Below are 1153433 nucleotides of genomic sequence, written 5' to 3' on the forward strand. Positions count from 1 at the left end.
GTTAGACCACACCTGGAATATTGTGTCAATTCTGGGCACCACAATTGAAGAGAGATATTGACAAGCTGGAATGTGTCCAGAGGAGGGCGACTAAAATGATCAAGGGTCTGGAGAACAAGCCCTATGAGGAGCGGCTTAGGGAACTGGGCATGTTTAGTCTGAAGAAGAGAAGGCTGAGATATGATAGCCATGTATAAATATGTGAGAGGGAGGGAGGAGGGAGCAAGCTTGTTTTCTGCTTCCTTGGAGACTAGGACAAGAAACAATGGCTTCAAACTACAAGAGAGGAGATTCCATCTGAACATGAGGAAGAACTTCCTGAATGTGAGAGCCGTTCAGCAGTGGAACTCTCTGCCCCAGAGTGTGGTGGAGGCTCCTTCTTTGGAAGCTTTTAAACAGAGGCTGGATGGCCATCTGTCAGGGGTTATTTGAATACAATATTCCTGCTTCTTGGCAGGGGGTTGGACTGGATGGCCCATGAGGTCTCTTCCAACTCTTTGATTCTATGATTCCCCAGACAGGAAGCTGCCAGGCTTTGAATCAAGGCGGCCAATTGAAGCAACAGACAAGAGTTCTTCCTCCCACCCTGAACATTCCACAAATATATAAACTCCACTTGCCTGGGGGGAAAAAAGGAAGGAGTCTGGGGCTGTTAGGGATTGTGGGAGTTGGACTCCCAAACTCCGGGAGGGCCCAAGTTTGCCCATGCTTGGTGTTTTGTGTCAGAGCAGCTACAGTTCCACTCAGAGGCGCATTCAATGTGAAGCGGCGTGTAGGAATGGGCCTCGTTTCCCTACTGACATGCGCAGAAGCGGCTTTGGTGGGGAGGCGTGCCTGCTCACGCCAGCCCCGCCCCTTCGGCTCCCAAATCCGTCGACGCGGTGCACGCTGGGGCTCGTAGTTTCAGCACATCCGGGTATTTCCCCCCCTTCCTTCTTGTCTTCAAGCCAAGAGCGAGACGAGGAAAACTCCGAAAGGGATTGATTGGGAAGGATTTGAAAATCCCCGCGACGGCTTGGGCCTCGTTCTCGCGAGATCTGCGCCTTGCTTTCTGCCTGCCGGTGAGGGGACCGCGAGGGGGGTTGGTTGGTTGGCTGGCTGAGGCGGGGAGGAAGAGGTTTTGCTGCGCAGGCGAGAGACGAGCAAGCGGAGGACGGAGCAGGCCCGGCGGCGGCGGACAAGATGCCGCTCTCCTGACCCGAAGGCCGCGTCGTGAGGGCAGAGGCGCTGACAGCCCGCCTCGGGAGCAGGTAGGTGCTGCTAGGCCTCAGCGGGGTGGGTAGGAGGAGGGCGCGCTGGGCTTCGCCGAAACGGCTAGGCCCCACTTGGGGCAGCGCGAGGCCTGCCTCAAAGGGAGGCGCCGCAGAGGTGGTTATGTAAGTGCCTGCTGCTCCTGCCGCCGCGGAGGGCCCCACATGGCTCCGCCGGGCCTGCCCGCCCGCCTGCCTTTTTCTCCGCCTCTTCCTTCCACAGACTGGGGGAGCGGGCTACCTTTTGCCCTCTCCTTCCGCCTCGGGATAAGGCAGGGTCACCCGGGCAAGGAAGGAAGGGGGCGTCGGGCTCAGAGCGCGGGAAGGGAGCCAGGCATTCAGGCAGGCAAGCAGCGTGGGCCTCGCCTCATGTCCCCGGGTTCGCTTCGCAGATGATTCCATAGGAACTCTTGGAACCAGAGAACGAGTGATTTCACAAAGCGCCGGTGCAGGCTTAAGGGTGTCTTTCGCGCGCTTCGGGGGGAGTTTGTTGCCGCTTGGAACCAGCTTCGAACTGCATTCCATGGTCAGTGTAGACGCGGCCAAATGTGGTCCTGGCGAGTGGGAAGATCCAATCCGATCTAGCATAGTCTACCAAGGCACAAACTGCAAATTTGGTCCCAGACATGTGCTGTTTAGAATTTGAGATCGCCATCTCCTGTGGTGGGCCCTTCCTTCTTCACAGTCATAAAACCCAGAATATCAAAGCAGAAAATCCTACAATATCTGCTTTGAACTAGGTTATCTGAGTCCACACTGCCATATATTCCAATTCAAAGAAGAAAATGTGGGATTTTATTCATCTGCGTGGAAGGGCCCCCAGTATCAAATCCCAGGTTTTTTGTTTATCCCAGATTATCTGACAGTGGGCACTTAGGCTCTTTCCACACAGCTTGATAAAATCCCACGTTATCTACTTTGAACTGGAATATATGACAGATAAACCAGGGCTCTTCCACACAGTGTATTAAGGTAGAAAATTCCACAATATTTGTTTTGAACTGGGTTATCTGAGACAACACTGCCATATATTCCAGTTCAAAGCAGATAATGTGGGATTTTATTAATCTGTGTTGACGGGGTCGTAGGGCCCTTCCACACAGTCCTATATCCCAGAATTTCAAGGCGGGAAATCACACAATATCTGCTTTGAACTGGGTTATCTGAGTCCATACTGCCATATATTCCAGTTCAAAGCAGATAATGTGGGGTTTTATTCATCTGTGTGGAAGGGGCCCCAGGGCCCTTCCACACAGTCCTATATCCCAGAATATCAAGGCAGAAAATCCCATAATATCTGCGTTGAACTGGGTTATCTGAGTCCACACTCAGATAATGTGGGATTTTCTGCCTTCATATTCTGGGAGATGGAGCTGTGTGGATTTTCTGCCTTGATATTCTGAGTTATATGTCTGGGTAGAAGGGCTGTCATATAATCCAGGTTAAAGCAGAAAAATACCTTGGATTAGATCCTTGGATATAGGGCCTATCTGGAAGGGCCCTGAGTCTATAGTGCTATATAATGCAGTTCAGTGTGAATTTTATACAGCTGTGTGGAAGGGGCTGATATCACTCAGAGGTGAAGGATATACTTTGGAACTTACTAGGTTCCTTATTTGTACCATATATTTAGCAACAACAATACATTTTTATTTATTACTAGCACAATATAGTTAAAACCCATCCATAAAAGCACACATTAAAATACACTTAGTAAAATACATGAAACAAACGTTAAAATACAATTAACATAGAATGTGATTTTAGAATTCATAGTTGAAATGGACAAGACAGCACCAAAGCTGGTCCGGGGTGGCGGGGCAAAGATGCCCCAGTTTCTTTTTGTCCATGGCTTTGGTGAGTGGGACTTGGGATACCTATTAACTGGGAAGTCAAAGGCAGTTGTGCTCCTTTCCCATTTTTTGCCTTGACAAATGACAAACAGAAATACAGTGAGGAAATAGCCATCTTGGAGAGTCTGTTAGACTTATTTGTGTCAGGCTCAGGCTTATTGGACAGTCTAGCTATCTGAAAAGCAGGGAGTTCCTTGTTCAAGGGTGGTAGGAACTTGTTCATAAGCTATTTTAGTCTCACTGATGTGCATTCGGAAGTAAATTTCATGCACACATGATGGGATTAAGATTCACTAAACATCAGGGGAATGGCCTAAATTACCCTAAGGGTACCAGATTCCATGTGATCTTGGAAGCTATGCAGGCTCAGGCCTGATACATATTTGTATAGGATATCCTTAATAATTACCAGGTGCTGTAGGTCATTGCTTCTTAAACTGGGTTTTGATCCCAAATGGGGCCCCCTTAGCTCAGTGTTCGGGTCATGAGAAAAATTGGCAATTTGGTTTCTGAATGCCTCCCATTTACACAAATCTGTTAGTAATAACATGCAGAGTTAAGTTTGCAGGAAATTTTTCAGTTGTACTCCACAAAAGCAAAATCATCCTGTTTTATTTTTGTATCTATTTTATATATTATATATCTGTATACCTGGGGATCACATAAAAATTTCTTAGGCGGAAAGGGGTCATGAGTGGGAAAAGTTTAAGAAGCCATGTTGTAGGCTATATTTCAGAGGAAAGAACTGGCCCGATCACTTCTGAGTGTTCTTTACCTTTTAAAAAAGCTATGAAATTTATGGAGTTCCCATAGGTCAACAAGTAAAGACATAAACACACAAGCATGGAATAATGCTACTAATGGGCTGATCTGTCACATGCCAGCCATAATGATGTGATAAGAGTCTTGACTTTTTAGATGGGGTTTGATCCCGTTTTGGATGTGGATGGACCCAAAAGGCTTTTTAGGTAGAAGCTAGCATACTATTTAATTTAACAGTAGTAGTTTATTATTATTGCCTTTTTTTTGTTTATATGAGCCACTTTAGTGTTATTCAATAAAGAAAAGCAGTGTACATTTAAATATAATAATAATGTGGGAGCTAGGCTTGTGTATATCTCAGCTACTACATTTTCATTTGTAGTGGGAAAACGTGTTTGGAAATGAAGTTTCACTACCTACAGTTCATGCAGATCATGCATTTCAGGTGCACATCTGCAACTATGCCCCAAGAAACTGGCTCAATTTTTACTTTATTTATGAGTTGATTATTTGATCTACTTTACAAAATATGTTTCAGATTACTAAAATGTGTGTGTCTTTTGAGGGGTCTTCTTGGAGTGGTGTCATTCCACACCTCATATGTTTATTAATCTGGGTTTTTCATTGTATTTAAACTAAGAAGCTCATTAGAATAAACTAGGGTCTTGAATCAAAATGAAAATTGATTTTGATTCCTTGTTTGAGTCTGACCAGCCGTTCATACCTGTCCAAATCAAGAAACGGTCATGAGTGAGCAGGAAATGTTGAGCTGCATGAGGTTGGAAAGGGAGGACAAGAATTGGTCTGAGGATGGAACATGTGGGAGCTAGGCTTGTGTATATCTCAGCTACTACATTTTCATTTGTAGTAAGGGAAAATGTGTGATTTTAGTATGCTGGTTTGCTAGGCTTACAGAGATCTTGAATGTGGAGAGCTTCAAGCAACTGGGGAAAGTGTTCAATAGTAAGCAGCATTACAGTCTTAAATGGGATTAACTATACAATCCAATGAGGGTCTACACAGAAATAAGTCTTACTATGTACATTGGGACTCAATTCCATATAAAAATAAATGCAGTTTTAGCGTGTTGTTTGTCTTGTAGGGTAGTTGTTGAGAAAGAAATATTGCATTCCTGTGTTTGTGGTTGGGGAAACAAAGCTATAAAGAGATTTTTAAATAAAAAACATAATTACAGCTACCAACATAAAGATCTATTGTGGCAGTTTGAGCATTGAACACCAGGGTTCAAACCCCCACCTGGGCATGGAAACCCATTAGGTGATTTTTGGCATGTCACACTCTTCTACCTCAAAGGAAAGCAAAAGCCAACCTCCTCTGAACAGATCTTGCCAAGAAAACCCTTTCATAGGTTCACCTTAGGGTCATTGTAAGTCAGAAATGACTTGAAGGCACACAACAAAGCTACAAACATGCTGTGATTCCCAAGCCATGTGCAGAATTGATCAAAATTTCATAAAATTGACAAGATTTGACAGTGAGCAGAAGAATGTCAGTAGATCCCATATTGACAACCAGTATCGTACAATTTGACTGTTAAACATGGATATAAATGTTTAGTATCTTAAATTTAGTGAGTTAGACACATGAGTAAGAACTAAATACCAGATAGCATTATGTAGAGAAGCCTACAGTTAGCTTCAGAGTCTAAAAATTGTGCTGTGAATGTGATGAATTATTGTGTAATATTTCTGTGAAATCATGTCAGCTTCTAGTTTGTGTTTTTTTTTTAAAGATATGCATATTCTTTCAGAGCTGTGGAGTATCAGGCATGTATAATATATATATTAAAAAATCAGTATTTTGAGTCTTAATTTCTTACTGTATGTCTTTAGCTGTCACTGTTCTAAAGGTTGAAAAGTGTTGATATAGAAGTTAGTTTGTGAAAGTTTTAACAGGCAAAAAAAAAGATAAAGCAAGAATACCAGTGTGCATACTAGCATCAACTAATCCAATGAAAGCAATCATTATTGTTAAATACACTAAAACATAAGCTGTATATGTAAACGGGTTTAGAAAGTTGTGACATTGGAATGATCTTTCCATTTCGGTGACCAAACTTGCAGATCTATGCTTCCTGCTGAGTGCGTAGCTTGTGAGCAAGCATATTTGTTCTCTCCTTTTATTTGTTTTTCTGTTAAAGCATGCTCAGGAATGCATTCTGGAGGGATTTGTAGACATGGACCCATATCTACAATGGGGTTTGCTAAAGCAGAATCCCATTCTTTCCTAACTTAAACTTTATTGCATTGTTTACTGCTGATAGGATGTTGCAAACTAATATTGAAAGTCTGCATTTTTTCATCTCTTCATAATTTCAATTTGAATGCAATTAGAAATCTTCCAGGTAAACAGAAAAGGGAGTCTGGCTGAGCATAAAATGATTTTGTAAAAGGGGGCTTTGCTGATTTATTAACTGAGCTATGACTGTAACTGCTAAAGCAGGTATGGGTGAACTTTGACCCTCCAGGTGTTTTGGACTTCAACTCCAATAATTCTTAACAGCCGGTAAGATGGCAGGGATTTGAAGTCCAAAACACCTGGAGGGCCAAAGTTTTCCCATGCCTGTGCTAAAGGATTTCAGACAAGTAGTTCAGTAAAGACATAAGGTTGGCATTGCTGATTTGTTAGCGTATATAAGTGGTGGCCTTCTAATTTTTTACCACATTTTGGAAAATTCCGAGATTGCTGAGGGTAGAAGATGATGCCAATGCACTTTCACTCTGATTAGAATTCTTCCAGTCTTGATTTTTTGTTGTTGTTTCTGGGTAGCAGTTTTGTTTGTTTTTATTCCGTCTTTCTCCTGACATAAGAATTCAAGGGAGCTAACAGTGGACATGATGCAATGTAATGCATATTAAAATAAGTTAAATGCATAAACATGAATTTAAAAAAAGGAGAAACTGTTAAAACATAAAATTAAAATACAATAAATATACAATTAAATACAGTTTATAGTAAAAAAACTATACTGCTCCTCAAAATCTCCAGCAGCCAGGCCCTCAATATTCACTAAATACCTGATGGCAGAGGTATGTTTTTATCTGCTTGAGAAAGGCAAGCAGGGATGGGCCACTCTGGGCTCTCTAGGGAGGGAATTACAGAGTATAGGTGCAGCCAATGAAAAGGCCTGCTTGTTTCCACCATATGAGTTGAAAGGTGTTGAGACAAAAAGAAGGCCCCCTCCAGAAAATCCATAATGTTCTCACAGTCTCATACTGAGAAATACAGTCCTTCAAAGAGCCTAGGATTCTATAGATCGAAACCAGAAATTTGAGTTGTGCCTGGAAAGGGGTTGGCAGCCAGTGGAGCTGTTGAAACAGGGGGCTTGTAGCTTAATGTTTTATTCTATATTTTTGTACTCAGAAGCTGGATTACTTGAGCTTTGCTGTCATTTTAAGTATTTGTACGATTTCAGTCTTGGTAGTAATCAAATGCGCATGCACAACCTCAGTGTTGTTGATCTGTATATATGACAAACTCTTAGATCAGTAAACTGGCTGGGATTTCTGGTAAACTGGCTGGGATTTCTGGAGGTTGTAGGCTAAAACATCTGGGGACCCACAGGTTGAGAACTACTGTTTTAGATAATCTTTTATCTAATTGAATCAAAATATAGATAGCATGGACATATGCTTTATGACATTATAAATAGAAATTCAAAAAGTAGCTTTAGAATGTATGTACTTGCAATTTATAATAAATGTGTTAAAGGAAAATACTCAGGAAAGGAATAATGGTTAGTTTGCCATTTTTCATTGATTTCCATGAACAAGCGCATAATCCCAAATTAATTACCAGTTTGTTTCCCCTTTGAAGTGTGTGATGCATTTACTGTTGTGACTGAGTTTTGTACTGGAAGATACTGCAATTTAGTAAGTGTTCTTCCATTGTTGTATATCTTTCATGTCATTTCTGACTTATGGTGTCTCCAAGGTGAACCTACCAGGGGGTTTTCTTGGCAGAATTTGTTCAGAGAAGGATTGTCCTTGCTTTCCTGAGAAAGTCTAACTTGCCCACGGTCACTCAGTGGGTCTCCATAACCATACAGGGATTTGAACCCTGGTCTCCCAAGTCTCCTAGTCTGATATTCAAACTACTACACTTTCATGGCTATCATATTACTATAATAACAGATCCAAAATAATAAGTTTGTTTATAGCCCACTTTTTCTCTCCAGAAGGAGACTCAAAGTAAAATAGTCTGACTGCAATATCATGTTTGGTATTTTTTCTTGTCACGAGCAATATTCTTTGAGTATTTTGTAATTTTCCTTGAGTTGGTTTTAGGATATGTTTGTCCATCTAGCACAGGGGTCCTCAAACTAAGGCCCGAGGGCCAGATATGGGCCTCCAAGGTCATTCACCCAGCCCTCACTCAGGGTCCACTTAAATCTGCAATGACTTGAAAGCACAGAACAACAACAATCCTATCTCATAAGTCTAAAGCAGGCCCACACTTCCTATTGAAATACTAGTAAGTTTATATTTGTTAAAATTGTTCTTTATTTTAATTATTTTATTGTTTTAAAGTGTTTTTTGCACTACAAGTAAGATATGTGCAGTGTGCATAGGAATTCATTCATTTTTTTTTTCAAATTATAATCCGGCCCTCCAACAGTTTGAGGACTGTGACCTGGCCCTCTGTTTAAAAATTTGAGGACCCCTGATCTAGCACATGAACCTTTTGTTGCAAAATGTTTACTTTTGGGAACCAGTGCAACACATGGCAACTTCTTGGATATTAATATTTCCCCAGTTGGCAACATTTGTTAGTTAAATATGTAGCAAACTGTATATTTGCATAATCTAAATGCTAGCTATCAAAGGAGCATTACAGAAATCTTTTTATTTAGGAGGTGGAGTAATGGTGGGGCTTAGCAGATCTTGCTGGACTGATTTTTGGCATTATGAAGTTGACAACAAAGGCCGCCTTAACTTTAGCAGTGGAAAATTGCAGAGTTCGACTCTGTGTCTTAATCTGATAAAGACATATGCCAGTTGACTTTGTACAGTCAGCAGTCACAGTGAACTCAATAGCAGCATTCAGTCTGCTTGATTTGCAACAGAACACATTGGATTTGTTATGCACCTGTGCGTAAACACTTGCATAACTTGGCATGTTTATGTAATTCCCTTGAAGCTGGTTGAGTGAAAAAGCCTGCAGTCTTTAACTGGCTTTGGAATGAATACTGGAATTTCAAATTAGTGTAAAAAAGCTCAAACAAACCTGTTGTATTATTGAATGTATATAAACATATTCCTTCACTTTTTTAAAAAGAAAATATTTCACTATGTTAGTGGATTGAATTGGCTCTATCTTTAGAATGTGATCAGCATCATTTGTGATAGAAAGGAACTGTCCTCATATTTGAATATCCAACGATTGCTTTGATTTGCTATCAATGTTTTAGAATAAAGATTTCTACCTTTGTGCAGCAAAATGAAGTAGTTGCCCGGTAGTTGATGTCCTAAGAGTTTGTGACTGGCTTTCTTTCTGCAGCTCTTTGTGGTTATGTTGTCTTTAGATTAAATGAATAAAGTTGGAGCAGGTAAACGCCAATAAAAGTGTTTGTTGAGCTCCTAGTGATTACTAAGTTTGCAATCCTTTGCACACATAACTTCCAATTATAAAAGAAGAAGATTGCACTTCTGGTTTAGCTATAAATATTTTTACACTTCTTGTTTTTGAATTATGGAACTTTCCTGTGCTATACCCTTAAAGCAAGGTCATTTGGATGACAGATCAGTCCCCTCCTGTAGTAATGTATGGAAACTTTGGTGAAGCTTTATTTTATGTTAAGGTTCACAAAAAGAAATTTAAATTTGGCACTCTTTTTGATACTCACTGTAGTACTAGTAGCGTTATAGATGAGCTGGTCCTCATTTGGCCAAAACTGTGGGAAGTGGCCTTACTCTGATTGACATCGCTCTTAACCATTGTAACTAACATCATAAGACAGAGTCTTTGTGGCTATCTGTCGGGAGTACTTTGATAGTATATTCCAGAACTGCAGAATGTGGTTAGACTGGGTGGCCCTTATGGCCTTTCCCCCCTTGATGTTTTTTTCTACTTCTTTGATTTCTTTGTAGGTCTGTGACTCTTAACATACTTTGCAATTATTTTGCCTGACGAAGAAGTCAGTGGAGTTTGGAAACCTTGCTTGATATGTACTGTATTTTTTATAGCGGGGCTCCATAAACATCACTGTTTTGTATATTTTGTTTTATTTGGTGTATGACTAACATGGCTATTCCCAAATATGTTTCTAAGCTTTGGTAATGTTGTATTTGGGGTGTAGTCAAAAGTTGGTGGGGATATACTAATACTAAGTATTAGAAGTTAACTTTTAACCTATAACCATAGAGCAAGTCTTAGAAATCTGTGAGAAATACTCAGAATCTGAGGTGGAGCTACATTATATGTGAGAGCCCTGTGTAACTCCCTTTGTTCCTATAGGGGTACTTTTTGTCTTCTAAGCCTTTCTCTTCCTCCAGATTTTTTCTGGAAATTCCAGATATGTTACAAATGTGTTTTGCTGACGAGGAATATTATTCAGAATAAGCAAACATGACTATGGAATTTGGATTTTGCTAGCACACAGCATGCCTGCTTTAGAACATGAGTATTGTAATAGTTGTAATAATCTGTTGAGAACTGACAGTTTGCTGAACAAACTTTCTATTGTTTACCTACAGTGAAGAATGCGAGACCTCAGAGCTCATGTAACCAGCAATCTGCTGCAGTTTCCAGAAGTGACTGTACAGGCACTTGGAGAAGATGAGCTAGCAATAGACTGTGTGCTTCATGGAAAATTCACCGGAGGTAAACTTCTTGTCCATTTTTTTGTGTGTCTATTATGAGTGTTTTAATGTCTGAATGCATGTTCGAATATCACAGAAAGCAAGGATACTAACTGAGAAGAGCAGATTACATAATTAAATTCTTGTGGGGAGCGATTGTCTTGAATCCACAGTGCAGTTTGTGGATACCACCTGTAGATCCAAGTGTAGGATGAGAACTTTTAAATACAATAGGCATATCCTCATAGACAATGAGACTCTTGAAGTGCTCATCATTCTCAGTTCTAGTAGCAATTATATCTCCTAATTTAAGTAAGATCACATTCCTCCTGAAAGAAATATATAGTTTGAGGTTTCACAGGTGGCACCAGTAATTTGAGTATATTTTTACCAGCTCTGGTAAGTGAATTTGCTGTGTTCTTCCTCTCTAACTTATGAAACAGTAACTTCTCAGCATCGTACAGTAACAAAGTCAGTTTGAATCTTCTTGTTGATAAATGGAAATTTAGTTAATTTAGAGTGCAATTGTCCACATATTGAGTGATTTGACAAATAGAGAATGAATTGCTCTAGTGTTTGTGCCACCATTCTCCATTGGTTTAACTTCCTGCCCAGCTTAATATACCAGTTCTTAATTTATGAGTTGTTCACATCTTAGATCCTTTCCCTTTCTGAATACATTCTTCCATATGAAGTCTTGGCTGTGTTATCATTTCTGACAGTTATTTCATTGGAGAGTTCTCTGTTGCAAAGCTCCCTTTGCCAAGAGTTAGAATCTTTCCAAGGTTGGTGTACAGACAGTAACAGACCTGAGTTGGTAAAGTTAAGAAGAGCAGGTGGTAGGAGAGATCAGACAGCTTCATAGCTGGAAGTGCAGTCTGATTGGCTGATGAAATTGGAGGGAGTTGCTTAGCAACCGGAGATGGGCGGAGCCAGAAGGAAAGAGAGAGCTAATTCAGCCATACTTTTGTCAGTTTGGAGTTTGAAGAGTTTATTAGGAGATTTGAAGGGGAAGGAAAGAAGGAAGAGTTTGGGAACTGTTATTAGAAACATACTTCTTTGAGGAAAGTAATTAAAGCCTCCAGGGAGAAGGAGAAGAAGTATTAGTGGGCCTCTATAGTTTTAGAGTGCTGGTGTGGAAGGAGGATTGTATTCCTGTGTGTGGAACATGGTTTTTAAGAAACTCAAGATATAAAACCATTTTCCGTGAAAGTAAAGCCAGACTGTTTGTTGAAACCATTACGCATCTTTACTGTTCAAGAACAAAATAAACCTCATATTCTTGTTTAATTCCATCTGAAGAGTTTGTGTGTCTTCTCGAACTTTCTACCAAGGAGGTGGCCTATGAATCAATAAATAGTGGAAGAAAAGGAAGAATATAATATACAGTGGTAGCTTCCCACTGTCCTGTCTTGTGTGCGTTTCTATACTTGTCTCCTCTCAGCCTACGCTCGGCCTGTCATCTTTATTGCAGAATCAAACACTTTGTGAGCCACATGTGGCCCATATTGGAAAGGACTGCATTGGGCTAATGTTTTTCCAGATAAAAATTGACTATATGGTACATTGTTGTGCCATAAACAGACCTGCCCCCATCTCAAAACCTCCAAAAGTGGCCACTATTACTATGTATACTTATGTATAAGTCTAGAAATTTTAGTTTAAAAAAATCCCCCCAAACCTGGATTGACTTATCTACGCATCAGTGTAACTCCTGTAATTTAACTTTTCTCAAATAAGAAACCATGTCCTTCTCTGAGTAGAGTGACAAAAGGTGAGAGATTAATCTGTAACAGGAGAACTTAAAAGAAACCGCCTTTCTACCATGGTACTGTGACTAGCTTTTTTTAGTAGTAGGACGGAAAAATGGAGGTACTGGTGGCCAGAGGCAGCTGGCTTCCTGAGGTAGTCAGCAGTTTTCCCTCTCTGCTGAATTAGCCTAAACTTATCCGAGAGACACATCAAAATTCATAATTTCGGTCACAAAACCAGCCCTCAACATACAGAATCATAGAGTTGGAAAAGACAGCAAGGATCATTCAATCCCCAACCACGCAGGAACATAAAATTATAGCACCCCTCACAACTGGCCATACAGCATCTGCTTAAAAACCTCCAGAGGAGGAGACTCCACCATGCTCTGAGTCATTATGTTTCCACTTGGCTGTGTTATCAGACAGCTCTTAATCTTCCTAATGTTTGAGTATATCCTTTTCCCCTGCAATTTGAATCCATTGCTCCCTGTCCTTGTCTCTAGAGCAACAGAAAATAAGCTTACTCCTTCCTCAATGTTACATCCTGCTTTATATAGCATAGAGAAGGGCTAACACCCCTGTGGTGTTTGTTTTGCTGTTTGTGCCCCTGTTCAGAAGATTTCACTGCACTTTCTGTCCCTGTGATGATTGGATTTTGAAAAATTTGGCTTGTTGTGGAAACAAGGATTAATGATACCTTTTCCCCATTATAACTGTTTCAGGAGTGAATTTCCCTTCGTAGGGATAGATTTCTTTAACTTCCTGTTGTCTCATCCGTGTTTGTAACAATTAGTCATTTGTAAGACCGATGTTTGTAACTTGGGGGGCGGCTTGTACATTTATGTGTTGTTTATTGATTGCACAAATATTGCTCTGGGGTGTACTCTTGTGGCATTTACTTCTTTTGTTTCAGGACGAAGTGGACTAGCTTGCCTAGCATGTGGCCCTCAACTTGAGATAGTAAACACAGTCACTGGAGAACGGCTGTCTGCATATCGCTTTAGTGGGCCAAATGAGCAGCCTCCTATCATTCTTACAGTGAAAGAGTTTTCCTGGCAGAAAAGAACTGGGCTGCTTGTTGGCTTGGAAGAAACAGAAGGGAGTGTGTTGTGTTTGTATGATCTTGGAATATCAAGAGTGATTAAAGCAGTAGTTCTTCCTGGAAGGGTACGTATATGACTTTAAAACTTCAGATACTTTTCTCTATTCCTGTTTTCTTTCTCTTTGAAATAAGTTAAATTCTCTGCTTTGTATCAGCAATTACCTTTATATCGAAAATGCAGATCTTATTGTAGCAGGACCTGGTACAGAGATGGATTGCAGGTCTCAGCAGCCTTTACTATTGTAGACAATCCTGAAGAATGCTGGGAGTTGCAATCCAACATCCCCATGTCAGACTGTACATAGTGGTGTGATCTGGGGATAAGCTTTATCCCTCTGGGTGTTTTGGCCTAAAATGCCTGTCAACCCTACCCTTTCTAATGAGGGCTGGTTGGAGTTGGAGGCCTGCAAACTGAATTGCAGATGAATCCAGAATTGCTTCTTTAGTGACCAAGTGAGACTGAAATTTTGAATTTATATTCAGAGTTCAGGACATCAGTTAGCTGAGGTAACAAAACGAAATTAAGTCCAGTAATCTTGTATATAGGAAGATGTGATATTCAAAAGAAGGACTGAACACAGCACAGTGGCTTGGTTAGTAGTTCATCACATATTGTTAGCTTCAATATGTGAAGCTAACTGAGAACAGATTTATTTGTGCTCTGAAACAGACAATTATTCTTCCTATACCCAAAAGACAGTTCAGACAAAAACCAAGAATGGACAAATCACTTCATGTAACTACTTCCTGGTGACTAACTGAGCAATAACACTTCATGGAAAAATATAGTTCGGTTTTTCTGATTAATTGAAGTTGTATCTTCTGTTTGGCATAGGGGACAGAGCAATTCATTTATTTCTAGTTACTATACAGGCTACATCTTTCTACAGAACAACAACAAACTAATGAAATAAATCTCAGTTATGGATAATAGAATTGGGTTGGAAATGCAAGAAAAGAACAAAATACCAATATGTTCATTTTACATGTTTTCCGAATGCATAAGCAACTTTCATTTTCCCTTTAGGTTACTGCCATAGAACCAATAATTAACCATGGGGGAGCCAGCTTGACAACACAACACTTGCACCAAAGTCTCAGGTGGCTGTTTGGTGTGGCTGCTGTGGTTACAGATGTTGGACATGTCTTTCTGATAGATCTTTGTCTAGATGACTTGTCATGTAGCCAGAATGAAATAGAAGCATCTGGTAAATATGCTACTTTTTCTGTAGTGTTGATTGCTAGCTGATAACAAACATTACGTTTCCTAGTTCACATGTGCCATTTTCATATTTTTAGGGATCATAACTTGCAGAAGAGGAGTGACTAGGGCATCTTAAACAAGAATTGCTTCTCCATTTCCAATAGGCTGGTTGGCTTTGGTTTGGCAATCTAGAAAACACATTTCTGATCATATTTACCATATTTACTTGACTCTAATATACACCTTTTTATGTTGCCAAAATTATGGTGTGCATTAGATTTGATGGTGTTCTCAAAGTTGGCTGCCTCCCTCACTTGATTTCTTGGGCTCTTCAGTACACCTTTCTGCCAATGGGATAGGAGCCAAGGGAACGGGAGGCAGGGTGGGAGGTGGAAAGGAGTGGAGGAGACTGGAGAGACTACGTTATCCAGCAGGGTCTAGGGTGTTTTCCACGTGTAGATGCAACAAGAGGTGCAACCATTAGGAAAGGCAAACTAGCTGATACTGATTGGCCAAAATGTTGCTGGCTGAGGCAATGAGGGTGAAAAGAGAGAGAAAGGAAACAAGTGTGTTGTTGCCACTGCCCAAAGGAGCAAACAAGGAAGAGGAGGGGCTCATTACATTTGCCAGCAAGTTCTTTTTTTTTGTTTTTTGTTTTGTTTGTTTCAGCCTTTTCAAATTTGAAGTGCACATTAGATTCGATGGCACATTAGACTTGATATATACGGGTTATTTACTTTATATCCCACCTTCCTCCCTGAGTTAAGGAAGCTAACAGTCCCACATTTTGATGAATTTAAAACAAAGCGAATACAATAATTAAAAAGAATTAAACAGTACTCTGTGTGTGTTAGGTTAAAAATACAGTTAAAATACAAGTAAAGTGCATTTTAAAACACCCAGTATCCCAAAAATCCCACCCACAACCTCCCCCTCAATGTGCCCATTATCCCTCTCCAAATTCCTGCCTGCAGAAAAGCATCTTGAGCTGCTTGCAGAAGGCCAGCAAGGATGGGACCACCCTGGTCTCTCTTGGGATCCTATTCATAATGGTTTCTGAGGGATGGTGGGTTGGAGGAATTACACAAAGATTCCTGAGTGTTATACTGAAAATTATGTTCACATTACTGCCCACAATCGATTGCAGCCTTGTTTTCTAATACATTCATTTCCAAAGTCTCTAGTGATATTGCGCATGATAAAATTGTGTAAAATTGTATTTAAGAAATTGCATAAAACTTGTATATAATTCAAGTAGAGTGGGCAGACTCCAGTAATAAGTGCCACTTAAATTACTGGACAAAAAGTAGAGCAAATGAAAAATAAACATTTTTTGCAGATTTTCAATCTGAACTACCTTTCTATGGTTACTTTATTCTTTGATGTAACTTAAAAATAGGCAAAATTTATCAGTGCATATTTAAGTTGCATGTTGTCATTTACACAGATTTAGAAATTATCACTGGAATCTCTCCTGAAGTCCCACAAACAAGGGAAATTACAACAAGGAATGGTCGGCATCTTTGTTTCCAGTTATTGAAACCTTCAGGGAATGCTGTGACAACTCTCTCATACATTCATAGGACTAACCAGTTAGTTGTTGGATTTTCTGATGGATATCTCTCATTGTGGAACATGAAAACCCTGAAGAAAGAGTAAGTATGTTTATATGATATGCGAAATATTTCCATCGATGAAGTAATCTAAAAGAAAGGGTTGATAATGATGGTCTTACTTGCAATGTTTGTTTCATTGAAATGTAAAAATGTGGGTGGTTATCCTTTTATCAAATCCTTATATCAGCCGTATGTAAACTAAGAAAGTATGTGAAAAGTACAATATAGTTTAACAGGATTTGGAAAAATAGCTCAAAACTAAAATAATTGAATTGCAGTCATTTTGTCACATTTCCTTGTGATAGAACAGTCCAGTAGTTAAGTGAGAATAGACAGGTTCAGATGGCTTGAACTCAAGGGAATCAGATCTAGGATTTAAATAGAATAGAAAAAATGTGACTTAATCTGGAAAGCCCAAGCATATAAATCAATTTCAGCACAACTGAGAGGAAATACTTTGAAAATTATACTTTGATGATATCACTCTTCACTTAAAATACATAGAATCAATAATGGTATCCGTAAACTATGTTGGAGAAAGTGTGGAGAAAAAAGGGATTGGACCCACATTTAGCTGACATTCCCAAAAGTATGAAGATTCTTGGATGAAGTTCTGTCATGGATAAAATAAATAGTGGGGGAAACAATACACTTCAGGGAAGCCTTACTACTCTCTCTATTAGAAAGTGAGAATAAAAATTTGGTGCATGAAAACCTTATGTTACTAATGCTATGTGCCACAAGACTCGAAATAGTCAGTACATGGAAAAAAGTCAAGAATATATCAATAATGAATTTGTTAAATAGGGTATGTGTTGTAGCATTATTATTATTATTACTACTACTACTACTATTACTATTATTAGGAGTTCCCAGTGGCACAAAGGGTTAAATCCTTGTGTCAGCAGGACTGCTGATCGAAAGTTTGGTGGTTTTAATCTGGGGAGCAGGGTGAGCTCTTGTCTGTCAGCTCCAGCTTCTCACCCGGAGACATAAGAGAAGCCTCCCACAGAATGCTAAAACATCTGGGTGTCCCCTGGGCAACGTCCTTGCATATGGCCAATTCTCACACCAGAAGCAGCTTGCAATTTCCCAAGTCTCTCCTGACACAAAAAAAAACATTATTATTATTATATTGTTTATATCATGCTTTTTCTCTCCATATAGAGACTCAAAGTGGCTCATAACTAAAAGCATTGCAATGCAACTTAAAATATACAAGTATTAAAACAGTATTGAACATAATTAAAAGCATATAAAATCACAGCAGCCCATTACAATCTTAAAAACCTTCTTTAAAAGCCTGACTGAATGAAAAGGTTGTAACCTGCCACCTGAAGGACAGCAGGGAGGGGGAATATTCTGGCTTCCCTGGGCAGGGAGTTCAAAATATGTTATTATGCAGTCTCATGTAAACTGATGAACAGTTGTGTCTATTTGTTGCCCCTTTCCCCCTCTCCCAATTTAGATACCACTCCCAGTTAGAAGGAGGTAGAATTCCTGTATATGCTGTTACTTTTCAAGAACCTGAAAATGACCCTCGCAATTGTTGTTACTTGTGGGCTGTTCAGTCAACGCAAGAAAGGTGGGTAAAACTGATTTGTCAAATATAGAAAAAGCAACTGCTCATTGTCAAGGTTATAATCTGTGTTGAGCCTAAATCTTAACTGGGAATGCATCTACACTGTAGAATTAATGCAGTTTGACAAAACGAACTGGCCTGACTCAAGGATATAGCATCATGGGAGTTGTATTTCTAAAACATCTTAACCTTCTCTGTCAAGAAGTGTGCCAGTGCCTCATTACACTATAATTCCCAGGATTTCGTAGCCTGGAGCCATGATAGTTAAAGTGGGTTCAAGCTGCATTAATGCTACATTGTAGATGCACCCTAAGTCTTACTGTAGATGAGAAGTGGAAACATGTTGGGTATTTTTCCTGCTCTCAAATCCTCTGGATTCCTGAGCCCACAGTTTTTCTGACCAAAAAGGGGGGATTGCCTCTCTAGGAAGCCTCTGGGAATTGCATTCTATCTTTAGTCCTTTCCTCACAACTTCTGTTCTCAGGAGAATGCTTTACCAGACACTTTGCTTATGTAGTCATATATATTGCAGAACTGTTAAATAGTCTGAACTAGAATTCCAGATAAAGAATCCATGCATGTGGAGTTCTGTGATTAGGTTTTGTTTTGTTTCTTTTGCCTATTAATGGCAAATCTGGTCCACAGCATATTCAGCTACTCAAGAATACTACCATTGGTGTGGAGGGTTGAATTTTAGAGCATAATTAGGAACATTTTTTGGCTTGAATGTTTCATTTGCAATAGAAGATGGTCTTGAATATTGTCGCTTAAATGTGTTTATAAACCTTACATACACAAGGGTCTCAGGTCATATGAAGGCAATTGTTTCCATACAGTTAATCTGATCTGCTGTTGAAACCATGAGAAATATGTTTTCACTTAAACTTCTGTATATGTGTTGGTGCACTTGCTACTAGAATAAGGCCTACTGGAATAAGGTGGGATTTCAGTGATCTACTTTATCCAGAAGTTAGTAAATATAATAATGTTTTCTAAATTCTGCACTAAAATCTTAACTTTTTTACATTCTAGTGAAGGAGATATTCTTAGCTTACATCTACTGCAGTTGGCCTTCAGTGACAGAAGGCGTTTGGCATCAGGGCAAATTATGTATGAGGTAAAGTATTCATATATCGAAGCTCAATATCGTTCCATAAAGTTCCAAAGATTTCCCAAAGTTCTAAAGCCCCACACTCCAAAATTAGGTAATTACCCCCAGATGGTTAATTTGCTACTTTTGGAGGCCTCCGGGAGTGGAAGATACCTTAAATATAGGTCCTAAATTCCCAATGTTTTGGAAAATGTTTTGGAGATGAAAACCGGAATTTACACTTGCTTTCATTTTCAGCTGTTTTTTTCTGGGTGCTGCAGGCTGCTATAGGGATGAAAATTAGCTCGCGTGGTCTCTGAAATTGCCAGCGTTGATCTAAAAGCACCTGAACATAATTTTGCTCCTTTGGTTTTAGAGAATAAATTAAAATTGAGCATATGGGTTTTGCCAAACAAGCCGGGAAGACATGGTTATACTGTTTTGTATCTATATACATCTATATAGTGTATTAAACTAATGTGCATATATGAGTGTACATATATTTTAGAAGCAGCAGCTCTGACTTTTTGTTTTGAATTTGTTAAATCCACATTGTGGACTCATTCCCTTGCTGATTGGATGTTGTATGTTGACCTCTTCCCTTGCCGATTGGATGACATCTGAGATGTGTGACTCAGCTTGTGCTTTATCCTCCTAGTTTGCCACATATCACTTCCCAATCTACTCTTGGGTGGTGGTGGTCCCCAAAGCCTCTGGGCTAATTGTGAAGCACCTGGAGAAGGGAACCAGTTCAGCATAGATATTTCTCAGGTAGACATAAACAGTTAGATACAGCAGCCCCTTAGTGTTGTAGACTAGCACAAATGAATGAGACTTTTGATGTAATCCAGCTTTCAAACTGGATGCTCTTATGAGAAGGAAACATACAGAATCACATTCAGTAACGGTCTGAATTCAGTAGACGATTTATCTTCATTCTGCAGTATAAATTGTAGCAATTGCTTTTATTTTATCTGAGGCTGAGGTAGTATTGTGAAAGCCCAAAAGGAAATCTTGGATTTACCCACATACATTTGTAAGCAGGTATTTTTATTGCCTGTCATGGAGAGATTCCACTGACTCCTGGTTGTGTTTTAGAATGCCCCAAGCATTCTGGCTAGCTTAAACAGAACCCTCATCCCTGGATTTATGTCTTCAGCAGGCTCAATTCTTTAAATATCTTCTAGCTTGTTGCTTGTTTCAACAACATGTCTTTTTATAAAGTGATTTCCTGCCCTGTATTTTTTCGGTTAAGTGTCACTTTTGTTTTTTAAAAGCAACTTTGTTGTCTTCAAATATCTTAAGAATAATTTGTCTGATAAATAAAACTGGGGACTTCGTGAGTGTTGAAAACTTGCAGTAGGACATATTTATTTATTGCATTTGACTGAATACCTCCATTTTTTAAAAAAAAAATTCCATTGGAATGATTAAATGTATGCTTGCAAAATACCTCAAATTACTGGAGAACACTCATAAGTTGATAGGTATAATTTAAAGTGCTATTTCTTGATGGCTAAAAATGAAATGGCTTCAAACTATGGCAATATTTAGCAATATTTCTTCAGTTCAACAATGAATGCCAGTAGAAGTCATGTACAGATATCTTTTGGTATCTTAGCAAGAAGGAAATGTATATCAGATTTCATGTATTGATTTTATGTCTTGTTTTCTACCTGGCATGGGACTCCAATTGAGTGAAGGAGGGTAGCATTTCAAGTCCGTAATAAGGGCTTAAAGTGAGGCAGGGAGACCATTGACTTTCATGGCTAACGTGACCACTCTTGTCCAGCTTTTGGTGGGCTTCAGATAAGCTGGGCCACACACCCAAATGCCATCCAGCCTTTCCTGTGAAGAGTGAGTCCTTTTTCCCATTCCAGTTTCCTTACCCTTCTTTAAGTCAATATCGAACTTTGATGTATCATATCATAATTGGAAAATGTTTTTTCAAGTATGTATTTTGGGTATTAAATTTAACTATTGCTGTTTTGTTAAAACATGGTATTTCCTAAAATCTTACAAATCTTTCTATTGCTTATTGATTTAGTAGGAGGTGGTAGCATGTGGTGTGCTTAATAAGGTTTTAAAAAAGCGAACTCTTTCTGAGCATTTTTTTAAAACTAAGTTACTGATTTCAGTGTGGGTTAATAATCTCTTCATGGTAGTTACTTTGGTTCTTTCTCCCCCACCCAAGGGTTTGGAATACTGTGAAGAAAGGTACACGTTGGACCTCACATGTGGAATTTTCTCTTTGAGGGGACAGAGTAGCAACACCAAATTAATTGGTTGCCAAACTGTAGAGAAGTTTCGAAGCCATGTCGATAGAGAAGATGGCATTAATGAAGGTGAGTATAGAATACATTTTAAAAGCTTGTTGTAACTAAGAATGAAAACTAATTGTGTAAGACCACATTCTCTAGTAAAGATTGTTTAAATATGTTTCTCCATAATTTTTATTTGATTTGATTATCCAATTATGTAGAATAGTGACTAATTTACATTTACACTATGTACAAATGCTTGTAAGCTCTAGAATTTTAATTGGGATAGAAACTACACTGTTAACAGTATCACTGAGTAGCAGTGCAGTGGTTAAACTGTTGAGCTGCTGAACTTGCTAGCCAAAAGGTCGTAGGTTCGAATCCGGCTCCAGTTGTTAGCCCCAACTTCTGCCAACCTAGCAGTTCGAAAACATGCAAATGTGAGTAGATCAATAGGTACCGCTCTGGCAGGAAGGTAATGGCACTCCATGCAGTCATGCCAGCCACATGACCTAGGAGGTGTCTATAGACAAACGCTGGATCTTCAGCTTAGAAATGGAGATGAGCACCACCCCCCAGAGTCAGACACAACTAGATTTAATGTCAGGGGAAAACCTTTACTTTATCTGAGTAGAAATATATATCTAGCTTATATTAGAGAAATAAGCTTCTAGTGTAATAGTGAAACTCATAAGGCTAGCTGGCTGGTAACGTTCTATGTCATATTTTGTGAAAGTATTAGAGCAGTGGTTCTCAACCTGTGAGTCCCCCAGGTGTGTTGGCCTACAACTCTAGAAATACCAGCCAGTTATCAGCTGTTAGGATTTCTGGGAGTTGAAGTCCAAAACATTTGGGGACCCACAGGTTGAGAACCACTGTATTAGAGCATTCTAAGAGAAAGATGTGCCAGTCTCGTGCTGTGAAGCTGAGTAGAATGTATGAAAATGTCTAGAATGGTAATGTTCTAGACTTTACCGAGGCTAAAATAGTTAGGTTATTTAAGTCTTGAAATTGGTATATTTCTTTATAATAATTAGTATTAAAGCTTAATGCTCATGGAGATGTTGTGTAGGCAATGTAGGTATTATTTTGTCAAATGGCTGGAATCATTGGAGTGTTGTGTGGTTTCTGGGCTGTATGGATGTGTTCTAGCAACATTTTTTTCTGACGTTTCGCCTGCATCTGTAGCTGACATCTTCTGATGCCAGCCACAGGTGTGGATGAAAAGTCAGGAGAAAATGCTGCCAGAACACAGCCATACATCCCAGAAACGGCACAATACTTCAATGTAAGTACGTATTATCAGAGCTGTCTGGTGCAAGGTTGTTTGTCATAAAACACACAAACATTCTCAGCTTTTCATGTTTTTACCATATGAATATTTAAAATGCGAAGCAGTTATTCTTCGTGTCCTCTGCGAAATCCACACCTATGGGTTTCCCTTTGCGCATGCGCAGAAATCCGGAACATTCTAAGTTTGATGAAATAAAAAAATGATTATTTAAGGCTCCGCCCACCTCCCCGCCCCCTCGGTATATATATCCCGCCGCATGCGGGTGAGCTCTAGTTCCTTTTCCGCGCTAATCCGGCAGCATCTTGGAACATTCGCCCACTCTCTACCGGCTTTTTTGACTAAGGACTTCCCTTCTGACTCCGTCTCTCTCTCCACTCCTGACCCGGACAGACTGACTACTCTCTACTTCAGGCTGGCATGTCTTCTCCGTATTTTAAAAACTGCTCGGCCTGCGGGGCTACTTTGCCCGAGGCTGATAAACATTCCAAATGTTTGTTATGCTTGGGGGAGGCTCACAATCTCCAATCCTGTGAGATATGTTTAAGTTTCACCAGTAGAGCCCGCAAGGGCAGAGATAATCGTTTAAAAGCGCTCCTTTATGAACGCGCCTTGGCTCCCCAGACGCTCCCTCCCCCCTCCCATTCTTCCCCAACCCAAGAGCTCACTCAGCCTCCCTCTCCACGTGCTGGAGATAGGCGAGATTCGAGCCAGGCAAACGCTTCCTCAGTGGAGCCGCCTAAAAAGAAAGCAAAGCCCTCTAAACAAGCCACGAGGTCGGCTAAATCAAAAGAAAAATCTTCAAAATAAAAAAAGGGACGGCAACTCACTGGCGAACAGCCCTTGAGCCCTCCTATGCTGGAACCGGCCTCCCACCTTCCCGGTTCCGCCTTTCAGCCTCAAGATCCCCTCCCTCCCATGCTCCAGCTGGAAGAGCCTACTTACCTTCCCCCTCTGGAGCTCCTGGATCCGCTCCAAAATCAGCCGAACGCGGAGCTTTCTCCTCCGCCCCTTCCACCCTCCCAATCCTCACCTCCCCCCTCCCCCAGCCCACCAGATTCGCCGGTACCGAGGGAGTCTCCTCCCTCGGAGCAGCACACTTCCGCGGCGCGGGCCCCGCGCCGCCGCCAGCGCTCTCTCTCTCCTTCCCCTCATCCCCCTCCTAACCCCCACCCTTCCAAGAGAGCTAGATCTCACGATCAATACCATCCTTACAGCCCACAAGATTACCCTTATCACCTCTACCCTCCCCCTCCACCTTTTCCTATGTACCCTTTCTATTATCCACCTCCCCCCACCCACGCTAAGGACTACAATACCCAGTATCCACCCCAGTTTGGATACCCATATCCACCTCATGCAGCTCCTACTGCTACACTCTCTCGCCCTCCACAAGAACACATTGAACCAGATCCCCCCCAACCATGCCAAGACCCCCTCGCACAAGCTCACCAAGAGGTTGAGACAGTAGACCTGGAGTCCACTGATGATACTCCAGTCATACAGGAACCCATTCCAGATTCTGATCCTTCCCCCAAAAATTTGGAAGAATTTAAAAAGTTCTCTGCCTTGTTAATAAGGCTTTCCAGGTCCCTGAATCTCTCTACACCTGAACCCACAGATACTGTGGTAGACCCATGCTTTACTTCTACTGAACAACAACAACCTACTTCCACTGTGTTGCCCACTTTACCATTTCTACTAAAAATCTTAAAAAATACTGGTGTTGCTCCGGCTATGATCCCGGCAACCCCCAAAAGGGCAGAAAATTTATACCGTATTGATCTTTCTTCAGCCTCATGGCTATCTAAAATGCCTAAGGCAAACTCCATTGTAACTGATGCTCAACCAAAACCTGTCCAACCAAACCAAACCTCCCCCTCTGATAAAGAGGGAAGGAAACTTGACTCTATGGCCAAAAAATTTTATTCCTCAGCATGCCTATTCGCACGCATGGCCCACTACGGAGTTTATATGAGTGTTTATCAAACCCTCCTATGGAACAAAATATCACCATACCTGGAGTTACTACCTCCAGCTGAACAACCACTTGCCATGGCTTTTAAAGAAGAAGCTCTTCTCTTATCATCTCTGCAAAAAGATCTTGCGAGAAACACAGCCGACACCTCTGGCAAACTCATTGCAGGCTCCGTGGCCCTTCGGCGCCATGCCTGGCTTAGGGCTGCTATCCTCTCTCAATCTCAACGCACCCTCATTGAAAACCTCCCCATGGATGAGGCAGGTCTATTCAATCCTGAGACTGATTCACAACTTGAACATTCTCACAAAATGAAACAAACCGTCTTCAAGTATGACCAGCAACCCTACTCCCATCAACGCCAACGATGGGGCTCATACTACTATCGCCCTCATTACTACAACAGACCCTATAATACCTCCTTCTACAGAGGACGTCAAAGATCTTACACCCAGTCTACGGCCCCGAGGCGGCCTCAGCTCCCTTTCAGAGGTCAGTACCGTGGCACCAGACCCTCTAACAACTCTAAACGTCGTTTTTAGCACATCACTACCCAAAACCATTTCTCCTTCCACGCATACACCACCACTCACATATCTCAATAGACTACAATTCTTTCTTCCAGCATGGCAATCCATCACTACAGATGCCTGGGTCTTAGACATAATTCAAAGGGGATATGCGATAGAGTTTGACACCTACCCACCTGTGGGAAAGGTCCTCCTTACACAGCCCTCTCAAGAGATCTGGGAGGAAATACACTCCCTCCTTCAAAAGGGCGCCATATCCTCTAACTCCACACACAATACCACCTCCTGCTTCTTTTCTCGATATTTCCTAGTAGACAAAAGGGATGGGGGACTACGCCCCATCCTAGATCTTCGCAGGCTCAATACTTTCATCACACCACGCAAGTTCCGCATGGTTACACTTCCTAACATACTTCCTTTCATTCCACCAGGAGCATGGCTAGCGACGGTGGACCTACGAGACGCCTACTTCCACATCTCAATCAGGGAATCACACCGCAGATTCCTGACCTTTGCAGTCCAAGACAACCACTTCTCATTTAACTCTCTCCCGTTTGGGTTGTCCACGGCACCCAGGGTGTTCACAAAATGCATGTCAGTCATAGCGGCTCACCTCCGTCAGCAGAACATTATGGTTTTTCCGTACCTGGATGACTGGTTATTTTGTTCTGTATCAAAGACACAGCTATACAACGACATTCATTATACCTTATCTCTCTTACAGGACTTGGGCCTGGTCGTGAACCAGGAAAAATCCCACCTCACTCCGACTCAACGAATCCAGTTCATAGGAGCCGTCATAGACTCCTCCCTTCAGAAAGCCTTCCTCCCGGACGATCGCTTCATCAATCTTCAACGAGCAATTCTAAACCTCCAACAGTCCCGAAGGACCTCAGCTTGGGCTATCCAATCTATCCTTGGACACATGTCATCTACCACAAATGTAACCCCATTTGCCCGCCTAAGAATGAGACCACTGCAAAGATGGTTCATCAAGACATTCGATCCTCTACGGGAACCTCAATCCCGAATCCTATACCCACCACATTCCGTCCTCCACTCCCTCTCATGGTGGACAAAGCAATACAATGTTCAATCAGGGATGCCTTTCATCCAACCTCACCCGTCCATGTCCCTCACGACAGACGCCTCCAACTCAGGTTGGGGAGCGCACCTCAAGGGCTTCACAGTAAGCGGCCACTGGTCTCCTCAGGACCGCAAATTCCACATCAATGCACTCGAGATGATGGCAGTAGAAAAGGCCCTCAGAGCCTTTGTCCGCATTATCTCAAACCGCAAAATCCAAATTGTGACAGACAACACTGCAGTCAAATATTATTTGAACAAGCAGGGGGGGACACGCTCTCAGACTCTGCTATCCATATCGACACGAATCTGGGAATGGTGCATCCAAAGGAACATCACCCTCACAGCTATCCACCTACCAGGCCAGGACAACATACTGGCGGATTCCCTAAGCAGATCCTCAAAGAACAATCACGAGTGGCAATTACATCACACACAATTCAAGACTCTCACTCGCAAGTGGGGCGTCCCCAGGATAGACCTGTTCGCATCCCCTGTAAACACACATTGCCCTCTCTATTGTGCAAGGCTCCGACCTCGCGCATCCCCAGGTTGTCTAGGAGACGCTTTCCTGTTCCTATGGTCTCCGGGCCTTCTTTACCTTTTCCCGCCCCTCCCTCTCCTATCCCCAGTCATAGCCAAGATAATTCAGGACAATGCAGATTGCATCCTGATCACCCCCTGGTGGCCACGCCAACACTGGTTTGCTCCTCTTCTCCAGATCTCCAACAAAGAGTTCCTCCGACTCACTCCAACCCCAGACCTTCTCTCAGTGGAGAACGGACTAGTCCTCCACCCAGACCTCCACTCCCTCTCCCTGACGGCGTGGAGGATCAGACCACACTGAACCTATCCGATGAAGTTTCACGAATTCTCCTAGCCGCCCATAAACCAACTACTAAAAAGTCATATCATTATAAGTGGTCATCCTTCCAAAAGTATACACAAACAGTAGGCCACACGCCCCTTTCAGCCCCCACCCCTGTGATATTGGATTTCCTTGTGCTCCTTTCCAACAAAAATTTTTCCCTTTCTTCGGTCAAATGCTACATTGCAGCAATTTCCTCCGGCCGTAGAAAGTTCGGCTTGCCGTCCCTTTTTCAAGACCACCTCATTCAATTATTCCTCAAGGGCTATAAAAATGTTCACCCTCCTGCATCCCTCCCTTCACCTCAATGGAGCCTAGAACTAGTGTTATCTCAGTTGTCAAAACCGCCCTTTGAACCGATGGCCTCTGCCGACATTTCCCACTTGTCTTGGAAAGCGGCATTCCTAGTGGCCATTACGTCTGCTAGACGTTCGAGCGAACTAACAGCCCTCTGCTCAGATCCTCCATATATCAGGTTCCACGAAGACAAAGTGGTCCTTCGGACCGATGTTACGTTTTTACCCAAAGTTGTTTCCTATTTCCATATGTCACAGGATATTATCCTACCAGCTTTTTTCCCCAACCCATCCTCCCCGTTGGAGGTAGCGTTACACTCCCTCGATGTTAAGAGGGCACTTTCCTTTTACCTACATAGGACCTCCACCTATAGGAAGTCACCTAGGCTGTTTTTGAAATACAGAAAAGACATGTTGGGCCACCCGATATCCTCTCAAGGGTTGGCCTCCTGGATTGTTTCAACAATCCAACTAGCTTACCAATTGGCAAAGAAAGAACCTCCTTCTCATGTCGTGGCTCACTCGACACGCTCGGTGTCCACGTCCCAGGCTTTTCTTCGAGGAGTCCCTCTGGACCAAATCTGTAGAGCAGCTACGTGGTCTACTCCCTCCACGTTTGCCTCTCACTACAAGTTGGACATACAAGCAAAGAAAGACGCTGCGTTTGGCAGAGCTGTCCTCTTCTCCTGCGTGGCATGACCCACCTCCAGGTCAGTAGCTTGCTATTCACCCATAGGTGTGGATTTCGCAGAGGACACGAAGAATAAATATAGGTTGCTCACCTGTAACCGTATTTCTTCGAGTGTCCATCTGCGAAATTCACACAACCCGCCCGTCCTCCCCTCTGTCATGCCTCTATACCTAGCTGCGATTAGCGCTGGGGAACTAGAGCTCACCCGCATGCGGCGGGATATATATACCGAGGGGGCGGGGAGGTGGGCGGAGCCTTAAATAATCATTTTTTTATTTCATCAAACTTAGAATGTTCCGGATTTCTGCGCATGCGCAAAGGGAAACCCATAGGTGTGAATTTCGCAGATGGACACTCGAAGAAATACGGTTACAGGTGAGCAACCTATATTTCCCAGTGCATCACTTGTTTAATCTTTAGCTGGCCTTCTTCCACAGAACATAAATTAACCTCAGAAGTGAGGTCTGTAAAAGAAACAGCAAGCTTATGATAGAGTCCTTTTGTATCATGCCTGGGGAAGCAGAGGTCTGAGTGTAGTATCTTGGAGGTTGGCCAGAAATTGATACTGATATCCTGAACTTCTTTTAACAGTTGCCTTGAGCCAATATAGAAGATAGAAATTTAAAGAGTTCTTTTAATGTCTGTTTTTTGTTAGAACACACATGCGAAGCAACCGTATACTCCAACTGAGGCACACTCTTTCACTCTATCAGTTATTTGGGGATCCAAGAGCTTCTGGGCACTTTTGGCCCAAGTGTATAATGGCTGGGTGGTGTTTTGAGAGCTTCTTGCCAGTCATTGAATTTGTTGTGAAGGTACAAAATAGTGAGTTTAAGACTGGGTTGTGTGGGGGCAGTGGCGGGGGCTTGTTGGCACCTGGAAGCTTCCTTCCACAGTGACTCATAAAGGACATGTTTTGCATATGTCACTACCATATGCCATCAGCAGGATTCTAACCATTGTTTGCTTTCATTGACATAAGTCTAGTCTTTTGTAAATTCTGCAGCAAAACTGAATCCAACTATGATACTCTTGCTAATAAGGTGCTAAAATGTGGGGTAGACAATTCCTTCTGTTAGGTGAATTTGAAATTCCTTGACCAATCAACCCCAAAGGTGCTCAGCAATAGCTCCTCTTCGTCCTGAAGATAGGTGACTAGAGAGTGCCACAGGGTTCAGACCTGGATTCAGTGCTATTCAATATTTTTATAAGTGACTTGGATGATAGAGGGTATGCTTATCACATTAGGAAGGATAGTAATACCCTCGAGGACAAGATCAGAATTCAAATTAAGAATGATTCTAAGAATCATACTAAACTACAATGTGAACAGGAGTCAACAATGCAGTGTGACAGATAAAAAGCCAGTACAATTCTAGCTTGCATCAGTACTATTATAGTCTAGATCAGTGTTTCTCAGCCTGGGGGTATGGACCCCTGGGAGTTTCATGAGGGGGTTTCAGAAGGGTCTCCAAAGACCATCAAAAAACATATATTTCTGATGGTCTTAGGAATCCCTTTTGGCAGAGAAGGCTGAAGATCTCTCTGTCTGTCCTTCTCTTCCTTTGTGTAAACAGACAGCGAATCTTCTCTCCAAAAGCTCTCCCCCGTTTTGATTTGCTGGCCTCTCAGCCAAGTGGAGGGCTGTTTCTGAGACTCCAAGCGGGGGAGGGGAGAGTAGGCGGTGTGGTGCGCATGTGCAGGTGAGCGAGTCTCTTCAAGGCATGGGTGTTCTGTGTGGGAAGTTTAGCCCAATTCTGTTGCTGCTGTAGTTCAGAATGCGCTTGATTGTAGGTGAACTATAAATCCTAGCAACTACAACCCCCAAATATCAAGATGTATTTTTCCCAAACTCCACCAGTGTTCATATTTGGGCATATTGAATATTCGTTCCAAGTTTGGTTCAGATCCATCATTGTTTGAGTCCACAGTGCTCTCTGGATGTAGGTGAACTACAACTCCAAAACTCAAGGTCGATGCCCACCAAACCCTTCCAATATTTTTTGTTGGTCGTAGAAGTTCTGTGTGCCAAGTTTGGTTCAATTCCATTGTTGGTGGAGTTCAGGATGTTCTTTGATTGTAGGTGAACTATAAATCCCAGCAACTCCAACTCCCAAATGACAAAATAAATCCCCACGCCAACCCCACCAGTAGTCAGATTTGGGCGTATCGAGTATTTGTGCCAAATTTGATCCAGTGAATAAAAATACATCCTACATATCAGATATTTACATTATGCTTCATAACAGTAGCAAAATTACAGTTATGAAGTAGCAACGAAAATAATGTTATAGTTGGGAGTCACCACGTCACGAGGAACTGTATTAAGGGGTCACGGCACTAGGAAGGCTGAGAAACACTGGTCTAGATCAAGGGATATAATCCTTTGGTCAGACCTCACCTGAAATAATATGTGACCCTTGTGGTCTTTTCCTATCCTGATTCTTTGACTTTAGGGGATTATTACGTATAAAATCCTCCTGATTTGAAATGGAAGCCTTCACTCCTTGTCCTCACTAAAGTTGACTGAAATCAGTGTGGTTTTAATGGAATAACATTAGTGGTTTAGAAAACACTGACAAGAAATCCTATTAAGGGATTGTTCAGTGTCCAGAAGTAATTGGAGGGCATTTGTTGAGGTATTTACTTCTCTCCTTTACTGGGTCTAAGAAATGTGAATTTACTCAGTGAAGTAACATTCCTAGTCAGGTTGCTTAAATGGGGAAATTTTTTAAACAAAGTAGCTATAGTAAGCTGAAAATAATTCTCTTGAGTCTAAAAATGTTGGGAGTGTTTTGTTTTCACAGCAATATTATATAGAATCCCACATTTACATTATAAACTAATAGAAACATGTATATGGAAATGAATCAGAAAGAATTAACTATGTAACTAATGATTCATTATTTAATTTATTCTTAGGGTATTTTATTTGGTATTTTATTGCTATGGAGAGGGACATGAGCATGTTGGATTTTCTGCCTCCTGCATCGAAATTCTTCAGTGAGCTTATAGTTCTGTCAGGACTGGGTAGTTGGGGGATTATTCTCTTTCATGCAGCAAAATATCTTGTAGCATTTAACATTGTTAGCTTTGGTTTTTCCACCATTTTGTCACTGTTATTTTTTTAGAGGATTATCAGTGTATGTTTTCATTGTAAAAATGTTTATTTTACGTATTTATTTACTTATTTATTCCACCGACTTGTCCAGATAAATATATTTTTATTCTGACCTCCATCCAAAGAGCTTGGGACAGTGTGCATATTTTTTCCTTGCACCATTATGATAGTCTCACAACAGGTTGAGTCTTCGCAGTCATGTATGTATAACTTAACTGGTTGCTTGAACCTCCTGCTAGAAGAGCTAAAAGAGCTGACTAATTTTGATCTGTATTGATTTTTTTAAAAATTAGTTAAGGATCAATTTCATGGGGTAAACTGGAAGACCATGAGAGACTTAGGTTGCGCCTAATTAAGCATTTTTGTCTTGTTGATACTATTTGAACTTTAAAAACTGTTCGCATATATACACTATGAAATTGAACTATAATTATATCATTGGTAGCTGCAAACATTTACAGAAGTTACATTTTTTTTCTGCCCACCTCTTCAGTCATATCACCTGACACAAGCGTGTCTGTCTTCAGCTGGCAAGTGAACACTTATGGTCAAGGCAAACCAAATACCTATTTAGGTATATTTGACATAAATCGTTGGTATCATGCGCAGATGCCAGATTCATTAAGGTAAGAAGCATGAGTTTTCCTTTATATATTTCTCAGAATAATTTGTAGTATGTTGTCATCTTAAGTGTTTTGTCTGCTTTCTTAAGGCCAGGGGAATTTCTACATAATTGCCCCTATTTTGCATTGTGGTCCCTGGATGCAATAGTAAGCATGACTTCTCCACGTCGGATCTTGGATGTCTTAGTACACGAACGGAGCTTTAGTCGTGGTGTGCCACCTTCATATCCTCCACCTGAACAGTTTTTTAACCCAAGCACCTACAACTTTGGTATGTTTGCTATGCTTTTTTTCTACAAGAACTGATTGAGTGAAGATTAAGTTTCTATTTCTCCTACTGCTGTGGATCTTCGATTCATTTATAACTATATGGCCTCTTTCTTGATTCATTTCAGACGTTTTCCCAGTTTGGGCAGAGAAGGCAGGATATAATAATTACTATTACTTTTACTGATAGTAATAACATTAATAAAAGAACCTAGCATTCCTAACACTCACAGCAAGCATAAGGATTATGATTTATTGCATTTTATGTCAGTTGAAAAAAGTAAGCATAACTTTCATTGGCAGTCACAAAGCTTTAGTCCGTTGCATTGCCTGGTGTGTGTATGTTCCCTGTTGCCAATGATAGTCTCAGGCTGCAGAAGGGAAAATGTGCTTCCTCTATCCACTACTGGAGTTCTTAGGGAAATTTGCGGGAAAGGCTGTATGTTCATTTGGAGCAGTATTTTCTCATGAAGGTAGGATGTCTTACACATTTTATTGACATCTGAGGATCACTAAAAAGCCTTAAGCATGTGGTTATGACATTCAGCTGAATACTTGTTAAGATGCAGATAGCAGCATTTTTCCGTCTTCTTCCCTATTAATCTGTCTTCATGCTCCTTCCCCCCCCCCCCCAAACCCAAACTATCAGAAGCTAAGCTTCATAAACATTGTAAGATCCCTGTAGGTCATCCGGTCTTCACTAAAGCGCTCTTCTACTTTCTACTTTGTTATCCTTCTCCATAGGGAGCATTTTTGTTTGCGGGAGAGAACAGCTCATGAAAAATGAATGTAGATTTGAAGATGGTTGCTTGCTATCGATGCCTTGATTCTGCATATAGTAATTTGCGATAGACACTTGCACAGTTGAAACTCTGTTTTTTCACCCATGTAGGTACATGTAGCAAACAATGTGATTCCCAAAAAGCTTGCTGTATATCTCTAGGGCTATTATACATACATCAGATGGGGGTAGTAAGTCAATGCCACTCCGGATGTTGCTGAATTCTGATTACTGATTGCATTGATGAGGGCAGATCAAGGATGGAGTCCATGAAAATTTGAACGCCATACATTTCCCCACTGTTATTCTAGAAAAATGTTTTAATTTCTTTTCAGGAAAACAAAACACATATCCTTTTGGTTAATTATTAGGATCTTCATGTTTCTGACAAAGTAAATTTTAATGAAATATTCTGTTTCATAGATGCTACTTGTCTGCTGGATTCTGGAGTTGTTCATCTGACTTGCACAGGGTTTCAGAAAGATGTGAGTGTTAGTCTTCTGTTGCTTGTACTCTGATGGTGCTCTATATTGTTTTCTTATCTACTTTGCATATTATAAATGTTCCTTCTGTCTTGGCAACTTTATTTCCAAGTTGCTTGACAGTGGTCCCCAAAGTGAACATGCCAGTTAAGAATGCCAAGTCTCAGAACAACAACTGAAGTGCTCTTTCAGCAACCCAGCAATAGTAGCTGCTGGATGTTTCTTATCAGATGACATACATAATTCCCTCCCCTTTCCCTGACGTAAGTTTGCCATATTATCTGGTTAACCAGGATTTACTGTGGCCTTTTACAAGGATTCTCCTTTCACCCATTTCCACAATCTGCTGGTCTAGATGTAGCTCTGCCTCCTTTCAGTCCTTGCTAGCTATTTACAAGGTTCCATCCACATGATATATTTTGTTTTTATCCATTCAAGTGGTGGCTGGAATCATTTCAAAGCAAAGTTCTGACATGTAATGTTAGCCAGTTTCATTTCCTCACAGTCCTTGGGGGCCCAGAGGCATTCTTCAGGAAATTAAGGTGGCAGTGCAGTGCAGGCATCAAAGGGAACCCGGGGGGGGGGGGGGACTACCTTGCAAGGAAAGAAGGTAGACTCACTTAGCAGTTTGTACATTGATACTTGAAAGCTACATGGGTTGTAGATACAGCAGAGAAATCCAAAGAATAATGCGAGCATTAGAAGTCAGAAAGATTCTAACAAAGCTAGCTTGGAAAAAAGGGATGGGGACAGCAAGCAATGGGGCAAGGAAACTAGTAAGTGCCTAAAGGAGAGATAAATGGAAAAGGCCAGTGTGGAAGCTAGGAGTCGATCCTTTATTGATAAATGCAGCCAGCCTTCTGTATCCATGGATTCAATCATCCCTGGATTTTAAAATCCAAAAAGCAAATCTGGATTTTGTCATTTATATAAGGGATGCAATTTTACTGCCCCATTTTATATAATGAAACTTGAACAACCATAGATTTTGATATCCATTGGGGGGCAGGGCTGGATCTAAAATCCAGCAGTTACTAAGTGTCTCCTATGTTAAATTTCTGAAATGTGGACATATTCTTATAAATATAAAATAACTTGTAATAGAAATCAGTCTGTGGCATAACTTCATGTGGTTTGAAATTTGATTTTAATGTTTGATATGTTTTTAGTTGTTGGTTTTTAACGTATAGGTTTATTTGCTGATATATGTTTGCATGGCATCGAATTGTTGCCGATATATATATGTGAGCTGCTCTGAGTCCCCTTCAGGATGATAAGGGCGGGGTGCAAATAAAGAAATAAAGAAATAATAAAATAAAATTATCGCATAATATGTCCTGGGTGGTGTTCCAGATATTTTGCATTAAAACTGGCATCTTATCATACTGACACTATGGGCTTTTCTAAATAAGGTTGATAGCAGTTACAGAACAAAGCATCTTGAAGGCCAAAGGCACTCAGTTTCTGTATTATGTAAAATCTCTTCATTATTTGCTCTGAGTCTATCATTCTGTACATTGCTTACAAAGGACACATAATACATCACAATGCTAGGTTGATGGATCTCAACAAGTACATTATAAAAGGTTTCACTTGTAACATTTTTAGACTGAACTTGCCACCTAACTACTTTAGGCAACACAGAATTGTGTCCGAACAAGTGAAGAGCTGATAGAGGAGAGATGGTGCATTTGATTCCTTTACCTCCAGTCCACTTTTCTGTTCTGCAAAGTTTGTAGCTGCATCCCTCTTCTGCCAGCCCTTATTTTGAATATATGAATAAATTCCTAATCATACAGTAGGCTCTTTGGAGTTGAGTCTCTGTATGTTATTCCAGTTTGTACAAAACATATATAGGCCATTGCCAATAACCTCCTGAGGCAGTTGTGCCTCAGGTTCAACAATGTTAGAAAACATACTGAGTGCTTAATTCTACATTGCATGAACTGAAAACAACACTCCACCTCTGCAGTGGCATGAGGCCTGGTTTCTATCATGTGACTTTGCCTTGATTTTAACAATGGGTGTTCAGTCTTTTTCATTACTTTTCCCTTTACTTTTTTCATTCACCGATTTCTGCTGAGCAGTTTAGTTTTCTTAATCAATAAATGCTTGTGCTTATTTGCAGACTTTGCATTTCTTAAAAAAATCCGCTTCCTCTTTAAATGAAGCTATTCCTGATGGTTATAACAGATGTCTGGTAGCAGGTTTGCTTTCTCCAAGATTTCTTGATGTACAGCCTTCAAGTTTGACTCAGGTGAGTCCATAATGACTATGTCGATGTAATCATCCCTTTGTGATTCTTGGTTATTTTTAACCAAACCTCACTGAATTCGAGTTGTGCCCGATTTAAATAAGGATGTGTCCACACTGCAAAATGATAGTAGTTTGACACTGCTTTAACTGCCATCGTTCCAGCCTTTGGAATCCCGTGGTTTGTAGCTTTGTCGAGGTATTTAGCTTTTTATGAAAAATTCCTGCACGCCCCCAACAGCATGGAAAAAATAGATGATTTTTTCCAATACTTAATAATATTGATAAAACTAAGAATTACAATCCATAATGTGGATACATCTTAAGAAATGTGTCACAAAAGCGATTCCATTGGGTCCATAATGTTATCGTTTGAATTGCCTAGATGAATTGTTTGCTGGTGGCATGTCCATTCCTTTCTGGGACCAGCATTGCAGACTGTGTATGATGAGACTGGATTAGAACCCTGAAAAGCATTTGTAACACCAAATGCATTAATTACTGGTATCAGTGAATTTCATTATTGTTTTTCTAGGAAGAGCAGTTTGAAGCTGTATTGTCAGCTGCCATCCAAACCAGTTCTCTGGGGTTCCTCACTAGCTGCATCAAACAATGGACTGCTGGAGGTAAATGAACTTGTTGTTTGGTTAAATTACTTTTGTAGAATCTGGGATTTTTGTTCATCATATCTCTTTATTTTATTCTTCTTAGAACAACCAGATTCTGCCACTAAGTTGCGCTTTGTTCTTGAATGGACATGGAATAAAGTGGTGAACACAAAAGAAGATTTTGTTCGTCTTTGTAAGTAGTGTTGTATTTTTTGGCAGTTCAAGAAGCAAACTGCCTTGTGTTGAATATATTCAGTAACTAGTGTGGAAGATCACATTTATTTTTCATTCCATACTAATACTTTCGTAATCTTCCTCTTTTATAAGGTGTACCACTCTTTGATGGATCATCAAACTTCATTGACCCACAAACTCTGCAGTCTTTACAGCACTGTGAGTTGCTTCTTAGCAACCTTAGCACAGTTTTGAACTGTTTTGTAATGGAAGCGAAAGCCCTGTCAGAAAAAGGTGCGTGAGATCAAGTATTAGAAACATAGTTTTCTATGAATAGTTGAATATAGTTTTCTAATAAGTGAGAAACTTAATCATGCTTTCTCCTTTCTGGGAGGACATCTTTTGTGTGTGTGTGTGTGTATATAAATATATGTTTTTCTTTTGAGGTGTGGGGGAGGGAGTCTAACTTGATCTAACTTCAAAATATAGCATCATAATACCTAGCAAGTTTGTAGGTAGCCTTGATTATCATATTGAGGCTATATATCCCTGGATGCTCTCTGCCTGTGTTGCTAATTTCATAAACTGTAAAGATTTGGTGTTCCTCAAAAGCAGCTTGAATTAGATAGTGATTACCATCTAAAATCAGGGAGTATGCATACTTGTCTGTAGAAAGGAGCCATTCAGGAATGTGTTAACTTCCATTACTCTCAGTGCAATGCAGATGTCATGTGATTTATATCTTTTACCTTATGGTGCTCTTTTCTCCTTTCTCGGTTCTTTTCTTTAGCCTAAGAACGATTTATTATTTGAGCTCTTCTTTTTCTAGAACTCTGGTATACATCGTGTCCCCTCACCTTATAATAGATACATTGCAAATGAATTGCTGGCAAATTCATATTGCTTTCAAAGCATGCAGTATGATTTTGAAAATCATGTGTTAATCCCTTTTCAGGCATTACAAATCTGACAAACAAGCAGGTTGTTGCTGGTCTCCTTTCACAGTATATGCAAGTGGTCATTTGGTTCTGTCGATCTAATCTTCTTCCAGAAAGTTCAGGTAAATTTATTATGTCTTTGGTTCTCAAACATTCAAACTTGTTCCTATTTAACAACAAATGAAGTATACATTCAGCACGCTTCATACTTTTGAAATGATTGGAAGTGGCTACCTTATGTGACCTAGATGTTGTTTAATATTTTTTAGATTGGACTAAGAATAATCACATGCACGCACACACATAACTTTACAGGTGTAATTTTTTATCGTTTGAAAAAATATCTAATGAATAAAATGTATCTTCTAAGGAGATCTGTCATCTGATTGATACATTTGTAACTAGCTATCTGCTGGTGGTGCAGCAGGTTAAACTGCTGAGCTGCTGAATTTGCTGACCAAAAGGTCTGCGATTTGAATCCAGGGTGGGGTGAGCTCCCACCGTTAGCCCCAGCTTCTGCCAACCTAACAGTTTGAAAACATGCAAATATAAGTAGATCAAGAGGTACCACTTTGGTGGGAAGGTAACAGCACTCTGCAGTCATGCCGGCCACATGATCTTGGAGGCATCTGTGGAGAATGCTAGCTCTTCAGCTTAGAAATGGAGATGAGCATCACTCCCAGAGTTGGACTCAACTAGACTTTTGATTATGCTAAGTTTCTAATATTTGGAAGTGATTGTGTTTATGTGCCTTGAGTACCAAACTAAGCTCAAACATGAACAAGTTTGGTTCTAGGGCATATTTAAAATTTTGATCTACCTTCATGGCAAAGGTAGCTCAGTTCTTTAAAATGTGACAGCATTCAGTATTTCTGTGCTTAAATATAGTGAGCTAGTTGTTCTTTAAGTGAAAAGATAGTCCTTACTTCTATATTTTATTCAGTTGGAGTGCCTTTGTCTGTTGTTAAAACAAATGTTTATCTCCTGGCTAGATGAAGATACACCATTGTCAAAACCTTTCTATAATTACCAACATATACAACGTTTTTATGCTGGCTGCCGTCAAAAACTGGAACGGTTATCCAGGTGAGGGCTTTTTTATAACATGGTCTGAAAGCTTGTTATGAGTGGCTATTCATATAGATTATGTCAGGGTAAGAAAAAGAATAGTCTAGAGTCAAAGAAAGCTTAAATTATTGATTTTCCTTCTGTAGAAAAGTTCTGTAGAAAATGTATGTATTATAGCTTGTCTTTTTTACTACATTAGACTGTTAATTGTAAACCATCCTAAAACATCAGTTGCAGAATTTAACCAAGTGATAACTGAGTGGTAAATTGTATCCAGCTACTTATGAATTACAACAATCAGGCATTTTACAGTGTAATCTTCTACAGCGCTCTCTAGACCAGTGGTTCTCAACCTTGTGGGTCTGTGGATGTTTTGGCCTTCAACCTCCAGAAATCCTAACAGCTGGCAAAATGGCTAGGATTTCTGGGAGTTGTAGGCCAAAACATCTGGGAACCCACAGGTTGAGAACCATTGCTCTAGACCAACTGGTTCAATTTTTGTGCTGGGCTTTTGTAAATGTAGAGCGTAATCCATATCACACAAACCATTAACTAATAGAAAATTTTCATTTACTTTTAATTCTTTAGAATTAAATTGTTTTGTGTATTTTTGTTTTTGTTTTTGTAGAGGCAAGTGGAACCCTAACTGCTTAATGATTGATGGAATGATTTCCCAGTTGGGTGATTCAGTTGTGAACCTGTGGCAGAGAGATGATGGAGGAACAGACAAATATCCTCCTCCTACGTTACATGTAAGTATGATGGATAAAGATTTGCTGGATTTTCATAAATGACATATCTGACTCTGTGTTCTGTATTGTAGGCACTGCTTGATCTCTACTTGTCAGAAAGTATAGAAGAACTCTACAAGCATGCAATTGTATCCTTTCATACACTTAAAACCTGTGATTTCACTTACTCCAGTGTGTTGAATTAGGTTTTTCTTAATTGGTGAAAAAAAATCTGTGCAATATTTAATATACAAGGTCATAGTAATTGAAAAGCTACAAAGCAAAAACAAAATGGTGAAAAAAATAAGCAATTACTGTTATCTGTGGGGAGGACAGAGGTGTATTAACTACACACACTTTGAGTGTTTTGCTGTCATCTCCAGTATGAAAGAAACATACCTTAATTACATTGCTTCCTCTTTTATATCAAAGTCAACATTTTCTGGTTGTCCTGTGCCTGCTCAGTCTCTGGGTCCCCTTGACCATTTTGGTGGCCAGCTGGTTGACAAAGCCAAATGAGAGAGAGAGAGAGAGAGAGAAGATCAAAGGAGAGGAAGGGTCACAATACTCTTCATGTTTGTGCTGTGTAGTGGTTATCAATAAGAGGTGATTTGAACTAAAAATCATAAAATCTCCTTCCCTTTTTTCTATTGAAACAATCAAAGATTCTTTATAAACGTTTTTTCAGCCACAAAAATATGCTGCTGTTGTAGATGTTAATAAGCTGAAAGAAACCACACTGAACTTAGCTGGATTTAGGTTATGCAAATACCACACCGGCATGTAGTCATGTGTTGAGTGGTGTTTGGCAAGGTATTCTCTGAAACATGCAGAACAGCAATCTACATACTGGGTTAATCCCTGCAATGCCAGACAAAGGCTGGAATCCCATGATCTTGCAAAATGTTCTTGAATGAGAAATTGGACTTAACTTGAAGGTTCATTCTGGGATGGCAGGAGGAGCAATTCACTATAACCCCCTGCTACATACCAACCGGAATGGCAGGATCCAAGATGCTTTTTCAGTTGAGCTGTTGAGCTCCCTCCCTTTTCTCCAACAGTTATTTCCCAGCCTTATCTAAACTAAATTCTCAGAACAACTTTCACTTAGCAACATTTTTTGTTTCTTTGTTTTGTTGTAGTTCCAAGGAAGGGTGTGCATTGCTCTTCCTGCCATCCCAGAATGAACGTTCACGGTAAGTCCAATTTCTCATTCTTGGGATGGCATGTAAAAGCAATCCACTATGTTGGGGACTTTGTCAAGTCATCTTTCTGAAAGGGAAAATCATTTTGATACTACAGATTGCAACATGGTGCATCAAAAAGCTGCTCATGTTGATTTATGTTGGTCCAACTTAACATTGTTTCACAAGCACAAAGTGCCAAACCATCCTGCAGCATTGCAAATACTCTGCAAGGACACAGAAAAATCTGTTGATTATGTCTATGGTCTTGTTGAATGAGGCCAAATACATTGATTTGCAATATGTATACCTTAATTCATCTCTTAGATAGAAAATACGTTATTAATTTGGTCTGTCCTGCTCAACTGACAGAAATTAGGTTTAATCAATAAAGCTACCAACTCCAACACCCTTTTTGCATGTTATAGCAATTAAGAATGCCACCTTAAATGAAAACCAAGGTTTCCTTGGCCAGTATGGAGCAGTTAGCACCACTTATTCTCTCTTTACTGTCTTTTGAGAAGAACGTGCCGTATAACCTGTACAGGGGTTTATTCAAAACGTAAGTTAAAATGGTCATATTGTCCATCCAAATGTGTATGTTACATCTCTGAACCTGGACCCCCTGGTGGTGCAATGGGTTAAACCCTTGTGCCAGCGGGACTGGAGACCGAAAGGTTGGCGGTTCAAATCCAGGGACCGGGGTGAGCTCCTGTCTCAGCTCCAGCTTCCCATATGGGGACATGAGAGAAGCCTCCCACAGGATGATAAAACATCAAACATCCAGGTGTCCCCTGGGCAATGTCCTTGCAGACAGCCAATTCTCTCACACCAGAAGCGACTTGCAGTTTCTCAAGTCGCTCCTGACACGAAAAAAACAAAACAAAACTCTGAACCTTATATAAATATCTTGGCCGTCCCAATCTCACAGCTTTAGCTCTAGTTGGTAGTTGTAGTTGTAGTTTCTGTTTGAAACTGGCCATATATTCCTTGAGCTGACATAACCTGTGCCCTCCATTCTAACAAACTGGCTCTGTTGTCACTTTTATTTAGTCCACCCCAAATTAGTCAAAGGCACTGCAACTTCCAAGTTAGTCTTCTACCTTCATTGTAACTGTTTTCCTGCCAGTTGATCTCTGGTGAAGTATGAGTAATTTCTGAAGCTCTCTGCAGTGGAATCTTCCCCAGGGAACTATTTATTTATTTATTTATTTATTTGATGCACTTATTAACCGCCATTCTCAGCCCTTACGGGCGACTCATGGCGGTGTACAGTACACATAAAAAGACAGTTACAAAGGCCAGTATCAACAACATATAACTAGTCCCTTCTTTCATTTTTTCAAATTTTCTGACCACAGCTAACCTAGGAAACTTCATTCTATAATGACAAAAATTGTAATAATAATAATAGTAATAATAATACTTTATTTTAAAAACGGCACCATCTCCTCGAGGGGACTAGGAGCGGCTTACAGCAATGTGAATAATACAACAATAAACAATAAAACAAATAATCAGTTTACATTAAATCAACAAAAGTAACAACACAAAATTAATACAAGTTGAACCAAAACATATTAAATTACCACAAGCATCTTCCAAAAATAAACAGAAATTGTATTCTATAAAAGCAATTTATTGTGTCACCTTTGAGAAATGACCTATTGTGTCACCTATGAGAAATGAGATTGTATTACCAGAAAACTGCAGAATATATATATATTTATAACCAGATGATTGCCCTTAATGTTTCCAATCAGTCAATTTATTTACTATTGGACATCATGCATTCCTGTCCAAACAGGACTGATACTTCAGTGGACTCTTTCCCAACTGCCTTTGCAATTCCTATAGGTCTGGTTAACTTAATCCAAGGCTTTTGGTGTTTGGATCACAATGACTATGAGGTAAGTGCATGAAATGAAATTTCTGTTTATTTGTAGAAATGTCTATGAAGGGGAAATAAAAACAAAGTAACATTTAAAGCTAACTTAGTCTGTAGACTGTTCACTCAAGATTTCAGTGGATCTTTTTTAATTTGGTGGAAGTCACAAGGCATCTGCTCTACTTATCAGTGTGCTGGTTTGAATGACTATGGTATAACATATTTTGAATTAATACATTGTTTAGGATCATAGAATAAGATGATACCACTTGTTGCTCTAGAATGCTACAGTGTGAAACATAGCTGTTACAGTGGCATGTTTTCACAACACAGCAACAGCAGATTATGTTGTGTAGTAGTGCAGAGAACATGGCTTAATGAGGGTGAATTTGGGAATTTAGCATCCAATTTCCAGATTATCTAGACTGGAGTCTTTTTGATATACCTCACTGGCATACCTCATGGCCACTCTGAGTCCCTTTTTGGGAGATGGGGGCGAGGTATAAAGAAAGTTTTATTATTATAACTCACTTGCATTGGGAGTGGCAGTAGAGGAAAGGGCCTAGGAGCAACAACTATGGTTGCTTGGAGCCAGTAGATTTTAACTGTCTTCCTTCCATCAGTGTATGACTTTTTAAAAAACACAGCCACTTGTGTAGTATTTTAATCCAACAGTATTCCAGCCATATTATCAAAGTTATGCATCTTAACACAAATTGTCAATTGTCGTGATCCAGGTGTGATAGTGGTACTATTGGACTGTTAGTCAGTTGCAGTTCCATCAGCTTAAAAGTGAACAGGAATCTTAAACCAGAGAAAGGCAACGAAACCAGAAGTGGGAGGTAAATTTTTAATTGATCGTCCCTCCCAACAGTCTTCTGAGATGCAATTCTCTAAAACTGGAAGTGACATCATGTCACTTCCAGTTTCAGCAAAAAAACGGGCTGATGGTTGAAAGGAGTGAAAGGGTAGTATGCATGGCAGGAGGATTCATTCCAGCAAAACTGTAATTTCATAGTAATTTGTGATCCATTTTGGCTGATTCTAGGCTGATTTTTAGGGCGGTGTCCTTCAGGAGCCTTGATGATCACATAAACCCTCCACCACAATCTTAAGTAGTGTCACTTAAATGACTGTGAATTCATTATGATAATTTAAAGGTCTCTGCTCCCAATTATTTTTCTTGCTTTAGGGTACACCTAGCCCTCCCAAATTACGTAATGTGTTATCCAGTTAGACTCCGATCCTACCCCCACAAATAGGTAATTGTTCTTAAATATCTACCACCTGATATTGCAGTCCATTAGTGCATCTAAAAAAATGGATTGAAGTCAGGAAAAGGGGTTTTTTTTGCTGAAATTAATTACTTATCCTTAAAGGTTGTCTTTTTTTTCTTCTCCACCTTTTCCTTTCTATGATAGAGCAGACAAATATGGCTATCTTTCTGAGAAATAAAGTATGTAGTCAGAAATATGTATTTGCCTTCACAAACAAATCAGTCATCTGATGGCTTTGGGACAATTATCCACCAGCCTGCCCAAGGATGTCTATCTTTGTCTGTGGAATTAGTGTATACTAGTTTTAGGGCAGTCACGTATTCAACTCTTTTAAACATTTTATTGGTTACAAGTTTTCTTGAATTGTCCAGACTCCCTACTTTTTATGGCTTGCTTCAGTACATTACTTTTATTTTAATACCGTTCTTAAGCACAATGATTCTACTTGAGCCAGGCTACAAAAACTTATATGCAGGGTACCCCAATCCCAAACTGGTAGTTGTAAAATTAGCCGATTGCATGACAGCCTGTTAGGTGTGAGGGTCTACACCAAGAGGGAAAGGCAGCAAGCCTGTGCAGTCACACCCATGCTGCTTTAAATGTCTCTTTAGCATTAACGTGTCCTAACTTCCCTGCTTCAGCAAGGAACCCCACAAAATCCATGTCCACGCAGATGAGATAGTGGTACTATTGGACTGTTAGTCAGTTGTAGTTCTGTCAGCTTAAAAGTGAACAGGAATCTTAAGCCAGAGAAAGACAACCAAACTGATCTTGGGTCTATCTCCACCCAGGCATTAACTTGATTTCCCCACAACAAAGTCCATACTTGAAGGGTAACTGGATTGTTCCTGAAGCTGCCAGCCGTTGATGAGAAGAATAGATGAACGTTTCCCTTGTTCGCTGTCTCTAGTATAGGGGCCTCTGGGGCGCTCAATGCCCAAGGCATTAATTACTTATTGTTTAACTAATAATTGCTTGAAATTGACTTAAAATGGCTTGTCCAGCTCTGAATCTTGCTGGGACCCACTGCAAACACATCTTGCATCCAAGATTCTCTGGTGATAATCACTCTGATCTAAAATCATAGAATCATAGCTCTCTTTCTTTAGGCAAAGGGGCGGGCAAACTTACTGATACAAACCAGGAAGTGTTTTCTTAAACTCCACCCTCATAAAACTAACATAAAAGTGACTACTCTAAAACTGAGGGTAAGGCATCCTGACAAAAGGAACTGGGACTTGTATCATTCCAGCACAAAGCCCTTATGTCTCATGGATCAATCCGAGTCCTCTCTGGTTAATAAAATGTATGTTGCCAGCATTGCCTGCACTCTAATTGCCACCTTGAACCTTTGCAGAATTCTCTGGCCTATCTGTTTCATCCAGCTACACTCAGAGTGTCTTGGCAACACACAAGGATCATTCAAGCCTTGATGTGTCAAGGAGAGCACAAGCGAGCTCTCCGATACATACAAACAATGAAACCCTCCATGATGAGCAGCAGTGAAGTGATGCTTCATCTAACTATCTTGCTGTTTAACAGGTAAAGCGTGGCTAGCACATTTTTTTCTCTGTTCCTTAAAATGCCATAAACAAAAATATTCCCACATTTAAACAAGAATAATATTTTATTTTGAAATGATTGTTCTTGGTTTTTGGTAGCATGTATTTGGCGATATTTCCTAAACTCTTAGAACATTTTAGTACTTATTATAGTACAATTTCTATGTAGAAAATCTGCCACAGCTTTAATTTGCAATTCAACAATTGGTTTCAGTTGTATGGTGGAAGCTTGGAGTGTGTTGCGGCAACATTCTACTCGGTTGAACGTAGAGGAAATGCTCAAACATATATATGAAATCTGCCAGGAACTGGGACTCATGGAGGATCTGCTGAAGCTGCCTTTCACAGAAACTGAACAGGTAAGCGAAATATGCCTCTGATCCTAAAAATGTGATGGAAAACATTATATGGTTAGGGGACTTCAATGGGGTAATCGATCCAAAGATAGATAGGAACTTTAAAAGAAAAAAAGACTCTAACGAAGGGAGACTCCCGGGTACCCTATTTGCAGACTTAAAACACTGGGATTTATATGACATTTGGAGGATACGAAAGTTAGACAGAAGGGAATATTCATACTATGCTCATAGACATGGATCATCATCCACACTAGATTACATTTTTGCTACTAAAGAATTGGTAATCAAAACGGAGAAGGTGGAATTCTTTCCCAGAGTGTTTGCAGACCATAACCCGATGCTGTTACAATTAAAAGGGGGAATTTGGGAAAGGAAGCACTGGAGATTAAACGATTATATACTGAAAGATGAAAAAATTAAGGATAAGATCAGGTTAGGAATACAAAATTACATTAAAGAGAATAGTAACAAGGACATAGCGGAAAAGACAGTTTGGGATGCAGGAAAAGTGGTGGTAAGAGGTTTACTAATTCAACAACATGCTATTTGGTGTAAAAAAAAGAAATAGTATGCAATTAGAGATGCTTACCAAAATTGGAGAGAAAGAAAAAGAATTAGAGAAGTCTAAGGGGGATAAGAAAAAAGCAAAACAAGAGCTAGCCAAAGTTCAGCAGCAATATGAATTATTTTTATCAAATGAATTAGAAAAGAAAATTATGTATAATAGGCATAAGTTTTTTGAAAATGCTAATAAACTGGGCAGGCTCTTGGCATGGCAAGTGAAAGATCATACGAAGAGACCAATAATAGCCAAGATAAGGCACAAAGGAGAGACAATCACAAACATAAGAAAAATTCAAAAAGTTTTTAAAGAGTATTATAGAAACCTCTATAAAAATAATCCAATAGATACTAAAAAAAATAGACCAATACTTAGCTGATATGAAGGTCACCAAACTCACAGAAGATATGAAATCAGATTTGGATAGACAAATCACATGGGAAGAATTGAAAACAGCTATTGATAAAGCTAAATTAAATAAAGCCCCAGGTCCAGATGGTTTCTCTGCTATGTTTTATAAGATGTATAAAGAAGAATTAGGCCCGTTATTGCTTTCTACGATGAATCAAGTGCTCCAAAAAGGAGAGATGCCTGAGTCCTGGGAGGAAGCTACAATAGTTCTTTTACCTAAACTAGACAGAGATATTGAGCAAGTGAAGAATTATAGGCCAATTTCATTGGTCAATAACAATTATAAGTTATTCGCTGAAATTCTAGCAAACAGGTTGAAAAAAACCTTAACCAAAATAGTACATGAGGATCAAGCATGCTTCCTCCCAGGTAGGCATATGAGCCAAAATGTGAGAACAGTGATAGACATACTAGAATACGCTGAACAAGATCCAAGTAGAGAGATCACGTTTTTGTTTTTAGATGCTGAGAAAGCATTTGACAATGTGCAGTGGGACTATATGTTTAAAGTATTGGACCACTTCGGAGTAGGTCAATATTTCAGAAAGGCAATAGGAGCTATTTATTCAAGACAAAGAGCCACATTAAAAATAAATGATCAAATGTCAAATTATATAGAAATTCAAAAAGGGACAAGACAAGGCTGTCCCTTGTCGCCCTTACTGTTCATTTGGATATTAGAAATTTTGAATAATAGAATTAGAGAAGTTAATGAAATTAAAGGAATTAAAGTAAAAGGGTATGAATTTAAAGGGAAGGTTTATGCAGATGATTTGGTCTGTTTTTTAAGGGAACCTTTAAGAAACATACATGCCTTAATGGAAATTATTATTGAATTTAGTGTTGTGTCAGGGTTTAAAATTTACAAGGAGAAATCGGTATTTCTAACTAAGAACCTATCTAAAAGCGATATTGTTAAATTGGAGAATTTTACTAATTGTAAGGTAGTCCCCAAAGTAAAATATCTTGGACTATGATTAAGTAACAAAAATAGTAAACTTTACCAATATAATTATGACAATACCTGGAAGGAGATAAAAAGGGATCTTGAAAATTGGCAAAGACTTCAACTCACCTGGTTAGGGAGGATAGCAGTGGTAAAAATGATAGTACTGCCCAAAATGTTGTTTTTGTTTCAAAACCTACCAGTTATTAAGGGAGTAAAGGTGTTTGGAATATGGAAACGAGATCTGGTCAAATTCATTTGGAAAGGTAAAAAAGCGAGAATTGCCTACAGGAATCTTATTGATGGGAAAAACAGAGGGGGCCCAGCACTGCCAGATCTCAGGTACTACTATGAAGCCGCACATTTCGCTGGCTAAAGGAATGGATTAAATTGGACAATAAGGAGTTGCTTAAGTTAGAGGGCCATAATTTAAGATACGGATGGCATGCCTATCTATGGGATTATAAGGACAGGGTGAACAAAGAATTTAACGGGCAAGAGCCAGCCTTTTAGCAACATGGAAAAAATACAAGAAGGGTATGGAACCAAAAAACCCCTATGGCTGTGCCCACTGGAAGCAGTCCAGAGACCGGCCACACATGCTGACTCCGGCACATTCAAGAATTATCTAGTCAAAGAGAAAGGGCAATGGATACTTAAAAGCAGAGAAGAATCTGGGTTAAAAGATTGGTTCAGTTTTTTCCAACTACATGACAGATTTAGGAAGGATGCAAAAGAAAGATTTGCCTCTAATAAATCAGAGTTAGAAAGTATCTTCGAGAAGGGCAACAAAGGCCTAATATCCAGGCTTTACAAATATATTTTAGAGTATAATCTAGTAGATAACCAAATAAAAACTGCTATGATCACGTGGGCCAAAGATGTAGGCAGAAATATTGATCTGGAGGAGTGGGAACATTTTTGGAATAAGTGTTTTAGATTCTCAGTGGCCAGCTCAATTGGAGAAAATATGTTTAAAATGTTTTACAGAACCTACATAATGCCAGAGTTACTAGCCAAAATAGATAAAACAAGGGGCTTGCTGGAGATGCAAGAAGGTGAAGGGATCTTTTTTCCATGTATGGTGACCCTGCAACATAATTAAAGAATTTTTGAAAAAAGTGGTGAAAGAAACAAACAAAATGATTAGCAAAAAGATTAAGAAAAACTCAGAAATGTGCTTATTAGGAATATTTAGAAGTCATATTAGCTCAGGAGATGAGGAAATTTGTCAGTATTGTTTTGTCGCTGCAAGATTAACAATAGCTAAAACATGGAAGGGGGAAAATGAGCTAACTATAAAGGATTGGAGAGATAAATTAATAGATTATATCCAAATGGCCAAACTGACAAATAGCAGCAGAGGAGGAAATAATGAAGAATTTGTTATAAAATGGAGGTTGGCCATCGGATATCTTGAAAAGAAGACAAAAGTAGATTTGAAGATCACCATAAAGGGGATTCAGTGAAAGCAAAGATGTGGGTAGTTGTGGGTTAGTTATGTGATCCACACGGAGTGGTGTCGGAGGTCATGGGGCTTGGGTTCACGGGTGTGGGGTTAGAGGGGCAATAAATGTTAATGTATTATAACTGTACAGTCAAAGTTGATTTTCCATATGTTTAATGAGCACTGACTGTATACTATTCTGTAAACTTGCATACTCTTTTGTATATCCTTTTTTTCTTTTCTGTTTTTTGTTTGTTTGTTTGTTTTCTATTTATTTCTGTTTTCCTCTGGTGTCGGTTTCGTTTTCTGTATGCACCATAAACCAATAAAAATAAAAAAATAAAAAAGGAAAACATTATAACACATCATAATTATGCAAATAATATAATACAGTCACTATGTGTTTTCATAATTAGACGCTTAATTGTTATAGAAAATAATTGCTAACAAGCTAAATCTTTTCTAGGAGTGTTTGCAGAAATTCTTACAGACAAGTGCTGGTGTAAACAATCACGAGTTCCTCTTAGTACACCACCTCCAGCGTGCCAACTATATTCCTGCATTGCAGTTGAATCAGTCACTCAAACATAATCTCATGGTAAGCCTTAATATTTATGTGAATATGAGCAAAACAGGGGCATGTTTACCCTGGATTTGCTTTGCTATATTTCTGGAAAAATGGGTAGAATTTTTTTTCTAAACTCCTAAATGATTGTTTTTTAATTAGTGTTTCTCACCTTTCAGTATAAATGGTGTTAAACAAAACGCTCTCCTCCTTTCCAATGTTTTGTCATCCACAAGCTAATAACCCACCCATAAATGTTGTCTTGATATTAATAACAAACCAATAGGTATATGTGTACAGTTTGTGCAACTTCTGCTCCTTACCTCATGGTTTGATGGGAGGAATCAACTTGGTGCCTACATATAAAAACTCATATTGGGTATTTTTTCAGTTGTTTATGTGAATAGGCCATTAACTACTTCCCTTTGCTGTTCTGTTAAACAGAGTGATCGTGATCCCCGATGGAAAGAGAGATCAGTTGTCAGAAATTCTATATTAGACCAATATGGGAAAGTTCTTCCCAGAGTTCAAAGGAAGCTGGCTGCAGAGCGAGCAAAACCTTACCATTTGTCATCTTCAATACGGCGGGAAAGTAAGTCATTTCAGAAGAAATTAGTGACTATTGGCACAATGAAATTTAAAAAACTCAGTTTTAATGTCAGCTTTCCTTCTGTCTTTCTTTTTTTCTTTCTTAGTTATGAGACCAAAGCCTTTGTCAACAGTTGCAAAGCAAGTTGCTGCAGGGAATGTCATTACCAAATCAACTTTCATCAATAATGTTCTATCCAAAATTGGAGAGGTGTGGGTGGGAACAGAAGAAAAAAATAAATCATTTCACAATGAAATGTAAGTATTCCTTTTGTTGCATTCAGGGAATAACTCATTTGTTTTCCCCCTCCTAAAATGCACAGGAAGATCAGAGCCATTGTTTTTAATTCTTCAACTTTCCCCCATTAGACATGGTAGCCTCTTACCATGTAAGTATGCCTTTCTGTCATAGAAACCTTTGCCAGTTTTAGTGTACATCCCCGTAATTCTACAATGTACTAAGCAGCGCCTTTATCTTTGTAACTTCGAGACCATAATCCTTAAATGCATGTGTGAATATCACTACTGTTATAAACTTGGCCTCACCTGTTTTCCAAATCTAGAACTGAAGAAGCATTACCCAGCATGCCCTCTACTAATACCGAGTTACTTGATCCGTTTGTTGGGACACCAGTTACTAAATCATTACGAAAATGTTCCAGGTAAAATTCTTATATCTGAAGTGTATCTGAAGTTCAGGAGGGGTTTATGGCCTTTGAGTGCTTTCCTAAGAGTTATATGAGCAGCCACACTTGCATATAGTTGTATATGCTGATAATTGGTTGTTGAATCCATAACAAGAGATTTGGACAAAACATACAGTAGCTTTGCTTTCAGTTACATTTTATTTGTGGAACTTTGTAAAAATTGAAGATTTCTAGCAATATTTTTCTTTGCTTGGGAAAGCCTCTTGCTACTGAACTTAAATGATGTGTGAACTGTGATAGTATACAGTTAAGAGCACCATTTTCTAGATTGTAACAATATAGGCATAAGTTAGAAGCACTAGGAGCAGATTCTATTAATATGAAACACATGTTTTCAACACTAAAATATTTACAGATTGCTTGACTTGGTGGTCCAGCCTGCTTCTCTTGGTTCACCGCCCCTCCGAAGCTCAAGAGTTTCTGATTCCTGCATGCTTTCTAGTCCACTGCATTCCAACCCTCGATACTCCTTAAGAACATTACTACCTAAGAACATTGCAAGAGCACCAGAATTAAAATTACTGGAAACACCCCCTGTTGTTAAGGTATTTAGAACTGGTTTCAGGGACTGAAGCCTATCAGTACATGGCACTACTAACTTGGGTTTTCGTTCACACATTTTAAGATGTTTTCTCCTCCCCTTAGAGAGCTAAAGCTTTGACATCTATATCTTCCTCTGGCTTCACTGGTTTCACCCCTCAGTCCATTTTGAGATCGAGTCTTCGCACTACTCCTTTGGCTACTCCAACCTCATCTCCAGGAAGATCTATTACACCCCCTGTGCGTGCAAAAGAAACAAAAATATCATTTTTAGAAGAAAACAAAGCTTCACAATGGACTGTTCCAGTAAGTGGAAGAAATTAATGGTGCAAAGAAAAAAGCCTGACTCCTTACCTGAAGTGTAGGTGCTGTGTGAGATTGAAACTGATGCCAAATATAATCCTCATCTGTAGTACCACTGACTTAAAAGTGGGAGGAGGGTTCTGTATGAATAGGTTTCAAGTGAATAATGTGTCTAATGCTGGACTGCCAGATAAGCCCAGGGTATGATGCCAGTTCTGTCTCTTTTATGCTGCAGTGTCTGCATGATAGCGTAAAGAGCATATTCACCCGAATGATGTAATGTAAGCTAATTCTAGTGTTCAGTTTGTGAGGCAGTTATTGTTAGCACTTTCCTACCTGCCATAGTGTGAAAAGTAAAATTGCTAAATAAAACTGTTAATACTGCATTTTCTTTTCTGAAGCTTGAAAGTAGCTGGACATTGTCCACTTAAATATATATTAATTTCAAGATCGAGATCAGTGGTTCCCAACCTGTGGTCTGTGGACCACCACTGGTCCGCAAGAATTAAAATATGGTCTGCGGCCTCACTGTTACTACACCTTTGCAATGAGATGGACTGGTCTCGCAAAACTCTCTTATAGTGCTCTTATAGGGCTTATTAAATATGATTTTCTGTGGGCAAGCAGGGGCGACTACTGGATATGTTCTGTATCAGAAACTAGAGCTGATGTAATCTATCCAATGCAATTTTCTGAATCAGTACCCCAAATAACCAAACCGAATCTAAAGTTGACCAAAAACTGATTCGTAACCCTTTTGATACCAATGTTGGAGAATTTGAACAATAATGAGACAGCATTCTGCTGTCTCATTGGCTCCAGTGGGGCAAAAGGCAAGTCTCCTTGACATAATCTTTGGCACAGTTACCCATTGCAGAGTAGAGAACAAAGGAGAAAAGCAGATTGAAATTATAAGAAAACACATATATAGGAACTCAGAGGGCAATTGACAAGTTACAGTTGCTTATCTAGAGATCTGGGTGGAGTGTAGCTTTTCTAACAAATAACATTAAATGTCACAACCTAGTTTGCCCATTCAGATAAATGACTACCTCGTTTCCAAGGCCTGTTTCTTGATGTACAATTTATCTTGTATCTTTGAGGAACGGAGTCTGTCTGGAGTCGTTCTGTTTAATTGTTAGCTTTTTTACAGCTTTAGTCACTTAAGCTAGCATTCTAACATCATAGCGTAGAATCATAGAGTAGTTAGCAAGGGCCATCCAGTTCAGTCCCCTGTCGTGCAGGAACACATAGTCAAAGCACTCCTAGAAAATGGGCACACCCAGCAGCTAGACCTCCAGAGCAGGAGACTTCACTGCCCAAGGCAATGCATTCCCCTGTCAAACAGCATTTACCATCAGAGTGCAAAGCTCTTGAGCAGTTGTTAAATTTCGGTACTAGAAGCTTACATATCCAAATAACACACTTGCATTTGATTATTTAAAAGGATGTGGGAGTCTTGATGTCTACTTGATTTGGTTCCAGGATCCTCATGCATACCAGTGTTCGTGAATGCACAAGTCCCATTCTATACAGTAGCATAGTAAAAAGATGTCGCTTTGTCTTTGCTATTTATTTATTTATCCTGTATATACGCTCTTCTTTATCCTGAAGGGGACACAAAGCAGCTTACTTATAGGCAATTATTCAATGCCTTAAAACACATACAATTCCAGTAACTTAAAATTAAATTAATACATAATAAGCATTTAAACATTTAAAACATTACATTCAATATAAAATCAAGCCATCTGTAATCATAGTCCAAAGATGTTGTGTAGTCATTGCACATATTCCAAATCTGTTATTGCTCTGCCCTATTCTCCGAAAGTCTGATCCGAAAGCCAAGTTTTTACTTTCCTTCTGAAGGCTAGGAACGAGGGGGCTGATCTAATGTCACTGGGTAGGGAGTTCAATAGCTATGGGGCCACCACTGAGAAGGCACTGTCCCTTGTCCCCCACCAGCTGCGCTTGCGAGGAAGGCGGGACCAAGAACTGGGCCTCGCCAGACAATCTTAATCTCCGAGGTGATTCAGTAGAAAATTTCAGTATGCTGCTTCTGAGTCAGAGCATTGCGTGGTTGTTTTTTTTAATGTTCAGAAGATTTTCAGTATTGGGAAAGTTGAGTTTTTATCTATTATAACATGGGTCTTTTTTCTTACCCAAGGTGACAGATTGTAAAGCAAGGCACAGTGCAGTTTCATCTGAATATAACACTGGCACACAACTGGAGGATATGTGGACTAAGCAAGGAAAAACTCCCTCCTTCTCCATGAGCAGTCTCCATGAAGACCATGAACATAGGAACCTATCTTTAGAAATTATACAAGGCAATCATTTAGATGAAACTGACACCTCAAAAGGAATTAACACCATTTGTGTCACGTCTGCACACCCGACTTCAAACTATTATGATTCAGAATTACCAGTTGACTATGGGAGTAACACCTTTGTAGCCTCTCAGACAGTTCATCTTTTCTCTGAAGACACTGTAAATATTCCAAGCTCAGCTGAGAGCGATGACAGTGAGACAGCTGAAAGTGATCCCTTAGAAATGGAACAGCAGACATCTCCAGAAGTAAAACTGTCAATTGGTATGTGTTCTGTCATCTGTTTACAGACAATGGGAAAAGCAGCATGCTGAAAGAGACCAAATTCCAATCACTGTATCATTGTTTTTTAACACTATGTGTGCAATAGGAAAGAGTGGAAATAGCCAAATCCAACCAATAGCATTATCTTCAACATCTGGGGAGAAACAAGTCTAATAGTGTGGCCCTGTTGGTTGCCATTTTTTCTATAAGGAACTTGAATAGTTGAGTTTGTCAGTTTGGGAGCAAGTAGGTCCATGAAAAATAGGAAACACACAAAAGAGTAAAAAAAAATGATTTTTTTAAATAAAAAAATAGCGTTTTTTAAGAGTAGGCATTAAACTTCCTGAATTGTGTGTTTGGATGTTTAGTTGGGTGGGTGGGGTCCAAACAGGTTTTCTCCAGCCAAAGGATGCCCTCCCCACATTTTGGACTACAACTCCCAAGATTCCTTATGGCTGGGAGGAATTGCATTCCACAACAACTGAATCGCACCAACTTCATGAAAACTGATTTAAATTAAACCAGAGGTCAGTTAGTGACTCTACTCTTGAAGGAAATGTATACTGCAATGCCTGTTACAGATCTTATTTTAAGATTATTTTTTGTATGTGTTCGGAGCGACTTGAGAAACTGCAAGTTGCTTCTGGTGTGAGCGAATTGGCCGTCTGCACAGACATTGCCCAGAAGATGCCGGATGTTTTACCATCGTGTGGGAAGCTTCTCTCATGTCCCCGCATGAGAAGCTGGAGCTGACAGACATGGGAGCTTGCCCCACTCCCTGGATTCGAACCGCTGACCTTTCGGTCAGCAGTCCCGCTGGCACCCATTGTGCCACAGGGGCATGAATAGTCATTGCTAAACAAATTACGATCTGCAATTTAAAAAAATATCTGTAATTGTTCCTTCACAGCAGCCTGTAGTCATGATTCTCTTAAATTAATAAGGCATACGCTGCTTATCCAGTGAAAAAAGCAAAATACTAATATATCACAGCTAGGTACCTGTAAGCAGTATTGGCTTCAATGAATGCCTTTCCTTTCAGTGGCTAGCACAAAATGCTTCTGGCCTTAGTACATTGTAACAAACTCCAGAAGAAGATAACATTTTCTGTGCCATCTGCAATATATCAAACCTTTCATATTAGGTCTTTGACACACACAGAGACTACTGGAGTTTGAAAAAAACAAGCAGTTCCAGAGTTTCATTGCATCTGCCTTCTCTAGAACCCACCACAATATTAGCAAAAAAGGCCCTCCCTTTGTTTCTCTTTATATGCAGGTTGTCAACCTTTCCATTACAGAATCAGAACATTTCACTTACAATAAAACGTCAATGTAACATAAGCATTTACATTTCCTTGAGGTCTTTCTTGTGCTTTTTAAAAGTTGTGTGCATTGGGGGTGCTTTTTTTCAAAATTATAACATTGTACCTTCTGTTGACAGGATTGTCTGATAAAGAGACACTTCCTAAGGATGAAGTATTGGTGATGGATCATTTAAATGCTGTTGAAGACACTGTAGACTCTTTTGTGCCTCCTAATGAAAGGTGAATATGCCAAGCAGATCTTGGAAAAATAATAGGTGTCACAGCTGACTTAAGGTGTTTTTTGTTTTGTTCAGTTTCTTGGCTCCTGTGATTGGGCATAAGGTGACAGTTTTTACTCTGAGGGGAGTGCAATTTTTTGCTGAACAAGATTTACCTCCGAAACCTGTTTGTTGCCCAAGAGGTTAGGGCCTTGGATCCTTTTAAATTGAAATGAACTTCTGGATGCATTTTGAAGATATGACTCCTGGTGTATGGCCACCTAGTAGTATGTACATAAGATTTGCTAGCTGATTTTTGATACTCATTGAATGTTTATTGAATACACAAAATAGTAAGACCATCTATTCATAGCTGCAAGGCATTTTAACAAAAAAACAAAAAACAAAACAAAACAGGGTTCCAAACTTGTCCATATAACAGCTTTGCATGGGTTCTGTATTCAGTTGTAATTATATTGATTTAAGCTCTGTGATGTTGAATAGATTTGATAATATTTATAAAAATGATTGTAAAGACGTTTTTGAAAGTTTAAATGAATGTTGTCTTTTTTATACCAAGTGGAACAGATGCTGTAGAAGCCAGTGTGCCATCATTGTTAAAAGAAGGGCTCCCGGCTGAGTCAAATGCCAAAGCCTTGGAGCTAAATGAAAGAGATGAAGAATGTATGTATATTTTCATTATCATACAAATAAAATTACCAGATGAGTTTTCTCCATTTGCTTTCAGTAGATAAAATATACTTTTAATTTCCAGTGCGGTGTGACTTTACTTTCACTTTAGGACTCCAAAGCATGTATATTATTTAAAATTTTGGAAGTCCAATATGTTTACTAATATGTTCTAAAAACACATATCTGATATGAGAATCTTATCTTTCAATGTTTCAGAGGTAGCTTTCAGATTTAATCGCATTTTATTTTAGAATCATCTAAGAAAGATTTGTTGCTGTAGTCACCTTATTACTGCAAATATATATATATATATATATAGAGAGAGAGGTTTCTAAAGATCTTTTCCTAGAAAAATTAATCCACAAGATTTCATCTAATCTTTATATTATATATCCAGAAGACAGCACAGAAGCAATTTTCTTGTCTGTCCTTTTGTATAAGCTGAGTAAGCTTGAATGGAATGACTTTACATAAAAGCCTTTGCTTCATTTGTACATATTTTCAAACAGTTAGCATCCTTGTAGGGCAGGCCTGCACAACATACAGCCTGCAAACCAGATACTTTCTGTGCAGCCCGCACCTAAGATTATTCCCCCCCCCCCCCCAACCTCACTCCATTTGATGGGGCTTCCGCCTTCCGACGCTCAACCCTTTGTGTGCTTACCAAGGGAGAAGCTGAGGCGCCTGCCCATATTTGCACTGTTTCCATGGTAATGGCATACGGCTGAGGAGAGGCGTGGGTTCCCCCTTGGGGCTCAGACCCCTTCCCAACCCCTGCTCCATTCCCATGGGAACAGCACAAGGGTGGGGAAAGGGGTGGGGCTTCTCCTTCTGTGGGGGGGGGGGGGGAGGCAGTATGGAATGTGAAAGGGTTTGTGGGTAAATCTGGGCCAAGTTGTGCAGGCCTGTTGTAGGGAAAGCCTATTGATTTCTGTAATTTTGAGAATGATGTGGTCCAAGTATTACCTTAGCTTTATTCAAGTTATATTTAGAAGAAATCTAATGTTATTGTTTTTAAAATTGGAGCATTATGGTGAGGATCTCACATATTTCAAAAACTGTAATTGCTATAACTTTGTTTCACTAGTATTAGAAGGTACATAAATATATCTAACAATTCTTGGCTTATCCATACCAGTAGCAGCTGGATATTTTTTTTCCTGTGTATAAGCATTATAATCTGCCCTTACTATTGCAGTAGCTCACAGCAATCTCAGTACCTTTAACTCGGTGGTAAATAGAAGTCTAGTATGTTATTTCAGTATTGTTGAAGAGAAGATTTTATGAGAAGTATTGTCATTGATTTAAAAAGTTTTAATGTAGAAATAAGTAAAAACAAATTGTTTTTTCAGCTGTCATCAGTATTCCTGATAGTGACGACATGGCTAGTATTCATTCCAATGATGAACTTGAAGTAGTAGCATTAGAAGAAGACAAAGCAGAAGCCAAAGAAGAAATTTCAGTAGTACTGCAGGAAGAAGCACCACTTGATAGTGAACCTGAAATTCAAGATCGGAAAGTAATTGCTTATATGTTTAACTGTATTATTTATATTGTTTTATTTGCTTGCTTGTTTGATGATGTATTGTTGTATTTGTATTTGACGGGCTTGGCCTCATGTAAGCCGCCCTCAGTCCCTTTGGGTAGATGGTGGCGGGATATAAATAAAGTATTATTATTATTATTATTATTATTAAATAAAATCCATATTTATTATAAGTATCATTTGATATCAGTGATACTGTTTGATATCAGTGATGATTGTTTTACTAGTATAAATGCTCCCAAATTTCTTTCACAAAAATCACAAAAATGATCAGGATTTTCCTCCATGTGGAGAAATCCTAACAGAGCAGATTAAAAAGGATATTTTTTTCAGAGTGTAGTTCTCCTTCCCAATGATACAAGTGTATAACAGTCCCAAAAATTATCGCAGATTGTTACTACAAAGTGGCAGCAATATCTATAGGTGCTAAGGGCCAGATCTCCACTTCTCTATGTGGCTTTATTCCATTCAAATTTGAGTGCAGAGTATAGCTTTTAAACAGTTTGAATCTTTCTCTAAACTAGTGGTTGTCAACCTGTGAGTCCCCAGATTTTTGGCCTTTAGCTCCTAGAAATCCTAACAGCTGGTAAACTGGCTTCTTTAAACGCTCAAGTACATTCTGGAAAACTAATTTCATATGATTTTTGTTCTTTAGGTCATTGGAGACAGAAAACAGGAAGCATCAGTGGCAGAAACAGAAATGGAAGCATTGCCAAACTTGGAGCTATGTCCCTCAAACAACCTCCACTTTCAGTACAACTGTGACACTGTGGAGGAGCAGCAGGTTACATATGATGTTCCTGATAAAGATATTGAAGAACCTCACTTTAATGAAGGAGAAGGGGAGCTTATCCTATCAGATAACAATTTTTCTTTGATATTAGAAGGGGATGAAGAGGCTGAGACAGAAAATGCTGCTGCATTAGACACTTCTCTTGTGTCACATCAATCAAAAGTAGAAGGTCAAAACAACAACCAGGAATATCTCACCAATACAGTATCCACAGTAACTAGTGATGTGATTTCTCAAAGCACTGCTGAAGTATTGCCATATGTACCTGAACCTATTCAGGTGGCTATTGCTGAAAACCTTTTAGATGTAATAAAAGACACAAGAAGTAAAGAACTTGCCACTGAAGCAGTAGAACAATCTGATAATGAGAGCATAAACAAGAAGGTGTCAAGTTCCCCCCAGTCTCCCTTTGAGAAAAAGCAAGTTACAGAATTGAGCCAAGTGGAAGGTTTGGTGGTATCTAATGCCTGTGCAACAGAGCAATTGACACAAAGCCTGAATGTCCCATTGCCTGATGACCAACCACTGACAGAGACTAAGAAAGCAGAAGTGCTAGTACTGCCCACCCCAAGAAGGAGTTCTAGGCGAGCAAAGGAGACTTCATACATTCCTAAAAAACTTCCTCCTGTCAGTTCTGAAGAATCTCAAGATCAGCAAGCACTCCAGACTTTGCTTGTTCCAGTAACAGATGCCACCAAAGCAAAGGATTCGGATTTAGAAGAATCGACAAAAGTTCAGACAGTTGTGCAGGGGTCTCAAGCAACCATGACTCCAAGAGGGAGGCCGAAAAAACAAAAAAAGCTTATATCAGAACTTCATGAATATCCCAATGAGCAACCATCTTCTGGTTTCAGAAGGAGTTCAAGGCATACAACAAGCTTAAGGGATCAGGAAGGTAGTCAATATATCATTGATCATGCAATACAGATGACAGTAAAGCCTAAAAGTGCAAAGAAACTAAAGGCCATTTCTTTTCAGCTCACAGACAATGAAATTTCAGATCAGACAGTGGAATCCAGTGAACAGCTGCTGAGTCCCAAACCAAGTAGAATGAGGTCAAGAAAGCATGACATACTGCAAGTAATATCTGAGACCGAAAAAGAACCTGAGAAACCATCATTGACTACACCGGTTAGAAGGGGCAGAATGAGAAAGTCAAGTCTACCAGAAGCAACTTCTGAACCTGATATACAGCCAGCTGTTCCACCTGTACAAGAGGGAGTACAAAACACAAGTGTATTGGGAGCAGTTCCTGGTCATGGAACGGAACTTATTGAACAAACACCTATACAACCCCGGAAAAGAGGCAGACCAAGAAAGAATCCTTTGAATGTTTCAGCAAATTCGCAGCTACATGTGTCTCAGTTATCTCCTCCTCAAACAGACTCTAAAACTGTTGTCGCTACTAGAAGAAACACCAGAAGTAGAGCATTAAATCAGTCAACAAGGGCAGAAACTTCACTGCCTCTACAAGAGTCTACAGTGGACACTCCAAAGAGAAGAACTGCAAAGTCTGTGTCTCTGAGGATAGAGGAAAGAGAAGTAGAAAACCCCCTTCCAGAAGAACGTTCTGTCCAATCAAGGAAAACAGTAACTTCAGCAAGAAGTTCAGGAAGGAGACCGTCTAAGATGACATCAATCAGAAAGAGGAGCCAACTCTCATCTCGTTCTGAGGAAAGCACAGAAGAGGAGAAACATTTGCCACAGGGAACTAGTGATCCAGAAGAACTGCAGTCTGCAGACATGACCAAATTAAGGCTCAATGATACAGGGACAACTCTGGTACAGCATGGCACTCACAGGACCAGAAACAATAAAAAGGGTGTGGATGAGAGCTTCTCTCTGGATGAGGCTTTCTATTTTTCTCCACCTCTAACAAAGCTCACAGAAAAATCAAAAGGTATTTGATTTTTTTCTTAGGCAGTAAAATTCTGTGTTATTTATCCATTTTCTGTCATATTCTTTATGGTTTCTAGTGAACTTCCCAGTTCACCCCGCTTGCTTTGTTTGCTTCAAAGCAAAAAGGTGACAGAATGAATCAGTAACTCCCAAATTGGCTCTATGGGAGCAGAGAACTGCCCAGAAACAGTGTACCCTGTGGTGAATAGAGAACACAGCAATGCTATATTGGTTTGGAGAACCCAACATGATAGTCAGAAAAGAGAGAGGTTTGAAGACACTACATTGGACTTTGACTCAGATCCTGTTGTCCATGTTGCTTTGGGATGAAAGGAGGACTAAGTCTTATTTTCCCCCTAATGTAACCTTGGAGAGAAAAGATGAGCTCAGATGATGTTGCTTCTAACCAACACCATCTGTGTGATCTCATATTTTCTTATTGCATTAGTGGATCTTAGAGGTTAAATGCAAATGTCAACAGCAGTTGAAAAATAAGGAGCATACTCTATAAAATCCCCCCCCCCCCCCATTCTTAGGAAAGACAGATTTCCTAATAGCAGGGCTTAATTTGGCTAGAATCTGGTCTTGGGTTAATGTAACTTTAAATAATAGTGTATCTGAAGCAATTACAGCAAACCCTGTTTTTAAAAGGCAGCGTTGAGAAAATATAAGGAGACAGTGAATGCCAAGGTCGCAGTCAACACAAAAATACTACAGCTTGGCTGTAATTTCATCTTACATGGAGCTATTATTTGACAGCATTGAACATCCTGTTTCTCCTTCCAAGACTTACCTAATCATATTTGGGGGGGGGGGGGGGGTAGTTGTTGAATGCTCTAGCAAATAAGGCTCAAAAAATCATCTTCACTTTATCTATCTGCCATATTGCTTAAGCCCATTGCCTGGTGTTTGATGGTGGGTTTTAATTGGGGTAACGTTGAAAGCAATTTTCATAGAACTCTCCACCTAAGGTTCAAGATTTTACTTAAAGTTGTTTGGAATGTTTAGTTTTAAGTCCAAACTAAATATATGTGCCTTTTAATTTTAGGTGAAAAAGCAGTGACTCCTGTACAGCTCAAAACTTTAGAAGCAGGCTTGACTTCTCAGTTTGTCTTCTCACCTCCTGTTTTGAGATCCAGGAAAAAACAAGCATCCAGTATTTCAAGGATTGTGGAAGAATTGGTGAGTTTATTGCTTCTCCTTTCATGCCTATATTTTCTGTGGCTTCTCAAATCAGATCAGAATAAAACAACATATTTTAGTAAAATAAGCCTTTTACCCTTCTCTAGGAGAGAGATGGGAATTGTTTAACCCCTGTGTTCCAATTCTACCCCACCTGGACCTTTTGCATCCTCGGGGGAAAAAATCCATTCCAAAATCCGCTCCATCACCTAATGAAAAGGGGTTCCAATATATCTATGGAAACAAATTATAATTCTAAAAATAAGAAAATGTGTGTAAGAGTAGGTAAAATGGAGAAGGAAAAATGGCCTAGTGCCTGTCCCTCCTTCTCCCGGTGGAGATGTATGAGCAGAGACTGAGTGGGGAAGATGTGTACCATTAGGGAAAAGGGTTAAAATCTGGCAGCCTGCATCATGGGAAGCTGGTAAATTGAATGAAAGGTTGACACAGTTGGCAGGACATGGAAAGACGAGTGGAGGGGCAGCAGACGGAATGGAGCAAGGAAGGCGAGCTACCTAAGCAGCAGCTACAAACTCAGAAATAATCAAATCCGCAGGGGGAAAACCTGCAAATGGGAGAGGCCAGTTGTAATATGTGAATGCAATGGTGTAATCCAGGTTATGATTTTTTTAAAAAAATTGAGTCATTTATTGTTAATAATATATGGAACAACGACCATTATATCAGTGTAATGTCAATATATATTGTACAAGTTAAAAATGCCCATGCTGCTAGCTGTGAAAGAGTTAAGTAGTGGAGCATTTATTTATGTGTTATTACAATTAATGAAATGTAAATAAATATAAGAGCTGGTACTGAAGCAGAAACAACTGTGTGAAGTCAGTTAATTGGATGATAAGAAGCAAGTTGGCCAGCAAATTGCATAGATACATTACCTAAATCAGTTGTTCTCAAACCCTTGGCCATGGAACCCTTCTGAAACCGCCCCCCTCCCCCCAAGAAACCGAACTCTGTCCCGCTTCTGACACGACCAAAAACAAAAAACAAAACGCTGCATTGTGAACCTGCAAAGTTCTTCCTTCTTTTATCTATTCTTATTGCCTGGGTGTTTTGTATAATGAAAAAAATGTTTTATAACTTTTAATTGAATCAATTTCAACAATTCATTTGTGGCCAGCCTGACTGCATGAAGCACCATTTACCTTCCCACAAAAGTGGTACCTATTGATCTACTTATATTTGCATATTTTTGAACTGCTAGATTGGCAGAAGCTGGGCCTAACAGCGGGAGCTCACCTCACTCCCTGGATTTGAACTGCCAACCTTTCGGTCAGCAAGTTCAGCAGTTTAGCAGTTTAACCCACTGCACCGCCTAGGGCCCCATATTATATCTGTGAGCATCTCATAGAATAATAGAATTGGAAGAGACCACATGAGCCATCTAGTCCAACTCCCTTTCAAGACATCAAGTAAAAAGAAGATGAATAACAAGTTCCTCACTATTCAGATGCCTTAACACAATTTATTTGTTCTCAGGAACTACCAATTAAGGAGGAAAAAGATGCCATCTCAATAGAGTCAATAGAAAAGCCAAAAATAACAAGAAGCAGAGCTACAAAATCAAAAGGGACAAAAAGAAGCAAGTATGCAATGATTCTGTCTTTTAAAAGTTACTTTGAAATTACAAAGACCTTTGACATTTGGTGTTACTGTAGCGCAGAATAATATGATGGCTTGAAATCATTAATTTGGTCTTTGGTTTACCGCCCGGACATGGTGCCAGTAATTTACTGCCATGGTTAGAGGATCACAACTTGATTAAGTCTGAATTGATATTTTTATATGTGCATGTGTTTTATGTTATTGTATTTTATATTGTCTTCACTTTTATGTTTGTTTTTAGTCACTTTGTGCTATCTGTAAGCCGCCTAGTCCCTTTGGGGAGATGGTGGCGGGATATGAGAATAAAATGATAATCATTAACCAACGTCTGGAAAAGAAAAATCTAATTCACTTAAAGGAAGACACTGCCTTTCAGCATAACTTTCTTTCCCCCTTTTCCTTGCAGAAACTTAGGAAAAGAAAGCAGTTGGTCCCCACCACCAATGGAAATACAGTTCATTTCTCCTTTTGGCACCCCAATAGATGGAACAAAGAGCAAACAGAGAGAAACTTTGGACAAAGCAGAAAAAGCTGTTCGAAAGACTGTTCATAAGAAAGAGAGGCAAGAGAGGCGGCTGTCTAGCTATCCAAAGCCAGTTGTTCGGAAGAAAATGCTATAACTGTTTTATTTTTTAATGTGTAATATATACCAGAATTGTGTGGAATATGAAGAAATAATCATCTAATTTGGAAGATAATTTATATAAATTATTGTAAAATTTCAGAAAACTAAAGGTCTTCAATAAGTAACTCCATATGGAGTGTGATTTCAGTCAATGCAGTTTTTCTATTTTATAAGACACTTCATACATTTATATAATATGTAAATACGTCTTATTTTAGGAATGTTAAATAAAAATGTATACTTAACAATGATTATTGTCCACTAGATTTTTCAAAGAATCTGGGTCTGTGGGACAAACGAACCCAAAGTGGATTTTAATGACGGATTGCCACTGTTGATGCCTCTGTCATGGGAGGCTAGCATTCTTTTTTTTTTTTAAGATAGTTTGCTCTTCAAGGTTTTTAAAAATTAAAATTTGGCAGTTTTAGTATTTATAGAAAATGTTTTGACCTTCTGAGAATTGGTAAAACGGTTTACCCATCAGAAACAAATCTTTCCTTTCCTGATTGAACATGTACTTTATTGAAGTCAGAATGTAAACAATTGTATTGAAGCTGTGCAATATTTTTTTGTATTTGTCTTAACCTGGGAAAGCTGCTCCTCAGTTGATAAAACAAAATCTCACCTCAAACGTTTCATGGTTTCTTTCAATTTGCTGCATTAATGGAACGTTCAAACACTCAAGATATTTTATATGTTCACTGATCTTCCCCATGGGATTTGAACATTTTCTGGAATTTTGCCTATTTAAATTTGACTCATGTTTGATTTTTTTTTTTTGAAATGCTGCATGTTTTATAGACTTTGTGGTTAGTATTGCTGCCACAATTTGCTAAATAAAAGTTGCCTGGAAATGCATTTCTCTTCAGTTTTTGACACATTTTGCATAGCCCAGAGACCAGTGAAGGTAAATTCAAACACCATCATAGTCCAAACTGACAGAGAAGCAAAATATACCTAGTTTATTGAAACAAGAGTTTGTCAAAGGATTCTCAATTTTCATTATGTAATGATTTTGAGAATGTTCAGTGTGACCAACTGGAATTCCTTTTAGTAATAATTTATTAGGTAACTTATACAGGTGATGAATGCATTAATAATACAAAAGCCTAGAAAGAAACAAGCTGCCTTGCACTCCGCTCTACCACTTTTTTTCCCAAAGCAAGATGTTGAAGATAAACTGATGTGCGTACTCTGTATTTTTCTTTCTGAATTTCTTGGAAGGTTTAAAGCAAGGAAAGCATGCCAAGTTATGACAGCGTGAAAGTGGCAGTACGTGTAAGACCTTTCAGTCAGGTTAGTAATTGATTTTATGTACTCTGTTGAAAACTAAGGCCAAAGAACACAGGTTTGGGGGGTGTTTGGGGGTATTCTGCAAAGGTGTGTCTGACAAAACAAGGTGGAAAGGAACTCAGATCTAGTCTTCCAGTATGCTCTTCTTCGGGTATGCTTTTTTTAGGGAGTGAGAAGGCAGAATGAAGACTAGTGTTGCCTACCTTTGTTGTTGTATATGCCTTTAAGTAATTTCTGACTCATGACAACTTTAAAGCAATAGAGGGCTCTTGGCAGAATTTGTTCAGAGGGCTTCCTCTGAGGCTGAGACAGTGTAACTTACCCAAGTGGTTTTCCATTGCCAAGGTAAGGTTTGAACCCTTATATCCTACTGGCCTACATATATCACTTAAACCATTATACCACATTAGTTCTACTGCAGGGGTCACCGTACTAAGACTCAAGGTCATTTACCCGGCCCTCACCCTAAACTTTACACTTAGGGTCACTCTAAATCTGAAATGACTTGAAGGCACACAATTAGAGGGCGAGATTGGCAAGTTGGAACATGTCCAGAGAAGGGTGACCAAAATGATCAAAGGTCTGGAGACTATGCCCTATGAGGGGCGCCTGAAAGAGCTGGGTATGTTTAGCCTGCAGAAGAGAAGGGTAAAAGGAAACATAACCATGTTTAAATATTTGAAATGATGACCTAAGGGAGAGGGAGCAAGCTTATTTGCTGCTGCCCTGGAGACTAGAACTCAGAGCAGTGGGTTCAAATGACAGGATAGGAGTTTCCACCTGAATGTTAGGAAAAACTTCCTGACTATAAAAGCTGTTCAGCCGTGGAACTCTCTACCTCGAAGTGTGTTGAAGGCTCCTCCTTTGAAGGCTTTTAAACAGAAGCTGGATGGCCATTTGTTGGTGGTGTTTGGTTGTGCATTTCCTGCGTAGCAGGGAGTAGGACTATGTCATCCATGTGGTCTCTTCCAACTCTATGATTATGATTCTACCAAAATAAACAGAATGAAGGGGCAGTATGAACATTGGTGTTGCCTAGCTTTGCTTCTGTATGCCTTGTGGCAATCCTAAACCAAATCTATGACAGGAATTTCCAGGGAAAATTTGTTCAGACGCTTATCCTAGACCACAGCTTGGTGGATCTTGACACCAAATGAGGTCCCCTTAGCTCACTGTTGGGGTTCCAAAAACCTTCGAAAAAACAAAGTATCACCTACTGGCTGTTTAGATATTTACACAGATCGGCTATACAGTGTTTACAGTGGACTTTGCAGAAAATGCTTCAGCTATACTTCATGAAAATGAAAATCATGCTATATAGCAACCCTTGCAAATGTTGATTTTTTATGAGTAAATATTTTCTTTTTATATCTATTTTATATACTTAATTTATATACCAGGGGTAACAAAAGTGTTTCTTAGACCAAAAGGGGTCTCAAGTGGAAAAGCTTAAGAAGCACTGCCCTAGACTTCCTCTGAGGTTATGAGATTGTAACTTCCCCAAGGTCACCCAGTGGGTTTTCATGGTCAAGCAAGGATTTGACTTCATGTTTTCTACTGTCCTACTCCCAGCACTTAAACCATTATACCACATTGGTTCTACTCTCGAACTTAATGAGCATATTATTCTGAGACAGTAGGGAGGAGTTAACTCTAATTGGCACCCAGGACTTGCTGAAGTCATGTGGATCCTAATGTTTTTTGTTGGAGATTCCAGGCTCCTCCAATTTTTCTCCTGCCTGCATCCGGTCATATGTGATGGCTTTTCCTTGCTACTGGCTTTGCTTGTTTCTCCTGGTTCTTTTCCTTTTTCTTTAAAGATTTTGTTCTAGGTGTTTAGCTTCCTCCCTTATCCTCTCATTTTTCTTTTTTCATGTAATTTTTATTGCAAAATATATGAGGATTGGGGAATATCAAGGCAGAAAATCCCACTTTATCTGAGTGTGGACTCTGATAACTCAGTTCGAAGCAGATTTTCTGGCTTAATATTCTGGGATGTAGGGCTTTGTGAAAGGGCCCTGCATTAACATGATTCAAATGGCTGTGACTCAGGCCCCTTCCACACAGCTGAATAAAATCCCACATTTTCTGCTTTGAACTGGAATATATAGCAGTGTAGACTCAGATATCCCAGGTCAAAGCAGATATTGTGGGATTTTCTGCCTTGATACCCTGTGTTTTATAACTGTGGAAGGGCCCTACGTTGGCTAAATCAGGCATTTTTGGGAGTGGGTACCACAAGTGCAAAAGGTTTGAATGTACTCAAGCAATCCAGAAACCTGGAGGTTCAACACAAAGGGCTCCTCCACACAGCCCTATATCCCAGAATATCAAGGCAGAAAATCCCACAGTATCTGCTTTCAACTAGGTTATTTGAGTTCACAGTGCCATATATTCCAGTTCAAATCAGATAATGTGGGATTATATTCAGTTGTGTGGAAGGGGCCTGAGTTCAGTAATGTACCCAAAATGCAAAACTGTATCTTCATTCAGAGTGCAACCTCAGGCCCATCTATGTAGGACATAAAATCCAAGGCTTGATCTGAAACATTGCATTGAAAGGTAGAGGTAAAAGTATAAAAACCATACCTTCCTGCTCAAAACAAAACAAGGAAAATACTAGAGAGAATGATACATAGTCTTAGATGCTTGTGAAACGTGAACTGCTACAGTCGTCATATGCAACTCCTGGAACGATTCCATGAGCGCTGCCTCCGAAAAATCCTGCAAATCTATTCGGAAAATAGGGGGACAAATGTCAGCATGCTGGAAGAAGCAAAGACCACCAGCACTGAAGTGATGCTCCTCCGCCATCAACTCTGCTGGACTGGCCACATAGTCTGAATGCCCGATCACCGTCTCCCAAAGCAGTTACTCTACTCCGAACTCAAGAACAGGAAATGGAATGTTTGGTGGATAGGAAAAGAGATTTAAAAATGGGCTTAAAGCCAACCTCAAAAACTCTGGCATAGGCATTGAGAACTGGAAATCCCTGGCCCTTGAGAGCTCTAACTGGAAGTCAGCTGTGACTAGCAGTGCTACAGAATTTGAAGAGGCACGAATGGAGGGTGAAAGGGAGAAACGTGCCAAAAGGAAGGCACATCAACCCAACCCTGATCGGGACTGCCTTCTGTCTGGAAGCCGTTGTCCTCACTGTGGGGAGAACATACGGATCAAGGATTGGGCTCCACAACCACCTATGGACCCACCGCCAAGACACCACATCTGGAAGACAATAATCCTTGAGCTACGAGGGATCACCTAAGTGAATTTATTTATTAATTTATTTATTTACAGTATTTGTATACCGCTTTTCTCACCCCGAGGGGAACTCAACACGGTTTACACATAAGTAATGGCAAAAATTCAATGCCAGTACAAACAATTACAATTATACACTACAATTAGACATAAATCAAATTGAACAATACATCCATGAGCAATAAAACCATCATTAAAACAATAAAACAGTCTCGTCTGTCGAATCACCGTTCCAGTCATTGTCTTTCCGAAATGCTGCATACATTTACTTCTACTGCCCGAAGGCCTGGTCCCAAAACCGTGATTTTAATCTTTTTCTAAAAGCTAGGAGGGAAGGAGTGGATCTTACCTCATTTGAGAGTGTGTTCCACAGGCGGGGGGCCACAGCCGAGAAGGCCCTGTCTCCCTGCCAGGCGCATCTGTGCTGTTGACGGGAGCGAGAGCAGGGCCTCCCCGGATGATCTTAGATTTGGAGGTGGGACGTAGGGGTTTTGCCTTATATCAGAGGATTCCAAACTCAGGTCTTCCAGGTGTTTTGAACTTCATATTCCAGAATCTCTGATTATTGGCCAAGGCAGCTGATGCATCTGGGAGTTGACATCCAAAACACCTGGAGACTAGACTTTGGGAAGCACTGCCTTATATAGACTAGTTAAACATAGCTGTATACAAAGAAGGAAATAATGAAACCTGCAAGTTATGACATTTGTCTTATTTATTTATTTTATATCCTGCACTCCTTCCAGTATGGAACCCCAGGCAGCTCACAACATAAGGTAAAGGTTTTCCCTGACATTACGTCTAGTCATGTCCAACTCTGCAGGGTGGTGCTCATGTCCATTTCTAAGCCTAAGTGCCAACATTGTCCATAGACACCTCCAAAGTCATGTGGCCAGCATGACTGCATGGAGTGCCATTATCTTTCTACAGAAGCAGTACCTATTCATCTACTCACATTTGCATGTTTTCGAACTGCTAGGTTGGCAGAAGTTGGGCCTAACAGCAGGAGCTCATCCTGCTCCCCGGATTTGAGCTGCCAACCTTTGGTCAGCAAGTTCAACAGCTCAGCGGTTTAACCCACTGCTACACCAGGGGGCCCAGCTCACAACATAGATTAAAACAAAACCTAATCTTTTTTTCATAGTAAAGGAAAATGGAAGGAAAAATACATCTCTCTGATTCCAGCGGACTGTAACTCCTATCAACACTGTCCACGATATTCAAGTGAGAGGTATTACAAACTGTAGTCCAACGCCTGGTGGACAGTAACATAAAATCTGAATTTGGAGCTTAAATTTCTTTTTAAAAACAGTATTGTTTCAACAGAGAGAGAAGAATGTCGGCAGCAGATGTGTGATCTCTATGAACGCCAGCACTACAAGCATACATGACCCCAAGAATCCAAGCCACGTGAAGACATTCACCTTTGACCTGGCCTATTGGTCCCACAGCGGATTTTTAAAGGACCCTGATGGCAAGCTCATTTCAGCTGGGCCAAACAGCAAATACTCAGGACAGGTAAAATGCATTGGAAAATAAGTGCCTTCCAATGAGCATTATCTTAATACAGTGCTAAAGCTTAACTATCATTCTGCTCTAAGGATATAACAGACAGTAAGTACATAACTAAAAGGCCCTCTGTGATGTGCACACCAATTACAAGCCAACAAGTATTTTTCATCAGACATAATTTTAGGTCATTCTTACAGAGTTTTTCACACTGAATTCAGATCTGTGTTTATTTTTTCTCTGTCACGTGTAGTTTTGTGATGACGCTAATTGAATAATGAATACATTTATGCACTGATATCAGTAGAATATTAGGACACAAGACAACTAACAACCCAATGGATGTCCTTCACTCAAAAAAATTGGTGTTGTCATTCAGGAGTTGTAGTTGCTGGGATTTATAGTTCACCTACAACCAAAGAGCATTCTGAACCCCACCAACAATGGAATTGAACCAAACTTGGCACACAGTTCTCCCATGACCAACAGAAAATACTGGAAGGGTTTGGTGGGCAGTGTCCTTTGGTTTTGGAGTTGTAGTTTACCTACATCCAGAGAGCACTGTGGACCCAAACAATGATGGATCTGGACCAAAATCTACACGAATACTCAATATGCCCAAATGTGAACACTGGTGGAGTTTGGGGAAAATAGAATCTTGGCATTTGGGAGTTGTAGTTGCTGGGATTTCTAGTTCACAGAGCATTCTGAACCCCACCAACAATAGAATTGGGCCAAACCTCCCACACAGAACCCCCATGACCACCAGAGTGGGCCACAGCAATGCGTGGCAGGGGACTGATAGTTCATCATATTTTAAAAAGTTGGCATGACGGAAAAAAATAAAGACATATTTAAAATCATAAAAAATGATTTAAACTGTGCTATTCCCATTTCTAATGATTACAAAAAGTTTGATTTTGTTGGCTTGTGTTATCAGTTCTATTCCCCACCTCAATACCTGTTTGAAATTTGAATAAATATATATATAGAGAGAGAAATTCAATCTTGTTATAGAGAGAAGTTTTCCGTGACCTTGGACTGGGAGTTCTGCACAGTGCGTGGCAAGGTTACAACGCGACCTTGTTGGCTTATGGCCAGACTGGCTCAGGGAAGAGCTATTCCATGATTGGATACGGTGCCAACAGAGGCATCATTCCCGTGGTGTGTGAAGAGCTCTTTAAGAGCATTCAAAACCAAGAGAAGAATAAGCAGTATCAGGTAAGGTCTGGTCACACATCATTTTGTAAAATCCAGCATAAATGGATGGATGTTTTTGTTTAAGTACATATCTGTATATTATGTCACAATTGCATGGAAACAAGAAAACTATTTGGATTAGGATGCATGCCAGAATAATAAACTGAGTTGGAGCCATTTAGGAAACCAAGAATTTGTCATGGGGCTTGTAAGTATAATGCTTTCATGTCTTTTACATTTAATTCATTCTTTTACATTTCACTCATACCACATGGCTCCATCTTGGCGCACAAGGAGAATAATTCATTCAATTAAGAATACTCATTAATTTCTATATCCTATCTGTTTCAAAAGGAGCTCAAGGTGTACCCTCTAGTTTTAAACCTCATAACAGTCCATGTGAGAAAGATCTTTGAGTCTTTGTGGACAAAAGCTGAACATGAGCCAACAGTGTTGTTCAGCGGCTAAAAAAGCCAATGGGATTTTGGTCTGCATCAATAGGAGTCTAGTGTCTAGATCCAGGGAAGTCGTGCTACCCCTCTATTCTGCCTTGGTTAGATCACACCTGGAATACTGTGTCCAGTTCTGGGTACCACAATGGAAGGGAGATGTTGACAAGCTGGAATGTGTCCAGAGGAGGGCGACTGAAATGATCAAAGGTCTGGAGAACGAGCCCTATGAGGAGTGGCTTAAAGAGCTGGGCATGTTTAGCCTGCAGAAGAGAAGGCTGAGGGGAGATATGATGAGGGCCATATATAAATATGTGAGGAGAAGTCATAGGGAGGAGGGAGTAAGCCTGTTTTCTGCTGCCCTGGAGATTAGGATGCAGAGCAAAGGCTTCAAACTACAGGAAAGGAAATTCCGCCTAAACATTAGGAGAAACTTTCTAACTGTGAGAACTGTTCAGCAGTGGAACTCTCTGCCCCAGAGTGTGATGGAGGCTCCTCCTTTGGAGGCTTTTAAACAGAGGCTGGATGGGCATAATCTTTTGGGCATAATTTGAATGTGATTTTCCTGCTTCTTGGCAGAGGGTTCGACTGGATGGCCCACAAGGTCTCTTCCAACTCTATGAATCTATTCTATGGTTAAGCTGAAAGAAAGTGACTACCCCAAAGGGCACCCAGTGTACTTCATGGCCAAGTGGAGATTTGAACCTGCAATTCCCCAATCTCCATCCAACACTCTACTATGCATCATTGACCAGGAAGGAGCCCCCGGTGGCGCAGTGGGTTAAACCCCTCCACCGACTGGACTGAAGACCAACAGGTCACAGGTTCGAATCTGGGGAGAGCACGGGTGAGCTTCCTCTGTCAGCTCCAGTTCCTCATGCGGGGACATGAGAGTAGCCTCCCACAAGGATGATAAAACGTCAAAAACATCTGGGCGTCCCCTGGGCAACGTCCTTGCAGACGGCCAATTCTCTCACACCAGAAGCAACTTGCAGTTTCTCAAGTCTCTCCTGACATGACAAAAAAATTGACCAGGCAGATTGTTCTCTTTTAATTTTAAAAAGCCAAAACCAAAAGATTTTGAAGAGAGATTCTTTACTTTTAGTTTATTTATTTATTTACTTAGTTTGATGTTGTTTTACAGCCTTGTGTATTTTGATTACAAGTATTAGCTTGTTTTGTACTACACACAGAGAGAGACATATATAATGTTTCATCTCAATAATGCAGTTGTATTGCACTGATTATTCCACTTTCCTTCTTTGTATGTATATTTAAATAAAGGTAACATTTATTTGACATTAAGTCTAGTCGTGTCTGATTCTGGGGGGTGGTGCTCATCTCCATTTCCAAGCAGTTATATTTTAGATTAAACAGGTTTGGCAGGACCCATTGTTTGTGCCGTGTACACTTGATCCTGCTATATACAATTATTATTATTATTATTATTATTATTATTATTATTATTATTAGGCAATGAGAAAAGATAAAATGATGTGTATGTGTTTTGAAAACATTCATAAAACTCCTTATGATGTAATACAGTTATATATGGACATGATACATTCCATGTCAAATTTATACATGGAACTCAGCACTGAATTTTCCCAAATTAACCTAAAATGTAAAGATGATATTTCTCTTTTCTCTCCTTTTCAACTCATAGGTGACGTTTAGCATGCTGGAAATTTATAATGAACAGGTAATAATAGTAAGAGTGCAACAGAACTGTCTTCTGCACCTCTTCCTCCTTCAGGTCTCTAATGCTGAACCAAAACAATCTCCCAGGGAGGCTTCCCAGCAATTCAGGGCCACTTTGAAGAGTTAGTGGGGGATCAAGGGGTCCCCTCCTACATCTGTTGATGGAAGGAGATCTGTCAACAAAACCATTCCCTTTATTTCTGCTTCATTGATCTATTTCTAGAATATCTCATAGTTTTTTTCCTGTGTACCATATGCATTGTACAAATAATTCTCCAAATTTTGCTGCGTCTTCTGTTTCTCAGACACATTTTTAATGAACCCTGATGGCTGCTAAATCTGATTTGCTACCTTTTTGTGTACGGTTTCGGAAATGTGGGTGTCATATTAGGAAGCGGAAAAAAATGGTCTGTACAGCACATGTGTCCATACACAAATATTATTATCTTTATTTATTATTATATTTATTTATCTCCCCTGAAGGGGACTCAAAGCGGCTTAACATAAAAGCATGAGCATGATATATGTGTAGATTTGTATAAAATATACAAATATATGAACATCAAAACAAGATTAAATATTAACAGTATCTTTTAAAAATCCCAGTTAAAAACCATTGAAACAAATTAAAAATTAAAAATCACAACATCCCCTGAATTGATCTTAAACACCTTCATTTTTAAAAACCTGCCTGAATAGAAAGCTCAATGGGTTAAACCCTTCTGCCAGCTGAACTGCTGACCTCAAGATCGGCAGTTCAAATCCGCAAGATGGAGTGAGCTCCTGCCTGTCAGCTCCAGCATGCATGCAGGGACATGAGAGAAGCATCCTACAGGATGGTAACACATCTGGGCAACACCGCTGCAGATGACCAGTTCTCATACACCAGAAGCGACTTGCAGTTTCTCGAGACGCTTCTGACATGATTTTTTTTAAAAGCCTGCAGCTGGAAGGACAGCAAGGGGGGCATTTGGGCTTCCTTGGGCAGGGAGTCCCAGAGTTGAGGGGCAGCCACTGAGAAGGCTACATCTTCAGGATTTGTCTGTTATAAAGAATTCAGATGGGTCTGTGTATCATTTGCAAAAATGCTGCATGCAAAGGGTATAAACCCTCTAGTGAACAACCTGAGTTGGAATTATGACATTGTTGTAATTATTAAGGAATGCAAGGGCATGCTTTCAAAATCCACCGATCTTTTGCAACGTAACCTTAAATGTTTTCAAGAGTTAGTGTTTAAATTTCTCCCATACATGCGAATGGTACTCTGTTTTCTATTAATACATACTCTTCATCTACAAATCCAAGGTGACAGACTTGCAATCTAAAATCAAGAAGCGGGGTGGACTCAAAGTAAGAGAAGATCAGCAGCAAGGCTTCTATGTGGATGGCTTGAAACGAGTGCCTTGCGACAGTTATGCCCAGATTGAGAGACTAATGGAGCAAGGTACCAAAATAAGAACCACTGCTTCAACGAGTATGAATGTGACTAGCAGCCGGTCTCATATGCTCATCACCATCCAGTTCAAACAGGTAGAGTACCAACATCTCAAGGTGGTATTAAGGGTCACGCCATTTCACACCATCTGGGACCACTCAGGTAGGGTGGGGTGATTACTCTTAGAAATCTTTACACTGCCCTACTACTTCTGGTAGTACTTGACAGATGTAAGCAGAGCATTTGCTCTTAATTTGATATTAGAAGCATCTCTTTTCCTGCATGTATTATTTAAAATAGGGAACTATTTTATTAGCTTATGGACAATGGAGCACTTACAAATATTTTGGGTACATAACTGGGTGTTATCCAAATGACTCCTATTGTTATCAAACTTCAGTCCATAAACTCTACCTAGCATAGCTAATTGCGATTACTCATGGGGGCTGTGGTCCAGCAACATCTGGAAAGTCATACATTTCCCATGCTTTCCATAAATATATATATATAGGGAAACAACCAGCTTGACCCTAATTGCAGTAGTTTACTAATGCACAGTATCGCCAAAGTACAGAGGTTGAGTGCGTACTTTGGTGAGGACAATTTCACCAACAATTATTGTTAATTGAATTTCACTTTTGCTAAATTCATGAGCCATCATTAAGTTAGACTTTAGGTAGGCTCATACTCCTACAACCGTTTGAAGGGGCCTTTCCTTCTCCATAACTGGAGGAAGTCTGGTGAATCAAGGACCCAACCTTATTTAGGAAAGAAATGTATTTCTGTGTCATGAACCCTGACAGACCGGAATACAAAGAGAACAGGAGCCTTCAGATTATATGCTTTAGAAGTTTCTCAAAGTTGCCAACCCACCTTTGCAAAGTATGGAAAAATATAGTTTTTATTATAGCTTAGGTATCATTTTTCAACCATGAGTTTTAAATTCACATTTTATTACTACTGCATTTTAATTGTTGTACTATGTGTTTTAATATATGTTTTATTGTATGTGTGTTGATGAATTTTGACTGTGTTGTGCCCCACCTTGAGCCATGAGAACAGGAAGATAACAAATTTACTATTAGTAATAAAATGTACTATTAATACTACAATTTACTATTAATAGTAAAAATTACTATTAGTAGTACAATTTACTATTAGTCATAGGAACCTTCCCGGCCCTGAGATCTTCAGGAGAGGCCATTCTCTCAGTCCCACCTCCATCTCAAGCTCAGTTGATGGGTACAAGAGAGAGGGTCTTCTTGGTTGCTCCCCCTTGACCCTGATCAGGAAAACCAGAATGGCCCCCTCCCTGCTGTCCTTCTGGCAGCAGGCCAAAACTTTTTTTTTTTTCAGACAGGCATTGAAAGATGAAGGTGTTTAAGATCTAGTCAGGGGATGCTGTGGTTTTTAACTTTGAATATGTTTTGATGGGTTTTAACTGTGATTTTGTTTAGTGATGTTTGTGTTTAATTCTATTTTAATGTTTGCATATTTGTATAGTTTAAATTATACACTAATGTTTTTTTGTCAAGCTGCTTTGAGTCCCCTTTGGAAGAGATCATGTGGGGTAAAAATAAATACAATAATAGTAGTAGTAGTGTTATTATCATCAATTGGCCCTGTACTGCTAGGAATCAATCCTTCCCCTGTGCTTGTTATATAACCCATTCTCTGTGAATTGTGTCCCTTCTGTTAATTCCCAATGTTATTTCTTTCAGATTTTATTGAGAGAAGATATCACTAAACAATCAATTATAAATCTGGTGGACCTGGCTGGCAGCGAGAGACAAAAGTCCTCAGGATCAGAAGGAGACAGACTGAAGGAAGGCTCACGTGTAAATCTGAGCTTAACCACTTTAGGAAATGTTATCAGGTACAAAACAGATCAAGTAAAGGAACCTGTGTGTGTCTTGGATACTTCATGACAAAAATGGGGACTAATTTTTGAACCTCATCTAGATTACGGGTGGCCATAGTACAACTCAGAGGCTAGCTGTGGCCCTTGGGAATCACATTTGTAGAATCTGAAGTTTCCCAGTCATCCCCCAAAGCCCCATGGTTTCCTATTTTGGCACATTTTTGAGACAATGTTGCTTCCAAATCTCTCCCAAATATGTTGAAATATGCTAAGATAACATACAGCTCCTACACGTACTATAGAGCCCTGCTTAATAACTCCTGCCCATGACTGTTTTCTCCTGCAGTGTAATAACAGCAGAAATGTATCTCCTGCTCAATAGCTTTGGATTCATTTTCCTTCTAGTGCTCTGGCTGAGGCCGCCATGGGAAAGAAAGTGTTGCATGTCCCATACAGAGATTCGGTTCTTACAAAACTCTTGCAATCTGCTTTGGGAGGAAACAGCAGAACTATTATGGTAACGTGATCTTTTACTGTGTTTATTTTTCACTGGGATGTTGGGGAAAACATACATTCTACTCTCTATTCCTTATGAAAACTATTGTAATTCCCGAGAAAAGCAGATAAGAAAAAGATAAGATGTAAACATAAGCAAAAGACACTGTGATTAAAAAAAGAAAGAAAATGCTAAAACACAAACTGTATAATGTCTTGAAATCACTGTGATTAGCATAGCCTTTCCATTAATACATACCAGGAAAAATGCCTGTCATGAGCGGGAGGGTTGGGTGTAATGGAGTCAATGAGATGGTCATTCACTTTCTATTCTAACTATTATTGATAAGAGAAAATAACTGAAGTGAGAATTCGTTTTGGTTTAATGTACTTAATATGTTCACCTCAGATTGCGGCTATTAGTCCAGCAGACATATGCTATGAGGAGACATTGTCAACACTACGCTACGCTGAGAGGTATGATGTTTTTTCACCTTATATGACAAATGATTGAACTGGAGCCTATAGTGGGACAGATTTATTTATTTTTTTGTTTGTTTACTATATTTGTATACCGCACCCTCTCAGCCTGCAGGCGACTCAGGGCGGTTAACAAAGGCAACAATTCAATGCCCAACAACAGCATAAAACATTTAAAAATATCCACATGTAATATAAAATCATAACAAGATCAATTAAAAACATAAATCATATGTGTCTCTTAATTAAAAACGTTGTCCAAAATCATCATCCAATCGTTCCATATTCCTATGTCTGTTACACTGCCTTGTCAAATGCTTGCTCAAACAGCCAAGTCTTAACTTTTTCTCCGGAATGCTAGAAGGGAGGGGCAATCTAATGTCCCTAGGAAGGGTGTTCCATAGCCGAGGAGCCACCACTGAGAAGGCCGTCTCTCGTCCCCACCAGACGTGTTTGTGACGCCAGCAGGAATGAGAGCAATTGAGTATAAACCATTCCAGTACAGCAAATTCTCATTTATGTGTGTACATAGACTGTTCTGACACAACACCTGATCTTCTGGTGTCACTGAAATTTAGTTCTGAGTGCACAAATACACTTCTAATTTATAACTTTGGCAGTTTTTAAGTACTCATGGACTGGGTTATTGTAGGTTTTTTCGGGCTATATGGCCATGTTTTAGAGGCATTCTCTCCTGACGTTTTGCCTGCATCTATGGCAAGCATCCTCAGAGGTAGTGAGGTCTGTTGGAACTAGGAAAATGGGTTTATATATCTATGGAATGACCAGGGTGGGGCAAAGGACTCTTGTCTGCTGGAGCTAGGTGTGAATGTTTCAACCTACCACCTTGATTAGCATTTGATGGCCTGGCAGTGTCTGGGGCAATATTTTGTTGAGAGATGATTAGATGTCCCTGATCGTTTCCTCTCTGTTGTTTTGCTGTTGTAATTTTAGAGTTTTTTAATACTGATAGCCAGATTTTGTTCATTTTCATAATTTCCTCCTTTCTGTTGAAATTGTCCACATGCTTGTGGATTTCAATGGCTTCTCTGTGTAGTCTGACATGGTGGTTGTTAGAGTGGTCCAGCATTTCTGTGTTCTCAAATAATATGTGGTGTCCAGGTTGGTTCATCAGGTGCTCTGCTATGGCTGACTTCTCTGGTTGAAGTAGTCTGCTGTGCCTTTCATGTTCCTTGATTCGTGTTTGGGCGCTGCGAATCAAGGAACATGAAAGGCACTGCAGACTACTTCAACCAGAGAAGTCAGCCATAGCAGAGCACCTGATGAACCAACCTGGACACTGCATATTATTTGATAAAATTACAACACCAAAACAACAGAGAGGAAACAATCAGTAGTCAGATTTGGGCATATCGAGCATTTGTGCCAAATTTGGTCAAGTAAATGAAAATACATCCTGCATATCAGATATTTACATTACAATTCATAACAGTAGCAAAATTACAGTAGCAGTGAAAATAATTTTATGGTTGGGAGTCACCACAACATAAAGAACTCTATCAAGCATTAGGAAGGTTGAGAACCACTGCTGTAAGAGGACCAAGGGTCAACACTCAACAGTTATGTTGGCATAATTATCACTTTGCACAGTCCCACTTACTCCTTCAGATTAAGTTTACATATATATATTTGTTTTCCCCTCTGTTTTTCAACTGCAAGAACAAAAAAGATAAAAAACAAAGCAGTGATAAATACAGGTCCAACAGCAAAGCTGATAAATGAGCTGAAGGCAGAAAATTGTAACCTGTTCTCCAGATTGTCAGATCTTGGAAACTCTGGTAAAAAAGTGGAAGATGAAACAAGTAAGTACCATCTATTTTGAAGAACGAACATAATATTTAATATTAAAAAGATCCGTGAGTTGGTGTTTTGTTTTGTTTTGTTTTTTGTAATAGCTCCCATTTTCTGAGAGTTAATGTAAAATGACCACATTTTGGATCCAACAGCATTTTGGGTATCTTTAGATTACTGTGTACTCCTGACACTGAACTGGTGTTTGTAGTACGCTTCTTGTTAATTAGATTTTGCTTTATACTCTTTGGCCGTGAACTACTTTTATGTTTGAATATTTTAAGTAAAATGGTTTTTGAGACAAGCTGGTTTTGTTTTTGGTTCACCTCTGCCTGAATACTGGTAGAGCCCTGCATAATGACAGTCACTGCCATCCATGTGGACAATTTCAGATTTTGGATCTGAAGTGATTTACGTTATTGTTTTAAGTAAAATAGTTTTTGAGATAAGCTGGGTGCTGTTTTTGGTTCACCTCTGCCTGCATCATGACAATCTCAGCCATCATGACAATCTCAGCCATGTAGAGCCCTGCATCATGACAATCTCAGCCATCAATGTGAACAATTTCAGATTTTGGATCATTTCGAATTTTGGAATTCGAGATATGGGATGTGCAGCTTGCACATGACATTATCCCTTGCATGGTATGATTGTCTGATTTCCACCACCTTTCACTTGCAGACTTGCCCACCAAATCTCCTGAATTTGCGAGCATTTTTCATGGAAGGACAGTAGCATAGAATACTGCAGGAGGGAGGGAAGAGGACAAACTTGATATCTCATCATCAAAATTCAGCGAATTATTCTTGAAATTATACAGGGTATTAAGTTAGAAATAAGAGAAATAAGAGATAGATTACCTCCTTGGAAAATTTAGCAATACAGTATGTGTGTCTGTATAATGTCTGTATTAAAAATAGTTTATTCTACTATAAAATTAGTCACTTTCAGAAACTTCCTTCTAATATTCAAACTGAATTTTTCTTCCATCAATTCAAAGGAATCCTATTTTCTTGAGCATCAAAAACATGTATGAAAAGATGTTATTAAAATGTTAGTATTTGTAAGCAAATTTACTTCTTACATATTACACAGCAAATGAAACCTGCTTTTCCTCTCTGATAACTCTTTATGTGCAGGAGTGTATGGGTCTGGTTGTTTATTTTCTACCTGCAAACATGCATTACTTGGATTATGAGATACACTATTATATCTCATGAAGTGTCAGAGAATACATTTGCTACCTGATTCTCTTGCCTTCTGCCACTGGAAGTGCACCATTATTCCTAGCCCTTTGTTTTATTTAGCAGTATGGACATTTGCCTCAAGATCGGTTTTTCACTCTTTGCAGAAGAGCTTCGTTGTTTACTTGCTGAAAATGAACTGAGGATTCAAGCCATTCAAGCTACCTGGGAATATCGGCTGGAAGAAGCCCGGAAAGAATGGGAGCAGCAATATGCCGCAGTCACTCAGGTCAGGAGTGCTGGATTGCTTTCTGTCCAACCCCACCCATTTTATAGCTCAACCATGACCAAGCTGGTGGTCTCCAGATATGTTGGACCTCAACATCAATCACCATGATCATTAGTTATGCTTACTGGGTAATGAAGGGGACTCAACATGTTTAAGGGAGAATTTGGGAAGAACTTTTAGATGTACTTTCTAGCTTGCCTTTCTAGAAGAAATATTCTGGACTAAATGATACTTTGATCCAATTGGGTAGTTTTTTTGTTTTTAAAATATATGCTTTAAATTTATTTGTATGTTTTTTTTAAGAACGATGCCTGGTTAATATGATTACCAGAGCAAAATGGCATTTGTTTGTATATCTCTGCAATTTTTGCCCTTGTTCTCACAATTTTTCCTTGTTAAAACAAACAAGAGAGAGCTGTCCATGCTGGGGGTCAGGGGACAGGAGAGCTTTGTGTACAAGTGAGATCGCTCTGCTTACATGACTTTATTAGACTGAGATTAGCAATGGATGCTTCTGATTCTTTTCATCTGTGTGAAAAGTATTACATAGATACTGTTGAGGACTGATGTGAGGATTGAGGGAAACAAATGGAAAACACAGGTCTGGGTATATTCAATTGCATGGACCAAGGAGCTTTCTACCATTAATAGAATTGGTCCCTGGTTAGATGGCAACTTACAAAGCTGCACATGAATTTGCTCATAGGTTAATAAAAATGGAATAAAAGAAATTATTATTTTACAGAATTTCAGGTAAAATTGAATAATTATATCAAGATTCCTGATTTTATTTTATGTTACTTTATAATCATTTCATATAAGGAAGTACTAATATTTTAATATGAATAAGTAAATAACTGAATGTCTTCAAATGTACCTATGAACACTTACCTAGATTTTTCATCAGAGTAAAGATCTGTGAAATAACATCTGGGCATATGCGTTTCTTTCTGAATCCTTTGGGAAAGTAGTGTGAATTCTGTACAGTCTTTCACTCAGCACAAATTGCTGGTCTTAGGTGTCTTTAATTCTAGTTCTATATATTCTGCATCAAGCTCCAGTTAGAACTAGATTGAACCTGTGGATCTCAGAAAAAAAGTAAAACCAATTCAAATATAACGCTATGCAACAATATTTGCAAGGTTTTCTGTTCCTGGTTTGAAAGTATTATTTCCTGTTTAATTACGCGGTACTTACTTTTAAAGTAGTTGCTATACACCAGAAACTTCATTTTTGTGGCTGCCACAAACTGTGTTGAACTGGTTGAGACTGTTATCAGATATTAATTGAAAAACTAAAGCAAAATGTGTTGAAGGATGTCCCACAAAAACAAAGTTTTTGCAGCTTAATAAATGTTTTCCATGTTTTTTAAAATGATAGAACCAGTTAGGAAATGGCATTTATAACTCAGGAACAAAAATTATAGTTCCTGCAAGCCTGAGACTCACCTAGTCCAGCTACAGTATTGATGAGCATAAATGGGCTGAAATGAGGTTTAATGAATTCTTCTACAGGAGAGATGGATGGTGGAAACATTTCCTTATATTGTGAATATCAACGAAGACCCTCAACTTTCAGGAGTTCTCAAGTACTTTGTTCAAAAAGGTATTATTTTCTTTTTTAAGCGTGTTTGTTGCTGAAATGAAGGGTTTGTTATACAGTTATTAAAGATCATCAGCGTAAACAATTACATTCAGTGTAACCTAAGTGAAAGAGACAATGAGCTTACCATCTAACAAGCTACAAGTCCTCACATCCCACTCTAACCACCACACCACACTGGTTATCAGAACAGCTTATTGCATTATGAGAGAGCAGCCCTGCCAGAAATGCTATTTCTCTATGAATAAGATTGTGTTTTGAGGACAACAGAGTGTTTATTCATTTGGGAATGGATCATAGAATCATGAAGTTGGAAGAGATCACAAGGGCCATCCAGTTCAACATCCGTCAAATGGGAATTCCATGTAATTACATTTTTGTTCTTTTTCTGTTTTTTATACTCTGTTTTATTATGTTATTGTTACTATTTTATTGTTTTATTATGTTATTGTATAAGCATTTTTGCTTGATGTTGTCATGTGTCTTGTATGTATTTATTTTGCTTTATTGTAATTGTTTGGACTTGTCCCCATGTTAGTCGCCCCAAATCCCCTTGGGGAGATGGAGGCGGGGTACAAATGGAGTTATTATTATTATTATTATTATTATTATTATTATTATTATTTTCTGTGCCTGAAATGTGAACAAAAATGGCAAGAATGTGAATTCTTTCAAGCTCTTTTTTCTTTAATTCTGAAATTGTAATAAAACATGCCAAAGACTCTTACAAAATGTGACAGTGGCCTAGGAAAGGGTGAAATATATTTTAGTCAAGGATCATACTTTTAAAAGTTGTATATTACATTTATATTTTCTCCCAGTCAGCTGACTATAGCCCACACAAAGTAGTTTCGTCATTAGTTTTTCATGTGTAAATCAGGCCTTGTATAAACAAGACAAAGGTAATATTTTGTTATATATTTATAAAATATTACAGTATAGAATGTTATATATTATAATATTAAGAAAAGCAAAATAAAGCATTTGGGGAAAAGCTAGTTTACCAAATGCTGAAAACTATATGGTGGTTTGGTGCTATGGGCTGCATCCCAGTCCCAAACCTTTACTAACCTAACTTACCACCTGAATTTAGCTATCTGTGAAGCACATTTCCTGATAGTCTCCCACCAGTAGTCTATACTATAGACTGGGAGTAATGGAAGTCCATACAACTGTTTCTAGAAAAAATACCAAAATGAATGAGAAGATCTGGGCCACTATACGTTTTCATATGAAGGCAAAGAAAAACATTTTTATACAACACATTATTTTTGTTCAGGTTCTTCTGAAGTTGGTCAGTCATCCTCAAATGCAATAATTCTGAGAGGTCTGGGGTATGTATATGAACTCATTGCTTTTCTGTCCTTTATTTCCAGGAAAATTGCAAGGGCCACATGGTAATTTCACTTCACTAGGATTAAAGAACTCTACAAGATAATACAAACAATTATTTCTTTGTACTTTTGGTTTGTAATAATTCCATCTAGTTTATCTCAGACCAATTACTCTTGTCTTGTATGTGCTATTAGAAATGATGGGACTTCTAATAAAAAATGCATGGTTGGCACCACATGGGGAAAGGCTGTTTTAGGTAATATTCTCCTTCCTATGCATGAGTTTCCTAAACTCATTCAACCTTATCTCATGGGGGAGTCTCTCCCCATGCCATTTCTGCAGCAGGCTTAGTGAAATGGCAAGTGAGAGGGGTAACTCTGTTGCTTTGTGTACCACTCAGATGCAGAGATGCTTTCCCCATCATATGGGGGAAGTGTCGCCTAGTTTCTTCAAAACTCTTGGTTATAGTTCATCTGGCCCTGGAGACTTAAATTTATTTAGAGTACCAGGTATTCCTGGACTTCTTGCTTTTTTGCTTTTTTTCTCTTTCTTTCTTTCTTTTCTTCCTTTACCATATTTATACCCCACCTTTCTCGCTCTGTAGGGGACTCAAGGCGGCTTACATATATAGGCAGCGAGTTGATGCCATAGGGATATACATAGTAAAATAAACATATACATTAAAACAGTCATTAAAAACATATCAAACCTTAATATCACTTATTTAAAATAATGCAATCCAATATCATCGTCTTTACTTATTTTGGATTGCATTTCCCCTATTACCTCGTCTTCTCTCTATTGTTCAGGTTGATACCGATCTCCTTTTGAGAGAAGACTGTGGCAAAGAAGGTGTTGAGCAGCTCTGCCATTTCCCTATCCTCTGTTAGCATTTCACCACTTTCTCCTCGCAGAGGCCCTACCGTTTCCTTTTTGTTCATTTTTCTGCTGACATAGCCAAAGAACCACTTTTTATTGGTTTTAATCTCTCTGGCAAGCCTGAGTTCATTTTGTGCCTTAGCCTTACAAACATTCTCCCTACATATGTTGGTTATTGGTTTGAATTCATTTTTGGTGATTTCCTCCTTTTCCATTTTTTGTGCATGTCTCTTTTAAATCTTAGCTCAGTTAAAAGTTATTTGGACATCCATTCTGGTTGTTTTACACTTCTATTTTTTCTCCTTGCCGGCACTGTTTGCAATTGTGCCTTCAGTAACTCCCTTCTCTTTTAGTATTTCTGTCCATGGAATCACACTCAGTATTTCCTTAAATTTCCTGAAGTTTGTTTTCCTAAAGTCTAGAATGCATGTTTGACTTCTCTTAGTTTCAGCCTTCCTTTGTATCACAAAAATGGTCACTCTCAGCTAAGGATCCCACCACTTTGACACCATTGACCAGGTCCTCGGTGTTGGTTAAAATCAGATCCAGAATAGCTGATCCTCTTCTTGCCTTTTCTACCTTCTGGACAATAAAATTGTCTGCAAGTCAAGTGAGGAATTTATTGGATTTTGTACTGTTGGCTGTGTTTGTTTTCCAACAAATATCAGAGTAGTCGATAAGTCCCCCAAAGCCCTTTTGCAGCCATGAAAAGATGGATGAAAGGAAGCCAAAGAAGAGAGAAGGCTATATGCCTTTTAAATAGGTTTTAGGATCTTCCATCATATTTCACAGCTTTTAAAATTTCTTTGTCAGAACAAGACATGGATATCCCACCAAAAACCCAGTTTATGCAGCGCATTCAGCCTACTGAAGGTCCTAGGGATCAAAGGTTTTCCCTTGGATCCACCAAAGTCGGCCACTCCAAACTTTCTCAAATGTGGACTCTTTAATTGTAAATGAACTTGGGGTTTTCTGCATTCAGGATCTGGGCTCAGAGACTTTTTTAGACCCTTCCCACCAGATTGGCCTTTAAAACATCTGAGAGCCCTCTATGAATGCCTTGTATATTATTACTACTCCTTTCTAATATGCAGTGCTCAAAAAGAAAAGTACCAGTGTGGTCTTTTACTCCCAGGAACAAGAAGCTGTCATCCAATTTTCTGTGTCTCTCTTGAGCTCTGCCAGTGTTTCACAGAACTAAAACACATTTTCACGCCAGGTAAGAGAATTAAAATTTTTATCTTGGATTTAAAAAAAAATATTTGTCTTCCTCTATTTCAGTATTTTGGATAAGCACGCAACATTTACAAATGCTGATGGCAAAGTTACAATAACTCCTCGGGATAAGTGTAAAGTCATTGTCAATGGGGTCCCCATTGTTGTAAAAACCAAACTACAACACCTGGTGAGTTATTTATGATTGGAATTCATTTGTTAACAAGTTTCCCCTGCTCTCATGTGTTTCCTGCTTTATTTCATTAAGTAAGCAAGCTGGGGGGGGGGGGGGGGGGGAAATGAATTTTACATTATGCCCTGATCCACTGAGTTATTGCCAACACATAGGTGGAGCCCCCGATGGCGCAGTGGGTTAAAGCGCTGAGCTGCTGAACTTGCTGACCAAAAGGTTGCAGGTTCTAATCTGGGGAGCAGCATGAGCTCCTGCAGTTAGCCCCAGCTTCTGCCAATCTAGCAGTTCGAAAACATGCAAATGTGAGTAGATCAATAGGTACCGCTCAGTCGGGAAGGTAACAGCGCTCCATGCAGCGCTCCACATGACCTTGGAGATGTTTACGGACAACAGCTTAGAAATGGAGATGAGCACCAACACCCAGAGTCGGACATGACTGGACTTAATGTCAAGGGAAAACCTTTACCTTTACCTAGATGTCAAGGGTTCCCCATAATCAAACTATCCCATATTTACTTACAGTTACTTTTCTTATCTGGACTACTAAAAGGAACCTGGAATCTATTGAGAGCTAATTGAGAAAGCTAACAAAAAAAGGGACGGAGAGAGGAATCTGGAACTCTCTGTAGTATATTATAAGGTAACATCTAAACTAAACCAGCACAATATTCTTGCAACAACCAAGTTGAAAACAGCAATCCTGGTCCTATTCTGGCCTTGCATGGGTCTGGCCAGCTTCCCTATGGTTTTCCAGCCAAAAGTTGGAGCTCTCAAATCAGGCTAATGTTTCAGAGCAAAAGCAGGGGAGCTCTCAGCGAACAAGTTTTCTTTGAGAGTAGACTGATGCTCCACCCCATCACAACTCTAGCCCTTCTTTGATGTTTCACTCCATCACAACTCTGCACCTTCCTACCAAGTGGGGGGCTTTAAAGAGACAGGATTTGGATTGGAGTTTAGCACTTCTCAGTCATCAATCATGAATAGTGTATTTTCAAAAGCCTGTACCAATTTAAATTCAATGGTGGAGGAAGACTATGATTGAGATGGCAATTACTTTTTAAAATTCACATATTGATTGTGTTGCTAATGGGTTTTGAGCTGGTAATATCTTCTTGGTTCACAGTTCAAACACTTTACAACTAAAAACAGTATCCTTGGCAAATTTCTGAGCTCAACTTTCAGGTACTGGAAACATAAATGCACTCAGTGCAATGCAATGCGATGCAAATAATTTCAGCCAGCACGATGTACTTGTTCCCTCAGGATCGTATTATTTTGGGATCGAACAATGCCTACCTCTACATTGGTCCACCTACTGATCGCACCAGGGAGGATCTGAGCAGATATGATTATGATTTTGTTCAGTCAGAGCTGGCAGCCGCAGAAGGTTTCAGTGTAGATACACTTAGTAAGTAAGAATTGTGATGATGGTGCACTTCTACTTTTATAGATTTCTTGTTCCTGATATATTTGTTGTTGCAGATGTGTTAATAGCAACTTGAAGCTGTGGGGTGCATATCCTAATAGCCAAGTAAATTACACAAGTGTACAATTGGTGGTAATCTTGTGGAGTTGGGAAATGTTTTCTTTTTAATTCAGACCACTGACAAGTACTGCTGTGATATTTCAGGACACCTTGAACAATGGGTGCAATGGGGGTGCAAGTGCATGTTTTTTTGTTTCATTGGGTCCCACGTGTGCCAATTCTTTGGGGCTTCTACCACACCATGGACAGAATCCAATATGCCATTTACAAGATATCTAACCACCGCAACGTGCACAATAACAAACATGTAATTCAGAGTGGGATGATAAAAACAAGACTGAAAAGGAATCCAACACAAAGCAGTGGCAATGAGAAAGCTTAATGTCACAAGTATTGTCAATACTTTCTGACCTTATTATCTACAAACTCACTCCCAATCACGTGTAATCATATACATACCTGAAATTCTCAGGAAGACTTCATGCTTATAATGTTGTAGACTTCATAAAAGCTTAGGCCGTAGTAAATCTGTAAGCAATTAAAGTGCCACAGAACTCTCTGTTGGTGTTTCTACAGCAAATTCAACACACTTATATGACCTGGGTCTGGGTTAGTCAATGGACTCATACAGGTAGGTTTAGTCCTTCAAAGTTCTGAGATCTATAGGAGAGGCCCTTCTTTCTGTCCCTAACACCTTCTTAGACTTGTTTGGTGAAAACAGGGAAGAGGGTCTTCTTTGTGGTTTCTCTTAGACTTCGGAATTCATTCCTTAGGGAGATCAGGATGAATCCCTCCTTCCTCTCCTTTTTAATGTGGTATTGTAATTATGGTAATTACGGTGCAATGTCAAACGTTATATGTTTTATGTTTGTCTATGTCCAGGATTTCATAGTTTACTGTTTTCAATCTATTGTTATATGCTATTTCAGTTATGTGGTGTATTTTATATCTCGTGAGGCATTTAATTTTGCCATTTACTTTTTCTGTGAACCGCTTTGAGTTCCCCCAGGGGTGAGAAAAGAAGTATATATATATGAAATAAATAAATACATAAATAAACTTTATACATTGTAAATGTTTATACTTACACTTTTTATTGCTGTTTTTGCATAATTTTAACCTGTATTATATTAATAATTGGTCAGATGCTTTGAGTTCCATTCCTGGGAGAAAGGATGAATATAAATGAAAGAACGAACATGAATACATAATTTCTTTCTATAATAATGAAACCTTTGCTTGTTTAGAATTAACACTCTGTTTCCATTCTCAAAGGTTCTGCAAATAGGAAAGATGGCAAACCAGATCCCAGTGTCCTTGCTGTCTTCCATGATTATCTTAAGTTAATGCCCCTGGTTGCTGAAGCAAATCAGATGAGTGTGGAGCTGAAGAAGGTCTGTTTGAATGAGTAGAGTACATATCTCATGGTTTACTGCAAGGCTGGAACTAGTTTGTACTTTAAGCACATCTTATAGTGCATGCAAAATTATTCATTCTGAGAATCCAAATAAAAGATGTATGAGAAACATATTTGTCTTTCTTCAAGGCAGATTACCTTTCCTTCAGCACCCACAGTGAACTTCAAAGTGGCTTTCCATGGCTAAATAGGACTTTGAACACACACAGTGATTTCAGTCAAATCACACTCCCTTAAATTAAGAGGAAAACATTATGATTCAATATTTCAAAGGAAAGACACATAAAACAACTGGATACTAAAGCCATTGGTTGCTGAAATCAGATGAGTGTGGAGCAAGACTGCATTCAAAGTTTAGTAGAATGTATTCAGTGTCTCTTATTGTTTTAACCAGTATGTCTGCGACTCTCCAACTACAAACTGCCCAACATCTCTCTGTTGCAGACCACAACAATAACATGTCCAGTATACATTATACTATCTACACAGTTTATGGCTATTATCAAATTCCATGTTATTGCATGCAATCTAATGTTACAGATTTATGTTTTTATCATTCATTTTGGGAGTTTGTGGGAGAAAAAAAATCTCAAATATGTGAAATATCAACAGTTCAGATTTTGTCTTTTATAAAAGGGAAACTAAAATGGAAATGGGACGGCAACTCTTCAAATATCTAAAATAAAAACTGTTAACAACTTTCTTTTGTAGGAATTTGGCAAAATAAGTTTGAATTGTGAGCAGTAAGCAAAGTCCCCATGTTGTTATTCTTAATGACTTTGCTGTTATAATGCGTTTGGATATAATGGCTTTATAAAATGGATGACAGGTTGCAATACAAAACCATTCTGAGAGGCTTTTCTTCAACAGGATTTAGAGATGGAATTGAAAGTGAAGAACTTGGCATCTTCTGACTCAAGAGGCTACGACCTGCAAAAAGAGGTCATTGTGAAAGTGGCAAACAAAGTTACTAACCAGGTAAAAAGGTTCAGCCATTAGTTCTGCTTTTCCCCCAGTGGTATCACTAGGGACTTATGAGGTTGCAAACCATACCTTGTTTTTTTTTTTATCATGTCGGAAGTGACTTGAGAAACTGCAAGTTGCTTCTGGTGTGAGAGAACTGGCCATCTGCAGAGATGTTGCCCAGGGGATTCCCAGATGTGTTACCATCCTGTGGGAGGCTTCTCTCATGCCCCTGCATGAGAAGCTGGAGTTGACAGTGGGGGCTCATCCTGTCTCATTGGTTCAAACCGTCGACTTTTAGGTCAGCAGTTCAGCCAGCACAAGGGTTTAACCCATTGTGTCAGTGTGGCTCCACCACACCTAGATGACAACGTCAAGGGGGGGGGGGGAGTTAACATCGAAATGATTATAACATTTTTGTGCAGGATTTTTTTCAGCAAAAATGTGTTATTTTTATTAAGGATAGTTCTGTAGTTAGTTAAATAAAGTTAGTTAGTTAATATAGTTCTGTAGTTAGTTAAACCACAAAAATATTTTTGTGAAGACAGCTTACATGTAAAGTGTACATGCAAGTTAACTAAAATTCTATGCTATACCAATATACTATTTAAACTAATGTATATACACTCCAGTCAGAACTGTCATTATTGCATTCATCTGATGGCAAAGAAGCAACTTCTGTCCCAAATTTAATGCTTGCAGCTACTTCTAGGACCTAAGGTGGTAACGTTGGTATCGTCGTTGTTGAGGATGTGGGCTGCAGTCATGATGAATAGGAGTAGTGAATAGTAGTAGTGAAGACTCAGTCTGTGGTTAGGCCTGCACCCATTCTATCCAATTTTTGCCAGGTTGCGATGAGGATACTGTGTCATATATAGCTGTAGGTAGGAATGGAAAGTATTGTCCATACCTTTACAAGTAATGTAACATAGTACAAAAATTACTAAGTGTTCTTCTGTGTAGTCTGGTATAGGAAGAGATTCATAAGAGTGACACCATGAGTGACTGGGTAATACTAATCTTAATGACACCACTATTTTGTATTAATAGAAGATTGCATTAAGAAAGATGTACATTTCAGCAAAAACCTTGTTTTGAGACAAAGTAGACTTTCCATACTCATCCAAGATGATGTGACATGACATAGGGAGGGAGGAGCAGGCTTGTTTTCTGCTGCCCTGGAGAACAATGGCTTCAAACTACACGAAAGGAGATTCCACCTGAACATGAGGAAGAATTTCCTAACTGTGAGAGCTGTCCAGCAGTGGAACTCTTTGCCTTGGAGTATAGTGGAGGCTCCTTCGTTGGAGTCTTTTAAATAGAGGCTGAATGGCTATCTGTCGGGAGTGCTTTGAATGTGATTTTCCTGCTTCTTGGCAGGGGGTTGGACTGGATGACCCATGAGGTTTCTTCCAACTCTATGATTCTAGTTTGAATGAGGTACATTATGAAACAAAAGCCCCAAACCTAGTTATCAAAGGTACTTACACTTTTTCCTCTACTTGGCCCAAGGCAATACTCAACTCAGTTTTTAAGAATTTGCATTTGATCTTTGGGAAGGTGAGACGGGCATCTTATGCATGCATGGGGCTAATATGATTTTGTCTAATCTGAATACATGAGATAGAACTTAATGTCTTAAAGTACTCTTATTTTTCTAGGTGTGGATATGGTCAAAGCCTAAGTTCATCAATAGGAAGTTTTTAATGGAAGAGCTTTATCAGCGTTTTTTGGATGGAGAAGATGTGCAAGTTGACAAAGAGAGTGATCCATTCTGGGATCCTGTGGAAGTAATTCATTTAGGGTCAGCCCATATCTGGCTCCAGTCCCTTGCTTATTGCATGAAACTCGAAGAACAAACAGAACTCTTGAATTCTGAAGGAATGGAGGAGGCCATCATACTAATCAATATAATCCCGTGTTCTCCAAATGGGAGGTGAGTCTGCTATTTTGACAATGGAATGAAAACTGATTTTTCGGAAAACCTACCAGGATTTGTGCCTAAATCTAAGCTTTCAAAGCCCCAAGGCACAAAGAGAAAGATGCAACAACTATGCTTTCCCCCTCCTTCTCCTACTGTCAGTTTGCTTCCTTTTCCCCCATTTGCTGTAGAGTAAGGAGGAAGAGCAATGAAGATCACAACATTGGGTGCATCTCTCTCACTTCCTTACACTTCTTTAAAACACAGATGTATCCCCTGTGTACAGATCCGGCTACTCTGTTTCTTCCCATTCCTTCTGAAGATTATGGATAGGAATCTTAATCTAATATTAAAAGGTATTTGAAAAGTGGCTATTTGGAATAATGGAGTCAAATTTGATTTGGCTAAGACTTTATATTATCCTCCATGATTTGTAATACAGAATTTTTGTTTTGATGTAACACCAAATGATGCATTATTGTCCTATGGCCAAGCCTCATGGTTACGTATGTTATCCTTAGGAAAAGCCAAAAGGCAACTAGGACTAGGTTCTTGTGGGTTTTTTCGGGCTATAGAGCCATGTTCTAGAGGCATTTCTCCTGACGTTTCGCCTGCATCTATGGCAAGCATCCTCAGAGGTGTGAGGTCTATTAGGACTATTTGTCTTAAGTTTCAATCACAACTTGTTGTTCTGTTTGAACTGTCTTAGTTATCATTAATATGGTTGTCATCCTGTTCATAAATTGTGATGGTGTAGGTCCGACTTATGCCATCACAATTCACTTTTATGGTAATTGTGAAAGTTTACTCTGACCGCACAGCAACCAATGCCACTCATGCATACCTATCTTTTAAGTATTGCAGCCCTTTGGACATTCATTCTACTGCTGCCAAAGAATGGGGGATATTTTTCTTGAGCCACACCAAAGGAGAAGAGGGGAGGGGAGGGGAGGGAAGCTTCTTCATTCACGAATGATGGGGATTTGTCTCTTGTCTATCCTATTTACAAACCCATTCTGTGGTCTGCACTGATCTTGTTCTGGGAAAGTGGAAGTGACCAGATCATGTCTGCTTCTTATGAAAATGGAGCTTGGTGTAAAACAAAGCACAGAGGTGGGCTGCAGCTTGTTTTAGACCAGCGTTTCTCAACTTGGGGATCAGGGCCCCTGGGAGAGTCGTGAGGGGGTGTCAGAGGGGTTGCAAAAGACCATCAGAAAACACAGAAACAGAAAACAGTATTTTCTGTTGTTCATGGGGGTTCTGTGAGGAAAGATTTCATCCAATTCTATCGTTGGTGGAGTTTAGGATGCTCTTTGATTGTGAACTATAAATCCCAGCAGCTACAACTCCAAAATGTCAAGTCTATTTTCCCCAACTCCACCAATGTTCACATTTGGGTATATTGACTATTCGTGCCAAATTTGGTCCAGATCCATCATTGTTTGAGTCCACAGTGCTCTCTGGAGGTAGGTGAACTAAAACTCCAAAACTCAAGGTCAATCCCCTTCAAACCCTTTCAGTATTTTCTGTTGGTTTTGGGAGTTCTGTGTGCCAAGTTTAGTCCAATTCCATCGTTAGTGGAGTTTAGAATGCTCTTTGATTGTAGGTGAACTACAAATCCCAGCAACTACAACTCCCAAATGACAAAATCAACCCCCCTCCAACCCCACTAGTATTAAAATTTGTGCCAAATTTTGTCCAGTGAATGAAAATGCATACTGCATATCAGATATTTACATTACAATTAATAAAAGTAGCAAAATTACAGTTGTGAAGTAGCAACGAAAATAATTTTATGGTTGGAGGTCACCAAAAGTATTAAGGGATTGTGGCATTAGGAAGGTTGAGAACCACTATTTTTGATCCTTGGTGGCTTCCAGAGAATTGATGTGTGACTGAGTTTTTCCATGTTTGGGGAAAGGTCTTAAATGTCAGATATACAATTGTGTGGGTGCACTATTTCCAGAGGCTACACTATCCTAAGCATTGCTTTCAACTTTTCAATTGGTTTAACATTGCATTAACACAAACATTTCAATGTTACATCCAAACAAGGTCCCTCCCAATGCCACCTTGTGATTCATCATTATTTTCTCTCCTAATTAGAATCTTTGGGGAGGATGACATGATTATTGATCCTCTGGAGTTGCTTGGTAAAAGGATTGATTTCCAGATCCACATTTTACAGTGCCTTGGAATCAAATGGATTAAAGAAGTGGCACATAGAGGGATACAGATTGGGTAATGTTATTTTGCTCTTTGAAGAAAAAGATTAGAGCTATGTTATAAAAGCGTCTGAGGAAAACTGTTATTTTGTGTTGAGCTTTTTTGTTGCTGAAATTGTGACATTTTAACTATACAAACTATGACTATGAAAATTAACTTTGAAAAGAAATGATTTCCTGAAATATATGTCGATGACATGAGCATACCTTTGCAACCTCCCCAGATTTGTTATGGAAGGTTCCTGCAATCCTCTAATGGAGACTGAAGTTGAAACTGAGAGTGCATCCACACTGTAGAATTAATATAGTTTGAAACCAACTTATCTACCATGCCTGAATGCCATGAAATCATGAGAGCTGTAGTATTACAAGGTCTGTAGCCATGTAATACTACAAGGCTACAGATCTTGTACTACAGTCTAGTGCCTCAATAAATTACCACTGCCATGATTATGTAGCATTGAGTTCTGACAGGTTTTTTTTGTGGGGGTCAGGAGTGACTTGAGAAACTGCAAGTCGGTCCTGGTGTGAGAGAATTGGCTGTCTGCAAGCCTGGATGTTTGATGTTTTAGCATCCTGTGGGAGGCTTCTTTCATGTTCCCACATGGGCAGCTAGAGCTAACAGATAGGAGTTCACCCCACTGCTTGGATTAGAACCACCAACCTTTCAGTCAGCAGTATCAGCCAGCACAAGGGTTTAACCCATTGCACCACCGGGGGCTCCGTCTGATAGTTAAAGTGGTGTCAAACTGCATTAATTCTGCTACGTAGAAGCATCTTGGGAGGAGAGCTTCAGTGGAGAGTGGAAATCTCCCCTCCTCATTCCACAAACGGAGGCCATTCTATCATTCAGTTACTCTAATTAGATTCTGTCTGTGTTGTTGATTTCTTTGGAGACTGAACTTCATTTTGAGTGTTAGGTGGAATTTTTTTGCCCTTTTAGATATAAAATTTACGACCTCTCTTGCTCATTATACACAAAACCTACTTGGAGAAATGTGAACCCGAAGATAGATGAAGTCATGAGATTTTCGGCTATGAAGACATCCCATGATTTTTTGAATTACCTGCAGAAAAATGCTTTAATAATTGACTTGTGGGGGCTTCAAGGTATTTTGTTTGATTTATTGTGGTAAAATCATGTATATCATGTATTCATATTTTGTTTGTATCTGAAGGGTTGAAAATTTTGTGTGTGTGTGTGTCTGTGTCTGTGTGTCTGTGTGTCAGGAGTGACTTGAGAAACTGCAAGTCACTTCTGGTGTGAGAGAATTGGCTGTCTGCAAGGATGTTGCCCAGAGGATGCCTGGATGTTTTACCAGCCTGTGAGGGGCTTCTGTCATGTTTCCACATGAGAAGCTAGAGTGATAGACAGGAGCTTACCTCTCTCCCCGAATTCGAACCATCGACCTTCGGTCAGCAGTCCTTTTGCGTCACCAGGGGCTCCAAGGGTTGGAATGCAAATACATGTATTCTTCAGTTAATTAAATAGATGTATTCATGGGATTTAATGCTTTGACAGGACAGGAACAGTTTCTAACATTAAAAAGAGAAGTTCAGTGTATTTTGGTCAACTGTGTAAATGTAAAATGAAACCAGATTTTAGAAGGGCATCATCCCACAATAGAACACTTTTTTGCCCATTTACTCCCCTTTGTCATCTGTATCATCTTAATTTCCTATGCCTATTCCAGAGTGTTAGAGAAGAATGCTGCCATATTTGTCCCATTCGATTACTATTGGTTAGTCTCAAGAGTCAATCCATTAAATCAAAAATTATTGATTCACTAGAACTGCACTGATCAGGAGGAACAACCAAATTTGGGCCAATGTTAGGTTATTGTAGTTTTTTCGGGCTATATGGCCATGGTCTAGAGCAGGGGTCAGGAACCTTCGGCTCTCCAGGTGTGGTGGACTTCAACTCCCACAATTCCTTGAGGCTCGGCATTCACCCCAAAGGCTTACCTTGGCCTCAAGGAATTGTGGGAGTTGAAGTCCACCACACCTGGAGAGCCGAAGGTTCCCCATGCCTGGTCTAGAGGCATTATCTCCTGACGTTTCACCTGCATCTATGGCAAGCATCTTCAGAGGTAGTGAGGATGCCTCACTACCTCTGAGGATGCTTGCCATAGATGCAGGCGAAACGTCAGGAGATAATGCCTCTAGACCATGGCCATATAGTCCAAAAAAAACTACAACAACCCAGTGATTCCGGCCATGAAAGCCTTCGACAATACATGGGCCAATATTTCTTGCCAATTGAAGCCATGAGAAATCAATTTTGTTCCATTTGATCAGTTGGGTACAGAATTTCAGCCAGCTTTTGTTTGGTCCAACAAAGCTGTAAAGTTTTTAACACCCTGTTTTAATCTCGTATTGTTGGCGCCTGTGAGTCTAATTGTTTTGCATAATTTAATATCCTTCAGTAGCCATTTATGTAATATAGATGACCACATTAAATTTTAATAGAAAAACCCGAGTACTGGTTTTAATTTGAGTGTAGTTATCACTAGTCTTTTGCTATACTTTCAAACACTCAGCCCACTGAACTTTTATTGAACCACCGGCTCGTTCATCATAACTTCTACAACTTTGACTTGTGTAAAGGATAACTAACAAAATCCCACACGCTGCAAACCAATATATGTAGGGACTATGAGATTTTAAATAGCGATCCCACAAGCTGACACCATTTGTAAAGGCTAGGGATTATTTATGAACAAATCCCAACAGCTGTACCTCCATTGGTAAGAGACTGTGGCCTATTTAATTTAAAATCCAAAGCTGAATAAGCTGGAACAATCTTCTGGCCGAAAAACCTTTTAAAAGAACACTGGCTACCACCACACTTAAAAGAAATGTTTAGCCCTTTCCTTGACTTGAGGTATCTTTAGGCTAGAATGTGCTGGATTTGCACTCAGGCTTTGTTTTCCGAGGTAACAATGAAGGGATTCCTATTTAGATATACGCTGCCACCATTTAACTTTGATTTTTTTCTATAAAGTGCTTTAAAACGTCTCACACAGAGACACACTGAGGCAGTGGTTGTGAACAAAGAACAATGTTGTTTATTTGAGAGAGCTTGAACAATACAGGTGTTAAGCTTAGCGATTGCAGTGTTGAATAAAAGCGTATGGTTCCTTTAAACAATTCAAAACTTAGCTGCAGATAACACTCCTCTCTCCCTCCAGAAACTACTGACAGGATTCCTCTCTGCCTAGTATTTCTAAACTCCACACAGACAGTCCTTTCCTTCTGGATCTGTCTCTCCACTCCACCAGCTATCCTTCCCAATTGCTATAAAATCTTCTCAGTAATTAACTCTGCTGACTAACTGACCAACTTCTGGCTTCCCAAACTCTGTTCCTCCAACACACACTCCCTGACTCCTCTCTCCTTCACGCCCAACCCAATCTCCTTCTTCTTTGACACACAAGCGGAGCTGTCAGGTTTTAAAACGCACCCTTAAAAACATTTTTTTTCCTTTTCTCAAGTTAAGCTCCGCCCACTCTCAGCCAATTACAAACTCCCCTCATTTCCCTCCAAGCTGCTCCTAAGCACTGCCCCCTCCAGGAATTGAGATTCTAAGATGGATGCCCCCAGGCATCCTTTTAAAATGGCTGTTGAACTTCCTGGGCCTACTTTACTGAGCTTTTCCTAGCCTAACAGGTAGAGAATTCATCACAACTTGTCTTATAACTGAAGCATTTTGAGCTAGCTCCCTTGAGCAATACCACACACATCCAGTGCACCTAGTGCTGCCAGGGGATGTCATTTCCTGTCTCCTTGGGATACTTGCATACTACTTGTGTCATAATGGCACATAATGCCTTGCCTATGCATCAGGGGCTTATAGACATCTGAAGCAGGAGAGACTGAGTGACAAGGTAAGGGAGGCGATGCCAGAGGGGGAGGTGGTGAATAGATCTGTAGCTTAGATAGTGAATTCAGATGTCTGGTGTCCCTTTTTAGAAGATAGTTTGGTGAACATCTCAACATGAATTTCTAGAGTGTGGAAATAACAACCAAAACAAATCCATCTGTACAATTAATGGCAACCTTATCGAGGCTCTGGTACCAAAGTCTCAAAAGTACTGCGATATAGAACAGAAATGTGGAAGAGAAAACCAAATTCTTAAACTGTGCAAAATGTTTCCAATCATGCAGAAGGATGTGAAGAACTGGACTCAGCTCAGGAACACATGGAAGTCACTGGTGAGGGCACTATTATCATTGATAAACCTAAAGCTGAGGTTCTGAGCTACACTGGTCTGGTGAGTGCATTACTAGCATTCTTGCATACAAGGGATCAAAGATCTTAGTCAGGATGGAAGAATATATATCTATCTATCTATCTCAGGTACTTTTAAAATCATTTCACTTTTAAATACTTTGGGCTTTATATTTTATCACAAAATGTTGAATTTTTATTCGTTTCTGTCAATGAAGGTGAAGGCCCATTAGAACATGTGAATCAGTTCCCTTAGGCCTTGAATTTAGGCTTCTTATACCTAGTTTGTTAATTTACCATCTCATTGGGGGTGACGTTGTCTGTCAGCATTCTCAGTCAATTTGTTTTGTTGTTATGAAACTTACCCAGGAAGGTTTCCTCCTTACAAAGATTAATGGATGAATTTTCCCTTTGAAGTTGCAAGTGGGTCCTTATGGCCAGAAGTCACTTTAAGCAACAGAGAGACGCAACAGGGAAGAAAAGACTGATAGGAGATGTCCATGGATTATTTGGGCATTCATTGATCAATAGGGAACTTAAGAGACTCCTGTCATGCTCCAGCTATTGATATGCTCTCTGGGGTTATTGTCTTCTGTATTTGACTTTGTAGGCAACAGCTGCTGCCACTATAATATAACAATAATAATACAACTTTATTTCTAGATTACACCTCTCTCCCAAAAGGGATTTATGGTGGTTTACAGCACAAAAATGGGCAAACATTCAATGCCTTACAAAGTAACAAACAACATCAGTAATAATACCAAATAATAAATAATAATAGCAATAAACTTACAATAAAAATTAAATGTTGAGATGGGGGATAAACCAATTAGACAATAAACTAGGGGCCTAATCACATTAGAGAAAAAATCCACTTAAAATCCGGTTTCTGCCTCCTGCAGAATTCTGGGGTTTGTAGTTTAGGGAGGAGCCTTGAACAGCTCCTCCTTAAAGTGGATTTTTTCTCTCTAGTGTGATGAAGTTACTATAACTTCATTATAGGATGTGTAAACACTAAACATATATCATTAAAAACAGACATGCTTTGCATATAAAATGGCTAACACAGGGGTTTATTAAAATGTATTACAGCCAATATTTAGTGCAAATGGGTTCACCAGTGTTCTGGTGAAATAGTATCTTAGTCCTCCTCCTCTGTTCATGTTTTTATTTCTACACTAGCTGTACTCGCCACTCATTGCGGTGGCCAACCTTCCTTCCCTCTTTCTCTCCTTCTTTCTTTCTCTCCTTCAATGTCTCCCTCTTTCCTTCCTTCCTTCCTTCCTTCCTTCCTTCCTTCCTTCCTTCCTTCCGTTTTCTTTCCTTCTCTCCTACCTTCCTTCTCTACTTCTTTCCTTCCTTTCCCTCCCTTTTTCTTTCCCTTTTACTTTCTCTTATTTCTTCCTTCTCTACCTATTCTTGGACTGCAACTCCCAGCAGTCCTCCTGGTCGATCTACCTAGCTACTATCTATCTCTGTCTAATCTATCTATCTTATCTATCTGGAGGATTACTGGGAGTTGCAGTCCAGGAATAGGAAATATGCATGAATTGGGATGCTCTCAAAGAAATCCAAGGAGAAGCAAGCTTGCAGCTTGGAAGTAGTGCATTTGGAGCATCCTCCCCTCATAAAGGGCCTAGTCTAGGGGATGCTGGGAACTGTCATTTTCAATATATTGTCATTGAGCTTTTTGGGGTTTTAAAGTCCTTTCCACTGTTTTTCGGGAGGGGGTTATGAGTAATGGTCACTCGTTGGTCTGTTAGGGGTGTAGTGTGTCCAAATTTCATGTCAATTCGTCCAGTAGTTTTTGAGTTATGTTAATCCCACAAATGAACATTACATTTTTATCTTACTTCTACTGTAAACTTCACTATAATAAGGAAGATGGGCAAATTTTGTTTCCTTTCTCTGTGAAGTCCTAGGATTTATATAAAGGGAAAGATTTCTTGAGAAACTTTATCTGTGTAAATGATTCTAAGAGGCTTGTCTGGGAGCATACCTTTCGACAAAGAAAATGCCAAGGAAACCTTTGCCTCTGCCCTGCCGCCAAGGCTTTTTGCTCAAAGCAATTCTTGACTGCTTTCCAGACATTTTGCAATGACTACTGGATCTCAGTGTGGGTCTCAGTGTGGGGTCTCTTGCAATAGTGGCCACCACTGACATGAACCTAGGAGCCTTTTCACATAAACTGTATTTATATTTTTATGAAAGTTATTAATATAAAATTTTATTTGTTTAAGGAATGCGAAAATAAAACTCCTGAACTTTACCAAAAACTACAAAAGCTAGAACAAGAGACTGAATTGCTCAGAGATATTAACAGAGGTCTACGGGAAGAAAATGTACTTCTAAAGGATAAATTGAAAGCATGCGAGCCAGAAGTTCAGCAGAGTAAGTACCTGGCATCATTATAAATTAAGATGCAAGCATTTACTTCTATTTTCTTCAACACCTTTTAACACCTAGTTTAGATGGGACATTCATTTTAATGTTATTATAGTGACCTACCTAAAACATATCAAACAAGTATGCAAATTGTTTGTTTTTGAAAAGTACTGCAAGTACTCCAAGATGTCCTCTAGACTTATAGGACTTTTTGCTTTATTAAAAATCAACAAAGCGATACTGTAAACGATATTTTTAACAGCTAACAGAAAATAACAATTGCAAACAAAAAAGTGTCTGTAGTCACAACAAAATAATAAGTACCTTCCCCATTTGTTTTGGTTGACTGCCTAAGCAAGACAAGGTTTACATTGGCAGTTAAGAGGCCTCAGTAGCACTGAGAAAAAAATATTGGGGGAGCTGCCAATGATAAAAGAAATATTAACAGTCTATACCTTTACATGACAGCCTTCCTGCCTTATATTGAAACAAACACCTCCCATAAAACCAAATCTAATTGTTTACCTTGTGGCACCTTACACCGAGATTGCCCCAAACCCAAGTCCTATTAAAGGAAAAATAAAATGTAACATGTGTATCTATGTGGTAATATACATGTTATTTTATATTTATACATTAATATGTGCCTATATTTATATTTTATATATTAATTATATGTGCCTATATTTATATATAGGTCCTCTGGTGGTGCAGTCAGTTAAACAGCTAAGCTGCTGAACTTGCTGGTAGTTCGAATCTGGGGAGCGGGGTGAGCTCCCACTGTTAGGTCCAGGTTCTGTCAACCTAGCAATTTGAAAACACACAAATGTGAGTAGATCAATAGGTACTGCTTCTGCAGGAAGGTAAAAGTGCTCCATGCAGTCACACTGGCTACATGACCTAGGAGGCGTCTATGGACAACGTCAGCTCTTTGCCTTAGAAATGGAGATGAGCACCACACCCTAGAGTCAGACATGACTAGACTTAATGTCAGGGGAAACCTTTACTTTTTAATATTTATATATACTAATATACCCGCACACATACACAAGGCAAACCCACAGGTTGCCACTCTAAGGAACACTAAACATTTTAGGATGTGGCAAGTTGAAACTGCTGCAGAATGAGCTGAAGACTGAGCATGTTTTACTGGCTACACAATGCTGAATACCTGTTGAGCAGGAAAAACCGAAACCTGTGCAATCAAAGTATCATCCAAGAAGACAAGAGCATCGCAAATAAAGACCACACTGCAAGAATTTCTGTCCTACTGCGATGAATGTAATAATGTCACAAATATGTTTCTAGAAACTAATCCTTAAACCATTACTATTTCAGGTAAAACCATAAAATCACCCACCAAAGCCCAAGCGACCAAGCCAACACCAACAGCACCAAAAGACTCTCGCCTGGTGTGTTATTCCCGAATAAGCTGTGACGCCGAATTCGCTAAAGCTCTTAAAGTCTTTTACCAGAATATGAATGTCATCAGAGGACAGTTCTTAAAAATAATGCAATACAGAGCTCCGGTATGTATTTTAAGGAAATTCAAAATGGAAGTGTTATTCTATTCTTGGGTTAACAAGATTCTGCTGAGTATATTTCTGCAGTGTAACCTGAAAATTGTTCTTAAGACTCAAAGCTTTCTTCACTTGTCCCATTTTATTACCACTGTAAATTCCATGCAATCATGTTCAAGTCTTCTTCAGATCTAGGAATCAACAAATGAGGAACCTTAAAACCTTTGCCCCTCACTTGAGTTATATTTCAGGCTATGAATGCCAGATGCAGGTTGTTTACCATGTTGCAGTTAATCAGATGTAGTTAATAGCCACTGTTATTCAGATAGGATGTTGCCCATCTGCTGCTGATATGTTGTTCTTGGTGTTTTTATATTATATTCTTGAATGTTGTATGAATGACACTATTTGTTCTTGTTTACATAAATCAATGCATTGCACAAACTGATAACACATATTTTATTTCCAGGAAGAAGACAACATTCAACTACTTCGACTTTTTGCAGAGAGGCAATCAAACATGTTAAAGGATTTTGGAGAACAACTTGAGTCAAGCATAAATAAATTGAAAAACGATGTTGCCTTAATAGTTAAAAAGAAACGAGAAAGGCTAGGTTACAGTAAGCCATGAAGCCACACTGCAGTATGCTGTCACTAAATAAATTGTAATGCTATAGTATACTAGTTATAGTAATTCTTAAACATATATTTATACATATTTTCCTAAGTTAGGATGTGACAGACCTGCAAGACCAGAACAACCTGAATGTGCATGCATCAGAAAATGCTGGCTACGTTGCAAATGTGTCGCAAGCATGGTTGGTGGGGACGAGGGACAGCGCCTTCTCTGTGGTAGCCCCCCGACTCTGGAACGCTTTCCCCAAGGACATCAGACAGGCCCCTACGTTGGCAGTCTTTAGGAAGAGCTTGAAGACTTGGCTATTCCGGTGTGCCTTTCCAGAATAGGAAACCCCAGCAATATGTCCCAGCACTTTACTAGAGACAAGACTGTCCGCACATTGTACTTACACAAAAATCCTTATATTTAAACTGTCATACTCAGCACTTTTAATCTGTACCCATTTACACTTGGCCCAGCCTTAGTTTTATTGTGCTATGGTGTACTGTTTTTACTGTTTACTGTTATTGCTTTAATATTTTGATTTGCTTTATGGTTTATGTGTATTGTTGTTTTATTGAGGCCTTGGCCTTTCTAAGCCGCATCGAGTCCTTCGGGAGATGTTAGCGGGGTACAAATAAAGTTAATAATAATAATAATAATAACTGCAGACATACAATTCCTTTTTTTAAAAAATGTTGTGCTTTTGTTTCCAGACTCTTAGTGAACTCATGTTGGATTCAAAATCTCTGTCCTTCACGTAACAGTCCCATTTATGCTTACTGATACACCCCATACATCTGAAAGATTCCTAAGGAGCTGAAAAGGAAAACTGGTTATTTGCTTTCGGCATTCACTAAAGAAAGGGCCCTTAGAATCTAGTATGCAATATAAAAATGGAAGTTCAGTGATAAGTGGTTACATTCCATCTTCAATTATATTCAGTTAACTGGGGCTGGCTACAGGAAGCAGACAACCCCACTGTTGAAGCAGCTCCACTAGCTGCCAGTCTGTTTCCAGGCACAATTCAAAGTGCTGGTTAAGACCTTTAAAGCCCAAATGGTTCAGATCCAGTCTACTTGGCTGACCGCACCCCCTTGTAAAAACCTGCCTGGGCCCTGAGATCTTCAGCAGAGGCCCTTCTCTCAGTCCCACCTCCATTCAAGCTCGGTTGATGTGAATGAGAGAGTGGGCCTTCCTTCTCAGTGGCTGCCCCTTGACCCTGGAATTCCCTGCTCAGGGAAGTCAGAATGGACCCCTCTCCCTGCTGTTCTTCTGGTGACAGGCTAAAACCTCCTTATTCAGCTTTTAAAGGTTTTTAAGATCAGTTTAGGAGGTGCTGTGGGGGTGGGATTGTGGGGAATATGAGTTTTAAAGGCCATTTTAGTGTATTTATTGTATTTTAATTTTGTTTTCCCCATACTGTTACTATGTCATTGCTTTTTAACTTTTGTATTGCACCTTTTAAACTTGTGTAGTGTAAAGTGTTGGCTGCCTTGAGTCCCCATCAGGGGAAAGGAGGGTATATATAGGGACGATACTACTACTATTTTTTCCCCATGTCAGGAGTGACTTGAGAAATGGCAAGTAACTTCTGGTGTGAGAGAATTGGCTATCTGCAAGGACGCTCAGATGTTTGATGTTTTACCATCTTTGTGGGAGGCTTCTCTCATGTCCCTGCATAGGAAGCTGGAGCTGACAGAGGAAGCTCAACCCACTCTCTCTGGATTCGAACCGCTGACCTCTCGGTGAGCAGTCCTGCCAGCACAAAGGTTTAACCAACTGTGCGACTGGGAGCTCCGTACTACTACTACTACTACTAATGATATATTACTTAACATAATGGACTGCAATATACATATCAGTATTACTAATTGGAACATTAGTACAGGGCTTCTTAAACTTTTTCAATGTGGCTTTTTTGCCCAGGAATTTTTTATGTGACCCTGAGGTATATAAGTATATAAAATATTTATTTATTTTAATGATTTATTTCATTTGTATACTGCTTTTCTCACCCATGGAGGGACTCGAAGCGGTTCACAACATAACCAATGGCAAAATTCAATGCCTCATATGTATAAAACATCATATATCAAATTGGCAACATATGACAATAGATTAAAACCACTACAACTATAAAACTCTAATAGAAATCACAAACGCAACATAAAACATTTAAACCTTGCATCAGTCCCGGGATGTCTTTATCTACTTCCTTATTTCCATATTTCTGTCATTCACCGAATACCTGCTTGAATAATTTTATTTTTTCAATAAATGAAATAGGCATACAAATAAAACTTCTTTCATATTAGATGGTTAAATCCATGGATATCAAGGACCAATTGCACAACAGCAGTAATATTTAGGGCATGCCTAACTTCCAAGTACATAAAAATCAAATCCTTTAAGTAAAATTCAGTGGTCCTCAGTATCACTGGGGTTTGGTTCCAGGGTCCATAGTGGATACCAAAAGCCATAGATGCTCAATTCCCATAATATACAAGCATATGGCAAAATGATATCCCTTGTATGAAATGGCAAAGTCAAGGTTTGAGAGAAAGATAGATGGTCCAGTCTGTGGATACAGAAGGCCCATAATCAGATTTCCTTCTTGCAAGGGCGTGCCAGTGGGATGAAGGAAGAACAGTAAATGCCTTGAGAAGCTGGCAAGGTTCCTTCTTCTCTTCCGCCATTATGTATTTATTTTGCCTTTCCTTATCCCTCTCCTCCTCCATTGCTTGGCTGCTTTATTTTGTCCTCCTCCACATGGCATGAACTAAGATGGGCATGGGCAAACTTTGGCCCTCCAGGTGTTTTGGACTTCAGCCCCCACAATTCCTAACAGCTAGTAGGCTGTTAGGAATTGTGAGAGTTGAAGTCCAAAACACTTGATGTGTCAAAGTTTGCCCACGCCTGAGTGAAGGGGAGCCCATTTGGGGTCAGGACCCACAGTTTAAGAAGCTCTGCTTTAGTACAGTGATCACCATGAATCACACAAAAGCCAAGGGAATTTGCAACCTCCTTTTATTGTATTGAACAACAATGGTAAGTAACAGCAGCTACATTTTTCTCTTACTCTTTAGTACTTTTTTCCCCCTGATGAGATCATCTCCACTGGAGTATCAGATATTCCTTTGCTACTGGCGTTCATGTTATAAAGCTAGAATTTTTTAAAAAAAATATCCTCCCTATTCCACATTTAATATAGGGAAAACATTGTTAAGTGAGTTGAGCTGATTGTGCCATACCCCATGAAACTTCCGTTAAGCACAATTAATTTGTCCCTTTAGCATCAACTAAACTTGATCTAACTTGATCTAGCATCAACTATTTGACTAAACTTGAATATGATTGTGTGGTCAATAGGACTTAATCCCAAGTAAAAGTTGACTGCAGTCTTACTTATCAGGAAGACAGGCTGACTTGTCTATGAAGGAACACTGGATAAAAGGGATCCTGGGTATAATACTCTGCTAACTATAGCGGGACAGAGTTCTGCCTGTGTGATTACATACTCCAAAAGTTTAATGCAAACTATAGGAATGCTTCAAGCAACCTTACTACTATGTATTACTCATCTTAAAAAGTGTCCTCTCCTATCTATAGATATTTGGTCAATTAAGGCACAGATTTTGCAGTATAATCACCAACAGATTACCAAATCCCAACAAAAAAGAGTGCTATATAGAACTACATTAAAAACCTGAAAAGATTATAGATTACCATAGTGAGAACTCACTTTCAACTGGAAATGATGTTGGATGAGTTTCATTTCCAGCTTTCCTAAACTAGCAGTATAGTTCTACCACTACTCATTATTACAGTATTTTTTCAACGTATGTGGTGTTAACATGTTCAGTATGTCCAGTTAAAATGTTCAGTAATTTTCAAACAATAGTATGGAACATGTAGTCATTAGAATGCAAATATTTTATTAAACTTAGCAACCCTTTAAAATGTTTGTTGTTGTTATTTTTGGTCTACAAGTAACTACACAAAGGTTTCCTGGTCATGCTGTCTCTTCAGAAGATTTTTCAGACTTCGGGCTTGCTAATAACAGAGAACTCAATCCCATGCTTGTTGAGTCTGTCAATCAGTTTTGTTTTGGAGAACAAAGCCCCAGGAGAATAGACGCCTCCTCTGTAAAGCAATCACATACCGATTTATTAGCATCCCAGAGATGTAAGCAGCACCACAATTTGGTTTATCACCATTTTTTTTCCAGGTAAAACCCAACAGTAGCAAATTTGTTGTGTAAATGAATTCAAGAAATGCAATACAGGCTTAATGATGGTATATAACTGAAGAGAGTGCCAGTCTATTTAGAAATTAAGGCCTCTGAATTCTATAGGAATGCCAGAAAAAAGACTGCAAACTGAAAAACAAATTGAGCTTGATAAGAAAGCTCCAGTAAAGACTTGAAGAATCAGTTAAATATGAGAGTTTAATTTCTCTGCCAAATACTTTGTAGTATTTACAAGTAGTATGTTTTCTGAGAAGCAGCCAGAAAGAACAGTTCCAATTATTAAATGTAATCTGATATGTGTTCTAAGGAGCTATAGCAGTGCTCCATAACATCAGCTCATAACATATGCTCAATGTAAATCTACTAAGTGGGAGAGAGGGAAGAGGTACAAATTTTAAATCACACAGGCAATTATCATGGATAGATGATGTATCTCTAGCCTTCTCTTAACTTTAAGGGAAATTAATCTCTTTGGAGCTAATTTTCATGCTGTGAGAGAATAATCCTGTAGGTTAAACCCCCACTCAACCCCACCCAATAATAAGAGATTTCACAGAAAATAATGAAGACTTACGTTTTAGGAAGAGAACTCTTGTCCTTCAGAAGTGCCACACCAGCCTGGACCATTGCGATGGGTGTAGCAACATAGCCAGCCTCTACAAAAGACAAGTGAAGCAAACAAAAGACAAGTCATCAAACTCTTATTACATTCATCTCTTCTTTTATAAACATGACTGGAAAATGAAACAAGAAGCCACAAAATATCTCTTTAAACATTGTTTAAATATTTGAAAAGATGTCATAAGGAAGAGGGAGCAGGCTTTCTGCTGCCCTGGAGACTAGGACTCGGAGCAATGGGTTCAAATGACAGGAAAGGAGATTCCACTTAAACATTAGGAAGAACTTTCTGTCCACGAGAGCTGTTCAGCAGTGGAATTCTCTGCCTCGGAGTGTGGTTGAAGCTCCCTTTTTAGGAAGCTTTTAAGCAGGCTGGATGGACATCTGTTGGGAGTAGTTTGTGCTTTTCCTGCATGGCAGAATGGGGTTGGTCTGGATGGCTGTTGTAGTCTCTTTCAAATCTGGATTCTATAAACTTTAGTTACTCCTTGCCCCTATTTACATCATGACTCCATGGAAGAAACTAGTTTCTGCCTGAATCCTGTGCAAGTGATTTCTTTGTTTTAATTCCTATAACCTAGTTCCAATCTGAACGTTTCCATGTCCTGTCGGACCTTGTAGCTATTATTCTCTATTTGTTCCTTTTCTCTAGGCCGGGCCCAACCTCACCAAAAACATCTCACTCTATTAATGAGTTTCCCTTTCTGGATTATTATATACCAATTATAAGTGTCACCTCCTTACTAAAACACTGAAAGCAGTTTAAAATTTACAGTAATAGCAAGATTGTAGGTATTAATGAATGAAGGTATCCCCCAATAAAAACTCTCCCAACACAAATACAATTTTCCTTCAATCTCTACATTTCTAGCATCATGGTAACTTAAAGCTTCAATTGAGCACTTAGAAAAATAATTTGGGCATCCAAAGAAAAGGGGCAGTTAACAAGGAAATGCAAACATAACAAAAGTGAGCATTTCTAAGTGTGAATAATTTTTAATGCCTTGCACTGTGCAAAGCTAGACATTTAAGGAATGAAAGAAATTTCATTAAAGGTGGTAGAATCCTAATATGGGAACTTAATGTCCACATTTAACCCTTACATAACCTCAAGCCTGTAGCTTAACCTGAGACATGACACATGGAAAGCCTGGAGAGTCACCTGGCTCTTGTGAAAGGGGACAAGAAAGCTTCATTCCACCAGTAGAGTTTTGTTTATATCTATTAAGATTATAGGTAACATTTGTATTTCATTCTGTTTTCCTGATTTTGGTTATTGCTTTCACCAAAAGTTAGCTGGTGGTGTACTTTGATTAAATTAGAGATCTCAATTGTGCAAAAATGTGTGTTTTTCTAAAACACTTTGGATAATTTTAGCATTAGATATAGAAGATGTCAGAGAATTAGCAAAAAGTTGGTATGACACAGGCTATATTCAGACAATCCTTTAATTTGTGGTTTGGAAGACAAGGCCCTTTTCTTCCTATTACTTTAATGTAATTATCTTGGGCAGAAACTGATGGGCAAATTGCTTGTGGGATACAGTCAACCCTCCAGATTTGTAGGATTCATTTTTACAGATCCAATAATTCAGGGATTTGATTAATATGCTCTGTCTATGAAACTCTGGGTCAACTCTTGCCATAGATTTGAGCTGGAGGATCTAGATTGGGTATGGGCAAACTTGGGCCCTCCAGGTGTTTTGGACTTCAACGCCCAGAATTCCTAACAGCCAGTAGGCTGTTAGGAATTGTGGAAGTTCAAAACAGAGTAGCTCTAGAGCAACTAGAGATTCCTAAAGTGATATTCTCACGTTAAAAAATCAGTTTTTTTTAATCTGTAGCTTTCCCACTTTTGTACATATTCTGCATCTCAAACCCTAGCAAATATGGAGGGCTAACTGAACTGAGCAAGACATAAGTTTCAAAACTGGAATTATTTTATAATGATGATCCTTATTGGAGTGAAAATTTCACCTCAATTTTCCTGCAGTGGGAGAAAAATGTTTCATTGAAATTCTGGACCTCTGTTGTGATTTCATGGAAAGATTATGAATTCCTGTTAACACATTTTAAAAGTGCATTTGCCTTCTCAGTCTAATGTCTAAGAGAAGCAGCTGATTACCAAATGAGATTGCCAAATGCTTTTAGCAGACGTACATTTTGCAACAAGCATGTTAAGCATTAAAAGTATTAAAGTATGCATAATTAAATCTGTTGGCATGGGTGGTCTACCTGGCCCCTTCACTCGAGTGCATATTTTAACATCCGGTTTTCCTTGCTGTGGATCTTTACCAGTACTGTATCCCTGGCCAAAAAATGTCATTTCAAAAGATGACCCTTCCATCTGTAGTTTTAAAAAAGAGAAAATAAAACAGTGTTAGCTCTCAATAACAGAACCATTTACATAAGGTCATAGCCCAATTCATGTACAATGTGTGGAAAAAGACATGTATGAAAAATAGTCCTTTCATTAAAAAAGCAAGCCCTAAATCACCCCTATTTTTCCTGACACAGTAGCTTATGTTTAACATGATTTCAAACATTTGTAGGAACACAGTGGGACTTCTAAGTCAAGGAACAAAGATTAATGTCTCATACACTGAAAGCTGAACAGGAAGGAGGGCAGTATAGAAATATTTTAAGGAAACCTTCCAGCACCAAAATGAGGTAGCAAAAATGGAGTAGAATTTACCACATAAAACAACATAGGTTAGAATCTTACATTTTTGTCTTCAACAATGTCCTCGAGCATCGAAATATTGGGTTGTTTTCACTTAATCTTTAAAAGGTTACTTATTGCTAGTCCTTTCAATGATTCTTTTTCAAACCTAGTCTGTAGAAACATTTCTCAGCAAGGAACTACATAAACAGGACAAGTCAAAGCTTTGGGCAACAACTTTTTTTCCTAGCCATAATGCATAAAGCAATTGTACATCGGCAGACATACAAGCTAGTGCACACATCTCAGGTAGATCCATATTTCATCAAGTATCATGTTCTTTGTGGATTATTCAGATGCATAAGGAATGAATACAATCTGAATACAACCAAATGGTATCTTAACAAACTGTGTTGTACTGATTACCTGTTTTTCTGTTGGTCCTTCTTTTGTAATATATCCTCCAGAAAAAAATTCAGGATACTGAAATAAGAAAATCCCCATTAATTTCAAAAAAGAAATATCAAGGCTATCAAAATTCAGAAATGTTCAAACCAAACCTACTTTTACTAGAAGTTTTCTCCCAAAGTTGAACTTCACAAGCATTAAAAATAGAAGGCCAGCAAACATCAGCTTAATGACATTTCCAATACCGCCAATGGTAGCGTAAGCAGCATATTGCACCTGAATAGATGGAAGAGTTCTTATCAGAAATCACAATTTAGTGTTTATTATATTTCTAAGACATTCTTGTATTTACAAAACTGTTCCAAGTATAAAAACAAAATATCAAAATATTTAAAATGGGAACAGTAACATCAGTAAATCAGTGGTTTGTGACTTAGTGACAGTCTTATATGAAAGTGCTGTCTGAAGCTGACAGTGAATGCCACAGAGATTTGATACACTAAAACACTACTTCATTTGATCTCCAAACAAACCACCTGTAAGGTCTTAAGATGAGCAAGTTGCTAAGGGAGAAGGCATACCCATAGACAATAAGATAGTATGTCAATACTTTGTACACTAACATAAAATCCTTACTCAAGCCTTATTTTCAAGTCACTCATGGGATTAAGTATTCTAGAGAGTGATCATTCACTGAGAAATAAGCCCTTCATGGGTAACATTAAACTTACTATACATGACCAAACAGCTCTGTAACAAACTAAATGAACAACGGAACCAGTCCACCACTAATACAAATTTAGTATCACTTATCCAGAATTATGGAATTCAAAATATTCCAAAATCCAAATTTGTCCAAATGGATGGCTGAGATTGTGATACCTTTGCTTTCTGATAGTTCACAAACTTTGTTTTATGCCTAAAATTATTTAAAATGGATGCGTATATAGTGTAAATGATTTTCACATTCAGACGGTTCCCATATTCTAGAAATATATATCTTTCCACATCTGTAGTTTGACTCTTGCAGATTTGATTATTCATTGATTTATTATCAAGATCTTCCAATGTAATTCTATAGAAAACATTCTATTGGAGATTGACCACAGAATTGAGCTGGAGGATCTAAGAGGTGTTCTCTCAGGTTAAAAAGTTTTCTTTATTCACATCTTTTCACTTTCTTGGGGGGGGGGGGGTGTCTTGTGCCCCTAACCCCAGTAAACATGGGGGACTGGACTGATGATTCCGATGTTCCAAAATCCAAAAAAATCCTAATTCCAAAACACTTTGAGTCCCAAGTATTTTAGATAACTCAGTGCACCATTGTGCTAGGAAGTGATAAGGGGTAATAATTTACTGCTTAAAAATAGATAAGTATGCTGTAAGTCGTGACATGAAGAATGCTCAATATGCAAATAAAAAAATTGTTATTATAGCACATTTAAGCTTGGGAATTTTAAAAAAAATGTTATGACACTGTTGCTGGTGCAATGCTGACAACCATGCAGTTGTATGATGTATTTGGTTTTGTTCACTGAAAAGAATGATACAAACATTTCCACAAATGGCAGGTCATTTGGGGGGGGGGGGGGGACTTCCTTGAGGTTTATAAACTAATGTCTGGTAAATTCCTATGCATCTGGCTTGAATGTCACTTTCTCCCAAAGAAAAACACATAGAATTGCAGTCTAAATCACATACGCACACACACACACACACAGAGATTTTATTGAAAACAGGAATGGCATAGTGCGGTCACAAGCATGCTAAGCCTGAAGCCTTTGTCTAGCATAGACAAAGAAGGCATTTTCCTCTTAAGTATGTGGTGCAACTTCTGGCCTTTCATAATTTTTGCTTGAGAAAAACATGATGGCAGCAGCAACTCTTTGTGTCGCCTTCCCATGATGTAAGAAAGCAGGAGGAGTCAGAACTTCTTTTAGATTACCAGGACAGACTATGCTTTTTCTCTTCCAGGCTTCTCAAAGAGAACCGCCCTTTGCCCAGGTAGCCTCCTGTGCCATCTGTTGTAGCTGCAACGGGCACCATTATCTCCTCAGCTAGTGAGGCCCCATTTTCAGGCTCTTGTTCTAGGTCCCAGCTCTTTTGGTGCTGCTCTCCTCCAGCTCCCAGACTGGCAGTGATGTTGCAGAGCTGTCCCAGTGCTGCTGCTACCAGCCCTCAGGTCTCCTTGGCCACCTGGGAACCAGAAGAGAGGAGCGTACTGCTGCCTAAAGAGGAACTGGAAGAGCAGTACGAGCACAAGACATCATCAGTCAAGGTGAGTACTGCAGCACCTACAGCAGCAAGAACGGACGAGACAGGAGGCAGGAAATGCATTCATACCAGGCTTTTATAAAACCCCAGGGCAGGAGACTAGTGGTGACAGCCATGAGCAGTGGGACCACATAAACATCACTAGTGATTTAGCATATATGGTTATTTAAAAGAATTAGCATGGTGGTGGCAGCCTTGTTTATTAAAAAATCACTCAGATTTTTAAAATCATTCAGGAAAGGTAGGAGTGTGTGCATTCCCTTTGTCACAATAGAATAATGTTTGTTTTATTAATGGTCATGTAAACTTACCGGAGTTTCTTCCTCTTGTGTATGCAAATAGCGCTGAGTCCGTTTTACCACTGAGACATCTGCTCCCATGAATGGAATGGAATACTGCTGGAGTTCGTTACAAAAAAACACTGCACCTCTGTGAGAAATAGAACCAAGAAAAGTAAAATTCAGCAAAATGTATTTGCAGCACATGTCAAGAACAAAGGAATCTTTTAAACAAAGGAGTCTTTACAGGCATAAATTCCAGCAACATGTTTCCTTTCAGGAAAAGCCTTGAAAACTGTTATTACATATTGAAGGCACTAAACTTCTATTCAGACATTTACTTACTTACTTACTTACTTACTATATGTATATACTGCCTTTCTCACCCTGGGGGGACTCAAGGTAATTTACAATGTATTAATGACAAAAAATCAATGGCAACATACAGTACACAAAGAAATCATAATAACTAATTACTACATAAAACTATGAACTTAAAATCAGTTAAAACCATTATACATAACACATACATAAAATTTCAACATTCAGGCAAAGCATAAAATCATCCTAGTATAAACATTAAAATCCCATGATCCAGAAATCATACACCATAGCTATTCTGAATTGTTATTGCACATGTTCCTTAATTATTCATTGGTTCCAGAGCTGAGGAGCCACCGCTGAGAAGGTCCTGAGAAGGAACTTGCAACAGAGGCGGGATCAGGAGCAGGGCCTCCCCAGATGATTTACAGGAAAAGGGATCCCACCTGATCATTAGGAAGAACTTCCTAACTGTGAGAGCTGTTCAGCAGGCTCCTTCTTTGGAGGCTTTTAAGCAGAGGCTGGATGGCCATCTGTCAGGGGTGCTTTCAATGTGATTTTCCTGCTTCTTAGCAGGGGGTTGGACTGAATGGCCCATGAGGTCTCTTCCAACTCTATGATTCTATGATCTTAACTTCCATAATAGTTCATAGAGGGAGATACGTTCAGACAGATAAGCTGGGCAGGAACTGTTTAGGGCTTTATAGGCTTAAGTCAGCACTTTGAATTGTGCTCGATAGCAGACTGGCAGTCAGTGGAGATGACGTATTGGGGGGTTGTGTGCTCCCTGTACGCTGCAACCCGGTTGCTGCCCATTGGACTACTTGAAGCTGTCAGAATATGGTGGTTTAAATGTAATGGAATATTGTAATATTGTGTCATGTAACAATGCAGTGTAAGAGTTAAATGCATAGAGCTGTGCTTGATTCCTAGAGCGTAACTTTATAGAGTGTTCCGGTGACATATTTAGATTCTATAGAAATCAAATAACCATGTGGTTCCAGCTTTCAGTGATGTATAGCTAGGTGGATAGACGTGTTTTGCTACTTCTGTAAATAGTTAGTAGTTTGTAGTTTTTGCATGAAAGTAAACCACTCCAGGCTTTGCAGTTGATCTGCAGTAGTATGGTGTGTTTATTTTCCTTGTGTTTCTGAGCAGCTGCTGGAGTGCTAAGAAGTATTGAGATAAGAGAGAGGTAATTTATCTCAATAAATCAACAGAAGCTTCCAAACAGTCTTCAAAGGAAACCTCATATAGAGCGTGTTGCACTTCAGTCCTGCCAGTGCAGTCAGTTTTGGGAAATGATGAGGGATGCAGTCAGAAACAATATCTAGAGGACCACAAACTCCACATCCCTATTTCAGGGTCCTTTTATTTTCCAACATTTGCATATTACAGAATGATTTTTGAGGATGTGGACAAGATCACTGGAGAAACTAGGGCAACCACATGCATCCTAGACCCCTGCCCATCCTGGCTGCTAAAGGAAGCCAGAGGGGGGTTGGCAGAGTGGTGAAGGTAGTGGTTAATACTTCCCTGCAGGAAGGCAAAATTCCAGCTAGCCTAAAAGAGGCTGTAGTAAAACTGCTGTTGAAAAACCATCACAACCCCACTCAGTTGAACAACTTTCGGCCAGTTTCCAATCTCCCCTTTATGGGCAAAGTCATGGAACGTGTGGTGGCCTCACAAGTGTTCTTGGAGGAAACTGATTGGATCCGGTGCAGTCTGGCTTTAGGCTGGGACATGGAACTGAAACATCCTTAGTCGTCTTAGTAGGGCATAGGGTTACAGCTGTGCTGGATGGGGTTCCTGCTTCTTGGCAGGGGGTTGGACTGGATGGTCCATGAGGTCTCCTCCAACCCTTTGATTCTATGATTCTATGCAGTAATCTATTATCAATGTAACAATACCACGGACCACCATGGCCAAGTCAGACTTCCCAAGGTACGTCCGCAAGTAATGCACAAATTTTAACTGTGCAAAAGCTCCCCTGGCCACCACTGAAACCTGGGGTTCAAGACTTAGCGATGAGTTCAGGATCACTCTCAAGATATGTAACCCCATCCAGCACAGCTGTAACCCTATGCCCTACTAAGACGACTAAGGATGTTTCAGTTCCATGTCCCAGCCTAAAACCAGACTGCACCGGATCCAATCAGTTTCCTCCAAGAACACTTGTGAGGCCACCACACGTTCCATGACTTTGCCCATAAAGGGGAGATTGGAAACTGGCTGAAAGTTGTTCAATTGAGTGGGGTTGTGATGGTTTTTTCAACAGCGGTTTTACTACAGCCTCTTTTAGGCTAGCTGGAATTTTGCCTTCCTGCAGGGAGGTATTAACCACTACCTTCACCACTCTGCCAACACCCCTCTGGCTTCCTTTAGCAGCCAGGATGGGCAGGGGTCTAGGATGCATGTGGTTGCCCTAGTTTCTCCAGTGATCTTGTCCACATCCTCAAAAATCATTCTGTAATATGCAAATGTTGGAAAATAAAAGGACCCTGAAATAGGGATGTGGAGTTTGTGGTCCTCTAGATATTGTTTCTGACTGCATCCCTCATCATTTCCCAAAACTGACTGCACTGGCAGGACTGAAGTGTGTTGCTATACAGTAACATCTAAATTGCTACTGTTTGGGGCTCCAAAATATACATGCAATCTTAATACCTCCTTTGAAGTTTTGCTCCAATCACTGGAATGGATTTATGTCCTATTTGGCGCCGAACTTTTTTCAGATTTTCTTGATCAGCAAGACCATATACTATGGATTTCCAGGTACCTTCATGAATAGAGCCACCCTGTCAAAGCATCGTGTTAATTCATACTTTTAATATATTCTTAATAATGTCAACGGATCTATAGGACTAGCTATCAAAGCTGCAAATAATCTTACTACAATTAAACATGCTAAATGTGAGTTATAAAACAGCTGAAACATATGTTCCCATTTCTGAACTTGGCCATACACTCACTTCATCTCCCCCTGCTCAACAACAACATAAAAGGGATTTGTTTTTCTACAAGTATTCACTTAATTTTAACTGTTCTGCAACCTTTTGAATATGCAGAACTGAACATGTTTTGCTGCAGTATATATCTTCCTAGTCTGATGTTACTGTTGAATTTATTTTTTTTTTGTTTCAAAATATTTTACCATTGAGATAAATATCAGCACTGTTTCTTTATGCAAGAGTTTCATTAACATTACAAATTTGGCACATGCACTCAGAAGAGCTACTGCAAGCCAATGTCAATTTTTGTCACCTCAAAAGCCATTCAAGAAAACTCACAGATTGCCATAGCAGCTAATTATTATCTTTAAAATTATTATCTTTAAAAAGGTCTCATTATATATGTCTGCATCAGGGATAGGAACTGTGTGGCTCTCTAGCTATTTTAACAATCCAATTCCCATAAGCCCTTGCCTGCATAGCCAATGGGGAGGAGTCTTAGAAATCACACAATTCATTCCTCTGGTATATGGAATAGGTGCTTAGCAAAGTAGATCAACTAACCTCTGGGCCAGATTTAACAGTCAGAAAACTTTCCACTGCTGTTAAGGTACCTTTAAAGAAAGAGATTTCATTATCATCTATGGTTATAAGGAACTGAACAAATTCCATTCAGACAGTCATATTGCCACAGGAAGTGTTTTCACAATAAAGATATATGCTAGTAATGCAATCCCAAACTTCTACTGAGAAGTAAGTCTTCACAGATTCAATGGAATTTATTTCTTTTAGGTGTATAGAAGATTGTAGCTTTGGCTGGAATCTTTTTTATGGAGCCTTGCCAAATCTGAAAGAGCTACAGCTGCCACTATATATCCCTCCCCATAAAAAGTCCCCTCTCACCCTTTGAAGTCTGTCAATTGATGGCCTTCATGCTTGTCTTAGGCTCAAAATGAGGCCTTCCCAATTGGAAAGAGACTGTAACTTACTTTTAATTTTGGAAAGCTTCCCTCAGATTGAAACAGTTTAGCCTACTCCCACTTTCCACCTTCATGCAGTGAAACTACCAAAATCCATCAGCACTAGCAAGGCCTGTAGCCAGGTATGTGTGTGTGTGTGTTAGAGGTTCAACCCCCCCCCCCCCATTTTTCAGGTTAAAAAAAAAACCTGGTTTACTCATGAATTTTAAGTGGTTAACCAAATCCCCATGCTAAGTCTATGAGATGCAAAAAATTAAGAGTCCCTCCAGAACTGCAAGTACTATCTCAAGCAAATATTGACAATTTATTCACACAGTCATTACTTGCAGCAATAGCCGATGTAGCGAAGCAACCAAGTTGGCGAAGCAACCAATAGCTGATGTAGCAACCAATAGCCGATGTAGCGAAGCAACCAAACCAGACTTGGTGGAGGTGGTTGACAGGGGCGGAGCTGAATGCTATTGAAGGCTGGTCCGCCCCCTACTGTGCTCTTTGCTTCAGCGTGAACCCCCCCCCCCCGAAATGTTCACACACAATCCCCCCCCCCCCGAAATTTTCAACCCTCCCCGAATTTTTTTTCTCGCTACGGCCCTGGCACTAGCAAAAGCAGGAGGCAAAGCCACTGTGTTACTTTGCTGAAACACCAGTTCCATCATGTTTCTTTTTCTGAACTGTTTCCACAATTGATAAGTCAACTTGTGTAGGTGCTAAACTCTTGATTACATAGAGATTCCCAAATGTATTACAAGCCATAAGTAGTACAATTTCCTTGAGAGGTATCAAAGTAGTAATAAAGCAAAATGGTCACCTTTCAAACTGTTTTTGGTATATAATACTCCCATATCTGCAGGAATAGAATCAAAACCACAGCTCCCAACAATATATGCTCCTTTTTCTGCAGCTTTGTCATTATAATTCAAATACATTCCTTCCAGAAACTGAAAGAGAAATATGAAAATGCTGTATTGAAAAATAGAACCTTCTCTGTCTCAATTATCAAGGCAATAATTTTCATACCTAGTATTGCTAGTACCACATTAATTAGGTCATGGCCCATACTGAAAGATTATTGTGTCCATCAAACATTCAAAGACAGCATGGCCCTATCTATGATTATGTTCAATAATGAGAGATAATGCTTACTGTGAAGATTTATTCTGGGATGGCAGGAGGAGTGATCCACCATGACTGGCTTAATCAGTGGGTCACCTGATGAGTTTGGTAGTACAATTGACCCAATTGTGGTGAATTACTCTTCCATGCCATCCTGAGAACAAACGTCCCATATTTATTTCTAGAATGGTAGAAAACCCTCCCATCTCTCTCTCTCTCACACACACACACAAATGAAAATAAAACATGAGCCAATGCTTCATAATGCTATTACTAACATCTTAGACTTTTCATAAGACGAAAGATAAAACGATTAAGTAGCATTAAACATTTCTCCAAATGATCATTATTTTTTGTACATATTTCTTCTCCCACAAAAAGCACCCACAGAAAAACTGAAGGTTGGGTGGAATGGTGAGGCTGATATTATTGAGGATGCAGCTCTTGTATGGAAAACCCACTCTATTCTATATCCAGCAAAAACCATAAAGAGTCTAATCTCATGGTAGTATTACTAAACATACAATTTTAAATAAATAGGCATTATTCTTGTATTATCATCAGATGAGCAGGAAGAAACATTATGCCAGACAGTTCATAACATGCTTTCATAGTTCCACATACCTGAGGTTCTCCGCTAATATCAATGCAGCTTGTACCATTCTCAACACAAGCTTTCACCACAGGTTCTCCAAAAAACCTGTACTATAAGAATGAATAAAATCCATCACTTATATTAAACAAAACTGCTTTAATAAATTCAGCAAACTACCACTTCTGCTTATATTTTAATCAGTTTTGAAATATGAATATATATGGGAAGTAGTACAAGTATTTAATAATAAATAATACTTGGGATTTAACCAAATTCTTTTAAAAAAATTAGCTGATTATGTGAATTTTAATCAATTAAGCTTAATCTCAGCTTCAGTCCATTAAACAGCAGAGTTGTCCTTTTAATGTACTCACTCAAAAAACTTTTTGGTTTAACTATTTTTTTAAAGTTTATGTTTTGAAATCTAAAACAACAAATAAACAGAAATGCTTTATCTTAGGATATAGTAATGCAAAGGCAAAAGGTCAGAAGGCACACAAGAAGAACAATATACTATGGAAACGTCATTTCTAAAAAGACTGCTGCAGCATAAAATTATTTTATCTTTTTTTTAACAGAGGAAAATACTTACTGGGCCTACACAGTTGAGAACAATAGCTGTTTGTTTAGCCATATTAGCAAGAGAGGATGGATCACTGACATCACACAGTATTATGCTAACTTCTGACTTCAGTTCTGTTTTTCCTGGAAATTCAGAAATGTAATGTCACAAAAGAACCCTGACACTATATAATAATTTGCCCAAACTACAGCTCCACCATCATTATCTTATTATACGAGAAAGAGAAGCAAATCAAGACTAATTTTCAATTCTTTAATGTAATTTCTATGACTAGTAAATTATTTACTTGGTACAAATTTCACCTCTTCTTGTTAATACATTTTTTGTACAAAAGAGGATTAGGAACTCTAAAAATTACACAGTACTGTTAAAACAAAAATATAGCATTGCAAACTTGGCAAACAAAGAAGCAGCAAATATTTATCTTTTTTTTGTTCTTGCAAGACAGTTTATACTCATAGCGTGAGAACTAAGACAAGCATTAAATCATTAATGAGAAGGCCTGAGGCTGTCCAGCAAATAAATATTGCAAGTCTCAATTAAAATTCAACAGCTGCAATCCAAACAAAAATAGTTAAGAGGGCTTAAACAAACTAGAATATGAATAGAAAAATGTGTGAAACTGCAGATATGCCAAGGTCAATTTCAGGATCTTTTATCCTAAATAACTACATATATAGAAATGGGGGGAGGGAGGTGGTTTAAGTGTTGGACTATGACTGGAGTCCAGGGTTCAATTTCATGCTCAACCACAAAACCCACTCTTAGATTCACTCTCTCAGCCTCAGATTTCAGGTTTGTCTCTAAATAAATTTGCATAGTTCAACCACGACTTGAACATCACTGCAACAAAATGATATAAGAATGTAGGCTGTTGGCATGCTGTTTATAACTATGACCATGCTAAGTAAGGATGATGGTGCCTTGAACACTTTATGGTCAAAAATCCGACCCCAAACAGCATTGCACAGATGTTAGCAGGCCTGCTCTGGATTCAACACTCATCTTTCACTGCTAAATCTGTGTTTCTCAGCTTCAGCTCCCTATATAAATATTGATGACTTTTACACACATCAGCAATTGTAATGCAGGGGACTCTTTGGTTCTTTAAATATTTGGGACGGCAATTTCCACAATCCCTTATGATCAAAAATGTTGTGTGGGGCGGATGGGAGTTTCATGCAAAAACATGGAACTCATCTGTACTGTAAAAGAACTGCACAGTATTACAAAACTACAAGAACGGATTCTCTCCTTCCTCAGTTATAAAGAATAGAAGCTAAATAAGATTCAACACCGCTTTGCAGCAAGTTCAATGTTTCCCAGCTTCATAAAAGCACAAAGAGTCTCAATCTGTACTAATTTTAAGGCAGCTTTGCAACATGCTGTCATTTTAAGCAAATGTCTAAGGTCACTGCTTGCAGGTGTCCCCGAAGCAGGAACAAGATACTGAATAATATAGATCACAGAACATAGAATTGGAAAAGATAACAAGGGGAAGCCGCCTACCATGCAGGATAAGTACAATTAATCATCTGCTCTGATCTAGGTAGTCATGATCTTTACCAAAAAAAAGCAACCATTGTTTATCTCATAAGCTTGCAGTTAATAAGAGTTTCTTTTTCAACCTATGGCAATGTGCTGAACAAGGAACCTGGGAGACCAGGGTTTGAATTCCTGCTCAGAGTGGAAACTCACTTGTGCTTTTGGACAAATCACAGTCTCAACCTCAAAGGGAAAAAAAATACAAACCAGCTCTGATCAAATCCTGTCTCAAAAAAGCTATGTGATAGGATCATGGTAAGTTTGAAATGGCTTGATGGCACACAAGAAGACCAAAATGCCTTATTCAAAGTAATATCACCAAGTATCTAGCAGAACACAAGTTATTCATTTCCTTAACTATGGAAGTAATCTGAGGGTTACCTATCTCATTGTATGCTGGGAAAATTCCCACTGCCACCATGGACATATTAGCTGAAACAGGAGTGTGAATGGTAAAAGCAGTCATTACAATCAAATGACTTGGGGTCGTTATAAATTAGATTTGGGCACCCTCTTCTCATATCCCCCTTCCTTCCCCAGAAGGGAACTCAGGATATTGAGGTCAATCCACCCAAGATGTGCTGAGATCAAAGCCACATGGCCCTCGGATAGCTTTCCATCTCCACTGTAATAGCACAAAAGGTGCAAGGCAAAATAGGTTGCTGTGAGTTTTCCGGGAATGTTCCAGAAGCAGTCTCTCCCGACGTTTCACCCACATCTACAGCAGGCATCCTCAGAGGTTGAGGAGTCTGTTGGAAACTAGGCAAGTGAGATTTATATATCTGTGGAATATCCAGGGTGGGAGAAAGAACTCTTGTCTGCTTGAGGCAAGTGTGAATGTTGCAACTGGCCACCTTGATTAGCATTTAATGGCCTTGCAGCTTGACAGCCTGGCTGGTTGCTGCCTGGGGAAGCCTTTGTTGGGAGCTGTTACCTGGCCCTGATTTATTCTTGTCTGGAATACCCTTGCTTTTTGAGTGTTGCTCTTTATTTACTGTTCTGATTTTAGAGTTCTTTTAATACTGGTAGCCAGATTTTGTTCAATTTCATGTTTTTCTTTCTTTCTGTTGAAATTGTCCACATGCTTGTGGATTTCAATGGCTTCGCTTTGTAGTCTGACATGGTAGTTGTTAGAGTGGACAAGAGTTCTTTCTCCCACTCTGGACATTCCACAGATATATAAACCTCACTTGCCTAGTTTCCAACAGACCCCTCAACCTCTAAGGATTCCTGTCATAGATGCGGGTGAAACATCAGGAGACAATGCTTCTGGAACATGGCCATTCAGCAACCCAGTGATTCTGGCCATGAAAGTCGTCGACATCACATTAAAAGAGGAAGACTTCAGCACTGCGGATCTGACCCACTTCTCAGGAAACACATCCACTGGGTGTCTTTGCCTGCTGATCAGACTGCACAAGCAACTCCTGCCCCCTTCTAAAGCTGGAATCTTAAGGTCCATCTAAATGCACCCCCAGTTAATTCACTATTGGAGGTTAAGGCCCCATCTACACTGCCATATAATACAGTTTGAAACTACATTATATGGTCAGCGTAGAGTCCTATAATGCAGTTTAACTTCATCGAACTGATCCACCTCAGAGTTTAAGATCATGGGGGGAGGCCCTGCTCTCAATCCCACCTCCCTCGTAAGTGTAATTGGCGGGGACGAGAGACAGGGCCTTCTCGGTGGCGCCCCCATCTGTGGAACACACTTCTCAGTGAAACTATGTTGGCTCCATGTCTCCTCTAGGAAAAAAGCTCAAATCATGGCTTTGGGACCAGGCATTCAGATAGCAAGATTAGCAGTAAGAATCACAATGATTCATGAGAATTGATAATGGACAGGCCTTGGACTGGGACTCTGGGTGCTGAAATGGATCTGGATATGGTTATACTGTTGTTAATAATGTTTTAATGGATATTTTAATGTTTTAACCGATGTTTAATTTGTGGTATATTGCTTTTGATTGTATGTGATGGCATCAAATTCTTGCTGGTTGTAAGCTGCCCTGAGTCCCCCCCCCCGGGGGGGGGGGAGAGGTTGAGAAGGATGGGATATAAATATTTGAAATAAATAATAATAACAACATCATGCTGGCTATGCTAATAATACTATGCATCAGAAGAAGAGGAGGAGGAGGAGGAGGAGGAGGAGGCGGAAGAGGAGAAGGAAGAGGAACTTGAACTATATTCTTATATCCTGCCACCATCTCCCTGAAGGGACTCAGGGTGGCTTACCTGGGAACCAGACCCAGTCAACAAATTTTATTTATTTATTTATTTGTTTATTATTTACTGCATTTGTATACTACCTTTCTCAGCCTGCAGGCGACTCAAGGTGGTTTACAGGCAACAATTCAATGCATGCAATATCAAAAATACAATTAAAAACATTAATACATAATATAAAACCACAACAAATCAATAAAACAAAAATCATCAGCATCTCCTTTTTTAAACATTGTCCAGTCCATCGTCTAGTCGTTTCATTTTCCTATGTTGGTTACTGTGCATTTGCAAATGCTTGCTCAAAAAGCCGCGTCTTGACTTTATCCCGAAATGTTAAAAGGGAGAGGGCTGGCCCCTTAGCCAGGATTTTGATTGGGGGGGGGGGCTAAGTTTGTTTCGGGGGGGGGGGGGCTGAGTCTGAGTGAAAGAGGGTCTGCCCTAGCAAACCTTTTGTATCGTTACCCCAATACCCCCATGCATATGGGATATATTGAGTATGGTGATCAGATCATGATATGAATAAACATAACAGTTTAAATAATGCACCAGTAAGGTCTTCTCGCGAACCACCATGAGAATTTCGGGGTAATATGGCTAAAGCACCCCCCCCCCCCCGCTACATGCCTGGGCCGATCTGATATCCCTAGGGAGGGCGTTCCATAGCCGAGGGGCCACCACTGAGAAGGCCCTGGCTCTCGTCCCCGGCAGACGTACTTATATGGCACAATAAAATACATTGCATCACAATAAATTAAAACAAAAATCATACAAGACATCATAAAAACATCAGCAACCAACAACCAGTAGCTGAGCACAAGGGGGCAGGGCAAGGGCTTGTGCAATACAAGGGGAAAAACCAGATAATTAAATGAGGGCTAGAAGGGACACGTCAATTGAGAAACCGATTAATCAAAGGAACACTGGATCATCTAATTTTCAGGTCTTTACGGAAGGTGAACTGGGTGGGCGCAAATCTAATCTCCCTGAGTCTGAATCTGCATTATATGGCAGTGCAGGTGGGGCCTACATCAGGACAGAGGCAAGCCACATCGACTCATCGGTTCCCGACCTTTGGACCTCCAGGTGTGTGGGGCTTCCACGGTTGGGAACAGCCGTCCACCGAATGAAGGCCTTGTGGTCATGCCCAGTGCAGTGCGGACTCTGAGGGGGAATGAATGCACCAGGGAGCAGAGAGCGCGGCTTACCCAGCTTGGCGGCCGCTTTCTCTAGCACGGCCTGCAGCTTCTCCCGGCTCCTGCCGGCCACGGCCCAGCGCAGCGAGCCGCGCGCCTCCTCCTCCTCGGCGGCCACTCTTGCCACCTCCTGGACCACGTACTGCCCGGTGAAGCCCGAGGCCCCGAAGACCACCATCTCGAAAGGCCGCCCCGTCGCCATGGCAACGCCAAAAAGGGACCCGTCCGCGCGCTGAGAAGAGGCAGGCCCGAGTCCCCGCGGCACTGCTGCGCAACGGCCCGAGCGCCTCAACGGCACTCGAGCGCGGGAGGGGCCAGGGGGCGGGGCCTGACCCCGCCTCGCGCCAGCCTCGGGCGGCCCACGTGACCCACAAGCCCCTCCCCCTCATTGTTGACAGGGCTCTCTCAGAGAAAGCGGCCCCTCGTGTTTCCTCAGGAGGCGAGGAGGGGCTCGAGGCCTCCTTGAAAGAGAGAAGCCATGTTTATATTACGGCATTGACAGGCTCGCTGTCCCTCCTTCCCTGAAGTGTTTGAGGCCAGGAGTGTTTTGACATTTGGGAGGAGAGATACATAATGGACGTGAGTGAGGCCCACCACAACACGCATGTATGTTTCGTATGCTTCTTGCATTCATTGTCCTGAAGGTAATTTTACACACGTTTTTGAAAATACGTAGTGTTGTGTCAAGTAACGTATGTCAAGTAATCTATATATATATAAATGCTCTGGGCATAATGAGTACCATAAAAACAAAAGAACCAATGAAGGAAATCACACCAAATTTGGTAACAAAACGTCTCTCAACACAAGGAGTGACCATCACTCAAAAAATTACGATTTTATCATTTGGGAGTTATTATTATTTATTATTTTATTATTATTATTAACTTTATTTGTACCCCGCTAGCATCTCCCGAAGGACTCAATGCGGCTTACAAAGGCCAAGGTCACAAAACACAACACAAACAATATAACACCAAAAGCAAAATTAAAAACAGTTAAAGCAATATTAACGACATGCAATAGACAGTATATCAAGACACAATAAAAACTGGGATTTAGTTGCTGGGATTTATAGTTCACCTACAATCAAAGAGCATTCTGAACTCCACCAACGATGGAATTGAACCAAACTTGGCACACAGGACTCCCGTGACCCAACAGAAAATACTAGCAGCATTTGGTGGGCATTGACCTTGTGTTTGGGAGTTGTAGTTCACCTACATGCAGAGAGCACTGTGGACTCAAACAATAATGGATCTAGACCAAACTTGCCACAAATATTCCATATGCCCAAATATGAACACAGATGGAGTTTGGGGGAAATAGACCTTGGCATTTGGGAGTTGTAGTTACTGGGATTTGTAGTTCACCTACAATCAAAGAGCATTCTGAATGAACCCCACGAATGACAGAACTGGGGCAAACTTGCCAGCACCCCCATGACCAACAGAAAATACTTAAGGCCACCCAGTCCAACTACCTTCACCAGGGCAAGAAAACAGAGAGCCATCCAGCCATAGATATAGATATATATGATTCACACACACAGAGATAAAGTATCATAGATTTGAAAGGGACTCCTAAAGATGGACAATTATATGTTGCATGTTCCAGAGAAGGCAAACCAGACAATCTCTACGTCAACACTGTCAAAGAAACATCAAGAAATGCTGTTTACCCACAAGCAGAAAGACATTACATAGATTAGAAACCAACACTTTCTAATTACTTTATTTTCCATATCACCAGACTGGGCCACAGCAACGTGTGGCAGGGGACTGCTAGTAATAATAATAAAACTTTATTTATACCCCGCCACCATCTCCCCAAGGGACTCTGAGCGGCTTAAATGAGGCCAAGCCCAACAACACATCAAAAACAACAAGCAGTAATAAAATAACAAGCAATAACAAAATAAACAATACAATTAATATAACTTACAATAAACACAAGAATTTAAAAACCTATGACTGGACCAAATGTAATAGTTAAAACTTTAAAGCTTTTGCAACCCGAAAGACAGTTGCATATGTCAAGTAGGAAAATAAGGTACCACCTTAAAGTGTAGGGAGGCTAAATTAACTGATTTATGAGGCCATAAAGAAGACTCCAGCAAAGCATTCCAGAAGGGAAGCATGTGGGAAATGCGGAAGTGCTTCATCAGCGTCACAGATGGACGATGAAAGCGACAGCTCCCCTGGCAGCCAGAAAAAGTTAAATAGCCTCGTGTATGTCTGTATATGTTTGTATGTCAAAAATTGGCATTGAATGTTTGCCATATATGTGTACACTGTAATCCGCCCTGAGTCCCCTGCGGGGTGAGAAGGGCGGAATATAAAAGCTGTAAATAAGCAGGTCGCAGGTTCGAGTCCGTGGAGAGGCAAATGAGCTCCCTCTATCAGCTCCAGTTCCTCATGCGGGGACATGAGAGAAGCTTCCCACAAGGATGATAAAACATCAAAATCATTCGGGCGTCCCCTGAGCAACGTCCTTGCAGACGGCCAATTCTCTCACAACAGGATGCTCCTGACACGACAAAAAGAAAAAATAAATAAATTTATAAATAAATGCTGGACATGAACAGAGGATGTCTCTATTTGGAGGGTTTTAAATCAAAAGTAAAGAGCAACCCAGCGGGTAATTAAAGTGCTTCTCAGAATATTTGCAGGGGATTGTTTCCTTTATTCAAGGAAGGCACACTGGAACAGCCACGTTTTCAGGCTCCTCCTAAAGACTGCCAATGTGAGGGCTTGTCTGATATCCTTGGGGAGTGAGTTCCAGAGTCGAGGGGCAACCATGGAGAAGGCCCTCTCCCTCGTCCCCACCAATCACGCCTGCGAGGGAGGTAGGAGCGAGAGCAGGGCCTCCCCAGATGAATGGAGAGATCGTGTGGGTTCGTACACAGAAATGCGGTCATGCAGGTAGGCGGGTCCCAAACCATTCAGGGCTTTGTAGGTCAGAATCTGCACCTTTAATTGAGATCGGAAAATGAATGGCAGCCAATGGAGCTCCTTAAACAGGGGGGTTGACCGCTCCCTGTAAGTCACACGAGTAAGTAACCTGGCTGCTGCCCACTGGACCAATCGAAATTTCTGAGCCGTCTTCAAGGGCAGCCCCACGTAGAGTGCATTACAGTAATCCAATCTGGAGGTGACTAAGGCATGGACCACCCTGCCAGATCAGACTGCACGAGGTACGGTTGCAGCTGGCGCATGAGTGTACACTGAACCATCTCCTATCTTCTATATAAATAAAAATGTAATGTTCATTTGTGGGATTAACAGAACTCAAAAATCACTGGACGAATTGACACCAGATTTGGACACAATACACCTATCAGGCCAATGAGTGACCATCACATATAAAAAAACTGAAAAACACAGCCGAAGAGACTTAAAAAGCCAAAAAATGAAAAATACGTTATAACACATGCACAAAACCACATGTATACACACATACACATATATATACATACACAAAACACATACACAGGCTGGGCCACAGCAACACGTGGCAGGGGACAGCTAGTATATAAATAAAAATGTAATGTTCGTTTGTGGGATTAACATAACTCAAAAACCACTGGACGAATTGACACCAGATTTGGACACAAGAAACCTATCAGGCCAACAAGTGACCCCCATTCATAAAAACACTGAAAACATAGCAGAAAAGACTTAAAAAACCAAAAAACAAAAAATACATTACAACTCATGCACAAACACACATATATCGACATACGTATACACATATATACTTACACAAAACGCATTTACACAGACAGGGCCACAGCAATGTGTGGCAGGAGAAGGCTAGTCACAAAAGTAAAAGTCACAAGCTCAGCCACCCAAGAGGACAATTTTGGAATTCCTGGTCAGGAATAAAGGATCTGTGTGTGTATATTTATTCACTGCCTCCTTCTTTTTTGCCTGTTAGTGAGTCAGGTCCTTCACATGATATCACCAGTCTCAGTTTACACTGTTACACTGTTTATTACACTGTTTAGCCGGTATTACACCACCTGACATCCACCGGGAAGTAGTAGTCAATAGTGAAAGGACCAAGGTAGTGACATGTCTGGTCCACCCCGTTAGGATATCAGCCAGCATGCCAACGCCTTAAATCAAGAAATAGTTATCTAAGATCTACAGAGATACTCACAGGAACACCTCAGCAAGTGAGAGTCCAAAAGTGGTAGGCTAAAACCCAGAACCCCAATGAGAGACTCCTCCAGGGCACACAGAAGATTGGGGCGACTTGGAAGGCACTGAACAGATAGAGCTCTGGCACCACGAGAGGCAGAGCCAACCTTAAGAAATGGGGCTATAAAGTGGAGTCCATGACATGTGAGTGTGGAGAAGAGCAAACCACAGACCATCTATTGCAAGGCTGTCTGAGCCCTGGCACATGCATAGTGGAGGACCTTCTTACAGCAACACCAGAGGCACTCCAAATGGCCAACTACTGGTCAAAGGACATTTAATATAATGCCAAGTTTTTAAAATTTGTTTTTTTTTTAAAATACATTACAACTGCACCCCTGGTTTGCTCCTAATTTGATAAATAAATAAATAAATAAGTAAATAAACACCAGTCTCATACTCCCAGAATTCTAATTTGGCTTTAAAACAATGTTCCTCTTCCCCATGTGTTTGTTTTAAAGGGGAAAAGCAGTCCTTGTTTCCATTGCCATGCTACTGAATTTGAATGGCACAATCACAACAGGATAAATTCTCTGCAGAACATTTGGGGAGAGCAATACAGCCTTCCTGATTGTCAGATGTTGCCCTATATCATTTCTGTACAGACAGAGACTATCTCTGCAATACAGTTTAGCAGCATATCTGGTCCAATGTTTCAATTTTAATCAAACTATTCTATGAATGACACGACCAAACCAATTACGTAAATGTTCCCATCATTGAGAAAATGTCTCACACAGACCCCTCACACTCACATCTAACTTATTGATTCATATTCTCAAGCATGCTATTTGCAAACCCATTATTTCCTGTACACTGATAAACATCAGGGGGTTCTATATTCCTAAAATAATGAAGACACACACTCAGGAAAATTAGTTCAGATTACAAAATTGGTTTTATGACTCCCACAAAGCAGTTTCATCACTTGCATGAAACAGACTGTGATTCTATTGTTACTTGCCTTGCCTAGCAAGACATGGAGGTGGCAGCCCCACCCTGCCCAGAAGGAAAGAAGTTCAGCTCCAAGTGCAAGGGAACATCTTTTTTTTCCTTTTTTTTTTTTTTTGCTAAGGGAAGAGAAAGGAGACATGTCTTGAAAATACGGGCTATCCACATCATGCGCCCTGTATGTTTCACACAGCTATGTCTCCCAGTGTGTCTCAAACCCCTCCATTTTGTAAACATCCCTCTATCTCAACATAGCCATTTCTTTAGCCCCATCTACACTATCCTGTTGTGATTGTGCCATTCAAATTCAGTAGCATGGCAATGGAAACAAGGACTGCTTTTCCCCTTTAAAACAAACACATGGGGAAGAGGCACATTGTTTTAAAGCCAAATTAGAATTCTGGAGTATGTTTTAGGCTTAAAAAACCCCAAATAGATGGTACTATACCTCTTGTGGTCAGGGAGAGTTAGGATCTACATCTCCTAAACTTGGCTTCCAGAAGAAGGACAATGCTCTTATACTGGCCCAGAGCATGGGTAGAGATAAGAAAGATTATCTATCAACTATGTCTTTTGAGACCTGCAATCCTCTAGATCACAGGGACATAAATAAGCTCAATACAACAACTGTCAGACAGTATCAAATCTCCCCTTCTTAGGCAAGATTCTGGAGAAGCTGGTGGCCTCTCAGCTCCAAAGTTCCTTGGATCAAACCGATTATATGGATCCATTTCAATTTGGTTTCAGGCCTGGCTATGGAACTGAGACAGCATTGGTTGCCTTGGTGGATGATCTATGAAGAGAGCTAGACAGAGGGAGTGTATCCCTATTGGTTCTCCTGATCCTCTCAGTGGCTTTCGATACCACTGACCATGGTATCCTTCTGAGCCAACTCTCCAGGATGGGATTAGGGGGCACTGTACTGCAGTGGAGCCAGTCCTTGGAGGGTCGGACTCAGATGGTAGTGCTGGGGGAGACCTGTTTGACTCCCTGGCCGGTGGCCTATGGGGTCCCTCAGGGTTCAGTTTTGTCTCTTACGCTGCTTAACATTTACATGAAACTGCAGGGAGAGATCAGCGAGAGTTTTGGAGTTTGGTGTCAAATTTATGCTGATGACCCCCAAGTCTATTACTTTTTCCACCCAAAGCCAAGGTTGCTGTCCTGGTCCTAAACCGGTGTCTGTCATCAGTAATGGACTGGATGAGGGCTAACAAGTTGAAACGAAATCCAGACAAGACAGAGGTACTCTTAGTCAGTTGAAAGGCAGATCAGGGTATAGGGTTACAGCCTGTGTTGGATGGGGTTACACTCCCCCTGAAAACACAGTTTTGCATCTTGGGGGTGATTGTGGACTCATCGCTGACCCTGAAACCCCAGGTGTCAGCAGTGGCCAGGAGCACCTTCGTATAGTTAAAACTTGTGTGCCAGTTGCACCTGTACCTTGAGACACCAGATCTGGCCATGGTAGTCTACGCCTTAGTTACATCCAGTTTGGACTACTGCAGAGCTCTTTATGTGGGGTTGCCTTTGAAGATAGTTCGGAAGCATCAACTAGTCCAGAGATTGGCAGCCGAGCTACTCACTGGAACACCGTACAGGGAGTGGACAATTCCCATGTTTCAGTAGCTCCACTGGCTGCCGATCCGCTTCTCCAAAGGCACATTGGTGATTAGCTCTTTATTGCTTTTATCATGTCCTACAATACTGACAGTGATTATATTACCTTACTCATGGGAGAGTCATGTTTTTGTATGTGTAGATTTCATACTTTTATACAGTTTTTATCATCTTGTGGTGTTATTTATGAGGTTGATCAGTTACATGTTTTGTCCTAGGTTGTTATACTGGTTTATTTTAACAATTCATTTTTAATTGTTTGTTGGTTTCTGTTTTATTTCTATTTATTGTCATAGCACATGGCATTGAATGTTTGCCATTTTTGTCTTTGGAAACCACCCTGAGTCTCTTTGGGGATAGAGGGCGGGTTAAAAATAAAGTTATTATTATCATCATCATTATCATTATTATTTATACCTTTAAATAGTTTTTGCTGCATTTTTAATCACCAAATTTCAGAACCACCTCAGGAATTTGGAGGCAAGTGTGGATCACAAAAATAGGCAGTATGGTGCATGCCTTCCCTTGATGTGAGGCCTACAGAGCATCAAAGCTTGTTGCACATTCTAGTACCTTGTTGCCAAATATGTCCTGGAGCTACCATTTATTCAATCATATTAAAAATAATTTGGTCAGTTGATTTCTAAGGGAAAAATCTCATGGCTGTTTTATTTTTATTTAAACCATTTTTGCTTTTTCATGACCTGGAAAGCTCTCAGCAATTTACAATAATTTGCGTATCACAAGTGTAGAGATATATATTTAAATACTAAAATTAGAGTTGTCAGTATCATTGTATTTCTATGTGAAAACAGGACAAGGAAAAAGGTTACTATTAAAAATGTGATACTGTAGAATAGTTATATGGCTACCATAGACTGCTAAAAAGATAAATCAGTGAGTCTAAAAGAAAAAAAACAAAATCAGGCACAAGCTTATTGGTTATAAAATCAGCAGGCCATAGTATGGTTTTAGTATTCTTGATGCATGCTTTTAGTATTCTTGTTATGGTTTTATATTATGTGTTAATGTTTTAAAATGTTGTATTGTGTTTTTAAGCATCGAATCGTTGCCATTGTAAACTGCCCTGAGGCACCTAAGGGATGAGAAGGGCAGTATACAAATATAGTAAATAAATAAATAAATAAAGTATGATTTAAGCACAACAAATATCCTCCACTATCCTCTTCCTTTCCTACATGTCAGTTGGGAAGGAAGAGCTTTCACTTCTGTGGACAATGAGATGCCTGACTATTGCAGCTGTTCTCTCTCTCGACACTTTTTCTCATTATAGCACATTGGTCCCTCTTTAAATGCCAGATCAAAATCCTATGGAATATGGGAATCTGTTGATGCACTCAAGGAACTCTCTGGTCATTCTAAATATCCCTTCCTAGATAGTACATCTTGGGTTTCCATAAAATAAAGTGGTAACAGTTAAAGTGGAATACTATACAATTATAGTATTATAATCTTTGTTTGATTAGAGAGATATCTGAACCAGGGTAGACTAAATAAAAATAAAACTACTTCAGCCAGTCTTGTTGAATTTTCCACCCCAGAAACCATTCACTTGTCTACCTTGCTCTGCTCATAGTACTGGTATTTTGTGAAGAAACAGGAATAGCCAGCTGGGGTGGAGGTAACTATCAAATTTGGCAAATGTTACTTTCCTAATCTCTACAATTCCCATCAAGCTACCATGCCCTTGGCTCAAATTTAGGGAATTACTGAGTGACTGGCAGCTAATCCTGTTTGCAAGTCTTGTCTTACACAGTGAGGTGACAACCTCAATGGTAGTGATGCCTGGATAGTGGGAAGAAGAGTGTATGTGCACACACCATTCTGCCCTGGGCCCACTATACTAGCCTGCTGCTTTCTGGTTCAGTAGATAAAGCTTTCATTTTGTTAGTATTGAATTAAATTTCAAGATGTCTTTTATACATGTAATTGGAGAGAGATACTGTGTTAATTTTTATTTCAGGCAACAAAACATATTGATCCAGCCCTGCTTGTGCAACTAGCACAAATATTTTCTGTGGGAGTCTGTTGTTTGCACCATTGCAGCAGGTGATGAGGTATGAAAATTTCTTTCTTTCTTTCTTTCTTTTTTACTGTGGATGCTCACTCAGCTCAGTAATGTACGGTTACTCTAAGACAACTTTTCTTTGAAACATTTGGAGTTTTAAAGGTGTTGTAAAAGGCTCCCACAACTGTTTCAGTCATAATATATATTAAAGGTCGCTTCTCTCCCTATGTAAAGTGGTTGTGTCAGCACAAATTACATCATATAGTTACATGAGAAATGAGTGGGATGTTGAAAGAATTTACATAAGAAAGCTATCCATTTGTGAACTTTGTATCTACTGACAAGTATCTCTTTGGGACTGTGTTTCTTTCTGTTGTCTTTAGGCAATTTAAAAAGGTTTCTGTGTAATTAAGAATTTTAATTACTTCCCACTCCTCTTTTCTTTTTCTACTTATATTTTTAGGTAAACCAATGCCATATAATTTCCCCTTTTTCTCAGTTGGTCACCATTGTTGGAATACATTGAAATATTTAAGGAAGCAGGGACGTTGATGGTATTTGAAGAATTAGCCTGTTAATTACTTTCTACATCTACCGTATATTCCGGGGTACTAGATGACTTTTTAGGCATGTAAAACCTTATAAAATTTTGGGGGTTGTCTAGTACGCCAGGTATAAAATTAAAATAATAATAAAATTACCAGTAGAGCCTCATGGTGTGGAGGGCCTTGGCCATGGGCTCCCCTCCTCCTCCTCCTCCGCCTTGGCTCATGGCAGCAAAGCAGAGATAGCTAGCAAAAAATTAAAAAGTGTGCGGTGTCTTTAAATCTCTCCTGCCTCACCCTCGGAACTCGACATACATATAAAGCATCCCCACTTCGTGGATTTTCACTTTTTGCAGGTAGTCCTGGAACTTACCTGCGGTAAGTGAGGGAACACTGTATATCTAATTTAGAAACAATATACTTTTTGCTGAGTTTAGATGGCTTTCAGTAAAAATAAAGATAGGGATTTAACAAAGACATGACAGGATATAAAAACATTTGTGTCGTTTCATACCTGACATTTCTAGATAGTGCTAACCTTTATTTCTGAGATTATTGATTGCAAGCATTCAGATACGTGCTTATGAAATAAATGCCTGGGCTGGAGAACTTAGAGAAAGATAAGACCCCCCCCCCCCAAATAATATTTTAACATTAATTCTCTGCTGGAACATTCTCAGTGCACTTTGTCTTCTTCCCCACCCACACTGTAAAAGTTGGAATCTTTGCTTTTGGAAGTGCTGGACATTGTTATCTTCAGAGAAATGAACTATAATACAGTAGAGTCTTGTATCCAACCTTTGCTCATCCAACGTTCTGTATCATCCAGTGCAGTCTGCCTCCACAGCTGTTTCAATACATTGCAATGCTTTGGTGCTAATTTTGTAAATACAGTAATTACTACATAATGTTACCATGTGTTGAACTGCTTTTTCTGTTGATTTGTTGTAAAACATGATGTTTTGGTGCTTAATTTGTAAAATCATAAATTTGACATTTAATAGGCTTTTCCTTAATCCCTCATTATCCAACAGTTTTGCTTATCCAATGTACTGCCGGCCCGTTTATGCTGGATAAGCAAGACTCCACTGTAATTGAATATTGTAATTTATTTTAGAATTGCACTTTTTGTAGAACAGAAATAAATGTTGCTACATTATTCAGTTATTGTAATTGAAAACACATTAACCATGTCTGCCATTAATGAGACCATTCAAAATTATGAATTTTTTACAGGGACACTTTATTTTTGTTTTTATGTTCAGACATTACAATCTTCATTGATGTTCTCAAACAGTAATTCCCTCCTTTTGCCATCAGTAGCTAAGGTGAGATTTATCACAGATAATAACTTTGAACTGTCTGTAAGTTACATTATAGAAGAACAAAAATTACAATGTTTTCTTGTGTAACAGCCCTTTTATTAAACTTTTAGAAGTATGTGAGTAAGCTTTGCTCACAAAATGCAACTTTATGCCTTATCTGGCTTTAGAATTTTTACCTGTCCATCGCCGAAAAAGCAAAAGTTTTAAATATTGTCATTGTTGGCAGTAATTTATTCACATCCATGTGTTGAAAAATTAGTGATGTCATAGGCAGTGATTAGAAGGAATGTGCTGTATAAGTTGAATCCGATTTCTCTTTCTTAAACAGCCAATTATTTTTGTACATTAATAAAAGTTCTCCACATCATATGATTTCACATGATTTTAAAGAAAAGAATTGTACTTGTCATAGCTTTGCATTTTGACCAACCTATGATAACGTTACCTGAAATATCTACGAGGAAGGAACAACTGCAAAGTGGAATATAGCCAAGAGACTTTTCCACAAGTGAATTATGATGAAACAGAAAAAAATGCTCACTACCCTCTCATTTCTCTGCTTCTCAGTAATTTGAAGTGTTGGTTGCAATGATATTTTATATAGCATTTTGAAACAGAAATGTATTATGTATATTTATTCTTTGATTTTAGCTTGTCGCAACATTTAGATTTAGATCCTGCACAGGTATACACATAAGCATTCTGTTTTAATTTTGCTGGATTTGCATAAAATGTAGAATCAGGGCCCAAGATACTATGTAGACAAGACTTTAACAATATTTGAAGAAGACAGGGAAAGCAACTTTGTGTTATACAGCTAACCATTTGTAAAATGTCACTGCAAAGCATGTGAATTCTCATGCCAAACAAAAAGTAGTACCAATGTTTAATCCATTATATAAACAAGGTATCTAGCTATAACTCAGCTTCACAGGATAAGCAGATTGATAAAGCAAGACATGCAAACATGCCCAAGATTTCTAGACTGATTTTGTTGGGTGTTAAACTGTAAACCTGCCCCTGAACTACACCAGCTCTTTCCTTCCCTTTGCTTGCCATTGGTCTCTTCCAAGGGAAATATGGGAACTATGATATGGATCCTGTGGCCAATCCTACTTGCAGGATACTGGAGTAAGATTTCCATATAAAAAATCCAAAAGCAGAACAGAGGCCTGAATACAATTGTTTGTTCTAATGAGAGTACTGAATGAAGTGGAAGTATTCATTCACTGAATGAATGGGGGCTAGTTAAATCAACAAATATACTGTATGTCCCACTGATTCAGGAGATCTCATCTCGTTGGCACTAAAAACTGGATTTAACCCAACAATTGCTACAATGTGTATTCATTAGAGACTGGTGTAACAGGGACTGTTCTTAAATAAGGGCTATCATTTCCATTTGTTTAACTGCCATTACTGGAAATAAAACTACTATAAAAAGGGGGCATCTAACAACCATAGTGCAAAATATGATAATTTTAAAATTGTTTTCCACTTATTTTAAAATGTGCAATAAAAATAATTTTAAAATGCCAAAAAAGGAATTTCAGTATTAGCCTTTTAAAAATATCTGTACATGGAATAATTTTAAAATAAACATTTTCAAGTTATATCTCTCAATATTTTTGGTGATCAGGTGCACAAACATTTAAAACAGAGGTGAAATCGATTGTTATTTGAACATTAATTTAACATTCAAGAGAACACCACACTGAAAATTACATAATCCCGAATATATACTAACTGCAGAGAAATTATAAATACATTATAGCTACTGAATACATGCTTATCAACATTCCATCATAAAAATACAAAACAAAAATAAGAAAATCCCTTTACAGGTCAAGCAATTTAATGTGACTAGACAAAGATGATGTACTGAACCAGCCAGTACCATTTTAAAACTCAAACCTCCCTACTGAAGGAGATTGAATACTGCTATAATATAGCATATAGTCCTTTGAAGTGCACATAGGAAACTCTAGACATTGCATTTTTTTCTTAAGAGACAAAACATAAAAATCCAAATTAATCCCTGCATTATGACTCTTGCACTGGCAGTACACAAATCCTTAGAGTCTCAAAGAGAAAAGCCTTGATTTGAAAAATCTTATTTCCTTTTCATGAAGACTACTTCCTACATACTGGGGAAATTTAGGGAGGAATCTTCAGTACAATATGGAAAGTTAGGGGCAGAAAAATAAACAAATATAATACAACTTCTATGTGGAAGATTTTTGTACAGCCAATGAAGCCTTTGGATTTAACCTTTACCTGAAGTACAGTACAATCCTCATGTCCACAGGGGATATGTTCCCAGACTTCACGTAAATTCGCAAAACCAATAATAAGCCCTATTGAAATGATGAACCTCTGGCCTAAGGATATCATAGAGTTGCACTGAAGGACCCAGAAAATGCCTACAGTGAAATATTTTGTTGGACAAGGAAAAATGAAACCACAGATCCTGCATCCTGTACTGTATACCAATAACTGTTCCACTGGCATAATTTTGAAGGATGGGTCAATATATGCAGTAGTATAAACTGTAATCCAAAAATAACCTTCTCAATAGAGTTATCTGTATTTAATTAAGAGAGTACTTTAGCTGCTGCTTTGAAGCTGAACTTTAATGCATGAGTTCAAACCCCAACTGGGCTGTCATTTTGGAGCTTTGTCTATGAGCTGCCACTTCTTGAGAGTGTTGAGTTACATTTTTGATGAGCTTTGAATACTGCCATCTTTTCTGAGGGGGTGGGGGTGGTAAAGGGAAGAAAGCTATAACCTGAAAATAAGAATTCCATTTGGGGGGGGGGGGTGCTGAAGAATTGATTTGTTGAATTCTGAGAAAATATGAGGGGCAACAGCTGTTGGGATGGAGAAAAGCATGTCAATTTGATGGAAAGTAGATAGAGAAAAATAATGCCCATCAAGTGCAATGCAAGCTGTAATTTGCCAAGTTCTTGAGAGCTATTTGGGTATATCTGAAGTCTCAAAGATGACCTATTTTTCTAGCCACCCCAAACAGACAGTTTGGGGATTAGACAATATAGGGTTGATTGCTGAGGTGTATGTGTTTTAAGAAAAGTTTTTTAAAACTGTTTTTATCTCTTTTAAAATAATGTTTTTATTTATTTCATCCATTTTCATTTCTTGTTCATAAAGAGATCTGGAAGGTTAAGAAATGGAAATATTTATATAAATATAAAGTTCTGGAAACTCAATATGGTGTATGGGCCAATCTAGACACAGGTAAGACATTAGCTTTTCTCTTGCAATAGACCACTAGGTTATTTCAAAATTGTTTTGCAAACTTTGCTCAAAAGCATCCTAAAAAACAACTCCGCATTCATGTAGACAGCTTGCTCATGGCTGAATTGAGGTTAATAAATAAGTTAAAAAATTCTACTTGCAACTGAAATATTTGGGCCAGTGTCCAATGCTAATGTTTTGTAGCACCAAGTTAGTGGCTGTACATTTTCAGAGTTAACGCAGAAGCAGTATCCAATAAAATTTTATTGTGCAACTTCTTGCATGGCTGCATGTGCAAGCATGTAATCCATCACACAAATGCTTATGGGGACTTTCTTTCAGCTAATGTTAAAATTGGCTTTAGGACATGATATGAGATTTAATAAAATCTACTAGTTTTGGAAGTTTTGCATTTTTGTACATCAAGCCCTCTGACACATGGCAAACTACTTTCAAATTGAGGAGAGGTTAGTCAAGCATATTTCAAGAAGGGTTTGCCTCCAGGGAATTCTTTATTATATTAAAAGCCTGCAGGGGTTTCTCACTTGACTTTGAAATTATCTTGGCATGAAGGTAAACAGAAGTTAACAAGTCCAAAGACAATAAAAAAAATATTCTAGCATGCAATGTCAATGTATGCAATTCCCAGTGGTTCCTATTTCTGTTCTCTCTTAATTGTTTATGGTTGTTTTCATTGCATAACTTTTTATTCCTACATTAGTTTTAAACAAGTTTAACCACTGGGGGTAACAAAATCTAAAAGGGAAGCAAGATAAAATTCTAATGGTTTGCTAAGGAGACAGAACTTTGATTCAACAATGATAAAAAACTACTGGTGAAACTGCAAAACTAGATTGTTCCTTTTGGACTTTGGTCTAGGTAGATTTTAATTCTTCCCAGTCTGAGGCATGCATTTTAGATACAGAACTCATGTCACATTCCTCTCACAGGGTTCATCTGTTTCCTTCATAATATGGTCAAATAGAAATCACTATCCTGAAGAGAACCACTAAGAGCTTTGATATGTCTATAGTCTATTTTGCTCATCATTCATGTTTGCAGTGGGGACGAATAGTTAACAGATGGGTCGTTGTCAAGTATGCCAGTAAGATGCTGGTGTTCGTTACATGCACACTTTACATTTCTTAGTGTGCATTTAAAACATAAAATATGAAATGTAGCAAACAGTTTTTAAAGGGTATGCAGATGGTACTTTTCAGAAGCCTTTTTTCTATGTGTAGACAATCTATTTTTAGAATTCCGTATCCTGAAAACCCGCAGTTTAAAAACACTTCAAAGTTTGTCAAGGCTGTGTATAAATGATGGATGCATTCCTTATTGCAGTTGCTATATTCTGAATTGCATGGCCAGCTAACATCTAGAATCTAGATAGAGGGCTTTGATTTTTTGCAGGACTATGCCAAATGACATAATTCACCAGGACAATGAAAAACAAGACATACGTTAATTAAGCCGAATTAAACCCAACATTTCCATAAAGTCTGGACTTATTGCATGATAGCTGGAGACAATATCTTTGCACAGTTAGCTGAAAAGAAAAATCAATAGTCTTGCACTAAATTTTCAATTTGCATATGAGTATGTGGAGATCAGAAACTGTAAGGAAGGCAATCACCTTTTTCTTCCTCATGTCACAAGTGTAGGTGGTAATCACAGTATCTCAAAAGATGAATATGTTTACCAGTTTCTCATGTTGCCTCTTGAGACTTTAGCATGATTTCGATATTCCTAATAACTGGAAAGTGCTTCCTATGTAGAATGTAGGTCCTTATAATATTTGCGATTCATCATCTGGAGGTGCCATGTCATAAGAAGATTGAAGATCTTCAGTAATTGTCAATGAGGTGTCAGCAAGTGTTTATATCCTCTTTCTCTATGAGAAAGATATCCAGTGCTTAAGCTCCTCTATACCCTGCAGTATTCGAGTACAATAAAAGTCCACGTTGGTTGCAAACTCAGTACATACTGGAGATTCTGCATCGCCAAATGTGCAATACAATGCTGTTCCTCCAATACTAAGGAATACAGTTGCTATACATAGTAAGATCAGCAAAATGCACGAACCACCTCCAACCTCCTCTGAAAATATAAGATATATGACATATGATCAATCATACATAGCTTAAGTATTTCAGTTCAGTCATTGAATATTGCCTGGACTGTGTACATTCACTAATTCTGGAAGGGAGAATAAAAGCTATAGCACTACCAAAACACACCTGACAGCAGCGGACTGTTGGTTCAAAGAGGAGAGAATAGAATTTCTTTATATGCTGTTGAAAAGACTGAAAAAAAAATTAACTTTAAAAAGTTGCCTTTTTAGCTTCATGGAAGAAAATGGGTTTTATAAATGTTTAGCTATCCATGGCATATATTATTCCTTTTTTTGTTTTTGCATTTTTATTCAACTTTACTTGGACATGTGCCTGATTAAAACGCAAATCATCAAGGAAGGGATGTTCAGCATTTTGACACCCTTCTCCCCCTTTTTTCATTTTGAAATGGACAAACGATATACAGTAACTGGAGCTTCTCCGTGGCTAGTATAGTTTTACAATTTCTGTTAACGTACCACAACATCTATTGGAAGTCTGTGATAGTCACCACTGGAGAACTGTAATTATAAAAATGGTGTGTGGCTACTGCATATTTATATCTGTGTGAATATATGGATAGACAGATAACAGTGTTGTAATATTATTTTCCATTGTTCTAATGTGAGACAGCACTTGATTGGTTACCTGGAGCACATTGCTTCATATAAACTGTATAATATAAAGTGTGACTATAAACTGCTGCATATGAAATGTGAGTATATTGCTTACTAAATTGCATTACTCCACATACATGGCATAAATTAAGAGACTAAACTGGACATATGTTATGACCTGATTACAATCAGTACCTAAGATTCAGATTTGTATGCATTCTCCAAATATTTTATTATATTATAACAGTCAACCTTCCACTTCTGTGAATTTCTGTTTGATGGGCTTGTAGCTGTTGCTTAACAAACTGCCTCTGTTTCTTGCCCAGCCAAAATCACACCCCTTTAATCCCAAGACAACCCCAGCCACCTGTTATACTGCTTCAAGTGAAGCCAATCGCTGGGTTATCTTGGATGTAAGGGATGACGATTATGTCTAAATGGATGGAAAAAGGTGGAGTAGAAGGAGAAATTTGAGCCTGTAGTCTTAAAACCACTGATCTTAACTGCATTTTAAATTAATGCTTCTTACCAAGCAAGAATTAAAAGCTAAGACAAAACACATTTACAAAGTTCAGATAATGTTTCAGGGGAGATAAGGCAGGATATAATAATAATAATAATAATAATAATAATAATAATAATTCAAACACATTAACTGAATTCCTTCTAACGTCAAGGTAAATATTAAAGGATAACTAATTAGATAATATGGAACCATTTATAATAATAATAATCATCATCATCATCATCATCTTTATTTATATCCTGCCCCCTCACCAAAAGAACTTGGGGTGGCTTACAACAAATAAATACAAAACCAAACAAGAATAAAAACATAACACATTACGACAAAATCAAAAACATAGCAAACTAAACTAACCATATCATAATAAAATAAACAGATTAAATTTGGCAGGATTTATAAACATATTGTGTACCAGGGCAAAACCAGTTCAAGCCAGTTGGTGTTTGTACAACTATAGAAGCCACCATCATATCATAATAAGTTATAGTTAATAATTTCCGAACGCCTGCTTCCACATCCATGTTTTCAATTCCTTCCTGAAAGTATCTAGAGAGGGGGCCTATCTGGAAGACTGTCTTTGGTCTGACATGGAAAAGGCCCATCACTTATAGTAGCAAATCAAGCATCAAACCATCAGCTTGTAACCAAACTGAGGTCACTAAAAAACTAGGGATGTATCAGCATGCTTGGAGAAATTCAGAAGCATTCCTGAAAAATAATAATACCCTAATGCATACCTGTTCCTATATCACTTAGCCATGGAATATATAGCTATGAAGTTTTAGGTTGAGGAGGGGGAAGACAGGAGAAGAATTTAGAGAACCCGCAGTTTATAGCAGGTCCCATTTGTCATGGTAATCATCAACTGACATGATAAAATCTTTGATTCCTCATGTTCATTAGTCTTTAAAGTCTGCATACATATATGATACTGTTTAGAGCAGTGGTTCCCAACCTTTGGTCTTCCAGGTGCTTTTGACTTCAGCTCACAGTTTCTAACAGCTGAGAAGCTGGCTGGGATTTCTGGAAGTTGAAGCCCAAAACACCTGGAGGACCAAAGGTTGGGAACCACCAGTTTAGTGAGATTGACTATAGGGCACACCTGCTATCAGGGCCTTTGAAAATCCAAATAAACATAGTTACAGTATTTTATAGTAAGGATAGGGAACATGTGTCCAGCCAGTCGATGTGGACTATAACTTTCAACGTCCCTCATTATTAGCCATGGTGTGTTAGGTAAAAGGGCTCGTGTCCAATCACATTTAGAAACCTTGTGATACCTCAACCCATGTTGTACAGATTCCATTTACTACATGGCTGTGAAAATATGATATTAATGCATAACTTTTAAAATACCTTGATCTAATGTATCATCCATTTCTTGGAATCTCACTCTTCTTTTGGACTGCCTCGTCTGGATTTGGGCAAGAGTCTTTCCTTCAGTGTCATCTCTTTTCTTTAATATGGATACAAGCCCTTCTGTAGGCACAGTCTAACAAGAATCATAGCACAATTATTGTAAAGATGCAGTAATAAGAGTTTCTGATATATATATATGCATTGAATCATGTTTTATATACAATTATAGAACAATATCTGATTCTAGATTTTGCTACTGCAGTTTATTATTACTCTGAAGATTTTTCAAAGACACTTAGGAAATTTGTATTTGAAGCACCATAAATATTGAAGTCCCTGTTATTACAATAATACAATGCAAGATAAAATAGATGTATATATGATTTATTGCTACAGCTGAAGAGTTGTCTTTATAATTAAAGAATTTCCTTTGAACACTGCACATAGACAATCAGTACAACTATTATCCATCCCTACAAAAATGAATGTGTTTTCTAGGATTTTTGCATGGGCAGTGCAAACAACATGACGTGCAGACTCCTGTAATCATGATTAGCAATTTAACAGCTCTGAAACCACAACATAGTGGTGCTGGGAAATGTAAGTTATTTTACAGAAACAGAAATGGTGTGAATTGAAGAACCAGATAGTGTTAACAATGTTCCTTCCAAAGAATGAGACATTGATAATGACCATATTGTGACCTTAACACCACAACTTATTTTGCAAACATAATTCATAGAGGAGCTGAAATGGACTGATCCCAAGATGAACGATGAAGAAAAATAATTCAATTTCAAATCTTCAGATTTTGCAGTGAGCTTTGAGAGTTGGACTGATTGCTAGGAATTTGAACAGTTTAATTTGAGGCTCTATAGGTTTAGCTCCTATGGGGGTTCTTTTCTCCTAAGGTGGCACTTCGTCCATCAGTAAGGGAGAGGCACAGGGCAACAATAACAGTAGGATTTGCTCTTTACAGCAGGCTATCCTTGTGAGTGTAGGGAGACCAGTAAAGAGAATTTGGACATAATTTCAGCTGATTGTGTAGAGCAGTGGTTCTCAAACTGTGCTCCATGGAGCACTTGGGGCTCTACAGAGCATACTGAGGGGCTCCACGATTCCCTCCTCCTCCCTCTCCAAGCTTTCCCTCCTCTTTCCTGCTCCCCCCCCCCCCCCTGCCACTAAAAGCCTTTTCCCCTCACCACTTGGAACTTTCTGATGACTGTATTGTTGAAGGTTTTTGACAAAGCAGTTTTTAGAAAGTTCCAAGTGGTGAGGGGAAAAGGCTTTTAGCAGCAAGAATGTGGATGAATAGTGCCTGTTGTGAAGCTCCCCTAAGTCCCCCCTCGGGGGTGAGAAGGACAGGGTACAAAAGTACAAAATAAATAAATACAAGTTCTGTAGCAAATTTGTGGATGAAACAGGCAGCTACAGGATGTATTGGTCACTCTTAAACACCAGGGAATATTAAAGATCCCGTTATTTTCATGCTAAGAATGCACTAGAATATTAAGTTTAATATGAGCTCAAAAATTTTAAATATTCTTCAAAGATACTCAGTTTCAAGGCATCTATTTTTAAATAAAATTTAGGAATGATAATCCAAGCAGTAATTCTAGTATGAGTATAATTAGTAAACCCTTTCAAAATATAAAATCAATAATAAACTGAACTGCTAAAAGCACAAGTATCCAAAGGGAAGATGCTAGCAGCCTTTCTCTGAAGGGAGTATAATTGTTTTTGCTATATTAGAAAAAAAATAATGCTTGATAAATTATTCAACTTTCCAGGCTGCCACAGGGTAAATATAGATATCTTACTGTTATAATTTTTTGTGGTCAGAGTAGAAACCAAATACTGTTGAAGTTTTCTGGCCTAAATTATAGCACTGCAAAACCTTACAGGAAGATTGTGACCTTCTGCTGATATTGACTAAAAATATTCAAGGATTCATAAGAGAGATGACATTCCAAGTCACCTGCACAAATTAAAATATATCTTCAGTTTCCATGTATCTGAACGCATAATTTTCACCTAGAGTAATTCATAAGTATCCATTGTTAAAAGGTAAAAAAAAAACCCCAACTAAAACACTCACCCTCCCTCCCAACACAAACAATAATACATTATCAGTATGAAACCCATAAGGACCAGTGGGACAAAGAACCAAAAATTATATAAATGGTGAAGAGTATATAGGTGAAAAAGTGTTGGGAGACTCAAAATGCACCCAATGCTTTCTAATGTCTGTGGGGGGCACTTTTGCCATGTTTTGTTTCCCGTGGCTTTGTGGAAAGGGAAATGACTCAGAGGAATTAAAACATAGAAACAAAATGTCTTAATGGGGGGTGGGGGGGGGATAACAACATTCCTTTACTTTCCCTAGAAACCACTTGAAGGTATTTTTACCCAGTGGGTTCGGTGGGGATAGATTTTGCCCACTTCTTATTTAAATACCAACTTAGGGTGAGTCCCACTATAGGACTGCCTGTTCAACAAATCTGTAGATGCTTGGACTATAGCATATGCATTAATCTTATTAGCAATCAGTTTAAGAGATGGGTGTGCCTTGGATTTTAACCCCTAGCAGTTTACACTTTGTGCAGATATTTTCTTTTGAAATGGTAAACAATTTGACACAGATAGTTGAATGAAATCCTTGGTCATATATTCTTATGCTAGCCTATCCTGACATAGCATATTTCATTTTATCTGCAGAATGCATGCAGATAAAATACAAAATCTGGATCAAAGGTTACAATGGTTAATGGTTAAAGTTTTATTATTATTGCCTACAAAAATGTCAACAGAATTTTAATTACCATTATATTTAATTCCGGAGTTATGAATTTTCCTTTTTTAACACAATACCAAGTTCCTAAAATAAGCAGTATTGAACAACTATTTCGTACAGATGATTCCTGCCAGTGTTGGCTCCAGCTTTTTTGGGGGTGAGGGGGGCACAGGGTATGATGATTTCATATGATTTCATATAGCAGATATTGGTGTGTTTTATTGATCATTCTTTTAAATTGAGGCTGTCTTTTATTTTTTGTAGTGTGTTGTTTTGTGTTTATTTATTGTTATTGTTTATCACGTGAGTGTAATTTTATGGGTATCTTATGTGTACTATGGCTGGGGAAAATGGAAGGAAAAAGGAAGAGGGGCCGACCAAGGGCAAGATGGATGGATGGCATCCTTGAAGTGACTGGATTGACCTTGAAGGAGCTGGGGGTGGTGACGGCCAACAGGGAGCTCTGGCGTGGGCTGGTCCATGAGGTCACACAGAGTCGGAAACGACTGAATGAATGAACAAATGGCACTATTGGAACCCCTGGTGGCACAGCAGGTTAAGCCACTGAGCTGCTGAACTTGCTGACCGAAACATTGGCGATTTGAATCTGGGGAGCGGTGTGAGCTCCTGCTCTTAGCCCCGGCTTCTGTCAACCTAGCAGTTCGAAAACATGCAAATGTGAGTAGATCAACAGGTACTGCTCTGGTGGAAAGGGAACGGCGCTCCATGCAGTCATGCCGGCCACATGATCTTGGAGGCCCCTCCGGACAACGCTAGCTCTTCAGCTTAGAAATGGAGATGAGCGCCACTCCCAGAGTCAGACACAACTAGACTTAATGTCAAGGGGAAACCTTTACTTTTACCTTTATGGTACTATTATGTACTATTTTGTAAGCTGCCCTGAGTCCTTCTTAGGAGATGGTGGCAGGATACAAATAAAAGTTATTATTATGAAAAGTTATTGTAGGGCGTCCCAGCCTGAATAAGCCACCTTTCCCCCATTGTTACTACAGCCCTCCTTCCTCTGAGCCCAACATGCATATAACAGTGTAGTTACAGGAGAGGTGGTGTAAAATGAGGACATTGTCCTTATAAGCAGGAATAGGGAGGAGGAGTTGCTCAGCTGAACAGAAGACTTTGGCTGGTATGTGGGCATGGAGAAGAACTCAGAACTGCTGGCTCCTGATACCTGCTTTCATTCTTGGAAATCAATTCACAATTAAATATTAAAGCTAATGTACATATTATAAAGGAAACAAAGGAAATCTTCTGCCTTTCTTATGCCCCCTAATATGCATAGGAACAACAGCCCAACCAGAATATTATCTGAAATTATTACAAGATATCTCTCTGCCCTGACACGAAATTTCCATTCCATGTCTTTTACTTTCAACTGATTTATATCTTTCCAAGGCTGATGCTGCAAGCTGACTCAGCCTAGGAAACAAGCTCCCTCTAGAGACAGCCAATATTCCTCCATATTTGGCTTGGAGAGATTGCTGTCGAATGATGGAAGGTACAGTCTGTGCCCTATTCAGAGACCAATGTCTTCTTGTGAAACACTCTGAACCCAGTTCAAAGAAGAGCAAGCAAGCGTTAGGCATGATATAAGTACATTTGTCTTTTTACAATAAGAGAAGATGAAAGGTTGCAAGGGCAAAATACAGTTGATAATACTCAAATGTTTGCTACAATTGCCCACTACTACTACTACTACTACTACTAATAATAATAATAATAATTGTTATTGATATTATTTTAGGTTAAAAGTTTACCAAATAACCTAACTAAATTAATGGGTATTGAAATTTAACAGGCAAGATTTTAACACAGAAGCATGTTAAATCATACATTTTACAGTCTATTTATGTAAATGTTCATATGCTGAAAGAAAAAAGCAAATAGCATTGCGAGATCTTTTTCAAATAGTAATAAAAATGTGTTTAGCCTCACTGTCCAAAATTACTAAAAAGGTGTTTCTTTTAAAATTAAAACTATAACAGTATTTAGCAAAAGTCATGGCTTTACATTTTTCAGTATTTTATACATCTGGTATGGATTACCAGGACATTTGAAACTACAGTGTATTACAAATGCTGCTCTACTTCTCCGTGCTGTCTGTCAGCTAGCAGTAAGATTTGGATAGGAAAAGAGTATGACCCTAACATATTATTCTGTGATAAGTATCAAAACATCACATTCTTGCTATGTTAAAGTCAATATTATGTGCTTTTATAAAACTCTTATGTTTCAGGGTTTAGTTTCCATAGAAAATAAAGAAATTATTTGGTAATTTTTAAAGCATTTTATGCCCGCTTCACTGTCCATTTATTAAATACAAGGTCTTTCTTTGCCATAACTTTGATACCTTCCTGCTATATTCAAGGTAACAACATTATACTGTCTTTAATTTCTCAGGGAAGGAAAATGTGTTTTCTCTGAAAATTTCAAAATATGGGCATGCATGCACATTTTCAATGGATTTTTGCAACATAAAATTAAATATTCCCTTAAGATTTTTTTGAGGGGGGGGGGGATAAGCTGGAATATAGTAAATCTACCTTTTTGTTTATCCTTAAACAGAAACAACCTATTAGAAGAGTTGAAGACTGTTTAAGAGTATTCCTAATAAACCTGGAAAACAATCTCTGATCTCTTAATGGTCAGTAGAGTCAGAACGTTTAGCCCTGTCCTGTGCCAAAATATTGCACAGATGGCTTTCCACATCTTTAGAGCAATGTTTTCCTCCCTCAGATATTGAGGGAGCTGCTGCAGTGTGAGAAGACTGTGCCCCCAACATTATACCGAATTCCACTTTTGCATGAGCATAGGTCCAGCTTGGATACAGCTCAATATTTAAAATATTTCTGTGTACTACTGGAGTTAATGATGGTACTATTGACACTCAAAACAAACTGCAAACTACTGAACTTATATGAAAAAGCAACCTTGTTCATATTGCCTTCAAAAAGATTTTAAAGAAAAAGATAACAGATGACGAATTCTCCTTTTGGCTTCTACGGATGAAATCATAACCTGCAATAGATAGTTTTCAGTCCACAGCATCCTAGAACACTCAACTCAGAGGCATGATGGGACCTCAAGGAGGTCAGCCAGCTATAAAAGGTGGGTGGGTGGTGCCTTAAAGTTTAGTTTCTGATAGGCACCTTGGGCTTTGGAGCAGCAAAGCAATGTGCTCATAATGTGATTGTTTTTATAGAAAACAAATGTGATTGTTTTTCATCAGACAGCCATGATTGCCATTTACCTTAATATGAAATAAAGAGGTAGCTATACCGATTGTTCCAGATAGTTCTGCCTCAGCATATGAGTGCTACAACTGCAGTTTATTGTAAATGCTGTGGCCTTGAAAAATATACAGGATGTAATTTTTTTTCATTAGAATCATTTATTCCAAAAACATGCTTTACTGATCAAATTTATTAAGAAGGAGAAATCAAAACATCCTCTTAAACATGCATTCTATTTCTAAATCGGATGTCTAATAGTTAGAAAAAGTCAGGGAAGAGAAGTAAACACAAAAACCAGAAAATAAGGTTATTTTTGCAGTATTTACCTCAGCAATCTCTATCCGTTTTGCCAGTTCATCGAGTGAAGAAAAGCTTTCATCCAAAGCATAACCATCTGAATTATAAAGTGCTTGATCAGACAGCATATGTGAAGCAATTTCAGAGTCTCCTTGGCCTTGCATAGACTCTTCTCTGTCTTTTAGGCAACCATTTAAAAACCTGTCAAAGAAATCTTCTGGTCCTTCGTGTTCCTCTTCCAGAACTGTTGCTTTCTCTTGTCTTCCTTCAGGTGTGGCACAAGCCTGTATAGGTATACTACTTTCAGCACTCCCATCATCACTGATACCTGATGTTCTGTCCTGGTCAGATTTCTTATCACTCCCATAATCAGGCTGCTGCTGCTGTTGGTTTAATATGCTGCTTTCGAGCTGGCTGCTGGGAGTCACAATAGAGCCAGAACATTGTTTTGACCTGAGTAAGTTTCTTTCAGATGGAACATTTTCATCTGTGGAAAACAGATCATCAGCATCTGTCACAATCAATGTATTTACCACTGGCCCACTAGAGCATTCTGCTGCAAGCTCCTCAATAGCTGTTTCTATTTCTGCTGCATCCTCAGAGAACTGTTCTTCTCTTAGCGGCCGACTGTCATCTTCACTAGCATCCCCAGATGATAAACAGTGAGAGCGAGGCGTGCTCTGATTCTCTGTGGGCCAAGTAGGTGGCTCCTGTGTTGATTCAGCAATGCGCTGTTGTTCCTCCTCCATGTGGTCCTTCTCCACAGCTAGGCGATGACCAGCCCTCTCCTGAAGCATGTGATGGCTTTTAGATTGAAAGCTCTTGCTTCTTTCCCTCTCTGTGTGTTGATTCTCTTTCTTTGGCCCAATGCCAGTCCAAGTTGGTGTATCTAAACGCAACAGGAAAAGCATTCAAGCATTACAAACTAATTCAATATATCAGCATCACCGAGTGCATGCTTGAAAGAGAGAGAGAGAGAGAGAGAGAGAGAGAGATCACTAATCTGATAAGACTGACCATTAATGCTTTGAGTGAATTCCTGTCTGGCAGCAGTGACTCTGTTACAGTGTATTTATTTCATTCATATGCTACCTTTCTCTGAGTGAGAACCAAAGCAGCTCACAAAAAAATCAGTTAAAACCTGATGAACAATTCAAATCTTCATTTAAAACTGTATACAATTAGTTAAAAAGAACACAAAATTCCTATAAACAAATAGTGTATATCCCAGTAAAAAGCCTCTCTACACAATTATAATTATCATAGGAATTAAAACCATATTTTATTTAGAGGACAGTTTCCTTGAGGTTAACAATGAAGAATACAGACATCTATAGAAAATTTGCTACACTCTGCATGAATTGTATATCCATAATACTGTACATTTTCAGTTCACTGTATTATGATTCTAAATGTGACATTTCTAATTTTTAATTTGAGATTTCCTAAGGGAACTTTCACAAGTGCTATGCATTAGTTCTCTGAAAATCTCATATTTTACTTTAAACTACATGTAAAGTATTTCTGATACCTCCTCTGCTTTTTAGTAACCTATATACATTTTGTCCTATATCCAAAGATGTGATGTTGCAAACTGGGCTTGGAATTTCAAGTTCTATACCTCCTTTCAATCAAACTGCAAACTAGAGGTCTCACACGCCTTATCCTGCTTCCAATATTTTAAAGCCCAGAATTTAATATGACAAAAATGGCATATTTATCATGTAAGAAAACATTAGGCAGTAGAGCCTAATGACATGGACTCAGGGAATGTTATCCTCAGTTTCCACATCTTTTTAAAAAATGCCAATTTATAACAAAGTATGTACACAAACATGTGAAATAATAGATTTTTTTCAGTAAGGTCACATGAGGACACAGCTATTATGATAGCAATAATTGTGTTATTGTGTGGAAGGTACAAAAAGTTATTTTGATATTTTGTAAGTAACAAAAAGGAAGAATGCACTTTAAAGGTCACTTTTTGAGCTACATGACGTATGATGGAAACCTGACACTCTGCTTGCCAGTACTGTTGGCCATGGTGCCACAATATGAAAGCACCATGTTCTGCATTGCATCAAAGAAACATTAATTGTTTTCTATCTGGGCTCCACTTAACAATTCCAGTGAAGGTTCAATTTTCCACTGAAGACTATGTTTAGGGATAGGTTTTAGTTTGCAAGTGACTGATATGAAGGAGTTGCATGGTCTAGAAAAGGTTATTTTAGCAGAGTGCCACCCTCCACAAAAAAAGAAAAGAAAAGAAAAGAAAAGAAAAGAGACTGACAGTAGATATCATGGGGATGAACATCTCCTGATGTGATGAGAGAACTCTTCTTTATACTGTTGATGACATTAGTTGGGACTGTGGGCATTAACTTTGAGAAAATCATGAATATGATGGTTCATTAGAATCATAGAGTTGGAAGAGACCTCATGGGCCATCCAGTCCAACCCCCTGCCAAAAAGCAGGAATATTGCATTCAAAGCACCCCTGACAGATGGCCATCCAGCCTCTGTTTAAAAGCTTCCAAAGAAGGAGCCTCCATCACACTCTGGGGTAGAGAGTTCCACTGCTGAACGGCTCTCACAGTCAGGAAGTTCTTCCTAATGTTCAGATGGAATCTCCTTTCTTGTAGTTTGAAGCCATTGTTCTGCGTCCTAGTCTCCAGGACAGCAGAAAACAAGCTTGCTCCCTCCTCCCTATGACTTCCTCTCACATATTAGGAAGAGAAGCAAAGTATTATTGAAAGGGAAAAAATAGGGAGAACAAAAGGAAATCTAACAGCACTTTTAAGATGAAATTATTTATATTTTAGAATTGTTCATGGATACCAGTACACTTCACTGTTGACTTTTAACCATGAAAGTTAAAATTGTCCTTGCTCCATTATTGACCTGAGCTGGTGAGAAAAAGGACTGAGCTCTTGGTATTATCTGAAAATTAGAGGGATGAATCATCCTTTTTATATTGCCCCTTGCTAAGTACATCTATGAGCCAATAACATCAGTGTTTGATGGTTATTATTGCTGTTAATGGAGTTGTAATTCATTTATAGTGCAGCCCTAGAAAGATCTACTCAGAATCATGTTTCGTTGAGTTAATTAGGATTTATTTTTAATAATGCCAATCTATATTTTCAGTTTTGCTACATAGAATTCTGTATCCAATTACAAAGTCTGTGAAACCTTCAACCAGTTGTGTATAAATGTTAAAAGCAGCAAAGAGAAGACTTAAAAGATTAGGGGAAGAAGGAAAAACATGCAGGAACCAATCTAGAAAACCTTAAGTTAGGTATCGGTATCATGACTGTCTTCAGTATATTTTCCTATTTTCATTTTATCAATAGTGGTATGAATGTGCAGAAACCATTTTAATGTTGGGGAAATGAATGATACTATTTAAATACTATGTTCTTTGCAAAAAAAGTCTAGGACATCAAAACTATTTTCAATATGTCAAACTATACTACAAAAATGTTTCTAATAGGAATGAACTCTTTACACATGCCAGCATGTACCTTCTACATTTAAACTTAGATAAATTATGAGCAGGATACCTGTATCATTTGCAGCAGAAGGTTTTTCCTTTAAATCTTCTGATATCATTAAACCTATCAAACTCTGGTGTCTCAAGGATTTTTCTGTACTTATGAGCTGAAAGACAAAATCGTATTTTTATCATTTAATACTGTTACTTTTAAAAGAAATTACATGAAACAAATGTTATGGGAAATAAGCTCTTTTTATTACTTTTAGGAAAATATAAGAACCTCCCAACACTTAATTATAAAACTATGCCAAAGAATATTTTATAGCTTACCTTGCTTCTGGACATAAGCGGCCTGCAACCAAAAAATAAAGTAAAAAAATTAAACAGCTGCTTTCACCCAAATGTTCTTCACAACAAACGTCATAAAAACTAGATGACAAATCAGATTTGTTCTCCCCATGCTCTAATATTAGCACAGAAGTTTCCAACACTGAAACATTATCTGTGCCAGCATAGTTTTAAAGCAGTGAGGCAGACCATATGTTAACATCATTACAAATGCCAATGATCACTAATGGCCCTGAAGGTAGACAAAGTGGTAAAATCAATACAGGATGTGAGGAAACCTTACAACAGTTGTTTATACAAATGCCTCCATTAAAAACCCCACATAAACATCCTGAGTTGACTTCTCAATTTGCTGCAGGTTTCAGCTCAACTTTGGATTTTTTCTGATATTCAGTAGCATTTGCACAATGCATTTATTTTTTCTGTTTTGCTCGGTAATAAGGGCTCTTTTCTCAAGAAGGAAAATAAATGTGAAATCAAAACTGTCAGCACAGCTCAAAAAGGTTATCCCACAGGCTAACAGGACACTCATTTCCCAACTCAGTTTCTTATGTGAGGAAAACAGCACTTTCCCTAACCAAAAGAAATTACAAGAAGCACCCCATTTGTGCTTAAGTATATCCACAGAAAAGAACTCCGGAAAGGCCACTACTCTAAATAGAAAAAGGTATAGAAAAAGGTGGAGTGAAGTAGAATAGTGAAAAAACCAACAAAATAAAGACTATTCCCTGAAAAAAAAATACAGCTAGCTGATTGGCATTACAATGCAATAAAGTTTTCTTTCTATTTGTGTTTTAGACTATCTGAAGTGTACTTGGTGCAGCATCTCTCCATGACCCATGGGGCTCTTACTTTACTAACCCCCTCCTTTAACATGAGAAGTATGTTTCCCCAATACCTTTTAACCTGAGACTTAATAGCAACATCTTAGTCCTCATCTGATTTTCTGCTTCTCCACTTTCCTCTGGGGGTTTTCACAGTAATATCTCCTATCCTATCTTTTTTTTAGCTCTACAGGCAGTCCCTATGCTATCCAAAGCTAAGAATATGTATTTTTGGCTGGAGTTACACTTTAAAAATGTACCTGTTCTGACTTACACAGATATTCAACTTAAGAACAAACCTACAGAACCTATCTTTGTTCATAACTTGGAAACTGCTTGTACTATATCTATTGCTGTTTAGGTCGGCACCAAATGCCTCTAATGAGATTCCATGAGACTTTGTGTTTTGCTGCTGCCCTCCCTCTTTTTTAAAGCTCAGAGATTTTCTCCTGTTCTCCTCTCCCCCTTTTAAATAGCAGGAGTCTTAGCAGCAATGCCTTAGTCCTCTCCTGTTTTCCTGTCCTCTCTTGCTTCGGGAATCTTTATAGCAGCACCCCAGAAAACTGTATTTTTGCCTTTTAAAACAAACCCACAGTACATTATGTCAAGCCTTACTTTTGATTCTAGGCAGCCACCCCACTTGGAGTTTTGCTATCAAATTCCACACTTAAATGACAACCAAAACAGTCTGTCAAATTATGAGGAATCTAACATGACAGCCTGATGAATAAATTGATACATTCTCTTCACAACTGATTAATGACTAAGTAAAACAAACCCAAAACGAAAACACGTATATGGAATTATTAAACATAAACCTGATAGTTGTGGAATATAAACATGGAAAAAGATCATGTAGAATGCAGTCCAATGCAGTGTGGATTCCCACACTGTACTGGACTGCATTCTACATCAATGTAGAGTGTAAAATACAGTTTCTGATATGTTCTGTCATAGTTTACTGCTATTCATTGTACCTCTCCCAGAAGCTCAAAAGCAGCCCTGTGAAGTAAGAGTTTAATGGCTGGACAAGGCCTTGATAGTTGGTGCCCCTAGTCTTAGCCCTTGCTCTTCTTCTAAAGAAGTCAGATGGCTACACAAACTACTCAATATTGTCCCCAAGACTGTGGACTGATCCTGAGATCTTCTTACATATGTAAATGTTTGGTTACTTAATTACTGGATATCACACGCTGTTTGAAATCCATTGTCCCTCAAGTCAGAAAAACAAAAAGATAAAGCAAATAAGTTTGTATTGAAGCTCTCCAGATCAGAGAAAATATCATAAAAGATTAATGAGTCATCAATTCAGATTTTAGCCATAGATCCATCTTCATACATTCTGAAGGGATTTTTGACTTTTCTATAATGGAAACATTTATAGCAAAATGTCTTGAGACAAGTAGAGCCACCCACTCCTTGGAAATGTTTTAAAAATAGAAAAGATCCCCAACAGAAAATTAGAACAGATCCCAATAGTCAGAAAGAAACCAAGGACACAGAATATAAGCCTGTATAATTCCCATTTGAAACACTATCCAAAGAAGTCACAAACAAGACCATTACAATGCATTACTGGTCGGAACTGTATTTTCAAGCATTTCTGTGCTTGGAGAACATATTTACTTTAAATTGCAGACCTGTCTAGGTAATGATCAAGAACAAAGCTAGATTTTATCTGCTGGTAAAATAACAAAATGCATCAATTATTGCTCCAGCTTTTTAGAAACTGCATGTGACAAACTTTATTCTATACAACATGAAACAGAAAGACCAAAACAGCAACAACATTAGAACAGGACAGGCAACCTGCTGCCTTTGGGTCATGTACAACTTGCTCCTTTCCCCAAGTCTCTTTCACTCATGTTTATATTGTTTTCCTTCCTGTGACATAGCCTGATAAGTGGTTTTAGATGTTTCCTATTACAAAATTCTTGTTTCGAACTAAACTGTGATGGTTTGGATGTCAGTCATAATGACTTAGCTTTCAATTGGCATTCCTAACATAACCCATTTAAATAATAATAAAATAATTATTTATTTATTTATTTATTTATTTGATGCATTTATTAACCGCCATTCTCAGCCCTTTAGGGCGACTCATGGCGGTGTACACACATATAAAAGACAGTTTACAAAGAGGCAATTACAACAACATATAAACTACATAACAATTACAAAACTACACTAAAAATCCGCTTCGTCTCATAGTGGAATCATAACCAATCTCATATTCCTTGTTCCATTCCAGTCATCTTTACCACATTGTATAGCACTTAATTAAATGCCTTCTCGAACAGCCATGTCTTGAGGCTTTTTCGGAAGGACATGAGGGAGGGCGCCTGTCTGATGTCTGCAGGGAGAGTGTTCCACAGCCGGGGGGCCACCACCGAGAAGGCCCTCTCCCTCGTCCCCGCCAGACGTGCCTGTGAGGCAGGCGGGATCGAGAGAAGGGCCTCCCCAGACGATCTCAAGGTCCTCGTGGGCTCGTAGGCCAAGATGCGGTCCGAAAGGTATTTTGGGCCGGAACCGTTTAGGGCTTTGTAGGCCAAAACCAGCACCTTAAATTGGGTCCGGTAGCAGATCGGCAGCCAATGGAGCTGGGACAACAAGGGCGTTGTATGCTCCCTGCCCCCCGCTCCAGTTAGTAACATGGCTGCCGCGCGCTGAACCAGCTGAAGCTTCCGGGCCGTCTTCAAGGGCAGCCCCACGTAGAGAGCGTTGCAGTAGTCAAGGCGGGATGTGACCAGAGCGTGTACCACCGTGGCCAAGTCAGACTTCCCGAGATACGGGCGCAGCTGGCGCACGAGCCTGAGCTGTGCAAATGCTCCCCTGGTCACCGCTGAAACCTGGGGATCCAGGCTCAGCGACGAGTCCAGGGTCACACCCAAGCTGCGAACCTGCGCCTTCAAGGGGAGTGCGACCCCATCCAGCACAGGATGTAACCCTATACCCTGTTCGGCCTTGCGACTGACCAGGAGTACCTCTGTCTTGTCTGGATTTAATTTCAGTTTGTTCGCCCTCATCCAGACCGTTACAGCGGCCAGGCACCGGTTCAGGACCTCGACAGCCTCCTTAGTAGCAGGTGGGAAGGAGTGACAGAGTTGGACATCATCTGCGTACAGATGACACCGCACCCCGAAACTCCGGATGATCTCACCCAGCGGCTTCATGTAGATGTTAAACAGCATGGGGGACAGTACAAACTTTATTTGTACCCTGCCACCATCTCCCCAATGGGGACTCGGAGTGGCTTACATGAGGCCAAGCCCAACAACACAATACAATAAATGAAATAAAAACACAACAGCATGATAAATTACATAATCCATAAACCATAAGAATACAGCACACATTATAAAATTACAATAAAATCATTCATAACATAGAACAGTGAGCGGGCCGCATGTACAGAATAAAATATTAAGGCTAAAAACATGGGGTGAGGTAACAATGAAGCAATTATTTGTGAGGGAGCAACTCTTCCGGGATGGGGTAAAGAAGGATCTTCGTACAGAGAGGGAGGAGGTATGCACTAAAGACCGATGTTGAAGGTTAATAGCAATGAGAGATTATACGGTTAATCTCCAAAAGCGCAGCGGAAGAGCCAAGTTTTGAGATTCTTCTTAAAACTTTCTAATTTTGGTTTGCCTAATCTCACCGGGCAATGTATTCTATAGTTGGGGGGCCACTGAGGAAAAGGCTCTCTCCCTTGTAGCCACAAGGCAGGCCTGAGATAACAATAGGGGGTGAAAGAAAAGCCTCTCTTGAGGATCAGAGGGATCGGGCAGGTTCATGGAGGGAGATACGGTCTCTGGACAGTTTAACTAGCCAGGAAGGTCAAGGATCCAGAGCACAAGTGGTTGCTCTCACAGACCCAAGGACCCTCTCCACATCATCCGGCAGAACAAGACAAAAAGAATCCCATAAGATTGAACAGGCACCTTGGTTACCTCATCTGGTACTGCATTAAAACTGGAGTCCAGCTCAAGACGTATCTGAGCAACTTTGCCTGAAAAATGGTGCGCAAAATCGCTGCACCGAGTCACCAGGAAGCCCCCCAACCTCAGGAGCCCGGAGGAGCTCCCCAACAACCCGGAACAACTCTGATGGTCTGTTTGCTGCAGACACTATGCGAGCAATCGAGAATACTTTCTTGGCTGTTCGCAAAGCCACGGAATAAGCCTTTGTCAGGTTTTACAATGTATTGTAATATAATAAACCGAATCACGCACTGCTAATGGGCTTCTGTTGGGAATGCTGAGTCATGCATTGATTGTATATGGGGAATCATTTGGGGAGTGTACTCTGGCCTACTCCAGGTGATTGTGAATGATGCAATCCTGGGTTTGGGTTAAGTCAGTTGGTAACCAATCAGAGATTGCTATGTGTAAATGAATTGTATATAAGGAAATTATGTACAGTGTATATTTCTCCTTGTGTCGTGATGTTGTGTTGTCGAAGGCTATATGTAATTAAAGAACCTGTCTGCTAGGACAAGATATGGCTGCGTTCTATGGTGAGTCTGTAATATCATCTAGACTGGGGGAAAGACAATGGTAAAATTGACAGTGGCCGGGGATGTGCTCAAGTGTTTGTAAAAGGTTCCAGTGTGGCTGCAGGCTGTGGGAGCAGTTGACTGAAGAGAGCTGTGCAGGAAGAAGCTTCTGGAAAGCGTTGAAGTTGTGCAATTGATCTGCTGCTGAACTATGAAGTGAATCTTAACAGCCTTAATAGTGGCTTTAGCCCGTGCTTGGTCAGATAAGTTGCGAGACTTCTTCCAGATGCACTCTAGACCCCTCCTCCAGCGCTTCATCACAGCCAGCTCCTCGGTGAACCAAGGAGACGGTGTGACTCTGCGCAGTGAGAGGGGACGTTCAGGAGCGATCATGTCGATCGCCCTGGCCAACTCGCTATTATAGTGATCAACAAGGGCATTGACAGGATTCCAGTACATTCCTCAGAATACTTTATTCATCCAGAAGCTAAAGAAAAACAGGACATGTGAGGGAGGGTGGCTGAGGTTGTGTCAATTCACATACGACCACTCAAAGGGAGAACAAATCACTCAATCCGACCCAAAATTTCTAACAATAAGCTGGCGAACTCAAAACATTTTAAGGATTCAAGACAAAAACAGACAAGACAGAGGTCCTACTGGTTAGTCGTAAGGCCGAACAGGGTATAGGGTTACAGCCTGTACTGGATGGGGTTACACTCCCCCTGAAGTCGCAGGTTCGCAGCTTGGGAGTGATCCTGGATTCACCGCTGAGCCTGGAACCCCAGGTCTTGGCGGTGGCCGGGAGAGCTTTTGCGCAATTAAAACTTGTGCACCAGTTGCGCCCGTACCTTGGGAAGTCTGATCTGGCCACGGTGGTCCACGCTCTTGTTACATCCCGAATAGACTACTGCAACGCTCTCTACGTGGGGTTGCCCTTGAAGACTGCTCGGAAACTTCAACTAGTCCAGCGAGCGGCAGCCAGATTGCTCACTGGGGCGACATACAGGGAGCACACCACCCCCCTGCTATGCCAGCTCCACTGGCTGCCGGTTCAGTTCCGAGCACAATTCAAGGTGCTGGTCTTGACCTATAAAACCCTGTACGGTTCCAGTCCAATGTATCTGTCCGAACGTATCTCCCGCTATGTCCCACCTCGGAGTTTGAGATCATCTGGGGAGGCCCTGCTCTCGACCCCACCACTCTCACAAGTGAGGCTGGTGGGGACGAGGAGCAGGGCTTTCTCAGTGGTGGCCCCTCACCTGTGGAACTCACTCCCCGGGGAAATAAGAGCATCACCATCCCTCCTCTCCTTCAGGAGGAGGGTGAAGACTTGGTTATGGGACCAGGCCTTTGGGCAACCAGGCAATTAAAGACCAGCAGGATTGACGAAATGGTATTAAAAGTAAAAGCAGATCTATGAGACAGCAAACACTGACAATGTAAGGGAGGAATTAGGTTTGTATTGATTTTATTGATTTTATTGGAATTATGCATGAAGCTGTTGGTAATTGTGATTTTATTGTAATTTGTGATGATTGTTGTGATGCAGGCATCTAATCGTGCCTTTACTGTGTAAGCCGCCCTGGGTCCCCTTCGGGGTGAGAAGGGTGGGGTAAAAGAACCCCAAATAATAATTATAGCTATGCAACCTATCTTTGAAGGTCTCTATGGCTCACACAAATGAAAACCAGCATGCAATTAACCACAGCAGAAGAAGGGAATGCCATGCCAAACAGGAGTACAAAACAAGCCACCTAGACAGCATCCTACCTAGAACATGTGCCCACTCTATAATGGGAGATGAAGTCATACAGTTGCCCTTACACATTCTCTAAATGAAGTCCCTGATGATGTTCATCGTCCTTGTAAAATGCCTATGCACATTTTGAATTCAAATCCTTAAAGTTTCTATAACAGGGGTTCATAACCTCTGGAGTGTGTGGGTTGATTTTGGGGATCATGAATTAGGAGCAAAGACATTTTTTTATTTCCTTATTACTTTGAATTTTTTATTTCACCTAAGAATGTAATCTTTTAAAATGCAATTTTTCCATTTCAGACTCGTCTCTGGGAAAATTCCAACACAATATAATAAATTATATCATTTTTTTTCAAAATGTATATATTTGTTTTTTTCAAGGATGGGGTTTACAACTTTTATTATATATTCAAGGGCATCTGTGGGACAAAAAAACCCCACTGCTCTAGAGCAGTGATTCCCAAAGCGGGCGTTACCGCCCCCTAGTGGGTGCTCTGGGGGGGGGGGATGGCCACAGGTGCATTTGGGGGCAATGAATAACTGTAAGGGGGCGGTGAAAGCATAAAAGAAAGAAGAGAAGATTTAGAAAAATTGATTTCCAGGGGGTAGGCCAAATAAGTTTGGGAACCACTGCCTAGAGAATGAGAGACATTCCTGCCATGTTTATGTTTTGTTGGAAGGGATCTAAGCCAGGCTACTTCAGTCTAACCACGAAAAAATGTCTGGTCACCATGTTCCTGATGTTGATGCTGCTAAAAAAGTTCCAGTAAGAAAAAAGATGGGAAAAGGGGTTGGGTAGACATAAAAAGACTTTACAAAAAAGTGGTCTTCTGCAAGATGCTTTGTTAACTGAGGTATACCTATACTCCTCAATGTGTGGGAATACAAAACAAATCCAGTGTGCCTAACCCATCCTTGATAAGGTTCCTTTAAAAACCTGCATTTAGTATCATATACAACAACAGCTTAAGTGATCAAGACAGAGTAGTGATGTCTTAATTTTCTCTATAAAAGCCAAGGGAGGCATTGCATTAAATGTAAGGAATGGATCCTGACAATGCTGCTGACCAGTTCCATCCTTTATCCAACTCAGAGCAAACTGCTATGCTCATCACCCATCATGCTTTCAGCTGTTCCATTCTAAATTAGCCTATGAGACAACCGTAATCTGTTTTGATCCTGGATAAAGTGATACTTAGTTCAGCATGAAGATCAACACAGCATAGAGAAGGAGAGAACTAGCATGAACTTTGACAACTATAAGCACTTCAGTCAAACCAGCTATCTGTGGAAAGGGTTTGTGTGACAACCAAATGCCTTACTGCCACTCATGACTAAACATTACCTGTTTAACTCTTAGGATATATACACACTGTACAACTATAGCAGTTGAATGTCACTATAATTATGATAGCTCTATCCCAAGAAATCCTGAGACAAGTGGAAGAACTCTAGGACTGTAGTTTAGGCAGCTGCTCTAAAGCTTTCCGGAAAGTAATTCTAATCACTACACACTATTACATAGGATGAAGCCATGACCATTAAAGTGGTATATAAATGCTTCAACTGTTTTCCATGGATGCACGTCTGGATTGGTTAAGGATCCGAGTCCTTCCAGAGACGACTTGTTCTTTGCACCACTGAGAGGTATGAACAATGAGAGAACACTGGCGTGGCAAGAACAACCAGAGCAGAAGTTGTGAGCAGCCAATCTGACTAAACTGGGATTAGACTCCAGTTGAAGGCAAATGTTATGATGCTGAATTTTATCATAGAGGTAACATGACTGCCACTGTTAGCTGTGGTTGTCCACCAAAACGTTTTGATGTAAAGAGACACATAAAACCTAGCCACTTCCTACAAAGGAGGTGAATGAACCATCCATGGCTCATAATAGCAAAGATGGGGAGCAATGTGTTCTACCACAAATTGCTCACAATGAATTCAACATAGATGCGACAATGAATTTCAGTTGACCTCTTGCTTGTTCACCCCTGACCTTCATAGTTGCTTTAAAGTTAGCCATGATAATCTGATCAGTCTGCTTACAACAGAAAAAGAACCATATTCAGAATTTAAATTTTTTACAACCAAAGTTTGGAAATATTTGGAATTCCCCAGTAAAGTTTGATTTAAAAATTATTACCACTCATATTGCAAAAAATGCAACAAAACTAAATTAAGGTAAGCCTGTGAAAGGAAAATAAAATCAGTGGTTAAGAAGAAAAGACAGGGTCCACAGTATATTTTTGATCCTCTGAAATGATAGCTGTATATTTGCTCTGACATCCAAATCAAAGAAACCATAGAATCATAGAATCAAAGAGTTGGAAGAGACCTCATGGGCCATCCAGTCCAACCCCCTGCCAAGAAGCAGGAATATTGCATTCAAATCATCCCTGACAGATGTCCATCCAGCCTCTGTTTAAAAGCTTCCAAAGAAGGAGCCTCCACCACACTCCGGGGCAGAGAGTTCCACTGCTGAACGGCTCTCACAGTCAGGAAGTTCTTCCTAATGTTCAGATGGAATCTCCTTTCTTGTAGTTTGAAGCCATTGTTTCGCGTCCTAGTCTCCAGGGAAGCAGAAAACAAGCTTGCTCCCTCCTCCCTGTGGCTTCCTCTCACATATTTATACATGGCTATTATATCTCCTCTCAGCTATCTCTTCTTCAGGCTAAACATGCCCAGCTCTTTAAGCCGCTCCTCATCGGGCTTGTTCTCCAGACCCCAGATCATTTTAGTTGCCCTCCTCTGGACACATTCCAGCTTGTCAATATCTCTCTTGAATTGTAGTGCCCAGAATTGGACACAATATTCCAGGTGTGGTCTAACCAAAGCAGAATAGAGGGGTAGCATTACTTCCCTAGATCTAGACACTATGCTCCTATTGATGCAGGCCAAAATCCCATTGGCTTTTTTTGCCGCCACATCACATTGTTGGCTCATGTTTAACTTGTTGTCCACGAGGACTCCAAGATCTTTTTCACACGTACTGCTCTCGAGCCAGGCATCGTCCCCCATTCTGTATCTTTGCATTTCATTTTTCCTGCCAAAGTGGAGTATCTTGCATTTGTCACTTCATTTTGTTAGTTTTAGCCCATCTCTCTAATCTGTCAAGATCGTTTTGAATCCTGCTCCTGTCCTCTGGAGTATTGGCTATCCCTCCCAATTTGGTGCAGTCTGCAAACTTGATGATCATGCCTTCTAGCCCTTCATCTAAATCATTAATAAAGATGTTGAACAGGACCGGGCCCAGGACGGAACCCTGCGGCACTCCGCTCGCCCCTTCTTTCCAAGATGAAGAGGAAGCATTAGTGAGCACCCTCTGGGTTCATCCATTTAACCAATTACAGATCCACCTCAACGTAGTTTTGCCTAACCACATTGTACTAGTTTGTTTGCCAGAAGGTCATGGGGGACCTTGTCGAAGGCCTTACTGAAATCCAGGTACGCTATTCTTTGAAACAGCTGCTCTGTTTTAATAGAAAGCATTATAAATATTGGACACTTTCCATACCACTTTACAATGTAGCATAGAGAAGGCAGTCCTCAAGGAAAATACAAATGCAAGAATTGGCTGTAACTGAACTACTCTGAAGTGCAAAAACCCACAGGTGCGCATAGAATTACTGACAAGAAAAATAAGGTGTATAACTTACTCTTGATGTGACGTGCAAATTTCAGCAAGTTTATCTAATTCTTCATTATTTAGACCTTTCGCAGAATTCTTAAGATCTGGAGCCTCACTTGATTCTGTGGCTTTCCATTTTTTTTCTGCAGAAATACAAAAATGTTTCATATGTACCTATATATACCTATATAAAAAACTACATTTTCAAAAGCAGAAGTTTTAATAGACTTCAGACTCAAAACATTTAACAAATATTAAAGCATAAAGTACTGAAAAACTAGAGATGTGACTAAAAATAATGACACTTCCTTTCATTTATGGAAATTAGATAACTACTCCAGTACTGGATATTCCTAAGGAACATGCAGCTTTTTTTGTTTTTATGCACAGGTATTATTTGATTGTAATAAAACCATCAAAGATGTCTTAAGTTCAATTCAAAGGCAAGTCTTCAGCTGTATGACACACACTTACCCCACTGCTGTTGAATAGAAGAAAGGTTTACAAGTAACTGTTCATGATATAACCGTTCCAGTTGAACAAACTTCATGGCTTTCTCATCTGATTGGAAAACTAAAGGGAAACACAGACTGGCAGTGTTGTATAGCTGCTATTTTGCAAATATTTCCAAAAGTAATAGCCTGCCTTATGATGCTGGGGTTACATAAGTACAACCATTAACTCTCTTAATTTACTCTACTCCCTCCCCCCCTTGCAGTCAATACCCCAATCCACTATGCATCTGAACATTTTACCTTTTTTGGGCAACATGCTCTCTGGAATGAGAGATTTCATCAACAAACTGAGCTTCTCCTTCAAAGATATTAGATTTAATTCAAACAATGTAATCCTATACCAACTGCCAACATTTATTTCTTCAAAACAGCACAATGGAACAGAAAGACACAGAAGTTAGATTTCTCATTAAAGGCTTTCAAAAAAAGCTATGTATGGGGAAAAATTAAAACTGGAGCAGACACAAGCATGCCACACATTCCTCATCGTGGCTTTGCGATGAAACAGAAACAAACATTTAATCTATATATTGATAATTTTAAAATTTAACTCTATTACTTGCATCACTTTCCTCTGTTTTTATCCACTGTAGGCAAATATACTGGCAAATTTAATTTATATTGTGACTTAATCCTTCAACATATAATGAAAGAACCAAGGCAGTGACATTTCTGGCCCATCCTCTGTTCAGATATCAGTCAGCATGCCAATGCCTTAAATCAAGAAATAGCTTTCTAAGACCCACAGAGATACTTGCAGGAACACCTCAACAAGTGAGAGTCCAAAAGTGGCAGGCTAAAACCCAGAACCTCCATCCATGGCTGATACCAGATGAGAGACTCCCTGCTGGGTACACAGAAGACTGGGCGACTTGGAGGGCACTGAACAGACTGTGCACTTGCACAAGGAGGTGCAGAGCCCATCTTCAGACATGGGGCTACAAAGTGGAGTCCATGACATGCAAGTGTGGAGAAAAGCACACCACAGACCACGTACTACAATGCGGTCTGAGCTCTGCCACATGCACAATGGAGGTGTCTTACAGCGACACCAGAAGCACTCCAAGTGGCCAGCTTCTGTTCAAAGGACATTTAGTATAATGCCAAGTTCTAAAGTTTGTTTGTTTTTTTATATACATGATAACTGTACTCTCAATTCGCTTCTGACATGGTAAATAAATAAATCCTTCAGCATTTTACAGATAAAAATCAGGATCTGTCTGGTCAAAGAAAATCACAGTGCAGTCCAAAGGATAAACATTATGAATGAAAAGAGCACACAAGCTAGAAGATGCTGCAACAGTTTGCTTTTGCTTGAGCATAAGGGGAAAGGTAAGATTCTTCCCTTCCCTAAAAACACCAACCATCACCCAAGTCAAAAAAGAAGCACCATTAAAGCTTTGGCAGACCGTGCAAAAAGAATCTGCGAACCCCACCTCCTCCAAGATGAACTGAACCACCTCAACTGGGCTCTACAGGCCAATGGATATTCCACCTCAGACATCAGAAGAGCTGCAAGACCAAGAACAAGCCACGAGAGTCAAGATGAAGATCCACCCAGAGGAAAAGTGTTCCTGCCATACATCAAGGGAACCACTGACCGCATAGGGAAGCTGATGAGGAAACACAACATACAAACAATCTACAAACCCACCAAGAAAATCCAACAAATGCTTCGTTCAGCAAAGGACAAGAGGGATCCTCTCACCTCTGCAGGAGTCTACCGTGTACCATGCAGCTGTGGACAAGTCTACACAGGGACCAGCAAACGCAGCGCCGAAACACGAATCAAGGAACATGAAAGGCACTGCAGACTACTTCAACCAGAGAAGTCAGCCATAGCAGAGCACCTGATGAACCAACCTGGACACAGCATATTATTTGAGAACACAGAAATGCTGGACCACTCTCACAACCACCATGTCAGACTACACAGAGAAGCCATTGAAATCCACAAGCATGTGGACAATTTCAACAGAAAGGAGGAAACCATGAAAATGAACAAAATCTGGCTACCAGTATTAAAAAAAAACCTCTAAAATTACAACAGCACAACAACAGAGAGGAAACAAGAGTTTGCTCCAGGCACTGTCAGGCCATTATATGCTAATCAAGATGGTCAGTTGAAACATTCACACCTAGCTCCAGCAGACAAGAGTCCTTTGTCTCACCCTGGTCATTCCACAGATATATAAACCCTTTTTCCTATTTCCAACAGACCTCGCTACCTCTGAGGATGCTTGCCATAGATGCAGGCAAAACGTCAGGAGAGAATGCCTCTAGACCATGGCCATATACCCCGAAAAAAACCTGCAACAACCCAGTGATTCCGGCTATGAAAGCCTTCAACAATACATTCTTCCCCCTTCTATCATTTTCTCCTATTAATTGAGAGTAAACTATTTTGGCCTTTTAGTAACTGCAGCATCTGAAAATGAGAAAAAAAAAGAGAAAGTGGGAAGCAGAGAGAGAGAAATGGGGGCATTATGAAAGCATTTGAAAAACTGAGATGGCAATAGATTAGGACTGTTTCAACCAATTGGGACTGCTGAAGAGTATCGGTGTGATAACATCATAAACTTTGTGTGATAGCTATTTAAATATTGAAGGTACTATCTGCTCAGGCTGCCTTCCTGTTGGAAAAAGGTCTCTCTTGAACCTTAAATGCCCTGGGGAGACAAACACAGAATAAAAATAGCCACATACTCTGCCGAGGATGTTTCAGAGCATTTTGGGAGGGAAAAAATATTTTTGAAAGAGTGCAGCTCTCCAAGATCTCTTGAGATGGAGTGGGGAGAGGTGGGAAGGGAATGTAGTTCCATGGACTCCCATAGTTGTTGACCCCTGTTTTATAGGATCCATTAACGCATAGAAACAGCTTCATAAAATTAGGACATCTGGTTTATAGCAACGTAAATATCCATTGCCATTTTAGTCTACAAAATTCGGCATGATTCAGAGATTATGTTTCCGGAAACTAGAGTAGTATGAATGTAACACAATATCTGCCTATATTAGCTTGGGGGTAAGACTAGAGCAAATTCATGCATATTCATGACTATGCCAATGTTAATCTTCATAGATCAACACATGAGGAAGTGTTTATATTATATACAGAGTTCTTCGAACCACTATCTGCACTCATCTAAGAAAAGTACTTAGTCAATGAAGAAATCAGAATTAAGAAATCAGAAATAATCTCATGTAGGGATAATAGTAACTTCCTCACTTTGTGTTTATCATGCCAAGCAGCTTAATGCCTTCAATAATATGGTATTTATTCATGGTAATGGCATGCAACACAACTGTAATTTTAAAAAGGATACATTCTCCATTTTGAAAATAGGTTTCAGCAATCTGTAAATGAAAAAGATGTAATTATTACTATATTCATTTATTCAATATTAGGGAATACTGTTTCCTAATATTGGAGAAAAAAATAAAATTAGCACAGTTAACATCGGTTACCAAGGTTTACGTAAAAACACAGCTACTAAAATACATAGCTTGTACTGTATTTGCAAAAATCCACCTTTGTCTTGTATAAATGAAGCTATATAGCAACAATATAGTTAAAAATACTGGGGGGAAATCAATGTGTGTATTCTCATTACCTGATGGAGATACAGGGGCAGCAATCGCAAATCCATCTGCTCAAATTCCTCTCGTAGGAGAGAGAAGAGGGCCTGCAAGGTTTGGTTTGGATCCTTCTGGGAACAGTTTGCATTTGTTGTGCTTTCATCTTCATCTTGGGCATGAGTTGCTGCTGCCGTGGCAGTCTTCTCCCACTTAACTGCAGAAATGGGAAAAAAAAGTTCCCCGCTCCAATTTAAAAAAATCAAGTTTCTCAAATATATTTCATCTATTTAGCTATCGCCAAACTTGTGTCGTTATTGCTCTATGTACATACACAAAGCAGTTTTCTTATTTCTAAGGCCTGGGATGTGAAACAAGATTTTAAAGGGTTGGGGAATCTCTTTCACTTCTTGCCTATAATCAAATACTACTCTGGTCTGTCTTCGGAACATATTGTTTCAAAATACTATGATGTCTCAATATATCTAAGGCATATTTCAAAGCCATCTGTAATGATAATGATGGCTGTAGTGTGTAATGAAGAAACTAGCATCATTCAAACACCCAGGGCAGTATCCAACATTGCACTTCTGTTGCCAGAACACTCAATTCAGTGCATTTGGGAGATACTAATCAGGTCTTTGCTTGTCAGCTGCTAGCATACTCCAAAATCTGCTGGGGAGTGTTCAGAAACCACCCAGGCATGGCTTTTGTGTAAAGATCAGGCAAACTGGCTTGTTGTGGAAACAAGGATTGGTGATAAAGCTTCAATGGAGACATCTTTCCCTCAGGTTAACTCTTTCAGGAGTGAATTTCCTTTCTGAGGGGTAGATTTCTCTCACTTCTTGTTGTTTCATCCCCATTCTTAACTGTGAGTCGTTTGCAAGTTGGATGGTTGTAACTCAGGGACTGCCCGTATAGGTACTAACATTTGCTGGAAAAAATACACATTGTTTCAGTACTATGTCCACTGCAATCTAGATGGCTTACTTATCCTTTTGAGTGCCTTTTCTTTTTTTAGTTCTCTCTCCCTCTGTCTCCTTTTTTGAGGGGTAATAGCAGTGACCACAATGCTTCCCTCTCTGTATTATTTTTACTTACTGATCTACTCAGTTTCCCTCTCTCCATCCTCCTTGTTCTCTTTAGGTTATCTTGATTAGGAAAGGAAAAGAAAGTATTAAAAGCTCCTTCTGCATACTTCTTTAATCTTTACGTTTATTGGTCTTCCCTACAGCTACTTACTTAACAAAAATACGCATGCTAACTGTACTGACACAATTAATATCACATCTACTTTGGAGGTTTCTGTTAAGGCTTTTAGCATAATTCAGAGAGGCTTCCAAACCTTGGAAGAGACAGAATTGTGCAGCATCCAAATCCATCTGACCAGACCTGAGAAGATTCCTTAACACAAACAGAACTCAGATGTAGCTCCCGCCTCAATTCTCCCTTCGTTTTCTCTCCAGACTGATAATATTCTTTGCATAACTATGCCTTCAAAATCCTGGGCTATAGGTTGCCTGGCAGTACAGGTATATATAGATCACAGAGATGGAAGAAATCACAAGGACCATTCAATTCCTGTAAGAGGTGTTCCTGGGCATTACTTCTTTAACAAAAACTTTGATACCAGAGGCAGAAATAACATGAAGAGAGCAGGGATATCCTCCTGCATAATTAAAAAAAACATAATTTGGCAATTGCTGCAATTATTTTATTCAAAGCTAATAATATTCATTTGTGAAAGATCAGGTAAGTTTTGCATAAATAACCAAAGACATTCTAAACCTTTTAGAGACCACTTAGAAATGTGTCCATTTCCCCCCCCAGAATTGATTTTTTTCTTTCACCTGTTTCCAATTTCTTTATGATTTCCAGTTTGGTGACCAAAACAATCTACATTATACTGTTCACACATGCTCTGCAAGGGATACTGATGGTACCTGCTGTTTATCTTGACTGTTTAGGGAGGCACGCACAGCTACAATAAGACCGACTAGAGTAGAATCCCATTCTTTCCCAGTTCAACCTTTATTGCAGCATTTGCTGTGGACATACTCCTGAGGCCTGACACCGAATGCCTATGTTTTTGCAACCTTCATTCAATATCCTCCCAGTACTGACACTACTCAAAAACATCTAGCTACTCGGGGTTGATAAGAAACTGGGGTGGGAGGGTGGGGGGGATGAGCAGAATACTAAGATTTTTGTAAAAAGGAACTTTTTTTGTCAGAGGCTTTATTGACAGAGATATGCCTTCATTGTACATCATTTTCAAGGTTTGGAATATGAGCTAAAACTATGTTGCATGAGACCCATAGCCTTAAAAAGCAGTCTTCAGGTTCTTTCACACAACTGTATTGATACTGAGGACATTGAAAAGAAAAAAAAATACTGTATTTCAAATTTCAGAATAATAGCTCTAATGGCATTTTGTTGGTAACACAATGAAGAACCTTCTGGCACATTAAAGACCAATAAATAATGATAATAATATAGTCTTTTAAATGTCTGTTGGTTTAAATAATACTTTGATCCAAGATGCAAAAGCACACTGAAAATTATGATGGTTTTCTATTGAAGGAGAAATGAAGTAATTCCCCTTTGGTTCTCCTTTATATAACTGACCCAGTTTCTTCGACATATATTATGTAGAATTACAGCCTTTTGGGTGACAGCTTTTGGCTTCTTTAGTCTTACGAAGCCCAGTCCTCTGTATGGGGATATCATGTAGCACTGTGAACATTTGGCGATATTTGAAATTGCTCAGTGAATTCTGTCTGAACTCTGAAGCTAGAAAGAGACTTATGATATTTACCCTCGCTCTGTTTGTCTAATTCTATTACGTACCATTTTATCATTTGTTTTATTATGATTTTGTTATTTTTATTTTACCATGTTATTACTATGTATTTTATGTGATGCTATTGTTTTTGTTTATATGTTTCTGCTTTATTGTAATTTTGTTTGGGCTGGCCTCATGTTAGCTGCCCTGAGTCCCTCCGGAGAGATGGTGGCGGGGTATAAAGAAAATGACGATGATGATGGTGATGATGATGATTATAGTTCAGCCACAATGAAATAGCAGTGCTTTAAAAAACCTGTCTGCATATTTTTTCCTTCTGTTTCACAAAGACAGCCTATCTTCCAGGCATCTAGTTCTGAATTTAAAGAACTGAAATATGGTATTACATTCAACAAAGTCAAACAAATTATTAAAAAGTTCACAACCCACAATTTTTTCTTATTTTGTTCCAATTCAGAACACTCTGGCTATAATGACATCCTGTGGATGGCCTTATGTCCAAAACCATTTAAACTCTTAATTGCAGCTGTATTGTCAATTTCATGAAACAGGAACCAATATTTAGCTTGGTTGTAGGAATGTATACTCATAAAGCTGTTTAGATAAATTTGGTGTTCGAAGAGAACAAGTTGCATTGCTCAGTGATACTGTGCTTGCAAGAAGCTGTTTTATAAGGATTGATTTTTCACCAATCCCTCTATCATTTGCTGCTTACTATTACATGCCCAACACTGTTCAAGGGGGTCGTTCAATCTTAGTTGCTTGGGGGAAGATGGAAAGAGCTGCAGTGAATATTGGTCATCAATACATATTAGGTGTCCTGCTTACCAAAGCAGAATTTATTTCTGCTAGCACAAAACCAGCTATATGCAAAAGATCATAAGTCTATTGCAAAACAGAAACAAGCATACCTGGTGTTTATGGTCCTAATTGTATTTTTCTAATCCAGGTTCACATATTTTCAGTGTTGTTCCAAAAATATAATTTAGTTTCTCAGCATATAAACTGATGAGATGAAGTGTTTATGGAATACTTCTAGAGAGAACTTGCAATGGAAAGCACGGCATAAGTGAAATATCAATCTAGCTTCCCATACAAGAGAATACCACAGTTTGGGAGCAGCCATTGAAAAGGTTCCCTGCTATGTGATCAGCCGTGGCTATGATAGGAGAATAGGAGCATGAGGAAGCCTATTCTGTTAGGTTTATACTGGGAGAAGCAGTCTTTCAGACAGTCTGTCCCAAGCTGCATAACGCTTTATAAATCACAGTCAGCATTTTGAATTTTGCCTGGAAACAAAGCAGAACTTTATTTTGAAATGACTAACAAAGTCTCTATCCAATATAATCTTTCCCTTGCTTTTGTTAAAAAACCAGTAGTGATATCGATTATGGAAGGAAAGAGTTAATATGAAATACAGAGTGAAAGTGACCTAGTTCCATTCCCAAGACAGGACTGGAACACAGCATTGTAGTATTCTTCTATTGGAAAGACATTGCAGGAAACCTCTGCTCAGTACACACACTAGCATGTACATTTACACCGTGAAAACACTATCCTGCCTTAATGTTATCCAAGAAACTAAAACAAACTTACATAATGTGGAATTTCATTTATTAGTTTATCATAGCATGATATGAGAACAAAGGACTGACAGGTCAAACTGATAGGAACAAATATATTCCCTTTTCTAATAAAACTAGTATGGGTTTAAGTACTGAGTTTATTACTGCTAATCAGAGCAAAATTAGGACAACATAATATCACAGGAATACAAAAAAAAACCCTCCACAAACCATTACCCCCCTCTCAACAACAACAACAACAACAACAACAAAAAACAACAATAATCAATATCATCAAGGCCATAAACACCTGGGCCATACCTGTCATAAGATATACTGCAGGCATCGTAAACTGGACACAGGGAGAACTGGACAATTTGGACAGAAAAAACAAGAAAACTCATGACCATTTATAATTCATTACATCCTCGCAGTGATGTTGACTGGCTCTATCTGCCTAGAAAGTCAGGGGGCAGAGGACTTTAACAAGTCAAACAAGCAGTTGAAGAAGAAAAACACGTCCTGGCAGAATATGTCAAGGAAAGCCAAGAACCTGCTTTAATTGAAGTCAATAATCGGAAACTTCTCAAAGCACAGCAGACAAAGAACCAGTACAAGAAAACTGCACTCCAAACCAGAGCTGACAACTAGCACAACAAAGCCTTACATGGGCAGTTCCTTGAGAAGATTGAAGGAAAAGTTGACAGGGAGAAGACCTGGTTATGGCTCATGAATGGAACCCTGAAGAAGGAGACAGAAGGCCGGATTCTTGCAGCCCAGGAGCAAGCCATCAGAACCAATGCAATTAAGGTCAGGATTGAAAAATCAGCGGATGACCCAAAATGCAGACTGTGCAAGGAAGCTGATGAAACCATGGATCATATCCTCAGCTGTTGCAAGAAAATCGCACAGACTGACTACAAACAAAGACACAACTCTGTGGCCCAGATGATTCACTGGAACTTATGTCACAAGTACCACCTGCCAGCAGTAAAGAATTGGTGGGATCATAAACCCGCAAAGGTCGTGGAAAATGAACATGCAAAAATACTGTGGGACTTTCGAATCCAGACTGACAAAGTTTTGGAACACAATACAACAGACATCACGATTGTGGAAAAGAAAAAAGTCTGGATTATTGATGTCACCATACCAGGTGACAGCCGCATTGAGAAAAAACAACAGGAAAAACTCAGCCGCTATCAAGGCCTCAAAATCGAACTGCAAAGGCTCTGGCATAAACCAGTACAGGTGGTCCCAGTGGTCATTGGCACATTAGGTGCCATGCCAAAAGATCTCAGCCAGCATTTGGAAACAATAAACATCGACAAAATCACGATCTGTCAACTGCAAAAGGCCATCTTACTTGGATCTGCGAGGATCATTCGAAAATACATCCCACAGTCCTAGACGCTTGGGAAGTGTTCGACTTGTGATTTTGTGATACGAAATCCAGCATATAGATCTCGTTTGCTATGACATACTGTGCTTTTGTGTCAATAATAATAATCTTTATTTATACCCCGCCACCATCTCCCAAAAGGGGACTCGGGGCGGCTTACATGAGGCCAAGCCCAGGAGTGCATTACAACAGAATAAAACCATAAACACATAACAAACATCACAATAGAATAAATAAAACATAAGAATACAATAAAACAGTGCAAAAAATACAGTGAGAGATAAATCACAGTCACAATGAGCGGGCCACATGTACAAGATAAAATGATAAAAAAAACTCAGGATGAGAAATGAAATGGAAATATTTGAGAGGAAGAAACTCATTGGCAACTGAGTAGTGGAGACAGGCCTTCAAACAGGCAGGGGGATGTACAGTGTGGGGACAAACATTTGGAGGAAACGAACAAAAGGAGAAGTAAGGTCACTCTCCAAAGGTGCAACGGAAAAGGCAGGTTTTAAGATCCTTCTTGAAGGTTGCTAGAGTGAAAACCCACTGATAGGTTCACCTTAGGGTTGCCATAAGTTGTAAAGTACAATGTTATTTTAAGTGTGGATCTACAGCACATAATATAAAATCTAAATTATTTGTATATAGGTAAGAGTTCTTATAGTTTACTGACTATCTTTGATAGAATGTGGTCATGAGAACAGCAAAGAAATCATACCATATTTAGTTTCTCTCATCTCTGCAAACTCCTTTACATAATGGTATAATGCTTCAATTCGAAGCAGATGTAACTTGCTAAGTATGCAGTAGTCGTAGTAGTTGTAAGGCTAGATTCTGTTGATTTTACAGATAACTAAACACTAATAAAGTTCAATATGAAAATCAATATGAAGTTTCATGATTTGTTACTGGAACTGGGAAGGGCAAGTGATATGATCTTCATTGCTTGAAAAAATACCCTCTGAATTGTATCTCCCTCCACATCATAAACAGTACTCAACTTGAATTAAAATAACTAAAAATATTAAAGCACTGCCCACACTCATTGGTTCTCCTCTGTGCCAATGGTTCTTGTTATCTATAAATAAGACAAACAATAAGCAACTAAGTGGCAATATAGTACTTATGAAGAGCAACTATGTTCTTTATGTCCAATTATACATTGTATGGAACTATCCTGCTCAACATATCCTAAAATCAGGAGATATTAGTTGAGTATGCATTATCTGGAATTCCAAATTCCAAAATATTCCAAAATCACCCAGATGGGTGGCTTCTCCTGGGCAAATGCTTGATTTGCCACAGGGTGGATTAGACCACCACCCTACCCAACCATTGCGGAGGCAGGAGGGACTCCTGACCCTCCAGTGGCATCAGATCCAGCTTGGTACTGCCAGACAGCAACTCTTACCATCCTGCTCCTATTTCTGCTGTCATGGCGACCAGCAGGTGTGAAATGTTTCTCATTGGTTGGTCACCACCTGGAGTGACATTAGCTGGGATGCAGAGCGATGCACGAAGTGGAAAGGAAGAAGTGCTCCCTCCCCTTCCCTTTCCCATTCTCCGGCCAGCTTTACTCCAGGTGAAAAGTGACCAACCTGAGCCATGTTATACTAATCGACCACTGTGACAAGAAGAATGGGAGGAAGGCACCAGAGAGTTAGTGCCATCCTGGGTCCCTGGACCCCTTGAGCCTAAGGAATATAGAATGGCCATGGAAACAGGTGTACCAGTCCAACCACTCACAGGCTGATCAGAATTCTTGGGACTTTGGTTAATATGGTTCGAGGCCACATTCAGATGACATTGGCCCACATTAGACCGAATCAGTGCTGTGTGTATTTTGGCCACCACACTACTGAATTGCCTGTCCTTCAGGATACACTGTCAAGTAGATGTGTCCTAAGAGAGTGACATCTTTGCATTTTGATGGCTCAATATACACAAACTTTGTTTCACACACAGTATTATTAAAAATTAAAAATGTTGTATAAATTACTTCCAGGTTATTTGTATAACACATATATGCAACATAAATTAATTTTGTGTTTAGGCTTGGGTTCCATCAGAAAAAAATCCAAAATACGGACACTTGGCCCCAAACATTTTGGAATAGTGGTATGAAACCTGTACTTTTACTGCTGCCAAAATTTCATTATTTTAAAATAGTCAGGAGAGAAAAAGTGGTGTAGTGGTTGGACCCTTACTCTAGGGACCAAGTTTGAATCACCACTCCACTATGGAAACTGACTGGATAATTTTAGGCCAGTCTTGGAGGAAGGCTAAAACTAGATCTACATTGCCATATATGGTAGTATAGACTCATATAAGCCAGTTCAATGAAGTAAATCTGCATTCTGAAATTGGATTATATAGCAGCATAGATCCAGCAAAAGAAAAACCTCCTACAAATCTTGCAAAAAAAAAAAACAAAAAAAAAAACAACCCTCCAAAAAACAAACCCATGAGAAAGTTGGCTTGGGGTCGACATGAGTCAGAAATTCTCTGAAGGCACACAAGAAGAGAAAATAGTAAAGCAAAAATCCCATATTTTATTGTTTTTAATTTCTCTGTAGTTGTTCTACACTGTAGTTTTCTTAACCCTGTAAATTTAGCCTGATGTTATTTAAGGTATTTATTTTCTATGATTTTACTTAGTATACATGAGACAGTACACAAGCTTTGAAAACATGAACATGCCATTCTCCTATTTTCACTGAACAGCCCAAATCTTTCCTTGATTGCATGTGACAAGCCATTTTACTGGCTAACAGAGAAAAGTGATGGCCTCAGGCAAATGCTTCAAGAAAATAATTCTATTGAAATATAGGAGGCAACAAAAACCATCTCAAAATCATTGTTCTGCTGACTGTGCTCAAACTCATAGAAGAATTAAGTGCATTTCGTTTAACAAATGTATGTAATTTAGCATGGTTATATTTTCTCTAAAGTGTGCCAGAAGCAAACCTTATTAATTCATTAATAACATTTTAAAATAACTAACCCAAGGTTCTGCATCATCTTAGGAAAATACATATCCTGTCTTGTTAATTTCCAGTGATCAAGCTGATTTTCTGACCAACAGCAGAAGTGGCAAGCAAATATTATTTTATTAAAACAGCTATGTTTTGGGCAACAGAGTGATCTATAAATATTTTATCAAATAGATAACCAACAGCTGGGATCTGTCTGCTTGTATATGTAGTTTATCAAGCATGTCCTATCTCAGAGATGCACTTAAGTCAGATTAAAAGCGAAAGAAACACAGTAGTTCTGGTAATATGAGTACGGTTGTTTCAACATTTCAAACAAGCCTAATGTATTTATTTAAAAAGCCACAGTACCTTCATTGCTGATTTTTTGTGTTTTTCTTGGATTGTTTCTTTCGGAGGTACATTGTTCTACAAGGAGCATTTCATCTGCAGGAAAACTTTGAGATGGCTTATCACTTTCATTATCCTGACAGAAAGATGTGTACTCTTCACTGTCCTCATTATTATTTATGCTGTCCTGCTCAACTCTTCCCATTGTGTTGTCTCGCCTTTTTACAGTATCATGCTTGCTGCTGCTAAACTGATTTTCATTTTCATCTGGAGAAAAGGGCAAGCGCGTTTGGATCCTTTCCACCTGTGTATCTGTATGGAGTAAGTCTTGTAAATTTAACTGCTGGTCATTTGTAGGAGATTCCCTTTCATCCATTAGAGCGTTCCTATGGTGAACTTAATACCCTCTTTGTCCAATGATTCTCAGCTCTAAAAAAGGGAAAAAGGGAAAAAAAGATGCTTGAATTCCTACAATAACCAAAACCTCAGTCTGCTGTATTGTATCACACAGGATATACATGTAGATTTCTTTCTATTATTCTGACAATTGTCTTCAAGATAGATAGCATCTCACACTGTGAAACATAATGACTATACTTTATACATCAGAGAAAACTGTTGTCTTGAAAAAAAATTACTCCTAATATAGGATTTTCCTAAAAGCTCAGAAATATACAGGTGTATTTTTGCTAAAGCTACAGACATCAAAACTAGCTCTATGCGTGTATGTTGCCTGTTGATTTATGGCAACTCCATGCATTTCAAAGGCAAAGAGATGAGTTTACCAGTTCCTTCTTCTGAAATATACTCTGTCATCCAAGTGCTAACCAAGGCTGACCTTGCTTAGTTTCCAAAATCAGGCGGGATCTGGTACTGTTAAGATATTTAGGCCTCTTTATTCCAACATTCATTGAAAATATGGTAGGTAGCAATTAGCAACTTCATAAAAAATGGTTTCAGCTATATTTAGGAGACTGTCATACCAGCTTTATTTTCTTGACAATTGGAAAATGTAGGGAAAATGCTTAAATAACTACCTAGTGAAAAAGAAATTCATGCAAGAATGCACTGAAATATACAAACAATCGTGGGGAAAATGGTGGAACACATGTCTCTGTCAGTTTATTTTCATGGTGAAAATACTTTCAGGCGCAAATAACAAGAAAGTGCTTCCATTTATTTTGTTAATGACATTCTAATATTGGTTAACCCAGGAAATAAGACTGGAATGGAATATGTTGCCAGTATATGACTGGAATATATTGCCAGTATATTGTGACAAAACACTACACCAACATGAAAAGGATACAGTAGCAGCAGATACTATAGTTGGGTCTCTACATTTTAGATGTAGCTTTTGCAGATTTGATTAATATGATCTCTATAGGAATCTTTAGGTCTTCCAGCCCAACTCTTAGGTGAAAGCCCAACGGAAGATCAGCATAGAATAATACTGGAGGATCAGAGCACAGCTTTCCAAACAGTGTGCTGTGACACATTGATGTGTCAGCTGCAGTGTAGGTATGTAGTGCGAACATAACAAGAAACTTCTGGGTCTATGTGAAATTAATGATCAATTATAAATATTTTATATATATAAATGAAAGATTTTCATGAGATACGTTGTGTCCCCATACATTTTGGTATAAAAATTTAGGCATGTTTTGATATCTCTTATAAAGGGTTGATTTAATTCCCAATTTGCTAGTAAAACTGAATTACTGAGTCATGAAAAGATTTATGTGTACAAAGATGTGTCACCACCATGGAACGTTTGGAAAAGCGTTCACTCAGGTTATAAAAAGTGGGGTTTTTCTCACTTTTGCAGTGGTACCATGCTCTAACATCAGTAAATGTGGAGGACTGACTGTACACAGTTTCAGATAGCTATACTGGATAAGTAGCTACTGCAAAAATTCAGAACTATATAGATAGATCAAACCTCCAATGAAATTAGGATTATTTTAAAAACTTATTTCTTAAACAATAAAAAAGAGTTCTAGGGCTAGATCAGGTGATAACTTGAATGCTCCCCTATATGTAGTGAAGGAGGTGATGGGCAAACAGCTTGAAGGCAACTAATCGGCTCAGGGAGCCTGTGAAAGGGGGATGTAGACAGATAGGATATTTAAAAAAGAAGAGTGTCATACAGAGTTCTGAAGCTGATAGTATTTGAGATTTTAGAAAGAGAGTTGGTTTTGACAGAGTCAGAGCTGGATTGAGAGAAAGCCAATCAGAACAGAGAATTAACTATGGTCTTGGGCCCCAAAATAAGTTAATATTATACTGTGCTACTGTGTTTTATAAATCTATTCTTACTATTGCTTTAAAACTGTCTCTAGCAAATCTGCATTGAAGTTGATCCATGCATTATACCACACCACAGGTTCACATTTAAGAGGTCAGCAATTGACTATTACTCAGGGAAAACTAATGTTCCAAAAGTACCCAACTACCTTTTCAGAAAGGATCAGAAAAGCAAGAGAGGCAGATAATCATATATGCTTGAGGCTAGCCGAGTTCACAATTTCCCCTTCTACTGTTCCTCTCCGCCATGTTCAGAGGAACTAAACATTCTCCATGTTCCTTGGCTCATTTCATCTTTGCTTTGGAGCCAGCATTTTAAAATCCTGTTTTTAGTCCAGCCTTGTTTTCCTCCTCACTCTCAAAAGCTTTTTTTGTATGTAATTCCGTGAATTATTCAAGAATTGTAGATCCCTTAAAAAATATTCTGACAACTAACCCGATGCTCTTAATATTCATGTTTTATCTGTGAGTTCTTGAACATGCAGTCTTATCTCTCTCATTCAGTCAATTATCTCATCTAATATATTTGAAGTGTTCAAACACAACCTTCCAGCTAGATAAGGAAGAAGCAGTATTTCCTGTTGAACTAATAGCAGTTTGCTGAGTGCTCAAGCCACTGTCACATATACCTATATAGGTGTTGTCTGTTAAATGTATTGTGTTGATTAACATGTGCAATTCCCAAGAAGTCAATATATTAGTGCAGCTCTTATAACAATACCATGACATCTTTTTAAGGACTAACATACTGGTAGCTATAATAAAGTCTTTTTTACTCTGAAGAATGCAATATTTAGTCATCCAAGATCTTAGAGGTAGATGGCTTTGAATACCAACTTGTAGGACTTTCTTCAAGAATTGGAGGAATTTTCTAACTTCTACATAAAACTAGGCAATTTGGTCTCAATTCAGTTTTCATATGTACACCATCTCAAGCCCTATCTCTGGATTTACTGAACATACAAGACTTTTCACTTCAATGCCTCATAAAAGTCTCATCTTCTCCCATCAGTACAACAGATAGGACTAAATCAGGCATGGTCAAACTTCGGCCCTCCAGGAATTTTGGACTTCAACTCCCACAATTTCTAACAGCCAGTAAGCTGGCCGGGATTTCTGGGAGTTGCAGTCCAAAATACCTGAAGAGTCAAAATTTACCCATGTCTGTTCTAATTTAATACCTTGCAAAGGCATCTGATGTGGGGGAGAGGCAACCCCTTTCCCAAGTGCCAGGGAACAGCATCATATTTGTCCACTAGTTACACTTGCTTTTTTCTCTCCTAACCACAAAACCCATGGATCCACTGGTTTGAGTGCCACTGGTTCAAACTGCTGCAAACCTGAGTTATATTTGCACCAAGCATGGTCTTTTCTTTATGTCTTAAGATTGACACAGAATCCATGTGTAGACCATGGAGTTTACATCTACAAAAACATAGTGATGGATGCCTACTTAGATCAAGGGTCTCAACCCCATTTTTGAGCGCAACATCAGCCTTATGCTTGCCTTCTAAGGGCTGCTGAATCCATAAACAGATAATCTATATATTTTCATATAGTTGTCAGTGCTCTTCAGTCTTCTTTACCCAATTTGGGGTCCACAGATGTTATTGAATGACAACTCCCATCAGTTTTGATTATCTGCCCTATGATTGGGAGATAATGGGAATTACAACCCAACAGCACTTGTGGCTTTGAAGATGGGGAAAAGTTAAAGAACATTTTAAAGTCAGACATCATAAGCCTTGTATCTAAATTCAAACCTCACTGTCCTGATTCAACAGAACAAAGTACAACTTTACAGATGTTCCTGTATCACAACTCCCATAAGCTCTAGTCATGATGTCTAATAATGAGGAACATAGAAGTTGCAGTCCAGCATTTGAGGGACCACATAAAATGACATGGTGAGCCAGATTTGGCATTAAGTTTGACACATGTGACTTAAATGGATTAGAAGGGAACTAAGAAATTCAGGTAGGATTAGGCTATCAATGGCTATTGCTTTCACTATCAGGAACAGCATGCTTTTTAATATCAGCTGTTGGAGAACATGGGAGAGAGGGAGCTCTTATGTTCATGTCTTCCTTGAGAACTTCATTCAGCCTTGTGGTTGGTTATTGTGGGATCCATGCTTTTGGCTTGATCCTGAAAAGCTTCCCTTTAGTGTTCTGCAATGCCAGCTATTGGAGTGCCATACAGCAGACAGCTATACGTTTTATGATTAGTTAATTATGATATAATAAAAAATGCAGGGGGCTGGAGAAATAATCAATTGTTGGGACCTGCCCTAGAGAAACGTCATAAGAAATGAATGCAGACTAATGCCTAGGTTACATTCTTGGTTTGTGATGTAAACTAAAACTGACATGAATGTGGGGAGCTAGTTCCATAGGGAATCACTAGAAACAAGACACTCTGTTGGCTTCTTCATCACGCAAAAACCATAAAGGAAAATGATTTTTTTTAAAAAAAGAAAATGACAGTGTTGGAGTCACTGACCTACATTTTGTATCAGATGTCCCCTTTAGTTCAGTTGGCCTGGAGGGATTAGAATGTAGGCTGAGGTCACTTCCCTTTGGCCATGGGGACAACATTTAAACTCAATTAACAGCAGTAAAAGGAAGCACATCATCCAATACAAAAGGTGGCCAGTGAATCCAACACAATCACATTTTCTCTTTCTCCCCCCTGTATAGTGTTTTTAATATCTTTTGTCTGATGAAGAAGCCAGTGCATCTTTGAAAGCTTGCATGAACTGTTTAAGTGAATTTTATTGGTCAAAAATCCTTGGTGGTTTTGTTTTATTGGCAACAAAGACACCACTAAATATATTATAAATTCGAACCTCTGGAAAATAGGAAGGGGATACTTAGGGTATCATCAGATTAACACTGTAGTTTTAGCTTAGAAAGTGTGACTTATACTAAGCAGCACTACAAATATTCACAAAAGCACACGAAGGAAACAGTACATATCAATATCTTACATGTGCAAAGGTTTCATAATAAAAACAATGCCATCTCCATAAAATCAAAGATAGTAGGCTTATTCAGCTATAAAGAAAGAAAAATCAAGAATTAATTCTCGGTGATGTTTTCTGCTAGGGACAGTGAAGAGGCTGGCAAAGAACGTTTGAAAACAAATTCTCTTTCCAGACCTACTTTTCAACTGAGATAATTGCCACACAGTGCAGCTGCCCCGTGGTGCAGCCTCATTAGTAGAATCTCTCATCATGAGATTATTGTATTATGTACAATCTCATTAACAAGTACGTTCACTATCTCTTTAATCTAACCTCTCAGTTGTTTACATCAGCTGGATGCTTCTTCTTTACAAAAGAATGCGTTGAAATATAAATACTCTTCTGTAAACGGTTTAGTGAAGCTCCTGGTTTTCTCTGTGCTCATTTTTCTATTCTCTGTTCTCTCCTCGAGCATCATTCAATATGTACAACAGCACCCAGAAACACATTTACTTCTTAGTTAATTCTGTAAAGCATGTTTTATCTATTTTATGACCCTCCAATCTTTTTTAACACCAAACTCTGATTAGGATTTATGCAGAAAGAAAAGCTACATGAAAACAGTCGCATATGATCTCACCCTACAATCTTTTTCTGATCCCAAAAACATATATTTATGAAATTGCACTATGTTAATACTTAAAATCTCAGTGAAAAAAACCCCAGGGATATCATAAAGTATCTTATTAAAACTATTTAACAACCCGAGACAGACTATGGTTTAACAGTAAGTAATTAACCAGCTACCTAGTACTGAATCATTATTTAAGCCATATATTGCACATGGAATGTATTCATATTATTTTATATGAGGCCTCTACATATTATCTTTGGTTGTTGCTTCTTACTTCAGATATCACACTCTCCCTTACAAGTCACTGGCTGATATGGAATGGTAATATAATTCTGTAATCCTATTATTATTTATTATTATTATTTCATCTACTTATACCCCGCCCTTCTCACCCCGGGGGGGACTCAGGGCGGCTTACAGGGAAGGCACAATTAGATGCCCAAATCACACAACAAACAATACAAAATATAACAATTCAACAATTAAAATAAAACATCAATACCTAATAAAATCATAAAAACTATCTCATGTCAGAGTCCATATATCAGAGTCCATATATCCATTCCATTCCATTGTCCTTGTCTATCGACAGGTCCTTTAGTTAGTTGTCAGCATGGCCAAAAGCTTGGTCCCACATCCAGGTCTTTAGTTTTTTCCTAAACGATAGAAGGGAAGTCGTCGGGAATCCTATCGTCCATCTTCTTCCCTTCAGCAACAGGCTAGTCCCCAAATGTGCTGTAAACACTGAGCAGATAAGATTGTGGTAGGAAGAAGTAGTAGTACTTTAATCGGAAATATAAAGGGCAGTGTTCATCTGAGTGAGGTTAACATGTATGAACCTATTCTTATTATTATCTGATGTAACATGATATGTTCTATTTGAATTAGATTATAAGCCTGTTCCCTACATGCTGAAGTTATGTAATTTTTCAGAGAGCAATCCTATCCAGTTATACTTGGAAAGAAGTTCCACTGTTTTCAAAGGGTTTTATTTCCTCCTAGATATACTTAGGATCTTGGCATGTAACTGTAATTTGCATTTGGTTAGGAAGTGGTGCATTCTCTGTCAATACTAAATTTGTCTGGGAAATGCTAAGAGTACATAAATTCACCAGGTTTTTCAGTTTAGTAAATCTTACTTTTTAATAATTTCTCTGTCAAAACTTCCAATGTAACACAGGAAAATACTATGGTAGATTTGGTGTAGATGGGTGGTCTGATTCTGATGGCTCTCTGAAGGAAATTGAGATTTATTTAAAGAAGATATATACTTATTCCTATCCATCATATGTTCTGGTGTCAGGATTTCTTGTAAACTTTTCAGGGGAATTCAGGAGGTTCCTACTGGGGATGTGCCCTCTCTACTAGCAGAGGAATATTTACCTCATTTTAACCTTCCTTAGAAAGTTCCCTGAGGGGATCACAACTGCATTGTTTGCTTGCAAATCTAATAGGATTTAGTTCTTTCTCACTACCAGTAAAATATTTCCTAATGCAAAGCAAATTAATATCATTTCAGTTTAACTTTGAATTTAGAAATACATATATTTAGCATGAAGATGTCATTTTATCAATCTCTTTGTACTAATAAAGAAATGTTATTCTTCCCTGTGCCCCATATGGGACCAAATTCTAAGGTAAGAGTTCATTTTATATACAGTAATTCTTAAGGTTATTTTTTTCCTTCAATAGGTATTATATTACAAATATGTTATATAAAGATTGCAGTATAAGTGATACTTGGCTGGATGGAGAAAGAAGTTGTGTGCTTCTTTTTTTCTTCATCTCACATGTCCAGTTTCAGCAAAGCTATCATGGCTTCTGGAATTTAGGACACCTTTGCTGAAGCCAGATGTATAAGAAGTGAAGGAGCATGGGATAAAAAGATTATCCCCGTGCCAATAAATCTTTGGTTTGTTGGCAACAATCATAATAACAAGACAGAGCCATAACCTCAGATCTTCTAATTTAGATGTTAGCAGAAGTTAGTTTGAGAAATCTGGCCTGGGTGTGCAAGACAAGGTAGAGTATGGGATTTTGAATGTCTGGGTAAGATTCAAGAGAGACAGAATCAAGAGGACACACCAAAACATGTACAGGAACAGATGGAATTGACACAAAAGTTGGACTGTTGCACATGTAAACTCTACTGATAAAAATGGAATCGTATAGCAGAGTAAGTAAATGTGTGATAAATTATGTGGAGAAACAATGGAGAAACTAGGGAGTACTAAGAAATGTATGGCTTTAGAGCATTGGTCTTTCAACAGGTAGATAAGGGCCCATCCAGGATGGTTTGCAACATCAGCAGTACTGTCATGCAAGTATGAGATAAACACCCAGAAGTAAGTACCAAATTGACGTTTGGAATAAAAATATTCCTTATCTGAACAGGAAAGTGGTTCGGGGTTTACATTTCCAGTTCAGTTCAGGTCAAGTCACCAGTTTTGGGCCTCAAATGGCATTTTTTCCTGACAGTTCCTATACTTTATAATTACAGTAATGGTGTCTATATTGATGTAGTACTCAGCGCATTAAATAATCCTTATTTATACAAAGTGAATACATTTCACAGTGTAACATTACTCTGAAATACTCACTTGTATTTCAGCCCCGATCAAAAGTTACAAGTCATTGTCTTTTCCCAAAATTATGGAAACAGAACAGATTCTAATTATTAATCTCTCCAACTTCCCACATTTTTTTAAAAAAACCCAAGCATTCAAATTCTTTAATATTAAATATATACTGGGAATTTTATTGTTATCCCCTCCCCAAATTAAAGGAAAAACACTTACCATTTTCTTTTATGTTAAAATGGTTCTTCAAATGTATTGCAGGACAGAGATGACTTTCTGTTTTAGTAAAAAAGTTTTACCCAAAATTATCTGGCATCTGGTCAAACCTGTGAAATAGAAAAGGGATTTAAAAGTAAACCAGTATGTATTTTAATAAAAGCCAATGCACATAATGAGTTTTTACTAGATGGGGAATACTAGACAACAAACCACCTGAAATTTAGAATTAGCAAAATGTTGTTATTGTAAAGCTTTGATACCTTATAAAGTTAGAAGATAAATATTCTTGATAAGCCATACTTACTCAGGCAAGGCCTTTGACTTTGTTCAGCTACAAAAAACATGTTTTTTAAAAACCAAACATCTTTTTCTTATGAATTTATGATTTATGAAGAACTAAAGCATCAGGATAATTGACACAAAGCCCAAAGTATGAACTTAGAAATTCATTAACTACAATAGTCCTATGGGATTCTCTGTGTTTGTTTTTTAAATGTTGACATGATCACGGGCACAAGTGATCTCTGAAGACAGCAAAGATTTGAAACCTATTTTGCTAGATATGCCTCTTTAAAATATCCCCAAACTAAATTCAGCAGACTTTCCTAAGTCTGCTGACTACAACCCTCCTTAATCAGGGTGGCCACTGGTCACCCTGATTACTACTATTATTATTTTAAACATTTTATTCTCATTTCCATACAGAATATCATCGGAACACGTGATGCATATTTCCAAGAACATATGGTCCAAATAGCTTATTAACACATTTATTCAAATAAAGCACATTACAAATGTGACCAAACATATTTTGAAAAAGCAAAGTAGGTCATACAGCTGAAATCTATAGAGCATTCTAGATTTTTCCCCCAAGAGCTTCGCATCTGAATAAAAAGACCAGCATACCACATCAGATACTCCTCTGGAAACTTCCACTAGTTTAAAAAGTAGTTTGCCATGTGGCACTGCAGCTTAAGCTGTTAATGATGCTGTTCAAGAAAAACAAATTCAAACCCTTTTAGGCACAGAAGAATAGCTGCCAGCATTCTTTGGATCTTAGCCCACAACTCTACTGAGCCAACCAAGGATAGTATAATCAGAGAAAGAAAAGTGGGGTTATGTTTTGGGAAATTTGATAGACCTTACAATCGAAGATCAAGCCTTGGGGAAAAAATGGTTAAAATCCAAATCTTATTTAGCCATAATTCATAGTAGGCATTTATATACACTTAATAGTTAAATATTATACAGAAGGTCTAGACCTTTTATACAATACAAAAGGAAGCACGGCTATTATACTTAAGAAGTTGAACAACTGGTTGGTACAGCTTCAACAATTACTACCATCCTTCTGCATTTAAAATGATAAATGTGTGTGCACTGTGTAATACCATAATTTAAATACACACAAAGGAAAAAAGGATGAAAAGTCAAACATGATTAATCTTCCTGCCCACTTAATGTTTCCAAGTTTGAACTGCAGCTTAGCTATTAAAGTAAATCATCATCTTACTAAGCCATAGGTGCATTAAATAGGAGTGCACACGATCTCCTAGATGAGACCTGCACATCTGTCTCTCTACATACACATTGCACAGAGATTTAAAAGAGATACACCATAACTGCCCCTACTTATTGTTTTACTTTTTATCTTGTGGATTATCTTCTTGTTAGTTGTTGCCGAGTTGACTTTGATTTTGGCCACTCCATGAACAAGCGACCTCAAAGTCACTCTAACCTCAACCACCCTGCTCATGTCTTGCCAGATCCAGGTCATGGCGTCTTTGATTGAATCTATACATTTGGAATGATTTCCCCCCTCTTTTCTTGGCTTTAGGTGTAGAACACATCTCACCACACTAAAACAGTGGACATGGCTCTTAATGAGACATGCTGCATTATCACAGGATGTCTATGCCCTACACCACTAGAGAAATTATAATGTTTGGCCAATATTGCACCACTTGACATTCGCCGAGAAGTAGCAGCCAATAATATAAGGACTAAGGCAGTGACATCTCTGGCCCATTTCCTGTTCAGATATCAGCCAGAACTCCAACACCTTAATTCAAGAAATAGTTGATACAGAGATACTCACAGGAACACCTCAGCAAGTGAGAATCCAAAAGTGGCAAGCTAAAACCTGGAACCTAAAGCAATGGCTAATGCCAAAAGAGAGACTCCCCTCTGGGCACACAGAAGACAGGGAGACTTGGAAGGCACTGAACAAACTGCACTCTGGCACCATGAGATGCACACCAAGTGGCCAGCTACTGATCAAAGGACATTTAATACAATGCCAAGTTTTTTAAACTTCGTGTTTTTAAAATACATTACAACTGTACCCTTGGTTTGCTTCTGATACGATAAATAAATAAAATCGGTCCTGTTTTCATGAGTGGCGAGTTTCCTCCTGGACCACAGCCTAATTTGTATATTCATATTTTCCTTGATGTCATATTGATATTATTTAGGCAGACTTTGACTTATATTTTGAATTGTATTTACTTTATCTCTCCTTCCTATTAATGCAACCCCATTGCTTCTTAGAAATAACGTGTAATTATTTGACTAACTGACTCACTCTATGTACTGCAATGTTTACATGTTCCATTTCTAGGTCTACTATTTATTTACTATGTCTAGCTTCCCGATTCATAGTTCTTATACTCCCATGTTCCTAGAATGTGTTGTGATGTTTTGAACTTTCTTTTCAACATGTCAAAAGCTGAATATTCTTTTGGCTTGAGTGCAATTGCATATTTGGCCACCATGCTACTCATAGTTGTCCTCTGCATTGCACTACTAGTTTGTTGAGTTCCTTCCAACCTCCCCTGGCATTATCTTTTGTTTAATTTTGGATTATTTCGGCAAAGGGATTTCATGGTAAAAATATTAAAAAGAGTTTAGTGCACCTCTTTCTACACAGTACTAAGAAGTGCTACCATGGTGCTACTGCCATTGTCTTTGAGATCCTCCGACATTGTCCTGCTCCTCCTCCCCAATTCTGCTCCTTTTAAAGCCAATTCTTTTAAAAAGAAGAAAAAGTTATGTAGAAAATCATGGGCCAATTAAGCACAACAAATATAGCAATCTAAATAGTTGGCAAGGACCTCTGAAGAGGAAGACAGGAATGTACTTATGTTCCAGCCACTGAGTCACCACACCTTACTGACCTATCTGGTTCTACTTAAATTCCTTATCCCTGAATTGACCTGGTAAAAAGGAAATGTCCCCAGAACAAGTATTTAAATAATCCTGAATACAGGTTCAAAGTAGTCAATATAGCATCGTAAATATCATCATAAAAGGTATTTGCTTCCTGAGCTATAGTATGACAATTCTAATCACTGGACTCTAGTCTTATGGGACTTTTCTTTATGCCATGGGTTTAACTATAATTTAGATATAAACAAATTCCATTTACCATCTCTCCCTCCCTTGATGTTCCATGTTCTAAAAATTTCTTATACAGTCCTGGATATGATAAAACAACACACACACAAAATCGACCCTGACTTTCAACAAAACAAAATACTTCCAGCATGGGGAGTTTTAAAACTCACTTCAATTATAACACCTTCATCAAAACAAGAACAAAAACCAAACATGTGTATGTTCCATTGAGGCTAAACACTTGTACTTTAGAGTAAACACTTTTTGTGGTAGAAACATATAATACAGTTTGGGTTTAATAAAAATGAAATAAGTATATGTAACTATGTGAATACCCAACCGATTATCCTGACTATCACCTAGAGGTGCTGAAGCTAGGCCTAGGATGCAATATCACCTGCTGCTCTCTGGTTGTAGAAGGAAGGTTGGATTCCAGGCTTTGGATTTCAGTGTAACTACTTCTGAAAGCTGGCTGAACCAAGAGTTTCACTCTTCCTATAAGAGCCTCTACATTTCTAAGATGGGTGCAGAGGAGACAGTGGTGGTGAAGGGTTCCTTCTCTGGCCACCCACTTGGCTTATATGATGAACACAGAGGAGGGAAAAAGCATTCTGCCTCAGCCAGTCTTCTCTCTCATCCTGGTTGCCAATAGCTACAATAGCTACCATGTATTTAAATTCAACACATGGTGAATACAAAAGACATGACTAAAGCACTGTTGTTATTTTTCCTCATGTGTTTTTTTTAATATGTGTTACTTAGATGGAAAGCATGCTCTCTGGTGAAAAAGCATGCAAGTGGCTGCTAGATGATAACATATAATTGCTGTTACACACTTCCTTCATCACAGCCCTGTTCAAGTAAAATGCTACAGATGCTTTTTGTGTAGATGTCTAACATCTGAGATCATCTCATCCTGGAGATCCAGTGCGTAACACCTGAGATCGCCTCAAGACAGTGATCTGATATTAGGTTGGCAACAGTACTAGCTGATTTAGTATACTGCATTGGCTTTCACAAGTGTAAAAACTGGCTTAATACATGGGTAAGTAGACCATAAGATTGAAAACCAACTTGCAACCACTAAGCCGACTGGAGTGCCTCGAGTCACTTTGCCTGAGACAGAAATCTAAAATGCCTAGAACCAAGATAAATATTCCTACAGGATGACCAAAGAGTGTAATCAGAAAATAATTTTCTGTTATTCAGAAATGCAGGGCCCTTCCACACAGCCATATAACCCAGAATATCAAGGCAGAAAATTCCACATTATCTGCTTCGAACTGGCAGTGTGGGCAGGCCCTGTATCTAAATCCATACTACCATACATTCCAGTTCAAAGCATATAATGTGGGAATTAATTCAGCTGTGTGGAAGGGGACATGGTAACATTTATACAGTCACACAATTACAAACAGCTCTTTGAAAGCAACCAAAAGGCTAGTGTAACTCTCAGTGAAAATAAATTTGCATTAGATCAGTACAGAGTTTATGGTATAGTATGGGGTGTATAGCATTAGGCTAATTTGTAACAGGAACTCCCAAGCAACCAGCAACTACATTAACGGGGCATCTGCAAATCCTTATGAGAGCTAGTTCAGTGAGAGTCCACCGAACTCCAAAGCCCCAAAATGTTCACTTGAGTGGCTGAGACAGAGGGTCCTTCCACACAGCCATATAACCCAGAATATCAAGGCATAAAATCCCACAATATCTGCTTTGAACTGGGTAATCTGAGTACACACTGCCATATATTCCAGTTCAAAGAAGAAAATGTGGGAGTTTATTCAGCTGTGTGGAAGGGGCCACACAAACTTGGTTTCACACACAACATTATTTTTAAAATAGCGTATGCATTGACAATAAAGTTTTGCTTATTCAAAATAAATGGGCTGGAAGAATGTGCAGTGTAACTGGCAAATTTAGACCCACAGAATGACTAGGCGATGCGATTGGAAAATGTTTAGTAATGAGATGCTGAGTACTTATGTTTTTACTGGTTTTATATGGTTTTATATTATATGTTAATTGTTTTTAATAGTAATTTATGTTGTTGGGGGCATTGTCTTGAGTCGCCTTTGGGCTGAGAAAGGCAGTATATAAATACAGTAAGTAAATAAATAAATGTTGGATAAGCAAAAATACTGAATAAGGCGGAATTAAGGAAAAGCTTATTAAACACCAAATTACGTTATGATTTTACAAATTAAGCACCAAAACATCATGTTTTACAACAAATTGACAGAATAAGCAGTTCAATACATGGTACTGTTATGTAGTAATTATTGTATTTACAAATTTAGCAACAAAACATTGCAATGTATTGAAATAGCTGTGGATCCGGGTGGGAGGCAGACTGCATTGGATAATACAGAATGTTGGATGAGCAAAGGTTGGATAAGCAAGACTCTGCTGTACACAGTCAGCTCACTTGTCCGAACGCATCTCCCTCTATGTCCCCCCTTGCAGTTTAAGATCCTCCAGGGAGGCCCTGCTCTTGCTCCCGCCAGCGTCTCAAATACATCTGGCAGGGATGAGAGACAGGCCTTCTCGGTTGTGGCCCCCCACCTGTGGAACTCACTTCACACTGAGGTAAGATTGGCTCCATCCCTCCTGTCATTTAGGACGAAATTGAAGTTGTGGTTCTGGGACCGGATTTTTGGATAACAGACATTCGTAACACTTTGGACATGGAATTGGATATGGAATTGACCGGAATGATGATATGGCTAGTAATACTGTTTTTTTACTGTTTTAAAGAATGTTTTACTTATTGTATTAATTGTTATTATATCGCTCTGTTATATGTGGTGGCATTGAATTGCTGCGAAATGTAAGCTGTCCTGAGTCCCCCTTCGGGGGTTGAGAAGGAACGGGATAGAAATAATAATAATAATAATAACCCAGGGCCTTTCCACACAGCCCAGAATATCAAGGGAGAAAATCCCACAATTGGGTTATCTGAATCCACACTCAGATGTAGGATTTTCTGCCTTGATATTCTGGAATATCGAGCTGTGTGGAAGGGCTTTCAGAATATGAAGGCAGAAAATTCCCACAATATCTGCTTTGAACTGGGTTATCTGAGTCCACACTGCCATATATTCCAGTTCAAAGAAGAAAATGTGGGATTTTATTCAGCTGGGCCACACAAATTTGGTTTCACACAAAACATTTTTTAAAAACATTGTATGCATTTACCTTCAGGCGATGGGTGGGAGTCTCTGGGCCCTTCCACACAGCCATATAACCCAAAATATCAAGGCAGAAAATCCCACAACATCTGCTTCGAATTGGATTATTTGAGGCCCCTTCCACACAGATGAATAAATCCCACATTATCTGCTTTGAAATGGGATAAATGGCACTGTGGAGTCAGGGCCTTCCACACAGCCCTATATCCCAGCATATCAAGGCAGAAAATCCCACAGTATCTACTTTGAACTGGGTTATCTGAATTCACACTCAGATGTGCTATGCTAATAATATAATATAATGTAATATAATATATTGTATATACATATAATATTTATAATACTATAATGTAATACAATACTAATAATAATATGATATAATACAATATAATACTAATAATAACAATATGATATAATTATATATTTTATATAACATGTAATATTACTAATAATGTTACAATATAATGGTATAGTACAATATAGTAATATATAAGACTGATATTGTGCTATGCTAATAATATAATATAATGTAATATAATATATTGTATATACATATAATATTTATAATACTATAATGTAATACAATATATTACTAATACTAATAATGATATAATACAATATAATAATATGATGTACTTATATATTTTATATTACATGTAATATTACTAATAATATTACAATATAATGGTATAGTACAATATAGTGATATATAATACTGACATTGTGCTATGGTAATAATATAATATAATGTAATATAATATATTGTATATACATATAATATTTATAATAGTATAGTGTAATACAATACAATGCTAATACTAATAATGATATAATATAATACTAATAATAATATGATATAATTATATATTTTATATTACATATAATATTACTAATAATATTGCAATATAATGGTACAGTACAATATAGTAATATATAATACTGATATTGTGCTATGCTAATATAATGTAATATATTGTATATACATATATTTATAATACTATAATGTAATACAATACAATACTAATACTAATAATGATATAATATACTAATAATATTGCAATATAATGGTACAGTACAATATAGTAATATATAATACTGATATTGTGCTATGCTAATATAATATAATGTAATATATTGTATATACATATATTTATACTATAATGTAATACAATACTACTAATAATGATATAATTATATATTTTATATTACATGTAATATTACTAATAATATTGCAATATAATGGTATAGTACAATATAATAACATATAATACTGATATTGTGCTATGGTAATGATATAATATATTGTATTATATTATATATAATATTGTATAATATATTGTAGGTATCTATATCTTGTATCTGAGTCCCCTAAATAAAGAAATAATAAATAAATATAATATAAATGTCCTAAATAAAGAAATAATGAATAAATATAATCCAGTTCAATGTGGGTTTTATGCAGCCGTGTGGAAGGGCCCTCCGTGTCACCAAACCTTGCTTCAATTATTTCCAAAACATTGTGCAAACTTGCCATGATACGGTTGCATATCGCACAAGCCATAAACGTTGGGTCTCACCTCCATTAGGTATGGCAAGCACTCCATATACTTCTGCTCCCAAGCCTTTCGGGAAAGGGAGGCTCAGCTTTCATCAACAAGGCACATGTAAACAATCCGAGGCGGGGGGCGAGGCGGATCCAGAGGTGGAGAGCCCAGGAGGCCCCACACCGCCGAGCCCCCACCTCGACCTCGGCTCCTCGGGCAGGAGGCCAAGCGCCCCTCTCTTACCTCAGAGCCAGCGACGACGGGGACGCGTCTCTCTCTCCCTCTCTCTCCTGCTGCCACTGAGGCGGCGAAGAAGGTGAGCAGGAGCAACAGCACCACCACCGAGAGCACAACTCCCAGAGAGGAGGGCAGGCTAGAGCGCCCTCCTAGCAACAGCCCACACCGGAAGCGGAAGCGGTCGTCGCGAAGCCGTCCGCACGGGCAAGGTGACCCACGTGTGGGAAGGAGGGAGAGAGAGAGAGAGGGGGGGGGATGCTGCGGGCGGCGTCTTGGGCGCTGAGGGCGCCTTCCCGGCGGCTGCGTGAGGGCTCGGCGCCGTCGCGTTCCCTGCTGCGGGTCCCCGGGGAGGCTGCGGCGGCGGCGGCGGTGGCGGAGAAGGCAAGGGGCCCGAAGCCGCTGCGGAGGTTCATCGCCTGCCCGGAGTTGGCGCGGGACGTGGTCTCCCGGCTGGAAGGCGGCCTGCGGGGGAGCGTCGTCTTCGAGTGCGAGCCAGGTACTACTCCCTGCCCCTCTCTGGGGCGAAAACTTGAGCCCTCCGGGTGTTTTGGACTTCCACTCCCGCCATTCCTCACAGCCTCGGGCCCCTTCCTTAAGCAGCTGAGGGGGAAAAGGAAAGAGCTCGAGGCTGTGTGAGGAATAATAATAGAATAATAATAATAATAACTTTATTTTTAAGTTCTTGTAGGTTTTTTCGGGCTATATGGCCATGTTCTAGAGGCATTTCTCCTGACGTTTCGCCTGCATCTATGGTGAGGATGCTTGCCATAGATGCAGGCGAAACGTCAGGAGAAATGCCTCTAGAACATGGCCATATAGCCCGAAAAAACCCACAAGAACTTAGTGATTCCAGCCATGAAAGCCTTCGACAACTTTATTTTTATACCCCACCTCCATCTCCCCGAAGGGACTCGAAGCGGCTTACATCGGGCCAAGCCCAATCACACAGAGTTAAAAACATAGCATATAAAAATACAACAACAGTATAAGACAACATAAAACAACATTATAACAATAATAAAACAGGCATCACAAGTCTGGTATAGACTTCAAGTCTCGTTATGGGAGAGCGGGCTGGTGTACAAACAAGTTATAAAACAGGCTAGTCAATAAGGCGCATAGGTCATATAGCAGCGTAAGGATAACAGTAGTTATAACAGGGTCATTATTATTTTGAATAGTGTAGTAGTTAGGTGCAGGGACATAATTTTAGGCCATGATTAGGGCCAACTGTCAAGGGAATTGTCTAATCAAATGCACAACGGAACAACCATGAAACATAGATAGGGAAGGTGCTAGCCTGATATCCCTGGGAGGAAGTTACAGAGCCAAGGGGCCACCACCGAAAAGCTCCCATCAACCACGCCTGAGATGGGTGTGGGAGCCAGAGAAGAGCCTCCCCAGAACATCTTAGAGATCATGTGGGCTCGTAGGGGAAGATACGGTCACGAAGACAGGCAGAGCCCCCGAGTCCACGAAATGTCGCCATGGTAATTACAGTAAGAATGGCGGACGTTGCAGTCCAAAACACCTGGAATTGCCCATGCCTGATATAGGGATTTACTAAACAACAACTATATATGCAACTATTCCAATATATATATATATTAAACATCCAAAATACAGAACATGTCTAGTCCAAAACTTTTCAGATAAGGTATGTTCAACCTGCCTCAAGCCAAGTGCTAGTTGAGGAAGAGAACAGCTGTTCATGAGAGCTATAGGGTTATTCCTTTCCGAAATGTTTGGAGGCAGAACTCTTTTGGATTTCATATTTTATTTTTGCATATGGGAGTAACTATTTTTGCATATATGCATATAATGAGATACCTTCAAAATGTTATCTGTGGGCCCTTCCACACAGCCATATAACCCAGAATAAGTCAAGGCAAATATTTCCCCTTGACATTTAGTCTAGTCAAGTCTGACTCTGGGGGGTGGGGGGGGGGGTGTTCATATCCATTTCTAAGCCTAAGAGCTGGTGTTGTCTGTAGACACCTCCAAGGTCATGTGGCCAGCATGGAGTGCCATTACCTTCTTGCCGGAGCGGTACCTATTGATCTACACACATTTGCATGTTTTCGAACTGCTAGGTTGGCAGAAGCTAACAGTGGGAGCTCATCCCACTCCCCACATTCGAACTGCCAAACTTCCGGTCCGCAAGTTTAACCTCAGCAATTTAACCCGCTGTGCCACCAGGGGACCCAGAATCTTAAGGCAGAAAAACCAACAATGTCTGCTTTGAACTGGGTTATTTGAGGGCCCTTCCAGAATGCCATATATTCCAGTTCAAAGCAGAAAATGTGGGATTTTATTCAGCTGTGTGGAAGGGGCCTGAGTCTTGTACATATACCCTGCAGGTAATTTCATTAAACATATTAAATAAATGAAACAAAAGTTTGTGTATGTTAGGCTGTGAGGAACGGCGGGAGTTGCAGTCCAAAACACCCGGAGGGAGGGCCCAAGTTTGCCCATGCCTGGCCTGCACTGTTAGTTAAATCTTGATGGTAGGGCAGCTTCAGTGTAAAATAATAAACTCTGGCTCTTTTCACAGGCCCTGGGGTACTGACCCGAACACTGCTCAATGCTGGTGCACATGTGGTCGCTCTAGAGAGTAACAGCTCCTTTCTTTCTGACTTACAGGTGAGTATTTTTCTATGTTTAATTGGCCATGGATGATAGAAAAGTGTAGTTAGTAGTCATGGGTTCATCTGTGTCATCTGTTGTATTCACGTTTTCATTTCGTTCCGTCCATTCGGAGGCACAGAACAGGAAGGCCCCTCCTGGAACGAAATAAACTCCAGCTCCAAGTCTGCTTTTCGGATCGCTTGCCACACACGCAGGCCCAAAGACCCCAGGTTTGCATGGGCCTGCACCCGAGCGCTGAATAGGCAGCACTCCTTACTCGGCACTAGGCTGCAAGCCCTGGCAGGCCCAAGTACTTTGGGCCAACGCTTTGGGTTGCGGAGCAAGGCCACTGGCAGCAAACGGGATGGGTCTCCAGCCCCAGCCAGGGAGCCCTTCGACTCTCCAGGTAAACCCCATCCAAAACCACATGCTGGGAAGGGGAGCCTGGGTGGGGAGCCCCCCCCCCCCCATAACAGGCCAACAGAAAACTAATCTTTCGACACCAAAAACAAATATTTTGGGAGGTTCAGTAGAAACAGATTGGGGGGCCCACTGAAAGCCAGGACACTAAATGTTTACCTCAAGTGCACACAACTAGTAGTTAGAAAGAGAAGTATTTATAAATCACACCAACCCTAGCACTCATGGCTAATGGGCTGTGTGATGAGACCTGTGGTACAGAAGAAAATCTGGAATGTCTCAAATCCTTTTCTCCCATGGGTGGGATTCAAAGTAGCATATGGTGTTAAAAGCAACAGAAATTGCAAACAAAATTCAACAAGAACACAGTAGACTAAATAAACAAATTACACATTTCATAACCCATATAAAACAAATTAATAAATTACAACATATACTATTACAAAAATTCCTGAACCTCTAGCCACTGAGGATATCCATAACAACTGTTATGTTAAGATCCTAAAAACTCCCTTTTCTTTAGGCTGTTTAAAAACATTGCTCAGTCCTTTTTGACCTTCTAACATTAGCCTTTTTTAGGCCATGTAAAAATATTGCTCAGTTCAAAATAATCTTCAAAGATGTATATCAACAACAGCTGTTTGACCATTGTCTGTCATAGATCATCAGGAAAGGCCTGCTCTCATAAAAAGGTCTTCCCCTGGGAGTGAAAGGCCAATAGCGAAGGGGCCAAACAAACTTTTGGGGAGGGAATTCCTGAGCCACAGGAGCACCACCTGGTCTCTTGTCCCCACTAAGCACACTTGTGACAGTGGTGGGACAGAGAAAAGGGCCTCTCCTGACGATCTCACAGCTCATGTGGGCTCATAGGAGGAGATGCGGTCCCTCAGATGGGATGTATAAAGAAATTCGTGTCGGAGAATTAGGGAAATTGATGCATTCTTTGCCTAAATCAGGACCCCTTAAACTTTTTCTACTCTTAATCCCTTTCCACCTGAGGGACTTTTACGCAACACAGAGTAGATAGGTGTATAAAAAATTAAGGTTTTGCCGATAATCAAAAGCATTTACTTTCTAAATAGGCTGATTTTCCTTTCTATTAAGCATTTTCTGCAGAGTCCATTGTAAACACTACACGTTGTTGCTAACAAATTCATTTCAGTGGAATATGTGTAATCGACATCTGGAATGACTCAGTCTATGAGTTTGGATTATGTGATTTTAAAGTTTTTATTAGGTGTTTTTAATTTTTATACTTAATGTTTTGATGTCCTTTGAATTTGTCCTATTGTATTTTATGCTTAGTCATAAGCTGTTTGATTTATGATTTGGTTTATGAATGTTAAGGCATTGAATATTGCCATTATTTTTTGTTAGGAGCCAAATGTTTTGTTACCCAAACATTGAACTAACAGAATCAGTGGTCTAGATCAGAGTTTCTCAAACTGTGTTCCTCTAGTTGTTTTGGATGTTAGCTCCCATAATTTTTAACAGCTGGTAAACTGGCTGGGATTTTTGGGAGCTAAAGTCCAAAACACCTGGAGGAGCACAATTTGAGAAACACTGGTTTAGATAGTCAGTGCTCAGCTGGAAAGATAAAAAAGCCACAGTTTCATATACTCAAATAATCTGTTTGTTTATATTTAGTCTCTCAAAAATAAACTAGATGGCCAGCTGGAAGTTGTGCATTGTGACTTCTTCAGATTGGACCCTATCAATATGGGATCGATGACGCCCCCTGTGATGTATTCTGAGAAATTGTTTGAGAACTTGGGCATCTCATCTGTTGCTTGGACAGCAGGTAAACTGACTGATTGCATTTACATTTCCCCCATTTGGTTCACTTAAGATGGGATAAGTTCAGGTAACATTTCATATGATAGAAAAGATGTTATAAAGAGAAAAAACAATTAAATACAGTGTTAAATACAATCGATTATTTCCAGCATATATTTGAACAGTAATTATTGTTGTATTTCAACTTCCCCCAAATGTGATGTTTAAGCAACAGATCCTCCTCCTCGTGGATGCTGCTTTTGTTTGCCTCCTCCCTGGTTAATGCCATAGCAAAGGAAATGCATGGAAACTAAACAGAGAAAGAGGCCTCACTTAAAAGACTTTGCTTTCTCTCTCCTAGGGCTTCCATTGCTGCCTCCATTAAGGCCGTTATTACCCTCTTCATATATGTTATTGAATGTTTGCTGATAATTTGTCTAATGCAGTTATTTATTTATTTATTTATTTATTTACCTTACTTATATACCGCTGTTCTCAGCCCGAAGGCGACTCACAGCGGTTCACAACAAATACGAACAGCAAAAATTCAGTGCTACAGTATAGAAACAGTTAACAACCTAACACATTACACAATTAATAAACAGTTACTACAATACCCATTCACTGTCGTCTCATCATCAAAAACATGTTCCAGATTCGTCATCCATTGTTCCATTCCAGTGTTCATTAACCAATCATTATATGGTCAGTGTAGACTCATACAATACATATTGAACTGCAGTCTTCACTGCCTTATAATTCAGTTCAATGTAGTTAATCTGCATTCTGAAACCACATTATATGGCAGTGTAGATGGGGCCCCACTTTATCAAGGGTTGCTCTTGTTAGATGGTGCTCCTCTTTTAGCACTCTCTTCCTATTGGGATGAGAGGGAGAAGTAAGCTATTGCAGGATGTTCATCATTTACTGCTGGAAATGAACTTATTGCAGGTAAGACAATTGTTTATATCTCTGGTATAAGAAATAGGAGAGCTTACATAAGGCCTAAGAACACAAATTTCAATTTATTAACTTCATCACTCATTTTGTTGAGATAAATGTTTATTTTATCCTTACGATAAAGACATAAGCACTGTATTTTTCATACACCCTGTTGCTTTTTCAAAACAGATATTCCTCTAAAAGTGGTTGGAATTGTCCCACAAAAAAGAGAAAGGAACTTCCTTTGGAAGCTCATCTATGCCTTATATGAACGCAATTCTATATATAAATATGGAAGAATGGAGCTGAACTTGTTTGTCAGTGAAAAAGAATACAAGGTACAAGAAATGTTGCTAATAGGTGAAGTGCCTTTGCTTTTTAAAAAATAATATGAAAACAATTTTCAATGTGATAAGATATTTGTTTTGACTTTGACAGCTAGTATTTGTGCTAGCTGGTTTTGCAGATAAATCATTGTGTAAGGAATTATTTTGCAGGTAGTTCTCTTGGCCTCAAAAGAACTAGCAGTTAGGTATTTGACAGCACTTTCTCCAATTGTAATGAAACAGCACCTGAAATCCAGTAGTTAACAGCTGCCAAAAAACAGAAGTCTGCCCTAGAGGGTTTGGGGGAGTTTAAAATTTGGTGAAGGGAAGCCAGGAAAGTAGGGAAGTCCCATTATATTCCACCTAAGAAATTATATTATCTAAGAAAGTCTGCTTGTCTGGTGTTTGCTAAGATCCACAGCATTTGTTTTACAGAGGAAAAAAAAGTTTCAGAATTTCAGCCATTTGTTTGATTTTCCCTTGGAATTAATATGTTCTGTCAGTTTTCCAAGGTGGATACTGGAAGCCTTTATCCTTGTTAGGGGTATGTGTTCATGCATGTGTACGTATGCAATGAGGAAGTCTTACACAAGGAAAAGTACTATGCAAATACCTAAGGGCATTTTATTATTTGGAACAAAGTTGCCTCACTGGGTGTGGGCTTTATATTCATGTGATATAACCAAACTCTGGCAAGTATTTGGAAAATTGCAATACTGATCAACAAACTTTCAGTGCAGAACTAATCTCAATAGTTTAATGAGGTTAGTTGTTACGTAAGAACTGAGTACAAATCGTCTTATTGGTTGCCCATCTGTGTTGGAAAAACATTAAGTCTTAGCTTTTTTATTGTATCAGAAGTGAATTGAGGATACAGTTATAAAATATTAAAAAAAAACACAACTTTAAAAAATTGGCATTATACTGAATTTCCTTTGACCAGAAGCTGGCCACTTGGAGTTGCTGTAAGGAGGTCCTCCATTGTGCATGTGGCAGGGCTCAGACTACATTCTAGTAGGTGGTCTGTGGTTTGCTCTTGTCCACACTTGCATGTTGTGGACTCTACTTTGTAGCCCCATTTCTGTTCAGCGCTTTCCTAGTTACCCAAATCTTAGCCGGTACTCACATTTACATGTTATCTTCCTGACTGCAACAGAAACAATTCTCTTATGGTATATAAATGCTTCTAATAGGACTTTCTCCTGTGTAATGCTGGTCTGTATCTTCATAAAATTTTCTGGTGATATTTTGAAATCGCTGTCATATGTTTTTATTGTGAAATGCTGAAATATAACTTCTGTTTTGTCTTTGTCAGACTCTTGTTGCAAAGCCTAAAGAAGCGAGAATTTATCAAGCACTTAGTGTACTTTGGCAAACAGCTTGCGATATTCAGCTTCTGCATATGGTATGTGTTTTGCTTTTATAATATAAATGCCTTGGCCTTTGGAACTTAATAGTAATGTTAGATGCGTTGCAGAAAATTGAAATATTTTCAGGGTGATGTATAAACTTAAAGTTGATTTGAATCCATCTCTCCCTGAGTGCAAACAGGAAGAGTTTCTTCCTTCTCTTGGATGAGAATGCTCTCATGACATATGTGTAGGAAAGAGTGCCTACTTGCTTTTTTATAGAATGGTGCATGTCACTGAAAGAGGAATAGGTTAATACTGTTTATGTAAGAAGCAGTTCACCCACATCACCTGTAAATTTAATCAGCTATCATCACTTTCAAGCAACACTTTTGTCTTTTCTGTTCATTTCTTAGATTATGAATGCTTATATTTTTATCCTAAGATCTATTATTTATTTATTTGCTGTATTTGTATACCGCCTTTCTCAGCCAATTGGCGACTCAAGGCGGTTTCCAACAAATCAGTATACATAAAACGTAATAATAGATAAAAAACATTAAACAGTATAAGACATCACAAAAGCAATAAAAGCAACATCATCAGCATCTCATTATTCTCAAGCATTATTATTTGATCCGTTCATGTCTTTTTAAGGGGTGGTGGTTTTCTACTGCTCTGCAAAGTTACTGCTGAAAGTTGGAGGAATTTGTAAGTTTATAAAACTGACATTTTTCTTCATGTAAGACACCAGATTTGATCTGGGAATTAAGGAGGGAAAAACCCTGGTTATTACTTAGATGGGAGGCCACAGATTTATTTATTTCTCTGTTGGGTTTACTGTTCCCCCTAATGGGATCCAAGGTGGCTTACAATAATGGTAAGAAGATATCATTAAATCAGTTTATTTTACAAAAAAAAAGAAAAAAGAAATTAAAATGCTAATATAACTACGTATTTAAAATACATTTTCAAAGGTCAAAAGAGTAAAATGTTAAAAAATACACCACTTATATAAGCATATGATACATCCCCATGATTAAACATTCAAGGTTCACAAACTTGCATAATAAAAGCATTTTCACTGCTGGCAGACAGAGAGAAGGGAAGGGCCAGTTGGACTTCCTGTGTACCAGTAGAAGGCTCCCTCCGGGAATCTTCACTAATTCTACCCATGAAGCTGGTGGGACTGAGAGAAAGCCAATGCGCTGCAGTCCTTAGCACTCATACTGGCTTATATAATGAAATACCATCTTCCAGATAGCTAGGCCCCATTGGTGATTACTCATAAAAAAGAATGGGTAAAATCAACTCTGAGCATTCCTGGCCTAAGAAAACCCTATGAAATTCTTGGGGTCACCTTAAGTCAACAGGCAGCTTCTTGTACTAGTACTACTACTAATACATTTTATTTGTTACCCACCTTCCTCACAGCTTAAGACTGGGCACAATACAATTAAAATACATCATTATAAAATACATTCAGAAAAATGCATATATTAAAACACATTTAATTGAATACTCATTAAAATACGTAGAACAAAGATTAAAATACACTAATCATAGACTTTAAATTCAAAATTAATTGTTAAAATTGACTTTGTAGGCCTGCCAGAAGAGAGAGGTCTTCGATTGTCTCTGGTAGACACACACACACGATAGAGATACTTAGCTTTATATCTTTCAATCAGCAAGTACTTAGTACTGGCTATTAGCATTCTGGCTGATTTCTTCAGTTTAACTTTTGATTTTATTCTTTCTTCAAAATGTTGTATTCTACTGACTGTCAGCATGGCTTCTAAAAACTCCTGTTTTAAATTTCTGTCACTTTAGGAGCCTTGGTCTTCATTTTTAACTAACTCAAGAAGTGGTGGACTCTCCATACCAAAGAGTGTGGTAAGCTCTGTGTACCTAAATGCTAACACAAATATAATGGAAATCTTTATGCCGACTAATTATTCTTTATAACAAATATTTAATAGAAAGACATGCTGTTGGGAAGAAATGTACTCTGACAGTGTTGGAAAACCCTATATGTGCTCATATGATACTGACTATTCATGATGCTTGACGTTTCCTATTTGTGGATTTTCATAATTTAAGGCAGATGCAGCAAAGCGAAGATTTAGGAGTATATGTGAGTTCACCACTTTTGAAAGTCTGCAGGAGTAGCGATTTCAATTTAAAACAGGACGTGGCAACCCTGTACTGTTTGCTACTTTAAAAATATCAATTTTAATATCAGAATTGGACTGTGCTTTGTTTTCATTTTTACACATTATTGGGATTCTCTTCAGAGGATTGGCCCTTGGACTGGTCAGAATAGCCCTCCCACAGTATAGAATACAGGGGCTCTCAGATTATTCTATTTGGCTTAAGCCAGTGAATGCCATGTTAAGAATGAATTTAAATCTCAAGACTGCTGTTTCAGAGAAAAGCACAAAGAATAATTTTGCTGTGCAATTATAATGTCAGTTCTCAAAAAGTGCTTTCTTCTTATGCCAGATCAATATTTGCAAGTCTCTTCAATTGATACAATCTAGATTGCAATCTCTGTTTTGCTATAGTAATGCAATAATTGTGACATTCACTATTATGGAACAGATACCCCTCTTACATAATGATTTGTAATTAGAGCATTGCTGGAATTTCATGCAATGAGGTGATAATTTGTGCAATATTGGAATTCCTAATGAAATTCCCATGTTAGTGTGCAGTTTATTTGTAAACTATATTTCTTGTATAGAATAATAATAGTAAAAATGCATGTGCATTGATTATTTAATGCATGAATATGATTGATCTTGTTTTGTTCTTCCTGCAGCTATTGCAGAATGACCATTTATGCTTATTACGAATGACGCCTCGGAAGGATTTATTTGCAAACAACATGACAGCTGCTAATTCAGGCATATTTATTGTGATGGTAAAACAATGCCTTGCTAAGAGCAAGACAAAATTAATAGATAAATTAAAGTAAGTCAAAATTAATTTAGCCCATTGATAAACAATAAGCAATAGAATGTAGCAGAATATGCAACTTGTATGTAAATCCAAAAAAATAGCATGCAGAACAAACTTTGAAGATTTACAGATTTTTAAAGCAGATATCAAGATGACAAATGTGACCAAATATTTCTTGTACCTGTTAGCTCTCAGATACAGTAAGTGAGATCCGAACAATTTCCAGGCCAGTGTAATCCCCCGTTGTGTCAGTTACTCTTTTAAGAACTACTACTATTTTTATAATCTGCTAAGTGCTGTGCGTTTTTTGTGAGTTTTTTGCAAGGGGAGAGAGAAGGAGGACAGAAACACAAAACCAAGTTCCTTTGGGAAAGTGGACCCAATTTCTGGTTCTTTCATTTTTGACTAGCTGGATTCAGAGATGCGCTTTAGGTATGCCTCAGGGCATCTTCTTGTTTGAATAACAGGGCACCATGTCTTGTGATGAGCCACCATTGGGATCAGCCATGAGACTAGGGCCATGGCTGCTCCATAAATGTAAACCAAGACTTTTTTTCCTTTTCCCCAAATTTAGATATTGGTCATTTATATTTTAAGTGTCGTAGAGACTTTTAAAGCATACATTTTAAATTTGAATATGCTGTAGTGCATAAACTACATGCAAAAATTAAGAGATGGAAGTCAAGAGTTTTCACTGCCAGGAAAATGAATTTGTATTGTATAATTAATTAAGGAGTAAGGATTATGTGTCAAACTGACTATGGCATGCTGCAACAATAGCTTGCAGAAAAAATAGTTGCAATGTGGCATGTTTCTAAACAAGGTTCCAAATGCAATTTTTAGTTTTCACTCCCTGGTTTTCCTATCACTGAGTCAAGTGTTTTGTTGCCACTGCCTTTCTTAGCCTGTAAAATGTTTTTCTTTTGTTTGGGATTTTTGCCTCTTTCATTTAGTGCCCCCTTGTTGTCCATCTCTCTTATGTCCCTGGAAACATTCTGAAGTAATTTATTTGAGCCTTCCTGTCACCTTCCAGCTGCTCTGTCCCTTTCCTCCCATCACCTGTTTCCTCCTCAGACACACTTTCTGTACTCTGTTTCTTCTTTCTCTCAAAATCCCCTCTCATTGAATCATCATTGGGATGCTATCTGCTCCTTCTTTCTCTCAAAATCCTTTATCATTGAATCATCATTGGGGTGCATGTTGGGGTATGAGGTGGTATTCAATACATCTGAAATATAGCCTGCAGCACCAGGTCTTCATTGGCAGTCTCCCATCCAAGTGCTAATCAAGACCAATTTAGCTTTAAAGATCTGGTGGGACAAATGGTGCTTTTGGGATATTTAAGAGACTGCTCATAGACCTCTTAGGCCTGGAACATATTTGCAATGTTACATTTGATATTAGGAGTAATTTGCCTATGCGGAATTAAGCCAGTTGAGAGTTATGTGAAGGTCTGAATGAACTGTCATGTTTGAACACTATACTGTGCTTCAGAAACATGTATTTGAGAAGTATCTTTTGATATTCCCATCTCCCCCCCACCCACCCCCAATGTTCTGATGGTGGTTAGATTGAAGATATACTATACACTAAAACCATATAATAATTTTAACAAGACTTTGGCATATCTCAGAGATGTTATACCCAAATATCATACAGTGACTGTTTTTCAATACTTTGTATTTCAGTTTATGGAGTTGTGAGAGTGGGAAGAAACTGTTGAGACAGTTGGAGATACCAGAAAACAGTACGACAGGAAGTTTGTATCCAGAACAGTACAGATCTCTTTTCGAGCTTATATTACAGTGTAATGAATTTGACCAAAGTTGGCTATATGACGATGACTGCTTGGAAGATAGCCGAGGCGTAAATTTATAGTAAACTCTGGTTTCAAGCAGAGTTTTGTGAGTTGGAATATGGTTTGAAGTTACCATCAGGGGTGTTATTTTTATGTAAGTAAAAATCCAAAATGTCTGGAAGAAAAAAAGTACAGCACTGAAGTTTGAAAGGCAAAACCCTATGTCTTAAAACACTGCAGGGAGTGAATTTCTTGCATTATACTTGGAAGTGCATTTGTAAAAAAGGTCAGTGGTGACATGTTCTGCTGGAAATTTCAGAAATAACAGCTAACAATCCATAAACTAATTGTGCAAGAATTGTTTTGTGAGGGGGAAAAGTGTACTCCAAAGCAGAATGTATTCAATCAACAATGACTAAAAACCACAGGATGCAAAAAGAGGAAGGAAGTGTGCTTTTCTGGATTAAAAAATTGCTTTCAGATATTTAAGTTACACTGGAACTGGCTAAAAATGGTATAATGTCTGCATAAACCCTTCTCCCATTCATGTGTATAATAATATTTTCATGTGTACATACCTACACAATATATATGAACACGTTTCAGTTTGACCTACTTCCAGATGAGGATTTTTATTACAGTATAAGAAGCTTGTATTATATTACAGTCCCTAATTTATTAAAAAAAATGTAAATATTTGTATTATAGAACACAATTAAAGCAGTTTTAATGAACATAGTTCTGTGGTGTCAGATTTTTTGTTGTAGCTGTATCTTCGTATTATCTCAGACTTGAGGTAGAGCTGAATCCAGAGAAGTTACACAATGAATCTGAACAATGACTTCTCAACCCCTCCTCCCTCTAGCAATCTCAAACTATCTTTCAATGGTTGAAACCCTTTTGTGTGTTGGATGAATCACTGTTTAGCAGAAAAGGGAATTAGCCTCTTTGGCCATAGCACACTCTTCCAAAGAGTGCCCTTCAGTTTGATTTTCTGGAGGAAAAAAAAACTACTGTAGAGAAGAGGGAGGAATACAGGCATTTTGTCAACTTTGACAGATATAAAAAAATTGAAATGTGATAATTTACAATTACTCCCTTTGTTACAGTTTTAAGTGTTAGGAATGGCTGGAAGAACCTGCTTCATTCACATTGGGTGTAATCCTGATTTAATCCTAACATCTTACATTAAACCCGATGGAGCTTTCCTCTTAGTTGTAAACTAGGTCGCACTCTGTAATGTAATTGCTGCTAACTCCCAAGGAAATCAAATTAGATTTAGGTTATGATTCACAATAATTTTCAGTATGAAAAGTGGAACTAACTTTGTTTGGATAAAGCACAGATTCTTTTCCCCCTACTCCCAGATGCCAAAGTCGGTTTACAACTTATTTCAAGATTAGACTTACTTTGCTGCTGCTTTTTGCTGCAAAGCCCTAGAATATAACAGGCAAAGACCTAAACAAAAAAAAAGCCTAGGTTTAAAATTACAAAATTTTGGATATAATAATTTGTTTAGGTTCCTGAAATGAAATTGATTCAGTCCTTCCACTCAAAAATCTATTTCACAAGTAGAGGAGTTGGTGGATCAGTGTTATTAAAGAACAGAATCAGATGTTCTTGCCAATCTTTCAGTTCCCATGAAACACAGATGCGTTTTGCGCCAATATTGCACAAAATATAACCAGACAAAATAGCCCAAGGCATTTATCTTCTACCCATCCTTTAAGTACTGAATTAATTGCATCTGGAAATGTAGTCTGCCTTAATAGACTACAATTTATTTTGAATATTTAAGAGGGGGCAATTGATGATAATTGAAGGCAAAATTGCCTGTTACAACAGACAATAATACAAAAGCCACCGCACAAATTTTGCCCCTGACACCCCTGGAAAAAAATTAATTTTTAATTTTACAGCAAAGCTAAACTGCTTAGAATGTTTGACTGTTCCATTATTCAATGAGCTGAAGTTTTCCTCTTGAGAGGAAGGAGTCAAGTTACACAGCAAAGTAGACTCAATTACCTGTAGCAAACACTGCTCTTGGCAATATGATCTCATTTGCGCACTGCATTGTGCCATGTCAGTAAGCAACAAAAGCAAGACAGTAAAGGAGCTACATTACACCTAGTTCTCATTGGAGGCCTGAGTGCAAATTAAAGCTGGACATTATCAGACAGAACCTTATTAAGGAAGAGTGCAGATAAATAAAATACAGGAGTAGGTTGCTAAAACAATGTTCAAAAGTAGGACCAATCATGCAAGTTCTTGGATGATTGGAACAAAAAAAATATTTCCCTATTTTCTGTAACACAAAATTAATTTAAAATCTTTAAATTAAATGAATCAGTGTTTCTCAGTTCTCAATGCTAATCAAGGTGGTCAGTTGAAAGATTCACACCCAGCCCAACTTACAAAAGCCTTTGTCTCACCCTGGTCATTCCACAGATATATAAACCCCTTTTTTCCCAGCTCCAGCAGACCTCACCTCTGAGGAAGCTTGCCATAGATGCAGGCGAAACGTCAGGAGAAATGCCTCTAGAACATGGCCATATAGCCCGAAAAAACCCACAAGAACTGAGTGATTCCGGCCATGAAAGCCTTCGACAATACATTGAATCAGTGTTTGTAGATATAACAGCTTATTTTAAAAGACTGATACAATATCTGTCAAGTTTTCCTGTATTTTATGTAGTTTTTCTGTACATATGGGTACAAGAAATAAATAGTTACCAATAGTATAAAAACCATGATACAAAAATGAGAGAAAATAGAAAGATTCTGATAAATTAAGTAGTGGTGCCATCTACCTGTGGTTTGGCCAATTTGTTCTCATTTTAGCTATGTTTATATAAAATCTAAGAAACTAATTTAATGTTACCTAGGTTTTAGGATTTTCAGGAAACATGCAAAATAATAAAACAGCTATTTGATTTTGTTATTAAGAGTAAAATACAAAAGGTGAATCTGAACAAATCTCTTAAAAGAACACATTCATACTTCTTTTCTGCAAATATAATAATCCAATTTTTCATTTGTATTTGGCTCACTGTCCCTGGGTTCAGAACAGAAAAAGAGCATGAAAAGAGCAATATTGATTTGAATTACCAATTCTTTTTGCACAGGTTTTTTTTCTTGTGTCAGGAGCGACTTGCAAGTCGCTTCTGATGTGAGAGAACTGGCCGTCAGCAAGGACGTAGCCCAAGGGAGGCCCAGATATTTTGTGTTGTACCATCCTGTAGGAGGCTTCTCTCATGTCCCCGCATGGGAAGCTAGAGCTTAACAGACAGGAGCTTACCCCGCTCCCTGGATTTGAACCGCCAACCTTTCAGTCGACAAATTCAGCCGGCACAAGGGTTTAACCCATTGCACCAATGGAGGCTCCACAGTGATAAACCAGACGTCCGTCCAAATACAACGTGAAGACTATAGCACCTCCTGCTTGTATTCCCCAACAAATGCTATTTTAAGACAAATGCTGCCTTTGGAACTGTGGATAATAACAGTTATGTGTTCTTTAAAACATTCTGCAAAACTGTCCAAAGATTGGGGCCATCATATATTGTGATAGCAAATTCTAAAGTCTGTTATATAAAAGATTCACTTAACAGCTAAATCTTTCTCTCATTCACCAATTAGAATTCTAGCAACTACTGTAAATATCAATGAACATGACCAGCATACAACCATGCCAATACTACTAAAACAATCATATACGAAAAATGTGTATCTGAAGTGGCAACAAGCGTGGCTTTAATACTGAACAGAGACTGGGATGACCCTTCAGCCACGGAAGCCCACACTCTTCCAGCCTGGGAATCACATGACAAATCTTGCAAACAAAAAAAAAAAAACCATAACCAACCAAAAACCATGACAGGTTTTGTCTTAGAGTTGCTATAAACTGGAGATGACATAAAAGCACATGGCAATTAGACCCATCAAATACCAATAAGAGGACGGTCTGTGCTATAATTTTGATATGTGATGGGCCTAACTGTTGTGTGCCTTGTATTTTGGCCCTACCATGAGATGACACTAGAAAAGATAAGGACACTTGCTAAGTTGGTAGAACAGAGATGACACTAGAAGTGATAAGGACACCTGCTAAGGTGGAGGTTGGTAGAAGAGAGGAAGACTGCGTTACAGGTGGAGAGTCTCAAGTAAAGGGACCAATGGCCTTCAGTGTGATCCAAGGTCTCATTTTTTGGGTTTCAATACATCAAAGCCCACTTGATGGCCATGAGCAACAAGAAGGCCTGCTCACCCAATTGGTCTCCAGTAAGAGATAGTTTGTCTCTATGTTCTCAGGAATACTGGGTGTTTCAAAATGATGGACTCAGCTTCAAAGTAGTATATTTTACGATGGCAACATGTTCAAGACAAAGTGTTACGAATTATCAGGTTTTCAAATTTTACTAACCATTTTGAGCCAGAAATTTAAAAACAAAACAAAACAAAATGGAGAATATCTCATCAGGCCTTGTTGCAGCATTGCCCTCTTTCAAATGACAGAGGCAAATAACTTTTTGTTCACTGGGAGAGGCATCTAGTGATAAATCTTTGAAACTCTATGTGCCTCCCCCCCCCCCCCCTTGAAGGAGTGGTTGCAGAGATATAGAAATTTCAAATCAAGCCCTGTACTATGAGATGGAGGACACAGCTGCACTGACATCTTTGGAGGAGGTTTTGCGTATACAAATGATTGACAACTGTATGAATATCTCTTATGGCTTTACCCATCATGGCCTTATGTAATAGAATAAATAAATAAGAAATAGCCTTGCACCTATCCACTAGGATAAATACTGTATAAGGCATATATAGGTATCTATCTGGTACAGGCACGGGCAAACTTAGGCCCTCCATGTGTTTTGGACTTCCAACTTCTACAATTCCTAACAGTTGGTTTGCCCGACTGGTGATATTTGTGGTGGATATGTTCCTCTTATATACAGTCCAGACAAGAACTGTTTGACTTTCGGATGCTGTGAAACTTCCATTCTCAATGACCGCTAGTGAACACATTGAATGGCAAGGAATGCTGGAAGTTGCGGTCCAACTCTACTTGAAGGGCTGCACAATTACCATCCATGGTATAAAGTGATAGGTGGCAAAATTGGAGACCATATTTATACCAATGTATGAGGGGAAATGCAGGATAAAGGGGGGGGGGGAACCCCAAAAGGATTACCCTATAGCCTTCTAGGATTTGCAGTTCATAGCACATTGCCATGGCACCTGAAGTGGAATCATAGTGTAGTTTACTGTTGACTGTGAAATGTTTAAGTGACAGAGAAAAGTCAACATCAGGCGCATCCACACTGTAGTTAATCCTGTTTGATCTCATTATAACTGCCATGGCTTAATGCTACGGAATCCTGTGAGTTGTAGTTTTGCAAAGTCTTTGGCCTTCTCTGCGAGAGAGCCTGGTGCTTTGTCACACTACAACTCCCAGCATTCCTTAGCATTGAGCCATGGTGGTTTATGTGACCACATCTCTCCTTATGAACCTATTTGGGCCTTAAGATCAGCTGGGGAGGCCCTCCCCTCAATCCCACCTCCCTCAGAAGTGAAGTTGGTGGGGACGAGGGAGTGGGCCTTCTCAATAGTGGTCCCTCAACCCTGGTATGCTCTCCCCAAGGAAATAAGGCAAGCACCCACTCTTCTCACCTTCAGGAAGGAATTGAAAACCTGGCTATTTAAGCAGGCTTTTGATAATGGCTAGAGTACTACCTAATTATTCGGACAAGACTTGAATTAGAATGTTAATCATAATGCTGGATATATTGATAACTGGAACTGACTGGTTTAAACAGTGTTTGTATTTATAGTTTTTAGAGGACAAATAGCTTTTAAACTGTTATTTATTTTTTATTTATCGTGCCAGGAATGATCCAAACAGTTGTACTGTATGTTTTTTTAAACCACAAAGTTTGCAAACTTGACATTCTATTAAATGCCCTTTGACCAGTAGGTGTCCACTTGGAGTGCCTCTGGTGTTGCTGCAAGGAGGTCCTCCATTGTGCATGTGGCATGGCTCAGGGTGCATTGCAGCAGGTGGACAGTAGTTTGCTCATTCCACACTCACGTCGCGGATTCCACTTTGTAGCCCCATTTCTTAAGATTGGCCCTGCATCTTGTGGTGCAGTCTGTTCAGCGCCTTCCAAGTCACCCAGTTTTCTGTTTGCCCAGGAGGGAGTCTCTCATTTGGTATCAGCCATTGATTGAGGTTCTGGGTTTTAGCCTGCCACTTTTGGACTCTCGCTTGCTGAGGTGTTCCAGCGAGTGTCTCTGTAGATCTTAGAAAACTATTTCTTATTTTAAGTCATTGGCATGCTAGCTGATACCCAAACGGGGTATGCTGGAGATGTCTCTGCCTTGGTCCTTTCACTATTGGCTGCTACTTCCCGGCGGTGTCAGGTGGTGCAATACTGGCTAAACAGTGTAATTTTTCCAGTGGTGTAGGGCAGACACCCTGTGATAATGCGGCATGTCTCATTAAGAGCCACATCCACTGTTTTAGCATGGTGAGATGTGTTCCACACTGGGCATGCATACTCAGCAGCAGAATAGCGTAGCGCAAGGGCAGATGTCTTCACTGTATCTGGCTGTGATCCCAAGGTTGTGCCAGTCAGCTTTCGTATATTATTTCTAGCACCCACTTTTTGCTTGATATTCGGGCAGTGCTTCTTGTAGGTCAGAGAACGGTCAAGAGTAACTCCCAGGTATTTGGGTGTGCCACAGTGCTCCAGTGGGATTCCTTCCCAGCTAATCCTCAGAGCTCGAGATGCTTGTTTGTTCTTAAGATGAAAAGCCCATGTCTGTGTTTTAGATGGATTAGGAATCAGCTGGTCTAGGCAGTAAGATCACCTAGAGCTTTGGAGATCTTCTGTTCAACCACCTCAAAACTCCCTGCTTGAGTGGAGATGGCACAATCGTCAGCATAGATGAAACTCTCTGTCCCTTCTGGCAGTGGCTGGTCATTTGTGTAAATGTTGAACATGGATGGAGCAAGCACACTCCTCTGAGGCAGGCCATTCTTCTGTTTTGGCCATCTGCTTCTTATTTATTAATGTTTATACTATTGTGTAATTTAACTGTATGTAGTGATATTTGTTTATTGTTGATTATTTATTGCTTATATTATTTCTGTATCTGTTGGTTGTTGTAAGCCATCCTGAGTCCCTTTGGGGAGACAGAGCTGGGTACAAATAAGGATAATAATAATAATAATAATTATTATTATTATTATTAAAAGGAGCCGTGGTGGTGCAATGAGTTAAACCCTAGCACCAGCTGAATTGCTGGCCTGAAGGTTGGTGGTTTGAATTTGTGAGATTGGGTGAGCTCCCGTCTGTCAGCTCCAGCTTCTCATGTAGGGACATTAGAGCAGCCTCCTACAAGGATGGTAACAAAACCAGGCGCAGATGGCCAATTCTCTCACACCAGAAGCGACTTGCAGTTCCTCAAGTTCCTTCTGATACTATTAAAATATTATTATTAAAGTAATGTCAAGCCGCATTAACTCTACAATGTAGACAGGTGCAAAGACACAATATCTATACAGAGATCTTTCCGGGCCAGGAATCTTTATGAACTTGGAAATCAAAAACCCAAAATCCAATTAAAAATAATAATAACCCGAGAAGTATATCCTTATAGCTGTGGAAGACAAAAAGGGAACGCTGTGCCTGCAGGACATGGCCGCCAGGAGACCTCATCAGGGCAGCCCTTCTTTTGCCCGCTCTCAAAATGGCCCCTGCGGCTACAAAAAGGCGTCACGTGGACCTAGAGGCGGGAAGGGCACTGCTAAGCCAGGGCCTTTCCGCGCGGCTCATGCCACCCGTGAAAACGCCGATGGAGAAGTTTGCCAGCCCGGGCAGAGGCAACGGCCTCCGCCTCTCGAAGGCCGTCAAGGCCGGGGCGCTGCTGTACCGCGAGGAGCCCTTCGCCTATGCCGTCACCAAGAAGCGCCTCGGCACCGCGTGCGAGCGATGCCTGCGCAGGTAGGGCGATTCTCGGCCCGGCCCTTCGCTTCTCCCCTTCTCTCCGCCGCCCTCGCGCCGCCAGGTGGCGCTGCCGGGCCGCCTCGCGAAGAAGAAACCCCGCCCTTCGTGACGTGGCGCCCCGCCATTGGCTCTTATCTCCTCCTGTTCCTACTGCAGTGTGCTAGGCAGTCATTGCAACACAGGAAGTGAGAGGAGATTGTATGGGGGAGAGGAACCCAAGAGGAGGAGGAGGAGGATTTAACTAGGAAGGATCTATAGAGCCATGCTGGAGGGTCTAGAAAATGCCTAAAGGGCACATGGACACATGAAACACAGATGCTATTCCCTGAATATAGGGCAGGCATGGGGCAACTTGGGCTCACCCTCCAGGTGTTTTGGACTTCAACTCCCGTTATTCCTAACAGCCTCAGGCTCATTCCTTTTCCCCCTCAGCCGCTTAAGCGGCTGAGGGGGGAAAGGAATGAGCCTGAGGCTGTTAGGAATAACGGGAGTTGAAGTCCAAAACACCTGGAGGGTGAGCCCAAGTTGCCCCATGCCTGATATAGGGGTTCTACTAAACAACAACTATATACGCAACTATTCATATATATATATATATATATATATATATATATATATATATATATATAATATATATAACATCCAAAATACAGAACATGTCTACTCCAAAACATTTCAGATAAGGTATGTTCAACCTGCCTCAAGCTAAGTGTTAGTTGAGGAAGAGAACGGCTGTTCATGAGAGCTATAAGGTATTCCTTGTCCAAAATATTTGGAGCCAGAACAGTTTTGGATTTCAGATTTTTTGTGTGTACATTTTGGAATAACTATTTTTTGCATGTATGCATATAATGAGATTCCTTCGAAATGTGACCTGAAGGCCCTTCCACACAGCCATATAGCCCAGAATAAGTCAAGGTAAAAATTTCCTCTTGACATTAAGTCTAGTCAAGTCTGACTCGGGGTGGTGGTGGTGCTCATCTCCATTTCTAAGCCTAGGAGCTGGTGTTGTCTGTACACACCTCCAAGGTCATGTGGCCAGCATGACTCCATGGAGTGCCATCAGGGGCGGCTCAACCCACTACGCAAAGTAAGCATTTGCAGTATAGTTCATTTTGCCCAGGGGCGCTCTTGGGAGAAAACAGACCTTGACATATGCGAGTTGTAGTTACTGGGATGTATAGTTCACCTACAATCAAAGAGCATTCTGAACTCCACCAATTATGGAATTGAACCAAATATGGCACACAGAACTCCCATGACGAACAGAAAATATATATCAGTGATTGGTTGGGGGGGGGGGGGGGCGCCAAAATACTGTTTGCTTACCATTGAAAATTACCCAGGGCACTCTGAGTGCCATTCCACACAGCCATATAACCCAGAATAAGTCAAGGTAAAGATTTCCCCTTGATATTAAGTCTAGTCGTGTTCGACTGGAGTTGGTGTTCATCTCCATTTCTAAGCCGAAGAGCTGGTCTTGTCTGTAGACAAGGAGATTCCATCTGAACATGAGGAAGAACTTCCTGACTGTGAGCCGTTCAGCAGTGGAACTCTTTGCCCCGGAGTGTGGTGGAGGCTCCTTCTTTGGAGGTTTTTAAATAGAGGCTAGATGGCCACCTGCCAGGGGTGCTTTGAATGCAATATTCCTGCTTCTTGGCAGGGGGTTGGACTGGATGGCCCATGAGGTCTCTTCCAGCTCTATGATTCAATGATTCTATGACACCTCCAAGGTCATGTGGCCAGCATGACTGCATGGAGTGCCGTTACCTTCTTGCCGGAGTGGTACCTATTGACCTACTCACATTTGCATGTTTTCGAACTGCTAGTTTGGCAGAAGCTGGGCCTAACAGTGGGAGCTTACTCCACTCCTTGCATTCAAACCGCCAACCTTCCAGTTAGCCAATTCAGCCTCAGCGGTTTAACCCGCTGCGCCACCAGGGGACCCAGAATATTAAGGCAGAAAAGCCCACAATGTCTTCTTTGAACTGGGTTATCTGAGGGCCCTTCCAGAATGCCATATATTCCAGTTCAAAGCAGAAAATGTGGGATTTTATTCAGCTGTGTGGAATGGGCCTGAGTCTTGTACATGTACCCTGCAGGTAATTTCTTTCAATATATTAAATAATTTTGTGCATGAAGTTTGTGTATGTTGAACCAACAGAAAGAAAAGGTGGCACTATCTCAGCCACTCATGTGGACAATTTTGGATTTGGAATAATTTCAGATTTTGGAATTCTAGATGGAATTCCAGATGCTCATCCTATAATAATAGTGTCCAAAGGGGAATAGCATTTGGTTGTATCCACTATCAGTTTGCAAGTGTGCATTTAACTCTGGTTACTTGATCATCTGGCTGAAATAACTGTATTGCCATTTTCCTTGGCTTTCCTTATATCAGCTTTGTTTCCCTGTCTTCTCATTGCTGCTTCCTCATATCTCAATGTGCCTTGCTGTTAAAAATGGCTTCAAAGTAGGTCCAGTCTTTTCCATAAGCATTTCCCACAAGTGTAGGTAATAAACCATTGAATTTTGATGTTCACTTGTGTCACTCCAGTCCAGAATTATCAATACAAGTGTAAATTTCCAGGCTCTCTGTTGAAATTATTGGTAAAAAAATTAAGTAAGAACTGGCTGAGAATAACATTGCTGTATAAAAAGAAATATTGATGACGGTTTTATTTGGGTTGTTGTAGGTTTTTCAGGCTGTATGGCCATGTTCTGCAAGCATTCTCTCCTGACGTTTCGCCTGCATCTATGGCAGGCATCCTCAGAGGTTGTGAGGTCTGTTGGAAACTAGGCAAATAGGGTTTATATAATATCTGTGGTTCTTTTTGTTTTAAGACCACCAGTAGATGGCACTAAGTGAACGCTGAAAAAAATATCGTCAATGCCAAACCCATATAATGCAGCTCAATTCAATTAAACTGCATTATATGGGTCAACACTGACTATATAATGCAGTTCCAAACTGCATTATATGGTAGTGTAAATGGGGCCTGAGCCAAGATCACTTAGTGTATCTGATGACTCGGAGATTACAACCTGGATCCCCAAATCCCAGTCCAACATTGAGCTCGCTGTCTCACATTGAAATTAAACAACCGGGATTTCACTGATGTCCAGGTAGCTGCAACCATATTCATCATCTTAAGATAAGGCCGCAGTTGGCAAACCACCCTAAGAAGGTATGGCAACAGTGAGAGTCATGTGTACAGTTTAAAGGTATTTTTGCAGCCACCTTGCCTTAGTGAGACACCCAAAGCAGTGACTCTGTACAACAAACAAAGAAACATCTTTTATGTTCAAAAACCACCCTGAAATAGTAAACTGCCAAACTTGGAAGCTTTTGGTTTGTGGATGGGAAGCTTTTCTTGAAACTGGCTAGATATCTGAAATACCATACCTCCTATAAGCAAGTCTGCAATGGAAGGGTCTTTTCTGTCTCCTGCTACCATCCCAAGTATGTTTGAGTGACAATGTGAGAGAGAGCCTTCTCAGAGGCTGCTCCCAACTTGAGGAATTCCACCCATGGAAGATTTGGTTGGATTTTGATTTAGGCAGGCTTTTGGTTTCTGATGTTATTGTGGCAGAAGGATGTTTTTAATGAAGTGTACAGGGTTAGTCAAAATGCATAGGCCAATAAGCCATTCAATTGAATGGCTTATTGGCCTATGCATTTTGACTAACCCTGTATTATGTTTTTTTTTACTATGTTTTGATGCATCTTTAACTGTTTCAATAAAGTGTTTTTAATAGAACTGCTTATTTAATTTTAAGAAAACTTTTGTAGCAAGTCAGCTTACAGTGTACAAGTTTCTAACTTGATGTGCATTTTGGGTCCTGTGCAGGGAGAAATATAGAACAAAACTGATAAATAAATAAAACTCTGCCTTCTTCCCCAATCTCCTAAAAAAAGATAGAGAAACTTACATCCCAAACCTAGAAATAAGAATCAGAAATGATTTCAGACTTTGATTCACGATCTAAAATGTATGACTTGTCATTGATGTCGAAATTGGCCCTTACGTCCACTGTGGTTGCTCAACCTTGAAATAAAGAAACCATCTGGGAATCTGTTGGCTTGTGAATTTTCTCTAGTTCAGTGGTTCCCAACCTGTGGGTCCCCAGGTGTTTTGGCCTACAACTCCCAGAAATCGCATCCAGTTTAGCATCTGTTGGGATTTCTGGGAGTTGAAGGCCCAAACATCTGGGAACCCACAGGTTGAGAACCTCTGCTCTAAATTTTGAAACTGCATATGCTACCCCGTCTGAGATCTGTTGTTTAGTTCATCAAATCTAGTTGGCTTTCCTCTATAGTAGGGGTCCCCAAACGTTTTAAACTGAGGGCTGGCTCACAGTCCCTCAGACTGTTAAGGAGACTGGATTATAGTTTGAAAAAAAATTGAAAAAATTCCTATGCTCATTACACATATCTTATTTGTAGTGCAAAAAACATGAAATAACAACACAGTATTTGAAATGAAGAACAGTTTTAACCAACATAAACTTACCAGTATTTCAGGGGGAAGTGTGGGCCTTCTTTTGTCTGATGAAATAATCAAGTAAATTAGGATTGTTGTTATTGTGTACCTTCAACTTGTTTCACACTTAGGGTGACCCTAAGGCAACTCTACCACAAAGTTTTTAGGTCAAGATTTACTCAAAGGCAATTTGCCTTTGTCTTCATCTTAGGCTGAGAGAGTGTGACTTGGCTAAAGTCACTAAATGGGTTCAAAGCCACAGTCTGAGGTTCAAACCACTTTGCCATGCTTTCTGAATGCTGAATTCCTTCCCTCCATGTCTCCTATTTACCTACCTACCTTTCTTTTTTTCTTTTCTTCCTTCCCACTCTTTTTCCTACCCCTTTCCTTTAATTTCCTTCCTTCACCTCTCCTCCATCCCTCTTTTTCATTCCTTCCTTCTTCCCTTTTTTCCTTTCCTCCTTTCTTCTTCCCTCCATTTTCCCTCTGTTTTCCCTTTCTTTATTCCCTCTTCCCTCCCTTTTCTCCTTCATCCCCCCTTACCTTCCTTATCTCCCCGTTTCCCTTCCCTCTTTCCTTTTTCTCCTTCTTCCTTCCCTCCTTTTCTTCCCTGCTCACCTCTTCCCTTCTTTCTTTCCCTTTTCTCTTTCCTTCCTTCATTCCCCTTCCTTCCCTCCCTTTTCGTCTTCCTTCATTCCTTCTTTTTCCTTCCTTCCCTCTTTCCTTCCTCATTCCCTTCCAATGGTGTGAGTGGAGTGTAGGAGTGATAGGAGAGGTGGGAATGGGACGGGAGCCTTGGCAGGCTGCAGTTTCATAGCCCCTACTCTATAACATAGAAAATCAGTACACAGTTCGTACCTCAGACTATTTCCCTTGATATAATAACTGCTCGTAACTAGTAGTCTTCTCTTTTTCTTCTGAATAAATGGTGGCTTCTGGAGACTTTTGATGGTCCAACTTATCCATCTTACCCTCTTCGTCTACCTCATTTTGGTCAAAGTGTAGCCTATGGTCCACAGACAATGTCCTCAGGAGTTAATACTGAGCTTTCCAAACATTTCATGTTAGTGACACACTTTTTACACATGCAGCATTTCGCAACACTCTATGGATTTCCCCTTAGAGTCAGAAAATATCTTGTATGCTGCATGGATGAGGGTTCAATGGTCTGCCCATAAAATATTAGTGCCTGTTGTTCAGTGCAAATATCTAAATAGTATGTGTCAAGTCCTAAAAGCACATTGTTTATTTCAGCACAATATTCATGATAAGGAATGTTTATTCTCCTATTTCAGATTGTGTGTATTGAAAGAAGAGTACATAGAGAACATAGTAGCCACCTAGAAACCTAATGACTGAAGGGAGATGATTTCATGGCTCACACTTCCATCCTGGCACTGCTCCAGTTCACAGAAAGATAAAGTGTTTGTTCATAGAGCTACTTGAGATCTATTGCGTGGTGATAGATTTGGAATATCAAAAATACAAAAAGCCTTACTAGTGATATGTAAGATAATGTAATATTGTTATTATGGTGAGAATCTTTTCAGAATAAAGATGAGTCTTACAGCCTGAAAACATCAGCCAAGCCTGCTATTTTCACATGTAAAAGAAAAATCCAGCATTTTTGCTTATAAATATTAATACATGCCAAAGGAAAATCCTCAATATGAAAAAAGGAGGTGGGAGAACAAGAGGAAGGCATAACGATATAGCAAATTAGCCTGAACTCTCTGTTCGCTTTTTTTTAACTGTAAAGGATAAATAATTTCCCCCAAATTCATAATGAAAATATGTGCTGTGAGGAAGAACTGGGTATTCAAATATGGCTATCTCATGTAAAATGCATTTGTGAATTAGATTCTTTTTATTTTCTTGAGAATGAAAAATAAGGTTATTATATGCAGAATACCTGCTTTAATATTTGTATAAATCCCATACTATAATGTCTCTGCGCCTGAAAAATATTTTATCCAATATACCAATCCATTCAAATTTTACAGAAATTTCATTGAAGAACTATGCCTCTTCTTGGTAGTTTCAGGGGATTTTCGGAAGCAACTTGCATGTCTGCTGTACAAAGAAAAACGTCGGCAGTACCTTTGGCCAAACTTGCTAAAGAACACATAAAGAAACTTTTTAGATCTTGGCTATTGTCAACTTCTTCCAGTCATACTAGAGAACTTAGAGATTTCTATAGAGAACATGCCTCTAGTCACTTCATCACATTCATTAAATACTATTGAGCCACCCACTTAATGAAATGGCAACCTACTGTGTTCATCACATGAAGTAGGCTTCAAGTGTAGGGTAGAGATATCTTGGAGTTAAAAAAGCATTGCAAAGGGTTATCTTTTCAGATGCTTTTTAAGCTGGTTGGCAAGTGACATTTTTGCAAATTCTCCAGATAGAGATGGGCAAGATGGTCAATTCTGTCATGTGATGGTATTTGTCATCCTCAACTTTAAAATGATACAGTTAGGCAATTTGTGGGAGAAGCAGAAATGCCCTTTTGAGAAAAAGCTCCACCATTACCTTTCGCTCACAGAGAAGGGAAGATTGACAGTATCTTGTGTTTCTTTGTCTCATGGACTTTCTGAGGGCTTTCCTTCCTTCTGTCTGTTGTGTGTGGTATGTGTTACCTTCCCAACATGCCTTCTTCAATGTTCCTCCTCCTTTGGTTGACCCCAAGGGCCATCTAGTCCAATCCCTTTCTTTCTGCCAGGTAACAAAAACACAATTAAAGCACTCCTGACAGATGGCCATCCTGCCTCTGAATAATAATAATAATAATAATAATAATAATAGTAGTAATAATAATAATAATAATAATAATAATAATAATAAAGAAAATATGTTCTTAGTTTGCAAGTGTTATTTCCTGTTTAATGGTGTAGTCCTTACTTTGAAAGTAGTTTTTGTGCTCCAGAAACTTCATTTTTGTGCTCACAAACTATGTTAAATGGGTGGGGACTCTACAAGATCCTCAAAACATTGCGAAACTAAAATAAAATGTGCTTGTCTGTATTTTTGTTTACAACTTTAGAGTTTTTTAATAGTAATTTTGAAGCACATCTGCTTCAGTAATGATCTTTTAGCCATTTTGATCCTAAGGGTTTCCTCTCCAGTTTATCACCCTCTTATTCTGACTCATGCTTCCCCTGTTGTCAATTAATTTTAGTCGCATCGGTATCATATATTCAGTTTTATCTTGGCCTTGTTTTCAATGCCAGAGATTACTCAGAGCCACTTTACATCTCAGATGGGATATATTTATCCTTTGTACTGATTTATGATCTACCTGAAGTGTAAATATTGTTTACAGTAGTTGTTTGAAAGCCAGAGAGATGCTGCAATGAAGATCTGCTTATTGATGTAAGTATGACAGCTTGCTGTAATTTTAATTCCTCAGCTAATAAGAATGGATTCTAGTCACTTTCCTTCTGTAGTTGTAAGCACTCATACAGAGCCAAAGCATGTTAAATTTCAGACTGATGGATAGCCCAAAGCGTGTTATGATAGTTCCATTGCATATTATAGAACAAGGCAGCCTCTAGCTCCCAAGATCAGTTCTCTTTATGTTGTAAACCTTGGATCAATATGTCCCTTTATACCAAAGTGTAATCTCCTCTTCTCCCCTGCCACCCGCACATGGTGTGATGGAATTTTTTCCCCATTAACTTCAACAAGTTGTAGTTTCTCTTTACTTTTCAATCTCTGCTTTATTTTCAATCAGTTCTGGTGCAGCTGTAATTCCATTTATATAAAAGTATAAAATCTAGCAGAGGTAGTAATTCAGGCAAAGCTTTTAATATGCCGTTAAGAGAAGGCTGATGATATTTAAAATCAGTTCTGAACACCAACAAGTGTTTGGTTTTCAAGAAAATGTTGTAGAATGATACTGCATAAATAAGATGCGATAGAATATGCAGTTGTGGGTTTTCCCTTATGTAATTGCTGCTACTGCATGCCAAGGTGGGTGTAACCTTGTGGTTGTCATTGTGAACACAGCTGCTAAGAAGTTCCCATGAAGTTCATGACTAATTGGGTCTAGGATTATGCTGCTTGGCCTAAGTGCTTTTGAGATAGGATCTTTCCAACTGCACTTTTATCATCACCCTACAAATGCCCAATTCATGAAAAGGGGATCTTGAGACAATATCATCTTCAGTTCGCAACAGAGCTTATAGTGGGCTAACAAAATGTGGTGTGTAGGCTGTATGCTCTGAATATTTTTGGGATAATTCCCAATTTGTTTTGAGGTCCCAAGCCCCTGCCTTAGTGCATTTCTGGTGAATATATTCTTCAACAGAAATGGGTTTTCTTGCTCTTGGAGGTATTCAAGAGCAGTGGGTCTTGCATCAGATATGTAAATGGTCATGTCTAATCCCCAAAATCCAAAAAACAGAAGTGAATATCTAGGCACTTCCTGTCTATAGCCTGGCTGTCCGTCCGTCCGTCCATCCATTTATCTGTTGCCTATCTATCGTCATTATCTTATATATTTTTTGCTGCTTTTTAGTTTAACATGGCCTGTGTCAAGTATTAGGGAAAATAAATTGCTTTCATAAGCCATTGGAATTGCCTTCTCTTAGCCTAGTAGCACCCATAGTCTTGCTCTGGGGCTCTTCCTTTTACTTGCACTGGGAATTGTTCTCAGCTGCCCCAGGTGGCATAACAAGATCCTTTTTGAAGAGGTTAAAGTATGGAGCGGCCTCTTCAGTGGGTCTGGTAATCTTTTTTTTTTTTTTTTTGGATCTGTGACCCTCCAATTACTGCACAGATTGACAAAAATAGCCAAAACCAAGAAGTAACTGGGAGCCCACATTTGGTTTTTGATGTTAAACTGGAGGGGTGCCTCCTGCAAAATCTGATGGGATTGAAGAGGGAGTTTCATTTGCATGGGAGCAGTTGGGAACTGTAAACATAGCCTTTGGGCATCATCCAGTCCTAAAGCTGTTCCTTGCCTTCTCCCAGGTTAAAAGTCTCCATCCTGGATTTATTGCTCTATGGACCAAATAACCTGTGTTCAAACTATTCTGAAACTTCTGACCTTGGTAGGGTTATTCTATAGCACATGTGTCAGACTCAAGACCTCCTGGCCAAGTTCAGTTTGCCATGTGGCTTGCGAGGTCCAGATGCATTTCAGAGCTTGTAGCGTTTAGAATGGCTATGGTTGCATTTTGTTTTGTTTTTGTTGTTATTTTTCAGATATGGTGTGATATAATGTCTCAGGTTATTTAACAATAACAATAATAATAAAACTTCATTTATATTCCACCTGGGGAGATATTTATATGGAGTATATTTATACAGTCTTGCAATTACAAATGGTCCTTTGAAAGCAACTGTAACACTAATGTGGCCCACAGTGAAAATAAATTTGACACCCTTGTTTTACAGCTACTTTTGAAGTGTTTCAGTTTTGACCTCCTCCTTTTGATCTCCAGCTTACTTCAGTTGTTTCAAGGCCCCTTCCACATAGCTATATAAAATCCACATTGAACTGGGACATATGGCAGTGTGGACTCAGATAATCCAGTTCAAAGCAGATATTGTGGATTATCTGCTTTGATATTCTGGGTTATATTTATTATTTATTTATTTATTTTATTTTATTTTATTTATTTCACTTACTTATACCCCGCCCTTCTCACCCCGGGGGGGACTCAGGGCGGCTTACAGAGGAGGCACAATTAGATGCCCAAATCCATTGACAAGCAGTACAAAATACAAAACAATTCAACAGTTAAATTTAAAACATCAATACATAATAAAATAAAATAAAATAATAAAACAATCTCATGCTCAGGGTTCAGAGTCCATATATGGCTGCGTGGAAGGGTCCCAAGTAAAGTTCAAAGTGCAAAAACAATTTGCACTCAATTCAGTAGAGAGGGAAAAGGGGGCAGAACATTTCTTTTTCCAAATTGGTTCAGGCAAAGATGCTGCTGCCTCTCTTAGAATTCTGTTTGTCCTTAGTAATGATATTTACCATTTTGACCATAATCTGATGTTGTTTGTTCCCATGTGTCTCACTTTTTATCTGTAAAATGTTGGAGGCAGGTTTATGTTGCAGTTCTGCACAATGAGGTCCTGATGGTACCTTCTTCCATTGAAAGCACTCTAAAAAAATCAATTTAGGATTTTTTCACCTGAAATTCTCTTTCACAGCTGCCTTCATGCTTACTGCTGTTCTAGACCCATATGTAGTTTGCAAACCCTGGTTTGAACACTACAAAGAGAAATGGAGAAGGATGGGCAAATTGCAATGGAAGTTCCTTTTGTTGGGGTGCCATTCTATGAACTAATCATGACCAACAATATATGGAAGTTATATTTTAATGAATTGTAAACAACTTTATTATACTATTTTTGTCCTCCTAGATAAAGTCTTCTTCTCTACGCCTCAGCATGCTTCTTCCTGTCATAACCCCGCCCCCCCAAAGTCTTATCATTTCAGTGGAGGAGTGGTCATTTTGTGGCTCTCCAGAGCTGGGCTGCAGTTCCTCTTATCCACTGGCCATGGCATATTTGGTGTTTGGTTTCCACAGGCTCATTCTTCTTACCAGGATTCAGTCAGTCACACATGTTTTTCCAAATGCTCCTGATAATGAATTGCCCAACCATCATAATCTAGTATGCCATTTGGAATGTTCATGCTCTAAATGCACTAAATAATGCACCTGTTTGCTATTTTATACTGAAGCATGTTCAGAACTGTAGCTTTAATGGTGTTTTTCTTTCCTTGTCCAAGCACGTAGTTTGGATCTACAAGGATAAGTTATTTTGACCTGAAATGTTTCTAGTATGTGAGAAATGAATGAAAGATTGATTGCACTAAATATTATAGAAATGTCTAAGCAAAATGTTGTCTGTATAGACAGCATTTTATAAGATCTATGTCTGCATGCAATGATATGCTTTTTTTATGTTTGATGAAATGTTGGGCATATTAGCTGCCTAGCTGTTTCTTGGCAAAGGACTGCCTCCCCCCTGCAACAGGTGGTGGTGTTAACCTGTCAGGATGACTGAAGAGCAGAACTAGCATGTTAGTTTGGGGAAGAATTGCCTGTTTGGATCAAGGATTGGGCTCCTGTAACTTTAATCCTTAACAGATCTCAGAACGGGATAAGGCAAAACTGTGTCAAGTGGGATAAAGACATCTGTCTCTGCTTACCTTCCAGACTCAAAGTTTCAGCTGCAACTGTCCATTCCCAACACAGCTATTGACTTGTTGTGCATTCAGTGACAAGAAGAGAGCTATCCACTCCTTCCTGCCACCTCCCAATCCACTAGGAAGCTGTGCTATCTTTGGAGGGACATCTGCAGTTGAACATTGCAATTCGGGTGGTGAGGGGTATGTTCACCCCTCTTCATGGAGCTTTATGGTACCTCGTCCTACCTCCAAATCTGGATTAAAGTGACAGGCGTCCTTTTCAGGATCCAATCTGGTCACCCTAATCCATTTATATAGGTATAATGCTTAGATTCCCTTATAAGTCCCAGGATTTGTAATTTATTGAGGGGCATTTTAAATTTTCTACCAGATATGCCAGGACAGAGAAACAAACACACCAGGTTAAAGACAAGCCACAGAGGTTTATTACAGTTCGGCCAAAAAGGATGCAAGTACAATACAAGCAATTTCCTTCAAAAGATTCAAGCATAAACATGCAGAGAAATGCAAGACATCTTATACAGTTCTGACAGCTATTCAGACTTCCTGCTCCCTTTCTGATTGCTGGAGGAAGAGGCCGGCCAGAATCTGCACCAGGATTGGCAGGGAGTTTCCTTGATGTCACATCCTACAGCCAGGAATTCCCATGGCGGGAAGAATGGAAGCCATGGATTGGTCTATGCAAGGAGCCAATCTGCTGCAGATACACTCCTTGGGAGAAACAATAGTACAGTTATGCTGATGAGTTTTTGATTAACTCAAATGTCCAGTTCTGTGTGAAACAAAGGTGTGGATCTCAAATGACAAAGGTGCTGATCTTAGGAAATTAAGGACTTGACAGTCAGTATAGAAAATTAATGAATGCACATATCCTGAGACTTCTCTTCCACAGGAGTGACAAACTCTCAGCCTCAGCTTAAGTGGACAAATATCCTGAGCGTATGTTGCTGGTTAAGGAGATTATCCATCTACACATACATATAATGGTTTCAATAGTTATCTGGCTTGGGAAATAGCTGGAGGGATCTGGCCAATGTACCCTTTCCCAAGAGATTACGTAAACGGGGCATGAAGAGGTGGCTGCCTTGATGTTATTTTTTATAAGAAACAGTTAATACACTTCATATAAGAAATTAATACACTACACAGTAAGAAAGATTACACAAAGTTACACAAAAATCATAAATTGTTACAATTTATTAAAGGGTTAGACACAGTAGAGTCCGAGGGGTACAGCTGCTGCTAGGTCCGTTCCCGATCCTCTAAATCAGTGATTCTCAACCTGTGGGTCCCCAGGTGTTTTGGCCTACAACTCCCAGAAACCCCATCCAGTTTACCAGCTGTTAGGATTTCTGAGAGTTGAAGGCCAAAACATCTGGGGACCCACAGGTTGAGAACCACTGCTCTAAATCTTGGGAATTTTGCAACTTTGGACCTCTGGAAAAGGTTTTTAATAACAAGAAAAAATCATATATTTATTTGTAAATATATACCTTTGTGATCTATACATCTTTTCGGGGTTTGGTAAACTGTGGCTCGATAACAATAGTGCCTTTCCCTACCCTTGCTTTATACCTTCCTTTATTCCTTTTCTATTGGTAAATACTAGGTACATTGTTGAATGCAATCCTGTCCCTGTCTTCTTAGCATCGTCATTCTTACTAGTTTTGACAGAGTTCTAACAAATACTTGTTTATTTCTCTAAAAACACATTATTGTGGGCTAAATATCTAGAGCAGTGTGTCATTCAGTCCTGAATTTAGCAATAACAAGCTGATTACAAGCAACTGTGAATCTTTTTAAAAAGACTATAATTAATCTATTCATCTAATGTCAGATTAATTACAGGATCACTGGAATGATAAAGTATCCTCACCATAATGCAATATGAGTCTTACAGATCTATTCAAAAATGTATCTTCTACCATCTTGTCATGCTCTAGCTCACATGTGTCAAACCAAGACCCATGAGCTGAATTTGGCCTGCCATGTCATTTTTGTAGCCCTCCACCTGCTGGATTACAACTCCTGTACTCTTCATCATTAGACATTCTGACTTGTTCTCATGGGAGTTGTGATACAGTAATATCTGGAAGGCTGCAGTTTAAATTCTTATTATCCCCAGTCTGCATGGCAGATAATCAAAAGTGATGGGACTTATCATTCAATAACAATTGAGGACCTAAACTGAATAAAAACTAAAGATCACCAACCACGGTCTTTGAAAGCAACCATTAGTCTTCTGTAGCCTCGATGAAAATGAGTTTGACACCCCTGCTCTAGCCAAAAGGTCCAAAACCCCTGCCTCCACAACGCTCAGAGCAGTATCATCCAAATTAGGGGAGGTGTGCTGCTCAAGGACTCTGATGGTGTTTGAACAACACAGTATATAGAGGCTGCAACTTGGAAGAAAAATAGAAAGGGGGCAAAGTGATCACCAAGGATAAGTGTCATTCACATTTCTGTAACTATCAAAACACACACTTTCTGACGCTTTTTCCTGTAGAAATGAATGCTGCCACTAATTCCCATGAAGCCTAGTGTAAATGGTGAGAAAATTAGTGCCTTGGGTGTGTGTGAGTACAGTTATTCTAAACAAATGGATCGAACATGGCAATATTTCAGTAGTTGCATCTATGGGTTATGTTGTGCCCCTTTCTCAGCAAGTCATGCTGTCTGAATAAGGATTTCAAAGATTGCTGATGTGGAACTTCTTTTCTGCAAGCTAATCATTTTGTTCAGATCTGCTGCTTTTTAGCTTTCCCTTCACCCACCAAAGAATATATTTTAGCTGCCCATACATACTTTTTATTACTCACGTGAATGAGAGCACTGGCAGAAGGTTTAGTTAATATTCAGTGATGTCTTCATGCAGTCAGTTTTTTAATTATAAAAATAACCAGTAGTGGGTTTTCATTAGAGAGATGGAGAAATCCATTTTTAATTGTATATGTGTTTCATTTTCTCCAATCGCAAGTGAATAGTGATTCGGCACTGGTCTTTGGAACAGGACTTTCTCAGGCATTTTAAAGAATGATCTCTTTTTTGTTCCAAATGTAACAGGTTTTGAGGCGGAAAGAAGGTTTTGTTTTCCAAATATGGAGATATCTGCCCTGACTATATCCCTGTGTCCCCTTTGCTATAAATGCTATGAGGCGTGAAATAGCCTGGCAGTTGTCTGTTCCATTCAGAATTCAATAAATGGATATCAATTTGTCATAGCCACAAGTAGTAATTAATGTACAATACCATTTCTGAGATTATTCTCTTTGAAGGTAGCATCTAGTTTGATTTAATGCATTCAGTAATAATACTGTAAATATACACAGCTCTTGGTGGAGTATGTGTGAGCATATTGTCAATTTTATTTGCATGTGCTTTTTTCCTCCTGGTAATTAATATAGAAACTGACTCTCCTTATTGGAATGAGACCAAAATAGAAATAGAGGCTGGGCTATGACCAAAGTCAGCTATTGGAGTCTGTCCTTAGTTTGGCGAGTTCATAAGAAGCAGTGAAAAGCAAAACAAGAAAATAAAAGGAAACCAATGCGGCATTCACAGTTTAGAAAAATCACTTTTCTGAATTACAACACCCTGGCTTCTTCAATAGCATGGCCAATTTATACATTTGAAATCATTTCCACAGGCAAACATTAACATTACTATGTTTGGAATTCTTAGGATGTTATAACTGTCAATAACATAGAGCTATATATACATCCTTGCACAGCAATTGTGTAATGATGCTTGTTTCAGATTTTGTGTGTCATGGGCATGTATAAGGAGCTGAGCTTAGCACAGCAGGTTAAACCGCTGTGCTGCAGAAAAATCCTGCTGATTGAAAGGTCAGCAATTTGAACCCAGGTCGGGGTGAGCACCACCATTAGTCTCAACTCGCCTTCCCACCTAGCAGGTCAAAAGCAGAAATTAGATAAAATAGGTATTGCATTTAGCGGGGAGGTAATAAAGGTGCCCTTAAGGACATCGACTGATTGAAGGAAAGGTCCTTGGCATGGAAGATGGAACGACAGCACCCCCTGTGGCTGGAGTTGAGCATAACCTCCAAAATCTCAGAAAAAACGCCTTTACCTCTGTTCATGTTGTCTGTCTTTGTTAAGTGTGTAATTTACATTAAATGTTTGCCTTATGTGTGTATTCTGTAAAGCTGCTCTGAGTCCCCTTTGGGTTGAGAAGGGTGGAGTATAAATACTGTAAATAAATAAATAGTCACAGAAGGAAAAGAAAGGGGGGAAATAATTTCTTCCTGAAAACTCTGATATTTTGAAGTGCTTTCTCCATTCAGAACTGAGAAATGGATGTAGCAGTTCTGATTAAAATGGTTAGTTGAGGACTGTTGTCACAGTTATATATATATATGTATACAGTTATATATATATATGTATATATATATTGTATTGTAGTTCCTTGCACTGGTCAAAACATACTACTTGTTTATAACTATACATGCATACTTACATTTCATAAAGTTATTCTTCAGCTTTTCTCATGATAAACCTGTACATGTGTATGCAAACCCATGATAAGAAACAGGCTTACCAAAATTATATTTCATAGCCAGTTTAGCACCATATAGGAATTGCTTAAGAAAACCCTATAATGGGGTCACTATAAGTCAACAAGCAACTTGAATGCACATACATGTTCACATCATCCTTGAAAAAGCTTAATATATCCCATCTCACCCTGGCTTGAGAAGGGCTAATTCATTACTGAGGTCAAAGATTTCATTCTGCCCTCTTCCCAGATCACTGCATCAACCCTACAATTCTTTCTATATTTTCTCAAGCAATTTCCCAAGAAACAGCCCGTGCTTGAATCATCATCAGTCTTCACATTCAGGACTTGTATCTTGCTTTTCTCTCAGTCTTTCCTGCTTGTCACTTTCCTGCTTTTTATATTGCTTTCACTTCAACTTGGATTACTTTCTCTTTCTTGATATCCAAGTCCTCCCACATTTAGAGAATGCCATAATTGTCTTCAGGTGTAGCAACATTAATAACAAACTAGCAGAGTCTCTGCCTTTGTTGTGGTGTTGAAGAAAATATACAGATATTTTGCTGTGCTATACCAATATAATGTAAGGCTGGTGTTGGAAATCAATTTGCAATTCGATGTGCTTTGATTGCTTTTGATCTCAGGCTTTTGGGCAGGGCAGTCACATACAATACATAATCACAATAGGGTTAGGGACTTATTTGGATTCAGTTTGTTGTAAGAAAACACTGTTTTGCATTTATCTAACAACAGCTCAGTCACATATAAGACTTTGAACCCCTGTTTTACAGGAAGGCTGGGTGTGAATGAATGGTAATTCCTACTTCTGTGTTGTGTTATGTAAATAAGCATTTTATGAATATTGGAAGTGGCTCAGACTGCATTACTTGTTAGAGGGACTTTTGGTGTGTGTGTCAAAAGAAATAAAAATTGCCTTTTCTACGTTTCTGGAAAATCCAATGAATACTATTTTGTATTTGGATTAATGACCAAGTGTATATTTAATTCCTTATCTGGTCTTGCTTTGGGATATTTTGCAGCGAGTTTGCTTTAGTGTATCCTTGGTTACCAAAATCCGTGGCTGCTCAGATCTCATGATACAATGGTGGCTCTACTATAAATTGGCAAAAGCAAGATTTTTTTTTAAAAAAAATATTTTTTGGAAATACTTTGAAACTGTTCATAGCTGAATTCATGGATGTAGAGTTCATAGAATCATAGAGTTGGAAGAGACCTTGTGGGCCATCCAATCCAACCCCCTGCCAAGAAGTAGGAAAATTGCATTCAAAGCACCCCTGACAGATGACCATCCAGCCTCTCACAGTCAGGAAAGTTCTTTCTAATGTTCAGATGGAATCTCCTTTCTTGTAGTTTGAAGCCATTGTTCCACGTCCTAGTCTCCAGGGCAGCAGAAGACAAGCTTGCTTCCTCCTCCCTATGGCTTCCTCTCACATATTTATACATGGCCACCATGTCCCCTCTCAGCCTTCTCTTCTTCAGGCTAAACATGCCCAGCTCTTTAAGCCGCTCCTATGTTTTAATAAATATATCCCCATCTTTTTTAGAACTTGAAACGCATCCATGTTATACAATTTGTTTCTACTATAGTCATTGCACTTTAATCCATTTGATATTCTCAGAAGGAGGGAATTTCAGGAGATGATATTTGTTTGCATAATAAGAAGAACCTGGTGCATTTTTCTCTGTTGCACAACCATTGAAGATACAGCAGTTTTCAGTCTGGATTTTATTTATTTCATGTCAAAAGCATTTTATAAACAGATAAGTTTAAAACTGATAAAGGGATCACAAACTGCTAAATAAAGTTAGACCAAAAATGGGCAACAGCAACTGCATTGTCTGTAGCTTTAAACAGTTCTCCCTCTGTTCATGAGGCAGGGCATAGTGGGCAAGCATAAAGATGCTGAGTTGTTTGTTCTGCACCACAGTTGCACAAGGTAGAGGATTCTTTTAGATAGTGTCACTTTGTGAGGTGGTCTTTTGATCTGCCAACTCCACTTCTGAGTCTGTTCAGGGACTTCCACGTTGCCCATTATTGGTTTGCCCCTGGATGAAGATCCTCGTAGGGGTCCACCCAGTTGGAATTGCCTGATTTTGCTACCCACAGTGATATGCTTGCTGTTGCTGGAGGAACTTTTAGAGGCGTGGTGGTTCTCATGAATGTTTTCCTTGATTTAAGTCTACTTGAAGGAGGCTTATAGCCATACTGTGGGTGGCTTTCACAGTCTTCAACCTTATTTCTCTCTAGTGGCAGTAACTTCCCATAGCACATCCGGGGGGTGGGGTGTTGTAGCTAGCTTATAGAGTCTATCAACAGGTTTTTTTGTCATGTCAGGAGCGACTTGAGAAACTGCAAGTCGCTTCTGGTGTGAGAAAATTGGCCATCTGCAAGGACGTTGCCCAGGGGTCGCCTGGATGTTTTGATGTTTTACCATCCTTGTGGGAGGCTTCTCTCATGTCTCCGCATTTAGAGCTGGAGCTGATAGAGCTCATCTACTCTGTCCCCAGATTCGAACCTGCAACCTGTCTTCAGTCCTGCCGGCACAGGGGTTCAACCCACTGCTCCACCGGGGGCTCCTTAATCAACAGGTGTAAGTTTAAGATCCTGTGATTATTCTACATGTCTCATTCAGTGCTGTATTCACACAAAAGCATTGCTTTATGACATTTCAGTCTGGAAATCCTAGGATTATCTTACCTTCTGTGCCTGCTAGGTTTGGTCTCTATTTGTTCCTGGTTGAGGGTGAGCATCAGAACCAGGAAAGCCAAAGCATCATAGAACCCAAAGTGGATTCCCATGTTTTTAACAGATCCACTTGGCCATTTTGGTAGAGAAACCCGACTATAGGGAGAGGGAGAAGTAAATCACACACTTTGCATTTGAGGGTGCCTGTTTTTTATTTGTCATGTCAGCGAATTGAAAATATAGTTATAATGTATGATAGAGGCAAAAAACTTTACTTTTGTAAGTAGCTATGACAGATCTGCTTTTACTGAGCTCTGAAGGCAAAGCTACATGTTATTTTGTTTGTTCTAGCCTTCAGTGATGGAGTGTGTGTTACAAATTTTCATCATATGGAGGTAATTTGGATTAGGTCTGTAGAGGGAATGTGGGTTTAGTCTTTGTTGTGGTTTTGGTCTAAATCAGGTTTCCTGCACCTGCAATTTGCATTATTAAGAAAGGATCTACCGGTATTTTTTAAAGAGTTTTCTAATGGAACAGTGGGTTATAAATATAACAAATTAAAACATGTACATCATCTGTGCTATTACATTCAGATGTAAAGGTCAACAATTGCTATACTTTAAATATGCTTTGAATTTAGAATTTAATTAAATCTCTTATTTCTCTTTTTCTAACCACTAATTAAATTGTAATCTGAATGCCATAGCATTAGCAAAACCGATTGCAAATTGATTTTGAAAATGTAGGAGTATTTGAACATGAAAGTAACGATTTCCAATAAAATCAGAATATATTTTTGTGATTAGAGTAATTGAGGTAGCGATCTTTTATGATATAATTTTCTGGGACAAAGATAATTAAGTTTTGACAGAGGTTAGAAAAAAGCACTATTCTCCACCTGTCCAGTTGTCAGTTATATGACTTGGCTTCTCTTATGCTCTGCTGAGCTTACACCTATCACTTATTGATTGTTGATTGCATGATTTATTTTGCGTTGGTTTTTATGTATTTCCCCTGTGTTTCTTAAATCTAGCATTATAATCCTATACTTGCCTACTTGGGAGAAAACATCTTTGAACTTACCAGGAGTTGCGTTGCAGAAGGTATCTGTGATGGTACACTGTAAACATGTCTAATAAGACCATCAGTTGCAAATATCTCTTTTTTTTTTAATAAAAAAAAGTAGTATTTGCTAAGTTTTTCCCCCCATTCAAATTTGGTAGTTCACAGAACTTGTGGTTTGGTGCTTAATTTCTCTTTCAAAACATGAGTTGCATGGGAATCACTTTAGTTTGAGACTCCAGTAAGGAGGATATGGGGTTTTTTGGCCACCCTATAGTCCAGATGTTTAAGCCACTCTACTTGAAATATGAATGCTAGAGGTTATATTTCCCATGTGTTCAATTCGTTTAATTTTGAAAGTGAGATTTATACGTTGCCTGCTTTTAAAAAAGCTGTCAACAGTTTATAACCCTACAAAAATGCCATAGGCATAGGGTATCACTTGACTCCAGGCTGCAGTGGTAGTCAAAGAGTTAACCCATTGCTATCTTCCATATCAGGACCTGAATCTAACTCCTCTTCCCCCCCCCCCCCCCACCTCCCTACCCCACTTGTGCTGGCTATTTCCAAAAGAAAAAATGATTACTCTAGGGCAGACTAAATGATGAATCTCCTGTGTATATTATCCCTCAGATGAACAATCAGCATACATTTCATTATCATAAGCCCCTAGAAAATATAATTTGGAACTATTTGTTTATTTTGGAGCCTTTCTTCATTTTACTCTTGCTGTTTATCTTGATGGCTAAATACACTTATCAACGGAGGACAAAAAAGAATGTTAATTTTCATAGCATTAATGGAATATAATACAGGGATTACAGTTCTAAGGCATTTCCAGCCCTTGGGTAAACATTCCATCATGGTAGATAGGAAGTAGACTTGGTTCGTTCCCTATACACTGAACATTTCCTTGTTCAGTTCTTTTCCGGACAAATATATCATATCATTGCTGGACTGTGACACATGCAGGCCAAGACAGTTGCATAACCAATAATGTTAATTTAATCTAAATCTAAAATATGCATAAAAACATTTTTTACTTTATATTTTACATTCTTTGCTACTACCGATGCTGCATGTCTAACAATTCTGTCTAAAATTGTTAAAATAATAGGAAAACTAAAGGCTCCTGCGTTTGCTGCTTTTGGCTGACCTGGCTTTTGTTGGAGGATGTCCCTGGATTAATTGGAGAAATAAAAAAATATTATTTTCTCAAAGCTCAACGTTCTTTCCTAAGTGGGCACTACATTTGCAGATGCACAGACTGGTCCCTACCTAAGTCTTAAAATTGTTTCCATATTGGAATTATATGATTGTAAAAAATAAAGAAGAAAAATACTACTTCATCCAAAAGTAGTATCTTTTCTAAACTCACATTTTAATGGGTTGACAAATCATTTTTTAAAGATTTGTCACCTTCTCAATCCCCCCTTTGATGATTTTAATAGTTCTGTTCATCCTCTCCTATCCCGTTTCTCTGTACATAGAAAATTAAGATTTCCTCAGACCTCAGGTTGATATAAATCGTTGTACCAAACTCAATATTGTTGTAATGTCTTCAGTTTGCTGAAAATTTTCTCTAGCATTCAGCTATTAAAAATTAAATAGCACGATTTGAAATTTACATAATAACTTTATTTTGGACTACAGCAAAAAGTTCTGAGAATGTAAGACTAATTTACATATGCTAAATGGATATGAATTCAATGATTTCTTCTCTTGGTAAGTCTTTTTTGTAGTCTTAATGGATTTGTGCTTGAATAGATAACAAACATATGCATTTGTTTCCACTATTTTAAAACTGATTAAATAACTTGCTGTAAAAATTACTTTGAGTTGAAAGGCTTGACAGAATGCATGTTATGGCTGGGGGACCCAATTCAAAATAGTTATTTCCCATAACATGAGTACCTATGGAAGCAGAAGACAGAATGGCTCGCAAACATATAATGTTCTTGATCATGTGCCCTGCAAATTACATGGGACCTTAAGGCCTCAACTTCAGATTGAAATAGGCAGGTTCTTCTATGCCAGTGATAGCGAACCTATGGCACGCATGCCAGAAAAGGCATGCAGCACACTCTCTCCTGGCACGCATGCTGTCGCCTGCCTCCTACTTGCTCACTCACGCACTATTCTGCCCCCCACCAATACGTATCTAGATAGAGTTAATTTGAATACATTATTTTGGTCACAAGAGGCCCCGGTGCTGTAAATACAGGTTGAGTATCCTTTATCCAAAATGCTCAAGACTGGAGGTGTTACATATTTTGGATTTCTTTTGGAATATTTACATATACCGAATGAGATATCTTGGATATGGGACTAAAGTCTAAACACAGAATTCCTTTATGATGTATATAGCCTGAAGGTAATTTTATGCCCAATGTTACGCAAATGATTCATTATTTCAGCCACTTGTGTGGACAATTTTGAAGTTTGGAGTATTTTGGATTTCAGAATTCCAGGTAGGGGATATTCAACCTTTAACAGTGTTATCTAGAAGGCAGATTAATATTAGCATTCTCCTTTAGTACATTGTAAATTTTGCAATTTGAGGAAATTTATAGAACAGGTGAGCAAACGTGTGGCTTTATAATTATGTGTACATTTATGATTTAAAACAAATATCGTATGCAATAACAGTTTTTGTAGAAGTTCATTGTATTACACAGACATTTCCAACTAAGGTTAGGAATTAGGAAGTTTTTCTTGCAAGGGACTCTCTTCCATGGGATGAGAAGGGCTTTAGAGAAAGCCTTCTCCCTCAATGACGCCATGAGTGAAACCATGAAGGGACACTCAAGATGGGAAGGTCATGGCAGAGAGATTGGACTAAATATGATCCCTGGGGAAGGTAATTGCAACCCAGTTCAGTATTCTTGCCATGAAAACTAAATGGAGCAGTACAACCATTGAAAGATGGGACTCCCAGGCTGAAAGATGGTCAAAATGCTACTGGGGAGGAGCAGGGGATAAGTTCAACTAGCCCCAGATGTGATGATGCAGCTAGCTCAAAGCTGAAAGGAAGGCTAGTGGCCTACAGTGCTGGAGGTGAACGACAAATCCTATATTCTAAAAAACAACACACTATAGGAACCTGGAATGTAAGATATATGAGCCAGGGCAAACTGGATGTTGTTATTAGTGAGATGTCAAGACTAAAGATAGACATTCTGGGTGTCATCAAACTGAAATGGACTGCAATGGGCCACTTCACAACAGATTACCACCAAATCTACTACTGTGGACAAGAGGAATACTGAAGAAATGGCGTAGCCTTCATAATTAATAATAAAGTCGCTAAAGCGGTGGTTGGATACAATCCAAAAAATGACAGAATGATCTCAATTTGAGTTCAAGGTAAGCCATTTAACATCACAGTGATAAGCAGCTATGAAATGCCCAACCATAGCTGTTGAAGAAGCAGAAGTAGATCAGTTCTATGAGGACCAGCAACACTTATTGGATAATACACCAAAAAGAGATATTATGGGATTTTCTTGTATTCAGTGAGTTATTCCTAGTTGGCTGAAGCCACAAGGTTGAAATGTCCTTAGGTTTGATCTTGTCTTTTGATTTTCCAAGGACTTTGAGCCCAGTTTTTCTTGGGATAAGATGAATGTTTGAGCATCTTTTGATTTGGATTCCATTTTATTTTCCTGTGATAACAAGTTTGGAGCTGTGCCACAATGGAAAGAAAAACATACATGCTGCTGCTGGAGGCCAGCATCTGTATTAGAATTCAGAAATAAATTAATCTGCTTTGTATATAATCTTCATAAATGTCACTGTCAGTTCTCTGACTGGCTTATGTGTAGCTAATTCTTAAGGCAAAACGGCATCATCCATTTTATTTAGAGCAGAATGATAGCAAAGCAATTATTAGCAAGTCATTTGGTTATGAAGATTATTTCACATGCCAGGAACTAGAAACAAGTGTACTGTAACAGATTGTAAAAGGCAGCTATTCAGAATGACCACAAAGTCATTGCAGATGTACACCAGAGCATCTGCGCTGCCTTCAGGCAGTCATTTATATACATTAGTGAAGCCATTAGGTCTCCCTTTCATTTTTCTCCTGCAACTACACAAATGCAAATATTTTCCATGCCAAGTGTTATTACAATATATTTTGTGCATCTGCCCTAAAAGAGAAAAAAATTAAATAGTTAAAATATATGATGTGTGTGTTCAGCAACAAGGTCAGTCTGTGAATTCGTAAGACGAGTCTTCCTCTGAATTTCAAATAGTCTTTTGCTCTTTGTTCTTCCACAAAGTTCACATCTTTCAAAATATTTTTTTCTTTTTCTTAACCTAAATGGAATGCATTCATATATGTCTTCTCTTGCCCTTGCTTCTGCGTTCCTTTTGTCTCTGTATTCCGTTGCACCTCTTTCAATATTGTACGCTTTTCTCTTTTTTCTACAGAGTGAAAGTGTTACACACATAATGCAATTTATTAGAATAGTAGAATGATATTTTAAGAAGAATTCCCTGCCTGACTGACCAGAGAGGGAGGTTTCAGTGACTGGCTAACCCCACCCGCCATCCTCTCCTTGGGGGTTCATGAGCCCCCATGCGTGTTGGTGAATAACCCCAGGAACAGACCTAAAAACCAAGACACCCAGTTTTATTTAGTTCAGCTGTGTAATACTTCAGCACTATAAAGATTATTAGACAGAACAACGTTGAGAGCATAACCTTTCCTAGACCAACAACCTCATCAGACAGAGGAAATTTAGTGTCCCAGGATGCTTCCACCCAGTCTTGGGGACAGAGCCCCATGCTGGGCATCACACAACATTGTGTGATTTCTCGTGGAGACCCCACCCCCAACCAGGGTGAAAGTGTTGTTGGACACTTCCCTAAGAGCACAGAAGGCTTCCTGTGTTGTGTTGGCTCCAATGGTGCTAGCACAGGACCTCGCTGGGAGGGCAAACACTTTCCCCATGTGTCACCAAGAGGGAGCTGTGTGCAGGATGCTTCACCTGGCCTTTCTGATTACGCCCTTTATCTGCTTCCTCAGAGTGAAGAATAATGTAGCTCTAATTTCATTCTATACATTGCTAATTTTGCATTGTATTCAACTGTGCTTTCATGAATCAAGACTTGTTTCAATAGCATTGCAATTATTATTATTATTATTATTATTATTATTATTATTATAACTTTATTTGTACCCCGCTAGCATCTCCCGAAGGATTCGATGCGGCTTACAATAGGCCGAAGCCCAACACAATACAACAATACAACATCTAGCAAATAAAAACAGTTAAGCAGAAAAACAATAACAATGGCAATACGACAAGACATTATTAAAAACTGAGTCGGCTGAAGTAGGGGTACAAGGTTAAAAGTGCTGATGTGTCGGAGGGGTGTGGGATTATGATATAAGTGCGGTGTGCAGTGTGCGGTGATTTTGGTACTAAAGTGCTTCTGGGATTTGGTGCTGGGAGAATTCCTAATCTGAAAAGGCACATTGGAACAGCCAGGTTTTCAAATTCTTCCTGAAGACTGCCAGTGTAGGGGCTTGTCTGAGATCTTTCGGGAGGGCGTTCCAGAGGCGGGGGGCCACCACGGAGAAGGCCCTGTCTCGCGTCCCCACCAAGCGCGCTTGAGACGCGGGCGGGATCACAAGCAGGGCCTCTCCAGATGACCAGAGTGAGCGTGTGGGTTCGTAGACAGCGATGCGGTCACACAGGTAGGGTGGTCCCAAACCGTTCAGGGCTTTGTAGGTAAGCACCTGCACCTTAAATTGGGCTCGGAAAATAAACGGCAGCCAGTGGAGCTCCTTAAACAGGAGGGTTGACCTCTCTCTGTAATGGGCCCCAGTTAACATCCTGGCTGCTGCCCGTTGGACCAGTTGGAATTTCCGAGCCGTTTTCAAGGGCAGCCCCGCGTTGCAGTAATCCAGTCTAGAGGTGACTAAGGCATGGACCACCCTGGCCAGATCAGCCTTAGCGAGGTACGGACGTAGCTGGCGCACAAGTCTCAGTTGTGCAAAAGCCCTCCCGTTCACCGCCGAAGCCTGAGCCTCAAGCGTGAGCGATGAATCCAGGAGGACTCCCAAGCTACGGACCTGTGGCTTCAGTGGGAGTGTAACCCCGTCCAACACAGGTTGCCACCCTATACCCCGATCTGGTTTACGATCGACCAGGAGGACCTCTGTCTTGTCGGGATTAATCTTCAGCTTGTTCATCCTCACCCAGATAGACACAGCGGCCAGGCACTCGTCTAGCACCCGAGAGGCCTCCTTGGAGTTAGGTGGAAAAGAGTAGTAGAGTTGCGCGTCAGCTGCGTAGAGATGGCACCCAACTCCAAAACTCCAGATGACCTCTCCCAGCGGTTTCATGTAGATGTTAAAAAGCATGGGAGAGAGAATAGAGCCTTGCGGGACCCCACAGGTCAAAGGCCAGGGATCCGAGCAGGCCTCTCCCAGCTTCACCATCTGAGTTCGTCCCTCCAGGAAGGACCGGAGCTACGACAGAACCGTGCCCCCGAGACCCATCCCAGAGAGGCGACCCAGAAGGATACCATGATCGATGGTATCGAAAGCCGCTGAGATGTCCAAGAGAACCAGCAGGGTCACACTCCCCCTGTCCAGTCCTCTACAGAGGTCATCCACCAAGGCGACCAAGGCCGTCTCGGTGCCGTGACCAGGCCTGAAACCAGACTGTGCCTTATCTAGGTAATTGATGTCATCAAGGAAGCCCTGGAGCTGGAGGGCGACCACCCGCTCCAGCACCTTACCCAAAAAAGGGAGGTTGGAGATCGGCCTGTAATTGTTCAGCACCGTAGAGTCAAGGGAAGGCTTTTTAAGGAGTGGGCGAACCACAGCCTGTTTCAAGTTAGATGGAAAGATCCCTTGCTCCAACGATGCGTTGATAATCAACACAAACCAATCAACCAAGCCCTCCTTGGCAGATTTAATAAGCCAGGATGGGCAAGGGTCTAGGGCCGAAGTGGTCGCCCTCACAGCCCCAAGCTCCACGGTCTCAGGTAGAACAAGCCGAAAAGAATCCCACAAAATTGGACAAGCAGATGCCTCAGTCCCCTCCTCTGGCGCTGCGATGAAATTGGAGTCGAGCTCAAGACGTATCTGGGCAACATTGCCTGCAAAATGGTGTGCGAAATCGCAACACCGAGCTGCTGGGTCGTCAGATATCTCCTCCACCACAGGTGGGTGAAGGAGCTCCCCAACAACCCGAAACAGCTCTGATGACCTGTTTGCTGCAGACGCTATGCGGGTGGTCGTGAAAGATTCCCTGGCCACCCGTATAACCACGGAGTATGTCTTAAGAGAGGCCCTAGCCCGTGCTTGATCAGACACGTCCCGAGATTTCCTCCACTTGCGCTCTAGCCCCCTTCTCGTATGCTTCATCACAGCCAACTCCTCGGTAAACCATGGAGACGGCCTGTCACGTCGCAACGAAATGATAACTACAGTTAGACTGATAATTCAGCTAAAATATTGATGAAACGGTGGCTTGTGTTTTCTCAAAAGTGAAAGTTAAGCTTCTAAACTCTTCCTCACAGTTTCACCAAGAAACGTGGGAAGGGATATATGAGCCCAGCATTCACTGCAGCTAATCCCTGTCATAATAAACCATGGTTTATTGTGATGTCTTAACACAGCCCCTCTCTTTGGTAATAAAAAAAACCCTTGCTCAAGACTTAATCATTAGCTATCATGGATGATTTGTGAAAACTGACCTATCAGGCATCTTATTCTCTCTTGTAATTCTTGAAATGTTAATACATCAGGGCATGGTAGTACAAGGGTGAACCGTAGGGCATGAAATATATGGGATGAAGTTGAGAGCTTCCTTGCTCTATTAACCTTTGTAACATTTATATTGTATTACAGAAACAAAGGATAGGGTTATCATTTCAGCACAGCTTGTATAATTTCCGGAGAAAACACAATACCTTGCTGGCTTAAAAAAAACCCCAATTTCTATATACCGTATATAAAAAAAACAGAAGCTTGTTGAACTTGCATACAGTATATGACCTCAAGATTAATCCCAAAGCTTGGTCAACTGATTGGGGGATTCTGGGAACTATCACAACAAATAATTTAGTTTAGGAAATAGTAAGTAATTTGAAGAACACACATTGGCAAGAAACCATTTGGAATTTCAACTGAAGCAGACTTATTGACTTCATGGGATTTCTATAATCAGTGATTTACTATTCAGCATTTAATACAATGTGTTTACTCTAGTGGGGGTAGCAGTTGGATTTAGGCTGTGGTGGACAAGCCGAATTCAAGATGCTAGTGATGTTGTATAGACCCCTAAGTGACTTGGTATATGTTAGTCTGATGATTGCTAGAGGATCCACCAGTGTGTTCAATTTGTGGTTTTTGAATGCCTTTGCGTTGGAGTCCTGATTGGTTTGGATGCTGGCATTATTTTGGCAGCAAGCTAAAAACATGTCTTTTTATTAATGCTTTTAAAGTTTTTAACCTTGGTGTATTTTAAATATCTATTTTAGAACATTTAAGTTATCTTTTTATCTAAAAGCCTTTCAATTCATTTAAGCAGATTTTATTGTACCCACCCTCAGGCCTTCTGGCATACTATGGAAATAAATATTCTAATAAAATAACTAACTAGATCAACCCCTGAGACATATTTTGACATTCTTTTGTTCACACAAATATGAGTAAAAATTGGGAGTTTCCTCATCATTCCACGCAGGTGTAGTTATACTTTCCCAGTCTTAATGAAATGCCCATCTGCTATTCCAATTTAATTAACCCTGCATTTTCTCATTGCAATTTAAGCAGTGAATACTAAGCATTCCAGGTTTCAGGTATGGCTTCATTAATCTCTAAGAAGTTTGCTAGAATATGCCTGATGAAAGCATGCCTTCAAAGTAGCTGTTTTACTAAATTAAATTATAAAAATTATAATACTGTACATTTGTAAGTTCTGCTGTTCTGTCATTGGGGTAATCTTACTCCCTTGGAATTATGAACATGTCTACAAGCCAAGCATACTTGTTCCTCGTAGCAGTAAATGACAGGCATAAAATCACTACTATGTCCATGAAATATGAAAAGCAATAATATGCAAAAAGTAGAAATGCCTTATCCAAACCAAATAGCTGTATCAAATGACAATTTCTATATCTTGTGTCACTGTACTAGATTCCTACTGGAATATTCAAGTGGAGTTTATGTTTTAAATTGAAGTGTATTTGTTTGTGGCTATGATTATGAAACTGGGGCAGGATCAAGGTTTTGATTTTTGAAATTATTAGAATGGTCAAAAGGAAGAGAACAAGTTAAGGATTGCATGGTCAAATGGGCTGCAAATATTGGTCACACAATTAGACTGGGAAAAAGCATGGAATAAAAAACGAAAATACACATATTCGTATGATCGGAAAGAAAATTCATATAAAATGATGTACCAATGGTACATAACACCACAAAAATTAGCAAAAAGCTATCCATCAGTACAAGATAAATGTTGTACACCGCCGCGAGTCGCCCTAGGGCTGAGAGCGGCGGTTAACAAATGCAGCAAATAAATAAATAATAATAAATAATAAATGTTGGTAATGTGAGGAACATGCAGGAACTTTCTTTCATATGTGGTGCACCTGCAAAATAGTGAAAAAATATTTGAAAGACATCCAAGAGAAACTCGAGATAATATTAGACATAAAAGTGCAGTTGAAGCCAGAATATTTTCTATTAGAGATTATAGACTTCAAATTAGACAAAAATAAAGATAGGTTATTTAATTACTTAGTAATTGTGGCTAGAATAATATACACTCAAAATGTAGAGCTAAAGAAACTCTATAGAACATTGGATGCTGAAAATAATAGACATAATGAGTATGGACAAATTATTATTATTATTATTATTAATAATAATTAAAAAAACTTTATTTATACCCCGCCACCATCTACCCAAGGGAACTCGGGGCGGCTTACATGAGGCCAAGCCCAATTCAATTATTATCTCAACAATCATATGGAAATAAAATAATCACAGTCTGGTCACCATTGAAACAGTATTTGTCACAAGAAAAAATAGACTTAATAATTGAACCAAAATGAAGATCCAAAGAAAACTTGTCCTCCAAGGTGAAGAAACCAAGAGGTGATAGAAGAACTTTAAAAAATTAAGAAAGGACAATGTAAACTACAGTGGATAAGATTGGAAGTCAACTTCTATTTTTGTTTTCTTTCCCTTCATACCCCCATTTTCTTCCCCATATCTACCCTTTAGAATGTGTGTGTTTCTTTTTCTTTTTCTTTTTCATGTACGCTTGTGATGTACTGTAGAGGCGAGTGTATATAGTTACCCTCCCAGACCCCTCCTGATTATCCCCATTTATTTTAATGTTTTTGTATTGTAAAAATAGAATTCTCTGTTTGTAATTAATAAAAATATTGAAAAAAAAGTTTTTGATTTCAGTCTGCGTTCATCCAGAACCATGATTCTATGGCATACGTAAAGCCAGTGGAGTAGGATATGCTCAAATAATTTTTATTTCAATGCTAGGTTTGCCACCCCAATCTTCTGTACTTAAAAATGGGAGAAGAAGCTCAGAGTTTGAGAAAGCAGGACTCCCAAACTACCCCCCTCATATTAGAAATTTAAATTTTGAATATATTAGTCCATTTGGGATGTATGAATTGACATATGTCAGATGACCACATTCTCATCACCCAGCTTACTTATTTTTGTGACAGAAATGCTAGCTATACAACAGATGGGAAGAAGGAATTGAGTTGTTGATTCCTACACGTTTGCTGTTTTACATGTCAAATTTTAAAATTTCAGGAATATAGCAAATAAGACTGAGAAATGGTAATATTATTTGTGACAAGAGTGGGAACTATGTAGATAGTTTGGACTACGTCATCTAGTGCTCTTCATCAGTGTCTATGCTAGCTAGGACAGATGGGATTTACAATCCAACATCTGGAGAGCTGCTTGATTCTCACCCCAGGTTTTATTATGAAAAGACTCTGAGCTAGGAACCAGAAGGGACTATAGTAGAGTCTTGCTTATCCAACATAAACGGGCCAGTAGAACGTTGGATCAGTGAAAATGTTGGATAATAAGGAGGGTTTAAAGAAAAGCCTATTAAGTGCCATATTACATTATGATTTTACAAATTAAGCACCAAAACATCATGTTTTACCACAAATCTAGAGAAAAAAACAGTTCAATACATGGTAATGTTATGTAATTACTGTATGTACGAATTTAGCACCAAAACATTGCAATGTATTGAAACAGCTGTGGATCCGGGTGGGAGGCAGACTGCGTTGGATAATACAGAACGTTGGATGAGCAAAGATTGAATAAGTGAGACTCTACTGTAGTGTTAGTTAAATGCTCTCTGCCAGATCTATCTAAATTGTTGTTATTAACTACCATCAAGTCAATTTCACCTTATTGCAACCCTACGAATGGGAAACCTCCAAGTAATCCTGTTACCAACAGCTCTGCTCTGGTTCAAGACTTCCTTGTTTGACTGTATTGTTCCTATTTTCTTCTATCTTACCAAGCATTATTGTCTTTTCAAGTGAGTCATATCCTCTCATGATAAGTACCAACATATGACGGTCTCAGTTTAGTTATCATGGCTTCTTCTAAGGGAGAATTCAGGCTGGATATTCTAGAACCCATTTATTTATCTCTTTTGCAGTCTGCAGTTTCTGTAGAACTATTTTCTGGCACTACATTTCAAGTGAATTGATATTTTTCTTTACAGGTTGAGTCTCCCTTATCCAAAATGGTTGCAATTACAGGTTTTGCGGATTTTCAATTTTTTAGATTTCTGGAATGCTTGTATTTGCATATTCATAGTGAATGATGGGGAAACCCCAACTGGGTTTTTCTCAAGGATCAGTCACTCCACAACAGATAGAAATTTGATGGGGAAAGGGAATGGGGGTGACTGTGTTGTGCTGCTGGACTTACACAACTCCTCTCTAAAAAGCAGCTGTCAAGAGAGGGAGAAGTCCAAATGCATCCAACTACCATGGGCTCAGGAAATGTTGCAGAACTCCCAGTGCTTGTGCAATCCACCCTGTCCTCATGACCTGTTTCCAGGGCAGTTGCTCTGCTATTGACTGGGTGGAAGAACAGCACACTGTAGATTGGCCAGAGCAAGAAGCAGGAATGCTATTCTCCATATACCTTCCAGAATCTTTCCATTCACTTCAATAGACAGAATTTGGTCCAGCAGTCATAATAATATTTGGAACTAGGAGGGTTGTTTCAGCCCTAGACAAGACAAAACAAAACAGGTTGGAGAAGTTGTAATTTCCCAGGATAATGTTTTGTCTATAAAGCAGATCAACTGATTATTATCTATGTCATACAATTTTTTGTTATGTAGCGTGATAAACAATGTAAGGACATACTGTCATTGTTAACTGTTAGAAGTGAAGTCAGTCAATAGATATATGACTTTATCACACCACTCATGTTAGCATAGATAGTGGATACATAATGTATTGTGTACCTTTGATATCATACCTTCCTTCAGTAGCATGGATTAAATTATAGAAACAAATAGACACATGACATTTCAAAACAAAACGTCTAATAAATAATAGGTTAAAATAACATCAGTTGAAGATCATTTAATGGGATATTAAAAACAATAAATTCATAATTGAAAACCTCATAATTTTAAAACCATCTGAATAGGCTTGCTGAAAGAAAGGTCATAACTCTATAAGTTTGTTCTTATTTTATTATCTGATTAATGTGGTGAGAGAGAAGTCTGGAATTCTGGGTTGCAGATTACAGTTAAACCTCAACTGGAAAGCCTCTGATGTGTTTCACTTCTGCTTGCAGAACAATTGGGCTGCTTGCAGAAACACGCACAACTGTGGCTGTTCCTGACATGCAAGTGTGGTCAATCCATACTGAGTTGCCTAGTTATCTCAGCTGATCTTCCAAAATGTATATTCTGTCTTGCTGCTGTTTTTCTGAGAAGGCTTCCTGATCAATATTTATAAATATAGGGCTTTTCAAGACATGTTTGTTTTTAGCAATTACGTATATGACTAGCAGGCAGGAATTCACCATAAGAAATTGGAAACACCCACTGCCAAAATGTTTCTTCATGCGGTTATTAAGGAGAATTGCACAGCTAAAAAAGTTATTAGATTTGAAAAATTGTGCAATAAAACAGGATAAATCAGCCTTTTTGCATACTAAAACCCTTCCTTAATGTTTACTATTAATCATGTGGGCTGGGGATGCTGGGAAGGGTAGGCCAAGACATCTGGAGGGCTAAATGGTGTCACTTTTGGTGTACAGTGTCCCCCGTTACTTTGCAGTTTGCTTATTGCGGACTCGCTGTTTTGTGTTTTTTTCCTCCTCCCCGGGAGCCATGGGGGGGGGAGGAGGAAGAGGAGGAGGGGAGGGGGAGCCAGGTACTGACAAATGGTGGGGCCGGAGGATGCTGGAGTCCCAGAAGGCGGCAGGGCCTTACTCCCTTCAGGCCAGGAGGACTTGGGGGAGGAGGAGGAGGTGGCAGTGGCGGCAGTGTAGAAAGAGGGTGAGCACAGGTTTCGGCCGAGCCACTACTGGGCTGGGAAGAACTTGCCCAATGGGGAGGCCCAGGCCAGATGAGAAGAAGAGTGAAGGAGAAGACAGCGCAGCAGCAGCAACTCCTTCCTCTTCCGCCTCTTCTTCCTCCTCTTCCTTGGAGGCCCATTGGGAAGCCCAGGCCAGATAAGAGTGAAGGAGAAGGAGAAGAAGAGCGCCCCCGAGCACATGCAGCAGGCGGTGACAGCGCAGCAGCAGCAACTCCCTCCTCCTCTGCCTCTTCCTCTGAGGAGAAGGAGGAGGAAAAGGTGGAGGAGGAGGGAGTTGCTGCTGCTGCGCTGTCACCGCCTGCTGCATGTGCTCGGGGCGCTCTTCTTCTCCTTCTCCTTTGCTCTTCTTCTCATTCGGCCTGGGCTTCCCTACATTGTGGATTTTCACTTATTGCGGGTGGTCCTGGAACATAATAATAATAATAATAATAATAATAATAATAATTATTATTATTATTTATACCCCGCCACCATCTCCCCAATGGGGACTCAGGGCAGCTTACATGAGGCCAAGCCCAAATTACAGCAGAATAAAACCGAAAACGCAAACAATAAACAACATCATAATTACATAAAACATATAAATGCATAATGATATAAAATTACAATAAACACAACCACAGTGACACCCACGATAAGTGAGGGAGCACTGTACATACATTTGGTAGCAAAGATGCAGGATTGTCAGGATAGGAGCATCTCAGGCCGTGAGATTGCAGGCCCCATATCTGAGACCTGGAGGTGGCGTCTGGCAATGGTTTTAGAACCCATCACAATTGTGTTGGAGCATGCAAAGAATCAGTTTGTGTGTGTATGTCAACTGTAAAATATGATGCATTAAGCTGATTCATTGGGAAATGCCCAGGGAACAAGCTGAACCTAGGACTTTCGGTTACTGTTACATTTTTGTTTAGATTTGAGCTATGCAGGTGCTTGCAGAGAAGCACAGAGAGATAGATTTTGGAATCTGCTCTTGCTTCATGAGTTGCTAAAAGAATTTTTCTACATGGACAAAGAAAGACCATTTTAAATCTCTCATAAAAGGACATTATGTGAGTTGATGCATCTGATCAGATTGTACATATGTTGTTCTGAACTATGAAGAGTAAACTACTTGTTCTTTACTGTTCTCCTGAGTGGCATATTTTCTTTCTCTGGCAAGGCAGTTTGTGGGCTGATCAAATGTGAACGACGCGTGGTTTATTTTGCATTACTCCACAAATTGTTCAAAGTATATCATTCATTTAAACAAACAAAGAAACAACTAATCAAGGAAAGATTTTGCTAGACAGAGGGATAGGAAAGGCAGAGAAAGACAAGAAAGAGAACTAGGAAGAAGATATAAGCAGGGGATGCTCAGGGGTGTTAGTGAGAGAGAAGGGGAGGAAAAGAGGTTTACTAGATGTGTGATGGGAAGAGAAAGAAAAAGAATTAAAATACAGAATTAAAAGAACAAAAGTAGCAAGTATTTAAACAAAGATGAAGAAGTAGAGTCATATTAGGTTGTTGTTCTTAACAGCAGTGTACCCACATGAACTTGAAGTGTCTGGCTTGGCTCTGTTGGAGCTGGGGGTGGTGACGGCTGACAGGGAGCTCTAGCGTGGGCTGGTCCCTGAGGTGACAAAGAGTCGGAAGTGACTGAACAAATAAACAGCAACAACAACAACAAACCCACATGAATCTCAGATTAGGAAAGTAAATTGTACTGTGGTTTCACCCATTTTGGGTAGGGTGGGGAAAATTGGAATGAAGGGAGGGGGGAAAATTAGTAGTAGGATACAACAGCTACAAGACAGCAATCCCGTAAATGCCATAACTCTTGAGACAGCTCAGCATTTCTCCATGTTGACCACTTCCTTCCACTGAACCCTTGTGCCAGCCACAGTTAAAAATTTAAGAGAGAAAGGAAACAGCCAGTTGGACCCTTGGAAAGGGAAGAACATTTGCCCTAAGTCAGTCAGCAGTTGTGGGAGAACAGCAAGCAAGTAAATTGAAAACCAATCTTTTAAAGGCAGCACCTTTCCCTTGAATTTTTCCTCTTGGCCTGAGGTCTAAGAAAGAGAAGTTTGGCCCAGAGATATAAATTCAAGCCCAGAGATTTACTAACGCTATGGAAGGGAGGGTATTGAGAAGCCTTAGATGTCAGATAATTCAGTGGAGAGAGAGAACATAAGCTGCCTTGAGCTGAACCGTGAAGGTTAAAATGTATTGGGAAGCTATAAGAAAAATCCACATCTGACGCAAAATATCCAGGATTGCTTTATGTTTTTAAGCCATCTATTAAAAAAAATAACAATATGATACATCTGATAGAAAGAATACAAAGACATTTGAAGATGTATACCAGGCTAAATAAAAATGGCATGTGAAGGCAAGCAAATATCTCAGTTATTCAGGTGTGGCTGGTCTGTGGTTAAAATATGAATAGGTTTTAACTGTGGTTGTATCTCTGTATCTTTCATTATGGTAGGTACCTTCGTTTGCACATTCACTTTAAAGAGTGTGAAGCAATAATACTCAGTAAGTCTATGGTAGGCTTATAATTTTCTTACCATGGGGTGTCACTAGAGTACAGAAAGAGATAAAAGTATCCAATTGATCACAAATGTTATGGTCTTTTTTCAGTTTGCTCAGTGAAATCACAAAAAAACTCCCCCCCTCCCTTTAAATCATATGGACATAAATGTAGAGATGAGGTTCAGTAGAATATTGTCTAAATGTATATTACATTTTCCTTTTGTTATCTTTCTCTTTTTGTCAATGTGAGTCTACACCAGGGGTCATCAAACTAAGGGCTGAGGGCCGAATACGGCCCTCCAAGGTCATTTACCCGGCCCTTGCTCAGGGTCAACCTAAGCCTGAAACGACTTGAAAGCATACAAAAACAATAACAACAACAGCAATCCTATCTCATCAGCCAAAATCAGGCCCACACTTCCCATTGAAATACTAATAAATTTATATTTGTTCAAATTGTTCTTCATTTTAATTGTTGTATTGTTTTTAAGAGTTTTTTGCACTACAAATAAAATATGTGCAGTGTGCATAGGAATTAATTCATTTTTTTTCCAAATTATAATCCGGCCCTCCAACAGTTTGAGGGACTGTGACCTGGCCCTCTGTTTAAAAAGTTTCAGGACCCCTGGTCTACACTAATGCTTTTTTATTGTTTTATCTAATGGAGAATAAAGATGAATTTGAAATGAATGGTTCAGGCCCAGCCTACTTGAGGGACCACATCTCCTTCTGTCAGCCCATATGAGCCCTGAGAATATCAGAGGCTCATCTCTCAATCCCACCACCAACATAAGTACAGTTGGTGGGAATGAAAGAGAGGACCTTCTTGGTGGTGGCACGATGGCTCTGGAACTCCCACCCCAAAGAGGTGCAGTTAGCCCCCTCTTTACTGACCTTTTGCTCCCAGGTGAAAATCTTTCTGTGGTAGCAGGCCTTCATTGACAACTCATAATAAGTTATGACTAGACAGCTAGTGATTTTTGCCAAGACTCATCACTGAAGGCTATCTCGGTCTGGCAAGGTTCACATGGCCAATGAATTGGAGCTTAGAGATTTTTTTAGTATAATGTTTTAAGAACAACTTCAGTGGCCTGAGGCCCAGGGATTTTTAATGACTGAGATAAATGTTTATTTTACCTATTTTATATGGTTTATGTTTATGCAATGTGTTTTATTTATTGTTTACTTGTTTGAGTTGGGGCGTGATGTTGTGTTCTTGTATTCTATTTTTAACCATTTTTTCACCTCTTTGAATCCCACCCATGGGAGAAAAACAGGATAAAATGAATAAATAATAAAACAACAATAATAATTTCTAATATTCTATGTAATATTACACAATTCAATAAACTATATAATTGATTACACAAGTTCTGAGTGTTGTGTATGTTGATGAAGTTCATCTGGTTCATTGGGTAATGAATAGATACAGTATAGCCCCCATATCCATGGGGGATATGTGAAACAGGAGATAATAGCAATTGACCTCTGGTCCAAAAATACCATTGAAGTGCACTGGAGGACTAGAAAATACCTAGAGAGGACATATTTTTGATAAATGAAACTGCAAATAGTGGTCGCATGGATGTGGGCTTCTATTGTACTTAGTTGAGCAGGAGAAGCTGAGATTTTGATATACATATGTAGTTATCACTTAGCAATTGGAGCTGCAGTGACGCAATGGGTTAAATTATCTCACACCAGAAGTGACTTGCAATTTCTCAAGTTGCTTCTGACACAAAAAAAAAATCACTTAACAATTACAATATCAAGTGATGCCTTCCATATTGTGCCATAGGCAGGACTTCAGTTCCATCTTAAATGCAGTCCTTTTAGTGATACTTGTTTATTCATTTAGATGCCATTAAGAAAACATCAGGTGACATGTTTACCTGTGTTAAGCATAATAGAAAGTGTGGTATCTATCATGAGTGTCAATCAAAATGGTGTAATTTCTGAAAGGTAGAAAGCAATTCTGAAGCTGAAGCCATCAAGGTGGAAGCCAACTTCATAGAGATGGTTTATGAAGTCATAGATGAAAAGACAAAATACAGTCCATATGACCTTGCCAGCTAGCTTCTCAGTCATGACATTACAGACATGCCTTATTATTGTGATTTGAGTGGGTTATAAAAAAATCTGGAATGTGCCTTTGCTGATGCTAGTGCTGCTGCTGCTTATGTGTTTTTTGTATAAGACTGGACTCTTTTTTTTTAAAGGAAGATTGCTGGGCCAATAAATAACTGATTGACATTCTTTTCAATATCTGTTCAAATATTTGTTTTGTGCTCATAGTTTCTCAGACTTACAGAACTATGTGTCAGTGCCTGAAGTAGTTATTAGCTCATAGGGATCGGTATGGTTTCTTACTCACTGCTTTGTCCATTAATGGCTCCTTTTTTGGTTGCAGGTGGCTACTTATCACTGGGGGTCTGAGATAATATCTGTCTCTAAATGAAATTACTCCTTCTCTGGCAATCTCAGCTGAATTTAATGGAGCTCATATTAGAGTCTCACATAAGCTCAATTAAAATGAAAACAGATGATTGGCAGCAGAACTTTACTTGTATCTTTTTGGTGGCAAGATATAGTCGTATAGTAAAAGAAATTTCCCCTACTGCATTTGAATTACTAATTTAGAAACCACATATTTTGAAAATGTGCAGAAAATAATTAAGAAGAGATCATCTGCATTCAGTCACACTGCTCAATTTCTTCCCGTAAGACTGGCATATCAAGATAATTTTTCTGGGTTCTAACCACACTGAATACACTTAATTTATATTCTGCTTTATCTCCTCGGAGGTACTCAAAGTGGACTACAATACACATATGAGGCAAACATTCAATGCCTTTTTATGCACACAGTGAACAATGACATACAACAGAGACAAAAGTAAAGGGCTTCCCCGTTTTCCATCTCTGGCGTCTGCTCAACTCCAGTTATGGGGATGTGCTCTTGTTCTGTTTTCCATGCCGAGGAGCATGTTGTCCATGGGCATCTCTTAATGTGTTGCCGGCATGTCTGCATATCTCCATGGGGAGACTATTTTAACTTCCCGTCAAGGCAGTACCTATTGATCTACTTGCATTGCATACTTTCGAACTGCTAGGAGCAAGGGCTGACAGTGAGAGCTCACCCCGACTTGCAGCTTTGAACTGCCAATCTTTCGGTCAGCAGCTTTCCTACATCTAGTGGTTTAACCTGCTGTGCTACTGTGGCAGTGATCCCGCAGATAAACTATATTTATCAATTAAAATAGACATTCTTTTTTTCTGTTTTGTCTTCCCTTCTTTTGCACAGGACTGCTGTGTTTAGGGAGTTTAAGCGTGGGAATCATTCTTCTAGCTGTAATGGCTGCCTTCTGTAACGACACCCTTGGCTTCTTGTTATTCATGGGCTATGTTTCCATATTGTGAGCTAGAGATACAAGTAAAGATCCAATGAGAGACATTTTTGAAAAGGTGAGCTGACTTATGAAGACTTGAGCTAAAATAGTGGACAAATAAATAGCTTTAACAACAAAGCAACAGACAGTCAAAGGCATTCTGCAATATCTCCCTTTCCCCTAAGGGACCTTAACAATTGGGGAGAATGATACTTTTATCTTCTAATAACTCTGGACTTCATGTTCTGTATGCACTGAACTTGTCCAAGGTCTTACTTTACCTACATACAGGAGTCCCTTATTCTCATGCCAGAGCTTTTGAAAGCAGCTAGTACCTTTCCAAGGTTAAATGCAGAGAGGTAGATAAAGAGATCTTAATGATTTGAACATCAGTCCTGACTAGGAGGAGAAGAAAGAATCTTCACAACAACAAAAAGGGCTTGCCACAGTTTTGTACTGAATAACTACTGTGAATCTGTAACACAAAGAACAAGATAATAATTGCATGTTGGTTCATGTACAGATTTAGCGACTTTTGACAACCTTGCCTTATGACATCAATCTCAGTGTTTAATACAATAGTTTCAAATGGAAACTCTTGCAGGAAGCATTGTAAACAGAAGATTTAAGGATTAAGTGAAGGGTTTAGATTGATTGGGGTGGAGTCTTATACCAGAAAGTAGAATTTTCTATGTATTTGCTTTTATATCTTGATCTTCCATAGTTATATCATAGAAAGGCAAGAAGGAACCTCTGTATTCACCAGTAAATAGCTGTGTGTATCTACAGTGAGAAACCCAGTTTTAAATCCTCAAATTTGAATTTACTGCGTGATTTGGACTATTATTATTATTATTATTGAAAAATATTCCACTACATTCCAAATAAAAACATACTAGGATAGATACTGGAAGCACGGGGAGGTAATTTGAAAGGGGCGGGGGAATGGGAAAGTGTGGCTCTTCGAGCAGGCCTTCAACTGAGTGTATCATGGAGTGACACTGGAATGAACTAGGACTACGAATTTCGGCTATGACCCCAGGACTTGACGAAGCGGATTTTTAGTATAAGTATATGTTGGTTTGTATTGTCGTGATTCATTGTACACTGTCTTTCTTTGTTGCTGTTCACCGCCCCGAGTCGCCCTCGGGCTGAGAGGGGCGGTCAATAAATGCAAGAAATAAATAAATAATAAATAAGTGTGTAGGGGAAAAGGGGGGGGGGATATTTTGACTTCCGTTCTTATTCCTTTTGTTTTTATAATAACTCCTTAACAATTCTATCATCATACTTTCCCCTTTTCTGTCAATGTCTATTTTTGAAATTTATTTATCTGTCTTCCATTTCGTGCTTCAAATATTCCTCGAAATTCGACCAGTTTGTTGCCTTCACGATTTTGCCAGTATTCTTCTTCATAAAAAATCTTAATCTATCCATGTCTTTTATCTCAATTATTTTATCCAGCCACTCCTCCTTAGTCAGTATACTTTCTGGTTTCCAAAATTAGGCAAATGTTATTCTGGCAGCTGTTAGACAATATGTAAATAGTTTGTTAGTTTCCAGAATTACTTCTCTATCACACATCCCCAGTGAATTGGCCTTTTAAAGCTGCCTGCATGTCACATTTATCTCACCTTTGTATTCCTCATTGTGGGTTCAAGGCACCATATATAGATTTCATTCTCCCATTTTTCATCTCTTTAGTAATGAAAGACAGACAGTAAGTCAAATGGAAAGAGTATGACTGGCTTAAGACTACCCTGTAAGTGTCATGGCTCAGTGGAGGCATTTACTGGGTTATCTCAGGTACTTGTCCAGTCTTCTTGCCTATCTGACCACACATAACTAGCTCATGATAAACATTACTACTCTATTTTATTTGTCCCTAAAATAGATAGATCTGAACTGAGGCTTTGCATGCTGCTGTCCAACAACTATATCTTTCAGGTACCATCCTTCCCATTAGCACCAAGTAGGGAGCCTGAAGTGAATAGCCACCTGACAGGCATGTAGCCGGGGGAGCCCCCCCCCCCCCCGAAATTCTCATGGTGGTTCGCGAAAAGGCCTTACTGGGGCATTACTTAAACTGTTATGTTTATTCATATCATTCATATCATGATCTGATCACCATACTAAATATATCCCATATGCATGGGGGTATTGGGGTAATGATACAAAAGGTTTGCTAGGGTAGACCCTCTTTCACTCAGACTCAGCCCCCCCACGAAACTCAGCCCCCCCGAAACCCCGCCTGAAAAAAATTCAGCCCCCCCCCCCCAAAACGAAATCCTGGCTACGGGCCTGCCACCTGACCTGAGGTCAAGCTCCTGCCAGGTACTCTGTTGGCATTGTTTCCTACCATCATAGAGCTCCAAGAGGAGGATCACTGGTTCTATCACCATGACCAACCACCAGAGGAGACCTCTAGTTCAGGGGTAGAGGACTAAATTTGTCTGGTGCCGGAGTGTCAGACCTGGAGGACCCATGTCCGTCTCACTGAGGGATTTCAGATGTGACTGGTTCAAGGATGTCAGATGTGGCAGACTTAGGTCTGGGGTTAAGTATAGCCAATTCAAGGACAGGACCAAAATCCTGTGTCTCCAGCACACCTTTCTCAGCATTTCTGTTAATGATCTCACAAAGAGGAGAGTTGTAGTGGGCTATCCCTCTGCTGACAACCTAGCTACACAATATTTCATGCATTTTCCTGTAAGGAATTCCTTGTTGCCTATGACTACCAGGTGAACAGTAAAGTACTAGACTGAAAATAATTTTCATGTACTACCCAACTAGGTATGATAGTGAAGGCTTGACTGCTGTAATAAATGGTAAAGCCCACTGTCTTGTTCTGTAGAAATATGTTGCCTTGTGCAAAATGTTCTGTGTTTCCTTCCGACCCCTTGGAGCAGGGATGTGTTTAAGCAAGCCAGTGTGTTATCATGACTCAAGGTGTGCTCATGCAGTGCTAGAAAAGAGGGTCGACAAACTAGCTGTCTATGGGTGCATTTATACTGTAGAATCAATGCAGTTTAGCACCTGCATGGCTCAATGCTATAAAATCATGGGAATTGTAGTTTGGTGTGGCACTAGTACGCTGGCAGAAAAAGCTAAAGGCCTTGTGAAACTATAACTCCCATGATTCAATAGCAGGCATGGGCAAACTTGGGCCCTCCAGGTGTTCTGTTAGGAATTGTGCGAGTTGAAGTTCAAAACACCTGGAGGGCTGAAGTTTGCCCATGCCTGTCCTATAGCATTGAATTATGGTGGTTAAAGTGATGTCAAACTGCGTTAATTCTACAGTGTGGATGCAACCTAGTTACATAGCAATGGCTTTACATCACAGGCCAAGTAAAAATATGATGCATGGAAATTGTCTATGTGGCTCCCAAAGCCCCCTACCAGCGTACCTTTTACCATAATGCCTGATAGTTTGGAAAAGCCTACTGTTAGAATTGTGGTGCACAATAGTGGTCTGGGCTTATGGGGAAGAAAAGAAAGATACAGATAAAACCGAATGGTAGTCGCAATAAAGATCCTCTGCGAAAAGAAAATGACAGGGATGACTCTCTTTTAGTGAGCTTTGTGGAAATGAGTGGCTGTGTGAAAACAGAAAGCAATACTACTGTTGCTTTGATCTGATCTTGGTTGGTATTTCCTATGTAAAATGTCTCCAGTTTTGGAGTCATTTTTCTGAATAGAAATGGAAATGTGCGGTGAGCAGTGCATTCCAGTAATTAGCAAAGTTCAGGGTGCCTGAGCTGAAATGCCATTGAAGTCCATGCCATTGATTCCACAGACTTTGGCCCTCCGAATCCAATGCCCGCTGTGCTTCATCTTCTTTTCAAGATTGATCCATTGTTGCTGAACCTTTGCACACTTCAAGATATTTTAAAGTCCTGAATAGCACTTCAAACTCCCATAGTTCTTTTATCTCTCCTGTACGCTTGCGTGAACTGTTAGCACTGTGAAAAGAGAGGTTAGGCACACAACTGAGGAGAAAAATGACTTTTTATGTGGGTAGTTTCCAAGGCCAATCTGGCCTCTGTGAGAGTGAGCACCATCGACATAAAGATGTGCTGATGTGTCCGTGATGACTGATAAGGCAAAGCAGCCGGATATCAAAAGGAGCAACGTGACAACATTCAGAAAGAAGAGGGGAGGGGAACAACAATGCGTGAAAAGACCTTGAAAGATCACCTATTCTGCATTGCAAGCAAACTTAATTATTCACTGTCTAACTCAGACTGCTACACAAATAACTCTGGCTTTTGTCTTATATCGCTTCAAACAGGCTGCAGTAGAAAGCAGTAGATAACATTTTGAAAAAGAAAAATAGATAATTTGTGATTTTAGTTGCTAAAAGATGTTACTAATTTTGCACAAGTGGGCATGGTGCTCCTAGGAGATTTCTGTTAATTTCCCCTGCACTTTGCATTCTCTTTCAAAATAAGGAGTTATTTTTATTTTTTGGGTTGTGTTTTAGAACTATTTTCTCTAGAAAGCCAAAGACAGCACCCAGTTAAATCAGAATGTCTTAGTCTAAGCTGAATGATTTTTGCTGAATTATATGGATGTTGTTGGCATCAGTCCAAGAGAAACAGATGGAATTATTATGCAAATTGTCATCACCTTGTGGGTTTTAAAATCATTTTGAATATCTAAATCCTGTGAAGATCCTTAGTGTAAATGGTTTACGAAATAAGGATTTGAAATCTTATGAGTGTGGACCAGCAGCCTATTTAATTTCACAATATTCCTAATATTGCCTAGTGCTTACATTAAATGTGAAAATAAGGATTTGAAATCCTGTGAGTGTGGACCAACATCCCATTTAATTTCACAATATTCCTAATATTGCCTAGTGCTTACATTTTTCTTAGATACTTATTGGGATGGAAGTATTAAATGATAATTCAACTTTTCTTCCTCTTCCTCTTCTTCTTCTTCTATTTTATTTCATTTTCACAATTTTATGACATAATGGAAATGGGAACAAAGGAAGGGGAAAAATTGGAGAAAGTAAAAAATATTATATGTTAGTCACAACGTTTTGTTAATAAATTGATTCTATACACGTGTCTGTTGTATCTCCAAGGGTGTGAAGAGTGGGGAAATTATTGCACATATTCTTTAACATATAAAGTGGTTGCAATTACAGTACAATCTAATCCAAAAGCAAATGAATTGTTGTCATCTGATATTCCTTTTAATTGCTTTATCAGTTTACTTATACATGCTTTATTTTCCCCTTAGTTTTAATAATATTCATCTATTGATATGTCTCGCAGCCGGCTCTTTGTTAATATGTTAGTAATGCATATGTTAATGTAAATACTTATTGTATTAATCTATCTTCTATACAGATTCTGAATCTATAAATGTCTTCATATGTATGTGTGTGTGTGTTTCTATAACGTCCACAACATTGAAATTCAATACATTGCTAATATGTTATTCAAACTATTAACACAATGATTATATTCAATCTTTTGTGTTTTAGAGTACATATATTATTTCATACTATGTTTAGTCCACAAATCCTGTTATAATCATCTTCTTCTGTTTTTTTTACAAAGTCCATAAAAGGTTTCCATTCTTCTTGCTGTTTCTGTGAGTTAGCTTGTTGTAAAATTAAAGTTAATTTGTCAATTTCAGCCATTTCAAAAACTTTTGTAATTCAGTTATCTGCTGTTGCTATAGTTTGTTGCTTCCTTAGAATCATAGAATCATTGAGTTGGAAGAGACCTCATGGGCCATCCAGTCCAACCCCCTCCCAAGCAGCAGGAAAATCATGTGCAAAGCACCCTTAATTTTGCATATTCAATTGTTGCTGCTGTTGTCATATAGAGGAAGATGCTTTCTTGGTGTTTTCGTATTTGCTTGTCTAATAGTCCTAATGAAAAGGTTTCTGGTTTCAGTATTACTTTGTTTTTTAGTATGATTTGCATATAACTATGGATTTTTATCTAAAAATGTTTAGCTCTTGGGCAGGTCCGTTACATGTGGTAGAAAGTTCCTAGTTTTTGTTTACATTTCCAATGTTGGAAATGGTAATTCAACCCTAAAGGTTAAAAAGTTGCAGGGAAGGAGAGTTGCTCAGAGGAGCAAATGAGATTTAAGACTCGCATCCAATTTCTTTTCCTCTCAGGGATTCCAAATCTGCATACAATTTAAAACAAGATATGCATTGTGCAGTCATAACAAAAAGTAATGCAGTTGACAAAAGTCTAATAGTATGTAAACAACAAAAGAGATGGTTTTTTTGTTGTGTTACACAGATCCATGGGCTTGATCATAGAGCCAATGGGCTCAATGTGCTATAAAATTGGACCGAAACAAAGATCTTAATATAGTTTTGGACCTGAAACCCTTTCATATCACATACCTATTATAACTGTGATACTATTTTAACTACCATCATTCCCTTCTATGGAATTATTGGATTTGATCTTTAGGAAGAGACCTTTGAAATGCTGTCTTAGAGTTCTATAACTACCAAATCCCAGAATTCTGTAGGATGGAGCCATGGTAGTTCAAGATTAATAACACTATAATTGTCTAGTATGAAAGGGCCCCTGATCCACCAACCACTCCAGATATCTACTGAACAAACACTACAGAAATTGTAGTAAATTAAAATCTTATACACAGTCATAGAGTTGAAAGAGACCACATGAGCCATCTAGTCCAAACCCCTGCCATGCAGAAAAAGTACATCTCTACTAATTCTGTCTAAGGTGTCTGAATATACACCGGATTTAAATGATCTGTATAATATTTGCTCTATTTCTCCCCACTTCTCTGAAGAACATTTCATTTCTCAGACCTTGAGAGTCACTAGAACTTTTTCACTTTAGACAAAACTTTAAGACAGCTTTATATTCCTTGGGATGTTTATGGTATAAATCTATGCCCTAACTTCACATTCACCACAAGAAACTTGCTCAAAGAAGATAATGTATGGAATCAGAGTTGCTGAATTTCTGCTTGCGATGTAATGTCACGTTTTTGAGTTCCAAAACCAGATAGTATCCCACTGTGTTGTTTACTTCCAAGCAGCTTGGAGCTTCTCTTATGTTAAGCAGAGTATTTGATCCCTTGACTGCATCACAGGAGAGCAAGGAAATGTTATTCCACCCCACCCCGCTCACACTAGAGAATAAAATAAAATATTTTCTATTCAGAGTGCAGCATTTTCAGCTTGTGTCATGTAGCTACTGCTTAAAGAGGCCTCATGAATAGCATGAATTCTTTGTCATAGTACAAAAGAAATATACTGTTCAGCAGAAGGGCAATGGGCCCTTGGTTTCTACTGCTGTTGGTTCCATTATCCTTGTGAATACCAAAAACCACAGATGATCAAGTCCCATTATATATACAGTGGTGCATATAAAATGGCTAGAGCAGGGTTTGTTCTTTGGATTTTTTTAAAAAAATATCGTGGATGGCTGAATCCAGAGATACAGAATCCGTGGATACAGTGGGCTGGCAGTATATCAAGTTTGGAGACTTTCAGGTTGTAAAACCAGTAATGGGCAACCTCCAGCACTGGTATGTGTGTATTGCATCCCCACCATGCAGCTGATGCCATGAGAGCCATGAATGGAGAGTCTGTAGATGGATGCCAGATCAGAGTTGACCATGCTGGAAAAACTTCTTGTGGTGGGGGAGACAGAAGCTACGGTGAATGCTATGACAACCGAAGTGGAGGTTTGGATGCTTCTTGGGGCTATGGCAGAAGTCAGGGAGGCTATAATGACTGCTACTGTTCAGGAGGCTCTTACAAAGATGAATATGACAACTATGACATGGCTCATATGTACCTTAGAAGTGATAAAACATTTTCCCCTTTAAAAATATGGCACATTTAGAAATGGAGTAGTATAACAGGGTCTGCAAAAATGAATGTAGAGGGTCTGTCTGTGACCCTGGGTCACATTTTACCAAGCTTGGGTGTACTTTTTTTTTTTTTTACCTGGGAGTAAGTCTCCTTACATGGAAATTACTTTTGACTAGACACATTGAAATTGTACTGTCACTAGGATTTCCAGTTCTGTATCATGCCAGACCCTGAGGATGTACTCCAGGCCGGAAGCTGAGTTGTAGCTCCTAGTAATGTCAGTCACCATTATGCATTAAGTATCAGCCAAAGTTGTTCATAAAACAGACACATAAAATGCATTTTCATTTTTGGAAAATTTAACAGAGAAATCCTAGTCAAGGCATTGTTTTCAGATCAAAATGACATGATGGAATGAAGGTGATCCCTAGCATTGCAACAACTGGAAGGGAAAGGGAGCCAATTAAGTAAATAGATCTACTGGATCATATTGTAAGTTATGGCAAGAAATCAATTAAACCTAGTATACTATAGCAGTATGCTCTGCTATCAGAGTTGAAGATTTCCGTAAGTCCTTTCTTTTTTCCTAGAGCCGAATGCCCCAAAACTGGAAAATGTTCACCTTTGTTCCCCATCCATGAGAAACCATGAGAACTGGAGACTCGGGCCAGGCGCTGAGCTCTCACCATTCTGTCATTCGTTTTCTTTTCCTTACAGCTATACAGTTTGTTAGCAATGCAATTGAGTTCTGATAATTAGTTTTCTGGCCATCAAGCTAGATGAAAATGAAGAAAGGCACGCTTTAAAAACCAGTCACACTTTTAATTTTCAATTTGCTTTTTGAATGATATTTTACAGAGAGGGAAAAAACGATACCCAGGTGTTTGTACATGCCAACTTTGAACTGTGGTGACATGTCTCTTCAAAATAGTAGGAGACAATTGGTCACAGTTCAAAGATACTATGTGCAAACACCTGGACATCCCCCCTTCCTTTACAGTTTTCTTGCTCTGAAATAGTTTGCCTCCTGGGGAATAATTGCAAGGGGAATGTAATTTCATTAAATTGCAGAGTCCACCAAACTGCATGGCCTGAGTTTTGAGTGTGTGTGTGTGTGTGTTTGCGCATTTCACTTGCCTCCCACACAGCAATCTCATCAGCCCTAGCCCTAGAAATACTCTCTGAGTTACGTTCTTGTTATGTTATTGCCATAACCTTTTCTATTATTTCAAAGTTTAAAGGCATTTCTTTCAAAGCTACATTAAAGCCTTGGAAAATATTTCATCCCCACATTTTTCCTGTCCACAGGAAGGAGCGGCTGCTTAGATGTTCTCAGTGCAAAGTTGCAAAATACTGTGATGCACGCTGCCAGGTAATGGTCATTCTAAAATGAAGTATACCTGTATAATGCATGCATTTTAACCTTTCAGCTTTTTGCACCCCCCCCCCCCAACCTTTGGTAAGGTTTGTCCTATTAGTTGTGATAACTAGCAAAAGCTATGTATATATCTTCAGTGGTAAAAATCCATAGTATTGGATATTGGATGACTGGTTCTGAGGCCTTGTCATGTACATATTTGAGTTTTAAGCTTGTAATACCACTTTTGAATGCATTGTATAAATCAATGGTTCCAAAACTTTTTTTAACCTGGGAACACTTGACTTAGGAACCACTTTGACCAGGGACCACTCTCCAACATTAGTACCAAAATGGTTACAAATCAGGTTTTGGTCAACTTTAGATTCAGTTTGGTTATTTGGGGTGCTGATTCAGAAAGTTGCTAATATGAAAGTATGTTAAATCCATTACATAATTCCCTTACCTTTAAAGTCAGTAACAAAAATATTGAAATAGTTAAAGATTTCTTGGCCCAGTCATTAACCAAGACGGAGACTATAGTCAACAAATCAGAAAAAAAATATAGACTTTAAAAGGCAGACATGAAGAAACTACTTAAGACCTCAAATGTATAGATATGTCATTAAATACCACAGTCAGGATCATCCATGCCATTGTATTTTCAGTTCTCTATGTATGGTTGTGAAAGCTGGACAGTGAAGAAAGCTGATAGGAAGAAAGTCAGCAAATTTGAATTGTGGTGGATAAGTATCTGAGGTAGAACAAATTATGCGTGATTTACTGGTTTCTCTTTAGAATTTTCTGGTGACTTTTCGACACTTTTTCTTAGAGCTGTTTATATTCTTGAGAGTCTTCCATTCGCAGCTCTGTCCATTGCATCTCAGCATGTTTTGCGGAAAAGATGCTTGTGTAGCAGTTATTGCAGTAGTTCTGGCCTTATGTGTACAAGAAAAGTAAAATTGTGACTGAACAATTGTTATTCTTCTCTTGTACGTAACACACACCTGCCAAGCAAAAGGAGGTGGGAGTGAACCCTGGGACAACTGCTGTTAGATTTGGCGGCTAAGTTAAAGTAGAATGGCTGTGGGCAAATAAATTCGGCTGATGCCTTGTTTTCATAGCAGCAGGTGCAGCTATACTAATAGGAAGGGTTGTGCCTATTTTCAGCCTGCATGTATTCACCCTGTCTATGGATTCTCAGTGGCAGTGAACATAAAGGTGTAATTCAACTGTCTTTCTAATGTGAAAATGCACCACTAATACTGAAAAAAATGAGAAGCATGATTTTATGTGATGTTGTGTCTTTCATCTCATCATCCCTTTCCTAGTTACATAAATGGTTGATCATGTTGATGTCTCTTTTAGTATATTTTGAAATTCATCTCAGCGTTTATTTTAAGAACAAAGGATGTCAGATCAGAACTGCCTTCAAAGAACAATTTTGATTGGCTCAGAAGAAACATGCCAGTTTTTTCTGCAATAACATTACCCAGAGTTATGTCTTAATGATTACAGGCATTAGTTTTTTTAGGGTAAGGTATACTAGATTTTTTTAGGGTAAGGTATAACTTTTCTGGATAATTTATGTTGCAGTTATACAGGGTATTTCAGAATGATGGACCAATTTCAAAGCGGTATATTTCACAATGGCATCATGTTATAATTACACAAAAAGTTACCAACGATTTAAGGAGTTATTTGTTTATTTAAAACATTTATATCCTGTCCTTTTCGACCTCCGTGGAGGGACTCAGAACAGCTTCCAAACAGGCAACAATTCAATGCCAAACATAATATAAAACACAGCTTCCAAACAGGCAACAATTCAATGCCAAACATAATATAAAACACATAATAAATAAATCCACAAAATTAAAATAAATCGAAATATATATTAAGAACCCTTTCACCAGATTAAAATCGCCAGAATTAAAATGATCATCCACAGCAGTCCAAGTCCGGTCCACTAAATCTTGTCTTTTCCAGTAAACAAACTGTTCTGTGAATGCTTGGTCCCATAACCAGGATTTAAGCTTCTTCCGGAAGGTCAGGAGAGAGGAGGCAGATCCACAGCTGAGGGGCCACCATGGAGAAGGCCCTGTCTCTTGTCCCCACCAAACGTGACTGCAATGGCGGTGTGATTGAGAGCAGGGCCTCCCTGGATGATCTTAAGGTCCTAGATGGTTCTTAAGGGGAGATACGTTCAGACAAGTAAACTGGGCCGGAACCGTTTAGAGTTTTATAGGTGAGCACTAGCACTTTGAATTGAGCCCGTAAACTAATAGGCAGCCAGTGGAGCCGGTACCCCGCTCCTGTGAGCAACCTGGCTGCCAAGCGTTGGACTAGCTGAAGCTTCCGAGCCGTCTTCAGAGGCAAACCCACATAGAGTGCGTTGCAGTAGTCTATTCGGGATGTAACCAGAGCATGGGCCACCATGGCGAAGTCAGCTGCCAAATTATCAAGTTTTATTAACCCCTTTCAGGCAGAAACAAATCTAAAAAATAATCCCACAAATGGAGAATATATTGCCAATATATTGTGAATGACTGAGTTTAGAGCCTGAGTGTGCTCTGAGAGAGGTATCTAGTGGTTACCATTTGAAACTATATGCCTCATCCTTTCACGTGGTAAGAGTTTTATTCATGAGTGGTTCATGGTTGCAGAGATACAGCGATTTTGAATCACATCCATTGTTTTGAACCATCTTGTAGTTAGACTTAATACATGACAATCATTCTGTAATTCTTGTGAAATAGTAGATCCAGTAGAGAAGGACAAGACTTTTATTAAATTCCCCTATTCTTGTATATTTATTTGACTAGATTTGGAATGTGATGGTTAGATGATGAGGAAGACTTATCTGTTTTCCTCCTTTCTCTTTGTTTTTCTGTTCATATTTGCTCCATAAGGGATTCAGGAGGTAGGTGCTGTTTGCTTTGCCTTTTGTGGCGAGGCACACACAACTGTGTACAATTGACCCCACCAGAATCCCATTGTTTCCCAGATCAAAACTTATTGCATAGTTTAGTGCAAGCATGCTGCTGCAACCCAGTACTATCCACTATCTGCCCAATTCCAATGGCTAAAAACCTTCCAGTTCCATAGAAAGTCAGGTGAGCAGGGTAGGTATAAAATAATATTGTAGTAAGGAGCTTCTTTGTAGAGACTCTGGCCCTTCTGTGGATTATCTCCTTTGATAATTTAGATTATATGGCAATGTAGAAGAGGCCTTTGTTAACCCAGTATGGCAGGATTGGCGAGGTTATTGCATGAGTTTTTAAAAGGCTAGTTATGAAAATGTGCTGAAAAATAAATCTATCCTGAATGGCCTCACCATTACCACACCATTGCCTCGAAACAACATGCCAACGAGAGCGACTGGTGTCACAAACCCCTCTTATAGTGCCGAGGCAACCGGGATGTCTGGAGGGGAGAGGCTGACTACCTACAAAAGATTACTACCACCACATCAGCTCTAGATTATTAAATATGGTTTTCTGTGGGCGAGCAGATGGTGACCACTGGATGGCATATGTTCTGTATCAGAAACTACAGCTGATGTGGTCTATCCAATGTAATTTTCTGAATCAGTACCCCAAATAACCAAACAGAATCTGAAGTTGATCAAAAAGTGATTTGTAACCCTTCTGATACTAATGTTGGAGAGTGGTCCCTGGTGAAGTGGTTCCTGGTCATAGTGGTCCCCGGTAAAAAAAAAAAAGTTGAAAAGTATAAATAATAGGAATAATGTGCATTTTACATCACTTGCTAACTCTTCAGGAGCTAGGTAACATGAAGAGTGGTTTTACACATACTTGGGTTTATAAATCTTGCAATTCTTTCTGAGAAGGATAAATCTGGCATTAGAAGTCTCCAATGTTGGGAAGCAATAGGTAGCACAGTGGGGGTAATTATATGAATTGTAGGGATTGTGTTTTGTAATGAAATGAATAGAAATGAAATAAAAATATTTTAAAAAGAAGGTTCCTATGTGATGTTCTGATTTTCTGTTTCCTAGTTGATTGAATACTTACTTCACTGGTTTACCAGCTTGCTACTAATGACTTTTCCGTTTGCTTCTGTATGAGTTTTACATACATGGAGCTTGGCTTTTTCATCTCAGTTGCCATCTTTCAAGTATATATAAATATTTGGTGATGCATTCAGTAGGGTAATTTTTTGTGAGATGGATTGAAACTGGAGAACACACACTACTACTCATATTACTCCCCTGTCCTCCTCCTGAATAGGGAATTTACTTTTATCTAATACTGAGAGGTTCAACTTCAATCAGTTCCAAGTCATCTTCCTAATCCTACAGTTTCTATAACAGGCAGACTTATTTAAATATGGAAGGCTTATGACTGGTAGAACACTTAATTAGTAAACACTTGTAATTAATAGATACTTTAAATAATGCAAAACTGAAAAAGCGTGCATGTCTTTCAACAGTGGTTTCTTGCCAAAGCCTTGTGTACCTGAATATTTTCAAAGGCTTACTTTAGACCTTTAGAGTCTTTAGCCTCCATGCAATCACTTTTCCCAGCACACTGAGGCCTTTGTAGTACTACTTAGTAATACAGAAAACGCATCTTAGAAACAAATCAATTTCTATTTTTCTTACCTTATAGAAAGAAGCCTGGCAGGACCATAAACGGGAGTGCAAATGTATTAAGAGTGTGGAGCCTAACTTTCCACCAGACTCAGTTCGGCTTGTTGGAAGGATCATTTTCAAATTAGTAAGTAAACCGTCTGTGTGTGAGTGCTAATTAGTAAAATACGTCCTAATTGTAAGTGGATTGACCCAACATCACAAATACTTCCAGCCATGCTTGTTCCTGGGAGAAGCAAGGAAAACTGGTATTCTTAGTTGAGAAAACAAAGTTGTTTGAACCTGCAATAACATGGCATTTTGAAGAATTCAAGGAGGGTGTGAATGGATTTCCCTTTGTCTTTGTCTCGTGTCCTGGATATTGAGAAGATGTTTGGAAGTCGTTCATTTGCTTCTCTATGGCTCCTTTCATTGAATTGTCGCTCTCTATGTTGGTTGCTCTTAATGTCAGCTGTGTAACATTAAAATTGGTGACTGGCTTTTTTCTGTCTGTTCCCTTATCTTCTCTCTCATTTCATTTTGGTCATTTCTTTTTAGATTGTTTACTGGGAGCAACAGCCTTGCATTTTATTAATGTGCAAACCACATTGAGAGCCATTTTTATTAAAGAGGAGAATTAAAACTACTTCAAATAGAGATAGATGGATTGATACATGGATGGACAGATAGATAACACGCTTGCAGTATCGATCACATTTTGCAAGAGGGAAAAGTGACTGCTTTCTCACTTAAACCAGTGTTTTAGGATGTAAACAGTTATCACAAACAAATATTTCCATTAGGCTATGATTCGCTTTTGTTTCATTATATATAGTTTGGAAGTATTTATTTATTTACTCTATTTGTATCCCGCTTTTCTCTACCTTGAAGGGGAGTCAAGGCAGCTTTACATTACATAAGTAATGCATTACAAGTGAGGACATTACTTATATGTTATATTTGCAAGGTAGCTGATTGTTGAGATTCCCCATGTAATAGCATCTTCTATGGGCAGATGGAAGAGAATCTTATTTGAGGGAATTCTTGACCATTTTTGTGTTGTTGGTTTTTTTTAAAGCAAAAAATGCATTAGAAAAAGTTACAAATATACACTGCAATAACCAATGAATTATTTTTGAAATAAAATGCTACAGGGTAAAAGGTAGTAAAGGTTTTCCCCTGACATGAACTCCAGTCGCGTCCGACTCTGGGGTGTGGTGCTCATCTCCATTTCTAAGCTGAAGAGTCGGCATTGTCCATAGACGCCTCCAAGGCCATGTGGCCGGCATGACTGCATGGAGCACCGTTACCTTCCTGCCGGAGCAGTACCTATTGATCTACTCATATTTGCATGTTTTCGAACTGCTAGGTTGGCAGAAGTTGGGGCTGACAGCGGAAGCTCATACTGCTCCCTGGATTCGAACATGCAACCTGTCAACAAGCTCAGCGCTTTAACCCACTGCGCCACCGGGGGCTCCTAAAATGCTACAAACTCAGATTAAATGCCTTCTAATTGTACTGCTGAAATCTGCTTTGGCATAATCTACTGAGATTCACCTATATATGCCGATATACAAACTACTGCTACAGTTATTCCAAATGCATTTAGTGCTTCAGTATGCATGCAGAAGTAAGCGTGCTTCCACACAGCTGAATAAAATTCCACATTTTCTGCTTTGAACTGAAATATATGGCAGCGTGGACTCAGATAACCCAAATCAAAGGAGATATTGTGGAATTTTCTGCCTTGATATTCTGGGTTATATGGCTGTGTGGAAGGGCCCATTGAATTTTTTTTTTAAAAACTAACTCATCAGTCATATATATCATGCGATTTAAGTATTCCATGTTAATATGTTTCCTAAGCATTACTTATTAAACATTACACATGCTGCCTAGTTAAACATTTAATTAAGTGGGCTAATTAAAAAAAACTTTTACAAACTATTTGGACTCTGTTTAATGCTTCATGGTATCAGTTTTCAAAACAAAATGTAAACATGAAAAGGGAGGAAATAAAATAAATGATCAATAGCTTGCTTTAATAGTGTTTCAAATGCTAATAATGTTTTTCATAACAGGGAAGTAAACAAGCATTTTATGCTGAGGGGTGTTATTTACTTTGATATGCAGGTGCATTGGGATTGTGGCAACTTTTAAAACAGCATTAATTATTAATCCCATCACATTTTCTTTCATTCATCTTTTGTGCTTTCAACAGTTAAGACAGTCAACATGCCCATCTGAGGAGCTCTACTCTTTTTCAGATCTTCAGTCAAGTAAGTGACTGTTAGCAGTGTTTTTGTCATTCTTTCCCTTGCTTTTGCTGTGTAGCATTCTGACGTAAAACTTCCCTTTGGAATTCAGCAGATTTGACTGCATAATACGTGCGGGAGAAAAAGTAGAACACACACAGGAACCATTCTGTATTTTCAAAGGCTTTTCTTTGATTTTGAGTTGATTTTATTTTTGATATTCTTCTTTTCTACTTTTGTGATGTTAACTGTATAGCTACCAATTGTTAACACAGTAGGCCATGGTATCTGCTGGGCTTTAGTTTCGGAACATCTGTGGATACCAAAATCTATAGATGACCAGAGCCCATCATATAGAAAACATTATCTCTTATGTAAAATGGCGAACAAATGCTAGAAAGAGCCTGTGGATCTGTGAAAAGGCAAAATACTACAATAGGGTATGCCTACATATCAGTGCAGTGCTAAATGTCTGATAAAATCATATACTGTTATAAAAACATATTCGGTTGAATTAAAAATTGAATGGATTTAGGTATGAATTTGTAATAAAAATAATTTATTTACATATTTAAGATTATTTCTATTGTTGCTCACCCTTTCTATTACAAAGTTGATAACAATGAAATACACCAAAGTCATAATGCAGTAATAAGATGAAGAAATAATGTCTAGAAGGGCTTCTTAAACTTTTTTCCATTCACGACCCCATTTCACCTAACCCTTATCTGTCTTGTGTGTAAGTACAATTTCTTTGAATTTGGCTTAACTGTGTAGAATCATGGTGCCAGTGTGTTCTTTTATGTGGCATTAGAATAAATGTTTTATATGTCTAGTATCTGTGAAATAAATACAGAAATTAGCACAGCCTAGAATGGCCACTTGCTCTAAAAGCAAGTGTTTCCTATTTTCTGCCAAATCCATCCATACACAAAGATATAGCGAAGGGGTCTGAATGTGCATTTAGTGTAACATGTGAAAATTGTGTACATAAGACTGTCCATAGCTATACTTTGATAGTGGTTTATCTTCCAGAGAATTGGATAAATTTAATTTCCTCGATGACAGAAAATTAAATCTCTTTGTTTTCTTGATTTCACTAAAGTTGTTAATTCCTTTGGCATCAGTATGAGAGGAGAGACTTAGCTTTTACTCATTTGCCATGAAAACCCTGTGTGGCATTTTCTTTTCAGAGGATAGCTACTTTTTCTATCTTGGCCAAATTCCAGTTCAGATATTTGTCCTCTGTTTTTGATGCTCTAACTTCTCCCTAAAAGTTTTGATTGGATTTCCTTATATTGTTTACATCTATCCTGAACTGAAATGTCCCAGACATGGTGCACTCTCAAACAGTTGCTGTTTTCCATCTCAGAGCTAGTTTTGTTTCAGTGTCATGTTATATTTGTACTGACTGGCCATTTTTAAACAAATTAGTGTAAAGTGTACTGTTCTTTTTAAAACTAAATACCTCTTCATAATGTTCTGCTCTCAAACTTTAAAAGCAAAAGATATTTCCAATATGTCAAGGAATTTTGCTCTAACAGCCGCTGTGACAATTTTAGTTTTTATGACTATCAATGATCTTATTCATGTATATCCTACTTTCTTTCAATAATAAGATTCAAGGCAGCTAAGAACAGCAACAACTGTGTTTCTCTCTTGATTGAGACCCAAAGTAGCTCACAGCCTTAAAGACTATTCAGTTTAAAATCTGCAAAATATCAATATTAGAATTAAACACTATTATTATTATTATTATTTACTTTCAGTTCTTGTGGGTTTTTTCGGGCTATATGGCCATGTTCTAGAGGCATTTCTCCTGACGTTTCGCTTGCATCTATGGCAAGCATCCTCAGAGGGTGAGGTCTGCTGGAGCTGGGAAAAAAAGGGGTTTATATATCTGTGGACTGACCAGGGTGAGACAAAAGGCTTTTGTAAGTTGGGCTAGGTGTGAATCTTTTCAACTGACCACCTTGATTAGCATACAATGGGCTGACTGTGCCTGGAGCAAACTCTTAATGAAAGGTGCTTAGATGTCCCTGCCTGTTTTTCTCTCTGCTGTTTTAATTTTAGAATTTTTTAATACTGGTAGCCAGATTTTGTTCATTTTCATGGTTTCTTCCTTTCTGTTGAAATTGTCCACATGTTTGTGGATTTCAATGGCTTCTCTGTGTAGTCTGACATGGTGGTTGTGAGAGTGGTCCAGCATTTTTGTGTTCTCAAATAAAATGCTGTGTCCAGGTTGGTTCATCAGGTGCTCTGCTATGGCTGATTTCTCTGGTTGGAGTAGTCTGCAGTGCCTTTCATGTTCCTGGATTCTTGTTTGGGCGCTGCGTTTGGTGGTCCCTATGTAGACTTGTCCACAGCTGCATGGTATACGGTAGACTCCTGCAGAGGTGAGAGGATCCCTCTTGTCCTTTGCTGAACGTAGCATTTGTTGGATTTTCTTGGTGGGTTTGTAGATTGTTTGTATGTTGTGTTTCCTCATCAGCTTTCCTATGCGATCAGTGGTTCCCTTGATGTATGGCAGGAACACTTTTCCTCTGGGTGGATCTTCATCTTTACTCTTGTGGCTTGTTCTTGGTCTTTCAGCTCTTCTGATGTCTGAGGTGGAATATCCATTGGCCTGTAGAGCCCAGTTGAGGTGGTTCAGTTCATCTTGGAGGAGGTGGGGTTCACAGATTCTTTTTGCACGGTCTGCCAAGGCTTTAATGGTGCTTCTTTTTTGACTTGGGTGATGGTTGGAGTTTTTATGTAGATATCTATCTGTGTGTGTGGGTTTTCTGTAAACGGTGTGACCCAATTGTTGATCTGGTTTACGGATGACTAGGACATCTAGAAAAGGCAATCTTCCTTCCTTTTCTTTTTCCATAGTGAACTGGATGTTAGGGTGGATGCTGTTAAGATGTTCCAGGAACCTGTTGAGTTCTTCTTCTCCATGGCTCCAAATGGTGAAAGTGTCATCCACATATCTGAACCATATAGTGGGCTTTTTGGTTGCTGTTTCAAGAGCTTGTTTTTCAAATTGTTCCATGTAGAAGTTAGCTATGACTGGGCTGAGAGGGCTCCCCATAGCTACTCCATCTTTCTGTTCGTAGAATTCATTGTCCCACTGAAAATAGCTGGTGGTGAGGCAATGGTGAAACAGCGCCGTGATGTCTTCTGGGAACCTCTGGTTGATGAGTGCCATGGTGTCTGCAACTGGGACCATGGTAAATAGAGACACCACATCGAAGCTGATCAGTATGTCATTTGTATTTAGCTTGAGATTGCTGATTTTTTCAATGAAGTGGGCTGAGTCCTTGATGTAGTGTGTTGTGAGCCCAATGTGGCTTTGTAACTGTGCAGCAAGAAATTTGGCTAAGTCATATGTGGGGGACCCAATGGCACTCACGATTGGTCTGAGTGGGGTGGAGTCCTTATGGATTTTGGGGAGTCCATAAAGCCTGGGTGGAAGGGCTTCCGATTTACATAGCTGCTGTCGTATGTCGAAGTTGACTGAGGAGTTTTTAATTAGAGTGTTGGTTTTTCTGGTTATTTTGGAAGTTGGGTCTTGCTTAAGTTTTCTGTATATAGTAGGGTCCAGGAGTTTTTTGATCTTCTCCTTGTATTGCTCTGTATGCATGATGACTGTGGCATTCCCCTTGTCTGCTGGCAGAATGAGGATATCAGGATCTGAATTTAGGTCTCTAATGGCTTCTCTTTCCTTCCTAGTAATGTTACTGGAGGGGAGTTTTGCCTTTTTCAGGATCCTTGCTGCTTCCGCTCGTACTTCTTCTGCTTCCTCCTCTGGGAGGCGGTAAATTGCTGATTCGACATTGGCAATGATGTTTTCTACTGGGATCCTTATAGTGCTGAGGCAACCGGGATGTCTGGAGGGGAGAGGCTGACTACCTACAAAAGATTACTACCACCACATCAGCTCTAGATTATTAAATATGGTTTTCTGTGGGCGAGCAGATGGTGACCACTGGATGGCATATGTTCTGTATCAGAAACTACAGCTGATGTGGTCTATCCAATGTAATTTTCTGAATCAGTACCCCAAATAACCAAACAGAATCTGAAGTTGATCAAAAAGTGATTTGTAACCCTTCTGATACTAATGTTGGAGAGTGGTCCCTGGTGAAGTGGTTCCTGGTCATAGTGGTCCCCGGTAAAAAAAAAAAGTTGAAAAGTATAAATAATAGGAATAATGTGCATTTTACATCACTTGCTAACTCTTCAGGAGCTAGGTAACATGAAGAGTGGTTTTACACATACTTGGGTTTATAAATCTTGCAATTCTTTCTGAGAAGGATAAATCTGGCATTAGAAGTCTCCAATGTTGGGAAGCAATAGGTAGCACAGTGGGGGTAATTATATGAATTGTAGGGATTGTGTTTTGTAATGAAATGAATAGAAATGAAATAAAAATATTTTAAAAAGAAGGTTCCTATGTGATGTTCTGATTTTCTGTTTCCTAGTTGATTGAATACTTACTTCACTGGTTTACCAGCTTGCTACTAATGACTTTTCCGTTTGCTTCTGTATGAGTTTTACATACATGGAGCTTGGCTTTTTCATCTCAGTTGCCATCTTTCAAGTATATATAAATATTTGGTGATGCATTCAGTAGGGTAATTTTTTGTGAGATGGATTGAAACTGGAGAACACACACTACTACTCATATTACTCCCCTGTCCTCCTCCTGAATAGGGAATTTACTTTTATCTAATACTGAGAGGTTCAACTTCAATCAGTTCCAAGTCATCTTCCTAATCCTACAGTTTCTATAACAGGCAGACTTATTTAAATATGGAAGGCTTATGACTGGTAGAACACTTAATTAGTAACTGTCTTGGAACAGTTTCTCCCCGTAGAGATGTTCAATGTATTGTCGAAGGCTTTCATGGCCGGAATCACTCAGTTCTTGTGGGTTTTTTCGGGCTATATGGCCATGTTCTAGAGGCATTTCTCCAACTTTGCTGTAACCGCCACCAGGATCCCAGTAGAAAACATCATTGCCAATGTCGAATCAGCAATTTACCGCCTCCCAGAGGAGGAAGCAGAAGAAGTACGAGCGGAAGCAGCAAGGATCCTGAAAAAGGCAAAACTCCCCTCCAGTAACATTACTAGGAAGGAAAGAGAAGCCATTAGAGACCTAAATTCAGATCCTGATATCCTCATTCTGCCAGCAGACAAGGGGAATGCCACAGTCATCATGCATACAGAGCAATACAAGGAGAAGATCAAAAAACTCCTGGACCCTACTATATACAGAAAACTTAAGCAAGACCCAACTTCCAAAATAACCAGAAAAACCAACACTCTAATTAAAAACTCCTCAGTCAACTTCGACATACGACAGCAGCTATGTAAATCGGAAGCCCTTCCACCCAGGCTTTATGGACTCCCCAAAATCCATAAGGACTCCACCCCACTCAGACCAATCGTGAGTGCCATTGGGTCCCCCACATATGACTTAGCCAAATTTCTTGCTGCACAGTTACAAAGCCACATTGGGCTCACAACACACTACATCAAGGACTCAGCCCACTTCATTGAAAAAATCAGCAATCTCAAGCTAAATACAAATGACATACTGATCAGCTTCGATGTGGTGTCTCTATTTACCATGGTCCCAGTTGCAGATACCATGGCACTCATCAACCAGAGGTTCCCAGAAGACATCACGGCGCTGTTTCACCATTGCCTCACCACCAGCTATTTTCAGTGGGACAATGAATTCTACGAACAGAAAGATGGAGTAGCTATGGGGAGCCCTCTCAGCCCAGTCATAGCTAACTTCTACATGGAACAATTTGAAAAACAAGCTCTTGAAACAGCAACCAAAAAGCCCACTATATGGTTCAGATATGTGGATGACACTTTCACCATTTGGAGCCATGGAGAAGAAGAACTCAACAGGTTCCTGGAACATCTTAACAGCATCCACCCTAACATCCAGTTCACTATGGAAAAAGAAAAGGAAGGAAGATTGCCTTTTCTAGATGTCCTAGTCATCCGTAAACCAGATCAACAATTGGGTCACACCGTTTACAGAAAACCCACACACACAGATAGATATCTACATAAAAACTCCAACCATCATCCAAGTCAAAAAAGAAGCACCATTAAAGCCTTGGCAGACCGTGCAAAAAGAATCTGTGAACCCCACCTCCTCCAAGATGAACTGAACCACCTCAACTGGGCTCTACAGGCCAATGGATATTCCACCTCAGACATCAGAAGAGCTGAAAGACCAAGAACAAGCCACAAGAGTAAAGATGAAGATCCACCCAGAGGAAAAGTGTTCCTGCCATACATCAAGGAAACCACTGATCGCATAGGAAAGCTGATGAGGAAACACAACATACAAACAATCTACAAACCCACCAAGAAAATCCAACAAATGCTACGTTCAGCAAAGGACAAGAGGGATCCTCTCACCTCTGCAGGAGTCTACCGTATACCATGCAGCTGTGGACAAGTCTACATAGGGACCACCAAACGCAGCGCCCAAACAAGAATCCAGGAACATGAAAGGCACTGCAGACTACTCCAACCAGAGAAATCAGCCATAGCAGAGCACCCGATGAACCAACCTGGACACAGCATTTTATTTGAGAACACAAAAATGCTGGACCACTCTCACAACCACCATGTCAGACTACACAGAGAAGCCATTGAAATCCACAAACATGTGGACAATTTCAACAGAAAGGAAGAAACCATGAAAATGAACAAAATCTGGCTACCAGTATTAAAAAATTCTAAAATTAAAACAGCAGAGAGAAAAACAGGCAGGGACATCTAAGCACCTTTCATTAAGAGTTTGCTCCAGGCACAGTCAGCCCATTGTATGCTAATCAAGGTGGTCAGTTGAAAAGATTCACACCTAGCCCAACTTACAAAAGCCTTTTGTCTCACCCTGGTCAGTCCACAGATATATAAACCCCTTTTTTTCCCAGCTCCAGCAGACCTCACCCTCTGAGGATGCTTGCCATAGATGCAGGCGAAACGTCAGGAGAAATGCCTCTAGAACATGGCCATATAGCCCGAAAAACCCCACAAGAACTGAGTGATTCCGGCCATGAAAGCCTTCGACAATACATTATTTACTTTATTTTTTATCCTACATTTCTCCCTATAGGGACTCAAGGCAGTGAGCCCAGGGGCTGCAACAGTACATATTAAAATATGTAAACATACAAAACTATAAATATAATAAATATAAAGATAAACATTTTAATTTGGACTGGAAACAGGCAAAAAATCTCTCTGATGGCCTATGATGGGGATATAAAAGCAGCAAAAAAAAAAAAAAAAGGATTTTATACCAATACTTTTGCTGCAGTACAAAACCGACCAGTAGAATCAATCTTGCTCAAAAAAGAATGTCACCCATGAATCAGCATGCTATAAAAAACTCGCCCACCACTTTGCAGATAAGATTGCTCAGGTTTGCTCTGACTTAGATGCCATAGTTGATAGCTTCAGTGGATGTAAGCTTTGCTCCTTCTTGTACAGTCTTGATTGATACTTTTCAATTTGTACAGCCTGAGGATGTGGACAGGATTCTTTGAGAAGTGAGAGCCATCACATGTGCTTTAGACATTAAACGAGCCAGAGGGAGACTGGTGGAGTAGGCCAGGGAAGTGATTGATGCCTCCTTGTATCAGGGCAGGGTCTCTGTGGGCCTCAAGGAGGCTCTAATAAGGCTTCTGCTAAAGAAATCTTCACTATTGTCCCTGACAACTACAGGCCAGTCTCCAATCTCCCATTTCTGGGCAAGGTACTGGAGTATGTGGTGGCTTCTTAACTCCAGAGGTCCCTTAATAAAGCAGGTTATCTAGATCCATACCAGTCTAGTTTCAGGCCTGGCAAGGGAACAGAGACAGCTTTAGTCACCTTGGTGATGACCTATGCAGAGAACTGGACAGAGTGAGTTTGTCCCTGTTGGTTCTCCTGGTCCTCTCAGCAGCTTTTGATACCATCAACCATCGTGTCTTTCTGAGTCGCTTTTCTGGGATGAGGCTTGTTCTTCAGTTGCTCCATTCGTTCCTGGAGGGAAAGTGGTGTTGACTCCTCCTCGACTCCTTGATCACTGGCCTGTGTAGTCCCTCAGGGTTCAGTTTGTTCCTCCATGCTGTTGAATATCTGTATGAAACCAAAGAGAGAGGTCATCCAGAGTTTTGGAGTGCTGTGCCATCTATATGCAGATGACACCCAACTCTATTACTCCTTCCCATGTAGTACCAAGGAAGCTGTTCCTGGGCTAAGCTGGTCTCTTTCAGCTGTAATGGACTGAATGAGGGCAAACAAATAATACAAGCAAGATAGAAGTGCTCTTGGTCTGTCAAAAGGCAGATCCGAGAAAGGGGATTCAGCCAATGTTACATGGGATAGCACAGGTTCACAGTTTGGGGTTACTCATGGACTCTGCTCAGTAGCAGCATTGACCAGGAGTGCTTTTGCACAGTTAAAGCTAGTGCGTCAATTGCCCCTGTTCCTGGCAGTACATTCTGTGATGGTACTTGTCTTGGTTCCATCCGAGTTGGACTACTGTAATGTGTTCTGCATGGGGTTGCCTTTGAGAAGTGCTCAGAAAGTCTCGTTGATCCTAAGAGCAGCAGCCAAGCTGCTAACTGGGCCTGGCTCCATGGAGCTACAACTCCTCTGTTGAAACAGTTCCACTGGCGCCCAACTCGTTTCCGAGCATAATTCAAAGTACTGGTTTTGATCTATAAAGACCAATACAGCTTGGGTCTGGGTTATCTGGGGGACTGTATCTCTCTCTACGAACTTGTTAGAAATCTACAATAATCTGGAGAGGGCCTTCTGTATGTCCCATTGCCCTCTCAATTGTGTTTGGTGGGAACAAGGAAGAGAGACTTTTTGGTTGCTGCTCCCAGACTTTGGAGCTCCCTCCCAAGAGAGTTGAGGATGGACCCAGCCCTGCTTGCCTTTCATAGGCAGGTTAAGACATTTCTGTGCCATCAGGCATTTGGGGTAGGATGGGGGCATGCTGCTGGGGGAGGGGGTTTGTGGATGAGAGCATGGCAGGATATTAGTTTTAAATGTAATTTTAGTTGTATGGATATTTTTCTTGTATTTTAAGTGATAGAAGTATTCGTTTTAATTTTTTAATTTTTGTATTTGCTACTTTAAAACATTTACTAGGTTGTGTTCTGTTATTGTAAACTACCTTGAGTCCCCATGGGGAGAAAGGCAGGGTAGAAAAACAAACAAACAAACAAACAAAACTACTGTGTTCCTTGAAAACTGAATGCAGATCTGACATTAAGAGAGATATTTTTGGATGATACAAAGATACTATTTTAACATTAGTCTATCCAACCAATCACTTGCGCTATTTTACATTTCCTTGCACATCTGTTTTGGTTCTTAGCTCTTGATCTTTCATTCACATCATGTTTGTACTATTTAGTAGTAAGAACCTGGTGGTGAAAGGTGGCTGTCAGAAATAAAGGAAAGCACTTTTGCCCTTCTCTCTCTTTAGAGTTGGAAATGTCTAGACTAAAAACATTGGCAGAAGGTCTTGCTGATGCCTTGAAATATATTGCTTCCTTTAAAGATGTTGAAAAGCTAAGTGAAGAAATGAAAGAAGGCCTTGGACATCTTGCAAAAACACTTCAACTGTATTTAAAGGTAGAAATCCAGGCTGTTTCTCAACTGCCACCTGCCTTGGACGTTGTTGAGACCTTCGCAAAAGTAAGTGTTAAACTAGACACCTGAAAACTCTATAAATTAACTCCTTAATTATCGTACTTTAGCATTCCGTGAGAGAGCCATGCAAAACATTAATGTATTGGGGGATGTCAACATGAACAGTAAATTTCATATGCTGCTTCACTAATTAAACAAATTTACTGCCAGGGACCAGTAAGCTTTTCTTTTCCATATAATAGGAACATAAAATAAATTGTTTAATTCAAACAACAGGGTTTGTTTTTCAAAATTAGATTTGTGACAGCACAAAATGCTGATATTGAGAAATGACTTGTGATGATGAAAGGAAAAAAAAACTATCTTACATGTTGTTTTCTAGTAAAATAGTCCTATGTTTTATGCATTGTCTTTCTTTTGAAACTTATATATTTATTGCAAGTATAATCTGATGGGAAATACATTTATATTCGGTGTTCTCTCATACTAATACATGATGATATGTTGTACAAGATATTGGTGCACCCCATAATATACCCTTTCTACCTATTTTCTTATTTCTTGATATGTCATTCAGTATTTAAATTTATTTACTTTAAATTTACCAGAGACTCCTAGATGTTGCTTTGCAAAGTTGAATATACAGCTTCGTGAAATAAGATTTCCTTTTATCATAATCATCCAGTGTTAAATGTGTCTTCTTTGAATGTATTTACCATTTGATGGAAATGCATTACCAATTTAGAACTGGTGTTTCCATCTAGTTTCTTCATGTCTAGGTAGAAGTGGCAGTATGATTTGAAGTGCTTGGTTGATCAATTCTTTAATGAATTTTAAAGTATGGCTTTTCTTTAGAATAGAATAAAACTACCATAGTTACCAACCTGTTAGAGTTTCTTCAGCTTTTTGAGCAAGTTGGAAAGTTCTCAGTGACTATTGCAGATTGATGGACTCTTGTTTTTTTAGCCTATGATTTGTGCTTGTTTGTGCATTCAGAAAATAAACACGCATGTTAAACCTAAAATATTAATGCCAAGGGACGTGTTAACATTTTGGGGTGGAATAAAATGTCAGACTATTCCATTTTTCAGATGAACTGTTTTGCGACATGCATATTTACATGCATACACATCACCGCAATAAATAGAATATAGCGAAATTTGTTTTTTTAATTTTTAATTTATTTTTATCCTGCCTGTCTCTCAGTAGGGACTCAGTGTTGGTTACATTATGTCAACAATAAAACTCATAGTTTTTTTTTTTTTTAAAAATGATGATCTCTCTTCTCTATTTTTTTCTGTATCCCAAATACCTGCTCCAGAGCAGTTGGGAACCTGAATGGTTCTCTAAGGAAGAGTCTCCTTATCACTCCTCTTTGATATGGAAGTACACCATTGAATCTTGCCCTATCCCTTATGTCAAGTGCATTACATAAATGGGAATTCCCTTGAATGTAGGATTCCTTAAGTCCACTTAGACCAGTAGTTCCCAACCTGTGGTCCAGGGACTACCAGTGGTCCGCAAGAACTAAAATATGGTCTGCAAGCTTCATCGTTACTATACTGTTGAACAAGAGCAAAACTCTCTTATAGTGCCAAGGCTTATTAAATATGGTTTTCTGTGGGCGAGCAGATGGTGGCCACTGGATGGCATATGTTCTGTATCAGAAACTAGAGCTGATGTGAACTATCCAATGCAGTTTTCTGAATCAGCACCCCAAATAACCAAACTGACCAAAAACTAATTCGTAATCCTTTTGGTACTAATGTTAGAAAGTGGTCCCTGGTCAAGGTGATCTCTAGTCAAAAAAAGGTTGGGAATCACTGACTTGGAGCAAGATGCAAATAATACGGATGATGTGTCTTAGGGGTGAGTGGTTGAAATTGCATGGGTGACCTGTGATATTAGTGAAATATTATATGAGAAAATAACAAAAGACACAAAACGCACATTCTGGCACATTCTGGAGTTTCATTAAAGTGGGGTTAAATGTGCCCTGTAATATCAGTGACCCTTGCTCTTAATATGCATCCTGTGTTACATTTTATTTATTTAGTGATGTGGATATGGAATTCAAGTCCGTTGATTCATTTCTGTATTTGTTGGGTTTATAACCCCCTCCTTTTCATTTTCACTTTTTAAACATAGAGTAAGTTTATGTGATCTTCTTAAAATGATACAAATGATTTTTTTGTGGTTATAGTAGCATATCTTAACAAAGTTTCATTTCTTAACTTCGCCTAGACTGTTGGTGTTTTATGAAAATGCTCTTAGTTCTCATATGAAATTGCTTTTTGGGTGTGGACAGTAATTAATAAATTTAATGCTTGTGCCATGTCTTGTCTTCCTAAAGACAGGAACATAGGAAAAGTTTTATTTGGAACTTACATGAACTGCCTTTGAGTGTTTCTCTTCTTGCAAAGTCAGTTGTAATCGTAACTATCCATGCATCTTTTCTTTAATAGTATGTGAATGAAATCCTTGGAATCTGCTTGGAATTTCTTTGCTAAGCCCTCGAAAAGGCATGGTGTGCTACTTAGGGTATAAGCACGACTGGCAAATTTACCTTTCAGATTTATATTATGTTCCAAATAATTTAGGGATAAACCATTCCTGTACTCATTCTGCCATATTTCTTATAAAATAACCTTCTGATTACTTTTTGAAAATGTGGAAATTCAGGACTAATTTATTATGCAACTGTATTCCTGCCGTGCTGAGTACTTCAGTTGACAAACATGAAGGAGACTATAATTGTGCAAAAGACATAGCACTCCCAGGAATGGAGAACTTGTCCTGACATTAGGTTGAATAAGATGCCAGCAATCCTTTGTTATGAGGCCCGGGTCCTTTAGAAAAGATGAGGCCAGATCTAGGAGCATGCTAGTGTGTCTGAAGTTCAATGCCATTGCAATTACTCCACACCAGCATCTTTTATCACTTTCTCCTATAAGTGGATCAGTATGTGAACCTATGTAGACTCTCTTTAGATTAACATGTAGACAGCATTGCCTATTTTCCTATAGGATATATTAGGCTGGAAGGCTGCAATTGGCTCATGGTGACCATATATGTAAAAGGAGAAGCTGGGATTTGAATATTATCATTACATCATGTCGATCTATAGAATTTTTTTAAAAATTGGTACCTTTTGGAAAGAAACTCCACACGCACACTCACACATATGTATGTAGGAAAATGGTACATACCTTGTTATGGTGTGATTGTTATTTACTGCTTGAAATACTTCTGTCTCATTGTATGTTTGACCATCCCAGGATAAAGTGCCACAAGGATGTCAAATTACATTTCTGCTGTGTCCATAAAATTTACTTTCAGTCACCAGATTTCTAGAACTGCAGTATTTATTTACAGTACACTATTTATATTTCGACCTTCTCACCCTGAAGGGGACTCGAGACGTATCACAGAAAATACATATGTGGCAAACATTCAGTGCCATTTTATACACAACTAGACAGACAATTATACATAGATAAGAGGTCTATATACCAACTTACCCATCTTCCAGACATCTTAGAAGGTGTTGTGCTCGATTCCAGCCATGGGGAGGTGCTGTTGCTACATCCCCCTGCTGGAGAGCTAGTTTGTAATTTCCTCCTTTGGACTGAATCGCTGGTACCTCAGAATACCTCCTCTGCTTTTTAATGAGAGGTCCCTATTTATCTAATCACATTTTTTGCTTTTTAACTGCTAACTTAAGGCTGGGCATTTAGAAATAAAGTTTAGGCATTCAGAGAAAACAGCCTGGCAGAGCTGACCAAGATAATGTGAACTTTTATCAGAGGTCTAAGTGTGAATGATTTTCAGTGTTTCAATCTCTGCAGTTAAACATGCCCAGTCATACAATAAAGTCAGCGCCAAACAACATACAATTACAATAATATTAAAACCCTAGTAGATACTGAGAGTGCATGCTACGTATATCGTGGCAAATTTGCTGTGATGTCAAAAGAAATTTTGGTGCCTAGGAGCTGAAAATTAGTAAAACAATAAGTACTGTTTTTCTTTTATATTGCAAAACAACATACATGTCTCCCAACACCCCAACTCCTAAAATGAAGATAAAATACCAAAGTTGGGTCTCTGGCCCATAGTGGGTTCTGGAAGTAAAAATGGGACACCAAGGAGCTAAAGTATGAAATATCAAGTTTTTAAAAGTTGCTTCAAGATTATTTTGAATAATTTCATAGAATGTTATAAGAGACATATAATGGAATTCTGCTCCAAGGGAGTGGAAGCTAAAGAGGGGTTGGTAGCCACCTGTGGGCTGCTTTGAGTTCCTCAGAGAAACAGTATATTACATCTTCATGATTGTGGAAATAAGAAAAGACCACCACGAAGTATTGTAAAGGCTAATTCTGTAGGAATTTATTTAATGTTGTCACTGTTATTTAAATATTTTTTATCCATTTTGAGGAGCTAGGATTAGCATTGAAATTAACATATTCCAATAATAATATTATAGAGCAATAATATTTTGTTTCTAATGTGCTTTTCCGCAGTGTGGCAGAAGTAGTGAAATTTTGTATTCAACTATTACACAGCCTTCGACAAAAGTGAATAATGTTACTACAATTATTTATGTGTCATATTAACTATAATAAAAATGAATGCAGGATATAAAATTACCACAAAGAAGCCATAATGTTAAAATGTTTTATTTGGAACTTACATGAACTGCTAATCTGCTTATTTATAAGTTTACCAAAATGCAGAGCTGCAGCTGGGAGAAATATAGGTACAGTAATTTATTAAAAAGGCACTGCAGTTTTCCCCTGAAGACTTACTTGGTATGGAAGACGAAGGCCAAATTTTTCATAAAATGAGAGTTTGTTTAGTCTCTGATATTTTTGTAATGGTTAGCTCTTTCCAGGAAACTATTATACTAGTGATTTATAGCTAGGGACACTCAAGATTTTTCACGTTATTAGAATTAACCTCTAGCCACAGGAATTCTTCTTATGTTCTGTTACTTATTATAATATGTATGAGCAAATATTTGTCACTTTGTCAAAATGAATGGTAATGTAATTAGAAGCTCTCAACATGTACTTCTTTGTCCAGTCACAATTGACTTGGAAGACCGAAATGTAGATTATGGGGTAAAGTTGTTTGCAGAATGAAGAAACTGGTAACTGATCCTGTTGCACGATGTTCAGTAAAGGGAAGGATGCCTCAATGGGACTGAAAACAATCTTGCTTCCTCCTCAATATGACATCCTTTCACATAAACAGGGTTGTCATGTCCCCTCTCAACCTTCTTTACTTCAAGCTAAATATATGTACCTCCCCAAATTGCTCCTCATAGGGCTTGGCTTCAAGACCTTTAATCAATTCAGTTGTCCTTCCCTGGACACCTTCCAGCTTGTCAATATCCTCCTTGAATGGTGCCTAGAATTGGACACAGTATTCTAGGTGAGGTCTGACTAAAGCAGAATAGTATTATGATTTCCCTCAATCTAGATACTATACTCCTATTGATGCAGCCTAGAATTGCACTGGAAGGGAAGTCAGTTGGTTGGCACTTGAGTGAGAACACATGAATCCAAAATATGTGACACGCCATTTATATCCGATTTACTTTGTTGGACCTATCTAGCGATAGGTAAGTCTGGAAAAATAACTTGTTGAGGCTACTGCTCCCAGACTGCTAATCCTCAGTAAGGTTGTGACCATGTTAGTTGGGTAACTGTTGGAAATGTAGTCCAAAGGATTAATTTTTCAGAGCTTTAGGATGGTTGTAGTTTAATTGAAAAGTCAACCGTTATCATCATAAGCAATCACTTGTTGCCAAGTATGATTGTTTTCCAAGGCTAGAATCCTTGGTGGTGGGTCCGTAAGTGATTGTGAAGGCCTATTCGTGATCCACAGATCCAAGCCAACTCTATATCAGCAATTTCAAGGCTTCTTGCCTGCAGCCTGTTCCCAGCCTTGTTAGCAGATGCTGCATAAAACCCTATGGCAGGAACTGCCTATCATTCAAATGGGAGGTTTGATATTCCAGCTTCAGAAATCATCATGTGTGAAAAGATCACAATCAGTTCCATTTTGTTTTCTTTAGAGACCATAATGCATCCAGTATTCAAAAATCATTTATCTTTATTTAAAATGTCAACTTGCAATAATTAATAAAAGATGCAATCAGACTTTCATTTAGCAACAGTTTAGTATGACTTAATTATTGTAAGCCGCTCTCCCTTTTCATTACTATTCATAGCACATGGAGCTCTGCTTTAATTTTCAGATTTACAGAAATGGGTTGCAAAGCGCTAGCTTAAACTTGTTTAACCAGGCTTAAGGAAAACAGATGGAACTTTGCATGCAATTACAACTCCGTGCCTGGGATATGTTTGAGGTCCTTTTCCAGCAATTAATTTATACTACAAAAAAGAGCATTGTTGTTCTCATTTGTCCTGCAGACAGCTTGCATCATAATTCAAATTTTGGTTTCATGGAAATCAGTACTAAAAAAATGTAATCCCCACAATAGTGGTGGTGGTGGTGATGATGATGTATACAGTATTTCTCCTTTTTCCAGTTCCGAAATTCAAGGCGACATACTCAAATGTAAACAGATACAAAAGCGGTCACAAAGATCGTGTACAGAAAATTAAAATATAATTTTCAGTACAGTTTGAAGACCCTCCCTTTGAAAACCTTAAGCAATGAAAACCTTTAAGCCCTAAACGGTTCTGGCCCTACTTACCTCTCCGAACGCATCTCCTCCTATGAACCGACTAGGACATTAAGATCGTCTGGGGAGGCCCTGCTCTCGGTCCCGCCCGCATCGCAGGCGCGGTTGGCGGGGACGAGAGACAGGGCCTTCTCGGTGGTGGCCCCCCGGCTGTGGAACACCCTACCTGTGGACATCAGACAGGCCCCCTCACTGCTGGCATTCCGGAGGAAGGTCAAGACCTGGCTTTATGAACAAGCGTTTGGCTAATTGTGCAATGAAACACAGTAAGATGGTACAACTGAACATAGGAATTGGTATAAAGGACTATGATTGCGGATTCTGATTTTGATTTGTTTGCTGAGGCGCATGTCTATGTTAATGATTGCTTGATTTGATATGTCTTGTATAATGTGTTTTAACTGCTTTTTGATATTGTTGTGTTAACCTTTACTATGTAAACCGCCTTGAGTCGCCTTTTTTGGCTGAGAAAGGCGATATAGAAGTAAAGCAAATAAATAAATTGTCAATAACAAACCCTATGGTTTGGCTATATTTGGGGCAGAAACATATAATAAAATCACAATGGGGGAAATTTTCTGAAGTATTGGTGAGCAAAACCATTGATATGAAATTCATGAATAAGGAGGTGTATAATTTCTAGTTTTTGATTTAAAAATGCTTGAAAATACATTCCTTAAAAAGTGAAATATAACAAACAGATAATATGAGAACTATCAGAATAAAAAAAATCAATTTCCCCATAATAATTTCCAAAAACCTTATTGAAATTCTAATGATCACGTACAATGATTTTCAACATAATCCTATTCTGGTTACTGTGTGTAATTTGACTAGTAAAAAAACGTTTTCTTTGCCAGACTTGCTTCCTTTCTCCTTTTCCTCTTTGTTTAAATAGCAAATCTACCTGCTGAGTTTTCACTCTTCCCCTGATAGGTGTCCATTGGGGCATGAGGAACAATTCTGTCTGTCTGAAAGTGTGGATTATAGTTGAGTTAGAAAGACACATAATTATTTCAGAAAGACTTTATTATAATATGATTAAGTAGATTCATTTTCTAGATTGTAGTGAGACTGTAAGATTACATTCCGCCAAATGGCAGGGAATAACTTAATTTTTTTTGCATGTACTCTACAACTCATTCAGTAGGGTTTCCTCACTTTATGAGCTGTGAGCAGTAGTGATGTTCCCAGATGAGCAAAAATCTCAGATTCCTGCCCAAGATAAGGCACAAAGCTTTCCACATTCCAAAAATGGTTGGATATAGATTGGTCTGAGTGCATTTAATGACCACAATCCTCCTGGATTCTTTTGTCCAGCGGTGTATAAAAGATAGTTGAGGGGCTATTACCTAGTGGCTATTTCCCTTTACTGACATGCTTTGCTGCTCCTTCGCAAGACAGATTCCTTGACAGAATTCTGAAACAATGACGGAGAAGCTACAATGATTCTATTTCATTAATGTTTATCTCTCCTATCTCTCAAATTAAATTAAATTAAAACTAAATACAGCTAAAATCTTAGTATTAAAAGTTTAAAATTTAATAAACTATTCAGTTAAAAAGATAAGTTAAAACAGTTTATAATACAGTCGTTAAAAACATAAGAAAATGGGAAAAATAGAAGTTGTTATTGTTTCAGGTGGTTTCCAACTTATCAGAGAGTTGTTTTGGCAAGATTTTTTAGAAGAGGTTTGCCATTGCCTTCCTCTTGAAAGTTGGGGCATTAATTACCAACTGTAAACCACCTTGACTTTCCTTCAGGCTGAGAAAGGCGGTATATAAATATGGTAAATAAATAAATAAATAAATAAATAACCCAGTCGTTTTCATGGATGAGCAAGGACTCGAATCCTGGTTTCCAAAGATGTATTTCAGCACTCAAACCACTTCACCACATTAGAAGATTCTGCTACATGAGTTAAGAGTTAAGAGCCAAGGGCCTGCCTAAATAAAAAGATCTTTGCCTGCAGGTCGAAAGAGTGCAGAGAAGGGGCCAACCTGTGGGAGGAAAGTTCATAGCCTGGGACCAGCAGAAGGACCTGTTATGTATAGCAAGCAAAGAAGCAGAAGTCTAACATAATGTTATAAGTCTGCAGTGCGAAGTGGCTTCAAGAGTCTTCAAGAATCTTGTTCTTTTCATTCTCCTCCTTTCCATCCCGTCAAGAGGGTTGCTTGTTCCTGAGCAACTACTATAGTGGGGTGGGAAAAGGGAGAATGAGAGAGTTAACAGCATGAGGCATGTCCAATCTGACTGTCTATCTCCCTCTGGAGAGAGACTGAGAAATAGAAGGGGTTGGCATCCTTCCTTTTGGCTAAGGTGCCATCGATTACAGGGGTGAACAACCTGTGGCCTTCAAGGTGGTTGGACTCCAGCTCCCAGAATCCATAGGCAGCTTGACCAATGGTCAAGAATTCTGGGAGTTGAAGACCAAAACATCTGGAGCACCACAGGTTATACACTCCTGATCTATTGGTACTGCCTTGTGCCTGACTCATTGATCCTAAGGGAGTTTAGCCAGTTACCCCCACTCTTCTCCTTCTTAGCCTATTATTGCTTTATATTAGTGGTTCCCAACATTAATCCCCCAGATGTTTTGGACTTTAACAGCTAGAAATCTTAGCCAGCTAACCAGCTGTTAGGAATTGTGGGAGCTGAAATCCAAAACACTTGTAGGACTAAAGGTTGGGAAAGATAGTGATCTAATGACTAAGAGAATCCCTGTAGATCAGTGGCTGTCAACCTGTGGGTCCCCAGATGTTTTGACCTTCAACTCCCAGAAATCCTAACTGCTGGTAAACTGGCTGGGATTTGTAGGCCAAAACACCTGGGGGCCCACAGGGTGAGAACCACTGCTGTAGATGTAAGAGCATGCCTGCCTTGGAGATACAACAAGTTTCATGGTTGCCAGGGGCTAAGTGTGAGAAGGGATATTTTCTGCAAGCCATCCAAGGAATATGGGCAAGCTGATACGTATTATTTATTTAATTTATGGTTTAATTGATATAGCATCTTCCTACTGAATGGAACCCAAACCTCTCATAAAATGTATGAAATCCAAAAGGTATTATGAAAACCTTTTAGTAAACCATTAAAAAACAAATAAATAAACGGTCATATCAAAATGTCAGTACTGTATGTCAAAACAGTAGAAATTCACTTAATAAAAAATAGCCAACTATTGTGATTCTAGAGTATTTTTTGGTTCCATTTCTACCTCTCCCTTCCTCCAGCAATCTCAGGGCTCATTCACCACTTTAGGCCCACAACAGGGCGGCTTTCCTCTTAAACCAGAGCCTGATGGGCCAGAAATCGTCCAGTTGGTTTTATGGCCCAGCAAAGACTTGAACCTGGATCACGGACACTCCGGTTCTACACTGGCTACAGGCTCCTAGAACCCATGAGACTTCACCAACCACTTAGGTTTCCTTGTTTTCCCGTAAAAGATACAAATGACTTTTGACCTTCAATTGTTCACATTTAAATTAAAAAGCAGAGGTTACTAATAGGGAATAAACGATGGGTTTGTATAATACTAAACTTCCATTTTGAGAGAAAAATTGTCATGACCTGTGTCCTCCTCTGTAGATTTTTTAACCATGATAAAAAAAAAACTTTTGTTTATGTTTCATTGTATGCTGTGCAATATTTTGCTTTGTTTCATCTTTTGAAAACGAGATTTACATTAAGCCTTTTAAAGTTCTGTTGGAAACAGACGGAGACAGGATTCCTGGAAAATGTTCTCTCTAGTGAATTGTGACAGCTGTGTCTTTTCTCAGTCTAAATCCTTCATTCGATCCTTCTCCTCTTTATCTCCCAGCTTTTTTGTCAGTTTTAACCTAATCTTAAATCCAGGGATTTAAATATCAGAATCCTGAAGGTGGTTGAATTTTGGCCAAATTCAGAATAAGTTTGATACTCAATGCCACTTTCTGTGTTTCATTTTGATTGTTAATATGAGCAATATGCTATTTCTTTCTGTGCATTGTAATTCAACATTTTGGTTTATATGGGAAATAAAGATTGTTTCATAGAATCATAGAATCATAGAATCATAGAATCAAAGAGTTGGAAGAGACCTCATGGGCCATCCAGTCCAACCCCCTGCCAAGAAGCAGGAATATTGCATTCAAATCACCCCTGACAAATGGCCATCCAGCCTCTGCTTAAAAGCTTCCAAAGAAGGAGCCTCCACCACACTCCGGGGCAGAGAGTTCCACTGCTGAACGGCTCTCACAGTCAGGAAGTTCTTCCTAATGTTCAGATGGAATCTCCTCTCTTGTAGTTTGAAGCCATTGTTCCGCGTCCTAGTCTCCAAGGAAGCAGAAAACAAGCTTGCTCCCTCCTCCCTGTGGCTTCCTCTCACATATTTATACATGGCTATCATATCTCCTCTCAGCCTTCTCTTCTTCAGGCTAAACATGCCCAGTTCCCTAAGCCGCTCCTCATAGGGCTTGTTCTCCAGACCCTTGATCATTTTAGTCGCCCTCCTCTGGACACTTTCCAGCTTGTCAACATCTCTCTTGAATTGTGGTGCCCAGAATTGGACACAATATTCCAGATGTGGTCTAACCAAAGCAGAATAGAGGGGTAGCATTACTTCCTTAGATCTAGACACTATGCTTCTATTGATGCAGGCCAAAATCCCATTGGCTTTTTTTTGCCGCCACATCACATTGTTGGCTCATGTTTAACTTGTTGTCCACGAGGACTCCAAGATCTTTTTCACACGTACTGCTCTCGAGCCAGGCGTCCCCCATTCTGTATCTTTGCATTTCATTTTTTCTGCCAAAGTGGAGTATCTTGCATTTGTCACTGTTGAACTTCATTTTGTTAGTTTTGGCCCATCTCTCTAATCTGTCAAGATCGTTTTGAATTCTGCTCCTGTCCTCTGGACTATTGGCTATCCCTCCCAATTTGGTGTCGTCTGCAAACTTGATGATCATGCCTTCTAGCCCTTCATCTAAGTCATTAATAAAGATGTTGAACAGGACCGGGCCCAGGACGGAGCCCTGCGGCACTCCGCTCGTCACTTCTTTCCAAGATGAAGAGGAAGCATTAGTGAGCACTCTCTGTGTTCGTCCACTTAACCAATTACAGATCCACCTCACCGTAGTTTTGCCTAGCCCACATTGGACTAGTTTCCTTGCCAGAAGGTCATGGGGGACCTTGTCGAAGGCCTTACTGAAATCCAGGTACGCTACATCCACGGCATTCCCCGCATCTACCCAGCTTGTAGCTCTATCGAAGAAAGAGATCAGATTAGTCTGGCATGACTTGTTTTTGATAAATCCATGTTGACTATTAGCGATGACTGCATTTGTTTCTAAGTGTTTGCAGACCACTTCCTTAACAATCTTTTCCAGAATCTTGCCCGGTATCGACGTGAGGCTGACCGGACGGTAGTTGTTTGGGTCGTCCTTTTTTCCCTTCTTGAAGATTGGGACCACATTGGCCCTCCTCCAATCTGCTGGAACTTCTCCCGTTCTCCAAGAACTCTCAAAGATGGTTGCCAATGGTTCCGAAATGACTTCCGCTAGTTCCTTCAATACTCTGGGGTGTAGTTGATCTGGCCCTGGGGACTTGAACTCATTAAGAGCGGCCAGGTATTCCTGGACGACTTCTTTCCCAATTTGGGGTTGGATGTCCTCCAATCCCTCATCCACTCCATCTTGCTGAGGTTGAAGACTCTCTTTTTGTGAGAAGACCGAGGCAAAGAAGGTATTAAGTAGTTCTGCCTTTTCCCTATCCCCTGTCAGCATTGCCCCATCTTCTCCTCGAAGAGGTCCTATCGCCTCCTTGTTTTTCCTTTTTCTACTGACATAAGAATAGAAGCCCTTTTTATTGTTTTTAATGTCCCTGGCAAGTCTGAGCTCGTTTTTTGCTTTAGCCTTGCGGACCTTTTCCCTACAGGTGTTGGCTATTTGTTTGAATTCTTCTTTGGTGATTTCTCCCTTTTTCCACTTCTTGTGCATGTCTCTTTTGTGTCTTAGCACAGTTAGAAGTTCTTTGGACATCCATTCTGGCTTCTTTGCACTTGTCCTATTTTTTCTCTTTGTTGGCACGGTTTGCAATTGCGCCTTGAGTATTTCACTCTTGAGAAATTCCCATCCATCCGTAGCTCCCTTGTCTTTTAGTATCTGTGTCCACTGAATGCTGCTCAGCGTTTCCTTCATTTTTTGGAAATCAGCTCTCCTAAATTCCAAAATGCGGGTTTGACTTGTCTTAGTTTCGGCCTTCCTTTGTACCTCAAATTGCAGGAGCACATGGTCACTTGCCCCTAAGGATCCTACCACTTCGACCGCATCGATCAGGTCCTCCGCATTTGTTAGGATGAGATCAAGAGTAGCCAATCCCCTTGTTGCCTCTTCTACCTTCTGGACCATGAAATTGTCTGCAAGGCAAGCGAGGAATTTGTTGGACCTTGTACTCTTGGCCGAGTTTGTTTTCCAGCAAATATCGGGATAGTTGAAATCGCCCATGACTACTACATCTCTTTTCTGTGCCTGTTTGGTCAACTGTTGGCAGAAGACTTCATCAAGATCTTCCTCCTGGCTTGGGGGTCTGTAGTAGACGCCTACAACGACATCTTTTTGAGTCCCAGTTCCCTTGATTCTTATCCAGATGATTTCAAGCTGGTTTCCCAGATTGCTGTCTTGAATTTCTTCTGCAGCATAAGAGTTTTTGACATATAAGGCTACTCCGCCTCCTCTCCCCTTTGTTCGGTTTCTGTGAAAGAGGTTATACCCCTCGATATCTACATTCCAGCGATAGGAGTCATCCCACCAGGTTTCAGTGATGGCTATGATATCATATTTGTGGTGTTGTGCTAGAAGTTGGAGTTCGTCTTGTTTATTTCCCATGCTCTGTGCATTAGTGTAAAGACATGTGAGCCCCTGGGATCTTCCCTTGAGCTGTTTAATTGGTATTATTGTGCTTTTGGTACGTGGTCCTTGTTGTGTTTGTGCAGCCCTCCGTTTAGCCTTCTGGCGATTCCCAGACATTATGGGTAAAGTAGTGTTCGCAAGGCTGTTGTCCCCCTCCCCCGGTGGACCTAGTTTAAAGTGCGTCTAATGAGGTTTGCGAGTCTGTGAGCAAAAAAGTGTTTTCCTACTTGTGTGAGATGCACATTTTCATGGAAAATAATAGTGTGTAAGATTTCTGTAGCAGATTTGTGTCTATCTTGGTGGCAAATATGTACAGTGCTTCCAGTACTGAGACAGAGCTATTGTATTTCTTGCTTGTAAAGCAGTTCTGCTGTCAGAGCTCCGAGCAGCTTTAGTTAATTTTTCCTGATATAATTTCAGACCCATCTGACTGTGAAACTGTAATTGCAAGAGTAAACCTTTGAGTCCAGCACTTTAAATCAGCACACTACTTTACTCACTTGCTGATCTGTCCTGTTGGCATGTGATAGGTAAGAACTAGAGTTTTGATATTGATGAATGATGTGATGGATTAATTCTTAGGTCATCTAGCATTTTATTCTAAAGAAGCTGCTGGAGATGATGCAATGGGAAGAGAGCAAACAAATATCCCTTTACTGAAATTCTCAGAAAATGAAATTATAGAACTCTTGTTTGATTGAAAGAAATCTTAATTGGTGGAGTGATGAAATCTGCATATGTTTGCATGTGAATGAAGCAACAGTTTCAAAGAAGAGAAAAGGTTCATAGTTTTTAGATGAGCTACATCAGGGTCCTAGAGCAAGAGTGGTATAGTTGTTTTGGCATTGGACTGTGATTCTGGATACCAGGGTTCAGTTCCTTGCTTAGCCATGGAAACATACTGGGTAACTTTAGATGAGTCACATACTCTCAGCCCAAGAAAACAGTGTGATCAATTTGTCTTAAGGTTACCATTTCTTGGAACTGACTTGAAGGCACACAACACAGAGGTCATAGCGAGAGCCAGTTCAGGAAAAACACCCTCCAATGCGTGAGAGAGAAGGAAAGATTTCTCCAAGAGGAACCTCTTCAGTCTCCCAAGACTGAATTTAATACATGAGAAAGTTATGTATTGCACCCTGGTTGTGGAATTATCTTCTATTGTAGCTCTGCCAACTTTAAATCACTTATTCACTTGCAATAGTAGTTTTGTTAAATTACATGCGAGTGCCTTGAATGGAACAGATAATAGGAAAAAGCACCAGATCTCTCACGAAACATGGGCAAAAGTATGATAGCTGGGACCCAGTGCTGGTAGTGCTATGCTGGTTGCATAGCGCGGCTCTGAATTATAGAAGGGAACATGTGCACGAGACAGCGCACTGAGTGAGAGACGCAGCTGTGGCAGGATACCAGTGAAGTAATGTAATGCAGGTGGGACAGAATAACAGTGAAGTAATGTAAGAGTGACTGGATTTGATTCATTTTTCACCACTTCTGGTATTTCTCTCCTAGCTTTCTATCCTTCCTTCCACTGCGACAACGTTTTTGAACGTGCTTGCATAGGATCTCTGGATAACCTACATCAGTATGCTTGGCTGCCCCCCCCCCCTTCTACCGAACTACCATGTCAACTCTGTCATAGCTGCATGTCTCACTGCGTGCGGTCTCTCACACACGTAGTGCTGTGTCTGGTGCATGTGTTCCCTTCTCTAATTCAGAGCCACATTACACAACCAGTGTAGTGCTACCAGCACTGGGTCCCAACTATCATACTTTTGCCACTTCCACACAACCATATAACCCATAATATCAAGGCAGAAAATCCCACGATATGTGCTTTGAATTGAGTTATTAGAGTCCACACTGCCATATATCCCAGTTCAAAGCAGATAATGTGGTATTTTGTTCAGCTGTGTGGAAGGGGCCTAAGTGAAATAGAAGTAACCAAGTAAGGTCCTGCAGCAGATAATGTAGAAATGGTGAATACTATTGTGAAGACATTGTTGTTGTTCATTCGTTCAGTCGTCTCCGACTCTTCGTGACCTCATGGACCAGACAAGAAAAGAAGAAAGTGGATTTTAAAATTAAAATATTTGGTCCCCAGAGTCCTAAATGAAGACGTTGATCTTATTCCCACACTTATAAATGTCAATCCTTCTTTTCTTCAGCCCAGTTACATTGAGGTATCCTTGAATGTCATCTAGCAGCCCTCTCTTTTCCATGACCATCTGCTGATATCAAAATGTCTTTAGTGTTGGTTCACTTGCTTCTTCTTTTTGTCCAGGAAATGATGTGAGAGTTTCAGCTCCAGAAATTTCAGAAGTTACATTTTAAACAGATATCCACAGATCATAGTGTAGAAATGTAATCATGGCTTCATATGTTGTAAAATTATTAGGTATTCATGTGTTGTTTCTTTTTTTCATGATATATGAATCCTGAAGATTCCTTTAGGAATATTATATAGGCTGAAATGTATTGGTCTTCTTATGAATCAATCATTCCTCTATTCAGCACTGTGAGATCCCTCCCCCCCCCCCCCCCCCCCGTTTTGCTGCTGCTTGGAAACACAATTTGACTAACATTCTACAAATTTGTAAGCCACTATCACTTGTATCTATTGCAAAACATTTGAAATAATTTTGACAATTTCTTGTTTGGCCTTGTATAGTTTTTCGGCAACAGGTCACCAACCTGTAATGCTCATGATTACAGTGTAAGTACTACATGTTGTTGATTTTAAAGATACAGTGGGAAAATGCTACATGTTTAAGAATTGTGAAAACACAATTTCTGATTTTGGTTAGTATGTTTTCAACATGGCGGTAATTCACACAGATGTACCAATGTTTTTAGAAATAGAAACCCATAAAGTCTCCATGGAATAATTAAAGACTGCTTTTTCCATTAAAATTTATCAACGCAGGCATACTTATGTAAATTGCTCCCTTGTGTGACGCTGTAACGCAAGAAGGATGAATATATTAATCCTGAGGAACTATGTGATCTTGAACTCCTACACATACCCTATTTATTTATGTGTGCATTCTTCATGTTATGAATGAGTATTTCCTGTCTGGAAATGACCACTGAGAACTAATTGAAATACAGGTAATGGCTCTATCAAATTATCAAATAATAATAGAATTAGGTTTTACTACTAGTATTACTACAACTGCTACTATTTTCCCCACATTTTTCCAGTGAAAATATACTTTTATCCTATCCTTCTATTGGTCTCAGGATAAAATATAACAATTGAAACTTTTGTATTTTTCCATTAGCATACGCAATGAAAACATTAAATGACACTTGGAAAACACTCCTTATAAAACATGCACTATGGTAATGACAGCCCTTGGAGCACTCTTGAGTAAGAAAAGCTTTAAGAAATGAACTCAGTCAGTAGACTATATGTAGTAATACTTGCTGTAAGAGCTAGAGTCATGTTTAATGTTTTCTGAATGTGTGGTGCTGAAGCGTAGACAGAAATACAGGGGTGAGCTCTCTGAAGGATGTGTGTTTGTGTGGCTTACTTTCTAGCTACAGTATATGCTTTTTAAACTTCAAAACAGTTACCGGTACATTAAAATGTGGTTGGGATCAGAGAAGGGGATAGTTACACGGATCAAGTAATGGATAAAAGCATCTGAGACGGGAGCAAAGCAAATGTGCAGCTGATCCCACATAAAGCACAGGAACAGGGTTGAGGCCTGGGCAGTACTTCTACACATTGGAAAGTTTGGTCCTGACCCACTTCCAAGATCTGAAGTATCTCTGAAGTATAGCTCTGGAAGATTCAGGATTTTCCCCCATCAACCACTGCATGTGCAGATAATTATTTTTCTGCCCTGTTCCAGGCCCCAGGCTGTGGGGGGAGGTCTATTTGTTGGTCTCCAATGCCTGGAAACCAGCGTTCCTCCCAACGTTTGTGTTGGGAGATGGAGGGCAGGAAGTGTGGCTAAGCTGATTTAAGGTGCCACCTCCTGCCTACCCCCTCATCTCTGTTTTGTTTTGTCAGAGACTGCGGCTTGTTGTAAGTAGGATAGGAACCTGTGGGGAGAGTGGGTGAAGGTTCATCCCCAGCTGCCCAACTGAGAGCCTGGTAAAACAGGATGCAGTCCTGCTCCCAAGGTTGGTTTGGCAGTGGGGTCTTACAAAGCTGGCAGATGGTGCTGGGTGGTGTGGGCCCAGAAGACATCTCCCCTTCCCTGACTGCATTCTGGCCTGGCTGGATGACGACAAGTTCAAACACTTCCCTGTTGTGGAGGTATGAGGCACTGGGTGCTCCACATTGGGCAGTGTCCCCCCCCCCTCCATTTCTCTTGGGCACAGTCAGTGGCTGTCTACTCCCCTTGCCACCATGGTTGGCTTTAGCCTTGGGTTTCCTGGGTTAAATAATAATCATCATCATCTTCATCTTTATTACCTGCCCTTCCTACTGCTCAAGGCCTTTTCTGTGGTGGCCCCTCGGCTTTGGAACGCCCTCCCCATAGAGGTAAGATCAGCCCCCTCGCTGATGGTGTTTCGAAAAAGACTGAAGACATGGATGTTCGAACAAGCATTCGGTTAATCCGGTGCAATGAATTTGATGATCAAGGATTGGTAATCACAGACGATGAAATTGGATTGCGATTTTAGTTAAGAGATGCATTGGTTTGTTATTGGTGGCCCAATATTGTGTACTGTGTATGTGTTTTTATGCTTTATAAACTGAATATTGTTGATTATTGTAGTGTTGTAAACCGCGTTGAGTCGCCAATGTAGGCTGAGAAACAGCGGTATACAAGCGCAGTAATAAATAAATAAATAAATAAATACAACATCATTAAAACAAGAAATAAAACACCATTAAAACACATACAACAATATAAACAATGCCTTTAATTTGAATTGCTGCGTGCATTCACGCCACGTGTCATTTATACACCTTGTTTTTGTGATGCCTTTAATCCACGTTAAATGGTTAATGTGGATGTGTCCTTTGTCTTTAGGCTAAAATGGAGCTTGAGTGGGAAAAACAACAGCTGAAACCAAATTATGGTATTAGAATTCATTATGTATGGAGCATCTGCTCCCATCTGCACATACCATTGTGTGAATTTGGGCCTAGTTGGTAGCATAGAAGGTGTTATGTCCAAAGGATCTCAACTAGCTGCAGAGTGTGAATGAATTAAAGGGTGAACTGAGGATCCAACAAGGAGTTTTCAATGGTGCTATTTGGCCCTGCCCATGTCTGACAAACTTCTATTTCCTGTGCTACCTGAAACAGTTGCTTGTTGTAGACCCCTTGAGGGGCAGTGAAACCCTTGCTCCAGTTAATGGTTCTCAGTCTATGGTTTTATCTATACTTTACTATTATATGAGTTTGACACCACATTACCTCCAATGGCTCAATGTTATGGAACTCTGAGATTGGTAGTTTTGTGAGCTATTTGCCCTTCTCTGGCAGAGTGCTTTGGTGCCATAACAAACTATAAATCCTCATATTTCATAGGGCGGAACCATGGCAGTTAAATTGGTTCCACCCTGTAATCCTGCAACGTGGATATGGATATAATCATAAAAAAATACTTGCACAAGCATCAAAAGTTATGCAATCTAAAGTCGTCCTGAATTACATAAGAAAGGAATGAGCCATAAGACCTTTGTTTTAAAAGAACTGTAGAATTAGGATTGTTTCTTTAGATTGATTCCATAGACTAGAAATATTATTTTCTTGCTTTTTTTTTCCTTTCCAGAATTTATTTGGTCTAGAAAGTTTTCCCAGGCTACAGTTACAGTACCTCTTAATTTTGTCTTTCAGTAAGTAAGAAAAAGGCCATGCATTTTCATAGATTCTCTCTTTCCTGCTCTCGGAGATTAAGCTTCATGAGGAAAGAGTTCAAGAGAAAGGGCAACTGGTGGCTTAACTCAAGTAAACAAGTGGTTTTGATTAAATCCATACAATGATAAATGGTGGGATTTAGGACAATGGGGTACAGTTAGTTTATTTATTATTTCACGGAAAGCTTGATTTAGAAAAATTCTTGAAAGCATCTTGAAGGGAATCCTCAAGGGCTGCATCATTCATTTGCCTTCCTCTCATATAATTGCCATCAGCAACTCCTTTAATGAACACCTTCTGAGGAGTACACTTAAATTTACTAGTGCAGCACTAGTTTGTTCTTAATCAGCATAATCCTAGTTTGTCTTCATTTGGTACCACAGATGTTCCAGTCTTTCATTTCTAACTCGCCCAAAGCCAAACGGCAAATAATTCACAGTTTGGTACATGTAATTTGAGCCTTTAGAACTATTTAGTATTTTATGGAGGTACAGACACAGACTCTAAATCGAACAAGTTAACAGGAATACTATTACCTGTAACTACTTACTTATGTAATGAGGGAATTGTTACTATATTTGTAGGCGCAAGGGGTTAAACCCTTTGTGCTGGCAGGATTGAAGACCGACAAGGTGGAGATTTGAATCTGGGGAGAGCATGGATGACCTCCCTCTGTCAGCTCCAGCTCCCCATGTGGGGACATGAGAGAAACCTCCCACAAGAACATTAAATATCAGAATATCCGGGCATCCCCTGGGAAATGTCCTTAAAGACACTCAGTCACACTAGAAGCAACTTGCAGTTTCTCATGTCGCTCCTAACAGGAAGAAGATATCTATCTATCTATCTATCTATCTATCTATCTATCTATCTATCTATCTATCTATCTATCCATCCATCTAGTATTTTAAAGAGGCATTTTGACCATCCTCACCATGTTACACTATGATCACCATCTTCCTATGATATTGTTCTCCTTTATTAGAAAGCATTGAGACACAGTTCACGTTGCTTAAAATTCCTTCCAAGAATTTTATTTCATTGCCCTTTGGGTCTCCAAAACAAACTACATAACAAATTACGTTTGAATTGTCACATTCTACACTTTGTTGTGTGTTTCCCTAGTTGCTGTAAGTTTCAGAAAATGAAAGATAATGGGAGAAGCAAGTGTAGAAAATGTTTCAAGCCAAACACATTTCCCTTTCTTCCTAAAACTATACTTGCTAGGAGTTCTGGAATAAGATAATGAAGAAATAACTTTCTGTTAAAACTGAAATAGTGATGTCATGGCATGAACTATTTTCTTCTATTGTGGATGCAGAATGGCTAGAAGTTTTAGTGGAAAAGGCAAGTAGCTCCATGTGCTACTGGTTAGCCTTCTCCGTTCATTTAGCATTTTGAACTGTATCAGTATCTAAGATATCCCGTGAGTGAATAATGACTGAGTGTCATTTAAAGTGCTCAACATTCTCTCAAGTGTTAGTACACGTTATGTGGTCTTTTTGAACTTTTCCTTTGTCCCTGGAGGGAGAGGCACATGAAACCATATTTTTGTGCTTTTAGACTTAAATAAACTGTATACAAACATATAAAAGCATCTTAATATTTTTGTTGTTTCTAAAATCTTATGTTTACACTTTTCTTTTGACTTTTGTATTATTTTTAATCTGTACTGTTTTAAACATGTTGTTTGTTGTCTGCAGTCCCGGTGTGAATACCTAATATTTTTATTACTATAGTCTCATCAAAATAATATTTTGCAGTTCTTGGAAAACCTTTATGTACTGCGTAGAAATTGAATCAGTTCGGTTACCAAACGCAGCATAAATCATTTTTTGTGTTATTCTTCTGAGATTTATTTTTTTAGAGAGAGGGATGAAATTTTGTTGTGTTGGGTCAGCATAAATACTCCAGGTTAGACAGTTGCATTAGGCAGGAAAAAGGTTTTCTAGTTCAGGCTGACCGCAACCCTGTGTACAAACCTGCCCTGAGATCTTCAGGAGAGGCCCTTCTCTTGGTCCCACCTCCATCTCAAGCTCGGTTAATGGGAACAAGAGAGTGGGCTTTCCTTCTCAGTGGCTGCCCCTCGACTCTGGACCTCCCTGCCCAGGGAAGCCAGAATGGCCCCTCTCTGCTGTCCTTCCGTTAGCAGGCTAAAACCTTTTTTATTCAGGCAGGTTTTTAAAAGAAAGAATGTTTTAAAGATCAAGTCAGGGTCTGTTGTGGTTTTTAGTTTCAAATATGGTTTTATGGAAATTAACTGAATTGAGTGGGATGAGTCTTAGACCTGAACTGGAAAACCCAGTTAAAATCTCATGAACCTCACTAAGACCCCTTCTACACTGTCATATAAAATCAGATGAACTGCTTTGAACTGGATTATATGGCAGTGTGGACTCATATAATCCAGTTCAAAGCGGATAATGTAGATTATCGGCTTTGATAATTTGAATTATATGGCAGTGTAGAAGAGACTTAAATGACTTTGGATGCATCTACAACAGGCATGGGCAAACTTTGGCCCTCCAGCTGTTTTGGACTTCAACTTCCACAATTCCGTTAAGATGGCTGAGATTTCTAGGAGTTGAAGTCCTAAAGTTTGCCCATACCTAATCTACACTGAAGGATTAATGTAATTTGACACCACTGTAACTGCCAAGGTTTAGTGTTATGGAATCATGGGATCAGTAGTTTGGGGAAGCACTAGCACTCTTTGGGAGAGAAAACTAAAGACCCAAAGTTCCCATGCATTCCATAATATTCAACCATGACAGTTAAAGTAGTGTTAAACCACATGAATTCTTCAATGTAGATGCACCCTTGTGACACACACTGTTTAGCAGCCAAACCCACCACACAGGGTTGTTGTATGGATAGAATGGGGAAGCAGCAAATCGTTTCTGAGTTCCTTGCAGGAAAGTATGCATGTAATAAATTAGATAACTAAAATATTCAAGGCCATGGTATAAATCCATTCCCAAGTGAAGATCACTGTTCCATAGGAAGACTTCCTTGCAAGCTTATTGAAACCATGTCTTCAGATGTAAATATTACAATTACAAGGTAATAATTAGTTGATTTGGCTAGTATGTGAAATTTGAAAAAAAAAACATAATTAGGGTGAGCAATACAAGGCAGAAGAAATGAATTGTTAACATCAATGTCATTATTCACACAAAATTGCTATAGGCAAGGTTTTAAATGATTTAATTAACATTGCTATTACTGTAGTGTTACTAATTAATTTTTCACCATAACCTTCCATTATAATAACCTCTGAATTGTCAGTATTCTGCATAGCAATTGAATTGGTGACATAAGCATGGGATTGGGAGCTGAGAAGAAAGTGGAAATCCGTGTTATTTCTTTCTTCAGGTTCCATCAAATAAGGTATCTTTAACCTGCTATATACGGAAATATTTTGATATTTTGCATTTTGACTAAAGCAATATATATTATATACCCATTATACACTGTCCTGGTATAGCTCAGTTAATGACGTAGAAGTATTAATGGATATTAAATTTTTAGTAGACAGTTCGGTACCAGAGGCCAAAATAACATGGAAGAAACAAGGTTGGGTCCCACAACAACACCACCACCACCAACAACAACAACAGAAAGAAAAAAAGAGAATTCAATATGTTTCAGCAATCTTTTAATTCAAAACTAGCACTATGCATATGAGAAATGAATCAACCAGGTCAGTAAGTTTTTCGTCAATACATAGACAACCTTTGAATAACAACTTCTTCTCCTCCTCCTAATTTTCTCTCATTATTAATTTATATTAATAATATTATTAATATATTATTGATGTATAACCCACCTGCTGTTGGGGATAAAATGGTGCTTCATGCTGTCCATTTTCTGTGTCTCTCCCACTGAACCATGTCTTATTTCAAACTCAATAAGTGCTTTTATGCTTCGGTGATTTTCAGCCATGCATTTGGTGAGATCTGGACTTAAGATATTGCTACTTGAGAAGACATCAGGACCCAGAAGGCTGCGACAAGCCACCCTTGGCCTTATATAAAGCTGTTCCATATTGTGAGCCACCAGAACTATGTGTTCTAACACTTTCCAGTGCCTTCCTAATGCAGTATACTTAGACAGTGCCCAGCTTTCTAGAAGATATTGGGCAAATGAGATATTCTTAGAAAATAAGAACTTCCTGCTTGTTCTGTATTTTCTTCTGGATCATTGCTCCTCTTCTGTTTTGTCTCTTGTCTTTCCACTTTTGCTCCGACAGCTTCCTGTTACAGAACTCTGTAGTGCAGCCCCATTGATTCAAAACAACACCATTGTATGTCTACCTATAAACACTGTAGTACAGTGGTTCTCAACTTGTGGGTCCCCAGATGTTTTGAGCTTCAACTCCCAGATATCCTAACAGCTGGTAAACCGGCTGGGATTTCTGGGAATTGTAGGCCAAAACACCTGGGGACTCACAGATTGAGAACCACTGTTGTAGCAGTTACAGAGAGATTTCAGTATAAAATATATGTAGCAGTATTGTTCTTGTTATTCAGAAAAGGAGCTTTTTTTTAGTGGAGCAGGGAGCATAGAATCATAAGAGTTGGAAGAGACCATAAAGGCCTTCCAATCCAACCCCTGCCATGTAGGAACACATACTCAAAGCAATCCAAACCCCTGCCATGTAGGAACACATACAGCGGGGTCGAGAAAGACGGGATATAAATATAATAAATGAATGAATGAATAAATAAATAGCTCAAAGCCAAACATGGGCTGCATGTATTCATTGTTCCTTTTTTCGCAGCCCCCCCCCCCCCCCAGTTTATTTTTAAACAAACAATATGGAAAATTGATGACCCACCTTGAAACATATATGCCCCTTCCCCTGGCCCAATGTTTGGACTATAATTCCTATTAACCTTAGCCAGTGCAGACCAGGTATAATGCAAGTCTGGAGAGACTCAGTTTGGGAAAGACTTCTCTAATTAGGAATCATCTCCAACCCAGAATCTCTGAATTCTCTTGTTGTTTTGCATAGGAAATGGCATAATTCAATAAAATGATTGCAAGTTTGCAAAAAAAATAAATAAAATCCATTCACTGTTCATGGTTTTACTTATGCTCCAAAAATATTGTACCTCTAGAAGTATTTGCGGATCTCTCTAGGTCAGAGGTTCCCAAAGTTTTAAAGCTGCAGAGCCCTTTTTGAAGGAAAAATTTCTCATGGAGCCCCAGGAAACTTGTGGATACAGGGGCCACATTGCTTTTTTAAATTTGACAACTGGGCTGGGTCAGTGCAGATGGATGGCGAATGTTTGCATGAACTAAATGAAATAAACATGAATAAATTCCTATGCACTGCACATATTTTGTTTGTAGTGTAAAAGAAAGAAAGAAAGAAAAATACAATATTTAAAATGAAGAACAATTTTAACTAACATAAATTTACAGTATTTCAGTGGAAATACTCCAGGGGCAAACCAGCCTTTGTAATAATAATAATAATAATAATAATAATAATAATAAGAGCAACACCAGGGGCCACCCAGTCCAACTTGTTTCTGCCATGCAGTAAAAGCATATATCAAAAAAACCCCAACAGATGACCATCCAGTCTTTGAAAAAATAATAATAGTAATAGTAATAGATGTAACTAAGGTAGTGGTTCTTAACTTGTGGGTCCCACATGATTTGGCCTTCAACTCCCAGAAATCCTAACAGCTGGTAAAATGGCTGGGATTTCTGGGAGCTGTAGGCCAAAACACCTGGGGACCCCCAGACTGAGGATCACTGCGGAGCACAGTTTGAGAACTGCTGCTCTGTGTACTCTAGTGCCTTTGGTTCAAGTGTAACCAAAATGTATAGAGTTCACTATTATCCATAGTTTCAGGTATCCATGGGTCTTGAAACATATTCCCTGTGGATATAGGGGTAATACTGTAGTGATATATTGTGTGCTATTGACCAGCAACTTGCAGTTCAGCGTTCACCTCGTTAGTTGAATTCCTCATGGTTCCAACATTTTTATTGTGTACCTGAGACATGTATTGAATTCAAGTGAAACATAGCAGACACATTTAGGACTCTCTGGAGAAATCTATCCTTGATTAAATTGTTTGAAACGGTCGCTGCTGTGTGACCTGTTACCAAGGAGTCTTTTACTGATAGGTCCTGTCAGATCGGGGAAGCACTGTGAAGAACTGATGAAGAACTTGAACAGGAATCTGGAATGTTGCCCAAATGTGTTTCCTGAAATTACCCTCTACTTTTTACCCGCCCAACCCATAACAGTCTGTAGTTAACCGAATAATTTAAAAAGCAAATCACACATTATCTTGCAGAGCCATAGAAACTAAGCACAGACTGGTAGGTTTTCTTAAGTTTGGACGAATTGTGTAATTAGCTTGTTGATGGTGGTGACATTTTTTTGCATGTGTAAAAAATAACATGAAAGATTGTTAATTAAAATCTCTTGGGGCACAGAGTAACATCTATTTTTTAAAAAAGAACAGAAATTGTAGTTGCATGGGCAGAAAATGCCATTAGAAGTAGGCAAGCCACACTCTCTCAGCCTCAGAAAAGAGCAATGGCAAATGTCCTCTAAACAAATCTTGTCAAAATCACAAGAACAACAACAACAACAGCAGCACCAGCAACAATAACAAAATAATATTGGAGAGAAGCAGTTAACATGTGAGTCAAAAGTGTTCACTATGATTAAAGGGAAATGCACAACCGAGGTCTCATCTATTTCAAAATCCAAGATTTGTGGGAACTGATAGCACAAAGGAAAATAATGTACTTGGACACCAGGTCTAGAGGTCAAGAATCTTGATAAATGGACAAGCAGAGAGTGCACAAAACTAAAAAAATAAAAGAACTTCGAACAACAAAAACTCTCAGTGGTTGTTATTGGATATATGGTCACCTATACACCCCACAGCATGTAATAGAATCCAGTTCCAATCTGGCTCAAGGATGTGGTATCCACAGAACACACACCTCCAATACGTACTGCAATGTGCATACAACCGGAAACAGTGTGTTTTAATAACTCACAGGAAGTTCTGGTTAAACCCTTAAAATTCAACAACAACAACAATAATAAAAGGCTCTGGTATAAACCAGTCCACGTGGTCCCAGTGGTCATCGGCACACTGGGTGCCATGCCAAAAGATCTCAGCTGGCATTTGGAAACAATAAATATTGACAAAATCACGATCTGTGAACTGCAAAAGGCCACCTTACTTGGATCTGCACGCATCATTTGAAAATACATCACATAGTCTTAGATGCTTGGGAAGTGTTCGACTTGTGATTTTATAATATGAAATCCAGCATATAGATCACATTTGTTGTGACATGCTGTGGTTTTGTGTCAGTAAAATAATAATAACAATAATAACAATATTCTTTATTTGTATTCTGCCCTATGTTCCCCAGGGGACTCAGGGCTGATTACAATACACATATATGGCAAACATTCAATGCCATTATACAAGGTTTGGAGAGCCACATGATTTTACTCAATCCCCCATTTATGCTAACAGTACTAGGTTTTATCCCTTTCTAAAGCTAACAGACTTGAAACTGGGGCACCCTTGTATATATGGTGTTCTGTCACTGAAATATAACCAGTCTCTGTCTAGATAAGGAGGGGAGTGTGATATCTCTCAGCATTCATCTTTACCCACCCAAGATGTAAAGAAATAGTTTGGTGGGTCTGCATTTTTATTATTTATGGATTTAGAAATTACTGTTCAACCTGAAATTTCATTTTCTCTTATGCAATATTGAAATGCTACCATGACAGAAATATAATTATAACTATGTCTAATTATTAGACCAAAGATAATGCAGTTCTCCATATGTTGTTGGACTGAATCTCTTAGTACCCTGCTCCACTAACAAATGATGAGGGAGTTACAGTCTGAGATCACCACCCATTATTTCAGTAGCAGTCTCCACACATCCTCCCTCACCCTCTTTCCTGGCTGTATCTTGGTGGCTTCCTAGGGGCCCCCCTCCCATCTCCAAAACTCTGTGATGTCCTTTAGAAGCCTCCAAGATTGGTAAGGACCCTTACTTAGAATCATAGAATCAAAGAGTTGGAAGAGACCTCATGGGCCATCCAGTCCAACCCCCTGCCAAGAAGCAGGAATATTGCATTCAAATCACCCCTGACAAATGGCCATCCAGCCTCTGCTTAAAAGCTTCCAAAGAAGGAGCCTCCACCACACTCCGGGGCAGAGAGTTCCACTGCTGAACGGCTCTCACAGTCAGGAAGTTCTTCCTAATGTTCAGATGGAATCTCCTCTCTTGTAGTTTGAAGCCATTGTTCCGTGTCCTAGTCTCCAAGGAAGCAGAAAACAAGCTTGCTCCCTCCTCCCTGTGGCTTCCTCTCACATATTTATACATGGCTATCATATCTCCTCTCAGCCTTCTCTTCTTCAGGCTAAACATGCCCAGTTCCCTAAGCCGCTCCTCATAGGGCTTGTTCTCCAGACCCTTGATCATTTTAGTCGCCCTCCTCTGGACACATTCCAGCTTGTCAATATCTCTCTTGAATTGTGGTGCCCAGAATTGGACACAATATTCCAGATGTGGTCTAACCAAAGCAGAATAGAGGGGTAGCATTACTTCCTTAGATCTAGACACTATGCTCCTATTGATGCAGGCCAAAATCCCATTGGCTTTTTTTGCCGCCACATCACATTGTTGGCTCATGTTTAACTTGTTGTCCACGAGGACTCCAAGATCTTTTTCACACGTACTGCTCTCGAGCCAGGCGTCCCCCATTCTGTATCTTTGCATTTCATTTTTTCTGCCAAAGTGGAGTATCTTGCATTTGTCACTGTTGAACTTCATTTTGTTAGTTTTGGCCCATCTCTCTAATCTGTCAAGATCGTTTTGAATTCTGCTCCTGTCTTCTGGACTATTGGCTATCCCTCCCAATTTGGTGTCGTCTGCAAACTTGATGATCATGCCTTCTAGCCCTTCATCTAAGTCATTAATAAAGATGTTGAACAGGACCGGGCCCAGGACGGAACCCTGCGGCACTCCGCTCGTCACTTCTTTCCAAGATGAAGAGGAAGCATTAGTGAGCACTCTCTGTGTTCGTCCACTTAACCAATTACAGATCCACCTCACCGTAGTTTTGCCTAGCCCACATTGGACTAGTTTCCTTGCCAGAAGGTCATGGGGGACCTTGTCGAAGGCCTTACTGAAATCCAGGTACGCTACATCCACGGCATTCCCCGCATCTACCCAGCTTGTAGCTCTATCGAAGAAAGAGATCAGATTAGTCTGGCATGACTTGTTTTTGATACATCCATGTTGACTATTAGCGATGACTGCATTTGTTTCTAAGTGTTTGCAGACCGCTTCCTTAACAATCTTTTCCAGGATCTTGCCCGGTATCGACGTGAGGCTGACCGGACGGTAGTTGTTTGGGTCGTCCTTTTTTCCCTTCTTGAAGATTGGGACCACATTGGCCCTCCTCCAATCTGCTGGAACTTCTCCCGTTCTCCAAGAACTCTCAAAGATGGTTGCTAATGGTTCCGAAATGACTTCCGCTAGTTCCTTCAATACTCTTGGGTGTAGTTGATCTGGTCCTGGGGACTTGAACTCATTAAGAGCGGCCAGGTATTCCTGGACGACTTCTTTCCCAATTTGGGGTTGGATGTCCTCCAATCCCTCATCCACTCCATCTTGCTGAGGTTGAAGACTCTCTTTTTGTGAGAAGACCGAGGCAAAGAAGGCATCAAGTAGTTCTGCCTTTTCCCTATCCCCTGTCAGCATTGCCCCACCTTCTCCTCGAAGAGGTCCTATCGCCTCCTTGTTTTTCCTTTTTCTACTGACATAAGAATAGAAGCCCTTTTTATTGTTTTTAATGTCCCTGGCAAGTCTGAACTCGTTTTTTGCTTTAGCTTTGCGGACCTTTTCCCTACAGGTGTTGGCTATTTGTTTGAATTCTTCTTTGGTGATTTCTCCCTTTTTCCACTTCTTGTGCATGTCTCTTTTGTGTCTTAGCACAGTTAGAAGTTCTTTGGACATCCATTCTGGCTTCTTTGCACTTGTCCTATTTTTTCTCTTTGTTGGCACGGTTTGCAATTGTGCCTTGAGTATTTCACTCTTGAGAAATTCCCATCCATCCGTAGCTCCCTTGTCTTTTAGTATCTGTGTCCACGGAATGCTGCTCAGCGTTTCCTTCATTTTTTGGAAATCAGCTCTCCTAAAGTCCAAAATGCGGGTTTGACTTGTCTTAGTTTCGGCCTTCCTTTGTACCTCAAATTGCAGGAGCACATGGTCACTTGCCCCTAAGGATCCTACCACTTCGACCGCATCGATCAGGTCCTCCGCATTTGTTAGGATGAGATCAAGAGTAGCCAATCCCCTTGTTGCCTCTTCTACCTTCTGGACCATGAAATTGTCTGCAAGGCAAGCGAGGAATTTGTTGGACCTTGTACTCTTGGCCGAGTTTGTTTTCCAGCAAATATCGGGATAGTTGAAATCGCCCATGACTACTACATCTCTTCTCTGTGCCTGTTTGGTCAACTGTTGGCAGAAGACTTCATCAAGATCTTCCTCCTGGCTTGGGGGTCTGTAGTAGACGCCTACAACGACATCTTTTTGAGTCCCAGTTCCCTTGATTCTTATCCAGATGATTTCAAGCTGGTTTCCCAGATTGCTGTCTTGAATTTCTTCTGCAGCATAAGAGTTTTTGACATATAAGGCTACTCCGCCTCCTCTCCCCTTTGTTCGGTTTCTGTGAAAGAGGTTATACCCCTCGATATCTACATTCCAGCGATAGGAGTCATCCCACCAGGTTTCAGTGATGGCTATGATATCATATTTGTGGTGTAGTGCTAGAAGTTGGAGTTCGTCTTGTTTATTTCCCATGCTCTGTGCATTAGTGTAAAGACATTTGAGCCCCTGGGATCTTCCCTTGAGCTGTTTAATTGGGATTATTGTGCTTTTGGTACTTGGTCCTTGTTGTGTTTGTGCAGCCCTCCGTTTAGCCTTCTGGCGATTCCCAGACATTATGGGTAAAGTAGTGTTCGCAAGGCTGTTGTCCCCCTCCCCCGGTGGACCTAGTTTAAAGTGCGTCTAATGAGGTTTGCGAGTCTGTGAGCAAAAAGGTGTTTTCCTACTTGTGTGAGATGCACCCCATCCCTTGCCAGTAGGCCATCCTCCTGGAATAGCAGGCCATGGTCGAGGAAGCCAAAGCGTTCCTCCTGACACCATTTTCTAAGCCAGTCATTGACCTCTACTATTTTTCTGGCTCTTGTGGGTCCGTGTCTTACAACAGGGAGGAGGGATGAAAAGACCACCTGTACATTACATTCTTTTAGCATTGCTCCTAGAGCTCGAAAATCATTTGTGATCTTTTGAAACGTATGCCTTGCAGTATCATTGGTTCCTACATGAATCAACATGAGGGGAGGACGGTGATAGGGCTTGAGGAGCCTGGTGAGCCTCTGAGTGATATGGTGTATTTTTGCCCCTGGTAGGCAGCATATTTCTCGAGCCATCCCATCCGGTCTGGAAATGACAGCTTCCGTTCCTCTAAGGAGGGAGTCGCCTACTACCAAGACCTGTTTACTTTCAGGAATGACAGGGCCCCTTTTGTGCAATGTAGTGTGTAGGTCTCCAGAAAAGTGATCCTGTTGGTGTGAATTGTGTAGGTGAAAAGTGTTGTCCTCCTCCTCAACATCCCCGGTGCATTCGTCAAGGACAATCCATTGAGATTCATCCAAGAGCCTATGGTTCTCCTGTATGTGTTCCTGTTGCTCCTGGTCTATGGTTGGGGATGGTACACCTGCAGGATTGTGCAAGTGTGAATGTTGTGAAGTGTTGTCCCAGTCAGGGCTATCCCCTGCACACTGATCAAGGATGAGCCACTGATCAGTATCTAAGCCATTCTGGTCTTCCCCAATATGTTGTGTTTCTTGGTCAGGTGCTAGTTGTGTGAGAATTTGGAATCTATTGTGCAACTGCAGCTGAGCGTAAGTATTCTGAGGAGGCTTCCGGGTCCTACGTGTCCTTCTAAGGGTGACATTTCTCCAAGCCTGAGGGTTGTCCACATCTGAGGTGCTGTTCTGTTGAGCCTCCCCGTAATGTTGGTGTGATATGGGCTGCGTGTCTAGGCCAGTGTGGTGTGTGGTGTCTAAGAACAGCTCAAGTTCCTGAATGTCCTTAAGGGTCTTAATCCGGTCCTCGAGTTGTCGTATCCTGTGTTCCATGCGAGTGATCTGTGTACACTTGGGGCAGATGTAATTGAGTAATTGTAGTGTGAAAAAGCTGAACATGCCACAGCTTGTGCATGAGACGGGAAGTTTTCGTGTTTGTTCCATCTGGAGGTTGCTAATGACCTCCTCTTGGTGTGTGTTTGATGTTGTCTGTATGCAGGGGTGAAAGTAGAGGTTACTGAGTGTATGAGTTAAATTTAAACAAAGCTTACCCTGAAGCAGAAGGAAACAAAATGGGTTCCTGCTTCCTCAACTTCTGTGGAAAGCCCAGCTGCCCCTTGGGTTCAGACACTGGTTTATATAGGATAACCAGGAAGCCCCGCCTCCTCAAACAAAGCAGGTAATTTTTAAACTCAGGAAGCCCCTCCCCTCAAACAGAGCAGTTAATTTTTAAACTCAGGAAGCCCCGCCTCTCAAAGAAAGCAGCGCTGAAAGCTGCTAAATTTAAACAAAGCTTACCCTGAAGCAGAAGGAAACAAAATGGGTTCCTGCTTCCTCAACTTCTGTGGAAAGCCCAGCTGCCCCTTGGGTTCAGACACTGGTTTATATAGGATAACCAGGAAGCCCCGCCTCCTCAAACAAAGCAGGTAATTTTTAAACTCAGGAAGCCCCTCCCCTCAAACAGAGCAGTTAATTTTTAAACTCAGGAAGCCCCGCCTCTCAAAGAAAGCAGCGCTGAAAGCTGTTAAATTTAAACAAAGCTTACCCTGAAGCAGAAGGAAACAAAATGGATTCCTGCTTCCTCATCTTCTGTGGAAAGCCCAGCTGCCCCTTGGGTTCAGACACTGGTTTATATAGGATAACCAGGAAGCCCCGCCTCCTCAAACAAAGCAGGTAATTTTTAAACTCAGGAAGCCCCTCCCCTCAAACAGAGCAGTTAATTTTTAAACTCAGGAAGCCCCGCCTCTCAAAGAAAGCAGCGCTGAAAGCTGTTAAATTTAAACAAAGCTTACCCTGAAGTAGAAGGAAACAAAATGGGTTCCTGCTTCCTCAACTTCTGTGGAAAGCCCAGCTGCCCCTTGGGTTCAGACACTGGTTTATATAGGATAACCAGGAAGCCCCGCCTCTGAGACAGAGCAGTTAATTTTTAAACTCAGGAAGCCCCTCCCCTCAAACAGAGCAGTTAATTTTTAAACTCAGGAAGCCCCGCCTCTCAAAGAAAGCAGCGCTGAAAGCTGTTAAATTTAAACAAAGCTTACCCTGAAGCAGAAGGAAACAAAATGGGTTCCTGCTTCCTCAACTTCTGTGGAAAGCCCAGCTGCCCCTTGGGTTCAGACACTGGTTTATATAGGATAACCAGGAAGCCCCGCCTCCTCAAACAAAGCAGGTAATTTTTAAACTCAGGAAGCCCCTCCCCTCAAACAGAGCAGTTAATTTTTAAACTCAGGAAGCCCCGCCTCTCAAAGAAAGCAGCGCTGAAAGCTGTTAAATTTAAACAAAGCTTACCCTGAAGCAGAAGGAAACAAAATGGGTTCCTGCTTCCTCAACTTCTGTGGAAAGCCCAGCTGCCCCTTGGGTTCAGACACTGGTTTATATAGGATAACCAGGAAGCCCCGCCTCCTCAAACAAAGCAGGTAATTTTTAAACTCAGGAAGCCCCTCCCCTCAAACAGAGCAGTTAATTTTTAAACTCAGGAAGCCCCGCCTCTCAAAGAAAGCAGCGCTGAAAGCTGCTAAATTTAAACAAAGCTTACCCTGAAGCAGAAGGAAACAAAATGGGTTCCTGCTTCCTCAACTTCTGTGGAAAGCCCAGCTTAATCCTTTACAGTCAGGAAAGAGGGTGAGGGGAGGGCAGGGTGTCTGTGACAACAACCTCCCCATGTCTGTGGCAATAACCTCCTCTAGTTTGGTATGGGAAGAAATGTGGCCACCCTTTCACCAAAATCCGATGCCCTGTGTGGGCACCAAAATGCACAGGGAACCAGAGTTTTAAACTCTGGTTCCCAGCGCATTTTCTGCTGTATAGAAAGGCCCTTAATCTCCTCCCTGAACTGAGATTAATGAGGTGCATCTACACTATAGAATTAATTCAGTTTGACATCACTTTAATTATAGGATCATAGGATCTGGGTCTTTAGCCTTCTCTGCCAAAGAGTGTTGGTGCTCCTCCAGACTGCAAATCCTAGGATTCAATAGCATCAATCCATGGCAGTTAAAGTGATGTCAAACTGCATAATTTTATAGTGTAGATGCACTCACTTTCCATAGACTCAGATCTAACTCTCAAGAGGGAAAGCTGCCTGAGATTTATTGATGCATTACATAGACTGGATTAATTTTGCAATGAATGTTGTAGACTACTTTGTTGTCAGCAGATATTGACAGCATTTCAACTTTCTTCAAAGGGATGACAATTATTAAAATGGAGGACCACAGTTTTATTCCAGACAGTTAAGTTCAGGTTATAGCCCAGTGTGAGTTTCTCTGAATAATATAAAGAGTATTTAAATAGAAATTGCATGTTCAAAGATGACTGTGATTAATTCATGTTCTATTTCCAAATAAACAGAGGAGTTTGAAAGAGATGAGAGACCATTTAATTCATATCAAATTTTAGCACCTGTAGCAGTCTGTTAAAAGGGTAACCTAAGCTGAGCTGTATCAGCATATTGTAATTTAATTGTGTGAAAAGGTTGTTAGAAATGTCACCCGTCCCTGAGTCTTTCTTCCTTCTGTTATTGTTTGAAAGATGGCTCTTTTTCAGATCCTACAAGCTTGAACTCAAATGCTTCCTGTTCTTTGAAAAACCACATATCTTGCAGTATAATGAAGACTCAAAGCAAATGATCAGAACTGTTACGTCTAGGTGGAAAACAAATGTAACATGCAACAGGTTTTTTTTTATGAGTACTGGGGTACTGAAAATCAGTGTGTTATTTAGGCAGATTTTAAAAGTCCTCTGTTGCCTCCTGTGAGGATCAAAAAGAAACAACATTTTCTTTCCAGGAAGAGCTGTAAAAAACCTTGGTATTTTGAAGCCGCTGGTCATTATTTGGATGCTACAGTGGTCTGCTTGTTTCTGTTTCAGAATTGTGCTCTCAGGTACATTTAACATCCCTGAGAGTTTTTCAGGTTTTGAATCTGACTGAGCTTTGAACTAAAGAAGCAATGACATTAGCAGCTTTGCTAATTTAAAATATGAACAACTAAATGTTTATTTGTCATGGGTTTTTTTTGCTCTTACCATCTATCATGGCTATCGCCATGGAACATTTTTCATAATTTGCTTCTCTCCTTGTGTGCAAACAATGGCATGCTAGTGCTTTTGCTTCAGTGCTGTGGATGGATTGAAACAGTCTTCCTTCTTGCAAAATCTGGATAAGGATAATAATAATAACAGCAACAACAATAAAAAGGAATTACCTCTCTCCTCATTGCTCAAGCGATGGGATACAACAGAATAGAAGAACATCAATAAAATGCATACAATGAAATACATATATTAAAATACATTGCTATAAGATAGATACTATATTTCATAGCATAATAGTTGCATTTTTTTTACTCTAATTGAAAAAGGGTGTGTGACTCTTACATGATAAAAAAATCTGCCTTTGATGCTCTGGTTTTTGTTTCTTTTTAAATAAATTAACAGCTTTGCCAGCTGTAGCTGCAGTAAATCTTGCAAACCAAAAGGTTAACAGTTCAAAGTCGGGTCAGGGTGAGCTCCTGACCTTCAGCCTAGCTCCCCCGCCCACCTAGCAGATTGAAAACAGCAATGTGAATAGATGAAATAGAACTGCATTAAACATGGAGATATTTTAGCATGGAGTTTCAGAACAAAGTTTATTGACAAAGAAAATTCTTCGGCAAAGAGATCGAGCGACAGCACCCCCTGTGGCGAGAACCGAGCACTGCCCCCAAAAGATGCCAAATGATGAGAAAAAGCCTAAATATACCTCTATCTGTCGTCTGTCTTGACATTGCATAATCGGCATTGAATGTTTGCCATATATGTGATCTGACCTGAGACCCCTTTGGGGTGAGAAGGGTGGAACATAAGTACTGTAAATTAATTAATTAATTAATATGCCTCTGAGACAGGAGGAAAAGGAAGAATGATCCAGCCTCAAACAAACAGCTTTTTTTTCCTGTTTGTTTGTTTTTTAAACCACTTTGGCTCAGATAAAGGAAGGAGGAGAAGGGAAGGTTTCCCCTCCTTTCTCTGAAGTCAAGGTAATGTACAAAATCTGAAAAGGAGTTCTATGGAGGGTGGAGTCCTCAATTTCAGTTTTTTTAAACTCTCTTGTCTTCGGAAAAAGAAGGAAGGAGGGGGTAGCGAAGCTCCAGAGATCTCCATTTTATAGATTTTAAACTCTCTTTCCTTTGGAGAAGGAAGGTAGGAAGTATCAACCTCAAAGAATCCTGCAACTATTATGCGAGGAAGACAAAAATACCAATTTTGCCACCCAAAAAATGGGAGTGCGGCTGTTTTGCAGCGGCAAGTATTATATGATGAAATATGTTATGTGGTTCTCATTATTCCTGCTTCTTGGCAGGGGGTTGGACTGGATGGCCCATGAGGTCTCTTCCAACTCTTTGATTCTATGATTCTATATAGCCAAAACAAAACAGTGTCAGTTTAGTCATCTTGACTTTTATAGGAGAGTTTGCTCTGAGACCCATTTAATTGTCTTTATATCAGTCCATGGTATACACTAACTCTTGTCTAGCACCACATCTCAAATGAGTTGATTTTATTTCTATCAACATTATAGCTGTTTTTATAGTCAGTATTGTTGACTTTATGAATATTACATTTTTACTGAAATGTGTTTTGTTTTGGAACTTAACATTTGAATCAAGGATCTTCTCTATAATTGCCATTTAAAAGGTGTGAATTAAAGCTCTTTTTCTGTGACCCTAAAGTGGTGGGGTTAATTTTATCCTTTTAGCCAGTCATAACTGTATCTACTTGCAGGAAGGGAGAAAGAATGATCACAACTATGGGGAGCCGCAAATGATATTCAGACTATAAACATTAAAATAGAATTAAACCAACACTATTTAAAAATAAACCATAAAACCTATTTAAAATACATAAAACACCTCACTCAGTGTGGTGCTTTTTACTCATAGTGATGAAAATACAATTGTTACATTACATGTTGTACTGCTTATTACATTCTGTCCCCATTTTGGGGGAAAACCTTACTATTGATGAGATAATAATGTAACTTTCAAATTACCTGATAAAACACTGTTAATATAGCCATTTTAAGTTACTTTACTACTGTTAATAGAGTTTAGATATTATTGTAGTTGCTGTGAGTTTTTCAGGTTATACTGTCATGTTCCAGCAGCATTTTCTCCTAACATTTCGCCTGCATCTGTGGCTGGCATCTTCAGAGGTCCTATGGAATGTCCAGGTGGGAGAAATAACCCTTGTCTGTTTAAAGCAAGTGTGAATGTTGCAATTAGCAAGCCGAATTAGTATTTCAGTAGCCATGAAGTTTGCAAAGTCAATAAGTGAGGGTATCAGCATAGAGGTGGCCTGGTCTTTGTTGCCTGGAGGTATCCTCTGTTTGCATGGTGTTAACTGGCCCTTGATGGCTTGTTGTCTGAAGTTCTCCTGTTTGTGTTCATTATTTACTGTCTTGATTCTAGTGGGTTTTTTAAAATACTGGTAACCAGATTTTGTTCATTTTCATTGTTTCCTCCTTTCTGTTGAAATTGTCCACATGCTTGTGGACATGGCTTCTCTGTGTAGTCTAACATAATGGTTGTCAGAGTGGTCCACTATTTTTGTGTTCTCAAATAATATTCTGCATCCAGGTTGGTTTATCATTTGCTCTGCTATATCTGACTTCTCTGATTGAATTAGTTTGCAGTGCCTTTCATATTCCTTGATTTGTGTTTGGGCAAGGCTGTGTTTGGTGGTTCCTATGTAGACTTGTCCACAGTTGCATGGTATATTGTAGACTCCTGCAGAGGTGAGAAGATCCCTCTTGTCCTTTGATGAATGAAGCATCTGTTGAATTTTCTTAGTGGCTCTGTAGATAGTTTGTAGGTTGTGTTTCTTCATCAGATTCCCTATGCAGTGAATGGTTCCCTTGATGAATGGTAAGAACACTTTTCCTCTAGGTCAGTGATTCTCAACCTGTAGGTCTCCAGATGTTTTGGTCTTGAACTCCCAGAAATCCTAATGGCTGGTAAACTGGCTGGGATTTTTGGGAGTTGTCGGCCAAAAGACCTGGGGACAGGCCCGTAGCCAGGATTTCGATTCGGGGGGGGGGGGGGGGCTGAGTCCAAATGAAAGAGGGTCTACCCTAACAAACCTTTTGTATCATTACCCCAATAGCCCTGTGCATATGGGATATATTGAGCATGGTGATCAGACCATGATAATAATAAACATAACAGTTTAAATAATGCACCAGTAAGGCCTTTTCACGAACCACCATGAGAATTTGGGGGGGGGGGGGGTCTAAGCCCCCCAAGCCCCCCCCCCCCCGGCTACATGCCTGCCTGGGGACCCACAAGTTGAGAACCACTGCTCTAGGTGGATCTTTGTCTTTACTTGCGAGAACATTTTCAGGTGACCCTGGGTATATAGGTATATAAAATAGGTATAAAATCAAGCATTTACTGATTTAAAATCAGTGCTTGCAAGACTTCCTGAACAATCCGATTTTCTTTTTTTATGAAGTACAGCTGAAGCATCTTCTGCAGAGTTGTCTGTAAACACTGCACAACAAACTTGTGTAAATGTCTAAAAGCAGCCACTAGTTGATGTTCAGAAAACTTTTACTGTTACCAAATTTTTCGGTATCTTGACATTGAGGTAATCTGGTGTTGGGACTGGCAGTGTAAGGAGCAGTGTCTTTATTGGTCCCACATAATTTTTAGGGGCCACTTGAAGGCATTTCCCCAAGTACCTTCAGGAATTACTTGTAAAGATCTAGCTATGACTTAAAAAACCCCTACAGAATATTCATAATTTGTTGACTTTTGAACAGTCCCTTCTTGTAAATTAATATAAGATTGGTTTTTGTCTCACCTACCCATATTCTACAATTTCTACAGCTTTTCCATTTACCATGGAAGTTAAGATGAATGGTAATAGAAATCTATTTTATTCTCATCTCAATATGCAGCATCTTCTCACGTGTAATTCTTAGATATTGTGTTTTGTGCTTTGTTCTTTTCTTCTGTATCAGGAAAATACGTTGTGCATATGAGTCAGAAAAATGTTGGATGATGCAATTTTGAGAACTGCCAAGTCTCCCTAAGTGGTTGTGAAGTTTCATGATCCCCAGGGTTCCAGCAGTATTTTTCACCTCTGTTTGTGACAGCAGTGAGGGATTTATAGGAGCGTGTCATCCATTTTCCTGCCTTTTTGTGACTTAATTTATTTTAAATATAAAGTAAAACTTAATTTATATTGTTCAATATTTAAAATGGACAGAGAGCTTTAAATAACTCTTGGCAGTTTGAGTTTGTGATAAATAAAAATGTAGAGAGAGATTCTGCCGGGAGACATTGGGGAAGCTCTGAAAATTCAGTGCTTGGAGTCACTGACTCATATATCAAGTGTGACTTTGTGGGTGTAATGAGAACTTCAGCCATTTGACTTGGTTATGGTTGAGCAGTTCTTCTGGGTGAAATTTCACCGGCACACAACCAAGTGGAAATATGTTCCCCCCAGAGCTTTTCCCCATTTTTAAAATGATACATAAAAGAGGATTTTCTCCCTTAAGGGACCCTGTGTTCTCTTTTATTAGAAACCAGCAAACTATTTTGCCTACCTGATTTGTATAAATTGCTTAATAATACACTTTCTCGGATTTAATCATTAGACTACCTTTGTCCTAAAGGTTATTTTTTGTCTAATAAAACATATAAAACGAAAATGAAGTAAAACCGCTCTTTAATTAAACTTGATCAAAGTTCTGGAAAGCTGCTAAATTATCAGAGCTATTGCAGCTTTTCTATTTTTCTCCTGAGGGTGTAAGCAAAAACAAAAACAGCTAGGTCTTTAAAATGAATTTTTCCACATTAGTGGAAGCTTGAGCTAATTTCCAAAATATGCTTTGAAAACAGGTTTCTACATAAGTTCAAGGAAATCCTGTGACCGTTAAGAATCAAGGAATTTTCTGCAGCTCGGCATTCTCTTATAACACTTACTTGTTTATCAGTTTTTAAAGTAAAAAAAGCTATAATTTTAAATTCTTATGATATCTTGTCTGCTTTATTGTATGTATTGTATGATAGTGATACATATGGAGAAAGGGATTGCTCGGGGGTTTTGTTTCCAAGGAGAATCATAGAATCATAGAATCAAAGAGTTGGAAGAGACCTCATGGGCCATCCAGTCCAACCCCCTGCCAAGAAGCAGGAATATTGCATTCAAATCACCCCTGACAAATGGCCATCCAGCCTCTGCTTAAAAGCTTCCAATGAAGGAGCCTCCACCACACTCCGGGGCAGAGAGTTCCACTGCTGAACGGCTCTCACAGTCAGGAAGTTTTTCCTAATGTTCAGATGGAATCTCCTCTCTTGTAGTTTGAAGCCATTGTTCCGCGTCCTAGTCTCCAAGGAAGCAGAAAACAAGCTTGCTCCCTCCTCCCTGTGGCTTCCTCTCACATATTTGTACATGGCTATCATATCTCCTCTCAGCCTTCTCTTCTTCAGGCTAAACATGCCCAGTTCCCTAAGCCGCTCCTCATAGGGCTTGTTCTCCAGGCCCTTGATCATTTTAGTCGCCCTCCTCTGGACACATTCCAGCTTGTCAATATCTCTCTTGAATTGTGGTGCCCAGAATTGGACACAATATTCCAGATGTGGTCTAACCAAAGCAGAATAGAGGGGTAGCATTACTTCCTTAGATCTAGACACTATGCTCCTATTGATGCAGGCCAAAATCCCATTGGCTTTTTTTGCCGCCACATCACATTGTTGGCTCATGTTTAACTTGTTGTCCACGAGGACTCCAAGATCTTTTTCACACGTACTGCTCTCGAGCCATGCGTCCCCCATTCTGTATCTTTGCATTTCATTTTTTCTGCCAAAGTGGAGTATCTTGCATTTGTCACTATTGAACTTCATTTTGTTAGTTTTGGCCCATCTCTCTAATCTGTCAAGATCGTTTTGAATTCTGCTCCTGTCCTCTGGACTATTGGCTATCCCTCCCAATTTGGTGTCATCTGCAAACTTGATGATCATGCCTTCTAGCCCTTCATCTAAGTCATTAATAAAGATGTTGAACAGGACCGGGCCCAGGACGGAACCCTGCGGCACTCCACTTGTCACTTCTTTCCAAGATGAAGAGGAAGCATTAGTGAGCACTCTCTGTGTTCGTCCACTTAACCAATTACAGATCCACCTCACCGTAGTTTTGCCTAGCCCACATTGGACTAGTTTCCTTGCCAGAAGGTCATGGGGGACCTTGTCGAAGGCCTTACTGAAATCCAGGTACGCCACATCCACGGCATTCCCCGCATCTACCCAGCTTGTAGCTCTATCGAAGAAAGAGATCAGATTAGTCTGGCATGACTTGTTTTTGATAAATCCATGTTGACTATTAGCGATGACTGCATTTGTTTCTAAGTGTTTGCAGACCGCTTCCTTAACAATCTTTTCCAGAATCTTGCCCGGTATCGACGTGAGGCTGACCGGACGGTAGTTGTTTGGGTCGTCCTTTTTTCCCTTCTTGAAGATTGGGACCACATTGGCCCTCCTCCAATCTGCTGGAACTTCTCCCGTTCTCCAAGAACTCTCAAAGATGGTTGCCAATGGTTCCGAAATGACTTCCGCTAGTTCCTTCAGTACTCTTGGGTGTAGTTGATCTGGCCCTGGGGATTTGAACTCATTAAGAGCGGCCAGGTATTCCTGGACGACTTCTTTCCCAATTTGGGGTTGGATGTCCTCCAATCCCTCATCCACTCCATCTTGCTGAGGTTGAAGACTCTCTTTTTGTGAGAAGACCGAGGCAAAGAAGGCATTAAGTAGTTCTGCCTTTTCCCTGTCCCCTGTCAGCATTGCCCCATCTTCTCCTCGAAGAGGTCCTATCGCCTCCTTGTTTTTCCTTTTTCTACTGACATAAGAATAGAAGCCCTTTTTATTGTTTTTAATGTCCCTGGCAAGTCTGAGCTCGTTTTTTGCTTTAGCTTTGCTGACCTTTTCCCTACAGGTGTTGGCTATTTGTTTGAATTCTTCTTTGGTGATTTCTCCCTTTTTCCACTTCTTGTGCATGTCTCTTTTGTGTCTTAGCACAGTTAGAAGTTCTTTGGACATCCATTCTGGCTTCTTTGCACTTGTCCTATTTTTTCTTTTTGTTGGCACGGTTTGCAATTGCGCCTTGAGTATTTCACTCTTGAGAAATTCCCATCCATCCGTAGCTCCCTTGTCTTTTAGTATCTGTGTCCACTGAGTGCTGCTCAGCGTTTCCTTCATTTTTTGGAAGTCAGCTCTCCTAAAGTCCAAAATGCGGGTTTGACTTGTCTTAGTTTCGGCCTTCCTTTGTACCTCAAATTGCAGGAGCACATGGTCACTTGCCCCTAAGGATCCTACCACTTCAACCGCATCGATCAGGTCCTCCGCATTTGTTAGGATGAGATCAAGAGTAGCCAATCCCCTTGTTGCCTCTTCTACCTTTTGGACCATGAAATTGTCTGCAAGGCAAGCGAGGAATTTGTTGGACCTTGTACTCTTGGCCGAGTTTGTTTTCCAGCAAATATCGGGATAGTTGAAATCGCCCATGACTACTACATCTCTTTTCTGTGCCTGTTTGGTCAACTGTTGGCAGAAGACTTCATCAAGATCTTCCTCCTGGCTTGGGGGTCTGTAGTAGACGCCTACAACGACATCTTTTTGAGTCCCAGTTCCCTTGATTCTTATCCAGATGATTTCAAGCTGGTTTCCCAGATTGCTGTCTTGAATTTCTTCTGCCGCATAAGAGTTTTTGACATATAAGGCTACTCCGCCTCCTCTCCCTTTTGTTCGGTTTCTGTGAAAGAGGTTATACCCCTCGATATCTACATTCCAGCGATAGGAGTCATCCCACCAGGTTTCAGTGATGGCTATGATATCATATTTGTGGTGTAGTGCTAGAAGTTGGAGTTCATCTTGTTTATTTCCCATGCTCTGTGCATTAGTGTAAAGACATGTGAGCCCCTGGGATCTTCCCTTGAGCTGTTTAATTGGGATTATTGTGCTTTTGGTACTTGGTCCTTGTTGTGTTTGTGCAGCCCTCCGTTTAGCCTTCTGGCGATTCCCAGACATTATGGGTAAAGTAGTGTTCGCAAGGCTGTTGTCCCCCTCCCCCGGTGGACCTAGTTTAAAGTGCGTCTAATGAGGTTTGCGAGTCTGTGAGCAAAAAGGTGTTTTCCTACTTGTGTGAGATGCACCCCATCCCTTGCCAGTAGGCCATCCTCCTGGAATAGCAGGCCATGGTCGAGGAAGCCAAAGCGTTCCTCCTGACACCATTTTCTAAGCCAGTCATTGACCTGTACTATTTTTCTGGCTCTTGTGGGTCCGTGTCTTACAACAGGGAGGAGGGATGAAAAGACCACCTGTACATTACATTCTTTTAGCATTGCTCCTAGAGCTCGAAAATCATTTGTGACCTTTTGAAACGTATGCCTTGCAGTATCATTGGTTCCTACATGAATCAACATGAGGGGAGGACGGTGATAGGGCTTGATGAGCCTGGTGAGCCTCTGAGTGATATGGTGTATTTTTGCCCCCGGTAGGCAGCATATTTCTCGAGCCATCCCATCCGGTCTGGAAATGACAGCTTCCGTTCCTCTAAGGAGGGAGTCGCCTACTACCAAGACCTGTTTACTTTCAGGAATGACAGGGCCCCTTTTGTGCAATGTAGTGTGTAGGTCTCCAGAAAAGTGATCCTGTTGGTGTGAATTGTGTAGGTGAAAAGTGTTGTCCTCCTCCTCGACATCCCCGGTGCATTCGTCAAGGACAATCCATTGAGATTCGTCCAAGAGCCCATGGTTCTCCTGTATGTGTTCCTGTTGCTCCTGGTCTATGGTTGGGGATGGTACCCCTGCAGGATTGTGCAAGTGTGAATGTTGTGAAGTGTTGTCCTGGTCAGGGCTATCCCCCGCACACTGATCAAGGATGAGCCACTGATCAATGTCTAAGCCATTCTGGTCTTCCCCAATATGTTGTGTTTCTTGGTCAGGTGCTAGTTGTGTGAGAAGTAATACACCTGATGTCCCTTTGTACTAAGCAGTTATCGTGATGTGAATCTATACTCTAGAAATCTGGGATTTGCAGTGTAATGAGGGATATTTAGAATTTTCAGCCAGAGAATTCTTTTAGGGCAGATATGGGTAAACCCTGGCCCGGGGTCTGGATGCAGCCTCTTGGGCTCTTTTCTCAGACCCTCCTCTCTCACACCATCCTATCCTTCCTTCCTTCTCTCTTTCCTTCTGCCTTCCCTCCCTCTCTCCCTTCCTTCCCTCCCTCTTCCTCCCTCCTGCATTCCTTCTCTTCCACCCTTTCATCCTTCCTTCCTTCCCTCTTTCCTCTCTCCTTCCCTCTCCCTCCCTCTCTCCCTTCCTTCCCTCTTTCTCCCTCCCTCTTTCCTTCCCTTCCACCCTTCCTTCCTTCCACCCTTCCTTCCTTCCACCCTTCCTTCCTTCCTTCCTTCCTTCCTTCCTTCCTTCCTTCCTTCCTTCCCTTTTGTCTTTCCTTCCTTCTCTTTCCCTTCCTTCCTTCCCTCCCTCCCTCCCTTGTTCTCCCTCCTTCCATTCCCTTCCACCCTTTCATCCTTCCTTCTCTCTTTCCTTACTTCTTCCCTTATTTATTTATTTACTATATTTATATCCTGCCTTTCTCTACCCTGGAGGGGTGGCTTACAGATAGGCAATAATTTAATGCCTTCACAACAATATACAGTTAAAATGCAATAAAATTAAAATTAGATATTTTAAGACATTTTAAAACATTACTATCATTATAAAACCACGCAATCCGCAATCATAATCCAGGTCCCTTTCTTCCATCTTTCTCTTCCTCCCTCCTTTCCTTCCTTCTCTCTTTTCTTCCTCCTTCCCTTCCTTCCATCCTTCCCTTCCACCCTTTCAGACTTCTTTCCTGTTGTCTTTCCTTCCTTCCCTCTTCCCTCCCTCCTTCCCGCTCTCCTCCTTTCTCCTTCCATTCTTCCCACCCTCCCTTTCGTCCTTCCTTCCCTCTTTCCTTCCTCCTTCCCTTCCTTCTTTCCATCACTGGGAAGCCAGTCCTCTTAGTAGGGAGTGCTAGCACATAAGTTAGAAAGTTTGCCTATGCCTGATCTAGGGCCTTACCAAACAACAAAACCCAGGATTCCATATTATGCAGTCATTTTATCTTGCCTTTAATGTTCACATGGTTTTAACTGTGTTTGTGTTTCAAATATTGGTTTTAATAGGCTGATTAACTTTGTATTGTATGTTTTTATTTTGTTGTAACCACCTTGGGTCTGTGCTCAAAGAGAGGCGGGATATACATTTCTCAAATAAATAAATAGGAATTACAGTGCTATTACCGAGTAATGTGAAAGTGTAACTATTTTTCTTGTGTGTGTGTACAAGCAACAAAGGCTCAGACATTAGGCAGGATCCTCTACATCTTTTGTGCTTTTGTTACTTTCCCCTGCAAAAATGTCTGCCCTAAACATGGACATTAACCACCTCCAATGCTTAAAAACCAAGCTCCTGGGTGGTTGCACTGAATGAATTTTGCATTTTGCACACTGACAATCCCCATACATCCCGTTGTTTTGTAAAAATAAACAGGGTGAAGCAAGTTGGTTGTATCTGTATGAATATAAATAATGTTCTTTCTTGGAATTTTCCAAAGGAACATTTCTCCCTCCATTTAACACAACCTCAAAATGTAAAACCTGTCTCACTTTCTCCTTTTCCAACACAAAACATTGTTTTTATGAGTTTGAATGTATATGTTATTTTGTGATAGCAGACTGAGTGAGTGAATGAGCATGAAGGCTGGTAGAAGCTAAGGTATCCCGCTGTGTTTCTTTGATGAAAGACACACCAGGAACTTCTCTAGCTGCTGCCTTTTCTCTTTTCCATGTTCTTTCTCCTTACAAGATAAACAGCAGGTTAACACACTGGGTGGAAGAAAAGCCAGCAAAAGCAGTAAAAGCAAGAAATAGAAACAGAGAAAAGTTAGGAAATAGTCCCACTGTCTTACTTTTAATTTCTTTATACCAAATTGCTTTTTAACACTATATTTGTCCTTGTTTCTCATGTATATTCAGCATGAATTAAGAATTATAGTCAGCTCTCCACATTTGCTGAGGTTACGGGTACAATAAAAAAACTCGAATAAAGAAGTTGCTGTTTTTTTTCATCTGAGAGACACATCCCTAGGAATTTCTAGATCTTCCAGCATGACCTTGTGGTCAACTTCTGCTGGAAGCTATCCATAAAATTGCATTTTTAATCAAATCTGTGATTAATCAAATCCACAAAAGTCAGAACTGCAAATGTGGTTAAAAATGCAGGGAGACTTTGTACTGGGCTTTGTGCTTTATCTTTTCAACTTTTGTATCCTTTTAAAATAATGTTTATTGTTTAAATGAAACAGTTTAATTGTTTTTGAAATAATATTGTTAGGCTTTAACTTATTTAACTTAAAGTCAAAACCACAAATGTGGAGGGACGACTATATACCAGCTATAGTAAATTTTTTTGCCTTGGGGTGCATGAGGAGAAAATGAGGAGAGCCTGAGGTAAGCACCCAAGGGTCTGCATCCTGCCCCCAGGCCTTAGTTTACCCATGCCTGCTGTAACGGATTAGCCTACCTTAAAAGGTTGTTGTAAAATGTAGAAAATAGGCCCAGCTTGCAAAAGCTAAAGAGAAAGGTGAGTGGAGCAAACAGGCAGCCTCATAGCCAAAAGTGCAGTCTGATTGGCTATTGAAATTGGTGGGGAATGCTCAGCTACTGGAAATGGACAGAGGCAGAGAAAAAGAGAAGGAGCAAGGCAGCCATTTTAAGATCAGTTAGGAGTTTGGTGGGGAAGAAGAAGGATTAGAAGTTTGAAGCCAAATGAAGGAAAGGTTGGGGAACTGTTTGTGGTTTTGGAAGATACCTCTTTAAGGAAAATAGCTAAAGGCCTCTATAGTGTTTAGAGTGCTGGGGAAGGAAGGGAGATTTCAAAGGTTTTAAAGATCATGGAAGTTGTCCATAAAATTGTACTGAAGGACTTAGAGGTTCCTAGAGCGATATTTGCTCTAGAGATCCTCAAGTCCTCCAGCATGACTAGAGAAAGTTGACTGTAAAATCACACTGGAGGGCCTATAGATTCCTAGAGAGAATATTTTAATCAGAGTCAAAGCTGAAGATGTGAAGAGAGTACTGTAATCACGCTCATGGAGGGATGTGTTATTTATTTATGTTTTAACTTTTACATTCTTTTAAAATAGTTTATACTGTTTACATGAAATAGTTTTTTTAAAAAATATATTATTGTTAAGTTTTAATTAATTTATCTCAAAATCAAAACCACAAATGTGGAGGGATGACTCCACATATATGTGTGTTACAACCTATATTACAACTCAGTTTAAAACACACATTTACTGAGCATTTAGACAAATATGCATGATTCTTGCTCAAACAATGGTATACATGTTTTCCCTGTTGTCTTTTACATCCTTTCCCAAGTAAGTTTAAATAAAAATGAGATGATGAAATATTCATGAAAAAAATGTTCCTGTACTTGTAATTCATGAATAAATTTGGGAATTTTGCAAAGCACAAGGAAGAACAAACTGCCTTGTTTCAAAATGCTGGCAGAAGCTGTCATTTGAGGCAAGTCAAAAGAACAGATAGTATGTATTTGGACTTGATATGGAGGTCCCATAAGAAGAATCTTTTAAATTACTTAAATACTGTAATATATTCTAGGGAGATATAGTTGTTTATAGTGTTTCAGTAGAATGGGCTTTCCCAGTTAAAGAGGTAAGAGACAAATTAAAAATGTTCACATCAAAGATTTAGGGGTGGGGTTTTTTTGCCACATTATTTAATGAAATTAGTGTCCAGACACTCGTGTGGCAGAAAATCTTTTAAAAGAAAACCATGCCCTTGGTGATTTAAAATTGAAAAAATAGATTTTTCTACAATCTGTATAAAAAGTGATGGCTAATTAGTAGTTGTTGAGCATGCTTGGATTTGCTTCAAGATGTTTTCCAGGTAGAAGAAAACAAGCAGTTGTACCCTTTATAGTTTGAGGTAATACCCTGTGGATATTTGGAAAGGTTCATTTACTTGAGAGACATAACATACAATCACTATATTTAATTATAATTAATAAAACATCATTCGTATTATTTTAACTATGTTTCAATTGATTGCTAAAGTTGTTATTAAGTATAATGGAATAAAATTATGCTAAAAAGAAGTCAATAATATGATATTGCTTCTAGAAAGGAGGAAACAACCAAGAATCCTTTGGTATCTTTTATTCTAACAATTTTATGATTCCACAAGCTTCTAGTGGATAATATTCATGAAAGCCAGAAGCAGGAATGGTTTGTGTTCCTCTCAATGTTCATTTGCAGTAGCCATTATCCTTCATCATGAACTATGCTTGCAATGCCTCTGAGGCTTATATAGTAAGAAATGTGTGGCTTATCAGATGCTGTATTATGGCTGTGGTCTAGAATTCACTTTAAAAACTATGAATGCAGAACCTCCTTCGTTACGGAGGTACAGTGTCTTCTAGCCCGACTCTGCCATCCTTGCTTTCCAGGGAGAAGCAGTGGTAAACATCAGGGATCTGAATATGAAAGAAGCCAAATGATGTGTCCATATCCTCCCATTAGTGGATGCTCAAAAGGGCTAAGTTACTGTCCTACACTTCATCTTTGCTGTTCATGGTCGCTTTAGCCGATGATAGCTGGCACCGTCCTCCTCCTCTCTTTCCTATTCTCCCGCTCCTGCCTCCTCCACCCAGCATAGCTGAGCCAAGTGAAGAAGTGGGAGGATCGATTAAAATGTCCTGCGGCACCAGGACATTACAATGTACGGTTGGGAAACTCCTGAGCGATCCTGTTAAAACATCACTGATGTAAACAAATATAAAAGTACTAAAAATAAGGATGAAATTAAACACACCTTTAGAAGACATTTCTGCCCTAACAAATGAATGTCTGAAAACCTGTTTAGTTGTTTATTTATTCAGTCGCTTTCGACTCTTTGTGACCTCATGGACCAGCCCATGCCAGAGCTCCCTGTCAGCCGTCACCACCCCCAGCTCCTTCAGAGTCAAGCCAGTCACTTCAATGATACCATCCATCCATCTTGCCCTTGGTTGGCCCCTCTTCCTTTTTCCTTCCATTTTCCCCAGCAACATTGTCTTCTCTAAACTTTCCTGTCTTCTCATGATGTGGCCTAAGTACTTCATCTTTGCCTCTAATATCCTTCCCTCCAATGAGCAGTCGGGCTTTATTTCCTGGAGGATGAACTGGTTTGAACTTCTTGTGGTCCAAGGCACATTTTCCTCCGACACCACAGTTCAAAAGCATCTCTCTTCCTTCGCCCAGCCTTCCTTATGGTCCAGCTCTCACATCCGTAGGTTACTATGGGAAATATCATTGCTTTAACTATGCGGATCTTCTTTGCTAGCATGATGTCTCTACTCTTCATTATTTTATTGAGATTGGTAATTTCTCTCCTCCCAAGAAGTAAACGTTTTCTGATTTCCTGGCTGCAGTCTGAAAACATGTTTTAGTAAAAAAGGAATTTAGTGAGAGGAGGTAGGGCTTTCATCCCGTGGAAGAGAATCCCATCATCTGAGTACAATCACAGAGAAGCCTTTGTTATGTGTTGTCAGCAGGCAGACCAGTGATAGTAGAGGAACCAAAAGGAAGCCTAATTCTGAATTATGGCATGCTCATAACAGTAATGTGGAATTTCACAAAATCTGAGCCATCGTTAATGTAAAAGTAATAACCACAGGAAGAGCAGAGAATGTGGCAGAAATTGGTTGAGGTACCCAAAGGCACCGTTCTGTGGACTTCACGCACGACAATTCCTTGTCCTAAGCAGAGCTTAGAGCAGATAGAATTCCTTGTCCTGATTCTATCTGCTCTAAGCTCTGCTTTGGAACTTCTGTGGGATTACTGTGTAAAGAAGGAAATACTTGTTCCATCTGCTTGTAATCTAGGACCTACCCTTTGCTTTTGGGTTTTGGCATGCCAATGCCTCAATTGCTTAGAAAGTTAGGGGGCTTTTGAAAATATTGCTTGAAAATAGAGAAACATTTTGAAGCTGGACAGCAGTTTTGAGGTGACAGAAACAGACTCCATTGTATGCGAAGAGATGTGCACTGCAGCATCTCTGTGCTTGCCTTTCAGCACTCCCTTTGTTCTGGTTTTGTAATTTCACATCCCCCTTGCTTTTGCTGTCACCTCAATTGTTTTACGATTAATCTTTGCTGCTCGCTGAATCTTATTCTCTAGGCCTTGTGATTTCATCTACTATTGGTGTCAAGGTCAGAATCTTTTAATTTTATAGGTAGAGCTGGTACCATAACCTCTAGGTCTGCTGCTGTATATTTAAATACTGTCAGCTGTCTAAAAATGACAGTGTGTTGGGCTTATGTCTGTCAGCTCCTTTATTGAATTTCTGGGCTGTATTTTGTTTCAGAAGCCTATAAACATCATGATTTCAAAATTGATTTTTTTTACGATGGCAGCCTAACACATTTAATACAGGGATGCTCCAGTTAAAATAAAGGGTGTTATGACATTAAAGATTTTTCTATTGATATTTGATTTTCTACTGATTGCAAGAAGTTAAGCTTGTAATTTGGTGCAGGTATTAAATGGAAAAAGAGGCATTGTAGGCTAGAAACTTTCTGGGTGTATGAGTATGAAATTTTTGCTAGTGGAAATTGCAGCTGAGATTATTTTATGTACATAACTGACTAACATAAGTATAATTAGAAAACTGAAAACTGTCATAATTTTGAGAAATTTGCTACCACAGTATGTGGTGAAAGTCCATGGAAGAAAGTTAATTTTTTGGCTATAGTTTACTGTCTGAGAGTATCCTGTGCAATATGTGAAATACATTATTGTGGGTATAGTAAACATTTGTTTATTGTGTCTGACTCTAGGGGGTGGTGCTCATCTCCATTTCTAAGCCAAAGAGCTGGCGTTGTCCGTAGATTTCTCTACAGTCATGTGGCTGGCATGACTGCATGGAGCACCATTACCTTCCCACCAGAGCAGTACCTATTGTTCTACTCACATTTGCATGTTTTCAAACTGCTAGATTGGCAGAAGCTGGGGTTGACAGCAGGAGCTCATCCTGCTCCCTGGATTCGAACTGCCAACCTTTTGGTCAGCAAGTTCAGGAGCAAAGTGGTTTAATCGGCTGCACTACCATGGGTCTAAAATTGACTGGTGGCCCATGAGTCTGTATTTTCAGTTCACTGAGTATGTTCAATCCTAAAGGAGTTCTGCCATTGACACCCCCCCCCCCCTCACCAAAGGTTCTTCTTTCAACTTTTGCCAACACTGTGGTTCCCAAAGGCAGCAATCTGCTTGTTTGAGGAAGTTGGTCTTTAGCTGCTTGAGAAACAGTGCTCACACCTTGAACATCAGAAATGGAGGGAAAAGATGGGACTCCTAGCAAAATATTGCAATGTGAAGTTTCTGTTTAGCGCTTCAGTCATTCGGCAGTGCCTCCATACAGAATATTCCATTCCATTTACTTTATCTGCCAAGGTTTTTGTTTTCATCCAGCTGTTTTGTTCTCCGTATTTTTTTAAAAAAGAAAACATTGTACTTGTGTCAACTTGGCCTTTTGCTCAGCTTGCTGCTATCTCCTTCATGTAAGATGAAGGACATATATTAAGGAGACTTGCATGAAGGAAAGGTCATGAAGGCCAAGTCTCCTTGCATGAAAGAGACTTGGACTTCATAAGCATATGCACCAATCCTTCACCATCAGAAAAAGAGTGGTGTTTGTGACTGGAGAGAACCTCCAGATTTGAAGGATGCGTATGAGTTTCTGATAAAGTTATAGCTTGTAGTCTCCATTAGTAGAATCCCTGGGGATACCTGCCTGGTCCCAAAGATGGAAAGATGAATTCTTGAGATGATAATCAGCAGAAACCCCCAGAGAGCTAATTGCCATATTCACTAGAAAGGCTTAGAAGCCATTGTTCAAATAAATAGAAATTTTAAATAGATGGATAGAAGGCAATAACAGTTTGGTTTGGGCAAAGTCAGAAGTAGCATATTCAATTAGGTAATATATTCAAAAAGGAAGGCTGCTCTTAGGTTCTTCTTAACATCAACATCCACATCTGTTGTAATCAATTTTTCATTGTACTGTTAGTAACCAACTATAGAATAATAGAATCATAGAGTTGGAAGAGACCTCGTGGGCCATCCAGTCCAACCTCCTGCCAAGAAGCAGGAAAATCGCATTCAAAGCACCCCCAACAGATGGCCATCCAGGCTCTGCTTAAAAGCCTCCAAAGAAGGAGTCTCCATCAGAGAGTTCCACTGCTGAACAGCTCTCCCTATGTTTGTTTTCATTTACCAAATACTTTTTCTTCTGTTCTAGTAACTTTTTAGGCTCATTCCTGCCCTGGAGACGTCACAGAATTATGCCCTTTTTTCTTTATAATAGTGTTCTATGATGATCTGTGATCCTTTCACCATTCAGTAAGCTTAATGCTTGAATGTGAACTTGTTCTTAGGTTTTGCTTGTTCAACATCTTACCTAACACACATTGTGAATTCTCAAAACAGCCTCAACATTGCACAGCATGAGAGATTTCCAGGATCAGCAGGAGAGTTGGGTTAATTGTCTCTTGGTCTGGCACTTGAGGTGAGCTACTAGAGGCTAATAGGCAAAGCAATTCTCCCTGTTTTGTGATAGGATAAAACATTCACTTGGCTTCTATTTGCCTTCCTGAACCTTTCTTGTAAGGGCCAACCTGTGTGATATAATGAGACCATCACATTTTAAAAAGTTTGTTCGGCTCAACAAGTGAAATAGAAAGCTTATTATCCCAATTATGGTTTTTCTCAATTGTCTCTGAATATACAGGCATTTGTGCTGGCATTGATAATAATGCTCTTTTCTACCACAACACATAATTAATAGATTGATTTAGGGCAGGCATGGGCAAACTTCACCCCTCCATGTGTTTTGGACTTCAACTCCCATCATTCTTAACAGTCTACTGGCTCTTAGGAATTGCGGGAGATGAAATCCAAAACACTTGCCTGATTTAGGGAATGTAGATCTTTGCTTATTTTACTCTATCATGAAATAACTTTGTTTCTGTCTTTCTTTTCACTCAGAGACTATGAAGCATTCTATGCAATTTGAATACTGTTCATACATCAAGACTTTGGAAAAATCATTTTGAACAGAAATACATACATTTCTGCTTTGAAAAAGTTTGGGACAAAAACGTTTTTTCAACACAAAAAGCAATATTATGTATTTTTGGGCAAAACAAAATGTATTTTTCAAAAATAAGATCCTAACCAGCTTAAAAAAACACTTTTTTAATGCCTGGCACATGCTTTATGTGAAGGTATTAATATAATCACTCAAACTGCATAACTATACTGTTTATGTACCAATACAAAATATATAACTTTCTGTCTGCATAAAACATACCTTTCCCTAACAAAGAGCAATAACCAGTGCCTTGCTTTTTATGCAGGAAACATATTTACTTAAACCAAGTCCAAATGGTAGCTGAATTAGTTTGGGATTTAAATATGCATTATACCAGTAGTCATTATAGAGCTGCATGCTAGCTCTGGTAGGGCTACAGACATCCAACAATCCTTTTATTTGTAATTGATATTTCTGTAATTTAATTACAAGCATACTTGAACTGAAATGATTGGTCTGCTCTTCAGAAGACATAAACAGTTGATTGGAATCTTTGAATTTCCATGATTATGGCTTACATTCCCAAATTCTACACTGAGAACAACTGAAAGCGATGTCTTACACTTTCTATGGATATTTAACTTTTCAAATGATTTCATCTTGCCTGGACATTTTCAAGCAGATTTTGCATCTAGAAGAAGTTTGCTTTGGTGCCACGGAGCAGGATTCTGACCTTTTAAGTAAGCCAGGTCCTGGATCCAATACCATCATTTCCTCATAATTGTCATTCTATGGTGACTGCTGGCTCCGATGCCAGTAGAGAGATAAATGTATTCCAAGTTTAGCATAATTTAAGGATCTATTTCTCACACTAAGCATATTTAGCAATAGAGTCCAACACACTGGAGAACTCCTTTAAACCCCACAATAAAGCCAGTCAACAGACTTTGAAGCTGTCACTGCTGTAACTCTTTACGTGCCTATCCTTGTCTCATAGGAGTAGGGAAACCTTGCAGAAGTGAATAAGATCTGAAGCCAGGCTGAATAATTCCTCATTAAATGGTACACGTCTTTTGAAGAAGGACAAGATTTGACAAGTATATGATGTACATGAGTAAACTGAATTATGATTGGGGGAGCTATAATCGGTGATATGCTTGGTAACTTCCATGTTAAGGATGCAATGACTTCAGGCTCAGTTTTAGTGTAAAGAGCTATCCAAGGTCCTGAATCCTGTTTTCAAAATAGCTTCAATTTCTAAAGAGTGCCTGATGTTTCCACGACAAATAAGGGCTCAAAAATAATTTTCCTCTGGGCCCTTCCATACAGGCCCTATACCCCAGGATCTGATTCCAGGTTTTCTCTTTATCCCAGATTATCTGGCAGTGTGGACTCATATAATTCAGGTTAAAACAGAAAACCTGGGATCAGACAAGATATAGGGCCTGTCTAGAAGGACCCTCAGATTTCTAGTACAAAACAAACCCCATGTTGATGGAACCAGTATACACAGTTTTGTTTGTTCACATCCAACAAAAATATATATTCTCTAGGCATTTTCTAGGTCCTCCAGTGCAACACCACGGTATTCTTGGGCTGGAAGCCCTTCATTTCATTTGAGTTGGCTATTATCTGTAGTTTTGTGTTTCCATGCAAATTTCGGGAACATATTCCATTTAGATATGGGTGTTGTACTGTGTTGAAGTAATTTTAAACTTCGGCTGAATTTAGGCATCCAAAGAAAAGAGGGATACTTAAGAGAATGTGAAGACACCAAGTACAAGTGTTCTAGGTATGAACCATTTTCAATATTTCATTCTCTAGAGTGTTAGAAATTTGGGGACTGGAGAGAAATTCTTATTTGGTGAATCAGTGTCCTCATCTTGCCCTTCTGCATCTACACCTGAAGGTGGTATTCATTGGAGGTTTTAAAATAGAGGTGAGATTGCGAACTCACTTTGGAAGTAGATTCCTGCAGCTGGAAAGTATTAGAATAGATGGTCTTTGGCATCTTAACTCTAAAATTCTGGGATTTTATGATTCTGCAAGCATTTGTAGAGAATTTTACTGCAGATGTCTTTAAATTTCTTTCTTTTATTCTTTTTTCTTGGAACATGATTGATTCAGACCTTTCTCCAATGAAGTGGTGGATTTCATGCAAGCTTACAGACTTTATCCTGTCATCTTTAACTTTTCTTTAAGGCTGTCCTTGTCACACCTACCTTGCCTCCTTTTGTGTTGTGCCTTTTTATTTTGTGAAACAGATAGCTTTGAAGATTCTACCAAGTGATAATTCTAGCAAGATGGTATTGTTTGGACTTGAATGTGAATAGATTTTATCCCAAAGATGAAAACTATTGGTAGTCATGTAGGCACATTAAAAAGGAAATGTAAGAAAATCACCAAGAAGTGATCACATTTTTAAAGGTTTACTTCATTGTGTTTGTGTGCATTTGTGTCTGAGAGGAGGGAGGGAGAAAAAATATTATTGGGATGGTGGCAAAGTCTCTGTCAACATTTAGCAGAAGTCAGACTTGGCCATGGTAGTCCACATTCTTGTTACATCGAGAATAGATTACTGCAACATGCTCTACGTGGGGTTGCCTGTTTGGGAGCTTCAAATGGTCCAACAGGCAGCAGCCAGATTGCTCACTGGAGTGGTATACAGGGAGCACAAAACTCCTCTGCTACGTCAGATCCACTGGCTTCCAGTCTGCTTCCGAGCACAGTTCAAAGTGCTGGCTTTAGCCTATAAAACCCTAAACAGTTCTGGCCCAGCTTACCTGTCCGCACGTACCTCCTTCTATGACCCATCTCAGAGGTTAAAAATCGTCGGAGGAGGCCCTGCTCTCGGTCCCACCCCACCTTGCAAGTGCAGCTAGTGAGGACAAGAGACAGGGCTTTCTCAGTGGTGGCCCCTCGACTATGAAACTCCCTCCCCAGTGAAATTAGATCTGCTCCTTCCCTTCTTCCCTTCAGGAAAAAACTGAAAACATGGCTCTGGGATCAGACTTTCAGTCAGTAATGGGAGTAGTACAATATGAGACCACAAATTAATATAATGACAACTTAGACCAGCCCTGGAATACGATTTGGATCATGTGATTTTAATTCAAGTTTTTATGTTATGTTTTTAATGGGCTTGGTTTTAATCTTTCTGTTTATCCGTGTATTAGTATATGGCATTGAAATGTTGCCTTTGTAAGATTGCCCTAAGTCCCCTTCAGGATTGAGAAGGACGGGATATAAATGCGGTAAATAAATGATAGTAATAATCAATATAATTTAATTGGGCTGTGCTTGATACAGGAAATTCCTAGCCTTGACTGAAAGCTACAAGACCAGAGAAGCATAGACCATCCTTGGTCTGGGCTTTGGAACAAGTTAGAATACTATAGCTGATCCCTCTAGGTAAAAATCAGAGTAAAAAGTGTCAAATGTTAGCAGAGGTTATTTGGTAATATTTTGTTCCTGGATTTCAGCAAAGTCAAATTAATTATTACGTGTACACTTTCTTAAGAGGTAAGATTTTGCTCTTTTTAATGACATTACATGTCTATTCCAGATAAAACAGAACTGATATAGAAGAAGCAGGTTTCTCACCCCATATTGATTTCAGAAATATAAATTCCATCTTTCTACATTTCATTTAAACTGAATTTACACTTACAATATAAGGCCACTCCATAGGATATTTGAAAATCCCATTAATACACAAAAAGAATAACCCTTCTAGATAAGGATAGCTTTCTTCCATGGACCGGTTTCTAATGCTAATCATGTTTTTTTCGATTGAAACCAATAGCATTATTCATAATTCCCCTTGATTTCAGTGGCACATAAACACAACTTAGTATAAATCCTGTCCCATGGGGAAAGACCATTAAATATGCATAAGTAAAAAGTAATTAATTGGGGAGATTAAATAGCTATGAATAAAAAAATGATGAAGTAAAGTCAAGTTAAGAAGAAAGATCATGAATTCAAATGTGACTGATTAGATGGCTAAAAATGTGAGCTGTTAAGACTGCTAGAAAGAGAATGCTGATCATTGCCGTTTGTTACTCTGTTTCCTGATTGCTGACACAAGTATAGATAATCTGGACATTTCATTTTTGAGAAATAGACTTACTCTTCCATGACTCGACTCTAACAGGTTGTGTTATTTTTCCTTCCTCAAAATGCAGAAGCTTATTTTACGGTGATCTTAATTCATTTCCTTATGAAATAACTTTTCCACTTGGGTGCTTAGAATATATGCCATCTGGAAATGAGGTTGTTTGTAATGCACAGCTAGAATTACTTCCTCTTCACGACCCCCAGAGGTTGACAGCAGACACCAGTTTTGCAAGTTCCATCATTGCCCTTCATTTCTTCAGGGGATAATGCCGGGAGCTGGGGGGGGGGGGGGGGGGGGAGGGAGGAGGGGTTCAGGAAGAACTGTGCTGTGAAAAGTAAAGCATATCAAATGCCTTGCATATTTCTGTTATTAATGGGAAACCTTCCCAGGTGATACAGTTTACCAAAGTGGAAAATGGTAAATAGCTTGTCTTGGTCAACTTGGCATGCTTTTCCATTATGTACATTGTAAACACAAATACAGCTGCTACTTATTTCAAAAATTACCTTTGAAGCATGCAGAACCCAGTAGCAGATCCTGCTTTTCTGTAATCAGTTGTGCATTTTCCTGTAATTCAATGATTTGCATATCTCAGCAGAGTGGAAGCTTCATGATGTTGGTGAGTAAGGAGTAGTTCAGGATCAGGGAATCTCTATGATCCTAAATGCCATTTTAAGTGCCACTGGATTTTGCCAGAAAATCTGTTATCAAATACATAATCACGAAGTTACCTTTTATTGGCTATGACCAGGACCTTTGCCCATGAGCCAAATATTATCTAATCTGATTGACTGACATTGTATATGATTTCAGGCAAAGCTATTCCACCAGCTTTTCTGCTTGCTTCTTGTAACCTTCCTTGCACTACAGTTACTTCACCTTTTCTAAAGCTAGGAAAAAGTCCTTTTTTGAATCACAAACCCCATAAGTGTCCAAGATCTACTCTTCATAAGTTGTATTTTCCTCCACAAAAATGCCATATATATATATATATATATATATATATATATATATAATTGAAACTGGTGGTTAGTTCTTTCTCATGTTGCTGAGAACATTATAGGTAAAACTGTAGCTGCACTGGAAGATACGGGAGTAGAAATAATAATTTCTTCTTTTCATAGATAGCTATGATGTCAGTGGATCAGGGAATCTGCTCTTTTCTTAGTCTGAACTTTCATGGTGCAGCATCTTATATAAAGGTAAAGGTTGCTGCGCAGTAGTGGATTTTACCCAGCACCCAAAGTCCAAATGCAATAGACTCACAGACAAGAGGAAAAATGAACAGAAAAATCTTTACTCTTTACTCAGCAGAGATGAAACATAAACTTGAAATGTTGCATACAAAAATCAAACAGTGCAAGAAACTTACATAGTCTTTGTAACGCAAAATAAGGCATCTTCATCTTAAATCAAATGAGAGAGCAAAAATAAACCTTGAGTAAATAACTATTCCACCATAGCCTCCTTCAGAGTAGTTTCTCCAAACTGGTCCCCAGAGCAAAGCCTTTGAGCATAGATCTCCTCAGAGAAAAAGCTCTCCTGAAACTTTCCTAAAGTTCTTCAGCACCCACACTGTAGTCTAAAAACAACAACAACAACAAAAAACAGATATTCCCCATTGAGTGTGGTCCAAGCTTGCTGGTTGACCTACATTGCCAGCTGTACATTATAATTAACACCATAAGGTTTTTCTTCAACACACACACACTTGGTCCTGCTATTACTTACTGCAACAAAGGTTTCGACTTGGCATTAAGTCCAGTTGTGTCTGACTCTGGGGGTTGGTGCTCATCTCCATTTCTAAGCTGAAGAGCCAGTGTTGTTCGTAGATACCTCCAAAGCATGACTGCATGGAGCGCCATTACCTTTCCACTGGAGCGCTACCTGTTGATCTACTCACATTTGCATGTTTTCAAACTGCTAGGTTGGCAGAAGCTGGAGCTAACAGAAGGAGCTCACCCCACTCTTCAGATTTCATCACCGATCTTTCGGTCAGCAGGTTCATCAGCTCAGTAGTTTAACCCACTGTACCACTGGGAGCAGCTTATATAGGTCTGTTAAAACTTAGACTAAAACTTGGTATGAATTCTCCAGTCCACTGACATAGAAGCCATCAACTCACACTTTTCTCCATGCCATTTTACTCTACTTTGTACCTCTCAGAACTGCTTTGCTTTAAGCACTCTAGCAGACTTATTGTATGGGGATGACTATTTGCACAGAACCAAGTGATGTGTAATGAGATCAGTAGTAGGAGCAACGGAAAAGCTGTAAAAAAATAGTAGTTTTTCTTGTTAGAGCTTTTTCTAAAATATATGAATTAATAGGAGAGGAAGATATCATCATGGAGCATGTGCAAAGTGAATTTTCTTTGTTTTGGAAGAAATCGTAGACTTCATACATCTAAGATTCACATAGACATTAATGATGGCCGCTTTAATTTCAAGATGGCAAGCCATGCCCGATGTTTAATTAAGGATGTAAACATTCAATTCCATTCTACTTATTATGGATACAAATACTGCAAGAAGCCGCTGAATCATTTATGTCACGTGTAAATCTATAAATCTATATATTTTTAAAAGTCCAGTTAATTTAACACTAACAAATAGTTGGGCAATCCCTCATAGCTTGAGGATGATGATCCTCCAAGTGTAGTGTCTTGGTAGTGGATACCTAGGTGACTGTGGAGCCCTATTCTCTATCCACATGTTCTCCTGCAGTGAGGACATTGGTTTCCAGGTGGAGAGAAGTCTTGGTCAGGGTTGGCTTGATGCGCCTTCCTCTTGCCCTCCATTCATGCCTCTTCAAATTCTGCAACAGTGCTGGTCACAGCTGACTTCCAGTTAGAGCGCTCACTGGCCTAACAAATATTGAACAATGAATAACTGTTTCCCACTGATGTCTGATTTTGATCTTAGCCTTTTTTTCCTCATCAAGTTATTTTTTGTTGTTGTCCAAGAATCTCATATAGTTGGAGTGGTCAACAGTTATCATTTCAAGATATTCACTTAAGACGTGCTTAGGGAAGGATGTACTGTGGGCTGTCTGCACATCTCAATGGAGTTGTCAAAAAGATGTTGAAATAGTGGAGAAGATATGTGAATTCTTCATGGTTCCCATTTTGAAAAAATATACAATACCACCCGATTTCCTTCTTTCACTAGACACTGCATCCCATGTAGTTTGTTAAACGGAGCCAAGCAGACTGTTACCAATAATTTCCTGAGTCTTGGAAGCTGTAATCTTGTTGGCAAGGCAAATTTGCCACTAGCTTCCTGAATCACACAGTCATGTTGTTGACTCATGTTGGATTTGTTCATTGTTCTCTCACCCAAATCTTTTTCAGAAGTGCTGCTGCTCAGCCAATTTCTCACCAGTTTATACTTGCAGTCGGGGTTTTGTGTTTTTCCTTTCTTCCCTATAGAATTTTTTCACTTGACTTGATTTTACAGAACAGCTTGGCTCTGCTGAGTTTAAGTGGATTTTTTCTTGTGCCTTTTTCTTGTGGTCTAGCTCATGTTAGTGTGCTTTGCATCTGCACTGCAGGGAGCTGCCATCCATTCTCTGCTCCGTTCTTGCACACAGGAAGCACAATCTAAGACTGCTGGGACAATATATTCTCATTTATGCCTCTCATTCTCCTGTTCAGTGCCTGCGGATTGGTGTCGGATGCCGAGGTTCATCATTTGCAGACAATGTTAAAGCAACTGGCATGATTTTGAATGTTAGTATCAGCAGAAATTGAGTCTTTGGCAGACTACTTTATTCTGATATTTTCACAGATTAGAATTCTTATCCAGCAGGGGGTGCTTTAATACCAGTCCAAGATGCATGTGCAGACAAGATCATGTGAATATATATATTTAACACGAGGAAAGCTTTTGAAATCATTGTTACATTTTCCACCTGGGTTTTGGGCTTCGGAGAAACAGATGTGCCATTTTGCACTAAATATACATCCTGGCATGTCTTACATCTATATAATATTACACTGCAGTGTAATGGAACTGAATAGCAAGTCTGGGCAGTTTCTGTAAGAACTGTTGCTTGCTGTGGTGTCTAGTGATAATAGTGATCTAGTTTCATGACAGAGGAGGATGGAGAATCCTTATTTTTATGTAAGCATCCTTGTTCCAGCTTGCAAAGCAATGGGAATAAAGCTAAGGATCTGGCCTTGATTTCTGATTCACATTTCTAAGCCCTGTTGATGAACAATCTCAACACCTGTTTAATCAGGAATAATAAATCTTTCACCTGGAAGACTTGAGCTACTACAAGTCAGACCCATCTCTCTTACTAACATTGCCAGTTCTTGTCATTTTCAGAATATGGCCTCTCACACCAAGTTGAAGCTCTCTCTGTCACTGTGAAAGTAGGTTTTCCGAGGACAAATAGCTTTTCCTCCAGACAGGTTTCCTAGAGCAGTTGGAGGGCTCAGTGGATACCTATCGATATACCTACTACCTACCTACTTACTTACCTACCAACCTGAAAAGGTAACGGTTTCCCCTTGACATTAAGTCTAGTCGTGTCCGACTCTGAGGGGTGGTTCTCATCTCCATTTTTAATCTGAAGAGCCAACATTGTCCATAGACACCTCCAAAGTCATGTGGCCAGCATGACTACATGGAGCACTATTACCTTCCTGCCGGAGAGGTACATATTAATCTACTCACATTTGCGTGTTTTTGAACTGCTAGCTTGGTAGAAGCTGAGGCTAATAGCAGGAGCTCACTCAGCTTCCTGGATTCGAACTGCTAACCTTTTGGTCAGCAAGTTCAGCAGCTTAGTGGTTTAACTCGGTGCACCACCTAACAACCTCTCTCTCTCTCTCTCTCTCTCTCTATATATATATATATATATATAGGTAGGTCTATCTATCTATACCTTTGAACCTGCAATGAAACACTTCCAGTGAGAAATCTATATCCATATCTATATCTACATAGTAAAGCTCAACCAAAACATTAGCTGATACACCAGTGGATTCATTCAATATCTGTCTAGATTGCTTTCTAATAACGGATGTCTCAAAGATATATTCTGTTAATCTTGATCTCCTAATCTGTTATGAATATGTGTTGCTATGAGTTGCCGTACCAGCCATGTCAGAGGACAAAATATAGAAAATTAATTTGATTGTGCAATTTTATATTATGTTCCTTTTCTGCTATTACTTCTTCCCTTTTTGACTCTTTCTCTTTTTAACTGAAAGAGTGACTTAAGGGTGAAATGTATGTGAACAATAAATGCACTAGCCTAGCAGCAGGACAAACTTGTATCAACCCATTTACAAGACAGTGTTCATAGTGAGATATGGCATTCGTAGCAATCCAGACATGAGCTTCCTGACTAAAGTGGCATGAGACATTCTGAGAGATTGTATTGATGCCTTATAGCCTTTTAATCATCAGGTGATTGTTGTGTCCTGTGTGTTACAGTGGAATAGGGAATGCTGTCACCAAGGGCTTAATTAGGTGTGAAACTGGTGAACAAAATAATACTTTTGGGGGAAGATGTGTCATTCTTTCTCTTTCATAATTCTCACCCTAGCACCTCTTAAGCTCTCCCGCTGAGTATGTGCTTGCCAGTTTTCTTATAATGCCCTCTTGATAAATAAACTAGAGATAGGGAAACTGGTGGATCCTGGATTAGGATGCTACCTGTAGTCATTACCCATGTCTTCCAAGTACTTTTAGACAGAAGTATAAATTGGAGTGTAACGTCTGGTAGCAAGTGTTGCAGGACATTTTATTAAAGGAAGAAGAGAAGACATGTCAGACTATTGGCTCATCTGGCTTAGTACTACTGGCACTGACTGGTAGCAGCTCTCCAGTGTTTAGATGAATCTGTTTCTCAGTCTTGTCTGGATATACTTAGAACTGAACCTGGGACTTTTGGGAAGCAATAAATATGTTTTACTACTGAAATATAGACTCTTGGGCACTACCATATTGTGTATTTTGATGCTCCCCAGTTTCGTCTCTCATGTTTGGTGATATTTTGGATTTGAGTATTGCTATATGAACATATCTTCTCCTTTGGTTCAGTATTCTCTTTGTGGAAGCACATTTTACTCTTCTGTCCTTGCCTGTGCCTGTTTGTAAGTGTCCCATGGGAGAGAAGGAAATTTGGGGTGTTCTAATGTTTCATTCCTTTTGCTTTGACTATTAAAGTTAAGTATGGTTGATGTTTAAATTACATGAACTAATTTATGCCGTCTCTACAAATGTGATGGCTAGCAGAGTATAGTATTTGACCATATGCCCATCATTAATATGTTAATTTCTAAGTTAATGTATAAAGCATGTGAGAGCATAAGTTTATAGAATCTGTGTTACCTTTCTTTTTTGTCCAGGGCATATTAGTAGTTTGGGCAAGAAGAGCCAGTGATTGCTCTGTGTTCCCATATAAAGATGATGGAATACTTTATTAATTAGTCGAATAAATAAGTCAGTTTCTTATTTATTCTACTCTTCACAACTTCTATCCATTATTTCCCTTGAATGGTCACATACACACAGTTCTTAAAAAATAAAAAAATACAGAAATGCAAGAGGGTGGACAAATCATAGATACATGAACATAATCATTTAACGTACTTGATGTATGGGCAAAACTGTTTAATTTCCATGTGTATTCAGGAGTGATAGTTGCAAGGAACTCTGGTTAACCTCTGAAGAGGAGGCTGTAGATAGCTCTTTAATACTAATTAGAAATGTTTGCATGAGTCTGACTGTCAAATAAATAAGATTGATTTGTCAGATACATTCCTGAACTTTAATTGCTTACTGTTTTTCTCATTGGCATCATTGATCTAATTAAAATATAGAGACTGACTCTGTGTTGGAAAAATAGTATGTTTTTTTTTACACAACACAGATAAGATTAACATCATTTTTACATGCAGGGATTTAAGTGTAATTGCAAACAGTAAGGGGCAAACCAAGAATGGGCAACTTAGAAGTCCCTGAACAGACTCAGAAGTGGAGTGGGCAGATCAAAAGGCAACCTGCCAAAATGGCACTACCTAAAAGAATCCTCCATCTTGTGTGACTGTGGAACAGAACAGACAACTCAGCATCTGTATGCTTGTCCACAATGTCCTGCCTCATGTACAAAGGAAGAATTGCTTAAAGCTACAGGCAATATGGTTGCTGTTGCCCATTTTTGGTTTAAAAAAACCACTTGTGCTCCTTCTATTTTTATCAGTTTTATACTTATTTATGCAATGCTTTTGACACATAGTAAATAAATAAAGTATAATTTATTTTCAGGCTGTTTTTCTACTTAACTAAACGCAATATATTTGTTTTTCAACCATTCAAATTTGATTACATTTCTGTATTCCTTAAATGTACTTTTAAAATCCAGGTGGACTAATATAACTGATACCATATGTCTAATGTATCTGTTTCTATATCTGGTAACTTTTGCACAAAGACAATTATCTGTGATCATTGTATGCTCTTCTGAAAATTCAGGACCTGGCCCAGATTCCTTTGGATTCAAGTAGAATAGACCTATTAAGTCAGTCATTGAATGGTGAGGCAACAGTTGTGTGAATTCCTTTGAATCTTGTGTAATTCCATTAGTAGTACAGTACGTGTAAACCTCCCTCCATTTTTAATAAACTATCATCTTATTCCACTTCAGTGCTGCATTGATTTTACATTATGTGATCATTGTATGGTTTGGATAAAACTGATATTATTATCAGATCCCTGTATAATTTTACATTATAGAAAAGCCAAATCTGAATAATTGCATTAGGTAGTTCCAATAACAGTGCAATAATACTGTTAATTTTGTGCAGTGTTCTAATACAGCATTTTAAAAAACTGCTCTGTTGTTCTTACTATCTAAACCTTAGGGTGTTCAGCAAATAACTAGGGACCTCTCCACTCATTGCATATATTTTCTTGATAGATGACTATTAACTGTGGGACAGCTTGAGAGAAAATTGGATGTTGGCAAAAAGTGTGCCGAAGGGGACTGCTTCCTGTTTAGCACACACTGTCTTCATAACAATTGGATGCAAACAAAAAAATCAATTAGAATGTTGTATTCTGTGCCAAATACTTCAGCCTTTAATTAGGAAAGGGATTCTAAATTTCAGAATTAACTGTATGTGTGGCAGAAAATGTATTTATTGACATTTGTATAAGATGGAGACTGTTGCTACTTACCATAGTTTCCCTGTAAAGACAAATTCCCTTTGGATTGTTCCCTTACTCCCGGTATGTCATAAATTATGAGTTTTCTGCCCAACTTACCATGAACAGAATTTGCAAAATATTCTCTCTTGATTTCCAAAATATACCCAGAACATTATTGAAATGCAATCTATTTTTTCTTTAAATTGTTTTTTTACTTATTCAAATAGACATACATTTGCAAGTGTTGTTGCGTACAGTGCAATATTTTCCATCTATTAGTGTTCCATAATCATTTCTCATGTTACTTTTGCTGGGTCCCCATGCAGGCATGTAGCCGGGGGGGGGGGGGGAGCTTGAGGGGCTTCTGCCCCCCCCCCCCGAAATTCTCATGGTGGTTCGCGAAAAGGCCTTACTGGTGCATTATTTAAACTGTTATGTTTATTCATATCATGATCTGATCACCATACTCAATATATCCCATATGCATGGGGGTATTGGGGTAATGATACAAAAGGTTTGCTAGGCTAGACCCTCTTTCACTCAGACTCAGCCCCCCCAAAACCCCCCCTGAAAAAAAATCACCCCCCCCCCGAAACGAAATCCTGGCTACGGGCCTGTCCCCATGTAAGCTGTCCCGAGACCCATGGTGAGATGGTGATGGGATATAGAGTTGTTGTTGTTGTTGTTCTTGTTACGGCACAAGGAATACTTTGGTTGGTTTAGGCAGGGTTACATTAGATGAGCACTGTTCTATTTTTGCACTTTACAGACATCCTGCATTTAAGTGTGTTAAATGGATCAAGTGATCATGGGCATATAGCAGCAACCCTTTTTTCTATGTGGCTTGGTCATCCTTGATAGCATGGATTCCTTGGTGGTGTCCCCACCTTCCAAAATTAGCTTCTCTACTCAACAAGCAGGTGATTGTTACCATCAGAACTGTTAATGCTGTCACCTATTTGTCCCACCTTTTCTAAATGTGAGATTGTATTCATATCCTAGACTCGGTTTGTGAATGTGTGCCACTTTAAATGAAGCAAGAAAAAAACTGTCCTATTGGGTGTTGAATACACGCTGCCTTGCATACTCCATTTTTGGGAAATCCCTTCCACAAGGGGTTAAAGCTGACTTGACTCAAGCAATGGCCATGGCAACCTCATCAGCATAAGATAGAGCAAAGCTTTTCAAACATTTCATGTTGGTGACACATGTGTCCAATTCTGGGCACCACAATTCAAGAGAGATATTGACAAGCTGGAATGTGTCCAGAGGAGAGCGACTAAAATGATAAAAGGTCTGGAGAACAAGCCCTATGAGGAGCAGCTTAAGGAGCTGGGCATGTTTAGCCTGAAGAAGAGAAGGCTGAGAGGGGATATGATAGCCATGTATAAATATGTGAGAGGAAGCCACAGGGAGGAGGGAGTAAGCTTGTTTTCTGCTTCCTTGGAGACTAGGACATGGAACAATGGCTTCAAACTACAAGAGAGGAGATTCCATCTGAACATGAGGAAGAACTTCCTGACTGTGAGAGCTGTTCAGCAGTTGAACTCTCTGCCCCGGAGTGTGGTGGAGGCTCCTTCTTTGGAAGCTTTTAAACAGAGGCTGGATGGCCATCTGTCAGGGGTGATTTGAATGCAATATTCCTGCTTCTTGGCAGGGGGTTGGACTGGATGGCCCATGAGGTCTCTTCCAACTCTTTGATTCTATGGTTCTATGATTCTATGACACACTTTTTAGACATGCATCATTTCACAATTCAATTTTACTAACTGAATTCAGTAATTCAGTTTTACTAACAAACTAGAGATTAAACCACCCCCTTATATGAGATATGGACACATTCCAAAATTGTAATAATGAAATGTATTTGGAGACCATGTATCTCATGAAAACATTTCATTTATATATATATTTAAAATCCTGGTATATGATTTGTTGTTTATTTCACATGGATTTATTACATTTGTGTGACACACCTGTGCACTGCAGTTGACACACTAAGGCAGTGGTTCTCAACCTGTGGGTCCCCAAATGTTTTGACCTTCAATTCCCAGAAATCCTAACACCTGGTAAACTGGTTGGGATTTTTGGCAGTTGTAGGCCAAGACACAGGTTGGGATCCACTGCACCAAGGTGAGAAGGATCCTACTCCCATACCCCTGCCCCACTGCCATGTGGTTTGAACTGTGACCTTTTCTGTCCCATTATAGGCTTGATGCTCACTCTAGCTCTAATGTGGCTTTTGGCACTTTTTCTTGCTCAGTCCAGGTCTGATACAGCATTTGACGCTATTGCCAGTCCTGGCATGATCCACCATCCTCAGTGAGTTATCTTACTATTTCCCCATATGTGTGGTTCATACAGATCTTAAGAACAAAATGGTTGCCTACCCATAACTCTGCATTCATGCAACCCAGAGGAATATGCAGGTTATATCCATGTGGCTTGTGAAGAAATCTTTTCATAAACATGCCTAAAGCCTGGCAAGATTGGAGTTTTAACAAAATATAACCTTTTTTTTATTTCCAAGAAGAAAATCACATGAATTATTCATGTAGTACTTACTGTTTTTCCAAATGTCATGCTGGAAAGTGTGTTGCTTTGAAAACTTCTGATCTGAAGTCAAACCGACATTGCACACGGTGTTTTTGTTTCCTGCCTACCAAACCTTTCATTTATGGGTCTACTAAATGTAGGCGTTTACTGTTTTCATACTGCTGTGCTACTGTTCATTTGTGTATCAGTGCACTTTTTGACAAAGACCATTCAGGAGATTTCATCTAGTTTGCAAATTATAACAAAACAATGCTCTACCCTCCCTTGTCCCACCCTCTTGAAATATTTTATAGGTCATTAGTACACTTAAACAAAGAAAAGACAACCTTGTTATCTCTATTACCATTCTTCGAACTGCTTTGCTATAATTCTGTATTGAACTTGGAATATAAGGATTAATGTGGTTTACTGTAGTCAGAGAAGATTAATGCTGCTGATGGTGTTTCAGATAAATTCAGCACCAAATTACATTTCCACTTTTTTCTTTTAAGTACTTTTGATTGGGCTTGTAGAAGTTGTGCTGGGTCTGAGCAATGTAGAGATGTAGCCCTTTTGTCCTGCTGGTCTTGATTTTGTATAGTCTAAATGCGACGCTGTGAAATATAAAAGTAATGAGTGAAGGTTTCAGTCCAATTTTATAAATGCAAAAGTTAAGTATTATAGAATTATTGAGCTTTTGTACAACAGGGACTTTGATTCTTTCCAACCCCTTCCCTCCTTATACAATTTTTCTTCTCACTGGGTTCCAAGATTAGAAATTAGCTTAGCTAAGAAGAAGAAAAAAGATACACACCATAAAAGGTTATAGGGATAAAGCAAAGAACGGGTGAAGAACTTGGCACCTGCCTTTAACCAAATTTCTTCACTTGACATTATCCCCACAATTTTACAGTTGCACAATATGATTCATATTCTAAATTATGGGTGTCTAATCTTAAGTTCTTGACAACAGGGCAACCACACATCCTTCTCCAAAAAGGGGGAGACATATTTTTTATAAAATCATAATTATGACTACTTAAATTAATAAATTAATAAATCTCAACATATTAGTAAAAACCATGACCAAGTGACTTGTAAACTTCATCAACCATTCTCTGGATTGTAATTGATTCCCTTCTTATATTGATCTATTTCCACATTTAAAAAAATACTGTCAAAAAGAAAACTCCTGTATCATTTTAAGTTAAATACAGGGAGGAAAGGAAAATATATGGCCATTTTACTTTTGCATTCACATATACATCAATTTAATACAAGCCTGCCATAGGTAGTTCTGTAAGATTTTATTCACTGGTTTCCTCTGAGGACTTCATCACATGGGATAAGTACAGTGTTTGGGGTTGTTGTTTTTCCCTTAAGCTTGCAAAACCCGTTTTTAAATTAAATGGATGATTTTTCTACCCCATCACATGGTTTCTCTCTTTCTGCTTCCTTTTCTAATTATCCATTTGCCTTCCCATCCCACAGGAGAAATATTTCTCCTCCCACTGTCTCCTCCCTCATTTTCTTTGGATATTAGAATTTCTCTTTATAAATACAGATAGCTCTCAATTCAAAATGTAATTCTATTTATTTTACATTGAAAAAGAGATATAAATTACTGTTCTTTCTTCCTTGGTCCCAAAACAGTAATGGTGGAAGAAAGGAATCATTACTGACATCTTGGCTCCTCATTCCATGATCACTTCTTTGTTATCTTTATAAGCAGGCAAGGGGGAAATCCCATCACATGGTAAATTGGGCATTTTTATACGGCTCTATGCAGGGAATTGAAAAAGAAGTTGATTGCTAATCGACTTAGGAAGTGTAGGAAAAAAGCACACTTTAGAAATGGTGAAACACCTGGAACCTACTGTATGAACTTGCATCATGTGATGGGCTCTGTCAATAGCTGTTTCTTAAAAGTGTAGAGACACTGATTTGATTACATGTGACAAAGTCCTTAGTTTTAGAGAGTGTTACTTGTCCAGGGTCACCCAGTGAGTTTCCATGGCCTATCTGGGACTTGAACCCTGGTCTACACGTGCAAACACTGCTCAATTCTATGCAGTGACTTTCAGCCTTCCAGTGTTTCAAATTTCATAAAGCTAAAGTCCAAAACACCTGGAGGACTAAAGATTGAGAACCACTGGTCTAGACTTTAAAGTTTCTGTCCAAAGTGTATCCAAAGTGAGATGCGTGAGGGGGAATGAGCCTGAAGGATGGAATTATAATTGTAATAATTAGAACCATGTTACCAAGAAGGAGTTGAGTCAACATTTCTTTCTTTTTCTTTTCTTTCTTTTCTTTTTCTCTTTTTATTCTTTTTTTGTTTTTCACTACTTTCTCACTATAGCACTTTGTTACTTGAGAATGTACCTCATTTTAAGTAGATTTAAAATGTAGCATACTTGCCTATGTACCCCCTTTTCCCCTTAATAAAAATATTATTTGACAAAGTGTATCCTAAATAGATCTAACATCTAGAATAACAACTTAAATTTCAGACAAAATTTCAGATTAACCTCATCAGTGCCATCCCAGATTGCTAGGCATAGATAACAGCAGAAAAAAAATGTGGATGGGGTAGTGAGCCTCTTCTTCACCCTTGCTGTAAAATGTTTGGGAGAGTTCTATGACTGTTTTTCCAACAACTGACTCTTACACTAACACAGTTGTGGGCAAAGTGTGACTCATAGGCAGCATGCGGCCCGCACAGCTGATTTTGTGACCTTTAGGGTCCCCCAGGGGTCAAAAATGTTTTTTTTTCCCCATAGGAAAACCTTTTGGTCCAGAATTACTCACAAATACACTCTAGGAAATGTGTGTGACCTTTCCACCATATTTATAGGCTCCCTTGACCCTACCCCCCAAAGATCAATGGCAATATTAAAAACAACAGCAACAACCCTCAAATGCTCTAAGTCCTTGCATCTAAGTCCACCCATCCTACGTCCAATTTTAAGAGCAGGAGAGCCCCAGACATTGTAAAAATGCTTCCCTACATCCTAGAAACATTTCATGGCATTTTATTTTATTTTTGTTTTTGTGTGTGCAAGTGTAGCCTTCCAAGTCTCTTAGAGGGCTAATACACATACCCACCCCCTTTTCCATACATGCTCACCCTTGCAGTAGTGATTGTGCTTTTATAGTTATGGCTTGTTTGAGTAACAGCGCACCACTATAAATTTCTACTCAGATGTAAGATCAAAATTGTATTCATTAGGACTTGTTCCAAGGCGAGTCATCTCAGGATTCCAGCTAATTTTTTAAACACTTGCTCATTTATTTATTTTAAGTTATCCTTGTTTTGTTTTATAAACAGGAGAAATCCGACTCCAAAAACGGTGTGAAGGATATTGTGTTGTATTTAATGTTTCAACAATTGCAAGTTATTTTACCATTGTGTTTACAGTACAGGAGTATGTTGCTTATTTTATAGCAGTATTTTTGTTTTTGGTGTATATCATTTATGGTTATGTGGACTGAATTTCACCTTTCTTTGCTTGGTCATCGAATTCATCAAGTTGCTTCTGAATTTAATTCCAAATAAAACATGAATTCCTGTGCACGCTGCACATATCTTATTTGTAGTGTAATAAACACTTAAAAACAATACAATAATTAAAATGAGGAACAATGTTAACAAATATAAACTTATTAGTATTTCAATGGGAAATGTGGACCTGCTTTTGGCTGATGAGATAGGATTGTTGTTATTGTTGTTGTGTGCTTTCAAGTCGTTTCAGACTTAGGCTGACCCTGAGCGAGGGCCGGGTAAATGACCTTGGAGGGCCGCATCCGGCCCCCGGGCCTTAGTTTGAGGACCCATGCTCTAATGCATACAGCATATAGCAGCAGGCAGCAATATAATATTGTCTACCTTGAAGAATGAGCTATGTGACCTAAGTGTTCGGTTTTATTACCACTTTGAGACAATTAAGTGGAACTAACTGCCAAATCTGTTTTAGAACATCGAGAAAGAAAGCTGATTAAAGCAGCAACCACCCTGGATCTCACTGATGTATTTCACTTACCCTTGATTGCTGTGGTGCAAATTAACAATCAAGAAGGAAATTCAAAACCCTCCATCTTCAGCACACCTACTGCAAAATATGATACAAGAAATTCAAGGAGAATGGGAGATTTGAGGCTTACAGACTTGGCACCATTCCTTCCTCCCAGTGTTACACGTACACCTTGAAATGCCATTACCTGCTGTAGCTGAACACAAGGCAATTTGTTATGTGGAACAGCTAATTTTTCATTGTGTTTCCTCTGGGGTGTAGTACAAAGCATTCCAGTGCTGCTACTTTCGGTAGTGCAGCCACTTGAATTCAAGTCAGGTAAGCTATTGGTTTCTTACTCTGATCATCTTTAAAGCCAGTAAGATCTTCCTGTCAATTCACTGTAGGGCTTTTTAACAGTCTTCTGTTCAAGAAGACAACACGAATACAGAAGTCAATACTTTTGGTTGAAAGAAACATTACATCTACAGTTTATACATATATATACAGTGCAATTGAGGAAAAATCAACATAGGGAAAGATAGAGCAGAACTCATTAAAATAATTATCCTGCCAGTTAAAACTAGTTAAATGTTCCAATCTGATAAGGTTGAAGGCCTGTTTAAATAGTAGAAGGTTCTTTGCCTGCTGGAGTACAGAGGTCAGAGATGGGACCAACCTTGGAAGGGAAAGCTATAGGAAGTATGTTTTCACTAGACAGATTTCTGAGGGTCATGGGATTGAATGGAATAAGCTTTTCTTATGAAGACTGTTGGATATGGATAAGCAATGAGATGGCAGCCCAATTTGCTGATAACTTAATGAGGCTTGACCTGACACCTCCTTTCTATTCACCTCTTCCTTGTAGCATAAATGTTGCAGCCTCCGAACTCTCAGTAGCATCAGCTGTTGGACACTGGCTCTCTCAGGTATTAGCTAGCATAGCCAATGGTAAGGAATGATACAATTTTGAATCCCACCATGTCTTAAAAAACCATAGTTCCTTCGCCTTGTCATGAGAAGAAAGGTGGCAGTGTATTCTGATTAGATTCAAGTGACTTTAAACATGTTTTGATAATCTTTTCTGAACATTTCATATTTTTCTTTTCCTCTGTTGAATTCTGAATGTGAACAAATTCCAGCTACTGGGTCTTCCTGAGGGAATCATATTTGGGATTAAACCTTCTCCAGATTATTCTTTGTCAACCTCAGTTTTCACTGCAGTCATGACTTTGTTTCACGGATTTTAATATTTTATCATGTGATATTTTAGGTGTGTTTGCGGTTGTAATCTCATGTTATTATCGTTTTTATGTCTCTGTATAGTTTATTTGATGTGCAGCACTTAGAAGTGCTATGTGAGTCGCCTCGTCCCTTTGGGGAAATGGTAGTGGAGTACAAATTATTATTATTATTATTTACACAAAAGCACAGTATGTCACAGCAAATGAGATCTATATGCTGGATTTCGTATCGCAAAATCACAAGTCGAACACTTCTCAAGCGTCTAGGACTGTGATGTATTTTCGAATGATGCACACATATCCAAGTAAGGTGGCCTTTTGCAGTTGACAGATCATGATTTTGTCGATGTTTATTGTTTCCAAATGCCGGCTGAGATCTTTTGGCATGGCACCAAGTGCGCCAATGACTCCTGGGACCATCTGTACTGGTTTATGCCAGAGCCTTTGCAGTTCAATTTTGAGGTCTTGATAGCGGCTGAGTTTTTCCTGTTGTTTTTCCTCTATGCGGCTGTCACCTGGTATGGCGACATCAATAATCCAGACTTTTTTCTTTTCCACAATCGTGATGTCTGGTGTATTGTGTTCCAAAACTTTGTCAGTCTGGATTCGAAAGTCCCACAGTATTTTTGCATGTTCAATTTCCACAACCTTTGCAGGTTTATAATCCCACCAATTCTTTACTGCTGGCAGGTGGTACTTGTGACATAAGTTGCAGTGAATCATCTGGGCCACAGAGTTGTTATTATTATTATTTTACTGACACAAAAACACAATATATCACAGCAAATGAGATATATATGCTGGATTTCATATCTCAAAATCACAAGTTGAACACTTCCCAAGTGTCTAGGACTCTGTGATGTATTTTTGAATGATGCGCACAGATCCAAGTAAGGTGGCCTTTTGCAGTTGACAGATCATAATTTTGTCAATGTTTATTGTTTCCAAATGCTGGGTGAGATCTTTTTGCACAGCACCCAGTGTGACGATGACCACTAGGCTCACCTGTACTTGTTTATGTGCCACCTTGTCGTGGTGGGTGGCTTAACTGCTCCAAGGATGCTGAGAGCTGTGCTGGTGGTAGTGTAACTGTGTTGTAGCTCAGTGTCCTGACAGAGCTGCTACTCCTAGTAGCAGTGGGGAAAGGTCTCCTCGGGAGTCAGAGAGTGAAAGGCAGCGTCAACACGTTAGAGAAATCCTCCTGGCACCAAGCGACAGTGATACGTTTATGGGCTTCTCAGATTACGACATGGGGAATGGGGAAGCATCTAGAGGTGTTAAAAGGACTGTTTGTGAGCCAGAATCTGAAGGAGAAGCACAGAGGAAGCGTATTCGGGAGTTACTTAGGGAACCTACTTCTGAGGAGGACTTTTTGGGCTTTGAGGGGGATTTGGGGTCTGGAAGTGACATGGAAGGGGAGGAATTGGATTGGACTCAGGTACAGAATATAAGAGACATCTGCAACCAGCCCACTTCCAGCGATGAGTTCGAGGGGTTCATGGGGGACTGGCAGCCAGGTGATTCTTGGCAGAATCTGACCCCTGATAGTAATTGGCAAAGGTGGAGAGATGAGCATTCAGCTGCAGACTTGGAAGCAGGTGATAGCGATGATGAAAGGGTGGGGAGCTCATCAAGCTCTGACAATGAGCTTTAAGATATAAGGGAGTTCTGTTGGCACATCTAGTTGCAGGAAGCAAAGTGTCCAAATGGGACCTTACTCTTTGCCTTGCCAAACTCTCATCTTTGGGTCCTGGGCTCCAGCCTCGTGAGTTCCTATTCCAGCTTTCCAGCTTTGATTCCTTCGGATTGACCTCAGGACTGGTTTGACCACGCTCTGGCTTTTTTGGACTTTATGTGTTTATATTTTTGGGACTGAAACATTCTTTTGTTCTGAAACTGTGATTTTCTTGCTCCAGTGACTGTATTTCTGCTACATATTGATTTTTAAGCAGTTTGCTTCATTTTTAGTTTAATCTGGATTAAGAGTCTACACTATATTCCGGATTATATTTTAGTTTGCTCTATTGACTCAATATTGGTGTCAAACTACTCCAATAGACTTCAGCACTGCAGTTAAGTGCTTTTCAAGACTTTTTGTTATCAATAAAGCTGTGTTTTACCATTTGAACTGTGTCTGGCATGTTTGAAGGCATCTGGGTCCTGACAAACTACCAGCAGGTTCAACCAAGTCAAAGAGGTGTCAGCTGAGGAGTGGAACTAAGAGCACCTATCCCATTAGCACTATGGAGAAGCAAACCGAAACGAAGTCTATACTGGCTTGGTCGACGTCCAGGATAAAAAGGACCACGGTGGATGCTGCTGATTCTGGACATCCATCAACAAGTGGGCTACAGAATCAAAATACAAATAAACAATCACAGAAGTGGCAGAAATATACAATGTCAGAAAACCGCAGTTATAAAATGCTATTACAAATCAGAACCTCAAAAGCATGGCTACCAATAATAATCATCATCATCATCATCATCATCATCATCATCGTGGCCTTTTTGAACTTCTGCATCCTTAGATCTACCAAGGATCTTTCCTAGGAACTGCCTTGGTTGAGACAAACTCCAGTAGAGGCCTTTATATATGGAGGCCCCATATTATTGTCAGGCTCATCAATGACTAATTTATAAGCACATCTCAGAAGTCCCTTTTTACAAAGTCTTTCTACTCACCCAGCTCTTCTTCTTTTCCTTGTTCTCTTCTAGCAAGACTTTGTTTGTTCATAGCATTGGAATTGGGAGGGTGATGAAAAACTAGACTTTCAGTATCCAGGTTGCAGCACCATTTCTGCAATAAACAATACAATGAAACCTGAGCTGGAAAAGAATAGGCTACCCCTCAACTGATCCTACTCTAGTTGTGTGTGCCTATCTACAAGATAACAGCAACTGCTTCTAGAATCCCTTACTGAGTATATGTGATCAGCAGAACAGAGAGAAAGCGGGGGGGGGGGGGGGGGGGGAGGGAGTGGATGAGCTTGCCTCACTCCTAGCATGTTAAAAAAAAACTAAGTTATAAGTTTGACAGTCAAAATGGCAAACATAACAAAAGGAGAGACAGGTGGGGAAAAAGATCTTGATGAATTTTGGAGAACTTTTGAAGTGGCCTGCAAAGCTTACCTGGCTTAAGTTTCATTTTCTGTGTGCATACTGTTATATATTGGATTGTAGGGGGCCCCTGGTGGCACAGCAAGTTAAACAGCTGAGCTGCTGAACTTGCTGACCGAAAGGTTGGCAATTTGAATCAGGGGAGCGGGATGAGTTCCTGCTGTTAGCCCCAGCTTCTGCCAAACTAGCAGTTTGGAAACATGCAAATGTGAGTAAATCAATAGGTACTGCTCCGGTGGGAAGGTAATGGCACTTCATGCAGTCATGCTGGCCACATGACCTTGGCGGTATCTCCGAACAACTCTGGCTCTTTGGCTTAGAAATGGAGATGAGCACCACTCTCAAGAGTCGGACACAACTAGACTTAATGTCAAGGGGAAACCTTTACCTTCTATATTGGACTGTTCTTAATTTTTGTGGTGTAGAAAGATATCCTTATTCTTTTTATGTTTTTTTTGTTAAAGACGTATTGTCTTGGAACGCATTTACTTGGTTAACTAAAATAACTTGTAGCTATTTCTTCTATTTATTTGTCTTCTACTTTTAAAATCTCCATCTGAGCTATTGACCATAACCAATTCTTTATAAGTAAATGAGGAATGGCTCTGTTTTGTCTCTCCTTGAATCTACTGGTAATCACTTTCACTGGGTGAGATCTAATTATCAGAAAGAAAGGCATAACACGTCTACTGTTTTAATAATTATTGGAATTCTATTATGTCTCCTTGAATTGTCTTCCATTACCCCCTAGAGATAAAAAAAAAACATCTCAGAAGCTTCAGTGTGGATTTACAGGGGAATGATACCATTCCCTTAGAAGTTCTTAGTTGTCATTTCCTGCACCTACTGTTCTAATCAATATCCTTTTGTGAGATGTGGCAGTCAAAAGAGCACAGAATTTAAATTAAGAATGCATCACAGATTTATGTGATGACATCATGGTACTTACTGTTTTATTTTTAGACTCTTTCCTAATAATGATGGAAACTAGCAATAGCTTTAGGAAGTTGTGCATTTTAAAGAGCTACCATTTTAAATAATTATCCCAGGAAACACGTTTAGTGAGAACATTTTTTTCCTCCTGACTAGCACCTACCCCAAGATTGCTGAATTAAGGGCATCTTTCAGTGTCAATCTTAACTTTTGTAGAGAGGTGGTTGCATTTTCTAATGTGACACCATTAAACTGTATTTCTGGCATTGCAGAGGGATTGGCTGATGACTGCTGGAAGAGGCCTTTGGTTTTCTTGATGTTCAATGAGAGGCTGAGCTTCTTGTATGCTTCTGCAAGTGATAAGTCAGGAAACTAATTTATCTCAGGTCTAGCTGACCAACATGCCATTCTATTCCTTCAAGCCATGGTGTAGACCAGGGGTACTCAAACTAAGGCCCGGGGGCCGGATACGGCCCTCCAAGGTAATTTGCCTGGCCCTCGCTCAGGGTAAACCAAAGTCTGAAACAACTTGTAAGCACACAACAACAACAATCCTATCTCATTAGCCAAAATCAGGCCCACACTTCCCATTGAAATACTAATAAGTTTATATATATTTATATATTGTAATTTTTAAAGTGTTTTTTACATTACAAATAAGATATCTGCAGTGTGCATAGGAATTCATTCATGTTTTTCCAAATTATAATCCGGCCCTCCAACAGTTTGAGGGACTGTGATCTGGCCCTGTGTTTAAAAAGTTTGTGGACCCCTGGTGTAGACGCTTCTGGCATTCCTGAATATGGGTCTACATTCCTGAAAAGCTTGTATGTGCATGTGTGTGGGATAAGAGAAAGAGGGCTCATTTGATTGGTCAAAATGACAGCAAAGCTTTTATGGTGAAAGACAACATTGATTAAAGGAAGGCTACTTTTTTGTGAAAAATATACTTTGATTCAGATTGCTGAATCTCTCTCTCTCCCCCTCTTATTTTTAATGGTCATACAATAGTGGAGGGATGTCTGGCTTATAGCTCTGCATAATTTGGAAGCCAGTCATCCTTCAAACAACTCTGTTATATCAGAGGCTCAGGTTTTCTCCCCTCTGCCTATCATTAGACAGTTTGTTTCTGTAGAGTAGAAAGAAACAAAGAAATGTGGGGAAATAGTTTTACATTATTCCTGATGCAGCCAGGTATAAATGTGTTTCCTGGCATGTATACAGATTTGTCTCCTTTATGCTTAGACAGCTTGATGATGGATGGTACACATATAAAGAAAAAATGTTTTAAAAGCAAAGAGATTTATTAAGAAAGCAACTATTTTTGTGGCTCTGTTTTAAGGTACCTCCTCAGGGCTGATGTTGCCAGTGAGATCCAGACAGTGTACCTCTCCCTCCGTTCCAGCACACGTTGGCCATAAAGGAAAATAAATACATATTTTTACCTCCCCCACTTGCCTGCCTTACTTGCATAGCCTTTTGCATTAATTGATATTTCCACCTTAATGAATCCTCTGATACCAAAACAAAAATTGCAGTGAGAGTTTTCTCTATATGTTAAACTCGCAAGTAAAATGAGATTGGCTTGAAGAGAATTGTTATTTATATGAAAAACAATGCAGATGGCGTGTACAAGAAAATCACTCTTCCTTCCTGAAGAGCCACTTGATAAATCACAGGCTTTCCTTTATACTTATTTCTCTCTCCATGCCTAGGCAATCGGGAAGTTATGCAAATGGGAAGCACTCCAATCATGTTGAACACCTGGCAAAACATCATCAGCACTCATAAGCGATTACCTTAATATGCCTTTTGTTTATCTTTATGATATGTTTTTAAAAAAGATTTGAAATTCCTGAGAAAGTTTTGCACAATATTATTTGTCAGTGTTTTTCTGGTGTAAACTAAAGACATAAGCCACCCCTGAAAGGGGTGCGAGCAAGAACTGTGTGGACAGGGTCGTTGTAGGTTTTTTCGGGCTATATGGCCATGTTCTAGAGGCATTTTCTCTTGACGTTTACCTGCAACTGTGTGGACAGTTAGCATTTGGTTTGAAGTCTCTGCAGCCGCATATTCTAGTATAGCTGAAAAACCAAGCATCTTTTAAAACAAAAACTTGCCTCTTTGCCAGCTGATATGACTAATACTACGCAAGCAAAAAAGCTCCAAACTAGATAATATTTTGGTTGTGCACTCATTCATATGTAACTGTATTTTTGAGGGAGGGGGAGTGAACCATAGAATCATAGAATTGGAAGAGACCTCATGGCCATCCAGTCCAACCCCCTGCCAAGAAACAGGAAAATCGCATTCATGGACCCCTGAGAGATGACCATCCAGCCTCTGTTAAAAAGCCCCTAAAGAAGGAGCCCCCTCCACATTCCGGGCAGAGAGTTCCACTGCTGAACAGCTCTCACAGTCAGGAAGTTCTTCCTAATGTCCAGGTGGAATCTCCTTTTCTGTAGTTTGAAGCCAATGTTCCGTGTCCTAGTCTCCAGGGCAGCGGAAAACAAGCTTGCTCCCTCCTCCCTATGACTGCCCCTCACATATTTATACATGTCCATCATGTTTCCTCTGAGCTTTCTCTTCTTCAGGCCAAACATGCAGGGGCGGATCAACCCATTACACAAAGTAAGCATTTGCAGTATAGTTCATTTTGCCCAGGGGCATTCTTGAGGCGCTCTTGGGGGAAAACAGACCTTGACATATGCGAGTTGTGGTTACTGGGATGTATAGTTCACCTAAAATCAAAGAGCATTCTGAACTCCACCAATGATGGAATTGAACCAAATATGGCACACAGAACTCCCATGACAAACAGAAAATATATATCAGTGATTTGGGGGGGGGGGGGGAGGCAAAATACTGTTTGCTTACCATTGAAAATTACCCAGGGCCGCCTCTGCAAACATGCCCAGTTCTTTAAGCTGCTCCTCATAGGCCTTGTTCTCCAGACCATTGATCAATTTAGTTCTCTGGACACATTCTAGTTTGTCAACATCTCTCTTCAACTGTGGTGCCCAAAATTGAACACATTATTCCAGGTGTGGTCTGACCAAGGCAGCATGACTTCCCTGGATCTAGACATTATACTCCTATTTATGCAGGCCAAAATCTCATTGGCTTTTTAAGCTACCACATGACATTGTTGGCTCATGTTGACATGCCATATGGTTATGCTTGTTGTTTGGAGTATGTGGCAAACATCAGTTCAGTGAGGAACAGGCGGAACGTCCCTGCTTTAGCAGAGTTTCGTATATCCTTCCCCTCCACTGATGCCTGTGGTCACCCAAGCCAGTCCCTAGGAGTCAAGGAACTCTCTATACTAGTATAGGAGGAGGCACCATATTGAACACTACAGTTGGGTGTGGAAATTTGGAGAATCCATTGTGGCTTTTTGTTCCACTGAATTAGGGATGCATTCTGAATTTGCTATTAACACACATTTTTGTTGCTTTGGCTGTTCAAAGTGACAAATGGCTTTGTCTTTTAATCTGTCTCTACTATTGCGTTTGTTATTTCTGTAGTGGCGGATTGAGTCTGAAAATATTGGTTGCTAGGAGAGAAAGGGGTCCCACCCATAGCTATAAGACAACCATTTAATTTTTATAAGAAAATGTAAGTGGAAAAAGCTACAATTAAAATTATAGTAAAACTAATGTATTTTTAGTAATTATAGTGTACATATCTTGTACATATTACTAGTAGTATGCAGTAGATATTAAGTGTACATACTGATTGTTATATTTGGATTTTTAGGTTTTTTGGGGGGAGGTATGAAATAAATGGTGGATCAAAAATCAAGATTATTATTATTTATTAATGTTTAAATGAGTCACTTGCCATTGGGAAAGCAGACATCCTGGCCAGTCCGCCACTGATTTCCAAATTAAGGTCACCCCAAAGCAAGCCCATCATTGGGTTTCCTGGGGCTGTGATTCATCCAGGAGCCATGAATCAAATTCCAGAATCATAGTCCAGTATTTAAACCACTCCAGCAAGCTGTCTTTCTACACTAGATCTCTAAAAGTCTGCACTTAGTATGCTTGGCCTCTCTGTGCTTTCAGATAAACCAAACACAAACCCCTAAATCTTAGGAATACATGTCTGTAACTAAGAAAATGAACATTTTTTGACAAGGTACTCGTGTAGACAATCATACACCTGTATAAATGTTTGTTAAGAAAGCTGCACTTCCCTTATGTGCAGTCCTCTAGCTAATATCAGACTTGACTCTCATAGCCCCCAGAGAGAGGCATTTCTGTATCAGACCATTTAGTATCCCAGCTCCCAGTAGTATATGTGGAGTTTAGTAGCCTAAGGTAGAAGGAAATTGTAGCAATACTTTACAAACTATTTATAAACTGTGACTTTTGTTCAAAATGGAAGCATATTGGTTGGCATCTTGTTAGTAATTTAGATATTTGGGTGTCCTTTTTTGATGTAGGGCTTTTTCACTCTATCCCCAAACATCTCACCATTCGGCCTCTTGATTCTGTTACTTCTTAGGATGGGGTAGAGGGGAAGGGCAAGAGTTGAAATAATGATGATTTTGCTGCCTTGATCTCCACGGAGAATACAGACATTCCTGCGGCAAAGAACATTTTCTGTCCCTGTGAGACGAGAAACCAAGCAAAGCATCAATAAAGAGAACATGTGACACACGGAAGAGAGGCTACTACGCTACCTCATTCACCTGAGGTTCCAGAGTTCTAAGTCTGGAAAGATCTACCTCTACAGAGACATAAGGCTCCTGTTGTCTCGGAAATCCATGGAAGTCGACAGCGGTGCTACATACGAACTCAAACCTTACATGGAATAGCCAACAAACCTCCAGTTTTCGCCCCAAACTGAGCTGTAATCCTATTGCAATTCTACTGAGCTGCAATCCAACAACATCTGGAAGGCTGCATAATCCTGTCTCTTAATTATATGTCCAAATTCACAGGACCTTTGCAAGTAAGGAAAAAAGCTTTTCTTTTCTTTTTTTTCATGCTATGCCATCCTTTTTTTAAGCAGCACAACCTGTTCTTATTGACCAGGGAAATGCATGTTCTGCTCACCTTCAAGAGATAAAATTCCTAGGAGCTCTGAATGAATATATTTTAAGGCATCTGGCAACTGAACCAATCAAAAGGGAGGCTGCTCTAAACCTAAACAGTGCTATCCAGGGCCAGTGCGAGATGTGAAGGTAGCTGAATCAATTGGAAGCATTGAGCACAATGCTCTTGAATTTAATTTATATATAAATGGAAAAGTGCCAGGGGACTCTAGTGCTGTTATAATTGACTTCAAAAGAGGAAGCTTTGGTAAAATGAGGGAACTTTCAAAAGGGTGTTGAAAGGAAAGGTCAAGATGCTGGCTTCTCATAAAAACATGGGGAAGTGGGACTATCCCGAACCTCAGTAGAAGTTTACTTACAGCATATACCAATGTTCAGGATAAAATAATACAAAGATCAAGGTTTCACTTGGATGGCTGACTAGCAGAAGCCATTCGAAGGGGGAAACTTCCTTCAGAAAATGTTGAAAGAAGAATATGAATCACTCTGAAAAATTTCCTGAGCACATTTTATATCATGGGATAAGAGAAGTACATTTAGGGATTGAAAACTAATTAATGTGTAGCTGAGAAGAATAATACAATCGTGAGCATTTTGTGCAGGTTTTTCCTGCTTTTTGTGCCCCTACTCTAGATTTTTGGGGACCACTCTGCATAGAAATGTATGTATTCTATGTCAGTTGTGCTTTTGGGTGAGGGGACGTGATGAATATTGTATTTCTGTATTTTTCCGTGTTGTAAGCTGCCCAGAGTTCCTTCGGGGAGAGGGGGTGGGATATAAGTACAGGCCAAGGTCTTTAGGCACTGCACCCAGTTTGCCGATCACCACTGGAACCACCTTTACAGGCTTGTGCCAGAGTCTTTGCAATTCGATCTTTAAATCCTCATATTGTGTAAGCTTTTCCAGTTGTTTCTCCTCAATTCTTCTGTTGCCTGGGATTGCAACATCAATGATCCATACTTTGTTTTTTCCCCCATGAAAAAACAGGAGTTGTTGTTTATTCATTCAGTCACTTCCGACTCTTTGTGCCCTCATGGACCATCCCATGCTAGAGCTCTTTGTTGGCTGTGGCCACCCCCAGTTCCTTCAAAGTCAAGGAAGCCACTTCAAGGATACCATCCATCCATCTTGCCCTTGGTCGGCCCCTCTTCCCTTTTCCTTCTATTTTCCCCATCATCTTTCTCTTCTCATGATGTGGCCAAAGTATTTCATCTTTGCCTCTAATATCCTTCCCTCCAATGAGCAGTGTGGGGTTATTTCCTGGAGTTTGGACTGATTGGATCCTCTCGCGGTCCAAGGCACTCTCAGAACTTTCCTCCAGCACCACAGTTCAAAAGCATCTATCTTCCTTCACCCAGCCTTCCTTATGGTCCAGCTCTCACATCCATAGGAATATGGGGAATAGCACTGCTTGAACTATGTGGAAATAAATTTTGTTGTGGAAAGAAATTATGTTTTAGACAGACTTACCTTCTTAGCTTGATGCAGTTGTGATATTTGAAACAAACTACTGCAAAGCAAAATTGAAAGTGTCCTATAAGGAGACTGTGATATTGTGGACAAATTAGGTGACAATATTAAGGTTTTGTTCATTTAGCAGAGAGGTCATGAAATTTTTGGCCTTTGTAGCTAGCTGTCTACCTTACCGATTCATAGATTGCATTTAGGAGGTGGCAAGTATATTTAGGTACTTTTTGAAACAATTGACAATAAATTAGATGAATGATAAATTACGGAAATATTAAAGAATCACAATCTGTTGGCATGTATATATTTCTATATCTTGTATTGTCTGCTATGACATTGGAATTCTGCATTTCAGTGAGTCAGACCATTGTTCCAATATCATCTCCGCAATTGCCAGTATTTCACCAGTGTTTCAAACAGCTGTGTGCGGATACCAAAGACTGAACCTGTGACCTTTTCAATGCACAGCTCCTTCCTTGGAGGCTTTTAAATAGAGGTTGGATGGCCATCTGTCAGGGGTACTTTGATTGTGGTTTTCCTGCATGGCAGGAGGTTGGACTGGATGGTCCATGTGGTTTCTTCCAACTCTATTCTTCCATGATTTTCCAGGTGCAAACTACAGTCTTTACCAGTATGTTTCTCAGCATTCACAGTATCATACGGAATTATGTACATACAATGCTATTCTTATTTATTATACCTTGAACTAGGTGCTCTTTCTATTCCCAGTTTTATCTTTATGCCAGCTCTGTGAAAGAGGGTAGTAAGCGACTGGTTCTCACTTCTTCAGTAAGTCAAGTCTGAACGACTTCCATACTACAAAATTATAGCACTTTGACACCACTTTAACAGCCATGGCTTTGTCCTGTGGAATCTTGGGATCTGTGGTTGGATGTGACAACAGAGATCTCTGACCAAGAGGAATAAATATGTCATAACACTAGAAACTCCAGAATTCCATAGCATTGGGCCACTGCAGTTAACCTGATGTCAAACTGCCACAATTATGCAGTGTGGATATCATCTGAGGGCCCTTCCACACAGGCCTATATCCCAGAATATCAAGGCAGAAAATCCCACAATATCTGCTTTGAACTGGGTTACCTGAGTCCATACACAGATAATGTAGGATTTTCTGCCTTGATATTCTGGGATATAGGCCTGTGTGGAAGGGCCCTGAGAGTGGATTTGAATGTGGGATTCCACTTTCTAATCTGGTTCTCTAACCACGTCATTATAGATGTAGTCTAGTTGTTTGGTGTGTGTTGCATTTTTCTCCTTTTTGTATTTTGTCTGTGTGTGGAGAACAAAACATAAGGATATTTTCTTCCCGTTGTAGCCTTTGTTCAAATAATGATCAATACAGCAGTCATAAAAGTATTAAATTGTATTGCTATATCCGGTACAAACCTCTGCCTGTGAAAGGCATGGTTTGGTTTATTTCTATTAATTTCTATTGCTCTGTGTTTTGTAAAACACACACTTGAAGTTCAGCGTGGCTTGTGTTCGTAAGCATTTATTTACTGCCTTGCAGGATGCCTGTCACATTCGGTAATGAGCAAAATCTAATTTGGAAGTGTGCAGGTACCCAGAAGTATCCACAAGTGAATAATTCACACCTTCTTTTAAGAGAGAGATTGGAAGTGTGAGAAGGGCTTCTCTCGGTATATAGTGCCATGTTCTTTCAAGGAAGCAACCCCTGCTTTTCTAGGTCATTATAATTCACGCTGCGTCTGGCACTACTGGAAAACTAATGAAAACACTGGGAGTACAAGGCTTTATTTGTCAGTTGAGAATTCTCAGTGGTTACAATATGATGTTCTGCTTAATTCTCTTGGTGTTGTGTGTGTGTGTGTTTTAAAAACTGAATTTTATTTTCAGCCCAGTCATCCATTTCATTCATTAACCCTTCCGCTGCTGAGAATTTTGCTCTTGTTTTAATCGCCCTGAGCTTTTTGCTAGAGAGATGCGTTTGCCCTATTAAATGTAAATAGAAAAAAATCTTTCATGTCAAAAGGAGGACTTGTTTATGCATTCTTATTGCAGGAATAAAATATATGGAAAGTGGTGTTTTAAAAAGAAGCTCTGATGAAATGAGAGTGCTCGAATGGAACTTGGAAGGGTGGGAGAGGAATGCTAGAATTATATCTGCTGTAGCAGAGAAGATGATGCGGTACAGTGCCAAGTGTTGCCATAGTAAAATTATACTGTATGGAATAAATGCAGGCTGCACCGCTGAGACAAATTAAGCCAAGGTAATAAAGTATTATAGCATAACTCCTGGCATCTTTTCTTATCCTTTGCATGAAGAAACATTCATCTCTGGGATGAGCCCAATTAAAAGCTAAACCTGCATCATTAGATATATACAAAGCAGTTAAGTAGGTCAGTTTAAAATGCAGCATTAAGGTATCCGTGCATGGAAAAAAATTCTCACCACATTCACCCGATTGTTTGGGGCAGTCACTTCTTTGCTAGCTTGCTGTGAAGTGGTCTTATGAGCATCCCCATTATTTAGACTGTCCTAAAAATAAAACTGTTCTTGGCCACACAAAAGGAAGCATAAACCCCGACTAGTCCTGCTGAGTTGAGGGATGGAAGAAAATTATCAATGGCTTATTAGAGCAGAAACAGGGATGCTGTAATGAAACCATGCCATTATTTGGTCTTGGGACCCAATCTTGCGGAGCTACAGTATGCTGCGTAGTTCGAATAGTATCAGCTGGGTATATGTGGAGGCAATTTACAGGTTCTGAAAAAGTACAGCATGCAGTTGTTCTGGGACTAGTGGACATGTTTAAAGTAGACATGTTTAAAGTCTGCTTGCCTGTTCTAGACATTTTGCTGTTTGAGGCAAAACACAAAGCTGGCTGGACTTCACTTCAAAGATGGTAATAGGCTTGTGTCCCCTTATTACACATGCAGGGGCGGCTCGTCCATTACGCAAAGTAAGCGGTCGCAGAACACTTTTTTTTGCCAGGGGCGCAGAGGCACCTCTGTAAATGCCCCTCGACCGCCACTTGAGGAGGGCCCCCTCAGCTCACAACAGCCCTAGCAGTCCGGGAGGAGCCTCAGCTTCCTTGCCTCGCTGCCGGGTGATCCTCTTCCTGAAGGGGCCGGGCCCTTGAGCCTCGCCTAGCCCTTGACATATGCGAATTGTAGTTACTGGGATGCATAGTTCACCTGCAATCAAAGAGCCTTCTGAACTCCACCAATGATGGAATTGAACCAAATATGGCACACAGAACTCCCATAACGAACAGAAAATATATATCCATGATTGGTTGGGGGGGGGGCATCAAAATACTGTTTGCTTACCATTGAAAATTACCTAGGGCCGCCTCTGTACACATGTAGCGTGGTGAATAGTTTAGGGCAGTTTTCCCCAATTCTGGTTTTCCAGGGATTTTGGACTTCAGATCCCAGAATATTTGATCATTGGTCTAGACCAGTGGTTCTCAAAGTGTGCTCCACAGAGACTTTAGGGCTCCATGGAGCACAGTCAGGGACTCTGCGCTGCCCTCCTCCTCCTCCCCCTCCAAGTGCACAGTAGCAGGGAAGGAGGCATCAGTTGGCTGGTTGCTCCCCCATCCCCTAAGCGCCAGAACTGCTGAAGTGTGTGTCACCAGTGCACTGGCACTGCTTTGATTTATGCTTTTACTATATCGTAGAAGGGGATTGACTAGATGGCCCCTGGGGTCTTCCACTGATCTCCCATTAAGTCTATGTTGGTTAAAATTGATTTATATATTATATATTTTGATTTATATATTATATTGTTCTTTCTTTCTTTTTTTGTACTGCAGAAAAGAATGTGCAGTGTACATTTATTCATTTTTTCCCCAATTAGTTCACACAAACATTATCCATCCATCGGCTATTCTATTGGCCCAGCCTGTCTGTCATATTTTAAAACACAATGTGGACCTTGTATCCAAAAGTTTGCCCAGGTCTGTGATAGATTGATAGACATAATATACATACTCACACACACACACACTCACACACACACACATTATATACAATATAATATATAATAAATAATATATAAACATTTCTTGGGGCTCCAAGAAAATGGATCCACAGCTGAAAAAGGTTAAGAACCCCTGCTCTAGATAGCCGAGAGTCTAGGAGCTTAAGTCCAAAACACCGAAAGGATTAGAATTTGGAAATTACCCATTTTCAGCATGCAGCATAGGAAAATGACCAGCTTGGAAGCTTTGCCATATCTTTAAAATTCATCTGTCCAGCCATCCATGTTGGGCATAACATTTTAAGACACGAATGTCTTGCTCCCTTTTTTTGCTTTTGTTTCTAGTATCAGTGGATGTTATTAGCTATCGTGTTATTATTCACCATCATGTTATTTTAATAACCCAATGGACAAGGTATCAAAAATTAATGTAACATAGGTTAGCATTAAATGATGAGTAGAGTTTCTCACAGGAATGATTGATACCCTTTATGTGGACTTTTATTTTCCTTTCATGGATGGAGAAGTCATTTTTTTCTTTATGGCTCTTGGTGGCCGGAATTTCTGTTTTCAAACTCATAATTTTTCATGTTTACAATATTCCATCTGAATATTCCCTATTCCCAATGCTTTTAGTTCATCTTTGTTTTTACAACTGTATAAAACCAGGAATGGAAAATATGTTACCTTTCAGAAGTTGTTCAACTGCAGCTCCCAACACTTCTTACCATTGTTTGCACAATTTTGTGAAATACCTATTATGGGTCCACTGCCTCCCTGCAATGAACTCAGGACTTGCTTTGTACAGTGAGTCTGCACTCTTTTCTATGGTGATATTCCTTTGCTCTCTCATTGCCTGGAAATCATTTTATAATCACTGAAAAATAACCAATTGCTTTGCAATTATAACAAAAATAATAATTAAAATAACAAAGGGAGAAAGTGGCACAGTGAGAGGGCACAGTCATGCCACCCACTCAGTGGTTCTACACTGCCGATGCATCACACTTGCCAGCAGCTATGCAATGTCTCACATTACAATGATAGTAAGTTGTGCTATTTCATGTTCTGGGAAGGATCTGCAGCGGCTCAATGGGTTAAACCTTTGTGCTGGCTGAACTGCTGATCTGACAATCGGCGGTTTGAATCGGTGAGATGGGGTGAGCTCCCATCTGTCAGCTCCCAACTTTTCATGTAGGGATATGAGAGTGGCCTCCCACAGGATGGTAAAACATCTGTGCGTCTCTTGGGCAATGTCCTTGAAGATGGCTAATTCTCTCACACCAGAAGTGACTTGCACTTTCTCAAGTTGCTTCTGACATGGGAAAAAAAGGACACCACAGGATAGCAGCTTGCATGTGATAATGTCATGAGAAGAATCCAGGTAACCAAACTTTTCCATCACGTTTTAGAACACTTACAGGAATTGGGAGTCCTCTAGATATTGTGGGCCAGTATTCCTCATCACTGATTATATGAAATAGGGCTGTTGGGAGACCTGCACAATTCTTAACCTTGTTTTAAAATAAAATTGTTTCAATCGTATGTCTAAATTGATGCCTTGCATAACAGCGTATCTTTGTGTGGTTCCAATTTGAGGAACCTTCCCTATTAAAATGTCATGGCATTGCACATCATTTGAAGGTATATATTTATTATTTAGCTGGTTAAAAACTGTAGCTCACTAAGGAGCCTCTGCATTTATAGCATTGTCAAAAATGCCAGTGTAAAGGAAGCTAGCCCTTACATGAGAATTGCGAAGAAATGTCTAGCAGCTAAATGAAATTGACTGAATAGTATTGACCAACACACACTTATCATGATGACTATTGACTGTTTGGTGCTGAATTAAAATTAGTAAAGAATTTCTTTATGACAGCCCTGTGGGTAAAACTTCAGAAATGCTTTTGTATTTAAAAAAGAGACAGTAGTTATTTCCCTATTAATTTTGCCTCTTCAGCTTCTGGATGATTCATTTGTATTAGAGTCACACCTTCATAGATAGTTCTGTTCCAGCTTTAGTGTCTCTAATTTGATCCAGTCTATTACTGATTTTATACTGAATAAGGCAGACACAATGCATATTGGGTCTGAGGGTGGTGGCATTTTGTTTCAAATGTTGCATAGTAAAACTTCCACATTTGCAGAGGTCAGGGGTACAGGACCTCCCTCTCCCCAAAGTGGAAAAAACTGGAATAAAAATAATTTAAAGCTTAATTAAAAACACCTCTCTAGGAATTGCTAGGTCTTCAAAGATTACTCTATGGTCAATTTCAACAGTAATCGAATTCACAAATAATGAAATCCACAAAAGGTAAATCCACAAATGTGAAGGGCTGATTGCATTGAAGACAGGTTCCTAGCCATTCTTACAGTTAGAAATACAGTTCATTTACGTATCCTTCCTTTCTCTCACAACTAGGATGCACAGCAAGTCACATCATAATTAACAAAACAAGTACAGCTAAAACCACAATTTCTCTACTGGTTATAAAAAAGGCTGTATTCTCCCCTATGAACTTGCCCAGGCTTTGAGATCTTTGGGAAGAATCTTCTCTCCATCCCATTACTCTTATCGTGTATCTGGTGGGAAGACGGGACAGGGCACTCTTGGTGGCTGCTCCCATGAGGTCAAATTTAGACAATGGGCCACAAGCATTTTCACTGCCTGGCAAGCATTTACACTAACACTCAACATTTCAGATTAAAGAACAGATGAATAAAGAACAAGTGAATAATAATAATATAACAATAACTTTATTGTTGTACCCTGCTTCCATCTCTCCGAAGGGACTTGGGGCAGCACATGGGACCACGGAGGTTTAAATACAATCTGGTTAGAAAGGATGCCAAAATGGCTAATTCCAAAATTACAAACATAACCATATCATATACAGACATGAGTTTTTATACATTTGGCAACTATTCAAGTTTTCTCCCTTCGCCTGCTCCCTTTCCTGATTGACCAGCGGAGAGGCTGGCCTGAAGCAGCACCTTGATTGTCTGGTATTGCGGTGACATTGCTGCCTCTAGGCAGGGTTTCTCCAGCAAAGGGGAGGAGATGGAAGAAGACTGGCCCATCAGCTGTTGAGGGGGCGGCTCTCCTGGGAGAAGCCAGGCCCGGAAAAGTCCATTGTCCAAATCAAGAGATATAAATGGATTTTGGGTTAGCTTTTGATTGTTTCAGTCTCTGGCCATGGTGTCATGATGCCAGAGCTCTGCTGTTATTTCCAGCAGAGGTGAATCAAACAAACACCCAGATTTTGTTAAATAGTTTAATTAAAACAGCACTTACTTTCTGGCTGTTTTAATAGTCAAAAATATAAAACAAAAGATAGCACTCAGCCACAGAATACAAAACAAAAACAGTAAACACTGCTGCAGGTTCAAGATAATTCCGTGGTCAAAAGGTCCAGTCCAGTGATCAAACGCCAAGAGTTGAATAAACAAAGTCCAAGGATCAAGTGTCTATACCGTAGTCAAAAGCCAGTCCAAAGGTTCAAGGTTCCAGGATTCCAAAGGTTCAGGAGATAGGTCAGGACACCGAAAATCCACAAACCTGGGGGAAAACCAGCAGCATCTACCACCAAGATAAGACAATACTTTTATCCCAAAGATCAGTCCCAAGGCTAGCTGCTTATATCCAGAAACACCCAACTGCAACCCATCTCTTGCATATCTCCACCTTTAATTGCTTTCACCCATGAACTCTTACTTACAGATTACTCAACCCTTTAGAACTAAGACTTACATTAACCCTTCCATCACCAACTACCATCAACTGCAGAATATAATGACTGGAGTCATTCAGTCACTGAGACCTCTCAGAAAAGGGAAAAGAAATTACTTAATCTTATTTTGTTTAGGTGTCCTTGGTAAACTATAAATCTCTGGAGTGGGTTGTGTGTGTGTGCATTGTTTGACAACAACCAACCCTGTAACTCACTTTTTAAAGATGGTAGACACTTCATAGTGTGCTTTCAGGACCATTCCTTTGGGAACCGAGTGCTCATGAGAAATAACTTTTAACAATGCATTGTTTTGTATTGTATTTGTTTACTTTTTAAGTGGGCATGTTTTGAACTTGCTAGTGATAGTTTAATTATATTTTTATGTTTATATCTTTTTAGTGATGTGAAGATATATCTGTTATTTTTTTAAAGGGCTTCATTGTGTATTTGAGTCCTGTGACAGCATCTGATTACAAGGTTCAGTCCTATCTTCTTCTCTTGAATAGGAGAGAGACACATACACACACACAAATTTAACATTCTGAAAGTGGGGCCTTCATATCCTCTTTTGCGAAAATCAAATCGCTTGCTTAGAATAAGCTTCAGTGACTTAGTGAGACTCAGGTGTTTAACTTTCTCTTTTCCCATTCTTACTATGGAAACACTTTCCCTGGGATTAGAATTACACAAACACACTGAATAAAGCATGCAAAGCGGGTGGAAAAGAGGAGATCTTTCAATGAAAGCTTTTATTCTGAGCCAGCCAGTAATTTTACATTAGCAAAAGAGTATCTTGTATTTGAAGCCGCCTTCATTTGAATTTTAGGAGAAATTTCAAAGTTACAAAAACAAATTATAAGCCATGACCATGCTGGCTGTGGGATTCTGGGACCTGTAGGCCAAAAATATAACTTCTCCAGGCTCTGCTTTTAGTTTTGTGGAAAGATCTGTCTCCCTAAGAATTAGTGATTTTTTCCTCCTGATTTTGACATACTTATAAACCCATATTTTTTTTTCAAAAGGGTTTTGACTCGACTGGGTGGAGGGACTTTGATTTTGTTGCCTTTTGATTTTAAAGGTTTATCATTATATTGCTAGTTGGGTTGCTCTATGTTTTCTTGTATGCCAGACATTGGTTTGATTGATGCTTGAATTACCTTGAGCAATTGGAAATGGCATGGCATTAATATTTAATAGAAATAAAAATAGTGTGTTGAATTTAGATGTGGGAGGCCAGATTTGAATCTTTGCTCATCTGTGAAGCAACCTGGGTGTCCTTGGGCAAGTCGCTATCATTCAGCCTGATGTGAGAGTAATACAAATAAATACAAATGTAATAAGTAAATAAAACTCTTACATATCCAAGCAGCTTAGCTGCCAAGGACTGGTCATGAATGAGAATAGCTCATACATACATTTTGACAACGGAGGGTGAGTTGTGGCAGGTGAGGGTATTTGCATGAGGACTTGTGTTTGTTTTCTACTTTTCACATGTTTATAGAAATACTAGAATGGCCTTTATTTTTATTCCCTATTGTGCAAGCTGCAGGCATCCTCCCTCCCTGAACCAAAAGCTGAAATCTTCCCTTAATGGCAACTTGGCCTTGAGAGAAAAGCAAAATCCAATCATGAATCTTGCAGTGACATCTGGAATTTGACAGCTCAAAGAGCGTTTAAAAATGGTCCTCAAAGTCTTCCTTTCCTTACTAAAAAGGAAAGTGAGATGAATCTGGGAATATTAAACTTCCTATAATAGCAGGGGTATTTCTGTCTATTAGGGTGTCACTATGTGATTTCTTTCCTCTTTCTTAAGCAGGGACAGAGCTATCTGTGTTGATATCACTGTGTAAGAGAGCACTAAAGGTGTTTGTAATATGTGCCTTGCTCCTAATTGCAGGTAGAGTGTAGCCAAAGTGGTCCACTTAAAAGAAAAAGATTTCTCTTAAAGCTTACATAGAAAGAGAAAGAGACCATTTATTTTCAAAATGTGCTATAGAAGGAAACTGGGCTGAAATAATAATGTGCTACATATTGGATTGGTATGGAAGGACTGAATCCCAGAGATGGGCACAGAGATGAGCAGAGTACATAGAACAGGGATGAGTCCCAGAGATAGGCACAGAGAGCAGGCCCTGATGACTTTACAAGGCTGTGCTCCAAGGAATATAATTAAGTTTAATACTTTAAACATTGACCACATTTGCATAGAGCAGTGTTTCTCAACCTTCATAATGCCACAACCCTTAATACAGTTCCTCATGTTGTGGTGACCCCCAACCATAACATTATTTGCACTGCTACTTCATAACTGTTATTTTGCTACTGTTATGAATCGTAATGTAAATATCTGATATGCAGGATGTATTTTCATTCACTGGATCAAATCTGGCACAAATATCCAATACACCCAAATTTGAATACTGGTGGGATTTGGGAGGGATTGGTTTTGTCATTTTGGAGTTGTAGTTGCTGGGATTTATAGTTCATCAGGAATCAAAGAGCATTCTGAACTCCACCAATGATGGAATTTAACCAAACTTGGCACACAGAGGTCACATGACCAACAGAAAATACTGGAAGGGTTTGGTGAGCTTTGACCTTGAGTTTTGGAGTTGTGATTCACTTACATCCAGAGAGCACTGTGGACTTAAACAATGATAGATCTGGACCAAACTTGTCACAAATACTCAATATGCCCAAATGTGAACACTGGTGGAATTTGGGGAAAATAGACCCTGACATTTGGGAGTTGTAGTTGCTGGGATTTATAGTTCACCTACAATCCAAGAACATTCTGAACCCCAGCAACGACAGAAGTGGGCCAAACTTCCCACACAGAACCTCCCTGCTTTGAAGGGACTCACTGGTGCAAGCCTTCTTCCAACCTCGCATGCTCTCCCTCACCCACACATGTGCACCACACTGCCATGCACTGAGCACACATGGTCTCCCCTCCCCCACTTGTAGTCTCAGAAACTACCCTCCTCTTGACTGAGAAGCCAGCCAATCACAGTGGAGGAGAGCTTCTGGTGGGAGGATTCATCATCTGTTTCTAAAAAGGAAGAGAAGGACAAGTGGAGAGATCTTCAGCCTTCTCTGCCGAAGGGGTTCCTAAGACCATCAGAAAGATATGTTTTCTGATGGTCTTTGGCAACCCTTCTGAAACCCGCTTATGACCCCCTCCTGGGGTCCCAATCCCCAGGTTGAGAAACGCAGGCATAGAGCATGGCATTCAAATAAAAAAAGACACCAAGATTAAAAAAGCAAAATATGTAGATTTTTCCAAGATAGCCCTTTTTGACTTAAGATTTTTTTTGCTCCCTTGAAGAATGGAGAATCATAGCTACATACGAGAGGGGCCCACTGCCCAAAAGCTTTTTACCAACTTAGTTTTCTCTCTCTCTGTTGGCTCTAAACAGTAGGCCTCTCCTTTTTTGTCCACGCATCCCATGTTCGTTGTTTTTGAATGCAATGTTTTTAAAAGTTGCTTTTCAGGACACTTATCTAGGCCTAATTAAGTATGAAATGGAAATGTAATGCTGGATTTTGTTCCTTAAGTTTATTAAATGAATAGCATAACTTTTGGAAACTTGGCAAAATTTCAGTGGCTGCTTCCAGACTATGGAATTAAGCATAGCTACGGCACATACTTTGATTTTACAAAGCCCTGGTGGCACAGCGGGTTAAACAACTGAGCTGCTGAACTTGCTGACTGAAAGGTTGGTGGTTCGAATCCAGGGAGTGAGGTGAGCTCCCATTGTTAGGCCCAGCTTCTGCCAACCAACCTAGCATTTCGAAAACATGCAAATGTGAGTAGATCCATAGGTACCGCTTCTGCAGGAAGGTAATGGCACTCCATGCAGTCATGCTGGCCACATGACCTTGGAGGTGTCTACTGACAATGCCAGCTCTTCAGCTTAGAAATGGAGATGAGATGAGTGCCACCCCCCAGAATCGGACACGACTAGACTTAATGTCAGGGAAAACATTTGTCTTTACCTAACGGCATGTGCTTTGATTTTACAAAGCTATTAACATGCTATCTGCAAGAGATGGAAGTAATTTATGTTGTTTTTATTCGTCACACAGATCTCCCATTACCTTGAAATTAAGAATGAAGATGCAGTCAGTATGCATGCGAAGCATTTGTTTCCCTAAATAGCTAGAAAAAGTTAACATATTTCTGCTATTTGTATCTAAAAATTAAGAACTTGCCTTAAATAAAATATTGATTCACATTTTGATATTTTTCTGTGGTTATTTGGAGCTTAATTTGGGAATAATTGTAGTCTCTTGAAATTGTTGGCAAATACACAAACTAATCAAAAACAAACCATCTGTTTAAATGTCAGCCAAATTATTAAACAACATTGGAATAGCAGACAGTGATGTCATAGAAAGCATGTTATAACAATATGTTAGATTATCATTAATGAAAAAATAACCCCCATGATAGTATGTTAAAAAATGGGAAATCATCACCATGTCTTCTACAGATGTACTTAGAGATAAGTGCCAATGAATCCCATGGCATTTACTCATAGGTAGCTGTAATAGGATTCATACCCAAGTTCCACAAGGTGTTGGGACAGGCAAAGCTGCTGGACCTGTGGTCATCTCCACATGGGATTAACCCGTGAGCTGTTTCTAAACTTCTTGTTGAATAAAAATCAGTGGATTCTTTTGAAGAGGAAAACATACAAAGGTCTTCCAGTTCCAATTAATCCTCACTCAAGAAACAAGAACCTTGGGAGATTGTGTGCATATCATCTTTTGGTTTACTCTCTTGTTTTGCCCTGACTGTTGTAGTTCAGCCTGAGACTGATGGGTTCCCTGATGTTTTAGAGAGGGTTGTGGGATTGCCTGTGGAATTATCTGGGGCAGGAAGTGATGCAGATTTAAGTCAAGGGAATGATGCTTCTCTCAGTGAGAAATCTGACTCGAAAAGTGCAGGTCTTCACTGTCAGTCAAAGGAGTCAAAGACTGGAACATTAGATAGGGAGTTGGATGAAGAGTCAAGTGATACTTGAAGGCTCCCAGGAAAAAGCACCTGGAGATACAGAAATCAGCAAAGACCTTCATTTACAGATCAGAGTAGAAAATAGGCATCACAGGGCAGAGCGATTGCATGGGAAAGTTGGCGAGACAATTCTTGGGAGACTAAATGCTTTCATAAGTGGCTTTTAATTGGCAAGTTGTTTACTTTAAAGTTAGTTCAGGCAAGGTTGCATTTTAAGTAAGAAGCTAGGCTTGAATTCCTGGTTCATGTTTCAAGTCAAGCCTTTGGTTTTGGGATTCAAGTATATTGAATCCCAATATACTTGGGATTTTACATTCATGATCAAGTTTTACTAAGGATACCTTTTGCTTGTAGACTTAAGCTGTTTGTGTGATTTTTGGCTATTCCTGGACTGCATTTACCTTTGAATCTTTTGGATATACCTCTTTTTCTATAGTTGATTTTTTCCCCTACACTTTGATATGTTTTACAATAAACTGTTGGCTTATATTCTGGACTCCTGCATGGTGCTGTGGTCATAGGAGTTTCCAGGCCTGGGGTGCAACACTGAGTATTCTTCTTTACTAGTGGTTTGCTCACTGCCTTTTGGTTTTCCTACTTCTATTCTGGTTCTCCTATTATATTATGGCATTGTATTATTATTTCATCTCAGAAGCATTGTATATAAAGCAGTGCTTTTGGGTTGAAAAGATTAGCAGTTTACAAGAAATGTTGCCCAGGAGGCGCCAACTGTATTTACTCAGTCTTTGAGGAGGCTCTTTCCGTGTCCCCCAATATGGCATAATATGTTATATACACTTTCCTGAGACTGCATTACAAAGCTCAGTCTTCTCCCCTGCTCTTGGCTCCTATTTGGAACTCTTTGCTGCCTAAACTAACCACCACTCACATGCTTAGCTGGACTGTGACCAAATTCATAGTATAGTTTTATGAGCTTAGCAACAATAATTCATTTGACTAAAATAGCAATAACATAAAGCTAAATAAATTCCATTAGCTCTCTCTCTCTCATATGCATCCAGATATGTATGTGAAAGGATATGGGAAACATGAATGAAATCTTTATTATTTAAAGTCCGTATGATTGTTGAGTATTTTGGAAGAGCAGTAATGTCTCTGATAAAGAGCCTCTCTATAGTTATGTGACAGACTGGAGCAGACAAACCGCATTAGGGAGGGACTGACTGGCTTTGGCCTCATTGTTAAACTGAAATCTATTTTCTAAAAGGTTAAGTTAAATTCCTTGTAGAAACTAAGATGTTTTCATTGAATGAGGCTCTCCTGGGAAGTGATTTATAGAGGATTAACATACATTGCAAGGCGGTTATACAAGAAAATTAGAATATATAAAGAAGATTTTATATAACCCAACTTTTAAGGGGCTTGCCTTTTTAAGCCAGCTTTCATTCCATAAGGCAAACCTTGTGGCTGAGGAAATCTGTAGCCGAGGGCATTTCATGGCAAATGTGACTGTAGCCTTGGGGCTCTGTGTACGCATGCATGCACCATGGTTTGTAAATACAGTAGTACCCCATATCCATGGTTTCATATTCTCCTGCTCCAAAAATACCCCCAAGAAAAATTTCTATGCTTCTCTATAAATAATAATAATTAAAAAAAACTTTATTTATACCCCACCACCATCTCCCGCAACGCGGACTCGGGGCGGCTTACATGAGGCCAAGCCCGAACAACAGATTACAATAAAATAAAATACAAATTGCAATAAAATAAACAACATAGCATTAAAGTATAAGTCTCCAGTGCAATTTTATGACATGTTTCTGGCTCAAGTATAATCAAAACTTTGCTTTTGTGGTTATCCAGTTTAAGGGGCCATTGTGGTGCAGCGGGTTAAACCGCTAAGCTGCAGAATTTGCTGACCAGAAGGTTAGCAGTTCAAATTTGTGGGACGGGGTGAGCTCCTGTTTTTAGCCCCAGCTTCTGCCAACCTAGCAGTTTGAACACATATAGATGTGAGTAGATCAATAGGTACCTCTTCAGCCGGAAGGTAACAGTACTCCATGCAGTCATGCCGGCCACATGATCTAGGAGGTGTCTACGGACAACGCTGGCTCTTCAGCTTAGAAACGGAGATGAGCATCACCCCTCAGAGTCGGACTTGACTAGACTTAATGTCAAGGGAAACCTTTATCTTTACTAGTTTAAGGCTTTTATGGCGGATACATTCCAACACCTCCCATGGATACCTGAAACTGGAAAACAGCAAAGGCAACATTTTGATTATACTTGGGCCAGAAGTATATCGTAAAATTGTACTAAAGGACCTACAGCAGCCCACAAATTTTACTGGGGGTCTTGGAATGTATCACCCATGGATAAGGTGATCTTACAAAATCTGGTTTTCTATTCTTTATTGATCAGATTTGTTAGAGAACTTGGATCTTTGATACAGCATGCCTTCTTCCTTCATGTGTTTGTTTCAACCGACTATCAATCATATTGTCTATGATTTTGTTTAATAACTTCTCTATTTGGTATATGTGCTCAACTGGACTCTGTACTGGTTCCCTTGCCCTGGTAGATGGTACAAAAGTTAATGTTGTATTCAGGATGGTGGCATTCAGTTACATATATGACTCTCTTTCTCTCTCATATAAACACACAAATGACTTTCTTTAATAAAGAACCTAGAGTGCTAAAAAGAGGCAAAATTAAGAACAAACAAAAGGCATTTCATGACAGCCATTACAGAGGAGTGTTAAGCAGAAACAACAATCAACACAATCTGTTATAGCAGCAACAGAAAATAATTAAAGCCTAAGCAGTCATTCTCTGCTGAAATGTCCCTATACAACTATATCCCTCCCCTGATGAGAAAATGGTAATACTTGAAGGGTGAGGAGGAGAATGCGCTACTGCTGCTTTGTTGATAATGGGCACCTTAGAATCATGCTGTTTCATGTGTCTCTCCTCGCTTCCCCAGCCTCAGCTCTCATGTCTGCTAAACACTCTCCTGCTGCTGGTTGGTATTGCTGTACTCCATCCTTCCTCAACCTGTTGCCCTCCAAATGTGTTGCACCATGACCTCCTCACAAACACCCCACCAAGAATGGTATATTGGTTAGAAATTATTGCACTCCAACAAAATTTGAGGGCACGAGTTTGGAGCATATTGCTTCATTTTTCCCTGGTGGAACAAAATGTTGTAGTTGCAGCAAAAGACAAATCTAAGGAATGACTGGGAGAAGAAAGACTGCCATGGGGTTATCTTTTACACATTTTTGAGCAAAGTTCTGTGTTTTGGCACTGGTACAGAACAATCTTGTCTATAATTAAAACAATATATATATATATTTAAAAAATCTTTATGTTGAAACAATATGTCACAACCTATATGTTGTTGTTCTAACTCAAGTAGATCCATTGAGGCAATGGTAACTTGATAAATCAACTATTTTTGTAGGTTTCATTGATTTAATGGATTATTCTATGTCAGACCTAACATTTAGGATCAAATCCACCATTTAATAATTTTTCTATGGTTTTCTAATCACAGGACATATGTTTTAAAGATCCAGGATTTTTCAACACATATTCTTTTTCATTATTTCAATATATTTTCTGGATGTTTGCATGTGTTTTGATCTTTACACACATAGATAAGAAATGCATCGTATCTCTTGACATTAAATCATGCTTTTTGGTACTTAGCAATGATGGCAAATCTTCAGACACGTTTCCTTGCATATTTCTGGCTTCCCACATCCTGATGCTTTTAACTCTTCAGGGAGCACTGGCTGTGGTTTGGGAGTTAACAGCGTGCTACTGGCGTTTGTAATTTCAAGATTCCTCATGAAAACCTCTCCATATCCCCCTCCTTTCAAACAAACCCTCTTCTATGGAAAATACAAAGTCACATCATACAGAGTAGAGATTCTGTAGGTTGCTTCAGAATGGGAAGGTACTATGAAATTGCAGTGGTTTTGATGGGGGGCAAAAAACCTTTGAAGCATATCGATTGGCTCCAGTAGTACATTGAGAAGGAATTGGGCTAACCAAATTCAACTGTTCTCTGCCCTTCAAGTGTTTTATGTACAGTGGATACATAAAGAAATACTAAGACCTTTGGGGTCTATTTTAAACAAACCTCTGTCCAAAGGAATAATGTGATGGATTCATTTGATAGTAAAGCGACACCATTCCCAGAGAGATGACAGCCTGATCTTGAACCAAAGGTTACCAAGGTGTCCTGAGTATCTTTAGAAGTAATACTTGTAAAAAGTTGAACTATTCTGACTGTCATAGAACAATCCACTCTTAGCAGGACACTCAAATGTATTTTGTAATAAACTAAATCTTTTTCTAGGGAAAGAACCTTACAGATAGGAGTTAGTAGTGAATCAGACTCTTGAATAAATATAAATGACCATCCATCCCAGCTTTTGTCTCCCTAAATAACAACAGCAATTTGGATACCTATGGTGTTCTAAGATAGAATACATTTCTTACACGAAAGGTTGAATATCTGAAAATACTCAATTTCAGATTGTTATTTTTAATACCAGTATTTGCAGCTCTTACACAATGAGCTATCTTGGAGATGGAACCCAATTCCAAACATTCAATTAATTCATGTGTCATATATGCCTTATATGCATAACCTGAAGGTAATTTTCTGTACAGCAATATAATAATTTGTGCATGAAACAAAAATTGGGTGTACACTGAACCAGCCAAAAGCAAAAGTTTCTCTAAATTAGGCACTTTGGAGAATTTTGGAATTCCAGATAAGAGATACTAAACCTGGACATAACAGTATTTATATTTTTAAAAATAGTTGATTACTTCTTCTTAATTAATTACAGACATTAAAATGTGGATATAATTATATGCATTAATTATGAATGGGCATTGTCACTGAAATATGATTGCAGAGCTTTTATAGGGGACTCCTATGTTAATGTATAAGAATCCTATTTCAAAAATACTTTTCATAAACTCTTAACCAATTCACTGTTGAGAACCTCCAGTTTAAAACTAAAGAAGAAGGCTGTCATTATGATACACACACTTCCAAATTCCTTCTTGCTGATCTAGCTAATTCTTTCCTTTGTTGAAAATATGTCTGTAAGTTTTGTTTATGGAACAGACTGACCACAATACTGTGTTACGAAAAGCCATTTCATCACATCAAACTGTTCTGCTATCATTAATGTTAACAGAACTGTTAACTGTTAATGTTCTGTGACACATTATCAGATATGTAATTCTGTGAGAATGGAGATGGAGCAGACATTCATCACCTTGTGTTTCTATGGAAACATTGTTTAACCTGCTTATATAAACCTGCTTACATAAACATGTCAGAAGAGATGTGGCAAAAAAATATTGCTTCCCCCCAACATTGCACACATTTTGTAGCCTTTCACTTTGACGTTTGTATATAGGAAGAATGTATAGTGTATAAGTTGCTACTTGTGTGGAATTGCATTCTCACATGAAGGGCCTTCTCTGTGTAGATGCCCATGTGCCATGTGCATACATGTATATAATCTGGGGACTATACAGTAGGCTAGACATTGGGAATAGGGTTGCTTGGTCTGGCCCTGTCTCTGCTTTGTATTTAAGAAAGCTGGTCAAATGCCTAATTTCCATTTTCTAAGACAACTGATATAGTAAGGCAAGTGTTTCAACCAATAGTGTTCAGCAAATAATAATAATAATAATAATAATAATTTATTCTCCTTTTCTTGTTGCTTAAGGTGGTGGGGGTACAACATTGTTGAAACAACTAAGTCGAACAAAGCACTACTAAAATACATATAACAAAGCTGGTAGTAAGCACTCCTGACCATTGCACCTACCTGGACTGACCCTTGGAGAGACAGATCCAGGTGTACTTCCGAGCTGCTAACACAATCTTGGGGAGGGGGGCGGGCGGCATAACCCCACCCAGAATTGTTTTTCTTCATCCAGCGCATTATTTCATCCACCCCATTACCTTCTTCAGGCATTAGTTCAGAGGAGACATGCTATCTTTAGCTAAAGCTGATCTTGAAGGCATGGGGAAATATATTTAGGTGTCATCAGCATACTGAGAACACCCTTCTCCATGCCTCCAGATGATCTCTCCCAGTGACTTAATGTAAATGTTAAAAAGCAGTTAGAATAGAATGTTGCCCCCCTCGCCACCCAGTGGCATGCCAGATATCAGCAGCTATCTGCAAGCAGCACCATATGGAACCTGCCTAAGAGGTTTTACCAGAACTACTACAACACAGTGCCTCCAATTTTGAATCCTCCAGGCGTTCCAAAAGGATATCATATTCAATGGTATTGAGAGCTGCTAAGAGATCTAGAAGCACCAACAGAGACACACACCCCTCAGTGTTAACAAAGGACACACCCCTCAGTGTTAAGACGGAGATCATCTACTAAGGCGACCATAGCCACTTGCACACTCTATATTTGTAAACTCAATATAGTGCTAAGGAGATCAGCACAGAACATAATGCTTCTTTATCTTAAGTAAATACTAGAATTACCTTTTCACCATTTTAATATAATTGCATTTGCATTCCTTATCCATTGTTGTTTACATTTTTAAAATTACATAATTATAGTATTACTAATGTTTTAAAATAACGAAACCAAGCAAACAAAGGAGGAATGATAGGAAAATAAGTTCGTGGCAAACAAAGGCAGATAGGATAAGCTAAATGTATTTGTAGTGCAGATCTAATGACCCAAAATGCAGCTAATATATGTTGGTTGTGGCTTCGCATTGAAGGGCAAAATAAGACATGTGATTGTCCACTCTTTGATCCAGTGCATTTGAACAAATGCAAAAAAAAAATAGCTACCAAATTTATTGGCAGACTTATGTTTGATCTTAAGCTTCAGAGAGAAAGATTCATTAACATACAGAAAGGTCTGTCATATTGCATTTATATGCAGGGTGCAGGACAACAGTAAAAAGATTAATGTATGCATGCGGATATATGTGTTTGTGTGTGTGTGTAGGCATGCAGAGGGTATTCAACCCCATAAAGGTGTATAATTGTGGGCAAGAGTAATTTTAGAGTGTTATGAGGCTATGGCAAGATTACGATATGGATTGTTAGAGGTTCAGATATTAACCAAAAGGGCAAAAGCAATGTAAATAGAAATTCCAAAACAAGTCCTAGGCTCATCATGCATGATCTGTTAAACTTTTAATGTGAAGCCCCTTTCTGTTTCTGTTTTGCTGAAATTTGAGCAAAAGAAGTAGGACAGCATACTGCTGCAGAAGTCTGAACATTGGACTTTGATTCTGAAGATCAGAACTGGAATCCTTGTGGGCCACGGAAGGCAGTGACAAACTCCCTCCGATCAAATCTTAATAAGTTCACTTTGGGTAGCTGTCTAAGTCGAAAATGACTTGAAGGTACAATGACAGCAAGTAAAGGGAGACCTATACTGGGACAACATTGTGCAGGGGGAGGTGGTCTACTCATCTCAGCTGTGACCTCTTCATAGAATCATAGAATCACAGAGTTGGGAGAGATCTCATGGGCCATCCAGTCCAACTCCCTGCCAAGAAGCAGGAAAACACATTCAAAGCAGCCCCAACAGATGGCCATCCAACTTCTGTTTAAAAGCCTCCAAAGAAGGAGCCTCCATTACACTCCGGGGCAGAGAGTTCCACTACTGAACAGCCCTCACAGTTAGCAAGTTCTTCCTCATGTTCAGGTGGGAACTCCTTTTCTGTAGTTTGAAGCTCTTGTTCCACTTCCTAGTCTCCAGGGCAGCAGAAAATAAGCTTGCTCACTCCTCCCTATGACTTCCCCTCACATATTTATACATAGCCATCATGTCTCCTCTCAGCCTTCTCTTCTGCAGGCTAAACATGCCAGCTTTTTAAGGCACTCCTCTTCAAAAATCTTTGTGCAGAAAGTTACAGACTGAAGACCTATTGGCATGGAGAAATGCAAGCAGAAGTCAGGACGAAAGACAGTGGTAAGGAACAGGGAACAGAGCTAGGCAGAGTGCTTGTAATATAGACAAACTCATTGAACTGGTCTTGATGAGATCCTGGTATTGCCTGGATTGGCCCTGTGTGAGCTTATTGGACTTTTAGGTAGGCTGGTATTGCTGTCCACATTTCATTCTTGAAAGCTTTTGAAACAAAGCCCATTAAGCATTCAGCTGGAATAGAGCACTTGGGAGCACAGCACATGAAGTCCTAGAGCAGATAATCCACTTTGATTTTTCCTCAACCCTTTATAGGCAGCATCGGGGAGGTGGGGAAAGAACAGAGGTATTTTGGTTGTTTTTCTAAAGACCATTTTAAAATTACTTTTGTTCATTAAGAGGTGCTTACTGTGTAATGCCTGATATGTAAAATATAAAATCACAAGCATCATATAAAATTGGGTAATAGAAGATGCCTATAAACTATACCACTAACAACAGTATCAGCCTTCAGTCTCCATTTTAAGAGAGGGAAATGGGCATACGTATTTTCTTGAATGTTGAAAAAAGGAAAGGCTACCTATCTTCTGCTATTTTTTTCATGGCAAAATGTATGGTACTATCCCTGAGAATAAAAGTAGGAACCCTCCCATTGCGTCTCAGTTGTGAAGGAAGAATCTCTAAGCAACAAGGAAACAGCAGGAATCAGCGATTTGTCAGAGAAGTATGCTGGTCAAAGATAAGTTTCCAGGAGTAGCATTTGTAGGACATTTCTCATTGTGTGTCTTGCCTTACACATTTCAGTTATGGAATGAGTGGTAAGGATGAGGGAGACAGTTCCTATTGCCATGGTGCAATTTTTTTGTTGTGTGAGGAGCGACTTGAGAAACTGCAAGTCGCTTCTGGTGTGAGAGAATTGGCCATCTGCAAGGACGTTGCCCTTGGGATGCCCGGATGTTTTTGATGTTTTTACCTTCCTTGTGGGCGGCTTCTGTCATGTCCCTGCATGAGGAGCTGGAGCTGATAGATGGAGCTCATACGCGCTCTCCCCGGATTAGAATCTCCGACCTGTTAGTCTTCAGTCCTTCCGGCACAGGGGTTTAACCCACTGTGCCACCGGGAGCTCTATGGTGCAAATGCCAGCTATACAAATGTCTGGGGACACTGTTCAAGAGAATACATAGCTCTGGGATAGCAATAAAAAGAAGATTTTGCTGCAAAAACAGAATATTGTTTGGAACATAACATAATCCATTATTGTTTCCTTCATATGAAGTGATACAGGAATGTGATGAAACATATCCATATGACCCATATAGATATATGATAAAGAGAAATTAAGTGTATGAAAGGTGAACAAAAATATGGCCAGTGAAACTAATAGTCACAAGGTGATCTGGTGAGCAATTCATCATGCAGCCAGAGTTTACTTACAAATCTTGTCCTTATGATAGATCTTACATCATCTGCCTTTGAGCTTTACTGCCCATAGATGGTGTAGCCCAGACAGTAACCACTTTGTCCTGTAATTACTAATCGGATATTTATTTGTTTGTTTGTTTGCTTATTCGAGTCTGGAGCGACTTGAGAAACTGCAAGTCACTTCTGGTGTGAAAGAATTGGCCGTCTGCAAAGACGTTGCCCAGGGGACGCCGGGATGTTTTGATTTTTTACCATCCTTATGGGAGGCTTCTCTCATGTCTCCACATAGGGATTCAGAGCAGACAGAGGGAGCTCATCTGCACTGTCCCCAGATTCGAACCTGCGACCTGTTGGTCTTCAGTCCTGCCAGCACAGTGGTTTAACCCACTGTGCCACCAGGAGCGGATGAGTTAACCCAAGTGAGATATGACAAGAAATCCAGAATGTTTTCAGATAGAATCATAGAATCATAGAATCAAAGAGTTGGAAGAGACCTCATGGGCCATCCAGTCCAACCCCCTGCCAAGAAGCAGGAATATTGCATTCAAATCACCCCTGACAAATGGCCATCCAGCCTCTGCTTAAAAGCTTCCAAAGAAGGAGCCTCCACCACACTCCGGGGCAGAGAGTTCCACTGCTGAACGGCTCTCACAGTCAGGAAGTTCTTCCTAATGTTCAGATGGAATCTCCTCTCTTGTAGTTTGAAGCCATTGTTCCGCGTCCTAGTCTCCAAGGAAGCAGAAAACAAGCTTGCTCCCTCCTCCCTGTGGCTTCCTCTCACATATTTATACATGGCTATCATATCTCCTCTCAGCCTTCTCTTCTTCAGGCTAAACATGCCCAGTTCCCTAAGCTGCTCCTCATAGGGCTTGTTCTCCAGACCCTTGATCATTTTAGTCGCCCTCCTCTGGACACATTCCAGCTTGTCAATATCTCTCTTGAATTGTGGTGCCCAGAATTGGACACAATATTCCAGATGTGGTCTAACCAAAGCAGAATAGAGGGGTAGCATTACTTCCTTAGATCTAGACACTATGCTCCTATTGATGCAGGCCAAAATCCCATTGGCTTTTTTTGCCGCCACATCACATTGTTGGCTCATGTTTAACTTGTTGTCCACGAGGACTCCAAGATCTTTTTCACACGTACTGCTCTCGAGCCAGGCGTCCCCCATTCTGTATCTTTGCATTTCATTTTTTCTGCCAAAGTGGAGTATCTTGCATTTGTCACTGTTGAACTTCATTTTGTTAGTTTTGGCCCATCTCTCTAATCTGTCAAGATCGTTTTGAATTCTGCTCCTGTCCTCTGGACTATTGGCTATCCCTCCCAATTTGGTGTCGTCTGCAAACTTGATGATCATGCCTTCTAGCCCTTCATCTAAGTCATTAATAAAGATGTTGAACAGGACCGGGCCCAGGACGGAACCCTGCGGCACTCCACTTGTCACTTCTTTCCAAGATGAAGAGGAAGCATTAGTGAGCACTCTCTGTGTTCGTCCACTTAACCAATTACAGATCCACCTCACCGTAGTTTTGCCTAGCCCACATTGGACTAGTTTCCTTGCCAGAAGGTCATGGGGGACCTTGTCGAAGGCCTTACTGAAATCCAGGTACGCCACATCCACGGCATTCCCCGCATCTACCCAGCTTGTAGCTCTATCGAAGAAAGAGATCAGATTAGTCTGGCATGACTTGTTTTTGATAAATCCATGTTGACTATTAGCGATGACTGCATTTGTTTCTAAGTGTTTGCAGACCGCTTCCTTAACAATCTTTTCCAGAATCTTGCCCGGTATCGACGTGAGGCTGACCGGACGGTAGTTGTTTGGGTCATCCTTTTTTCCCTTCTTGAAGATTGGGACCACATTGGCCCTCCTCCAATCTGCTGGAACTTCTCCCGTTCTCCAAGAACTCTCAAAGATGGTTGCCAATGGTTCCGAAATGACTTCCGCTAGTTCCTTCAGTACTCTTGGGTGTAGTTGATCTGGCCCTGGGGACTTGAACTCATTAAGAGCGGCCAGGTATTCCTGGACGACTTCTTTCCCAATTTGGGGTTGGATGTCCTCCAATCCCTCATCCACTCCATCTTGCTGAGGTTGAAGACTCTCTTTTTGTGAGAAGACCGAGGCAAAGAAGGCATTAAGTAGTTCTGCCTTTTCCCTGTCCCCTGTCAGCATTGCCCCATCTTCTCCTCGAAGAGGTCCTATCGCCTCCTTGTTTTTCCTTTTTCTACTGACATAAGAATAGAAGCCCTTTTTATTGTTTTTAATGTCCCTGGCAAGTCTGAGCTCGTTTTTTGCTTTAGCTTTGCGGACCTTTTCCCTACAGGTGTTGGCTATTTGTTTGAGTTCTTCTTTGGTGATTTCTCCCTTTTTCCACTTCTTGTGCATGTCTCTTTTGTGTCTTAGCACAGTTAGAAGTCCTTTGGACATCCATTCTGGCTTCTTTGCACTTGTCCTATTTTTTCTTTTTGTTGGCACGGTTTGCAATTGCGCCTTGAGTATTTCACTCTTGAGAAATTCCCATCCATCCGTAGCTCCCTTGTCTTTTAGTATCTGTGTCCACTGAATGCTGCTCAACGTTTCCTTCATTTTTTGGAAGTCAGCTCTCCTAAAGTCCAAAATGCGGGTTTGACTTGTCTTAGTTTCGGCCTTCCTTTGTACCTCAAATTGCAGGAGCACATGGTCACTTGCCCCTAAGGATCCTACCACTTCGACCGCATCGATCAGGTCCTCCGCATTTGTTAGGATGAGATCAAGAGTAGCCAATCCCCTTGTTGCCTCTTCTACCTTTTGGACCATGAAATTGTCTGCAAGGCAAGCGAGGAATTTGTTGGACCTTGTACTCTTGGCCGAGTTTGTTTTCCAGCAAATATCGGGATAGTTGAAATCGCCCATGACTACTACATCTCTTTTCTGTGCCTGTTTGGTCAACTGTTGGCAGAAGACTTCATCAAGATCTTCCTCCTGGCTTGGGGGTCTGTAGTAGATGCCTACAACGACATCTTTTTGAGTCCCAGTTCCCTTGATTCTTATCCAGATGATTTCAAGCTGGTTTCCCAGATTGCTGTCTTGAATTTCTTCTGCCGCATAAGAGTTTTTGACATATAAGGCTACTCCGCCTCCTCTCCCCTTTGTTCGGTTTCTGTGAAAGAGGTTATACCCCTCGATATCTACATTCCAGTGATAGGAGTCATCCCACCAGGTTTCAGTGATGGCTATGATATCATATTTGTGGTGTAGTGCTAGAAGTTGGAGTTCATCTTGTTTATTTCCCATGCTCTGTGCATTAGTGTAAAGACATGTGAGCCCCTGGGATCTTCCCTTGAGCTGTTTAATTGGGATTATTCCCAAGGTGCAGAACCAAACTGAAGTTATGTATTTAGACACAGAATATATACCAGGTATATGTTGTGTTCCTGTGCCAAAGTACAGTCACAAATAAAAATAAAGCCTTATATTTGTTTTTGTTAGAGATTATGTATTACTCTTCACAATGGAGGTCAATCATAGAGTCGAGTTGTCTGGTGCAAGGCTTATTCTAATTTCTTCACATTTTTAACACCTTTATCTTTGACCATGTATCCCCTACTATAAATAGCAATCTGCTTTGAAATCACTCTCCTCTTTACTTTCAAAAGTTGTTTATACTTTTATAGTTGTTTGATCTCAACCTATATGAGTAAGGTAACAGTACCTCATGGAGCATCCAGTCCAACTTCCACCAAGAAGCAGGAAAATTGCATTCAACGCACCCCCGACAGAAGGGGACTCAGGGCAGAGCACAGCAAATATATGGCACACATTCTATGCCGGAACAGAAAATAACTATAAATATACACAAACACTAAAATCAGTTACATCTGCTTTAAAATCAGTTGTTTAAAACCATCTCAAAACACCATGCTGGCTCCGGTCAGCAGACTAGGTTTCCTATTATTGCCTCATTGCACTGCCCAAAGGCTTGTTCTGACAGCCAGGTCTTTACCATCTTTCTGAAAGACAGGAGGGAGGGGGTGATCTAATCTCGCCAGGAAGGGAGTTCCATAGCCGGGGGGCAATCACTGAGAATGCCATCTCTGTCATCCCCACCAAACGAGCCTGTGATGGTGGTGGGACCAAGAACATCTTAGTCTTCACGGTGGTTTGTAAAGGGAGATATGTTTGGACAGGTAAACTGGGCCGAGTCCGTTTAGGGCTTTATAGGCCAGAGCTTTAAAATATGCCCAGTAGCAAACAGACAGCCAATGGAGCTAATGTAACATGGGAGTTGCGTGCTCACTGTATGCTGCCCCAGTTATTAGTCTGGCTGTCTCTTGCTGGACTATTTGAAGCTTCTGAACAGTTTCCAAAGGCAACTCCACATAGAATGTGTTGCAGTAGTCTGGCCTGGATTTAGCAAGAACATGGACCACTGTAGTCAAGTCGGACTTCCCAAGGTGCAGGCACAACTGGTGCACAAGTTTTAATTATGCGAAAGTCCCCCTAGTCACCACCACAACCTAAGGTTCTTCCTAAAGTTCAGGTGGAATCTCCTTTCCTGTAGTTTGAAGCCATTGTTCCATGCCCTAGTCTTCAGGGCAGCAGAAAACAAGCCTGCTCCCTCCTCCCTATAACTTCCCCTCACATATTTATGTCATGCGTTAGCATGAGTAGCATGCAGATTGACTCTAGCCCAGTTAACTGTGTGTGTGATGAATTGGCTCATAAAAGAAAAACACACGAGACTTCGGCTTAAAGTAGAAAAGAAAAATATTGTAGTATTGGCAGCATACAAAAACAAAGTAGCAGGATTACTGTTTCCACAAAAGTAACATGAAACAATATCTTCTGAGAGATATCACTACTCAGCTGAGATAAGCAGGAATCCTTGTCCTCTTCTCATGGCTGTGTCTTCGCAGGACATCTGCAGCATAGTCCCCGGCTTACACAAAGCAGAACGGCACAGAGGCATAGATGCACAATAGCATAAACGCACAATGGCAAAGAACTAAACACACAGTAGCTATCTTTATACACATGAAAATAACACTCTCAATTAACTCTTCAATTAACTGAAACAGCTGTAGCACAAACAGCCTTGAACCTTACAGCAACTTAAAGTTATAGCACAAACAACATTGATCCTTACAACAACTTAGATAAAATACGTTGCAACCTCTTAGTAGCAACAATTTATACATGGCCATAATGTCTCCTCTCAGCCTTCTCTTCTGCAGGCTAAACATGCCCAGCTCTTTAAGCTGCTTCTCATAGGGATGGTTCTCCAGACCCTTGGATCATTTTAGTCGCCCTCCTCTGGACACATTCCATCAATTCTTACAAAACGGTTCTTTTGTACAAGGAATACTTTCAGTAATCCCATTCTCTGTTGTTAACTTGGATGTTAAGGATAACACGTCAGGCATCTGAATGTTCTCTGTGGTTTGTGTATGTGATCTCATTATATTAACTTATTAATATGACACTTAATGGAGATGCTATGTGTACTTTACCCCCTGCCAGTATAGCTATTGCAATAGAAGGCCAGGAAATGTGTTGGGGTGAAAATACTGCCAGAGAAATTCAATCACATATGACCTTTGCTCGGGAGATGTTCTAAGATTAATGAGAGAGTATGAAAAACTTGAATATTTGATGTTATTTTGTGAGTTTTGCATTCCAAATGATATTTTGCAAATAGCTTCAGGTTCCTGTGGGGTTGCTGAAATGGCTGCAGAAGAATAAGGTGCAGCAAACAAACCCAATGAGCTGTTGAAGGAATTTTCCTACATCAAAGCAGACCCTTTCTCTCTGCCTGGGCTTCGTACTCTGACCTCCTCTGGCACGGTCTTCCCTCAACAATGATATTGTTTCAAGCCATTTTAAATTTTAGGAACCCTGAAAATTAAGGTGTAAGAAGGGTGTCGTGAGATTTCTCCTAATCTGCCGTAGAATAGCAAGGACAAAATTTTTCTTTGCTGTTGCTTAGCAACCTTTCTCGTAGCAGATGCACGCAATTGTTTAATGCCTGCAGTTCTGGCTCCTGTCAACAGCAAATGCGGGCTCCTGAAGTGGCAGGACAAAGTTACATTGAAACACAGGTAAGAAAGGAAATGCATTTCCCCTGCGCTTATTAGCGGACGGCGCTATGCTTTTCCCTCCTTTGACCATGTCTGAAGGCTTTTGATGAACAAGGAGAATCAGTTTTGTCAGTGTGGCCCAGAAGAAGGACCTGAGGCATTACAAATTATATATATATTTGTTCTAAAGAGACAGCCAACCCTCCTTATCTACAGATTCTGCTTCCACGGATTCTACGATCCATGGCTTGAAAATCCATGAAGTAAACCTTGATTTTGCCATTTTATATAAAGGTTACCATGCTTTCTACAACATACTGGAACATCCACAGATGTTGGTGTCCACAGAGGGTCCTGGAAACCAACCCCAATGGAAACCCATTGTAGGTCATCAATCCTCACATACTTCTACTATTTCTCAGTACAATTCAAAGTGCCAATCAAGTTCTAAACAGGCTAAACCTTGAGTGCTTTCAGACTGCCCATTTCTTGCATACATTTGATTTTCAAATTGATATAATGAATCAGTGTTAAAAACAACTATGCTTCAGCCAAAAATAGAAAAAAAGAATAAAATAAAATAAATAAAAGGGAACAATTTACAATGCCCATATGTAGTATTAGGATGAATTAATTAGTATGAATGTGAAACGCAAGCACATTCAACTGAAAAAAGAACAGCATATAAAGAATAACATTTTTGGAAAAATGATGCCATAACCTTTTAGACTGTGGTCAGCGGTTCAAATCCGGGGAGCGGGATGAGCTTCTGCTGTTAGCCCCAGCTTCTGCTGACCTGGCAGTTCAAAAACATGCAAATGTGAGTAGATCAATAGATATCGCTTTGGTGGGACGGTAACAGCACTCCATGCAGTCATGCTGGCCACATAACCTTGGAGGCATCCACAAACAATGCCAGCTTTTTGGCTTAGATATGGAGATGAGCTCCACCCCCCAGAGTTGGATACTAGACTTAATGTCAAGGGGAAACCTTTATTTTTTTTAACATTTTGGAAAATGGAAATCTCCATAACCTTTTGAAAAATAGCATTCATTACCATTTTGAAAAATCAAGAATCTCCCTGAGAAGAGTTAAAAACTTGCCTGGGTCAACCTTCTCCTTAGTGGTAAATAACCACTAGTATTCATGCAAGGCAATTAGGTTTCTCAGCTGTTAAACCGATATACCTAGATATCTCTTTGAACGGTTAGGGATAAAGATATGCCAATGCACAATAAACATACATGCATGCATACACACACACATATATAAAGAGAGCAGAGTTTCAGAAGTGTTCTTTCAGTTGCCTAAAAAAAACTACTCTCCCTTACAATATCTTAGTTTAAATCATGCTTTCAAGAGATAAATAATAATAATAATAATAATACTTTATTTATATTCTGCCCTTCTCACCCCGAAGGGGACTCAAGGCGGATTACAGTACACATACATGGCAAACATTCAATGCCACTTTGTATAGACAGTGTCCAGCTGTTTTGGTGCCATGAAAGGTTGGGTTCAAGTCCAGCCACAGGGGGTGCTGTCGCTCCATCCTCTATGACGAAGAGCCGTCAGGACTTCCTCCTTCCTTTTGGTTGTCCAGCATTTTCTGATCTTTTTTCTTTATGGCATTGTAAAACACTTCCCCCACTTTTAGTGGTACCTAATTTCTCTAATTACAGCTAAAGTTGTTTTCAACTGCTTAGGTAAACAGTGAACAGGGCTGACAGTTGGCAGCTCACATTGACCTGGGGCTTCCAACTTGCAACCTTTTGGTTGACAGATCTTATAGTTGCTGATGATTTACCAGCTGTGCTAAACCTCAATCTTCAAATAAGTAGTATTTGTTAAAATAACATAATTGGTTATTCATGTATACAGCATACAGGCATATTGCTTTATCAATCAAGCTACAGATAGGATTTGAAGTAGTTTCTTTATGTAGATAACACAAGGCATCTTTCTTATATTCAACAATCCAAAGTCTAAAAAGCATCTCTTTGTTCTGAGAGTCTAATAGTCTCTGTTTTCTTAAGGATTCTGTTTCATCTGACTTCTAAAAGCATACTGTTTCTATTGGCATCTAAACTTTATTGTTTCTAAAATGGAGTCTGAGTCCTGAATAGGTTCCAGATATGGTCACATTCTCTGCAGCCCCTCCCACAACATAGAGTGAAGGAAAACACATATACAGTACAGTGAGCAATCTCAATTATATACATAGCAAATAACTAGTGGAGGCTTGAAGAAGGTTGGTATTTCCAGCAAACATTATTATATATGGCTGCCACAGCTACATCCAATTTTCTGCCTTATGTGTCCTCAGACCATGTCCTTGGACTGATTCTAGTAGCAATAAATGAGGGTGTTGCTTTCTTAGAAGATAATGGATTTTTTAAATGCTCCAAATAAGTGCCCATTGATCATTAGCATGCAATGCGGTGTAATTATTCATTTATTCATCTCATAGAATTGACTTTGCAGAAGGTTCATGCAATTAAAAAAAGTTAAATAAGCCCTCTAATCTATCGCTACTTGCTAAAACTCTTGACCCTGTTTCTAATTTTTCTTTTGACAAAGCCATATATTATCAGTGAAACAAAGATTAGACCATGCATGAAGCCACTGGCACAGTAAAGCTTTTTTAAAAAAAAAAAAACTGGTAGTAATCAAACAATTAATCTGTGTACTCTGTAATGGAGATATTTGTGTTCTGTATTCATTTTCCCACATCATTATTTTGGTTAATTATCAACATGATAGAACTGAACTACCTGCCAGCTGCTTTCTCCTAAAATGCTTTTCTGGGGTGTTTGTATCACTGGGATGCCAAGAAGAAGAGGACTTTGTAATTCTTCATCTGTATTAAAATACCCTAATATGATTTCCCTACCCTGAGAAATTGAATGCTGTAAGGCAGTACTACTCAATTTGACAGTCTATGAATTAGTCATTGGCTACCAGTCCATTGCAAGTTTATAGGAAAAAATGAAATAGTTGTAGCCAGTGGGAACAAATGGGATGGTCCCTGGTATGATGACGACAACGACGATGATAATAACTTTATTTATATTCTGCCCTTCTCACCCTGAAGGGGACTCAGGGCAGATCACAGTACACATACATGGCAAACATTCAGTGCCATTTTGTATAGACAATACAGAGACAGACAGAACAGAAGGAGACGTGTTGTTCTTTCAACTCAATGTCCAGCTTTTTGGTGCCATAGAAGGTTGTGCTCGAATCCAGCCACAGGGGTGCTGTACAAACATTTGTAATCTCTGTTGCTACCTATAGACAGTGAAGGAAATACCATTATCATAAATAAATAAATAAATAAATAAATAAATATACACAGCATACTTGTGTAAAGGAAGAAATCATGTGATTGACAATGGATGGATTTTGAATTATGACTCTGGACTTGAACTTGGATTTGTCTCTTTTAAATGGTCTTTTAAACTTATGGTGTTTTAATTAATGTTTAACTGTGTTTTTATTGTTGTAGGTTGCCGGCTGTAATGGTTGCCGGCTGTAAGCCGCCCTGAGTCCCCCTCTGTGGGTGAGAAGGATGGGATTATTTTATTTTGTATCCAAAGCATTGCATAAATTAGTATAAAACTGATAAAAATAGAAGGTGTGCAGGCGGCTAAATACCTTTTGACCAAAAACGGGCAACAGTAATGGCAACAGACCTCTGAGGATGCTTGCCATAGATGCAGGCGAAACGTCAGGAGAAATGCCTCTAGAACATGGCCATATAGCCCGAAAAAACCCACAAGAACTGAGTGATTCCGGCCATGAAAGCCTTCGACAGTAATGGCATTGTTTGTAGCCTCCAACAATTCCTCTTCTGTACATGAGGCAGGGCACAATGGGCAAGCATACAGATACAGAGTTGTCTGTTCTGCTCCACAGTCACATAAGGTGTGGGTTTCTTTTAGGTAGTGCCATTTTGCCAGGTTGTCTTTTGATCTGCCCACTCTGCTTCTGAGTCTATTCAGGGACTTCCAGGTTGCACATTCTTGGTTTGCCCCTGGAGGATGGGATATAAATGTCTGAAATAATAATAAATAATATTAATAGCTTATTAATTGTACTTTTCAAATCCGGGGAGAGGCAGATGAGCTCCCTCTATCAGCTTCAGCTCCTCATGCGGGGACATGAGAGAAGCCTCCCACAAGGATGATAAAAACATCAAATCATCCAGGCGTCCCCTGGGCAACGTCCTTGCAGACAGCCAATTTTCTCACACCAGGAGTCACTCCTGACACGACCAAAAAATAATAATAATTGTACTTTAGACCCTGTAGTTGAAATACAGTTTATCACTATAATGTATTAAAAGTGGATACATGTGTATTTATATGAAAAGTGAAATCATAATTATGATTCTTGTAAAATTGACAAAAGCGATAGAGTAGGGTATTACTTTGTGTTTATATTCATAAGCTTGGAAGGAAGTATATCATTCTGTTTTCTTTTGCTGCATTTAGATTACTAAGTGCCATTGGAAGGTCCATACAGCAGAATATAAGCACTGATCCAATTTGCATTTTCAAGCAATCAGTACATCCTGAATAGGGACTAGTAGCTATTGAAAACCTTGTTCTCTGTACATTTATTTGAAAACTCTTCAAAGCACCTGTGTGAGTGGCCTCCTCCTCCAGACACTGTGTGGGACCATTCAGTAGTCAAACTATGTGCTCTGTGAAGAAGTATTGCCATCATTTGGATTGACCAGACCACCCAGGTTCTAATTGGATGAGAGAGGAAGAAAGGTATTGTCATATCCACTTTCTTCACCTAAGACTGGTTCTTCCTTTTTTATATGTCTTTTTATATGTCTTCCATCTTCAGCTGGTTTTCCATGTGGCCCCAAGCTATACACAAAGGGGAGCATTTTATTTATTTATCGTGTCATCAGCAACCATTGTATTACAATTCTAACAGAGCAAAACAAACACAGAGATTAAAAAGAAAAAAAAAAAACCACACAGATTTTGTAAATTTGGTATTTGGTTAAATGTCCTTTGACCAGTATCTGGCCACTTGGAGTGCCTCTGGGGTTGCCGCAAGAAGGTCCTCCATCGTGCATGTGGCAGGGCTCAGGGTGCATTGCAGCAGGTGGTCAGTGGTTTGTTCTTCTCCGCACTCGCATGCCGAGGATTCCACCCTGTAGCCCTATTTCTTAAGATTGGCTCTGCATCTCGTGGTGCCAGAGCGCAATCTGTTCAGCGCCTTCCAAGTCGCCCAGTCTTCTGAGTGCCCAGGGGGGAGTCTCTCATCTGGTGTCACCCATGAATTGAGGTGCTGGGTTTGGGCCTGCCACTTTTGGACTCTCGCTTGCTGGGGTGTTCCAGCGAGTGTCTCTGTAGTTCTAAGAAAACTATGTCTTGATTTAAGTCGTTGACGTGCTGGCTGATACCCAAACAGGGGATGAGCTGGAGATGTCTCTGCCTTGGTCCTTTCACTATTGGCTGCTACTTCCCGGCGGATGTCAGGTGGTGCAATACCGGCTAAGCAGTGTAATTTCTCCAGTGGTGTAGGGCGCAGACACCCCGTGATAATGCGGCATGTCTCATTAAGAGCCACATCCACTGTTTTAGTGTGATGAGATGTGTTCCACACTGGGCATGCATACTCAGCAGCAGAGTAGCATAGCGCAAGGGCAGATGTCTTCACTGTGTCTGGTTGTGATCCCCAGGTTGTGCCAGTCAGCTTTCGTATGATGTTGTTTCTAGCGCCCACTTTTTGTTTGATGTTCAGGCAGTGCTTCTTGTAGGTCAGAGCACGGTCCAAAGTGACTCCCAGGTATTTGGGTGCGCTGCAATGCTCCAGTGGGATTCCTTCCCAGGTAATCCTCAGAGCTCGGGATGCTTGTCTGTTCTTAAGGTGAAAGGCGCATGTCTGTGTTTTAGATGGATTAGGGATCAGATGGTTTTCCCTGTAATAGGCAGTAAGAGCACCTAGAGCTTCGGAGAGCTTCTGTTCTACCATCTCAAAGCTCCCTGCTTGAGCAGTAATGGCACGATCGTCAGCATAGATGAAACTCTCTGTCCCTTCTGGCAGTGGCTGGTCATTTGTGTAGATGTTGAACATGGATGGAGCAAGCACGCTCCCCTGAGGCAGGCCGTTCTTCTGTTTCCGCCATCTGCTTCTCTGGCCCTGGAACTCAACAAAAAAGCTCCTGTTTTGTAGCAGGTTTCCTATGAGGCGGGTGAGGTGGTAGTCCTTTGTGATATTATACATTTTTCTCAGGAGGAGGCCGTGGTTCACAGTATCATAGGCTGCTGACAAGTCTATGAAGACAGCTCCTGTGATCTGCTGCCTTTCAAAGCCATCTTCTATGTGCTGAGTCAGGTTCAGCACTTGCGATGTGCAGCTTTTGCCTTTTCTGAAGCCAGCTTGCTGTGGGATCAGACAGGGGTCTATATTTTCCATAATTCTATGCAAAATAAGTCTCTCCAGAACTTTGTAGAGGTGGCACAACAGGGAGATTGGTCTGTAGCTTTTTGGGTCATTACGGTCTTTGCCTGGCTTCAAGATGGCGATGACTCTTGCTTTCCTCCAGATTTTGGGGATCTGACAGGATGCAGTGCAGTTGTTCATCAGCTCCAGCAGCCAGCGCCTTGCTTTTGGACCAAAGTTCTTGATTTGTTCCATCCGTAGATCATCCAAGCCAGCTGCTTTGCCATTCTTACATTTGTTGAGAGCCATGTCCAATTCAGTAGATGTAAAGGGTTCATGGAGGTTGTTGTTCTCAATCTCTGGTTGTCTGGCTATTGGTTTCTTTCCTACTTTGGTGGCAAGGTTGGGTTTCCCATTCTTCAAGAGTTGGTGTGCTATCTGATCTGCCTTTATGTTGGCATGGGTATTAGTTTGTGAGGGATCGTTGCTCAGCCGTCTCAGCAGCCTCCACGCCTTCTGGCTGCTCCTGCCCATGTCGACCTCTGTGATCAACTTGATCCACTGTTCTTTCTTGGCTTCAGAGATGGAGGACACAATGCTCTGCGCTGCCTGAAGAGTCTGCTCACTGAATGGGTCTTCGTTGTGGAGCCTGTAATAGTTTTCCAACAAGGCAGCTGTTTCAGGAGTAATGCCCTGGAGGTAGTGGGTTCTGCAGCCTCTCGGTATGGAGGCCCGTGAGCAGGTTTTCACTATTTCAATAAAATGTTCGTATTCCTCAGGGACTGGCGCGACCGATGTGATCATGTCGTCTAACATGTCTGAGAATTTAGTCCAATCTGCCTTTCTGAAGTTGTATCTTCGTTTAAATCGAACTTCCTGAGGCCTTATTGTTGGGAACAGTTGGCATATTATTGGTCGGTGCTGTGTGTTTGGGATTGGTGGTCCCACTGATTTGGTGCATTGCTGTACGATGCTGTCGCTCACAAATAAGAGGTCTGGGTTATAACCTCGGTGCCATCTCCCGCTGTTGTAGGATGGTGGGAGCTTGCTATCATGGATGAGTGATAGTTTGTGCAGTTCAGACCAGGACAGGACAGCCTCTCCATTTCTGTCCTCTTGGGCATAGCCCCATACATGGCTATGGCTGTTGAAGTCACCAATTACTACCGCCCTTTGGTGCCTGTCAAAGTTCTCGGGGGAGGAGAAGCAGAACTCTTCATTTGGGGGCTTGTACACAGAGGTGATGGTGATGTTATTAAGCTCTACTGTTATAACCTCGATATTGTTTTCTTCAGTGTTGTGGGCACTGCTGACTTGGAGGCCTGGTTTGACAAAGACGGCGCTTCCATACTGCGCATGTGGTCTTTCCGCTACTAGGATCATTCCTGGAACTTTGGGTCGTTTCTGTCGTTCATCCCTGTGTGTTTCTTGGACACACAGCACGTCACATTTCTTATCTCGGCACAGTTCATAGAGCAGTTGTTCTTTGGCAGCTGACATGCCTTCGATGTTGATTGCGATTATTGTCATGGTTGGTCCTGAAAAGGACCGTTGGTTGTTTTGCTTCCTTGTTTGCATGCTTCAAGTCGTCTCCGGTTGCTTCTGGGTTGAGAGAATCGGCCGTCTACGAAGACGTTGCCCAGGGGACGCCCGGATGTCTTGCAATCCTGCGAGGAGGCTTCTCTCATGTCCCTCCTTTGCATTTTATTGCAAAGGAGGGGAAAAGGAACTGGTGTTTTCACAATTCTTTTGCTGGTGTTTTCAAAATTCCCCCAAGGTCAGCAGGCCAGAGCAGCTGGTGTTGCATTGAGTTTGCTGGCCTAATTAAATGCTTCTTGCAGAGACCATATACCATCTGTTTAATTTGTCATTTATGGGGTCCCAAGTAGTAGGCAGAAATATGGCAGTGTTCAGCAAGAGTATTTAATTCAGAATTAGGAAAGAATGTCAGCTGTTCATTTCTCTGTCTGCAGCTAGTTTCTCTGCTGAGACTCATGGCGCTTCTACTTTGAACACATTTGTGAGTCATCAGCTCTCTAAATCACAGTGCCAGTAATCTGCAAACAGCACGTTGGAAATATAGGGTCTCCCTCTTTATTGCTCTTTGCCCACATGGCTAACACTATTGGCACACACAAAAAGGTACAGTGGTGCCAGAACTGTAATGGAAGCTGTAAACTCTTGCAATATGAAAAAATAGCCTGAGCTTTTATAGGCTGTCTCTGGCAGGTGGAAAGAGAGCAAAGGAGGTGATCAGAACAGGATTTACGATTACGATGAACATTACAGTTAGTATGGTAGGAGGTAATTATAGTCACAACTGGAACACAAGAGAATGAGGTATGCTGTTTTGATGCTTTTGTTAGACATGTCTTGGAAATGTTTTCAAATGGTCTCAATTCACACTTTTCTTAGTATTTTAGTTCTCCATAGCAAACAAGAGAAGTTGCACAGCAGATTTTTTTTTCCAAAACCTCCCAAATACATTAATATCAAATACATGCTTGCAGTGGCCAGCAGTTCCAAGAGTGTGAAGGAAAATTATAAGAAATACTTTAATTCCCATTTTATGGAGATTTTATGAGTGGCTCCATAAAGAATAAATATGCAATAATGTTATAATCTGCAGGGGAATCCCAATTCCCATGTGAGAACTATATCAGCCGATATCTAGTATTTTTTTTCTTTAGTTGTTGTTGAGATTAGTATTTGCAGCAATAATTTTTAAGCCCCAATAATTTATAACAGATATTTCTGGACATCTATGATGACAGGCCTTTTGTTGACTTGGGGTAGTTTAAAGGTTCAGCAAAGGCTGCTATGGGGTTGTAACAAATATTACGTTTTATAGCAGCTATTGATATTTGTAAGGGAAAATAACTTTTAAGTGACCTGTAAAGATAAAAATTAATATATTATAGACTATAGACCATTTCTTTCTTTATTTTTAAAATGTTTTCCATAAAACTTCAAGTTCTATAAGGCTGAGTGATTCCTTTAAAAGGCAGAAAAATAACAATGCAGAGAGAACACAGTTGGTTCCTTTAAGGGTACAACTGCAGTTAGCTCCCAGTCTGTATAGTTAGAGCTGAACCTCAGCCCATACCATTAAAAATTGCTGACAGCTGTGAGTGTCAGTCCTATACCATGTGCAAATGCATTAATCATTTTACTAGCTGCATCTGTTCTTGGGAAAAGGACATGTCTCGCCTTTGAGGGCATGTACCTGGCTGTAAAAGGCTTGTTTTCCTGTTGTTATGCGGAGCAACCTATCAGCCTATTATTAGAGATTGCTATATTGTGATTAGAATTAATTGAGTGACCATTCTTAATTTGCATTGTATTTTTGATTCTCAGAAATCAATGGATAACCTGTAAGTCACAGTGTTACTGAGGTCAGCATGTACAAACAGAAATCATAGGGTTTGGGTTAACTCTCAGCATGCTGAAATAATGTGTGTGGGTTTTTTTCTTATTTCTTCTCTCTCTTTTAGTTCCTACTCTGCAATATAACTATATGTTTTAAGTCTCTGTTGAAATAGGAGATGAAGAATGACACTAGGCACAAAAGAGAACGTTTTTGTACTTCTTCGCCAAATGTAGTTATTTAATGGCAATTTCCTACTTACAAATATGTATGCAAATTTCACCTAGCTAATATTCAAAAACATTTTATATACCTTATTTTTAGAATACATTTGAGAAGTCTAAAAAGGAAAGCTAATGTTTGGAGAAATTAGTTGTTCTAACATAGAAAGTCGTTCTAATATTGTAATACAAATATGTTTTAAATTTTTTTTTATAAAGAGGTTGTAGTGAGATATTTTTGCCCATGTTTCAAAATATGCACTGCATTGTGCCAGCATTATTCTATACAAAATTGGTGATTGTATGGAATAGTGGGACTTGTTTTTATAAAGTAAACAAAGGGTATGTCTGCATTGTATGATTAATGCAGTTTGACACCACTTTAACTGCCATGATTGAATGCTATGGAATCATGGGAACTATAGTTTTGTGAGACACCAGCACTCTGGCAGAGAAGGTCCAAGGACTTGTAAAACTACAACTGCTATGATTCATACTAATACTAATACTAATAATAATTTTATTTCTTATCCGCCTCTCTTTGTGGCTCGAGGTGAGTTACAGGATAATCAAATCACATAAACATTGTAAACATACCACAATACACATATTAAAATGTATTTCTATAAAATAGGTTTTAAAATACACAAAACATCGATTAAACAAAGCACACATGTTTAAAATTCATGTTTAAAAACTGTCTATGTAGGCCTGTCAGAAGAAATAGGTCTTTAGATGGTATTCAGTAATGATAGTTATTGAGATATCTAACTGCATTCATACTATTCCTTTAGTTCTTCAGCATAATATACATTTTAATATATCAGGGAAACACAGCTGTTACTAAGGCTGTCCTCTGGATGAGGTAGTCAAATATTTGTGTGCCTTCAAGTCAACTGCTATCTTATGGCAACTTCATGAATTTCATAGAGTTTTCCTAGGCAAGAGGTTGCTTTGTCAGTTCCTTCTTCGGAAGTACAGCCTACACACATTCTTGCACCCAAGTATTAGCCTTGGTTGTCCCCACTTAGCCTTCTAGATCAGACAGTATCTAGTGCCTTGCATATTCGAAGAAATTGGGTATGGGTATGCCTGATCGAATGAGAAAAGCAATTAACATAACAGGATCAACATGAGACTGTAAATATGTGTTCAGTAGTATTCTTCAAAATACAGCCAACCCGGTGAAATTGTTTTAATCTGTGATTTCTGTGGTTTCATGAACCATTAACAAATTTCATTTATTATATTAACAGAGATTGTATAATGAGGTAAAATTGCAAACCGTTGACAAAGATGACGCCAAAAAATGTAGTGTGGTTTTAATAACCGGGGGACAGACCAGAAACCAACAGAATGCAATTTAACAGAGGTGACTCATAGCTATCAACAAAGGGGCCATGCAATCCCAAGAAAGTAGTCCTGCCTTTTTAAAACTATGATTTCAGTCACACAAGTTTTATTGGACTTCTGTAGTCATCTGTTTAAAAAGTATATTACACCCAGTGTTTCCAAAGATAAATCTGAAACAGTCATGTGTTGGAATTGAGGACACAAGTTAGCAGAGGTCCCTGTTGCTTTTCAACATTCATGAAGAGTGAGTCTGTGTAGCAGTAATTTTCAAGGGCAGATTTAGAATTGATTTAATTTTTTTCAACATGTGAAGGTAGCAATTTCAGAATGCAAATATTATAGAATAAGTGGAAGCTGCCTAGAACCATAGGTAGTTTAATATTTGTAAGATTTGAGATGATATTTTTAAAGCAGTTACAACCACGTACACCGACTAATGATGGGTTTTGAAGTGGTATGGCCACATTATGCTGTATTATTAATACACAATTTAGGGTACTCCGATATTAAATCTTAGTCTTATCTTATTGAGCTCAGATTCTACAAGGATACCATGCAGCAAACTCCTCTTCTGTTTTATGATATACTGTAGAAAAACAAAATATTGTTTCCTGCTATCTCTAATATTTTGTGAACAAAGGAATCAAAATAAACCTGGGTATACATCTTTTTATGATTTACATAAGATTATGACAACTTTCTTTAGGAACATTGAATGCTCTTGAGATTCTCAGGATGGACATTTCCTTTTTTCCTGCTGCATTTATATTAGGTAGACACTTTTGGGGGCAATACCATTAAAAATGATGGTCCAAGATGTCACATCCAGACCATGATGAGTTTCCAGAAACAATAGAGTGTCTCGTGGCATCATAAAGGTTAACAAGTTTTATTTGGCACAACCTTTTGTGCCATTTCTCTTATGCATGGATGTTTATGCATGCGGTATATGTAATGTGTATGAAATGACAATCACTGTGATAGTTCAGGATCGTTAGGCATTATTGGGAAGTGGGAATTACATATCTTAATGCAAGTCATTAATGTGTTTGGTAAAGGACATTAATGGGTGACAATTATGGTATGAGATCCATTATTTCCAGATTCAACTTTAAGAAAATAAAAATGAGTATGATGTAATTTTAAAGTACACAAATGAAAAGATTAATAGTTAAAGTTTTCCCATATTTGGTTCAGTCATTAATAAGATGGGATATTGCAGTAAATAAATCCAAAAAATACAAGGGACACATCTACACTGACCAAGTAATGTAGGATAAAGGCTGCAGGGGAGGAGATGAATGGAATGTGCATCAGATCACATATCAAATACAGGAAAACACACACACATATATTGTTGGGGTTCAGCCTGAGTTTGAACTTGAACCTGATTCTCTGTTTGTTCCTCCTGATGTTAATGAAAGTATATTTACTGATGCTAGTGGAAATGTACCTTTTGATGCCAATGCTCCTGAAATTAGTGAGGAAGAATCTGCTGTAGGTTTGGAAAATGCCAATGTTCCTGAAATTAGTGAGGAAGGAACTTCTGTAGATTTGGAAAATGAAAGTACCAGTGTTAATGAGAATGTTGCAGAGGGAGACCTTGAACTTTCCCTCCCTTCTGCACCTGTTAACTGTAATGACAACAGAAGGAGCCAAATCTGGGAAGACAGAAATAAAACACTCAGTTTGCTCGATCCTCCCGAATTCAAGAATTAAAAACATTGGCCTCAAGACAGAAGGGCGGTTCACGGAACCGATTCTTGAGTTTTAATTGCAATACGCCAGGCTGATTCCCTCAGTTCAGGCATCGTTTCAGAATTGATGAAGACCTTGGCAGTTCTCCCGGTTCCCTGGCCATAGTATGGAAAGATTTCTAGGATATCAAGTACGGTTAGTGGATTGCTAACAGATTCCAGTATTTCTCAGAGAGGCTTTTGGTTTTGCTTTGTCCATTTAAATTCATGTTTGCTGATTTTGCTGTGGCTTTGGCTTGCATTTTTCCTTTATTTTGTAACCATTTTTCTTCAATAGAAAAGGATTGTTTTTCACAGCCAAGTGTGGTGGATAGTTATCTTAGGCCTCGTTCTCTGCTCTGGATTGCAACATATATACACACATATATACATACATACACACACACACACACTGGAGAGTTCTGCTGTGATCAAGTTCCAGGATCTTCAGTGGCTTCAAAGCAGGCATGTAGCCGGGGGGGGGGGGGGGCCCTCGGGGGGCTTCAGCCCCCCCCCCCCGAAATTCTCATGGTGGTTCGCGAAAAGGCCTTATTGGTGCATTATTTAAACTGTTATGTTTATTCATATCATGATCTGATCACCATACTCAATATATCCCATATGCATGGGGGTATTGGGGTAATGATACAAAAGGTTTGCTAGGCTAGACCCTCTTTCACTCAGACTCAGCCCCCCCCCCTGAAACTCAGCCCCCCCGAAACCCCTGAAAAAAATTCAGCCCCCCCCCCCCCGAAACGAAATCCTGGCTACGGGCCTGCTTCAAAGCATGGATGATTCAGTCCTCCCCCTCCCCTCCTCTCCAAGGTCCCTTCCCCAGTATTATAAAAGATGATAAGAAAATCAGCTCAATTAAAATATGATACTGTAGAAGAGTTCTATAAGTGTATGTAGACTACTAAAAAGTCTTAAGTCAGTTCCAGAGCAAATTCAGCCTGAACCTTTGCTAGAAGTCAAGTTGATTAAATACACTGAAGTACTAAGGACATCTCACAAGAAGAAATGACTTGTTAGAAAAGACAATAATGCTAGATGGTAAGAAGAAGAGAAGGATCCCCTCCAGATGGACAGATTTAAGTAAGGCAATCCTGAGTCTACAAGAATTGAGCAGAGCTGCTGATGATAGGGTGACTTCTCAGCCTTTTATTCATGGGGTTGTCATAATTTAACATTGACTTGATGGAAGTTAACAACAATGGGGTTCACCAGATTAACACTCAAACAGCCATAGCTTTCCATTTTTGCCATTGTTATTATCAGCCTCATAATCTCTGAGTTGTTGAGAATCTGCAACTTTCTACAATTTCGCAAACCTGAATGACTACACTCCTTGGGAGTCTGATATAGGAAGACCCACTTCTGTAGTGATTCCAGCTAGGTTAAGATTCCACCGTGGTTAAGAGGACCCATGCCTGGCTAGCGTAACTCTAAAGGTTGTTTTCTCCATTGATTTAGTGTGTAAGTGTAAGAAAATACGAGGGTTGAATGAAAAGTAATGCCTCCACCTTCGTTACGTGGGTTTGGATGGGAATATTTTAATAAATCAAATGCAGAAATAATCCTTCGAATGTGCTCTGTAACTACCACATTTCTGCCAACGATGAACAAGTTTTCTGAAGCCACCACGGAAGAAGTCGACACTCTTCTTTCTGCAAACTATCATGCACAGATCGTCTGATAGCCGAGCAAAGAAATAATGTGACCCACACGTTCTTGTGAAATGATGATTATGCTTGAAATTTCTCTCTGAGTGATACAACGATCATCCTGAATCAATCTGTCAACTTTTTGCTTGTGAAACTCGGTGGTTGCTATCACAAGACGTCCAACTCTTTGTCACACAAGTCAGATGTTCCCACCTCAACACCTTTAAACTTACTTGCCCAATGATGCACAGTACTCACATCAACACAATCACCATAAACAGCTTGCATTCTCTGAGGAATCTCCTTTGGGGTGACACCTTCTGCTGTCAAGAATTCAATGACTGCGCATAGGTTAAGTCGCATTGAATGACTGTCTGCGCAGGTTTCCATACTGTTGAGGAGTTACGAAGGTGGAGGCATTATTTTTCATTCAACCCTCATATACAGAACGCGTTTCCAACCTTTTCATTTTGGGGCCCCCAAGCTGTACTTCAAGGCAGACAACATTCTAGGGCACGAATGCAAAAATCCGTCTAAAAACTAACTTATGATAATAACTTATGATATAGGGACTATGCACTATGTAATATATAAAACTGAAGACAAACTCTGAAAGGAAACTAAGCCAGAAAGGCTATTATATTCAAGCATTGTATAAACAGTTTCTGTTTCTTCCTAATTTTTTAAAACAAAGGTGTCACTAAATTCAAATTACAGGGAGAGCAAAAGCTAATTTGAAAACAAAATGAGTGACAGAGAAAAAATGATAATAACTTATAAAAAATTCATGACAAAATGGTTTGATTTGAAAATCTCATTTTGACAGGTGTAGATGCAGATGCTTTAAATCAGTCCTACCCATGTAAGGAATGTTTTACAGTGTTTAAACTTCTGCATGCAAAGCAGTGTCATTGTTGCCTGTAAATATGCTAAATAACTCCTGTAGCGTCTTGTAAATATGCTAAATACCTCCTGGAGTTTGTCCCCTGCTTCCATTATATAAAAAAGAGGAAAAACAACAAATACCCCTACTCCAATTTTGTTGTTGTTTTTCCCAGGTGTAAATCTGCCCTGTTTGCTGTTACCAGGCAGAGATGTTGACTGACAGGTTTTGCAGTTTTACCATAATTGTGAGCTTTGCTTTCAATCATTGTAGTTTTGAAACAGCAGGGAGTGATGATGTATGTTCCATTTTAAAACAGCAAAGGGCATCAGAATGCCAGCACCTAATAAATCATGAAAAGACATATGCTGCTGTGGCTGCATTTTCTGCTTCCTCTACTCTCCTGGCATAATGCATTAAACAAAGCAACAACACCCGCTTACAACTATAGTCATGCTAGCATTTTAGCTCTGCTCCCTGTATCAATTTTTTTTTACATTTGTAGATGAAGAAAATGTATATAGCTGTGGCATATCCTGCTTTATAACTGGAGTTTCCAGAGTGAAAAGTGGAGAGGATGCCTATATTTTGAGTGGTTGTGCAGAACAAAAAAATTCAGTTAGTCTGGAAAAATATATAAGCATATACAATATTACATGTGTGTAAATGTATGTTTATGTGTGTGTGTTTGGCAAAAACTGCAGCAAAACTAAAACAAAAGCTCAATGCTTAAACATAATACAAAGAAATAAAACCCATAAATACACTAAACTAATACATTAAACATTAAATGAAATGCAAAGGAACTCCCACCAATAATAAGTCTAAAAGAAACACTGAAAAAAAGAAATGTGCATCCCCAATTATTTGGAGTGCTTTGAGACCCCATTTGCTGCTATGCTAAAAACTCATCAGCCAAATTTGCTGCCGCCATAAACAAAATCCTGTGTTTTGCATTCCTTCTCACAGGTGAAGGACATACTTCTGCCATTTTCAGCCTCCCCCCCTCCCCCTTGCAGGAGTATGTTCTGGCTCCTTCCCATAACACAAAGATCCTCACTACAGTTACCACTGGATTTTGATAGAAATTCAAGTATCGGGAGATGATACTTTGGAGCTGGAACACCTTGTTGTCGCAGTCCCTTGGGGGTTGAGGGAATGGAGTGCATGCAGGTCCATGGGCTGCACTTTGTCCATCCTGGTGTAGAGTTTGAAAAGGTGCTATTTTTACATATTATGTTTATTATAGATTTATTTGTACATAACAACACAGTACACATGCATATTAGGTCCAAGTGCCTGGGATTTGTTTCTGAATATTGGGCTCTTCCCAAGGGCTTAGGATATTGTTGTTGTTTGATATTGTTGTTGTTGTTGCTGCTATTGTTGTTGTTATTATTATTATTATTATTTGTATTTACCCATACTCTGCTTTTTCTCTCCACAAGGAGACTCAAAGTGGCTTCTATTAAAACCATTTAAATACAGCTTTAAATCTACAAATATACTGACATTAAAACAGAATTAAATATAATTGATATTTTAAAAATTCATTTAAAATCCATAAAAACATATTTAAGATCAAGCCCCTGAATTGATCTTAAAACCTTCTTCTTTTAAAATCTGCCTGAATAAAAAGGTTTTAGCCTGCCCCCAGAAGGACAAGGAGGAGGCCGTTCTGGCTTCCATGGGAAGGGAATTCCAAAGTTGAGGGGCAGCCACCAAGAAGGCCCTCTCCCTCATTTCCATCAACTGGGGTGGCGATAGAAATGGGACTGAGCAGGCCCGTAGCCAGGATTTCGTTTTGGGGGGGGGGGTTGAATTTTTTTCAGGGGGGGTTTCGGTGGGGGCTGAGTTTCGGGGGGGGGCTGAGTCTGAGTGAAAGAGGGTCTAGCCTAGCAAACCTTTTGTATCATTACCCCAATACCCCCATGCATATGGGATATATTGAGTATGGTGATCAGATCATGATATGAATAAACATAACAGTTTAAATAATGCACCAATAAGGCCTTTTCGCGAACCACCATGAAAATTTTGGCCTGGCTACATGCCTGGGACTGAGAGAAGGTTCTCTCTTGAAGATTTCAGGGCCCAGGCAGGTTTGTACAAGAAGATCCAGTCAGCCAAATAACCTTTTAAGAAAGATGGCGACAATATTTTGGAACCATTTGTGTTATCTTACAAGTCATACTCCAAGTTCTGCGTCAGTGGTTTAATTTTAGTATCTGTATAAAATTGCTTTCAGCTTTGTATCATCATTAGACTGATAACTCATAGAATCATAGAGTTGGAAAAGACCACATGGGCCATCCAGTCAAACCCCCTGCCATGCAGGAAAAGCACAATCAAAGTAGCACTGACAGATTGCCATTCAGCCTCTGTTTAAAAGCCTCCAAGGAAGGAGCTTCCACCACACTTCCAGGCAGAGAGTTCCACCGCTGAACACTCTTAGTAGACAGCTTTGTATTTTCCCAAGTGAGTTCTATGAAATACTGACTTCAGTGAAAGGGGAAAGTGTGTTTTAGTTCTATCAAGCTTCCTCCTGAAAACTAGTGTGAATAATCAGAAAGAAAATATATCGGAAGTGTTTAATAATGACACACAATAAAAACTTTCTGACTCAGCAATGAGATATAAGAACACTATATACATGTCATGACTTAGTTCACAAAAGTGACAAATGATAAATGAGCTCTAAATGCAGAAGGAATGGAGAATGGATGTAAGGGACAATACATTACAACAAGGTTATGTAGATATCAGGGATTTACCAAAAACCAATTAAGTCAGAAAACCCAAATAACTACTGAAAACACATGTATTACTGAGTCTAAATTCTGTGCTTCCAAGACTTAAATTAAAGTTAATTGTGTTCCTTCTGTATAGCAATTTAATCTAAAGATTAAGCATGGAAAGGAAGGATGATGGATGGAGGAGGGAAAAAATGTAGCTGCTTCTCTCAAACTGAAGAACCAGCTTCTCATGAGTTCAGACTGAAGTTAAAGAAAAATGGATCCATGTAATATATGGTACACTAGAAGATTCAGATAAAAAAATGAATTCAGAGAATGCGTGAGATTTTAACCTCTCAGAGGAATAATATCAAAAATAATTATTTACTGAAAATGCAACATATTCATATAAATATCATTATATTTATACAATACATTTTAAAACTTCCAGGGACATTCATGTTCTTTCTTTCTAGGTTTTGTACACTCTCTACCTGAAGATATCAGGAAATCTACACTTTCGTTGAGTTTTCATAAGCATTGCTTGAGGATGTGGACAAAGCGTTGCAAGGGTGTCCCTTTGCCAATATTTATTTTATTTATTTCAGGAGCAGACCAATCAGTTGTACTGCATTTTTTTAACAAACAAACAAACACAAAGTTTGCAAGCTTGGTAGTTGATTAAATGTCCTTTGACCAGTAGCTAGCCACTTGGAGTGCCTCTGGTGTTATGATAAGAAGATCCTCCATTGTGCATGTAGCAGGGCTCAGGTTGCATTGCAGCAGGTGGTCTGTAGTTTGCTCTTCTCCACACTTGCATGTCGTGGATTCCACTTTGTCAATATTGACTAACAACTACAAAGTCTGGAACTCATTGAAATAATGGACATCTTCTTACAAGATGAGAAGGTGCCCAAAGCCTTGGAAGAGGTCTTGTTCAGACACCTCTACTCAGATCCGTGTTATACTTATAAAGATTGCACATGTGCCATTACTCCCATTTGTAGCAAGGTTGAGTGATTTGTGGTTGCTCAATCTCAGAGATTTTTTGATGAAGTAGATTACTTCAATTCTTTTCCATATGACTTCAGTCTTCGAATTAACTCACATCATTCAGACTACACTATGCTACTATCAGGAACACAGCATATCAGGAACACGCCATATCATCCCAAGGTGCCCAGAGCAGAAACAGCATAGCATTTAAATAAGTGACCCTGGATATTTGTAACTGAGGATAGCTTGTATTTCTTACCAGATATGGGAAGGGGTGATTTTTTACTTCCTAAGTGCTTCCCCTTCTTGTAGCAATCTGCAGAAGGATGGTGCTTAGGTGGGGAATTTCAAAAGTGTTTTTGGAATCTAAGGGTGTATCCACATTGTAGAATTAATTCAATTTGGCACCACTTTAACTGTCATGGATTAATTTTATGGGATCATGGGATTAGTAGTTTGGTAAGGCACCCACATTATTTGGTAGGGAAAGTTCAAGGTTTTGTAAAACTACAATGCCAGTGATTTCATAGCACTGAGCCACAGCAGTTAGAGTGGTGTCAAATTGCACCTACATCTAAGGCCCTTTCCACACAGCTGTGTAAAATCCACATTGAACTGGATTATATGGCAATGTTGACTCAGATAACCCAGTTCAAGCAGATCTAGTGAATTTTCTGCCTTGATATTCAGGGTTATATGACTGTGTGGAAAGGCCCTAAGAAACACTGATGGCTGCAGAGCAGGTTGGGGCCCATTTTACAGTACCAGATTATCAAAGCAGATAATCCACATTATGAACTGGATTTTATGAGTTGACACTGCCATATCATCCTGTTCAAAGCAGATAATCTGAATTTTATTTGGCAGTGTAGAAGGGGCCTGGATTCTTTAGAGGAAGTCTGGTGGGTGAAATAATTGGTTCTCACCAATGGGTGAGAGAGACAAGCCACCTTGTCTCTCTCCTGAGGAATCTGTACAAGGACCAAGTAGCAACAGTCAGAACTGACCACGGAACAACAGACTGGTTCAAGATTGGGAAAGGCGTACGGCAAGGCTGCATACTCTCACTCAACCTTTTTAACTTGTATGCAGAACACATCATGCGATGTGCGGGGCTCGATGAATGCAAAGCTGGGGTGAAAATTGCTGGAAGAAACATTAACAACCTCAGATATGCAGAAGACACCACTTTGATGGCCAAAAGCGAGGAGGAGCTGAGGAGCCTTCTAATCAAGGTGAAAGAAGAAAGCGCAAAAGCTGGGTTGCAGCTAAACATCAAAAAACCAAGATTATGGCAACAAGAATGATTGACAACTGGAAAATAGAGGGAGAAAATGTGGAGGCCATGACAGACTTTGTATTTCTAGGTGCAAAGATTACTGCAGATGCAGACTGTGGCCAGGAAATCAGAAGACGCTTACTTCTTGGGAGGAGAGCAATGTCCAGTCTCGATAAAATAGTAAAGAATAGAGACATCAGACTGGCAACAAAGATCCGCCTAGTCAACGCCATGGTATTCCCTGTAGTAACCTACAGATGAGAGAGCTGGACCTTAGGGAAGGCTGAGCGAAGGAAGATAGATGCTTTTGAACTGTGGTGTTGGAGGAAAGTTCTGAGAGTGCCTTGGACTGCGAGAAGATCCAACCAGTCCATCCTCCAGGAAATAAAGCCCGACTGCTCATTGGAGGGAAGGATACTAGAGACAAACTTGAAGTACTTTGGCCACATCATGAGGAGACAGGAAAGCCTAGAGAAGACAATTATGCTGGGGAAAGTAGAAGGTAAAAGGAAGAGGGGCCGACCAAGGGCAAGATGGATGGATGGCATCCTTGAAGTGACTGGACTGACCTTGAAGGAGCTGGGGGTGGTGACGGCCGACAGGGAGCTCTGGTGTGGGCTGGTCCATGAGGTCACGAAGAGTCGGAGACGACTGAACGAATGAACAACAACAACAATGGGTTCATAGTCATAGTGTGCTAGTAGATATATTGATATCTATAAAGCATTTCCTTGAAGAATGAAGTCAAACAGAGAAGAGTTCTTTCTCCCATCCTGAACATTCCACAGATATATAAACCCCACTTTTCTTGTTTCCAACAAACCTCACAACCTCTGAGGATGCCTGCCATAGATGTGGGCAAAACATCAGGAGAGAATGCTTCTGGAACATGGCCAAAGAGCTTGGAAAACTCAAAGCAACCCAGTGATTCAAGCCATAAAAGCTGTCAACAACAGAATGAAGTCTGTTTCAACATGTATCTAAAATGTCTTGTATATCCTTAGAACTTGCTTTGTAATTCTGTTTAAAGTATGTTATAATTTGATTCTGAAACTATTGTTCCTTTCCTTCTGCCAGTTCCTTCATCATTGAACCGGCATTGTATTTCAGTCCTGATGAAGCTGTGGGTTTTTTCTTTGGAATCCCGATTTGGTGTAATACCCTCCTTTTCAATATACTGATTCACAAGCCTTGGTCCTTCAGCTGTTTTGAATTCCGTTTCCCAGAATCCCTGACCATTGGGCTGATGTTTTTGGGAGCTAAAATCCAAAACATCTGCAGATCAGCCTAAGAATCATGATTTCTATAATACCTTTGGTTTCCATTCTAATTTGATTCAAACCTTTCAGGAAATTATCGCATTTTAGAGGCATATATTCAGTGGACCTGTATCCATCCTGGGACACATGGATACCTTGTTGCAGACTACTGCATATACCCTTTGCATATACTCAGCCATGAATGCATGAAAAACTGCATTTTCTATTTGGGGGGGGGGGGGGTATATTAAAATGAATAGCAAGGAATACAGCAGTGGGTATCCCTCAAAGACGAATGCGAATCTCTTATATCCCATATCCCATGAGTTGTATGTCACCCACCAGCATTAGCTGCTTTACAGATGCAAGCAATTATTTTAACATAGTTTTTGCAAAGAGTTTTCTGTAGAAGAGCCATTATAAAGTGAAATACAGACACTTCAGACAAGCCAATGTTTACTGGTTGACAGGTATTATATTGTTGCACTGAGACATTTTGCAAAATTAAGCAGACTGCTGCATTATGTGACCCCTCTTTGATCTCTTTTTCCTGTTTGTTTCTTTTTAATCTGTTTCCTTTTGATCTGAATTCCTTCTGGTGCCTTTTTGTTTCAAAACTGTGCACCAGACTGTACATACAACATACTCAGCTCATATTGCGGCTTGTCAGGTGGTGTGTGTCACAAAAACAGAGGGGTCTATCAAGCATCCGACAGGTCGCAGTATGAGGTTGGCCTATTATGTATGGCTCTGGGCCATGAATATGAAAGGCCTGATTCCAGAAGAAACTGTTTTTCTTTCTGCTGATTGAGATGGTTCATTTATATATCTTGTAAAAGAATGTTGACTTCCCATAATGCAGGCTTTTGCATTTTTAGAGGTTCAGTAATTTACATAAAATAGCCCTGTTTTATATGTTGAGTATTTTTCATGCCTTTATATGTGCTATCTTTGCTTGAATATTGCTGAGTTTGGTGTAGTCTGTCTTTTTCCAAAATAAATGCATTACCGTGTGTTGTATACTTTCGGAATAGGTTTGGGTCCTGTTTTGGAAAGGGTTTGGGTCCTGTCCCACCCTCCCCACCAAAAGAAGATTTTGATACCTTAAGTCTTTCTATAACATAACTAATATTCACTACTGGATGAAGTGAATTACATGTATCTTTGTGAGTTTTAATGTGAAGGAAATCTTTGAAGTTATGCAAAAGCAAATCTTCTAACCTATGTGAAAAATACAGTTCTCTGAGGATACCACAAGCAAAAGGTGTGACGTTGTTGTTGTTGTTGTTGTTGTTATTTTATATCAGCCTCTCAATGTACATAGTTATGGCATTACTGGAGGCAAAAAAAAATATCTAGTGCAATGTCCTTATCCTTTATTAAGAATTTAAACTGCTGAACTTGCTGACCAAAGGGTTGGCGGTTCAAATCCAGGGAGTGAGGTGAGCTCTGACTGTTAGGCCCAGCTTCTGCCAACCTAGCAGTTTGTAAACATGCAAGTATGAGTAGATCAATAGGTACTGCTTCTTTGGGAAGGTAACAGTGCTCCATGCAGTCATGCTGGCCGCATGACCTTGGAGGTGTCTATGGACAACACCGGCTCTTCGGCTTAGAAATTGAGATGAGCACCCCCCAATCCTTAGAGTCAGACATAACTAGTCTTAATGTAAAGGGAAACTTGTACCTTTACCTTAAAGAGATATAAAAGCATTGAAAAATTGTTTTAAAAAGAAGAGAAAGCTAATTCTGTGAGTCTCAAATCTCATGTTTCATTGGAAAAAAAACTGGTTTGGTGAAATGCTCACAATTTTTTCTCAAACTGGTGCAAAACATAAAAAGTTGTACATGGAAATTTCTGTAGATAACATATAATGGGTTGACACTGATTATTAGAATGTTACAAAATAAGTAACTGTTTTTTCCATGCCCTCCACTTATTATTCTTTTTTAAAAAATCCCTTAAAACTTGGTAAACTGAAAAATCTATTTCAAACTGTCAAATAAGAACTGGAATCACTTTTTATTGCATCAGTGAGGTGATTTTATCCTTACTAGTGGCATTACATTTGCAGCGTGACTTCATGATGTTCTAATTATCTTGGCAACGTGTAAGCCATCATTACAGGCAACTCCATTACTTGTGGTTCATTTCTTCCAAGCTCTGGAATTTACTAATGGCTCTTCGCAATGCTTTGTCTTGAGAACAGTAATTCCTGTGATGATGTACTGCACTTTCCAAGTAGCATTGCAAAAATCTACTTAGAAAGGAAACATGCCTGTGCAAAGGATGAGCTAATTTTGAACTCTTCTCCCAGCATTTTCCAGTAATATTAAAAAACATCAGTCCAAAGAGAATTGACCCACCTCCACCTGAAAGCGAACATCACCTTTTGTCCTCCAGAGTAATTTTCACTCCGTTTTATGGGCTCAGCCCCAGAACCTTTGAAAAAAGTGCTGAATATAATGTCGGTCCCTACAGATAGCTTATGAATAAACACAGAGTATTTTTCAGTCCCTTTTTAAGAGATAAAGAGATACCAAAGAACCAATAGCTCCCCAGTTGGAGGGCACGTTGGAGATTGTTAAACAGAAAGGGAGATAAACCTGGAGCAGTTATCAACAAATATGCTTAATCAAGTGTAGGATCTTAATTAGCTCTGAAATACAGTATAGGAGCAGCCGCACAACTTTTGTAAAACAAAGCACTTGGCTACAAGTGCAAAGGTGGAAGTATTTGCATAGGTTCCCATCTACACTGAGCCTTTAATGAAGTTTGAAGCCAGCTTCAAACAACAAAGTCCCACAAAATTTACAAAATAAAGTCCTTAATGTGTATCAGTGGTTTTTTTATTTGTGTAATGGTTTTATGATTTCATATCAAATCATCTACATCAAAAACACATTTTGCACTTCCAGTTTGAAATTGCATAGTCAGTGTAAATGTGGCCTTAGTCATTCACCCGTGGATACTAAAGTTCACGAAGTACTGAGGTATGCTGTGCAATGGAAATTTCCTTTTCTTTTAAATGAAACTGAAATTTGTATCTTGTGCTGGGAACCACAGTGCTCCTTGGAGACACATTTCTACCCCTGGTGGTTGACCAAAAGTTCATTTCTAATTTTGAGCAAAACAAGTAATTTTATTATAAACAAAGTGTTGGGGAGAGAAATTTTCACAGCTATTTGAAGGGAGGAACACATGTTGAGTGATTTCAGCTCCGCTTGAATGACACAGAGACAGGTAGAAAGCAAAAGGAGAGCTTTATTCTCAATGGCCAGAATTGTCTGCACCCACGGAGCCAGCTTGACTGTGTGAATGGAGCCAACCGGCTCTGTGAGTGACCTGGGCTAGATTCAGTGGTGATTGCCACTGAATCTAGACCTGTCGAAAGCTGAAAGTGCTGTGTGTGATATAGAAGGCTGGAGAGAGACTAAGAATTTGAGAGACTGAGAATATAAAACAGCTGATATTCTGGTGGAAGGGAGAAATGAATAACAGTCCAGGGGATCTTTAGGGAGCTGTCCTCTTCTGCTTTGTGAACCAAAAAGCAGGAGCATTAATGCCAATTACTTGAAGATAGAAATGGATAACTGGTAGCAAAATTTCTCAGATTTGTGGGTTAGGAATTTGTAGGTTAGGGATGCTCAATCTATATTATTTTGCTAACTTCCTTTTTCAAGCTATGTGGGGATATTAATGAACAGCTACCCGATGCCCTGTATGACTTGTGGCAGTTTCTATAGAATTTTTCTGTCTGGATTTTCCTCCCATGATTACTTTTAGTAAGAACCACTCAACAGAAATAACATGCCAACTTCTGAAACTCCAGGAGGTATAATTTTCCTACCCTTGTAATATTGCAATCTTCTTGTTTTCCTATATTGTTTGTGAAACTTTCTTCATAGCCTGAGTTTACACTTTTCACATAATAATAAGTGATCACTGTCTGTCAGTGAATCCTAACACTGCAAAATGTATTAAAGTAAAAAAGAGGTGACAGAATAGCTGCAATGTCTGTTGTTGATGTGCCTGTTTCTTTTATCTATATGATAGGGATGATATTTGTTTTGTTTGCTTGTTTTAAAGTCTGGTTTTAACCTCAATAGGTATTTGGGAAACATTCTTCTTCATTCAGCCCAATCATGAGCTGAAAATAATTTGACAAGCAAAAATATTACACTTAAACATTAAGAAAAACTATGTTTTTACTCTAAAAACTGTTCAACAGTGGAATAGTTGTCTTTGGAGCTCTTTAAGTGGCAGCTGGAGGGTCATGGTAGGACATTGGGCTGGATGGCTCTCCTGATCCCTTCTAATGCTAAGAAGCTGTGGTTCTAAAAGATATAGAAAGTATTCATGTAGTATGTATATCCTACATAACTTTCCAGAAATTGCCTTATGCCTTGCTAGAAAACGAAGTGTTTGCTTTCCCAACAAAGCTATGGGTTATTGTTCTGGCAGTGGTGGTGTGCCTTGAAGTCATTTCTGGCTTATGGCAACCCTAAGGGGAACCTTATCACTGATTTCTTAGCAGAAGTTTTTTGGGGGTATTGAGATTGAGAAAGTGTGACTTACCTAAGGTCACCCAGTAAAATCCTAATTATGGAATTCATAGAATCATAGAATCTTAGAATTGGAAGGGGCCACAAGGGCAATCTAGTCTGGCCTCATGACATGCAATAATACACAATTCTAGCACTCCTGAAAGTTGCCTATACAACCTCTGCATAAACCCCTCCAAAGAGTCCACCACACTCTGAAGTAGTCTGTTCTGCTGTTGCAAGAGCTCTTCCATGAAACTGTGACATTTTAAGATAATTTGCATATGATTATGATAAATCCTCTGGGATTTCAAGCAGAAGTGTGACCTTTCAATAATCCAGTGAGTGGGTGAAAATTTACGCTGCGACCAAGTGCACCATGTAGTGTTTGCAGAAGAGCAGGGTTCTGAACTTGTTTTAGAATAAACAAGGTTATTCTAAAAGCAGGGTATGTATCAAGGAATGGTGGGCCAGTTTTAGGTTTAGAAGCCCCTTGGCTAGTCATACTGTTGTTCCCAGGAATTTTGAAACTGCTTCTGTTTCTGTCCTTGAAACACCTTTTAGGACCAATATCACACACTAAAGGGCATTTCTGACATTGGTCCCCCTTTCCTCTATTTTTCCTGAGGTTTGGGGGAACCTGGGGTGCCCTAAGGAGTCGTCAGCCACTCCCCCCATAAAAAAAAGTCCTAGTGTTGTCCATTGGCTACAGAGTTCTCACTCCTGATCTAGAATACAAGTATAGAGCCTTGGTGATTCTCACTGAAAGCCTTTATAGTCCAGCATTTGTTCCCACAAAATGCTTTAGAAAATCTGCAAATTAGGCTTGGAATGAAATATGAGGTCAGTTACAACTTCATGGACTTCCGAGAAGCTGTGTCATTTCACAGTAGGCCTGAACTGGGTCCAGCACATGGGAAGACGCAGTTTCTTTGAAGCATCATATGATGACATTTGTTCAACTGGACTGTGGAAGAGCCTGCTGTGTTTTTGCCTGCTGTCGGACAACTTTTGGCACAGCACATAAGAAGCGTTTTCCTCTCAAGCTAGCAGAAGCGTTTTGTTTGCAAAACACGTAGCATCGCATTCACTTCTACTTCCAAAGCATGGGAATGCATGGGGTGAGATGGATGATAGTAATTTTCACAGCTTAAGTCACTACTTTATCACCAGGAAGCAAATAGAACCCTTATGATCTACAGACTATAGAAGAAAGTGTTCCCTTGCTGTAGTATTCCACTGCTATTAAACCCTGTCAGATCTCCTTTATAGTTTCTTACATTTCATATGCTGTTTATGTTGATTATAGAAAAGTGTGTGTAGTCTCTTTTGGGGCTGTATTTAAGGAGATGTATCCCCAAATGCTAAGTTGGGCATTGACTGATGGCTGTAAAACAATCATTAGATAAAGTTGGGCAAAATATTTAAGATTATGTTTATTTATTACATATTTATCTCACTTCCCCTCTGATTTGCTGAAAGGTGATGCTGGATATAACAACGGTGTTTCCCCCAGATTATGTTGGGTTGATTTTGGGTAACATTGCTAAGAACTTGGGGTGATTACTGAAGAAAGCCAAGGAAGAAAGTGCAAAGCTAGGTTTGCAGTTGAAATATTAAGAAAACAAGAACAATGGCCTCAGATGATTTACAATGATGAAGACATTGAAATAGATTAAGATTTTTTTCATATCTTACCTTAGTCATTAATGAGAATGGAAACTGCAGTCAAGCTTTCTAAAGAATCTAGGACTTAGAAGGGCAGCTATGAAGGAAGTAGACAAGACCTTGAAGTGACAAGATATATCATTGAATAATAAAGTTGTTCACATCATTGCATTTCCAATTTCTATGTATGATTGTGAAAGCCCTACAAAGAAAAAAGATGATAGGGAGAAAATTCTCTCCTTTGAGATGTGGTGCTTGAAAAAGAGTTCTGCTGATACCATAAAAAGCTAAATCAATGAGTCCAAGAGCAAAATCAAGCCTGATCTCTTTTTTTTAGAAGCCAAGATGATTAAACAGATTGTTGTATTATGTACAGCTCATGAGAAGACATGACTCACTAGAAAAGACACAATACTTGGTAAGATAGAAGACCGCCACTTCCGCTACCCTTAAGAAGAATATATACTAGGGCTAGGTTTGAGCAACTCAGTATTATGATGCAAACTGGGTGTTACTGTAACATCCCAAGAAGTGAAAGATTCTGCATATGGGGAGAACAAACTGAGGAAGACATTGAACATTTCTTGATTGACTGTCCAGCATATACTGAACTGCGATATAGATATTTACATCCAATATTATCCAGCTGTAGGTCCCCCAACAAAAATGATCTTCTGACATTCCTCTTGCAAGGACAGGAAAGATCCACCATAATCAGAGTAAGCCTTTTTATTCTGAAAGCTGTCAAGAAAAGAGCACATTTCCTGAAAGAAGAACCAGGAAAATAAGATTCTGACTGTAAATAGAAGGTCAGCTGCTGTCCTCTACTTTTTGCTTTGTCTTTTACTCATGTTATATTTTGAAATGGTCATATGACTGGTCAAATAAATAAATTATGATGATGATGATAGAAAACAGTAGGAAAACTGGAAGACTGTATTTCAAACAGATAGGCACAATTAAGGACATCATAGCCCTGAACCTGCAACACCTAAGCAGAGCTGTTGATAGGATGATTTGGAAGTGTTTATTTCTTACGGTTGTCACAAGTTGACATTGAATTCATGGGAGTTAATGGCAATCATCTAAATATTTAAGGTAGAACACCCTTCTGAGTATGGAGCCCCTGGTGGTGCAATGGGTTAAACCCTTGTGCCAGCAGGACTGAAGACGGACAGGTCGGAGGTTTGAATCCGGGGAGAGTGCGGATGAGCTCCCTCTGTCAACTGCAGCTCCCCATGTGGGGACATGAGAGAAGCCTACCACAAGGAAGGTAAACCATCTAAACATTTGGGAGTCTCCTGGGCAATGTCCTTGCAGACGGCCAAGTCTCTCACACCAGAAGCAACTTGCAGTTTTTCAAGTCACTCCTGACACAACAAAAAACCTTTCTGAGTTCCATGTTTTTTAAAAATGTAATGTTGACTAGTGCTAGGGCTGGGTCAAACTACATGGAAAATTGGAGTAATGGCTCAATATTCTTTTCAGTTTTCATTTCTGTCCTCGTCCTTGACTTTTCTGCTATTTGAACTTGATTCATTCATTTCTTTGTGAGTTCATTATATTATCATATCTTTGATCTCCCTCTGCCTTGCTACGTAAAACAAAGTTGCCCAGTGTATTGGAGATTTTTAAATAAGCTGTTTCTTTTCCTTTACCCCATATACTGGTAGCAATCCAAAATTTGTGGGCAATTGTATTATTCCCATTAACTTATAGAAACAGCTTTAGAATTTAATTTCCTTCGTTTTTTAAATTTTAGAATGTATTAAGAAAAAAATGGGAAAGGTAGAGGGAATATTGTCTGATACTTATAAAAGAAATTTTAGTGGTATACAGAGTGAAAAAACTCATAATGAACACAAAGAGCTGTAAGTTTTGAAAATAGCTTTCAGATGTAAAGTTGTAATAATCTGTGATCTACCCATATGGTGTTTGGGAATAGTAATGATGACTTATACATTGCATTTTGTGGTGGAAGTGGCTTTTACATTTTGATATTCCAAGATATTTTATTGTTCTTCTGTATGTTATATCACACATCACTTCCACTTCAGTTAATAAATAAAGTTATTTCTATCATAGTTGTTCTTTCTCTATATTTAGCAACAATCTATGTTCAATCAATGGCCAGCAAATCTCTATTAGAGCCTGGCTGTTTTACTGGATTGTTTAGCCTAATGTGTGATGGCTGAGAAGATTCCACCATCTGTTTTTATAGTAGTCCATGAACTATTTAAGATTAAATATTTGACATGTACATAGTCCTTGTGAATTAGTGAGGTACAAAACTGTTGTTTGGCAATTTATCCTTTTAATGGGATCAGTATCTGTAGCTCCAGATGCAACCATTAGAGGTGAACATCTGGAGGAAATAAAAGTCTTCCAAATGAAAGCACAGCATTTCATGTAGTGGGATAGGCACAGCAGACAGAGCTAGAACAAACTAGCTTATTAATACAAATATAGTAGTCAACTCAAGTTGGTATGGTCTCATGAGAATGTGTATATATTGCATGAAGAGAAGCAAAGTTACAGTAGTAACTTAAGAAACCTTATCATCAAACTGGTAAAATTGTGAGCTCTTACGACCTCATCAGATGGGGCAATTTGCCTGTTGTACACTGCTTGCTCTCCCCTAATGCCAAGGAGCCCATTACATGACGCACATCTACTTCTGGCTGGGTTTCTGTAGCAAAAGGGGGAGAACAAGTGACAACACGTGCTCTCCACTGTGGCAACACAGGAAGCTTCCCATGTTGCCTTTGAAACAGTGGGTAGAAGCCGAGTGGCAGATGCTTCCACCCATGGGATGAAGGCAGTTGTATGTTGGGTGATGCAGAGTGTGGAACGATGGATTCTCCACACAACTTGCTGGGATCCCACAGATTTGCCACGATGCGTGGCAAATCATATTTCAGTGTGATAATGTCCTTAGTTAGTTAATGCTAAATGAAAAAGAGCATGTGTTAATCAAAGAAAGCTCTTCTGTCACATAAATAGGTGATACAGGTGAGCTCTGCATTTTGTAGGTGCCATTCAATAATTGTGATAAAAGTATCAAACAACTGTTAACTGGTAGTTAGTGGAAATGGACTAATTCTATGGAATATGGTGAAATTATCACTAATGCTATGAAATGTCTGTGATTTTTATATCTTAAGAATAAAATACTCTCCTTTTTCTTGTTCTATTATTTATTGTTTATCCCACTTCATTCCGTTGGAAGAACCTATTGTTTTGATAATACGGGCTTAGAAACTAGAAAGCAGCATTTAGGTTTCTAAGGGAATTGCAGCATGGTTTTCTCTAGGCAGTCTACCCTAGACAGTTCCCTAGATACATATTTTAAGGATTTTTTAATCATACCTTTTACCATTTTGATAGCTCTCTGTTTGCAGTTCAGCAAATGAAGCAAACCTTTCCAGACTGAAACACCACCTTGGAAAAGAGACAGTCAAGAAATGCAGAGGGGAAATGGTTTAAATGTAAATTGCTTGCCAGAGAACTGTGATATTCCACTCTGTTTTATGACTCCTTAGCATTGTTATGAAGATGTGAGTGCATTGTCATACTTCACTGAGGCTCAGCCTTACAATTTAGCTTAATTATCTTCAAGGTCATTTTAAAAAAAAGAATCAGGCCAAGCTTGAAAATGTCAAGTAACTTGGAACGACAGAACTTTCTCCTTTTTTTCCATTATGCACTATTTTATTATTGACTGTAACAATGATTATGTCTATTTTGGTATGAAAAAGCCAGGGCCTTCTCAGTGTAAAGAATGGAGCACTATAGAAAACCTCTCTAACCAGTTCATTTTCATGCAACCAACTGTCAGGAGATTAATAGGTGTGAGAACACTGCATATTCAGTCACATAAGGGGGAAGAGGTAGCCTCTTCATTTTGTCCAGACTAAGCAAAAGGTATATGAAAATGTAAGGCTATACTAAAGATTTTTCTGCCCATGAAGGTGACTGAGCACCTAGGATTTATTCATACAATTCTAAAATACGGATTTTGTTCTTATTGAAAATAAATGTCCTACAAATTGACAATATCTAACAGTGCATTTTTACTCAAAGATACATCCTACCTTGATCAGTGGGTCTTACACCCAAGCATGCATAGGGCTGAAGATTTAAGCCAGCATAATATCTTGATCCCTGGACTCTTCGATGGTAGCACCAACCAGAGTGTGAGGGCCCGAGACCAACGTGCTGTTGGGTTCAAGTGGTTTTTTTTATATATATGAGGGAAGCAAATGCTACCAACTGCTCCACAACCATCAAAAGAAATTCAAATGAAATTTCGTTTAGTTTGAGGTTGATTTCAACTTCCTGACAACCCATTTCCGTGTTCTAAGGCAGAGCTTTCCAAACATTTCACATTGGTGACTCACCTTATTAGTTGTGCCTCATTTCATGACACAGCAATTCAGTTTTACTAGCAAACCAGAGGTTAAACTAAACCCTTATAAAAGATATGGGCCTATACATAAATTGCAATAATGAAATATATCTCATGAAAACCTTTTGTTTATATATATATATATATATATATATATATATATGATTTATTGGTTATTTCACATAGATTCAGATTTTTTTTTGTTTGTTCATGCAGCACACTGCAGCCAACACACTAATGTGTCTTGACACATACTTTGGAAAGCTCTGTTCTAAAGTAATGCCTGTCACGACCTTGGGTGGCTTTGGATCTGGATATTTGTCAGGCTGTGGACTTTGGTTGTTGTCTGTCCAAAAACTAGTCTTACTGAAGACTTGCCTAGATCATGTTTCTGTCCTTTCGAAGACTGCTGTTTAAAAACATTGTATTTTGTATTAAATAAGAATGTGTGTAATAATGCTAGCCATCAGCTATCATGTGGTGTTGAGAAAGTGGTTGTGCACAGGACACCTGGAACTGAGCGTTTACTTGGCAGGAATTGGAGTTAACAGTAAATTTCAGTTGGCTATAGGCACGTTTTAATTTCTTTGGAGTGTGCCGTTTGTGCTATCCAGAGATCTGTATATGCACACAGATATGCAAATGGTTCCTTTGTGTGTGAGTAAGTTGAGTTGAATCGTTCATTTCATGGAAAGAGCAGATTGAAAATGACTTCCTGTCTCAATATGGATAGGGAAGCTGTTTTTCATGTGGGACTTCATGTACATGCTGAGTTAATGAGTCCTGTTTAGGTGGATGAGGATACTGAGACTGAATTGTTATAGCCATTCATATCCTATACTTTTATGGATGTGTTGCAGAATAGTGGTTATGAATTTAAGTAGTTTCCAACTTATGTTGACCCGTGGGATTTTCATGGCAAGGTTTGTTCAGAGATCTTTGCCTTCTTCTGAGGCTGAGAAGCTGAGAAAATGGGACTTACCCAAGATTGCCCAGTGGGTTTCCATGGGCAAGCAGGAATTGAGCCCAGAGTCATTGTCCAATGCTCAAACGACAATACTATGCTGGGAGAGTGGGGGCAATTAAAACAACAGTAATGTTGCGGGTATCTGTTCTACCATGACTTTTCAAGCACTTTTGACTGGGATATAGGCTGATACTATCAAACATACTATATATCAAAATTTGCCAATGAGATCACAAACAAAACAACTTGGTAAAAGGGAGTGAAACATATCTGTGTTCAGTAGATACAATATTCATACATATACTCTAGACCACAGCTTCATAAACTGTTGGGTCCCAACCCCAAATGAGCTCATTGTTGGGGTCTCGTAAAATGTTTCTGAGTGTCACCTACACATTTACACAAATCTATTATCAACAACTTGCAGTGTTTACAGTGGACCCTGCATAAAATGCTTCAGAGTCATAAAAAGAAAAATCAGTCTGTTTAACAAGCCTTGCGACTGCTTATTTATTATCAGTAAATGTTTAGTTTTTATACCTATTTTATATACCTGTATACCCAGGGTCATGAAAATAATTCTCGGATAGAAAGGGGTCGCAAGTGGAAAACGTTTAAGAAGCCCTTCTCTAGACTTCAGGAGGAAATGTTAAATCTGCCAAGTGTCATCAATTTATTTTTAATAGTAGGCACTATCCTTGATTTGCTGCATCTGCAAAAACAGGGAGATTTGGTTGCTGGTGAGAAAAAAGGGCACCAAGTCTGACTTCCTTCACAGAGAAAGCAATTCTTAGTCTTCTCCAGACCATTATCAAAGGCTAAGTGACCTCTGCTGCCCTCCCTTAGGCACTGAAGAGAGAAATAAATCATCCTGGACACTTATATTAGACACTGTTCAATACTACTGATGCTTTTATTTCATTCTCTATATTAAGCTACACTTTTTAAGGTAGTTTCGTTTTAGACAGGTAGCCAGTAAATGAAGATAAGGCATGGAACTCAACCCAACAACACAACTGTTTAAACTGCTAAAAGCCTTATTTTTGATTTATTACACTGACAAAGCTCTTAGTTATACCCAGAGATGTTGGTAAGGAATCTATTTATATGGCAGATTCAATGCTAAAAATAAATGTTGCTTACATAGTAATTTAATTTACCTGCCAATTACAGTATGCCAAAATTATAGTGTTTTCACTATGGTCAAAGATCTGGAGGTGCCATTCTATATGTTCAAATGTTCTTGTAAATATGTATGAATCCATGATGTGATGTGACATGTATGGCAAGATCATGTGATATGTTTTCTGTATGTGATTTTCAGTGTATCATGTTCTATAAGAAAACTGAATGATTGGGGGCGTCTTCAAAGGATGATAGTTCCCTTATATTTCTTTTTGTAATTTAAGACATATTTCAGGATATCTTGAGTGGATGCTTGTAAAGATAGTTCTGCTAACTTTTACACTTTTGGGAATGTGCTGTTATCTTTTTATGTTCATGCTGTTACCATTTACTGTGGTATATGTGCAACTTTAGCAGCATGATGAATAACACTGTGACAGATTAAAATACAACAATATTTATTACGGTCCATAGACCCATCAGTGAGCAAACAGTCATATATAAATTCTCTCATCTCAGGAGAAGTTCATTGCACCAAATTAGAATAGGTCTCAGCCTATATACTACAAATTGGACACACATTACCCAGATTTTCCAGTATGCTTCTGATTATTATATCAAGGTATAAGATTCACAACTGTATTTCTTTTAGAATTCTGTTTTATACAAGGTTAAAGTCAACATTAGCTAAACTGGGTTAGGCACCCCATTTTGTATACAGGTACTGATATTTGAGTACAAACTATTAATGTCGTTGTGCCAATTATTAAGGGTGCAGGTATACATAAAAATGTTGTTCCTTCTGAAATACAAATAGAACTCCTGTCTCTTCCTAGCTGCAAACTATTTTGAAAGGAAAAGTTGCAACTTATACATAAAAGTACAATTTATAAGTGAGATATTACTAGCAGATGGTAGGTTTGGAGGAATAGACACAATCTCTACAGTGTTTATAAAATAATACCTGGGATATGGATTATGTTAAATATCCAGCTGTGGGGGTACATGTGATCCTGAGACCTGTTTCTTATCTCAGTGAGATATGCCGAGAGATTCGTTTGATAGGTTAGAAAGTGTCACTACAGCACAAATCCAAGCTGATATAAGACAGATTTAGGAGATGTTCCAAGTCTCTGGAAACCACAAACGAGCGTAAAATTCAGGAAGGCAAATGCACTGCCAGTTGATTCTCTGAGAAATGTCATCTTGGATTACACCTCAGAACAGGACAAGAAAGTTTAATTGCAAGGCTTACAGCACCTAAATATAGACAGGAGTACAGAACGTATATGTTTGCTTTGGATATGTCTTAGTTCCCTTGGGAAACAAAGCTAAAAATCTTGAGTGGTAAACTACTATTTCCCTATCTTGAAATAATTATGCACCTATGCACACATGGTTTCAACACAAACATCCTTGTATACACACAAACAGAAAGATCCTTTGTCTTGCAATTACAGCTGGGAAAACCATTCCATTGAAGAACTGGAAGGATTTTTCAAGAAGGGTTTCTTGAAAAAAGATTTGAGTCACAGATGGATTTGTCTTGGAAATTGAATCTCTTTCCCATTCATTCAGTTTTATTTACAAAATGACTTCAGAAAACCATGACCATGACAGAGTTCTATATACAGTTTAGCAACATGAAACATGCATTTATTATCAAACTACAATCAAGGAATCCTAGAATAATATAGTTGGAAAAAACCACATGGGCCATCTAGTCCAACCCTGTTCATTGTAGGAAAAGCACAACGCCATCCAGCCTTTGTTTAAAAGCCTCCAAGGAAGGAGCTTCTACCACACTCTGGATAGAGATTTCCACTGCTGAAGAAATCTTATGGTCAGGAAGTTCTTCCCAATGTTCAGGTGGAATCTCCTTTCCTGTAATTTGAACTGATTGCTTTGAGTCCTAGTCTCCAGGGAAGCAGAAAACAAGGCTGTTTTTCGTTGAAAGTACCAGATGTACATTTAAACAAGGTGATAATGTATCTTCTCAACTTTCTCTTCTACAGGGTAAATATGCCAAGCTCTTTACACCTGTCCTCATAGGGCACGGTCTCCAGAGCTTTGATCAGTTTAACCGCCCTCCTCTGGACACGTTCCAGCTTGTCAATATCTCTCTTGAATTGTTGTGCCCAGAACTGGACACAGTGTTGTTCCAGGTGAGGTCTAACCAAAGGAGAATAGAGAGGCACCATGACTTCCATCGATCTAGACACTATACTCCTTTTGATGCAGCCCAAAATCCCATTGGCTTTTTTAGCTGCTGCATCACACTGTTGGCTCATGTTCAACTTGTTGTCCACTTGTTGTCCAAGATCTTTTTCAGATGTATTATTGTCTAACCAGGCGTCACCCATCCTGTATCTGTGCATTTCATTTTTTTCTGTCTAAATTTTTCACTTTGCAGCAGATTGCCCACAGAGAAAATATTTTTAAAATGAGTTTTACATTTGAAACTCCACATTGAGTACAGATCACCATCTTTCATCGCTAGAGATGTTATTTGCCTCAAAGTCAGCCCAGTTTTCACAGTTTGGTTGTGAAAGGGGCAGATATGAGTGGCACCGATTCAAGAACTGATTCAGCCCTCAAATCTACCTTTCCATATTTGTTCTGCAGGTTTGTGGTATGATATTGCTGATGTTTTTCGTTGAAAGTACCAGATGTACATTTATTCAGTGAAATATTACAAACTCCACAGGGGTATTAACCCTTCCCTTCCCTATGCTATCCAAAGCCCCACACACACACACACACACACACAAGCTATATACATGCAATCTTTGGATAGCATAGAGAAGGGTTAACAACATCCCTGTGCTGTTTGTTTTGCTGTCTGTGCCCCTATTCAGAAGATTTCACTTCCCTTTCTGTCCCTGTGGTAATTGGATAGTTTGCCAAAGCTTCAGTGGAGATACCTTTCCCCCGTGATAACCCTTTCAAGATTGCATTTCCCTTCCTTCCCAGGGGTAGATTTCTCTCACTCTCACCCCTGGAGTCGTTTCTAAGTTGGATGTTTGTAACTCAAAGACTGCTTGTATATGTAGTATTTTATCTTGGGTTTTTTGGTTCACTCTTTCTGTTAGTTGCTTATATTTTGTATTTTCTTGCATTGTTTACACAAATACCTTGCTCTTTTTTTCTTCTTGGAGACAGTCTTAAAGAAAGCCACAAACTCTTTTTTTTTTTTTTTTGGTGGCGGGGGCATTATTCGAGAAAACATTCAAAATACCGACTGGGAAAAAAGATCTGGAATGTTAAAGATGTATATATCCTCAACAGTATATCTTATTAATGGTATGTTTATACTTCTAGTTATCTCATCAGAATACTATTTACAAGAATTCATATTTTAAATTGAATTTTTGGGTGAACCTTATCTGGGTAGAGGATGCTTTTAAAAATGCTTAAACATTGAAATCTGCTGAAACTATAAAGTTTGCAGGGGAAGGAAGTTGTTCTTAGTAAAGCCATACTGCTGTTTGAACAACTAAATCACACACACACTGTCATCCATCCTAGAACCCATTTCCTCAGCTATTGTGTGTTGATCTGCCTGTGTGATAGGCAGTGCCAGCATGTTCATTTTGTAATGAATGCATGAAGTTCTTTTTCTAACTGTAGCCTATCTTCCAGGAAATGATAATCTTGAAGATTAGATCTTGTTATTATTTGGAATAATAGTATCTTGATGAGTGGCATAATAAACACAAAGCACTGGATTGCTGCATGAACTGGTTTGTGACGTAGGCTCCTATCTCAAAATTCTTATTTCATAAACATATATTTCTATACTGTTTCTATGTACTATATAGAAAAAATGTATTTGAAATTAATGTTCCAAGTAGGAATGCAAATCTTCATTTATTTCTACTTATACCCAAGAACAATGTATTTCAGAAGCTTTCTGTCTGCTAGAGAACATTATAAAAGCTTTTGTGCATTTTAAAATAATTTTCTTGGTTTTTTGAAGAAAAGAAAGATTGTACAAGAAACAACCAGAGTCATGGTCAAAGGTTACATTAGGGTAGCCACATTAGCCACTTAGGAAATAAATCTCCATTGCAAAATCTCACTTTTATTAAGGTATTCTAAATTTTAAATTAAATATGCAAGGAATCCGAGGGCATTAAATTAGCATTAAGTCAGATTAAACAAGTTAAAAAACAATATAGTAATTTAATTATGCTAAAAACTTATTGAATAATATGCATAAAAAGAGTTTTAAAAATTAAAAAAATAAGGGCGTTCTTTTTTTCTTTTGCTTTCACATCCATCCAGTGCCCTATTAAGAATAACCTTCATGCTTTGAAGCCTTTGAGGTATTTTAGGTTCCAGTAGGGCTTTTTAAAGGCAAGAATGGCCCAAAGTTCCTTCTGGTTTCTTCTGGTGTTAGAAAAGGGTTTTCCTGGGCCTGGAATGGCCAAGTGGCCCACATTGTGGCAAAAATGTCCCCTAGAGATCACTTGAGGGCAATTTATTAACCTCTGGGGGTACAAAACTGGCCTTGAGGATCACATACAGACCACATTTTGCCCACCTTGATCTGCTTCTTCTAGAATAAGCAAGAACTCCACGTTACTTGTTGATTCTTTGATCACAGTTTACAAAACTGTAGGGTGTTGGGGAAATATCCTCCTTAAAGCTTAAGGGGCAGACCAATATGTCTACATTCCATGCATGGGCAAACTTCAGTTCCTCCAGTTGTTTTGGACTTCAATCCTCAGAAATCCCAGCCAACCTACCGGGTGTTAAGAATTGTGGTAACTGAAGTCCAAAACACCTGAAGTTTGCCCATGTCTGGTCCAGCCTCAATATCATCAGAATTCTCTGTCTCAGCAGAATGTAATTCATCTTGCTTTCTCATCTTGCCTGATAATGAGAATGATCTTACATACAAGTCCCATTTTATCCTATGTCCCAAGATGCTTAAAATTCAAGATCAGAATTTAGGAGACTTTATGTGACATGGACTTGAAGTTCTGCCATGCAACATTCAACATTTTCAGCTTCAGCCTTGCAAATGTAACTGAAGAGCCTAGGAAGAATGTACTTGATGAAATCCAAAGTCCATAACTTTACATATGTCCTTCCTACTATGACTGACATGATATGCTTTTTCTGCATGATCGCTCAACAGAAGGAATCTTCTGGTGCTTCAGTTATTTTGTGTTACACTGTTCTGAACCACAAGCTTCCTTATGTAATTTACAATTATTTATTTAATTTAGGCCTAAATTCAGTTAGGACATAGCAATTCAATAAATGGAAATTACATCAATGTTGACCTACCAATTTCCTGTCAGTTACTAGACATACTATAGTTGAGACCAAATAGCTTTGAGCTTCATTTGTATATTTATACAAATTTTATATTTATACCCTGGATTTATCTACACTGACACTTAATGGAGCTCCAAGTTGACTCCAAACTACGGCAGCCACAAAACGTGTGCCACCAATACTCACTGCAGTGTGGATTAAAGGGTATAAGTAAAGGTAAAGGTTTCCCCTTGACATTAAGTCGAGTTTAGTCCGATTCTGAGGGGTGGTGCTCATCTCCATTTCTAAGCTGAAGAGCCGGCGTTGTCCGTAGACACTGCCAAGGTGATGTGGCCAGCATGACTGTATGGGATGCTGTTTCTTTCCCACCGAAGTGGTACCTATTGATCTACTCACATTTGCATGTTTTCGAACTGCTAGGTTGGCAGAAGCTGTGGCTAACAACGGAAGGTTACCCTGCTCTGTGGAGTCAAACCACGAACCTTTTGGTCAGCAAGTTCTGCAGTTCAGAGGTTTAATCGGCCATGCCACCATGGCTCCTAAAGGGTATACAGCCCTCTAAAGAAAGTTGCCGGATAGTCTGAGTTAAGCCCTTTAATGCACTGTGGCAGATGCCAATATATCCCAAATCCCAGGGCGATATTAGCTCTGCAGAACATGGAGTGCATTGTAGACACCTACTCTTGCAGAAGTATTTTGTAGGATTTGGGACAAGAGGGCTGTCAAAACACACCCCAAGGGCATGGCTGGCTAAAAGGGGGCTAATTGAGTCCCTGGGATTTATTACATCCACTCCTAATTGTCATTCCCCCCCCCCTTTTCTCCCTTCTATGCCTCTTGGTTGCACATTTCTCCTGGAAATGGGGGAAAAAAACCCCGCAGAGTGGTTTGTAGCCAGGGCCCAAGGTTAATGTGATCACTTTCCTGGCCTCAAACTGGTTCCGGATTTGTCAATCTAATCACCCACACAGTGAAACCAGTTCCTCCTAAACCAGTTCTAAGCTGTAGTATAGTGTCAGTGTCAATGTGCCCTGACTGCTCACAAAGATGACACACAAGGTGGTTGGGAGTATTCCTGTGAACCTTTAACATTTTAAAACACACTATTGCATTTTCAGTGTTTTCTTTTTCTGGTGAATATACAGTGGCTAATATTCCATATTTTCAGCACATCCCCTGTAAGCAGTGTATTAAATTATTCACTCTGCCAACCCGTTTGGTTCATGCATTTGGATCAGGTAATCTGCTGAATGAAAGATCTGTATATTTTCAGTTTTACAGACCACAAAGCACAAGCATTTTCTATGTTGGAAGCAAAAACGTCTTTTCTGAAAAGCACTGCCAGGGAACCTAATTTCAGGGTGTTAAATAAAGAGGAAATTTTCCTTGTATTGCTTTCAAGCACTTTATTAGGATCATAGCTCATTTATTTGAGTGCAGGGTGGAAGAGTGACAGTGGATATTAATCTCATTAATTCACACTGCAGCCAAAGTGTAATGTTCAGTTTCTATTTTTTGAATATGTTATCATTATAGAAGAGAGTTTTTTCTCTCCCTGTGTGACAATCTTGGAAAAAGAGGCAGCTTGCAGTTTAAAAGTGGTCCCATCATCATACTTTGAAACTGGACTGTTTTAAAAGTGCTCTTTAAAACCTTCAGTTCTGAAAATACTTTTATTATGAATGTAAACATTTATGCATTTACTTTTAAAGCAACTGAAGAGGAAATCTTTTGTTCATAACATTCAATGCAGTGTCTAGAAAGGAGTATTTTGGGGGGTGTTGTGTGGCGCGTTCTAGCTGCATTTTTCCTGATGTTTTGCCTGCATCTGTGGCTGGCATCTTCAGAAGATAGAAAGGGAGTATTTTTGCCACCTCTTCTTTTATTTTTATTGTAACATGTAACTTTTTTGAGATCTAGAACACTTGATATTCTTTGAGATTTGCATATCTCAGAGATTCAAGATAAACAAGTTTATGTGATTGACAGATGAAAATAGATCAGTTCACACAAGCAAGTGATCCAGCTTACTCATAGGGTGGTCTTAACAATCTGTAACACCATCATTTAGAATACGTTGCACACACTCTTTTCATTCATTTTAGGTCCTTAAGGAGGGATCCTCAAACTTTTTAAACAGAGGGCCAATTCATGGTCCCTCAGATTGTTTGGAGGGGGGTGGCGGACTAGTTTGAAAAAAATATTAATGAATTCCTATGCACGTTGCACATATATTATTTGTATTACAAAACTTTTTGAAATAATACAATATTTAAAATGAAGAAAAAAATTGGCCAACCTAAACTTACCAGTATTTCAATGGGAAGTCTAGGCCTTCTTTTGGGTGATGAGATAATCAAGTTAATTAGTATTGTTGTTGTTGTGTACCTTCAAGGCTTTTGAGACTTAGAGTGACCCAAAGTCTAAAGTTTCTGGGTGTGGGGTGGGTGGGTAAATGACCTTGGAGGGCCTAATCTGGCTCATGGGCCTTAGTTTGGGGACCCCTGCCTTAGGGTATCAAGTTGAAGTAGGAAACCTCACTTCTCTATGCAAATTCTGGCCATATTTTGTCAGTAAGAAAACTCCTGTGGATGTGTGCTGCATGTCCAATGCTGAGGACAAATAGCCTCAGTGCTAGGACTGGGGAGGAACACCTTAGTAGGTGGCAAGGGCATTTTTTCCTACCTGTTTCTGTCTGGTGGCTGCACAAACACATATAAGTGGCCTCAAAATAATTCAACATCACTTCTGGCTAATGTTTGTCTGATTATTTATCAAAACATTCATATTTTATTTTGTATCAAAAATATCGATAGATTGTGTGATCAAAACAATTTTAGCACTCAGAAAGATTATTACCTTATATCGGCAACATTAGAGTCTATTCAGCTTTGTTTTTTTCTGTTATACACAAATCCATTAGGATTTAAGAATGCTTGAAAAGGATTTCTGTCTTGCATTCTTCAAAATGAATGCAGATCACTGTCAACTGTATAGTTCATTCCCCCCCCCCCCCTCCTTTCTATTTCTTGGCATAAATTAGATTATTTTAAGTTCTTTGATAAAAAGTAATATAAAATTCTAATATAAGATAAAGCTTTCGGTCTGTGAAGAGATTTGTACCAACAGTCAGTTTTGTGTTTACAATTCAATAAGTCATTTATATGAATCTCTGATTCGAGGGAACCTTATTTGTGGAGTTAATATTGAGTCTGTGTTAGGAATTTCTCAGAAATGAAGCAGTGGAGAGGCTGGAATTGAGATGAAATAAAAATATGTGTAAACACAGATGAATGCATGCCCAAGGGTTATTTTTTGTATGCATGCCATCTAGGTATAAATGTGTAAAATGTTACTGAACATAGAGTGGATTTTTTTATTATTCAGTCTGTTTTCTATTTGGAAGAACTTCATTTTAGTATTTGGAAAAAAACTTTATATTCTGGGCACAATCCATTTCTTCCTCTGATGCTCAAAACATTGAAAATATACAAAAATAGGGTGTTACTGGGATAGGAATTCTCTCATTCACAGATAAGCCTAATTTGTATATTTTCTATGTATTTGTGTATATATTTATTTATTTTATTTTATTTACAGTATTTATATTCTGCCCTTCTCATCCCACAGGGGACTAAGGGTGGATTATAATGTACATATACATGGTAAACATTCAATGCCATAGACACACAACACATATAGACAGACAGTCAGAGGCTATTTAACATTCCAGCTTTTCTGGCCACCAGGGGAGCTGTTGCTTCACTGTCCATCTGCGACACTGAGAAAGTACTTCCTCATTCCCCGCATGCTTTTGCTGGAATTTTTTTTTATGGCCTCGTAAATTAGTTAACTTAGCCTTCCCACATAGGTGGTACCTAATTTTCCTACTTGACAGATGCAACTGTCTTTCAGGTTGCAAAGGTCATTCATTAACAAGCTACACAAAATTGGCCGGAAGCTCACTCTGACCCGGGCTGGCTTCGAACTCATGATCAGTAGTGATCTTAATGCAGCTGACTCCTAGCCAGCTGAGCCACAGTCCCGGTGCTATATATAATGAATGTATCACTTCAAAAGCAGAAACTTTTACACTTCATGTATTTAAAAAAAGATTTGAATATCTTTCATGTAATAAAAGTTGGGGTGAAACCAATTATATTCAGCTACAGGTGGATAAGAAAGGCCTATTATGACAATAAATCCACTGCATTGGATGTAGATAGTGAGTAGTAAATATAATGACCCCAATTCAGATATTCATGAACATCTTGTCTTCTGCCTATTTCATCAGTTGGGAGGCTCCTCCCCCCTCTGGCACCAATGGCTGCTCTGGCCAGAGCGAAGACAGAGGGTGTGCAAGTACAACTGCACCAGGAGCTCCAATTTTGTTTGCTTTGCATTTAATGTTTGTTATAGCCCTAAGTTCCAGGGACTCTGCAGATAGGTGGCTTCGTTTGGCTGCAATCATAGGGCAAGCCACCTATCAATTATAGTTAGGTTCCCTGGTCCTGCCCCCCTTTTGAGTTTTAGAGGGAATAGGAGCCATTTTGAGTTCAGTCCACACAGAGCAGCTTTCCATGCAGGACATAATACCAAGAGCTCCTGTAGAAAGCTTCGTCTTCTACGGCTTGGCCGGGGAGATATACAGCCTACAGCTTGGCCGGGGTTATACAGCCCACAGCTTGGCCGAGGATCATACAGCCTTACAGCTCGTTTGCTGAAGGACTTCAGCCAGCCATCACTGAAACCTGAACTCCTTCTTTTCCCCTGGAAGTCTACAAAGCTCTGCTTGGTAAGGGTCACTCGCGGAAGCCAGACGCAGTTGGTACCGGGTGCAGGGGCTCCATACCATATAATATTTATAATATTATAATGTAATACAATATAATACTAGTAATAATAAAATATTATAATTATAATTATATATTTACATTACATGTAATATTGCTAATAATATTAAAATATAATGGTATAGTGCAATATAGTAATATATAATACGAATATTGTACTATGCTAATAATAAAAATATTGTATGAAAATATATATTGTAAGCCGCTCTGAGTCCCCTTCGGGGTGAGAAGGGCAGCATATAAATGCCGTACATAAATAAATAAATAAATAAAGTTACAACCAACATGTGAGGAGGAGTCAACTAGTATTATCTATCTCCCTCTCCATATGTGACAGAATAAAGAGGACACCTCCTCTACACATTAACCTTTTCCATTTGACCAGTACCCTTGTTTCTCTACTATGAAGATCAGTTATAGAGATGAGACAAGTTAACCCATGTTCCTTGTTGATTTCAACTGTTTTGGCAAACATTCTGAATAAACTAGAACAAGAACATCTAGCTGCTTTGTATTTCAACTCCCAGAAGTTACTGTCAGTATGACCTGCAATGAGAGATTCTGGAACCCAGTGTTAAAAACTTCTGGAGGTCCAATGGTTGAGAGTCAATGGGCTAGTTTACTGCGACATTTTGGTTGCATCTAGTCGCATATACTAGTTTGTCTCAGTCAGGTCCCTTCCCTTCCCAGCAACTGATATGGGATGTATATGAACTGTAGAATGTATTCAGTTTGACATCACTCTGTCTAAGGGCTCTTCTATACAGGCCCATAATGCACGGCAGGCCACGGGTTTACCTGAGGATCCAAAACCCGAATTAATCTGCAGTAAATTGGGATACCTCCAGAGTAAACGCTTAGGGCTCTTCCAGACTGGGCTAAATCCCAGGAGGAACTGGGATATTTAATCCCAGTTCCTAGTGGAATTTGATCCATACACCTTCCCTAAAACCTGCACTTTCCTGGGGGGGGGGGGGGGTTACTCTGGATTAATTTGACATCTCGAAAACTCCAGATCTTTCCAGGTGTAGTCCTGTGGGGATTGATTATTGGGACCATGTTCCACAATCTCAGGGGTCAGTTCCCATTGCCCTCCTGGTTCTTTCGGCAGCCAGGGCCCTCCGATAAATTTTTGGGCAAAACGGGGTGGGGGTGGGTTGGGGGCTAGCTCCATGCCTTCCTTGGTCAACTGCTCGTTGACCCGGAAGGGCATGTATCCACCTCCCCCCCCCCGGGGGAAAGTGCAGGTTTTAGGGGAGGTGTGGGGACTAAATTCCAGTAGGAATTGGGATTAAATACCCAGTTGCTCCTGGGATTTAGCCCAGTGTGGAAGAGCCCAAAGAGTGCCAAAGCCTTGTCATGCTACAAATCTCAGGATTTTGGCCAAAAGTGTGTAGATCATAAATCTAACCATAATCCAGCAAATTTCAATGTTTACATGTAAGGCCCTTGATCCATTGATTTCACTGGGAAAAAGATATGCTGACTGCAGCCATTAATCTGAAAACATTCTACATGGAATGTTTCCCCATGAGGATGATGTAACATGGTGCATGTATAAAGTCTGTTTTTCTCTTTGCAGATGAGTAGCAGTCCACCCCCCCCTCCTTTTAAGATAAACAAAATGCATCTAAGTACAAGTGGTTTGATAGCTCTGTTTATACACTGGCTAAGATGTGAGAAGATAAAACCTGAAGACTATACAACTAGGACATGGGGCATGAGTTCTTGGGTCCTATCTTTAGTGGTGTACCATTTTAATCTGGTATCTAAAGGAAGCAAGTTGGTTGACCCATCAGACTTTATATGAGAACAGAAACAGCCTGAAAGCTATTTCATATGTGCAACTGCCTTCCAATGGCTCCTTCCCAGTCATGCCTGGTTAAGCATTTAGCGTAAACTGAGGCTGCTCCATAATGTATTGCTACTGTCATCCCCGTAATGCAGTAATCCTTTCAAGAAAAGAAATAAATGCATGGAGTCTCCATGGAAAAAATACCATGGGCTCAGAGATGGCAAAAGAAATGGTACCCATAGTATTGGTCCCTGGACTGTTGGCAGTCCACAAACCATCTGCTGCCTATAATGGGCAGGATTCCAGGCAAGAAAACATAATTGTAGCTAAGGGGCACAAATATAGTATTAAACACAAAGTAATTGCCAGTCTCTCACATCAGATTGCTTGGGATGCACTGGCTTAGAGCAGTGGTTCTCAGCCTTCCTAATGCCACGATCCCTTAATACAGTTCCTCAGGTTGTGTTGACCCCTAGCCATAAAATTATTTTCATTGCCACTTAATAACTGTAACTTTGCTACTGTTAACAATCCTAATTTAAATATCTGATATGCAGCATGTATTTTCATTCACTTGACAAAATTTGGCACAAATACCCAATATGCTCAAATTTGAATACTGGTGGGGTTGGAGGTGGGGTAGATTTTGTCGTTTGGTAGTTGTAGTTGCTGGGATTTATAGATAACCTACAATCAATGAGCATTCCGAACTCCATCAATGATGGAATTGAACCAAACTAGGCACACAGAACTCCCATGACCAACAGAAAATACTGGAAGGGTTTGATAGGTGTTGACCTTGAGTTTTGATGTTGTCGTTTACTTACATCCAGAGAGCACTGTGAACTCAAACAATGATGGATCTGGACCAAACTTGGCACAAATACTCAATATACCCAAATGTGAACACTGGTGGAGTTTGGGGAAAATAGACTTGACATTTGGGAGATGTAGTTGCTGGGATTTGTAGTTCACCTACAATCTAAGAACATTCTGAACCCCACCAACGATAGAAGTGGGCCAAACTTCCCACACAGAACCCCCATGACCAACGGAAAATACTGTGCCTTCTGGTGATCTTTGGCGACCCCTCTGACATCCCCTAGTGACCCCCCCAGGGGTCCGACCCCCAGGTTGAGCAATGCAATCTGCTTCTAGGGAAATTCTTTTTTTTTTAAGTTTAAATTTGAGATGGAATCAAATAAGTATATATTAGCTGGCATCTTTATTTGAAAAAGTTCAGTAGTAGTAGCAATAATAAGGGAGCGCTGGGACTGAACAATAATTACAAGAGCTGAAAATGGATAATACATGATCAGAACTGCTATAAGCCACAGCCCACATCAAAGAATCATTCCTCTTTGTTTGGGTTCTACATCCAGAGTGTGGATGGTTGTGCTATGCCCTTGACTAAAACAGTTAATTCTGAACTTACAAAAAGGTGAAATACCCAACAGACTTGATCTGGTCTTCATTTAACATTAATGAAAATACTTCTTCAGGCAAATAGAGATCTGAAACTTTCTCAAAAGATTTGTGGGATCTTCATTCGACTTGATAGCTTCTTTCTTACAAGTAGTTTGTGAAGTCAAAATATAATTATCTGAATCAGACTAAAGTTTATATAAATCAATGCCTTTTGTAATTACCAGATGAAGGAATCCGTCCTGAGCTAAAGGTCAAGGCCTCCCCAGTCTTATCCAGCATGGATTAGAGTTGAACACACTTAGAAAACGGTAAACTTCACTGAATTAGGGGAACATACTCCTAAGTAAACACAGATAAGATTGGTTTGTTAATCCTTTGTTCTTAGCAAAATGAATGTTTTCAGGTTTTCTATGGTTTTCTTCTTTCTGTCAACAGTTACAGTTTAAAGTCAGGATAATAATGACTAAAGTGAGCGGAATTGCACAATTGCTCATGCTTGCGCTGCTTTTCCTCCTAAGTTAATTCATTTAATTTTGGGCAAGATTATGTATAAGAAAACGTCCAGCAATTTTCATGAAACTATAGCAAATTGTGGAATACATTAGAAAATCTTGTTTACCTTGGGTAAAGCCAGTTTCTGCAGTTTATCAACAACTGCGGTTACCTATTTTCACAAGCCACTTGAAAAATATATCCAAAACTATCAGAACTATTTACTCAGATAGCCATACTTGCATTTCATGTTTCTTACTACCCTCCCTTCCTAAATTTTTGTTTTTGTTCTTTTTTCCACCTATTTTAAGAAAAATTGATTATTGAACATAGATTTCATTTTATTTAAAATGTCAAACTCACTGAGAAAGCTATAAACGGGGGTATGCATCATAGCAATTGCAATAATGGACAGATAGAGGATGAAATCCACTGGGTGCTGCTCCTGTGCAGGTCCTATTAGTTTTAATGAGGCTTGCATGGAAGCAGCATCTGGTGGATTACCCTTCAAATGTTGACAGAATGGCAAGGACTTGAAATATATCTGGCTTTCATGACTTACTGCTCTGGACTTGGCAATGTTGTTTTTACATTTTTTCTGGCCAACTTTTAATTCAGCCCCACTCCACCACAAACAGTATCCATTTTGGGTTGTTGTAGGTTTTTTCGGGCTATATGGCCATGTTCTAGAGTAAACAGTATCCATTTTGAGTTTTGTTTAATGTCAGTGATCTCTAAAGGAAGCGTAATGTTCCTTCCTATGCTTGAAATAGTTGAAAATTTGTAATGACTATACCTAGCCTTCTTTGTGAGGAAAATAGCCTAATCTGTACTATGAAGCGAAACAAAATACGGTATCTCAAAATACCATTTAAATGTTATTTCCTATTTTTTTAAAATGTTCTGATTAAGTTTCATTAGCATCAGTTGCTTTTGGTGTGAAAGAATTGGCTGTATGCAAGGACATTTCCCAGGGGGTGCCCAGATGATTTATGTTTTACCACCCTGTGGGAGGCTTCTCTCATGTCCCCGCATGAGAAGCTAGAGCTCGACAGACAGAAACTTAACCTGCTCCCCGAATTCGAACCGCCAACCTGTCGATCAACCAGTCCTGCCAGCATAAGGTTTTAACTCATTGCACCACCGGAGCAATGTTTCTCAAGTCACTTCTGACACAAAAAAAGTGACATCAGTAGATTTTAGTGGTATTGGACTTATCGCTGTTGATCCTGTGCTGTTAAAACGTTAAAATATGTTTAAAATGTTAATGACCTTTTAATATTCTGAAAATATAATAGATGTTCCAACATTATTATGTTGTATTACTATTTTAATTTTTAAAAATTTAATACAATAATTTTCAAGAATAGGTAAAGGTAAAGGTAAAGGTTTTCCCCTGACATTAAGTCCAGTCATGTCCGACTCTGGGGTTGATGCTCATCCCCATTTCTAAGCCAAAGTGCCATCATTGTCCGTTGCCACCTCCAAGGTCATGTGGCCGGCATGACTGCATGGAGCGCCGTTACCTTCCTACTGATATTTGCATGTTTTTGAACTGCTAGGTTGGCAGAAGCTGGGGCTAACAGCGGGAGCTCATGCCGCTCTCTAGATTCGAATCTGCAACCTTTCGATCAGCAAGTTCAGCAGCTTAGCGGTTTAACTCATGGCGCCACCGGCAATATAAGAATACCTTATATTTAAGAATCTAATAGCTCTGAAAAATAATTTTGATTTGGGATATGTGAGGCTGACATATATTCTATATAGGTTTGGATCCTTTGTGGATGGGCCTCCTCTGTTTTCTGGCAACCAATCTTTTTAAAATGTGTGTGGGGAGGGAGGGGGTCTTTGAGGAACCAGAAAATGGGCCCAGAAGCACACATGCGGGGTGTGGGCCACATTTATCCCACTCTTCCTGCTCTGCACAATTGGTCATTGCTGCCACCTACCTCATCTTGATTACTCCAGCCAACAAGACAATAGTCTCAAATGCCCCCCCCCCCCCCATAAGAAAGATATGTGAGGCCTCTGTGCATCTGTTTTAGCTCTGGAATGTGAGGATGAGAGAGACGCATTTGTTTCTTCCCCACTTCCATCATTATGACGCCTATTACTACAAATCAAATTGATCACCTTTTTGTCACCTTTCTGATTAAGCCCCGTGCTTTTTCTTCAGAATTTTGACCGAGCGTGAGTCTTTTTTAAATGAGACCCAACCGAGCTTTTATTCTGTTTTTAAAAAGAGGGGGGTAGTCCCTGTATTGTAACGGTACTATTTTCATCTCCTTCTGATCACATTACCTATGGATGTGTGCAGCTTTTGGTTTGTAATTCTCTTATGTTGCATTAGGACAAACCGGCCTTTTAAAAGAAATACATGATTTCAGACTGGGGTTTTTTGGGCTGGGTTTTACAATGACCATTTTACCTTTTCTTTTTAATGTGCTGACGGGTCCCCTCCCCCCCCCCCCCCCCCCCGATGAACATACAGAATTAAATCTGCAATATCATCTTTGTCTCTTTGGTATAGATAGAATGTGTTCTGTCATAATAGCAAAAACCCCAAGCTGAATGATCTCATAAAATGTATTAGACTGGATCATGGCATGCTAAGTCATGCCTTGCCTCCGTAAATCAGGCAGATTATGATAGTATTAAATTAATAATAATAAAACCAGCTTATTCTTGCTGCTTTCACTCTCTTAATCATTTTTGCTCATATCACAGACTTATTAACCTCTTCCTTGCTGAATGCACTTCCTTGCTGAATGCACTTTTAGACCTCATTCCAATTGCTGGGAGCCAAAAGAACTTAGTTAACTCTTAAACACACTTACTGATACAGTATATTTTAACTAACAAGGACTTGGGTCATAATGGTTAAAGAAATAAGATGACAAAACTAGTATTTAGTTTATATCAGGAAAACTTGAAAAATTATGTTTGCTGGTATGAAACTGGAAAATTTGGCAAAATATAATGATATATTGCCAAAGGTTTCATGGCCAGAATCAATGGGTTACTGTGAGTTTTCTGGGCTGTGTGGCCATGTTCCAGAAGCATTCTCTCCTGATATTTTGCCCATATCTATGGCAGGCATTCTCAGAGGTTGCGAGGTTAGAAACAAGGTAAGTGGGGTTTATATATCTGTGGAATGTCCAGGGTGGGAGAAATAAGTATGTGGACAATTTCAACAGAAAGGAGGAAACCAATCAGGATGGTAAGGAAAGAACAACACTCAAAAACAGGGGAAATCCAGGCAAGAAATAATTAGGGCCAGGTAATCACCTCCCAACAAAGGATTCCCCCTGGCAGGAAGCAGCCAAGCCTTGAAATTGCAAGGCTATTCAGTGCTAATCAAGGTGATCAAGTGTAGCATTCACACTTGCCTCAAACAGCCAAGAGTTCTTTCTCTCACCCTGGATGTTCCACAGATATATAAACCCCACTTGCCTAGTTTCCAACAAACTTCACAACCTCTGAGGATGCCTGCCATAGATGTGGGTGAAACGTCAGGAGATAATGCTTCTGGAACATGGCCATACCGCCCAGAAAATTCACAGCAACCCATATAATAATATATGACAAAAAACAAGCTCCTGTCTTTGTAGTGACTCCATTCTTTAGTACGCCTTGCTAGTCTCTTCATGCTTAATCCTCATAACTTCAACAGAATTATCATGAGGCCCCAAGACTGGCAGCTGATGTTACCCAATGTTTGATCTTCTTCTGTAATCTACATATGCCATGCTTCTAGTGGTTCTGCATTTTTGCTGTTTTGCCATCCTTTTTGTGTTAAAAATGATAATTAAAATATTTTTTTAAAGGGAGCATTTTTTATTTAGGTGCGATTGTTTTATGATGTTAATATATTTTTGAACAAAGACTTCCATTGTAGCAAAAATATTTGGGGTATGCAGGAATAACTTCAGGACTAAAACACTTTAAATGGTGCATTTTAGGATGGGAGCATGTTTTGTTTGATCCAATCTGGGAAATCTACACTAAAGCAAAGATCTTTGTTTGAATAACTGTTAAATCCCGTTTCCTGTTTTGGACTTCACTGGAAATTGCAGTTTAAGAAGCCATACTATCTTCTCTGAAACTGGATATATGGAGGGAATGAAGAGAAGGACTGAAGAGAAAATATGTCAGCACAAGTTGTCTTCTCAGTCTTGATCATCATGGTTGATTTGAACAAAATTGTTATAGTTGTAGTCGATCTACATATTTTTTTTCCCCAGTGCATTTACTACAGTGATGATTTCGATATCCTTTTGGGCTTTCTGATATTAAAAAACATTGTTTTATTCAACATCCCAAAAACATAGTAGAGGTTATAATTTCTTATTTGTAGAGGTCAATTGGACAGCTTGCTGGATGTTATAATATGCTGTCAGATTCAGAAAGGCAAGTATATTTTTCAGTAAGATTATTCTGTGAATATCCAGCAAAACCTCGATGTTCACAGACTTAGAAGTATCTCATCAACACACTAGTAAAATGTGCAGCAGTTGTTCTTGAACAGATTCTCTCCACGGACCACCAACTACCTTGCATGCAAATTAAGAAGACAAGATGGTGTATATAATTTTGCAAAACATGGACACGACAACAATCTGCTCATCATTACTATGCTGCAGCCGTCAAAGCATAATATCACAGACCTCAGACAGTTACAAGATTATTTTGAAGATGTCTGGAATTATCATTATTTTCTCTAGCTAAGATGGACCACAAAATAATTTTACATTTTTCTTTCCAAATGTAAAACCTTTCCCCAATCTTTCCATCTTGTCTAGGGATATCCTGAATGTTGCATCTTTTTTTGTCCATTCCCTTTTCTGGCAGCCATAGTTTTTCATATTTCATAGAAGGAAAAAACAGTTTCTTTTCCTGTTTCCCCCTCATTGCATTTTGTTCAAAAATATTTATTGGGTAAGATATAACTTTTCATGCTGGAATATTTCTTGCACAAAAACCATTGCAAAATGTTTGCAAACCCATCCTTAATGGTAAAACATTATCAAAAAATGGGCAACCTCTTGCAGTCTCATCTATGTAGGCAGCGTTTCTCAACCTGGGGGTAGGGTCCTCGGGGGGGAGGGGGGTGGTGTCATGTGGGTGTTTCAGAGGGGTTGCCAAATGCCATCAGAATATATATATATATATATATATATATATAAAATCATAGGCTTAGGAACCCCATTGGTAGAGAAGGCTGAAGATCTCTCCACCTGTCCTTCTCTTCCTTTTTTGGAAACAGACAATGAACCGCCCACCAAAAGCCCTCTTCCACTGTGATTGGGGAAGGACTGTTTCTGAGACTCCAAGTGGGAAGGGGAGAGCAAGCATGCTCCGCGCATGGCAGTGTGATATGCATATGCAGGCACGGGAAAGCATGCAAAGCTGGAGGGAGGCTCACACCAGCATGTCCCTTCAAGACATGGAGATTCTGTGTAGGAAGTTTGGCCCAATTCTATCATTGATGGGGTTCAGAATGCTCTTTGATTGTAGGTGAACTATAAATCCCAGCAACTACAACTCTCAAATGTCAGGGTCTATTTTTCCCAAACTCAACCATTGTTCACATTTGGGCATATTGAGTATTTGTCCCAAGTCTGGTCCAGATCCATCATTTTTTTTTATTCCACAGTGCTCTCTGAATGTAGGTGAACTACAACTTCAAAACTCAAGGTCAATGCCCACCAAATCCTTCCAGTATTTTCTGTTGGTCATGGGAATTCTGTGTTCTAAGTTTGGTTCAATTCCATCATTGATGGAGTTCAGAATGCTCACTGATGGTAGGTTAACTATAAATCCCAGCAACTACAACTCTCAAATGACAAAATCCATCCCCCCCTCCACCCTCACTAGTATTTGGGCGTATCAGGTATTTGTACCAAATTTGTCCAGTGAATAAAAATACATCATGCACATCAGATATTTACATTACAATTCATAATAGTAGCAAAATTACAGTTATGAAGTAGCAATGAAAATAATTTTATGGTTGGGGGTCACCACAACATGAAGAACTGTATTAAGGGGTCACAGCATTAGGAAGATTGAGAACCACTGTTTTAAGGAGATTTTTTTTTAATATTTATCTTCACATGCATCAGTTTTTTCCTCAGTAAAGTATATGACCAATCTACTTTAATGGTGATAAGACCCTCCATGTTTTACTAGTCTTCATAGTATTGAGTCTTTTTCTTCAGTGGTTATATTCAGAGCTGGGTAGAAAATCAATAGAAGCTATTGGTCAGCATGCCACTGACATAACTCACAAGTATATGATCACCTTCAAACTTTGAGGAGACAGAACATAGACATCCTAAAATATGTTGGGAGAAACAGTCCATGGTTGTGCAGAAAGGCTATAAGTATCAGACGCAAAGAAGTTGTACCAGAGAATCAAGGAAGAGAAAAGGAAACCCTGCTTTGTACAATACATAGCTGGTCTGTGGAATGTGTTGCTATAAGATATGGTGACAGCCACTAGCTTACATGGCTTTCAAATGGTCTCAGACAATGACTTCTAGTCCTGATGCTTCCTCCTGCACTTTTGAGCACCAGCTGCTCGGACACAACAGAGGAAGGCAACTGTGGCTTTCTTATCCTTTAAGATTCCTTTCTTTATTCTTTTCATCCTCTGCTCCAATACTCCTATCTGCTATTGTCTTCTTCTCATAGAGAACTGTAGCTTCCTCACCAAGTGTTTCTACCGTCAGACACTTTGGAATAACTCTAATTATTAAGTTTTTTCTTTATCACAGTGATGTTTCTTTTTGGTTGGAGGAATCAAAATAACTGGCACAGTCATTAAGAATCAGAGAGTGAAATGGCTTTCAGAATAAAATGTCTCATAGCTGTAATCACTTAATGTTTATATGAAGAAAAGAACTAAAAATAGTACCAAGGTTTAGACTGAAACTAAAATAAGATTCTCAGTGGATTGCCCATGGAATCAGTCGGCCGGTACCGTGGTACAAGAACAAAGATAATAAGAAATGCAAGCCATTAGACAGAACAAAAAATACAACACTATACATTTTATATATTTGGGGGCTTGTTCATAATAACTTTTATGTTACTAATTAGTGATGTATAATGAATAAGTTTCAGTCACATTTTCCAGGCATGGTTTCTGAGATGATGAATATAATTAGTGAAAACAATCATGAACCAGGAGCACTAATAAGTAATTAGGTTGGTTTCAGAAGAGTCTCAATATCAATACTGTAGTAGCTTTTCAAACCAGTGTGTGATTTTTCTAGCTTCTTACAAAGCATATACAGTTCCAGTTGTTCCTATGTTTTAATGGAATTCTCTTACCACTGCAATGAAGTTAACTACCATATTGCTCCAGGATATGTAGTGTTTATTGTCAATATACTAACAACTATCCTACGGTAAACAACTTCACATGAACAAAATTCCTCTGTTAATCTGTCCTAACTGCTTCTTTAATTTTCAAGGTCTGAAAAGGATGCATCATGTCCCGATTTCAGTTACTACAAGTTTCTGTCTTGGCTGGCAATGGAGGAAGGGTACAACAAAAATACAAAAGCTACAGCTCCCCCCACCTTCCATTTTCAAAGGTTACGAGCTATGCAAAACATACGATTAGGGTTGGTGCTGTGAAAAATGTCAATTAAGCAGTAGTATGCAGATTACAAATCAGTGTTAACTAATTAAGTTATGATACACTCTTGCCATAGCAGGAGAGAAGAGGTGGGGGGAATTTCATGCAAATTTTTGAAGCAGGCAGTGTAATAGTGGGTGCATTCCTATTTTGATAATCAGGGCAAATAAATTAATAGGTGCCATGTGTAATTTAAATAGAAGTGTATGTTATTAGATTCTTCCAGGGTATAATTAATCACTTGCAGCTGCATGTTTTGGAGTCATTATGATGTACAGTAGTAGCATTTCATTAAAAAATCTCACTTGGTAATTATGGGTCAATCAAATTGTCATTGTTTCTAAAGAAAAGTCAGGAGCCAGACCGCATTCTACAATTTCATTGGATTGTTGCATCAATAGGTTGGGTGGGACTGAATGAAAATTTCACTGGTCTAATTGCATTGTATACTGCCATTTCCGAAACCTCCTGGGCTTGACAGCAGAATTGGCAGAAGAAGTGCAGGATAGTTTGTGTGCTGTTGGATAATAATAAGTCTTTTGGGATTGCAGGAGGAAGGATATGTGAGACAAGGGATAGGGAGAAACACAGAGATGAAAAGCATCAGCAGTATAGAGGTTGACAGAGACTGGGCACTTCAGGTAGCCTGCAGGTTGCTTCTCCTGCCCGTGGCAACATGGAGCTGAAAAGATGTTGCATCAAGAATAGTTAAAGTGCCAGGATTTTTAATATCTGTATTTATGTGGATGAACAGAATTCATCTTTAACCACAGAAGCATAATGCAGTATGCATTCAATAATAAGCTACACCACTGTAACATTTGTGAAGTTGTGTGGTTTCCATGAGCAGCTAGATGTCAGTGTTGCCATGGCGGAGAATAGGTTTACTGAAACATTTGACTAACGAAGTATTGGTAATTTTTGACTGGGTTCTATAATCAAAGTGTTCTTCTTTGTTCCCAACTTGTAACAGAAGTAAATGGGGAATGTTCTTCTTTGGTATGTGTGGAAGCAGACACACTTGCATCTTAAAAATATGCCAGCATTCCCAATCTACCCCTTTTCCTGTTATGTCAGAGGTTCACACCTATTTCAAGTACTGAGTTTCTTACATCAACCTAGATTGTCCAGGAATAGTGGTCATTTTACAAAGGGCAGTCCTCCATCTGAAATGCTGACAAAGTCAAGTCTTTTTTCTGAAGTTGACTTCCATTTTAAGGGCTGTCAAGTCAAGCACATCTACGCTGTAGAGTTAATGCAGTTTTATATCACTAACTGCTTTAGGAGTCTAAGGTTTTGCTAAGATTATCATCCTATTTTGAAATAAGGGGTTTTGGGCATGGGAAAATCAGATTTTACTGAGGAAGGATATTTCACATAATGAAAGTCATGTGAGGCGGAGATAAGACAGAATTTGTAAAGTCAATGTTACAGGTGGCAGACAGGGAAAGGGAAGAAGTGGTACTGCTTGGACTAGACCATGCTTAGATCAATGCCAAGGCCACTCCAATTCAGGAAGGTCTGGCATCAGCACCTTAGCCAGAATGTGGATGACAGGACCCACCTGGTTTGAAGCTATGTGCATCTGCATTCTGTTATCTTGTCATTTTTTTTATCACCCCAGGAGGAAACTGGCTTCATGATTAGAGCTGGGTGTTTTATTATTATCATGTTCATAAAATATGCTGTCCATCAACAATATAGAGCCTATTCCCAAATGCGTTTAGGGGGGCAGATGCAGATTTTTAAAAATCCCTGCAGCTATGATTTTTTTCTGTGTCAAGTCGAACATAGAGTATTTCTTTTATTGTCAATCATAATTTTTCTTTGTTTGTTTATTGTGCATATCTGGAATGCCAAAGAAGTTGTAAAGCACGGAAAAACATGGGGTGGGAGAAGAGGAATGCTAGATGTGTTCTCCACAACTAAAGTAATGTATCTGGAGAGGTACCCATTAGGTTTATGGTTTTAAATCACTCATCTGCAAATATGGTCCTATTACAAGTAGCTAAAGATCTACAGTTGCAACTCACATGGGATATGTGAACAGGATTGCACCTGAGTCTTGACCAGGTCCAGAATGGAGAATAACTATGGCTTGAAATTAGGTTGGAAGAGTTTTGTGAAGAAGTGTGTGTGATTTCTACTTCCATTAAACAAATGTATATGCCCCTTGTGCAAAAACACTGCATATTCACACCACATCACACATGGTACTTTTCATCAGAAGGAGGCATAAAGTGTAAAATAAGTGGTAAATATGATTTCAATGGAGATTTATTTATGATGAGTTTTATTAATATTGACTTTAAGCTATCACCAGTTTGTATCAAATTATCCATATTATAGCTAGCTACAACTTGTATCCCTACTATAAAATGTCATGCTATATTAAATGTATAAAAAGGTGAAATTATAAAACTCACGTGGAATATTGAGTTAATTACTTATGGGAAATTCAAGCTAAAATGCTGCATATAGTTGAGCATCTTAAAAATAGTTGAGGATTTAATTAACTTAGCTTTGTGAAGGGTGGAAGTCCAAACACCAAACAGTTTTCTCTATTTCTATGTGTATTTTTCATATGTATTGTAATAGTAGCATTTCACCAGATTTTCAGCGTGGCTTTGGGGTTTGTCTATATCTGCCTTGTTATTGCCATTTCAAGTTTTGGTAGAAGTGCTAAAGGCATGTCCCTTTGTTTCACATGGAAACGTGAGAGATTTAACATATCTTGCTTGCCTCCTCACTTCTTCTTGCAGCTGTTTTTACTGATACTAAAATATTCATCACATTGACAACCACAGATTATAGGAAAAGCATTTCATTCAACAGTCATCAGTTGATTTTTAGACTCTGCAAAATTCTTGATTTTACTACAGGGATTGCATTGCCTCTTAACTTCACAAAGCTTTTCCAATACTTGTCAGTATCTGTAGTAGCATATTAAACAAAAAAACTTCTAAGGACTTCTGTATCACTAATAATCATTTCATCTTCTCTGTACTACATAAAGGCGGAAAAGAACAAAAACTGCATTCAAAGGGCTAGCTTAATGCAAAAGGCATTTAAAAGCAAGTAAATGAGACAAAAATTTTATTAAGGTTTCCGTACTGCATTAGAGTATATTTCATGGAAGAAAAGTTAAGCTTCATCAGATCACTGGCACTGAAAAACAGTTACCTAGTATTCCAGGGTCAGTATAAATAAAGGCAATTTCATAATTTCAGCACTTATAATTTTGGATCTTATGAGTAAAATAATGGATTTCATGCTGGGAGAAAGGCAGGATACAAACAAATAACACTTGCTTTAGGAATAAGATTTATTTCTTATAGTGTATCTTGCAGTTGTTTCCAAATTATAGTAACCCTATTGTGGGGCCTCCTTCTTTGTTTCCTCTGAACCCTAGTCTTCCAACGTTATTGTCCACCTCAAACCACTCTCTGAAATTTAAGTTTCTTTACAATATATTGGCCATAGTTCCTTTTTTAATTGCTCTATACACAGGGTTTGTAGAGTAGGAAAGGCTCCAATGTCAATGTGTCCTAGCTATGGTACCAAAAACTCAGTTGAAGGAGAGACATAACTGAGCAACTTAAGCCCTATGTGTTCGGCAATGTGGACCCTTTCATATAACCCAGTTATAGGGCTATGGTTCCACTTCAGCTTTTTTTTTTTTTTGCAACATTCTGTGGTATCCTGGAGCGTATAGTTTGGTATTATATCTCTCTGGCTCTCCTTCAACTGCAAACCATAGAATGCAACTGGTCACACTAGAATCATAGCATAATAATAATAATAATAATATTTATGTTTCACTTTGCATCCTCTGCAATTTTTAAAAATGTAGGTGAATAAGTGGTGCAAATGTAAATAAGATATTTAACTTGTTATTGAAGGATGTGTGTGGTCACCTTGGGCAGTTTCTTGGATTCGTTGCTGCCATTCAGTGCTAAGGTAGTTGTAATAGCTTAAGCTGGTTCACATCAATGGATAGGTGGACTAGTACATGGGACAAAATAGAGCTTTGTGAGGTAGAGCACCACAGTTGTGAAATGTTCTTTTGAGGCCTGCCTGCTAGGATCTGTTACATTGCAGAATGAAGACATACTATTCTGGCACATTTGTGGCAGTTTTTCTTTGATGGTGGTGTTATATTCCATCTTTTGATTTGCTAGTTTTGGAGACTATTTTGTATTGTGTTCTCTCTCTCTCGCCCTCTCTTAAAATATTATTGTCATTTTAAAGTGGAGTGTTATCCACTTGCCATCTTTTCAAGATTGAAAATGGACTATACATATTGCATTAATACTCAGTCTCAGTTTGGTCATTAGTCATTCCTGGAAATGAATGGTGTTTGTCTGGATGTAACACTATAAAATTCACTGCAGTAGTTGCCCAATCATTTTTAGCCATACAAAATGTTAATATATACAGTCCAACTGAGATGCGCATGACCTATTACGTCTGCTACCAATTTACAACCATGAGACCTGTCAGTATAACTTGAAACCCAAATAAACTAGAAGATTTTATTCTGGGGTAAATAAACTCTTGTCTCTTCATGTTTGTGTGTTTTGTTTTTCTTTGTAAGCTATTGTTTATTTTACACTGTAGCTCTAAGCTAGACATGCATTTATTAAGCCTGTTATATATGCAAATGTTAATTTAAATTAGGCCAAAAATGCTGGTGAAACATGAAAAACTCCTTTAATCTTGTGTATTTATTATAGCATGTCTGTGTTGTTGTCTAACTCTCATTACTTGAAGCCATTAACTAAATGACCAAGTAGATCTAGCTTGCTCACAAAGTGATGAATGCTGTGCCTGTGTCGTCATTATTCTGCATTACACAGTCATTTTTAAAAGCCAGAAAGTGCAAGTTGGTGGTTGTTTGTGAAGTAATTGCTATTCATCAGGTTTCCAGAAGTAGAAAAATACATGCACAGACTCCTTGATTAGTACAATCAACTACTCTCTGAGAAGTTTTTCCCATTTTATATTAGACTGTGTGACTTCCAGATCTTGGCGAAGTACATTTCCCACAAGCCTTAGCATCCATAATTACAGAAAGAAGACTTACCTCTGTTTTAAATATTGCCATCATACATTCTACGACTGATAAAATGCAGTAACAAAATATTTTTCTGAGATTCTTGACCGACGTCCGGTGTGACTCCATGGGGACTTCATAGAGAGGAGGGAGGTAGCAGCTGTAGGCACAGTGTGACAGTCTAAAACTCCTCTGAGTTTTAGATCTCACTTAGCGTGAATTAACTGTCATGGCTCAATGTTGTAGAATCATGGGAGCTGTAGTTTTACAAGGCCTTTTGGCTTCTATGCCAATGAATGTTAATGCTTCATCAAACTTCAACTTCTGAGATTCTGCAGCATTGCATCATGTTAGTTAAAGTGGTGTCAAACTGCATTTACCAGATAGATACACACTTTGAAGGATCTACCTGAGCTACTTTGAGGATAACAACTTGGATAGCTCATTTAAAATTCAGACAAAAGCCAAGCGTGGGTTCATTGCTCCACTTATATTCAAGCAACCAGCTGCCACTACAGGGAATGTAAACTAATCCTCTGTGGCAGCCTTTGTTTTACATGGTGGTCTCCAGATGTTTTAGACTGTACCCCCCTTCATCCCCAACTAGCAGGGTTGATACTCCATACTGACCAGTAACTATGCAGTTACATATGTTTTTATAAAAAGCCTATTTTCCTTGGAGACCTCAAAACCTCATTTTTCAATCTCATCCTTTTCTACTGACTGTATATAAAAGATGAGATTCCCTTCCACCTTTTTCATATAAGAAGAAAACAAAGAAATGGAGTGTGGGTAGACTTTGGAAAATAAATTAACTTAGAGCTGCCATGTATGGTGTTGAACTATATCCCGTAGCAGTAATATATGAGATTCCCCCCTCCCCAGGGCACTTGATATTCATCCTTAATGAAGTTCAGATTTCTGTAGTATTCCAGGTGCGTCCAAGTAAGTTATGCATATTACCCAGCAGGTAACTGCTTTTTCATAATTCTCAGTGCATGCAAATGAAAAAAAATACAACTTTATCCTAATAGGAATGTGTACCAATCATATTTCATTCATCATCTTCAACAACTATTTTTGTCTGAAGGACAAATGTTTTGCACTGTTTGCAATTGAAAATTGTGTGTTTTTCAGATTGCTATATATTTTGCTTTAAGAGACAAATCAAAAGGACGTTCGAAAGAAAATGCTCAATTCAATATATTCACTCTACAGTGAGTTCAAGTAAATTGTATTTAAGTCTATTACATTGCGTTGTAGACTAGTTTCAGGCCATGAACCACCAGCTGACAATCCTTGGAGAGTTTCCCAAAAGAAAGAAAGAAACAATTGTTGCCAATGAGCACAGATAGGCGAACAGTCCCTAACTTATGGGTTAGGGGATACCACTCCTCTATATCAAATAGCTTAAGTAGCACTTGTGTAGTGCCTTGTTATCTTGGAATCATCTCTGTTTCTGTAGGTATGAGAGTAATGTTAATATTTCAGGTCAACATTTTTTAAATTAGAGAGCTTGTGTTGATCGCCATAGTCCGCTATATATAAGTGGTCATTTCCACAGCTGAATGCTGCAAGCATTAGCTGTGGAAGCAGTCCTATAGTCTGAAGTCATGCTATTTGTGGGCTTTCTGTATGCCTCTGGTTAGCCATTAAAGGAAGAAAATGCAGGAGTACTTAGCTCTTTGGTTCAAATCAGCATGATGCTTCTTATATGTAGGATAACACAGCCCAACAACAATAACAACAACAACAACAAACTTTTTCTTGGTATCTTGGTTTTTTGGGCTTTTTCTGGGGTTATTTGGGGAACTGATTCAGAAAATTACATTGAATAGACTGTATCAGCCCCATTAGATATGGGGCCCTTCTAGGTATACCATATATCCTAGGTTTTCTGTTTATCCCAGATTATCTGACAGTGCGGACTCATATAATCCAGTCCAAAGCAGAAAACCTGGGATCAGATCCTGAGATATAGGGCCTGTCTGGAAGGGCCCATGGTTATCATGGTTTTCTATGGGTAAATAGATGAAGACTAGTATATGGGATATGTTCTGTATCTCAATAACTAGAGCTGATAGGGGAAAACTGGTGTAATTTGTGATTCAGAAGGCCAAATATATTTAGAGATATTATTATTATTATTATTATTATTATTATTATTATTAAACTTTATTTGTACCCCGCTAGCATCTCCCAAGGGATTCGATGCGGCTTACAACAGGCCGGAGCCCAACACAACACAATACAACAATACAACAATACAATATATAGCAAATAAAACAGTTAAAGCAGAAAAACAACAGCAATAACAATACAACAGGACATTATTAAAAACTGAGCTGGCTGAAGTGGGGTACAGGGTTAAAAGTGCTGAAAAAAGTGTCGGGGGATATGAGATTAAAGTATAAGTGCGGTGGGGCCACCACAGAGAAGGCTCTGTCCCGCGTCCCCACCAAACGCGCCTGCGAGGCAGGTGGGATCACGAGTAGGGCCTCTCCTGATGACCGGAGCGAGCGTGTGGGTTCGTAGACTGTGATGCGGTCTCGTAGGTAGGATGGTCCCAAACCGTTCAAGGCTTTGTAGGTAAGCACCTGCACCTTAAATTGGGCTCGGAAAATAAACGGCAGCCAGTGGAGCTCCCTAAACAGGGGGGTTGACCTCTCTCTGTAAGGGGCCCCTGTTAGCATCCTGGCTGCTGCCCGTTGGACCAGTTGGAATTTCCGAGCCGTTTTCAAGGGCAGCCCTACGTAGAGCGCATTGCAGTAGTCCAGTCTAGAGGTGACTAAGGCATGGACCACCCCGGCCAGATCAGCCTTCGCGAGGTACGGGCGCAGCTGGCGCACAAGTCTTAGTTGTGCAAAAGCCCCCCCGGCCACCGCCGACGCCTGAGCCTCAAGCGTAAGCGATGAATCCAGGAGGACTCCCAAGCTGCGGACCTGTGGCTTCAGGGGGAGTGTAACCCCGTCCAACACAGGTTTGACATTTGAGGTACCAAAATGGGTGTTTGTCAATGTCATCAATTATTTGATAAGTTAACTAGTAAGCTAACTCATGATTGTTACTCTTTTCATTCTGGAAAAGATTGTTAAGGAAGTGGTCTGCAAACACTTAGAAACAAATGCAGTCATCGCTAATAGTCAACATGGATTTATCAAAAACAAGTCATGCCAGACTAATCTGATCTCTTTCTTCGATAGAGCTACAAGCTGGGTAGATGCGGGGAATGCCGTGGATGTAGCGTACCTGGATTTCAGTAAGGCCTTCGACAAGGTCCCCCATGACCTTCTGGCAAGGAAACTAGTCCAATGTGGGCTAGGCAAAACTACGGTGAGGTGGATCTGTAATTGGTTAAGTGGACGAACACAGAGAGTGCTCACTAATGCTTCCTCTTCATCTTGGAAAGAAGTGACGAGCGGAGTGCCGCAGGGCTCCGTCCTGGGCCCGGTCCTGTTCAACATCTTTATTAATGACTTAGATGAAGGGCTAGAAGGCATGATCATTAAGTTTGCAGACGACACCAAATTGGGAGGGATAGCCAATAGTCCAGAGGACAGGAGCAGAATTCAAAACGATCTTGACAGATTAGAGAGATGGGCCAAAACTAACAAAATGAAGTTCAACAGTGACAAATGCAAGATACTCCACTTTGGCAGAAAAAATGAAATGCAAAGATACAGAATGGGGGACGCCTGGCTCGAGAGCAGTACGTGTGAAAAAGATCTTGGAGTCCTCGTGGACAACAAGTTAAACATGAGCCAACAATGTGATGTGGCGGCAAAAAAAGCCAATGGGATTTTGGCCTGCATCAATAGAAGCATAGTGTCTAGATCTAAGGAAGTAATGCTGCCCCTCTATTCTGCTTTGGTTAGACCACATCTGGAATATTGTGTCCAATTCTGGGCACCACAATTCAAGAGAGATGTTGACAAGCTGGAAAGTGTCCAGAGGAGGGCGACTAAAATGATCAAGGGTCTGGAGAACAAGCCCTATGAGGAGCGGCTTAGGGAACTGGGCATGTTTAGCCTGAAGAAGAGAAGGCTGAGAGGAGATATGATAGCCATGTATAAATATGTGAGAGGAAGCCACAGGGAGGAGGGAGCAAGCTTGTTTTCTGCTTCCTTGGAGACTAGGACGCGGAACAATGGCTTCAAACTACAAGAGAGGAGATTCCATCTGAACATTAGGAAGAACTTCCTGACTGTGAGAGCCGTTCAGCAGTGGAACTCTCTGCCCCGGAGTGTGGTGGAGGCTCCTTCTTTGGAAGCTTTTAAGCAGAGGCTGGATGGCCATTTGTCAGGGGTGATTTGAATGCAATATTCCTGCTTCTTGGCAGGGGGTTGGACTGGATGGCCCATGAGGTCTCTTCCAACTCTATGATTCTATGATTCTATGATTCATTAGCCTGCATAGTGTTTCAGAATGCGTATGTAAAACAAAACAATGCTTTTAATGGGGGTTTAAACACTTCGTCTATGTAAATAATAACATCCAGCTTGAGTTGTGTAGATTCATAAAAAGCCTAACAGAGCTTACATTACTGAGGTGGGATTTGAGCCTATGTTTTCCATTTGAAACATAATGTTCTTGCTATGGCTGTTTACTGGATCCGTCCAAGGTGATGATGTGTAATACAATGGGAGAGGGAAAGGGGTTGGGAATGATAATGCATAATATATATCAAGTTTAAGAACAACAGCACAATTTAATACAAGAAACTGCTTTTAGTCAATTAAAGAGGACTATTTTCTCCCTGAAAGAAAAAAATACCCCAATATATTGACAAAAGATAGCCCAAAGATATTGAATAAAGCTTATAATATATTAAGTAAAGGGATTTTTAAACAAGTCAGGTCTATAATATTGGCAAAAGAAGGCTTACTTTAATAAGGATTACAAATATTCCAAGGCTGCAGTGTGTATGTAATATAATTTTATTGGTGAGTTGAGCTTGGTTTATTTACTTTATTCATTACTGTTTGCCAGCACTTCTCTTATTGGGTCACTATCATTTCTGACAAGGTCTCAGACAGTTATCAGGGAGGAGAATCAATACCGGCTGATTCATTCCTTATAATTAATTCTATCAGATCCAAATTCCACCAGTTTTTCTCCTGTTTCATGCCGTTCTTCATTCTGCGGGCTGGTGCCTTGGAGGGGTGACTATTGATCGTCGAGCAAAGAAGCATCTCATGTTAAATGTTATTGAAGGTGTCAAGATATGGCAGAGCCTGCCAATAATGCAAAGCACTGTTAATAGAACGGGAATAACATCACAAAACAAATATTCTCTTGTATGGGGAAATTCATATAACAAATTCCGCAAGAGTTGCGTGCCAGCCTTAAGAAACACCTCTTGGGCTGCTGCTATATTTAGATACATTGTATGGCTCACTTTCAACTTGCTAAATGAATGAAAAAATATACATATTTATTTTGGTGTGTTGGAGTGAAACAAATGCAGTTGTACATGCTGGCTGTGTAATCTTTCCTTCTTTCTGTATTGGAGGTGGGGCTTGTTTGTCCTCCCGGCTCCCCAGGTCTTCTTTGGGATCCCCCAAGCATGTTTCCTAAAAAGCCATTTGGGGCAAATGACTTTGCTTTAAAATACCAAAGCCCTTGAAAATGACAAGGAACAATAAAATATCATTTCTGCTCAATCAAAATTTTGCCCACAATATTCAGGTGTGTTCCATGTAGTTACACAGAAATATTAGTTGTTGCATGGAAAATACTGTTCCCTGTACATACAAAATCTTGTGCAAATTTTGCACGGACTAGGTTCCAGATTGCAAATATTCTTGTGAGTCCATGTTGCTCCTCATGCGGGTTTCCTGACACATGAAAAACAATTTTTATTACAACTTTTTGAAAAAAAATCCAATACCCTTTCCACCCCTAGGCAGAAAATGTCACTCCTAACTACTACCATATGCCTTCCTACTCTCCTTTGGTAGAGTAGTTTAGTGTTTATGTGTGTTGAACCAAGTGTGTTCTTCTCAAACATCAAAGGCCAAAATACACAAGGAGGAACAAAAGTAAAATGGAATTCCCTTCCTAGGCATATTGGATCAGCCTCCTCCCTCCTGATGTTCCATAAGAAAGTAAAAACGAGGCTTTTTGATCAAGCCTTTGGAGATCTTGTGCAATACATAAATATGGAATTATGTGCAATGACTATTGGAATGGCCCAGACTATGACTTTGGATAATGTGGTTAATAGTGAAGAAATTGTTGTATATGCTTTAATGTATTTATAATTCTATTTAAATGTCTATTTTGATTGTCCATTGTTCTTGAAGGCATCAAATAGTTGCCTAAGTGTAAGCTGCCTTGAGTCCCCTCCGGGGCGGAGAAAGGCGGGGTAGAAATGCCATAAACAAACAAACAAACAAATAAATAAAATAAAACATGTAAAATAAAATAGAAGATATAGTTCATGTATCATGCATTCTTTTTCTTCACCTACGAAAGGCATTTCAGTGTGTCTCAATGGGACAACTAGCAATAACCAAAATGCATTGCTTCAATTTATTTGCATCATAATTTGCCCTAAGAAGGCATGGTGCAATGTCTTTAATTTTGCATGTCAATTATAAACTTATATACCTTGTACTATATGTCATAGTTTGTTTTCTCCTGTTTAAGGCTGGCAAAACTGTAATTTCACTGTTTTGCTTCACCTCTTAGGTATGTTTAAAGAGTTCAAATAAAGTAAAAGATTAGCTAACTTCCATATCTCTATCTATCTCTATCTATCTCTCCTTAAAGGAAACAACACAGATTAATTAAAAGTGTGATTTAATGAGATTCAATTGGAATAACTATATTTACTTATAAAAATCAATTAATATAATCATATCGTTCAAATTCAACACAAGGCCAGACCTTGGTAAGTTGGTGGTAGCAGCTTGGAGAAGTGCTTTGAATACTCTCTGACAACTGTATATATTAAATGCATAATAAATGTTTGTATGGGATAGGGTGTTATAAGCTCATTCTCTAGTCAAATATTGAGATGCTCATTGTGACTTCATCTTGCTCTATGAGGTACAACTTCGTAACGATAAAGAGGATGAAAGTGGAAATCTATTTGTTAGTCCCACATGGAGTAGACACAGGGAAAAAAAGGGAACTCGGGTAAATGTTGAATCACTATTTATTCAATTCTGGTTGTAACTAACAGTTGGATGTAGGACAGTATTTTCATTTTTATTCATAACAAATAAAGGGAGTCTCAGGGCCCTTCCACATAGACATATAACCCAGAATATCAAGGCAGATAATTCACAATAACTGTTTTGAACTGGATTATCTGAGTCCACAATGAGTTCAATGTGCATTTTATACAGCTGTGTGAAAGGGGCCTCAGAGTTAGGAAGCAGCAATAGAAGGAAATAGTTATCCTTCATAGTTTTCACTCACCCACCACTCTTTTATTGAACTAATGACTTTCAAGTTCATGAGATACATTTCCCTCAATCTATTTTGCATCTCTAGTAGGCTGCTATTCTGACCATCTAGAGACTCAATTTTCACTTTGAAAGATTTATGATGCTGCCAATGACAAGTGAGGTGTCAAGTAGGGCTCAGTTTTGGAGTGGCAATCATGGTGGAGAGGTCCTTATCAAAAGATTCAACAGCTGATTCTCCAATAGTGCCACATAAGACCTCTTGACAGCAGCACACTGTATGTCTTGATAGCTTGCAGTTCCAAGATAGTGAGCCAGAAAAGGCGCAACCAGTGGATCTGTTGCAATGAATCCACTCAATATGTTACTGCTTCTCTTCCAGTTGCTCCAAGTTGAACAAAAGCTAGGCTTCAGCAATGACTCAGAGCAACTACAAGAAGAGGACTGGTACAATCTAGAGAAAATTTGCCTCCTCAGTGACAGTAGATCCAGCCCACATTAAAGATGTCACTGCCACCCCATCCATCACTAGCAAAATCATTTCAGATGCTAAAGGTAATGTTTTCAATATGTTAACCCAGTGATCCAAAAACAATGGACCGTTTCTAAACATTCAGACACGGGTGATCTCTTGGTTCAGTTGTTGCCAAACTTGGATTTTTGTTTACTACTTCTCTTATATTCTATTAGTTGGGAATGACATTATTTTGTGACATTTAAAATGGATTTTATTTTGTTGTTTCCACTTCTTGGAGCCATACTAAGTATATACATTCCCTCCTGCCATCATGCTCACTTGTTTCCCCATCTTGGTGGCTTCCAGATATTTTTGGACAGTAGAAACTCATGGAGGGCACCAGGTGGGGAGAGGGTGCTTTTGACTATGGGTTTAGCAAGCTGAAGCAAATAATATTAGGAAGAATGATTAAACTGCCAAAACATTAGCAGAGCTTTGTGTTCTTTCCATCTGCCTTTTGTTTGAGAAGTACCAGCTTTAGTGTGTTTAATGTTTGTTTTATACTATTTTCTTATGGAACATTGCCATCTAGGACAGCTGGCCCTCTTCCCATTAAACACCTGATTGTCTACACAGGTCTTTTATTAGTTTAAAAGATTTATTGTTTCTCATGCCTTTGAATCACCTTCCTCGAATGTCATATTATGTGTTTAAATGATTTTTCATACATAAGTCAAAGATACCATTTAAAATTATTACACTGGGTAATATGGGTGGACGGATTCTGTTTCCACTGGTTCTGTCTTCTTCTATGTGCTTTGCTTCCCTACCATTTCACAAAAGGTTTTGTGTTGTTGTCATTCATTTCCCTGAGCAATTTTTATGGCCTTTGGAGAGTCCCAGAAGAACTACTGCAATTGTCGTGATTTATATCAAACATATTGCTAGTACCCGTCCACAAATGTGACAGCACTCTCTGAATATGCTGCCTCAGAGCGTGATGGAGTCTCCTTTTCTTTAAGCAGAGGCTGGATGACCATCTTTTGGAGGTGCTTTGATTGTTTCTTCCTGCCTGGCAGAGGGCCAGGACTGGATAGCAATAATATAATTCGAATATGTGCAATGACTACAGAAGGCTTGGTTACCAAAATGGAAATTATAAGATTTTAATACTGAATGTAATTTAAATTGTTTAGTATACATTATTTTAATTCAATTTATCTTAAATTTGTTGTTTGTATATATTAAGGTATCAAATCATTGCCATATGTAAGCTGCCTTGAGTTCCCCTTGGGGTAAAGAAAGGTGGGGTATAAATAGGGTAAATAAATAAATGGCCCTTGTGGTCTTCCACAGCTGTATTATTTTTCATTCCTCAAAACCAGGCTTTGAGGATAGATAAGGTGGCTGCAGTGAGGAGGACATTTTTCATCTACTTGTTCTATGGAAGGAAGTCGTTCTGCTGAGCAGAGCAGTCTTGTTCCTCATTTAGCGAAATACCATAGATGTGCTCCTAGGCTTTGGTGCTGTGACAAATAATTTGGCACCATAGATAGAAATATTTTAGGTTCAGGTTCTTAAACCACACAAAAAAGAAGAGCACTCCAACATGTTTCAGCAAACTTTTTATTCAACTGTAACAATATGCCTGTGTAAAATGGAACAAACAGTCCAGGTAGGAAAATGAAAATGTTTCAGGCCTTCTAAAGACTACATAATATCTTCTTCAAAAATGCCTAGAGAGGTGACTTTATTCATGGAATCCTAGAGTTGGAAGAGACCACAAGGGCCATCCAGTCCAACCCCCTGCCATGCTGGAATATGCAATCAGTTCCACTGACTTTTCTTATAATTTCCATTTTGGTGAGACAAGCTAGTCTACTCCTTTTTCTTCTTTCTTTATTTTTGCTGCTCACTAAAAGATTGTGTAGGCGATTGTTTACCTATTGTAAGCCCACATGGACAGTTTACAGGGATCTTGTTGAGCACAGACATACTGCTGCAATGTCACATTAAAAGCTTGTATTCAGTTCTTCTTAACCATCCTTTCAGTGTTAATGGTCCTAAAAAGGACTCCAACTAGCCAGGAGCTGAGGAGGAAAATGGGTGCCAATATAAAAAAGTCTTAGAGGGAGTTTCTGAAACAAATCTACTTATTTATTTATTTACTACATTTATTTACCACTTTTCTCCCCCTAAGGGAACTCCAGGTGGTTTCATTAACTGAGGTTATGCCTGTATTTCTAACTGCCCAGTGGTTTGAGGAATTTAACACTAGCATAGATAATAATGAAAGATGTGGAAGTGTTGGTAGCTTAAATTATCTGCATTAGACGAAATGCAACTAAAAAGGAATTTAGCTGAAACATACAACATTAAGAAATCTATTATTCTTATCTCCTTCTTCTTTCACAGTTAATCACAAAAGCATTATCTATTGACTCTATTGAGAGGAATCCAATTAAAACCTGACATTAAGAATGTTGGCAGTTAGCAGATAGAGTGACTGCAGTAAACATATTTTTCATTTATGATTCAGCTCACAATAATTTTAAATGTGATATTTTATTGCCTGTTAATATCTTAGGGGACTTGCCAGTTTCTGCTTAGCCCTTTGGAGAACACATTTCCTGATGCAAAAAGATGCTAGCAATGTAATGAATGTGCAAAGAGCATCGAGGGATCTTTCTGAGTGCTTAAACCCATTTGAGGTTTATTAATTTTCTGGATTTGGGCTAACATGGTTTCATGAATAGGGACAGGGCCTGGAGAGTAGGATTAGGAAGGTTTCCAGGGGCTCTGAACTCATGTCAAGCAAAATTGTCATGCCAACAAGCTAAGTCAACTGAATAGGGAAAAACCCTTTAAAGTGCTACACCAGTGCATAATGTTTGTAAATTTTATTCAATTAATTTACAGCTGCAGGGCTCATGAGGCTGAAATGAAAGTTTTGAGAAGTTTTTATAAGAAAGCAGCCAAAGCAAAAAAGAAAAGAACTTGGATTAATTGTACCTAGCATTTAAATACAATGGGGATTGTATGACAAGTACTAATAATGTTTTGCAGGTGACATATATTTGAATGGTTCAAGTGACATTGTACAACTGCAAGGAGCAGGGCCTTCTCTATAATAGCCCCAGGCTACGGAATGAATTTGTAATTTGTCTGTCTTCATCTTGGGATGTATCCAGATGGATTAAAAAGGCCGGAAAGCCTCCTTAAGTTGTTCCTAGTCTTTCAAAATTGATTTTAATGATGCACACGCATATTTTCTGTCAGCTCCAGATATAATCAGAATTTTTAAAATAGTCCAGCTGTCTATTTTATTTGGTTTATTTTAATGCAGTGACCATACTGCTGCAATGTCACATTAAAAGCTTGTATTCCATTTTGACCAGAGACCACTTTGATTAGGGACCGCTAGAACAGGGACCACTCTTCAACATTAGTACCAAAAGGGCTATGAATCAGTTTTTGGTCAACTTTAGATTCAGTTTGGTTATTTGGGGTGCTGATTCAGAAAATTGCATTGGATAGACCACATCACCTCTAGTTTCTGATACATTACATATGCAATCCAATAGTCGTCATCTGCTTGCCCACAGAAAATTATATTTAATAATCTAGAGCTGATGTGGTCTATCTAATGTAATTTTCTGAATCAGCATCCCAAATAACCCCAGGAACAGGGGTTATTTGGGAACAGCTCCACTCATGGGGAGGGAGGAGGGGGAGAAGCAGCAGTTAGGAAGCTTGTTGTTGTGCCTTTCCCCTCCCAACATCCCCATTGTCTCGACACTATAAGAAGCTTTCGTGAGACTAGTTGCTCTCATTGCAACTGTGTTGTAATGGTGATGCTGCAGACCATATTTTAGTTGGGAACCACTGTTTTAATGCAATATAAAATTGGGAAGATAGGAACAAAATCTGGGATTTTTTAATCAGTTTGTTTTTCATTTAAAACAAAGGAATGGGTTACCTTACAAGCATGGATAATGCAAGGTGGAAGAAGTTGATTTTTGTTAATTAATCAAATTCTGCTGTTGTTTTCTCTGCTGAGTATGTTATTTGTTTTTTTTTAAATATATATATTTTAAAATTTTGTTACAGTTGTATGTTTATTCTGCTTTAATGAATTTTTACACTTCTTTGAGTGTTGGGAAAAGGATGCATATCTTTTAAAGACATACTTGTTTCATAGAAGTCTGTCTTAAGGGAATTGGCTGAGGAGAATTATGTTTGGTAGCAGTGTATTCTGGAAATATTAATTGTATTCTTTTAGTTGTTGCATTAAAATATTTGTATTCCACTCTCTATTTAAAGTCCTCAGGGCAACCTGTTGGAAGGGCCAATATGTTTTACCTAAAACTGCAATAAAATTAATTTTTAAAAGCTAAAAAAATTAACAATTTAACAAGTGAAAAAACAGACTAAACCGTGTTGAAGCAGTTTAAAATTATTAAAAAATATTCATGTGTGAGGGCTTGTGAAAAACAAGTCTGGTCCTAAAGGCTTCAGTGAACAGCCATGTTTTCACTTGGTGCTTGAATGACAGCAGAGTTGGCTAGGTGTACAAGTATCTTTAGTGCGCTCGGTTATTCAACTTGGAAATGAGTTCTGTCAATTTTAGTTCCTCAACTTGAATAGTCTACTTTCTTGAGATATTAACCATTATCTCCCTGGCGCTATGTTCCACATTTCACACATTGCTCAATCTCTTTCGAACCAGAAATAAAATTTTGATTACCACATTGGAATTGCAGGGCCAAGAACTCTTTGCTCCTCCATTTGTTGTGGAATTCAGCTCCCACTATTCCTTGCCATTGTTCTGTTGTCTGCGGGTTGGGGAGATCTGACATCCACAAGATTTGATTACTTCTTTGTTGATAAAGTAAGAATTCTATTGCTAGTTTTAGGTCCCATCTACACAGACCATTTAATACAGTTTCAAACTGGTATTGAAGAAAGTGGGTTAGCTTTCCAGATAATTGCATAGGAAATTGTGGAACCAGTTTGAGGCCCAGATGACAATTACAGAAATAACAGAGCATTAATGCACATTGTGGGCTTTCTTTTGCATGCTTTTGTGGGAGATTTGTTATCTGGTTGCTGCACTTTGCAGCTAGTTTCAAACTGCATTAAATGGTCAGTGTAAATGGGGCCTTAATCTGAATTCCTAAGGAATTATCCAAGGTGCCAAACTCATGCCTCTCAGATTCAGTACTTTTGATAGCTCTTTTCATGTTTAGATTAAAACCCAGGGAGGTTTACAGCCCCACTGAGCAGGAAACCAGGTTAAAATCAACAGATCTTTAGGGCAGGGTGAAACAGTGTTTTTCAGTTAAAAGTAGTAAACCTCAAGGATAATAAGTTAATTAAGGTATAAGATAGACAGAGTCACAGGAAAAGTGGTCCTAGCTACCCCTTTTCTCTGGTTGCTCTTTCCTTCTTTATTTCCTTCCTTCCTTCCTTCTTTCCTCATTCTTTCTCTCTCGCCCTCTTTCACTGTCTTCTTCCTCCTCCCTCCCTCCTTATCAAGCCACTAGGAAAGGATAGCTTGTATTTTCCAGAGCTTTGAGCTGATTATACACAAAATGCTTTTCAAATCAGGCTAAAGTCCATAGGTTACCTACTCCTGTCTTTATTAATAATTACCAATAATCCTTTGCAATAACAAGGAATCTTAGGGCTAACATGGAGTACTGTGCTCTGGACCATCCCCAGGGGCAGCTACACTGCCCAACTCTTATCTTGCTGCAGGATGGAGTCCTGACAGATCAGCTGGGCTTTTCTGGATGGTTCCATTTACGTTGGTGGCCCTATTGCTCACCCTTACAAACATTGCTGTTTGTAAGGGTGCCTAAGTGATTCAGAGAGGGGAGGGAAAAATGAGGGGGTAGTCCTCTTCTCCTCTCCACGATCCATGGGTGCCCTTGCAGACGTCAGCAATGATGCCCAGAAAAATACCAGGTACTCTTTGGAGCTTCAGACCGCTACAACAATGGCAACAACCACCAAGATAGGTCCCTGTGGCATGGAACTTGGGAACTGTGTGGATACTGGGACCAGTTCCAGTTCAGAGATGCTCAACTGTTTACACTACCCCATAGTGTGTGGCTGCTTGGTGACTTTGCTTGACATAGGGGAAAACCATGTTAAATGGCCTTGTCTCCCATTAGGGATGAGAAGAGCATATGTGTTTGGTGAAGGCCACGAAGCTGATTCTCACCCATTCTGGGTTAAATTGCCCATGTAGACAGGCCCTCAGGAGAGATTTCTAAATCTCATCTACTTAAATTAGTATTTCAGTTTCCCAGAGCAACATTTTCACACAGAATTAGAAAGATAGACACTGTGCAACTCAGTTACCTGCAGAATTGTAAACAACATTGCTAATTACCTGTATGCTTACTGTGCGTGTGTGCATGCAGAGGTGTGCATTTATTTATTTATTTATTTATTTATTTCAAAGTTTTATATACCGAGTTTCTCACTATGTCTAACAGACAAAAAATGTCTGGGACAAAAATATTACAACAAATCTTACCTTTTTGTCATTGAGATACAAGTTTGCTCCAGCCAGTTTAAATGTCTGGAGACAAACAGTGCTCCATGGAAGTTTTTGACAAATTGCTGAAATCAATATGGGCATAGTCTGGTTGTCAGTGGATTGGGTAAGAAAAGACGCTGGAATTCTCACTGGGTTCTGAAACAAAAAATGTATCAAATTAATGTTGGCAGTTCTGCAAACTCTGAAAAAAATGGAATGTTCACTTGGTCCCAAAATATCCCAGAACTTGTTCAATGGAAGGCTTTTTTTATCTACTTGGTTAAATAACTTTGTTTACACTGGAGAGCCTCCTCGAAGGGTACTAGTCTCTCTCTTAGAGCACAATTAATTTCAAGCAGGATAATATTGACAGCATTCTTCGTAAAGTATAAGAAATCAATAAAAACATTGTAGCTGCATATGTCCAATCACTTCCCTTTCTAGAGAGTTTGTGAGGAAGATTACACTAATACATCAAAGACATCTGGTAATTATTTTGGGGCTAATTTGCATTCTCTACATTGCTCTTGTGGGTATAATCCTCTGGAGAGGAGGTGATTCTTAATATATCTATTGATCCTTAAGACATCTCCTTTTATTATCATATTCAAGAGAATTTTTCCATCTTTTTCTAGGAACGTGGCAAAAGGGTTTTTTTTGAAAATATAAGTAAACAGTTCTTAAAGGCTCACCACTGTCCATGAGTTTTTATGTACTTTCAACTGTAGCAGATTTACATGCCTATCTAAGATATAACAATTGATATGAGCCATCAATCGTTATTTAACTAGTTCTATTATCTATTCTGCCATCTTAAATACTTAACATCTAGTTTATACTGAATAACATAGAAGTCTATAATTGTTTAATTAGATCTTTGGAAAATTAATTGGTGCTGTTGGAAACATTAATTGTGATTGTTAATAGAGAGGACTATTGTAAGATTATTACTGAAATGGCCTGGCACAATCTTTTGTTGTTTTCTTAGGCACTATGCCTAGCCTGACCATCTGGGTAGACTAAACCTTTGATGACATTGTCTTACTATGTACATAGGAGTTACAGAGTTCATCAAATCCTGGTGGCTTTCCCCATAATACTTTGTAAGAAACCCTGCTGTTGCCATTTCTCAGAAACAGTAACAATTTGTAATAGCTTAAAGTTGCATGTGTGTGTGTGTGTTTGCTATACTGGTTGTATGAGTCTGTGAATTATATGCTGTTTTTTGTTCAGCCAAATGATATTATGGCTGCAGTTTGATGCATTCAGCCTGAAAATAACTGGAGTTCTGAGTAAATGAGAATAGTGTTAGAATATCTACAATGTAAATGTATCTCTATTTGATGCCATATTTTAGTTCAGTCTCTCCAAAGACTATGCAAGCATCAAGTAAAGCAATCTTGAATTGTTTTTTAAAAGATCAATAGATTGTATGTGTGCATGAGAGAGTGCTTGGACTACTACTGTGTATATAGAAAACTCTTCCTGGGATTGAGTTGAGACACAGATAGCTGCTTGGCACTAAAATTGGTAAAGCAGGTTGGCACCAGGAAGACAATGTTATTTTCCGTACCTTTTGGATGGAATTGTAATTCTGGTGATTGTCTCTTATACCATGAATCTTTTAAATCTACAGATCCATTATTTATTCTTATTGTAAACCACACAAGGAATATAATTAAAGTATGGTTTTCTTATAGTAATGATTACAATAAATAAAGGACAAACATTATCCCCCACCCACCTCACAATCATATTCTGGCATGTGTTTGATTTTAGTTTCTGGATTGAATTTCATTCTCAGTGTGGTAAGCCTCTTATATAAGACAGCAATAGCATCTTGACTCTTTAATCTCAAAACCAATTACACTTCATTTTACAAAATATTTTGGTCAGCCATTTGCAACTGCCAGAAAAATAAATTACACTTCTTTATGATCTTCATAAAGATAATAAAAGACAGTATCCAGAGCAGACACAGATGTGTTATTAATAATGCCTACAAGATTATTAGAGGCAAGCGTATGTATGAAAGTATGATGAACATTGCGTCAAGTGTAGTGTGGCTTGGACAAGTGACCTTGGTCTGAGGTGCTGTCTCCTTGAACAAAATGTGGCAGGAAATCAGAGGAAGAAATTGCTAGGTTCTCAAGCCAAGTGGCGGATACTTCTAGGGCACTGCTTCTTAAACTGTGGGTCCCAGCCACAAATGGGGTCCCCTTAGTTTAATGTTGGGTGTCCCCAAAAAGTTGGCAACCTGATGGTTATCTCAAGCATTTTACACAGATCTGTTGTGCAATGTTTACAGTGGACTCAGTTGTCCTTCATAAATAGGAGAAGCCTTGTGAATGCTGATTTGTTATCAGTAAATGTTTGGTTTTTATACATATTTTATATATGTATTTTTACTGCACCCAAAAACTTTTGCAAACTTTGTGTTTTTTTTAATACAATACAACTGTTTGGTTCACTCCTGACACGATAAATAAATAACCCCAAAACAGGGGAACATTGGAGATGTAGTTGCACTCAGAAACTATGACCAAATCTCTGCTTTGTTGTATTGTAATCCATTTCTCTTACTTGTTTCTAGAACACATCTTTACTGAGCCTTTTAATGTACAAGTGTCCTACTAGTTCAAGTATTATCTCCTAAGAAGAGATTTTATTCTCTTCTTAACCATGCTTGAGTGGGTTCAACAACATAAGCTCTTTAGTATGTACAGTTTCAATAAAATCCAGACAGTATCGTTTAATATTTCTGTCATTCCTTAACCAGAATATTGGGATTGCAGTTTTCCATATATTAGTCAACAAAGACATCTGGAGAACATTTGATTTAGAAAGTGGCCAACAGGAAAAAAAATGTCCTACTGCTCTTCTTTGTTTTAACATGTGGAACTTAAATGCAGAGGAATCCTTGGCATACTTTACCATTGCCTTTCTCTAAGGATGAGAGGATGTGATTTGTTCAAGACCACCCAGAAAGTTTTGATTGTGGTATGTAGATTTGAACCCTAGCCTCAAGAATCATAGTTCAACATCCAAAGCAGTCCACCATGTTGACTGTCATTCAGTCATTTATAGTTTCATTTATAAACCTGCAAATATGATATAGGATCTTGGTCATCATTCTTTTAATTTTAACAAAAAAAACACCTCTTCCAATTCACTTCTCAGTTTTAAAAAAGAGCCTTTCCTGAGTTTAAAAAAATGGCAGGAGAAACAAAATGAGCAAAATTGTCATCAAGATATCTTTGGGCCGTTGGGGACTTTTTACTTATGGTCATTTTTTTTTATCCTCTCCTGGAACTATGAACTATGAGGCCTCAGAGTCAGCCTCAAAGAGCCTCAAAGAGTTGCCTGTGGCTCACGTTTCTCTCACCATTGCAATATAAGGCGTGAAATCTAAGTATTTCACACCATATAAGTGCAATCTAAATTCCTTGTACAAATACTATGTACAAGTACTATGGCCCAATGACATCAGGGGCAAAGCCTCATCCAGTCATGCTATGTGTGGAAAGATAGGGGTTGTGTCTCCTGCTTACATCAAATCTCACTTTGTATAGAGGAAGGGTGGGACACAAATGCAGCAAACTTCATGAAAAGCAGATACAAAGCCAACATTTTGAAACAGAGAAACATGTGAAATGTTACTCTGCTACCTTTCTACCATTAAAAGAATGACAATGAGAAATTGCATCCATATTTTACTTCCCCTTTCCTCTTGTCAGAGAAGAAAACAGCCAAATTAATTTTTGGAAACCCTGTTCCTCACCCATCCCCAAGGGAAGGAGCGAAGTTAAAATTGAATATATACCCACTGAAAAAGTACAAATAATCCACAGGTGGCATGACAGCAATGAAAGAGTTAGGAGCAAGAGAGCACAATAAACAGAGAAGTAGGGCTAAATCTTGCTTAGACCACACCTGGAATATTGTGTCCAATTCTGAACACCACAATTGAAGAGAGATATTGGCAAGCTGGAATGTGGCCAGAGGAGGGCAACTAAAATGATCAATGGTCTGGAGAATGAGGAGCGGCTTAAGGAGCTGAGCATGTTTAGCTTGAGAACAACCAGCAGCCCATTAACAATGTTCCAACCACCCTTCTTTATTAGAGCTCCAAGAGGTGCTTTCATGTAAGTTGTTGAAGGATGCAATCAACTGGGAAAACAGATGTCTACACAGGAGGAGTGTCTGAAAAAAATGAAGGTGGAAAGTGTGGAGCAGCTTTAGCCCACCATGCTTTTTCTTCATTTGTGAAGCTAATCATATGTATTGCATGCTCTTTTGAATGTTAGGGTTGCACATATGCATGTTACAGTACTAGAGAAATAAATTGAAATGTCAAACAGCATTGACAGAGGCCTCACAAGTTACAATTTACCATTTGGACTACTTTTTATTGTAATTCCTAATACTGTTACTCAGGAAAAATGAAACTGGGTAGTTTTGCGAGTTGCTGAAAATTAATAAAGCTTTTTGCTGTAATGCCGGATTTTTGGTTGATGTGAATAAGACACTCTTATTACAGGGAGGATCGCAAACTGTGGAAACAGGAATCAAAAACTGCTTGTGTATGAGCATCACGATTTCAATATAAGTTTATTTGCCAACAGATGAGACAAGTGAAGATTTCGCTATTTGTTTCAGTAATAGCATCCCCCTAATAAGGTTTTCAGCGTGATAATTACTAATTCCATTTTTAAATAGGATGCTCGCCACTTTATGCCTCCAGAATATAAATCAATAGATCAACAGTGATAAACTGACGGATGAGTGTTGCGGAAGAATTCTTATGCCACCTACTAAGTCAATAGGGTTTATTCACAGCAGTAGCAGCTGACATATTCAACATCTTTATGGAGTGTTCAACATTGCATGTTCCCTGTAACCTCATACAAATGTTAAAGCTACCAATTTTTTTTGCTTCTACTAAGGTCTTCTTACTCTTGTTCTTGCTCTAAAATCTGAAGTAGATTCACTATGTCACTGACACAAAAGCTGGCAGATGCTGAGGTTCTTACTCCCACCCTGGACATTCCACAGATATATAAACCCCACTTTCCTAGTTTCCAACAGAACTTATATTCTCTGAGGATGCCTGTCATAGATGCAGGTGAAAGGTCAGGAGAGAATGCTTCTGGAGCATGGCCATAGAGCCCGGAAAACTCCCAACAACCCACTCTGAAGAACTGCTGCCAGCAAGAGTTGACATTATTGGGCTGAATGGATCAAAAGCATATCCCAGTATAAGCAGCTTGCCATGTTCCTTACCTTCTCTTGCAAAACTCTAGACCCACATTTCAGTAGCTGAGAACAAATAGATTATACAAGGAGGGTAATAATCTAACGTATCAAAAGTTTTTTTTTAATGTATAGTTTAATTGAAAAAGCTGAAAATTCTAACTTGTCAGATTTCTTTCATTATAGATTATGAAAAATATTGAGTTTGCTTTCTCTTCCCATAGGAGAGAAAGTTTCAACTCATCTCTACAATGTTTTAAAAACAATCAGAGACACAAATAAATAACACACAGCCCAACATCTATCTAAAATTAGTAATCTATATTGCTCCAATTAACTGTATGTATTTCAACAATGTTCTTTTTCTGTTAATTCCCTCTCTAGATGTGAAGCATTGGTTTCTAGAAGCTTTGGAAGCACATAATTCATCTTTCTTTCAATTTTCTTCTAAAACAATTCTGACAGCTCCCTTCATAATAAACTATGTCATATTTAGTAGATTTATCCAGATACACTGTCTTGATGAAAATAGATGAAAGAAAATAGATGAAAATAGCACAATTCCTGTGCAAGAAGTAAAATAAGTATGACTTCTTTTAGGGACATTCTCACCAGGTTTTGTCCTTTTTGTTCATTAGCTGCATTTGAATGCCCTAACAAAGTTACAGGTAGTCCCTGATAGGTGTTCATATATTCTTTTCCTCCATCTGTGGATAGAAGAAGGAGATCTTAACGTCTATTTTTAATTAAATGCATCTTGTTATTTCATTTGTACCTAACAATCTGTGGTTAATCTGAACAAGCCAACTGTGTAATGTGACTGGTAAACTGGTATGTTTCAACAAATCATAGTTTAGATTAAGTATTTAAACAAAACACTAAATTGTAGCTATTTAGAAATAGAAACAAAGGGAGGCCATCTCCTTGCAGCCATACAAGAGTACAAGATGAGCCTTTGTGAGACTGAAAGTGGATGCAGTTCTTTCGTATCGTGTTGAATAATGGTTTATTGCAGGGATGAGGCAACAGGTGGGGTGGTTCCTCCCTCCTTCCTCCTTTCCTTTCCTTTCTCTTCCCTTTCCCTTCCCTTCCCTTTCCATTTCCTTTCCCCTTTCCCTTTTCCCATTCCCCGTTCCTCTTCCCCTTTTCCCTTCCCTTTTTCCCTTCCCTTCCCTTCCCTTCCCTTCCTAGAAGCCTCCCCCAAACCATGGCAATCATTTCTAGAATTATCTGAAATAGTCTACAAATAGTCATGTACTCCTGGTGAGCATTTAAAAGTTTGCCTTTAAACACTGCAAATCTCCCACCCTCTCAAGCCTGACCAAATAACCCCCATAAATATCCTAAATAGAAGTGACTTGTTGGGTCAGCTGGTTTTCAGGTGCTGCAAGCTACAGAAGTGAAAATTGGCCTCTGCCGTTGCTGACCCATAGTTTTCGGGAGCATCCAAATGCAACCATTGAGACTGAATCAAAGGACTTGAGAGCTGATTCAGGTATTTACTTTATAAACAGGGTTGAGCTTCTACGTGGCCAGGGATAATGCAGTATGCCAAATTGTGTTTGCCCACAGTCAGATCTATTTGTTGTCAGTCAATTTTAATTTACAGGTCTATCTATGGGTGAATACCAATCTCAGCAAAACTAATAGTGAGGCCTAAAAATACCATAGGTTTTTAAAATGAAATTTAAGAAGTGAGTACTTGGTGTTTATCTTAGATAAGTATCTAGGTTTAAAAAATAAGCATGGAACAATAAAATCCAGGTCCAGAGGAACACTGTTTTTCTCTCTGTGTGCCAATTTTTCTTACAGCCTGTGACCACTACTATAATTCTTTGTTTAAAAAGCAGCCTATTCTATCCTTTTAGACAATTTCAGTATATTATCTAGAACAGTGCAAAAGATCAATTCAGTGCTGAATGAACCCTTCAAGATATCTTCTTAAGCACCCAATATATGACAAATCAATTTCAATTAGCAAAAAACATTTTAGGCTCTTTCAGGATTTTCGGTGAAACCTCATTGTTATTCTAAAAATGCCCAAGTGGAAACCTCGGAGTTGCATTTTGACTTTAATATATTAAGTAGCGCCCCTTTGCAATTGTGTAATGACTGCAAAATGCAAAGTGCAAAAAAACCCAAAAAACCATGAAATTGTCCGTGGCAAAACACACCTTTTCTACAAACCAGGAGAAGACATTGTGAATGATATCTGGTTGTTATCGTGAACTGTTACGGGATCTCCGATAGTAATATTGGGAGTTTCAGGGACCAGGCTAAAGGACTGCATGCAGCTCACAGTGAATAATTCAAACAACTTTGGGCTAAAGATATGGGGTAGAAGTCAAGATTATTCAAGAAGCAATTTACTTTTGCAATAGGACTTCTGTTCTTTTGTATCCTTCTATACAATACTTCTATACCATTCTATATCTTACTGTACTATATCATATTGTTGCTGTTGTTGTGTCTTCAAGTCGTTTCTTACTCACAGTGACCTTAAGGGAAATCTAGAACACTTTTTTATTTTGTATTATACAAGTTGGCTAAAGACCTTGTAAAACTACAACTCTCGTGATTCCATAACATTGAGCCATAGCAGTTAGAATGGTGTCAGATGCACTAATCCTACAGCGTAGCTTAGGCATGGGCAAACTTTGGCCTTCCAAGTGTTTTGGACTTCAACTCCCACAATTCCTGATGGCTAATAGGCTGTTAGGAATTGTGGGAAGTCCAAAACACCTGGAGGGCCAAAGTTGTCCATGCCTGGTGTAGCTGCATCCTAGGACAGGAAGCAAGATCATTTCCTGCTGACATATTTTGTTGTAGGTCCCTACTGTAAAAGCTGTTAATGTACAAATGTGATATCTATTAAGAGGTGCAAACCCTGATGTATTGCTAAAAATGTCTTCAAAACTTGATAACACAACATAATACGCTCTTAGGGCACACTGAATGAACACAAAGGAGCCATGGGCTTTACAGCCTGGTGTGTAACTCATAGTGCTAATGCAAAGGGATTTTTGCTTGGTCAAATTATAACTATTTTTCTTTATTTTTGCAAATGGTCTCCCCTGGGGTAGATTAAATCTGTCAGTTGCCAAGCTTCTCAATCAGATGTGAGTTGAATTTAAGGAAAACATCTGAAGGACAGCATCAGTAAGTAAGAATCAGCATGCACAGAACAAGAGAAGAAGAGCACCCCCTTCTACCTATGAGCTGATCCCACCTTATAAGTGTTCACAACCTCATTAAAGTTGTTTCCCCAAGAAACTATTATTTGCTCAGTAGGTGGAAGCTTTCTCTCTTCCCCTCACAGCTTCTCAGTTTGCTTTGGGATTATCTTGTAGAATAATTTCTGTGAGAGTCAGAGAAGGGAAAAAGATGTGGCAAATTCAAAGGTTTTCAGAGAGTGGTAAAATGTGATTGGTTGTATAACTGGCATGATATTGTTTTGATCTGAGTAATAATTTCAGGCTTCATATAGTTGACAATCCTTTCTCAACATTTCCCTCCTATTATGTGGAGCTGTTTGTGCAAAGATCCTGGCTTGTTTTAATGCAGCTCCCCCACCCATGAAATGTTGGCTCAGTGTTGGCTAACAACAAATCCGAAAAATAAACTAGGATCATGTTCATGGGTTCATTTGCGCGTCATAGTAAGCCAGGATCACTGGCTAGTTCTGACATATCGTAGATGGGCAGCATAAAGATACAAGCAATCAATTCCATATTCTCTTCCCTGCTTTGGTCTTCCCACTGTTTTCAACAATTAGAAAAGCAGAAAGCAAAAACAGCAGGAGGTGTCGCATAACAATTCTGGATTCATTGTTAACGTCTTAATTTTGGCTACTCCAGTAACAAACAGACCAGTAACAACAAATCATATCTGTTGTTTCCTGATTTGTTTGCCTGCTTGCACAAATGGGGAAAAACAAAGGAGTTAATGAATTTAATGCCCATTCCTATACAATTCATTCATAATAGGAGATTCTGCACTGATTTGATTCTCAAGAGAAGGGATAAGCAATTAAATAATAATAATAATAATAATAATAATAATAATAAATTTATATTCTGCCCTATCTCCCCAAAAGGATTTGTCAATTTTCTTTCCATTGTGAGAAAGGTTTTGATAACAGTATTTGCAATTTGGAGTTATTATGTAAAAAATTATCTTTTTTAAACAGAAAACAACATTATCTGCTCAAGAAAATGTGCTGAAATTACTATTTCTTCATAATATATTATTTTCTGTGTAGAAGATGTTTCCTGTGCCAGAAATGTAGTTGGGGGGGGGGGGGTCTTCTACACAAAATTTGCCTGTAATTCTGGGAAATATTTTCTGTGCAAAAACTAAACAAATGCACATGTTCAAATTCTGTGCAGAAAAAAACTCCAAACTATGACTTTTGTGGTAGTCTAGGATTCACTGCATCAGGGATTTAAAACCCTAAGCAATATTATTTTATTTTTGGAATGTTTTTAAAATATTATTCTATGCTTAATTTACAGTAATTCAGGAATAGACAGGAATTTTGGCTCAGTTGTATAATTGTGGCCATTGTATCTTACACTGAAACCATCTGCTGGTCAAATCTCCTATTCATTATTCCAAATGGTACATTGTTTGGATTTTGTGGAGAATGTCTTTATTTACATTACAAGCTTGAGTCCTAGCAATGAAGATAGCTATGCTTATGTTGTATAAACTGTACGTGCTTTGGGGCTCAGCACATACTTCTATATGCTTCATCTATGAGAAATGTGAGAAAATATAGATGAGACCTGGTAATCCTGCCATTTTATTGCTTGCCTGACTCGCAAATCATATGTATGCTTCTTCTCAAGGGAAATTACATCCTGACACTGAGTGGAAATTGAAGGGTTTCAGAGGTTAAAATATGTAGATCTATGATACCGCTTTGATATGAATGGTTTTGATATGCAAGAACTTATTGCAGAATTTTCTAATAATGTGTTTCTATAACTGATCAGCACCTAAAGTTTCATCACTGGTGTTCTCAATTCCTACACCTTTTTGTTGTTCTTGAATGTCAGTGCAGTACCACAGCATACAGCACCTCCTGCAACAAAAAGTTACATCATTCCATATTTCTGAATGTTTCAGGTTCATAACTTATCCATAAAATACTTGTAGATTAATTATATGAGGAAAGAAGAAAGTATCAAATTTACTAAGATTAAAATAGCATATATGTACTAGATGCAGAAGTTGCTGTGTAGTTTCAAATGTGAGTAAACATGGATTTGGGAAGCCTAAGATAAAGCTACTTTCAGAAAAGATGTGGTTGAGAGTTGAGATGAACATTTTTTTTCTGGTATGATGCCAGGCTACCAATTTGTCCTATATGAACATGCCATAGATTACAGATCTTTGGCATAAGCTTTTATCTTTGCCTCACTATCATATTTATTTATTTATTTATTTTTTTACAGTATTTACATTCCGCCCTTCTCACCCCACAGGGGACTCAGGGAGGATTACAATGTACATATACATGGCAAACATTCAATGCCATAGACACACAACATATAGAGACAGACAGTCAGAGGCTATATAACATTCCAACTTTTTCTGGCCACCAGGGGAGCTGTCGCTTCACCGTCCATCCGTGACACTGATGAAGTGATTCCTCATTCACCACATGCTTTGCTGGAGATTTTTATGGCCTTTTAAATTAGTTAAATTAGCCTCTCCACATAAGTGGTACCTAAATTTCCTACTTGACAGATGCAACTGTCTTTCGGGCTGCAAAGGTTAACAACAAGCTACACAAATTGGTTGGAAGCTCACTCCGACCTGGGCTGGCTTCGAACTCATGACCTTTCGGTCAGTAGTGTTCTTAATGCAGCTGCGCCACAGTCCCGATGCAATGTAATGTAACTATTTTTGTTAACTGCTGTGAAATCAATTTGACTTAAAGCAACCCTATAGATGAGAGACTTTTATAAGGCACTCCAATATCAACGTCCTTGCTCAGCCTTGCAAACTTAGGGCCATGGCTTCTTTGATTGAGTCTAACCATCTGTAATGCAGTCTTCTTTTCCTACTACTTTCTCCCTTACCAAGCATGCACTCTACATTTGAAGGTTTGACTATTCACAGATTTGACTAATATTTTCTCTCTAAGGTAGATTTTGACCTGATGGAGTACAGAATTGGTTACATTCTCAAGACAGGAGAAAACATTACACGAAACAAATATACTCAGAGGTTCTTGACAGGAAAGACATGATGAAGTGGAAGTTCAAAACTGGACCAGGAAATTAGTGAAGGTGTAGTGTCTCAAGGTTAATACCAAACAATAAGAAAGAAAGAACAAGAAAGCATTGAGAAAAGCACAGAATATAAAATAATGTACTTCACTGAATTACAATGAGGAGACCATGTATCATGAAACTCTATGGATCTTTGAAAGGGACCTTTTAATAGGCTTTGGTGGACACCTAAGGAATTGACAAGGATCAAGACACAGAAAGGTAGTTAAATTTCATAATTTGCTCAAACCAGGAAAATATGCTATGAAGGAGTTGGGAATGAACTCAATCCTGGGCTGGACAAGCTCAGGCTGATACAGTGAGACAGGTGAAGCCATTATGACTGGTAGTAGAAAAAGCATGATGACTTTTCAAAAGGCAGTTGTGTATCTTTTGATGTGGGAGGCGAGTGAGATGAGGTCTTGCCCTCCCTCCTTTAGGGCTGCACTTTATCTCTAATCAGCATGCTCCTATGAGGAGCACTACATGACCTATTTTTCACCTAAGCCTCCAACTTTGTAGTACTATTTGGTTTGATATCCAGGAATAACTCCTCTCTGCCTGAAAGCTGTCATCACATGAATGAGATCTTTTGGCTTTACATTTCATAGAAAAGCTCTGTCCTGCCGTTCAGTGTTGTAGATTTATATGCTTTTACCAGCTTTGAATTGAGATTCACCCCGCTTCCTAGAAAATTGGTTCCCCTAAGAAATGGAATACAAGACTAGTTTATCTACACAGTTTTCCAGTGTGGTTCTAATTTTAAAAGAGTTTTTAAAATATATTCAACCCAAGGGTTCTGCGGAATAGCTATCTTAGAAGCTTGCTCCTTAACTCTACCCCACAAAGTCCTTTATTGTTCCCAGAAAGTAGTGTTTTGGGGCCAGATCACACAGTGCTTTCTTCCTGCGGAGCAGACTAGAGCCATTTGCAGCCATATTGCCTGCCTGAGATAATTTCTCAGCACCGAGTACAAACTACACTTGGACAGTGCAGCAATTTTCAGAATCAAAGCACCACTTTCCCTAGCTTCTTTTGGCACCAGAATCATTGTGTGGTATAATCACCACATGGTGTTGAGCTTATATATATCTATGTTTTTTGAATGCTGAACAATGGTTTGAAACTGCTTGCATATTAGTGAGACATACAGTATTTGCAGGTTTGATTGTCACGGTTTTGATTAAAAATATTCTTTCCAGGAATATCTAAGTCCTCCGGTGCTACTCTGTATTCAATTTATGACAGAGGGTTTCCATAGAGTAATGCTGGAGAACCTAGATATTCCTAGAGAGGTATTCCCTCAGGTAAAAAACAAACAGTTTTTTATTCATAGTTTTTCATTTACACAGGAACCCACTGCTCCTGATTCCAAATAATGTGAAAGGCTGACTATATGAGTCAGCCTTTGGTGTTTCTTGTATGTCAAAATATTTAAGAGACGTGTTAAGACAAATACTCATCTTTTCAACCATGGAATCTATATTTTTGTTCCTTTTAAAAGTTCACCAAAATTGGACTGCTAATACAAAAAGCAATCCAGGATATTTAAGACTTCTGGGGTTGGTATCCATATAGTTTTGATGTGTGGTTTAAACTGAGTAGTTTGGTTGAAAGTGAGTAGTAATAAATAAATCAATAAATAGTTTGAGGTGTATGTTTTTGTGTTTGCTAGTATATGAAGTCATGAACTCATTTTCCTGATGAAGTTGTTGTTTATGGGTGGCTGTATGTATTTAGCAAGAGAGAAAACAAGTTATGCATATATTTTGTTTATTATCTAAACAAAAATGTATGTACTAAAGAATAAATTTCATCTGTTCGTATTTTTTTGCTTGCGCATACTGCATTTGTTTATATATGGATTTACTTAAACAATTTCTGCTAAACAACAGCAAGATTTTACTGTGTAATGAATTAATGTTGGTCTCAGATTTTAGTGTATTGTTTTTAGATTCCATGGTATATTTGGCTTTAAACTTTGGTTAATGGCCCTGATTGTTGTAGTAGTGGCTACTTCATGAAAAATTTAAGATTTCAAGAATATTTATTATTATTAATTAATTATTAAACTTTATTTGTACCCCGCTAGCATCTCCCAAGGGATTTTCCTCTGGCATAGAAATTAAGAAGTTCTTTCTAGTTTCCTTGTGCAGGCCAAAAAATGCAGTGTACTTAGTGTTTTTTGGTGAAATGAATCTGTTTGAAAACAAGCAATAATCATTTTTGTTTCTGGTTGAGGAGTTTTATTTAGCTTTTAATCTCAATAAGTTTCTGTGTTCTTTATCTTTATTGGCATGATAACAACAATGCATACAGAGGAAAGCACTCCACAACTCTGGTGACAACATAGATGTGAATGGGACTCAGCATCAGATATGAACTTTATGACTTCTGTTTTTATTTAGATCCAAGCCAATAACCTCAAGTTGGTCAGCCATGAATAATCTGATGTAATCTTGGATAGCTGAACCCACTTGTAATAGCAGCAGCATGCAGCAACTTTCTCATATGAAATAACAATAAAAAGTTCCAAAGCAATGTATTATTTAATTTATTATATTTCAGTTCAAGTCTGTTTTTGTGTGTACCCAACCAGGTCTTATATGGTCAATTTATTTAGTCAAGATATCCCACTTCTCTTCCAGAATAGGTCAATCAAGGAAAGAGAACCCAAAAATAATGTTAAGAAACCATTATATATATTGTAATTTTACAATATGATTAAAATCAAAAAAAGTGGAAAAACACTTTAAATTGATACTGATCAATTAAAAGCCCCTTTCCCAATTGATAGGCCATTTTTGAAAGCCTGCTTAAATTTGAAAGGTTTTTGTATGATGACAGAAGGACAAAAGGGAGAGGAGCAGCTAGCTACTAAAGGCGGTAGATCAGGGGAGTAACCTCTTCTGTTAGCAATGTGCTTGTATTGTTGTCATAGCTATTAGATGGGTCATTCATGCACACTGTAATTTCTTTTGTTTGGTTCTGCTCTATATACTCCTGGAGTCCATCATCCAATTGCTTCATTCTAGAGAAAAGTTCATCCCAACTGTATGACATGTCATTGAGACCAGGATGGGCATTTGGAGTGTTGGCCTACCACCAAGTTTTCTCATAAGTGAGATTTTTGTCAATCTTTTGTCTTGGGGAGGCCTGGAAGTTTTGCTAGTTTGAGTTGAGAACATATACTTTACATATTGCTTCATTTCCTTCCTTTAAAAAAGAAAACGACTGTTTCTCTTCTCCACCCACTTCCCCCTTTCCGCTAATCGGAATGGAAAGCAAACTTGTAAAATGGAGAAGAGATGAAAAGTATTGGATTCTACCTCCAAATTCTCTTGCCATTCACTTATGGCTGTGCAATGTAAAGAAATGCTGTGACTAATCTCCAAACTTAATCTTTTGACGTACTGAAAAATATAAGTGATTCAGCACTGTTTGGCTTACTTAGTCCTAGTGATGAGTAGCTGTGCAAAATGAGCATTTGGACATTTTGAAACATCTTTCTTTTGTCACACAGAAAATGAACAAGAGGTGGAAGCTTTGAAGTCTCTCTTTCCCCCACTCATCAGAACACTTACAACCTGAGCGGAGAAGTGGAAAATCTTTAGCTCCTCTTATGCTGAATTTGATAGGACGTTTGCAAAACCTTTGGTTTATGCTAGGAAACAGCTTATTTTTATTATCGGGGAACAAGAGCTTGAAATGGGCTTCCATTCTCCTGCTTATCTGTTTGTGGGGTGGGAGTTGTGCCAGCTGAGGATCTTTAGTTCCAGTTGGGATTTGAATGCTAGAAGCAAATATGAAGTGTTATTACTGTAGAGGAAAATATGCAGAAGTGAAGTCCACGTTCCTCTGTAGTCTTCTATTGGCTATACAATTGCCACCATTTATATAATGTAAAGCAAAGGGACCTTCAAAACATCCCCATATCCCAGAATATCAAGCAAGAAAATCCCACAGTATCTGCATCTACACTCAGATAATGTGGATTTTTTTTTGCCTTGATATTCTGGGATATAGGGTTGTGTGGAAGGGCCCAAAGTGTTGAAGTAAAATGATAAAAATCATATGCTGTACATGTATTGCCTTCTTCTTTTGCCAGCCATGTGCCTAGAAGGCAACAGGAGCTGCCCTGTTTTTTTAGGAGCCTGCCCTGTATCACCACAGTAATTGCATATCCTGCTTCAGGAAGGGAGGATGTCAATATGGCAGCAATGCTGCTTTACCTATATACTGTACTCATGTCCAAGTCTAGAAATTTTAATCAAAAAAATCAACCCCAAAAGACTGGGTAAACTCATCTATGGCTCATTGTGGGTATTTATTTTAACTGTTATCAAAAGGAGAAACATCTCCTTCATTGAGTAAAGTGGCAAAAGCCAAAAGCTTAACCTTGGGAAAACATAAAAGAAGCACCCCTCTGAAATGGCATTGGTGCTTTCCCCTTTCCATGGAATGACCTTTGATTTCTCTGTGGGCCATATCAAAAAGCCATCTTTTGGGCCCCCAAACCTGTCCCCAACTCATACATGAAGTTGACTTATACGTGAGCATACAATTTTAGCCCCTTTTTACAGATGAAAATGGGGAATGGGCATATGTCCAACCGTTATGTGTTGAAAAAAATGAGTCAAGCCCCATAGGGAAGGCGCACGGGGGGAGTGAAGCTTCACTCATCTGCATGCCTGTTCTCTTTCCAGTTGCACACAGCTGTTGGATAAATGAAGCTGTGTAGCTGGATATTTTTTCACCGTGCAATAGTCACACTCCCCTCCGTGTGACTATTATATGGTGAAATACAGTATATAGTAATTAAGGAAACATCTCCTGTGCCATGAGAGAAAGCAACAAAATATATTACATGCATAAGTTGTAGGGAAATCCATCTGCTGTACTGCCATTTATTTTTCCTCAAATGTCATATAAAGACAGGCAAGGTTAAACAGGAGATGTATGATGGGCAATTATTGCTTAGACATACAGAATGTTTTTCATATGTGAGCTGACCTATAGGAATCTTTCAAAATTGTGTAAAGAGCTGCTATCTCTACCCACTAGATGCAATTGTCCACATAGAAACCTAGGACATTAACTTCTTTTTGGTGAAAACATTGGTCTATCTAGACCAGTATTGTCGAAGGTTCTGAACCTCTAAAGATGCCAGTCACAGATGCTGGTGAAACGTTAGGAGAGAATGCTGCTGGAACATGGCCATACAGCTTGAAAAATTCACAACAACCTAGACCAGTAGTATTGGTCTTGACTAAATAATTTTAGGCAGGACTTTCTCCAGCCCTGTGTTTTGGCACTAAGAAGGGATACATATGGTCTGTTGCACTCTGGCCATGTCTTATACCTATCAACAGTGTGAGGTGTGCATAGAGAGCTATGTAAGAAGGCAGGCAAATTTTGTGGATTTGGTGACTCCAGATCATATTGCCCTATGCTGCTGAAATTTGGTGCCATGGTGACAACCAGAAGTAGAAAATTCTCCTTTGTCCAGAAAGCTTGATTCTCCTTTGACATAAAACCTCCAGTCCCAGGGTATACTTTTGAAAACTTTTCTGCTGGGCGATATGCAGAGCAAATTAAGTTGGGTCGCTAATACATCCAGGGAAGTGACATATTATGTGGAGGCCATATGAACTGAGCCCTGCTATAAGGCAGTTCAAATTCTCAAGGAGCTACAATCTTCCTTGCAATTGATATTTTTAATTTAACAGAATTTAGACAATTTAAAAAGAGAATTGAGAAAATTGAGGCATTAGTATCCATTTGTCATAATGACATCATACGTCTGAATACTAGGAGTTAGGGAGTAACAGCAGGAATCTTATCCTATAATATCTTACTTGTGGATTTCTGATAAGCATCTGATGGGCGACCATAAAAACAGGATGCTAGAGTAGATAGACCTTTTAATTTGATCCAGTAAATTCTAGTCTTCCAGAGTCTTAGTCCAACATCTAAAGTGGTATACCACACTAGCTTTAGAGAGAATATAAAATGTCAGTTTTCACAGGAGGAAGGTCAATTCCAAAGCATTTTAGAGGGAAAAATGGATTTGCATACATGTCAAATAAGAGGGCCAATCACAATATGGAAGGAAGGCCAAAAAATATCTGCCATAAATAATTTGGAATCTGCTTCAGTCATAGAATAAATAATTGCTTCATTCACTCACAAAGCAAATCTAACAAAACATGATGGATTAAATAGCCTTTGTGTAATCCATGGTGTTATCACTCACCTAATCCATTAAACAAAGCTTCTGCCAAATTGCCTGAATGAAACAAAGCATCAGTCTCATCAGTGCCAGTCATAGAACTAGACAAATGCTACTCATTGGTCTGGTCTTGAAGTAACTGTTGTGGGTAGTTTTGTGCAAATCAGACAAAGCATTCCAGATTAGAAGAGCAGTCCTTAAGAGCCAATAAATGCTCAGTTGGTATCAAGCTGCCATGCAGGAACAGGGAGGGGATTGTTAGGGATCAAAATACCAGATTGAGGTAAGGAGCCATGCAAGTGTTTTAGTTCAGACTTATTTCTGCACGGTATATAAGAAATAGGACCTGAATGTTAGTTTGAACTAATGTAGACCTACTGCATCCATGTAGTTTAATCTTACTTTTACTTACTTAGGTGATCCCATGTAGCTCAAGAATGATGGTCATCCACATCTGATGTCTTCGTTCGTAGGTAGCTATGCAGCCCTATTCTTGATCTGCCTGTTCGCCCACAGTGAGGACTGGTTTCCAGATAGAAGGAGGTCCCAGTTAGGGTTGGCTTGACACGCCTTCCTCTTGGCACGTTTCTTGGCATGTTTAGCCTGAAGAAGAGAATGCTGAGAGGGGATATGATAGCCATGTATAAATATGTGAGAGGAAGCCACAGGGAGGAGGGAGCAAGCTTGTTTTCTGCTTCCCTGGATACTAGGACGCGGAACAATGGCTTCAAACTACAAGAGAGGAGATTCCATCTGAACATGAGGAAGAACTTCCTGACTGTGAGAGCTGTTCAGCAGTGGAACTCTCTGCCCCGGAGTGTGGTGGAGGCTCCTTCTTTGGAGGCTTTTAAGCAGAGGCTGGATGGCCATCTGTCAGGGGTGATTTGAATGCAATATTCCTGCTTCTTGGCAGGGGGTTGGACTGGATGGCCCATGAGGTCTCTTCCAACTCTTTGACTCTATGATTCTATGATTCTATGATTCTTCCTTTCTCCCTCCATTCGTTCCTCTTCAAATTCCGCGGCACTGCTGGTCACAGCTGACCTCCAGCTAGAGCGCTGAAAGGCCAGGGTTTCCCACTTCTCAGTTTCTATGCCAGTTTTTAATGTTGGCTTTAAGCCCATCTTTAAATCTCTTTTCCTGTCCACCAACATTATGTTTCCCGTTCTTTAGTAGGGAGTATAGTAACTGCTTTGGGAGACGGTGATCGGGCATTTGGACAACGTGGCCAGTCCAGCGGAGTTGATGGTGTAGGAGCATCACTTCAATGCTAGTGGTCTTTGCTTCTTCCAGCATGCTGATATTTGTCCATCTGTCTTCCCAAGAGATTTGCAGGATTTTTTGAAGGCAATGCTGATGGAATTGAGTTGAGTGTGACGTCTGTAGACAGTCCACGTTTCACAGGCGTATTGCAAGATCAGGAGGACAATAGCTTTATAAACAAGCACCTTGGTATTCCTATGGATGTCCTGGTCCTCAAACAATCTGTGCTTCATTCGGAAAAATGCTGCACTCGCAGAGCTCTGGCGGTGTTCCATTACGGTGTTAATGTTGACTTTTCTGGAGAGGTAGCTGCCAAGGTAGTGGAAATAGTCAACATTTTCTAATGTGACACCATTAAGCTGTATTTCTGGCATTATAGAGGGATTGACTGGTGACTACTAGAAGAGCAATGTATTGTCAAAGGCTTTCATGGCCAGAATCACTGGGTTGTTGTAGGCTTTTTTCGGGCTGTATGGCCATGGTCTAGAGGCATACTAGAAGAGCACTTTGGTTTTGCAAAGATATTTAGAGTGGCTTGTAGGTCTTCTTCTGAATGCACACAGACTAGGTTGCCATTGGCATATTGGAGTTCTATAACAGATGTTGTTGTGACCTTGGTTTTGGCTTTCAGTCTGCTGAGGTTAAATAGCTTGTCATCGGTCCGGTGAGAAGCTTCCCATCAACAAGATGAAGTATCATAGCAACGAAGATGATAAGTAAGATTGGGGCAATAACACATCCCTGTTTGACACCTGATTCCCCCTTGAACTGGTCACTTTGGGAGCCACTGCTGTCCAAGACTGTTGCCATCATGCTATCATGGAGGAGCCACAGGATGTTCACAAATTTGTCATTTCTGTCTGTTGGCTCAATATTCAACAATCGAATCAATTGATATATAAGGGACATCACTTTCCTGTGCCATTGTATATAATGGGACTTGAGTATCTGTGAATTTTGAGTGCATCTACATTATAGAATGTTCAATATTATTGAATCCTGGGAATTGTAGTTTGATGAGACACCAGCACCTTTGGCAGAGAAGGTGCAAGGTTTTATAAAACACTCTAAGTCCCACGATTCCATAGCACTGAGCTATGGTGGTTAAAGCACTGACAAGCTGCACTAAGTTTACATCATAGATGTACGTTCTGATATCTGTGGGGTATCCTAGAACCAAACCACAGTGGATACAAAGGACCTACTATATTAGCCAAGATTTCTCACCTGGTCTAACCAGGCATAGGTGATGTTAAACATACATGTTAAAATTTCTTCGCTTCTTGAACATTGCTGTACTACAGAATTCATTTTTGTTTGTCAAAATTCTGTATTATTTATAAACAGATATTATTTATAAATGCCATAAATAAACTTTCCCCGAGGTTTTGCCATCATTGGAATGCTCTTGGCTCAGCCTTCCTATAAAGATTATGGGGAATTTTGTGAAAAGGTATAAAATTTGTAAATAGTAAAAAAAAAATCTAGAGTACTTACAGAGGAAGGAATGTAGTGTAAGAGTATGTTTCACATAGGAGTTTTCATTATCTTTGCTATAACATTGAGCAGTCTGTTTATGGTTTCTCATTTGAGAACGGGTCATAGCTGAATATGAGATATGTTTTATTAATTAATCTGAAATGATTCACATACTGCCAGGTTTTTTTTTCATGTCAGAAGTGACTTGAGAAACTGCAAGTTACTTCTGGTGAGAGAGAATTGGCCATCTGCAAGGACATTGCCCAGGGGACACCCTGATGTTTGATGTTTTACCATCCTTATGGGAGGCTTCTCTCATGTCTCCGCATGGGGATCTGGAGTGGACAGAGGCAGCTTAACCCACTTTCCCTGCATTCAAACCGCTGACCTATTGGTCAGCAGTCCTGCTGGCACAAGGGTTTAACCGCTTGTGCCACTGGGGGGCTCCTACACACTGCCAGTGATACACTTAATTTGAAATGATGTGAATCCTAATTCATAAAAGGACATCAACTTCTTACCATAATTGTCCTGGTCCTAAAATTTGATATTCAAGTTTCATTTAGCCTTCTGAACAAGCCATCTAAGTTCCATTAAAGAGCAATTAAAAGTTACTTATCTTTGCTACATCCCCTCAGGCATCTGACCTTCGCAAGAAATTCTTTGTGAAACATGCTAAATAGAGATTACATTCCTTTAAATTCAGACTCTGATAATTTTTATTAATAAAATAATTACTTAACATTACTAGATTTAAATCACCCCTTCATTTTTTTTCAGAGTTACAAGGCATATACAAGGAGCAAAGTTTATGATGTGGAGCTGAATTGTCTTTTTAAAGTGTCTATTATGCTTTTCCTAAATTGAGCAGTGTATCAGAAAACTGGATCAGGGTATATATTCCTTCTATGAAAGACCTGGCAAATGACAGAGATAGAACAGTTTCACGTATGAAACAGAGATGGGTCAGTGCTGTTTCTATAGATCTGTTACTCTGATTGTCCATTTTTCTCCTTTTCAAGCTACAAGTTAAAAACAGGTTTGTGAAATACTGCATGGGAGCAGTTGGGCTTGCCAGGTTTCCACTGGGTTGGTAAATCTGAGTCCTGTAATTGGTTTTTCATCTATCACTGTTCTCTATCCAGGCAAAGTAAGAAAATACATCTTGGATCATGTCATTTGAGATTTACTACAAGGCAAAAACACTACTCGTAGCTGGAAGTAGAAACAGTAGGTTTTGCTGATGATAGTCCAGAGCTATGAGTCTGCCTGGTATCCTCTGACTTGCATTGTGACCTTTTGTTCTCTAAAAATTATTGCCTTCATTTTTCTGAAAAAAATCACAATAAGTCTTATTTGGTTCAAACAGGATTTTAGTTCTGTCAAAAGTTGTTATTACATATATGTCTTATGGTTTAAATGAAAATGCAAAACAGAGCTTTTCTGTTTGCATGTAAATCTAGGAACTGGTTGCTTCTAATTGAGCAACTTTTGGGGCACATCTGTCATCTATGCCAAGAATTAATTTGTAGACTATGTTGAAGACCTGCCATAGTTTACTCCCAGGATCTCATTGCATGCAAGGATGAAGAATATTTCTGATTTTTCTCAGAATACTTGCATATCCATAATGAGATATATTGGAGATAGAACCAGGTCTAAACATAACATTCATTTCTGTTTCATCTTTATAGGAGCTCCTGGTGGCGTAATGGGTTAAACCTTTGTGCCAGCAGTACTGCTGACCAAAAGATCGGCAGTTCAGCTCTGAGGAGCGGAGTGAGCTCCTGTCTATCAGCTCCAGCTTCTCATGCAGGGACATGAGAGAAGCCTCCCAGTGGCACAATGGTTAAACCCTTGTGCCGGCAGGACTGCTGACTGAAAGGTAATTGATTCGAATCTGGGGAGCAGAGTGAGCTCCCATCTGTCAGCTCCAGCTTCTCATTTGGGGACATGAAAGAAGCTTCCCACAGGATGGTAAAACATCTGGACGTTCCTTGGACAACATCCTTGCAGATGGCCAATTCTCTCACACCAGAAGTGACTTGCAGTTTTTCAAGTCACTCCTGACATGAAAAAAAAATCTTTATAGACTAATTTATATACAACATTTTAAATTATTTTATGTACAAAACAATGTCTGTGTACATTGAACATCAACAAACAAAGGAGCTCCTATCTCAGCAACCCATGTGGACTATTTTGGAATTCAAGTTAAGGGATGCTTAATCAGTACTGATATTGTATTTATATCACACCGTTTCATCAGTGCATGATTCCAAGGTGGCTTGGATTTTTGGCATAAGGATTTTAGAATCAAGAACTAGTTTAAGACTTTTCAAAGAATAAGTGCACTATCAGGAGACAGACAGAAATTGTGGCACTCTCTCACCTTTCTCTAATTCAGAGAGAAAAGCACAGTAATAATAGTGAACTCAGAACTGTGAATTTCTAGAAAAGTACTTTCGGGAAATGGAGTGTACTGAAACAACGATCTCCGTCCATTAACCCACTGGGTTTGGTAGAGAGGGAAACTGGCCCAGTCTTCTTTGTAAAACTTGTAAAATTAGCTTCATTTACAAATGGTTTGTGCATAGTCAAACACAGGGTCTTAATCAGCAGAGGGAAAGGTGAAAAATGGGTGTAGGTTTGAATGATGCAGGATGATGTTCAAGCAAGCAAACAGAAAGTCACCATAATGCAATCCAGCAATTTCTCAGGGTTAGTATGAAAAACTTGCTAATATTGACAAGTGCTTACCTGACTCTAAAGCCTGTTTCTTCCTAGCTGGATAATTTGGTGAAAATTTTAGAAAGAAGGCAAGTTATAATAGCTTATTTTGTGACTTGGACTAAATAATTGATATCCTGGGTTTGCTTGTTTTATATATATATATAAATATTCCAGGAGTAAATCTGACAAATCACTATCAATTTAGGCTGGGAACTGCCAGCCTCTCAATAATCAGTGTCTTGCCAAGTCAAGTGGTGGCAGGCCAGAAAATCACATCCTGGAAGTTGCAAGAAGGCAGTTACGACAATTGACAGTTTTTTTTAATTTAGCCATATGTGACTGCTTTGAAGAATGCTGACAGCCCACGTGAGGCGATGTTTCTTCTGCATTGTTGACAACCTTGCCTGACATTCCTGTTAGCCTAGGGATAGTGAGCCTTGACACAAAACCTGCAGCAGCAAACCTGTGAAGGTCTTTCCATTCATCTCATTCAGAAAGTGTTGCCTTGAGCAATGGCACAGCTGGTGGAAATTTTCAAATCTGAATACTTTCTTTAAATCAAATGCATCATCTGAACCCCAGTGCTGTCATGTTGGCATCTATTAATTCAGATTCGATGTCACTTATGCCAAACCATCTGTGGTGTTTGGAAGGATGATATTGGTTGGACATGCAGTGGTGAGCTTATTAGACTCTCTTTCTTTTTCATTTAATATACCATAAGAAGCCTGGATACAAATACAGATGCACCATTTCAAATGGGTAATGTTAGACAACTGTCAATGACCCAAAATGTCACATGAACCCGCCGCTGACACAGGTGTGGCAGTCATATCAGTACCAACTAAGTGCCAGTTATTCTTTGTCCAATGCTGAGCTTTTGCCTCGTAACAATGAAAGATTGGGTCCCAGGAGCATTGTAGGAAATAAAATAGCATATGCATGCATCAGTGCTCAATAAATCCAATGGATTTCCCCCGGATGTGTAGACACTTAAATTTCTTTAAATTTGAAGAATTATTATTATTATTATTATTATAACTTTATTTGTACCCCGCTAGCATCTCTCGAAGGACTCGATGCGGCTTACATAGGCCAAGGCCTCAAAAGACAATACAACAATACAATACCTAGAGCAAATTAAAAACAGTTAAGCAGAATAAACAAACAGCAATAACAATACATCGAGGCATCAAGACACTATAAAACTGGGCCAGGCCAGAGTAATGGGTACAAGATTAAAAGTGCTGATGTGGCAGGAGGTATGTAGGATTATAAAGTAAGTGCAGTGTGCGGTGTGCAATTTTAGTTCTACTAAAGTGCTTCTAGGACTTGGTATTGGGGGTTCCTAATCTGAAAAGGCACATCGGAACAGCCAGGTCTTCAAGTTCTTTCTGAAGACTGCCAGTGAAGGGGCCTGTCTAAGATCTTTTGGGAGGGCGTTCCAGAGTCGGGGGGCCACCACAGAAAAGGCCCTGTCTCGAGTCCCCACCAAGCGCGCTTGCGACGCGCGCGGGATCACGAGCAGGGCTTCTCCAGATGACCGGAGTGAACGTGTGGGTTTGTAGACAGAGATGCAGTCACGCAGGTAGGGTGGTCCCAAACCGTTCAGGGCTTTGTAGGTAAGCACCTGCACCTTAAATTGGGCTCGGAGAATAAATGGCAGCCAGTGGAGCTCCTTGAACAGGCGGGTTGACCTCTCTCTGTAATGAGTCCCGGTTAACATTCTGGCTGCTGCCTGTTGGACCAGTTGGAATTTCCGAGCCATTTTCAAGGGCAGCCCTACGTAGAGCGCAGTGCAGTAGTCCAATCTAGAAGTGACCAAGGCATGGACCACCCCGGCCAGATCAACCTTCGCGAGGTACGGTCGCAGCTGGCGCACAAGTTTCAATTGTGCAAAAGCCCTCCCGGACACCGCCAACGCCTGAGCCTCAAGCATGAGCGATGAGTCCAAGAGGACTCCCAAACTGTGGACCTGTGGCTTCAGGGGGAGTGTAACCCCGTCTAACACAGGTTGCCACCCTATACCCCGATCCGGTTTGCGATCGACCAGGAGGACCTCTGTCTTGTCGGGATTGATCTTCAGCTTGTTCTTCCTCATCCAGATAGACACAGTGGCCAGGCACTCATCCAGCACCTGAGAGGCCTCCTTGGAATTAGGTGGAAAAGAGTAGTAGAGTTGTGCATCATCTGAGTAGAGATGGCACCCAACTCCAAAACTCCGTATGACCTCTCCCAGCGGTTTAATGTAGATGTTAAAAAGCATGGGAGACAGAATAGAGCCTTGCGGGACCCCACAGGTCAAAGGCCAGGGGTCCGAGCAGGCGTCTCCCAGCTTCACCATCTGGGTTCGTCCCTCCAGGAAGGACCGGAGCAACGACAGAACCGTGCCCCCGAGACCCATCCCAGAGAGACGACCCAGAAGGATACCATGATCGATGGTATCGAAAGCCGCTGAGATGTGCAAGAGAACCAACAGAGTCACACTCCCCCTGTCCAGCTCTCTACGGAGGTCATCCACCAAGGCGACCAAGGCTGTCTCGGTGCCGTGACCAGGCCTGAAACCAGACTGTGACTGATCTAGGTAGTTGATGTCATCCAAAAAGCCCTGGAGCTGGGAGGCGACCACCCGCTCCAGCACCTTACCCAAAAAAGGGAGGTTGGAGATCGGCCTTTCGGATGGGATAAAATGTGATAGGCCCATTCTCAATTTGAATACAATTGTTTTCAGCCAGAGATTCACTTTCAGAATCCAGACCCTTGTGCTTAGTGGGCATTTACTCATTTCTAGTAACAGAACCACATTAGGAACACAGTACAGCACATTTAACAGGTCTCTTATAAACCGTGCTTGGATTCTAAGTTTACATACATGTTTTCCCACCAAGTGGCTGCATCAAAGAGAAGTTTTGAAGCAATTTGAATTAGAGTACTAACATCCTAGGTGGCTATATGAGAATTTGCTCTTGGAATTATTACAACAAGACTGGTGTGTTCAAGAAGAACAGAACTCAGCAGTTTCCTGAATTAAGGAATCAAAGTGTGTGTGCACGCAGGCCTTCAAGTCAGCTGTTGACTTATGACAGAGTTTCTCAAACTGTGCTCCTCCAGATGTTTCAGACTTCAGCTCCTACAATTCCTAACAGCAGGTAAACTGGCTGGGATTTCAGGGAACTGAAGTCCAAAGTATCTGGAGGTAGAAACACTGACTTACGGAAACTGAATGAATTTCATAGGTGGCTTTTGGGGCAAAGAATATTCGGAGGCGTTTTTGCCAGTTCCTTCTTTAAAAGATGGTCTACAGCACTTAATACTCTTTGGCAGTCTTCCATCCATGCACTCACCAAGGCTTAGCTTCCGAGATCAGACACATCTGATGCATTTATGGTACTTAAGTCTATAGAGTGTTGTGTAAGAATTTAACACTGTGCCCAGGAAATGGCTATCTGTTGATCATTGACGTGAAAGAGAAAACCCTTGAAGAATTAGTTCTGGAATCACTGGAGCTCATGTAATTCAAGGCAATAAATCAGGGTCTCATTACATTTTAGGAAACAAAATGAGAATCTAGTGAGAACTATCTATCATGCTGTAGACTTGTGTGTACCAAATGACCATGTTGTTTACAAAAAAGAAGAAAGGTTTTGTTATTAACAGCTTCTTGGCTTCTAGCTTAGTTTTAGGGTGTTATAAAATGATTGGTCTTTGAATTTGAAATGAGAGCACTCATCCAGCTAATGTCTTAGTTGAATTTGTCTAGGAAAGTTATTTATGATTTAACAATTTGGAGGAACAAGAGCAAGGGTGGTATATCTTGACAGATTGGGATCTCGCCCTATATCCAAGGACTTGATCCCAGATTATCTGCTTTAAACTGGATTATATTTCCTGGAAACTCTCAACTGCCAAATAATCTGGGATCGGAATCAGGGATAGATCCAGCCTCAGAAGGGAGTAGGTGCATCGCTTTTGAACTATTTCAACTATCAGTGATAATCTGACGAAACACAAGCATAATGTATCCATTCCCAGTCTTGCTGTCTTTTGTGCATGAATTGGCATTATGGTGCATTCTTATGGTAGAATAATGTCTACCAACCTTGTCTTGCACTTTCAATATAGAGAACAATAGATTTCAACTTAAAATCTGTTCTTTAAGAAAAGAACGTTAACCTAATAAAAGCCCAGAATATATAACTTCTATCACCAGGTAGCAAGAAAGAATTAGTTCCATCTGACTTTCACCTTTTCCTTTTCAACATCTGATTAAGTTGAACAATTAACGAGGCTGGGACTGTAATAGCTTAAAGGAACAGTGAACAAGGATAACTATTTTGCCATTTTGGAAGGGGTACATTGTCTGCTCATTAGCCTTTGAGGATTAGATGTGTCTCGGTGTTAACATGATGTTGCTGCTGACTTGACAGTTTTAGATAGTGCTTACAATGATGATTTTTTTTTAATCCATGTGATTCCATAGCACAATGTGCCAAAATAGTGAAAGGAAAATGTTTTGAACAAAGTCCAGCTTTGAAATTTAATTACAAGATGCTGATTTTGCAATCCTTACAGAACAATATGCTGTTCAAAGCTACTGAAGTTGGCAGAGATCTAATCTTATCAGTAGTAATGTTGAGAAATACAAGACTATAGAACTATTAAAGCATAGAAGTACAGGTACTATGATTTCGAATCAGTGTAGTGTGGTGGTTGGAATATTATACTTGTTCTGTAGAGACCCATCCTCAAATCCCCAGTCAGCCATGGAGTTCACCAGATAGTCACTATTTCTCAATCCAACCATTCCACAGCGCTTTTGTGAAAAGAAAAATGGGGAGACATGCAACATCTGGCACATTGAGCTTTTGGGAGGAAAGATAAAATAAAAATATAATAAATCAACTGATAAAATTCACATTTACTTGGGAAGAATGAATAGCGGAAAGCCATGTGTATAATCATAGGCTATGATACAACATTGTGGTCACATAACACAGTGTGTAAGTTATGAGCCAGTTATCTCCAAGTAGAATTTCACTCTGACCATTGGCACTCTTTCACATAATTACAATATTGGTGGTGCAGTGGATAAAACTGCTGAGTTGCTGAACTTGCTGATCAAAAGGTCAACGGTTCAAATCTGGGGAGCAGGGTGAGCTCCCACTGTTAACCCCAGCTTCTGTCAACCTAGCAGTTAAAAACATGCAAATATGAGTAAATCAATAGGTACTGCTTTGGCGGGAAGGTAATGGTGCTCCATGCAGTCATGACAGCCACATGACCTAGGAGGCATCTATGAACAACATTGGTTCTTCAGCTTAGAAATGGAGATGAGCACCAACTCCCAGGGTCGGACATGACTAGACTTAATGTCAACGGGAAACCTTTAACTCTACCTGCTTTCCAGGATTTTTCTAAGATTTATTGAGGTACTATATATACAATGTTTTGAATACTCAGGGTCCTTCCACACAGACCCCAAACTCATGATGCATTGCATATTAACCTGAGGCGTCCAAATGACGTCTCAGGTTAATTTGGATTAATCCATAGTAAACTGGGATTTCTTAGTTTACTTCGGATTAAAACAAACACCTTAATAGCAAGGTCTGGATCTGTTGACGTGTTAGGGGGTTCACTTTCAGGACCACTTTCCGCAATCCCAAGGGCCAATACCCATTTCCATCCCAGTTCTTCGGGCACTAAAAGCCCAGAGGAACAGGATGGAACCCCACCCTCCCTTCCCAGACCCTGTTTTCCCTCTAGACTTACCAGAGGGGTCGGGCTGTGTCCTCAGGCCCCTTGGAGAAAGCTCCTGACGCCTCAAAATAGTACGTTGGGAGCTGTAGTAGGTGATAAGCTCTCTAATAACTTCTCAACCCCCCCCCCTCCAAAGCTCCTGACACATCATTTTGACACATCAGGGGCTTTCTCTGAGGGTCCTGAGGATGCAACCAGGTCCCTCTGATAAGTTTAGAAGAGAAATGAGGGGCTGGGGACTGACTAGATCAGTGGTTCTCAACCTATAGGTCCCCAGATGTTTTGGGCTTCAACTTCCAGAAATCTTAACAGCTGGTAAACTGGCTGGGATTTCTGGGAGTTGTAGGCCAAAACACCTGGGGACCCACAGGTTGAGAACTATTGGACTAGATGCTCTCCTGAGTCGACCAGAGGGCATGTAGCCACTCCCTCAGGGAAAACCAGGGATTTGGGCTCTACATCACAAAAGGAATTGGGATTTTAAATCCCAGTTGACAGGCTCCTCAGTGGTTGTAGCCTTAATAAAAAAAGAATAACTAGCATGTCCCATTTCAGTACAAATTACTTGGAGTGTATATGTTTAGGATTGGGCTGAAAAGGTGACATAAATATCAGTGCAAGAGCTCATGAGCATAAAGAGCAGTGGTTACACAATTATATTCTCATCCCAGGCATACATCATCTCTAATGTTAACTTTTTCCACATTTTCCATGTGGATGACAGCTCAGTGGGGGTCTAGCTGTAATGAAAATGCCTGGTTTTGCAGATTTTTCACACAGATGTCTGCATTTTAGAGATAGTTAAAAACACATCCTGTCAAGAAAGGGTAGCTGTGGAAATTTGGCAACATTCTTCATGCATTCTGCCTCACATAGTGAGGCAAAAAGCAAGACTGCACATTGCTCCTCCACCTTCTCTGATGTTTTACTATCACCGTATTGTCGAAGGCTTTCACCTCTCCCCATTCTCTTCCATCTAAAGAGGAATGTAATGAGTTTGTTTTCTTCAAATAAATTTCAACACAGGCAACCTTTTTCATAGGGTGTTCTTGGCAAGATTTATTTAGAGGAGGCTTGCAATGCTGGTTGTTTCTATCGTGTCGATGCACCCTGAGTTACATGAGAAGCCTATGCTGAGAGAGCTTGACTATCCCAAGGCCGTCCAATAGGTTTCTGTGGCTGAGCAGAGATTCAGACCTTGGTTTCACAGAGTCCTGGAGCAACACTCAAAGCACGACACCACTGAAGTAGAGAATACTCTGAAACTTTCTCATGAATAGAAAGGTTTATTTCAGACATAAGGTAATCTGTCAAAAACCGGTTTGGATTAGAACAACACATTAGAAATGTCTTTTGTGCATAAAAGCCAGCATAATTTGCACACAATAATAATCTTGTTCATGCACATTATTTTTTTGCCTCCTAAGTGAAAAAATAATCTAAAATGTGCAGAAATGCTTTAATCAAGGGGTGTTTTCATTGCTACATTTAAAGAAAGGTTGGATATAAATTAAATAAATAAAAGGCTCAGCAGGGGGAAAAACATTTGAAATTCTTCATTCTAGCATATAAGAATGGAACAAGTGGCAGGATGTTTGCTCAGTCTTCATTCCCCACAGACCCATGAAAGCAACATGTCACAAAAAGTATTTCTTCCTTCAGCTCCTAATTTTTTTGTCACCTAGTGTGATGAAAAGTTCTGGAGAACTTGAAAACTCTCAAAAATTTTAAGTTTTTAAATTAATCCTGGAAAAGCTATTTAGGATTAAGGTGGATTTTGTACTGGGATACTTTCCTCATAGACTTTTATTTTTTCGCTTTGCTCAACATGGGTGGCCATGTTGGTTGGTAGATTCTGGGTTTGGTTGTTCAACAATATAAGTTTTCCAGGTTTTGGTTTAGAATGATATGGCCAGAATACCAAATTATACAAGGAACCCATGTGAATAGACAGTAACGGTGACAAATGTATGGATGCAACAGGTTTGATTAATCAAACCTGCTTCTCTGTCATGTAGCTGGAAGTGCATAACCTAGGATGCCTGGCTTTTTGCATTTGGATTGCCACCTGATGCTCCCAGTGGTGCAGTGGGTTAAACAGCTGAGCTGCTGAACTAGCTCACTGAAAGGTCACAGGTTCGAATCCTGGGAGCGGCGTGAGCTCCTGCTGTTAGCTCCAGCTTCTGCCAACCTAGCAGTGTGAAAACATGCAAATGTGGGTTGATCAATAGGTACTGCTCCACATGACCTTGGAGGTGTCTACAGACAATGCTGCCTCTTCTGCTTAGAAATGGAGATGATCACCAACACACGGGACTTAATGTCAGGGGAAAACCTTTACCTTTACTTTATGCCATCTGAATGCCCTTTGAATCAAGATAGCATGTCATAACGTAGCCTATTCAACATAAGATCTTTAAAATGGATCGATGTTCATAAGTACATTCTGTGAAAAAGCACAATTAAAAAACGATGCCATTTGAAATTACTAATTGGACCTTGCTGGCTTTGGAATGTTAATGGTATAGCTTGGTGAGTGGTAACTAATTTCATGCATATTTATTTCTATTAAAAACTCTAATCAGTTTTTAGTAGCAATACTTACTTTTTAAAGAAGGCATAGGTCGGCTGAGCAACTGCGCTCTGGTTGTTTTATAATGAATATTTTGTTCTCTTAAATGAGTAATTTTTTTTCTTGTCAGAATTCAGTCTTGTGCTCTCAGTTTTAGCATTTTGATCCAGCACTCATAGTTTGTTTTATTAATTGTTTGGTTATATTGGGATATGCTGAGTTGCACATGCATGCATAATACATGATACATTATGCATGAAATTTTGCTAAGTGACAGGCTCCAGTTACTCTCCAGTAAATACAGTATCTGTCACATAATAAAATAGACCGTTCTTTGTGCAAGTATATTCTTAGATCTCTAACAATTATCCCAGTTGTAGAGAAAAACAAATTACTGTTTAAATTATTGGGTTATGCTCTGTAATTGTGTGTGCGTGCGGGGGGGGGGGGGGGGAATTCAAATGTGTGAGTACACTCAACCCTATTTCTGATGTAACCAATCAGAGACGTGGATGCATTTATTAATGTCATGAAGAAAACACTGTGAAGACTGAAGTTTACACACATGATTTTCCTCAAGGTTGGCCACCAAGTTAAAAATAGTTTCTAGTTGAGGTTGGAGAGACTTAATTACTGCAGTCTGCTTTACGCGTTACCTGATAAAATGTATATTTGGTGTAGAAAAAATCCTGGATTGCAAAGATTCTCAGATATTCAGCAGCATTAACATGTTTTTGAATAGTCTTTCCTACAAGGATCATGTTGCTATAGGTTACCATAGATGCCAACTAGTCTCCACCTGCATCTTGTCTGTAATACTTTGACGATGCATGATGTCTTGTACTGCTTGCTGGGTGCTGGGAAGCAATAATTGATGTCTAAGGAAGAGAAATTTGCTCCCGTTCTGTCCCTTTACTGTGCCATTGGTTTACTCATTTCTGAATTCTGCCCTCCTAAAATGTAGCTCAATTAGGAGAATTTGGGAAATCGGTTTCAAAATGGTTATATTCTGTTTATGTCCACTTTCCCTACACGCCCTCTATGCTATCAATACACTTACAATGAAAAAGCAACCTTGATTTGATTGCATGTTCCTGTGTCAGGATATTTCCAGAGTTATACCAATACCCATAGACATTGTTGATATGCACAAATATTGTCTTTGTACAACCATATGTATGTTGAAACAAGAAAAAGGCATCAAATAAGTTGCTGTGTTAAGGAGTGGGAAAAGGAATACGGGGAGGATTGTGTTTGGATCTTTATGACTAGCTGATGTTTATTTCAGCATGAGCTTTTGTGGAAATAAATCTATTTCTTCAAATATTACACAGTGGTATTAATGATTCAGGATATAAAACATATTTTTACAGCTATAGGAATGAGATCAAATGTAAAAGTTTCCAGAAATCAGAAAATCACCTCCCTTGCCACAGGGGTGGCACATTAAATAAATTGATTAAATTGATTTGGTATATGATTTTGGTGGACTTCGGCCCAGTTCATCAGATGTGAAGCCAATGAAAGCTTATACCAAAGAAAACCAAGATTTGTCATTTGAACCCTTTGGTTACTTTCCTGAACTTTAACATTAGAACATTAGAACTCTTTGGGTATACTGTACATAACTCAAAATCCTAAGTTTCCTTTGGATGAAGGCATGACACTTAAAACAGTATTAAATGCTATATGTAGTATGTAACTACTTTGTAGGGATATACCCCATTTTACCCTCAAGACTGTCATTTTTTTGCTGCAATTGATAAATTATCCCCTGGAAATATGGACAAGTTTGCTCCTTTTCTCTGGTTTATTGCATGTGTTGAGTTCTCATACCCACTGAGAATCTGCATGCAGTCACACTGAAATGGTGCTTTTGTGATTGCTTTCGCCATGTCTTATCAATATGATAGTAGACATTGGTAATACCGAGGGAGGGAAATGATATGAAGGAAATGAAAACTTGTAAGCACAATCAGGCATGTAGCCAGGGGGGGGAGGCTCGGGGGGCTTCAGCCCCCCCCGAAATTTTCATGGTGGTTCGCGAAAAGGCCTTATTGGTGCATTATTTAAACTGTTATGTTTATTCATATCATGATCTGATCACCATACTCAATATATCCCATATGCATGGGGGTATTGGGGTAATGATACAAAAGGTTTGCTAGGGTAGACCCTCTTTCACTCAGATTCAGCCCCCCCCCGAAACTCAGCCCCCCCGAAACCCCCCCTGAAAATTATTTTAGCCCCCCCCCCCCCCCCGAAACGAAATCCTGGCTACGGGCCTGAGCACAATGGAACAGTGGGGAATTTCGAATGTACCTTTGAAACAGGACATAGTAACTCAAAGCTCTAAACTCTAGGAAGGATTTATCATCATGGCATGCATTGTTTTAAGTGTTACTGACATTGTCATAGGAAGAGATACTGATTAATATTGACTCTCTCTCCCTCTCTCTCTCTCTCTCTCTCTCTCTCTCTGTATATATATATATATATATATATATATGGTGTGTGTATCTTTTATGCTATAAATATATTGATTTAGCAGATACTGGATTACAACTAAAAGCCACAGTATTTGCATTCAAAACTACAGACAGTGTTACAATAGCAAGCTGGCTTTGCAATGAGTATTGGAGTGATTTTTACAGGTAACAGAATTTGATGTATTATCTCTTTTTTTCCCAAGCTATATTTCCTGTTTCCCAGTGGGTGCCTCCTTGACATTATGCAAATAATACAATGGCATTCATAAATTCATAGTGTCACTTTCATACTCTGCACCTGAGGCAGCATCAGGCTTTGAACTGCAACTCTTCCATCAGAAAAGCGACTTATTAATGCTGCCTTATCAGCTAAAGAGAACATTACCCATCTGGATGTAGTGTCTGCAGTGGAGAATTCATTTTGCAAGTCAATCTCTTCAGTGCAGGAAAGAGGAGAAGTTTATGTATTAGATTAATGAATTGGAATCTCTTTCACTACATAAATTTGAAAAGCTAGGTATCAAGCTATGAATGTTGAACATTATTTATCAGAGAATTTCTATCTCATGTTGCCATTTTAAACAACTGTTCAAGGCAGGTTCCCTCATATAACCAGTAAAAACAGTGTAAGCAAAGAGCCATGAGGTGATTTAAACAATGTGTAAAAGACAAAAACATTTTATAGAACGAACCCTGCTAGATCAGACCAGCAGTCCATATATTTTCCATCCTGCTTTCATTAGTGACCATTGAGATGGCTTCCAGAAATTCATGGTGGGTCATGGGAATCTTGCTGCTTTCCCTAAGTTAATATTCAGTGTTATTAGACACAGAGATTTCTTACAGACATTTTAACTAGTAGCTACAGGCAAATGCAATCTGTATGAGTCTATAAGTCTTGCTCAGTATCAACTGCTTCCAGGCATGTAGCCGGGGGGGAGGGGGGGGCTTGAGGGGCTTCAGCCCCCCCACCCCGAAATTCTCATGGTGGTTCACGAAAAGGCCTTACTGGTGCATTATTTAAACTGTTATGTTTATTCATATCATGATCTGATCACCATACTCAATATATCCCATATGCATGGGGGTATTGAGGTAATGATACAAAAGGTTTGCTAGGGTAGACCCTCTTTCACTCAGACTCAGCCCCCCCTGAAACTCAGCCCCCCCGAAACCCCCCCTGAAAAAAATCAGCCCCCCCCCCCCCGAAACGAAATCCTGGCTATGGGCCTGACTGCTTCTGTGAGCAGTGGTCTTCCAAAGTCTTTCCCAGCCCGTCTAACTAAGAATATGAAAAATGACAAATTAAAATAATAGAATAAAAGAGTTGGAAGAGACCACATGGGTCATCCAGTCCAACAAAAGAGGGGGATGGTTAGTGGGCTTGATGAGTCTCATCAGCCAGTCAGTTATATGGTGGATTTTTGCCTCAGGAAGACAGCATACATCTCGAGACATCCTGTCATGTCTGCAAATTACTGCTCCTGTTCCTCTCAGGAGGGAGTCTCCTACTACCAGCACACATATTCTCTGGGGAGTGACAGGGTCCCTTTCCTGTGTTGAATCCAGTAAGATACACTGTGGATCTCCTGAGAACTGAACTTGTTGCTCTTCTTCGTTTTCAACTAAATTCTGTAGCACTAAAGTGGTCTTTTCCTCAGAGACATCCCCCTGCATTCATCAAGGACAATCCACTTGGTTGTGTCCAAGAACTTCTCATTCCTCCTCAGTGAGTTCTTGTTCTGCATCATTTATGAATAAGAAAACATCTTACACTTGATTCTATAATTCTGGATTCTGTGTTTGTGAACTGGCCTCCTCCTCCTCCTCCTCAGAATCAACAACATTCAACAGATGAAGTATAAACATATTATGCTGTTTCCCCTCCCTCTATAATTCCATTTTGAATTTCCTTTTATATCTAGTAATTGTATATCTTATATTTTATGTTGTTGGTAACATTGATTGTCAATTGTAAACAGCATCGAGTCACCTTTGGGCTGAGAGAGGTGGTATACAAGTAAATAAATAAATAAATCTGATACACAGACCTTCAGCATGTATACAGAGATCTACTACACAACAGATCCACAATCTAATTTCCATTTTGAATTGTCATTTCTTTGGGCTCATAGATGGGACAATATCAGGAGTTGTTGTAAACCACCAGTCATAAACTGCACAAACACCCAGCTAAACTTTCCATCCATTGAGGAAAACTGTTTATAAGTCTCATATTCCTGTTGCTTTTCTGTGTCTTCTTGTCATTCCTGACTTGTGATGAACCGAAGGTGAAACTATCATGGAATTTTTTTTGGCAAGATTTGCTCAGACAAGATTTGCCTTTGCCTTCCTCTGAGACTGTAAGAGCGTGACTTGCCTAAGGTCATCCAGTAAGTTTTCATGGTGTGATTAAGGATTTGAACCCTGATCTCCCAGTTTTCTAGGTTAAAACTCAAATCAGTATATCACACTGTCTCTCTCACACATTCCTACTGGTAGTAGCTGTTATTACAAATATCAGTTGTGTAGCTACAACAGTTTAAATCTATATTTATTGTTGTCTGTTGGACTGTTTTAAAAGCATATTATTTTCTGCTTTTTATACAAACCAACCATTTTTAGTCAATTGATTACATATACATGTTAAACAGATCTTATAATTATTTATGTATTTATGCACATGTAATGGAAAATCTATGCCAAATTTGACCAGCTGCATCATTTGCAGCTCAACTTACAGCAGTGGCACCTACAAAAAATTTTTGTCAAAATATTGGCAAGATCACATGCATGCAAGTTAGTTTGCTCTGGATTATAAAACTTTACTACTATATCCTAAAAACAAGTCATTGAAGCTATGTCTAACATTCTGGCTGTGTTATGTGTTCTTCATGATTGTTGTCCAGCACAGTTGAGCTTTGTAAGACTTGTTCAACATTACTTTTTTTGAGAAAGAACTCTAGTGTCTCATCAAACTATAAGATCCACAATGTTACCTATCACCGTTAAAGTGGATCATATTTCTACAATTGTGTAGCATGAAAATACCCCCTGATCTATCTGTAACAGTTAGAATAGAATGATTATGGTTCCATCAAAAGGAAATTGATAAATTTACACTTAGGTATGTTTTGTTGGGAATAGGAAGTGGATTTAAGCTGCAGAGGAAAGCACTGGTGGCTAGGGGTTTCAAGTACCATGTCAGAGACAAAGTGAAACGATTGCATAATTTGATCAGAATTGGAGACACCAAAAAATGCTGAGTACTAAACAAAAAGCTGGAATGAATTATGCACCCCACCAGCATGGAAAACATAATCTGACACTGGATAAAAATGGAAGTATATACTCATCTATACATTAATGATTTGTTTTGGGAGCAAAATGGTGAATGTTGGTATGACCCTTGGATTGTTTATTTATTTATTATATTTACACCCCACCCTTCTCACTCAGAAAACTCAAGGCAGCTTACATATATAGGCAGCAATTTGATGCCATATGAACATACATAGTATAATAGACATATATATTAAAGCGATCATTAAAAACATATATATAAAATATAAAAACTGTAAGTAAATAAATAAATAAATAAATAAATAATAAAAACATATAAAATCTTAAAGCCACTTATTTAAAATCAAACCATCCAATATCATAGTCTGCAGCCGTTCCAATTTTTCGTTGAACTATTCCATATCCTCTTATTGGACAAAAAGGGAATAGGGACCAGCCACCCAGGGCTGCTGTTGTCACCATCTTCCTATTCAAGAAGGCTTTATACCTAACTTTAGAGATAGAAAAGTGTGATGAATTCCCTACCTTTCTAGGCCAGGAAAGGCCCAGGAGGTAAACCCAGGAAGTAGGCCCAGGAAGTTCAGCAGCCATTTTAGAGAGATGGTGCAAGGAGGCAGCCATCTTAGAGCATCCCAGTTCCTAGAGGGGCGGAGCTTAGGAGCAGCCTAGGGGGAGTGTGGGAAGTTGTGTAATTGGCTGGGAAAGAGTGGGCAGAGGTTAGCTGGAGGGAAGAGAAAAAAAGCCTTGAAGTAGACACGTTTTAAAATCTGACAGCTCAGTCAGAGTTAGGGTTTGATGAGTGAAGAGGTAGGGACTGGTGTCTGAAGAGTTAGGTTTTAGGAAGTGTTTGAAGAATAAGTGAAGCCAGGAGTTGGTCAGTTAGTATAGATAGATAGCTATTAAGAAGAATAGCTAGTCTAGAGACAGATCCAAAGGAAAGGACTGTCTGGAGTTTAAGGAAATCTAGTTAGTGGGAAGACTGCTAGATTCTTGTTAGGGAGTGGAGAGTTATTGCTGAATCTAAGCCTTGAACTGTTCTTTGAAGAAACCACATGTTTTTAATCAATTACTCCAATCATTAAGTGCCTGTTTTGTCAAAGTTCTCACAAATAAACAACTTTGTTATTTGTTAAATAACATCTGTCTCAAGTGTGCCTCTATGCGACAGTTCCATAGCAGTACAGAACAACAGAGTTTTAAGGAAAGTTGGCAGCGTTTATTTGAAAAGAATCTCAGTGTTTTACCTCAGAGAACAAAGCTCTGAGTGCGAATCCAGCACAACACAGCCTGCTTAAAACCTCTTGCCAAACCAGAAGCTTGATATTCCTTAAAGTGTGGTGGTTGCCAGTGATCACAAAACTTTACCTCAGAAAAAGTGTTTTGGTGGCAAAGCCTCTACAGCCTCCAAACACTTAATTGAATTTATTTAATAATCCATTATATTTTTGGTGGCTTATTTGTGGGATCTCTTTACATTTTTGGTGTGCAGCGTTTGGGAGTGTGTAAATCATTCTTTACAATTGGTGGTTCAGCGTTGGGATTGATACATATAAATCCCATTATTTTTACAAAAAGCATTTAAAAAAGAGTTAAAGTACAATACTTTCATTTATCTGTGGATGTCAGCCCAGTTTTTTGGGTCCAATTTTTAATTATCATTTCATTTTAATTAATATTCCTATGCTGTTTTAGTTTCTTGTATTGTGTTTATGAGATGTTTTCATGAAGCTTCAATGTATAATAAAACATTTAATTGAAATTGACTTGAAAACAGTAAGGTGCTGATATAAATAACATGTAACAGTCAGTTTCCATATTTTGTTTGCTGAAGTGGAAATGGAAAAACCAGTTTGCGTAGGTGCTTAAAAAGAGAGCTTTTAGCCTTTGAAGCAGAATTCAATAACTGGTGTAGTTTGATTAAGTGGCCATTGACTTCACTGAGATTATTGCAGACATCTAAGTGGCCAGTGATTCACCTCTCATGTCAACTGGGTTATGAAGATATGACTAAACCTCAGAACCTTGTTCTTTTAAAAAAAAGAATCCTAATAAAATAATCCTGTTAGCACAGGACAGAATACACCATTAATTTTCCAATTCCCAGAATATTTGACAGATCATAATATTATTTCCCTCTTATAAACACACAACTGCAGAAATAATGTGGTGTTATATTCCTGACACACATAATTGCTTATTTTATTAATCACGAAAGGGACTACATGGCTCATATTGATCATTGCAATGGTTTGGACTTTTAAAAGCTTGTTTAAATTGTTTTATATAATTGGTTATGTGTCAATTATCTTGTGTTAATTTTGACATGTTTTAATTAATTGTGTCACCCAGTTGTTTTATGTATCTATTGTTTTTTTTATGATTGGAAGCCGCTCCAAGTCCCATGCTGGGAGACGGGGCGGCGTATAAATAAAGTCTTTTATTATTTATTTATTTATTTATTTTATTACAAATTAAATCCCACATGATAGATGAAACATGCCCTGAAATTATTTTAGTTAATTCTCTTGGGATAGGAACTGAACAGTTTAGTTGACTTAAAGGGAGATCTTCACACAACTGTCGATTTAGACATGTGATTATATTAGGTTGGTTGGTTCTTTTTACTGAGCACGTGAGAAATCTCTAATAGGAAAGTGCTAATGTTCAAAGCAGCTCCATATATATATATATAAGGTAAGAGTAGTATTTGGATAGATAAAACACAAATTGTCCATGGTGGCTGCACATTTGTAAACTTCTAATACTGATCACCTTTTTGCACCTGTCATAATCTAAATATCCTAAGGGCACCAGATCCTTTTTGATCTTGGAAGTTAAGTAGGGTCAGCTCCAGTTTGGGCTTGGCCGAGAGAACACCAATAAATACTCGGTGCTGTAGGCTATATTTTAGGGGAAGGAACTAGTAAAACTGCATCTAAATATTTTCTAAGAAAAACCTTATGAAATTCATGGGTTCACTAGAACTTGACAAGTGACTTGAAAACATGTGCACACACATATAAGTAGAATGTGTTTTCAATTAGGTAGGAAAACTGAAGAAATTTGTTTACTACAGAAAGGCATAGTTTCATAATGATATGTATGGCAGTCAGTTTCTATGGTGGCTTATACTAAAGCAGTGGTTCCCAACCTTTTTTTGACCAGGGACAACTTGTCAAGGGACCACTTTGACCAGGAACCACTCTGCAACATTAGTAGGATTACGAATCAGTTTTTGGTCAACTTTAGATTCGGTGTGGTTATTTGGGGTGCTGTTCAGAAAATTGAATTGGAAAGACCACATCAGCTCTAGTTTCTGATACAGAACATATTCCATCCAGTAGTTGCCATCTGCTTGCCCACAGAAAACCATATTTAATAAGCCTCAGCACTATAAAAGGGTTTCGCAAAAGCAGTCACTCTCATACAGGCCCGTAGCCAGGATTTTGTTTCGGGGGGGGGGGGGGGGAGGGAGCTGAGTTCGATTTGGGGGGGGGGGAGCTGAGTCTGAGTGAAAGAGGGTCTAGCCTAGCAAACCTTTTGTATCATTACCCCAATACCCCCATGCATATGGGATATATTGAGCATGGTGATCAGATCATGATATGAATAAACATAACAGTTTAAATAATGTACCAGTAAGGCCTTCTCGCGATCCACCATGAGAATTTTGGGGGCGGGGGCGGGGGGGGGCTGAAGCCCCCCAAAGCCCCCCCCCCCGGGTACATGCCTGCTCTCGTAGTAACGGTGAGGCTGCGAACCATATTTTAGTTCTTGTGGACCACAGGTAGTCCACGGACCACAGGTTGGGAACCACTGTATTAAAGGAAATAAAATAGATATTGGGGTGAGTGTAAAAGGCTTCTGCTTCAAATATTAAAGTACAAGTATAAAATATATATAAGTGCAATATTAAGTTTGTTCCCCAAACCCTACTAAAGTCAAAGAAAGGATCTGATGAACTCTAACAGAAATACCTGTGGAGGGCCCAACCTGCTTTTTGTTTTAAAGAATCCTGTATGGTGTTTTTATTGGTATTTGGTAGTACTTTTCCTGTTCTATACTGTTCTCTCCAGATACACATAATTTTATTCTAACAACCATCATACTTTGATTTTCCATTCTATTTCAACTTATTCTGATATTTTAATACCTGGTTCTCTTGGAAGATACATAAAAGATCACTCAGAAAGATGTGTGATGCATTATTAAACAGGATTCACAACACCAGTGGAACAACAACAAAAATGTATGTTAAAATTATCATAAGGGAATTCTACACTTTTAAAACTAGAAATTATTTTGGCAGAATTTTGTAAAGGGCTCTCAAACAACATAATTATTTTCATGATGTAAAAGTATATTTAATTACCCTGCCAGTTAGACACTTTGCCCTTTACCCTCTAGTAAAACACCATGTCCATTAGAACAAGCACCACATTTTGAGAGCAGCTTTTTAACTAAAAAGAAAAAAGGGGGAAAAATCCATTTTAATATATTGCATAAAAAGGGCCTTATGCCACAAATGAATGACACATACTTTCTAAATCTGGCTAAAATAATGTTTAAATTCACTTTTCTTTCATCTATTTTCAAATGGGAAGTAGACATTTGGGAGGAAATAGACAAAGGGAGATGAGAACAACTCTGCGAAGATCAGGATTTGCAAAAGTAGCATTGATCCAAGGAAGTAATTTGCCTGTACCAAGTGATATTTCAAAGGCCAATTGCAGCCTGAAATTGTATGGTATATTCCCATGGAGGACAGCATTTTATGATGTTCCATTGCATGACATAATTTTTTTGCTAGTATATTATTCCCAGTAGAAAGGCAATTCTGTCTCAAGTTATTCTTCTGTTGTGACCCCCATATAACTATATCCTTCACCTGATGTGAGTTGTTGTTGTTTTTAATTAACCTCTCTCTAACCACCCCATTTCTTTTTTCCTTCATCAAATTCACGAAATTCTTATTTTCCAAGTCTCTTTTCACAAAGTGTCTGGCTATTCTAGTTGCACAATATTGTTACGCAAATGGAATATGAGAAAATGACCATCCAGGCATGTAGTCAGGGGGGGGGGGGCTCGGGGGGCTTCAGCCCCCCCCCGAAATTTTCATGGTGGTTCGCGAAAAGGCCTTATTGGTGCATTATTTAAACTGTTATGTTTATTCATATCATGATCTGATCACCATACTCATTATATCCCATATGCATGGGGGTATTGAGGTAATGATACAAAAGGTTTGCTAGGCTAGACCCTCTTTCACTCAGACTCAGCCCCCCCCCGAAACTCAGCCCCCCCCGAAACCCCCCCTGAAAAAAATTCAGCCCCCCCCCCCCCCGAAACGAAATCCTGGCTACGGGCCTGTGACCATCCTTTTATATTTATGCTTGGGTTATATAAACACATATACCCCTTTAAGACTAAAATTTGAAATTTAGTGAAGCAATTTAATTGTAAACTTTTGGGGATTCCTATTTCAATCAATATTAATCAAACTAGTTTGTGCTAATTTAATTTCAGTATATTTTCTATACAGTAGTAGCTTGCTAGAAATGTTAGGGAATAGCAAGGGCATGTTTTACATGAGAGTTAGGGCATATTTTTCCTGTAGAATGAACACAGTTTGACATCACTTTAACTGTCTTCTTTGGCAAAGAGAGCTAATGCCACACAAAATGAAAAATCCCAGGATTCTGTAGTATTGAGTCATGACAATTAAAGTGATGTCAAAGTGCATTCATTTATGTAGATCAGGCATAGGCAAACCCAGACCCGCAGGCTGGATGTGGCCCTTGGGGCTCTTTGTCCCTGTCCCTATCTACTTTGGCCTCCCCTTCAGTACATGGATCTGTTGTGTCCCAGACTGAGAGGAGGACAAACACAAAGATACATCTCTGTCAAGCACTCTCTGGAGAGTGCTCAGCAGTGCATGTTTCTCTCCTTCTGAGCCCAATGAAGATGGGGCACTGTCTTCCTGTGGCCCAGAGAACATCCCAAGAGAGAAACATGCTGTCACTACCACAAGGAGGCCCCAGGGCAAAAAAGTTTGCCCATGCCTGGAATAGATGCATCCTATGTAAGTCTATATACATATGTTATACTATTGAGCTGAATAAAATGACATATTTAAACACAAATTCACTTACACATATATTCCACAAAAGACCAATACGTTTATTTCCTCCTTACTGTCTAAATAAATAATAGACAGGTTCAAAATATTTTAGTCTGACTGCAGCAGGTCAACTCAAAAAATATTGGAAATGGGTTTTCTATGTAGCTACACAATGCATAGTAACAGTGAAGAGTTTTCAAAAACTTTATTTTACTCCATTTGCTAACATTGTCATTGGCATTGCATTTTAATGCCCTCATGTCATCATTTGCAAGGAACCTCCCTATTAATTTCTTTTCCATATAATTATAAGAATTAATTACTGCAGGTAGCCTGAAGCTTTTTGTAGAGAGGCAGATAGTGTTTTCTTTTCTATGTTTGGTTTGAAATTTATTAAATTATTCAGTTTCCCCTATAGTTCCTTTTGAACTGATAAAGAAATTACACAATTGGATTCCTTCCTACTTGAAAAAATACGAGTGCCTTGAAAGCTGGCCTCCCAGGAGAAAATGCACCAGTGCAGTCTCTTCTCTGATGTCATTTCATTTCTGCCCTTTTCTCCTTCTTCCTTGAGAGTCAGCATCCGATTTTTCATCCCCTCAGATTCACTCTTATGTTAGAAAAAATAAAACCTCAACCCCCAATCAAAACATCCATCTGATGGACTAAGGTAACCCTCATGAGAGTCAACATAGCCGTAATTGTGTCTTTGCTAAGTCAAAAGACTTAAAACAGCAAATCCTCTTTCAGGAGGAATGCTTTTATAAATAAAGTATTTTTCCATAGCTGGTTGATTTTATTCTGTTCTGCTTTCGATTTTTTTCTCATTCAGTGCTTCTTCCTTCTCTAGATTTTCACACACTTGATAGTTGCTGGATTCCCAGATTTAGGATGAATGAAACTCTCTTCATTTTAACAACAACAACAACAACAACATAGTTTTATCATCAACACTCAGTTTCACGTTATAATACCCAAGACGTTCATTCTGGAGTTCATAAAATAATAAAGTCAGCAAGCACAATATGATAGCTGGGACATCTCATTTGCTTGCTGAAGAAACCACAACTCTCATTTGGAGTGGTTGTGCGTGGAAGGGTTGAACTCAAAATGAGTATATATATATACATACTCATTTTGAGTTCAACCCTTCCACGCACAACCACTCCAAATGAGAGTTGTGGTTTATTTAAAGTCAAATTGAGTTTCAGTCACAAACCATTCTTATCTGAAACACCGTATCTCTCCATACCATATCCTCCATGGGCGTGGGGAAAAGTTTTCTCCTAGTGCCACCATCCCCACATGCAGAATTGGGGTGCATCTACACTGCAGAATCAGTGTAGTTTGACACCATTTTGACTCAATGCTATGGAATCCTGGGAGTTATATTTTTACAAGGTCTTAAGCCTTTTCTACTAAAGAGTGTTGATGCCTCACCGAACTACAATTCAAAGCATTGAGCCACTTTAGGTATAAAGATCTGGTTTGTACATAAGAGTTTTTAAAAGGTGAGAACTATTATTTGCTTTTAAATCCTTTTGATTCATTATAATTTGGGTTTTTTTGTACTCCTATTGCTACACACACACAGGTTTTGTCCCCTTCTTTCTGAAGTGACAACAATCCATGCTTCTCTTCTTTTGCCCTTTCCCCTCAGAATGTTGAATACCTGCAAACATGTACATAATGAGAAATCTTGGAGATGAGACCCAAGTCTTGCCACAAAATTCATTTAGATTGCATATACAACATCTACACATAGTCTGAGGGTAACATTATACAACATTTTAATAACTTTATAAAAGAAATGGAGTCTGTGTACACTGCACCGTCAAAAAGTAGAGGTGCCATATTGTAGCCACCCGTGAAGCTAATTTTGGATTTTGGAATTTTTGATAAGAGATCCTCAACCTGTACTATAAAAATTAGCAACTACCAAAGTAACTGTTTGGGAAAAGGAGTTACACCTAGGCTATTGCACTGCTCCACTGAGTTGCATCTTTGTCCCTGGTGATATAATCAATGTTTTCAGGAGGTCTTAATATGCAAAAAGAAATCAGTGAATCGTGTTTTAAGAATGGTTATCCATTTTCTACTTATTTAGTGAAGCTATTTCTTTTGGATTTTTTTTTTATTGAGAAAGGAAAGTTATGTCAGCTCTAATCAAATGATCACCTGATGTCACCAGGAACAACAAAAAGATGAAACATTATTGCATAATCCGATTAAAAGTGCTTATTGAATACCTATTTGTATTTATTCCAATTTAGAAAAGTTAGTTAGGATTTTATCTGTCATTAGTTTCACTGGGCTTAGCTCTAATGAACATCTAGACATAAGGGAAAGCTCTGGGTGGGAATGAAGGTTAGGAAACAATCTGAGGGAAGAGCAGGCTTCCCTCGGTGGGAATACCCTTGAATACCCTGAGGTTTCCCATTTTGCTTACTTGTATTTCAGATTGAAATATAATTGAAATACAATCACCGGAGCTCCTGGTGGCGCAGTGGATTAAAGCACTGATCTGCTGAACTTGTTGACCGAAAGGTCGCAGGTTCGAATCTGGGGAGCGGTGTGAGCTCCCGCTGTTAACCCCAGCTTCTGCCAACCTAGCAGTTCGAAAACATGCAAATGTGAGTAGATAAATAGGTACCTCTCCGGTGGGAAGGTAACGGTGCTCCATGCAATCATGCCGGCCACATGACCTTGGAGGTACCTACGGACAATGTTGAGTCTTCGGCTTAGAAATGGAGATGAGCACCAACCCCCAGACTTAATGTCAGGGAAAACCTTTACCTGTTTCAGATTGTTGTTTTTTCAACTGCTCTCACATAGCCTACAAAAGCTGATATGCCATTGCATATAGCATTTTCTATATATATATAGAAAATGTTGAAAATCCCAGAATTCCATATGATGATAAAGTGGAATCACAGCACCACAGTTGTGTCTTGGTGTGAAAGGACCCATAGAATCCACAATCACCAAGTAAATGGTTAGTGCTACTGAACATGCGCTACTCAACAAAAGATTGCCCCAGGCACTAACAAGCCACACCAAACAATTGGTTTGTTGGTTTTTGAAACCAACAAAATACAATAAAAGATAATATACTAAAAGAAAATACATAGATATATTAAAAGATAATAATAGAAAAATACAATAAAAGAAAAATATAACAATTAAATATATGTAATATATATCAATCAAGGTTTGTAGTTAAATAAATACAGATCAAACAACATTAATTAATAATTTGTACAAATCTGAAGACCATAGTAGTAGGGATAGAAACATCACTATACTTAGTACGCCGCACGGAGTGTTAAGAACACAGAAAAGCATGACTTCAAGCAAGAAAACAATCTGATTTTAAAATTATTTGTTGAATATCAGATTAAGATTTGAAGTTATTAAATGTGTGTAAGTGTTGAATCAACAGTGGTTCCAATGGGAGCATTCCACTTGAGATTAACAATAAGGTTTCAGCCATAATCTATACAGTATGAATGCCATGTCTATGGGACTGAGATCTGCTATTTCATTTATCCATGCCCAACAAAGTATTTTTTTTCTGGGCATTTTCTAGGTCCTCCAGCATAATTCTGGAGGTTGTGACATGGTTGTGCTGGAATTCCTTCATTTCAATAGGTTCAGTATTAGCCATATGAGCCCCCGGTGGTGCAATGGGGTTAAACTCTTGTGCCGGCAGGACTGAAGATCGACAGGTCGAAGGTTCGAATCTGGGGAGAGCACACCCATGAGCTCCCTTTGTCAGCTCCAGCTCCCCACATGGAGACATGAGAGAAGCCCCTGAGAAGGATGGTAAAACATCAAAACATCTGGGAGTCCCCTGGGCAACATCTTTGCAGCCAATTCTCTCACACCAGAAGCGACTTGCAGTTTCTCATATCACTCCTGACACACACACACACAAAAGTATTAGTCATGGTTTCATTTATCCACACAAAGTCTCCCATTGATTTTGGGATCTGTGATTTAGATAAGCACATCCCTTGCATGTTGACTTATTCCATTTAGACCTTACCTATCATACATTTGACTCCTTGAAGATTTTTATCAAAAATCTTCATTTTCACAAGCGATGTAAGAAGTTATCTCTAACATTTGTTTCATTGCTATTTTTTCTTCTTCTTTCAGATTAAAGCTAATTCATATTCATTTTCATTCAGCATTAAAGAGACAAAGAGACTAAACTGAGGCTCAGACTATTCTAGAGCAGGTCAGACTCACTTTAGCATCTGAAGAAAAAAGGTTTAATTAATTTGTTAGCTCTTAACAAGAGTTAACTATATCCTCAAGTAGCATGAGCTGTTCTGCTCAATCTGACATTATACAGGCTGGTAATTTCCTGACTCTGTCCTAATTACTTTAGCATGACATGCTAATTTATTTTTATTCATTTGTATTAATTATGAGGCTGGCATTATGTAGTGCTTTAGAGAGTAACATAGCCAAAAGATTATCTAGAAGATCACAAATAACGAGAGAATGCAGGAACGTAGAAGCCAGCATGACAGAGAAAAATTGCATATCTATCTATCTATCTCCACACACACACACACATACACACACACACATGAGATAGGTACTCAAGAATGAATCCGCCATTATGGAAAGGGCTATCTTTGAGGGTTTGGAGGAAGAAGTTTGTCCAATGTGTTCTTTTTGTACTAGCCTTTCTTAAATGAAATGATGAAATGAAATGAAACAAACAGCAGAGAAAGGAAATAGGTGCTCTGAGCATCTATTCCGAAAGTTTCCAATATAGTCCTCTCCATCCTTAGTGGAAATTCCACTAGACTGAAGTATATAGGATTGTGCTGATGGCTTGTGTAAGATTTAAGTAATTTAACTGACATATGTTTAAATCTATTTTAATATTTCTATGTTGTAGATTTTAAATTGCATTTTTAATATTGTCAACTGATTTAGAGAATAGTAATGATATTTATATTTACTTGCATCTCAGCACCCTCTATGGATTACTAGGAACGATTAACAATTATTTGGTGAGTAAGTTGTTCAGTATCTTAGATGGAGTAAATTCCTAGCTAGGGGGTAGAGCAACTTGGAGTGTATCCTGGGGCCTATTTTCTGAATTCTTAGAAAGATTTGTCATGAAACTAATGTTTAAGGGTGGGAGAAAATGTTCTCGGATTTCTTCTGCCTCCCTTAGTTTCTAGGTTGCCATTTTCTTAGTACCTTTACCTGTTGCTTTTCTCTGACCACTTAAATTGTATTTCTAAATACTGCTCTGAAGTCATAAGCTACTTATCAATTTACTATAATTAGAACTGAATGCTTCTCAGCTGCATTAAGTTAGTATTTATCTTCTCCCCCACTCCCCAATTCAGACACGCTATGATTGTAGTTAGAAATTGCATATGGTTTCAATGATATCAGAAAAAATATTCTAGTGACATATATTTCCATGGTGATTGGCTCTTTTTAAAATTGTCTTGAACATGTTTGCCTAGTGACAACTGTTTAGCACTTTACTGTTTGTGAATAAATCTTAAAGTAAAGGCTCTAGACTTAACTTCCCTTGTTTCTTTGTGTAATAAATCAGAATGTTGGATTTTCCATTTTCAGTGGTACCATTTTCATCTGCACAGTCAAGCAGAGAGTCTTTAGCTTCAGTTTTGATTAATGTCTCCTATACTTGTGTGTAATGACTGATGTGGCCATAACCAACTGTTGTAATTAACATTCAGTAATCATTTTAACAAATGAAATAGTGAGATACCTGCTTTGATCAAACAAATATACGGGAAAGGGAGAATAAAACATCAATTTTGGCCCAAAATTTATAATAACAAATTGGCAACCTTCAAAAATACTAAGAACCAAAGACAAAATCAAATTCGGCTCAAAATTCATAATAGGACATTGGCAATTCCAAAAATTAACGCTACAATCCGGCCCGAAACAAACAAAAATAGATTGGCGACCAAACAATCCTCTCCTGACAAGATACAACTGAGGTGCCAGGTTGGTGGCCCCTCCAAGCTAAAAGTGGTGCTGCTCAATGCCAGGTCGGTAAATGGAAAAACTTCCATCATCCAAGATCTAATTCGAGAAGAACGAGCTGACCTGGCTTGTATAACGGAGACCTGGTTGGACGAGGGGGGAGGGGTTAATCTCTCCCAGCTCTGTCCACCAGGTTACTCGGTTCAGCACCAACCAAGTCTTGGAGGGCGGGGAGGCGGAGTCGCAGTGGTCTACAAGGAGTTTATCCCCCTGATCAGGTGTCCCATCCCACAATCATCTTCCTTTGAATGTGCCGGCTTTAGGATAGGTGACCGGGACAGGATAGGGATTCTGTTAGTGTACCGACCACCCCGCTGCACTACAGTCTCCCTACCTGAGCTAGCAGGAGTGGTCTCGGACATGGCGTTGAGCTCCCAACGGCTTTTAGTCTTGGGAGATTTCAACATCCATGCCGAGGCCTCTCTTTCTGGTGCGGCTCAGGACTTCATGGCCACCATGGCAACCATGGGCCTGTCCCAACTAATATCTGGTCCCACCCACAGTGCCGGACACACCTTGGATTTGGTCTTTTCGCAAGGTTGGGATGAGAGTGACGGGATAGAGGAGCTGACCATCGCTCCTTTGCCATGGACCGATCACTACCTGATTAGGTTTAGACTTACTGTGCCTTCCAACCTCCGCAGGGGTGGTGGACCCATTAGAATGGTCCGCCCCAGGAGACTGATGGATCCAAATGGTTTTCTGACGGCTCTTGGGGATTTCTCCACCTTCCTGGCTAGCGACACTGTCGATGCTCTGGTCTCTCGCTGGGACAGTGAGTTGACCAGGGCAATTGACACAATAGCCCCGGAACACCCTCTCTCAAGTAACCGAGCTAAACCAGCTTCTTGGTTCACCGAGGAGCTGGCAGCAATGAAGCGAAAGAAGAGGAGGCTAGAGTGCGTGTGGCGCCAGAATCCCACCAATTCAGCCCAAACACATCTGAATGCCTTTTTAAGGTCCTACGGTGTGGCAATAACGGTGGCTCAGAAAATATTCATCACAGCCAATATTGCATCCGCGCAGAATCGTCCAGCTGAGCTTTTCCGAGTTGTCAGAGGTCTGTTAAATCCGCCAAAAAGCGAGATCTCTGATAACTCGGTGGCCCGCTGTGAAGCATTTGCTCGATTCTTCGCGGATAAAATTGAGCGGATTCGGTCGGGTTTGGACGCCATGTTAACGGCAGTCTCTGGGGATGTAACGAGAGCATCTGCTTGTCCGGTTTTGTTGGATTCTTTTCAATTGGTTCAGCTTGAGGATGTGGACAGGATCCTTGGAGAGGTGCGACCCACCACATGCATCCTAGACCCCTGCCCTTCCTGGCTGATCAAGGAAGCCAGAGGGGGTTTGGCAGGGTGGGTGAAGGTGATGGTTAATACCTCCTTACAGAAAGGAGAGTTTCCAGCGAGCTTAAAACAAGCTATTATAAAACCGCTGTTGAAGAAACCATCACTGGATCCCACCCAATTCGACAACTATCGGCCAGTTTCCAATCTCCCCTATTTGGGCAAAGTCATGGAACGTGTGGTGGCAACACAACTCCAGGGGTTTCTGGTAGACACTGATTATCTAGATCCGGCACAGTCTGGCTTTAGGCCGGGACATGGAACTGAGACAGCCTTGGTCGCCTTGGTAGATGATCTGCGCAGGGAGCTTGACAGGGGGAGTGTGTCCCTGTTAGTTCTGCTGGACCTCTCAGCGGCCTTCGATACCGTCGATCACGGTATCCTTCTGGGCCGCCTCACGGATATGGGGCTCGGAGGCACTGCTCTGCGGTGGCTTCGATCCTTCCTTGAGGGACGGACCCAGAAGGTGTTATTGGGTGACACCTGTTCGGCCCCACAACCGTTGCTGTGTGGAGTCCCACAGGGTTCAATCTTGTCCCCGATGTTATTTAACATCTACATGAAGCCGCTGGGAGAGATCATTCGGAGTTTCGGACTAAGATGCTATCTCTATGCAGATGACGTCCAAATCTGTCACTCCTTCCCACCTGTCACCAAGGAGGCTGTCCAGACCTTGAATCGGTGCTTGGCTGCTGTGTCGGACTGGATGAGAGCTAACAAATTGAAATTGAATCCAGACAAGACAGAGGTCCTACTGGTCAATCGTAAGGCCGAACAGGGTATAGGGTTACAGCCTGTGTTAGACGGGGTTACACTCCCCCTGAAGACGCAGGTTCGCAGCTTGGGAGTGATCCTGGACTCATCGCTGAGCCTGGAGCCCCAGGTCTCAGCGGTGGCCGGGAAAGCTTTTGCACAAATAAAACTTGTGCGCCAGCTGCGACTGTACCTTGGGAAGTCGGATCTGGCCACGGTGGTCCATGCTCTTGTCACATCCCGGTTGGATTACTGCAACGCACTCTACGTGGGGTTGCCTTTGAAGACTGCTCGGAAACTCCAACTAGTCCAGCGGGAGGCAGCCAGATTGCTCACCGGAGCGGCATACAGGGAGCATACCACCCCCCTGTTATGCCAGCTCCACTGGCTGCCGATCCAATTCCGAGCACAATTCAAGGTGCTGGTTTTGACCTATAAAACCCTATACGGTTCCGGCCCAGTGTATCTGTCCGAACGGATCTCCCTCTACATCCCACCTCGGAGTTTAAGATCCTCTGGGGAGGCCCTGCTCTCGACCCCGCCTCTATCACAAGTGAGGCTGGCGGGGACGAGGAGCAGGGCCTTCTCAGTGGTGGCCCCCCACCTGTGGAACTCACTCCCCGGGGAGATTAGATCGGCAACTTCCCTTCTCTCATTTAGGAAAAAGCTGAAAACTTGGATGTGGGACCAGGCTTTTGGAAATTCTGGCAGCTAAAAAAGAAAGACCATAATGATGGGCAAATAATGACGAAACCTATTGGACCTATGGAACTCGAGACACTGACCATGAGACTGTTTATTGTTGTGTTATTGTGTTATATACTGATGTTTTTAATTCGTTAATTGTTTAACTATTGTAATTGTTTTTATAATTGTATGTATTTGGATAAGGCATCGAATTGTGCCTTCTTTTTGTAAGCCGCCCTGAGTCCCCCCTTGGGGGTGAGAAGGGCGGGGTATAAGCAACAGAAATAAATAAATAAATATAGGTTGTATGTATATTCTAATTATGAAACTGAAACTTGAGTTCTAATTGCGTCATGCCCACAGAGCCTTGAGTTTCCCAGTTTGCATTAATATTGACTTCTAGAAAAGTTGATGCTTCTAGATGCTGTTATTCCAGTTCTGCACAAGGACCTATGCGTATACCGTTTATAATGCATTGGCTCTTTTAGCAAGTACCAACTGGGTGCAGGAAGTCTCCTGGGGTGAGGCAATCCAGAAACAGGATTTAACCTCCCACCAAAAAAAAACCCCACGAGACTCACACTTGGAAATTGCTGTTTTATCTGGCCTTATGTTTGGAGTCCCCAGGGGCTTTGAGGACATTTCATATTTTTCAATAGCATAGCTTCAAGCCTTCCTATGCAGAGATTCCCTACGCACAGTTGCAGTGGCTTCTGATAGCTTCTGTACCGGTGGGAATGAAACCATTCTGGGATTAAGTTTGAATTAACTGAACCCTACACTCAAAATAGTTCCTTTACAGTTGAGACAAAAGTCTAAAGTAGAATTTATACTCATTACAATGGTGGTAAATAGATTTATACTCTATTATAATGGTGGTAAATAGATATAAAAATCAAACTTGTTTTGAGTATCAGATGGTTAAGTCAATGGATATTTATTTATTTACGACATTTATATGCTGCCCTTCTCACCCCGAAGGGGACTCAAAGCAGCTTACAAGTTATATATAAATACAATATATTATATTATTAGCATAGCACAATATCAGTATTATATATTACTATATTGTACTATACCATTATATTGTAATTTTATTAGTAATATTACATTTAATATAAAATATTTATTTATTTATTTTATTTTATTTATCGTGTCGGGAGCAACCAGACATTTGTATTACATTTTTAACAAAACAAACAAACAGACAGACAAAACACGAAGTCTGCAAGCTTAGTAGTTGATTAATTGTCCTTTGACCAGTATCTGGCCACTTGGAGTGCCTCTAGTATTGTATTATTATTATTATTATTATTATTATTAGTAGTAGTAGTAGTAGTAGTAGTATTATATTGTATTACATTATAATATTATAAATATTATATGTATATACAATATATTAGGTCAGTTTCATCCATCCTTTCTTAAAAGACTGAAATCATGGTTCTGGGACCAGGCCTTTGGACAGCAGGCATGACAGAACTTTGGAGGTTGAACTGGACTGGAAATAGTTATGTGGCTGATAATAATGTTGTAAATTGTTTTTAACTTACTGTTTTATTTACTGTTTTAAATTGTTATATCTGTTAAAACTGTTTTGTATGTTGTGGCATGGAATTGTTTCCAGTGTAAACCGCTCTGAGTCTCCCCTCAGGGGTTGAGAAGGGTGGAGTAGAAATGTTGGAAATAAATAAATATTATATTGTATTATATTATTAGTATAGTACAGGAGACAAGGTAGAACTGCCTTCCTGGCCTCCTCTCTCTTCATTCTGGTCCAGAGCAGCAGTTGGTGCTGGGAGGGAGGGGCTCCCAACTAATGGCATAGACAGGAGACAAGGTGGAATTGCCTTCCTGGCCCCCTCTGTTGTGGTATAAATTGAAGGCCAATTATACCACAACAATAACAATCAGGGCATGCCTAACTTCCAATTTCATAAAAATCAAACAATTTTAAGGCAAATACAGTGACTCTCAGTATCTGCTGGGATTTGGTTCCTGGACCCACAGGGGATACCAAAACCCCTGGATGCTCAAATCCCATGACATACAAGTGTGTAGTAAAACGATGTCCCTTAAATAAGATGGCAAAATCAAGTTTTGAGATAAATATAGATTTTTAAGCTGTGAATGGTTGTATTCATGGATGCAGAGGGCCCATCATGCAAGACAAACTGCAGGAAATATTAATGTACAATCCTTAAAATAACCAAAGACAATTCCAATTTTCTTCAAGCAAGGGGGTGCAGGTGAGGAGAAGGAAGGACAGTAAATGCCCGGAGAAGCTGGCAGGGTGCTTTCTTCTCTTCCCCTCCCCTTTACATACTTCCTTTGCCTTTCCTTATCCCTCCTCCCACTGCCATGTGGTTTCTTTCTACATTACTCATCTACGTGGCTGGCTGCATCCGCTGGGTCCTCTTCTATTCCATTAGCAGTTTAAGCTGGGATTTTTCTTTTCCTCCTTTGATAGAAGCACCTGCCACCACTCTTATTCCTCGGGGGGGGGGGGGCTTTGGTGACCCTAACATTGAACTAATGGGATCGCATTTGGGGTTGGGACACACAGTTTCAGAAGCTCTGGTTTAGAAGATGGGTAACAGAAAGAGTAGCAATAGGTCACCTGTACCTCTCTACCCATGAGGATTCTATCTAGCCTGGGATGGATCTGCAAATCATCACCATCATAGTCATCATCATTGTTGTCGTTGTCATTGTCTGCATAGTCATATCATGTTCAAGAAGATCATTCCTTCAACAACCTTACAGGTAGTTGCAAATTTTTCATGCAGATATTCTACTTGGCAAATGCTCATTCTACTTGGCAAATGCTCATTCAAGAAACTCATTCTTTAAATACAAACCAACAAACAAAACTTTGTTTATATACTGCTCTGTCTCCCCGAGGGGACTCAGAGCAGTTTCCAAGTAACATCATCAATACTTACAAAGTAAACAACATAAACATAAAATTAACAAGACAATACAAGCATTAAAAAATCACAATAGCACGTATATATTTAAAATAATCCTGCCTGTTCAAGGCAATTTAAAAGGCCGGGCCAAGGCTAGTGCAATTTGTAGAGGGCCCGAGAAATTAGGTAGAGTCTATGGCTGTTCATTTCTGGGGCCTAATAGGAGGAAGTAACCTGGGTAATTGGTAGAAAAAGATATGGCCATATTCAACAGTATCTGGGGCTGAGCTAGAAGTAGTTGTTCTCAAAGGCTTGTTCAAACCACCAGATCTTCAGGTGAATCTCTTTTACCTGGTCCTCGCAAATCTTCTTACAGGTTTTCTACTTGATGACTGCTGTGGGTTCAAGGAGCTCATTATTTCAAATCTCTTACCTGGCCATTGCAAATGCTGTGCATTAAAGAAAAAAATTAAATCTCTTACCTGGTCATTGCAAATCCTTCCTGCAGATCTTGCACTTGGTGTCTGATGTGGGTACAAGAAGCTCATGCCTTCACATCTCTAATTTGCAAATCCTTGGTGAATGCTGTGGGCTCAAGAAGCTAATTATTTCAAATCTCTTACCTGGTCATTGCGGATCCTGCTTGCAAATCTTCAACTTGGTGAAGATCTTGCACTTCGTTAGTGCCTTGGGTTCAAGAAAGTCATTATTTCAGATCTCCTTCTTGTAGATCTTCTATCTTCTGACTGATATGGGTTCAAGAGGCTCATGCCTTCAAATCCCTTACCTGGAAGTTGCAAATCTTTTCTGTAGATCTTCTACTTGGTGACTGCTGCAGGTTCAAGAGTATCATGCCTTTAAATTTCTTACCTGGCAATTGCAAATCCTTCATGCAGCTCTTCCCCTTGATGACTGCTGTGGGTTCAAAAAGTTCATTACGTTCCGTCTCTTACCTGGTCATTGCGAATCCTTGCTGCAGGTCTTGCACTTGCTGAGCATTGTGAGTTCAAAAGGCTCATGCCTTCAAATCTCTAACATGGTTTTTCAAATCCTTCTTGCAGATCTTGTACTTGGTGACTACTGCAAGTTCAAAAAGCTTATTTTAAAGCTCTTACCTGATCATTGCAAATCCTTCCTGCAGATCTTCTGCTTGGTGGGTTCAATAAGCTCATGCCCTCAAATCTCTAACATGGTTTTTGCAAATCCCTCTTGTAGATCTTCTACTTGGTGACTGTCATGATTCAAGAGGCTCATTACTTCAAATCTCTTACCTGTAAGTTGCCACTAACCTGCCACACAATATTCACGGAGATCTGCACTCCAACTGGTTCTTTGGCCTTTAAACTCCTTTTAAAAAAGAATGGCCATTTATTTATTTATTTGGGAGATTTCTATATCACTTTTCTCCAAGGACTCAAGGCGGTTTATAACCATAGTAAAAACATAGCAATATAAAATAACCCATTAAAATAATCCCAATTTGGTCCATGTCAGACATAAAATTATCAACATTAATTAAATAGACTAAAACATCCAGGAAGGTAAAATGTGATTATAAAGTGTAGGTCTTAATAGCTATTCCACAAAGGAAACTTTCAAGTTTTTCCTAAAGGCCAAGAGGGCTGCTCCAAATTCTGGCCAAGGGTTACAATGGAAAATTTAAGTGTGGCCCAAATCCATTGATGGAAGAGGATCAGGGCCAAAGGATCATTTCCACCACAAGAATGCACATTATGCATTTGGGCAACAGGCAGAAGGGGAAAGGCACTTCTCTCCTTTCCTCAAAGAAAAGCAGAAACTGCAAGACAAAACTAGGACAAATAACCCACCATTTGCTGCCCCCTTTTTGAACCTTACTGCCAACTGTTTCACCCTGGGTCCCCTACTCCAGCCTTAACTGCCATGGAACCATTGGCTCATCACAATGGAATACATGATACATCACCCATTCTCTGTGTAGGTCACAGTGAGATCGTAATACACATACTGACACCACTTTAACTGCCATGACTCAAATCCTGGAAATGTTTCCTGTGATGGTGGGATATGTTAACACATCTTGACATGAGATAGATGAATAATGAACTCAGGAGAAGAATACACTCAATATTTTCAAAGAACAGAGACATAGGCCAGTTGCTCTCACAAGAATGAGATTCCCGTTTGTTGCCTCTTGAGTCTGCATTAGGAAAGTAGGCTGTTTGGCTAAGCCAACATGGTGTAGTGCTTTGGACTCCAACTGGACACTAGGGTTCGAATCCCTGCTCAATCATAGAAATTCCTTTGAGTCTCACACTCTCAGAGCCAGGAAATTAGATTAAAACATCACTTTAGAGTCCCCATAAGTCATCAACAAATCTCTGTTGGTGGCAGTGGTTGCCTTAAAGTTATTCTGGTGATGCCATCTCAAAATTTTCCGGGGCTGAGAATATATGATTCACTCAAAGATGGCCTATTTGATTTTCTTGACTGATTCAAACCCTGGTCTCCACTCTAGAGTTATAGTCCAACATTCAAATCACTATTTTGTACTGGTTCTGCAATAAATCTCTCTCTGTTTTCTTTCTGCAAGTGTTTCTGTTCCATTTAAGAGCTGAAAGGGGAAAATCGGGCACACTTGCTACATTCCATCCACTGGACAATACAGCCATTTATCTCTTATAGTGGTCACCTTTAAGCCTGATAGAGAAAGGTATCTTAAAAGTAAAAGTAGCTATGTGGAACCGGAAACTTATCAGCATCCAATGGAGCTGCTTGAATAGGGGCATCATGTGCTCCCTATAGCTGGCTGTGGTTAGTAGCCTGGATGCAGATATTTGGACCAGTTGCAGTTTCCAAGCCATCTTCAAAGGCAGCCCCACATAGAGGGCATTATAGTAATCCAATCTCGACCTAACTAAGGCATAGACCATTGTAGCCAAGTCTGGTTTCTCGAGGTACTGTTGCACCTGGCACACAAGCTTTAACTGTGCGAAGGCCCTCCTGGCCACCGCCAACACCTGAGCTTCAAGCATCAGTGCTGCATCTGGGAGGACCCCCAGACTGCAGACCTGTGTCCTTAGGGGGAGTGTAACTCCGTCAAGCACAGGTTGCCACCTTATACCCTGATCGGCCACACTACTGACAAGGAGGGCCTCTGTCTTGTCTGGATTGAGCTTCAGCTTGTTAGCCCTCATCCAGTCCATCACAGCAGCCAGGCACTGGTCCAGGAGCCAGGGGGCTTCCTTGGAATTTGGTGGAAAAGATTAATAGAATTGCGTATCCCTTTTTTTGATTCTGATAGCATATGGCATGCCAAAGGTCAACCAATGGGTTTCCGAGGCTGAGCAGAGATTTGAACTCTGGTCTGCATTCACAATATAGTATTAATATAGTTTGACACCACTTTGACTTCCATGGCTCAACGTTATGGAATCCTGGGAATTCTAGTTTGGTGAGCTATCTGCACTCTTTGGCAGAGAATAAATGAAAGGAAAATATTGTGTAGTAGTTCATTAACTGGCCCATTTCAAATGTACAGTATTTTACATAAGAACAGGGGGAAATTTTGAAGCTAGAGCTTTTTTTAATACATAAGCTATAGTATATTCCTTAAATGCAAATTTGATGTTTTAAAGGAAGAGAAAAATTGCTGCAAGTGAAATGAGTAAAAATATGATTTTTAATTAATTGTAAAGTTGGTCTTCAGCTCTTGCCTAATAATTTTGAACCTTCTGCTAAAGAATAGGGCTAAATCTATTGATTTTAAAGCCAAAACCATGACAAGCAGCCATCTTTATCACACTTCAAGAATTCCTAGCCTGCTTGCATTTTGTCTGCTCACAAGAATTAAAATATAAGTGTCATGTAAATTATTTGGTGCAAATCATTTCCTCAGTGCTAATTGGGAGAAACATTTTTATTCATTCAAATCAAGAAAATGAGCTGGCTCAGATGTGGCTTAATTCAAATCTGTAGCAGTTCTATCTGAGAATAATTTTAAAACTGATAAATAGTAAAGTTCAATTGCTATACCGGCTGTTACTATGGATACTTGGATTGCTAGATGCGTGGCTTCTTGGGTAACATTTCTGCTAAAGGGCATATTACTAAATAGCAAGGCTTGTTTGCCATAATGCATAAATATTCGTTCCAGTAAAACACGCTTTTTCACACTGAATATATCTTGAATATAACCAAAAGACATCTGCAGCTTGAAGGTATCTTGCATTTATGCTATGGACAATAACACCTGTATTATTCTTTGCATTATTTCTGCTTTTTAAATTAAGTAATTTTATCTGAGGATTCGGATTCGATTTTTACTTGAATGTTTTTCCAAAAACCCTTGTAACCATGTCTTGTTAACTGTTGTATTCCTGGTAATATTAGAACTAGATCCCCAAATATCTGTGGAAATATATCAGGAACCAGAACACTGCAACCAATTTTGTAATTTGCACAATACTACATGAACACAATGACTGTTGGATAACTGAGGTTAGCAATTTCTTGCTGTTCCAGATATCCAAATGGTACATGTGGCAACAATAAATTAAGGGGATCTTGGAATAAAATACAGGTTTACAACATTAGTGGCCGTCTTTTGTGAATAATTTCAAAGTAATACCTGAGGACCAAGTTATTGGAGCAATGTGACATGGTGGTACGGTGCATAAATGTTAAGTAGCAAGGAAATTATTATTGATGATGAAAGGAAGAGAGAAATAGGAACTACTAATCACACTAAAGCAGGCATGGGCAAACTTTTGCCCTCCAGGTGTTTTGGACTTCAACTCCCACAATTCCTAACATCTGGTAGTCTGTTAGGAATTGTGGGAGTTGAAGTCCAAAACACCTGGAGGGCCAAAGTTTGCTGCACTAAAAGTACAGTATCTACAATGAAGCCATCTTGTTTTGCACCTGTGTTGCTGTAGTAGTAGTAGTAGTAGTAGTAGTAATGGGACAGCTACTGTCAGAGAGCAAATCAAGTTAGAATAATTTATTTAGGATTTGAGTTTTAAAGACATGGATGTCATCATCCTATTGACTGAATTATAGTGTTGAATGAATCTATCTATCTGTCTATCTATCTATCTATCTATCTATCTATCTTGTTGCTCATTAGAATGTTTATTTAAATATACACATATTTGTTGTTGTTCATTGCTTAAGAATGCTTTAAAACTGAGTTTTGCAAACTGTGTGTGACCACACATTTGTGTGTCAGCGGCAATGTGTAAACGTGTTTATTTATTTATTTATTTACTTCATTTCTACCCCGCCTTTCTTGACCTGAGAGAGGACTCATGACAGCTTACAAATTCGGCAAAAAATCAATGTCGCACAAATAAACAAGAAAACACATAAAATATAAACAATCTAAGCATATAAACAATATAAACTCGTAAACATCTATCAAGCAGATTAAAAACCACATATAAAATGCAGAGTTATGATCTCATGTGTTGCATGAATGTAAAGAGAAACCTCTGAATCGGTGTGAAATATGCATTGCCAACTTGCATGCATTTCTATGCATCAAAAGTGGCAATTAATATTTGTAACATTATTAATATGAGTATTAGTAACATATTGTTAGTCATAAATGAGAAACATCTTGGAAATATATGTTATTATCTTACCAATCATATCTTTTTAAAAATTAAAATGAAAAGTTTTTATGAGATATGGTGTCCTTATACATTTCATTATTATAATTTATGTAAATGCCCAAATCTCTTAAAATGGGTTGATTTAACTTCCAGTTTTCTACCAAACCAGAATTACTGTGTCACAAAATGATGCATTTCTGAAAAGTATGCCATGAAATATTAGGAAAGATTTGCTTTAAACATTTGCAGTGCCAGTTTAATTTGCTTAATGTATGGAGATGTTGAATTTTGGGGAATATGGAATTTGCGGGAGAGATAACTGGTAAACAAAAATTTGCCCACATTTTAAAATGTGGCATTTTATAAAATAACCACTGGATATTACAATCATTCCAAATTATCAATGAGAGTGGAATTTTCTGTGATCAACGGAAGACATGTTCCAATTATAGTTGAGGAAACCAATGCTAAGGTAAAGTGGTGAGACTTGATTTCAGCCCAAGCTTGATGCGTTTTTATCAAATGCCGTGTTGAACAGAAAATGGAAAAGATAATCATGACATTTTAAAGGCAGTGTAGTGGCAACCCCAGGTTTCATCAGTTAAGTTTACTTTGGGAGGCTCAGATCAAATTCATGGGTTGGATTTTAATTTGGTTCTCCTGGAAGGACAATCCAATGATTAAAGTTCTGCCAGAAGGACTTCTGTCTTTAAAGGAGTCAACATTTGCTTATTTGCACTTTTTTTTCCAGCCCTTGTGAGCTCTGAAAATCTCTTCTCGATGGTAGGGAAGGGAAGGAAAGGAAGGAGGAACATTTGAGAGAAAGAAATGGATGAAAACTTTCTCAGTGGTATGATGAACTTCTCAATCTGACACCTTCATTCAAAGGCAGGAGTCCTTCTAGTTACAGAAGTATGTTTTACAGATTTCCATGAAATCCAGTTTTTTCCTAGATCCACAAAATAGTTATACTTTTATTGTGTCAACCATAAATGTACAAAATACAACATGCGAGGAGCGGGGGGGGGGTATAACTTTAGATTTTAGACTAGAACATAGGCCCTTATCACATAAGAATTTAAAATAGTAGGTAAAGAGCATCTCCCACTTGAAATCCTGCTGATACCTCCTGCAGAATTCTGGAGTTTGTAGTTTAATAAGGCCCAAGATCTCTCAGTCTGAGGAGTTTAAAGGCCCTTCCTTAGTCATGCTCAGGATTTTGATGAGAGCAGCAGGAACTTGTGTTGAGCCCGAACATTCCCCTGCTTGGCCAGATCTAAATTTCATTTACTTGAGTCAGAAAATCATGCTGATGACTTCTTCATATTACCCGAAAAAGCTGACTATGGGGAAGGTGGAGTTGTAGATATCTTTATCTGCTAAAAGACTCCTTGTACCATGGGGATGGAGGCTAAAAGAGTTGGGAAATGGGCACAATGCTCATTTTAATCATGCATTATCCCAGTAACTACAACAGGTAGATGTATTTGCAACAAAACTTACTGTTTGAATATTTTAAAAAATCCAGAATACCTGACCCTATTGGCTGGTTTGTTTATTTATTTCCCAGTCTAGGAATTGTAGGTGGAAAAATAAATGATCACCAATCTGGATATCCTGTACTTAACTTAAATCATCTAGACCCTGCCTTCTTTGGAACTAACTTTGACTGTATTTATTCCCTACAACTTATTTATGCAAGTTAAAAGAAAGTAGAGAAGAAAGAGATTGCTTAAGGTAGCATTTGTTGGTCCTGTTTTTTGCTGATATTACTGAGTTAAATTGTCTGTGTAGAATATCTGCTCAGATCTGGTTTGTGTAGCATGAAGAAGGGTTAAGGGTGCTGGGGAGAGTAGGTCATAGATTTGCTGATAGTGGCATGAAATATTTGCACTTCAATGAAAACTGGTGGGCAGAGGAGAAGGTGAATGCAGTGAATCAGAGCTATTTTAATTTTGTACAGTTAGCACAGACATCCCAAAGTTCTTTGCAGAATCACAAGACCAGAGCAAAAGCAATTCTTATCTAAAGGGAGTTTTAAGTCATTGATTCATTTCACCATTAAACTAATCCTAAAGTATTTTCAAAGATAACACATAATAAAGGATGTAGCAAAGGAAAAAAACATGCCATTTTTAACATGGTGCACCTGTAAATGAATAATATTATTTGCATTTACTTCGTATTGGATAACGATATCATAAACAGCACAGAGAAGGGAGATAAACTATATCTGTGTAGAGCATCCCCTGGAGTCTACAGGGAGCACACAAATGTCTTAATCTGAAAAGGTAACAGTTGATAGCTTAAATGATCTTACAAAGACCAGTCAGAAAACTCATCTTATCTCTGCATTTAAAAACACACAAGCAATGAAGGAAAAACATTTTATAGCTTCCAGCCATGAAAGCCTTCGACAATACATTTTATAGCTCTCTAGAATCAATGCTGGTACGATACAGATAGATACACACACCCCATTGTTTTCAAACAATTTGAGTCCTTCAGTGCAATCTTAACAGAATTTGAGATTGAGTAGGAATTAGCAGATCTTTTGCTTCTAAAATCCTTTTCCCCTCAATTGGTTGTAAAGGAGAGGGTAGGTTAGATCAGGGGCAGTCCGAAGCAAAGGAGAAGAAATCACAGGCTTTCTTTAAGAGCCCTTCCACACAGCCATATAACCCAGAATATCAAGGCAGAAAATCCCACAATATTTGTTTTGAACTGGGTTATCTGAGTCCACACTGCCAGTTCAAAGCAGAAAATGTGGGATTTTATTCAGCTGTGTGGAAGGGCTTAAGAAATGAAGATACTTAAGATCCACTGGATACAAATTTCTCTTGTGTGATATTGTGGGCAAGAATTCCAGACCATACTTCAGGACAGTATTTGGCAATGATGTATACAAAGTATTAGAAGCTATTTTATAAGTTGGATTGAGTTTATGTTAATTTATATTTTGCTTTGATTGTCTATTTGTTTTTGGGCATTGAATGTTTGCCATTTTGTTATTTTTTGTAAACCGCCCTGAGTCCCTTCGGGGAGAGACAGCGGGTTATAAATAAAGGATCATCATCATCATCATCATCATCATCATCATCATCTATGGCTAGCCCTCTTTAGGATTCACAATTAATGCAGGGAATGTGCACTTTCTTTTAAGACAGAATTGTACTCTTAGGGTTCTTTTGGGTTCTGTCTGAAAACAAGATCTCTGCACAGAAATCTCTTGGACTGGATACAAGATCATTTTCATTTAAAATAGCTGACTACCTTCTTTATTTGTTCCTGAAAATGTTATGGGTGCAGCTCTGTCTTAGTAGTCAGCACTATCTAAGGAAGTCTGGGCAAAAATAACTAAGAAAAATGAATCTGCACTTGTTTATTAACATCCTATGTGTTAAAATAACCATCAGACATCATCTTAGGAATGATGAATGATATTCATGAGGTACAGTAAGAAAATAAGTATTTAGTGGTAAGCAAGTTGAGATGGAATTTGCAGTGGTAGTGAAAAAGAATGATTTCCATAAAGAATTTCCCAATGATAGAGATTAGATGCAGATCTCTGAACTTTGGTTGTCTACCCACAAGTATTTGAGCTGAGAGCTTAACTTAGTGTTTGTCTAAGTTACACGTCATTCTTTGTTATGCTTCCAAGACATCTGGTAGAAACACGTTAGAATGAAATATGTTTTCTTTCCTTGCTGGAACAGATCATCGTGGAGATAAGAGAAAGATCATTGTTTGTTTAATTTTAAAAATCATTTTTCACCTCATGATGTGACAACCTAGCAGGTCAAGGGGATGAATAAGACATCTGTTATTTCAGTAATTATTTTTAAATGTTCTGGGTAATATCTACATCTTTGCTTCTAATTTTAGGTCATCTCCAACATATTTCCCTAGTAGCAGGACTAATCTAAAGCCAAACTATTTAATGGCTAGCAGATAAGATTTCTATATTTTCCTGGGGTCAGTACTGAGGACAGAGTCGACCCTGATAGAAGAAATACAGCTAGGGATAAGTTATGTGATACCACTCTCTCAGAGGGACACTACTGATACTTATCATATTTTCCCATCATACTTAAAAGCAGCATTACCCAATGGAAATATGGCTAGAAATTCTGTGGAGGTCATCACTGCGAATAAGAAAGGAGCTTCCCCAGCACCTTACATTTTAAAATATATAACTTCTACACAGAATTGTTTTTCAGAGGTGAAATGCAAATAAAACAGGGCATTTCAGTTGACATGGAATCATTTTTCAGCACTATCCACACAGTTTCCATGTATATTAAAAAGAACTGGTTTTCCAAATGAATTCTTACTAAAATGAGCAATGGAAAATAAACGATAGCATCTTATTCTGTTAACATTGATAATATGATTAATATGAAATGCAACCGATTGGGGGCGGGGGGAACCTGGTAAATCACGTGGGAAAGATCTAAGTTGCACCACACAGCAGTTCATATTGAAGAATGAACTTGTTGCCCCAATGTAATCAAGATCCCCAAGGTTGTGCCAGAGGAATATTATCACCTACCAAATACATCAAATTGCCATCTGAGCAGTCCTCCCATTCTAATTGTGTCAAATGGGATAGCCTAGTTTGGGGCAGGGGTGATGTAAGTATGTTTCTTTAAAATTAAATAATCTGCCTTTCTTTATACAATAAATACCAAAGCCAGAATCCTCTATGACTTTATGTGCATAACTAAACCAGAAGAGGCTCTAGTAGTGGCAAGGGGATGAGAGAATAAAGATATCAAGTACAGCAACTACAGAGAACAAAATCAGATTTTTCATTGATACTGTCAGGAGATGAGGGCTACTGGCTCTAAGCATCCCATTTCTCCAATGCCAGGTTTCTAAGAGGAAACTTGGGATTCAAGGCTCTCTGAGAAGGCGATGTTAGAAAATCACTTTTTTCATGGGATCAGCAGTTTTCTAAGCCAGCTTTCTCAGAATGCTTTTATATACAAGGATTCACCCTCTCTCTGTGGTCTCCTCCCCAATGATGACAGATCTCTCTTGAGGGAAAAGTGCAACTGCTAGTAGAACAACTCTTACTCTAGTGTGCTGCAACAACAAGATTCTGGCTTCTTTGTTGTTGTTTATTCATTCAGTCGCTTCCGATTCTTCGTGACCTCATGGACCAGCCCATGCCAGAGCTCCCTGTCAGCCGTCACCACCCCCAGCTCCTTCAGAGTGAAGTCAGTCACTTCAAGGATATCATCCATCCATCTTGCCCTTGGTCGGCCCCTCTTTCTTTTTCCTTCCATTTCTCCCAGCATTATTGTCTTCATCTTTGCCTCTAATATCCTTCCCTCCAATGAGCAGTTGGGCTTTATTTCCTGAATAATGGACTGGTTGGATCTTCTCATGGTCCAAGGCACTCTCAGAATATTGCTTATTTATATATTCAAAAACAGTCCAAACAAGTTAATGATAGCTAATAATGAAGTCCTGTTGGCTGTACTGCTGCCTAACATCTGAAGGCAATCGACTTCAACATCCTTTATCTATGTAGGTTGTTCCAAAGCTACACATTCCATGGAAAATAAAGTCATTAGAAAAAAGTATCCAGCTATACTTTCTCCCTTGCAGACTCTTTATTGTGAGGAAGTTTTTCTTTTGTTTATCGGGAAAGTTCAGACAGGTAAAACTTCAAGTGAAAGCAAAATTGGAGAATTATGTCTGCCACAGGGACCAGATTGCTGCTCCCTTCCCACAAGGACCTTGGACCAGATGACAGTAAAGAATGGCCTTCCTTGAGACCACCTCCATCCGCACACACACACATCATCCTGACATCAGGAAAATATTTCTGGTACATTCGGTTTACATTACTGAATGAAATGATGTCCCCTTTTGCACTGAGTGAATGTTTGTGGGGAGGATTACATGATTGCAAGATTTCTCTGTCTATACAAAAGCTTTCCCACATTATATTACCGACATGATTCAAAATAAAAGTATGTGGACCGTATATCATCATATGTGAACCAGGCCTGGATTGCTTAGAGACTAAACAGGGCTGCTATGGTAAAATTCCAGCTGTGAACTTTGTTTAAACTATTGCCTGACAGGCACAGATCATTTACAACTCAGGAACTGAACTGTGGAATAAATACATGATGGTTTATAGGAAGCCTTGAGACTATAGTTGATTTGGGGTGGTAATTGTATTCCCAGCTTGTCTTAACTTCATTGAGAATGATTGGCAGCAGACATCTCTGAAAAGCAAAATCTTACTGAGTCCAAGTGCTTGTTTATATGTAATTGCCCCTGAACTCAGATCAACCTTTTCTTTCCTAATATATTCAAGGAGTGAGTTAGAGATTGAAAGAGAGTCTATAACCCCTGAGGAAAACTTGAAGGATTCTCTTGACATAGCTCCCAATCTGATCTATGTCTGGTACCAATTTGAAATCTTCTCAGTCCACAAGTTCCCAATATCTACAAACTAGATAGTCGACTGATTGCAGGTGCCATTTTTAATAGGGCTAGCAGGTATAACAAGGTCTGGTAATTTTTCATTGTGACTTGGCACTGAACAGAAAATTATTATTTGAAAAATTGCAAACCACTGCCCCAAATCTGAAAATTTAAATGGTCAAGACAAACACATGACATCAGACCTGGACTGTTTTGAGGCTAAACATATGCAGTGTTTATAGAAATATTATATCAATAAATACAAAGAGAAAATAAAACGGTAGAATCTGGAGAAAGATTCAGGTGTTTGACACTAAACATCTTCAGAGTTGTAGAAGATGGGTCAAAATAAATTTGCAATGATCAACATAAGCTGGGGGTGGAGGGCAGGACACTACTTAACCTCTTCTTTGTCCTCAAGGAAGGGTTTAGGGCAGTATTTCTCAACCTGTGGATTGGGACCCCTGGAAGGGTTTCAGGGGGGTTGCTGAAGACCATCAGAAAACATGTATTTCGGATGGTTTTAGGAATCCCTTTGACAGAGAAGGCTGAAGATCTCTCCGCCTGTCCTTTTCTTCCTTTTTGAAAACAGACAGCGAATCCTCCAACCAAAATTGGGCCTAATTTGGTCCAGATCCAACATTGTTTGGATTCACAGTGCTCTCTGGATATAAGTGAACTACATCTCCGCTAAATCACTGTCAGTACCTCCTAAACCCCTCCAGTATTTTCTGTTGGTCATGGGGGTTTGTGTGTGGGAAGTTTAGCCCAATTCTATCATTGGTGGGGCTCAGAATGCTCTTTGATTGTAGGCAATCTATAAATCCCAGCACTTTAACTCCCAAATGTCAGAGTCTATTTTCCCCAAACTCTACCAGTGTTCACATTTGGGCATATTAAGTATTTGTGCCATGTTTGGTCCAGATCCATCGTTGTTTGAGTCCACAGTGCTCTCTGGATGTAAGTGAACTACAACTCCAAAATTCAAAGTCAATCCCCACTAAACCCTTCCAGTATTTTCTGTTGGTAATGGGAGTTCTGTGTGCCAAGTTTGGTTCAATTCCATCATTGGTGGAGTTCAGATTCCTCTTTATAGATAAACTATAAATCCCAACATCTACAACTCCCAAATGACAAAATCAGCCCAGACCCCCCCCCCCCAACCCTGCCAGAATTCAAATTTAGGCATATCAGGTATTTGTGCCAAATTTGGTCCAGTGAATGAAAATATCAGATATTTACATTACGATTCATAACCGTAGCAAAATTATTTTATGGTTGAGTCGCCACAACATAAGGAACTGTATTAAGGGGTCGCAGCATTAGGAAGGTTGAGAACCACTGGTTTAGGGTATGTCCAAAAGCAGCATTATGAGTGTATAGCATTTTCTGAGACCAGAGCAGTCTTATTTATGAAATTCCACACACCTTTTTTTCTTACTAATAGCTTTTATGGTTTTATAATGTTTAGTATTATGCCTAATTAATGTGGCCAGCTTTCAACAGGTATTGGGTGTGCCCGTGATTTGAAAGGGGAGTTAAAAGAATATACACCCCTTGTTTGCTATATTAATCATACACACAGAAGGAGGTTGAATTCAAAAGGGGAAAAATATAAATAGAGCAAGTGTTGACGGGATGCTGTTCATGCACAACATAGAACTAATAATTAATATGGTTTGATTTGGAATATATAATAGCCTGTCCTCTCAGGGTAAAGTAAAAGACATAATGAATTATGTAAAGCAAACACAGGCATATGAATCAGGCATATTCCATTTTCTCTTGCTTGTTCTAAAGAGTACCACTAAAATGAGTTTCTAAAAAAACAGCAGCACTAGATTGTCAAAGGAAAAAAATAAATCATGTCTGGTGAATCATGCTTGCTAGCCATAACCTCTGCTCCTTAGGTTCATAGCCTATATGCAGGATATGCATGGTTCTATTTAGAAGACTCACTCAATACAAAGAGGTATGGGTTGTGTTTCTTCCTTTCTATACAGCTGTTGTACAAATAACTCCATAGTTGGCTTGGCAGTATGGATTTCGAAGACTGAGTGGGTTTGTATCCTAGAGCTCATCTACAGTGATCATGTAGGTTGGTGTGTGAGTCCATACTTCAGCAGCTAAACATTTTGGGTTAAGTTGGAGGAAAGTCTAAGTCCTGGTACAGGATCTGGGCATCCCTCAGTATATGGACAGCAAAAACAGTTTAGCTAATGCCTAACTGGAACTGGCTACAACTGTCTTCACGGCCATCTTGTGCACCCTGGATTCAGGAAGACTAAGGGCATGGGATGGCAGTCCCCTGTTCCCCCTCCCCGCATGTCACAGCTGTCCCCCATCCACACATCCCTGACCTTGTTCTAGCATGTCCCAATAGAGGACAACTGCAACACTGGGGGTGGCAAGGGGACCTCTAGGATGGATGTCCTGCAGTAGGAACTCTCTACCACCTCCAGGGGAGTCACTGTCAGGGCATTCCTGTCAATGTAGAAGGGTCCCTAGTCTCTAAAATCCTAATCTCAAACCTCTGAACCATGACTATTCTTTGTACAATAAATATTGATGTTGGTGGTCTACACAAGAATATTTAAATCCTAACACACATGTGATTAATATATGTGATCGTCTGGAAAAGATTCTTCAAATAAATCACGAAAGACCACAAGACTGCAAGCATTTATTTAGTAGGCAAGGTTTTCATTCTGGTTCTCTCACCAAAAGCTATATAGAAAACCTGGTCTTGTTTTCTATGTTCTCTGATGTAGTAATAAGCAAGCTATCATCCAGGCACTAAGAACCAGCCTTACTGATATTGGTAACATATTTGAGACATGGGTTTGTTGCACCTTGTCTAACCATATCTTTTAATACTTTTTCTTCAAACTTATATATATATATATATAGAGAGAGAGAGAGAGAGAGAGAGAGAGAGAGAGAGAATGTACACATATTTCTGATTTAAGAGGCTTTTTTTGTTATAGCTTGAAAGATTTCATCAAGCCCAGCGGATTGTCTGTGTTGGCTGTTCTTTCTCTTCAGCCTGCCTCAGTGTTCAATTTGTATAAATATTTAATGCTAGTGGCCAGTAATGGCAGTCATCCTCAGAGACAGAGTCAAAGAGGATAGCTGTTTTGTCGTATAATTTGGCCATAAAAGTGGCTCTCATTTTATTGTGAACACAGAAACAATGCTGATAATGCAATGATAATCTGGTTTGTTCTTTAAAGATGCTACAGATACAGATGGTAAAGGCCCAGACTTTATGGGGAAGTGGAGTTTATTCCCATATCTACATTATTAAATCAGCAATGTGATTGGGCAGCATACACTTCAGTTGTACATTGTACAGTATTTTGTTAGTAATACCTTTCACATTCGATGACAAGTTCCTACTTTTAATGGCATATGTGTAGTCTCCATACAATTGGATATTTATCAGATATTTATTTCTTAGGGCAGCAGTTTATGTTTTTGGATGCAACACCTGTATACACTGCACAAATAGCAAGTGGATTGCAATAGATGCATAGTTGAAATGTGGAAAATATTCTCAAATTTTCTCTTAACACATTGAGACATCTTGACCTGAACCCCCCCCCCCCGCCCCCCCCAATATCTGTTGCCATGAGACTATTTAATCATGTCAGCACCTCCATCAACATCACAAGTCACTCTGGGCTTTCTACAAAAAACATTTTTTCCACAACAATGTCCTTTTACTATTAAACCCCAAAGTTCTGAAGTACAAAAAAAGCAAAGAAGGAGAAGGGTTGCATACTGCTGTTTCAATTCCTCTCAACAGGGAACCACTCCTTGAGGCATCATGCCTGGAAACTGATAGAAGCCATTCCATCCATAGAACATGCTTCAACTTAATGTATATTTTTCTTAAAATGGAGCACCCAGAACTGAATGCTGTACTTCAAATAAGGCCTAACCAGCACCAAAAGTAGTAGGACTTTACTCATACTTGGAAGCTATACTTTTGTTCCTAAGAGCCAGCATGGTTTTCTCAAAAGTAAGTCCTGCCAAAATAATTTTTTTAAAATTACTATTTTAGATTTTTTTTTCATGTCAGGAACGACTTGAGAAACTGCAAGTCGCCTCTGGTGTTAGAGAATTGGAGCTGGAGCTGACAGAGGGAGCTCATCTGTGCTCTCCCCGGATTCAAACCTCCGGCCTGTCGATCTTCAGTCCTGACAGCACAAGGGTTTAACCCTTGCACCACTGGGGGTTCCACTATTTTAGATGTAATATATCTTGATTTCAGTAAGGCTTTTGACAAGGTATCCTATATTATCTGCTAGCAAGCTGCTGGACGGTGCTAATTTTAGATGAATTTGTAATTGTTTGCCTGATGAAACTGGACTGTGCTCACCAATTATTGTTCTTCATTCTTGCGAGAAGTAACTATTGAAATGGATCAGGCTTTTGTTCTTGATTCAGTGTTGTTGACCATCTTTATTAATGACTGAGATAACAGAATGAAAGGCATGCTTATAAAATTTGTGGATGATGCCAAAATGTATGTATGTGGAGGAAGCAAATCTTGAAAGGTTGAAGAGCTGGGCCAAAGCTAACAAAATGAATTTCAACAGGGATAAATGTAAAATACTACATTTAGGAAGGAAAAAATGAAGTGCACAAATAGGATGGGTGACATGTAGCTTGAAAGCAGTATATGTGAAAAGAATCTAGAGATCTTAGTAGACATCATCCTAAACATGTTCATTTGACAGTTCCCTGCTCTCAGGCTTCCAATATAAGCAAGACATGAAAATCAAGGAAAAGAAGAATGCAGTTGCTGAGGGGATAAAGTCTGATTTTGATTGATTTCTAAGTTGGCCATCTGGGAACCTACACATAAACAATCATCTGTTTGGTTTCCTGAAGAAAACTCTTGCAGTGAACAAACAGCTGACATTAAAGTGTTGCTAATTCATTTTCCTCTTTATTACTTGATTCTGGCAAATTGTCAACTTTTGGTTCTGCAGTATATTCCGCTTTGGCATGTTGTCTATGCTTATCAACATATTTTATAATCTGGTGTCTGAACAATTTCTTCCTGGACTCCAGCAGAGAATCTTTCAGTGCCTTCCTCTTTTACCTTGTAGTTGAAGCATAAACATTATTTATTGTTATATTGATAGCTACTGTATTAATACTTTTCAGTCAGACCTTACATTATACCAGTTGTTACTTTGCTACGTCTTGCCTAACTATTAATACCATCCTATTTCTTCTTAGTTTGAGATTTTTTTGTGATTATTTTGTTTCTATCCAATTCAGCTCACTCATGCCAAGTATTATTATGTCTATGCTTTGTCATTCTCTTGTCTTATAATGTCTAGTTCTCCTTGATCCATACATCTATTGTACGTACTGTGCATCTTCAGACTTTTTTTTCATATCTGTGCCAGTCACCAAATTATTTTTCAGTTTGAGTCCAATTGCATCAGTAGATACATTGCTATCGGTCCTGTGCTTTCCCCAGTAGATGGTTGAGTGTTTTCTGACCTATGGGCTTGAGATGATGGCCCTGTCATTTTCCAGCTCTATCTCTTGCTTCATTTTGGATTGTCTTGTTATAGTGTTTTTCAATTAAAATACATTCTCAAGTAGTTTATTGGTGCCTCTTTTTGTGCAGTGCTAATAAGTTATTTAATGTGCTATTTCCATTGTTTTTGAGGGATCTTCCACAAGTGTCAATCTCCATTAGTTACTTCCCCGTAGCTTTTTGTCGTAATTAGTTTGTCTTCATCAAAACTATGCCTGTTGTGAAAGATCCGACCAATTGTTGCCAGCATAGCTTCTTATTCCATAGTTTCTTATTCCCACCATCACAAAGGGGTAAGAAAGTTGAGATTGAATTGGTTGAAATAACAAAATATGAAAATTAGATTTGTAGTTGTTTTAATTTGTATTGCTTTGTGTAATTGTTTGATCAGTGATAAAGTTAAGAAGTTATAATTTGCATATGTGAGTAAATACATTTCTGAAGTAGGAAATGAGCATACTAAATATGTATGTATGTAATCCAATGATATATACACATTAAACCAAATCTTGTCATTGAAATAGCCCTGAGACTGTAAAAAATGTCATGATTGTGATGTTTATGATAGTTCGATCACAAAGATTAAGATTTCTTTAAGTAATGGTGGTTATAGACATAAAACAAAATCTCAATTCATTAAATGTAATCAGGTTACGAACCAAATCAGTTTGTCTGTGAGAACGGTTTTGTACCTGTCTGAATTATTAATATTGCCTTTATGTATACTTTATCACGTGAAGAAGAAAAAAAGTGAACATAGAGATTTATGTTAGCTATACGTTCTAAATTGTAAAAAGAAATACATCTTGTTTCCTGGGGGTGGGCTTTATCTGCTGCATCACCCAATTCAATTATGGAACGCTTCCCCATCCACATAAACGCCTAATTGATCCCTAGCTTGTTGTCAGTCTAGCCACATATAAAAATACAATTGTTTCCAAAAGCTTTCAGGTTCTAAGTGTCATTTTACATATACATGAGCGTGATTTTGAATACTTTTCAGGTATTTTAATTGGTTGTAATCTGTCTTCTTTTGAATTGCAACATGGTTTAACATACTTTTTAGCCCTTTGGAATCATTTTATTGTTTACATTTTAATGGATTGTGTTGATTTTATTCTGTCCTGAGATCTTCAGATAAAGAGTGGGAACATAAACTTTTCAGTAAATTAGATGTAACATGATTTCATTCTGTTACCCCGAAAATTGAACCACTTATGTAAATACAGAAAAAAGGATGCCTTGGCTTCATGGCAACATGATGTGCTGGTTTTGTGTTCACTTGGGATCTTTTAACAATATGCTTTACAATTATTGTGCTGTGTTTCCATTTGAACTGCTATGGCAATGCCCAATGGAATTGTACAATTTTCAGTGCAGGGACAGGTATTTAGCATTCTCAGAGCACTCCGGTGCGGCACTAAACTACAAACCCAAGTGTTTCCATAGCGTGATAAGTCCCTATGTATGATTGTATGACCCCTGGACACAGCATCATTTTTAAAATAGGGCTTAATGAGTGTGCTTTTCTTCCCTCTGCTGGTCACAAGCTGATATCATTTGCCAGTAATCATGTGTGTATGTGTCTTCAAGTTGCCTGTCAATGTATGACGAGCCATTATTTTCATAGAGATTTCAAAGACAAGGGATGCTCAGAGGTGATTTTGCAATTCCTTCATCTAATAATCATAGGTGACTCTAAGACAGGGTCTTCAAACCTTTTCAACAGAGGGCAGTTCATGATCCCTCAGACAGTTGGGGGCTCGGACTGTAGCTTGAAAAAAATGAACAAATTCCTATACACACTGCATAGATTTTATTTGTAGTGCCAAAAAATTATGAAAGAACAATATTAATATTTAAAATGAAGAACAATATTAACCAACATACCAGTATTTCAATGGTAAGTGTGGGCCTGCTTTTGGCTGATGAGATAGTCAAGTTATTGTTGAAGGCTTTCATGGCTGGAATAACTGGGCTGTTGTAGGTTTTTTTGGGCTGTATGGCCATGTTCTAGACATATTCTCTCCTGACGTTTCGCCTGCATCTATGGCAGGCATCCTCAGAGGTTGTGAAGTCTGTTGGAAACTAGGAAAATTGGGTTTATATATCTGTGAAAAGTCCATGGTGGGAGAAAGAACTCTTGTCTGTTGGAGCTAAGTGTGAATGTTTCATTTGGCCACCTTGATTACCATTTGATGGCCTGACAGTTTTTAGGTGTACCCTGTTACTGCCTGGGGGAATCTCTTGTTGAGAAGTGATTAGCTGTTCCCGATAGAAAGGAAGAAACCATGAAAATGAACAAAATCTGGCTACCAGTATTTTAAAAAACTCTAATATTAAAACAGTAAATAAAAAACAAAACTCAAACACAGGGAAACTCCAGAGAAAAAACAACCAGGAACAGCTAGTCACCTCTCAACAAGGAATTCTCCCAGGCAGTAACAGGGCACACCTAAAAACTGCCAAGCCATCAAATGCTATTCAAGGTAGCCAATTGAAACATTCACACCTAGCTCCAACAGACAAGAGTTCTTTCTCCCACCTTGGACTTTCCACAAATATACATATAAACCCAATTTTCCTAGTTTCCAACAGACCTTACAACCTCTGAGGATGCCTGCCATAGATACAGGCGAAACGTCAAGAGAGAATACTTCTAGAACATGGCCATACAGTCCAAAAAACCTACAACAACCTGATAGTCAAGTTAATTAGAATTGTTGTTGTTCTCTGCCTTCAAGTCATTTCAAGCTTAGGATGACCCTAAGTCTCAAGATTAGGATGGGGGCAGTAAATAACCTTGGAGGACCTTATTCAGCCTTCTGGTCTTAGTTTGGGGATCCCTGCTCTAAGAGTTCTGAAAGAAAAATCATAGGCTAAGAAGGCAATTAGAGGAGTGTCAGATGGAATTGCAATAAAATACCACCAGAGTTGTTCTTTTCATATAAAAGACAGATATTTGAGTGCTGGCTGAGGAATTCTGTGAACTGTAGAAACTTTCCCAAACTCTGAAAACAAAGCTTCATTAAACACAAACTCAGAAGAAGAATAAAAAATATACTGAGTCTGATAGGGCTCCCTGGGATCGCATGTATGTCTTTTACAGAAAGGAAGCCCGGGGTATTGAATGATCATGTGATAGATGGGCAGTTGCATTTGCTTCATAAAATCAAGAATAAATGTAGTCATTTACCCCGCATTTCAGTTTGTGTGGAGTCAGTAAGTACCTAGAAATTGGCTAGAGGGTCTTCTTTCAAGCAACTTTTATAATTCTCTAAGGTGATATAACTGTGAAAGGGTTTTTTTTTATTTGAAACCTAAATGAGAATCTGTCTTCATGGCCATTAGGGTGGAAATTCTTACCTCTATTCATTCTGAACATTAGGTTTATGGACTATTTACAGATCCTGCAATACTGAGATGTTGCTTTGTTTATGACTTCAAGTTCAGTAAACTTATCTCTTATTTATTATTCTGTTCTATTAGCAAGGTAGAATTATCAGTCAATGTTCTATAAATCATCTATATAATATGGCATTTTGTATCACCATAGCATCAAAATAAATTATTCTCATTCATATGAGATGTATTAACCATAATCTAACAATAAGCCCCTCAGATTTAATGAAGACAGAAGAAGAAGAAATGTTAATTCTTTAATTACTTGCAAACTTTTAATGTCTAATGGAAAATAAGAAATTGAAATGTCTGAAATAGTTTAAAATTGTATGAGAAAACAGTAACACCACTTTCTCATCCATCTAATTTTCTTGATATTTGGATGAATTTTACAGTAACTGTTTTGGTAAACAGTGAAAGACAATACTAACAGAAATACTAATACTAAAACCAGTGTGGTGTTGCTATTTTGTACAAATGGTCGTGGTTCTGTTTCTTCAAGTTATTTCTGACTTACCAAGCAAGGATGGGTGTTCTTGGCCAGATTTATTCAGAGAGAGTTGCCATAGTCTTCCTATTAGGCAGTGGGAATGTGACTTTCCCAAGATTGCCCATGATGGCTCAGCTAGTACAAATAGTACAATTAGTTGTATGGGTCTTCTTTTTTCAGTCTCTCTCTCTCTCCCCTCTACCTGTAACTGCAACTCATGTATTAATAATGGTTCTTTTGAAGTTTAGTAGATTTTCATGATGCTCTATGTCTAACTCTTATCCAAAAGATATGGGTATTTAGATTGAAAAAGAGTTCATAAGGAAGAATGGAATACTACAGGAGTGGAATGTGAGAAGCCTTGAGCAACTTGTCTTGTAGAGTTCCACTCATCCTTTTGACTCTTGTTTCAAAAACAACAACGACATAAACATGTTACCAGTGCCTGGACCACTGACCAAAAATGCCAGCCCACCACTCAGATAGTTGGCACAGCACTGGTGTAGACAGTATGGAGTGAGATGAATCCATTATATCATGTGGTTGGGGAAGGACTCCTACATTCCTCTGTGTTTTCCATAAAGATTTTTTGTTCAGTTAATTTCAATGTATTTTAATATAATATTACATTCCATATGCATGAAAATGCAATTATTTTTGAAAATGGGAAATTTTCCATGGGCATAAAGCAGAATTGCTCATTTGTGCCTTTGCACTCATCTTTTGTGCCAAATTATCAACCATGTATCATTTGTCTCCTTTTCCACCTGTTAAGATGCATCCTAACAAGACTCCTCAAGCATTTATGGCTGATGCTGACAATGCGAGTACTATGGCTATTAAAATGTATTGCTCCAGTGGTTTCTTCCATGAAGAATGTATAGTTAAACAACATAGTTGCTTCTTATTTCTGGAGTGAAACTTTTTTCTTTCTGAAATAGTATTATATCTGAAATCTTATATAACATATTTAGCATGAAACTTTAGCTTGGGCTGGAATTTAGCATGAGATATATGTCTTCCTAAGTGAATTTAGGATTGAAGAAATAGAGCTGAGTAGTTTTCCAATTACATATTCGCCTACAACAGTGGTTCTCACCCTGTGGGTCCCAAGTGTTTTGGCCTACAACTCCCAGAAATCCCAGCCAGTTTACCAGCTGTTAAAATTTCTGGGAACTGAAGGCCAAAACATCTGGGGACCCACAGGTTGAGAACCAATGAGCTAGGAGTTGCCATGACATTATAACCGTTGGACATTCATTGCTCAGTGGTGACCAGTGAAGTGACTGAAGCACCATGGTTCCAATATGCAATGGGCATTGATGTTTATCAGGACACTGTTGACATATATCTGGACAGTTCTGGAACAAAATGGGAGAGCCCATCATAAGTGCCAGTGCACATTTGAAATACCCAATGGACATTAGAAGTGTCCAGTGAAATATGAGAGATGCCCAAAAGTGTCCAATCAGTGTCAGAATTGCCTGATGCACATCAGAAGCACCTGGAACTCATTGGAAAATTCTTGCTGGTGCCTAGATGCATATCTAAGTAATTCACTGTAATTTTATTACATTTCTTCAATATGCCACAGAATTGTAATACTGCAAAATATAGTTCATGGCGCAGACTCACAGACATTATTTTCACAAATCCCTTGTGAGGATAAGGACAACAATGATTCTACTTCTCTACATAGGGCATGGGATGAGCAAGAGACATAGTGAGATTGGTGGATTTGGAATTTTAAAAGCATTTTACATATGTGGAAAGAGATAACTTTAGGATTTATTGGTAAATTAACTCAAAAAACACAAAACCAGTCTGCTGCCGGGCACAATTCAAGGTACTGGCTTCAGCCTATAAAGCCCTAAATGGTTCTGGCCCAACTTTACCTGTCTGAACACATCTTCCCTTATGAACCTGCTAAGACTTTAAGATCATCTGGGGAGGCCATGCTCTCGATCCCGCCTGCGACACAAACACGTGTGGTGGGGACGAGAGACAGGGCCTTCTCAGTGGTGGCCCCTCGGCTATGGAATGCCCTTCCTGGGAACATTAGATCGCCCCCTTCCCTCTTAACATTTCGGAAAAAGTCAAGAATTGGTTGTTTGAGCAAGCATTTGAAAATTCAAGGTAAAAGACATAGGAATTGAAATGACCGAACGACGAGATGGGACATTTTTTAATGAAGAGATGCAAATGATCTATGTTTTAATATTATGTGTTAACGTTTTTAAATGTTTATGGTGTTTTTGGACATCAAATCATTGCCATTGTAAACTGCCCTGAGTCGCCTGAGGGCTGAGAAGGGTGGTATACAAGCACAGTAAATAAATAAATAGATAAATAAATAAATTATAAAACTCACAGTGTTAGATAAAATCATACAATATGTAGGTTTTGTAGTTTCTCCTATTCGACAGAGACTGCAGTAATGTGGGGTTTCTTTGCATCCCTTTTGTCTTTGTTAATTTTAAAAAAATTAAATCTGCCTTCTGTTTGTTGGCACCTCAGATTTCTTAGCATTATAAATTGAAAGCAGGGAAACTCCTAGTGAGCACAAAGAAGAATCCCATAGATCAGGTGTGCATATTATCCTTGGATTGCTGTGGCTGACTACAAAAATAGCAAAGGCTTTAAAAGCAATGCCATTATTAATTGTATGCACAGGATAGGGAGATTCTGAGATCAAAAATGCTGCAAAGACAAATGCCTTACATCCTAATTAGCAGAGCTTTCTTTTCTTTACCCACAGTGGGAGTTACTCACTAATAGTCTTTAGCCACTGCCGAATCTCTCTACAGGTGTCTCACATGTCTGCTCTAACGGTTTCTACATTTGGTGAGGAGAACAATTGCATACAAACTCTAAGAAGTTTGAAAAGTAATTGTCTTCAAAAGGACTAATGATAACTTCTGTTTTCAGTGTATTGGCACAATATTCTTTTTCTTCACCTAAAACTGCAGAAGAAAGGCTAGCTGTTATGAGACAGACATCGCTCTCTTTGCTTTGGTTCACAACAAACCTCTGAACTGAAATATGAACTCCAAAGAACTCAGATCTTCAACAGAAGCATAAAGGGCTGCAAAAATGTGACTTACGCTACTCCTTGTCAGTTCTATGGCTGGGCAAGAATTTAAATCTGGATCTCCCACATCAAAAGCAATATTCTAGTCACTGTACTATAGGGAACTCATATTTGAAGCATGCCTTCAGTTCCAAATATAACTCATAGTTTGCATTTAATTTGATTTATGGTAACATTATTTTAGTAATGATTTGACCATAGGTCATTACGGTTCAAAACATGACTTGGGGAAAAGCCTGACTGAAGAATCTTTTAGAATTTTCTAGCAGTTGAATAAAGTAAAATAAAGTAAAATGAACGTGAGATCTAATGGAAGAAAAAAACAAACCCATATCTGCCCAAACCAAAGGTGTGGAAGTGCCAGGTGGAAATATTAACAGTTACTTAAAAGATGCATGTTGAAGGACCTCCATGTTAGCTACTCCATCGCCAGAGAGTGTATTATCTATATGAGAAACCCTTATTTCATGCCCTTATTAGTGGAATAGGGTCAATTAATGATCTGGAAATACCAAATCTTATTCCAGCAATCCTATTGGAACAGTTTTCCTTGATTAAAAACACTAGGTGGTTAATTTACATTGGGGCTGGCCAGTTTATGCCACATCAGGATTCCTGTTAGTCGAGTCAAAAGCTACTACTAAGTTAATAAAAGCAACAAATTAATAAGACCCAAGGCTTCTTTGTTTGGTTGAAAAAAAATGATCAATAAAAAATGATCAACAAAAATAAAAAATAATCAAAAATGATCAACTTAAAGCCAGCCTGTTCAGGGTGAATAACATGTTAGTAGATTCTTAATCCTAATTTATTTATTTAACAGATATTTACTACATAACTTACGAGTCTATGTTCACAATGTCCACACAATTGATAATTATTGGAATCTTGCCTATCACTCTTCTTGTGAATAGAAACAATCCTACTCTCTTTCCAATCTATTGCAATTGTATTTGTATTATTAAGTTGAGCAAACACTTCAGCTAAATTGAAGCCCACCACTCAGAAAAGTATTTGAATATTTCTGGAAGCATCATATTTTCCCTTGGAGCCTTGGCCAGAGCAAAAACCGCAGTCAACTTCTTCATCTCAGACATTAACATGGGAGATTTATGACTATTGATTGACCCTGCCATTCTGCCACTCTTTTTCACTGTATAAAAGAATGGTGATGCTGCTGAGGGTGTTCAAAGTTCATCCACCAATGCAGAGAAACACCTACGAGTTAAGTGGCCTTCAAAGATATTTAATACGTTGAACAACAGAACAGGACTTATTTGCCTCACTGCCTCTTTTTGCAGAGTTGTTTTACTTGCCTTTGCTGTCAGGATCAATGCTGAGGACAACGATGAAGGGCCTCTCTGCCCAGCATCTGAGTCTGCAGCAGAGTTAGAGCAGCAACCTAATCCTGGAAATACTTGCTCTACAGAGGTGATCCAGGAGTCTCAAGAGAATAAAATGTTCTTTAGGTGGCATTACTCCCCAGATAAAATTGCCAAATTCAGTAAAACCACATCAAACAAGTGCTGGAAATGCAGAAAAGAGATAGGGACCTATTACCACCAATGGTGGATTTGCAAAAAAATCAGGAAATACTGGAGAGAAATACACCTAGCAATTCAAAAAAAATTAAAAACTAATTTCCCACAATTTCCGGAAATGTATCTTCTGGGAATAACCTATTCAAAATTTAATGTGAACCAAGAAAAAATATTCTTCCTACTAAGTACAGCGGCCAGGATATTGCTGGCCAAAATGTGGAAACAAAAAGAAACTCCAACAATTGAAGACTGGATTATGAAAACATTCGACATAATCCAAATGGACTGTCTGTCCCAACGCCTAAAAAACTCACCAAAAAAGACAAATTGGACGGGTTTCAAAGACTTTGTCAAAGCCAGAAAGATGACATTGATAATAGACTTATCCAGCATTTGAAGAAAACTTCTAGACTGAAGCAATGCCGGAAACGTAACTATAGAAGGAATACATCGTCACCAAATGCTAATCAGCTAATTAGCTCTTTGAAGACTCTGGGAAGTCAAGACACCAGGGCTTGGGGTTAGGGTGATTTATGATTTATGTACATTATACTTTTGTGCTCTTTTCTCTCTCTATCTTCACCCCTCGGTATTTTCTCTATTCTCTATTCTCTTATTTTCTTATTTTCTATTTTAGTCTGTAAAAAAAATATCACACAATAAAAAGTATTATTTTTTTTAAAAAAAGTGAATAAGGAGAATGAGTCAGGGCAGAATCAAGAACTCCTCAGGGAAAAGGCAGAGTTAAGTATCCCAACTCGGCTGCAGCTGAGAACTGAGGGTATTCAGCTGAGAAGATCTTATGCGTTGGCTCAGTAAAGAACCAACAGGTCGGAGCACTTGAGAAAATGGCATAAAGAGCTGAAGGGTGGCTTGGTTCTGTTCTGGGAGCAACTTTTGTTGAACTACATACCCAGAATCCCTGATGGTGAACTCTTGCCTTGAACCTTGACTCTTGCTGGATTTGACTATGATTTAGAACAGTGGTTCTCAACCTGTGGGTCCCCAGATGTTTTGGCCTTCAACTCCCAGAAATCCTAAAAACTAGTAAACTGGTCAGGATTTCTGGGAGTTGTAGGTCAAAACACCTGGGGACCCACAGGTTGAGAACCACTGCCTTGGAAGACGATTTGGATTTGGTGATACTTCTTGGCTCGAACCCTGTACAGTACCCTAACTATACCTGTGCTTTGCCTCTGCCGAATTGAGAAATATGTATGACTCTGGACTAGCTGACATTGTAAATGGCAAGCAGCTGCTTTGGCAGGGATTCCTGTATAGGTTTTGATGCTTGAAAATACAGGCCCAAAGAGTCCTGTCGTGTTACAATTATGTAGAAGAGGCTGGCAAAGTGTGGCTATTCTGATGCCACTGTACTACAGTTTCAACTGTGTATCACCATTGACTATACTGGTTGTGGCTGGTGGAAGCTGCAATCCAACAAAATCCAAAGAATCACTAATAGGCCATTTGACATAGGTCTACTGTATTGGAAAAAGTGGCAAACTGTTCATTCTGAAGAATATTTCAGAAAAACAGAGTTAAGTTCTTCATTCTTTGTGTACTGAAAAGTAAAGCCAATATTTTTGCAACCAATATGGTTGCTGTTTAAAATGAAGTAAACTTGGCTTGTGAGTGTTATCTGGAATAACATTTCCAATAGCAGTGAACAAGACATAATTAAGATGTACGGCTTTAGTAAATGACTGGGATTGTTTGAATGAGTTAAATAAATAATAGATTAATTAATGTACAGTGTTTTTATAAAAAGTAATTATATTACCATACACATTTATTTAAATTAAGTTTGCTGTCAAGGCCTGTGAAATTACTTTGTAGGCAGATTTTATCTTTTAATTTATGATATCACTTTTCAAACTTCCATACAATGAAATTGTTTGTTTAATTTTCCCCTCCCTTCAAACTAGAACTTGCATTTGTGCAACGCTTTAAAGGCTGCTAATATTTGTGTTTCTAAGCTATTTTTATTTTTCACTTCTTGGGAATTTATATCCCTGATTTACACTCTGAACTATGGAAGGTAACTTTGTGTTGGGTTTGAGTGTCTCTAGTTACCTTAGTTCTATTTTAAACATATCTCTTACTTCAATATGAAATGACTCTAGCAATGCTAATTGTATTTTAACCTTGTTTTTACAGGTGGCCTGTAACTGTTTCAGCATTAGCAATGGAGAAATGCAGGGTGTTGGTGTTGGACTTTATCCCAGGTACTGTGAACATTCCTTAATTCACAAGCAAAGCTTCCATGATTATGGCGCACTCACTCTCTCATTCTCTCTCTTAAACAAAACACACAAAAAGAGAATCAATTCCAGGCTACTCAAAACCTTTTAGTACAATAAATCAAGAAATAGAGAAATGAAAAACAGTTAACAAGAATATTTAGCACTGGGCATTCCCCACTTGTCATACAACTGAATAGCTAAAATAGTTATCAATGGTAAAGTTGACTCCTTGGTGCTCTAGACTGTGAATCACCAGTGTATAAAACTAGAAAAGAGCCAGAATACCCTGGACGTAAGACAGAGGCTCCTATCTCAAAAGAATATCCATGACATCTCCAGAGGTTGAAGTTACAAGTAACAATTATGTTATAAAGTGAATGACCTCCCTGGTGCCTGAACCATGTAAAAGCATATAGTGGTCACATCTCATTTTTTTATAAAAAGGAAATGACATAAAATCTGCAATGATTATGCAGTGAACTACAATAGTTTCAATACCCTGTGAAGCTCCTGCCAAGATCATACTAAGGCAACTTCTACACTGCCATATAAAACCCAGATTATATGCTTTGAACTGAATTATTTGGCAATCTAGACTAATATAATCCAGTTCAAAGCAGATGATTTAGATTTTACATGGCAGTGTAGATGGGGGTCTAAAACCCCAGATGGACACCACTCTAATAATGTTGGAGTCATCAGCCTTCAATGTTGCCAGGTCTGATAAGAAAAATAGCAAATGTGAGCTCTTCCATCTCTAATCATATATTATCTGCTATAGATGTATTAATACTTGGTTGGGGGGGGGGGGGGGGGGAGGAGAGCACCATTCTCAGGAAGCCTGAATCTGAAGCTTACCTCTTCAAACTGGAGACAAGGGTTCACATAACTAAATACTGCTTCATATTCTCTCCTCCTTCTAAAAATGGTACAGTAGAGTCTCCGACCTTTGTTTATCTGACGTTCCATCTTATCTGATGTTCCCTTTTCCTCCAGCATTTCACCTTCAATTAAAGGAGCACTTTAACTCTCTCTACATTCCCAATAAGTGAACACAGCAAGACAAGGAGGAGGAGGGAGGAAAGGGGGAAAAGAGGTGAGATCGGAAGCAGAAGCGTCCTCCCTCCTTCCCTCTTGATTTCCATGCTCCTCTTCCACACCTGGACATTTCCTGCTGAGCTGCTCTAGCCCCGAGGCATTGCCTTGCCTTGCCTTAACCCTTTCAGTCCCTGTTGTTAGTATTCTGGGTGTCTAGCACCGCATCGGACAGGTAACAGTAGGAGACTCCATATTATCCAACGCTCTGCCGGCCCATTTATGTTGGATAATCAAGACTCTACTGTATCTGTAGTTTTGAACTATTAAATCACAGCACCACCATTTGGATTTTTTTTTTTGCTATCCTTTTTTTATGGGGACCATAAAACAAATGAAGAAAAAACTGACTCTGAGACCCCAAAGAGTTCTTTCTAGTGAAGTATAGTATTACATTGAATGCTTCTGACTTGGTATGAAACGGCATCCTATTTTTTACTATATTATATATATTTTGCCTTCTTTAGCATGTCTTTGCTGAATAACAGTTGTGATCCCAACTGTGTTATCGTCTTTGAGGGCCCCCAGCTCCACCTTCGTTCCATCCGGGAAATCCAGGAAGGGGAAGAGGTAATTAACTTGTTCTGTCTTCTGCCAAAGCCACCTGCAGCAGTTGCCTCTCCTTAAATAACTTCCAGACTATGGGGCCACCAGCTTGAACACTTTGATGATATATTGATGTGACTTCCTATTACGTAGCTATCAGGAAGAAGATGATAAAGGGAATCTTCTCTTCACACTGTCTGGCTCCCATAATCATTACCTCTCATAAATCACTGACAGCCTTGATGAATTCTTCTCCTTCTATTCTTCCTCTAGGCACTTCATTTTGTTTGTATTTGAGTGCCTTTACCCTGATAAAAAACACTTATGATACTTCTGGGTGGAATGCCGCATTCACTAAATCATGGCAACAATAAGCATTTGTCAGATTGAAACCAGGCTGAAGCTGTAAAGCTTTCATTGGCAAGAAAAGTAACAAGGCAGGGGTTGTTTCCTTGTTGGCTTTTATTAAAAATGACTTGAAGAAGTGCCCTTTCAAAATGATTTGTATTCCTTATCAGAGAAATTCTTCATATCATCTTCTTTACCCCCAGAAATGGTCCTATCCAATATATACATTCAGAAGATTGCTACCAGCCAAATATGCTATGGTGTTGAGTTCAGGCTATTGAGAAAAGATGTTTCATCTCCTTTTCTTGCCACCTTAATGGTCCTATCCAATATATACACTCCAGAAATGGTCCTATCCAATATATACATTCAGAAGATTGCTACTAGCCAAATATGCTATAGTGTTGAGTTCAGACTATTGAGAGAAGATGTTTCATCTTCTTTTCTTGCCATCTTAATATGGCATCTCGGCAAAGCATACATGTAACTGTGTTTATTTTAGTTGCAGTTTTAATATACATTCCATGATTCCTCCAGCGTTACTCCTTTTCACCCAGAGCTTCAAAGTAACATTGAAAAAAAGAATAAATATAGCAATGTTCTGATGGCATCCATAGCTGAGAAGTGGAAGGAGAATGAATATCATTATATTCTTCCTGAAAGCAAAGTGTTTCTGCTTTTCTCTTTTGTGCCTTTTCTGTGCTTGCCATGTACTGTATAGGCAACCTTTAAACACAGAGGGTTCCATACCCTCCAACTATTCCAATTTGGCAGAGACAGTCCCAATTAATTCCCTGTTGTTTTGCTTTTGAAATTGTCTGATATTCTAGTCCCTCCTCTGATTTCTCTGAGTTCAAAGTGGAAAAGTAATCTGTACACAATTTATTCTATAGGAGCAGAGAGGGCAGACTCTTGTCTCTACACTCTGGAAAAAATAGACTATTGCTCCCGTTCCTACCTTTTAAAAAAACTTCATCATGAATAACTTTTCCCATCTTGAGCATACTCTGATGTTGATCGGCTATTCTGTATCCAAGTTTCCATCTGTGAAATAATAATAATAATAATTATTATTATTATTATTATTATTATCAATAATAATAATAATAATAATAATAGTATACTTTATTTATATTCCACTCTATCTCCTTGAGGGGACTCAGGGCGGATTACAGAAGACATATATGGCAAACATTCAATGCCGTTATACAATTAACAAGGACAGACAATACATAAACAGAGGTAAAGGCTTTTCCATTTTTTCCATTTTTTCCATTTCCAGCATCTGGAGGCTGTGCTCGGCTATGACCGTGGGGGTGCCGAAGCTCCATTTTCCATGCCGAAGAGCTTTGTCATCCTTAGATATCCTCCCAATTGAATCACTGCTATATCCTTATGGGCACCTTTTATTACCTCCCTGCTTAAAGTGCTATCTATTTATCTATTCACATTTCTGTTTTTGATCTGCTAGGTGAGCAGGGAGCTGGGGCTGATGGCAAGTGCTCACCCCAATCCGGGCTTGAAATGCCAACCTTTCGATTGGCAGGATTTGAAAATGTGAGGTTACTACAGACCAGTGTGAACTAATACCATCCACTATCCCTGTCAGCAAAACAACAATATATTGCTAAATCTGCCTTATACCCATTAGTACCCATAGGAGCCATGGAAGGTAATTTAGTTACCTCCCTCAAGCTGTTTTAAGTCAAAAAGCAACGTGAGATGAATAGATCAGGAAAGCCTTAAAGCCTGGCAAAATTATCCTTCATGGCCCTTAGAGTCTACAAGGTTTTTTTCCCATATCTCGCCCTGATGTTGTTATTTTTTTTAAATAGGTATGGGAAATATGACTCCTTTCTATCTGGAGTGAGAGTGTCTACAGTTCCTAAGCCTGAGACAGCTGCTCCTGTCTGGTTAAGACCAAGTTAATTGTATGTCTGCATTAAAATCAGTTAGGAATAATATTTAATATTAATTTCAGTGAGACTGAAGTTCAGCTAATCTGTGTATATAAGTGACTTCAAGCCACCTGTTGTCTTGTAGCAATGCCATGGATTTCATAGGGTTTTCTTAGGCAAAGTATACTAAGAGGTGGTCTTGCCAGTTTCGTAGCTTATAGCATTTAATATTCATCTGTGGTCTCTCATCCAAGTACTAACAAAGGATGACCCTAATTAGGTTCCAAGATCAGACAGGAGCGAATGCCTTTAAGGTATTTTGATCAGTCCCTGGCCCTTTTAAGAACATGATATAGCTATTACTTTTTAAAAATAATGTTTTGCTTCACTCAGTAATCAAATGTTGCCGCATCTTTGATATTCAATGTCTGTGAATAGTCATAAATATCCTACAGCAAAGTAATTTATATTAATGAATATTTCACTGCAATAAACACTAGCTTTCCTAGTAAACAAAATTAAATATCTAAAGATTTGATTTTTGTATACCTTAACTTGGAACTAAGGCTAATTGAACTTCGTGATTTTTCTGCTTAGGAAATATGCATAGGATTGCACTTTAAGGTAAAGACAATTCATAAGTTTTGCTGCATTCTCAACAACTTCTAGTTTCCTGCTTATTGTTGGTGTGCCAATCAAAGCTGCATAAATCTATGTGCAAGAATTTTACAGCTACCTTACATATAAGATGAAGATCAACAAGATGATAAAAATAAATCTCAGAATTTCTTAAAACCTCTTAGATGATAATCCTACCTCTGATATTTGTAAATGTATTTGCCATATTCCATATTTTAAAGAAAGGTGAAATATTTAGTTGAGTTGTTTAAGCTAAAACTGGATTAAACATCACAGAAACCACCAACTGATCAATCTTAGTACACTTTAGGATAGTGTTCTTGTGAAGCAAATGAAACCAACAGCAAAGGGCCCTTCTAGGTGGGCCTTGTATCTCATGATCTAATCCCAGGTTTTCTGCTTTAAACTAGATTATATGAGCCCACACTGCCAGATAATCTGGGATAAACAGAAAACCTGGGATCAGATCCTGGGATATAGGACCTGTCTGGAAGGGCACAAAATAAACAAAGAGCTATGATCCAAAAATGATAAAACAGGAGTCTGACTTGGCCACGGTAGTCCATGCTCTGGTTACATCCCGTATAGACTACTGCAACGCACTCTACGTGGGGTTGCCTTTGAAGACTGTCTGGAAGCTTCAAATGGTCCAACGGATGGCAACCAGATTGCTAATGGGAGTGGCGTTCAGGGAGCATACAACTCCTCTGTTGTGCCAGCTCCACTGGCTGCCAATTTGCTACCGGGTATAATTCAAAGTGCTGGCTTTAGCCTATAAAGCCCTAAATGGTTCTGGCCCAACTTGCCTGTCCGAATGCATCACCCCTTATGAACTTTAAGATCATCTGGGGAGGCCCTGCTCTCGAGCCTGCCCTTGTCACAAGGACGGCTGGCGGGGACGAGAGACAGGGCCTTCTCAGTGGTGGCCCCTCGGCTATGGAACACCCTCCCTAGGGATATTCGATCGGCCCCCTTCCTTTTAACATTCCAGAGGAAAGTCAAGATTTGGCTTTTCGAGCAAGCGTTTGCAAGTACAGTGTAACTGATATAGGAAAATGGAACGATTAAACGATGTGATTGGCCAATGTTTTCAGCAAGGAGACTCTAATGATATATGTTTGTTTTGACTTTGCTATGGTTTTATAATATTTTAATGTTTTAAATTGTATTTTATAGTCTTGGTACCAACTGTGAACTGCCCCGTCACCTGCGGGTTGAGAGGGATGATATATAAATATAGTAAATAAATACATAAATGCCTGGGAAAACAAAAGGTGTCCACCTGGCACTGAGAAGATCACAATGGTCTCTTCCTGGGCCTGACATTCTAGGGAAAATATTTCATAAATGAGGTGCCATCACTGAAACGCCCCAATTTCTTGTAACTACTGGACTCAGTCCATCTGTCCAGGACAAGAGATTCAGACAGAGGGCTATAAGTAACTGTGCTTAAAGGAGGAGACTCTGCATAAAATTATCTGGCCCTAAGCTATGTATGGATTCAAAACCAGCCAGCATAGGATCACTGAAAAGTCCTATTACTTTGGCAGTAGTAAGGAATACGTAAACAAGTCAGAATAATATGAACAAAACTCATTTTAGAAATAGCATTCCTTGACTTTCAAGAGAGTGACTTAAGTAGACTGTATCAAGGCAATGCGAGGCAGGCGCCATCCTCTCCAGCTCCAAAAACATTGCCCTTCTCATGAGTTTGTGAAGTTTCTGTGGCCTCTGAGAAAGGAAGTGTCTAGTTTTTTTAGCCTAAGAGTTCTGGTAGCTCACCACACTACAAGCTCCAGGATTCCCTAGCATTGAGCCAGGACAGTTAAAAGGTGTCAAACTGCATCAGTTTTACTGTCTAGATTTACCATTTGGCAGATTTCTGAAGTCTTATTTGAAATGGGAAGCCATCTGTATATATGATATTCCTTTATAGTCCCCCATCCTAGTACTTACCAAGCCTGATCCTGCTTATCTTCTAAGAGCAGATGGAATCTGATCCATTCAGGATATGGTCATATCAAAACCTTATAGTGAAAAAAAATCTATGAGTTCTGTCACCTATCTATGAGATATTATAGATTTCCAACCAATACAAGCTATTACTGGAAATCTGTCAGCACTACACTCAACCGCGGAGTAGGCAAGTATATAAAAAAGAAGTGCCTCAGCTCCCATTCTGTGCTGCAGGAAGAAAGGTCGTTAACCATCCAGCTCCCCTTATAGTTGAGTTCATGACTAGGTCTAATATAAGAAGGGATCCATTATAGAAGTCAGCTGTGGTTATTTGACAGTCTGTCTGTTTCTAATTACAAGGCTACATGAGTCTGAAGTCTGATACTAGTCACTCAGAAGCAATTATAACACCTTTATCTTTCCTATAATGGTAGCTTTTGTTTCCCACCACCCTTTGCTTTCTTCTTTTTTTCCTTTGTCAGCCTCCAGATTTTTAACTCTTTCTGTCTTGGAAGTAGTATTGGAAAGACAGGATAAAAGCATGAAGGGTTTGCCCACAGGTCACCACAATGTATTGGGGAATAAATTGGATTTAATTCCTGCATTTAAAAAAAAACCCTACCCTACTCTGAGGTTTTGGGATATAAGACAGGATATAATACCATATGTTAAGAAGAATTTGGACCTTGTTTTAAAGACTCTGTAACCCAGTATTAAGCAATTTCTGACTGTTCCACTTACATTTGAATTGCCATTTACTGTTGGCTCTGGCAGGACCAATTTTGCTTGTCCCTTGGGGTGGCTATTTAATTCTGTGCACTCCATAAATCTTTGTGCTCAGCATACACCACTCATATATAATAACTTGGTTACCGGGCTCAGGTATTCCAAGCCTATCTGGACTGAATTAAAACCCATTAGCCAATGCTTGTCACATTTCATATCTTTAAATTAATATTCTTCTTATATAATCAGAGCTGACAGCCTCCTACAATAGGTTCACCATGCAGACCCCTTTGATTAACCCTTCTCTAACAAGGAAAATGCTACTATTTTTTTTTTTTTTGCTTTTAAATGAAACTCAAAAGTAAGACTGGGAAAACAGTGCTTTATAAAAGCAACTGTGCTTAAATTAACCAGGAATGTGAATACAGTGGGTCTTTGGAATCTACTTGGGTTTGTTCCAGGACTCTATAATTAGTAAAATATGTGGATGCTCAAGTCCCATTATATACAATGGTGTAATAAAATGGTTCCCCTTATATACAATGGGAAAAATTATTTATTTATTTTATTTATTTATTTACCTTATTTATATCCCACCTTTCTCTCCCCCAAGGGGGACTCAAGGCGGCTTACAAGTGGTGCTTACAAAGTGCCTTGAAAACATACAATATTGACTTAGACTAAATTGGATTAAAATTAACATATTAAACATAATAAAATATATTCCAATGTTAAAATACGCCATCCATGAAGCAGAGTCTAACGTCATTCCGTAGTCAATTGCACATTATTCCACATTAAAGTTATTGCAGTGCATTAGTTTTCAAAAGCCTGCTCCCAGAGCCAGGTCTTTACTCTCCTTCTGAAGGCTAGGAGGGAAGGGGCTAATCTAATATTGTTCGGGAGAGAGTTCCACAGCTGAGGGGCCACGACTGAGAAGGCCCTGTCTCTTGCCCCCACCAGCCACGCTTGCAAAGAAGGTGGGACCAAGAGCAGGACCTCTCCAGACAATCTTAATCTCTGAGATGGTCCAAATCAATGATTGCTTTTGGATTCTTTTTTGAAGAGGGATATTTTCAAGCTATGGAAGGTTGAATCTGTGAATATAGAGACTGTGTATATGGAGAGCCAGTTGTAATTAATAATTCACCAATTCCATAGACAGATGATAGCCAGATCTCAACAAAAAGGTAAAATGAATAATGTGTTCTCTTTTCTAGTGGTAGACTAGTTTGTTGGATGGGTTGTTTTTTTAGCTTTTAGCTTTGCTATTTGCTGTGGTCTTTAAGTGAACAAAACCATTGCCTTTCTTATTGGGTGCAGCTCACCATCTGCTATGTTGAGACCATGATGCCCACTCCAGAACGTCAGGAACACCTGAAGCGCCAATATTGTTTTGAATGTGACTGCCCCATGTGCTGTACAAAAAGCAAGGTAAGTCAACAAAGACTTTCTCTTGATTTTTGCCCTGATTCCATCAGAATCTAAGATGAAATGCTCCTCGCTGTCCTATTTGATTGCATTGGAGGCACACAGAAATCACATAGGAGACACATGAAAGGCAAAAAAGATGAGGTTGGCAGAGTTTAGTCTTTCAAAAAAAAGGCACAGGATCCAGATTTTTTTCACACTGAAAACACTTATTTCTTTGATTCAATGCATATTTGTATGTGTTTAGCCTCCTGGCCCTCCTGGTTATTTGTAACTATTCCTATTGAGGGTTATCAATAGTGCCCCCCCCCCTGCTCTGGAACGTCCTTCCTGGGGAGATCAGGCAAGCCCCTACGTTTTCAACATTCTGGAAGGAACTGAAAGCCTAGCTTTATAAACAGGGTTTTGATCATGGTTAAACTAATCTGTAATGTTTGGACGATTTAAATGGAATAAGAAATTTAAGTGGCCTTCATTGGTTCCATCAACCAGAGCAGTGGCTGAGATATTTTAATTGCCTTTATATAATACAATCCCTGTTTATTTATGGATGATGGTGGTTGTGTTAATTTAATATGTTTTCATTCACTTTGTATCAATTTTGTGTTGTTACTTTTGTTGATTTAATTTAAATTGGTTATTTTTTATTATTGTTTATTGTTCATATTATTCATATTGCCATAAGCCACTCCAAGTCCCCCCAGGGAGATGGGATGGAATATAAATAAAGTTTGTATTATTATTATTATTATTATTATTATTGGTTTTTAAAAAATGTTTACTTGCAATGTTGTGAGCTGCTTTGAACACAGTCTTGTCAAAGAAAACATATATGCAAACAAATTGTTGTAGTAGAGTCTGGTGGCAACACTGCAACTGGTAGTAAGGGTTCCGACACAAATACTGCTGCTGGTAATAATTATTACTGTTAAGGGGATTGCAATATCACAAGTTACTAGTTACTAGTTTGTATATCACCCTGAAATGTAAAGCACAGCAAGTCCTTTCCTATTAGTTTTGTCAACCTCTCTCTCTTGTTTTATCAAATCCTCACTCCTCCTGCATCTTCTAGGCCATTCATGACCCCTTTTGGTCTGATATGTTTTTCATGACTCCAGGGATATAGGTATATAAAATAGGTGTAAAACCCCAAACATTTACTGATAACAGATCATCATTTCCAAGGCTTGCTAAAAGGTAGATTTTCCTTTTTATGCAATGCAGCTGAAGCATCTTCCACAGAGCCCACTGTAAACATTGCACAACAGATTTTTCTAAATGTCTGAAACATATGACATATAGAAAGCATTTGCAGTTGCCAAATTTTGAGCTAAGGGGACTTCATCTGAGGTCAGGACCCACAATTTAAGACGCAGCCATCTAGGCTGCTGGTTTGTTCATCTGCTGTTCTGTCTGTACCATTCTTCCCTCATCTCTTTCCTGCATGACTAGCTTTTGGACTGAATGCCTTTTGCATTATTTTCCAGCCCTATGATTCTATAATACGATGTCTGAAGAACCCTTGTTAGCAGAACCTGTCACCATGAGATGTAATATAACGTTTTATATTACTTCATATCTATGTTTTACCCGTTGCCTGTCTTTCTTCCTCTACTGGACTCCTTAGGTGGGTTGTGGTGTGGAACCGATTGTTGCTCATTTTCTTTTTGCCAATTATAATGATTCTTCAACATGCATTTTGTACAAGGACCACACTCTAAATTGCATTCGAATCCACCAGTAGGGAGACTATTGATTTATTTTATTTGCTATATTTATATACCATCCCTCTCAGCCCACAGATGACTTGAGATGGTTTATAGTTGGTACCAACTCCATAAAATACAATTTAAATATAATAAAACAATTGAATAATAAAACCATAACAGAATCAATAAAATCAATAAAAACATGCATCATTAGGGTCTCCTCATTAAAAACATTGTCCAGTCACATTGTCAGTTATTCCATTTTCCTATGTCTGTTACCCTGTATTTGCAAATGCTTGCTCAAAGAGACAAGTTTTAACTCTCTTCCTAAATGTTAAAAGGGAGGGGGCCGATCTGATGTCCTTAGGGAGGGCATTCCATAGCCGAGGGGCCACCACTGAGAAGGCCCTGTCTCTCGTCCCTGCCAACCGTACTTGTGGCAAAGGCAGGACCAAGAGCAGCGCCTCCCCAGACGATCTTAAAGACAAGCCAGTAGCAACTGAGTAATGTTTCTATAGACATGCTAGGCCTAAACAGACTAATGTAATTAACTGCACAGGCATGTTTGAATATGAATTACAAATTAGCACTGGCTTGGTGACATATAGTGTTCCTTTTTATGTCAGAAATAACTACCTCATTTTTAAGAATTTCACATTTGGGTACATGAGTGACCTGAGAAATCTTTTTTAAAGTTGCCACTAAATTCTCCATAAACTACAATTCAGAGCCAAATCTGGTGGCTTGTGCTTGCAGACTTCAATTGCATGCATATAAAAGTGCCCAGAGGTCTCTAAAAAGAGAAATAATTCTGCTGGACTTGTGAACTTTTGGCAGAAATCTGCCCCATGATGGATTATTATTCTGTTCAGCTGGGGGTGGTGGTAGTAAGGGCTGCAACTTTATCAGGCAAAGGAATCAGATCCACAGAGCTGGAAATTTGCTCCTTGAAGTTACTTGCATTACACTCATTAATGCTTAAGTGTCACAAGATACATTTTCAAATAATGAAAAGTAAACAGCTATCTAATTAGGTCCCCTGCTTTTCTTGTCTTTTTACAGACGAAAATTAAACTTGTCTCGTAACAAATTCCCTTGGAGTCTCGTTCTACTGTGAAATATTGTGCAGACATTGATATTGCTACTTTATCTGGAGAATATTAAGGATCACAGTGCAGTACTGCCATTGGCAGAGTGTTTCAGACAAGTTGTAATCTCAAGTACTGTCAACTTCTCCTTGGTGATTTAAGGGCACGCTCTACTTATCTCCCCAAAAGCATCCTCATAGCATGAATTAGCTTGACCAAAATATATTGGCAACATGTAGGATTCGAATGAAACGTAGTAACGTGTTTTTAAAAGATAGACTGCGTGGAGAAACCTTGACTATCTCTTTGGGTCAAGCCAAGTCCCTTGTGTTTATCTCTCTGTTGCCCTCTGCCTGCAGCTACAGAGCTGTTTTGATACAATGACAGTTACTTCTTTCTTACAGAATTTTATTCCACAAGCCTTGGATTTCATAAAGCTGTCAATTATTTTCTCTCTGTGCAATATGTTAGACTTGGACTGTTCTCTACAATAATATCAGATTTATTTCAGTCCTTCAGCAAGCTGCCTATGTCTCCTTTGGGTCAGGCTGGAATTAAACACACCAGTCCCTGAAGTATTAGGAATGAGTTCACTCTTGTGGGTCCTGAAAAATCAATTTTCAACCAATCTCCTATCACAGCTGTTTTCTGAGTATTTTCTTTGTGAATTGATCTTGTCCTCTAGTTGATTTTGATAATATTTCTTATAAGTACTTTACAGCACACATACTAGGAAAAGTTCTGAACACAATGTGTGTTAACGTAAAATATTGCATAAAGAACTATTTATAAATATGATTATATGTCTGGAATAAAATAGCTTGTTAATTTACTTAACTATAGTGTGGTTGGCAACTATGTAGGGCCCAGGTGCCAAATCCCGACCTCTTGCTGACTGCCCCACACATTTCCACAACAAACCCCAAAATCTCACATATGGCATCACTTCTGCCACCATGTTAGAGAGAGACCATGGAAGTAAACAGAGATGTTTAGAGGTGGTACAGGGTTCTGGGTGTTTCTGGGAGGGCAGCATATATTGTATATTTTCATATCTTTGGGAAATTTCTGCATGATTTAGGGGGGGGGGAACTATGAAAATCAAGTCTTTTTTTAAAAAGGGGGGGGGGGTAGGGGCTTTTGAGGGACTTGTAGATATATCTGTAGATATCAATAGGTCACTTTAACAGCAGACTCCTTTGTGTTTTTCCTTGACATCATTCCGAGTAGGTTGAAGGGAGTTCCTCTCAAGTTGGTAAGGAAAGACTGTGGGCCCTTCCACAAAGCCATATAACCCGAATATCAATACAGAATAACCCACAATATCTACTTTGAACTGGGTTATCTGAGTCCACACTGCCATATATCCCAATTCAAAGCAGATAATGTTGGATTTTATTCAGCTGTGTGGAAGAGGCCATCGTTGATGTTTTAGCGTTACCAGTTATTTTTATTGAACAGAAAATAGAAGCCCTCTGATTGTGCTCTTTTTCTTAAATGTGTTTCAACCTAGTGTTATAGAGCAGGGCAAAGGGTACACATGGTCCACTGGATGCTGTTGGAATATAGTTCCAGGATCCCTTATTATCTTTGGCTATGCTGGGTAGGGTATATGATGGGGAGGATCGCAGATGCTGCCAAAGGAAAGTGCAGCTGAGATTCTATTGCTTAATGAAGGAGTGCATTTCACTTTGCACAGCTTGTGGCATCTCCAAAATTGTCTCAAATTAAGAGCTACTATATTCCGTAGCCAACATGCTTCAGTGCCACACAATTATACTCTTTAACTTATTTAAATAGTTTGTTTTGATCAGAAGGTGTGTGCTATGAAAAGATGGATGATTATTCTGTTATATTCAGCTTTTCACTGAAACCCAGCTTTTTCTTCTGAATATAACAAATTCGTATTTGATGGATATTATGGCTTTTCACCCAGTTTTTCATCCCAGCTATAGTAGATCTATAACAACAGCATCAGCATATCAGTGTGGCATACTGCTTTGAATGGTGGATGGCAGGAGACAAGGGTTCAAATCCCACTTGGACATGGAAACTCACTGAGTGAGCTTGAAGATTTGTCAGCCTTGTTGTTGTTTATTCATTCAATCAATCACTTCCGACTCTTCGTGATCTCACGGACCAGCCCACGCCAGGGCTCCCTGTCGGCCATCGCCAGCCCCAGCTCCCTCAAGATCAAGCCAGTCACTTCAAAGATAACATCCATCCATCTTGGTCGCCCCTCTTGCTTTTTCCTTCCATTTTCCTCCCGCATCATTCTCTTCTCCAAGCTTTCCTGTCTTCTCATGATGTGGCCAAAGTACATCATCTTTGCCTCTAATATCCTTCCCTCCAGTGAGCAGCCGGGCATTATTTCCTGGAGCGTTGACTGGTTTGATCTTCTTGCGGTCCAAGGCACTCTTAGAATTTTCCTCCAGCACCACAGTTCAAAAATGTCTATCTTCTTTCACTCAGCCTTCCTTATGGTCCAGCTCTTGTATTCATAGGTTACAACAGGGAATACCATTGCTTTAACTAAGCATATCTTCATTGCCAGCGTGATGTCTGTAGTCTTAACCATTTTATCAAGATTGGTCATTGCTCTCCATAGGGAGAAGCAATAGCAAACATCCTCTTAATGAATACCAAGAAAAGCTTATGATAAAGGCAGTATAAGCTGGAGTCAACCTGAAGGCATATAACAGCAACAAAGAGCAGACCCACTGGGTATTTGATACATCAACCTATATGTAGGTTGCATTGATTCCATGCAGCTATTTTATTAGGAGCCCCCGGTGGCGCAGTGTGTTAAACCCCTGTGCCAGCAGGACTGAAGACCGACAGGTCGCAGGCTCGAATCCGGGGAGAGCATGGATGAGCTCCCTCTATCAGCTCCAGCTCCTCATGCGGGGACATGAGAGAAGCCTCCCACAAGGATGATAAAACATCAAAACATCCGGGCAACCCCAGGGCAACGTCCTTGCAGACGGCCAATTCTCTCACACCAGAAGTGACTTGCTGTTTCTCAAGTTGCTCCTGACACGACCAAAAAAAACCCCAAAACTGTTCTATTTGGAACTAACAATTGGGCCTAAGATTGGGTGTCCTTAAGAGTACTGCTACTGAATTCCTACTGGCAAATATTTCTACTAAATTAAAAGGGAGCAGATCTAACCAAAATAATTTTACAGTGATAATCATAACATTAAAATTATATGCCGTATTTCTAGTAGGAGATGAAGTCACTTCATCATGGGCTGAAAACAGTTAAAATGCTTGCTTTAAATTTAACCAAGCCAGAACTATATTAGCCATGGTTTATTAAAATATTTTGTGATATACAGTTTATTCTACACACACACACACACCCATTCCCCATATGTTAAATAATGGGAGCAAAGTCTTTTCATTATGCCTTTATTCTACTGCAGTGAAAGAATTACAGAAGCTTTCTTTAGTTCTTGAGATAATCTATCTGGCAAGTAGCATGGGGGAAGAGTTCTAAGTGTGTAAAAGAATATTTTGTTTTGTCTTCACATAGGTCATTTAATGTTTAGTTTCCATAGCTGTCACCTCCACAGAGACAATTATGGTATCACTTTTCATGGAACGTAGAAATCATCAACATCACTTAAGGAATCCACACCTTGAGTTTCTGTTTCTGCTATTTGAGAAAAATTGAGGATAATGAGCCCCTGTATCAGTGAACTCACACATGTAAAAAAAATCCTACCTGTCACATATTGTAATGTCTGGCAGCCTAGTTCACAAGTGTGAAATTAATAAAGCCTTGTGGTTTGGTCTCGTGTGAGCTCTGCTAAATTATGCTTATAATAACAACTGACATTAGTGGGGAATTTAACTGTATAGATCACTGCTCTAGCTTTACTCCTTTTAGCTGGATTTTGAACATCGTTATTTCCATACATAAGGATCGTCACAGAAATCCGCTACTTGTCCAGGAATTACTGACTGAATCCTAGCTGAGGTTCAGTTATTCCTTCTTCAATATCTTCCAGGGGCAGTGGGGGCATCCATGTATGTAAGTATTTATTTATTTAAAAGTAGAATTTTTAAAGGTTAGGACCAGAATCAGTTTATAATAATATAATAGTGGACAGCACATCAAAACTTACTCAATTAGAGCATACAACAGCAGTCATGAAGGAAGAATAGTCAGGTGCATCTGCACTGTAGAATTATTGCGGTTTGATGCCACCTTAACAGCCATGGTTCAGTGTTATGGAATCCTGGAAACTGAAGTTTAGCAAGGCACCCACATTCTTGGGGGGAGAAGGCCTTATAAAACTACAACTCACATGATCCCATAGCACTGATCCATGGCAGTTAAGGTGAAGTCAAACTGCATTCAGTTTACAGTGTGTATGCACTCTAAGTCCACCAACCTGGATAACAGTGTCTATATGGAGTAATATTGAACATTGTCCTCACACTAAACATAGCAAAGACAAGGGAACTAGAACTGTGAGCCCAAATCCTCCCCGAGATGCTCCTCCATGCAATTTCTTTCCCCAATTCAAAACCCATCTCAAAGGGCATGTTATTTGCCAGAAGTTATTTGTAGATAACAAACTACATACAGTTTGTTCCATTCCCCTTAATAATTGCATAAACAAGTTAAAACTGTAACTCAAATAGTGATCATATTATTCCTTTCATGGTGCCACTGCCATTTTAGAAGTTACTTTTGTTGTTATGGGGTATGGTAGCACGAAATGCCCACATGTCTTGTGCTTGCTGTGAGCTGCTGGATTTTGGTGGCTGTTTAGAGCAACTAAAAGTAACTGCTTTTGTTCCTTTTGAGAAACAGGGAAGTAATGTTTTTGAAAATGGTGCCTTTGATAGTAACTTTCAGAGATCCTGCAATACAGGGCAGGACATTAATATTTTAATAAAATCAGTAATGTTTGGACGCTTATTTAGGATCCTTTTTATTATTTGGGGGGGGGGGGTCTTAGATGTAAAATCCTGTTAATGATCTAGCAGCCAGCATTTCAGCAATGAAATGAGGATCATTTTTTAGTCTATAGACCAAGTCACAATTTGGGAATTGTGAGTGAGGCAAAATGAGTGCAGCAAGGTGAAATTCTTATCAGGTCTGAGGTCTTCTGAGTAAGTACAGCTCAATTCTGTGCATGTCTGCTCAGTAGTAAGTCCCAATGCAGCATTCACTCCCACAAAACCATTTCCTTGACTTCAAAGCATAGTTCAGTCCCATTCACCATCTTCCTGGACTTTAAATACCCTTTCCCCATGAATCTCTCATCAGTGATAACAAGAAAAGCTTGCTGTGGGAAATCCCACAGTCCAGGGTTTCTCTATGCCTTCACATATCTGTAGATATTTGAGTTAATTGCTGTTTTAGAAGATTATACTATTGGTATTTCAAATGAGAATTATTGAGAAACTAAGCACAATGTCTTAGAGTTAAATACCATAGACAATTTGTTTCCTTATTCCTTACATGCAAGGGAAGGAAACTAAAAGCTACATCTGAAAGGCATCTTAGGCATCAGTACAGCCATTTTACACTAGAAACAGCCATGATAGTATAACTTCAGAAGGAAAGTATTCCTGTTTCCTAGCAACTATAACTAGCGGTCTAGTTTTGGAGAAAACAGCAAGAAGAAAAGAGTGCTTGTCAAATCTGCCTCATCTGAGTGTATGATGTTTGTTGTGCTCAATCCATCCTGGGCTGGATGAAAGGCTTGAAAACTCTGGCACCTCCATCCAGAGCAGGTACAAAAATACTAAAGTTATTAATAGCTGAAAAACAGTGGCAACTGTTGGCTCCAATGTCTTTAGAATAGTGAATCAGCTGTGGGTTTTAGTCTGAGTTTTGCAAGAGCTATCCACAGTGGTGAACCTATATTTGCCTTGGTTCCAGCTTTGGGGAAAGGTTACATATACATAAACCTATGCAGTACAGTGCAATACCAAGACTAACAGCCTCATCACATTAAGGCTTTAACATGGGCAGCACCTGTATTCTGGGAAATGTAGTTTAAGACAGGGTCTTTTGATTTCTCTGCCATAGGGGTCCTCGTCTTCCGAAAGTACATTTCACAGAATTCTGTTAGTGCAAGAACGGGTCTCTGCTTTAAAACCTTAATGTGATGAGGCTATAGGTTTGGTACCCTAGAGAGCTCTGTTGAACTTCAATCTAAAATCCAGAATGAATTCATTTACCACTGAAAATTGTATTTTTTTATTTCTAATATTTCATTTCCGCAGTGGTGCTCTGCCCCTAACCACAGCAAATGTGGACTGCGGACTGTTGTGTGTCTATCCCTGGAACTCTTTGGGACATCCAAGCTGGTTATGTTGCTGTTGAATGCATTTTTGTAGCAGTTGAGGATAGCTGTTTTATTGTTGTTTTATTATTGAAATCTCTAGGAATCATTTCTGAGTTCGGTTCTAATATCCACCTGCTTGTGCTTCTAGGATTTCACCTGGTTTGTATCCAGTACCTAATGAATGGCAGACCTTGACAAATGAGGCTGAGATCCCAACAGTTGTTTATTTCCTTTAGATGCTGTAAGGCTGTTTTCGCCAAGGGACTTGGTCACAGTGTTTATGAATATGTTCGAGTAGATTTTGATGCCAGGGGAGGTGAAGAGGGATGCTCTGGAAATAAATTATAGTTCACGCAAGTGAATGAGAGCTCTGAGATGTCTGCCAGATATTCAGATTCAGAGTCGACTGGAAAAGGCAAGTGGTATTAATATGGCATGGCAATTTGGCAGGCCTGGTGTGCTACGTTGCTGAAGCAGGATTGGAATACAATGCTCTCCTGAGAGGCCAGGCTTGTAGTCATCCGAGAGGAACAGAATCTCATTACCCACAAAGCCAGGAGGCGAGAAAGAAATGTAAACCTTTTGATAGATGGTTTAAACAGATCACCCCTTTCTCTGGCAATGTTTCTTTTTAGAGCCTCGGGGTTTTCTCTGTTTCCCAGTTCAGCCGGTGAAAGGAAACTGGGTCTAGTGAACTAGGGCCATTCACACATACAGTGGGAATGTTGGATTCCTGCCATTAAAGTATTTTTCAACCCTGCAAAGAAAGAAATACAGTGCTAAGTGAAAACATATGCATATACAAATTGTAGAAGTTCCCAAAAGGGCCAGTTCAGACATTTATGCAATCTGATGTAGCAACAAATATAGAACTATCTGTACATGGAGTCTGAGTGCAACTGTTTAGAGGCAATTTGATGGTGCCACAGCAGGTTGGGAAAGTAAATTAGTTTACTCTGAAGTAGAGCTTGGAAAAAGTACTGTCTAGAATTACAATTCCCAGAATAGAGTGACCATGCTGGCCAGAGATTTCTGGGAGTGTAGCCCATTTTTCCCCAAGCTGTGATTGGAGCTGTCCATTATGTCAGTATGGGCAATGGATTGCCCACCTGGTGAACTGAAATTCTGGGCTGAGCAGTAGTGCTGTGTTTCAAATATCTTTTAAACATCAAGCCACATCAAGTACAGGTAAGGAAGGAATGGAAATGCCCTGATTTCCCCTCTGGGGGCTGAATTAGGTGTTCGTAACCCCTAGATGAACTTTTATGTGGTAGGAAAATCAGCATATTAAATGTTGCTGCAATTGAGCAGATACAGTAGAGTCTTGCTTATCCAACCTTCGCTTATCCAACGCACTCTGCCTCCCGACCAGATCCACAGCTGTTTCAATACATTGTGATGTTTTGGTGCTAAATTTGTAAATATAGTAATTACTACATAATGTTATGGTATATTGACCTGCTTTTTCTGTTGATTTGTTGTAAAACATGGTGTTTTGGTGCTTAATTTGTAAAATCGTAACATAATTTGACATTTAATAGGCTTTTCCTTAATCCCTCCTTATTATCCAACATTTTCACTTATCCAATGTTCTGCCAGTCCGTTTATGTTGGATAAGTGAGACTCTGCTGTGTGTGTTTTTATTCCCAACTCAATATGAGTAGAACACTTTTAGAGAATGTGGTAAGAATTTGAGAAATTGTGCAGCTTTGGAATGAAAACCCATGGTCATCATCTTTTTTCTGCACACAGAAAACTGCACAGATTTCTGAGTAGAAGGAAAAAACAACATCTTGTTATATATTTTCCACATATGTTTGCAATGCTAAATTACATGCTATATCCCTATACAAAGAATGTGGCGAAAGATTCAATGCTGAAACCATTTGGGATAGTGGGGAAGGGGTGGAAAATCCAAGAAATGCATAGAAGGAAATAGAGTTTCAGTATCTTTTGAAAGTTTTCATGTACACATGGTTTGGTTTGGAATTATCAGTGGAAAGCAATGCTATGCAGCAAAATAAAATTAATAAGAAGAAGCTCAGGCCAACTTTAACCAGTTTGAATGTTCTGCAACCCAAATGTTAATGTTCTTATTTCCATTGTAACTTTGCCCACCCCTTTTCCATGGATGCCTAAACAATTTTTCCTGATCGATCATCTGAAGTTACTGCAACGCTAGAAATGTGGGGGCTGCAGGAAAATTTCAGGAGAATTCTTCCTTCCACAGCTACACCTCTGAATTTTCTACCCCTGTTATTTCTGTGACCCCTTCTACACTGCCATATAAAATCTAGATTATCTGCTTTGAACTGGGTTACATGGCAGTGTAAATTCCTATAATCCAGTTGAAAGCAGATAATCTGGATTATATGGCAATGTAGAAGGAGCCTGTCTTAAAAGAAAAAGCATCAGCATTACTGCTGTGAGTTGGTGTAGGAGCACTCAGCTTTATGTCCACAGGAAATCCTAATTCCCAATTTTATACACCTATCTGATCTGAACATTTCTTTTTTTATGCTCTGCTTTTTTTCTTCAGATCCTTTTTCACTGCCATATAATCAAGATCATCAAAGCAGATAATCCACATTATCGTTTTGAACTAAATTATAGGAATCTACACTGCCATATAATCCAGTTCAAAGCAGATCACCTGGATTTTATGTGGCAGTGTAGAAAGGGCCCTAAGTTTAGTCATAAGAGTGATTCCTGATATGTATATCTTACTGTGATTATTGATCTCTGATTGTTGAAACTCCTGATAAAATAGCATCTACTCACTCACTCAGCTTCCCTAATAATAAGCACAATATGATCAACAACTGCATTGGTTTTAGGGGGAGAAAAATGAATGGACTGCAGTGTCTCTAAGTACGTAGCTAATTAACATGGGAAGCCATGTATGGAAGGTGCTGTGGAAATGATGAGGATTGATCTAAAGGGGAAACAAAGCATGATAGTGTTACAGCACTGTTTGGAATAAAATACCTTCATTTGGCTATGTAAATATTTTGGTAGAAGTATCTGAGCTGAGATATGAGTCAATTACAGAAAGGTTATTAGAACAGTGAGGAATGCCTACTTAGCATTTTGCTGCTTTAGCTGATTAGCTGAACACAGCCTTCATAACAGAACAGCTCAATAGTGTGTTCAGGGTGCTGTGAATGCTCTTAACTATGAATATTAAGCAATGACGATGGATTGCCTTTTTTACATTTTCATGATTTTAGCTCACCTGTTTAATTCTTGAAAAAGAAAGATATCTAAGATATTAAGGGCACAGGTATTGGCCTAAATAGGACCAAAATGCCCTAAAGGTACAGATTCCATTTGGTCTTGGGAGCTAAGCAAGGCCAACTGTGGTTATCACTTGGATGGGAGACCACCCTTGAGTACCAGGTGTTGCTGTATGCTATACTTCAGAGGAAGGAACTGGCAAACCACCTCTGAGTATTATTTGCCAAGCCAAAGAAAACCCCATGAGCTTCATGGAGTCGCCATACAACACAGGCAGATACACATACATGATCTGTTCATATGCAAAGTAAGAAGATGACTTTTGATGACAGCAGGCATATTGCATTTCCTCCATTTTATCCCCACATTTGGCAGTTTAGTTGTTAGGAGTGCTTTCATCTTCATGCACTGTCATAGGTGATTTTATTTCCCTCCAGCATTGTTTTCGTCTTGAATAATCTCCACAGATTATTGAACAGTATTTGTCACCATACAGTAGTAAACATTTCCACAAAGTAAAGTCCTTTGTCATGTGCAATGTTCCCTGTTCAAACAAACCAAGCACACGGACAAATATATTTCCGAGATCCATAGACATAAGAGTGACTCTGAATTACGTCCCCAAAGTCTGTTGAATTGGGGGGTATTTAATTTTCTTCTAGACTGGTGGGGTTTTTTTTTTCCAGTTTTTTGGCAACAACAACATTTTGTGCTCTTATTCTGTAAATTGTTATATGATGAAGAAAAGATATCATTCTTTGGTTATTAGCAGACTGGTACAGTTTGGAGCTCATTGCTATTTCATCCATTGAGCAGATAGTAGAATTCACTGGGATCAGGTAATATTCAATGATACAAAATGTGAATGTTATATTATTCTACCTGATAGTGTTTTAATGTTGTTTCAGTTTGTTGTTCCTAGTGTTTGGTTGAGCACACATTACATTCTGGTTATACAAACACTTGGGACCTTGGGACATTTTTGTTTTGAAATTCTCACTGGAGGTCATAACTTCCTACAGTTCACATCATGTAGGTTTGTTTACACAGACTTGTGTAGCATTTCAAACACAGAGGGAGGCACTGAGTATGTACACACACTCTCTGTATAAGCAAGCAAAACATGTATTCCACAAAGTGTCCTATTTCTCTCATTGTGGCTCTTGGACCAGGGCTTTTAAAACTTTTCCACTCACGACCTCTTTTGGCCTGACAAATTTTTATGTGACCATGAGTATATAGATATATAAAATAGGTATCAAAATTAGGCCTTTATTGCTAACAAATCAGCATTTTCAAGGCTTGCTAAACAGGCTGACTTTCATTTTTTATGAAGTACAGGTGAAGCATCTTCTGCAGAGTCCACTGTAAATACTGCACCACAGGTTAAAAAAATTGACTAAAACCGCTCCTAGAATGGTGTTCAGAAAACCTACTGTTGCCAAATGTTTGAGCTAAGGTGACCCTATTTAGGATTTGGACCCACAGTTTAAGAAGCAATGATCTAGACAATTGTTTTAAGCACATTACTGTACCTGTATTAAAAACTGTGCTGTTTTATGCCACTTTTTGCCATGAAATGCCACAATATGTTGCACAGTCGACATTTATTTGACTCCATTCTAAGTATCTAAGACCTGTCCATTCCCAGATTGATTTTCTAAGATGGAAAATCTAAAGCCTAAAGGAAATTTCCTGTTCATGTGAAGAGTCTCTACATGAGCAAAAGCATTGACTTTGTAGTGTCCTTGCTCACATCTTCAATGTGTAGTATGTTGGTCCTCTCATTTATGTACTCATAAAATGTACATCCTTCACAATACAAGTACATCTTATAAAGATTACACTATGTAACAACATCTGGGGAAAAAAATCTGTTTCTGTATTGTCGAAGGCTTTAATGGCCGGAATCACTGGGTTGTTGTAGGTTTTTTCGGGCTATGGTCTAGACCATGGCCATATAGCCCGAAAAAACCTACAACAACCCAATCTGTTTCTGGTTTGAAAGTACCATTTCCTGTTTAATTGTGCAGTACTTACATTGAAAATAGTTATACTCCGGGAACTTTGTTTTTTGTGGTTGAGGGTAGTACTATTATTTCCTTCAGTCTAGGCTAGTGTTTCTCAAACTGTGCTCCTCCAGATGTTTTGTACTTCCCACAATTCCTAACAACTGGTAAGCTGGCTGGGATTTCTGGGAGCTAAAGTCCAAAACATCTGGAGGAGCACAGTTTGAGAAACACTGGTTTAGGCACTTCATTTATATTTTTCCTTAATTAAAATATGCTATTTTTAACCTTTCAATGTGCAGTCTGCAACCAAGTTTTTGCAGTTTAATACACTTTCCCCATGTTTTTATGATAGAACCAATTAGGAGATGACATTTATAACTCAGGAACAAAAATCGTGTTACGTGGTGCTATTGATGATAAGGATGAAATATTTTGAGCATATTCCTTCAGATGTGGCTTGTTGCTTCTACCATCAAATTCCAGTCTCTGCTGATGAAGTGTAAGAATTGATAGACATATTATTTACAAACTGGAATTATTGAATTTCAACAGTATTCCTCCAATTTGATCATGAAGAGGAGAAGATCTAGAGCAAAATAAAACATTGAACACTTAACTTTGAAATTTGCTAACACCTTCTGGCAAATGGATTTGACAGTGCTAAATGTATTCAAAGGGTTGGGGAGAGTAAAATACTAAATATAAATACTGGTAGTGTTTTATCCAAATATTTATAATAGAATCACAGCAATGCGATGCTGAACAAAAGAGGATTCAAGAACAAGGCAGTAGAAATGCCAATAAAGTACCAAGTCTGCTGCAAGATTGAACTTGTCCATTAAAGAGCAGTTTCAGTCATAATTGTTACAACATATTAATAATTAATAAATGGAAAGGTTTGGCAAATTGGACAATTCAAGGACTCATTTGCATACAATGTGATTCAGGCATTTTCATTTAAAAACTAAGGAGTCTAGCAGTACTGCCCATTATTTACATCTGAGAATGATGGTTTTCTGAGTTCCAAGTGCTTCATTGTAATTAAAATACAATATGTTCTATTAAATGCATTGGCAGACTTTAGACCACTTATTTATTTGTAGTTCAGTAATCTCAGTATCTATAAATACCTAGACTTTGGATAACAGCAAGATCTATCCTAGGGCATGCTTCTTTCTACAAACAGAGAACAGGGGAAGCATTAATTTTAGGGGGCCAAAGAACTAAGTTTATTCATATAGAGAAATCTGGATATTTTCTGTTTGCATATGGGTCTAGTGAAGTTTTCACTCAGGCTGCTTGAGTTAACATTCAACTGGGATAATGGGATTAATTTTTAAATTCCATTTTGTATCCTGCATTTCTCCCAATGTAGGCGGCTAGTAGCAAACATCACCAAATCCTTTTTTATTGACAGCTTGGAACATTACTTTGAAAAAAAAATGTTTCTGTTATCATTTACTACCATTCCAAAGTAGTTTTGTAGTCTTTATCATTTTTCTGTAAAATGAAAAATAACATTTTATTTTTCTTGATTCCAAAAAAATAATAATGTAGTGGTTGTTCTGTGCCTTCAACTAATTACCAATTTAGGATGACCCTAAGGCTCATTCAGAGAATATTTGCCATTGCCCCCCTCTGAGAAAGCGGGATCTTCCCAATAGGTTTCCATGGTTGAATGGGGATTAAAGCTATTACCTTCTGGAGTCCTGGTCCAGCACTCAAAGCAGTATGCCATCTTGCACTGTTACGGAATAATTTCCGTTTTGGTTATTTAGGATATCTAGATCAGGAGTCCTCAAACTATGGCCCGGGGGTCAGCCAAAGTCTGAAACGACTTGAAAGCACACAACAACAACAACAACAACAACAATCCTATCTCATCAACCAAAAGCAGGCCCACACTTCCCATTGAAATACTAATAAGTTTATATTTGTTAAAATGGTTCTTCATTTTAATTATTGTATTGTTTTAAAGTATTTTTTGGACTGCAAATAAGATATGTGCAGTGTGCGTAGGAATTCTTTCATGGTTTTTCCAAATTATAATCCGGCCCTCCAACAGTTTGAGGGACTGTGACCTGGCCCTCTGTTTTAAAAGTTTGAGGACCCCTGATCTAGATAATATACTACAAGCAAAAGCCCTATAGTAAAACAAAAACAAAACACTCTTCCTTTTCTTCCCATTCACTGACAGAATATCCACGGAGGCCACACGAGCCAGCAATTGATTCATGAAATATTCCTCCTTCCGTGAAACCATAATTCCAAAATAATATAGTATAGTAAGCCTCCTGTATCCATGGATTTTGCATCCATGAATTCCACTACCCATGTCTTGAAAATATTACAAAATAAATCCCAAAAGACAAATCTTGATTTTGCAATTTTATTTAAGAGACATCTTTGAACTATAGTATACAATGGGACTTGAGCATCTATAGATTTTGGTATCCCTGCAGGTCCTAGAACCAAAACCCAAGGAATACCAAAGGCCCACTGTAACTAAATTATTTTTAAGTAACAAAAGTGTGTTACTAACACAGTTCTTACATAATATTTCCCTCTTTTAACAATACAGTGTTATGCTGCTCTGTAAAAGACAGCTGCTTTCTACAATTATATTTTGGTATTTTATTTATATGCATAAAATCCCTTTCTGCAATGGTAGGGAAACATATACAAGTTTACTCAGAGATGTGTCACTATGTTCAGTGAGGGTTACACCATAGGTACTCTGTTCATGATTGCGACCTTAGTATATCTGTGTATTCATTTGATAAAGTGTTCAATGTGCCACACATAACTCAATGTTAGAGAAACCATAGGCCTTTGGGAGATTTCATTGTACAATACAAAAGATATAATCTTCGCTGGTACTACCTGCACTCAAAAAAGGTTGAAATATCAAATCATGATTAATTGGTGCACTGGTTATATTGACAGGGTCAGATTCTTTCTCTGTTGAACAAATCCTTGCTTTGTTGTAGCTGCTGAACTAGCATTCATCTTTCATGTTAAGATGGTACTTATTCCTTCATCATGATTCATAGTTTGTTGTTATTTGCCATCAAGTCAATGATATTGATTTATATTGCATAAAAGTATAGACATTAACCAGACTGGTGCTGCAGTGCCCTTATTCCTCTATTGTAAGTACTTTGTACTGCAATCCACTGATCTATATTTAAACCTAGTGAAAGCACCGTCGAATGTTCACATAAACAATGTGATTGCACTGTAAAGATGCTCAAGACTGGACTTTTGAAAAACATATCTAGCTACATTAATTCTGAGCATGCATCTAGAAATATATCTTCTCAGAATAGGGTATAATTAAAATCAAGGGAGTCATCCTTAAACATTCACCTGTGATTCTTTTACCCTTCATATGCATTGCATTATTGAGTAGTGGTTCCATATCAGCAGTTTATGGAACTTTTCTGGAAGTGAAATAGAAAACTGTTCATTATTATTTTTGCAATAACAATAAACATGGTCCTTTGCTACTGTGTGATCAGTATATCAATGGAGAAGACTTTTTGCGCATAGGAAGGAATAACTCACAGTAGAGTAATTCCACTGAAAGACATTTCACTTTGAGATAAGAATGTTTTGACGGTCACTGAATAAATTAAATTCTTAAGTCAAGGTATCATTATATGCTTAAGAACAGTTTATAAACAGTTTATAAAAAAAAGACTACATACAGATGTATTTGAAATTTATCTAGTATTGTATAGTTCACTTATGTTTTGAATAGAACAAAGGCTTTGTTGTGTGCACCTACAATTCCTAAGCTGTGCCTTGCATTGTGGCTTCCTGAATTGAGTCTGCCCATCTTAAATATGATCTTCCTCTTTTCTTGTGCTCTCCACCTTACCAATATTACAGTTTTAGTGAGTTATCTCATGAGATGGCCAATGTTTGACCTTCAGTCTTGTTATTATTGGTTGTAGAGGGTATTCAGGCCTGATTTGTTTTGTAGGATGCATTCATTTGTTTTTTAGCAGTCCACAGAATCCTCAGAACTATTCTCCACCTTCACATCTCCAATTAGTTGTTTTTCTTCCTATCACCTTTATTCAGTGTCCTCATTTCATATACATAGAAATAGGAATTGCAATGACATGGACCATCCTAATTTTAGCATTAAGTGATGTACTAACTTTAAATACCCTATGTAAGTTGTGACAATTGCATCTAGAAATATTCCTACCTTGCCTTGTATTTTTAAATGTTTGCCTTCCCTTCCTCCCTTCCTATGTTTCCATCGTCCTCCTCTCTCAGTTGCCTTGTTTGGCTCCTTTGCCTTCTTTCTCTAGGTTTATCTCCTTTCTCGCCTTCACCCTCAAGTCAGTGTCTCTGCCTCTTATAGGCAATGATGCAGTTGTTTCAAAAAAATCTCTATGCATCTTAAAAGTACCATCCATCTGGAAATTTTAGCCCTGACGAAGAGGACACGCCTCAAAAAAGAAGGGGTATAGTCACACTATTATGTCATAATAGACTAGCAAATACTTAAATGTACAAAATATGTACATTTTGGTATAAAAGTCAATGTATTGACCGTCCTGCTTCAATTTGCAACAAAAATGAGAAATTTTTAAAATGCTTGGTTTCTAACAGTCCTATAGGAGAAAAATATATTTTGTTTTGTTTCACTTGCAAGGGAAGGAGAATCTTTTCTTGTTTATGTGCATGACAGAGTGAGTCCCACCCTCCCCAAATTCTGAGGGAAATCCCACTGAAATAGACAAGGTCAGTGGTTATTTTGGGCTTGCTTTCAAAACCAGATTTGCTCCTCAGAGAAAAGTTACCAAGGCCCAATTGTTCTGAATGTTGCATTTGTTAGCAGGAGGCATGTTTTTCATCAAAAGGAAAAAGGTGTACTTTCATCTCTCTCATTTTCTTCACAGCATATTTGAACACCTAGAAGTTTTAGTTGTGTTCTTGCCTCAGAAAGGGACCCTTGAATGAAATATTTGACGGAAGTCTTATCCTTGCATGAGTTGGGCATCTGCATGAAACATAGCACTGCTGGAACCACTTTTGGTTATTGCAGAATATAACAGAAATCCATTTATTAAATTATTAGCTGCACATACTTAGTATGTGTAGCCAATAATTTACTAACTGGATTTCTGTTATATTCCTAAAGCAGATCCTGTGAAATTGGAATAGTTATGGGAAAGCTCCTGGTTCTGAAAGACAGAATGTTGGATTACATTTGGCTACTCTGTTGATAGAGGATTAGAGGAATATAAAACTGTGTTACCAAAGAGATGGAACTTCCCTCTCTGTTAAGTCGTTGGATAAATTAGTGCATTGTTTAATCTTACTGAATTATTCATAAAATTTATGTGATTAATTCATATTTGTTGTCTCATAATTGCTAGCCAAATCATCTTGGAGCCTTTTTTATGTGTGCTCTTCTAATGGGATGGAAAAATATGCAATGAACTACCTCTACTTCCTCAGATGAGGGAGCCTTCACAGAGAGAATGAATATGAGGAAGTAGATGAGGAAACAGTCTGTGAAAGCTTATGCTGGCATTGCATTCTCTCAATCTCTAAGATGCTACAAGATCTTTTGCATGTTGATATTCCAAACTAACATGGCAGTGTCTTTAAATTTTACCCGTCTGGTAAATGGATATTATACTTTGGATGCATCATGAGATGACATAGCTTGTTGGACAAGATGATAATGTTGGGAAAAGTGAACAACAGTTCAAGGAGACTACATTCAGATACCCTGAGGAATTAAAGGGAGCCATGGCCCTGAATTTGCAAGACCTGAGCAGAGTTGTTGAGGACCAGGTTGCAATAAGTCAACACTGACTTGATTGTAAATGACAATAACTGAGAGTTAAATATTTAAAGCACTAAAGTATGAGCCTAGCATCCTAACTTGTTCCTTCCAAGCTTTCATTCTCACAGTAGCTATTAATGTCAAGTGTTCTCAGAAGGAGAGTTAGTCAACATGTTACTGTATAAACTCAATAATAGAAGGTGGTTTCCTAGATAAAGAAATGGCAGGTTTAGGGCCCAAAATATGAAATTTGTTATGACCCAAGGATAAGTTGAAAGCAAACCTTAAGGACATGTATCAAAGGGTGTAGGATAAAACAAAAGAAAATAATGCCAAAGAACTTGCAGAATTCTGGCAGGCATAACTGTGTTCACCTAAAATACTGGATAGATGAGGAGTGGGCTACTGTGAATTGTGTCTGGATGCTTACTTTGGAGCCTGCATGCACAATAATGCATGAAGCACACAGACGGTCCTTTTGGTGGCAGCAGCTTTCTCCTTCCTTAAGTTGTGTGGGCCAGCCTCAACTTCAATGGAAGCAGCATCTACATTAGGATAAATTGACGTAAGTTTTCAGAATAATCTTTTAGATTAAAATGTCTTGATGTATAGCCAAAGATAAACTGTTTCCACTCATTGAGCAAATTAAAAAAGACTATCAGTGTAGCTCTGTTTAATTTGCTTTCTACTAAACCAGTCTTTCAGATTATTTATTTATTTACTATATACTCCGCCCTTTTCACCCCGCAGGGAAATCAGATTAGTACAACTAGCCCTGAATTTAAGACCATTTTAATTATTTCCCCAAAATAAGAGAGGCTGTCATGTCAGAAGGGTGATTAGCGACCTCTTCACATATGCTACCGGAATTGCCATGCATAGTGGCAAATCCGGCAACTGCCGTCGGGAGGCATAGGAAACCTGTCATCCCATGCCCCACATCAACCAGCTTACCTTTTAAACCAACCACGTGATTTCCTCCCATTCTTTCTGGTGCAACATAGGAAACCTCCCATGTTGCCACCATGCCAGCATACACTGGTTCAGCCCTAGTTGACCCACATAGCCCTGCCAGAAGTTTCTTTGCATTGTGAGGTAGGAGCCGGAGGGTTCAGTGGGTCAACTAGGGCTGAACTGGCATATGCCACTGAAGTAAGCACTGTCCGATGAGGTTGTTAGTTCTGTGCTGTCATGAAGTGGCATTAGTTATCTAGAAACATCACCAGCTTTTGATATCTCTATGAGATGCAGAGACATTTTCAACTCACAATATGTGTCTTCTTTCTGTCCACTTGGATGTACTCTCGGCCAAAGGGAACACCTCCTGCGTTTAAGCTGCTTTTGCTCCTTGCATGGTTTTGACAAAAGAAAAAGTCCATTTTTAACTGATGGTTGGCTTTCTTACCCACTGCAAATAATAGTGAATCCTAATATTTTCAATTAAGTGAATGACACAGGTACCGAGAAGAGAGTGCAGCTTGTACAGAAAACCCTTAATGAATAAGTGAAACCATGGATAAGAAAAACTGTATTGGTTCTGTGGATATGGGGAAGTCATACTATGTGCCCTGGGAAGTTTTGACAGGAGAAAGGGGTGGTTTCTCCTCTTCATTCTCTGTTGCATCGTGTTTAAACTTTGTTGTTGTTTATTCATTCAGTTGTTTCCGACTCTTCGTGACCTCATGAACCAACCCAGACCAGAGCTCCCTGTCAGCTGTTGCCACCCCCAACTGCTTCAAATTCAAGCCAGTCACTTCAAGGATAACATCCATCCATCTTGCCCTTGGTCGGCCCCTCTTCCTTTTTCCTTCCATTTTCCCCAGCATCACTGTCTTCTCCAAGCTTTCCTGTCTTGTCATTATGTGGCCAGAGTATTTCATCTTTGCCTCTAATATCCTTCCCTCCAGTGAGCAGCCGGGCATTATTTCCTGATTGACTGGTTTGATCTTTTTGCGGTCCAAGGCACTCTCAGAATTTTCCTCCAGCACCACAGTTCAAAAGCGGTAATCTTCCTTCGCTCAGCCTTACTTATGGTCCAGCTCTCACATCCATAGGTGACTATGGGGAATACCATTGCTTTAACTATGTGGATCTCCATTGCCATTGTGACGTCTCTACTCTTAATTATTTTATCAAGATTGTTCAATGCTCTCCTCCCGAGAAATAAACGTCTTCTGATTTCCTGGCTGCAGTCTGCATCTGCAGTAATCTTTGCTCCTAGAAATACAAAGTCTGCCGTTGCCTCCACATTTTCTCCCTCTATTTACCAGTTACCAACTACCTTAAAACAAGTAGTTGTTATCTTTTCCATCTATTATGTTTGAACCTACTATACAGTTCATGTAAAATCTGCTGTATGAAAAATTGAAAACAGCTCTCAGATACAACAATCAGAATCTAGTTTCTTATTAAGGAATACTACTTTTCAGATCTTAATTCATGTTAGCAAAATACACATCACACCCTGGTGAGTGTTCGACAGAGGCCTTATTATATGTATTGATTGAACCCACTGAATGGGCTTTGGGATCATGGAGGTTTTCTCTGCCCTCTACATCCTCTATGCAGTGATACTATATTCCCACATAAATATCCTTTTGATAAATATAATTTGGTGAGAGGTAGAGTTGGAGGTGCCAAAAAAGTGGCTTTTGCAAGGCTGCAACCTCCAGAGTCCCTCAGCTAAGATGGCAGCCATTATGAAAGAGATAATCTAAAGATTATGAAAGAGCCAATCTAAAGAAATAATAACCTGGTAGCCATTCATAAAGGTAGAATCTAAGCAAGTAATGTTTCCAATGTCTCGATAGTGTGCAACAACATTAGTAAACAGGATTTATACTTGTGGCTTTGCACCCCCCTCTACATATTTAGTGAATGTATGGGACACGTTATATGGCTCTTCCCTAACTGTTGTAAGTGGAAACATATGCTGATTATGAAGAAATGGTGTATGGAAAACATCTCTCAGCTAGGCTGTATTGGTTTCAGCAAGACATATTTCCAGATAAATATGGAATAAATATGTACACGATTGCAGCCTTAGTTATCATATAAATATGTACATGATTGCAGCCTTAATAGTTATCACAATTAATATTTGCAGACAAGCAGTTGATTACTGTTTCTGGTTTTATGAAACTGAATTTTTATTAACCATGCCAAAACTTGCTCTCAAATACTGTTTCAGGGTAATTATCACATTTTACAGTTCAATTTCTAGTTTCAGGTATATCAACATATATCAAGTTAATTCCTCTGGAATTGTTGCTGTAGGATTTGAGGGCAGCACAATTAAATCCAGGCGAAACTTGGCTCATTCACTTTATATGCAAAGCTTAACGCATCTAGATCTGTACAATTAACATAACTGACATAACTGCAGCAACATGAGCTTTTTTGTCCCATAGTTGACCTTTAGTTGTAGTTGCTTTCATTCTGAGGAAAATTATTTCCAGGTGAGCGTATTGTGATCTGATAGCTGATTTTATGGTAAGTACATTTGCAAATTTCAGGGGAAACACTGCTTTCTTTGTAATTTCCTGATGTGGAATGTCATAGAATGAACACGGCAGAGGCCATTTTGATGCAATCATCCCTTGGGGTAATACAAGAGTTCACCTCTTTCTCTTTACTTTGGACTTGAAGGGGGAAAGTGCAGTGCAAAGCTACACATGGAATTAATATGGGCTCTACAGACATGTTTCCTATTACTATTTGTATTACAGAGTAATTAATTTTCATCTTCTGTGCAAGAAATGCAGATTAAAACCTCTTACGTTTTGTGCTCTTGGGATGACAAGTGATATAAAAATTGGATTCCCATCCCTAAGCTCCTTTGTATTAATATTTTTGTGATGTACATTGGGGAGGAGATGCCTTTCAGAATTTCATCTACCTTATTTCTCACATGATTTTAATTCATTGCTAAATATTTTTTATGACAAGCCAAGCAACCTGTAAATCCTTCTGTTGCAGTTAAATATTAGATCTGTGGTATATCGTAACATGACATGATGCCACAAGAATTTGCATGTATATTATTATTTTAAATTGTTATTTTGTGATGTTTTATACCTACTATCAATGTATTTAGGTCGTTGTTTACATGATTTTAATATGTAAGCCGCTTTGGGGCCCATGAGGTAGAAAAATGGGATATAAATAAAGTGTTGTTGTTGTTATTTGAAACACAACAAGATTAGTATACAGCAAACAAGGTCACTATGCTGGTTGTTGTATTGGATCACATGTCGGACTCTTACCCGGTGTCTAGGACTATGTGGTGTATCGGTGAATAATGCATGCAGAATCCAGTAGGGTGGTCTTTTGCAACTGATAGATAGTAATTTTGTCAGCGCTGATTGTGTTTAAGTGCAGGCCAAGGTCTTTAGGCACTGCACCCAGTGTGCCGATCACCACTGGGACCACCTTTACTGGCTTGTGCCAGAGTCTTTGCAGTTCAATCTTTAAATCCTCGTATCGTGTCATAGAATCATAGAATCATAGAATCAAAGAGTTGGAAGAGACCTCATGGGCCATCCAGTCCAACCCCCTGCCAAGAAGCAGGAATATTGCATTCAAATCACCCCTGACAGATGGACATCCAGCCTCTGCTTAAAAGCTTCCAAAGAAGGAGCCTCCACCACACTCCGGGGCAGTGAGTTCCACTGCTGAACGGCTCTCACAGTCAGGAAGTTCTTCCTAATGTTCAGATGGAATCTCCTCTCTTGTAGTTTGAAGCCATTGTTCTGCGTCCTAGTCTCCAAGGAAGCAGAAAACAAGCTTGCTCCCTCCTCCCTGTGGCTTCCTCTCACATATTTATACATTGCTATCATGTCTCCTCTCAGCCTTCTCTTCTTCAGGCTAAACATGCCCAGTTCCCTAAGCCGTTCCTCATAGGGCTTGTTCTCCAGACCCTTGATCATTTTAGTCGCCCTCCTCTGGACACATTCCAGCTTGTCAATATCTCTCTTGAATTGTGGTGCCCAGAATTGGACACAATATTCCAGATGTGGTCTAACCAAAGCAGAATAGAGGGGTAGCATTACTTCCTTAGATCTAGACACTATGCTCCTATTGATGCAGGCCAAAATCCCATTGGCTTTTTTTGCCGCCACATCACATTGTTGGCTCATGTTTAACTTGTTGTCCACGAGGACTCCAAGATCTTTTTCACACGTACTGCTCTCGAGCCAGGCGTCACCCATTCTGTATCTTTGCATTTCATTTTTTCTGCCAAAGTGGAGTATCTTGCATTTGTCACTGTTGAACTTCATTTTGTTAGTTTTGGCCCATCTCTCTAATCTGTCAAGATCGTTTTGAATTCTGCTCCTGTCCTCTGGACTATTGGCTATCCCTCCCAATTTGGTGTCGTCTGCAAACTTGATGATCATGCCTTCTAGCCCTTCATCTAAGTCATTAATAAAGATGTTGAACAGCTTTTCCAGTTGTTTCTCTTCAATTCTGCTGTCGTTTGGGATTGCAACATCGACGATCCATATTTTGTGTTTTGACACTATCGTAAGGTCATAAGTATTGTGCTCCAAAACTCTGTCAGTCTGAATTCGGAAATCACAGTGTAGTTTAACGTGTTCATTTTCTGTAACATTTTCAGGCTTGTGATCCCACCAGTTCTTTGTCGCAGGCAGATTATATTTGTGGCTATTATTATTATTATTATTATTATTATCACAAGATTATTATTATCATCATCATCATCATCATCATCACAGAGTGCATTGCATGGTCATGGTTTTGTATGGGTCTTACCACAAATACTGCTACCTCAATAGTTGCTAATTGCTGCCTTTTACAAATGGTTCATTCTCAGGATAGTTCAGACAACATTTCCAATCAAGTAATTACTTTCAAAGACAATGACCTTCAAATTCACCAAACAGTCGGAATCTGAAATCATGTTAACTGTGAGATCTATTATATCCTGGGGCCTTTTGCAGAGGCATTATTAGATTTTATCTCTTCTTTGAATTACCACAAAAATCCAACATTAATTAGGGAAAACTGGTCATTAGCTGCAGTGTTCAATGGGTATCATGAAAAGTACAACAAAATTGAATTTTGAATCATGTCCTTTGGTATATTACACTTTATCTTTATGAAAGTGTGATGAATAACAGTATTCATCACACTTTCATTAGTAGATAACGTAAATAACCCAAAAAATTACTATAGTCACTTCAGTATGTTGGGAGATTTTTTAATGCAGATATATCACCATACATATACAAAAACAAACAAACCCCGCAAATGTATTTTGAACCTTAATGCGAGGGCAACACCATACAGTCAGTCCTCCAATTTCACAGGTTTTGCACTCATGGGTTTGATTATTATTTATTTATTATTATTATTCCAACATTTCTACCCCGCCCTTCTCAACCCCCCAGGGGGACTCAGAGCGGCTTACACTGGCAACAATTTGATGCCGCAACATACAAACAGATATAACAAATATAACAGCAATTTAAATAATAACAACAGTAAGTTAAAAACAATTTAAAACATTATTATCAAAACAAATAGCTACTTGCAGTCCAGTTCAACATCCAAAGTGCTGCCATGCCTGCTGTCCAAAAGCCTAGTCCAAAAACCATGATTTCAGTTTCTTCCTAAAAGAAAGGCGGGATGAAGCCGACCTAATCTCGCTGGGGAGCGAGTTCCACAGACCGGGGGGTCACCACCGAGAAGGCCCTCTCCCTCGTCCCCGCCAAACACATTTACAAAGCTGGCGGGATCGAAATTGAAATGCTGAAATGCTGCAATGCTGCCACCTCCCAAAGTGGGGGGGGGGGGGCAGCTATGTGAAAATTCAAATGGCAGTTCTATGGTCAGCAGCTGAGCAAGGCGGCTGTTTGGGAGGCATTTGGGAGTTCCTCATCATCTTGTGTGCTGCAAAACTCTCTTCTGCCCAGTGTTTCCCTTCCTTCCCCAGGTAATAAATAGGGACTTGTGGCACAAAGATAGGACAAGGAGTCAGCTCTACCTTGTTTATCCCATAGATTCAGCTCCTCTTTCTGTGTTACATGAATCTGTCCAGGCAAAGAAAGAGGAACACCAAGAGGAACAGAAATGCAGCATATACAGGAAAAGGAGGAGGAATCATATCTGTCAGAGCTGGTTCCTCCACCTCTTCCAATTTGTCACATGTCTCTGGTCCTCTTCATAGCTTCCTCCTCTTGCTCCAGTAAAAGAGGGACTAACCTCATGTAAGGAGAAGAAAAGGATCTGTCTATTATAGGGTATGTGAAGTGTCACACTGGTCCAGCTTCCCCCTCCCAAGGACCACAGCAGCTGCACTCTCTTCTCCCAATCAGAGATATTTGTATGTTTTCCACTTTGCCAGGGTGAACTGTGCCCCTGATTTCCACAAAAGGGAGGGACAAGTGTATTTTCTCTGCCAATATGTATTTCTCAATAGTACCTGCCTTCAAGATGAAATGTTACTTCCTGCAAAGTTTTGGATGTATACCTGGAGAGCATGTAGCATTTAACACATTGAAATTGTATTGCTGTAACCTATTAATATTTATCAAACAATATTAACACAAATATAATTGTTTAGAGTTTAGGTATCAAAGCTCATGTATTCACAAAGTGTGATACTAATGTAGCTCAAGAAAATACAACCGCTTCTTTCTTCTTCTTCTTTTTTTGTTTATGCGTTCAGTCACTTCCAACTCTTTGCAGTTGGTAAAAACAAGACCTGGAGCTGACTGTAGTTCAGATCACGAACTTCTTATTTAGAATCAGATTAAAGAGATCATGGAAAACTCACAGACCAGTTAGATATTATCTCACTTCTTTTATTAAAGCAAGATAAACATGGAAGCAGATGAAAATCTTATTCTGGCTTTTGAAAACAGATAATTTTTAAAGTTATTTTTAAAAGTGTAACTTATTTAAAAGTGCAGCTTATATAAAAGGAGAATTACCAACACTAGAGCTTCTAGGAGCTGCATTTCACCCATTTATTTAACCAGGGGAAAAATGGCCAGGCATTAGTTGGGGCCACAAGAACAACCTCAGGGCCCACAGGTATCTCTAGGACCACACTTTCCATGGCTCTAATTTGAAAGGTGCTATCTATTTGCATGCATATACAGTTTTCACATTCGCTTCAGTTGAATGTACATCACAATCAAAGTGATCTTGAAAAAGCGGTTGAAATCCGTCATTTTTCCAGTGTCCTGTCTATTCGAAGATTTTACTCTTAGTGTCATTCAGCTTCATATGTGCAAGGTTGTCTTTGTCTGTTTTTATCTCCTTCCCTCTCACTTTCTTTTTAATCCAATGCTCAACCTCTTTCATTTCTGTCGATACAGGATGCTGACATGCTGGCAGGGAATGAACAAGCTTGGAAAGCAGCCAAAGAAGTTATAAATAAAAAGGGAGCTCCGGAGTCACAAGAAGGTATCCTTTCCCTGTTGTGATCAGAAGTAAAGGGGTCTCCATTTGGAACCTGGGATTTACAGTGGCCAACAGGCTCTGCTTATTGGACACTTGGTTTACCTATTAACTATATATCCCACCATTCCATAAAATATGCCCAAGTTATCAGGTAACAGCAAAATTCACATTTAAATAGTATTGTAAGAAACAACACATCTCTAAATATGAAATGCAACTACAGGCAGTCCACGAGTTACAAACATCAGACTTACAAACAACTCATAGTTAATTAGGAGTGAGCCAACAGGAAGTGAGAAAAATCTGCCCCTAGGACAGAAAATTCACTCCTGAAAGCGTTTTTCATGGGGGAAAGGTGTCTACACTGAAGCTTTCTCACCAATCCTTGTTTCCACAACAAGCCATGTTTTTCAAAATCCAATTCTCAGAAAGTGAGGTGAAATCTGAATAGGGGCACAGGCATCACAAGGGTGTTAACCCTTCCCTATGCTATCCAAAGCTAGCTAGCGCTCTCTCTCTTTCTCTTTCTCTCTCTCTCTCTCTCTCTATATATATATATATGGAGTTACACTTTAAAATGTACTTGTTCTGGCTTATGAACAAATTCAACTTAAAAACCTACAGAACCTATTTTGTTTGTAACTAGGGGACTGCCTGTATCTAAAATTAACGGTCATTTTAAATATAGTTGAAATATATGTACGAAAATACAGTCATCAAGCAAATGAATGAATAATATTGACTTTCATAAATTATGGAAATCCTCTTACCCTTAAAATATCTCCACCACTTGTATCATTTCGTACATATACACACACGCACACACAGAAAGAACTTTGGCAGCCTTCCAGTTTATTACTTATCTGGGAGATCCATTGAATTCAGTGGAACATCTGAACAGAAGCATATGCGATTTAAAATTAGATATGTATAGGATTGCCCGTTTAAATGAATAAACTCCAATTTAACAAACTTCTTTTAGATCTTTCAGTTGTTTTTCTGTACAAAGTATGAATATCTCAATATTATGGAGTCTTGCCGTTCTTGCAATGCTTTTTCAGCTCTTACCTCTCATTCGTCAGTTTTTTCCTAGCCCGTTCTGTGTTGTGACCTGCTTTCCTTCTGACTCTTTTTCATTCCCTCTAAAGCCTTTGTCTTTCAGTTCATAGCCTGCTCTGCCTCATTCCTCTTATCCTTCATATGACTGTCTTCTTCTAAAATAGGTTATACTTTAAAGGTGTCTGTGAATCTCTTGTTTCTTTTCAATGACAGCTGGTGGTTTCCATGTCAGTGGGTTAGTGAGTGTGCTCTATGCTGTAGCTGAATATAAAGGAGCTATCCAAAGTGCTGAATCCTATCCATCAAACTGGTTCAATGCCTCAGGCAGCTCCTATAACGTTCAAGCTAAAACCCTTGAGTGGATTCTTCACTAACACTGATACAAACCAACAGAAACCACTATTTGATTTTTCAGCAAGATTGATCAGAAGCAGAAATTTGAGATCATGACTACAATGTACTGGAAGAGGGAGATTTTTTCCCTTTGTGCTGCAGCTAAATCCAGCTGTGTGTCCCAATCAGACTAGACCTCCTGAATCAGCTGCTAAATCATAAATGAAAACTTGTGTAGAACTCATTGACTCACAGGATTTTAAACTGGTGAAATTTTAAAATTTAATTTTAAATTTTTGAATGTTTACAGCTATTTTAACTGTTGTTTAAATATGATTGTTTAATTTGATGTTCGGCATCTAATGGTTGCCTATTGTAAAGCCACCCTGAGTCCCCCCTCGGGGGTAAGAAAGGCAGGGTACAAATACTTGAAATAAATAAATAAATAAATAGTTTGACACTACTTGGGACTAGCAGTGTGATCTAATCTAATATCCAACTCCCAGCTGCTATTCATCCAGAATATTTGCTCATTGAGCAAACTGTCAGTTTGGGCAGGGGGGCAATTTTCTTCAGGACTGTAGTAGGGGAACAATGGTTGATCCACTTCTTTAGACACCATAGTTTGATCCGAATTGCACTCCTCCCTGTGAGCTGCTTGCAAAGGAAACAACAGTAATTTTTAGTTCATTTCGTTATTGTCTTCTCATTAAGACTTCAGTTTCCATATGGAAATTATTCTGACCCTCTTTCTTTGATTTGTCCTCTTCCAAGCCATTGGCCTTTATTTTAAAGACAAGAATCAATGTGTTCACAAAGATTAAATAAAACAAAAATGCATATAAAACACGGAACAAAGCCATCTGCTCAATTTTCATTTAAAGCTTTGAAAAATAGAAATGAGTAATACATCTCAGGTAAAAGTACAGCACCTGACTGGTAACAAGCCAAAATGATTTTTCATCCTAAAAGCAGCTTTTGGAATGATGACACATGTACGGCTCGAGAGCAGTACATGTGAAAAAGATCTTGGAGTCCTTGTGGAGAACAAGTTAAACATGAGCCAACAATGTGATGCTGCAGCTAAAAAAGCCAATGGGATTTTGGCCAGAAATAGTATAATGTCTAAATCCAGTGAAGTCATGCTACCCCTCTATTCTGCCTTGGTTAGACCACATCTGGAATATTGTGTCCAATTCTGGGTACCACAACTGAAGAGAGATATTGACAAGCTGGAATATGTCCAGCGGAGGGCAACTAAAATGATCAAGGGTCTGGAGAACAAGCCCTAAGAGGAGTGACTTAAAGAGCTGGGCATGTTTAGCTTGCAGAAGAGAAAACTGAGAGGAGACATGATAGCCAAGTATAAATATGTGAAAGGAAGTCACAGGGAGGAGGGAGCAAGCTTGTTTTCTGCTGCCCTGGAGGCTAGGACAGGGAGCAATGGCTTCAAACTCCTGGAAAGGAGATACCTCCCGAACATTAGTAAGAACTTTCTGACTGTGAGAGCCATTCAGCAGTAGAACTCTCTATCCCAAAGTGTGGTGGAGGCTCCTTCTATGGAGGCTTTTAAACAGAGGATGGATGGCCATCTGTTGGGCGTGCTTTGAATGTGATTTTCCTGCTTCTTGGCAGGGGGTTGGACTGGATGGCCCATGAGTTCTCTTCCAACTCTATGATTCTATGACAGTTTTATATAAGAGGCTGCACACTGTTTTTTGTGCATTTAATTTTCTGAGCTTTTAGAATTTTGTGCAGTACAAAAGACGCAATAGCTGAGCTAATCAAGTTTAGATCAGAAGCTGCATTTCTGTCACTACAAATTTGTGTAATAGTTTCAAATTAATATTAATATCAGTATTAAACTGAAATATTTGAAGGCACTTAACACAAATGTTTGTTTAATATTAATGTTGTAGTAATATTAATGTTATAGTAATATTAATGTTATAGTAATACTAGAGTAATACACCCCCTCTCTCAACGTGCTTCTTGTATGCCTTCAAGGCAACTTGTGGCAAGTTCAATCATCTCATAGCATCTTCTGCCAAAATTTGTTTAGAGCTGGCCTTTGTCTTCCTCTAAGATGCCAAACTAGATGTGAAGTTGAAGATGAAATAGATTTCTAACTTCTGATTTTATTTTATTTTTACATGTCAGGAGCAACTTGAGAAACTGCCAGTCGCTTCTGGTGTGAGAGATTAGCTGTCTGCAAGGACGTTGCCCAGGGGATGCCTGGAAGCTTGATGTTTTACCATCCTTGTAGGAGGCTTCTCTCATGTCCCCACATGGGGAACTGGAACTGGAGCTGACAGAGGGAGCTCAGTCCGCTCTCCCCAGATTTGAACTGCTGACCTGTCAAGGGTTTTACCCACTGAGCCACAAGGAGCTTCTCCTGATAAATACATAAATAAACAAGCAAACAATCAATGGGTAGCAATGGCAAGAAAACAGTTAATTCTGTTCATTCTGCCTATCTTCTCCAAATTGCCCCTTGCCTGCTATTAGCTGTAGAAATAAAGATCTACAGTCATCTTATGGTGTCTGTTTTTCCTCCATGACTAGGAGTCATGCTGGGAGATTATTTGGACCTAATTAACCCTTTCTCTTTTGCTCTTATATAAAATGCTATCATCCCACAAACCACTTTTAGGATGCATTCCCATGTGTACACATACACACAATGGCAGAGACAGATTCTCACATCTTCAGTATTATAAATCATTTGACCCTAAGAAGATTTTTTTTCATTTAGCTTTCACCAATTGAATTTAAGGATCCCTATTGCAACAAATGAGTTTGCTAAATATTACAAATAAATTCACTGCTGTGTATAGGTTTCACACAGTGATTCTCTTTTTCGGCTTTGTGATTTCATAGTGCTATATTTCTCTTCTTCCTGTTATTTTCTTGCCCACTGAAGTATCATATAAACTGAGAATATCTGTGGCAGCCTGCAAGCAATATCTTTGCTAGTGAACATGATATAGACCCAAGTGGTTAACTATTATGTGAGTCTGATTCATTTTAACATGAAGATCTTTTGTCTCTCTCTTGTTAATGTAGTGAAGGAGCTTTTGAAATGTTTAATAATTGGATCATTGCAGTGCCTTTTATCGCCCTGATCACTAATCTAAAACCATTTATCTGTGAAACCCAAAGCAGTTTTTCTCCATCTTGGTCAATTAATGCTGGCCAAAACTCTTTTTAGTCAAAACTCTTTCATGAAAGAAATGATAATTGCATATCTATAGATGATTTTTAATTTTGTATAGACCTTGAAGCAGGAGAAAGTATGCTAGAAACAGATAGCTTAATTTTAAAAAATAATGATACCGGCAGCCAAGAATTAATTGTAGCTTGAATTATCTTAGCTTTATATTATTAAATTAAAATATTCTCCCATCAACTTTTTTGTGCTTTACTAGTAAATGCAGGGCCTCCTATGTTGGAGCTTGTGAACTCTATGTAGAAATATAATGTTTTGTAGATAAAATACTTGATGTGGTACTGCCTGTGATAACTTAACATTTGTTTTGGCTTTTTTAAATTTATCACATGAATCTATCCTTAACCTTAAGAAATGTCAGAATGGGAAGAAGTTCTGAAGACATGTGAGACATTACTAAAAAACAATGAAGCCAAGCTCCCTGATACAAACATCTACCAAATGAAAATGCTTGATCTTGCCATGGACGCCTGCATAAACCTTGGCCTTTTGGAGGAAGCCCTGCATTATGGTCACAGAACTGTGGAGCCTTACAGGTAAGAGCTCAAACTGCATTGATTGATTTACAAGGATCATTTTCAACAGAGGTGCACTCTGCTGCTTCTGCATGGTGTCAGCCAAGAAGAGTAGAGGGTTTTGCAAGGGGTATTTTTCATAACGAACATTGAGGCAAAGAAACACCTCTGCAGATACAGACTTTGCATATATGTGAAACTACTGACAGTAGTCAACCCTATTGCAGTGAAGGACTTTTGGCCCCAGAAAACCATAGAATATGCTAGTGGATATAGAGGAGTGGTTCCCAACCTTTTTTTGATCAGGGACCACTTGAACAGGGATCACTCTCCAAAATTAGTACCAAAAGTGTTATGAATCAGTTTTTGGTCAACTTTAGATTTGATTTGGTTATTTGAGGTGCTGATTCAGAAAATTGCATTGGGTAGACCACATCAGCTCTAGTTTCTGATACAGAACATATGCCATGCAGTAGTTGCCATCTGCTCACCCACAGAAAACAGCAGTACTTCCCTTAGATCCAATCAGAGGGAAATATTCAGAAGTGATGTTAAGCATTTTTTTGTTTACTTTGGCACTATAAGAGAGTTTCATGAGACACTATAAGAAAGTTTCATGAGTTTCACGAGGCAATGGTGTAATAAGGTTGAGGCTGAAGACAATATTTTCATTCTTGGGGACCACTGGTGGTCCCCGGACCACAGGTTGGGAACCACTTATCTAGAGAATGCCTAAGGAGGACATAGTTTGTCGACGTGACATAACCGTGGATACTCCTCCTGCAGAAGCAGGGGTTTAATATATATATCAAACCTAGTTGCTATTTGCAAAAGCTCATTTTGTTGTTGATGATTATTACTGTCTACTAAACTTATGGCATCCCTATCAACAAAGACCTTGGGGTTATCAACTGCCCTGCTCAGGTCTTGTAGATTCAACTTTCTATATATCCTGTGTAGCAAAATTATTGTATTATTGTATAAAACAGAATAATACATTCTCCTCTACAAACATATCAGACTCTTAATATCCATAGGGGAGGGCTTTCTCTCAGTTCCACCACCACTGCAGGCTTGTTTGGTGAGGACATGAGAAAGAAAGCCTCCCCTCTCTCTGGAATACCTTTCCCCAAAAGCCACCCTGGCCTCCTCCCTGATTTCCTCTTGACAGCTAGCAAAAGCCTTTGCATTCAAGCAGACTTTGTAGGAGCAATTGCTTACAGGAATATTTCTCATGAAAGAGGAGGAGTGCTTTCTTTGCAAACTTTTTAAAGCGATCTAAAAGCTGTCATTTTAATATGATGGTTTTTACTTTCAAATTTAAATCTTAATGTTAGGTTTTGGGGGAGGGGAAAAGAGTTCTCTTGAGCCCCAGTCCAAAAAGAAGGCAACATACAAAGGAAATACATAAAGTAAAAATATTTTTTAAAAATAGAAATTCCTATGAAGTGTTTACATACATCTAGAAAAAAAGCTTCTAGAAGAAGAGAATCAAGTGGGTTGGTGTGGCTTGAATCTGCTGACATTCTGTAAGCGGTTGGTTGGTAATGCATGGCGATCTTTTTCCAGCAGCATGTTCAGCCCCTTTTTCACCCAAACCACTTATGGTATGTAGGCAAACGGTGAACTCCTTGTTTTAACACTTTTGTGCAAATGGCTAGCATCTTCCTGTCCTCACTGATGTTGAATTGAGCATTATTTGCCATATTTTGGAACTTCTGTGACTAGTGTGTACCCCTCTAGATACTGTTAGACAACTACTCCCATCATCCTTGACAAAGGCTGAGGCTAGACAGTCTAATGCAGTGGTTCTCAACTTGTAGGTTCCCAGGTGTTTTGGCCTACAACTCGCAGAAATCCCAGCCAGTTTAACAGCTGTTAGGATTTCTGGGAGTTGAAGGCTAAAACATCTGGGGACCCACAGGTTGAGAACCACTGATCTAATGGGAACTGAAAGACACTTTTTCCCTCTTTGACATATGCTTTCATGGAGAGCTTTGGAACGGGTTTCATATTACTGTTCAATAACTGCTATAGTCTCAGGTAGATTTTTATGAGACATGTTCTATGTTCTGTCCTTATGGTACTTCCTGTTACTACTCTTGTGTGTCTAATTAATTTTGACTGATATGTTTTGAACAAGAGATAAGGCTTCTTCCTTTGAAATAGATAGCAATTATATGGAAGGATAATATGTGTGGGAAGGTGATCAAAGAAGAATCTGCAGGGTTTTTAAAAATGTTCATACAAATGCATTTTATAAAATAAATAAAATAGAATTAGAGTGATAGGCAAGCTCAGAAGTCATATCTTCAGTGCAGCTCTTTCTATCTGTTTACACGTGGAAGGGCAGTTTAATCTTCATAGAATTATGCTACGTTGTGATTTACATTTTGTGGGGATACAGTTCTAGAAGTTGTGGAGATACACTAATCTGTACACAATAGCAAAACCTATTTAAACAAAGGACATCCAAACCAAGAATATCATAGAATCATGCTGGGGGACCTAAAAATGCCTGAAGAAGGCATGGACAAATAAAACCATGGATATAGATCCAGCAGATACAGGAGTTGTACTGCTTGTTTGGTGGTAAATGTGGCTGTAGCAGGGGTTAGCATTACTGACATTGATTGTTGAGATGGATATTTCCTCTGACACTAAAGGATTTCATATTGAGGAGGCAGCAAGCTTGTTTTTTGCTGTGCTAGATACTAGGACATGGAGCAATGGATTCAAATTGCAGGGGGGCAAAATCTACCTAAATATTAGGAAGAAAGCCCTGACTGTAAGAACTGTTTGGCAATGGAATATACTGCCTTGGAGAGTGGTGGAGTCTCCTTCTCTGGAGGTGCTTCAGAAATATTTTTTCCCGCATGTCTGGGAGGTGGACTGGATGGCCCTAGTGGTCTCCTCTAACTCTGTAATTCTATGGTTCAATACAATTATTATGACAAGTAGCCACTGATAGCCTTTTCTCTTATGTGCCTTCAGTTTGACTTATGCTTATCTCATCCTATTCATTTCTTGCTAGATTTATTCAGAGGAGGGGTTGCCATTGCAAACTCTATCTTCCATTGGCTTTCTCTAATGCTAACAGAATGTGACATGGGTTTCCATGACCTAATGGGTATTCAACCCCCAGTCTCCATGAGTCCAGTGCCCGCAACCTCTATGCAGCACTAGCTCTACTGATAACCTTTCCTTCCAGAAATTGTCTAATTTCACTCACTGTTGGAAACAGGGCAATAATTACACAAAATGACTGCCACCTTTTGAATTTATTCCCTTTCCTTACAGTCTCTTTTCTGTGGCATTTCTTTTACCCTTTAACCTGCAAAGACAGTGCTTCCGGCCAAGCAAACGGCTATTCCAAAGGGGTTGCAACAGAAAGCTATTGTAATTATATCAGTCATTTTTAATATCTCTTTCCATGTTTGCTTAGTGATGTGTAACGTACTGCTGGACTGCTGATTACAGCCACGTTAATTCCTCTTCTGCTTCCCGCAGCTACCACCCCCTGTTTGTACACACAAGTGGCCCATTCTGTTAAAATGCCTGTGATGGACTGTTTCTGGCATGGGAAGGTTGCTGACCTCCTTCGTGCCTTGGAGATGGTGCTGTTAGTCACATCAGGTGCAAAATCATTTCCTGAGGAGAGGCAATTTCTGTCCAAGGTTTTTTTTTCCAGTTTCAAGCCATCACTACAAGGTTTGACGTACCTGACAAAAAAGCTTTCCAGTTTCTCATTACAAGAAGTTGCGCCTGAAGCAGCAGGATATCAAATCCTGGGAAATCTGTTGGGGTACATTGAATTTCTCCAGTTGAATCAATCTACTGCTTGACTGCTCCTGCAGTTCCATTACAGCTATCTATTTTCCTTTTCACAGTTCTAGGAGGAAAAAAATATTCATATTTGTTATCTGTAGGGAATAACCAGAACAATGACCCAGCCAGACAAACAGGACCTGGTATGTCCACTTTTAAAGAAAGGTCCAAGGAATCAGTCTGAAACCATTTTAACTTAAGGGACCTTATTTAAGGTGTGCATTTCCATTATGTGAACAGGAGAGTTGACAGCGACAAGTCTACTAAGTGCAGGTTTTGAAAATGTGTTTCCATTGCAATTGTTCCTAGGTTTTTATTGAGCAAACCTATTAGCCAAACCTAGTAACTTTCTAAAGGATTAACTAAAGGATTAGTAAAACTTACATATTGGTTTGGTTCATTCCAATAAATTGACAAATGGGTGATAAATCTCTTTAAACTCAAAAATGGAGGTTCATTTTCTTGATTTAAAGAAATTAGAATTTCTTTTTAAAAGTCACATGCATAAGAACATGCAGTCCCCGAGTTACAAACATCAGATTTACAAGCAACTCATAGTTAAGAACGGAGGTGAGGAGGTGAGAGAAATCTACCTCTAGCAAGGGAAATTTACTCTTGAAAGGGTTTTCATTGACAAAAGATGTCTCAATTGAAGGTTTCTCACCAATCCTTGTTTCCATAACAAGCCACATTTTCCAAAATTCAATTACTACAGAGAAAGAAAGTAATTTGAAATCTTCTGAACAGGGGCACAGACAGCCAAACAAACACCACAGGGTTGTTAACCCTTCCTTATGCTACCCAGAGCATGTATGTACGAATATCTGGAGTTTAACTGTACCTGTTCCAACTTATATATGAATTCAACTTAAGAACAAACCTATAGAACCTATCTTGTTTGGGTTGTTGTGAATTTTCCAGGCTGTATGGCCATGTTCCAGAAGCATTCTCTCCTGATGTTTTGCCTGCATCTATGGCAGACATCCTCAGAGGTTGTGAGGTTTCTTGGAACCTACAGAACCTATCTTGTTTGTAACTTGGGGACTACCTGGCTTCAGAATACCATAAAAAGTTTTTATCAGAACTTTGAAACATTACGTATTTAGACTGCTGCTCCCAGAACATGGCTGGTCATGTTGGCTGAAGCATTCTGGAAGTTGTTTTTCAGTAAGTAACCTTTCCAAGCTGTGAGATCCATCACTGTTAAATACGCACCTGCTGTGAGTGATGTATGGATTTACTGCACACAGTTCCTTGAGAAACCTTCTCATATCCTTAGTGCTATTGACAAGTTTCCTCTAAGCAACTCTGATTATCTAGCTGTTGTCTTAACAAAACAATGAACCAGATAGGCCTTTGGGGTTTCCCAACACGATTCTTTCTGTGTTCTTACTTTGCGAACTTTGACTCTGCTGTGGCATTCACTACAGCCTAGAAAAAGTAAGTTGGCACAGAAGGCAGCAGTTTCCTGTTGTAAAATATGGGAAGGAAGTAATGCCACTGTTACTCTGAGGGAAGTAGTAGTACTACTACTCTGTTCCGCTTTGGTCAGACCTGGAATATTGTATGTGTCGAGAGGAGGGTGATCAAAATGATCAATTAGTTGGAAACCAAGCTCTAGTGGAACAGCTTGGAGAGGAACCAAGTGGAACAGCTTGGAGATCTGTATATGTTTTGTTTGGAGAACAGAAGACTGAGTGGGGGGGGGGGGGGCATGATAGCCATGTTTAAATATTTGAAAGGGTGTCATATTGAAGATAGAGCAGGCTTGTTTTATGCTATTCTGGAGCAATAGATTCAAATTGCAGGAAAACGGATTCCACTCAAACTTTAGGAGAAAAAATCCTGACATTAAGAGTTTTTGACAGTGAACTATACTGCCTTGATGTGTAGTGGAGTTTTATCATTTGGAGAAGACTGGATGGCCATCTGTGGGGTGTGTTTTGAGTGTGTGTTCCTTCATGGCAGCTGGTTGAACTGGATGGCCCTTGTAATCTATTCCACCTCTATGATTCTATGAATTTAAAATGACTTCAAGCCCCTAGAAATGTTGCCATTGTGTAGAGTTAAATGGAAATGATAGTAGTCAGTACTCTGTTAGTGTAGTGGTAGCTCTTCCTCAGGTTGCAGTTTGCATGTAACAATAGCTTCTCAAGGAATAAAGTCAAAGCCCAGGTGTAAATTCACTGCCCCACTGAAATGGGAACCACTGTTGGGTTGTTGCAGGTTTTTCGGGCTATATGGCCATGTTCTAGAAGCATTCTCTCCTGACATTTTGCCTGCATCTGTGGCAAGCATCCTCAGAGGTTGTGAGGTCTCATAACCTTGCAACCTCTGAGGATGCTTGCCGTAGATGCAGGTGAAACATCAGGAGAGAATGCTTCTAAAACATGGCCATATAGCCTGAAAAACCTACAACAACCCAGTGATTCCAGTCATGAAAGCCTTCGACAATATACTCATGTGTTTTTATCCATGTTAAGGTCGAGTCTAAATGAAGGAAGTCTACAAGTTGAGGAACATGAATATAGTCCCAATTAAGCCATGTTGCATTCCTTTGAAGTTAATAACCCTTGATTCCAGTGGAACTTAGTTAGGTATTCCTTTCTTGGAAAAGCACCTCTTGACCTCATTAGCTGCAAATTGCTCACATCGAACTTGAAGTGGGATGCTACCTCTATTCTCAATTTACTGGGGCTGCCTGATATATGGAAATCAGGGAATTGTAGAAACCACTACTACTGCTTAACAACCTAGAAATACCCCTGAGACCATTTGTAGATAGAGAATAGAAGCACCTATTAGCTGCTAAACAGTGAATCTTTGTACTGTTTTGGAGGAAGGCAAGGTCAGTGCGCTCGAATATTGTTTGCTTTGCTTTAATGGTGTTGTTTTTGATTGGTTACAATAAATCTTAGAGGTTCTATAAACACATTGATGATGAAATAAAGCAAGAGAAAAACCTGAAGCATTTCTATTAAGGTCACATTTTAAAAATATTTAGGTATTTTGCTTAAAATGAAAACCTTTAAATTGATAACTTACTAAATATTTTGGATTGCATGCAGACCTGGGCTATATCCACATGTGGAATAATGACCATTTGACACCATATTAACTGCCATGGCTCAATTCTAATGTATTCTGACATTTCTAATTTTATGAGATATCTACCCATCTCTGTGTTTATCCCATAAGTTTCAGCATTCCCTTTATATCTCAAATAAATAAACTATATCGTTCAAGAATCACAAGCCTTTTCTTTTGTAATGTTTCTAAACAGAAAATCACAGAGCTAAATCCAATGCAAACCTCAACAAGAGAAGATCTTTAAAATCAGCTATAATGGATTTTGATTCTCTTAAGGCATACATTTTAAATGGTTTAACTACGTAGCCTTTTCTGCCATTTTAAATTGGTGAGATATTGCATAGTTTTTATTAGATTTAAATGAGTTGGTTGTTTTTGAATATGTAATTAATCTAATCTTTTTATACTATTTTAATTATATGCTACCCTGAGATCTCTAAGTAGATGTCAGAATAGAAATATTTGCATTAATCTGTAAACCATATAATCAATTATCATAAATAATGACTAATGAGTAAATTATTTCGGCGGGTCTAATCTAGCTAGGACAATGGACTTTATCCCACACTGCCCTCCCCGCTCCCATTCCTAAATACTTAGAATCCATTGAGGGTACCATTTATGGTGGAACCATTCCCACAATGCAGGGGGACTTCCTATCAACTCCATCATGCTTTATTAGTGAAATTCTGAAACAGTCCAAGAAAAGGGAGGGCGGAGAAGATGGTCAGAGATCATCTTTTGGACTCAGGAACTGGGATATAACTGAAAAAAACACTCAAAAACTCATGAGATAGGAGCTATCAGATTTGCCCGGATTGAATCGCTTCAGTGATGGGTAGTGAGAGGCATTCCTCTGGGTGGTCTCTTACCAAGCATTGACATTAAAATTTAAGGTAATAATTCGAAATACCAGCATTTCAAAATACCTTTGTTTTTCCTGTCCGTACTGCTAGCTTCTCGGACTTCTGCAATGGAAAGTACCAAGAAGCCTGGTATTCCCAGAGTGCTATCTCTTTAAACCAGTGCCTTTGTTCTACTGCGGAGCAGCAGGATGGGAGGTGGGGAGAAACTGATATCTCCAGAGATTTTTCCCCCAAGGTTTTCTTTTTCTTAAAAATGGAGGGGATATGAAACTGCACTTGCTGGTGTGGTAAATCTGAAAATGGATTATTTCTGGAGAAAAGGCAAAAAGCCTCTCTGGGCCCCTTAGGGGAGAGGGGGTGAGATATAAATAAAGTTTTATACACAACAAGATTAGTACACAGCAAACAAGATCACTATGCTGGCTTTTGTATTCAATCACACGTCAGATATTTCCCAAGTGTCTAAGACTGTGTAATGTATTGGTGAATAATTCATACAGATCCTAGTAGGGTGACCTTTTGCAGCTGATGGATGGTAATTTTGTCAACGCCAATTGTTTTTAAGTGCAGGCCAAGGTCTTTAGGCATGCATTGTGTTGATCACCACTGGGACCACCTTCACTGGCTTGTGCCAGAGTCTTTGCAGTTTGATCTTTAAATCCCCATATCGTGTAAGCTTTTCCAGTTGCTTCTTGTCAATTCTGTTGTCACCTGAAATTGCAACATCAATGACCCATACTTTGTTTTTTCCCCACTATAGTGAGGTCAGGAGTGTTGTGCTCTAAAACTCAACAATCAGAAGTCCCAGAGTAGTTTGACATGTTCATTTTCTGTAACTTTTTCAGGCTTGTGATCCTGAAAAAGTTGGTTTAATTATTGTTATTATTATTCTGACACAAAAACACAGTATGTCACAGCAAATGAGATATATATGCTGGATTTCATATCACAAAATCACACTTCCCAAGCATATTATTATTATTATTAAGAACAACAACACATAAGTTATTATTATTATTATTATTATTATTATTAAGAACAACACATGATAAGGAATGGCAAGCATAACTATGTGCTTTGTAACTCTACAAGACTAAATGCCACGCTAATATGACCCCCCCCCCCCATGGGATAGAGTCCTAACTGTGGCCTAAAACCAATTGTTAGAGCTAACTATAGTAGATCTATTGAATCAGTGACTAAAGTGTAAGTCTATACTTAGTTAAATCCGTTTGTTTAAATGGGCCCACTGTATTAGCCATAGGATTTGTGACATTGAATTTAGCCCATATGCCTGGAGTGGGACCCATGCAGCCTTCCAGATTCCCGGTATTCTCATTGTTGGCTCTAAAGATTAGGGTTGCTTTGTGTGTGTTATTTAAGAGAAATATCCTTTTAATCTCTGTCTAGAGTCTGACGATATGATTGTTAAGTGAACATGTATAAGCCTCACTGCATCTGTCTATCTAGAGTCTGGCTGTATAGTTAAAAAGACAAATTAAATCTGTTGCAGGTTAGTTCTATAATCTATCATACTATTTAATATGGTAGGCCACCCATACAGGCATAGCCCAGGTCCCCGTGGCCTTCTTGTCTCTACTTAACACAATGTAAGTGCAGAGGGTAAGTGTGGCAGTGGTAAAAGAAGTCGGCAGAGAATGAGGCCAGTGACCCATAGTTAAAATTAATAGACTTTCCCCTTCCTTGATATTATTTCTTCAGATACTGGTGGCATGGACTATTATCAGTATGGGGTACTACTATGAGATGATTGCTTTAAGAGTCTCATATTTTTGGAGTGGAGAGACATCCCTGCATAGAGCTTGGACTACTGGGCATTTCATACAGATGTACTTTATTTCACCGAAAAAGAAAGCAGCAAGGGAAAATGTAACGCCTTCTCCTCACTTGTGCCCCCCGAATGACTTGGATTGCCATCCCCATCATCCCTGCCCACCACCCACACTGGCTTGTCAAGACTGACTAGGGAGTCACAGAAATACAAATAGCAAAAACACTCTTTTTTCAGTTTACATAGTTATAGTAGATAGTCCATGTGTGAGAAAGAGGTTTACAGAAACTGCCACAATTTTTCAGATAAACAGACAAAAAAAAAATCCACACACAGGGCAACACACTGTACTGAGAACTAGACATGCTCTCTGACCACAGGATGCCATTAAAAGAATAGGGGATAGAAATCCATTGCAGAAAAGAAACGGGAGATTTGGCTGACTGGCTTGCTGAAGTTTTGTTATAGTTTTGTTTTATTCTTATATTAAACTAGCTGTCCCCTGCCACATGTTGCTGAGGCCCAGTCTGTGTATATGTGTTTTATGTGTGTGTATATGTGTATATATGTGGTTTTGTGCATGCATTGTAATGTATTTTATTTTGCTTTTAAAGTCTCTACCACTGTGTTTTTCAGTGTTTTTATGAGTGATGGTCACTCGTTGGCTTGATAGGTGTATTGTGTCCAAATTTGGTGTCAACTCGCCCAGTGGTTTTTGAGTTGTGTTAATCCCACAAATGAATATTACATTTTATTTATATAGATTCTATCCTGCCTTTTTAAATTTTGAGATTTAAGAAAAACTGGAAGAGATATAAAACATACAAAACATCAGTAAACATGTATCGTCGAAGGCTTTCATGGCTGGAATCACTGGGTTGTTGTAGTTTTGTTCAGTCTATATGGCCATGTTCTAGAGGCATTCTCTTTCGACGTTTCGCCTGCATCTATGGCAAGCATCCTCAGAGTTTGTGATCTCACAATCTCTGAGGATGCTTGCCATAGATGCAGGTGAAACGTCAGGAGAGAATGCCTCTAGAACATGGCCATATAGCCCAAAAAAACCTGCAACAACATTGATAAAAACATTAAAATTTACTGTAAAGCAATTAAACGATCCTATAACATTAAAACCACTTAAAATTAATTAAAAGACAAGAGAGACAATAGTATGGAAGGAGGTCATAGCACATCTGTCATCCATCACATACCAAAGAAAAAGTGGCAAAATCTAGCATATTCCTGTTGGTGATGCCTCATACTGTATGCCAGAGTGCTGAACAGGGTGCGCTCTGGCACCACAAGATGCAGAGCTAATCTTAAGAAATGGGGCTACAAAGTCGAGTCCATGACATACAAGTGCAGAGAAGAGCCAACCACAGACCCACTTACTACAAAGCAACCTGAGCCCTGCCATATGCACAATGGAGGACCTTCTCACAGCGACACCAGAGGCACTCCAAGTCGCCAGCTTGTGGTCAAAGGACATTTAGCCTAATACCAATTTTTTAACTGTAGAATCACAGAATCATAGAGTTGGAAGAGACCTTGTAGGTCATCCAGACCAACCACCTGCCAAGAAGCAGGAAAATCTCATTCAAAGCACCCCCGACAGATGACCATCCAACTCTGTTTAAAAGCCTCCAAAGAAAGAGCCTCCACCACAGTCCGGGGCAGAAAGTTCCACTGTTTCGTTTGTGTTTAAAATACACTATAATTGCACCCTCAACTCACTTCTGACACAATAAATAAAAATAAATACTATATATGTGGAATAAAAGGCAAGATTGCGCTAGTAAATTGTCATCTGAGCCAACGCTGATACACTGCCAACTGCCAGCACTTTATATGAGCCAACGCTATTAAGTCTTCCAACTACCAGCACTGTATTTGATCTATTGCTGCCAAATTTTCCAACTGTTAGCACTTTATAGGGGCCAATTGCTGCTAAGTTATACAACGATCAGCACTTTAACCAACAACTTGCACTTTAACCCTGTATAATTAAGGTTATTAAGTGACCACCATAGCAATTCAGTCTCTGATAACGCGTTATTGTATGCACCTTAACAGTTCTTTATGCACTTTAACAGCTTCAGACTAAATTTTTAGCACTTTAAGACCTAGCAATTTAAAATCTACTGCTACTTGAAGCCTAACATCCTACCTCAACCCTGTATCAACTCTGTTCCCCAATGTCAGCATTCCTCCCTTGGGTTCTGCTTACTGTTACTGGTGGACTGGGAGGACAATAGAGGGTGGAACGGGTGGGGGGACCCTGGAATTAGCATTCCAGGAATAGAAAAGAATCGGACTGAGACTGAGTGGCAAAAGCAAATAATCTGGTACAAATCATGGGTTGAAACTACGAACTCCAAGTGCAATATGGTAGAAGAAGGGTATTCCATTGGCCGGGGGGCCCCCATAGAGTCCGTGGCGGGGAGGGGGAGATACGGGAAAGGGAGACCATTAATTCGGCTAATTCGGCCTAGAAATAGTAAAAATCTAACAACCCAAATTCGGCCTAGGGAAAGAAGGAAAAAAAACTTAATCACCTTTAATCGGTCTCCTGACTTGGTAAGTGGGTGTACCCAGGTTGGCAGTCCCTCTGGGTTGAAGATGGTGCTGTTGAACGCCAGATCTGTCAACGGCAAAACATCTGTCATCCAAGATTTAATCTTGGAGGAGCGGGCAGATCTGGCGTGCATTACGGAGACCTGGCTGGATGAAGCTGGAGGAGTTAATTTGACCCAGCTTTGTCCGCCAGGATTCTCCGTACAGTACCAGTCGAGACCTGGGGGGCGGGGAGGCGGAGTTGCGGTGGTCTACAAAAATTCTATCCCTCTGACCAGAGGCCCCATTCCACAGTCAACCAACTTCGAGTGTGTCCACCTGAGGGTGGGCGACCGGGACAGAATAGGGATTCTGTTAGTGTACCGCCCACCTCGCTGCACTACGGTCTCCCTACCTGAGCTAGCGGGGGTGGTCTCGAGCCTGGCATTGGAGTCTCAACGGCTTCTTGTGCTGGGGGACTTCAATGTACATGCCGAGACTACCCTAGGAGGAGCGGCTCAGGACTTCATGTCATCCATGGCAACCATGGGGCTGTCCCAACAAGTATCTGGCCCCACCCACTGTGCGGGACACACATTAGATCTGGTTTTCTGTCAGGGATGGGAGCAAGGTGGCGGTGTTGAGGAGTTATCCACCTCTCCGTTGCCATGGACCGACCACTATCTGGTCAGATTTAGACTCACCACACCTTCCAACCTCTGCAGAGGTGGGGGACCCATTAAGATGGTCCGCCCCAAGAGGCTTATGGATCCGAACGGATTCCTGACGGCTCTTGGGGATTTTCCTGCTACCTCGGTTGGTGATCCTGTTGAAGCCCTGGTGTCTCTCTGGAATGGGGAGATGACTAGGGCCATAAACACGATTGCTCCGGAACGTCCCCTCTCAAGTAGCCGAGCTAAACCAGCACCTTGGTTCAACGAGGAGCTGGCAGCGATGAAGCGAAGGAAGAGGAGACTAGAGCGCGTGTGGCGTTCGGACCCGAGCGAGTTAAATCGAACACGGTTTGTTGCCCTATTAAGGGCATACGCCGTGGCAATAAAGGCGGCAAAGAAAGCTTTCTTTGCGGCCAATATTGCGTCCGCAAAGAACCGTCCGGCGGAGTTGTTTCGAGTTGTCAGAGGGCTATTGAACCCCACCATTCCGGATGGGAACCCTGACAACTCGACAGCCCGCTGTGAAGCATTTGCTCGGTTCTTTGCGGACAAAGTCGCTTTGATCCGCTCTGGCCTGGATACCACGTTAACGGCAGTCTCTGAGGATGTAACACGAGCATCTGCTTGTCCTATTTTGATGGATTCATTTCAATTGGTGAAACCCGAGGATGTGGACAAGATACTTGGAGGAATGAGAGCTACCACATGCATCCTAGACCCCTGCCCATCCTGGCTTCTAAAGGAGGCCAGAGGGGGATTGGCCGAGTGGGTGGAGGTGGTGGTTAATGCCTCCCTTCGGGAAGGCAATATTCCAGCCAGCTTAAAACAAGCTGTAATAAAACCGCTGTTGAAAAAACCATCACTAGACCCCACTCAATTCGTCAACTATCGGCCTGTTTCCAATCTTCCCTTTTTGAGCAAAGTCCTGGAACGTGTGGTGGCCTCACAACTCCAGGTATTCTTGGTAGACACGGATTATCTGGATCCGGCACAGTCTGGCTTTAGGCCGGGACATGGTACCGAGACAGCCCTGGTCGCCTTAGTGGATGATCTCCGCAGGGAGCTCGACAGGGGGAGTGTGTCCCTGTTGGTCCTGCTGGATCTCTCAGCGGCCTTCGATACCGTCGACCACGGTATCCTTCTGGGACGCCTCGCGGGAATGGGCCTTGGTGGCACTGTTTTACAGTGGCTCAGGTCCTTCCTAGAGGATCGTACCCAGAAGGTGTTGATGGGGGACAGCTGCTCTTCCCCACAACCATTGTCTTGTGGGGTCCCGCAGGGCTCAATACTGTCCCCCATGTTGTTTAACATCTACATGAAGCCGTTGGGAGAGATCATCCGGAGTTTCGGGGTGCGGTGTTATCTGTACGCAGATGATGTCCAACTCTGTCACTCCTTTCCACCTACTTCTAAGGAGGCTGTTCAGGTCCTGAACCGGTGCTTGGCTGCTGTGTCGGACTGGATGAGGGTGAACAAATTGAAGTTGAATCCAGACAAGACAGAGGCACTCCTGGTCAGTCGAAAGGCCGAACGGGGCATAGGGTTACAGCCTGTGTTGGACGGGGTTACACTCCCCCTGAAGACGCAGGTTCGCAGCTTGGGTGTGACCCTGGATTCATCGCTGAGCCTGGAGCCCCAGGTCTCAGCGGTGGCCAGGGGAGCATTTGCACAGCTCCGGCTCGTGCGCCAGCTGCCACCGTACCTCGGGAAGTCGGACTTGGCCACGGTAGTCCACGCTCTGGTCACATCCCGTATAGATTACTGCAACGCGCTCTACGTGGGGCTGCCCTTGAAGACTGCCCGGAAGCTCCAGATGGTCCAGCGCTCGGCAGCCAGGTTGCTAACAGGAGCAGCTCTCAGGGAGCATACCACTCCTCTGTTGAGCCAGCTCCACTGGCTGCCAATTCCCTACCGGGCACAGTTCAAGGTGCTGGCATTAGCCTACAAAGCCCTAAACGGTTCCGGCCCCACCTACCTCTCCGAACGCATCTCCTCCTACGAACCGACACGGACATTAAGATCGTCCGGGGAGGCCCTACTCTCGGTTCCGCCTGCGTCACAGGCACGGCTGGCGGGAACGAGAGACAGGGCCTTCTCGGTGGTGGCCCCTCGGTTATGGAATGCCCTACCAAGCGACATCAGACAGGCCCCTTCGCTGCTGGCATTTAGGAAGAAGCTCAAAACCTGGCTTTTTGAGCAAGCGTTTGGCTAATCAGCGCAATTGCACACAGAATGACGGTAAACTGAACATAGGAACGGCATAAGGATATGAGACTGGATCTTGTTTGTGATCGAGGCATTGTATGAATGTTGTGTGGTTGCTGTTGTGTATGCTATGTTTTAATTGTTATGGTTGTGGTAATTAATACTGTGTAAACCGCATTGAGTCACCTAATATAGGTTGAGAAACGCGGTATAGAAATAAAGCAAATAAATAAATAAATAAATAAAGATGCTTCTTAAAGTAGATGCTTCTTAAAGTGCTTTGTAGCCTGTAAATCTGCAGTTGGGACTGGATTAATAACTGCTTTTGGACATTCAACTGATGTGCTTAAAATGTACTGTTTTGAGCAAGGTAAAAACCATTAATTATTGCAAAAGAGTCTTTTCTGGATTTGTGGCCTTAATTTGCCTTTAAGACCTTCTTCGTCATTAAATTGCTTTTAAGATGTTGTAGCTTCACATATCTGCAGAGATCTCACACAGACTTTAAGACATGCATTTAAAAAAATATTCATGGTTCTTATTCTTTTCCTAGCATGCTTCATTGCAACAAAGATCATCAGAGCAGGGCATATTACCACTAGATGCTGCTAGTGTTTAAAAATGCATGTTTTTAGAGTCAATTGGCAGTCCCTATGGAGGCTCCCAAGAATGCCAAAATTAGGAGTTGCCTAAAATTACTGGCAAGAAGATGACCAGTTTAGAGAAGAAGCTTCCCTTTTAACTGTTACAGCTCAGTTATATGTACATTTTATTTCAGATGTGTAGCCAGGCGTAGCACTTAAAAATGGCGGCTTGCTTGGATTTTGTATTTATGCCCTTCCTAATCTGTTCAGATATGATGATGATGATGATGATGATGATGATGATGATGATGATGATAAAACTGTATTTGTATTCTGCCCTATCTCCCCAAGGGGAGGAATCAGGGCGGATATTGTTTCGGTGTATCTGATGTCTCTAAGATGCACTGGCTTCAAAACAACATGGGAGGCAGCAATGGAAGCTGGGGAAATAACCCCCAAATGCCACAATTGCTGTTCCACTGATGAAAGCTTTCACAAGATCAAACAACCTTTCATGAGCAAAGCGACATCAATTAACTACAATCCGTATCTTAAAGACTTCAAAATGACAGAAGTGTGTTTTTCTGAACTTTTATCATTTACATAGCCATGTTATTAGTCCCGGTCCTCTTTCTTTAAACAAGGAGTCTTCTTGAAATAATTTGTGGTTCTTAATTATGATTATAAATCTTCACTCGTTTAATTCTCACATGGAAGAATGCATAATTGTAGCAGTCTTTCTTCCCACTGTGTAAAATACAAAGAATTTTAGACAAATTTTCAACCACTATACCACCTTCAGGGTTGTTTTCCAGAAGATTTGTGCAAAAATGGCTGTGCTTTTTACTGTACAGAAACTGGATTTTGTGCCATTTTCTGCATTGTTTGCTGCACAAAATTTACATTTTTTGTGCATTTTGTGTAAATAAATGTTTCTAAAAAGAATCCCAAAATGCAAAAGATCTTATATTTGTTCCACATTATTTTATGTATTTATTTTTATCCTGCTTTTCTCCCATGGGACTCAAAGCAGTGAACCATGGTTAAAACAACAGAAATTGCATAACACAAAGGCAAAAATAAAACAGATAAATAACATGTTACATAAACCATATACAACAAACTTAATATATAGAGCATGTACCACTAAAGTTCCCTGGGCCTCAGGCCACTAAGGTCATCCATAAAAAGTTATATTAAAAATCCTAATGCTCCGCTTCATTGTCAGGTCTGACATATCCTTCATATATATGTCATAACTGTAGCAGCCTGGCCATGTCCTCTTATGGGTTTCCAGAAAAGGCCTGCTTTCACAGAAAGATTTTGACATGTGCGAGAAAGGCCAATAGAGAGGGGGAGGGAGTTCCAGAGCCATGGGGCCATCACCAAGAAGGGCCTCTCTCATATTCCCACCAAACGCACTTGTAATGGTGATGGGACTGAGAGAAGGGCCTCTCCTGATGATCTCAGGGCTCGTGTGGGCTAGTAGGAGATGCAGTCCCTCAAGTAGGCTGGGCCCGAACCGTTTAGGGCTTCTTCTTAACAAGATGTTATACGTCTTTTCAATGAAGGTGAGCTTACAGATGGTAACTTTTCACTTGTCTATGAAGATGGCCTTGATGTTGAGTCTGTTTAATGCTTCCCTGTCAAAACAATGAATGAAAAAATAAAGCCAGGACCAAACTAGACTATACATTTATTATGTTTGTTTTTTTCAGTGGTGAAAGATATATAGTAGTCATAGCCTGTGACTTCCCCCACTTGTATATCTTAGAATAGTGTTGTGACTTTTGTCATTGGTCACTGGAATGTAAACATGGGATTAATTTGCTAGTATTATAGTTGTGACGTGTATCTATGTGGAAGTTTTATAGTTGGAAAACAAATGGGTTAAATGGTAAGGAATATACATTTCCTTTCATATCTTGTTACAATACAAAACTTTATTACGGTCACTGACCAGCACAAAGCAGGGCACAAGTGCCCTGCGAAGTAGAAACACAGATCCCCAGTGTTTTCTAATCTTTTATTTTTTTTAAAGATTTAAAAACAATTTAAAATCACAGTTTAAAAACACAGGTTAATGTAACAGGTATGGAACCGATTGGGGGGGGGAGATTGATAGGAGGGATCAAAACACTGAGAGGGGCACTAAAGGGGATGGGAGGGGCACATTATAAGTCTAGTAGCATTTCAGCTGTCACAGGTTGCACTAACTACATTCCCAACAGGGTGTTGCCTTGCGGGGTTGATCATAATCTGTCTAATTTTAAGTGCTGCAACACAAAACTTAACAACACTATAAGTTATTGCAGTGCTAGAGTCCGAAAGCATCAGGGTGGAGTAATATTTTTTTGTATGCCTTGGATATTTTAGAAGCCATGGTGTAATGAGATTAGTTTTAAGGTCTCTGTAGAACATGCATTGAAGAAGCACGTCCTCAGTTGTTTCTATATGTCCGGATTCACATGGGGGCATTTCATATCTAGTTTGGCCTCTATATACATGGTTGGATCCAAACTTAGTTGTGTGCAATTGTGTTTTGGGAATTGGATCTCCTCATTTCCTCCTCCTTACAGGATCTCCCTTTTTAAAAAGCTACAAAAATTGAATAAGATGTGATGAAAAGAGGCATTTTCTGCAAATGCAACTTTCCGTTTGTTGGATCAATTCAGGATTTAACTCACATTCTGGAGGACCTTTCTCCATATCGTTAAATATGAGAATCAGTGTCATGATACCAGTGACAAGAGAGCTGAGAAAAAACCCTCCATGATTTCACTATGATAAATAATTGCATTTACTGCAATTAATGATATGTCTCAATGATATGTTTCTTAGAAATAACATTCCAGTAGCTTGTTTCTACTGAAACGAATTCTGTACCAGGGAAATGAACAATTGATGTGTTGCTATTCCTGAAGGTGCTGATCTCTTTGAGGTTGAAGATACTAAATGGGAATAGATAACATCAATACTGTATCTCAGAGGCAGAGCACATGCTTAGAATTTCAGTTACAGTCCTTCACATCTCCACTTAAAAGGATCTAGGATAGCATGGGTGGGGGCTGATATACCTGCATCTGGCACAGTTTTCAGCCGGAACTTATAATGTTGAGCTGGGCGTCTGCTTTGTATGTTCATTTGTAAATAAAAATAGTGCTGAATAAGTGTATTATAATACAGAAGCTAGTTGTGTGTTTTGGGAATGAAGTCATAATCTGAATGTATGTCTAAGACCTAGTTCTTGACATGTCAGTCTAGTGCAGGGGTCCTCAAACTAAGGCCCGGGGGTGAGCTATGGCCCTCCAAGGTCATTTATTTGGCCCTTGCTCAGGGTCAACCTAAGTCTGAAGCCACTTGAAAGCACACAACAACAACAATCCTGCCTCATCAGCCAAAAGCAGCCCCACTCTTCCCATTGAAATACTAATAAGTTTATATTTGTTGAAATTGTTCTTCATTTTAATTATTGCATTTTTTTTGCACTACAAATAAGATATGTGCAGTGTGCATAGGAATTCATTCATCTTTTTTTTTCAAATTATAATCTGGCCCTCCAACAATTTGAAGGACTGTGACCTTGGCCCTCTGTTTAAAAAGTTTGAAAATCCCTGGTCTAGTGCTTTCCTTCTACTATTACTGCTACATGCTACTACTGGCATTGTTGAATGAGATATGTTACAGATAGTTATTTGCAACTATCATTATGTTGCAAATAATGATAGTTTATGATTTCCATGTTAGTGGAGTCATAAATTTGCTGTGGGCTTTAGTCTGAACTTTAAAGAAGGGATGCAAAGGGCCCAAATAAGGTTCAGCCCTTTGGATAGTTATTTTAAAATTTAGGCTGAAACCTGGAGCATAATGGGAGCTGCCACTAGTTCTAAGCAAATATGGAGTACCCAGGTGAAGGCGCACCCCCAAGGCCCTCCCCTGAGGCCCACCCCCACACAGTCACACCTGCTTCAGAGCACACCGAGCAGCACTGAAGCAAAGGACAACAATAAACTATATTTACTAAATGAACGTTATGGTAAACAACAGATTTCAATTCCAACACAATGTCACACAAAATAATTAAATCATAATGAAAGTAAATCGAAATCTATGAAAATTCATTTTAGGAATGCATTCAGAAACATTGGAATAGGATCATAAAATATGTAGTATAGTGTGTGTTGCTTTGATGTCCAGCAGATGGTGCTGTTTTTTAAAAAACCGTGTTTTTACCTGTCACAGGTGTGAAATCTATATGATAGTAGGTATGTGAAAACATAAAAACATGCACCTATTTCAATGCTACGTTGTGTCAAAATTTTAAAGCAATTGGTAAAGAAGTTTGGGAGATTTAAGATTTTGAACAAATTAACATTTTTATTTATATAGATGTGCCCAGGGTATGTCTTGTGACTCCGTTATTTCATTAGTCCCCCAATTTCATTCCATTACTATAATATTCCCATGTACTTTGAAGTGCCATTGTGACTCATCACCCTATAATATTAGGTTTAAAGTCAGATTCATCCTTCACTGTTGTGCAATAACTAATATTACACAAACTTGAAATGCTTGTGTTACTAGGGCGTATATACAGGGTACACACAGCTGTATTTCTCAGTACTTTTTGAGCATGCATCTTCAGTCTTTGTCTCTCTCCCCATTTCTATCTAGTTTGTAGGAATTCAATATAAAAGGGAAAGTAAGAAAGAAGTATCTTATTTGAAAGTTCCTCCAGAAGTGAAGATGCTGTGCTTTTAAATATTGTGTTTGTGTATGTGTGTGTGTGTGTAAACATTGTCACAACTGAAAACACTTGCTAAAGAGCAATATCTGCTTTCTCCAGCTGTGTTATGCGTATTTGGAAAGACCTGTCAGCTGGCTGTCGCAGATTGGAGAAAAAAGTCCATCATCAAAGGAAGCTCATTATTGCCACCAGTCATGGCATGAATGCCTTTCTGTAGCCACTCAGGTGTGCTTCTAAAAGCGATACACTACAAGGGGTTTGTGTACATTAAAGCTGGCTAGCATTTCAGAAGCAAATTGGTAGAAAGGAAAGCTGACTGCTAGGAGGATAGCACAGCAAGGCAGTCAAGGCTCCTCAGTCGATTAATTCCTGCTAAGTAAAGAAAAAATGTCCTTGTAGAGCTATTAACATATTTGACACCATGGCAAAAATATAGTGGAGATTCAAAATGGAAAAAGAAATTCAAATTTAAGAAAGGCGTTTTATCTTTCCGAGCTAAGAGTACTAATTATTAAATTATGTTTTTTATTTATTGTAAATAATTTTTAATTCAAACTAGTTATTTAGAAATAATTTATTTTTTAAAATATTAAAATACTTTAATTTGAAAGCTGTTCAGCCTAGAAATTGTGCCTTGCTATGCCTGGGGATGCTTCTGCCTATATCCTTAGCCCCCTGAAATATCATCTCATTCATTGCTCAGGAGATCTTGCCGAGTGCCAAAGGGTCATGGGGAATGGGTGATGACCATTGGTATGTTTAGTATATTGACTGCTGCGTGTGTTAAAAAGCAGAGATAGGTTATCACAGGGAACTCGTTTTTCAGCTGCCTGGTGTATTTACGTAGAAACCTCTGCTCCTCAAAGCCTAGGCTGTCCATGCTAACTTGGCGTTTTAGGATGGAAAAGCATGTGATATCTTGGAAGAAGATCATATCCAGCCTAAATAACTTTTCCTTATCTCTTGCTTTTTTTTTGCCTGGACTCTGGACACAGCTCGTCTGCATATTGTCTGCCTGGTTTGTCAGCCTTTTTGCTAACACCCCAGATGTATCAATATATAAATCATTGAAACACATCTTCAGTATTGATTGGGAACAAACGTTTACCACAATTACATTTTATCATCAAAGTTGATTAATCTTCTAAGAGGTGGAAGACAAATGATTGAAAATGAGAACCCCATTTGTAGAAAACCAAACGCTATCATATTGTGTTGTTGAAGGCTTTCATGGCCGCGATCACTGGGTTGCTGTGAGTTTTCCGGGCTGTATGGCCATGGTCCAGAAACATTCTCTCCTGAATAGTCAGCTAACACCTCTAAACAAAAGATTCCCCCTGGCAGGAAGCAGCCAGGCTTTGAAGCTGCAAGGCCATTCAATGATAATCAAGGTGGCCAATTGCAGCATTCACACCTGCCTCAGGCAGACACACCTGGCCTTTGAGCACTCTAACTGGAGGTCAGCTGTGACCAGCAGTGCTGCAGAATTTGAAGAGGCACGAATGGAGGGAGAAAGGAAGAAACATGCCAAGAGGAATGTGCATCAAGCCAACCCTGACTGGGACTGCCTTCCACCTGGAAACCGATGTTCTCACTGTGGAAGAACATGTGGATCAAGAATAGGGCTCCACAGTCACCTATGAACCCATCGCCAAGACACTAGAGTTGGAGGACCATCATCCTCGAGCTACGAGGGATCGCCTAAGATGTGGGTGAAGTATCAGGAGAGAATGCTTCTGGAACATGGCCATACAGCCCGGAAAACTCACAGCAACCCACTATCATATTGGTTAGCATGCTTATTATCACTTCTTCTGCATCAAAGTAATGTATTATTTTTAACTAGTCCATCTCTAGCTCCAAGGTCGCTCCTTTCTGCCTACGATCATTAATACCTGCCCATTACAGCTAAATTCTGGAAAAGAGTAATCCTGTCTTGTATCCATATCCCTTTTGCTGTTTTGATTGTTAATCTCTCTTTTATTGGCATACTTTTAAAACAACCTCTTCAGTAAAAATAGGTTAGGCTAAAAATAGTGTTCCCAGTTCTCCCTATCTCTGTACTTTTTATTGTTATCCATCCACTGGCAATTTTTCAATTGACGGTGTTTAACTAAGGTTTACTAATGCTATTCAGTTTCCTAGGAACATGGCGGCACTAATGACAGCTATGACTTATACAGAGATACTACTGTCTGATAGTGAAGTTAAGTTACGGCATTGTTTTCAATACAATAACATCAACCAAACTTGTGATTCAGTGGTTAGTGAGTTCCATTTCCTTATAAGAACATGTGTAACAACCAAAGAATGTATACCTCAAGTGAACTAAGCATTAATCTGTCAGCAGCCTAAGTGTGTTTAGGATAGGGCAATGGAAATATGCAAAGGGGAGACACAGTGCATATTGCTGGGAAGCATTTAAGAACAGATGGAAGCTGTAAAGCAGACTGATTCATCTCTTTCATTAGCTTAGTCTTTTGTTTGAACCTACATAAACATGGGACTCACAATTACAGATCCCCTCCAAAGCCAAGACACTTTTGGAAAAGTATTAAGTAGTATACATAATATTATGGGAGGGCTTTTATTGTAAAAGTTGTGGGTTTTCTCTTGGAGATAGAAATCATGCACTGTAAAGCACGGAGTCTGACAAAAACACTACTCCAGTTTTCAAATGGGGCAATGTGGAATTACCACACTCTGCTCCTTTGCTTTTTGTGAGATGACCATACAATATTCTAATCACATCATTGCCCTCTTGTGTTTTCTCTCAAGCCTAAAAAAATATGGAGTAATAGTTATCCTACCCTGGTACTTTTTTTTCATATACTTCAGGAAATGGAATTTTTAAGAGTGACATATTAACAGTAGAAATAGGGAGAACAATTGGAAGGATATCGATTTCCAGGTGGAAGGTGGCCCGGGTCAGGATGTGTCTTCCTCTTGGCACATTTCTCCCATTCGCCCTCAATTCATGCCTCTTCTAATTCTACGCTACTGCTGGTCAAAGCTGACTTCCAGTTAGAGCACTCAAGGGCCAGGGCTTCCCAGTTCTCGGTGTCTATGCCACAGTTTTTAAGGTTGGCTTTAAGCCCATCTTTAAATCTCTTTTCCTGTCCACCAACATTATGTTTCCCGTTCTTGAGTTGGGAGTATAGTAACTGCTTTGGGAGACAGTGATCAGGCATTTGGGCAACGTGACCAGTCCAACGGAGTTGATGGCATAGGATCAATGCTGGTGGTCTTTGCTTTTTCCAGCACACTGACATTTGTCTGCCTGTTTTCCAAAAGATTTATAGGACTGTTTGCAGCCAACACTGATGGATTCATTTAAAGAGTTGAGTGTGACTCCTATAGACAGTTCACGTTTTGCAGGTGTATAGCAGGATTGGGAAGACAGTAGCTTTATAAACAAGCACCTTGGTCTCCCTACGGATGTCCCGATCCTCAAAGACTCTCAGCTTCACTCAGAAAAGTGCTGCACTCGCAGAAGTCGGGCAGTGTTGTATTTCAGTGTCAATGTTGACTTTTGTGGAAAGGTGGCTGCCAAGGTAGTGGAAATGGTCAAGATTTTGTAATGTTACACCATTAAGCTTTATTTCTGGCATTGCAGAGGGATTGGCTGGAAGAGATTGGAAGTTTACCCATGCCTGTTCTAAAGCATTATTGTAGGTTCAGTGCCCCCCATCTCCTGTTTGTTGTGCATTCGTTCAGTCTTTTCCGACTCTTTGTGACCTCATCGATCAGCCCACGCCAGACCTCCCTGTCGGCTGTCACCACCCCCAGCTCCTTCAAGGTCAATCCAATCACTTCAAGGATGCTATCCATCCAGCTTGCCCTTTGTCGGCCCCTCTTCCTTTTTCCTTCCATTTTCCGCAGCATAATTGTCTTCTCTAAGCTTTCCTTTCTTCTCATGATGTGGCCAAAATACTTTATCTTTGCCTCTACTAACCTGCCCTCCAGTGAGCAGTCGGGCTTTGTTTCCTGGAGGATGGACTGGTTGGATCTTCTGGCAGTCCAAGGCACTCTCAGAACTTTTCTCCAACACCACAATTCAAAAGCATCTATCTTCCTTAGCTCAGCCTTCCCTATGGTCCAGCTCTCACATCCGTAGGTGACTATGGGGAATACTATTGTTTTAACTATGCGGATCTTGGTTGCCAGTGCGATGTCTCTACTCTTCACTATTTTCTCGAGATTGGTCATTACTCTCCTCCCAAGGAGTAAGTGTCTCCTGATTTCCTGGCTGCAGTCTGCATCTGCAGTAATCTTTGCAATTAGAAATACAAAGTCTCTCACTGCCTCCACGTTTTCTCCCTCTATTTCCCAGTTGTCAATCATTCTTGTTGCCATAATCTTGGTTTTTTTAATGTTTAGCTGCCACCCAGCTTTTGTACTTTCTTCTTTCACCTTGATTAGAAGACTCCTCAGCTCCTCCTCGCTTTTGGCCATCTAAGTGGTATCATCTGCATATCTAAGGTTGTTAATGTTTCTTCCAGCAATTTTCACCCCAGCCTTGCATTCGTCAAGCCCCGCACATTGCATGATGTGTTCTGCATACAAGTTAAATAGGTTAACCAGTCTGTTGTTCCATGGTCAGTTCTTACTGTTGTTACTTGGTCCTTATACAAATTCCTCAGGAAAGAGACAAGGTGGCCTGGTATGCCCATACCACCAAGAACTTGCCACAATTTATTATGATCCACACAGCCAAAGGCTTTAGAATAGTCAATAAAACAGAAATAGATGTTTTTCTGAAACTCCGTGCCTTTCTCCATTATCCAGCGGATATTGGCAATTTGGTCTCTTGTTCCTCTGCTTTTTCTAAACCCAGCTTGTACATCAGGAAACTCTCGCTCCATGTATTGCTGGAGTCTTCCTTGCAGGATCTTGAGCATTACCTTACTGGCATGAGAAATAAGGGCCACTGTACGAAAGTTTGAGCAGTCTTTATCATTTCCCTTTTTTTTTGTATGGGGATATAAGTTGATATTTTCCAGTCTGATGGCCATTCTTATGTTTTCCATATTTGCTGGCATCATCTTTCAAAATTTTAAACAGTATCATCTTTCAAAATTTTAAACAGTTCAGCTGGGATCCCATCATCTCCTGCTGCCTTGTTGTTAGCAATGCTTCTTAAGGCCCATTCAACCTCACTCCTCAGGATGTCTGTTTCTAATTCACTCACCACACTGTCAAAATTATCCTCGATATTATTATCCTTCCTATACAGATCTTCTGTATAGTCTCGCCACCTTCTCTTGATCTCTTCAGCTTCTGTTAGGTCCTTCCTATTCTGTTGTCTTCTTCCACTTCCATGCATTGCTTGTTTAAAAATAGTTATCTCTTCTGACTTACCTCTGGAATTGTGCATTTAATTGGACATATCTCCCGTTATCACTGTTGACTTTTGCTTTCCTCCTTTCTTGGGCTACTTCCAGCATCTCAGCAGACAACCATTTTGCCTTTTTGGTTTTCTTTTTCTTTGTTGCCGCCTCCTGAACAATGTCACAGACTTCTGTCCATAGTTCTTCTGGGACTCTATTTACTAAATCTAGTTCTTTAAATTTGTTCTTCACTTCCACTGCATATTCACTAGGAATGTTAGTGAGATAATATCTAAGTGGCCTGTGTGTTTTCCCTGATCTCTTTAGTTTTATTCTAAATTGAGCAATAAGAAGTTTGTGATCTGAACTACAGTCAGCCCCAGGTGGTCTTTTCACCGACTGGATGGATGTCCACCACCTTTGACTGTTTACTCTTTGTTATTGTCAGTAAATGAGGCCGTCTATATTTCTGATGAGGCTGTGGTTTTCTCCTATTTTGATTTCAGGGTTGTGGCCCTTCATTTTGTTTTCCCATCAGGTATGATTCCAGAATCCCATTGATTGTTTTAAAAAAACAACAACAACAATAATGGTAGTACTACCCTAAAGTGAAATTGTGCACCTAGACATACTTTGGAAGAGTTGAGAGAAAGGAATACCATGTTTCTAAGCAGGGAGAAAGCAACTTCTTGAAATGGCTTAAAATAGCAACTTAAGAAAAAAGCAAGGGGAAAAGCAGAAAGTTGTTAAAGCTGAGTTTCATTCCAGGGAAAGGGGGATCCAAAACTGAAGCACAACTTGTCAGTTTCAGCTCTAAGTGTCTCTACTGGTTTGGTTGATTTATGAGGGAAAGAGACTAGCCAAATTAAGAAAGCACAATGGGTGAATCTGTCAATTTCAGATTCTTTTCCCCATCACAAGCTCAAGCTTGGTTTTTCCCTTTCTGCATCAATGTGCAAGTTTTTTGAAGTCTGTACAAAACTTGTGTGGCTTTGTATGTCATATTTTCACTAATATCTGTGCTTCCATCCAGTTTTATAAACAGATTAATTTGCATAGATAGGTTGGATTTAAAAAAAAACTAAAGAACTGCATTTCCACATTCAGAAAAGAGAACATATCCAAATGTTTGGATTGTATAGTATTCCAGGAAGTGCAATTTATATTGAGTTAAAATGCAAATCAAATAAATTTCCACTTGCACTTCCTACTCACTGTTCTTTGATCTCGGATACTTGGATACCAACGTCAAGAGAAAGAAAAAATTAGTAGGGAGCTAAATCAATCCTTCTTTCAACCCTTCTTTTGCAAAGTAAGTAAGTTCCTGAAGTTTTTACAAGGCTAAGTATGGCCTAATTCCATTTACTAGTGCCAATTCAGAACAGATCCCTCAAAGCAATGAAACTTAAATAAACTAATTAAAATCTGGCGGACGATGATTCCGGCTTTGGAACTCCCTCCCACTAGAGGTTAGATCTGCCCCCTTTCCTGACGTTCAGGAAATCACTAAAAACCTGGCTCTGGAATGTGGCATTCGGGGACTGAACCTAGAACCTTTCCCTGTGATGAATTATGATGAACTGTGACTACAAGTATGACTATGACTTTGACTGGATTGACGATTTGGCGTAGGAAACTGTAATGATGTAATGATGATGTTTTTATTGTACTGTGTTGTACTATTTTAATATGTAATGATTTGTACCTGTTGTTCTTTTATATGATTGTACTTTATATATGCTGTAAACCGACCTGAGTCCCTCGTCGAGGTTGAGAAGGTATAGAAAACCTCTAAATAAATAAATAGAAAACCTCTAAATAAATTGAGGGTCAAAAGACCTGAGCTTCACCTCTGGAATACAGGTGGGAAATCAGATATAGACTGATATTTATAGTGCTGGGTATCACCCCCTCCCCGGTGCCATGCCCACTACCTCTCTTTTAAACTACCTTCGGATGACCTCGTGGGTTGAGTTGGGTTTTAAGAACTACTTGTATGTGATTTTTAGCTTAGATTTTAAAATTTGTTGAAGTTTGAAGTATATAACCCCTTGGGTTTTATGTGAATGTGTGGGACTGGGTCCCCCTGTTATGATCTGGTCATTGACCATAATAAAATTTACTTACTTACATAAACTTATGAACCCCCTACTGATTCATTGGGTCTAGTCCAATTGGGACTTGGAATTTTAATGTATGTCCAAATGCTGTGCTTCTGCTGCTGTTGTTATTACTACAGTTGCTTTAAATATTACTGCTCATATTGATTTCTCATATGGCTTTATCATGCTGTGAGGATAGAATACTACATTTATAGCTGAGATGTGAATCACTGACCTGCAGACTATTTCCTCCAACTAGGCTGTTTTTGTGGCTCTCAAAGGAGAAAAAAAATCAGCTAATCCTTTTCAATAGGAGAATATGAGTCCTATTCTCATCTAAAACAAGATATGTGTCGCAATAAAAAGTAAACATTGTTTTAAACACTGGAAACTAGTTTTCCTTTGAGGAACTGGTGCAGCCTGTAAAGATTCACGGGGTTGGAAAATGGCCCCAAGAGCTTAGCTATCTTTGGATGGAGGGAAAGAACAGTAACAACTACAGAAACGTCAACTGCAATTCCCTCAAAATTGGTAGCGGATAGGCAATGACTGAGCAGCATTAAGAGCTGTCTGGAAACCCCTTTGAAGAGAAATTCAAAGTCAGAATAAAAAAGAATTCATGGAATTTCTAGCTTTAAAGGTTTGTAGGGAACAGTCTGTAGAAAGTATACAATGGCATTAGAAAGCAAGGAAAGAGCAGACGGACTCTGCTGCTATTCTGCTCCTCTGAGATCAGTCATTGCCTATTATTGATCAGTCTCTCATGACAATACTAGTTTTTCCTAGCCTATTCTTTGCCTATCTTTCTTTCTCTTCCTCTCAGTTGAAATGAAAATCGTGCATTGAAATACAAATCACGTGACTAGAACTCTGAGCATTCCTCACCATTGGCTATGGTGGCAAGGCCTGCTAGGATTTGTAGTTCAACAACATCTAGGCAATTCACAACTCAGTTTTGGGTGGTTTGAGCAGGAATGCTGGAGGAGTTATTCCAACACTCTGTAGAAGATATATGATGTAATTCGATAGCTAGGAAAAAGCAGATAAGGACTAAGAGCTGCGATGTGTACATGCGGCTATGTGCAAAGCTATCAGGAAGTATTTGTGTATGTTTTTCTGTTTCCTATAAGTAGGATGAGTTTTCAGATAATGTTGTTCATCATAATTGCTAATAACCATAAATATTACTTTCAGATCTAGTGTACTTCCACAGGTTATCATCATCATAGGCTATCACTCATGGCCAAGTATGATTGTCTAACAAAGGTAGAGTCTTCTTGACAGTGGGTCTGTAAGTCATGGTAGAGATCTATTCTGGATCCACATGGTCTTTCACAATGAGGACATATATTTCCAGATGGAAGGCAGTCCTGCTAAGGGTTTGTTTGGTTTGCCTTCCTCTTGGTATGTTTTTCTTTTTCACCCTCTATTCATGCTTCTTCAAAATCCATAGCACTGTTGATAACCTCCATTTAGAATGCTCAAGTGCTAGTTCTGGGTTTTTATTCCACATTTTATAGCATACTATATATTATACTATATATCACTTTTATACATATATGGCAATCCCTTGAAAACAAGAGAGCCCAAACTTTTAGATTTGTAATGCTAGTTCTCAGCATATCTGTTGACTGAGGCAGGGAACAAGAACAAATAAAATAACAACAAAACAAGAGTTCAAAAAGCATATAAACCAATACATATTAAAATTTACCAATAAATACTTTGAAAACCATGTAGGGTTTTAAAGGTAATAGCCAACACTTTGTACTCTGCTTAGAAAGTAATTGGCATTTAGTGGTGTGATTTTAATATTGGTATAATACTGTCATTTCTAGATGTACCAATAACCCATATGATTGCAATGTTTTGAACTAAGTGGAGTTTCCAAACTTGGTATAGAAATGGCCCAGTGTATGGCAAAACTCTAGCCTTGAGACTATGAATGCATGCTTTACCATATTTACCAATTCTAGGAAAGAGCGCAGCTAGCATAACAGTAAAAACAGTAAAAACTGTTAATGGGTAGTTTTGACTATCACATCTATCTGGAATGTCAATTGGACTGATTTATCCATTAGCATCCCCAAGATTTGAACACAGATTGGGGGCGGGGGTTGACACATCTCCAAACTTAGATTAAGATGCTTGATGGGAAACACCTTCATCTTGTCTGGATTCAGTTTCAGCTTGTTTTTCCTCATTCAGCTGATTATCTCCTCCAGGCATTAACTCACAGCAGACACTATTCTTTGCTGATGCTATTATTGAAGGCACACAGAAGCATATTTAGATGTCGTCTGCATACTGGTAGCAATCCTCTGATGATTTGTCCCAGTGGTTTTATGTAGATGTAGCCTATCACTGATCTATGATTTTGACACTATGTGCGTGCAAATATGTCTTGCCAGTGTGCGAAGATGCAGAGAAAAGTCCATTTTCAGGAGTCAGGTGCTCCCCTAAGTCCTGATTGAAGACAGCATGTGGAATCAGGGGAAAGCTGGACAGGGAAACGTCGTGGGATGGCTGGCCATCCCCAAAGATGGACCTTGCCAGGGTAGGTCATATCCACATGATTAAAGATGCTTTCCCCCGCTTTCATTTGCTCCCTCCCCCCAAAAAAATCTCCCTGTGGGTTAACTTCCTTATTCATTTGTGAAAAGGATGGGTGGCTGATTTGTTTCTTCTGCGTGGTACTGTGAAATCCACACCTGTGATAAGAAAATCCACACCTGTGGTATTTCCCTGCGTCCACGCAGCTGACTCGGATCTTTCTTGAAAGCTTTTCCTAATTAGGGACTCCAGCCCCGCCCATCTACTCCTAATAAAGCCAGGCAGCGGGGCTTGGAGCCTTAATTCCTTTTGTCCGCGAAAGCAGCAACAACTCGGTGTTCTCTCTTAAAACAACTATTGGTTTGACTCAAGGACTCCAGTTTGACTACTCTAACAGACAGCAATTCCAACTTGTGTTCTGGGACCTTTGTTTATCCTATTTAGGCTAGTGGGAGGACAAACCCACTCCCTCCCTCTAAAAAAAAAAAAAAATGCCGTGTCCTCTGAGGCGCAGGCTTTTTTGCCTTTGGCAATGGGCAGTAACTTACCTTCTTTTTCTTCTGTTCCCCTCGCTCAGAAAGCAGGAGGGAAGAAGACTTTTACCAGCCTACCACCCCTTACAGACCCAGGAACTGGTAGAGCTTGTGGCAACAAACTGCCACTGTGGCTTTGTGCCAATAACTTTGTTTTGGGTTGCAGCCACGCCTCTCAGCTGTCTCTGTTTTTTTAAGGACAGCTTGCTCTCACTGCCCGTGCTTTCCCTGCCCCTTTTCCCCCAGCAGGCAGTGGACGCTGCAACGATCCCTGCCATGCTTTTGCCCCCCTCAGGGGAGGGGGAGGCTCAAGGCAGCCACGCCACCTGTGTGAGTGATGGCTAGCCAAGGCTTTGCCTCCACGCCCATGGCATATAACGCCTTGGAGGGGCCTTTGGGTTGCAACAATTCCGGCCATGCTTTTGCCCCCCTCAGGGGAGGGGAGGCTCAAGGCAGCCACGCCACCTGTGTGAGTGATGGCTAGCCAAGGCTTTGCCTCCACGCCCATGGCATATAACGCCTTGGAGGGGCCTTCGGGTTGCAACAATTCCTGCCATGCTTTTGCCCCCCTCAGGGGAGGGGAGGCTCAAGGTAGCCACACCACCTGTGTGAGTGATGGCTGCCAAGGCTTTGGGTCTAAGCCCATGGAATATAACTCCTTGGAGGGGCCTTCGGGCTACTATCCTCCCTCTGCGTCATGCTGCCTGGGAGCTTCAGTGACGGCTCAGACTGTAAGTACTGTGTCTTTTGGGCCCCATCTCCACTTGGCCCATGCCTCAACAGGTAGGTTGCTACTCTTTTGCATAGGCACAAACTGCACCCTCCTTTCCTTTTCAAGGATTTGTAAACCCTTCTTTTGGTTTTCAGGAGTTTATTAAAACTTTTTCCTAAGCTCATTCTGGTGCTTCCTTCAGCTGCAACCAGTCAATGAGTGATGTAGATTCTGACTCCTATGAGTAGCAGATTTCTCCTACTCTTGAGGAGGATTTTTCCATCCCAGCTTCCTTAGGGGATGTGTTACCTAATTTTTCCTCCTTGATTGCTTAGAGGATCTGCTTTTCTCAGTTGAGCAACAGCAGAAACAAGCTCCAAGTACAGTTCTCCCAGTTCTCCCACTAGATTGTGGTGGCCAGCCCCTCAGCTTAATTATCCAGGGGTGACAACAAACTAAAGGGAAGAAGTAGATCAGGGCCATTAGTTTTTTCGCATGCATTTTCTCTTCTTTCATAGCCTCCAACCCTTCAGCTCCAGTTTTTGGAGCTCCACCTCATCATTTTTAGATGCATGGCATTAGATCTCTTCTCACTCATGGGTGTTGGAGATTACAGAGCATGTTTATGCAATTGAATTTTTCAAACTGTCCCCAGTAGGGACTCTACGGGCCACTCCTCCTCCTGTGTTCTAGCAGGAGGTAATTACTTTGTTTCAAAAGGAGCAGTAGCTTCTTTACATCTTTCTATGTTTCCTTCTTTTTCCTTTTCCCCAGCTGTTTTTTGGTTTCCAATAAAGGCAGTGGGCTTTGGCCAGGTTTGGACCTTACAGGATTTTATGCATATATTGCATATTGCAAATTTCAGGTATTGTCATTACCAACCATCCCCCCTCTGTTATCCAGCAAGATATGGTTCAGTAGCATTGATTTGAAGGATGCCTTTTTTCATGTGGTATTAGACCACAAGACGGTAGATTTTTGTCACTTTTTACTAGCAGTCAGGCTTTTTCATTTCAAGTTCTTCATTCTGGTATCTCCACAGCTCCACAGGTGTTACTAAGGAGATGGCTGTATGCCGGTTCATCCCTGGATGCACGGAGTAGTAGTTTACCCCTATATTTATGGCTGGTTGCTGGTGCACAGTCCTGTGAGTATCTACAGAGGAACATTCACTTTACTCTGTCTTTATAGCAGACGCTTGGTCTTTTTATCAACAAGGTAAAATCTCTTCTTCAGCCTATCCAAACAACCAATTCATTGGGCCTGTATTGGACTCTTGGCATGCAAGGGCCTACTTGCTAGCAGACAGGTTTCTGAATCTGCATTCATTAGCTCTTTGAGTCTGGCAGACGCCATACATCCATGCCAAGGATGTCCAGTGCTTTTTGGGACACATGGCATTCACCACAGCTGCCACTCCTTTCTCCTGTTTGCACCTTCGGCCTCTCCAGAATTGGTTTCTTCGGGCACTTCATCCCATGCAGGATGAGCCCAATGAATGTGTCATTGTCCCTCTAGCCATCCACAGGTCTCTCAACTAGTGGACTCATCACTCCAATCTCTGTGTGGGCGATGTTAGCAACCGACACTTCCCTCTCAGTGTGGTGAGTTCACCTCAAGGGTCACACCATCCATGGTCCTTAGGCGGCCATAGAGGGCATGGAGCACATCAACTATTTGGAGTTACTCGCAGTAGAAATGGCACTGCACCTTATCTCTCATTTGCTCATGGACAGTATTGTCCACCTTACTACCACCACCACGATTGTGATTTGCTTGCCCTCATCATCAGGATCTGGGACTGGTATACCATAACCATCAGTGCCATTCATCAAGAACTCTCTTGCTGGCTCCCTCAGTCAGACAGTTTATACTGACCACTAATGGTCCCTTCCTCCTTCCCAGGCATGGGAACTCTTTGTCAGATGGCACACTCCCCTTCTGGACTTGTTTGCCTCTCCCGCCAACATGAAGTGCCAATTCTTTGGAGCACGTCTTGCCTCCACCAGACAGGCTGTTGGGAGATGCCTTCCTCCTGGATTGCACATCCACCCTCCTGTACATCTTTCCACTATTGCCAGTGCTGTCCAGCGTGGTCTCTCGTCTTCAAGCAGAGCAGGTAGATTGCATTCTCATCACACCATGGTGGCCCCGCCAGCCATGGTTTGTCATTCTGCTCCAACTTGCAGGCAGCTGTTACATTCAGTTGCCACTCAGGCCAGACTTGCTGGCTATGGGCAACAGCCCAGTCCCGTACTCCCAGGTCACTCAGTTCCGGTTCACGGCGTGGCAGCTCCAGCCTCAGCCCTCTCTCAACCAGTAAAGGGCATTTTGGACCTTGCCCTGAGACCTGCCACTAAACATTGTTACATTTGTAAGTGGTGTCATTTTTGCATTTTTTCACAAAAGCAAGGGGTTCAGCCTCTGTCTGCTTCCACTTCCCTCCTCCTGGATTTTTTGATCTCTCTGTCAGATTCAGGACTCTCATTATCATTCTTGAAGGTCAATCTGGCAAATATAGATTCGTTTAGAAGCGAGCATTCTCTTCCCTCTCCTTTATCCGATCCTCTTGTAAAGGGATTTCTGCAAGGCTTTACAAATTTCTGGCCCCAAGTAGGCCTGTGCCCCCCTCTTGGAGGTTGGAGATTGTTCTTTCCGCCCTTATGAAACCACCATTTGCGCCAATGGCCACTTCTGACATGTTCCATCTATCATGGAAAACAGCATTTTTAGTGCCTATTACTTTTGCTCGTCGCGCTAGCGAGCTTATGGCTCTTGAGTCGATAGTCCTTACGTGAAATTTCATAAGGATAACGTCATGCTGGGCACAGACATTCCCTTCTTACCTAAGGCAGCATCATAGTTTCATATGTCTCAGGACATTGTCCTTCCAACCTTATTTCCAAATCCTTCTACTCCCCTGGAGCAGTCTTTGCACCTTCTTGATGTGCGGAGGGCTCTTGCTTTTTATGTCCACCGCATAGCTCCATTACGGAACTCACTATGACTTTTTGTTAAGTACCGTAGGGATACTGTGGGCCTTCCTGTTTCTACCCAGAGGTGGCGGCCTGGATAGTTGCAGCTATCCGGCTAGCTTGTGAAATGGCAGGACTGGACTTACCTGTTCAGATCCATGCTCATTCCACTAGAGCATTGGCAGCCTTCATGGTTTTTTTGCACAGTGTGCCTCTGCATGATATCTGTCGGGTGGCCATATGGTCAACACCGCATACTTTTGTCTCCCATTATAAATTGGATTTAGCTGCCAAGAAGGAGACGGCTTTTGGGAGAGCAGTACTTTTTTCTGCACTAGCATGACACCCACCATCCGTGGGACTGCTCGCTAGTCTACCACAGGTGTGGATTTCACAGTACCACGCAGAAGAAAGTAAGGTTGCTTACCTGTAATCATGTTTCTTCTAGTGGTAACTGTGAAATTCACACAACCCGCCCATCCTCCCCACATTCTGTCATGCCTTTTATCTCCGACTGTCTTTCGCGGTACGGAATTAAGGCTCCAAGCCCCGCTGCCTGGCTTTATTAGGAGTAGATGGGCGGGGCTGGAGTCCCTAATTAGGAAAAGCTTTCAAGAAAGATCCGAGTCAGCTGCGTGGACGCAGGGAAATACCACAGGTGTGGATTTTCTTATCACAGGTGTGAATTTCACAGTTACCACTAGAAGAAACATGATTACAGGTAAGCAACCTTACTTTATATGGAGAGCTCCTGAAATATTCAACCACTAGGTATAATTCCAGAGCTCTCATGTGACATCAGATAGCTCCAGGGTGCTTAACTATTAGGCATTCATGCCCTTTTGTCAGTGATTTTTTTTTTGTCGAGTTCTTTCACCCTTCTGCTTATTTCTTTGATACTTACCTAACATTGTTTAAAAGTATTCTTAAATAAACATTCTACACAGCACAGAGCTATGTTTTTTTGCTTCCTTGAATCTAGACAACAAGCAATAAGCTCTCAAGAGACTAGTTTCTCTTCTTTGCATTTAATTTTGCTTTTTGTAAGCCATAGGGTTCCCAGAAGTATCATCCATAACCACTCCAGCATACACAAACAATGGCTAAAGATATGAACCATATGGGAACTTTTATGAACAGGAGTACCTTTAAAAAATATGGCCATGGGGCCTAAAATGTAGTGCTTGCTTCAGCATTACTACTCTTATCTTAATGGACATAATGCTTGGTAACACTAAGCTATTCCTCATGAAACTGAAAACAAGCAATTCCCTTGCAAGTCTTTGTCCCTTGAGGCTTTATAATTTCTCATACTCAATGTTCTGCATTCACTAGCTCCCCGGCTGTCTTCTGTGGATATCTTCCTTATAGATTGTACTTTGTCACACTTGTAGCTACAGATAGTGCCTTTCCAGAGCCATTTTAATAAACATTATTGCTTGTATTATCTGGCATGATAAACTTTAAGGCCTGAATCTTATTGTCCCTTTCAGTAAGATGCAATATGGAAGTTACTGAATGCTGAGATAAGATTTGTGTAAAATCAATTATCAATTGGGTGTGCTCTAATACAACACAGACTTAATTGGGGGGGGGGGAGTTGGGTATAGGGGTATTTATCCTGCCTCAAAACAATTTTGGGAACTAACATTCAATTTGAGCCAATTAACTTCATGAAAGAATAACTTAAAATAGAAGCGGCAAGTCAGCAAAAGTTGTGCTTCAACAAAATGCTCCAAGCAAATAAACCAGCACCACTTAACACAATAACGTTTATCTGCTTCAGAGATGCTGAAAAACTTCCTAGTAAAAAACTGGCCATTTATTTATCTGTTTATAGAAATGTTATAACTGTTGCTCCTTTCTGGGTTGTAATGCCAGACAGGCAGCAAGGAAAGGACAGCCTGATGCTCAGCCAGATGAATTTCAACCCTCTGGACTACAATTGTTTCCTGTTGTTTAAAAAATTTGACCAATATTTTGACCCCATTTAATCATACATCCTTTCATTTATTTGTCTTCCATTTCTATTTTTATTAAAAGATTATTTATCTTGGCAATTAAATGTTCATCATAGTGTACAATATTTTGTCTCAAATTTTGTCCTACTTAATTAAAAACAGAGTAGAGGGAGAAAACGTGGAGGCAGTCACATACTTTGTATTTCTAGGTGCAAAGATTACTGCAGATTCAGACTGCAGCCAGGAAATCAGAAGACATTTACTTCTTGGGAGGATAGCAATGATCAATCTCAATAAAATAGTGAAGATTAGAGACATCACACTGGCAATGAAGATCCACATTGTTAAAGCAGTGGTATTCCCCGTAGTAACCTATGGATGTTACTGAACCATAAGGAAGGCTGAATGAAGGAAGATAGACGTTTTTGAACTGTGGTGTTGGAGGAAAATTCTGAGAATGCCTTGGACCGCAAGAAGATCCAACCAGTCTATACTAGAGGAAATAATGCCCGGCAGTTCACTGGAGGGAAGGATATTAGAGGCAAATATGAAGTACTTTGACCACATAATGAGAAGACAGGAAAGCTTAGAGAAGACAATGATTCTGGGGGGAATGGAAGGAAAAAGGAAGAGGAGCCGACCAAGGGCAAGATGGATAGATGGCATCCTTGAAGTGACTGGTTTGACCTTGAAGGAGCTGGGGTGGCGACAGCCGACAGGGAGCTCTGGCATGGGTTGGTCCATGAGATCACAAAGAGTCGGAAGTGACTGAATAAATAAACAAAAAGATTTTTGTCCAATTTAAATCTCTGTCAGTTGTGCATATACCAGTGCATGATATAGTATTCTCCTTCAAACTCTGCCATTGTTTTTATCCTACATTGCCTATTTTTCATTACTTTTAAAATAAAGCTTCATGTGGTGGCATCCTGGGGTAGCCTAGAACATAGTTTCATTATATATTTATTCCAGATTTTAACCTAAGCACACCTGATTTGAGTCCCCTTCAGGAGAAATAAAATGGGGCATAAATAAATAAATATAATAATGATGATAATCATAATAATAATAACTTGGGAAGTGTCTGACGTGTGATCCAATACAACAGCCAGCAGAGTGGCCTTGTTTGCTATGTTGTGTTTCTAATAATAATAATAATAATAAGTCAAGGTGGTCCCAGAAGTGATCAGCACACTGGGTGCCTAAAGACCTTGGCCTGCACTTAAACACAATCAGCACTGACAAAATTACCATCTGCCAGCTGCAAAAGGCCACCTTACTGGGATCTGCATGCATTATTCGCCGATATATCACACAGTCCTAGACACTTGGGAAGTGTCTGATGTGTGATCCAATACAACAGCCAGCAGAGTGTCTGCTGTGGACTTATCTTGTTGTGTTTCAAATAATAATAATAATAATAATAATAATAATAATAATAATAATAATAATAATTTAATTAAAAGACGCATTAGCTTTAAGCTTGTCAAACCATGACATCCAAACATAAAATCAAAACCTTCTAGTTGCAACATATTTAATTTTTTTCAAGTTGATCCTATTTTTAATACAAACCAAGACACAGGCTGTGAAGTATAACTTGAGATTTGGTAGTCCCAGACTTCCTCGTTTTATTTTGCAATATCCCAATCCTTATTCCATTGCAAAAAAAAAAATAAATGGGAATGGCTTTTTGCCATTATTGACATGACCCCCTCATTTGTCAACATCAGTATAGTTTGTAATGAAAATAACATTGAGATAACATGTTAATCTTTATCACTGAGCTTCTTCCTGTCAGCAATAATTGTAACATATTCTGTTTTATTTAAATCCACATTTTCTTGTAGTTATTCATACACAGCTTAAAATTCCAATTTGTTATTGAAATCTCCACATTTTACTTCCAAAACTGATTTTCTTCATTAAATATTCTTGCTTGTCTGCTCTTCTTTTGTCTTTTTTTAAAAAGTCACAGTTTTTTTCTTTATTAACTTTCATTTTGTGCCAAGTCTCCACAGTCCTTTGCAAGCTGCATCAGGCTAACAGCACTTTTTGGACAAGTTTTGGGCAAGTCACACTCTCTCATAGAGGAAAATAATAGTAAACATCCACAGAACAAACATTGCCAAGAAACCCCCATGATAGGATCACCTCAGGGTCAGCATTAACACAAATACAAGCATTCCTATGTATATTTTTACTTAATAAATACCTGATGTTCACATCCATCCATCCCGCCCTCACCCATCACTTTGTTTGTATCCCACCTTTCACGAGTTCACATGGAGTGCTGGTTTTATTCCTTCTTTATTGCTTTTGAAGCATGCAAGTTAGGAATATCAGTCTGGATCTGTAAAAAATATGCCTGTTTATTTCTGGCCCGAAAGCATACTTCCTGAAAATTAATTATCGTGCCTACAAATCAGGACATTATGAATCCTGTTACTCTTTTGTGTGGCATATTTGAACACCTTTATTCCCTGACTGCTTGGTCGATTGTTCTACTTTTTTTTCTTTGCACATAGCCTCTAATATAATTAATAGCAACACAGTGCATGGAAATATGCCTTGTATATACCATGGATGTCTAGAAAGCTGTGCAATGGGAACTATGTGCACGACTGTAATTTCCGTGAGCGATATATTTGAAAATATTTCTCTGTGCCACTATCTTGTGCGGCTACTATCCATTTAGCATTCCAGAGGAGAACAACCTTGAAGCCAGCATGAAATGCACACAGTGATTCTATCCTGGACGAACAAATAAAAGAGCACGCCTGAGTCAGTTAAACAGCAAGGCCACTAACCTTGAGCCAAAATATGTAACAAAACATATCAAACATGAACACTGCAGCAGAATTTAAGCAGTCATAGCTGCAATTGCTAAGGTCCCTCCTAGACTGGAACAAATTTATAAAAATTTGAATTGTCTAGCCTTCCTTTCTCTTCCCCCTCTTTTTAAAAATTTCAGTACAAGCAGAAGGCAAAGCATACTCAAGGCATCCATTATTTCTTTCCACCATTTGCTGGAAAAGGCAGAAGCTATTAAAGACTGAAAGCATGCATATCTCATGCTATTCAGCTAGCTGGTAATTAAAGAGCAATTAAATTTTTCATGGTGTAGATTATGACTGGTTTTCAAAGACATTAGAAGCTGCGGTTTCCTGAGAGTTGTGTTGCTAAGATGGAGATGTTCATTGCCACAGCATTCATTAAATACCCAGATTAATGGTATCTTTGAATCTTGTACCCAAGAAGACTTTGTATAGAAGATCAGTACAATTTATGTTCATACAATATTTCTAGTGTGGTTGTTGGTCCTTTTATGTGGTTCAATGAAGAAAAAGACTATTCTGTTGTTTGGTGGAGGAAATGTATCTGGTGTTCTGTCCTTTCCAGAATCCAGGGCTGACAAAGCAATAGCAAGTTGAGAAAAGTTCCATCATGATATTAGGAAGCAATGGCTGCTGGACAGGTCATTTGGATGACTACCTTTGACAAATTTCAGCCGCTAGATGGGAGGCTTTTCCTTGATTTATAATGCTAAAAGGAGACAGGATAGGAGGTATGTGCTAGGCATTGAGAACATGAAGCATGGACCACTTCCTTCCATGACACAATATCAATCCATTTTATTAGTTTTTGCAGGGAATGAGCATTCACAGAATATAGTGCATTTCATGTTATTGGACAATCCTACTGAAGGGAGAAAGTTTGCTGCCTGGACCATCTCTCAGTGTCTTGTAATATCTTGGCAATCCCTGGAGAAATGGATGGATGGGTGGATGGATAGATGGAGATATATATTACTTATTTAATTTATATGATGCTTCTCATCCATATAGGACCCAAAGCAGCTTACTCATTGAAATGTTAAAACAAGATAGCATCAACAATCTGCAATATAAAAAAAATTAAAATGCATAGACAATAACCCACTTTAGATCATTAATTTAGAACAGCAAAAATACATGGAAAAACTCTTCCCCAACTGGTTCTTTGGCCTTTATACTGCTTTAGAAAACATGGTCACATTCTGGTCATAGATCCACATGTGTGCCACAGATTTTTGAGTGGCCATTGACGTTTCAAGAGGACTTAGAGATTACCCATAAAGGAAGTCCCCAAGTTATGAACAAGATAAGTTGGGTAGGTTTGTTCTCAAATTGAATTTGTATGTAAATCAGAACAGGTACATTTTTAAGTGTAACTCCAGCCAAATATCTATATTGACTCCAGATAGCATAGAGAAGGTTTAACACAGCCATGTGGTGCTTGTTTTGCTGTCTGTGGTCCTGTTAGAAGATTTCATCTCACTTTCTGTCCCTGTGATAATTGGATTTAGAAAAATGGGGCTTGTTGTAGAAACAAGGATTGGTGATAAAGCTTTAGTGGAGACACCTTTTCCCAATAGAACTCTTTCAGGAGTGAATTTCCCTTCTGAGAGATAGATTTCTCTCACTTCCTGTTGTCTCACCCCCATTCTTAACTATGAGTCATTTGAAAGTTGGATGTTTGTAACTCGAAGACTTCTTGTACTGGTTGGTCGAAGTGACATGGGTCAGCAGCAAACTTGATTGTTGTTTCCAGGAAATGGATTTGATTGTTTAATTTTAAATTTGCCGCCAATATGTTTTTGAAAATGGACAGAGAGGAAAGCCTTCTTCAAACTTACATAGACTTGTATAGGAGGATTAAAGATTTCAAACCTATTCTCATGATATACTGTGGAAGAAAAATGGTCAGAAGGGGATGGAAAGTACCTTAGGTAAAGAACTCTTCATTTGCCCTTTCCCTGCAGTGTGCAGGCTTTTATGCTCAACTGAATGCAAATGCACATTGCGATGTGTTTTCAGGTAATATAAGCAGTGTTGATAGAATCAGGATACAAAAGTGCAATTTCTCTTTGGCACTGGATTGAGACAGAGAGTACTTGGAAATGGAAATACAATGGGGAAAGCATTGTGAAAACATTTGCAATAGCTTTGGGATAGAAAAGATTTGGTGGATATTTCTGAAGAAAAGTATTCAAACCCAGGTAAAATTGGCTGCTCTTATTATTTCATTCAGTTGTCTATACAAGATATTAAATCTAGCAATTCTAAGAAGTGATATAATGATTCATTTTTAATATCATACCATTTTAGAGCATATAATTGAGTCGCTGGTATTATTATTTGATGTGAATTTAGTCTATGACATAATCGTATGTATGTATGTAGGTTATGAACAATTCAAGAATGTTTGCTAGTTTCTATCTGAATCATTCCGATTCCATTTTAGGTCACTGAAGCCTAGAAACTCCTGTTTTGCCTGTTTTTAAATTTTATTTATTATTTATTTGTGGTATTTTTATACCGCCCTTCTCAACCCCGAAGGGGACTCAGGGCGGTTCACAGTGTTGGCAACAATTCAATGCAATTGATAAAAAAACCAGTATAAAACATTAAAAAATATTAAACACAACACATAAAATAACATCATATATCACACATACATATAAAATGAATGTATATGAGACAAAATATTTGCTGTGTTGCCAGCTCATCACACCACACCATTTGAATGGTGCATGAAACTGACTAATGCTGAAGCAAGGGTTGCATATAATAACTTGATGAAATGCCTTGAAGTTCTAAAGTAGCAGATGAACCATTTTATATCAAATGACTATATTTCTTTTTCTTATCTTGGGATATCTATAAAATGGACCATCTCTGTTACTGTTCTTTCAAACTGATTACGGATGAAGCGGAAAAATCTTTTTAGATTAATACATCAGATATGACAAAACTTTAAGGAGCACTTACTGTCTCATCTATTAGACAGTGTATGGAGAGGCTATTTATATCCGAAAGAAGATTGTGAGCCAAAGCGTTACAGTTAAGAGTCCTGATATCAATCAGATGGCTGGAACCTTTCCAGCAACCTTCCAGCTTTTAAGACATGCATCATCTGCTATACAAGAAGCACATTTCATTCAAATCTTTGAACTCTTGGGAATATTTTCCTGGCATTTTAGTTAAAGGAATGCCTACATTTGTGGCTGAGCGGATCGGTATCAACATGGTATATTTCTGCTTTGCCTCCCTGCACTGACTGTGTGTGAGGTAAAAGATTAAATTTGTGAAAAATCTCTGGTGAGAGACCAACATTTTTTTTATCAGCCTCACATTGGCAAGCTCCACATGCTGAGCAGAACAGCAGGGGAGCTGCAGTAAAGGAGGCAAGCGATGAACTGCGAGCAGCAGAGTAAGGCGAGAAGCAAACAGAAATAGCAAGGGAAGGAAAAGGGGACTATGAAGTGAAGTCAAGGAGGTAGAAGAGATAGGGAGAGAAATGTGCATTCAGTGGAAATAATAGGCCACAGAGACAGCCTGATAGGAGAAGAGAGATTGCCAGATGCCAGCAGACTCTAAATGGCAAGCGTTGGTATGAAGATTTGGTGTCTTGTTTGTTGTTTTTAACAGGGATTAAAGCTAATGAGTTTCAGGTTAATCTAGCATCACACAACAAGATGCTTGAGAAGTGTTTTCAGTTTCTGAAAAGTGTCTTCTTTCTTTCCACTCAAACACAGCCAACTCCAACTTTTGAGGGCTCCGTACTTTATGTTTACTCCCCTGCCAGCCCATACTCCACATTAGCCATGTCTAATAGGAGCATATGTTCTGTGGAGATTAGAAGGACAGATGCCACAAAACTACAACCATTCAGATAAGGCTGAAGTCCCTAGGAGTCCAGTTCAATTTAGGTATATTAGTTAGCATTGATTGTGTCTCTGTATCCTTTCACGCTTCACAATTGCAGCATGATGATTCCACTTTAAATGCCATGGCAACACCCTATGGAGTCCTGGTTTAAAACTTTGGTACTAGAGGAACTCTCTGCCTGAGAATTGTAAACCAGAAGGTTTGAGAAAGACTATTTATTGGTGGCTATAGAACAATGGTTCCAAACTTTTTTTTGACCAGGGACCACTTTGACCAGAGACCACTATCCAACTTTACTATCAAAAGGGTTTTGAATCAGTTTTTGTTTAACTTTAGATTCGGTTTGGTTATTTGAGTTGCTGATTCAGAAAATTGCATTGGATAGACCATGTCAGCTCTAGTTTCTGATACAGACCATATGCCATCCAGTAGTTGCCATCTATTCGCCCACAGAAAATCATATTTAATAATCGAGAGCTGATGTGGTCTATCCAATGCAATTTTCTGAATTGGCACCCCAAATAACCCCAGGAACAAGTCTAAAAATGAAGACACCAAGAAAAAAAAGTGTTTTGGTAGGGCTGTGTTATTATCTGTAGTAGTAACTGTGAGGCTGTGGACCATATTTTAGTTCTTGTGGACCACTGGTGATCCATGGACCACAGGTTGTGAACCACTGCTATAGAAGTTAAAACAGAATTATGGCATCACAATTGTGTTAGTGTGCAGGGGCTCCATTTGTTGAGATGAATCTTGTGGGGAAAATGAAAGAATATTTGCCTAGCTCAGTAGTACTTCAGAAGTTATCTAGTAAATTCAATGAACCTTACAGTTATGCACATCTTGACTGTATCTACACTGCAGAATGGATGCAGTTTGACACCACTTTAAATGTCATGACTCAATGCTATGGAATCATTGGACTTGTAGTTTTACAAATTCTTACAAATTCTTCTCTGCCAAAGCATTAAATTACAACACCCAGGATTCCATTGTATGGAGCCGATGCAGTTAAAGTGGTATCAGACTTCATTACTTCTACAGTATAGGTGCAGCCTTAATGATTGCACACACAGATGAAAACAAACATAGGAGATGCAGATAGTAGGGCTCTGCTAAGGCAGCATTTATTGAAAGCTTTAGTTTTTGAAGGTGTGGGAAGAGACGCTCATTAAATCCTAACCAAGTCCAGCTCATTTGGCCTTGTTAAGCACCACTGATATACAGAAAGCTTTATGAGACATTAAGACCAGGAAAGAAGAGTTTCCCACAATCCTCCTATGTGTCTGATAAGCCTTGGAAATGAAAGTGAACTTCTTAGCTCTATCCCTTTGGTGTCAACATTGTCTATACCTGCCCACTGATACCATTATATCACCTCATTACCAAGATCACTAATGGGTTGTTTCTCCAAAAATGGGGGCAGGGGGAGGGGATTCCAAAGTCTTTCCTAAAAACACACAGAACCCTTGTTGAAATGCATATTTTTTCTTTAAAAAGTAATGTGAATATATAACACATGATAAATGACTGTGCGACCTTTAGTAAGTAAAGTCCATATAAGTTCCTTTGCCTTTTGAATTATTGGAGATATTTTGTGCACCACATCAAAACACAGGCGCCTCAGTGTGATGCAGTAGAGCAGAGTGTAAAGTTTCAGGATGGAAAGCCACACATCAAATCATCCTTTCACTGTGAAACTTACTAGGTGGTCTTCAGAGAGTCACTGCCTCTGTGCTGAATGTAATACACAAGGTTGCTGTGAATGGATTAAAGGCCATGGCCCTGTGTAGGCTATGTTGAGCTCCCAGAGAGGGTGGCTAGCTACAAATGTGCAAAGCAAACAAACACCTCTTGTGTATGGATAGCTTCAGACTTCCCAGCAGAGGGTAATATTCTATAGCTAAGTGAATCTGCTGACAACCAGGTCTTGGCAATTCAGAACAGTTGATTTCAGTCATGTTAGCAAGTTAGAGTAAAACACAAAATGGAGATACATTTTAGTACTGTAAATGTTGGGTGTTGCACTCATTTAGCTGGGTAGGGGTGGTCCTTGAAATTGTGTACCACAATGTACTTTGCAACATGTTTCAGCATTCCTATTAATAAGGGTTTTTAAAAATTATTTTGTTTGGAAGCTCCAATGAAGTAGCACAAACTGTGCCTCACCTTCCTGTACTTGTATTGCAATTTCAGGAAGGCTTCTTGGTGTGCTCAACTCTGATGATGGCAACAATAAGACTTCATTGAATTGTGTTGTCTTGTGTTCTAGACAGATTTCCTTTGGGATAAGGTTTTTTCTCCATGGATTTTTTAAAAGGATTTTTCATCAGGATTAAAAGAATAGTACATTCTAATAGAAATGAAGGTAAATGATGGTTCATTATTAGAAGAAAAAGTAAACTGGAGGTTAATATTCTGATCCTATGACAAAGTGATTGCTTAATGTCATCTTTATTACAGGTGAATATCTATTTTTTGGTTAACACTGAAAATAAGTTGAAATTTTCCATTGGAAGAACATGAGTTTTGTCATTTTGCTGAGGGAATTGTCATTCTGAGTAGACATGGGTATAATGATTTTTCATCTACCCTGCAATTCTTTGGACCCATCAAAATTTGGTCCAGAATGTTGCAGTACCTTCCAGAGATAATTATAGGATCATACAGAGAGCTGCAGGAAGGAAAGAATTGTATTTCTGACAGCTGCTAATGCAGTGCTGACTTTAAGCGTATATAGTCAGCCTTTGGTATCCATGGATTCTGCATCCATTGATTCAATCATCCACCGTTTGAAAATACTTCCCCCCCTTCCGAAAACAAAAAAGTGTGTCCAAAAAGCAAACCTTGATTTTTCCACTTTATATATGGGACACACTTTACTATGACATTGTATATAATAACATTTGAGCATTCACGGATTTTGGTATCTGCAGTGTCCTAAAACCAAACCTCAGCTGATAAAAAGGGTCTGCTTTATGTTAAACAGTCTCTGCTTCACATGCTATTATATTCAGCTTCACAGGTTAAAAATCAAGTCATTTCCTTACGTTCTAGCTAGTTGCTTTGACCACATTCATGGATGATTTCTAGAAATGTAGACTGTATGCTGACTTCTTGCATGAAGTGTATGGAAAGCAATAAGGGTGCAGTGAATTTTCAGATGAGAAAGCAGAAAGCTAACAAAAAAAAAAAAAGCAAAAGTGGGGACATAATAACTTGTGAGTCTTTATATTGCTAGCATGATGTAATATATATGAGTGTTGGCTTAGGACACCAAAAGACAAAAGTTCAAATCTCTGCTCAGCCAAGAAAATCCAATGAGTATACTTGGGCGAATCATAGTCATCTTAAGATGAAGCAATGATAAATGTCCTTCGGATTAATCTTGCCAAGCAGGCTCTAAGGTAGGGTCACCACAAGTTGGAGCTAACTTGCATATAAGAAGAAATTATTGCTTTCTTAAAGAGCATTGACCTTACACTTACATTGTTTTTTATTGTGATGGAAACCATGTATGTAGCTTTGAAAGCCTGTTGAAGTGTGTTGACTTTTTTGCTTGTTTTCTTTCTTTACTTATTTATTTAAACACTGTGTCCTTTAAAGATCTCAAGTTGGGGTACAATAATATCAGCACTATCAATTTAAAACAATGTAAAATTATTATTTTTAAACTGAATGATATTAAACAAAGAAATGAGCTCAGAAGTAGGTGGACTCCTGCAGTAATTTTAGTATGAAACATTAGTACTGGAATGAATCCATGAGAGAGGTTATAGTCAAATACATCCCTCAACAAGCCCAGCTATCTCCTAGATGCTGGATTTCAGATTGAACTATAGCAAGGTTTGCTTCAAATAGTACTTTTGGGAACTTATGATGACATTGAGGTTCACCCCTCCCCATGAAGCACAAAGAATTTATTTAATTATTATTTATTTATTTACAGCATTTATACCCCGCTCTTCTCACCCTGAAGGGGACTCAAAGTGGCTTTACACAATACACACATACAGCAAGCATTCAATGTCAATTAACAAAGACAAACAACACAGAGAGGTAAAGGCAGTTTTTCCAGCATCTTGGAGGCTGTACTCAACTCCAACCATTGGCGGTGGTGTCGCTTCATCTTCCATGCCGAGGAGCTTTCCTCTGATCATCGATGTCCTTAAGGGCACCTTTATTACCTCTCTACTAAAAGCGGTACCTATTGTATCTACTTGCATTTCTGTTTTCGACCTGCTATGTGGGCAGTTAAAAACTTGTTGCCTCACTTCAGGGAATACATACCTATTTTTTGTGGGAAAAGATGAAGTTGTAGTTGTAAGAACTTATTTTTATTTATTGTACTGTGTTTTTTGTTCAACTCTTGTGTTTTGTGTGGCCTGTACAGGGACTGCTATAAGTAATTTTCACAACTTTGATGCTTTCCCCTTGGGCAGTTGGTCAGATTTTACAAGCTCCTGGGAAGGAAAGTCAAACACTTTAATCATTTAATAGATTTGTATTATAATACAGGGGACAATATCTGGTTTTGTTTGGAAACCAGAAATATAGCTGTTTAGAAATGACAAAGATTTCTGAAATGCCTTATTTATGAGTTTTTATAGGCAAGATTCTCCTTCATCAAATTTAAGCCTACTTCAACAGATAAAATAGATATGAGCCCTTAAAAGCTGAGACTACAATAAATCTGCTGGCCTTTAAGATGTCTTGTTGATGTATTTATAGCTTCCACTATTGGAAAGGTGTAAAATGAAAGAGGCAAGGTAGACAGTTGGCTGACCAGGTATCAGATGGTGCCTAAAGAAATCTCATTCTACAAGTAGTATTAACTTATTCAAGAATCAAGATGTACAGTTTTCATCTTATTCACAAATTCAAATGTAATAGCATTTTCTTTTCTATGTTGAGCATTCAGAGTCAATGGGATGAGCAGAGAGATGCCCACAAATGACAAGCCAACCAAGCTGCACAGCCTGGCAAGCATATAAAGTAATGAATATAGAACAGCATATTGCAAAAACAGCACAACAATAGACAAAAAGCAATTTTCCCGACTTTTCCTTTCAAGCAAATTATATTATAGCTTTGGCTTGGCAGAACATCAAAATGCCTGTGTAGACAACCTCTGCTCCCTTGCCGCTGTTCGCTGACTTGATTTGGAGAAGAGAGGTAATTTAATATTTTTCAATCTTGTTTGATTTTGTGCAAAACGGAAAGTGCAAAATGAGCTCCCGCCCTGCCCCAATAGTGCATGCAATGAATTATTTTTTGATAGAATCAAAGCTGTCAGCAACTACAGATGGCAAAATACTTTGTAACATGATGGGGCTGCCATGTCAAGAGATATTTAAAGAGAAGTTATCATTCATAAATATCAATAGGCTTCCTTAGATTTTAGCTACGACCCCCCAGTTTCAGTGACACAAAGCAGTAGTAAAATAGCTTTCTTTCTATAGTGGTAGGCAGAAGCAGGATGTTCACCATATATTACACTATGTAACAACATTTGAAAAAAAACAACACTCGGTTCCTCATTTGAAAGTGTTATTTTCTGTTTAATTGTGGGGTACTTACTTTGAAAGTGAGGAGTTGTGAGTTTTTTGGGCTGTATGGCCATGTTTCAGAAGCATTCTCTCCTGATGTTTCACCTGCATCTATGGCAAGCATCCTCAGAGGTCTGTTGGAAACTATAGAAAAATGGGGTTTATATATCTGTGGAATGTCTAGGATGGGAAAAAGAACTCTTGTCTGTTTGAGGTAAGTGTGAATGTTTCAATTGGCTACCTTGATTAGTATTTAATGGCCTAGCAAGGTCTGGCTCCTTACTGCCTGGGAGAATCTTTTGTTGGGAGGTGATTAGCCGGTGATTAGGATTCTTCCAGGCAGTAAGAAGCCGGACCTTAAAACTACTAGACCATTAAATGCTCTGTTTAAAAGCCTCCAAAGAAGGAGCCTCCAGAAAAAAGCAGAAACTGGTGAGCAACCAATGAACTACAAGAAAGGAGATTCCACCTGAACATTAAAAAGAATTTCCTAACTGTGAGAGTTGTTCAGCAGTGGAATTCTCTGACCTAGAGTGTGGTGGAGGCTCCTTCTTTGGAGGATTTTAAACAGAGGCTGGATGACCATCTGTCAAGGGTGTTCTGAATACGATTTTACTGCTTCATGACAGGGGGTTGGACTGGATGGCCCATGAGGTCTCTTCCAACTCCATGATTGTGTCTGAGACAAAGTGTGCAGGAAGATGCCAAAAGCTGATGCATGGGTCCAGAAACTGAAGAAAGAATAACAATGTAGGGTTAGATGTGAAGTAACAATAGGAACCAGATTGCACCATCATTTTCTAAGAATAATCTAATCAACTGAGGAAGTATCCCTCTCTTTCTGACTAATCTTCTGCCAATTGCATCCTCAATTTTTTTTTTACCAACCCAACTTTTTTTCCTGCAACCCACTCCCAGGCTATTAATGTGGAAGGTTCCCTGTTCAGATTACTCTTCTTCTTTTTTTTCCAAATTTTATAACACTTCATGTGTTAAATTTTTCCCAGTATTTATGACTCAATAATGTAGCATTTTCTTCTTTTATAGACAGTCATTTCAAGGCTTATAATTCATGTGTGTTTGAAATTCCATCAGGCTGAAGGTAGTAGAGGCAGGAATGTTGCTTTGCAAATGGAATTACAAAGAATAACGAACATCAATTAACCTATTTTAAATTTCAAGGATTGGAAACGTTCACCGTTTTCTTTACTCGGTGCTAAGCTTTTTAATCTAAACTCATGAGAGGATGAAAAGGCTCTAATTACGTAGCCTGGAAAATGAAAAAAAGAGGGAAGTTTTCTAAGAGGAGTTCTCTGAAATGTGAGGCTTAAAACCCTTTATTACATATCTAGAAAGTATTAATCCTCTCCTTTTTCATATTTGCCATAACATAAAAAATGAGATGCTCAAATAAGTGGATGACATACACATTTCAAATAAGGTAAATGAACAACTTTCTGAAGGAGAAAAAAAAAACAGCTAGTAGTATTTCTTTCCATTAGAGATTATCAAGTCAAATATGGGATCTAATTTCTTGTTTTGAAATGAAGTGATAATGTCAGAAGTCACCGATTGTACATAAAACATGAAATATATATTTATTTAAGGGCCTGGGTGTGTTTTTTTCCAAGTGATACTGCACCTCAGATTTTGGACATTGCTTTACAGTATACTAGCTGTACCCATCACATGTTGCTGTAGCCAACCTTCCCTCCCCCTTTCTCTTCTTTCTTTCTCTCCTTCCTTCCTTCCTTCCTTCCTTCCTTCCTTCCTTCCTTCCTTCCTTCTCTTCTTCCCTTCCTTCCCCCCACCTTTTCTTCCCCTTCCTCTTTCTTCCCTTTCTCCCTTCTCTACCTATTCTTGGACTACAGCTCCCAGCAGTCCTCCTAATCCATCTATCTACCTGCCTACCTTATCTATCTCTATCTAATCTATCTATCTGGAGGATTGTTGGGAGTTGCGGTCAAGGAATAGAAAATTGGAAATAGGCAGGGATTGGGATGCTCTCACAGAAATCCAAGGAGAAGGAAGCTTGCAGCTTGGAAGCAGTGGATTTGGGTCATCCTCCTCTCCCAAAAGGCCTGGTCTAGGGGATGCTGGGAGCTGTAGTCTGGAACAGAGTGTGGATATGCTATTTTGTGTTTTGTTTGCCAGGGGGAGTTGTTTTTGCACATGCACTGTAGCATCTTTTTGCTTTTTTTGCTTTTTAGGTCCCTTCCATTATGTTTTTCAGTGTTTTTATGGGTGGTGGTCACTTGTTGGCCTGATAGGTGTATTGTGTCCAAATTTAGTGTCAATTCGTCCAGTGGTTTTTGCGTTATGTTAATCCAACAAATGAACATTACATTTTTATTTATATAGATGGAGTAGGATTTGCTTTGAACTGTAAGAACATTGCATTATTTCATAGAATCATGGAAGATTTGGAAGAGACCACATGGGCCATCCTTTCCAATCCCCTGCTATGCAGGAAAAGCAAAAGTATCCCCCAAAATTGGCCATATCATTCTATGATATGTGATATTAGCCACTTTGAGTTCCTAGGAGGATTAATTCAAATGTTTATTTAAGATCCTGAGCATCTAAAATAGAGACAGGATAAGGAACTGGACTTCTTGGCTCTCCTGGTTTCTGATTTTGGAATGAGTTTTATCATGTACAGGATACAGTCCTGCTAGCATCCTTGACATTATTAAAGATAGTGTATCCTTAAACACCCACCTTTTTTTATAGATATAAGAGAATATAAGAGTCTGTTGCTAGATATCACAAAGCACATTCAGAAAAAAATTGCAACAATGCAAGGGATTTTGGGTATTAGGCACAAATTTGTTCAGAGCTCAAGATTCCTTCTAATCTGACTGGGACAAACCTGGATTGAGACTGAGATCCAGTCTCCTGGGATGGGTATATGTTTGCCCTTGGCATAAAACCCTTTCAAATTGGAGACACCATTTTCTCCCTGTGCAAAGTGATAGCCAACATGGGAACTTTTACTAGGTCAGGATCCATACAACAACTTCATGTCCTGAGCCTTCGGTGTCATCTATTTTTTCATACCTTCCTCTCTGAGATTCTATCCCTGCATGTCCTGGGATCACAAGGGGTAGGAAGGATCATTCATAAGGACACACCATAGCATTATATTATTTAAAAAATTCCTCAAAACGTTCAAAACAAGTCATTGTTATTTCTCTGGAGGTTCCCAATTGACCCACAGATCCTCCAGTGTTGCCTGGTTCTCTGGACTATTCATTTAGTATGTTGTGAATCTAAATTGAGATCTTATCTTTGTGTCTGGATTTTGATATCAGAGTGATGGAAGAAATTGAATACCAATCTCTAGCTCCCCATTTACCTCCTCCACAAAAAGTACATGTTGTATAAATTGTCCCAAGAAGCATGTCCAATAAACATACTTGCACAAAAGACGTTCCAATAATGGCAAAAAATAATAAATACTGAAGAGCTACTGGGGTTTTTCTTAAAACATGTCAGCCCTAAAGCTTGTGAAAAGCAACTAAACACATGCATAAGGCCAGTACATAAATCAGCCCTATAAAACAGCTTTGTAAATATTTATGTACTCTGTGCTCTCAGTTTCACGCTTGCTTCCTTTACCTTCACCTCTTAAATTTCCCCTCTCTTTAGTTTATGGCTGTGAGAGGTTTTGGTTGCATATCTGACATTGCTTAATTACTCACTGCTTCCTCTGGTATCATGTGCCATAATCCTAAATCTTCACAGACTCTGATTACCTCGGGAACTGGACACAATTATTAAACAAGTTTCAATAGAACTGGGGTGGGAAGAGGGGTCAGCAAGAGGAATCTACTGTTTCAGGGATGGGAAGCCACTGGTGCTAGAAGCAAGACAAACTGGACAAAGGCCCATTCCCCAGTGCTAGTGAAAAAAATCTGGGAGCCATGCTTTGCTCCTCTTCCTCTTCTTTCCAACTTCGGTTGTGACAGCCCCTCTTGTTATTTCTGGTGCCTTCTTACTCAGACCTCTCTCAGGAAAGGTGAAGGAGAGCCCAAACAGAGACTTGGAGACACACCAAAGTGGAGGTACTTTAAATGAAAGTGTCATAAGAAATCTAAACAAAGAAAATTTGGAGCTTTTTTTCCTACAAAAAATGGTTTCACATAGGAATTGGATTGCTACCTTTGGTTTTGATAGCAGCAATGTTTATATACAGAGAGTCAGATTATCTCCTTAAGAAAATGGTTAGCAGGCCTCATTCTTCCCCTGCTGTCTTATTAAGGACCACCCCTGTTTCATTTTCCCTGTCCCTGGTACATATATACATCTCCAATTCACTGTGAACCGCCCTGAGTCGCCTTCGGGGTTGAGAAGGGTGGTATAGAAATATCATGAACAAATAATAAATAAATAAATTCAAGAAAATTGGGAGATGGAGCTGAAACTTGAAGAATTTGTTATACGACTAGAATATTAGGCATGTACAAAAGGCAAGAATAGTGATGGAACAGGTGTTAGAGATATACTAGAGACAGTGGCTGACACACAGAGTGCTTTTGAATGAAACTTTTTTGTTTGTGTTTGTAAAATTTATCTTGAACAGCAAGATATCTGTAAATCAATAAATAAGTGCAGTAGAAGCTGTAAAGTTGGTATTACTATTGTTATTACTGCTGTTACCATTGGGTTCTCTGCAACAATTTATCTAGCATCCTGGAAGTATCTATTATCTTGTAATAGCACCCTTCTGTGTTTGGTTGCCCTCTTATTGTAAACTGCAGGCATGCCCAAAAACCATTGTAGGATTTATGGCTGAGAACCTGCTTCAATTGGGTATTTCGTAAGTCATGCTGCTGCACCAGCTTTTTGGGGGGTCAGCTTGCTTGGCTCTTCCAGTGTGACCAGGGAGTGGGACTTACACTTTCCTCCAGATGTTATGAGCTGATCCCTGCAATCCTAGCCAGCATAGTGAATGGGTAGGGATCCTGGAGTTCTAATACAACAACATCTGGAAATCTTTGTGTTTTGTACCCTGGTTTAGATATTACAAATACACAGTTTTCATCAATGAACTGTCGAAGGCTTTCATGGCTGGAATCACTGGGTTGTTGTAGGTTTTTTGGGCTTATGGGCATGTTGTAGAAGCATTCCCTCCTGACGTTTCACCTGCATCTGTGGCAAACATCCTCAGAGGCTCTAGAACAGGGGTCCCCAAACTACGGCCTGCGGGCTGTATGCGGCCCGCCAAGGGCATCTATCCGGCCCGCGCGGCCTGTCCTGGCCTCGCACAATGGCCCTCGCCGCCGCCAATGGCGTCCGCTCTGCTGCGCTTCTCCCTCCACAGCAGCGTTTCTCAACTTGGAGGTCGCGGGGCAATTTTCGAGGGGTCGCAGCATGGCCTCCTTAGGCCCCGCCCCCTCCACCTCCCTGGAATGGCTGCCGGGGCCCCTCTGCCAGTTTGGATCTGAACCGAACTACCAAACTGAGCACAAAAAGCAGCACGGTGGGGGGGAGCAAAGAAGTCCACCGCTGCACTCCCCCTGCCTTCCCTGCAGGCTGTGGGGCAGGCCGAGCTTCTGGCGCAAAAACTCAGTGCGGGGTGGGGGAAGTGAAGGGCCCGCTGCTCCTCCCCACAGGCCGCGGGAACTGGAGCCACGTGCAGCAATGGAGGGTCTCCCCAGGAGGAGGAGGAGGAGGGAGAGAATGAAGGTGTTGACGCTCAGTCTGTTTCCCAGGTGGGTATGTTTTGGCGGGTGGTGGTGTGTGTGTGTGCAGGGTTTGGGCAAAGTTTTCTTTGGAACATTGTCCTCACTTCCTTACCAACCCCCCCCCCCCTTTCCAAGGACAAATGTCCTTTTTTGTTTTCTCCCAGGGCACAGGACTTACTTCCTCCCTCCCTCCCTGACTACCTGCCTTCCTTTTTCCCCTTCCTTCATTCAATTCCTTCCCTTTCTTCTTCCCCCTCTCCTTTCTCCTTCATTCCTTTTTCTTCCTTGCTTCCTCCTTTTTTCAATCTTTTCGCCATTCCCTCCCCTTCCCAATCCAAACTGCCTAAACACGTCCCATTTCCCAGGTTTACAGCCCCAGTGTTTGCAGCCAGCCAGCCGTCCGTGCGTTGGAGGAAGGGAGAAAAAGGAGGGAAGAAGGAAGGCTGCTGCTGCTGCTGCTGCCTTTGGCTGACCCTCAGTGCTGCTGGGGAGCTGGACCCAGTGGCATTAGTGGAGTCAAGCAGCACCCGGCCTGCACGGAGGATGCACTGGCTGCAGGGGACGCCAGCTGCTTCACTGCCTCCTTTTCCTCCTCCTCCGTGTTGTGTTTTTGTTTTGGGAGGAAGGGAGGGAAGAGGAGGGGGTGCCTCTCCGGGTGACCTTAGCTCAGGCATGGGCAAACTTGGGCCCTCCGGGTGTTTTGAACTTCAACTCCCACAATTCCCGACAGCTGGTAGGCAGTTAGGAATTGTGGGAATTGAAGTCCAAAATACCTGGAGGGCCCATGCCTGCCTTTGCCACAAATATGCAGTGAGAACCTCTTTGATTGTACGTGAACTATAAATGTAATCAACTCCAACTCCCTAATGTCACAGTCTATTTTCCCCAAACTCCACCAGTGTTCAAATTTGGGCATATTGCATATTCGTGCTAAGTTTGTCCAGATCCATAGCTGTTTGAGTTCACAGTACTCTCCAGATGTAGGCAAACTACATCTCCCCTAAATCACTGTCAATTCTTCCCAAACCACTCCAGTATATTCTGTTTGTCGTGGCAGTTCTGTGTGCCAAGTTTGGTCCAGTTCTGTAATTCCTGGGGGTCTCAGTAGTCTGTGGAAGTCAGAGCAGAATTGGTTGAAGGTACTGCAAATCCCATCATTCATTGCCCATACTCACCCAAACATATTGTTTTTGTGATTCATCACTATGCTTTAATTATATTCAATCTGTAACAATGAAAATACATCCTGCATATCAGATATTTACATTACAATTCATAACAGTAGCAAAATAGGACATGTGCAGTGTGCATAGGAATTTGGCCATCGTTTTTTTTTTAAAAAAAAAAACTATAGTCTGGCCCTCCAACGGTCTGGGGGACAGTAATCCGGCCCCCCGTTTAAAAAGTTTGAGGACCCCTGCTCTAGAACATGGCCATACAGCCCGAAAAACCTACAAGAACACAGTTTCATCAGTGACTTTGTGAGTTTTTAAAACATGACCAGGAAAGTGTAATGGGCCAACAGGATGAAAGTTCTCTGTTTCATGATACATTCCTCAAGTCCAGTGCTAATATTCATTAAAGAGCAGGCATTCTGAAATCTCTTTTGTGCAAATGAATTTGTCCCAGTGATACAGTGTCCGAAAACCTCTTTGTTTAACACTAAGTGCAGTTAGAGCTATTGTCCTGTGCAATGGAGGTGCGTGAATTAATCCCACCCGTCACTTTTCTAACAGGATAACGTAAAAGCCAGTCTATGGAGAGGGGAAGTAATAATGTGTTAATTCCCCTCAGTATTTCACACTCCCCCGCGGTGTGCTTATTTTCTTCTGAATACCTGATTAAAATTCACAATGGCTTTGCAGGCCCACCCTAATAGCTTGCCAATGAGGCAGGGACTGTGAAGGTGAGAGAGCTGACGAAGGTGTTATGATATTTCTCCTCTCCCTGCATCTAGGTTCTATTACCCTGGCGCCCATCCTTTGAGAGCGGTCCAGATGATGAGAGTGGCCAAGCTGCAATACAGCCAAGAAATGTTTTCCCAGGCCTTGGAAACCTTGAAAGAGGTCAGTCTTGCCTAATGTGGTTCTTCTGCCCTTTTTCCTTTCCTTATTCCTAATCCCCTCTCCCTAACGCCTGCATCTTCCCACATATTTTTCACCCTCTGAGAAGCAAACCCTTGCTTTTTCAGCTCCATCCACCAGTCCCACCTCCCACATCTTTATCTACACCGGCTCCTTAGGCAATAGCAGCAACGTAAGGTGATGGTTCATTGCTGCTTACACAGTTTCCAGGGGTGACTTCCTTTAATATCAGTGGTTGGTAATTACTGTTCAGTAGCTGGAGGGGGGTATCATTAATCACCCCTAACCTTGAATGGCAAATAGCTATTAAGTTGCAGGAAGGAAGGAGTATTTCAGGGCCTTCATCTCTTTCTCTTCCTCCTGTTTAAAATGTTCATCATGTTCTGCATCTAGCTGATTGGAGAAAGTGGAATAAGATCAGGTTAAAATCTGCCTGCATGTTTGTGGCCATCATTAGTGTAGAACACATTCGTTTGGTTATGGTACAAAAAAAAATCTGAAATATTTATTGGGATTAGGATATGAAAATGAAAAACAAATGAATCGATGTTAATGAGAACAAAACATCATACTTTTGATTTTTGGTAAGTATGAAAAACCAAGAACTGAGCCTGGAAATAACACATAGACAGACAGACACATAGATAGATCTGACTTCAAAAGCTGATATATTTGAGTTCAAAAACAAATTTCCATTTTAAAGGTTTCTCCTCTGGAACTGCAGTAAACTCTTGTCAGGTTTTTCATTCACTATGACTTGGAAGATTCATTGCAAATAGAGGGCACCAGTGGCTATGCTTCATGTTGTGTTGTCAGTATTGGAAGAGGACTTCTAATTTTAAAAGAATTATGAAGAGAAAAGAGAATTTCATATTGTTAGATTGCGTGACTTAAATGTATCCCTTTTAATAATATTATTTGCAAGCAAATTCAGAACAAAAATAATCTTAGGTTTCATTGTTATTTGGAGGGTTGTTAACTTGTAGTTTCTTAACATGTTATGTGCTTTTGAGGATTATATCTGACTGGTAGTCTCGTACCTAATTAGTTAAGTAATATTTCCCAGCTTTCCATCCACAATGGTTCTCAAGAAAACTAACAATTATTGTGTGTCTTCAAGTCATTTCTGACTTTCAGCAACCATGAGGTGGACCTATTATGGAGGGGGTGTTTTTTGGAAGGGGGGGGGGTTGCTTTTGCTTTCCTCTGTGATTTGCTCATGGTTACCCAGAGTGTTTTCATGGTGGACTGAGAATTTGAAGTTTGATCTCAAAAGTTTGAGATCAAAGTTTGCTCAAGAACAATAGTCAAATGTAACTAAACAAAATTGTAATTTAATATATCAGTTAAAATGGAATAAATTGCAACAGTGAGAAATGGATATTAAACCCTCCCTTTAAAACAGAATAGTTGGCATACCAAAAACCTAACTAAATAAGAGTCTATTTGACTGATGCCAGAAGGACATCAAAGAGGGAGGCAATTTCCTTCAATAAGCAAGGAATTTCAGAAGCTAAGAGTGACCACAAAAAGTCCCTTTTCCATTCAGCTTGAAAATGGAACCAAGAGGCAGTGTTCTTGTAATACAAGAGTGAAAGGCTTTCTAGCTGAAATATTCTACATCAGGTGAAGTTTCTACACACTTTTCAAGTAATACCAAGTACAGTCCTTACAAGCATCTTCAAGGATCCTGTTCACATGCTTTTGGAGACCAAGGCCACTCACACAAGAAAGTGAAACCATTTGGGAGCAACCAATATCTTTATTATTACAGTTTGCTGATGTATGCAGGCCACCAGAAGATTAGTTCTTTGTATATTCCAAAAAAGGAGCAACACAAGTAAAAGAAATGCAAAACTTAAATTTTACTCTTATACAGCAGAGTTCATGAAAAAAAACAGCAGCTTCAATACAAACTTTCTAGTAATAATACAGTCACAGTTCCTCTGGAGTATCAAACCCACGTATGGTCCTTGCATTTAATTCATGAAATGTTTTCCATCAGAAAATATGCTTTCTCCTAATCTTCATTTCTTGTTCATGGAGATGAGCAGGGAAGACAAAATTGCCAGCATCAAATAGGCAGCAAGCCAGGAGCTTACATCGAGTTAGCTCAGAGGCAAACATTCAGTAAGCCTAAAATCATACAACAAACTCTTTCCAGATATATCCCTTCAAGAGTGGCCCAAAAGTTGTTGACCTTAATTGCCCCAATTACTCCGCTCGTGGATTGTAATGAACTAGGATGAGTCTTTTTTTCCTCTTAACACACACACACAGTAGTGATCCCATGTTCCTTAATATTTGTTGCACTCTTCATTCCCATAATGCCCTACTTCTCTCCATGGTAAAAAATTAACCCAAGCTGATATATTTGAGTAAAAAATTAAACCAATCTTGTAGCAATACTAGAAAAAGCACCCAATTAAATCAGTTTAACAAAAAACCATCTTATATAATACTTAAGATGCCACAGTGCATCCAAATTACTAGATTAACCTTGAGATAAGACACAGCCCAACTGAGAACATTTCCATCTCTACATATTGAGGTTTTACATGTTTTGTCAAATTAGCTCAAGTCACATGTTAGTCCTAAACCCAATTCAACCAGCTACTGATATTGTACATCCCGTAAAGCTGCATTTTAAGAGTTTTTTTTAACTTACTGTAATAAAGATGCATATAGTAAAAGCAATAGTATTACACGTAGTAACCTACGGATGTGAGAACTGGACCATAGGGAAGGCTGAGCAAAGGAAGATCGATGCTTTTGAACTGTGGTGTTGGAGGAAAGTTCTGAGAGTGCCTTGGACCACGAGAAGATCCAACCAGTCCATACTTCAGGAAATAAAGCCCGATTGCTCATTGGAGGGAAGGATAGTAGAGGCAAAGCTGAAGTATTTTGGCCACATCATGAGAAGACAGGAAAGCTTAGAAAAGATGATGCTGAGGAAAAAGGAAGGAAAAAGGAAGAGGGGTCAACCAAGGGCAAGATGGATGGATGGCATCCTTGGATTGACCTTAGAGGAGCTGGGGGTGGTGATAGCTGACAGGGAACTCTGGCGTGGGCTGGTCCATGAGGTCACAAAGAGTTGGAAGCGACTGAACGAATGAACAACAAAATATTCCAGTATTAATTTGCAGTAATGTTTAAGAAATAATCTGTTTCTTATTGGACTTCTTGTTACTATTTAGTATTTTAGTATAATATTTTTAAAAATTGATTGTACAAATAAAATAAATAAAATAATAATAATTAATAAACATATTAATAATGAAGAAAGCGCAAAAGCTGGGTTGCAGCTAAATGTCAAAAAAACCAAGATTATGGCAACAAGAATGATTGACAACTGGAAAATAGAGGGAGAAACCGTGGAGGCCGTGACAGACTTTGTATTTCTAGGTGCAAAGATTACTGCAGATGCAGACTGTGGCCAGGAAATCAGAAGACGCTTACTTCTTGGGAGGAGAGCAATGTCCAATCTCGATAAAATAGTAAAGAGTAGAGACATCAGACTGGCAACAAAGATCCGCCTAGTCAAAGCCATGGTATTCCCTGTAGTCACCTACGGATGTGAGAGCTGGACCTTAGGGAAGGCTGAGCGAAGGAAGATCGATGCTTTTGAGCTGTGGTGCTGGAGGAAAGTTCTGAGAGTGCCTTGGACTGCGAGAAGATCCAACCAGTCCATCCTCCAGGAAATAAAGCCCGACTGCTCACTGGAGGGAAGGATACTAGAGACAAAGTTGAAGTACTTTGGCCACATCATGAGGAGACAGGAAAGCCTGGAGAAGACAATTATGCTGGGGAAAGTGGAAGGCAAAAGGAAGAGGGGCCGACCAAGGGCAAGATGGATGGATAGCATCCTTGAAGTGACTGGACTGACCTTGAGGGAGCTGGGGGTGGTAACAGCCGACAGGGAGCTGTGGCGTGGGCTGGTCCATGAGGTCACGAAGAGTCGGAGACGACTGAACGAATGAACAACAACATTAATAATGACACACAATTTTACAAAGCTCTCATCAAAATGCACCTGAGAATTCCTTAAAATGGTATTGAAAGTTAACTTTTGAAAATGTCTAGAAAATATCTAGAAATGTTAATTGTGACCAGGGGCAGCTCGTCCATTATGCGAAGTAAGTGGTCGCAGAACACTTTTTTTTTGTCAGGGGCACATAGTCGCCTATGTAAATGCCCCTCGACTGCCACTTGAGGAGCGCCCCCTCAGCTCACAACAGCCCTAGCAGTCCGAGGGGAGCCTCGGCTTTCTTGCCTCGCTGCTGGGTGATCCTCTTCCCAAAGGGGCCGGGCCCTTGAGCCTCGCCTAGCCCCTCTCGTTCCAGATCCACCCAGCCACCAGGTGCGCGAGCAGAGCCGGCGCCCAATCGTTCTCCGCGTTCGATCCCTTCCCCATGACTGGCTCCCTTTCCCGATCCCCCGGTGCTCCACCCGCCTCCTCTCCTCTCCCCAATCCGCAGGTGGGCCAAGGGGCGGAGCCGCCACGCCTGGCCCGTTTCAGGTCTGGGGGCGTGTCTGAAGACCCCAGCGTGCACACCAAAAGACGCCTCTTCTCCTTACTTTCTCTTCAGCCATTGGGACCGAGAGAGAGAGAGAGAGAGCCCCTCCGGCTGGAGATATCTCCCACCTCCGCTCCCTCCTTTGTTTTTGCACCTACCTTCAGGAAAGGTGGGTATCTCCACCTTTCTCTCTCTCTCTCTCGGTCCCAATGGCTGAGGAGAAAGCCAGGAGAAGAGGTGACTTTTGGTGCACACGCCAGGGTCTTCAGGCACGCCTCAGGACCCAAAGCGGGCCAGGCAAGGGAGCAAATGCGGCAAGTGTAGTTACTGGGATGTATAGTTCACCTACAATCAAAGAGCATTCTGAACTCCACCAATGATGGAATTGAACCAAATATGGCACACAGAACTCCCACGACAAACAGAAAATATATATCAATGATTGGTTGGGGGGGGGGGCGCCAAAATATTGTTTGCTTACCGTTGAAAATTACCTAGGGCCGCCTCTGATTGTGACCTGTGTAAAATAACTTTTACCCAGCCATTTGCATTATCTTTAGAAAGTATCTTCACTAAATCCTCCTTAAAAATGTAACCCATTACATATTAATGGTGTCATCCTACATGTTATTTCCAATCATTCGTTCATAATGTTTCTATTCATTGCCCAAATGGGCATCAGCTGCACCAAGTTGTACAGTCTGTGTTTTCAGACTATTCTGGGAATAGTAGTTGACATTTAATAAACACTGGCTGTCATCGTGTATTGTCGTAATGAATCCTATTGGAAAAGGTTAGCTAAACCAGATATCTTTTTCATTTTTCCTTTGCTGTTTCTGTAGCATGCATCTATGCGCATGCACACACAGAAGAGGAACTTCTCACTTCCATGTAGAATAGATCTTTCCCCTATAGTTCAAAACATTATTCTAGCGGCCTAAAACTGGCAAGGTGTAAATCAAGAATATGGTGGCGTGGCTAACTACTACACATAGAATGCTAGCATATCAGGAAAAGGACATACGACTTCAAAGACTGTACCACATAACTAGAACAAAACCTCCCTGTTTTTTGTATACAAAAGGCTAGCACATCAAGAAGAGATTAACCCTACAATGACTTTCATCACATAGTTTTTGAAGACTGGTTCTAAGGGAATGCAAGTCGATAAGAATACATTAATTCCATTGCTGGAAATTGTAGTGGCGTATATCCTGGCAGTCCCCTACTGGGAAAAACATGAAGGAACTCAAACATAAATCTCTTCTGCTCCAGATTGATGCCTCTTTTTGACTAGCCTTCATTTGAACTGGTTCTCTCCAGCTGGCTGTGTGCATTAGTAACTGCACGTGTGATGAAAGTAAAATGAGTGTGACTTTCTAGGTATTTGTCCTTCCTTTGCCGTCTCCTAACAGGCATTCATTTTAATCAGGGGACAAAGAAGAAGCAGAAATGATTTCCCCAATACCCTGCCCTTCGCTTTGTAGCCCATCAGCGCAATGGAGCTGGCTTCCTCCTTTCATCATGACTGACTGAGCAGAGCTGTGGCATATTTGCATACCGCTCCGCACTTCTCTGATGTTAGGTACGTCGTCCAGTCTGAATGCAAATCAAACACAAATGAATGCGCTGGTCTTTTATTTGCATTCGGAGGCACATTTGTACCAATTATCTAATGAGGCTTTCTCTTCTTGGGCAGAAAACAATGGCATTTTATCATGCCATGCCCTGGTCCTCTTTGTGCACTCATATTATTCAGCATAAAACTAATTGTGTGGCTCATGAAAGGTTATACAGAGCTCAATATAAATTATTAGCCATTATCACATGAAATAGAAATAATCATTTCTGCAGTATGCTTCTGTGTCTTCACTCTAATGTTCTCATGTGTTCTCTGCTTAACTTATACACATGTTCCAGTCACCAATTCTGCAGAGATGTCTGGCTGCTAGTAAAATGGAAACTTTTGGGAATCATATTCCAAATTGTAGTGGCCAGTGAAGTAAAAGTGCTGCGTTCTATCCTTACACCTCTCTTTTACATGAAATAGGATATTTGAAAGAGCCAACATGTTTTTGTTTCATGTCAAAAGCACTGCATAAATTAAAAAATCTGATAAAATAAAGGGATCACAAACAGCCAGACCCGTAGCGGGGGGGGGGGGGGGGGGGCTTGAGGGGCTTCAGTCCCGTCCCCCCCAAATTCTCAGGGTGGTCCGCAAGAAGGCCTTACTGGTACATTATTTAAACTGTTATGTTTATTCATATCATGATCTGATCACCATGCTCAATATATCCCATATGCATGGGGGTATTGGGATAATGATACAAAAGGTTTTCTAGGGTAGATCCTGAGCCTCCCCCCCGGAAATCAAACTCACCCCCCCCCGTATCAAACTCACCCCCCCCCCCCCCCCCGGCCGGGCCTGTAAGCAGCTAAATAGTTTTCGACCAAAAACGGACAACAGCAACTGCATTGTCTGTAGCTTTAAACAGTTCTTCCTCTGTGCATTGTGGGCAAGCATACAGATGCTTTTTTTTTTGGTCATGTCAGGAGCGACTTGAAAAACTGCAAGTCGCTTCTGGTGTGAGAGAATTGGCCGTCTGCAAGGACTTTGCCCAGGAGATGCCCGGATGTTTTGATGTTTTATCATCCTTGTGAGAGGCTTCTCTCATGTCCCCACATGAGGAGCTGGAGCTGATAGAGGGAGCTCATCCACGCTCTTCCCGGATTCGAACTCGCGACCTGTCAGTCTTCAGTCCTTCTGGCACAGGAGTTTAACTCACTGCGCCACTGGGGAGTCCTATACAGATGCTGAATTGTTTGTTCTGCTCCACAGTCACAAGATGGAGAATTCATCAAGTAGTGCTACTTCGCCAGGTTGTCTTTTGATCTGCCATCTCCACTTCTGAGTCTGTTAAGGGACTTCCAAGTTTCCCATGTTTGGTTTGCCCTTGAAGGAAGACCCTCGTGGGGGAGGGCATCCAGTTGGAATTGCCTGATTTTGCTTCCCAAAGGGATATTCTTGCTGTTGATTGAAGAATATTTAAGTCTGCAGGGAGGAGGCTGATAGCCATACAATGGGTGGCTTTCACAGTGTTCAACCTTATTTCTCTCGCAACTGGCAGCAACTTCCAACCCAAAAGCATTGCTTTACAACATTTTTTTTAGCCAACAAGGTGTAGTGGTTTGAATTCATAGAAACTTACTGGTTGACCTTCGACAACTGACATTCTCTTACCCTCAGAGGTAGGCAATGGCAAGCCCTCGGAACAGGTCCTGCCAAGAAAATCCTATGATTCGTTCACCTTGAATTGAAAATGAAGGCATACACAACACTGAAATATATCCATTGGGGTGGGGGCTATGTGATTTAAAATGCATTTTAATTGTGCTTATTATATTTAATTATATTGTAACCTAACCGAAACAGTACTATTAAATCGTTCTTTAATTTTTCTATTTGCTTTGTTTTAAATGGCTTCAATTTTGGGGGATGATTTTCTCCACAAACTGAAAGAAACCTCCCTAAAAAGTTGCAGCCTCACTTCTCATAATCCATGAGAAGTTAAAGCCCAAACCAGCCCAAAATTGGCTGAAACCAAATAGTATGTAGTATCTAAGAGCTCATGATCCTCTGCAGAAGCCTTTCTCAGTATCTCACCACCTTCTCAGGCTCTGTTTATGGGAACAAGAGGGTCAGTCTTCTTAGTGGCTGCTCCCAGACTTTGTTTCTCCTCCTTACAGCATCCTGGGTGGCTCCATCCTTGCGATCCTATTAGAAAGTTACAACATTATTGTGTTTTAAATTTATAATTTAATTGTTTTTTAAATATCATTGATATTTTTACTTTTATTGAAGTTATATCTTTTTAAAATTCTGCATTGTTTTCGAACATCGTAAGCTGTCTTGTACGCTATCACAACTGAAAAGCAATTCAATTAAGAACATACATTGTTTTTGTTTTAATAGCTTGTCTGCATAAAATGCTTTTGGCCTGCCATTGGAAGATTAATGGGGGGGACGACCACTCTGGCTTCCTTGGGAAGGTAATTTATGAGTCCAGGGGCCACCCCTGAGTAGGCCCTGCCTAACATCCCCCCAACTATGCTTGCAATGGCAGTGGGACTGAGAGAAAGGCCTCTCCTGAAGATCTCAGAGCTCACTCATACAGAGAGATATGATCTGTCTGGACCTGAGCCAGTTGGGGCTTTTATTGGTCATAACTAGTACTTTGAATTGTGCCCGGAAACAGATTGGATGCCAGTGCAACTGTCCCAGCAGGAGAGTTGTGTGCTTCCTGTATTCAGTACCAGTTAAAGTTTTTGAATACTTTTTAAAAGCACTCCTAAGTTGAATCTGTTACAGAATCCACAAAGGATGTAACCAAGTCATGTTTTACCATATATCAATCATATGAATATCCACCAATTAAATAAATATAGACCTTCAGTTCCAGAAAAATGTGGCAACACTTGCCAGGAATGTACGAAATTGAAAATAGAGTTTTGCCAGCAGCTTGTTCTTGAGGCATTACAAATTAAGGTCTTAAAATTCCTGGAAATAGGCTGGTTTAAAAAGGGTGTAACACAGATGCTAAATAAATCCCTCTCCATTTTAAAAACCAGGCACCATTACTGAAAAGAGTTTGGTGCCTTGTAACCACTGTCCTGTGCCACTTTTAATTAGGACTTCAACAACACTGGTGCTTATCTTAGGCTTTAGTCAGTGCTCGATTTTTTGGTTGCTTGGAAGATATCAAACTGGCAGGTTGACTGAGCCTGACGGGTGTGTATATATATATGCCCTCCTTCCCTTGGGAAGAGGATGGGATGAAGAAAGAGGAGTAGAAGTGGTGGCTGGTGCCTGAGTATCCAGGGTGGACAAGAGAGTGAGCCAACAATGTGATGCGGCGGGGAAAAAAGCCAATCGGATTTTGGCCTGCATCAATATGAGTATAGTGTCTAGATCCAGGGAAGCCATGCTACCCCTCTATTCTGCCTTGGTTCGACCACACCTAGAATACTGTGTCCAATTCTGGGCACCACAATTGAAGAGAAATATTGACGAGCTGGAATGTGCCCAGAGGAGGGCAACTAAAAATGATCAAGGGTCTGGAGAACAAGCCCTATGAGGAGCGGCTTGAAGAGCTGGGCATGTTTAGCCTGAAGATAAGAAGGCTGAGATGAGACATGATACCCATGTTTAAATATGTGAGGGGAAGTCATAGGGAGAAGGGAGCAAGCTTGTTTGCTGCTGTGCTGGAGACGAGGACGTGGAACAATGGGTTCAAACTACAAGAAAGGAGATTCCATCTGAACATGAGGAAGAACTTCCTAACTGTGAGAGTTGTTCAGCACTGGAACTCTCTGCCCCTGAGTGTGGTGGAGGCTCCTTCTTTGGAGGCTTTTAAACAGAGGCTGGATGGGCATCTGTTGGGGGTGCTTTGAATGAGATTTTCCTGCTTCTTGGCAGGGGGTTGGACTGGATGAACCACAAGGTCTCTTCCAACTCTATGAGTCTATGATTCTAACTGCAAGACCAGCTATTGCAGCCCCTCCTAGAATCATAGAATCAAAGAGTTGGAAGAGACCTCATGGGCCATCCAGTCCAACCCCTCCTGCCACATTTGCCTTTCTCCCACTGCTGATATTGCCATTCTGACTGTCATCTTTACTCCCTATAGTTTCCTCCTTCTGCCCGGAGACCCATGGAACATCTCTCCTCTTTCCTTGTATCCCAGCCCTATGGCCTTCCACCCTATCTCACTGGGTAATCATGTAAGGGAACACACATATCCTCCCCCCACCCACCCCGCCCCGCATCCCATCCCCTTCCCATCACCAGCAAAAGTGAATGATTGTATGAGGGAACACATGCGGTCAGGCCAAGACAACCTGGCAGGACAGGTGCTTTTGTTGCTTTGTGGGGCCTAGAGGTATTTCTGGTTTTTTCCACTTTCGTGGTGGTTCTCTGCCCCTAATCCCTGCAAAAGTTGAAAGCTGACTGTTTTGGGAGAAGGATTTTGGCTTCAGGAAAAGGAATTAATTTCTCCCGAGCTCTGACTGCAAGGTATAGTGTACATTTTATACTATAAAAGATGATGGATTGGTTGACTTTTTTTTCCTTTTTTCCTCCAGGCTTATGATATTATGAAAGTGACCCATGGGGCAGAACATAGCCTAGTGCAAGACTTGATGATGCTTAAGGAAGACTGTGAGGCTGGCTTGCAATTGGAATAAAGAAGATCTACAAATCACTGTCGGGAGGGAGAAGGAGATACAACAGAAAAGACAGAAAACAGCAAATGCCTTTCCCAGACAGACCATATGAATTAATATGAGTGCAGTAGGAAAATATTCCATTTGTTTTGAAGTATAAGCCCTCTATTATTACCTTCTGGTAATTTTCCAAGTGATGTTTCTTACCACTTGACATTCTAACAGAAGTGTGCTCCCTGCAGTTCAATGTGCTGAGAAAGAAATCTGGACAAGCACTTCTAAATGCACATGGTATTATTAAATACGTAGAAAATGCAGATTTGTGTACATGTCTTTATTTATTGCCCATGATTGTCAAACTACACTCTATATGTCTAGGTCTACATGATTTAATGAAAAATAAATACAAATCATAGATACTAATACCTCTGAATGCCAAAGTATTTAAGATCAATTTTCAGTATTACACCCCATGTAATATTTACAGGCTGTAATTTCCAGATACATTTTCACAATTTGCCAATTATGGAACTCTAGTGTGCTACTTCACTCTAGTCTTCCAAAATGACTTAACTCTTGAGTTGCTGTGAGGTTTCCGGGCTGTATGGCCATGCTCCAGAAGCATTCTCTCCTAACATTTTGAACACATCTACGGCAGGCATCCTTAGAGGTTGTGAGGTCTGTTGGAAACTAAGCAAGTGTGGGCTATATATCTGTGGAATACCCGGGGTGGGAGAAAGAACTCTTGTCTATTGGAGGCAGGTATGAATGTTGCAACTGGCCACCTTGATTAGCACTGAATGGCTTTGCTAATCATGGTAACCAATTGCAACATTCACACATGCCTGAATCAGGCAAGAGTTCTTTCTCCCACTTTGGGCATTCCACAGATATGTAAATCTCACTTGCCTAGCTTCCAACAGACCTCTCAACCTCTGAGGATGTCTGCCATAGATGTAGGTGAAATGTCAGGAAAGAATGCTTCTGCAACATGGCCATACAGCCCAAAAAACTCACAGCAACCCAGTGATTCTGGCCATGAAAGCCTTCGACAACACATTAACTCCTGAGTTACTTGAGTTCAACCGATTTATCATCATTTGAATTTCAGTGGTACCGTGACTTGGCTGACCTGAAGCGATAGTCTAGCTATACTGGTTATAAAAAAGACGGGAATACTCCCACATGGTAAGCAAAGCCAAACTCATAAGCTGCAACCCTGAACACACATTAGTAAGTAAACCCCACTGATTTATTTCCAAGTAAAAAAGCACTTTGGCCTAAATTGCTAACCCCAGTAAGTCAACTCACTGAGTTTATGATTGAGTGGTAAGGCAACAATTGTGCAAATCCCATTGATTCAGTGCATCTAATCTGGTTGTGTTGAGACCTTTATCACTCAAACACTATTGTTCAGCTTTGCATCAATGCCCTCAAAATTATTGCAAAAGTACACCAGCTGTACACTAGATTTAAAAAACTGGTGGCCCATTTGTACAGTATTCAGTGATCCAAATGAATGCATATCTTCTCACAGGAGAAAACTTTCCTAATCCTCCCAACCAGAATTCCTTGTTTGTTCTTGTTTTAACATGCTTTATAGATGTTATCTAATACTACCAATGGTGCCCATCAATGCTCAAGAGAATCATTAAGCATGGTGAAGTATAATTCAGTTTCAACTATTCTGGCTGATTAGTAGGCATGTTTGAGTACTCAAAATTCTTCATATTGGGCATCAGCTTCAATTACCCCTGAGAGAGTAGTCCTATCCAATTTTTCCACCAACTGTATTATGCTGTGTATGAAAAAAAGGGGGGGAAAGACCTCAAAGGCTCTTAGATTTAGACTAATGGGTACATGTAGTTTATGTTTTACGTTAGAACATCCCAAACACAATGTTCAAATGTGGTGAAAATGAAATGAAGAAAATTAAGTTCTCCCCTCCAGATTCCCTCCTCCCTATTTTGTATAGGATACACATCCTATATTTTAAATCAAACCATTCCAAGCAATCCCAAACCTTTCAAATTCAAGAGAAAAAAAGGAGAATGCTGTTGGTGAATTATAATGGCCTAAGTGAGGTTTACACCATCACAAGTCATTTTGTTTACATCATTGTAGTTTGTAATTCTTTACCAGTCATGCAACAAGCAAATTCACTGCAGAACCCACATTGCAAGTGTTCTCCGCTGCTCCCATTCCAATGCAGCCTTTTCCATCTCATTGCTATGCAGAGGGATCAGTTTGTCAATCAACTCAATTCCTTATATAGGGCATTCAATCAGAATGATTCTATTCAAATTGGTAGAGCTTAAAACCCTCCCAGCATACTTATGGTAAAGGTCTCGAAGAGCACAGTATCAGCCTCCTCTTTTCCGTGAGTAGTATAAAGGCAAGACACACACCTCACCGATCTGGCTGTTCGGATCATGGCTGAGCTGCACACAGGTGCCATCCAGCTCCTCTTTTTACAGTATGGAAGAAAGCATGGTGCAGGAGACTCAAGGTACGTCCCTGTACAACATTTGAGAAAGCCCTAGTTATTCCATTGTAAGCCACTGAGAAGATACTGGCCTTACGTTTCCTAGAAGCATCACCTGACACTAAAATTCATGCTATACTCAGTAATGCAAACAGTACATGCTCAAAGCAGAAGCAACCTTATGTATGTTTTCATGTTTTGCTCGGTTTACATTCTTTGAAATGACTTTTAGAATCTACATTAGGGAAAAAGATTAAGAGATAATGTCAGTTCTTACTTTTAAAAAGCTACCACTCCATATTTGAATATGGAAGGTCCCTGATTCAATTCCTATAATTTCTAGGCAAAACTGAGTAAGATGTCAATGTTGAACTCTAGAGAGCTGCTGCCACTTTGTGGAGACATTTCTGAGGTTAATGGACTATGTGTTCCTAATGTCCTCAAAAGGAATGGGCTTGCCACTAAGTAAGACATTTTGGCTAATATAGCACCTTTTAATAATAATAATAATAATAATAATAATAATAATAATAATAATAACAACAACAACAACAACAATAACAAAAACGACAACTCTATTTTCATATTCCGCCTCCATCTCCCCGAAGGGTCTCGGGGCGGCTTATATGAGAAACGCCTGATTAACATAGTTAAAATATAACACATTAAAAGTCATAAAACAACAACATAAGCAAAATAAAACAACAACAGCATAATGCTATTTCAAAGTAGGTTGAAATAGCAAAATAGTTCTGGGCTTGGGTGGGGAATGCAATCAGTTGTGAGAAAAGGGCTGATAGATACAGTGCAAGTGCCAAATGACAAAAATTGAGGACAAAGGACAATGTTACGTAGAACGCTATATCTCTGAGCAGTAGTAAAGTGCAGGGACAGGAATTTGGGTCATAACTGGGAGCCAAATTTTCTGGGGAAACCATCTAATCAAAAGTATAGTGGAATATCCACATTTTTAGATCTTTGTGAAAGATGGACTGGGTGGGTGCCAGTCTAATCTCCCTGGGGAGAGAATTCCAGAGCCGGGGGGCCACCACCGAGAAGGCCCTCTCCCTCATCCCCACCAGCCACACTGGTGATAGAGGTGGGAGCGAAAGGAGAGCTTCCCCAGAGGATCTTAGAGATCGTCCAGGTTCATAAGGGAAGATGAGATCGCGAAGATAGACAGGTCCCAAACCATTTAGGGGTTTATAGGTTATAACCTGCACCTTGAATTGAGACCAGAAACTTATTAGCAGCCAGTGGAGCTGATTGAACAGAGGGGTTGACCACTCCCTGTAATTCGCTCCGCTTAACAACCTGGCTGCCGACCTTTGCCACTAAATGCAAAGGGCTTGAAAACATTGTGGTTGGTCTATAGAATAATAAAATGGAGTTACAATTTCATAACTGCAGGGTCATGTATCTCCAGAATCTATCTTTTTAGCCAGGCTAAAAGCATTGTAGATTAGGGAGCAGAAATTAAGTCTGCTGCACACAGCCATGGGACACACTGAAAGAAGCAGTTGTGGCAGAACCCAAGGTGTTGCTCTAGCTGCCTTTACCCACAACTGGAAGAGTGCTGCAGACATTTCCCATTCCCTGATCCTCAGCTCCTCAGAAACCTCTCGGTTGAGGCACTGAGAGATTTTTTTTAAAGGATTTGGGAAGGTGATAGCATCAAATATGAACAGGACTCCCATCACTGTAGTTATTTCCCACAATGCAGGATCTTTGCCTACATTTTGAGACAAGGGACAAAATCCAATTTGCAATATATACAAGCATAATGTTGCATGGTAACTTCTTTTTATGGTTATCATAAATGGAGATAGGACCCCCCGGTGGTGAAATGGGTTAAACCCTTGTGCAGGCAGGATTGCTAACCGACATGTTAGTGGTTCGAATCTGGCTAGCTGGGTGAGATCCCTTCTCAGCTCTTTCTTCCCATACAGGGACATGAGAGAAGCCTCCCACAGGATGGTAAAACATCAAACATCAGAGCGTCCCCTGAGCAACATCCTTGTAGATGTCTAATTCTCACACACTAGAAGGGACTTGCTGTTTCTCAAGTCGCTCCTGACATGAAAAATAAAATGAAATAAATGGAAATAGTGAATTTCCACCGTTCTCTTAGCCTACCTATCTGCCAATGAGGCACACCACAGGCATTTAATAACTATTTAATAATAGTATTCTAGCGGTTCACCAAAGGAAGAAAAAAGCAGATCTGGGAGAATGATACCTACTTGCCACTCCAACCTTCCTGCGGTTACTAAATGGCAGTAGGGGTTGTTGCAGGGGCAGAAAAAAAGAAACAAGTACATTTCACGTGGTGGAACTTGACACTCTGCCAATAGGATGTAGGTTCTCAGCCTCTATAGGCATGAATTCCTCCGCCACTAAGGCCAGTCTCATGCTGACTGGATGATTTTGTCCACTATAGATCTAACCATATGTCTAACTCTGCCCATAATTTTAATCCTTACATGAAAGTCCAAGCCAAATATTTGGGTGACAACATCAACAGAGAGCATTGATGTGTTTCCGAGTATCACTGCAGGTGTGTAACTCCCCCTGCCCCTCCCCTGCAATTTATTTCTATCTCCGCGTCAATGAGTGTCATTTCATTAATCTCAAGTCAGCTTCTTCATAGCAAGAACTTGACATCATTCATTACAAAGCACATTTCACAGGAAATGAACACTCTGGGTATAATTTACTGCTACAACTCAAGAATGCCAATGTGAGGAAATAATCTCCTCTCAAGGTATTTATGCATATTATAGTATATGAAGCACCCCACACTTACCTGGGAGGTACCTGCCCCCAGTTCTAGAATGTTTTCATTGCATTGCTTTCCCAGCTGTTTAGGCTGAAGGCTGTGTCATGTGCGCTACCCAAAGAGCACGGTTATCTTGCAGGAAATCACTGCTCAGATCTTTAAAAGCAAGATCCCTTTTAAAACCAATGTTATAAATAATTATTTAGAGGGGGAAAATAGGCAGAGACATTTAGGAACAAATTAGCATGAACACCTTTGCGGTACTTTTTAATACATGCTAATGGTGCTATGGGATGATACTAAAAGCTATGGAAATGCACTGAGTGACTTTGGGAAAGTCACACTATGCCCATAAATCCCTATGATGGGTTTCCCATAAGATTGCCCTAAGATGGGAAAAGATTGAAGACACACATTGGCAACAAAAACAATAAACTGCAAAGAGCCACAGAGGTTGTGAGGGAGCCTTCCTCCTTTTTACGTGTGCCTCTAATTGCCATCCCAAATTCACAGGAGAATAAACCCTCATAGAATTCAATAGAAAATATGCCATAGGTTTGGGATGGGAGTCAATCCAGATTGATGGCTGTTTAACTCTCCCTTTCTCAGATTCTGCAGGGAGAAACAGCCTTCTTACCTATGAGCATGTTACATCTATTGAATCCCCTCCCCTATTGCTTTGTACAATTCCATCCCGCCTTCCTCCTCCTTTCCCATTTAATCACTTCCACCTTTTCTTTCCCATCGAAGAGGTAAAGATTCACTACTCTAGGTTGTTATTCCCTTTCTCTTCCATTCAGTCACATGAGATAGAGTCTGTAAATGTATGTAAGAAGGAAAGGAGGAAAGCAAGGGTAGAGAGAACAGACGAAGAGAGATCAAGTGATAGGGATTACAGTGGGGAAAATCAGAAGGAGCAACTTCCACATGATGGTTCAAATAAGTGTGGAGGACTGAACACTTCCCTTACATCAAACAATGAAAATAAGTTGAACCAAAATATGGATAGAACTATGGCTACAGGAATGATAGGAGGCAGGACTTCGGTAATGAGGCAAAATATCATTAATAGAGGAGGAGGATCAAAAAAGCGAATGGGATTTTGGCCTACATAAATAGTATAGTGTCTAGATCCAGAGAAGTCATGTTTCCCCTCTATTCTGCCTTGGTTAGACCACACCTGGAATACTGTGTCCAATTCCAGGCACCACAATTGAAGGGAGATATTGACATGCTGGAATGTGTCCAGAGGAGGGTGAATAAAATGATCAGGATTCTGGAGAACAAGTCCTGTGAGGCACGGCTTAAAGGTGCTGGCCATGTTTAGCTTGCAGAAGAAAAGGCTGAGAGGAGACATGATGAGGGCCATGTATAAATATGTGAGGGGAACTCATAGGGAGCAAGCTTGTTTTCTGCTGCCGTGGAGACTAGGACACAGAACAATGGCTTCAAACTACAGAAAAGGAGATTCCACCTGAACTTTAGGAAGAACTTCCTAACTGTGAGAGCTGTTCAGCAGTGGAACTCTCTGCCCCGGAGTGTGGTGGAGGCGCCTTCTATGGAGGCTTTTAAACAGAAGTTAGATGACCATCTGTCGGGGGTGTTTTGAATGAAATTTTCCAGATTTTTGGCAGCGGGTTGGACTGGATGTCCCACAAAGTCTCTTCCAACTCTGTGATTCTATAATTCTATGGAAAGCAACATCCTCCACAGCCCAGATAAGTGACTATAGTCAAAATCAATTTAAAGAGTAATCTTCATCAAGCAAAGGAAAAAGTGCTGGGGATGGTGTAAGATTGTGAGAAAACTTTGTTCATTACTTTACCTATGTGCGAGAATCATGTGAAAGGAAATTTCTAATGTGGGAAACAACTACATGACTTCCAGCACAGTAAGTATTGCGTTCACACTTTATGGATCCTCCGGCTGGTTGAGTGGTTTGCATTGGCACTCCCTGATCCACAGAAGCTTATGACTCACACTGAAGTGGTCCAAGCCTCATGCTTTTTGTGTTGCTTTTCACTAGTAACAGTTTATTTCATTCTTTTTGTTCCTCTTAGTGGGAGAAATAAATGAAACAGACATTTACTTTTGTATGAGAGCTATTTACTGGACAATTTAATTTCTGAAGGGGAAATGCTATAGAAATGTAGAGCAGCAAAGACAACAGGGGTGTTGTTGTGCTCAACAGTTGTGGAGAATGCTGCAATAACAAAAGTAAGCAGATCTTGACAACTTTGTTTAAATAAAGAAGAGGCTTAAGACGTAATAACAATGCACTAGTTCAAGGAGAGGCAAAGGACTTATATTCATGAGATGTATTAACTTGCGTCAGGATCCTGAGTGCAAAAAATGTGGAGATCAGATAAGACATGCAGCAAACACAGAGATGCGTTCCTCTCCCTCCTCCTTTTTAGTGTATTAAAAGAGGAAACAACTAGGTCAATCCACTGCATATATTCTTGTGGGGGGAACAGTTTTATATCATATATTGCTTGATAGATGCTCAGCCATTTTATCCAATATAAAAGACTCAACCAAGAGTACTTTTCTGAGGCCACATTTTTTCAAAGTCCAACAACTTACATTTCCCAGCAAGGAAAACTTGAATCAGGAAATTAAATCGTAACTGCTACAGGTGGCGGCGGAACCCACTAATTCTAAGCCAATGGTTCTCAACCTGTGGGTCCCCAGATGTTTTGGCCTCCAATCCCAGAAATCCTAACAGCTTGTAAACTGGCTGGGATTTCTGGGAGTTGTAGACCAAAACACCTGGGGATCCACAGGTTGAGAACCACTGTCTAAGCATAAATCTGTTCATTCTAATTTTATTACACCAACGAGAAGACAGGAGTTTTTTCCTCCTGCAGAAAAATCTATATATCCCATTATTAATATTATTATTATCATGTTTTATGTTTATATTTATTATTATGTTTATTATGTTTATCTATATCCCACTTTTTCTCTCCATATGGGGACTCAAAGTGGTTCACAATTAAAAGCACTAAAATACAACTTAAAATATACAAATTTACAAATATTAAAACAGTATTAAACATCATCAGTATTAAACAATTCAAGTTAAAACCGTTAAAGCATATAAAACCACAGCACCCTCTGACTAGATCTTAAACACCTTCGTCTTTAAACGTCTGTCTGAATAAAACAGTTTTAGCCTGCTGCCAGAAGAACAGCAAGGAGGGGGCCATTCCGATTTCCCTGGGCAGGAAGTTCCAAAGTTGTGGGGAAGCCACTGAGAAGAAAGGCTTGAGATGGAGGTGGAACCGAGAGAAGGGCCTCTCCTGAAGATCTCAGGGCAGGTTCGTACAAGCAGTCAGCCATATAGCTAGGAAATGAACCGTTTACATACTGTTTATACATACATGTATTAAATGCCCTTGTGGTCTCTTCCAGTTTTATGACGCTTATGATTCTCACCCATTCTTGCAAGGAACAGGAAAACTTAGATATTGACATTAGACTGTGACATTAGGTCCAGATCTTGATACAGTAGTAGCAACATCACCCATAATACTTCTCAGTAGGAGCCTGCCCATTCTCAAACAACAGTCTTCATACTGAACAGATCGGACAGCCTTGACTTATGGAATTTAGTGGAAAAGTAGAAAAAATGAACAAAGGTGTGCCAAGAGCAGAGAACTGTGCCATATATATGTATATTCTTTCTCTGTGTGTATGTATACACACAAACACACATACACTAGCCAGTAAATTTATTAATGGCTGACACCCAAATGATATTCTCAAGTATCCCTGAATGCTAAGTATGAAGGACATGCCAAACAGAAAAGGCAACATGACCATAACACCTTCTTTGCAGTCTTATATGGATGATAAATCAGATGAATCCCACATCTTTTCCGAAACTATGAATTTTCAGTTCTTTTGTATGTGAATAACAATTATTAAAACCTTTACTGATCAATATAGGAAAACAAACTCTCTCGTTTCAATTCTGTGTGATTTTTACATCAGCTCCAACAAAGTGGAAATTGCAATCCCTCCTACAGAGCCTGGTCGACATGTTGGACAAGGGTCTGTCTGTGTTGAACTGGTAAGGCTTTCCTCAACCACTCAAAAGAGGAAGTTGGACAGAAATTACATTTTCTGTTGCATTTGATCTGACAGCTTCATTGAAATTCATCACAGCCATATATCAGTGGCAGCCCGGGAAGTAAAAAGTCAGAGGAATTGATTTGTTGCAAGATTGGAGAGCGGCAGCCTAGAACAGGGAAGCCAGGCTCTGCTCTTGCTTGTCAGAAACAAGGCCATCTAATGAGAGGAGATTTTCAGACTTTGTCACATAATAACATTTAGGTTGTTTCCTTTGACACAGTATAATGCTTTCTTCATAGGTACACAAGTGAATGACCTGTGCTTCTCACATACCACCAGATTTACTGAGTCAGTGACTGCTGCATCTTTATTTCTCCTCTAAAAAAGAGTGAAGGGCAGTCCCAAGCTTTAGAAAAGGATGTATACCTTGGTTCAAGTAACTGAGAGCAGCAGGCCTTTAAAGGTTCAAGAACATATCTGCTTCTTAATAAATGTGTGTTGGTTTGGGGATCAAATACCATATAATCATTGGCTGAGATTTAAGAAGTTAAAGTCTTTTAGCACCCTTGTTTGAATGCTAACCACCTTTGAAAGACTCTCTTGAATTTGGGAGCCACCCATAATAGCACAGGAATCCACAAAGGGATTGTTGCCAGGAGAAAAAGGAAAATAAATTCCCTATTGATACACAATTGTGCATCCATGGTCAGATGTACTGTGGGATTGCATCATGATATCTGGCAAATTGGTGTAGGGACTCCTGTCAGTTAACAAAGCAGTCGGCACTTTTAATAGGTCAAGGGTTCATTTTTACCCTCCCCTCAACCTTTAATGGACCACATTCTCTGGTCCAACAAGGTGTTGTGGCAGCTGTCCTGCTTCTAATTATCACAGCAGAGCTTGTTGGAAGAGGCAAGGTTGGAAATGTTATGTTGCAGCCCTACTCAACAGCAGAACAGACCTCTTTTCCTGGATGCTGCTGCTGGCTCTTAAGGTAAGTTTGGAAATTCAATGAGACAAATGACTTCTTCACAAAGCCCTTTCAGGCTATGCCTTTCCGGCAAAAGGGAACACACGCAGGAAGGTTCATGGCACCCTGCATGCCCTCTTTCCTCCCCCCATCATACATTGGGGATAGGACAAAGTGTGTTGGCCCTGTTCCTGTCTCCTGCTGCTCTTTCCCCCATCATATGGGGAAAAGGGGAGGAAACTACAGGTAGCTCCATCAAAGCTACCCAAAACGCACTTTCTTCCCCATAGTTGTGGAGGAAGCTTGGCACTTCTCCTCCACTTTGGGAGGGATGTGGGTAGTGCCTGCCCTACATTGTGTGATGATGCATGGCAGGCCCCATCCAAGCCATAAAACAAAGCAGAAAAATGGGGCTAAAATGTGAAGAGGTATTTAGGCTGCATCTACAGTAGAATGGATGCACTTAGACACCACTTTAACTGCCATGGCTCAATGCTTTGAAATCTTAAGATTTCTAGTTTGCCAGAGCATCAGCCCTCTCTGAGCCATGGCAGTTAAAGTGGTGCCAAACTGCATTTACAATTATGATCGTTTGGTATAGGATCTCACTGTTAATAAGATAAAATTATCAGCAAGATCCTACACTTCCCCTCACATATTGATACATGGACCTCATCATGTCTCCTCTCAGCCTTCTCTTCTGAAGCCCAGCATGCCCAGATCTTGAAGCCACTCCTCATGGGGCTTGTTTTTCAAACCCTTGATCATTTTGCTCGCCCTCCGATGGATACATTCCAGCTTGTCAACATCTCCCTTCAATTGTGATGCCCAGAATTGGATGCAGTATTCCAGGTGTGGTCTGACCAAGGCAGAATAGAGGGGTAGCATGACTTCCTTGGATTTGGACACTATACTCCTATTGATGCAGGCCAAAATCCCATTATTTTTTTTTTTGCTACCACATGACATTGTTCACCCATGTTTAACTTGTTGTTCCCATGATTCTAGCATTGAACCACAGTAATTAAAGTGGTGCCAAACTGTATTAATTCTACAGCCTAGATCAGGCATGAGCAAACTTTGGCCCTCCGGGTGTTTTGGATTTCAATTCCCACAATTCCTAACAGTTGTTAGGCTATTAGGAATTGTGGGAGTTGAAGTCCAAAACACCTGGAGGGTGAGATTGCCCATGCCTGGTCCAGATGTATCCCTAGTTTTAACATTAACTTACCAATGTTCCCTTATATAATTGAATCAATTAATATGGACATGGCAGATCTTTCCTGATCACTCTGTAGAGCTAGTGCAAATTTTAATAAGCACCTTAGAGCTTCCTTCTCCAAAAGAAAATGAAAACTTTAGCATTTATAATTAAACTGCACATAGCCTCATCAAATTGAAAAAACTAATACAAGTGACTTTTAAATATAGATATATAGTTATCACACATTTCTGATAGAATAGTTGCTGATATCACTCACTGGAGATTTAAAATGTATGAATGGAAAGCAGGATTTATTCTACAAGAAACTTATTATTGAAACCTCTTTATTGCACTGAAAGACAGTTTTGAAATGAGTAACAAGCATTCCAGACAGTCACGCGGCAATTTTCAATTGTTTACATTATTTTGCTTTTTTATGGTATTCATATACATATTTATGTTTCCTGGATTTGTAATGGTTGTGCAGAAGATGGAGTTTCAGCAGGTGTTGCCTTTTGCCTGGTGGTGTGACAAGCAACACCTGCTGAAATGCTATCTTTTACACAACCATTCAAGAGAGAGTCACCTACTGCAGTTTTCAGCCCTAAATTGTGACTTGATCAAGATATGGCTTCAGTCCCAACATCTTAGTTCTGTAACAATCCCAATCCAGATCTTCTGTTGAAAATGTTTTCCCACCCACCACTGTTGCACACTTTACAATTGAGTCTCTTGAAGCATTTTAATGTTTTCACGTTGCATTATTTAGTGTTTCTGCAGCAAGGTTACAGTCCGTTTCTAATAGGACAAACTTTAGCTCCAGCCTCTGTTCTGAAGTATTTAGCAGCTTTCTTAATAGAGTTTGTGTCCTGCCATTTTGCTGAACATTTCCATAAATTGCTTTTCTAGATTGTTTTCTATGTTGGTGTTGAGTGATTTCAGTTAACGTAAGAACTGGCTTGCCAAGCTGCCAAGATCAAATAAGGCACAGACAGGTTGAAGGCAAAAGGTTTTTATTCACTGGGTTGTTGTAGGTTTTTCGGGCTATATGGCCATGTTCTAGAAGCATTCTCTCCTGACGTTTCACCTGCATCTATAGCAAGTATCCTCAGAGGTTGTGAATGCTTCTAGAACATGGCCATATAGCCTGAAAACCTACAACAACCCAGTGATTCTGACCATGAATCAATACATTGAACATCTTTACAGTTTTTATTCACCTTGGCCAAAGTGGATACCAGCAAAGCTCACACTCTATGGGCTTGCATACCCCAATGCAGAAACACAGCATTATTTATAGGACTTTGACAGCAGTTTGAAACAAAGAACTTTTGCTGGCCTGTGTGCTGATTGGCTCAGTCGGGGATGGCTAGGATCTGCACATTGGTTGGTTGAGACATGCCAGCACCTTCTAACATTCAGGAAGGAGTTAAAAACCTGACTATTTAAGCAAGCTTTTGATAATAGCTAAAGTATTACTCATTTGTCGGACAGGACTGAATGACTACTAGACCGTAATGCTGGATATTTTGACAACAGGAATTGACTGGTTTAAATGATGTTTATATTTAAATTGTGTTTAGATAGCAAATAGCTGTTATTTATTAATGTTTTATTAGTATGTAATTTTAATTTTATGTAGTGATAATTGTTTACTGTTGTTTTTTTTTTGTTTATTGCTTATGTTCTTTTCTGCATTTATGAATTGTTGTAACTTACCCTGAGTCCCTTCCGAGAGAGAGGATATGGTATTATTATTATTTGAAACACAACAAGATGAGTCCACAGCAGACAAGATCACGCTACCGGCTGTTGTATTGGATCACACATCAGATACTTCCCAAGTGTCTAAGACTGTGTGATGTATCAAGTAATAATGTGTGCAGATCCCAGTAAGGTGGCCTTCTACAGCTGGCAGATGGTAATTTTGTCAGTGCCAATTGTGTTTAAGTGCATGCCAACATCTTTAGGCACTGCACCCAGTGTGCCCATCACCACTAGGACCACTTTGACTGGCTTGTGTCACAGTCTTTGCAGTTTGATCTTTAAATCCTCATATCATGTCAGCTTTTCCAGTTGTTTCTCTTCAATCCTCCTCCTCCTCCTCCTTATTATTGTTATTAAACTTATAAGTCCAGGTTAAAAGTCACTTGTGGAGATTAACCAAAATTAGATTTCTGGGTGAAATATTGCCTTAGACTTGGCTATCGCGAGCTTTCTATGGCTGCGAGTTTTGGGGTCCTTTTGGGGGTCCTGGGGTTTCAATAACACTGTTGTGATTACCAAATATGAACAGCTTCCAGCATACCTTATCTTTTCTCCACATATTCAAAACCCTCTCTACTGGTTTGAAACAGTAGGCTTATATGGAAATGGGGCTGGGCACCATTTATTTGTGATCACCTATATTGTTTCTTTTAAATGCTATTATTTTCTGAGCACCTTGCACATTGTCTTCTTTATTACGTCTGAAAGTGTAATTGGTACACGTTTCTCATAAGATCTGTGATGGATCATGGAGACTAATTGCCAGATTTTCTGCAGAGCAATACGGAGTTGATGAGGCAGACTTAGAAAAGGCCACCTCATACGGCACCAGCCCTCAGGGTTCTGATGAAATCTAATATAGGAATCCATGCAATTTTTGCTGGCCAATGTAAAAATGAGAACTTGTTTCCTGCTCCCCAGTGTCAGTCTAGCCAGATAGAAAAGAAAGGGTAGTGTCATGTCAATCTAAGTCCTTACACATTTCAATTTAAGGCCTGATTGCAGTTTCCATACCAAATGCTTAGGAGTCAGTCTGATGGAAGTATACCTGGTGCTTGCTCTTGAATGTAGACATTGTCTCCCATGTGGTCTTGATAATAGGACTTGAACACAGAACACAGAACATCCTATACAAAATGGAACTCCTGGGAACCTTGACATCTCTGTATACTCTGACATCTCTGGTATACTAAGAGTGCACCCTACACCACTGGAGAAATTATACTGCTTATCTGGAACTGCACCACCTGACACCTGTGGGGAAGTAGCAGCCTGTAATGAAAGAACCAAATGCATTGACATCTCTGGCCCATCCTCTGTTCAGATATCAGCCAGTAAGTCAATGCCTTAAATCAAGAAATAGCTTCTTAAGATCTACAGAGATTCTCACAAGAACACCTCAGCAAGCATGAGTCCAAAAGCGGCAGGCAAAAAACTGGAACCTCAATCAGTGGCTGATACCAGATGAGAGACTTCTTCCTGGGCACACAGAAAATTGGGTGACCTGGAAGATGCTGAACAGACTTGCTCTGGCACCACAAGATGCAGAGCTTACCTTAAGAAATGGAGCTACAAAGTGGAGTCCACGACATGCGAGTGCAGAGAACAACAAACTACAGACCATCTACTACAATGCAGTCATGGAGACTAATTGCCAGATTTTCCTGCTCATAGTGACACCAGAGGCACTTCAAGTGGCCAGTTTCTGGTCAAAAGACATTTAGCATAATGCCAAGTTTTTAACTTTGTTTGTGCTTTTAAATACATTATAACTGTGCTTCTGACACAATAAATAAATAAATGAGTCACGATTAAAAATAGGGTTTAGGCCAGTGTTGCTCTCTCTGTGTAAGATACAGTGTGCCTGCAAGTTGTTGCCAAGTTGTGGCAACCGTACGGCAGAGCTATCAAAGGGTTTCCTTGGCAAGAAACTTCTGCTTCCTCAACAGTAAACACTAAATATCAGCTCCCACATCAACACAAAGGAATACTATTGCCTTTAGATGGAAATTCCAGTCCTTGCAGCAACCAAAAAACAACATCTGTCCTCATAAAGGAAATAATAACAACAACAACAACAACAACAACACTTTATTTGTACCCCGCTACCATCTCCCCAAGGGACTCAGTGCGGCTTACATGAGGCCGAGCTCGAATACAACAATACAAGCAAAACAACAACAGTACAAGCAATTAAAATAAAACATAAATAATAAAATATATAACATTATCAATAAGACAACACGCAATTAAAAACAGTGGGAAGGCAAAATGCAAAGTTAAAATGGAAATAACACTGGGACATGGACAGAAGGTGATAGTGGCGTTTGTGGAAGGGCATACAGCAGATCTAAAAAATGTAAAATGCTTTGGAGGACAAAGTGCTATGGGATCATTATTCCGGGAAGGCACACTGGAACAACCACGTCTTCAAGCTCCTCCTGAAGACTGTCAAGGTTGGGGCCTGTCTGATGTCTTTAGGGAGTGAGTTCCAGAGTCGAGGGGCCACCACTGAAAAGGTCCTCTCTCTCGTCCCCACCAACCGCGCCTGCGATGCTGATGGGATTGAGAGCAGGGCCTCCCCGGATGATCGAAGGGATTGCGTGGGTTTGTATACAGAGATGCGGTCATGCAGGTAGGCGGGTCACAAACCGTTCAGGGCTTTGTAGGTAAGAACCTGCACCTTGAATTGGGTCCGGTAAATGAATGGCAGCCAGTGGAGCTCCTTGAACAGGAGGGTTGACCGCTCCCTGTAAGGCGCCCCAATTAGCAACCTGGCCACCGCCCATTGGATCATCTGAAATTTCTGGGCCATTTGCAAGGGCAGCCCCACGTAAAGTGCATTGCAGTAATGCAGTCTTGAGGTGACTAAGGCATGGACCACCTTGGCCAGATCCATAAGCACATAGATGTCCCTTCCTAACAAAATGCCCAGACAAAGATGTGTTGAAATTTAAGCAAAGATGTGTTGAAATTATTCGTTCCCCCTTTTGACATTTGATTACCCAAATCAGAATGCTGCCCCTGGGAACTTGTTCTGAAATAGATTCCAGGCTTGTCAATCCTTTCCTTTTACACTGGAGTCTTCACAAATATTTTTCATTCATCTAAATGTGGGGGTATCCCCACATTTAGCTTCTTGTTCAGAATCAGTTGCATGTGCATTTTGAGATTTGCATTCAGTGGAACTCTTTCCATTTGCATCTGCAGTGCCTGGCTGAAGATGTGATTAGATTGCCTGTCAGGGCTCACTAAATAATCACAAGCCATGCAGCTGGATTTGCTGAAACTGCAGATATGTCATGCAGTACACCTGTGCCCTTTTCTTTTTCTTGTACATGTGTGTTAATTTTAGGCACTGAAGAAGCCTTTTCTTTACCTGCTGCTTCTCACAATAAGAAAACAGCTTTATTAGAAAACAGCATTGCTGCAGAGTCAGTGCCCTTTGGTTTCCCTCGACCAAAATGAGTTATTTGTTGTGCTTTGCTGTAAGGGAGCAGGAAGATTCATTTCTGAATAATCTGTGGCAAAAAGGAACCAATAAATAATCATATTTAAAAGGTCATTGTGAAGAAAAGACACAACATGATTGTCCCCTTCCCCCTTTTTCTGAAGCGTTTTATGCGAGACTCAGGCCAGAATTTATAGCGAAATGTAGATGCAATCTGAATTTGCATTTCATACCATTTTGCACTTATAATGAATATTTATTGGTTTTTGCCTTTTATGGCAAGTTTACAACTCCATATTTAGGGGGAATGCAGAAATAGGGAATTAAAGACGTTAATGTTTTCTTACCGAAAGCTTAATACTACAGTGTACCAAAGAATTCCCAAAAGTTCATGTCTGAATTCCCAAGGCTTCGTGCACAAGTTTGGAACAGAGCCATTTCTTTCACTTTCAGAGATTCTTATTAATTCTCCTGACTTAGGAAAGCACTGAGAGTCTGGGGATCTGGTCTGTGATTATACAACTCACAGGATCCCATAGCATTGAATCATGGCAAAGTTGCTTCACAGCAAATAACAATAATCGCAACAGTTCACAAGAAAAAATTAGAAATCTCTGTCCCTACCTTCCAACATTTCAGAGATGAAAGTGTGTCCAACCAGCATTAGAATGTAGCCCAAGGGGTGTGGCCAAGCCATAAGAAGGCAGGAGATTTTCATATGGAGGAACACAGGGACCATTTTAAGCAGGGCAAATCCATGGAAGGAAGCATCAACTACAATTCCAACCTCTTTCTTCCACAAGCTGGAAGAACAAAGAGCAAGACTTTGATTTCTCACCAGCAGGTAATTCCTGGATAGCAGGATGAAAAAAGAAAATAATCTGGTCCCTATATCCTCCAGTATTTTTACACTAGAGAATGAATCCACTTTAAATCCAGTTTCTGCCTCCTGCAGAATTCTGGGATTTGTAGTTTAGGGAGGCTGTTAAAGGCTCCTCCCTAAACTACAAACCTCAGAATTCTCAAGGAGGGAGCAACTAGACTTAAAGTGGATTCATTCTCTAGTGCAGTGTTTCTCAACTTTCCCAATGCTGCCATCCCTTAATACAGTGATGACCCCCAACCATAAAATTATTTTGTTGCTTCTTCTTAACAACAATTTTGCTGCTGTTATGAATCATAATGTAAATATCTGATATGCAGGATACATTTTCAATCACTGGACCAAATTTGACACAAATACCCAATATGCCCAAATTTGAATACTAGTGGGATTTTTTTTGGGGGGGGGGGGATTGATTGATTTTGTCATTTGGGAATTGTACTTGCAGGGATGTATTGTTAGCATACAATCAAAGAGCATTCTGAACTCCAGCAGCAGGCCCGTAGCCAGGATTTCAATTCGGGGGGGGGGGGGTGAGTTTGTTTCGGGGGGGGGGGCTGAGTCTGAGTGAAAGAGGGTCTACCCTCTTTCTACCACTAGAGAATGAATCCACTTTTGTATCGTTACACCAATACCCTCATGCATATGAGATATATTGAGCATGGTGATCAGATCATGATATGAATAAACATAACAGTTTAAATAATGCACCAGTAAGGCCTTTTCGCGAACCACCATGAGAATTTTGGGGGGGGAGCTGAAGCCCGTCAAGCCCCCCCCCCCCCCGGCCCGGCTACATGCCTGTCCAGCAGTGATGGAATTGAACCAAACTTGGCACACAGAACTCCCATGAGCAACAGAAAATGCTGGAAGAGTTAGGTGCGCATTGACCTTGAGTTTTGGAGTTGTAGTTTACCTATACCCAGAGAGCACTTTGGACTCAAACTTGACATGAATACTCAATATGCCCAAATGTGAACATTGGTGGAATTTGGGGAAAATAGACTTTGTCATTTGGGAGTTGTAGTTGCTGGGATTTAGAATTCACCTCAATCAAAGAGCATTCTGAACTCCACCAATGATGGAATTTAACCAAACTTGGCACATAGAACTCCCATGACCAACAGAAAATACTGGAATTGTTTGGTGGACACTGACCTTGCGTTTTGGAGTTGTAGTTCACCTATATCCAGAGAGCACTGTGGACTCAAACAATGATGGATCTGGACCAACGTTGGCATGAATAATCAGTATGCCCAAATATGAACACTGGTGGAGTTTGAGGAAAACAGTCATTGATGTTTGGGAGTTGTAGTTGCTGGGATTTATAGTTCACCTACAATCAAAGAGCTCCTTGAACCTCATCAATGATAGAATTGGGCCAAACTTCCCACACAGAACCTCCATGACTAACAGAAAATACTGCATGGATTTGGGAGGAATTGGCAGTGATTCAGGGGAGAGCACACCTGCTCTTCCCTCCCTGGTTTGAGTCTCAGAAACAGCCCTCTCTTTGGCTGTGAGAGGACAGCGAATCACAGCAGGATGAGGGTTTTTGGTGGGAGGATTTACTGTCTGTTTCCAAAATAGAAAGAGAAGGATAGGCAGAGAGATCTTTAGTTTTCTCTGCTAAAGGGGTTCCTAAGACCATCAGAAATATGTGTTTTCTGATGGTCTTTGGCGACCCCTCTGAAACCCTCTCGTGACCCTCCCAGCATCTTGACCCCCATGGGGTTGAGAAATGCTGCTTTAGAGCCTCTGCTTTATGCTTTGTTGAATGTCTTCAAATCCTTCAAAAGCCATTTGCCACATTTCATGCTTAAAGTAAAATGGCACCTTTATTTCGAATACTCACTCACATTTTTCCTTTGACAGAAGTGAGTACTTTATATGGCACAACAAATGCTAATTTCTCCATGCTTGAAAACTGTCAAGTTTTTTAACATTCTCAAAACCTAAAATGCATACAGTGTTGTGCAAATTCCAACAGGGGAATGAAACTTCGTGTGTTCAAAAGAGAAGCATTGTAAAAACCGAATTTGAGCTCTTAATGTGCCTGCAAAAACCGTATTGCTTGCAAAGAAGTGTAATATAGCACGATTTTGATGAGCTTCCCTTCCTCCATTCCCATTCCCATTTTCTTATGTGTTGCTTCTTATTGTGATTGGAAGCCTGAGGGCAGAGAACTATCAAATAAACAACTTGTAAGCTGTTCTAAGAGCAAAATATTACTATTCTAAATAAATAAATAAATGCTGATAAATGAAAAATAGAAGCAGAATGATTGATAAAGTACTCCCCCCCCCCCCAAACTAGCCAGAACAGTAAGATGGTGAAGGGTCCATAGCTTTTTAATGCTTAGTGGACAAACAAGAAGAGCCAAGGAGATTTAGTAGCACATCTTCAAGACTTGAGCTTGGATTCAAATTGAAAACAAACAAAGCCTACCTTGTACTACTTGTAACTACAACTACTTTTAAAATCCTCACTGTAGGCATGAGATGTGTAAATTATAGTATTAGTAAACTGACCTAGAAAAATGAATGAGTTTGACAACATTTTAACTACCATGGATCAATATCATAGAATCATGGGAGGTTGTAGTTTTACACAGACTTCTTTGCCAAAGACTGCTGGTGCCTCACCAAACTACAAATCCCTTGATTCCATAGCATTGAGCCAAGGCAGTGAAAGTGGTGTCGAAGTATATTAATTCTACAAGATATATGAACCCTAAGACTGTCAAAAGTACCAACTATTTTTCTAATAGCAATAATCAGAAAACTTTTCACTCTTATAATACTATGGTTCTATCTTCCATGATGCAATTTGATGACTTGCAGTTTAGGGAAGAGGCAATAGAATTCTCAACCAGGGGTTCCCAAACTTTCATTTCCAGACGTTTTGGACTTCAGCTCCCAAATTGTCCTGAACATTGGACAAACTCCAGAATTCCATGAGTCCCCTTGGGGAGAGAGGGCGAGTTAAAATTATTATTATTACTTGAAACACAGCAAGTTTAGTACACAGCAAACAAGATCACTATGCTGGTTGTTGTAATGGATGACACATCAGATACTTCCCAAGTGTTTAGGACTATGTGATGTACCGGTGGATAATGTGTGTAGATCCCAGTAGGGTGGCCTTTTGCGGCTGACAGAGGGTAATTTTGTCAACACCGATTGTGTTTAAGTGCAAACCAAGGTCCTTAGGCACTGCACCCAGTGTGCCGATTACCACTAGGACCACCTTGATTGGCTTGTGCCAGAGTCATTGCAGTTTGATATTTAAATCCTCATATTGTGTCAGCTTTTTCAATTGTTTCTCTTCAGTCCTGCTGTCATTTGGGATTACAACATTGACGATCCATACTTGGTTTTTTTTTTTACCATGATCGTGATGTCAGGAGTATTGTGCTCCAAAACTCTGTCAGTCTGAATTTGGAAGTCCCACAGTAGTTTGACGTATTCATTTTCTGTAACTTTTTCAGGCTTGTGATCCCACCAGTTCTTTGTCACAGGCAGATGGTATTTGTGGCACAAGTTCTAAGGAATCCTCTGAGCAACGGTGTTATGCCTCTGCTTGTAGTCTGTCTGTGCAATCTTTTTGCAGCAGCTGAGGATATGATCTATTGTTTCATCTGCTTCCTTGTGGAGTCTACACTTCTTCTTCTTCTTCTCCTCCTTCTTCTCCTTCTCCTTCTTGGCAATTAAAGTGGATTGCTATTCAGGGGTGCTTTGAATGCAATTTTCCTGCTTCTTGGCGGGCGGGGGTGGGGAGTTTGGACTGGATGGCCTACGGGGTCTCTTCCAACTCAATAATTATTTAGTGTGAACAGTTTACATGTAAGGCAGTGACCCTTGCCAAAAGGCAGACTGAGGAAACAACTATAGACAGCAAATGCCTGGCCTTCGTGGTGCAAAGAGGAGTGAGGAGCTGGCAGTTGTTCTGGGCCAGATGGTTTGCCTCGTGCCCCTAAAACAGAGTGCTATCTTCAGATGGAGGAACTGTCCACTTATCAGTCTTGGCATACGGTTCAAGTGCCAGTCTGGTTAGCTCCTGAAATGGGCAGGTGAAGACAGGGGCACCATATCTTCTGCTTCAGAAAAAAAATGTCTTGGACTAGCTCTGGCAAAAACAACCCTGTAAAGAGATGCCAAATTTAGCACAAAGCTTCATTCTCAAGGATTTTAATTTCCATACATGGAATACACATTTTGCCTCTGTAAATTTTCCTTGGCCAAGAGCAGATTTTCAGGCAAGAAGCTTGTTTACTAGGCTAGGGTTTTTATTTCATTTTTGAGAGATTTTGTTACTTAAACCCTGCTGTAAATCGCATTGGTCCCGCTCACACGGCTCCGCATTTTGTTGTAAGCAAATCACATTGGTAAGTGTGTTGAATTGCAGACAGGATGGGATTAGCAACTGCCTTTTTGAGGTCTTTGTTTGGGGCTCATAGGCAGAAACAATGGAGATGAAATGAGTGCAAAGGATTCCAAGGACTACGCACCTTCCAACAAAATTCACCATACAGTCCAGAACGTTAAATTTTATTTAACGGGTTGAACAAGCCGCTTAGCTAAGCAAGCTGCTAAACCAGCTGCTTAGCCTGTAAGGCCATGGAAGCCCCAATCTGGGATTGAATCCAAGCCATCCCGTCTGAGGGCAACAAAAGTCAATCACCACAAGGCAGGGATAGAAACTCTTCCATTTCCTCCTCCTTGCATGAGTGAAACACTTCTGATCGACCTTGAAAACCATGTCAATCCAGTCAATGGAGAAATTTGCAATTCCAATCTCCAGTTCCAGATTTTCCTGGATGGTGATTGATTGATACATTGATATTCTGTTATTTATCCTGTGAACTCGGGATACAGGTAAATACATGCTAGGCTGTGAAAGTTGTGATAAATACCTAACCCTTGGTTGGACTATGTGAGACTTCTTTTGAGGACTACTGGGAATCTTTAATTGCTTCACAAATATTGCTGCCTATTAGCAATATTAAGCTGATACAAGGGGATTTGGTGCGAAGAATCACACAAAGGGCTCATTTCAATCCTTTAATGCCCACTGTCTTGGCGCCAGGTCCTAGTGTGAATCTTGCATATAAAGGCAATGAGAAGCAGCTTTGTTCCAAATCCTATCTCTATCTGAAGCCAGACTGAACTAAGCCTTTATGCGCGATGGTGACCATGTTTGTTGAACCCCTGGGTATATACTCATTTACCTTCCCAAGAAATATCTGAGTTTTGTTCTGTTGTAAATGTAAAGGAAACAATTTTTAATCCAAAAGATTTTTCAGGATTGCTAGCTGTTCTTTGTTGGTATCTTCTTATGATATGTATCATTTATTCATAGAATCATAGAGCTGGAAGAGACCTTGTGGGCCATAGAGTCCAACCTCCTGCCAAGAAGCAGGAAAATCACATTCAAAGCACCCCCAATAGATGGCCATCCAGACTCTCTTTAAAAGCCTCTAAAGAAGGAGCCTCCATCACAATCCAGGGCAGAGAGTTCCACTGCTGAACAGCTCTCACAGTTAGGAAATACTTCCTAATGTTCAGGGTGAATCTCCTTTCCTGTAGTTTAAAGCCATAGCTCTGCATCCTAATCTCCAGGGCAGAAGAAAACAAGTCTGCTCCCTCCTCCCTACGGCTTCCCCTTTCATATTTCTACATGGCCATCATGTCTCCTCTCAGCCTTCTCTTCTGCAGGCTAAACATGCCCAGCTCTTTAAGCCACTCCTCATAGGGCTTGTTCTCCAGACCCTTGATGATTTTAGTCACCCTCCTCTGGACTCATTCCAGGTTGTCAACATCTCCTTCAATTGCAGTGCCCAGAATTGGACACACTATTCCAGGTGTGGTCTGACCAAGGCAGGATAGAGGAGTAGCCTGACTTCCCTGGATCTAGACACCTAGACTCCTATTTATGCAGGTTAAAATCCTATTTGCTTTTTTAGCTGCTGCATCACATTGTTGGCTCATGTTTAACTTGTTGTTTGTGAGGACTCCAAGATCGTTTTCATATGTACTGCTGTCAAGTCAGCCATCCCCCATTCTGTATTTTGCATTTTATTTTTTTCTGCCTAAGTGGAGTGTCTTGCATTTGTCCCCATTGAACTTCATTGTGAGTTTTGGTCCATCTCTCTAATCTGTTAAAATCATTTTGACAAGATTCTGGTGCCTCTTTTTTGAGATACATGGAGAGTATTGTTCTTTAACATTCTGGTGGTTCAGTGTACAAAAAAAAATGACTCATTCAAAAATTATTTAAAATTGGGTTAGACCCTTGTGCTGCTGAACTGCTGGTTGACAGATCAACTCCACGGAACAAGGTGCGCTCCTGCTGTTAGCCCTAGCACCTTCCATCCTAGCAGTTCGAAAACAGGCAATGTGAATAAATAGGTACTGCTTAGGCAGGAAAGCACAAGATGCTCCAAGCAGTCATACGGGTCACATGGCCAGGAGGGGATAGCGAGGCTCCTCAGCTTGAAAATGGAGAACAGCACCTCCCCAGAGCCAGAGATGAGCACCGCCTCCAAAGCTGGAAATGAAAGGAGTAGCCTTGGCCTATGTTTGAGTTTGTGTGTCTCGCTATATTCTAACAAGGCACTGAATATTTACCGGTATCTGTTTATACTGTAATCCACTCTGAGTCCCCACAAGGAGAAGGGTGGTATATAAATAAAGTGCTGTTGTTCTTATTATTATTTGCATAAGATTACCTTCAGACCACGTGCATAACATATATAGGAAACATAAATGAATTTCATGTTTAGACTTGGGTCTGGTTTCCTAGATATCTTGTTATGTCCATATATATTCCATTTTTTAAAAATCCATCCAAAATCCAAAGTATTTCTGATCCCAAGCATTCCGGAGAAAGTATGCTCAGCCTATACACACATTTCTCCAAGTAACTGCACAACTGCATTTCAGCTGTAAAATATCTATCCCAAGGATCCCTCTCTTCCCCACAGAAGTCAAAACTTGTTGGGATGCACAAGGATCAATAAGATAAAAGTAAACATTTAATGCCACTATATTTGATATCTTTTAAACATCATATTTCGACAATATGTTTCACACCTCATATACCACAAAAGGTGAGAGATTTTTTTAGCCAGGAAACAGTAAACTTTACATTTTAATGGCAAAAGGTCTGACGTAATCATTCAATAAACTTGCAGGTTTCTGTGTTTTTCTGATTCTTTTTCCATTCCTGTCCCAGTGTTGATATTTTTCCTGTCTGTTCCAAAAATGCTTAGCTGAGATAGCACAATATAAGTTTGCAGGTCTGTCTTCTGGCAAAACTTCTTATGACCGAAGCAGTCGATGCCTTTGGCCCAACGGCAAGGGGCACTTTCCAACCTTACATGACTTTATTATACCACTGTTCATATGAAAAAGGACATATGCATAGACAGAACGAAATGGATTCAGCAAATGTACACTTCAATGCATAGCACTTAGATAAGCATTTCCAATTAAGATGGGTAAATAAATTACAAAGTACAAGCAATTTGATAAAGCAAGAACATCCTGAGTTTACAAATAAATTATATCCTTCATATGTCAGATGTATGATGGATGTCTGATAGCAGTTTCATCTGGGGGAATGAGGGGAAATTTAGAAAAAGTAGTATCTATGTATACATAGAATCTCTAGGCAAAGGTGTGTTTTATTCAGATAACCGTTCACACACATATTATACAATATATAAGGTGGGTAAATCCACATAGAGAATATATGTAATACAGATTTAGCTGAAACTGCTTTAAGCACCATTTTCATTACTAATGTTTTATGTTTTGTTTTAAAGTATGCCCCATTGTTATGACCACTCAAAGTTTTATAAAATGCATACGTTCATTTCCCTTTGGGTGAGTTGCAAAGGCAGTTGGATTAGTATTACTAAGCTTTGTTGTTGTTGCTGAAATAAATTGAATGAGATAGAGAGAATTATCAGAAGATTTTCCTGCAACATGACCAGTAGGCCGAAACTGAGTATTTAAAGCTCATTGCTGGGGATAGCAAAAGACATTCTAAGAAAGCATGTAGATAAGTTCAAATCAACCCACACAATATTATGGCCCAGTTTGTACAGTCTGACAAGAGATACCCTTTGTGATGCAGGGGACATATGCTTAGTTGGCTTTAAAGCACATACTCTATTGAAATGTTCATCTCAAAATAGTTTAGAAAAATATGGTTATGAACTGGGAATACTGCTTATTAACTTAATTGGTGTTTTTTAACATCACATGTATGCAATACAATTGGCTCTTCATATCCACATATTCTGCACTTCTGGGTTCTACCATCCATCACATAAAAATATCTACCCTTCAAAACAAAATAAAAAAAACGTTGATGTTGCCATCTTTATATAAGGAACGCCATTTTATTAAACCGTATACTGTACTGGGATTTGAGCAGTGGGCCATGGTGGCACAATGGGTTAAACCCTTGTATTGCTGAACTGCTGGTCAGCAGTTCGAATACGCAGGAAAGGCTGAGCTCCCACTGTTAGCCCAGCTTCTGCCAATCTAGCAATTTTTAAAAAAGGCAGATGTGAGTAGATAAATAGGTACCGCTTTGGTGGGAAAGGCATAAGACGCTCCAAGCAGTCATGCCAGACATATGACCAGGAGGTGACAATGCAGGCTCCTCAGCTTGCAAATGGAGAACAGCACCTCCCTTAGAGCCAGAGATGAGCACCACCTCCAAAGCCAGAAATGAAAGGAGAAGCCTCTGCCTTTGTTTGTGTGTCTCATTGTATTGTAACAAGGCATTAAATGTTTGACAGTATCTGTTTACACAGTAATGTGCTCTGGGTCCCCACAGGGAGAAATATAAATAAAGTATCATCATTATCATCATCAACAACAACAGATTTAGGTACTGGAATGAAAATCTTGTGGATTTCAAGGGTCCACTGTTCATACACCATGGTTATGCTAAATATATGTTGTCCTTTTCTCCACCATGACCAAGATTTTAAAAAGTAGCCATCTAGATCAACTTTCTTGCATTTCTCAGCTAATTAGAGCCAACCATAGAAATATTAATAACATTTTATCTGAGGGAAGGTGTTAGGCGTGGAGACAGAGACCATGGATGCATTCTTCATTTTCTTCACACTGTCTCTGCTTATATTGTTGTTCATTCGTTCAGTCGTCTCCGACTCTTCGTGACCTCATGGACCAGCCCACGCCAGAGCTCCCTGTCGGCCGTTACCACCCTCAGCTCCCTCAAGGTCAGTCCAGTCACTTCAAGGATGCCATCCATCCATCTTGCCCTTGGTCGGCCCCTCTTCCTTTTGCCTTCCACTTTCCCCAGCATAATTGTCTTCTCTAGGCTTTCCTGTCTCCTCATGATGTGGCCAAAGTACTTCAACTTTGTCTCTAGTATCTTTCCCTCCAGTGAGCAGTTGGGCTTTATTTCCTGGAGGATGGACTGGTTGGATCTTCTTGCAGTCCAAGGCACTCTCAGCACTTTCCTCCAACACCACAGCTCAAAAGCATCGATCTTCCTTCGCTCAGCCTTCCCTAAGGTCCAGCTCTCACATCCGTAGGTGACTACAGGGAATACCATGGCTTTGACTAGGCGGATCTTTGTTGCCAGTCTGATGTCTCTACTCTTCACTATTTTATCGAGACTGGACATTGCTCTCCTCCCAAGAAGTAAGCGTCTTCTGATTTCCTGGCTACAGTCTGCATCTGCAGTAATCTTTGCACCTAGAAATACAAAGTCTGTCACGGCCTCCAAGGTTTCTCCCTCTATTTTCCAGTTGTCTATCATTCTTGTTGCCATAATCTTGGTTTTTTTGACATTTAGCTGCAACCCGGCTTTTGCGCTTTCTTCTTTCACCTTGATTAGAAGGCTCCTCAGCTCCTCCTCGCTTTCGGCCATCAGAGTGGTGTCATCTGCATATCTGAGGTTGTTAATGTTTCTTCCAGCAATTTTCACCCCAGCTTTGCATTCATCCAGCCCCGCACATCGCATGATGTGTTCTGCATACACGTTAAAAAGGTTGGGTGAGAGGATGCAGCCTTGCCGTACGCCTTTCCCAATCTTGAACCAGTCTGTTGTTCCGTGGTCAGTTCTGACTGTTGCTACTTGGTCCTTATACAGATTCCTCAGGAGAGAGACAAGGTGGCTTGGGATGCCCATCCCACCAAGAACTTGCCACAATTTATTATGATCCACACAGTCAAAGGCTTTAGAATAGTCAATGAAGCAGAAGTAGATGTTTTTCTGAAACTCCCTGCCTTTCTCCATTATCCAGCGGATATTGGCAATCTGGTCTCTCGTTCCTCTACCTTTTCTAAACCCAGCTTGAACATCTGGCAACTCTCGCTCCATGTATTGCTGGAGTCTTCCTTGCAGGATCTTGAGCATTACCTTACTGGCATGAGAAATAAGGGCCACTGTACGGAAGTTTGAGCAGTCTTTCGCATTTCCCTTTTTTGGTATGGGGATATAAGTTGATTTTTTCCAGTCTGATGGCCATTCTTGTGTTTTCCATATTTGCTGGCATATGGCATGCATCACCTTGACAGTATCGTCTTTTAAGATTTTAAGCAGTTCAGCTGGGATCCCGTCGTCTCCTGCTGCCTTGTTGTTAGCAATGCTTCTTAAGGCCCATTCAACCTCACTCCTCAGGATGTCTGGTTCTAATTCATTCACCACACCGTTAAAACTATCCTCAATATTATTATCCTTTCTATACAGATCTTCTGTATAGTCTCGCCACCTTCTCTTGATCTCTTCAGCTTCTGTTAGGTCCCTGCCATCTTTGTTTCTTATCATACCAATTTTTGCCTGAAATTTACCTCCAATGTTTCTAATTTTCTGGAAGAGGTCTCTTGTCCTTCCTATTCTGTTGTCTTCTTCCACTTCCATGCATTGCTTATTTAAAAATAGTTCCTTATCTCTTCTGGCTAACCTCTGGAATTGCGCATTTAACTGGGCATATCTCCCCTTATCCCTGTTTCCTTTTGCTTTCCTCCTTTCTTGGGCTACTTCCAGTGTCTCAGCAGACAACCATTTTGCCTTCTTGGTTTTCTTTTTCTTTGGAATGTACTTTGTTGCCGTCTCCTGAACAATGTCTCGGACTTCTGTCCATAGTTCTTCTGGGACTCTGTTTACTAAATCTAGTCCTTCAAATCTGTTCTTCACTTCCACTGTATATTCGCTAGGAATGTTAGTGAGATCATATCTAACTGGTCTGTGTATTTTCCCTGATCTCTTTAGTTTTATTCTAAATTGGGCAATAAGAAGTTCGTGATCTGAGCTACAGTCAGCCCCAGGTCTTGTTTTCACCGACTGGACGGATGTCCGCCACCTTTGGCTGCAAAGGATGTAGTCAATCTGATTTCGGTGCTGACCATCTGGTGAGGTCCATGTATAAAGCCGTCTTTTAGGTTGTTGGAAGAGAGTGTTTGTTATACACAGCGAGTTTTCCTGGCAAAATTCTATCAGCCTGCGTCCCGCTTCATTTTGTTCTCCCAGACCATGCTTGCCTGTGATCCCAGTTGTCATTTGACTTCCCACCTTGGCATTCCAGTCTCCTGTAATGAAAATAATGTCTCTTTTTGGTGTATTATCCAGTAGGTCCTGCAGATCCTCATAGAACTGATCTACTTCTGCTTCTTCAGCAGCTGTGGTTGGGGGCGTATATTTGGATCACTGTAATGTTGAAAGGCTTTCCTTGCACTCGAATTGAGATCATTCTGTCATTTTTTGGGTTGTATCCAAGCACTGCTTTAGCGAATTTCTTATTAATTATGAAGGCTACTCCATTTCTTCGATGTTCCTCTTGTCCGCAGTAGTAGATCTGGTGGTCATCTGATGTGAAGTGGCCCATTCCAGTCCATTTCAGTTCGCTGACCCCCAGAATGTCTATCTTTAGTCTTGACATCTCACCAATAACAACATCCAACTTGCCCTGGCTCATAGATCTTACATTCCAGGTTCCTATGGTGTGTTGATCTTTAGAGCATCGGATTCGTCGTTCACCTCCAGTACCGTCGGCCGCTAGCCTTCCTTTCGGCTTTGAGCTAGCTGCGTCATCACATCTGGGGCTAGTTGAACTTATCCTCTGCTCCTCCCCAGTAGCATTTTGGCCATCTTCCGACCTGGGAGTCCCATCTTCCAATGGCATACCGACATATCTCTGGTTGTACTGGTCCATTTAGTTTTCTTGGCAAGGATACTGGGGTGGTTTGCCGTTGCCTTCCCCAGGGATCACGCTTGGTCTGACCTCTCTGCCACGACCGTCCCGTCTTGGGTGGCCCTTCACGGTTTCGCTCATGACATCATTGAGGTGCTCAAGCTCCAGCGCCCCGACAAGGCGGTGATCCTTTGCTGGAGAAGGCGGTGATCCTTTGCTGCTTATATTACATGGTTAATATAGCTAATACTGGAAATCTTCAGTAAATCAGACATTAAATTAGTGACACTCGTGTGTATTTTTTAATTGACTTGACAAATGTTACATTTATTTCAAAGCTTTATGTGAGGCAGATGCCACAACTTGGCTTTATAGGGTGAAGAGTAAGTATAGGCATTAATACAATACTCATTTTAAAATACAGCTTCCATAAAATGTGGCATACATAAATGGTCAGCCTTCTGGGAAGTGGGGCTGTAAAGGTTTTATTGATACTGCTTCGTTGCAAGGTTCATAAGTTCTGCTTTGTCGCTTGTCAGTAACTGCACTAACTCAAGTAGACGAAATATCACCTAGATTTTTTTGGCTGTGCTTTCTCTTTTGTTCCTGATGCCTTTTTGTTTTTAACTCAGTAAACTGAATGTTGCAGACTGTTAAGAATCAAAATTGCTTTCTGGTGCCAGCGTTTGGAAAAACATATAAGGAAAATTGAAGGATTGGCTGACATGAGACTCGCCCAGAAACAGTGTGTCACTATGCAATAAGGCATATGAAATGGGAATATATGGAACAGTATTTCCCACAGTCTCTCTCCATCAAATACCATTTAGGAGTTGCCGTTTACTTTCTAGGGCAAACAGGTCACAAAAGAAGCAACACAGCGAGAAAATTGGTTTGAAGAAAACTCCTTTCCCCCAGAGCAATGGTCTCTTTTTGAGCTGGAAACCCCAAATGCTGTCATTACTTGCTGAAGAAATGGCATCAATTTCCCACCTCCTATTGTGAACTTTTGTTCTAGAATGCATGCTTCCAAGTCCATTCAATCTATGCATACTGTTTCCAATTCAGTAAATAACCTGTATATCGCAGCTTCCTAATTCTAGTCTAGTAAAGTTTTTGTCAATTAAGCTACGTATGAAATTCATGATTAGCACACTTTTAGAAGAAATTGTACTTTAAGAAATCTGTATGTTCAAGCATGTGGTTGTCTTCACTTGCATATTTGTCATTTAGCATGCATTGCTTTTTGATTAGTCGCTGAAGGTAAACATGGACACAATTCTGAGGGAATTCCACTGGGGAACAGAAGGCACATTTATTGCAGGGAGCATAAATAGGCATATGCATAGTTTCATCTTTAGGGGATGCCTTACTAAGCTCCAAAAAGCACAGGGTAGTTTTATAAAATATTGTGTGGAGTACCAGCAGGCTTGGGTCTAGGAAATTATCTCCCAATATGTATTTTTTCTAGAAATTTAAAGGAAAACAAAGGCTGTCTAAAAGAAAGCAAGGTCAGAAAACTAGATCTGAAAAGAGATAAAAGAGGCTAAATATGCTGTTAGTCAAAAATAATACAATGGTACAGTAATACCTGTGAACACACAGACAGAATATATGTATCCATTGTCAACCCATCAGCTGTATGATGGCTTCCGAACAGAGGAGGTATTTTAAATCCATGTCTAGATTGGATATAGGATTAAGTATATGTTCACTGTATACTTTTCTCATCCAAAAACAAATTACTCTTTAGTGGATTTTGCTGCATTATGTTGAATGTAGATAAATTCCATTGGTTCAATAGATCAACTCTAGTTATGTCTAACAATATGATTCCAGTCTTTCATCTCTTCTCTCTACAGTTAAAAGCTATGAAACAGGAGCACATCTACACTGTTCACATTACAGAGGTATTAATTTACTTAGAAGCAAACATTACTGATGATCATGTTGCTGTTTTGTGTACCTGAAACAGTAGTAAGTGTCTGAATCTATTGTGATGTCTTGATGAGATGGTTCATTATTACCTCTCAGTACTAACAGAGGCAGGGTGAGCACATTACCTACATGGAAACCTTTTAAATACAACAGAATCATGCTGATCCCTTGAACTGAAAGACTGAGAAGAAAGGTTTTTTTGCTTTGTTATAACTTTCTTTGTGCATCTAGCTTTTGGATAAATAGAGAAACTACAAGTTTAAAACCAAGTTCTTGTTTACATTGCCCATGGAAATCTGCTTCTATGTAAACAGAGCACTGTAACAGATTCTGCAAATTGTTCAAATGACATAGTGTGTTCATGATTATCCTACTTATTGTCTTGTCTCTTTCATCTTTCTAACTTTTATGAGATGTGCCCATTCTGCATGGTTGTTTGCAGAGAGGTGGGCATTTTGGATAGGTATCGACGAAATGAGGTCAAGATCCTGGATTAGAGAGATTTAGTTCATGTCCTTGTGTCTTGTAACTAAATTCTAACTTGGTTTAGTCCTAACTGCAGCAAATTCATTGTGTCAATGAGATTTAACTTACCATTCTAAAACTGTTTGAATTGGCTTACTCTAGTTGGGGCTGAGTAACATGACGCCAGCCATAATCCTCCATAATCATTGCTTTAGGACAAAACTTGGACAATTGTATGCTCCTCTCTCATTTTCCACTTGAATAGGAAATACAAAATTTGGGAGGTGCCCACAGCTGAGAAAAAGTGGTGATTTGTGGGGTACTTATGTAGTTGGTAGAGAATTTCATTCTTTGGAACACCCATCAAAATTTACCAGCAGGACACCACCTGAATATGAACATCTGATGGGAAGAATATGACATGTTCTTGGAATGCATGTGCATTTTGTGTGTGTGCAGAAACACTTTCTGTGCAGTATTAGAGAGCCCATATTAAGGCTTAGAGTAACATTTTCAAAATTGTTCCCTCTCTCTCATACACAAAACTGACCACCTATAGCATCCCGCTATTCAATGGTTCTTTGTACTATGAAAAGTATGGCATCATTGGAAAGGTGAAAAGGTAGTCTGGAATTATTTTATGTTTGTGACTGCATATCTTCATGATGGAACAGATCTGATAATTGAACACTCCCAACTCGAGACTAGTCAGAGTACTGGGAGCTAAGGGGAGTTGCAATATGTCACAAGGGAATCTGTAAATAGAAGTGTTATAAATAACTCTGGTTCCATGTCAAATTCCCATCCCATCCCCATATTGACTTTACTTCTCCACAATAAGACTAATACCAAGTAACATTTTGGCTTGACTCCTATTGGTAATCCCAAATCAAGTATAGCTATTGAATCAACTATTGCTTTTCCCTGTGGCAGAAGGCATTTTTATATGATAATACACAAATCAGAGATGTCATTTCAATAAACACATGGAACAAATTATGGAGAAATGAAGTGGATGAACTCTTAAGCTGTTCAAGCTAAGAATGGCACTATGCACTGCCTAAAGGCAGGGGGTGATGGGTTCTGCTCCTGCTTCTCTCCTCCACAAGCAGACAACATCATCCCCCTTTATTTTCTTTTATTTTTATTTTAAAGCCAAGACAACAAATTATGAAATACATTCTTTTGTATTTTAATTTTTTGTGCCAGGAGCAACATGAGAAACTGCAAGTCATTACTGGTGTGAGATAATTGGCCATCTACAAGGACATTGTCCAGGGGATGCCCAGATGTTTTACAATCCTGTGGGAGGCTTCTCTCATGTTCCCGCATGGGAAGCTGGAGCTGACAGATGGGAGCTCACCCAACTCCTTGCATTTGAACCACTGACCTTTTGGCCAGCAGTTCTGCCAGCAGAAGGGTTTTACTCATTGCAACACTGGGGGCTCCACCAAAAACAATTCAAGTATTGAATGATTCAATGGATTGACTCTTGCTGGGACTATCAAATGTACTCAGGCCTTTGCCATGTTGCCAGAAAAATCTCCTTTTTCAACTAGAGCCTAGGGATCTCCCTTCTCAAACATTGTGAGCTTGATGTAACAGATTTAATCATCACCCCCCCCCCACTTTGAGTGGCCTTATTCTGATGTGTATCAATGAAAGACAGTTAACATTTATTTATATGTTGTATCAGTTTAGAAACATCTTTACAAACACAAGTTACATAGAAACAACAAGTCAGAAAAAGGATAAAACACCAAGAGGAAAATAAAAACCAGGCTGCAAATACATTTCCAAAAAAGTGTTTTGATTTTTTGTTTTTTGTTTTTTGTTTTTCTTGACTAGCACCATCTGTACACAAAAAATATGGACATAAATGTTTGGATAATAAAGATTTGCAAGGCACTTAAGACAGTTTCTCTGTGTATTTTCACTTTAATGGTGCTTTCAGCAGCGGCGATCCTACATCTGCTCTTCCTCTTGCTTCAGGTATTGTTGGGGAAAACAGTCACTTCTGCCAGCAGTTCCTATTTACAAATACGTCCTTAAAGATTTCTCAAAGTGCTCTTTCAGGGCTAGAAGAATCCACATCCTTATACCTCCGTGTCTTTGCTTTTCATCATCATCTATTCAATTTACGATCTGCTCTTCATCATAAACAGAAAGGTGAGGGGAATCTCTTCTTAACACACACACATACAGTCAAAACATGACACCGACCTTCATCCTCATTCTGTGTCTTTGGGGCGCTGTTCAAAAGGGAGAAAAGGGGAGACAGTAGTCCAAAACATTCTTGTGTGAAATCTTCATCGACGCCTGGAAGTGATGTCAAAGCAGGTGATCATCATGAGGTGGGCCTTGCAGTAGTTGACACGGTTCTCCAGGCGTTCAGTCACACACTCCAGAGCCTCCAAGTACTCCAGTGAATCCAAGTCAAATACTTGCTCCAGGTCAACTGTGAAGAAAGACAAGAAAAATGCTGGTGGAGAGACAGAAAAGGACCAGAAGTCTACCAGAAATGGAAGTTATACCACAAATGGTTAGTTGAATATGTACGGGCACCAATCTGTGGGTGCTACTTTTAGAAACCAGAGTTCATGCTTCAACTGTGACAAACTTGTGCAATGGAAAAACGTGATTGAGTTCACAAGCCCTCTTCATTGGAAGAAAAATAGCTTCCATTCAAGTCTTATAGACCATTATCCGAATAAGAATTTTCAACAGCCCCCACTGTTTTTTAAAAACGAGATGTCAAACCCTCTTCATTCTAAAATAAGTAAGTGATGTTGGCCAAGATCCAGTTCAATACTGGTGAAGTGTTAAAATTCTGACAGAGTGCTGCCTAGGTGAAACAGTAGTAATATGCTGGTGACTATGTATTGTTGAAGGCTTTCATAGCTGGAATCACTGTGTTGTTGTAGGTTTTTTGGGCTGTATGGCCATGTTCTAGAAGTATTTTCTCTTGACGTTTTACCTTCATCTGTGGCAGGCATCCTCAGAGGTCGTGAGGTCACAACCTCTGACGATGCCTGCCATAGATGAAGGCAAAATGTCAGGAGAGAATGCTTCTGGAACATGGCCGTACAGTTCGAAAAACCCACAACAACCCATGCTGGTGACTGTTCCAGATGTTTTAGTGTGGAGGAGGAAAGACAGAGTTCAGCCATTTGTGGTGATCCCAATTTGGGAGTGAATTGGTGTGACACATGTGAGAGTTGTTCTATGCCATCAAGTCATTTCCCACATACAATGACCCTAAGGTGTTTTTTTCTGAGGCTAAGAGGGTGTGACTTGCCAAAGGTCTCCCTCCCTGTGGGTTTTCATAATGACTGGGAATTGTTTCCGAGAGCTACAATAATGACTGTTTCCCAGAGCTATAATAAACACTAAACCGCAACACCATGCTGGCCTCTTATATGTGTGACTTGTTGCCAATTCAGTTTGACTATAACCCAAAAGGCATCAGAGTACTGTTGATGCTGGCTTCAATGTTTTGATGTTCGTGACAAACTTTTATTATTTTTATTAAAAAGAAATAATTGTCTATTGGCACGTTCACTAACTGCCTCCATCTAGAGATCCAGCAAAGAGATGTGGATTGTGGATTGGACTAAGATTCTGGGAGACCACAGAAACCAACTCAGTGACCTTTGGAAAGTCAAGTTCTCCACATTGTAGAATTAGTGCAGTGGGACACTACTTTAACTGCCATACTTCAATATTATGGACTCTTGGGATTTGTAGCACTCTTTGACAAAGAAGGCTAAAGACCTTGTAAAATTACTATTCCCATGCTTCCAGAAAAGACAGTGAAAGTGGTTTTTGAATTGTATTAATTCTACAGTGTAGATGCATCCTTAGCCTCAGAGAATGCAATGAAAAATCCTTTATGAACAAATCCCATAAAAGGTTTACCTTAGGGTCACTATAAATTGGAAATGCCTTTTTTTCTTAATGTTTTAAATATATAATATTTAATAAAAATAGACTATAACTGCCGTTCTTTCTATACAGTTAACATATTTCTCCTATCTCTCCCCTCCCCAATTCACCCAATCTCTGTCAATCACCATCCATATAAATTATCTTCCTAATAATAAAATGTTGTATATAAGTTGATGACAGCTATCAACACTTAGTTTTCCAAAATCTCTCTTGATCCAGCAGAGATTTAAGTTCCACCTTGTCTCAAAAATTGTGTTACATAGTGTAACGGGTTCCAACTAGTCTCTAACATATCTTTTTTTTACGTCCTGTCTTGCAAGTCTTATTGTATGTGTTAACTTTTCTGAAAAAGCTATGGACCATATCCTATTTAGCCACTTTTGTATTGAAGGATTCTCTAATGTCTTTCATGCTTTAGTGATCTCTAACTTTGCAGTTTTTAATATAAGATCCTTATTTGGCAAGTTTATATTGTCATATTTGAATATGGAAATTAGCAGCAATGTTCTTCTGAAATGAACCTACTTGCCTAACATCTGACTTATCCATCCTAATGTGTCATGTCAGAATTTACCATTTTTTGGACAAGTTAGTCACATGGTTCCAATCTCCTATTTTATAACACCTTCTCCAACATAAATTTGACACTGACTGTGTTGAGTTTAAGTGAGTAGTACATTTGTGAGTAATTTTAATATACTTCCAGATATTAACTAAAAGAGTGGCATTTCCAAAGTAAAACATTTTTTCTGTTCATATTACGTCTGAATCTGACTCTGAAACAAGTATCATTCCTTGAGATCTATGAAATTTTGCCTCTTGGATTATTTGGTATAGTTTTGAAACTTGCCCTCTTGTTTTACTAATACTGTCATTGCAATATGTTTCAAATACAATGTAAAGCTCTTGGGAGACCATCAGATTATGTATTTGTATTAGATCAGAAAACTGTCTGCTTGTTGTTGTTGCTTTTGAAGTCCCACGACAGCTCCAAGAAGCCAGTACCAAAGTTTTATAAAGTTTTTATTGTGTCTGCATCTTTTGGAAGCAGGTTTCCTAATACGAATACATTAATCCCTCGAATGAACTGTATCCATTTCTGACTACATGTAGAGACCACATTAATCTTTTACATAAGCCCTTTCAACCAAGGGTCAAATCTGCCTTACGGTATTATTTCACAGCAAGAAAGCAGATTTATAATGTAATTCAAATGTCTGAGTGATCTGGGATGGGGGGAATCTCATTTTCAGAAGCTATGGACTGAGACACATAATCTAGTGATGGCAATATTCCTCATTAGAGTATCTTACAATTCCTGGATTCAGTTCTTGAGTGAATACGCCAACTTGGTTCCAATGTTGCAATTTGACAGAGAGCACGTGAGAACGATTTAACAAATATAGAGAATCTAAATCTACCCCACGTCTCATATCTGTTCAAGCTTTGCACGCATAGTTATCCTTGGTATTAGAAACAATAAAATATTGGCGTCTCTGGAAAACAAACAAGAATAAGCTGTATGATCTTACATTCACTGAGCCATTTATTAGGATCCAGCATCAGGTACTGTTTGGTCACTTCCAGCTCTCTCATTAACCACTCATACTTGGCCTTGACCTCTGCAATTCGCTGCTGTCGATGCTCCAAGATTTTCAGTTTGGCGTTGAAGCAAATTACCTCCTACCCGGTAAAAGCAATGAAGACAAAGAAAAGCACAAAATATGAGAGCAGGTTAGATTTCACTCAGCCAAATTATCTTCCATTTCATAATAACTATTACAATAACTCAATAAATGAAACCACAGGGAATTAATTAAGCAAGTAAACCCTTGATACTGGAGAGTCTCTGTACTTTTGTTTGTCAAGGATAGTTATCAGATGCCTTGTTAAACACGTAATTCAAGGGGAAAAGGTTTCCAAAACATATTCTCCATTTGTTCTGGGAATTAATTCATATCCTAATGCAGTCATATGTTTTTAAAGTGGAAAAAAGTTCTTATAGGAGACAGGAACCCTGGGATGCCATGGGAATATTGGGTTCCTAAGTCCCACATCCAACACAGTGATAACTAATGCAAGAGCTGAGGATAATCTCAGGGCAGAAGCAACTGATGACCTGGTACCAATTCTTCCATACTATTGTATTCCTGGTCAATATTTTGGCCTGGTTGCACTCTGAAACTAGAAATGAACCCAGGAGAGAGAAAAATTGATTAGGTGATTTTAGAGGGGAGAATTAACAGGAGCAAGAAATGTTCGTCTCTCCTGCTTACCAAGCTCCATTAGAGAAAATTTGCTCTTGAAATCCTATTATGGTCTTCTCAGCCACCACTATGTGTATAAAGAGCTATTCAAATGTAATGTTTTTATACTCTAGAGCAGCAGTTCTCAAAGTGTGCTCTGCAGAACCCTTGGGTAGTTCAATCTGCTTGCTCTCCCTCAAAGCTTTCCCTCCTCTTTTTTGCTCCTCCTCTTACCCCCCCCCCACCTCCCTTCCCACCAAAAGCCTTTTTCCCTCAGTCTCCTTACCACTCAAACCCTTTCCCCCTCACTTTCCTCGCCACCCAGATCCTTTCCCCACTCTCCTTGTTTCCAAAACTCTACTTCCCTCCTACTGCTCAGGGGGTGCTTTTCCTGCATGGCAGAAGGGAGTTGAACTTGATGCCCCCTAGGGTTTTTGCTATTATTACTATGATTATGATGATGATTAGAATAATTGAATCACAGGGTTAAAAGAGACCTCTGGGCCAACCAGTCGAACCCTCTGCCAAGAAGCAGGAAAATCGCATTCAAAGCACTCCCAACAGATGGCCATCCAGCCTCTGCTTAAAAGCCTCCAAAGAAGGAGCCTCCATCACACTTCAGGGCAGAGTTCCACTGCTGAAGAGCTCTTACAGTCAGGAAGTTGTTCCTAATGTTCAGGTAGAATCTCCTTTCTTGTAGTTTGAAACCATTGTTTTGCATCATAGTCTCCAGGACAGCAGAAAACAAGCTTGCTCCCTCTTCCCTATGACTTCCTCCCACATATTTATACATGTCTCCTTTTATTCAGGCTAAACATGCCAAGCTCTTTAAACTGCTCCTCATTACTACTACAAAGGCTGGGTGACCATCTGTTGGGGGTGCTTTAATTGCAGTAGTTGACACAGTTCTCCTGCATTGCAGAAGGGGATTGGACTGGATGGCTCTGGGGGTATTCCACTGAAATATTGTTAAGTTTATGTTGGTTAAAAGTTTGCCCATGCCTGATATATATACATTATGTATAATATATAAAACATAAACATTTCTCGGGGCTCCATGAGAAAGTTTTGCTTCAAAAAGTGCTCCGTTGCTGAAAAACTGCAAACCCCTGCTCTAGAGCATGAGAAAAGAAATCAGTGTTCTTTGCAGATAATGGCTGGCAATTCAAACTGCCAAATAATGCAGTTTGAATTTCATTATATGATTAGTGTAGACCTATATAATGCAGTTCAAACTATATTGTTTGACAATGATTTAATAGTGGTGATAGTTCTAATGCTTTACTGTTTTTATGATGTTTTTATAATGCTTTATACTGTTTTTACCTAAGATGTATATTTATGCTTTTGTTGTCAGCCGCCCTGAGTCCCTCTGCCGAGGTTGACATAGGACGGGATATAAATGTCCGAAATAAATAAATAATAAATAAATAGATCAAGCTAAAATAAGACAGATGTATTCTGATGTTGACTCTGTAGCAGATTCACCAGACATAAGTTTTGACCCTGCTTGTCCAGAGATTTTCTTTCGTTTATGTATCCCAATGCTCCAAGTCAGGATTCTTGGAGAAAGGAGACTGGGCAAAACCTTTTCCTTCTTGGCTAATAACAAATATATATTATACATCTTTATATAATCAATACTTTTTTATTGTGTGTCATGATGCCAATATGAGTAAAAGGAACTAGAGATACTATAATGCGATTTTTAAAAAGTATTTTGTTTCCAATACAGTGTTTTAAAACAGACTTGTATTGCACCTTGAATTACTTGTTATTTCCCCCCAAAACTGACTGGGGGTATTTAGGAATAATAAAAAATGGGATAAAACATGAGAGATCCAACTCAAAATGCCTCTAAAGTACATAATATACATTAAAATACCTTTCTAAAATAACTTTAATGATAACTAGAAAATATTACTTGTTCATTGCTAGCTCTGCAAAAGTAATGCCATACCGTTTCTATCAATTGTTTTGGAAAGAAAGAAGTAGATTTTAAAAAGTAGTAGCAGGTTATAAAGAGTAACTTTTAAATTTTGAATTTTAGTGGATGTTATAGCTTTAGTTTAAATTTATGAGATAAATTAGGACCTTCCATGGAATATATTTCATTTGTAAATTAAGAGAGCATTGTTTAAACTTCCCTTAGCCCTAGCCAACTTGCTGAAAATACATCAGTAATGAAATATAATAAGGCATAATCTGCATCTTTGTCACTGAAAAATGGCACAGTCTTTATTATTATGGTCTCACATTGTTGTCTCCTGTGCGTCGTCGCTGGAGCCGCTCCACGTCATCAATCTCATAGACCTTGATTTCAAAAGGCTCCCCCATTCCTCTTTGGGCACTTCGCAGAGGTCCATCCACCCAACGCACAGCTGGGCTTGTAGGTTTCCTTACTGGTGATGTTGCATCAAGTGATAAAGCTGGAATGAGTCGCCTTCTCTGAGAACCTAAACAGTGCCAGATATTAAGTCCCATTATTATGGATACATCTCTTTTTAGTGCTGTAAAGATGGTTCAGGTATGCCTTTAAGCCATGAAGACAGCTAATAATAATGGCATGATATTGCAAGTGTTGTGCGGAATGGAGATGATCTGCAATCAATCATAGTAGTGTTTGAGATGGAGGTATGGGGAGGTGTTGAGAAAAAATGCCACTGATCTGCTCACTCAAAACAATCCCTAGTTAAAATCCCGGGAATAACCTATACCTCCTCAGAATGGCACAGAGAAGTCACTTGTTTGAAGACGAAGAGTGCAGCTAGACTGCAGATTTAATGTTTGATGCCACTAACATAGTTTGATTTCCACTACCATGGATTAATGCTATGGAACTGCAGATGTTTCCATATCTTTACCTTACTCTGTGAAGTAGTGCTTATATCTCACCAAACTACAACTTTCACAATTCCATAACATTAAATCATGGCAGTTAAAGTGGTATCAAACTGAAAAAAATACATGTAAATATACTCTAAGTCACAGAATGGTGGCCATTCTGCATGGGTTAGTACCATATATACTCGAATATAAGCCAACCCGAATATAAGCCAAGGCACCTAATTTTACCACAGAAAACAGGGAAAATTTATTGACTCGAGAATAAGCCGAGGACGGGAAATGCAGCAGATATTAAAATAAAAATAGATACCAATAAAATTACATTAATTGAGGCATCAGTAGGTTCAATATTTTTAATGTTTACATAAAACTGTAATTTAAGATAAGGTTAAACCATTATTCTAACCTTCTTCAATGTAAATGTGTTTATGTATCCTTCCAATAATAATAGAGTAAAATAATAAATGTAATAATAATAATAATAATAATAATAAGTCATCAGATACACTGCTGGAGTTATGAACTGGACACAAGTAGAGCTGGATGAACAAGAAAATTGATGACAATACACTACTCATTACACCCGTGTAGAGATGTCGACAGACTTTATCTGCCGAGAAAATCAGGAGGCAGAGGGCTTCTGAAAGTGAAACAAATGCTAGAAGAAGAGAAACATGCATTGGCAGATTATGTGAAAGCCAGTCAAGAACCAACATTGAGGGAAGTCAATAGTAGAAAACTGCTTAAAGTGCAAAAGACAAAGAGGGAATACCGTAAAAACACAATGCAAAGCAGAAGAGAAAACTGGCAAAGGAAGGCTCTCCATGGACAGTTCCTGGAAAAATTTGAGAGCAAAATTGACAAAGAAAAAACATGGATGTGGCTCACAAATGGAACTTTGAAAAAGGAGACGGAGGGCCTGATTCTGGCAGCCCAAGCACAAGCCATTAGAACAAATGCCATCAAAGCCAAAACTGAAAAATCGACAACAGATCCCAAGTGTAGATTCTGCAAGGAAGCAGATGAAACAATAGATCACATCCTCAGCTGCTGCAAGAAGATCGCGCAGACAGACTACAAGCAGAGGCTCAGATGATTCATTAGAACTTGTGCCACAACTACCATCTGCCTGAGACAAAGAACTAGTGGGATCACAAGCCTGAAAAAGTTACAGAAAATGAACACGTCAAACTACTCTGGGACTTTCGAATTCAGACAGACAGAGTTTTGGCGCACAATACTCCAGATCGTGTTAAAAAACCAAGCATGGATTGAAGATAAACAACTGGAAAAGCTGACACGATATGAGGATTTAAAGATTGATCGGTATACTGAGTGAAGTGCCTGAAGACCTTGGCCTGCACTTAAACACAATCGTCGCTGACAAAATTACCATCTGTCAGCTGCAAAACGCCACCCTACTGGGATCTGCAGGCATTATTTGCCGATACATCACAGTCCGGGACACTTGGGAAGTGTCCGATGCGTGATCCAATACAACAACCAGCATAGTCACTTTGTCTGTTGCGTACTAAACTTGTTGTGTTTCAAATAATAATAATAATAATAATAATAATAATAATAATAATAATAATATAAATGTGATGATGATGATAATGATAACAGCGTAAAATAATAAATAACCTTGTCTCAAGTATAAGTCAAGAGGGGCTTTTTCAGTACAGTACAGTAATTCCAACTGGAGCCCTACAAGTAATACTTTTGCTGCAGAGCTTTCCACCTTTTGTATCCTTAGAAAACATGCTATGTAGCTTGGAGAAAGAAGTGTCTCTTAGTGATAGAGGCCAGTATACTTCAGTCTGACTAATACCATTACAAAGCAAAGACAGATGTAACATTCAACTTTAATGTGTGTCTGTTTTGAAAACAAATTCATTTTCATTATGAGTGTAACTGTAGGCAAAATGTTAGCCTTTTATCTAACTTGTGGATTACCACTTGGCCATCACTAATATGGACACACTGCCAGGGGATAAAAATCCTGTCTGGCTCAAAAATATATTGCCTTTTTGACAAAAATGTCATGGCACAGAATGCGTTTGTTGTAATACATGTGCCTGTTGAGAACACACAACTAATCATAAATATCTTGCAGAAAGTTTGTTTCTGTGGAGAGCGAAGGAAGTCAGAGAGGAAACTTCATTTTCTTTACCAGCTTAACACAGTAAGTGACAGATGGAGGTAAAATAAAGCTGGTTTATTTTCTGGGTGATGGCAACTGCTGCAGTGTACCTCCTAAGAGAGATTAGGACAATTTGGTCCAGCCAGCCAAAACCAGACTCTAAATGGAATTTCCCGGCTGTTAGAAATGAGTCCTGTGCCAATGTGGAAGGAAACACTGAACGCACAAAGAGATAATTTCTCAACCAAAATAAAGTAATTTAGTCAACCGCCAGAAATGTATTTGTTTAATATTAAACATAAAGGGCTTCCAGTACTTGTCAAAGTTCAATTTATGTCATCTTGAAAAATTACTAAAAACCACTTAACTAGAGCTGTTTCCTCCATCCACCCACATATACCCAATCACAAGAGCTGACTGCTAATGTTCTTCCAAGGTCTGTAGTAGCTATCTGACAAGTCAAAACAACATTTGGGAAACCTGGAGTTACTGATAAGTGAAAATTAGGATGGTGTATATCACTGCTTGATATAAAAGCATTGTGAACGTTCCCTAGAAGTCAAGATGACTAAGCTGAGTTTGTGATACTTTGGTTACATCTTAAGAAGACCTGTCTTACTAGAAAAGATGATCATGCCTGGCAAGGTAAAAGGCAGTAGGAAAAGAGGAAAACTGAATTCCAGATGCCAGGCACTGCCAGGCAATCAAATGCTAATCAAGGTGGTCAGTTGAAACATTCACACCTAGCTCCAGCAGACAAGAGTCCTTTGTCTCACCCTGGTCATTCCACAGATATATAAACCCCTTTCCTAGTTCCAACAGATCTCACTACCTCTGAGGATGCTTGCCGTAGATGCAGGCGAAACGTCAGGAGAAATGCTTCTATTAACATTAGAATGATGAAGAGTTAAACAGAGGGAGAGCATTCTACCTATCTTCACACACACTCCCACTAAATGCAGATTTCCATCAGCTTTGAGTCTGGAATCTGATCCCTCGGTCTTTTCTGAACATCAAGTCATGGGGCTTTGTGGACATACATTTTAGAATCCTGTTCAGACAAGGTTTCACCTTTGGAACAATTGTAAATGTTGATCCAATTACTAACAAAAATAAATAAGAGCAAGAAGTGTGTGGGAGTGAAAAGAAACAGTTATCTCCTACATAAGTTGATCTGAAATGTAATCTATTTTAAATAAGCATTGATTAACGAGGTGCTTTTTAGTCTACAGAAGGTAAAGAGTGGCTTAAGAAGGATTCCACCTGCCCTGGAGTTCCTTCATTTAGTTTCTGTGGTTTATCTAATTTCATATGAGATAGGCTGTGTAAGAAAGTACATCTACACTGCAGTATTTCGAGGGCGAATGTCACCATGAATTAATGATGGCACAATAAAAGGATGCTCTAAAAAGTTCCCATTTATTCCTTCTGTGAATCCAAAGACCCAACAAGCTTAAAGTATACTAAAAACTCACATCATTCAGTCAGTCCCAAGTAACAAAGAAGGTTCTGTACGTTTCTTCTTAAGTTGAATTTGAATGTAACTTGGAACAGGTACATTTTTAAAGTGTAATTCCAGCCATAGGCTTTGGATAGGTTGACACTGCTGTATTGTATGTTTTGCTTTCTGTGCCGCTGTTCGGAAGATTTCACTTCACTTTCTGTCCCTGTAATAATTCAAAATCTAATTAGATTTTGAAACATTTGGTCTGTTGTGGAAACAAGGATTGGTGAGAAAGCTTCAGCTGAGACACTTTCCCCCCATGATAACTCTTTCAGGAGTGAATTTCCCTTCCTAGAAGTAGATTTCTCTCACTTCCTGTTGTCTCACCCCCATTTATAACTATGAGTCATAGGTCAGTCAGATGTTTGTAACTCGAGGGCAGGCTGTAGTTTGTTGAAGATTACACTTCGGAAAGTAATGGGACCTTTGGGGTAACAATTTATCGTCCAGATGGAGACACACACCTCTTCAAGCAACTTGTCCTCAAACTGAACCCCTAAAAACATATAGATTCACTTATTTTTGGCTCACTATAAAATAAAAGATATAATGAGAAGACTGAATACTGTATATACTCAAGTATAAGCCTAGTTTTTCAGCCCTTTTTATAGGTTGAAAAAGTCCCCCTCGGCTTATACTCGATTCAAGGTTATTTATTATTTTACTCTGTTGTTGTTGTTATTGTTATTTTCATTTCATTTATTATTTTATTTTATTTATTATTATTACATTTATCATTTTACTCTATTGTTATACATTTATTATTTTACTGTATAATTGTTGTTATTGCTACATTCATTATTTTACTCTTTTTATTATTGTTGTTATTACATTTATTATGTCACTCTCTTTATTATTATTGGAAGGATACGTAAGCACATTTACATTGAAGAAGGTAAATAATCATTTAATCAGAGTTGGACAGTCTTATCTTAAATTACCATTTTTGTAAATATTCAAAAATATACAACCTACTCAATTACTGTAATTACTGTAATTTGGTATCTATTTTTATTTTGTAGCGGCTGCATTTCCCACCCTTGGCTTATACTCGAGTCAATCTGTTTTCTCAGTTTTTTGTGGTAAAATTAGGTCCCTCGGCTTATATTCGGATCGGCTTATACTTGAGTATATACGGTAATTGGTATCTGTAAAGAAGGATGATTTTATTGAATCGAAAATTCCTGTACCTGATATTGAGAGGATGTAGTATGTATATGCTTTAGTGATAGAAGACTGGCAAGGCAAAAAAACATGGGAAATAATTATAAATGTCAACACAAAACTACCCAGTTCGACTACAAAGACACCACAGAATGACAGCAGCTATGTTCAGCAGTGCCAGAGAGGGAAGAACCAATTTAATTGTATATAGTGCATCAAAGTATTTTCAAATTGGAAATAAGTACTTAGGATTTGGAAAATTTAGCCTTTCCAAATTAGAAAATTAAAGAGTTCACATATGGCACTATAAAGGACACAGAATGGCTGTCACACAGATTCAGGAATCTGTATTAAGAAATGAGGCCTAAAACTGTGTTTTTTAAACTGTGTGATGTGGGAGATTTAGCAGGATATTTTCCTCATGGTCTGGCACCATATTTGTGCCATTGGCTACAACTGTTTACTGATTCCCAGGAAACCTGCTACAGACTGGAGGCCAATGGCTCACAGACTAGCATCAGTCCACAGACCACTGCTTTTGGTAGCATTCGTCTAATGCTTTGTAGCCTCTGATCACGTAACAACAGCAAACAAATACAGGCAATAAACAAAGGAACGGAATTACTTTGAGAATTTCCCATGGACTAGAAAATAATATGAGGAATTTGGTTATTGCTCAGGTATATGCCATACCATAAATATATTGCTTGGGGCTAAAGTAGCACAAATCCTTGCATAGGGAAAAATGCTGAATAAAAATTCGAGGAAAAAATCCATTTATCATGTCTGGGCAATTTGTTTAGCTATCCTGCCCACAACATATCAATTCCGCAACTGCCCTGCACTCCTTGATCCAGCTTCATTTCATGACAGGCCATTTAAGAGTCCATACCTCTCAGGAGGCCACCCCTCATTGGGCATGGCAGATTGACAAGTAATTTGGGAGAAGTCCCAGAGAGGATGTAGGTCAAAGCTGACTGTGTCCAACCCCCATGCTGTTTCCAATTGCCCACTGAATAGTGATCGCCCTACACCCAACCCCCCCCCCCCCCCCACAAGCTTATTTTTCCAAGGGCTGGATTATAACAAACTCTTTCCGTGCCAGTTGCCGGATGCTATTGTACGTGGAGATGAGACTGGGCTGGTTATTGTCACTGGCACTCTAAGCAGATTTTTTTAAAATAAAAAAATGAATGAGCTCAGTCTGTTTCCCAGCCTTTCTGAAAGAGAAGGGCCAGCTCCAGACAAACCAGTGGCTGTTCTGTTTCTGTAAGCTAATTCCAAGCCAGCCAAGTTAGCAGGTTTTATTTACAAGCAGCCTAATGGTGTCCAACTCAATCATGCATGTGCCATGGAGCTTTCAACATCCACAATAGTCCACTGCTACTTCCTCTATTAAATCATTCCTATATTCATGTGGTCAAAAGCTCAGTGCTGGCACGTGGCAGTCAAGCGTGTAAAAAATGATTCCTTGGATCCCTTTCAACACAGATTTGCTGCATGAAATGGCCTGGCTGTGACCTGAAATAAAAGCAATGCTGTTGTTTTAGTGAACAAACACACACAGTTCAAGTACATTTTATCCAAAATGCTTGGGACCAGACATGGTCCGTATTTCAGAGTTTTGAATACTTGGATATACATAATCAGATAACTCAGAGATGGAGAGCTATGTCTAAACACCTAATTAATTGATATTTCATATACATCTCATGTACATGGTCTGAAGGTAATGGTATACACAACAGGTTGTTGTAAGTTTTTTGGGCTGTATGACCATGTTCCAGAAGCATTCTCCCCTGACGTTTTGCCTGCAACTATGGCGGGCATTCTCAGAGGTTGTGAGGTCTGTTGGAAACTAGGAAAATGGAGTTTATATATCTGTGGAATGTCCAGGGTGGGAGAAAGAACTCTTGTCTGTTGGAAATAGATGTGAATGTTCCAATTGGCCACCTTGATTAGAATTTAATGGCCTAACAGTTTCAAGGTGTAGTTCCTTTCTGCCTGGGGGAATTCTTTGTTGAGAGATGATTAGCTGCCCCTAATTGTTTCTTGTCTGGACTTCTATTTACTGTTATTATTTTAGAGTTTTCATGTCGGTAGCCAGATTTTGTTCATTTTCATGGTTGCTTTCTTTCTGTTGAAATTATCCACATGCTTGTGGATTTCAATGGCTTTTCTGTGTAGCCTGACATGGTAGTTGACATTTTCCTAGTTTCTAACAGACCTCACAACCTCTGAGGATACCTGCCATAGGTGCAGGCGAAACGTCAGGAGAGAATGCTTCTGGAACATGGCCATAAAGCCCGTAAAACTTACAACAACTCAGTGATTCCGGCCATGAAAGCCTTCGACAATACATTGCATACACAACAGTTTAATAATTTTGTGCATGAAACCAAGTTTTAATACATCGAATCATCAGAAAACAAAGGTGTCATTATCTCAGTAGTCCATGATTTTGGATTATATTTTGAATTTCAGAATTCAGAGTGAGAAAGGCTCTACTCTGTATATGGGTGACAAAGGCTCACTCCACAATCCCAGGAATAAGAATTAAGATCATTGCCATTTTAAATTAGGCAATATAATTTAGGAAAGAATAGAAAAATAAATTACTTACAGTAGAGCTGGATCTAATGTAGCCCAGAGGGCATGATAAAAATATTATAATGTCTTCTAGGGGGTTTCTAGGGGCATTTTGGCGCTTTTTTATTATTGTATTTACTCAACTCTAATGTGCCATTGAATCTAATGTGCACCTCAATTTTCAAAACACAGAAACCAAAAGAAAAAAAGGAATTTGCTGTCAAATGTAATGCCAAAAAAGGTGAGCATTACAGTTGTGGAATGCTTAGAATTCCTTCTTCAAAAACAAAAGTGTCAGAGCATCAAATCTTCCAGCAGTTGACAACCTTGGGATGCATCTATGCTGCAGAAATCCACCTTAATTACCTTGGTTCAATGCTATGGGATCTTGGAGGCTGTAGTTTGACAAGGTCTTGAGTGAGCCTTCTCTGCCAAAGAATGCAATGACCCACCAAACTACAAATTCCAGGATCACATAGAATTGATCTGTGGCCATTAAATTAGAGGTGATGTCCCTCAAAGAGGAGCTCCAGGTACAGCTACTGAAGCTGCTTCCCCTTGGGCTTGGGCTCAGCATTAAGATTACCATACTATGTGAATCTAATGCACACTCTAATTTTGGCAAGGTAATTTAGCCAAAAAAGGTGAGCATTAGATTCGAGTAAGCATTTTGAAAGAGTGTGACGACAAGGACTATGTCTCTCCCAGATGTCTGTGTGTATGTGTGTATATAAGTTGTCAACTGATTTATTGCAGACTCTTGGATGTTATAGACTTCTCTTAAGCAAGGAATGCTCAACTGGTTTTGCCAGTTCCTTCCTCTGAAATATAGCTTACAGTACTTGGGATTTATTGGCACTCTCCGATTCAAATACTAGCTAGAACTGACCCTGCTTAGCTTCTAAGATGAGACAAGATCTGGTGCCTTTAGGGTATTTAGAAGGACTAGCTTCTCAAGTTTATTGGGAGGCTAAAGGGATCCCTCTAGTCTCCCACAGTTGCCCAGCCCTGCTGTAGAGTGACAACTGGAAAGAAAAAAGAAAACAAGAGAAAGTGCCATGATTTTTTTTTGGGGGGGGGGGGGGTAGGTGGTGGTATCTAGAAACATAGGACTCCATATTTCTTAATCTGCCTGCTGATTCCAATAAGTCATTCTGGGTTAGCTGGGCTTCCCATTATATGCAAGGTGCCTTTGCTTCTCCATAGTTTGCCAAATCAGCGGATGCCAATTTCAGCTCCACAACAGTCCAATCTGAAGAAACTTTAGTCAATTCTTTCACCTAAAACAGCCACCAAGTATACACTTGTATGCTTCATTGCCCAGGTCCTTGATTTCTTTTGCAAGTGAGTTAAGCCAGGTCATGCCAGCAGGCATACAGGCAGCAAGCCAGGAGAAAACTGCACTGCGGCCCTTTGTCTATTCATAACAGGTCATGCTGTAAAGACCGACCATGACCATTTATTTTTACAAACCTAAGCACACTGATTGTGCTGTGCTTCACCCTATCTTGTTGGATTGGCAGTTTTTTAGTTTTGCACTAAGTGCTTTACAAAAAAGCCCAAGTGAGCACCAAAGAACTTTGTGCAAGATATACACACAAATGCTCCTAATGACGGAAAACTGATTCTCTCCTGAACCCTCATTAGAGTCAATAATTAGTCACATTTTCAGGCAGTCCAGGAACCCTTTGATCTACCTATCTATATAAAATAATCAAAGGCCTATTTTATGGAAACTAAATGAACTCTTAAACATGGCCACAGGCAGATGGTGGGAGAACTACTAAGGAAGATGGTTATAGTTTTCCTTGGAAAACTCATCCTGCTGCAAATGATATTCATTCAACGCTCAAGGGCTTGCTGCTGACTGGAAACTCCACAGCAGGACAGGAAGTAAAAAACCAATAAACTGCATGCAGGAAAGCCACAGCATTTGTGAAGACTCTTTGAGAGTTTATGTGTCACCTTGATGTATGGGCTAAACCTAATTACAGGTCTCAATTCTAGTCTACTTTTAAAAACTTTTTCCCCTTGAGACTAATTTCTTTGAAAAAAATTACCTCAAGCAAGTGGGCTTCTACCAGCAGAAACTCACAAGGGTTTAGTTAACTGAGACTGGATGATGAAGAAAAATAATAGGATCATTTTACTAATGATTCCCTATATTCTAAAGTTCAGAAGCTCAAACCATTATGCATGTAGAGTAGACAAATCCCCACCTCAACCAAGTTTCCCGAGGTACATCTGCAGTGACCACATCTCACTTAGTAACGGTAAAGGTTTCTCCTGACATTAAGTCTAGTCGAGCCTGACTCTGGGTGGTGGTGCTCATCTCCATTTCAAAGCCAAAGAGCCAGCGTTATCCGTAGATGTGTTCAAGGTCATGTGGCCAACATAACTGCATGGAGCACCGTTACCTTTCCGCAGAAGCATAGCCTATTGATCTATTAATATTTGCATGTTTTTGAACTGCTAGGTTGGGCCTAACAGCGGGAGCTCACCCCACTCCCTGGATTCGAACCACTAAGTGAAGGTGTTGGAGGGAGGCTTTGACAACATGCACTTTATTGTGCAGGCAAGGGACACCTGAGACTCAAAGATCTCTCTATCTCTCTATCTCTCTATCTCTCTATCTATCTCTTCATTTATTTATTTCATTTATGAATCACCCCGCCACTGAAGTACTCTGGATACTACACATTGGATAATAGAAACTAACCTCACTGAAAAATATTAATGTAGCCTGGCATTTCTAGAGGTTTATGATGGCATAAGTCCACAATTCAAGAATAATATTGACAAGCTGGAAGGTGTCCAGAGGAGAATGACTAAAAGATATGTGGAGCTGCTTAGGAAGCTAGATACATTTAGCCTGGATAAGAGAAGATGAAGAGGTGACATTATAGTCATGTTTAAATATTTAAAAGGAGGGACACACTTGTTTTCTAATGCTCAAGAGACTAGGCGTGCATTTATATTGCAGATTTAAATGAAATTTGACAGCATTCTAACTACTATTCCTCAGTGCTTGGAAAGCATAAGAATTGTAGTTTTACAAGGTCTTTAGCCTTCATTGTCAGAGTGCTGGTACCTCAACACATTATAAATATCAGGATTCTATAGTATTGAACCACTGTGTTAATTGTACCATGTAGATGCACCCCATGCTATAGGCGTCAAAATATAGATTGAGTGACCCTTATTTGAAGTATTTGAGACCAGACATATTTTGAAACTCAGACTGGAAAATGGTGGGATGATGATGATAGGTATAAAAAGCTTCACCTAACTATATATATCGAGTGCACTTAAGAAAAGCCTAAAGAAATCAAGATTGCAATCTATAGATGGCAAGGAAAGGAGGGAAAGGAATCTCTCTGTAATGGCTGGAAACTTCAAACACAATTGTGAAACCTGATAAGCCTGCTGGTGATTTCCTTAAGTCTTTGTGACCTCTCTTAAAGGGGGCTCTCCGCTGATTCATGTTGATCACGCCTGACAGCTAGCATTTCCGTTAATAATAATCATAAATAAACTGGACAAGGTCACCTGACCTGAAATGAGCACAGTTACAGCACCATATCCATTATAGCAATGTGTATTCTGTGACAGCAAATCAGGAAGGGTCTGATGCTCATGACACAACAGATTAAAATAATATCAAAGTGGAAATGCCAAGATTTCTTGAATTACTTTATTTAATTCTGTGTTGTATATTAACAAGGATTAAGGGGAATGAGGTATCTCTCTTTAAAAGTTTGTGAGTGTGAGAGGCAATCCTATACTACTCAGCCTTATATCAATACTACCATGATTTCTCTTTGGCATCCCAGCTTAATCTTGCCCCACTGCTGAAGTAATGATCCTGGTTTTGTGACCTCATAAATCTGCAGACACGTAAAAGATTATGCTTCCACCAAATACAGAAGTACGATTTTATTGCTCTGGTATGTGTTGTGTAGCGGGGCAGGATGCAAGAAGACAACGTGTGCCAAAGTACTGGAAAGCTTAATTAGTTAAGAAGCAATGTTTCGTGAGAGATGTAAAAAAAATCAATTAATTATTAAATTGTCGTCTATAACTATGAAGGAAATGGTGGTGTTAAAACTGCTAGAGGTTTAATTAGAAATAAGCACAATTCATTCAAATTGATGGCTGTACAAAAATAGGTGCATTTAAGGTCAAAATTAAGCTCTGACCTTTCCTTTTTCCTTCACAGACAGACCTTTCCTTGCACCATTCAGTAACGGGTGAACTTTCTGCTAAAGTAGCTTCAAGCTCCAGCAGGGAAACAGGGTAAGCAATTCCCAGAGAGAGTGCGTCAGAGGGTTAGGAAGGAGTCCAGGGGTCAAGCCAACCAAACACCTGCATTATGCCAGGATTTGCTAGACTTAAACTTATTTGACAGCTGCTTATTGACTTCTTTTTGTAACTCCAGATGAAGCAAAGAGAGGAAAGGTTACAATGTTCCTTTCCTAGAATCCCCAAATGCTGGCTAGTGATTTCTGCAATATATAGTCCAAAGCCTAACTCATCTGAGCTCTGAAAAAAGGCTTCAGTACTATGAAAAGTGACAGTCTTTGTATTTTCAGGCAGTGACAGACTTTGTATTTCTAGGTGCAAAGATTACTGCAGACGCAGACTGCAGCCAGGAAATCAGAAGACGTTTAATTCTTGGGAGGAGAGCAATGACCAATCTCAATAAAATAGTGAAGAGTAGAGACATCACACTGGCAACGAAGATCCGCATAGTTAAAGCAATGGCATTCCCTGTAATAACATACAGACATGTGAGCTGGACAATAGGGAAGGCTGAGCGAAGGAAGATAGATGCTTTTGAACTGTGGTGCTGGAGGAAAGTTCTGAGAGTGCCTTGAACTGCGAGAAGATCCAACCAGTCCAGGAAATAAAGCCTGACTGCTCACTGGAGGGAAGGATATTAGAGGCCAAGATTAAGTACTTTGGCCAAATAATGACAAGACAGAAAAGCTTAGAGAAGACAATTATGCTGGGGAAAATGGAAGGAAAAAGGAAGAGAGGCCAACCAAGGGCAAAATGGATGGATGTTATCCTTGAAGTGACTGGCTTGACCTTGAAGGAGCTGGGAGTGGTGACGGCCGACAGGGAGCTCTGGTATGGGCTGGTCCATGAGGTCACAAAGAGTCGGAAGTGACTGAACGAATAAACAACAACACTATGAAAAGAGAAAGACAAATAGAGAATTAGGTAAAGATTTCCTGACATTAAGTTTAGTCGTGTCTGACTCTGGACAATGGTGCTCATCTCAATTTCTAAGCTGAAGAGCCACCGTTGTCCCTAGATGCCTCCAAGTCAGGTGGCTGGCATGACTGTATGGAGCGCCATTATCTTCCCTCAGAAGCAATGCCTACTGATCTACTCACATGCATATTTTCGAACTGTTAGGTTGGCAGAAACTGGCCCTAACAGTGGGAGCTCTCCCCGCTTCCCAGATTCGAACCACCAACCTTTTGGTCAGCAAGTTCAGCAGTTTAGCCCACTGTGCCACCAGAGGGTCCCCAAATTGAGTATACTGTGTATCAAAAATATAACCACAGTGTGCCACTGCTTCCCATGGCTTTATCTCCCAATAACAGATAAGATGGCATACAGACAAAACAAGACACAAGGATTTGCAGATTCATAGTTAAAGGAAAATTAATCTACAGATATTGTGGGTTGCTAAAAGAGACAAAGAAAGGGAGCTAAATCAAGCCTAAACTCTACCTAGTAGGAAAGATGGCTAAACTGAGACAAGATGCCTAAATGAAGACTTCCTGAAATGTAACATATGATTCCTGTTTCCAATTCAGGTTCTTTGAGTCTCCTTTGTGGAGAGAAAAAGCGGGATATAACTAAACACAATAATAATAACACAATAATAATTTGCTCCTACAACTTCTTTTCCAGAGCCAGTCTTCTTTCATGCCATCTGACCCTTCAAGCTAAGCACCTTTGCATGCATTACTTTCAATGGTGAAGATTTAAGTATTTTCCAAATACAATGTCTGTTGATTTTATTTGAAGCTAGTATGTTCAATCTTTTTCCCAAAAGAACTTTGAAAAGTTACTTTTTGGAACTTACAACTCACAGTATTTTCTAAACAGGAAGTTTTAGTCCAGAAAATAAACTTTCCCAATCTTTCCCAATCTTTAACAATGCACACATCCATAGATGCTAACACAGGGTTTATTATTTATTTCAGTATTTACCAGTGTCATTTCAGCATATAAGCATATTCAATACTGGATTGAAACTTTGCTTTTAACAGTGTTTCTCAATACCTAAATGCATGTCATGTTCCTATCCCAACACTGGTTCATTTTTTTGGTGCTGGTCATCACTTGTTTAATACACACACACATAAACATACCTGTATTTGAACGCTTCTTTGGATTTTTGAGACTTCTGCACCTCCCACTGACAGAGCTGCTATTCTCACTCATGGAGTCTTGTGCCGAGGAAGCACTTCCCGTTGCTTCGCTGTCTCTCATCATGCTCTCATATCCACTGCTTCCTCCACTGTGGTAGAACAAGGCTGTTTTCCCCATGGCAGGGGGCAGCTCCCCACTCAGAACACTGCTATTGTCACTTCCATGGCCACTGCTACATCGGTGAGGCTTTCTTGGTGGAGTTATCTTGCTGTAAGGTGAAGGCAGCAATTGGACAAGCGGCTTTTCTTCTCCATGAATAGCACCACGCTCATCAGTGTCTGAGTTCCTGCGCAGTTGAAGTCCTCGGGTGCCTGGGTTTCCCTGCAGCAGTTCCGAAATCCTTCCATTAACAGCTCTAAGGGGCATCTTTGAAGAAAGGCCAGAATTCCTGCTCCTGCTGAGAGACTGAGTAGACCATGACATATTCTTTCCATTTGGAGGCAAACTTGAGCTCTGTCCCACCGACTGAGGAAGAGACTTGGTTGAAAAGCTAAGTGTTTTGGTGGTTGAAGCCGCCAGACTTCGAGCCTTTGGACTTGCCAAAAGGAGTTTGCTCACTGCAGAGATCTTAGACTGACTGGCCTTTGGTGAGGCACCTGCAGACTGAGAAATGCCTGAATTTGTTGGTGAGGACATCAGACTGCGGTTTAGGCTCCTCCCAGCTCTTGGCATTGTGGTGTCTTTCCCGGAATTCATCCTGACAGAGGACAGACTCTCTGCCCTTTCCAATGACAGGCACTCATAATGGCTTCCATTGGGCCTTCCCAGTGAATTGGTTCTGCTTGCCAGCTGTTCCAGTTTGGCACTAAATAACTTGCTGCTACTATTGTTGCCATTCTCTATACAAGAGCTCTTCTGCTTCCCACTGAATTCATCAGAAAAACTAGCCAAATACGATGATGGTTGGTTTGAAGGGCTGCTGGTGCCGCTGCTGCAAGCGCTGTGCTGAGGGCTGGCCCGATTCTTCTGATCAAGGCTAGATTTCCTTACAGGAGGCAATGGTGGGGTTCCTTTTGGACGTGTGAGAATACAATGCTTGGGGGAAGCGATTCTTCTTTCCAGGCTAGTTTTCGAAGTCTGACCTGAAACAGAAGAGTTAATTGCATTGTACTCTTCAAGGTAATGATAAGAGACTGCATCCAATTCCTCCTGCTTGCTGGCCTTTTGGAACCCTCTGGTGAGGCTGCCATTTTTAATGTTGTCAGTAGAATGAATGGGGCTATGGGTAGTGGAACTGGGCAGTCCCATTTCACATCCATCTACAATCCTTTTCAGGTTTTCTGTTCCTGGAGAGCTAGAAGTCTCACCGCTACTGCTACTAAACCTGTCTGCTAAGCTTTGCTTCATGTTTTTTTCAGGTACAGCTTCAGACTTGGTTTCACCATTTTCTTTTTTCACACTGTCTTCCCGCTTCAGCCAAGGGTCATCAAATTTTATCTCTTTCCTTGTATTGTATTCTTTCACTTCTTGAAGAGATTGTGTTTTTGCTGGTGATGATACTGCTGAGACAGCTTCATGAGTCTCTTGTGCCTTAAAGGGATTAACAGTGATACATGGATACACAGTAATGTTGGTCTTCATTGGAATGAAGCCTTCACAGCTGCTTAGGCTTGCAGTATTTGATATTGTGACTGTCGTCTTTCCCAGGGCTGATATTTTGCAACCTTTGATGGGTGACATTTTATTCATACTTTTGTCAACCACTTCTGGTACTAGAAATATATCCTCAGCCTCTGGCTTTTGCTTATCATCCGTACAACTTGCACTATTATTTTGTTCAGCCTTCAAAAGCTCAGGAACAGAAGTGTCTGCCATTGCTTCCCCATGACCATAGCATGCTTGTGCTATGAAGCTATGGCATGATTGTTCACCATCACTTCCAGTGCTCATTTCACTCAGCCAGGAGCTGATAGATGAACGTCTACTTTCAGCCTCTTCAGCTTTGTCACCTGGACCCATTTTGGGAAGAGGGAGAAACTGGGTGATGCTGACCTCTGACACAGGAGCTGTGCTGGCATAGCATTCAAGGTCTTCACTAATACTGCTGATAATGCTAACTGGCCGGGACCCAGAGGCCAGCGCCTGCACAGAACAATCACTGTTAAAGCTGATGATACTTGTTGGGCGTCCATTCTCAAGAACACCACTAATGGTCAGTTCTTCCACCAGGGTAAATACTAGCTCATCTTCTCCATTCAGCTCTAATGGCTGCTGTACTGTGACCATAGTGGTGCTTAAAATCTCCTTCTTTGTCTCTGGTGAAACAGATTGTTGCTGCTGCTCTACACTGTCCATTGTCTCTCCATAGTCCCCACTGCTAGAAGACAGTGACTTTTTTGTGAGCTGAGGGCTCATTCCTATGGGAGGCGTGCGGATATCAGGCTGTATCAGCGACTCACTGGACACCATGCCTGAATCTTTGCTAAGTGATGATGGTGGAGGTGCAGGGTTGGGCAATACCCCCTTCTGGGTGTAAACTTTGCACCTCTGAGAAGGAGAAGTAGGGGGCTTATATTCAGATGTCTTGGAAAGGCTTGCAATGCCAAGCCGTGGGGAACCCATGGATCGGGGCTTTGTTTCTACAAAGCCGCAGGAGTTAAGACTTTCACGACTGCTTTGTAGGTCTGTGCAATTAGATTGCTGGGAAGAGTTCATCTGGCTACTAGGACTGCCTGTAACACTCCTGGGGGAGGGAGGAGTAGAAATTTCATTCGGCGTCCCACTGTGAACAGGAGAGTGGCCTCCCTGAACATTGTTGGGGACTGTATTTAGGTTTTCCTTGAGTTCTTTATCAGGCTCTTGGAAGCCTTCTTCCCTCTCTGGGTCTAATGTATTGTTGAGCTCTGGCACCTGGCTTGATAAAGGGCATTTGGTTGCTTGGTCTGAGTTAAACTGAACAGGCAGCTCCTCAAAAGGAAAATGGTCTGTCTCCTCGCTGCCATCAATGCAGTCTAATCTCTCCTGGAGTTCGGCAAATGTATTGCACTTCAAGCAGTCTCTCTCAGAGGCGCTGGGAGCTGTCTCAGTCACTTCATCCAGCTTGCCTTCATTTCTAGTCTTCTGAAGGGCAGGAACAATGGGAACAAAATCAGGGGGGCCTTCGTTATCTGTCAGCTCCTTGTCTGAGAGGGCGGTACCATTTGGGCCAACATAAATGACAGTGTCACATGACTGTTCACTGCTAGAAGAATAATCTGGGTCACTGGATAGATGAAGAATAGGGAAGTCTGGATCAACAGCATTTCGAGAATTAAAAGGTCTCAGCTGGGTAGGCCTCCGCATTCTCCCTTCTTCACAAGAACTTTCTCCTCCAGAAGAACTTGATGTGTACTATGAATGGGAAGAGAAACCAAATGTTACATTTTAGATCATCCCTTCAGGAAATTCAGACCTAAGGCCAGAACTCACAGACAGTGATGTGTGTGCTAGCACCTAACCATGTCACCCATGTTAATTGCCTCTCGCAACATGCAGTAGAATGGGATTCAGTGGCTTCCTCTGTAACACATCACAGTCTGTTGTGTCTCACAGTCAATTTTATGGAGCTAACAAAGCTACAATGGAAACAAATTTTGGTATTTTAAACAACTCCAAATAACTCCTTTATTCTATGAAAATTATTGGTTGTCTCTTGTATTGGATGTTAGAAACCTCACAGTAATTTTTTTTTCAAAAAAGTAAATATTGATTTTCTTTAATATTATTCTCTTTTTATATAAAAAACCGAGTCTGATCAGCACTGACTTTCCAATACAACATATTATTTTGCAGGATAAATCTTAAATGTAAAAAACAGGCATGTTGGATCAGACCAAACGCCTATCTATCTGTCCAATATATTGTTCACGCAGAGATCAACTAATTGCCTATTGTAAACTTGTCACCAGGAGACAGGTTCAGGTACACCCTCCATGTTGTATTCTGGCAAATGATATACAGAAACTTACGACTTCTGATATTGAAATGCTATAGACATCTTGACTCTATCCAACCCACTCTTGAATCTATCCACAGATGAACCATGCTTACAACTTGTGGCTGTAGACTCCATGCCTTCACGGTGCATTGTGTGAATATGCAATTCCTTTTACTGATCATAAATTTCCTACCACTGAGCTTACTGAAGGAATCCATTGGGATGACCATGGGTTCTGGTATTATGAGAAAGGGAGAAGAGCTGCTGCTCACTGCCTACTTTCTCCTCATTATATACACACTTCTATAACGTGTCATCCTTTGTCCAAGTTAAACAGCCTCAAACAAAGAAATCTCTGTATTGTTGAAGGCTTTCATGGCCAGAATCACTGGATTATTGTAAGTTTTTTGGGTTGTATGGCCATGTTCCGGAAGCATTCTCTCCTGACGTTTCATCCACATCTATGACAGATATCATCAGAGGTTGTGAGACCTCACAACCTCTGAGTATGCCTGCCATAGATGCAAGTGAAACATCAGGAGAGAATGTTTCTGGAACATGGCCATACAGCCCAAAAAACTTACAACAACCCAAAGAAATCCTTCATTTCCAATCATGGTTAGGGTCTATTTTAGAAACTACTCTGCAGCTGCCTCCATTACACCACTCAATATTGTTCAACCCAGCTGTTCCAGATTGCTGAGAAGGAGTCCTCAGAAAAGCACTGTGACAAATTTGCTCAAGACTCTGCGAAGAAAATTGCTTGGATACATTTTGACTTAGACTCCACATTGAAGATAGAGTCTGGGGAGATAAATGAGGCGTGTACCTGCCCAGTTTTGATGGATGAGTTTCAGGTTATTCAACATGATGATGTGGACAAGTTGCTTGGAGTGGTGAGGCTAACCATTTGTCTGATTTATTTCTTTGTCATTTGTCACAGAGAACATCCTCTCTTGTCATTATTATCTGTCTCAATTTCTCACTTTGTCCCTGCCCACCCCCCACCCCGAAGAAATATTTTCATGGGAATGCCTAGTAAACTTCAGTGATGAAAACATATCAAAATAATTATTTATGTTTCTCCTTTAATTTCATTGTTATCCAATGATCCAGTTGCCTCTCTGGCTGGCTTTATTTTATTTATTACATTACTTTTGTTTATATACTGCCTTTCTTCTAGAATAGTACTGAATGTAGCCCCCCCCCCCCCCCAAATAATGTTTAAAACATAATTATAATTATCACATTAAAACAATAGAATGAAATAGTATGCAGTCACTAAAAAGCAAACAAAAATTAAAGCACACAACACATTCTGCAAGTGTTTACAAATTAAAAGCCACAACACACTCTTGAATCTTGCTCAGGAAAGAAGATTTGGGACTTGGCTTGTTTTTTTAATTCTGACATGTTTAAAACATTACTTTTTGTTGGTCTTGATGCTATTAGGCACGCATAATCATAGAAAAGCAGAGTTGGAAGCATCTGTAACAATGGTTCTCAACCTGTGGGTCCCCAAGTGTTTTGGCCTACAACTCCCAGAAACTCCAGCCAGTTTACCAGCTGTTAGGAGTTGAAGGCCAAAACATATCGGGACCCAGAAGTTGAGAACCACTGATTCTACAAGGACCATCTAACCCAACCTTCTGTCATACAGGAATACACAAATCAAACATGCCTGAAAGATATACATCCGGAAACTACTGAAAGATCTCTAAAGAAGAAGAGTCCACCATCTGACTTTTTTAATCTATGGTTTTTGCACCTGTAATTTTCTGTTAGCATTTTCTGTGTTTACATTTTGTTCATTACAGTCACTCCAACAGGCAATACTTCTGACTTTTAAAGATAGCTATTTAACGTCTTAACCGTTTCTTTCACACTGCACATTAGCCATGCTGGTAACCTTTTACTTAATTAAGCTTTGGTGGTTTGTTCAAAACTTTACACATCACAGGGGCATTTGACCTTTTTTGGCTTTTTCCTCAAAACTTCCTTTTGAATAGCTCACTTATTTTTGAGATTTCCTTCAGAAAAAGTGCCTCTTTCCATCAGTTAGTTTGGATAGAAGCGTCTATTCAATATTAACCATTAGAGAAAGAGGTATTCTGGATGAAAGCCATGATTGGAAGTGGATCCTAACTGATAAATTGGTAAAGTAACAACCATGGTTGAAGAAGTAATTGCTTGGAAGTATCATTCAGTGGAATAGCCAAATCTTTCTTCTATAACATTACTTGTGTGACTGAAAGTGATCAAAGTGGAAAGGGGGGAGGAATGAAAAAACACAACATACTTCCTATTTCTAAGACCCTCTTTCATTGGCAATACAAGGGGTTTCATAAGAATTACCCTGTCCCCAGCTTTGCAATGTTTTATATGTTTAGATCTTCTACCCTTATTAATTTGGAGGAAAAAAGGATATATAGACAGATCTCACTTTACTTTCTTGCATTCCTAAATGCAAAAACAATATTATCTCTATTTTAGTTGTATAAAATAGATCTAACCGTTCAGTAATTTCAGCAGAAAGTTATAAAACGTACTGCACTGTTCCTCTAGGCAAGTTATTTATTTCCAGTTACAGAATGTTTCCTTGTATCAGACCTGAACACAGTGGGACTCACTTCTAAACAAATATCTTTGGGAACTGCAGTGAACTTTGGGGGGGGGGGGGTGGTATTTCAAATGCTTCTAAATCAGTGGTTCTCAACCTGTGGGTTCCCCAGATGTTTTGGCCTTCAACTCCCAGAAATCCTAACAGCTGGTAAATTGGCTGGGTTATCTGGGAGTTGTAGGCCAAAACATCTGGAGACCCACAGGTTGAGAACTACTGTCCTAAACAAATGAAACAAAAAGAAAACTATTAGAAACTATAAGCAAGCTTATATAAGAGATTGGCTGGTTTTCTCACCAATTTCCTTCAAGACAAACAGCTGTAGAAATGCAGTTTTGATCACAATTCTTTTTAAAAGACTAATACGTGCTCAAGAAAAAGATCTTTATTTGTTGGCAGAAACTGCTGACTAACAATAAGGCAAAGCGCCTTCCACACATAAGCACACAAACCCCGCTATGTGGCTTTCCAGAACCCAGGCTACACAATTTCTTTTTAAAATTTGGGTGCTGTTTCTTGATTTATATCTCATGTTGTACATGTCTGCTAGTATAACAGGACTGTGTGGCTTTCTGTTCTCTTCTTAGTACGCCTAAAATTTACAAATGTATTTCTCAAATTTACAAAAAAGTAAAAAGACAGCATACATGGAAAGAACATTTGGAAATAGTTAAAATAGTTTGAAAAAGGGTTTCAAGGTTGGAAAACACTGACAGAGGGAATTCCAGACACATGAAAACTTTTGTAGATAAGGACCTGCATGAAAATGCATGTAAGGGTTTTTGACACAGAAAATAACATTTCTGTGCAAAGAAAAAAAATCACCTTCACAGAAAACATTATTTTAAGCAACAATACTTGCAAATTGCAACACAAATCTAACAGTCTTTGGAAAACTGGTGATAACTTTTGATTACTTTCCTGCAGGAAGATACGATAAATTATTCTTGACAATAAGATTGAAATTTACAAAGGTTTACATTCCAAGTGAACTGGCACCACTCGCTTTCATTCACTATTTCAATAGGGAGTAAGGGTTTTACTGGATCTGTTTCTCTTCTAAGAGCAGGTTAGCAATTGTTTTAATCAAAACTGTATACTGAGAAGTTAACAATATGACTGTCATATATATTCATTTCAGAAACTTCTTCCAATAAAATAAATAACCGATTCCGTGATTAGATCAGAATTCCCAGCTTCTCAAAATTCATCCTTACTCCAAAGATAAGAGACTATATTGCATTCAAATGCTTTAATTTTATTTGTACCTTCCAGCCCATATTCAATTATCTTGCTTCTTAACAGAGGTTTGTACTTGTTGGAAGATAATGGATAAAAGGCTAGAGAAATTCGCATTGAGGACATACATTACAGTTTGTTATGTTGGAGAGATTTCTTTTGGTGAACAGATCATTGTGCATTGATATTTGCGGAACTTCTTCATTGATCTCAGTTCACATTTTACAATCCTTAGGCTGCTAAAGTAAATAATGATAATTCAAGATGGTATAATGATTACAATATTCCTGTTTGAAATTTTAATTCGTATTCAGTGCTTAAGCTAGCCTAATAAAACAACCTCAGTGCTAGAACCCTCTGTCATAAACCTGACTGTTATAAACACTAAATTGTTTGCGCAACACTCCCCCATTCACGCAAATGTAGTTCCAAGCATTGAGACATTGTGAATATTGATTTTGTTAGAATCTGCACTTTTAAGGCCTCCTCTCTTTACCTGTGACTCTTCCCTACTTAGGCCTTGCCAAGGAAAGCTAACAAAGGATTTTCCCCCTTCTATCCTTACCTTGGTTTTCTTCTTCTTCATCCTTAAGACCCTGGATGCAATCTGGATGGTGGAAAGTGTCTCAGCATAGTTGCCTGCAGCTGCCGAAATGTGAGCTATCATGGTGGTTCGGCAATTCATGTTCCCAAGGGACTCCCGGAGCAACATGGTCAGCTTGCTGTCTCTGCAAAATAAAAAGAATTAAGGCTACATTAGTGAACCATGTTTCACTTCAACTGTCGGGATGCGACTCCAGGTCTCAGCAAGATTTCTTCTTTTTTTAATGGAATACTAATTAGTATTGTTCTTCAGGATTCTAGTGCATGGCATCTGCAACTGAACGAGATGGGAAATCCTTATGCTGAATGACAGGCTCCCCCCCCCCCCCCCATTTCAGCAGTGGCATTGCTGAAAATGGCAACTCATAACTAGTACTGCACTCATAGTGGACTGGAGTTTATAAACACAATCCTGCCATACCAAAAAACAAAGGCAGAGATGGGCCAGGCCTTTAAAAATAGCACTGGTTTCACCCCTGCCTATTCTATTTGACTACTAAAGATGGAATTAGTTTCTGCCATTTCCCTCTCCTGTCACTCACAGCGTTGTCGCTGAATGGGTTCAGTTTTAAAATTCTAATATTCTTCCCCCTCCTCCCTCCCTTTTCTAGCACTCACAATGATTGTAATGAGACCTGGAAATGGCACTGCATGACAATTTTCGTGGCAGTGAAGAAACTGTGTAAATGTAACCCATTAAATGCAACCAGCTTACGACGGCAAACATTGGTGTTCTGTCAAAATGTGAACAAAAAGATTATTTTTATATGTGTGAGCGCAAAAAACTCTGCCTTCTGTCAGCCACACACAAGACAATTTGAGGAGTAAAACAACCCCTGCATATAAGGCGTAGTGGTGAAGAGCTTTAATTCAATGCTATTAACAAGGGCACAATCCACTGGGAACTTCTCCTCTGAGGATGCTACTGAAATGGAGGGAAATTCTGCTGGAGACGTGCGTGATTCACTTAAAAAGCCTACTCTATCATTTCTTGACTTAATGGGATTCCATTCTTGAAACCTCAAAGAGACCTTCTTCAAGTGGAAATGACTCACATACTTATTCTGACTATGGGGAAGCTAAATGGGGAGGGGGGGGGGAGTCTAATAGGGCTGCTTCTCTTGTCAGCTAGGGAATGTGCATGCCTAGCTTGAGGTTAATCAGACATTAGCCAGCATTGTGATACTATCTGCCCAGAAGAAATAGAGAGAGAGCATGTATCTACATTTGTTTTTTGATGTTAGAAGTCTTAACTTTTTCCAGGCAGCGAGAAATATTTACACAAATGGTCAGAGGTGCAATGGAAATGAGATTTTCCTGGCTACTCTTTACAGCAGAGCTTTCCAAACGTGTGTATCGAGACATATTAGTGTGTTGGCTGCAGTGTGTAGGTGTATCGCACAAACGATGAAATCTTGGAAATGTATGGTATTATCTTACAACTCAGGTATTTTTTAAAAATATATGAAAGATTTTCAAGAGACACTGGTATGTTTTGTCCCCATACATTTTGCGATTTCAATTTATGTATGTGTCCATATCTTTTATAATAGGGTTGGTTTAATCTCTGATTTGCTGGTAAAACTGAATTACTATGTCACAAAATGATGCATGTTTACAAAGTGTGTCATCAACATGAAATGTTTGGAAAGCTCTGCTTTAGAGAATTAGGGAAGTCAACAAGGAAGTCAAAATTTTGTTCACCAGTTTCATAACACAGTAGCTACACTGGGTTGCACCGTGGCATGAAAATGTGGCAGGAATGGAGGGCTGTGTGTAGTTGGAGATTGCACCTTTGAACAGTGCCTTTAACAGCACAAGCACTTGCCCAATGATTAAACCAGCATAACACTATTTGTGTGACCCTGATTAGCATAGTGCCTTCATGCAATGCTGCAAGAAAACATCCCTTGTGCATTTAAACCAGTCTATGTTGCCAACAGGATTTAGGTTGGAATGTGCAAGGACCTCAAAGGCTAACTTCTAAAGCACAGACAGTAAGGTTCAGCACTGACTTGAGAATCAGCACTCTTTCTTCCAGTCCATACACAAGCCTTGCAGTTTCCGTTCCCTCCTCTGACTATAACCTACTATGTGCAGCAACAATGGCAAGGAAGATTAGCTCTTATATACACAATGTGTTGATGAAAAAGTCAAAAAGTTAACTTACTAACACTGAACAAACAATCCTTTGTCAATGCTAGGCACACATTTATGTGGAACTCTCTTCCTTAATGTCTACTTCATGTTTAAAAACATCAGTCCTGGGAGCCTTGGAAATGATTCTTCTCAAAATGTTCTTAGGGAGCAAACTTTGCTTTCTTATCGATTAGTTTATGTCTAATTATGAGCTAAGCTGTGTCCACACTATACATTGCTATAAAGAGGATATATACATTCTTCCAAATTTATTCGTCTTGATTAATTTTTATATGTCAGCCTTTTCTTAAACTATTCAAGATGAATTACATGAATAATATCAGAAATCTAAAGGCGCTTCCACACAGCCCTTTATCCCAGGAGAATCTATGTTTAAAAAATGCAGATGTTCCTAGGCCCCTATCCACACTTTGCTCCCCCCCCCCCCCCCCCCGCTCTCCTGGTGATTAATTTCTATGCGCCAGCAGAGTTCCAGCAACACTGTAATGGAGGCTGGATAAGTTTTCCTCCTTACTTTTAAAAGGAGTTTGGGGGCTTTGGGGGAGGGGATGGGATTCCCACAGTTTTCCGGACTAATTCCGACAGTCTGGGAAAACGCTGAGAATGGTGTCTGGACTGTAGTCCTGACACTGGAAATAGTGGTTTATCCTGTACCTTCCAAGAAGCTGCAGAATAAATTCACAATCTAATTAATTCCTAAGCAACTCTACAGCTTTACAGAATTAATTTTGGGTTGGCCAGAATGTCATCAGGACAGCCTCCTTTTGATTGCAGAAGTTTCCACAATAAAGGGGCTGTCTGAATGGGCCCTAGAACATAAAACTGCAAAGTCAAAGATAAAAAGGGATAATGAGAAAGCAGACCAAAAAACCTATAATCATCCCCACCACTACCTGGAATGTTCTCACATTGGAAACCTAGCTAACATTGACCGTTCAATATGTTTTTGCCAGTTTTTTTTTATCAATGTATTACATTTTAAATGGTTTTAAACTGTTAAATCAGTACTGGTTTGGGGCATACCATTTTCTTTGCTAAGGACTAAAACTATGTTTATGCCCAGTGGCTTCATTTTCTTTTCTAGTAATTCATGGTGGATCAGAAGCCAATTACATATAAACCAGTTCCAGTCTAAGGACCACGTCTGGAGAAGTAGTAGTTGAAAATGATTATACTTGCATGCTGTATTGAAACCCCACATTTTATTTATTTATTTATTTAAGAAATGTATACCCTGCCTATCCCCACTCAAGGGCCCAAGGTGGCTTACAGCAGATAAAAACATGCATAATGAAGGTTAAAACATTTAAAACCAAATATTAGTAGCAGCTTTTACATGACCACCTCTCCTATGACTGTGTAGTTAATTCCACATTTGTGTTATTTCAGAAATTAACCAATCAGTTTAATATGCAGACTTGCTTTTGATAAGTTTGGAATTGGACTTTGGGAACTGGAAACCCTAACAGCACCCACATGTAGCTGAGTTGCAATCTCTTACAGGAGTAATGAATGGCCACTTCACAGCCTGTCTTCATTAAGTCTTGCATTAACAAGGCACTCAGCATCACCAACCGTTTATTCAACCGATTTAAGCTTTACTCATTGGTTCTAACAAATGCCATAACATAAGGGTATTGTTATAAATGGTCCCCTGTGAGTGGGAAAGTTCCTTCATGTATCAAATAACATATTTCTGTTGGAATAAAGAAACAAAAAAATACCTCTCCACCTACTCACAACCATTTATAACTAATGTTTTCTAGAGTAGATAAAGCATTGAATTAGGCAGGGGCTCCTAATCAAGATTTCTTTTTTTAAAAAACATTGTTTCATGTGAAATATAGTCTGGGAATTTAAGAGGTATTCTATTGAATCCAGTTTTGCCATTTTGATAGTTCTATTATTTTAAGACTTTTCTACTTTTATGTCTTATTTATATATGGTTGGCGTTACTTTTATGTCTTATTTATATGGTTGATGTTTGGATGTGGTTTTAATGATCGTGTAAGCCTCCTTGGGTCCATCAGAAGAAGGCGGGGTAGAAATGTCCTAAATAAATAAATAAACAAACAAATAAATATTTGAAAATTATTTCAAATGGTGAAATGCCCTTCTCCTAAGAGACCTTATTGCTGCAGACAGACATTGGGTTATTTTTTTAGCAACAAGCCAAGAGATTTCTTTTTATTAAGCTTTTGGGGGATTAAGACTTTTAAGATTTTGACCTATTTAAGTTATTTTATTGGGTTGGGAGAGAGAGAAAGCTTTGCTGCCAAATACAATGCCGTAAATAGAAATATTGCCAATTATAGGTATTTACAATCTACAAATTAGAAATTTTAGTGTCACTATTTGCAGAGACACTGCAAATTTGGACACTGACTGAATTTTCTTTCTTATAAGGGCGACTATACCATATTAATCCATTTAATAGCAAACATCAGGTTTAAAGTAAGCATTTTTCTGAAAGACTGGAAAATTGCCAGAAAGTACAAGTTTGACCTTTCTATTCTTTGTTAATTTGGTCAGTACTTTGCTTCCTGTGGGCAGAAGTAGTCAATCCCACTACAGCATGTGGCGGAGTGTGATACAAACAAAAGTCCATTAAGATGACAGCAAGCCATTATTTCATTGGTGACCTGACTCAGCTTTGAACCCACAAATTTAGAGATAAAAGGCTGACATGCAGGCTTTGTGTATCTTCTCTTCATCAAGGAATATTGCAATATCACAAACTGTGCCTCTGCAACTGCTATTCCAGGAAAGATATACATGGAAATTATTAACATCTGTACAGAAATCAATACCACGCCTTTCATTTACTCATGCTTCCATCAAAGCAAACCATGGAATGACAGTGCAAAAGGGCAACAGACTACATTTGGGGCTCAAGGGAATATGAAGCTGTCATCAGCAAACTGGTGTGGACTTCATACAGATTATCAATGATGAATGTACATAGATCACTCAAGCCTTGCGTGCATCTGAAATACAGTGGAATACTGGTAGAAAAGAGACAGTGCTAAAATGAGAAAGTCCAGCATAGAATTAAAAAGGAATTACAATTGATACTGCAAATCCACAGATTCTGTATCCAGTTTCAACTACTGTTTGAAAACATTTCCTAAAAAATCCAAAAGGCAATAGTTGATTATATAAGAGATAGATTTTTATTATGTCATTGTTTATACAGTTCGCCCCCCACATTCACAGGTTTCGCTTCATGGATTTGCTTATTCACAAGTTTGTAGAAACTATTTAACTAACTACTATTATCACACCCAATCTTTCTGCTGCCCCAGCTCTCCACTACTGTTTTTCAAGCACCACCAGTCCCCCACTCTCTTCCCTGCTTTCCTATTTCAGCATCATCAAATTTTAAATCCCTCCCTCCATCTTTGTCCTCCCACCTTCACATCAAAGCAACATCCAGGTTTAAAACTCCTTCCTATATTGTTCACCTTTCCAGTGAAGCCTCAACCAGATTGAAATTTATTTATTTATTATTTATTTGGAACATTTATGCCCCGTCCTTTCTCGACCTCCAAGGAGGGACTCAGGACAGCTACCAACAGGCAGCAATTCGATGTCAAAGCAATAAAACATAAAATACAATCAAATGCACAAAAAACCAATATAAATATACATTAAAACAGTTTGCCAGGTTAAAAACGTCATCCAAATCCATCCAAATTGCAGTCCAATAAAATCTCATCATTGCCAGTAAAAACAGTGTAATCTGCAAATGGTTGATCCCACTATTTATTTATTTATTTACAACATTTATATGCCGCCCTTCTCACCCCGAAGGTGACTCAGAGTGGCTATTTATTTATTTATTTAAAACATTTATATTCTGCCCTACTCACCCCGAAGGGGACTCAGGGCGGAGCACAGCATATACATGGCAAACATTCAATGCCGGGACGCAAATTCACAGACAATACATAAACATTCAAAAACATTTATCAAAATATTTAAATATACCATTTAAAACCATCCTAGTCATCCACGTCAAATCAATATATCATATTATTAGCATAGTACAATATCAGTATTAAATGTTACTATATTGTACTATATGATTATATTGTAATATTATTAGTAATATTACATGTAATATAAATATATAATTATAATATCATATTATTAGTATTATATTGCATTACACTATAATATTATAAATATTATATGTATATACAATATATTATATTATATTGTATTATAAACAACCAGGGTTTAAGCTTCTTCCGGAAGGCCAAGTGGGAGGGGGCAGATCTAGCCTCCTTAGGGAGGGAGTTCCACAGCAGAGGAACTACCACAAAGAATGCCCTGTCTCTCATCCCCACCAAACACGACTGTGATGGTGGTGGGACCGAGAGCAGGACCTCCCAAGATGATCTTAAAGTCCTTGATGGTTCGTAGGGGGAGACATGTTAGGACAGGTAAACTGGGCCAGAATCCTCTTTGACTCTCCTTTCTTCACATTCTATTGCTCATCATCCCACCTCAGCCTAAAATATAAAGCCTTCCTACTGACCCTCCACTTCTCCTACTGACCTCTTGGTCTCCCCAACACCATCAGACTGAGGCTTCCAGCAAGTCCAGGGGTGTCCTGAAGGGCAAGAGAGGAGATGATGGGAGGTGGAGAAAGGAGAAGCAGTGTTGAAAAGGAGAAGGGTGAAGAGGCCTTTAACAAGAGTGATCCATCAGAGAACGGGGGTAACTATCTTGGTGAAATAAGTCTGTAAGGTATGTTGAAGGGGTTAATACAATTTCCCCCATTTTTTTTTTTTTTTACTTTCACAGGGGTTCCTTATTTGTAACCTCTGTTGATATGGAGGGCCAACTGGAACATCCATGGATTTTGGGTACACAGAGGGTCCTGGATCCAAATTGTAGCAGACACCAAGGACCCACTGTTTTTAGGATTATCCTTCTAAAGAAGAACAGATGGTTATTACAGCCAGCAACACCTCATCTTAAACTTTTAAAATCACTAAAATAGCTAATTCTTATCTCATTTTATTTTGCTGATTTCTTCCATTTTGCTTCAGGCTACAGTCAGCTGCCCCTCCTTTCTCGTGTCTGACTAAAACATTTCCCAGAAGAAAATTACAAAGGGAAATGTTACTAATCACACAATTTGCAAACATTTTGCATTTTATGCAAAAGGCAGACCTGGACCTCCCATTTCAGTTCTTCAATTATCTTTTCCAATAAAGTATGGTAATCATTGAGGTTTTTTAAAAAATACACACGATAAAAAAAATACTTGCAAGTTATCTTGCAGCTGCCTTTTCTGATAACTTTATCTTTTGGTTTAAAATATACCTGATAAATAGGCCCTGAATATCAATATCCATTTGAAAACTATTGTTTTCATGTCAAAATAAAATGAAATTTTAAAAATCAATGAAAATATATTCTGAAATATTCTGATGAGTCATTTTAAGTCCCATCTTTATTGTGCTATGTGACAGACCATTTGAATAGCTCTGCTCCCAAACATACAAGTAGAATTCAATTATAAGGAGTCCACTGGCCACTTTGCCAATGACTGATTGACAGCTGTGTGGATTTATGGTGGTATGGATTCTAGTTGTCAATAGAGCTTCTCCTGTCACCCTTTCTTGTCATTAATTGTCCCAGTTCTTCCTTACTGATTGCACTGTTACAACACAGATAGAAAAAGATGTTTGGGCCAAATCTAAAGCATGTAGGAATACAAAACGGTAGATTTATTATTTATTTATTATTATACTTGGTTCTGCCACCCACTCCCATCCCTGGAACCAAAATAACTCACTACAATAATGCTATCATATTCAGTATAGCAAAGCTAATCGGTCCGTTAAATTAAACTTATTGCATTAAGAAGAGCAGTTATTTCTTTTTACTATATAAAGTGTTGCCTGATTTAGAAATAAGTCACATTAAGTTTGAGTTGCTGTGAGTGACTACACATTAAGTTTGTTCAAAAGCTGTAGAGTGGCTTAGGAAATACACAATTGATGCCACAATTCAATCTGGGCTCTAAAAAGCAGTGATGGGGCTAGATTTGCATGTTGAATGGGTGCTTGTGTCATCTCGGGCATTACCTGCACTTCAACACACACATAATTATGGCTTGAGGACACCTTTAAATCTTTTTTCAGGTTATTTTCATCCCAGACCCATAATACAACAGAGCCAGTTGGGACACAGATGAAAATGTATTCTGCCACATACAAAACTTGGATTTCAGCTTGTATTCTGCATTTCACAAATTTCTCTTAGTTCTAGTAGTTTAGTACAGGAAGTCCCCAAGTTACGTACAAAATAGATTCTGTGGGTGTGCTTTTAAGTTGAATTTGTATGTAAGTCAGGACAGGCCTAGGGCACACTGCCGACTGAGCGCCACAGCAACAAAAAGTACATTCTTTGCGATTTGGCCCAAAAAGGTGCACATTACAGTTGCTGCATGCTTAGAATTCCTTCTTAGAAAACAAAAGTACCAGAACACCAACGTTTCCAGCAATTGAAAGGAAAACCAGATAAATAGGTAAACCTTCCTTCAAAGAGCCTCTCCTGTCCTGTTTATCCCACTTCAGGCCCCTCAGGGTGCATTTCTGCTGCAGAATGAATGCAGCTTGACACTGCTTTAACTGCCCAGGCACAATGCTATAGAATCATGGGGACTTGACAAGATCCTGAGCCTTTTCTATCAAACGCTTCACCAAACTACAAATCACAGGGTTGCATAGCGCTGCACCAAGGTAATTACAATGATGTCAGACATGAAAGAAAGCAAACGGGTAGGGAGAGACCCAGGGAGACTTTGGTTTAGCACTAAGATTTCATGGCAGGGAGTGAGAGGAGAGGTCTGTTCATAACTAAGAATAGTACGCAAATCAGATGTTCATAATTGCCTGTAGAAAGAAGCCATGTTGATTATAAATTTGTAGTTGATAGTATAAGGCAGAAGTAGAGAAAGTGCAACTTGCCAGGTGTACATTGCCTCCAAAAAAGCTTTGTGGCTCACAGGAATCATCCATACTCCAAAAATATTTGGGGAGGGGGTGTCAAAATGCCCCCTACACTCTGTAATGAATAGTGGCAATTCTCCATTGTTTATTTGCCCAGGATTTTTTAATATACAGGGTTAGTCAAAATGCATAGGCCAATAAGCCATTCAATTGAATGGCTTATTGGCCTATGCATTTTGACTAACCCTGTATAACTAAGTGGAATGCTTTCCATATTTCTTCCAGGTGCAGAAATTGCCTCTTTTGGGCCTAAAAGACCCAGGAGGAGGGGGAGAGAATTTTAAAAAATGACAAGATTGTCCCTAGAGGGCATGGGGTCATTTCAGTAAAATAAATGGGGATGAGGTTAGTGGTGGCATTGAAGCCCTTTCAGATAAAGGTGTGTACAGTTGCTGACTTCAGGTAGTACCACCATCCCAATATAAGGACATTCTATGACCTTATATTTCTGTCACGTTGCCAGGGCTCTGCCTTATTCAGGTAGAGATGAACCTAACAAATTCCCAGTTTATGTTAAACAATTTAATTAAAGCAGCACTTACTTTCTGGCTGTTTTAATACTCCAAAACATAAAACATAAAGAAAGCACTCAGCCACAGAATATAAAACAAAACTGACAGCAAACACTGCTGCAGGTTCAAGATAACACCGTAGTCAAAAGGTCCAGTCCAGTGGTCAAACGCCGAGAGTTCAATGAGCAAAGTCCAGGGATCAAGAGTCTATGCCGCAGTCAAAAGGCAGTCCAGAGAGTCAAGGTTCCAGGGTTCCAAGGGTTCCAGAGACAAACCTGGGGGAAACCCAGCAGCATCCACCAAAATAAAACAAATACTTTTCTCCCGAAGATCAGTCCCAAGGCTAGCTCATTATATCCAGAAACACCCAGCTGCAACCTATCTCTTGCATACTTCCACTGTTAATTGCTTTCACCCACAAACACTTACTTAGAGATTACTCAACCTTTTAGAACTAAGACTTATATTAACCCTTCCATTGCCAACTGCTAGGCCTACCACAACCAACCACCATCAACTGCAGAACATGATACATGACAATTTCTATCACTGGCTATGTCTTCACAAAATCAAGTGAAAACATTCAATCAAATTGAAAGGACTGGCTGGATCATGTTAGTAAACGTAGTGATTGAATTGCATCATGCTATCTTCAGTTCCTAACTGTTTTGTCCTCTCTAATCTTGATGTGGTGGAGCCCCCAGTGGCACAATGGGTTAAACCCTTCGATTCTGGGAAGAGTGGGTTGAGCTACCTCTGTCAGCTCCAGTTCCCCATGCGGGGACATGAGAGAGACCTCCCACAAGGCATGCCCTGGGCAACATCCTTGCAGACGGCCAATTTTCTTATGCCAGAAGTGACTTGGGAGTTTGTCAAGCTGCTCCCAACATGAAAAAAATGATGTTTAGTCTTAAGTTAATGTCTTGAATTTTCTCTTTTTATTTCCCTTGAGTTCTCTAACTTCTCTAGAGCATCCTACAAATATTTGGGATTATCCTTCTGTAGGAAGTTGCAGTGTGAAAGGTCTCCATAAATACGGTAGTAATCTTTTTCTTGTTGATCATTGTGTTGTTAAACATCTGAAGTGAGGTACTACAAATACACACACTTACAGATTGCCATTCTTTTAATTCAAACTTTATGTCTGGAATCCTGTTGGGGCAGTATGTTATTATAAAAAATGTTGTACAAGCTGCTGAGCTTTCACAGAAATCGCACAAATGTAATTCCTTTAGCAACCCATCATTTTACAACTCTTCCTATCACACTTGACTGGGTGGGTGGGGAGCTAATTGACCATTGTACAAGGAAGGAACTAAAGGCCATTACACCCATTGCACCATTGATTCTGCAATTGTGCAGTCCAAGTGTATAGAATCTAGGCATTTGTTTTCTGGGAGTACATAAGCATAGCAAGGAATAATGAACAGTTCTAGTAATTTAGTGAAAGACAGAATTCGTGAGTGAATTTCAGGCACCTTATACCACTCACATTTTTTTCATTGTTTTGGTTAAATTATAACATCAATGCTAAAAATACTTGTGTGATATTTGGGTAAGAAGCTTTGTAGTTACCCAGCAGTAGCAACAACTACAACAGATTGATGGGCAGTTGAAGTAACATGTTAAACACCAAGCTTTCACACACTGCTTGCTTCCTTTCCTTTTTTTAAATAATGCAGATCAACGCTATTAATTCTGTTTTAACATAAATTACATTCACATTAGAATTTTTGCAGAAGTAATTCGTATTCATTATTTCAGATATGTTACTGTCTGTAGGGGACAATACCATTTTTGGTATTCCTACTCTCCATCAAAAGAACTTTAAAAGTAATACACTAATAGCTTTATGTTATTATGACTTATTCCAGTAGAACCCAATGGCTAAATGAGTCATGTGTTGGATTTTTGGGTAACAGTTACAAGTTTTGCAGCAGACCGAGTGGGCACACATACCTTCAGGTCAATATTTCACACTCTGGTGGGATATGTTGTATTTCTATTTAAACTGTAGTAATTATTTTTAAATTCAGACAGGTGGAGAGGACATGGATATTTTATGCAAACCTGTTCTCTCTTTTTGTTCTTTTTTTGTGATTCACTTTTTCTCTTTGGGAATGGGTAAAGGGAGATCATAGCCCTTAAATTTACCACTCCTGTAAAATGTAAACCTCTGAAATCACCTCCTGAATTCATAGCTTGTTCCTTAAAAGGAGGAACAGGAAACACATTTAATTTGAAGGAATATCAAGGTAATTTAAAAGGGAGAATACATTGTTAGAAGAAAATTGTTACTCAGTAAACAAAAAGGAAACATACAAAAGAACAAGATCCAATTTAGGGACATTGAACTAAAGATTATTCCTCATACAGAAAATTATTTACACAGTATTAATATGTGTTATTTCATATTTCAAACATGCTTTATCATAAATATAGCTCCCTTCCCCACTTCCAACCTCCTTTCCATTTCTCTTAGGATAGTAGGTAATGAGCAGGAGCCGCAGTGCTGCAATGGGTTAAACCCTTGTGCCGGCTGAACTGCTGATGAAGGTCGGTGGTTCGAATCCACGAGATGGGGTGAGCTCCCATCTGTAAGCCCCAGCTTCCCATGCGGAGACATGGGAGAAACCTCCCACAGGATGGTAACACATCCAGGCATCCCTGGGCAACGTCTCTGCAGACAGCTAATTCTCTCACACCAGAAGCAACTTGCAGTTATCTCAAGGTGCTTCTGACAATGATAAAAAGTAGGTAACTAAAAGATAGGGATGAAAACATCAGTGACAACAAAATTAAAGATGCAAACAGAACATTATTTTTATTACGCAACATAACATGCCAGAGCATGTGTTACTAAACTCATTCAAATGACATATCATGGTCTCTCGCTGGGAAATGGGCCAATGGCAAATGTTATTAACCATATAGGTGTGTGATCATTACATGATAAGACAATGTATGCTCTCAAGTCTGCTGTCATGCAGTAATTTATTGGCACCAAGTCTGTAAATGCAAAGATATTTTATTTAGTCAGTAAATATTGGCCAAAACCCAGTTGTTAGTTGCAGCTAGACTAGATCCACTGAATCAACAGAACTTACACAAGAGTCTTGCCAAATTCCAATTGATTGAACGCACTCTACTCCACTCTGGCTGGGACTAGAAATTGGAATTAGGCCACAAATACTATGCCTGGGCATGCTCCTTTTTTGTAAATCCAACTAAGTATTGAATTAGCATAAAGTGTCAGGTAAATTCTGCTTGACGTGACTACTACTACTGAGGCACTTCATCTTCAGGGGGCCTCCTTATAAGTGGATCTCTGCCCTAGTCCCTGGAGTGGAATTGTTTAAGAGAAGCAGAACTGATACTTGGGCTTCCCTGTCCAACATTACACTGTCACACAGTTTTAATTAGAAACTCCTGGCTGAATTCCAAACTGTCCCTCTTTAATTGGAACAATTAATGTGAACCTCCCGGTCATCGGGCTCACTTGGGTTCATTAGAAGGTCTACGACTCTCTGTCTCCCGCAGTAGGTTTATATGACAGATACTTATCCTTAGAGCAAATCCAAGTTTTTCAGTATGCATACTGTATTACTGATTGGCCATGTCTGAGAATTGGCACTTGCTCTCAGCAGCTAAACCATTTTCTGTTGATTCTTACAATTCTACAGAGCCCTCCAGAAACCTGCTCACTCAACAGAAGAAGATAGTCTGACATTCTTATTATTTTAAAGATGAGAATTAAGAAAGTTTCTATGAGATAAGAATGTATGTTTGAAATCCCCTGGATGTAAACAAAGAATAATTTCCAACTGTCTGTGTAGATGATAGGATGAGCCCTGCCAGCAGGAAGAATCGAATACCTGCCATATTAGTTGTTTGGAATGTCATGAAGGGATAGAAAACTATTGATTGTATTGCATTTTTACTACAATTGTATTAGAGATGAGGGGGAAATGTATTTGTCCTAATTTTTATACATATCTCATTAATTCCCACTTCCCAGTCCAATCACTTCTCTTCAAACTTTTCTACTAAAATACATGTTATATGAGAGGAAACTGTACTGCAAATAAGAAGAAAGGCACGTGAAAATATGTACAAATATGAAAACATGTTGGGGAATAATGAAAATTCATATGAAAACAAGACTGAATGAACTGAACAAATGAGAAATGGACAGAACAGAAAATGAAATATTCTGTTCAGACCTAATTTTCACTCCTCAGGGGTAAGGAGAAATGTCTGGAGGATTGTTTGCTAAAGGTAGTAAAATAAATTAACCAACCTATGCACCACCGTAGATAGGTAGCAGTAGATGAAGCAGCAACATATTTTTATTTGGACCTTTGTATGGCATTGCTTTTATAAACATTATTCTGAAGGGAAAGGCTATGCTTTGCTTTGTATGCTGTACAAACACAGATAAGAGGCTGTAAGAATTCTTGGGAAATTTCAGGTTAAAAGAAAAGGAAAATAGAAAAAGAAAAGCAAATTGTGACCACTGACTGTCCTGAAAAATTGTCACTTTAATGTGTTCATTGAAAGGCTTATACTTATATAAGTTTACTATCAGCTGTATCTCTGACTTTGTAACAGAGGAATCATACTTGGAAACAACAACCACCACCATCACCTTTATTTGTATCCCGCCACCATTTTCCCGAAGGGACTTGGGGCAGCTCACAAACAATAGTAAATATTGGCAAAAAGATGAGATTCACTATAAAATATGCAATATATAATGGAGCCTCTAGATCTGCGCACTCCATATCTACAATTTTACCCAACTGCAGATCATCATGCCCTGCGTTATTAAACGGTAGTGATGTGAATCTGTAAGCATGTGTGTTCATATTGTTGCCATTTAATAATATGGGACATTATCATCTGGGTGTCCCCTCCCCCCCATTTACACACAGGTCCCAGAACTGAACCCACATGGACACATGGATACAGTGGACCCACTGTAATTAAAATGTCAACATATAAACCAAGCCTGGTCAACATAAAAATGCACTATAGAATTCTACATAAACTACAGTAGTAAGATTGTTGACTGGTGGAACAACACATAACGTCAGATTTAAAGGAGCTATTCTGGATGTCAGTTCAATTCTGGTCTGAATTCAGGTTAGTGACACTCAAAGCCCTGAACCCTTTAGGACCTTGATATCTGAAGGAATGCCTTTCCCTATAGACTACTCTCCAAGTACTGAGATATGCTGGCATGACCCTCTCCCATATTTCAGTTGCAGGAACGACACATAATATGCAGACAATGGAGTGCAATTTTTCTGCCATGTCTCCATTTTTATGGAATACTTCTCCTTTTGGATGCCTGACTGCCCTCAATGTTGAATTCTTTTAGGTGCCACATCAAAAGATGGCTCTTTTAAAAAGGCTGCCCCCTTTTTTAAGTGTACAAATACATGATTTTAACTGTTGTAGTGTTTCTGCTGTTTTAACATGATGATCTGTATTAAAACAGCAGAAATATGCTTATATTTTATTTAAATGGTTTCATTATTTATTGTTTTAAATTGCTTATACTGTTTCACAAATGCAAATTTGTTGAGATCTATATATTAATTATGGAGATTTATATTTGACATGTATTTTAATCTGTGCAATTCTGTTTTTTGATATGTTTTATTTATGTTCTATAGGATATTTCGGATTAATTTATGTTTAATTGTTAGTTAATTGCCTATTATGTTTTGTACTGACATTGAATGTTTGCCATTTTACTTTGGAAGCCGCCCTGAGTCCCCTCGGGGAGAGGGGGTAGGTTAAAAATAAATTATTATTATTATTATTATTATTATTATTATTATTATTATTATTATTATTATAGAGGAAATGACAGAACTATATTAATAATAAAAAGTAAATAAGCATAAACAATGGACAAAATCTAATGTTTCATGAGCAGAGATCACAAAATGGGATTTCCCCCTCCTTTTCACTCTTTCATTTGGCAGAATCTGTCATCCAAGCAGAGGATACTTCAAGTCTCCAGAGGAAACTCTGAGTGTATACAGGAAAGATTGAGAATTCCCCTCTTCCACTGATGGAGGCCATTCTATAGGAGAGGCTAAATAAAGACTGCTTAATATCATAATATAAATATTAAAATAATTAGCTAATAACTGGAATATTCATGAATTACTACAAGTACAGAAACAATCTGGAATGTCAACCATTACCTAAACTGACGAATATTAGCATGCAATATGTAAGCATGCATGCATCATATATGCATTATTAGGATTCTTCTCATTTGTTCCATGATTTGTTCCATAAAATGACAAATATTAAGACTAATTTTTTGGGGAAAGGTTTATTTATTTATTTATTTACATCACTTATATCCCACCCATATCAGCCCACAGGCGACTCAGGGCGGTCTACATATCGGCACAATTCGATGCCATCAATACAATACAAAAGCAAAAACAATTAAGTGCATTTAGACAAAAAAGACAGTGCAATAACAATTTAAAAAGAGCTATATCCTCTCAATCCAATCCTCATCCGTTTCATCGTCTTGGCCGTTCCTGAGTCATTCTCCATCTCAAGCTTGACTATTCCGGGGTTCTGAATGCCTGCTCGAAGAGCCAGGTTTTCACTCTCTTACGAAAGGTCAGGAGGGAGGGTGCTGATCTAATATCCCTAGGCAGGGAGTTCCACAGCCACCACAGAGAAGGCCCTGTCTCTCGTCCCCGCCAAGTGTGCTTGCGAAGCAGACGGGATCGAGAGCAGGGCCTCCTCAGATGATCTTAACTTCCTGGAGGGTTCGTAGGAAGAGATGCGTTCGGATAGGTAGACTGGGCCAGAACCGTTTAGGGCTTTATAGGCTAAAGCCAGCACTTTGAATTGGGCCCAGTAGCAAACTGGCAGCCAGTAGAGCTGGCGCAGCAGAGTTGTTGTGTGCTCCCTGAGCGGCGCTCCTGTTAGCAACCTGACTGCTGCACGCTGGACCATTTGAAGCTTCCGGGCCGTCTTCAAAGGCAACCCCACGTAGAGAGCATTACAGTAATCTATGCGGGATGTAACCAGAGCGTGGACTACCGTGGCAAAGTCAGACTTCCCAAGGTACGGGTGCAGCTGGCGCACAAGCTTTAGCTGTGCAAATGCTCCCCTGGTCACCGCCGAAACCTGGGGTTCCAGGCTCAGCGATGAATCCAGGATCACACCCAAGCTGCGAACCTGCGTCTTCAGGGGGAGTGTAACCCCATCTAACACAGGCTGTAACCCTATGCCCTGTTCGGCCTTTCGACTGACTAGGAGTGCCTCTGTCTTGTCTGGATACAGTCTCAATTTGTTAGCCCTCATCCAGTCCGATACAGCGGCCAAGCACCGGTTCAGGACCTGAACAGCCTCCTTAGTAGTAGGTAGGAAGGAGTGACAGAGTTGGACATCATCTGCGTACAGATAACACTGCACCCCGAAACTCCGGATGATCTCCCCCAGCGGCTTCATGTAGATGTTAAACAACATGGGGGACAGTATAGAACCCTGCGGGACCCCACAAGACAATGGTTGTGAGGTCGAGCAGTTGTCCCCCAGCAACACCTTCTGGTGTACGATCCTCTAGGAAGGACCTGAGCCACTGCAAAACAGTGCCACCAAGGCCCATTCCCACGAGGCGTCCCAGAAGGATACTGTGGTCGACGGTATTGAAGGCCGCTGAGAGGTCCAGCAGAACCAACAGGGACACACTCCCCCTGTCTAGCTCCCGGCGAAGATCATCCACTAAGGCGACCAAGGCTGTCTCGGTACCATTTCTCGGCCTAAAGCCAGACTGTGCCAGATCCAGATAATCCGTGTCTACCAAGAATACCTGGAGTTGTGAGGCCACCACACGTTCCAGGACTTTGCCCAAAAAGGGGAGATTGGAAACAGGCCGATAGTTGACGAATTGAGTGGGGTCCAGTGATGGTTTTTTCAACAGCTCGCTGGAATTTTGCCTTCCCGAAGGGAGGCATTAACCACCACCTTCACCCATTCGGCCAATCCCCCTCTGGCCTCCTTTAGAAGCCAGGATGGGCAGGGGTCTAGGATGCGTGTGGTTGCCCTCATTCCTCCAAGTATCTTGTCCACATCCTCGGGTTTCACCAATTGAAATGAATCCATCAAAATCGGACAAGCAGGTGCTCGTGTTACATCAGGATTAATCTTCACCAAGGTATCTGGGTAAATATTGACGCTTGCTAATTCTCAATGGAAATTAGGGTAACTTTTGCTCAGATTTAAAACTGCATAGAGAGAGAGAATTCTAGAGGGTTAGATGTGGTTTTCATAGTTTTTAGTAGCTCCTATTGCCTGTATAAAATGTGAAGAATTATCATTGTAAATGTCAATAATTTACTGGATTTCTGACATTTTAACTGACTTTCAGCTGATTTAGTTTTGGGTTTTTAAAAATGCGTACAGCTCAGTCCTGTTCTAATGTTGTGTTGATAATAAGCTTTAAAGGAGTCCTAAGAAAGACAGCTACCCATGAACCTCCTTGACTTTCTTTTCATCTGTCCTTTGAAAATTCCTTGTGCTTTAAGTCCATAACTGGAACAACATGGCTAGCTGAGTTTATTTCTGGCATTCAAACACAGATGCAATAAAGGACATAAAGATTCTGCACTATTCTTTTTGGGAAATACAGAAAGCCATTCATAGCCGGGGAAATGATGTGAAAGCAAAGATTATCCACTTTCTTCCTTTTAACTTTGACTAACTCCAATAATGAACAAGGTCTTATTCAAAAGCAATGACTTATTCTAGAATAAATGTATTCTCTTCCAGCCTGGAGGAAAAATTCAAAGAGTTTTAGAATGTACCAAAGGGTCTGGACTATTAACTACTTGTGGCACTTTTAAAAATCTTTTAAATATCAGGAAAGATGGTTGAGTATTGCCTGTGTTTTATAATTACATCTTTCCCATTACTCAGCCAAGAGATCACCAACCTCAACCTGTCTTCCCAATCTCTCCTTTGAAATATCTCAGCTTTAATATGTCATTGGCTTTAATATGTCATCCCAATCTCACCTTTTAAACTGATTTATAGCCTTGGAACTAAGTACAGCTTCTAAAAGAGGCTTTTTTGGATTAAAACTTACAGACTACTTCCCAACCCCAATTAATCCCAGGGAAACTCTGGAATTAAGGACAGATCAGTCCATTTCCTTTTGTGTTGTTTAAATATATACATCTGTTCCATCCCATTTTTTATTGATTCAGGATGGAAAACTTCACAAAGATTTGTATTTTTAAACAATATATCTTGACAAAAGCATATTTATTCTTATTACAATATCTGTGCTTCAAAATGTTTTTTATCCTGGGTCTAATAGTTCCAACAAAAATGAAGACAGTGAATTACGAGAAACTTGTTAAGTCAGCATTTGTATCAATTGAGCTAATATAGTGGAAATTAATAACTGGGATTCAAGGGATAGGAGCCCCCGTTGGTGCAATATGTTAAACCCTTGTGCTAGAAGGACTGGTTGACTGACAGGTTGGCAGTTCGAATCCAGAGAGCAGGGTAAGCTCCTATCTGTCGAGCTCGAGCTTCTCATGCAGGGACATAAGAGAAGCCTCCCACAAGATGGTAAAACATCAATTATATTCTCTCACAGCAGAAGCGACTTGCAGTTTCTCAAGTTGCTTCCGACCCGAGGGGGAAAAAAGCACTAAAATTTACATTTGAAATACATCTTAATGTGGAAAAATTAAAAATTCTGAAACTCAGTTTTGCTAATGACAATAATAAGGAAAAATTAGAAGTGGTTCTAATCATTAAATATATTTATTACAAAAGAGCAGAGCAACTAACCCACTGAAAGATGAAACTGGCGTATATACCCAGCATTACCCAGGTATTTTTGCCTGGGTAATGCCTACTTTCTCCCTTCTCCAGCTCCGATGTCTCCATGAAATCCCTCTGGCAATGGTGGGCAGACTCTCTTTCTTTCCTTCCTCCATTTCCTCATACCCTTTCTGCCCCTCTCTTTTCTTTCTTCCCTTGCTTTCCCTGACACACCTTCTCTCCACTTATTTCTTTCTTCCCTTTCTTGTGCCAAGTTCTGATCCATCACGCCATGTAGGAGCGCTATTTTTTTTTTTAAAAAAAGACTGTTAGAAAAGCCTATTCATCTGTGAATATCACGGTATTTTAAATATCCAAACAATAGCCAAAAAAAATGACTATTTATTCCATTACTACGATCAATTATTTTTAATTAATTGAATTAATCTGCTGACTGTTTCAAACCACTGAGTTCCATTACTTAGACATTGGGATGAAGAGGAGAAGGGTTGTACACTTGGCTTTGATCACTTCCTGAACAATTAGTAATCAACAACAATTATGAATCAGAATAAAATGTAAAGAAGTTGATTATGGACTTTCTTAATGAGAGGGGATTGTAGGGATGAAATTTTGCTATACCTGAAGATTTTTACTAGAGATGGATCCCCCCCCCCTTCTTTTCCACCAGGCAAAAAAAGTCAACTCTCGTTGAATGCACATCTCTATAAATGAACATTTGTAATAAATTGTATCTTATGAGAAAAAGCCTCAGCTAAGCAGTAAGCTAATTAAGGTCCAGATGCATATGGCAGAGGGGAAATAATGCTAAACTGCTAAAATAGTGCTGCTGATGGGGAGAGCTATAAAATAGTGCTGATGATACACACTACAGCCAACAGATGATTTGAGGGACTATGTGTGCGCAACAGGGATTATTACGGCCACAAAAAATTATGATACAAAAATGAGTCCATTTCCACCAATAGTGATTAGAATATAACCAACATGGAGGAATTTTAGGTAATCAGAGACAGAAATAAAAACTAACCACAATTGCATTAATTTGCCATAAGAAAAAGTGTTGATAAAAGCTCTGTGCTCCAGGAGCAGAGTGGCTTGCACGGCACATACGATGCAAACTTTACTGAGGCACAGGCAGCATGAGGAACATGGAGCTTGGAAATAATTCATTAAAATTAATATGTTACTCTCCCCACTCATTAAAATGTTAACATCAATTCTAAATGTCATGATTGAAGTCAGTAAATGTCAATAATTTTAATGGGTTGAGCAAAGATTAAGATTCTGTGTTAATTTAATTGGTAACTTTCGGACTGTAATTTGGGACATGGCTGCCACTTTTCGAAATTGTAGGCATTTAAAAAAAACTTACTATGCACTATCAAAAATTAACACAACAAATGCTGGAGCATACACTAAGTTGGGTTGTTGTAGGTTTTTTGAGCTATATGGTCATGTTCTAGAAGCATTCTCTCCTGATGTTTTACCTGCACATATGGCGGGCATCCTCGGAGGTTGTGAGGTCTGTTGGAAACTAGGAATTTAGATGCACGTAATACTTCAGGAGAGAATGCTTCTAGAACACAGCCATACAGCCCGAAAAACCTACAACAACCCAGTGATTCCGGCCATGAAAGCCTTCAACAATACATTATATACTAAGTTTGTTAATGGAACTAATTAATTTTCAAATTACTTTGCTTGCAAACAAATTAGGTTCAACAACTCTGAACTCATTTTGTAACAGCTGAAGTATGCTGAAGACAATGGAGGAAATAGGAAGAGACTTAATTGCCTAATTGGGACAGTTAGAAGATATATTACCAAAATAGTTAACATCTAGACCAGTGTTCAACATCATAGAAGAATGACAAAATAACAGGTTTTATAATCCTGATGACATAGTACCATGGACAAAAACAACCCAAAATGGTTTTTAGTGTTGCTTATTCACAGTGTACAATACATCGGGCTTCATACTCTTCTGCTGTAATTCATTATAATTTAGATGTTGAAATTCAGGGTTGTTTCCTTGAGTGAAATTAGCATGCAATGCCACATGAATATTTATTAACTCTCAAGAACCTTTCAGCATTGTTTCACTTGGGTGAGATTCCCTGGATCCACAAGAGGATCCACTTTTTGTTTATACCCACCACGAAGATGCCAACAATCTTCTAGCTTTCCCATTTTTTTGGAAAAAGGCATTTATAACCTTTTGGGAAAACACTTTTTGGAGATCATAACTTTTAGAAAAACATGACCTTTCAGAGAAGAGCCAAAACCCTTTAGAGTAGATTCTTCTCTTGTGGTATACAACCAGATATAATTATGCTAGGCAATGGGTTTCAGTTGTTAGACTCGTATCTCTGATCAATTAGGAAAACAAAGATTTGCCAATGCATAAAAACAGCAGAGCTTTAGAAGTGTTTTTCAGTGCACAAGAATATATGTACTCTCCCATAAAACAACTTGTTTTATATCATGCACTCAAGAGACAAAAATGAAGTAGACTTTGATAAAAAATAACATATTTGATTTACACACCACCTTCATGTGTTGAGCATACACAGGTGCAAAAACTTATTAGTCCAGTTTCATATACGTTTGAGAAGGTTCTTTGTGCTAGCCAGCCAGGGCATCTCTCTTGTGACAAAGCAACCATCAACAGGTCATATAGTCAAAAGGAGAGAAAGAGAGAGAGCATGTGGTCTGCAACCCATTTTATAACTTCTCAGGAACCACAGAGTAAAGGAAGCTGCATACCAGAACATACATAAAAGAAAAAGGAAGCAACAGGATCATAGATAAGCATGTTACTAGTGAAGGCTTGAAGAAGGTTGTCATTTCCAACAGTTTTCTGCACTTGAGAGCCAATCTTATTATCCTAATTGCAATTCCAAATGAATAGGTTCTGGAAAACACGTTGACTGCTGTTCAGTTTTAGAAACTACTTGATACAGGACAGAAACTAGTCTAAACAGATCAATAGAAAGCTGGAGAGGTCACTTTTTTGGCATCTGGTGGGGAAAATCTTGGTATGTGCTAACTTCCAGCATAAAGCACAGCAGTTAGAAAAAACAAGACTATTTCTGTCTACACATTAAAAGTCTTTCTTGCCGATAGATGTATTTCAGTTCAAAAAGCTTATTCTTTCCCAAAAACATGAAAGCATGCGTTTATAAACCAGTCCCAAATGATCATATCCAGCAGTAACAGAAAAGCCATTAACAAGATCTCATACATTTCATCCTATCCCTAACCATTTTATTAAACACAATTATTCACTCTTCAACATCTCAGTTAATGTCCTCGGGGATGGGGCCCCAAGAGTTTAATGACAAATTATATATCTGTTGCAAATTAGTGTGAAGATTTACAGCAGCTCCTGTTACACATTTCCCTTCCTCTTTGGCATTCCTACGAGATTATTATCAAACCTGAGATTATTTGCTTTTCACAGAAAATCAACGGCATACTGATGATGCCACCAAGGCTTTGTATCAATAACACTTCAGTTCTGAAAAAGCATTTCCCTGATATTACTGGGACATGAATCAAGTGACCAATTGCTTGTACTGTAATATTAAACACTCAATTATATCTGAATATGTAGGCTTAATCTGTTTGTAAGAAAGATGTCCACTCTATTATCTGGAAAAAATATTTGTATATAATTACACAAAATGACTGTGAATCGGATATATCAAATCATAGAGCTGGAAGGGGTCCCATGCCATCAGATCGAATCCACTACTCAATACAGGATATGCCATTATAGCCTGTGCCATTATAGTAGGTAGCTTTCTGCCTTTTTAGACCCCCTCCACCTCTCTAGACAATTGGTTACACTTATGAACTGCCCCCACTATCAAGAAATTCTTTCTAACGTTCATTCAAAATCTATTCTCCTATAATTTCAAACCATTATATCTGGATCCTGTCCTTTGGGGCAGGGGAAAACAAGTGTGCACCTCCTCTGTGAAGCAACCCTTGAAGTCTTTGGAGAATGCCATCATGTTAGCCTTCGGTTTTCTCTTCAGCACGCTTCTTCAACTTTTCCTCTCTTATCCTAGTTGCCTAGCTGCCCTTTTCTAAACTTGCTCCAACTTGTCTACATCTGTCTTAAAATTAAGTGCCTAGAACTGAGTACAGCATTCTACACCAAAACAAAATATAGAGGAACAATTACTTCTATTAATGCAGGGTAAAAATGTATATACTGTACTTCACTATGTAATAGTTGCCAATAGCATAATTGTTGTACTCTCCCTTTTGGGTTCTGAAATGGATTCTACCCTCCCACTCACCCCCACCCCCTGCCTGTCTTAACATCACAGACAGTTTTAAACAAAGACAGTTTAAATGAATGAGGAATTCTCCCTGCTTCCTTCCCCACTTAAAGACAGTTTAAGGACCTTATCACATTCACATTCTAAAGTGCTGGCTTCCATTTTCTTGTTGTTTAGGGAAGTGGAGGACCTCTCTGGCTGAGAATTCCAAAGGCCCCACCCTAAATATTTTATTTTATTTTTAAACATTTAACTTAAGAGGATAACTTTCTCTAGGTCTGCCATGGCAACTATGGTCAATTTCTGCCAAAAACTACTTCGATGCAGTGATATCATGACTTAGGAGTTCGATTCGTTCCATGACCGAGCTTTTAACTCAACAGGCTCTTATCTCAAAGCTAATTTTCCCATTGAAATACTAATAATCCAATCTAACCCCTCTCCCCATTTTTGTTATGTATTTTAAAATATGAAAATGTACTTTATAAATAAGAAATAATGTATAAATGAGTCCCTTTGATAGGGCGCGTTATAAATAAAGTATTATTATTATTAATGCATATTCATATGGAACAATTAAAAAAGAAAGATGAACTTTAAAATGGTAGAAGCACAAAGTTGTGGCAATGAAGCAGAAAGCACAAGGTGAGTAATTAGAACCATAATTTCATTCATACTGTACTCCCTCTCTTGATCTCTCTCCCTCTCTCACTTCATGAAGAAAAACACACCAGGAATAAAAACCATACAAAATCAACTTACCCAAAGTTCTTCAGAGCGGACAAGAGCAAAGTGGACAGCAATCTCTCAAAGTGGACAACCGCACAAGGCACAGAGGCTACTCCTTTGAAGGCCTAAAATCCTGTACTCTGGCACTAGCACTCGCTCTGGTGCTAGCACTTAACTCCAAATGCTGCTCTTATGTCAAAGCAAAGCCCATGCCAAGCAACAGTTCTAACTTGAAATGGTCTTCAGTTGGAACGCTCTTAAGTAGAGGTTCCACTTAACACACACAATCAAATCCACAAAAGTTAAGCCTACAAATGTGGAGGGCTGTATGTAATTACATCTTTGTGATAGGATTGTACATGCTATTTCAAATTTTATTCTTATAAAACGATGGTATTTAATGGATTTACTATGCTACTGTTCATGAGGTATGAACAGCAGATAAAAGTCTTTGTTCTGGAAATACAAGCATTGTTTTAAAAAAACACCAAAATGTACTTGGCCAAATTGCCACCAAGATTCAAAGTTTTACCTGATCAACCCACAAGGTGTCAAAAAGTTCCTTGAGCAAGTAATGTACCAGCAGGCTGCCACCAGGAATGAGGATATCACATCTGTAATCTCCTTGCAAAAGATTACATCAAGAATGGATTAGAAGGTATAAGACGCTGCCTTGCTGCTTCCGATCAAAAGTTCATTGTTTCCAACTGTGCCTGCCAGATGCCCCAGACAGCTAACAAGGCTGGCAGGACAATGATAGGAATTGCCTCTTTTTCTCCTCACAGTATCTGGGACTAAAAGGTATATTTTCTTGATTATATTTGTGTATAATCCTTTCCCTCAATGTCAAAAAATATGAAATGCTGCTCTCAGGTCCCCATCCAAATTGAGCAAGGGTTAACTTTCATTTAAATTGACTCGTCAGCATAAAATGCCATAGTACTTTGTTTTTCCTTAAGATCATGTAAATTCTCTGCCTTTTAAAAAAATAATCATATAACTAATAATTAAAAGAAACCAAACTAAATAGGTATACAATTTGGTTGTAATAGTCATATGGATTGGGTTCTAGGACCTGCTACGGATGCCAAAATATTCATATGTTTAGGTCAAATTATATACAGTAGCATAGGAAAATGACAGCCCTTATATAAAATGATGGTCAACCCAAATAAATGCTGAAGAGAACCTGAAGATCTGTGGATTGGCAAGAGGCTACAGTAGGGCTCCTACATATCAGCATAGTGCTTGGTACACAGCAAAACCTGGAGCCCCCAGTTGTGCAATGGTTTAAACCCCTGTGCCTGCAGGACTGATGGCTGACAGGTTGGAGGTTCAAATCTGGGGAGAACGGAGATGAGCTCCCTCTGTCAGCTCCATGCAGGAAAATGAGAGAAGTCTCCCACAAGGATGGTAAAACATCAAAAAACATCCAGGCGTCCTCTATGCATTCTTGCAGATGGCCAGTTCTCTCACACCAGAAGCAACTTGCAGTTTCCCAAGTCACTCCTGACACGAAAACCCCCCAGCAAATCCAAGGCTTGTTATCTGTAGGAAAAAATATTATTGAGAAACGGTTGCTTCACTCTTCAAACCTGGAGTTCACGAATATGGTGGGCCAGCTTGAAAGCAGACATTTAAAGAGAAGAAAAATCTCAAGTCTATTTATTCACATAAATCCACAAGGTTATTGAAGTTGGAAAGGTTATTTGAAATCCCCTATCATTATACTCTGCAGTGTATTTTACTAGGCTGGTTAAGATCTACAGAATAATATTATAATTCACAAAGCAAACTTTAACCTCACATAACTATACCTCCAACTTGTTTGTGGTCTTTCTCGTACAGAATATTTGAACATTGAAAAAGGTGTCTCATCATGTCGAGAGATCTCTCCAAAAAACGAACAAACTGGTGCTCAAGATATTTCAAACATGTGAAGTGACAACATTATTACTCTCCTCCTGTTTTGGTTCTCCCTCAATCTCAAGTAAGAAAACATTTGGATTTGTTTTGTTCTCATATAAAAAAATTAACATGTAGCACAGATCTGCATTTGTTATCTTTCTTAAATTTCTCCATCATACATCCCAAGGGCTGATCCTAAAAGATCTTTCAAAACTTCCTCACTTAAAGTTCCCTTCTATTCAATGGGAAAGTAAGAGAACAAACATAGGGGACACAGAGCAGTTCATTTATGGTTCCTACAGCATCTTTCATGCAAGCTCTTTTCAGAGTCAGAACCCTGGCAATTACCATATCACGTGCCTTACAGATATTATCTGGGAATAGGGAGAGAGAGGGGAAGAGCGGTGACCAGTGTGGTAAACGGCTTTGAGGGGTGGATTTTGGGTCTCAGGTTTTATTGGCAAGATTTGTTCAGGGAGAGACCTGCCATAGAAACCTACTGGGTAACTTTGGGCAAACCTCAAAGGAAGGCAAAGGCAATGGCAATCCACCTCACCTCCCCCAACAAATCATGATAGGATCATTTCAGGATCACTGTAAGTCAGAAATAACTTGAAGGCACATATTTACAATACGTTAATAATGTCTATATAATTACATCATTGACAAATCTTAATTAGTGTGACAGGCAGTATACTATTTTTAAACTGCTGTGACATCTAGTTGTGTGCTCATAGTCTTAGAAATGCATTCTGGTTTCACACCCAATTAAGAGTAAAAGATAAACTGTTCTCCGAAGAACGCTAAATTAAAAAATCAATAACTATAAATGAAGGTTTTGAGAGTACATATCATTAAGATCTTCCAAGAGTATAGTTTTACTTATTTTTCCCATGTGACACAAGCCTTGTAATATAGTCCATAGAACAAAATCTTTTGACAACACCCACTTAGTCATTTTTACAAGGTTTTTGATGATGCACAAGAGAAGAAAAATTTATCACGCTTTTAATATTTGTTAGCCTCATGGAAAAATGTGAAAGCATGTACTGGGGAAATGTCAGGTCTTTATATCATATCAAGGTCTCCTGCAAGGAGTACTATCCCCAATGAATGTCATCCCTAACATAAATGTAATCAGTGACCATTTTAAGGGTGAGTTCCAAAACATGTTTTTGGAGCAAGACTGCCTCTTGAGAAACATTTTCCTTAAAAGCATAAAATAACAGAGCAATCTGAAGTCATATTTTAAACCAGTGATTCCCAAACCAATCCTCCAAATGTTTTGAACTTCAACTCTTGTCTTAGCCAATGTTAAGGCATTCTTGGAGCTGAGGTCCAAAACACATGGAAGACCAGAGTTTAGGAAACATTGTTTTGAATTAAAGCAAAATTCATAAAACTACATGGACATGGTTGATGGGGGGAGATGATGGTTAGGATTGTGTTTCCTTTATTTATGTGCACTTTGCTGCTTTGTAAGCCATCCCAAGTCCCTTCAGGGAGATGGCGGCAGGATATTAGATATTTTTAGATATAATGTGATGTTTTATTTTTATTGATGTATGTACTTTATATGCGGCATTGAATTGTGCTGATTGTTCGCCGCCCTGAGTCGCCTTTGGGCTGATATGGGCGGGGTAAAAATGATAGAAATATAATATAATATAATATAATATAATATAATATAATAAGTTATTTATTTATTGATTGATTGATTTATTTATTATATCCCACCCAGATGAGGTTCTCATGGGGTTCTTAGTCTCTTATGGAGACTAAATTTAACTAAGCTAAGGCACATAGTAAAAGTATGAGTCAGCTGTACAAGATCTGTATGTCAAGTATGCCCCAATCTCTGCAAATTGGGCTGCATCAAGAGTAAAAAAAGCCACATTATGCTTTAAACATGTGAACAGAAAGGACATCTCCAGTATATTTACATAGTCATCACCAATCAGAATAAATATGTTTTTGCATATTTTCTCTTACTGTGAATTGTGATTGAGCAACTCATTTGATTCATGTGATGTGGTGGCAAATTAAGCAGTTAAATACTTTTCTACTTTGCCTGTGGAAAATGCCAGGAAAGCAGTTATGCATCTTGTATAACTAAGAGCAGCAAGGAGAATATTACATAAATTGAAGGAAGATGGTACCCTATTTTATTTTGATAATTGCAAGGAAATGGGACACAGGGCAGTGGTTCTTGAACATGTGAGCTGGACTGTTAATTACACTATACCAAGATAATACAACCACATAGGAGATGAAATACAGAAGAAAGAAATCCTACTTTCTTTTTCTTCCGTTTTTCTTTGGTGTTATTTTAAACTTTATTTTATGCAAGCTGAATGGTATATTGCACCTAACGGAAATAATTTATTAATGGACCCTAGCCTGGGATGGTGAAGAGTAATTTCCCTTCTTCCTTGCAGCCCTTAACATGGTTTAGGAGACCCTCTGGGACAGATTCTCCATGTATCGAGTGCAAGGCGAACCTCTAAAAATTGATTCCATCCCATTCCACTGGTGGATTCCTATGCTGAGATTTTTTCAGCATAGACAGATTGACGTAGTATGATATGAATAAGGAACAGTTCACTTAAAGGCATGTGAATTGTTTGACCATTCCACAAATACCATAGCTTCTGGCAGCTAATCATGTGAACTAACCCCATTAAAAATCTTGCCTTAGTGATCTGTGGAGATATGAAACAGCCACATCTTTTAGGGCACCTTCACACATGCAAGTCATCACTTTAGGTTTGGTGAGGAACATCCAAATGTTGAATAGGCAGAGGGAATTACTTGATGAAAGAGAGTTTATGAATGAGGGTAATATAAATGTCACAGTTTTAACGGCTGGGCAGTATTTCATTATATAAAAGGTATACAGTTCTCTATTGTTGTTAATAATGTATTGATGATACAGCCAGCATACAAAGGCTGTATTTTCATTACTCTGTCCATCATGTACCCTTCCTGATTGGGCTTATTAAGAAGAGCTTTGTGGATTCTGCCCAACTGCTTATCTTTCATGGAATATCGCTATATGACTTCCAAATCCAGAAGTTCCCTCCTTGGGTGGAAAATAATATGGAAGTCTATCTTGTCCTAGATTGGCCATTCATGAGCCCTGGCTCTTTCCACTGATGACTGTCAATAAAGGCAGCAATGATCCCATCCCCAATAGCTTTTTTAGATTGGTTAATGCCCAATAAGGAGACAGGGGACAGGGATCAGCCCAAGATGTCAAGGGCACTGTTATCAATTTGAAGAACAAGATGCTTAGCTTGTTTTGTATTGGAATGAAAACCTCCATCCACCAAAATGATCTGGTTCAAGTTAAAACACTGGGTGTTCAAATGTTATCTGTGATGTAAAGCATACATCACTAGCTAAAACTTATGAGCCAACTATGCCCTTTCCCAGACAGAGATAACTTTGCCAGTGTTACTTGTGTTTTGCTCAGTTCTAGGCAACTAAAAATACTTTTATTTAGGTAGGATACTGGATATTAACTGGTTGTTTCAGAAACTTCAATTTCATTACAATATTTTAAATTACTGCTATTATAACAGGGTACTTTAATGCTGTAAATATAAACAAGTAGATGACAGATGACAAACAGAAAGTCAGACTTGACTACTATAGTATTTGTTATAATAAGCCACCTTTGAAGATGCCTCAGAAACCAATAAATTTAGATTACTAACAACAACTAATAAATTTAGGTTACTAACTGGAATTAGGATTATGTCTCAGCAGTTCTTAAATAATTGTGGCTAAATGGCACAAATCAAAGCATCTACTTGCCTTTAAAGCTTCAAATCTTTTGATCCTTGAAGACCTAAAAGACCTCACCCCAAAAGAACCCCATCAGTGTTTGGTCTTATAGACAACAGTTGACAACTTTAGCCAATTTGGAATCCAGATGAAAATGAAGAAGAAATGAACCCAAATTCAGACCTCTTTCAAAAAACAGGAACAGTATTTTTTTAACTGGGGGGTGGTGGTGGCAGGGAACCCCTCTGGAATATAATTCCAAGAATCTCCCTGATAGCAATACCTGATGGGACACTCTGGAAGTTATGATCCCCCAAAGTAACTTTTCAAAGCCCTGGCAATCACTACAATTCTTGAATTCCATTAATATCATGCCTGCCTATCTGGACAGTTTTGCTGCATTGATAGTAATTATACCAGATGGGAAGAATAAATGTCAGAAGTGACTTGAGTGGTAACATAGGAGCCTCATATGTGGCATCATAAAAGGCAGCTTTGCCAAGTTTCAAATGAAGTCTCTTTGTTGTAACATTGTTAATCATTATATAAACACCCTAAGTGGTATAAATCTCTCACCAGAGGCAAATTAAAAAAGTGAAAATGTTTCTACTTTAATGAGTTTGATTTGGCTACTATATAATGGAATGCTCTAAGAAATGGGCTGCAAACCAATTACACAGAAACAGCCACCCAAATTCACCCAAAGAACAAAAAAAACACATAATAAAATATATAGAAATCAATCCCTTGAAATGTACATTTTAGCCAGAAAAATGGACAAAGGTAACATGGTGGGAAAGCAAAGAACAGACTAGCAGAATAGAAGAGCAGGCAACTTATAGATGCCTTCATCTTAATGGCTCATCAAGGGATTAACTCAGGGTTAATCCCTGAAGTAGGTACAATCTGTCTGTTCAAAAGGCTTCCAGACTATAGCATCACCTCATACCAGTGCCAATTTCCAACAGTGTGTGGTACAGACACTAGATCAGAGTATGACAGGCATGGGCAAACTTTTTTGCCTTTGGGCCATTCACATGCTGAGCAGGATGGGCCCACGAGGGATAGGGCCCAGCAGAGGACGGGCCCAGGAGGGAGCGGGGAAGGGCCTGGGTCATTGTCAGATTGGTCTCCCAGCATATGGACAGGCCTGCTTGCCCCATCCTTATGCCAGGAGGAAGGTGGGACATGCGATGACTGCCTCCAATCCTCCTCCCCCAATCCTCAGGCTGTCCTCTTAGCATTATGCCAGGAGGAGGGTGAGACATGCGCCAACTGGGAGTGCTCCAGAGGGCTCTCAGGTGCCACGTTCCTTCCTTGAGCTGTCATCAAGGATGGGGCCACTCGCACCATCCTTATTCCAGGACGAGGGTGAGACATGTGGTGGCTGAGAGTGCTCCAGAGGGCTCTCTGCTGCTTGTGCCTTCCTCCCCTGTCTTTTTGGCATAAGGACACCATGGGCCACCATGTTCTTATGCCAAGAGGACAGGGAAAATGAGGAGGGCCTGAGGTAAGCGCCTAGGAAGCCACATCCGACCCTCAGGCCTTAGTTTGCCCATGTCTGGAGTATGATGATTAAGCTTCAACTTCTCAATATTCCAAAGTATCACTACACAAGAAAAAACATTTTATAAACAGGGTATGGGATAATCTTTGGCGAATAAATATATTCAAAATCTGGCATCTCTTAAACTGAGCTTCAGGTGCATTTATATTGGATTTTAAATTGGCATGTTTTAATCACTGTTTATTTAATTTTTTGTTTTCAATGAATTGTTGAATGTTTTTATGACTGTGATGGCACCGAAAGGTGCTTGCTGTGAGGTTGCCCTGAGTCCCCCCTTGGGGGTGAGAAGAGTGGGGTACAAACTAAAATATGGACCAGCATTTTAACAGCTGAACAGAGAAAAGGAATTAAAATGCTGCAATTAAAAAAATCATGAGTGGATGGGTAAAGCATGTAGAACTGAAAATTTACAAACTAGTTAAAACCTGGAATCGCTGACTGCTCAGAAATTACACAGATGGATCATGGGGATGAACGGCAGAAATGGGTAATGAGTGAGGCGGTTGCATTGTCCTAGCAGGTTAATTAATTAATTAATTAATAGTTTTATGTTTAATGACTACTTTTATTTCACTTCATCTCAAATGAATTCCACTTCTGCATGTACCCATAATGATCCTTTGTTTTCTTTGGAAGTTCTTCTGATAGCTTCCTTAGTCTTAAGTTTTTTCAAAGCAAGAAAGCTTCTGTTCAGGTCCTCACTGTTCATCAATTGGTCTCTAAGACCTCTAATCATTTTCCTCCTATCTTTTGAATCTGTTCCAGCTGGTCAACAGCATCTCTATATACAGAAATATGCAGAATAGAACACAATATTTTAGAAAGGTTCTTCTATGCTATAAAATAATAATGGATATTTCATATAAATAAATGGTATTACTTAAAACATCCCAAGTGTACCATGACAGTTGCATGAAAAGCTTTGAAGCTCAAAAGAGCAATTTTGCCAGGCACAACATAATGACTAATTTGTTTGCCTACTATCTAGACTGTTGTGTAGGCAGCAGTGATGGAAGTCAAGGATGAAGAATAGATACAGAGTTGGAAAGCTCCCTAATTATGAAGACTTTGTTTTACAGAGGCAAAAGAAATACATATTACGTAGGAATGTGAGAAATGTGTTGAAAATGTCATAATCTTTCTGCTCATTCAAATGCGGTGGAAGTGCTCTAAGATGCAGGGATATTGAGTTAAAGATCCCCTCAGAAATTATGTGAATTGAATATTGTGCCCTATCTTCAGCCTATCCTTTTGTTTCATTATAACTGTTACCTAGGAATGGGGTGTGTTTATGCCTGAGGTTCATTTAATCACTTCTAAGGAAAATATCTGTAATGATTTCTCACAAATGTCATTTCAAATGACTGTAACGGCTTTTCATTTCTGTAATTCTATGCTTTGACTTGTAACTGACAAAAAACCAATCTGTAATTGCAGTGGAAAACCAATTCATATTGTGTTCGCTTAAAATATAAAGAAAAAGCAGGTGAAAAAGAAGAAAGCTACAGCTAAAAAGTTGTGAGAAAGAAAATTCCTCTTCCTAATATAAAATAAATTGCACATAAATGAGAGTGAACAAATGTACTATCTCCTAAACCTAATAACATTGAACTCTCTGATAACATAACTTTACAGCATTGGAAGTCAGGCTCTTCACATATATTATCGACTATGGTTAATAGGAATAGATCACCAACATTAGCTACAAGGTTTACATCCTACCTTGCTCCAAAGCTTGTAATGAAAAGTAGCTTACAAACCTAAACTAATGCTTCTTTTGTGATAGACTAGCAATTTCTCTCCCACCTTTGCTAGAGACCATAATTATGCGGTATTATTGTTATATTTGCATACTTTCTTTGCAACTTGTCACAGACTGCTAACCTACACATTAAGCATGCACCTATAGTCTAATCATTTAAAAGGCTCCTATAAAACACAATTAAATATACTTTTTGAAGTATAAATTAAACTAATTATACTATCAATACACCAATCAAATGGTTTAAAAACACCAAACTAAAAATAAACTAGCAGTAATATGAAGTCCAACACATGCATTTTAAACCATCAAAGATTTATCAGGCAGTCAGCTGCTAAAGGGCCATTAAAGGAATTAGCCCAGAGGTCCTCAAACTTTTTAGGGGGGGGGGGCGGTTCACGGTTCCTCAGATTTTGGGGGGCGGGGTGAACAATGGTTTGGGGAAAAAATGAACTGATTCCTATACGCACTGCAAACAGTAGTACATCAGTCACAGTAGTAATGTTTTTTTTTATAATTTATATGCTTCAATAATGAACATATACATAAAGAGCATAAAACTGTTGTAAACACAGAGTCTTGTCACAATGATTCCCTTCTGGAAAGCAGTGTAAATATCATTTGAAAAAAGTCACAAGTTTCTAACCATAAATACTTTAGACAAGACTTCTCTTTGAGGGTGTAGATTCCTTACTCTTTTGTAAGTAGAAGTTTACACATTCAAAAATCACTGAAAAGGTAATTCTCTAACGAAACTGTTATATGGAGCTTCCACTTCCTTGTAGAGGATTTCCACATAGAGGATTTCCAATTCCCAGATCAGTTCCGACTATATTAAGTCTTTCTCAGGTGGAAAAAATATGAAAATCACAGAATGCAATGGACATCAAGTTCTTCAAATTTAAATATTCCTCAGATAGAAAAGAATAAAATTACAATGATGAAATGGACATCCGATTCTCCTTAAAAGGTGCTCTGCATTCGTTTGATTCCATAGGTGCTTGCAATGGAGATTCTTTAAAATGTCATAATCTAACTAGCATACAAATCCAACTTAAGAACAAAGCTACAGAATCTATCTTGTTTGTAAGTTGGGGACCACCTGTTCTGCTAAAACAGATATTAGTTAAAATGGATTACTGTGTCCTTTGAAAAGGAGAATTTCTATTATTACTTAATTAAAGCTGGATATGCTACAAGATACTGAAAATATAGAGTCATAGAATCATAGAGCTGGAAGAGACCTCATGGGCCATCCAGTCCAACCCCCTGCCAAGAAGCAGGAAAATTGCATTCAAAATACCATCCAGCCTCTATTTAAACCATCCAGCCTCTGTTTAAAAGCTTCCAAAGAAGGAGCCTCCACCACACTCCGGGGCAGAGAGTTCCACTGCTGAACGGCTCTCACAGGAAGTTCTGTGATGGAATCTCCTTTCTTGTAGTTTGAAGCCATTGTTCCGTGTCCTAGTCTCCAGGGTAGCCGAAAACAAGCTTGCTCCCTCTCCTCCCTATGACTTCCTCTCATGTATTTATACATGGTTATCATGTCTCCTCTCAGCCTTCTCTTCTTCAGGCTAAACATGCCCAGCTCTTTAAACTGCTCTTCACAGGGCTTGTTCTCCAGACTCTTGATCATTTTATTCGCCCTCCTCTGGACACATTCCAGCTTATCAATATCTCTCTTCAATTGTGGTGCCCAGAATTGGACACAATATTCCAGGTGTGGTCTAACCAAGGCAGAATAGAGGGGTAGCATGACTTCCCTGGATCTAGACACTATACTATATATGGGAGATGTGTGTCTGAATTTCTACTGTTGAAATTAATAATGTTGATGCTACCATTTTAGTGCGTTAATCCGAAATTCATTTGTATGCATAATTGGTGTGAAAGCCAAAATTAGTTCTAATCAGGCCAAATTTCAGAAGCAAGAACATAAGCAGTGGCTTACTTATTATCAGATGTTTGTTTTATCTTTGATCAGCCCATTATTCTTCTCCCTACATCTACATAAATCTGTGATGAATTACATTTTAATGTATCAGTATCTCTTTCTATCTATGCCTCACATTACATTTTCTAATCATCTATAGCAGTCTTTCATTATTTGCTTATTGTGATGTCTATACAGTGTTTTTGAACTGCTAGAAAAAAACACTACAATGCTTTGTACTGAAATCCAGAGGCTATAAACCAGGCATGGACAAACTTTGGCCCTCCAGGTATTTTGGAGTTCAACTCCCACAATTCCTAACAGCCTCAGGCCCCTTCCTTTCCCCCCTCAGCCACTTAAACCGATTACTTTTCTAGGTCTGATCAATCAAGAGGTGAAATAACTGACTTCCACAAGAACTGTCCCCAAGAACCATCAAAATAATTGGATGTCATACAGGAAGGGATAATAAACCTATTGTTGTGTTGTCGAAGGCTTTCATGGCCAGAATCACTGGGTTTCTGTGAGTTTTCCGAGCTGTATGGCCATGTTCTAGAAGCATTCTCTCGTGATGTTTCGCCCACATCTATGGCAGGCATCCTCAGGGGTTGTGAGGTCTGTTGGAAACTGGGCAAGTGGGGTTTATATATCTGTGGAATGTCCCGGGTGGGAGAAATAACTCTTCTCTGTTTGAGTCAAGTGTGAATGTTGGAATGGATTAACTTCATTAGCATTGAATAGCCTTGCTGCTTCAAAGCATGGCTGCTTCCTGCCTGGGGGAACCCTATCATGTAGGAACAAATCAATTTTGGCAGGGGGTTAACTTAGAGAGGTTGGACTGGCACATTCCCTATTACTTTTCTGTGAGCAGGTGAAACAATTTTTATTGCAATAGGCCTTTGAAAATGTGTTTCTATAAAGGGGAATGAGCTAGGCTTTTATTTGTTTTTTAACTGATTTACATATCTAACTAATTTTAATGTTATGATGGTTTAATTGCTTTTTATGCTGTGAATTTTTAACTATGTTTTATATGGTGGTGGTGATATACTTAGGTACATCTGTGCTGTCAGCTTTAAGTAATTAATGGAGCGATAAGAACGTTTACATAAATATTGAAGCAGCAAAAACACTTTCTAAAAATGAAACACACCTCCATGCCATAAATCCTAATACAAAGGTTTAACAAGAACTTTCCACAGCTTGATTGATACACATGTTGGTTTTTCTAGATGCACAAAACTGGTTTGTTTGACGTGATTCTATAGAAGACTTGCAACCACCCATTTTTATAGGGAACTCTTTCTTGGTAATTTCCAAATACTATTCACTGGGCTGGGTCACTAGGTAGTACCAGAACCCCAAAAAGTAGAACAAAATTTTGCATTGCCAGAAGGAAGACAGATGCCTAAAAATAAACTGAACTGATATTACTTAGTGAGGCATGCATAAATACTTAAAATTTTCTAGCATTCTTGCAGTCATTATGCTGTATAAAATGATTATTTCCAAAACAGCATTACTGTGAATTATCACTACTGCTGCCTAGCAACCAGCATTATTTTTTGAACACGGAGCTCTATAAACTAGTAGTATCTGGAATTTGTGCAAATGAGCATTCATTTGTGGGATGAAGAGACACATTCATCTTAAAAATCAGACAGAGATAATGTAATGCATTTAGAGAAACAAAGCAATGGCAACCATTTCTGTACATGTTAGTAAAATCTTATTATTGCCTTACCTAAGTCTTTTAAAGCACGGTTCTGAGAAACTGCCATTCCTTTATCTTCCCTAAAGAGTATGAGGATTTTAACATGCTTTGTCATTTAAGAAATAATAGAGCTTTTATTTAAAAATAAGTTTTGTAATGCAAAGGTTTCTACCATTCCTGTACAGAGCTCCTATGCTTGCAAATATCCCCATGAATTTCTGTAAAAAAAAAAAAAAGTGTCAGGAGCAACTTGAGAAACAGCAAGTTGCTTCTGGTGTGGGAGAATTGGACGTCTGCAAGGATGTTGTCCAGGGGACGCCCGGATGTTTTACCATCCTGTGGGAGGCTTCTCTCATGTCACTGCACGAGAAGCTGGAGCTAACAGGTGGGAGCTCACCCTGCTCCCCTGCTGGCATAAAGGTTTTACTCATTGCACCTGGGGGGCTCCATTTCTGTAAATGAAACAGTTGTTATGAAGGTGAGATATTTCATTTGGGAAACAGAAAAGTGAATTTCCTGACTCAGGAATCCAAGTCCAGTTTATAATAACCAATGCCCCTTTCCTGCCATTCTTCTTTTTCTATTCCCAGTTCAAAACATGTCCAGCACAAGTTTGAATCTCCTGAAATACTACAGGGTTGTTGGGTTTCTTTACTCACTACAATTTAAAAAAAATAATTTGTTGTCATTACTCATTGCTATCCTATAAAAATAATGAGATATATTATTTAGTATTTTTCAGTTATTTTTCATTTCAGATATTGGTGGAAGGAACAGAATTGATAGAGAAATGACATAATAGCTTTTTTAAAGTCCTGTCAAAACAGAGCCTTGCTTTTTTCATTAAATATTTCCTTATGTCCCTATGTTCCTATATTTCCTTGTACATAAGGATGATAAATTTCAAAAGTTGCCACCATTCCTTAATAGGTTGGGATCTCTTGAAGATGTTGCACTATTTTTGGTACCATAGTGGGCTTTGGCAAATAATTCACTTGTACACCTCATACATTTTGTTAAAAATGTTTATAAAGTTCACTACGTAGTCCTGAAATAGAAAAAAAGCAGTTGATCTCTAAGGCTATATATGTGTTGGGATCTGTTGCATTCAGTTTTTTTATTGTGTCAGAAGTGACTTGAGAAACTGCAAGTCGCTTCTGGTGTGAGAGAATTAGCTGTCTCCAGAGCTGTTGCCCAGGGGAGGCCTGGATGTGTTACCATCCTGTATGAGGCTTATCTCATATTCTCGCATGGGAAGCTGGGGCTGACAGATGGGAGCTCACCCCATCTCGCAGATTCAAACAGCCAACCTTCAGGTCAGCAGTTCAGCTGGCACAAGGGTTTAATCCAGTGTGCCACCGCGGCTCCTACATTGTGTTCAAATATCCTTGCTATACAGAAGTCATTTTGCAAATATTCTTTAAATCTCTATTCTTAATAGGCTGGGCTTTTTGATATATTTAGATTTGGACACTCAGTGGATCAATCATTTTAAGTAGGCCCTTTAGCTGAAGAAAATCACTCCTCACTCAGGAGCTCTGCATGTATAAAGGATTGGTTGAGACTAGACACCGAATGCACAGTGCAGATCTCTAATTTCACTTGACTTGAATCTTTGAATACGATCGGGATAAACCTATATGTACTCAAAGTGAAGGAGTTAAGCGGTGGCAGTGAAGAAGAATGGTAAAAATTGGATGAGCAGGAGGAAGAAAGAGGAACAGGCACCAGGGATGATGCGGTGGATGGTAGCAGAGATTGGCGTGTTCTGAACCGCTGGCCTGAATGGTGGAGGCATTGGTCAGATGCCAAGGTCTAGAGCCCTCTTGTAAGGGCTCTTTAGGACTGAGTCATTTAGGGCCAGCCTGGTCAGTGGGCACACACTAGCAGAGGGCCATGGAGAATACATTCAATAAGTGAATAAATCTGGCCTGTCTCTTAAAAAATGCCCAATGGTTTCCTGATGGGGTTCAGGGTTGTAGAAAGTGAAGTTTAACTCCTTGTCTTATGCCTTAGCTGCTTTGCTTGTGCAAGAAGTCAAAATCTGGTCATACTTGAAGTTGATGTGCTATTTCTTTTTAAAAATAAACGGATTCCTCCACTGAGATATCTGAATCATGCCCTTCCTTATTTTGAATACTATAGTATGAACTCAATGGGACACAACCCAGTACACACACTATCATAATCTGAATTGCACTGTCAAAGGCTTTCATGGCCAGAATCACTGGGTTGTTGTAGGTTTTTCGGGCTGTATGGCCATGTTCTAGAAGTATTCTCTCTTGATGTTTCGCCTGTATCTGTGGCATGCATCCTCAAAGGTTGTGACCTCACAACCTCTGAGGATGACTGCCACAGATGCAGGTGAAACGTCAGGAGAAAACGCTTCTAGAACATGGCCATACAGCCTGAAAAATCTACAACAACCCATAATCTGATTTGTTCTTTGAAAGGGGTTTCAATACCACCTCCCACTCCAAAGATTCCAACAGCGCTGTATCTCAAGCTCTGTGTGTTCTTCAGCAAATCATATTTTCAGAACTATTTCTATTTGATATCTGGCAAAATGTCTGATCAAACCAAGTACATTTTTTACAAACGGATTCTACAAATAGCTTCACTGAGAGAAAGCTTTGTGCTTCTTTCCATGAGATAGATGCAAACAAGTACAAGTGTTTTGGCACCTGTATGCTCAGAAACTCAGAAGAGTGTGAAGGAACAGCTGTGAATCACGGCAGCAAGAGATTGCCCAGTACATGAATGAAAGATGTTTGCAGCGCTACTTTTCTTTTGCATGCATACTGCCAAGAAAAACAGCTGTTGAAATTAACTAAAACCGATACTTTGTAGGCTAAGCCTGGTGGCATTTTCCCCCAGTACTTCTTCACTGTCTTCTTTTCAGAGTCACACAATCAGAATGAAGTACTGTATATATGCATAAAAGAGGTACATTATTATAAAGAACCTAGTTGAGAAGCATTTCAAACCAGGACTTAGCTGAGAAAAATTATGATTCGTCATATAATCTAGATTTAACTCATCAATCATTGGAGCTAATTTTAATAGAAAATGAAAAGCAGATAATCCAATTAAAATTCTCAGCTAGAGACACGAGATTATTCAACAGTGGGGAGGTAATCATACTATATTTCTATTTCATTAGTAGCTGCAGTGACATGTAGCTTTAATTAATTTATTTATTTATTTGCGACATTTATATGCCGCCCTTCTCACCCCAAAGGGGACTCAGAGCAGCTTACAAGATACACACGCACACACGCGCACACACACAATATATTATACCATTAGCACAGTACAATATCAGCACTATACATCACTATATTGTACGATACAATTATCTTGTAATATTATTATTTTATGTCACTCAGGAAGTAAATTTAATCTGAGCTTCTGTTCAAACATCAAATAATTTATCCAAAGTGATTATCCTTTTCCCAAAGATAGGTTCAGCAGATCCTGAACAGCTCCTTTAAAGTTCGGACAAAATCTCAGAGCAGAGTTACTGTTTTGTTAACACAGAATCCTTCAACTCACTAACATGGGATCCTTCAAATTGTTATTCACACACTGCAAAATCAAGTGATGAGGGCTCATTTTAGGGCAACAGAGTATAAAGAATCTCCCTTTTAGAGTCAAGATACATTTAGCTCAGTATAATAATAATAATAATAATAATAATAATAATAATAATTATTATTATTATTATTATTAAGCTTTATTTGTACCCTGCCCTATCTTCCCAAAGGTACTCAGAGCGGCTTACAACAATCAAAAGATACAGAAATTAATGTAAGTAATAAATAAACAACAATAACAGTAACCACAACATTCAGTGGCAGGGGCTTTCCAGGCTTTTATTTTTTTTTAAAAAAATGTATCAAAAACATTCCATAAGTTAGTATAAAACTGATAAAATAGAGGCAGCACAAGCAGCTACATAATTTTTGACCAAAAAAAAGGGCAACAGAGACGGCATTGTCTGTAGCCTTAAATAAGTCTTCCTCTGTGCATGAGGCAGGGAATTGTGGGCAAGGATACCGATGCTGAGTTGTTTGTTCTGCTCCACAGTCATACAAGGTGGAGGATTCTTTTAGATAGTGCCATTTTGCCAAGTTATCTTTTGATCTGCCCACTCCGCTTCTAAATAAATCTGAATCTGTTCAGGGACTTCCAAGTTCCCCTACAAGAGTGCTTGCTTTTCTTATATGAATACTTACAAATCTTGCCCCAGTTTCCCCCTTCATTGCCAAATCATGTGCAACTGAATTTCTGTTTTGCTTCCTTTTCATGGCTTTTCCAGTAAAGAACACCAGGCAAAGATTAGCAGAAACTACCAAGTGCCAGTTAAGATTGTTATGATTCTGCCGTCTGAAAAGGGCTATTGGTCATCAACATCTAGCTTTGAGTATATAAACACACACATTGAGAATGAGAGACAAAGAAACTTACTTGTATGGAATGTGCTTGCTACCATTGACTAGAGCGAGGATGACATTGCCCAATGCAGACAATGAAAGACAGAGTCCAGAACCTCCTTCTCGATTTTTGCTGAGAGGTTTAACACAGCTTCCAAGGTCAATGAGGTGTAAGCGGCTACGACCTCCCGACACTGTCAAAAAAGTGATTAAAGACACAGAGTAAGTGTTTTCAGACACAAAAAAAGATACGGCATTGGGAAATAAAGGCTGAAATATGAAGCCTTGTTAGAAATCATATTAAACTCAGGGGGATTAATTTCTGAGTCAATACATAAAGGAAGGTGCTAAAAGAAAAGTTTTCATGATTTGACGAGTGCAAACAAGGCAGAATGAAATACATTATTTAATTATTGAGGGCCCCCGTGGTGTAGTGGTTCGAGTGTTGAACTACGACTCTGGAAACCAGGCCTCAAATCTGCTCAGTGATGAAAACCCACTGGCTGACTTTGGGCATGTCACACTTTCTCAGCCTTAGAAGAAAGCAAAGAGAAATCCCTTCTAAACAAATCTTAGCAAGAAAATCTCATGACTGGTTTACACTAGTTTTACCTTAGGTTGACAACAACCTGAAGTCAGACAAGAGGAACAATTTAACTGCTGGGCTGCTGTGAGTTTTTTGAGCTGCCAGCCAGAGATGCAAGCGAAAGGTCAGGAGCTGGAACAAGGCCATACAACCTGAAAAACTCACAGCAACACAGTGATTCCAGCCATGAAAGCCTTCAACAATTCAAATTTAATTGCTGTTGTGTATACATTCATAATCACAAAACCTTTAAGAAATATGCATAAATCTATTTAAGGGAGAAAATAAGTATCCACAGTTTATAATCCCCACAATGTATTCATGAAAATGATAGGTTCACTGAGGCTGGGAGTAAACCCCCATTAATGGGAATGGTTTTTAAAATCTTTTGCGTGTTTATATTTTAAACAGTGTTAAAATATCATTTACACTTTATCTCAAGACTTCAATAAACTTGTTTGTGTGTGTGTTTGTGCTAAGGGGATGCCAATTACAGAAAATAGTTTGAGGGAGTGATGGGAAGACTGCTGGCCAAATGATTCTATGTGAGCCATATACAACTCATTAAAGGCCATTTCACACTTCGCAATGGCACTGCTGTGATTCCATTTTAACTGCCACAGTTCTATGCAATCCTGAGATTTGCTATGTTGAAAAATATATTTAAAATTCTCAGCAAGAGAACTCTAGTGACTTCCAAAAACCCTGAATCCCCCAGGATTTTACCATGGCATCTAAAGTGGAACCAAAAAACAATAATTCCATAGTGTTAAAAGATCCCAGGTGCTGGAAATTCATCTGAATTTTCTTCACAGAACAAACAGACTAAAGTGCTTTGGGCTTATGTTAATATAATGCAATACCGAAATGTTCTCAAAGACCTAAATGAAAGCTATGAAATATAACTTAAGTGTAAAGTATACTGGCAAATTCTTCTGAAAAATAGCTGGATATTCATATTCTTAGTTGTGGGGAACTCAGCATGCAAACCTTTCTGCCGGCAGAAGGGAGAAAAAAGTATCAAATATTCATTTTTTAAATTATTGTTTAACTGTTTCCTTCAGACTGCAGGTAATGTAAGGGAAACCATTTAGAATAACTTTTAGGCTTGTGCAAAAATCTCTTATACATGAAGCTTAAACTTATTTTAAGTACTCTTAACTCAGTATGCTTTTCACTTCAAAATGAACAATAGTTATGACTGGGGAGAATATGTGTAATTCACATCTTTGGACATGCATATTCAATCAAACATCTATATTTCCATTCAATAGACCATAAAATCTTCAAAATAAAGACACATCTGATAAAAAAGCATACAAAATACAATAAAACAATGTATTGTCGAAGGCTTTCATGGCCGGAATCACTGGGTTGTTGTAGGTTTTTTCGGGCTATATGGCCATGTTCTAGAGGCATTCTCTCCTGACGTTTCGCCTGCATCTATGGCAAGCATCCTCAGAGGTTGTGAGGTTCCTACCTCTGAGGATGCTTGCCATAGATGCAGGCGAAACGTTGGGAGAGAATGCCTCTAGAACATGGCCATATAGCCCGAAAAAACCTACAACAACCCTACAATAAAACATTTAAATCTTAAGACAACAAAGCCACTCAATTAAGTATAGTTAACGCTATTCTGTGATCTCGTAAGAATTGCCTGATTGAAGGTAAATGTCCCCTTGAATTATCCCCTTGACATTAAGGCTGGTCATGTCCGACTCTGGGGGGGAGGTGTTCATCTCCATTTCTAAGCTGAAGAGCTGGTGTTGTCCATAGACACCTCCTAGATCATGTGGCCAGTATGACTGCATAGGGCACCATTATCTTCCCACAGAAGTGATACCTATTGATCTCCTCACATTTGCATGTTTTCGAACTGCTAAATTGGCAGAAGCTGGGGCTAACATTGGGAACTCACCTCGCTCCCTGGATTTGAACCACTAGCCTTTTGGTCAGCAAGTTCGGCAGCTCAGCAGTTTAACCCACTGTGTCACCGAGGGCTCCTGATTGAAATACTTACAATACTAATAAAACTTTATTTGTATACCACCCTATCTCTCCAAGGGGACTCAAGGTGGTTTCCAACATATAAGGCATAACATTCAATAGCCAATTGTTCTATACAAACTTGTTCGAAACTGGAGAAAAATAATTTTAAAAGAGTCAAGAGAACATATTCTATATCTGTATTTCAATATTTCATTTTGGGACAAATATTTTGGGAATGTGTTCTTAATTAAGACCCAGAAAAAAGCTACATTCCCCCAAAAAATGAGGGAGGAAGGGCAAACTGTGAACGATTCATGTTCCTCTTCTTTATTAAAAAAAAACTTGAATATTTTAACATATTCAAGGAGGTCCTAGTGATCAAGAGACACACCATAAATGCTTTGAATACATACAGAGCAACTTAATATGTAACAAAGGATGATCATACTGTTTGCCTTTCTCACTGAACAACTTTGTGCAAGTGAGGAAATGCACTGTACAATGACATGAAATGACTTCTGGAGTGTTATATACTGGGAAGGGAGAATATAGAGATATAGATATATATACCTCTGTATTTTATAAAGTCTAGTTCTGCCCGCATGATACTATGTTCCAAATAAAAGAGAGTCATGCCAGATGTTCTGACCCACAATCTCCGACCAATGGTCATGTTAGCTGGTGTTGTTAAACATCTCATCCTTGCATTCAATAAAATGACTATTTATATGTTATCCAAAATCTAGGTCAATGTTAAATTCAGTAACTTTATATCAGGAAACAGGAATGGGGGTGTGTGTGGGGGGAGGTACATTTATGCAGATACCAATATGATGACTACTGGAAAGACTATTTCTCTTATTTCTATACTAAAAGATTTAGGGTTTTTGGAATTTTGTACCAACATTTTTGTAACTTTTCTCCCAAAATATATTAATTGTTTTAAAAAACCCTTTAGGGTTGAGCCGACATCTGGCTCTAGGAGCTCAATAGGTCACCAAGAGAGGGAACAGAAATGAAACTGAAGCCAGTGGGATTGTGATTTTGCTGCTGTTGTATAATTGATCAGGACAAACTTGACAAAACTATAGGCTTTCTTTATTTATCTGTATTTAAATGTAATTAAAAGATAGGTGTGTGTGAAAACAGAAAATTACATTATTATAATGGTAATCTTCTTAAAACAAGCAAATCTCCTTAAAACAAGCAAGTTAGCATGGGCATTCATAGACTTTCTTTCCTCTGAAGGGTGTCTAATGAATAAATCCTAAGTTAATTGAATTCTGTCTGGCAATTCCATGAGGGTTATTACTGAAAGACAAGCAAACAATTGGTGTTTTATAAGACATTTGAACTATAATATATCTACAGGGTGGGCTAGATCAAAATTTAGGAGCCTGCAAATGGATTGAAAGAAGAGACATTTTCTGCCACTTCTGCTCCATAGCGTCCTTCCAGACTCCTGAAAATAATATACTGGGGTTTAGGAAGCCCTTTTGAATGGTACATGAGAAAGTGGGAATCCCTGAAAATCAGGTGAAGGTACTTGTGCTGGTAAGTGACCATAATAAAGTTTTGTATTGTATAGGTGAAGGAAGGATCTGTCCCACTGGATCCTACACCAACAAACACTTCTTCACATATATGAACCAAATACAAAATAAGTACATTTTTATACCCTGAGTACCATGTTTCATAAGTGGTGATATTATTTGTATCTTCTGGACTGAACTGAATTATACATTATAAAAAAAAGTAACAAAAATGTTTGTTGACAAGGGACATCATTTAGACCCCTGTTTCTGATCCAATCCAGTAACTGTACCAATTCAGTCTGATTTTTAAAGCATCATGAGACAAAATTGTTTGATCATGAACTGAAAAACTGCCCACAACAGGAAACAGCAGCACCTTACTTTTCCACTATCTGCCTGAGCGAGAAAGCCAGTCCTTGATGGTAAGACAGAAGACTTATTTTATTAGAACCATTACATTAAGTGTTCATGTGAATGTGCTTTTAGTTTGGTATTGTTTTCCTGAAATTTGCAAAATAGCCAGCAGCCCATAACTAAAAAAATGGAGCTTGGGGAGTAGGGCAGGTACAGCATGGAGGAAAATTAGAAGAAGTCAATGAGCTGAGTGAGGTTCTGGAAATACATTTGGTGATGCCCTTAGGTTTGTTCATTGCTGGAAAAATTGCTGATGCAGTTTGAACATGTCAGGATTAGTCTCTCCTTCTACCATTCAACTGCACCTAAGAACATCGGGCAACCAGACATTTCTAGAATTGTCCAGATCTTCAAATCCCTAACTGTTTCCTGGGTAATCTTGAACTACATTGTTTAGCTTTGCCCTAAGCACAAGATCCATGTGCATCCCATATTTTAGGATACACAACTGTTTACAGTTCTACACTGTTTTTCATACTGGCAAGGGGAGTCTGAGGATTGTAATTTTGAAAAAGAGATGTTTTTTTCCCCAATTTATGGTTCAATTAATTTTATTATTTATTTACCCTATTAATACCCTGTCTTTCTCAACCCCAAAGGGGACTCAAGGCGGCTTACATATAGGCAACTATTCAACGCCTTAAAGCAACATACAATTCCAATAAACATCAAAATTAAATTAATACAAATTAAACATTTTAAAACATTACACTCAATATTAAAACCATGCCATCCATAATCAGTCTGGGGCCATTCCAATAGTCATTGCACAAATTCCCTATCTGTTATTGCACTGTACTATTCTCCAAAGGCTTGATCCCAAAGCCATGTTTTCACTTTCCTTCTGAAGGCCAGGAGGGAGGGGGCAGATCTAATGTCACTGGGGAGGGAATTCCACAGATGAAGGGCCACCACTGAGAAGGCCCTGTCTCTCGTCCCCATCAGTCACGCCTGTGAAGAAGGTGATACCAAATGCAAGGACTCCCTAGATGATCTTAATCCCCAAGTTGGTTTAAAGGTGTACATACATTTAAATAACAATAACATATCATACAAGTTGATGAGGAAAGGAAGATACTTACTTCCCCCTTTGCCACTCTTCTCCATTCGGTATTGATAGATGTGCAGAGTGAAGAGCATGTGAGAATTCTTGTGATCTTCCTCCCGGCAATCTTGCTGACTGCTTCGACGGGAGGCAATTGCTGCATCAAGGAAGAAGGCAGCTTTCTCTGCTGTTGGGGCTCTCAGCTCACTTTGATTCTGAAGCTGCAAGGCAACCCAGACACATAATACATGTTTTTAGAGATTTGATACTGGCAAAAAAAAGCTTTCTGTTTGCAAAAACACAATACTGTATGCTCAGGACTATTCTTTCCAGAATACCTGTACTCGTATACTAAGATTCTTCCACAAGAAGAAGGAAGAACAAGAGCAGAAAAGTTCATCCTCCCAGAGCTATGATGCCAAACACACTCTCCTGGATGGTTCTTGCTTCCATGCATCTCATTTCCAGCCAAGTTGCCTTAGATTACTGCTATTTTCAGCTTTCATCTACAAGTTTGATTACTATCAAGAAAGTCTTCAACAATATATCCTTGCTCTTTTTACTCATTTTGTTGTGTGATTGGGTGCCTATTAATCACCCACACACAGTACGGTATTCTCCACGTTCGTCAAAAACAATTGTTTTGGAGGTGCCCCCACTTGCCAATTGAAGGTCTATTCTCTTCTTCAAAGGTCAGAACAGATCTGAAGCTAAGCAAATTGTCACTGTTGCAGAAAAATGTCTGCTACAGGTATAAGAATTCTTAAGTTCTCCACTATAATGTTTTAAATGACTTAAAAGTACAAGAAACACATTTTAAAAATCTAACAAGGTAGAAGAAATTTGGGGTATAAGGTTTTGTGGGCACAGTGCACTTTGTTAAAACTACATGCACAAAAGCTTGAGTTACAAATGTCTTATTTCCAGTTAGTGCTACTGAATTCCTTTATGTTTTTTAATGCAAAGATAGGCTAACAGAATCTTTGAACAGCACTATAATGTTTGCTAATGTTTCACTGGGAGTGAGTACAACTCCCACATAACTGTCAAGAAATCAAGGACTCTGTGATGACAATTGTTTGCCATAAAACACAGATTTTGTGCAAAGCTTTGAACAAACTCTACATATATACAGATTGCATAATTTCACTGAAACAATGAAACAATTTTGTTCTTTCCAGAACAAATTCTGTGTGGCCCGTTGTCTTCAAGAGCCCTGAACCTAGCAGTCAGAGAATAGTACAAATGGGAGGTCTGTGAGTTGACCCAATGAGTCAGAAGGTGTAAATGAATCAACCCAGCTACAATTGGGGATGGTTGTCACCCCAGATTGTTGCAATCAGTATATTTTTGAACTTGGTCAGGAAAGTGTTTTTCTTTTCTTTTCTTAAACCAGTTGGGTGTTCCTCTCTGAAGAAAATTGGAATTATTCTTGGCTTGATTTGGGCTTACAAGCTTGGCAGCAATTAATAAGTAGCTATTAATACTTCCTACAATGTTACTAAGCCTACTAGTATAAATAATGTTGTTCATGGAGATATAAACAGCTATATTATTGGCCTCCTGTTATTTGTGCAATATTGTAAATATTTTAGTGTGCTGTTATACACTGAAGAAATTATTATAGGAAGGAGACAAATTTTGTTTGATCTGAATCCTTTCACATTTTACAGAGAACAGAGGTTCCTGCTCAACATCAAGTTGTGCCAAAGGCACAAATATTTGGGCCAAGAGAGCAGATGGCCCCACAGCTGCAGGTCATAAAGTTTCTTATGTGCCTGAGAGTAAACACTTCCAAATTAGAAAGGTTGATGCTCTGGGTAGCTTTTCTGTTTGAAAACATCCTTGTAAAAACATGGCATCAGTAGGTATACATTGGCCCTTTGTATTCACCTGCATGCCACAAATTGGATCCTCACAGAGGTAGACACCTGGAGACTGGCCATCTTGTAGGCTGCCTGTTGCCACTTCTGAGAGCAAGTCTCTCAGATTTTCTTCTCTACCCCACACTTCAACTGCTGAAATTCGGACTGAGAAACGGGCCCCTGTCTTCTCTTTCCGTTCATTAATCAGCTTGAAAAGCCAGGAGATGGCACAAGGGATTATGCCAAGAGTCTGCATGGAATCATCTTTTCCAATCATAGTATAGGATTTTCCTGTTCAAATTGGAGTGGAAAGAAGATACTGACATAACAGCAAACAGAAAACATAAAGGGAAAAGCCATATAAACACACAAGTATTTTCAAATACATTGCACTATTAGGACAAGCCCTACTCTGCAATACCTTATAGCTGTATGTACAGTAAGGTAAACAAAAGCTACTCCAGAATTTCTTAAACAGTATGCATAAAGGAGAAAGGGAAGGGAAAAACATATACATTCCAGCATATACATTTGGCCACCAAAATGAAAATTGTAAGAAAAGTAGAGGAAGGTGAATGAAAAAAAAACCCATCTGGATGCATTTTGGAAGAACCTTTCAAATGGTCTCTAGTCTAAAAGGTTCAAAATAAATGTTTAAAATATACGGAAGACTAACCTGATCTGGTTGTTTAATTTTACATGTAAATATCGCTTGTTTGGGTTTTGATTGAAATTTTTATTGAAACATATTCAACTACTTTTTTTTTTTGTGGAAGAGGAACTTATCCCTACTCTTTCTATGCTATTTCTACTCATACCAAATTTTCTGATAACGACAATCCACTGGAATACATCTACATTATTAACTGAGGTATGTCTGTAGTTGAGACTTCTATTGACTACTTTATTGCATGTCTGTATCTCATGCTTCAATTTGCAAAAGGGGGTGTCATAAAACCCATTTTGAACTATAAAACATTACAGCTGTAAAATATTAACTAGTTTATGTTGTGAAATATTAATCAGCATATCGACAATATTTCACCCAAACAACAGATATAGTACCAAGTCAAATAGAGACAATATTTATTTTTTAGCTAAATTTCTTACAGTCTATTGACACTGAAAGAACACGGAGTAATGTATTTAAAATACAGTCTTTACTAGTGCACGTATGGGGTTGTTGAAAATGTTGGATGTCTAACAAAGATTGTTGCCCTAGAAGAGGGAGGCCTTCTGGAGTAGATGTGGAAGTGCATAACAAGTCAATCAGAGACAAAAGACCAAGATGTAGTTTCACTTCATGAATGGAAGCTACATCCCCAATCTGATATTTCCCATGGAAAGCTTTTCCACCTCATGCCAGTACCAACCCAAAACAGCTCCCCATCACCTAATATAGCAGATCATACAAGAAGGCATATTTCTTGTACAGTAAAGTATGAAAGTGAAACATACTAACCTAATTTGGCATGCCCAAAGCAAAACACACATCCATCTGCACCATTCACCACAGACTGGATCACTTCGGCTACTGTTCCTGCACATACCTCAGCCTGTCATAAAGGGAAAATTATTTATTTATGATGAAAAATGAAGACTATCAGAGAAAAGGGCCATATTATTATCAATATCCTGCTTAAAAAGGCAAATACTAAGGTGACCTCAAGCCAGTGAGTGCCCTGTCCTGCCTTCCTCAACAATAAGGAAACCAATTCTTTCAGTAGCAACACTCTATTCCCATTCCCATTGCCAGTCATCATGTTATGACTGGATTTTGGACTAGGTTCTGGAAGATCATACTTCAAATCTGTAGTTAAGCATGTGGCTCATTGGGCAACCTTGGGCCAGGTACCTTTCCTTAGCCAAAAGTAAACTATCTCAATGTGTGTTTTGGGAACAGTATGTCTAGATATGCACCCCTTGGAATGAAAACAAGAAGAAATCTAGTAATCTAGAGCAATATTTGCATGCTGATTGAGATGTATAAGCAGAATGAGTCATGCCCTGCTCAGACACTGAAGAGGGAGGCCAGGAGGAAGTGCCAACTCCTGGGCTTGAGGGTTGCAGTTCCCAGCATCTTCCAAGTGTTGAGCTAGAAGTACCAGTTGCAGAGCCAGAAAGTAGCTACTTTCATCAGCCACAGGACAAAGACACAGAGGTCCCTAGGTGGAACACGGGCAAGAAAGGGGAGGGGGTTCAAACATCTCAATGTCTTTATCAGACATGCTTGGCAATCAGGACACAGTAGTGAGACATTGCCAGACTATAAATCTAACAGCCACAGCCCTAGGAGTTTGTTGTTGTCAACTGACCTGTGACCTGCACACAGGCAGCATTCCCTGTCTCTGAATCTCTGGCTTGTGTTTCGTGTGTTACCTGACCTTGCCTTCATAGCAGAATACAGAAGAGAAAGCAGACAAATGTATCTGGCTGTCTGGCAGCTTATGCAAAAAACCTTACCTTGCCTCCCAGAACAGGACAATAATTTCATGAATAGTGAGGAATAAGGACAGGGGGAATTCTGTGCTGATGTTAGTGAACCTGAACTTGAGGAAAATTTTGTAAGCTCTAAGCCAGGAATCAAATGTTGCAGGCAGAAGCCTGGAGGGGCTGAAATTTACATTCAGAAGGGAATTTATTGACCAAATAGTTTGCTGTGGGCTACTACTTTAGTGATACTATTAATCTATTTTATTCACTTCGTCTTTTATTGACGTATGTTTTAATTTTGGGATAAATCAGGCTAGACAGGGAATTCGAATAAGGCTTTGAATTTATTCTACGTACAAGTTACGAAAGAAAAATATCTTGCTGCAATACCACTATAAAATAAAAAAGTGCAATTCTTAAGAATATAATTCTACAAATCATGTGCTACCTACCTGAGAGGCATCTTGCGGGAAAACAGCATCAAATGCAAACATCTTGGGTGGTACTTGGCTGCTTCTCTTTTGGAAAGCATTCTGGCCTCCACAGGACAATGGGTCATATATAGTAATCTGCTTCTTACGAGGATCAACTTTCAGGAAAGAGCTGGATTCAGAGGAGTCTCTGGCCAAGGTAGAACAAATGCGCACCATGACTTTCACCTGTCAGCAAAAACAGAAAGGGAAACAAAAAACACCCATTTCAATAGGCTACATAATGACAACAGGATGAACAATTGAAATGGGACTCTCAACTATTCTATCTCCAAGTCCTGCTTTTCCTTGTGACTTTAATGAGATCATTCTCATTATTGGCTATATATGTAATACGTAATTATATACATGCCTACTCAGAAATGTTGAATATGTGTGCATACAGGTAAATATTGAGCCAATTTTGAAGCTAGTGTTGCCAACTTCCTCTAGTTATAAGAAACAGCACACACACACTAGATATATCTGAAGGTGCCTGCTCTTCCTGTACCAAGGTTCCATATTGCTTTTTAACTCTTGCTCTTAAATAACAAAATTGAAAATTAATTATTCTCCACTGGCCTAATTAAGGGAAACAGATTATCCTAGAGGCCAAGGTGTCAGAACCACTGCTGCCAAGCAATCGATGAAGCAAGAGCAAGGGAAAAAAATCCTGCAATTTGCAATTTAAATGTTTCAAATAATGCACAAGATAAACTGCTGGGTTTCCAGTGTCCCTCATCAAATGGTAAAACATATATACAGTTTTAATGGTCAGTGTTTGAAACACTGTCCAATAAGTGATCAAATATGTGTCATTTCAATTATATGTCTCTTAAGGAAAGAACAAATTTAAAAATAGAATCAAAATCTAATCTAATGTAATATAATCTATCTAATTATTTATTTTTTAGAAAATGTCTATCGGTCTCTGCCAAAGTCTAGTGAAGCCTCTCACAAAAGCATGTTGTACCAAATTTCAAACCTATCTCTAATCTATTGTCGAAGGCTTTCATGGCCGGAATCCATGGGTTGTTGTAGGTTTTTCCGGGCTATATGGCCATGTTCTGGAGGCAATTTTTCTCCTGACGTTTCGCCTGCATCTATGGCAAGCATCCTCAGAGGTAATGAGAGACCTCATTACCTCTGAGGATGCTTGCCATAGATGCAGGCGAAACGTCAGGAGAAAAAATTGCCTCCAGAACATGGCCATATAGCCCGGAAAAACCTACAACAACCTATCTCTAATCTTTTGAGATCACTTTATCCAGCTCGGAGAAGTGCTTAACCTCAAAAAACTGTAATAGAAGCATTTTGGTCACCAAAATATTTTATAACACCCCCTCCCAGTCCCATCTCTCTATAAAAAATAAGATGGCCTATTGCAGTGTTTCTCAACCTGGGGGTCGGGACCCCTGGGGAGGTCGCAAGGGAGTTTCAGAGGGGTCGTCGAAGAACATCAGATACATATATTTCTGATGGTCTTAGGAACCCTTTTGGCAGAAAGGGCTGAAAATTATTCGGCTTGTCCTTCTCTTCCTTTTTAGAAACAGACGGCAAATCCTCCCACCAAAAGCCCTCCTCCCCTGTGATTTGCCAGCCTCTCAGCCAAGGGGAGGGCTATTTCTGAGATTCCAAGTGGGGAGGGGAAGAGCAGGCATGCTTGGCGCATGACAGCATGGTGCACATGTATGGGTGAGGGAGAGCGTGTGAGGTTGGAGGGAGGCTCGCACCAGTGAGTCCCTTCAAGGCATGGGTGTTCTGTGTGGGAAGTTTGGCCCAATTCTATTGTTGGTGGGGTTCAGAATGCTCTTTGATTGTAAATCCCTGCAACTTCAAATCCCAAATACAAATCTATTTCCCCCCAACTCCACCAGTGTTCACATTTGGGCATATTGAGTATTTGTGCCAAGTTTGGTCCAGATCCATCATTGTTTCAGTCCACAGTGCTCTCTGGATGTAGGTGAACTACAACTCCAAAACTCAAGGTTAATGCCCACCAAACCCTTCCAGTGTTTTCTGTTGGTCATGGGAGTTTTGTGTGCCAAGTTTGGTTCAATTCCATCATTGGTGGAGTTCAGAATGCTCTTTGATTGTAGGTTGACTATAAATCCCAGGAACTACAACTCCCAAATGACAAAATCAATCCCGCCACAATCCCACCAGTATTCAAATTTGGGCGTATCGGGTATTTGTGCCAAATTTGATCCAGTGAATGAAAATACATCCTGCATATCAGATATTTACATTGTGAATCATAACAGTAGCAAAATTACAGTTATGAAGTAGCAACAAAAATATTTTTTTGGTTGGGGGACACCACAAGCTGAGGAACTGTATTAAAGGGTCGCGGCATTAGGAAGGTTGAGAAACATAGGCCTAAACTTACTTGGGGAAGTAAGTTTAGGGTTTGTTCTTCTGTTCAAAGTAAGCATGCTTAAATATAGGTTTCTAGTTCAGTTATGAACAATTAAGATCAAATAAATGTTTGTTTTTTATAACAGTTTACTCCTTGAAAAAATGTGATAGCATATAGTAACTAAGGTTTATCATTACAACAATAATAATCATCATCATCATCATCTTTATTTTTAACTCGTTCTCTCGGGGTGACTCCCAAAGGCAAAAAAGGCAAACATTCAATGCCATGTGAATAACAAAATAAAACAAACAGTTAAAAATACTCAAATTAAACACAATAACACAATAAACCATTAAAACAGACAGTGAAAATAAACAACTAAACATCTAGGCTAAAACAAATACATCAATAAGGTATCACAACTAATGCATTGAACAGTTAAAATTTGTATAAAAATATAACTCCTCAATAAATTAGGGGTGGCCATTGTCGATATCGTCAGATGAGGTAAAATCAAAAGGTAAACTACTCATCTTCCTCTCTGCTAGGGGGCAAAAGTAGGTTTTTAGTTGTCTCTTAAAGGAGAGGAGTGAAGGGACTGTTCTAATTTCTTTTGGTGGGGGGAAGTTCCAGAAGGAAGGGATGACCACGGAAAAGGCCACCTCTCTCGTTCCCACCAGCCGTGTTTATTCCCTTAGCTCCATATAAAGTCTGCATTCAAACGTTAAATGTTTTACTTTTTTTTCAAAGTCCTGGGATCTAAGACGCCTTTTTCTTCTATAAAGCTGATCTGTGGTTTTAGACTCAGAATATTACAGAAACCACCAGATAACTATCAAATTAAACGTAACATTCAGAATGTACTGAATTATACATGAGTGGGGAAAGATAAGCCATATGCTGTGGATTTTTCGCACTGCATTCTTAAAACAACCTGGCTTTGAACCTTCACATTAAAATTTAATTTTAGTTATAAAAGTTTGGAATCAAAATACACATCAGAGTAAGATGAGCATTTCAACTTGTCATTTACACCTGGATAATAGGACTGGACCTCACTATGTAATTTAAACCAGTCTTTTCTTTGGGGGCCTCTTAATTTTTCTCCATCTATAATGTGATTCTATTCTAAACTGAGATTCTGACAACAAACTCTGTTTTAGTTTAAAACTATGTGGTTATTCTGGGAGACATTTAGTAGAGCATGGCATGTAATATGGCAATGAATTGGGCCAGCGCTTCTTCTAGCCCAGGAATGCCTAATCTCACAGTGGCCCCATCGACACTGCCATAGAAAGTCCAGATTATCTGCTTTGAAATGGATTATACGACAGTGTAGACTCATACAATGCAGTTTAAAACAGACTACCTGGATTATCCACTTTAATAATCTGTGTTATATGTCAGTGTAAATCCAGCCAGTGACTCTAAGGCAGGTATGCGTAAACCCAGGCCCAGGGCCCAGATGGGCCCCCTTGGCCTCTTTTCTCAGGCCCTCCTCTCTCACCATCCTATCCTTCCTTCCTTCTCTCTTTTCTTCCTCCTTCCTTCCTACCCTCCCTCTCTTATCTCCCTTCCTCCTTCCTTCCTTTCCAACCTTTCATCTTTCCTTCCCTCTTTCCTCCTTCCCTCCCTCTCTTTCTCCTTCCTTTCTTTTTGTCTTTCCTTCCGCCCTCTCTCCCTCCCTCCATTTCCTTCCACCCTTCCTTCCTTTTCTTCCTTCCTTTCTTCCTTCCTCCTCTTTTTCCTTCCTCCTACCTTTCCTGGGAGATGTTTAGATGGGAGAAGAGAAGGTAGAAAGGGAACATGCGAACCAAGTTTCAAGATTTAAAGGTGTTTCATTCAGGAGGAGGAAGGAGTAAATTGACTTTCTGTTGCTCTAGAGACCAGGGCACAAAGGAACGATGGTTTCAAATGGCAGGGAGAGAGAGTCCACTGAAAAAATTAGGGAGAACTTCCTGAGAGTAAGAGCTGTTGGAGAAGGGTGGATGCTGCCTCAGAGTGTGGTGATGTCTCCTCTGGAGGCTTTTCTGCAGAGGCTGTCTATTGGGAGTGCTTTGATTGTGTCTTCTTGCATGGCAGGAGGTTGAACTGTATGGCTCTTGGGGGTCTCTTCCAGTTCTAGGATTCTATACCAGGAGTAAGCAATACGGGGTCTCTTGGAGACACCTTTTCTCTCCTGTCTACTATCTCATCCTGACCAGGACCACCCCTTTTGGGATCCAAATGTTTCCTGTCTTTCCTTCGCTTTCTGCCTCCGAAAGAGAAGAGGAAGGGAGGTAAGGGCAGGGAGGGGACTTGGGGAGACCCTATCTGCCTCCCGGTCTGCCCACCCCACTCTGGCCCGCCATGCGGCCCCCAAGTTAGAAAGTTTGCCCATGCCTGCTCTAAGGTCTCAGGCAAGGAGATATACTTCCAAATTTTACTACTTAAGGACTTTTTAATGGCAAATGATGGGGATTAAATGTGAACGACAGTCTTCTACAGCAGCAATCCTATGCACACAGTTTAAGAATAAGCACAAGTAAAGTAGAATTTATATCCTAGTAAAAATGCACATGAGCGCCCTATAAATTGGTTTTTTCCCCCTCACCCATTTCATCTGAAAAATAAAGTTCCATGTTCTCTTTGTTCCAACCCCACTCTCCTTTGGCAAATTAAAACATTAATTTCTTTTCACTTAAGGAAGCATAAGATCCAATGCGATTTGTCTTATGAGATGAAAAGCAGTACAGACAAGCAAATTATAGAAAATTCATCTTCTGTAGATAACTTGAAGATATCACAGCTATAGTTGTGGAAAAAGTAAGTCAAATTGACTTCATCAGGCAGAACTGATGGAACCATACGGCCAACTGCATTCCCATTTTGCATGCAATTTATGAGTAAGTAGGCATAGTGGACTTAAACCCAGAATTAGATTATGAAATGCACGATATTGGAGAGCAAATCAGAATAGGGAACACCAGAAATTCATTCAACTCCATGATAGAGTGAAGAATTCAATGGCCTTTTAAACGAAAAACTATTAATTCTATTTTAGCAGTTAATGGTCACAAATATTGCTGTGACATAGAAAAGGCATAGACAAGAAATCAATTTGTAAGAGTTTCCTTCTAGTTAAAGGAAGGAAACTAACCTCTTATATAAGTACAAGCAGTTCCGAGTTACAAACATCCGCCTTACAAACTACTCCTAGCTAAGAATGGGGCTGAGACAAAAGGAAGTGAGAGAAATCTACTCCTAGGAAGGGAAAGTCACTCCTGAAAGAGTTACCATGGGGAAGAGGTGTCTTCATTGAAGGTTTATCACCAGTTCCTGTTTCCACAACAAGCCAAATTTTTCAAAACCCAATTATCACAGGGACAGAAAGTAAGGTGAAATGTTCTGAACAGGGGAACAGACAGCAAAAATAACATCACAGGGGGATTAACCCTTCACTATGCTATCCAAACAACCTCCCCCCCCAATATATATATATATATATATATATATATATATATATATATATATATATATGGCTGCAGTTACACTAAAAAAATGTACCTGTTCCAACTTACAAATTCAATTTAAAAACAAACCTACAGAACCTTGTTTGCAACTTGGGGAGTGCCTCTATTCTGTGTTATTTCTTTGCACCATAAGGAAGGAATTTCTTCCAGACACAATTTTTGAGATACTACAATTGAGGAAAACAAAGTCAGTCAAACCATCTGGTGCATTTTATTTTCAGAATACGCTACTTGCATTTTCTACAAATACTTTAAAGTTATGGCTGCATTTAAAACAGACAAAATACTCCAGAGTAGTCTGCATACAACTCTGGGAGTCCATGTACTGCCATGGAAGGGTCCCAAAGCCCTTTGGCTGCCCATATGGCTGGTCGCACTATCACCGCATTGCTGGTGATCACCAAAAGCAACATCACCAGCAAAGCTTTCTTTCAGCCTCATCACACCAGAACATGAATCCACTTTAAATCTGGTATCTGCCTCCTGCAGAATTCTGGGGTTTGCGGTTTAGTGAGGTCCAGGGCCTGTCCCACTGAGCCGTTTGAAGACCCCTCCCTAAACTACAAGTCCCAGAATTCTGCAGGAAGCAGAAACTGGAATTAAAGGGGATCCATGCTTTAATGTGATGAGGTCCTAGACAGTGGACAGTGAAACCGTGATGGGTCTTTTTGACGTGTGAACAATGGTTGAAGCCAAATCAAGCCTGATCGAGCTGTCCACTATCACAAAAACTGGGAGTCATTCTGGAGTTTCCTGGAAGCTTAAAAGTAACCTGCTGGTCTTCTTGTGATAGAATAATGGCTGGAAGCAGTGCTTCTGCTGCAGAACTGGCCGTACGTCATGTGGTCTGCTTGCGGTGAAAATGACCCTTTTCACAATTCTTTAAAGAATTTTTATATATCCCTCATTCAATTGTCTTTATTTATACTCAATGACATAATCAGATGGGCCAATTAAAGTTGGTGGCATAGCACTGTGATGTCAACTTGTTTACTACATGATCCCAGATATGGCAGGAATCATTTATTTTAACTAATAAAAACAACTATTTAAAATAACCCACACAAATGCATAAAGGTATATCTCAGTTAACAAATTTTCTGATAAAAATGCTTTTTAAGGCTAGCTTTTCATGTTCTTCAAACTTCGCTGTTCCTTCTTATCTACTGTTTATTTGAAAGCATTTACTTTCATCAGAATTGGCAACAGTAAGGAGAGCTGAAGAAACACAGACTTACAATATAGATTACAGCAGTCTGTCTGCAGGAAACAGTACAATCAAGTTTGAAATGGGAAATAATGGAATTGTGCTCCAGCACAACCAATTGGTGTGGACCTGACTGTGAAGGGGAAGAAGGTACAGCAGCTACCTCCAGAATTCGTTCCTGAGCATGTGCTAACAGAAGAGAGGTAAAAGAGGAAACAAAAACCCGGTCTAGTCATCCACCACCAGGACATTAAAAGGGGTAGAGTTCTAAATCTGGATACCAAAATGGAAATCTTAAGAAAAATGGAGGGTGGTGAAAGAAAAAAAGATTGTTTTCAAAGTAGATTTTAAGTAAGGTCTATATTTTTTTTTACTTATGGGAGGCTTGCATAACTTGGTTGTTTGACTTCACATGTATGTTGTTGCAGTGCAGCCCATGGTTGTGACTGATACCAATGTAAATGGGGAAGTGGATCATAGGAACTCTGGGCCTGTGAGCCAACATGAGGTTTAAGTCCTGAAAATGATCAGTCTGTGTCTCCAGCCATTAATGAAGGTCACGTTCCAGAGAGGTGCCGAGATGGTGCAAAGAAGTCGTTATCTAGGGAAATAAGTTCAAAGGATGAAATCCCAGGTGATGAGAATAATAAATTGCAAAATAATGAGCTGGTTGATAGGAGACTTGGTTTTCGTAAACTTCATGCTGCTCAACAGAATTCCTGTAGGTCACAGCATTTGTTACAGAAGAAACTAGTATCAGGAAGTCACAGGAAAAGGCATGATTTCATGTTTATATTAGAGAGGCTGGGGGATTTTTCCAGCCAGTCTGGTCAACGTTGGTAATTGAAGCATCAGCTTACCAAGTCTTAGTCAAGCCTGCTGAGATACTTCTAGTTCCTTGTCTTTGTTCATGTTTCATGCTTCCAAGTTTGAAGGATTGTTCCTGGATTTTTGTATTGGATTTTATACTGTCTTGTACTTGTATTCCCATGCTGGATGTCCTGTTGCCTTGGGATTTTGGATTGCTCTTGTACTTTTAACCTCACGGACTATTTTATATGTATAGACTTTGAATTTTTTTCTATTTTTGCTGATGGGCCTTTTATATAATCTTCAATAAACTACTTTGCTGATTTAACTTGGACTGGAGTGTGGTGGTTAAGTACAGAGATGTTTCCTGGCCTGGAGTGCAACAAATGTAATGTTAGTTTTGAATAAAAAGTTCATCAAAACATGTTTTTGTGGTGTAGGAATCTATCCCAAATCTTTCTATGTTCTTTTTGCTTATGGTACAGGATTGCTTGTTCAAGAAGTAATGCCCACATATGCTTTGTTTATTGAGGTATATCTGTAATCTTCTAGAATTTCTAGTGTAGTCACTCCTGATCGTACTAGCATAAAAGTAAAATCCCACTATATACAGCTTTGCTGGGAGTTTCTGGATGATTTGCAAATCGTTCCCTCCCTTGCCTTTAAATCATTGTCTTGGTGTTATTGTCATGGTGCTAGAATGGGAGGCTTAAAACAAGGGATGGGTGCTGGTATTTAGAGACCTCTATCAACATATTAGCACTTCTGTCTAACCCCAAATTGTAAAATTTCATGGTTAGAATGATTAACTTTTCCTGTAATGTGTAAGGCTAGAGCACTTTTAAGCAGAGTATCTTTAAGAGCGTCAGTCATTCTGACACTTTTTATTGGATGTGCACTGTATGGGGAGAGGGTTGGCAGGAGTAATACTCTCCCTGGAAACAGAGGCTGAGCTATCAAGCTCTATTAGCACTCCATCACTGTAACAGCAATTGCTGACTATAGGAGCAGGCTTATCGGAGGTTAATGAAGAGTAGGCTTTGTAATTCCTCATTGCCACTGCTTTCAATAATAGAAGGAAGAGAGAGACAGAGAGAGTGTGTGCCACAAATTGAACAGTGCCATAAAATCTATACATCACTCAATGACACATACACACACAAATTATCGCACAATAGAATGTTCTGCCGCAGAAACAGGAAACAAGGATTTTATAAAGAAATGTATATAAATGTATTTTAAATCCTCATTTCATTGACAACATTCAAGACAAGAGTGGCAACTATCCAGAATTCAATCAAAAAAGTGCTCTGGAAATTTAGTAAAATGTGACTTCTCTGTGTTTTCATATCTCCCATTAATAACAATTTATTCACAACCATGTAATTAATAAATTAACTGCAATTAATGCAAAAATAGGTAAAATGCTGGGGTTCAAGGGCCAATTTTCATCCCAATAAGCCCTTTGAAATGCTGCAAAAACTGCTCCAATGCTGAAAAATGGAAAAACAAACCAGAAGTAATGGGGATGGTAGGCTACTCCTAGCTACTCCTACTACCCACAAAGTCTTCCATCTGCTAAAAAGTATATGAGGCTTTCAGGAGAAGATATTCACCACAAATTTGGGGCAAGATCACAAGGTTGATCTGGACAAGGCTGGAGTGGAGGTTGAAAGCTCTAAGTTGTCTTCATGACATCTCTCTCTCTCACACACACACACTTATGGAAAATAAAAAGTAGCAAAACAAATGAATTATTGTCTAATGACAATTTGTTATTTTTGAAGGACAATATTAAATAATAGAAATGAAATACTTTTAAAAAGTAACTTTCTATACTCTTGAACGAATGGAGATTTCATGATGTCTGTATCAGAGACACAATCTTTCATGTGCCAGACACTCCACAGATGCAAATAGCATGATTTCCGCACCATACATTATGGGATGCACAATTTCACTTCTATCTTTTGAAGACTGAGTAGGACCTTGGGAAACCCTGCTACCATCAACTTCTTTCTTTGACCCAAGGTGTTTCAGTGAGGGCATATAAGGTTGCAATTATGGTCATGTTGAATTTCCATGGCACTCGAGATTTTGCAAGCATTCAGGTCAGTTGCTCAGAAAAACATGGCCCGTGTACTATGTTACCATTTTGCAATGTACAGGCAAATCCTATTTACATGATTTGAACACCACTCTTGTTCATATTCATCACATCTGAAAATACAGACATGAGACTCAGAGTGTTGAATGAAGGAAGAAGAGAGAACAGAATTTTAGATTCTACTGGTTCCTCGGCTGTACCATTAGATCAGGCTTGGCCAGCATGTAATTGTTATTCTTGTTACTTGTTGACAAGTTTATAGTGATGCTATAAACAAGTCTTGTTGTTAACAACCCTACTCATGTCTTACAGCTCAAGACTATGGTTTCTTTAACTAAGTGAATTTACTTGTAATGATCTCTTTCTTCCTCTTTTTCTATTGCTTTCAACTCTTCCAAGTCATGTCAACTGATATGTCCAAAGTATGTGAATCTCTGTTTAATTATTTTTGCTTCTAGCAAGATTTCAGGCTCAATTTGCTGTAGTGCACATGTATTTGTATTTTAGCAGCTCTGGACTGCTAAAATACAAATAAATGGGCTCTACAGAAAATCTTTCAGCATCACATTTCAGATGAGCTAATACGCTTCTTAGCATCTTTCTTCTATCATCTTACATAGAAATCAGGAATAATACGGCATGGATCCAGACTTTGGTATTTAATTACATATCATTGTATATAATTACACTTGTGCATTTACAATTTACAATATCTTCAATTTACAAATCACCCCTGTGCTATAGAAGTTGTCCTTACTGATTTCTAAATATCAGACTATTTTTACACAATTGTTACAAGTGGAAGTGGTAGCTAATCACTGAAGCCTCTTTCTGGGCATTAATGGAACAGAACTGAGATGGGAACGTGGGCATTACGAGATAGGTGCAGTCACAGAGTCTAATAATCTTTATTTGGTATTCATTGGTCTCTCTTTTATATAAAAAGGGAAACACTAGCTGCTGATTTCCCTGTTTAGAAGGATAATGACCACTTTGTACAGCTCACAAATATATTAAATAAGGGGATTACATAGCCATTTTATATAGCTATTGCTCATCTGCTGATTTTTGCTTAGCGGTTTTCATTAAAAGTTAATTGCATTAAAGCATTACCCCCCCAAAAAAATCTATCCCTCCCTCTCTCTCAAACCTATTCCAGTAAATTCTCCTGTATCTTCTGAAGTCATCTTAAAGAATTCATCCATCCAACCAACCATTAATTTGCATACCTTTCATCAGATAATGGGTTACAAACAATAGAACAGGTTAAAATATAAATTAAGTACAATTTTTAACAAGAAGGAATATTCTTCCTTCAGCATAGATTTCCTATGTGAGGGGTGAATAGAGGAGAAAATGATCTCTCTCTACTCTTTCTTCATCCACTGTCCTTTGCCTCGTAAATAAATCTGCTTTGCAGAGCAAGATGGTGCTAGAAATAGCAGAGGAAAAAGTGACTTCTGTTCTTCGGAAAGTAGTAATGTTCGGAGAGGAACATAATAAAACTCTAGATCCCACCCACAGTAACAATCACTTCACAACAGAAGAAGAAACAAGATGTAGGTATTCCTATTGTCATCTGTAACAAGTACTGTATTTTTTAGAATCAGATTTTCAACTCTTAACTCAGACCACCAGCAATGTGAAAAGGTATCAAAAATATCCAAGTCACAAAAAATTGAGATAATTAGTTCTTTCTTACATCTGGCAAGTATCAAATTAGCTCCATTAAATTTTTGCCCTTAGCTCTAGGCTACTGACTCAAAATATACAACGGTATTTAAAATTCACCTTGGGATTTCCCTACTATTACAATGTTTGTCTTAGCCTTCCCCCAGGCAAATAATCACCACAATGTATTTGGCTCTGTTAGGTCTCATATACATATCACTTTTGTAAAAAGTGGTTTTGTCAATGTCTTTTGGAATGCTGAGCTAGCAGACATTCAAGGTAAAGGAAAGAGGGACAGCCTATTTGCCCCATGGAATTAGTACTGAACTGGCTTTTAGTTTTAAATATGTATGACTGTTATATAGTATTATGTTATGTTTTTATAATGATTTTCTGTATGTTTTATGTTGGTAATTGCAATGCTTTACCTATGCTGGAAACTGCCCTGAGTCCCCTCGAGAAGCAGTATAAATAAAAGATTATTATTATCATCATCATCATCATCATCATCATCATCATCAAAGATGCTTGATAAAGTCTATCATTGATCTTAAGGAAAAGCATATAAAAATCAAAGTATGTTTGTAATTTGTCAGATTGTTTATTGGATGGTTTGTTTGTACCAACAAAGCTCCAACATGGCTTGATGGACCTTGACCAAACGTACACTTTATAACCCAACATAAATTGACTGTAAGGTTCCAACTACAAAATCCACCATTTCAGGGGGCAAATGCAAATGCCTCCAAAAGTGAAAAATGGCAATATATAGATGGAAAGGGTTAACTGCTGGGCTATAAATATGTATTTGTGCAGTGTTCAGAAGCAGCATATAGACAGAATATAGACAGAATGTATTAGCTCCGGGGACACAAAAAGGCTGCACCATGAGGTAAAACCACAGCACTGATTTTTTTTTACTGTACTCAGGCTTCAGAATCTTGTTCTAATTGTCTTCATGTTATTGTAAAAGATCTATATGTTAAACCATAAGAATAGATTATGCCACTACTTGCAAGTAACTCTATTGAGTATCTATGTTTTTTGAAAAAGTTAGACAAGTTGTTATGGAATTAAATGATTAAAATGAATAAAATGATTAGATGTGACACAAGCCAACAGTATTCATAACCTCCACAGCCAGCAGACTGTCTTAGATGGTGTTACTATTTTTATGCCAATACAAGTTCTGTAATTGCATGCAAAGGAATCTGTTCAGGTGAGCATATGACGGTTTATTGTGTAACAGATAAAATAATAAGCAGCAATGCAATCAGGTAAGAACAATTACATTCCTTAAAGCTGAAATCAGGAAGAAATGACATGCTGCAATTTAGGGTAGACAAGTGTGCAAGGCTATGCGCCAAGCAAGAGAGTGAAGAATGATAACCACATTCACTCAATAGGAAAAGGTTGATTCATGGGACTGAGCAGAAGGCAAAAGGTGTAGACGCTTGCTAGATAGAAAAAAAGTCTAGACCAATAAACATCTGTCAAGGAAAACACAAGCAGCAGGATAGAATGGCTGCTGGGTCTTAATATAAATTGAAAGCAGTGCCACAACCATATAAGGCTGCATACCTGTATATATACAGTGTTATGCCCCTAGAAGTAGAAGATATAACCATAAAATGATGTTCAGCGAAGTGCTATAGTATTAAAAATGTCTTCAGGGGGTGAAAGGTATGGAAAAGGAGAAAGATAAAAGTTTGTGTTTTACTTTCTTTACCAACAACAAAGTGCTTGCGTATTTAAATCAGGAAAAAGACTCAAATGTAGGTGTTCAACAAAAGAACCTTAGTAAACATTAATCTTAAAATTACGTCTTCTATTCATCAACCTAAAAGCTTGAGTAGCTATCGGTTGAAAAGGTGTGTTTGCTGTTATGCTTGTTGCTATTATTTCTTCGGGATTAGGTTACTCTTTACAGTTGTAGGGAATTACTCAAATGCAGATGATATTTTGACTCTCTATTGGCAATGGTACTCTAGTGATTCTCATCTCAGTGAAGTGGTAAAATCTGTTCCTAGAATTAGTCCAATTAACAGAGTTATCCATGGTGCTGAATGTATTCTAAGCGATAGTCTTCTGAATATTAGATAGATTCTTTCAGAATGAGGCTAGAAGTCTGTTGGTGCTGTTAGTTCACATGTTAGTTCCATCATACATGCAGTTGTACTTTGTGTTGTTATTGTGTGATGGACATTTTCAGTTCATAGTTATGTATAGGAAGTCCCATAAGTGTAGCCATTTCACTTGGGCTTAAATATTGCTAGTCTTGACTATACCAGAGCTGTTCTATTCACTGTTGGATTCACCTGTGAGTTGACACCACATTCATCAGTTGGTCCAGTGAGTCTACTCTAGCTGGAGCAAACCAACAGGATTCCAACGAAGCAGTTGTGCACTCTTGGATGGTGCACTCTTGGAGCATCTCCAATTTATCACTTTCTTCACTACCATTTCAGAAACAGCCATTGTGTATTCCCCACTGGACAAAGCAGGCACAGTGCCAGATACACCAACAGTTGCAACATTTTGGTATTCAGCAGAAGAGTGTTCTAGCAAAATATCAGCATTAACATTAACAAGCGTAGGCTCGAACCTCAAAAGCATCTTCTAGGATCTTAGTCCATAACCTGTCACCACCCACTGATATGGAAGCCACTCACTGCCCCTGGTTGCCAGGAGCACAGAACTGTGAGCTCAAAGGGAAGTAGTTAACAAGCAGAGCTTTACTTTCCCATGTGCTGCCAATCACTACTTTTAAATAGATCGCATCTCGGCACTTAATCCAGGCAACTGAAGCCATCAAGTACCATGGAGTAGCTAAAACAAAGGAACAAGGACTGAAATAATGATATTCAACTTTTCTTAGAGCATCATTAATGCTATAAGTTAATGTGGTTGTGTTAGGAATGCAGGTCACTAATTGCCACAGAATTGCATATCTATGGATTGTTAGCATTAATGGCATCAGGGATCACTTGTAACTGTATTTCTCATTAAGGCAAAGTTACTCTCTTTTATTAATTTTAGTATTGTAACTTTAACACTTGCTTATTGAAGCTCTTTTAAATAGAATAATTCATTATGATGACTGTAGCTCAGGGGACGTATAGGTGTTTTTCTCTCTCTCCTGTGCTGCAAACACTAATGAATGGCACCTGATCAATAATGCAGAATCTGACATCTGAGAATAAATAAAAAGGCCTTCCATTTGGATTCCGTCTGTGGAAAATGTCACAATCATTTATCATGGATCCAGATTGATGCCCTGCAGCTGCTATCCACAAAGCCTCTAAAATCTAACTTTAAAGAGTTTTGCAAAGTGTTTTTGTGTCTTCGTAATTAGCTTTCCTCCATGACTGAAAAACAGGTCTGGCTGAGAATGTGCGTGATGGTGATTTTCAGAGCTTTACGAGAAGGAAGCTTTGCCATAATGGTACGTTGTTTCCAGATTGTGTCTTACATCTAGTCCGTTTATCTTGATTTCCAGGTGCACTCCAAAACAATCCGCCTTGTAACTCTATACAGTCTGAGCTGCTTAATCCAAATCAGTCTGCAAAATTGCATTTATATTGGGATTTTAAACCACAGATTAACAAGTCAATTGAGTAAGCATTGTGAGTCAAACCAAATGGCATTTTGAGTCAAACACGTTTCCTCTCCTGACACCCAAGCATACAGCTGAAGAACACAGGCTCATCTATGTCTTACTGCATAACTTAAAGCTATACTGTATTAAGAGAAACAGAGGAAAGGCAGAAAAACATGAACCAATTACCTTGTTTTACTTTAAAGTTAAGGTCCTAATGGACAAGATGAGAGTTCTTAACTGCTGTCAAGTTCATCTCAACTTATGGGATCTCTATGAATGAATGACCTCCAAGATATCCTGTGATTAACAACCCATCAAAGGTCTTGCAAACTTATGATTGTGGCTTCCTTGATTGAGTCTACCCATCTGCAATGCCATTTGTACTTTGCCACACTGGCTTCCAACCAATAAAGTAGCATGTCTTTTTGAATAAGTCATGTTATCTCATGATTTGTTCAAAGTTCCACAGCTTCAGTTTAGTCATATTCATGCCTAAGACAACTTCAGAAATGCCCTGGTATATGATTCAGATTTTAAAAGTGTCATGTTCTTTTCTATTGCTGTTATTGTTCAATAGTGTGTACTGTAACACAAATATATTTAATAGTCCTTCTGGAGAATGCACATCCACACGCTAAATCTTCTTTTGAAATTTATGTGTAATTGCAACCGACCAGACGGACTTAGCCAAGGGGGAAAGTGTGATTTATGTAAAAGCAACGTCCTGTTATGAAAAAAAAAACTTGGAATCTCTCCTAGAAGCTCATCTGGGATTTAAATTTCTTTTTAATTTACATCAGAAACATAAAATCTCAAGGCTGTCTCTTCAAATTCCAGCTGCTGGGGTTATACACTGGTTACCGTTGCAACCTTCAAAATGGAAGCTTTCAGGTTTATTTTCTGGTCTCTCTCTGCCAATAAGGACTTTTCTTCTTACAGAAATATTGTATTATTTTCACCAGCCCAGGATAATCTGGCAGCAATGCTAGCACAGAGAAAGGAATTTTAGTGGGAAAGTACTACTATGTTATATTTACATTTTAAAGCCTCAAACACAATGATTACATTTGTGTTGAAAAGAAGATAGTTAAATACATTAAAATACTGTATAGTACTGAACTAATTCACTTCATGGAGCTCAACTTATTATCACAATGCTGATGAAAACTTATATACATGATTTCATTTTTTTCTAGTCCTTCTTTCAGCTGAAGAAAGAGAGTTATGCTTAGATTTTTGAAAACTCTATTTCTCACCAGCCCACCCACCTGAAAGAAGAAGAATGACAGTCCAAAGAGATAACTTTTCCAAGCAAAGAATAAAACAACCACTCCACTTAATTTAGAGCAGAAATAAATGCATGGTACTCTAAAAGGCATTAAAGCATCTCTCACTTATTTAAAATTACTCATTTTCAAATGTTACACTTGTAGTTTGTGTGTTATGTATTCAGCCTGAGTCCTTGGAGTAGAGCTCTGGCATTTTTAAACTATGGAACAGCAAAAACATTGTCAATGAGAATCAAGTCTCTCAGGACAACAAAGAAAAAGTAATCATTCCCATCTGACAACACATACTTTTTCATATGATCCTTTAAAGGAATATAAAGACAATCTGTTTACTGGATGTTTCTAGAATAACAAGAGTTTTGCCGCCAGCTGACAAGTAAATGGATCCAGTTAATTCCATTGCTGTGACCTTAAAAAACAAACACAGAGCTCCTTTTTATTTTATTAGTGCTCTTTCTGTTTTATTAACAGAGCATTATGAACACTGCATTATTCAAAATGCTAATTTAATTATATTGACTGTGATGAGTTAGATTAGCTATAGTGTGTTTCAGTTATTGTTGTGGGTGTGCACATGCATTTGAGAACAGCAAAACACAGATAAATAGCTGAGTAACTAAGTCAGTTTTGCCCTTACAAATGTTTATTCAAAAGAAAATACAAAAAATAATATTCTCTTAATTGAACTGAAGCTTCTATATAAAAATATTAGTGGACATAGTTTGCAAAAAACAATAACAACACCCAGATATTGTGTTCAAGGGACTTGTCAACAGTTATAAAAAGTTACTTTTTGGAAACTGCAAGGATCATTGGACTTTAGGAGATGAAGGCTTTAAAAAACAAAGCTTCCAAATTCTGATACAGTGTGATGGATTCATGAAAGGACAGACACGCTGGTGATAAAAGTAGCACAACTTATTTTTTTTTCTTCTAATTCAATCCCAATGACCCTTTGCTATCTCATTCCACATAATCCATTTGTGGAATGGAAGGGTATTGTTAATCACAAAGGATAGGACCTCCTGAAGTTGGAATTGCACACTGGGTGGAGGATCCAGGAGGTATTTATTTATTTATTTATTTGCTTCATTTTTATACCGCATTTTTCAGCCTCAATCGGCGACTCAATGCGGTTTACAGTGCAATTTATATAACAATGACAGTTAGATTAAAACATAACATACACGACAGACAATACAAAACAAACAACGTGGTCATCAACGCCTCAGTAAAATCAGATTCCATTCTCATAATCCTTCTACCATTCCTTTGTTCATTTATACCATCTTCATGAGTTCAGTTGCCTTGTTGACCGAACGCCTGTTCATAGAGCCACGTCTTGACCCTCCTCCGGAACTCCAGCAACGAAGGGGCCTGCCTGATGTCTACGGGTAGGGCATTCCATAGCCGAGGGGCCACCACCGAGAAGGCCCTGTCTCTCGTCCCCGCCAGCCGCGCCTGCAACGCAGGCGGGACCGAGAGCAGGGCCTCCCCGGACGATCTTAACATCCTCGTCGGTTCATAGGTGGAGATGCGTTCGGAGAGGTAAGCAGGGCCAGAACCGTTTAGGGCTTTATAGGCTAAAGCCAGCACCTTGAATTGTGCCCGGTAGCAGATTGGTAGCCAGTGGAGCTGGCTCAACAGAGGAGTGGTGTGCTCCCTGAGAGCCGCTCCCGTTAGTAACCTGGCAGCCGAACGCTGGACCATCTGAAGCTTCCGGGCAGTCTTCAAGGGCAACCCCACGTAGAGCGCGTTGCAGTAATCAATCCAGGATGTAACCAGAGCGTGGACTACCGTGGCCAGATCTGACTTCCCAAGGTACGGGCGCAACTGGCGCACAAGTTTGAGTTGTGCAAATGCTCCCCTGGACACTGCCGAAACTTGGGGTTCCAAGCTTAGCGAAGAGTCCAGGATCACACCCAAGCTGCGAACCTGCGTCTTCAGGGGGAGTGTAACCCCGTCTAACACAGGCTGTAACCCTATACCCTGTTCGGCCTTACGACTGACCAGGAGTGCCTCTGTCTTATCTGGATTCAATTTCAATTTGTTAGCCCTCATCCAGTCCGATACAGCGGCCAAGCAATGGTTCAGGACCTGAACAGCCTCCTTAGTAGTAGGTGGGAAGGAGTGACAGAGTTGGACGTCATCTGCGTACAGATAACACCGCACCCCGAAACTCCGGGTGATCTCTCCCAACGGCTTCATGTAGATGTTAAATAACATGGGGGACAATATTGAACCCTGCGGGACCCCACAAGACAATGGTTGTGAGGAAGAGCAGTTGTCCCCCAGCAACACCTTCTGAGTATGATCCTCTAGGAAGGACCTGAGCCACTGCAGAACAGTGCCACCAAGGCCCATTCCCGCAAGGCGTCTCAGAAGGATACCGTGGTCGACGGTATCGAAGGCCGCTGAGAGGTCCAGCAGAACTAACAGGGACACACTCCCCCTGTCTAGCTCCCTGCGCAGATCATCCACTAAGGCGACCAAGGCTGTCTCGGTACCATGTCCCGGCCTGAAACCAGACTGTGCCGGATCTAGATAATCAGTGTCTACCAAGAATACCTGGAGTTGTGAGGCCACCACACGTTCCAGGACTTTGCCCAAAAAGGGGAGATTGGAAACAGGCCGATAGTTGACGAATTGAGTGGGGTCCAGTGATGGTTTTTTCAACAGCGGTTTTATCACAGCTTGTTTTAAGCTGGCTGGAATTTTGCCTTCCCGAAGGGAGGCATTAACCACCACCTTCACCCACTCGGCCAATCCCCCTCTGGCCTCCTTTAGAAGCCAGGATGGGCAGGGGTCTAGGATGCATGTGGTTGCCTTCATTCCTCCAAGTATCTTGTCCACATCCTCAGGTTTCACCAATTGAAATGAATCCAACGAAATCGGATAAGCAGATGCTCGTGTTACATCCTCTGAGACTCAACATCCTCTGAGACTCAACATCCTCTGTATCTCAACATTTAGCTGGCAGGGCCCTCTTGCTTTCTTGCTACTCCGAGAATATAAATGGAATTGAATATACTCTTCCTTCAGAAGAATATGCTGATACCAAATCGGAAGATTTTATGTTTTGAATAAAATTTCAGCTGGAGAGAGTCATGTATGGTTAGGACTTGTTCGTCATGAAGTCACATCACAAGTAAAATAAAGGTGAGCTCAGCTTAGGTTAAATAGTATCCCTAGTATTCACAAGGAGAAGGGAAAGCAAAAACCACTCCCACAGACCATCAAGAAGAAAAATATGAATATTTAGTCTTCTTTGGCAAAAAAGTGGAAGTAGGTTTATTTACAATTACTAACAGTTTTGTAATGTCCCATAGTGAGAGATTCTGTATCATGTATTCTCTGAACACACAAGAGACCGAGGGCCCATACAGACAGGCCCAAAAACTGGGACCTGTCTTGGTTTTTACTGGAGGTGTCCAAACGCCACCTCCGGTAAAAATGAATTAATTCCTTGGTTTGTTCTGAATTGATTCAATTCCCCATTAGATACGGGCCTTCCTGAAAGGTCCAGGTATAATAGGGTATTGCGCCTTTGGAGACTCACTTCCAGATAGTCTCGGGACTACCCGAGAGTGAGTCTCCACCACTGTATTGCTCCTTTGGACTTCCACAAGTCCAGAGGAGCAGCATGGCAGCCCCCCTCCCCTTCTAGTCTCCCATCCCCCTCCCCCCAAAAAAACTTGCTTCACAGGCTTGCCACGCATGGAGGACCTCTCCGGACAGCTGTGGTGTTACTTCAGAATGACGCTGGAGGACAGAGGGGCTGGAGGAGGAATTTTCCCTCTCTCCCCCTTCCTCCAGTGTCATTCTGAAGCAACTCCACAGCTCTCCAGAGAGGCCCTCCATTCCTTGCAAGTCCATGGGGTATGTTTCAGGGGGAGGGAATAGAGGATTGGAGGATGGCTGGATGCCCTCCTGGGTCAACCTTTGTAGCCACCCCGGGAGGATAATCCCAGGGTTGTAGGAGGGGTGGGGTCTACAACGCAGGCAAAAATAGGCTAGTTCAACCCATTTTCACCCATGTTTTAGTCAAGTCTTGAAGAGTCCAGAAAGAAGAACTGGAGATTACAAGATGGAAGGGCAATCAATTAAACTCAGACTAATTAATGCAGGAAAAGAAATATGGCAAAGACCAAACAGGGAATGACATAAATAACAATCAACCCTTAGATAGAGATAAACTAGCAACTACTGAGTAAAGTATAGGCATGTTAAGGTTGCTAGCACTGCCATCACCATCAAAAGAATAAATAAATCAGCATCTTTATCTTTAAAAGGTTTGAGCCAACATATTTTAATGGATTCTCCTGGTTTGAAAATCCCACAAGCACTTGTCAATCCTCTCTAGGGATGGCATTTCACAATAAAGATGCTCTCCTTAATAGCCACTCACTGATTTTTCAGTTGGCAGTGGTCCAGAAAAATGCCTGCAACAATGCCCTCAATGTTTCAATACGCAAAGATGGAAAAAGCCAATCTATGGGATTACAGCTATTTAAGTTTGTAATGGTTAAGGCCAGCATATTGAATTCCATCTGGAAAATGACTAAAAGCCATTGAAATTCAGTTTTCCAGTACAAGTTAACAATCTCGAGGCCCTATTTCCTACAGTATAGGTTAACTGATCTTAGCACAAGGTTCCTGCAACATGGGTAACTGTAGCCAGTTATCTATTTTTTTCCTTTATGGTCATAGTTGGTTTCTCAGTCAAGGCCACTTGTGACTCCAGTACCAATGTTGAATTGCAGAACACTCCATATGCTGAAGCTGAACCTTTCAAGGGACTGAAACCCCTCTGCGGCAGGTTGCATGCCACTGAGCAGATGGAGCACAGTAATTTCTTGTCTTTTGGACAGAGCTTCAATGTATTGACCCTCATTCCGTTCATTATCACATCAAGATACTGTTTCACAATCCCTACGGATTATGCTTTTTCTGCATGGCAGGGAGTTGGACTAGATGGCCCATGTGGTCTCTTCCAACTCTTCCAAGTTTCTACACGATCAGAAATTTGTTCTTGTGGTATTTTAACAGACTGAGTCTCTGTTAAATGTTACATAATGTTGGTTATGGCTGTCAAATATATGAGCAATCTAAAAAATCTTACATATAATGGTCAAGAAAAAAAAGTTTCATAATTTCTCAATAATTGTAAAACAAAATTGACTGTTTCTCAAAATCTTATGTGATGTGACAATTTTGCAATTATTTATGTGATCAGCATAAAGAATCTATTTGGTACACAACAAATTGTAAAGGAGAAAAATATCAATTTTCCATCTTCTCCAACACCTTGACTGAAACTGAATTGAAGTGAACTGAAAAAATGTGCATCATTCAAACTGTCTGGAATTGTTCAGCACAAGAAAGCACATATTTACTAGTCATGAGCCTGGTATTTGTCTTATTTGGGGGTTTTTTCGGGTTTTCATTTTGTACCGTTCATTTGGGTGGCACAAAATGATACAGCCACCTCCTGTACAAAAATATCAGTTAAACAAAAGGTAAGTGGGAATGGTAACTGTTTGGTCGGCTGATTTTCAGCATTCGTCACTTGGCTGTAGGCCATGGCAGGCCCTACAGCCAAGTGCTGAGCACTGAGCACCTCTTATTTCGCGCTCAGAGTCCTAGGGTGTAGGCCCCGGCAAGCCCTGGCAGGACCTACACCTCTTACTCAGCACTGAGCTGTAGGCCCCGGCGCTTTGCCGCCAATGGGCTGAAAATATTTGGGGGTTTTGGACTTTGGGTGAAAAAGCTCATTCAGAAAGTCACCCATTTTCAGGGGAGGTGCTTGAAAACGAAAATGGGGTCTTATGAATGAAACAAAACGGAACGGATAGTGATTCTGTACAAATGCACAAGGCTAATATTTACCAACCTCCGCTGAAAAATATCTTGCCAAGGAAACCCTGTGATAAATTCACCGTAAGTCAGAAATAACTCAAAGACACACTGCCACCACAATAACAAACCATTTAACATTTGTCCAAAATAAATTTATTTATTTATTTATTTGCTTTATTTCTATACCGCATTTTTCAGCCCTTAACAGGCGACTCAATGCGGTAAAGGGATTCATAATTTCTCAGATTCACTTAGCAATGGACATGATTTATGATTAAAGGTTTTCTGAAAAGTTTAGCAACATAGGAAGAACAGACATTTAAAATAGCACAATTAAATAATTTTACAAGAAGATTTGGTATTAATTCAAACTAATTGATCTGTCTCTGACTGGTTTTAACATGTGGGAAGCAGAAAAAAATTCACAGCCAACTTTACTTGTGACATCTGTATTACTTTGTCATTTCATGAAAACTAATTAAACATTATGGGGAGTGGTTGATTTCTCTAATATTCAGATCATCTGTTTACTGTAAAGCATTAAAATATCCATACTTGACTGATATGGCTGGCTACTAGCCTTTGTCTACTTGGCACAGTATCTGGATAAAGGAAAGGTTGTATATTTAAATAACCAATCAATTTAATGAAGACAAATAAGGAACTTTGTTAGGGTGTGTTTCCTTCCCCCGTTCTCACTTCCACTCTGAATGAATGCCTTGTTGAACAGTATGTTGATACAAGACTGAGAAGTGTAGTATACCATAAGGGACCAGTTTATATACAGCAGCATACATTATTTTTTATTAAGGCAATCCATCACTCAGCATACATACTCTGTTTAAGAAAAAATAGATCTTACAGAAATGTTATGATTAGGAATGAAATTCATGAAGTTCATTTGTGAGAATAGATATTGATAACTTGGTAAGAAATAAATCAGCAGCATTTCTAAAGAATGTATAAGGTGGACAAATAACACATTAGTGACAGAAAACTGAGAAGATATGGTTTAACAGAGGACGATAGAGAAAGGGGGAAACGAGAAAAGAAAATATGAATTCCAGGACTTATGAAAAGTACATACATCCTGTGTCTGCAAAAACAAAAACTGAATCGGAATGAAAAGGCATCATATGTGTGCTTCAAAAATAATGGAATCATGTACCTGAAAGGAATCAAGGGCCATTCACTGTCAAACCTGATGACAGCAGAATGTCCTAAAGGCTCTCATTCTATCAATACACAAATAGCTAAATGAGATCTCTTCCCACAATCCGTGAATGTAGATTGTATCAGACTAACTGGATTATACTGAGACCACTTGATCTCTCTTTATGACATACTTTATCACATAAAAAAGATAAAATGGACCTTAGCTATTCCTTTTCTGTACACTATTATTCATTCTTGGATAGAGAGGGGACAAGGATGTGTGGAAGGTAGTATTCAAGTTTCTTCCCACTTATTCCACATAATGTAATGACATATTTATTAAATACAGTGCACAATTTGGTATTATACGTTTATTGAAAAGGCAACAAAAGTCATCAGTAAAGACAAATGGGAAATAAATACAGTAGGCCTTATGGTGCTTTAGCACTGCAAAATTAAAAGCAAAGCATAGTATAGACAAATGCTCCAAGCTCCTTCATAGTAGCCTTCTATGCCCCAGCATATATAACTATCAGGCTGGAAAAAGGCTTCACCAAGTTAGGTATCCAACTTTTGGCATTGGTTAACTTCAAAATAACTACAGCAAAAATATTTTTTCCCTCTGGCAAACACCTTGGCACTTATTGTAAGAAATGTGCTGCATGAACTAGACACATTGTGCTGGGTGGTCCTTATTTTGCTACATAGAGAATAGTGAGAGATGTGTGCAGGAGACTTGAATGTGTCATTGAGAAGATGACAGCTAGGTTGCTGACAGGGGCTTAACTCTGTGAATATATTTAATCCCTATTTCTCCAACATGTAATCGGCCCCCAGTTAATTCCTGGGCACAAGTCCAATTTCTTTTTACCTTTTTATGCCTAAATAGTGTGTGGGACTATGATAGCTAAACGAGCACTTGCTTTTCTTAAAACAAATCTTCCCGGTAACTGATTGAAGGAAGAAACAGACAGCCCTATATTGCCAACAAAACATAGCAGACATTTGAAACAATTGTGAAAGTTAATAAGGAAAAATTTGAAAAGGACAATGCTTGATAAAATTGAAGGCATTAGGAAACGAAGGAAGATTGATCAATGAGGCCATAGCTCTGAGTTTGCAAGATCTGTGCAGAGCAACCAATGATCAGGGCTTTTGAAGGCCTCTCAGACATAAGATGAAGCTGGTTTGATAGCACGTAACAAAACAACTTGGAATTTATTCTTCTATTGTTTTTGACTTGGAAACAGATTTTGATCTGGCAGACAGGTCGCTAGAACTGTTTTAATCTGTGGCAACTGGTTTTATCAGCACTTTTGTTGCTGTGCTGGTAGTTTTTTCTTTGATGTACTTTATGTTGTAACGTATTTTGCCTTAATGATTTGTTAAACTATTCAGAGCACCATTTTGGGGAGGGTGGCACACAAACATTCAAATAATAAATGTATTAAAATGTTGAATTGCTATCTGAAGTCTTTCCCAGGATAATGTTGAAGCATGTCACCTGGCGCAATCAATTTTTTTAACCAGAGAGAGAAACATAACAAATTATTATTTGAGAACCTCCACAAGTTCATGAGCCTTTAGGTAGCTTTAGCAGATTCCAGAAATGCTGAAATAATGAGAGTTTTCTCTTAACTACATTATGTGTGTGTTCCCATGATACACACAAAAATTTACTAATCTATATACATTAAAGTAAAAATACGTATGTATGTATGTATGTACCACAAAGGCTCCTATATGGCTTGATGGATCTAGACCAAACATGGTACATATACCCGTCATTACCCACCTTAAAATACTGGTGGGGTCTCAATTAAAATCCACCCTTTTCAGAGCTAGGAAGCAATCTGGAAAAGGGGGGAAAGAGTCTTCAACATGACAAAACATGGGTAATAAGTCAGTAAACAGAATCCTATATTCAGGACAGTAATTTTTTAATGCATGGAAGAAATAATTAACCTGAGTTTATCTGCCCTGATAAGCTAAATACTGAAACTTTTATAAATTACTAACTTATGCACCAGGAGTGCCCAGGCATGCATTTCCTAATGGGATCATTCATAAAATCAAAAGGCTAACAATCAGTATTTCTTACAGATAGCATTAGAAAAATGCATAATCAAGCAACACGGGGTACACAAACTAGTTATTATATATTATGTTATATTGATGTATTGTTATATTGATGTAGTTATCATGATTACTGTTTTAAATGCTAATGTTGTGCACTTTGTATACTGATTTGGTTGTAAATCGCTCTGAGTCACCTACGGGCTGAGAGAGAGCGGTATACAAATGAAGTAAATAAATAAATAAATAAATATTAGGTAAGTCTGATTTGCAAATTTCATTTTCAGTCTTTTAGATAGCTTATTCCAAAATCTAAAAGAACCTTGCAGAAACAACTGAAGTAAAAAAATAATATGATTATAAAGAGGATCAGAAACTACTATATTCCAGCTTTGTGGTACTCTTGAATCACGGAGACTTGGTGTCATGGAAAATGAAAGGCCTGGAAGACTGGGTTTTGTAAGCAATTTGCAACACTTGTCATCCCTGTCGTATAGGGATGGTATTGTTCTAGCAAGATTGCCCACTGCAAAAGGCAAAGAGCATGTTCATCTTGTCCAAATGAAAGCAGGACAAAAAGAAAAGCCGAGCACATGTATCAGTCATTGGGACAATTAGCCTTTTAGAACTGCAGGCACCAGTACTAAGAAGAACCCAATTTCTCATTTGAGGAAGCTTTTCCCTACATAATCTGTCAAATGTATACAAGGGAACTCTACTCATAGCAGCATGTAATGTCTGACTTCTCGGAGTCCCAGACAATGCAGTGACAACAGAATCAACATTCACATTAATAATAAAGGGATGTGAATAACGGTGACATTGGAAACAGGATACAGGAAGGAGGGAACCATCTAAAGAATCCAGCACAAAAATAAGAATTGAGTTCTAATTATAGCAAGGGATCAATAAAATCTCAAAGCAATCATCAATCTCAATTTGTTTATTTAGCTTTCCCTGTGCAATTCAGCAACTTTACCCGCTAATCAGTATTAAACAAAAAACAAAAACAAAGGTTGTAATCCCAAAGACATATAAAAGGGGGCAGTTTCAATTAACTGTAGTGGGGCTTAGTTCTTAGCACATATAGGTTTTCCGTGAGAGATAAGCAGCAAAGATGAACAACAAAGAAATCCCCAGTAATCATACAATATTTTCACTGGGGAACACAACTATCAGCAGTATGAATAATAAAATATTCCTTTAAGCTTGAATTATGCAGTGAATTCTGATAGTATTTACCACAGTTCCTCATAATACCTTTGTACATTGTCTCAGAAACAAAGTAAATTGTTATGGAGGATGGGACCAATGGCTCCTTCGGCATGACAATCATTATAGTGTTATATCCTCATGAGCCTACATTGTTAAAACTGCTATGAATTTGAGGTAGAAATCTTCAAACAACTGCTGCATAGAGCCAACCTGCACGTACTGTACAGACTCGTGTATAAGTCAACTTTATGTATAAGTCAAGGACAGGTTTTGGGGCCAAAATTATGGATATTGATATGACCCATGAATAAGCCAAAGGCCATTCCACAGAGAGGAAAGAGCCAATGCCACTTCAAGTGGTCTGCCACCCTGACCTCCACTTTCATTTCAGTGACTAGGCATTTGAAAAGACCAGAAGCAGCACTCCAGTGGAAAGAGTAAAGAGATCAATGCTTCTTTTAGCTTCTCCCAGGATGATCTAAGTCTTGCCTTTCATCACTCAACTCAAAGAAGGGGATGGGTACTTTTCTGGAAAGAATTAATGCACAGTACTAACACTGATCATGCATAAATTGACCCATAATGTTGGGTTAACTTTTTGAGTAAAATTTCTAAACTTATAGCTGAGTACATATAGGGTCTACATTTGGATTCATCTCTTTCAGTTAGGTTGCACAATGACAGTGTCTACTACTCGCCTTCGGGCTGAGAACAGCGGTATATAAGCAGAGTAAATAAATAAATAAATAAAAGGATTCTCTATGCAGTGGTTCTCAACCTGGGGTCCCCAGATGTTTTTGGCCTTCAACTCCCAGAAATCCTAACAGCTAGTAAACTGGCTGGGATTTCTGGGAGTTGTAGGCCAAAAACATTTGGGGACCCCAGGAAGAGAACCACTGCTCTATAGCAATGGGCTTTGAAAGAATAGTTATTCATCCTCTTCTTAGAGCAGACGTGGGCATCTGTGGAGAAGGAAGGAATAATTCCCCTGCCCTACAGTCCCTGGCATCCTATGCTGCTGGATTTAGTGTACCAAACAGCAGCTCTTTGGGGTGATTTTTGGCCTTATTTTCCCTTGTGGAGGAATGGGGTTAGAGGGGCTCTGGTAGGGTCAAGGAAGTAAACCAGTGCATTTACAGTTGGTTGGTTTGGCCCGTTTTCAGACAAAAAAAATTACCTGAAAACCACCATAGGCATAACAGAGGGGTTCTTGTTTCATTTCTCACTGAACAGTCAGTGTTTGGGGCCTGAGAAAGGAGTAATGAAAAGCCCAATGATGAAAATTCAGGAAGGTCTCATGTTTATTCTGCAAAGTGAAGTTAATATTTAGAATATATGTCACACTGACAGGTTTGGAGACCAAGATCTCTTTTAGGAACTAAGAAGGGACAGCAGGAAACAAAGGTTTTCAATGTACCTTAATATTGTTTAGTTCTGACCATTTTCAGCAGGCAATCAGGAAGAGGTCTACCACACATATTGACCAATGAATCCACATTAGGTAATGTGTCGACATATCAATGTGAATAAATCTGTATTGACTAAATCTACCACTTTTGAAAGTGAACTCTATAGCCCTTCAGGTGCAAATGTTAAGAAACTCACTTGTATTTTCCTCAATATAAGTATATTGATTTTACAATACAAATGTTGTGAAAGCCTGCTTTAAAAAGTATTTTCTTTTTTCTAATGACCTTGCTTGCGACATCATTCAAAATGTATATTAAGAACTCCTGATAACATTTATTGCATAAAGATGGATAGCATCAGATTAAAGAAAGAATGCTCGTGAGCATATACAGTTTCTATGAATATACAAAAAAGACCGACTGAATTTGCCTATCTTTAGTGGATATTCTTTGGATGCATTTGGTCACAGCTCCCATTATCCCCAGAAAGAGGACCACAGTGTGATCTCTTCATTATCTCCTTCTGGACTATGCTGTATTATTATATGCATTTAGCTTTTGTACTCAGCCACAATTTAGTGTGGTAAACGGTCATCCTCACATTTGTGTTGTACAGTCATGTCTCCACATTTGCACAGTTAACTTTAGCAGATTTAACTATTCATAGATCGTTCTATTGAATCTTTACATCTTCCAGGGTGACCCTATCATCCATTTCTGCTGGATATCTACTATAAAATGGCACTGGAGGACCTAGATAATATTCCTGGAAATAATTCTAGTAAAGTCTAGATATTCCAGCACAACTCTGTTATCACCTTCTGTTGGAAGTCACTTCGTCATCCACAAAAGTGAATTTAACTTTTGGAAACTTCATAATTTCTGGATTTCATTAATATTATTTATTTATTTATTTAAAACATTTATATTCTGTCCTTCTCACCCCGAAGGGGACTCAGGGTGGAGCACAACATACAAATGGCAAACATTCAATGCCAGGACATGAATTCATTGTATGCATACATAAACATTTAAAACATTTGTCTCAACATTAAAATACACTGTTTAAAACCATCTTACTCATCTGCGTCCAATCTAATTGGCCTGGTAAGGTTTCCTATCACGGCTTTATTGCACTGTCCCGAAAGCTTGGTCCCACAGCCAAGTTTTTACCATCCTTCTGAAGGACAGGAAAGAGCGGGCCGATCCGATCTCACCAGGAAGGGAGTTCCATAGCCAGGGAGCAATCATGAGAAGGCCCTCTCATCCCTACCAATCATGCCTATGACAATGGCGGGATGGAGAGCAGAGCCTCCTTCGAGGGTCTTAATCTCCACGATGGTTCATGGGGAGGGGGGATGTGTTCAGACAGGTAAATTGGGCCGGGGCCATTTAGGGCTTTATAGGCCAGAGTCGGCACTTTGAATTGTATCTGGCAGCAAACTGGCAATCAGTGGAGCTGGCGTAGCCTGGGAATTGTATGCTCCCTGAATGCCGCCCCAGTTATTAACCTGGCTGCCTCTTGTTGGACTATTTGAAGCTTCCAAACAATCTTCAAAGGCAACCCCATGTAGAGTGTGTTGCAGTAGTCTATACTGGATCTAATGAGAGCATGGACCACCGTGGTCAAGTCTGGTTTCCCAAGGTATGGGCGCAGATAATATGGTATCTCTAGAAACCTCCAGGTCCTCCAGGTAACTTTCTATGAAGGACCTAGTGATTCTAAAGAAATGTTCCCTCGGGGGAGGGTGGAGATAGTATTTTTAGTCACGTCTTTCCATTTTAGCAAAGGCTCTGCACCCCCAGGTTGTGCAAAAGCAGAGCACCTACTGTATTTATTTTTATAAATAAAATACAATAGGGCTGCAAAAACAGAACAATCATAATGGAATAGCCAAAAGCCTCCTTTTTATATCAACTTTAGATTGCTATATTTTTCAAAAGATAGCAGGCTGCAAGTAATCACTTGGGAAAAATAAATAAATCAGTTTGACTGCACAGCAACACAAGAGAGCCTTGTAATTTGATCCTGTTTTTGTTCTAGAAGTCTACATGAATATGGATGAGATATGGATGTATTCTAATTTTTTTCTACCTAGTCTACAGACACTTAATTTAAATAGATTCAAGAAACTTTATGAATCATTGAAGAGAACAGTCATTCTTTGTGCCATGGATTGATTTTATTTTATATTCTTTAAAAAAACTCGTTAAAAATTCATGAAATTAAAGGTTTAAATCAGGATTTGGGCTTATTTTTTCACTTTGAAATTGCTCCTATCAATGTGAAAAACCAACAAAATGCTGCTTTGATATTATGTGTGCTTCAGAGAGCATTTTTTAAACTCTTGTCTATCAGAACACTAACTCCTTCACTATTATCAAGATCTGTGTATTCCATAACCTGTGGACTCCCCAAAGAACAAGAACTGTTAATTATAGGGAGTTTTCTGACTGTCCAATGAGTAATATATTCAATATGCTTAGTTGTGGGCCCCAAAAGACTGATGAGGGCAGTTATAGCAATATGAGTCTCTTTTAAGTGTGTCTCATGCTGGAAACCCCTACTGAATTATTCTGCACTATGAAAAAGACTGTGCATGCAAAAAGGAGGGTGAATGTGTATCCTCTATAACAAGATTCATGTTCTCTCTTATTCAGGCACAAGGTTGATTATTTTCCCATAAGATTTTTTTCATAGTAATATTTCCAGATGGTTGATGATTTTAGCTTAAGTGTACCTTATATATACCTGAACAAACATTACTGTCATGTAAGTTTCTATAGCAGGCCAATGTGTAGTACAAGGGTTCTCAAACCTTTTAAACAGAGGGCCAGGTCACAGTCCCTCAAACTGTTGGAGGGCCAGATTATAATTTGAAAAAAAAATGAATGAATTCCTATGCACACTGCACATATCTTATTTGTAGTGCAAATAACACGTAAAAACAATACAAAAATTGAAATGAAGAACAATTTTAACAAATATAAACTTAATAGTATTTCAATGGGAAGTGTGGGCCTCCTTTTAGCTGATGAGATAGGATTGTTGTTGTTGTGTGCTTTCAAGTAGTTTCAGACTTAGGTTGACCCTGAGTGAGGGCCGGATAAATGACCTTGGAGGGCCACATCCAGCCCTCGGGCCTTAGTTTGAAGACTCCTGATGTAGTAGATCCATAGCATGCCTGTCCCCGTCCCCCCCCCCCCTGTATTTGAACCAATTTGCTACAACTGCTTCTTGCTTTCTTGAAAACTTGCTACAACCCAACAGCCAATGACTGTAACTTGCAATTCATTACTTGCAATCTATATAAATAAAATGTAATGTTCATTTGTGGAATTAACATAACTCAAAAACCACTGGACGAATTGACACCAAATTTGGGTACAATACACCTATAAGGCCAACAAGTGACCATCACTCATAAAACACTGAAAAACACAGCAGAAGAGACTTTAAAAAGCCAAAAAACAAAAAATACATTACAACGCATGTGCAAAACCAAATATATACACAAACACACATATACACACACAAAACTTATATACACAGACTGGGCCACAGTGATGCGTGACAGGGGACGGCTAGTACATATATAAAATAATGAAAGCTGGCATGCAGTGTGAGCAGAAAATGGAAACCAAGCTTCATTTTGTAGTATTGAGCATGCTTCAAAGCACTTGACCACGTTAAGCAGGAAAAATCTGATGCTCTAAGACATCTTTCTGTCTCATATTATGTATTTATTTATTTCAAACATTAGTACCCCATCCTTCTCAACCTCCGAAGGGGGACTCAGGGCGGCTTACAGTCAGCAGCAATTCGATGCCAACATATACATCATAACAAATAACACATATTCAGCATTAATTAAAACATTAAATTATAAAATAGCAATTTAAAACATTTAAAACATTATTACAATATGTGTGTATGTATGTATTTATTTTTATCTGCTTTTCTTCCGGGTTGGGACTCAAAGAGGTGAGCAACATATAAAAAGCAAAAACATAATATACAATAAAATAAACAGCACTAGTAATGAGAAATTCTAGGTTTATAATAAGCAGGGCTAAATTAGTATGCTCCATGAGACTGCTCACCTGCAAAATAAAACCATGAATTCCTCTCCTTGGGAGTAAAAATCAATTCATAATAAATTAAATAACAATCTGCTGCCTTTTTAGGATACTGACAATCAGCAACTTGAGATAGTCATCTCATTCTGCCAAACTGTAGACTGTTAGTCCTTTTAAACAAGCCAGAGTGCAGAAATGATATCCAAAAGTGTTAAAACACATGTTTTAAAATATTTTTAAGTATTCTGTAATCTTTTTTTAAAATCTACTTTAAAAATTGTTTTATTCATATATTTTAAAAATATTTCTAGTTACTATCCATCACTTTGGTATCTTTATAGACACTAATATCTTCCTCATTAATACTATTTCCTGACCACACTCTAATTTTGTTCAGCCAGACATGCCCTAGATTTTATCTGTGAAATATTAGAAGTAATGCATTTTTTGCCGACGAATCCCAAAGGTAATAAAAAGGAGGGAACCCCAGATTGTAATGTAAATGTTTCCCTCTTCTAGAACACCATATTCATATTATGGACAGTGATCAGCTAAACCAGGGGTGGCAACAGCATGGGAGTAGAAGACAACCCTTCCCTCCTCCATGGGAAAAAATTATTATGTTTTATTTATACCCCGCTTTTTCTCTCCATAAGGAGACTCATCCCAAAACACCTTCTTTTTATCTGTATCCAAGTTAAATGGCAACTGGAAATGATTTGACATTGCTTCCCGTAACCATTTTGGGCATAGAAATAAAAATAGTATGTTGGAGGGTTTTCTGGGTGGGTTGAGGTGTGGCATGTGTGTGTGACTATTAAAATACGCTCATTTTCTTAAAAGGAAAAATTGGTTATTCAAAGGGCTTTGGGAACAGCAAAAATGGAATCTAGGAGCAGCATCCAGGCCAGGGTTATACTTCATCCACCTCTAAGTAAGGGCCCATCTACATATTCTGTAAAACCCAGAATTAACCAGGTCAAAGGGGAGGGGTAGCTAAAAGAAATTTAGCCTAAGTGCAGGAGGGATCAGGTTAAGAGGTAAAAAGCATGTGTTTAAAAGGTGTACTTAAAGCCTGATTCTGCCTGAAAAAAGCACACTTTTGCATGACTGTATATCCTGCAGTCATGCAAAACATGTGCTTTCCTTCCCTCCCCCTGTGTAGACTGATGCAGCACAGATGTATTTTTAAAAAGCCCCAAACAGCTGATGACCTGATCATGCTGTCAAATAGACACACAGGTGGTTCAAAGGATGCACAAATGGAGAACAATTAGAACTCTCTGAAATTATTTATTTTACACTTTATAACCTTAAACAGAGGATGAATTAAAAATTAAGGGAAGGGAAAGATCTGACAGAAGTTTTTTTTAAAAAATTCCCTTCATTATGTGTTGGACCTCATACGTGCACATGTGAATCCGCTTATGTTTATATTAAGATATTTGTATGTACGCATATATGGTCCAGTGCATAACGTTAAAAAAAAAAATCTGCCCTCCACTTTGATTTCCTACAGAGGAAGGTTGTGGGGACAGTTGGGGACCATATCTCAGGATTGACAGGTCTATGTGTGGACCTGCTGTTACGTTCCGGGATTTTTTGTCTTAGATTTAAAATGTGAATTTTAGCGCTGTCTGGAAGCGCCCTATATTGGAGGTATGATTGCTCCTGAACTCCACAGACCCTTTGCTGGACACAGTTGCAGTATAATCCTCCCTAGTCAGGTGTTAAAAAATCCTTCCTTTCCAACACAAAAACAGCCCCAAATACAGCTCAGCTGTTCAGGCTTGGGGAAGGATTTGTGCTATTAAATTTATCTCTCTATTACTCTCTAGACAACATTAGTATTTGCTTTCTCCATCCACTTAACCTATTGAATTGCTGGCACAGACCTTGAGCCTGTAAAATGATTTCTACAAAGGCTTCTCTGTAGCCCTGGATGATCACAATGCATTATTTTGCTAAGTAAATTATGTCCTTAAATAATAAAGGGCAAGCTGTTCATGGACTAAAGGAAGTGTGTGATTTAAAGACTTCCTGAACTCCCATACCCGCAGTCTCACAAACAGGAATTTTTCAGCAAGAGACACTGGTAGGATGAGAGCTTTTAAATGACTCTTCTTTTAAGCTTGAGATGTGTTTTCTATTAAACATTCAGATTGGTCAATGACTCTGTCAGGTAGCCGATGTACCTTATATTGGTCCCTTCAGGGAGAGAGGGTGGGTTATAAATAAAGATTATTATTATTATTATTATTATTATTATTATTATTATTATTAGGAGTTGCAGCTTGATAGATAAATAACTATAAAGTGTGGCATGTTTCTAGAGAGAGTTGTATGAAGTAGAAACAGCAGTCTTTTGGTTACTGAAAAGCTGATCTCAGAAAATTAGTATTAAGGTAAATGAAAAGAATGGCATACGGAAGCCCATCATAACTGTGGAGTGTGACCTGTAACATCATCTGACCACTTGCTCAGTAATGGACAGCTTCAGCCTGTCATTAATTTTATAGTAACTTTACCCATTATGCAAAAGGAGCAGATTTCTTAATATTTGCACAAGAGATGGGCAAAGGCCCCAGAACTCTTTTTTTTTTTTTGTGGCTAACAGGACAAGCAACAAAAGAGAGAGAGAGAGAGAGAGAGAGAGCGCAAATGTCCATTTTTGGCTTAGAAACACCTGAACAGGTAATACAATCTATTTACAAGGTGAACTACCTTAAAAAAAGGTTAGCCAGGAAGTTCAAAGAGATCAAGGGCCACAAAGATGGCTGGGGGGGGGGGGCACATGCATTGCCTGGCCACATCTAGCCCACCCCAGATTTACACAGAGTTGTCATACTGCACTCATTTATGGAGTAGATGAGGCTATTTAAAGGAGCTTGAGACCATTCAAAGAAGAAAGGTGGAAGATGAAAGAGTAAACATGGGAATGATGTACACTCAAGATACAAGTATCCAAACCGACTTATTTAGACATCTGAGGCTAAACTTTCATGACTGAAAAATAGATACCACTTAGGCTTATTTTTTTAGCATAAGCTTCAATGGTACAGAGCCTAATTCATCTGATATGATTTGGGCACATCTAATTCAAAAGCCAGCATGGACGATGACGACGACGATTAGAATATAGAGGTTTTAGTGCTGGATTAGAAGCCCAGGATACCAGGGTCTGAAATCCTGCTCCGCCATGGATACCAACTGAGTTATCATGGGCAATTTGTACTCTCTCGGCTTCAAGAGAAAACAGTGGTGAAGTCCTTCTGAACAAATGTTGCAGAGAAAACTGTATGTGTAAATCATCACTGGTCAAAAACAGCTTGAAGGCATTTTGCCTTCAACAACAAAAACACCTAATTTCACTGATTAGCATTTTCACAGTGAATATGTTCATTTGGGATCCATCTCACAGTCTTATGCTATATATTTAATTAAAAGCACTTTAATCAATGTGCTTCAGTATACCTGTTTCCCTTTAGTATGATAAAAACTGAGCAGATAAAAAACACTACCACCTGCCAATTATGTCCTTTCATAGTTATTTAATTTAGATCCCATTTTTCTCCCAGGACAGGGCCCTCATGAATTAATTTGTAATTCAGCATTAGTGGCAAAACATGGATTGTTTCACAGTAAGTGCAACTATTTTTTTCAGCACCAAATCTACTAAATTGGTAACGGTTGTCACCATTTAGATCCCAGTTGCCAGTTTACCACTGTTAGGATTTCTATGAGTTGAAGGCCAAAACATCTGGGGACCCACAGGTTGAGAACCACTGTGCTAGAGGAAAAGAACAAGAACCAGGGTACCATTACATAGATGAGACTGATGATGATGACACGAGGGAGGAAAAGTCTTTCAGGTTTGGCTGGTCAAATAGGAGAAGTACACCAATAGCTTATGAAGATGGAAACTTAGTTAAACCAATTATTTAAACCCAATGGTTCACCAATATAACAGAAATTTAAGTTTGCCTCAAGTTTAATGTCTAATATCTGGGGAAGAAATGGAAAAAAATTCTACTGTGGAGTAGAATGTGTCTTTACAAAAAGCGAAGAAAGGAGAGGGGCAACCTGGAAATATGTTTCCTACAGTGTCTGTACTATCCTGATTCATTTCAAGCAATTTCAGTTCCTTAGAGTCTCAAAGGGGTTGTTTATCTTTCCTATCTAGTTATATTTAATTTGTAATTCTATTATAACCATTGCAATATTAATATGCCATGATAAGGTAGAAAATAGCTTGGTGGAATTCAGTTTCAGCACTGCCTCATGCCACATAATAGCCTTCATGATAAATTGTTCCCCACAATCTGAACAGATTCACGATTCCCACTATACATCAAGCACGATCCCCTGGGGAGCCCTGTTTCCTCATTTGCGTTGCTGCTCAACTTTTACAAAAGGCGCACAGGCCTCCTTATGTTTATCACATCTGCACATGCTGTTATCAATCAGTGTGCATGCCTCCACCTTCTGTGTGGCCGGACAACACACACATCCCTAGTACCGCCGTTAGATCTCATGCCAGAACATAGCTCAGCATGCGCCCGAGAGATGACAGCAAAATCCAATGTTTAAATTATTTTCAGGGATGGCAAACAACTTTGGAGAAGGGCAGAATCTGAGGTCAAGGCGTGTGGCCTAGTTTAGCTGGAGGCAGAGTTCTAATCCTAATCTCTAGACTATGAGCATAATTCTGGCCAGGTGCAAAGACCGAAAGCAAAGTTTTTCAGAAGGGTGAAGGGTGTTTTGGACTATTTTAATAGAAATGTTAGATCTGCCGCTTGAGAGAGAAAAGAGGAGAGAATTATAAAATTACATACAAGCTTGAGAATCATGAGCAACAAGAAACACTGATACCTTGTAATTAGCCATTTGGGAAAACAAAAGTATTATATTTAAAAGCAATGTACATGTAAAAGCAATAGTAATTGTAGTAGGTAACAGATTCCTTATATTTAAAAAACCTTTTTAAAAAGCGTATTTAATGGCGTGTTGACAGGACTTTTTATCATTCCTTAATTTTTCTTCTCACAGAAGTAATAGAAACTAATGGAAAAGCAAAAAATAGTGCTACAGGTTTTTAAACGTGTTAACATCTTATCTTTGAAATAAGTCACAGGAACATACTGCTTTTGAAAGAACTATATAACAGAACAAAATGCTTTTGAAGAGTAACTTTCAAACCTTGGGTTGCACCCCAATGCATTTGGAAAGTTGTTATCAGGTAAATATATACTGTATAATATATATATTGTAGTTTACTGTAATACTAGATCCAGGCACAGACTTAGTGCTTCTTATCTCTCCTCCTCAATGCCTTAAATCAAGAAATAATTTTCTAAGATCTACAGGGATACTCACAGGAACACTTCAGCAAGTGAGCATCCAAAAGTGGCAGGTTAAAACCCAGAACTTCAATCAGTGGCTGATAACAGATGAGAGACTCCCTCCAGGGTACACAGAAGACTGGGTGACTTGGAAAGTGCTGAACAGACTGCGCTCTGGTACTACGAGATGCAGAGCCAACCTTAAGAAATGGGGCCACAAAGTGGAGTCCATGAGATGCAAGTGTGGAGAAGAATAAACCACAGACCACCTATTGCAGTGCAGTCTGATCCCTACCACATGCACAATGGAGGACCTTCTTATAGCAACACTAGAGGCAGGCCCGTAGCCAGGATTTTGATTCGGGGGGGGGGGCTGAGTTTGTTTCGGGGGGGGCTGAGTCCGAGTAAAAGAGGGGCTACCCTAGCAAACCTTTTGTATCGTTACCCCAATACCCCCATGCATGTGGAATATATTGAGTAGGGTGATCAGATCATGATATGAATAAACATAACAGTTTAAATAATGCACCAGTAAAGGCCCTTTCGCGAAACACCATGAGAATTTCGGGGGGGGGGGGGCAGAAGCCCCTCAAGGCCCCCCCCCCCCCCCCCCCGGCTACATGCCTGACTAGAGGTACTCCAAGTAGCCAGCTACTGGTCAAAGGACATTTAGTATAATGCCAAGTTTTAAAACTTTCTTTGTGTTACAATTACAATTGTTCCCTCAGTTTGCTTCTAATATGATAAATAAATAAATAAATAAATCTCTCCTCCCTACAGACCAGCTCCTTTGTTTAACTCCTTGGCATTGTAGGAAGTCTAACATAGAGAGAATCATCATTAGCGTCTTCCTGTTTTACCAGAGGGAGTCCAGAAATGGCACACAAAAAAGTAATGAAACCATATAATCTGATCAAAAAGAAAACAGTAATCAATTTCTAAAAGTGGTAACATAGAATACAATACAACCCATACTAAACAAAGCAAAACAAAAGACCCAGAATAATAGCAAGGAAAAAGAGATCACATTTTAAAACTGGCAGCAATGTATATATTGAACTTTAGTAACAGCTATATGCTAGGACTAAGCTGGACAACCAACATTTTACCATTACAATCAGAGACTGGGTGGTGGTAAGTTGACTCAGCAGTGCAGAAGATACTCAATAGGCTGATTTAAAATTTGTCATTCTAGGACACATAGGTTTGCCCTATCAGGTTTTCAGATGTATTTATTTGACCCAAAGAGGGTAATAAATCTGTTGCTGATTAGGGTTGTGTGTGTGTTTTAATGCCTGGCTCATCTTTGGCTCAACAAGAATCTCTGTGGCTAATTAGTAAACCTTATGTGGAAGTGGTCAAGAGGGAAAAAGTAGAATGGGATTAAGTTCTACGGCTAATGTAATTACATGGCAAGAGTGGAGAAACTTTGGATAGATGACGGACCAGCTCCCTCAATCACCTGCCACCTTATTTCTGGAATCACTTCACTTCGCTTCACTTTATTTCTTAATTAGTCGCTCTCCACCAAGGTGCTCCGAGCGACTTACAGTCTAAAATAGCATTTACACAATATAAAAACATTCAACATAAAAACATTCAACAGTGACTATTTGGCAAATTAGATCTGATTACTTAAATGCACAACCGAACAGCCAAGTCTTGAGTGCCTTTACAAAAGGTCGCAACTCTGACATTGCTCTAATGTATGGAAGCAATGAGTTCCACAGAACTGGAGCAATCACTGACTGTTCACATTAACGGTTTACTTAATAAATAATAATAAAACTTTATTTATAACCCACACTATCTTCCCAAGGGGACTAAAGGTGGTTTCCCACCATGTATCAAATTGGCAAACATCCCATGCCAAAACAAACAAGTACTAAATGAATCAAATACAATAAGACAACTTAAAACTATAGAAGACAGACCAAAGCATAACAAAAATTTGACATAAATAAACATAACACGACATATCAACACATTTAACCACATAATAAAATCTTATGTTATGCTAAAAAGTATTAAAATATTAGATGATTTATAGCTTCCAACAGGCTGAGATTCTGGATTCTTTTGCTGTTTTTGATGTGGGAATGAATATGTCAAGGAATTGGCTGCTCCTATATCTAAATTTTAAAGGCCATAATACAAAACTTTTAGTTAGTTTAGTTGTTCCTACTGCAAGCGGAAGACCATGTATTCTCACAGGTCTCATGGTTATCCAGGAAACTCCATGGTTTCCTGGCATACAGGGTTTTGGTTTTGGTTTTTTTGGGGTATTTTTTTGTGTCAGGAGCGACTTGAGAAACTGAAAGTTGCTTCTGGACGTTGCCCAGGGGATGCCCGGATGTTTTCATGTTTTACCATCATTATGGGAGGCTTCTCTCATGTCCCCGCATGGGGAGCTGGAACTGACAGAGGGAGCTCATTCACACTCTCCCCGGATTCGAACCTCTGACCTGTTGGTCTTCAGTCCTGTCAGCAAAAGAATTTAGCCCATTGCACCACCAGGGGCATACAGTTTATGGCCAGTCTCTTTAATAGCATTTGGCATGAACTTGTATTTAGAGTTAATATTTGTCTTATTAAATTGTGCAAAAAACATGGAAAGGTGTCTGAAAACAGGAACAGTGTGCAGACAGACATCCTTTGGGAGAACATCTCAAGATGAATCTCCAGGTAAGAAGAGCTAAGGGACTGAAGAAAGCTGAACTGTTAAAACTTTTGCGTGACAGGTATGCTATTTATCTAATACCATTTCTGAAGAAAGATGTGATATAAACCAAACATGTGTATAAAACCGTTAAAACAGCTTAACATTTTGCAAAGCTATACACATGGGTTCGGTATAGAAATAAATAAGAAAAGCTCCTTATAAAGAAAAGATACCAAGATAAATCAATATGGATGTTTACAATGTTATCAATATAAGTCCCCAAAGGATATGACAAACAGCACTCTGGTACAACTGTGACGAAGGTCCTCAAAGGTTATCTCCTACATAATTATGATATATAATGGCGGGTCATTTTAGCTGCTTATTTATGTATTACCAAAGCACACAACTTCTCTAACTACCTATTTCACTCTGCCTTATGGTTATTGTATTTGCAGCTCTGCTTACAATTACATTAATGGTCAATTTTGAGTAGGGTTGCAAATATAATACTCTGTGCCTCAAAAGGATCTCATTATATTTTCTGCCGAAGGAAGCAAATGAGAAAACTGCAACATATATTTTGCATTGTCATTTATATCTAGTAGCAGTATATAATAAATGAGAAGCATGAATCAGGAAAATAGGTGGACTCCACAATCATAGTGTTATTGCTCTGTGGACACATGGAAGAGAAAAACTGTAGCCTATAGAAACAAGTGCAAACTGCAAAATATACATTGAAGGCATGCTCCAACATGGATCCTAGTAAAAGAAACTTTGTGCTTCTACCCTTCCCTCTGATACAGGCATTTCCCCTCAGATCGGATATTTTTGCTTCTAAAATCTGAGTATTTGCATTTCTCATAACTGAAATGAATAAATGCCTATAACTTGCTTCGGTCTGAAAGATATTTATGGGTATCTCAAACAAAGCTGCTCCTTTGGACTGGATGAAGTCTCTCAACCTTCTTAAAAAGAGGTTCAGAGGTTTTTGTGGAATATCTCTTTGCATGTCTGAAATGTAAAAGAGGTTATCATAGTTACCTGTATACTCTCACCCAACCTATTCAATTTGTATGCAGAACACATCATGCGATGTGCAGGGCTTGACATATCCAAGGCTGGAGTTAAAATGGGTGGAATAAACATTAACAACCTTAGATATGAAGATGATATCACTTTGGTGGCCAAAAGCGAGGAGGAGCTGAGGAGCCTTCTAATCAAGGTGAAAGAAGAAAGTGCAAAAGCTGGGTTGCTGTTAAACATAAAAAAACCAAGATTATGGCAACAAGACTGATTGATAACTGGCAAATAGAGGGAGAAAATGTGGAGGCTGTGATAGACTTTGTATTGTCGAAGGCTTTCATGGCTGGAATCACTAAGTTATTCCACAAGGCCCACAAGAACCTAGATAGACTTTGTATTTCTATATGCAAAGATTATTGCAGATGCAGACCGCAGCCAAGAAATCAGAAGACATTTAGTTTTTGGGAGGAGAGCAATGACCAATCTCGATAAAATAGTGAAGAGTAGAGACATCACACTGGCAACAAAGATCCACATAGTCAAAGCAATGGTATTTCCCATAGTAACCTATGGATGTGAGAGCTGGACCATAAGGAAGGCCGAGCGAAGGAAGATGGACGTTTTGAACTGTGGTGCTGGAGAAAAATTCTGAGTGCCTTGGACCGCAAGAAGATCAAACCAGTCCATACTTCAGGAAATAAAGAACAACTGCTCATTGGAGGGAAGGATATTAGAGGCAAAAATGAATTACTTTGGACATATCATGAGAAGACAGGAAAGCTTGGAGAAGGTAATGATGCTGGGGAAAATGGAAGGAAAAAGAAAGAGGAGCCGACCAAAGGCAAGATAGATAGATGGTATCCATGAAGTGACTGGCTTGACTTTGAAGGAGCTGGGGGTGCTGACGGCCAACAGGGAGCTCTGGTGTAGGCTGGTCCATGAGGTCATGAAGAGACGGAAGCGACTGAACAAATAAACAACAACGTCATAGTTACCTCTTCTGAGGGGATGAAACCTGTTATATTTCAGACATATGGCTGTAGAGTCTTATACAGGTAGTCCTAAAACAGTCAATAAGTGACATTCAGGGGAAAAATTGAGACCCCAATATTAAGCTAAGCCTAAGGGGATCCTATTTGGGCTCAGGTCCCACAGCTTAAGAAGCACCGCTAAAGCTCATTTCAAACCTACCTTGTTGTCATGTAGAGCCACTTCTCCATAGCTGTATATCATGGATAAGTATCACAATCACAAATTGGCTGATCAAGTGACTCTTTCGCTCCACCAAAAGCTTTCTGGGAGACATCAGTTGGTAGGAGGACTTATGCCTGGTTCCATCCATGTGACTACAATATTTGCATGCATCTTCCAGCTGCGTGGGATTGCCCTATCAGAAAATGGTTTTCATCTGTGTGTATATCAGTACAGATACTTACATGTAAGAGAGCCTTCTCACACAAACACATAGACACGTATTATATTTTGAGAACCTTTCTTCTACACATGAGGTGGGAATGTCTTTGCCAAATCAAAAGTAAAGGAATATACCTCTCTGCTCCTATGTTGGGTATATTGTCAGATCTTCTTCAGTGCACTACAACCTATGTAACTAGGCAAGATAAAAAAAGGTCAGTGTCTTCAAAAAAGAGCCGAGCTGAGTGACCTTGTGGCTGAATCAATAGACTCTGTTGGATTATTAGTCTCTGTTATTGCAGCACTGCTATAGTGTAGTTTCCAACAGCTTTACAATCCTGTCAGCATCCTCTAAGCAAGGCTCATGGGCTCATGTAGGGAGAGATCAAGTAACAAAATAAAAGTTTTATGTTTTAGAAAAGAAGAACTTCAGAATAAAAATGAGCCTATGTACACAGAAGGATTTGTTTCAATTCACATTTGTCTGCATAATTTCCCAGTTGTGGTGGTGCATTACATACTTAAAATTATTTTATCACATACTTTAATTATTTTTTATAATTTTAGTTTCCCTTATAATGATTTTCCTAATTTATAACAATCTTATTCACAGTTCAACTTCTCTAAATAATTGGACTTGTATTCAAAATGCAGGTCTGAAATCTGCAGATCAATTTAGGGCTCATTAACTAGGCTTAGGCTAATGCCAGAAATGCATCATGTAAACTATACTGGTTAAATACATATAAAAAGGCATAAATGTCACATTTTTAAAAAAAATAATGCTATTGAGATATTTTGGGACAAACAATAACATTTCAAAATCTTTAATTCCAAGACACCAATTTGCGATATTCAATCTACTACAATCTGTATGTTTCTGTCATTTTAGATAAAAATATATTAATTCAGAGTGAATTTTTGAATTGATAAAGATACCAAGAATTTCCAAACTTTGTTTAATGCTCATAAACATAATAATACAAATCATTACAACACAATTGAAATTTAAAATAGTATTTCAACTCAGTTTTGATCTCAAGTATACCCTGAGAGAGATAAAACTTAAATGCCTGGTATTTAACATGAATCTAATTAAAAGTAGGGGAATTTTTTCTTTACTTATAACAGCTGCAAAACTGCATCTGAAGCAGCCTCTCTTGATATTGCAGGCAAGCAAGCTATGTTTCTGAAACCAGCCTTGAAAGAAAAAAAAATTTGGTTCACTCATTTGTGGGCTGTTAATCTTCCAAGCGATACAGCCTGCTTAATAGTTAATTTTTTTTAAAAAAAAACAAGCAAAAATACAGTTAGCCACATGTGATCAAGCATGTGGAAATCCATGTGGGTGTCATTTGGCCACATGATGATTCAGCCTACAGCAATGGCACTAACACTTAGTGAATGCTATGGACTGCATTAGCTCTGTGAACAAGTCCTTAGTATTTTCAAATGTTCTGCTGCATTCATTGTCACATGCCTTCAAGTTAACTCTAATTTGGGGCAACCCTATCCTGCATAGCAGGATTCATTCAGAGACTTCCCCTGTGGCTGGGAGAGTATGATTCGCCCAAGGGTATTCATGGCTGAATGGTCATTTCTGGTCTCCTGGAGTCCTGGTCATTGCTCTGGTTCCTCAAAGTGGTTGCATTCCTACAAATGTACATCATTTAGTTTAGAAGTTGTTTTCTTTCTTTTCTTGCTTATAAAGAACCACACAGAGGCATCTGAATTACTCACCATAGACAGTTAAAGGAGATTGAAATGTTACCCCTGTTATTTTCCTCAAGAAACTCAGCTAGCATCTAAAGGTTTTTCCTTTAGCCTTCACAATGAGGGAAGAGGGAGATAACTGGGAAGAAACATTAACAAGCCCAACCCACATGTGATTTGGACTGGGTCCCCATGTGCTTACTTGGTGGTTGAAAGGAAAATAACTTCCAGCTTACAATGTCACTCTAACCCGAAGTGTGAAGGTTTCCTCTTCCTCTGCAGTACAGAAGAAACTGTGGAATGTGGAGCCAGGAAGAACTACAAATATCTATAAACAGGTCTATAGATGTAGCCATATGCCACATTTCTATCCTTTTTGTGCATTATGCACACATGCCATTATATTATTCTAATATCCCTGTAGTGCTAAGATGCCAGCAATGATCTCTTCTTCATCATAGACACAGCTTGCTTTCCTTCAAAAAATGACAGACTACAATCCTTCCTTCCTTCCTTCCTTGAATATAAATATATACAGGATGATCTCCATATTAGCGGTAGATATGTTCAAGGATACATAACTGGAGCTTTAGGTAATAGCAAATCCCAGTAATGAGAACTTCTGCCCCACAAATATCATAAGAGCCATGTTGGAGGTTCTAGAAAATGTCCAGCAAGGACATATTTTCTCAGATGAGGTTAAATGAAGCATGGATACTGGGCCCATGAAACAGAGAGTGTTTGACGACCGGGACATCCGTAGGGATACCAAGTTGCTTGTTTATAAAGCTAATGTCCTCACAACCCTGCTATATGCCTGCGAGACGTGGACTGTCTACAGACATCACATGCAACTCCTGGAACGCTTCCACCAGCGCTGCCTCTGGAAAATCCTGCAAATCTCTTGGGTAGACAAGCAGACAAATGTCAGCGTGCTGGAAGAAGCAAAGACCACCAGGACTGAAGCAATGGTCCTCCGCCATCAACTCCGCTGGACCAGCAACATTATCCGGATGCCCGACCACCATCTCCCAAAGCAGTTGCTCTACTCAAGAACGGAAAAAGGAATGTTGGTGGGCAGGAAAAGAGATTTAAAGATGGGCTCAAAGCCAACCTTAAAAACTCTGGCATAGACACTGAGAACTGAGAAGCCCTAGCCCTTGTGCGCTCCAGCTGAAGGTCAGCTGTGACCAGCAGTGCTGTAGAATTTGAAGAGGTACAAATGGAGGGCAAAAGAGAGAAAAGTGCTAAGAGGAAGGCGCATCAAGCCAACCCCGACCGGGACCGCCTTCCACCTGGAAACCAATGCCCTCACTGCACGAGACGATGCAGATCAAGAATAGGGCTCCACAGTCACCTACGGACCCACTGCCAGGACACTGACCCTGGAAGACTATCCTACTCGAATAACGAGGGAATCGCCTAAAACAAAAAAACCATGAATACAAGGATCATCATACCATATATTGTTCCTGGGGCCCATCCACACTACATACTGATAGCCCTATGCTTCTACTTTAACTACCATAGAATCATTCTATTGATTCTGGAGTTTCCAGTTTCCCACCAGTCTCTGGATGCCATAGGACAGGAGCAGGGCAGTCCAAGTGGATGAATAGTGCTATGATTGTGTAGCATGAATGGGTCCAAGGTGTAGCCAGGAACAAACATGATCTAGGAATGGTGTAACCAAAACATGCTCTGATTGACATTTCATACATTTATCCATGAGAAGTGCAGTTATGGGGACAGTGTGCATTTACTTGGGACTGGATTTTGTTTATGGTTTGATTAATTAAAGGGACTGTGTTTCTGTTTTGCTTTTAAAGCAGCTTGCAGCGAAAGGTATTAAACATTTCCTTGTGCAGTTAATTGGACCTCAGCCAGCAAAAGACCTCAGCCAGACCCATCAAACCTGTTTCCTGAGAAATATCTCTTGTTATGGGCCACTCTAACATGAGGGCTAAAGGCCACCTGGCTTTCATTCCGAGTGGAACTAACTATTTAATTTATAGAACAATCAGTTTGACTACAATGATGAACATACATGTCTTCTTAAAATGCCTCATGGGGTATTCCTTCTTGTTCCTATTTCAGTAACCATGGAAACTCTAAGCAGAAACACTTTTTGTTCTTCCTCGTGAAATTGTTTCTAAGGGAAAATGGGTTTAACTCTCATTTGTCCTGCAGCAATTAACATTTGACTTACTATGTGTTTCAATGCTGTTGTTTTAAAAGGGAAAGTAACTCTTGCTCTTGCCTCTTTCTAAAATCTTCTTGCTAGCAACAGTTTATGTTCCAGAAATCCAACTGGTTTTAGAACACTGGTAAATAATCCTGACCCAATACAAACAAATGTAGATTTTCCAGGACTCAATTATATATTTTATTTATTTATTTGCATTTACACACCCACCTTTCTCAAAATTGTAAATTAAACTATTTCTTTATTATTTGCAGTGTTTGTATACCGCCCTTCTCAATCCCGAAGGGGACTCAGGGAGGTTCATAGTGTTGGCAACAATTCAATACAAGCTCATTTAACACACAAAAGTTAAAACTATACATTTTGTTGATAATCTTGTAATATTGACTGACATGATTGTTTGTCCATCTTCTTAAACAAATGAAGCCATCGTAAAAAAAAACAAACCCCTAACATGGATAGAAAAGACTTTCTTGCCAAGGTTAATCATAAAGTAATGATTTAACAGATTGCTAACCCAACATTAAGGCTGCCTTGTTCTATACACTTACTTGGAAGTAAGCCAAAGTTAATGGAATCTGTAAGCAGACATGCCTATTGACTATACAGTGTTCCCTCGCTACTTCACGGTTCGCTTTTTTTAGACTCGCTGTTTTGCGGTTTTTCAAGAAATGCAGTAATATATATATTTACACTGGAGCTGCACCTCTCCTTGCCAGGCGCATCGTGGGAAATGCCCACCTGGGAAGCCGCCCCCTGCAGGCACCCCACTCACCCAGCTCCTCCTCCTCGCCTGCTTCCTCCTCTTCCTCACTCTCCCTGGCAGATGGGAGCCCTTCCAGGTTGAAAGCAGCAAGGAAGGGAAGAAGGGAAGGATGATGAACAGGTCTAGAGGGGCAAATGGCAGGTGGGTCGGGAGGGAGGGAGAGCCCACGTGATGTCACGTGACCAACCCAGAGCAGGGAAAGAAAGGTGGGAGAGGTGTCAAACTTGAGATTGTAATTGAGATTGTAGATTAACCCCTACTTCACGAATTTTCACTTATCGTTGGTGATCCTGGAATGTAACACCAGCGATAAGTGAGGAATACTGTATTCAAAGTTTTCCCTAACATGTATCAATTGAGTTTGTTGACTATTGCAGCCTGGATCTCTACTACTTTGGTTACTCTCTCTACTATTCACAGGCGCTTCTGCTGATGTCAAAAAGGGGCACCTGTCCAACCAGCAAGGATGATAATCTTGTAATATTGACTGACATGATAGTTTGTCCATCTTCTTAAACAAATGAAGCCATTGTAAAAAAAAAACAAAACCCAAAAAAACCCCCCTAACATGGATAGAAAATACTTTCTTGCCAAGGTTAATCATAAAGTAATGATTTAACAGATTGCTAACCCAACATTAAGGCTGCCATGTTCTATACACTTACTTGGAAGTAAGCCAAAGTTAATGGAATCTGTAAGCAGACATGCCTATTGACTATACAGTGTTCCCTTGCTACTTCACAGTTCGCTTTTTTTAGACTCGCTGTTTTGCGGTTTTTCAAGAAATACAGTAATGTATATATTTACACTGGAGCTGCACCTCTCCTTGCCAGGCGCATCGTGGGAAATGCCCACCTGGGAAGCCGCCCCCTGCAGGCACCCCACTCACCCAGCTCCTCCTCCTCGCCTGCTTCCTCCTCTTCCTCACTCTCCCTGGCAGATGGGAGCCCTTCCAGGTTGAAAGCAGCAAGGAAGGGAAGAAGGGAAGGATGATGGACAGGTCTAGAGGGGTGTATGGCAGGTGGGTCGGGAGGACCCACGTGACGTCACGAGACCAACCCAGAGCAGGGAAAGAAAGTTGGGAGAGGTGTCAAACTTGAGATTGTAATTGAGATTGTAGATTGTATACATACACACACACACACACACACACTCATATATATATATATATATATATATATATATATATAACCCCTACTTCACGAATTTTCACTTATCGTTGGTGGTCCTGGAATGTAATACCAGCGATAAGTGAGGAATACTGTACTCAAAGTTTTCCCTAACATGTATCAATTGAGTTTGTTGACTATTGCAGATCTCTACTATTTTGGTTACTCTCTCCACTATTCACAGGTGCCTCTGCTGATGTCAAAAAGGGGCACCTGTCCAACCAGAGAGGATGAGGTGAGGTAATCCCTTTCTTCTTGCTGGTGGTATGAGTGCCCCATTCAGCCATGAGCAGTGGCACCCATAACAACCAGGAGCTTCAAAGGAGCTTTCTGAACATAGAGCAGATGACTACCCAGTGGGGCAGATCCACTATTGGGCCAAATGGACAATCACTTCGTATTCAGCACGTAAGTGCTGAATCCGGGGCTGCTCCAAGGGTTAATTCACACTGGTCTAACCTGCCTAGTATAGACATGCCCATAGAGTGTCTTTTCATATGTGCGCTGTATGCTTAGAGACAATTCTGATACTCATTAAAGTTTTGCTCGTTTTCTCTTATGCTTCATAAGTCATGCCCCACAAACTCCCCTGAACCAATTCAGATGTGATCACAAACCAATATTATCATTGTGAAAATGAGCGTGCTCAAGTTGTGAATGTGCACACAGACACAACTGTCTTCTTTATTTGAAAAAAAGAAGAAACTAAAAGTGTTCACTTTGATTCTGTAATTTAGGGAACTGTTACCAGTTCCAAGAGAACATAGTTTGTAACTTAGGATATAAAGCAGTCTTAGGTTATTGTTTACTAAATCCAAGCATAGTCAAAACAGAGGCAGCTTGGATCAGGATCAAACAGTAAATTTCTTTTTAACACAGTGGCTCAAAAAGTAAGAGTAATGCCCATTTCCTGCTGTATCTCCCTGTGTGCTCTGGAGAGCTAGAAAACTCTCTGGAGTCAGCTTCGGGCATCATGGAGGTCTGCAGAGGGAATGGGAAGGGGAAACAATTCTGGATGTTTCACTAGTAAAACTTCAGAGTTAGTACTTTGTGAGAACCAACCATAGCTCCCTGGGTATATTTAGTTTACTTGAAATCAGGAACACTTGATGTTCTCATGAAGGAGAAGGAGGAGTGAAGATAAGGTGAGATATGCCCAAGAATCTGGCAGTTTCATTCTCGTAACAACAAGTGTTTTGCCCTTATATCTGAAGCCAACCTGTGTTTATTGCTGTGCTCCTCCTTCCATGGGCGGGCAACAGATGTGAATGTAAGCTGGGGGTGGTGGTGATTCATAAACATATTGATCAAATTGTGCCTGATACATTAGTGACTACAAAGCCATAAGGACTACCATGGTTGCAGAGTGACTCCTGACTACCATTGCTCACAACAGAAAAATATTGCCACCATTGGACTCTTCAGACAGTAGAGAAAGGGCTTACATATGTACTGATAAAAATACAGGGAGTTCTTCTATTCAAGGAGGACTTTTGTGAGAATCCATAAAAAGATCTCATACAGAGCTGAAAGAGAAATGGAAAAATCTATGGCTAGATGTGTGTGCAAAGATTAGTGTTAGCAGTTTGAGACTGCTCAATGTGGTATACACAATCCTTACGTTAATTGGGCTTGGTTGGGAATTGATCTGGAGGAGAGATGGGAAACAGAGAAGACCCATGACACGTTCTTTACTCACTGTGCTTCCACTAGGATTCTGAGCCTCAGCTGTAGAATAATATTAGATCCTGGTCCACCCCCATTAAAAAGCACCATAAGAACAGTGGATGAGAAAGGCAACCCAAAGGTGAATATGAATGAAAATAGTTTCTAATTCCAAATCAAAACCAATTTCAACATATTTTAGGGAGAGCAAGACAAAGGACTGACTTCATAGATGTCAATATACATTTCAACACTGTCTCCATCATTTAAACTACTAAGGCTGCAGCTCTATACACACTGCCCTGAAAATAATCCTCTTCAAACACAAGGGGGCTTATCTCTAAGCAACACATACTACTGCAGTATTCTGTATATCCTGAAAATATGAGTGACAGCCAAATCTTTATTTGGATATACTGAACAGCTCTAGCCAGCTGTTTCAGTTTCACACAAAAATTCAATCATAAAATATGTTGCCTTAACAAACTTACTAGATATGCTAGTAAGTATCTGCTAACAATTCCAAAACAATCCCTCGGGGTGAGAAAAGCGGTATAGAAATACTGTAAATAAATAAATTATTGCATTTACCTGCTCAATAATATGTATGGATTTGGGCTCTATCATGAGAAGTAGATTAAAGCCATTTGAAATTAGAAATAAAAACACATGACAGAAACACAGTGTGGTCTTTTATAAGTCTTTAAGGAATCTAATAATTCAGACACCAATAGACTAGCTAATTCATTGGCCCCTCCAGATATGATGAACTATAACATTCATCATGCCAACTGGCACATAATCCAACACTTTTGAAGCATATCAGGTTGTGGAAATGGGTCTTGACTGTATTTTGGGACAAAGAAGTCATGTAGCCATTTGTTCTTCTAAAACATAATGAAAGTGCTTTACTATGCTAAGACCTCAAATAATTAGCTGAAATTACAACCTGTATCAATTAAATATACATTACTGTATTTAATTAAAATCAATTAAAACGAAGTAAATTTGAGCCTAATTTTTAAATATATTATGTTTGAGTTAGATGCACATCTAACTCAAAGCATTGAAAAGAAGCACCTGTTTGCTGGCAGAACCACCTTCTGCCAGTTTGATCTCACAGATCTGTTAACCCAGCAGTCTACTGACAGAACAGTTCTGCTGGCAAAAATATGATAACAGAAGATTGCCCTTCACTCACAAAAAAGAAGGAAGTTGAAGTGATGGAGAAGGCAGTTTTCGACAGAACCAAACTTTCTGAAGCCAAAGAATACAGTAACAATGCCAGCAAAAAAACTAGGTCAGAGCAAATATAGTCCTAATATCCATCGATCCTAGGGTGAAAGAGGTTGAATTCAGCACAGCATTATTAGAGTTGGCCTTTGGCCATCTTGGATTAATTAGAATCACGTCCTTAAATCTTTGAAATTTGCATTTGATTGGGGATACTGTTTTGGCATATAAGCATTAGCTGTAGCAGGTATATGAAATGGCAGCAGCATGCTCTATAGAACTAGCAAGTATGTAGAATCATAGAATCAAAGAGTTGGAAGAGACCTCATGGGCCATCCAGTCCAACCCCCTGCCAAGAAGCAGGAATATTGCATTCAAATCACCCCTGACAGATGGCCATCCAGCCTCTATTTAAAAGCTTCTAAAGAAGGAGCCTCCACCACACTCCGGGGCAGTGAGTTCCACTGCTGAACGGCTCTCACAGTCAGGAAGTTCTTCCTCGTGTTCAGATGGAATCTCCTCTCTTGGAGTTTGAAGCCATTGTTCCGCATCCTAGTCTCCAAGCTTGCTCCCTCCTCCCTGTGGCTTCCTCTCACATATTTATACATGGCTATCATATCTCCTCTCATCCTTCTCTTCTTCAGGCTAAACATGCCCAGCTCCTTAAGCCGCTCCTCATAGGGCTTGTTCTACAGACCCTTGATCATTTTAGTTGCCCTCCTCTGGACACATTCCAGCTTGTCAATATCTCTCTTGAATTGTGGTGCCCAGAATTGGACACAATATTCCAGGTGTGGTCTAATCAAAGCGAAATAGAGGGGTAGCATTACTTCCCTAGATCTAGACACTATGCTCCTACTGATGCAAGCTTTTTTTGCCGCCACATCACACTGTTGGCTCATGTTCAACTTGTTGTCCACGAGGACTCCAAGATCTTTCTCACATGTATAAGATCTGGTGTAAATATTTGCTTCAAGAAACACTGTGTTAGCACTAGTATACGCAACAAGGGACAAGTTTGTTGCTTAAGTCCTATAGCAGACCCACAACTTCTGTGTAGGAAGTGTTGCCTTCCCTAAAGTTAATAAAGCATTGTAAAAACAAATAAATGTTGGTTGTGGATGAACCCCTACCTTGCCCAATCCAGGAGTGTCCTTCACTTTGTTGACTGCTCTTAGCAAACATGGTGGGGCTGGTGGAGGAGAGGTCTGCAAGACTGTACTAAACTTTGTAGCAAAAAGATGGGATTCAGAAACAGAGGATGTAGAAGGCCTGTGCTTCTTCTTTTTAGATGTTAGGTTCAACTTCTGAGCAGCTCTGTAGAGGAAATAAAGGAAAATACCAAGTTCATCATTAGTTACATAAAGTAAGAAACATCTTATTAACAAGAGACCTCAAGAAGGATCACCATCTTAAAGAAAGTGTCTTTTTAGTTTTACTCCTCTCATACCAGTTCTTTGGGAGGATATGCATTTAATCTAGGGACTGGTTAAACGGGATTAAAATTATATATAGCTTTTGTTTTTCCCTAAAGTTTGTCAGCTTAGTACACAGGCCCTGCTGTATCCCATTACCAAATTAATGAGCTGTACAAATGGCTATTTATGTTAGACAATTTAGTTTCACAAATGGACTTTTCAATTACAAAGAACTGTTTGTCATTCAAGTCTTTTGGTGCAGTTTTTCAATGTAAGCAGCCAATCATTATTATGTTAATGTTTATTATTAAATGCTCAAGTGAAATTAACAAACATATAAGGAGTGTAGCACTAACTATTTTCAACTTCTGACACCTCATAAAATGCAGCCTTTTTCCTGATATCCAGCCAACCAACTCTATGCTATTTGTAAAGCCGTTGGAGAATCATAGAAACTCAGAATTGGTTAAATAAACTGCACATTTATTTAAGTATTGAGAGCTACAGTGAAACATGTGTTTAATTTTAAAATTGATTTTTCTTTAATTCAAATTTAGATTATTGTTGCAATCTAGCTTGCAAACTACTTCTCTTTTAACTTTTATTCACAGCATAAGGCATAATAGAGTTGCTTTAGTATGGAAAAAATATTGCCTCTTGCATACATTTTCCTTTTGAGTATACCATTCTAACTTTCACATCTTTTATTTATTTATTTATTTATTTATTTATTTGCTTGCTGTATTTGTATACTGCCTTTCTCAGCCAATTGGCAACAAATCAGTATACATAAAACATAATAGATAAAAAAACATTAAACAGTATAAGAACATCACAAAAACAATAAAAGCAACATCATCAGTGTCTCATTATTCTCAAGCATTGTCCAATTCCATTGTCAGGTCATTCAATTTCCTATATTAGCTACTCTGTATTTGTAAACGCTTGCTCGAATAGCCAGGTTTTAACTTGCCTCCGAAACGTCTAGAAGGAGGGAGCAGATCTGATTTCCCTAGGGAGGGCATTCCATAGCCGAGGGGCCACCACTGAGAAGGCCCTGTCTCTCGTTCCCACCAAACGTACTTGTGACGAAGGCGGGACTGAGAGCAGGGCCTCCCCAAATGATCTTAAAGTCCTCAGTGGTTTGTAAGGGGAGATACGTTCGGACAGGTAAGTTGGGCCAGAACCGTTTAAGGCTTTATAGGCCAAAGCCAGCACTTTTACAGTCCAGAAACAGTGAAGAAAGTATGTTGGTTCATAAAGACGGTAATCAACCCCAAGATAATACAATTATTAAGATCAAAGGGGAACACCCCCAAAGACACACACATACACAACACTAACAACTTTCTCATTTTCAAAAAAGTTGGAGTGGATGTAATCAAGGTGATGTGGAGAGAGAAACATAGGACCTTATCACATTATGTTACACAATCTATTTATAGCAGGCTGTATTGAGACAGGATGCATACTGTCTCCATCACATCCGATTATGACGATTCTTACAATTTGAAAATACTTACAATTCGAAAATACAGCCATGGAAGGCTGGCTCCTCCCAATCTGTTCCAATGCCTCCCTATGTCACTTTATTATTAAGATTTCTAATATTGTGCAGTGGCATTGCCTAGAGATTTTGAACGACCTTTATCACGACATAATACATACTAGTTTTCTGATCACATGTAAAAACAGTGCCTTAGCAATGTATAAAATTGTAGGAAATCAAAAAACATGATTAGAATCCCAGGTGCAATTACTCTGTTTCTGCAATGTTTTGCAAATGGATTCCAATAGATTATTGACAGAACGGAGCAAATATTATGTGATAGGAACCATTCGGAATCATGTTCAAAGAGTCTCAGAAATGAAGTATATCACAATGTGATGTGGTCTAAAGGTTTGATACTACAAGAGACTAACTGGGCTAATTTCTTTGAGACAGATTTGATGTTGTATTGCAAATGCTATGTTCAACCACAATGTTTGGACTAAACATGGGCAGAGATTTAAGAATTAATTGGAGAAAGACATGGATTTCTATGAGAAAAGTAGTCCCATTTGTGACCTTCAAAATTCCATGATTTCTTATTGTGCCAATAGCCAAGGAGGAGAGTTCTAGAGAATGATTATTTTGCGGTCTTAGCAATAAAAGATACACGTAAATGCATTTGCAGCTCTGTATTAACTTGCTACTTTTTGGAAAAAAATACTTTCAGCACAATCTGAGAATCATGATGATATGTACAGAAGAACCCACTTACGAATCATTTGAATGGGGGAATGGACACAAAGCAACAATTGCTTTTAAAATGCCTTGGTGTGCACCTTGGTGCATTTACAGCAAATCTCAGTAAATACTCATGTCAGGGTGCTTTCCACATTTCTCCTTACAGCCTCCAAGATCTCTCTCTGCCACTGAAGCCTTTTCTGAGGACCAGTAACACACCTGCATGCTAAGAAAATAGTTCAGTCTCTCTACAGAGTTGAACATAAAAAGACTTTAACAGAATGGTAAACACAACATTAATTCTATAGCTTGATTTCAGCAGGAAAGCTGGAGTGGAAGTTATTTGAATCAGAGAAAGAAAGAGAAATGAGTACGCTATAACCACAATCCCACTGTGTCTATATTCAGTACAGAGCAATTACACATTTCCAGTCCAATTTTATGTCAGAGATACACTGCCTTTAGATGACTGGAATTATGCATACGTCCTTATTGCCAGAAGGAGAATTCTGCTAGAAGAACTCTTTTTCTCTAGGTGAGCCCAAGGATCTGACAACAGTTATCTGCCGGTAAAAATTCATTTTCAGGTTAAGCTCTAGGAGCAAAAATAAAAAAATAAAAAAGAGAATGGGCAGGAAAGTTGCTAAATACTGCCAAAGCTCCTCATTCACAATATTCCTGGTTCTAGGTAGAAGGTACTTAGATTAGAAGAATGGGTTTTCAGAGAAAATAAAGAAATTACATCCAAAATTCATCATCAGTTAATGTCCAAAGACCCTAAACTGAACTGAGTCACACACAAGCCAGGACCAAAACAGATATGAGAAATTGAAAAGCAAGTTCTTGGGAACAGAGCCAAGCTATATTCAATAAAATCCTACAAAGCCATTTGTAAGATCCAGGAAAGAAAAGCCAAAGATTAAGTCTTATAACAAACCAAGTCAGAGGAAATTGTCAAAAGCAGAAAAAAGCAAAGAAAAACAGGCAAGGTTGTGTTGTTTCAAACAAAACCTGGTAGTTCTTTTATCTCTCTGCTCATTTCCTAGCCGTAATGCAATTATCTCATCAGAGATTACTTGGATTAATCTTTTTCCATATGCAATCTTCACTATCAATGTTTGCTGCAGCCTAGTATTCCTTTTTAAGCAGAGCCATTCTGTCCTGTGTCTACAGCAACCATTCCCGTAGCCAGGATTTCGTTTCGGGGGGGGGGGGCTAATTTTTTTCAGGGGGGGTTCGGGGGGGAGTTTCGGGGGGGCTGAGTCTGAGTGAAAGAGGGTCTAGCCTAGCAAACCTTTTGTATCATTACCCCAATACCCCCATGCATATGGGATATATTGAGTATGGTGATCAGATCATGATATGAATAAACATAACAGTTTAAATAATGCACCAGTAAGGCCTTTTCGCGAACCACCATGAGAATTGGGGGGGGGGGGCTCTCACCCTCTGGAACGATTGAATCTGTAGCCAACTAAGCTCCCTAGAATCACAACCTCACTGTTCTCTATTAAGTCTGGGAAGGGCCAGGAGGGAGGGGGAGTCTCTGTTATGACATCTGACTTCTCATCAAATGAGGACTCCACAAACAGGAACATGACAACAATGTTGGTACAAAGGTTCTCTGTGTGTATGAATTCCATAGGGTTTCCTAAGGCATGGAATACTCAGAGATTCCTCTGCAACATAGTCTACAGCACCTCATATTTGTTGGCAGTCTCCCATCCAAGTACTAATTGGATCTGACATATAATCTGGTGCCTTTAGGGCAGGCATGGGCAAACTTGGGCCCTCCAGGTATTTTTGGACTTCAACTCTCATAATTCCTAACAGCCTACTGGCAGAGGGCCCAAGTTTGCCCATGCCTGCTTTAGGATACTTAAGCCTCTAAGACAGTATGAACGTATTTTTAAATAATCTTCAACATTCCTAATCTGATTTAGCACAATATTAGCTAGTGTAATGTTAGTTCAGCTGGTCCTTGACACTTTGAGCTCTAAATCAATCTGTAATCCCTCATTATCTCCTTCCATTGTTTTATATCTTCTGTATCAACAAGCTTTCATTTGCCTGTGTTCTTTATTTCGCTATTCTGACATGAATTAGTTTCTTTCACTAAAGTGGGGGGAAACATTCTGTAAACAGAGATACAGATTAATGTGAATAACACCTATTTGTTTTTTTTGTTTTTTAGAAAACTTGGTTGTGTATGTGTGCTTAAGTCCATTGGTCAATTATTTTTCAAGAATGCCAACTGCTCAGTTTAGCTTAAGCAAACTAAAACCCCTATCGCAAATACTTTTACTCATACCAATGGCTCGGCTCAAATTAATTCTATTGAACTATTCACAGCAAGTTGTTGGACTTCTCCTTTCCTCCCTGTTACTTTACCCATGCATCCTAACACTACGTCTGTCATGAATTCATCTGATGTTTCTAAGGCCCTTCCACACAGTTGTATAAAATCCATATTGAACTGGATTATATGGCAGTGTGGACTTAAATAACCCAATTCAAAGCTGATATTGTGGATTATCTGCCTTGATATTCTGGGTTATATGGCTCTGTGGAAGATCTGCACATCGCATGATGTGTTCTGCATACATGTTAAAAAGGTTGGGTGAGAGTATGCCGTACGCCTTTCCCAATCTTGAACCAGTCTGTTGTTCCGTGGTCAGTTCTGACTGTTGCTACTTGGTCCTTGTACAGATTCCTCAGGAGAGAGACAAGGTGGCTTGGTATGCCCATCCCACCAAGAACTTGCCACAATTTATTATGATCCACACAGTCAAAGGCTTTAGAATAGTCAATGAAGCAGAAGTAGATGTTTTTCTGAAACTCCCTGCCTTTCTCCATTATCCAGCGGATATTGGCAATCTGGTCTCTCGTTCCTCTGCCTTTTCTAAACCCAGCTTGAACATCTGGCAACTCTTGCTCCATGTATTGCTGGAGTCTTCCTTGCAGGATCTTGAGCATTACCTTACTGGCATGAGAAATAAGGGTCACTGTACGGAAGTTTGAGCAGTCTTTCGCATTTCCCTTTTTTGGTATGGGGATATAAGTTGATTTTTTCCAGTCTGATGGCCATTCTTGTGTTTTCCATATTTGCTGGCATATGGCATGCATCACCTTGACAGCAGCCTCTTTTAAGATTTTGAACAGTTCAGCTGGGATCCCGTCGTCTCCTGCTGCCTTGTTGTTAGCAATGCTTCTTAAGGCCCATTCAACCTCACTCCTCAGGATGTCTGGTTCTAATTCACTCACCACATCGTCAAAACTATCCTCAATATTATTATCCTTCCTATATAGATCTTCTGTATAGTCTCGCCACCTTCTCTTGATCTCTTCAGCTTCTGTTAGGTCCCTGCCATCTTTGTTTCTTATCATACCAATTTTTGCCTGAAATTTACCTCCAATGTTTCTAATTTTCTGGAAGAGGTCTCTTGTCCTTCCTATTCTGTTGTCTTCTTCCACTTCCATGCATTGCTTATTTAAAAATAGTTCCTTATCTCTTCTGGCTAACCTCTGGAATTGCGCATTTAACTGGGCATATCTCCCCTTATCACTGTTTCCTTTTGCTTTCCTCCTTTCTTGGGCTACTTCCAGTGTCTCAGCAGACAGCCATTTTGCCTTCTTGGATTTCTTTTTCTTTGGGACGTACTTTGTTGCCGCCTCCTGAACAATGTCGCGGACTTCCGTCCATTCCAGTCCATTTCAGTTCGCTGACCCCCAGAATGTCTATCTTTAGTCTTGACATCTCACCAATAACAACATCCAATTTGTCCTGGCTCATAGATCTTACATTCCAGGTTCCTATGGTGTGTTGATCTTTAGAGCATCGGATTCGTCGTTCACCTCCAGTACCGTCGGCCGCTAGCCTTCCTTTCGGCTTTGAGCTAGCTGCGTCATCACATCTGGGGCTAGTTGAGCTTATCCTCTGCTCCTCCCCAGTAGCATTTTGGCCATCTTCCGACCTGGGAGTCCCATCTTCCAATGGCATACCGACATATCTCTGGTTGTACTGGTCCATTTAGTTTTCTTGGCAAGGATACTGGGGTGGTTTGCCATTGCCTTCCCCAGGGATCACGCTTGGTCTGACCTCTCTGCCACGACCGTCCCGCCTTGGGTGGCCCTTCACGGTTTCGCTCATGACATCATTGAGGTGCTCAAGCTCCAGCGCCACGACAAGGCGGCGATCCTTTGCTGGAGGCAAAACATCTGGAGGCCCAGTATAGGAAAGGGACTAATAACCTGCGCCTAGCCTGGGAAGCAACTAATAATGAGAATCAGTTTAGACTGAACCCAGAGGTTGCCCAGAAGAATTTTTGTGAACTAAGGGGGTGAGGTTTCAGGAGGTATTGAACTGAAAGCTTGCCTGTATTGTCTTCATTCGTAACTTTGCTGTAGTGTAGTAACCTGGCATTAAAGATATTTCCAAGATTCTCTTGTGAGTGACTTTGACTGCTATCAAGGTTCTGTCACCATCACATTTGCTTTCTTAATATTTCAATCTTTCTAAAAATCCGATTGGATCAGAAGGTGCATTGCTGACATTTTTTCTTAAATGAAAAGAAATACTATTGGAAGATGAGTGGCCTTTTCAAAACCTTAGAATGATATGTCATTTTGACAGAGTTAACCTTTGGAATGGCATTAAGACAGAACAACCCTGATTCATTTTGGCCAACAATTGGAAAAGGAATGTAAAATACATGTGCTACAATCCTATCTATATTTCCTTTTTTAAAAGAAACAGGAAAAAAACCCAAGAAATGAGAAAAACAGTGACATACTTCCAATTTATGGGTAGCAAGTAAAAGAAAAATATATCTCCTCTGCAACCTCAGATGTATCAAATAAAATACATGGGGGGGGGGGGGCGTTGAAATCTTCTAATTCACCCACCCAGTATAGTTATCCATATTTAAAGTATTCCTGAGAAGTAACCATCCAGTCTTAGCTGAAGAAGATCCAAAAAAGGAGAGATCACCATCTCACAAGGCAGATTATTTCTCATTCAAACAACATTTACCTATTTACTAATAGGGAATTCTTCCCAATATTTAAGAAGAATTTCTTTTCTTATACTTGGAATCCATTGCTTCATGTCCTAGGCTTGAGGGCAGTGATTCCCAACCTGTGGTCCACGGACCACCAGGGGTCCACAAGAACTAAAATATGCTCCATTGCAACAAGAGGGAATGGTCTGGCGAAACCCACTTATAGTGCTAAGGCTTATTAAATATAGTTTTCTGTAGGCAAGCAGATGGCGACTACTGGATGGCATATGTTCTGTATCAGAAACTAGAGCTGATGTGGTCTATCCAATGCAATTTTCTGAATCAATACCTCCAAATAACCAAACCGAATCTAAAGTTGACCAATCATAACCCTTTTGGTACTAACGTTGGAGAGCAGTCCCTGGTCAAAGTGGTCCCTGGTGAAAAAAAAAGTTGCTTTAAGTCAAGAGAAAAGGTTTCACTTTCAAAACTTCAGACATTTCAATATGACTAATGAATTGTCTCTTACTTTTCTCCAAGAGAAATACACCCAACTCTCTAAGGCCCCTTCTACATTGCCCTGTACCCCGGATCTGATCTCAGATTATCTGCTTTAAACAGGGTTACATGAGTCTCCACTGCCAGATAATCTCGGATAAACAGATAATCTGGGATAAACAAGTAATTTAGGATCAGATCCTGGGATGTGGAAGGGGCCAAAGTCAGTGGTAGCCATCTTTTTGTCCTCCAGGTATTTTGAACTTCAGTTCCCAGAATTACTGACCATTGGACAAACTGGCCAGGGCTTATGGGAGTTGTAGTCCCAAACACCTGGAGGACCAAAGGTTTAATACCACTGTTCTAAGTCTTTCCTCCTGAGTTTTAATTTCCAGAGGTTTTACTGTCTTGGTCTTTCTAATAAGAAATTCCTGTAATATGATGATATTACATTAAATTCATTTCACCATGTCGTTATTTCCTTCAAGGGCCAAAACAACAAGAGATGGAAAAATGTTCAGAGTATCTCACAAAAAGGTTGTTCCTGAAATAGGCCTTTAGTAACGTAAGTAATATACTGTATTTGATAATACATTTTTTTTATATATAAGTTTTTATTAGGTTTTCTATAAAATACAACGAAAGAGGGGGAACAGTCAAAAGAGGATAGAACAGTACAGAAAAAAGAAAGAGTATAAAAACTATACAAAAAATAGAAAAAAAATACATATATATGTATATATATATATAAAAAGAAAAATAGTAAAAATAAAAAAGGTTGACTTCCATCTCATCATCAGGTGTTGTGTCTCCAAAACCAAATTATTCCCATTGTAGGATAAAACTCTTAATTACTATCTTCTTTCTCGTAGTTATCATAAAGTGTCCAATCTGTTCTCTTTATCGGATTTCCAGTATTTTTTTTCAACAAAAAGGTTAGTTCATCCATCTCTCTTATTTCTCTGATTTTTCCGAGCCATTCTTCCTTAGTAGGAATACTGTTCTGTTTCCAAATTTTTGCTAGGGTAATTCTGGCTGCCGTCGTAATGTAAGTAAACAGTCTGTCCTCATTTTCTTGTAATTGTAAATCCAGGTCTGTAAAACCCAACAGATAATATTCTGGTTTCTTTTTAAAAACTCTTTTCAAAATTTTTTGTAGTTCTTCGTGTACCATAGACCAATACTTCCCTATTTCTTTACATGTCCACCACATATGGTAAAAAGTACCAATCTGTTGGCAGCCTTTCCAGCACTTATCAGAGGAGTTTTTGTTCATTAATGAAAGTTTCTTTGGAGTGGTATACCATCTGTGGAACATTTTTATCCAATTTTCTCTTAAATCTGTTGCATACACATATTTCAGCTTTTTGTTCCACATCTGTTCCCATTCTTTAAATTGTATAGGTCTTCTTATATTTTCTGCCCATTTTATCATGATAATACATTTTTGACTGCAGGCTCGGCCTACCCAACCAAGGAGAGGGAGAAAGTGTCTGGCATTCTGTTAGTAACCCTGGCATGCATAAGTCATGCTATGGGTTTAATTATTCAGTAGAAGAAATGCACATCTAGCAAAATGTGCATTGTACTTGTGAACTGCAGTTTGCACAATGGTACTCAATCACTGACATGTGTTATGCAATATTGATATTCTGCATTGAGGTTATGTGGTGCTGGTGAAGTGTATCTCCACACTGGGATATCATATTGCAATATCTCTGTTGTGCCGGCTCTATTGAGCTGAATCATGAATTAAGTCCAGATCTTCACATGATATTCATTTCAGTTTGCAAATTTCTCCAGACTCTGTTCTATTTCCATTTAAATATCCCAATGCATACATGCGAAGATCTGGATATAATTTTCCTTTCTGTTTGCAATATAATATGTGAGGGTGTGCGCACACATGCCTGCAAGTAATAGAGAGAGAAAGTGTGTTTTTCTGTGTCTGTGAGGATCTATAAACATGTCTCTTAAATGACTAGTAAATGCCTCACGCTTGTTGTTCTTATTTTTATGCATGTATTCAATTTCTCAGCAACAGTAAAACTGTGCGTATCAGCAGTATTTCCATTTTACATCTTGGGTGGTTTCATTCATTCAGCTTTTGGCCTCCTACAGCACCTGAAGTATCCCAGCTCTGCCGGAGGTACTATAATCGCTCCTCAAATCACTGCTACAACTTGTTCCATGAGCATTATACACAGTTAGGGTCAAATCTGTAATCTTAACAAGAAGTCTGACCACCCCAAAACTTGAGCTCTCTTTGTCAAACAGGTAATTGTACCAAAATCAGTAGGGTTTCCCTCTAATCTGAGACATAGACTTCATTCTTGCTGTGAATCTATTGACTTGAAGCACTGTTAACATGCATGGTTTCTATATACAGTCATAGGGTTCTTCCCCACTCCTCCATGGCTCCAAAAGACATCAAGGTAAAATATATATATATATATTTGGAGGAGGGGAATGTAAGACACTCTGAAAGTGCAAGAGCTTGAATTGAAAATATCGTTACAAGGACAACACTGGAATCATAAAAGTAAGTGAAATTGTTGTTGTGATACACAGTACAACCCTGTATCCAAGAAACTCCTGAAAATCGGATAATAGCAATCCCTATATTTTAACTAAACTTGGGCTGGAAGTAGGCACTAGAATCACATTGGAGGACCCAAGCATGGATGACCATCCTTTTAAGGGAGGGAGTCATCCCTATAAGGGAGAGAATTGCCCTCTTTGGAGTTCTGCCTCTGCATCAGACTCACACGTGGAAACTTAAGTGCTAGCAATGCATTCATTTTACATTCATCACAAGGTCAGTATTAAGGTTTTTTTTAATCAGGAGAAACAACAATATTCGAAAACCAATAGATCTGCCCAAATCCGCTTACATTAAAGAAGACTGACACCAGTTTAAAACCAGTTCTTTCCATGGTATCCTATGGTTCTCCCACAAACCCCATATGATAAGGAGGCAGTGTCAAGGTTAAAACCATTTATTTCCATAGGATCCTATTTTTCTGCACCAAACCCCAAAGGATACAAGAGAAAGTGCTTCAGATTAAAACCATTGCTTTCCATGGCATCATATTCGTCTTCAAATCTCATAGGATACAAGAGACAGTGCTCCAGGTTAAAACAATTGCTTTCCATGGAATCCTATTGTTCTACACCAACCAAATAATATACAACAGACTGTTGAGCAATGAAACAAGATGGGAAACTTTTGATGATTCCCATCCCATTTGTTTTTCAATTGTAAAGATGGGAGTAAAGTGCAATAAGAGGTAGGAGCTCTGAACACAATTGGTGGCCTGTGTTTAGAGTTCCCGCCTTTGAAAACATTTCTGCCTCTTTTCAACCATAGAACATGTAATAAGCTCCGTGCTTCTCCATGCTTGAAAAAAGGCTGAAGTGTCCTACGAGAAGGAAATTTCTCAATGTGATGAGGTCAAATTGCTGGAGTTCTCTCCTTTCAGGACACTTCTTCCTCTTTTTAACCACTGGGGTCTATGCACAATGGCCAGAAGTAGTTTAACTCATGTGATGAGTTCAGTGCCTCTCTATGTTTGACATGAGGCTGAAGTGTCCTACGACTGGGAAATTTTTCAGTGTGACAAAGTGGTCAGAGAAGCTCACAAAACTTCTAGAAAAGAATATGCTTTGGAGTGTGGGTAAGTGAAACTGAGGATTTTTACTGTATACAGTACTATACCACTGGTTCTCAACCTATGGTCTTCCATATGTTTTGAACTTCAACTCCCAGAAATCCCAGCCAGCTTACCAGCTATCACAGATTGTGAGAGATGGAGTCTAAAACACCTGGAGGACCAAAAGTTGAGAATCACTGTACTATACTACCATAGGTGATCACTCATGGCCAACTATGATTGTCTTCCAAGGGTAGAGTCTTGACGGTGACTCCATAAATAACTGTGGAAACCTACTCTGGATCCACATGATCTTTCACAATGAGGATATAGGTTTCCAGGTGGAAGGTGGTCATGATAAGGGTTTACTTGATGTACCTTTCTCTGTGCACATTTCTCCCTTTCATGGCTGGGGAGTGCTTCAAGGCAGCCATGAAAGGGAGAAATGAGTTTGGGAGCCCCAGCAAACCTGCATTTTTTCAGGGGAGGTGGAGCAGTGGGAGAACTTCTCCCACTGCCCTCCAGTCAATCAGCAAGTGTCTAGATGCACAATCTGACTAGACTGCAACTTGCTCCTATTCAGTTAGTTAGGTAGGGCATTTATCACAAATGCTCAATAGCAAGGATTCACTTATAAAAAAAGCTTGTGCAATACCCATGTTTTCCTGGTCAGGCATTAAGAATGAATTATGTTTGTTCCTGCATAATTCCATCTGAGTTTCATGTGACAGTCACTCAATAGCATCGTGGGAAGTGGCTTACATATTATATACCAATATTTGATAGGAGTAATGACAATCTTAACTTTAATAACTTCTGTGAACATAAATCTCATCCACAAGTTGTCTTTTTACAAACTGGTTGTGCAATTCAATCCCTCAGCTAAATAGGTTTTGAAAATAACATGTCTAGCATACTCAACTTGAATCAAGCAAAGCCATTCTGTTTTAATGAACTAAAATTAGATGGTTATCATTAATACAACATGAGATGCGACAGTGCACTTCTACACAGAACAAATCAAATCAAACCAAACCAGTTTTATCAATTATGTTTAATTAGAAGAATATTCTCCAATCATGCTTGAAAACTACTCAGCAAAGGGTCGAGTTTTTCCGTTTTGTTTGGGATTAATATAAGTTGACAGTCATCTACATTAAGACAATCTATCCAAAATTATATTATATATTTTGAATTATTGTATTCCTTTTTGAAAAACAAAAGCTAAGATTCAGTCGTTTCTTCTCTATGTGATATGAAAGGGAGTTATGGGCATTCTAAGACACAACTTTTACATGCACTCTCTTTAACACCAACACACACACACACACACATATATATTCTTTATATTCCGCTTTTCTCCCTCACAGGACCCAAAGTGGCTCACAACATATTAAAATCATGTAACCAACAATCCATAGCCATTAATAATAAGTATAAAACAACATAAAATAAACAGTTTAAAACAACGATAATATACCTTCACATTCTTGTGATTTACATGATTACTGGGTGTTTTTTAAAATGGATATTGGATAAACCTTGAATCAATTTAATTATTAATAGATCTGGTTTGTATCCATATTTATGATCAATTAATCTCCATGGACCTTGGAGACAGAATTAAACATTTTAAAAATAAGAAAACTTTGCACGCTTGGGCAATGAGACATTACAGCCCATTTTTAAAACCCTGAAAATACTATAAAGTTAGTTTACCATTTATGATTTGGTGGATTTTACAATGTTTATACTGTTTCTATACCTCCAATGTGAAAGCCCTGACCACACATGGAGATTTTGAAACACTCTTATTTCAGCTATGCTAAATCTTTCATGATTTAATATATATATAAAGAGCAGCAGCACAAATAAAAATATAGTTCTTCTTAAAGTTTAATGTTCTTGTTGATGAAAAAAACTATCTTGGACTGGAATGAAGAAGATATGTATCTCTGCACTTTGCTTTGGCCAGTCAAAGTTGTGGGAGCCACTACATTTTGGAAAGCAGAGTTTTTTGTTAATTTATATGCATTAAAAATACACTTAAGACCACCTCTGCAAGTCAGTTTTCTGTGTTGAATTATTGCTTTAAACTCAATCCAAACTTTTCTGAACAGATTTGTATCATAAAAGTTATGGACCACCACCATGAAGTTAACTAATATTACTTAATAACAATGTGTGGCAAAATATTTATGACCTACCCTGTTTTAACTGCTGTCACATTTTCTAGTAACTAAATCAAATATTAATAAGCCTTCCATTTTCCCTTACCATAACTAATTTGAATATCTACCACTATATATTCATCAGACAAACTTTTAGAATTCAGTGGGGCATCCAGTGTTTCTGGAAGGCAGGCTGGAAAAACAAAAGTTTGATCTAGAATTATCAATTAATTAATTAATAAATTAATGCTTTATTTGTATTCTGTCCTATCTCCCCGAGGGGACTCAGGATGAATTCCAGCACACATGAACACAAAGTCAAACATTCAATGCCTAGAAACAATGAACTGATGCTTAAATAGACTTAATTAGTGGTTCCATTAAAGCTCCTTCAAGGGCAGCTAATGGACTCACCATTACAGAGGCAGCAAATCTATATTTGATCTTCCTGCTACTCTTCTTACAATTGCTCCAAGTCTACCAGGAGCAGTTGCAGGAGGAATGGGGAGAAATCCAGACTGGACTCATTCATACAATAGAAGCAGATCCACAGACCATCAGTTCCTGGACAACTGCAGGCAGTATAGAAATTAAACTTACACAAAAATGCGTATACTCTAATGATGCAATATTATACAGCCTTCTTTTCTGATCTGGTTGGCTTTCCCTTAACAAAACAGATGAATTCTGAGAACTTTTCAGATAGAATTGGCTTGCTGGCAAAAAGGGGATTCAAGATCTAATAGCCATTTCCAGGTGGCAACAAAAGTACAGGAGCAATTTAGGGATGGTGGTGATGGTTAATGAGAAGGCATATTTTGGTCTCTAAGCCCAGATGAATATAATCATCTTGACAGTTCTTCTGGATCACTACCAAAATATGCACAGAATGCTGTTCTGCCTGGAAGTTATCCATAACAAAAGGTAATGAGTATAGAGAACAGACTATATGAGGTGGAGGGGTCCCCTACTCCAGGTATCTTTTTTTAAAGGCTGGATAGGTTACTCCCGAGGATGTTTCAGCTTGGGTTCCTGCACTAAGCAAAGGACTAAACTTGTTGGCCCATGAGGCCCCTATGATTCTATAATTGTATGAGAGGAACTAGTTCTCTCCTTTTAATGCATGAATCTGTTTAAGCCCACGTAACTAAATAATTAAATATCCTAATTATATAAAGTTCAGTCTGAGCATCTGCATCTAAGGTGGGGACACTACAGCCTCTGGGCAGCATATGGCTTCTGAACCCTGCTTGTGTACCCCCCAAGAAGTCTCCAAAGATCCCCAGCTGCTGTCTCAAAATCCCACTCCCACTGGTATTTTTTTCATAGGCCAGAAAGAATGCCTGCAAATGCAGTGTTTCAATCTTACTACTCCCAAATCTCCTCCAACACCTGCTTTAGCTCCCAAAACACAGATGTGATATCATCGTTAGTGTGTTAAGAACTCTTGGGTGCAACCATTAACGTCTCGTGATCCGATAATTTTAATTTGACAGTCTGGCTTAAAACTATATCCCTTTAGTCCAATATTTGCTTCAATTCTGATTTCCCTGATGAAATGGTCAACAACTTCTGCAGTAAAGACAGATACAAAGAATTCATTTAGCTTCCTGCAAGTCCCCTCTTCTTCATTAAGACAACTCTCTTGGCATTTAAAGGTTCCAGCACATCCCGGGCTGATTTCTTGGTACAAAAGTATTTACATAATGTTTGAACTAACTGTTATAAAATTCTAACTCAAACTGTTAGTTTCACAATTGCACAAATGGAACATGTTAACTAAAAACTCATGGATGCCTCATTTGATTCAGTGGCTCTACGATCCCATTTAGGACAAACGCCTTGCTTTAGCTCAATGTATTTAGAAACATGCTGCTTTTGTTACATCTCTTACTTTGTATGCACATTTGCATTTCTTTTTTTCTCATTTCTGAAAGGAGTCTATCTAATACCTTCCTTGAATCTATTGTTTGTCACTCTAACATCTTTGACTCCTTCTACACTTTCATATAAAATCCAGAATATTTGCTTTGAACTGGATTATATGGCAGTGTAGACTGATATAATCGTGTCCAAAGCAGATAATCTGGATTTTATATGGCAGTGTAGAAGGGCCTTTAAATATACTTGGTAGCATATTATATCCAACACACATTCTTATTTAATATCTATTATTGTGGTTTTCATAATCTTGAAGCTTTCTGTAAAAATCTAAATTTCTTTTAACTTTCCTTTTGAATTTTATTTTCTTCAGTCCCTGCATCTTAGGCTGGATCTCCAATGCCATGTATCCCAGAATCTGATCCCAGATTATATGCTTTGAACTGGATTATTCCTTGAGTCTACATTGCCAGATAATCTGGGATAAGCAAATAATCTGGAATCAGATCCTGGGATATATGGCAGTGTAGCCATAGACTAATTTTCTCTTCTGAAGTCAAATGGAGAATGTACGAAACAATTGTCTACACTGAGCAAATATCTTGGATGGAACAGCACTTCCGTTACTGTCTGCACTTATTCAAGAATACCTATGTCTTCAACAAGATTTTAAGAGCTATTTAGGATCAAGGTCAAGTTTGCCTCCCAACACTAGTCAGTTTGAGGAATGATTAGTCCAGGCCACAGACATTTAGACATTCCCGACACCTCTGGTTATTTAGAAATGGTATCCTTTTTTAGTTCTTTAGTGTCCCAAACTGAATTATCTAGAACAAAAAATATGTGAAACAGTTTCTCCTTAGTAGCATTAGGAATTTAAATAAATCTTTTGTTCTCATTCTTCTATTTTCAATCAGAGGAAATGAAAAATGACAGATAACTGAATATACTCAAAAGAATTCTGAATTGGTGGGAAGCAGTAGATTATGTGATGGTGTGAAAGATACCAATAGAGAAAATTTGCATAGCATAGAAAGCTTTTACAATTTATAACTCTTCCCTCATTATTCTTTGTCATACAGCAAAAAGCTAATTAATTTTTAATGGGGGTGGGGGAGTTCTACCCATTGATTTGATTCCTGCAGGATAATTAAGCAAAAGTTCAACATTTAGTTTTGTTTCCAAGGAACAGCTATGCAGTTTCAGTTATTATATGAAATAAAGATATTTACAATGGGAAGGAAGAACTTACAAGTAGGTTGAACAGTGAAGGAGAAAGGCATACTCATAGTGTACACAGAAATGGTCTTGATCTTACCATCATGTTGTTGTTGTTGTTGTTGTTGTTGTTACTATTATTGTTGTTGTTGTTATTCCTATTTATTTATTTAGTTTTATCCTGCTTTTCTCCCATGGGTGGGATTCAAAGTTATGTACAGTGGTAAAAAATAGCAGTTGCATAAAAATATACATTCAACTAGACATCATAAAACAACTAACACAGATATCCAAATTACCTAAACTGGCCGCTATCTGGTAGTTGCCGCTATCTGGTAGTTGCCTTCTTTACGGCCACTATTGCGTCTGCAAAGAACCGTCCGGCTGAGCTGTTCCGAATTGTCAAAGGCCTTTTAAATCCCACCGCTCAGGGTGGGAACCCTGATGACTCGACTTCTCGCTGTGAAGCATTTGCTCAGTTCTTCGCAGACAAAGTCGCTTTGATCCGTTCTGGTCTGGACACCATGTTAATGGCAGTCTCTGAGGATGTAACACGAGCACCTGCTTGTCCAGTTTTGATGGATTCATTTCAATTGGTGAAACCCGAGGATGTGGACAAGATACTTGGAGGAATGAGGCCAACCACATGCATCCTGGACCCCTGCCCATCCTGGCTTCTAAAGGAGGCCAGAGGGGGATTGGCTGAGTGGGTTGAGGTGGTGGTTAATGCCTCCCTTTGGGAAGGCAAAATTCCAGCGAGCTTAAAACAAGCTATAATAAAAACCGCTGTTGAAAAAATCATCACTGGACCACACTAAATTTGACAACTATCGGCCAGTTTCCAATTTTCCCTTCTTGAGCAAAGTCTTGGAACTTGTGGTGGCCTCACAAATCCAGGTATTCTTGGTAGACACGGATTATCTAGATCCGGCACAGTCTGGCTTTAGGCCGGGACATGGTACCGAGACAGCCTTGGTAGCCTTAGTGGATGATCTGCACCGGGAGCTCGACAGGGGGAGTGTGTCCCTGTTGGTGCTGCTGGACCTCTCAGCGGCCTTCGATACCGTCGACCACGGTATCCTTCTGGGATGCCTCGCGGGGATGGGTCTTGGAGGTACTGTTCTGCAGTGGCTCCGGTCATTCCTGGAGGATCGATCTCAGAAGGTGTTGCTGGGGGACACCTGTTCAACCCCACAACCTTTGTCTTGTGGGGTTCCTCAGGGCTCAATACTGTCCCCCATGTTGTTTAACATCTACATGAAGCCGCTGGGGGAGATCATCCGGAGTTTCGGGGTGCGGTGTCATCTGTACGCGGATGATGTCCAACTCTGTCACTCCTTTCCACCTGCTACTAAGGAGGCTGTCCAGGTCCTGAACCGGTGCTTGGCCGCTGTGACGGTCTGGATGAGGGTAAACAAATTGAAATTGAATCCAGACAAGACAGAGGTACTCCTGGTCAGTCGCAAGGCCGAACAGGGTATAGGGTTACAGCCTGTGTTGGATGGGGTCGCACTCCCCCTGAAGACGTAGGTTCGCAGCTTGGGTGTGACCTTGGACTCATAGCTGAGCCTGGAACCCCAGGTTTCGGCGGTGAACAGGGGAGCATTTGCACAGCTAAAGCTTGTGCGCCAGCTGCGCCCGTACCTTGGGAAGTCTGACTTGGCCACGGTAGTCCACGCTCTGGTTACATCCCGTTTAGACTACTGCAACGCTCTCTACGTGGGGTTGCCTTTGAAGACGGCACAGAAGCTTCAATTAGTCCAACGCTCAGCAGCCATGATGTTAACAGGAGCAGAGCGCAGGGAGCATACAACCCCCCTATTGCGCCAACTCCACTGGCTACCGATTTGCTACCGGGCTCAATTCAAAGTGCTGGCGTTAGCCTTTAAAGCCCTAAACGGTTCCGGCCCAAGCTACCTATTCGACCGCATCTCTGCCTATGAACCCACCAGGACTTTGAGATCTTCTGGGGAGGCCCTGCTCTCGATCCCGCCTGCTTCTCAAGCACGGCTGGCGGGGATGAGAGATAGGGCCTTCTCGGTGGTGGCTCCTCAGCTGTGGAACGCCCTCCCTACCGATATTAGACTAGCACCATCTCTGATGGTATTCCGAAAAAAAGTGAAGACCTGGCTATTCGAGCAGGCGTTCAAACAATGAGTGCAATGATTGGTTAATGAACACTGGAATGGATCATTGGATGACGAATCTGGATCATGTTTTGATGATGAGACGATAGTGAATGGCTATTGTAGTAATTGTTAATTGATAATTGTTTATTGTTCTTAATTATGCAACTCTATTAAGTTGATAACTGCTTTTATACTGTGATTATTGAATTTTGTTGTCTCTTCTTGTTGTGAACCGCTGTGAGTCGCCTTCGGGCTGAGAACAGCGGTATATAAGCAAGGTAAATAAATAAATAAATAATTCATTCGGGAAGGCCTGGCTCCACAAGAAGGTCTTAATTTGAGATCAAAAAGCCAGCAGGGAGGGGGCCGATCGCACCTCTCTAGGAAGGGAGGTCCAGAGCAACAGGGACACCACCAAAAAGGTGCTGTATCTTGTTCCCACCAACCGCGCTTGTGATGGTGGTGGGACCGAGAGAAGGGCCTCTTCTGATGATCTCAAGGTGCAAGTGGGCTGGTAGGAGGAGATGCAGTCCCTCAAGTAGACTGGGCCGAACTGCTTGATAAAACTACTAGGTGTCTATTTCTCAAGTATACAAATGCAAATAAAAAGGGGAAAAACAATCTGTAATTATGCATTAGTAGGCATACGTCTACATACGCCTACTAGTAGGCATGGAAAGTCTCTGAAGGTCATCATTACAAATAGGAGAGCAGCAGAGAACAATGTGGAGAAAAGGTTTTAGGCTGCTGAACCTTTTTTTTAAGTCAAATATGGGAACTGCTGGTTTTACACATATCTTAGATGTAGTAGCATTATGTTCACTATTCTCAGATGATTCAATAACACTTGTATTTTCAAGAAGCCTCTTAAAATTAAGTCCAGAATTGTCTTAAGTTTAGCATTGTGCCACAAACTACATTATTTAGAACAACACATATGTTATTACTACTAACATACTCTTTTACTGACAATCTCAAGACCCTTGTCCTTTGTGGAGTAATAATATATTTTCCATGTAATATGTTTGTTTGTTTGTTTGTTTATTTATAGTATTTGTATCCTGCTTTTCTCAGCCCAATGGTGACTCAAAGCGGCTGACAAATTGGCAGCAATTTAACGCCACAACCGTCATAAATACCATTAAAACATTTAGCATAACATAATAAAAATCCATATAAAAACCCATTAAAACATATAATCACCATGTCTTTCAGTTAAACTCATTTTCCAGTAACATCGTGTAAGCAGCTCCATGTTCACTCTTTCATAGTACCATGTTTATCTATTATGATGCACTTGAAAAAGCTTGTTCGAGGAGCCAGGTTTTTACTTTTTCCAGAAAGTTGGGAGGGAGGGGACCAATCTAATATCCCTAGGAAAGGAGTTCCACAGCTGAGGGGCCACCGCTGAGAAGGACCTGTCTCCAGACGCGCCTGTGAAGAGCAAGGCCTCCCCAGATGATCTTAAGTTCCTAGATTATTCATAAGGAGATATATATTCGGACAGGTAAGCTGGGCCGGAACCGTTTAGGGCTTTATAAGCTAAAGTCAGCACTTTGAATTGTGCCCAGTAGTAAACTGGCAGCCAGTGGAGCTGGAACAACAGAGAAGTTGTATGCTCCCTGAGCACTGCTCCCGTTAGCATGTATGACCATGCAATAGCCAACACTTGTAAGCTTGAAAAAGACTCATGCCTCAATGTCCAATTGCCCATATATTTCAATATATTTATATAGGAGGCTTTATATTGTTGTTGACTTTAGTATTGCCAAACAATCTGAAACATTCTATATCATGTTCCACCATTTAATCACTATAGCTTTCCTTTGGTAGAAATGACCAAAGGAAAGCTATAGCGAAAATGTGAAGAAGTGGGAAATGAAACATTAAATGTGATCTAGTACATAGAGTGACATCTAACCAAATTAAAGAACTCTTCTTCACATTTATTTTCAGAAAAACAATCTCTAGATCAAAATGAATGTTTTATTCTATCTGCAAGATATTGATTAGTCTGAGGCTTATCTTTGCTGGCTGGTTTTATCAATTTAGAGCTTCTGGGATCTGAAGAGTACCATATGTGAAAGTCCTTGGAGGCGAAAACAGCTTTTTTTCTTTTCCTATCTTCTCACCTTCACTATACCACTTCACTGTTCAGCACTTCTGCTGATTTCAATCAACGCTATTCTCAAAGACCCTTTGAAAATAACAACATATCTAAACTCTTGTTCACTAAGAAAAATCACTCAGCAGCCTTCCTTAGAAACAGTGCCCTTGGCGGCTAATCATTTTACTTTTAATAGCAAATGTAATGTGCTTTGTGAAGGTTTAATAGGAAGCACTAGGAGCCATTTATTCATGGCACAGACAGATTTGAAGAGAGATTAGCAAGTCGCTCTTTGGAAATAGAAGTTATTGTGGTCAGTCTTCCTGATTTCTGATTTGTCCTTTCATGTTGTCATTACAATACACCAGCACTTAGCCGAATTATTCAAATACCAATTTTAAAATGAATCTAAGAAATAATCAGTTTGGTGGGTATTGGGAATTAAGGAATTAAAAGCATTGTTTGGAATAATGTCCCAAATAAGCAACATTTTCACTGTGTGGCATTTAACTAGAGATACATAAGATGAATTAACTCATTCTCTGTGTAATCAGACATGCTGCTAAAGGCGGAAATTAAAACTATTGGCCTGGTTAGTTTGTAACCAGTGAGTGGTTCCACCCAAATTGAAGTGTGCAGATTCCCACCTGCCTGATGCTGCTTTCCTTTCCTCTCACTCTGAATATTTGCAGACTCTTGCCTGAATTTCCCCCAGAGGGTTTGCTTATGTCCCAGTACAGATGATAAAGGTACGCAGGGGACTATCCAATCTGCCAACAGTGTCTATTCTGCACACAGATGGACCCTGCTGGATTTATCCATTGCTGGCTCTTATTACATCCTACCTGTCTAAATGCTTTAAAAATTATGATCGCAGTTCGACTCTTTGGGACACATGCCTAAAACTGAGTGGAACTATACAGCCAAACTGGGTGATGACATGTATCAAATCTCCACAGATCCTGAGTTAAATCCACCATTCCCTGATCTTGCACCCCCTTTCTTCCTTTTTCAAAATGTAAGCACTGCATTTTTGTTTTCACTAGGCTCCTGGGACCAAGCCAATGTTCAAATATAAGAGACAATGGTTTTATAAAAGCCATTATAATAGATAATGGCTTTATAAAATGAATTGCATTCATTTTATATTTATGTGCTATTACTCCCTTTTCTTTTAGTGTTTCTTTTTAGTGTTTGCTCACTCTCATTCTGCCGCTAAGATCATCTTTCAGCTCTGGTGTCCAGCTATATATTGCAAGATAACATTTACTAATACAGACCTTTCTCCATACTTATCATCATCATCATCATCATCATCATCACTTTATTTCTTAATTAGTCGCTCTCCACCAAAGTGCTCCGAGCGACTTACAATTTAAAATAGCTTATACACAATATAAAACATTCAATATAAAAACATTCAACATAAAAACATTCAGCAGTGACTATGGCAAAATTTGATCCGATTACTTAAATGCACAACCAAACAGCCAAGTCTTGAGCGCCTTTACAAAAGGTCGCAACTCCGACATTGCTCTAATATATGGAGGCAATGAGTTCCACAGAATTGGAGCATAGATCGAAAAAGCTCTACACCTTGTAGCTTCCAAATGTGCCTCCCTAGGACCCGGTATGTATAGGAGATTTTCCTGGGTGGATTGAGGTGACCACTTATGACCATTCCTTCACTTCCATCTCCTCCTGAAAGCTGGGTTAAGTATTATCACAGGATGTCTCTGCCCTCCACCACTGGAGAAATTATACTATTTAGCTGGTTTTGCACCACCTGACATTTGTCAGGAAGTAGCAGCCTATAGTGAAAGGACCAAGGCATTGAAATCCCTGACGCATCCTCTGTTCGGATATCAGTCAGCATGCCAATATCTTAAATCAAGAAATAGTTTTCTAAGATCTACAGAGATACCAGCAGGAACACCTCAGCAAGCAAGAGTCCAAAAGTGGCAGGTGAAAGCCCGGAACCTCAAGCAATGGCTGACACCAGATGAGAGACTCCCTCCTAGGCACACGAAAGACTGGGCGACCTGGAAGGCACTGATCAGGCTGCACTTTGGCACCATGAGATGCAGAGCTAACCTTAAGAAATGGGGCTACAAAGTTGACTCCACAACACGCAAGTGTGGAGAAGAGCAAACCACAGACCACCTATTACAATGCAACTTGAGCTCTGCCATATGCATAATGAAGGATCTTCTCACAGCGACACCAGAGGCACTCCAGGTAATCAGCTTCTGGTCAAAGGACATTTAGCATAATGCCAAGTGTTTAACTTTGTGTTTTAAAATATATAACAACTATACCGTCATTTACTTCTGACATGATAAATAAATAATAATTAATTCTGTTAAGCTAGAAAAATCTGTGTATACTATGTGACAAGAAACCATATAGTAGGGACTAGAGACGGAGGCGGCAGGAGTTACTGGTCCTGGTCTATTGTCTTGTCTATTTCACAAATACTTATTTGTTTGTCCTTTCTAGCTCATTTCTGCGTTTATCTTCCTTCCTTCATTTATTTATTTAAAGAACCAAGACATACTACTTTGAAATGTATTTTTCAAAATGACACACTTAATGCTAATACTTAAATTTATCTTAAAATATTATTTCAGTCCTTTTCTGCTGTTATTTTGCACTTTCATTGAGCCAAGAAGCTTGAAAACCAGTGGATAACAAACATAATTTTGTTCCATATATCAGTCAGCACATACAAATAAAGTACAAATTAAACTTTGGGTTCCCACAGGCTTAAGACAGCTTGGAGGAAATGACCAGCTGCATCCATTAGTGGCTGTTTTAATTCAATGTTTTGGGGGAGGAAGAAATCACCAAGATCCCAAGAAAGGATGCAGCCCAATGCTACTCTAAGCTGCTTACATCTGCCCCATAGTCTCACTAGCTTTATATAGACCCAGATTCTCCCAGTTTCCCCTAATACACCTTTCCCAAACAGGTGAACTGGAAAAAGATGGAGTTGATGACACTGAATGTTTCCAAAAGCAGCAATTCTAGTTTAAAAGACGGTGCATCCTCCCCATGTCTAACTCTGTCCCCAAAGCCCCACAAAATTGGGGATTTGGGGACAAAACCTTTTTCCTTTTCTACAGCTGAAATGGGTCTACATCTCCTAGGGACACATAGTCTATAGTGATTCGCAATGGCTCTCCTGACTTTCCAACAGGTTCTCCCCTGTCACAGGGAACATATAGATTATGGCCCACAAATCTATGTTTGTTCCAGAATCACTGTGGATATATTAACATTAGAGTCTTAATATTTCAGCCTCTTGCTACCATCAGTATCTTTTTAAGTAATCATGATTTTGTGTGTTTGGCATCTCTTGGAGAATTCCTTAGTTTCAATCAGTACAGGCAACCCAAAGATACAAACATTTGACTTACAAATGACTCATAGTTAAGAACGAGATTGAGACAACAGGAAGTGAGCAAAATCTAACCCTAGGAAGTGAATTTCCTTGTGAAAGACTTACTATGGGAAAAAGACATCTCTACTGAAATTTTGTTGTTTCTACAACAATCCAAAACAATCCATTTTCTGTCACTTTCTGGGACGGAAAGTGAGGTGGAATCTTCTGAACAGAAAGACAGACAGCAAAACAAACACCATGGGGGTATTAACCCTTCCCTATGCTCTCCAAAGTGTGTGTGTATAGAGTTACTCTTAAAAAATGTATCTGTTCCGACTTTGTTGTTGTTGTTTATTCATTCAGTCACTTCCAACTGTTCATGACCTCAGGAACCAGCCCACGCCAGAGCTCCCTGTCGGTTATGGCCACCCCCAGCTCCTTCAAAGTCAAGCCAGTCACTTCAAGGATAATGTCTGTCCATCTTAAACAGGGGCTGGATAGCCATCTGTCAGGGGTGATTTGAATGAAATATTCCTGCTTCTTGGCAGGGGGTTGGACTGGATGGCCCATGAGGTCTCTTCCAACTCTTTGATTCTATGATTCTTGCTCTTGGTCGGCCCTCTTCCTTTTTCCTTCCATTTTCCCCAGGATCATTATCTTCTCCAAGCTTTCCTGCCTTCTCATTATGTGGCCAAAGTACTTCATCTTTGCCAGTGAGCAGTCGGGCTTTATTTCCTGGAGTATGGACTGGTTTGATCTTCTTGCGGTCCAAGGCACTCTCAAAATTTTCCTCCAGCACCACAGTTCAAAAGCGTCTATCTTCCTTCGCTCAGCCTTCTTTATAGTCCAACTCTAGCATCCATAGTTTACTACGGGGAATGCCATTGCTTTAAGTATGCAGATCTTCATTGCCAGTGTGATGTCTCTACTCTTCACTATTTTATTGAGATTGGTCATTGCTCTCCTCCCAAGAAGTAAATGTCTTCTGATTTCCTGGCTGCAGTCTGTGTTTGCGGTAATTCGTGCCTAGAAATACAAAGTCTGTCACTGTCTCCACCTTTTCTCCCTCTATTTGCCAGTTATCAATCAGCCTGGTTGCCATAATCTTGTTTTATTTATGTTTAATTGAAACCCAGATTTTGCACTTTCTTCTTTCACCTTGGTTAGAAGGCTCCTCAGCTCCTCCTCACAAACCCTCAGAACCTATCATGTTTGTAACTTGGGGACTGCCTGTAGTTGGAGAGAGGGATCATTCTAGTAAGTTTAATCATGACCACATAAAAGCTAATAACTCGTTGTCCCCCCCATAACACAATCAATCTACCAGAAGAACTAAACCCAAGCATAATTGTGTGTTTTATTTTCTCCTTTTTTACTCTTACTGAAAGTTTTATGCTGGAACACACTGTGATGCCCTCAAGAACTGAGACAAAGAGATGTTAAGTGTCTTGTCTAATATAATCAAACCACAGTGTCTGTGTTCTTGTCCCAATTGCAATGTGTGCTACAAAGGGGATCTTCATAATCATGTAAGATGGACTCAAGACACTTGTAATGAGCTGTGCATTGGACACAGCATGCCCAGCTCTGTCCTGGCTCCAGACCTGTTGTTCTAACAAACAGCAGAATTAAAAAAGCTTCTTGTTATGATGTTTCCTTCCCCACCCCACTCCAGCCAAACTGAAAGCATGTGCTAACTTTTCTGTGCTAATCATAAGATATTTTTAGTATATGATTATGAATAGGGGAATATCCTAACTATTTTAAGTCATATAGTGAAGCCAACATCAGTCAAATTATTTTGAAGACTTAACTACAGACGGTAATATTGCCTTATTAATGTAGCATTCCTGGCCATTTGGGGAATATTATTTTTAATTAGTCTCGTCTAATATTGGGTGCAGTAAGCCTGTGCAGATCACACTGACCTCAGCGACAGCAGCAAAACAACATAGGAGGAGGGAGGGAGAGGAAGAAGGAGGGAAGAAAAGAAAAAGAAACGTCAACAATCTGTTGAAAGAAAGATGCAACAACTTAGCAAAAAACACCAAAATGCAAGGTAGGAAAGAGTGTTTAAAGAAAGAGTTATTTACATTGTCAAACGAAAAGTCTCAAAACTGAACAATATTAGGTCTATAAGGATAAGCTTTCATGGGACACATCTCCTATCATCCTCAACCACTGCTCATGCTGACTTGGTTGACAGGAGCTGAAATAACATTTCTGCTGTAAATAATTGTTCCATGGGTATTTGTACTAGGTTTAGTAATTATTAAGAGCTAAATCTCTTAGTCCTATCTTGAATAGATCTGAAAATATGGCAATTCTGGCCAACATACTCTATTCCTTTTAAAAGATTGGATTAAGTAGGATTATATATCACATCAACTTCACCACCAATTTGATTGTTGTACTGGACAGAAGACTTTTAAAATACACAATGCTAACACAATACTGAAAAACTCTTTAAACACTGTACAGAATGTACAGACTAAACTAAACATTTAAAAGGATTTCAGTGTGGTCCTGGAGAACTGGGCAGACATCAACAAAATGAAATGAGGATAGTGTTTCAGGTTCTGAATATTGGGATGAAAAGGAAATTCACGTATCTGCAAAGTATGATAAACACTTAAGCAGCATTTCCTAGGGGTTTTGTTGTTGTGTGCCTTCAAGTCATTTCTGACTTTAAGGAGAACCATAGTTTTTTTAGCAAAATTTGTTCTCGGGGGGTTTGCTCTTCAGACTGAGAGAGTGTAACTTGTCTAAGGTTGCCCAGCAGGTTTCCATGGCCAAGTGGGGATTCAGAGCTTGGTCTCTGAAGTCAAAAGCGAATGCTCAACTCCCTACATCACATTAACTCTCAGGGCTTTGTTAGTGGACACCTGACCACACTAAACAAACAACTTTATATATTTCTTCAAAAGTCCAGAGTACTAAGACTTTATTTTATATCTTAAGATTTCAAAGCTCTTTCCAAAGGTGGGGAGAGAAATATCAGGAGAAGCAAAAGTGTGCTGAGTAGGCAATGCAGTTTAGGAAGAACGGACAATTTAGGAAAGAGTAGAGAGGACTACAAGGGAAAAGAAAACTGAACACAGAAATCATGAGGAAAACCTGAAAGAAGTGGGTGTTTTCAATAGTAGACCCACACAGTGAGAAACCCTTTGGTGGGACATGGTCACATGCTATGCACACTCAGTTCTTTCAGCGTTCATAGCATGCCTAATTTAATGCCTATGACTTGAAAAGCATGATAGTGGCAAGGGTTGTATCTCCCTTGGGCCAATGTTCTTCCTCATATTTGCTATCAACTCTGTAACTTTTTGCTCCTTGACTTTGTAGAAGAAACTGAGGAGCAGCTATGTTTCTACACAGCATTTGAGTAAAATAAAAATTCCATCTCCTTCCTATTCCAATCCAGCATATTCTAGCAAGGCAGAAACCAGAAATGTGGTCCCTGACTTGTGCTGTTTTTACTTGCAAGATTAAATTCTGAGTTTGACTTCCCTTATCAAATCACTCAGAAGTGAAAGGCATGCCCTGGAACTCACTAGGTTTCTTATTCATTACTTTATTATTCAAAGCGTGTCTTTACCCATCTGCAGAATGACCCTATCCAATCATCTAGCACTCATATGATGACTTTCTCATACATTCTACAAAGAGATGCTTGAGGGACTCTTGGATCTTTGAAGAGTTGGTTCTGAGTGCATGAAATCACCTTAAGGCGAAGAAGAACAGGAAGTATTGTATATGCAAATGGAACCATGTTCCTACCCCATACCAGAAACTGAGCAGCATCAGAATTTCTTAACTGTATCTAAGTTCTTGACTTACATAAAAACATATTGAAGCAAAATACATTTAGACGAATGTGTTGTGGAAAGATCTCAAGAAAATGGTAACAAAATTTACAGAACCTTGAAAATCCTCTTCCATCCCATTCGTTTTTCTGTTGTGCCAACAATCTCACATATATGAGAAAATAATGTGGATCTAATCTGGTGTCTTGCTAGGGTAAAAATAACAAATCCATTCACTTTAATGGAATCCTGCTGGTTTATACTACAGTCACACAGCAGGTATAAAACAGAAACCTGCCTCAGTGTTTACTCTACCTGCTCACCTACTAGAACCACAGAATTCTGCAAAATACCAGACAAAGAATAACAACTTCTGACATTTATTTGCAATACTGTATGTATCATATTTAGCTGGTTTTGAGACATTTAAGCATGCAGCAGATTCTGCATCAAAAAGATACAGAAAAGTCTAGATTTAAGCTGGTCACTCCCATGAATTATTCAGCCATCTGTAACAAGGCTGCATAATTTTGGTACTAGGTTCAAATGAAGAACAAACCAGGAACATATCACCCACCATATCTTTAAGAGGTATATATCCTAAATATATGTATATATGCTGTGGTTACTTTAACCAAACAGAGAACTAACAAAAAACCTGAATGATTGTTCAAGTAAACAAAAATGATAACCACTTACGTAGCTCTCCTGTCCATCCTTAGCATTCTCACATTATACCTAAAGTAAGAGAATGTCTAATCCGCTTCTTCAAGTCAGTTAGCTGGAAGGATTGCTCAAACAGTCCTCGAAGATCCATGGTCATGTCACCAAGAAGTGCCAACAGTGTGACAGTAAAAAATTAAAACCTACAGGAGCTGAATGCTCTCAGGAATCCCGACTGTCAGAGTCCTTCACTCCCCTTAGGCTGCTGCTCTCTCCAGACACTGCTCCTGCATTTGAACCAATAGTTACTTATTTCAAACAGGACCTGATCCAGCACAAAATCTGTTCTCTGTAGTGCATCCTGTTACATTCTGCAATAAGATTTCTTGGCAGCTGAGGAAAAACAGCATCAGTCACTCCTCTGTGATCTGGGAAGGGTGTGGATGCATGTGTGCGAGTGAGACAGACAGACAGACACAGAGAGCAAGTGCATGCCTCCATATAAGCAAGAGTGGAATTGCTTATGTGGGGAGAGGGGGGAAAGACAGGGAAAAGGAAAGATTATGTGCAAGACAAAAACCTTGCTTCTATTAGCATATTGAGTTTCTATTAGCATATTGTAACTTAGGAATTCTGTAACTTAGCAGTGGCTAAGGAAAAGCAAAAGGTTTTTCTTCAAGGGACTAATTGGCCCGTTTGTCCAGTTAAGGAATGGCAGAAGCTTGGATTCTTCTCATCAACCCCCACTCTGTGTTTTAGCCTAGCCAGTGACTCCCAAACTCCAGTGCTTTGGACTTTCTATCCCATCCTCACCAGGTACCAAGAGCCTTTTTCTAAATCAGGGGTCCACAAACTTTTTAAAACAAAGGGCCAGGTCACAGTCCCTCAAACTGTTGGAGGGCTGGGTTATAAGTTGAAAAAAACATGAATGAATTCCTATGCACACTGCACATATTTTATTTGTAGTGCAAAAACACTTAAAAACAATACAATAATTAAAAGGAAGATCAATTTTAACAAATATAAGCTTATTAGTATTTCAGTGGGAAGTGTGGGCCTGTTTTTGGTTGATGAGATAGGATTGTTGTTGTTGTTGTTGTTGTGTGCTTTCAAGTCATTTCAGACTTAGGTTGACCTTGAACGAGGGCTGGGTAAATGACCTTGGAGGGCCGTATTTGGCCCTCGGGCCGTAGTTTGAGGACCCCTGCTCTAAATCTAAGTATCCACATCAGTACACTAGGAGTCCAGAAATGCAATGGAACTTCATCTGTAAAACTGCAGCTGGATGATACCTGGGAACCTCCAGGCACCTGCCATGAGGATGCGTTTTAGAAGTGGGACACACTGCACAAAGAGATATTCACTACCTCCTCCTGCAAGTGATTAAAAAATCAGACACTAGTCTAATGAGAAGTTATGCCAGAGTATGTCATTCTCAGAATTCTAGCACCAAACTATCTGTGACAATCATGGCTGAAATTATTGAGGAAAGATGCAGACAGGACTGGGAACTCATGGTTGTATAGAAATATGGTGAGATGTCGAAACAAGAAGTGTGGATTCAGCAGTCAAAACAGAATGAGAGATTAAAAACTTTGAGACACAATTAGAAAATTATTTAACAGACAAATTGGGGCCTAATAAAATATTATTTTAAGCAATCTAAATTAGAATTAAGAATATAAAAGAAAAGAAAGCCGAAATTAGAGGATAATAGTTTTTGAGACATTTATCGGAGAGACTGGGGATTATGATGCATCAAGAAGTTGAAGGAAAAGGAAAATACATGACACTCGACCACCGAAGCATAGATGGAAGTCATATATTCTTTTTTCTTTTGATATTTTTCCAATTTTCTATATTATTATTATTCTCCCACTTTCTTTGTAAATGAAAAAAAAACTTTTCTTGCCCCTTTTTACCCTTAATAAAAAAAATTTAAAAAGAAAAGAAAATTATTACTCTTCCATGGTCCAACATGCCAGCATGTAAACAACCTAGTCACGTTTTCATTGCAACCAATAATAGTCCAAGTAATCGAAATAATGCCACTGATAATAAATGGTTATTATGGGAGAAAGTAGGATGACTTCCAGACTCTTTTTCTATCACTTGGGAGAAAAAAATTACAGAACTTAGAAAGCAGGATGGAATCTGAAATAACAGTTTGGAGATTCATCCTCTAAGTGAAAAGGGTGGTTCCAATGGACCTTAACAGATTAAGGGCTGAAAATGTATACATTATTTTAAGATAATTGTTTGTGGATAGGGAGGATGGCATTGACGTGGCTTTTAAAAATAGAACATTACGGGGTATAGCTTTGCTCCTTTAATACAGAGAAATAGTGCACCTGTTTCTCAAGAAATATGAGATAGTGCTATACAATAAAAGCTTTTAATATTTTTTCTAAAAATGAAACAGAAGGTCAGTGCTCACAAAACATGATTCAAAGCAAGTAAGCTAATGAACAAGTGAAGGCTGTGCTACGAATGAGAAAAAAAGTACGGTTTTATTTCAGCATAAAATCATATAAGGACACATTTTAAGAGGCTGCTAGATAAAAACATAGTAAAGCAAAAATACAGATTTAAACACAGAAGCAGTGCTTGGGACTAGAGACACTACACCCAGTTTCTGTTTATTTTTGGAGCATGCACAGTCAGAGCTTAACAGAACGTTATCAAGTTGCATTTAGCATATCTATTTTTAAAGCCTTCTTAAAATATTTATTTGCAACCTGACTGGCTGTTAACAAAAAGCCACAGCTACAAAAATATTTCTCAGAGAAGTTTGTTGCTTCTAAAATAATAGCAAGTTATGAGGGTCAAGACAGTGAAGCAATGCCTAAGGATAACCTCACTACTCCATCGGTGGAAATTTTAACTGTCAACTCAACAGAACCTTTCTCCCAGTTACAACAACTATAAATTAGCCTCAGATGGCATGTCAACAAGTGAGGAAACAAACTCAGCTGACATTACAGATCCCGAGGTCTAGTCAATAAGATCTACAAATGCTAAGGATAGTTCTGTACACTTGTTGACAGCCCATAGTCCAAACCCTTGAAACGAAGCCATCATGTTCCAGTCACCATATTTAAAACTGTAATTATTATAATTGATATCAGACAAGCCACATTAACAATCCAGGGCCACTGAACACAGTCATTTGACACAGGAAAATATGCTCTTTGTCTACATTAGACTGTGAAAATAGACCCTACAATACACATGCATGGCATGCATATAGACTGGTCTACATAAGATATTTGCAAGATTCCTGTTTCTACATATACAGCATGAATGAGGCCATTAGGAATTTTGGAGTTGGGTGCCAGGAGTATGCTGATGACACTTGGCCCTACTTTATTATCAACACGTCACTTAAAAATACTTTTCATGTAATTATATCCACTTGGAAAGAGTTAATGGCGGATGTAAAATCATCACATGCCTTTATTAAAGGTTGATCAACAAAATCTACAGCCTACAGGTTTTTTTATTTAAAAAAAACAGCTACCAAAACAAGACAATTATTAAACACATCTCAAATAATTTAAGATATTCTATGTTTTCCCACAAAACAGCCCTCTTTTGTTGATAGCACTTTCTTTAGTATAAGAGTTGTACATATGATTACAGAAGAATGAGCTGCCTAAATGCCCTAAAGAAGTGTTTCTTAAACTTTTAAACTTACGGCCTCTTTTTGCTACAGGAATTTTAACTTCAGGTATATAAGTATATAAAACAGGTATAAAATCCAACATGTGCTGATTGCAGATCAGCATTTACAAAGCTAGCTAAACAGGCTGATTTTCCTGAAGCATCTTCTGCATGCCCCACTGTAAACATTGTATAGTCATTAGGTGATGTTCAGATTTTTACTATTTACAATTTTTTTGGGACCCCAACATTAAGCTAAGGGGACTTGATTTGGGGCTGGGACCCAAAGCAGTGCCTTAAAGTACCAGTTTCGTCTGGTCATGAGAGCTAAGTACAGTCAGTCTGGTTAGTATTTGGATGGGAGACCACCAACAAATACCAGGTGCTGCAGGCTATATTTCAGAAATTGGGCATGGTCCCTAGTACCTCCTCCTTTACTGAATTTTTGACTTGGACATTTGGCATTTTTTACTCCACATACAATAAAAATCTTCTTTGAAAAATCTTGAGCCTCACTTTATTTGCAGGGTAGATCAATGCAATTGTCCAATGGTTACTAAAATACCAATCCCCAAGCCACCTTCTTGGAGAATGGAACGTATACTGAGCATTTCAATCTGTTTTGTATTCCATATTTCTTGACAGATTTTAGATACAATTCAAATGGAATCCATCTCTGCTTGAAACATTCCTATTGAGATACCATCTGTTCCTGGCAATTTACTTCTCCCAAGTGCTTTTAGGGTCTCTTCCACCTCACTTTCTAAAATTGTAGATTCATTGTCAAAACATTTTCCTTGAAGGAATCTGATTCAATACTTGCATATAATTACCAAGTGTATGGCCTCCGTTGTCTTTTTATTTTACCCTGATTATATGTGTTGCCTCTCGATCATATAACATGATCACACAGAGAGAGATTTGAATTTTTCATATTTTTTTTGGTATATTAAGAATAGATATCTTTTGCCTTTCTGTTGTGTTCTTCTACATCTTTGTATTGGTTAGAAGTGTATTTTTCTTTATTATGAACAAACCACTGAACAGCTATATTCAATTTCTGACGCCTTTTACTTTTGCTTCTAGCAGTACACTTTTATTAAATAGAAAAAATGAGAGGGGGGGTTAAACACACATGTATGTATAATGTGATGATAAGTGATACTATTGAAAAATAGTAAAAGAAATGTGTTTTTGAGTTTCATGAAATCCTGTTAAGGAGATTTTATTGTTTACCTGTGCGGCACTGAATTTTTGCCAGATTTCTAAGCCACCTTGAGTCCCCTCCGGGGTCAAGAAAGGCGGGGTAGAAATGAAGTAAATAAATAAATAAATCCTGGACTAAAATCATATGTAGAAAATATAGTTTTTATGTGGAAAATGCTGTTTTCTGTGCAAAAAAGATGTAAATATTGTGCAGAATAAGTTCAATAAAGTAAACAATCTTTGTAAACCCGTTTTCAAAAAAATAATTGCTGTTTGTCTCTTCTTTCATCCATGTTTCCTGCAGCTTCCCTCCTTGGTCACAGCGGTGCATCCACATTGTGTTATTAATGCAGTTTGACATCAATTTAACTTTCAGTGGAATCATGGGAGTTGTAGTCTGGCAAGGCCTCAGTACTCTTTGGCAAAAAAGGCTAAAGACGTTATAAAATCACAACACTCAGGATTCCATAGCATTGAGTTACTGCAGTTAAAGGCTTGTCATACTGCATTAATTCTACAGGGTAGATGTGCCCAACATAGAGACTAAAACAGGCATGGACAAACTTCGGCCCTCCAGGTGTTTTGGACTTCAACTTCCACAATTCCTAACAGCCAGTAGGCTGTTAGGAATTGTGGGAGTTGAAGTCCAAAACACCTGGAGGACCGAATTTTGCCCATGCCTGGTCTAAAACTTAGTGAAACATCTTGTTGGAGGCATTTAAAGCAGGGAAATTGTGGTCCTTTAAAAAAAAGACTGCCCATTTAAAAAGTGTCATTGAGTAATGCTATACACATGACCAATCCACAAGTACAAACTAGAAAATTCAGTTTTGGTTGGGTTTTTATTTAATCCAGCATGCCAGCACATGCTACTTAGTATGAGAGAAAGCTTTTGATAAGAAACCCATTTTTTCCCTGTAAATCAGCCACATGATATAAAAAAGTTATTTTGGAAGAACCTGATTTTACAGCATGCATTTCTTCTCCATGGTATCTGGTAGTTTTGACAGTTTGACCGCAGTCAAGCCCTGACTCTGTTACAGGGCATTAATTTTCTTGCCGTGCCCCAATAATTCTAGCGCTGAAAGATGAAAACTGAGTCTTAGTAAACAGCCTGGTTAATAAATCATAAATGTTTTGGCAGGCTGAACATCTGAAAAGAGTAGCATTACTTTTGGATTTGTGACAAACTTGTTTCATTATATGTATTGAGATGAAAATTATTAAAATATATTCTGGGCAATAAAAATGTAAATATAAATGTGATGATAGAGATATGCTGTGTGAACTGCACCGAACATCTATCCTCCTTCACTAGTTTTCATCTAAGCATTGAGTGTTCCCCAACAAACTCAGATAATGTCTTATCAAAATATCTCAAATTAAAAGGATTGTCATGGAACCTGCCATGAATTCTGTTCCCCTGTGTATGATGCCCATCTGGCTGAGAGGTTTGTTTTCTTCTGCAAGATTCCCTAATTTCTGAATTTACAATTTCTCATTGATCATTTCATTCACTTCAGGAGCCATGATGGCACAATGGGTTAAACACTTGTGCCAGCTGAACTGCTGATCTAAAGATCTAAAGGTCGGCAGTTCGAATCCACGAGTTCCCGCCTGTTAGCCCCAGCTTCCCATGTGGGGAAACGAGAAAAGCCTCCCACAGGATGGTAACACATCCGGGTGTCCCCTGGGCAAGGTCCTTGCAGACGTCCAATTCTCTCACATTAGAAGCGACTTGCAAAATATTCTCAATTTTCTTCTGACACGATAAAAAAAAATTCAGACACATCACATTGTTTCCAATGGCTAAATATTTCAGTCTTCATGATTAGACAGTTAAATATTTATCTAACATATGCAACAACATCTTTAAATGTCTTTCTGCTACGCATTACACGAAAAGCTAGTGATATTAAACCATTGCTGTCCAAGACACCTCATCAACATTTTGAATACACACTAGATCAGTTGAACATTATCTTGGCCCCATCTACAGTGCCATATAACACAGTCTGAAACTGCATGGGCACTTAATTATACATATTTCAGACAATGATATGTACCTGAGAGAATAGTCCTACTGAATCCTACTGTAATATTGCTACCTGCCAAAAGTGTGTGTATTCTTCTTTTTCCTCAATTAGGGATTAATCTCCTCCAGATTTCAGTCTGAATGTCAAATGATCTATCCAAAGTGCTGAATTCTATTCCCAAAATACATCCAATTCCTTAAATACAGTCAACACCTTAGAAAGATCTAGTGCAGATTCACTGCCCCTGCTAGCATGAAATCTACTAAACTGTTGCTTCACCTCCCTAATACCATAGAGAGAGATACCCTTTTCTGTGTCCCACCTTGTGTAAAGACACAGCTGATGGCAATGAGACAGAGGCCTTTTCAAAGATTGCACAATATCGTCAATCATTTTCCTTGTGTAGAACAGATAGTCTCCTTTCTGGTTGTGTTTCACTGTCTGGAGAAGAAATAGGAAAGACAGGGAAGTTCCAATCTGCATAAGAAGAACATCTACAACTGGTGGGAAGGAAAATGTCAAGTAGACCGTGGTCTACAAGATTTTTTCTTGACTTTCAGATAAAGGGACTAAATAGAAAAATTGGAGTTAGTCAAAGAGGAACAATGGGAAAAAGAGAACATGGTTAAGGATGACATGTGGACTCAAGAGTCCTTGTTTATCCCCACAGCAGAGTCACAAGGGAAATCTGTGTGAGAGAGAACTTAGAAAAGAGCATAGAGCAACGTCAAAACTTAATTTGCTACTGAACACATAGCTATACGCTGGAGCTGTCATGACTTCCCTGCTCCAGAATGATTTATATGCTGAAGCTGCTGATGTATATTGCATCCATTCCCATGACAGCCCACTGCCATACTGCATTTTCTGATGAGCATCCGCTTTAAATGGGACACGGCCTGTGAAAAAACTCCTTTAGCGAAACATCGTTTACTGTAATCTCTTTTTGCACTCTGAAAATCTTTCACTAAGAAAGCAAAGTTGAAAGCTAAAACTTGAAGAATCCAATCCAAATCAATAACTATGTATTTTAATAATATAAGTCCAGAGAGAGTAATAGGATAATTTAATTCTTCAAACCAGTCCAAATCAGTCCATGAATAGCCTATATGAATTATAATATCATGGTTCCAAATTGATAGGTTGCCTTTCATAACATCATCTGCTATAGTATTATAGGACAAGAACACAGGAGGACTTATATTTATTACTGCTAGTTGGTTTTCAAGTTGCTCATCTTCCTATATAAACTTCTGCTTCTCACTTTATAATTTCACTATCCCCAAAAGTGTAATATAAAGAGGAATAGGATTATAAACCCATGGGGGGGGGGGGGGATTATATGTAAGAACTTTGTTATGACTCCAGTAGGTAAACTGATGGAAAAACACATGGGCTGCTAGACATCTACAACAGCCTACAAGTTATTTCAGAAAATAGTGACAGAGGGGGTGAGGGAGTTAGATCACACGTAATGCACACAAGAGACAAAAACAAAAGGACAAATAAAGGACATGCTTACAATAATTCAAAGGGTTTATTGCCATACCATATGTTTCAGATCTTTCATCAGGGAATTCTAAAGCAGTGATTCTGTTTTTGGTTTCCAGATGTTCAGGAGTTCACCTCCCAGAAACTTTGACTATGAGTCATGCTGCGTGCAACTCCTGCAGACTGAAGTCCCACACATCCAAAGGAATAACCATTATAAACCACCGAATTAAAGTAAATTACACTGGGTTGGGAAATAGAAACTCAAAGATGCACTCAACCAAATGTATTGTTTTCAACATCTAGCAATGTAGTGAATTGTAATAATATTAATATAACAAACAAAGTTCAGAACTCATTATTCATCCTACTGCATGATCATGACAAAGGAGATTTTTCCCACTGGCCTTGCATTTTCACAGTGCCATTCTGTATAGAGATATTAGGTAAAATATGTGGTCGTTTACAGCAAGGCTTTAAAAACTGTGGTCCCAACCCCAAATGGGGTCCTGTTAGCAACAATGTTGGGGGAATGAAAAATTCAGCAACAATTAAATGTTTCTGAATGCCATCTGGACATTTTCACTAATCTGATAGCAACAATGTGCAGTGTTTACAGTGGACTCTCCAGAAAATGCTTCAGCTGTGCTCTACAAAAAGAACAAAATCAGCCTTACAAATGTTGATTTACTATCAGTAAATATTTGATTTTACACCTATTTTATTTACCTCTACTCTTGGGATTATGTAAAAATTTCTCAGGCAGAAAGAGGTCAGAAGTGGAAAAGGTCCCTGTTTTACAGGATAAGAGGAAGAAGAAATCAAATACTTGTGAGCTGTGCTTGGTTTCTAGTGTAGTCACTCACATTTGATACACTTACATGAGAGATGCAAATTGCATGGTAAGCATCTAAGGCATTCGCTTGCTCAATTCTGTTGGATTAGTTGATGAAATCAAAGGACAGCATCAAAGTACTTATTTATTTATTTGCTATACTTGTATACCGCCGTTTCTCAGCCTAGCCGGCGACTCAACGCGGTTTACAACAACTTATAACAAACAACAGTATACAGTTTAAAAGCATAAAAACACGATCCACAATACATATATCAATAAACCATCCAATTCATCTCTTGACTAAAATCACGATCCAGTTTCGTCGTCCAAATTGCCAGTCCTTCAATCATTACACTTATTGCACTGAGTTAACCGAACGCCTGCTCGAACATCCAGGTTTTTAGTCTTTTCCGGAAAACCATCAATGAGGGGGCTGATCTTACCTCCATGGGGAGGGCGTTCCATAGCCGCGGGGCCACCACAGAAAAGGCCCTGTCTCTCGTCCCCGCCAGCCGCACCTGTGAAGCAGGCGGGATAGAGAGCAGGGGCCCCCCAGAAGATCTTAGGGTTCTGGTGGGCTGATAGGCTGAGATACGTTCGGATAGGTAAGTTGGGCCAGAACCGTTTAGGGCTTTAAAGGCCAGCGCCAGCACTTTGAATTGAGCCCGGTAGCAGATCGGCAGCCAGTGGAGCTGGTGCAGCAGAGGAGTTGTATGCTCCCTGCGCTCCGCTCCAGTTAGTATCATGGCTGCCGAGCGTTGGACTAATTGGAGCTTCCGGGCCGTCTTCAAAGGCAACCCCACGTAGAGAGCGTTGCAGTAGTCCATCTAACCATTTCAATCCCAGGTAATCTTGGCTGTTTAAAATCAGTAGATATGGGTTGAGGATTTAATCTAGGAAACAATCAACATTTCCTCAATGTCTTTAAAGAAACAGTGATTTGCACCTCCTGAAGACACCAAAGGATCATAATAATCTCAGAATAATAGTATTCCGTATTTGTGTAAGACACATGTGATTTAGGGTCAACTTCAGGAATCTTCTTGATAATACAGACCATCTGGATTTCAGTTTGGTTTCTGGCCTTTTTTAGAGATCAAATAATTTTTGTCACATTGTGGGATTGGATTTGCCACGAGGCAGACAGAAAGAATTCATCTCTGTTGGTTCTATTGGAGCTTTTCAGTAGCTTTTGTGACCACAAACCATAGTATATACTCTTCTAAGGAGCCATGGGTGCCTGAGGAATTATTCTGCAAAGGTTCTGCTCCAATTTAGTTACAGAACAGAAGCACTGCTTTCCAAACAGGGAATGCCCTGTTTTACCCTGTGGGGATTCCAGTATGCTATCCTTCTGCAGTTCACTTTGTACTTCTTTAAACATATTCATGAAACCACAGGCAGAGTTTTCACAAAAGAATGGAGGATATGGCCATCAATATCTGAATGACAAAGTTATCTCTCCACTTTATCAAAGGCTGACATGGCAATGGCTATCTTGAACTAGTCCTTATTAAGAATGCAGGCCAATTAATTGAAACTCAGACCAGGCAAGATGGGGTTCTGTTAGATGGTAATGCAGCTGGTAATTCAAGTTTATCTTGCTCCAAACTGGGTTTCACATTTCCTTGGAAGAAGCATGTTTGTATTCTGGCGGTCCACTCTGTTATGGAAGGCCCAGGTGAAATTAGTTACACAAGCTGTCTTTAATCTGTTTTAGCTAATCTAATAATCATAAAAATATGGAAACAGAGATACCCTGACTGCAGATATCTGTGCACTGGTAAACTCCTGCTAAGAGTTTACCAGTCTTTGGACTGGGTGGTTTTAAGAAATTGGTTTTAAGATTATGATGTTTTAATTATTGATTTTAATGTATATGTGTTGTTTTTACCTCATGTATGTATATGTGGCATCAAATTGTGCCTTTTTTGTGAGCCGCTCTGAGTCCCCTTCAGGGTGAGAAGAATGGGATACAAACGCAGTAAATAAATAAGATTAATGCAATGTGATATGTAAGGCTACATTTGAAAGCACTCCTTAAACTTCAGTCAATGTAGAACAGAGCAGCAAAAGTGAGATTGGTTGTGCTGAATACATTACTTCTATGGTCACTGCACTGGTCACCTGTCAGTTTGCAATTCAGATTCTAAGGGTGGGTGCGGACTTTTAAATTATTCAATATCTTATGAGCGAGCATATGGCGACTACTGGATGATGTATGCCCTGTATCAGAAACTAGAGTAGATGTGGTCTATCCAATGCAATTTTCTGAATCAGTACCCCAAACAACCAAACCAAATCTAAAGTTGACCAAAAATTGATTTGTAACCCTTTTGGTACTAATTTAGAGAGTGGTTCCTGGTGAAAGTGGTCCCTGGTGAAAGTGGTCCCTGGTCAAAAACAGTTTGGGAACCAGTGGTTTAGCCCATGGAACAACTCCTTAAAATCTCTGACTAAAACTGTGATCAGATTAACCACCCAATAGTGGCCCTTCCTATACTATCCTCTCTTCCTTCCTATGGAAAACAGCCTTCCTTGGTATACCTGCCTGGAATTCTTATTATAAAGATATAAATCCCAGATCTAGCTCTTCTAAAAGGCATTGCATCTTTCATAACTTGCCTTTTATTATCGTTTGGTTGGTGGCTTTTTAAAGTATCTTACATATTATTTTTTCTGTGGTTAAATCACCTATTTTGGTTGCTTTATATTTTTATTATTGAAAAGCACTTGGGAGTTCATATAGATATTGAAAGTTAGACACAATCATACATATACACCATTCAATTAGTTTAGGGTATTTTATATGGCATATGATTAAAAGCAGATAGAAAAATTCCTTTCTAACAGCATTCTAACAGCAATTACTGGTATGTGGTCTCTCAAATACAGCCCAGTATGGCAATCTCACTGAAGCTTGCCCTGCCCTTCTCTTCTTGGACCCACCACTCCCTATTTCATGTTTCTTGTTAATATTTCTTTTTTCAGACACCTCATTTGGACAAGAAACCTGAAATCTCTTCTACTCAACTGCTATTGTTCATCTCTGTCACCAGTATTTGACTCCAAATTCAGCTTACTTTTAATGGTCTACCTGGACTAGAACTTTGCCTTATTCTTATGGACTTCCATATGTGGAATTGAAAGAAACCACTTCATCTGGGCTGGCATCTGGAATCTGATGTACAATTTATGTCTTAAGGAACTTGCTGTGCTCAAGATATATTTTCTGAGTAACATCTGCCACTTTTATGGCTTTTCCAAAGCAATGCCAGCTCCCTCCCTCCCATAACCAATAAAAATGCACTCTCCGGCCTTTACTTGTGTCCTTTGCCAAGTGAAAAAGCCTTCCCATTGCATTAAAATACTTCCATTTCCTAACACAGGCACTTTATGAATTTACAGACTTTAATTTGGAGTAAGAATGAGAAACAACAAGATACGGAGATATTACAGAAACCTAGGTCACGTTCTAGTAGCAAAACCTCGCCAAAAACATATCTATATCATCTAATTTTATTTCTGCACCTTAACAAACTTCTTTTCCTCTATGTAACTCTGTCCCTGTATTTTCTGCTAGATTTAGTGCATTTACACTGCATCACAATTTTCCATCTCTGTACTCCTTATGTCTGTGGTCAAATATTAAGTTAATACCAGTTTAAAAAGGAAATAAGAAAACAAAAATGCTATATACAAATATTTGCCATTAAGACTACCTTAATCTTTTGTATTATCTAATTATCTTTATCTAGTTACCTTTTGCCATAAAGGTTGCCTTTCTTTCTGTCGTCTCTATTTGCCATTTTAAAATGCCAACATAGACGCTATATGTTAATTTAAAAGGCGAGATTCAGAAGACAATGGCTGGAAGCCAGTTGGGGGTTATATATGCCCTGGAGATGCAGTCATAACTGTGTGAAATTTATTATCCCTATGTAGCCACATAGAGAAAGACCTGCAATCCCCACTTATCCAGAAGAAGCCACTGACATCAACAGAGGTCCATTCATCTGTCTCTCAGGAAGCATCTGAATGATATTCCCAACCTCACCCCCTATGCATGGAGGGATTGTAACTTGTGACTCTTGCAAATCACAAGAGGGGTTGGAAACATCAGTCAGATACATCTCAACTGATAGAAGAACAGATTACTGTTGATCACAGCAGCTGTTTCCAAGTAAGTGGGGACAGGGAGGGTTGGAACTGAACGTATTGCATAACTCCATAGACATGAATCTGTATGGTAATTGCACATACATGACTACCCAAAAGGAGATTACGTGATATAATCATAATCTTGCACCTGTTATATAAACTTATGTCCCACAAATATCAAGGAAACATACAGAACAAAAACTTGGTAATTTTACCTGAAAGTAAATCCCAATGAGTTCAGAATCTTACACCTAAGTAATTGTGAATAGGATTGTATTATGAAGCATTATCATTGGGTGCAGAATTGCATCCTATTTGTGATTCTGAGATGCATTTAACTGTATAATATCTACCATGAAACATACACACAGACACCATCTCACATGCAAGATATATATGTAGCATTAATGTGATCTTTCTTGAATGTCTCTTCAGTAATTCATTATATACCAGTTGCTTGCAGGAAAATGACATTGGATGACATAAGTTTTAAAATTAACTCTGTAAGAAAGTAAGTATTTCTAAGTGTGTATATAATATACTGTAGGATATAACTTAAAGTAATATGATATGCCAAATTAACTTACATCTAGAACAATTGGTTAAACAGAGCATAATCTAATAACTAGACTGTGATTGAAAGAGGTAAGGTGAGCTGGATGTCTGTATGAGTTCACCGATAGCTGAAAATATAACATATTGGCTTTACTAATCCACATTTATCCCCAAATTGGACCACATCCAAATCTCTTACAGGCCAGTGAAAACCAAAGTATTTGTACTGTAGCCAACGTAGTCCTATTATGGTCAATGCATGAAGATTAGCTCAAATCCTAATAACCAGGTAGCACATTGAGCTGCCCACAATGGATTTTAGAATGTGAGACACAAGATAGACCTTCAGACTAGTCTGAGAAAAACCAGTACATTTCTGACAATTTTTTGGCAAAAAAATTCAGTAACAATGCCTTTTGGCATACAGCATGTCAACAGGTATTATATCACATGCCACTCATGTTGGCTACCTTGAGCTTAATTCTCATCCTATTAGATGGCCTCTGTTGGATTAATGATGCATTCACAGAGCAGTAGCATTTCCAGTGAAGACAATATGAGATGTATATCCAAAAAAGTGGGGGAATGGAGGAATCACGGGGTTAGGTTGATGGTGTCTTGCAATCTGTATTTTGGGCAAAGTTTGGAATCTTGTCATTTGGCATTTCCAGAGAGAAGTTGGAACAGAGTTCTCATTGCTGACTGTGATAAAGGACAGGGACCTCAAAGGAGATTTTTTTTTCCAGGCATGGTTTGAAAGATTAGCAGCAATTATGCAAATCCATACAGAAGACCAGCCAAAAATGTAAAGGATAAGGGATAAGGGAATCTCACAGGAGGGTTTTTTTCTCTTTAATGCTGTCCAATATGTGCTTTTAAAATAATTTTCACCTGACCTTTCTGAAAAGGGAAAATGTAAGCCAGTATGACATGAACCTAAATAGGGAATAGCATTCTTAACACTAATGAATTTTAGCAGAAATGTTGCTTTTAAGCCTAGCTACTATACTACATCAAAACATGAATTCCCTGATGATGCAAGATCAGGGAACTATACACAGATCTACTCACAGATAAAAGTCACAACAAAGATTCCTTAGGCAGTTCCACTCCAGCATCCTGAATGTCAATGCTTTTAATTAAACATGTTTTTGTACGCCACATCAGAGCCCACAGGTCTCTTCCATTCATACCGGAGAGATTTCAGTTTGCTGACTGTTGCCTTTCCACCATTGTAATCTTTGTGAGTCGCTTCGCCCATTTCAGTAAATTATTTCAGTAAATTATAACTAAAACAACAGCTGGGAGTAAAAATGCAAAGGGATTCATGATCAAAACTAACAAAATTAGCCACATTATTACATTTCTATTTATACAGCATGATGAACTCCTTATTGAGACTTTGTGGATGCTCTTTTTTTCACAGGCAATCATCAACTAGTGGTTAACAGAGTCTTACTTATCCGACATAAACGGTACGGCAAAACGTCGGATAAATGAAAATGTTGGATAATACGGAGTCTCCTACTGTTACCCGTCTAACGTGGGGCTAGACACCTAGAATACTAACAACAGGAACTCAAAGGGTTAAGGCAAGGTAACACCTTGGGGCTAAAGCCGCCCAGAAGGAAGTGCCCAGATACAGAAGAGCAAAGGTCAGGTAAGCAAAGGTCAGATAAGCGAGACTGTATTTTCACCTCAGCCACACTCATCTAAGCTGTTCAGACTGATAAAAGGAAACACCTTGATTAATTTTATATTGCTCAATAAATCCATTGATACATACACATAAAAACAGCCCGCCTGTTGGAAAGACAAAAATAGTTACTTTTAACTACAGCATATACAGACAGCCCTCCACGATCTGTGGGGGTGAGGGACTCAGTATCCCTGTGAAAAGCGAGAAACTGTGTGTAAATAAATTGGGGTATTTTAAGATGATAGAACATTGCAACCGACTGTATAAGCCATCATATCACAAAATAGTACTACCAGATTAACTATTTATTAACTTTCTACTATTTCCAGACTGGATGGCAGGAGTTATATCAGGCATATGTTGGGAGACAGAGGTACAAGGAGAGAGTGCACTTGTGGCACACTGTCAGCTCTGCCCTTCTGGCTGATGTCTTCTGAGAAGATGGAACATTCTGGCCATTACCAATGTCAAAGGGAGATGCAACCATTAGCTCAGCCAGCTTTTGCTTCCATCAGTGCAAGGTCTTAAGCCACCTTGGTTTGTAGTCCAACGCATCTGAAGGTTGGGGAAGGCTAAAATGGAGTGTTTAGTTTTAAAACTCCAAACAAAAAAATAACACAAATTAAAAACAAAATGGGGTAAAACCTTTGGGAAAAGACAGTTTGCAGGTTTTTGTGCAAGGTTGTATTATCTTATAACTAATTATTTCATTGCACGTTTCATAGTTCCGCATGAGAAATGCCAGCCACAGCATTTTCCTCTTTTCTCTTTCCAGTGGCTGCCTCAAATAAACAGGTTTTAGTTATGGTTCACAAACCTTGTTTTCTACATGCTTTTTGTGATCAATTTCCTTTCCAATGATGGTTTTTGACACTTCGGTGGAGTAAACGATAATCTTCTCCTCGCCTCCTAATTAAACATATGGAGCTGACAATGATAACCTTCACCTCCCTGCCTGCCTTATCGCTTTGGAAGCTCTTGAGGTTTCCAATTCAATTTCCAGCTCCTCTGATCACATAACAGTAATTAGGATGGAAATGCATGCATTGCAGCACAGGAAACTAGCTGCCTGTACTACTTAATATCACCCACAGGTGGCAACAGGCAAATCTCCGCCTTGATGTTGGGTCAAGGGGCATGCATAATATTGCACTCCAATAATAGTAAAACCAAAGTTAGGAAGCGTAGTTTTTAAAATTACTATCCCAGATTTCTCCAACTGCCATGGCCCTGGCCATGTTGCCTGCGGGAATCTAGATGTGGTAGTCCAAAAAGGTAACATTTTGTATACTTTGGGTGACAACATATATAATATATTTTTCTTTTCAGTTAGGGTACATAGAAGTCATTGATCAATGAGAAACCAAAAAAAGGGAAAGGGTAGCAAAGGACTCATTCTGGTCTCCAACTACTTCTCCCAAGCGATGACTGAAAGAATGTGCCATGCCTACTAAGGGAAACAGTCATACCCTCACTATATCGGAGTCTAGAACATAACACATTCCATTTTGTAGTTCACTATTATCTGTTTATTAATATATTAACATGATTTTTTCACCAACAGAAACAAAGCAAAGAAATCAAGACAGTGTCTTTTTAATTATAGCGATTATATTCATAAAAATATATTCCATTCTGTGAGTGCAAAGCTATTACCAGAACCTCTTTTGTTATATTTTAGTTATCTGATGGTGCATAGGTAAAGTTAAAGGTTTTTCCCTGACATTACGTCCAGTCATGTCCTATTCTGGGGGTTGGTGCTCATCTCCATTTCTAAGCCAAAGAGCTGGCATTATCCGTAGACAACTCCAAGGTCATGTGGTCAACATGATTGCATGGAGTGCAGTTACCTTCCCGCTGGAGCGGTGCTTTTGATCTACTCACGTTTGCATGTTTTCGAACTGCTAGGTTGGCAGAAGCTGGGGCTAACAGCGGATTCAAACAAGTTTAGCAGTTTAACTCCCTGCACCACCAGGGGCTCAGCTGAGTCATACAGGTGTTCATTTGACTTATGTCTTCATAAATCATTAACAGGGGCTCATAATATCATCAAAATTAAACTGCACGAGTAGTGGTACTCCTTTGGTTAAGACGTCACCTGGAATTCTGTGTTCCCTTCAAAGTTACTGACAAGCTGGAACATATTTAGAGAAGATGACCAGGATGGTAAAAAGGTCTATAAACCAAGCCCTATGCGGAATGGTTATGTTGTATAGCTTGGCAAAGATAAGACTGAGAAGTGGCATGATATCCATCTTTAAATATATGAAGGGATGCCATGTAGAAGATAGAGCAAACATCTTTTTTGCTGCTCCAGAAATTATAATACCAACTAATGGAGTCAAATTACATAGAATGACATTCCACCTGAACATCAGGAAGAACTTAAGAGTGACAGCTGTTTGATGACAGAACAGACTATTTCAGAGAATGGTGCATTCTCCTTTTTATAAATATTTAAGAGATTGGAAGGCCATTTTTCAAAAGTGTTTTAGCTCAATGTTCTTGCATAGCAAAGATCAAAAGACCTTGCAGTCATTTCTAATTGACTATGATTTTATTTCCCAAACAATATTCATTTAGCCTTTGCCTTCTTTCCTTTCCTTATAATTCCCAAAATGCCAGGCTATACCAAATAGAGCTAAGAGAGCAACCTCTCCCTTTTGAGTGATGGGCTAAGATGGGAGTAACTGTATTTAGTTTAAAATATTTGCCTTATCACTACCTTCACACATGCAAACTTCTAGAATACTTGCAGAATGAAGTGAAATGAAATTTGAAGTTAATAAAATGAAAGGTTGCAATAAAATTGAGTTCCTTTTAGTACATTTTATTAGCCAGTCACACTCACTCAAGCCCTTCAATGAAATAAAATAGGGATTTACATTGACATTAAAAGACTAGGCAGTGGACAATTAAGTAATAAAGTGTGCACTGTAAGAGGAACCATCATGTATGAATCCGTCTGGGGCTACCTACAAAATTTAATGATATCAGGACATAACCAGCATCGTCTAGTTCTGATCGCGATATTTTCAAAGCCTTTTGTGCTCTGGACAAGTACCTCAGACCAGGGCCTGGGGGTTGTGTTAGTCCAACAGGGAGAGCATGGGAATGAGTATCTATCTGCCTTGTATTTCAGATGGAAACACAGCCACAAAGAAAGAAAATATGGCAGCACAGAACAGGAAGCTTTGGCCACCATAGTGCATGCCCTATGCTAGTATTTATCAGCGGGTGGGGGATGCTTCATTTTGATAACTGATGATGAACCCTGCAGGCACTGAATTATATGAAGGACTCCCATCCCTGTCAAATCCAATAGTATTTGGCTTTATAACACTACATCTTTATGGTGTAATAAATCAGAAGTCCCATGCTAACGTTGACTAGTTTCCCCATCAGGGCCCAAGAATGGAGATGGTCCTCTCTTGGAAGAGGATAAGAGGATCTTAGAGGATATTGGGGACTATACTATACTATACTCCTTGTTATGGTTTTATATTATATGTTAATGTTTTTAAATGTTTTAAATGTTTTTATAATGTTGCTGGGCATTGAATTGTTGCCTCTGTAAACCGCCTTGAGTCGCCTGGAGGCTGAGAAGGACGGTATACAAATATAGCAAATAAATAAATATTGTACCACTTTCCTCCTCCTCTGCTGTTCCTCCCAAACTTATGCTGGGCTGTAATCAGAACTGCAGCCATGGGAGCAAAGGTGTTGGGAAGCAGAAGAAGCCAGCCCATGAAAGGGGTACTGGACTTATGCATGGTGGGAAGGACAATTCTAGGAGGATGCCAAGGCATATGCCAAGGAACAAGCTTGCCCAAGGAAAAGAAGAGGGAAGTATCTAGAAAATGCTGCACCAACTAATCCCATTGCCATCTAAAGGTTACTGGTCTATCCAAGGCCTTTGGCAGTCTCTTCCTGAGGACATGCAGCTACCTTAACCTGGGGTGATCTTTTGTGATGGGTTTCCATTTACTGTTAAGTGCAGGAGAAAATAAACAGCTTTCCGTGGCATTTTGCTTGGCATCTCCTTGTGAAATTGAGGAAGTCAAAGAACTGTGATGTGCCATGAAGGAGGTAAGTGGAAACTCACAAATGTTTAGCTGGGATCCTTTTGTAATTTGGAGTCGAACAAATGAGTTGCTTCTGATCACTCAGCCTAGCAACATTCTATGGAAGTTTATAGTTTGTAGGGCAATGTTTCTCAACCTTCCTAATGCTGTGACCCCTTAATCCAGTCCCTCATGTTGTGGTGACCCCCAACCATAACATTGTTTTTGTTGCGACTTCATAGCAGTCATTTTACTACTGTTATAAATCATAATGTAAATATCTGATATGCAGGATGTATTTTCATTCACTGGACCAAACTGGGCACAAATACCCAATGCACCCACATGTAAATGCTAGTGGGGTTGGGGGAAGATTGATTTTGTCATTTGGGAGTTGTAGTTGCTGGGATTTATAGTTCACCTATAATCAAAAAGCATTCTGAACTCCACCAGCGATGGATTTGAACCTAATTTGCCACACAGAACTCCCATGACCAACGGAAAACACTGGAAGGGTTTGGTGGGTATTGACCTTGAATTTGGGAGTTGTAGTTCACCTATATCCAAAGAGCACTGTGGACTCAAACAATGGTGGATCTGGACCAAAGTTGGCACAAATACTCAATATGTGCAAAAGTGAACACTGGCGGAGCCTGGGGAAAACAGGCCTTGACTTTTGGGAGTTGTAATTGCTGGGATTTATAGTTCATTACAATCAAAGAACATTCCGAACTCCACCAATGATAGAATTGGCTCAAACTTTCCACCTGGAATCCCCATGACCATCAGAAAATACTGTGTTTTCTGATGGTCTTTGGCGACCCCCTCTGACACCCCTTTGCGACCCCCTCAGGGGTCCTGACCCCCAGGTTGAGAAACACTGTTGTAGGGCAACAGAGCTTTCTGGCTCAGAATTTGAAATGCTCTTTCCTAAACTGCAAATTTCGATTTCAAAAGATGTTATCATAGCAATTAAACTTTAATCATAGTACTATAACTGTGTAGTGCAAAGGGGCCTTTTATCAAAGTATAAAATCTATATTTTTAATGATAGCACAATGAATTCCAATTATGCAGAACATATAAAATGCCAAGTTAATCAAAATGGTGGATTTTATCTTTCAAAAAAGAATCAATATTTATTCTTAGTACTCACCTATTACCAACTATTTTCATTTGACAGATCCCTTGTCAGAAGCATTGCCAAACATACACCTCTAAATTACAATAGGTGTGTTCTGAAAACTACTCTGGAGACTATTGTCTCACAGATAATTGTGAGCACAGTTTCCTCTGCTTCACAAACTACCATATTTGCTAATGCAAATGTGTTTCGGCCATTTGTATTAAAGGTGTAATCACAAAATTCCACAACATATGAAGCATGTCACCAGGGACTAGGGTTTCTAGAAATTAAACTAAATTAAATGTTCTCTCTAAAAGCGCAAGTTAAGGTAATGTTGAATGGGGTGCCATCATTAAATAAAAGATATCTGTATTCTGTTGGTTCTAGGAAGAAAATTGTAAGTGCATGTATATGTTTTAAGAAGATTTTGTCTTTTAAATAGCTAGTAACCCTTTCTTGTTAAAATATTTAAGGGATGATGTATGGGAAGAAATAATGTTTGTCCTATTCACAGCAGCATACAATACTGAATGGAACAGGATATTACCAGTTAACTGTATTGTCTTTAGTCATCTGCATATTTAGTTTTACTTTTTAAAACTGTGTTTTACTTTTTTTCTATTAATGTATTATCTCTTTAAAATATATGCTTACAAATTTGGTGTTTACCATTTTTATTTCAATATGTATAGACATGCCTCAGTAGGTGCTTGCTTTTCATAGCAGCTTAATTCATTGTCATCACAATTTTTTTTCTGTGTCAGTAGCAACTTGAGAAACTGCAAGTCGCTTCTGGTGAGAGAGAACTGGCCGCCTGAAAGGACATTGCCCAGGGTTTGCCAGGATTTTTTGATGTTTTACCATCCTTGTGGGAGACTTCTCTCATGTTCCCACATAGGAAGCTGGAGCTGACAAAGGGAGCTCATCCGTGCTCTCTCTGGATTTGAACCTCCAACCTGTTCGTCTTCAGTACTGCCACCAGCACCTATTGCGCCACTGGGGGCTCCTGTCATCACTATGTAAAAAGCACACATAATAAAGGTCAGCTCTATCAACCATGCTGACTTCCATGCAGTTTTAGGTGGCTTAAAAATTTAAATGATGGTCTTCATTTTATTTTGCCATAGCCTACACAGAAACAGCACAAGAACTGTGATGCCTTTAAGTACCACTAATTTAAATAAAACGAAACTCTTAAAGGTTACTGGTTAAAAACAATGACACAGAAGAAGTCTTTGTTTACCACTGATTAGACTGAAATGAAACCCTTATGTGCCACAATTCAAAGCAACACAATACAAAATGCTTGTCATGGTTTTTAATAGCCAAAGCAGCTTAGGTCCAGGGGCCATTTCACACCAGAAAATTATAGCATTATAATGATACCATGTCAGCTTTTCTCTAGGTTCCATCCCAGAGAATAATGGGATTTGCAGTTCAGAGAGAGGCATTTAATATTTTCAGACAGTAATCTGTAATGTCTTGCTTAACTATAAATCCAAAATTTTCATAGGATGCAGCCATAGCTTAGTAAAATAATACGTAATGCTATAATTGCATCATGAGAAAGAGACCCAGGTTATCCAAGAAACTGTATTTTCCCATATAAGCCAGAGAGGCTCTTTTCTCAGGGCCCATCTACACAGGCCTGAAAGCTCAGGAGAAAGTGGGATAAAAGAGAAGGTGGCTACAAAATGGACACCCATAATACGCACTTGATCATGGGACGGCATGATAAACACGTAATAAAAAGATTTGCAAAAAATCCAATATTGGGCAAAAAATGCACTGCTAAGTAGCACTGTATGTCCCAGTACTCTGAAAAAAACCAAGAATTTCTTAAGGTACTCTGGTGTAGACTGCTCTGGTGCTCATTTTAAAATCCTGAAACAGCTGATGGAGGGATTTAAACAGATGGAGTCATGGACACACAGTGGCTAAATGGAAGCATGAGAAGAAAATAATTCCCATGAAAACTCTTTCCGATCATTCCTTTGATCTCATTTCCTGTGTTTTGATGAAAGGAAACGGATCTTGAAGTTACACAGTGCGCAGCAGCATGTTGCAGGCAAGTGACCCCAAAGGTAAACGAGGTTCAAGAGGGCAACCTGGAGGCACCAGGAGTGAGGGAGAGGAGAAACAACAGAAAATCTGACTGTGCTCACTTTGTAATATTCGCATCAGCGCTGCAACTTCAGCAGAATGCTTATGAGATGCAGCGCATTTTGGAAAATCATAAGGGGGAAAAATTAAAAGAAAACTTCCAGCAGATGTCCTGTCATACCTTTTATGCTTCCCTTCAATCCACATTAAACAAACCTTTCTGGGCACTGTGGACTATTTCCTAGGACAAAGAGTTCTGAGGAACCAAGTTCTCTGAAAAGTAGAGCTTTAATAAGGTATTATAATGGTTTCTAATGTTATTATGTCTTAATTGAATGATAAGTCAGATTCCTGAATCATGAGAATCATAAAGTTCTAACTATAACATGTCTTACTGTCAACTCACACTTAAACTTCTACAACCTCCCTAACATGGCCATTTATGGGATAGAGAGTGCACAGAAGCCTCTATCTATGTTCCTACAGCTCAGTGATTCCCAAATTCTAGTTTCCAGGTTCTTTGGACTTCATCTCCCAAAAGGAGCCCCCAGTGGCACAGTGGGTTAAAGCCCTGTGCCAGCAGGACTGAAGACCAACAGGTTGCAGGTTCAAATCCGGGGAGAGGCGGATGAGCTCCCTCTAACAGCTCCAGCTCCTCATGCGGAGACATGAGAGAAGCCTCCCACAAGGATGATAAAAACATCAAATCATCCTGGCGTCCCCTGGGCAACGTCCTTGCAGACGGCCAATTCTCTCACAACAGGAGCTCCTGACACGACAAAAAAAAAATCTCCCAAAAGCCTTAGCTGCCTTGGCTAATAATCAGGGATTCTGGGGATTGAAATTCAAAGCATCTGGAAGACAATGCCCATGTTGAAAAGGCTGCAATAACTTAAAAGGTGGTTTTGGGGGGAATTTCAGTCATTCCACAGCTAGTTGAGAATTCTAACCACTATAAACAAGCTGAGTCATACAGGTGTTAATTTGACTGATGTCTTCATAAATCACTAACAGGATGGTAGTCATCCATCTTTTTAATGTTTTTATTTTTTGGTGCTTTGGGAAAACAGTAAGATTAAAAGTAAAAGTAATAATAATTATATACAATAATAATTACAATAACAATTTTCATTTCACAATCATTACTGTTGTTTTCAGAATGTAAGAAACAACTTAAGACCTCTCTCTTCTGCCAGGCCTATCCAGTCAATTTTAACTTGTGAATTTTAACCTGCTTTTAATCAGTGCATTTTATGTATGTATAATTGTTTTAATAGTGTTTTGATTTATTTTTCTGTTTCAACCATGTGGTACCCCACCTCAAGCTGCAAGGAGAGGTGGGTAATAAATTATGTTGCTGTTGCTTGGATTATTCTAGTACTAGAATATAATGAAATTAAGCTTTTAAATACTAATTTCCATGAAATTTAAATGCACTTTTGCACTTAGGCGATACCACATTCTCCACCAATCATTGCACACACTGATAAAAAAGGGGGTGAATGAAAACTGTGCATCAGGAAGCAGACTGTCTCCCCTCCAACCTTCAAATAATCCCATCACAGACTACTGTCAGCAAAAATTCGTCTTAATAACTATAATTAGTTTCATTCTTCTTTTTGTTGAGGTCAATTGAAATTTAATTAAAAGTATCTCCATAAAGAAGTAGGCTTTGCCTAATCCCTGTTCAGCACCATTGATTTGGGGCAACCTGCACTCAAATAGTTGCCCAATGGCTTGGAACGCTTTTCAAAAGTCTTAATAAAAGCAATGCTTGTGGAATTTATAATAGGAATATACAGCAAATGAGTAAGTGTGCTTCCAGCACAATTACCTTAACGGCTAGATCTTGCATTCAGGCAATTATATGTGCTCCAATGGGACAGAATCCAGGTCAAAGGTTTAGGTGAACTTTGTTTGCATGAGACATGGGAATCTCCCATCTTGCTCTGCGAATAATCAACTCACACCATAAATGAAATTAGTTCCCATATTGGGAGAAAAGCAAGATAAAAATAAAGTAAATAAAAACGAATAGGAATATAGTACATCAATCTGTTTCAGACTGCTTGCCAAAAGGGGATATTTGTACATTGACTTTTCTGTGCTGAATGATTCACCAAGTGTCTGCTACTGAATATGCATGCACTACAGATAATTCTGGGGCATATCTAAGTTTAGACACAGTTCATTCAAATCACAGACTGAGTCTGTTGGCATTCCCCAGTGGACAGTACTCCTAAAACATCCACTATGTCCGACTATGACTACAGGTTAGAGGAACAATTCTGTTGTATAGAGAAGGCCAATAAGCTTTTTGGACATCATCCCTACCACATATACAGGGTGGGTGCAAGGGTATTCCAATAGATAACAGTGACAATCCCACATGAAGTAACCAGACTTTATTCATTATGTTCGTGTGTGAATATGCATATTAAGCATCATGGTATTGTAAAGAGGAAATGTGAGTAGGCCATGCTGAAGAAAATGTCTGCTTAAACATTTTAAAGTTTGGTAGGGTCTTTGTGATTTCAAGTGACCTTAAAGTGTTTTAGAACATTCTAAGCCATGTTCTAAAACACTTTGATGCAGTCCACAAAACAGGATAACACCTAGAACCTCAAAGTTGTTGGGAGAGTGGGCTTAATAACAAAAGACCCTCCTCATAAATGCACACCAGTAGCCCAAAGTGATTTAAAAAACCAAAAACACATAGACCAATGTTATCTCTTCCAAAAGAGGCTTTTCTTTGTAGTAAAATAATATATTTGCATTATCTATATAAATAAAAATGTAATGTTCTGGGTTGTTGTAGGTTTTTCCGGGCTATATGGCCATGTTCTGGAGGCAATTTTTCTCCTGACGTTTCGCCTGCATCTATGGCAAGCATCCTCAGAGGTAGTGAGGTCACTACCTCTGAGGATGCTTGCCACAGATGCAGGCGAAACGTCAGGAGAAAAATTGCCTCCAGAACATGGCCATATAGCCCGGAAAAACTTACAACAACCCAGTGATCCCGGCCATGAAAGCCTTCGATGTAATGTTCATTTGTGGGATTAACATAACTCAAAAACCACTGGATGAATTGACACCAAATTTGGACACAATACGTGTATCAGGCCAACAAGTGACCATCACTCATAAAAACACTGAAAAACACAGCAGAAGATACTTAAAAAGCCAAAAAAACAAATACATTACAACGCATGCGCAAAACCACATGCAAACACACATATACACAAATATATACACACATATATACACACACAAACCACATATACACAGACTGAGCCACAGCAATGCATGGCAGGAGATGGCTAGGTTACTACAACAAGGTTTCTATAACACAAATAAACGAATACATAATACCTTTACACGTAGAAGCCTTTATATTGGAGCTTTACACGTGAGGCTTCTCTCATATGAGGCCTTCCTCATAGTGTGAGGTCTACCTCACAGAGAAGCCTCCTCACACAGACTGAGGAGTTCCTTCACTGAGGCAAACTAACACTAATAGGCTTCAGCCTACTCACTCTCCTCAGGGTGACGCTAGCTTTCGCCCACTAACTCTAAAAGGCTTCGGCTTACTAACTCTTTTAGTGCTTGCCTCACATATTTGTTATAAAAAATACGTAGTTAATTTTTAATATTTCTGAGAAAAATAACAGTCTGGAAATAGTGCTTGCTCCTTATGGTGTGGTGACTGTAATCTCATATGGTTCATATGGTTCAATTGTACAAAATTTGGTTTAAATGCTTGGTTAGTGTATAACTGATTCATGAAAAAAATTATTCTCCCAAAACCTGACATATGCATTTCTCCAGATGCAGTTACATCTCATGCCCTTCCCTGGGACAGCTTTCTTCTGTTTGCCACTCAGACCTTTAGTGGCCAGGAGAAAACGGGGGAGCATAAAGGATGTACAGGCCTACACCTCTGTTCTTGCAGTTGCCTGGGGGAACAGAAAGTCCCTTTGAAGATCTCAAAAGCAGGCAAAAATTTCCATTCTGAAAAAATCAATCTCATCCGCAAGTTGGGAAACAGCCTGCTTAGGGTTTTCCAGAAGTCCAAAATGATGACATTATCTTCCTGAAGTAGACTTCAAAAAAAGGCCTAGCTGGATACCTAACACTCTCACGTCTTCCATCTGTCCTCCTTCTAACCACTGAATGGTGGTGGTGGGGGAGCTAGGTTGCGTTTGCAGGAAAGAGCATACTATGTAAACAAATCTGGAGGAATTTTATATTCTTTCATTGCAATGCATGATCTCAGTCTTATATATTATAGCCTGCCTCATTCACATAACTTCCAGCAAGGACACATAGAGCAACCAAACAACAGGGATAAAATAACATTGAAAGCAGTCATATATTGAAAACGCAACTTTTTCCTGAATTAAAAGGCCTAGACACATACAGCTAGGCATATGATCCTGGGAAGACATTTTAGAACAGGTGTACAGAAGTTCTACTCTCCTCTTTCAGCACCCATACAATCTCAGTTGAGCAAGAGCTGGTAGAAGAGGACCGCTCGGCGATCTTTCCAGTTCCCTGCTCCGTATTCAAAATTACTTGGCTAGAATGGCTATCTTGCCACACCCACATTGAGTTCACACTATTTAAATTTTAATTTCCCTAGTCAGTGAGAATCACCGAGGAATTAAGAATTTCTTCAAGTTAAAGAGCTGTTCACATTGAAATACTAGTAAGTGGTTTTGTAAGCTACAAAGTCAGCCTCTAACCATTGTTCTCTCTTTTTTCAAAACACCAGAAGATATCGTATTGCTGGATACCGATTACCATGTGCTGAATATTATAAAAATGCCCAATATGGTTCTGCCAGTGTGGCAGTAGTAATTACACACAAAACTGGTCTTCTTAATAATAGATAGCTCAACAAATAAGAAAAGCAGTCTTGCTTTATAGAGTGCAATTCTGAGAGAAAACCAGTTGGTCAATACATGTGCAGCAGTTCCAACGCTCTACTGAAATCAATACTAAATGGTGCTCGGGGGAACTTGTATATTAGTTTTCAGTTGGGGAAAAGATCTCCATGTCCATTACACATAAGCAAAAAACACATTTATTTCTTGGAGAATGCCTATGCCTGTAATACTCTCTGCTGCAATTACTAACTTGGCAAATAAGGTGGACATTCATTTGGTTCATAAATCAATCCTGATATCTTCTTCTGTTGTTTCAAAATACAAAGACCAAATTGCTATAAGGTAAAAAAAAAAAAAACCCCTGTAAAACCAGCCTTATTTTAAAATTTGTTACAGAGATTTGGATATATTGTTTTTGAAAGTTGCTTTGCATTTTCTTTAAGGCAACCCAGCATTCATTACTTTGTGCATACGGTGCTACTTTTTATTTATTTCTACAAAACCTAAACAAAATTTTTAAAAATTATCCAAAGTGCTCAAAAAGCAATGTTTCAGAATAACAAGAAATGGCATACAAAAAAGTAACAGCATCAGCACTTATTTATAAGACTGCCAGGGTGGCCTTTATTTCTATGCAAAACACTGAGGTGTAGTTTCATCAGCCCTTCTCTAATGGTAATGATGGCTGCTGGGAAATACACTCTAAGGAGCTATTGAAAGTGGTGGGCTTAGCAGGGACACAGATTTCAACACCTTAAATAATACTTTGGAAACTCAAACTGAAACCCAGAATGAATTCATGGACCCATTACCATGGAAGCTATCTGCCACCACTGCAAAATGGACCCAGCTTCAAAGCACACATAATAAATGTCCCCTTAGCACAGTGGTTCTCAACCTGTGGGTCCCCAGAAATCCTAACAGTTGGTAAACTAGATGAGATTTCTGGGAGTTATAGGCCAAAACACCTGAGGACCCATAGGTTGAGAACCACTGCCTTAGCAAGAAGAGGTCTACTATACTGCCCCATCCGGTGCGACAAAAGTGCTCCTAACTCTACAAGTCATCTGGAGAAGAAACTATCCCCATGAAGAGTTTAAAAGTGATCCATTATTTATTTATTCATTCAGTATAAAACTCATACAGATGTAACTTTTGTGGCAACAAAATATGTCTTAAGTATGGGTATAATCACAGTATGGACAACAATCCTGAAGTAACACTCAATTTCTGCACCATGTCCTTTCAGTGAAATGCAGGAACATGTCACATCTAAATAGGAAATGATATCATGTCACTTCTGAGCCTAGTTTCTGTTGACAAACATTCCTGTATACATGTGTGTGTGCTTGGGGTTGTGGTAATAAAATGAGTGGATCTAAACCAAGATGTTTTGTGGTGAAGGGTCATTTTGAACCCCCCCTTTTTTTTTTGTAAAATAAAGACTTTGAAAACACATGGCCCGTGAGCTGTACTTTCCTCATTTAAAGATGTCCATGGTTCTTTAGGTTCAGAGTTTAGTATTTCTTTTCTTGATTACTTAATTTTCATCCCCTTCACTTTTTAATCAATGCAGGAAATTAGATTGCTGGATAATCATTCCACAGCAGTTTAAAAGATAAGCAATGTCATTCACAATGCTCGTCAGATCCCATTGATGTTACACTTTAATTGGCTTTTCAAATAGTATTGATATATCAAAGATGGCAAAGCTCTATATCCCTGCAGATTTTGCAAAGGTGGAAAGGAATCTGATCTTTTGGAAATTGAAATAAAAATAGCCCTAAAGAAAACTAAATACTATTGGAGATTGCAACCTTCTCAAGCCTCCTTTATTTAAAGTTATGTCTATTTCCTGAAATGTATGTCTTCTTTGGCTTGCAGTTTCCTTAGCTCTATGTACTTTAAGCAGTGGGAAGGGCTGCAGAGCACGTGACTGTTTAGAATGCTTTTTAAATATGATGACAGTTGAGGAATGACAGTTAAGGCTTGAGTCAGTGTCCTTAAGTAAATCTATCTTTAATACAGTCTTCCTCTTTTCCTACTAATTCCACTTTGTCTTTTCTAGTGAGTCATATCTTCTCATGATATATCCAAAAGAAAGATCAAACAGAATACAATGCAATGAGTAGTGAAAGTCAAACAAAGTCCCTTTGGATGACCTCTTAAGGGCAGAACAGGCAGTGGATATGCTGTGGGGACTGTTCCGAATGTTAAAGGAACTTTCCAGGGTGATGAAGCCTATCTCCAAAATACACACAATACCCTGGAGAGCTTTTTAGATGTTTACACTCTGCAGTGACTGAACGGAAGTCAATATCTCTATTAAGATCACTCCTCATTTGTTGTTAAATTGGGCTTTTCACGTTGTTTGGCCTAGACTGCACTCATTTTCCATGAAGAGGTTAACTCATAATAGGCTGGATGTGGGTGAGGATGATCCACAGATGGACAATCAGAGCTTTATGAGTAGATTGGCAAGTTCCCAGACACCCAGTGCCAGCAAAGAAAGTGAAATAACAGTTAAATAGACCCAATTCATTTGGCAACATGCAATATTTTGCCTTTTCCAGTGTCACCTTTGTGTTTTTCCAGCCACACAGAGTGCAAGTAAGTAGCTATTTGTAAACAAAGGCACCAAGAGGAAAAATCCAGGTTAAAACCTGAATAGCATTATGGCGTGTGAATCCACATGGATATACTAATGAAGAGCCTGACATCTGGGGTCAGGAAGACAGATCAAGATATATAAATCTAGTAGAAATTGGAAATATTCCACATACTCTACAAGCATTCTGGCAAAATGGATCCAATTGGACAAATATGTCAATGAGTTTAATCTCAGGCAGCTTACCATTACCACAAATACTGATAATGGAAATAGTACACCTCTATTTCCAAATGAGAGACTCCCTCCTGGGCACACAGAAAACTGGGTGACTTGGAAGGCGTTGAACAGACTGTGCTCTGGTACCACGAGATGCAGAGCCAACCTTAAGAAATGGAGCTACAAAGTGGAATCCATGACATGCGAGTGTGGAGAAGAGCAAACCACAGACCACCTGCTGCAATGCAACCTGAGCCCTGCCACATGCACAATGGAGGGCCTCCTTGCAGCAACACCAGAGGCACTCCAAGCGGCCACTTACTGGTCAAAGGACATTTAATAGAATACCAAGTCTGCAAGCTTTGTGTTTTGTTTGTTTGTTTGTTTTTAATGCAATACAACTGTTCTGATTTGCTCCTGACACGATAAACAAATAAATACACCTCTAAGACAGAAAATATATTAATACTACATAGGTAAACTAATATAAAACCATTTCAACTGTTATGGACCCATCCTTGGAATCCTAAGATTGTAGTTTGGGAAGTAACTTCAATTTCACTGCTATGGAATTTAAATACAATTCCTACAGCAACAAGAGCCCGTCAACATAGAATTCTAAGTCCTACATCCTTCATCAAATTTGAAATCCCACTATCCTGAAATAAGGCAATTAAAATGGTATCAGGCTGCTCAGCTGTATAGCACAGACATATTATATGATAGATGTCAAACTAAACAATGTTTTACTTTTTATTTTCCATGTTTTCATTGGAGGTCTAATGAGCTGTACAAGCACCTAAGAAAAAGTCTAGATCTTAATTTTACTATTAGAATAGAAATACCTTGGAGGTCAACTCAAAAAAAAAAAGTCAGGAAAGGGCTTAGCAACCAAGACTGGACTGTGTTTTCAAAGCCTAAGTCTTGATCATAGATGTTTGATGACAAAGATCATGAGTCCCCTTAATTAGGCTCAGGCTGCTGGAATGAATGAGATGATATGAATGAATGGTACATGCTCATATACTTTCAAAATCTATCATATCATATCCACTACTTTTCAGGCACCATTATGAAACCTGAACATAATGGATAGTTCTGTCTTAGTAGGCTCTTCTGTATCAACAAATGTTTTCAGTGTCCATTATGACCCGAATCCTATCGTTCCAGTTCTGAATGGGTACTGAAGGGTGAGGTGACACTTGAGTAAAGCATCTTGATTCAGTGGGTCTGTTCTACTTGTGACTACCAATAAGATTCAAACCTGAATCTAGTTTAACCTTGATGCATTCACTAGATATTAGCAACATATTTCACACAATAATCAAGTGAAGAAGGAAACAGCATATCAGAGCAAAATGATGGGCAGCATGGTTCCCCAGAGAATGGACACATGAGTGACCACCAGTAAGGCAAGAGCATCAATTAGGAAACGGCTTTTATGTCCTTCTGCCTCGAGAACAGGAAGCAAAAGGCAAGCAAAATCTCTGGAGAACATGGCCAATTAGCTGCAGAAAATGCCATGATCCTAGCAAGAAATTCCTCAGAGACACATACTCAAGAAGGGATGTTTAAGACTATAATCTGTACTTTTGGGAAATTGTGCCATTCCGCAGAGAATTGGCATTAGATGGGAGGAGGCACGTTCACATCTTCCTACTTCAGGCAAGAGAACTGTTTACACTATTTTTGCTTTCCCAGCAAGTGCCAAACTTGCCTGATGGTCCTTTCCCAGGGCTGGAGAGGCAGTTACCTCTTGAGCCCTGAGGAAGTTTCTTTTATCTCTACAAATATAGCATCAGGACAGATATTTATTTATTTTATTTACCGTCTTTGTATACCGCCTTTCTCAGTCCAAAGGCATCTCAGGGCAGTTTACAGTCGGCAACAATTCAATGCCCCAACAGACATAAAAATACAATGAAAAACATTTAGCATATATACAAAAACCATATAAAACCAATAAAAACATAAATCATCAGCATCTCCTTACTAAAATCATTTTCCAGTAACATCGTCCAGTCATTCCATAGTTCCATATTTATCTGTTACGCTGCATTTGTGAAAACTTGCTCAAAGAGCCAGGTTTTGACCTTTTTATGAAATGTTAAGAGGGAGGGGGCTGAACTAATAACCCTAGGAAGGGCATTCCGGGAGACCACCACTGAGAAGGCCCTGTTTCTCGTCCCCACCAGACGCATCTGCGAAGATGGCGGGACCGAGAGCAGGGCCTCCCCAGACATTCCTAGAGCTAGATGGTTCATAAGGAGAAATGCGTTCAGACAGGTGTAAAGAAGCGTTAATCCCACCGCTTGTCAACCAAAAATGTAAAGAAGCAGCGCTAATCTCACTAGATGCCACCAAAATTATGTGAGGAAGCTTCTTTTAAATATCAATTAAGCTGCCACCAATATGTTTAGAGACGCTGGATTATGTCTCTGTTTATCTTTAGTTGTGTTGTGAGGTGACTTTGGTAGTGTGAAATGCACCAAGCATAAAAGCAATGGAGGAGGCAGGTTTGAAATACAAAGAGAACAAGATTTATTGTTAACAGAACGTAATTGTTGCAGTTTTGAGAATTTGAACTTGGCACAAGGCTTGATGTTACAAAATGGCTGGTTTGAGATACATGCTTCTGATGATACAATTCTACAAACTTCTTCTTTAGTGAAGTGTTTATACTACTTCAGAGTTCCCTATTGTGAATGTCCACACTGTTTGCCCTATACTCGGAACAAACCACTGATCACCAGTCTTTCCTTACTGGCAATCCTGAAAACCCCCTCTGTTAGATTCTTTTAACCTAAGCAATCTAACAAGGTAACACCTTCAGCTCTCTTGCTGAAGAAATATTCACAAATTCTAGGAACTACTGAATTCTCACAGCTTCACAACAGAGCCCTAACTGGCTATCCTCTTCCCCGGGTCTCATCCACCGGACTGGAGCTTAACTGCCACTTTCAAACCTTTTCCTCCTTAAGCTCCGCCCACCTCCTCTGAGGCTTTGTCTTGTCACCATGGCAACCTATCCCTCACAGCTAGGCCATGGCAATAAATGTAATACATAAATGCAGTTTAAACACAGTACATTAAACACTCTATAATAAACGTTTCTCTACAACAGGTAAGCTTGGCCGGAACCGTTTAGGGCTTTACAGGCTAAAACCAGCACTTTGAATTGTGCCCGGTAGCAAACTGGCAACCAGTGGAGCTAGCACAACAGAGGAGTTGTATGCTCCCTGAGTGCTGCACCCGTTAGCAACCTGGCTGTCACCCGTTGGACCATTTGAAGCTTCCAAACAGTCTTCAGAGGCAACACTCCATCAGTGTGTTGCAGTAGTCTCAAGCTTCACAAATCATGGGCCTTTGTTCCACTCCCATGAATCTCTCAACAGCTAAGGCAAGATAGTTATTCAGTGCAACTGTACTCTGAAGAAAATATTTGGCCACTGTTGAGTGTTAATTAAGACAGGCTTTTTTAATTTACTTACAATATTTCAATGTTTGCTCTTGGACAATGCATGCAATCCAAACAACAAGTGTTTTGCATCTCTGTAAGTGTAATAAAGACAGTGCAAAATAAACATAGATTCTATAAGCTAAGGGAGAAATCATTTTCATGAACATCTGGGATGAATGTAGGCAATGTTCCCAATTCTTCAACAAAGAGTTGGCAGAGCGCAAAAGGAAGATGTCTGTTTCAATTTAGAACATTGTTCCTTCCTTAGAGTTGAAGCACTGAATAATGTTTTTTTCGTACTATGGATGAAATGTTGTTATGTGACCTCGGATTGTTCCTGTTTATGGTGATCCTCAAGCAAACCTATCACTGGGTTTCCTTCGCAAGATTTCTTCAGTAGCTGTTTGCCTTTGCCTTCCTCTGAGGCTGAGAGAGTGTGACTTGTCCAAGGTCACCCAGTGGGTTCTTGGGTCCCAGCAGGGATTCACTCCCTTGTTTCCAGAGTTCTAGTCCAGAACTCAAACCACTATACTACACTGACTCTGAAACTGAAGGAATGCAGGTCTTTGTTATCCTCATAGATTGAATTTTAGAGGTGCACCATTACAATATTAATCTTTTCCACAACATCTACATCTTTCCCAAAGTTATTGCTGGGACTGGGGATGAGGACTCCACAAGTGTGTGGCTGGGAAATCTATAGGGCTTCTATGAGATAACCTCGAGGCATAGTAACATCATACTACCTTCAACATAACAGAATTAAAACAAAATTGTGCTCATTAGGGCCATTCACACTATCCAAGTGTAACACTCTTATTCCAATTTAACTGCCATGGTGATGCCCTATGGAATCCTAGGACTCCCAGCCAGAGCACTCGAGTGTTTCACCAAGTGTTTCACAAATCCAACCATTCAAATGTGGAATTACAGTGCTCTAATAGTACAATGTGAATGGACCCCTAGCTTAGATAAAACAGAAAAGTGGAACATAGGGAATTACCTAAATGAAAAGGATTACACTTCTCTCACTTATCTACTAGGACTGAATCTTGTAAAATCTTTTAGTCTTTTGGACTACAACCTGCACATTAGGCTCATGCATTTCGGGTGAATTGCTATCCATTTCTGCTTGCCAGATATCAGAAGCCCCCCATATCCCCCTGAAAATGGTGCTGCTGAATGAATGTTTCCGTTCCGCATCTGAAAAAACAGCTCTTTTAGGCCCATTGGCGGCAATGAGGAACTTACGAGGCTCCCCTTTCCCCTGGAACATTTCCTTTCTTCCTTTCAGGGAGCCTGAGTGTCAGCAATGGGGTTAAGAAGGCATTCTATCCAGCCCATTATGGGGTGGGAGTGAGGACTTCTCACAGGCTCCCCTTCCATATCCTTCAATATCACCTGGATTTTAAAAAGCATCAGAGTTACCACTCTTAACTTCCTAGATCCTTTCCCTTCTGTTTGCCGAGGATGAGAGGAGACCCTGTTTAATGCTTCTTAAAGCTGTTCTACTCTAGAGGAGAGCCAGATGCACACACTTTCTCTCCCAGCACCACGCCATGCAGCTTTCCAAGGCATTTTAAGGAGGCCCAGGGATGGAAGAGCAATTACCTGAAATTCAGTGGACTACCTGGAGTACCTTTAAAATCTCCTCTCTTGCTTGCAAGGCTACAATCTCCTTTCTGCTTGAGGTTTTGCTTCCTTAAAGCTGTTTCTACTTTCTATTCTAGAGGAGAGTAGAGGTAGGCTTCTCTTTTTGTTTGGTGGCATTACTATTATTAATAATTATAATTATAGTTTAGATATATTTTGAAGGAAAGGAAAGGAAGGAGAAAAAGAAGCTGAAAGACTGACTCTTCAAGCCCCCAAACACATGTGCATGCACCCCACCCACTGTCCCTCAGATCCCCAACTAAGCTTTAGTGTCAATCCTGGCTGGCTGGTGTCTTCCACTGGGCCTCACAGATTATTAGTAAACATGAGATCCTGTGCTCCATATTTTTGGTTCCATATGACAGAAAAATATATTTTATAATCTATTTAAAAAGCCACTGAAAGAAAGTCACATATGGAATTTGCACAACACACTTAAAGCAGTTTGATTCAAATCAAATTGTGAAGATTCCAGTCTACAGAATCCTGGGATTTGTGGTTGAGCGTAGGCTTCTTCTAACTCCCCAAGGAGTGACTACATAACTCTAATAACCCCTTTGAACCATATCTCCAAAGCAACTTCCTGGCAGATAATTCCTCATCAAATTACAAATGACAAGATTCTATAGTATAGAAAGAAAGCTTAGAAGCAATCAAACTGCTCTAACTTTGGAGAATGGATGTATTCTAAGAGAAAGCAGAAAATGATTAACATCAGAACTCAAAAATCAATATGATCTGAAGCAGTATCAAGAATTTGATGAGGACAAAAGCAAAATCAGGAAATTATCACATCACTGGCTAAAGAACAAGCACTGCACTATCAACAAAAAGCAAAGAATGAGTCCTACAAAGATTAAGAGGTTGAAACAAAGGGCCTTAGTAATGGAAACAGTTGCAAAATGAAACAACCAGGAAGATTAAGAGGAACTGTAATGTCTATCAACAGAAGAAGCCAAAGACAAGTGGGGCACTAACCAAGTTCAAAAGGACTTCAGAGGAAAGAAAATTAGAAGCTATTTTAGTAAAATTAAGTTTGAGGTTTTTTTTTAAAAAAAACTGTGCAGTATTAGTCAAAAGCTATGGTGGAACAGCCATCTCTCAAGCTGTTTGGGAAGCTTTCGGGATGGAACTTCATTTGTTAATCATATTGCTAATCCTACTATTTCACTCTCATGTCAAAGAGCAACTGTTCTAAACGTTTCAGAAAATCAGATACTTGTTGCTTTAGCCATTTCTCACACAAACTACCTTGGACCATATGGGCCTCCTTAATCCTATTGACTCAGGTGGGATCATCTTATCACACAGGTGAACAAAGTAAATCTCACTGAAGACCTTTGCCCCCACATTCCCATCATTTATGCTGACAAAGTTTGGTTGGTTTTGATTTCACTCATTCTCAAAAACAAACAAATCCACACATATGTGTGAAATCTTAAGTGTAACTGGTGTTTTAGTGCTTTCTTTACAGCCAAAAGGTCACTTTGGGCTTGACTGCAAGCTCTTGGGGATTTTGTTGATGCTAATGCAAATGCATCATATTTTAATGTGCTAGATTTAAAAGCAAAAATAAAACACAGAACTTTTAAAGAACATAAGCGTATCACAATTGGGTGTCATTTTCTTCAGGTGACTTCATACTGCAGTTGTTCTGAGAGATGTTGCTGCTCAAGATAAATGTCCAATTAATGCTTTGCCCTTAACACCTCCACTCTGCATCAAACTGTTAATTCATCCCATTTCTATTCCATCTTCATCTTAGCAGAAGTGGAGAGGATCATAAATAAGGTTGGTTCATTTTATTGCCACCACAACTCCAAGGCAAAGATTCACTATGAAAATGGTACTTGCACTCAGGTGGACATTTGAATAGAGGTTTATCTTTTCCCTCAAGTCTTGCAAATTATAGGCTTTCATCAAAAGTGAGCAACATGCAGTGTTGCTCACTTTTGATGAGGAGGTGTCGGACCCCAATGCCGCAATCCCTCAGCACATATGCTGCTTGGGGCAATGAGAGCTGCAGTCCAACGATATTTAAACAGCTATCAATTTCTCAGTTCCCCAAATTTGGCATATAGAATCATAGAATATCTTTTCATATACATGTAAAACTTGGCAGGAGGAGGTGTCCATGTCTGGTCATCCAACTGTTTCCACTCCACACATAGACCCATCCTCCAGTCCTATAGACATTAATAACCTCTTCCACTATCGAAGGGACAAGATCTGTCATCCCTCTGCTGTCATCTGAACCCCACTATTGCCTTTTGTATCTATGACTAACTTAGGTACCCAGATCAGATAAGGGATTCTGTAATAATAATAACAGCAGCAGCAGCAGCAGCAGCAACTATTTTATTTTTATACCCTGGCACCATCAACAACAAAAAGAACTTTATTTTTATACCCTGCCACCATCTCCCTGAAGGGACTCAGGGCAACTTACATGTGGACCAAGCCCAACACATAGCAAAATTCCAGCCAAAACACAGTTAAAAACATAACATATAACATAAATCTAATTTAAACAATTGAAAACAGCAAAATACAAAAACATTGTAAAAGTGTATCAAGCCAACCTCAACAACCAGTAACCAGGAACATGGTGGGCATAATCAGATTGCAGAGGGCAGGGCATAGATAGGCTTGTGCAAAAAGCAAACTATAGGGCTGGGCTGGGAGTAAAGTGCTGAATACAACCTTATCAGTCAATTAGAGCTGGGCATTCATGAACAGGAACTAATCATCATTCACATGCACACAGGAACATACAGGTTTTTAAAATCCCTGCGGAAGGCAGGCAGAGTGGGGGCTTGTCTAATCTTCCTGGGGAGGGAGTTCTAGAGCTGGGGGGCCATCATTGAGAAGGCCCTCTCCCTCGCCCCCACCAACCATGCTTGTGACAGTAGCAGGAGTGAGAGGAAGGTCTCTCTAGCAGATCTAATGGCCCATGGTGGTTCATTGGGGAATGTGCGGTCGCGAAAATAGGCAGGACCCAAACCATTCAGGGCTTTATAGATGGTAATTTTCACTTTAAATTGGGACCGGAAACTTATCGGCAGCCAGTAACACTATTTATTAGAAATAGTCTTCTTTTGGTTTTGGATTTTATGAATGGACTGATTAGAAAATGCGTAAGGAGGTGGATAAACTACAACTCCCATCATTACCTGTCCCCCAAACCACACTAGAGGTTAAAGTTGGACATGATGGGTACGTATGCCAAGTATAGTCCAGTTTCATTGTCGTTTGGATTCACAGTGCTCTCTGGATATGGGTGAACTCTAATTCCTAACATCCAAGGTCAAGTCCCTCCAAACCCCTCCAGTGTTTTCTGTTGGTCATGGGGGGGGGGGGGTGTCTGTGTGCCAAGTTTGGCCTAGATCCATTGTCCACGGGAATCACCAGAAGTAGGTGCCATCTTGGAAATGGCCCACAAACATACATACACAAACACACATCCACACACATACATACATATTTTCACTTTTATTATATACACAGATGGGATGCTGGCATATTGCTTAAGTGCTTTAAACTTCAGTGTCTCTTCAGTGTCTCTTGTATCTCTGATTAACTTAAAAGATAACTCTGGCTAAGAAATCTGACTGGAATCTTAAGATTTCTATAAACTGACCATCTCTAGTCAATACACAGAATGATTTCTTACATTAAAATGTGGTATGCAGTTCTCTGTTTGAACAACATGGTTATTTTACTATTTCCCCTCCTAGCACACTGTGGTCTTGTTATAAAGTAAAACCATACTGGATAGACATATGCCCTTGAGCTGCACTGAAAGCAGCCACACATATGTTTCAGCTTTCCTGACATTACACAGAGGTTTCTGTAGAGTTTAATGTGGACATTCGTTTTTACCCACTAATTGCAGGGAGAAAGTTGGCTGAATGTAATGCTGTCTTAAGCAAACACTGGTTCCTTTCGTAGTCTTGTTCACAGTACTCAGCAGGCATAGTAAATTCTGGCTGGGTTAAAAAAAACTCTACAGCTGTGCTTTAACAACTGTCTTATTCAGCAATTATTGTAATGGAAAGCCAGCGATCAAATAAAGGATAGTTTAGATTTTACAGGTGTGTGATAGCTACAGTATGAAGAATATTTTAAATAGCTTGTGAATTTCTGAATATGTGATTATTCGTTTATGAATATTTACAGACTGTCTAGATCTGAAGATTTCAAAATCATGTTTTTTAAAAAACAAAAACAAAACCTAAACCAAGAATATATAATACCAGGGCTGAGACTTGCATCAGATGTGAATACCTCACATCGCTATGTCGCCAAAGTTATGTTTCATGAAATGTCTCTCTCTCACACACACACCAACACACACACACACACACAAACACCAAAAAAGCATCTTATATTCAGTGTACTACATTTCTGTCATTGGAGAATTTTATTTATTTATTTATGACATTTATATGCTGCCCTTCTCACCCCGAAGGGTACTCAGAGAGTGGGAATCAATACAAACACACCCAGTTATTTTCCTACAGGTAAACACATCCACAAGGACATCCAAGATTAGGCCACTGAGTATGGTTTACTCTTGATGTTTTCAACTCAACTCCCATCAATTCATCCATCATTAATAGTGATCAGACCTTACGGGAGTTGTAGTCCATATGGAAGACATGAGTTGCCTAACTCTAGCTTAAAAGGTGACAAGGGAAAATCCTATCTTACCCTAAAGACCAGGCCTGTAGCGAGGGGGGGGGGGTTTAGGGGTTCAACCCCCCCCCCCTAAATGTTTCAGATTTTTTTTAAAAACCCAGTTTATTCATGAATTTTAACTGGTTAACCAAATCCCCATGCTAAGTCTATGAGATGCAAAAAATTAAGAGTCCCTCCAGAACTACAAGCACTATCTCAAGCAAATATTTATTTATTTATTTATTATTCGAACTTATATGCCGCCACTCCTCTGGGGCTTGGAGCTGCTTACAAGAACAGGCTAAAATCGAACACAATTTAAAAACAATTTAAAACAATTTAAAAACAGCAATATCAGAGATCAAAGGCCCGTTGAAACAGATATGTCTTACATGCCCTGCGGAAAGCTGATAAGTCCTGCAAGGCACGGACTTCAGGTGGCAGAGTATTCCAGAGTGATGGTGCCACTGCTGTAAAGGCTCTGCGTCTGGTTGCTGTTAGACGCAAGGCCTTGACAATGGGAATTTCCAATAGATCTTGGTCCTCAGAACGGAGGGATCTCTGGGGTTGGAAGGGGGTAAGGCGGTCCCTCAGGTACATCAGCCCCAGACCATGCAAGGCCTTAAATATTGACAATTTATTCACACTGTCATTACTTGCAGCAATAGTCGATGTAGTGAAGCAACCAAGTTGGGTGTGTGTGTGTTGAATGCTCTCATTAAGGAGGCCAGACTTGGTGGAGGTGGTTGACAGGGGTGGAGCTGCAGGCTATTGAAGGCTGCTCTGCTCCCTGTTGTGCTCTTTGCTTCAGTGTGAGCTAGAAGACAGGTTTTAAACCCCCCCCCCTCACAAAATTTTCAAAACCCCCCCTGAAAATTTCAACCCCTCCCGAATTTTTTTTCTGGCTACGGCCCTGCTAAAGACAGTAGCTTCTTCCTAATGTTGGAAACTAAGCAGGGTTTGGTTGTGGTTAATATTTGAATACGATAGGAGACCACCAACAAATACCAGGTGCCATAGGCTATATTTCAGAAGAAGGAACGGGCAAAACTACCTCTGATTGTTCCCTGCCTATGAAAACCCTATGAAATTCCTAAGTCGACAGATGACTCGAAGGCATCCCCCACACACAATTCATGAATTAAACACAGATTTGCCATCATTTCAGGAATGCACAAGCTGACATTTCAAGAGTCAAGCAAAGCATTCGTTATCATGCCAGACATTGAGGAAATCAATATAGTGATGTACAACAGTGTAAGCACAATTGCCTGGCAGGCTTTTCAATCATTTTATACTTAAGATATAAGGGAATTCATTAAGTTGGTTTACATACTGCCCAGACAGCCTTATGCCTAGCACACAAACTCAAAAATAAAAATCTGTGAGCAATTTCAAATCAGCTGCTGCCAATGCACAATATTCTGAGTTACCACAAAGGATCAGAAGGCTTAATTACACGACTACGCTCAAGCCAAGGTAAATATCACAGCCAGATTTCCAACGAACATTTAAACTGGGATTTGATTTCTGCAATTCCGTATTTAGAATTGATGGTGGGTGAACCACGTGTAATTAGGTGGTGTGATCTGATCTAGGAGACGTCTCATGTGTGAAACCTAGGGCAGCTTAAGAATGAGGGGCCCAGCCATAACTATTTCCATAAAGGTTTTTTCAAGAATTGAGCACAGTTGGCAATATGGTTTCCATACTGAACAGACGTCTCTAATTTAAGGTTGATGCACTTTCTGTTTTGCTTTCAAAGTTGGAAAGATAATGTCCACAATTAAGCAAAATGAAAAACATCTACAAAGTTCAGTTTTAAAATGCTAACAAAAGTCAAATGTAACATTTTTACTTGGGGAACTTGACAAACATATTTTAAACTATTCCAAGATTAACAATAGTCACTTTACTTGTATTAGCCCTTACAACTGCAATATACCAAAGAGACATATTAAAGTACCATCCTTTTCATAAATGTGTTGGTTGCTATTAACTTGTGAAAATCAAATACATAGAGGACACAATTTCAGTATGTAGCACTGACCGCATTATCTCATTCTATTCTAATCTTTTCTAAGTGTACAGTCGACCCTCCGTATTTACAAATTCAATCAATCATAGATAGTAAAAGTAAAAGTTTTCCCCTGACATTAAGTCTAGTCGTGTCCAACTCTGGGGGTTAGTGATCATTTCTAAGCCATAGAGCTGGTGTTGTGTATAGACACTTCCAAGGTCATGTGGCCGGCATGCCTGCATGGAGCGCCCTTACCTTCCCACCAGAGTGGTATCTATTGATCTACTCACATTTGAATGTTTTCGAATTGCTAGGTTGGCAGAAGCTGGGGCTAACAGCGGGAGCTCACCCTGCTTCCTGGATTCAAACCACTGACCTTTTGGTCAACAAGTTCAGCAGCTCAGCAGTTTATCCCACTGTGCCACCGGGGACTCCCAATCATAGATAAAAAATGTATTTTTAAAAGCACTGCAGAACATCTCTTCTCTTCCCCATCCCACCTGCTGGCCTTACAAAAGCACCGTTGGTAGGTGTTCTGTGGCACTCCCTGCTGAGGATGAAGAAGCCACTGAGGAGGGAGAAAAGACTAAGAGGGAGGAATCAGGGCCATAGCCAGAAAATTGGTGGCGGGGGTTGAAACATTTTTTTTAGCTAATCATGACAAGTAGTTCCATAACACAAAATAATTTAAATAGTATGGTTCAGTCTATATTTTTATACAGACTCAATTAAATCCATTTTCTATTTTAATTACAAAGTTTCAAGTATTCAAATAACTGAAAATGACTGTTAATAGTTACACAGGAATGCCATAACATCTGTTGGAAACACTTGAAAACTGTGTCAATACACTTTGACAGAAATCAGGCTCCATCAATAAACTTTGGTGGACACTCAAGAGTGCAAGTCCAGTCAGCCTTTCTTGCCTCATTGGGCTTCTTATGTATATTTTCAAACATTTAAGAGTTGAAAATGATGTATATATATACAGAGATAGCAATGGAAGCCCTACGATCTGAAAAAGGGGAGGCGGGAGCAAGGAGGGAAAGCCCTAATTTCCCATTAGGAACCTGCCTCCTACCTCATGCTGAAGTAAAGAGCACAGCAGTGGGGCAGAGCAGCCTTAAATAGCCTGCAGCGCTGCCCTTGTCAACTACCCCCACCAAGTCTGGTCTCTTTCATGTCAGCCTTCAAATCCACCCCCCACCCCGCCCTCAATACCTTAGGCTTTGCCTGCCAGTTATGGGTGGGCCAAATTGGTTGCTTCCACTATATTGGCTATTGCTGCAAGTAATGACAGTGTGAATGAATTGTCGTTCTGGAGGGACTCGTTCAATTTTTCACTCCTCATAGTATGGGGATTTGGTTAGACAGTTAAAAAATATGAGTAAACCAGATTTTCTCTAACCTGAAAATTTCGGGGAGGGGGTTGAACCCCTGACCCCCTTCCCCCCCTTGGCTACAGCCTTGGGAAGAATAGAGTGCAATGCCTGTCAAACTGAAGTGGGAAAGGATAGTTCATGTATGTGTGGAGTTGCTTTCAGGCTGCACATGGGGTAGAGTGAGAGGTATTAGGTGGCACTTGAGGTCCCTTCTTGTTTTAGACCTCGGTTGCAGCATGCAGTGATAGTTCTTGAGATGTAAGCAAGCAAGAATCTGTGGTGCTGGGAAAACTTTACAGCACTTGCCTAGTAATTAACTTCGAAATATTATGAATAATGCTCCACATAGAAGAAGAAGAAGAAGAAGAAGAAGAAGAAGAAGAAGAAGAAGAAGAAGAAGAGGAGGAGGAGGAAGAGGAGGAGGAGGAGGAGGAGGAGGAGGAGGAGGAGGAGGAGGAGGAGGAGGATTTAAAGATTGAACTGCAAAGACTCTGGCACAAGCCAGTAAAGGTGATCCCAGTGTTTATCGGCACACTGGGTGCAGTGCCTATAGATCTTGGCCTGCACTTAAACACAATCAGCGCTGACAAAATTACCATCTGCCAGCTGCAGAAGGCCACCTTACTGGAATCTGTACGCATTATTTGCCGATACATCACACAGTCCTAGACACTTGGGAAGTGTCTGACATGTGATCCAATACAACAGCCAGCAGAGTGATCTTGTCTGCTGGGGACTCATCTTGTTGTGTTTCAAATAATAATAATAACTTTATTTTTATACCCTGTCACATTCTTCCCGAAGGGACTCGTGGCAGCTTACAAGGGGACAAGCCTGAAAAATACAGATTAAAACATATAGACACACACCAATGTGAACTAGACTGAATCCACATGAATTTAATGATTGTATTTGAAGTCATTTATAGAATGGATCTTAGCCTCCAATGATTTTGGTTCTAGAACCCATCCCGCACAGAAATGAAGGGTCGGCTGCACTTGCTTTAGATCTAGTGCTTTACTATGTCTGTCAAACCAGAAGAAGTATAGAAAAGAGTTGTACATACCTGGCAAAAAAGGAAGCTGCCACTGAGGTGCCTGTTGATGTTTCGCTGGCAACACAGGTGCTTTGGGAGACAGGGACGCTGTACAAAGAAGGCTTATCTGCATTGTAGCGGTTCAGCACAGCTTCAGTCAGTCCCTCTCGACCTGTCTCAGTTATCAATTGTGAAATCTAAAAGGGAAAAAGAATAAGAAATAATAAGGTCATTGGGTGTCATTGCATTCAGAACATTATTGCAACCTTTTAAATGCATTCACTACCACTCTCCAATGCTTATTTGGAGCACTTTGACTAGGACTTCACCTCATTTTCATCAAAAGTAATGAGCTAAAATAACCTCCTGACATTGTATGTTTCCATTATGGCTTTGGTGTTTCCTCTGTTTGGAGGAGAAAGTGTAGACATTATCCTTGCTCCATTTAAGCACAGTAGGGGACTCTGAGACATTAGTCAAAGCCTATTTATTAAAAGGAAATTTCCACAAATGTTTGTGAGCAGTGCAACACCAAGTTCTGCTTAATGCAAGTCAAAATGATGTCCAGGAAGAATGCTAAGCAGATCAATGTCTTCTGAGCATTAAAGGCATGTGATAATAACTAGAGCAGGACATTAATGCGTACCTCACATAGTATTAGCCATAATCTCCTATGGAGTTGAAGGCACAGTACACTAAGAGCTTAATGATATGAATGCGGCTAGTTAAATAAATCCTTCCTTCCTGTATGTATCACTTGGCATTGCCAGTGCATCAGAGACAATTGTATCTTTACCTTCACCCCACCCCAATCTTGCCCCTAAGAATTGTCATTATTCACACTACTGTATTTATTTAATGTAATAAGCAATGCATTTTTCTTACCAGAAAGATAAGTTACAAAACCAGTACTTTGCAGACCAAAAGTGAAATTTGCTTGGGTAGCATTATGGTTACTTGTTTCCATAATTTTGGACCTGAAGGTTCTACTTTTTGCAGCAGATCCACTCCTTGACCCAGCCTGTTTATAAGAATCCCTGGGGCTGGGTGTAGAGTGTCAGGATAGTACATATAACTGTTTGAATGCTGGACTAGGATTTTGTGAGATCAGTTCAAATCCTTTGCTTTGTAAACATGGGTGACCTTGAATAAGTCTCTCTCTCTCTCTCTCTCCCAGCCTCAGAATACAGCAATAGCAAACCCTCTCTGACCAACCTTGTCAAAAATGCTCCATGACAGGTTCACCTTAGGGTCATCTTAACTCAGAAACAATTTGAAGGCATACAGCAACCTGAACTTAGAAAAGGTAAATGTAAAAGTTTTCTCCTGACACTAAGCCCAGTCATGTCCAACTCTGGGGCTTAGTGGTCATCTTCATTACTAAGCTGAAGAGCCGGCATTGTCCGTAGACACCTCCTAGGTCATGTGGCCAGCATGACTGCATGGAGCACTGTTACCTTCCCGCAGGAATGGTACCTTTTGATCTATTCACATTTGAATGTTTTCAAACTGCTAGGTTGGCAGAAGCTGGGACTAACAGCGGGGGTTCACCTTGCTCTCCGGATTCAAACTGGTGACCTTTTGGTCAGCAAGTTCAGCAGCTCAGTGGTTTAACCCTCTGCACCACCGGGGTCTCCATCCTGAACTTAGTACAGAAAATCTATGTCAGGTTTTCTGCTGAGAAGGGTGGAACAGCTGATCCGTGGCTTTGGACAAAGAAGGTAAATCACAACAGTGAAGCCTAAATATTTTGAGTGTCTGAAGATTCTAGTTTTTCTTCAAATAACTTAATAATAATAATAATAATAATAATAATAATAATAATAATGTCAGAAGCAGCTTGAGAAACTGCAAGTCATTTCTGGTCTCTGCCGTCTGCAGAGACGTTGTCCAGGGGATGCTTGGATGTGTTACCATCCTGTGGGAGCCTTCTCTCATGTCCCTGCATGGGAAACTAGTGCTGACAGATGGGAGCTCACCCCATCTTACAGATTCAAACCACCGGCCGTCAGGTCAGCAGTTCAGCCGGCGCAAGGGTTTAACCCATTGTACCAACATGGCTCTTTCAAATAACTAAAAAAGCAATGCTGTACACACCTCTTCTTTAGTAAAAAGAAATAGCAGGCTCTACTCATTTTCTTATGCCCATTCAATGAAAAGGTTGGCCTCCTGTCACTTATTTAGACAATCCAATATCCTAATAATAATAATAATAATAATAATAATAATAATATCTTTATTTGTATCCCGCTTTTCTTCCACCAAGGGACCCAAAGCAGTTTCCAACATCTTAAAACAGTACAAGTAAAAAAACAACACATATAACACATAAAAATCAAACCATAAAATAGCACATAAATAAGCATTTTTACAACAAACATTTAAAACTAAATACCATTGATGTGGGGTCTTGTCAGTTCATATTTGCTCAAATTCCATAAAAAAATGTCTTTACCAGTACTTCAGATTAGATTTCTTCATTGAATGCTTGCTTAAACAGAAAGATTTTAAGCTGTTTTTGAAAAGTGTACTACTGAAGAAAAACCCAGGCAAATGTCCAATCCTAGCAAAATAAGCCTAATAGATAAGAAGGGCTTTCTTTTATATTATGTGGAATAATCATATATTTATTACTAGCCCGCTCTTGGGAGAAAGGATTAACATTGGTGTCACCATTTTAACTCAACCTATAGATATTTTTGTGAGTTCTGCTTAGCAAAGTAGTCTTCTCCTAAACGTATTTACTTACAAAAGCATCACCTTGACATCAATGAACCGCAGCTCTGAACAAACAGTGAGAACAATAGTAGCATTTGGTTATCAAATTTTGATTGCTTTCATGTGCCCTGCATTTACCTTTCTGTGCAAAAAAAAAAAGGGCAGCAGAGCACTGTTTCACTATTTTAATTTCATCTGTGTCAGGCCTTATAACCCAACAAGCTAAGGGTAGCCAGGATTGAAAGATCACCATATTGAGGCTAATCCTCCTGGGATTGCTCCTACCAATGTTTTCAAAGACCTGGCAAAAAATAATACTTGGCGTGAGAGCTATGTTCAGCTTGGAAGAATATAACTTGTCCTAATTTTCATGCCAGTCCACACTAGAATCTGCTGAATAAAAATTTCCTCTCTTGAGCAAAGAAAAGAGAGTCCTAGGAATGATTTGGCATGATACTCATCTTGCATCACTCCCCTTATCTAATTCAACCAAGACATGGGCCACTATCAAATAATGAAGTCGTATGATGGCTAAGATGATATAGGTTCTCATTGAACAATGAGGCAGATAACTCAAACTGCAAACAGACTAATTTAGCCTTGTTACAAACTGAAATGTCACAGGACACGCTCTTAGAAATGTTCATCACAGATGAGCAAAATGATATGGTTGAACTTTGACTGTTTCCTGTCTGGAATTCCCCTGTTTTCTGACTGTTGTTCTTCATTTGCTGTCCTGATTTTGGAGTGTTTTCTAAATACTGGTAGCCAGATTTTGTTCATTTTCATGGTTTCTTCCTTTTTGTTGCAATTGTCCACATGCTTGTGGATTTCAATGGCTTCTCCATGTAGTCTGACATGGTGGTTGTTAGCATGGTCCAGCATTTCTGTGTTTCTCAAATAATATACTGTGTCCAGGTTGGTCCATCAAGTGCTCTGCTATGGCTGACTTCTCTGGTTAAATTATTCTGCAGTGGACAAGCATGTGGACAATTTCAACAGAAAGGAGGAAACCATGAAAATGAACAAAACCTGTATCTGTAAAACCAGTAATAAAAAACTCTAAAATCAGGATAGTAAATAAGTTAATAAATTAATTGCATTTTTTTAAATCTCATAAAAACGTTTCTTTTTCTTCCCATGTTTCTGTGCATGGCTAGAATTATATTTTTCTAAAGCAAGTCAGGAAGACACCTTAAAGCCCCGTTTCAACATTTTAATTCTAGAGAAGGTGTAGGAAGAATTAGGATCACACCTGGTGGTCATGTTCTGACTGACTGTGTAAATAGATGCATGAACAAACTGATGGCTCTTGATACACACACATACATACACAGAGAGAGAGAGAGAGAGAGAGAGAGAGAGAGAGAGAGAGAGAGAGAGAGAGAGAGAGAGCTTGGGGTGTACTTCACAAAGATGTCGATCCTATTAAGACCACAATTATGATGGTCATGCCATTACAATTGAAATGCCTTTTCATAGTTTATCCTGCCCCTATTCAGGTTATCTGCTGGAAATAACAGGCTTTGTGTATAAGAATTTGATGACTGCAAAACAACTATTATTTAGACTTCGATTCCATTCAAACTTTATAGATGTACACATCAACCATCATATTAGTACAAAAATGAAAAGGTGATGGATATATATTGTTATCAAACCCCAAACTTTTTTGCACTTTCCAAATCTTTGCGGGATCTGTGTATAATTTGCAAGGCTTGAGCAAGCATTTGAAAAGGCAATGTAACAGACATAGGAATATCGAACAATTGGATGATTACACTGGACCTTGATTTTAACTAGGAGACATTAATGATCTATGTTTTATTGACCTAGTTATGATTGTATATTTATGTTTTAAATGTTTTATGATGCTCCTGGGCATTGAATTTTGCCTTTGTAAACCACCTTCAGTCACCCATGGGCTGAGAAAGGTGATATACAAATATAGTAAATAAATAAATAAATAAATAAATAAATAAATAATATAGATTTGCTTCTGAGCCGTGCACGGCAGAAATATTTGTCCCCCATTTGACTTTTTCCATATTTCGCTGTATTGAATGCTAGTACTGAAACAGATCCAACATGTTGTATATTTATATAACCGACAAGTACCAGATTGTTTTTGTTATCTTCACTTCTGTGCCATTTACAAAAATATTTTGCACCTTCACAGTGTTAGATATCTTGTGTATATCAAGTAGTAACATTGCAAATCCATTTCAGTAACAGATTGCAACATGCGAAAATGTGGAAAAGTCAAAGGGAAAGCGGTGAATTGAACTATTCCATTTCTACTGTTTCCTTTCAGATGCTTGTTTTGAGCAAAATACTACAGTAAAAAGAATGTGTATGTACATTAAAACCATTAATTGTTATATTAATTTAAAAGCCTTTATAATTAATTTTTCGGCATAAGTTTGAATGCAACATGACTTTGAAATATGGCAGATAAAACCTGAAATCCAATAAAGAGAAGGTGCCATTTAAGTTTCCACCACATTTTGTGATACTTGTGCTATACACTAGGGTTGTGCATTTTTTTCTTTGGTCATAGTAAGTTGTATCAAATTTGTTAAATTCTTACTTACAAGGCAATATCTGACACGTAGGCGTGGCCCATGCCGAAAACTTAAGAATTGAAACTTACCCAATACTTTTTCATTTGAATTTTGTAAATCTCAGAAGCCTCCTGAAGTCAGTTTTATTTTCAGTGCAAAGAAGCAAAGCCAAAAAGGCCGATTTCCTTTTTAAATTAATGGCCTCTCGCCATTAGGAGAGAGAAAGCAGGGAACAGAGTTCACCAGGAAAAAGACAAAGAAAGCACAGAACTCTGGGAAATATAGTTTGGGAAGGTGAGGAGTCCTGTGCCAGAGAATTTTAAAGGTGTTGCCCTAAACTACATTGCCCAGAAGTCTGCTTGCATCAGAAAGCCTCAATCAAGATAGGAGAGAACTATTTTGGATAGCAGGCATAAATAGCACTTTGGATATGGAATTCGACTGTGAATGATGATATGGCTGTTAATACTGTGTTTTTACTGTTTTATTGCTTGTAATGAATGTTCTATTTATTATATTGCTTTGTTATATCTAGTGGCATCGAATCGCTGCCAAATGTAAGCCGTCCTGAGTCCCCCTTCGGGGGTTGAGAAGGAACGAGGAAGACATACCGGAAATAAATAAAACAAAAAAAAATTTCCCTCCATAGCAGCAGCAAGCCAGAGTTCCAATCAATTGTTGAATCTGCAAAGAGGAGGACTAATTAATATTTCTAGTAAGTAAATCTCTGTACTGGGCTGGGAAGAAATCCCTAAATAGATGGCCCTTGGGGGTCCCTTCCAACTCAATAGGGGAATCATATTAATTAGTTTAGAGGATGGATGGCTATTTGTCAGGAGAATTTTGATGGTGCCCTTCTGCCTGGAAGAAGAGAGTTGGGCTAGATGGCCCTTAGGGGTTCCTTCCAACTCTAGGATTCTATGGAAAATGTAGAATTGGTTAATATTGGTTTCTATTGGTTAATATGAGAGACATTCAATGTGATACCTGTTGTGGTTTTAAAAATAACATTTTTGTTAAACCTTAAAAAAAATCCTGAAAATCAGCAGATGTATGAATATTCCTGAAAGTTTGGGGGAATGATCTCTGGTTAGAACCATAGAATCATAGAGTTGGAAGAGACCTCATGGGCCATCCAGTCCAACCCCCGGCCAAGAAGCAGGGAAATCTCATTCAAAGCACCTTTTGTGTCATGTTATCTTGTTGGCATCCTACCTTTCGGTAGAAGCATTAGCAACAGTAATCCACGCAACAGTCACCATGAGGTTGGACTATTGCAATGCCTTATATGCCGGCCTTCCGAAGTCAACAACCCAGAAGATTCGGATGGTCCAAAATGCAGCGGCCAGGCTGCTAGCAGGATCATCTATAAGATCCCATATTACACCGATTCTACAACAACTGCATTGGCTACCAATAGAACATTGGATCTCTTATAAGATACTGATCCTGACATTTAGAGCTCAAAATAGCCAAGGATCTTTATATCTTAGGGACCGCCTCATTCCTTTTCTCCATCAGAGGTCACCCCGATCCACCCAGGAAAATCTCCTATACATACCGGGCCCTAGGGAGGTACACCTGGAAGCTACAAGGTGTAGAGCTTTTTCAATCTATGCTCCAATTCTGTGGAACTCATTGCCTCCATACATTAGAGCAATTTCGGAGTTGCGACCTTTTGTAAAGGCACTCAAGACTTGGCTGTTTGGTTGTGCATTTAAGTAATCAGATCTAATTTGCCAAATAGTCACTGTTGAATATTTTTATGTTGTGTAAATGCTATTTTAGATTGTAAGTCGCTCAGAGCACCTTGGTGGAAAGTGACTAATTAAGAAATAAAGTGAAGTGTCATTGTATAGAAAATTCAAGGCGATACCTCTTGAATTGTTTAAAAGAAATGTAATATTGTTTACAAAAACTTTAATTCCCCAAACATCTATGGATAAGTGAAACATTCTGAAAATTGTAGAGCTAACAGTGGTAAATGTGTTCTACCATTGTAGCAAGTTTCACCCCAATAGCTGTAAAAGTGAAGGAGAAAGACACCCCTGAAGTTTCCCCAATTATAGTAATTTTGGGCAATTACTATAACGAAAAAGTAATGAAATGTCATTACTCTCATTATAGTAACAAATTTTTCACTAACTATACTTTAGAAACACTTCAGAAACAAAATGCCAGCATCCCCTAATTTTGTAATGACTTTTGATACATTTTTTAATCGATCGCACATGCCCACTGCATCTACATTATAGATTTAATTCAGTTTGATACCATTTTAATTGTCATGATTCTATGCTATGGAATCATGGGAGATGTAGTTTTACATGGTCCTTATCCTTGCTAATCAAAATACCTTGGTACTTTGAGTCATGGTCCTTCTACAAAACTGCCCTGTTCCATCCCTACAGGCAGCAACTCTCAACTACCAGTCATACATTGCCATAGCGGTAGCTCTGAGAACAGCCACCATTACTTGTGCAACTTTTGCCTGATGTATTTATTATGGTCAGATATTTCACTTTACTGCAAATAAGATACCTGCTAACAGTGTCAGGACATTGTAAGAGGTTGAGATCTTACTATAGGCGCTGCCACATCACAGGAGGCAATCTGTAAGCCATTGACCTTGTGCTTCTTGACTGACAGGAATGGCACCAAAAGCTACCCAAGTGTGTCGATCTGCAGCCTTCTGCCTAAATGGCATTACTGAGACAGAGAGCAGGCTCCTTGTCATCTTTCCAGCAAGACAGTAAGCAATACAGAGAACTGGTATCTCTTCATCCGGACAGCATTTTAAACTGCATCATTAGTCTTTATTTTAAAGATATATGACAAACTTCTATGGTGGAGACAGTGGCAGAAAGGAAATTACTATTTACTATGTTCAAAACTGAGTTTTCAAAAGACATGGCCTGAATGCAGAGTGCAAGAAAAGTATGTTCCCTACATTTTTCTACATTAATTCCACTGAATTGGAAGAGCAACTCCCCTTCCATTTTTTCTTGCGGCATGATGCCCATCTTACCTCATATACAGAAATAAAATCATTCAGCGAATATTGCTTTTCTAAGGAAAACCACCAGACTTCAGCAAATTATTTGGTTCCAATCAGTGCTTGAATTGAAATTCTTAACACGTCTCCAAGGCAGTGAGCCCCATTAGACACCAGAGAACTTACTTCTGAGTGAACAAGTATTGTCACTTTCCACGCTTTTAAACCAGAGATTGCTCCTTCCTCTAATAATTCTCATACCAGGGGGAAAAAACAAATATCCAGAATCTGCCAAAGACTTAAAATAAATTTGTTTTGTTCCTCACAATGGATTGGGCATTTTTGTAACAGCTTCTAACAATTCAAAATTCCCCAAATTTCTGGAGAAAGCAATCCAAACAATGAACTCAGAATGTGAACACACTTACTTACTGAAGTTTTTTCTTGTGTGCCTTCAAGTTGCTTGACCCTAAGGCCCAGGACCAGCACAATAGCTATGGCTTCCTGCTTTTGAATTAACCATGTGTAACTCTGCTCTAGCTATTTTGGTTTCCAGTGGGATCCAGTTCATTGTTCTGGACTTGCTACTGGTGCAAAGGATGGGATAGGGGCTTATCCTCATTCCACACAAAGAAGCTGGTCAAACAAGCAACTGAATATTAGGTCAACTCTGGCAGTGGAACATCCTTCTGCTGAGACAGCAACGCAACCTTAGGGGGACTCAGCAGGTTGCAAGTAGCACACACAGTTCTGTTCCCTATCAAACAACTCTCAGGTTTTCATCATCAACTGTCTGAGACATGCACCTTTCTTTTTCCAACTGGCAGGGCCCATCCAGGTGGATATTAGCCTACTGAACTTGGTGGACCCTTGGTGCGATACATCAGAATTCCTCTCCAGGCCTTATGCTTCAGCTACCAACTAAATCAGCTCCTTCATACAAACCTTTTAATCAGAAGTCAAGGTAGAACAGGTGTCATTTCATAAGCACTTTGATGCCAAATGGTATTTTAAAGCATGTATTATATATGGCCTAAACTCAATGTATATGAACTGTTGTTCCTCCACATTTGCAATTTGACTTTTGCAGATGTGATTATTCAGGTTTGATTTAAAATGCTGTATCTAGGAATCCAGGTCCCCTAGTATGAGTCTATAGGCAAAGGGTTTCCTCTGACATTAAGTCCAGTCGTATCTGACTCTGGGGGTTGGTGCTCATCTCCATTTAGAAGCTGAAGAGCCAGCGTTGTCCATAGACACCTCCAAGGTCATGTGGCCGGCATGACTTCATGGAGCGCCATTACCTTCCCGCTGGAACGGTACCTATTGATCTACTCACATTTGCATGTTTTTGAACTGCTAGGTTGGCAGAAGATGGGGCTAACAGCGGGAGCTCACGCTGTCCTCGGATTCGAACCTGCAACCTTTCAGTCTACAAGTTTGGCATCTCAGCGTTTTAACCCACTGTGCCACTGGGGGCTCCTATATAATAATAATAATAATAATAATAATAATAATAACAACAACAACAACTTCTTTATTTATATCCCGCCACCATGCCCCTGAAGAGACTCAGGGCAGCTTAGAAGCAACCTAGAAATGTCTAGGTATGCTAATGCGATTCTATGGTCAGCCTTTAGCGGATGTTGACCGTGGATTCATGCTGAAAGACCTAGGAAATTGCTATAAAGATGTTCTCTCAGTTTAAAAAAAATAACAAAGTCAGGAGAGAATGCTTCTAGAACATGGCCATACAGCCCGAAAAACTTACAGCAACCCAACGGTGCCTTTCTTTGCAGTTTTTCACCTTTAGGGGGATTCTGTGCCCCTAAGCCCAGCAAAGGTGGAGGGCTGATTGTAGTTGCTATGAAAACATGCTTTGTGGAAACGGAAGAGAAAAATTCTAATGCACCGATTTTGGTAAAAATGTAATAAGATTGGTCTTCTGAACTTTGGCCTGCAACAATTAAGTTCCTTATAATGGAAATGACAGGTTTCCACTAATGTTTTCCACCATGTTGTCCTCTGAGCACATGCAGCAGCTCTTACTGGGATGCTATTAAGGATAAATAAGTTACCTATTGGAGAGAATTATCTTAATTTTATGACACTGCCAGTTTCTGCAAGCATAATGCATAAAAATGGCTCAAAAGGAATAAGCAACTGTGTTTCAGTGTGAGGTGAAAATAATCCCTTCCTGACCCTGAGAATGGTCAATTTAAAGTTTACTCCAAGAAATCAGATTGCCTTTATCACTGTCTTGGTTTGCACAGCTATAAACTTAATTAGTGGCCATAAAGCATCCAATTACACTGTGTGATTTCATGACCTCTTCAAGCCACGAGGTCCACAGACTACTTTGATGCATCTTGGTTTGTTTTCAGGCATCTTGGTATAGCGTTTTCAATGTTCCCTTAAAAAAGGAAAAATTTAAAAAATCCTGCCTCCACTCCCCATCATGGGTTAACCATTAAGCAACATTTGGGAATAGGCTGTTGCATTTTACTGCAATCCAATGGCCATGCATCTTTATAAAACAATACATAGTTCAAAGAATACAGAAACATCGTCTGAACTAACAGGTATCACTGCAACAACAGTCCTTCGTAGATTTCTCCCTTCCAGACTAACCCCAAAACACAAGTTATTGAAAGTAAATCCTATTCATTTCAACAAGTATTTTCAAGTCTCAGAATCAAAATGTCACCATTATAGGTATGAGTTTTGGAATGGAAAAAATCTTTGCTGGTTTTCTGCTGCCAAAGGCAGGAGATATAGGATTGCTTCTCTCCACATCACTGGTTCCCCCTCAATTATTCCCTCCCAGTCTGATGGCAGGGAATTAACTGTGCCAGCACTTGGGAAACATTAAATTTAATAGAATTTACGGGCCTAAATTCAACTGCTAGTCCCAACTAAACTAAAACCATTGAATCAATATGATTTATGTAATTATTTTTACCATTTAGGAATTGTTTTTATGAGCCTAAATCTAGCTGGGATTAGTGATTTAGGTCATTGTCAGAAACACATGTATTGGACTACTGCCTTAGTAGGGCAGAATTTATTTTATATTGATCACTAGATAACAAAAGATGGAAATCAGAGAACAACCAGACTTAAAAGCCCCTCCCTCAGGCTTCTCCAAACGGTCCTGAAATCTTGATTATCTGATAAATAGATGATGAGCTCAGGAACGCATTTGGCCTTCAAGGTCATAATGGAACAAAAGCTGTCTCTATGATATGCTGAGTCAAGACCATTTATTGTTCCATGGGCCGTTATGAATTGGGCCTGGAAGGCAGCTGCACCGAGCGAGCCTTAGCAGTAATGAAAGCCAGGCACTTCTAATTCCAGCAAATTGCTTGGTACTAATTTACCTATGCATGCATCCAGTGAAACTGTAATAGCATTGCGGCAACTGAACATTAAATTATCTGGTACTGATATAGCTATTCCTTAAGTAGAGGAGATGGTCCTTTTCTACTGTACATAAAGCTTGTGTGTGTGTGTTAGTATGTAAGGACCATCATAATCCATCTTCACTATAGCATCTGAACACTAGACATGCCACATTCCTCTTCTCTCCCTTAGGGCACGGGGCCTTCTGGGAACACTAAGGAGAGTGACTCTATTCTCTAAACTGGAATTTATTATTCACTGATTAAAAGACTCAAGGCAAAGGACTCCTCTACAGCCGGCACAAAAAGGGATGCAAGAGAAGTGTGTGTTTCGGTGATTTACAATTTGATACTCAAAGCGCTCCCAACAGAAGCTAAAGTTCCACTGACGTAATATGAAATGTAGATGCTTTAACATTCCAATCCTGAAGGTTTGCTGCTGGCATAGATCTGCTTGCAGTACCAGCATAATGTCATGCCTTGTGAAGTTGCCCTGGGGCACGTCAGTCAGTAGACCACTTCAGCAGGAGCAGTCAGGAGAAGTTAGCAGCTGCCGTTCTTTGACTGACTAGTTTGATTCTCTTTTGCAAATGCAACTGAAGTACTTTGGATAATATTACTCAGAGGCCAAGATTTTCCAAGTGGTTAGGGAAGGGAACGCCAAAGTCAAGTGTCTATTCAACAACCAAAACACAAATCAAGGGGTTAGTTAAAGTATCAAAGGAATGAAATGGCATAAAGCTTTACTGAGACTTACATCTGGTGCAGTTTTATAGATGTTCCCAGGGAAAAATGCACTAAAATGTGAATTTGGCCATTCCCTTCTATCATTAGCCTCCCATGGCTATAGATATGAAAAAATGCATGCATGTTATGCATAACACCAGGACGGTGGTGCAGCTGGCTGGGAGTCAGCTGCATTAAGATTATTAATGACCAAAAGGTAATGAGTTCAAAGCCAGCCCGGTCGGATTGAGCTTCCGACCAATTTGTGTAGCTTGCTGTTGACCTTTGCAGCCCGAAAGACAGTTGCATCTGTCAAGTAGGAAATTTAGGTACCGCATATGCGGGGAGGCTAATTTAACTAATTTACAACACCATAAAAATCTCCAGCAAGCATGCAAAGAATGAGGAAGTACTTCATCAGTGTCACAAATGGACGGTGAAGCAACAGCTCCTCGGGCGGCCAGAATACCCTCATCCAAAAAGCTAGAATGTTAAATAGCCTCTGTGTGTCTGTCCATATATGTTGTGTGTCTATGGCATTGAATGTTTGCCATGTATATGTACATTGTAATCCGCCCTGAGTCCCCTGCGGGGTGAGAAGGGCAGAATATAAATACTGTAAATAAATAAACAATAAATAATATTAATTATTATTGTTGTTTTTGTGTGGCAACCTATGGCAACTCTAAGGCAAATCTACCACAGGATTTTCTTGGCTTTCCATTGCTTACCTCTGAGGTCTATCAGTCAAGCCTTACATCTAGTCTGACCCTTTAACTTTCATGTATTTTGTTTCAGAAATTTATATGATTGTCACATTATGATTTCCAATTCTTAAGAGTGCTGATGAGCTTAATTCAGAGGATGAGATAGTTTTCAGAAAAAGCGTGGTTATGCAAAGTTCTTCTTAAATTCTTGCCGTACTCTTTGATTTGCTTATGAACACACACAGAAACATGTGTTACATTCTAATAGAACATTTCATGGTCCCAAACCCTTAAACGTAAATTCAGTATAATAGCGATAGTAAATAGCACCCTTGACACAAACCTATGAAATTATTTCAAGAGGATTTGATAAATATTTCCATAAGTAAACAGGAAAATTAAATTAATTAACCAAATTATAATGTGGAACGAATGTACAATGAATAGAACTGAATTCACTGTAGCAAAATCTAGATTTGATGGCAAAGAGACCTACATTCAGAAATGACCCCTAACCTCTACTAATCAGATATAATTTATATTAATTGCACAAGAGGTATTGCCTTCAACTTTCATTCACTCAATCACAAATCTTAAGTGTTTATGAAATACTTGTTATCTTAATAACAGACTTCTCGAAAATCATCAAAGCATTCACCGCAAACTACAGATGAGATTCTGGATCAGAGAACAATAAGATGTCTTACTCCTTAGGCCTTCCAAGACTCATGTTAACCACTGTAGCCCCCACTCCATAGTCATTTAGCCTTCCATAGGCCCAGGAAGATGATGTTATCATTGGGACAGTAATGCTTCCTGCTCTTCACTGGTCACCAAATGGCTATGGAATAAGAACTGCAGAACATAAAGATGACCCAACCCCCAGCGCATTTTTTGTCATTATGTGACCGCAGTAGAGAATTTTAACCTCTGCAATGACTACAAAAGACTTCGAATGTCATCTTACACAGCTTAAAGTCACTACAGGATGTCAGTCCATACAATAAAGATTTCTACTGTAGGTACACAGAGTTCATTGAAAATACTACTTATTTTGATCTGTTTTCTTTTTCCAACAAAATAACTATGTAAAGAATATGAACTTAGACCCATCTGTGGCCATACACCTTGGGGTGGGGGGTGAGGGTATTCTGAAAGTACTACTCCAAAAAAGTAACATTTCCAAACTGTTTATGAACAGTGATGAACGGATCTAACTCATTATCGAATTATCAATTATGGGCATTTCTATCCAATGCTTCAAATAAAAGAGGTATATACAATACATGCTTATATCAGCAGTATTGTTTGTAGGACCAGAGAAAAAATACAGCCTATAGAGTCTGAATTCAACTGTACCTCCAGTATCTGGCAAGGTATCCCCTACAAACTCTCCTATAACATCTATTATAGAACTCCCAATATGTTGATGATCACATAGTCTGTGCATATTCAGAAGAAGACCTACAAACCACTCTAAACACCTTTGCTGAAGCATACGAGAAGCTCGGCCTCCCATTGAACATCAAGAAAAACCAAAGTGCTCTACCAGCAGTCACCAGCCAATCCCTCTGCAATGCATTACAGCTTAATGGTGTAACATTAGAAAATGTTGACTATTTCCACTACCTTGGCAGCCACCTCTCTACAAAAGTCAACATTGACACTGAAATACAATACCATCTGAGCTCTGCAGGTGCAGCATTTTTCCGAATGAAACAGAGAATGTTTGACGACCAGGACATCCGTAGGGATACCAAGGTGCTTGTTTATAAAGCTATTGTCCTCCCAACCCTGCTATACGCCTGTGAAACGTGGACTGTATACAGACGTCACATGCAACTCCATCAGTGTCAGTGTGCTGGAAGAAGCAAAGACCACCAGCATTGAAGCAATGCTCTTATGCCATCAACTCCGTTGGATTGTCCACGTTGTCTGAGTGCCTGATCACCGTCTCCCAAAGCAGTTACTATACTCCCAACTCAAGAATGGCAAACATAATGTTGGTGGACAGGAAAAGAAATATAAAGATGGGCTTAAAGTCAGCCTTAAAAACTGTGGCATATACACCAAGAACTGGGAAACCCTGGCCCTTGAGCACTCTAATTGAAGGTCAGCTGTGACCAGCAGTGCTGCAGCAGTGCTGTGACCAGAGGCATGAATGGAGGGTGAAAGGGAGAAACATGCCAAAAGGAAGGCACGTCAAGCCAACCCTGACCTGGACCACCTTCCACCTGAAAACCAATATCTTCACTGCGAGAGAACAGTGAGGGAAAACGGCTCCACAGCCACCTATGGACCCACTACCAAGACACTATACCTGGAGGACCATCATTCTCAGGCTACAAGGGATCACCTAAATAAGTACAAACTTATCGATTCAGCCCAAACTGGCCTATGTCAATATTTAAGTCAGGCTCAACAGTTCAACATATTTTCAGGAGTTAATCAGAGATCTAGTTAAGCTTTGGCTGCTAACACTGCTTCAAAGCATTTAGCATTATTTTTACAGACATCTGCTGCAAGTAACAAAAGGTCTTCTACCTCCCTTAAAAAAATATCAGGAACTTCCTTTATCTTATAATAACAAATACATCCCTTGTTTTAGAATTTAATCCTACAAAAATCATTATTGGATTATGTCCATACACGACATTTTGAGACGCTCATCATGACATTTAAAGAAAGACATGGGAAGGTTTTTTTTGTTTTGTTTTTAAAGAGTCTTAGATGTCATTCTGCTCAGCTAAGGGAACAGAGAAAATGGCTTGATTATCTTGAATTGTTTCCAAACTAAAAACTTGTATGAAAGTCTTCTGGATTTAAATAAACAGAAACTCAAAACAAATCTTAAAGTAGCCTTCCAAATTGCATTACATGAGACTTTCATCCCATTTTCTTACATTTTGGCTGTGCTAGAATGAAACTGCGTGGTTTTAATAATGTGTTTTGATCTTTACATGGTTTTAAATTCATGTTTTAATGTATATGTTTACTTTATGTCTATTGTGTATATGGCATCGAATTGCTGTCTTTGTACTGGGCTGCGGCACAACTAGTTAGTAGCCAGCTCCATTAAATAACTCCTGACTGAGAGATCATGAGTTTAAAGCCAGACCGGGACGGAGTGAACTCCTAACCATTAATAGTCTAGCTTGCTGTTGACCTATACAGCCTGAAAGACAGTTGCATCTGTCAAGTAGGAAATTTAGGTACCGTTTTATGCAGGAAGGCTAATCTAACTAATTTACGACACCATAAAACCTTGCAGCAGCATGTATAAGAACGAGGAAGTACTCAAGGACTCAATGTCACAAGTGGACAGTGAAGTGGCAGCTCCCCCTGTGGCATACCCTCATGAAACTGGAAAGCTAGAATGTTAAATTGCCTCTGTGTCTGTCTATATATGTTGTATATCTAATAGAATTGAATGTTTGCCATGTATATGTGCATTGTAATCTGCCCTGAGTCCCTTACGGGGTGAGAAGGGTGGAATATAAATACTGTAAATAAATAAATAAATAAATAAATAAATAAATAAATAAATAAAGTATATAAGTTCCATTCAGGTCTCTAAATGGTAGCAGGGCTTCCCATGTAATCTATTTTTGCCTGCCAGTGGAAAGACTGCAAAGAGTGAGCCACTCTAACCACCCTTGAAAGGGAGTTCCAATGGCTGCTTTGTGTCCCCTTCAGGGTTGAGATGGGCAGGGCATAAAAACTGTAAAATAAAATAAAATAATAATAATAATAATAAACTAGGGGCTCATGAGAAACTATGGAATACTGGTTATGTGACTTGGATGGCTTGATCACTCCTGCCAAAAGAGTTGCAGAATCTTACTCCATGTTCTCTTTTTAACTACTAAACATGGGTTCAGCCCCACTCTGGCTTGCTTGTCTCCCAACAAAACATAGAAAAGATTTTTTTCTGCTTTGTTGGACAGAAAAGGAAGTGACTACATTCAAAGAACACTATTGTATTGAATTGTCCTCTACTGGCTAATATAGTGCACCTTTTCTCCAAAGTTGGGGCAGCTAAAAATGGAAGAGGGGACATGAAACAGAATGACTGAGTAGCTTATATTACATTGCATATAAATTACATTTCATGGGTTTTGCTGCTTCTTGTGTATCATTCAAGCCCGAGTCAGGCATTCTTGTTTGAGATAGAGGAATATTTGTTGAAAGAATTGGCAAAACACAAGAGCGCCTGGAAACTCTGGTGGACAGAACTGCAGACAGGTGAGAACTTTCACTTTGAGCCCTGATCCGTTCAAAAAATGCACATGGGGTGAGTTTTTTCACACAAAAACATTTTCTGTACAAAAAGTAAGATTTCTGCATGAGGTTCCAACACACAAAATAATACTTTCTTTGTAGAAAATGCTGTTTCCTGTTCAGGAAGCATGCTTTCTTTCCACTGCATTTTTTTTGCACAGAATACATTCTGAAGTTCAAACAGTCTTCTAAAAACTACAGTTTTTAAGGACTTTTTTCAAAGAAAGAAAAATTAGTAAACGTGACTGGTTTTTCCTTTGAGAATGAAATACATGAAGATTTGCACCCCTGGTGCAAACAAAATGTTCATGTCACACCAAAAAGAAACTGCACTGCAGCCCCACCATCGTCTGTTGGTACTTTCTAAAACACTACACCTAAAGCAGAGGGATGCTTTTAACTCAGAAACTCTTTTCTGTGAACTGGAAACCTGTTTTTTTTCCAGACTTTTGGCTCACACAAAGAGCTTGCATGGCTATAACAGACCATTTCTTCAGACATGTTGCTTTTAAATGATGAAAGTGAGAATGGAAGAGGCGGGGATGGTGTGCTCCTCTTCTTGTATGTGAATGGCACACAATGCGCAAACAATAGTCTGAAGACATACAGTGTCTCTGATAAAGGCAGCTATCAAATCTTTCGTCAGGCTTACAAACCAAAAATACAAATAAGGGAATGGGCTATAAAGAAAATAATGATTTCACTAGCAACACAGTAAGAATGGTTCAAAGTAGGCTTTTTATCACACAATCATCCTGACTCATTCAGTGATAATGGCCACCATTCACCACTTACCACTGCTTTTTTCTTTACTTTTTCAATTATTTTACACACAAAAATTATTAAGGAAAAAAATGATGGAAAAGCTATATTGTGCCTCCTGATTGCTTTTATGAGGAGTCCTTTTTTTGTAAACATACTTAAAACAACATAAAACAACAAGCGCAGGAGGCAGAATATCAGTACTACATTTCAGGCACTTTGCCTTCTCCATCTGAATTTGGATCAGAAACACCAAACAAAGGGGGGGGGGGCAAGCACAATGAGAAGCTTATAAGCAAGCACAATTTGTGACATAGGGCAATATCAATATTAATTATAATTCTTTTAAGTTCTCAGCCTTGGCATTCATTGCATTTTATTGTTTTTAACCAGAGGGTACTATGAAATCGTTGACTGTTTATTGTTTCTGTTTTGTTTTGCACTTGTTGCTTTTGCATGATACACCTTGAGTGTTCTGTGAGCTGCACCAAGTTCCTCTGGGAGATGGTGGTGGGATACAAATAATAATAATAATAATAATAATAAATTATTATTATTATTCTAGTTTTCTGACATTTTGGATATTGAAAATCATTTAAATTCAGATCATAAGTTGGGGTTTTTATCACTCGATATGGATATTTCCTCTGGTCATGGCTTATATTTCCAGTGTTACTCTAAAGCTGAAGCAACTCCAAACTTTGGCACAAGCTTAAGTAGGTTAGCCCTATGAGTAATTAAAACACTTACTATCCCGAGCCTTAAAAAAAATCATAAAGTGGGAATGGTCTTCTCTGGTCAACCAATAAAGCACACCATTATGTAGGTGCTTATGAGATTCTCAGACCTTTTCATCAGACAAGATGTTACAAAATAGGATTTGTAACCTGCATGTTACTGTCTTAAGACATAACGAGGATCATTTCAAGTTTCAGACTACTACTAACCTGGCATTTTTCTTAGAAAGAATCTAAAATGTTAATTGTTTCAACCAAAAATATGTTCTTAAAATATGTTAATACTATTTCATTTTACTGAACACAGTGCTTCCCAAGTATTAAATTTTTAGACTCTGAAATATCAATTACCTTTGGCTGTAAATACATTCATTCCGCCTTTCTGCATTAACTTTGGATAGTAAGCATTCAGAATACCATAAAGAACACTAAAATGCTCCCATTCAAAATACTACAGACATGAAAACTAACAGATTTATTTGTGAAACCATTATTCTTGCATTAGCTAATCCAGTATCTTCGGTATTAGCTTAAAGGTCATTCTTTGACTATTAATTTTTAAATGTAAATCACCTACAATCCTTTTAAAATATTTATTAAAAGGGCTGACTGATCTACATGAAGAACCATGAATTATTTAAACTGCAGTTCTCTCTCCCTCTCTCTCTCCCTCTCTCCCTCTCTCTCTCTCTCTCTCTCTCTCTCTCTCTCTCTGTCTGAATCAAGGTTACAGATGTTCAGCTGAGATTTCCAAGTGACCTTAAGTTGACCGACAGTTTTGCTTTTACGAAGGTGATAGGTCATTACTCTTTATTTTTGAATACTTCACTCATCTGGGGATAACCAACTATGTGAGCTGATTTTGAAAGGTGAGGCATGTTTTCATTTTGCCATATCATCTCATACAGGATTGATGCTCCACCACCTCCAGTCATGTGCAAACTCTTTTTGCTCTTCAGAAAGTGGGCATGAGGTTCTGAAGCAGCTGCTCAATCCGTATTCCTCCTTTCATGTCTTCCATATAGTTCAGTGAGTCTTTTCTTGCAGAAGACCTGACTAGACATACTCAGGCTAAGGGTCAAACTAAGAGCTCATTCACATATGTAGAGTCACTGCTAGTTTTAATTTCTCCCTATTCCCCCATCCTAACACACACATACACACACACTTTTTTGCCATTTGAAGGGCTTGTTGGATATGGTTCCTAGGCCTGCCAAAATTGCTCAGTTTTAATGGTATTAATGAAAATGTACTTTGTGTAATTTTATGCACTACACACAAATAATGATAAGACACTGGCTACTGGGTTACTGTGAGTTTTCTGGGCTGTATGGCCATGTTCCAGAAGCATTCTTTCCTGATGTTTCACCCACATCTATGGCAGGCATCCTCAGAAGTTGTGAGGTGTGTTGGAAACTAGGCAGGTGGGATTTATATATCTGTGGAATGTCCAGGGTGGGAAAAAGAATTATTGTCTGTTTGAGGCAAGTGTGAATGTTGCAATTGGCTACCTTGATAAGCATTGAATGGCCTTGCAGCTTCAAAGCCTGGCTACACAGAGAAGCCATTGAAATTCACGAGCATATGGACAATTTCAACACAAAGGAGGAAACCATGAAAATCAACAAAATCTGGTTAACAGTATTTTAGAGCAACACTAAAAAAAACAGGGAAATTCCAGATAGGAAACAATCAGGGCCAGCTGCCACCTCCCAACATTGGATTACTCCAGGCAGGAAGCAGCCAGGCTTTGAAGCTACAAGGCTATTCAATGCTAATCAAGGTGGCCAGTTGCAACATTCACACTTACCTCAAACAGACATGAGTTCTTTCTCCCACCTTGGTCATTCCACAGATATATAAACCCCACTTGGCCAGTTTCCAACAGATCTCACAATCTCTGAGGATGCCTGCCATAGATGGAGGTAAAACGTCAGGATAAAATGCTTCTGGAACATGGTCATGCAGCCTGGAAAATTCACATCAAGCCAGTGATTCCAGACATGAAAGCCTTCGACAGCACAATGATAAGATATGTACATTTGCCACATTTTACTCATGGTTTCTTGAACTCTCAGGATCTGGAAATACTGATTCAATCAATAAAGGAAGATTTTCGACATAAAACCTATGGTGTTTGCTTGAAAAAAAAAGATTGATATTTCACATTTGTGTAGAGGATGTTATACTTGCCTTTTTATGTACGCGCTAGTGATAACATGGAACGCCTGATATATTTAGATCCACATTGATTTATTTGCAGCTAATTGATCTTAAATTTGCTTCTCAGGCTTATGTTTCACTTTTGTGTAAAAGTCTAGCAGCCTACACACTCCTTTTGTTCTCAGTTTTCTAATAAGTTAGATTTATCTTGATAAAATAAGAACTGACATACAATTGCGATCAATAGTGATGGTGTCAATATAAGTTTGTCTCTCCATTTATTTAATATCTTTGAAATGTTATTTAGAAAATGGTTTTGTATTAGTTCTAAGTGTCTGTGCTTGTATTTCTAGAACGCGAGGCTTCTTATCCACTGCATTTTTAAGTTTTCTCTTTCTGTTTTTTATCCGGCATCTATGTTATTATAGTGAATTATTCTTATAATTTGCCTAATCAGAAAAGCTTCATAGTAGAAAATCAGTTTTGGGACTCTGAGCCCTCCATCTTTGCTGCTTCTCTATATTAGATTCTTTGATACCCTAGACCTTTTATCCTTCTTCGTTTATTTATTTATTATTGAATGTGGTTTTAAATCCTTTTTATTAAGTTAAGCTATATTTCTATGTATGTACTTGTTGGCATTGAATATTTGTCTTTTATGTTGTTAGCCACTCCAAGTCCCATATTGGGAGATGAGGCAGATATAAAGAAAGTTTTATTGTTTTCTATTATTATTATTATTATTATTATTTAATTTGAAATAATTTTGCCTCTTGGATAGCTTATTGTGTTTACTTTCACACAAAGTACTTTAAATAAAAAAAATAAACTTAGAAGGAATAGACATTTTTGTATTTGAAATCCTTTCGATTTATTATTTTTTAATTATTTACTTCATTCACTTTTATTTTATATTATTTTGTTTTTAAAAAAACAAATCTAAATTAAACAACGACACTGAACTGCATGCATCTAAAATGGGAGAATCAGGCAACAGACTACAGCTAAACAAAACTCCTGCAGCAAGTTCCTTTACAAAGCTGTTTGGCCAGGAAATAATCTGCACACCTTGATCCAAGTTCATTTGGAGTTGCTTCCCTTTGCTCCATCTTTCCCAGGCTCAGATTATTCTAGATGATCTCACAGGGAAGAGACTGTCTCATACCTGAACAAACTTGGCCGGAGAAAGTCAGGCATCCAAATCCTTACTAATTGTGATCTCATGTCATGCACTATATTAAAGGATTATCTCACTCTTTTTAAAGGGCTGGCAGACAGCTTCCTCCCATCGTAGTTGAGTCATGGGGCTCTCATACTCACAGGATAAAGCTCCTTAGCTCTGTTCCGTTGCTGGGATACTCTTTCCCTCTCACTTCCCTGGTTCAGTTGGGTATCATGGAGGAAAATGAATGATTCTCGGGGTCGTTAAGCCATGCATAAAACTGCCAAGGGAAATCAAATCACACCAGAGTGATTGTAAAAAATAAAAGAAAAAGACAATTAGCACGGAATCCAACTTCCCCTAATGGTATAAAATTTGTTTTCTTTTTTTTTTTCAAGGACGTGACTACACTATTAGTTTGAAAGCCAGGTATAATTAGCCAATTACTGTAATACATAAGCTCAATTGATGACTTCATGGTAAGAAGGTCAGCTGATGACTTATGACTCTACCAAAGCTAATTATTCGTTATCTTACTTTTAAAAACAGACCGCTAGTCTGATCAAAGGATTTTTTTCAACCTACAAGTAAGTGCTAAGATGATAAATTAGAGGCCCTTGTTTCTGCTATATTACTAGTAGCAGACATATTACTACTACTACCGCTACTACTACTACTATATGAAAAACACAAACAATTAGGAAATCAGCTACAAGCTGCTTTATATACACATCAGCCCTATTTGCATTTTCTTTGCTCAATGACTTAGCTCTTGATGATTGACAACTACAAGTGTGTCCTGACGCTGTTAAAAAACAAGGGCAAAATCCAACGTTAGACAAACAATAACAGAACCATTAAAACAAATGAGCCTTGTTAGTCAGCACTTAATTATCTGATTTAATTAGGTCTACTGTAGCTAGTAGCTCTTCTGTTGAAATGAACAATGTTACTGTTGCAATGTGCCTTCAAGCCAACTCTGAGTTATGGTAATTCTTTCCTAGGTTTCATTTGCAAGATTTATTCAACTGAAGGTTGCTCTTGCTTTCCTCTAAGAATGAGGGAGTAGGTCACCCCAAAGTCATTTTGTGGGTTTCCATGGCTGAGAGGTAATTGATTGATAACTGGCAAATAGAGGGAGAAAACATGGAGGCAGTGACAGACTTTATATTTCTAGGTGCAAAGATTACTGCAGACGCAGACTGTAGTCAGGAAATTTATTTATTTATTTATTTGCTTTATTTATATACCGTTTTTCTCAGCCCTCAGGCGACTCAAAGTGGTGATCAGAAGACGCTTACTTCTTGGGAGGAGAGCAATGACCAATCTTGATAAAATAGTGAAGAGTAGAGACATCACACTGGCAACGAAGATCCGCATAGTTAAAGCAATGGTATTTCCCGTAAGAACCTACGGATGTAAGAACTGGACCACAAGGAAGTCTGAGCGAAGGAAGATAGATGCTTTTGAGCTGTGGTGTTAGAGGAAAGTTCTGAGAGTGCCTTGGACCGCCAGAAGATCCAACCAATCCATACTTCAGGAAATAAAGCCCGACTGCTCATTGGAGGGAAGGATAGTAGAGGCAAAGATGAAGTACTTTGGCCACGTAATGAGAAGACAGGAAAGCTGAGAAAAGACAATTATGCTGGGGAAAATGGAAGGAAAAAGGAAGAGGGGCCGACCAAGGGCAAGATGGATGGATGGTATCCTTGAAGTGACTGGCTTGACTTTGAAGGAGCTAGGGGTTGTGATGGCCGACAGGGAGTTCTGGCATGGGCTGGTCCATGAGGTTATGAAGAGTTGGAAGCGACTGAACGAATAAACAACAAACAATGGCTGAGGGCATTCAACCCAATGGAGCCCATTTGCACTACACAATTATAGCACTATTCTTCCCTTTAACTGGCAAGGCTCCATCCTACAGAATCCTGTGGTTTGTTGAGGCACTGGATCCCTCTGACTGCAAATTCTTAATACCATTCCCCAAACTGCAATTCCCATGGTCACCTAGATAAAGCCATAGCAGCTAAAGTGGAATAACACCACTATAATGTTCTAGTGTACATAAGCCCCACGGTCTCCTGGTTCCCTATTCCTGTTCTCAAATTACAACATAGTGGCTCTACATGTACTCTTCAGGTAAGATAGTCATGGAATAGTGTTTTCACTTCCATCTCCCTTTCCTCGTTGTCTTCTTGTACCTGAGAATTAGAAACAGTACTCCAGCCAGAATTGCTACTCCAGCTTGACCACTTAATGTATCCAAGCACAGTCTGTACACATGCCCAAAAACATGCTCTTGGAAGATGAGAAAATTTGATAATGATTTAAGACATGCTAGAAAGTGGCTCCACATCACTTACATGTGCTTGAGGCAATGACATGAGATATGATCATAACTTCTTCTTGTGGCCATGCAGGAGGCGGATGACACAGCACATGAGCTAAATGCTTGCAATAACTTGTTGGTGATAACACATAGCTGATTATGACATTGGCCATTCAAAACCTTCTGGAAAATGATGGGCTAGTTCTATCTCAATCCAAAATGATACTATAGGTTTTTTTTCAATGTAACACCAATTCTGTGTAATGTCCAGTATCTATGTAACTGTTTGATCATTGCAGAACAAAACAGATCTACTGATATTCCAAACATATGCCTATGGGCTGTTTCAAAACATGACTGTCTTGCATTATCAAGCATTCCCCACCCTTTCCCTTTCATGGCCCTACACATCACCTTTTCCTAGCTTGTTAGTGTCCACAAGACACAAAACAACTCTGGATAACTTCTTGATGAACAGTACTTTTACTGTTATATTTATTTCAAACCATTAGAGTAACTTGATTTCTGCCGCAATAATGGCAGTCTGAAGAAACCACAAGTACCACCCAGTTTCACCCCATTGTTTCATGCAGAAATGCATCCTGACAGATGGTCATCTGGCCACTGCTCTGAAACCTCTAGAGAATGAGTTTCCACTACTATCCGAGGCAGTGCATTCCACTGCTGAACAGATTTCACTATCATATTTTCTCATAGTTTGAATCTATTGCTCTGTATCCTATTCTCTGATGCTGCAAAAACACATGTTCCATCTTCAATATAACACCCTTTCAAATATTTAAACACAACTATTATGTCCCCTCGGACCCTTCTCTTCTCCAGCTCCTTAAGCCACTCCTCACAGGGCATGGTTTCCAGACCTTTTACTATTTTGGTTGCTTTGCTCTGGACATGTTTCAGCTTGTTAAATTTAGTTCACTCCAGAAATATATAGAAGCCTTGAATTATATTAGAAACAACTGCAAGGTTCTAAATGTACCCCAAAGAGGTCTTGATGGATTGTCACAATTGCCATCCACGTCCCCATCTTTGCTAATGTTCCTGTAGTTTGCAGAGAAACAGAGGCCCCTTCCACACTGCTGAATAAAATCCCACATTTTCTGCTTTGAACTTGAATATATGGCATTGTGGCTGCAGATAACCCAGTTCAAAGCAGATATTGTGGGATTTTCTGCCATGATATTCTGGATTATATAGCTGTGCAGAAGGGCCCTGAATATGGCTTACAGCACTTAGCACCACATGTTGGGTTCTCTTTCAAGTACTAACTTGCCCTGTCCCTGTATAGCTTCTGAGATCAGGCAATTACTATGGTCTTTGGGTTTTTATACATCTGCATGGTTAGGAACAATGCTTTTTCAGGACTCTCAACCTGAGTACATATATAATTATATGTACTCAGGATGGCTTAAGATATTTTTCTGTCTGAGTCAAAGAACAAGATGGCAATGCCAACAACTACAGAAACTACCTAGATTGGCAATTAAATATTACACTAAGGTCCCTTCCACACAGCTGAATGAAATCCCACATTATCTGCCTTGAACTTGGATATATGGCAGTGCGGACTCAGATATTTCAGTTCAAAGCAGATATTGTGGCCTTGATATTCTGGGTTATATGGCTGTGTGGAAGGGCCCTAAAACTTTGGGACAGCCTCCTCCACAGCACCTGAGAGCATCAATCTAGATTAAGCCTGCCAAAAGTCTTGCATGTTGCTTTGTCTTCCAGTAACTTCCCATAGCATCACATAACACTCAATTTCCATATTAAAGGCACCTAAGATGTTCACCTATACTGATGGCAACTCCCATCAGCCCTGTTCAACAAAGCTACTGGTGAATGGAGATGGTCACTGCAGCCCAACATCTAGAAGTTCACATGCGTCCATTCCTGACTTACATATTCCTCAAGGTTGAAAATTAGCATTTATCCCATTATAACAACTGCAGTTGAAGTTGCTGAAGATACAGGGAATGGGCCCATTCAAACCTGTTAATCTACACTACCTGATAATCCAGGTTATCAAAGCAGAAAATTCACATTATCTAATCTGGACTGTATTATCTTAGTTTACACTGCCATATAATCCATGCTGACTGAAGAATTTCGAGAGATGTCCGTCGTCCCCCCCCCAAAAAAGGTAAATTTCCCAGGGTCCTGGTAAAGGTTTCAGGAGATATCAATCAATTACTTTATTTATATGTCACTTTTTCCTCAGAAGTGGTTCTCAAAAAGGCTTATTTTTCATGGAACATCAGAGCTTGCCAGCATGGTGGCAAGTGTCCCCAGTATGCAAGTTTTTTTTTAGCTACACTCCTAACAATTGCATGCTAAGATGCCCTCCTATCCAGGATGCAGAGAATCTATAGGCAAAATAAGATCAGCCTTCAAAGTAGCCAGACAATTCTGGCAAGCTGTCTAGCTGATCTAACGGGAAGCTAATTTACAGTGGGGAGATGCCCATATCAGGAGCCGTTGAGTCTAGTGAGTCTCACCGCTCTTGTTCTTGGGCATCAGCCTGACAAATTATGATGCAGAGGGCAATGAACCCCACTGCTACAACGGCAGTGCTTTTCATCCAATGTCGTCCTCCCCACCTAACACTCACCCCCAGTCTTGTTAACTCAGCAGTTCTCAAAAGCAGTTTCTAACATGATTTTATGTGACTGCAAAATTCTCCAATTACTTCTTAACAAACAATATAGAATGATGCTATGGCATCTGGGTGCACGATGGAACAGAATTGCCCTTCCTACCTGAATCATTCACTGTATGTCTCAAGCTCATGATTACAATCAAGTAAAGCACCGAAAATAAAGAAAAGACAACTAATCTTTGTTTTGAAAAGACCATACTAGTTTTTTAAAGGTAGGAGTGGTGAGTGTATGGCGCTCCAGATGTAGGTGGAAAGCAGATAAATTGATAGATATATTCTCTCGGCTATTATGCAAAAAGCTGTATTGTTAAATTTCTTCCTCTTATGAGACAGAACGGAAGGCACTATCAATAAATAAAGGAGCAGTATATAGTAGAGTCTCGCTTATCCAACAAAAATGGGCCAGCAGAACGTTAGAAAAGCGAAAATGTTGGATAATAAGAAGGGATTAAGGAAAAGCCTATTAAACATCAAATTACGTTATGATTTTACAAATTAAGCACCAAAACATCATGTTTTACAACAAATCGACAGAAAAAGCAATTCAATACATGGTAACGTTATGTCATAATTACTGTATTTACTAATTTAAAACCAAAACAGACAAGGATTCTTTCTTCCACCCTGGACATTATTCCACAGGTAAATATACACTCCCCTTCCCTCACCTGTGGATCCGAGCAGGAGGCAGACTGTGTTGGATAATACAGAACTTTGGATAAGCGAAGGTTGGATAAGCGAGACTCTACTGTATACAAGTGTGTGCATGCAATCCTAATTTTCTTACTAGAGAGTTATTATGCTGAATATATGAATATGTGCAGGCTTTGAATCTACTAATTCATATTAAACATGCATTTCAAATCTAGAAAATAAATGCATTTTAAAACACATATGACCCTAACAAGAAGCATAGTTGTATTACTATATCTACAAACTTCTGAGCTATAAAACAAAACAGGGGGAAGGGAATGGATGCTTCAAATATTCATATATTCTAAACAACGTTACCACTAATTTTAAATAAACAACAGTGCAACAGCAATTAATCACTCACTTATTTTATCAACATAAAATTGTCTCTTATCAGATTATTCTTCCGTTATTAGCAATACAGAACTAGGGAATCAAATACGGAAATCCATACTCAATCACTCCTTCTTGCACGAATCTTACACTAGAATCCTACTTCCTGCTTTGTATCAACATAATTATTACAACAATTCTCGGAATCACCCTTCCTCCCTTTCTTCTTTCCTTCTTGCTTTCTTTCTCTTCCTTCTATCTGTTGGAATTCAACTCCACACTGCCCAATGCCTCAAGTCCTCAAAGAGGAGCAGTTAGTTAGTTTAGTATAGACTAAGGGTTTCCCTTCCCGTATGACAGTTGGGAATGTATCAATTTCTTCTCTCCTGTTTCTGCTCTCATTCTGATTGGTTGTGGAAAATGGATGCTTTTCTACTGCAAGCCTTTTTAAATCTGACTCCTTTTGTCTTACATCAAAGTGTGTGTGCTGTGTGCTTTAAGATCTCTCACTCGCTCTGCTGTCTCGCGCATGTGTTCCCTTCATTAATTCTGACCTGCGTTATGCAACTAGCATAGGGTCCCAGCTATCATACTATTGCCTATCTCTCTGCTTGTGTGTCAGAGAGATGTAGTGATTGATGTTTTTCCCCTCTCTTTGAAGCCTTAGAAGAGATGGGTGTTAGAGTAGCTCAGACCCAGTTCTTAAGAAATGCAGTTATTGCTTATTACTGTAAATAAGACTTCTGTGATTTTTTAAAAGTGGACTCTGCATGTTTACCTCCTAAACTCTGAATTTTTACAGCCACATCACACAGTACTTCATGCTCTGCTAGCTGTGAGCTGATGTTCAACTTTTTGTATCCTGTTTGTTTTTTGGATGCTCTGCTATGTTTAGGGTAATTTTCCCTAACACTATCTTTTTCTTTTTCTTTGACCTAGATTTTTCAATTCTAATTCTAATATTAAATGGTTCCACTGAACTTTCTACAGTATGAACCCCATACCTACTGGACTATGTGTGAATATTTGAAACCACAGTTAATAGAAAACCCTATTGAAATAAAGCACTTCTAGTTCAAGAACAGCATAGAATGTGTTGGGAGGACTCAGAAAATTTTGTCAGACATGGATAAAAAACTATGGATATGTAGGCTATAATGTCTTTGTTTATTGTTACGAATGGCCAATACTTCAGAATCCATACGCATTTTCCTTCTAGGCAAAGATCAAAACACCTAGAATTTTTAAAAACAACCACAGAATTGTTGATGTGTGGGCCTTTGGTGGTGCTTGTAATTTTAATTTGCTACACGAGAAATTATGGAAGCTTGACGGTTACCAAAATAGCACCACACATTATGTTTCTTTCAGGTGACTTGACCTCTTGTTACCTGTAAGGTATACTATGGATTTATTTATTTTTCGTGTCAGGAGCAACCGCTCCTGTTGTGAGAGAATTGGCTGTCTGCAAGGATGTTGCCCAGGGGACGCCTGGATGATTTTTGATGTTTTATCATCCTTGTGGGAGGCTTCTCTCATGTCCCCGCATGAGGAGCTGGAGCTAATAGAGGGAGCTCATCCGCCTCTCCCCGGATTCGAACCTGCGACCTGTCAGTCTTCAGTCCTGTCGGCACAGTGCTTTAACCCACTGCACCACCGGGGGCTCCTTACTATGGATGGCTCCAGTTATTTATTTATGTAGTAGAAGCTAATTAAATTAATACAAAGATAAAAAAAAACATCTCTAAAAGATATTAATATACTCTTTAAAAACTCATAAAAGCAGTTTAAAAACAATCCTAAAACTCAGTTTCAAACAGTTAATACTGCATTTTCAAGCTATGAATGCCCAGTGGAACAGCACTGTTTGGGCTGCTTACTGGAAGCTTAAAAGAGATGTGGCCAATAGGTAAGGAATCACACAGAGAGGGGGAGCTATGGAAAAGCCTTGCTAAATGTATCCACCAACTTAACTCTGCAAGGTGTTGGAACACACAACAGGGCTCCTCGAAGACCTCACATTTCTGGTAGGCTCATCTGAGCTGTCTTTCAGATAACTTGCTCTAAGGTAGTCACATTGTTCTAAGTTGGCCTTAGGACATCCTAACTCAGACGTTATCAAACTGAGGCCCTATTTGGGTCTCCATTTCCCAGATACCCTAGCCAGCTTGTTTAATTGTCAGGAATTGAGGAAGCTGGAGGCCCAAAGAGTTGGAGGGCTGCAGCTTGAGGATATCTGTCCTAACTGCTTTTACAATTGCAAGTCACCTTGAAAATCATCTTAAAGTTAGTCAAAAGTCTAAAGCAATGGTTCTCAAGCTGTGGGTTCCCACGTGTTTTGGCCTACAACTCCCAGAAATCCTAGCCAGTTTACCAGCTGTTAGGATTTTTGGGAGTTGAAGGCCAAAACATTTGGGAACCCACAGCTTGAGAACCACTGATCTAGAGTGACAGAGGTCTGCGCTGCTGCTGAGTAAGATGCTGCAGGATGAGATGACCAGCTCATCACACCATTGAGTGATGCTATGAACAGAGGCAGGGACCTCTGTAGAGAGATGTCATAACTCTTTATCATAGCATCACTTGCTGGTGGGAGGGGGCTGGTCACATCGTCCTGCAGCACAGTCCTCCATCTCTTCAGATTGCTGACTAGTTTTTAATGTGAGTTACACATAAGGCCGCATCTATGCTGGCATTTAAAATTGAGATTATCTGCTTTGAACTGGATTATATGGCAATGTAGACTCATATAATCTAGTTCAAAGCAGATAATGTGGATTATCTGTTTTGATAATATGAATAATATGGCAGTGTAGAAGGGGCCTAAGCGATAAAACCTCCTGGCTATGTATTTGATCTAGGATCTCAGATTATATTAAATAATATGATAGTGTTGTATCATGTTATTATTTAATTCATACTATTTAAAGTCAAAAAGTACTCTTCAGAAATATTCCAGTGGGGTAAAATCCTAACACTACTTACTTGATAGGGGTACAGAGTAATGCCATTAGTTCTTGACAAGGACCAGGTGCCGTCTAGGTATTGGTGAGCTTGGATAGCCACTGAATTCAGGATGTTACCATTGCTGGGGCTGGTGGCCATCTGCACACTGACCTTTGCCTGGTGTCCCAAGGAGCCATTTTTCTTCTCTACTCCATTAACGATCCCTATGTTGTTCGATTTCCCGCTGAGTTTGTTAGGCAGAAAGCCAGCGTAATTGGAAGTAGCATAAGGGGCAGACATATATGCCCAGTCCCGGGGCTGCAGGCTGCCCATGTGTCGAGAGCCCACTAAGGCGGGAATATTGGGGAGTGGAGGAGGGGAGCCAGGAGAAGCATCACAATGTTCAGTGTTGGTAGTCTGTTCAAGCGTCAATACCATCTGAATGGCCTCCTGCTTTAGTTGGTTCAAGTGAGTGGCACAAACATCACACCGGTTGTCTCTTTCATTCCATGCTTTTCGGGTTGTGTTGGGCACCTGCAGTTTATCATGGATTGCTGAAGAAAATGCTGGGTCCTAAAAACAAAACAAAAGAAAGTGGGAAATTGTTAGATCATGATAGTTATTTAAATAAATAAAATAATACATTCTATAAGATTTTGAAGTCTAGAAAGAAAGAAAAATATTAAGAGGCAAAGATTCCTAGGCTTTTGCTAGATCTTGATTAAGATGATACTCTTGAAAAATTTTAAGAGATACGTTCATGAGTAGACTGATGTAGATATATATACCACTTGCAATTCTAAATTGCATTATAATGACTCATAGCCTCATCCCAAAAATTAATAACTTCACCCAGTGAAAATCAGTGTTCCTGAAGACAGCCTTTAATCATGCATTTAGTAATAGAAATCCAACCATAATGTTATCCATATGATGTATTTTAAAAACAATCCCCTTCCCACCATTAAGAGCAGTGGTTCTCAACCTGGGTGTTTTGGCCTACAACTCCCAGAAATCCTGTCAGTTTACCAGCTGTTAGGATTTCTAAGAGTTGAAGGCCAAAACATCTGGGGACCCACAGGTTGAGAATGACTGATTAAGAGAGTAATGCTAGGGAATGAAGACTGCCCCTTATCCTATTGGAGCCAGCTGCACTAAATCACTACTGACCGAGAGGTCATGAGTTCCAAGCCAACCCAAGTCCGAGTACGCTCCCGACCATTAATGCTGTCGACCTGTGAAACCCAAAAGACAGTTTCATCTGTCAAGTAGGAAATTTAGGTACCGATTTATGGGGGAAGGCTAGTTTAACTAACTGATGACGCCATAAAACCTTTCAGCAGTGTGCATAAGAATGAGGAAATACTCCATCAAGGACTTGGTGTCACAAGTGGATGGTGAAGCAGAAGCTCCCCTTGTGGCCGGAATCGAGCATACCCTCATTAAGCTGGAAAGCTTGAATGTTAAATTGCCTCTGTGTCTGTGTATATATACTGTATGTCTAATGGCATTGAATGTTTGCTATGTATATGTGCATTGTAATCCGCATGTCCATAGCTCCTTGGCTCGCTCATATTTCCAACATTTATTTTGTATCAAAAGCATTACATAAATTAGTATAAAACTGATAAAAATAGAAGGTGTGCAGACAACTAAATATCTTTTGACCAAAAACGGGCAACAGCAATGGCACTGTCTGTAGCCTCCAACAATTCCTCCTCCGTACATGAGACAGGGCACAATGGACAAGCATACAGATGTGGAGTTGTCTGTTCTACTCCACAATCACACAAGGTATGGGATTCTTTTAGGTAGTGCCATTTTGCCAGTTTGTCTTTTGATCTGCCCACTCCGCTTCTGAGTCTATTCAGGGACTTCCAAGTTGCCCATTCTTGGTTTGCCCCTGGAGGAAGACCCTCACGGGGGGGCATCCAGTTGGGATTTCCTGATTTAGGTGCCCAAAGGGATACCCTTGCTGTTGCTGGAGGGACTCCAAGAGGAGTGGTAGTTCTCATAAAGCTTTTCCTTGATTTGAGTCTATTGGGAGGAGGCTGGTAGCCATGTAGTGGGTGACTTTCTCTCACATTTCCAACATACCCACTGCTCTGCCCCTTTCTTCCTAGTCTTTGATTTTCACATCAGTCTATCTCCTTATAACTAAATTATCCAACTGGAGATAGTGGAAGTTTATGTGCCTTTAATGGAAAACACAACATTAAGAAGATGAAAATCTGTAATAATAATTTTGTGCTTCGATGGCATGATCTAATTACTGAAGCCATGTTTGTCCTAACTTTTTTATTACATTTATATAATCAAAGGTACTTTCACATATCACATTCATATTCTAGAATTTACCCCTTCTCCCAAAAAGACTGCCTCAAGGAATTTGTCTACTCAAGGGTCCCTACTTTCTAAAGTAGGGGTCCCCAAACTAAGGCCACAGGCCGAATAAGGCCCTCCAAGGTCATTTACCCAGTCCTCATCTTAAATTTTAGACTGAGAATCAGCCTTAGTCTGAAATGACTTGAAGGCACACAACAACAATAGTAATTAACTTGACTATCTCATCAGCCAGAAGCAGGCCCACAGTTCCCATTGAAATACCAGTAAGTTTATGTTGGTTAAAATGGTTCTTTCATATATATATTTGCACTACTAATAAGATATGAGCAGTGTGCATAGGAATTCATTCATGCTTTTGTTTTCAAATTATAGTCCCATCCCATTCCCTGCCCAGTCTGACAGTGAACTGAACCCCGACTTGAGGACTCCTCTTTTAAAGCCTCTTCCTTCTGAATAATTCACCCTCTCCTTGATTAGTCAAGCTATAAAACTGTTGCCAATTCTCCCATTTCAGCTCCTTAACTAAACAGGTCTGGTGTTGTTCTTTGAAACTGAACCACTCTCTGGTGATGGGCTTGACCTGAGAGTAGGTACATCATATATTCATCTCAGACACAATTTAGCAGGAAAGACCCAGGATGCTGTTATAAATAAATCTTAAGAAATAAAATCTTCATTATCCAAGCAATATCATGTTCCCAGTACTTGTTGTGGATTCAAGGAGGGTTGCACCCTGGCAAGTTAAGCTGTGTATCAATATTGAAATAAACTTGATATCCTTTTCAGATATCATTAGGACTCCAGATAAGAGTCTCCAGAGGGTTATTCAGAACCTACCTCTCTGCAACCTCAAATACAGCAAATGCAATACATGTAATGAATGCTGACAACTAGAGTTTTCAGATTAAAAACCAGATACTATCAATGGCTGTGTAGAAATGTCCAAAAGGCACTGGATCCCATTTGATCTTGGAAGCTAACCAAGGTCAGCCCTGGTTAGTACTTGCACTGGAGACCACCTCTGGGTGTTTAGTGCCTAAGAAAACCCTATGAAATTCATTGGGAGAGGGGGTAGGAAAAAGTCAGCATGGAACTTGGAGTCACACACATACATATAAACAATGAATTTTAGAAGGTGCTGCTATCATACAACTGCAACACCTGCTTAGATAAATACCCTCTTCTGCTTAATGATTAAAGATATATATGAACACTCTTCAGTTTTTACTCTGGCAACCCTATAAAATGCAATAAACAGATGATCACCTGATCAGCTGACCCAGCCAATCACTTTCACCATATGTGAGTTATAAGACGGGTTTCAAATTAGTCTGATCATTATGATTATCATTTTGAAAAAACCTCAAGGCTGCTGAAAGGATACTTACAATGGTCAGAACAGGAAATGCATACTGGTTGCCCTCCATATTTGGAGGTTGTCTTTAGCGGATTTGATTATTCATAGATTTGATTAAAATCTCTGGCAACCTCTAGATCCTCCAGGAATGTTCTCCAGAAATGACCTTTCACTGGAGGACCTGAATTTTTAGACCATAGAGTGCAATGTTGTGGCCAGCTTTCAACTTTAGTTGTCCATAAAATCATTGTTGAGGTACTTAATCTTAATAAAGGTGTTCTTGCAGGTTTAGGTAAAAGGTAAAGGTTTTCCCCTGACATTGAGTCCAGTCATGTCCATCTTCATTTCTAAGCCAAAGACACCTCCTAGGTCATGTGGCAGGCATGGCTGCATGGAGTGCCATTACCTTCCCACCAGAGCGGTACCTATTGATCTACTCACATTTGCATGCTTATGAACTGCTAAGTTGGCAGAAGCTGGGGCTAACAGCGGGAGTTCAGTCCACTCCTTTCGGATAACAAGTTCAGAAGCTCAGGGCTTTAACCCACTGCGCCACCAAGGGCTCCTTGCAGGTGTACAAATTGCATTTTTATTTGCAGGGTTTTTGTTTTTGTTTTACTTCTAGAAGGGAACCCTGTTGTAAGGGAACAGAGACTCCAACATCAGTATTTAACAATGTTTAAACATTGAGCCTGACAAAAGTATGATGAGATTATTGGAGTAAAACCTGGTGAGAGTGGAATGACCATCCTATACTACATATGGCATGCAGAGTTACATCTCTATTATGTACATCAAAGCTTCTAAAACAGATTGTTAGAATAGCACAACTTCCATGTTTTGGCATCAGTATACTTTCTGTATGTGTTTCAGGGGACATGCTGGTGGGTTTAATGAGCAGCGCGTTATTAGCCCACAGGTGTATATAAAACTGACAGAAGGATTTCAAACTATGTAGAGTCTGGGTTGCACAGCATAAACAACAGGAGGATGCCAAAGCTACACACACTGTTTGAGCTCCTTAGGCTTTAAAAACTCAGCAGGAAGCGTCACAAAAATAGGCGTACTTGTGAGACTTCATGTCGACTTGAAAAGTCCATGGTATTTTGGCATGCATTTCCGAAGTGCCAGCTGGGGAGAGGAGCTCAGAGCTTTTCAAAACCCAAGACAATTATTCAAGGTTATGAGCATATGTTTACTTTGTAACCAAAAAAAAAAAACCCTTTTGCTTCTTGTGAGCAAAGGCAAATATAAAAAGTTCTTGGTTTTCATAATCAAAAGTTAGAAACAAAACATAAATTAAAAATACGCATAAAAATCAATTGACACCACTTTTTGTAATAATTGCAAAGATGATTGTACTCTAAATTACAAAGTTTAAAAGAGTTGGGCAGGTGGTGAGCTATATATTGTCCATTCAACTAGGATATGTGAAACATGCTGTCTATATTGTTTCAGTTTTTTTCCCTTCCCGTTTGTTCTGTGTCATCCACCTGCTCTGGCTTGTCACTAAAAGAAGCTCAAACTCTCTTCAATTTACTCCACTCACTAGACTGAAAAATTGAGACTCGATTCATTTTTATACAAGTATGAGAAACCCACAACCTTGTTTCCACTCTAACTTGTCTGTAATTACATTCTTACTAATGATATCTTGGAGTTCGCAAAAGCCAGTGTCTTAATGCCATTATTAAAGCTCTCTGATACAACAATTAAATCCGCAAAAAATCAAATCATCTTGATTTGTGACCCATCAAGCAAATGCCAAGGAATAACCATGCACAGTATTCAGTGGACCTCCTACGTTGAGATATCAACTGTCACAATGTATGGCTAATGGTCTGCATTCAGACTGGCATTTCATAACTTGTCCCCACTTGTAATATACATTAATTTGTGAGTGTAGACCAGTAATACAAACAAATGCTTAATTTATCAAGAATGACCAAGAATCTCACAAACATCAGGGTGGTAAAGCCTTAACTTCAATGTTTCAAAGAGGTCCATGAAACCTTGATTGTATATGCATACATATACACATGAAACATTCCTGCTTAAAGTGCCCAAAGCACACCTCTAAAGTCAGATATATTGACTGTCCTTCATGGACAATTAAAAGCTTGAGTTCATCAACTTGTACAGGTAGCATTTTAAACTTTTAAACTATCTGTGCAAGTATCACTTTCCATAAATGGCTTATGACCCAAGTGTCTCTCAACCTGTCTCTGAAGGGAGCACTCTCCTCTCCTCAGGTAAAGGACCATCTTCTCCAGCTTCAAATTGCTGCACTCAAATGGCTTCTGCATTCCCATTATTAGACTCATGCTACCACACTGATCTACTGTGCCTCCCAATTAATTTCTGGAAGCAATATTTTGTGTTTTGTCCTGCACAAGGGACTACATCTCTTAATTCAAGATGTCCTGCTTCCATCTGAGTTACACTTGGTGGCACCTCACGAGTGAATACAATGAGACCCCAGTAACTGCAGAAACCGTATGCATGGTTCCACTCATTCATGCCAGAGGTGCTGGGTTTGTCTTCAGGAACTTGTCTCCATGTAATTCTATAGTAGAATCCTCCAGAAATACCACAGAGTTGCTTTAGAGAACCTAGCCTATTTCTGGGGATGATACCTTTCTACTAATTGCAAGGTACTATATCACAACTCTATAGTATACTGGGACCAGAAGTGAAGGAATTCAATGGTGTTTAGTTGTATTCACGGCTTCATTGTAACCACAGTCCAGCTGAGATCTTCTACTCCATGGATATGAGGGTCTTACTGTACCAGGCCCTTTTCCTGGCAATATTGTAGTTGTGGAACCCTCTTTTACTGAAGATATATATAGCCTCCGTGTTGTGTGTGTATATGTGTATACTTTTATTCTTCTGAGATTCTGATCATGAATTAATTTACTGTCTTGGCACTGCATCAATGGTTTTTAGCTGTTTGAGATGTTCTATTGTTCCTTGCATTTTCTTTATATTTTTAATGTTATGTTTTGTGACTTCTAGTGGTTTATATATATTTTAAATATTTCATACTAATTGAGAAAAGATCTGATTTGTTTTTATTTTGTACACCACCTTGAAAGCTTTGCGTTGCAAAGTGACTTATAAATACAAATGTAAACAAAAATACACTTCCCAATTGACACCAGAATGAATGAAATGTAAGTCACAAACACAACTGAGACCTAGAAACCACCTCTTACTTGAAGATATGCTGGGCAGATATCAAGTTCCTATACCAAAGGAGGTTGCAAGAGCTTGAGGGAGAAGATCGATCAGCCATACCAAGTGATGAGAAAGGTAGAAGAAGAGTGGAGATCAAGGGCTGCAGATCTTTGTCCTGACAGAAGTGTGATTTCTAAACCTTCACTCTCAGCATGGGGTAAGAAAACCAATTAAGAAACACTGATGGCAAAGGAGGCTGGTCCTCTGATAGGAAGCACATGGGCGGTTTCTTTTTACCACTCTTGCCTCCCTGTTTCATGAGTCTAGCTTGTGAGCACAGAAGCAACTTTGTTCAAGCAATGCCTTTGAGATCTTTTTGGGAGACAGGATGGAAGAATGAAGGGATTTATTTCTTAGGTGAAAACCATGTGTGTTTTTAATATATAACTGGGCCAACATCCAGATGATTAGCACCTTAACCTAAAAAATAAATTTCCTTTCCTCTAAAACGAATTTATTGCCCAAAGTTGCCAATCTTCACCAGCCCTAGGATTTTAACTTGAGGGGGGGGGGGGGATAAAGCTTCCAACTGTTAAAACAACACTTTTTACGTTGAAGTAACTGAATGCTCCAATAAACTGAAACCTGTGGGAGTCCTGTACAAACAGGGCCTGTGGTTTTAGGGTAGTGAATACAAATGAGCAAAAACACTACTGGCAACAGTTACAAATTATTATTTTGTCAAGCAAGAAGTTTTTTTCGTGTCAGAAGCGACTTAAGAAACTGCAAGTCACTTCTGGTATAAGAAAATTGGCCATCTGCAAGGATGTTGCCCAGGGGATGCCCGGATGTTTGATGTTTTGCCATCCTTTGCCATCCACATGGAGCTGACAGAGGGAGCTCAACCTGCTCACCCCAGATTTAAACCTCTGACGTGTCAGTAAGTCATCCTGCTGGCACAAGAGTTTGACCCATTGTGCCACCAGGGGCTCCTAAGCAAGAAGATGAAAAGATTGTGCATTCAAGTCATCATTTGGCTCATAGCAATCCCCCACCCCCCACCCCCCAAAATGTAGTGTTTTCTTAGGGAAGGAAAATTATGGTTTCTCAAATCTGACATTTCAGAGTGCCTTCACATAACCTTTTGTTCTTCCACTTAATTTGTAAATCACAAATTAAGACTTGGGAAGGTTACTCTTTGGATGCTGGTCATGTTGACTGGAGGTTCATGGAAGTGAAGTAGTTTTCTAATCAATCTAGTCATAACACTTCATTTCGCACAAAATTCTGGTCACCTCTGCACCTGTATGCTTATTCCGGTTATCATCAAATATCTAGTTGGTAGTAATTTCTATTCTGTACCATCATTTCAAAGGCATTCTCAAGTGAACACTGTGCATAGAGAAGCCAAAGGTTCTGAAATGTTGAAGTTCATTAGGGACTGAATGCCAATCACAGCTTCCTGCCAAGTTTCTCCTTACAACAGAGTTGTTTCCAATTAGAAAAATTTACATGTATTTCCCTTTCTAAAGTAGAGAAGTAAACGGTGCTTGCCCACTTAAGTCGAAGTGATGTCCAAAGTGGTTAAATTATTCTGGCACATAAGACAAAACATCTCACAAGGCCTTGAATTCCTTGCGTGGCAAGGAAAAGGCAGTAGATTAAGTAACTAATGCTTTTGATGGCCTTTCATAAGTCCTTTTGCATGCTGCCTAAAGCAAGTGCTGGTCAATGCATTTTTAGATGTACCTTTAACAAAATTAACATATAGAATAGACCATTCACAAAGGTTTTTTTCAGCCACATTCACGCAGTGAGAAGGAAACATGTTGACTTCAAAGTTATCCTGTAACCTGGTTATATATCGTTGATGGTGTTCCAAAACTTCCAGGAGGTCCATATGGATGTAAAATAGCTGGAGTGATTAAAAAAGAGCCCCATAGTACCCAGCAGGAGAATCCACATATTCTCATTTTAATTAGAATATTACAAGTAGTGTATTGAGGGGAAAATAAATTGAGTTTCCTGACTGCTTCAGGCTTGTTCTAAGGATGGATTGGCAATGACAGGTTACCAGCTGTACACATCTGGTACCCAGGTGTTTGCATTATTGTTGCAAACATGAAATCTCATTGTAGCCAGATTTTCTGACTAAAGGAAGCATGAAGTACAGTCAAAGGAACAGAATCATATTTTGATACAAAGAGCCAATTGGTTACACAATACTATTCTGGACTGGATCATTGGGTGAGTTTGAGCCAGTGATTTTGGTTAAAGCTTAACTTACTTCACAGAGTAAGTTTGACTACATAGACAATAAGAATGAGCAGGGAAATGCTCATTTTGGGGGTAAAGGGAACTTTCTGGATCCATATAAACACACATGCATACACATTAGTCAAGTGTGGTCTCCAAGGCTCTTTCTGAGGTCCTCAGGTGACACTCCCTCTTCCTTCAAAACATTTGTCTACAATGAGACATAAACTGGAAGTGATTTCTGATAACTCCCTATTTTGAAAAAAAGTTTCTCCTGAATCTACAATGGCACAAGAAGGGCCTAAAACATGGCAAACTGTTAGGATTTCTGGGAGTTGAAGGCCAAAACATCTGGGGACCCACGGGTTGAGAACCACTGCCCTAAAGGATATTAAAGGACACACAGTTGTGCTAGGGTCAAAAATAATTTCTTTAATAACAATTTAAACAAAGAGATTGGATGGGGAGGGGGAAAGAAGAGTCATATATGTCAGAACTTAAATCAATCAATCAATCATTGTATTTGTAAATTAAAGGTATCCCTAGACTGGAATATAGATACTGTAAAGACGTATCAATGCCACCAATAAAATGTAAAGACGTGCGTTAATCCCACCAAATGGGACCACTAAAAATGTAAGGAAGTTCCTAGACTGCTATTAAATTAAACTGCCCCCAATATGTTTAGAGACGCTGGTCTTAAAGTCTCTGTTTATCCCTATTTGCGTTGTGAGGTAACTTTGGTAGAGTGGAATGCACCGAACGTAAAATCAATGGAGATGAGGCAGGTTTAAAATAACAAAGAGAACAAGTTTATTGTTAACAAAGCGTAATTGTTGCAATATTGAGATGTTGAACTTGGCACATGCTTGATGGTTACAATATGGCTTGGTTGAGATACATTCAGGCTTCTGATGTTACAATCTTATAAACTCCTTCTTCAGTGAAGTGCTTTATTATTTCAGTGTTCCCTGTTGTGAATATTCACACTGTTTGTCCTATACCGGATCAAACCACTGATCCCCAGTCTTCCACTACTGGCGATCCTAAAACCCCCTCTGTTAGATTCTTTTTAACTCAAGCAATCTAACGAGGTTTCCCTTCAGCTCCCTTGCTGAAGAAATATTCACAAACACTAAAACTAACTGAATCTATACTGCTTCACACCACAGAGCCCTAACTGACTCTGCTCCTCTTCTCAGGGTCTCTTCCTCCTGACTAAACTACTTTTCCAGAGTCCTATCTGACTCTGCTCCTCCTCTCAGGGTCTCATCCTCCTGACTAAACTACTTTTCCAGAGTCCTATCTGACTCTGCTCCTCCTCTCAGGGTCTCATCCTCCTGACTGACTATTAACTGTCACTTTCAAACCTTTTTCTCCTTAAGCTCCGCCCACCTCCTCTTCTGCCTTGTCACCATGGCAACCTATCTCTCACAGCTAGGCCATGGCAACCAATGTAAAACATAAATACAGTTTAAACACAGTATAATAAACACTTTATAATAAACATTTCTCTACAATACTTTTTTAAAAAGCATTTTTAAAGGAAGTGTGACTGGCTGTTCATTTTCTCATTCAAGTGGTTTGTGAGTGGAAGATTTCTTGCTACATATAATTCTGATAATTAAATTGATATTAAAGTGATAAAAACAAACAAAACAAGCACCAGAGAATAAATGCAGAGGTGCAAATGTATTTGTCTACAAACTATCATAACAATAGTGGATGAATCTTATAGTCTATATCACCATTCTTGGTTCATTGATTCAGTTGCACATGCCTATCTGTGTTCACCAGGCATCCATAAGCTAGAACTAGGAGTCTATTAAGTTCAGTGTTTCCCAATCTTTGGTCCTCTAGCTATTTTGGACTTTAACAGCTGGTAAAATGGCTGGGATTTGAAGTCCAAAACACCTGGAGAAGCAAAGTTTGGGAACCACTGATTTAGATACATGGCTGTTGTGCTTCATTTTCCTTCCATGTCATTATCAACTAAATGTGACTAAATATATGGTGTCATGATGCCATTATTTTCACCATATGATCATTAGCTGGCTGGGATCCCATGGTAAAGAATCCCTTTTAAATAGAAGCTGTACCAGTTGTGGAAAATGTCTCATTTTTGTTGGTCTTCAAATTGCATCTGACTTACTGAAACCCTAAGGCAAGCATGTCATGGGGTTTTCTTGGCAGAATTTGTACAGAAAGGGCTTTCCTTTTCTTTCTTCAAGACTGAAAAAAATGTATATGCCTAAAAGAGCAAAAACTCATTTAAAAAACCCAAACCCTAAAAGCACAAGATTATTTTGTGGATCTTTTCCCTTGTTCCCTTCTCCAAGCGGCAGGGTTTACATTAAAAAAAAAACATAACCTCACAAAAAATGGCACAGGAAAACTTCAGCAAAATATCCTGGGAGACATCCGTCCATTTTATGACTGGATGAGAAAATAAACAGTCTCATGTGAGGTGTGTTTTGGATCAAGATGAAAATGCTGTTTCACGTTCAGTGAGATCTCCTTAAAGAAGAGCATAACAATATCATAGAAGGCAGCTGAAACTGCTGCCATTTATATCCAATTTGGACAGATATTTATTATGTTAGAAAACAACAAACCGTCTTTGTTCATCACATTAGATGTCAAAATGTAGAAATTATTAAAATACTTCATGCAGTAACAATGAGACTCTCCTCTGGCAGTGGTTTTGTGGCATGAACCCATAACATAAATACTGATAGGACCTTCCAGAAGGAACACATACAAGAGACTCATGCTTCCTCCTGAATGTTGTAACTGCCTCTTCGGCATGGCCCCAGGTGGTCCACTCTTACAACACTGCGGAAAAGCATTTATAATTCAGGCTATTACTACTACTTCTTTTAAAGACAATTCCACAGAACTTGTTAAGTCAACACTACAGACTGAAACATTTCATTGCTTTCTGGACAGTTATTTCATGCCTTCCTGCTGTGTGTGTTCTTTTAATATAAATCCACCCAGCAGCAAAACTGCACAAAGCTCCCAAGTTTGCACTGGTGCAGAAAGATACACCCTAAAATAAAGAGGAAAAACTTTCAAAATATCTTAAGAGCAATTCAGGAATCACAGCTTGAGGTGGATAGCTATTCAAGAAAATCTGTTGATTCCCGGAAAAGAAATAAACAAGACTGGGGAAAGTAAAACAATGGAACCAGGCCATCAATATCACACAACACTGTTAGTGTAATAATACCCTGTAATACCAATGTTGGGTGGTCCACTATCTATTGAAATAAGGCCAACCAAAAATGCACATTTGGAGTATTATTTGGGGACAAATATATAATAATAAGCTATTGTTTATTGTTATGTTTATGAATCTTGGAGTTGGACATTCTCACTCCACCCCTTCCCTCCTTCCAATAGTATACTATGAGGCAAGCCTGCACAGCCTATGGTTTTAGACTTCAGCTCCCAGTATACCTGAGCACTGGACAAGCTGGCTAGTTCTTCTGGAAGTTGGAGTCCTAAACATTTGGAGGGCTACAGGTTGTGTGGGTCTACTATCAGGGGACCAAAGGTTATAATGTTCATCTCTTAACTTGAAGGAGAAAAACAATATCACTAACTATGGCTAAAACAGCCTTGTTTCCTTAAACCCTAATAAAGACTAGCCATAGTATGCCTTTATTCACATATAAGAAATAAATGTAGCTACCTAAAAATAGAACTAACCATTTCATTCAATCTCTTTTCTTATAGCTGCGGCAGAAGACAGAGAAGATGGAAAAGCATAAGCACACAAGTTGCTTCCATATTTATGAATTAGTATTTTGTAAAAAAAAAATCCATTAAACATGTGCAAGTGTGGGGTTTGTAACTGCACAAACACCAAAGGAGTCAGGGTCATTCTGAACTCTTTGAGAAGTAAACTCGGTATAAAGCAATTATCTGTGAACATCTGTTCCTCACATGTACATCCAACAAGTTTAAGTATATGCATCAAGATGTATGATGTACCCTAACAGAAAGATTCCACAAAATCTCAATGCAGCTCAATTATTGAGTAGACATACAAGAAAAATTTAGGTCTTATTCAAACATATTATATTATTTTATTCCTAGCTGCATTATGAATGTTATTGGAGCATATGAAAATCCAAGTATATATTTATATAATTTTTCTTATCATTACTTTAGAATTCATTACGTTTGCACACAAACATACTTAACTGACAGTCATAAAGTATATTGATTATTTATAGCTCTCTTCTTGGTCATCGAGCTGATAGCCCTAATTATCAAATTTCTGAGTGATAATATTTTATGTACAATATATACCAACTTGTTTTCCCATGCTTGGAAGAGATTTGGATGTTTTTCTTGGTTTCCACCTGATTCTTATTTTCATGTTCATCAATGGGGGTGAAAATAACAGCAATTTGGCCATAAAATGGGCCCGCAGGGATAGTTCAGCAGTCAGTCCATCCAATGCTACTTCAGCAAACTACAGCCTTCACTCAACACTGCAAGACATCCACGTCCACTCATGCACCAGGTGGTTGGTCACTTATTTCCTTCTATCATTTGAACTAATGCCCCTAGGGACAATTATGTGCAAGTGTTTTCAACATTTCCTGAGGTCAAAGTAAGTGAGACAATACTAAGAAATTTTATTACATTTTTTAAATAAAATGTCTGGCACTTTGTCAAATTAAAAGTGTATTGCACTAAGCAAATGAAGGGCAAATGTGTAATTGCTGTATGGAGCCCCAGTTGTGGTTGAGATCCAATACTGTATCTGATAGCCGCCAATGTTTTGACCCTCAGAATCATTATGCATAGCTTGCTACACACAGGTTATTTTGACCTCGTTTGTGTCCCAGATTGCAGCCTATAGCTTTTTTATCTGTCTGCAAAACCCATCTCATTTTTTTCTGTCCGGGTCCATACTATTCCCATCCAGTTCCAGTTACTGGATGTCCTACAGCTGTATATGAAACCACAGCGCAACAGACCTGCAGCCATCTGCCTACAATTGTGTTCAGCAAAAAATTATCTATTGGTGCCAACTAAAAGTTTGTTTCAATCCAAATTACAACATTAGGGGCTGCCAACACAGAGAGAAAATAGGAATAACCCATGGCAACATCCACAGGGAATATGGATGTGGAGTTGAAAGAGAGAATGGTGTCAAATAGAAGGATGTGTGGGTGTGGATGGATGTGTGTTATGCATGAGCTTGTATGAAGAGGACAACTGTACTTTTTTGTAGAAGGTCTGTACACCACCTGCTTTCATTCCTCAGAAGGTGACTCTCAGGTCATAAAGGTCTTAAGCCATAAAGATTTACTAGTTCCTCGTGTGAATATAGAAGAGTCTAATAAGTAGCTCGATGACTGAGCAGCTAGCTAAATGGTTAATAGGTAAAGGTTTCTCCTGACATTAAGTCTAGCTGTGTCCGATTCTGGGGGGTGGTGCTCATTTCCATTTCTAAGCTGAAGAGCCAGCGTTGTCCGTAAACACCTCCTAGGTCATGTGGTCAGCATGACTGCATGGAACGCCGTTACCTTCCCACCAAAGCAGTACCTATTGATCTACTCATATTTGCATGTTTTCGAACTGCTAGGTTGGCAGAAGCTGAGTCTAACAGTAGGAGCTCACCCCCTTCCCCAAACTTTCAGTCAGCAAATTCAATAGCTCAGCAGTTTAACATGCTGCACCACCAGAGGGCCCTTAAATGGTCAATACAGTACATTAAAACATTTCTGCCCACACATATCAGAGAAAGACTGGATGATTGACAGAAGCAATGCTACTTAGATACTCAAGAAAATGCATTATGGCATTATATTATCATCTTCATCACACACACATGCATGCCCACAAAGCAAAAATGTTCTGCAGTGACATGTGTTCAAACATCTCACTTGAGCCTCCTAGGTAGCTGTTGTCAAAAGTGTCCAGTTCCGCGATTATCTTTTCTTAAGTTTTTAATTCTGGGTATAAATGGTCTCCTTTAGAGAGCCTTCTTTAAGCAGGTCTGAAAGAGACCATTCAGAGATGAGTGAGCCTTTTCGGTTTGCCTTGCAAAATACATCACACACATACACCATGTCCTTAGAGCAGGCAGGGCACAAAAGAGAGGCCCCCCAAGCCATCTCCTGTTACTAAACACCACACTCTTTCTGGCCCTGGAGCACTTATCTCCAAGTGTGGGTGGAAAACATACCATCACCCCAGTCCGGGTCCTAACCCGATTAAGACAACTGCTGACAAGCCTGAATGAGTGGGAGAATAGCTACTTGACTTGTGTGTGGTCCAAGGAAGACTATGATTACAAATCTCTTCCCATAGATTCCCCAAGTGACCCCACTCACTCCCTTATCCTGACAATTGGAGGAGGAGGGTGGTGATGGTGGAACAAAACATGAAGAAAAGCTTTCAGTGTAGTGGGTAACCTTACCCATCTAGCCTCAAATCAAAATACACTCATACTTGGGTTACAAAGTCAGCTGGAAAATCCTCTAATTAGCAAGGGAGGGAAAGGAGAGAAGGGGGCAAGGGGTGCCCAAAGAACAGGCACCCAACTCTTTGTAGAGATCACAATCTCCCATGATGGTTCACTTTTAACTGACAGTACTCTCTGTGTGTGCAGGAACTAAGAAACAATCAACAAGAGAGGCAGAGAAAGAAAACAGAGAATGGTACCTGAAAGGGTTCTTCTTAGAACGACAGGTAAAGAGCTTTGAGCTGTTTGCTACACAGTGATTAGATTATTATCTACCCACTTTCCCTCCTCTTCACCCTGCTTCTCTTCAATTAAGCCAACATTTGGTGAAACCAAGCCTTCTTTGCATTTAAGGGGCACCAGGTTATCGTTTGCTGGCTTGCTGCTGCTACAATGCTGAAATCAGACTTGGCACCCAGCATCCCCACTAGCCAAAGTCTTTGAAATGAAGATAGATTTTGTGGTTAAAAAATAATAACAAGAGCCAGGTGCTCTCCTGCAATTCAAGTTCCTACTGACGGCACTTATCTTGTGCAATCTAATCTCTTTGGCCTGGGTGCGCTCCAAGCCAAGAAAAATCACTCCTTATTATGTATATACTGATGATGGACATATCTATGGCTGAGTTTGTACTCCAGTTTCCAGGCTAATTTGGAAATCCATTTCTCAGAGGATCTTCAGGAAACACATATCTGGCAGACTTAGGCAAGTTTTGGAATCACTCCTCAGGAACGTGGGAACAGTAGTTGCAGGAGGGAGATCTCAAATCACTCACCAAACTTAAATCCATGCATTCATTGACAGAAGTCCTGTGAGCTGAACAACCACAAAACCAATAAATAACCATTGCATAGAGCACAGGACATGAGACTTAAATAATTTTGTCCATCTTCTTTGGACCTACTGTTTTTTGTGTGTGTTAATTCCAATTATTTGCCTTTTAAACTATCTGTTGTCCTATAGCAGCTTTCCTGAACCTGATGTCTTCCAGCTCTGCTGGATAATGACTTCAAACATCTCTAACTAGTAAAATAGACTAAAAGATAGCAGTTGGGGAAAACCAACAGTAACCCTGCAGTAAAACCTGGTATGAGCACAAGTTGGAAAAGACCACAGAAAACAAAGCAGCAAAAATACTCTGGGTTTTTAGAATCCAAACAGATAAACACCTGCCACATATCACACCAGATATAATGGTTGTGGAAAAGAAACATGTTTTATTATAGATGTAGCAGTACCAGGAAACAACAGAGTAGAGGACAAAGAGCTGCAAAAGATCACAGAATATAAGGACTTAAAAATTGAAATAGGACGACTATGGCAAAGGAAAACAACAGTGGTACCAATAGTGGTTGGTGTTCTTGGCATTCCAAGAAACCTCAAAAAGCACTTGAAAAGCCTTAATTTGGACAGAACATCAATCCACATGCTACAGAAAGCAGCACTTCTTGGAACTGCGCACATTCTACAAAAAATATCTCTAATATCCTAGGCCCTTGGGAAGAGCTCAGTATTCAGAGACGAATCCCAGACAGTTGGACCTAATGTGCATGTGTATCAATTTTATTTCAAACCATACAACGTCTTTAGTGTGGAAGTGAAAAAAGCCACATTTTCACACTGCTGAAAAGCATACTCCCACAACTACTATTTGCCCAAACGGCACCTTCCAGTGCAAACAGCAGCTTCAAGAAGCAATTTCCAAACAGAAAATATGCAGTGGAGATTAGCCTACTTTCTCTACACAGGACAACCACTCATCTGGATCATTTGTTTTTGTTCTTGTTTTGGATAATGTCAGGTTTTGAAAATAATTTTAAATAGTGTACTCAACATAACATATGATTTGCTTTTGAAACATTATTCCCTCAATAGAACTGTAGATCTGGGATATTTCTCAATGAATGATCCAGCCATTTGCCTCATACATTTATATCTGTGTTTGCTATGACATTGTACAACAGAAGTCATCCAGAGACACTTAAATTCAGCCCTAATGTAAAACAGGTGCAAGGATGTGATAAAAGAACTGCAGAGAATGCTCAGAGAAGGTTGAAACACAAGTCAAACTATTTTTGTATTTGAAAGATGCAAGTGGGACCTGAAGGAAAATGCAACAATATGAATTGCTACAGTTAAGGGTTCCAGTCACACTCTCTTGCAGAATATTTTATTCCACTCTTGTCTCCCATCCCTGTCCAAAATCCATTTGTCTTTTATCCCTACTAAAAGACACTCCGCATTCTATGGACCTGATCAGACAGGTATAGGACCCCACAGAGGCCATCACATGACGTAAGGGCATTTCCAGTGGGACTCTGTGTAGCTCCATTTCCATAGTACATGGAAACAGAGCCCTACACCTGTCTTCAGAAGTCATGTGTTACCAGACTCCAAACAGCCTTAAGACAGAAGAAAGCAGGGAAAGTTGAGTAAGGACATGTGATGGCTGGCCATCCCTCAAGACAGGGATGGACAGGAGGGAACCGAGTATGATGGTTTTTACCCCTATCCGTCTGATGAAGTCCTATATGGTCAGTCCATATTGAACGGATTCCTTATCTATGATCAGTCCACATTGTTCTGGGTTTTAGGGGAGGGGGGAGAGGAATGGGGCTCAAGTGCTCTTCAGCTTTTTTTTCCCCTTCAAAGTCCTGCAAATCTCCTGTCCTCCAAGTATACTTGTACCTCCCTTTTGTTTCTCAGTGGATCTATTTTGGCTGTCAACACTCAACAACTCAGTTCACAAATATAACAAAGGGTCTCTTTGGCCAACTTCTGGCGGGATTTCTTCCATTTAATTTCAAAATCTGAATAAGATTGCAGTAAGAACTAATTGTTACTGACTCCATTCATTACCAAAGGTTTGCCAAGACACACAGTAGAGATTTTATATGGTTCAGTTCTTCAGTCAAACACTTTCTATTCATTTTGCAACTACTTACAGTTATTATTGTCCACAGATAACCAAGTATCACAAAACCGCAGCTGAGAATTGGTTGTTTTATTTGGCAGGAGCTCCTGCAGTAATATTATGTATCTTTATCACAATACAAAGCAGTCTCATATTTGTTGTTTTAAATTCAGGATAGATACAATTCTGAAAAAAAATGTCTGCGCACTCAGAAATGAGTATTAAGCTCTAGATAAACACCTCATATCGGTGTTGTTATTACAGTAGCAAACTGTGCATTAATGTGGACAAATAGAACATTTGTTTAACTACATTTTAAGCTTGGTCTCCCAGAGTCCTAATCTAATAACCAAATGAATACACCACACTGGTAATTGTGTTTTAACTGAAACTTTCTTTAATCCATGGGCAGGCACTGGACCCACTATGAGAGGATGGTAACCTCAGTTGCATTGCCACTCTTCCCCTAGATCAGGGGTCCTCAAACTAAGGCCCAGGGGCCGGATACGGCCCTCCAAGGTCATTTACCCGGCCCTCGCTCAGGGTCAACCTAAGTCTGAAACGACTTGAAAGCACACAACAACAACAATCCTATCTCATCAGCCAAAAGCAGGCCCACACTTCCCATTGAAATACTAATAAGTTTATATTTGTTAAAATTGTTCTTCATTTTAATTATTATATTTTAAGTGTTTTTGCACTACAAATAAGATATGTGCAGTTTGCATAGGAATTTATTCATTTTTTTCATATTGTAATGTGGCCCTCCAACAGTTTGAGGGACTGTGACCTGGCCCTCTGTTTAAAACGTTTGTGGACCCCTGCCCTAGATGTTCCATATTGTATGGCGTTCTGCTGGTGCCCAAGCTTGGTAGGGAACAGGTCTGAGCACCTGAATGGCTCCCATACATGAAGGAGAAGCAGACATAAACCTATGAACAGAGTTGCTGCTCCTTGTCAGCAGCCCTATTTTACCTGTATTTTATTATTGTTTGTCACCTTGAATGCCAGTTCTGCAGAAACATGTGCGATAGAGAGATGTAATGCTCACTTGTAAAATAAATTTCATTCATTGCAATAACTGCATTGGCAACGGAATCCAAACTCTCTTGCTTACGTTATCATGCAAAGCAGTGGTTGTTAACCTGTGAGCCGTGGACCACCAGTGGGCCATGAGGACAAAAATCTGGTCCACGAGCCTCCTTCCTCTTTATTTTATTTTAATTTTTTTCCGCTCATTTCATGCTGCCTGCCACTCCTTCCCTGTCGCTGACCATGGTATACGTTCTGTATCAGAAACTAGAGCTGATGTGGTCTATCCAATGCAATTTTCTGAATCAGCACCCCAAACTGAATCTAAAGTTGACCCAAAACTGATTCGTAACCCTTTTGGTACTAATGTTGGAGAATGGTCCCTGGTCAAAAAAAGGTTGGGAACTACTGATGTAAAGGAAAGGGTCTACCCTCTTTTATTTCAAATATTTTATTTATGGTAAACTTATTTTACAAATTAGTAGAAGAAACCTTTTTGCTTGGGGAGGAGGTTCACACCCAACAGTAATAGTATGGCATCCTCTTCCAGACTGAAACAATAATTTTCCAAAGCCTATAGGAAAATTTTATGACTGGGGTATGTCACGCTGAGAGATTTCACATGAAGGACATTGATTTGATTTCTACCAACCTTCCTCTAAGCTGAAGTAGAATGCGATTGAGAATTTGGCAAATGTGGGGATTTATTAAGGGTTAGTTGTATCTAATTTTGCAAGTTGTAAGTCTTGTTTAGAAGAGCCATTTCACCTTATGTTTTAATAGATGTTGCACATTTACATTTCATTCACTTGTATCTTCTATAACATTGATTTATATATGATGCACCTTTATTTTACTCGTATTTCTTTAGTGTTATTCCTTTGACTTATAATAAATACTAAAATGTTTATTATGTGATTCAAATAACTCTTTCACATTCACTGCACTTATTATTAGCATCTGATTATCTCTGGTTAAATCCTTCTGCACACTTGGGCAAATAATGAACCCCATGTTCAGCTTCTGGATCACATAACTTCAACTCCCCCAAAACACAATAAACAAAGTCTGCTAAGAATGAATCGATGTTTTCTCTTCCATTTGTTGATGAAAAAAAGTATGTCCCAGTATTGAATCAGGATGTTCTGCAACTGATTAAGCTTATTTTCATACTCAAAGCCAAAACCTCAACACACAGTAATGTGCACCACATTAGCTATCTTTTAAAATATTAAATTAAATTTCACTATAATCTACAACCATCTTTCAAACAGTATAAACATCCAACCACATTAGCTCTTATCTTTAGAATGTAAATCCCAAATAACTAATCTTCCAGGAACACTGAAAGGATCCAGTGTTTTTGCATCCAAGCACAAACAGTTTTATCATACAGTTGGGAGTCACAGGCTTACTCTCAATGCTATTGAAATGACCCTGTTGTTCTAAAGACATACAACTAAGACTTAAAATTCAGTTTTAGGAACACAGTGATGCAGTTCTCCTGTGCCAAAATGATATTGTGATTATAACCTTTTATTCAATTTACTTAAACATTCTATGTTATAGTTTTTAACTTGTTCCACATGGGAAATGTGGACTATATTAATAATTAATACGTTTGTCATTCATTCACTTTTTTTACTTTTAATCAATTGGTTCAATCACAAATTAGAAGTAATCTGACATTAGCTGATGACATTCCACAGTTAAGACACATAAAAGAATAATTTCTACTTTTTAGTGTTCACATATAAATATTTGATGGTCTCTATTATTTTTTAAAGTTATACAAGCTGCAATCAGAAAGACTGGTATGGTAAATACATATACACACACACAAACATACATACATATTTCTATCCCTTGTACTGAACCATATGACACTGAAATTACACAAACAGCATCTAAAATGAGGCAGTCACGATCTTTAAAACCCTTTTGTACAGTGCATCTTTCTGTGTCCCATTACATTCTAATCTTAGACCCACAAGGACGTAACTGTTCTTAAATACCTATGGGCTAATACTTTACTCCATTGGTGCATCCAAAATCCAGAAACAGTCATGCAAAAATAAAACAGTAAATAAATACTAAAATGCTGCTAGATAGATTGTTTCCTCTAACACCGTCCCCCCCCCCCCACACACACACACACACATACACACCACCCTTTTCATAATTTACCTGAATCACAGACTAAATCCCATGAAGGTGTATGTGTATTGTCTGTCAATTTATGGCAACTCCATGAATTTCAAAGCATTTTTTTTGTAAGAAATAAAGGATCCAGAGTCTTAGAGCATTTGTATTTTTTGTATGCCTTCAGTTATTTCTGATCTATGGCAACCTTAAGGTTAACCTATCGAGTAATGGTTTGACTTCATGTGAAACTGAAATTTACCGTGCTATCAGTCATGGTATCAAACACAATTCCGTTTGGCCTAGCATGTTGTTGTTTTCCCGCCTGCAAGGTTTAACTTGATGGACTACTGCTATCAACTCAATTTTCCCCCACAAGAAACTTACAGAGCTTTTAGCAGGGAGCGATCAACAATAAAAGCATCAGAAAGACATAAAGAGTGCTCTGAGGAAAGCTGGAATAGCTGGTCAAAGCAGCCAAAGGTTGCACCCAGGCAACACCTATAGTGCACACTCGCCAAATTACACCTCAGGGAAAAACGAATGTTTTTGGGACAAACCAGAAAAACCCTGCTTCATTCCGAAATAATTTGTCAGCTGGAAAGTCTTTGCAGCTGTGGGGGCTGTGTAGATGGAACCGGGGATTGTGCCACATGACTTCCGGTGCCCATCTACACACCCGTCACCAGGAGCCCAAGAAACCCGAGACAACCCCCCACCCCCTCCCAAAATTCCCCCAGAAAAGCCTTTAAAACAGAAAATAACTTACCCAACCGCCATTCCCTTTTCTCCAAAGTTCACCTGGCGTGTAGTTGGGAAGGAGGGAAATCACTCCTGGCTCCCCATTTGTCCTGGTGCATCATTTCTACGTGCCAGGAGAGCTCTGGAGAAGGGGGAATGGTGACCAGGTAAGTTATTTTCTGTTTTAAAGGCTTCTTGGGGAGGGGAGGTGTTTTGTGTCCCGGTGCCCTGCTGTAAATTTCGGCAAAGCATTTGGATACTCGCCCCCCTCCCTCCAGAAGCGTGGATGTTGGGGGGAGGTGTCTGAATTTCAACCCAGGTGCAATCGTGTTTATGAAACGTAATTGCTCCCATGTTAAAGTGCTGTTTGGAACCGCCCAAAGACATCTAGTGGTTATTTAAATAAGAAAGGAAATGCAGTATACAGAAAGTTAATATAACTAGAATTAACACTTCAAATGTCATTTTGTACTTAAAGGGAAAGTTATATACAATGCTATGCCTCCTCATTTCCTGTTTGGCCTATTTTTCAGAAATAGGTTATACCCCTCTATTATTACATTCCAATCATGAAACTCATCCCACCAGGTTTCAGTGATGCCAATTATATCATATTTTCTTTGTTGTATTAGGAGTTCCAATTCAGTATTTTGTCACAAATCACAATAATCATCCAAATACTATGATTAAAGGTTAATTTAATGGCTATTTCTGTCTAGATAAGCACAGGATATATATCTTGCAGTGGTTCATTTTTGCATGTGTATGTTTCCATGGAGAAAAACCTTTGAGATGATCTTTCTGAAATGCTGTTTCTTCTTTACTTTACTTTACTTTTTTTTAACACCAATCTCAGTAGAAGAGTGGTGAAGGCATGGTGACCGACCATGTAGACAGCTGTCTTCATTGGTTTTTCCTGCGCTGCTCAGGTAATGGCACCATTACATACAATCAAATTCACTCCTGCCCAGAGGAGTTCACAGAAGAAAGCACCCAATTTCCTTGAAACCTGAACATGAAGTAATGCAAAAAGCAAAACTGGAAATATGAATGATGGAGGCATTGTCCTTTCTGATTAAGGTGACAGAATTTGGGACACATATACTATATTTTCATTTTCCGTGAGGCTGGGACTTTCACAAGGTCCTGGAAAATGATCATAATGATCAGGTAGGTATATATGGGTGAAAAAGAACATATCTGGGTTCCAGGACACTTAGACTTTAAAACTGAATATTTAAAGTTCAATTTATTACTAAGTTGTTTCAAAACTGGCAAGATATAATTTCTTCAGGCTGTCTCCATTAACTATCTGACTGCAGTAGCTTTTTTAGTAGAGAAAGCTGTGAAAACTATAAAAGAGATGGATGATGGATTCTTCCTCTGAAACTTCTCACACCTGAAAAAAATGCATCAAAAAGTCCTTCAATGACTGCTAGAGCATTGGAAGCAATTTCATCAAGTTCGGTGCATCCATAGGGCAATTTGGACCCCGAAAATGTATCTTTCTTTTCAGTAGTATATGTCCTGTTGAGTTAAGTAAAGCTCATCCCCAGGTAAAATTGTGCAGGGTTGTAATCCTGCCTGTCGCCTGTTAAGGGCTGAAAAATGCGGTATAAAAATGAAGCAAATAAATAAATAAATAATCCTCCTTTACTTCTCTTTTTTCTTCTCTTTTCTTTCCTTTTTTGGGTGTGTGTGTGTGTGGGTGGAAAACATAGAAATATGTTGAGAAATACAGCTCCTCCGTCACCTCCACCAGCCTTTTAGCAATACCTTTCAAGGTCTTTGAAGAGCTAATTAATCTAAAGCTGCACTTATGGAAAAGAGTTAATAGAAATTTTAATACAAACATAAAAACCATAACAAGATTTTATCTCATTTCCTTTGATATGCGAAGCAAACAGTTACTCCAGGAGGCTCTGAGAAACAGTTATGGAAAACCACAGGTGATAAATTAACCACAGAACGGCTCCCCGTTTGGCTCCCTTTTTTGCAACTGAAACATAGCAAGACTTTAAAATAATTGAATGAATGGGCTGTGAAGGTCAAAGTCAGTTTTGTGCTTCCTTGTGGAAAATTATATGGAAAATCAGAATCACCTGCTCTGCAAGGAATATCCCTTCATGTTTTCTATAAGTTTTTTCATATGTTAACAACTCATTAAGTAAGTTTTAGAGTAAGCACACTGACATGCTCAAAAGGAACTACACATACATAATCCAGGTCCATAATCTGAAGAAAGTTTTGTGAGCCACCATTGAAATGGGAACAAAATCAATTATAATCAATCAAGTTGGAAGAGACTGCATGGGCCATTTAGTCCAACCCCCTGCCATGCAGGAAAAGCATGATCAAAGTACCTTCAACAGATGGTCATCCAGCCTCTGTTTAAAAGCCTTCAAGGAAGGAGCTTCCACCACACTCTGAGGCAGAGAGTTCCCCTGTTGAACAGTTCTTACAATCAGGAAATTCTTCTTAATGTTCAAGTGGAAACTCCTTTCCTGTAATTTGAACCCAATCCTCAGAGTCCTAGTCTCCAGGGCAGCAGAAAACAAGTTTGCTCTCTCCTCCTTATGATATCCGTTCACATATTTATACAAGACTATCATATCTCCTCTCAACCTTCTCTTCTGTAAGCTCAGAAACTATCCATCTGTATTCCTTGCCTAAGAAAACATATGAAATCCATGGTATCACCATAAATCAACATGCAACCCAAAGATACACACACTGTATCTAAACTGGCTCTCAATCTAAATATGCAAGATTATCAGAAATAAATAGCCCAAAGATAGTCATATATCCTGCAAATCTAGACAGAAGAATATATTTCTCTGCAAATTCTGATGAGATATAGTATCAAATATGTTTGGCTGGACTGGAGCAGAAGGGTGTAACATAAATGCAAAACATGTGCAGGTATATCATGCAAATATCTCAAGATTAATCACACACGTAAATTAATTTACAGATGCTATTTTCTAAATACAATATAGTGTTCTGTCTTACAGAAGGTACATCTTATCAGGTACATCAGCTCACTGTTATACTAACAGTAGCTTGTGAGACTCTCATACAGTAATTTCATCTGCTACTATGGGCCCTTCCACACAGCCCTATATCCCAGAATATCAAGGCAGAAAATCCCACAATATCTGCTTTGAACTAGGTTATCTGAGTCAACACTCAGATAAAGTGGGATTTCTTGCCTTGATATTCTGGGATATAGGACTGTGTGGAAGGGTCCTCAGTCCAGTCTTGGGTCTTCTGCCTGCAAAGCACATGGCCTACCACTGAGATATATATAGCAACAAGCAAATTGCAAAATTACATTAAAATTGTGAGGAGTGTTAAGTACAAAAACCTTAGAGATAACAAGTTTTATGTGGCATAAACTTTTATGGACCACAGCCCACTTCTTCCAATGCATCTCATAGGTAAATCTGGAATTTCTATATACACTTATTGTATTTAATATATGTCAAAGAAAATGCAACCATTAACAATATAGGTTAATGGCCTAATTTAAATATGTTTATATTTGGATGTATATTCTTAGGAAAGATTAGTTCATGGAGGAAAGAGAACAAGCTATTTTTATGTATTGATAGCCCAGACGCAAAATTAGGACCATGTGAAGCCCAATAGGGGGATTAGGCTGATGTTGATATTAAAAAGGAAGTCATAAGACTAAATCACAAATACATTAGACACATGTGCAAGTCCAATGGCACTATAATCGTGGAGATAGAGATAACTAGAACCATTTTATTTCAAGCACTGTACTGCATTTTTCAGCTTCCCAGAGAGATTTATATAAGATCAAGAAAAATAAAAATATATGGTAGAAACATTATAAAATGGCTTTGAACTAGTCTGTTGAAGGAGATTGCTTCTTTAATGGTCCTTGCTGTGCCATTAGCAGGAGGCTGAGGCTGAGTCTGTGTTACTGTGAGCGGCATAGTTCATCATTTTAAATAAAAAGGTAAAGCAGTTGTCCTTCTCAGTCCCTGAAAATAAACAGTAACATTCCTCTTGCCAACTATAACAAGCCACACATTGGGCAACATAAATAATACAAAGCTATTGCACCAGACAACCCTTGTCTTCAATGGAGATCATTTTTAGAGTAACCGTCAATGCTGGATGTTGCCTCTTGTTGTTGTTGTTGTTGTTGTTGTTTTCCTTCAATTCATTCCTAACTTATGGAGAGTTTTCATCCTGCAGTCCAGTGCAGCCAAACAGCATCCTTCTGAATATTGCTTGAAAGCTTATTCCAAAATGAATAAAAATGAATCACGGGATGATTCCCCCTGCCACTTATGATGGGGTTTGCTTGGCAAGATTTGTTTAGAGAGGATTTGTCTTTGCCTTTGCCTTCCTCTGAGTGTGAAAGAATGTGACTTGCCCAAGGTCACACAATGGGCCTCTATAGCTGAGTAGTGATTTGAACCCTTTGTCCAAGTTCACAATTCAAGCCATCACATAATTCTGTACCTCTAAGTTACCAGATACCAAAGCCCACCATTCCCAGTCAGCATGGCTAATGATAAGATTTCATGAGATCTGTAATCCAACCAAAGTTGGGGTGTCAGAAGTTCCCCACTACTGCCTAAAGTCACCTTCCAGAGCAGGTCATCTCACTGGACCTAACCCACTACACAATGATTCCTGAGGTTTGTCATTTGGGGAGTTGTCTCTGATTGACAACTTGTAAATATCATAGCCCTTTCTAAATGACAAATCCTCCAATTCCAAAGAAGGCTGCTACAGCAAGTGGCATCCCATTACTATAACTGGGTAATGTGAAAGGGCTCCTGCAGAACTGTCTTGTGCTCTTATTCTATCACTCTATCGCTATTTTTTTTTTTAAAAAACCCAAAGCAGTTCTCTTGCCTTACCCTCCTGAAGTAGTTATATGATTTTGAAAGGCTACCTTATAAGCCCAAGCCCTCACAAAGAGTTCACATTATATAAAATAAAAATCTAAAATTGTATCATTCGATACAATGCATTCACCATAAAAGCAGAAAATGACACGCACTAAAAAACAATAAAATTCAACATAACATAATTTAAATAAATAATATACTTAATATTCTTATGTATAGGTCTAGAACTTTCAGTTAAAAACATTGCCCCCCCCCCCCAAAAAATGCCAGTCAACAACTTAGTCTGTCCTGGAAGAACCTTTAAATGCTCTGCTTTCTCTACCACTCCCAACTTCCAGGATTTCTGGATTTAAATTTATGCTTGGAAATCCATCTGCTTTGTTAAATGAAATATGGGTGTGTGTGCTTTCAGGTCACCCGCTGACATTGATTGCAATAGGTCTTCTTAGGCAAGGAAAGGCTAGGTAGTTGTACTAGTTCTTTCCACTGAAACATAGCCTACAGTGCTTGATATTTGGGGGCAGCCTCCCATACAAGTGCTACCAGGTCTGTGTTGCTTCAAAGGTAGGTGGGATCTAGTGCCTTGCGTGCTTGTATTTATTTAGTGATCATAATACAGAGAGCCAGTCAAGAAAGAACCAGACAGTGGTTTCCACATCAATGGGGAGGTAAATCCCTTGCAGGTTTCAATCCATATTTTGAATGAGTTATCTATGATCAGCCCAATTGCCAAATATATTAAGTAATGGTAGATAGGTCCTTAAAGTTTCGCTGATCTTAAGGTTGGACTTCTGTGATGTGCTATACAATGGGCTACCTCTGTACCGAGTTCAGAAACTCCAATTAATTCAAAATATGGCAGCCAAACTGGAGTGAAAATAATACATCTATACTAAAATTACTCTACTGCTTGCCAGTTGGTTTCCGGGCAAAGTACACAGTATTGGTTGTGACATTTAAAGCCCTACATGCTTTGGGTCCAGGTTACCTGCAGGATCACCTTCTCCCACACAATCCAACCATACATTTAGGGGAATGATAGAACCGAAAAGGCAAATGTCACCCAGAGGACCTTTTCATCGGCTGCACCTAGACTGTGAAATGACCTGCCAGAGGAGTTTCCACAACTAAACATACTGTCAACATCTAAAACACAATTATAAACCTATATTTAATGGCATGTCTATCCAGTCAATTCTGAACTATGAATTTTAAGTTTACATTTGATTCATATTGCTCAAGGATTTATGTTTTTAATACATGTATTAAATGGTCTGGTGTATTGTTGTTGTTGTTGTTGTTATCAGAGCTATCAGCTTCCATTGACAATCAGGATGATAAACTGGCGAACAAGATACAGAGAGTATGGATCAGTTTAATCCTGCCTTCCACTGAACCATATGAAACACCACTAAGCAATATTAATCTTGACACCCAGAAAAGGAATTTGAGTAGTGTTCCAGTTGAATCAAGCATCCCTTATATCAAAATCCAAAACCAGCGCTATTTCATGTGTATCAAAAGAACTCACTGTTAATGATTGTGAAGAGCTGGCAGATGTGTTCTGTATGCTTAGTCAATGTGCTACAAATGATATAAACTCAGCAGTTACATTGTACTGTTTTAAAGGCCCCACAATAGTGCAGAAAACATACCATTTGGTTCCTTCCTCTTTAGCACAGCTATAGAAAGGGAGTGCTACGGAGCTCATGGCACACAAGACGCCCCCAACTAAGTTAAAAAGAAAACAGCAAACAAGATTTTCTCTGGCTCTGGGGACAGGATTATAAAGTCACAAGGCTGGGGCAGAAAGCCTTTCGAAATTGCATTTCTAGGATTTTATGTTATTATCCTCATGGCAGTTATTACATATTAACGCTAATGGTTCTCTTTTGGTAGTAACCTAATCTAAAATGTGATTGATATCCCTATCAGGACTTCAGAAGATTTTTTGATTTCATAAACAGAATCAAGAGGAAGAAGGAGCAGGTGAGCAGAATATCCTTATGTGTATCATACTGAAAGCCAAATATTTTCACTACAGTTTAAAATCCATGACATCTTCCAAAGCCTGAGAGTAAAATATTCCAGGTTCTATGTGTTGTCGAAGGCTTTCATGGCTGGAATCACTGAGTTGTTGTAGGTTTTTCGGGTTGTATGGCCATGTTCTAGAAGCAGGTTCTTGTTTATTGCAAGAAATGTATTCCTGACACAAGACATTTTGTATATCATTAAAATTCTATAAATAGAATGAGAGATATTTATCCCATTACCACCTGTACCTCCTCTTCTTTCCTTTTGTGTTCTGTCTCTTCTAGTTTAAAAATAATTTTGTAAACCCACAGGACAGGCTTTTTTTTTTTTTTTGGGGAAAATATGAAATTGATATACCTAGATATCTCTTTGAACTATTAGGGACAAAGATATGCCGATGCACAAAAACATATACCGTGTTCCCTCGCTACTTCGCGGTTCACTTTATGCAGACTCACTCGTTCGTGGGCTCTTGTAAATATTAATATAAAATATTTACGTCTTCAGAAAAGGAGGCTGGTGTGTGGGCCGAAACTCCCTCCATCAGCTTCGCTTGCCCTCCCATGACTTGGAATGCTTGTGCGCTCTGCTTCTTCTCCCGGCCCATCCCGAGGGAGCCTACCTGTCTCCCTGGTCTCCGCAAACCCCGGCAGAGCCTCCAGAGCAAAGCAGGCAGCAGCAGCTAGGGAGGCAGGCCTTCCCTGCTGTGCCTCAGACCGCTGCACTTCCAGTGTCCATGGAGGCCAGGGAGGTAGGCCTTCCCCACCACACCTCAGGCCACCGCACTTCCAGTGTCCATGGAGGCAGGCCTTCCCCATCGCGCCACAGGCCACTGCACTTCCGGGGTCCTGAGGTGCAGCGGAAGTGCGGAAGCCTGAGTTGTGGCGGGGAAGGCCTGCCTCCCTGGCCTGCTGGTGACTACATAGCTTTGGAGGCAGGTAAGGAAGCATGGGTAAGAAAATCCAGACAGTAGGGACACTGTGTTGTTTTTAATATTTATACATTATGCTAAAATAATGTATAAGTATTAAAATTAATATAGCGTCCCTACTTCATGGATTTTCACTTTTCGTAGGTGGCCCTGGAACGGAACGCCCACAATAAGTGAGAGAGAACACTGTATATATACACGGGAGAGAGAATAGAGTTTCAGAAGTGTTCTTTTCAGTTGTCCAAAAACATGTACTCTCACTTAAAACATCTTGGTTTAAATCATTCTCTCAAAAGATCAAAAATAAATTAGCCTTTGTTAAAGTAATATAGTTAGTTTACTCACAAACTTCATGTATTCAATATGCAGGTACTTTGCATACCAATCCAATTACAGATAGAATTTGAAGTATTTTGTGCAGATAACACAGGGCATCTCTCTTGTCTGAGAGTCTAATAGTGTCCCTGTCTTGAAACTATTCTCTTTCTACAGACCTCTAAACTGTACTGCACTGCTTCTGACGCAAACACACACACTTCCAAAATAAAATCTCGCATCTGAATATTCCAAGATCCCAAGATCGGATCACATAGTCTGCAGCCGCTCCCACAACAAAGAATTTAAGGAAAAACTGCACCATATACAATGCTTTAAGAAATCTCAAATGGAAAAATCAAGGTTTAATTTTGTTTTGTTTTTTATTTTTTTAACATTTTAAAAACGATGTACCATTAGGAAAAAACAAACCTAATTTCTACTACAAAGGCACATGGAAGAACATACTCATGGAAAAACTACTGAACATACGTATGAGCCCTGGTAGGCATCGTAAACCACACAAAGCCAGAGGAAAGCACTGACACTAAATATCATGCTACCAAACACAAGCTCCATCCTCTAACTAAACTGAAGAGCAAGTCTCTCTCTAGCCACCTGGTTGCTGTCACTCTTTTGCAGTGGCACTGTCTGCAGGGAGAGGACAGGCCCAATCATTTGCAGACCGAATGTCTCCAGAGCAGTTGGGTGTCTGACAGTGAAGGGAGATTTTCCACAGAGAAATTGCAATACGTCAAAACAACCTGAGAGGTTGTCTAGATTCAGGAAAATCTAAACCGATGGTCATGTCCACATCGATTCAGAGGCACTACACAGTCTTCAAAATGGTTCTGACAATGAGCTATTCCTACCGGCACAAAATGGCTTACAGTATAAGTGACATGACTTAGATATGAAGCAAGAGGAAGGATGCTACAATATGAGGAGCAAACCAGACTATTTTAGCTCCCGTCAGCATATTTGCATTTTTAGCAAAATACAGTATACCTGATATACTCTAGTTTAGTAGCTATGAAGATTTCCCCCTACTAATAATAATCTCCTCATATTGCCATGCGTACTTTGAAACGATGGCATGTGACAGCATTCCGATAATGCAGAATATCGTATTACGAGGTTTATCCGGAAAGTAAGGTTACAAAGTACATAGCTCTTGCAGGGAATTTTCTGGAGGAAATTGGTATCACTGCCATGTAGCAGGAAGCCAGTGGAAGCAAAGGAGCAGTGCCAGTCATCAGTAGCTCATCAACTGGCATTGTGGTGAAGAATAGAGATAAGCATCCTCATTCCATTTTCCTCCAAGGGCGAAGTTCGCGCTTAATATACTACTTAAATGCTAAACGCTGCTGCAATTCATTGTGAAATCGATTCAGTTTATGGAGATGATGTAATGTCAAGACAGCATGTGACAAAATGGGATGGAATATATTGTGAGACCGTGAAGAAACTTTGCAGAGCCATCCAAAACAAACATTGTGGGATGCTGATGGTGGGAGTCTGTCTCCTTCATGACAATGCGCGTCCGCACACTGCTCATGCAACACAACACTTGTTGACATCATTTAGTTGGGATGTTTTAAGCCACCCCTCTTACAGCCTCTATCTCGCACCCAGTGGCTATTATCTGTTTACTAAATTGAAGGAATTTAGTGTTTTCTGGATGGAAAACACTTTTCCAATGATGACAAGATGAAAATCAAAGTAATGAACTGGCTGAAAAAGGCAGAGAGAAATTTCTATGGCACAGGCATCAAAACTCGCCCCACGAATGACAAAATGTATTGAACGGAATGGTGATTATGTGGAAAAATAATACCTATGCTACAATCCATGTAAGTTTTATTAAAATATATTTATTCTATGTATTTTAAAAAATCTTGTAACCTTACTTTCCAGTAATAATAATAATAATAATAATAATTATTATTATTATTATTATTATTATTATTGTCTTTATTTATATCCCCCACTATCTCTCAAAAGGGACTCGAAGTGGCTTACAAAAGCATGTAGAAGTGTTGCAGGAACATACTAAATACAGTAAAAATACGTAAGCATTTATAAAACAATAACAATATCAATTCACATAAAACAGATTTACATAAAAAGCAGTGTACAAAACCCCCACTCAATATAATTGAAGTACTCAGTAAAATGCAGCAATAGCTTGCTACTTAGTACACAGTAAATTACCCAGAATGCTAAGAGGGAAATATTACTATTAGCGCAGTTAAGCCAATACATTGCATAGCTATGCAAAATTTAATATTCTAATTTGATGTGCAAAACAAAACACAGCTCCTCCGTTTGATGTTATCTTTGCATATTTGTATTGTTGTCATCGGCTTTTGTTCAAAGTAGGAACTGAACTCTGCAAAATGACAAATAAAATCAAGCTAATATAACTGTATGAGTCCATGCGCTTTGCATGCACGTGACAATCATAAGAGAGCACAAAAAGCTTTCTGGAAAGGATGCTCAATTCTGAAATGGCAATTCATCATTCCATCTTTTACATTATTTTCCCTGATGAACAATCTTCTTTCAAACAGCTTGAGTATTCAAGATGCATATAAAAGGATATTGCTTTTGCTTTCTTCTACGATGAATCAGACTTGAATATACATCTTTGGGGTGTTTAATGCTATAGCAGCAGCATAACCTTTTATATTTCTTCTGCTTTCATTTTGTTCTATGGATTTTTATGGGGTGCTACTAATGGATTAATGTTTGCTATGCCAGCCTGGCCATCTTAAAGCTTGGTCTAAGTGCTAACATGATGATGGTACTTTTTAAGCTCTAAAAGCTCAGAAAATATATACAGTCTAAGTAAGAACACCACCATCTACTGTCACTGTATCATTTTCCCCATATAAAACCTGCTTCTCAATGGACAATTTTGCTCATAGAAGATTGCAGCAAACTACAGGAAATGGGTACACAACGGAGAAAATGGAATCGTTTTCTCTCTTGCAACCCCTGTCTATCCCCCTCCTTTCAATATGACCTGATGAGTTGGGCATGCAAGAAGAGGAAAGAGAGAGGACAGAAGTACCATCACCCAAAGAAATTCCTGAAAATGAGTTAATTTAAATGTGGTAAAACCTCAATTGAGCAGAAATTTGGTGGAAGAGAAGCAACATAGGTCACTGAATGTTGTCTGATGGCAGTTTTCATCAGCCATCATAAGAGAATATGTCCAGTGTTTCTCAAACTGTACTCCTCCAGGTGTTTTAGACTTCAGCCCTCAGAAATCCCAGACATCTTACTGACTGTTAGGAATTGTGGGAGCTAAAGTCCAAAACACCTGGAGGAGCAGAGTTTGAGAAACATGGTGCTAAACAATCAACTGGACACCACATAGTGCGACTGATTAGAAATCCTTCCTTCCAAAATGCTTCCTGCAGAGTAACCTATCACAAGGTTACCATGATATAAAGCTAGTAAAAATTATGATTATGATAAATGTGATATAGGAGACCCCTTGCTCCTTATTACCTGTGCTCTAAGTACTGTACTTCATTGAATCTATGGCATATCTTTACCCATTTAAAGGGCTACACAAACAGAGTGCATCTTAGATTAACCAATTTTGCATTTGTTTTAAAACTATTGTACCTCTGAGAGTGGAAGAGGAAGAGGAAGGGCCAGGCTCCCAAACAGTTCTGCCATTCCCCTCCAATTTTGTCTGCAACCTTTGCCAGACAGCTGTTTACTTTCTGGCCGAGCAAAGTAACATTTTCTGCTTCTTCTGTCTCCCCAATGGATCGCAGTGTTAATAATAGAGACATATAGACAAGATGACTTCCAGGTTTTTTCACAGTTCCCCCTCATCCCACAGGAAAGATTGCAGTACAAAGCCATATTTGGGGGGGGGGGGGGGGACGGGACCCAAGGCCACATGTATGCAAAGGATTTTTTGAAAATCTAAGAAAATCATTATTTATTTATTTTTTGCAAAATTGGGTGTACCTTATATTTGATGGCACCCTAGATTCTGTGAACTGTGATAATTCAGTGTATGAAAAAATACTTTTTTGTTCAGTCTTAAGCAATTACCAATATTCAAGGCCAACCTTTCCCAACAAGAACACTCCAAATATATTGGACTACATCTCCCATCATTCATAGCTATCATGCTCTGTGTAGATGATAAGCTGTCACCAAGTTAGAGGAAATGGTTTAGACCATTCGTTCCCAACCTTTTTTTGACCAGGGACCATTCTCCAACAGCAGTACCAAAAGGGTTACAAATGGGGTTTTGGTCAACTTTAGATTCGGTTTGGTTATTTGGGGTGCTGATTCAGAAAATTGCACTGGATAGACCACATCAGATCTAGTTGCTGATGCAGAACATATTCCATCCAGTAGACACCAACTGCACACCCACAGAAAACCATGTCTAGAGCTGATGTGGTCTATCCAATGCAATTTTCTGAATCAGCACCCCAAATAACATCAGCTACAGGCCTAACAATACACTAGGAAAAATAATGGTTGGGCTGTGTTATTCTCCATAGTAGTAACAGTGAGGCCACAAAGCATATTTTAGTTATTGTGGACCACTGGTGGTCCACAGACCACAGATTGGGATCTACTAGTCTAGACTCTAAAGATTAAATGGACTTTACTTCTGGTGTTCTCACAGACTGACTGTAAACACTCTTTTTTCACTTGTTTTTTTTTAATTCTCTACCCAAATACACATTAGATCTGTATGCTTTTATTAATCAAAATTAACTGAATGTTTACAGTTTAATCACGCAAAATGTAAAGATATATATATATGAGCTTTTGTTGAGAGCATATATATAAGAAAATGACTTTCACCTAATACTCTGCAGTGGCCTACATAATTGTAAGAAAACAAAACTTGGCAGCAACCAAGAAATGAACACTGAAGGATGCCATATGGTAGTAAATGAAGAGACCTGTTGATTTATGTGCAATAAAGAAAGGGGAACTGGTGACGTGAAAATGAACAATATAGACAAATTGTTCCCCTAAGATTTATGTATAGCTAGGAGTGTGAAATGTAATCTCTATGGCAATAGTTTGTGAAATCAGAGTACTTTGATTCAGACTTGTTCCTTTCTTTGTCCCTTTTTGGTCAAAGTTTTAAGGCAATATTTATTGCTGGCTGACTTCCCTTTTTCACGTTTCATTAAACTGAGCAACTCTTTCAATGGAGCTGTCTCTGGGTTTCTGTTGTGATGCTTCAAAGGAAAGTCCTGTGTGTAAGACAGGCAGCCTGCCAAGACCAAGCAGCCCCAAAGTTTAAAATTATCCCAATTTGTAAGTATGAACAGACTTTTATGTTCTCAATTTAACTTTCACAATGCCATTGACACATTGAGAGCCAGTTTTTGTGTACTAGTCTGTACATTAAAAATCAAATCTATATTAAAACATACCAAAAACACCTAAATCAACTCAAATCAAAAGTGAATTCCAACACAAAGTTGACAAAACATAAAAGCAGCCTCACAGATACACTTCTGATGAATTGAGAACAAAAGAACTGTCCTTACATGCTGTGTATTCTATATTCTGTCACTTGCTTTAAAGCGATGCCCAGCAGTGTATTTTATCTAGGAGGACCAGAAACTATAATGTGATTGCTAGCCTACAGAGCAAGAAGCATGAAGACACAAAGATCCCTGAACAAGAAAATGGTATCAAACTGTCTCCTTCCCATGACCAGTACTAATGAATGCTAAGAATATGTCCTTCTGGTATCAAGTTCAAAGGACTTAGAGTACCTTTCTACTGCTGTGAAGGATCTTCACCCTGTCAATTAGACACATATTTATATATTTTATATCAGTGGTATGGGAAGGGTTGTAGAGGATTCCTTACCATACAACATAACAATATCAAAAGATCAGACCCAAAAGTGAGGATCTTTACCTTTCCATATGTTTCATACTAAGGTAAAAGTAAAGTCTAGTCATGTCCGACTCTGGGTGATGGTGCTCATCTTCATTTTAAGCCAAAGAGCCAGTGTTGTCGGTAGACACCTCCAAGATTATGTGGCCGGCATGACTGCATGGAGCACCGTTACCTTCTCGCCGGAGCAGAACCTACTGATCTACTCACATTTGTATGTTTTCAAACCGCTAGGTTGGCAAAAAGTGGGCCTAACAGTGGGAGCTCACCCCACTCCCCGAATTCAAACCACCAACCATTGGGTCAGCAAGTTCAGCAGCTCAGCAGTTTAACCCACTGCACCACCAGAGGGCTTATGTTTCATACTATACAGTTCTAATAAACTTCCCATTGAACATTCTGGATGCTAGACTTGTAGTTTGTTTATTTTTTAATTACTTATTCCAAACGACAGTGGCTGATGCTTAAGGCATCATGCTAAATGAGATCACCTGGGGCCTAGTATCAGTGTTTAGCCTTGAAATCTCATGGCCTGGGGATATTTAGCAATCCCAATTTTATAGAAACTAACCACCTCTCTTTCATAAAGACAGTTACACAGAGACTCAGGACAAAAACTGTCATCATTTTTACTTGCTGATTCCTGCTGAATTAAAAATATAGAAACACAAGAAAAACTTGGTTGGCTCAAATCAAAGACCTATCTAATCAAGTATTCAGGTGAACTATGCAACTGCTAGTCCAGATTAAGATTTATTTATCATCAATTTTGTCCTTTGGGGGTTGGTGCTGTTTGTTTTGCCTGTACGTTCCTAGTTGGTGTCTTGCAAATGATATCATTGCAATGCAGTACATAAAAAGCTCTTATCAATTCATAAATGCATGTAGTAGACTCTCTTATCATTGCACAGATGCACCTGGCTTAGTATTGTCTACGAACATCTATTGACAGGAGTCCTTCACACTCTTTCCCAATACCAGCTACTCAATTCTTTTAGCAGTGATACCAGCTATACCCATTCCCAATCTATATGCATAATATAGGTATTTACATTCCTTAGCTCTAGGTTGACATAATTTGTCTGTGATTTTCCTGATATTTTTAAATCACCATCTTGCAAGCTGTTTAAACTTCTGCTTGACACATCCTTAGTGGGGCCACATAAAGTTCTTTGCCCCACTTTGTTTCCTTTCTTCTGCAGACTGACACAACACCTCTAGCTAACATTAGTTGTGGAATATCCTTCCTGTGATACTTTTTTTTGTGTCAGGAGTGACTTGAGAAACTACAAGTCGCTTCTGTTGTGAGCGAATTGGCCGTCCAGAGGACATCTGGATGTTTTATCTCCTGAGGGAGGCTTCTCTCATGTCTCTGCAAGGGAAGCTGGAGCTGACAGATGGGAGCTCACTCCACTCCCTGGATTCAACTCTCCGACCCAGTCAGCAGTTCTGTCAGCACAAAGGTTTAACCCATTGTATCCACTGGGGGCTCTATCTTGTGATACTGTAAGATCCTTTCTAATGCTTTGTATCTAACTTTCAGATTAAATTTCATATTAGACCCCACTGCTCATCCCATTCAAAACCCTGGAAATTGCAGAGCAGATGTGGAATTCCCAGATGAACAAGAGGCTCTTCCATGTTGATGTATGGTAGGGATTTGCAGCTGAGATATTGTAGGCTTGGTATTTTTATTTATTTATTTATTTCACTTACTTATACCCCGCCCTTCTCACCCTGGGGGGGACTCAGGGCGGCTTACAGAGGAGGCACAATTAGATGCCCAAATCAATTGACAAGCAATACAAAATACAAAACAATTCAACAGTTAAATTAAAACATCAATACATAATAAAATAATAAAACAATCTCATGCTCAGGGTTCAGAGTTCATATATCCATTCCATTCCATTTGTCCTTGTCTATCGTCAGATCCTTAAGTTAGTTGTCAGAATGACCAAAGGCTTGATCCCACAGCCAGGTCTTCAGTTTTCAGTTGATGGGCAGCTAATGGCTTCTATCTCAGTGGAATGTGAATTTCCTCTGAATTTTAACATGAGCTTCTAATGAAATATCCAAGATGCCATTGTGGGGATAGGATCCTGTCAGAATTAATTTAGATATATGTGTTTTCAAATGTGTTTCTATGTATTTCAAGATGGAGTCTACTGTGTGTTAGAAATGCTATGCAGAATGTCCATGAGGCTGTGATTAAGTAACCTTGAGAGAAATGAGATAATGTATGTTCTGGCTGGGAACAGAAAGGAGTCACCCGTCTCAGCCAGAGAAGAGAGATAAGCAGATGTGCAGAGAGACTTTCAGTTTTCCATTAGTTCCTGTTTGTAGCTCGCTGTGTTAAGACGTGTGTTTGATGTACTTAGTAAAACTTAGTTTCTTTTGTAACTTGAAAGTCTGCAGAGTCCTTATTTTTACATCACAGTGTCTGCTGATCTAGCAAACCTTCTGCTGCGCACTCCCCAAACTCTGACAGATCCAGCACCTTAGATAACCCTTTCCAGTCTGTTCTGAAACATGGAACAAACACACTTTTCTCCTCATGTAGAAGCCCCAACTGTCAGCATTGTTTCCATAGGATAAAGAAGAAGATTCCAGTTTCTTTGACTGGTCTATCCATTTTATGTTCTGCACCAATATGTATATCACCTCAGGATACCGTTGCATTTATCTGATTTCTTTTATCGTGTCAGAAGCGACTTGAGTCATTTCTGATGTGAAAGAATTGGCCGTCTGCAGAGACATTGCCCAGGGGACGCCCGGGTGTGTTACCATCCTGCGAGAGGCTTCTCTCATGCCCCCGCATGGGAAGCTGGAGTTGACAGGTGGGAGCTCACCCCGTTACGCGGATTCGAATCTCCGACCTTCAGGTCAGTAGTTCAGCCGGCACAAGTTTTTAATGCATTGTGCCACCGTGGCTCATGAGCTCTTAACTACAGCCAGCCCTCCACATTTGCTGGGTTAGGAAAAAGTGGGGAAACATGCATTTTAAAAATCCACTATTTATTTACCCCCCAAAAACCCTTCTTTGGGAACCTACAAATGCCTAGAGAAAACATATTGATCTAATCTGCAAATAATCTGTGTTTCTGTGTTTTGTGAACTGCTGTGAGTCGTCTCCGGGCTGAGAACAGAGGTATAGAAGCAAAATAAATAAATAAATAAATAATCAAATCCCAAAATTACGGTAAACCCACAGATGTGGAGGGCCAACTGTAATTTGTTATCCTTGAAGTTCCTGCAAAATTTTTGGCTGCTTCTGCAAAAAAAATAAGCCACAGTTAACTCTCTGGAAGTTCTCCACACTGAATAATTTCTTGGGAGTTTCTGATAGCTTTTCGCGTTGTAATATTTCTTGCTATTTTTCTCTTTAAAATATTTTAAAGATTACTGGAAGTTGGCAGCATTCAGTTCTTTCTCTCGAGAGATATAGCCTCAACAGTAATTCAAGAGATACACACTTTATCATACATAGTTCTCTTCCTAGGTAATGCAAGTTGAAAAAATCTGAAGTGATAAATGATAAAAGAGATTTTGGAATGAAGAAAATTTGTCTTTTTGACAGCTGAGTTAAGATAGAGGTTGCTGAAGTCTCTTCCAGTTGTGCATTAGAACTGAAGTTTCAAAAATATTGTTCAAGGTTAGATCCACTGAAAAAACATACAATTTTCTGATTAAGCCAAAGTCTTGACAAAATTAATAGCATGTCACAGTCTCTCTTCCTGTGAGTACGGAGAAAGAGAGAGAATGAGGGCACTGCAAACTCACAAAAACACAACTCTCTCTTGAAATGGCAACCTGTATGAAATGACATTCTTAATGTCCAACGTAAGATTGCAAACACAATATTCTCTCCACATGATTATTTCATGATATGGTTTGTCCTGATGTAATTTTGTTTGAATGTTTTTCTTTTTTTCCTTTTTTTGGCATTGAACGTTTGCCATACATGTTGGAAACCTCCATGAGTCCCTTTGGGGAGATAAAAAGTAAAGTTAAAGGTTTTCCCCTGACATTAAGTCCAGTCGTGTTCGACTCTGGGAGTTGGTGCTCATTTCCATTTCTAAGCCGAAGAGCCGGTTTGGTCCATAGACACCTCCAAGGTCATGTGGCCAGCCTGACTGCTTGGAGCGCCGTTACCTTCCTGCCAGAGTGGTACCTATTGATCTACTCACATTTGCATGTTTTCGAACTGCTAGGTTGTCAGCGGTGGCTGACAGCAGAAGCTCATGCCGCTCCCCGGATTCAAACCTTGACCTTTCGGTCAACAAGTTTAGCAGATCAGTGGTTTAACCCACTGTGCCACCAAGGGCTCCTTGGGGAGATAGGGCAGTCTATAAATAAATTATTATTATCATTATTATTATTATTACTACTACTACTACTATCTCTTGGAAAGATTTCTATTTCTTAACCTTATGAACATAGTTGAGATAAAATTATTGATTTCCTCACATATGTACCATTTGTTCATAGCCAAAGCACCCATTCAATGAATTATAAATAACAGGACAGTTCCTAGTTTAATAGAAGTCCCATCAAAGAGTCCTATCATCCTACATAGTTCAAAACTCATATAGGATACTATGAGTTACTTAACCTTTTTTTGTACTATTTACATCACATGCTTTACACCTTTACATGCATAAAGCTCATACTGAAATACAAGAATGTCATGAAAATGAGGAAGGAAGCTAGATATGAAAAAAGAAAAGCGGGAAGAGCTTTGAGCTTTCGTTGATATATTTCATGGTAAGGTAACGTATCCTAGTTATAATCTGTGTATTTGATGATGACAATGATTGTGATGATTTTATAACACACTGAGATATTTGAAATCATGCCTACATTTCTATATCATCATCATCATCATCACCATTCCCCTTTTTCTTTCTTAAAAGAGACTGAAATTATGGAGTGGCAACCTCTGGCTTCTGATCTGATTTCTTATGTCCCCTTTGACTTAATTTCTTAGAGAAGAATCCATTTTGATAGCAAAAATCTAATTAGTCAGGAAGAACAGCTTTTGTACTGATGTATCAATATGTTGGGATTTATAGAAAAGCATGTGCCATTGGATTGTCCTGTAAGTTTATTTATTTATTTATTTATTTATTTGTGACATTTATATGCCACCCTTCTCACCCCGAAGGGGACTCAGAGAGGCTTACACAATATATATGCATACAATATATTATATTATTAGCATAGTACAATATCAGTATTATATATTACTATATTGTACTATAACATTATATTGTAATATTATTAGTAATATTACATGTAATATAAAATATAATTATAATATATTATTAGTAGTATTATATTGTATTAGTATTATATTGTCTTGTAAGTTAACAATCTACATAAGAACCATAAATGAATCACTGTGTTATAGTAAGCAGGGCTCAAAAATATGCTTTGTGTTGCTTTACCTTTTCTTCTCTTTCCCTCCACCTCTTCTTTTTAATATAGGAGAAGTGTACAATTAGAGTATCTACAGCCATCTAATTGCCCCCAATGGAGTGTAAACTTCAGCAGAAAGTCACACGACTGTTATTGTGGGTAATAAGAGTTTAAATATCAGTTTGTTTAGGCTTAATTTTGATGCTTTTCTCATGATGTCATCTTTTTATCTATATCATCATCATTCAGAATATTTATTTATTACTCTATACACCCAATATACAAATTTTACCATTATACACCCAATATACAAATCTAACCATTCATAATGGAATTGTTAAATAAATACATCTTAAATTCTTTTTTAACTATAGTTGGAAATGAGTGACAAATATTACAAAACAATAACAAGATCACTTTCCCTAAGAAGCACTGTAATCCTAAGGCAAAAAAAGTACCTTGGTAAAAGTTGCGTAAATATTCCTGGGCATATATGTTCACTTGAAGATATGTGATGTGTTAACAGACTTCGAAATATCGCCAGAAAAAACAAGCTGACCCATTGTAAAAATGCAGGGATTCAACTTTTGTTGTAATATGTGAAACACCCCTCAAAGTCAGTTGTTAAAATATAGACTTACAAGGCATATAGTGAGAAGAGATTAGAAAAGACAGCAAAGTAGAAGGCAACAAAAAAGGAGGAAGACTTCACTCCAAATGGATCCACCCATTCCAATAAGCCAGAATCTTATCCTATGGAAAGAATGTTGACAGCTGGAGTTTTGACATCAGAGGGGAAGTGTGCTTGTTCCATGTTTCAGAATAGACTAGAAAGGGTCATCTAAGGTGCTGGAACCTATCCCCGCAATAGCATCTTGGATAATTCCTTTGAAGCTCATGCTAAAATTCAGAGAAAATTCACCATCCCATTGACATAGAAGCCTCCAGTTGCCATCATACCAGGCCTACAATACCTCAGCTGTAGATCCCTACCATACATCAACATGGAAGAGCCTCTTGTTTGTCTGAGAGTTCCACACCTGCTTTACAATTCCCAGTGCTATTGGTTCTAATATGAAAATTCACCTCAAAATTGGATGTAAAGCACAAGAAAGGATCTTACAGTATCACAGAAAGGATCTTCCACAACATTAGCAAAATGCATTACATCTGTCTAGAGAAGAAGGGAAGGGAAGCAGGACAAAGAACTTAACTGGCTCTACTAAGGATGTGTCACGATTTGACTCTTGCTTTCCATCCCAGGTGGCTGTAACAAGAATGCTGTAACTCAGTGGTTCTCGCGGTCCCTGGAGTGGGCCCTGAGAATGAAAATCCGGTCCACAAAACGCCTTCCTCTTTATTTTTTTATTTTTTTATTTCTGCTCCTTTCCGTAGAGCTGATCAGCCCCACCCCTTTTGGTACTAATGTTGGATGGTGGCCCCTGAACAAAGTGGTCCCTGGTCAAAGTGGGTGCTGGTCAAAGTGGGCACTGGTCAAAGTGGATCCTAGTCAAGTGGGCTCTAGTCAAAGTGGGTCCTGGTCAAAAAAAGGTTGAGAATCACTGCTGTAACTGGAGGGAGACAAGCGCAGGCAGGCACAACCAGTGGTTGGTGAGAGACCCCCCCCCCCCCAAGCCAACTGCCACTGCTAGAGCCTTCGGGGAAAAGAAGAACATCCTAGCCCAGCTCCATCATGACTGGCCCACAGTACTTTTGAGCCACTTCCCTTTCATTCCAGCAACCGTGGCTGTGACTTCTGGGGGAGAGAAGAGAAGTCCTTCCAAGGCTCCATCATGGCTTGATCCCAGTAAGTGATGAAAGCCCCATCCCTCCATGTTCCAACTGCCATTGGTGTGGCCTCTGAGAGGAAAGGAGAGGAGATGCTGAATTCCCACCCCACCATCCCCGGTTCCTTGTACATCACATCTTATTTAGAGGGAGGAAACTGCCAAGCTAACTAATTGTCTGTCACTCAGGGAACCTTTGTGATTGAAGGGTGGGCTATAAATAAAAAAATAAATAACACTAATGTCTAAATTTGCTTCTGTCACTCCTTCCGACTTTCCTCATCTCCTCTCCTTTTTGTTCTATGCCTCTTACATTGTATGTTCAGGAGAGAGAGAAATTATTTAATTTCTAACCTTCATAAACAACTCTAAAAGCTTCATTTTCTGCTAGAAAGTATGGTAAAATTACTTGCAATAATACAAATAAGAACAGATTCATCACACATCTGATCTAAGCAAAACTTGAAAATCTGCATTGACTATGAGCTGAAAAGATAGTATTTAGAATTGCCATGCCTAGTAGTTTTCAGGCAGCTCCACCTGAGAAATGTTTTCTTCAAACCGCTATCAGAGCATAACATGTGTAAGAATAGTGTTTGTCCTGAGGCTTTTTTTAATCTTTCGCCATAATATAAATTGATTTTTTTTCTTGCAAAGAACTCCGTGATATTTCACAGGAAGAGAGATTATGTCTTAGTAAAAAAAAAAAGTTGAAGCTGTGAACGAAGAAAAAGTCATGCAGCCAGCACAATTGTTGATCACAGACCGTGTAACATGGTACAAATAACTGAGAGGTAGAAGAGTTAGAATAAAAAAATGAACATTTAAGTTTTGTAGGGAGGCTTCTGTTTTAAATCAGGTTTTCCATGTAAACATTAGCAGCATAGAGCTTTGAAAAGAGAGGCTGCTGTGTCCTGGCTTCAGTCCATGCCTTGCCTAACATTTCTGAAAGAAAGTCAGCTCCATGCCGAGCAGGTGGGGTTTGGGATGGAGCCAGCTGCTAATCACCCTCCAAGACAAAATTCTCATTTAGTCGCTTTATGTTTTCCAGGCATTGGACCTGCTCATTTTCCAGCCATTTTCGAGTGCGAGCACTTTGATCACATTCCAACCTAAATATGATTGTTTACATACAGCATAGCAGCACACAATTTGTAAAACCTTGATCTGGAAAATTTTCAGACACTCGCTGCATACTTCACAAGCTGTGCACTTTACACCTGAGGCTCTTCTGGCTCAGAAATGCTAGGGTTTCTTTCTCTTCTCTTTCTTTCAGGTAAATATTCGTCCCCATTCTTTTCAACAGAAGTCTTAGTAATAGCCTCTCCAGAGGTTAAGAAGTGCAGGGAGATGATTGGCACCAGTGACTTGTAAGAGGCATTTCCACCACTGCAGATAAAGAGAAAAGCAGGCTCGTTTGCCTGCTGTTTGTAAAGCTGCATTGAAACAGCATCTCTCTCTCTCCCCACCCCCCACCCCCTTAATTATATGAAATGTTCACTTAGCCCTGACAGAAACACAAGGGCCTCAAGGGAAAGGCAATTGCTTCATATGAAAAGAGCTCAGGAAAGGCTGGCAACTCACTATTCTGTTCTCCAGGTTTCCTTGCACCATGAAGCCCACCGTAAATTCGTGTGTGTGTGTGTGTGTGTGTGTGTGTGTGTGCGTGTGTTGTAAATAACATATAATGCTCTATTAGCAGAAGATACAGTGTTAGTGGTATAAAATACGGCCAGAATGAATACTCAGTTTCTGATTACAGGAGGAAAAACTCCACAAAGATGGGTCAGCTATTGGTAAAGCCTGACTTCTATCTTAGGAGATCAACCTATTCCGACAACACTGTGGAACGTGCTTCTTGTGGGTGGACTGAGGAAAAGAGATTGCTCCTTGCCCTAAAATTATTTCCTCTTAGAGGATGCCTGCCATAAATGTGGGTGAAACATCAGGATAAAATACTTCTGGAACATGGACATACAGCCCAGAAAACTCACATCAACCCAAATTTAAAGTACATAATTTCCTAAATTTGGCCTGTGGCCATACAATAATATAATATTATAATAATAACTTTATTTTTATACCCCACCTCCATCTCCCCAAAGGGACTTGGGGCGGCTTACAATGAGACATGCCCAACAAAACAGGTCAAAATAAGCATCGAAAAACAAGCAATATCAAACACCAATAAACATAAAATTACACACCATTATAAAAATGATTAAAAGCAATATCATGGCTTAGTAAATAAAGTGCTGGGTTCGGTTCATAATTACTAAATGCAATGAATCCTAAGTAGAGCCAGGGAAAGTGCAACAATTGGAGGGCTGGGCTAGTGGGCAAATGTCCTTAGCCTATTAAAGTGTTAGAAGTGCCAGAAAGGGACCGTGTTAAAGTGCAGGAGATGGGATAGGTCGGGAAATTCTGAGGTGAGCTACCTAATCAAAGGCACAACGGAAGAGCCAAGTTTTTGATTCTTTGCAGAATATGTCCTTAGAAGGATTTTTCTAGGTTCTTCAAATGATTCTATGGTACAATTCTGCTGGAGGTTACTATATAGTTACATTATCCATGGTTTCCTACTTTGTCACACAGGACAGAAGTATAAAGTAGGATAAAGAGTGGAAACCCCACATCTGGTCACAGTGGTGGGACTGCATGAGACAAATCCTCACAGTGGTTAGGACTTGTGGGATCGCCCAAGTGTGAATTTCACATCTGGTGAGATAAGGGTTGGGAAAACCCCAGATTTGGTGGCAACAGCAATATTACCAGAGAGGAGACCTCCTTAGTATGCTGGCTAGTGCAGTTGTAAGACCACACAATACCCACCCCTTGCTGTGTAAGGTATCGTGTCAATGTAATGACTGCATCAAGAAATCAAGAGCTGGTGCTATTAAGGCACAACTGCTCTATTTCTATTTTTATTTAATACTGATTCATATTTATTTATTAGCGTATATTTCTTGTATTGTCCAAGTGTCTGAGAGGCTGCTACTTCCCTGCTTTCATCCCTTCTGTCTCTTACTTTCCTTCCCTCCCCTTGCAACTTTTTCCCTTTCCTTTCCCTTCCTTCCCTTTTCTTTCTTCCCATTCCCTCCTTCCCTTCTCCTTTCCTCTTTCCCTTCTTTCTCTTTCTTTCCTCCCTCCCTCCCTTCCCCTCATACACATGTCACCTTTCTTTCCCAGTAAAATCATAGATGGCCACTTCACCTAGCAACAGCCAATCCAGTGACATCATTGAGGGCCACTTCATCTACCAACAGCCTTTATGGTACAGATAAACATACATAGATACATATTTTGGCTTTAAATAGACAGACAGATAAAATAAATATTTTTGTGTATCCCCCATATATAGAGGCTTTATATAGATCTATAAAATCAGGTTTAAAGCAATAACAATTGTTTTAATGGACTAAAAATATATCAAACCCGTCAGCTTTTTAACTGAGCTTATTTATAAATAGTTAAAACAATAAAAATGCTATTTTAAACTAATGCTAAAAATAGCATTTTTAAAAAATGCGAAGGAATTGTTTTCCAAAGACCAAACAAACATTTATTTTGCTCTCTCTTGCATGAGTTCAATTAGTGGAACAGAAACAGAAAAAGGTATTGTCTGTGGAGATAAAGATGGTTGTCATAGTAATCAGCCAACCATATATTGCAATATTTGCCAATGTTTGCTATCCTTACAGAAGTAACTGTGGAGAGTGCCAAAAATTATATTGACTAAGGAGTATTGAATGTAATGAAAGGCAGAAACATTTCTGGCATTCATCCTGAAAACCTAAGAACTACTCAAATTTAGTCATGCCTGTTACATACACTCTAGTAAATTGGGGAGGGGGTTGAAACAATTTAAATTTTTTTAGCAAATCATGAAGAATAGGTCTATAACACTATATATTTTATATAGACTTAATTAACGTTTTAATGTAAAATTAATTAGCTTTTGAACTGTGGCGTTAGGGGAAAATTCTGAGAGTGCCTTGGACCACAAGAAGATCCAACCAGTCCATACTCCAGGAAATAATGCCCAACTGCTCACTGGAGGGAAGGATATTAGAGGCAAAGATAACGTACTTGGAGAAGACAATGATGCTGGGGGAAATGGAAGGAAAAAGGAAGAGGGGCCGACCAAAGGCAAGATGGATGGATGGTATCCTTGAAGTGACTGGCTTGACCTTGAAGGAGCTGGGGGTTGGCGACAACCGACAGGAAGCTTTGGAGTGGGCTGTTCCATGAGGTCATAAAGAGTCGGAAGTGACTGAACGAATAAACAATAAAAATTAAATCAAATTTCTATTTTAGCTACAAAGTTTCAAATTTTAAAAACCCGAAAATGACTCTTTAATTGGTAATTTGGTGGTTATGAAAGAAAACTACAACACCTGTTAGAAACACTTGAAAACTGTGTCAATACACTTTGACAGAAATCGGACTCCATCCTGGTCCATTGTGCTTCTTATAAATATTTTCAAACAAGTTGAAAACAACCTTTCATTTGTAGCTGTTGACACTGGCAACACTGCAGAAATCTGAAGAAGTTTCTTCACATTTGGAAAAAACAGTCTGTCAGAGACAATTTATGCTTACAGTGCATTTGGCGCTTTTTCTGCAAGTGTGAACTTTTTCTATACCACGGGTCAAACTCTTCAAAACACATTGTTTTAATTCTGAAATTACTACTATGTGTTCAGCATTTCTAGGAAATGCTGTGCTACTGTGGTTAAATAAGAAAACCAGTTCTATAGGTTTGCTAACTTTGTTTAAGTTTAGTGTTTAAAAAAGGTCAATTTCATCATTTTAATGGACCAATGCAGTGATAAACACTGAATGTAAAAGCAAATATGAAAATGTTATTAGTTGCTTTGAGTTTATACTAATAATAAGCATGCAACATTGTCCAAAGATGCATCAAAACTGTGAATATAAGGGAATTTGACTCTTATTCAAGATCTGCAAATCCTTCCAGAAGAAAAAAATACCATCACTCTGTTTTTCTCATGAGGCATTCCTCTTACATGCAAGGAACTCCAGGAGTTCCTTGCATGGTCAGAAATGTCTAATAGAGAAAAACAAATCTCTCTTTATCTCCACTATCCCAATGTAACTTCATAACAAACTCTCTATTCTAAAATTGGAGCTGGGCCAGATGCCTAGAAGCTCTGGCTGCTCTATCATTACTTCTGATTGGCTCCAGGAAACATTCTCATCTCTATAAAAATAAAATATTATTAGGCATAGCATAGAATTTATAACCATTTTTTTCTCTGTAGTAACAGTGGAGGCTTGGCCTAAGGTTATGAGAGGTTAGGACTATGTCAGACCTCTGGGACTTCTTGTGAGGTCACAGGAAGGCAACACTGGTGATGTTACAAGAATAATATTATAAGGGACAGGGCCTGGTGATTCCATTAAACACGATGCTTTAACGTGCCCTACAAGCAACATCCAATGGCAAAAGTTATTGATGGGGACAAACAGAGAAGGAAAGACAGCAACACTTTGCTTTTGCCTGAACATACTGGGAAGGGCAAGATTCTGCCCCTCTTATTCCCCCCTTCAGAGTTAACTGTATCTTCACTTTGAAGTTAGCTGTTGAGGTAATCTGGGGACAAAGGGAGAAAGAGAAAAGTGGGACATTTTTAAAACAGCTTAAAAAGTGGAAGAACAAAAGATTAATCAGGACTGCCTCTGCCAAACCAGGACAGTTGAGGGTATGCTCTTAGCATCACCCAGAAATGCAAAAAAATTAAAAACCCTCTAATTCTAACAACGGAGCAATATATATATAGGTGAACACCTTTCAAGGCAGTGCACTCACTTTGAGAGTCCTCCCTTCCCCCTGAGAAATAGAGAACATCCAAGCCCTGATGTTCAGAACCAAACTTTGGGATCTAACAACACTAGTTTTGTCCCTTTTGACTTCAGAGCCCCAGCAGACCCACAGACCCTAATATTGCATCCTTCCCACCTTCCCAAAGTTGGGGATGGCTGCTCTTATGTAAGAAAGCACTTACATTTTTTGAAATGATGCATGGCAAGGAGGTTTGCAAAACACCATACAGTGGTTCTCAACCACTCAACCTGTGGGTCCCCACATGTTTTGGCCTTCAACTCCAAGAAATCCTAACAGGTGGTAAACTGGCTGGGATTTCTGGGGGTTGTAGGCCAAAACAACTGAGGACCCACAGATTAAGAACCACTGATCTAGTAGTAAGCCTGTGGACATACTGAGATCTGGACTCTGGACTTCACAACTCACATGCAAATTAAATTAGATTGTATTAATTGAGCACTCAGATCTGAAGAACGGATCAGCTTAAAATAATATAATTCGCTGACAGATCTATACTGCGAGGTTTTAGAAATGAATCTCTCTATCGCTGACTTTTGAGAACAAATAAAAGATGCACCCTCCTTATTCACTACTCACTCAAGCATAAACTTCTAGCATGGCCTTGGGCAAATCACTTAACCTCTGCTTCAGAGCAGCATCTGTAAAATGACACAGCAATGATTCCACACCATATAGAGATGCAGGGCGCTGGGGGCAGGCGGGAACAGAGTACACTAATGCTTGCCAGATGCTCAAATGTTTCACTGATGACAACCAGGCAAGTACTTTGTTCAAAAGAAAAACCATTAAAAAAGTCATTTTACTAACAACTTGGGGAGGCAATTAGTCCCCACCTTAAGGAGAGAATTCTGCTTTAATTTTCTTAACCCTTCCCTTCACAATTCAATCTTCCATGTGTGAAATACATGAATCAGCAACTGACCTGGCATTGTGAGGGGGTTTCCACAATGGCCCTGACAGCATCCATCTTTCCTAAATTTGAAGAAAGGCTAACTTTTGAAAGTTTTTTTTTTTTTTGGCGGAGTGGCTGATAGCATCTACAGGTTTAATTCAGAACCCATATAAGCACAATTGCTGCTATATGGAAAGAAAAGTAGCACTTCTAGCATCCATTCAATTAGGCTGAGCCTATCATACTGGAGGAAACACCACTTTTTCTAGGGTTTGATAAGAGCAAAATTTGAAAATGTCAATACATAACATTACACAGGTTTTGCCTCATTTTTCACTGGTTCACAATTCATTTCTGGTCTAAATGTACTTGGCACCAACGTGTTTGGCATCAAGCTATCAAGCCTTTCACAGACTGAAGCCACTGCCTCTGCAGGAGTGCCTCTTCTCTTGTATTCCTACTTGAGTTGATAATCAGAGGCTACGTTCTGAGTGCTCTTGCATGTTGAAATGTGGCACATAGCTGCCCCAGGAGTGGATCTTTTCAGCAATAATCTCTACTGCATCAATATTTTGATGCCTGTTGTTGTGTGCCTTCAAATAATTCATGACGTATGGAGACCCAAAGGAAAATCCTTGGCAAGACTTATTCAGAAATGGTTTACTTTCGCCTTCATCTGAGACTCATTGGAATATGATTTGTTCAAAGTCACCCAATGCCTTCCATTGCTAAGTGGACATTCGAACCCTGATCTCCAGAATCAGAGTCTAAAGATCAAACTACTATACGCTGTATGGTGGAATGGGAGACACAGGTACTTCAGATGTATCATTGCTGCTCCAACCAGCCTTATTCAAAGATGAAGGATCACAGGGGACAGGATCTGGACAGCTACACAACAACATCTGGATAGAGAGATACATTCCCCATCCTTGATAGTGAGCAACTAGAATTAGTAGTTGCTGTTGTTGCCTTTCACTCCTTTCACTTTCAGCGTGAGCCAGATGTTAATGATTAACGTTTTGGGCTTCATGGATTCTGCACTTTATGGATAGATTACAAATCACTGATGGTATCACTGGCCATATTTGAAATCATGTTACTGTTTGTCACTGAGCTACTGTGATCCAAACTATGGCAGTGTAATTCATGCATTTTGTCTAGAATGTACTTTAATTCATGTGCAATGTAATTCATGTAGTTTCTCTGTTTAGAACTGCTTCAAAAAGCCAATTGGAAAGATACGCATTGCCCACATGGGCACACACCCCACTTCCCTTGAGCAAACATGAAATGACAGCGGATAACAGCGGACAGCCTTTTTAATTTGTGAAAGACTAAATAGCTGCCTAACATTTTATTGCAAAAACATGTCTTCCGAGTGAGGAGTCTACCTCACTAAAGAGATGTATTTCATTTAAAACCACGAGAATTTTACAGAATATGAGAGACAAACACAAAAAGGCTGTACTAAATCAATTTTTCTTGGCTGCATACAGTATTAGCATTAGCCACTTCGTTAATCTTCATAAGCAAGCAACTCATTCAAAGGAAAATAAATTAAATGTTTTGCCATGATGAATTGTTTTATTTCAAATCTTTTGTAGTTGTAACGTCAACAAATGTACATCCTGCTAATACGAACACTCTTTTGTCTTCTGGAACATCTTGAAAGTGATTTGGTGGAAGAATGGCCAAGACTACTTGTTTTTTTTTTCCAAGTGAAATAATTTGAAAAACAAGACAATACAGAAATGAAGCAGAACACCAAGAATATATGCTAGAAAGGGGGGGGGGGGGAGTCTGCAATGCCTTTATACTACACCTTTCATAATGTCACTACAAGAAGGGAGAAGTGATAAGATATCACCTATACCAAGAGAGAAAGAGAGAGAGAGAGAGATTTTCTCACAGAATATATTTTCACTAAAATAGGGAATATATTCCTTGCCATTTTTTTTTAATATAATTTATCATTTTAGAAGGGAAATAGGAGAAAAAATCTCATCTGGTAAACTCCGTAAGGCATTACTGGGAGTCACACCCGAGAGATGGAGTGGATGTGGAAATATCTCTATTACCTAAATACAACAAAATCCACAAGAGACTGATATCTTTATTAACCAGTTAACATGCATCATGCAAGCCTTGGAAGCTCCACTGACTTCTTCACCCATCAAAGATGTTAAAAGCCATACAGTAGAAAACAGATGAAGATATTAAGTGCCACAGATCTACCTTCTGTCTCAGATGTTTCTCTGTTCTCAGTTAAGATGGTACTGAACACTTCAGTGCAACAAAGGCCACTGTTCCTGATCACGTGACAACCAGAACAAAGGGGAATAAAATTTCAACTCCATTAGCAAAAATAATTAAACTTCGCCTGAGCTCTAGATCTTTCTGGCCAAGTAAAGCTAACTGTGCCATTCTTAGACAGAGAACACCGAATTTCACAATGTACTGGGAGGTTTAGGTGCTATATATGTCAAATTGGCCAACTGTAATCCAACTAAAGAGTGTTACTTTTGTTTACCAGGAAGCTCTGAGATTTACTGCAGCCTTTGCTGATGCACCTCACCAAAAAAAAAAACCCTATATATCTTGTTATGCTTTTGAGAAATCCAGAATTAAATGTCTTTTCTATTTATAATAGAAAGACATCCCTTGTGGAAACTACCATCTGAAAAAATACCCTTTTTCTTCAACTTCTCCACTAAAGGAGTGAATTGTCTTCTTTTTCTGAGCATTCTAATTGGTATTTCTTTAAGCACCAGAAGTTTAACTCCTTCTACAAAAATCGGTGTTTCATACTGCTTTTTTATCATCACCTCTTCAAAAGATTTTACAATCAGCTTTCGATGAAAGGACTGAGCACCATGGATGTCTCTGTAGTTGTACCTGTGATACTCTAGGTCAGAGCTTTCCAAATTGGGTATCAAAACACGTTAGTGTGTCGGCTGCAACGTGTAGGCGTGTAATAAAAAACCCCTGAGTCTGTGTGAAATAAGCAATAAATTATCATACATTTTAAAAATATAAATGAAAGCTTTTCATGAGAAAAGTTGTTTCCCTCACACATTTCGGTTTTACAATTTAATTTTATTTATTACGTATCAAAAGCATTGCATAAATTACTATAAAACTGATAAAATAGAAGGAGTGCAGGTAGCTAAATATCTTTTGACCAAAAACGGGCAATAGCAATGGCATTGTCTGTAGCCTCCAACAATTCTTCCTCTGTACATGAGGCAGGGCATAGTGGACAAGCATACAGATGCAGAGTTGTCTCTTCTGCTCCACAGTCACACAAGGTGTGGGATTCTTTTAGGTTGTGCCATTTTGCCAGGTTGTCTTTTGATCTGCCCACTCCACTTCTGAGTCTGTTCAGAGACTTCCAAATTGCCCATTCTTGGTTTGCCCCAGTAGGAAGACCCTCGTGGGGGGCCATCCAGTGGGGATTTATATATGTGTCTGTCAGCTCACAGCAGTTGTTCCTAATGAAGACACAGGACTGCACTCTGGCATCAAAGAGAATCTTTACTACAGGATACATAGACATGTGAAAAGCCAAGATTACCCGGCTACTGCAGTTACCCCTTATATACACACCCCCTCAATTGAAAGTACATTTCCCGCCAAGCCAAAACCCCACGCAACACTCCCACCAAAAAATAAGCCGTTGTCTCCCAAGGTCGACAGCTGCAGAGTTCTTATCAATGTCCTACGTCAGGATCCTAGTTTTCAGCGCCAAAGCTGAGGGCCTGGAAACTGGATCCTGACATGTGTCCATATGTCTGATAGGAGTTGGTTTAACTGGTGAAACTGAATTACTGTGTTGCAAAATTATGCATGTCTAAAAAGCATATCACCAACATGAAATAGTTGGAAATCTCTGCTCTAGGTAAATAACCCCATTTTAGGGGACAGATTGTGTATTTACATGCCAAAATACAGAAGCATGACCCTTTCTTATAAGAAAACAAGGCAGAGAGCTTAGAGTAGTTACATTCTGAGCTAGCTCTCCCATCACCCCCTGACAACATGGTCAGTGGCTATATTATCTGGAGGATTCCAGGTGCTTTAATAAATAAAAGTGGTTACCCAAGTTCTGGAGTAATAATGAATACAATTATGGAGCTTTCCATATACTTTATCTACAAGTGCCAAATGGTTTCATTTTTCTTTTTTCTCAAAAAAATGGTATTTTGCAATTCAAAGTCTTTGTTTCTGTAAAAAAATTCCTTGTTTAGTCTCCCAAAGGGTGATCTCAGTTGAATTTTTAAAAAATTAAATACTTTTTGCTTAATGAATTACAATAAAGTAATACTATTTTTCCTCATTTTTATGCATCATAAAAACGTACTTGTGTGAAAACTTTGATAATGCAGGTAATACATTTATTGAAAATGGAAAGAATTGATTGAAGTGGACTGTGACATATTTCCTTGGGTTTTAAAGGCAGCTGAAGAAGCAATTATATGTTCTGAACAAGGCTGGATATAAACAGTGTAGATACTTTAAAAATAGGTTTTTCCTTTCACACTAAGGAAGAACAAAAGTATTCAGTCGAAAAGGATTTTCTAACAACCAGAATTAAGGTTGCTTTTAAAGAGAGTTTCACAAGAATTTGCACTAGAAGATTTCAAAACCACTAGAAATGCACTTACAAGACTTTGTTTTGTAAAATAAAAAATAGGGATATTTCATTCTCAGAAATACTAAATGTAACAAGTGTTCAGAAATAAACTTTTGTCAGACAAAGTACACAAGATTGTATACCAGTATGTAAAATGCTTTCTTCCCAATCTTCATCATTTAATCACATGTATGCTCAAAAATACAATCTGAGGTCACTCCTCTAGTTTCCAAACCACGCATCACAGCTATTTTCTCTTGTTTCATGATCACTTCTTTGAAGTCTGAATGAATACAGTCTTTAATTATATATGCTCTTCAGTGCTACAATCAAAAACTAAAGAAATATTATAAAGATCCCATTGAGAAGACAGAAAGTGAGAGATGGATATATAATTCAGGTCCAATAACCTTTATGACAAGAGTTTTTGTTTATGGCTTCTTAATTCATCCTACCCTTTCTTCTACGTTAACTGAGGCTAGTCTGCTCAATCTCCTTCTTTAACACTGCAGGAAGATAAAGTTAAAACATTCATTAGCAAATCACGTAGTCTGGTACAGGCCAAAAGCACCAAAGCCTTTTATCTCCAGGTTCAAAGATGCAACTGTCATATAGAGCCCTTTGGGAACAAGATCGTGGAATTTCAAATTCTTATAAATCTTGAGGAAGACAGCGCAAAGGTAAGACCTGCAGCTGAAAGCAAAGGAAGTAAGACGAAAATCTATCTTTCATATTTAATCACTCTGGGTGGTGTTTTCAGTAATATATCCCACAATCCAGGGACAGAGATACACAATTTGAGGAAGGAGATTGAAACCAGCATCTGTATGATGCTCTGTTGTATCTCTGCACTCAGACAAACTGGGAAAGAGACAGATGCTCTATCCAATGTGGTACTTCTATTTGATGTTCTTGTTACTATTTATGCTCATATATACATTTTAAAAAGTTTAGTTAAACACTCGATCCAAAAAAACCTGGACTGACTCATCTGCAGATCAATGTAAATACTATACCTTAACTCCTATCAGAGAAATGAACCATCTTCTTCTCTGAGTAGGAATGGCGAATGGTGAGAGCCTATTTATTTTATTTACTTCGTTTATATACCGCTTTTCTCAGCCCTTGGGCGACTCAAAGACTATCCCAAGAGACCATCCCCTAGACCATCCCAAGAGAACCTAAAAGAAATGTGTGCTCTCTCTGCCAGAGTGCTGCATCTGAACTTTTTGAATCTCTGGATGGGAAAATGGTGGTGAAAGTGACCACTGGAAGCAGGGAACAGCTCAAGCTCATCCCTTCTAATTTATTTATTTATTTATCATGTCAGAAGCAAATTGAGAATAAAGTTATAATGTATAGAAAAAACCCACAAAGTTAAAAACTTGGCATTATACTAAATTTCCTTTGATCAGAAGCTGGCTATTTTGAGTGCCTCTGGTGTCGCTGTAAGAAGGTCTTCCATTGTGCATGCGGAAGGGCTCAGACTGCATTGTAGTAAGTAGTCTGTGGTTTGCTCTTCTCCACACTCGCATGTTGTGGCCTTCACTTTGTAGCTCCGTTTCTTAAGATTAGCTCTGCATCTCATGGTGCCAAAGCACAGTCTGTTCAGCACCTTCCAAGTTGCCCAGTCTTCTGTGTGTCCAGGGGGGAAGTTTCTCATGGTATCAGCCACTGATTGAGGTTCTGGGTTTTAACCTGCTACTTTTGGACTCTTACTTGCTGAGGTGTTCTTGCAAGTATCTCTGTAGATCTTAGGAAGCTATTTCTTGATTTAAGACATTGGCTTGCTGGTTAACCACCAAACAGAGGATGGGCTGGAGATGTCAAGGCTTCGGTCCTTTCATTACAGCGGGACATGAGAGAAGTCTCCCCGCAAGATACTAGCACATCTGGGTGTCCCCTGAGCAATGTCTTTGTAGTCAGCTGATTCTCTCAATCCAGAAGCAACTTGCAGCATGCAATCAAACATATCTCTTATAATGAACATACAATATTTAATTAATAATTAAATATGAAGTATCCTCTCATGACAGCAAAAAAAAGTCCCTCTTGCCCAAGGGAGCTGCCTCATTTAAACTCATTGTTAAGTCTGGCTCTGGATGCATGGTATCTGAACTTTTGCACAATCAGGCATGTGTCCACACAACTCTTCATTACTATGCATAGCCCGCCTTGCTTCACGAAGCCCAAGTTGACAGTTGGCATGATTATTTTGGGTTTATCGACCAGGAGCTTTATTGCCAAATGAAGATTTGAACCTGGGTCTCCATAGTCCTAGTCCAACTAAACAGTATTTCATTTACAAAGAAAACTACAACCTGCTCCAGTTTTAAATGTGCCCAATTAGGGCTTTGAACCAAATTGTATGGATCACAAATAAGGCATCTTAATAAAATGTTAGCCATTTAATGGCAACTCTTCATGCAAAGAGGAAAGATAGTATCCTTTCTAGATTGATGACTAGACTTATATTATAAGATTTCTGCAGTACTTTTAAAGAATATTATCATTATTTTAAAAACACAAACATCAAAGATATTCCTTCTACTTTCTTGTCACCATGCCACATAAAAGAAGCAAGCCTCTCATCTTGGACCAGTCTAATCAATTATGTATTAATCACCCATAGCCATTGGGAGAGGGGGTTCTTTTTTTTTTAGGAAGAAAACCTCATTAAAAAGGCAATTTTGTGTCTGAAACTGGCAGTTATGGACAGTAACTGTCAGTCTTGTACAAACAGGAGGAAATGAATGTAAATTATGGGACATTTAACTTTTTGTGTGAATTGGCTGTTAAATGAGACAATAATCTACAATATGTTGTTATTAATAAAATTCAAACGTTGTTTTTAGTAATTATGTGCAATCATTGCTATGTTATCACTGGCCAAGAAACGTCCCTCACTGTGGGCTTCAAACACATAATTGTTATCTCGGATTGCCAAGGAAAGCATCCTGTCTGCAGAGAAGACATGGAGCTGCATCCCGCTGACACAGGAAAACGTATCAGCAAGAAAGAAATTTCACTATGCAAGGAACTGGCTGTGAAAATGAATCTGCAAATAGTGTTTGTAATGTTTGTTTGAAGAATGAAGCTACCATTCTTCACTCTTAGTTTCAGAATCAAGGACCACCAATGTATCCTTCCCAGAGTGTTTGGCCCACCCAAACAGCAGCAATGCAATTGTTTCCCATCACCACTTCTTCTACCATGCTAAAGAAAGCTTTAACTCTCCTGCTTTTTATCTACAAACTCATTCAGGAAACTTCAAATCAAGCTCCTGTTGAGGATAAGCAAAGCGCAATGTTGCACTTGTGGAAAAGAACCAAGGCATCCAAGGTTAGTAGTGGGAGGCCAGAAGTATTGTTGCATATGTTTCTGAGATGAGGAAGACTGTTACTGTTAGAAACTCCTTGTTGTGTTACAAGGTTTCCAGATACTTCTTTATGAAAAGGTCCTACAATTTGCCCAAAAGCTACAGAAATATACACCTACATAAGATTCTGGCCTGAGCTAAAAAACAAAAGGATTGTCATGTCAACATGGCATGCCCCCTCTTTTCTCTTTCCCTGCCATCCCTTTCTCTCTTTCTTCCTACACATTGGACAGTGATTAATCTCACTGGGTACAGAGGATTTCAGCAAGTAATACGTTTAAGGATCACATGAGATCAGGTCCTATTTGGTGTGAAGACCATAAGTCACTAACTGTTGTCTTAGGAATTTCCAAGGGATAGATTTTATGCTCAGGTGGATAGTTCCTACACCTATCTCAACCTCACTGGGAGAAAAGACAAAATGACAACCTGTATATCATATGTTTGAGAACCTTGGGCTGCTAACCAAACAACCCAGACAAAGATCACAAATTGATAATCTGACTTCATGATATGCTAATACAATGTTTGCAAAGGTGTGATGTCTCTATGGAACAAAGATTCATGATGTAACAGACTCATCAATCCCATTTACTGTTAACCTTCCTTTTGATCCATGTGGCAAATAAATGACACTTGAAGGCTTAGTCTTCAAGGTATCACAATGGATTAGGAGATTCTGAGTAGGAACATGAAGGATCATGATATACATTGTTATTTTGTCTCTCCTCCCAGTTGAAGGAACATGATCAGAAAGGTAAAAAAGTCCACAAAAGGTGCTGTTAAGAATGATTTGGGTTCTTGTAACTAAAGGAAACAATACATTTAACTACCGTAAATCAATGCATATCTTCAACCACATTCAAGGATACTATTCAACCCATGTTCTCCGGAACCCAAGCTATTTCTGGCTGAAAAAATCAACACAACATTCATTAAATGCAAAGTACATGAAGCTTCTCTGTTCATAAACCAAAATATTGAACCAGAGGATGAAGGTGGAAAAACAAAAGAAGGAGGAAACACATGGTTCATTTTCGGACCCCAAAACCATGGATCTGCCAATCCTAGATTGTGATCTCTGATACAGCTATTGTGTAAGAGAAGCAAGTAACGAGTAAGAGGCAAATCCATTTCTGAATTTTCACTTTGTGCATTCCAGACTCACTAGAGATGTGTATCTAAGCGGGATGAAGCACTCAAGAACATCTGACGACAAATGCAATTCAGGTGAGAAGCTTCACAATTCTGGTCCCAGCCCAAGACAATAGTGTCCCAATCAGCTGTAAGAGATGACCAGATAACAATAAGGATTTGGAAACTATCTTTTTATCAGCACTTAATGAACCATGGGTCTTTTTTTTAACTGTCTGTAAAAGCAATTAAGACTCTGTGCCACAAGCTGGCTTAAATCCAATACCTTAGCTGAAGTGAATTTTGGACTGGACGGCCAAACACTCTCGCCTAATTAGTTTACGCATCACAACCTGAGAAAATTTAGAATTGTTTGAAAGAACTGGAGTGAGTGCATGCTAGAATGGTAATTAATTCCACTATTTGAATATAACAAGCTTTTGCTTTGAACAGAATGCACCAACTGTAATGAATGATACTCAACCACACTTGTGAGTTCAATTGTCACCTGAGACATTTTCTGATTTTAAGGTATTCCCTTAAAGAAGAGCAATTTGGGAGCTCTGCAACAGATTCAATTAATCTTTGCTCACTTCTAGGAATGTGTTGCTACTTGCAATATCAGGGTGTTGCCCTTCTGTTTGTTGTCTTACAACATTGGCCTTTTGAAAGGCTTAGCTCCATTACATGATTCCTGTATGAATTGTTAATATGATCATTCATTCACTTGTCAAACTCCTATTATTATCTCTCTTGTAAAGTGGTTATCCTATCAGGTATTAAATGTCTTACTTTATGCTTTTGACTGTCCCCAGGGAAACTTTGGCTGTTCAGAAAGTTAACTGCTTAATTAGTTCTCTAGCCAACCCTCCTGCAAACATTTCATGTACTTGATATCTAAACTCATCTTCACTGATCAAAACAGAAATGATGCTTAAGAGGATCTGAACAATAATTAAAACAAATCCTTTGCATTCTAAGAATTCTAGTTTTAGAACATGGCACTGCAGCGATCCGGGGGGCGGGGGGCGGTAATGGCCACAGGTGCATTTGGGGGAGATGAATAACTGTAAGGGGGCGGTGAAAGCATAAAAGAAAGAAGAGAAGATTTAGAAAAATTGATTTCCAGGGGGTAGGCCAAATAAGTTTGGGAAGCACTGCTCTATATCAGCATTTCTCAACCTGAAAGTCGGGACCCCTGAGGGGGATTGCGAGGGGGTCGCCAAAGACCATCAGAAAGCACAGTATTTTTTGTTGGTCATGGGGGTTCTGTGTGGGAAGTTTGGCCCAATTCTATCGTTGACGGGGTTCAGAATGCTCTTTGATTGTAAGTGAACTATAAATCCCAGCAACTACAACTCCCACATGTCAAGGTCTATTTTCCCCAAACTCCACCAGTGTTCACATTTGAGCATAATGAGTATTCGTGCCAAGTTTGGTCTAGATCCATCAATGTTTGAGTCCACAGTGCTCTCTGGATGTAGGTGAACTACCACCCCAAAACTCAAGGTCAATGCCCACCAAACCCTTCCAGTATTTTTTGTAGGTCATGAGAGTTCTGTGTGCCAAGTTTGGTTCAATTCCATTGTTGGCAGAGTTCAGAATGCTCTTTGATTGTATGTTAACTATAAATCCCAGCAACTACAACTCCCAAACAACAAAATCAATTCCCCCCACAGTCCCACCAGTATTCAAATTTGGGTCTATCAGGTATTTGTGCCAAATTTGGTCCAGTGAATGAAAATACATCCTGCATATCAGATATTTACATTACGGTTCGTAACAGTTGCAAAATTACAGTTATGGAGTAGCAACTAAAATAATGTTATAGTTGGGGGTCACCACAACATGAGGAACTGTATTAAGGGGTCGCTGTATTAGGAACCACTGCTCTATATGTAATATGCCTTTGTACATATAGGAATCAGGCTAAGCTGATTTCTTTTTCTTACATTCTGAGTTCTGGCACTGTTTCAGAAGTTATTCCCCGAGTTTCATAACTAGTTGTCAGATTGCACAGGTGAGGTTTCAGTCATTATTGCAAAGCAATCCAAATAAAACTCAACATAAATAAATAAGAGTGATGGGGAGAGTTAAGAATGGCTGGTCTGTTCAATATCAATCAAAATTACATGGTGCAGCTATCAAAATATCCACAACATCCACCCTTAATGAGAAGCCTCAATATAATCTACACATGTGTCTGGAGGCTTTTGTCAAAAAAGGAAAGTAGGCAAGACGTTTTTTAAAAGCTGAAAATGAGTTATGTCAGAATAAGATCACTGTACACACAAAGATGAAAGCTAAGATCTAAATCATTTGGAAAGAAGGTTGAAACTATGGCTGAGAGAAGGATGCCAAGCAAGCTTTCTGACTCCCAATCAATACGGAGACTTAGAAACGTGACATGAACTGCCTGATCCCAGTTCCAAGAAAAAAACCCTGAATAACACAATTAAGGGAGAAATTCTCTAAGCCATTGCTGTAAAATCAGTGACTTTTAAACAGAGAACTTTGAGAATGAGCTAGAAAGGTTAAAGGAGAAGTTTGAAAATGGAAGGAGAGATAATTTATGTTTTCCACCTGGAAGAAGACATGCATTTTATTTATATTTTGTCTTTTCCCCTAGAACTGGGACTCAAGGCAGCTTGTATTCATTAAAACAGATACAAAAACACTGATGGTAATGATGATAGCGACACTGATGTGGATGAAGTAGGAAGATACACCCTTGAATCCTTGGAACCTGTTGCAGATTCCACTTATTAAATTGCTAATAATCAAAATCATTTCTCTCAGGATTGACCTAGTATAGGCATAAGCAAGTAATTGTATTTCATTTTCTTTGCTACATGTTTTTTTTTTAAGCTTTGTGATTAGAGAAATGATACAGACATATAACAAGCCTTACACAAAGCTTTATAATCTCATTTTTATTTCATCATCTTCTATGTTCTCATCCCTTCCTGGGTCTTCTACCCCTTTACGCTGACTCTTGTCTTTCTGATCAAGCATGGCCCATTATTGAATGGTTTTTCCTATTTTGTCTTCTCTTTTCTTTTTTGGAAGAGAGGTTGGTGTTTTGCTCAAGTGTAATCAAGACGGGTGGTACCTTTCAGTGGGGATGGTGGAGTACTGGGCAATGTGTTCAAATAATTACTCAGCTATCAGTATATAGTAGGAGTTCTCAATCTGTGCTCTGCTCAGCCCTTGGGGCTCTGCAGGTCATAGTGAGGGGCTCCACAGCACCATGTTGCTTCCACCTCCTCTTTGCTTCTCCTGAGAAATGCAAGGAAATTAAAGTTTTGAATTGCTGGAAACAACAGCAGCAGCAGAAGAAACATCCTCCCAATCACAGACCCTTTTTCTTTTCGGCCAAACCACAGACTCCCCCCCCCCCCTTCTTTCTTTGCTGCCAAAACTCTATTTCTCTACCACTGCTCAGGGGGTGCTTTGGTTGTGCTTTTTCTTGCATGGCAGAAAGGGATTGGGCTGGATGGCCTCTGGGGTTTCTGTTATTATTGTTGTTGCTGTTATTATTATTCTTGTTACAAAGGCTGGATGTCCATCTGTTGGGTGTGCTTCAATGGTGTTTTTCCTGCATGGTAAAAGGGAGTCGAACTGGATGGCCCGAGGCTTCTGCTGCTGCTATTATTATTATTATTATTATTATTATTACTACTACTACTACTACTACAGCAACTACTACTCCTACTACTGCAAAGGCTGGGTGGCCATCTGTTGGGGGTGTTTTGCTTGTGTTTTTCCTGCATGGCAGAAGAGGGTTGGACTGGATGGCCCTGGGGGTCTTCCACTGAAATAATGTTAAGTTAATGTTGGTTAAAAATTGTTCTTCATTTCAAATATTTTATTATTCTTTCTTTCTTTTTTTGGTACTGTGAATTAGTTTACGCAAACACTCTCCATCCATCCTCCACTGGCCCATCCTATGTCTGATGTATATGTACTTTATATAATAATAATAATAATAATAATAATAATAATAATAATAAACCTTTATTTATACCCCACTACCATCTCCCGCAGGACTCGGTGCGGCTTACAAGAGGCCGAGCCCAAATACATCATAAAACATAAAAACAACAATGCAACTATAAATAACTCATAACAAAGCAAAACAATATAATAATGACACGCATTTAAAAACCTGTGGCAGGGCCAACTGTAAGGATTAAAATTTAAAATGCTGGGCATGTCCAAGGGAAATAGGAAAGATATTTTAGGAATAGGTAGACGTGCAGACAGTTCTAAATTTCTCGTAAAGTGCATTTTGGGACATATTGCATATAAACATTTGTTGGGGCTCCATAAGAAACTATAGCTTCAAAAAGGGCTCTGCAGCTGAAAAAGTTTGAGAACCCTTAGTATGTAGAATGCATGTAAAAAGTTCACCCCATTTATTAATTAAATCACACATTTGGCATATTAATGGAAGGGTAAGTAAATCGTTACAACACAGCAAGAAATCTTCACTACAAGTCCACAAGACTCTGGAAAACTTGTCTTGAAACAGAATTCATAAGAATTCATGGAAACAGAATAAATAAAAGACTGTTTCCTTCTTTAGAAAGATGGATCAAGGCATGCAAGGATGGTGGGATCACAGGGTAGGACCTTCTCTGTGGCAGCACCCCAGTTGGGAATCCCTACCTAAGAGCTGGGTTGGTTCCACCTCTGCTTAATTTAGTCAGGCATTTAAAATAATTTGTATTCCACAAGAAATTACTTTGAAGTAATGTTAAATGTGTTAACTCTGCACTCTGTTGAGCAATTTTTCCCTGTTCTTAACTGTAATGTTTGTTTGTTTTTTTAAGTTTTAATTTGAAATCCCAGAGGCCAAAAACTAACTCAAATATTTTTTTATAAATACATTAAATTAAATTATATATTTTAAAAGACTACCAACAGATGGCAGGTAAGAACGTGCCCAGAATGGCTAGTAGTAAGGATAGCTGAATAGCTCAGCCCCATTTGCCAAAAACAAAGTGTGGCTTCTAGCAATGAAATTTACCATTTGTGCTGCCAAGATCTAGGACAGGCTTTTTAGTGCCTTTTCCTACTCACTTTGTTTGACTTTTTTTAAACGGTGGGGGGAAAGCTTTTTTGTGCAGATATATTTTAATATAGACAAAGTTTAAATTCCCTATTAATTAGTATTAATCATGAGATCAAAACTTTAAAAAATGAATAATAAATACAATGAATGGACAAGTTATAAGCCACCCAGGTGGACAGCTTAATCCTGGTCAATGTGAGCTTGCTGATAACCATCAGCTCATTTCAGATAAGTCATTAAATGTCCATTAGAATGTAATTAGTTTTATCACTGTGGACCTGTGCTGACCTGAACTAGAATTTGAGCTATACGCGCCAAGAACATTTCCAAGACATGAAACACTGAGCAGCTGGATACCAACTGCACCTTTGTTGCCTGCAACAATATACAGGCGTGCCTCTAAGTGTCTGACGGTGGGAAAGGGTTTTTCACTGTAAGACACAGTTAAAGTATCCAACAGTGAAAGCCCTTTTCTACGCCTTTTTATGCCTGTCCAGCTCCCTCTTTTTCTCCTCATTCTCTACCTGGAACCTTTTAAAGCAACCTTGCCATTGGAAGGATGGGGAACGAAGGCCGGAGAAACATTGTCTTCTGGTAGTTGAAGAGTTTCTCTACCTTGACTCAATCGATAGAAATAAATACGTAATGTTTGTTTGTGAAATTAACATAACTCAAAAACCACTGGACAAATTGACATGAAATTTGGACACAATACACCTATCAGGCCAACAAGTGACGATCACTCATAAAAACACTGAAAAACACAATAGACTTAAAAGGCCAAAAAAGCAAAAGGATGCTACAACACATGCACAAAAACAACTTCCCCTGGCAAACAAAACACACAATAGCATATCCACACTCTCTTTCAGACTACAGTTCCCAGCATCCCCTAGACCAGGCCCTTTAGGAGAGTAGGATGAGGGAGAGAAGGGGTGCTTCAACATTCCCCATTTTCCATCGGTTCCCTCTGCCTCCTGATACTTTTGACTTAATCCATCACAGATTTCAAGGGGAAGAGGCTAGTTCCATGTGGTGAAGCACTAATACAACTATACCAGAAAAAAAAATAGAATTAATTGCTGAACCTTTCTCCCATGCTTTGAGAAAAATCATAATCTCCTACATTTTTGCCTCTTCTGCAGATTTGGTTGTCAATGACTATTCCTTGTTCCCTTCACAGAAAAAAAGCCCTATCAGCTAATTATAGTGGTCACGGCTTGTAATCATGTTGTCAGGAGTAAGATATCAACTCCTAGCCCCTCAGTTCCTCAGGCTCCCAAGTAACTGAGTGACTATAACCATTGCTTTCATTCTTTCTTTCCTCCTGGATACTCTATAGCAGTGTACCTAGGAAAATTCGGAAAACAAGCCTGTGAAGAAGCAGGCTAAAAGCTATTAGGTAGAAAAGAATGTGACCAAGGAGTCAAAGAGGTACGTACGTGTTCTAAGGAGCTTTACAATCAAATGAAAATGAAAAGGAAGTCTTCCCAGTAGAAATCTACTCTACCTGCTGAATAATTTTCCTCCCCAGACATTGCACATTGCATGCTTGTTGGTAGCACAGGAAAAGGAAAATTGGACAATGCCCCTGTCCTTTTGAAGAGGATGCAAAAGAGAGAATTTCAGCAGGTGCTGCTTGTCACTTGGCTGTGTGATGAGCTACACCTGGAGGAGGCCCTTCTCTCATTTCCACCCTTGTCCCAAGCACAGCTGGTGGGAACGAGAGAAAGGGCCTTCTCCGTGGCTGCCGTCCACCTCTGGAACTCCCTTCCTAAGGAATTAAAAATGGCCCCATCCCTCCCCACTTTCAAGAAACAGCTGAAGGCATACCTTTGCTCACTGGCTTATGAGGAGGAAGAGGAGGAGGAATTGGTAATACTATCATTATACCTCTGATTAATAGTTACCATCTGTATCCATGCCCTGCTCACTGCACTAGCTCAATAGATATCTTGAGCCATGTTTAATCTGTTTGCCCCAAGGAACTGGAAATTCTTGTTTCTATTCAATGTTCATTCAATGTTTGTTTCTATTGTTTCTATTCAATGTTAGTTTTTATTCAATGTTTATTCAAAGATTACTGCAGATGCAGGGTGCAGCCAGGAAATCAGGAGACGCTTACTTCTTGGGAGGAAAGCAATGACCAATCTCAATAAAATAGCGAAGAGTAGAGACACTGCCAATGAAGATCTGCATAGTTAAAGCAATGGTATTCCCCATAGTCACCTATGGATGTGAGAGCTGGACCATAAGGAAGGCTGAGCAAAGGAAGATAGATGCTTTTGAACTGTGGTGTTGGAGGAAAGTTCTGAGAGTGCCTTGGACAGCGAGAAGATCCAACCAGTCCATAGTTCAGGAAATAAAGCCCGACTGCTCATTGGAGGGAAGGATAGAAGAGGCAAAGATGAAGTACTTTGGCCACATCATGAGAAGACAGGAAAGCTTAGAGAAGACAATGATGTTGGGGGAAATGGAAGGAAAAAGGAAGAGGGGCTGACCAAGGGCAAGATGGATGGATGGCATCCTTGAAGTGACTGGATTGACCTTGAAGGAGCTGGGGGCAGTGACGGCCGACAGGGAGCTCTAGTGTGGGCTGGTCCATGAAGTCACAAAGAGTCGGAAATGACTGAACGAATGAACAACAACATTCAATGTTTGATTTTTGTCTTATGTCTGTTATTTTTTATTTAATTTTAGTTGTTAAGTCATAATTTGTGTTTATATGTTAGGTAGTTTAGTTTGGATGTGTTATTGTTGTATTCGGACATTGAATGTTTGCCTTTTGTTTGGAATCTGCCCTGAGTCCCTTCGGAGAAATAGAGCGAAATATAAATAAAGTTGTTATTGTTATTATTATTATTATTATTATTATTATTATTATTAGCTATGTGTGAATGCAGTAGGCAACTTCAAAGGTGATATGGGCCGATTTCCCTACCCATGTCCTCCTGGCAGCTCAGGAGTGACAACTCAGGAGTGAAAACCAGAAGTGACATTATGGCACTTCCAGATTTGATTTCTGATGGTTTTCAGTCTTTGGATAATATGTCAGTAACTAGCCAGACAATATAACCATGTTTTGCAGTGGCTTGGAGCCATTTTTGGGACTTATGAATACCAATTTCAAAATCTTGGAAGTGGACTAGGGATTTGGGGGCTTCAAGGGTTGCCTTCTGTAGCCCCAAAGACCACATATGGCCTTCAAGCTGCACTTTGTGTGAGCCCTAATCAGTATATGGTAATGCATTTTCAGAGGATATAGTCTACTAAAAATTGCCCATTATTACTACCCCTCCAGAGTGATTTGGGAGTGTCACCATTCAAACCCTCCTCCAGACAACTGGATTGCAAGTTGCTTTGATTTTTTTCAAAGAAATGCCTTCCCTCCCACCCTTTCTTTCTGAAGGACTATTCTGCACATGGGTCAAGGTGAAAGATCTATGACCTAAAATTATAGGTCACTGACCTAAGCTATCTCTTTTTTGCCTTGGGGAAAAATATCCTAAACCAGCTATAAAGTTATAATTATCCAGGTGGCAAATAGCCCCTGAAGGCTAACGTTTACCAACGGTCATAAAAGCAGCTGTTAAAAGGAAGGCAGGCCAAAAGAAAAGAAGACAGCCCAATAAGAGGAGTGCTGAAAATACATTTAAAAATCCACTCCCTTGATCCTGTATTAAGTAAGCAAAAGAGATTTGTTAAACAAAGTAGGTCTTTAAATGGCTGCAGACAGTAACTTGGAAATATACAGGTGCCAAATTAAAAACATGCACTATATTTTTTGAAAAACAAAAACAAAATAGTAATAAATTGCACACAACATGTAAGGGTTTTTTTAATTAAAAACTCATTTAGAAATAAATTTGTGTTTGATATATTTGATCTGTGTTATCGTATACAATTGGGAACTGGTAGAAAGAGAAATGTCTAAACCAATGCATATAGGCTGAAGCATTCCAGTATGTGATGGATTACTGTAGGTTTCTCCAACCTGGTACCTTTTATTTGTGTTGGACAATAAGTCCCATCATTCCCAATCTGCATGGTATTCAGTGATTTTTGAGAATGATGGGCACTGCTATCTGGGACATTCAGAATAGTGAGTCAAGTTTCTATTTTTCAACAAACACCAGGGTTCATGCCCATTCACATCTCAAGTTAGGCAGCAATTTAGAAAATATAGCATTGGCTTTGCCATAGGACTTGTGAGCAAGAACGTCTGGTCCACAATTTTTGTTTGAACAACTGATCACATTTGAAGTTTCCCCTGTATTTCAAATGTAATACAATATGCCATTTTGCAGAATTTGGAAGGAGGGCAAAATGTTCCTGGAGGCCCTTCCACACAGCCATATAGCCCAGAATATCAAGACAGAAAATCCCACAGTATCTGCTTTGAAGTGGGTTATCTGAGTCCACACTGAGATAATGTGGGATTTTCTGCCTTGATATTCTGGAATATAGGGCTGTGTGGAAGGGCCCTAAGAAAACCCAGTTCAAATCATATAATGTGGATTTTCTGCCTTAATAGCCTGGATTATCTATCTGGCAGAGTAGAAGAGGGCTTACAGAAGTTGGATTATCCAGGATATTATTGCAACATTCTGGTGTTTCCCAGATTTGGTAGTGAGGGGGCTTAACAGGACAGTGAAGCTCATGCCGAAAGTATGCTAAGTGAGAACAAAGGAGCAGAATTGAGTAATAATCTTGCTAAATAGAAATGTAATATTTTTCATCCTATGTTTTAGAATATTTTGGCTGAAGACAGAATCATACTTGCTTCTTAATGAGCAAGACCCCGCTTCCGAACTTTCCTTCTTATCTCCTCATGTAAAGAGGCATGAACTTGCTTCTTTTTCCAAGAGAAAGAGATAAAAACCTCACAATGCCCTCCCCACACACAGTGTGGCTGCAATGCTCAATACTGACCCTCTTTTGTTGCATTTGTAGCCTGTGGAGAAGGTTGGGTCAGTATTCAAGGAATGGGCACCTCAGGGGCAGATCCATTAAGGCCAAGTTGGTCATGAGACAGCAGCTGCACTGACTAAAGCTAGGGGCAAACTAGAGAAAATATGGCAGCCTGCTTCTTTGGGCCTTTCCACACAGCCTTATATCTATGAATATCAAGGCAAAAAAACCCACAATATCTGTTTGAACTAGGTTATCTGAGTCCACACTGCAATATATTCCAGTTAAAAGAAGATAATGTGGGATTTTCTGCCATGATATTCTGGGTTATATGGCTGTGCGGAAGGGTCACCTCCATCCAAATAAGAATTCCGATCCCCAAATTTCTAGCACGGCAATAAATTAAAACCTGAGTTGAGAATTTAGATATTCCATTTAGGCATTTAAAGAAAAGAGGCAGGCAAGATGATTATAAGTATGGAAATAAAGAAATTTGGATTCTAGGTGGGGAAGATTTTCAATTTCTCACTCTTTGCAATGCTAGAAACTTGGGGAATAAAGGAAAATTTCATTTGGGGGAATAGAGCCCTCATATTGATCCCTCCCAGCCATAACCCTCAACCAAAGCTTTATTGCTTTTACACGATCTGCTACCACCATGTTATCCTAAACAAGAGCAATGTCTCTCTCTCACTGCAACACTTGTCTACATGTACTATGTACTACATGTACTATGAACTACATGTAAATATTATGAGATTTCAGACTTAAAAGAAATAATCAATAACTTAAATTAATAAGGCTCAGTCGTAATCCAATAAGAAACAAGAAAAAAATTTGTTTTCCTCAAAAACTGTTGGACTGGAAACAAAAGGTGCCTGGAATAAATGCCTGCCAAATGCAACTGTGTTAAGGATCATAGGCATGATGGACTGTGGATCCATCCCGCTCCCTTATGTCTTGCCTTTGATCATCCAGGCGGATGCATACTGGGACTTCAAAAGTGTTGAGAGATTATAAGCAGGTTTGAATTGTGGCATACTGGCCTACTCCATATAAATCATACCACTACACTGCAAGATGCAGCCGAGGAAAATCTCACACAATTTGTGCATTCAAAAGAAACCTGATTCCTTTATTTTGAAATGGAGATTATGAAGCAATGCTGCAAACAGGCACATTTCACCCGCCTCCGTGCATGAAGGAAGGATTGAAGAGACCTGTCTCACACATCTCCCACTCCCTATTACACTCTACTGCTGTTGCTTATAAGCAGACATATCACAGCTTTCCACTTCTGCTATTGCTCTCTACTTGTTATGGGAGTCCCTAGTGTAAGCCTAGTAATTACTCATACAGTAGAGTCTTGCTTATCCAACATAAACGGGCCGGAAGAACGATAAGCAAAAATGTTGGGATAATAAGGATTAAGAAAAGGCCTATTAAACATCAAATTACGTTAGGATTTTATAAATTAAGCGCCAAAACATCATGTTTTACAACAAATCAACAGCGTTGATACTGGGAGAGCTCCAGAACATGACAAAAATGGCACATTGATTACCAGTGGTTGTCAACTTGCGGATCCCCAGATGTTTTGGCCTTCAACTTCCAGAAATCCTGGAAGTTGAAGGCCAAAACATCTAGGGATCCACAAGTAAACTGGCTGAGATTTCTGGGAGTTGTAGGCCAAAGCACCTTGGGACCCACAGGTCGAGAACCACTGGATTGCACCATCAGAGAATATACAACTGGATGCCTGGAATCCAGTTTATTACTCCCAGCTGCAGTAAACCCATTGAATCATCAGTTGAATGCTGAGCTAATACAAAAGTCCAATTGAATCAATGCATATGCTCTAGTTCAGGGGTCTTCAAACTTTTTAAACAGAGGGCCAGGTCACAGCCCCTCAAACTGTTGGAGGGCCAGATTATAATCTGGGAAAAAACACAAATGAATTCCTATGCATGCTGAACACATCTTATTTGTAGTGCAAAAACACTCAAAAACAATATAATAATGAAAATGAAGAACAATTTTAATATAAACTTATTAGTATTTCAATGGGAAGTGTGGGCCTGCTTTTGGCTGATGATATAAGGTTGTTGTGTGTGCTTTCAAGTAGTTTCGGACTTAGGTTGACCCTGAGCAAGGGCCGGATAAATGACCTAGGAGGGCTGTATCCAGCCCTCAGGCCTTAGTTTGAGGACCCCTGCTCTAGTTAGAACTAGTAACAAAATTTAATCCAATGTGAAATTATTACACATTAGGGCTCCACCAAAGCAACAATGAACTTAACATGCCCAATACTCAATACTTATAAAAATGTGCATGGTACCAGCAAAAATTGTAGTCATAGCTTCCAGGGTGTAAACTTGCGATCAAGAATCATTCAGACAAATAAAGCCTGAAACAGATCTCTCGCTTACATTGGGATGGATAAAAATAAAAATAATTTAAAATGGGATTTATTCTACTTACAGATAATGCTATGGCTGGCCAATATAATAGCATCCATGCTGACTAGGATTCTGGGAACTGTAGATTACCAAGATCTTACTACTCTAATAACAATTGCGGTCTGAATAATCATACTTTTAAAAAAAGATTCCACTGAAATCAAGGACTTGATGTGTAAAATTATGGTCTCTGTACCACTGACTGTACTCTATTCATCAAACAAAAGACCTGTTTCAGTTATCTGGGAACTCTGATTATCTGAATTCAGTGCATGTCTCGTGTTAATTAACTGTATGATGATTAGATCAGCAGGGCATTTGCATGTACTGGACTGCAGCCTCTGTAGAGAGTACTTTTGTTTATTGGAACATCTGGTTATCTAAATGCTCTGGATGTCCTTCAAACTACCAGATAACACTCATGCTATTCAATATTAAATGCAACATATTAAGAAGGTAATAACTGTTGACATTTATCCCTTCGAAAAAGACAACCACCAGCACAGGTGAATCTAGGTGAAAGAATCTAGGTGAAAGATTGTCCTGTCACTACTCAAAGCTGATCTAAATTTATGACCGCTGGGTTTTGGAATTGTTTGGTCATCTCAAGAACCAATGACCATCTGTCTAGAAATCTGTCATCCACAATAATATATGCCAACCTGAGAAATTACAACAATTCTGAGCTGTTCTTTTTTTATCAATTCTTATCAATGCAAAGACTGTTGAGCAACACAGCAGGAGGCTGTTTTCAGGGTTAGACTTAATTGCAACATTCAGAGAGCCCAGAGGCAATGATATCCAGGTGAGCTATTAGATGAGAGAGCAAAGGAAAAGAAGTTTGAAGTTTTTAGTGCACATGTTTGAGGGAATGAAGCTGGGAAAGAAGCTGTAGATAAAGGAGGTCAGAGGGCTGTTGAAAAGTAGGGGCTCACATGTTTTAATTGCTCTAATGTGCCTCCAATTTGGAAGGACTCCTTAGCATACCATGGTAAAGGAAAATATCAATCACCTCACAGCCAATACAGGAAGTCCCCCAATGAGAAATCTCAGTGCTATATCTCTCCTTGCACACTTTCCCTTCCTTTGTGACTGTATCTCCCCTTCCATTTCCTCTCCTTCCTATCTGACCCAACTTTAATTGCCATGTCTCAATGCTAAGCAATCCTGGGATTTGTAGTTTGGCAGTGTTTTTTGGTAGAGAAGGCAAAAGACTTTGTAAAACAACATCCCCCAGGATTCCATAGCACTGAGCCATAGCGGAGCCCCCAGTGAGTTAAACCACTGAGCTGCTGAACTTGCTGACCGAAAGGTTGCCGGTTCAAATCCAGGGAGTGAAGTGAGGTCCCACTGTCAGCCCCAGCTTCTGCCAACCTAGCAGTTCGAAAACAGGCAAATGTTGAGTAGATCAATAGGTACCGCTCAGGTGGGAAGGTAACTCCATGCAGTTATGCTGGCCACATGACCTTGGAGGTGTCTATGAACAACACTGGCTCTTTGGCCTAGAAATGGAGATGGGCACCAACCCCCAAAGTCAGACATGACTGGACTTAATGGCAGGGGAAAACTTTTTATCTTTACAAGCCATAGCAGTTAAAGTGGCACATTCATTCTACAGCATAAATGTACCCGCAAGGAAGCTGAGGTGGGATAAGTGGGAGATGCTCATTGAGAGAATGAGAACTTATTTCCCTGTTTTCCATTGCTGGAAGCTTTGGTGTTCTAACACTTTTGTTTTTAAAGAAGGAATTGTAAGTAGGAAATAAGTGTACTCTGCCAGGCCTGTTCCAACTTACATACAATTTCAACTTGAGAACGGAGCTACAGAAACTATCTTGTTTGTAACATGGGGACTGGCTGTATACAGATGCCCTCCACATCCAATTACAAGTAGAGTCTTGCTTATCCAATATAAATGGGCCGGTAGAATGCTTGGTAAGTGAAAATATTGGATACTAATGAAGGATTAAGGAAAAGCTTATTAAACGTCAAATTACGTTATGATTTTACAAATTAAGCACTAAAACCTGTTTTACGAGGAGCCCCCAGTGGCACAGTGGGTTAAACCCTTGTGCCGGCAGGACTGAAGACTGACAGGCTGGAGGTTCGAACCCGGAGAGAGTGCAGATGAGCTCCCTCTGTTAGCTCCAGCTCCCCGGGGGGGGGGGCATTAGAGAAGTTCCCACAAGGATGATAAAACATCAAAACATTCAGACATCCCCTGGGCAACGTCTTCACAGACAGCCAATTCTCTCACACCAGAAGTGACTTGTAGTTTCTCAAGTCACTCCTGACATGAAAAAAAAAAATCATGTTTTACAACAAATCCACAGAAAAAGCAGTTCAATACATGGTAACGTTATATAGTAATTACTGTATTTATTAATTTTTCACCAAAATTTTGCAATGTATTGAAACAGCTATGGATCCGAGTGGGAGGTAGACTGCATTGGATAATACAGCACGTTGGATGAGTGAATATTGGATAAGTGAGACTCTACTGTACATCCTCCTGATTCAGTGCTCATGTCATCTGTTCCCTGCAGTTGGATACAGGAATATCGGCCATGCATGTCAGTGATTTTCTAACATCTTTTAAAAGTAGAGTTAAACTCTCTCTCCTCACTTTGCAATCCAAACACTCCCTGTCCTCAGTTTTTGGCTCAAGGGAATATAATCACAGGAATGTCAGTCAGGAAGCATATCACACCAACAGCCTTCTCTCCCCAAATCTTTAAATGTATTCTTTTTAAAAAAAACCCAGACATACGAAATTCTGGAAAGAATAACTATCGGTCTGCTAAAGCAAATATATTAATTTTCAGTTACAAGAGACAGTAAGCTCAATATATCTGGGAACAATACATATCCATCTGAACAATCTTCTCCTTTCCTTGGTGTGCGTATGCGGGGGAGGGGGGTGCCAATCAGTCCATGGGCAATATATGAAGGAACTATTTCATCAGGTTGGAGTAGTAACTCAAAGGGACAAAGCTCTCCCCACTGCTCTTCCTGATACAGATTATTAGCATTTATATGAAGTCAAGCATAGCATTAGCTTTTTTGATCTCAGCGGAGATACAAGCTGAATGCAAAATACCAACGAGGAGAAGAGCACAAGTCAAGAAAACAGAGTCAATGCTGCATCATTTGAGTAAAACAGGAAATGCAGAGGTACATTTTGCAAACAAGAATTCATCCTGGATCACACGGATTTGGGAGATGACATTAATAGTGCAAAGGAAGAGTCCAACAAATGGCTTCTTCTTTCGATTAAGTTTTCTTTCCCCTTTTTCCCCCTTCCTTTCTATTTCCAGCCCCCAAAAGATTCTATTTCTTTGCTTATTATCTTGATCTTTCTTATTATGCTTCTCACTGCTTGTGAGAGTTGAACTCTGCAAGGTCACACAGTCATTGAATCCTGCTATTATCTCTGGGACTGGCTGCCTATTAGATTGTTTGATAGCAAGTGCCTTAAAAAAGAAACTACCAAACTTTGTCAGGAATCTGTTTGTTCAATTCCAAACCATCTCCAAGGCATTTCAAAGGATGTAATCTAAATTACTGGTTAACTTGACATCTCTTAGTAATTAATTGGAACCCCCGGAGGCACAATGGGTTAAACCCTTGTGCCTGCAGGACTGATGACCGAAAGATCGGAGGTTCGAATCCGGGGAGAACGTGGATGAGCTCCCTCTGTCAGTTCCAGCTCCCCATACGGCGACATGAGAGAAGCCTCCCACAAGGATCATTGCGTCCCCTGGGCAACATCCTTGCAGACGGCCAATTCTTTCACACCAGAAGTGACTTGCAGCTTCTGAAGTCACTCGTGACACACAAAAAAGTAATTAATATTTTTAGCAATGCCATGGAGATTACTTTATGTGCTGCTTTGAATCCCCTTCAGAGTGAAAAGGGTGGAATATAAATATAGCAAATAAATAAATAAATAAAACTTGTGGGGGGATGTTGTCTCATATTCCAAATTACGTGATTTTGAAAATATTTAATTTTTATTCTGCTTCAAAGTGACTGAGGGCCCTTCCACACAGCCATATAATTGAATATCAAGGCAGAAAATCCGACAATATCTGCTTTGAACTGGTTTATCTGAGTCCACAGATAATGTGGGATTTCCTGCCTTGATATTCTGGGATATAGAGCTGTGTGGAAGGGTCCCTAGTGTTAATGTGACCAAATGGTACTTGGTTATAAACAGACCTTCAAAAATATAGTAATATAACTGAAGAAGAGCCGATCTTAGAGAAGTTCCCAGAATTTCAGACTTTGGGTACTTCCACACAGCCCTATAGCCTAGAATATCAAGGCAGAAAATCCCACAATATCTGTTCTGAACTGGGTTATCTGAGTCCACACTCAGATAACGTGGGATTTTCTGCCTTGATATTCTGGGATATAGGGCTGTGTGGAAGGGCCCTATAATTCCTTAAATCCCGTAGTCAGAATCAAAGCTGCAATAGGGCAATGAATCCTACCCCCCCCCCACCCCCATTTCACAGGTAGATGGGTAAATAATGGCTCGACAAAGATTTCATTCACACAGAAGAATGGTGTATGCTGGGAAGTCTTCTCTATCTGACAATTTGCTGCAGATGCTGGCTTCAGGGAGCCATTTATCAATGTCAGCTGTGTACACTGCTACACACTAGTTTCTCCGCAGCGTTGCGCCTGCCTTTGCTTCCCACAATACAGCCACAAAAGGCCTGCTCTGCCATGCTACACACCTATTGCAGGGGTTCCTGTGATCCCAATTGAGGTATTTACCTCCAGGTTTGTGAGCAAAGGGGGGGGGGATTGAGACTTTGTTGCTGTGCTGAGCATAAAGAATAAAGGTGATGTTTAACAATGAAATCCTCCCTCCCCATTTTTCATTCTCCTCCCTCCACATTTATATGCAGTACTGCGCTTATGAAGAGGCATCACAAAAATGTACCTCTTTGAAAATGACTCCTAGAGGATATAAGCATTTCCCATTATTCTTCTTTGGTTAAACCAAGGTGGAATATTAAACAGGCAATACAGAGAGGCACAAAGCTACAGGGGAGCACTCAAGCACCCATCATCCATTATTCAGCTGTTGCATCAGAGGCAGAAAAAGTAGATAATTTAAGGTGAAGCAATCTAGTCTTCTTTCACATATAGCCATGCATAAATATGTGAGAGGAAGTCATAGGGAGGAGGAAGCAAGCTTGTTTTCTGCTGCCCTGGAGACTAGGACGCGGAACAATGGCTTCAAACTACAAGGATATTCCATCTGAACATTAGGAGTAACTTCCTGACTGTGAGAGCTGTTCAGCAGTGGAGCTCTCTGCCCGGAGTGTGGTAGAGGCTCCGTCTTTGAAAGCTTTTAAACAGAGGGTGGATGGCCATCTGTCGGGGGTGCTTTGAATGCAATTTTCCTGCTTCTTGGCAGGGGGTTGGACTGGATGGCCCATGGCGTCTCTTCCAACTCTATGATTTTATGATTCACAGTAATTGAGATCTAAGTATACTAGGGTAGTTTATTGTTTTGGACTACGGCTGCCATTCTAGGGATAGAAACCCTAGGGGGTTCTGATCTGTGGCTGTTATATACGTTATAGGCTTCAGAAAAGACAGACTGTCTCAAATATACATTTTTCTAGTGCTAGGTTTCTACAAAAAGAGATGCTGGAGAGCTTCTGTGCCCAGAAATTTAGCAATTTATACCGGCAAAGTATAGTAAGTTAAGTGGACAATGACTTTGGGGACCAGGGCTCAAGTTTGACACTGAGCCACGGAAAGTCACATTCCCTCATCCTCAGAGCAAAACAAAGACAAACCCCCCTCTGAACAAATCTTGGCAAGTAAAACTAATATTAGAGTCACCATATGTCAAGAACAACTTGAAGGCACACAACAACCACAACAACAACAAAAACATTATTTCAGGAGCTGTATTTTAAAAGCAATTTTTCCAAGAATACGCATCAGATGCCTTCATCTGGAAGCAACTGCAAAGGTATTTTCACCAAAAACAGAGACTAAGACTTAAGGTGAATCTACACAAGCAAGAAAAAGTGAAAAATCCACTGCTGGGTCTCCTCTTGGCGTTTGATGTCTTCTGATGATTATTGTGGATTTTCTTTGGGGGGGAGGGGTGGCAAAGTTGGGAAGATCTGGGGCATGCTGGAAATGTCAAAGAATCTAGGGGCTTTGTGGCAATCTGGACAAATGGATCAGGTCTGATTTGGCTTGATCCACAGTCCAGTCAGCCCAACACTGGATTCAGCTAGGTGCATCCGGCCCCAGGCTGAACCATTGGTGTAAACCTGCCATCAGTCTTGCTGAAGCCATCACTGAGCAAGTCTATTATAGAGTAGAGCAGGGGTCATGGAGAGAGGACAGCCACCTATCTAAAAGCATTTCTTCCTTGAAGGGCTGTCAGTCCAAGTATATAATTTGAACATAAAGAACGTATATTTGGACTGACCAATTATTTTTCTGCCCCACATTTACCAACAGGCCAGCAGGCACATAGGTTACCTTTCAAATATCCCTCACTAAGACAAAGATTAAAGCATTACATTTTTTAAAATAAAATCATCTAATTAGTGTTACCATATTTGAAAAGAAAAAAGGAGACACGTTTACCAATTAGGTCAAATTACTAAGACACGTCTCATTTTATATCTATACCTTCAAGGTAATGGTAAGAAGAACCACATTTCCTCAAATGTCAACAGACAAGATATCTCTTCTGTATCATCAAATCACCATCCCTGCAATGGCAATTAGATTATTTATCTTCTCCTACATGGCAACTCCAGTGACGACAACAGTGACAGTGACTCCAACTCAGCTGAAAGCCAGTGAATCACTCAATAAACCCCACAAGGATGGAAGTGGCTGCTTTGGGGTCTTCCCTCATCCTGCGTTAACCTGACATGTCTCTTTTCATTCTTCTTAGAGCTTTACTGATTGCTCACAACCTTAAGTCTAGACCAGCATTTCTCAACCTGGGGGTCAGGGCCCCTGGGGGGGGTCATGGGGGGGTTTCAGAGGAGACACCAAACATATCTTTCTGATGATCTTAGGAACCCCTTTGGCAGAGAAGGCTGAAGATATCCCAATCTGTCCTACTCCGACGGCAAATCCTTCCACCAAAAACCTCCTCCATTGTAATTGGCCAGTCTCCCAGCCAAGGGGAGGGGAGAGCAGGCATGCTTGGCACATGGCAGTGTGGTTCACATGTGCAGGCAAGGGAAAGTGTGTGAGGCTGCAGGGAGGCTCACACCAGCAAGTCCCTTCAAGGCATGGAGGTTCCATGTGGGAAGTTTGGCCCAATTCTATCATTGGTGGGGTTCAGAATACTCTTTGATTGTAGGTGAACTATAAATCCCAGCAACTACAACTCCCAAATGTCAATGCCTATTTTCCCTAAACTCCATCAATGTTCATATTTGGGCATATTGAGTATTTGTGCCAAGTTTGGTCCAGATCTATCATTGTTTGAGTCCACAGTGATCTCTAGATGTTGGTGAAGTACAACTTCAAAACTCAAGCTCAATGACCACCAAACCCTTCCAGTATTTTCTGTTGGTCATGGGAATTCTGTGTGCCAAGTCTGGTTCAATTCCATCATTGGTGGAGTTCAAAATGCTCTTTGATTGTAGGTGAACTATAAATCCCAGCAACTACAACTCCCAAATGACAAAATCAATGCCCCCCAACTCCACCAGTATTCAAATTTGGGCGTATTGGGTATTTGTGCCAAATTTGGTCCAGTGAATGAAAATACATCCTGCATAGCCAATATTTACAGTACGATTCATAACAGTGGCAAAATTACAGTTATGAAGTAGCAACAAAAATAATGTTATGGTTGGGGTCACCACAACATGAAAAACTGTATTAAGGGGTTGCAGCATTAGGAAGGCTGAGAAACACTGGTCTAGACCTTGTAAGAAAATCTGGGCATTCAAAAAATCTTCCTGGAGAGACATTTTAACTCAGAAATATAGGACATGTCCTGGAAAACGAAAACATATGGTAAGCCTAATTTATACCTATAAACTATCATATAAAATTCTGTATAAATCAGTGTATCATCTTGGAGTCTTCATTTCCTGCTTTTGGCATCATCCTTAAGCACACTTAAGCAAGTAACTTTGAATAAATGTTGATTCATAAGAATGCAAATGAATACATTGTAAAAAGCCCCAAAATATTCCTGTCAACTTTTTCATGTTCTTCTATTCAAAAATGTTTATTGTGTATTTTTTCTAGTGCATAGGCCATTATCAAAAAGCATGATTTACATGAAAAAAACATATATATAATTAAATACTAAAAACTTAACATAAATATTAAATGAGGGAGGAGGAAATGAAATATTTAGTCAGTAATAAATCACATTGCGGCTTCTCTATTAGAAAAAATTGACCATATAATTACAGGAATATTTTAATAACTGTACTGTGGTTGGAATCATTAAATATTTTATAGTCACAGAGATACACTAGCTACCCTATGCTCACAAATATTTGTGTTTAGGCACTGCATTCCAAACTACACCCAAAAAACAGTAATTATACTTTGCAACATATCACTATATCATATTTTGCAATATGCTGAGGATGATACATTTCTTTCCTCAAGCCAACCACTCATTTTAGTTCAACAATCGTTAGAATCAATATCCAGAACATAAGAAGACTCAGAAAAAGATGAGAGAGAAAGATGGAAGACAGATCAACAATGTAAGGCCTGCCAGCATATGAAAGGCTACTGCCATTTGATATTGCAGTCCACAAAAGAGTACATGATCATGGTAAAAATACATGCTTCCATTATCTGTATACTACAAAACTATCCTCTCCAGCCCTGGGATGTATCCACGCTCACTTACTCATCCCAAACTTGTCATTTTACATACTGGATAAACAAAGGCCATTTGAGAAGAACCAAGATTTGGGGATCTTAACTGATTTAGGACAGGCTAAAGACCTGATTTGGGACATATGTAGTAGAAAATTAAATTCAGGGCAAATTAATTTTAAAAAATGGTTTGTGAAATCTGAGGTATATGTGAATGCATACAGAGTGTGTAAATACTTAATGAAAAATTAACAAACTCGCCTTCTCTGAAATTTAAGTACGTATTTACATCCTCTCTGTGGATACTAGTGTATCTACTTTAGTGATATGTTTATGGCCAAATGTTTATAAATGAATATTATTTAATATGGCTATCTTGAAGCCTAAATAGTAAATTTTGATTTCAACACATGTTGGCAAGAATTTAAAAAATAGATCAGCAGTGAGCAAAACAGTCTATGTGCTTTCAATATATTATTTGCTCTTTCATTAGTTCTATCATATTCACATTCCACTAGACCTAGATTTGGGGGGGGGGGGGATGCCTACTGGAAACTCTAATCCACAGCTATTCAAATACATCATGTATTTTATGTACATATACATATATGTGTATGTGTGTGTGTATAGGGGGGGGGGTGGACTCAAAGTGGTTCACAACAGAGTAAATGGCAAAATTCAAGGCCTTACAAAATATATGATGCATTGCATAACTAAAACAACATATAGCAATAGATTAAAACCAATAAACTATAAAACATTGGACATAGACAAACATAAACCATAAAACATTCGACATTGCACCAATCCCGAAGTTATCTTGACTATTTTATCTCACTCTCCGAATGCTTGCTTTAAAAATCACATTTTAAGTAGTTTCCTAAACATCAGGAGGGAGAGGACCGATCTGATCTTGCTGGGTAAGGAATTCCACAGCCGAGGACCCACCACCGAGAAGGCCCTGTGTCTCATCCCTACCAGTTGCACCTACAAGGGTACGGGACTGAGAGCAGGACCTCTTCAGCTCTAAGTGGATCATAAAGAGAGATACGTTCAGATAGGTAAACTTGGCCGGAACCATTTAGGAAATTATAGGCTAAATGCAGCCCTTTGAATTGTGCTCCGTAGCAAACCAGCAGCCAGTGGAGCTGACTTTGCAGGCAGGTGGTATGCTCCCTGTGTGTCGCTCCACTTAGAATCCTGGCTGCCATCCGTTGGGCTACTTGAAGCTTCTAAACAGTCTTCAAATGCAACCCCACATAAAGTGCGTTGCAGTAGTCTATTCAAGATGTAACGAGAGCGTGCCTTAATATTCTGGGAGGTTTCCATGAGATATGTTGTTGTCCCATACTTTTTATGTATGTGGCTTCTATCTCTTATAAGGAGTTGGTTTATAAAATAAATTACAGTTATGAAGTAGCAATGAAAATAATTTTATGGTTGGGGATCACCACAACATGAGAAACAGCATTAGGAAGATTGAGATCCACTGTTCTATACTATCTCAAAGGTCCCACTTAAATGGCACTTGTGCTAAAACACACAAGGTTAAAGAAAGTTAATTCTTCCAATGGGACAACTCTGAGTGATGCCACCAACATTAACTTGATTTAGAGAACTTGCTAACAGTTAATAACATCCATTAGAGTCATGACTTCCAGTTTTCTGCACAATAGGATTTTATTGTTCTCTAACAGCTACTGATAAGTCAGTCAAAGAAAATAACAGACAGATGAAACATAACCGCCTTTGCCCTGGCAGTCTTGTAGCGAAGAGTCAAGATGGCACTACGGTAATGCTACTCAAAGTGGTGGTCCATGGGCCACTGCCAGACTGTGAGCCGCTGACTACCAACTCCAGTGATTTTCCATGAAAGAAATAATTGCAACCAATGGGCACAAATACCATATTTCCTCACATAATAGTCACACTTTGATCCTTTTTTAGTGAAAAAAGGAAATGCAGCTATTACATGAGGAAAATAAGCCTTTTTTATGTACCAAAACAATAACTGGTTATTAAATCAATGTTGAAAACAACTTGAGAAAATGTACAAGAATGTCCAGAAAAACAAATTTACATATTTGTACATTTTAATCTCTCACTGTCATTGCATGCATTATCTAATGGGCTATCCTAAACGTAGCTCATGTCCGATGTTTTTTCCTTCCCATCCCTCTCCCATAGTGCATGATCTTCAGATCCATTCAGGGGATTAGAAATGCCAGGTTTTACAAAAAAACTTTTTACAACAATGTCCTTTGTGATGAGGTACCAACTCTTAATGGCCAATGTGCACATCAGTTCTAATTATGTGCGCTTCACATTTCCAGCGGGTGTCAATTGGTGATCACCGCTCATCATCCACTCATTATACAAACGGCATGAATTGTCTTTAAAGGGCTTGTTCAATGAGACATCCAGTGGCTGCAAAATACAGGTTAAGCCACTATGAATAACAACCTCTTGAGGGTTGTTGTAGGTTTTTCGTACTGTATGGCCATTTTCTAGAAGCATTCCCTCCTGACGTTTTGTCTGCATCTGTGTCAAGCATCCTCAGAGGTTGTGTTGTTCTTGTGTTGTTCTCACAGAGAAGTTGCCTCACTTCCTTCACAATGTGACTTTGGAAACTGTCCAAAGCTAGCAATCAGCAATTTCCATAGTGCACTTGGTCTTCTGTTCCACACAGTTTTAATCCAATCCACCATCAGTTCTAAGACCATCCGACCCTTTGTCTGCACTCTTACATAAATCCCATGAGAAAACTGTACTCCCTTAGGAATTGTTTTCCTCTTTAAAATCATGTAAGGCAGTAACTTCCTCTCATCCACTATAATGGGAAGCGCTAACGTGCACGTAATTTTTCATGACTGCTGGTCCTCATGGCGACACTGGAGGAGCCTTTTGGTGTAGTAGTGCTGCTGCAGGGCAAATCAAAGAAGATAGCAGTCTGATCAGCATTACAAATTTGTGAAAGGAGGTATGACATTTCCTTGTGCATACGTAAGACAAAGCAATTAAATCTTTCCACCCTTCTCGGTGTAATCAGGTGGCAGCTTTTGGCATAGTGTGGTTCTCCTTCACACAGATAGAGTGTGTCATTGCATGAACCTTATAACCCAACCATGACTTGCCTAAAACCGAGTTGGGAGAATGTTGTGTTTGCAGGCTACCTCCTGTGCTTTCACTTGCAACGTTTCATAGGATACACTGCAGTCATTGTCACACATATCCCTCCCATACACAAACACATGGGACCTAATCTGTTGCTCAAGAGTGACGTTATGTGATGGCTAACATTTTACAAATATTCTTCACAAAAAATAATCAGTTAATATGAATATCCTTAAATGCACCAGAGCCTATCTAATCTAATGTTGGAAAATAAAGAGGATAAGCCCTGGTTAGTACTTGGATGACAGATGGGTAACCAACACCTTTTAAGGGAAGTTTAACTAGCAAAATCACCTCTGAGTATTCATTGCCTAATAATATCCTATAAAATTCCATATTGCCATAAGTTGTCAGGTAACTTGAAGGTCCATAAACACAACAGAAACGAAATATATAGACCTACCTGTGCCATTCTACAACAACAGTTCCAAGAAGAGAAAAAATATAACAGAGAAGAAAAGGACTCAAGAGGAAAGAGAAGTCTGGTAGAGAGACTGTTGAGATTTGCAAGAAAGGAACAAATTGTTGCCATATTAGCTCTTGCGCGGGAGAAAATGATGATAAGGGGAAAGGTGCATACTATACAGCAGGGGTCCCAAACTAAGGCCTGCAGGCCGGATGTGGCTATTTAAAGTCATTTACCTGGCCCTCACCCAAAACTTTAGACTTAAGGTCACCCTTAGTCTGAAATGACTTGAAGGGACACAACAACAATCCTAATTGACTTGACTATCTCATCAGCCAGAAGCAGGCCCACACTTCCCATTGAAATACTGGTATAGGTGGCTGAGAGTTTTTCCAGGCTGTATGGCCATGTTTCAGAAGCATTCTCTCCTGATGTTTCGCCTGCATTTATGACAGGCATCCACAGAGGTTGTGAGGTCTATTGGAAACTAGGGCAAGTGGGGTTTATATATCTGTGGAATGTCCAGGGTGGGAAAAAGAACTCGTCTGTTTGGAGCAGATGTGAATTTGCAATTGACTCCTTTGATTAGCATTGAATAGCCTTGCAGCTACAATGTCTAGCTTCTTACTGCCTTGGCGAATCCTTTGTTGAGAGGTGTTAGCTGGCCCTGGTAGTAGTCAGCCATAGCAAAGCACCTGATAAACAAACCTGAACAAAGCAGATTATTTGAGAACACAGAAATGCTGGATCACTCTAACAACTATCATGTCAGACTACACAGAGAAGCCATTGAAATCCACAAACATGTGTGCAATTTCAAGAGAAAGGAGGAAACCATGAAAATGTACAAAATCTGGTAACCGGTATTTCAAAAAATTCTAAAATCAGGACAGTAAATAAAGAACAATACTAAAAAAACAGTCGAATTCCACACAAGAAACAATCGGGGCCAGATAAAACTTCCCAACAAAGGATTCCCCCAGGCAGTAAGAAGCCAGACCTTGAAGTTGCAAGGCTATTTAAAGTTAATCAAGGGAGTCAATTCACACCTGCCTCAAACAGACAAGAGTTCTTTCTCCCACCCTGGACATTCCACAGATATATAAACCCCACTTGTCCTAGTTTCTGACAGACTTCACAACCTCTGCAGATGCCTGCCATAGATGCAGGTAAAATGTCAGGAGAGAATGCTTCTGGAACATAGCCATACAGCCCAGAACTCACAGCAACCCAGTGATTCCGCCTATGAAAGCCTTCGACAATACATTGAAATACTGGTATGTTTATGTTGGTCAAAATTGTTATTTTAAATATTGTATTGTTCTTTCATTTCTTTTTGCACTACTAATAAATAGGTGCAGTGTGCATAGGAATTCATTCTTCTTTTTATTTTCAAACTATAGTTCATAAACTGGCCCTCTGCTTAAATAGTGTGAGGACTCGTGTTATAGAGTAACTGTATACAAAAAAAATCTGTAATGTACCATATCTTGTCAGGTCAAACAAAATAAAAAACCAGTAGCTAGCTTTTAGAATGAGAAACCTAACTACATATGAACACACCTGCTACAAAGCAAACAGATTTCATCCCAGTATATGTGACAGGTCTTAGTACTTCTGACATTTGTGACAGTCACATGTTAGAAATCATTGAAAGCATGCTTGAATTAAGATGCAGGACATAACGGTGAAATGCTCTGAGGAGAGAACCACAGCAAGCTGTTCAGTTTGGTATTTGGAATCATCCCAATTATCCGATGTCCCTCAAATAATCCAGGGTATTAGACTGCTGATGCAGCTGAGTCTGTGTGAACTGCTTTCCTTCTTATGTACACAAAGCTATCCTGCTTCTAACAATCTTATGATTTGGGCAGCACGCCCAGTATATACTGCTGACCCATATTTGAGAATGGACAGTGTTTTTAATGAAGAAGGAGAAGCCTTTGCAAAAAAAAGCACCAACCTTTTGGCCAGCAAGTTCAGCAGCTCAGCATTTTAACCTGCTGCACCACCAGGTTATATAATATAGATATATCTTTTTTAATGAAGTAGATGTACTCCAAGGCATGGCTTCTTTAACAGTAACTTTAACAGAGGCAGAAATAACATGGAAACAACAGGTCTTCAGAGCACAAAAAAGAGAGCAGTTCAACCTAATTTGCCAAGCATTTTATTCAAAACTAAAATTAGACACAGAATAAATGAGGCAACTACTGGGTAAGTGATGTCTTTCCTTCTGTATCGTTTGCTTTGTCCCTTTTTTCCACATCCATTCTTCTCAGAGGAACCTGCATTCGACAGGGAAAGCGAACCAAGATTGGTTTACATCAAGGGTGAGCAACTGTGTGCCCCTCCCCAGAATTTTTAGACTGCAGTTCCCATACCTCATCGCCCACCAAAGGTTAAGCTGGCACACGAAATGTTGGTGCAAAGATACCTTGAGGGCCACAGTTACCTGCCCTTGGTATTATAGAGCATCAAAACAGCATTGCACAGGTGTCCCACGGTACAGAGTCCAGATGTAGCACTGCCAAATTTACACTACTTCATAATATATAAGTTTACCTCCATCACATTCTGTCTGACATTTATGTGATGATAATAGAGTTGAGGGATTTCTACATTACACAAGGAAGTTCTGCATTATATCAGAGCACGGGAGCATGATATGCATTTGGCATACACCATTTACGTACAAGAGGAAGCAGGAGAAGAATGCCAAATTTTAGATTTCTTTTACCTAGAAGGCATCTGTTTGTGTCTTTTATTGTATACTTTTAATCAGTTTCACAGTTCTGGTGTCCAAAATTCTTTAATTATTTGTTATTTATGTGTGTCTTCAAGTCATTTCTAACTTACGCCATCCCTAGGGCTGTTTTCGGGACAGAATTTAATAAGTTTAAAAGTGGTAAATTAAAGTGATCACAAGCAGGTAAATAGTTTTAGGGAAAAATGGGCAACAGCAACTGCATTGTCTGTAGTTTTAAACAATTCTTCTTCTGTGCATGAGGCAGGCAAGCATACTGATGCAGAGTTGTTTATTCTGCTCCACAACTGCACAAGGTGGAGGATTCTTCTAGGTAGTACCATTTTGCCAGGTTTCATTTTGATATGCCCACTCCACTTCTGAGTCTGTTCAGGGACTTTCAAGTTGCCCATTCTTGGTTTTCCCCTGGAGGCAGACCCTCGGGGGGGGGGGGGGGGTCATCCAGTTGGAAATGCCTGATTTTGCTGCCCACAGAGATATTCTTACTGTTGCTGGAGGAACATTTAGAGAAGTGGTGGTTCTCATGAAAAAATTCCTTGATTTAAGTCTACTGAGAGGAGGCTGACAGCCATACAGTGGGGTGGCTTTCACAACATTCAACCTTATTTCTCTCGCAACTGGCAGCAACCTCCCCTTGCACATCGGGAGGGGAGGGCAATGCCAGCTAGTTTACAGTCTATCAACAGGTGTAGGTTTAAGGCTCTACCTGGTAAAAGTAGGAAATGAACCTAGGACAACTTGCCCCAACAGATTCTTTCAGGTGTCTTAGTGTCCACCATCACTTACTACTTCCTTTCCAGTACAATATTGGGTAGCTATCCAAGTGTATGCTGAATTATGTAATCATAAATTAAAGAGAACCACGTGATATACTGATTGCTTACTGGGTGACCAAGATTCAGATCCCTGCTAAATGGGTGTTATTGTCCAGAACCATCCTCAGATTAGGGAAGACTAAATTGGGGTGTAACTAGTCAAAGTTAAGTGTCCTTTTCCCCATTCACTTTATTTTTACCCAATTCACTTCAATAACTGAGAATCAAGCACTTAAAATGAGACAATTTTAAAGTGTTGCCATCAATATTCCAATGAAGTCTCTTGTTGAAACAAACATATACCTAGAAAAACATCAGATATAAGAATTAAGAGCATGACTATGTACCTTTGATTTTAAGGAAAGACCCCAAAAGCTGAAATTCTAAACAATGAACATGAAAATGGAAAAGGCCAAGAGCTGTTCCTGTTCCTCATTTGCCCTCACCTGCCCCAGTAATCTCAACAATTTTACGTGTAATGTAAAGGAAAAAGAAAAATCTGGAGGAATTCTTGTTGCTGGAGGAGAGACACAATTTCAAATGTGCAGCTGTCTCCAGGTTATGCCTAATATTTGGTATTATGACCTGTGATGCAATACAAAAGACTTGGCTGTGTTGCTGCCTAAATTTTAATGGACTTAATCTTCCAAATGCTGACAAATTACTGCTCCAGGTCATTTAAAATCACATTTCTAAAGCAATAATCCTATTTGCATTACACTGGCTTGGAATAAAATGATTAGGTGGCTGTGATTTTTGCACTACAAAATTAAGTCCCTCTACATTCTGACCGTACGCATTCACAAATTAAAGTTCTGGGCAAAAATGGAATTCCATTATTCTGCCACTTGCCAAGTTATCAGGAAGGGTATGTTATTGTGCTGTCTTGGCGACTAATATTACTCTAAAGTAGGCACAAGCTAGCAAAGTCCTATTTCACATTACATAAGCCGCAGGGCCTTTTTCATTATTAATCGCATTAGTCAAGTATTTGACAACTGAACACTTTGAATATGGAAAACCTAAATTAAGAATATGTGAGCAAAAATGACAGAAAGCTTCAAAAATGTGTAATGACTTGCCTTCCATAATGCACATTTTCAAACACAGAAGAAAAGAAACCAACTTCATTTTTCCTGCTTCCACCTACAGAATATAGCAAGAACACTCACAGCTTAGTACTAAAGCTTGGAAAAGTTGTATTTTAGACTACACCTCCCAGAATCCTGCAACCGGCATGGCCAACCGAACCATGGGCTTTATTCATTTCCGCTTCGGAACAGTAAAGATGCTCTCACTCAACATGCAAACTGATTTGATTAAATCAATGGTTCCCAACCTGTGGTTGATGGACCACCAGTGGTCTGCAAGTATGAAAACATGGTCCGTGACCTCACCATTACTTCACCATTGCCTCGAAACCACGTGGCAATGAGAGCAACCAGTCTCACTAAGCCCTCTTATAGTGCCAAGGCAACAGGGATATTGGGAGCGGAGAGGCTGACTACTCACGAAAGATTACTACTATCACATGATATCTAGATTATTAAATATGGATTTCTGCAGGCAAGCAGATGGCAACTACTGGATGGCAGATGTTCTGTATCAGAAACTAGAACCAATGTGGTCTATCCAATGCAATTTTCTGAATCCAAATAACCAAAACAAATCTAAAGTTGACCAAAAACGGATTCGTAACCCTTTAGGTACTAATATGGAGAGTGGTCCTTGGTAAAAGTGGTCCCTGGTTAAAAAAAAAGATTGGGAATCACTGGATTAAATACACAGCCTAACAAAGAAACATTCTTGGTGTCTAAAAGTTTTACACTTACCTGGGATAATTTGGGGTACTGATTCAGAAAATTGCATTGGATAGACTGCATCAGCTCTAGTTTCTTATAGATGGTTACCATGGTTTTCTATGGACGAGCAAATGGCAAATAGTATATGGCATCTGATTCTCAAACATTACAGCTGATAGGGAGAAAGTGGTGTAATTTTTGGAATCAGCAGGTCAAATATACTCAGGAACAGGTCTAACATCTGAGGCACCAAAATGTGTATTAGTATTCTTTCAACGTTGTTATCTTTGTCATATCACTTTAATCATATACAGCAATATCACCAAATATCACTAAATAACATAATATTTGGTCCCAATATACCATAGAATTGCATTGGATGACATAGAGATCCCTAGGTAGATATCTTTTGAGTCTACCTAGCCACTTTGAGTTTCCTTATGGAAAGAAAAAGTGGATTGTTGTTTTATTATTATTATTATTATTATTATTATTATTATTATTATTAATTTGTGCCACAAATACCATCTGCTTGCAACAAATAACTGGTGGGATCACTGAAAAAGTTATGGGAAAAGAAAACATCAAACTACTTTGGGACAGAGTTTTGGAACACAATACTCCTAACCTCACAATGTTGCAATCCCAGGTGACTGCAGGATTGATGAGAAGCAACTGGAAAATCTTACACAATATGAGGATTTAACGATTGAACTGCAAAGACTCTGGCACAAGCCAGTCAAGGTGGTCCCAGTGGTCATCAGCACATTGAGTGCAGTGCCTAAAGACCTTGGCCTGCACTTAAACACAATCGGCGCTAACAAAAAATACCATCTGCAAGATACTCCACTTTGGCAGGAAAAACAAAACGCAAAAATACAGAATGTGGGACAATGCCTGGCTCGAGAGCAGTATGTGTGAAAAAGATCTTGGAGTCCTTGTGGACAACAAGTTAAACATGAGCCAACAATGTGATGTGGCGGCAAAAAAAGCCAATGGGATTTTGGCCTGCATCAAAAGGAGCATAGTGTCTAGATCTAGGGAAGTAATGCTACCCCTCTATTCTACTTTGGTTAGACCACACCTGGAATATTGTGTCCAGTTCTGGGCATTACAATTCAAGAGAGAGATTGACAAGCTGGAATGTGTCCAGAGGAGGGCGACTAAAATGATCAAGGGTCTGGAGAACAAACCCTATGAGGAGCGGCTTAAGGAGCTGGGCAATTTTAACCTGAAGAAGAGAAGGCTGAGAGGAGATATGATAGCCATGTATAAATATGTGAGAGGAAGCCACAGGGAGGAGGGAGCAAGCTTGTTTTCTGCTTCCCTGGAGACTAGGACGCGAAACAGTGGCTTCAAACTACAAGAAAGGAGATTCCATCTGAACATGAGGAAGAACTTCCTGACTGTGAGAGCTGTTCAGCAGTGGAACTCTCTGCCCTGGAGTGTGGTGGAGGCTCCTTCTTTGGAAGCTTTTAAACAGAGGCTGGATGGCCATCTGCCAGGGGTGATTTAAATGCAATATTCCTGCTTCTTGGCAGGGGGTTGGACTGGATGGCCCATGAGGTCTCTTCCAACACTTTGATTCTATGATTCTATGATCTGTCCACCACAAAAGTCCATCCTACTCGGATCTGAACACATTATTTGCCAATACATCACACAGTACTAGACACTTGAGAAGTGTCAGATGTGTGATCAAATACAAAAGCCAGCATAGTGATCTTGTTTGCTGTGCGCTAATCTTGTTATGTATATAATAATAATAATAATAATAATAATAATAATAATAATAATAATAATATCCTCCCTAAGATTTTGCTTGGTTCTCCAATGCAAGTGTATAGTAATTTCCAGGGAAAATATGCCATAAAATTTCTTGGGGAACCTAGCAAAGTTGTAGACAAACCATTTTGACTCTGAATAAGAGTAAGTGAAACTGTGGATATGGGTTCCATGGTGATGGGGTCCTACTGTGCTTTAATAGCAGAATAATGAATGGCCTTTTCTTCTAAGCCATACTTGGGGAACTGAGCCTTCAAAATTTTAAATGCTTAAGTTAAAAACTGATTCTGTAATTAGAAGTCAGCTTTGTGTGACACAAATAAAAATTAAGTTCCTAAATCCTCCCCCGTTGACATATTGTGAGTGAATGTTTCTTATTAAAAGTTAATGCCCCACGCTTCAGTGATAATGACAAACTAGTCAAAGGTACCCTTGTTCCAGGTTAAGCAATCATTTCCTTCATACCAAATGTAATGGCTGGCTGCATAGTTTCATATGCAAAGGTCAATCAGGTCACATGACAATAAAATGCACAATTATAAGATGATGTGATATATACATAAATATGCACAAATTGTGTACCCATACACACATGGTTGCTCTGCTCCATATTATACAGAAGTTATATAGGTGCACAGTTAATAAATAACATTTCCTATTGCTGCTCAAATGTCTAGTGGATTATTATACTCACCCTTACCGTATCTTTAACGGTCCATTCATGTATCCAAGTAACATGAATTTTAAGTAAGAAATAAGTGCAAATTGTAAAATATATATTGCTGACTATGGTAATAAGGCTCTTTTGCTGACAGCAGTTATGAGAGCTAATGAAATTTCCAGGCTGCTATCAGCGGGAGTCCTAAAAAACCTTGAAAGTCAGCTGGATTCATGAATGATAAATGGCCAAGGATTGCAACACATATTTGATTATTCTTCCTATAGGCTACCCCGACAGTTGTATACTACCAGAAATAACTTCTATTATGAAGGAAAATACACTTTGCATAAATCAAGCTCATCTTGTTCTTATTGCATTCAGCAGCAAGACGCACACTTGAAGTCACAGAAAATATATAAAGCCAACTAGCTAGACATGTATGTCATAGATATGCACCCACAAATACAGACGCTTATTATCTGATCTCATTCAATTTGTTCTATAAAGCACCAGCTCATATATTATGTTAATCCGGAACCTGAGAACATGACATCTATATATTACAGAGATAGTTACATACAGGTATCATGTTCTCAGGTTCTGGATTATCAATTTACGAGGGGTATTTTTTAAGTAAGGTCCGTTTGAACATAAGTACACAACGAATGTTTATTTCAAAAAAGTAAATTTATTTTCAGAAAGTACATACTTCACTCTATTTTTCGACATAGTTGCCAAGTTTGTTCAAACACTTATCATACCTCTGAACCAATTTTAAAATACCCTCTTCACAAATGCTCGCTTCAACTGAAGCCACCAAATCATCTGTAATCAAAGAAGGGCAACCCGAGCAGTCCTCATCATGGACGTTGTCACGGCCATCTTTGAATTGTTGTACCCACTTACGCACTTTGCTTTCACTCATAACAGTATCACCGTACACTTCACAAATCTGTCGATGAATTTCTGCAGCAGGCAGGTTCCTTGCTGACAAAAACCGTATCACTGAGAGAACCTCACATGCGGCGGGTGAGTTGATAGTCTTAAACATTTTTAAAGCACAGAACAGAACCGTACAGGTTAGCTACAAAGCGGAAACTGAGCACAGTTGTTCCCGAGGCATGCCAGTACACGACGCACACGCTTGTTGTGGTATGCGTGCGAACTACTAGTGTCTACAACAAAACGGACCTTACTTTAAAAATACCCCTCGTGTGTGTGTGTATGTATATATATATATATATATAACAGGGATAGAGGAGAGCCCCTGGTGGCGCAATGGGTTAAACCCTTGTGCTGACTGAACTGCTGACCAAAAGTTTGGCGGTTTGAATCTGGGGAGCGGGGTGAGCTCCCGTCCGTGAGCTCCATCAGCTTCTGAGGGGACATGAGAGAAGCCTCCCACAGGATGGTAAAACATCAAACATCTGGGGGTCCCCTGGGCAATGTCCTTGCAGATGGCTAATTCTCTAACACCAGAAGCAATTTGCAGTTTCTGAAGTGACTCCTGACACCAGGAAAAAAAACAAAAACTAAAAAAGGGATAGGACATTAACTATATTAAGATCCTAATTCATCATAAGTAGAACCAGCCAAACCCAGAGAACATACAAAAAGGGAGACACGGTCCATTCCATGTGCTCTTTGCTTTGAAATATGTGACATAATAGCAGAGAAAGGGTACAGAACTGGGGGTATAGTTTTTGAACAGCTCAGCACAAACAAATTCTGACTTATCATATTGCCTGTTATTGTGGAGAATGCCATTTTATTGTTCACAAGCAACATTCTGTTTATCACCACTGGTAATAACCAGGGAATTTACCGAGGGCAAGTTACTTACTTATGATCAACTAGAATCTAAGTACAGTACAATAGTTATTCCCTAGAGTAAATCCAGTGGATCAATAAGACCCTCATGAGTCCAACCTTATTTAAACTTCATTGATTCAATGTGTTTACTCCGTTTGGGAAATTGTTGAGAACACGGTTCCCAAGTGTTTTAAAAGCAGCCTTCAGTTTAATCTTTTTGCTCCCTTAGGCTCTGTAATAGCCAGAATGGCTTGTTATGGTGTTAGTTAAAATCTCACTAATTCTGGCTATTCTGTTCAAAACACACAGTTCCCCAAACTGCCCATCCAGCACAGCCAGGATGTTGGAATCTGTAGTCTAAAAAACTTCCCAGGATTTTTGTGATAGCAAATTACTTCTAAAATGCTATCTCACAGAATGGATAAGTTAGTAGGGCATACCAATACCAATTTATATCTCTATCCCACATATCATGGTTTCTGTAGATATAAAGTTACAACAGGTTTCTCTCAGGAAGCAAAGTGATCTAGCTGAATATGTTGGAAGCAGTTTTCAATAACAGCCACATTCCCCAGAAGCAATAAACCAGAATGCCCCTTCTCAAAATGTTTCAGAATTGAAAATCAAGGAGTCCCAGTAAAGTATAATTCTAGATTTCTTTGTTCTTGTTAATTTCTAATTACGTATCCATGCCTGCTGTCTAGAGCAGTGGTTCCCAACCTGTGGTCCCTGGACCACCAGTGGTCCGGAAAGAAGGAAAATATGGTCTGCGGCCTCACAATGACATCATTGCCTTGAAACTACATGTCATTCAAAGTGACTGGTCTTGCAAAACCCTCTTACTGTTCCAAGATAATGGGAATGTCTGGAGGGGAGAGGCTGATTACCGACAAAAAAATTACTACTACTACTACTACCACCACATCAGCTCTAATTATTTAATAAGGTTTTCTCTGAGTGAGAAGATGGTGACTACTAGATGGCATATGTTCTGTATCAGAAACTAGAGCTGATGTGGTCTATCCAATGAACTTTTCTGAGTCAGCACCCCAAATAACCAAACTGAATTTAAAATTGACCAAAAACTGATTCGTAACACCTTTAGTACTAATATAGGAGAGTGGTCCCTGGTAAAAAAAAAAAGGTTGGGAACAATGATCTAGAGGAACCAAGCAATATAGATCAGCACAACAACAAACAATTTTGGAATCCTGGCTCACCATTTCTTTAATTACACGAATATTGGGGAAAAATGTATGAGCCAATGTCTGAAGACTTCAAATGACCAACGATTCTCAAAAGTTTGTACTTCTGCCACTAAAAATCCCTAAAGAGTTCCACTGCAGCGTTTTTTTTTTCTTTGACTCTATGCATCTGTTATATATAGTATTAATGAGTTCCTACCTATTAAGCAGGTTTCACTGTAGTATATGATTTGGTAATATTTCTACATCGATCCTGTATCTGAATATGTGCTACAGTAAAATACCCATGTTTAGTATTTTCAGGTACTCCAGAAAATCCTCAGCAATTAATACCTATGCAAGGTAAGTGTTGTTCTTTAACATCATAGCCATTCCTTGAACACAAGGGTCATTTCTTTTAGAATTCAAGTCCTTTTTTTCATATTTAATACTTGGAAATAACAACCTTTCACCATGAATCATTCATACAACCTCAAGATCCTATTCAAGACAGACATTTCAGATCATCCATATTTTTATTTCAAAGAGCACCGTAAATAAATTGTGATGAATGCAATTCAAGAAACAAGTGCGAAAGAGCCTTCAACCACATTCTCCCTGTTTTCACTTGATACCTCTTGATGCAAACGACCAAAGAAAGCTCTTTGAAGTGGAAGAGTAAATATTATCATTTGATAACACTTGGACCTGACAGTGCTAGCTGACTGGCAGTATGTCACATATATGCAACCCACTGGTGTTAGAACATTTACAGGGTTACTATGGAAGAAAATCATGCTTACAATGCCTTATAACACTCCACTAACACAGAAGTCCCTGATGAGAGCTTCTGCCGCCGGGTGGGAGGGGCAGGTTTCAACAAGCAGTTATATGAAGTCCAGATAAAGAACACAGCGTTCAAAAGGTCAAATAAATACTATATGCAGAACTCCTATCGTAATACACTACACAGGAAAATAAATTCTCATGGTGCTTTTTTCTGCAAGAAAAGTATCAGAACACTTTCCTCACTGGAAACCATGATTTTGGATATAATATCTCTGGGCCCTTCCACACAGCCCTATATCTCAGAATATCAAGGCAGAAAATCCCACAATAACTGCTTTGAACTGGGTTATCTGAGTCCACACTGCCGTATATTCCAGTTCAAAGCAGATAATGTGGGATTTTCTACCATGATATTCTGAAATATAGGGCTGTGTGGAAGGGCCCTCTATCTCTTAAGCACAGAGGAACAGGTTCATGACTATTCAGTAGCAACAGAAAGAGTTTGTTGACACTAAGAGGCACTCTCTTTTTTTTTTTTCACTGCAGGTTTCCTAGGTCAGAATCTAATTCTGAAAGCTGGGGCTCTTTCACACCACCTAGTTACAGCGTCTTCATTCTGTCCATCCATCTAAAAAAGTGGTTTCCAACCTTTTTTTTGACCAGGGATCACTTGACTAGGGACCACTTTGGGACCAGGGACTACTCTCCAACATTAGTACCAAAAGAGTTACGAATCGGTTTTTGGTCAACTGCAGATTTGGTTTGGTTATTTGGGGAGCTGATTCAGAAAATTGCATTGGATAGGCCAGAAGTCGCCATCTGCTCGCCCACAGAAAAACATATTTAATAATCTAGACCTGATGTGGTAGTGGTAATCTTTCGTCGGTAGTTAGCCTCTCCCCAGCCAACATCCCCTTTGCCTTGGCACTAAGAGGGTTTCGCAAGACCAGTCACTCTTGTTGCCACATGATTTCGAGGCAATGGTGTAGCAATGGTGAGGACACAGACCATATTTTTGTTCTTGTAAACCACTGGTGGTTCACGGATCACAGGTTGGGAACCACTGGTCTAAGACAAGGTGTTCTAAGTATCAGAAGTCAACGTTTATGTGAATGTGATTGTGAATAGATATTGCAACTCTCATGAAATGATGCAATGAAGTGGTTTCACCATATGACTACGGCCCAAAGAGAGCAAGGTTTGACTATGCCTCTCGCTACGAAAACCCAGCAGATGACTTTGATCAAGTCAACACTCTCTCAGCCTCAGAGGAAGGCAAAAGCAAAACTGCCTCTACAGAAATCTTGCCAAGTAAAACCCATCATAAATTGTTGTTCCGTTTTTCTAATGGAAGAGATCAATTACAGCAATGTGTTATTGTTTCACTGTAATGTTCATGTTGATTCGGTGCAGTTTGACACACATCACTCGTTCTACCCACAAACCCAGAATTGTTCATAGTCACAGTTAAGTGATTGGAACACAAATTTCATGTGGAACACAAATTTTATGTGGAAGAACTTGGGGCAAGAAATTACAATAATCCTTCAAGCACATATGTAAATGTGTCATTGGTATATATGATGTACTGCGGATTATTTTTCACTATGTTTGTATTTTGCACCTGTTTTTCTATGTTGTACACCGCAATGAGTTGCCATTAGGCTGAGAATTGCGGTATATAAGCGAAGTAAATAAATAAATAAATAAATATTACTAGTATTGCCATGTCACTGATGAAACACACTGTCAATTGTGACAATTCTTCATATTAAGACTTACCGTATATCCTATTATTAGTCTGAGCTGGAATTCAATCAATGGGATTTGGGTACATGTTGACTCACCATTCAAAAATCCAACAGTTCTAGTTTAGTTGGGACTACTCAAGGATCTAATGGGTCTAGTTTAATTGAGACTAACAAGCAGGATGCCAGCCGACATATGGCACTTATTTACACCATCTCAGGCTACAAGAAGGTTACAACTATCAGTCATTAAAGGCCACGTATACAGATAAGTTGATTCAATCAAGGAAGCAATGACCCTGCATATGCACAATTTTATCAGGGCTTTTAATAAATAACAAGATTTCTTGGAGGACTTTCACTCATAGGGCCACCATAATTCAAAACTAACCTGACAACTAAACCTCTGTGGATGCTTGCCACAGATGCAGGCAAAACGTCAGGAGAGAATGCTTCTAGAACATGGCCATACAGCCTGGAAAAACTACAACAACCCAGTGATTCCGGCCATGAAAACCTTCGACAATACATTATATACAGAGCCACACCAAAATGTTGGGGGAGGAATAGCAATAGGAAGTATCTCTGGAGGCAATGCTTGATTTAGATCAGTGGTTCCCAACCTTTTTTTGACCAGGGATCACTTGACCAGGGACCACTCTCCAACATTAGTACCAAAAAGGTGACAAATCGTTACAATGGTGTAGTAACAGTGAGGCCGCAGACCATACTTTAGTTCTTGCGGACCACTGGTGGTCCACAGACCACAGGTTGGGAACCACTGATTTAGATACACGAGAGCACAGGACTTCTAAGTTCAAGAATACATTAAAATAGTTTAAAGCTAAGGTTATTTTAAAGGACAAAACTACCGCTAAATACAGAACCCTGCCACTCCTGTTTTCAATTGTATGATAGCCTTTTCAGCTGCGAAACACAGATGGTAACATGAATTCAGATGCCTAATAGAAGCTTAAAATATAATATATAGAAGGATAAAGCTACAATTCTATAACATGAACCTGAAAGTAAGTCCCATTTAATGCACTGAGACTTTTTTCTGAGGAATGCACTGCATGTAATCAATATTTACGTGTGCACAGTAATAAACTGCATCCTTGCGTTCCACAATGCTATGCAGTCATTTTAAAAGCTCAAAATTGTATCACATAAATGGCTCTTTTATATATATTACACATTCTACTTTTACAAAGTGTTCAAACAATCTTGCATTTATGCCTTGCTGTGTAGGCAGATCACAGCAATTCCCATCTATGATCTTGGTAAACAAAGGCCCATTGTAAAACCCACTCACTCCCTCAGTTGAGTTGGTAACCTATAGCGAGGCCATAAAAGAAAATACTATACACACAGAATACTGCCCTCTCGGAGCAAAAGTTTCTCTTATACTTAATTTTCCAAAAGAATGAAACTTTTCTTCAAAATAAGCATTTTTTAAACAGTGGTATACATCTTCACTGAAACTGGCAAAGGTGCTATTTTACTGTATCCACTATGAATGCTAACACCACATACTAAATTCAACTACATCAAAGGGGAAGTGTGGTGCTAGAAGGCACACAACAATGTACAGGATTCATCTCAGTACATTGCTAGTGTCCTCCTCCATTTAACATAAAAATAGCTATTTTTCCAAAAGCACGATTGGGTTTCTGACCACTCTCCATTGTATTTTCCTATTTATGTATTTATTTGGTAGCTGGAATAATCTTTGAAGGTTCCTGGGGGAAAATATTGGGCTACATGTTCACTTCAAATGCCCACCCTTGAAGTACAGCATTCCCACAATCATGAAAAGACTACAAAGATGTGTTTGAAGTGAGAAGTGAGAAGCATCTCAAAATATCATGCAATTTCCGGAGACAGACAGCGTGCATCAGTGTGCAGAAATGGCAGTCTGAAATTGGCCAGGCATGGGGAAACTTCAGCCCTACAGCTGTTATGAATTTTGGGAGTTGAAGTTCAAAACAACTGTAGGGCAGACATTTGCCAATATCTGGTATAAACTGATTGACAATGATGGGTGGCCTACAGAAATAAATTCATCGACCTTGCAAAGGCATTCGACACAGTGAATCGCAGCGCTCTCTGGACCATCCTCCAAAAAATCGGGTGCCCAAGCAAATTTGTGAACATCCTGCGGCTCCTTCATGATGACATGATAGCAACAGTCTTGGACAGCAATGGCTCCCAAAGTGACCCATTTAAGGTGGAATCAGGTGTCAAACAGGGATGTGTTACTGCCCCAACTTTATTCTCCATCTTCATTGCTATGATACTTCACCTTGTTGATAGGAAGCTTCCCACCGGAGTGGAAATCATCTATCGGACAGATGGCAAGCTATTCAACCTCAGCAGACTGAAAGCCAAAACCAAGGTCACAACAACATCTGTTATAGAACTCCAGTATGCTGATGACAACGTCGTCTGTGCGCATTCAGAAGAAGATCTACAAGCCACTCTAAACACCTTTGCAGAAGCATACGAGAAGCTCAGCTTGTCATTGAACATCGAAAAAACCAAGGTGCTTTTCCAGCAGACACCAGCCAACCCCTCTCCAATGCCAGTGATACAGCTTAATGGTGTAACATTAGAAAATGTTGATAATTTCCACTACCTTGGCAGCCACCTCTCCACCAAAGTCAACATCGACGCCGAAATACAACACCGCCTGAGCTCTGCAAGCGCAGAATTTTTCCGAATGAAGCAGAGAGTGTTTGAGGACCGGGACATCCGAAGGGATACCAAGGTGCTTGTTTATAAAGCTATTGTCCTCCCAACCCTGCTCTATGCCTGTGAGACGTGGACTGTCTACAGACGTCACATGCAACTCCTGGAACGATTCCATCAGCGCTGCCTCCGGAAAATCCTGCAAATCTCTTGGGAAGACAAGCGGACAAACGTCAGCGTGCTGGAAGAAGCAAAGACCACCAGCATTGAAGCAATAGTCCTCCGCCACCAACTCCGCTGGACCGGCCATGTTGTCCGGATGCCCGACCACCGTCTCCCAAAGCAGCTGCTCTACTCCGAACTCAAGAACAGAAAACGGAATGTTGGAGGACAGGAAAAGAGATTTAAAGATGGGCTCAAAGCCAGTCTTAAAAACTCTGGCATAGACTGTGAGAACCGGGAAGCCCTGGCCCTTGACCGCTCCAGCTGGAGGTCAGCTGTGACCAGCAGTGCTGCAGAATTTGAGGAGGCACGAGTGGAGGGTGAAAAACAGAAACGTGCCAAGAGGAAGGCGCGTCAAGCCAACCCCGGCCGAGACCGCCTTCCACCTGGAAACCAATGCCCTCACTGCGGAAGAAGATGCAGAGCAAGAATAGGGCTCCACAGCCACATACGGACCCACAAGAATATTGGAAGACAATCATCCTCGGAAAGCGAGGGATCGCCTAAGCTAAGCAACAGAAATAAATTTGCCTTGAGTCATGAAGGCTAGAGCAGAGATGAACCTCCTTTTCCATTACCCTTATCCTTATTCAGTCCAGTTCTCCATCAATTTACCACTCTGCATAACTACACATCAATTTCACCCAAATGATCTCTATGGAGTGAATACCGTGCCATTATAGACCCACTTACCTGGGAGTAAGCCTCGGTCATAAAAACCAGAGTTATATCACAGTGAGAATGGCCAAGCTTGAGTAATATCCATCCAGCCTACCTCAGCCTTCAAGTCAGCTGTTCAGCCAGTAAAATGGTTTAACCCAGTGGTTCTCAATCTGTGGGTCACCAGAAGTTTTGGTCTTCAACTCCCAGAAATCCTAACAGCTGGCTGGGATTTCTGGGAGTTGTAGGCCAAAACACCTGGGGATCCACAGGCTGAGCACCACTGGTTTAACCCATTGCGCCACCGCGGCTCAACATCACCTTTAGTGAACATAGGTATAACAATCTTCTTCCAGACAGACACTGCTTAAGAAGGTAGGTGGCTTTTCCTTTCTTTTCCTAAACCATGATGTTGTGTGTGGGGGGGGGGGGGTGATTGGCATGGGCAGATACTCATTTTACCTGCACTGTGTGTCCTTTAAAAATAAATGATCCCTTCCCACAACAACATTGTGCTTATTTCCATGTAAATATTGGTTAGCTTCTGGCCAGGAATCCATATGATTCCTGGAGGCGCTGATTTCAGTGGATTTAAAATGCCAAAGTGCAAGCTGTCAAAGCATGCATATTTTTATTGATTCTATTTAAATCAAATGTAGTAGCAACACAGAAGCACCTGTAAAGTGTTTGGGCTGCTGGTTTTCACATAACCTATATTTTAAAGGACCCATCCAAGGTGCAGGATTGAGCACCATGGCTAGCTTTTTTTCTAGGTTTGGACTCAAAGGCAGGGCAAATTTGACCATGACCAACATCCAAGCATGAAAGCATGGCTGCAGGAGCATCAGATCCACTTTAAGAGCCATAAATCTGAAATGGCCAAAGTGCAGTGGTGTCACTATGGTTAGTGTCACAGTACCACCACATAGATCCCCTCCCAGACCAGAATCCTTAATGTTTCTCATAGTTGAAATATCAGAATATTTGACAAGCTTAGATGACTATAAAAACAGCAGCAATGAAAACGTGGGTGGGTTGCGAGGGGGCTTCAGACAGGTCAACAAAGACCATCAGAGAACACATATTTCTGATGGTCTTAGGAACCCCTTTGGCAGAAAGGCTGAAGATCTCTCCACCTGTCCTTCTCTTCCTTTTTGGAAACAGACGGCGAATCCTCCCACCAAAAGTCTTCCTCCTTCTGTGATTGGCCGGCTTCTCAGCCAAGGGGAGGGCTGTTTCTGAGACTTCAAGCAGGAAGAGAGCAGGTGTGCTTGGCACATGGCAGTGTGGTGAAGGAGAGTGTGCAAGGCAGGGGGGAAAGGGCCCTTTGATTGTAGGTTAACTATAAATCCCAGCAACCACAACTCCCAATTGACAAAATCAATCCGCCCTAACCCCACCAGTATTCAAATTTGGACAGATTGGGTATTTGTGCCAAATGTGGTCAAGTGAATGAAAATACACCCTTCCTATCAGATATTTACATTATGATTCATAACAGTAGCAAAATTATAGTTATGAAGTAGCAACAAAAACAATGTTATGCTTGGGGGTCACCACAACATGAGGAACTGTATTAAAGGGTCGCAGCATTAGGAAGGTTGAGAATCAATACATTAGAAGGTTCAAAAAGTAAACTAGCATAGAGTTTTACTCTTACAGGTATACAGGTTGAGTATCCCTGATCCAAATTGCTTGGGGGACCAGAAGAGCATTGGAGTTCAGATTTTGTAATACCTGTATTTGCATGTATGTACATAATGAGAGATGGGACTCGTGTCTAAATAAGAAATTCATTCCTGTTTCCCATACCCATAGCCTGAGGGTAAGTTTATACATGCTATATTTAACAATTTTGTGCATGAAATAAAAGTTTATGTACACCAAACCACCAGAAAGCAAAGGTGTCTCAACCTCCCATGTGGACAGTAATGAAATATTTCAAAATTCTGGATAAGGGACGCTCAACCTGTATTAATACAGTATATTCAAGCTGGTCACATGAAACAAATATTTCAGAGGTTTAACTACAAAAATATTTTTATAATTGGATGGTAATTTTCTTATGAAAGACTTCAGAGATAATCATTGTGAACTGTGATGGCATCAAAAGTGCAAACCTTAGTGAGGCCACTGTCTAAGTAATTCATCACACCAGAGAATGAATCCACTTTAAATCCGGTTTCTGCCTCATGCAGAATTCTGGGGTTTGGAGTTTAGTGAGGCTATTAAAGGCTCCTCCCTAAACTACAAACCCCAGAATTCTGCAGGAGGCAGCTACAGGTTTTAAGGGGGATTCATTCTCTAGTGTGATGAGGTCCTAAGGATGTATCTACACCACAGAATAAATGCAATTTAACATCAAAATTTAACGTCATTATGGAATCCTGGAAGTTCTACAGTGTCATATTTATTTGTGGTATTTAGATACCACCCTTCTCAACCCCGAAGGGGACTCAGGGCAGTTCACAGAGTTGGCAACAATTCAATGCGATCGATAAAAAACAGTATAAAACCTCAACATTGACCCTTCCCCTGATATAACATTAAACATTATTAAACACATCACATAAAGTAACATCACATACCACACAAAGACATAACCTTTGTCCGTAAACAGTCCTGAGGGGGAAATGGAAAGGGTCTGAGGCTGTAAGGAATTGTGGGAGTTGGAGTCTAAAACACCTGGAGGGCCCAAGTTTGCCCATGCCTGGTCTAGATGCAGTCTAAGAACCAAACTGTGAGCTGCACAAAGGGACATCTACACTGTAGAACTAATGCAGCTTGAGCCTACTTGAACTGCTGTGTCTCCCTGATATGGAATCCTGGGCGCTACAGGCACCCTCACTCTTGGGAAGAGAAGGCATTGTAAAACTACAACTCCAGTGATGCCATATAGCAGTGGTTCTCAACCTGTGGGTCCCCAGATGTTTTGGCCTTCAACTCCCAGAAATCCTAACAGTTGGTAAACTGGCTCTAGGTTCTAGGCCAAAACACCTGGGGACCCACAGGTTGAGAACCACTGCCATATAGCATTGTGCCATGGCAGTTAAATGATGCCTAATTGTATATACAAGCAGTCCCAAAGTTACGAACAAGATAGGTTCTGTAGGTTTGTTCTTAAGTTGAATTTGTATGTACGTTGAAACAGGTACATCTTTTAAGTGTAACACCAGCCATCTATATAGGTTTGAATGGTATAGGGAAAGGTTAACACCCCTGTGGTGTTTGTTTTGCTGTCTGTGACCCTGGGGTTCTGTGCATGCATTGTCATGTAATTTTGTTTTTTGGCTTTTTAAGTCTCTTCTGCTGTGTTTTTCACTGTTTTTATGAGTGATGATCACTCATTGGCCTGATAGGTGTGTTGTGTTCAAATTTGGTGTCAATTTGTCCAGTGGTTTTTGAGTTCTGTTAATCCCACAAACTAACGTTACATTTTTATTTATATAGATAATATAATAATATACAGAGCATCTCTACTTTACGCATATTAACTTTTCGCGGCTGGTGCTGGAACGTAACACCCGCGATATGTGAGGGCACACTGTCCAGTGGTGTTGAAGCTTTGGGACTCCAACTCCCAGAAGCCTTTGCTAGCTTGCCCAATGGTGAGGAATCCTGGGAGCGTAAGTCCGAAACGCTTGGAGGCGCCCAGGTCGGAGCCAGCGTGGTTTTTCCCGCGGGGCCACCAGGGGGCGCTCCTCCCTCCCCTCCTGCTGCACTCACCTTGCTGCCTCCTCCTGCTGCTGCTGCTGCTGCTGCGGGGACGAGGAGCGCGAGCGCCTGCCTCTTGAGCTCCGCCAAGCGGGCGCTGCAGTTCTCGCACCAGGAGGCGCCCCGGTCGGAGCCCGGAGAGGAGCCGCCGCCGCTGCCGGAGCCCGGCGAGCCCGTCCCGAAGCCCGGCGAGCCCCCCAAGGAGCCCGGCGAGGAGGTGCCGATGCCCGGGGAAGCCGGGCCCGGAGAGCCGGCGAAGGAGCCCGGCGAGGAAGTGCCCGAACCCGGAGATGGGCTGCCCGACGAGGAGGAGCCCAGCGCCGAGCCGGAGCCCGAGCCGGAGCCTTCGGGCGCGGGGCGGGCGCCTCCCCCTCCGCTTCCTCCTCCAGCGGAGGAGACGCGGGACTCTTCGTAGGCCTTGCGGAACCAGGTCTCCGGGGAGAAAGGCGGCGCCGAGGAGGGCTTCGCGGGAGGGGAGCAAGGGTCCGCCACCTGGGAGTCAACGGAGGGAGAGAGAGAGAAAGGAGGGAAGAGCCCCAGTCAGTGGCCCCGAGGCAGAGGCAAGTTGCAGGAGGGAGCAGGCGCCCTCTCTCGGCAGAACGCGGCAACGCGCCTTCCCTCGCCCCATTCCCAGCCAGGCAGAACTATACAGATCCCACAACCTCTGAGGATGCCTGCCATAGATGTGGGCGAAAAGTCAGGGGATAATGCTTCTGGAACATATGCACCCCGAAAACATCACAGCAAACCATTATTATTATTATTATTATTATTATTATTATTATTATTATTTCCAAGCCATGTATTATATTATTTCCTAGTCTATTATTATTTCAAAATCTATTGTTATTATTATTATTTTTCAATGCCATTTATTATTATTATTATCATCATCATCAAACCATTTATTATTTCCATGCCGTTTATTATTATTATTATTATTATTATTATTTGCAAGCCATGTATCATATTATTATTTCTAAGTCATTTATAATTTTTGAAGTCCCACCATGTTTCAGTGCCCTAAGTGCTAAGCAGGGTCGGCCCCGGCTCACTCTTGGGTGGGAGACTAAAAAGGAAAACTATACATGGCCTCCAGCAGGTGGAATTGCGGGGTTCCAAGCCAAACATTAAAAAAAGAGATCAGCAGCCCAGAGATACTGTCTGATCCTGAAAGCTAAGTAGGGCTTGCCCTAGATGGCATCTGGATAGGAGACCGTCAATGTCAGGGTGTAGAACAGGCACAGGCAAACTTCAGCCCTCTGGGTGTTTTGGACTTCAACTCCCACCCAATTGTAAGTTGAAGTCCAAAACACCTGGAGGGCTGAAGTTTGACCATGCCTGGTGTAGAACAGTATCCCACAACACGGGCGCCATTGCAATATCCCCTTTCTTTGTCCAATTTCTAAGCTGTAATTAAATTCCTTCGAGAACAGAAGCTAAGCAGGGCCCGCCCTGCTTAGATGGGAAACCAGTAGTGAGCAACTAAGCTGTGTAGCAGTGGCCTCCAACAGGGGAACTACAATACCGCCCCCTATAGGGCATGACTCCAAGGCAAATTTAAAGGCCCAAAAGAACCCGTCTGGATTCTGGAGGCTAAGCAGGGTTTGCCCTGGAAAGTATCTGGGCAGGAGACCAACAGTGAATGGCAGCATATATAACAATACAATAGCCCCCAGCATGGGGACAATTGCAATGCCTCGCCCTTTCCTTGCCAGGTTTCCTTGCCCCAAAGATTCTGATTCTGGAAGTTATGCAGGATTGGTCCTGGTCAGCCCTTGGGTGGGAGCCTGAATTGATCCCAGGCTCTATTTCAGAGGAAGGAGTTAGCAAAAGCAACTCTAAGGCTTCTTCGCCTAAGGCTGGATCTACCCTGCCAAGTAATGCATGATATGGTTAGTGCAAAGCCATTCGAACACTGGGTTGCTGTGAGTTTTCCGGATTGTATGGCCATGTTCCAGAAGCATTTTCTCCTGATGTTTTGCCCACATCTATGGCAGGCATCCTCAGAGGTTGTGAGGTCTGTTGGACACTAGGCAAGTGAGGTTTATATATCTGTGGAATGTCCAGGGTGGGGAAAATAACTCATCTCTGCTTGAGGTAGGTGTGAATGTTGCAATTAGCAAAGAGCAAGCCTCAAAAACCAGGGGGATTCCAGACAAGAATCAATCAGGGTCAGCTAACACCTCCCAACAACGGATCACCCCAGACAGGAGGCAGCCAAGCCTTGAAGCTCCAAAGCTATTCAATGCTAATCTAGGTGGCCAATTGCAGCATTGACACTTGCCTCAAACAAACAAGAATCAATCAGGGCTGGCTAACACCTCCCAACAAAGGATCCCCCCAGGCAGGAGGCAGGCAAGCCTTGAAGCTGCAAAGCTATTCAGTGCTAATCATGGTGGCCAATCACAGCATTGACACTTTCCTCAAACAGACAAGAATCAATCAGGGCCGGCTAACACCTCCCAACAAAGGATCCCCCCCAGGCAGGAAGCAGGCAAGCCTTGAAGCTGCAAAGCTATTCAGTGCTAATCAAGATGGCCAATTGCAGCACTGACACTTGCCTCAAACATACAAGAGTTCTTTCTTCCACCCTGGACAGATATAGAAACCCCACTTAGTTTCCAATGGATCTCACAACCTCTGAGGATGCCTTCCATAGATGCAGGCGAAACGTCAGGAGAGAATGCTTCTGGAACATGGCCAGACAGCCCGGCAAACTCGCAGCAGCCCAGAGATTCCGGCCACGAAAGCCTTCCACAACACATTATAACCCTGTTTGAGCTGCATCAGCAAGCAGGGTAGAGCCAGCCTAAGAAAATCCATTCATTCCTGGAGAGGAGGCTCATCTCGGCTTCATCACACTCGAGAAAGACGCCACTTTAAATCCGGTTGCAGAATTCTGGGGTTTGCACTTTAGTGAGGCTGTTAAAGGCTCCTCCCTAGACTACAAACCCCAGCATTCTGCAAGAGGCAGCAACCGGATTTAAAGTGGATTCTTTCTCTAGTGTGATGAGGTCTTGGAGGCATTTGGAGAGGCGGCTTTGGGCGCGCTTCCCTTCCGAGAAGCGAGGATGCCAACCCTCACACACCCACCTTTAGGTTGTCAAACCCCACAAAAGGTTGGGGAAAGAGCCCCGTTTTGCTTGCTGAGCAGAGGAAAAGCAGGCGGAGGCTGGCAAAGTTAAAGCAGGAAAGAAGGAAGAAAGGCGAGGAGGAGGAGAAGCCGGCATCCCTTTTGTATCCCTCTCTGCACCATCCGCGCCCGACTTGAGCCCAACTTACCCCGTATTTCCTGCTGCGGGAGGCGACGGCCATCCTCTCCTTGCTGCCAGCCACCGAATTCATGCTTTCCTTCCTTGCTTGCTTCCCTTTTCCTTCCTTGCCAATTGGTATCCTGGGCTAGAAGCACCTCCACCGGCGGGGCTGCCACCAAAGGGGTGGGGAAGGGGCGCAAGGGGCCTCGCTCCTGCTGCTCCCCAAATATTCAGCTTCTGGATCCAAAATCCGGCAGGAAAAAAAGAAAACCCACAAACCGGAGGGTCAGCCGAGAAGCCTCCCGATCCCCTTCCTCCTCATTGTCTCCCACTCTTCGGCTTCTGCAGAAATCCAAGGGTTTTTTTCCTTTCCTCCTCTCTCTCTCTCTCTCTCTCTCTCCCACAACTCCAAGGTAGAGAGAGAGGGGGGTAGGATTTGGGTTTGATATTCTGAGGAAAGGGATGAAGCCCCCCCCCCTCCCTCTCTCTCTCTTTCTCCTGGCTTGGGGTGGCCACTTGTTTCCTTCGTTCCTCTCTGAGTTGAAAAAGAGAGAGAATCACCCAAAAAATCTCGGGATCCAGGCTCGGGGAGGAGCCTCCGAGTTGCAGGCAGCCAATATCTTTCCCCCCATTTTCCCCCCTCTGCTTCTTCCCTGACAGTTTTGCAAAAGGGAAGGGAAAGGCTTGCCTGGCTCTACGGACAGCAACTCCTGGGCTTCTGAGAGAGAGAGAGAGAGAGAGAGAGAGAGAGAGAGAGGGGCAGAGCCGGGGCTGGACTGCAGGCGCCTTGCTATTGACTGGCTCCGGGAAGGCTCCCTTTGATTGGCAGGAAGCCTTGATTGACAGGGGAGATTTATATATATATAGATAATATGTATGTGTAATCGGTGTATATGTGTACATATGTATATATGTATATGATCTGTAAGAGAAAGAGGGAGGCAAAGGACACACACACACACACACACATTAATTGACAGTAGTCTGATTGACATAGATTAGGTACACATATTGATTGGCAGGAAGCCTTGATTGACAGGGGAGATTAGATATATAATGTGTGTTTGTGTATAATCAGTGTATATGTGTGCATAGGAATATAATCTGTAGGAGAAGGAGGGAGGAAAAGGACACACACATACACACACATATATATATATTGACAATAGTCTGATTGACATAGATTAGGTGCACATATTGATTGGCAGGAAGCCTTGATTGACATGGAAGCTTACATATATAATATGTGTGCATGTGCGTGTGTGTATATATATAATCAGTGTATATGTGTGCATATGTATATAATCTGTAAGAGAAGGAGCAAAAAGACACACACACATTAATTGAGATAAGTCTTTGATTGACATAGGAGATTACCTACACATATTGATTGGCAGGAAGCCTTGATTGACAGGGGAGATTACATATATAATATGTGTGTGTATATAAAATCAGTATGTATATGTGTATTGTATATATGTTTGTGTGTATATATATATAATCTGTGGGAGATGAAGGGAGGAGAAAGGCTATACACACATATTAATTATTGACAATATTTGATTGATGGGGATACACACATATATATATGAATTATTGGAAGTAGTCCTTGATTGACATGGGAGATTACACACACACACATATATACATGTCTGTATGTATAAAATGTGTGTGTGTGTGTGTGTGTGTGTGTGTAAGAGATGAAGGGAGAAAGGCTATACACACATTAATTATTGACAGTATTTGATTACATACATACATATGTGTATTTATGTATATGTATATATAATATGTAAGAAGAAGGACAAAAAGGGATGCACACACATATATTGATTGAAGTAGTCCTTGAGTGACATAGGAGATTACACACATGCATGCATGTATGTATACATTTAATATGTGTGTATGTGTTAATGTATGTGTGCATCGTGTGTATGTAAGAGAGGGAGGGAGGAAAAGGGCTATACACGCACATATTAATTATTAACAGAAGTCCTTGATTGACAGGGGAGATTACATATATACATGTGTGTGTATATATATGTATGTATGTATAATCTCTAAGAGGAGGAACGAAAATTGATATACACACATATTAATGATTGGAAGTAGACCTTGATTAATAAAGGATATTGTAGATAAATAGATCTCAGTATATAGGTGTATCTGTATATGTGTATATAATATGTAAGAGGAGGAGGGAAAAAGGCATACACACATATATATATTATTGGCAGTAGTCCTGGATCGACAGGGGATATGACTGATTGGTAGAGAGAGATCTTAGAGTATATATATGTGTGTTTGCATATGTATATATAATCTGTAAGAAAAAGGGGAAGGAAAAGAGTTACACACATATATAGTCATTAATGGCAGTAATCCTTGATTGACAGGGATGAACATACACACATAGGAATATACACATACAGATATAGTGATACACATGAATATGTAATCTCTTCTGTTAATCAAGAACTATCAATAATTATAATATGTATGTGTGTGTTTATAACCCTTTTCCTCCCTCCTTCTCTTACAGATCTGATAGGTGATAGAAAGATGGGTAGATAGATAGATAGATAGATAGACAGACAGACAGATAGACCCCCCCCCCCGCCCCCAACGTAAGAGAGGGAGGGAAAGGGGATAGATTTTTTTAATGGATGAGGAGATCTGTGCAAATCTTCCTAGCCTCAGTAGTTCTCTTCCGAGAGCAACGTTTGGCTCACCTGTGACCATCCTTGGCATCCTTCCTCTTGCATGATGACGTCTGACATTAAAGTGTTATATTATCTTCATGTGTAGACAAAGCCCTCAGAACGCCAAGTGGTTAGCAATAAAATTTTGAACTGTGGTTTTGTTTTTGGTGTACCCTACAGCTTCAGAGAGGCATTTTCTCACGCTTCCAAACTGTAAAAGGCAAGAGTTGTGTTTCTGTATGAGGTTTTCCTAAGATAAACCAGAAAAAAGAAACCCATTCCCCACAAAAAAAGTCTAATACATAGAGAATTATTTTTAATTGTTTTTCCATGGCACCTCTAGCCAAGATTCTGAATTTGGGTTGTGCTTCATAATATTCATCCTATGGCAGAGATTTCCTGTTTACCACCCCAAAATTCCTTGCACTTCCCTGCTTCATCTCTGGAGCAGATTGGGGGGAGTCAGGCATGTAGCCGGGGGGGGGGGGCTTGAGGGGCTTCAGCTCCCCCCCCCCCCGAAATTCTCATGGTGGTTCGCGAAAAGGCCTTACTGGTGCATTATTTAAACTGTTATGTTTATTCATCATACTCAATATATTCCATATGCATGGGGGTATTGGGGTAATAATGCAAAAGGTTTGCTAGGCTAGACCCTCTTTCACTCAGACTCAGCCCCCCCCCCGAAACTTACCCCCCCCCCCGAAACCCCCCTTGAAAAAAATTAGCCCCCCGCCCCCGAAATGAAATCCTGGCTACAGGCCTGGGGGGAGTTATATGAGACAGCAACAGGGAAAGTCCTGGTTTGCTTGGCTAAATGGAGGCATCACCATGTGTACAAAGAAAGTGGAAAGTGCCTTGGAAATCCAACATATTCTACAATATTATGCATTTGTTGTCATTCAGCTCTAGTAAAATTTGGAGGCATATGACATTTAGTATGCTATGGTAGAGAAGAACATAGGCCTACCAATATAGCTGGTCTCTTTCACACTATGCAATTATCACACCTTAATACCAATTTAATTATTCTGATGACATCCTACAGAATTCTGGGTTTTCAAGTTTTGTAGGCAGTGGGCACTTAAACTTTCTGGCAAAGAATTCTATATATCTTTTAAAAGTCCAAAGATTCTTTAGGACAGTGTTTCTCAACCTGGGGGTTGGGACCCCTGGGGGGTCATGAAGGGGGGTCTCCAAGGACCATCAGTATTTTCTGTTCTGGGGGTTCTGTGTGGGAAGTTTGGCCCAATTCTATCATTGGTGGGGTTCAGAATGCTCTTTGATTATAGGTGAACTAGAAATCCCAGCAACTACAACTCCCAGATGTCAAAGTCTATTTTCCCTAAACTCCACCAGTATTCAGCTTTGTGCATATTGAGTATTCATGCCAAGTTTGGTCCAGATCCATCATTGTTCAAGTCCACAGTGCTTTCTGGATGTAGGTAAACTACAACTCCAAAACCTAAGGTTTCTCTAGTGTGATGAGTGTTGAGCTCTTCATGCTGCAGGAGAGAGACTTCCTCTGTACATTAGAATTAGTGTAGAAACCATTATTGCTTGAATATTTCAAGTTGATCCACGCACACAAATGGCTCACCAAACCCTTCCAGTATTTTCTGTTGGTCATGGGAGTTTTATGTGCCAAGTTTGATTCAATTCAATCATTGGTGGAGTTCAGAATGTTCTATGTAAATGAACTACAACTCCCAAATGACAAAATAACCCCCCCAACCCCACCAGTATTCAAATATGGACAAATTGGGTATTTGTGCCAAATTTGGTCCAGTGACTGAAAATACATCCTGCATATCAGATATTTATATTAAGATTCATAACAGTAGCAAAATTACAGTTATGAAGTAGCAACGAAAATTATTTTAAAGTTGAAGGTCATCACAACATGAGAAACTGTATTAAGGGGTCGCGGCATTAGGAAGGTTGAGAACCACTGCTCTAGGATGTAACCATGGTAGTTAAATTCGTATCAAAGTGCTATACCTGTGAGGTTTGAAAGAAACCAGTGAACAGACTTTGAAAAAGTCACTTTTAGAGGGATACAAGTCCCAGAATCTCTCAGTCAGCATGGTCACTGACTATGCTGGCTGTGGATTCTGGGAGTTGTGGGCCCCAAAAGCTCAATTAGGGCTGCTCTGCAAATGGCCTGTAAAGCTCAGTACCTCAGCCCCCGTCCTTCTTGTAAATCTGGCATAAAATCCATATCTTATTGTAGTCAACGGTGAATACAATTGAAAAATTCAAAAATTGTAGGTAAACATTCTTCAGCAATACAGACACTGGAATGTTCAAGAAACCGAGTCCCGCACCGTACGAACTCTGTAAGGAACAGTAATCGCCCTGGGTAAGTGGGTACCTTGGCATCTAGCCCAACCTCTCATGTCAGTGTTATGTAATGTGCAATGCATTTATTTTCCCTACATAATCAAAGACTTTGAGGCCCATCTATGCATTACAGTTACCACATGGAAGCTATTTCAAATGGTTCCATCTGGCACTGGTTATCGTATTAATACGTAGCATGTATGCCACTTTTGTGTTCAAAGCACTTTACATTCATTATCTCAGTAATGGTTAAACCTTATATAATAAATAGGTCGGCATTCTTATTTTCCCTATGTTGTCAACGTGACAAGGCTTGTCCAACACATTTTGCTGCCTGAGGCAAAGCCCCAAGTCCCCCTCCCCACATATCCAAACCCAGGTGCATTGTACCCAAAGCCAGTTGCGTTATTTGTAGACATGAGAAAGAAAGTCCCATAAAAGCACTTGACTCCCTCACTGGCAGTCAAAAGCACAACAGTAGCAATTAGTATTATTATTATTATTATTATTACTATTATTATTATTATTATTATTTGAAACACAAGATGAGTCCGCAGCAGACAAGATCACATGTCGGACACTGCCCAAGTGTCTCGGACTGTGTGATGTATCGGTGAATTATTATTATTATTATTATTAATTACTTTTATCCCATTTTTCTCTTACAAATGGGACTCAAAGCAGCGAACCATTCTTGCTGCCTGAGGTAGACACCCTACTTGGTCTTACTGCTATTGGCCTTACAATTCTGGTTAATGGAAAGTGTCTCATGTTCATGTCGCACCATTGGCAAGATTGCAGATGCATCTACACATGCCGTAATATTAATGCAATTCGACACCACTTCAACTGCCTTGTCTCAATGCAATGATATCCTGGGAGTGAGGTACCAGCACTCTTTAGCTAAAGACCTTGTAAAACTACAAGGTCTTTAGCTGTGATAGTTAAAGCAGTGTCAAACTGTGTTTATTCTATAGTGTGTAGATCAGGCATGGTCAAACTTCGGCTCTCCAGGTGTTTTGGATTTCAACTCCCACAATTCCTAACAGCCAGTAGGAATGCTCCTGCCTGGTGTAAATGCACCCTGAAATCAAAATATCTGCCTTTTAACCACTGTAGTAACATAAGTAACATAAGTAAGCTCCCATTTTATTTGGTTAACTGCTTGTGAGGTTGGCTACTTCATCATACTAGAGGATGAATCCACTTTACATCTGGATTCTGCATCCTGCAGAATTTTGGGGTTTGTAGTTTAGTGAGACTGTTAAAGGCTCCTCCGTAAACTACAAACCCCAGAATTCTGCAGGAGGCAGCAACTGGATTTAAAATGGATTCATTCTCTAGTGTGGTGAGTGTTGAGCTCTTCATGCTGCAGGAGAGAGGCTTCCTCTGTACATTAGAATTAGTGTAGAAACCATTATTGCTTGAATATTTCAAGCTGATCCACGCACACAAATGGCTAACCACAAGATGACAGGAACTGCCTGGAGCTTTCTTGAGAGACCTTCAACATCCCTGCTAGAATATGCAAAATGCCCATCCTACTAGAATATACAAAATTCTAATTGCCCAATTCCCTTCTCTAAAAAAGAGATAATGGAGGTGAGAAAGGCACAAAAGGGAGTGACTATTGGATTAATCAGTTGGAATACATTTTTTTGCCAAGGGAGGCTAAAGGGGGAATTGCCAAAATGCACTTTAGCAAGAGGCAGTAGAGGCGCTGTTGTGGTTTGCATGTTGAACCAAGCCTCTAGGAGAGGAAGGTTTGAATTATGCCATGAAAGCCTGCTAGGTAGGTCTGAGCAAGTCACATTCTCTCAGCCTCAGAGGAAAACAATGGCAACCCCCCCAGTGAATAAAACCTAGCCAGCAAAACATTATAAAAGAGTTGTCACAAGTTTGCTGTTTTTGAAAACAGGGACAGTGAGGCCAGATAGATATTTATCTTTCTTGCAGTGTTACAACCCAATATGAGACTAACTGGAAGCATGATTGGGTTTGGGGGTGTTGTTGGTGTTTTTAAGGGGAAGATATCACACCTACATAAAAAATTTTATTATATTACACACTTCATTGCCGGAAGATAGCTTTTTCTTTGAAGTTTAATGAGATTAATACAGGACATGTGGTTTGTTAAATTTTTTGTAGTCTTTGAACTAAGCAGAGCAGTGGTGAGAAACAGGTTAGCATTGGACTCTCAGCAGCAGCAGCCAATACAAATGAATATTCATGGGTGAGTAGAAGACCAAGAACATCCGCAGAGCCACCAGTTCCACAATTCTGAAACAGCATCTCTTCTTCCAAGGCAAAATTAAGTACTCATGATGAGTTTTGCACCTAAACAAGTTTTGTTGTTGTTTATTCATTCAGTCACTTCTGATACTTCGTGACTTCATGGACCAGCCCACATCAGAGCTCCCTATCAGCCGTGGCCACCCCCAGCTCTTTCAAAGTCAAGCCAGTCACTTCAAGGATAACATCCATCCATCTTGCCCTTGGTCGGCCCCTCTTTCTTTTTCCTTGCATTTTCCCCAACATCATTATCTTCTCCAAGCTTTTCTGTCTTTTCATTGTGTCACCAAAGTACTTCATATTTGCCTCTAATATCCTTCCCTCCAATGAGCAGTCAGATATTATTTCCTGGAGCATTGACTGGTTTGATCTTCTTGTGGTCCAAGACACTCTCAAAAATTTCCTCCAACACCACAGTTCAAAAGCATCTATCTTCCTTTGCTCAGCCTTCCTTATGGTCCAGCTCTTGCATCCATGGAAAATACCATTGCTCTAACTATTTGGACCTTTGTTGCCAGTATGATGTCTCTATTCTTCACTATTTTATTGAGATTAGGAATCTTTTGGTTTGTCATTCAGTGACACACCAGAGCTCTCTAGCTGAAGGTTCTTGATGAGCTTTCATCAGCTGAAAGTCCAGAAATCAACTGGAACCATTGCCGTTCAAATGGAATCATAGGAGTATGAAAGAGCACCTGATCTCTTACGGATAAATATCTATGCCTTTACGTTCTACTTGGAAATACGACAGATATCTCATGGGGAGAAGGCTGTTCTTGAAAACAGAATGCTAGACTAGATGTGGATTTTAATGTGAGCAGGTTTTCATAGTATATATTGCAACAATAGAGGTACAGAGTATATTTCAAAGGAAGCACACCTCCTTGCTGCTCTGGGTGCCATAGCATAGCGATCATCACACTCTTTCCAGGGTAAATAGCACGACTCAGTTGTATACTGTTCAGGAAGCAACCAGTGTTCACCTGGCTCACAGAAGACCATCTGTTCATTGATTTTTTAGCTGCATTACATAACAATGCTAGAAAACTGGCCAGCAGGTTTCCATTTCCATACACATGACTGCTACTCGCTCACTTGGAAAACCACAGATTGGCTGCACAGCAGTGATTCAGAACTGACTTCCAAATTTTGGCACGTAAAAGGATCTTTGACCATTCATGCCCCTTCTTCTACATCAGGTGGGATCACGGATACAACAAAATGTTGAAATGGGTGGACCTTGGATGTGATCCATCAGCATTCATCTTAGGTATTGGTGCTAGGGAAAATTTGATAAAATTCAGTTGGATCCGGGGTTTTGTTCCATTAGCAGGTAGATCTCAGTTGAAAGTGTTGATGTGAAAGAGGAGCAATTTTCACACATTTCCTCTCTTAAACACCAGTGCTGAAGTGGGGGGGGGGGGTCCCTGAAACCTGAAAAGCAGGCATTGGGAGAACATATGGGGCTGGAGAGGAGCAGTGTGATCAGATAGGGTTGACTCAGCCTTTGTATAACCAGATAACCCTCCTTTTGGAAGCATTTCCAAAGGGGTGGTTATAGTTGTGTGATTTTAAGTCAACACCATTGTATAGGGACCCTATTTTAGAGTTTTCTTCATCAAACTCATTCAGACAAGATTCACCATGGCTTTGTTTTCACTGAAAATGTTTGACTTGCCCAAGGTGGAGTGGTGGGCTTTCATAGATAAGCAAGGACTTGAATCCTAGTATCCTTGAGCCCCAGTTCAACACATCAGCCATTTTTTCCTAAAAGGATTGTTGTTATGTACCTTCCAGTAGTTTCTGACTTATGGCAACACAAAGGCGAACCTATAAAAGGGTTTTCTTAGCACATTTTGTTTGGCAAGCATTGCCTTTGCCTTCCTGAGGCTGAAAGAGTGTGACTTGCCCACAATCACCCAATGATTGACTGAGGATTTGAATCCTGGTCTCCAAAGTCCAACATTCAAACCACTACATCACACCAGTTCCCATCCCAAAATGATAGCTGTGCATGTTTTTTTGCAAGAAAAACCAGAGTTACACCTAAACACATTTACTACAGGTTGTGATTTTGCAGACTATAGCTTCCTTCCATGGATGGCTTCTGCTGGATCCAACCTATTGTGTTTATCCTCTTTTTATAGAAGCGATCTCAATGACATGCCACCAAAGTGCACAGGGTGAGGGATGCATTACTATTATTGTCTGGTTCCTTTTTGAACACGGGCGCCATAAGCAGTGGCAGGCGTGTGCTGTGTCGTACGCCACGGTATATAACTTTTAATTTTCCAGGATCAGCAGTTCTCAAGACAAGCAGGCAGGCTGGCTTTGTTCTTCATTGGTCCTTTAATTAACATGCTGTTAGATGTCCCTGCCGAACTGCATCTGCTGTGTTAGGGATCGTCAGACTGTGTGCAATGGTATGCCTACCAGGGGAGATCAGGCATATGAGGCTCAAAGGGAGGCGGGCAACAGATTGGCCCGCATGCTTGTAAATTCCAATTTTCAGCCCACCGCCTTGTTACAGGCCAGGAAGCTGAGGAGCGGCAACATCTTGGTGTCTGTTACCTTCCAAAGTTTGCCGACAAGGAACAGTAAGGATGCGTGACACCAATTCAAACATGGTCAATGAGGCAATATTTCACAGCTGGCTGGTGGAGCGGCACGTTCCACAAAAGACCATTTAAATATCAGATGGTTGCCACCATTCAGAAAAGACAAATGCTTACGGGCAAGTGCAGCAGCTGTCTGTTTACCAAAAAAAGCAAAAAGGCAAGAGAGACAGGTAGTAAAATATAGAAACGCAGCTACACTTCCTAGACACTAACTGAAATAAAACCAGGTCGCAGAGGAGCTATGTAGCGATGTGGTGTGGTGAACTGGGATTTATTTGGCTGGAAAAAACTGGGATCATTTGACACCTGTTCAGTTCACCAGGGGAAGCCAAGACATGAGCTACATCCAATGTCTCTGGCCAGGAGCACTTTCACTTGTCACATTATTTAACCTTCTGCAGGGCTGTGATAATGCCTTCACTAAGGCCCAGACAGCACCATCTTTTATTATGTGGCAGCTGCCTGAAGCTGCCTCTGGATGGAGTCTTCTCTAACTCCTTGTCATTGCCTCTCGCACCATTTGCATTGTTCACATATCTGTAGCAACTCTAGCCACAAAATGCACTGTGCAGGCATGGAGGTTTATTCCTCATGCACACAAAAATCTGTGATGTACATGTTATTGGCAACGCACAAAAGACAGTATCCAAAGCTATTTTAGGTTCTGCCTATATGATATATTTAATAGATAAGAGCTGCGGTGGTGCATTGAGTTAAACCCTTATGCCAGCTGAACTGCTGACCTGAAGACATGAAGATCAGTGGTTTGAATCTGAATTTGTGAGATGGAGTGAGGTCCCATCTGTCAGCCCCAGCTTCCTTGCGGGAACATGAGAGAAATCTTCCACAGGATTGTAACATTTTCAGGCATCCCCTAGGCAACGTCCTTGCAGACAGCCAATTCTCTCACACCAGAAGCAACTCACAGTATATTCTCAATTCACTTCTGACATGATAGAAAAATGTATAGATTAGCCCCAAACCAAAGTACCACTGAGAAGTCAAATTTAGGGACAATGTAGTGCCAATTGATATCAATAAAAATATTGGAATGTATGAGTAAGTGATTTGTTATATTCGTTTATATCCAACTTTTGCAATAATTCTGAAGGCAGTTCACAAGTTAAACTAGGAAACAAGTTCCACAAGTAATCAAACAAACAAAAAACCATTGATAGTGTGTGTATGAAAGGTTTGTCCACGTGTAAAGATTTACGCTATATTCATGTATGGATAACATTATCCACTAGAAGTACAAGTGGATTACTTTGTGTATGAATCCATTTTAGTTGAGCTTTTTTCATACTGTCTAGACCACCAGTGGTCCGCAAGAACAAAAATATGGTCTGCTGCCTCACCATTACTACACGGTTGCAACGAGAGCGACTGGTCTCGCGAAACCGTCTTATAATGCCAAGGCCTATTAAATATGGTTTTCTGTGGGCAAGCAGATGGTGACTACTGCATGGCAGATGTTTTGTATCAGAAACTAGAGCTGTTGTGGTCTATCCAATGCAATTTTCTGAATAAGCCCCAAATAACTAGACAGAATCTTTTTGGTACTAATGTTGGGGAGTGGTCCCTGATCAAAGTGATCCCTGGTCAAGTGGTTCCTGGTCAAAAAAGGTGGAGAACCATTGGTCTAGACCATTTTCACAAATACTGCAGCATCTGAGTGACTTCTCAGTAAAACAATTGGACAATACACCATGTTGAATAAAGCTACGTTTGTTTCTACAATTAGTCATATAAAACCAACTCCATAATAACAGTTCCCCACCCACCCCCACCTCAAATCTGTGAAGCTCTATAGGCATCATACCAATGGGAATCAGTTGTTCTAGTTACCATTGGCAATATTAGCTTGTAGTGAAATATTATTGTATCAACTCTCTCATTTCCTACCCTTTCTGTGATTTATTTGTCACACAAAGGAAATGTTTTGGTTACCTTTGATCTCTTTTAGAAAACATGAAGTACTGTGTTGGTGATAGTGCATTGTGCCACAGACAAACAAAGCTAATCAGCTAATTAATTACTCTGTAACCATGGCCTAGGGAGATGAGTAGGCTTGGCCTAGAGAAACCTGAGAAGTGATATGAGAGCCACATTTGAATATTTGAAAAACTGATGGAGGATGCTTGTTTTCATCTTGCCAGAGACTAGGGTATGAACTAACAGGTTGAAATTACTGGGTAAAATATTGCATCTAATCATTAGAAAGAACTTCCTGATGGTAGGAGCTGTTCCACACTCAAATGGACTCCCTTCAGTGGTTGATAGACTCTCTTTTGAAGATCTTTAAAGAGAAGTTGGATAGCCATCTTCCAGTAATGTCCCAGCACGGCAGGGAGCTGTACGAGATAGCCTTGTGGCCCCTTCTAAATCTATTACTTTATGATCATCTGGTTTTGGGAGACAGCAATGGGAGAACTATATCCTCAGCAAACCTATCCTTTGAATTCCTACGATACTTAGAATGCATCCCTGATATTATAGGATGAAATGGAAAGCATTCTCCAAGATTGTCAATAATATTCTGGCATTAATAGAAGAGATAGGATAATGATTGCCTCCTCCACCCTTCTACCCAGCCACTACATATGTTTTTCCAAACCCATAAAGAGGTAACAAGTGGTGTGATGGGTAGTGGGAAATATTGCCTGTGGTGTCAATAGTCTGGTGAATCTTCTCCGGGAATTAGTCTGAAATACATATAAAGGGTCTGTCTAAGGTGCATAGTTTGGAAACAGAGTTAATCACATAGGATAGTTTCTTTAAACTTTGGGCTAAAAATTTAAGCAGATTCACAGAACCACTGACATGGAAACCACCAATTTCTCTGGTAGGAAGGTTCTTGGTGGAGAAGGAGAGGGCATAGATCCATTGGACCTGGAGTCCTTTTGGGCACCTTGTGAATTTAGTTGTGCCTCAAAGCACGACTCATGAAACTCTTCCCAAAGGTTTCAGAATAAAATATTTTAAAATTATTTCTGCTAAAGGGACAATAGATGTGAAAATAGACTCTCATGATACCACACCCTACCAGGTATTTGCAGGGATCAGAACTTCTGAGATTGGAGTGTCTCGTCTTTCTGCTTTTCTTGCCCTAAAGGCAGTTATAAAACTAGTCTCCTGATTTTTTCGCCTCTGCCAAATCCAATCCTAGCAAAACCAAAAAGACATCGGAGGTCTATCTTTATTAATATCCATATCCAAAATATCACAGGTTGGCATTCATCACATAGCTGTGTAATTAGCAGTGTTATTATTTACCTGATTAGCAAATGGTCGAAGCTATAGAATGGCTAAAAACATTACCTATTTGTCAGGTTGGGACAAGAAGGATTTCCATCCCAAAGGAAAATTCCATAAAGTGATTGTATGGGATAGGAGTGCCCCCTACTGGTAAGACTGTGGAATGCATTGCATTAATGGCTCAACAATTCATTAGGATTTTGCATTCCAAATAGAAATCTTTCCCAAAGAAATCAAAATCAACCAATACACTTTTCAGTAGATAATAACCGAATTGACTCAGTGTTGGAGCAAAGGGATTTGTATAATAATCTCTTTGGAAGTGTACAACAAAAATGTTATTAAGGACAGCATATTTAAATGTTTTGCAGTGTTTCAAAATTTGCACAAGTACTTTTAATTAATAGAAACAAAATGAATTGATTCAGTTGTATTTTTCTGTTGTGACATGGCCACAATAGAGCCAACCTAGGGCCTTTCCATAGTCATATAACCCAGGACATCAAGGCAGAAAATCTCACAATATCTGCTTTGAACTGGAATATATGGCAGTGTGGACACAGATAACCCAGTTCAAACCAGATATTGTGGGATTTTCTGACTTGATATTCTGGGATAAAGAGCTGTGTGGAAAGACTTTGAGTCCACACTAACATATATTCCAGTTCAAAACATAAAATGTAGCATTTTATTCAGCTGTGTGGAAGGGGACCTAGTGCAATGGTTTGAGGACTATGATTCTGGAAATAAGGATTCAAATCCCTCTCAGACATGAAAACTTACTGAGTAAGCTTGAGCAGGTCACACTCTCTCAGCTTCAGAGAAAGCCAAAGGTAAAGCCTTTCTGAAGAAAGCTTGCTGAGGAAACCCTATGGTAGGTTCACCATAAGTTGGAAAGAATTCAAAGGCACACAACAACAACAACAACAACATCACCTTAACAACAAAAGTGGTCTGACTAGTATATTACCACTGTGCTGCTCAAGCAGAAATTGCATGTTTTCATTAAAGAATGCAAAAAACATATTACCAATTCTGAATTCAGCCTAAAGATGTCTTTGGCCTAATTTATTTTGTACAGAACTTTGATTAGAAAAAGACAAATTTTAGATGACAACTATTTTTGTGCTCCATCTATAACTTCAAAAGTTTTAAGAAAACGGCACTCTCTAACTTTGCAAAACTGTTTCTGTTTCATTATTTCTGGAATATATAATGTGAAACGCATCTTACTTTGGAATCTCTTCAGGAAATGTATGCTACCCCAGTCTGTGCTAGACCTCCCTTCCCAGTCCTATCCCTACAACATCTCACTCACCAGTAAACCATAGGGCACAGCTCCTAATCTATTGTGCACCCATCTATTTCCATCCATTTGTCATATCTCTGTTTTTCGTTTCTGGTTATTTTTCTTTTGTGTGTATATGTCTGCTTTCACTTTATGAGTATTTGCAGTCTGGATAGGTTGACAAACTCTGTTGTTATCCTTTGACATGGGCCTGACTGAAGTCTGAAGAATCAGTTCATGTTATTTCTAACCCTCCTTAATAATAATAATAATAATTAATAATAATAATAATTTTTCTTACCTGCCTCTCCTTGTGGCTCGAGGTGGGTTAAAGCACAGCCAAAACATAAAAAATTGCAAAAATTCTATAAACACACTTATTAAAATGTAGTTCTAGAGAAGATACACATTACAATGTATTTCTTTAAAATACATATTAAATACACAGAACAGAGATTAAAACACAGGACACGAATTTAAAATCTATGCTTAAAACTGGCTGGGTAGGCCTGCCAGAAGAGATGTGTCATCAATTGTGTCTTAACTTACAACAGCTGATCTAGCTGTTGGAGCTCTTCTGACAGGTTGTTCCACAGTCTTGGGCGACAGAGGAAAAGGTCCTCTGGGTGAAGGTTGCCCGTCGAATTCTGGCTGATTGGAGTAACCATCCCACAGAGGACCAAAGTGTTTGGGACAGATTGTACGGGAAAATGAGATTCTGTAGGTAAACTGGACCCAAACCATGGAGGGCTTTAAAGGTCAAAACCAACTCCTTGTACTTTGCCCAGACACTAATTGGCAGCCAGTGGAGTGACTTTCGGATATGTGTAATATGCTCCTTCACCTTTGGTTGCAGGAATGGCTCTGCACACAGGAACAGATGAACTTTCCTCTTTTTCTTAACCCTTCTCACCTTTTCTAAATGTCCAATTATTTTACAAAACCATGCTATTTCTGAGGTATATCTAAACAGCAGAACCACTATGAACCAAGAAATATTTTAGAAATAGGCTTAGCAAGTACCATTTTGCAGACAGGTCAAACAGCACACTAACAAACTGTCAAGTATATTGTGGAGGTACCAGGAAATCAATAGTGTACTAGGAAACAGAATTGTTGTTGTTGTTGTTGTTGTTGTTGTTATTATTATTATTATTATTATTATTATTATGTTATTGGTTACCTGCCTTTTCTCACAACCTGAGGTGGAGAACAGCATGGTTAGAACACACAGATAAAATTGAATACTATTGAAATGAATATATTAAGATACACAGAACAAGGATTGACACCAGCACTATTAATAGGTTAAAATTCACAAGTTGAAATCGACTGGGTAGGTTCTGCCTGAAGAGATGGGTCTTCAGTTGTATCTTGAATGCTGACAACTCATTTAGCTGTCAGGTCTCTTCCAATCTAGGAGTAGCTGATGAAAAAGTTGGAGTAAGTGTAGGTAACCTGAAATCAAACCATGTAGAGCAGTGGTTCTCAACCTGGGGTCCCCAGATGTTTTTGGCCTACAACTCCCAGAAATCCCAGCCAGTTTATATACTAGCTGTTAGGATTTCTGGGAGTTCAAGGCAAAAAACATTTGGGGACCCCAGGTTGAGAACCACTGATGTAGAGCTTTACTTTGTACTTTGCAAGAACACTAATTGGCAACCAGTGCAGTGGTTTAAACATGGGAGTGATATGCTCACTCCTAGATGTTCCTGTGACTAGTCTGAATGTTTTGAACTAACTGAAGTTTCCAAACTTGGCACAGAAGAAGTCCAATGTAAAGCACATTGCAGAAGTCCAACCTTGAGGTTACCAGCAAGTGAACGGCCATCTTCAGGTCCTTCAAATCTAGGAAGGGGCGCTGGTAGTAAACACTCTTGTTAATTCATAGTACCAGGCCTAGTCCTCTACCCCTCAAATTCTCATAGCTTCCAACTGGCCCAATTTGGCAGAGATAGTCCCAATTATTTCCCTCTCATCCCACTTTTCCAACTACTTTTAAAATGTCCCCATTTCCCATTCCTCCTTTAATTCCTCCCTTTGTCCTTGACTTACCATGTTTATTTATGTATAAGTCAATCTACTGCCTAAGCCAAGAGCAGGTTTTAGGGCCCAAATTATGGATTTGATGTGATACGTAGATAAGTTAAGCATCATTCGGAGTTTAAGGGAAAGTACAAATGTCTGTCAGGGACTTCCTATCCCTGGAGGCTACCACCACTTCCCCATAGTGATGCTATGTTAGTGAGAGTATTTGAGATCAGTGCTTCTTTTAGGTTCCCTCAGGACAAAGATCATGCCTTTTGCTACTATAATGAGAGAAAAGGATGGTTTCTTCAAATAAGAGTTAAGGTACAGCATTTATATTGACCTGTGGATAAGACAACCCATATTTTTAATGTAAATTTCTAGAATAATATACAGTACAATCCCACTTATCCAACATAAACGGGCCAGAAGAACACTGGATAAGCGAAAACGTTGGATAATATGGAGGAATTAAGGAAAAGCCTAATTCCTCATTGATTTGCCATTGGCGGCTGCAGGAACTTGGAGACAAAGAGGGCTTCAGTGCAGTCCTCGCAAAGGCCCTGCAGCTCCGCCACCACTTCCTCCAGCGCTAATTCCATTCAAATTACGTTATGATTTTACAAATTAAGCGCCAAATCATCATGTATTACAATAAATCAACAGAAAAAGCAGTTCAATATATAGTAATGTTATGTATTAATTACTGTATTTACGAATTTAGCACCAAAACATCACAATGTATTGAAACATTGACTACCTAGAGAAATAGCTGTGGATCCAGGCGGGAGACAGACTGCGTTGGATAATGCCGAACGTTGGATGAGCAAAGGTTGGATAAGCGAGATTCTACTGTATAGTGAGTCCCTTCGGGGAGATAGAGCGGAATATAAATTAAGTTTTATTATTATTATTATTGCTTCAACTGATGGAAACTGAGTTCAAAGGATAGGAGTCATTTGCACTCAGTTAAATCAAAGAAAAAGACAGGAGGGAGTGGAGTAGCATCAGGCAAAAGCAAATGGCAGCAGTCTTTCCTAGCTTGTATGTTTTTCCATATTTGTAATGTTTTCCATCTCAGCCAAACTTGGATATTGCTTGGCCATATGCCCCATGTTTCAGCTGCAAAATGTTGCAATGATAAACTTGGAGTTTCATATCGTTGCCATTGCCCATTTAAGAAAGAAAAGGAACATTCTCCTGTTGCAATTCTTTCGGGGCAATTCACTATGGATTTTCTATTTGACTTTGCACATATTTGGGTTCCTGGAAGACATTTCAAAATCTTCTTCACAAGAAACCTAGCCACAACTGCAGATGTGAGCGAATGAAAGGCTTCCCCAAGAACAGTGTCTCTGATTGTCATCCATTTCTCATGAGCCAGCCTCTTTCAACATTGCTTTGTCGCAGGGAATTGCCAAAAGAATACGAAGAAATATTCACTGACATGGACATTTCAAAACAGATAATGGTATAGTGATATCCCGGAAATGAAAGCTGTCTTGAGAATAGCCATTTTTTGAACATCTAATGATGTCTGAGACTGTTTCACAAAGTAGGCTAAACTTCTAGAATGAAATAGTAGTGAACACTGTGGGAATAACCCAAGAGTCTTCGATGGCATAACCCCAGAATCTTTCACAGACATATCTATGTTAGTTTACATACGCATAAAAAGATACAAAGCACCTTTGAGACTGAAAGGAAGACATTTCTAGCATAAGCTATTGTGGATTTTACTCAATTTCATCAGGCACATATAAATTGTTGGTTCTTGTTGGTGGAGGGGTATTTTTTCCTCCACCTTTCAGATAATGTTCTAGACCAGTGGTTCTCAACCTGGGGTCCCCAAATATTTTTGGCCTACAACTCCCAGAAATCCTAGCCAGTTTACCAGCTGTTAGGATTTCTGCGAGTTGAAGGCCAAAAACATCTGGGGACCCCAGGTTGAGAACCACTGTTCTAGACAGAAATATTTTTGATTCACAGCCAGAGGGGTTATATCAACAATGTCAAAAAAAACAAAAACACCCACAATTTGTGTCATTTCACTTTTTTTGTATTTTAAATCACCTATATTTACAAATGTCTGCCCATTCTTACATTGTGTAGGGACCCATAATTGAATAATGACCCGTTACTCATCCATCCCAAGTTGCATGTATTCTCTGTGTAGCTTTCCTAGTCAAGATCAGATATCTTTGGGTTTAGTCACTACTGCTATACTTCTTTTCTTACAATAACTTGTGATACATCAACACTGTAGAATTAATGCATTTTAACACCATTTTTAACTATCACGTTTCAATGCTATGGAATAATGGGAACTGTGGTTTTACAAGCCCCCTAGCTATCAGTACCAAAAAAGTGCTGGTGCCTTACCAAACGATACCTCCCATGATTCCATAGCATTGAGTCATTACAATTAAAGTGGTGTCACACTGCATTAATTCTACAGTGTAGATGCCCCCTTGGGGGCTTGGTTTAGCAACAGCACTGAGTAGGATTTAATTATCTATTTTGTTTTCATGTCTTTTATTTCGGTTTCATACATCCTGCATTTCAAATACAGAAGGTGAAGCTTTCACTGCAACTTGGTTTAGGATGCAATTGCTAAATGAACAGAAGCATTTTATATGTGTGAGAAGATTGAGGTGTGCCCGGGGAGGAAAGAGTGGGGATATGCCAAAAGCTCTGCACTCTTTCAGAAAGATCATTAAAATAGCTTCTACTATTCCTTGAGGGAAGCTTGATAGCCTCATAATGGACTGGACTTCTGCTAATGGCAAGATTGGATGGAGAATTGCCAAATGACTTTAAAAGGCTGTAATTCTTTAGCCGGGTAGTTGTGCAATTATCAGATTAGGAGTAAGAATGTGGATTATCTTCTACAACAGCATTCCCGGAGTGCAAAAGTGCTATGCAGATGGTTGGAATACAACTCCCATAACTTCCAGCCAGATTGGTCAAAATAATCCAATATAGATGGAAGACTATCAGATGAAGAAAGGCCTTTATTTAAAATATTCAAGAAAGTTTTCAAAGAAAATATTTTGGAGTTTTTAGTTGTGAATCTATGCATTTTGTTTCATTACTGTATCCATCAATCATTTTAATTACAGTTTGTGTTTTTAGTAAAATGAGTTTTGTGTCCCCTAACATTCTCAGACCAGCCTTTTATTTTGTCCTGTGCAGCCTTCAGCTGTAAATAGATTTGAAGCATGTGGCAAGGCCTCCCCAGGTTGCAAGGCCTGCCCATACTGTTTTACATATATAACGTATCCTCTCTCTCTCTCTCTCTCTCTCTCTCTCTCTCTCTCTCTCTAGAAATAGACTTCTGGGCAATTTGAGGTATTTGTTTTATTGCTATTAATTGTCCATGTAGCCCCTGAAGGGTCTGATAACATCACCATGGTCCCTTAACTTGCATCAATTGCTCACCTTATGTTAGAGGGACTGTACTTTGACTACTTTTCTTTTGCAATGCCAATTATGAGCCACAACGCAACTAGTATTTTCTTACTAATAGAAACATATTTTCTTGCTCTGAAACATTAAAACAAATCCGTTTATAAATTCCATGGTTACATATTGAAAGAACAGAGAAAAAGTAACATGATGAATGGGTAGAAATGACTTTCAATTTTCAAGAAGCATTGATTGCAGGGGAGCATGGTCAACTGCCTGGTGCAGTTGTTTATATAGTCTGCTTCACCAGCACATCTGGGAGCTTAAGTCAGCACTTCAGCATAATAGAAGACACAGCATGTAAATGTATTGGAGCCCCCAGTTGTGCAATGGGTTAAACCCTTGTGCTGGCAGGATTGAAGACCGACAGGTCAGCGGCTCGAATCCAAGGAAAGCGGGTTGAGCACCCTCTGTCAGCTCCACCTCCCCATGTGGGGACATGAGAGAAGCCTCCCACAAGGATGGCAAAACATCAAACATCTGGGCGTCCCCTGGCAATGTCCTTGCACACGGCAAATTCTCTCACACCAGAAGCTACTTGCTGCTGCTCAAGTTGCTCCTGACACAAAAAAATCCAAACATATTATATCAAGGGTCATTCTAATGAAAATACATTTTTTTCATCTTATTTATGTTGCCTTTTTATTCAAACATACTATTTGCCTATCCATATGTCATTACTGTGGTTCCCATGATCCATCATCCTTGGTTGTGCTGGCAAGGACTGATGGGAATTGTCATCCAATAGCATCTAGAGAACTGCCCACTCCTGTCATGTCTCAACAATCAAGCAATCAATCAATTTATATCTTGCCTTTTACTTAACTTTATATAATTTATAACATCATAGACTGATAGAGCAATCTGGCCATCTAGAATATCAAATCTACTGCACCTAATTCTTCTCTGGTGGTTGCTAGTACATAGATCAGTTAAACTCTAGTTCACCATAACAGAGTCTATAACACAAAATGACAAAGAGATTGATGGAATAGCTTCTTGATAATGGTGATGTCAAAATACTAAATTAATGAAGGTCAGAGGCTAAATCAATATATTGGAAACAGATAGACATATCCTCAATTTTGTGTTAGGACTGATTTGACACATACAACAATTATGTCCCCCAATGTAGGATCAATTTATCATCTGGAAATTACATAGATATAAAATGTATTTTCTCTGCAAAATGATGTATCTGTTGGTTTGGTTCCAGGAACCATGTGGAATCCATGGATACAGAGGACGAACTGCCCCAAGCAACAACTCAACGACACCTGGAGGGGGGACACAATTCATGTCCATGCAGTGGGAAATTAAGGTAACCAGGCATAAAGACAAGGCATGCTTGTATCTAAATGTGACATATGATCAGTGGTAGGGAAACATAGGATTTTCAAGGGAGAGTTTGGATGCAAAACCACGAATATGCAGGTAACATCAAAACAAAAACAAAATCCTGGAAAGTTTTGATGCTTCCAGGGATTTCCCCCCCCCCCCCCCCCATTTCTGGTTTAGTTTGTTTGTGTTCTTTGGTCTTGTGGAAGAGCCTTAGCTAATCTTCTGTTTACTCTTCAACACCATTTATTTCTCATCATTTTGGAGCAGAGGCAGCTTGTCATCAAAACAGAAAAGCAGGTTAGTGACTAAGATTACAAGTAGCTCTCCATATAGAATTATAGAGTTGAATAGACCACAAGAGCCATCCAGTCCATCCAGACCCTCCTTAAAAACCTCTAGAGAAAGAGACTCTACGAAAGTCCAAAGTAGCATATTCCATTTTTAAAAATAATGATTTTTATTAATGAATAACATAAATGACATTAAACAAAATCTTTGGGCACACAAATAATTAAAATATCTTATACCTAAGATACTAACTCTTAATACACTGAAAGTAGGTGAACATCATAAAGAGAAAAGTGGGAGTATAGAGATAAGAAGGAAGAGGGAGAGAGAAAAAACCTCACCAGCATCATGACAGACATACACGTATACATTTTTCCTTGTCACTTCCAGATCGCTTCCCGTGGTATTAACTCTTTTACCCCACATGTTCCTAAGATATATGCCACTTTGCATATATCTGTAATCCTAACCAAGATGTTTCTTTATTCTATTTTTATGATCATTTGTATTTGTTCTTTTTTATATAAATTGAATAAAGTTGTTCCAGTATGTCCTGTTTGATCTTGATCTGTTTTGGGCAAGTTTTTGGGTCAAAAGGTCCATATTCATGATATCCATTACTTTTTAAATCCAAATTTCTATTGTTGCTGTGTCTTCTGCTTTCCAGAATCGAGCTATACATATTCTAGCCACTGTGGTAAGGTAAAATAAAATATTTTCTCCATTTTTATCAATTTGAAAGTCTGTAATACCCAGTCTGTGCATTTCATTTTTATTGCCTAAACTAGCTTGGGGACCCAGTGCTGCCCGGGTTATTTGAGAAAGGAATTGTGTATCAAGGTTGGTCTTTATCAGTTATTTATATGACTCGCAGTTGTCTCAGGAAGTTAGTGAAGGTACTGTGAGTCCCATTATCTGTGGTCCACCCTCCTGCAAACTGCTCCAGGATGGAGAATGGGTCATGGGGGTTTTGTGTGCCGAGTTTGGTCTTGATCGGTCATTAGATGAGTGTTGCAGAGGTCTTGGGAAGTGAGTGGAGGTACTTGAAGTCTCATCATCCATAGTCTGTACTCCCCCAAACCTCACCAGAACGTTGAGGTGGCCATGGGGGCTCTCTGCTCAAAGTTTGGTCTATATTGGTTTTTGAATGAGTGTCGCTATGGTTTCAGGAAGTGAGTGAATGTACTGCAAGTCCCATTATCCATCGTCCATCCTTCAAACAGCACCAGGATGGAGGGTAGGTTATGGGGGCTGTGTGTGCCAAGTTTGGTCTTTATTGGTCATTAGATGAGGGTTGCAGCAATCTTGGGAAAATAGTGGAGGTACTTGAAGTCCCATCATCCATGGTCTGTCCTCCAAACTGCACCAGGGTGTAGAGTGGGTCATTGGGGCTCCGTGTGCCAAGTTTGGTCTTGATTAGTCATTGGCGAGGGTCTCAGTGGTCTCAGAAAGTGAGTGAGGTTACTGCAAGTCCCATCATCCATCTCCAATTTTTTCCAAACGACACCAGGACATAAAGTGGGTCATGAGAGGTCTATGTGCCAAGTTTGGTCTTGATCAGTCATTGCATGAGGTTTGCAGAAGCCTCAGAATGTGAGTGAAGGTACTGGAAGTCGCATCATCCATCATCTGTCCTCCTCCAAAACTGCAGCAGGATGTAGAGTGGGTCATGGGGGCTCTGTGTGCCAAGTTTGGTCTTGATCGGACATTAGATGAGGGTTGCAGCAGTCTTGGGGAGTGGAGGTACTTGAAGTCCCATCATCCATGGACTGTCCTCCTCGAAAGTGCACCAGGATGTAGAGTGGGTCATGGGGACTCTGTGTGCCAAGTTTGGTCTTGATCAGTCATTGGCGAGGGTCTCAGTGGTCTCAGGGAGTGAGTGAAGTGACTGCAAGTCCCATCATCCATTGACAAATTCTTCCAAACCGCACCAGGATGTAGAGTGGGTCATGCGGACTCTTTGTGTAAATTGTGGTCCTGATCCATCATTGTTGGCAGTTGTAATGGTCTTAGGAAGGGAGTGCAGGTATTGCAAGTCTCATCGTCCATGGTGCATCCTCCTCCAAACTGCACCAGGATGTAGAGTGCGTCATGGAGACTCAGTGTGCCAAGTTTGGTCTTTATCGGTAATTGGATGAGGGTTGCAGTGGTCTCAGGAATTGAGCAAAGGTACTGCAAGTCCCATAATCTATGGTCCATCCCCAGCCAAACCACACCATGACATAAGGTGGGTCATGAGAGGTCTATGTGCCAAGTTTGGTCCTGATCAGTCATTGGATGAGGTTAACAGCGGTCTCAGAATGTGAGTGATGGTACTGCAAGTCCCAACATCCATGGTTCATCCTCCTCCAAACTGCAGTAGGATGTAGAGTGGGTCATGGGGGCTCTGTTTGCCAAGTTTGGTCTGTATTGGTAATTTTCTGACACAGCCTCTGGCCTTTTCCTTTCCTCTCTTTGTCATGTCGGAATCTTGGAATTGAGGCTGGCCAATCTGAGACCATATGCAATTTTCCTTCTCTCATGTCTCAGTTTCTGTCATGAACCCTTTTCTCCACCAGGGGCTCCTGTAAAGCTGGCCAATCAGAGATCATATGCAAATAGCACCACAGCGGCAGCCAATCAGAATCTTGGAACTTTCAGGGTGGCCAATCAGAATGCTGGCACATGCACCGCCACACCGCCACACTTTTGTCCTCCGCATACAAACTTTGACTTTTATTATATACATAGATATAGATAGATAAATGTAGCACCATACATTTCTCACTGAGCAGATTTGATTTTTGCCAGATTTGATTATTTGCAGATTTTATTAGAGTTCTCTCTAGGAATCTCTATTCCTCCAGTATAACTCCACAGTCAACTTCTGCTAGAATTTGAGATTCTTAGAGCACACAGCACTCTAGGGATCTCCGCAGTGCAGCAAAGGCCAGATTGGTATTATGGTTCATCTGCAAGTGAGGGAGTAAAGTCCTGCTACCAATTCTTGAGTCTCAATCTTTGGTGCCCAGAGAGATTGGTCCTCAAAGTCAAATGGAAACCAAGGTCAAATACTGATAGGAAAAAGAAGGCAATGGCCCAAGCTGAAGATTAATCATAGTAAGAGAGGCCTAAAGCATGAATGAAACCAATTAATCTCTTATTGGAAATCTTCCAACCATGAGTTCATTCTTGGTTAATTAGGAATTAAGGGAAAAATTTCTAAATGTATTACATTCATTTGGCACTTACACATTTGCTCACTTCTAAAGTTCTTTCTGTATTTAGTTTATGTTATATCTCAGTAATTTCCAAAGTTTGGTACTCCAGGTGTTTTGGAATTCTGCTCCCGGCAGCCTGAGCCACTTTGACCAATGTTTGCTTTGGTCAATGGTCAGAGATACTGAGCGCTGTAGTACTCAAAAGGTTCTACATTGTGCAAAATTTGCGTAGGAGTGACATTTCAAACAAATATTTCAGGTAAAATAAAAAGTGACAGCAGTTTTATTTGGAAAAGACAACACACAATGTGCATTCTTGCTGCTACTAATAAACCTTGGTAGCTTGTCTCATAAAAAACATTAAAAGCCTTTTGAGGGGTGAGCCATGGTAAGATAGCTCAGTTGTTCTGAATAGGGCTGCATACAAACAAGCAGAAAGAGGACTCACAAGAAAAATCCAATGAATGTTTAATGAGAACTAATTATAAAAGGCATTAGTAGTTAGTCAACATGCACCATAAATGCATTCTCAAGGACCCTGTTAATTTAGGATGCTGGGGTTCTATTAAAAACAACACACATAGTTGGTATTGGGGAAAATGCCCATGTCAAATATATATAATCTGCCCTCCCAAAAACATGTATGAGGCAATTATAAAAAATATCGTCAGCATGGGTGATGTCTATGGGTATAGCTGGGATGGGCTTGCCCCCCAAATAAACACTGTTTCCATTCTGATTCATGATTGAGCCAAGATGTAGCAAATGTACATCATCTCAGGTAATTTTTTTTGTCTTCTAACAAAGGTTTTCTATATTTTTTACTTAACTTTAATCAGTAGTTGTTCCAAATCTTTGCTATTTTCTGCTAGTAGTATGGCATCATCGTTGTTGTTGTTGTTCATTCGTTCAGTCGTCTCCGACTCTTCGTGACCTCATGGACCAGCCCACGCCAGAGCTCCCTGTCGGCCGTCACCACCCCCAGCTCCTTCAAGGTCAGTCCAGTCACTTCAAGGATGCCATCCATCCATCTTGCCCTTGGTCGGCCCCTCTTCCTTTTGCCTTCCACTTTCCCCAGCATAATTGTCTTCTCTAGGCTTTCCTGTCTCCTCATGATGTGGCCAAAGTACTTCAACTTTGTCTCTAGTATCTTTCCCTCCAGTGAGCAGTCGGGCTTTATTTCCTGGAGGATGGACTGGTTGGATCTTCTCGCAGTCCAAGGCACTCTCAGCACTTTCCTCCAGCACCACAGCTCAAAAGCATCGATCTTCCTTCGCTCAGCCTTCCCTAAGGTCCAGCTCTCACATCCGTAGGTGACTACAGGGAAGACCATGGCTTGGACTAGGCGGATCTTTGTTGCCAGTCTGATGTCTCTACTCTTTACTATTTTATCGAGACTGGACATTGCTCTCCTCCCAAGAAGTAAGCGTCTTCTGATTTCCTGGCCACAGTCTGCATCTGCAGTAATCTTTGCACCTAGAAATACAAAGTCTGTCACGGCCTCCACGGTTTCTCCCTCTATTTTCCAGTTGTCAATCATTCTTGTTGCCATAATCTTGGTTTTTTTGACGTTTAGCTGCAACCCAGCTTTTGCGCTTTCTTCTTTCACCTTGATTAGAAGGCTCCTCAGCTCCTCCTCGCTTTCGGCCATCAGAGTGGTGTCATCTGCATATCTGAGGTTGTTAATGTTTCTTCCAGCAATTTTCACCCCAGCTTTGCATTCATCAAGCCCCGCACATCGCATGATGTGTTCTGCATACAAGTTAAAAAGGTTGGGTGAGAGGATGCAGCCTTGCCGTACGCCTTTCCCAATCTTGAACCAGTCTGTTGTTCCGTGGTCAGTTCTTACTGTTGCTTCTTGGTCCTTGTACAGATTCCTCAGGAGAGAGACAAGGTGGCTTGGTATGCCCATCCCACCAAGAACTTGCCACAATTTATTATGATCCACACAGTCAAAGGCTTTAGAATAGTCAATGAAGCAGAAGTAGATGTTTTTCTGAAACTCCCTGCTTTTCTCCATTATCCAGCGGATATTGGCAATCTGGTCTCTCGTTCCTCTGCCTTTTCTAAACCCAGCTTGAACATCTGGCAACTCTCGCTCCATGTATTGCTGAAGTCTTCCTTGCAGGATCTTGAGCATTACCTTACTGGCATGAGAAATAAGGGCCACTGTACGGAAGTTTGAGCAGTCTTTTGCATTTCCCTTTTTTGGTATGGGGATATAAGTTGATTTTTTCCAGTCTGATGGCCATTCTTGTGTTTTCCATATTTGCTGGCAAATGGCATGCATCACCTTGACAGCATCATCTTTTAAGATTTTAAACAGTTCAGCTGGGATCCCGTCGTCTCCTGCTGCCTTGTTGTTAGCAATGCTTCTTAAGGCCCATTCAACCTCACTCCTCAGGATGTCTGGTTCTAATTCATTCACCACACCGTCAAAACTATCCTCAATATTATTATCCTTCCTATACAGATCTTCTGTATAGTCTCGCCACCTTCTCTTGATCTCTTCAGCTTCTGTTAGGTCCCTGCCATCTTTGTTTCTTATCATGCCAATTTTTGCCTGAAATTTACCTCCAATGTTTCTAATTTTCTGGAAGAGGTCTCTTGTCCTTCCTATTCTGTTGTCTTCTTCCACTTCCATGCATTGCTTATTTAAAAATAGTTCCTTATCTCTTCTGGCTAACCTCTGGAATTGCGCATTTAACTGGGCATATCTCCCCTTATCCCTGTTTCCTTTTGCTTTCCTCCTTTCTTGGGCTACTTCCAGTGTCTCAGCAGACAACCATTTTGCCTTTTTGGTTTTCTTTTTCTTTGGGACGTACTTTGTTGCTGCCTCCTGAACAATGTCTCGGACTTCTGTCCATAGTTCTTCTGGGACTCTGTTTACTAAATCTAGTCCTTCAAATCTGTTCTTCACTTCCACTGTATATTCGCTAGGAATGTTAGTGAGATCATATCTAACTGGTCTGTGTATTTTCCCTGATCTCTTTAGTTTTATTCTAAATTGGGCAATAAGAAGTTCGTGATCTGAGCTACAGTCAGTCCCAGGTCTTGTTTTCACCGACTGGATGGATGTCCGCCACCTTTGGCTGCAAAGGATGTAGTCAATCTGATTTCGGTGTTGACCGTCTGGAGAGGTCCATGTGTAAAGCCGTCTTTTAGGTTGTTGGAAGAGAGTATTCGTTATACACAGCGAGTTTTCCTGGCAAAATTCTATCAGCCTGCGTCCTGCTTCATTTTGTTCTCCCAGACCATGCTTGCCTGTGATCCCTGTTGTCATTTGACTTCCCACCTTGGCATTCCAGTCTCCTGTAATGATAATAATGTCTCTTTTTGGTGTATTATCCAGTAGGTCCTGCAGATCCTCATAGAACTGATCTACTTCTGCTTCTTCAGCAGCTGTGGTTGGGGCGTATATTTGGATCACTGTAATGTTGAAAGGCTTTCCTTGCACTCGAATTGAGATCATTCTGTCATTTTTTGGGTTGTATCCAAGCACCGCTTTAGCGAATTTCTTATTAATTATGAAGGCTACTCCATTTCTTCGATGTTCCTCTTGTCCGCAGTAGTAGATCTGGTGGTCATCTGATGTGAAGTGGCCCATTCCAGTCCATTTCAGTTCGCTGACCCCCAGAATGTCTATCTTTAGTCTTGACATCTCACCAATAACAACATCCAATTTGCCCTGGCTCATAGATCTTACATTCCAGGTTCCTATGGTGTGTTGATCTTTAGAGCATCGGATTCGTCGTTCACCTCCAGTACCGTCGGCCGCTAGCCTTCCTTTCGGCTTTGAGCTAGCTGCGTCATCACATCTGGGGCTAGTTGAACTTATCCTCTGCTCCTCCCCAGTAGCATTTTGGCCATCTTCCGACCTGGGAGTCCCATCTTCCAATGGCATACCGACATATCTCTGGTTGTACTGATCCATTTAGTTTTCTTGGCAAGGATACTGGAGTGGTTTGCCATTGCCTTCCCCAGGGATCACGCTTGGTCTGACCTCTCTGCCACAACCGTCCCGTCTTGGGTGTCCCTTCACGGTTTCGCTCATGACATCATTGAGGTGCTCAAGCTCCAGCGCCCCGACAAGGCGGTGATCCTTTGCTGGAGATGGCATCATCAGCATATCTTAAATTGTTGATGTTCCTTCCCCGCTTTTCATGCCTACTATCTCCAAGTCCAGCTTCATGTATACGCTCAGTATAAAGAGGGTGGTAAAATGCAGCCTCGTCTGGCCTACTTGGTAATGATGAACTATTTTGTGTGTCCTAACACTAGTTTCTTGCAATGAACAATAATTCCACAAAGAAACTATATTCTCTAAAACTTATTTGTATTTGTAAACAGAAGAAAAGGCCAATATAGTAAAATAAAACATATTAAATATCTGTAGATGGCAACATTCTTGTTCTGTGCCCTCGTGCTTTATCTGAATGTGGAAAATACGACTTTTATTGCTCAGATAATATATACCAACAGGATATTAAGTACATATTGATTTTAAGTGAGGAGAGTATAGGATTTTTGAAAACTGCCATTATTGGCAAAAATAAATAAATAAATAAGACAGCTTCAGTTTCAGTCAATAAATATGCTTTTTTTGAGGTCTAGAGACAACTTCCCAACAACAACAGCAACAAAAAACCCCAATGAAATAGTCACACCTTGGGAAAACCTCACCTAAGTACATTCAAATCTGTTTTTGTCACATCATTGTTTGTGAGATATTGTTTTTACAATGAAACTAGACCATGCCCATATTCAAATACAACGTATATTTTTGTTTTTGAATGGGGAACAGGAGATTAACTTTTAACCTATCTTCTTTTCCTGTGATATCCTATCTCTGGATGACACAGTGGTCGTTATGGACACCAAGAAGACAGTTCCTTGATGCCTGGGAGAGATGGCATTGTTATCTTAAGGTGCTGAGACCTAGGGTTTATCGACATGGAAGCCTTCACAATGCTTCTGCTTGTTTTGGGCTCTAAACCAACTTTGTTCTGCTTTAAATAAAGTTGGGGAATGTCCCAGAATTACAGAGTATCCGTGAGCTTCGGAGAAATCTGGACACCTGGATCGGATTGCACTTGGACCAGTTCCCTATCCAGATGCTCCTGCCAATGCCCTTTCCCTGATCAGTGCAATTGTTCTTGTTTTCAACTCATTCAGAATTCATAAGAAAATTGGCCCTGTTATGTCAGCTTCACTGGCTGCCAGTCTGCTACCAAATACAATTCAAAGTGCTGGCTTTAGCCTATAAACCCCTAAATTGCTCCCACCTAGCTTACCTGTCCACACGTATCCCCCTCTATGAGCCAGGCCAAGCATTAGGAGCAGGGCAGGCCCTGTTCTCAGTCCCACCCCCTTCACAGGTGCAATTGGTGGGAATGAGAGACAGGACCTTCTCTGTGGTGGCCTCTTGGCTGTGGAACTCCCTCCTCAGTGACATCAGATTGGCCTCCTCTTTCCTGTTATTTCAGAGGTAAAATCCTGGCTGTGGGACCAAGTGTTTGGCAAGCAGAAATTAGAAATCAAAGTGCAATAGATTCTTATGGGCCAACTTAAGAAGTAAGAAGTAAATGTTACTATCTCAACTACCCATGTGGATGATTTTGGGGTATTTCAGAATTCTGGATGCTTAAACTGTACTCCAAATATAATGTACATTTTGCCTCCTAAAGTGGAACCACTATGTTCTCATTATTAAGAAATCCAGGGAAACCTGTTACAGATAACAGCACTGTTTGTAACAAACTGCAAGCTGTGTCTTCCACCTCCCAGATGTAGAACCTTTTCAGATTAAAGCCAGTCAAAACTGCTTTTCTCATTACATTCTGGCTTGTCCAGACAATTTGCATTTGTTTATTACATTCAAGGGTGCTCTACTGCTACTCTTATTCGAAAAATTAATAAACTATGGCATTACTTGTTTACTGCACAGAAATGAAATGAAAGTGGGGCTAATTAGTCATTAGCATTGTATGCAGGGAAGGGAGTTATTAAAAACATAAGTGAAATTTTAATTGAAGAAGAAATTACGGATACAGAAGACAACAATCTCAATTACTTCATATGCCTTAATTAGGGGTTCTTCCAGAAGCAAGCCTATAAAACCAGTCTCTGCTCATGGTGTATTCATGGTTTCATATGCAAATACTATTTTCAAGAAATATGTAAGTATGTAAATAAATAGCATTCTCAAAATAAAAAATAAGATCCTTTTGTTCAATTTTAATAACCAAGTACCAGGCAAACTTTGTTCAATTCTTTGGAAATAAATAAACAATGCCCACCATGTCACTGGTTTGGTTTTTTTTGGCCGGGGGGGGGGGGGGGGGAGGGTTCCTAAGCAGTCTGAATTATTTTGCATAGTTGGAAGACAGGGTGGAAAAAAAGAGCAGATTGTTAATGCATCTAGTTCGCTAATTGTTATTTGTGGCCCTTCATACACTGTGTGACACTCCCACAGGTTCTAAATCAGCATTTCTCAACATGGGTGTCAGGAGCTCTTGGGGGGGGGTCATGAGGGGGCTTCAGAGGGGTAGCCAAAGACCATCGGAAAACACATACTTCTAATGGTCTTAGGAACACCTTTGGCAGAGAAGGCTGCAGATCTCTCCACCTGTCCTTCTCTTCCTTTTTGGAAACTGACGACAAAACCTCCCACCAAAAGCCTTCCTCTGCTGTGATTGGCCGGCCTCTAAGCCAAGAGGAGGGCTGTTTCTGAGACTCTAAGCAGGGAGGGGAGAGCAGGCATGCTCGGCACATGGCACACATTAGCAGGCGAAGGAGAGCATGCGATGCTGGAGGGAGGTTTGCGCCAGCAAGTTCCTGTAAGGCATGGGGATTCTGTGTGGGTAGTGGGTAGTTTGTCCCAATTCTATCATTGGTGGGGTTGAGAAATACAACTACCCAACCATTTAACAATTTATTTTGAAATGTAAATTCTTTTTAAAACAAGCCACAACAGCATAAATAAAATGTGGCAATTATCGTCATGGTCAGGATAAAAACAGAATCTAAATCAAATCAATAATTAATGAAACAATCCTCTATTAAAAACTTTGGTCGAACGTATTATTAAAAAGAGATGATGTAGGTGAAATGTGGAACTAAACACCTGAAGCCACACAATTAGTTGGTTAGTTCAAATCAATATAGTATGTTGATTCAAGAGCTTCAAATCAATATGTTGAATTTAGGAGCTTCTTGGTCACTGCTTCCATAGGTTGCCAGAGTCTAATATTACAATGACATCCACAAGTCATTAACTTAAATAATCACCGTCAGTGTAAATGTAGCATTCGTACAACTCTTTCAACTATAGACCCATAGTCTCTGAGCCTTCACTGTTTGCTCACACCATTGAGATATAAGGAACAGGGCTACAGTCCATGAAAAAGACTGGATATAAATTGACAAAGTTTTAAAGAAACAACCAGTCTCTTGTTTTGCTTTTTAAATTACACCTATTCAAATTTGTGTTCAATTTTCAATCAATAGTGAACTGTGCATTAGAATCAGAGCTTGGCAAAGATACTTGATAAAAAATGATTATTTGCAAATTTCCAGGAATGAAACTCCTGTTGAACATGAGTAGGATTGCAAAAATCAGGGTCTTAAAAAAGAACTTTTCCAAGTTCTCTAACCCTCTCTTAAGCAGCCCTAGACATTTTGTCTCTTGACTCAGACTTCCTGCCAAACATCAAAGCAGTAAATGTATGTCTTGAGTTCTTTCTGATTATCCTATTCTTGCTTAAAACCTTTTTCTCATGTGTAATCTCTGCAATTTCCTTCACTAGATGACTTTGTCTTTCTTTTAGCCTGTAGAGTTCCCTGCTTACCCAAAAACCCAAAACTTGTTCCAAGGCCTCACAAGTCCTTATTATTATTATTATTATTATTATTATTATTCTGACACAAAAACACAGAATGTCACAGCAAATGAGATATATATGCTGGATTTCGTATCACAAAATCACGGCCCGGCTTACCTCTCCGAACGCATCTCCACCTATGAACCAATGAGGATGTTAAGATCGTCCGGGGAGGCCCTGCTCTCGGTCCCGCCTGCGTCGCAGGCGCGACTGGCGGGGACGAGGGACAGGGCCTTCTCGGTGGTGGCCCCTTGGCTATGGAATGCCCTACCCGTAGACATCAGGCAGGCCCCTTCGTTGCTGGAGTTCCGGAGGAAGGTCAAGACGTGGCTCTATGAACAGGCGTTTGGTCAACATGGCAATTGAACTCATGAAGACGGTATAAAGGAACAAGGAATGGTAGAAGGATTATGAGAACGGAATCTGATTTTTACTGAGGCGTTGATGACTATGTTGTTGTTGTGTTGTTTGTATTGTCCGTTGTGTATACTGTGTTTTTAACTAATTGTATTGTAATAAACTGCATTGTAAACCGCATTGAGTCGCCGAATTAGGCTGAAAAATGCGGTATAAAAATAAAGCAAGCAAATAAATAAATAAATAAATAAATAAATAAGTTGAACATTTCCAAGCGTCTAGGACTGTGTGATGTATTTTCAAATGATGCACGCAGATCCAAGTAAGGTGGCCTTTTGCAGTTGACAGATCGTGATTTTGTCAATGTTTATTGTTTCCAAATGCGGACGGAGATCTTTTGATGTATTGTCGAAGGCTTTCATGGCTGGAATCACTAAGTTCTTGTGGGTTTTTTCAGGCTATATGGCCATGTTCTAGAGGCATTTCTTCTGACGTTTCGCCTGCATCTATGGCAAGCATCCTCAGAGGTGAGGTCTGTTGGAACTGGGAAAGGGGTTTATATATCTGTGGAATGACCAGGGTGAGACAAAGGACTTTTGTCAGTTGAGCTAGGTGTGAATTTTCAACTGACCACCTTGATTAGCATACAATGGGCTGACTGTGCCTGGAGCAAACTCTTCTTGAAAGGTAATTAGATGTCCCTGCCTGTTTCCTCTCTGCTGTTTTTGCTGTTGCAATTTTAGAATTTTTTAATACTGGTAGCGAGATTTTGTTCATTTTCATGGTTTCCTCCTTTCTGTTGAATTTGTCCACATGTTTGTGTATTTCAATGGCTTCTCTGTGTAGTCTGACATGGTGGTTGTGAGAGTGGTCCAGCATTTTTGTGTTCTCAAATAAAATGCTGTGTCCAGGTTGGTTCATCAGGTGCTCTGCTATGGCTGATTTCTCTGGCTGAAGATCCTTTGGCACGGCACCCAGTGTGCCAATTACCACTGGGACCACCGGTACTGGTTTATGCCTCAGCATTTGCAGTTCGATTTTGAGGTCTTGATTACGGCTGAGCTTTTCCTGTTGTTTTTCCTCAATGCAACTGTTACCTGGTATGGCAACATCAATACTCCACAAACTTTTTTCTTTTCCATAATCGTGATGTCTGCTGTATTGTGTTCCAAAACTTTGTCAGTCTGGATTCAAGTCCCACAGTATTTTTGCGTGTTCATTTTCCACTACCTTTGCAGGTTTATAATCCTACCAATTCTTTACTGCTGGCAGGTGGTACTTGTGACATAAGTTCCAATGAATAATTTGGGCCACAGAGTTGTGCCTTTGTTTGTAGTCCGTCTGTGTGATTTTCTTGCAACAGCTGAGGATATGATCAATGGTTTCATCATCTTTCTTGCAGTCTGCATTTTGGGTCATCAGCTGATTTTTTGATCCTTGCCTTAATTGCATTTGTTCTGATGGCTTGTTCCTAGGCTGCAAGAATCAGGCCTTCTGTCTCCTTCTTCAGTGTTCCACTCATGAGCCACAACCAGGTCTTCTCCCTGAACTTTTTCTTCAGTTTTGTCAAGGAACCGCCTATGCAATGCTTTGTTGTACAAGCTGTCAGCTCTGGTTTGTAGTGCAGTTTTCTTGTACTGATTCTGTCTGCTGTGCTGTGCTTTGAGAAGTTTCCGATTACTTAAATTAAAGCAGGTTCTTGGCTTTTCTTGACATATTCTACCAAGATGTTTTTTTCTTCAACTGCTTGTTTTACTTGTAGGAGTCCTCTGCCATCAGAGCAGATAGAGCCGGTCAACATCACTGCAAGGATGCAGTGAATTATGAATGGTCATGAGCTTTCTTGTTTTTCTGTCTAAATTGTCTATTGTTGTTGTATTATTTTAATTAATTTATATCCCAACTTTCTCATCACCTGGGATCAATGGTGGCTTACAATATAAATGAAAAAAGGTATAACTAAAACCTGTTAAGAAAATGTTTGAATTAACTATTGTTTGCTGTCAATCTGGTTTTGATCAATGATGACTCTAATAATGAGAGATCCCCAAGAGACTTTGTTATTAAAAGCCCTTATAAAATCTTGCAAACTCGGGGATGTGCCTTCCTTTGAATCAATCCATCTGTAATGTCTTCCTATTTTCTTACTGATTTCAAGTTAACAAAACATTTTGGCAGGTTTAAAAAAAATAAAAATAAACCTAAAGATTAGAACATGCAACAATACGAATCACTGTGTAAGTTCTGTTCCTGGGTTATATAAGCTGCAGGCCCATCAACGCAGACAGGGTGGTGTTCCTGGGTTATAAATGTCTGTTCCCGATTGCTCTTATTGCAAAAAAATGTAAAACGTTGACTAGGGAGCTACAACTTTGTCCTGGCCAGAGAAAATGTGCCCTCCACACATTTAATGAAGTTTATAGCACACGAAGTGTTTGCCTTCTACTCAAGTGTCACCGTCTTTTTAGGAACCGACCAATCAGGAACAAGCATCTAAAACCCAGGAACAAACCCAGATTAAAAAAATCCCATGATTTCTGATTGCAGGGACATGCAGATTGGCTCAGAACTGGGATATTCCCACACCTGAAAATCTCACTTTTTTGCTGTTTCTAGTGATTGCTTCCGCGTTTACAGGGACCGGCATCTGGCCACCCTCCTGTTTGCTGCGGAAGCTCCTGGGATAAAGGCACTGTCTGGATGGGCCCTTAGCAGCTGTGATAGCTACTGTGATAAATATACAATAGGTGGCCAAACTGACTGCCCTGTAGATGACTATTTTTCTAGCCATGAAGGAGAACAAACTGCCCTCACTAAAAAGTCTTCAGTACTGTCAGTTCACAGTTGGAGAGATTGCAGTACTCTTGTAGAAATATGCCCCTGAAATCAGTTTTTCAAAATCAGTAGACTTGCAGTATTGTTAGGCAATGGTAAAGGTTTTCCCCTGACATTAAGTCCAGTAGTGTCCAATTCTGGGGGATGGTATTCATCTTCATTTCTAATCCGAAGAGCTGGCGTATGTAGGCACCTCCAAGGTCATGTGGCCAGCATGATTGCATGGAGCACCGTTTTCTTCCTGCTGGAGCAATACCTATTGGTCTACTCACATTTGCATGTTTTCGAACTGCTAGGTTGGCATAAGCTGGGGCTAACAGCAGGAGCTCACCCTCCTCCCCGGATTCGAACCTGCAACCTTTCAGTTAGCAAGTTCAGCAACTCAGCAGTTTAACCCATTGTGCCAGTATTGTTACTTCTTTCTTTTTCAATCCATTCTGCCTCGGGAGTCCCACTTGCACTAAATGAAGGGAAAACTTTCAATTTTTGTTACCTTGAATGTCAGCTTCCAAAAAAGAAAGATGTTGTTTCTACAAATTGAAGAATGTGCATAAAGATGGGTGAAGTATAGTTTGCACTGGTAGCTGTACATCTATTTGTAAAATATCTAGTTAGATTTATGCACCATTACATCAAAAGAGGCTACACTTTTTATGATACAAAATGTTTATCCCATATTGGCAGTAGTGTGAAACCCTTCCAATACTTCTGCACTCATCAATTACCATGATGTTATAAATAATCCTGGGGAAGCATCAGAGGTCCAAGAAACAAGGAAGACTGTGTGCTGTGCTTAGAACAGGAAATGAAAACAGAAGCAGGGGAACTACAGGTATTGACTTTATTGGCCGAGAAGACAATTAGTAAGAGTGCTTAGGAGAGAAGGGAGCAAAAAGAATTTTCTAAACAACTCAAAACTTTATGCCTGAAGCATTCCTAACATTAGTTGGCTCCATAAATTATACTCAACTAAATCAGCTATTCTCAATTGAATAGACCCATTCAAACAACATCTCTTGTTAAATTAGCACTGAAGCAAGTCTCAGCGATTCAGTTTTATTTATTCAATTGGTCTAATTTAGGTCAAACTAACAATCTGATTTAGTTTTTTTTCCTCAGATTTCTGTGACATCATGCCTTGTGATCTCACCCACTGCTTTGTTTTTACTTTGTTTGCCAAGTTTCGGGCAGGTGTTTCCAAATGTTTGTAAAAAGCCTTAAACACAATGGAGTTCAGCTCTTAACTGAGGCCTCCCAGGCCTATACTGAGATAAATTCAAAAGTGTATCAACAAGACACTGTGAGTTATCATGGTTTGAAGATAACTTTACAGCATACCGCAATTTAATCAGGAGAGTCTTCTTAAATGCAAACTAATCCCCTGGGATGAATAACAGAAAACATACCCTGTGTAAACCAAGTGGTATTGCAGCATATCTGCAAATAAACAAACTCCCTTTCCTTTGTAGTATGGTGCAAAAATGTTTTGAAGTCAAGTACCTTCACCAATGCTGTTGTAGTTCCAGAAAATCCATTAAACAAAATTACCCCAAGAATTTCAGACTTTAAACACCAAAAGCTAGGTGGAGTTTGGCTATTCAACAGAACTTTTCATAGCTTCCTTAAAGAAGCCACACTTTCAAAAACAAGATGTTTGGGGGAGAACAATTTGTGGTCACCAAGATGTTATTTGGACTGCACTTCCCATCAACCCCAGTTAGTATAAATAATGGTGGGGGATCCTGGTAACTGCAGTCCAATACCATGGAGAGGGTACAAGTTTTCAGCTCCTTCTTTAGAATTTTAATAAATTTATCATCAAGTTAATGTCTGTGCTAAACAAAGATAAGGATCAACTGAAGCCATGAATTTTAATTTCTAAGAAAGTTACCCCTTTTCCCATTTTTTTCTACATCTGATTGTCTTATTAATATTTTGACATTTCCCCCAAATATCATTTTGTCACCATATACATAATACAATGCTGTTCATATTTATATCAAAGTAAATTTTTGCTCAATATAATGTATTCCCTAATAAGTATTACAAACATTTAGTACTGCAATCATAGGCAGCGCTCCCAATCTGCAACCATTTGGGGAAGGAACGTTTTGATGAAATCAGTATAATTTACTTGTAAGCAGTATGTGTAAGATTATGTTGTTATGCTTGTGCACTCTAATGTTTAAATTATTTATTTTGTAAAAGCTATCCAAGATGACTGACATTTAAAAACAATAATTTGATACTTGTATTTTACCAAATTAAAAAGGCATTATTTCCACTGAAAATCATTTTAGTGTTGAAGGTTTGCTGCAATCCCATGAAGTTAACTGGGCAGATAAAAAGCAGAAAGTAAACAGAGGGCTTAATTTTCATCTACAACCATCATTGAAATGTAGTCTTTATAGCGAACGGTATTAGTTTCTGGGTCTACAGCGGCGGAGAGCATTTCCTCCATTTCTTCCTGTGTAAAAGGCTCGCCTGTAGCAGAAAAAAGAATACTTAAAATGTTTAGATATTTTCCCTATTTGAGTATCTCGAGATTTCTTTGTTAATTTTTATCCATATTTGTGGATTAAAATTGCATCAAACATTGTAAAACACAGACTTAAGTGCAACTGAGAAAAATGCACAATTTCCCTAGTCTCCTGCAATTTTCCTGCTTTTCCACAGTAAGATCCGGGCCTACATTCATGTCTTCTTCTATTGCAACAAAAGAAAAGGTGTTCTGTATGACTTTAATAATGTTATCTTCACTTTTAATTTTTTTTAATAGTTGGATTGATTTTTATTCTTCTGTCGCTGTTTTAATAATATTTTGTAAACTACCTTGGGAATAGTCTGAAGAGCAGGATATTAAATTTCTACAAAACCAAAATCAATATACAGGGTATATTCAGTAGCAACCAAGATTCCTTTGTGAATGGAGTTTTGCTACTATGTAATTAAGCCATGTAATGAATAAAATGAATTTATTCTAGGACTTATAGTTGCTCACTGTTAATTATGGACTGAACAACTGCCAAGAACTGGGAGGTTGAACTAGACCCACACAAGACCCTGGAGTGCTGTACGCCACATTTGTTGCCCCTTTGCCTACAGAAAAAATATATTTTGTGTCCAGATAGCTAATAGACAAATAGTTTTCTGAGGAATACTATTTATTGATCATTTAACCAAAATGTTCCGAGTGCTTTCCCTTGCTTCACTTTTTCAGACACACCTGGAATGCGGTGTCCAATTCTGGACATCACAATTTAAAAGAAATATTGACATCCTGGAAGGTGTCCAGAGGAGGGTGATTAAAATTATCAAAGGTCAGGAAACCATGTCCAATGAAAAGGGTCTTAAAGAGCTAAGTATGTTGAGCCTGCAGAAGAGAAGGTTGAGAGGAGACATGATACCCATGTATGAATATGTGAAAGGATGTCATAAGGAAGAGGGAGCAGGCTTGTTTTAAGCTGCCCTGAAAACTAGGACTCAGAGCAATGGGTTCAAATTACAGGAAAAGAGATCCACTTGAACATTTGGAAGAGCTTCCTGATTCTAAGAGCTGTTCAGAAATCTCGGTCTCGGAGTGTAACGGAAGCGCCTTCTTTGGAGGCTTTTAAACAGAGGCTGGATGGCTATCTGTCAAGGGTACTTTGATTGTGCTTTGCCTACATGGCAGGGGTTTGGGCTAAATAGCCCATATGTTCTCTTACAACTCTATTCTTCTATGATTCATACACATTTCTGTTTTGCAAGTTAGAAAGCTCATGTTCATCTCTTGCTTTGTTGAATAATAATAATAATAATAATTTTATTTTGTACCCCACCGCCATCTCCCTGAAGGGACTCAGGGAGGCTTACAATGTGCCTAAAACAACAAATAAAATAAACACACTGTACAATACAAAATAAAACCATCATCATATAAAACAATGATTTAATAATTTAAACTCAAAACAGCTCCCAATAACCTATGGTGAGAACTGTCGTAAAACCTGGCCAACTTTAAACAATAATAAGGGAATGGATAGGGCAAATTGTAGCTAATGTGCAAGGGCATGGGACAAAAATGCAGTGCTGGCAAAGGCTACGGGAGGCCTCTATAGACCTAACAAAAGGTGATGGCAACAAAAATTATTTGAAATGGCGAAATGCTCAACAATCACCTTATTTACTCTATTGGCCTTTAGGAGGGAATCATCCTCCCAAAAATTTGGACAGTCGATATGAGAGCCCATCGAGGACTGAAAAAGTGGCCTTGCTGAGCTGCATGTGGCTCATGACTGTACTTGACCCATCCCTACCATGTCTTTGTGAGAGTATATGTATGTGCAAAAGAGAGAAAGAAAAAGAGAGAACGAGAGGAAGAGAGAATGTGTTTTCAAATCACATTTTATTGACATACAGCAACCACAGGTGAATATTTATGTGTGACAATTAGCATAGGACTGTGCCTTGGCTGAGTGTCAAACAGACACTCAAGATTTTATACAATGACTACCTTATTTTCTCAAACATATAGCTAATTTTAGTAAATACGTATTTTACCTTCTTCAGTCATATACTTGATCAATTCATCCTTAGTAAGATGTCCACATTTATTTTGATCTAAAACCTTTTTAAAGGGGGAAACATAAAACATGAATGAATTTACTTCCACTATCTCAATATGCAAGTACTATTTTCCCCATTAAGGAGAATTTTGTTGATACATACCTCAAATGCACGCAACAGAATATCTTCTGGAATTGGCCGGAATCTGAAATCATTCAGTTAATAAAATTTGTGTTGCAACATGCATCTGAAAATACATTCCAGTACTTTCAAAGCCTGCCTTTCGGCCCCAAATTGTAAAAAATCACATTTGTCTCTGCAATCCACATAAAATTATAACTATAACTACATTTTAATGGAACATTATGTGAACCTAATTTATGGCTCACCCTACAATAAGCAGTATCTTAGAAATGGACTGACAAATCACAGAGAAACTATACATAATCCCAAACATGAAAGGAAAAGAAACACTTCAATAAACATTCATGTGCTCTGAATTCTTATATATATATATATATATACACACACACACACACACACAAAAGTCAAAGGGAATTAAGAAACAGCTAGGTTTAAGTTGCTCCAAGATTTATAGGCTTTACCATAATATCCATTTTCAAGGATCAATCTTGAAACTTGTTGAATAATTCTAATAAAGATGACTCTTGAATTTCTTTCCCCTTATGGCAGATATCACATACCAGCCCCACACATATGGGACTAATGGTACTCCTGGCTAAAGGGCAAGAAATGAGTTCAGAAGAGACACTAGGTATTACAATCTCTGAAAAAGCACTTCTATTATTAGCAAGATCCAATTTAGCGTGATAATCTTAAACATTTGAATGTTTACAGCAAAATTATAATTCAATTCACTTAAGAGGCACTATCAAGAAAACAAAATGTAGACCTTTACATTTTTAAAAAGAGATCAAATTTCTATAGTTCAAACTGCTTAAAACTGCACTGTGGTGAAATTTGCTTAGGTAGATGTACTATTCTGTGTTAAGAGACTTCAGCTCATGTATTTTATCATTCAAAATTCCAATACCATTAGAAGTATCTGTCTGTTATGTTATACACATCCACATGTTGATCACAGAGTAGTAATAGTACATAGTAGTGATCAGAGTCTCCAAATATGAAAGCAAAAAGAAGGCGGTAATGAACTTTTGGATCCAAGCTAACAACTACTTTGGGTATCTTCCTAAGAAGTACTTCATAGTTCTGCATTTTGTTTCTTGATTTATGAACTGATTTTTTTACAAGACTTGATATTTACTCAAGTCTAATGTGCTATCGAATGTATTGAGCAACTCAATTTTCAAAACCCTGAAACAAATAAAGAGTTTCTGCTGCCGAATGTAATGTGCACTGGCAAAAAGTGCACTCTTTATAATTTGGCCATTTCAGTGGCTGCCTGCTTAGAAGCTTCCATCAATGGAAAAGAAAACTTTGATGTAGAATGAATCCACTTTAACTGTCATGACTCAATAGTATGAAATTATATTGTTTGACAAGGCCTTGAGCCTTCTCTGCCAAAGAATGCTGATACCTCACCAAACTACAAATCCCAGGATGGCACAGCATTGAGCCATGGTGTCCCTCTAATAGAAGCTCCAGGTGCTCCTGAAGCAGCTTCCCCTTTTTGCTTTGGCTCAGTAGGATGTCAATATAATGTGCACCCTAATTTTGACAAGGTAATTTAGTCAAAAAATATGAGCATTCGATTCGAGTAAATATCTACAGTGGCAATCTCAACATTATCTATGCAAGTTTGGCACCAAATATGTGGATTTTGTTTGGGTTTTGTCCAATTTGGTTGGAAACAAAATTTAAATATTGTTGATGTTACCTCAAAAGCCTTTATTCATTCATAACATGAGAAAAATCAACTGGGCAATAATGCGTAACTGTCCTAAGACAGGTGAAAAATCACAATGCATCTCTTTTCTGAAAAATCTGCAGACTTTAAATTGACATAAGACCTCTGCAAAGAAGTGTGAAATGTAGTCAATAAAGAAAGATCACTACACAACATTTTAAAGGCTTGTTTTCCCTGCCAATAGCACCCTTTCTAGTAGTTATCTAAAATAATTTAAAAAATAATTTTTATCAATATGGAGCTTACCAAAATTGTTTTTATCTTTCTAGCTATAAAAGAAACATAATTAAAATCAGTAATAAATATGTTATATAAATTGAAATCTTCTTTATCCTATTACCTTCTTTCCATTAATAATCTGGTCATCATAGGAAGAAATTTTTCCAAACGAATGAACCCAGTTGGTTCTTCTTCTTCTACCTAAACAATTATAATTTTTTTAAAAGTATGTATTTAAATGACACAATAGAAAACTGAAAGAAAAGCAAGTTGACTTGGAACTAGTCGATGGCTGCATGAAATATTAAAGACAGGGCAACGATCTTAGCGTTTTCCCATAAACTCATGCTGGGAAATTTGGATGTATACTATGCAAGTAGAGAGAAATGAAGGGGAAAGAAGATAGTCATGATCATTATTTATTTATTTATTTATTTATTTATTTATTTATTTAGCAATTTTGTATACCGGTCTTCTCCCCTCTATCGGGGGACTTGGGCCGGTTTCCAACAATAAAATCACAAAACAATCATTAAAAATATGATATAACATATTCAATTAAAACGTTATAACAGCAAAATGCAATCACATAATAACAATGGTCAGTCGTCATAGTGAATTCATTGTCCATCATTCATCGTCATCTATCCGATCACAGAAATATTGATTCACTCGTCGAAAGCCAAACCCCATAGCCAGGTTTTCACCCGTTTTCTGAACGACAGAATGGAGGGGGCAGTTTTGATCTCCAGTGGGAGAGAGTTCCAGAGTCGAGGGGCCACCACCGAGAAGGCCCTGTCTCTCGTCCCCACCAGACGCTCCTGAGAGGCCGGTGGGACCGAGAGCAGGGCCCCTCCAGACGATCTTAACAACCTAGATGGTTCATAGGGGAGAATACGTTCGGATAGGTAAACTGGGCCGCCCTCCCTTTTTTCTGACTGGGCACAGGCATGCCTTATGCTTCTCCACATAAAATACATGGTTGCTTCTATGGAGAGTCTGGGTCAGTGTAGAAGATCCATGGAAGGAACACTTCCATGGGCTCACAGTGTGGGCCTCTTCTGCCTGTGTCTTAGTGGAACAGGATTAGGTTCCACGCATGGCTTTAGCAGTGGAAAGAAAGATTAGGCCTTTAAATCAGTGACTGGAAATGTGTTGCTCTCCAGATCTTTCTGGACTTTAGTTCTAAACTGCCCTGGTCAGCACCATCAAAGGTGAGGAATAATGCAAGCCACACTCTAACAACATCTGGTGTACACGTTCCCCATTCTTGCTATAGATCATTCTTAATTTAGAATCATTGGACTGGATGGCAATCCTGAGCCATCCAGTCCGATACCCTGCCAAGAAGCAGGAACATTGTATTCAAAGCACCCAGACAAATGGCCACACAGCCTCTGTTTAAACACTTCCAAAGAAAGGCCCTCCACCACACTCCAGGGCAGGGAGTTCCATGGCTGAACAGCTCTCGCAGTTAGGTTCTTTGTCCTTGTTTGCTCTTAAAAGCAAAAGCAAATTCTCAACATGCATTTCTTTCTAGGTTCCCTGTTCAGAAACTGTTCACTAATTGCCAGTTAAATCCTTAAATACAGTTTGGGACTTGGAATAGGAATATCTTGAAGCAAGGATAAGGACTCTTTCTCCTATGCAGGCAGGAGTCCAGCATGTGATAGTCTCTGCCACAACTGATGGTGGATGGAAAGGTAGGGAAAAGAGGACAATTTCCTGTAAAAAATTATAAAATAGAACCTGCAAAATATAAATTATGTAAACATCAACTACCTCTGCAAGCATATCATGTAGATCCCCCTCGCTTGGGCAACAGCCTAATGATCTAATGATTGTGCCAATTTCCCTAAAAGAAAATATATTTGTTAGTAAATCCACAGTACAATATAAATGTTCTGATCAGTTATCTCCTCTCCTGTCAGTTCTGAATGACCCACATCCACAGTGAACAGAAATACTCAACTTCATGAAAAAGTTTTCTGGGGTTGCAAGTGGCTACAGAGAAGGGGGAACAGGAAACCCTTTCTTTCCTTAAGTATTCTTCCATTCACTTATTGTAGGTCCCAAGCCACTTTTATTAAAAGTATATCAGGTTTATTCAGCACTCTGGTCTTGAGAGAGAATGTGAGTGCTCTTCAAAATAATTTTGTTAAATTCCAGTAATTTGGTAATACCACTATCCAACAAGATTAAAAACACAAAGTATTTGTTACTAGAACAAATGAAAATACAGGAAAGGATTTGAGATCAGTGAAATAAACACTATGTGGAATAAGAAAACAGCCAAGTCAGTTTTGTTCCAAATATGGAAAATTCTCCTTTAATTATATTTATTAAAAATGTGCAGGCAGGGAAGTTGAGAAGCGGAAATTTGTTTCTTCATATCATAGATTTGCAAGGTTTAATAAATAACATACAACATAATCAAATACAAGATAATTTTCAACCCCTAAATAATTATTAATGATTTCTGACAATAAAGGAGTTGTGCCACATAACCTTTTGTGGGTGACATGGGGGAATTTCTGTAAATTAGACATCTTACATGGCATTTTTATGGCATATCAATGCATGGACAACGGCATTAGCAAGAAAACTGAGTAGATAAAAATAGCAAGAAGACACATTGAGGCAGAAGCGCTCTCAGTTAAGGCTTTTATGATTTGACTGCCTTGCCTCATGCACAAAAATTTATACACGTCCAGATTATGTCATTTACATTTGTACCCTGCTATGTTTTCTCCTGCTTTTCCTGTCTTTTTTTCTCCTGCCCACAGAAAATCTGTCAAGCAGAGGAAACATGGAATAGGTACATACTGTCTTTTGACAAGTACTGCTAAAAGCAGCCTTAAGCAACCATACTACTGTTTTATTGTCGTCTTCGTCCCGTCCCGTCCCGTCCCCCCCCCCCCCCCCCATATATATATAAAAAGTTAAAATTCTAGGAATATAAATCCTTACCTATCTCATCCTTGTAAATAAGAATTAAAAACATTTTTACCCTCACCAGATGAGGTGATGTTTAGGGAAAAATACATCCATTTTCAAGTGATTTTTTGCACAAACTGTTTTTGAGGAAAATATGACTGTTTCTGCTGTGTTATATGTTTTTAAGTGAAAATATATGCATTAGATAGTTTATCTGTATATTTTTACAATAAACAGTCTTGTTCCTCTGTCCTTGCTCAATGTGCATGTGTTTTTGCTTGACAAAAATGAAAGTATTAGTTTTGTACAGTGGGTTCTTTTGCAAAGGATTAGGGAATTAATCAGGAGAGATGAGTGTTCATCCTTTAACTTTCACCTAAGAAGCAAAAGACCTCGCTGAAATTAGCACATTGTTTTTTGACAGAATATCCCAGTGTGTGCAGAAACTCATTCTCATAAAGGGTGAAAAATTTACCATTCTTATAAACTCTCCACGAATATATTTCAGTTTACTACCTGCAAAATAGTACTGTTTTTAGACTTATAGTCTTATCATATAACGTATTGCAAGGATTACCTAGAATGATTACCTCTACAGAATAACTAGTTTTCTTTCTTAGCCATTATAAATACTGATTTCTTACTGGAGCTATTAAATTTTGCAGCATTACCACTGTTTAAAACAGAAGGGGGCCAAATCTGGCTCTTCAGGGGTCACAATTTTTTGCTTTTACGAGACTTTATTCTCCGTTTCAAAAGGCTGAAATGCCTGTACAGCCTTGTTATAGAAAACAAAAGCTTTCAAATAAAATATACTGAAATCCTTTTGCTCTGGTATTTGAACATGGACACATCTGCCAATGAAACTGTAACTCCAACTTCTCTGAAGCTGAAATTAACCTTTGTGTTGAAGAAGGCTCTCTACTATTGGCCTAAAACATGGTGATATTTCTGAAAGAAAGTTCTTCCAAACCTGACATCCACAGTTTTGTTGCACTCATGGTCAAAAACTTCAAAAGCATCTGTTATTTTCTTTTGGATTTCTGCTACTGCAGATTCTGCAAAAGAAAAGAAAATGTGTATTTTAGAAATCAATAACAACTTCGGTTTTTACTTTTTCTGAAAACCCATAGCAGGGCAGTATTTTTATTAAGACAATTAAATGCAACAATTCTTTTTATTTATTTATTTACAGTATTTATATTCCACCCTTCTCACCCTGAAGTGGAGTCAGGGCGGATCACAGAACACATATATGGCAAACATTCAATATTGGTTGTACAATGACAAGACAGACAACAGAGATATTTATTTAGGCTTTCCCATTATTTCGGCATCTTTGGAGGCTGTGCTCGGTTCCGGTCACAGGGGGGTGCTGTTGCTCCATCTCCTTGCCGGAGAACATTTTTCTTTGCTTCTAAACATCCTCCTTTATCTGAATGAAACTCCTTGCCTTAAAATACCTCCCCACTTTAATGCGATTCCTATTTATCTACTCACATATTTGTTTTCAAACTGCTAAGTTGGCAGAAGCTGGGCTGAAAGGTCAGGAGTTCACCCTGATCCAGGCTTCGAACTATCAGCCTTCTGGTTGGCAAGATTTCTTGCAGCTTGCTGATTAACTTGCTGTGCTAGCCTGGTTAAAAAAGATCGACCTTTTTTGTTTTCTGGAACTGCTCATCCAGTTAGTATTAAGCAAAACTAGGAACTGTGATGCAATTTATATTCATTCTAATTCTTTTTTTAATGTCAGTCTGACTATGAATTTTGTTGTTTTAATCACTTTTTGGAAACTCAGATTTGGAATGGCTTTGGTATTTTTTTCCCAGTACAGTGAGTTTAGAATCAAACAAGATGTGATATTAAGCCCATCTATAGCCCTAACGTTCACAATTTCATGTAATGCAAACTTGATCAGTTACTATGTGTTCGGAGTACATAGATTTTGTTCCATTCTTGTCCCTTGCCAAGATCTGAGTATAAACTATGGATCCCACACCAGTTATTTCTAATACACTAGAGCCAAATGTAGGTATGGTTCGAGAATGCCCACTAAAATAAAGGCTCAAGCCACTGCAAAGAGAAGACATGACTCCTACAACTCACAAGTAGTCTGCGATGGGGTAAAGAATTAATTTGCATGCACAGCTGACTACATCAACAGCATTGCTAGTATGGTCCTCAATATTGTTTCTCCAAAACTTAGAATACCTTAAAACTCTACATAGGGATGTACTGTTATTGATTTTAGAGAACCCTCAGCTTAACTGCATCCCTGAAATCCTGATCCTCTCAGAGCTTTTATTCACAACACCTTTCACTTTTAAATTACATTAAACTTTGCCATAGACTTCAAGTGCACCTGATTAGTTTTTACGGATCCAAATCATGCCTATTGTATGACTATTTTATGAGGTTCGCTATCTATATAGCTTATCATAAGATCCCTAGATCCCTGGCGAATATTAGACTTCATTAGTAAGTAATATGCATGTGTAGTCACTTAATGATCGAGAGAGAGGAGTTTGAACAAAATTGCTATATGCAAATTTCCTTGTGTACCACAGTTCTCAAAGCAGTATACTTTATCTTAAAGGTCTTCCTCAAAAGATCATTGATATGCTTAGTGAAGGGAAGATAAGCCATCACCCTGGAGCGGGTATAGCAAGCAATTAGGTTTTTTTTAAAGAGTCTTACTTTGCTAGAACACATCATTCTAATACATTATAGCATCAGGAGATGTAGATATATTACTACAACAATCTCCCATCAAATCTCTCATGCTTACCTTTTGTCAACTATAGCCCTTCCAAAATGTCAGGTTGTTTTCCTATAGTTGGATGCACAGGGACAAGCATCTGCAGGGATCTTTAAAGGACCCCTGCAGATGATATTATTCTGCATCTAGCTATAGGAAAAGAGCTGGATTTTTCTCTCTCATTAACTCCACACTACACATTTACAACAAGATACAGTTCTGCATCCACAGGTTCTACCATCAACTGCTTTAAAATACACCATTATAATGTGTATATAATGTGACTTGATGATCCATGGGGATCCTAGGAGCCAACCCTAGCCAATAGCAAGGGCTCACTATAATTCTAATTGGGCTACTATGATTCTAACCTATAGAACAAACTTTGGCCCTCCAGGTGTTTTGGACTCCAACTCCCACAATTCCTACCAGCCTAACAGCTGGAGAGTCAAAATTTGCCCATGCCTGCTATAGAATCCTGGGCTTTACAGTTTAGGGAGGAATATACAAAATTCTCAGCCAAGGGAGCTGTAGTCTCTTAAAGTAAAGGTAAAGGTTTCCCTTTGACGTTAAGTCTAGTCCAGTCCGACTCAGGGGGGTGGTGCTCATCTCCATTTCTAAGCTGAATAGCCGCAATGTCTGCAGACGCCTCCTAGGTCATGTGGCTGGCAGGACTGCATGGAGTGCCGCTACATTCCCGCTGAAGCAGTACCTATTGATCTACTCACATTTGTATGTTTTCAAATTGCTAGGTTGGCAGAAGCTGGGGCTAACAGTGGGAGCTCACCCCATCCCACAAATTCAAACAGCCGACCTTCTGGTCAGCAAGGTTTGCAGCTTTTGCAATTTATCAGTTTAACTTGCTGCGCCACCGCAGCCTCGTACCAAACTATAAATCCCAAGATTCCACAGGATTAGAGTGAAAGATAGGGAGAAGTTACTCTAGGGGCCTTCTAGGTTAAAGAGTTGACCTTAAATATCATAGCAGGAGTTGAGCATCCTTGATTCATAATTCTTGAAATATTCCGCAATCCAAAACTGTCCACAGATAGTGAAACCTTTCCTTTCTGTTGGTTCAGCTGAAAATGATAGGCCTTTCTTCTAGCATTTTCAGTATTTTAGCACAGTGCGTTAAAACCGGGGGTGCAAATGCAGAAGAGCCTGGCACATCCACCTTCACCGTCTGTTAGGAATTGTGGGAATTGAAGTCCAAAACACCCGGAGGGCCGAATTTTTCCCAGGCCTGGTGTAGATGCACCCTACCTTGCAGGCAGACGCCTCTGAGCAAATGAGGTTTCCCAAATCTTTTAAAACCCTCCTGCTTAGATACATCCTACCTCTGTTCACCCCTCTGGGCACACAGAGGACTAGGCGACTTAGAAGGTGCTGAACAGACTGCGTTCTGGCACCACAAGATGCAGAGCCAACCTTCAGAAATGGGGCTACAAAGTGGAATCCTCGACATGCGAGTGCAGAGAGGAGCAAACCACTGACCACCTGCTGCAATGCAACCTGAGCCCAGCCACATGCACAACGGAGGACCTTCTTGCAGCAACACCAGAAGCACTCCAAGTGGCCAGATACTGGTCAAAGGACATTTAATCAACTACCAAACTCACACATTTTGTATTTTCTCTGTTTATATGTTTGCTTTGTTCTGTTAGAAATGTAATATAATTGACTGGCTGCCCTGACACGAGAAAATAAAACCCCCAGTATTTATTTTTAAAAAATTAATTTATTACATCTGGCTCAGCCATAAGGTTTCAAATTTTGTGTGTTATTGCTTATATGTGAGTTATATTAATTGTATTGTTTTATTTGCTTACTGCGTTGTTGTTTAACTGATGTGTGGTTGGGCTTGGCCTCATGGAAGCCGCCCCGAGTCCCCTTGGGCAGGGTATAAATAAAGTTTTTATCATCATCATCATTACCATTGTCAATTATCTGCCAGCTACCCAAAGGCCTGGTCCCATAACCACATTTTCAATTTCTTCCTGAAGGCGAGGAGGGATGTTACTGACCTGATTTCGCTCGGGAGCGAGTTCCACAGGTGGGGGGCCATCACCGAAAAGGCCCTGTCCCTCATCCCCGCCAAGTGTGTTTGCGACAAAGGCGGGGCCGAGAACAGGGCTTCCCCAGAAGATCTTAAACTCTGAGGTGGGGCATAGAGGGAGATACGTTCGGACAGGTAAGCTGGGCCAGAGTCGTATAGGGCTTGAGTACCCAAAGGCCTGGTCCCATAACCACATTTTCAATTTCCTCCTGAAGACGAGGAGGGATGTTATTGACCTGATTTCGCTCGGGAACAACTTCAACAGGTGGGGGGCCGTCACCGAGAAGACCCTGTCCCTCATCCCCGCCAAGCGTGTTTGCACCAAAGGCGGGGCCGAGAGCAGAGCCTCCCCAGAAGATCTTAAACTTCGAGGTGGGACGCAGAGGGAGATACGTTCGGACAGGTAAGCTGGGCCAGAGTCGTATAGGGCTTGAGTACCCAAAGGCCTGGCCCCATAATCACATTTTCAATTTTTTCCTTAAGGCAAGGAGGGTTCTTGTTGACCTGATTTCGCTGGGGAGTGAGTTCCACAGGCGAGTACATTAAGACAGGTAAGCCATATAGAGCTTTATAGGTCAAAACCAGCAGTTTGAATTGTGCTCGGAATTGGACCTGCACAACCTCTGAGGATGCTTGCCATACATGCAGGCGAAATGTCAGGAGAGAATGCTTCTAGAACATAGCCATATAGCCCGAAAAACCTACAACAACCCAGTGATTCCAGCCATGACAGTCTTCAACAATAAATTGTCTACTTTTATGAAGAAATAGCCAAACAAATATTATTCTGTTTTAAATATTGTGCCATATTGTAATAACAATACATATACATGATCTGCTCACCTTTCAATGTATTTCCTAAGTGCCTATCAGAAAGTACCCCCTATTCTTTCCTGCATGCCATGAAGAGTGGAATCACTCTTATTCCATCACATAATAGAACTGTAATTGCATGGTTAGCCAATATGATGTCTTAAAACCCTTTTCCTTCCTGAGGGAGCGGCTACGTATTGTGCCTGCAGGGGAGTCGCGTGAGGAAGGAAGGAAGGCAGGGAGCCTGCGACAGAGGCCGCCATTCAGAGGAGGAGGGAAGCCATGCCATGTTCAAAGAAGCAGAAGGCCCGTTGCGAGGAGAAAGAGGGCGGCGGCGGGGAGTGGGCGATAACTAGGCCCGTGTTGCCTTCCCCTGGTCTTCCTCTCCTCTCCGTGCCATCTTATCCTTGTTTGAGCCGGGCTTACAAGACCAAAAAGGCTGCTTACCCGCGGCGGTGGCTTCTTTCTCCTCGGCCGCCATGCCCTCGCCGCTTCAGGGGTCGCCATGGCAACGCAAAGGCGCGCTTTGGGCCTTGCTGCTCCTGAGGGCAGAAACTGGGGAAGGAGGGGTTTCCCGCCTTTTTCTTCCGAGTAGGCCTCTCTTTGGAAACGAAGGCTCCTTCTTTCTTTTAGATACAACAGGCCTGGGCAAACTTGGGCTTTCCCTCCAAGTGTTTTGGACTTCAACTCCCATCATTCCTAACAGCTTCAGGTCCCTTTCTTTTCCCCCTCAGCCGCTTAAGCGGCTGAGGGGGAAAAGAAAAGGACCTGAAGCTGTTAGGAATGATGGGAGTTGAAGTCCAAAACACCTGGAGGGAAAGCCCAAGTTTGCCCAGGCCTGGGATACAGTGACCCCCTGCTTTATGTGTTTTTATTCATTTTAAAATAGATATATTGTTATGTCTATGTTTTGTCCTTCCAAGCTTGCAACATTTTTTTACATATGGGACAGAGGGATTGTGACTCTGAGGCTGAGAGAATGTGACTTGCCCAAAGTTACTCAATGGGCTTCCATGACCAAGGAAGGATCTGAACCCTGGTCTCTTAAGGGCCCATCCACACAGCCCTATATCCCTGAGTATCAAGGCAGAAAATCCCACATTGTCTGAGTGTGGACTCACTCAGATAACCATGTTCAAAGCAGATATTGTGGGAATTTCTGCCTTGATATTCTGGGATATAGGGCTGTGTGGAAGGGCCCTCTGACCCCTTTTCCATTGCCATATAATAATCCAGATTATTATTTTCTTTCTTTCTTTTTGTCGTGTCAGGAGCAACTTGAGAAACTGCAAGTCTCTTCTGGTGTAAGAGAATTGGCCGTCTGCAAGGACGTTGCCCAGGGGACGCCTGGATGATTTGATGCTTTTATCATCCTTCTGGGAGGCTTCTCTCATGTCCCCGCATGAGGAGCTGGAGCTGATAGAGGGAGCTCATTTACCTCTCCCCGGATTAGAACCTGCAACCTGTCGGTCTTCAGTCCTGCCGGCACAGGGGTTTAACCCACTGCGCCACCGGGGGCTATCCAGATTATCTGCTCTGGATTATACGGCAGCGTAGACTCCAGTATAATCCAGTTCAAAGCAGAGCATGTGAAATTATCTGCTTTGAAAATGTGGATTATATGACAGTGCAGAAGTAGCCTGAGGGCCCTTCCACACAGCCCTATAACCCAGAATATCAAGGCAGAAAATCCCACAAAATCCGCTTTGAACTGGATCGTCTGAGTCCATACTGCCATATATGCCAGTTCAAAGTAGAAAATGTGGGATTTTATTCAGCTGTGTGGAAGGTATCCCAGTGTCCTAGTCCAACACTCAAACCACTAAACCACACTGGTTCTCTATGTACATAGGCGTCACAGTGGCACAATGGGTTAAACCCGTGTGCCGTCTGAACTGCTGGCCTGAAGGTTTGCGGTTCGAATCTGCGAGACAGGGTGAGCTCCCGTCTCTCAGCTCCAGCTTCCCATCCGGGAACATGAGAGAAGCTTCCCACAGGATGGTAACACATCCAGGCATCCCCTGAGCAACGTCTCTGCAGACGGCCAATTTGCTCACACCAGAAGCAACTTGCAGTTACTCAAGTCACTTCTGACACAATAAAAAAGTACATAGTGGCTCCCGCATCTATGGCATGTTAAGGCTACTATTCATTTACAGTGTGTTATGTGTTCTTGCTGCCTTGTCTAATTTCAGCTCCATTGTGGTCATTCAAATGCACATTGTAAAAAAGTATGATTATTTACTGATTGCAAAACTAAGAACTTGCACTTTAAACACATTGAGAGACTGAACAAAAATACCCCAAAACAGTAGGAATTCACCAAGTGGTGCATTTGCATTCCTGTCTTCCTAATTTAGCCTTTTCATAGCATACACGTGCACCATTCTCAGACCAAATATACTTCTCAATTTGCACCAGAAACTCCGAATCTGAGACTCTGAATTGTAGGGTTGAAGTATGTTATAGACTGGATCTACACCGCCCTATATCCCAGGATCTGATCTCAGGTTATCTGCTTTGAACTGGATTATATGAGTTTCCACTGCCATATAATCTGGGTTCAGAAGATAATCTAGGATCAGATCCTGGGATATAGGGCAATGTAGAAGGGCCATTGTGTGCCTTCAAGTGGTTCCCATTGTATGGTGTCCATACGCTATTATGGGGTTGGCCTTTGGCAATGGCTGTGAAAGTGTGACTTGCCCGAGATTACCTAGTGGGGTTGACATGGCCAAGTGGGGATTTGAACCCTGGTTTCACCAAAGATACAGAATGGGGACACCTGGCTTGACAACAGTATTTGTGAAAAGATCTTGGAACCCTCGTGGACAAAAGTTGAACACGAGCCAACAACGTCATGCAGCGGCAAAAAAAAGCCAGTGGGATATTGGCCTGCATAAATAAGAATATAGTATCTAGATCCAAGGAAGTCATGCTGCCCCCCAATTTTGCCTTGGTTAGACCACACCTGGAATACTGTATTCAATTCTGGGCACCGCAATTGAAGGGAGATGTTGACAAGCTAGAATGTGTCCAGAGGAGGGCGACTAAAATGATCAAGGGTCTGGAGAACAAGCCCTGCAAGGAGCGGCTTGAAGAGCTGGGCATTTTTAGCTCGCAGAAGAGAAGGCTAAGAGGAGACATAATGAGGGTCATGTATAAATATGTGAGGGGGAAGTCATAGGAAGCAAGCTTGTTTTCTACTGCCCTGGACATGAAACAATGGCTTCAAACTACAGGAAAGGAGATTCCACCTGAATATTTGGAAGAACTTCCTAACTAAGAGCCGTTCAGCAGTGGGGGAAGCTCCTTTGGAGGTTTCTAAACAGAGGCTGGATGGCCATCTGTTGGGGGTGCTTTGAATGCGATTTCCTGCTTCTTGGCAGGGGTTGGACTGGATGGCCCATGAGGTCTCTTCCAACTTTATGATTCTATGATTCCAGAGTCATAACCCAATGCTCAAACCACAATGCTATGCTGATTCTCAAATTAACTATGTACCAACCACCACATAGAATGATCATGTACCATTCATTATCAAGAGAACTAGGGACTGACATATTAACCTGAAAAATAAAACCAGACAGAATTAATATTGTGAATTTATAGGCATTTGTAATTATTTTGTTCAGAATCTCAATATTCGTGGGAATAAGTCTTGGAAACACAAACTCCTATTTTATGATGTTTCTTTACATTTTTGTATTCACAACTTTAATCAAAACATAACAGAGGAAGCGTTATGCTAGGTTAGTCCAGAGGCCTGAATTTGTTGAATCTGTTCGGCTGCTGCCATTGCATCTTGTAGAGCAGAGCTTTCCAAACATTCAATGTTGGTGGCATAGTTTTTAGGCATGCATCGTTTTGTGACACAATAACTCAGTTTTACTAGCAAACTGGAGGTTAAACCAACCCTTATAAGCGATACAGATATATAAATTGTAACAGCAAAAGGTATGGGCCTGGGGAGCATAACATCACTCACGAAAATCTTTTGTTTATATTTTAACATATCAATTTGTAAGATAATAACATTTCCAAGATTTTTGTCATTGCTCGTTACATTCTCACAACACACTGCAGCCGGCACACTAACGTGTCATGACAAGAACAGAAAGCTTTGCAATCGAGAATCCCTCATTGTACTATGTGAAGATATACTGCTTTAATTTGTCCTGAATCATTCAACTTTGGTGGATGACTCAGTTCTAGCAAATATATCCATGTCTATTTTCTCCCCATGATGAATATTTTATTATTATTTGCTCTGCTGTACCTCCTCCCTACTTGCCTTTTTATAAGTGCCATGCCTTTGAACTTTTTCATGTAATGGAATTGTGAGAAACACAACAACAGGGCACTTGTGTTGATGTTTGTTGTTACTAACTCATGAAGGGAATCCATAAAATAGTGAGGATACCTCCACGGGGCAGGCTGTCCACACACAACATTACACCCACAGTACAAGAGCACTCCACTTCTTGAGATTTAATGGCACACAAGTGTTGTGTAATTTGGTTACAAGCCATAGAAAGAAGGGAGATACCAGTCAATATAGAAGCCACATAGTTCTCACAAAAACACTGGAGAAGACACAGTTTTTCTTGGGCTAATAGTTCAAGATCAACAATAGATGGAAAAACTATTTGCCAAGCAATAGAAGGACAAGGCAAGAGGGCCACACACAAAAGAGCAACCTGTCTTTATGTGCCTTTAAGTCACCCATCAACTTTTGGCAGTTCCATGAATTTCATTGAGTTTTCTCTTAGTGTATAAGGTAAAAGTTTCCCCTGACATAAAGTCTAGTTGTGTCCAACTCTGGGTGGTAGTGCTCATCTCCATTTCTAAGCCGAAGATCTGGTGTTGTCCATAGACATCTCCAGGGTAACGTGACCGGCATGACTGCATGGAGTGCCATTACCTTCCTGCAGAAGCGGTACCTAATTATCTACTCACATTTACATGTTTTTGAACTGCTAGATTGGCAGAAGCTGGGGCTAACAGCAGGAGCTCACCCCTCTCCCTGGATTTGAGCCACCAATCTTTTGATCAGCAAGTTCAGCAGCTCAGTGGTTTAACCCGCTGCGCCACCAGGGGGCCCTTCTTAGTGTATAGCATCATGCTATTAATTTGCTGTATTTTTCTTTAACTTAATGTATATGTACATGATTAACTTTATCTTTGGACTGCAGAAATAATGATTACTGGGGTGGGCTATGGGCAGAGCGTGGTAATATTTCCACCTATTGCTTATAGCCATCCCTTAGTTGAAATGCAGCACATCTTCAAAACAAGTTAAATAATTAAGTAGGCTAGAGGAACTGATCTTTTTGCCTCAGGAAAATGTAAACAAGTTCGGAAAAACAGACTGAACAACTTAGCAGCCTTTGAAATACTATTTTATAAAGATCTGATATGTTTTTGAAACTTTAATAATACATTAAACAGTCTCAGAGAAAGAAAGAAAAAATAGAAAGCTGAATCTGCTGAAGAAATGTAGGTCCAATACCAAATGTGTGCCTGTTCAATACCAGCTAACATATTATTTCCCACTCCCCACTTTTCTAAGTAGTGAGTTTCTAGAACAGTACTTTCAAGTGTTGTTTCCTTTTAATAAGAATGCCCTGAAGATGTACAGTGGTTTGGTATTTTTTATTTGAAAATAACATGCAATGTAGAAATAATAACAAGTACAGAATTATAAACGGATAGCAGACAGCAAGAAATCAAATTAAACTGTCCTTTCTGTTCTCTTAGTTTTAGCTACTTCCATTGATTTTAGAAAAGGGAAGATTTTCTTTGTTTTACAAATGTAAAAGTGCTATTTCTTATGCCTTCCTCTCCCAGTCACAGGACTCTGCCCCATCCCTTCAGACAATTGCATATATTCAGGAAATCTTCACAGTCGTTAAGAAGCATTAAGAATCCTTTGTCAAATAACCTAGCTATTCATTCCTACTGATCAGATCAGTCAGACTCACAATACTGTTTGCTTTCTCAGAAGAAATTTGCTATTAACTTGAAAATAGCTGCTGGGAAAGCTAAAGTAGTCAGTGGCCACAGGTTTCCCAAGGAGAGGATAACTGGATGAATTAACATTTAAAATAATGAAAAGTACTCATTGTTGTGATGTGCCTTCAAGTTGACCCTGACTTAAAGAGACCCCGTTGTAGGGCTGTCTTTGCAAGATTTATTCAGGGGAGCTTGCCTTCCCCTGCAGTGGAAAGAGTGGGACTTGCCCAAGGTCACCCAATGGATTGCCATGCCCGAGCAGGGATTTGAACCTTGGTCTTCAGAATCCTAGATAAATAAAAGAAAGAAGGATCAATATTTGGATGAATTGAACCTTTCAAAACTCTGAGGAAAGGAAGGTAGAATTAGAGAGACAAATTACATTGGAGAGGTTAAGAAGAGATGGGTCTCTTGAGTTTATTAGTAAAGAAGATGTAGAAATTTGTCCATACAGTTCAGTTGCTTCAAGATTAATAATAGCAACATCATGGAAGGAGGGAAAGAGTTACTTATAAAGGACTGGAGAGGAAAATTATTAGATTAGATTATTCAAATGGCCAAGATCTCCAATAGTATTTAGGGAGGAAATAATGAAGATTTTGTTTGAATAAAATGTTGTTGTTCATTCGTTCAGTCGTCTCCGACTCTTCGTGACCTCGTGGACCAGCCCACGCCAGAGCTCCCTGTCGGCCGTTACCACCCCCAGCTCCCTCAAGGTCAGTCCAGTCACTTCAAGGATGCCATCCATCCATCTTGCCCTTGGTCGGCCCCTCTTCCTTTTGCCTTCCACTTTCCCCAGCATAATTGTCTTCTCTAGGCTCTCCTGAATAAAATGCATTTGAATATTTAGAAAGGAAGACAAATGTAGACTTTAAAGTAGCTGCAATGAGACTTTATTAATATAAAGATAAGGGTAGGTTTTTAAAAAAACAAGATATTAGTTTCACACTGACTGGTGTCGAAAGTGGTGTTTTATGGGTGGGGGAGGAATGGATATAGTGGACAGATTTATCTGTATTATGTGCATTTCAGTTTTTTTTCTCCTGCATTCTGTATACCACCTTTACACAATAAAATTATTTTTAAAAAAATAATCGTAGTCCAACACATACACCACAACATCACATTGGCTCTTAATGAAAAACATGCAAGATAATTAACTGTAAGACAACAGCATTACAAGAATATTTTCTCAATATATTCCCCCTTGGTCTTCATCCAGTTACTATCGTACTTCCTGCTAGATTATACCTAGTGTATAATTGCTTGTAGAAATCCCATTAGTTCATTGGGTCCAATCTAGTTGAAAGTAGCAACTAGATTTAGGCCCTCCAACTGTAAAACATTAAACGTCACCGAGACAAAAAAAATGTTTTCCCCAAAGCTATTGTTCTGTTCCCAGGTACTGTTCCCACCTCAATTATGTGAAAATAACATTCCTTTCAGAACCCTAGGCGCTTTTTTACTGGTTACAAAAATTATCATGTATTAATTGACAATTCTCTGCTCCTCAGTTCTATATTTTAACCATTATAATAAATAAATTAATTTCTCTGGTTTGTCTAGTGGCAAGCTTAGAGTAAAGATGTAGATAACTGCACTTTGTAGCACATGTTTCTATTTTTCAGAAATAACATTGTAGTTCACAAAAGTATATACCAAATTCTAAAAAAGCTTTTCGAAATAATGTGGTTCTAGTTATCTATCCTTATTATAATGTATTAAAAATAGTATCAAGTAGGCTGTGCTTCTCTTTCTTTTGAAGATGAGTGAATCCCATCTATAGTTCTTTCTGCTGCTTAGCAAATAATTTCTATGCATATTATTAAGAAAATTAAATGACCATTTCAATCAAATTGTTCTCCTTGTGAAAACTGGAGGCAAATGTTCCCTTGTTTGCTCACAAACTGATTCTTGGGTCAAGCGACTGTGTGTGTGTGTGTGTGTGTGTCTTCAAGTTGCATGTCTATAGATGGTAACCCCATAAATTTCTTAGCCAAGGAACGCTCAGTGATGATTTTGCCAGTTCCTTCCTTTGGGATATAATGTATTCCTTTACAGTTCCCAAGTACTAACTAGAGTTGTCCATGATTAGATTCTAAGATCAGACAGTGCCATTGGGGCATTTAAGCCTCCAATTCAAAACTACAAATCTAAGGGCCCCATCACACTACAGCTTAAAGAATATGTAATGACTGTTTAAATCCTGTGGCTCTAGGATTTGTTGTTTAGGGAGGGTCCTGAGAGATCCTGGGCGTCTTGCCATTTCTGTATTCTATTCTGTTCTGTTGGATAGGAAAGACAAATTTGTGCAAGCCTCTTGCCAGCCCCATTTCTCTCAACCGAGTGATCGGGGGCTATACAAAGATATATGCATCGAGGAATGATGGGATAATACACCAAGTTTCTGATAATTGTGGGTTCCATGTGCTTGGTCACATGTGTGAAACTCAAGGCTGTGGTCCACATTCGGTCCACTGTGTCATTTTATGTGGCCCTCCTGATGCTTGACTACAAATCCTGCATTCCTCATCATTAGACATGATGAGTAGAGCTGATAGGAATTGTGATTAGAGTAACATCTGAAGGGCTTCAGTTTGTTCTATTTAGTCAGGATAATGGAGTTTGAATTTAGATCCAAAGCTTGTGGATATATCTGATTTTTAAATGCCCTTCAATTCTTCCCCAACCTCAGAGCAACAAGTGCTGTTGGATTGCAATCATCATTACCCTCAATCTGAATGGCAGATCATCAAAAGTGATGGGAGTTGTTGTTCAGTAACATCTGGAGACTCCAAATTGAGTAAAAGCTAAAGAGCACTGACCCCTGGATAAAACATATATAGTTTTTCTCTATGTCCACTGATTCTCTATCCATGGATCCAACATCCCTTTAAAGGCAACCATAAGGCTGATGTGGCCCTCCATGAAAATGAGTGTAACACCCCTGAACTAGATTATTTCTCGCATTAGCAGAGGTACACAAGCATATTTATAACTAAAAACAGTATTTCGTAGTCCCTGTAGCTGCAGATATAATTATTTTTATGTTTTCCTGAGACCTAAACATTATTTCAAGTGTTCCTCCAATGTTGGAAAGTAAATTCTAACTTTGTTTTTGTTCTGATATCTCAAGTATTTTTTTTATTTATGTTAGAAATGCAAGAGAGCGCGACCTGGCCAAGTTCTCAGTGGGTTTCTATGGGTGATCAAGGATGTCTGGTCTTCAAAATCCTTGTCCAACACTCTAGGCCACACTTTATGCTGAAGAGAAGTTGCTAGCCTAAGCCTTTGTAGACCATGGGTGTTTCTATATGATGTGATATCCTGGGGCCGATCCACAATGTTGAACTCAGGAGTGGTCCCAGAATGGTTCTCACAGCCAGCCCCAGTAGCATTGACCCGGTTTGGTGCTGCTGGACAGCCACCTTTACTTCTGTTCAGATCAGCATTAAATGGCTAATGGTCATCACTCATTATTTGGAGTGACATCCGCTAGGATGCGGGCGGGGGAGGGGAGAGAAATCGCCCCATCCTTTCCTCCTCTGTTCCTCCATCTCCCTTGAGCCTCAGTCACTCCAGGCAATGAGCTATAGCCACCAGTCATTTCTTGCCTGATGGTTTTTGCTACACCAAAGCCTACCAATTGTTTATACAGTCCAGAAATTGCACATTGTTCTGGATTTTGGGGGGAACTCCCAAGCAACCTGTAGTTTTTGTTAACGTGGTTCAAGGCTATGTTAACCTGAACCCAGTTCTGTGCATCAGAGGCCAAATTTAAACTTTTCTCTGTGCAGCAGCTTGTGAAAGATCAGAAAGAGTAGCAAATAAACACACAAATAAGAAAAGTGGCTGGAAGAAGGAAGATAAAACAACAATTCTGCTCACTATTGGATTTGTTTTTCACCTGGAAGTGGCTTCCATTGCCTTTTGCCAGGATGACGGATTATTCCTGATTACAAACATACCTAATCAAAAGGCAGAGCTTTAAAAACTTTTTCCATTAATGACCCCTTTCCACTTCAGATTTTTTTTACACAACCCCGGATACACAAGTATATAAAATAGACAGAAAAATCAAACATTTACTGAAAATAAATCAGCATTTGCAATACTTCCTAAACAGGCTGATTATTCTTTTAATGAAGTATAGTTGAAGCATTGTCTGCAGAATACACTGTAAACTCAGCATGCTGCCATTTTTTCATGATCTCAACACTGAACTAAAGGACCCCATTTGGTTTAGGAACAACTGTTTAAGAATCAGTGCTTTGAGAAATCTCTTCTTACTACTACTGCTACTACTACTATTAATTGTTACTTGCCTTTCTTCACAACTCAAGGTGGGGTACAACACAGTTAAAATGCACAGAATAGACATAGAGATTAAAATACATTGAAATCATGCATAGCAATAAAGTGGCCAATTAACGAATGGCAAATCATATGTTGTGATAATTAATTCCATTAACTACTTTTGGATAAAACAAAGTTATACTCTTCTGCAGTTCATCTGAACATGTTAGCACATTTTGTAAACAAACAAAACCACAAACTGCTTTTCAGACTTTAACATTTTTCCTGATAACACATCAAGTATGCAATTTTGTGTAAATGTATGAGGGATCAGCTACTGTTAAAAGTAATGAGATTTCTGAGTAAACAAAAATAGGATGAGATTATATACTGACCTTTTAGTGAGTTTGCCATTACAACCTCAAGTATTCTTTTTGCAGTAATCTCAGTGCAATAAAATAAGACAAAACATACACCGTAGTAACAGTGGAGTTTGAACCTAAGGCCCCATCTACAATTATACTGCATTCTGAAACTGCATTATATGGCAGTGTAGACTTAAATAATAAAGTTCAACACAGTTCAACTGCATTCTGAAACTGCACTGTGGTATATAGCAGAGGATACAAATATAATCCAGTTCAATACCATTAAACTACATGATATTGTAGTGTAGATGGGGGCCCAACTCTTCTAGAGTCATATCAGGCTTTCTGCCTTCATCACTTGCCATTCCTCTGTGGCACTGGAGCATATATCCATGAGCACAGTGCCCTATTTTCCTCCTGATGATATGGTCTAAAAAACGTAGGCAAATCACATTCCTGTTTTAGTCACACACAAAATAATAATGCTATAGGAAAAGACCCATCCCTCCCCAACAATTTTGGGGGCATCATCTGTCGACTGGAACTACAGGCATATATTACTTGAAGCCTCTGACAAAAAATCTGTCAACCTTGAATCTCATTTTATAGTTCTTCAATCAGAGGTGGCCCTAGGTAATTTTCAACAGTAAGCAAACAGTATTTTGGAGTGCCCCCCCCCCCAACCAATCATTGATATATATTTTCTGTTCGTCATGGGAGTTCTGTGTGCCATATTTGGTTCAATTCCATCATTGGTGGAGTTCAGAATGCTCTTTAATTGTAGGTGAACTATACATCCCAGTAACTACAACTCGCATATGTCAAGGTCTATTTTCCCCCAAGAGCGCCTCAAGTGTGCCCCTGGGCAAAATCAACTATACTGCAAAAGCTTAGTTTGCGTAATGGGTTGAGCCGCCCCTGTCTTCAGTGCAGTTTCTAACAGCTTTTTATCTACATATTTAGCAATATAATGATTTCCCCTGTTGGTTGTAAGCAACTTCTTGGTTGTAATTTTGCTTTGATTTCTTGTATTGTGTGGAAAAGATCTCTTGTGCTTCCTCCCCCTTCTCATCTCTTATTTTTTGTGCATTGATTATTATAGTAGTTCTCTTAGGCACACAAATGGTTGAGCAGTTGTACCAAGACTTCTGACCCTGTAGCTGTCACTTGCTTGTTGTATTTAAGTGCTTGGCGAGTTTCATCTGTCATCGTTGAGGCTTCTATCTTTTTGGCTGCAGAGAATGTCATTTTGCATCTCTCCTTAACAACATTCCTTCTTCAGTCCAGAGTTCTTCTGGCTTGTGCTCAGGAAGGCTTAATGGTTCTGCTGTTTCCCACTTTTGCACTCTATAATCACCTGTGTTTAACAAGAAGTCTTGTTTTAATGTGTGATCAATTTCCTCCTGGACTCTAGTACATAATCTTTCAGTTTCTTCCTCTTGTGCCTCTGTAGTTGGAGTAAAAAACTTGAATTATGATTATATTTATAGGTTTTCCATAAAGTTTTTTTATATGATTTGGTCATACTTCAGATATATCCTCTGCCACTTTTGAGTATCTATCTCCTTACTACTAATGCCACCCATTTCTGCTCAGATGTTAATTTCCTGAATAAAATTCTGTTAATATCTGACTCAACACATCCCATTACTGTCCTCTTTAGTTCCTTCAATCCATGTATTACAATGTTTATACATTCAGTTTCTTGTTTCATTATAGCTTCTTCAGGTTGGTGTCTGTCACATTCTATGTTCTTATAGTATGTGTAGTGCAACTTTCCTTTCACTTCTGAGCATGGCATCTGAATATCATTTTGACTCAAATTCAGTCGTATAATTATCCAAGAGCACATTAATAGTCACACATTATTGGGCACCCTTTGGAAATATATTGACACCCAAGAGTGGTGTGATCTTCAAAAAAGTCTTGGTTGTACATTACAAAAAGAGGAAACTAGTCTTAAGTATTTATGCTAAAAACTGAACACAAATGAAGGCTATTAGAGAACTACTGAGAAACACTGGGAAAATAAAGAGGTTAAACTGTGAAGAGGCTACTAGAGTGACCATACATATCTTTAGTTTGCATTACAGGATTGGTGTAATCCAACATAATGCTAGAGGAGTGAAAATCCCCATTTAACACAGTTGTGCTGGATGACACAGTTGTACATGCAGTACACAATGCAAAGCTTAACCAAACAGTATAGGATACCACATTTGTGCTATCTCAAAAACATACAACTTCTATATTGGATCTTCAGCTAGTATATATTCTCATAAAATTCCTCTAACAAACTTCATTAGTAAAGTGTGTGGCTTTCCTGAGCACAAACATAGGATAAAGAACTTTAAAGAGAATCCCTCCTGACTTCCATGCATTCTGATGCTCCAAGAAATGTTTTGTTTTTTGCTTTCCTCATCCTCAAAATGACAGAATTTGAGTGTTATGGGTTGTCAAAATGCTCCTGGCAGACAACTGGCAGTAGAGAGCAATGTAAACTCCAAAGGCTCTCATTTTTTAGAAGAGACATTGAATTGGCCTCAGAGACCATCCTCCTTAGGTACACGTTGTACAAGTCTGCCTCAGCTTTTCACGAAACCCTTTAACTGTGAGTTGGCATTTCTACTCACACTTGATGCTGGGGAATGTGAGAGGTAACAGTATAGTAGAGGAAGTCACAAGCAGAGTAATTAATATTTGCAGACAGAGACTGGGTAACAACAACCTATCTCATACTATCCCCACAGAGGAATTATACAGGCATAGTCTTTTTGAAAAATAATAATGATAATGATGATGACATACTAAAATTTTCATAAAATCTCACCATCTGAGGCTTGTGTGATCTTAATAAATAGAGAGAACTGCAGATTACAAAATGTAAAGCAAATTCATACTTAGGGCCCTTCTACACAGCCATATAACCCAGAATATCAAGGCAGAAAATCCGAGAATATCTGCTTTGAGCTGGGATATCTGAGTCCACACTGCTATATATCCCAGTTCAAAGCAGAAAATGTGGGATTTTATTCAGCTGTGTGGAAGGGACCTAAGTGCAGACTAACTGCAGCAAGAAGAGTATTTGTGACTAAAACTTGCAAGCAGAAAATTACATGAAAATCTGCTGTGCCTAAATTCTAAGAGAGACATGCACATTAGCAACATCCGAGAGCAGGTATACTAAGGTAGCTTACCTCTAACAGTTGGCAGGACAGGGTCAGAGAAAGGATTTGATTTTAAGGAGGTATGCTTGTATAATTTCAACAGAACATAATTTCCAGGATTAATGTTACAATCCTGAGCCCTCTTGGAAGCTTATGAATTATATTGACTTGAGCTGGATTATCATGAAGTAAGTGCATTTAGGTTGATAATCCTTTTGCCCTGTTTCAAACTGTGCATCTCTTGAAGGCATATGAACCATATGATTTTTACCAACCTTTTATACTGTTTTGTTTTGATGACATAGTTCTTAAATGGAATGTATTATTGTCAGCCGTCTGTATCCACAGATTCCGCTATCTATGGTTTTAAAGTATATTAAAATTTTCCAAAAGCAAAAGTTGATTTTGCCGTTTATATAAAAGACACAATTTTACTATGCCATTGTATATAATGGGACTTGAAATCCCAGCAGATATAAAGGGTCCATTTATAGTACATACCGCCATAAAGTTATAAAAGCAGAGAAGACATGTGGAGCGCTGCACAGCGCACCTTAACTCCTATCACCCCTAGCCAGCATTCCCAATGGAGAAGACTGGCCACTACAGTCCATAAACATATGGAGGGCTCCACTTTACTCACTCCTGATTTAATGCCATCGCTTCTGCTCTTCCATAAGAATAAATTAATCAAATTGTATAAGTTACTTCAGAGATGGCACTGTCCAAATATGGGACAGTACCTTACAACTGGGCTTAAGCGTTTCCAACACACAACTATTTTTGGCCCAAGTATATAGGTATATAAAATAGGTATGAAAAGCAAAAATTTACTGTTAATAAGCAAGCATTTGTAAGCCTTGATAAACGGGCTGATTTTCCTTTTTGCGGAGTACAGCTGAAGCATTTTTGTCAGAGACTACTGTTCGGAAAACATTTAGTGTTGCCAAAAATTTTGTGACCCCCAACATTGAGTCACGGGGACCCCACTTGGGGTCAATACTTACTGTTTCAAGAGCCTTCAAAGACATTTTCTTGGCCACATGTTATATGGGATATGAGGCAAGTAAGAATGTACATGTATAGCAATACAGTTGCAGTTATTTGATTGTTCTGGATCACTTTACCTTGGATTTCAATGTTAGCACAGACCTAGTCTCAATTCTTCACAGTGCACTGAGTTAAACACAGAGCATGGTTGTGGTGACCCAAATCACTTTAAAGGGGACAATGACTTAGAAGCCATCAGCACCTTTGTGATAGGAGATATTTTGTATATTATTTCCAGAACAGAAAGCAAGCATTTATTTATCGTGTCAGAAGCAAATTGAGAATACAGTTATAATGTATAAAAAACACAAATTTAAAACTTGGCATTATGCTAGATTTCCTTTGACTAGAAGCTGACCACTTGGAATGTCTCGCATGTGGCTGTAAGGAGGTCCTCCATTGTGCATGTGGCAGGGCTCATACTGCATTGTAGAAGGTAGTCTGTGGTTTGCTCTTTTCCACACTTGCATTTCATGGACTCCTCTTTGTAGCCCCATTCCTTAAGGTTGGGTCTGCATCTCGTGGTGCCAGAGCACAATCTGTTCAGTGCCTTCCCAGTCACCCAGTCTTCTCTGTGCCCAGGAGGGAGTTTCTCATCTGGTATCAGCCACTGCTTGAGGTGCTGCATTTTAACCTGCCACTTCTGGACTCTCGCTTGCTGAGGTTTTCCTGCAAGTATCTGTAGATCTTAGGAAGCTGTTTCTTGATTTAAGACGTTGGCTTGCTGGCTGATATCCAAACAGGTGATGGGCTGGAGATGTCAATGCCTTGGTACTTTAACTGCTGGCTGCTAGTTCCTGGTGGATATCAGGTGGTGCAATACCGGCTAAACAATATAATTTCTCCAACAGTGTTGGGCATACATGTCCTGTGATAATGTGGCATGTCTCATTAAGAGCCACATCCACTGTTTTAACAGGGTGAGATGTATTCCATACTGGGCATGCGAACTCAGCAGTAGAGTAGCAAAGCGCAAGGGCAGATGTCTTAACTGTATCTGGTTGTGATCCCCAGGTTATGCCAGTCAGATTTCATATGATATTGTTTCTAGCACCCACTTTTTGCTTGATAGTCAAGCAGTGCTTTTTCTAAGTCAGAGCACAGTCCAGACTAACTTCCAGGTATTTGGGTGTGCTGCAGTGCTCCAGTGGGATTCATTCCCAGGTAATCCTGAGCTCGAGATGCTTGTCAGTTCTTAAGATGAAAAGCACATGTCTGTGTTTTAGGTGGAGTAGGAATCAGCTGGGTTTCTTTGTAATAGGCAGTAAGAGTGCCTAAAGCTTTGGGAAGCTTTAGGCACTCTTACTGCCTATTAAAGCTTGAGTGGTGATAGCACAATTGTCAGTATAGATGAAATTCTGTCCCTACTGGCAATAAGCAAGTAAGCCTCTGTATATTAATGGCTGAAGAACACAAGTTCCCACAATCATTTTAAATCTAGTTGCCTATTGTGGGAAGAGAATAAAGGATTGGGTGTACTTGGGCTGTTTATGTGACCTAGTACATCAGCATGATTTTTCTTGCAGAATGCAAGTGAATACTGGATTGTTGTGTCCAGGCTAAATGGGGCTTTATATGTGCGTGTGTGTACACACACCATGAGAAATTACGGTTCTATGACACCACATTCACTTGCAGAAAATAGCGAAGACTTTTAGAAAATACTGATGAAAATGAAAGAAGTTCAAAAGCAACGTGACAATTGAATACTATGAAGACGCAGATTATTCTCCACACCTTTGCTCAATCATTAATCAAAATGAGGAATGCTGCCAATAAACCAGAAGACTTGGAAGTGTGGCCGTGAAGGAACTTGATAAGACCCTCAAGCCTAAAGATGTATTATTAAACATCAAAGTCAGAATAATCCAGATCAAAATGGTTCTTAAGCCTGATAGGAAGAAAATCAACACATTTGAAATTTGAAGAAGAGTCCTGAGAGCTGGCATAGAGTTGCTGTTCTTAACTGCCGTCAGTCAATTTTGACTTTGACCTCAAGTCCCTCTATTGCCAGCCTCCTTTTTAAAATCTTGCTGACTCAGGACTGTGGCTTCCTTTAGTAAGAACCTATCTGGAATACTGTCCGCTTTTTCCTATTGCCTTCTAACTTAACAAGCATTATTGTCTTTTTTAGTGAGCCATGCCTTTTCATGATATGACCAAAATGGTTTCCGTTTATTCATCGAGCGAGAGTTCAGGCTTGATTTCTTCTATGGGTCATTGATTTGTCTTTTTAGCAATCCATGGTGTCCACAGAATTTTTCTTCTGCACTTTTAAAACGGAATGATATTCTTCCTATCAGTTTACCCACTGTTCAGCGCCCTTCATTCTTCAGTTTTCACAACTGTACATAGAAGTGGGGAATACAATCCCATGGTCAGTCCTAAGATACAATGATCTATTTTACACATCAGAAGTTCCTTCATAGCTGTCTTCTTCTGATTTCTTGACTGCAGGCGCCATCCTGAATATCGACCGAGCCAAAGTATGGAGAATCTTTATTTCAATGTCTTTGCTTATTTCTAAGTTATATAGTTGTCATTATTTTTAGTTTGCTCCATGTTCAACTGTAAATTTGCCTTTGCACTTTTGTCCTTGATTTTCTGCAATATTCATTCCAAGTTCTTGCTATTTTTTGCTGGTAGTACGGTATAATCTGTCTATTTTAATTTTTTGATGTCCCCTCCCTAAAGAAATTAGATTGGCCCCCACTCGAGTTCAAAAACATGGCTTTTCAGACAGGCCTTTGACCCTGTATAATCTATGATCAGCTCGAGGATCGAGTCACTCTGCACTTTGATTTGTTACGGCAAATAGCCAGCTTTATTTGCAGATTCTACTGTGGTTTAGAAAATTTTATAATCTTTTACAATTTTTATAATCTTATCAGTTGGGTTTTTATGTGCATTGTTGCTTTAATATTTATCTCACTTTATATACTACCTATGTACTGTTGTTTATAAGCACTTGGGGTGTTTCTGTGAGCCGCTCCGAGTGGTGGTGAGAAGATTTAGACCAGGGGTCCTCAAATTAAGGCCCGAGGGCCAAATACGACCCTCCAAGACTGTTTACCCGGCCCTCGCTCAGGGTCAACCACGTCTGAAATGCCTTGAAAGCATGCAACAACAACAATCCTATCTGATCGGCCAAAAGCAGCCCCACACTTCCCATTGAAATACTAATATATTTCTATTTGTTAAAATTGTTCATTTTAATTATTGTATTGTTTTAAAGTTTTTTTTGCACTACAAATAAGATGTGTGCCGTGTGCATAGGAATTCTTTTTTTTTTTTCAAATTATAATCCGGCCCTCCAACAGTTTAAGGGAATGTGACCTGGCCCCCTGTTTAAAGAGTCTGAGGACCCCTGGTTTAGACCACTTGGCATGGAATGACCCCTTTGGCAGAAAAGATCTTGTAAAACTACAGCTCCCACAAAGCCAAAGCATTGAGCCCTGGCATTTACGTGGTGCCAAACTGCATTAATTCTACAGTGTAAATGCACCCCTTGTTAAGGGGTTTCTGTTGTGTCCAATTCTGGGCACCACAATTCAAGAGAGATGTTGACAAGCTGGAATGTGTCCAGAGGAGGGCAATTAAAATGATAAAGGGTCTGGAGAACAAGCCCTATGAGGAGCGGCTTAAAGAGCTGGGTATGTTTAGCCTGAAGAAGAGAAGGCTGAGAGGAGATATGATAGCTATGTATAAAAATATGTGAAGAGGGAGCGAACTTGTTTTCTGCTTCCTTGGAGAATAGGACGCGGAACAATGGCTTCAAACTACAAGAGAGGAGATTCCATCTGAACATGAGGAAGAACTTCCTGACTGTGAGAGACGTTCAGCAGTGGAACTCTCTGCCCCGGAATGTGGTGGAAGCTCCTTCTTTGGAAGCTTTTAAACAGAGGCTGGGTGGCCATCTGTCAGGGGTGATTTGAATGCAATGTTCCTGCTTCTTGGCAGGGGGTTGGACTGGATGGCCCATGAGGTCTCTTCCAACTCTTTGATTCTATGATAAGGCCTGAAGGCTTTGGCTGCGCACTTACGGTAATGCTGCGCCAGGGCCTGCACTTACGGTAGCGGCGCGGGTGGGAGGGAGGGAGAGAGAGAGGAGGGGGAGAGAGGGAGAGCGGGAGCGCGAAGGGGCGTGGCTAGGCCATATAAGGCGCGGGGCGGGGGCGGGGCAGCGTGGCGTTGCGTGCTCGACCCCGCGAGGCGCGTCCCCGGCCCCTGCCTCGCGAGCCTTGCTGAAAGGATTTGGCGCCAGGCGGGTCTTTCCTTCCTTCCTTGCTTGCTTCCTTCCTTCTCCGCAGCCCCCGAGGAAGGTGATCCGGGCCAGCCGCCGACGTCCAGGCCGCACTCCGCTAGAGCCCCCGCCGCCCACGGAGAGGCCCTCGCCGCTATCGCCATGAGCAGCTCGCCGGTGAACGTGAAGAAGCTGAAGGTGTCGGAGCTCCGCGAGGAGCTGAAGAAGCGGCGCCTCTCCGACAAAGGCCTCAAGGCCGACCTGATGGAGCGGCTCCAGACGGCGCTGGACCGCGAGGAGGCCGGCGGCGGAGGCCTGGCCGAGCCGGGCAACGGCAACGCCGAGGAGGAGGAGGGCGGCGCGGCGGGCGGCGCCTCGGAGCAACTCCTGGCCCCGGCAGCAGGCGGCGGGCCCGGCCAGGCCGCGGCCTACGACGACGAGGAGGAGGAGGCCGAGTTCGGCGGCTGCGCGGAGGAGGAGGACGACGAGGAGGAGGGCATGGAGGTGGGCGAGGAGAACGGCGAGCGGGCCGCCGCCCGGGAGGAGGACTTGGAGGAGGAGGACGAGGACGAGAACGGCGACGACCAGGGCTTCCAGGAGGGCGAGGACGAGGAGGACGAGGCCGCCTCAGCCGCCGCGCCGGCCGGCAGCGGGACCGGGGGCGGCAATGCCAACGGCCACGGGGCCAAGGAGGCTCCCGGCGCCAAGGCAGCCGCGCCCGAGGCCTCCGCGGCTCCGGCGCCTTCGGCCCAGACCGGCGCCAAGCAGGCCTCGTCCGGGGCTCAGTCGCAATCGCAGCCGGCGGCGGCGCCTCAGCAGCAGCAGCAGGCCCAACAGCCCAAGCCCGGAGGGGCCGCGCCGCGTCCTGCGGGTGAGTCGTGCGTGGGGCCCGGATGGGCGTCGGCGGTTGGCGCCTCGGAGCGGGGTCAGGGCGAGGCGCCATCTTGGTTTTCCCCCCCTTTCCCTCCTGTTTCTGTGAAGAAGAGAAAGGGGGGGAAATCTAGGCCTCGCGCGCCAAGAGGCGCCTGTAATGGTGGTGGTGGGATGGGGGAGGGGCTTCCGCCATTTCGCGCGCGCAGGGTGGGGGGGAAGGAGAGAGAGCGCAGCGCGCAGGAGCCGCTGGGGCGCGCTGTGGAGCCCTGCGAGGAGGGAGCGCTTTCTGCCGCTTGCGTCACTTCCGCCCGTGAGGCGCTGCGGGCTCTGGTTCAAACCTTGAGCACAAAAGGAGGCGGGGGAGTCCAGGGAGAGGCAGCGCCTGCCGGAAGCCCCCGCTAGAGGGCGCCCTGACGCCACGCGGGATTTGATTTTCTGTCTTGTCGAAGGCTTTCATGACCGGAATCCCTAAGGTTTTTGGGTAGTATGGCCATGTTCCAGAAGCATTCTCTTCTGGCGTTTCGCCTTAATCTATGGTCTCACAGCCATGCCTGCCATAGATGCAGGCGAAATGTCAGGAGAGAATGCTTCTGGAACATGGCCATACATCCGGAAAACTTGGAGCAACTCATTTTGTCTGTTGTTTGCGTGACTTAATTGTATGGCTTCCAACGTTCCCTTTTTTCCCCCTCCCGCAAAAAGATAATAAAGAAGCCAAATCTGAGCAAAAATCCGGAGAGAAAAAAAGGGGAGTGAAAAGGCCACGTGAAGACCATGGACGAGGTTACTTTGAGTATATTGAGGAGAATAAATACAGCAGGTAAATATAGTAATACACAATTCTTGATATACATATATCCATATATTTTTTTATATATTCATATACATACATATATTTTAATTGTGTGTGTGTATATATATACACATACATACATTATATATATAAAATATGTATTTTTAGTTCATATATAATATCTATTTTTCATTTTTAAAATCCCTATTGATGGATTGTATTCAAGCGATTTCTTTTATTGGTTAGGGCCAAATCTCCGCAGCCACCAGTTGAAGAAGAGGATGAACACTTCGATGACACAGTGGTTTGTCTTGATACTTGTAAGTACAAAAGAAGTGTTCTTGTCTCTTCAAATACATTTTTCAGGATGACAACTGTAATGTATTCAACAGTTGCTTTTATATATTTGTATATATGGATAATATGATCATAGCAGGCATAATTTCAGCTGTAGTTCATATACTTAATATTTTCGGATGTTAGCCTGCTTTTAGTCACATTAGAGCAGGCAGGGGAAAACTTTGGCCCTCCTGGACTTCAACTCCCACAATTCCTAACGACCTCAGGCCCTTTTCCCCCTCAGCTGCTTAAGCTTGAGTGGCTGAAGGGGAAAAGGAAAGGGCCCGAGGCTGTTAGGAATTGTGGGAGTTGAAGTCCAAAACACCAGGTGGGCCAAAGTTTTCCCCTGCCTGCATTAGTCTGTTCATACTAGTGTAAAAGTCATACTAGGTCTAAAAGGCAAAGCATGAAATGAAGAATGTATATTGTCAAACCAGATTTCCATTCTGTACTTTTCCAAAAGAGCTGTTGAAAAAATAAGTTGCCTGAAAACAGCAGATTTTATCTTGTCTTTTCTGGTGTTACGTGCTGGTAGGATTCCATCTGTAATGCAAATATCTTAAATTCTGAGCTTTGCACATTTTTAAAAAACTAGAATTCTGTCAAGTATGTGGAAAAAATGGCAGGTGTGGAGTTACTCTATAGAACAGGGGTTTGAAGTCTTGACCCTGGAAACCCATTGGGTAACCTTGAGCAAGTTGTATACTCTAGAAGCCCCAGAAGGTGGCAAAGGCAAACTCGCTTCAATAGAGTATTTACCAGAAAAGCCCAGTGATGCATTCATTTTCATTAGGATTTCCACAAGTCATTAATGACTTGAAAGCACAGAATGATTTTAAGAAACAAAAGCATGATACCATATTGTTTTATCAAGAGGCCTAAATCCAAAGTTAGAAATAGGAAGTTTCATTACTGGGCAATTCAGAATAGAAAATTCCAGTACTTCGCATCATGGATTGTGAAGGTAAATTTCATAACTTAAGGAAATTAGTGGTATGATTGGGTTTTGTTAAAATAATAGAAAATTGTTTTTCAAAACTGGTGTGTTAAAAGGATCATTGAATTGATAATCCAGCAAGACATTTATACTAAGATCCGAATTCTGGAGTGGCACTTTGAAGATCTGGTTCAAGATTTCAATGAACCACAAAACTGTTTATGGAGTAGATGTTCTTTTAATCTGACCTTCACTTAGTGCTTGTGAGGATAAAATAAGACTGACAGTGGTATAAATTAGTTACTGAATTAAACATTTATTTATTTACTGCATTTATATCCTGTCCTTACCCTGAAGGGAACTTAAGGTGGCTCTCAAAAAAATTATGCCATATATCTACTTGTTCTGTATTTTCAGTCCTTTAAGTCATAATCCAAACAAAGTAAAATTTTTAGAGAGATTTATTTTTATGAAATCTTATTAATAGTATGCAAACACTTTTGGCATGGATCCAATATTGCTTCATCACAGAATCCAATATTGCTTCATTCCAAACCCGCCAAGAACAGCAGTTTCAACATGTTAAGCTAGGCATACCTGGAGATAAACTTGAATAGGACTCAATGCAATTTTTAATTAAAAACAATAGGGTTGAGCTGCAAACTATCCTGGCAAATCAAATTGATCTATTTAGTCTTAAGAATGTGTACTCCTCTTGCAAGTTCCATGCCATGTTTACTAGTTTTTAAAATACATACGGTGTTCACCTGTTTATACAACAGATTCATTGCCAAAATCTTTCAGTTGCAAGTTGAGGAAACCTACATCAATGGAGAAGCTAGGAAAGGCAGAACAATTTTTGGTGCTACAGAAGCCAAATAATAATTGTGTAGTTCTGCCTTTAAAAATCCAGTGAGATATTTACTTCTAATCACTGGTTCATTTTCTGTCTGTGTTATAATACTGTTTAATAGTGCATTTGTCTTATGTTTATCATTAATTTATCTGGCTCTGTTCAGGCACTTTTATATAAAGTGACAATCTCTCAAGGCATTGAGATCCTTGTTCATTCTAAGTTATGCTATCTTGAAATAAGTCATAGGTTTCAAAACAAGATTATTTGGCATATGCAGATAATACACTAATGTACTAGCTTAGGATTTGTTTGTTTTTTAGTTATTTTTGGAGAACACCATCTCACACCACATATTTTAAGGTAGAGTTGGCCATACTAAATGCTTGTTGGAAGTTTGTTTTACCTGAACCCCCAATTCACTGGTTAGAGCCAGTTGCCAGACCTTCATGTTTTGTGTGTGTTGTGGAGTGCCTTGAGAAACTGCAAGTCCTTTCTGGTGTGAGAGAATTGGCAGCTGCAAGGCCGTTGCCATGCAGGTGGCTGGATGTTTTACCATCCTGTGGAAGGCTTCTCTCATGCACCCTATCCCCATGGGAAGCTGGAGCTGACAGATGGGAACTTGTTTTTATAAATGCTGTCTGTTTTATATTGTAATGTAATGAAACAAACTGGGTTTTTCTTTTTTTGACAGACAACTGTGATCTACACTTTAAAATTTCAAGAGACCGTTTTAGTGCTTCCTCACTAACTATGGAAAGCTTTGCCTTTCTTTGGGCTGGAGGAAGAGCATCCTATGGAGTTTCCAAAGGAAAAGTCTGTTTTGAGATGAAGGTAAACCAGATTAATACTGATTAGTAATGCCCCAGTGCTGCCTTTGAAAACTAATGGTGACAGATAGCTCACAAAGATCAATGTGGACAAGATATTATTCTGTCTTAAGATTGCCCTAAAGTAAGTAAAAGTGTGCTATTTTATAAAAGTGCTCCGACTTACATCCTTTTGTTGACAATAGCACCTATGTAAAAAAAGGGGGGAACAGCAGCAGGCCTCTGATGCCTTAAGGTTCTCAGAAGCATAAAATCTCAGAAATCTTGCCTTATCTGGCAAATACTAAACATTGCACTGCAATGATTGGGTATGATGTAGTAAACACAGAATATAGGCTGATTGAATAAAGCTTACTACACTGGAAAAGGGCTTGACTGTTTATCTGGAATGGAAGGAATCTGCATTTTCTTGCAGGTCTCATGTATGAACTTTTCTGGTCTAAGAAATCTATTCACCTTTATTTGATCTTGTATATATTTGTTCAGAATTATGGCAAGGCTTACTTTATATTTATTGCTAGAGGTGTGCTTTCTGCTAAAAATGCTTTTTTGAAAAATAGGTAACTGAAAAAATCCCTGTCAAGCATCTCTATACAAAAGATATTGATATACATGAAGTGAGAGTTGGCTGGTCGCTGGTCTCAAGTGGGATGTTGCTTGGTAAGGAGTGTTTTTACTTTCTGTTGAGGTGGTAGATACAGCTCTTGGATGCACAACAAACAAAATGAGGTGGTGACTTTTTGTAGTTATAAAAAACTTGTTCGTGTTTCAGTATGATATTACAGCATGATATTGACATTATAGCCTCATCGCACCTTTGAAATCCATTCAAAACTATTGGATGAGTTGATTCTAAAAACATGTAAACAACTGGTGGTGGTTACTTGATCACAGTTGTTATCATGAGGCAAGCAGTTTGGGGAGACAGTTTTCTGAAAAGTAATGGACCATTTAAAAGTAGTCCTCTTAGAATATATATGCATGGATTATATGTCTTCAGAAGCATACTGTTTAAAGAGAGAAAGGTTTTTCAGGGTGTTGTCACTGGTATACTATATTCCTTAAATAAATTAGAGGTAAAATGATTGTCACGTTTGTCCATCCAATTTTAATCTGGTGAGCTCAGGGCCGAGGACTAGCAGCTGCCAGAGACAATGTTAGCTTTGTGTGGCTGACTGGAAAAAAGTGGGGTCAGAATATTTACTAGTGGAAAAAAGTGGAGTGATACCATGCACAGAGACCCACCTGAATAGGAAGGAAGTAATAGGACAGTAGTTGATGGGAGAAGCTGTTTCCTGAAGTCCTATGCATATGTTCTCACGCCCACTTGCCCAGAGTGCAGGGGGTATGGGAACAAGGAGATAAGCTGACTAGTGTGTTGCACAAACCTCTGCACTCATCAACTGTTAATATTTATCAGGTGAGGAAGAACTTTCTTATGGATACTCCTTGAAAGGAATAAAAGCATGCAACTGTGAGATGGAAGATTTTGGTGAGAAATTTGATGAAAATGATGTGATCGGATGTTTTGCTGTAAGTTCTTTTTATATCCTTACTTGTGTTACAAAGTATTAATACTAGTTTTTTTTCATGCCTTTAGTAGTATTCTTAAAGTAGTTGATCCTGTTCAATCTTTGCATGATGCAGTTGTCCAGATTTGTTTCTGATGTATGAATCTTCCTGAGTATTGCCATTATGTTAATAAGGACTGCATTTCTCTTGTGATAGAATTTTGATGGTGATGAAGTGGAACTCTCTTACTCAAAGAATGGACAAGAACTTGGAGTTGCTTTCAAGATCAGTAAGGAAGTTCTCTCTGGACAGTCTCTTTTCCCACATGTTCTCTGCCATAATTGCGCAGTTGAATTCAACTTTGGCCAGAAAGAGGAGCCCTACTTTCCCATACCAGAGGGGTACACTTTTATCCAAAATGTGCCCCTCGATGATAGAGTTAGAGGACCCAAGGGGCCAGAACACAAGAAAGAGTGTGAAGTAAGTATTGGTCCACTCAGAACAAAGAAAATCATAATTTAAGTATTACAGATAAATATCTACAATAAAAGGGGGAAAATTGGAGAAAAACCTGGAAATTTTCTTTTAAACAATTAGAATATTTAAGATTAAATGTTTGTTTATATCTTGCCCACCCCTTATTTCTACAAATCGTGTATCTTGTGGACATTTAGGAAAAACTGTCTACAATATTATTTATTAATTTACTGTGTTTACATACTGCTTTTCTCAACCCTGAGGGGGACTCAAAGTGGTTTCCAGCATTAAACCGCACTGAGTCGCCTACGGGCTGAGAGAGTGCAGTATACAAATAAAGTAAATAAATAAGTAAATAAATAAAGTGACAAAATTCAATGTCGTACATACATGTGAAAACCAAAACACAATTTCTAGACAATAACATACTATAAACCTTAACCATATTACACGTCAGCATAAAACAGCATATATATATTAAAATTGCATCATTAAAACATATCAATTAAAACAGTTATTTAAAATCACAATATCCTGCATCTCTTCCGTTCCTGGCATTGATTTTTTTCTTTATTTTTATTGAATTCGTGCTTGACAATATAGAAGACTTGAAGAGAAAATGTGAAATTTTCTTCGGTTTCTCTTTTGTTGTGGGTTTTTTGTTTCGTTGGGAAATGTGGGAAAACGAAAGAAGTTCCCTGTAGTTCAGTTTTTCTTTTAACAGTTCAAGGTCTTAAAGCTCATTTGTAACAAAAAATGAATTTAAGAAATGCAAACTGAATATTTAATGTCTTAAACATGATACTTATGCCAGGTCAGGTTACGCCATGATGCATGTTACATGATTCAGGAATGTTGACTTTTAATACCTTAATAGGTGCTTTTAGATTTTTAAAATATATCCCCCCCCCAAAAAAAAATTGGGTGGGGCAACCTTTTTCAGAATTCTTGGACACGTATATATTTAGTCAGCTTGCCACAGTGCTGTATGATTTTTAACCATATTGATTTCTAAGCTTGAACTTGAAGTAGCTCAAAGGTAGCACATTGTTTACTTCCTTATTCTCTAAATTCTGATCAGGTAATAATGATGATTGGCTTACCTGGAGCTGGCAAGACTACATGGGTCACCAAACATGCTGCAGAAAATCCTGGGAAGTACAACATCCTTGGAACAAATACTATCATGGATAAAATGATGGTAAGTTCTGACTACTCCATTGTTAGCTTGCCATCTCTTTTCTGCCATGTTCAGTTTTTGAAATTGCAGGCTTGCGGTTTTGTTTGAGGGAAAATTTTGGCCATTAAATTAGTAATAAGAAAAGTTAATGGCCTTTAATTTATTGTAGGCTTTTGTTCATAGACTGATAGTATGATAGAGGCACTAATGATAACTTCCTACACATACTCAGACTCAATTCAGTTCCAGTTCTAGTTAAACTCTGGCCTGATTATAAAACGTGATCTTAAAATAAGTTGTTCAAGTGCCAGAATATGTGTGGTATTCTAACAAGCTGTGTTTCTTACAACATACTCTTCATAAGAACATGAGAAAAAGCTGGACATTTAACGATAGGGTGAATTCGTCTGGCATGTTTAATTCTTAATGGTTGGTCTCTTGTGAAACAAAAGGTTGGATAACATAGCCCCTCGGTTCTTGAACTTTCAGAAATATATGCTATTGATTAAAATGATGTAAATAATGGGAATGAACGTTGGGTGACTTTTTAAAAATAGGTTGCAGGTTTTAAGCGGCAGATGGCAGATACTGGAAAACTTAACACACTGCTGCAGAGAGCCCCACAGTGTCTTGGCAAGTTCATTGAAATTGCAGCTCGTAAGAAACGGAACTTCATTCTGGATCAGGTATGGGGACCAGAGTTCTGTTATGTAAAATACAGTTAAACTGCAGTTTGTGTAAGGGGTGGGTGTTGTAAACATTAGTGGGAGAATTTGTATTTAAGTCATAACATTGACAATTATAATAATTACGCTAATGTTCATAATATACTTGAAATTGGGGAGAATTGTTACTTTAGCATTTAGGACCTAACATGTACATAACGTCCTTCAACTTGTAATCTTCATTGTATTATACCTGTGGAGGTGAAAAATCTAAGCACACTAATTTAACTTAGCTCTAACAATGACAGCTACGTGTAGTAAGTTACTGCATTTTTTTCAGACAAATGTGTCTGCAGCTGCGCAGAGGAGAAAAATGTGCCTGTTTGCAGGCTTCCAGCGCAAAGCAGTTGTTGTTTGCCCAAAAGATGAAGACTACAAGCAAAGAACACAAAAGAAGGCAGAGGTGGAGGGAAAAGATCTTCCAGAGCATGCAGTGCTCAAAATGAAAGGCATGGAACATAATCTATACTGTGTTCTAGGATGTTGCGTATCTGTTTAAAGGAATAATGTAAAATCTAAAGATTCAAAATTTCTTTGCCTTAAAACAGTTAATGCCTCTTTAAAAAAAAACTGGAAGACTTCTGTAACTTTGTAAGACCACACTATATTGTGTTCCCTCTGCTGCAGTCCTTAACACTTACTCAGTCATGATATGCTTCATGCAGATGCACAAAGCTGTCTTGGCATAAAGTGCCCTAGAAAAAAAAGCTAAACATGTTCAGCAAAACATGTGTTTCCCAGTACATATTGGATAGGGAGAATATTTCAAGAAGATTGCTCCTAGTTTCCTAAGTGATTACCTGTCTTACATTCCTTTTATAGAGGAGGGGAACATTGGCTTATTCTAATGGATTTAGAAATAAATACTGAATATTCAGGGCTCTCTGTCTTGTAGGAAATTTTACTCTGCCTGAGGTGTCAGAATGCTTTGATGAAATCAACTACGTAGAGTTGCAAAAAGACGAGGCCCAGAAGCTTCTGGAGCAATACAAGGAAGAAAGCAAGAAAGCCCTCCCTCCAGAAAAAAAGCAAAACACTGGCTCAAAGAAGAGTAATAAAAAAAGTAATAAAAACCAGTTTAACAGAGGTGGACAAAGAGGACGTGGTGGATTTAACATGCGTGGCAACTTCAGAGGAGGAGGTAGACTGGATTACTAAACTTTGCCTCTTTTGGATTTTCAGGTTATATGGGGATGGGACACAAGGGGCTTGAAATGCTTATCTCAAAAGAAAGAGCTGCACTGACAGTAGAAGTAATTAATCTTCATGCTAGGAAAAATAGTCAGTGAAATGCTACACAAATAACATTGGAAGCCAAACTTGCATACAATTGTAGGTATTAACAAAATAAATTCGTATAATAGCAGTGACAGTTTTGTGATTTGATGCCTGGAGTAAAGATTGTGGGGTGAGGGGGGATTTGGTTGAATTATGTGTACAGTGCAGTGTGACTTACTAATTTTTCTCACTGTATATTTATCCCTTAAACAACGCTGTTTTGGGAAGTTTAATCAAATTTTACAGAGGTTTTTTTTAGAGCCTTTTAAAACAGCTGAACTCTACCTTTTATGTTCAGCTTTCACAGTATAGTAAGCCAGTCTTGTTCTGGGATACAAAATTGAATAGTGAAGGGCAGTGAGTAGGGATTGTGAGCCCCTGGAAGCAGAGACCAAGCTAATTAAATGTTTCAGCAGTGCTAACTTGTTTTCTTGCAGTCCCTGGAAATCGTGGCGGATACAATAGAAGAGGTGGCAACATGCCCCAGCGTGGAGGTGGTGGCAGTGGTGGGGCCATAGGTTATCCATATCCCCGTGGACCTGTTTTCCCAGCCAGAGGTGGTGGTGGAGGAGGCGGTGGCGGTTATACAAACAGAGGAAATTACAGCAGAGGTGGAATGCCTAACAGAGGGAATTACAACCAGGTATATATATTTATAGTGCTAGTACAATCTCAGTTTTGTGCTGTTTTATAGCAAATAATCTGAAAATGTTAAAATGAAGTGTATTCCAACTAGTTTTTCTGTAGTTGCCTGTGTTTTATTCCATTAGCTGAACCATTTGGCCTGAGTGGTATTCAGTGAAGTTGTTTTGGACCACTTTTTTGTATTTTTAAATTTGGGAAAGGAATTTTTCTGACTGGTGCAACTTGTAAAAGATTGGAGAGGTTGAAAATTGGCTTGACTTAGGGTCCCCCTTCCCAAGTACTAACCAGAACAGATCCTGCTTAGCTCATCAGATGGGATCAGAAACAGTATTTATACATATAATAACCTTATACAGAACTTTGATTCTCCTTAAATGATGATTTTGCTATTTGACTTTTAACCAACCTTTTGTCAAATGATTAACAAGGAATTTCTTGTGGTTTTTTTGCGGTAGAACTTCAGAGGAAGGGGAAACAATCGTGGCTACAAAAACCAATCTCAGGGCTACAACCAGTGGCAGCAGGGTGTAAGTAACCTTTTTCATTTTGTATTAAGTTGAATACAATCTCGAGCAGTATTCTTTCAGTATATTCACGGAAATCCTGATACAAATATATAAGAAGAGAAATACTTAGATCCAAAATGAAATTGATGGTGCAGGAACACTACAAGAGGATTGACCCTTCGAAGTAACCTTAGCATCCGTTTGGAAGGAGATCTTTTGGGGAGACCCTCCAAAGGAGGTTTTTAAAAATGGTAGTTGGAAATAGACAAGGAAGGCCACTGCTTCTCCTAATGCCGTTGACTGATTTATTGCACTGGGTGTAATATAGGTATATTATAAGTGGTGGAACTTAACCACCATGACTCCTCTTCCTGCCTTGTTTTATTAATCAGAATTAATTTTCTCCTGGTTTTGAATGAGGATTGGTATTAACTAGCTTCATCTTTGTTCTCTTGCAGCAATTCTGGGATCAGAAGCCATGGAGTCAGCATTATCACCAAGGATATTATTGAATTCCCAAATAAAATGAACTGATCCATATTTCTTCAAAACCTTCACAAGAAATCGACTGTTTTCTTTAGTAGGCTAACTTTTTAAACATTCCACAAGAGGAAGTGCCTGCAGGTTCCTTTTTTAGAAGCTTTGTGGGTTTTGATTTTTTTTGTACATTTTTAATTGCAGTTTTAAAGTAAATCTTAAGAGAACCTCAGCATTGTGCACGATAAGAGAATGTGTCAGTATTTCAGGGTTCTACATTTTATCTGTAAAATGTGATTTTTTTTACCACAACAAAAGTAAAATGTTGCTTTGTATCTGGTGTCCTCTTATTAAAGGTTTTCTTTTCTCTTTTTTTCTCTTCCCCTCCCAAATTTCTAAGAAACAGTCGTGAGTCATTAAAACAGAACAGTTAGCAACCAGGCTTTTTTTTAGCCCCCCATGAATATTAATACTGTGTAAATAATGCTCATTACACTCCATCTTCCACTCCATCCTCTCTATGCAGTTTCTAGGTATGGAAGAGGGAAAGAAATCAGAGTAGTCTTTTGGCAATAAACCGGGGTGTATTTTTGATTTTTTTTAATTTGGTGAATGGTTTTTGAGGGGGCAAAGCAAACCTAAAGCTAAATAGTGAAGGTGGAGTGCATGTAAAACCTGGTTGCATTTGTCTGTAGAGACTCAACTTGTGAAGGTACACACCATCAACTTTTTTCCATTTGTTCTGCATTTTTGATTCTGAAAAAGCTGGCTCTGCCCATTTCTTATTAAACAAACTTGTTGTAAATCCAGTTGTCTAATGGGATCTATATGAAGTTAGCTGTGTGTCTGTAACCTTTTCCCCACAAATACTATGTATTTAGTGTGCTTGTAGTAGTAAACTCCACCATTTTGTAAACAGATGAAATTGTGATTCACCCATTTTATATCTAATTTTAATCATGTTAGTTTTCAGATGGGTGTATCTCTTTAGCCTGCTGATTTATTTCTCTAAAGAAAGTAGGTGGAAAAAAATAACCTTAGCCGTTTGTTTGCAATAAAATAAAAACATTTTACTCTTGTTCTGGGATTCTCACCACATTGGTCTAAAATCCCTTTAATGGCAGAAGGAAGGATATACAAATGCATAGAGAGTTGTATATACACCACATACATACTTTCACCCAAGGAGAAGTATTTGATTCAGCGTGTAAGCAATGGCCACATTTGGAATTGTATGCTTTCTCCTCAGGAGCACAGTGAGCCTTGCCCCAAATGCTTTCTTTATTGTAGCATTTGATGCAAACATGTTGAATAGTATTCCAGAAACCTTGTAAGGATGAGTACAAATGAGAAATACAATGTTAATGGTGGCTAACCTGCTCCAGTGGAGGGAATACCTGTATCAGACCTGCAAGTCACTTGGGGAGTTGGGGAGGCATGATGGGATGTGAACTGCATGCCTGTTACTTTTTGCTCTGCTGTTTTAATCTAGAAGTTGGTTGCTTAGATGGAGGGGCTGGGGAAGAGGGGAAAGCATCTAATTTGAGAACACATGACAGCTGTGATTTGCAGCTCAGGGGCCTACACCCCAGTGAAGTTTACCAGCCCTGACTACCAGAAACTCCTGACGTATGATTAGTATGTAGTTGTAATACATTGCAGGGTGGGGCCATGAACTCTGAACTACCCATCTCAAAATTCCAAATCCTTGACAAAGATTACGCCCAGAAAACCTGTTTTCTTTTGCATTTAAACTCAAAATGGTGACAAGAAGTGTCTGGTTGCCTTTCTGAGGGACTGCAGAGAAAAAAAAGGTAATATTTGGTTTTACTGTGGGAAATAGTGTATCTGCCGTATTGCACACTATCAGCAGATGTAGCCCGTTGGGTTCTCTAAACAAAATATGGGTAGATGTGGCAAAACCACTTGAGCATCTCTTGCCTAAGAAAACCTTATGAAATTCATGAGATTGCCCTAAATCAACAGGCAAATTTCATAGGTATGAAGGCAGTACAATCTCAGTTATGATTTTATTGAGTATAAAGAGGTACAGAGAATCACTGTTTATTAATATTTTGATAGAAACCCATTAACCGCTATTGAGGCTTCAATGAGCCGATATCTAGCAACATCTAGACAATGTCTCCCCACTCTGGGTTTTGATCATTCAAAAGCAAAGGATGGGTAAATCTGCCATTGCAGAAACATGACAGATGGCTTATACCTGGTTTCAGTAGCTGGGAGTCCTACTTGAGGTTGGTGTAAGCAATTTTGGAGCTGCATCTTTGCATCCCACCCTTGCAGTGATTTCTACCCTCATTGCCTCTGCCACAATTATTTTCAAGCTGGTTTAGTCACAGCTGCCACTTTCTGTATTCCATAGTAACCTTCCCATTCCAATCTGTTCCAGATTATAAAATGAGACAGGCACCCTTCAAATTCTTCTATAGAAGATAAGCAAACGAATAACTTGTATTGTGCCAGAGTGGTCTTTTATTACTTGTCAAGGCACTTTGGTCTTTTGGTTGTTACTGAGTGCCTTCAGGCCACTTCTGGCTTCAGACCCACCCTAATGTGTCCCTATCACAAGGTTTTCTTAACAAGGTTTCTTCAGGGAATGTTTGCCTTTGACTTTTAGATCCTGAGAAAGAGTGATTTGTCCAGGGTCAAGTGGCTTCAGAATAACTAATGGGCAGTAGACAGCAGTTGAGCTTTAAGGCAAATGAGAAGACCTGGTTTAAGATGTTTGAAAATGTTATTTTATTAAATTTAACGATGTGGTCTGGGGAAAGCAGAATTGAACCAATGTGTGGTCTTGGTAGCATGTGAGCCATGCCTTTCTGTTATGGCAAGGTCTGAACTTTGTACAACTTTTTTCAAGATGCTAATGGGGTTGGTTTCTTGCTGGGGTTTCCAAACAGGCCAATGATAGTGATAATCCATCATTTAATACATGTGGAAATGCTGTAGCACATATAGACATCACTGTCTTTAAAATGCGAACAGTATCTAAACAAACATGTTTTACCCTTCTGGACCATTTGAGCAGGATAATTGCGGCTTTCTACATATTAGGGCTATAGTTTCATTTATGTGTGCAAAATTGTGATATTAGAAAGAATTGTGGTATTTCTGCTCAACTGTAACACTTGAAGAGAACCCTTGCTGTAATGCCCAGGATGTTGCTATCTGAATCAAACTGTTTGTCCCCACTAGTCTCACTAAAGCAAGAACTTGGTAGTCATTTATATGCCAGAGGATTTAACTAAAGCTCTTGATAAGTCTCTCAATCTTGGGGCTTCCATTAGACTAAGTCAACTTTCAAATGCAGTGTAAGTAGTTAATAACAAGAAACAAATTACTTAGCTGTGACTAACAATTTGGGCTCAATGATGCTGTTACCTTAGCAACTACTGAATTCCAGTATTTATTTAACCAGTATGGCTCCTTGATTTTATTTCTGCATTGTATATCTGCTTTCCACTTTCAGAAACCTGGATACGGTCATAAGTCTCACATGTATTATGTGTATTTTAGAAAATGAGGAATTGGCCATAGTTTGTTTTTAGCAATGCTTGGGAGAGTCCCAGATGCAATCCTGTTAACAATACCCGGTAGAACCTTATTTTGTCACCTGCAGCCTCCCAGTTGCTGTCTTAAGGGTAGTAAAATGCAGATTCCTTAGTTTAACATTAATCACATTTACCTTGCATTCTGCATCTCTGCTTTGTTTACTCTTGCTTGATGATGAGTTCTAAAGGACTCAAATGCTTGCACAGTATTTTGTGACCTGTTTGCTTAATAAAGATATTGCCCTTACATGGATTTTGAATTTAGAATCTTTTGATAAGCACTACTCTTTAGCTACATAGCTAAAGAATATTTAAATATTTTGATGTATTGTCATGGAGAGTGGCTAAGTAGAGAGAAAGTGAAATGACTGGGTGTTTGTTTTTTTTCCATCAAATCCTGTAAAGGATGTGGACAATTGAGGAAATCTGTTATTCTTTTAGTATGATCTTATAGGCAGTAATTTTCAGGATAATCATGTTAGTCTGTTGCATCAAAAAGAAACATCATATGGAACTAAAGACCAACTTATTTACTAAGGCATAAGCTTTCAAGTATGCTTCAGAATTAAAAGGTTATTTTACGGAAGCTTATGTTGTTACAGACATGAGGCTGGCATCCTATTCAGTGGTTATGAGATCTCAATCTGGACTTATGATCTCATAATTGTTGGGCATTAACAGTTATAGTCATTAATGGCTCAAGGTGTTCCCATCTTTTCAGTCTGGCAATGTCTCAACCAATAGATTTACAGGATCTCAGCTACTAATCTTTAATATCTCAAGTTCCTTTAACACTGTATTTTCATAGTTCATTATTTATGAACTATGATTATTAAATATTATTATTTAATAATATGAAGGCATTTCCCCTTACTTTATGTACAGGTTGAGCGTCCTTTTTCCTGAATTGTGCAATCCAAAACATTTCAAAATTCATCACTGTCCACATGACTGGTTGAGATAGTGACATTTTTGCTTTCTGATGGCTCAATATAAATAGTTTGTTTCGTGCACAAAGCTATTAAAAGTAATGTATAAAATTATCTTCAGGCTATATGTATAAAGTGTATATGAAATATAAATTAATTTTGTGTTGAAACTTGGCTCCTATCTCCAACATATTTCATTAAGTACATACAAATAAATGCAGGTATTTCAAAATCTGAAAAAAAATCAAAACACGGTCCCAGGCATTTTGGGATGACATACCTAAACTATGTTAATAGAGGATTTTTGCAAAGCCCCAAAAACTTAAACAACACAAAACATGGAGGTATAGAGAATGAGGAGTAACAAACACTTGCAATTTATCAAACCTTGATTTGAAGAAATCAGCATAGATCAAGGCAGATCAAGTACAATCTAGGAAACCCAAATCCTCCACTGCACAAACCTCTTCAGTGCAAGCCGAGTTACAGCCAGTTGCTTAAACTATATAGCTAAAGGTATCTACTGTCCTGAGCATCCATGGGGAGACAGGGCAGGATATAACGTTTTTTAAAAATTATTTATTATCTAAATATCTGTTACTGTGCCATCAAGTCCTTGACTTATAGTGACTCAAGCAAACCTATTATGGGGTCTTCTTGGCAAGGAGTGTCCATGGCAAAGGGGATTTCTACTCTGGATTCTAGTCCAACACTCACTATTTCACCATGCCAGTTCTTAATAATAACCATTCTTTTTTTCTGCTTCTCAGCCATGGCATTCAAAGTTTGCCTTGCAAGAGTGTTCTATTAGGAGTACCTACTAGATTAAAAATGAGCAATTTTTCTACATGCTTTGAAAATCTTTATTCTAATCTTTAACAAATTCCTCTGAAGCAGCCCTAGTACATACCAATTGCTTTTAGTTTTGTGCAGCACCTACTCACCACAGAACTGGTAGGTGAGGTTGCTGGACAAAAGGAGCAGAAATAGCAGATACACCAGGTTATGAGGTTTTTAAAAAAAGATTTGAAACAGCAAGATCTTCAGCATAATTCTAGTATTTATTAGCATACTTGAGTGCTCTGCAGATGGTTGTGTACCCTGCTGTGCAATAGACACGTTTGTTGGAAAGTCCTACTGAGTCACAGCAATGTTAAAACTATAGTTCATCCAAACTCACTCACAAGTGAGTCGTTTTAAAGAAGCAACTAAGGTCAGAAGATGGGACAAATGACTGGAAGACATGATTATCAATAACTAGTCACAACACATATCAAAGGCAGTATGCCTCTAGGGGAACGGTCTACTCATATCCTACTGAGCGTCACATAAATCATTACGTACGATATGGTTTGTTCCAATCTACCCCAGCTCTCAATTAAAAAATCAGGCACTCAACAATCAGCTTACAGAACAGCATATGTGATTATGGTATCTCACAACATTCAACATAGATCTCAATTTGTCTTCTTAAAAATGAATATTTTATATTCTAAGCTATACTGAAAACATGAAATATAGAGAACAATCTCTTCAGTTAAACACATATTTTGATAAACTACAAAAATCATTAAAGGTATATCTAGATTGTATTATTACAAGCTGTTTAGGCTCAAAAGCAATCTCTACAAACAAATGGTCACTTTTTTTGATGAAAGTGTTTGCAGAGGTGTATGTTCAAAAACAGCACAAAACAGTAGCTTGTCTCTAAGAGTTATTACAACAAGAAGAAAAAGGGATGCTCCCCTCACAGTTCTTTGAGTTGGGATTATGGCATCTTTGTTCAGATTCCTCTTTCATGCCACCTTTTTTACACAATGTTCTTCTTGAAACACTACTATGTCAAATTTTACTAGAGATAGAAAATGCCTCTTTAAACATACTTCTGTAGAAGCAACATAGATAGGCACAAGAGATGTATACAATTATATTAAAGAAAAATAAATAAATAAACCAGAATTCTTTAGTATCTTGTAGTGATCTAAACTTTGGTGTTGTAGCAACAGCCCATTTGAGGGAGATTTTATGTAGCACTGTTCTCTTGCGCAGAGCAATGGTAAAAAAAAAAAGAGGTCTTGTATGATCACCTGACAAAGCACATGTAAATAAGCACAATATGACAGGATGCAAGTTTCCAATTGAGCTGGAGACATAAAGAATTTAGTTCTATCCCATTTTGATCTACTCAGAGGCAAGCCCCACCAAGTTTAATCAAATATGCTTTCTGGTTAGGCCAGAGAATGAAGAAGGGAATAAATTAAACATTTAAATAAATTTAATTTATTCCCTTCTAAGGTATTGCAGCCAAACTCTAATTTGATGTCGTTGCTATCATTATCACTGAAAACTCTGAACACTGAAAACACTGAAGCTATTCATCCTGATTAAGTACTTTCTTGTTAGATTTTGCCAATCTGAAGCAGATCAGGTTTGCCCTCTAAAAACAGCTGCACATACATCAAAGGTGAAACATGAATAAAAGTGAAACACAAACTGGGTCTTGAAAATAAGCCACTTGGTTAGGAGGACCTGTTAAGTGACATAAGCAGCAAGAAAGTCCCATGATTTCTTGGTTTTGGTTTCATAAAAGTTAAAAATAATAATTGCAATTTCTTAATAATTATTATGAAAACTACGAACGACTTTCTTCGGTGTTTTTCATTGTCTTCTTCTCGGGATCAAATTGGGTGCTTTCATACAAAATCTTGTTTCTAATCCCTTCTTGAATCATGCGTTGCTGAATTCTTAATTTTGCATTATTGTACCTACAATAGGTCCTTAAGAAAGAAAAACAAAAAATTTGCATGATTTCCTTTCTTACTGCACAGAATAAACATTTTAACACTCATCCAGACTTTATCATACCATGTTCTGCAGAGATTATGGAAATGTTCTACAGATTTCCTCTGCTAATAGGATTACATAAATAAGTTGATGCTTGTGTACCTCTGATTTTCAAATTGGGCTCTGAGATCTGGAAAATCCCTTCCATCCCATATATTCTTGATGGCACAACTATATGTTGTTTGGATTACATTCAACATCCTCACCCAGCAGTTCAAGGTGCCTTGGAATGCCTACCATGTTCCTTTCTGCTTCCACCCATTAGTAAAAATGATATTAATGGAAAAGAAGACATTTCTATATAAAATACTAAAGCTGTCTTCTGCAGTAAGGAAATCAGAAAACAGATCGAGATGGAAAAAAGGAACAAAATGTTATAACCAGTACCAATACCAAGATATCTGACATGAACCTGAGTTGATGAATATATTTATTTACGCAAATTAAAAAAGTGCTAGACAATGAGTGCTAAATATCCTGTGGGAGAAGCAGATCTTTCTTTAGGTATAGCTTGGTATGTTATGTAATTTAAAATATATTTTTCAGCATGTATATGGCTGTAAGTGTATGTACCCAAATAATAGGCTGCTTCATAGATACAGGAACATAATACACACCAACATCCCAGAGTTGTCAAGATAAAACCTCCCATTCCAAAGTGACAGGATCGTCTCACTCTGCCTGAGTGGAGGAAAAGATGAGCTTATTTATATTCAAGTGTGTTGATAGTAATAGCAATTAGCAACATAAGGAAAAAGCAAAACATATTTAGGAAATATTTGAATGTTAGATTCCAAATTTAAAGGCAGCTGTTCTGTAGGACACACATGATGGTTGTACAGAGATCAGGGCAACTGTGTTGAACCACTGAATAAAATTACAAACGACAAGCATACTCGCATCAGATAACACTAAGAAAGTGGAATAAAGGACAGTATAGTGGGTATTTCTTACAGATATATAAAAGTGCAGGCCCAGTAGATGTTGGGAGCAAGACATACAGCTTCTAATTACTAAAATTGACTAAAATTAATCAACCACAGTTGTCAAGCTATATTTATGAATTATCCAGTTGTTGGAAGTTCAAAGAACTATCAATTTACACATTTTGTTAGGAAGATAGAAAGCAGGCAATGCTTTAAAATGTTGGCCATTAGTTATGCTAATTCTAAGTGTAGTTGTTTCTTTACTCCCCAAAGTGAATGAATCCAGCGGGAGTCAGAATGGAAATATAAAGAGAGTAACATATACAAGACTCATTATCCTTTGCTTTTACTTACTAGTTGCCAAAAAGTGTCCAAGGCCCACCGTGATGCCACCCAAAGATCCATAGAGCAATGATTCTCGAGCACAAGGGACATTTTTGACATCAAGTATTCCCAGCAGCTTAAAAGACTTGAAAGAAATTAAACACATTAACAGACTCACAAAATAATTAACCCATTTTCTAGAAAGCAAGTGGTCCTTTTAAGTAGCTCTACAGAAGGGAGAACTGCAGCCTCTCTCTCCAAACTACAAGGACAGAAAAAGATGCACTTCAAAAAGTGCTTGGCATAATTATTGAAAAATAGCTTTGCCTTATGTTTTAATTACAACATACTAGGTTTTTGAAAGAAACACTTTTACTATGCTATCCTTAGAAAGTTTTATGGTTTGATGGCATCGCTTGCTCACTAGCAATGAAGATATCTTTATAATATGGATCAAGTCACCTCAAGTCATTTGGAGAACCAACTCTCCACTACTCACTTTCGAGGTTAGAAAGGCTTGGTTAAAAATTATCAATGTGGAATACATAGTCAAGGATAGCTGTATGACAACATATTGGCTAATGGAAGCACATCCTTGTGTATTCTATTGGATCACTGCTGGGGAAAGGATGCTATCAGAGCACTGGACTGTGAAGGACCATATTGTGGTGGTTCTGCCCATGTATAGAAAGTCCAGATTGTTCTGTCATTATATTCCAGATGGCAGACAACGTCTGGAGGATTGGGGTGTCATATCAACAGCTGCGGATTACATCTAGTAATAGTGTGTGGACTGTGATGCACCACATAAGAGTAAATACAAAAAAATAAAAATAAAGTAATAATGTGCCAGAAATATGAGCAGTTCCTTAGAAGAAGGAATGGGTATATGGCTAGTTCTTATAATAGGGTTGCTCTCAAACAAAGTGCCAAGAGTGCCTCTTGCCAATGTAAGCTGCTATTACAATGTAGGATTTTTAAAAAGGTTATATATAAACATATAGTACACATAAATGCATAATTTGCCAAACATTTTTCTGACTTGTTGAATAGAAGAAGAAAAAGAATTACAATTTCTTATATTCTAAAGACTAACCTTTGCAATCTTTTAGTGGGTAAGGGGATAAGGAAAGGGGATTGCAGTCTTCTCCACCATGGTCTGTGGGTTCCTTTCTAATTTCTTTGTCATTCCTCTTGAATGTTTTTCATTGGGTAACAATTTTTCTCTATTTTCAATTTGGTTCTATTATCAATTTTATTTTATTCTTGTTTCATATAGTATAAATAAATAAATAAAATCTTATTGGTGTCCAATCTGTTATTTTCTTATAGCCTTCTACATTGTTGGGTTAGTTTGTCCATATTCATTATAGCCATTATTTTCAGGATCCATTGTTCTTTTGTGGGTGTTTCTTTTGTTCGCCAAAATCGGGCATATATTATTCTAGCTGACATCACGAAATAACTGAATAGTCTACATTTATTTATGTTGATTTCTACATCTATGATTTCCTATAATAAATATTCCATTTTTAGCTGTATTTTTATATCAAGTATCAACTGTATTGTTTCTCAGATTTCATTCCAAAATTTCCTGGCTATTTTACATGTCCACCACATGTGGAAAAAGATTTTGCCTTGATTTTTGCATTTCCAGCACTTACCTTGCACATTTGGGTAACATTTTGCTAATTAATGTGGTGTTATGTAACATTGATACATCATTTTGTACCAATTCTCTTTCAGATCATATGAATAAGTGAATTTAAATTTCTGGTTCCACATTTTTCCCATTCTTCTAGTTTGATTGTGCCCAATATTTGCAGCCCATTTAATCATGCAGTATTTCATGTATTCTGTTTCTGTCTACCATTCTAATAACTTTTTGTATATTTTAGTTATTAGTTTTTTGTCTGTCTTCATTATCTTGCCCTGGAAAGTGTCCTTATGTGGCTGAGGGGGAAAAGGAAGGGCCCTGAGGCTGTTGGGAATTGTGGGAGTTGAAGTCCAAAACAAATTTGCCCATGCCTGCCCTATTCAAACTCCACAGACTTGTATAATGCAGTTTAACCGCACTGAATTGTATTATATGAGTCTACATTGACCATATACTGGTTCCGGCCCAGCTTACCTGTCCGAACGTATCTCTCCCTATGAACCATCCAGAAGTTTAAGATCATCTGGGGAGTTCCTGCTCTCGGTCCTGCCTTCTTGGCAGGCGCAATTGGCGGGGACAAGAGACAGGGCCTTCTCAGTGGTGGCCCTTCGGCTGTGCAACTCCCTACCTAGGGATATTTGATCAGCCCTCTCCCTCTTGACCTTCCGCAAAAAAGTGAAAACATGGCTATTCGAACAAGCCTTTGGAATCTAGTGCAAGTGAAAACATGGAAGTATGTGAAATGGAATATTGGAATGACTCTGATGATTATTTTTGTACAAAGAGACTAACAATGAAGGCATTGGTTTAATATGTTTTTAATTGTTCTCTTTTGTTACTAGCTGTCTCCTGCCACGCGTTGTTGTGGCCCAGTCTGTGTTTTGCGTGTGTATATGTGTTTTGCGTGTGTGTGTGTATATATATATATATATATGGTTTTGCGCATGCGTTGTAATTTTTGTTTTTTGGCTTTTTAAGTCTCTTCTGCTGTGTTTTTCCATGTTTTTATGAGTGATTGTTACACCTATCGTTGGCCTGATAGGTGTATTGTGTCCAAATTTGGTGTCAATTTGTCCAGTGGTTTTTGAGTTATGTTAATCCCACAAACGAACATTACATTTTTATTTATATAGATGTACTTTTAATTTTGTTTAAATGTTGTTTAGGCATTAAATGTTGTTAAGGCATCAAATGGTTGCCTGGTTGTAAGCTGCCTCGAATAACTTTTGGGTTCAAGAAAGGTGGGATAGAAATATCCTAAATAAATAAATATAGTTTCTGGGTTGTTGTAGGTTTTTTCGAGCTATATGGCCATGGTCTAGAGGCAATGCCTCTAGATCATGGCCATATAGCCTGAAAAAACCTACAACAACCCAGTGATTCCGGCCAAGAAAGCCTTTGACAATAAATATAGTTTCAATCTGCATCACATGGCAGTGTAGATAAGGCCTTCTTAGACCACGAACAGGCTGGGACCCCTGTTGACACTGAAGCATCTCTCTATGAGTTCTCCCTTACAATTAGTTCTGCCCTCTTATCTCACCCCGAGTTTTTAAAATAATTTTATGTACATGCGGCCTGCTCCCTGTCATTATGTTTGGTTTCTATGTTCTGTGTATATTGCTTTAAATGTTTTTATGTTTTACACTTTAATGTTATGTTGTTTATTTTTCTGCAATTTGTATTTTTATATTGTAGTTTGTTTTTCGGGCTTGGCCCCATGTAAGCCACTCCGAGTCCCCGTTGGGGAGATGGTGGTGGGGTATAAATAAAGATTATTATCATTATTATTTCTAGGTGAAATTTCCAGGGTGCATCTACACTGCAGACTGCACGAGGTGTAATCCCACTTCAACAGCCACGGCTCAAGGCTATGGAATCATGGGGGTCGCAGTTTGGTGAGGAAAAAAGAACTCCAGACCTTGTAAAACTACAATTCCCAGGATTCCATAGCACTGAGCCAGGCCAGTTGCAGTGGAGTGTTGCTACACCCCAACTGTTGCCTCATACAAGCGTCCTGACACTCGCCTCCCTGCAAAACTAAACGAAACAAGCAATTTCCTTTAGGGGAGAAAAAACCCCACTCCCAGGTAAACCCAACAGAGGCCAGTTGTGAGGGGAAGATCCCCCGCTGACTGACCTTCGCCTGCTCCCCTCCCTGCTCGCCCGCCATGCCGAGCCAGGCCTCTCCTCTCTTCCCTCACGCTCCACCAGCGAGTGAGCTGCGGCAAGAGAGGCCTCGAGGCCTGGAAGCTGCCGCTCTAGCCACTCGCGCCTCCGTGGTGTGCGGAGAGAGGACGGGCGCCATTTTAGGTCCGCAGAGGAGATTTGTTAAGCGAGAATCCTTTGTTCAGTGAGATGGGTCACGGAGCAGCGCGCGCTCCCGATCCCGCGCGCATCCTCCCTTCCTTCCTTCCCCCCTCCCTCCCTCCAGCGTGTGTGTGCTCGCGCGCAGGTTCTTTCGGCTCCCTCGCGCCGCGCCTAGCATGCGCGCGCGCGCTACAAGCCACAAATGGCTGCTTCCTGAGGGATTTTTCCGAGCAAGAATGGCGGATGGCAGCGGCGCGCGCGCGCACCCGCCGAGCAGAATCCGGAGGGAGGGGGGGGGAGTTGGGTTGTGTGAGAGGAACGCGCCTCGAGGCACGTTTGTTTGTGGTGGGAATATAAATATAATACACCCCCTCACGGAGAAAGAAGCCTTGACCAGGTTGGAGAGTGAGGAAAGCACGAGGATCTGCAAATTTTTTTTTTTTAATATATAAGGCAGTTCGGTTTGAGCCATGAGGGGAATCCCACCCACCTCAAAGCATCACAGAGAAGTCCTAGGCCTCACCTACACTGACCATAAGTAGACAAGATGGTGACATAGGCAACCAGTCTGAGGCCCAGATGATGACTACACAGTACAGATTGCTTTCAGGCGCATTTTTGTAAGAGTTGGATATCTGGCCCTCACCATAATTTGAGGCTAGCTTCAAACCGTGTTAAATGGTCAGTGTATTATTATTATTATTATTATTATCTTTATTTATACCCTGCAAAATCTCCCGAAGGACTCGGCTTACAAAGGCCAAGGCCACCGACAAACAAGAACATACAATACACAATAAACTCATAAGCAAATAATAAAACATCAAGCAAAACAGTAAAACAATGACACCGTGACGCAATTAAAACCTAAAGGCCGGGCCAAATGTAATGGACAAAATTTAAAAAGTGCTGAACTTGTCAGGTAATATGTAGAGGTATTTGGAGGTAGGTGCAATGTGCAAACAATCCTGAATCTCTAGCAAGGTGCATTTGGGACTTGAAGCCAGGAGTTTCCTATTCTGGAACAGCCAGGGTACCTGTGTAGATGGGCATACAGGTCTTTGGGCCCTTTCAGCTAACAAAGGCCAGTGCCTCACCAAACAACATCGGGCCTTAGTTAAAATGGTGTCAAACTGCATTAATTTAACAACGTGGAGAAATAATTCAGGCCTGGGCAAACTTGGGCCTCGGCTGAGGGGGAAAAGGAAAGGGCCCGAGGCAGGAATTGTGGGAGTTGAAGTCCAAAACACCAGGAAAGAAAGCCCAAGTTTGCCCAGGCCTGGATGAATTTCTCATCTAGTTGATATAGGGGTATTTTTAAAGTAAGGTCCGTTTTGTTGTAGACACTAGTAGTTCGCGCGCATACTGCAACAAGCGCGTGCGTCGTGTACTGGCATGCCTCGGGAACAACTGTGCTCAGTTTCCGCTCTGTAGCTAACCTGTACGGTTCTGTTCTGTGCTTTAAAAATGTTTAAGACTATGAACTCGCCCTCCACATGTGAGATTCGCTCAGTGATACAGTTTTTGTCAGCAAGGAACCTGCCTGCTGCAGAAATTCATTGACAGATTTGTGAAGTGTACGGTGATACTGTTATGAGTGAAAGCAAAGTGCGTAAGTGGGTACGACAATTCAAAGATGGCTGTGACAATGTCCATGATGAGGACCGCTCCGGTTGCCTTCATTACCATGAGGTTTCGAGGCAACGGTGTAATAATGGTGGGGCCACGGACCATATTTTTATTCTTGTGGACTGCTGGTGGTCCATGGACCATAGGTTGGGAACCACTGTCCTACAGGAATGAATTCTGGGAAATGCTGAGATAACATGAGAAACGGCTGTAGAACAAAGTACAACTAAATTTATTTAATTATGTATTTCATTTTTATCCCACTCTTCTCACCCCTCAGGTACTCAGAGTGGCATACAACATACATCTAGGCAAAAATTCAATGCCCCATTATATAAACTATATAAAAATATCATAAAATCCCTAGAAATAATGGACTTATAAATACAATTTAAAACCATTACACATATTAAAACATAACCGCATACCCAAATAACGCATTATACCAATCCCTTAAGCACCCTACTAGGCCTGCCCCCGTCATGATCTTAAGGTCTTCTTTGGCTCTCTTGGATGGTGCTTTGTGACTGGGCCCCGGCCGGCATCCTCCTTTTATGCCCCAGCCACTGGAGGCAGGAGATGTTTCTGCTGGGCCTTGCTTCAGCCAGGCAGTCAGGGCCTGAGTTTGTAAGGAGCCTGTAATTCGAAATATACACTACAGCGATACAACTTATTAGGTCCCTGAAAAGCACAGAATGTATCTACATTGTACATATCAAAGTCAGTGTGTATGTATGCTGTGTGTTTGTCTGTTTGTACCACAAAGGCTGTTGTTAGGTGAAGTGGCCCTCTGTGATGTCACTTGGAAAGGTGATGTGTACGAGGGGCAGGAAGGAAGGAGCCACAAAGAGAGCTTGTCCACCACTGCCATGGCAACATTGTAAAGTAAGCTGGAGAAGGGAAAAAGTAGGCAGACAGTTGCTCCAACAACACACCTTGGCAATACAAAAAAAATAATCCAAAACATACAGTACAGTTACATTTTACTAGGGTAACAAAAAGACATATTATATGGGATGTCTAAAGTGGGATGTTTTCAAATCTAGACTGAAGTAGCTAAACTGACTGAGACCACATCTTCAGTAACCATTTAATGCAGTTTCAAATCAGTATTGAAGAAAATTATTTTGCTATGCAGATGATTACACAGGAAATGCTGGAACTGGTTTGAGGCCTGAATGGTATTTATTTATCGTGTCAGGAGCGAACCAAAACAGTTGTATTGCATTAAAAAACAGACAAACAAACAAAACACAAAGTTTGCAGACTTGGTATTCTGTGAAATGTCCTTTAACAAGTAGCTGGCCACTTGGAGTGCTTCTGGTATTTCTGCAAGAAGGCCCTCTATTGTGCATGTGGCAGGGCTTAGGTTGCATTGCAGTAGGTGGTCTGTGGTTTGCTCTTCTCCACACTCGCAGGCTGTGGATTCCACTTTGTAGCCCTATTTCTGAAGGTTGGCTCTGCATCTTGTGGTGCCAGAGCGCAGTCTGTTCAGCGCCTTCCAAGTCGCCCAGTTTTCTGTGTGCCCAGGAGGGAGTCTCTCATCTGGTATCAGCCATTGATTGAGATTCTGGGTTTGAGCTTGCCACTTTTGGACTCTCGCTTGCTGAGGTGTTCCAGCGAGGGTCTCTGTAGATCTTAGAAAACTATTTCTTAATTTAAGTTGTTGGTGTCCTGGCTGATACCCAAACAGGGGGTGGGCCGGAGATGTCACTGTCTTGGTCCTTTCACTATTGGTTGCTACTTCCCAGCAGATGTCAGGTGGTGCAATACCAGCCTGAATGGTGATTGCATAAAGGAGTGATACACATCAAGGGCTTTCTTTTGCACATTTTTATGGGGATTGTTGTTTGGCTAAATCTAAATTTGAACTGTCTTAGATGGTCAGTGTATATAGGGCCTAAGCCTCATTGTGTGGGGTTTTTTTCCACTCCAAGGCCACTCTAATTTTATTGCATATTTTTTTTCTGTATTAATGTATTGTTGAAGGCTTTCATGGCTGGAATCACTAAGTTCTTGTGGGGTTTTTTTGGGCTATATGGCCATGTTCTAGAGGCATTTCTCCTGATGCAGACGAAACGTCAGGAGGAAATGCCTCTAGAACATGGCCATATAGCCCGAAAAAAACCACAAGAACTTAGTTTTTTCTGTATTTGTTTCCCATCCACTTGAGACCCACAAGAGATATGATCTCTATCTGCATGGACTCTCCTAGAAAGCATTGTAAACAACACTTAAGGAAATGTCTTAAGCAAGACAAAGATCGATGACATAATAAACTCCCTTCCCCAATGTTTTATTACCCGAACTTGATCAGGAAGCCAATGTGAGGTCTGTTGTGGCTCAGTCTGAGCCTGAGCTTTCTGAACCTCAGGATGAAGAGGATGATGGGTTACAGGTTTCTGAACATGTTCTGGTTAGTGAGGCAGTTGAAACAGACAGTGTTGATTCTGAAGAAGAGACGGCATTTCTGTTCCCCAGAGAAAAGAATGTGGCTTTAGATAAAGATAGTGAAACTTCGGAGCTCCAGGTGGAGGCTCCTTCTGGGAGCTCCAGACCTCTTGTTTCCCAGGGTGACTAGGCCCGGCAGGGCGAAGGTAATGAGCTAACTGGCCTTGAAGATAGGGGAGATTTGATTAGAGAGGACCGTTTGCAATTAAGAGTTCGGAGAAGCGCACGCCTTGCCAACAAGCGTGAAGCTAGAGGTCAACGTAATGCTTTCATGTTGGGGAAACTTATTTAATTATCTGGTCGAAGGGCATTCTCTGTCAGTCCAATGTTGCTTTTACCCTGTTAACTTCTGTGGAATTACCTTGGCTTTTGCGGGAAGCTTCTGGCTCTTTGGGACTTTGATTTTGTTCCTGATTTTTTGATACTTTGTCTTGCTGCCATGGACTATTGTTTAACTAATGCTAAAGGACTATGCTTCATGTTATTTGTCTTTGGAACCTGGGAACTTTGCTTTTGCATTTAAGACTCTGTATTGCTCAATGAACTTTACTTCTTTATTTCCCTGTTTTGATTTTGCTTTTTTCTCAATAAACTACAAAACCTACAGCCTTGGTGTGTGGTGGTGTCTTGGGCAAGGTGAATCTATCCTGAGTTGCAATAGGTCGAATTTAGACTAGGAACATGGAAATGGAGGGTCCTGCCTGGCAAGCAATTACTCTAACAGCTCAAAGTCTCAGATTTGAGACTCACCAGGGTTAAGACAGCCACAGAAATTTTAATTACAATCTGGCCAGAAAGGATGCAAGTATAGCTAGCACCAAAAATGTACAAGCATTAAAATGAATACAGATAGCATGGACTTTTAAGGAGTTCCACTTTTATTCAATCTTCCCGCTCCCTCCCCAGATTGGCTTTGAGAAGGGGGAGCCTGGGCCTGTCCTCTGATTGGCTGGGCTCCGCTGATGTCACTGGTTCCAAGCGGATATTCTCTCCCAGCTGGAAAGGGGGTGGCCATGGTTGGTTTCTGAGAGCCTAATCAGCAGTGGAGGACACCCTTCTGGGAGGGGACACTTCATGAAGTGACCATATTTGGAAGGCTTAGGGTGCATCCGGCTAGCATAAAGGGTGAGGGATTTTGAAACAAAAGGCGGTAATCTTCTGTAATCAAGTCTTGGATGTAAACTAAAGGAATTTAAATTAGTGTACACATTTGAGTCTCTGTTTCTGTGGCCTGCCATCTTTCAGCCCAATTGAAACAATCAGCTGAACAAGTATCAGCCGTTAATATCAAATCTAAAGCAAAGACCACCTGCTGATCCTTACATGTATACAATGGACTTTGATTGTCACCTTTGTCTAGGGCAGTGTTTCTCAACCTGGGGGTCGGGACCCCTGGGGGGGGTCGCAAGAGGGTGTCTGAGGGGTCACCAAAGACCATCAGAAAACACAGTATTTTCTCTTGGTCATCTGGGTTACGTGTGGAAAGTTAGGTCCAATTCTATTGTTGGTGGGGTTCAGAATGCTCTTTGATTGTAGGTGAACTATAAATCCCAGCAACTACAACTCCAAATACTAAGGTCTATTCCCCCCAAACTCTACTAGTGTTCACATTTGGGCATATTATTTGTGCCAAATTTGGTCCTTATCCATCATTGTTTGAATCCACAGATATAAGTGAACTACAACTCCCAAACTCAAGATCCATGCCCACCAAACCCTGCTAGTGTTTTATGTTGGTCATGGGAGTCCTGTGTGCTAAATTTGGTTCAGTCCCATCATTGGTGGAGATCAGAATGCTCTTTGATTGTAGATGAACTATAAATCCCAGCAAGTACAACTCTCAAATGATAAAACCAGTCCCTCCCCCAACCCGACTAGTATCCAAATTTGGGCATATTTGGGTATTTGTGCCAAATTTGGTCCAGTGAATGAAAATACATCCTGCATATCGGATATTTTCATTGCGATTCATAAGAGTAGCAAAAATACATTTATGAAGTAGCAATGAAAATGATTTTATGTTTGGGGGTCACCACAACATGAGGAACTCTATTAAGGGGTCGTGGCTTTAGGAAGGTTGAGAACCACTGGTCTAGGGATTTTGCCAAGCTCCAAATGTCCAGAAAATTCCTCAGTGGGGTCAGAATGAAGGTGAGGACTCCTGTGGCTTACTTTGCAGAAATCATATTGCTGATACATATAATATGATATATATTTGATATATATAGGAACAGGGCAGAGAGTAAAGGAAACAAGATGTGTTATATCTTTAGTTCTGGAACAATAATTCTGTAGCCCTTGGTTGTTTCGGTTTTGTGATTATGGTTGATTTTGATTTGATATCTTCTTTGTTGCTTGTTGCTATCATTTGACATACATTTAATTAGATTTTTTTGTTATGTGTTTTTTTTAAAGTTGTCATTCTGAAACCAGTATGTAGTGCTTGTTTTATCAAATACATTTTAAGAATATATTGCTGTTTTTGCTGTATAAAGAAAAAAATCTGTGTTGTTGAAGATATCAGATATATTCTACAGACTAGCATTAGGATCTTTAGAAAATATTATAGGAAATATTATTAAAATTCTGTTTTGTTTTGTAATTTAACTTTTGCTATCTTTAATAACTTATTTGGAAAGGTAGGGTAAATTCGTTTATATGACTAAGATATGCATGTAATAAAATAAAATGCTACAGATAATGTCTTTTTTTTACATGTAAATTAATTGTTTTTACAAATGACCAAAGATTAATTAAGAAATGTCTTTGACAATTTTTGACTTCTGTGCCAGTCCTGTTAATGTGTAGATTAGCTCCATATGCCATCTGGTGGTTACGTTTGGAGTTGCCTAGATTTTAAGAAACATAGTTTGTCCCATTGCGTGCCTCTGTATCCTGACATTAATCAATTTAAAGATTAGCTTGCTGTAGATCCAACCACTGATTTTACTTCTTAACTAGAGTGTGATGATTTTGTTAATTCCCAGGTTAAAAGATTTTAAAGCAAGGAGTAGTAAAGGAGCTTGGAACCAGCAATTTTCCTCGCATTCAGATGATCCTCCTGGGTTTTACACTAGGCATGAGACAGAGACTTCTCATATGTCTAAATAAATGGAATTTTAAATATAAAATAATATATCTATTAAAGTTAACTTAATAATTAAATATTGAAAGTAATTTAAAGTGTTCTTAATTGTTAAATATATATATATTTCTAGCATAAATACAACTGAATTTGAATTTTCGTGTACCAAGAACCAAGTAATATCTTGTCTACTGAGCTTCCCCTCTCATGTTAAAAAAAACCCTACCCTATGTTGAAACATAAGAAATATCCTCCCCTTGTTCTTTCCATGTTATTTCTGCACCTGATACCAAATTTTCTGTTAAAAAACTAACACCCAGAGACACATCAAATTAAACCTAATTAACTGAGTTATACATTTACCTGTACATTTGCAAATTCACTTCAGTAATTTTAACAATGTAAATATGTGTGCGTAATTAAAATATGTACAACATAAAACCAGGACTTCCAAGAATAATGAAATATTAAAATAATTTTATAGCACTTTAGAGAAAGGCAAAAAAAGAAAAACATGCTAAGCTCTAAATTAATTTGCTAGTCTCAGCTAAAGTTAGAAGTACTGCATCCATGGAATCAAGGGGTTCACTTAGCCAAATTTCTAGATTCAGCTGGCCTATTCTGATTTGATTTAAGCCTAAAACATTTCCAGTCATATTATTTGTTTTAGAACACAGTTTCAATAAGAGTTAATGCGGCAATCTAATACATGTTTATGGAGTATATTTACTGATTTTTTTATTTTTATTTTTGGGGTGTGTGTGCAATTGTCCAAACCTGTGGATTTCAAGTAACAGCTGATTTCTCTGGTCAGAGGGGTAGCTATAAACATTAAAAAATAATAATAAAATGTACTTGATTACTGTCCACAATTTTACTGTAACTAAAAATAATTTCAGACAATTATGTATCAAACAGTTGTTTCTGACTTTTCTCTAAAACTGTTTTGTAGGTACTTGTATCATTATTATCTCTAATCTCCAGTCACTTTCCCTGTATTTGCTAATTAAATAAATATGTGTGGAAGGAGCATTTTTTAAAATTTTATTAATAGAGTATCGGAATTATAGCAAAAAGAACATTAGGATTCTGTACATAGGGAGAAAGACAAATGGATGAAATTGTTACAGAAAGAAGTAAGAAGCATGATCCATGTGAAGGACAAGGAAGACATAGGATTAAGTTACTAAGACCGCTGGAAAGAGTTAAAATATTAGAAAGGGAAGAGAAAGAAGGCAGAAATAGCAAACAGGATTGCAGGTTTTCCCAGCACAGCTGGGCTATTGAATACTACATGTGTAATGGAATCAAGAGGAAAGACTTGAACTCATGGAAGAAGTTTCATTTTAAAATTTTCATTTTGAATAACGCAACCCAACCAAAAAAAAAAAAAAAATTCTTGGTGTCTTGGTTTTTAGGCCTGTTCCTTGGGATATTTGGAGAGCTGCTTCAGAAACTTTACTGGATAGACTTCATCAGCTCGTTTCTTAGATATGGTTATAATTGTGTTATATGGGCGAGCAGATGTCAACTGGTAGATGGCATATGTTTGGTATCTCAAAAGGTAGAGCTGATAGAGGAAACCTGGTGCTTTTTTTGGAATTAGCAGGTCAGATATACCTAGAAACGGATAACATTTGCGGCACAATTTATTTTTCTTTATGCTCATTAAAATCTATTTTAAGAGGGATTTGGAATTTACTGAATAATAGGTTCCAACACTTTTTGGGCGTGGGTGGGGTGTCCTTACTTGGGGCATTTATGAGCTTGTATGTTATCAAATGTAGAAGAATGACTATATAATTTTTCTTAAAGGGAGATGACTAGTTAGAACTAAAAAACCAGCAGGTAGAAAGTGAAAAGCCTATAAACTAGTATTTATGTTCATTAGTCGTGTTCTAGTATAAATGTTAAGTGTGTATGTCTGTGTGTTCTTGTGTTTTATTTTTTGTGTTGTCAAGTGTAATCTTTTGTGCTAGTTAGAAAATAGATTAGCAGGGTATTTTTAATGTATATAATGTGTTTGCTTACTTTTTTTATTATAATTAAAAGCAAAATAAAAAGGAGATATGTTATCTGTAGTTTGCAGGTGATCAAAGGGAGATTCTTTACATTTATTTTCTTTTGCAGAAATTGAAAACAGATTGATATGAGCCTGGCAGAGTTTTAAAAACTTTGGGGGAGAATTTTTTCTTGGTTCTTCCAACTTCAGAGGCACATCAGTGGGAAGAAGCAGGATAAAGCCGTCTTGGTGGCTGCTCCCAGGCTGTAGAGCTCTGTGCCATCAGACATTAGGTTGTCCTGTTCTTCTTCTATTGTACCTATTTATTTATACAAGCATTTGATGACTAAATAGATACGTGGAGAGATGTTTAATGGTGTGTTCAAAAAAATTTTTTTTTTAAATACAGTGTTTTAATTAATGTGGTTAGATCCCTTGGTCCCATACAAGAGAAAAGTAGAATACACGTTATGACTGGAATTTACAGTTGCAGTTATGGATGCATAGTGTAGAGTTATTTGTTACTGATTCATATTTACAATTTCTACATATTCCATAATATAGGGAACATACAGGGATCATGAAAATTTCCAAACTAGACATATTGTGTAGCAGTCACTGCAATCAACAGGGATCTGCACTCCTGCTGATCAGGGTGCAGCTGATATATCTCTGCCCTTCTGCAAGCAATTTCTGATGTGAGGGGAAATTATGAAAGGAATCCTGGTTTTGACTGTTGCACAAGAGATTGCTGGGGGGGGGGGGGGAGGTTATTGAAAATGTCAAGTTAGCTGTGACCTGATCAACAGAACAGACTTGTCACACAAAGCAGCAGCTGTGTAGTAAATCCAGAGTGTTTGGGTCGAGTTAGGATATGTTACTTAGCTACATAACTAAGAGTTATATAGTTACGTAGTTGATCAGAGAATTGCAGCATGTATTAAATTAAGTAAAATCAAAACAAATAGTGTTTCTGTATTCTTAAGATACGAATAGAGACAATTAGAAAAGATGTGATCAGCACGAAAGCTGAAGAACACATTGTCTAAGTGACTAAAGTGAAGTAATCATTTTAGATCCAGTGTGGTGTAGTGGTTTGAACACTGGAGTACGACTCTGGAGACCAAGGTTCAAATCCATGGAAATCTGTTAGTTTAAAAAGACATCCAGTCATACACTCCCAACCTCATAGGGAAGCAAAAGTAAACCCCACCTCTGAACAAACCCTGCCAAAAAATCCGCATTATAGATTTTTTTTTACAGCTGCCATAAATTACTTAGTATCATAGAGTTGGAAGAGACGACATGGGCTATCCAGCCCAACCCCCTGCCATGCAGAAAAGGCACAATCAAAGCACCCCAGACAGATGGTAATTAAACCTGTTCAAAAGCCTCCAAAGAAGGTTCCTCCACCACACTCTGAAGCAATGAGTTCCACTGTTGAGCATCTCCAGTGGTCTAGAAATACTGCAAGAGCAACAATAACTTTATGTCTGACTTTATAGAATCAGAACCTATTTTAAAAACACTTATTTTGGAACCCAATGGGGTATATTTAGCTATCTCCATAACCTGAGATAATTTTTAAAGAAAACAAACTTCATAGCCTAAATCAGCAGTCAAGAAAATAAGAACTATATACGAGGGGCTGCTGATAAGTCTTTGGCTTTGTGTTCTTTTTTGTTTCTATGGTAACGAATGTTACATCACATTAAAGCTTTATGTGTCTAATATATGTTTTCAAAATTTTGTGTTTGTAGCTTGTGGCAACAGTGATCTAGGCATGCGGGAAAACAAAATGTCGGAGTGTAAGGTGATGTTTATTTATTTACTTCTTTACTTTACTTTACTTATATACTGCTATTCTCAGCCCGAGGGCGACTCACAGCGGTTCACAACCAGTAAAAACAGCAATAATTCAATGCAATAACGTAACAACAATTAACAATTAACATATTATCCAAACAATAGAATTACTACTTAATGTTCACAGCAAATGAGAGCAGAGGAGTGATAAAATTTTTGTTTCTGCAAGGAAAGTCTGCAAAGGATATTCATGGTGATATGTCACAGACATTGGGGGATCAATGCCCTTCATATTCTACAGTTAAGAACTGGGTTGCCAAATTTAAAACGGGCTACTTCAGCAGCAATGATGAGGAACGTCCTGGACGGCCAAGAGTGGTTGCTGTTCCAGAGATCGTCGATGCTGTGCACCACCTCATACTGGAGAATCGGCAAATTTCAGCTAAAGGAGTAGCAGACATCATGGTGATTTCTCGTGAACGTGTTTGTCATTATCCATGAACATTTGAACATGAAGAAGCTATCTGAAAAGCAGGTCCCCAAATGTTTGACAACAGATCAGAAAAGCATACGAGTGAAAACTTCCTAGTCCATTTGCAGTGTTTCCGGGCTGATAAGAACTTCCTGGATCAATTGGTCTCTATTGATGAGACCTGGATTTATTTGTATGTCCCTGAAACCAAGGAGCAGTCAAAGGAGTGGAGGCACAGTGGTTCTCCTCGTCCAAAGAAGTTCAGGGTGCCAAAAATCAGCCACTAAGGTGATGTTCTGTGTTCTGGGATAAGGAGGGCATGCTACTAGTGGACTACCTTCAAAATGGTTCCACCATCAATGCAAGGTATTACACTGAACTTTTGGACCAATTGAAGGTAATTCTGAAGGCCAAAAGGCACGGCAAGCTGTCCAAAGGAATCCTGTTCCTGTAAGACAATGCCTCCGCTCACACTGCACAAGCAACTATGGCAAGACTGGTGGAGCTAGGCTGCCACCTGGTTGAACACCCACCTGATTAACTGGACCTAGCTCCCTCCGACTATCATCTGTTTCCAAACCTGAAGAAACACCTCAAGGGTACTAAATTTTACACCATGTCTGATGCCATGGCTGCTACGGATGACTGGTTTGAGGCACAACTGAAATCCTTCTTTTTGCAAGGCTTACTGAGCTTGGAATACTAATGTAAGAAGTGTGTTGATATCAGTGGAGAGTATGTGGAATAAATGTAAAGTTTCATCTTCCTATCTCATTTCTTTCTATGTAAAGCCAAAGATTTATCAGCAACCCCTTGTATCAAGGTCATATCATTGCCTACAGACAGGAACTCAGAATGCTATTTACTGTGACCTCTGCAATTATGGGAAACACCTTTCATCCCTGAAAGGTTTTTGCAAGTTTTTCTGCCTATCAATTTAAATTGTGTTTCCAAAAATGATATATGAGTTATGGTCACAAATTATATTTCCATATATAGAAATAATATTAGGAATCTTCTTCAGCACTTAGTGGAGTCTTCCAGATATTTGGGGTAAAAAAAATGTTAGCCTAAGGGAAGGAAATTAGTGCTGTATATCAAGGAACACGTGAAGGAACACCTGAAACCCTATCTGTTAGAAGGGTTTTGCCTAATAGTGCAAATTACACTACCCTGTGCTTTGAACTCGTAGCTTGCTTATGAATCTAGATTGCATGACTGTTGGGTCCTTCTGGTACACCTTCTATTCTTTCCAGTACTGTTTCTGTATTTGATCTTGGATCTTTTTTCTTCAACCATTATTTTTAGCCTCTCTCTTATTCTTTCTCTGCATTTAGATCTCCAGATTCAGACTTGAGCTTTCCAATCCTTGAATTTGCTCTTTCTCATCTCCTCTAGCTTTCTTGTGCTGTGGCCAGGGGTTAGATATCACGTCCCTCTTGACTCCATGAACTGGTCCCATATAACAGAGGGAAGGCAACCTCTTCCAGCCACAAGCCTCCTGTGCAGTGAGGTTTTTCCGGTTCAAGCACTGTCTGTATTTTGATTCAAGTAATAGAATGGATTTAATAAAAAAAAACTGGATTGAAAGTTAATATTCAAGTTGACAAGAACAACACATGCCATTTTTTTTTTACAAAATTATCTTTAATAAATGGATGGATTCAAGTTTGTAATAGGTTTGACATGTCAAAGTAACAAAAGTCAAAGTTCTCTGGCTATACAAATACTATGCTTTACAGTAAACTTATCTTTAGTTTACAAAAAAGTGTCAGTGAAAATTCAGTATCTGTAACCACCTTAAAGTGAAAATTCTCTTATCCGTTGTGATCAGAATTGTATTGCATGTTTCTAAGAGGAAACCCACTGCATTCTTAATACTGAACCATTACCCAGTCTACTGATGTACACTGACAATTTATAGCAATTTTTGGCTTCCTGAATAAGAGTGACATCTTGATAAAATGGCTTTAATAAGATAACATACAAAATGACTATAGTAATCTACCTTAAAAGAAAAATAATTAAATATTAGAAATTGGGAGATCGGAGAACCCTGAATGCACTTCTTCTACCTGCTTGTTGCTAAAATTCCAGGTATTGACTATTTTAGCATAGAACATTGTTCAAGTTTTTTAATGCACACTATGGCCACTGGCAGGCAAGGTACTTCTTTACTGAGTACTAATGCTGGTGAAAAGTAACTTGAACTATTGCTATGAGAGCAGACTTTGGCAGGGTTGTTTGTTTTAAGGAACCGAGTGGATAGTGACTGTAGTGTATATGGTAAGATACAAAAATACCATCGCACTACTTAATGATGCTAAATATTGACTTCAGGGTCCAGACGGTAAGTTTGTTCGGTGACACAAACTATAAAAATCGATTAAAAATGAAGTAACAGGATTTTTTGAACAAACTGGAACAATTAATTACTTCAATTATTTTACTTACCGTGCTATAAATGGTGTTGCATTACATGCTGTGCATGATTACAAAAGGATGGATGTGTTGTGGAGTGCTGTGAATATTAACTGAAAGCCAATTGTTTTGTAAAAATTAGATGAAAATCAAGTTCCTAAAGTTTGTCCAAACAACGTAGGACAAGCTATAGAATCCCCAACTCCCAACACAATTCAAGAATCTTGTGAGGATGCAGCATCTTCATAGAGTACCCACAAAGGCTACGCATTCACTTCAAAAGAGATAATTTCCTATGTGCCAAGAAAAACATGTGCGAAGCTGCCCTTTCCACTGAAATTAACGGATTTTTTTTTACAGGTAAGAACATCATGTGTACAGTAGCACACACAGGATCAGGATCAGAACCAATATTCACTAATAGCTTCAGACCCAAGCTGAAAACTATTTATGGTTTCATTGTAGTGTTGAGAAACCACTTCTATTGACCTACATATGTTCCACTCAGACACCTCGTTTGTATGATTTAGAAATAGAGTAGGATACAACTCTCAGAATAGTAATGGTCAGTTGAAGAACAAGCAAGGTAAGGCTGAAAGATACCCAGTTATTTCCAAAAGAAACTGGATATCTTTTGGAAGTAACAATAAAGGTTATGCTAATGATCAAATAAAAATGGTTCTGGCACTGTTAATTAAGCATGGTTCTCAAGAAGATTAAAGTCTTAAAGAAGATTTAAATATGAAATAATCTCAGTACTTCACATTTTTTAGAATTATTATTTGACTTTTAACAGAATGTTACATACCTGAGTATATTTTGAAACAAAAATGTCTCCCACAAAGAAGAGCATAAAATAAATTTAAATAGGAAGTGACGTGGTTAGAAAAATGACCACCGCCATTATTACTGAAAAACAACAGCATTTTTGCCACCTTTGGAGAAATTGTTTATAGAACAGCATGCCAAATCTTACTGCCAATTGATGAAACATAATGTCTTCTGATTTGTCAAAAAATACTGTCCAATTTGGCTGATTGGGTATATAAATATTCAAATTGGCACAGTTCATTGAGCAAATCCAGCAATATAAATAACAAATGCAAGTGTTATTTATATATTCAGTTATGTAGATTTCTGTAAAATGTCATTTTGTACATCATTTCCAGTTGGCTTCTTTCCATTGAATTGGAAGATCTTTAAGGCAGCATATGTAATTAAAATCTGAGCCAAATTCCAGTTTGCCATAACTACTGTACTCTCTCTCGATAAGAGATAGGGAAGGCAGTAAATATAAGGAATTCATGTTGTTTCTTGCTAAATCCTATAGATCTTTTATCATTCATACAGTCTATATTGCTGTTGTAAACTAACATAATTAAATAAATGGTGGCAGCACACAAACAAATCTCAAGGCAACCATAGCTATCAACCGCTCTGCTAGAGACAAACTAAGTTGAAAAGGATCCTTTCACTCAAGAAATGTTACCTCTGACCAGCAATTAACTGTTGATTGAACCGGGTGCAGAATTGGCCAAACTGACGTTAGCTAAGAGATTATTATTAGTGGGCTGATGTCCAATGCTGCAGGAAACTGATTGTGTGTTCCATCTTCTTTCATCCTACAGTTCTACATTTTAAACAACATGAGATAGGCACTGTTACCTGGTCATAGTTTGAAAAAAAACCTATTGATGTTCCAAGTGATCTTTCGTATCTTCAAGTCAGACCAAAAAAGAAGAGGAAAAGATTGTGATTGAAGCCAACAATATGTTTGAGTTTGTAATAAAATTGTAATTTGCTCTTCGTAAGCAGATGCAATCTGTTTCCTAGGATAGATTTCTTTGTATTGATCGTTATGGCCTGAATCCTATTGTTAAGTCCTACTTAGATTAGACTGAGATTTATCTACATGTTGATTCACTAGTGAAGTTGATCCAGTGGGTCTACTCTAGTTAGGATTATAAAGCAGGATTCAGGATGTACCCTGTTTACATACAGTATTCAATTCTGTGTTCTACTATTAGCAGTAGTTGGAAGTGAAATATTTTAACCAAATGAGTTCCAAGACAAAAATCAGTGAAAGTAGACCACAGGTTCACTTCCAATGATATGATGAAGGCCTGACTGAACTGGTTAATACTTTGTATTTCAATGGCAGATATCCCTGTGGGACTTGTAAACAGCAGCACACAATACTGTAAACAGCTTCTCTTCTGCTCAGTTGGTCCAAGTTTGTTGATTAGATGAAAATGAAGACCGCAACTCCATCTTATGTACTTCTCATTTCTCCCAGAAACCTTTTTCACTACATATAAAATCCTGAGCAAAAAAACATGGTTTTGATCTGGAGAACCACTTGCATACCATAGACATATCCAAATGTCCACACTCTGAAGTTCAGCAATGAAGTCAGTTACTGACAAGATTTTAGAAGACTCTAATGTAACAGTACTTTGGCCCAAACCTATATTTTAGCATGATGTCCAGTCCGTGCCCCTGATGCTGAATTTGGCAGGGAAGCTGATGCTGCAGCATCTTCTGCTTCTTCCAGTTCTTCTTGAAGCTCTTGGCTTACACTTGACTGAAGGGCTGCAGGTGTAAGCCACTCTTTTGGAAGGCAACTTTGGAGAAAGGGGATACAGGAACTGAAATAGGCAAGGCGATTCACCCAACGAGGAATCTCTTTTCCACAGAGAATCTAAATGAAAATTCATAGAACATTCAACTTTTAATTTCATGTAGAAGTACTCAATAATCCAGTGTAGAACAGCCTTTGCTCATGTCTGCAGAGAGGCAGGTCAACACTACTTGAATTAATTTTGAAACAGTTAGTTTTCACTCAATAGTTAAAATGTAATTGTGGAAATAACCCAAAATACATAACCCAAACTCTACTTTTTTTATTCCCAACTAAAACTAGATAAGTGATATATAATGACAAAAAACATAAGAATACC

General features: G+C 39.5%; 11 protein-coding genes across 19 annotated transcripts in view; 5 read left to right on the top strand and 6 right to left on the bottom strand.

The window, feature by feature from the left end:
• Positions 1–918: 918 nt before the first annotated feature.
• On the top strand, positions 919–64530 carry AHCTF1 (AT-hook containing transcription factor 1). Of its 4 annotated transcripts, none has more exons than XM_060753943.2 (36): positions 919–1250; positions 10582–10708; positions 13354–13607; positions 14570–14750; positions 16194–16401; positions 17831–17947; positions 18977–19061; positions 21229–21379; positions 31650–31782; positions 31869–32050; positions 33251–33312; positions 35438–35566; positions 36098–36188; positions 36274–36363; positions 36498–36638; positions 37300–37404; positions 38275–38368; positions 38979–39102; positions 39174–39230; positions 42029–42175; positions 44788–44972; positions 45207–45351; positions 49184–49315; positions 49727–49874; positions 49978–50128; positions 50434–50532; positions 50933–51122; positions 51223–51423; positions 53588–54014; positions 55458–55560; positions 56119–56222; positions 57584–57750; positions 58433–60470; positions 61518–61651; positions 63149–63251; positions 63681–63770. In XM_060753943.2, exons 2-36 carry the CDS (start codon positions 10588–10590, stop codon positions 63686–63688), a joined length of 6807 nt encoding a protein of 2268 aa, XP_060609926.2. In that variant the 5' UTR covers positions 919–1250; positions 10582–10587; the 3' UTR covers positions 63689–63770. The 4 variants fall into 4 exon arrangements, with proteins under 4 accessions (XP_060609926.2, XP_060609923.2, XP_060609924.2 ...); XM_060753940.2 differs by having other exon boundaries at positions 920–1250; positions 63149–63255; positions 63681–64530; XM_060753941.2 differs by having other exon boundaries at positions 920–1061; positions 63149–63255; positions 63681–64530.
• Positions 64531–65762: 1232 nt separating this feature from the next.
• LOC132775960 (kinesin-like protein KIF28) lies at positions 65763–102922 on the top strand. The gene is made up of 23 exons (XM_067463821.1): positions 65763–65840; positions 69780–69971; positions 70980–71183; positions 73278–73313; positions 74618–74842; positions 76469–76623; positions 77014–77125; positions 77513–77615; positions 79149–79406; positions 80747–80868; positions 82383–82473; positions 83750–83804; positions 85966–86089; positions 87356–87500; positions 88854–88972; positions 89866–89973; positions 91620–91894; positions 93986–94120; positions 95048–95214; positions 98272–98378; positions 100579–100729; positions 102062–102252; positions 102713–102922. Exons 1-23 carry the CDS (start codon positions 65763–65765, stop codon positions 102872–102874), a joined length of 3315 nt encoding a protein of 1104 aa, XP_067319922.1. The 3' UTR covers positions 102875–102922.
• Positions 102923–105875: 2953 nt separating this feature from the next.
• SCCPDH (saccharopine dehydrogenase (putative)) lies at positions 105876–125160 on the bottom strand. Its single transcript, XM_060753939.2, has 12 exons — positions 124879–125160; positions 119906–120018; positions 119343–119423; positions 118414–118543; positions 117190–117239; positions 116342–116472; positions 113387–113504; positions 110958–111077; positions 110820–110876; positions 109967–110078; positions 107689–107770; positions 105876–107008 (listed from the first exon to the last, which is right to left on the bottom strand). The coding sequence occupies exons 1-12, from the start codon at positions 125066–125068 to the stop codon at positions 106903–106905; spliced, it is 1290 nt and encodes a 429-aa protein (XP_060609922.2). The 5' UTR covers positions 125069–125160; the 3' UTR covers positions 105876–106902.
• Positions 125161–135415: 10255 nt separating this feature from the next.
• On the bottom strand, positions 135416–194670 carry CNST (consortin, connexin sorting protein). Of its 3 annotated transcripts, XM_067464602.1 has the most exons (13): positions 194585–194670; positions 186208–186314; positions 183912–184065; positions 177525–177932; positions 168440–168618; positions 168152–168182; positions 164785–164871; positions 164339–164453; positions 153578–153599; positions 153315–153411; positions 149781–150640; positions 143407–143542; positions 135416–140893 (listed from the first exon to the last, which is right to left on the bottom strand). In XM_067464602.1, the coding sequence occupies exons 4-13, from the start codon at positions 177877–177879 to the stop codon at positions 140688–140690; spliced, it is 2088 nt and encodes a 695-aa protein (XP_067320703.1). In that variant the 5' UTR covers positions 177880–177932; positions 183912–184065; positions 186208–186314; positions 194585–194670; the 3' UTR covers positions 135416–140687. The 3 variants fall into 3 exon arrangements, with proteins under 3 accessions (XP_067320703.1, XP_060609921.2, XP_067320704.1); XM_060753938.2 differs by lacking the exon at positions 183912–184065; XM_067464603.1 differs by lacking the exons at positions 183912–184065; positions 194585–194670 and adding an exon at positions 194375–194558.
• A 68-nt stretch (positions 194671–194738) lies between these two features.
• On the top strand, positions 194739–207515 carry TFB2M (transcription factor B2, mitochondrial). The gene is made up of 8 exons (XM_060753936.2): positions 194739–195074; positions 197133–197221; positions 199274–199427; positions 200534–200682; positions 201986–202075; positions 203853–203915; positions 204844–204995; positions 206672–207515. The coding sequence occupies exons 1-8, from the start codon at positions 194834–194836 to the stop codon at positions 206859–206861; spliced, it is 1128 nt and encodes a 375-aa protein (XP_060609919.2). The 5' UTR covers positions 194739–194833; the 3' UTR covers positions 206862–207515.
• A 7041-nt stretch (positions 207516–214556) lies between these two features.
• SMYD3 (SET and MYND domain containing 3) lies at positions 214557–660937 on the top strand. 2 transcript variants are annotated; one of them, XM_060753934.2, is made up of 12 exons: positions 214557–214790; positions 263395–263458; positions 268078–268185; positions 270259–270316; positions 279873–280009; positions 550875–550942; positions 552523–552625; positions 559492–559602; positions 588120–588207; positions 593187–593361; positions 649755–649863; positions 660540–660937. In XM_060753934.2, exons 1-12 carry the CDS (start codon positions 214621–214623, stop codon positions 660639–660641), a joined length of 1293 nt encoding a protein of 430 aa, XP_060609917.2. In that variant the 5' UTR covers positions 214557–214620; the 3' UTR covers positions 660642–660937. The 2 variants fall into 2 exon arrangements, with proteins under 2 accessions (XP_060609917.2, XP_060609918.2); XM_060753935.2 differs by lacking the exons at positions 214557–214790; positions 263395–263458; positions 268078–268185; positions 270259–270316; positions 279873–280009 and adding an exon at positions 391710–391771.
• Positions 660938–694477: 33540 nt separating this feature from the next.
• On the bottom strand, positions 694478–1043096 carry KIF26B (kinesin family member 26B). Of its 2 annotated transcripts, none has more exons than XM_060753932.2 (15): positions 1042393–1043096; positions 1039120–1039599; positions 934082–934483; positions 902744–902910; positions 828799–828982; positions 776097–776303; positions 774674–774767; positions 773240–773502; positions 771384–771567; positions 765812–765971; positions 724061–724223; positions 715660–719050; positions 701277–701476; positions 698307–698457; positions 694478–695284 (listed from the first exon to the last, which is right to left on the bottom strand). In XM_060753932.2, exons 1-15 carry the CDS (start codon positions 1042453–1042455, stop codon positions 695136–695138), a joined length of 6258 nt encoding a protein of 2085 aa, XP_060609915.2. In that variant the 5' UTR covers positions 1042456–1043096; the 3' UTR covers positions 694478–695135. The 2 variants fall into 2 exon arrangements, with proteins under 2 accessions (XP_060609915.2, XP_060609914.2); XM_060753931.2 differs by having other exon boundaries at positions 933950–934483.
• Positions 1043097–1079089: 35993 nt separating this feature from the next.
• On the bottom strand, positions 1079090–1093994 carry EFCAB2 (EF-hand calcium binding domain 2). The gene is made up of 7 exons (XM_060753930.2): positions 1093929–1093994; positions 1088828–1088912; positions 1086700–1086772; positions 1085039–1085118; positions 1082973–1083015; positions 1082805–1082871; positions 1079090–1080746 (listed from the first exon to the last, which is right to left on the bottom strand). The coding sequence occupies exons 1-7, from the start codon at positions 1093960–1093962 to the stop codon at positions 1080631–1080633; spliced, it is 498 nt and encodes a 165-aa protein (XP_060609913.1). The 5' UTR covers positions 1093963–1093994; the 3' UTR covers positions 1079090–1080630.
• Positions 1093995–1112565: 18571 nt separating this feature from the next.
• HNRNPU (heterogeneous nuclear ribonucleoprotein U) lies at positions 1112566–1124850 on the top strand. Its single transcript, XM_060753927.2, has 14 exons — positions 1112566–1113491; positions 1114196–1114313; positions 1114533–1114606; positions 1117110–1117249; positions 1117806–1117905; positions 1118666–1118778; positions 1118974–1119237; positions 1120316–1120435; positions 1120972–1121100; positions 1121420–1121588; positions 1122035–1122280; positions 1122855–1123060; positions 1123518–1123589; positions 1124027–1124850. The coding sequence occupies exons 1-14, from the start codon at positions 1112783–1112785 to the stop codon at positions 1124078–1124080; spliced, it is 2514 nt and encodes an 837-aa protein (XP_060609910.2). The 5' UTR covers positions 1112566–1112782; the 3' UTR covers positions 1124081–1124850.
• Positions 1124851–1126646: 1796 nt separating this feature from the next.
• On the bottom strand, positions 1126647–1136697 carry COX20 (cytochrome c oxidase assembly factor COX20). Of its 2 annotated transcripts, none has more exons than XM_060753929.2 (4): positions 1136438–1136692; positions 1132671–1132785; positions 1132008–1132071; positions 1126647–1131323 (listed from the first exon to the last, which is right to left on the bottom strand). In XM_060753929.2, exons 1-4 carry the CDS (start codon positions 1136468–1136470, stop codon positions 1131179–1131181), a joined length of 357 nt encoding a protein of 118 aa, XP_060609912.1. In that variant the 5' UTR covers positions 1136471–1136692; the 3' UTR covers positions 1126647–1131178. The 2 variants fall into 2 exon arrangements, with proteins under 2 accessions (XP_060609912.1, XP_067320735.1); XM_067464634.1 differs by having other exon boundaries at positions 1131199–1131323; positions 1131964–1132071; positions 1136438–1136697.
• A 12980-nt stretch (positions 1136698–1149677) lies between these two features.
• The window catches only part of DESI2 (desumoylating isopeptidase 2), a 21157-nt gene continuing 17401 nt past the window's right edge, over positions 1149678–1153433 (bottom strand). The window contains exon 5 of the mRNA XM_060753926.2: positions 1149678–1153174. Within this exon, the coding sequence (XP_060609909.2) occupies positions 1152941–1153174 (234 nt within the window). The 3' untranslated portion in view covers positions 1149678–1152940. The remainder of the gene's footprint in view (positions 1153175–1153433) is intronic.

Source organism: Anolis sagrei, chromosome 1, assembly GCF_037176765.1.
Source record: "Anolis sagrei isolate rAnoSag1 chromosome 1, rAnoSag1.mat, whole genome shotgun sequence".
Taxonomy (NCBI): domain Eukaryota; kingdom Metazoa; phylum Chordata; class Lepidosauria; order Squamata; family Dactyloidae; genus Anolis; species Anolis sagrei.

Coding starts and splice junctions, on each gene's coding strand:
- LOC132775960 (XM_067463821.1), top strand. CDS start 65,763: ATGATCAAAGGTCTGGAGACTATGCCCTATGAGGGGCGCCTGAAAGAG. Junction 73,314..74,617: donor TGGAAATTTATAATGAACAG/GTAATAATAGTA, acceptor TACAAATCCAAG/GTGACAGACTTGCAATCTAA. Junction 89,974..91,619: donor CAAACAAAGTTACTAACCAG/GTAAAAAGGTTC, acceptor TTATTTTTCTAG/GTGTGGATATGGTCAAAGCC.
- AHCTF1 (XM_060753940.2), top strand. CDS start 10,588: ATGCGAGACCTCAGAGCTCATGTAACCAGCAATCTGCTGCAGTTTCCA. Junction 35,567..36,097: donor AGCCTTCAAGTTTGACTCAG/GTGAGTCCATAA, acceptor TTGTTTTTCTAG/GAAGAGCAGTTTGAAGCTGT. Junction 55,561..56,118: donor TTTGTGCCTCCTAATGAAAG/GTGAATATGCCA, acceptor TTTTATACCAAG/TGGAACAGATGCTGTAGAAG.
- CNST (XM_060753938.2), bottom strand. CDS start 177,879: ATGGATGAAAGGGAATCTCCTACAAATGACCAGCAGTTAAATTTACAA. Junction 168,619..177,524: donor ACAAAAAATCAGCAATGAAG/GTACTGTGGCTT, acceptor CCATTTCTGCAG/TTAAGTGGGAGAAGACTGCC. Junction 143,543..149,780: donor AACGGATAGAGATTGCTGAG/GTAAATACTGCA, acceptor GATTCTTGTTAG/ACTGTGCCTACAGAAGGGCT.
- EFCAB2 (XM_060753930.2), bottom strand. CDS start 1,093,962: ATGGCGGCCGAGGAGAAAGAAGCCACCGCCGCGG. Junction 1,086,773..1,088,827: donor AACAAAACTGTGGATGTCAG/GTTTGGAAGAAC, acceptor ATTTTCTTTTAG/GGAAATTGGCACAATCATTA. Junction 1,082,872..1,082,972: donor TTCTGTTGCGTGCATTTGAG/GTATGTATCAAC, acceptor CCCTTTAAAAAG/GTTTTAGATCAAAATAAATG.
- SMYD3 (XM_060753934.2), top strand. CDS start 214,621: ATGCCACCCGTGAAAACGCCGATGGAGAAGTTTGCCAGCCCGGGCAGA. Junction 263,459..268,077: donor ACTGTGATGCACGCTGCCAG/GTAATGGTCATT, acceptor CTTACCTTATAG/AAAGAAGCCTGGCAGGACCA. Junction 649,864..660,539: donor CCTTGGAAACCTTGAAAGAG/GTCAGTCTTGCC, acceptor TTTTTCCTCCAG/GCTTATGATATTATGAAAGT.
- TFB2M (XM_060753936.2), top strand. CDS start 194,834: ATGCTGCGGGCGGCGTCTTGGGCGCTGAGGGCGCCTTCCCGGCGGCTG. Junction 197,222..199,273: donor CCTTTCTTTCTGACTTACAG/GTGAGTATTTTT, acceptor GTTTATATTTAG/TCTCTCAAAAATAAACTAGA. Junction 202,076..203,852: donor ATATTCAGCTTCTGCATATG/GTATGTGTTTTG, acceptor CTGTCACTTTAG/GAGCCTTGGTCTTCATTTTT.
- KIF26B (XM_060753931.2), bottom strand. CDS start 1,042,455: ATGAATTCGGTGGCTGGCAGCAAGGAGAGGATGGCCGTCGCCTCCCGC. Junction 934,484..1,039,119: donor CAGCAGGAGGAGGCAGCAAG/GTGAGTGCAGCA, acceptor TTTTGTTTTTAG/GACCCAGCATTTTCTTCAGC. Junction 774,768..776,096: donor TCCCGCAAGATGCCTCTCAG/GTAGGTAGCACA, acceptor CCTTTATGACAG/GCTGAGGTATGTGCAGGAAC.
- HNRNPU (XM_060753927.2), top strand. CDS start 1,112,783: ATGAGCAGCTCGCCGGTGAACGTGAAGAAGCTGAAGGTGTCGGAGCTC. Junction 1,114,314..1,114,532: donor GAGGAGAATAAATACAGCAG/GTAAATATAGTA, acceptor TTTATTGGTTAG/GGCCAAATCTCCGCAGCCAC. Junction 1,123,061..1,123,517: donor ACAGAGGGAATTACAACCAG/GTATATATATTT, acceptor TTTTTGCGGTAG/AACTTCAGAGGAAGGGGAAA.
- COX20 (XM_060753929.2), bottom strand. CDS start 1,136,470: ATGGCGGGCGAGCAGGGAGGGGAGCAGGCGAAG. Junction 1,132,786..1,136,437: donor AGGGAGGGGAGCAGGCGAAG/GTCAGTCAGCGG, acceptor ATTTCTTTCAAG/TCTTTTAAGCTGCTGGGAAT. Junction 1,131,324..1,132,007: donor TTGACAACTCTGGGATGTTG/GTGTGTATTATG, acceptor TTCTTTCTTAAG/GACCTATTGTAGGTACAATA.
- SCCPDH (XM_060753939.2), bottom strand. CDS start 125,068: ATGGCGACGGGGCGGCCTTTCGAGATGGTGGTCTTCGGGGCCTCGGGC. Junction 113,505..116,341: donor GGAGCAAAACTTCAAAGGAG/GTATTAAGATTG, acceptor TATTTCTCACAG/AGGTGCAGTGTTTTTTTGTA. Junction 107,771..109,966: donor CACTCGAGTGAAGGGGCCAG/GTAGACCACCCA, acceptor TGTCTTTTGTAG/AGGCTGGCTATGTTGCTACA.